Below are 1153433 nucleotides of genomic sequence, written 5' to 3'. Positions count from 1 at the left end.
AGGTGTTACTTCTGTAAACATGGCCTCTCTTGTGTGTGTGTGTGTGTGTGTGTGTGTGTGTGTGTGTGTGCCCATATCATGGCCTAGCACTCTAGCTTAGCTTTTTCACTCATTCATGGCTGACACTCTACCACATAAGCCACACTTCCAGTTCAGCTTTTTACCTGAAGATGAAATCTTATAGGCTTTTCTGCCTGGGCTGATATTGAACCATGATCTTCAGGCCTCAGCCTACTGAGTAGCTAGGATTATAGTAGGTATGAGCTACCAGTGCCTGGTCATACATGGCTTCTGAGACAAGATGACTCAGAAGGCAAAAAAAATAAGACCCTATACCATGACTATCCTGTGTGATATAGATATTTGGGGGCAGATGCTTGGCCCCACTTAAGTCTTGAGATAATTGCAGTCCTGGTTGATGTTTAAGTAAAACAATAATATATCTAGGAAACTTAAGGACATTCACCTCTCTCTCTCTCTCTCTCTCTCTCTCTCTCTCTCTCTCTCTCTCTCTCTCTCTCTCTCTCTCTCTCTCTCTCTCTGTCTTATCTCTCAGTTAGGGTCTTGCTGTAGGTTATCCTCCTACCTCAATCTTCCTGCTTCAGCCTCCTATGTGCTGGGATTACAGACATGTACTACTACACTTGATCATTTTCCAGCTTTTTGAACAAGAATAGCCTGTTAGTCTGTCTCATCACTGTAGATTGGATATGTGGAAGGGCAGGTTATATGTCTCTTTAGTTTCACAGGTTATAGGTGCTATATTCAAACAGCTGTACTTAATGAACTATATTCAAGGAGTCTCCGATGCCCTGGGACTTGATCTAAATGCTGATTTTATGGATTTCAAGTCAATTCTATATTGAGATGATACTTTCAGTGATAGTGAGTATATTTTACATGGGGACCAAAGAGTGCGCTCTGGTAGCTAGTTTCTAAGATACTAGCTTATTTCCAAGGTAACAACTAGTCTCCAAGATAGACCACCCTTATTGCCTCCTGGTATTGCCCCTTTAGTACCTAGGTCCTCCTGGCTAAATTATAGTTGGCCTGTGTGACCAATAGCCTGTGAGATTAGGGTACAGAAAGACTGTGACTTACATCTGGGTCTCTATTTCCTTCATACTCTCTCACAGTCTTCCTAGCTAATCTATCTATCTACATATCTACCTATCTATCTATCTATCTATCTATCTATCTATCATCTAACTGTCATCTATGATTACTCCCTATTGGAAAAGGAAGCTCAAGTCTTTGGCCCACAGCCAATCAAGAACCGAGTTCTGCCAATGACCACATAAGAGAGCTCGGCAGTGAGTTCTTTAGCTAATCCCCAGCCTTGAGATGACTACAGTCTCAGCCAATATCTTGACTTCAACATCATGAGAGACCCTGAGGCCGAAGCACTTTGCTAATTCACGCTCAGGTTACTAAAGCTTAGGAAATGTGAGATAGTGAAATGTTTGGGTTAAGCTATGAAGTTTCCAGGTAATTTGTTTTGTAGCAGCAGCAGCATCAACAACAACAAAAACTAAACACATCAAATTCCCAGAAGCCAGGACAGTCCAGCAGAAGCAGGGACCACAAGAGGACTTCTCATCTGCAAGTGGAGCTGCAAAGAAGGTGTAGCCAATGCTGGGGATCTGCCTGAAGCAGAGGAAAAGAAAGATTGTCACCTTATGACCCCTCAGCTGCCACCCTTGTTTCCATTCACCAAACAAAACCATGAGGAAAATTGGGGTGGGAACTGAAAAATGGGGGAGAGGATGAATCTGAGTATATATAATTAACACAACCAACAAGGTGTGTGTGTGTGTGTGTGTGTGTATGCGTGCATCTGTGTGTATCAGAGAGTGTGTGTATGTGTATAATGGTATTAGGGCTTGAACTCGGGGCCTAGACACTGCCTCTTTGATTTTTCACCTAAGACTAGTGTTCTACCACTTAAACAACAGCTTAGAATTATTTAGTTCACATCTCATTTGTATAAGAATAAGTCAGGGCTGGGGATATGGCCTAGTGGCAAGAGTGCTTGCCTCATATACATGAGGCTCTGGGTTCGATTCCCCAGCACCACATATACAGAAAATGGCCGGAAGTGGCTCTGTGGCTCAAGTGGCAGAGTGCTAGCCTTGAGCGGGAAGAAGCCAGGGACAGTGCTCAGGCCCTGAGTCCAAGGCCCAGGACTGGCAAAAAAAAAAAAAAAAAAGAATAAGTCAGCTTTTTTACTTAGATCTATTTCTGATTCAGTGTTGTCCCCTCATCACTATCATCTATCTATATATGCCAGGAGTAGTAAATATAAAAGCCCGTGGTAATCATAACATACAATTCTGGCACCTTCATTTATATTACTATTAACTACTTTATTATCCTTTAGTAAAATCAAGATATTTTAGAATCATCTTGTGTGTGTGTGTGTGTGTGTGTGTGTGTGTGTGTGTGTGCGCGCGCGCTGATATTAGGGGTTGAACTCAAGGCTTGCGCACTGTTCCTGAGCCTTTTTCTTCTCAAGGCTGATGCTCTACCTCTTGAGCCACATTTTTTTGTTTTGTTTGTCTTTGTTGCCTGCCCTGGGGCATAGACCCAGGGCCTGAGCACTGTCCCTGGCTTCTTTTTGTTCAAGGCTAGCACTCTGCCACTTGAGCCACAACACCACTTGCGCTTTTTCTATATATGTGGTGCTGAGGAATCGAACCCAGGGCTTTATATATACGAGGAGAGCACTTTACCACTAGGCCATATTCCCAGCCCCTTGAGCCACATTTTGACTTCTGGCTTTTCGGTAGTTAATTGGAGATAAGAGTCTCATGGACTTTCCTCCCTAGGCTGGCTTCAGACCATGATCCTCAGATCTCAGCTTCCTTGGGAGCTAGGGTTACAGGGGTGAGCCACAGACACTGGCCAGGTCTTTTGAATTGCTTTGAACCTTTTCTTGGAGAAAGGGAACAATAAAATTACAAATCAACTTATATATCTGGACAGAAATAAGTATCCTGTTAGACCAAATCCTTCCTGGAATTTTTTCTTTTTTAAGCCAGAGGAGTAGGTTCAAACAACTTGTCTTCTCTGTTAGTTCTGACCACTCAGAAAAATCATCTGCTTAGTAAGAAAAGAAGACTCAGCAATTAGCAGAAATGATTTCCTAGCTGATGCCATGATGGAATAAATGCGAAACAGAAAGGATGTTTTCAGACAAACTCCTCCTAATTAGTTCAGGCCCCTTCACTTCCTGTTTGAATTACCACAGTGCCCCCAATGAGTCTCCTGGCATCTTGTTTCTAAAAACAAATCTCAGCTCCTCACTCTCATGTTTAGTCTTTCAATGGTTACTCATTCTCTTCTGGATAAAATCCAAACTCCACAATTCAGTCCTAGGAGTACTTCGCCAGCCAAATCTTTTCCCACCAATACCAAACTGTTCCATTTCCCCCTCCTTTCTCCCATGCCTCTCCTTCCCTCCCAACAACAACCTTCTCCTGGCTCAACCCAACTCATCCTTCAAGATCTAATTTCAACTGTCCTCAGGAAGTATCACTAAAGCCCTGATGATATATTAGGCTCCTTTAGCATACTTCACAGGCTTTTGTGGCCTCAGGCAAGCTTCTCCCTAAACCCCAGTATCTCAATCTAGAAAACTAGGATATTATAGTACTTACCTCAGAAGCTTGTGGCAAAGATACTTAACACTCACCCAAATGTTCATAATGTGTAATATATAGGTGTTAAATTGTAAAGCTTATTTAGTTCAATCTTTTTATTTTTATTATGGAGAAGATATCCAGAGGTTTCTTTTTCCTTTGCTTTTCCTCTTCCTTCCTTCTTTCCTTTCTTTCTTCCCTCCCTCCCTTGCTCCCTTCCTCCCTCCCTCCCTTCCTTCTTTCTTTTCTATTTTGTATGCTAGCTCTAGGGCTTGAACTTAGAGCCTTGTGCTCTATGCTCGACTTTTGGGGCTAATGACTCTTTGCCACTTGAATTACACCTTTACTTCCTGCTTCTTACTAGTTAATTGGAGAAAAGAGTCTCACAGATTTTTCTGCCTGGGCTGGCTTTGAACTGAGATCTTCAGATGTTAGTCTCTAGGGTATCAAAGATTACAGGTGTAAGTCACCACACCTAGCCCAGAGGTTTCAAACAATTGGCTGGAGTAGAATAAAGCTAGGTGAATGTCTGATAAGCTTAGGAAGATTTACAAATAAAATTTATTTTCTTCTTTTTTTGGGGGGGGCAGTATTGGGATTTGAACTCAAGAGTTTCACAGTCAATTAGCTGGTACTCTCCCATTTAAGCCACACCTTCAGCCTTGCTTTTTACTGGTTCTTTTGAGGATGGAATCTAGTGAACTTTTCTTCCCAGGCTGGTCTTGAACCATGATCCTTCACATCTTGCCTTTTGAGTAGCTAATTCTATAAGCATGAGTCACGGGTACCTGACTACAAACCCAATTTCAAAGTAAGGAAATCAGGAGGAATTAGAGTTGGTTAGAGGGCCATTTGGTAGAGTGCCAGCCAAAGAGTGAAAGTGTCAGTACCAAATTTGAGTTCCTGAGTCCCCACCTTGGACATATATATATGTATGTGTGTGTGTATATGTGTAAAGAAATTAGGAAGGAAATTAACTGGCTACAAACCTAATGAAATAAAATCGTTGATACAAATTTTGAAGCTGAGAGTGGATGCTGAACAATGAAGAAAAATTGCAAGTCAGGGCAACTTTTGAGACAATTCAAGCTTTTGATACATAGAATCGAAATGTGTCCTTAATTGCCTTGTGTTGACTTACTTTGTTTAAATCTGTCCCTTTCTATATTCAGTGAAGTAGTTCTCCACATTCATGCAATTAAGTGATTTTGTCACTTCTTAGACTCTATTTCTATTGAATTGAGTACATTAAACCATTAAAATGACCTTAAGGAAATCAATATTGTCCTTAGGCTGAAGACCACTCACTCTCTAGCTTAATTGGTTCCTCAGTGTTCCTCTTTCACCCTAGATATGTACTACCTAAGCTGTAGCCATTAGTCACATGGGGCTATTAAGCCCTTGAAAGATAGATAATCTAAATTGCAAGGTGCTTTACCTAAACAAACAAACAAAAAAAACAAACCACATTGATTTTGAAGATTTGGTTAAAATAAAAGGAATGTGTTTTAAACCATATGAATATACTTTTATACATATATTGTACTAAATTATATATCCCTGTATCTATGTATGTGTGTATACATACATGCATATATATATGTGTGTGTATATATATATTAGTTTCACTCCTTTTTGTAGTGTTTGAGTTTTAACTCAGGGCTTCATTCCTCCTTAGTAGATGTTCTACCACTTAAGCCATGCTTCTAGCCTTATTTGCACTCTCTTGGTCATCTAGGACCATGATCTTTCTTACACTTTGCACCTTAGCTGGGATAACATAGGTGTGCCCGTGCTCCACTTTGTTCTGTTGTGGTAGGGCTTTGTGAACTTTTTGCCCAGGGTGGCTTTGAATTGCCACCCTCCTGATCTCACTCTTCCAAGGAATTAGAATTACAGACACAGAACCACTATGACCAGCTCTTAATTTCACCTTTTTTTATTTTAAGAAAAAAAAGAGGGCTGGGGATATGGCCTAGTGGCAAGAGTGCTTGCCTTGTATACATGAAGCCCTGGGTTCAACACACCAGCACCACATATACAGGAAATGACCAGAAGTGGCACTGTAGCTCAAGTGGCAGAGTGCTAGCCTTGAGCAAAAATAAGCCAGGGACAGTGCTCAGACCCTGACTGAGCCCTCCAAGCCCCAAGACTGGCAAAAAAAAAAAAAAAAAAGTTGTTTCAACTGGGCGCTGGTGGCTCTTGCTTGTAATCCTAGATATACAGGAGGCTGTGATAAAAGGATCACAGTTCAAAGCCAGGCTGAGCAGGAAAATCCAAGAGACTCTCCAAATAACCACCAGAAAGCCAGAAGTGGAGCTATGGTTTCAGTGGTAGAATGCTAGCTTTGAGGGGAAAAAAAATAAAGCATAAGGATAGTGCCTAGGCCTTGAGTTCAAGCCCCAGTATACACACACACACACACAGACACACACGCGTACACACACACTTCAAAATGCTTACTTCAGAATTTCAAATGACAGTGTCCAGTGTCCATTTTGCTCTCATTACATTTCTTTAAGTTGTGAAATTTTAAGCCTTGCAAATGTTCAGATCAGGTGTGGAACATTAATTCTAAACACAGACATTGTCATCTTCTGGACTTCTCTGTCTGCGCATGATGTGACTATGCCTACACAGGAGATTAGGCAGCAATTTATAAGCCAGTGCCTCCACCATCCTACTCAGAATGGGGTCCCGAAAAGTTCAAAGGAATTAAAGAACACTACTAAGAGTGGACCGCTTAGTAAATTCATATCTCAAAGAAATAGAAGATAATCAGTAATAAATGACCCATGGCTACTACTGATATTCATCTTAAAATTCCTCCCTGGATTACTGCCAGTAACTATTTTACTGGGACTCTCTCCTTCTAGCATTGCAACAGCTCTAATATTTATTGTCATTAGTACATATACATTTTATCAATGGGTAAATAAAAGTTAGGGTCCTAATGGGAGTAGCTTTCACCCCAATTGGTCCAGCTTTTCAGATGTCATATCTCACAAGATGGTAAGCTCCCTGAACATTTTGTTTTGGCCAAACATCACCTGAAACATACCAGATGCTCAATAAATGTGGGGAACTGTATATATAGTGTGATCTTACTCATATAGGAAAAAATACATAAAGGACGAATCTAGATTTTTACATTTTGATGTATACCAAGATGGTGGTTAATAGTTATGAAGTTATGGGCTTTTTTTTGTACATTCAAAAATGTCTATATCTGGGGCTGGGGATATGGCCTAGTGGCAAGAGCGCTTGCCTTGTGTACTTGAAGCCCTGGGTTCGATTCCCCAGCACCACATATACAGAAAACGGCCAGAAGTGGCGCTGTGACTCAAGTGGCAGAGTGCTAGCCTCGAGCAAAGAGAAGCCAGGGACAGTGCTCAGGCCCTGAGTCCAAGGCCCAGGACTAGCAAAAAAAAAAAAAAAAAAAAAAAAAAGTCTATATCTTCCAAGATTTTCTGTTTCCTCCCTTCCTTCCCTTCTGGTTGATTCTTAGGGTATCACTACATAGCCCAGACTGACTTGAGATCCTCCTGCCTCAGCCTCCCTAGTGTTAGGATTACAGTATGTACCACTATATGTCACTTTCCAAACTTTTGGCAGTATATGTACTTTTTTACTTATATTACCTCTTTTTTTGGGAGAGGAGAGCGTTTGTTTTTTTTAATCACATACACTATCTCTTTACCTGTATTGCTTCCTCCAGCAGAGTGGTTCTTCTTTCTTTAGGAGATTGACATCCAAATAAAAGTTCAGTCAATTGTCACTTTCCACCAGGTTTTGGACAGAATTTGCCTGTCACTGGTATCTAAGGAAAGTGCTCAGTTGGGTGGTAATGGCGGTGGGTGGCAAACCTACGATGAATACACTCTGCAAAAGGAGTCAGATGGCTATTTCAGGCTGAGGAAAGCAGAACAAAGATCTAAGGGTTTTCTCCAGGAAAAAAAAAAAAGAATCATAGGGGCTTTTACCTCATTGGGTCTGGGGATTGCTGTCTCCTGGTGCTGGCACTCAGTTATAAAGGATGCCGACCTTAGTTGATTTGAGCTCCTGGATTGAATTAGTCCTGGTTGTATAATTGACTTTGATATGTGGCCTTTGGATCTGAATTGAGTTTAATAAGATTTAACTGCTTCAAAGGGCTTTATACGAATTCATTTTATCCTTCAAATCTGATTTCAAATGCTACCTACTTTATGACGCCTTCTCAACTTTGATGCTCTTCCTCTAGTGCTCCTATTGCGGCATCTTGATACATATCTTATTCAAGCACGCACTCCCTTGTATTTTATCTTTTTGCTAGGAAGCGTTTCCTTTATTGTCTCTCCAGATATGTTCAGAAACTGGCATATATCTTATTCATATTTGTATCCTGATTTTAGTGTAGACCAGAAACAGACTCACTGGAGCCTGCAGATGTGCAATAATGAGTTTCTTCTTCTCTCCCTCATTCCTTTGTATTTTCTTTTCCTTTTCTTTCCTTCCAGCAAGATCTCCCTACTAGCACAGGCTGGTTTCTTCACATTGACCTGTAGGTCCTCCTGCTTCAGACTCCTGAGTATTGGCAAGCATGTGCCATCATTCAATAATGTTTTTTGAAATTATATTAATAGTTAACATTAACCAAGTCCTGGGCGAAGCATTATACCTACATTGTTTCATTCACCACACACTTGAGGAGAAAAAGTAATTTCATTATTCCCAATTTACAATAACTGACAGGTGAATTAATTTGATCTGAGGTCAAAGTTGATCTAAGGTCAACTAGAAAGTGGCAGAACTTTTTTCTACAGGCCTTTAGCTTCAAGACTTTGGCTCTTAAATCAGTATAGATGAGCAAATAGCTGGAGGAGGAATGCTTTTCATTCTGTGGTAAAAAGAAGCTGTATAGAAGAGTCCACCATTTATTTTAAGGTAATTATGATTTTTATGTCATAACTCTTAACTGGCATTTCTAAGTTCTAAATAGTCATTTTTTTTTCTTTCCCTCCCTCCTTCCCTTTTTTGGTAACCCACTTTAAAACTCTCTAGGAAAATGTTTTGAACTCTTACAGTGAAGTGTAACCCAACTGAGAGGAAACCTTAGGAAAACAAAATAACATTTTACTTGGTTCTTACCTCATTCATTTGTAAACCAACAAACATCAAGCACCTCCTGTGTACTTGGCACCTTTGTTGGCTGTTAGACCGAGGTAAACAAAAGAAAATACAGATCCTTGAGATTCTCACGGAGATTAGGGGAGTTTATATCCAGAAGTCCCATTTGCTCATTACCAACACCTCTGTGAGGTTAAACGAGGACCACAATAATAGATAACTCTCTACAGTGTTTATCTGGGTCAGGTACTGGGCTAGTAGTGCTTCAAGGCTTGTTTTCCCCCATTTTACTGGCGAGAAAACTGAGACCCACAAGACTGGTTCCAGCTTTGAATCCCAGCAGCGTGGCTCTAGTTCCCAGGCTGCTAACCACAAAACTAATGGTCCCATTTATGTTTCCATATTTACACACACACAGACAGACAGACACACATATATGTCACAACTTTGAAACTGCTGAGTCCAGTCTCCACCCAGCTCTGATTCTCGTCTAGGGGTTTGCGTTGCATCCCAGCGACCTCATGGAATATATGAGAATGCCTTGGAATTTTTGCCAACTTTCTCTTCCAAAGAATTCAAACGGATTTCCAAGTAGTTCTCACAGATTTTTGAAGCGAAGCCTTCTGTACTGTGCCCATTCCCGGCCAGGAGAGGGACAGGGCCAAAGCCCGGGTCACTTTTCACTGGCCGGGGCACCAGCAGATGGCGCTGTCTCAGTAGCCACCAGCTTGGCTGCCGGGTCCCCGGGGCTCACCGCCTCGGCCGAAAGCTTCCCAGCCCTCCTTCCCTCCCTCCTCTCCCCCCTCCCCACGGAGCCCGGGCCCACGTGACCCCCAGGCGGCCAATGGGCGAGCAGAGAGGGCGAGCTGGTCCCTGTGGCCGCCATTAAAGCGAAGGGAAAACCCGTGAATTCGGATTAAAGGGGGAAAAACACCGCCCGCTGGGCCCACAAAATGGGGGAGACTACGGCGTCCAGGCGGTGAGGCCGCCAGAGAGCAGACGTTCGGCAGGCTTGGCCCAGGAACGACACGGAGACACGGCCGGAGGATGGACTGAGTCCGCAGACGCCGCCACCGCCGCCGCCGCTGAGGAGACTCCGGGCTTAAGGACATCGCCGCCACCGCCGGCTGGGCCGGGGGCCTGGGCTGCGCTCCCAGCTCTCGCCCTTCCCGCCCCTCTGCGGTCGCCGCCTCGCCCGGGAGAAGCCTCCGGAGCTCGGGTTCCGTCCACTCGGACTCGATTTTTGACTGTTTGTTGCGTGATCTGTTATTTTTTTGTTGTGGAAGGGGGGTGCACATCCCTTCGGTCCCCTCGAGAGGGACGAGCGTCCGTCCGCCCGTCGGTCCGCGGGCTCCGCAGTCCCGCTTGCCCGGCGAGCGCGGGGAGCGCGGGGGGGGGGGGCGCGGGCCTCCCGCCTCCGGCCCTCGGCCCCGGGCGGCTGGGAGCCGGCAGGCCGGCTGGGCGGCGGGGGCTGCCCGCGGCGGCGGCGGCGGCGGCGGGGGGGTGCGTGGGGAGGGCGGGCGGCCCGGCGGCCTCCTCTTCCAGCGCCCCCCCAACCACCACCCCCCCGCCCTCCCCGGTGTCTGTGTTTCTCTCGCTGGTCGGAGGCGGCGGTAATGGCGGATGGTGGGTTGTGGCGCCGGCGGCGGCTGCTGTGAGGGACGATGAGTTCCTCCTTCGTGCAGAACGGGGCCAGCCTGGAAGATTGTCACTGTAACCTCTTCTGCCTGGTGAGTGCCGGGGCGGCGGGCGGGGGCGAGGGAGCGGCCGCGGGGGGCGCCCGGGGGCCGTGGGGGAGGGGGCCGGGTCGGATCCAGATGCCCGTTCCGGCCTAGGCCCGGCCTCGTCGGCCTGGGCGAGGAGGCAGCGCCCGCTCCCCCGCCGCCCGCCGCGCTGCTGGAGGACACTGGCCTTCCCCCCCCCCCCGCCCCCACTTGGCTTGTTTTTGGACTTTTTTTCCCTTCTTCTTTCCATCCTAGTCTGGTCCTCAACTTGGGCTCCTTATCGGGCCGGACACTTAACATTTCCATCGGTGTGGTTTATTTTTTTCTCCTTGTCTTTTCTTTTTCTTTTCTTTCTTCTCTCTCAATCTCTCTCTCTTTTTGCTGAACTCTCGCTTTTCTCCGTATTAAACCCGGAGCCCTTCTCCACACTTTGCATTATTGCCACCACGCCACTGGCTTTCTGCCTTACCTTGAACCAAGACCTCTACCTTCAACAACCTCCTCCCGCCCAAAAATTTATACATTTCAAACCCAATTTGTTTTACTTTTTTTTTTTTTTTTGTATGAGTCAAACTAATCCTGGGTTAGTTTCCTGCGTAGCTCTGTGGCAAACTTAAGATCTTCGAATAAGACAACGGTAGATGCCATGTCATTTATTTTCTTAAACTTTTGAAAACACTTTGCCATTTTGTCCATTTCTAGCCATCTTATTTTTATTAGAACATTATGTTTTTTGTGACTGTGGAGGGAGTTAGTGGAGGCGGTGCTGTGGTTTTGCACTAAATGTTCTATATTTGTCTGTTTTGCTTTCTTTTTTTAGACTATTTTGAGCAGGCTGCTCCTTGTTTTATTGAAATGAAAGGTCTGGGGAAGCTGGATGTAGGAGGGACGATTGTGTAGGTTGGCCCAGGTCCGGTAACATCCAACTGTTCCGACTTTTGTGGAAAGTACCAACTGTTGCAAATATCGCGTCCTCCATAGGACAATAGCTTAGCTTCATCAATGACTCAAAGTTTTGTGTTACTTTCTTTTTCATTTATACCCTGTACTATGAGAAATATTGAGTATATGAGATGTAAGTGAATTAAGTGGGCGGAGCACAAGTAGTTGGCAAGTGTAAACTGCCAGTCATGTTTCAGCAGTTTCATTTTTGGCACCGTATGCTTTCCATCTTTAAATCAGAGTTTTATTGAATTCCCATTGTTGAATTTCTTTCATGATGCCAAAGGGAGATCGTAGGTTGGTTTTCTCTACAATATCCATTAATCAGCATCTCTTAACATGTAGTAAGACACAGAAATTTTAACATTTCTGTCTTCTCCACATCGATCTTTGGGATCAGGTTCTTTGATGACAGGCTACCACAAATCTGACAGTTGTGAGCAGCTACTTGACTTTTCCTGATGAAGTGTGTGGGATTTTGTTTAAGGGATTTTTGTTTCAGGAGTTGTTCAGATGTCTTTTCATTAGAGCAGAACTGGAATGATGGGTCTTTAAGAATTTTCATTTTGGTTCACCAGGGAACAAAGTAACTGAACACTTAGAATTTAGGACAGAGAGGAAGTATTAAATTGCATGTGTATATTTCACATCATTATTTCTATTCAGTTCAAATTACATTTGTTGGTATGCTATTCAGTGACATGTCGGGGTTAATTTTTGGCTGTTATTGTTAAATTCGTGGAATTTTCAGAGTTGTTTATAATAGTTTTTTTTTCCAGTCTACAGTGACTTAAGCATGCATTGGAAGATGATACTGTCTTAATGAAATAAGGGAATTTATAAGAAATACTGTTGACTTTGAATGTGCAATAATAAAAACCATGCTTTCTTTCCTTTAGGCTGACTTGACCGGAATTAAATGGAAACGATATGTATGGCAAGGCCCAACCTCTGCTCCTATTCTGTTTCCGGTGACTGAAGAAGACCCCATTTTAAGCAGTTTTAGTCGCTGCCTTAAGGCAGATGTACTAGGGGTTTGGCGGCGAGATCAAAGACCTGGAAGAAGAGAATTGTGGATATTTTGGTGGGGTGAAGACCCCAATTTTGCTGACCTTATTCACCATGACTTATCAGGTGAAAGCAATTTAACATTTCTAACTGTTCATTTGTATTCCAGAGTAAGGTAGGTATGTGTGTGTGTGTGTGTGTGTGTGTGTGTGTGTGTGTGCATATGCCCACATGCTCAATGAAGTTAGACAAACATACAGCCTGCATGTTTATTTCACCATCATTTTATTTTACTTAAGTTACCCTTGTATATGTTATGGGAGACTTTATAAGCCTGGAATAACTTTCTTACTCCCATCACTTGACTTTCTTTCCTGATTTTTTACAAACATTTGGGCCCAAGGAAAGCATGTTACGTTATCCTAAGAAAATGGAATGTGAGAGCATTATGTTTCTAACGTAGTTATATAATATTTTTAAAGCTAAGTGTAACCTTTAATTCTTCCACTGCTGTCTTTTTGTATGAATATACAGACATGGGAGCGTATAGAATTTAACTTTCTCAGTACATTTTTTCAAAGAAGTTATTGTTTCTTATTTTTTGAGTGAGCATATGTTTGTAATATAAGCAGGTTTCATTGTGATATTTTCATAGTTGCACGTAGTTCATTTTGAACAAATTGTTAGTTTTTGTGGTTGTTACTTTATTAACACCTGAAGGTATATGTTGATTTATATTTTTTTTATATTTGGAAGACTCTTAGATTCTGCCTAGTCAAAGATAATTTTAACATGAAGCAAGTGCTGTCTTAATTAACTTCTATAGGAAAAAAGGTCATTAGTCCAAAAGGTTACACAGAAATAATTTTGCCGTGAACAAGTGAATATGATTACATTCTTCTCCGCTCCGTTTCTTTACTTCTAGGACCAAATGTTACTTTAGAACTATAACCCTCTATATAATTACTGAAGCTGTATTTACTTTAGATTGTTAAGACTCACTGTTATATGAACCTTTGATTATAGGAATGTAAATGGTTAGTTGTGTGCTACAAGGAATCAAGTACTTCAGGTTAGTTTGATTTTGATTCTTCACAGTTAGCTTTAGGGTTCTGAGATAAATTTTTAAAAAGCATTCTTAGATGAAATTGAGTTCTCTTGAGGTTTCTGTTGCTGTATGACCTATAGGATCTGTTTTATTTTTAGATGAAATGTAATCCAAGTGTCTGTGTCTTGAACTGGTACACATTGAGACCAACATTTGTGTAGAAATATATGTGTTTCACATTTAATAAATGTTTTTACCATTGAATGAACATAATCTTTAGTGTTATTTTTATGACAAGTTGTAGTTCTTTTATGATAAAGCTTTCCAGCCTTCCTAAGAAGATGACTATTGGGAAGTTGAGTCTTTAGTTCTAACTATGTAATGTAGTGCTAAATATGTACAGTGATGTTTCATATATTTGTATTGTACATAGATATGATGTGTGTATGAGTGTGAAGATATAAAATTCCTTAGTAGTTTTAGCAAGATAAGGCTTACTTTTAGGGTCAAAAGCTAAGGCTACCAGCTTCTTTTTCCATTCATTGGCTTCAATATGCATGAGTTACTTTAGTCTTTAATTGATTATAAAAATCACCTTACCTAAAATGTTTGGAATCTTTGTCATTTGTAGTGCTGAGAATTGAACCCAGTGCCATATATATGTTGGATAAGCACTCTTACCACTGAGCTGTACCTATCTACTGTTGGTTTTAATGTTGATAGACTACAAATTATTGGTAAATTGTGATTTTTTATGAAACAATTGTTAAGACTAGTGCTTTTAAGGATGTCGCTCAATTGTAGAGATTTTATTTGCCTGGCATCATGAAGCCTGGGTTTTGTATCTAACTACACTAAACAAACAAGTATAATGCTGACTTGATAGTTGGCAGAACATCTGAAGGAACCTTTTTTTTAAAAATGGAATGAAATAAGTTTTGTAGAATTGAAGATAGTTTTATATATGTAGTATTTAGACTTAATGTAGTAGGACTAATATTCTTAAAGGTGAGTTGTTTTCATGTATATTGTTAAAACACTACAGTATGTAGGTATGTGTTTTCTTCTAGGTTTCAGTGTTATCAATGTGTTATATTTTTTTCTACCAAAACTGAGTTACAGTTTACAACTTTTTCTCTACTTTAGTTGTGAGCATAGTTTTCAAAAAATGGCAGCACTTATACTTTAATGTAGATGATGTTCCTTGAATTTGATGAAATTAATTTTATGGAATTAATTTAGGTTTGTTTAATATCAGATTTTACTGAATGTTATTGAATAATAAACTTTAAAATTTTTCATCAAAGTGGAACTGATTGAAATAGTAAACAGATAAAATGAAGAGTAACATTTGACCATATTTACTGTTCCAAAGCTAGTCTTAAACTGTTTTAGTTTACATAGTGGTATTTATATAGTTTTTGTAGCTTTTTTTAAGTCTGTCATTTACTTTAGAATGTTGTTACTTAAATCAGATGTATCTCAAAGAATAATAAGGTCTTTTCAGATGGAGTATATTTGTCTTGCTCTTTTCTTTGCTCCAGGGACACCGTCTGCCTCCCTTTTGGGGTAATTAGTCCTCCTCTGTCTCTCTAGCTAACCCCTTTTTCATTTCTTTCCATCTGTGGCACTCTATTCCCTTCTTTTAAGCTCCCCTGAGAAGAGAGCAGCTGGACAGTAGGGGTGGCATCAGCTGCAGGAGGCAATCCTGAGTTCCAAGTAGAGGTGTAGCATTCAGGAAAGGGGAACTGGAAGAACCCAGGTGGTAACTAAAACGCTGGTTAATTTAGCTGGAGCCTGATCTTCACAGTCAGTGTTCTTCTGTTTGGCTTAGCACCTACCCCATCTTGTTACTGAAATGCTTGTGATTTTGGTGATAGTATTGCGCTCCTTTTTTCAGTAGGGAGAGAATGTAAAGGCATTCTTTTTTGGAAAAATTAGAATTTTGTTTTTCTGTCAAAATATTCTATAACAAGTAAAAATTGCTTTTGCTTAATTGCATCTTTGTCTCCTACACAATGTATTTTTAAATAACATTTTTATTTTAGGATGGTTTTAAATTTATAAATTTTAAGGTTGGTGTGGATAACTATGCATAAATATCACTCAATTTTCTTTCCCTTTCTCCCCCCCGTTGATACTGAGGCTTGAACTAAGGGCCAGTGCGCTTGCTCTTAGCGTTTTCATTTAGGACTGGCACTCTACCACTTGAACAAACACTTAAGCCATACCTCCATTTCCATAGAGTATTAAGTGATTACTTCATTTGCTAAATTTTATTCTTTGTAATATTCTTTTTGAACAAAAAAGTTCTAGTTCAGGGGCTTTTTCCACTCAGGCTGGTGCTCTGCTACTTTAGCTACATGTCCACTTCCTAAACTTTAAGTTTAGGAAATGAATGATGCTTCCAACTTAAGGCAATTGGTAATACTTGTTAAATGAACAGATTATGAATGGGAAATGACTGTTCAAGACAAACACTGATCTAAACATCTTCATTTTTTCAGGAAATACATAGTATTTCCCACCATGCTAATTTTTGAGCCTTCAGTTTCAACGTGTGTGTGTGTGTGTGTGTGTGTATATATATATATGTGTGTGTGTGTGTATATATATATATATATATATATATATATTTTTTTTTTTTTTTGCCAGTCCTGGGCCTTGGACTCAGGGCCTGAGCACTATCCCTGGCTTCTTTTTGCTCAAGGCTAGCACTCTGCCACTTGAGTCACAGCACCACTTCTGGCCATTTTCTGTATATGTGGTGCTGGGGAATCGAACCCAGGCCTTCAAGTATACAAGGCAAGCGCTCTTGCCACTAGGCCATATCCCCAGCCCCATGTGTATATATTTTAATGGCTTAACTAAATTATAGAAGAAAAGTTTCCTCTTTTAAAACCACCTGGTTACCATGGAGATATTTAAAGATGTCAGATTTGAGGAAAATGTTGAATGCTAGGTCTATCAACTTTTCTGGTTTTGATCTGGATTGTTTTTTTCATTGATAAGAAAACTTTTCTGGTGACTTACTTTTTCCGTTAGTATCTTGAATCTGTATTGTTGGGGGAAAACGTTCAAATTTAGTATTTGAACATTTGGTTACAGTCTGCAAATACTTTGTAAAAATTTCTAAGTAAGCTGATGATTAAGAATTTTTATGCTAATGCCAACAGAAAACTTAGAAAAATAGGATTGAAACTCTTTATTTTCTCTGAAGATATACATAGGGGAGATAAACCTTTAGTTAAGTTCCATACACAGATTTTTTTTTCCTCCACTAAACTGTGGTTAAAAGAGCTAGATAAAACTTGTCATGTGTTCCCTACTTCTTCCCCTCCATGTTATAATGCTGGTGTTGAGATACAAAGACCTCTTTTAATTAGCATAAGAGCTGTGTATATCTATGTATGTCTTAGGTTGTGTTGTACTCACACTTCATATCTAAGTACAACATCTAGAAAGTATTTTTTATTGTTATTACAACATCAAAATATTAGTAGATGGGTTCTGTTTCTAAATGAAATTGCCCTCCAAAGAGAACAGAACTAAAAACCTTAACACTTAATTTAGCATTATTAGATCCCCCCTCTGTTCCTCTTTTCCTCCCTTCCTTCCTTTCTTTTTTTGTGTCAATCCTCAGGCTTGAACTCAGGGCCTAGACATTGTCCCTGAGCTTTTGTGCTCAAGGTTAGCACTTTACTACTTGAGCCACAGCTCCACTTCCAGCTTCTTTTGTTGTTGTTTTATTGGAGATAAGAGTCTTATGGACTTTTTTGCCCCAACTGGCTTTGCATGGTGATCCTTATATCTCAGCCTCTGCTGGGTGCACGCGTGTGTGTGTGTGTGTGTGTGTGTGTGTGTGCTTGAACTTAGCTTGGGTGCCATCTCTTAGCTTTTTCTGCTCAAGTCTGGCACTCTACCCTTGAGGGACATCACTGGCTTTTTGGTGGTTATTTGGAGACAAGAATCCCCGCAACTTTACTGCCTGGGCTGGCTTCAAGCCATAATCCTTACATCTCAGCTTCTTGAGTGGCTATCATTATAGGTATCAGGTACCAGCACCTGGCAAGGACTGTGCATTTAGCAATGAAAAATGTATTCATTACCTAGTCACCTGCATATAGATGAAGATGTACTTGAATGGCATTAGAAAACCTCAACAGGTAGGCTGTACTTTGCTTTAGATAAAAAAAACTCTTGCTTTAGTGTTCATGGGAGTTGTGAGCATTCAGGGCATGAGACCTGTAAGCCCTCAGTTCACATGGGTTTCTATAGATAAAATTTAGAGCAGTGAGGGAGAAATCCTTGAAAATTAATTGTGGATTACTTCTTTTTTTTTTTTTTTTTTTTTTGCTAGTTCTGGGGCTTGAACTCAGGGCCTGGACACTGTCCCTGAGCTTCTTTTGCTCAAGGGCTAGCACTACCACTTGAGCCATAGCACCACTTCCAGCTTTTTTTATGTGGTATTGAGGAATCCAACCCAGGGCTTCATGCCTGCTAGGCAAGCACTCTACTTCTAAGCCACATTCCCAGCCCTGCTTACTTCTTTTTTTCTTTTCCATTTCTTTATTGTCAGAGCAGAAAGGTTATAGTTTCATACACAGGGCAGTGTGTACATTTCTTATACAACTTGTTACCTCCTCCCTCATTTTCCCCCCCACCTTCCCCGCTCCCTGTTTCCCTCCCTCCCTTGAGTGGTACAGTTGGTTTACACCATATGTATTGCTGTTGCCTTGGTTTTTGTCTTTTTTATCCTTTGTCTCTTGATTTTGATATTCCCTTTCTCTTACCTAGTTCTAATACGTGTATATACAATATCCAGGGTACCAAAATGTGGATTTTTTTTTTTGCCCGTCCTGAGCCTTGGACTCAGGGCCTGAGCACTGTCCCTGGCTTCTTTTTGCTCAAGGCTAGCACTCTGCCACTTGAGCCACAATGCCACTTCCGGCCATTTTCTATATATGTGGTGCTGAGGAATCGAACCCAGGGCTTCATGTATACAAGGCAAGCACTCTTGCCACTAGGCTATATCCCTAGCCCCTGGATTACTTTTTTAAACCATATTTTATAGTCTTATATCATTAAACTATGGGCTTAAGATTTTTAAGTAAAATAAAATTTTGAGAATTTTATGTGACAATAAGTTTCAACTTTTTGCTATTCTAAAGATTTAATTTTAAAGCAGTTCACAATGTTGCATTAAAAAAAATTAGCCTATATTAGTTGTATAAGGGAGATTTCAGTGTGACATTTCCAGGAGTATATGCAATATATCCTGACGAACCTCATCCTCTGTCACTCTCTCCTATTCTTCCCCTTTTAAAACAATTTCAAAAAGTTTCATTGTTCTATTTTCATACCCACAAATAAGCTCTTTGGACAATATTCATCCTTATTGAATGGTCTTTAATTAACCATAACTTTGTATGTAAACCCTTAAACTCTGTTTCGGGAAAGAAGGCAAATTCATTCTTAAGTTTTAAGTGAAGTCAGATGCTGATGGCTCATGCCTGTAATTCTAACTACTTACTTAGAAGGCTGAGATATTAGGGTTGAAGTGAGACTTTTATCTCCAATTAACCAAGTAAAAGCTAGAAGTGAAGCTGTGGCTCTTATGGTAGAGCACCTGCCTTGAATGAAAAAGATGAAAAATAGTACCCTAGGCCCAGTTATGGCCCTAGTATCAGCAGACACAAAACACTCCCTCATACTATATAGATACTATATGTGTATGTGTATACATATATACATACACATAAACGTTTGTGCATTATTTTATTTGTACATATATATGTATTAGACTTTTAGATAAGGTCCTTGTGCCAGTTCCCTATTCTCCCACAATAATATTTTCTTCCATAAAATTAAACCTGCAAGTATTTAGGCTTTAAGTGGAAGGAGATAAGTATGTTCAATGTAATTGAATGTGAAGAAGCTTTTCTACTTAATTATATTGAAAATCATTTGATTCCAGCTTTCATATTAAAGTTTATCTCATTAAAAAAAACTTACCTTTTTTGAAAAACTATATTACATGCTTTGAAAGACTTGATAGTCATCTAGGAAACACTTAAAAGTGCAAAATAAAGTCAACATTAACCTTTGTAGTGGGACAGAGTTTATATTACAGTTAAAGTCCACTGTTAGGCTTTTTAGTTAATGTTTATCTGTTCCTTTGGAGTATGAGTTCTGAATATAAACTGTGTGTCATTCTTAAGCCATGTTGCCTCTTATTCAGAAGCATATAGGGTATCATTTTTCTATGGCTATGGTATAAACTTTTTTTTTAAAGGAGATGAGCTATGTCACTTATTTTTAATTTAATGAAGCTGAGTGCCGGTGGCTTACACTTGTTACCCTAGCTACTCAGGAGGCTGTGATAATAGTATAAGGGTTCAAAGCGAACCTGGGCAGTAAAGTTCTGTGAGACTTTTTTTCTGATTATCTACCAAAGTCTGGAAGCACTGGTGTGGCTCAAATGGTAGAGCAAAACAGCTCAGGAGTAGGGCCCAGGCCCTGAGTTCAAGCCCTAGGACCAGCACACACAAACACAAAAATAATGATTGGCCTTATTTAGAAAGTTTTTATAAAGATAAAAGTGCTATTGGATGATTTTTAATTGTGCTTGAACTAATTTAAAACATGATAAAATTTAAGAACATGATAAAAGTGTCATTTGTAGCTGGATTTGTTGGCTGCTTTCATACAGATATGAAATAAAGTGAAAATACTTTTCTGAATTACATGTAGACTTAGTTCAAAATGAGTTTTTAAAACTAAGTCAACTAAGAGCAATGATTAGATTTATTGGCAAAATTGACACTATGTCTTTGGTGAATATAGTAAGAACTTCTTCAAACAGAAAGGCCATATGGAATTTTAGTCTTTAAGTTTCTCCCCCAAGTAGAAGATCTTAAAATAATCAGGGGAATCTCGGTTGAAATCAGACTAGAGTGGCTGATAATGAGTTGCTTGTTAGGCTCTGTGCCAACAGCTTCCTTTTTATTCATTACTTAGTTTTATTGTTGAGTCATGAATAATGCTGATGGCCATGAAATGTTTTGATTTAAATTATTAACTGGCTAGGTTTGTTTGCTTTTAACAGATTGGAGGAATAAGGACAAAGTAACAGTTTAGAAACTGGCATTTTAAGTATAATGATTTAATATTCTCCAGGTTATATAAGCCAGTATCCTTTTTTATTGATAACAAACCAAGTCATTATCTTTGTGATATGGTTTATGTGCTTTATTTATTGGCAGGAGTGGGTTTTGAACTCAGGGCCTTGTAGTTGCTGGGCAGGTGTTCTTCCACTTGATCCTCATTCCTTTGTGGCTATAGTTTATATTGTGAGAAAATAATTTATAGGAAATTTATAAATTTATAATAACCCATATAGAACTTGCCTTTTGCTTCTTGTGGAGTAGCATTGAAACTTGATACTTAGATGTCTAGTGATGGAATGAAGTGATTGTAGCTTATCATCATGAAGTAAAGAGGAGGTTTATGAAAATAGAGCCTAAATTGTAACATCTTTTTAGTAGGCTCTGATTAGATATAGTACCACTTCTTTATTTTTTGCTTCCTTTATTTCTCTGTTAGAAGAGGAAGATGGAGTATGGGAGAATGGACTTTCCTATGAATGCCGCACTCTGCTTTTCAAAGCAGTTCACAATCTGTTGGAAAGGTGTTTAATGAACCGGAACTTTGTACGGATTGGCAAGTGGTTTGTAAAGCCTTATGAAAAAGACGAAAAACCTATAAATAAAAGGTAAGGTATCTTGGTATTTCTTTACATTGTTAATTCTTGTGGCTTTTACAGAGAATTTGGAACAACAAGCTAATGCCTTACAGACACATTCAAGAGGTTAACTTTAGCAAATACTTTATTCTTTTTCTTTGACCACTTTACTCTCCCTTTTACACATTTTGTTTTGTTTTGTTTTTTGCCAGTCCTGGGGCTTGACCTCAGGGCCTGAGCACTGTCCCTGGCTTCTTTTTTCTCAAGGCTAGCAACTCTACCACTTGAGTCACAGCACCACTTCTGGCTTTTTCTATATATGTGATGCTGAGGAATCAAACACAGGGCTTCATGTATACGAGGTGAGCACTTTACCACTCGGCTATATTCCCAGCCCTCCCTTTTACACATTTTAGGAATTTTTTTGTATGGGTTGGAATATGACTCAAGTGGTAGGGTGCTTGCCAATAAAATCAAAGCTCTGAGTTCAAACCCCAATACCATGTTTTTAAAAAAGTGTTTTTTTTTTTTAGGAATAGGTTGTGTTTTTAGACAGTGGACTAAATTTTTTTCGGGGATGATAGAGAACATGTAAGAGAACAACTTTACTCAAAGTATCCATTCTTAGTACTAGTGAAAATATGTACATACATGTATCTGTCAGAAGTAATATTAACACCTATTAATGGTAGTGATCTGTGGTTATGTTTCAGGTTATGTTAACCCTTCTCATTCCCCAATCTTCCAGTTTGCTTCAATTAAAATAATTTAGAATGGTGTTCTATATAAACTATATTTGCTTTTGGAATGTTTATAGTTTTCTTTGAATTAGACATTAATAACACTGTAAATTTTTAGTACAGAAGTTGCAGGTGGAGGCATGGAAGGTTATAGTGGATAGTCCTTTTTCTTATGCAATTAAAAGTTCAGGTTACTATTTTTCTCTGGTTTAAAGAACCTGGAGCTATGGCTCAATAGTAACCTGAACCAAACTATCTGAGAAGATTCAGGCTTTGAAATGAACCATTGGCAAGTACAGCTTGTGGGAGAAGAGAATATAAAAGGGAATAGTTTTTTTCTGAATGATGGTGAGAGGATAGAGTAAACATTTGGTTGAAGTTGTAATCCTTGTTGAGATACCATCTTTCATGACATAGAAGGACATCTTTTTTTATGTTTAACAAGGTTTCTTTTTTCGAGCCTTTTTTTTTTTTTTGCTAGTCTTGGGACTTGAACTCAGGGCCTGAGCACTGTCCCTGGTTCCTTTTTGCTCAAGGCTAGCACTCTACCACTTGAGCCACAGTGCCACTTCTGGCTTTTTCTGTATATATGGTGCTGAGGAATCAAACCCAGGACTTCATGTATACGAAGCAAGCAGAGCCTTTTAAAAAATTTTTTCAATAGACTGGATGGACTAGTAAGCCTGGAGAAATAAAAGTTTTTTTTTTCTCTGAAAACTAAAAACGTTTTCTTATTAGCAAAGGAATTGTAGAAGTTAGCAATATATCCTGCTGCAAATGATAGGATAACCTAACTACTGATTTAAAATGGAATTGATTTTTTTCCATAGCAACGAGTCTAGATGTAGGAAATTTAGCACTGCTGTATCTTTTTAATAATCTTTAAGGACTCTAGGTAAAACTCCAGCGAACTTTGAGTTTTCTGCTCTGCCAACCTTGGTTTTTTGCTTTCATTATCATAATTTCAGTGGATATTGAACCATTATACCTCACATAAGATTCCATGCAGTAAATGGAAGAGAGAAGATGAAGAAGGCACCTCCAGAGAGGAGATTCTCTTCTGGAAACTTTACTTGCTATGTTTTGGCTATACTAAAAGAAGTCATTGTTCTAAACAAAACAAGACTTTTAAGAAGGAAAGGGAAAAAAGTACTAGTATGAAAGTATAAGAAGGGAAGGGATGTGGATATTGGGTAAACAATAATGTCTGCCATAGTCAGTGCTTTCTTATGCATAGTTTCAGTTACCTGTGGGTTTAGTTACCAATGTTGAATGTGCTTTTTGAAAATGTAAGCAGAAAATTCCAGAAATCAACAACTCATAAGTTTTGAATTGTGTGGGTTTTGTTTTTTGTTTTGTTGTGTTTTGGTTTTTTTTTTTTTTGCACCGGGTTGTGAACGTAGGGCCTTGTGCTTACTAGACAGGCACTCTATATCACTGAGCCATGATGGCTTAGCTTATCGTGTGCCATTGTGAGTAATATGGTGAAATCTTTTCTTTTTGGTGACCGTACTCGGGCTTGAACTCTAGGCCTCATTCTCTTCATGTTCTTGCTTGACTTTTTCATGCAAGGCTGATGCTCTGTTACTTGAGCCACACTTCTACTTCCACTTTTTGTTGGTTAATTGAAGATGAGTCTCAGACTTTGCTGCCTGAGCTGGCTCTGTACCTCTTAGATCTTAGCCTCTTGAGTAACTAGGATTATAGATGTGAGCCATAAACACCTGGCTTAGTTTGATGAAATCTTGAGTGGTCTTACTCTGTCCTGCTCAGGACCTTTGCTCAGTATATCCATGCTATACCTGTTGCCTGCATGATATTTCTTTAGTGGTCCTCAGTTGTTATGTGCTATTCAAGTAATCCTTATATTATTAAACAATGACCCCAATGTATGCTGGTGATCTTGGCAATTCAGATATGCCAGCAAGAAGCCATATATTGCTTTTTTTAAGTGAAATTGTAAGATATATCGAGAGACCAGTTTTGTTTTTTTTTAGTTTTAAATTTATTTCTTGTTATTATAAAGATGCTATATAGAGGGGATATAAGTCAGGTAAAGAGTACATTTCTGTTAGGAAAATGTCATCCCTTCCCTTGTGCTTTCCTAGCTTTTCCCTCCCATCCCCATCCACAAGTTATATAGTTCAAGTGTCCAGAGAGTGCCATTGTTGCATTTGTTTACTCTTTGTCCCTCCTTTTCTGTGCCTCCCTTTACACTCTCAAAGACATAAATGAACAAATAGAGCAAAAAGGAAACAAGAAGTGGAGCTATGGCTCAAGATAGTAGAGCACTAGCATTGAGCAAAAAATGCTCAAGGACCGTACCTGAGCCCTAGGTTCAGCCTTACCACTGCCATTAAAAAAAAAAAAAAGTTACATTGGCTGGGAATGTGGCTTAGTGGTAGAGTGCTTGCCTAGCATGTATGAAGCCCTGGGTTTTATTCCTCACTACCACATTCACAGAAAAAGCTGGATGTGGTACTGTGGCTCAAGAGGTAGAGTGCTAGCCTTGAGCAAAAAGAAGCTCAGGACAGTGCCCAGGCCCTGAGTTTAAGCCCCAGGACTAGCAAAAAGCAAAACAAAACAACAAAAAAGAAAACAAAAACAGCCAAAAGGAAAAAACCTCTTGTTTTTATTTCCTGGAGTTCATTTTGATAAATATTATTTTGTATGAGCAAATGCACATAGGTAGGTATTGTGCCTTTCTGTTGCTCTCCTTAGTATCCTCCTTTGGTCTCATTGTATGTGAATGCCTAGAGAGCTATACAATTTATTATGTACCAGTATTTTAAATCTAGCTTCTGCATATGAGAGAAAACATACACTGTTGTCTCTCTGAGCTTGGCTTATCTTACTTAACGTAATTTGTTCTAGGTCTATCCATTTCCCTGCACATGATATATTTTTTCTAGAAAGACCAATTTTAAATAAATTACTATAGTGTGTTAATATAATTGTTCTATTACAGCTGCTTCTCCACTTACAGTAGGGTTATTTCCTGATATACATGTAGTCAAAATTACTGTAAGTCAAAAATACATTTATAATAAGTTAGATGTGTATAGCTCAGTGGTAGAGTGCCTCCTAAGCAAGTATTAGGCATTGGGTTCAATTCCTGGGACTGGGGGGAAAAAGCACACTTAACAGATATCTACGCATATCATGGCGTCTCTTAAAAGTGCTTAGAACATCATAGCAGAATTGAATAGTTTTGCCAGAGACAGATGGTTTGCAAGGTCAAAACTATTTAATGTGAAATATGTGTCTGGATCTTTGATTTACTGCATCCTGATCTGTGTACCTTTTAAGAATTTATTCCTGAATTGTATATCATTAGTAAAATCTGTCCTTCCTACCTTTAAGGATTTTATATGATTTATTATTTTGTTGTTGTTCATTAATAGACATGTTTTGCGGTAATCATCTGAGAGTTCCCTTTGTCTTCCTATCCATGTTGGACCCCTTATTTCCTAGTTTTCATTCTTTATTATCTTTTGCTTTTTGTTTTGGTGCTTCTCATCTGCATAGTTGCATGAGAAGAGAGGTGTGGGAACTAATACTTCTGTATCCTTAATGTCTGTATGGTCCTTTTATCGTTTTTCATAGTTGATAGTTTTATAGTTGATAGTTTTAGTACCTATAGAGGTCTAGCAATCACTTTCTCTTAGATGAGGGCAGTAAAATGCTGCCTGAAAGTTCTGTGTATATGAGAAGCTTATGAAGTTGCAGGCTTTTCTAGGGTGAATTGTTAAGGGAACTTGGCAGTTTTTACTTGCTACTCTGTATTTCTTGCCTCCTCAATAGTCTTGTTAGTTTTCCCAGAAGAATATTTTATTATCTTAAGATAATTTAGGCTCACAAAAAGAGACTATTGGGGACAAGGGCTTCCAGGGGCCACGTAGATAATATTTAGATTTCCCCCTATTAAATACATCATATCAGTTATGTCTTAATAACTGTGTCTGAGTTGTGAGTTCCTATGTTTGAAGGGGTTCAGAGTGAACCTCAAAGAAGGTGAAGAGAGTCTACCTGTAAGATTTTAAAGTGCATGCAGGAGCCAGCTTACTTTTTGAGCTTTGATTCCTTTTGTTTTCACGTATATATGCATGCTTGCCTTCAGAGATACACCAGTGATTTCAGCTCTTGAGCCTTTCTAGAATTCCTTAGTTTTGTTTCATCTTAGTTTCAGCTAAAATTTTTGCCTTTGCTTGATAAGTTTCTCAAATTTCATTCGTTGTCTGTTGTCTGTTGTAACTTCTGTCCTACTCTTCATGTCCCTCTCCTACCCTTTCCTATGTATATGGAGGTTTTGAATCTGTAGAGGTAAATGAGTATGTTCATTCAGTCATGCAAGGTAATGAAAACCACAAATACATTTTATTTTTCATTATGAAAAACTTAGCTCCTGATTATTTTTAGTTGGAAAAATTAGTAAATCACAAATTCTACTTTTCGACTTTTTATTGAGCACTAGTGTTTTATGCTAACTGACACATTTAGGAGAAGGCTAACTCAGGATTTTTAAAAAATTATTTACTTATTTTCTAATTATTTGAGACAGTCTTTCTGGGTAGCCCAAGCTGGCCTCAAATTAAGATTTGTCTCAGCCTTCTGAGTGATGAAATTGCAGGAGCATGCTATTGCATGCCTGGCTCACATGTCTAATTATCCATTTGTTACTACAGATACTGTATGCTATTTTGAAGAATAGTTGAGGTACAGAATTGAGTATTTGGAGATTTTCTTTCCCTTCTTCCCCCTCTTTTCTTTCTTCCTTGTTGGTAATGGGCCTTTAACTCAGGGCCTCAAGCATTGTTTGCTCAAAGCCTATTGCTGTACTACTTGAGCTACACCTCCACTTGTGGCTTTTTGCTGGTTAATTGGAGATAAGAATCTCATGAACTTTTCTGCCCTGGTTGGCTTTGAATGCTTTAAGGAATGTATTCAGGTTATATCTTTACAATTTAGAAAGAAAGATAGTAGTAGCCAAGCATTCACTGGTGGTTCATGCCTGTAATTCTAGCTGCTTGGAAGGCTAAGACCTGACAATTGTGGTTTGTAGCCAGCCAGGGCAGGAAAGTCCATGAGACTCTTACATCCAATAACCACTCAGGAAAAGCCAGAAGTGGTGTTGTGGCTCAAGTAGAATAGCACTTAGCCTTAAGCAAAAAGTTCAGGGACAGTTCCCAGATCCTGAGTTCAAGCCTCAGTACATGTGAACATACACACACACACACACACACACACACACACAAACACACAACCACACAACCAAACTAAACTAAACAACAACAACAACAAACCACTGGGCCCCAAATGCCCATGCCTAGCTAACCAGGAGGCTGAGATTCTCTAGTTAACCAGCATATAGTTCCATGAGTGAAAAAGCTGTGTGAGAGTGTTCAAGGCCCTGGGTTCAAGCTCTGGTAAAGGCCTCTGCTTTTAAAGATTGTGTTTGTTTTGGTAGTACTGGGGTTTGAACTCAGCATGTTTACTAGTCAGGTTCCTTCACATTTGAGCCATAATTCCAACCCTTTTGCTTTAGCTATTTTTCAGATGGAATCACACATTTTTTCATTCAGGCCAGGCTGAATGGAACTCCTTATGTCTCCTGCTAGAATTAAAGAGATGTTTTACCATGCCTAACTTTTAATTAATTAATTAATGCCAGCCCTGGGGCTTGAACTCAGGGCCTGGGCACTGTCCCTGAGTGTTTTTGCTCAAGGCTAGCACTTTACCACTTGAGCCACAGTGCCACTTCCTGCTTTTTCTGTTTATGTGATACTGAGGAATCGAACCCAAGGCTTCATACATGGTAGGCAAGCACGCTACCACTAAGCCACACTCTCAGCCATAACTTTTTTATTGAGATAGCATCTTGCTAACTTTTTGTTTAGGTTGGCCTCAAATTGCTATCCCCTGATCTTTACTTGTCAAGTAGTTGGGATTCCAAGTATAAGGTACTATGTCCAACTTGAAGATGTTTTTAATCTGTACTGCCCAGTATGGTAGCCTCTAGCTATTTATGGCTGTTTCAGTTTAGTTAATTGAATTTCAGTGAAATAATATTTAGTTTCTCTGTCTGAAAAGCCACAGTTTCAAGTGCTTATTAGATGATATGACTATTATATTGGGGAGTGTAGATATAGAACATTTACATCATTGCAGGAAGTTATTTTGAATGGTGTTGCTTATACCAGAGCTTAAAGTTACAATTTAAACAATACTTTTGGTCTTTCCCTAATGAAGATGGTCAGGTTCTTTTTGATGGGGTTGGGGTTCAGTGTTTCATTTATTTTTTTATTATTATAAAGGTGATGTATGAAGGGGTTACAGTTACATAAGTCAAATAAAGAGTAATTACTTTTTTGGATAGTGTCACCTCATTTTTGCTGAGTAGATAGATGTTGTTTTTGTGGGGTTTTTTTGCCAGTCCTGGGGCTTGGACTCAGCGTGAGCACTGTGCACTGTCCCTGGCTTCTTTTTGCTCAAGGCTAGCATTCTACCTCTTGAGTCATAGCGCCACTTCTGGCTTTTTCTGTTTATGTGGTCCTGAGGAATCGAACCTAGGGCTTCATGCATACCAGGCAATCACTCTACCACTAAGCCACATTCCTAGCCCGATGGGTTTTTTTTTTTGACCAGTAAAATTGTTTCCCTTTGCCACTGGCTTTTACATTATCTCTTGGTCTCAAAAATTTAAATAAAAATCTTAATGTTGGAGACCTGGTTCAATAGTGGAACACTTGCCTAGCAAGTTTAATTCCAATTTAGCAAGTTTAAATTCCAATTTTGTGAAAAAATAAAATATACAAAAAAACTCTGCCAGTGGTTTATACCTGTAATCCTAGCTACTCAGGAGTCTGAATACAAAAGCTTTGTGGTTCAAGGCCAGGCAGAAAGTTTGCAAGACTATTTAAAAAATAATCAAGGAACTAGAGCTGTAGCTTAAGTGGTAGAGTACAAGCTGTGAGCAAAAAAGCCAAGGAGAAGTGCTTGGCCCTGAGTTTAGGCCCTAGTACCAGCACCCAAAAAATCAAATTTAGCCAGATGGAGGTGTGGCTCAAGTGTTGACCTAGCAAGTGTGAGAACTTGAGTTCAAACCTCAGTACCACATGAAAAAATAAAAACAAAGGAAAAATTACCTTGAATGCCACAGAAATACAAATGAAATGCTTGTTTCCTAAGGTTGTTGGAATATGGATATCACCTGAAGAACTACAAAATATCACTGATACAGGCTAAAACCTGAACCTGTGATCTAGGCTTTGGAATTTTGAAAAACTCATTAACTGTAAGACAAATTTGGAAAATATAGAATTCATAGAATAAAAATAATCTTGGAATTAAGATGACTAAGAATTTTATTGTGATAAAATGTAGCAAATATAAAATTGACTATTTTCATCTGGATCCTAGTTCTCATCCCTGTAATCCAAGGTACTTAAAAGGCTGAGATTGGGGCAGGATTTTGTTTCCAGGCCAGTGTAGGAAAGAAAAATCTCAGACTACACAGTTGTCGAAGCAGGTACCTGGGCAGGAAGCTATATCCTATTTCAAAATTAACTAGCCACCAGCTGGGCACCAATGGCTGGCCCACCCCTGTAGTCCAAATTGCTTCAGGGTTGAACCTGAGTACATACTTGGGAACCCCTTTCAACCAGTAGCTCAATATTTTGGTTTGGGTGGCTTGAGCACATCATCTCAGCTAGGACAGGAAGCCTAAGAAGGCAGACTGAGGGGGCTGGGATTATGGCCTAGTGGTAAAGTGCTTACCTCGTATACATGAAGCCCTGGGTTCAATTCCCCAGTACCACATATATAGAAAAAAGCTGGAAGTGGCGCTGTGGCTCAAGAGGTAAAGTGTTAGCCTTGAGCAAAAGGAAGCCAGGGACAGTGCTCAGGCCCTGAGTCCACGCCCCAGGACTGGCAACAAAAACAAAACAAACAGAAAAGACAAAGCTCTGAGTTCAAACTGCAGTACCGCCAAAGCACTGTTTTGTTTTTTTCTAATCGTTTTAATTAGTTTTCATTTTATAACATTGCCAGCAAGTATATTCACCTTGTTATGCATCCATAACTACGATACATCTTCAGAACAATAACGTTTATTTCTGCCCTCATCCTCTGGTAAACTTTTTTTTTTGGTGTGTGGGGGGGAGGTCAGTGATGGGGCTTGAATTCAGGGCCTGGGTGCTGTCCCTGACCTCTTTAGCTCAAGACAAGCACTCTACCACTTGAGCCACTGTGCCACTTCTGGTTTCCAGGTAGTTAATTGGAGATAAGAGTCTCATGGACTTTCCTGCTCAGGCTGGCTTTGAACCACACTCCTCAGTTCTCAGCCTCCTTGGTAGCTAGGATTACAAGCAAATAATTTATTTTAGTATTACAGGTTTAAAGAGGAAAAATTAGAAAAATAGAGAATCATTTCTTATTCCTTATGTAAGAAATGGGAGTCAAAGTCTCCTACTTAAAAAAAAAATTCCTCTCTTCAAATTTGACTATTCCAAGTATGTCTCATGTAAGTGGAATTATACAATAATTTGGCCTTTTCTGTCTGATTTATTTCACTTGGCTTATCTTAAAGGTTCATTCATGTTGTAGTGGTGACAGGATTTCTTTTAAATTCTATGACTAAATAGTATTCTATCATGTGTATATACCACATGTTGTGTATCATTCATTTGGTAGTAGTCATTTGGGTTGTTTCCACCCTTTTGGCTATTGCACATATAACGGAGTTTTAATTTTTGCCCATCCTGACCAATACTTGCTTACTAGTCTTATTTATTTATTGTCAGTCCTGGGGCTTGGGGCTGGGCACTGTCCTGGAGCTTCTATGCTCAAGGCTAGCACTTTTTTTTTTTTTTTTTTTTTTTTTTGGCCAGTCCTGGGCCTTGGACTCAGGGCCTGAGCACTGTCCCTGGCTTCTTCCCGCTCAAGGCTAGCACTCTGCCACTTGAGCCACAGCGCCCCTTCTGGCCGTTTTCTGTATATGTGGTGCTGGGGAATCGAACCTAGGGCCTCGTGTATCCGGGGCAGGCACTCTTGCCACTAGGCTATACCCCCAGCCCCCAAGGCTAGCACTTTTACCACTTTGAGCCATAGTGCCACCCCCAATTTTCTGGTTGTTAATTGGCGATCAGACTCTCTCATGGTATTATCTGTCTCAAACCATGATCCTCAGGTCTCAGCCCCCTGACTAGCTAGTATTGCAGCTATGAGCCACTGGCACCTCCCTTGTTTTAAATTTCTTTTTTGTGTCATCCTAGGGCTTGACTCAGTGAATGTGCCTTGTTTGTCCCTGAGCCTTTGTGCTCAATACTAATGCTCTACCTTTTGAGTTGCAGCTCCACTTCCAGCTTTATTTTGTAGCTAATTGGAGATAAGAATTTCACACACTTTCCTGCTAGGGCTGGCTTTGAACTAGAATCCTCAGTTCTCATCCTCCTGAATAGCTAGGATTATAGGCGTGAGCCACAGGTGCCTGGCTGTTTTATTTATTTAACATAAGCCATCTTTGTGGCTGTGAAGTAGTATTTTACTTGTTTTTCATTTGCATTTTTTCCCATTGATTAGTGATATTGAGCATAATTTTTTTTTCTTGACTACTTGTATATTACTCGGAAAATTTGAAGAGTGCCCTTGACAGGTGGGGAGGGCAGGCCTTGCAGCTTTCCAGTAGTGCTGCCTAGAGGAAGGGGCAGTGCACTTCAGGGGTGTGCTCCTTGGGGATTGGCAGTTGGGGGATTAGGCCCACATTGGAAGTGGGGGATACCCTGCCCATCTGAAGAACCAGAATTCTTCCTTGGTGGTATAGGATCACTCTAGTTCCCCCCTTTTGGGTTCCTCTTACAGCCTCCCTTCTTTGGTTCCCCTCACTCCCTTCTCCCTTCTGTGTCTTCATTGGTGGAATAGTTGTGATTCCCTTTTGCTAATCCTTCAACAACTCCCTTTCCCCTCTCTGTAATTTTTTTTTTTTTTTGCCAGTCCTGGGGCTTGAACTCCCTGAGCCTTTCTGTGCTTAAGGATGGGGCTCTACCACTGAGTCACAGCGTCACCTCCGGCCTTTTCTGTGTATATGCTACTGTGGAATTGAACCTAGGGCTTCATGCATGCTAGGCATAATTCTACCACTAAGCCACCTTCCCAGCCCCTCACCCTTAATTTTAAAGAATAATCAGTAAAGTCTTTGCAAATGGGAAAAATTGTTTAAAAATTATTCTTAGGGGCTGGGGATATGGCCTAGTGGCAAGAGTGCTTGCCTCGTATACATGAGGCCCTGGGTTCGATTCCCCAGCACCACATATACAGAAAATGGCCAGAAGTGGCGCTGTGGCTCAAGTGGCAGAGTGCTAGCCTTGAGCAAGAAGAAGCCAGGGACAGTGCTCAGGCCCTGAGTCCAAGCCCCAGGACTGGCCAAAAAAAAAAAAAAAAAAAAAAAGAAATTATTCTTATATACTTATATGCTCTAAATCTTTGCTTTAATTATAGCTTTGTGTCAGACAAAAGACCATTCAGAAGAACAAGGTTCAGGACGGGATGTGGCTTGGTGGTAGAGTACCTGCCTAGCATGCATGAAGCTCTGGGTTTGATTCCTCAGTACCACATAAACAGAAAAAGCCAGAAGTGGCTCTGTGGCTCAAGTGATAGAGTGCTATAGCCTTGAGCAAAAGAAGCTCAAGGACAGTGCTCAGGCCCTGAGTTTAAGCCCCAGAACTGCCTCCCCTCCTCCCCCAAAGGCACACCGTTCATTGCATTATATAGTATTGACTTAGATTTGTCAATGTAAAATCTCAGTGTATAAATGTTTAAAGTAATGTAAAGGAATCCCTAATGTTAATGTTTCACTCTTACAAGAATCATACAGTGTTCTGAGACAGGTTCTTACTGTGTAATCTAGCCTGGCCTGGAATTTAGGATTCTCTTGCTTCAGCCTCCCATGTACTAGGATTATAGGTTTGCACCAGAACATCTGTTTATGTTTGGTGTTCTTAACAAAGGTATTAGAGTCATCCTTTTTCCCCCCTTTATTTTCTGTGCTAGGGACTCAAACTCAATTATACTTTACTACTCTAAAACCCAGAGTTAGACTTTTTATTTTTAATTTTTGTTTTTTTGAGACAGTCTAAGCTTATACTTTACTTCCGAGTGTTTGCATGTACAGGTATCTGCCACCATGCCTAACTTTAGAGTCCCATTCCTAATTGGGGCTTTTTCCTGAGGCATTATTATAATGGCCATATTACTGAAAAATAGTTTTATTTTCAACTTCTGCAAGATCTAGGCTGACTGTATTCTCTCTTAAATTTTTGCAAGTCAGCAATTGTTTTCTGAGTTAATCCCTTTCTTTTAGTACTTTATTAATCATATCTAGTAATAACTAATTGGCATTTTGACCCAGTCTTTTCCAAGAATGTAAATTTATCAGTACGATACTTTCGGCTTTCCAGATTATTTCAAGCAACAGCTTTACAAAATATTTCTCCTTTATATGTGTGCCACCATTTTTCTGGCTTCTCACAGTGGTTTCCTCATTACTTTTCTATTGTTCTGTGTTTTTCCTCATCTACACTTTGGTCCCAAAGCTGTATTGACTAGGTTTTTGTTAAGGTGGCACCTCAGTTTTAGCACCAATTTCTATATCAGTTATGCAACGAAACCATACCAAAATTAGTGGTTTAAAAATAACACTTGCAAGCTGGAGCTGTAGCTCAGTGGTAGAGTGCTTGCCTGGCACCCACAAATCCCTGGGTTTTGATCCCCAGCACCACAAAGGGGAAAAAAATCTATTCTCACTAATGTATATGCAGGTCACATTGGGCTTGGGTCTTAGCCAATCTAGGCCATGCTTTAAGCTTCAAATTGGATAGAGAGCTCTCTTCCATATGTTTCTTATCCTCTAGATCAGGGGACTGGCTAGGGCATGTTTTTATACTGAGGTAGAAAACACTAGAGGAGAGGCTGAATTGCATAAGCATATTTTAAGCATTTCCTTGGCAAAAGCAAGTCAAATAAGATCAAAGTCAAGATTTAGAGAAAGGTATTTGCCTTCTGAGTGAAATGACTTTTTTTTTTTCCAGTTCTGGGGCTTGAACTCAGGGCTTGAGCACTGTCCTGGCTTCTTTTTGCTCAAGGCCAGCACTCTACCTCTTGAGCCCCAGCACCACTTATGGCATTTTCTATATATGTGGTGATGAGGAATAGAACCCAGAGCATCATGTATATGAGGCGAGCACTCTACCACTAGGCCATATTCCCAGCCCCCCTGAGCTTTTTTTTTTTTTCTTTTTTGCCAGTCCTGGGGCTTGGACTCAGGGCCTGAGCACTGCCCCAGGCTTCTTTTTGCTCAAGGCTAACACTCTACCTCTTGAGCCACAGTGCCACTTCTGGCATTTTCTATATATGTGGTGCTAAGGAATCGAACCCAGGACTTCATGTATAAGAGGCAAGTACTCTTGCCACTAGGCGATATCCCCAGCCCTGATTGATAGGATTTTATAGAACCTTTTATATTATTTTTTTTGTTTCTTGCTATTTTTTTTTTTTACAGAACTTTTTAACAGTGTAGTTTGAGAAGGCTGATCAAAACTTAACACAAAGCTACAGTTATCAAAGCACTACGTACAGTACTGGCGTAAAACAGACCAATGGAATGAAGTAGAGAGCCTTGAAATAAACTGCTGTATATAGGGTCAGGTGTTCTTTGGCACAAGCTCCAAGATACTCATTAGTCTCCTTGACAAATGGTATTGGGAAAACTGGATATTCATTCACGTGTAAAAGAATGAAGCTGAGGACTGGGAATGTGGCTTAGTAGTAGAGCCTAACATGCATGAAGCTCTGGATTCGATTCCTTAGTACCACATATACAGAAAAAGCCAGAAGTGGTGCTGTGGCTCAAGTGGTAGAGTGCTAGCCTTGAACAAAAGAAGTTCAGGGACGGTGCCCAGACCCTGAGTTCAAGCCCCAGGACTGGTACATTATAAAAAAAAAAAAATGAAGTTGACCCCTTACTACATATGAATAAAAACTGATTGAAAATATGTTAAGATTTTTTTTGCCAGTCCTGGGCCTTGGACTCAGGGCCTGAGCACTGTCCCTGGCTTCTTCCCGCTCAAGGCTAGCACTCTGCCACTTGAGCCACAGCGCCGCTTCTGGCCGTTTTCTGTATATGTGGTGCTGGGGAATTGAACCTAGGGCCTCGTGTATCCGAGGCAGGCACTCTTGCCGCTAGGCTATATCCCCAGCCCAAGATTTTTGAAGCATTATATGTACAGCTATAAATCTAGAACTGAATAGGAAAAAAACAATGACATTGTACTTTTTCTTGGATATGAGAACAAAATCACAGGCAGCAAAACCAAAATTAGACAAGTGGCACATCAAAATTTAAAACTTTCATTCATCAAAAGATATAATCAAAACGGGTGAAAATGCAGTTCACACAATGAGATAGTCTACTAATAAAAGTAAACCAAAAAGACAGATACTGTACAATTCCACTTAAGATATCTAAAGTAGTTAAATTCATAGAAATAGAAAGTAAGTGTTGAGAATGTGCAGAAAAGATAAGTTGTTTAAAGTATATAGAATTCAGCATGCTTAGATGAAATATTATAGTTCAGAACAATGTGAATATGCTTAGCAGTATACTTATAAATGGTTATGATGGTAGATTTTGTCTTTATGTAGTACTGAACTATACGCCAGCCCAGATTTTCACTTTTTAATTATCTTTTTTTGTGGTTGGTACAGGAGTTTGAATTCAGGGCTTTGTACTACCTAGGCAGGAGTTCTACCATTTGAGTCACATCCCCAGCCCATTTTGCTTTTGTTATTACTCAAGTAAGGTCTTTTACTTGCCCAGATGGTCTAGACCATGATCTTCCTATTTATGTCTTTTGTAGCTAGGATGACAGGTGTTTGTTCCTACACTCATCTTTTTATTGGTTGAGGTAGAAGTCACAGGAAATTTCGCCCAGATTGGCCTTGAATTGCCATCTTCCTGATCTCAACCTCCTGAATAGCTAGGATTACAGATATGAGCACCACACCTGACTGATTTTTCCTTAAAGGAGAGGAGATGAAAAATAGGGAATAACTCAGTTTTATACAAAGTGTTAAAAGTTTCCGTTTCTCTTAAGGAATTGATAATTGGGCAGGGAGTTAAAAAGAACTTCGTAAGAGAAGTTGGCAGTGTGTGACCAAAGGGAATTCTTTGTGGATTAAATAAATATCTCTGTTTAGAGAGTTTGGCAAGGATCAAATTCTAAAGGCCTGGGGCTGGGGATATGGCCTAGTGGCAAGAGAGCTTGCCTTGTATACATGGGGCCCTGGGTTTGATTCCCCAGCACCACATATACAGAACACGGCCAGAAGTGGCGCTGTGGCTCAAGTGGCAGAGTGCTAGCCTTGAGCGGGAAGAAGCCAGGGACAGTGCTCAGGCCCTGAGTTCAAGGCCCAGGACTGGCCAAAAAAAAAAAAAAATTCTAAAGGCCTAGTAACTGGGTTTAGTCTGGAAGGCTTTGAGGAGCTACATGATTTTTGAGCTTTCCAGCTATGTGATCACAATTTTTAGAAAAATCACTGGCAGCAATTCAAAGCATGGAGATAACTCAGGAAATTCTAACAATTATTCATATCTTAAAGGACATAGAAGTTGGGCCTACTTCTAGTACATACTGTTAGTGGTAGCAGTCAGGTGAATGAGGTAGAAAGACCCAAAGTTACGGGCTGCATGCTAAGATGGTGAATAGAAACAAAAAACATAGAAATGACCTTTTTTTTTTTCTGGTACCAGTGTTGGAACTCAAGGCTTCATGCTCTCTAAATTTACTAGCTGAGCTGGCACTGTACCACTTGAACTGCTCCTTCATCTTGGCTTTTTTTGTGTGTTATTTTGGAGATGGAGTCTCATAAGACTTTTGTTACTTTGAGATCCTCAGATTTTAGCCTCCCAAGAAGCTAGAATTATAGACATGAGCTACCAGCATCTCACAACATGTAAGTATTTAAGAACTAGAATCAGTAGGTATTCATGATGATTCAGATGGAAGTTGAAGATGAATGTAAAAAGAAAATTAGGAAGATTTCCATTTGTAGCTTGGAAATCTCTATAGCTAGTAGACTTGAAGGAAGTATTGGATATATTAGAAAGGAAGTATTAGAAGACTAGTAAGAGATGAGCTAGAAGTAGTAATTGAAGAGATAGCACTATAGAAATTTTTTTAAAGTTAAATTAAAAAAATTGTGCTGGTACTGAGGTGTTGAAGGGCTTCTTGTTCTCACTTGAATTTTTTTCACTCAAGGCTGATGGCTCTACCACTTGAACTACACTTCCACTTCTGACTTTTTGGTGGTTAATTTGTAGTTAGGTGGAGATAAGAATCTCACAGACTTTTCTGCCAGGACTGGTTTTGAACTGTGATCTTTAGACCTCAGCATCTAGAAAAGCTGGGATTTCAAGGGGTTTCAGGCTTGAGCCACTTAGCTCCAAACAAGTTTTACTTCTCCCTAAGGACTGAAGTTTTTTTGTTTTTGTTTTTTAAATCGGTTTGTAGATGCACTTAATTTTTGTTATAGTACCTACTTTGTACCTGGAATTTCATAGTTGTATGCCTAGCATAGTACTGTGTGCTTAGTCCAAAATATTTGTTGAATAAATAACTTTATTTTTTACTTAATGCTTTAGTATATATTATAGTACATATAGGTATGAATATATGAGATTAATGCAGAATTTTTTAAATGTGCCTTTTTGTTTTTGTGTATTTAGAATTTGGTTTGTGGGGCTGGGGATATGGCCTAGTGGCAAGAGAGCTTGCCTAGTATACATGAGGCCCTGGGTTCGATTCCCCAGCACCACATATATACAAAATAGCCAGAAGTGGCGCTGTGGTTCAAGTGGCAGAGTGCTAGCCTTGAGCAAAAAGAAGCCAGGGACAGTGCTCAGGCCCTGAGTCCAAGCCCCAGGACTGGCCAAAAAAAAAAAAAGAATTTGGTTTGTATTCAGCATGTTGTTTTTTTTACAATGCAAAGATCTTACCATTACTAGAAAATATCAGATAGCAGTACAACTGGATAAAAATAGTAAAAATTTGTTTATTACTTTTTTCCCCCAGTGGCACTATGATTTGAATTCATTAAGTACTAGAGCTTGAATTGCATTAAATTAAGTGATTAATTGAATATGACCCAGTCTCACAAATCATTATTTTTGAAAAATAATAATGGGGAAAGTATATTTCTTATGGAGAAGGAAAATGGACAAAATAAAAATTAGAGATCATTAATCCTATTGCCATTTTAGGCTTAAATTTAAAAAGAAATTTTGGCCATGCTGGGGATTGAACCCAGGGCTTTTTTGTTGTTGTTGTTGTTGTTGCACACATGCTGTGTAAGCATTCTACCATTGAACTAAATCCTAAGTCTTCAATCTAAATATTTTGTATAAGGAAAACTTTTTTTCTTTAAAAAATTGAGACCATGGGGCTGGGAATATGGCCTAGTGGCAAGAGTGCTTGCCACGTATACATGAGGCCCTGGGTTCAATTCCCCAGCATCACATATACAGAAAACGGCCAGAAGTGGCGCTGTGGCTCAAGTGGCAGAGTGCTAGCCTTGAGCAAAAAGAAGCCAGGGACAGTGCTCAGGCCTCTGAGTCCAAGCCCCAGGAGTGGCTAAAAAAATAAAAAAATAAATAAAAAAAATTGAGACCATACTATTGTTATCCCCCTCCCCCTTAAAAAGGCTATTTTTTTGTGGTTAAAAATTGTATATGTGTATGTACTAACTAGTTTAACTTGTTCATTTGTTCGCAATTCTATTATAAACAGTGTGGTGAAAGCATTTCTTTTGGCCAAATCTTTACATATACCCACAATTTTGTTTTTCTTCAGATGAATTTCTGGGCTAAAGGAAGCATGCATTTTGGTGTATAAACTTCTTAATAAAGGGGCTGGGAATGTGGCTCAGTGGTAGAGGGCTTAGCTAGCATGCATGAAGCCCTGGGTTTGATTCCTCAGTACTACATAAACAGAAAAAGCCAGAAGTGGCACCATGGCTCAAGAGGTAGAGTGATAGATAGCCTTGAACAAAAGAAGGCAGGGACAGTGCTCAGGCCCTGAGTGCAAGAACCAGGACTGGCCAAAAAAAACCAAAAAACCAAACAAACCCCAAAAACCCTTCTTAATAAAGAAAAGCAAGGTAATGTTTTGCTATTAATCATCACTAAAATGTAACTTTTTCTTCTTTATTTAGTGAACACTTGTCCTGCTCTTTCACCTTTTTCTTGCATGGAGACAGCAATGTTTGTACCAGTGTGGAAATTAACCAACATCAACCTGTATACCTTCTCAGTGAAGAGCATATCACTCTTGCTCAACAGTCTAATAGCCCATTTCAAGGTAGATGATTTTATTATCTATGTATTTGATCTTTTGTTTCAAGAACTTAGCAAGTTGATAATTTTATATTACACATTAGATTATTATGTCAAAAATAAGTTTGTAGGGGCTGGCAATATGGCCTACTTAGCAAGAGTGCTTCACTCGTATACATTAAGCCCTGGGTTCGATTCCTCAGCACCTCATATATAGAAAATGGCCAGAAGTGGCGCTGTGGCTCAAGTGGAAGAGTGCTAGCCTTGAGCAAAGAGAAGCCAGGGACAGTGCTCAGGCCCAGAGTTCAAGGCCCAGGACTGGCATAAAATAAAAATAAGTTTGTAGAAGTTAATTAATTTAAAGATACTTAAACAAGAGTGCTTATATTTTAATGATTTCTGTACTCTGCTAAATAGTTTATTGCTGATAATTTGTGTTTTAATATTTTCAGAGTATTCTTGTGTATTAGACCATATAAACCATGAGTAAGATTGTAACACAGGAGACCAAATATCATTTATACTGCGAAATTAGTTGAACTATAGAGAATATGCTTTAGAAGATTTCTGGCCTTTTGTTTGTTTTTTTTACTGTGTATGAAAATGTTTAATAAAATGGCAATTTTAATCATGTAAACTTGACTGCACATTTTCTGGCTTGTTTTTAAGGATTAAGTATGTTTGTCTTTTAATTTTAAACCTTTTATTTTTCATATTTTATGTGTCAGTATATCATAGATATTTAGATTTATACAGTTTTTCTTTTAAATTAAATTTTTTTTTTTTTTTTGGCATTACTAGCATTTAAACTCAGCTTGGAGCTTACTTGAGCCATATCATCAGTGTGTCTACATAGTTTTCCTTCAAGTTGCTTTTCCTTAGTTTGAGTCAAGAGAAATTAAAGGTTACATAGGGTAAACATTCCCAGTCCAAATTGAATCCAGTTTGTTTCTGACTCTGGAATAGGCACACTTTAAATTTTTTTTCTTTAATCTTAGTGTTGTACTTTGTCTTTACAATAATGAGTTATTATAAATTGACTTTCTCTAAAATGATCTCCAATAGATATCCTTTCTTTTATTACACTTGTATAATTATGTAAAACTTTATTCAATATTTTCTTCTTTGTTGTAACACTCTTTAGTTACTTACTTGATATCTGCTTTGGATTTCTAGTTATCTTAAGCCCATTTGGACTAAATGGCACTCTCACAGGACAGGCATTCAAGATGTCTGATTCAGCCACAAAAAAATTGATTGGTGAATGGAAACAGTTCTATCCTATCTCTTGTTGCTCAAAGGAAATGTCTGAAGAGAAACAGGAAGATATGGATTGGGAAGATGATTCTTTAGCTGCAGTAGAAGTTCTTGTCGGTATGAATTCTTGTTATTAATTCTAAGGGGGAAAATAGGCAACTGTATGTATTAGATTTTCCTGAATAGTAAAAAACTGATACTCCATCGGCTTTCAACACTGAACATTTATTTCTTGGTAATGTTACATAAATGCAGATTGGCATCTGTGATTTGGCTCCATGTGATTTGGCTCATTCTACAATCTAGGTTAAAGGAGTTCCTAGTATCTAGGACACACTCTTCTTTTGAAAACAGAGTAATAATATAGGGACCAAGTCTAACCATGTAGTGTATTTAAAGCTTCTGCTGGGATGAGGGAGGGTATATGTTACATCTGTTCACATTGCATTAGACAAAACTACATGGCCGAGGTAAAGTCATTGGGATAGGAAAACGTTTTGTCTAAAGGGAAGCATGCTAAGGGTAAGATAAAAATAATTGTGAGTCGGTTAATATTTAGAGGCTGCAATTTTGACAGCCTCCAGAATTTGAAGATTTAGTTAGGCCCCTTACATAACAAAATTTTCCTAAAGAGCATTTTGGTTTTGGTGTACTCTGCTTAGGCCAGCTCTTTTCAGATTAGATTTAGTCTGCATGTGCTCACATTCCAGGATCTAAGTTAACAGGGTGACTCATATCTAGGACATGCTAATCTCATAGCAGAAGGCAGAAGTAAAAGAGGCTGACTCTACCAGTACATGTAAATCTCCTGTTAGGATGTGACATATATTTACTGTGTCTTTATCTACTTATATTCCAAAATAAGTTACATAACCAAGCTTGACAGTTGGGTGAAGAATACACACACACACACTCCCCACTTTATGAAATTTTTGAAATGTATGGAATCTATAATTAAGTAGATGATTGGGGCTCGAGTCTATAATACTATATTTAAGGCATCTGATGAAAACATTGCATATGAAGATTGCCTCATTTAGTGTGTGTGTGTGTGTGTGTGTGTGTGTGTGTGTGTGTGTGTGTGTGTTGAGACAGGAGGTTTCTGTGTAGTCCAGGCTAGCCTTGACCTCACTATATATCCCAAGCCAGCTCTGAACTCATGAACCTCTGCTAAGCCAGCTGAATCCTAAAATTACAACTATGTGCTGCTATGCCTGGTCAAAGAAAGGATTATCATCCGGGTTCTGGTAGCTTATTGCCTGTTATCCTAGCTACTTAGGAGGCTGAGATAGGAGGATTGCAGTTAGAAGCCAGCCCAGGCAGGAAAGCCAGTGGGACTCTTATCTCTAATTAACCACTCAAAAAAAAGCCAGAAGTAGAGCTGTGGTTCAAGTGGTAGAGCATCAACTTTGATCACAAAAGTTCAAGGACAGCCCTAGACCCTGAATGAAAAGCCCCAGGATTGGCAAAAACAAAACAAAGCAAAAAACAAAAAACACCCAAACTCAACAAACCCAAAACTATCAGTGTTCAGTTTTAATAACATCAATACTAAAACAGTTGTGACCAAAACAGAGCAAACATATTTATTAGACATCCCCTCCCCCCACTCCTTGGATCTTGAACTCTGGGCAAGAGCCCTGTCTCTAAGCTCTTTTGTTCAAGGCTAACACTCTACTACTTTGAGCCACTGCTCCACTTCTGGTTTTCTAGTGGATAATTGGGAGATAAGAGTTTCATGGACTTGCTTATTTCTTACTGGGACTGGCTTTGAACTATGATCCTCAGGTCTCAACCTCCTGTGTCACTAGGAGTAAGGTGTAAGCCACCATTGCCCAGCCTTTACTAAAAGATTTTAAAAATAGAGACATGCGGAGAAGAAAAACATAAAATAGTCCATAATGCTAGTGCATAGATTGCTCTTGTTAAATTTGTAAATTAAAGTTTTAAAAATGCAAAAATAGTTAAGAAAAAACAACCCTAAACATTTATAATTGGTGAATCTGGAACTGACAAGAGAAAGCTGCTTACAAGTCTCACATTAAAGTAACCACTATTAACAGATTGTTGTGGTTTTGTTTTTTCTTTTGAGGGAGGGAAACAAATGTTATGCCAAAGGGATATATTACGTCTTTTCCATTATGAGTTTGTTTTTATGTTTTATGACGTATGTGTGTGTATTGAGACAGTTTCGCTTGGTTAGCCTAGGCTGGCTTCAAACTGGCAATCCTCCTACTTCACCTTTCCAAGTGTTGTGATTATGGGCATTCACCACCACACCTGATAATACTTTATTTACTTATTTTTATGCAGTAAGTTTATTTGAAAGTGAAATGAAGCTATAAACAAAAGTAGAAAAAAGATTGAGTTCCTATTCCCCAAGTGGGGATCTTCCTGTTACACCATGAGGGTAACAAGAAGATTTTTTTTTTCTTTTTCTATTTTTTTCTTCTTTTTCACTTGGCACAATTATTTTATTATTTAGACTGACATTTGCTTCTTGGTTTTAGATAACTGTTTATACAGATGTGAAAATGGGAGATAAAATTGCTTAGAAAAACTTAAAAATTATCTTGAAGAAATAAAATGTTTTTAGATCATCTTTTTAAATCTTTAAATGAAACTAATTTCATTATAGTCATAATAATTTTACAGTGTGTTTTATTTTTTTTCCTTTCAGCTGGTGTTCGAATGATCTACCCAGCATGCTTTGTTCTAGTCCCTCAGTCAGACATTCCTACTCCTAGCTCTGTGGGATCCTCTCATTGTTCAGCTTCTTGCTTGGGTGTCCACCAAGTGCCTGCTTCCACACGAGATCCTGCTATGTCTTCAGTTACTCTTACACCACCTACATCGCCTGAGGAAGTCCAAACAGGTATTAGACTAACCTGTTCATAACTTCTGGTGACAGTTCGAGTACAATCTGAGTGCTAAGTAAACACTTAAAAAATAATTTATTTTGAAATAATTTAAAGGTTAATGAAAAGTTGCAAGTATAATGCAAAAAACTCCCTTGTCTAAATTTCTTAACATTTGTTACATCACCTTCTATGTGTTCATTCACTATTATTGGTCTTTTTCTGAACCATTTGAGAAGCTATAGCCATGAATCTTTCTTCAGTCAGTTACCCAAAGCTAAGCCCACTCTGGTACACATATGTAGACACAATGTGTGTGTGTGTGTGTGTGTGTGTGTGTGTGTGTGTGCGTGTGTGTGCGTGCGCCTGTGTGTATGTATGCTAGGAATTCAGCATCGCATGTTTTCTGTAGTAGGCAGGCACCCCTTGGCTTCTAAAATTCGTTTTTGTTTCTACATATCATGATATCAATATTGAAACATTAGCATCCAATTTACATCCCTGTTAAGATTTTTTGCTTTCTATATTTAAAATAATAGCATTGGGTCTTTTGGGTTTTGTTGTTGTTGTTGTTGTTGTTTTCCTCAAAGTATACATAGGCTTACCGGGAAGTAGTACTGGCTAGTACTAGTACACATTGCTTGTAATAGTACACATAGTAGAAATAACCTACATAATGTTAATTTAAACCTGCTTTTATTCTCCTGCAGCTTATTCTCTTTTGTTTGTTTTCAGTTGATCCTCAGTCTGCCCAGAAATGGGTCAAATTTTCTTCAGTATCTGATGGCTTCAGTACTGATAGTACTAGCCACCATGGTGGGAAAATACCCAGAAAATTAGCAAATCATGTGGTCGATAGAGTTTGGCAAGAATGCAATATGAACAGAGCACAGAACAAGTATGTATTTATATTTTGAAGATTAAAAATTGCATGCTTATAACTAATAGTCATTTATATGTCTTTAATTCAAAGTAATTTTAATTTCAAATTAAATTTAATGTAATTTCAAATTGAGAATATTTTACAAATTCTAAACTTTATAATTTTAAACTTTAGGAGGAAGTATTCTGCTTCATCAGGTGGCCTATGCGAAGAGGAGATAGCTAATAAGGTAGCATCTTGGGATTTTGTTGAAGTCACACAAAGAACAAGCTGCAGTTGTTTGAGGTAGGTTTTTGTTATTTGTTTTTTGGTTGGTTGATACTTGCATATTTTTGTCTGTTATGGTTATAACACTAAATATTTAAGATTAATTTTATTTGGAATAATTTACATGCACTTAATGAAGGTTTTCTTTTTAATGAAAGAAATAATGAGAAAAAATTCAGTAATTTGAAGTAGATTATAGAAATACCTGTAAACAAGGGCTGGGAATATGGCTTAGTGGTAGAGTGCTAGCCACGCATGCATGAAGCCTTGGGTTCAATTCCTCAGTACCACATAAAGAGAAAAAGCCAGAACTGTTGCTGTGGCTCAAGTGGTAGAGTGTTAGCCTTGAGCAAAAGAAACTCAGGGACAGCGCCCAGGCCCTGAGTTCAAGCCCCAGGATTGGCAAAAAACAAACAAACCTGTAAACATATTTCTTACAGTCTTTCATATATGCCAAGAATATAAAAGCCTTTTTAGCCGTCAAAAAAAAAAAAAGGGAAATAATGGTGTACATAGTGTCAGTGATGTGCAAGGCATGTATAATTGTTCTTTTTTGTTTGTCTGAGAAATAATCTTGCTAAATAAATAGCTCAGGCTGGTATCAAACTCGAAATCCTGTCTCAACTTTTTGAGTGCTTGCACTGAAAGTAGGCACCACCATGCCCAGCTCTCATGTGTTTTTTGAGAAAACCATTCTTCAGCTGAACTCGACTCAAGAAAATTCTCTTGAGTAATTTCTTTTTTTGGTCTTTTTTAGTACTAGGTTCAAACCTAAGATATTGTACTTGCTAGGCTATCTATCTATCTATCTTATCTACCTATCCTCTTTATTCTTTCCATGTAGCTAGGAGGACAGCCATGTGTCCCATCATACCAAGTTTTGCCTAGGCTGGCCTTGAATTATGATTCTCCCAGTCTTAGCCTCCAAAGTAGCTAGGGCTGTAGGAATGGGCCACTGTGCTCAGCTCCCCAAGTTTTTTTGTTTTTCCCTCAGAGATTTAAAAAAAAAAATTAATCCTAGCAGTGGGTTTTATGCAGCAAATTCTTACAATATTCTTTGGGTAGTTCTAGGTAAATTTCTGAAATAAGATTGCAAAATATGAACTTTCTAATGTAACCTACTGTTAAAAAATAGGTCAGCAGAATGGATGCATTAGAATTGTTTAGGCAATTGTATTTTTATATATTAGGGGTAAACTCAGGGTTATCACTGTCACTGGGATTGCTGTTCACAGCCAGCTGATGGTCTACACTTACGTCATGGCCCTGTCTGTTTTTTTGCTGGTTATTTGGACAAGGTGTGTTGAGGACTTTGACTAGCTTCAAACTTTGAGCTTCCTGGTCTCAGCTTTCTGAGTGGCTAGGATTACAAACATGAATCACTTGTGCCCAGCTTTTGTGGACTTCTGATGAGATTTGCTTTTCAGAGGCTTTATGACTCTTACTGCCAAGTTTATTACTTTACTATGTAGATTAAAAGGTAGATCAGATACCTTTACAATCATATAAACAATAGTGGCATTGACGTCTCTAAACCAGGACTTAGGACTGAATAGATGTCCACCTTCTCTTTGCTACAGAATTGAGTGAAAGGAATAGAGTAGTGAAGGTACAGCCAAGGTCTTTTTTTCTTTGTTTTCCTCCCTTTTTTGTGTGTGTATATCTCTGTGTGTCTGTGTCTCTGTGTGTGCACGCAACACACACGTGTCTGCATGTGCATGTGTATGCATGCCAGTGCCAGTTCTAGGGCTTGAACTCAGGGCCTAAGCACTGTCCTTGAACTTTGTTGTTGGTGGTGGTCATGGGGCTTGAACTCAGGTCCTGGACACTTTCCCTGAGCTTTTTCACTCAAGGCTAGCACTCTATCACTTTGAGCCACAGTGCCACTTCTGGTTTTCTCATGGTTAATTGGAGATAAGAGTCACAGACTTTCCTGTCTGGGCTGACTTTGAACCACTATCATCAGATCTCAGCCTCCTGAGTAGCTAGGGTTAGAGTTGGGAGCCACCAGTGCCCAGATCCCTGAACTTTTTTTCTCAACGATGGCCCTCTTACCACTTTAGCTATAGCTCCCTTTTTGGGTTCTAGATGGTTAATTAGATGTATGAGTCTTGTAAACTTTCCTGCCCTGGCTGGATTTGAACTATGCTCTTCAGATCTCAGTCTTAGAGTAGATAGGTTTACAGGCTTGAGCCATGGGTGCACAGCTGTTTTTTTTTTTTCATTTTCTTCCTCTCCTCTCCTTCTCCCTCTCCTTCTCTCGTTTTTTCTTTTTTTTGGTCAGCTGTGGGCCTTGAACTCAGGACCTGTCAATGAGCCTCTTTATGCTCAAGGCTAGCACTCTCCCACTTGAGCCATGGCATCACTTCCACTTTTTGAGTGGTTAATTGGAGATAAGAGTCGTGGGGACTTTTCTGTCCAGGCTTCTCTTCAAAACATGATCTTCAGATCTCAGCCTCCTGAGTAGCTAGGATTACAGACATCAGCCCACAGGTGCCTGGCTAGCAAGCTCCTTCTTAACAGTACAAAATAGTTAACTGTGGCTAGGCACTGATGATGGCTCATGCTATAATCCTCACTAATCTCAAGGCTGAGGTCTGATGATCACAGTTCAACCTAGGCGGGAAAGTCCATGAAACTCTTCAATTAACTACCCAAAAGCTCAAAGTGGTAGAGGGCTAGTCTTAGGCAGAAGAGGTATAAGAGACAGTGCCTAGTTCCTGATTTCAAGCCACAGTACTTGCATAAAATGATGATGATAAATAATTAGCAGCAACTATACTTGAACATAATTTATTTAATAGCAGGGTTTGGTAACTTATATTCAGTTGGCTAACTGTATTCCAGTTCTTGTTTTGTATATCCTATGAACTAAAAATGGTTTTTACCTTTCTGTGTGTATATGTGTGGTGCTGGTCCTGGGCCTTAAATGCAGGGCTTGGGTACTGTCCCTGAGCTAGTTTGCTCAAGGCTAGTGCTCTGCCACTTGGGCCACACCTTCACTTCTGGCTTTTTGGTAGTTAAGTATAGGTATACATCTCATGGGCTTTTCTTCCCAGCTGGCTTCCAACAAGGATCCTCTGATCTCAGCCTTTTGAGTAGCATGAGCCACTAGTGCCCAGCTGATTTTTTACATTTCTCAAAAGTTGACCTAGCTAGCCTGTTGGTGGCTTACACCTATAATCCTAGGTACTCAGGAGGCTGAGATCTGAGAATTGTGAATTCGGTGGGGCAAAAAGTCCATGAGACTTTTATTTTCAGTTGGCCAACAAAAAAACCCAAAGTGAAGCTGTTGCTCAGGGAAGCTGGACACCAGTGGTTCTCACCTGTAATCCTAGATGCTCAGGAGGTTGAGATCAGAGGATCGAAGTTCAAAGCCAGTCCAGGCAGGAAAGTCTGTGAGACTCTTATCTCCAATTAACCACCAGAAATATGGAAGTGGATATGTGGCTCAAACTGGTAGAATTCTAGCCTTGAGCAGGAAAGCTCAAGGATAACTTCCAGACCATGAGTTCAAGCCCTAGGACCAGCAAAAAAGAAAACAAAATGAAACAAAAAACAACAGCAGGGGCTGGAAATCTGGCTTAGTTGTAGAGTGCTTGCCTTACATGGGTGAAGCCCTGGGTTCAATTCCTCAGTACTACATACAGAGAAAAGACCGCAAGTGGCGCTATGGCTCAAGTGGTAGAGCCCTAGACTTGAGCAAAAGAAGCTCAGGGACAGTGCCCAGGCCCTGAGTTCAAGCTCCAGGACTGGCAAAAAACAAGCAAACAAAGAAACAACAGCAATAAAACTTGACCAGTGACAAAAAAAAATATTTTGTGATACATGAAAATTATGTGAAATTCAAAATTTTTAGTACCTGTAAGTGTATAGTAAATTCAGACATATCATTTACATACAGTTGAATACAAGCTATGTCCCTTTGAGAAATGTTGGGTCCTTAGAAGATTCCATTGTGGGAGTAACATAAAGTATATTTAATATAAACCAAGATGGCGGTAGTGTCATTAAGCAATATCATATTATGGGTCTGTTGTATATATGTTTTACCGTTGACTGAAACATTGTTATACTGCATATGACTGTAGTTGGGACATAGACTTCGTGGCCACCAAGGCCTGCAATATTTGCTCTCTTGTCCATGACTTAAATAGTTTGCTAATTCCTCTTCTTAAGACCACTAGAATGCTTAAATAAAATTAGACTTTTCTTTCCCTATAATGGCAGGTATTGACCTGTTCTTCTTTTTAGATTCCTAACCTAGACTTTTACTTTATTCTCTTTGAAAAGATGTGTGGATTTTTTTTTTTTTTTTTTTTTTTTGGGCCAGTCCTGGGGCTTGGACTCAGGGCCTGAGCTTTGTCCCTGGCTTCCTTTTTGCTCAAGGCTAGCACTCTGCCACTTGAGCCACAGCGCCTCTTCTGGCCATTTTCTAGATATGTGGTGCTGGAGAATCGAACCCAGGGCTTCATGTATACGAGGCAAGCTCTCTTGCCCCTAGGCCATATTCCCAGCCCAGATGTGTGGATTTTAAGTAGTTTGCCTATAATGACTTTAGGACAAGGTACTCAGTGTGTTGGTAGGGTAAGTTAAAGTTCTGTTTATGTGTGCTAGCACATGTGCCTTTGTGCCTGTGTACACATGCATACATTCTGGTGCTTAGGCTTGAACTTGGCACCTGGGCTTTGTCTGTGAGCTTTTTTCACTCAAGGCTTGTGCTGTACCGCTTGAGCCGCAGCTGTACTTCTGGCATTTTGATGATTAATTGGTGGTAAGACTCATAAACTTTTTTGCCCAGGATGGTTTTGTACCACAATCCTTAGATCTCAGCCTCCTGAGTAGCTAGGGTTACAGCGGTGAGCCACTGGCTCCCAGCTTAAATTCTTGTGGGGTTTTTTTTTGTTGTTGTTGTTGTTTTTGGGGTTTTTTTGTCTTTTTTTTTTTGCTAGTCCTGAGGCTTCAACTCAGGGCCTGAGCACTGTCCCTGGCTTCTTTTTTGCTCAAGGCTAGCACTCTGCCAACTTGAGCCATAGTGCCACTTCTGGCCTTTTCTATATATGTGGTGCTGAGGAATCAAACCTAGGGCTTCATAAGCACTCTTGCCACTAGGCCATATTCCCAGCCCAAATTTTTGGTTTTTAAGCTGAACATTTTTGTTTCCAGAAATTCTTAGGCCAATAGATATTTAGTTACTAAAATTTCATATAACATATTCATGTGACTTTCTGTGGTCATTTTGCCCCTCTCATGAATATAGAGCTTCTAATCATTTAACTCCTTTTCAAAAAACATACTACTGCATTTTGTACTTCATCCCATCTGGTTCCTTATTTAACTCTGAAATGAGGATGAGGTAAACATTGAGCCACAACATATGTATATATATCCTCTTCTGCTATGTAACACAGGAGGTAGCATACACACTATGTCATTTGGCCTGTAATTAACTCACAAGTCTATCTCTACCTTTTTCTTACTCTGTTCTATACTACAGGGACTTAAAATTCTCAGGCTCTCTTACTTTCTAGATTTGTGTAATGGGAAGCACTAAGAAGATATACCAACAAAATCCCCCCATATAAGTATTAAGAGTGAAAAAAATTTAAGTCCAAAAAAGAAAAGGTTGAAGTGAGACAAGTGGCATTTCCACACTGCTTTTTAAAGCCAACTTGAACAGTAGCTCCTTTCTTTTACATTAATAGCTACTTTCTCTGTGGCCTTAGTTTCTTCTTAGCAGTTCCCTGTTACGGTTGTAAGCACATTCCAAACCTCTGGAACATGGTCAGACAAATTTATTGTATTATCCTTTTTGTCTCAGATTTCACAGGATCTCCCTACTTTTAGTACTTTACTTGTTGCTTCATTTTTTTTTGTTTTGTGTATCTTTATCGCAAGGCTTTCCTCTAGGAGAGAGACAAGACTGGACCCTGAGGATCATAGGGCTTTACACATGTTAGATAAATCTTCTATCATTGAGCTGTAGCCCTAACCCCTTTTACAGAAGATTTTAACACACATTTTAAGTATAATTTCATTCCTATGGTACTTTTGTGTGCCAGTTTAAAAAGTACAGTGTTTTGTTTTCTTTTCTTTGTAATACTAGAGATGGAACTGGAGCTTTGCTTGTTAGGCAAATGTTCCACTGAGCTTTACTCCTGACCTCATTGTTTTCTTCTCTAACTTTGATTCCATTGTTACAACTAATTAAATGAGCATTAATTATTTGGCTTCATGATACCATGTTCTGATTTGTTTTAGAAAGTATATTTAGAAAGTATACTTACGAGTACTTAGAAAGTATGCGTAATTGGGTTTTTGAAGTCTTTTAAGTCTCTTCTGTAGTCTCCTGTCCTCTTTTCATGACATTGACTGTTATGTTCCTTAATATTATTCTTTCAGTGTCACTTAACTTTTTCTTTTATCCTTTGTTTATGTAAGTTGCAGGTAGATTCTGGAGTTGTACTACCAAATTCTAGCTGTGTTAGAAACCACTAGTGGTTATTTTAAGTAGCTGGGTTTATAAAAATTCAGTTTTACATTCATACTAGCTGTATCTCAAGTGTTCAGGAACCCAGCAGAACATTTTCATCATTGTAGAAAGCTCTTTTGCACATTGCTGATCTAGAGATGTGATGAGATTCTAGTTTAGTATTTTGGGCAAGGATATGTTACAGGCATTTTATTTTGTGTAATGCATTAGAAGAGACACAATGTTTGCTCTCATATCTAATTATTATTATTTTTTTTTTTGCCAGTCCTGGGCCTTGGACTCAGGGCCTGAGCACTGTCCCTGGCTTCCTTTTGCTCAAGGCTAGCACTCTGCCACTTGAGCCACAGCACCACTTCTGGCCATTTTCTGTATATGTGGTGCTGGGGAATTGAACCCAGGGCCTCATGTATACGAGGCAAGCTCTCTTGCCACTAGGCCATATCCCCAGCCCTCTAATTATGTTAAGACTGACCCTTGGGTGGTATAGCTTTTGACTATGTTGACTATGAGTAAAAACTGCTTTTCATTTTCCTTTTAAATCATATTTTAAAATTTCCTGCTTTCTATTGACTAAAGAAAACCTTCAGTCAGATGTTAAGAGTCAGGCAGGCATTGGTGGTTCATGTGTGCAATCCTAGCTACTCAAGAAGATGAGATCAGTGGGGAGGGGGGAATGAGGGACGAGGTAACAAACAGTACAAGAAATGTATCCAATGCCTAACGTATGAAACTGTAACCTCTCTGTACATCAGTTTGATAATAAAATTAAAAAAAAAAAGAAGCTGAGATCTCAGGATTAGAGTTCATAGCCAGCCCAGGCAGGAAAATCCATGAGGAATCTTACTTGCAATTAACCACCAAAAGGCCACAATGGGGCTTTGGCTCAAAGTGGTAGATCACTAGACTTGAGCAGAAAAGCCATTCAGTTTTTTATCATTAGGATGATTGTTCATAGATGCTCTTGCCAGATTAAGCAAGTCTTTTCTTGCTTGTTGAGCATTTTTATTCAAATCTTGCATAGTTTTCTGTTTATTGAGATACTGTGTTTTTCTTATATTTGTTTCTGTAATAAATAATAAGATTTTTTTTTTTTTTTGGGTCTGTCATGGGACTTGACTTTAGGGATTGGATGCAATTCTTTTGCTCAAGGATAGTGCTCTACCACTTTGAGCCACAATACCACTTCTGGTTTTCTGGTGGTAAATTGGAGATAAGAGTCTCATGGAGTTTACTGCCCAGCCTGGCATTGAACTTCAATCCTCAGATCTCAGCCTCTTGAGTAGCGAGGATTATGGATGTGAGTCACCAGTCCCTGGCATAAATTATCTCTTATGAATTTTTCTGCATACGCTTATGCCTTTCCCCCTAAATCCTGTTTTTAGAATTACACATGAAAAATAAATGATCTGAAATGTCCAAATGTTAGCCTTGGATACCTTGTTTAATACTAATATCAGCCTTTCTTCTTACTTTACAGGCACAAAAATCTCAAACCAAGAAATGCTGGACAACAAGGACAGGCGCCATCTTGTCAGCAACAAGTACTTCCTAAGCACAAGACCAATGAGAAGCAAGAAAAGAGTGAAAAGCCACAGAAACGCCCCTTGACCCCTTTTCACCATCGTGTATCTATTAGTGATGATGTTGGCATGGACACTGATTCAGCCAGCCAAAGACTTGTAATCTCTGCACCAGACAGTCAAGTGAGATTTTCAAACATCCGAACTAATGATGTAGCAAAGACTCCTCAGATGCATGCCACTGAAATGGCAAATTCACCTCAACCACCCCCACTTAGTCCTCACCCATGTGATGTAGTTGATGAAGGCGTGACTAAAACACCTTCAACTCCTCAGAGTCAACATTTTTATCAAATGCCAACACCGGATCCCTTGGTTCCTACTAAACCAATGGAAGATAGGATAGACAGTTTGTCCCAGTCTTTCCCACCTCAGTTCCAGGAAGCTGTAGAACCTACGGTATATGTTGGTACAGCAGTAAACTTGGAAGAAGATGAAGCTAATATAGCCTGGAAGTATTACAAAGTCCCAAAGAAAAAAGATGTAGAGTTTTTACCACCTCAACTTCCAAGTGATAAATTCAAGGATGATCCAGTTGGACCTTTTGGACAGGAAAGTGTAACATCAGTTACAGAGTATGTATTTTTTTTAATAGTCACTACTATAAGTTAAGTGGAAGTGGTATAAGTTCTTATCCTACGACTCCAGGATTGGTTACAGGGTAGGATTTACAAGAATAAATTCTTTGAGTGTTAAATTTGCATAATTTCTTTACTGTGTTTTATCCTCAAGGAACCTCTTTAATATGCAATATTTAGCCACAAAAGGGGAGAGAATAATATACTTATCTGTCCATCAACCAACCTAAGGATTTTGTGTAGAGTTAGAACTCTTGTCTTCTATTTTCCTTCCACTGTCCTGAATTTGGCTCTTATCTGTACATATTCTTATATATGCAGCTCTAGTTAATTTAATTCCTTCCTGGTAGTTCCTTATTGTGACTGTACATACCGTAATTTGTCTACTCTTTTTCTTTTTAACCTGTCCTAGGGCTTGAACTCAGGGCCTGGGCACTGTCCCTGAGCTGCTTTTTGCTCAAGGCTAGCGCTGTACCTCTTAAGCCACAGCTCCATTCTGGCTTTTCTGCTTATGTGGTACTGAGGAATCAAATCCAGGGCTTCATGCAAGCTAGGCAAGGACTCTACCATTAAGCCACATTCCCAGCCCCTGGTCTACTCTTTTTAAGGTGGACATGTTGGTTATTTCTTTTGTTCACAGTAACAAAGATTGTAGCAATTAATTTTTTTGTACATACTTTCTTTTATATAATCCATATAATAATATATAATCTATGTATATTTATATAATCTATTTTTCTAGGTAATAGATTTAAAATTAGAATAGCTGGGCAATGAAGCATGCCCATTTCACCACTTGGTTCTCCAAAAAGTTGTTCAGTTTATTTCTTCATAATCCAACAGAATTAAAATGGCTGTTGCTCTTCATTTTTATCAATATGTAGTATTATGAAGCCTTTTCATTTGGCTGTATGCAAAATGGCGTATTATTGTCTTATGAGTGTCAACACTGGGATTTGAACTCAAGGCCTTTTACTTTTTTACTTTGCTTTATTTTCGGATAGGGTCTCATTCTTTTTCCTGCTGATGGCATAGAACTGCCTCCAAAGTAGCTAAGAATACAGGTGTGTGACACCATTCCTGACTTTTAAAAAAATATTATGTAGAACTTACTACTTTACAGTGTGAGTCAGTTGTTTTGTATGCCAGTTTTCCAGCTTTCTGTCATTTTATTTCTATAGGCACCTCTATTAATACTACTTTTTTTAACCAATGACTTTGGTTTTGTCCTCTCCTTTGTTGAGCTAACACCTATAACTTCCTTCCTCAGAGACATTATGAGAAAATAAGTTTCTAAGCAATTGGGTTTTGTCCTCATACTTGGATCAATAATTTTACTGTATTGAATCCTTAGTTGTGTATAATTTTCCCTTGCAACTTTTAGGCATCACTTTATTGTTTTTGAGTAGCTTCTGATAAAATATATATTACCAATCTTATTCTTACTCACTTTTTAAAGAAGTGATCTTGGCCATGAATGGTAGTGAACACCTGTAATCTCAGCACTCAGAAGACAGAAGTGGGAAGATTGTGAAATTTTAAAATTGTTACTATAAAGGTGATAAACAGAGGGGTTACATCCTCTGTTGTTTTTAGAAAGTCCTGCCAGGCACTGGTGGCTCATGCCTGTAATGCTAGCTACTCACGAGGAGCCTGTGATCTAAGGATCATGGTTCGAAGCTAGTCAGAGCAGGAAAGCCCATGAGACTCTTATCTCCAATAAAGCACTCAGAAAAAGACATAAGTATTGTGGCACCAGTGGCAGAGTGCTAACCTTGAGCACAAAGAGGCTCAGGGACAGCACCCAAGCCTAGAGTTCAAGCCCCAGAACTCGCAAAAATAAATAAATCCTAAATTCTGATCTTCTTTAAAAGATAATATCCTCTTGTTTTATGTCCTGTGATTTTTTCCCCCCCTGTAGAATTAGTTTGGGGGGGGGCTTTCTGTTTACTGTGCTATTAATAAGTATTCCATACATCTCAGAGTGAGGGGATACATTGGAAATTTTGTATATAAAAGTTGACCTTGTTGATTGGCTCAGTCAATATTTTACATTATGAAGTAGTGTCAGGTACTATTTTATAATAATTGATTTCTTGAGGGAAGCAGAAAGTAGAGTCAACTTCAAAATTCCAAAATAATGAAGATTCTGGATCTCCTGTTTTCTTGTATTAAAAAGGAATACTTTCTGCACACACCTCTATTCCCATGTACAGCTCCTGTTCTCCTTTTTTTGTGTGTGTGTGTTTGTTTGCTTTGGCATGTAAGCTAGTGTTTTCTAGATAATTTGTGTGTGTGCCAGTCCTGGGGCTTGAGCCTTAGGGCCTAGGCACTATCTGAGTTGTTTTAGGCTAGTGCTTTATCTGTGGAGCCACAGCCCCAATTACAGCTTTGGGTGGGTAATTGGAAATAAGAGCTTCTCCTGTCCAGGGTGGCTTTGCATTGCAGTCCTCAGATCTCAGCCTCCTTCAGTAGCAAGGGTTTATAGGTATGAACCTCCAGCACTGGCCAATTTGACTCTTCTGTTTTTCATATAGTTTGCCTTTAAGTCCCACTTGCATAGTTTAATCTATGAACTTTGCTGTATTTCATGAGCTTGTATGAGATTTAGCAAAATGTTTAGTCCATTTATAGCTTCTCTGTAATTTTCTCTCCCGTTAAGAGATTTGTTCTCTTAAAAAAATGTTTTTAGTATTTTAGCAAATGCTTGTTGTGCTTCATCTAGCACTTTGAATTTAAAAGGATTCTTATAGTATGATTTATTTTTAATTGCAATCTGGATTTAAAGTGAAGAAACGTTAAAATACTGGTCTTGGAAGGCTACCTTTTCAGTCAGTAGATCTCTTAAAAGCAAATGTCTTAACAATAGATCATATCTAGTCTGAGTATAATATAAAAGTCTATGCTGGGTGTTGGTGGCTTAGGCTACCATTCTACTAATCAAGATGCTAACATATGATTATTGAGGTTTGAAGCCAGCCTGAGCAGACAAATCTGAAAGACTCTTATCTATAATTAACCAGCAAAGAGCTGCAAGTGGAAATGTGGCTCAAGTGGTACGGTGCCAGCCTTAACGAAAGTCAAACGAGGGTGTTAAGATTTTGAACCCCAATACTGCCACAAATAGAAAAGAAAAACAAGTCTATACCAGCATCACCCTTTTGCCTAAAAATGCTGGTCTTGTTTCTATGCTGGTCTTATTTCTATTCTTCTGCTACACACATACACTCTCTCACTTATTTTTTTTTAACATACCAAGGATTGAACTCCAAGCCTCATACTTACTAGACTGATGCTCTGCCAATTGAGGAAAGCCTCCAGCCCTACTACACACACACACACACACACACACACACACACACACACACACACACACACACACACACACCTTACACAGTTATCAGAGTGGTCAGTATAAGTTAAATATTGTTACATATTTGCTTAGATTCCTCTAATAGCTTCCCTTTAAAAATAAAGTCCAAATCCATAATCTTGATATGTAAGACTACAGTCTTCTGCTTAGCTAGTTTGTCACTTTGTCTGCTACCATATTTGCTTCCTGGTTTAGTCATGCATGCCTGCTTATTATTCCTTAAGTTTGTGCATCATAGCATTTTAGAATTGTGTTATAGAGAGCAGGGAACTGTTATCTCTTAGTGTACTACTCAAGAGTTACCAGGAAGAATCTTCCTGATTATTCTGTCTAAACTATGATCTCTCCTCTCCCCCAAATCACTACTTAGCTTTTTAATAACTGTTCCTAGTAACAGGTCATTATCTGAAATTATGTATTTGTTGATGGGCCTTCTCCCTTTTAGAATGTACGCTCTGTGAAAGCAAGAACTCTCTTGTTTACTGCTGTATTCCTCTAACATAAACACACACACACACACACACACACACACACACACACACACACACACACACACACACACACACACACACACACACACACACACACACACACACACACACACACACACACACACACACACACACACACACACCCCTACAATAATCCTAGGCACGTAACAGAAATTCACAAATGTTAGATGAATGAAATTGGCAATATGACCCTAGAAATGACTTTGCTGCTTTAAAATTTTTTCCTTGGGGTTATATATTCTTACTTAGCATATGTACTAAATGTGTTCAAGTGAGTATTTTTGGATTCCAAAACTTCAGGAGTGAGTTTGTTAAAGTACATTATGTTCATAAGATGTAAGAATTCTAACTGTAACTTTTAAATTATTGGCTCCTTAATCTTATACAGTTTAGCCTAGAAATGTCTTCTAAAATTATTTGACCTTTTCCCACTGAATAAGAATGAGAAAGAGGAGACTTAATATAGAAAAACAGCATGAAGAGTAGAGTGATGCTAAGTCATAATTGTTTAAGGAAACAACATACTTGAACTTCTGCCAATTCCTGGCCACTATTTTTTTTCCCCCTCATAGAAAAGGATAAAAATCCTAGCTACTTTGGAGGTAGAATTTGGGATGATTTGCTGTCTAAGGCCCCATGTTAGCAATAAAAAACTGAGTGCCATGGTTCAAGCTTGTCATCCCAACTATAAGGGAAGCAAAAGTAGGAGAATCATTGTTCAGGCTGGCTCTGGCATAGATGTGAGACCTCAAAAAACTACAAAAGCAAAAAGGGCTGGGAGCATGGCTCTAGTGGTAGAATGCCTGCAATGCAAGCACAAGTCTTTGAGTTTAAACCTTAATACCACCCTTCAAAAAAAAGTGGGTTTTTGTTTTTGTATTTTATATAATTTGGTGTTCCATGTTAACATTGGTTTGGTTATGTTAGTTTTAAAAAATGGTGATGCTTCAGGAGCTGGGGATATGGCCTAGTGGCAAGAGTGCTTGCCTCATATGCATGGGGCCCTAGGTTCGATTCCCCAGTACCACATGTACAGAGAACGGCCAGAGGTGGTGCTGTGGCTCGTGTGGCAGAGTGCTAGCCTTGAGCAAGAAGAAGCCGGGGACAGTGCTCAGGCCCCGAGTCCAAGCCCCAGAACTGGCAAAAAAAAAAGGTGTTACTTCAGTATCCACTTTTCGGGGGAGCCAGTCCTAAGGCTTAGACTCAGGGCCTGAGCACTATCCTGGCTTTTTTTTCAAGGCTAACACTGTACCACTTGAGCCATAGCACTTTCTAGCCTTTTCAGTTTATGTGGTGTTGAGGAATTGAACCCAGGGTTTCATGCATGCAAGGCAAGCACTGTACCGCTATGCCATATTCCAGCCCCAGAATTCACTTTTAGATAAAAGCTTTGCTTTTGTAGCATAATAGAAGATTAATAGGTACATAAAATTAAACCAAAGGTGAAATGCTTGGCACAATGTTCTGTGTTATACTGCAAATGATAAATCTTTTTTTCTCCCCATGGTGAAAAAAATTTTGCTAGAAGAGCCTGGTAATTCAGCATTGCTGTTGTTTGAGATGCAGTATCATAGGATTAAACCCCAAAACTTAGAATATGGCACAGCCAGTTGGAGAGAGACAATGTCCTTTGTCATTGGGATAAGTTCTATTAATTTCTGTCATGTTCTTTTGGTGGCACTTAAATCATCTCCTATAGGAATTCTTTTTTTTGGCCCCAGGATGAGGATTTGAACTTGCTCCACTTGCTTACTAGGCTGATTCTTTATTATTTGGCACCACATCTCCAACTCAGCTTTTTTTTTTTCCATTTTGACAATCTTTTATTTTTGTTGTGCATATCAGTACTTTACAGAAAAAAGAATCGTTTATGTTAAGATGTAATCATGTCTTCTGATGCCTTTTACTATAGACCTACTATGTTACAGAAAAAGAATAAACAGTAAGTTGTGTTGTAATTAACATTTTTAAATTCTTAAACATTTTTGCATACAGCTTTGTATATACATATATATTAAGATCATTTAGTGGCTATATGACACTGTATGATAGCAAGAGCAACACACCAAAATGTACCCATTTCTCCAATAGGGTTTTTTAAAAGTATAAGAATGATACTGCTAGAAACATCTTGTGCACAAGTAGGATTTTTCTTTTAAATTTTCCTACTCACTAACTCAGCTTTTTGATGGACTTTCCTGCCTAGGCTGGAAAGATCTCTTGAGTAGCTGAGATTGCAGTGGTGATCTGCTTGTAGTGGTGATCTCTTTGTGTCCAACTTGAGAGAGACACTAAACAGTTCTTAGGATGTAAAATGAATCTTAAAAATGTAGCTCAGGAAGTATGTTTGCCTGGCATGTACAAGACCCTGAGTTTAACCACCATTCTCCAAAGGAAGATGGAATACAACCAAATGTCTTTCAGAAGAATTGTGAAAGGGGAAATACTGATCATGATGCCTTGTATTTAAAAACTGATTAGTTGAATGAATGGTGATCTCTTTGTATAATTATTTAAAGAAAATATTTTATCTTTAAAGGGGAAAAGCCTTCCTAGTAATAGAAAGCTTAGTTTGGGGTGCTGAAGGAGTCAAATGGTAGAGAACTTGCCCAGAATTCTCAAGTCCCTGGTCCAGTCTTTAGTGCTGTGGCAAGGACAGGGGATGGGAAACCTAGTTTTTTATTTTAATATCAGTAAATTTGTGAGTTCATATTCTACACTTGTATATTTCATTTTTTATGCTTTGAGTTGCAAAAGTATTTATGTAGAGGTTAATTATGTGTTATAGGCTGTTAGAGGCAAAGCTTCTGCATTCTTTTTCCTTTCTTAGGATTAACCTTTTTGAAATTCGTCTTCTTTAAAGATATATTTTCTCCATCAGCTTGAATAAAACTATTAGTTTTCAAGTTGCTGTAATTGAGGTAGAAAATAAGTGGTTCTGTCACTAGATGAAATTTTAGTGTAATGAAAAATGACATTAAATTTCCTAAGGGGCTGGGGATATGGCCTAGTGGCAAGAGTGCTTGCCTCCCATACATGAAGCCCTAGGTTCGATTCCCCAGCACCACGTATACAGAAAATGGCCAGAAGTGGCGCTGTGGCTCAAGTGGCAGAGTGCTAGCCTTGAGCAAGAAGAAGCCAGGGACAGTGCTCAGGCCCTGAGTCCAAGCCCCAGGACTGGCCTGCCTAAATAAATAAATAAATAAATTTCCTAAAAACAGGATGAACAAAATATGTGAGTCATAGATTAGGGAATAATTTTTTGGATTTGTGGAGCTCAAGCAACTGTAGTTTGGGATGGATAGGTCATAGTAGTTTGGTGTGTCCTGATGAGAATGAGGCCTAAGGCAATAGAATAGAATTACAAATTGTTGCCAGTAAATTTATATATTATCCTTGAAATGGTGGAAATACAAGTTTTTTTTTTAGAAGGAAACAAATTTGGACTTGTCTTTGAATAGCTCAGACTACAAATAATATGAGGCTCTCTCTCACTAGGAAATTAGAAACAGCAAGGATGTAAGGATGCGTGGATATGTACATGATGTTAGTGACACCTAGGCTAAAAAACTTTGAAGCCTGTTGAAAAGTAAACTAAAGAAGTAGCAAGAGTTAGCCACCAAGCATAATAATTTTTTGAGATGAAAAGTTAAGGAAGAACACATTTCAAGTCTTCTCTACAACTTTTTAAAAGAAAAAACAAGACCCTAAACCTTAGGATAAATCTTTAGAGTTTTTTTAAAAAGTAATTTAAAAAAGTAGTATTGGGGCTGGGAATATGGCCTAGTGGTAGAGTGCTTGCCTAGCATACATGAAGCCCTGGGTTCAATTCCTCAGCACCACATAAACAGAAAAAGCTGGAAGTGGCACTGTGGCTCAAGTGGTAAAATGCTAGCCTTGAGCAAAAAGAAGCCAGGGACAGTGCTCAGGCCCTGAGTTCAAAACCCAGGACTGGCAAAAAAAAAAAAGTATTTTGAAATAACTGTTAAAAAAAATCCTAGAAGTAAGTCTTGTTAAGTAATTAAGATCTAGCTAAATAATGGCATATACGCTTACACTATTTATAAGATAATATACAAAGATCTGTAGATTATGGAGTTTAAGAACAAGGAATATGGTATATGTTTTTCATACATAGTTGTTTTTGCATATTTTTGGTCACTAATTAGATAATACAGTCCATATTAATCTTGAAGGATAATATTTAGATAACCTTTTTATCTTTATCTTTCTATACTATATGACATTAGCTATATGCATAAAATACATGTTTAGTTGATTTTATTTCATAGTAAATTATGGTAGATGAAGAGGTTTAGAGCTTTAAGTAGAAATCATTTTCCATTTGTTATAAGTAAATGTTTTCTGTTAACCACTGATGAAAAGTGAGTAGCACTGTACACCCACAAGAAGTGGATAAATGAAAGAAATCATTACTTTTTTCTCCCCAATATGCAGTTTTAGATAGTGATGGTTATCTAGTATAGCTAGTTCAGAATAATAAAATTCATTCCTGCTGGGCACTAGTGGCTCATGCCTTTAATCTTAGCTACTTGGGTACTCTTGAGATCTGGAGGGTTGTGGTTCAAAGCCATCCTGGTCAGGAAAGTCTCTGAGACTCTTTTTTTTGGCCAGTCCTGGCGCTTGGACTCAGGGCCTGAGCACTGTCCCTGGCTTCTTCTTGCTCAAGGCTAGCACTCTGCCACTTGAGCCACAGTGCCACTTCTGGCCGTTTTCTGTATATGTGGTGCTGGGGAATCGAGCCCAGGGCCTCATGTATACAAGGCAAAGCACTCTTGCCACTCCGCCATATCCCCAGCTCCAAGCGATATACACATTTTTTTTTTTTTGGCCAGTCCTGGGGCTTGGACTCAGGGCCTGAGGACTGTCCCTGGCTTCCTTTTGCTCAGGGCTATCACTCTGCCACTTGAGCCACAGCGCCATTTGTGGCCGTTTTCCATATATGTGGTACTGGGGAATTGAACCTAGGGCTTCACGTATACGAGGCAGGCTCTCTTGCCACTAGGCCATATTCCCAGCTCTGAGACTCTTAACTAATTAACTATCAAGAAAACTAGGAGTGATGCTGTGTCTCAAAGTGATAGAGTACTGTCTTTGAGCAGAAGAGCTTAGAGACAGTGCCCAGGTCCTTAAATTGACTGGCCATGACTGACACCCCCCCCCCCCCCCCAAAAAAAAAAAGTGTCAAGACTTTTGGCCAGATTGGCTTTCAAGCCATGATCTCAGATTACAAACATAAGACACTAGTTTTTTGGGCTTTTTTTTTTTTCCTGGCTCTGGTATCTTAATTAGTTGAATTCCTTTGTAATATTAAATAACCCAGATTTTTATTTTATGTATGTAGTAATGTATTCTCTAAAAGGCAGTTTGAATGCCTTTGTTTCATAGAAAGAAGCCTATGATAAAATTAACTTGTTTTGATTTGACTGTATTTTAAACCTTTTAAATAATACTCCTAGATTGCTTTTTTATTTTACTGCAATAAGCCAATATTTTGATAGCTAGTTAACTCAGCTCAAGGATTATTTCTAAGTATGAGAGAGGCTACTAGATAAAGTACCACTTAGAGAAAAGCAATTTTGATAATTGAATTTATTTATTCTTAACATTTCCTTCTGTAGCTTATCTCCATCTATAATTGTCAATTCTAAAACATATTATCAGAGCTTGTCTGGAAGAATTTTTGAAAATAAAGACAAAAGAATGTTCATGTTTTATACAAGTACATTTCAAGATACTGTGGTTATTGTCATAGAAAAAGACCTTTATGTTAACTGTTAATATAAAGTTAATATAAAGGTAGTTTAAATTTACTTTGGGCTTTGCAATGCTTTGTGGCTGTACCTCCTTCATTTTGTCTGTATTTAGCTTTAAAATTATCTCTGTAGTTAAGAATTGGTGACATATGAAAGTTTCTTTTAAGAAAGGAAAAGTAATGTGTTTCTTTTCGTAAGAGTATATATGTACTATATAATTAGACACAAAATGATAATTGAGTTTTTAATCTGGCTCACTTCAAAAATCACTATTTTTCTACTTTACCAGCTTTTAATATAGAAGAATGTGTAATGTAAATGACTTACCATTAAATTTATTGTGATTTGATATTATTGACTATATTTAAATCTTTGCATATTCTAATGTCTGTGAGAATGATTCAATAAAATAACAAAGTGTCTTAGGTGATGCATTTGGTTTACTCCTTTTTGTTTTAATAGTGCCCTGTGCAGTAGGATTGGTCCTTCTAAGAATGTACTGCACACTAGTTCAGCAACTGCCTGTGGCAGTGTGGCAGCTTTTATGCTTCTGCCAAAGGATAACTTAATGTGAAAAATAGAGTCATTTTTGCTTGCAGAATTGTAATGTCTTTCAGGCTGGGCTGAGAGGATTTCTTTATATTTTTCCCCCTATGAACTGTTAAAAATGAATTAAAGTCTTTCTATCTGAACTTTGCCACTATGCCTTTCATAGACCACTTGTTCTACATAATTCCACTCAAAGTCAGGAATACTATCCTATCCTAGGAATTTATATTACTTCCTAAAATTAGATTAAAGCAGATAAAAATAGATACAAATACTATTTTGAGAAGATTTGCCTTAGAGTACCAGTTTGCAGCATGCAATTATTTAGGATATAATGTGATTTGGTATAGAGCTACTCTTGAGAATAAATATTCACCTGTTCATATAATAGAACTATTATAATGATCAGTTATAATGTATCCTCATCCCTAGGAGAATGTGTCTGTAGAGTTGGGATTTTAAATTTGAGGATAAGTCTGGGGCATATTTGGAATAATGATAAATATATTTGAGTATTTGATAGCATGTTTAGAAAGCACCAGCGCTTTGTTTTTATGTTCTATTTCACCCTGTTTATAAGCGACAATACTGCCAGAGTTAGACATTAGTGAATAGATTAGGGAGATATGATAAGATAACCCTGTTATTCAAAAAGAATTTTCAGTCTGGCTAATAATTTTGTACCGGTTTGAGACTTGAACTCAGGGCCTAGGCACAGGTGGTAAGGGTTTTTTTTTTGTGCTCAAGGCTTTCACTCTCCCACTTGAGCCACAGTTCTATTTCCACCTTTTTGGTGGTTAATTGGGGATAAGAGTATCACAGACAGCCTGGGCTGGCTTCAAACCACAATCTTCAGATCTCAGCCTCTTGAGTAACTAGGACTATAGACGTGAGGTACCTGGCTGGCTAATAGTTTATTATTTCCAATTCTTACATAAGTTTTGTCTAAATAATCAAGCAAATAAACAATGGCATCAATACTTTACTCCTTTCTCAGTTTTTCTCCCACTCTTGTTAGTTTATTATTTTCTGTTTATTTTAGCCAGTGCCAGGGTTTCAGGTCAGGTCCTTCCACTTATCTTGCTTTCTAAACTGATACCTACCACTGAAGTCTGGAATTTTGCTGTTATTTCTGACTTTTCTACTCCAATGGAAAACCTCTGGATTTAACTGCAATCTTCTGCTGGATCTCATGGGTGTGAACCACCCATGCCCAATTTTTCCTTCTTGTTTTTTAAGATAGTCTTGCTGAGCCTCCCGTGTTGAAATTACAAGTGTGTACCACCACTCTGGCTTAGTGCTAATGTATAAAAAAGATTTACTTCAAAGTCTAAGATCATCTATTTCTATTCCCTCCCCGCCACTGTGTGTGTATGTGTGTGTAGATTAAATAAAGATTAAACCCAAGGCTTCATGCATTCTAGGCAACCACTAGATCGCTGAACAATATTCTCATCCCCAAAGTATTTTGGTCTTGTGTCATTTTTACATTTTACTGATTAGTCAATATGTGTTAATTACTTATCATGTGCTAGGGATTCTTTGAGCATTTACTATAGTTCAGTGGATGAAGACAATATTCCAGACCTTTTGGATTTTTAATTTTAATGAAAGACAATAAATTATATAATATGTTAAAAGATAAGTGATACAAGGGGGAAATTGAGCAGGATAAAGGACGATTGGTGCTTAGGGAGGGAACATATTAAAATTTTAAGTAAGGCCATCATAATGAGAAGATGATGTTGAAACAAAGACTTAAAGGAATAAAAGGGTGGCCTAATTTCAGATAGTTGGTAGAAAAATATCTCAAGCAATAGGAACAGTCAGGATTATGTCTTCCTTATTGAGGAATATGGAGAAAGTGTTTGAAAACAGTATGGATGAGAGGGCTAGCATAGACGAAGAGGAACTAGATCATGGAAAGTAGAAGTATTAGACAGACTTTTTATTTAGAATGAAATAACTGTTGCAAGATTTTGAAGATATTTGACTGGAAGCCTAACTGCTTGGGAACCTCAGCTTTGTAAACCTGAGAGAACAGGAATTTGAGTTTTAGAGTATCTTATACAAACCAGAAACTTAGTATTTTGTATTCATATTCTAGTCTTCAAGAATATAAAGTATGAGCATCCTGGTCTTCAGAGACATAAAAGTCCTGATACTTTCCAGGGTTTTATGTACTATGGTACACACCAACTTGCTTCTTATGGCCTCCTCTTTTAGCCATAGTTTTTGGTCATTCAATTTCTGCTAGTTTATCTTTAATTTCTTGGATGTTTCTTCTTGTCCTCCCTTGTCATTTTATTAGTTGTATTAGTAGAGAGAAACATTTTTTCAATCATCATGTTGAACTAGAAAGGATAATGTGAAAATTGATCTTCCAATGTGATTAGAAAAAAAAAAGAAGCACTTGCACTGATAAAGAATTTTGTGTCATGTCTTACTAGTATTAATAATAATATTTTTATGAAACACATTAGATCTTTAAATTTAAATTTGAAATATATAAATGAAGGATAAAATATCTACTAAATATCTATAAATCTATAAATATCTATAAAGCCCACATTTTGAGAGTTACTATCCTGGGAGAGTTTAGATTTAATAACACCTTTCAGGGACTGGACTAGGACAAGTTAATGGCTTGAGAACTTGAGGAAAGAGTAAGTTACTGAAATAACAGCATATGAATAGATCTGGATTTTAGTTTTGATTCTCTATTGCTGATACTTATGAACTTTCTATACTTAGCTTCATTTGTAAAATGTGAGATTACAAGTTATATAGTCTGAATAATTTATAATTTCATGATATATAAGTTGGAAATTGTTTATACTTTTCCTGGATAATGAATATTAACTTTCTAATTTTATTTTTTTGTACAGGTTAATGGTGCAGTGTAAGAAACCTTTAAAAGTTTCTGATGAACTAGTGCAGCAATATCAAATTAAAAATCAGTATCTTTCAGCAATAGTACCTGATGCAGAACAAGAACCTAAAATTGATCCATATGCATTCGTTGAAGGAGATGAGGAATTCCTTTTTCCTGATAAAAAAGATAGACAAAATAGTGACAGAGAAGCTGGAAAGAAACACAAGGTAAGAGAAAGTACAGTATATCAAAGATGACTCAAGATTTTCTAGCAATACATATAATATCAAAGTACCACATATATTTTTTTTAGAATAGAAATTTTGAACTGAGGATCTTGAGCTTGCTAGGCATATACTTTATGGCTTGAGCCTTACCTTCAACTTTAGAAGTTTAAATCATTTGAATGTGTGTGTTTTAATAAGTAGGCACTTGGTATAGTTTATGATTGGTATATAACAAAAATGTTTTTATTTAACATTTCTCAGTAATGCTTTGTACAAAAAAAACTTGCAAAGTTTTTAGCTCTAGTTCACAACAAGTACATATTTTTGTCATTTTGTAAATATGAAACCACAGTACTAGGGAAGACTGAAGCTATAATTAAAGGGACACTGACTGTAATTTTATAGATGTTGATTCGAGTACCAGCTCTAGATTCCTGGGGAAGATTGTTTAGGGGGAAGACTTACTTGTTTGTTATTATAAAAAAATATCTGCTAGATGCTGATGGCTCATGAGACCTGTAATCTTAACCACTTAGGAGGCTGACATCTAGAGGATCCAACTTTGAGGCCAGCTTAAACTGAAGAGTTTGTTAGACACCATCTTCAAGATATCTAGCTAAAAGCAAGGCTGGAGACATGGCTCACATGGTTGAGTGCCTGCCTAACAAGTTCAAGGCCCTGGGTTCAAAAAAATAAGAAAACTCAAAACATACCAACTATACAAATTAGTGATTATGTATATTGAACATTTAGTAGGAAAATGCTTGACATGTAACTACTCAAGAAATGGTAGATTTTGTTCTAATAATTTATACATTTTAGTCTAATATGTAATACTGTTTGCAGGCAGAAGATGGGACACCTAGTGTTACAGTGTTATCACATGAAGAAGATGCTATGTCATTATTTAGTCCCTCTATTAAGCAAGGTAAAACTTTTTATTTCCTAATGAAAATTCCTATATTCTACGATTTTTGAATAAGCTGATCTGGTATTGCTGAACTTTGAATATTTTATGCATAGTTCATGTTTCATTTGTTGAATTTATTGTTTGTCTTTCATTGCTAGAAACAAGCTGAAGTGATGGCAATTCCGTTTTCAATTGTTGGGAATTTTTTTTCCTATTTTACAAAATGAAAATAGAATCTCACTTTTGAAATGAGTAGGCTAGAAAAGATCATCACCATCATAGTCAAATGTAAAACCTCAGTGTTTTAGGCTTTTTTTTATTTTTGGTTGCTTTTTTTCTTTGAGACAGGGTCACACAATATTACCCAACCAAGTCTTAAACTGCAGAGCTCAAGTGATTACTACAACTCACTATTCAGAGTGCTAGGATTACAGATGCCTCCCACCATACTCTGCCCTTTAGAACATCTTTTCTCCCTCCTTTTTTTTCTTGGCAGTTCTGGGGTTTGACTTCAGGCCTTGTGCTTACTAAACAGGTGCTCTACCATTTTATCTCTGACCCCATACCCTTTTGCTTTTGTTCTTTTTTTTTTTTTTTTTTTTTTTTTTTGCCAGTCCTGGGGCTTGGACTCAGGGCCTGAGCACTGTCCCTGGCTTCTTTTTGCTCAAGGCTAGCACTCTGCCACTTGAGCCACAGCACCGCTTCTGGCCATTTTCTGTATATGTGGTGCTGGGGAATCGAACCCAGGGCCTCATGTATATGAGGCAGGCACTCTTGCCGCTAGGCCATATCCCCAGCCCCTTTGTTCTTTTTTAAATAGAGTATCAGCCTTATTTAAATGCCCAGCCCAACATGGACTGTGATTTTCCTATTTATATATCCTCCATTGCTGGCACATCCCACTGTGCCTAGCTTTTATATTGGTTGAAATGATTTCACATACTTTGTGCATGGGCTGGTCTTGAACCAGTCTTCCTGATCTCCACTTTCTGAGTAGCTAAGATTATAGACATAAATCACCATGACTGGTATAACTCAGATTTTAAGTTAAACTGCCCACAGTTGGTTTGTTGTTGTTGTTGTTTTTTGTTTTTGTTTTGCCTTTTTATTACCACACATCAGGAGATATTTCTAAGGTCATTAATTCAATAGACATTTAATATTTGTTTATATTTGTAATTTACCATTTGTGATATATATATACAATTGAATGTGTAAATCAAGCTACTTAACATGTATTACCTCACAAAGGTACAGTTTTTGTAATGAGAACAGTTAAGATATACTTTCTTAGCAGTTGGCAAGTTCAAAGTATTAACTTTAACTCATATTAACTCATGATAATGTACAACAATTTTTGAACTTTGACAAGGGTAAAGGAAATTGTTTTTTCTAGTGTTTAAGTTTGGCCTTGAACTTGCTGCATTTACATGTTTAGCTCGTGTTCTACCACTTGAGCCCACACCTCTAGCCCAGCTTTTTGCTGGTTAATTAAGAGATGGAATATATCTCCAAGTTTTCTGCCAGGCTGGCCTCAAACTCTCTATCCTCAGGATTTTAGCCAGGCTAGGATTACATGCATGAATCACTGATGATGGCTTTGGTTTGTCTTTTTTGAGACAAAGTTTTAATATTTTGACTACATAATAAGTGTTAATTTCTGAGTAACCAAAAATAAGAATAAGAAAATAAGTGTATATGGGAAAAATAAACAGTCTTTCATTAAGTCAATTTAGTTATTGATGGTTGTAAGTTACTTCTTAAGTTAATATTTGGATTCTTTGCCAAAGCCATCTGTAGTTCTTATCAAAATTCCAGTGATGTCTTTCATATAAATAGGAAAAAATTTTAAATTCCAGTTGAACCACCAAAGTATCTGACAAGCCAAAGCAGTGTTGACCAAAAAGAACAAAGTTGGAAAGTTGGCACTGTGGTGTAAACTTATAATCCTGGTATTCTGGAGGCTGAGGCAGGAAGATAGTTTGAGGCCAGCCTAAGCAACATAGCAAAGAAGAAAGTCAGTGTTACTACATCACTTGGTTTGAAAATATACTACAAATCATTAATAATTTAAACAGCATTGTACTGCATAGAAAGAGTCACATATGGAACAAAGTAGTTCCAAAGTAAATATCCGTTTTCTTTTAAGAATTAACATGTAGGGCTGGGAATATGGCCGAGTGGCAAGAGTGCTTGCCTCGTATACATGAAGCCCTGGGTTTGATTCCTCAGCACCACATATATAGAAAATGGCCAGAAGTGGCGCTGTGGCTCAAGTGGCCGAGTTGCTAGCCTTGAGCAAAAAAAAACCAAGAACAGTGCTGAGGCCCTGAGTTCAAGCCCCAGGACTGGCAAAAAAAAAAAAAAAAAAATTAACATGTAATAACTGTACAGATCTTCTATGGGTTAAAGTATATTTCCACATATGTATGTCATATGTACCAACCAAATCAGGTAATTACTTTTGTATTTGGGGCCTTTAAGCTCCCCTTTTCTAGTTCCTAATGAGATATATAATAATAACTTATTATGAGCTAAATCTCTCCACTGTACTGTGAACATTACTTTTTCTAAATCTGTTTTGGTTTCCTTGGTCCTTTTTTTATACCCTTTCCCATAACTGAATCCATTGTCCAGTAATCAATATACAAATAGTAATACTAGGAGAAAAAAAAAGAACACAATTAAGATATACCCTCTTAAAAAATTCTTGTATGTAGTATTATATTGCTACATGTAGGCATTATGTTTTATAGCAGGTATTTATTCATGTTTTGTAACTTTAAATCAGTTGAACAACTCCCCATTTATAACATCTTTGCTAAGATATAATTTATGTAGGCTAAAACTCATACATTAAAAAATTATAAATACAGAGTATGTGGTGGACATGGTATCACATATCTGTAATCCCACTACTCTGGAGGCAGAGGCAGGAGAATAACCACAAGTTCCAAGAAGAAGGAAGGAAATTGAGAAAGAGGAGGAGGAATGAAAAGGAGCAGAGAAAGAAGTATGTGTTAATTCTGTTACAGCATTTGTATTTTTGTTTGGGTTGTTTTGTTTTTTTGCCAGTCCTGGGGCTTGAACTCAGGGCCTGGGTACTGTTGCTGGGCTTTTTTTGCTCAAGGCTAGCATTCTTCCACTTGAGCCACAGCTCTGCTTCTAGCTTTTTCTGTTTATGTACTACTAAGGAATCAAACCTAGGGCTTCATGCCTGTTAGTCAAGCACTATACCACTAAGCCACATTCCTAGCCCCAGCATTTGTATTTTTATTAGTCATGAAGAATACGTAGCCATATTATAAATTATATAGCCCTTGGAGCCTCTTGGGGAAGTACTGTCATTTTACTTACAACCTGATTTCCAAGACAAAAAAATGTTTTGATTTTATAATAAAAAAAATTACAGACAGGTGCTGGTGGCTCATGCCTGTAATCTGTAATCCTAGCTACTCAAGAGGCTGAGATCTGAGGATTGTGGTTCAAACCGAGCCCAGGCAGGAATGTCCCATTGAGACTCTTATCTCCAGTTAACCACCAAAAAAGCAGAAGTGATGCTGTGGCTTAGAGTTGTAGAGTGCTAGCCTTGAGCAAATAGGTCTCAGGGACAGCACCCAGGTCAAGCCCCACAACGGGCAAAAATGAAATAAAATAAGAAATTACAATTTCTTGTTGTATAGCTTTTCCTCAAACTTTAGGTTACATATCTAGTTAAATAAATAAAAAAAGTATGTACTTAGTAGTTGAATGCTGTGATTACACAAGTGTGTGCTACGACATCTAGCAGTAGTTGAATTTTTAATTATATTTTTCTGATTGACATATGCAGATGCCCCACGCCCTAATAGTCATGCTCGTCCTCCATCAACCAGTTTGATTTATGACTCAGACCTGGCTGTCTCCTATACTGACCTAGATAATCTCTTCAATTCTGATGAAGATGAACTGACAGTGAGTATCCTAATAAAGATTAAGTTTATTTTCTTTGATTCTATGCGAATTTATTTATTTATTTATTTATTTATTTTGGCCAGTCCTGGGGCTTGGACTCAGGGCCTGAGCACTGTCCCTGGCTTCTTTTTTTGCTTAAGGCTAGCACTCTGCCACTTGAGCCACAGCGCCACTTCTGGCCATTTTTTGTATATGTGGTGCTGGGGAATCGAACCCAGGGCCTCATGTATATGAGGCAGGCACTCTTGCCACTAGGCCATATCCCAGCCTTATGCGAATTATTTTTTGGAAATTTTTTTTTACTTCGTTCAAGCTCTTAACAATAAAAATATTTTGTAATAAAATAGCATTAATTGGTTTCTTTCAATTTATGTGTGAGTCATCTTGACATAGTCTTCTGTATTTTTTTGGGGGTGTGTGTGTGTTATTGGGGATTGACTCAGGATCTTACACTTTCTTTAGGTAAATGCACTACCAATTGAGTTACACTCCTAGCCCATCCTGTGAATTTTTTTTTTTTTTTTTTGGCCAGTCCTGGGCCTTGGACTCAGGGCCTGAGCACTGTCCCTGGCTTCTTTTTGCTCAAGGCTAGCACTCTGCCACTTGAGCTACAGCGCCACTTCTGGCCGTTTTCTGTATATGTGGTGCTGGGGAATTGAACCCAGAGCTTCATGTATACAAGGCAGGCACTCTTGCCACTAGGCCATATCCCCAGCCCCCCCATCCTGTGAATTTTGAGGGAGGTGGTTTCTTTCCTCCCTTTCTATGTATGTTTGAAGGATACAAAATTAAGTTCAATTTGAGCTCTGCCACATATTCTTTTGCAGTTCTTAGGAACCAGAATAATTTACCATTTTTTCATCTGCTAGTTTGAGAAGTGACTCTAAAATTGATTCAGCTAGAGAATATATTAAGTAATTAACATTAAGATTATATACCTTGGCTAGGAATATGGCTTCATGGTAGAGTGCTTGCCTTGCATGCATGAAGCTCTGGGTTCGATTCCTCAGCACCACATAAACAGAAAAATCCAGAAGTGGCACTGTGGCTCAAGAGGTATTGTGCTAGCCTTGAGCAAAAAGAAGCCAGGGACAGTGCTCGTGCTCAGGCCCTGAGTCTAAGCCCCAGGCCTGGCAATGTATATCTATCTATATATATCTATATGGATAGATACAGATGTGTGTGTGTGTGTGTGTGTGTGTGTGTGTGTGTGTATTTGTATGCCTTTTCAATTTATTAAGAAATACCAGTTCTGTAAGCCAAGTGTTGGTGGCTCACACCTAGAATCCTAGCTACTCAGGAAGCTGAGATCAGAGGATCGTGCCTTTCAGTCAGCCCAGGCAGGAAAGACTGTAAGACCCTTATCTTCAAATTAATAACCAGAAAACTAGAAGTACTCCTTTGGCTCGAAGTTGTAGATCAGTGGCCTTGAGCAAAAATGCTCAGTGTTGGTGCCCAGACCTGGAGTTCAAGGCCTAGAACTGACAAAAATAGAAAAAGAAATATCAGTTCTGCTGGGCACTGGTATCTCATACATACAATCCTTACTACTCAGGAGGCTGAGGATCTAAGGATGGTGGTTTGAAGCCAGCCCAGGCAGAAAAGTCCATGAGACTCTCTATCTCCAATAAACTACCAGAAGGCTGAAAGTGGAGCTATGTCAAATGGTAGAGACCTAGCCTTGAGCCAAAAAAAATAAAGTTCAGGGACAGTGCCCAGGGCTGGAGTTCAAGCCCTAGGACCAGTACAAACAAAACAATACAAAACATCAGATCTTCTGAATTTGTATGGCATGATATTAATCACAGATATACACCGTAATAATGAAAGAGGAAGGCAAAGGTAATATTTGCTTGTTTACACCTAAAGTTTAGAATGAAATTTGCAAGAATGTCAAGGCTCTAGCAAGTTAATTATGTACTTTATTATCATAAAACTGCATTCCTTTTTCATTTGCATAAAAGTAGCTTGGAGAGTTATAGCACATTTGGTCTTTGTTGTACTATGCAATATATACTATTAATCCTGTCAGGTCTGTATATATCTAGGTATTTTTGTATACATGTATATAAAAATAAGATGGTAGATATAGCCATATGTAAAAAATTTTATTCTCTATTCCATAATGTAGTGTATGTTTCACTAAATGAACATTACTTTGAGTGCTTTTGTATGTTTAGATGCTTTCTTTGCTACTATTTGTATATTAGCTTAGGCTCCTCTCTGGTAACAAGATTAGTCAGAGAGCTTGGTGTGCATTTGTATCTCAGAGGGCCTAGCAGAAAACACTACAAATGTCAGCTGTGAAAGCATCAATGATAGATTAAAGATGTTAAACTTAATATTAAAATGTATTTTTAGCCAGCGCTGGTAGCTTATACCTGTAATCCTAGCTACTCAGGAGGCTGCGATCTGAGTATCAAGTTTTAAAGCCAGCCTGGTAGGAAAGTTCATGAGACTTACCAATTAACCACCAAAGAGCCAGAAGTGGAGCTGTGGGTCAAGTCTTAGAGCATGCTAACCTTGAGCAATGCTTAGGCCCTGAGGTCAAATGTGAGGAACAGCACCAAACACACACACACACACACACACACTCACACACACTCTCTCTCTCTCTCTCTCTCTCTCTCTCTCTCTCTCTCTCTCTCTTCCATTTAGTGACTTTTATGAGATCTTTCAGAAGTTTGTGCTTAGTTTTTTACCTTTGCCAGAGGTAAGGAAAGTATTAAAACATGGTAAAAGTACAAACAGGAATTCAGATGGGTAATTGATTATATAGGGGACTTTAATTTCTTCTATTTAAAGAAATAAATGCTTTATGAGTATCTTATTAAGTTTCATTTTAAATCTACAAATCCTTTTTTAATAGGTTTTAAATTATTGATTATTCTTGCTTTTTTGTGTTTTGTTAGTTATTTTCTTTGGAGAACCATTTTCTATGTTAATTGGGTGGTTTATCAAATAACTATTTGGTGATTGCCTAAAATAAATTTTCTATCTTTAAATGATATCCAGTATGTATTTGTCACAGATTCAAAATACTATTTTTGATGAATGTATTTTACTTTTAACTTGCTTTTGAATGAGTACTACTTTGAGATCACATTGGATTTCAGGTAAATATGTGCTTTTTTTAAATAGCCTGGATCTAAAAAATCGGCGAATGGATCTGATGATAAAGCCAACTGCAAAGAATCAAAGACAGGAAATCTGGATCCCTTATCATGCATAAGTAAGCTTCCCAACCTGTGTTTTACATAAATTTGCAAACTTTTAATTCTCAACAAAGCTTCTTACTCCTTTTGTTTTAAACACAGATTCACCTCTTTGTAGTCTTATATTAAAATGTGTGTTTTATTAAATATAGGCACTGCAGATCTTCATAAGATGTATCCTACACCACCATCATTGGAACAACATATTTTGGGATTTTCCCCAATGAATATGAATAATAAAGAATATGGTAGTATGGATACAACACCTGGAGGAACTGTTCTAGAAGGAAGTAGTTCTAGTATAGGAGCACAGTTCAAAATTGAGGTTGATGAGGGATTTTGTAGCCCAAAACCTTCTGAAATTAAAGTAAGTGTTTTATTTTTCTAAAAAAAATAACATTTCCTATATTTCCTTATAGAATTAGTATGTTTCTATATTGAGAAATCCAAAATAGTTGATTCTAGCTTTGTAGCTAACCAATTTAAGGACTGAATTGTGACACTAAGAATGTATTTAAGAATAGAATAGAATTGTTTAAATTTTTTCTGTTCAAAGAATAGAAAAAAAGACAGAGTCAGTTTGTTTTTTGTTTTTCTTGTGTTATTTTGTCTCTAGAAGATGAGGTATTAAAAGTCTGCTGTCTTTGTATTACAGGATTTTTCTTATGTTTATAAACCTGAAAATTGTCAAGTACTAGTGGGATGTTCCATGTTTGCACCTCTAAAAACTCTGCCAAGCCAATGTCTGCCCCCTATCAAATTGCCTGAAGAGTGTATTTACCGCCAGAGTTGGACTGTTGGAAAATTAGAATTGCTTCCTTCCGGGCCTTCAATGCCATTCATCAAAGAGGGGTATGACATGTTCTTTTATTAATATGAACATTTATATAGGTTTAACTTTTCTTATAGAAAACCTTGTATGCTGGGAAAAGTTCATTTAAAAAAATTCTTTCCGCTGGGAATATGGCCTAGTGGCAAGAGTGCTTACTCGTATACATGAAGCCCTAGGTTCAATTCCCCAGCACCACATATATAGAAAACGGCCAGAAGTGGCGCTATGGCTCAAGTGGCAGAGTGCTAGCCTTAAGCAAAAAGAAGCCAGGGACAGTGCTCAGGCCCTGAGTTCAAGCCCAGGACTGGCAAAAAAAAAAAAAAAATCTTTCCTACTTGATTATAATGGTACTATGTATAAACTATTAGAAAACTGAAGACCATTATGTTCCTATTAAATTATTATCACTTTTTACACATGAATATCTCAAATGGGATTTTTTTTTTTACAATCAGTGATACTTTAGATGTTAGTGAAATATGTATATATCTCATATAGGAAGTTTATAGATAGTAATTTTGGTTGTGTAGGTATGGACATGGGTCTGTAGGCTTTATTGATAAGTTCAGTTTGATGATCTTAGTCTACAGCAATGACCAGAGTAGGTGTACTAAACAGAAATAAATCTTAAGTATACTTGTTGTTTTTGTATTGTCTATATTACAATTTTCAATGTTGCTGAAAAACATTTGGGGCATTTTTATAGCAGTATGTTTTTATGTATGTATCTGATTTTCTCTTTTGTTCTATTGACAGTAGTGATGGGAATAATATGGATCAAGAATATGGCCCTGCTTATACACCTCAAACCCATACATCTTTTGGGATGCCCCCTAGCAGTGCACCACCTAGTAACAGTGGAGCAGGAATTCTTCCTTCTCCATCCACTCCTAGGTTTCCAACTCCAAGGACTCCAAGGACACCTCGGACTCCTCGTGGAACTGGTGGGCCTGCAAGTGCTCAAGGTTCAGTCAAATATGAAAATTCAGACTTGTACTCACCAGCCTCCACCCCATCTACATGCAGACCCCTTAATTCTGTTGAACCCGCAACTGTCCCTTCTGTCCCTGAAGCACATAGTCTTTATGTAAACCTCATCCTCTCAGAGTCAGTTATGAATTTGTTTAAAGACTGTAACTTTGATAGTTGCTGTATCTGTGTCTGCAACATGAATATCAAGGGTGCCGATGTTGGAGTTTACATTCCAGATCCAACACAGGAAGCACAGTATAGGTGTACCTGTGGCTTCAGTGCAGTCATGAACAGGAAATTTGGAAACAATTCAGGACTATTTCTTGAAGATGAACTAGACATCATAGGACGCAACACCGACTGTGGTAAAGAAGCAGAAAAACGTTTTGAAGCTCTCAGGGCTAACTCTGCTGAACATGGAGGTCTAAAAGAATCTGAAAAATTGCCTGATGAGTTAATATTATTACTGCAGGATCAGTGCACTAATTTATTTTCACCCTTCGGAGTAACAGACCAAGATCCTTTTCCCAAAATTGGTGTAATTAGCAATTGGGTTCGTGTAGAAGAGCGTGACTGTTGTAATGACTGCTATCTTGCATTAGAACATGGGCGTCAGTTCATGGATAACATGTCAGGAGGAAAAGTTGATGAAGCACTTGTAAAAAGTTCATGCCTACATCCCTGGTCCAAACGAACTGGTAAGTATGTTAATTGTTTTATTGTTATTGTTTGGTTGTTTTCCCCTAGTTGTATAACTTGCTTTTCTCTCTTAGGGAAAAATATCTATTTACTGAGTTAAAAAGCCTTTTATGTGTTTCATTTGTTTGTTTGTTTGCTGGCCCTGGGGCTTGAACTCAGGGCTTGGGTGCTATCCCTGTGCCTCTTTGTACTCAAAGCTACCACTCTACCACTTGAGCCACAGAGCCACTTCCAACTTTTTCTGAGTAGTTGATTGGAGATGAGTCTCACGGACTTTTGGATGTTTCTGCCCTGGCTGGTTTCAAACTATGATCTGAGTAGCTAGGAATACAGGCATAAGCTACCAGTGCCCCACTCTTTGTATGCTCTTGATACTATTCTAGACTCATTAATGGACAAAGCAGACTTACTCCTTGCCCCTTTGAGCTAATAATTTAGATTTTAAACAAAATCATAATTAATTGTGTCACATATATTAGTGACAAATACTTGGAAGGAAGACAAAAAGCAGGGCAAAAAATAGAAAATTACAAATATTATTTTAGATGGATGATCAGAGAATATATTACTAATTAGGAATACTTAAACAGATTTGTACATAAAGTGAGAGAATGTTCCTTGTGTGGATTAACAGGAAAGAGTGTTATAGGCTATGCAGCATGCAAAGACCTTGAGGGAATACTGTGCTTGATGTATTTGAGGAACATAAGGAGGCTAATGGTTCCAGAATGCATTTGATGTTGGGAAAACTGGTTTGAGATGAAGCCTAAGAGGTGTCCAAACACCAAAATAATGTAGGAGGTTTTGGGGGGTGGGAGGGGAATAATTGGAATATGAACTTGGGACCTTTAATAAGTTCTGAAACAGACAAAACTAAATTATTCTTTATGTACACATAAAATTCAGGATTGGCTAATTCTTGATATTTTGCACATGTTCAGAATTGCTCAGGAATAGAATAGGAAAAAGCATTTATTTTATCAAATCTATTTTTGATAATCGAATTCTTGAACAGAAAATATAGTTACTCATTTTGTGGCTTAATTTCTTTTCTTTTATAATACTAGGATTTGCATTTGTGCTTTTTATCTCTTTTTTTTTTTTTTTTTTTTTTTTTTTTGGCCAGTACTGGGCCTTGGACTCAGGGCCTGAGCTTCTTCCTGCTCAAGGCTAGCACTCTGCCACTTGAGCCACAGCGCCGCTACTGGCCGTTTTCTGTATATGTGGTGCTGGGGAATCGAACCTAGGGCCTCGTGTATCCGAGGCAGGCAGTCTTGCCACTAGGCTATATCCCCAGCCCGCATTTGTGCTTTTTAGGCAGGCACTTTACTGCCAAGCCATGTCTTCAGGCCTTTTCCATACTGGATGGTTTTGATATATTTAGTGTGTGTGTGTGTGTGTGTGTGTGTGTGTGTGTGTGTGTGTGTGTGTGTGTGTGTGTGTGTGTGTGTGTGCTGGCATTTGTGCTTAAACTCTCAGCCTTATTTACACTGTCAGTTGGCTGGGGCAGTACACTTTAGCCGTACCTCCACTTCTGGCTCTTTGCTGGTTAATTGTAGGTAAGAGTCTCTTGGATGTGCCTGCCCAGACTAGCTTCAGACTGAGATTCTCTGGAGCTAGGATTGTTTTTTTTGTTTTGGAGCTAGGATTATAGGCATGAGCCATGTGCAATTGGTTTGGGTCTTGCTTTTTGTCTAGATCTGCCCTTGGTGCAGTCCTACTATTTTCCTGCCGTACATAGGATAACAGCTGTACATCACCATACCCCTTTGATCATCTGGCCTCCAAACCTAATCCTCCTGATTCAACTTCATGAGATAAAAAGGGGCCAGTAATTACTTTTTGATACATGACAATGTCAAGATACATCCAGGGCTGGGGATATGGCCTAGTGGCAAGAGCGCTTGCCTCATATACATGAGGCCCTGGGTTCGATTCCCCAGCACCACATATACAGAAAATGGCCAGAAGTGGCGCTGCGGCTCAAGTGGCAGAGTGCTAGCCTTGAGCAAAAAGAAGCCAGGGACAGTGCTCAGACCCTGAGTCCAAAGCTCAGGACTGGCAAAAAAAAAAATAGTGACAACAGGTTCTAAACTAAAATAGAAGAAAAAAGAAAATAGAAATAACTGCAAGCCATACAATTTAAAAAAAAAAACCCAAACCTCTTGTTTGGGGCTGGGAATATGGCCTAGTGGCAAGAGTGCTTGCTTCATATACATGAGGCCCTGGGTTCGATTCCCCAGCACCACATATATAGAAAATGGCCAGAAGTGGCGCTGTGGCTCAAGTGGCAGAGTGCTAGCCTTGAGCAAAAAGAAGCCAGGGACAGTGCTCAGGCCCTGAGTCCAAGGCCCAGGACTGGCAAAAAAAAAAGATACATCCAACGCATACTAGAAGACTGAATTTAAAAAAGGAAAAGAGCCAAGAGCTGTTGGTTATTTAATAACTGTCTCTGGTGGCACCCAGTTACTTTTAGAATATTGTCATTACCTCCAAAATAAATCCCATATCCATTAGTAGTCATGCACTGTTTCCCTCCACTCCTTTCTCTCAGCTGTAGGTTACCATTAGTCTTTTAGATTCTGTCCTAATAGATTTTCCTTATTTAGAAGTTTCTTAACCATAGAATTATATGTGACCTTTTATGACAGACCTTTTCCACTTGATGTTTAAAAGATTCATATATTACTTAATTTCTTTATTGCTGAACAGTATTCCATTTTATGAATATTAGTATTTTGCCTCTCTTTCTTTTTTTTTTCTTTTTTCTTTTCTCTTTTTGGTTGTCTAGAAGCAACTTAGGGCTTCACACTTGCCTGGCAGGTGCTGTACCACTTGAGCTGTGTCCCCAGCCTAGTTAGAGTATATTTTTAAATCAGTTAATCAAATTAATGGACATTGGATTATTTGTATATCTTGACTAATATAACACTATTAATATTTGGCTATATGTTTTCATATGGACATGCATTTTAATTGCTCTTAGGTAGATTAATTGGGTCATAAAACTGTTTAATATTTTCAGGGATTTTTCCAAAGGTCTTTCGCTCTTAATTTCAGCTAGTAATGTTTAAGTGTCCTATGTGTTCTGAACCAGTATCAACTCATATCACCAAACACTCCCTCCCCCCCTTTTTTTATTTTGTGCCAGTCATGGGGCTTGAACTTGGGCCCTGAACATTGTCTTTGAGCTTTTTTTGTGTGTGTGTGGAAAAAAATGTATATTTATAATTAGCCAGCTGGACTCAGTTTAGATAATTCCAATTTTGTTGGCAACATCTAAGGCATCATAATCAGGACCTAGTCGAACATATGCTTTCTTCCTTCCATCAGGTCTGATCAGGGTATTGACCTTAGCTACATCAATGTCATAGAGCTTCTTCACAGCCTGTTTGATCTGATGCTTGTTGGCCTTGACATCTACAATGAACACAAGTGTGTTGTTGTCTTCTGTCTTTTTCATGGCTGACTCAGTGGTCAGGTGGAACTTTATGATAGCATAGTGATCAAGCATGTTTGTCTTTGGGGCACTCTTTCTAGGGTATTTGGGCTTTATCCGGAGCTGCAGCGTCTTGGGCCGCCGGAAGGGTGGTGAAGTGCACATCTTTTTCTTTTTGTTACTGTGGACACCTTTCAGCCCTGCCTTCTTGGCCTTCAAAGCCTTTTCCTTGGCTTCAGCTTTAGGAGGGACCGAAGCTCCCTTCTTCGCTTTCAGCGCCATCTTGGTGAAAAGTGTCTTTGAGCTTTTTTGCTCAAGACTTGTGCTCTACTACTTGAGCTCTATTTTGGGTTTTTGGTAGTTATTTATAGATAGGAGTCTCGTGGATTTTCCTGCCTGGGCTGGATTTGAACAATGAATCTCAGATCCCAGCCTCCTGAGTAGCTACTGGACTACAAGTATGAAACACGAGTGCACAACTAATGAATCTTTTTTATTACAGTAATCATAGTATGAAGTGGTATCTTATTCTGGAAGTCTTGTATTTCCTTAGTGAAAAATGTTATGCACCTTTTCATATATTTAATGCCTGTTTTTATATCTGTTTTGGAGAAATATCTTTTTAGGTTCTTTGCCTGTTTCTGTTTTATTTTGTTTTGTTTGAGGGGTAGGAATAGGGTAGGATCTCATATAGGATTGGTTTATCTCAGCTTCCCAAGTGCTGGGATTACAGGTATATGCCACCACACTTGGCTTTGCTTGTTTTTAAAGTTAGGATGTCTTGTTTCAAGTTATTTTGTCTTTTTATTATTTAGTTACCCCTGTTCTTTATATGTTTTGGGTCACTGTCTCTTACAACACATGATTAGAAAGTATTTTATTTATTTATTTTTATTCTTTTTTTGCTGGTTCTGGAGCTTAAACTTGGGATCTCGTGCTCTGGCTTGGCTTTTTGCTCAAGACTGGCACTCTATCACTTGAGCCATGCCTCCAGTTCTATCCTTTTACTTTTCTTTTATTATTTAAATTTTGTTGACAAGGTGTTGTGCAAAAGGGGTCCAGTTACATAATAAGGCAGTGAGTACATTTCTTGTGATATCTTACATCCTCGTTTTTCTTTCCCTTCCCTAGATCAGGTAGGCATACATATAATACCCAGTGTACCAAAATCATGTACAGTAACCATGTGGTATACGCAAAAGGAAATTCACCCAGAACTTTAAATGTAACGTCAACAATAGAGTCCTCCTGTGTCCTTCTCTTGGAGTTGTTTTTGCTTATCCTCGTCTTATATGATCATAAATGTACATAGCTGTTGAGCTATTGTGATCCACTGATAGGTCTATTTTAGACCTTTTTATGTTTAGTAGTTGTTTGGTTTTAGATACATAATGTAAGGTCGCTGACCCAAACCTGTGGAAATACCATTTGAAAAGAAGTTTGTTGTTTCACAGACCTGGTCTCTAGTGTCCCCACCCGCCCCCCCTAACAGTCATATATTAAGGAGGCCATTCCCCTTTGTTCTCTGTGTTCTAGGCTTGTCTCACTTAACATTATTTGTTCAAGTTCTGACCATTTCCCTGCAAATACCAATATTCTATCATTTCTAATCGCTATGTAGTATTCCATTGTGTATAGGTACCACATTTTTTGGATCCATTCATCTGTAGAGGGGCATCTGGGCTGTTTCCATATTTTGGCTATTTTGAATTGTGCAGTGATAAACATGGATGTGCAGATATCTTTCTGATATCCTGAGACCTGTTGTTCAGGATGGATGCCTAGGAGTGGTATGGCTGGGTCATAGGGTAGGTCTATGCTGAGCTTTTTGAGGAACCTCCATACTGTTCTCCAAAGTGGTTGTACTAATTTGCACTCCCTCCAACAGTGGAGAAGGGTTCCTCTTTCCCCGCATTCCCTCCAGCATTTGCTGTTGGCTGAGTTCAGAGTATAGACCATTCTAACTGGAGTGAGGTGGTATCTCAGGGTTGTTTTTATTTGCATTTCTTTTACTGCCATGGATGTCGAACATTTCCTCATATGTTTCTTTGCCATTTTTATCTCTTCTCCTGTGAAGTCTCTCTTTAGCTCCTTTGCCTATTTAATAATTGGTTTACTGGGTTTGGAGGAGGTTAGTTTTTTGAGTTCTCTGTAGGTGACGGATATTAGGCCTTTGTCTGTTGCTGTGCTGGTGAAGATCCTTTCCCATATGGTTGGCTGTCTTTCTAGTTTGGTGGCCATGTCTTTAGCTGTGCAGAAACTTTTTATTTTGTAGTAGTCCCATTTGTCGAGTCTCTCCCCTATCTGTTGTGCCCTTGGGACTATATTCAGGGAAGTTCCGGGCTTGGAATATGGCCTAGTGGTAAGAGTGCTTGTCTCCTATACATGATGCACTAGGTTCAATTCCCCAGCACCACATACATACAAAACGGGCAGAAGTGGCACTGTGGCTCAAGTGGCAGAGTGCTAGCCTTGAGCAAAAAGAAGCCAGGGACAGTGCTCAGGCCCTGAGTCCCAAGCTCCCGTACTGACAAAACAAAAACAAAAACCCACCAAAAAAACCCCTCAGGAAGTTCCTTCCTGTGCCTATAAGTTCTAGCCTAAGTTCTTTCCTACTCTGTCCTTCAGTAGTTTCAAGGTTCAGGTCTGATGTTGAGGTCCTTGATCCATTTTGAGTTGATCTTGGTGCATGGTGATAGGCTAGGGTCTACTTTGAGTTTTCTACATATGGCTGCCCAGTTTTCCCAGCACCAGTAGTTGAAGAGACTATGGTTTTTTTCAATTGTATGTCTTTAGCTCCTTTGTCGACTATCAGCTGACTGTAAGAATGCGGCTTTATTTCTGGGTCTTCTATTCTATTCCATTGGTCTTCAGGTCTGTTTTTATACCAATACCAGACTGTTTTTGTTATGATGGCTCTATAATAGAGTTTGAAGTCTGGTATTTTGATTCTTCCTGTGCTGCTTCTTTTGCCAAGAATTGCTTTGGCTATTTCCATATGAATTTATGGGTTGTTTTCTCTATTTCAGTGAAGAATGTAGCTGGGATCTTGATGGGGATTGATTTTACTTTTCTTGTTTACATTCTTTGAAGCTTAATTTTTAATTTGATGAAGTCTTTTTTCCTCAGCACATAGTGTATGTAATTATATTTTTTCATGTTAGTCTTCCTTCTATGATATTACTAGGTCCCTGAAGACATAAGTAAGAATTGGTTTACATAATGTTCTCAGTAACTAGCACAGTTCTTGACCCATAGTGGATCCTCACTTAAATTTATTTTTAAAGAATGAAATAATTAAACTGGGAATAATGGCTCATGCCTGTAATTCTAGATACTAAGAAGACTTAAGATCTTGAGGCTTGCAGTTTGAGGCCAGCCTGGATAGAAAAGTTCTCTAGATCCCATCTCCAAAATAACCAGCAAAAAAGCAAGATTGGAGTCATGGTAAAAGTGATAAGTCACCAAGTACCAGTTGGCTCATGTCTTCATTGTAGCTACTCAGAAAGTTGAAATCTGATTATTATGGTTCAAGGCCAACTCACCCAGGAAAGTACATGAGACTCTTATCTCCAGTTAACAGTGAAAAAGCTGTGACTCAAGTAGTAGAGTACTAGCCTTGAGCAAAAAATCTCTGGGACAGTACCCAGGCCCTGAGTTCAAGCCCCAGGACCAGCAGTACAGAAAAGAAAAAGTGGTAAAGTGGCCAGCTTAGTAAGCCCAAGACCCTGAATTCAAACTTCAATTACACACACACACACACACACACACACACACACACACACACAAACGAGAACATGAGAATCACAGTTAATTAGAATCAAAATACAAATTCTGAGCTTCACTAGGTAAGAATTTTTTGGAGTGAGGACAATGTATATATTCTTTAAAAGTTCCATAATGAACAGCTGTAGCCAGTGATAACCTTTTGATACTGTCTACATGTGAATATATAAATATTTATATGTGAATATATAAACATTTCTAAATGTATAAAATATTTTCAGTTTTATAATCTCTCTCTCTCTTTTTTTTTTTTTTTTGCCAGTCCTGGGGCTTGAACTCTGGGCCTTGGCACTCTCCCTGAGTACCTTTTGCTCAAGGCTATAGCACTCTACCACTTGAGCCATAGCACTACTTCTGGCTTTTTCTGTGTATGTGATAGTGAGAGCTTCATGCATGATAGGCAAGCACTCACCACCAAGCCACACTCCCAGCCCTATAATCTTTTTTTTATATACTAGTATACTAGTTATTAAGGTATGTCAGATAGCTCTATCACTTCTAATGACTAAATAGTGTATGTTACTTAAGCAAAATTGTAAGCCACTGTATTTGGATTAAATTACTTGTTTCTGTATACTAATTTGGTAATAAAACTAGCAGGAAATTAAAACCAGCATTGATAAATTTTAGGTGGTGGTTATAATATTAAGATTTTTAATGTCATAACATGCACAGATTGATATAATGATACATCTGAATCATCTGAAAGTCATATGAATTATATGCATGTCATTTAGTGATGTTTCTTTCAGTCATTTGATGTTTCCAAAATCACCTTATATACTTACTTTGAGAATTGATCAAAAATGTATTTGATGATTAAGATTATCAGTTACTTTTCAAGTTTTATATTTCACAGTTGTCTCTTTTTGTGTGTGGTTATGGAGATTGAATCCAATGCTTTGCTTATGCCAAGGAAGTACTCTGCCACTGATTAATACTTATTTCTGAAATATATTTCAGAATTATTAGAGTCTTATCAAATTGTTTATCATGGCTACTCTTAGATAACCCTTTTCCCAGATAATCAATAATAAAGCGACGTGATTTTTAAACTGTATAAACAGTTTCTGGTAAAATATCTGTAGGTAGTGGTTCATACCTGTAATCTTAACTACTCAAGATGCCAAGACCTGGAAGATTGAACTTTGAAGCAGCCAGGGAGGAAAAGTCTGTGAGTTTCCCATCTCCGTTAACAGCAAATACCACACTGGAGGCATGATTTAAATAGTAGAGTGCTAGCTTTGAAAAAAGCCAAGCAAAATTTGAAGGCCTTAAATTCAATCCCTGATAGTGACACAAATTTAAAAAAAAAAATGAATGTAGAGAGCCAGTGGTTCATTCCTTTAATCCTAGCTACTCTGGAGGCTAACATCTGAAGATTGTAGTTTGAAGCCAGTTTGGGCAGGAAAGTGTGCAAGACTCTTTTATCCAATCAACTACTCAGAAAAAGCTGGAAGTGACACTGTGGCTCAAGTGGTAGAGCATTAGCCTTGAACACAAAGAGGTTCTGGGACAGCTCCCAGGCCCTGAGTTCAAGCCCCAGGACTGGTTAAAATAAGCAAAAACAAAAACAAGAAAACCCTAACAATAGACCAAATAAATGCAACAATAAGATTTTGTTAATTTATAAACTGATTGGTAAATATCTTAAGGAAATACATTTTTTAATATGTCTCTACGCATGCTAATCATATGTTGCACCATTGGGTTTTTTGTCAGTCATGGGGCTTAAACTCAGGGCCTGGATTCTGTCTCTGAGCTTTTCTGCTCAAGGCTTAGTGCTCTAGTACTTGAGCCACAGTGCTACTTCCAGCCTTTTCTGAGTAATAAGAAATAAAGAGTCTCATAGACTTTCTTGCCCAGACTGGCTTCGACCCATGATCATCAGATCTCTGTTTGATTGCAGGCATGAGCCACCATCACCCAGCTCAAAACTAAACTTTTTTGTTGTTGCTGGTTTTGGGGTTTGAACTCATGGCTTGGATGCTGTCCCTGAACTCTTGCTCAAGGCTAGTGCTCTACCACTTTGAGCCACAACACCACTTTAGGTTTTCTGGTGGATAATTGAAGATAAGTGTCTGCCAATGCTTAGCAAAAGTAAACTTTTATAGATGTATTTCATAGCTTAAAAATCTGTGTTAAAGCTGGGGGCTGGGGGCTCACTCCTGTAATCCTAGCTACTCAAGAGGTTGAGATCTGAGGATCACGGTTCAAAGCCAGCTCAGGCAGGAAAAGTCCAATAAACCACCAGAAAACCGGAAGTGGCGCTGTGGCTCAAGTGGTAGAGCCCTAGCCTTGAGCTGAAGAGCTCAGGTACAGTGCCTAGGCCCAGAGTTCAAGCCCCATGACAGATTAAAAAAAAAAAAAATCTGAAAGGGGGAGAGGGAAGGGGGGAATGAGGGAGGAGGTAACAAACAGTATAAGAAATGTATCCAATGCCTAATGTATGAAACTGTAACCTCTCTGTACATCACTTTGACAATAAAAAAAGAAAGAAAAAAAATCTGTGTTAACCATATACTCTATTAACTCATCTTTTTTTTTTTTTTTTTTGGTCTTTTTAATGCTTGTAGATGTGAGTATGCAGTGCTCACAGGATATACTTCGAATGCTCCTCTCACTTCAGCCAGTTCTTCAGGATGCTATTCAGAAGAAAAGAACAGTAAGACCTTGGGGGGTCCAAGGTCCGCTTACCTGGCAACAGTTTCACAAAATGGCTGGCCGAGGCTCTTACGGTAAATGATTTATGGGTCATTTTATATGAGACATCAGATCCATGCCCAACTAGAATAAGCACATCAGCCTTCCTTAAATATTTAAGTCCACTGTTGTCCATTTCTTCTGATTCTGGCCTTTCTTTCAACATTTCCAACAATCACTTTTCTTAGGTTCTGTGATCTCACTTCACTAGGAGCATTTTCACTTAGATCTGTTTCCAGTAAAGATTTTTATTTGAAGTAAAGGTTATAATTCTGACACCTCTCTAAAATCCTCAAACTACTTTGTCCTGTTTCATAAAATTGAATGGGAAAGGTGGAGAACTAGGGAGTTATGGAGGTAATTGTAGTGTTAAAATACCCATGGTCTCCTTGTCCCTCTGGGTGGAACTCAGAGACTTATACATGCTATGAAAGTAGTCTATCATAGCCCAGCCCTAGAATAATAGCTGTTAAAATAGAAATTGTAGTTTCTGTGCAGAGTTTCAGAATGTAGTGTGTATATTTGCCTATGTTTTACTTTTATGAATGACTGAATAATTCAAATGTCATATAAACTGATACCCCGTGAATAATGCAGTTCAATAGAATTTCTTAATACAAATGTATATTTTTTTAAAAACCAGAATATTTATTTCTGTACCTTACTGATTTTGGTGATTAACTATTTCTTCAACTTTTGACATATTTTGGTTTTTAAATTTTGTTTAAATGCATTTTTTTTAACTAGGAACTGATGAATCTCCGGAACCACTGCCTATCCCCACATTTTTGTTGGGTTACGATTATGATTTTCTGGTGCTTTCTCCATTTGCTCTCCCTCATTGGGAGAGACTTATGCTGGAACCTTATGGGTCTCAAAGAGATATAGCCTATGTTGTACTATGTCCAGAGAATGAAGCTTTGTTAAATGGAGCCAAAAGCTTTTTTAGAGATCTTACCGCAATATATGAGGTAGGTGTTTTTAAAAGAATTGGCATTTTAAAGTGACCTTTATGTATGTATAAACTACATTGGAAGTTCAGATGATTGGAACATCTGATAATGGTTTAGAGAATACATTTTTTATTCTCTTGCTAGCCAAGTAAGTACATTCTGCCAACCTTGAGTTGGTTTCTTTGTTAGATGTATATGCCATGGGTTCTAGTGGAAAACAATATATGGGGGGAGGGGTTAGATAGTGAAGGTAGTATGTGTGTGTGTCTCATTAAATAACCTTTTGTATGCTGGACCATGCCTATAATCCTACCGTGTGGTAGCTGAAGCAGAAAGAGACTAGCCTGAGACTAGCCTTAGCCACACCGTGAGTTTCAGGCCAAAGTCAGCTATATAGTGAGACCTTCTCTTAAAAATTAAAATTCTATCTCCAATTAACCACCAAACAGTTGGAAGTAGAGCTGTCGTTCAAGTAGTAGAGGACCAGCTTTGAGTAAAAAAGCTCAAAGATTGTGCCCAGGCCCAGACTTCAAGCCCCAGGATCAGCATTAAAAACAAACAGGGTATAATCCGAGCTATGTATGAGGCTGGTATCTGATGCTCATGGCTCAAAGCCAGCCCAGGCAGACAAATCTGAGACTCTTATTTCCAATCAACCAGAAAAAAGCAGATGTGTAGGCCTGGCTCAAGTGGTAGAGATGGATCTCACATTTATTGCATAGGCAGTGTTAGACTCTGATCTTCTTATTTATTTATACTCCCTGCATATCTAAGGAAGGTATTGGTTGGAATGAGCATCTTGCTAGCTTTTTACCAGGTTGACCTCAAATTTCAGTTTTCCTAATCGCATTACAAACATTAGCTACTTCATTCAGCCTATTAAAGGCTTTGAGTTAGGCATAGTGGTGACCTCAAACTTCAGTCTTCCTGATCCCATTACAGACACTAGCCACTGCATCCAGCCTATTAAAGGCTTTGAGTCAGGCATGATGGTTCAAACCTATAATCCTAGCGACTTGAAAGACTGGGACTTGTGGTTCAAGGCAAGCTCAAGCAAAAAAAAGTTCAAGATTCTATTTCAACTAATGGCTGGGTATAGTGGTGCTCAATTATTATCCCTGTTGTAAGGAAAAAAAAATAATGGCGAAATGTTATGCAACTGTCATCCCAGCGAATTTTTAAAGGAAAAAGGTTTATGGTTCTATTCTTTTCCCTTGATATTGAACTTATTTTTAATAGCTTATATAACTTAATTTATATGTATCTTGATGATGTAATAAATTTGCTAATTCTACTTTCTCTGTATATGTTTATAGTCTTGTCGATTAGGTCTGCATAGACCTATTTCTCGACTGCTGACAGATGGAATCATGAGAGTGGGATCTACTGCCTCAAAGAAACTATCAGAAAAGTTGGTAGCAGAATGGTTTTCTCAGGCAGCGGATGGTGACAATGAAGCTTTTTCTAAACTCAAGCTTTATGCACAAGTCTGCCTATTTGATCTAGGTATTATATTTTCATTTACAATATAAGGTTTGTTTTAGCAAAGTGTTTTGTAAATTAATCTTACTGGAATATAGCCTTTGCCATTTATTTACACGTTATCTCTTCCTGCTTTTGTGCAATAAAGTCAGAGATAAGTAGTTGTGACATAGACTGGTGTATGTAAAACTTTTCTTTAAGAAATGTATTTTGACTACTGGTGTAAGGATTCCATTAGGTTGAAATTGTGAGTACTGAACTAGTTTCTGTTGCTTTTTTATAGGATCTGATGTCTTGTTTGTGTTAAAATTTGTGATTTATTGTGTGTGGCATAAAATAATTTGTAGTTAACCTCTACAATACCACATAATAGTTCTTTGCTATAGTTGGAAAAAAGAAAAGTTATTTAAGATACCAAGTTTTTTGTTAATATTTGTAAGTTAAATGTATCTGATGTATCTGAAAGGTACTTTTAAAAATACTGATCATTGGGGTTGGGGATAGCTTAGTAGGTAGAGCATGTGATTAGAACTTCCTTTAGACTCAACCCAGAGAGATTCAGTACCAAACTGTTGAATTAAATTAGACATGTCTATAATTTGAGCCTCATAACATTCTTTCATTTTATATTTTAATTAGCTATCAGTGTAGACAATATTTTTTCAACTTGTCATTTAGGAACACTTCCAGTGGTTTGGTGAAAATTTGCTTTATACTGTTTTTTACATTTAATTGTGCCTAGGTAGTAGAATTTTACTCCACTTACATAATCTTTCTGTAATTTATATAAAAGTGCTCAGTTTATTTTTACAGTTCCACTTAAATTTGTTGATTTAGTTTCTAGGAAAAAAATAGAAAGTTTGTGCTACACTGTTATCCTCCTTTAGAGGATAACTACCAAGAAAATATTAACTAGATTATTTTTTATTTATACAATGGTATTTTTTAAAAAAGGACTGAAATAAAGAATTGAGTATCCTGTTTTTATTCTTTAGGTCCTTATCTTGCTTCCCAGCCACTGGATAGCTCTCTGCTTTCCCAGCCAAACTTAGCTGCCCCTACGAATCAGTCTTTGATTCCTCCACCTCAGATGGCAAATACTGGAAATGCTAATACTCCATCTGCCACCATAGCATCTGCAGCAAGTACCACTATGACAATGACTTCGGGTGTTGCCATATCAACTTCACTTACCACAGCTAATTCGACTTTGACTACCACTTCATCTTCATCCTCTGCCAGCTTGAATAGTGGAGTATCATCAAATAAATTACCTTCATTTCCGCCTTTTGGCACTATGAACAGTAGTGGTACAGGACCCATGTCTACACAAGCAAGTACAGTTCAGAGTGGCCCACTAGGAGGTCAACCATCATCAGCTTTACAGACAACTGGAATTGCAGGAGAGTCATCATCACTTCCCACTCAACCACATCCTGATGTGTCTGAAAGGTACCTTTAAAAATACTGATTCTTGAGCTTGGGAGTATGGATTAGTGGTAGAGTGCTTGCCTAGCATGCATGCAGCCCTGGATTCAATTCCTCAGTACCACATAAACAGGGAAAAAAAAAAAAAAAAAAAGAAGAAGAAGCTGGAAGTGGCGCTGTGGCTCAAGTTGCAAAGTGCTAGCCTTGGCAAAAGAAGGTCAGGGACATGCCCAAGTCCGGAATTCAAGCCCACGCATACACACAAAGCAAACTGATCCTTGAGAACTGAAAATAGCTCTCAAGTAGAGAGCTTAAGGCCTCAAATTCAGTCCACTGTACTGCAAAAAAATTTGTTTTAGATTTTTTGGGCTGTAGGATAGCCCAGTGGTGGAATGGAGTGTGTATTTAGCATGCATAAGGCCCTAGGTTCAATTTCCGCCCCCCCCCCCCCACAAAAAAAAAAGTGAATAAAAATGAATTGCTGGGCTGGGAATATGGCCTAGTGGCAAGAGTGCTTGCCTTGTATACACGAAGCCATGGGTTCTATTCCCCAACACCACATATACAGAAAATGGCCAGAAGTGGCGCTGTGGCTCAGGTGGCAGAGTGCTAGCCTTGAGCAAAAAGAAGCCAGGGACAGTGCTCAGGCCCTGAGTCCAAGTCCCAGGACTGGCGGGGGGTGGGGGGGGGGGGGAAGAATTGCTGTTTGTGGAAATATAAAAACTATTATTCTCTCTTTTTTTTCCCCCTAATAAGATAGTCATTTTAAGTGAACAAGATGTACTTTTTTTTTTTTTTTTTTTTTTTTTTTTTTTTTTTTTTTTGCCAGTCCTAGGGCTTGGGACTTAGGAGTGAGCACTGTCCCTGGCTGCTTCTTGCTCAAGGCTAGCACTCTACCACTTGAGCCACAGCGTCACTTCTGGCCATTTTCTATATATGTGGTGCTGGGGAATCAAACCCAGGGCTTCATGTATAACGAGGCAAGCACTCTTGCCACTAGGCCATATTCCCAGCCCAACAAGATGTACTTTTAAAATTTCATCCTTAGGGGGCTGGGGATCTGGCTCAGTGGAAGAACACCTGCGTGGCGAGTGCAAGGCCCCGAGTTCAGTCCCCAGATTTGGGGAAAAAAAATACAAAATTTCATCCTTAGACTTAGTTTTTATAATGTTGAATGTTTTGGGCTTAAAATTATAGTGAGGATTTTTAATAAAGTCTTTATTGTAAAATCTCAGAGTAGGAATTAAGATCTTTAAAAATTTTTTTTTTGTTTTAATACCTGTATTGTGTTTGAGTCTGTTTTGTGTGTGACATAACAGTTAAGTTGTTTTGTCTATTCAGGTTACTCTAACAATTGGAGAAATCTCTATAGAGCCAGTTGGTTCAAAGCCTTTAGATTTTAAAGAGATTTGAATTTTAGTTCGTTGTTTTTTTGTTTTTTTTTTTTGCCAGTCGTGGAGCTTGAACTCAGGGCCTGAGCACTGTCCCTGGCTTCTTTTGCTCAAGGCTAGCTCTCTACCACTTGAGCCACAGCACCACTTCTGGCCTTTTCTATATATGTGGTGCTGAGGAATTGAACCCAGAGCTTCATGTATACGAGGCAAGCGCTCTATCACTGACCCACAATCCCAACCCCTGAATTTTAGTTCTGTCATTTACTGCCCTTATGATTTGGAGGAAATTGTTACTTTCTGAGCAAGTAGCCATAATCTGCAAAATTGTAGATAATATGATTCAATATAAAGTGTTCCAGACAGTGCTCTCCAGGATATTTCCAGTGATGATGACTGTTCTCATTCCTTTAATCATGTAGATATTGAGAGAGTTTCCTTTTGATATAAAGGTTACACTAATCTGATACATCATATATGTCAGCTACTCAAGATGCAGTTGTACCCAAAGATACATTGGAAACATGAGTAAAATATTGTTATTCATATTGGTCTTTTGATCTTAACTACCTAAATAGCTTTGATGTTTAAAAATTAAAATCATCCATCAAAGAGTAACTCATTTACCATTGAAGTTAGGAAGTTTGATGGGGCTTGAGGGTTTGAACTCATTGCTTTGGACGTGGTCCCTGAGGGCTTTTTTGGATTTTGGTTTTTGCTCAGGGCTAGCAATCTACTGCTTGAGCCACAGCTCCACTTCTGTTCTTTTTGGTAGTTATTTGGAAAGCAGCATCTCATGCACTTTCCCACCTTTCTGGCTTCAAACCTAAGATCCTCAGATCTCACCTCCTGAGTAGCTAGTATTACAGGCATAAGCCACTGACAAGTGGCCCCTAAGTGTTAATAAGGAATAAAATTGTGTTGTTATTTTTGATTTCTGATAATCTATGATTTTGAGAAATCTGTTTCTTTCCACTTGTTTTCTTCCCTTTTTTTTTTTTTGTCCTAGAGTGGAACTTGAACTTGGTACTTGGCTGGCACTCTAACACCTGAGTCATGCCTCCGACCCCTGCTTATTTTCTTTTAAAGCAAGATTTGTTTTTGTGTTTGTTTGTCAGTCATGGGGCTTGAACTTGGGGCCTAGACACAGTCCCTGAGCTCTTTTGATCAAGCTAGTGCTCTACCACTTGAGCCACAGCTTCATTTCTAGCTTTTTTTGTGTGGATAATTGGAGGTAAGAGTTTCACAGACTGTCTTGCCCTGGCTGGCTTTGGACCACGATCCTCAGATGTCAGCCTCCTGAGTAACTAGGATTACAGGCATGAACACCAGCACCTCTAAGCAACACTTCTTTTTTTTTTTTTTTTTTTTTGCCAGTCCTGGGCCTTGGACTCAGGGCCTGAGCACTGTCCCTGGCTTCTTCCCACTCAAGGCTAGCATTCTGCCACCTGAGCCACAGAGCCCCTTCTGGCCGTTTTCCATATATGTGGTGCTGGGGAATCGAACCGAGAGCTTCATGTGTAGGAGGCAAGCACTCTTGGCCACTAGGCCATATTCCCAGCCCCTAAGCAACACTTCTTAAAGAAAGGATTTACGAAATGGTACATACAAAGATTATGGTTCTTTCTAAAGTGATAGTATTAATCCTCAATATTAAGAGAGGATCTCCAATCTTTCCTACCAGAAAAAGGGAAGTGATATTAAGAACCAGCTTTTATGCTTTCCAGCCAATGTAACATAACTCTTGTCTTACCTTATTTCTACCTTATACTTTAGCACAATGGATCGTGATAAAGTGGGAATCCCTACTGATGGTGATTCACATGCAATTACCTATCCTCCTGCAATTGTTGTTTATATAATCGATCCTTTTACATATGAAAATAAAGATGAGAGCACTAACTCTTCTAATGTATGGACTTTGGGGCTACTCCGATGCTTTCTGGAAATGGTCCAGACTCTTCCTCCTCATATCAAGAGTACTGTTTCTGCACAGGTAAGAATTTGATGTTTAGAAGTTGGAGCTACTATTTTTATGTGTTCAAATTGATTTTTCTAAAAGCCAACTTCTATTGATTTTACTTTAAGTGACAGTACAATAAAAATCTTGAGAGTTAATAAAAGATAATTTCAACTCATGTTATAATTTATGAGTCTAGAAAAATACAGCCTAGACCTGTATAACCTGGAGTTCTAATTCTGACAGACAGGTTGCAAGTAAAAGTAAAAGAAATTTAACCCTAGTAAGTTGAAGAACCTGATTTCTTCATTTTTTACTATTGTTATATAGAATTTTTAAATTTTTTTTTAGATAACTTAATTCAGAGGATATTGGTAAAAATTGACTTTAAAAATGAATTATGCACTAGATAAGAAAACTATATGAGAGTTCTTTAATCATTTAAGTTCGGTTTTGTTGAAATTTTGTGGTAGAGTTGCTAGCATTAACCCCATAGTTCCTTTATTTTCTATTGGAATTTAAACATTTGTAATATTTACCTGTACCTTTTAGATTGTTCCTTGTCAGTACCTGTTACAACCTGTGAAGCATGAAGATAGACAGATCTATACCCAGCATTTAAAATCTCTAGCTTTTTCGGTCTTTACCCAGTGTCGGAGACCACTTCCGACATCAACCAATGTGAAAACATTGACTGGCTTTGGTCCAGGTTTAGCCATGGAAACTGCTCTTAAAAGTCCTGATGTAAGTACATTTTCCATGACCAAGTTTGTGAATGAGTATACATTTAATGATTTTATGCAAAATTAAGTATAATTTTCTTTGTTTTATTGTGTAGTACTATAGTACCTTTTTATTTTACAGAGACCAGAGTGTATTCGGCTTTATACGCCCCCTTTTATTCTGGCTCCAGTAAAGGACAAACAGACCGAGCTAGGAGAAACATTTGGAGAAGCTGGACAAAAATACAATGTTCTTTTCGTAGGTTATTGTTTATCACATGATCAAAGGTGGATTCTTGCATCCTGCACAGATCTATATGGAGAACTTTTAGAAACCTGCATCATTAACATCGATGTTCCAAATAGGTATTGTTATTTCTAAAGTGAATGTCTATATGATCTCAATTTAAAATTTGTGTGTGCACAATCATGTGTATTGTGTCTCATATTTAATGAGTAGAAAAATGTTTGGAAGCTTATATATGTTAAGATTTGGGGTTAAAAGTATTGTGAATTTTCACTTAATCTTTGTAAAGCATGGTTATATAATTAAGATAAAGCATTAAGGGGCTGGGGATATGGCCTAGTGGCAAGAGTGCTTGCCTCCCATACATGAAGCCCTAGGTTCGATTCCCCAGCACCACGTATACAGAAAATGGCCAGAAGTGGCTCTGTGGCTCAAGTGGCAGAGTGCTGGCCTTGAGCAAAAAGAAGCCAGCGACAGTGCTCAGGCCCTGAGTCCAAGGCCCAGGACCAGCCAAAAAAAAAAAAAAAAAGATAAAGCATTAAGTAATGGTTTTAGATGAAAAATTTTGAAACATAGAACTAAAAAGATCTGATATTAAAAAATAATCTAAGGTGGGTGCTGGTAGTTCATGTCTATAATTCTACCTACTCAGGAGGCTGAGACCTGAGGGTTTGTAGTTCAAAGCCAGCCAGGGGAGGAAAGTCCATGGGACTATTTCTAGTTACCTATCAAAAAAAGCCAAAAGTGGAGTGTTAACCTTGAGCACAAAAGCCCAGGGATAGCACCCAGGCCCTGAGTTTACTCTCCAGAACATGCATAAAAATAAAAAATAACAAGAGGATGAGAGGTGTAATGAGAGACCTCGGTTCAAATCCCAACCCTTCTGCATACTGGTCGTGTGATTTGGGAAAGTTAAGCCAACTGAACTACAGCTTATTTATCTGTAGTATCTGCAAGATAGGTTAAATGAAGTATTAAATCTGAATTGATTGGGCAGGATACTTGAACTACAGTAAGTATTAATTAAATAATTAATATTGTTTAGCCACAGAGTGTTTTATGTTACATACTTGCCTGACAAAGGACATGAATGCAGAAAACATACAAAATTAATGTTTGGTTGAAAAACCAAGTGTTTTGTTGTTCATTCTTCAACTTAGAGATTCATTTACTACAGCTCATTGGTCAAATAGGGCCACTTTTGTTTTCTCAGTTATTGTCTATGTTCACTTTCATGATGCAGGATTGGAATTGTGATAGAATCTTTATAGTCTGCAAAGCTTAATGTATATTGTGTGAGTGTGTTTGTATGAATAGCTAGGATTAATCTCAGCCTTCATAGTAGCTAGAATGATTATTTGCTTCAAAACAAGTTTTCATAAATTTGAAATCTCTTAAAATGTCACCATGTAGGGCTGGGGATATGGCCTAGTAGCAAGAGCGCTTGCCTTCTGTACTTGAAGCCCTGGGTTCGATTCCCCAGCACCACATATACAGAAAATGGCCAGAAGTGGCGCTGTGACTCAAGTGGCAGAGTGCTAGCCTTGAGCAAAAGGAAGCCAGGGACAGTGCTCAGGCCCTGAGTCCAAGGCCCAGGACTGGCAAAAAAAAAATGTCACCATGTAAATTTTTGACTGTTTCTTTGTTTCATTTAATAGGGCTCGTCGGAAAAAAGGTTCTGCTAGAAGATTTGGTCTACAGAAACTTTGGGAGTGGTGTTTAGGACTTGTGCAAATGAGTTCATTACCATGGAGAGTTGTAATTGGTCGTCTGGGAAGGATAGGTCATGGAGAATTGAAAGGTAAAATTGTCATTTCATTTAATTTAATGCTTTGTTTTCCCACCATACTGAGGATGAAAACCAGGCCTTATACTAGGCCTTATATTAGGCAAATGCTGTACCTCTGAGCCACACTCCAGGCCTTATTTTTTAAATTCTTGCTATTTTTTTGTATCTTGAGTGAAATGTTAGAGGTTCTCAGTGAGTCTTAATTCTTTTTTTTTTTTTTTTTTTTTTTTTTTTTTTTTTTTTTTTTTTTGGCCAGTCCTGGGCCTTGGACTCAGGGCCTGAGCACTGTCCCTGGCTTCTTTCCGCTCAAGGCTAGCACTCTGCCACTTGAGCCACAGCGCCGCTTCTGGCCGTTTTCTGTATATGTGGTGCTGGGGAATCGAACCTAGGGCCTCGTGTATCCGAGGCAGGCACTCTTGCCACTAGGCTATATCCCCAGCCCCAGTGAGTCTTAATTCTTAAAAAAGAACTATGTAAGTGTAGTTAGTACCCACAATTCTTGTCTGTTGTTTTTATCCAACCTACTCACCCCAGCGCCATGCAACCTATTCTCTGGTATAAATATAGTTAATATTTTTTCTTCTTGTCTTCCATTCTTACCCTCTTTCTGTTTGTTACTCAAATCTTCCTGTGGTCAGAAAAATGCTACTCAACATGGTGCTCACTAAAGTTGGGGGTAAAGAATGGTGAATAGCATCAGCAGTAAGATTTTTGACTTGATGAAATGGTGAATAGTATCAGCAGTTAGATTTTTGACTTGATGATGACACTTGTTGGAAGAGTACACTGATTTTAAAACCATTGATTATTTTTCTTACATTTTATTCTTAGTTCTCTAGCAGAGTAACTGTGCTGTTACTTTGAATACTATTAATCTTTCCTACTGTTGATACCCACAGATTGGAGCTGTTTGCTGAGTCGTCGAAACTTGCAGTCTTTAAGTAAAAGGCTCAAAGACATGTGTAGAATGTGTGGTATATCTGCTGCAGACTCTCCCAGCATTCTCAGTGCTTGCTTGGTAGCAATGGAACCCCAAGGTTCTTTTGTTATTATGCCAGGTTAGCTATCATTAGTTTATATCAAATTTAATTTGTTATACAGCTTTTAAGTATTATAGAAAATGTACTCTTCATTTAAAAAATGTCTTTTGGTGTCTTGTTTTAGATTCTGTGTCAACTGGTTCTGTTTTTGGGAGAAGCACTACTCTAAATATGCAGACATCTCAGCTAAATACCCCACAAGATACATCTTGTACTCATATTCTTGTGTTTCCTACTTCTGCTTCTGTACAAGTAGCTTCAGCTACATATACCACTGAAAATTTGGATTTAGCTTTCAATCCCAACAATGGTAGGTAAAATTATTCCTAAAGGTTTTTTGTTTTGGTTCTGAGAACAGATCTTGCTATTTTCCAGGTAGTCATTGTGACATTGAACTCTTCCTGGGTTTAATCAGTCCTCTGGCCTCAACTGTCCAAACTACTACACCTAGCATAGCTCCTCATATGTTGCCACATCCTATTCTAGAAACGTGTTAGTGTTACTTTGTATTATTAAAACAGGAGTTTGCAATTATATATATATATATATATATAAATTACATTTATATATATATATATATAATTTTTTTTTTTTTTTTTGCCAGTCCTGGGCCTTGGACTCAGGGCCTGAGCACTGTCCCTGGCTTCTTTTTGGTCAAGGATAATCTCCCCATTTTAAGATCCTTGTTTGTTCACATACATAAAGTCCTTTGTGGTAACATTTATAAATTTCTGAGATTAGAGCTTAGAGCATGGAATTTTATTTATTTATTTATTTTTGCCAGTCCTGGGGTTTAAACTCAGGGCCTACGCACTGTCCCTGAGTTTCTTTTGCTTGGCCTTTTCTGTTTATGTGGTACTGAGGAATCAAACCCAGGGCTTCATGCATGTAACCCACATTCCCAGCCCCAAACCATGGGCCATTATTCAGATTAATAATGTGCTTGTTTATGTGGGTTTTTGTTTTTGTTTCGTTGTGTCCATCCTAAGCCTTGAACTCAGGGCCTGGGTGCTGTCCCTGTGCTTCTTTTGCTCAAAGCTAGTGCTCTACTACTTGGGGCCACAGCTCCACATCTATTTTTTGGTAGTTCATTGGAGATAAGAGTCAACCTTGGCTGACTTTGAGCTGCAGTCCTCAGGTCTCAGACTTCTAAGTAGCTAGGGTTATAGGCATGAGCTACCAATGCCTGGCTTCTGTGTTTTTTAATATCACTGTTAGTCTAATACTTGATACTTGCTATGCCGTAATTTGGTTATATTAACCCATTTTGGTTAAAATTCCTTTTTACTGTTTACATGAATAATTATGCACTATAGAAAACTGAGTAATTTCTTTCTCTTGTGTAGATGGAGCAGATGGAATGGGTATCTTTGATTTATTAGACACAGGAGATGATCTTGATCCTGATATTATTAATATCCTTCCTGCATCTCCAACTACATCTCCTGTACACTCTCCAGGATCTCATTACCCCCATGGAGGTGATGCTGGCAAGGTAATACTTTTAGAAAAGTTCAGTTTATCTCAATGTCATTCATTTCAGCAAGGGATTCACATATGAAACAGAACACTAGCTAATTTTCCCTAGTTAACTTTCCCTTAAAAATTAGCAAGAGATGGGGCTGGGGATATGGCCTAGTGGCAAGAGTGCTTGCCTTGTATACACGAGGCCCTGGGTTCGATTCCCCAGCACCACATATACAGAAAATGGCCAGAAGTGGCGCTGTGGCTCAAGTGGCAGAGTGCTACCCTTGAGCAAGAAGAAGCCAGGGACAGTGCTCAGGCCCTGAGTCCAAGCCCCAGGACTGGCAAAAAATAAATAAATAAAGTTTAAAATAAAAAAAAAATTAGCAAGAGATGATGTTAACTGTTCATTCACTTCTGCCCCATAGACAGCAACTTAGTTTTATTCGTTTGTTTTTGAAGACAGAGTCTCATTTGTATCCAAGATGAACTTGAAACTCTCATTCCTCTTAAATCTCTGCTTTCCCTAAATCAGATTTTCTAGATGACTTGTCATTAGCCATTTTGTTGTAGCTTCAAGTATAAGATCACAGTATCTTTGAGAATCAATATGTAGATATAAGAGCTGCCATTCCCAATCATTGTTTGAACAAGGAACATAATAGAAATAGTAATTTTCTCAAAATAACCCATAAAATACTAATTACCCACACATATTCAAGTTTATTTTTAGCCATTAGTAAAGCAAAGTGATATTGTGATATTTTTGAAATTAAAAGTAATTTGGGCTCCATTGAATAACATGTCTTTATTTCAGTGACATTAATTATAGTGGTTGATTATTACAGTATGCCTGTGTTTAAACTCTGTCTCTTGTAAAGTAGGAAAGAATCTTTGCCAATTTTACCTTTCATCCTCTCCCCCTCTCTCTTCCTTTCTTTCCCCACCTTCTTTCTTTTTTTTTTTTTTTTTTTTTTGTGCTGGTTACGAGGGCTTGAATGGCCTTACATTCTTGCTTGGCCTTTTCCCCTCAAGGCTGGTGTTCTACCACTTGAGTCACACCTCCACTTCCAGGTTTTTGTTGATTAATTGGAGATAAGTATCTCACAGATTTGTCTTCCCAGGCTGGCATTAATCCAATTAATTAATTATATACTTAATAAGTGTAAATCAGTCACTGAGTTTTTTCTCTGTCTGTGTGTGTATGTGCTCACACACACATTTGTGTGTGTGCTCATGTGTGCCAATCTTGAAGGTTGAACATAGAGCCTGGTACTATCCAAGGGCTTTTGTGTTCAGTGCTAGTCATAACTGTACATTCAGTATGTTTTGGTAGTTAATTAGAGATAAGAGTTGCCAGGACTTTTCTTACTGTTGCTGGCTTCAAACCATAATCCTTAGGGCTGGGGATATGGCCTAGTGGCAAGAGAGCTTGCCTTGTATACATGAGGCCCTGGGTTCAATTCCCCAGCACCACATATACAGAAAACGGCCAGAAGTGGCGCTGTGGCTCAAGTGGCAGGTGCTAGCCTTGAGCAAAAGGAAGCCAGGGACAGTGCTCAGGCCCTGAGTTCAAGGCCCAGGACTGGCAAAAAAACAAACAAACAAACCATAATCCTTAAATCTCAGCCTCCAGGGTAGCTAGGATTACAGGCATGTGCCACTGGGCCCTGCTCTTCCGTATTTTTTTTTTTTAGTTGATGTTATAAATAATAAGACTGATTGCTGTAAGCCATTTAGTATTTATATCTAGTGCCCAGGTATATTGAATAAACTAATATACTTTCACTTTTGTGTTTTTAAGGGTCAAGGTACAGATCGGCTACTTTCAACAGAATCTCATGATGAAGTAACTAATATTCTTCAGCAACCATTGGCCCTTGGATACTTTGTATCAACTGCCAAAGCGGGTCCATTACCTGACTGGTTCTGGTCAGCATGTCCTCAAGCACAATATCAGTGTCCCCTTTTTCTTAAGGTATTACCTTTTCTATGCCAATTTGTAATTCTGATTGAAACTTGAGTCCTAAGAAATAAAGAAGTGGCTTTTTAAAGTCTTACAGCTTGTCTGCATTCAGACTTCTTAAATGCATGTGACTGAGAACTCATTATGAAACGATTCTAATTTTTTAAATCATATTAAGTTTAGAATTCTTAAGTCAAATTTCTGCAACTATTAGTTTTTTCACTTACCATGTGGAACTTTAGAGTGAGAGAAATGTAATTCCTTTCTAACCCTTTTCTTCTTCTAGGTGAGTGTATTTTTAAAAAGCTCACCTGACTGAGTGGACTAAAACCTGGAACTTGCCAGGTGCTGGTGGCTCATGCCTGTAATCCTAGCTACTCAAGAGGCCGAGATATGCAAGGATCACAATTCAAAGCCAGCCTGGGCAAGAAAGTCTTTGAGACTCTTACCTCCACTAAGCTATCAAAAAAGCCAGAAGTGGACTTGTGGCTCAAGTGGTAGAGTGCTAGCCTGGAGCATAAAAGCTTAGGGACAGCACCTAGACCCTGAGTTCAAGCCTCAATACTAGCACAAAAACAAACAAACAACAACAACAAAACCCTGGAACTTTTAGTGATTTTTATGTTAGTATTTCACTTACATCATCTTATACTCCCATTATGCTTAAGACTAGAAGATTCAACAGCCTTTGTTATACTAAATGTTTTGTTTCATTTTTTTACCTACTCACCTAATCTGGCTTTGTATAAATTACTGTGTTAAAACTATTCAATGTTTTTTTTGTTTTGGTTTGTTTTTGCCAGTCCTGGGGCTTGGACTGAGGGCCGGAGCACTGTCCTTGGCTTCTTTTTGCTGTTACTTGAGCCACAGTGCTACTTCTGGCCTTTTCTACATATGTGGTGCTGAGGAATTGAACCCAGGGTTTCATATATATGAGGCAAGCACTCTTGCCACTAGGCCACATTCCCAGCCCCTATTCAGTGGTTTTTAAAAATGAAATTCTTATTTTATCAAAATCAGTCATTAGTAATGTAACTTAAATAACATTCAGATCTGACTTAACATACTGTAAACCTACCAGGAATGGGTTGTTTCCATTTATAAGTCACGTTCATTTAGTTGTTTACTTAGTTTTACTCAGCATAAAAGTGAGATATGCTTAGGTTTCTTGGATTGTATTTTGACAGTTAATGAACTATAATTTTTTTTAATATTTTTTAATCATGTTAACTAGTCAATCCTGATAACTTTGGCCTACATTCCATTGAGTCAGTGACATTTGAGATTAAGTAATGGACTTCTGTAGCATAGTCTACAAGTGTGATCTGTTTGGGGTTTGTTTTTTTTTGTTGTTGGTGGTGAAATTGGGAATCATAGCCATGCTAGGCAAGCACCCTACCACAGAACTTTAACTCTTAAATTAACTGTTATTGAGATAATATATTTAAAGAATGTATATTTCATATATAATAATAACATATTTAAGGTAATAGTTTATCCTGTCCCTTTCTTCCTCTGAGTAATGTGCAATAGTTTTTACAAATTTAATTTCCAGAACATCTTTCTAAAAGGTTTGCTACAATATAGTAGCCCTTGGAATGTCCAGGAAACAGTAGGTTCTTTGGTCCTTTGGGAAGTGCTGTACATGCCATCTGCCCCCTGTCATATCACAATGCATGTAAACACTAAAGCTTCTGAAAAGTGACATTGTTTACTTAACATTTCCCAAATTTATATTGTACACAAGTAAAGGATTGTGTAACACCTATTTGTAGTTCATGACCTTAGTGTTTCAGGGCACATTTTTTTTTAAAGGAAACACTACTTTGAGAAAAGTCCAAGGGACTATCCAGATTCTTTTCTACTCAATATTTATTTGCAGAGAGGATAGTGTAAAGTGAGCATTCACCCTCAGATACAGTGTAACAAGATTAGGACTTCTGGTTCTGAAATACCAGGTAAGGCATAACTTACCATAATTTTGCTCACCCTTTTTTTGTTTTTCATGCATCCCATTTTAGTTCTATACTATAGGCCATAAAACTACCTTCTATGTTTCTCTTTGCTCGAAAAATGCTGGGTTGTTTCATAGATGGTTAAAAATCATTTTATCAGAGGAATTAGAGCCTGGTATTACTTAACATTCATTTATTTTGTAGTGATTTGCCATGTGAGCGTTTTGTTTTTAATTCATAAATCAAGAGTTTATACACAGTTCAAACATAGATATTTTGGTTACATTTCCAAATATAACACACACACACACAGTTGTAAGCAGAGAATAAGTAATTATAAAAGTACCTCGTATAGTACATAGAAGAGTACCTTTTACAGTTTATAGAAAGAGAACTACAGCTTCTTTGGTGAGCCACCACTAAAGAAAATTCACTGCATTTTCACACCAATATTAACACCAATATTAACATTAAATATGAAGAAGCATAGCACCTTCCTTACTTCCACTATTCACTGCCATACCTAAATTGGTGTGCTAGTTGTTACTAAGCTGTTATGAATCCTATTGGTCAAAGAAAGCATCTATGTTCTATATTAATGGAGATTCTAAGAATTCAACCAAGCAGGATGCTGGTGGTTCACACCTATAATCCTAGTTATTCAAGAGGCTGAGATCTGAGGATTTCGGTTGGAAGCCCCCGCAGGCAGTAAAGTTCTTGAGGCTTTTATTTCTAATTAACCAATAAAAAGCCAGAAATGGATTTTTGACTCAAGTGGTAGAGTGCCAGTCTTGAACAAAAAGCCAAGCAAGAGTGCAAGGCCCTTAGTTCAAGCCCAACACCAACACAAAAGACAAAAATAATTTAAAGGTAGCTTTAAGGTTTACAACTTTGTGAGTGAAATATTTGCATATACTTATTCCTTTTACATTTTCTGTGCTTAGACCTAGGTATGTCTGGTTAGTAACTTAAAGACAGACTGTACTTTGATTTATGTCAGTTCAGCACTTTTTTAAACACTTCACATGTCTAATAAACCTACAGAAAAAGTGGAAGAATCAATATAAGTTTTGCTCTTAAATTCTTCAGTAAGAATTACTGTAGGAGATCAAGCATTTGTATAGGAGCTCCTATTCATAACATAGTGCTAAAGTATGTTTCATCAAGGAAGGTGCATTGGGAAAATAAAGCAGAACTAACCCATTTTTGTCCATTTGACTAACTGGCTGCCTGTTACCTTTTTAGGCCTCTTTGCACCTCCACGTGCCTTCAGTGCAATCTGACGAGCTGCTTCACAGTAAACACTCCCACCCACTTGACTCAAATCAGACTTCAGATGTCCTCAGGTACAACTCTTTTATCACTCAAGGTTTGCCATTGCAATTTTTTTTTAAGGGACAAAGGATTCATTACTTCAAAGGATTCTGCTCTCGGTTCCTGAGACCCATGCACTGGACACAACATGACCACAGTGGGAAAATGGAGCAGACAATTACCACAACTCCTAGCAGCCAGGAAGGAGGCTGAGGGAGACACAGAAAAGGATAGAGAGAAGGGAGGGAGGAGAGCGGAGGGAGAGGGAAGAGGAGAGGAGGGAGGAAGAGGGAGAGCAGAAAAGATTCCTGGGAGAGCCTTCAAGGACATACCCAAAATGACCTGTTTCCTCCACCCAGAAGTCTACAAGTGTTCCACAACAGCCCAGTTCACTGGGGACAAAGTTTTAAAAGCAGGAGTCTACTGGATATATTCCATTATCAAAACACAAAAACCTAAATATATTCTATTAAGCAAATTAAAAACCCACTAGATATGCAGGCACTTGTGAAAAGTTTTTGAAAATGCATGGTATCTTGACATTTGGTCATTTATTTCTAATTTTAAAAATATACCTGCATCTTACAGCAAACTATAATGCTATTTAATATACTTTCTAAGCACCTTCTGTTACTTGTAAAGATATGCTCATCAGTAACCTGAGTATAGGTAATTTGAGAAGGTATATTAAAAAGCACACTATTCCACATTATTGAAAATATTTCACCAGTGACTACTTACATAAAATCGGTAAACTCTTTCATTAAGGAGCTTCGCATTTTGTTTCTTTTCTTCTGTTGATTCCTTGGGCTTGAGCTCAGGGTCTGTGTGTTGGGACTGAGCTTCTTTGCTCAAGGCTAGAACTCTACCCCTTGAGTCATCGTTTCCACAGCTGACTGTGGGGCAGTCAGTAAAAGTCTCATAGACTTCCTGCCTGGGCTGGCTTCAAAAATAATCTTCTGTTCTCAGCTTCCTGACAAGCTGGGATTACATATCAGAGACACTCGGGCCATTGCCATTGCAATTTTAAGAGAATATAATGTTGATTATTAGGAAGTTCTCCCACTTTTGGCAAGTTTACAGTTCTATATCCTTGGGTATCTGGATAAATTATGTTGTTTAGAATTAACAATTTTCTAAAGTAAAAAATTACTTATGTATTTGTTTTTATTGTGCCTGTCCTTGAACTTGCAGAGAGAGAGAGAGAGAGTGTGTCCGTGTGTCCTGAGGCTTGCACTCAGGGCCTGGATGCTGCCCCTGAACTCTGTGGGGGGGGGGGGTGCTAGTCCTGGGACTTGAACTCAAGGCCTGTGCCCTGTCCCTGAGTTTTTGTGCTCCAAGGTGGCATTCCACCACTTAAAACACAGTTCCATTTCTGGCTGGGCTGACCTGGAACTGCGATTCTCAGATTTCAGCCTCCTGGGCTGGGGATAATGGCCTAGTGGCAAGAGTGCTTGCCTCCCATACATGAAGCCTTGGGTTCAATTCCCGAGCACCACATATACAGAAAACGGCCAGAAGTGGCGCTGTGGTTCAAGCAGCAGAGTGCTAGCCTTGAGCAAAAAGAAGCCAGGGACAGTGCTCAGGCCCTGAGTCCAAGGCCCAGGACTGGCAAAAAAAAAAAAAAGTATGAATAAGATCATAGGTTCAGTTCCTAGCACTTAATAAAAAAAAATATATTCTTGGCTGAGGATGCAGCTCACTTGCCTATCATGCCATCATATGCAAGGATCCTGGGTTGGATCCCAAACCCTCAAAAGTCTCAAAGGCAGATTACTCAGCTGCGTGGCTGGTGGCTCGGGTCTATAATTCTAGCTACTCAGGAGGCTGGGTTTTGAGGATTGTGGTTCAAAGTCAGCCTGAGCAAGAAAATCTGTAAGACCCTTATCTCCAAAAAGCCAGAAGTAGAGCTGTGGCTCAACTGGTAGAGTGCTAGCCTTGAGTAAAAGACTTAGGAAGCTGGGCAATGGTGGCTGACATCTGTAATCCTAGCTACTCAGGAGGCTAGAATCTTTTTTTTTTTTTTTTTTTTTTTTTTTTTTGCCAGTCCTGGGCCTTGGACTCAGGGCCTGAGCACTGTCCCTGGCTTGAGCCACAGCGCCACTTCTGGCCATATTTTTATGTATGTGGTGCTGGGGACTCGAACCCAGGGCTTCATGTATATGAGGCAAGCTCTCTTGGCGCTACACCATATTCCCAGCCCTCTTATTCATACTTGTAGGTGCAAATACACTACCATTGAGCCACTCCTCAGTCTGAGAATAATCTATGAAATTACTTATTTTTCTTCCCAAGGCCCCTATTCCATATCAGAGTGACTTTTTTAGTCAGATGTAGTAGTGCGTGCCTGTAATCCCAGCACTCAAGAGGCTGAGTTAGGCAGGAAAGTTTTTGAGTCTGAGGCTAACCTGGATTACATAGTAGACCCTGTCCTAGGGGTGGGGAGTAAAGTGACTAAATATTAGATACTATACTTTAAAACTATTTCTGAAAAGCTGCTTGACTTACAGAGTTTATTTGTTCTTCAGGTTTGTTTTGGAACAGTATAATGCACTCTCCTGGCTAACCTGTGACCCTGCAATCCAGGACAGACGCTCATGTCTCCCAATTCATTTTGTGGTGCTGAATCAGTTATATAACTTTATCATGAATATGCTGTGATCTTCATTTGATGGAACTTTGCAAGAAAAGAATAAGGAAAAAAGGATATTTTGCTGCAGGTTGAAGTTGCAATTTTCTTCTCAGTGAAAGTCATTTGTGATGGGGTCTAATTCTTATTACTTCAACAAATATTGTTTTGACTTGGGGGAGGGGCTATAACCCTATTTTTCATTGACTATACTGAACTCTTTAGGAAGATGACTGATCATACAAAACGTATTATAACATTTTTGTAGCAAAAATTAACCTTTTTTTTCCAGTCACAGTATTTGTGAAAAGTAATGAGCCATAGTACCCAGTCATGTTAAATGAATATTAAAAGCATGGAAAGGAAACATGAAGAACAATGAATTTCAACATATGGCTTTAGAACATCAAGATGTTCTTGTATTTGGATTATAGTATCTAGTATTCAAAAATGCCTGCATCTCTTATTTATTGTAAGTTTTTAAATGTATAAATTGTCTTATATTTCTTAACCTCTTTTATAAAAATTTTCCTAGAAGGTTTATACTGCCTTCTTGCTTTAAAGCAATTGGTCTAAAATATATGTAATCGTCTTAATTAAAAAGTTGCAGTAGGGTTGCTTTTAGAGTATTATTTTTTTGTAAGGGGGTGGGTGGGACAGTAAATTTGTATTGTCTCGATGTACAGTTTAATGGGGATAGAGGGGGAATAATGTCCATACCATTGTGTGTGGAGGATTTACAGCTAAGCTGTAGTTGCAGAGTACATGTACAGTAATGAAGTTCACTGTGTTTATAAATTGAAAAGGTACCGGGTCTTACAGCATTTTATATATCACACCTTTACAGAATAACATGATGGCAATATACAAGTGATATTGTTAGGCGGTTTCACTTAGAATAAAATGAGAATTCTTCAGTTATATTTTGTACTATGGTTTAGGGCTATGACTAATATTTCAGGCCATTTCCAGTGAAAGAAACTTAGTTTTACAAGAAAAAAATTTGCTACTGAATGCTTAAACTAATTTTGGTGTTTATTGTTACATGCTTAATTGTTTTTGTTTTTGTTTTTTTAGTTTTATCAGTGGCACATTTAGGCATGGGAATATTATTAATTATGCCATTTATCTGCAGGATCTGCTATAAGATTGAAATTTAGCCCAGCTCTAGGCATTTTACAAATTATTTTAAGAGCAGTCACTCTTGATTGTTTGACTTTTTTTTTTAAATTAAAGATTGGGAATGTGTGTGAGAGTATGCATATGTATGAGTGTGTGTGTGTGCAATCAAACTGTGGTGTAAATAGATTCTCAGTGAATTCTGGTATTCAGACTCTTATTCCACTAGTGAAAGAACCATTTTCTAAACTGTTTCCCTTTGCCTTTTTTATTTATTTAATTTTCTTGGTTTGGAGATGGCAGTCCCAAACATCAGAGTCTGTACTTTCCTATAACACAGCTCACATTAAGGTAGGGCATATGCCAAGGAGGTTCTCACCTCCCTAAAGAAGGGACTTGAATTTTAGGGACTTTAATTCACCCCTTCCTTCAATACAACTTTCCCCCTTCTTGTTTGCACATGCCAAGATAACTGCTTTTATGCAGGCTTTTCCCCCTTGAAAAATCCTTTCTACAGTGCTGCTCAGAAGAGAGCCCAAGTTAGCCTCCTACCTGTATTGCTGACTTGAATTCACAGTCGCCAAGTCTACCTGTCTTTCTTGGAAGCAGTCTAGGAAAATTCCTATTTATATGTTCATTAGTTACTCACAAGAACAAAATCAGTTGTATTTACAAAACACTAATTTGGTTTTTTTAAACTGAAACTTGTTTTGTAAATATGATATGCTTAGCATAAATAACACTTTCTTATGAACAGTATAACTTCTTTAAATTGTGTATATGAAAACCTTAGCAAGTCTTGTTTTTTTCTGTAAAGAACTTAAATCCAATTGGTGAACAAGTTTTCATTTATTCCTTCTATATTACAACGCAACTCCCACTAGTTATATTTTGATACTGAATTTAAAGATCTCATCTCTGCATTTAAAAAAAATTATGCTAACACCACAGATTATGTTCTGTTCTGTACTTTTTTGGGGAAAATGAAAAAACCTTCTCTGAGATTGAGAGAAAAGATAGTTATTTGGGATTTCTATTTAAAAGTATCCTTTTTAAAATATACTTAGCTCAGTAGTGGCTTTAAAATGTTTATAATCTCAGTTGTTTAAAATCAGTAACCTATTGTTACACCTCAGATTCAAAATAGATTTAAAAAAATTATTCCCTGATAGTTTTTTTTTTTTAATATGGAGCCATAGGAGGGACCCCAGCATATAATTCCTTTTTATCTGGGAATCAGGGAATAGTTACCAATTATACAGAATTTACTCATAAAAATTTTTCTTCCCTTCATGTATCATTTCACACTTCAATAGAAAGTTATTAAATAGCCATTAGAGGTCACTTGGCTCATTTCAGAAAAAATGAACTTAAGTCTTTTGTGCAGGATGATGGGTCTGACTTACTTATGTACTGTCACAGACAAGTATGGGTAATTCTGTTTTACTTAAGTAGGTAAGCAAAATATTATTTGTTATATCAGTGAATTACCAACACCTTGACTTCTTTGTTAACAGTGCTGATGTCGTTTTTTGTGTAGTTATCCATTATGAAGCAGAGTGGAAATTCAGTATTTTGGCATCTTAAAAGATTAGTTATATGTCTGCTTCCAGCCAGTGAGAAACATCTAGCCATACCTTTCTTATGCAAGCCATTCAGTTATCAGGACTGTGAATTAACACTGTATGAATAAATTTCTGTACACCTTATTGTTTGGCCAGAAGGCCACCAAGTGTACTTATATGTAATCCTTAAATTTTAAAATAGCTGTAATTTTTAAATATTTCTAAACTTTTCTTAAACCACTAAAATTAAGCTCTTACTACTTAGTCAACTATCCTCAGCTGTATTCGTACTCAATTGTCAGTATGGCACAGATTACTGTATTAAAATATTCTCTTCTCTCTTCGTCTTCATATTTGCCTTCTGAGGTAATTTTTTAACTTAATGTGTTACTACAAAGATTTGCAGATCTTTAATCAAGCACTATGTTAATACTGTAATATCAAAATACTATGTCACATTATTTATAATGTTCAAATTGAATAGATTAAAAGGAAGTTTTTAAATGCTATTGCATCATATAATTTGCTACTCATCCACTATGGCATTGCGTATTAGTCTATTAGTACATTTAATGTTGCTTGAGTGATATTTTGGTCTGGGTTTCCTTTTAATATTTTAGTTTACCTAAATTAAGGGAAAATGTTTTTAATGTACATTTTATTTTGTCCCACCCAACCCCCCCCCCAAAAGAATCAGCTGGAAATCTTTCCTTTTTGGTTTTTCCTGGTGTTTTAATGGGCCCAGAACTGTGGTTTAAATTTTTACATAGGTTTTTTGTTGTTGTTGTTTTTTGGTGGAGTATAAATTGAAAAACTGGATTTGGGACCTAAAATACTCCTCAGGTTGTATACTCATGAAGTTTTAAAATAGCTTTGGTTTTTCAAAGTAAACTGGATTTGTGGACCTTACAGTTACTGAATTCAAACTACAAATTGTTGCGTCATTACTGGACATGTCAGCATCAACCCTCTCAAAGTAGCTTGATCACTTTATGAAGGGGCCTTTTAAAGTTGTTGTTTAGCAGTAACATTTAAAATGGTCCAATTGCTTTTCTTTTTAACGTGACAAAAAAGAATAAGGAACAAACACTATTGCTGCCGAATGCCATAACACTGAGTTGTACAAATTGTGATTGAGGAAATGAAAAGGTTTATACTTTTTAAAAAAAAAAAACAAAACTTCAAATGGAATAAATTATTCATGAAGCCTTCATTGTGATGTCTCATTCTGTTAAAGCTATTTACATTTAAAATTTTTGCAAATGTTAGCATTCTTGTTCTGTGAAAAAAGGTGGCCTGGAAACAGGTAAGTGGACTTTTAATTTTTATCTGTGTACTTTTAAAAAAGACTTTAATCTCAATGGGACATTGGTGGTTTACGCCTGTAATCCTAGCTACTCAGGAGGCTGAGATCTGAGGACTAAAGTTCAGAGCCAGTCTGGGCAGGAAAGTCTATGAGATTCTTATCTCCTATTAACCACCAGGAAACTAGAAGTGGAGCTGTGGCTCAAAGTAGTAGAATGCTAGCCTTGAACAATAGTGTCCAGGAACAGCACTCTGAGATCAAGCCCCATGACCCACCCCACCCCCGCAAAAAAAGATTTTAATCTCTTCATGCATGATATATATGATAACCTGTACATATACTAATTCTTTTTAGGTTGATTGACTGGGTGTTAGTTTTTCTGTCTGAATGAGTATCTCCAAATATTTCCAGTGAGCTCTGTTCTCTTTTTTTATTTTTTATGCCTGCTCTGGGGTTTGAACTCCGAGCATTACTCTCTCACTCAGCCTTTTCATTCACAGATGGCAGCCACTTGAGCCACATTCCTACTTCCAGCCTTCTGCTGGCTAATAGATAAGGGCCCTTTGGATTTGTCTTCCAAGGCCAGCTTTGAACCTCAATCCTCAGTCCTGAACATCTAAGATTATAGACATAAATCACTGACATACATCTTTTGGCCTCTTAAGTGTTAGAAGCATAAGACAAAAAACTTAGATATGAATAACACATCAAAAATAGTGGTCCTTGTGTGGGAGGAGCTCTGTCCAAGTCCTATAAGCATTTTCTTAGAATGTTTCTGTGAGACTAAATTTTTGCAGTCACATTGAAACAGCTTCTTACAATAAATGTTCAGACAGTGTTTAATTTTTGTTGTTGTTGTTGTTTGGGAGGTTGGTCATAGGGATACTTACACTCGGGGCCTAAATGTTGTTCCTGAGCTCTTCAGCTCAATCCTAGTGCTCTCCCACTTGAGCCACATCACTACTTCCTGTTTTCTGGTGGTTAATTGGAGATACTACTCTCATGGACTTTCCTGCCTGAGCTGGCTTTGAGCTATGATCCTCAGATCTCAGCCTCCTCAATATCTAGGATTATAGGCATGACCCACTGGTGCCTCACTAGTTTAGTTAATTGATTATTTATTTATTGCCAGTTTGGGGGCTTGAACTCGGCCTGAGCACTGTCCCTGGCTTCTTTTTGTTCAAGGCTAGCACTCTGCCACTTGAGCCACAGCACCACTTCTGGCAGTTTTCTGTATATGTGGTGCTGAGGAATCTAACCTAGGGCTCCATGTATACAAGGTATTCCCAGCCACTTGTTTAATAATTTTTAACAGTATCTATCTGTCCTGTCATCTTTCTATCTATCTATCATTTTATTATCAGTCCTGAGACTGTAACTCAGGGCCTGGGCAGCTGTTCCTAAGTGCCTAGTTCTTTTTTTTTTTTTTTGGCCAGTCCTGGGCCTTGGACTCAGGGCCTGAGCACTGTCCCTGGCTTCCTTTTGCTCAAGGCTAGCACCCTGCCACTTGAGCCACAGCGGCCACTTCTGGCCGTTTTCTATATATGTGGTGCTGGGGAATCGAACCCAGGGCTTCATGTATACGAGGCAAGCACTCTTGCCACTAGGCCATATCCCGAGCCCAAGTGCCTAGTTCTTAATGATTCTTTAAAAGGAGATGTAGAGGGTGGGACTATGGCCTAGTGGTAGAGTGCTTTCCTCATACACATGAAGTGCCCTGGGTTCAATTCCTCAGCACCACGTATATAGACAAAGGCAGAAGTGGTGCTGTGGCTCAAGTAGTAGAGTGCTAGCCCTGAGCAAAATGAAGCCAGGGATTGTGCTCAGGACTTGAGTTCAAGCCCCAAAACTGGCACAAAAAAATGGATATGAATTAGCTGGACACTGGTAGCATGTAATACTAGCTGCTTAGGAGGCTGAGATCTGAGGATTGTAGTTCAAAGCCAGTCTAGGCAGGAAAGTCTTATCTCCAATTAACCACCAGAAAACCAGAAGTGCACTGTTACTCAAAGTGGTAGAGTACTAATATTGGGCAATAAAGCTCAGGAACAGTGCCCAGATGCTGAGTTCAAACCCCATGGCCAAAAAAGGAAAAAAAAAAAAAAAAAAAGACTTGTATTGCCAGGTGCTGGTGGCTCATACCTATAATCCCAGCTATTCATGTAGCTGAGAACTGTGACTTGAAGTCACTGTGGGCAGAAAGTCTGTGAAACACTTACCTCAAATTAACCACCAAAAAGCCAGAAGTGGAGCTGTGGTAGAGTAGCACTAGCCTTGGTCCAAAAAACCCAGGGACAGTGCTCAAGACTTAAGTTCAAGCCCCACGGCTGACAAACCCCCAATAAAAAGGAAGTATATGGTATTACTGAAGTGTATGGTATTATTTTTTGTCTCAAACTATATTATGTCTTGTTTGTTTTTCCTTTTTGTAGTAAGTTGTTTTGTGTGACTAAAATGAACCTTAGTACCTCAGACTCTATTGCCCCAGCCACTCTCAAACCTCAATCCTCAGATCTTAGCCTCCAAGCATCTAGAATTATATAGGCTTGAGCCAATGGTTTCCAGCCACAGGTATTCTTTATCTTGCATAATCCAGAATTGTGAAAGCCCAAGTTAATTGTTTGTTTCTCTGAGAGTCTTCTCTTCCAAAATTCCTCTTCAAGCTCTCCATGTGGATTCATGTATGTTCCAATCCCAGGGCTTTTTGCTCAAGGCTAGTACTCTATTCCTTGAGCCACAGCTCCACTTCGGGATTCCCCCCCCCCCTTTCTCTCTCTGACCCCCCCGCCATAAAATTCTCACTGGGTGCAGCGAGCCTGGTGCTATGATCCTAGCTACTCAGGAGGCTGAGATCTGAGGATCACGATTCAAAGCTAGCCCTGGCAGAAAAGTCCATGAGACTAGTCTCCAATTCACCACCAGAAAACTGGAAATGGTGCTGTGGCTCAAGTGGTAGAGCGCTAGCCTTGAGCTGAAGTGGTCAGGACAGCACCCAGACCCAGAATTTAAGCCCCATGACCGACAGAAAAATATTTTTTTTGTTAAACTTGTGAAGTAAGTTGAAATAATACTAGGGTTCTAGCCTAGTACTTTTCTGTTTTTTGTTTGTTTTCCAGGACCAGGATTTGAACTCAATGCCTTACTCAACTCGCCTTGCTCACACTTACTCAAATTCCCCTGCTGGAACTATACCACTTGAATCATGCCTCCAACCTAGCTTTTCTCTGGATATTTGATAGTCTTGACTTTTTCTTGAGTAGCTAGAATTGCAGATATGAGTCACTGGGTGCCTGACCGAATATCTAGAACAACATTGTAACACTTCAGCCTTTTCTATTTAGTTATTTTATAATCACAATATTCCTGAGAGAGAATTGATAAAAATTAAGAATGTGCCCACTGGGCACTGGTGGTTCATGCCTGTAATCCTAGGTACTGTACCTAAGAGTCTGAATTTTTTTTTTTTTCCCCTATCATGGGGCTTGAACTCAAGGTCTGGGTGCTGCCCCTGGGCTCTTTGCTCAGGGCTAGCACTCTACCACTTTGAGGCACAACACTTCAGTTTTGGAGTGGTTAATTGGAAAGTCTTAATGGGAAAATTTCCACCCAGGCTGGCTTTGAACCACAATCTTCGGATCTCAGTCTCCTGCCTAGCTAGGATTGGAAGTGTGAACCACTGGCACATGGCTAAGTGTCTGAAATTTGAAGATCAAAGTTTGAAGCCAGGCCAGACAGAATAATTAAGATTCTTATCTCCAGTTAACCAGTAAAAACCCAAAAATGGAGTTATGGCTCAAGTAATAGCCTGGAGAAAAAGCTAAAGAAGAGTAGGCACCGGTGGTTCAAGCCTGTAATCCTAACTACTTAAGAGGCTGTGATCTGGGGATTGTGGTTCAAAGCCAGGTTGAGCAGGAAAAGTCCAAGAGACTCTGATATCTCTAAAGCAGAAGTTACAAGCTGTGGCTCAAAGTGACAGAGTGCTAGCTTTGAGCTGAAGAGCCCAGGGACGGTGCCCTGGCCGAGTTTAAGCCTCAACACTGACAAAAAAAAAAAAAAAAAAAAAAGCACGAGACCCCGAGTTAAAACTTCAGCACCAACACATGCACATACAAAATGAAATACTTTAGGATATGGTTGTCATTGTAGCTATTTGAGAAATCTGCAGGCAGAGAATCTACAGGATAAAGGTAGAAATACTGTTTGAACTAAAATGATTTAGGACAAATAACCATTGAAATAATATTGTTCAAGGAAACATGGATATTTAGTGGAAATAATTATCTTCTAAACGTGAATGAAAATGTCCAGACTGCGTAACAAGTTTGCTGTTAGCAACTAGATTTTATTATCTAAGTTTGACAATTCAGGTTTCTATCTGACAGTATTCCCAGCCCCCACCCAACGTACCAAGAACATGTAACTAAGATTACAGAAGTCTTGAAAGCACTGGCTTATTTGACTTTCATGTAAGTTTAAACAACAGAGTAAATAATTCTACTCTTGACTTATGATGAAAGTTTTCCCTTTTAAAAAGGGTTTTCTTGTGTATTTCTGTTTCATCTATTCTGGTCTCAATTTTTTTTTCTTTGTGTATATGTGCCAAATACTGGGACTTGAACTCACAACCTCACATTCTTACTTGGTTTGCACTCTTACCACTTGAGCCACACCTCCACTTCTGGCTTTTTGCTGATTAATTGGAGCCTCATTCCTCAGATTTCAGTATCCTGAGGGTTGAGCCACTGGCACCTAACTTTTTTTGTTTGTTTGTTTGTTTGTTCCAGTCCTGGGGCTTGAATTCTGGGCCTTGTCACTGTCCTTGGCTTCTTTTGCTCAAGACTAGGGGCTGGGAATATGGCCTAGTGGCAAGAGTGCTTGCCTCTTATACATGAAGCCCCGGGTTTGATTCCTCAGCACCACATATATAGAAAATGGCCAGAAGTGGCGCTGTGGCTCAAGAGGTAGAGTGCTAGCCTTGCGCAAAAGGAAGCCAGGGTCAGTGCTCAGGCCCTGAGTCTAAGGCCCAGGACTGGCAAAAAAAAAAAGAAAAGACTAGTACTCTACCACTTGAGCAACAGCGCCACTTCCAGCTTTTTCTGTATATGTGTTGCTGAGGAATCAAATCCAGGTCTTCATGCATGCTAGACAAGCACTCTACCACTAGGCCACATTTCCAGCCCCTGTTTTCTCTTTTTCAATATCTTCCTGTGTCTTTTTAAGGAGTGCTTTCCTGAAAATTAAAGTCCTCTTCCTCGTCGTCCTCGTCCTCCTCCTCTCCCTTCTTCTCCTCCTCCTCTTTCTTCTTTCTTCTTCCTTTTTTCAAAATGACCCAGCAAAACTGTTAATGATATTTTGTCTTGGGTGCCAGTGACTCATGCCTATAACTCCGAGGGTGTGGCTCAAATGCTAGTATGCTTACAATGATCTAAAAACCTTAGGGAGAGAGTGAGGCCTTGATATAAAGCTCCAGTACTGCACCAAAACAGAAAATGGAAAAAAATATAAAGGAATGGGTTTTTGTGACCATAAAAGGCGGTTGTTGGGGCTGGGGATATGGCCTAGTGGCAAGAGTGCTTGCCTTGTATACATCAGGCCCTGGGTTCAATTCCCCAGCACCACATATACAGAAAATGGCCAGAAGTGGGGCTGTGGCTCAAGTGGCAGAGAGCTAGCCTTGAGCAAAAAGAAGCCAGGGACAGTGCTCAGGTCCTGAGTTCAAGCCCCAGGACTGGCCAAAAAAAAAAAAAAAGGCGGTTGTTGAAGTTGTGGTAGAGTTCCTAGCATGCATGAAGCCCTGGGTTCGATTCCTCACTACCACATAAACAGAAAAAGCCGGAAGTGGTGCTGTGGCTCAAATGGTAGAGTGCTAGCCTTGATCACAGAGAAGCTCAGGGACAGAGCCCAGGCACTCAGTTCAAGCCCCAGGACTGACAAAAAAAATAGTGGTTTTTTTAAAGAGCCCCCCCCCTTTTTTTTTTTTTTTTTGGCCAGTCCTGGGGCTTGGACTCAGGGCCTGAGCACTGCCCCTGGCTTCTTCTTGCTCAAGGCTAACACTCTGCCACTTGAGCCACAGCGCCACTTCTGGCCATTTTCTGTATACGTGGTGCTGGGGAATCGAACCCAGGGCCTCATGTATATGAAGCAGGCACTCTTGCCACTAGGCCATATCCCCAGCCCCAACCCCCCCTTTTTTTAGTAATTAAATTTCGTTGACAAGGTGTTGTGCAAAAGGGGTACAGTTACATAATAGGGCAGTGAGTACATTTCCTGTGATATCTTACACCTACATTTTTCTTTCCCTTCCCTAGATCAGGTAGGCATATATACAATACCCAGTGTACCAAAATCATATACAGTAGCCATGTGGTGTACGCCAAAGGAAATTCACCTAGAACTTTAAATATAACATCAACAATAGAGTTTGCTTATCCTTGTTCTATATGATCATATATACATAGCTGTTGAGCTATTGTGATCCACTGAGAGGTCTATTCTAGACCTTTTTATGTTTAGTAGTTGTTTGGTTTTAGATACATAATGTAAGGTCGCTGACCCAAACCTGTGGAAATACCATTTGAAAAGAAGTTTGTTGTTTCACAGACCTGGTCTCTACTGTCCCCACCCGCCCCACCCTAACAGTCATATATTAAGGAGGCCATTCCCCTTTGTTCTCTGTGTTCTAGGCTTGTCTCGCTCAACATTATTTGTTCAAGTTCTGACCATTTCCCTGAAAATACCAATATTTTATCATTTCTAATCACTATGTAGTATTCCATTGTGTATAGATACCACATTTTTTGGATCCATTCATCTGTAGAGGGGCATCTGGGTTGTTTCCATATTTTGGCTATTGTGCATTGTGCAGTGATAAACATGGATGTGCAGATGTCTTTCTGATATCCTGAGACCTGTTGTTCAGGATGGATGCCTAGGAGTGGTATGGCTGGGTCATAGGGTAGGTCTATGCTGAGCTTTTTTTTTTTTTTTTTTGCCAGTCCTGGGCTTTGGACTCAGAGCCTGAGCACTGTCCCTGGCTTTTTGCTCAAGGCTACCACTCTGCCACCTGAGCCACAGCGCCCCTTCTGGCCGTTTTCCATATATGTGGTGCTGGGGAATCGAACCTAGAGCTTCAGGTGTAGGAGGCAAGCACTCTTGCCACTAGGCCATATTCCCAGCCCTATGCTGAGCTTTTTGAGGAACCTCCATACTGTTCTCCAAAGTGGTTGTACTAATTTGCACTCCCTCCAACAGTGAAGAAGGGTTCCTCTTTCTCCGCATTCCCTCCAGCATTTGCTGTTGGCTGAGTTCAGAATATAGGCCATTCTAACTGGAGTGAGGTGGTATCTCAGGGTTGTTTTTATTTGCATTTCCTTTACTGCCAGGGATGTCGAACATTTCTCATGTTAGCCATTTTTTCTCTTCTCCTGTGATGTCTCTCTTTAGCTCCTTTGCCTATTTAATAATTTGTTTACTGGGTTTGGAGGAGGTTAGTTTTTTGAGTTCTCTGTAGGTGACGGATATTAGGCCTTTGTCTGTTGCTGTGCTGGTGAAGATCCTTTCCCATATGGTTGGCTGTCTTTCTAGTTTGGTGGCCATGTCTTTAGCTGTGCAGAAACTTTTTATTTTGTAGTAGTCCCATTTGTCGAGTCTCTCCCCTATCTGTTGTGCCCTTGGGACTATATTCAGGAATTCCTTCCTGTGCCTATAAGTTCTAGCATCTTTCCTACTCTGTCCTTCAGTAGTTTCAAGCTTCAGGTCTGATGTTGAGGTCCTTGATCCATTTTGAGTTGATCTTGGTGCATGGTGATAGGCTAGGGTCTACTTTGAGTTTTCTACATATGGCTGCCCAGTTTTCCAGCACCAGTAGTTGAAGAGACTATGTTTTTTCCATTGTATGTCTTTAGCTCCTTTGTCGACTATCAGCTGACTGTAAGAATGCAGCTTTATTTCTGGGTCTTCTATTCTATTCCATTGGTCTTCAGGTCTGTTTTTATACCAATACCAGACTGTTTTTGTTATGATGGCTGTATAATAGAGCTTGAAGTCTGGTATTGTGATTCCTTCTGTGCTGCTTCTTTTGCCTAGAATTGCTTTGGCTATTCTAGGTCTTTTGCTGTTCCATATGAATTTACGGGTTGCTTTCTCTATTTCATTGAAGAATGTAGCTGGGACCTTGATAGGGATTGCATTGAATTTGTATAACAATTTGGGCAATATGGCCATTTTCACTATATTGATTCTGCCTACCCATGAACATGGGAGGTCTTTCCATCTCCTTATGTCCTCTTTGATTTCCCTTTTTAGATTTTTATAGTTCTCATTAAATATAAAGACCCCCTTTCTTAAACACCGGGAAACTGAAGGTGGCACTGTGGCTCAAAGTGGTAGAGGGGTAGCCTTGAGGGAAAGAACTCAGGGACAGCATCCAAGCCCTGAGTTCAAGCCCTACGATACAGAAAAAAAACCAAAGCCCTATGATAGAGAAAAAACCAAAATCTCCGTTCTTTCTCAAATGAACACAGCAGTGGCTGGGAATATGGCCTAGTGGCAAGAGTGCTTGTCTTGTATACATGAAGCCTTGGGTTCATTTCCCCAGTACCACATATATACAAAAAGGCCAGAAGTGGGGCTGTGGCTCAAGTGGCAGAGTGCTAGCCTTGAGCAAAAAGAAGCCAGGAACATTTCTCAGGCCCTGAGTCCAAGCCCCAGGACTCACAAAAAAAATCAAATGAACACAGCAATAGCGCTCTCTCTCTCTCTCTCTCTCTCTCTCTCTCTCTCTCTCTCTCTCTCTCTCTCTCTCTCTCTCTCTCACTCTGTGTGTTAGCATTGGGGCTTGAATTCAAAGCCTCTTGCTTTCAGCTTTTGCTCTTAAGGCTAGCCCTCTCCCATTTGAGCCTTGCCTCTGGCTTTTCTGCTAGATTATTTGAAATAAGTTGCAGATTTGCCTCCTTGGGCTTGCTTTTGAAGCTGGATTCTCAGATCTGAGCCTATTGAGTATCTAGGTTTATAGGTGTGAGTCACATGTGCCTGGCAACCTTATCTTCTTAACCAACTTTGTGACTCTCAAAAAGAGTTCCAAAACACTTTGAATAAAGAACGAAAAAAAAAAACAGGCAGCAAATAGGACTTAATGTTCCTAACAAAAGGTACAAAAAGAAAATACCATTTTTACCTCCTTCCTGTCCCAACCTACCCCCCCCTTTTTTTTTAAAGAAGCAGCCTGGAGGATTTTCAAGTTGTATAACAACCTTATGAGGGAAATCTAACCTGAGATAGTTAACGGATTTCAACAGTGGCTAGTTACTACTTTTTCCAGACCTACACAACTTACATCCTAGATGGTGAGAGATCCTACAGAGAGGATTTTACACATGCTTTGGAAAACAGGAGGGTACTGAGTAAAAATGGGCATCTTCCTAATATTTTAGTTTTGAAAAGGCAGGTACTAGAAACAACTGGCAGCAAGATGATTAGAAGCTGTCATTGTTTTATTTTTGTTCAATAAAATTTGAACAAATTAGTAGGGCTGGGAATATAGCTTGGCGGTAGAGAGCTTGCCTTGCATGCATAAAGCCCTGGGTTTGGTTCCTCAGCACCACATAAACAGAAAAAGCCAGAAGTGGCTCAAGAGGTAGAGTGCTAGCCTTGAGCAAAAGGAAGCCAGGGACAGTGCTCAGGCCCCGAGTTCAAGCCCCATGACTGGCACAAAAATTTTTTTTGACTAGTATACACCTTGTGAGCTACAAATCTCCTTAAGTCCCCAATTTGCTTTGACACATACTTGTGCATTAAAAATAATTAGATGGGTCCTGGGAATATGTCTTAGCGGTTTACGAAGCCCTGGGTTTGATCCCTCAGCACCATATAAACAGAAAAACGCTGGAAGTGGTATTTTTACAACATCATTTGTTGAAGAGGTTATTTTTTCCAACATATTTTTAGCTCCCTTATTTTAAAAAAATCAGTGAAGTACATTTCATATAGGAGTTTATTTCTGGGTCTCCCTGTTTGTTCCATTAGTTTTCATGCCAATACCAAACATTGCTTCTTTTACTCAGGATTGCTTTGGTTATTAAAGATCTTTTGTGGGGCTGGGCATGTGGCTTAGTGGTAGAGTCCTTGCCTAGCATGCATGAAGCCCTGGGTTTGGTTCCTCAGCACCACATAAACTGAAAAAGTCAGAAGTGGCACTGTGGCTCAAGTGGTAGAATGCTAGCCTTGAGCAAAAAGAAGCCAGGGACAGTGCTCAGGCCTTGAGTCCCAGGACTGGCAAAAAAAAAAAAATATTTTGTGGTTCCAAGTGAATTTTTGGATTGTTTTCTCTATCTCTGTGAAGAATGACATTGAGATTTTGAAGGGAATTGCATTAAATTTACAGATTGCCTTTGGTAGTATGGACCGTTTTATGATATTCTACCAATCCATGAACATGATTTGATGTGTGTGTGTGTGTGTGTGTGTGTGTGTGTGTGTGTGTGTGTGTGTGTGTTTCTACCTCCTGGTCCCCTCCAGGGTACTTATTTATCTTCATGAGTAATGAAAGACTATCTCACTGGGAATCTGAGGCAGTAAGATTGTGAGTTCAAGGCCAGCCTGGGTTATATAGTGAAGCCCTGTCTAAAAACAAAACAAAACCCTTAGGTCTTTGGGTGTGGGAAGTTGAGCGTGGGAGGAGTAGGCTTGGGATGAGATTGTTGTTTTTTTTTTTAATTCTCTTATGCACAAATCTTGGGACTCGAACTTTCGGTGCTGGGAAGGCAAAGGCAGAGAATTAAAGGATGGAAATCTGAGTATATTAGTATGCTTAGGTCAGAAAATAATGGACACCGTTAAATATTTCTTTTACATTCATTTCATTATTTGAATGTCACGATAATTCTGCAGTGATGAATCTAAATTCTGGGGTTAGGAATGTGGCTTAGTGGTAGAATGGTAGCCTAGCATGCAAGAAGCCCTGGGTTCGATTCCTCAGCACCACATATACAGAAAAAGCCGAAGTGACGCTGTGGCTCAAGTGGTGGAGTGCTAGCCTTGAGCAAAGAGAAGCTCAGGGACAGTGTCCAGAATTCAAGCCACAGGACCGGAAAAAAAAAAAAAAAGACTTAACAACACTATGGAGCCGACAGTGGAGGAAGGGGCGGGGCCACGCATGCGCGCCACGGCGCAGGCGCGGACGCCCGGTTTCCTCCCACAGCCGCTGTTTCTTTCCAGTACGGTGGCCGACCGGAGCCCGGTGCAGGGGATGAATGAAGGTGCTGGCTGCAGTTTGATAAAGTGTCCTCTGCTTTTCCTTCTCTTCAGACTGACTTCTGCCTGTGTGCGGCGTTCCCATCCTGTACCCGTCGCTATCGAACGACCCGGTTGTTCCCAGCACCCTGAGTTCACGGTGCTTGAATCCACTCGGGGTACAGCTGGAGTTTGGGGATCCGGGTAATCGCCTAGGCCCAACTTCGGACCGCGCTCTCGATTTCGGCCGCGTCCCGCCTGTAGGACGCGGGATCCGGGTGGGGCCCTGAGAGTCTCGAGGGTGGATCTTCAGGTACGAAGGCTCCGCGACCCCCTCCTCAGCGCGTCCTCGCCCTGGGAGGTCGGCAGCCGGCCACACTTTTCTCTGACCGCGGGAATGGTGGGTTCGTGTGAGGACCGGGCCCGCCCCCCCTCCCCCACCGAGGTCGGGCGCCTCTGCCCTGTCGGCCCTCTCATTACAGACCGGCGAGTCTCCCGCTGGAAAGGACAGCCGCGTTTCTGCCCCCGACTCTTCCAGTCTCGCTGTGCCCGGGGTGGGTCTTCAGGGGATGGCCTCGATGACCTGCTTTGGGCGCCTCGCTCCCTTTCTGTTGATGTGTTTGGTTGTTCTTGAAGACAGGTGCCCAAGTGAGACTCGACTTGCCCCCTGAGCCCTTGTTGCGCTTATACATCTGCTTTTATTCAGTGACTTGGGGGACACAGGATAGATTGGTGGCCTTCAGAGCCTTACATCTGACATTACTTTGGCTAGCCAGGTGATTTATCACTCTTTTCATCTGCTCATGGAGGGTGGGAAAAGAGAAAGCCAGCAGTGCTTTCCACGCATCAGGCAGGCACGTGAAACCAGAGTTCGAGAGTTTTGATTACGGTTATAGTCTCTCTCTCTCTCTCTCTCTCTTTCTCTTTCTCTTTCTCTCTCTCTCTCCCCCTCCCTCCCTTCCTCCCTCTCTCCTTCTCTCTCCCTCACTCCCTCCCAACCCCCCCTTCTCTCTGCCTCTCTCTTATCTCTCCTTCCTCCTCCTCCTCCTCTTTTGTTCTGACTTTGGGGCTTGAACTCAGTGCTTGTGCTTTGCTTAAGGCTGGATGGAGCTCTAGCACCTGAACCATAGCTCCACTTCAGGCTTTTTTGGTGGTTAATTGGAGATAAGAGCCTCACAGACTTTTGTGCCCTTGGCTGGCTTTGGCCCTTGATTGTCAGATCTCAGCCTCCTGAGTGACTAGGATTTCAGGTGTGAGCCAGTGGCACCTGGCTCATGCACTTTTAAGTCTTTTGGACCTCACTGGAAAGTCTTGGACTTGGATTTAGCATACAGGGGTTCATCTAAACCCTAAAAACTGACACTAGTAATTCCATCCTTAACTAAATTCTCTCATATTTCTTCTTTGTGTAACAAGAGTAGCAGAAGATTCCTAAGCAGGAAGAGAAGTTAATATACATTGTTTTCTTTCTCATTTCCCAGATAGCAGTAGAAATATAAGGAGGCAGAGAAGCCTAATTTTCAGTTGGTACAGGAACATGCCCAATATAGGGCTCTACTGAGGAAGCAACACACTTTTCGGTTTGTGTTTGTGTGTGTGTGTGTGTATTTATTTGTGTGTGTGCCAGTCCTGAGGCTTGAACTCAGAGCCTGCGCACTGTCTCTGAGTTTTTTTGTTTTTTTGTTTTCCTCAAGGCTAGCATTCATATACTTGCACCACAGCTCCACTTTGGCTTTTTGGTGGTTAATTGTAAATAATCTCATAGACTTTCCTGCCTGGCTGGCTTCGAACTGCATTCCTCAGATCTCACTATAGCTAGATCTGAATAGCTAAAATTACAGGCACTGGACTCAGATTTTTGAAAATAAATATGCTGGTATGTATGGAAACATTATACTTCTTTCATTGTTTTGTTTGTTTCATTTCCATTCGTTAGGTCCCACGGTGATGATGATGGAGTGTACAAGCCTTCAGTTTGTCAGCCCTTTTGCTTTTGAGGCAATGCAGAAGGTGGATGTTGTACGCCTGGCTTCCCTAAGTGACCCGGAATTAAGACTTCTCTTGCCCTGCTTGGTGCGGATGGCACTTTGTGCTCCTGCTGACCAGAGCCAAAGCTGGGCTCAGGATAAAAAACTTATCCTTCGCCTTTTGTCTGGAGTGGAAGCCGTCAACTCCATCGTTGCATTATTGTCTGTAGACTTTCATGCTTTAGAACAAGATGCCAGCAAAGAACAGCAGCTTAGGTACCTTATGTTCTATAGTATGTTGCTTGGGTCTTGAATTTTCAGAGAAAGGGAAATCAGATGTTCTTCAGAGCTTTCAGAGCTCCTCTAGAAAAAAGAGGAATGAGAATCTCAACTTTGGAGAGCATTTTATCTAGGTCTTTTCTATTTATAAAATGATGTATAAGTGAGGCAATGGTGGCTCACCATTAATCCTAGCTACTCAGGAGATTGAGATCTAAGGATCTTCAGTTTGGAGCCAGCTCAGGCAGGAGACGCTCATCTCCAATTAATCACAGAAGAAAATGAAGTGGCTCTGTGGCTCAAGTGGTAGAGCACTAGCTTTGAGCAAAAAAGGAACCCAGGGACAGCTCCCAGGCCCAGAGTTCAGGCCCCTGAACTGGCAAATCAACAACAACAAAAACCCACCATGTGGAAAAGTTTGACCATGTACTACTGTTATTAGGTCAGTATTCTCAGTGGGAAATGAGTAGGATAACATCCCCCAGATTAGAAAGCTTTATTGAAATCACTTGGGAGTTTTAGTTTTAAGATTACATTGGGGGGCTGGGAATATGGCCTAGTGGTAGAGTGCCTACCTCATATACATGAAGCCCTTCGTTCAATTCCTCAGCACCATATATATAGAAAAAGCCAGAAATAGTGCTGTGGCTCAAGTGGTAGAGTGCTAGTATTGAGAAAAAAGAGGTCAGGTACAGTGCTCAGGCCCCGAGTTCAAGCCCCAGGACTAGCAAAAAAACAAAACAAAACAAAAAAAGATTATATTGATTTACAAAGAATCTGTGCTGATGTTATATCCTTTCCTTTCCTGTTGTTATTCCAGAAGTAAGCTACTGTTTTTAACATAATTTTACATTAGAGTCTTTAGTTTGTGAATTCCTGAGATTATCAAATGAAGTATTATTTCAGAAGCAATAGAGAATATTTAAAATGTGGAATTATTTTGTAGATTATAACAGCTATTTTTTTTTTTTAAGTTTTGATCTGTCATGGGGGTTGAACTCAGGGCCTGGGCACTATCCCTGAGCTTTTCTGGTGAAGGCCAGTTAGTGCTCTATCTTTAACCCACAGCACCACTTCTGGTTTTCTGGTGGCTAGTTAGAGATAAGTGTCCCATGGTAGGGGCTGGGAATATGGCCTAGTGGCAAGAGCGCCTGCCTTATATACATGAAGCCCTGGGTTTGATTCCCCAGCACCACATATATAGAAAAACGGTCAGAAGTGACGCTGTGGCTCAAGTGGCAGAGTGCTAGCCTTGAGCAAAAAGAAACCAGGGACAGTGCTCAGGCCCTGAGTCCAAGGCCCAGGACTGGCAAAAAAAAAAAAAAAAAAAAGAGTTCCATTGTCTTTCTGGCTTGGGCTGGCTTTGAACTGCGATCCTCAGATCTCAACCTCCTGAGTAGCTAGGATTACAGGTGTGAGCCACTAGCGCCTGGCTCACGTAACAGCTAACTTTTATTCAGCTATTTCCACAGAGTTCTAATTGGTATTTTCTGTATTTCTATTTCATTAGGCATAAACTTGGAGGAGGTGGTGGAGAGAGCATCCTGGTATCGCAGCTTCAGCATGGCTTGACATTAGAATTTGAACACAGTGATTCACCTCGCCGATTGCGACTTGTGCTTAGTGAACTATTGGCAATTATGAACAAGGTGCATATATTTTTTAAACCAGACATGAAAGTATTCGTGATTGGCTGTCCACACATGGAAATGTAGACAAGCATAGAGGGAAGAAGGCAGGCATGCAGCATTTTCTTCTATCAGTATTTCTATTTTATTTGTGTATCAAAGGCTGAAAGGAGGTTATAAACAAGCCTAGGAGGCTCTCCTTTAATGACTATTTTTTTTCTCATTTATATCTATTCTGAGTTTTCTGTTATAAGGATTTTCTTTTTTTACCTGTTTGGAATAGATACAATGGCTTCTTAACATTTAGAAAGGAATTTGTGTCCAAATTTGTATAAATTGTCAACTTGGTAATATTGTCATAGGATAGAATTTCTCCCATAAGCATAGTGAATATAACTGAGAAAATGTGTGTAATTCACTGAGACACAGGATGAGCATTAAACATACCTCACAGATGACAGTGGATAATAAGTATCAAAACTAGATTGAATGTAGGGTGTTTATTGGCTAGCCTGGTGTCATGGACCTTGTGGGCAATTATGGTTCATTGAAACTCTAAAGTTTCAGAATGTCAAGGATCTGTCATACAAAGAACTAAATTATTCTTCATCTTAACATGGTTTATAGGAGATTAGGCAGAGTTACTGGTTTAGTTTGGTTTCATCAGTTGTGGACAAAAAAGACTAAATTCTATTTCCAAAGAAAATACAAGTAGGGGGGTTTAGCTCGTGTGTGTGTGTGTGTGTGTGTGTGTGTGTGTGTGTGTGTGTTTGTCCGTGTGTCCGTGTGTCCTGAGTGAGGCTTGAAATCAGATCTGGGTGCTGTTTTTGATCATTTCTGTATTCTACCATTTGAGCCATAGCTCTACTTCTAGCTGCAGTGAGTAATAGAGATAAGTGTCTCAGAAACTTGCCTGCCCCTGCTGACTTCAAACTATGATCCTCAAATTTCAGCCTTTTGAGTAGCTAGGATTAAAAGTATAAGTTACTGGCGCACTGCCTGGTTTTAGCTAGTTTTAGGTAGTATTTTGAGGATATTTTACAAATCTTATAATTTACTGTTACAAATAATTTATTTCCATTCATTTCCACTCTACTGATCCTCTTAGATTTCAAACACATGTGTTTTGTTTTTGTTACTAGTCCTGGGGCTTGAAATCAGGGCCTGTGCACTGTCCCTAGATTCTTTTTTTTTTAATTAATTAAATTTTGTTGACAAGGTGTTGTACAAAAGGGGTACAGTTACATAATAAGGCAGTGAGTACATTTCTTGTGATATCTTACATCCTCGTTTTTCTTTCCCTTCCCTAGATCAGGTAGGCATATATACAATACCCAGTGTACCAAAATCATATACAGTAACCATGTGGTATACGCAAAAGGAAATTCACCTAGAACTTTAAATGTAACGTCAACAATAGAGTCCTCCTGTGTCCTTCTCTTGGAGTTGTTTTTGCTTATCCTCGTCTTATATGATCATAAATGTACATAGCTGTTGAGCTATTGTGATCCACTGAGAGGTCTATTCTAGACCTTTTTATGTTTAGTAGTTGTTTGGTTTTAGATACATAATGTAAGGTCGCTGACCCAAACCTGTGGAAATACCATTTGAAAAGAAGTTTGTTGTTTCACAGACCTGGTCTCTACTGTCCCCCCCCGCCCCCCCCCCAACAGTCATATATTAAGGAAGCCATTCCCCTTTGTTCTCTGTGTTCTAGGCTTGTCTCACTCAACATTATTTGTTCAAGTTCTGACCATTTCCCTGCAAATACCAATATTCTATCATTTCTAATCGCTATGTAGTATTCCATTGTGTATAGGTACCACATTTTTTGGATCCATTCATCTGTAGAGGGGCATCTGGGTTGTTTCCATATTTTGGCTATTGTGCATTGTGCAGTGATAAACATGGATGTGCAGATGTCTTTCTGATATCCTGAGACCTGTTGTTCAGGATGGATGCCTAGGAGTGGTATGGCTGGGTCATAGGGTAGGTCTATGCTGAGCTTTTTGAGGAACCTCCATACTGTTCTCCAAAGTGGTTGTACTAATTTGCACTCCCTCCAACAGTGGAGAAGGGTTCCTCTTTCCCCGCATTCCCTCCAGCATTTGCTGTTGGCTGAGTTCAGAGTATAGACCATTCTAACCAGAGTGAGGTGGTATCTCAGGGTTGTTTTTATTTGCATTTCCTTTACTGCCAGGGATGTTGAACATTTCCTCATATGTTTCTTTACCTGGCTTCTTTTTGCTCAAGGCTAGCACTCTACCTCTTGTGCCATAGCACCACTTCCTGCTTTTTTTTCTATATATGTGGTGCTGAGGAATTGAACCCAGGGCTTCAGGTATATGAGGTGAGCACTTTACCACTAGGCCATATTCCCAGCCCCTCAAACACATTTTTTATTGGATATGTTTCTTAGTGCATCACCTGATGGCTATGATAAAATAACTGATCTTTTTCCTCTGATATGTTTAGTTGTTTAGTGTTCTTTGCCCTATGGTGACAAATATGGTGACAAAATTAGGGTAGGAAGTTAAAAAAAAAAAAAGCTAGGGGGTACTGGGGCTATGGCCTAGTGGCAAGATTGCTTGCCTCGTATACATGAAGCCCTGGGTTCAATTCCCCAGCACCACAGATACAGAAAATGGCCAGAAGTGGCGCTGTGGCTCAAGTGCCAGAGTGCTAGCCTTGAGCAAAAAGAAGCCAGGGACTGTGCTCAGGCCCTGAGTCCAAGGCCCCGGACTGGCCAAACAATACAAGTTAGTGGGTAGTTTTTTCCCCCTATACAGGTTATTGAATCTAGGATGCCTTGCTTGCTTTTTAGGAAAGTCCTTAGCCACTTGTACTATGTCGCTAAGTTTTAATTCCTTATTTTTTCCATAGGTCATTCAGAACTGAATGAATTTATCTTTGTTATACTTCTTTGTTTAAATGGACTTAAAAATAAGTCTTTCTAGATTATTTCTTGGTCTTGCCTTAGCATTTCATAAGCGTTGTACTACTGTCTTCTATGAGGCAAGCACTCTTGCCACTAGGCCGTATTCCCAGCCCCCTACTATCTTCTAGTAGTAATTGTTACATTGATTGAATTGATCAAGTATTGCAAATTCTGTTGCAGTGTTATTGATTAGAAGCTGTGATCTATGAGCTCAGCAATCACTTGCAGAAACAGTAAGGGATTTATTTAACTGAGTACCTGATATTAACAGCTTATTTTTTTTTAATGTATTTGTTAAGGTATCTGAGTGCAGTGGAGAATTTTTTTTCAAATCTTCTGAGCTTTTTGAGAGTCCCGTGTATTTGGAGGAAGCTGCAGACGTACTTTGTATTTTACAAGCAGGTACTGTGCTGAGTGGTCATTGCATTGTAGATAGTTTTGGTTAAGTGACATTGCATAAGTTCTTATCCTGGAACATTAATGCTTAAGTATCTTCTACTAAAATTAGGCCTTAACAATTTCACTTAAAATGAATTATAGTAGAACAATAATTAGGGGATTTACATTTTTTGTAAAGATGACATAGTAATAGGATACATTTAGTTAAATTGATTTTAATGTTCACTAATGCTTTTGTAAAATGTTTATAATGTGCTAGGAAAAAGCAAGAAGGACGTGAAGATACAATATAACCCCAGTTTTTTTTTTTTTTTTTTTTTTTTTTTTTTTTTTTTTTTTGGCCAGTCCTGGGGCTTGGACTCAGGGTCTGAGGAATGTCCCTTGCTTCTTTTTGCTCAAGGCTAGCACTCTGCCACTTGAGGCACAGAGACACTTCTGGCCATTTTCTGTATATGTGGTGCTGGGGAATTGAACCCAGGGCCTCATGTATACGAGGCAAGTGCTCTTGCCACTAGGCCATATCCCCAGCCCTATAACCCCAGTTTTAATGAAAATTAGAACAGAGCCATGCTCTGGTGACTCATGTCTGTCATCCTAGCTACTCAGGAGGCTGAGATCTGAGGATCACATTTTGCAGTTCCAAGCCAGCCCGGGCAGAAAAGTCCTGGTGAGACTCTTTATCTCCAATAAACCACTCAAAAAAGCTGGAAATGATGTTGTGGCTCAAGTGGTAGAACACTAGCCTTGAGCACAAAGTGGCTTAAGAACGGTGCCCATGCCCTGAGTTCAAATCCTAGGGCCAGAGAAAACAAAACAACAACAACAAAACAAAACAAAAAAAAAGAAAATTATAACAAAAACAATACCGTGGAGGGAATACAATTTGTTTTCCACCCCCCACCCGTATTGGTTGCAGGGCTTTTAACTCAGGGCCTGGGCACTGTCCCTGAGCCTCTGTGCTCAAGGCTAGTGCTCTACCACTTGAGCACAGTGCCACTTGGATAGTTTAAATTTTCTTCTAGGTACCTTTTTGTACTTTGCAGATAGTTATTTATTTATTTGTTTGTTTTGTTACCTGTGGGGCTTGAACTCCGGGCCTAGGCACTGTCCCTGTGCTCTTCAGCTCAAGGCTAGCACTCTACCACTTGAGCCACAGCACCACTCCAGTTTTCTGGTGGTTAATTGGAGATAAGAGTCTCATGGACTTTCCTGTCCAGGCTGGCTTTGAACCTTGATCCTCAGATCTCAGCCTCCTGAGTAGCTAGGATTATAGGTGTGAGCCACTGGTGCCTGGCTCAGATTTTTTTAAAAAAATAACAAGCATATATGATAGAAATAATAGCATGAAGATATAAAAATGAAAAGATTTTTTTGAATGTATATTTAGACCAACAGTGTGCAATCCAACTTTCTACAGTGTCTCCTGTGCTGTCCAGTTAGGTTCTACTCACCGCATGGGCAGTGGATTAGCTGAAGTGTGGAGAGTGTAACTGAGGGACTGAATTTTTCTAAATTTTATTTAAGTCTCAATATTCATATGTGGCTAATGGCAATCCTACTGAGTAGCTCAGCTCTAAACGATGGGAACAAAGGTGCTTTAATTGCATATGGTGATATCTTGATATTTAATTTATAACAGCGAATCTTCATGCTAATAGTGATTTGTTTTTCTCATAGAACTCCCTTCTCTGCTTCCTATTGTTGATGTAGCTGAAGCCTTACTACATGTTAAAAATGGTGCCTGGTTCTTATGTCTCTTGGTGGCCAATGTTCCTGATAGTTTTAATGAAGGTAACTATAATTCTTAAGTGGAATTTTGAAGAGATTTGATCGAGTATGTACAGAACCTCTTTTTTTCCTTTTTCTGGAGCAGGTCTCATTAAGTAGCCCAGCCTGTCCCACAACTCTAGATCTTCTTCCTCTCTTCCTACTGTACCATCACAGATTTGTACCCACTGCCTCCAGATCAAATACATATTTGATCTTTCTGGAGTGTTTGGGTGTTATTGTCCCCAGAGGTTGCTATTCATGTTTTGAATCTTTTTATTCCCTTTGTGTCATTTTGCCCTTGTCAAAAGTTCCCTAAAGTTTTTCTTCTGTGATAGCTAATCTACATAATTGATTGTCAGGGATGGAAAAAATGATTTATAACATCCTAGTAACAAAATGTAAAGTAATAGAAGTGCTTCCATATTTAGTTTGTAGGGGCCTGATCAAAAATGGAGAACGACAAGATGAAGAAAGTCTTGGAGGAAGGCGCAGGACAGATGCCTTACGCTTCTTATGTAAAATGAACCCTTCTCAGGCCCTCAAGGTCCGAGGCATGGTGGTAAGAAACCCTGTTTTTCTTATGACACAAAACCTTTCTGAGCACCATGTGCTTTGGTCAAGATGGTTTCAGAATCTCGTAGAGGTTGAGAATTTTAGTTACATAATAAATGTGTTACCTTTTCTGAGATAGCTGCCTATAAACTTTATGTTTGGTAAACTTTAGATATGTTAGATCTTGAAACATCCTGGCTCCTTTCCGTATGATTCTGAGTTTAATGTGTTTACTTGGTTGTTTTAGGTGGAAGAATGTCACTTGCCAGGTCTTGGAGTAGCTTTGACATTGGATCATACTAAAAATGAAGCTTGTGAAGATGGAGTGAGTGACTTGGTTTGTTTTGTTAGTGGTTTGCTTCTTGGAACAAATGCAAAAGTCCGGACTTGGTTTGGAACTTTTATCCGAAATGGACAGCAGGTGAGGGGTGTGTGTGTGTGTGTGTGTGTGTTTGTAGGCTAAGGATGAGGAGTTTTTATTTGTTGTTGTTGTTTAGGATAGTCTTGCTTTGTAGCCTGGGAATTCACAATCCTGTCTCAGCACTCTAAATCCTGGGATTACAGGGATGTATCACTGTAGCTGTAAACATAACTTTTTTTTTTTTTTGTTTTACTGGATTTGAACTCAGGGCCTTTTGCTTGCTAGGCAAGCACTCTACTCCTTGAACCTGCCCTTCTCTTTCAAACATAATCTATTTTTTTTATGGGAAAATATATTTTCCAAAGCAAGAAAATAACTTTGTGGGAGCAATGGTATTGTTTTACATTTTTTCAAATCTCTTCATATCTGCTTCATAGAAGCCTTTGGAAGAATGTATTAAACACTTATGAGAGAATGGGAGGAAAAAAGGCAGTGTCTTAGAATTACTGAGGAAAGAGTTGTTCTGGCTTCCCTGAGATAGTCTTGGGAATCTCCAGGGTCCTGGGTCAGATTCAGGAGAACTGGTCAGTAGGGAAGCAAGAGATGTTGTATTTTATAATCTTCATACATTCATATGTTGTGGTAAATATATATATAACAACATTCACCATATAATCTTTTTTTTCAAGTTTTAGCTTTTTTTTTTTCCCGTTGGTTATAGGGTTTGAACTTAAGGCCTGGGTGTTGTCCCTGAGCTCTTTTGCTCAAGGCTAGCACTCTAGCACTTTGATCCACAGCACCACTTCTGGTTTTCTGTTGGCTCATTGGAGGTAAGAATCTCACAGACTAGGGGCTGGGGATATGGCCTAGTGGCAAGAGTGCCTGCCTCATATACATGAGGCCCTGGGTTCGATTCCCCAGCACCACATATACAGAAAATGGCCAGAAGTGGCGCTGTGGCTCAAGTGGCAGAGTGCTAGCCTTGAGCAAAAAGAAGCCAGGGACAGTGCTCAGGCCCTAAGTCCAAGCCCCAGGACTGGCCAAAAAAAAAAAGAATCTCACAGACTTTCTTGCCCAGGCTGGCTTTGAACTGTGATCCTTAGGTCTCAGCTTCCTTAGTATCTAGGGTTATAGGTGTGAGCCACCAGTGCCTGGCTTAGCATTTTTTTCCTATAATCAGATAAAATAAGGAGAAATGGAAAAAAAATGAGGCGAGATAGAGAACAGGAAATAGTTTCTGTCCACCATGCAGGAAATTGCAGCTTGACTCTGGTGCTAATCTTTTTTGAAGTGTTTAAATCTATGGTGTTAAGAATATTTAGTGTTGAATAAATCCATTTCTAGAGCGTTTATTTCTTTTTGACAGTACTAGGGTTTGAACTCGGCCTCATTAGCTTATCAGGCAGCCTACCACTTGAGCCATGTGTCTAATTCCTCTTCAAAAAAATTTTTTTTTGTTGTTTATGTGTTTTGTTTTTGTTGCCAGTCCTGGGGCGTGGACTCAGGGCCTGAACACTATCCCTGGCTTCTTTTTGCTCAAGGCTAGCATTCTACCTCTTGAGCCACAGCACTACTTCGGCTTTTTTCTATATATGTGTTGCTGAGGAATGGAATCCAGGGCTTCATGTATATGATGCGAGCACTTTACCACTAGGCCATATTCCCAGCCCAGTTTTTTTTTTTTTTTTGCCAGTTCTGGGGCTTGAACTCAGGTCTTGGGCACTGTCCCTGAGCCTCTGTCTGCTCAAGGCTAGCACTCTTGAGCCAACTCTTGAGTGCACTTGAGCCACAGCGCCACTTCTGGCCTTTTCTGAGTAGTTTAATGGAGATAAGAGTCGCACTTTTCTGCACCAGCTAGCTTTGAACTGTGATTCTCAGGTCTCAGCCTCCTGAGTAGCTAAGATTATAGGTATGAGCTACTGGCTCCTGGCTAAGAATTAAAAAAAAAATCATCCCCAAACATATATTTTGAACTCATTAAATTTTCTATATCCTCTCTATTCCTACAACCTCTATTCTACTTTCTGCTCTATGAATTTACTCATTTTCCATAGCTTACCTGAGAAGAATCACAGAGTAATATATTGTGACTTTGTGTCTGGCTCTTTTTTTTGCAGTGGAAGAAGGCTTTGTGTTTGGGCCTTTCTGTTGCTAAGCTGCTAGGCTTCTTAAGCTGGCACTCTTCCACTTGGGCAAAGGTTATTTGGAGAAGGAATCTAGTGAGCTTTTTTTTTCCCCTGGGTTAGCCTTGAACTTTTATCCTCCAGGTCTCAGTCTCTTGTGTAGATAGGATTATACACATGAACCACAGTACCTCGCTTGTGTCTGGCTTCTCTTCTTTTTCTTCCCTTTTTTCTTTCTTTCTTTCTTTCTTTCTTTCTTTCTTTCTTTCTTTCTTTCTTTCTTTCTTTCTTTCTTTCTTTCTCTCTCTCTCTCTCTCTCTCTCTCTCTCTCTCTCTTTCTTTCTTTCTTTCTTTCTTTTTTTTTTTTTGTCAGTCCTGGGGCTTGGACTCAGGACCTGAGCACTGTCCCTGGCTTCTTTTTGATCAAGGCTAGCACTCTTCCACTTGAGTCACAGCACCACTTCTGGCCTTTACTATATATGTGGTGCTGAGAAATCAAACCCAGGGCTTCATGTATACAAGGCAAGCACTCTTGCCACTAGGCCATATTCCCAGCCCCCTGACTTATTTTCTTTATCATCTGTATTTTCATCTGTGTTGTAGTATATATCAGAATTTTCTTAGGTTTGGTCGAATACACCTTTAATTTTAGCAGAAGTTTGAGGCCAGTATGAACTATATAGTGAGTTCAAAGCCATCTTAGGATACATGACGTGATCCTGTCTCAACCTCATTCCCTTTCAAGACATTTTAAATATTATTCCATTTTGTTTATATACCACATTTTGTTTTTCCATTTACCTGATGGTTGATATATATTGTACATATTTTTTATCTATTTTGTGCTTCTGGGAATTAAGCATAGGACTTCTTATATGTTAGGCAAGTGCTCTACCACTTAGGGCTACATTCCTAGCCATTTTCACTTCAGTTTAGACAGGTTCTAAGTTACCCATGTAGGCCTTGAAATTTCAATTTTCCTGCCTAAACTTCCCAAGCAACTGGAAGTCATTTCTGATCTGTATGTTATATTTTGCAACAGATTTTAATTTGCAACCTATTTTTATTTTCCACACAAAAAAATTGCCATAACCTTGAATAGAATTCTCTCTCTCTGGTGCCAGTCCTGAGGCTCTTTGAACTCAGGGTCTGAGCACTGTCCCTGTTTTCTGTTCAAATCTAGCCCTCTACTGCTTGAGCCACAGTTCCACTTTGGGCTTTTTGATGGCTAATTAGAGAAGAGTCTCATGGCCTTTTCTGCCTGGGCTGGCTCTTTGAACTGTGATCCTTAGATCTCAGCCTCCTGAGCATCTAGGAGTACATGCCTGAGCCACCAGCATCTTGCTTCCTGGGCTTTTTGTTCAAGGTTAGCATGCTACAGCTTGAGCCATAGCTTGCTTCTGGCTTTCTTTGGTGTTTGGACATGAGTCTTACAGGGCTTTCCTGCCCTGGCAGGCTTCAAACTGCCATCTTGAGATCTTGACCTCCTAAATAGTTAGGATTACAAATGTGAACTACTGGCACCTGGCTTGATTTTTAACTTTTTGAGTTCACTCAGATGGCCTGTGTCCTGCTTGAACTTCCAGTCTTTTGAAAATATTTATTTTTTGCTGTACTAGAGATTGAACCTAAGGCTGGATTGCTAGGTAAGCACTCTGCCATTTGAGATATGGCCCCAGTGGCTCAAGTCTAGCTACTTAGGAAGCTGAGATCTGAGTATTGCAGTTCAAAGCCAGCTTTGACAGGAAAGTCCATGAGACTCTTTAATGAATCATCAAAAAGTGTAAGTGAAGCTGTGGCTCAAGTGGTAGAGTGTGTACCTTTAGCAAAAAAGATCAGGACAGCACCTAGGACCTGAGTTCAAATTCTGGTGTGCACATACACAAATAAGTTCTTTTAGTTCCCTGTTAGTTTAGTAAATTCTCTACGTTCTCTTCCTTTTGTGATTCCTATTTCTTGCAGAGAAAAAGAGAGACCAGCAGTTCTGTCCTTTGGCAAATGAGAAGGCAGCTTCTCTTGGAGCTGATGGGCATTCTTCCCACTGTCCGGAGCACCCGCATTGTGGAAGAAGCCGATGTGGAGATGGAGCCCACTGTGTCCGTGTATTCAGGCCTGAAAGAAGAGCACGTGGTGAAAGCCAGCGCACTCTTACGTCTCTACTGTGCTTTGATGGGGATCGCTGGACTCAAGTACACAATAATTGATACTTTACCTAGCACACCTCTATTTATTTTGGTCTGATTGCAAACAGAATTATGTAGTACAGGAGGGGGTCGGAGATTTATCAGTTTATAATCACAGCATAAGGGAAGTTGCTTTTAGCACAGCATCACAACTGTTTTCTGAATGATCTGCATTGATAATTTTCTCAGCAAATCTCTCCTACATCTCCCTTTAGAACTGAGATCATAAATTGCTTAAAATTGAAATGATATGCCGGGTGCCGGTGGCTCATGCCTAGAATCCTAGCTACTCAGGAAACCTATATAATTTTTTATGTCCCAGTAATTTAGATCTAGCTTCCACATATGAGAGAAAATATAATGCTGAGCTTGGCTTACCTAACTTAACATGATTTGTTCTAGGTCTCTCCTTTTTCCTGTAGATGACATAGTATTAACCCATTAAAGTTTTTTCAAAAGAAAGAAAAGCCAGGCACTAATGGCTCAAATCTGTAATCTTAGCTACTCAGGAGGCTGAGATCTGAAGATTGTGTTTTGAAGCTTGCCCAGGTAGGAAAGTCAATGAGACTTATCTCAACCACCAGAAAACCAGATGGGGACTTGTGGCTCAAAGTGGTAGAGCCCTAGCCTTTGAGCAGAACAGCTCAGGATCAGCACCTCAGCCCAGAGTTCAAGCCCCATGATCGACAAAAAAATAAAAATAAATAAAATAACTTTACCCAGCATTTTGATATTTCAGTTGGATTGCCCTACAAATATTACTAATTTTTCCCCCCATACTGAGGTGGGAACCAAGGGCCTCAGTGCTGTCCTAAGCATTTTTGTGCTCAAGGCTTGTGCTTTCCCACTTGAGCCACAGCTCTGCTTTCAGCTTTTTTGAGGTGAATCAGAGAAGACTGTCTTATGGACTTTTCTGTCTGAGCTGGACTTTGAATGGTAATCCTTAGACTTCAACCTTTTGAGTAGGTAGCATTACAGGTGTGAGACACCAGCCCCTGGCTGTCCTTAAAAATCTACCTCCTGGGCTGGGAATGTGGCTTAGTGGTAGAGTACTTGCCTAGCATCATTGAAGCCCTGGGTTTGATTCCTCAGCACCACAAAATCAGCAAAAGCTAGAAGTAGCAGCGATGTGGCTCAAGTGGTAGAGTGCTAGCCTTGAACAAAAAAGAAGCCAGGACAGCCTTCAGACCCCAGAGTTCAAGTCCCAGGACTGGCCAAAAAAAAAAAAAAAGAATCTATCTCCTGAGTAGCTGAGATTATAGTTATGAGCCTGCACACCTAAGGTTATAATTTCTTGGTTTTGTTTTTGACAGTTTAAGATGGTAAAAATTTTATATTGATATATCATAAAGTTATAAAATGTTAAAATGTTGGGAAATTCACCTTTTCTTCCTTCTCCAACTACCAAATGGTAAAATGAAATTATATATTCCTTTTTAGACCAACTGAAGAAGAAGCTGAACAATTACTGCAGCTGATGACAAGCCGTCCTCCTGCCACCCCTGCTGGCGTTCGCTTTGTTTCACTTTCCTTTTGTATGCTGCTGGCTTTTTCTATGCTTGTCAGGTATCATCGTCTATTGCTGTTTTTCTCAGGGGGTGCTTCTCACTAAAATGCACGTATAGTGGCTGAGATTATTATAACTTACTGGGAGGGCACTTGCCTAGCATGTGCAAGCAGGATGGAGTTTTGTCCCCAACACTGACAAGATAAATAAAATGCATATATAGTCGTGTTTTAAGGGCTTACTACAAAATTGTGTGAACATTTGTAGTGTGTGTGTGTGTGCACGTGTGTGTGCACCCGCGCGCCCGCCAATACTGGGATTTGAACTTGGGACCTAGGTGCTGCCTTTCACCTTTTTCATTCAAAGCTGGCACTTTACCACTTGAGCCACAGCTCTACTCTGGCTTTTTGGATAAGAGTCTCGAGACTCACACTTTCTGGCTTGATTGGTTTGGCAATGTGATCCTCATATCTCAGCCTCCTGACTAGCTAGGAAGATATGAGCTACCAACATCCAGCAGTTTCTGACTTTTTGTTTTATTTAATTAATTAACTTTTTTGCCAGTCCTGGGACATAGACTCAGGGCCTGAGCACTGTACCTGGCTTTCTTTTTGCTTAAAGCTAGTACTCTGCCACTTGAGCGACAGCACCACTTTCAGCTTTTTCTGTTTGTGTTGTGCTGAGGAATCGAACCCAGGGCACACACATCTTAATTTCAAAGGGCTTTTGCTTTTTTTTTTTTTTTGAGGTGCTGGTCCTGGGGCTTGAGCTCAGTGCCTGGGTGCTGTCCCTAAGCTTTTTTACTCAAGGCACTCTACCACTTTCAGACACAGCACCCCTTCTGTTTTTCTGGTGATTAATTGCAGATAAGAATCTCATGGACTTTCCTACTGGGGGAGGCTTTGAGTAAGATTACAAGTGTGAACCAGCACCTAGCTCAGATATAACTTCAGAATGCTTTTTATCTATTTGCTAGTTTTTCTGATTTAAAACCAGTAACCTTCTATTATGTTCTATTTAGCACACCTGAACAGGAGCAACTAATGGTGGTATGGCTCAGTTGGATGATAAAAGAAGAAGCTTACTTTGAGAGGTAAGAATTCTTCTTTTGTTCAGTGGTGAAAGCTTTTCTTGTTGTCTCTAGTAATTCCTGTTTTCTGTTTCAACAGTACGTCAGGTGTGTCTGCATCTTTTGGGGAGATGTTGTTACTGGTGGCTATGTACTTCCATAGCAACCAGCTTAGTGCTATCATTGACCTGGTCTGTTCCACTTTGGGGATGAAGGTAATACTCTATCTTCTTTCTAAAAGAAGGTGTTTCTAAGATAGACATTTCATTGTAGGGTAAAATAAGTAATTGCTTTCATTTAAGCAATGATAGTTGTTTGATCATTTGAAGATTTTTCAGAAACCCTTAGAAAAAGTGTAATTTGAAAACATTTGTAATAGATCTGCAATGAAAATTCACTAGAAAATAGAGCAAGGGAAAATGTAATTTCATCATCCAGAGATAATCTAGCATGCCACCATTAACAGTGCAGTGTGTTCTTTCTTTAAAATCAATGCATATGTTATCATTTAAAAAACCCTTACTACCCTCCCCCCTTCTCCTCTGAGTTAAATTTCTAATAATTACTATTTCCTGAATACTTTTTTTTTTTTGCCAGTCCTGGGGCTTGGACTCAGGACCTGAGCACTGTCCCTGGCTTCTTTTTGCTCAAGGCTAGCACTCTGCCACTTGAGCCACAGCGCCGCTTCCTATGTATGTGGTGCTGGGGAATCGAACCCAGGGCTTCATGTATGCGAGGCAAGCACTCTTGCCACTAGGCCATATCCCCAGCCCCTGAATACTTTTTTTTTAATGCAAATACTTTTTTATGGTTGGTTGTGGGTCTCGAACTTAGAGCCTAGGCACTGCCATTGAGCTCTTTGGCTCAAGGCTAGCACTCTAACACTTTGAGCCACACCTCCACTTCCAGTTTTCTGGAGATAAGAGTCTCATGGGCTTCCTAACTAGGCTTGCTTTCAACTGTGATCCTCAGATCTCAGCCTCTTTTTTTTTTTTTTTTTTTTGGCCAGTCCTGGGCCTTGGACTCAGGGCCTGAGCACCCTCCCTGGCTTCTTCCCACTCAAGGCTAGCAGCATTCTGCCACCTGAGCCACAGTGCCCCTTCTGGCCGTTTTCCATATATGTGGTGCTGGGGAATCGAACCGAGAGCTTCATGTGTAGGAGGCAAGCACTCTTGCCACTAGGCCATATTCCCAGCCCCAGCATTTTTTTTTTTTGCCAGTCCTGGGCCTTGAACTCCGGGCCTGAGCACTGTCCCTGAGCTTCTTTTGCTCAAGGCTAGCACTCTGCCACTTGAGCCACAACGCCACTTCTGGCTTTTTTCTATGTATGTGGTGCTGAGGAATCGAACCCAGGGCTTCATGTATACGAGGCAAGCACTCTTGCCACTAGGCCATATTCCCAGCCCAGATCTCAGCCTCTTAAGTTGGGAATATTATTAGGTGTGAGCCATTGGCTCCTGACTCAAATACTTTTTGTTTGTTTGTTTTGTGTTTTTCCAAGTCCTGGGGCTTGAACTCAAGTCCTGAGCACTGTCTCTGCCTTCTTTTTGCTCAAGGCTAGCACTCTACCACTTGAGTCACAGCACCACTTCTGGCTTTTTCTATATATGTGGTGCTGAGGAATCGAACCCAGGGCTTCATGTATATGAGGCGAGCACTTTACCACTAGGCCATATTCCCAGCCCCTCGAATACTTTTAAGACTAGCATTTTCTTTTTTTATTTTGAGATTAGTCTTACAATGTTGTCCAGGTTGTTTCTGACTGAATTTTTTGGTCAAGCAGTCTTCCAGCCCCAACTTTCTGAGAAGCTAAGGCAATAGATATAACCCACTACCCTATGTTTTTGCTGCTTGTCTTTTGGTTCTGTTTCTGAAGAAAAGTACCCTTTAATGCTGGGTTTGTGAAGTCACTTTTGATATAGAGTGCTTGAACATCTAAACATCAATACTGTGTATCATAACCATTTTAAATAATAAATTCACCAGAATAAATTGTGTTTTATGTGTTTCTCCATAATCTTGGAATTCCTTTGGTTATATTATTATCATAAATTAATTATTAATTGTACAAAGGGGCTTTGTGACATATACAACCTGCATATAATGTACTCTGACCAATCTTTTGTTTATTTTAGATTGTAATTAAGCCAAGCTCCTTGAGCAGGATGAAGACTATCTTTACACAGGAGATTTTTACTGAGCAGGTACTTCTTTTTGTTCTTAGGTATTTTAACTTTTCTTTGTAATATACTTTAGGAGAAAACTTGTGTATCTTACCTTAAAAGGATATGGTCTCTCTCCTTTCCTTTTCAGTTTGTAATGATGCCCTTTTTTCACCAGTCCTGGGGCTTGGACTCAGGGCCTGAGCACTGTCCCTGGCTTCCTTTTTGCTCAAGGCTAGCATTCTACCAATTGAGCCATAGCACCACTTCTGGCTTTTTCTGTATATGTGGTGCTGAGGAATTGAACCCAGGGCTTCATGTATACGAGGCAAGCATTTTACCACTAGGCCATATTCCCAACCCAATGATGACTTATTTTATCTTTGACATTTTTGTAAAGAATAGTACATTTAAAACACATTTCAAATGTCATTGAATGTCATGTGGAAATCATTATTATTTTTATGAAGTTTATTGTTTCTTTTATGTTTTGTATCTTACTGTTATGCTTAGAGATGTTTTTCCTTTTTTGGGTTTATATAAATATGTCCAGCCCTTTTTGTTTTACATAATTTTTCAGATAGGCTCTCGTATTTTTGCCCATGCTAGCTTTAGATCACAATCATCTTACTTATGGCTTGCTGCATTGGTAGGATAATAGACACATACCACAATTCCTGGCTTGTTGATTGAGATGGAGTTCTTGTTAACTTTTGACTGGCTGGCATCCAACCATGATATTCTTTGTCTTTGCTTCCTGAGTAACTCAGATTATAGGCATGAGCTGCTGGGCTGGCTGATGTATTTAAAGTATTTTGAATAAAGTGTGTTTTATATTATATAATTAGGTTTAGACTTAGGACCTTGAGCTAGTTAGGCAGGCACTATACCACTTGAGCCCCTGAGAGACTTTGATTAGAAATTTAAGGTGCAGTCTTAGGTATCAGTAGTGTGCTCGTGGGACAATCATTTGGATTTTTCAGGCAAAAGGTCAAGTAGAGACCTGTTTAAGTCGTGTGTGTGTGTATTGGGGGCCTGAGTGCTGGGTGCTGCCCCGAGCCCTTTTGCTCAAGGCTAGCACTCTATCACTTGAGCCACAGCTCTACTTTTGGCCTTTTGTGGTTAATTGGTGATAAGAATCTCATGGACTTTGCTGACCAGGCTGGCTTTGAACCACAATCCTCAGACCTCCGCCTCCTGAGTAGCCAGGATTAAAGGCATGAGACACTAGCACCTGGCTGATGGAGGGTCTTTCTGTATACCTCAGTTTGGCCTAAACCTTGTGACCCTCCTGTCTCTGCCCCCAGACTGCTGGGATTGGAGGCATGTTCCATTATACTTGGCTACTACGTCATCACTTAAAAATACTTAAGACATTTAGCAGTTGATATTTACTATGCATTCCTAAGAACCTCACTTAAGTGTTGGTAGTTTACCTTCTAAACTCCTCTTTCAAAATAATTTATTTGCTCCCATGTGTTAATACTTATTAACACTGTTTTCTCTTTCAGGTCGTCACAGCGCATGCAGTCCGGGTCCCTGTCACCAGCAACCTGAGTGCTAACATTACTGGGTTTTTGCCTATTCATTGTATTTACCAGCTTCTCAGGAGTCGGTCCTTTACCAAGCACAAAGTGTCCATAAAAGTACGACCTTACATTTACAGTTCATATTATAACTTGGGTTAATTCTTTCTTTCTAGCTAGTTCTATAATAGTTTGTATGCTTTTACTGTGGGTTTTGTGTATGAAATGTGTGGTATTAGGCTATGGTACTGGTCATTTATATAATTATAATTGTAAAAGATCTTGACATATACATACACACACAAAATGTAATGTCACTCATTCATTTAAATTCTCAGCAACAGCACATGGTTATTCATTAACATTTGCATTTCCTTTATATTTTCATTAATTAAAATAGCTAAGAACTAAGAGTACAAACACACATCCAGCATTTCTAGTGTACCCAGGGTCAAGTGGTCTTCTTTTAGTGCTTATCAAAGGTACTTTGTTAATTTGAATATTTCTCAGAAGAAAGATCCCTCTGACTTCTTTTCCAATGTGAGACCTTACTTAATAATACATATGCTACTCTACATCTGTGGAAAGTAGGTTCTTCAAATGTTTTTCTTATTACTTAAAAACATATATATACACACATATATGTACATATTCTTGATCAAGATATTAAGGCAGTTCATATTTTAATATCAAAGACAATTGTTGAAGGTAGATAACATTTGGAGCTTGTAAATGTTAATAGTGTTAATAAGTGTTTTTGTGATTCTGATATATAAAACCAAATATGCATCTCTGTATCTATAATTTTGTCCATTTTTTTCTTACTGCCATAATTGATTCAGTGCCTGTACCATTCTTTTTAGGATTGGATTTATAGACAGCTGTGTGAAACCTCTACTCCGCTGCATCCTCAGTTACTTCCTCTGATTGATGTATATATAAATTCTATCCTTACTCCTGCATCTAAATCGAACCCTGAAGCCACAAACCAGCCAGTCACCGAACAGGAAATACTCAATATTTTCCAGGAAGTCATTGGGGTAAAGTACTAATTCTTTTGCATCTGTTAGCTCATTTTTCTATTTTTTTCCTTTAATTTATTTTATTTCTTTTATTTTATTCTTCTTGTTTATTTAACCTCAGAAGACTTCTAGGTAATCTTGAATTTAAAATTTCAGCTAGGTGCCAGTAGCTTGTTCTTGCAGTCATAGATACATGGGAGGCTGAGGTCAAGATTGTGGTTTGAGGCCAACCAGGATGTAAAAGTTCAAGAGATCCCTTCTCAACTAATAGCTTGGACCAGTGGGACATGCCTGTCCTCCTAGCTATGTTGGGGGCTGAGATGGGAAGGATCAGCATTCCAGGCCAGCCTGGGCATGAAAAGTCTGTAAGACTTACTGGAAGAAGCTGAGAGTGGTGGCATGTGTCTATTATGCCAGTAGGGGTGGGAACTGAAAAATAAGATTGCATTTAAAGCATGCTCTAGGCATAAAGTGACACCCTATCTCAAAAATAACCAGCACTTGCCAAGTGTCTGTGGCTCATGCCTGTAATCCTCACTACTTAAAAAGATGAGATCTGAGGATTGTGGCTCAATACCAGTTCAGGCAGGAAAGAAAGTCTGTGAGACTCTAATCTCCAATTAAGCACCCAAAAACCCAGAAGTGGAGCTGTGGCTCACATGATAGAGTGCCATTGTAGAGCAAATAAAGCAAATAAAGCTCAGTGTCCAGCCCCTGAATTAAAGCCCCAGGACTGGCATACACGCACAACAAACAATAAACAGCTCAGAAGTAGGGCTGGAGTAAAGTTCAGTGGTAGAGTGCTTGCCTAGTAAGCATAGGCCCCAAGTTTAAACCTAGCACTGCCAAAACAAGCAAAAAACAATATTTTCTTAGCATTTTTTGAGGAGATAAGTGTCTATATATCTTTGTATGTATGTATGAACAAATGACAGGGTCTTGTCATGTTGCCATGCTAGTCTTTTTTTCTTTTTTTGGCCATTCCTGGGCTTTGAACTCAGGACCTGAGCACTGTCCCTGGCTTCTTTTTGCTCAAGGCTAGCTCTCTGTCACTTGAGCCACAGCGCCACTTCTGGCCATTTTCTGTATATGTGGTGCTGAGGAATTGAACCCAGCGCTTCGTGTTCCCAGCCATATTCCCAGCCCGCCATGCTATTCTTAAATTTAAGATCCTCCTGCCCCAGCTTCGCAGGTGCAGGGTTGACAGGTTATGTCCTGCCGTACCTCCGGTTCAAAGAGCTCTTTCAGAGCTTTGTTTTCCAGTGCAGTGGCGCCTCAGTCATTGTGTATTTCTCATAGAATAATCTGACATTTTAAAAAGTTCAATGTAGCCTGCTTAGTTTACCAGGAATGGAAACTATACTTGGATTCATTTAATGGGAAGTTTCATGAAAATGTTTTTCTTCCTTGTGTTTGAGTGGAAAATGAATTGCGCCATTCACAATCATAGTTGAACAGGCACTATCAGATTTTTTGGCAGTGCCAGGGATTGAAGTCAGGACTTTATGCTTGATATGTAATATATGTTTTTAGGCATTGTTTCCTTCATGATAATTTTACATAATGCTTGATATTCCTGGAAATCCTTCAGAAGCAGCCTACTGGAAATGTAATTGAATAGTAACTGATGTCTTTTTATGTGTGTGTGTGCGGCGGGGGAGGTGTCTTGAACTCTAGGCCTGGAGAGTGTCCCTTAGCTTTTTCACTCAAGGTTGGCACTCTACCACTTGAACCACACTCTATTCTTGCTTTTTGGTGGTAAACAGGAGATAAGAGTCTCACTCCTTGAACAGTGATTCTGAGATTTTAGCCTTCCAAGTAGCTAAGATTACACTAGCACCTAGCTTTTTTCCCCCCTATCTTAAAGACTAGATAAATATATTGTATTTCTTCTGTTATCCCATCACAAATTTCAGTTAGATTTTAAGTGGTCCCTGAGTGTAATGAAATGTTGCAACTTTCCTCCTATTTCATTGAGTTTGGGAAAAGCAACTCCAGATAAGAAGTCTATTTCAGTGCTTTTGCTGTTAAAACAAAAAAAATGCATTCATTTAATTAAAACATATCCTCATTAGTATTAAGTAGTTGTTCAAGGGGTTTCAATTCTAGAAGTCAGGTTATGAATATAATGCATCTTGATCAGTGTCACCCCTTCCTTCATTTCCCCCATCTTTCCCCATCTCATCTCTACCCTCAAGTTATGTAGTTCTAGTTTTACCTAGAGTACATTGAATACAACAACTGCATTTAGCCCACCTTTCCTCCCTTTATTCCCGTACCCCTTCACCTCATTGTTGCCCCCCAACCCGAACATGTTTCAGCTTTCTGATACTCGTTTTGTTGCATGGTTCATTAGTTGTTCAACAGTCACTCATGTAACTAAAGTCTACAATATTAAGTGTGTAAACATTGCCTCCAGGGTGACAGCATCCGCCTTAACCAGCGCTTCAGTATCACAGCGCAGCTCTTGGTGCTCTACTACATACTGTCTTATGAGGAAGCGCTCCTAGCAAACACAAAGACTTTGGGTAAGCTGTGCATTGGCAAATAGTTCTACTAGTTTATTTTATTTGCTTGTATTTGCTACTTTCCAGGGCACTGGAGCTTGTATAATAAAATAGGGCTGAATATTCTTTTTTTTTTTGGCAGTCATAGGGCTTGAACTCAGGGCCTGGGTGCTATCCTTGAGCTCCTTTAGTTCCAGGCTAGCACTCTATCACTTTGATTTCTTTTTTTTTTTGGCCAGTCCTGGGCCTTGGACTCAGGGCCTGAGCACTGTCCCTGGCTTATTTTTGCTCAAGGATAGCACTCTGCCACTTGAGCCACAGCGCCACTTCTGGCCATTTTCTGCATATGTGGTGCTGGGGAATTGAACCCAGGGCCTCATGTATACAAGACAAGCACTCTTGCCACTAGGCCATATCCCCAGCCCCACTCTATCACTTTGAACCATAGCTCCACTATGGTTTTCTGGAGGTTAATAGGACATAAGAGTTTCATGGACTTTCCTGCCTGGGCTGGCTTTGAACTGCAGTCCTCAATTCTCAGCCTCCAGGATTACAGGTGAACCACCAGTGCCCAGCCTAGGTCAGACATTCTAGTGAGTTCTTGCATCATTTTATATCTTTGCAGAAAAGACATTGGTGCATAAGTATATGCGTGTGTTGGTATTTACCTGCTCCCATACTCAGTCCTCCTGCTAGAGAGCAAAATAGCCAAGCAAGAGTATGAGTTGAAGGACTTAACTCTCCCTTCTTGGCCTAATCTTATATATCTATACAAACTATACCTCATATTAATGGTTGTGACCACAAGATAGACTGATACCCTATTTTCTGCCTGTACCTGTAATCACCTCCCCTGTACTTAACTAAATAACCTCTGTCTCCTTGCTCAGACCTCATAAAAGCCTAACTCCAACCCGATCTCCTTGTACAACCTCCATTCCCGCTGGAAGGTTGCTTGTCCCTCCCTGTGCTTTAATAAACAGTCCAAGCCTGTTCCTTTCTCCTCCATTTTCCTAACATGAGTCCCTGAGTTCAAGCCCCAGTATAACAACAAACAAACTATTGCTATAGGATGAAGAATGCATTAAAGAGATGAGACATGGAGTCAAGGAATTTGGGGCATAGTATATATTTAAACAAAGGATGAGTAGCCCTTCTGTTAAGATACCAGAAAAAAACATAAAATGGACTTGTTAAGAAAAAAAAATGGGCCAGGAGTGTGACCTACTGGTAGAGGGTTTTTCTAGCATGCACGAAGCCCCAGGTTTGATTCCTTGGTACCACATACACAAAAAAAGCTAGAAGTGGCACTGTGGTTCAAGTGTTTGAGCCTTGAGCAAAAAAAAAAAAAAAAAAAAAGAAAAGCTTAAGGACAGTGTCCAGGTCCTGAGTTCAAGCCCCATGACTGACCACCCCCCCAAAAAGAAAAGAAGAAAAAAAAAGTATACGATAGAGACATTGCTGATTGAAAGTAGGAATCTAGAGATGGAAGTCAAATTCATATTGCCTAACTTACTTTAACAAGCAGTCACCACTATCTTAAATAATGTGAATTGATAAGGCTGCTCTTTGCAATTTTACTGGGACTCTCAAGATGTAAGTCAGGTGTTCATGACTGCATGTGATCCTCCTAAATAGATTTGAGATTTTTTTTTTTTTTTATGGCCAGTTCTGGGGCTTAAATTCAGGGTCTGGGCACTGCCTCTGAGCTTCCTTTGCTCAAGGCTAGCACTCTACCACTTGAGCCACAGTGCCACTTCTGGCTTTTCCTGTTTATGTGGTGCCGAGGAATTGAACCCAGGGCTTCATGCGTGCAAGGTAAGCACTCTACCACTAAGCCACATTCCTAGCCCAGATTTGAGAAGTGTTGACTCACTTGCAATTCTTTGGTAGAGTGTATTTGTCCACGTTGCTGTTTTTGTATGTTCTTACTTTCCTGTATATTCGCTATTTTGATAGTGTCTTTATCATTATGCAGTACATCCACAGGTTAAGTAAATTAAAAGTTTCATATTGTTTTTGTTTTTATGTGGGTGGAAGGTTTGGTCTCTAACACGTCCTTTTATGTTGTTTATCTTTGACTGACAGCTGCCATGCAAAGGAAACCCAAATCATATTCTTCTTCTTTAATGGATCAGATTCCTATCAAATTCCTTATTCGACAGGCTCAAGGGCTACAGCAAGAACTGGGAGGTACTTGTTTTATTTTCTTTTTAGTGCTAAAGCTTATTGGTAAGAGATATGTTACTGTTTATGTTATAAGGTGTAATGGATGCTCCATGCTAAAGAGTCAAAGAATTCAAAGGTGAAATTCCACTGTTTCCCTCATTCAATCCATCATTTCACTCCCTGCAAACCTCCTCTTCTCCTAAGTAGCTGGTTTCCACTTAGTGTATTTGCAGACATTTTTCTCTACAGCGTAAACCAAATCAAATTGCAGACATTTGTGTTTAGGGGTGAGTACAGTTGAAGCATGTTCTCCTGGATAAGTCCTGGAAATGACTCGTGTCAAAATGCAGGTGCTACTGGGTGCAGATCCTTTTTACATTGCTAAAAAGTCATATTCTACCCGATAAGTTGGGGATTATCTGTATTTTTTTTAATCTATAGTAATTTTATATGATTGAACCTAATAGATACAGCCATGAATAAATGCTTGGTTTAAAAAAAATTTTTTTTAAGTGCTTGTTTTTTGGTGTGTATGTGTGCTAGTCCTGGGGTTTAAACTCAGATTCTGGCCACTGTCTCTGAGCTTAATTTTTCAATACTAGCACCCTAACACTTGAGCTGCAGCTCCACTTCCAGTTATTTGGTGGTTAGCTAGAAATAAGAGTCTCATAGACTTTTCTGCCCAGTCTGGCTTTGAACTACAGTACTCGGATCTCAGCATCCTGAAGATCTAGGATTAAAGGTGAGAACCACTGGTGCCTGGGCAAATAAAGGTTTAAATGTTTAAAAAACTAGGGCTGGGAATATGGCCTAGTGGCAAGAGTGCTTGCCTCACATACATGAAGCCCTGGGTTCGATTCCCCAGCACCACATATATAGAAAACAGCCAGAAGTGGCACTGTGGCTCAAGTGGCAGAGTGCTAGCCTTGAGCAAAAAGAAGCCAGGGACAGTGCTCAGGCCCTGAGTCCAAGGCCCAGGACTGGCAAAAAAATAAAAATAAGTAAAAAAAACTGTACACACGCGTGCGCGCGCATGCGCGCACACACACACACACACACACACACACACACACACACACACACACTTTTTTTTTCTTCTTCCCAGTCCTGGGGCTTGAACTTGAGGCTTGGGTGCTGTCCCTGATTCTCCTTAGGCTAATGCTCTACCACAGCACCACTTCTGGCTTTTCCCAAGTCATTTATTGGAGATAAGAGTCTCATGGACTTTCCTGCCTGAGCTGGCTTTGAACCATGATACTCAGACCTCAGCCTCCTGAGTAGTAGGATTACAGGCGTGAGCCACCAGCACTGGCTTAAGAATGATATTATACCTTGCCTCTTTTCTTATTTTTTCTTATAGTCTTTAAGATGAATTTTTTTTTTTTTTGGCCAGTCCTGGGCCTTGGACTCAGGGCCTGAGCACTGTCCCTGGCTTCTTCCCGCTCAAGGCTAGCACTCTGCCACTTGAGCCACAGCGCCGCTTCTGGCCGTTTTCTGTATATGTGGTGCTGGGGAATCGAACCTAGGGCCTCGTGTATCTGAGGCAGGCACTCTTGCCACTAGGCTATATCCCCAGCCCTTAAGATGACTTTTTATGACACTACATGTAGAGCTGCCTTATTTTCCTGTAATATGCCATGGTGTTAATATGGATATAACGTAATTCAGCTATAATTATTGGCAAGTAGATATATAGTAGTATTTCTAGAAATTATTTTTCTTAATGGAACATCTTTTTTTTGTGTGAGTATGGTTGTTTTTTTTTTCCTGTTTCTTTAAAGTGATTTTTTTAGTTGTGATGTGTTTCAAGGAGAAACACAAGCGTTCACTGATCTTCAACCAACCAATGGCTGCATTTATTTATTTATATAATTGCACAGTCTATTTCCAAGTAATTGATATTGTGTTTAACATTTTTGGGGGGGGGGCAGTCCTGGGGCTTGAACTCAGGGTCTGAGCACTGTCCCTGCCTTCTTTTTGCTCAAGGCTAGCGCTCTGCCACTTGAGCCACAGCACCACTTCTGGCCTTTTCTATATATGTGGTGCTGAGGAATTGAACCTAGAGCTTTATGTATATGAGGCAAGCACTCTTGCCACTAGGCCATATTCCCAACCCCTTGTGTTTAATATTATCTGACTAATTAAAAAAAACTGTTTAAAACATAAATTAGTCTATTATAGTCTTTTTATGATACTTAGGGGGTAGTTTTAATTGAGTATACATGCCTTTGTGCATTGATTGTTACAATGAATTTTCAAGCACAGAAACATCAGTTTTACATAGCTTTTATGAGAAATGAAGCAGATATTATCCCTCCTGGGATTAAGTAGTGATATGATTTGATTGAAGGTACATAAATAAAGGAATAGTTAGATTTTAGGTACTTCGATTCTTATTAGTGCTGTTATTATACTCTTTTTCTTTCCTTGTGCCAGTTCTGGGGCTTGAACTGAGGGCCTAGGCACCATCCCTCAGCTTCTGCTCAAGGTTAGCACTCTACCACTTGAGCCACAGTGCAACTTCCAGCTTTTTCTGAGTAATTTATTGAGATAAGACTCAGACTTTTCTGCCCAGGCTGGCTTCAAACTTCAGTCCTCAGATTTCAGCCTCCTGATTACAGCTAGGATTACAGGCGTGAGCCACCAACACCTGGCATTTTTATACTCTTTTTGGAGAATGATGATGATAGTGCAATTGCAGCAATACTTATTAGATACTTATGTGCCAAGCACTTAATTTGTAGTACTTCATATAATTAGATAAGCATTTCATGGTATCATCACTTATTTTTTTCTTATTAAAACACATTAGCCATAAATGTTCAAACTGTATTATAGTCAAAATGTTGGAAACAAGGATTTGATTTAGAAAAAGAAAGGTTTAACTTTTAGATGCTACTTTAGAGACTCAAAATGAACACCTTTAACTGTACCCATCTGTAGCAAAGATTCTTCACAGGGATGGAGGAAAGGGTATGTTCATTACAGAGGTCTCTAAGAATTTCTGAGCAGATCTGTTTCAAATCATGTCATCTTCCCCATAATGGGCATTCTTTCCCCCTCTTTTTCTTTCCTTTCCCCTCAGCTCTTGAGCCTTGCTGTGTCAAACAACTTTTCCTGATGAGAGACCTAGGTTGGAAGGAAGTAGAAGAAATCTTGAGAACTTTTTAATATATGCAATAGTACCCCAACTCACTTCATTCAGATTTCTTGGGAATTCTTACTTCAGCAAATTCTCTGGTTCAGACTACTTTATAGACATTCTTGAACTGTGATATACATCCACAGAAATGTAAATCCCTAGGTTCCATTCTCCAGTTTGTGCTGTAGTCATTCACATAGCATCTTTTACTCTACATGTATCAGGCTTCCCCATCTTCTGATGCTAGATAATCTCCCTTTGAGAAACACTGCACAACTGTCATGTCTTGTGTTTTACTAAGAAGTGAAGTAGAGGAACTTTTGGTTTTTGAGAATGGAGATTCTGACTGACCTTGCTGTTTGTTTTTAAGGGTTACATTCGGCTCTACTACGTCTCCTTGCAACTAATTACCCGCATTTATGTATTGTGGATGATTGGATTTGTGAAGAAGAAATCACAGGGACTGATGCTCTATTAAGACGAATGCTCCTGACTAATAATGCCAAAATTCATTCTCCCAAACAGCTCCAAGAAGGTACAGTGAGTTGGTATTCCCTTGCCTTTTTAATAATATAAGGAAGTGGTAGACTAATCAGAATCTTGTAATGCAGAACTTCCTGGGGATGTAACTTTTCTGATGAGCACGTTTTCAATAATTCTCCATGAGTTAAGGAGGTTTTCATTTTGTTTTTTTTTTCTTTGGTTTTGTGCTGGTCCTGGGGCTTGAATTCAAGGCCTAGGTACTGTCCCTGAGCATTTTTTCCTCAAGAGTAGGACTCTACCACTTGAGCCATAGTCTTCCTGATTTTGGTGGTTAATTGGAGATAAGAATCTCAGGAACTTTCCAGCCTGGGCTGCCTTCATACCATGATCCTTAGATCTCAGCCTCCTGAGTACGTAGGATGACAGGTGGGAGCCACTGGCATCTAGCAGAGTTAAGGAGATTTAAGCACTTCTTTTTGATGTGCTTTTATCTTTTTGTTCTTGTTGTTGCTGGGAATCAGACTGACGTACTTCTACCTTTTGCTCACTAAAGTGATGTGGTTTGAGAATTATCTTAAACTGTTTAGAAAAATGGGATTGAGTAATATTTGTTTTTAATGGATAATATCTAAAAAGGGCACTGTGAAACTGAAATAAACCACTCATATAAACTTTCTACTGGAATGTTTAAAGGTGAAAAGAGCAAGGTGCTGGTGGCTCATGCCTATATTCTTAAGGTATTGTAGAGGCCTCACAATTTTTGGCCATCCCAGGCTGAAAAGTTCATGATACTTGTTCTTGGCCTATAGTTGGGCAGAGTGGCATGCAGGTACCTGTCATCCTCAGTTCCATGGAAGGTTGAGATTGGGAAGATTTGTGTTCCAGAACAGCCTGGTCTGGAAAACATGAGAGACTTTGTCTACAAAGGGAAGCTGAAGATTCATCTGTGGTCCCAGCAACCTAAAAGTAGGCAGATTGCTGCTCAGGTGCATGTATGAGCAGGAAGCAAAACCCTATCCTAAAAATAACCAGAGAAACACAGGACTCAAGGTGTGGCTTAGAGGTAATGGGTCAATCTATTCTCAGAAGTTCCTGAGTTCAAACCCAAGTTCCAGCAAAAGTTAAAAGAAACATGGAGCTTAGTGCTAGTGGCTTATGTCTGTGATCCTAGCTACTCCGAAGGCTGATATGAGATTGAGGTTTAGAGCCAGTCCAAGGAGAAAAGTCTGTGAGACTCTTATCTCCAAATAACCACCAAAAACCTAGAAGTGGAGCTGTGGCTCAAGTGGTAGATTGGCAGCGTTGAGTTGAAGCTAAGGGACAGTACCCATGCCCTGGGTTCAAGCCCTGGTACTGGCAAATTAGTTTTTTGAAAAATTTTAAATTTCTTTGCAGTTTATAAACCTTGTTAAACACACACATATACACACCCTTGTAAAACTGCTGCAAGATGATTATTGCAGAATTTTTATCCTTTCTTTTCTTTTTTTTTTGGCCAGTGCTGGGGCTTGACTCAGGGCCTGAGCACTGTCCCTGGCTTCCTTTTTGCTCAAGGCTAGCACTCTACCACTTGAGCCACAGCGCCACTTCTGGCCGTTTTCTATATATGTGGTGCTGGGGAATCGAGCCCAGGGCTTCATGTATACGAGGCAAGCTCTCTTGCCCCTTGGCCATATTCCCAGCCCCTATGCTTTTTTTCTTGACAGTAGCTAGCATTGAACTCTTGGCATCTCCTTTGATAGGCAGATGCTCTACCTCTTCAGCCATGCTTTCAACCCTCATATTTTGTTTTATTTCTTTTGTCGGTCATGGAGCTTGAACTCTGGCCCTAGGCACTGTCCCTGAGCTCTTCAGCTCAAGGCTAACTCTCTACCATTTGAGCCACAGCACCACTTCTGGTTTTCTGGTGATTAATTGGAGGTAAGAGGTTCATGGACTTTCCTGCCTAGGCTGGCTTTGAACCAAGATCCTCAGATCTCAGCCTCCTGAGTAGCTAGGATTACAGGTGTGTGCCAGCAGCGTCTGGCTGTATTTTATTCTTTGAAAGTTAAGGTTTTACTACATTTTCTGGGATGGCCTCAAATTCAAGATTCTCTTGCCTACAATGCTAGACTAGAAGGATTTTTATGTGTGTGTCTTGCCTGCTTTTTTTTTTTTTTTTCGCCAGTCCTGGGCCTTGTACTCAGGGCCTGAGCACCGTCCCTGGCTTCTTGCCGCTCAAGGCTAACACTCTGCCACCTGAGCCACTGCGCCCCTTCTGGCCATTTTCCATATATGTGGTGCTGGGGAATCGAACCGAGAGCTTCATGTATACGAGATGAACACTTTACCACTAGGCCATATTCCCAGTCCCGCCCTCTCCCCCCCCACTGCAATTTAAATTATCCACATCTCAGTCGACTGATATGGTTAGTGAGCTCTGTTGGAAAGAATAGTTCTAGGCAAGCACTCTACCACTAGGCCACACTCCCAGCCTGAGAGAATAGTTCTAGTAACAGCAGTATGCTGGATGCTCACAGCCTACAATGTGGACTACTTGAAGGAAAGAATCTAGGAGTTGAACCTTTCAGATTCATAACTACCAGTAGCAATACTTTGGCCTGTTCTTCTATTTCAGTCCTGCTTTTAAAGTCAATCTGAGGGGCTGGGAATATGGTCTAGTGGTAGAGTACTTGCCTTGCATACATGAAGCCCTGGGTTCGATTCCTCAGCATCACATATATAGAAAAAACCAGAAGTGGCTCTGTGGCTCAAGTAGTAGAGTGCTAGCCTTGAGCAAAAAGAAGCCAGAGACAGAGCTCAGACCCTGAGTTCAAGCCCCAGGACTGCCCCCCCCCCCAAAAAAAAAAAATCAATCTGAATTATGTAAGAAAGTAAGGTGAATAGTTAGGTCACTAATGTGATTTTATAATGAGTCTTTTTTGTTCCTTATGAAGTAACAACTGTACTTCCATAAATTTTTCTAAAGTTTTTCATTTTAGGTTTAGTCAAAGCTATAAGGAATGCTTTGTTTTTAGTAACAGCATTTTCTTGATTTGTTTGGCATGTAGTCTAAGAGAGCAAGCAGTATTATTCTTTTTTTGGTAAACTATACAGAATGTAGATTATGACTGCTAATGTTTTTGTTTTTGTTGTCAGCATTTTCAGCTGTCCCAGTAAGTCATACCCAAGTCATGCAGATTATAGAACACCTGACCCTGCTCTCTGCCAGTGAACTTATACCATATGCAGGAGTATTAACATCCAATATGAACCAGCTGTTGAACTCAGGGGTTCCACGGAGGATTCTTCAAACAGTCAACAAATTATGGATGGTTCTTAATACTGTGATGCCTAGAAGGTAAATTTAGTGTATTGTTGCATGTAGAGAAGTGTGTAACAGTAAATCTATATATCATGCTAAAAAATCTTCACAAAGATGGGAACATGGCTCAAGTGGCCTACACATAGAAGGCCCTGAATTAAAAAAAACATTCTGACAAGACTGTGTATATGTGTGTGCATAAATATACATACACATATCTATATCTGTATCTGTATATCTATATGTCAATATTTGTTTAGTATTTGACAATGTAATTCCTCTCTGAAGATTTGTAATAAAAGAATTGTTAATGGACAGAGGTAGATAATTGCAGTTCAAGGCCAGCCTTGGAAAAAGTAAGTGGGATCATAGCTCAGAAATAAGCTAAATGTTGGGCACTGCTGGTTCACTCTGTAACTCATGCCTATAATTCTAACTACTCTGGAGGCTGATATCTAAACATCACTCCATGAAGCCAGCACAGGCAAGAAAGTCTGTGAGACTCTTATCTCCATAAACTATTCAAAATAAGTCAGAAGTGGAGTTATGGCTCAAGTGGTAGAGTGCTAGTCTTGAGCAAAAGAAGCACAGGGACAATGGCCAGGCCCTGAGTTCAATCCCCAGAGCTGGTACACATACACACACACACACACACACACACACACACACACACACACAAAATATCATTCCTCGTTCTTAACCCCTCTTTTCTAATTTTTTTTTTGTCTTTTCTTTTTTGGTGCTGGGGATTAAACCCAGGACATTGCACTTGCTAGGCAAGAGCTTTGCCACTGAGCTACATCCCAGCCCTCTTTTCTAATTTTTTCAGTTTCTTTATGCTTGCTTTTAATTTTTTTTTTTTTTTAGTGTTTCTAACTGGAAACACTTTTTATTATTTAGGACAAGTGGCTCTAATGAATCGGAATTTACCAGGTTTGTATTCTTTGGCATTCTACTAAAGATTTTGCACATGTATCTTAACACCTTCCCCAAGAGTTTTAAGGTCCAGTGAGTGCAGAAAATGTTGTATACCACATAAAATTTAGAGAGATACAATAAACCTTAGCATAGTAAGGGCTCTGGGAAATTCTCTAGTTAAGAGAAATCACCCCAGCACTTTTGTATACAGAATTCAGTTTCCTCCACTGACCTGACCTCAGAACTTTATGCATGAACTGTATTGGCCTCTCAGAGAGCTAGTCTTTCTCTAACCACAAACCAATCAGACCACTCACATAAGAGAGGGCCCAGTGTTTACTCTTTATTGTATACAATCCTAATCTGTATTTCAACAGCAAACTGTATAGAGGAGAGGAAATGACATCTAGGCCTCTTCAAAAGAGGTAGATGTGAAATGCCCTCCATCCAGCTTTTTGCTTTACAATAGGAGAGGGCCAAATGTCTCTTCTTTACATCCTATAATTCTGCTTCTTTTGTCTTCATGAAAGCCTACAGGCTCTTTCCAGTTCACAAATACAGCAAAACATGGCCTCTATACAATGGATTTTAAATGGGCCAGAAAGAACTCACCATTAGGAAATGACATTGGTGATGCCTGTCATCAATGATGGGCAGCTTAATGTATTTGCATCTTAGCATCACTAGGAACATGACATCATGTCTGTTTTCTCACCCATATAACAGAGTGTATGTAGTACCTGTCTGAAGTGATTTTGAGGATTGCTAAGGTCCATGTGTGGCAGTTAGAAGGATGTCATGTGCCAAGTCAGTACTTACACACAAGCACTTATCTGTTAGTGTTTTCCCCCTAGAGTGAGAGGCATGTAGGTATCATATTGATTTTTTTAAAATTTAATTTATTTATTAATTGAACACAAATTTTTTTGACAAGGTGTTGTGCAAAAAGGGTACAGTTACATAGTAGGGCAGTGTGTACATTTCTTGTGATATCTTACACCCTGTTTTTCTTTCCCTTCTCTAGGTCAGGTAGACATATATACAATATACAATGTATCAAGAACATACACAGTAGCCAGGTGGGCAGGCCCAAGAATATTCGCCTAGGGCTTTAAATGTAATGTCGATATTAGACAATTTGTCGACAGTAGTCTTATATGAACGTACATACATAGCTTTTGAGCTATTGTATCCCACTGAGAGGTCAGTTTTTGACCTTTATATGTTGAGTAGTTGTTTGGTTTTAGTTACATACTGTTGGGTCGCTCCCCCAATCCTGTGGGAAATACTATTTGACAAGCAGTTTTTGGTTTCACAGACCTGGTCCCTACTGTCTCTCCATCTCCCTTTCTTAACAGTCATATATCAGGGAGATCATGCCCCTTTGCTTTTTGTGTTCTAGGCTTGTCTCGCTCAACATTATTTGTTCAAGTTCTGACCATTTCCCTGCGAATAACAATATTTCACCATTCCTTATTGCTATGTAGTATTCCATTGTGTATAGGTACCATATTTTTTGGATCCATTCATCTGTGGAGGGGTATCTGGGTTGTTTCCATATTTTGGCTATTGTGAATTGTGCCGCGATAAACATGGAAGTACAAATGTCTTTTTGATATCTTGAAACTTGCTGTTTAGGATAGATGCCTAGGAGTGGTATGGCTGGGTCATAGGGTAGGTCTATATTGAGCTTTTTGACCTCCATACTGTTCTCCAAAGTGGTTATACTAATTTGCACTCCCACCAACAATGGAGAAGGGTTCCTCTTTCCCCGTACCCCCTCCAGCATTTGTTGTTGGCCTGAGTTCAGAGTATAGGCCATTCTAACTGGGGTGAGGTGGTATCTCAGGGTTGGTTTTATTTGCATTTCCTTTACTGCCAGGGATGTTGACCATTTCCTCATATGTTTCTTTGCCATTTTTATCTCTTCTCTTGTGAAGTCTCTCTTTAGCTCCTTTGCCCATTTCCTAATTGGTTTATTGGGCTTAGTTTTTTGAGTTCTCTGTAGATGACAGATATTAGGCCTTTGTCTGTTGTTGTGCTGGTAAAGATCCTTTCCCATATGGTTGGCTGTCTTTCTGTTTTGGTGGCTATGTCCTTAGCTGTGCAGAAGCTTTTTAATTTGTAGTAGTCCCATTTGTCGAGTCTCTCCCCTATTTGTTGTGCCCCTGGGACTATATTCAGGAAGTTCCTTCCTGTGCCTTTAAGTTGTAGCATCTTTCCTACTCTGTCCTTCAGTAGTTTCAAGGATTCAGGTCTGATATTGAGGTCCTTGATCCATTTTGAGTTGATTTTGGTGCATGGTGATAGGCTTGGCTCTACTTTGAGTTTTCTGCATATGGCTGCCCAGTTCTCCCAGCACCAGTAGTTGAAGAGGCTATGATTGTGTTTGGGTCTATCTTGTTCTGTAATTCTGTGAGAATTTGCTTGACATATGTAGGGCCTCTTTTGTTCGGTGTGTATACATTTATCTCCGTGATGTCTTGATTTTGGATTTTTCCTTGTATTAAAATGTAGTGTCCTTCTTTGTCTTTTTGAGTTGATTTTACTGAAAAGTCCAGCTTGTCTGAGATCAGGATGGCTACACCGGCCGTTTTGGTAGGTGCGTTTGCTTGGAAGATCTTGCTCCATCCTTTCATTCGGAGCCTGTTTTTCTCCCTTGCTGTAAGGTGGGTCTCTTGTAGACAACAGATGCCAACTTTTTGTTTGCGGATCCATTCTGCCAGTCTGCTCCTCTTTTTCGGAGAGTTTATACCATTTATATTCAGAAATCAAGGATAAGAGTGTTTTTTCTCCTTCCATTTTCTTGTTGGGCTGTTTTTTCCTCTTTTTTTTTTTTTTCTCTTGTCTTTAGTGAGCATCTCTTTTTTTTGGGCTCTGGCTATTGTAGTTTCCATGTGTTTCTGTCTGTGTGTCTTGTACGATCTCTGTTGGGTGGGATTCCCCTCTTAGAATTCGCTGTAGGGCTGGCTTTTTATTCACATACTCCTTTAGATCCTCTTTGCTATGGAAAGATCTGGTTTTCCCTTCGAATGTGAACTCCAATTTCGCTGGATATTTAATCCTGGGTTGCTTATTGTTTGCCTGTAGTACTTGGATGGTGTTCTTCCACTCACTTCGCGCTTGGTAGGTTTGTGTGGAGAGGTCTGCTGTTATTTGGATCCTCTTCCCCTTGTAGAAAATTTCTTTCTTCGCTTTGGCTGCATTTAGAATTTGCTCTTTATTCTTGAGATCTGAAGTCTTGAATATTATGTGCCTTGGGGTGGCTTTTCTGGGGTCTGGCCTGCCAGGTGTCCTATAGGCTTCGGTTACCTGGATGGGGTCCCTTGTGAGATTGGGGAAGTTTTCTGCAATAACTTTATTGAAAATATGATGAAGCCCTCTGCTCTGGTATTCAGCTCCTTCTTCTATTCCAATTATGCCCAGATTATATCTCTTGTCTTTGTCCATTAGTTCCTGGATTAGTCTGCCCTGAAGCTTCACCATTTCTTGGAGTGTGGTAATTTTCTGGTTGTTGTCGGCTGCTTCATCGTCCAAGCGAGAGATTCTAGATTCCATATGGTCAATTCTTTGTGCTGTGGATTCAATTGCGGAGTTTATGGATGACAGAGAGCTATTTATGGTTGTCAGATCAGCTCTGATCGTGGAAATTTCTTCCTTTAAAGAGTTGTATTTTAAACCTATTTTTTCATGCATTTCACTTCTCAGGATGTTAAGGTCTTCTTTAACGGAGGTTTGCATTGTATCCGTTTTTGCTTCCATTTCTTTCTTGGCTTCCTGGATGTCCTTCAAGACTTCCACTCTAAACTCCTGGAATTGTTTTCTGATTTCGTTTCTGACGCATTCCATCATTTCTGTTAACATGGCCTCATTTGCTTTTTTATTCTCCATCTCCTCTTCAGTCGTGCTGCTTTTTTGGAGCTGGCGAGTTGGCTTGCCCTTTGAGGAACTGTGTTATATTTCTTTGTGATTTTCACATCTGGAGATCTGTGGGTGGCTTCCCTGGTTTGGTTTTGTGCTGGTTCGTCAGTGGGAGCCTTGTGTCCTGGTGTCCTGGCTCTGGGTTTGGGTTTGGCTGTTGCACCTTGCTTCCCAATAGGTAAGCGTGACCTTCTCGGTTGTTGCTGAGGTGGTCACTCTCCCTGCACTTGGGGGCTGGTAGGTTCTGTGTCTTTCTCTGTGGGATCGTGTCCTGCCGCTGTGCTGTGCTGACCCTAGCGTGCCCCTGTTGGGGGTTTGCTGGTCGCTGATTCAGCATGGCGTGGAGGCTTATTGGTTCTTTTTTCCACTCTGTATCTTGGTCAGAGGAGCTCACCTCTCAGGCAGTTGGCCTTCCTGTGTGGACCGCTCCTGGACCGGTGTTGTTGAGGGGCGGCCCACCCACTTGTGCGAAATGCGCCAAACTGAGTGGGCACGGGCCAATGGAGAGCTCTGCCCTCCTGTATAGGCGCGCCTACCAGAGCAGGCACTGCAGCTGTGGCCCCGCCCACCTGAGCGGGGTACGCCTACCAGAGCGGGCACTGTTGCCAGGGGCCCCGCCCACCTATGCGCTGTGTGCCTACTACAATGGGTGCTGCCACTGTGGCCTTGTCCACCTGAGCGGGGTATGCCTACCAGAGCGAGCCCCGGGTTGTTGGGTTGTGCTTACGCCCTACCATGAGTCCGCTGTGGGGGGCGGTATGTGTGGGGCCCAGTGGGATCAACTGTCCAGGCACGGGTTAGCGCCTTAAGACTGTGCTTCTGCTGCGAGGGGGGGCACGTGATCAGGCCCAGATGTCCCTGCTGTGCTGGTATTGCCCACCAGTGCCTGTGATTTTAGTTGTAAAAGTCTGCAAGGTCCAGGCACCTCAGGTGGGGCTTGCACTGCCGGCTGTCCCCCGGCCCCTGTTGGGAAGGAGGCAGGGCCGATTCGGCCAGTTTAGGCTCCTGGGCAGCCTTGGGGCTGCTCCGCCCTTCCCCTGTTAAACTCCTGTGACTTCCCAGCGCCTGATGGGAGCTTCCCGCCTGATTTGGGGGTTCTTTGTTCCCTCAGGGTGGGCAGGGGGAGGGAGGGAGATCTAGCTTCTTTGTAGGGTTTGGGCCTCTGATAGCTGGTCTCCCGTTGGGGGAGGAGGTAATGGGGGACTCACTGGTCCTGGATTGTGTGTGTCCCGCCCAGCTGTTGGTCCTTCGGGGGTGGAGTTCTGTGGTGAAGGTCCCCGGCTCTCCCCTTCTGCACCGCCGCTGGGTTCCCCAGCCGCTTAAGTCCGTTCCTGGTGTGGACCCGAACTTCCCGTCGCCGCCGTGTGTCTTGGTCCGCACTCTCCCTAGTGTCTGTGGAGTCCCGCTGTCTGGACTCTGCACTCCCAGTAGTCGGTCTGCTGATCGCCAGGTCCCCTTTCCCAGCCTGGCCCTGTTTGGGCCAGGGTCGGCTGGTGGGGGGAGGGAGCCCTGTAGATTCTCCAGCTCCTTGTAGGTTTTCGGCTCTTCTTTTTTGCTCCCTTTTGTTTTGCTGCGTTTCTCCACTGCTGGCTGCTGGTTTTGCTGGGTTCTTGATTGGGGTGTCGGTTGCTGGAGTTCCCAGCTCGCTATTCAGTTGGAGCGAGTCAGGGTGCCTCCCTACTGTGGCGGCGCCATCTTCCTTATCATCTGCTTTTAAATTTTTTCCTGAAAATAACTTAGATATCAATTATAACATAGCTGTTTGGAACATGTGATTCTTTTCTTATCAGGCTGTGGGTGATGACAGTGAATGCACTTCAGCCTTCGGTAAAGTTTGTACGACAACAGAAATATACTCAAAATGACCTCATGATAGACCCGCTCATTGTGCTCAGGTGTGACCCCAGGGTTCACAGGTATGTGTCATTTAAATTTTCTGTTTTAAAACGTAACGTATCTATCCTTCCTGAGAGAAATGCTCCCTTAAAGTGCAAACAACCAAAATGGTAAACAAGAGCCAGAAACTTAGCAAGAGTGATTGACAGCAAAGATAAACTCTATCTTTTCCTATCTTTAAGTCAGACCTCCTATCTTACATATGCTGGTGGTATCATTTTCTACAAAAAAAAAAAAAAAAAGATCTTTAAAGTTTATATTGCAATTTATATTGTCTGATTAAAGGAAACAATACTACTATGTAATCTATGAAATGTAGAAAGTATGCCATATCTATTTACCTTTTATTTCGGGAATGAATGTTTCAGTGGGAAAAGTCACTATAGTATACTGTTGTGCATTTTTAAAGTATTTTAGCAGCATGTTTAGAGCATGTTCTGACTAAGTTATACATTTTCACTCTCTTCTTTGTTTAGGTGCCCCCCATTGATGGATATTACGCTACATATGTTGAATGGGTATCTTCTTGCATCAAAAGCCTACCTGAGCGCTCATCTAAAGGAAACAGCAGAGCAAGATAGGCCTTCCCAGAATAATGCGATAGGTTTAGTTGGACAAAATGACGCCCCAGAAGTTACCAGAGAAGAACTGAAAAACGCATTACTGGCTGCACAGGTAAATTTTGTTAAAGAAAAATGTAGTCAAAAGGGCAAGGGCTTTCCTAGAAGTGGAATCAATTAAGTGGATGAGACATTATGCTTCCTGTATATACATAACAAATATATTATGCATTCCTTTTATTACAGAATCTATTATATTAATGTTACCTTTGCGTTTGTGTAGCAGATGGATTCTGCATGCAAGGAATAATCCAGGAATAAAGTAAATTTAGTAGCTGTTTACTCATTTATTGGAATGCACAACACACTTATTTCTGTAAACTGAGTCAGAAGTCTACATCAGCTTATGATAGTGTAGCAGTTCTCTTCTTCAGAATTAAAGGAGCAGAAATGCGCTGGTGGCTCCTATTATCCTAGCTAGTAGATTTCAAAAAATATATTTCAAATTAAGAAAACTTTGCTACCTTGCTACTTTGAAGTTCTCAAACTGCTTAATAGTTTGTCATCTATTATTTTGAATTATTAAAAAATGGCTACTTAAAACCAGTAAACTCTGGGACTGGGATTGTGGCTTAGCGGTAGAGTGCTTGCCTAGCATGCATGAAGCCCTGGGCTCAATTCCTCAGTACCACATAAACAGAAAAAGCTGGAAGTGGTGCTGTGGCTCAAGTGGTAGAGTGCTAGCCTTGAGCAAAAGAAGCCCAGGGACAGTGCTCAGGCCCTGAGTTCAAGCCTCAGGACTCACAGAAAAACAACTAAGAAAACCCCCAGTAAACTTATACATGGTTATAAAACTTTTCTAACCATAAAGCTGAATTGCTCAAATTGTCATAGTATCTATTATCTCCTAACATTTCATTATGTACATTTTCTTTTCTATTTGTTTTCTGTCTCCAACATTTGTTTTTTCTTTCTAGCATCTGGTCTTAAGAAAGAAATAACCGAGGCTATTTGTCTTCTTCACGGCTGCCTCCCTGGTGTAGTATTGGGGTTACAGGCATCTAAATGAGTGAATATACAAATATAATCTCAGAATTGCCCTTAACACCGTATATATATATTCTTTTTTTTTTTTTTTTTAATTTTTTTTTTGCCAGTCCTGGGCCTTGGACTCAGGGCCTGAGCACTGTCCCTGGCTTCTTCTCGCTCAAGGCTAGCACTCTGCCGCTTGAGCCACAGCACCGCTTCTGGTGGTTTTCTGTATATGTGGTGCTGGGGAATCGAACCTAGGGCCTCGTGTATCCGAGGCAGGCACTCTTGCCACTAGGCCATATCCCCAGCCCTATATTCTTTTTTTAATATAAATCTTTTTTTTTTTTTTTAGAACGAGTCTGGGTCTTGAACTCTGGGCCTGGGCACTGTCCTTGAGCCTCTTTATGCTCAAGACTAGCACTTAAGCCACAGTGCTAGTTCCAGGTTTTTTTTCTGGGTAGTTTATTGGAGATAAGAGTCTCATGGACTCTTTTGTGCCTAGGCTGGCTTTGAACCTCAGATCTCATCCTTCTAAGGAGCAGCTATGATCTCTCTGATTTTGTTCAAGGCCAGCACTACTACTTGAGCCACAGAGCCACTTGTGGGTTTTTTTTTTTTTTTTGCCAGTCCTGGGCCTTGGACTCAGGGCCTGAGCACTGTCCCTGGCTTCTTCCTGCTCAAGGCTAGCACTCTGCCACCTGATCCACAGCGCCCCTTCTGGCCGTTTTCCATATATGTGGTGCTAGGGAATCAACCAAGAGCTTCATGTGTAGGAGGCAAGCACTCTTGCCACTAGGCCATATTCCCAGCCCCCACTTGTGGCTTTTTGTTGGTTAATTAGAAATAAAAGTCTCATGAACTTTCCTGCCTGTCTGTCTTCCAACTGCAACCCTCAGATTTCAGCCTTTTGAGTAGGTAGGATTACAGGTGTGAGCCTCTGAAGCCCAGCAAAGAATTGCTCTTGAAATTCAGTTGGTAAATACTAAACTTGTTGTGAACTTGTCAGGTGAGCAGTTGTGATCCTAATTATAGTCTTTATCTCATTTTATGTGAATATTGGTGTATTTTCCTGTAGAAGTATAAGAATGTCTGATTATAAGATGCTGTTGTAATCTCTGTTGGAGGAATTAAATAATATTAAAGAAAATTCTATCATAAGTATTTCCCTAAGAATTAGGAAAAATAATTATGGATTATAATAGTTTAAATCTGTATGCAAGGTGCCAGGCTAAATTCTTTATTCCTATCATGTTGAAGAGGTGTGGATGTTTAACTTTATTGTTATTCAAGGATTTCATAATCCTGAAAAAGTTAGAACCACCACAGTATAAATGTCTCACTTCCGCCCTAAAAATGACTACTTTATTAATTATTTTGACTTAAATTTTTTTTTTCTGGTCCTGAGGCTTAAACTCTGGGTTGGGTGCTGTTCCTCAGCTCCTTTTCCTTTTGCTCAAGGCTAACTCTCAACCACTTGAGCCACAGTGCCACTTCTGGCTTTTTCTGTGATTTAATTGGAAATAAGGGTCTTATGAACTTTCCTGCCCGGGCTGGCCTCAAACATCAGTCCTTAGATCTCAGCTTCCTGAGTAGTGCTAGGATAACAGGTGTGAGTCACTGACTCTCAGCTCTATTTTGACATTCTTTTAATGTGGAAAAAAAATCATATTGGTTTTTCAGATCAAGTTCTCAGAAAGTTCTTATACTCATTGTGTTTTGTTTGTAGGATAGTGCAGCTGTCCAGATTCTCTTAGAGATTTGTTTGCCTACAGAAGAGGAGAAAGCAAAAGGTGTCAGTCCAGATAGCTTGCCCAGGAATGTTCAGGGTGTTATTACCACCGGCATGCCAAATAAAGAATTGGAGGAAGGCGAAGACAACTTGCTGTGCAACCTTCGAGAAGTTCAGTGCCTTATCTGTTGTCTGCTGCACCAGATGTACATCGCAGACCCCAACATTGCCAAGCTGGTGCACTTCCAGGTGTGTTTTCAGAGAGTGATGATTTGTGGTTGAACTTTACTTTTCTTGGGAGTTGTATATGCTAAATTAATATAGACCATTTAAAAATGAAAGATAACACCAGTGATCATAGTCCTTTGACATATGGGGAAGGATCCAAAGTTTTATATTTTTTTCCAGTGTATTTTGGGGTTCAAACAATTTTTTCTTTTTTTTAAGCATGTTAGAAAAGTGAAACACCAGGATACATGTATTTATACTGTAATTTGTAACTTTATGAGCTGTTCTTACAGAAAGAAAGTATAACATTTGTTTGTGTTTTTATCTGTATTGGGCTCTGAGTGGCTTTATTTTCAACCCTGTCCCCTCCTTTCTTGCTGAGCTAGGGTTACCCGTGTGAGCTTTTGCCTCTGACGGTCGCAGGGATTCCATCTATGCACATTTGTCTGGATTTCATCCCTGAGCTCATTGCACAGCCAGAACTTGAGAAACAGGTAATGAGCATTCTGGAGCTTTAAGAGAATTTTGATCGCTCCTTAGTTTTGGTAGTTCTAGAAAACGTTGTATAATTTTTACAATTTCATATATTCTTGTGGAATCTGTATTATTTTGATTCTGTATTGCAGATATTTGCTATCCAGTTGCTTTCTCACTTGTGTATCCAGTATGCATTACCGAAGTCACTTAGTGTGGCTCGCTTAGCTGTCAATGTCATGGGAACGTTGCTAACAGGTGTGTAGCCAATCAGTGTCAATAGCAATAACTTGTAACATAAATTAGTACGTAACATTTTGAGTTCAGTGATTTAGTTTTTTATGTTACTGTGAAACAGTCTGACATTATAGATATTACTAGCAGCTTAACTTAGGCCATCATTTGGATTATTCTTGTTTTGAAAATTTTTGTATTTAAACCAAACCATACACACACATACACATATGATATATAAATAATAGAATATTCATTCAATCCTCTACAGTTAAGGTTTAGTTATAACTTTCACAGTAGTTCCATAATACTGTTCTGTTTTTTCTTCTATTGCATATACTTTATGTTGTAATAATTTGTGTAATAATTTGTTATGTGGCCTGGAACAAGTTTGTTTTTAACCAATTTAAGATTTAAGAGTTTTCTTACGAAAAGTAGGTGTCATTATAGTACCTTCTTAATTCATAAAATTTATTAATAACTTCTTAATTCATAAAATGATGAGACTTAAATGAAATAATGTAATTGTCAGCAAGAAACAAATTCTGATTTACTATACATGCTCAGATTACAAATGCTCAGTTTTTGTTTTTAGTTTTTTAAAATGTTTCACATTATTTCACGTTTATTTATTTATTTATTTATTTATTTATTTATTTGTGCCTGTCTTGGGCCTTGAACTCGGGGCTTGGATACTGTCCCTGAGCTTCTTTTGCTCAAGGCTAGCACTCTACCATCTGAGCTACAATGCCACTTCTGGCTTTTTCTGTGTATGTGGTGCTGAGGAATCGAACCCAGGGCTTCATGCATGCTAGGCAAGCCACTCTACCACTAAGCCACATTTCCCAGCCTCACAATTATTTTTGAACATAATAAAAATGCTCAGTCTCTGGGTGATTGACTATGAGACTGTGAGCTACCTAAAGGCAGGCATGGGCTGGATCTTAGAAAACTTAATGTCTACAACAGAATACGGTACTAGTTTGTTGTATAGGGTGCTTTATTCAATTTATATCTCCAATGTAAAATGTCTGTTTCATTTCTTTTCAACAGTTTTAACACAGGCTAAGCGGTATGCTTTTTTCATGCCAACTCTTCCGAGTTTGGTCTCTTTTTGTAGAGCGTTTCCTCCGCTGTATGAGGATATTATGTCTTTGCTGATTCAAATAGGGCAAGTTTGTGCCTCTGATGTTGCCACTCAGACAAGAGACATTGACCCAATTATTACACGTAAGTGGTCACTCATTTTCAGGAAATATCTTACTAGCTCAAAGACCAAATTCCTTTCCATATTTCTTGCTTTCTTATTATTATTTTAGGTCTTCAACAAATAAAGGAGAAATCAAGTGGATGGTCTCAAATCTGTAAAGAGTCATCTTATAAAAATGGATCTAGGGATGCCGGAAGCATGGATCCCGACGTACAGCTCTGTCACTGTATTGAAAGCACAGTCATTGAAATCATAAACATGAGTGTTAGTGGAATTTGAAAAAATATTTAAAGTAACAACAGCAAAATGAAGCTGTTTGCTACATATACCCAGCACAAATCTGCATCTTAGAACAACTCTAAACTGAATGGGAACAGTGATGGAACAGTTTTGGAACTGGTGAAATGGTTCAGTTCCTTATGAATACAGTTTAAAGCTATCTATATGCTTGCTTGTATTTGAGTGACATGTCTTTGGATCTACTCTGCTGGTATGTTTATATTGTAGCTCCCAGGTTTCCTCCCCAGCTGCCCTACCCAATTTGGAGCACATTTAAGGACCTCATTACTAAAAAGGAATTTAGCCTTTTACTTTGCTATTGAAATGAAGAAAGACTGCCATGCCTTTAATTTAATTCCTTATAAAAATGATTGTGTGGACAGTTGCAGTGTTTGACTGTGAACTTTTGGTAGATTTCCACAAAGATAGAACGATAGGAGAGAGATAAAATGTTCAAAGAAAGGGAGACATCCTAAAAAATTCACGTTAAATACCCAAATAAAATGTCAAACACTTGTAGTGCAAGTAATAGTGATGCAAGTTGGAACTCTAGTTCTCAAGAAATATTATTGAGAAGACTTAAAAAAACAAATAGCTTTTGTAACTGATTTCCATGGAATTACAGATGAGGATTTAAATATTTCACATATAAGCTTCAATTTTTACTAAAATCTGAAGCCATAGGTTTAAAGAGATACTTGAATACTTTGGAATTTAAGATACTGGTTTAAAGGTATCTTCAAAAACATCTTTGTGCAAAGAACATGAAAGGAAGGCTCGTTTATTTTGTTCTTTAAGATTTATTTTTATAATGGTTTATTAACTTATCTCATTCTCAGAGGGTGGAATATGTAAAGTTTAGAGCAATAAAACCTACTGGATTAAATAGCTCAGTTTATATCAGGATTATAATTCACATTTTACTTTAGGGAGATGTTTGAATAAGAAAATATGTACAGTGTCTGAACCTCAGGAAAAACTAAAATGTAGGAAATGCTGTATTTTGAAGGATTTTGTAATCCTGCGTTCAGGTAACCTATCAATCATCTTTTTTTTTTTTTGTGCCAGTCCTGGGGCTTGAACTCAGTCTTGGGAGCTGTCCCTGAGCTTTTGTGCTCAAGGCTAGTGCTCAACTGCTTGAGCCACAGCCACTTCTGGCTTTTTTGGTGGCTAATTGGAGATCAGCGTCTCATGGGCAGTCCCATCTGGACTGGCTTTGAGTCATGCTCCTCAAATCTCAACTCCTGAGAAACTAGGGTTACAGGCGTGAGCCTCTGGCACCCAGTCCATCATCATTAAAAAAAAAAAAAAAATTAAGTGTCCAATGTAAAAGGTACTTCTCTTTGCTTTCTGAGATATATCTCAGTCACATTCCTTCTCACCCGTCCCCTCCCACCACATCTCTTCATCTGTAAAGGCAAGCTAATAAGTAAGTTTTTAAAGAAACTTTCCTTCAGCCCTTCACTAGCAAATAGTTGTATCTCATTTTCCTTCTTTGTAAACTGGGGTTCGACTGGCCCTACCTCACAAGGGTGTTCTATAAAAACTAGTTTGTATCTGTTTCCAATCATGAAGTGCATATTTTCATGTGTGACATAATATTTATAACTTTTTTATTACATGCATAATGTTCAATTAAGTAATTTTGATGTGAAGACTAAAAGAATATGCTTAAACAGCATAAGAATTTTCATATTTTTAAACAAGGCAGTTTTATAGTCTCTTAAGATCAAATACAACTTGCACCTGTTTTGTTTTTCAACTGAGGCCTTGGAATATTTTCTTTGCATAGTTGTCCTTTAGGAGTTCAGAAAAGGTTGAAGTATGTTTTCTAATGGTACACATTTCTTTGATCACTTTTCAAAGACTGGTCAGAACCTGCTGTGTTAAAATAATAACATGCTGTTTTTCATCAGATTTGTTGATGATGTAAATAAAATGTAAATATATTAGTAACTGTTAATATTCTTGTATTTTAAGTTAAGGTTATAAAGTTTGTCATAATGTGTTTTTTTATTCAAGTGAAAACAGATGTGTGCACCTATTTTGAATATTGATTTATAAACATTCATATTGTTTCTCAAATGGACTTGTAATTTTTTTGTGTTTCATTCCACTGCTGTATCTTGAAAGGAACCATACAATAGACTGCAATTCAGGACTATCCAGTTCCAGAGTTTGGATGTACCTCTTTCTCTTATGCCACACACATTAAATGACACTAAGAATTTAAAAGTCTGAACTGGGCTGGGAATGTGGCTTAGTGGTAGAGTGCTTGTGTTGCATGCATGAAGCCCTGGGTTTGATTCCTCAGCACCACATACACAGAAAAAGTTGGAAGTAGTGCTGTGGCTCAAGTGGTAGAGTGCCAGCTTGAGCAGAAGAACTCAGGGACAGTGCCCAGGCCCTGAGTTCAAGCCCCAGGACTCACAAAAACAAACTAATAAATAAAAGGTATGAGCTGCTGAAGTTCTGGCTCCAGTAGGGCTTTGCTAGTTTGATGCCAGGAGGACAAAAAACAAAAAACCAACGACCCCAAACATTGAGAAAACCCCAATCTCAGCAAAAGAAAGGTGGCATGGTGGTACATGGTTGTAGAATTTAGGTGAGGAGAGTAAAATGTTTTAAAAAGCTGGTAAGGAGCCGGGCGCCAGTGAATCATGCCTGTAATCCTAGAGTGCTAGCTTTGAGCTGAAGAGCTCAGGGGCAGTGCCTAGGCCCAGGGCTCAAGCCCCCAAATCAACAACAACAAAAAGTTTGTAGGTGCTGGGCCACTGGTGGCTCATGCCTATAATCCTAGCTACTCAGGAAGCTGAGATCTGAGGATAGTGGTTCAAAGCTAGCCCAGGCAGGAAAGTCTATGAGACTTCTCCAGTTAACTTCAGAAGGCCAGAAGTGAAGCTGTGGTTCAAGTAGTAGAGCCTTGAGCAAAAAAAAAGCTCAGAGCTAAGACTGGCACCAAAAATAAATAAAATAAAAAGTAGTAATGTCAGGCTGTAGCTCACTTGTAGAGCATTTTACCTAGCAGGCAATGCAAAGCCTTTGGACCTGATGCACACAGTACTACCAAAGGAAAAGTGAAAGCAAACTAGCAATACCTGCAAGTATTATTTTTAAGGATTTGTTTTTATAAACTATCCTATGTTTGTGAAAGTAAATCACTCCATCTTTGCTTACCAAATACTGAGTTCACATATTATAGAATTCCTAAAAGCACAATTTGGAGTCTGCTTCCCCTCCACTTAATGTCTTTTTGGGGGGTGGGGGTGGGGGAGGGTGGTGGTGGTTCTGGGGCTTGAACTCCGAGCCTGGGCACTGTCCCTGAGCTTCTTTTTCTCAAGGCTAGCACTCTACTACTTGAGCCACAGCACCACTTCTGGCTTTTTCTGTTTATGTGGTACTGAGGAATGGAACCCAGGGCTTCATGCTAGGCAAGCACTCTTACATTCCCAGCCTGGTTTATTTTTCTTGTAAGTAGCAATTCCCAAATTCTTGGGACAAAGATTTCTAGGAAAATGATATGATTGATTTTTATGACTGCAAGTGTTTCCCTCCAGGAAGATCTAGCAAACAACTCAAATAGTTTTCATCTGCCAGCTCTTCCTAAGAATCCTCTCTTCCCAAAGTAATAACCTGGCAGCCTGTCGCATGTTTTGCTTTCCAGCGAAAATTAAATTTAATTAAAATTAAATTAAAAACAAACTCGTAAACTTGGCAAGATCACGACAAACGGGTCATACATAGGAGGGGTGGAAGGCACATATGCCTAGTGTGGGTGGAAGTGTTCCAAGTCGTGAGCTTACCAGGCGGATTCGGTTATCTGGGAAAGCCTTGAGTATTATAAAGCATCTTGCCAGTTGCTTTCAACCCTTCTAGCCAGCGTAGCTCAGTTTTGTTTTTTTTTATTCCAATATCTTGACTACTAGAAATTTGGGGAGCTTAGAATGGCATTGACGAATGTTCAGAGAGACCCCTGGCACAGCTTACAGAAGTTTCCTCTCCTGTTGTCCACGTACTTTAAAAGTCTGCGTGTCTCCGGGAGCTGGCTGCCTGAGTTATCGCCAGTTTCAAGGGACACCGAGAAGACGCTTTTCCTTTAACCAAACAGCAGAGCTTTGCCCCACGCGTGCCCAGTGAGTGAGTGAGTGAGTGAGTGCTTTCCTGGGCAGCCAACCGCTTTGGCTCTCCGCTTCGATTTCGAGGCTCTTGGGTGTCCGCGCACCAACTGCGGGCTAGGATTGGCTGCTTGCTTTCCGGCCCTCACAGTTGATTGGTTGCTTGAACTCGCTCGGCGATTGGGCGCTGGGAGCCGAGGGGTGGGAGGCGGGAATTCGTTTGGGACTGCCTTGTAGTCGGAAGAGCGCGGCGGCGACACTGGACGGGAGTCGTCGGGCGCCGGAGCCCTCTGCGGTGGTGGCGGCCGCGGGGGCCCCGCGAGGAGAAGCGGGGCGCTTACGACCTGTGTAGTTTCTCCGCTGGGGATCTGCACTCTGTGCTCTCAGAATCCAGCATTTCTTTTTTATTGGTTCACCCTCCCAGGCTGGGTGCCCGGCCCGCGCTGCTTCAGTTTCCGCTGGGCACAGGCAAGTGGGAAATCCCTGGCGTGCCGGCGAGTGCGCCGGGCCCTGCTGCAGGCCGTGGGCCTGGACCCCGCACCCGGGCCTGGGGGCGCGGCTGGCTGTGGGGGCCGCGAGGGGGACGGGGTTAGTTTGTGTGGCGGGGCCGGGGTGGGGGTGGGGGAGCCGGTCCAGGCCTGAAAGTTACCTTGGCGGATGGGAGAAGATGGGTTGGGGGGGCTGAGAAAGGTGGATGTTGCTCCTTTAGGTGAGACCCCAGTCACGGGACAGTTGCACTCAGGATGGGGTGAGTGTGAGAACGTCTGGAGTGTGTGTGTGTGTGTGTGTATGTGTGTATTACTAGGCCCTACAATCAGGACCTGTGCACTGTCCCTGAGCTTTTTCCATTCAAAGCTCTTAACACTTGAGCCACAGTTCACTTCTTGCATTTTGCTGGTTAATTGGAGATGTGTCTCTTGGACTTTCCTGTCTTCAGCTGACTTTAGACTTTGGTCATCAGATTTCAGCCTCGAGACTAGCTAGCTAGAAGGTCTCAAATCGTGTTAATTCCTTAGAAAGACAAAGTCAAAACCCAACAAAAGGGGCCGGGAATATGGCCTTGTGGTAGAGTATACATGAAGCCCTGGGTTTGATTCCTCAGCACCACATATACAGAAAAAGCTGGACGTGGCGCTGTGTCTCAAGTGGTAGAGTGCTAGCCTTGAGTTCAAGCTCCAGTATTGGCAAAAAAAACAACAACAACCCCAAACCAAAAAAAAACAGCAACAAGAACAAAAAAAAAACCCAACAAAAGAAGCACCTGTGGAGGGACAAAAGGTGAACAAATACAGCTGTGGTACTCACTAGACACTATGTTGAAAATGAGCTAGACAATTTGTGGGTGGGGTTGGAAGGGAAAGAGTGGGAGTGAAGGAAGGGATGACATTGTCCAAAAAGAAATGTACTCATTACCTGACTTATGTAACTGCAACTCCTTTATATATCACCTTTATCATAAAAATTAAAAAAAAAAACAACCACCAGGAAATGGTACCTGCAAGGGAGTGGCAAGGGGAGAGGTAGATGAATAAAGGGGCAGGGGAGAAGGGAGAGAGAAAGCTATTATAAATATTACAAAATTAAAAGGAGGGTGGAAATGTTGAAAGAGGTGACACTGATCAAGATAAATTGTATTCATAGACTGCTTTAAGTGGAAATTTCTTTGTACAGCTATTGAAAGAGAGTAGCTAAAGCCCCTGGCTAGTGACTCTCCCCTATAATCTTGGTTATTGAGGAGGCTGAGATCTGAGGATCTGGGTTCAAAGCCAGCCCAGGAAGGAAAGTCCACGAGACTCTTTGTAGTACAAATCATGGGTAGAATCATTTTAAAAATTGTTGATATTATTAAGATGTACAGAGGGGCTACAAGTTCATAAGTCAGCTAATGAATACCTTCCTTATTTTGGACAGTGTCAGGCCTTTTGCTTCCCCCCCCCCCCGCCCCCCCGGGTAGAATTATTTTTAGTACTGGAAGATACCTTTCAATAGTGTTTGGTCTTTTTGCAACACACATGCTATGAATGAGGTTATTATTGGCTTCCTAATCTATTGACTCACTATTAACCATTTCCATTCCTACATTGAATTGGTCCTGTTTTTCACTATTGCCAGAATTCCTGAGTTAATGAAAAGATATTTGTCATTTTCCCTTCTTGATTTCCTAAGGAATAATTATGAGATGAGAGATCTGGACTTTTCAGAAAAAATGCAACCGTGCAAAGAAACTTGTGCATGCATCTTCCAGAGGTCACAGTCTGAAGCCTGACCATGGATGGTTAAGAAAAGTGACCTAGAAGAAGTGAAGACTACAACAAGTCACTTTGGTGTCCCATCTGGGGTTAGGCACATTCTGTCTTGGACAATTTTTATTTAAACTATGTTAGCTACATTGTATTATCTTAATTGCCTAGATGAAAAAACAAGGTCTGATGGGTTAATTGATTCACAGAGTGGAATTTGATTTTAGAAGTACCTTCAGCGCTCATCTTCTTTCCATTATTCTGACTTTTAAATAATTACTGAGAACCTATCACGTGCCAAGATATTTTCCCCCTAGAACAGTTAAATTTCTTTTGGAGAGAGTGGTATGGTACTAGGATTTGAACTAGGAGCCTAGCACTCCCCGTTAAACTTTTATGCTCACAGTTGCATTCTACTACTTGAGCCACAGCTATACCCTTGCTTTAAAAAATTTTTTTTCTTTTTGCTAGTTAATTGGAGATGGAATCTAACAAGACTTCTGAGTGAGCTATCTTGAAACACTTAGCCTCCTGGGTAACTAGGATTATAGGCATCAACCACTGGCACCCAGGTCAGTTTATATATTAGGGATTATTACAGATAATATTTTTAGACTAGAGAAATGAAGAGACAAAGATAATCTGTAGAAGAACCTTTTAAAACCTAAGGTAGAACCTGTGCTTCCTGACTCCTGGGCTGTAGCTTGGAGCACTGAGCATGGGCAAGAGGAGTGCGCAGAAAAGACTGGAAAATGTGCTGCTGTGGAACTTGAGAAAGTTGTCTTAGGAACCTGTAGATGGATTGCCCCATCTGAATTGTTATAAGAACTCATGCTTAATTGTTTGGTGGGTTTGCTCATTATTTTGCATAATCTTTACTATGGTCCTGTGGGGTATTGTTTTTATTCTTGTTACATGTATGAGGACACTTTAAAGTCATGAAAAATAAGTAGCATGCTCAAAGTGCACAGCTAAATCAGGGTGGAACAGAGATTTAAGTCCAGATTTCTTAGACTCCAAGAAATGCAATGCATTCACCTACTCTGATGTCCTTATTAGGCTAGGGTTTTTTTTTGTTTTTCTTTTTGGTTGGTTGTGGGGCTTGAACCCTGGGCCTGGGTGCTGTCTCTGAGCTCTTCAGCTCAAGGCTAGAGCTCTACCACTTGAGCCACAGCACCACTTCTAATTTTCTACTTTCCTGCCCAGGCTGGCTTTGAGCCTCGATCCTCAGGTCTCAGCCTCCTGAATATCTAGAATTACAGGTGTGAGCCACCAGCACCCAGTCTTTTAAAAATCTTTTTTATCAAAAGTTGTGGGGCTTGAATTGGGGCCTGGTGCTATCCCTGACCTTTTTGCTCAGCACTAGTGTGCTACCACTTTGAGCCACAGTGCCAATTCCAGTTTTCTAGTGTTAATTGCAGATGAATCTCACGGACTTTCCTCTGTGGGCTGGCTTTGAACTGCGATCCTCAGATCTCAGCCTCCTGAGTAGCTAGGATTACAGGTGTGAGCCACTAGCGCCCAGCTAGACAAGGACATTTTAATTTATTTTTGCGTATATGTGTTGTTACTGGGTCTTGAAGTCAGAACTTAGGACCAAGTTGCTGCCCTTGAACTTTTTTTTTTTTTTTGCTTACTGCTAGCATTCTACCACTTGAGCCACAGATCTACTTCTGGCATTTTGCCACTTAAATGGAAATAAGGGTCTCATGGACTTGCTCTCAATAGGGATCCTTAGATCTCAGCCCCACTGAGTAGTTAGGATTAGAGGTATGAGTCACCTGCACCTGGCTTTAGAATGGGAAATTCTTTTGCTTCTTTTTCCTATTTATTATTAGTATTATATTTCATTTATGTGATACTGAGGAACTGAACCCAGCACCTTATGCATGCTAGGCAAGCACTTTACCAATAAGCCACATTCCTAGCCTATTTGTTTTGTTTTGTTTATATATTTATTCCAATTCTTTTTCTTTCCCTCCCTCCCTTCCTCCCTCCCTCCCTCCCTCCCTTCCTTCCTTACTTCCTTTTTTTTTTTTTTTTGGTGCTGATCCTCAGATCAGTCTCCTGAGGAGCTAGGATTATAGGCATGAGCCACTGTTTCTCAAATAATTCCAATTTTTATTTCCAGATTTCCATCTTATTATTGGGTGTCTTGCTTTCTTTGGATTACATTGTTTCAACAATGATTTTCATTTCTTTTGCAGCTTAGAGCCTGAAGTAAAGAAAGCAGAATGTCTTCAATGAATTCTGAATACACAATTGGTGGAGTGAAGATTATCTTTCCTTGTAAAGCTTACCCATCTCAGCTCGCTTTGATGAATTCTGTAAGTATTTTTCAGCAGTTAACTCTTTACTAGGAAAAAGATACTTTTGGTTCCTAACATGTACTATGTACAGTATTCATATTCCCACATTGCAAATGGATTGAGAATATTTGCTGGATTCATTTGGAAGACTATCAAGCTTTTAGGAAAGAAAGTAACTGGTCACAACTAATCTCTCTGTGTCTTTCTCTCCAAATATGGTTAAAATGAAAGGAGTAACATTTTGAAAACTTAGCTCATTTGGAACTTTAATGAATCTTTCTGTACCTATGGTACCTGTAAGGATTAGTTCTAAGACCCACCTTGGATGCCAAAATCTGTAAATTATACAAGTTTCTTGTTTCTTGTATAAAATGGCACAATGTTTGCACGTACACACACATATATGTTCTTCCTGTATATTTTATATTATCTCTTGATTACTTATAATAACTAATGCAATATAAATATTTTCTGTACTATTTACAACTATGTAATAATTCTTTAGTGAGTAATAAGAAAAAAATCTGTACCTATTTAGTACAGATACAAGTCTTCTTTTTCTGCGTATTTTCAATTTGCATTTAGTTACAACCACAGATATAGAACCTATGGATATGAAGAGGAGATTATATTTTAAACATATGGAAATTAATATACATATTGAGAAAAGCAACTTTATCATCATTACATCTTACTATTTTAGATGGGTGCTGGTGATTCACACCTGTAATCCCAGCTAATCAAGAGCCTGAGATCTGAGGATCACAGTTCATAGCCAGCCTGGGCAAGACATTTCATAAGACTCTTACCTCCAGTTAACCAGCGAAACACCGCAAGTGGAACTGTGGCTTAAGTAATAGAGCACCAGTCTTGAGTGAAAAAGCTCAGAGACAGCACCTAGACCCTGAATTCAAGCCCCAGGACTGGCACACAAAAAACCCCTCAAAACTAAAAAATGTATTGTTTGTCAGATTAGTAGTATCCTGAATTTACTCTTCTTTCTTTCCCAACTGTTTCTATACTTTCACTATATATGCTTATATCTATAAGCATGTATAGAGTTTAAACTTTGTCCAAGGATATGGCATTAGCCTTTTTTCCTTCAGAAATTGATTGATTTATCTGTCCTTTTTTCTGTTGGTGGGCATTTAGATTATTTACATTCTCTTGGATTTAGTGAGTAGTTCTGCTGTTACCTTTCTTACATATTTCTTCCTGGAGATGGGCTTCTTCCCTTTAGTACAAATTGTTTATTTTTTTACACAGTGATGGTAATAATTTGTACTCCTATTAATAGTATCACTCATTAACTTTTCATCATAGTTAGTCATAGGTGTTAGAATTTTCCAGTTTTACAGAAATGATGGGTTGTTTGCATAATTAACGTACAAGTTGTTTTTTTTCATTTCTCCTCTAGTGGTTGATAGGCTTTTAAATCTTGCATGATCTTAGGGAGAAATGTGGAAAAATAGTCTCGATGTAAGTAAATTCTAGTTTGTTGGATATGCTCTCACTGTGGCTTCTGAGTGTAGTCCCCACATTTCCTTGCTGATTCAGTTGTATCTCTGATGGAGAGAGAACTAATAAAGTGAAATACTTATTAACACTTTTTTAAAAAACTGATTTCTATGTTCCTAGATTGTCAGAGGACTAAACAGTAGGCAGCACTGTTTGTTGGAGAGCCCCACAGGCAGTGGGAAAAGCTTAGCCTTGCTTTGTTCTGCACTAGCATGGCAACAGTCTCTTACTGGTAAGTAGTTGCTTCACATCTTCTGGCTGCTTAACGGGATCTGAAAAAAGTTCATAGAATGAAGGGCAGGAAAATTCTCAGGAGATCACACAACACTTTAAACACCGCTGACAATTTAAACTTACCCGACTTAAAGTTTGTCTTATCAGTGGAGTCAACTGAGCTATGTAGTATGTGCACGGGAATTTAAAATTGTATTTGAAATTTCCTCCTTTTTTTGCAAGACTGGGGTTTGAACTCAGGGCATTGCAAGGGCTCTGTCACTTTATCCATACTTCCAGCCCCTTTTCCTCTAAGGTTATAATTTAGATGTGGTCTCTAAGAGTTTTTACATTGGGATATCCTGGACCAAGTTCCTTCAATTTCCTGACCACAGGTGTATACCACTACTCTCAGCTTATTTATCGAGGTGAAGTCTTGGTAATATTTTGCCCAGACTGGCCTGAAACTATAGTCCTTCCAGTCCATGCTTTGAGTAGCTGAGATTATAGACAAGAGCCACTTTGTCCAGCTAATTTTTAATTTATTATTTTTTACTTCACTTGCTCAAACCTGTATGTACTAAACCTGTGAGTAAGGTGGGCTTAGTTTATCTGAACATGTTTCCATATGACATAGAAGTATAAGATATAGATTTTAACCCTTGGGTGTTTACATTATTTGGGATATTAACTTTCACATTCTTCATCTAGGTCATTCGTCATTATATCATCTTTATCATTATATGTTTGTTTCGGTTGTTCCTGCTTGATTTTTTTTTTTTTTTTGGCCAGTCCTGGGCCTTGGACTCAGGGCCTGAGCACTGTCCCTGGCTTCTTTTTGCTCAGGCTAGCACTCTGCCACTTGCGTCACAGCGCCACTTCTGGCCATTTTCTGTATATGTGGTGCTGGGGAATCGAACCCAGGGCTTCATGTATACGAGGCAAGCGCTCTTGCCACTAGGCTATATCCCCAGTCCCTCCTGCTTGATTTTTAAGTACATCTCAGTGTAAATAGAGTAGTTGGGCTTTTATTACATTATTGGTCTTTGGTTGGTATTACATTGTTGTCGATGATATAAATGGATAATGACTTCTATTGGTGTTTCTGGCATGAGTATTTCTCTCCTGTCCTAATTTGATGCTGGGGTGACTGGCCTGTCCAGGTTTGCCAGGAAAATCTCCCAATCCTGAGTGAAGGGAGGTGCTGGCTCACTCCACACAGAGGACCATTGGTGTTTGTTGCGTTAGCTGTGTTACAGACAGAGGTTGTTTCATTTCCAGGGAAGGCAGTGGAAGGAGGCGTGAGTAAAAAAGCTGAAGCACCATCATCATGCTGCTGTTCCTGCCACGTCAAGAGTTCTCCACGCAGAGACATGAGCCCAGGAACTTCACCTCATTTCAACAGTTCGGGCACATTGGCTTCTGAAAGAAATGACACTTCATCAGCCTGTCAAGGTGAGTTCTATTTTGCGTGTGTCTGTTGGTGTCGATATTTGGAGTCTTCATTATTGCTGTTCTATGGCCTAATTTAGATAAATTTTATTAGTACAATTGATTATGTATGCTTACCCAATTTCTTTGAAATTCTGTAATGAAATTTAGTTTTGCTGGTGGTAATAGGATTTGAACTCAGGGCCTCAGGCTTACTAGGCAGGAACTCTACCACTTAAGCCATACCTCTAGTGCCCTTTTGCTTTAGTATTGCTTGAATTGGCTCTTCTGTTTTGCTCTGGCTGGCAGTTTTCCTATTTATATCTACTGTTTAGCTGAGATGATAAGGATGTACCACCATATCCTGCCTACTGGTGAACTGGGGTCTTGCTAACTTTGTGCTGGGACTGGCCTCAAACCACTATCCTCCTGATCTCTACTTTCCAGGAAGCTGGGATTATAAGTGTGAGCCGCTATATGCTTCTATTTATTTATCTTTGTATTCAGGATTTAATTCTGGCTTTAGATGTGCTAGGCATGTGCTCTACCACTGAGCTGTCCCTTTAGCGGGAATTAGTTAATTTACCTACTTACTTTTTGTCGGTTGAAGGGCTTGGACTTAGGGTTTGGGTGCTATCCCTGAGCTCTTTTGCTCAAGGCTAAGTGCTCTATCACAGCTCCACTTGTGGTTCTGTAGTGGTTAATTGGAGATAAGAATCTCACTGACAGCAGGGAATGTGTCTTAGTTCTTACCCCAGCATGCATGAAGCCCTGGTACCACATAAACATAATATTAATAAAATAAAAAGAAAAATAACCACTAAAATTATTTTTTTTTAAAAAATCACTGATGTCCTGCCTGAGCTGGCTTTGAGCCATGATCCTCAGATCTTAGCCTTCTGAGTAGAGAAGATTACAGGTGTAAGTGACCAGTACATTGCTAGAATTACTTTGAAAGAATTCAGACTTGTTAAAAAAAAATCTTCAAATAGTTTTCTTTCCCTTCCTTCCTTCCTTCCTTCCTTCCTTCCTTCCTTCCTTCCTTCCTTCCTTTCCAGTCTTGGGGCTTGGACTCAGGGCCTGAGCACTGTCCCTGGCTTCTTTTTTCTCAAGGCTAGCACTCTATCACTTGAGCCACAATGCCACTTTTAGCTTTTTCTGTGTATGTGGTGCGGAGGAATGGAACCCATGGCTTCATGCGTGCTAGGCAAGTACTCTACACTAGGCCACATTCCCAGCCCTTCAATAATGTTTTTTGATGAAGGTAAAGCAAAGTAAATATTTTTTAAGAAATTGATATATGTATCTAGTATTGTTAATTATATGTTAAGAATTTTATCAAAGATAGTGTTTATAAAAGTTAGTGTTTGGGCTGGGAATATGGCCTAGTGGCAAGAGTGCTTGCCTCATATCCATGAAGCCCTGGGTTCAATTCCCCAGCACCACATATATAGAAAACGGCCAGAAGTGGCACTGTGGCTCAAGGGGCAGAGTGCTGGCCTTGAGCAAAAAGAAGCCAGGGACAGTGCTCAGGCCCTGAGTCCAAGCCCAGGACTGGCCAAAAAACAAACAAACAAACAACAAAAGATAGTGTTTGTATCCTATTGGCATTATTCATTCATTTTTGATAAACTTTCCTGACTTCTGAGGCCAGTAGCTTAACAACATTTAACATCATGCTTAATGATGAATGACTGAATTATTTCTAGCTACTATCAAAAATAAGCTCTGGTTGCATGTGGGTGGTTCACACCTGCAAGCCTAGCTACTGAAGAGGTCAAGATTTGAGGATTTCAGTTCAAAGCCAGCCTGAGCAGGAAAGTCTGTGAGATTCTTTTCTCTAATTCACCACAAAAAGCTGTAAGTGGAGGTATAGGTGGTAGGGCACCGGCCTTGAGTGAAAAAAGCTAAAGAGCAGTGCCCATGCCCTGAGTTCAAGGTGCAGTACCAAACAAAAATCAGATTACGTGAGCTTAATTATATAATCAATATTTTTAGCCAAAAAGGCATGAAGCTTCCCGGATAGGAACATTGAAATTGTTACAGAAATATATTTCTTGATTCTTTACAGACTTACAGTTTTTATTTATTTGCTTCTTTGTGATACTGAGGTTTGAACTCAGGACCCTATGCTTTCTAGTTCAGTGCTCCTCCAGCTAAAGTTATTTCTCTTAAATTATGTCATTGAGAGCAGTCCTAAAAATAATCCTATTTTTTAAAAAGAGAAATTTCATGTTTTATATCTAAAATATATCTTTCAAAATGTTCATTGTATCTTTGGTTTAGAAATGATTTTAAACATGTTTAACATTTCATATTTAAACTATCCTGGGATTTTTAGAAATGCTCTACATCTTTGGCATTTTTTTTTTCAAAAATTACCTGTCTGCTTTATACTAATTTTTGGTTACTTATTATATAAGACTCTCCTGGAAAAAACACCCTGTCTGCAAAGTTATCTGCCAAGAAACAGGCATCTGGATACAGAGGTGAAAACGATGACTTTCAAGTAGAGAGGAAAAGAATTCGACCCTTAGAAACTGCACAGCAGGTAAACAATTTATGGCAGTGACAGGATCCATTTAGTTGTAGCTGAGTGTAATGAAATAACACAAACAACTCCTTTGTGCACTTGTGGAGATTTGTAAAGTTTTGTTCTAGCTATACATGGTAATTTATTGTAACCTCATTTGTGTGTGTGTGTGTGTGTGTGTGCACGCACACACCAGTCCTGGGGCTTGAACTCAGGTCCTGGGTGCCATTCCTCAGCTTTTTCACTTGAGACTGGTGCTCTACCACTTGAGCTACAGCTCCACTTCTCGCTTTTGGCTGGTTTGTAGATAAATCTCATGGACTTTCCTAATAGTCTAGCTTAGAACTACAATTTTAAGATCTCAGCCTAAGTAGCTAGGATTACAGTTATGAGCCACCAGCGCATTGTTGGGGTCAGCTGCACCTTTAAGGGGCCACAGCAGACCTCAGCCTGTCCCTCCCTTTCCTGTCTTTAACAGGAAGAGAAGGAAGTCTGACATCACTTGAGGGACAGCCCCTTGGGACCAATCAGGGGCCCCTCTCTTGTGCCCGCCTTTGGAGTATATCTGGGAGGCTCTTCATTTGAATAAACAGAAGCCCTAGAGGTTTTCTCCAGGGACCCACGCGTCCATGTCGTTCTTGGAGGCTTTGGGGCACCCTGTGACCACACGCCACCGAGGCTACCCGTGGCCATCGCTCCCGTGTGAGCGATAATGGACCACCCATGAAGGGGTGGACAAGCCCCTTCCCCCCCCAAGCGAGGGGAAGTCGAGAGAGATGAGGCTACCTGTGGCCATTGCTCCCACGTGAGAGCGATAAAGGGCCACCCAGGAAGGGGCGGACAAGCCCCTTACCCCCCCAAGGGAGGGGAAGTCCAGAGAGCCCACAGCGTATGGCTTTGTTCTAATATTCATTAAAACTGGAGTTATGGGACTGGGAATGTGGCTTAGTGGTAGAGTGCTTGCCTAGCATTCATGAAGCCCTGAGTTTGATTCCTCAGTACCACAGAAACAGAACAACCTGGAAGTGGTGCGGTGGCTCAAGTGATAGAGTGCTAGCCTTGAACAAAGGAAGCTTTTTTTTTTTTAGTTCTTATACTTTTATTCAACGTGGTCTTATTCAACTTTTTTTTAAAATTACATTTTATAACAAGGTGATGTACACAGGGGGTCCAGTTACATAATAAGGTAGTGAGTACATTTCTTGTCTTATTTGTTACACCCTCATTTTTCTTTCCCTTCCCTAGTTCAGATAAGCACATATACAATATCCAGTGTACCAAAATCATATACAGTGACCACAGGGGGTACGCCAAAGGCAAAGGAAGCTTTTAAAAATGATTTTATTATTGCCATTTAGAAATAGTTTTTTAGAGGAAGTGGAGCTGTAGTTCAAATGGTAGAACACCACCAGACTTGAGTAAAAAACTCAAGTGAGAGCTCTAAGTTCTAATTCAAACCCCAGTACTAAAAATAAGTACACAAAAATAAGTCTTTTAGAGCCAGGTGCTAGTGCTCACACCTGTAATCCTTAGCTACTCAGGAGGCTGAGATCTCAGATTGCAGTTTGAAGCCAATTAACCAGCAAAAAGCTGGAAGTTGAGGTGTGGTTGAAGTGGTAGAGTGCCAGCCTTGAGCGAAAAAGCTAAGTGAGAGTATGAGGCCCTGAGTTCAAGCCCCAGTACCTATACATGCACATACACACTATACACTCACACACAAAGTCTATTCAAGTGGGAGGTATGTAAAAAATAACACATCCTTTTGATCTTTGAGAACAACAACTAGCTTGTCTGACTTGGAGTTTGCGTTAAATTTCATCTTCCTTTCTTACAGATGAGGAAACGTCAGTGTTTTGAAAAGGAAGTACCACAGTTGGATGCAGAAGTTGCTTCAGGAAACACTGTAAAACTGAACTCTCCATTACAAAAGATAAACTCCTTTTCTCCACAGAATGTATGTATTTATGCCTTTAGGGAAAAATGGGAAATTGGAATTTTCTAAATCTATTTTTGAAAAAAGAGAATTGTGTCATTTAAAGGTTAATGAATAACCACACTGAAGTTCTCAGTAGTGTTTTGTGTGTTGAGTGAGCTGTGAGCCGGTGAGCCCTTTCCCTCTGCGCCTTGGCTCTTCATTTAGAAAACGAAGGCAGTGCCCTGTAGAGTGATCAGAAAGGGTTCCGTTATTCTTTCCTTTCTGTTCTATATTCTAACAGTTTCAGGGTTCAATACCCTCACAAAATTCTTTAATATCTTTATGGGAATAGTTCTTAATGAGTAGTACAGCAGGTTCCAGAGTACAGAAGTTTTTGTTGGGTGATATGTAAGGTGAAGGTATTTTTTATTTTATTTTTTGCTGGTCCTGGGGCTTGAACTCAGGGTCTAGAAGATGTCCTTGAGCTTTTATGCTCAAAGTTAGCACTCTACCACTTGAGCCACAGCTCCACTTCTGGCTTTTAGGTAGTTAACTGGAGATAAGAGTCTCATGGACTTTCCTGATGGGGCTGGTATCGAACCATGATTCTCAGATCTCAGCCCCTTGAGTGGTTAGGATTATAGGTGTGAGCCCTGAGCACTGGCCCCTTTAGAATCCCTTAAGGATGTTTTTGGATGAAACATGTTTAGAGTCTAGACCACCTGACAATCAATGTAGTGCTGTCCTCTTTGCTGAATAATTGAATTTTAAGCTTGGTGCTTCAGTTGTTTAGATAGTATGTTGAATGATGTTGGTCATTAATATTTTGTTCTTCTCACTAGTATGTTCTTCTCACATCTATAGCTGTATTTGGGTTTATCACTTATTTTTAAACCAGAAATCATGTTTCCTTTGTATGTGTATGCGTATGTGTACATAAATGTACATGTATAGAGGGGATTTTAAATTTTTATTTTATTGTTGATTGGTTGTACAAAGAGGTTATGGTTTCATAAATCAGGTTATTGCATTTTTTAAAATTTCTGAATAAGTAGGCAAGCTACTTCCATAAATTCTTTGGTAAGCTATGTTTCTGGTTTTTTTTTGTAACAAAAAAGAATATATCGTTTGAAGCAGCACTAGAAATTTAAAATGAGGGGCTGGGAATATGGCCTAGTTGTAAAGCGCTTGCCTCGTATACATGAAGCCCGGGGTTCGATTCCTTAGCACCATATAAACAGAAAAAGCCGGAAGTGGCACTGTAGCTCAAGTGGTAGAGTGCTAGCCTTGAGCAAAAAGAAGGCAGAGACAGTGCTCAGGACTTGAGTTCACACCCCAGGACTGGCAAAAAAAAGAAAAAAAAGAAAAAGAAATTTAAAATGATAATGTCCTAGTGAATGTACATATTTGTCCCTTTTGTATTATAATAAATTATTAATAAACTTAGTGAATATTTCATAGATAGCATTAAATGATGCATCTATATTTTCAGAACTCACTTTAATCATTACCATGGATATAGAAGAGTAATGGGGATATGAATAGAATTATTTTATTTTATCATCAAATCTTTTAGACAAAGTAGTTCAAAAATTCAGTTCATATTTTCGAACTTTTCTTAAGTTGAAAGATCATATATCATTCATTAATCTTTTTAAATCTAGACCACTTAAAGAGTTTTTTCCCTTTGGTGGCACTAAGGATTACATATGCTAAGCAAGCATGGATGTATATCCCCAAGCCCTCAGAAAAACAGTTATTTGGATTAATAAATTAATGCTTAGTTTTCTTATTTCTACTAAGATATAAATGTTACAGTCTTCGCACTTTTCAAAAATTTAGTTCTGTTATTTTAAGCAAAATTTTCTCCATAAATCAGTTTAATGATTTCCTTGAATTCGACACTGTAGGTTTTTCTTTTGCTTCCCCTCCCCGCCCCCCCATTGGTTGTGGGGCTTGAACTCAGGGCTTGGGCACTGTCCCTCAGCTCTTTTTGCTCAAGGCTAGCACTTGAGTGGAGCTGGTTTTCTGATGGCTAATATAGATAAGAGTCTCATTGACTTTTCTGCTCTGGCTGGCTTTGGCTGTGATCCTCACATCTCAGCCTCTTCAGTAGCTAGGATTACAGGCGCCCAGCTTTTTTTTTCTTTAGTCTTTATTAGAAGAATTTAATTTCCATTCTGTGAATTAAACAATTAGATATTTTTCTTCATCTTCCTATCATTTCTAGCTTTGTCCATTCTTCATGTCAGAAAATAGTGTTAGTGCTGTGGAAGTGTCTAAAATATTTGAAGCCTTGGAAAAATAAAGTAGAAAACAAAAGTGGTATCTCTCTTATATGAGTAACTTTTCAGTACTCACATGAGAGCTAGTGAGGACTCATTTCCATATGGCCAAAGTAATGTTAAGACATTTTGTTTTTTTGAGATTAGGATGTTACTATTGTGACAATATTTTGTTTTACCATTCATAATCATTTTCTCTAGCATTTGTGTGTGCATGCATGAATGTGTGTATGTTCTTTTAATTAATCCTCATAATCGGTAAAGTATTCTTAGAGGATTTTAATTTACTCATCAAAAATCCTAGAGTTATATACATTAACAAAATAATTGTTGCTTATTTTAATTATTTTTGCTTGGTGTGTAGGAGAGGCTTGGGTCCAGCAGAGTGCGCTGTTGACTTTCTGATAAAGTATTGATCTTGGGGAGATCTTGGATCCACTACCCCAATTCTTTCTTCTCATACCCTGTATGTCCTTCCACTTTTTCTTCTTTTATCCCTCTCTCCCTCTCTTTTTCTCTTTGTCTATTTTAGAATGTCCTCTAGGATCTCAGTAAAACACTGACCAGTATTCTGTACAAAGTATTTGATGTTATTTTCTCATGTTTCCAATTCACTTTTGAATTTAAAGTAACTAGTTAGATTTGAAGTGACAGAGAGGGTTATTCTGAGCAAAATATACTATATGCATGTGTGAAATATGATAGGGAGACCCCTTGCTGTAATTAATATGCACTTTAACACACAGAGTGACAAGAAAGTAATATAGGCTCAGGTGGAGTGGGACAAGCTAATAAGGAGGGTAAATGAGGATCACTGTTTATTTGTACGTATGAAATTAGAACAAACTTGTTGAGACTGATTAAATTAGAGGGAATGGGATGAGGGTGAATGACAGAGTGGATAAGGTTGATCAGGATACATTGTTTTACACCCGTAGAAATGTCACACTGAACCTCCCTTTACACAACAAGTATGTCTTAGTAATGTTAATTTGCCTAGGAAATATAGGCCCATGTGAGTTAATGCATATTGTCAGGTTGTTTCAACTATTCTTTGGTTTTGACAGTTTTCACAAGAAAACGAAAGAGTTTGACTCAGTCTTTACTACACCTTTATGGTGTGTATGTGGTCCTAGAGCTTGAATTCAAGGCCTTGTGCCTTTTAGACAGGTGCTCTACCACTTGAACCAGGGCTGTAGCCATTCTGCTGCTTGGTTATTGATTTTTTTTGCCAGTCCTGGGGCTTGAACTGAGAGCCTGAGCCCTGTCTGTGGCCACAGTACCACTTCTGGCCGTTTCTATATATGTGGTGCTGAGGAATTGAACCCAGGGCTTCATGTATATGAGGCAAGCACTTTTACCACTAGGCCATATTCCCAGCCCGGTTATTGGTTTTTTTTTTTTAAGAGTCAAGTGTTTATTTGTTATGTATGTGTTTGCTCAGCATTGCCTGTACAGCGATCTTCCCATTAATGCTTCTTGCTATAGCTAGGATAGCAGGAATATGCCCCCACACCAGCTTATTGCTTTGTTCTGAGATGAGGTCTTGAAAACTTTTTGATTAGACTGGTCTCAGACCTTGAGCCTCTCAATCTCTACCTAACAGAGTGTCCATATAACAAGGACCATATAACAAGGGCCCCATTTTGCCTTTTTTTACAATCTTATGAGGAATTAAAGATATTATTTCCTTAATTATTCAAGAGAACAATTGTGCAGTATATAATTTGTTCACATTACAAAGCTGATGAGAGTATGGATTAAAGCAGCAGTGCATGTTGTATGATAGGTCCTCTCAACTGCCTTGAATTCTGCCTCTGAGTAAACTCTTCCCTATGGTCTTTGCATGAAAGATGGTGAGTTTTCTACTGTCACAGGTCAGATTGTGTATAGTACCATTTAATTTCCTAACACTGTCATTTACTTGTTTGTTTGTTTATTTGGGGCTGGTCCTGGCTTGAACTCAGAATTTGGATGCTGACTTTAAGCTTTTTTGCTTGTGCTTTAGCACTTGAGCCACAGTTCCACTTCTGACTTTTTGGTAGTAAAGTGGATATAGAGAATGGCACAGACATTCCTGCCTGCCTGGCTTTGAACCACTGTCTGTAGCTCTCGGTCTCCAGAGTAGCTAGGATTACAGGAACTAGCCATTGGCGCATGGCTTTTCTGCCCTTTATTTTTACAGTGCTTACCAAAGTTTGTTTCTCTATAGGTTGAACTGTTTTGTTTGGTTTGCCTCATTGCCAGGATGTCCACATGGACAAATCTAATGTCACTCTCTGTTTTAAGTTTTACAGCCATCACCCAGTACAGGATCTGCACTGTGTAGACACTTGAATATTTGTTAACTACATGAGTGAAAAGTGGCCAAAGTCAAGGAAATTCAGGATTCATCACCCCTTGTAGCTCATAAGTTTTATTTAGACCTATCTACTTGAGGGAATATGACAGTATTAAACAATACACACACACACACACACACACACACACACTTCTGAAGTACATTTTACTTTTTAATGTATTAGCATATAAAAATGAAAGAGTACACAGTAATTTCAGGGATTAACTAATAATTTTGGAGATTAAACAAAAGATTGGAAACAACTTTTACTTTGCAGCCATCATAGGACCAAGTTGTTAAACAATATAGCTAGTTGAAATACAGCTTATTCAGGGAGGCAACATTCATTTTGTTTTAATTGACTAATTTTGTTAAGTAATTGTGTATAGAGGTTGCAATTCCATATGTCAGGTTGTGAGTAGAATGTATCTGGACAAAGTCACCCTTTCCATCATTCTTCCCCATTTTTTCTTCTTCTGTCCTGATCCTCAAGTTGCATAGTTCTATTTTTACATTATGTACAATGAATATGATGACTGCATTTGTTCACTCTTTCATTCATGAAAGAGTAACATTCTTAACACTTATGCCAATTACTTAAATATACTTGTCTATATTTCTTCTTCTTATTATTTTTTTTTGGCCAGTCCTGGGCCTTGGACTCAGAGCCGGAGCACTGTCTTCTTTTTGCTCAAGGCTAGCACTCTGCCACTTGAGCCACAGCGCCACTTCTGGCCATTTTCTATATAGGTGGTGCTGGGATATCAAACCCAGGGCTTCATGTATAGGAGGCAAGCGCTCTTGCCACTAGGCCATATTCCCAGCCCCTTGTCTATATTTCTTAAAGAGCTATTGTGGTATGATAACTTTTGGGAGTCTGTACTTTGTTAAATAATTTATATGTTCTTTCATTTGATGTTCACATCAGCACTGTGGAGAAAATAGGGTAGATATTAGTCTCATGGGTAAGAAAATAGAAGGCAAGTGGTATTAGATGATTTCATCATGGTTATGCTGTAGGCAAACAGTGAAACCATGATTTGAACCTAGTTCTAAAATTGAATATGAGTTCACTCATTGTAAGTGGGGACAAATGAAAGAAAAAGAATTGGGCAAGTTTTGATTTTGTTGTTAGCTGGTGATTTAAAAAAATTAATATGTAAGAGCAATAGATTTTATTATTCAGTACATTAAAATATCTTTAGCAGCTATGTGTGGTGATGCATACCTGTAGTCCTTGCACTTGGGCTGAAGCATGAGGATTGCAAATTCAAAGCCAGTCTGGGATGCATAGCAAGTTTGAGGCTACTGCATGGTGAAATCCTGTGTGAAAAACATCAAGGAACCTGGAGTCTAGCTCACATGGTAGAGTGCTTGTCTAGCAAATGTGAATCTCTGGGTTCAACTACTAGTTTTTAAAAAAAATGTATCTAGTCACTGGTGGCTCATATCTGTGAGCCTAGCTACTTTGGAGGCTGAGATCTGAGAATTGCCATTCCAAGCCAGCCCTGTAGAAAAGCCCCTGTGACATTCATTTCCAATTAACCACCAGAAAACTGGAAATGGCACTGTGGCTCAAGTAGTAGAGTGCTAGCCTTGGGCAAAATTGCTCAGGGACAGTACCCAGGCTGAGTTCAAGTCCTATGACTGGAAAAAAAAAAAGGCAGTATATCTATGGACTAGGGAGAGATTAAGTTGCCTTAAACACTTTATGTACTTATTTTACTAAGGAGTGGAAGGAAACTTTAAATTTAATTTATTATTGTTTGTTGGCGTTTTGAGACAGGTTTTGTTATCTAGCCCAAGCTGACATAGAGCTCTCAATCCTCCTGCCTCAGTCTCTTGAGTGGAATTACAGGTGTGTGCCATAACATCTGGCTTAAACTCAATTTTTAAAGGAATTACAAATAATAGCTAGTCTTTGTAAAACCTTTAACAATAGAAGCCAGGACAGAGTTAAAATTATAATGTTCTCCCTTATAAAACTTCCATCCACCCTTCTGCCATCCAGAAGTAAACAGTACAGACTCGAGATTCTTTCTACATCCTTATCTACAAATTTACAACAGATTTTCATAAGTCTTGTAGTTTATTTTCATATGTAACTGTTTTATTTATGGGATTTATTTTTCATAATGTCCTACATATGAGATCAGACTCTTGCTTTGTGTTTGTCTAAAAAGATAGTTATCCAAGAAACACTGAATGAATAATTTTTCCTGTTTTGAAGTTTTGCTATTATATTCTGAGTTGGTATATTACTTGGATTGGTTCCTAGACTTTTGTTTTCTAGAGAAAAATTTAGAGAATTTTTAGTTTTTCAAAATGTATATTAATATGCCAAAAGCCAAAGAAACCTACATGGCTTAAAACAAAAGGAAACAAACCAAAAAGCCCTCACAAACTTTGTGTGGGTGGAGTAGGGACAAGGGGGTCCGGGATTTAAACTCAGGGCCTAGGTGTCCTGTCTCTAAGCTTTTTTTGTTCAAGGATAGGGCTCTTTCACTTGAACCATAGCTCTACTTCACTTCCAGCTTTTTGCTGGTTAATTGGAGATAAGCATCTCAGGGATTTCCCTGCCTGGCCTGGTTTCAAGCCTTGATCCTTAAATCCCAGCCCCCTGAGTAGCTAGGATTTCAGGTGTGAGCCACCAGGACTTGACCCTCTCCTACTTATGCTATTAACTAGTTCTCACTTCTTCTAAGTTGAATGGTAGTTATATCCTCCTCCTCCTCCTCCTCCTCCCCCTCCTCCTCCTCCTCCTTCTTCTCCTCCTCCTCCTCTCCCCCCCCCCCTCCTCCCTGTCTTTAAACTCTTTAGCTCAAGGCTAGTGCTCTATCACTGAGCCACAGTGCCACTTCTGGTTTGTTGTTGTTGTTGTTGTTTTTAACTCTGGGCCTGGGCACTGTCCCAGAGCTTCTTTTGCTCAACAGTAGCACTCTACCACTTGAGCCACAGTGCCACTTCTAGCTTTTTCCTGTTTATGTGGTGCTGAGGAATCGAACCCAGGGCTTCACGCATGCTAGGCAGGCACTCTACTGCTAAGCCACATTCCCAGACCCCAAAATAGTTTTTTGATGTTGAACTCAATTAAGTATTTGTAATTACATTATTTTCTTTCTGAATGTCAAAACATTATTTTTCTTAGGAAAATTGGTAATATAGTACCTAGTATATAATCACTAAAATATACACTTAAATTATTAAAATTAACATTAACTTTTTTTTTTTTTTTTGCCAGTCCTGGGGCTTGAACTCAGGGCCTGAACACTGCCCCTGGCTTCTTTTTGCTCAAGGCTAGCACTCTTCTACTTGAGCCACAGCGCCACTTCTGGCCTTTTCTATATATGTGGTGCTGAGGAATCGAACCCAAGGCTTCATGTATAGGAGGCAAGCACTCTTGCCACTAGACCATATTCCCAGCCCCAACATTAACTTTTAATTCAGTTTTTCCCTCAGTATCAACTCATATCTTGCTTGCTCCCTGTTCATAAATACATGCTTATGTATGCATTGCACTGAACCAAGCCAGCCATTTAGAGTACAATTTGAGGGGATTTTGCAGTTTAGACTGACCTCAGCCCATGTTCTCCTCTGCAGTGCCAAACTATATGTCAGTGCTTTTCAGATAGAGTCTCATGCTTTTCTTCCTAGGCTGGATCGTGGTCTTTTTGCCTTTGCCTCATGTGTGACTGTCATTACAGGCATGTGCCTCTGTAGCTTAATACATATCCTTTTTTAATAACATAGTCTTTTCTATTCTAGTAGTTGTCAAACTATGACCCATAGGCCTTGTTGTCTGTTTTTTTTTGTTGTTTTTTTTTTGCCAGTTCTGGGCTTGAACTCAGGGTCTGAGCACTGTCCCTGGCTTCTTTTGTTCAAGGCCAGCACTCTACCACTTGAGCCACAGCGCCACTTCTGGCCTTTTCTGTATATGTGGTGCTGAGGAATCAAACCCAAGGCTTCATGCATGCTAGGCAGGCACTGTACCACTGAGCCACATTTTCAGCCCCTGTTGTCTGGTTTTATAAAGTGATTTTTTCTTCTGGGAAGAGAGTTGACATTAATTTAGATATTGTCTATGGTACTTCTTTCTTCAGTAGACTTGAGAGCCAGTGTACTTCAAACTGAGGCAAGAGAATTTCAGGTTCAAGGTTGTCCTTGATTACATAGTGAGACTGTGTCTTAAATAAAACAAAACAAAATATATAAAATATCTCAGTAGAGTTAAGCAGGTATAAGAGAATCCAGCAAACCTATTCTTTGCCCCTTAGAGAAAAAGTTTGCAAACTTTGCTCTACTTTAATGTTAGTATGTGAGACCCGAGGGTAGAGGGATGCTATCTTATATCCAAAAGGGCAGAATGGTAGAGTGATTAATTGCTTGAATGAATTTCCTTCATTAGTAACTTTTTTCAGTATTTTTTTTTTTGTATGTGTGTGCCAGACCTGGGGCTTGAACTCAGGGCTTGGGCACTGTCCCTGAGCTTCTGTGCTCAAGGCTAGCACTCTACCAGTTTCCACATTTTTTAGTGGTTAATTGGAGATAAGAGTCTCACAGACTTTCCTGCCCAGCCTGGCTTCTAACCACAATCCTCAGATCTCAGCTTCCTGAGTAGCTAGGATTACTGGTGTGAGCCACTGGCACCAGGCACAAGGGTGATTTTTAAAAAATTGTTATTTCACTTGTACTTATATTCTTCTATAAAGAACCGTTTTTCTTTCCTTTTCTCCCATTTTTCTCTTTCATTATTTTCTTTTTTCTTTTTTGAGATGGAACATTGCTATAAAGCTCAGGTGTGGGCCATCAAGCCCAATGTCTACCTAATCTTCATCTCCCCCCCACTTAAAAAAAATTATCCAGATTATTTCTGGATATATTTTTTTAAGGGACTGGGGTATGAGTCAGAGGTAGTGAGTCTGCAAAGCAAGGTTGAAGCCCTGAGTTCAAATCCCAATACTGCCAAAAGAAACCATAAAAAGACCTCCACCAAGGTAATTGTCATGAACTCACTGCTGCGTACAGTGCTAGTAGAATGTTTACATCACGGCAGGTTGCTCATCTTTATGGCGAAGGTTTGTTAAACTGGGAATTCCTACTGTAGAAGATTCTTCTAATCTAAATTAAATTATCCACTTTGAATCTTTCTTAATTCTACTAACACACCAATATTTCAGAAACTAGGGCAGCTGTGTTGAGGAATTCCCATTTACACCAGGCAAGAAAGTACAGGTAAGAAAGTAAACAGTAAGTGAAGAGTAGGGTAACAAACACTTATGGTATCAAAAAACAACCGTGAAAAGGATCTGTCTTAATGTGCGAGCCCATTGCAGTTTAACATATTGCTTACAACCTTCACAATAGAATTTGAGTGACTTCAGTTACACATTCCAGGAGACTGGCAGTCTGTTACAATCAGAGTCTGAACTTTAGAGCAGACTAATTTACAGCAATGGGATGAAGAAAGTTGTGGATTTGTATTACACACTCTCACCTGACACTGTATCTGATCCCATACCTGCTGATTGACATCTTGAATGAGTTCTTTGAAGCAAGTTCCAACTTAATTAAAACGTTTGCTTGGTTAGCAGTGATCTGTGAAAGCCTGTGATAAATATTGAATCAGGTTCATCAGCTAGTTGCTGCAAGTGGATAAACAGCTGCTTTGTGCAGTTTAATCTTGAAGCTGGCAGTGGAGTGCTACTGTTTGAATATTTTAAAAAAAGAATAATTGAAAAGGTATAGGTATGTCACGTTTGCTATCTTACTGAAGTGTGTGCTTATGTGAGATTTTGCACAACAGGCATTAGGTGTGCCTGATAGATGGCTTGGACAACAGCAAATGGTTGATAAAGTTAACAATAAGCATTTTTAATGCCTCAAAGATTGTAGTATATGCTATTTTCTTGGGCCCTTTAGCACTAGATATCATGTGCATGACTTTTTGAAATTAAAAAGTAAAGGGCAATGATTTGTTTTTGAATCTTTTGTCTAATTATAGATGAAAGTTATCCTAGCAAAGCTTTGTTTTCAGAGTTAAGGTTATGAATTTCAGCTTCTTCACAAATTTGATGTGGATTTTGGAGCAATTTTAGATTACTTTATTCATCTATAAAATAGATGAGTTCGTTCACACATTAGTGAACTGTCTAAAGTATTTTAGTCTTATGTTAACATTAGGTAATTAGCCAACATTAAAGTCGAGATGACTTTAGAAGCACAGATAGACTTTTGTGAAATTACCTTTCCACTGTCACCTTGTTTATTTCATCTGTGGAAGAGGGCCTGCTTAGCAAGCACAAGGCTCTAAGTTCAAACTCCTGTTCTATCCTTCTCCCCAAATGTATGTATCTACTCAAGTTGTTTGTAAAGAAAGTCCATTTGATTTCCATTATAGAAGCAGACAAAAACTGGAATAAAGTTCTTACTCAGATCAATCCCAATCTACTTTGAGCATTTGATGACAGTAATAGCTTTACCTGTAGAAATGGACACAAAATTATCTAATAGTTTCTGGGTTGTCCTAAAGTCTGTAATCATTCATGGCCTAAATACAAGAAGTTGTCAGGTTGGGAACTTTAAGTGAAGATGGTTAAATTTAAGGTTTTTCTGCTTTGTTATCAATCTTTTGCAGCATTTCTAGCATTTTCCAGAAATACTATTCATCACAATCTTGACCTCTTTATATACTGCAGTATAATTCCTAATTCCCTACTTGCAGCTATCATGTTTTATTCCCAGTATTAATTGATTTGGGATTTTTTTTTTTGCCAGTCCTGGGGCTTGAACTCAGGGCCTGAGCACTGTCCTTGAGCTCTTTTTGCTTGAGGCTAGCACTTTACCACTTGAGCCCCTGCACCATTTCCAGACTTTTCTGTGTATGTGGTACTGAGGAATCGAACCCAGGGCTTTGTGCATGCTAAGCAAACACTCTACCACTAGGCCAAACTCCCAGCCCTTGATTTGGAATTTATGGGGATGTTTTAATGTTGAACTCAACCTGTTCAACATAGTTATTTTGTGTTTATATTAGTGTATGTGTTTCTGTGGATTGATAAAACTTTCACAACATATCCATTCTTCTATTGATAGAGACAGCATGCTTTTTTTCTTGCTATTTAAACAAGGGACAATTAATATTTCTCTTGTGTCTGTCTTAATGTACAAGAGTTTTACCAGTATATATACATGCCTATCATGTTGGTCAACAGCCATATGTATCTTTATTTTAAGTAGGTATACAAAGGGGTTTCAATTCAACAAGTCGGATTATGAGCACAATGCATCTTGATCAATGTCACTCTTACATTATGTATCTTTGATTTAGATAGATCACCAGTTTGTTTCCTAGCCAGTTTATGCTTGGATCAGCAGTATATGACAATTGTTTTAATATCCTTCTCAGCATAGAGTCTGGTGGATGTGAAAAAAGAAATTGTAGTTTCATTTAGCATTTTCCTAATTGTTGATGAGGCTGACCATTAGGTTGTACATATTTTCAGATGTTTGTTGGCATTTCAATTTTTGTCTTCTGTGATTTGCCTGTTCTTAGATACCTATTAGATTTGTCTTTTATTTTTATTTATCTTTTTGTCCTGATACTAGGGCTTGAACTCAGGGCCTAGCATTCTCACTTTTCTTCCCCTCTCAGTTCTTTACCATTTGAGTCATAATTCCACTTCCTGCTTCTTGCTGATTAAGTGGAAATTAAAGAGTCTTGGATTTTTTTTTTTTTTGCCAGGCTGGCTTCAAACCTTAATCCTTGTATCTCAGTATCCTGAGTGGCTAAAGATTGTCTTTTGGAGCTGGATTTATTGGAATTCTTATTCTCTTTCTCTTTAACAGAGTTTTCTCTGTCAACCCAAGATAGCTCGGAACTCTTGGTCTTCTTTCCTACCTCCTGTACCACCATCCCTGGCATTAGAATTTTTTTATGGTGTAGATACTGATCCTCAGTAGGTTTCATACATTGCAAATATCTTTTCTTAAGAAGTCTGTGCTTTATTTTTTTCTAAGGAGAATTTTTTATTTTGGATCTAGGACTTCACATAGGGCTGGGCAAATACCCTACCACTGAGCTACCTTTTAAAATTTTTTTCTTTTCTAAAATTTTCTTGTTCTTGGTAATTTCCCAGGCTGGTCTCCAACCGTGCTTCTCTTGCCTTAGCCTCCTGAGTATCTGGGATTACAGACATCTGAGGGGACCTAGAAAGGTGTCTTTTTAAATAGAGGTTTTACATATTATATTTCAGTCATTTGTGCTTTTGCTTTATTTTCTTAAGAGCTGCTTCATGATACATACCTAATAACCCTAGCAGTCTGAATGCTACTGTATTTATTTTCTGGCCCTTTATGAACAATGCTTGCTGGGTCTTGCTTTAAAGAGTCTCGTAATTCAAAGTTCTTTTTGTTGTTGTTTTTTCCTTCTGGAACATAACATGGATTTTGTTAAAAATTAGTTGATTTAAATATTAACTAATAAGTTAAAATAGTTTTTATTGGTTAAAGTTTGTAGCTTACCCTTAGGATATTTTGTAATGACATTCAGAAATTGATGCATTTGGAGCAAACTTAATTCCCTAATTCATTAGCAAAATTAGTGTTAATAAACTCCCCAAGCTACACTTTACAGGAAAATGAAAAAGAGAAGCACTTCATTAGTGAGATGGGGTAACCCTTGTCATTGTCTTTGTGGGTAGATCAATCAAGGATTCTGTTTCTTGAATGAATGGATGAGTGAAATGAGATAGTACGTGTAAAATGCTTAGCACAGGAATAGCCTTAATAAATGTAGTTATTAATAATGAACATGTCAGATATGCACTTGTCACTCATAACTCAAGTAGCTCAAATATTAGCATAGGATTTTTCTTTTTAGTGTCAAAAAGTAACATGTTATCCTGTTTTTCAAGTACTTTAAAATGTTTAAAGCATTTTGAATAGGACATCAGTACTTAACCATGTTAGATTAAAAAGCATGTGATATGTGGATATAGTAGTTGATTGAAAGACAAAGTTTCCAAGTTAAGACCAATGTAAGTTATACTTAATGTATGGAATATCATGCTCAATGAGTGAGTTAAAGTTATAAGCAGTGTAAGAGTTTCTTTGCTTAAGATATTTGTGGTATAGTTGGAAAGACCATATCTACACATCTGAAAAGTTACTGAAAAAACAAATTATAGTTTCATTGACCTAATATTTTCTTCAAATCAGTTTCTTTTCCTTCCTATCTCCATATTTACTTTGCGGATTGAACATATCCTTTTATCCTGCTTTTAGGATTTAATTGCTCTTATGATTCCATTTACTACTTTTAGAAGCCTCCCTCATGCTCAGATTAACATAATAATTCCTTCTCTGGCAATGAAATTTATTTTTGTATTGTTATCATTTTGCATTCCTAAAAATAATTAATTACCATGCTCATTTTATTTTTTAAGGATTTGGACATACTGTTTGGGGGAGGGGGAGAGTATGGAAACAGTTCTGACACTTGGTTAGTTGACATGATAATATCTTTCTAGCTGGCAGGAACCTGACAGCTTTTCAGGATGAAATCTTCCAACCCTTTATCCTTTCAAAAAGAATTTAGATATATTTCTACAAGAAAGGAAATCAAAATTTAGGGGGGAAAAAGAAAAATTTCTAAAGAAATCTTTGGCTGTTGACTGCTTAAGTTTTGTAACTTTGAATTGTGTTATTAAACAATTGATTTCAACATCTTGAAACATTACAGCTGTCAGATCTACATGTATCCCCTGTGTTTCTTTTTCAGTGATATACTTTGTCACTTAGATTGCTGGATTTCTTTCCTTTTGTTGAAGTATAATACTCTAGTCAGTTTGTAGCTGTGGAGAAGCCATGTCTTAGAGAATTTTATTCTGCCACCATTGTAACCATTTGCAGACCACAGAGGTCACAGCAATTTGGCAGCTCTGTGTATGCTACCTGTTGGCCTTCAATTATGTTGCATAAGAGTGACTATTTCGTTTATTTTCTAGTTTCCTAGTAAAGATTATGTAAATATTAAGAGCAAAAGGAAAACATCCTTTTGAACGATAAACCGGATTCTTTGTTAGCAGAAGTACTTAATGAGAGGTCTAAAATTATTTAATTTCACTTTCCTAATTGTTTCAAGATTCCTAAGTGAAAAGGGTTTCAGAGAAAGATATTAAAGTATTAGTCTATTAATTGAATTGGGGGAATATACCCACCTCCTGTCATGGCTGTTATCAGGATCTTCTCTCTTGTTTTCTTAGAGCACCCTAAGTTACTGATTTGGGTCCAAATAATTCTATTTTATTCTTTGATGTCTTTCATAGCTGTAGTCCTACAGACATCTTTAAATATGATGTTATCAAGTCCTTTAAATGAGATTTTTTCTCTTCCTTTCTTTCTTTTTTTTTTTTTTTGCCAGTCCTGGGCTTGAACTCAGGGTCTGGGCACTGTCTCTGAGCTTTGGCTCAAGGCTAGCAATCTACCACTTGAGCACAGCACCATTCAGGCCTTATCTGTGTGTGGTACTGAGGAATCAAACCCAGGGCTTCATGCATGCTAGGCAAAGCACTCTACCACTAAGCCACATTCCCAGCCCTAATGAGAACTTAAGTAGAAGATTACTTCTGAAGAAATAATGCTTTAATGATGCAAAGAAAAATAACTTTAATTTCTTATAATGACCCCATTGAAAGCCTTCTTTTTGAGGAGTCTACTTCGAATTCATAAATGGAATTATACATCACATTGAATATGCACATTTAATATGAAATTATCCATGGTTGATTATTTTCTGCATTGTGGTATAATGGACAAATTTGAAGTATCTAATGAAGTTCTCACATGATGAAAGCCTGCTGAAACTAGTTCTCAATCTTTTGCTATTGTTAATATGGCATACTAGATGCCATAACTTTTTATTTTATTTATTTATTTTTTTTTTTTTTGGCCAGTCCTGGGCCTTGGACTCAGGGCCTGAGCACTGTCCCTGGCTTCTTCCGCTCAAGGCTAGCACTCCGCCACTTGAGCCACAGCGCCGCTTCTGGCCGTTTTCTGTATATGTGGTGCTGGGGAATCGAACCTAGGGCCTCGTGTATCCGAGGCAGGCACTCTTGCCACTAGGCTATATCCCCAGCCCCGATGCCATAACTTTTTAAGATAAGTATTCACATGTTATTAAAGTCAAATTGGCCTATTTAAATTTTTTGAAAACCTTGAATATAAAGCAACAAACAACTGTACATAACATCCCTTTTTATTTGAAAGTAATTACGTAAAATATGTTTATGTATGTATGAAGGTCTGTAAGTTATACATTATGATTCATGATGGAGTTAGATTGATTTTGCACATTGCTATGTTTGATTCTTCTAGTCACAACAAAAGTGGGTTTAAAAGTAATAGGTGGTAAATTTTAAGTGAAAATCAATGTCGAAAACTTGTTACTTCACAAAGGTTTTCCAAGCCTTGAACTACTTTAATGGATTACTTTTATGCTTGGATATGTGATGTATCCAGCTAGCACAAAAGGATGTGATGGGCCCTATATTCAAGTGAATTTAACAGTATCACAGGAAGAGAAATAGTGAAACTGAATAAAGACATTGAAAGGTATGAAAAAAACAAACTGGTTCTACTACCTAGAGTTACTTCAATTTTCTTAGTATGTTAATTATTTAATACGGTAATTTCAAAGAACAAAAAAGAATTTGGTCAAAATATCATGATATAATTTGCACTCCATTTTCTCTGTGACCATAAGTTGTTAGATATTGCAACATATGTAACATAAACCACATGTCAGCTGTTTCCTACCTCCTTGTTGACAAGAGCCCCATTCATAACTCTTCTTTTTATCCTTTCAGTGAATAAGTAATTATTCAATATAGGAGGCAGGATATTTGGAACTGGCTATTTAATGTGGCAGCACTCTGTAATGAAATCTGCTGTTAATGGCAACCTGAGAGGAGAATGTAACAATTCCAGCATGGCTGTAACTTTATCTGCTTTGACTGACTTGTTTATTTGGCACATCAGTGAGCCTTTTATCCCAGTGAGTGACAGCTCCAGAAGGGTCACATTTACATCCATTCTATCATGTATTGTAATATTTAATGGCAGACAAGGTTGAGTGAGACCGGGAGTAATTTGAACTTGCTTTTTCACCGAGTTGAGGCTAAAAGACAGCATGATCTCCAGTATTGTGGTGTAACATGCTATGACTTAGCATTTGTTTATGGCGCTAATCTTACTGATTTAAAAAAAAAAGGCCACAAAACTTTAGTAAGAAGAATATTTGTTCTAATAAAGTAAGACTATTTTCAGTACACATTATTTTAGGTTAGTGTGCTCTCTACCTTTTTGTACTCTACAGTGACTATTTCAGGGTATTTCTCTTAAGTGAAGCCTCATTCTGTCTCATGTAATAGGATAACTGAGGCTTTGAAGGGAGTAGTTATTGAGAACCTGTGCATTCTAATAATAAATAGCATCAAACTTAACAAAAATTTTAAGAATTTGGAGGCAGGAGATAAACATCAGGTACCTGTTAGACTATGTTCCTAATGTTTATGTGATATGTTCAAGGGGACATTTGTGTAACTATTTCAGTTGTGAAATTGAATTATGAGTGAAAAGCTATCTTGTATAATTTTACTGATGGGTTTGTATTTCACAACAAGTAATCTGGTTTCAGATAGACTTGTTTCACATAAGCAACCTACTTCTATTAAATATTAATATTTTGCATTTATTTTCATACCTTTGCTGGAGAATATTTTTATCTCATGTTTTAGTTGTAATTGAAATTCTCGTTGGTATTCCTGTTCGTCTGTGAACTATATTTAGAATGCTTTTTAAAAAGGTGGATGTATTAGAGAATATTTGAAGAGCTACGCTATCTGTGAGCAAAACTGTAATATCACAAGTTCACATGAAACCTGAGAACAATTAAAATGATCTTCCACTGTGTCATTCACTTTTATAATTTATGAAAGAGAAAGGCTAAGGTGTATTTAAAATAATTGAAATTAGAAAGAGGGTACATTAGAAAGAATATAAATATGAGAACATTTCATAGCCTTTGAAAGAAAGAGAACTGATTTGTAGTGGAATTTGTAGTTTTCAGTTGCAATTATTGACCACAGTGATTCCTTGCTTACAGGTTCTGATTCCATGAGAAGTTTGATAACATTTTCTATGGTAGTCCAGACATTAGTTTTTTTTTTCCTGTCTTGCAGCATCCTGGTCCCTGTTCTAGGTGCTGCTGTTCTACCAAACAAGGGAACAATCAAGATTCTTCAGATACCATGAAGAAGGACCATGGGGAGAAATCCAAGAGACCCAAAATATATTTTGGGACCCGCACACACAAACAGATTGCTCAGATTACAAGAGAGCTCCGGAGGACAGCTTACTCAGGGGTCCCAATGACCATTCTTTCCAGCAGAGATCACACTTGTATTCATCCTGAAGTAGTTGGTAACTTCAATAGAAATGAAAAGTGCATGGAATTTCTGGATGGGAAAAATGTGAGTAAAGTGATTTTGTTTTAGAGAAAAGAAAACAAGGCTGAAGAGATTCACGTTACTTCATACATGTTTTTGATGTACATTTCTAGTGATCATCAAATAATTTATGACAATTAGATTGTTAGTATTGGTAATTTTTAAAAAATGATTTTATCATAAAATTTTTAATCAGGTTTAAAATTGTAGGTTTTTATTTTAAGCTTTCAGGTATTTAATGCCTTGAAATTAGTTTTCATTATAGTCAGATGTTATTTTATTATTTTACCAAAAATTGTCAAATATTATGATGTCAGATGAAAAGATAGATATTTTGATGGCATACTCAAATTAGATCTAATTAACAAATGTGTTTAAAACTTAAAAAGAAGACTGCTTATTTAGACTTTCTTTAAGAAAATTTTGGAAATGTTTTGGGGAATTATGATAATTATCTTTTGATAATTCTAAGTGTTACAAAGTTCCTTTAAAATTGCATTAGCATATACATATCATAGTGGAACCCCCCCACTAGATAATTAATATGTAGTAATAAAAATGTGGAAAGTTACATTAGACTAGTAACTTTACAAAGGTGGATGATTTTGAAAATTTCCAGAGAAATTAGAATAGTATGAAGATAAATACAGAAGTCCTAGTAAACCAAAGACGTAATTTTTTCAATGATTTTAAAATACTGTTTAGGACAGTATTATTTTGGGAGTCTGTATTCTGCTGTAACTTTATCTGCTCTAAAACTGAAGTTCCAAGTATGAAATTAAACTGAGAATTCATTGGTCGACCAGTATACGATCCATGATATTTTACCAGTGTTATTTTGAAAGATTAAAAAAATGTATTTCCCTTGGTGTTTTATCCAAGTTGATTCTATAGAGAAGAATATGACTCACAGCCCCAGTTTCATTGCACTGACAGATTACCTCCTTCCATATAATGGGATAAATTATTTTTATTATGCTTCTCTTTCTCGGTGCTTTTTTATTAGATGAAAATCTACTCAAGCTTTATTTGGGAGTATTCTTTTTTGAAAGATATTTAAACACAATACAGTATAAGAGAGAATATAAAGTCTAAGTAGTAAGGGGCTCCAGTGGAAAAATGAGACTTGTTCAGAGCCAGGAAGAGAATTCAAAATTACTGATTCAAAAATCACTGTTGCAATTCTGTTCATATATTTATTTCCATGTAAATTCTTTCTAACTAATCAAACAATTATGAAATCTACTTTGTATTTATTTTAAAAGTTCCCATCAGGGAGAGATGAAAATATTGAAAAGCCAAGTATGAAAAATAAGAAGGAAAAAAAAAATCTCTCCATGGCAAAACTACAAATTTCATGTTTTAGTAGATTTTTCTTTTTTATTAGTGGCTATCTCATCTGCATTTCTTAAATATTTAATTTTTTTACTCTATTGTTTGTGTAAGATGATTTGCTGGTACTGTCATGTTCGTGTGTGTGTGTGTGTGTGTGTGTGTGTGTGTGTACACTCATGTGTGCATATGCATGCTCCTGCATTTTGAGCTCAGGGCCTGGACACGGTCCCTGGGTTTTTTTGCTCATAGTGCTTTACCACTAGAGCCATAGCACTCCTTCCAGCTTTGTTTGGTGATTAATTAGAGATAAGAGTCTCAAGAACTTTCTTGCCCAGGCTGTCTTCAAACCATAATCCTTAGATCTTGGCCTTCTGTGTAGCTAGGGTTACAGATATGAGTCATGGGCATCCAGTTTCTTGTCATACTTTTTACTCATTAAAAAAATACATACATTGATAAAAAGCAATTAAGATGCTTAAGATTGTATATTGAAGCCCAGTAGTTTGATTTTATATAGTCAATCTTCTAGAATCCTGCAGTGTTGTTTATGTTTTTAATTGATTTTTACTCTATAAGTATGTCATGTGGAAATAAAGTAATTGAATAAACTTCAATTTCCAGAATTTTATATGCATCTAAAATGAATTAGTATTTTATTTTTGAATATTAGTGATACACCTGCTTGTGGCCTTTGAATGCTTACCTTCTGGGCACACATGAACATTGTTTTTCTTGTTCCCAAACCCTCAGAGTAATTTGGTATTGTAATGAGGGCCAATTACAAAGTCACCATAGGTGTCTTATGTTTGCTGTGGCTGAATCACCAAAGCTGAAATGACAAATAGATAACTGGCAGTTTGAGTGAAAAGAGTTTAAAGTGTGATAACGCTTCAATTGACAGACTCCCCTCAGGGTTGTGTTACACTGCTAAAGTGGATGAGCTTTTCTGGTTTTGCTATCAGCCTGCACAGGGCTGTCATTCTAAGTGCCCTTAAAGTGTAAACTTGCTGATTTTTTGGCGTGATCTGAAGGCACATGTGTTTCTGTTCACTGTTTCTTTTATTAAAGTGCCCTCACACTACAAAACTGTGCACTTGTCTGTAAAAAGTTAATTTTTGTTTCAGTTAAGAAAAAATTTTAACAAGAGCCAGAAATGACGATTCAAAAAAAAGTTTAGATATAAAGTATCTGCTTTTTATTAAAATGAGACTTGCTAGTTTTCAGTCATAAATTCTAAAAATTCTTCAGTGATTATTTTGTACAAAAATAAGCTTTCAGAACTGTATGGAAGATTCTTGGAATGAAGACATGATGAACATTGTATTAATAAGGTGAGACTATATCAAACTGAGTATGAAAGGTAATTGGCATATCTCCATTGTCTGGATAATAGAATTGCAGGGTTTTATAGCTGGAAGTAACCTTAGCGATGGTATAGCCAGTGAATCAGAAGGAATTCTTTAAAAGCTTCTGGGTCAGCTACTTTTTTGGTGCTTAGTCACATGAGAGGAATGGGCCCTGAGTATGCCCAAGTTAGAATGATACTTGGCAAGAGAAGAGGTACCAGAATCCAAGGTTTCTAACTCATATTCCGTGATTTTTTTTCATTTTTATTTTTTCTTGTTATTATAAAGGTGATGTACAGAAGGGTTACAATTATGTAAGTCAGTTAATGAGTACATTTCTTTTTGGACAATGTTACCCCTTCCTTCTCTTTCTCCATAGTAATTTTGACTAAAACAAAAAATGAAACTAAAGATGGGGAAGTTGACACAGTATAAAAGATTTTTTAAAAGTAGATGTTAGACAAAGTACATGAAATTACAGTAGAAAATGAACTTAATGAGATAAACTTTCACATAAATATTCACATGGAACCCTTTCTCCTGTGTGCATGTGTGTGCATGCATGCGTGTGTGTGTGTGTGTGTGTGTGCGTGCGTGTGTGTGTGCATGCACATGCACCAACCAGTTCTGGGACTTAAATTCTGAGCCTGAGCCTTGAACTCAGCCTGGACACTATCCCTGTGCTTTTGTTTTCAAGGCCTGTGTTGTATCACTTAAGCAACAGCTCACTTCTAGCTTTTTGATGGTTAAGGGGAGATAAGAGTCTCAAATTTTTCTCTCTGGGCTGGCTTTGAACCATGATCATCAGATTTTGGTCTCCTGATTGGGTAGGATTACAGGCGTGAGACACTGGCACCCAGCTCTTCCTAATTTTTAATACTCTAGAAAAGCAGCAGATAGGGCTGGGGATATAGCCTAGTGGCAAGAGTGCCTGCCTCGGATACACGAGGCCCTAGGTTCGATTCCCCAACACCACATATACAGAAAACGGCCAGAAGCGGCGCTGTGGCTCAAGTGGCAGAGTGCTAGCCTTGAGCGGGAAGAAGCCAGGGGCAGTGCTCAGGCCCTGAGTCCAAGGCCCAGGACTGGCAAAAAAAAAAAAAAAAAAAAAAAAGAAAAGCAGCAGATAGCTTCTGTAAACATAGCTGAATATAAAGCATTAGGAGAACTGGTCTTCAGCTGTTCTTTTTTCACTTTGTGGAAATTTTTTGTAGGTTATGAACCTTTTGTTGTTCTCTACTGCAATTCTAGGTATATTAATGTATATAGTGATATATACATGTATGTCTAAAAAACATGCGTAGAAAAATACAGACCTGCATAAGCCAGAATGAACTTCAGGAAATAGAAACAAGATGTTTCCTTCATTGTTGTTTTTGTTTTCTTTTTGTTTTTGGGAGGCTGGGGAGGCACAGAAATGGAGGGACAAAGGTGGACAGATGCAGCAGTACTCACTGGACACTGTTGAAAATGAACTAGACAACTTGTGGGTGGGGATGGGAGAGCAAAACTGGGAGAGAGCAAGGAAAAGGGGGCCATTGTCCAAGAAGAAAGGTACTCTACCTGACTTATGTAACTGTAACCCCTCTGAACATTGTATTTATACTAACAAAAAATTTTAATGCAAAAATGATAAAATAGGAAAGATACAGTTTTACTTCACATTGCAATTTAATTTCTTTTATTAGTACTTGAAATGAATGAAATAAAAATGGCCCACTAGGGCCTGGGAATATGGCTTAGCAGTAGAATGCTCGCCGAGCATATATGAAGGCCTGGGTTCCATTCCTTAGCACCACATAAACAGTAAAAGCTGGAAGTGGTACTGTGGCTCAAGAGGTAGAGTGCTAGCCTTGAGTTCAAGGCCCAGGACTGGCAAAAAAAAAATGTAGCCAGGTGTGGTAGTGCATCAAGAGTTCAAGGTCAGCTTGAGTTATATGGGAAGATTGAGGTTAACCTGAGCTACATAGTGAGATATTGTCTCAAAAATAAAAGGCGGGGCCCTGGTGGCTCAGGCCTGTAATCCTAGCTTCTCAGAAGGCTGGTATCTGAGGATCACAATTGGAAGTCAACCAGCCTGTGCAAAGTCTAGGCAGGATAAAGTCCTGTGAGACTCTTACTTCCAATCAACTACCAGAAAATTGGAAGTAGAACTGTGGTTCAAGTGGTACAGCACTAGCCTTGAGCAAAAGAAGCTCAGGGACAGTGCATAGGCCCTGAGTTCAAGCCCCAGGCCTGGCAAAAAACATCAATAAAAACCAATGCTGTGTACATATATTACGGGTAACAATTAAAATTGAGGTTTTTTGGCAGATTGCCATTGTACTTCTTTTAGAAGGTTATACTAGTGTTTAAGACCATTTCACCTGGGCTAGAATCAACCATTCCTCCAAATTGCAGGAGTTATAGCATGTACTGCCACAGCCAACTAATTTTATTCATTTAAAAATTGCGTTTTCTTTTAAAATGTTATTGTAAAGGTGATGTACAGAGGGGTTACAGTTACATAAGTAAGGTAATGAGCACATTTCTTGTTGAACAGTGTTACCCTCTCCTTCGTTTTCTCCCCCTTCCCCTCCCCGACTCCCCTCTCCCCCAAGTTGTAAAGTTCATTTCCAACATAGTGTCTTGTGAGTATCATTGTTGCATTGGTTCATACTTTGTCCTTTGTCTCACCATTTTGTTATTCCTCTTCCCTTCCCCAAATCAGATAAGTGTATATAGCTATGTATATATGACCATATAATATAATGCTAATTGAAATGAGTTTTTGTTGTTGTTGTTTTGTTTTTTGCCAGGCCTGGGGCTTGAACTCAGGGCCGGAGCACTGTCCCTGGCTTCCTTTTGCTCAGGGCTAGCACTCTACCACTTGAGCCACAGCTCCCCTTCTGGCTTTTTCTATATATGTGGTGCTGAGGAATTGAACCCAGGGGTTCATGTATACAAGGCAAGCATTCTACCACTAGGCCATATTCCCAGCCCCTGGAAATGAGTTGTTTTTATTTAATGTACTGTATGAAGTTATTTTCTTTCATTTTTTCCCCTTTGGTTCACCCCCTGTTGTCATTGTTTTTGATTTTGGTACCCTGTGTTTTGTATATATGTTTATCATACCTTTAATTCTAGTTATTCAGGAAGCTGAGGTCTGAGAATTATGGTTCCAAACCAGCCCAATAAGGAAAATTTGTGAGACTTTTTTCTCTAGTAATCCAAGGAAGAAAAAGAAATGTGTATGTGTATGTGTGTATGTGTATGTATGTATGTGTGTATGTATGTATGATGTTGCTAATAAGTTGACAATAAGTAATGTTAATGGTGTATCTTTTCTGGAGATTAATTTGGAGGTAGGTTTTCAAGAAACTTAAAAGATATTTCACGTCTCTGATCCCATAATACCATTTCTAAAAATGTATACTAAGAAATATTCAAATGTGATTTAGTAATGGGCAGAAATTGATGACAGTCTAATGCACAGTAATAAGAAGACTGATCATCAACTGTGGTATATTAAGTCAATGTACATATATATGAACAATAATGGAAAAATGCCTAGTGAGGTGAGATTTTTCTGATGTCTTAATAGGCAGAGAAATATAATTGAATCCAGTTATTTAAAATGTTCAATTATTGTTTATATTACATATATATATATATTTTTTTTGGCCAGTCCTGGGGCTTGACCTCAGGGCCTGCGCGCTGTCCCTGAACTTCTTTTGCTCAAGGCTAGCACTCTACCACTTGAGCCACTGTGCTACTTTGGGCTTTTTTTGTTCATGTGATACTGAGAAATTGAACCCAGGGCTTCCTTCATGCATGCTAGGCAAGCACTCTACCACTAAGCCACCTTCCCAAGCCCCTGTGGTTATATTATTAATAATCCTCACGCCTGAGGAAATTTTGTTTTGTTATTTTAATATTGGATCACATTGTACATATGTGCAGGAGAAATACAATATAAAATCACCAAAATGTTAATAATATGTCCTTTATGCGACAATCATAATTTAAGATGTTTGGTACTCTATGAATGTTTTCATCGTGATCTTTTATTTTTCCAAGATGTTTCAATTGTCTTCCCCTTTTCCTCCCTTCCTTCTTTTTTTCCTTCTTTCTTAGATATATTAAAAAAAATTTTTTTTTTTGGCTGGTCTTGGAGCCTGAACTCTGGACCTGGGTGCTGCTGTCTATGAGCTTTTATGCTCAAGACTCAAGCTCAAGCAGTGGCTCTACCACTTAAGCCACAGCTCCATTTCTGGCATTTTGGTGATTTATGGGAGATAAGAGATTCTTGTGGACTTTTCTGAGTGGGCTGGCTTTGAACTGTGATCCTCAGATCTCAGCCTCCTAAGTAGCTAGGATTATAGGCATGAGCCACCAATGCTAGGCTTATTGAAATGTCTTTATTTGGCTCAAAATTAAAAAGATAGAAGGGATTAACAGAAAAACTTCCTTAGTTATATGCCCATGTCACTCAATTTTTCATTTTTAAAAGCAACCTGTGATATCATTGCTCTGTTTATCCTCCCAGAAATATTTTGTCTAGTGTCACTGTAATCAGAACAACAACAAATACAATGTATAGTCTTTTTCTAAAAGTCAGTTTGTAATATTGTACTCAGTTGATGAGGAACTTGCTTTGGTTGTGAGTCAACTACTATCTATCATGTCTTATTTCTATTTCATTTATTTATTTATTTATTTATTTATTTTTGTTTGTTTGCCAGTCCTGGGCCTTGGACTCAGAGCCTGAGCACTGTCCCTGGCTTCCTTTTGCTCAAGGCTAGAACTCTGCCACTTGAGCCACAGCGCCACTTCTGGCCGTTTTCTGTATACGTGGTGCTGGGGAATCGGTGCTGGGGAATCGAACCTAGGGCTTCATGTATGGGAGGCAAGCTCTCTTGCCACTAGACCATATCCCCAGCCCTCTATTTTATTTTTATGCTAGTACTTGGATTTGAACTCAGAGCCTCATGCTCTCAGTTTATCACTCTAGCCTGGTGCTGTACCACTTGAGCCACGCCTCTACTTGGACTCTGCTGGTTAATTGGAGATAAAAAGCTCTGGATTTTAGTAGCTAGGATTACAGGCATGAGCCAGTGGCACCTTGCAGTTTCTTTGAAATAGTTATGATTATAGCTGAATATTGTGGCATGTGCCTGTTGTCCCAACTACTTTGGAGGTTGAGACGGGAACATCTCATGAGCTACAGAGTTCAGAGCCAGTCTGGATACAACATAATGGGACCCTGTTGCTTAGGGGGAAAAGAAAAAAAAAGTTGTGACCTCAAATATGCTGTAATGTCTGTTGCACAAAATATACCCATAGCTTTAGTAATGTTCCTATGTTTCTGAGATAAGCTTATTTTATTCCTTCTATTTCAGTACTGGTTCACATTTCAGCTATTTACGTTTATTTTTAGGGGAAATCCTGCTATTTGTATCATGGTGTTCATAAAGTTAGTGATCAAAGCACTTTGCAGAATCTTCATGGGATGTACAAAGCTTGGGATATAGAAGAACTAGTCAAACTGGGGAAAAAAATAAAGGCATGTCCGTATTACACAGCTCGAGAGCTAAAAGATGATGCTGACATAATATTTTGTCCCTACAACTATCTTCTGGATGCACAAATAAGGGAAACTGTGAGTATATGTGTAAACATTCAAGGAACTTTTCTTCCTGCTTATTTGGTTATAAAGCATGAATGTTAAAACTTTTAGATGTTTTAATGCCTTTAGTTTTTGTTTTCTGTATGAATTACTGTAAATAAGTCTATGTAAACAGTACTGAAAACATATAAAGATGTATTAAAAACTGAATTTGAGACAGCCATCTTCATTTGCAAACTAATACATTTTAAGGGCCTAGTAACTACAGTGGGATTATAGCAAATTTCTTCACTTGACAATAAAGAAATTTTAGGCTAGTTAGTTCTTTGTTGTGGTGGCTGTTCTATGCAATGTAGGATATTTAGTAAGATCCCTGGTTTTTTTGTTTAGTAGGTCCCCAGAGGAGCTTTGTCCGTGTCATCAAAAATACCTCCAGACACTGCAAAATGTCCCATTTACCGCCATTGTGCTTTGTCCTCATGAATACTTCTAAAGGATTATCTAAAACCTTATCTGAAAAAAAACCCAACATGTTTTAAAGAACATATGTTTGGAGAACATACACACTATGAAAATTATGTTTTGAGTATTTTTTTTTTTTTTTTTTGGCCAGTCCTGGGCCTTGGACTCAGGGCCTGAGCACTGTCCCTGGCTTCTTCCCGCTCAAGGCTAGCACTCTGCCACTTGAGCCACAGCGCCGCTTCTGGCCGTTTTCTGTATATGTGGTGCTGGGGAATCGAACCTAGGGCCTCGTGTATCCGAGGCAGGCACTCTTGCCACTAGGCTATATCCCCAGCCCTGACTATTTTAAGAAATGAACTTCAGCCTGAGCCAGTGGCTCACACCTGTAATCCTAGCTCTGCAGGAGACTGAGATCTGAGGATGGAGGTTCAAAGCCAGCCCGATCAGGCAAGTCTGTGAAATGCTAATCTCCAATTAATGACCAAAAAGCTGAGAGTGGAGCTTGGTTTATGTGGTAGAATATTAGCTTTGAGCATAAAAGCTCAGGGACAGTGCCCAGGTCCTGAGTTCAAGCCCCCAAACTTGCACAAAAAATATAAAATAACATAAAACCTTCAAATTCTGTTTTCTTCTTACAGATACCAAGTTGTTACAGAACAAGCTAAAAAGTAAATAATTAAATATAGCTTGGCTTTTTGTTTTTTGGTTGATCTTGGTGCTTGAATTCAAGGTGTGGGCATTGTTTCTGAGTTTTTTTGCTGAAGGCTAGCACTCTACTACTTGAGTCACACAGCTCTACTTCTGGCTTTTTGGCTAATTAGAGATGAGAGTGTTATGGACATTCCTGCCTGGACTAGCTTTGAACAGTGATCCTCTGTGCTCAGCCTCCTGAGTAGCTAATGTGTTCAAATAACTCTGGCTGGCCCAGCTTCAGTGATATATCCATTCCTGATCCTGAGCCAGTCACTCTGACCACAGAGGGATAGAGTGTCTTGATGAGCCTGGGTTATGAGCCTTACCCCTGTTGTAATCACGGCAGTGTCTCTTGGCTTAGCTCAGTAGTCCTTCCAGCATCACATGGGGGTAGGGGAAGAGCACTGCTCAAGACGAAGGGTTACAGAACAGACTAAAATGAAACAGCCACATCCTGTACTATATTATGTTAGTATTTTGGGACTCACTTGAATCTCATGTTGTGATTTTACTTTATTTTATTTTCTGCTGTTTTAAAATAACATTGGAAATTTTATCGTGAGATTCTCTCTCTCTATTCTTTGTTTTGTTTTTTTTTGCCAGTCCTGGGGATTGAACTCGGGGCCTGAGCACTGTCCCTGGCTTCTTTTTGCTCAAAGCTAGCATTCTACCACCTGAGCCACAGCGCCACTTCTGGCTTTTTCTATACTGAGGAATTGAACCCAGGGCTTCATGTATACGAGGCGAGCACTTTACCACTAGGCCATATTCCCAGCTCCCCCCCCTCATTCTTTTGTATAACCAGCAGTACCTTGATCTTGATCCATGTTCTCTCCTCTCTCTCTCTCTCTCACACACACACACATTTTTTTTCTTCCAGTCCTGGAGCTTGAACTCAGTGTTTAAACATTGTTTCTGTTTTTTTTTTTTTTACTCAAGGTTAGTGCTTTACTATTTCAGCCACAGCTCCACTTCCAGCTTCCACTTTCAGTGGTTAATTGGAGATAAGAGTCTCATAGCATCTCCTCCCCCGGCTAGCTTTCAAACTGCAGTCCTCAGATCTTGGTCTCCTGAGTGGTTAGGATTTACAGGTGTGAATCAGCAGTACCCATCTACATATATTTTTTCCAATGATAGATTTGCTAAGTGTTTTAAGATTTAAAAAGTATCAAATTATAATATAGAACTGGTATTTGGTTGTGCTTTAGAAGTTTTATTTAAGGTTTAGAATCAGTTGCTCATGTAATTGCACAAGCAACATTGGCCTCAAGTATGAGTTTTTGAATGAAATCTCTTGCTGCTATTCGATCCATTTTTGCCAAATGTTTTACAGGAAAATTCTTTTACCTTATAGATGGATATAAATCTGAAAGAGCAAGTTGTCATTTTAGATGAAGCTCATAACATTGAAGACTGTGCTAGGGAGTCAGCAAGTTACAGTGTCACAGAAGTTCAGCTTCGGTTTGCTCGAGATGAACTAGATGGCTTGGTCAACAATAATATAAGGAAGAAAAACCATGAACCCCTACGAGCTGTATGTTACAGCCTCATTAAGTAAGAATAATTATCTGTGGATACATTTCTGTTGTCTTTGTATTAAAACATGCTTTACCATGCCCAGGGAAATAAATATTTAAACTTTCAATCTAAAACAAAACTTTCTTTTATCTTTTGTCCCTATCCCATCCAAGGAAAATGTACCTATCAGTTCCTCAAATCAAGGATATAAATATTATTGTCCTTGATGACTGCCTCACTACCTCCAGCTCATCAGAAGTCTTACAGATGTCTCCAGTACAGCATATCACATCATTCTGTGTTGGATATACATTTTTTTCCCCTCGTCTTCCTATACCTGGAAATTGTCTGTATTCAATTGTTAGAATAACTGTCACTTCAGAGAGCATATCATAGAAATTCAAATGAAAGTAGCAACTAGGTTAAATTAACCTCACTTATTTTCATCTTTTTGTTTATTTGTTTCTGTGTTCATCTCTTACTTTCTTTCACTGAAATACTTGGCTTTATGCCTTCTAGCATCTGAAGTCCTTCACTCAGGGTGTTATTGCTGAGCTTCTTTTGTTTAAGGCTAGTGTTCTACTACTTGAACCACAGCCCTGCTTCCAGCATTTTGGGACGTTAATTGGAGATAAATCTCACAGACTTTCTTACCCAGGATGTTTTCGAACTGCAGTCCTTGGACCTCAACCTCCTGAGTAGTTAGGATTATAGACATAAGCCACCGATTGATTCCTGGCTAACACTTTTTAGTTATATAAGTATTTTATATGAAATGTGCATTTTTAAAGATGTCTTAATTCATTTTATATCCCAAAAACTTTAAGAAGTAATACATCAGTATTTAACAACAGTTCTCATAATAGACTTAAAGATAATACTGGTTGACACATTTATTTTATTCTAGTTGGTTAGAAGAAAACTCTAAACATCTTGTAGAAAGAGACTATGAATCATCTTGTAAAATATGGAGTGGAAATGAAATGCTCTTAAATTTACACAAGATGGGTATCACTTCTACTATTTTTCCTATTTTGCAGGTAAGATTCCTTTTTACTACTTGTGAAATTTAGTCTATTACAAGTGACTTAGAGCCAGGCACCAGTGGCTCATGCTTGTAATCCTAGCTACTCAGGAGGATGAGATCTCAGGATCACAGTTCAAAGCCAGCCTGGGCAAGAAAGCCTGTGGGACTCTTATCTCCAATTACCCCCCAGAAAACTGGAAGTGGCACTGTGGCTCAAGTGATAGAGTAAAACCCTTGAGCTGAAGAGCTCAGAGGTAGTGCCCAGGCCCAGAGTTCAAGCTCCACAACCAACAACAACAAAAAAGAAAAGTGACTTAGTAGTGAGTAAACTTATAATAAATCCAGCAAGTAATCCAGAATTTTTTAAAAGTTAACAATTTAGAACGTAGGTGTGGTAGCTCACATTTGTAATCCTAACTACCCAGGATGCTGAGATCTGAGGATCATGGTTATAACGAAGCCAGCCTGGGCAGGAAAGTCTGTGAGACTCATCTCCACTTAACCACCCAAAAGCTTAAAGGAGAGCTATAGCTCAAGTGGTAGAGTACTAGTCTTGAGCATAAAAACTCAGGGACAACAGAATCCAGTCTTAGAGTTTTAAAACACAGGACCAGCACACCAAAAAAAAAAAAAAAATCAGAATTGGATAATCCATATAAACTTAGAATCAGCTTATTGGTATCCACAAACTAATTTACCAAGATTTTGTTTGAGATTGCAGTGAATCTATAGATCAGTTTGGAAAGAACAGCTTAATATTACATCTTCCTGTCCATAGTTATGGACTGTCTCCATTCATTTAGATGTTCTTTAATTTCTTGTGAAATTTTATTTTTCTCATGGATTTAAAGAAATATTTTTTTTCCTCCAGCATTTCTGAGGTATGATTGACAAATAGAACTTGTAGATATTTTAAATGTATGAATGATAACAGTATGAATGGTATAAGTGATGCTGTGTAGCAGTTTTTCAGTTTCAGGCTTATGTATCATAACATCTAGTTTCATCCACAGTTCACAAGTGGCAGGACTCTTTTTTATTATTAAATAGTGCAATATTGTCTAAATTTTCTTTTTTTTTTTTTTTTGGCCAGTCCTGGGCCTTGGACTCAGGGCCTGAGCACTGTCCCTGGCTTCTTCCCGCTCAAGGCTAGCACTCTGCCACTTGAGGCACAGCGCCGCTTCAGGCCATTTTCTGTATATGTGGTGCTGGGGAATCGAACCTAGGGCCTCGTGTATCCGAGGCAGGCACTCTTGCCACTAGGCTATATCCCCAGCCCTATTGTCTAAATTTTCTTTATTAATTACTTAGTTGGTTCTCATTTTCCCCCATGAAGGAAGGTGCAGGCTAGGGCAGTCTTTTGGTACTGAGCTCTAACTTCTTTGGGGCAGGGTAATGTGGATAACATTAAATTATTATTCTTACCTTTTTCAGTGCATTTATTCTGAGATTTTTGCATGTATTGTTTCCTTCATTTTATGTTTTGCTTGTAAGCTGGTAGTGTGGCCCAATAGTAGAGCATTTGTTGGCATTCCTGAGGACCTAGATTCAACCCTTAGCATTTCCAAAAATAAAATAATAAATTTTGTTTATCATATAGTCATTGTATTCTCATTTTTAGAGTTATTTTTTGCGAATAATTCAGGCCTTTAGGTTAACAGACCAGCATTTTTTAAGTTCCTTAGAGAAACCATTTATTACCTTTTTGTTTAGTTCATTTCTTCTGAAGGGAACTAAAAGTATCCTAATTACATAAACAAATAATGAACTTCCTAAATGTATAACTATTAAAGTATTTTTGTCTATTAGGATAATTTAGCTAATATAGAAATCTAAAATAGATTGCTGTGCTGGGTAGAAGGCTCAACTACCAGACGTGAGGCCCTGCACTTGATCTTTAGCCACATATACACACAAATAATAACAAAATAAAACCAAAATATATTGTTACCACAGTGTAATAATAATGTATATGTAAAATTTTAGTGCATGTCTTATTTGCATTTCATTACATACTTCAGGGATATTTTCGTGCCTTCCTCATCCTTCCTTTTATGCTTCATATGGAAATTTCTTTTAGGGACATTTTTCTGCTATTCTTCAAAAGGAAGAAAAAATAGCATTTCAAGGTAAAGAGGAGACAAAAGAAGTACCCATTATTAGTGCTTCAACTCAAATAATGCTCAAAGGACTTTTTATGGTGCTTGACTATCTTTTCAGGGAAAATAGCAGGTGAGCAACATCATTTTCCCTCTTGAAAATTATAGCCTAATTGTTAGTAGCATGTGTTTAGTTCATACTAATTTTAATGATGGGCATGGTAACATACTCCTGAAATCTCAGGTGCTCTGGAGGGCAAGCAGAAGAATCATGAATTGCAGGCTATGAATTGCAGATAATGAGATTCTGTCTCAAAAAGTTCTGTGATGATAGGTCAATTGGTAGACTTTGCCTAGCATGCTAGAAGCCATGGGTTCAATCTGTAGAACTGCAGGTTTGATGTTGATTATGATTATTAATTATTTTGTAATGGGGATTGAACTAGGAAGCCTCAAGCTTATTAGACAAATGCTCACCACTTGAGCCATGGCTCTAGCACAACTCTTGACCACCCCTCCCCCAACTAATTTCAAGTGAGTAGGAGAATTGAGAGCAAGTACAGAGTAGTGTCATTAAAGAAAACTGAGTCCCAGATTTTAAAGGGACTCAAAATGTTTTATAATTAGTTGCTAGCACTTTTTTTTTTTTTTTTTTCTTTCTCAAATTTTTATTATCAAACTGACGTACAGAGTGGTTACAGTATCATACGTTGGGCATTGGATACATTTCTTGTACTGTTTGTTGCCTTGTCCCTCATGCCTCCCTCCCTCCCCCCCTTTCCCTCCCCCCCCAGGTGTTCAGTTCACTTACGCCAAAGAGTTTTGCAAGTATTGCTTTTGTAGTTATTTCTCTTTTTTTACCCTGTGTCTCTCGAATATGGTATTCCCTTTGAATTTCCTACTTCCAATACCAGTAAACACGGTTTCCAATATACTCAGATAAGATTACAGAGATTCTGTAGGTACAAACATAGGAAGGTGATACAAAACATCATCAATAATAGAAACTACACATACACATAGGACGTTGAAAGTAGTTACAACTGTGATATATCACTTGTTTCCATAACATGGAGTTCATTTCACTTAGCATCATCTTATGTGTTTCTAAGGGTATAGCTATTGGGCCTTGTGATGCTCTGCTATGGCTTGCCTAAACCTGTACTAATTATTCCCAATAAGGGAGGCCATAGAGTCCACGTTTCTTTGGGTCTGGCTCACTTCACTTAGTATAACTTTTTCCAAGTCCTTCCATTTCCTTACAAATGGTACATCACTGGCCATAAAGGAAATGCAAATCAAAACAACATTGAGATTCCATCTCACCCCAGCAAGAATGTCATATATCAAGAAAACTAATAATAACAATTGTTGGAGGGGATGTGGCCAAAAGGGAACCCTACTTCATTGTTGGTGGGAATGTAAACTGGTTCAGCCACTCTGGCAAGCAGTATGGAGATTCCTCAGAAGGCTCAATATAGAACTCCCCTATGACCCAGCAGCCCCACTGTTGGGTATCTATCCAAAAGCCCACAAACAAAATCACAGTAATGCCACCAGCACAACAATGTTCATCGCAGCACAATTTGTCATAGCGAGAAGCTGGAACCAACCCAGATGCCCCTCCATAGATGAATGGATCAGGAAAATGTGGTACATTTACACAATGGAATTTTATGCCTCTATCAGAAAGTTGCTAGCACTTTTTAAACTTTCATTACAAAATACCTAATTTTTTCATGTAATTAAAAAATTGAACTTGATTTTTAGTTTCTTAAACCATAATATTATTTCCTCTTTGTCATTAATTATGTAGCAGCAAAGATAAAACAGCTCAGTATGGGGAGCTAAAGAGCCTGGATTTCAATTCTGGTTCTGTAAGTTTTTATGTAATGTTGGAGAATGGGATTGGGAAATGGCTGAGAGGTAGATGGTGAGATAGTAAGAACTAGTTGATTTTGTGAGTTGATGGCTTAATTTACATCAGAATTTAGAGGTGAGAATGTTATCGTTATTATTGTCTTAGAGTGTGGAAAAAAAGGCTCTCAAGTGAGTTTTAATATAAGCAGTTTTTATATTGTGTATAGCTGGGTCATAATGTTTTGCCATTTAATTAGCATTATCTTTGCATTTAGATTTGCAGATGATTATAAAATTGCTATTCAACAGACTTATTCCTGGGTAAATCAGATTGATATTCCAGATAAAAATGGATTATTGGTTGTACCAAAAAACAAGAAGCGTTCAAGACAGAAAATTGCAGTTAATGTGCTAAACTTTTGGTGCTTAAATCCTGCTGTGGTAAGCTCATCATGTTATAAATGAAATTTTTGTCTTTTGGGTCAATACCAACAATTAAGTGAATGCATTTGACTCTTAAAGATGATTTTATTTACCAAATTTTTCTTTTTAGGCCTTTTCAGATATTAATGGCAAAGTTCGGACGATTGTTTTGACATCTGGAACATTATCACCAATGAAATCTTTTTCATCTGAGCTTGGTATTACATTTACTATCCAACTAGAGGCTAATCATGTCATTAATAACTCACAGGTTAGTTTTGGGGCATTTTTGAAGTTCTCAGTCTTCTAACTTCAATATAATTTCTTTTCTTTTTTTGTCAGTCGTTGGGGCTTGAACTTGGGATCTGGGTACTGTTCCTGAGCTTTTTCTACTCAAATTAGAAGGTACCTGAAATGCCAAAAAAATCCTAATAGGAATTCACATTTTAGATTTAGAAGAAAATCTGCTAACTGCTTAATAATGTCCACAATAGGAAGTATTAATTATCAGTATTCCATTAACCCAGTCACTTTGGATACAAAGACGATATCACAAATTCTTCATTTGATTATGTTTTAGTATTTCTATAAATCTAAAAACAAAGGAAAAACTTAACTACTATAGTTCCTGTTGTATGATAATTTATGTGTTACTCCTTTCCATTAGACTATAGTCTATTTTTCTTTTTACATCTTTTTCCTTTGTACATAGGTTAATACTTGAAATGGACTACAAGTACTTTATTAGTTTTACAACTTAATATTTTATTTTAAAAATAATATAAACGTTATTTTAATTTTTCTGGAAATATTTGAATTCTTATTTTTCATTACACTATCTTTTTTTGGTGCTGGTCCCGAGGCTTGAATCTGGGCCTAGGATACTGTCCCTGAGCTCCTTTTTCTTAAGGTAGCACTCTACTACTTTAGCCATAGTGCCACTTGCATTTTTTTCTGTGATTTAATTGGAAATAAGAGTCTCATGGATTTTCTGCCTATGCTAGCTAGCTTCAAAGCATGAGCCATTGGTGCCCAGCCTTTTTTAAAAGTTAAGTAATTTATAGTGGTTAGCCACAAGTTTACTGTCACTCATATGTCTAATGCAGTTCTAGGTCTTTATAAAGCTTTATACATACAAGACTGGGGACATTTTTTGGTTCTTACAATTGCTTTTGGGCAAGTATTGCTATTTAGTAGTTGGGGTCCCAGACACTATGCTCCTTTATAACTAAGAATTTGCTTTCCAAGGGCCAGGGGGCCAAAGGGACCTGTGAAGAAACATTACTATAAACAACAGTGAAGTAAGGATGCAGGTTCTACAGTTTCCAGTACCATCCTTAATGGCACTAATAAATATAGAGGAACTTTTTCCTCCCTCCCTCCTATCTATTTATCTGTCTGTCTGTCTATCTAATCATTATCTGTGTTTCTAACCATTTAGTCACATTCTCAGCCCTACAAGTTCATTATCCTACATAACAACAGCGCTGTGAAAACACCCAAGCAATTTCATGTGGATACTCAATAGCTGATGTTCATATTCTCCAATTGTTCCCCAGATGACTTCTATCTCTTCTCTTTTTAATGATTTAATCCAGGATCCAATCAAGTATCCCACATGGTCATTTTAATATCTCTTTAGTCTTCAAAATAAATTCTCTTGCCTTTTTTTTTTCTTGATTTGCATGTCTGACATTTGTGAAGAATTTAAGTCAACTATTTTGGGGGGCATGTTTTATAATCTTTTAAAAAGTAAATTATTATCAATGATATACAGAGGGGTTACAGTTTCATATGTAAGGCAATGAGTACATTTCTTATCCAACTTGTTACCTCCTCCCTCCTTTTTCTCCCACCTTCCCCTTCCATTTCCCTCCCCCCATGTTTTATAATCTTGATGTGTGATTATTTCTTTCATGATATTAAAATTACACAGTTGGGCAAGGCTACTATACATATCATATTACTACTTTGCATTGCATTATAGCAAGAGAAGCATACCAGCTTGTTTTATTGCTAAGCATTCTTGTCTTTAAAATGGCATTCATCATATACTATTCTACAGTTGAAATAAAGCTTTTCCTTTTTCTAATCAAACTAACCAGACTAAGGCTAGATCTATGAAAGTAGAAGAATTGCAAATAACTGTGTAATTTGGTGTCCCTATTTTCCTGTGTCTTAAAAATCTTGAACATCAATGAACATGTATGTCCCATTATTGTTGAGACTAGTTGTGGCAAATCATACTAGCCTTCACTGCCAATATTTTGGAATTATCTGATTTTGCAGTTTTATCAACCTGATCCATTTCATGTGTCCACATAATCATCCCATAAGTTCTGTTCCATGCTTAATTTTGAGAAGTCACTGAGGAAACAGAGAGGAGAACACTTTACTTTCAAAGAACTTTCATTCTAAGTAAATTCAATGACTTACTTAAACTTTTCTATAAATTAAACTTGTATATATTATAGCCTTTTTCCCCCACCCTGGTCCATCAGTGCTTCTTTTCTATTGAATTTTTTGTATATTTTTATTTGTATATATTCTATAGATGTTTTATTGTTTACCATGGGGTTTGTGGACTACTCTACAGTTATAATTTGATTGGAATTGATACCAACCTAATTGTATACAATTAAAGGTGAAGAGAAAATAGCAACAATCTAAAATAAATTTCTGCTAGGTTTATTGCTTGACCTTTTGTTATATATAATTGGAAATACTCCCCCCCATGAAATACTAATTTTCATACCTTTTTTAGGCACAACTAATACTAACATATTACTATTCTAGGTTTGGGTTGGTACCATTGGTTCAGGCCCTAAGGGTCGGAATCTCTGTGCTACCTTCCAGCATACTGAAACATTTGAGTTCCAGGATGAAGTGGGAGCGCTTTTGTTATCCGTGTGCCAGACTGTGAGCCAAGGAATTTTGTGCTTTTTGCCATCTTACAAGGTAAAGGATATTTATTGTTTCTTTTACCCTTAAAAAATCATGTAGGAGTACTAAGGTAAGCCTCCTATAGTTTTCTAAACATTATGGTATTTTATTTATGTGTTGATTAAAATATTGCATGATTGTTCTGTTACTGTTTTATTTGAAAGTGTAGCATGATGGATGATATGGAGATAAGACCCTTTTAGCTTTGTTCTAAGAAATGTTAGTTATATAAAAGCACTGTTTATGTATGTGTGATGTTTATACTTAGAAGCAAATTGGTATTTTCATAATGGAAGGAAAGAATTTTCTATAAAATTCTTTAAAAATTATACTTTTGAAGGTTTCAATAAAGTAAATTTAAGCCAAACATTCTTTGTTGTCCATTACTTTGCTTCATGCATCTGACCAGAAGAAATTTATTTATTTTTTTATTTTAGAGTCACTCTGGTTTTTGGTAACTTTTTTTTTTTGCTAGTCCTGGGGCTTGGACTCAAGGCCTGAGCACTGACCCTGGCTTCTTTTTACTCAAGGCTAGCACTCTAGCACTTGAGCCACAGTGCCACTTCCAGCTTTTTCTGTTTATGTGGTGCTGAGGAATCAAACCCAGGGCTTCATGCATGCTAGGCAAACACTCTACCACGAAGCCACTTTCTCAGCCTTATTTTTGGTAACTTCTGAAGGTTTAATTAAGCGGGCTGGGAATATGGCCTAGTGGTAAAAGTGCTTGCCTCCTATACATGAAGCCCTGGGTTCGATTCCTCAGCACCACATATATAGAAAAAGCCGGCAGTGGCACTGTGGCTCAAGTGGCAGAGTGCTAGCCTTGAGCAAAAAGAAACCAGGGACAGTGCTCAGGCCCTGAGTCCAAGCCCCAGGACTGGCAAAAAAACCCCCCAAAAACAACCCACACAAGCAAACCAAACTAAAGGTTTAATTAAAATTACATAGTATAGTCATCTTTTTTTTTTTAGAGTAACTCTTGTAATAGGGAGGTCAGATCTGGCCAGTGCCATCATTAACTGTGGAGGGACTTCAGGTTGACTCCAGCTCAGATAAGAGCAGAAGCCACCTCCATCTCCACTAAGCTCTCCCTCACCCTATCCAGGGAAGCTCCCCTTTATTATGATAAGTTATGTAAATTGACCACCTGAGGCCTGGGAGCTTCAAGGGAACCTGTGCCCTCCTGTGAGTAGGCTCATCCACCTGCATCACGTGAGCCCCGCCAAATTCATTTCCCAATTCTAACTAGAATGATAGGTTGGTTCCAACAGATACTATGAGACAGACTGTAACTCTATTGGCCACCTGCGTGCGGCCTAGCATGCTCTGTAAGTGTTGTATCCTCATTGGTCACCTGCGTGTGGCAAGTTTGACTGTGATGTTTGCCTTATAACCAGGCTGGAAGGCCACGCGTACACGCGGTTCCAGCTCCCGAGTCTGGGCTGCACAGGTGTGAGCCGTTCCAGTTCCCGAGTCTGGGCTGCACACATGCGGATGGCTCCAGCTCCCGAGTCTGGGCCCTGATCCTGCACACGTGGTTGGCAGTTTAGACTCCCGAGTCTGGGCTGCGACCAAGGCCTGTTGGTTCACTTTTTGTTCACTTTTTACTTCCCCAGTAAATCCGTCTTTTTGTCATCTTGTAGCTGGAGACTGTGTGGTGGACTCTTGGGGGAACCAGGAATCCCCTCCCTTGGGGGGGGGGGACCCGTTTCATTGTAACGACCCCCCACTCTACTTCACTCTTACTTTGATAACTTTTTGAGGTTAAATTAAAATTACCTATTTTGGGCCCGAGGATCAAAAGATCAAAACCAAATATACTTTCTGAGGATAATATATTATCAAAATCTAAGTTAAATTTCAAAGTAAAAAAAGAATTAAAAATTATTTTTCAAGATTATTTTGACCATTGAATTTATTGAGATTCTGTTTGCAATTTTGGGTGAGTTTTATTTTTCTAACAATAGTGGGTCTTCTGCCTAGGAGTATAGTTTAGTTGTAGAGGGCTTTCATGGTGTGCTCTGTGTATTCAGTCTTCAATACTGGAAGAAAGTATGTGTGTCTTCTAGTCCATGGCCTTTTATTTATATTTTATTTTCCTTTTAATTATATTTTTTCTAATTTCTTTTAGTAGTATTTAATAGTTTTCATTGTATAGCCTCCTTGGTTAATTTTTTTTTTTGCCAGTCCTGGAGCTTGGACTCAGGGCCTGAGCACTGTCCCTGGCTTCTTTTTGCTCAGGGATCGCACTCTGCCACTTGAGCCACAGTGCCACTTCTGGCCGTTTTCCATATATGTGGTGCTGGGGAATCGAACCCAGGGCTTCATCTATATGAGGCAAGCACTCTTACCACTGGGCCATATCCCCAGCCCCTCCTTCGTTACATTTACTCCTAAGTATTTTATTATTTTTGGTGCTCATAGAATTGATTTCCTAATTTCCTATTCAGATCTTGTTGTCTGTCAAGAGATTATTTTACTTCTGCTTGTATACATGTGTATCTGTGTATCTTGAATCTTGGAGTAAATCAGTCTTGTTATAGTTTTCATTCCTAACATTCTTCTACTTTTACGGATTCTAGAATGTTTAATAATGTAGGCACAAGAGGCAGTTCAGGTATGGTATATTATTAGCCAGAGATAATTAAGATGGGAAATGCATATATTCTTGTGTGTGTATATGTGTGTGTGTGTGTGTGTGTGTGTGTAATTTCGTGGTGGTATTGAAGTTTGAACTCAGGGCTTCTTGCCGTAGTGTTTGGCTCTTGCTACCATTTGAGTCTCACCTCAAGAGCAGCTTCTTGCTAGTTCATTGGAGATAGTCTTGGACTTTTCTGCCTGGTTTGGTTTTTCACTTTGATCCTCCAGATCTCAGTCTTCTGAATAGCTAGGAATAACAGGAGTGAGCCGTCAGTGCTCCCCCAGGAAAGGAAAAGTATTTTTAATTTTAAACAGAAAATACAAAATCTTGAAATTGTATTTCAGATGGTGAGTATATTTCGTTTTGAACAGTGTTACCTCCTCCCTCATTTTCTCCCACTTTCTCCCTCCCAATCCCTTCCCCCTCCAGGTTGTAAAGTTCATTTCCAACATTGTGCTAGTGAGTATCGCTGCCGAATTAATTGATTCACCCTTTGTCCCACAATTTCTGTGTTTCCCCTTCCTCTCCCCAATAAAAATTCAAAAACAGTGACAACAGGGAATAAACTAAAGGAAAAAGAATAAAGAAAGAAGAAATAACTGCAAACAGTACAATTAAAAAACAACAACTAACCTCTGTTTCCTCTAGGGCTCCTTGGCTCAGTGTGGGGTTTGAACTCAGGGCCTTGTGCTTGGTATGCAAAGACTCTGCCACTTGAGCTATATCTTGAAGCCCTTTGCTTTAGTCTTCAGGTAGGCCCTTAGGCTCCTTGCCCAGGCTGGCCTTGGCTTGTGATTATCCCATCTATATGTAGCTGGGATTTTGGAACACGTCTGCCTTGTTCTGAGATAGGAAGTGAGTGACTTTTTTTGGCCAGGGCTAAGTATGATCCTCCTGTCCCAATTTTCTTCATATCTGGGATTACAGGTATAAACTACCACACCTGGCTAAAATTATGTTTTTAATTACTGGATAATAATAATATGTATATTTATGACAACTCTAAGTTTCAAATATTAACATACTAATATTAAACACCATTCCATAACTGTGACCTAAGTGGCACAATTATTTTATGTGTATGTAATTTTTTTAAGCGGTGGAATGTTTTCCAAATTTGCATGTCATCCTTGCTCAGGGACCATGCTAATCTCTCTGTTTCATTCCAGTTTTAGTGCATGTGCTATTAAAGTAAGTACCATGATCACCATGATTATTAAATATTATTGTCATAAAGCAGTTGTAAAATACACCCATTTTAAGCTCAATGAGTTTTGACAAATATACCCACAAAACTCATACCATAATCTAAAAGTTTGGATCCTGCTGCAGACTGTTTTGAGTTCTAAAACAGATCTAATTATGATAAAATTGTAAAGAACTGCCAAAGAAAGGACAATAACTGATGATGAGTCATACTAAAAATTATAGGCATTAGCATGTTGCTTTCTATTGGCCATTTTGTTTCTAAGGAAACATGACTTGAACAAATCATCTGAAGTGCAGACCACCAGGCCTGCTACATCTTATGCAGACAGGTTGGTGACATGAACACAGGCGGTCTTTTATCTTAGTCATATTTCAAAGCATCTTATATATATATCTGAGCAATCTATACAGGATACTAATTTTATTTTTGGTTCATTGTGGGGTTTGAATTTAGGGAGTGGGCATTGTCCCAGAGCTTTTTTGCTCAAGGCTAACATTCTACCACTTTGTTTCTTTCTTTTTCTTTTTTCTTTTTTTTTTGGCCAGTCCTGGGCAGTGAACTCAGGGCCTCAGCACTGTCCCTGGCTTCTTTTTTGCTCAAGGCTAGCACTCTGCCACTTGAGCCACAGCGCCACTTCTGGCCATTTTCTGTATATGTGGTGCTTAGGAATCAAACCCAGGGCCTCATGTATACGAGGCAAGCACTCTTGCCACTAGGCCATATTCACATTCTACCACTTTGAACCACAGCTCCACTTCTGGTTTTCTGGTGGTTAATTGGAGATAAGAGTCTCACATGGCCTTTTCTACCCCAAATGGCTTCAAACTACAATCCTCAGATCTCAGCCTCCTAAGTAGCTAGAATTACACTGGCACTTAGCTGATACTCATTATATATATATATATATATTTTTTTTTTTTTTTTGCTAAGATTGGTACATTTACCATAAATATACTTTTCAGTATATCTGCTTGTTTTCTAGCAATTAAAAAATTCTAAAAGTGATATATCAGAGTTCATGGTAAAAATATTGTGGTAGGGGTTTCTAGATAGACAAAATAGAGACAGTGGGTTGGTGCAGAGGCAATGAGGGAGGAAGAAAGAGGGAGGAGAAGAGTAGGAGAAGTCAATGGCCAACAATACCTCGTAAAGTTCATGGGAGTAGTTTGAAGGCCTTCAGCTGGGGACCTGATCATAGAGGTTTTGGTCTAAATCCGAAGGTAGGAGAATAGGAACACTGAAGGTTCAAAGCTGACAGTAAAATAGCTAATTATACCTCTCTTGACTATTTATTCTGTTCTGGTCGTTAGAGGTTGGATGATTTCTACCTACATTTATAAAGGGCTTCTGCATTACTTACACTTCATTAATCTAAATGTTAGTCTCCTGGAAAATACTCCTACAAAAGCACTCCAAAGTAATGCTTAAATAATGGGCACCTCATGACCAAGGCAAGTTGACACATAAAATTCACATCACAGATGTATTTCCTAAATTAATGAAAAACTAAACTAAGAGAGCATTGGTTTCACTATAATAAACAATTGCATATAGAAATTTGACTTTGATATACAACTTTCATGCCATATCATATACTATAAGGTTTATAAAGGCCCATGACAGATGAGTTACTGTTTTTTTTGTGTGTTTTGTTTTGTTGTGGTTGTGGTTGTGTGTGTGTGTGTGTGTGTGTGTGTGTGTGTGTGCGTGTGCAGAAAGCTGTTGCCATGCTTGTAATTTACACTCCCTGAAACAATTCAGTGCATCAGAAACTTTGAAATTCTGGTATTCATCTTGAAAGCAATTACTTTTTTGTAAAAAAAAAAAAAAAAAAATAAAGAAAAAAAAGGTTTAAAACGAGTAGTTTTCTATTCCTCAGCACACGTATATATATAGGAAAAGCAAGAAGTGGTGCACAGACCTCTCTAGACACGCACAGCTCCTGCCTTTCTAGGCAGTTCCTGTGGAGGAAGACAGTTTAGAGGCAGAATGCTATGCCAAGACTCTAGAAGCTTTGGGAAAGACTTGAGACACAGAAGAAATTCCAAGTGGGCCACAAACAAAGGAGATAAGATATTCTGAACTTCCTGACAATTCTGAGCTTCTGCTATCTCCTCTGTAAAATGTACATTCTCACAGAATATGGTAGATAGTCAATAAACGCTGGTTTACTGGGTTAAAAACAACAACAACAACAAAAAAAAAAGAGTAATTTTCTAAAGAATCAATATTCTATTCCAAAGGACAGAAATTTACTTTATTCACAAGTTTAAGGTACTTCCTACAGCCCATTTTTTAATTTTTATTTTCTTTCTTATCACTATATAATTGCATAACATTTTTATGACTCCAAAAAGAAATCCTTTACCCATGAGCAGTCATTCTCTTATTTCATCTCCTTCCAACCACTAATTTATTTTTTGCTTCCGTAGAATTGGCTCTGCTATACCTGCTATGTATGTGACCTTTTCTGTTTAGTTTCTTCATTTAGCATGTTTAAAGGTTCATCTGTGTGGTAGGATGATGCTATAGTTTATTCCTTTTTTGTTTAGTTTTGTTTTTTTTGCTGGTCCTGGAGCTTGAACTCAGGGCCTGAGCACTGTCCCTGGCTTCTTTTTGCTCAAGGCTAGATAGCATTCTACCACTTGAGCCACAGCACCACCCTGGCCTTTTCTATATATGTGGTGCTGAGGAATTGAACCCAGGGCTTCATGTATACGAGGTGAGTACTTTACCACTAGGCCATATTCCCAGCCCCAGTTTATTCCTTTTTATGACTAAATAGTATTCTTTTCCTTTTCCTTTCAGTATATTTGTATCTTTGAATGTACTGTGTCTTTCATAGACACCATATCTTGGGATCTTTGAGTGTGTGTGTGTGTGTGTGTGTGTGTGTGTGTGTGTGTGAGCGCGTGCGCGCGCACCAGTCCTGGGGGCTCAAACCCAGGGCCTGTGAGCTGTCCCTGAGCTTCTTTTGCTCAAGGCTAATGCTCTACTTGAGCCACAGCTCCGCTTCTGGCTTTTTTTTTTTTTTTTGGTAGTTTATTGGAGAGAAGAGTTTTATAGACTTTCCTACTTGAACTGGCTTCAAACTGTGATCCATAGTAGCTAGAATTACTGGTGTGAACCACCAGCTCCCTGCTGGAATCATTGTTTAAAGCCAAACTTACTAGTCTGTACTTTATCCGACACCTAATTTCCCCTTTTGTTCTTCTACTACCTTTTCTGTGCTATAGAAATATTTTCTAATATGACAATTAAATTTTCTGACATGTCATTTTTACTCTCTTGACTTAAAAATATACATACTTTAAGTTGTTTTCTCCGTGGCTGTAAAACTCAAGTTACTACCTTAAATTTTAATGGAATAAACCAAGTGTTTGAGTGCACACCTAAAATTGTAGCACTTGGGAGGCTGAGACAGGAAAATCCTGAGTTCTAGACCATCCTGGGCTTTAACAGTACAGTTTAGATGAATACTACTTTAATTTTTATTAGTATGCAACAAATTTCTGTGTAGCTGTATTCTGTTCCACTTGTATTAAATAATTATTACAAAATTCTGTCTATACATTTTATCCCTGTCAACACATTTATAATTATTGCTTTATGCAATTGACCTTTAAATGAGAAAAGAAAAAAAGAATCACAAACAGTGCATTTTATGTTGCCTTTTTATGTTCACTGAAGTATTTAACTTTACCAGTGCTCCTTAGTCCTTAATCTGGACTTGGATTGTCTTATCTCTCTCTCTCTCTCTCTCTCTCTCTCTCTCTCTCTCTCTCTCTCTCTCTCTCTCTCTCTCTCTCTCTCTCTCTCTCCCTCTCTCTCTCTCTCTCTGTGTATGTATATGTGTTGCTGGGGAGTAGACCCAGGGCCTCAAAGTTGCTAGGTAGATGCTCTGTCATGAGCTCCAACCTCAGCTATCACATCAGGGCCTGTGCCTTACATCTCTCTTGGTTGTAACCTACTGCTTTTATCCTGGAGCCCTTTTGAGGGTGTGTGGTAAGGTGTGTGAGGAGGCAAAATGTCTTCAAGACTATTTCAGTTTAGTTGTGGTATAAAACAAATGTACAAATTCCCATAGTACTTGACAAAACCTGAAGTCATTAGAGAAAGAAGATTGGTATCATAAATAAGAACAGGAAGAGATCATATTTGATCAGTTGAAGTAGAAGTGATATTTTAGTGGGAATTAAAAGAAAGTGAAGTAGATTTCCAGTTATAGATAGGAGAGTTAGTTTTTGTTTTTTGTCACTTAAGAGAAAAAAAATTAAGAGAGGAAAATTTTATTTTGGCTCATGTTTCAGAGGCTTCAGATCATGGTTGGTGGTCTCCATTGCTTTTAGGCCCGGGGCAAGGCAGAAATGTCCTGGAGAAAGGGAGTGGTGGAAGAAAGCTGTTCATCTCATGGCTGCCAGGAACCTGTGATGACAAAGAATGTCTGTGCTAGTGGGCTTCCTCCTTTTTTCCCTTTTACTCCATTCAGGCCCCAGCCTGTTCAGTTTGATGCTACTCACACTCATGGTGGTCCTTGGCCCCCTTATTGACTCTAAAAACGGCCTTGCTGACATATGTGGAGGTGTGGTTTACCAATTTACTAGGCTTCTCTCAACCTATCAAGTTGGTGCCTATGATTAGCTGTGGCAAGGTGTTAAGAGTGGTGTGTTTTAAGCTGGACACTGATGTCTTATGCATGTAATCCTAGCTACTCAGGAGGCTAAAATCTGAGGATCACAGTTCGAGGCTAGCCCCAGCAGGAAAGCCTGTGAGAGACTAATCCCCCAATTCACTGCCAGAAAAGCTGGAAGTAGAGATGTGTCCTAAGTGGTAGAGAACTAGCCTTGAGCAAAGAAGCTCAGGGACAGCATCCAGGCTCTGAGTTCAAGCTCCAGGACTCTATCTGTCTTTGTGTGTGTGTGTGTGTGTGTGTGTGTGTGTGTGTGTGTGTGTGTGTGTGTGTATTTGTCTGTCTGTCTGTCTCTGTCTGTCTGTCTGTCTCTCTCTCTCTCTCTCTCTCACACACACACACACACACACATACATTATAGCATTTTAGACCAAGGAGACAACATTAGTGAAGTCACATGTAGCTTAGCTTGTGTGAACATACAATGAAAGACTTCTCAGGAACTGGCCTATTTTCATTAAAAAAAAAGAAGAAGCATAGAAAGGAGTATAAAGCTTTTCAAACCACACATTTCAATGGTATTGTTTTTCCTTTTATAAACCATGTTATTTACGTAAGGTTTAAGGTGAGACAGTTTTTTTTCTTCATAGCCTTCTATTAATTGCCATAGTTTTGTGAAGAATGCCATTCCCCTACTAAGTTAAATCTGATTTGACTCTATTGTTAACTGGTGGCACCGCAGCTTCAGGGCTCTCTTAGGGATTTTTTTTTAATTGATGGGGGAGTTTCTGAGCCCTTTTTATGGATAGCAATTTTCCATTAAAATTTTCTGAAAAGAGACTCTCTGGTGCCAAAGTAGCCACTTGAATATTTGTATTTGTCAGCTACAGTCTGATTTTCCTGTACATCTTCATGAATAAGAGGCATGAACCATTTTCCCTGAGGGAATGTTTTGACATTCACCACTGAATGTCATGTAATGAATAAAATGTGAGCGTTTTTATTCAGTGTCTAGTTATAGTTTTCTAAGTAATGTTTAACGTTAAATTTGTATGTTGAAAACTTTGCAGTGCTATGTGTTGATGTGCTTCTGGTCTTTTAAGCTATATTGCATATGATCTAAAGGAGAAATGAAATTGCTACATTTAAGGGGTCTTTTTCCCCCTTATTTAGATGAAATTTGTATCGGTAATGGATTTGGCTTCAGTGATCAAGGATTGCTTTCTCGGCAATGTTCAGGTTTAGGTATATGTAGTTCTTGAGTCTCAAGAAGCAATCAGTAGTCAGCTTTTCAGAAGAGCTCTAAGATGCCCTAGCCAAGTCTGTAACATTAAGATTAGAAATCTCTTGGAGGATAACCTGAACTATCTGTATAAATCTTGGTAGTTCTGTAGTCTCTTCTCACTGCAATCAAACATTGTTTCAGAGCTCAATCTCAAAATACTTAGCTACCAAGTGCCATTTGAAAAATCACATTAGTGAATCCTAGATGTTATTTCAGAAATATACTAAGCATTGCATTAATTTTTTAAAAGTCTTTGAATTATTTCAAAAAAGAAACCATAAAATTGATTACAATTATTAATTAATTTCTCAATTTCTAGTTTTATTTTACATTAAGAATAACTTAAGCCAGGCACTTGTGGCTCACATCTGTAATCCTAGCTTACTCTGGAGGCTAAGATCTTAAGATCACAGTTTGAAGCCAGCTGAGGCAGTAAAGTCTGTAAGACACTTCCCTATAGTTAAACACCAAAGCCAGAAGTGGAGCTGTGACTCAAGTGGTAGACCACTAGCCTTGAGCAACAGAGTTTAGGAACAGTTCCAGGCACTGAGTTCAAGCCTCAGGAGTAGCACCAAAAATGACACAACTTAAAATTGCAATTTTTTTTGTTATACTTCAAAATATAAATGTAAGAGCTGCTCTCAAGGAGTGTGCTGAAAAGATGCTTTAATGAGTGAATATTCTGAATAGTAGCTGAAAAGTATCAATTTATATAACTTTTTATGTCCTATTTTATATGTTTACGTGCATGCCTACAATAACTTACTTTTATCCATTAATAACATGCACACGTTTGAGCCAAAAATTGGAGCTCCCAAAAATTGTGTAAGAATGTATTAGCCAAGTGCTGGTGGTGGCTCACACCTGTAATCCTAGTTACTCAGGAGGCTGAGATCTGAGGATTGTGGTTTGAAGCCAGCCTGGGCAGGAAAGTCCATGAGACTCTTTATCTCCAGTTGATCACAGAAGAAGCCAGAAGTGGCACTGTAGCTTAAGTGGTAAGAGCGCTAGCTTTGAGCGAAAAGGAGCTCAGGGACAGTGCCCAGGCCTAGCTAATTAAATAATTAAAATATATTAATTATAAGTTTTAAAGTGAAATTTTGGGAGAATAGCCGCAGGGAAGTTAGGAATAAACTGGTTATAACCAATAAGTTAGTTTGAAGTAGTAAATGTAAAAGTTGAATTGGTTCTGTCCTATTCTTTGTGCTTCTCTCTCTTGTTGTGTGTGTCAGGCAGTGCCGTTGTCAGTATTAAGGCTTGAATTTAGGGCCTCATACTCTCGCTTGTTTTCTTTTTTCTTGCTTAAGGCTAGTACTCTACTAGTGCCACACCTCCACTTCTGGCTTTTTGGTGTTTAATTGGAGATAAGTATATCTTGGATTAGTCTGCCCCAGCTGACATCAAACCCCAGGTCTCAGATTCTCAGCCTCCTGAGTAGCTAGGATTATACCACCAGCACCTGGCTTCTAAGCTATATTTTTCATACATGAAATGACAGAGAAATCACTTATTAGGAAGTATTAAACAAATTGGTTATGCATAACTTAAGATTAATTAACTATACATTTTTCAGATTAAAGTAGTTTTTGAAGTTGATATTGGCTAGAAAAGCTTGAGGGCTCCAGGCATCCTAACTTGGTTCTCGTCTTTGATATTTGTAACTAATCTTCATAGTAGCAATCAATTGTTTTTTCTTGTTGGCTGGGGTTACAGGCACACACTGTCATGCCCTACAGATAACGACCCACACTTTAATTGAGAAAAACATATGCAAATATGCCTGACCATATCAGTTTACATGCTTAGCCATTATGGATTTGTGTGTGTGTGTGTGTGTGTGTGTGTGTGTGTGTGTGTGCGCGCGTGTGCGTGTGCGCGCGTGCCTTTTTGGGACATAGGACATGTGGAGCCAGAGTAGGTCTGAATGGTATGATTTCATGAGTCTTGAGTATTTCATAAAACTCAAGTATAGTTAGTATTATGAATATTTGAGACCCCATGTATATATGGTATGTTTTGAATATTTAATGTCCTTCAAACTCTTCACCTATGTTCGTTCATATGCAAGCACTCTACTTACCTGTTTAGCATGCTTTACAAGTTTCTAACATCTTTCTCTGATTTTAACGAAAGAGTTTTACTTATCCATTTGGGTTCTTCTGCTTTACCTTAAAATTGAGTCTTCTCAAGTATCATGGAAACTGCGAATTGTTGATAGTAAATTATCATCTCTTGGCTTTTTTTTTTTTTTTTTAGACAGGTCTCAATATGTAGTCCAGGTTGCCTGGCACTTGCTATGTGGCTCAATCTGGCCTTGAACTCATGCCTCCATCTCCCAAGTGCTAGATTACAAGCATATACCATCCTGTCTGTCATAATTTAGCCTCTTTGAATAGAAGATAGAGCCGGATGGCAAGATGCTTCAATAAAAATTCATATTTTTAATTTTTTTTTGTCAGCTATGAGGCTTGAACTTGGGCTGTCATTGAGTTTGTTTGCTCAAGGCTGGTGCTACCACTTTGAGCCACAGTGCCACTTAGGGTTTCGTGGTGGTTAATTGGAGGTAAGAGTCTATGGATCTTCTTGCTAGGCTGGCTTTGAATTGGAGTCATCAGATCTTAGCCTCCTAAGTAGGTAGGATTACAGGCGTGAGCCACTGGTGCCCAACTTAATCATTAAAAAAAAAAAATCTTAAGGGGCTGGGGATATGGCCTAGTGGTAAAGTGCTTGCCTCGTATACATGAAACCCTGGGTTCATTTCTTAGCACCACATATATAGAAAAAGCCAGAAGTGGCACTGTGGCTCAAGTGGTAGAGTGCTAGACTTGAGCAAAAAGAAGCCAGGACCATGCTCAGGCCCTGAGTTCAAGCCCCAAGACTGGCAAAAAACAAAACAAAACAAAATCTTAAATGTTTGAATACAACAAAAACTCAAAGCTATACCCATTTTAGTATAAATATTACAGTAAGATAGTACTGTTAAAAGATTAAAGCTACTGATTTTATTAATATTCAAGATAGATTGCATTTCATTCCATAGATGTACATCTATAGTACCTATGATGCACATGTTAAAATGAATAATAGAAAGTAAACATTTCTTTAATATTAATGCTTCATGGAATGAATAATAAAGAGTCATCCTTAGATGGAAAAATATGACAAGTTTTACCTATGAAGAACATAATGTGAATAAGATTACAGAAGATGGTGCTATATAAAGGCAGGACTATTAAAAGCATTAAGACTTGAGTACTGGCTATTAAATGGAGTAAATGGTAATATTATAAAGTTAAACACATGCCAAAAAACATTTTCCAGAGGACAGGGATTGTAACAATACCATTAATGAGGGCAAAAGAGGTCTTAATGCAATTTGCACATTCTAAAGTTTCAAAAAGAGGCTTTGAGTTAGTGCGTTATGAATGCACTGAACATCTGGAAGTGGGTAAAAGCTATGGACGTTGAGCAAATGCAGGATTTCCCTATGAGTTTGTGTCCTAGCTCACTGCCTCCCTAGTGAGATACTGGTTTTTAAGAAGTTTAAAAAAGTAAAATGACAATGTCCAGATGGGACAGAGACATTCCAGAGTGTCTTTTCCATTTGTGAGATCTGATTTAAAAAAAAAAAATTTCCCCTGCAGTAATTTCCAAGTGATATGGACACCAATTGGTAAGTTAAATCATTTCTATCACTGTATGTCAGTTTGTCTCTGACTTTGAATAATATTTACTCTTTATAAGCTATCAGAGAACAACCATTTATAACAGATGTCTCACGGCTTTCACAATATATAAGCCTTAAAGCCTGAGAGACAGCTTTTTGTCAGGGGGCTTGCCTTGAGTTATTTGAGTTTTAGGTACTGCATTAGATACTTAATAGAATTTAACTACCAGCTGAGTTATTTATGTTATTTAGTTGTTTCTGTTACTTGTCTGGCAAGAGAGAAGTAACTAAACTGCACAAATGTGTCAGTTGAGTGCAGTGGGAACGTTATCTAAAATAGAAAATTTGCTTTAGCCCGTTTTCATTGAGATGATCATTGTGCTTTTCCTTGTAGACCTGCTCTCCCAATTTGCATGTAGCTCCTGTACACTTCTTCATGCAGGGCTTTTAAAGTACTTTTTACAAAATCTTCACCGAAGAGACTAAAGTAAACAAATTGCACTCTGTATAAATATTGCCTTCTAGTCACCGAATGTCCCCTCTTTCAAATTATTTCTTGTATTTCTTCCCCTGGACTAAAATGCGGATGAACTCTCTTGTCAGCGCTTTCCAGCTTTCACTTGTTTTTCCTCTCTTAACTTGTAGCACCTCAGATGTACCATGCTGTGTGTTTTAAAGCTTCTTAACATTCTTTAAAAAGTAAGTGGGTGGGGGAGAGAAGAAAAGTGAAAAGAAAGGAGGGAGGGTAGGAAAGGTAAAATTTGGTGGGTTCACCAACAGAAATGTTTAGTCTCTGAGCTCATGTGTTTTAGCCATATCACTCTAGGCTTCATCTTTATTGCCATGTTATTAATCACTTGAGTATTTTTTTTATTAAGAATGCTGTACCTCATTATACAGTTTTCCTCCCTTTATTATCCTTTTTGACCTTTCATTGATTTGGGCCTTCCTTTTTTATTCATTTATTAAATTTATTTAGTGTTTCTCAACCATTTTCTATGTGTGAGGTACTGTTGTGGTACTAGACAATCATTAGTGAGCAAAATAGGTAAAAAAATCTTGCTCTCTTATATTTTAGGACTGAGAGACAGAAAATAAACCAGACATATGTTAGATGATAATGGAATGAATGATTTTGAGCCACCCAATTTCTTCTTTTCTACTTTCTTCTCTATCCCCCATAGATCAACAGCTTTCATTGAGATTTGTTATGCTGATTTCATATATAATTATATCTCAAAATTACTCACATTCCATCTTTTTCCCTTTCCCTCCCCCTTCTCATCCTATGCACTCCCTTATTTAGACTTACATTCTGTGTTTATCTGTACATATTGTGTACAATTGTGTATGTGTATATCTATGTCTCAATGAAGTTTCCTTGCTGAATTCATTTCTTTATATTCTCCTCAGCACCACATGTATAGAAAATGGCCAGAACTGGCACTGTGGCTTAAGTGGCAGAGTGCTAGCCTTGAGCAAAAAGAAGCCAGGGACAGTGCTCAGGCCCTGAGTTCAAGCCCCAGGACTGGCAAAAAAACAAAACCAAACAAAAAAATATGTGTAAGTGTAATATGTACATTTTAAATAATGAAGTGGATATGAGTATCAACCACTTGTGTAAATAGAATATTATTCCAGCAGTAGATCTCATTAGAACCCCTTTCCAGACACATCTCTTAAAACTAAAGAAATTACTTTTGTTTTAAAACAGTTATATAGTTTTTTTTCAATAACTTTTTTTTTAACGTAAGTTAGGCCATATGTGTGTTTGCATCTGTATTTGCTCTTTTTCCTCAACATCTGTGAGTCTATGATTCATTCTTGTTGATACATCTAAAATGAATTTACTCACTTACTGTGCATTACTAGTTTGTGTGTATGCATGTGCGTTCATGTGTGCAGTTTTTTTTCATGTTATATGGGTAATGTGCCCGCATCCTAACAAGGTTTGAAGGAGTCACATGTCACGCAAGTGCGTGGGAGCCCAATCATCATGCTTTATGAACTGGAAAATGGATCACAAATAGTTTTTAAAATTTTCATACCTTCTCCTTATGTCCATTTTCTACTTTATCCATTTGATTAGTGAGGCTTTCAAATTAGATTTTTAAAAACTTACTTGGCTTTTCATTTCCAGAATTTTAATTTAATTTATTTGCTAACATCAGGATTTGAACTCAGGGCCTTCAGCTTGCTCAACTGTCACTCTACGAGGTAAGCCATGTTTCCAGCTTGGCTTTTTGCTGGTTATTTTGGAGATGGCATCTTCCAGACTTTCCTGCCCAGACTGACTTCAGACTATGATTTTCTGGATCACAGCCTCCTAGGTAGTAGGATTACAGGCACAAGCCACTTGTGACAGCCATTTCCAAAATTGGAATTTGATCTCCCCATTTTTATGTCTTTATTGTAGAGATAGTATTAATAGCAGCGGCAGCATTGTTACTGGGGTTAATAATGGTGAAAGTAGTAGCTGCTAACACTTATTCCTCTGTGTGACTGTGTGCCAGGTATCATTCATACGTCTTCAGCTCTGTTAATGAACTTCACAATAACAGCTCTATGAGATATTGCTTACCCCATTGTATAGATGAAAAAAGTCATAGAAAAGTTAATATGTTTGCCTTAGTCACATTATAGTTCAATCAGCATTTAAAAAAGGAAAGGAAAGTTTACTCAACAACATAAAACTTTTTCTTTTTCCTTTTAGTTACTAGAAAAATTAAAAGAACGCTGGCTTTCAACTGGTTTATGGCAAAATCTGGAACTGATGAAAACAGTCATTGTGGAACCTCAAGGAGGAGAAAAAACTGATTTTGATGAATTACTTCAGGTGTACTATGATGCGATCAAGTACAAAGGAGAGAAAGGTATTTACAAATTATTTCATGGTCAATAAATAATATATTTATTATAAGGCAAGATGTCAGTACTATTGGAATTTCATTTTTATCATCTTATAAGTGAATTTTACCTAAAAGATAAATTTATATTTTATATCAGGCCCCAAGGATTTACACTTCTGATTCTAGCTGCTCCAGAAGCTAAGATCCAAGATCTGAGGTTTAAAGCCAGCCAAGGCAAACAAAATTCTTGAGATTTTTATCTCCATTTAACCAGCAAAAAGTTCAAACTGGATGCGGGACTCAAAAGAGCTCAAGGCCCTGAATGCAAGTCCTAGTGTATACATACACACAACTGGGTTTATAATCATAGGTTATTAAATATATATATATATAAGTTAATTGTCCTATAATATTTTCACTTAGCCTTTCCTGTTCATCTGTGAAAAATACACATTCAGGAGTTTAGCTTATACTACCTGATCAATTTTATGCATGAAGGCAGTTAGGAGAGCTATCAATATTTTCCTTACTAGCCAAACAAGACATATTTTGACCTGAATAATGTACGTTGTGCCTATATTCTATTAAATAAGATAAACTTGTGTTTTCAAAATGTAACTGAGAATTGAGGAGCTGAGTGTTTTTGTACACACTTAAAATCCCAGCACGTGGGATGGTCAGGCAGAAAGAAGGCCAACCTGGGCTATATAATGAGATCTTTCTTCAAATACCTAGCCAAGCCACACAATAACACCTCCACCCCAGACAAGCGCCTTACATAGCTGAGGACTTACATAGCTGAAGCTTGAACTCTGGGCCTGGGTACTGTCCCTGAGCTCCTTTCAAGGCTAGCACTCTACTACTTGAGACACAGCTTCTGGCTTTTTTTGTGATTAATTGGAGACAAGAATCTCACAGACTTTCCTGCTCAGGCTGACTTTGAACCACAATCTTCAGATTTCAGTCTCTTGAGTAGCTAGTATTACAGGTGTGAGCCACTGGAACCTGGCTTGAAAATTTCATTTTTTTAGTTCATGTCATGTCAGTTCTTTTGTTGTTGTTGGTCATGGAGCTGGGTGCTGTCCCTGTGCTCTTCAACTCAAGGCTAGTGCTCTACCACTTGAGGCACAGCACACCTTCTGGTTTTCTGGTGGTTAATTGGAGATAAGGGCCTCACAGACTGTCTTGCTGGGGCTAGCCTTGAACCATGATCCTCAGATCTTAGCCTCTTGTGTAGCTAGGATTAGAGGCATGTGCCTGGCTTCAATTATTTTATTTTATTTTATTTTTTGCCACTCCTGTGGCTTGAATTCAGGGCCTGAGCACTGTCCCTGGCTTCCTTTTGCTCAAGGCTAGCACTCTGCCACTTGAGCCACAGCACCACTTCTGGCTTTTTCTATATATGTGGTGCTGAGGAATTGAATTCAGGGCTTCATGTATACGAGGCGAGCACTCTTGCCACTAGGCCATATTCCCAGCCAGCTTCAATTCTTAAATTGTTTGATTCTGTGGTATGATTTTACTGTACAAAGTATCTGGGAGACACACAGTTTGTAAGCTGGTTTATGACTATGCTATTATATCTAATTTTGTTTTTATTTATTTAAAGATAATCTTTTAAAATAGTCTCTTATTGTGTCTTATTTGAAACTTCCTAATGAACTTCAGAAATCACAAGAATGAGCAATTTCTCAGAATTTTGAGTGTGGCTTGTAAGATTTTCTTCTTTTCCTGTTGCTTTAGATGGAGCCCTTCTCATAGCAGTTTGTCGTGGTAAAGTGAGTGAGGGTCTGGATTTCTCAGATGACAATGCCCGTGCGGTGGTAACCATAGGAATTCCTTTTCCAAATGTGAAAGATCTACAGGTAGGCCATCAAAGCCTTGCAATTAATTCTTAATGGAAGGAAGTCCTTGATTTTGTGTGAAGTTAATTTTCTATTTTTCTTGTATCCTCAGATATTTTCTTTAAAATCTCTGGAGACTAAATGAGAAAGGTTTCATAGGAAAGATTTGTTTTAATTTAATTGTCTTTTGCTCAACAAGTCATTTTCAAGGATGATCGTAGTTCAGAAGCATCAGTATCATCTGGGAATTTATAGAAATATAGATTTTCAGTATTTCATCTAGACTTCCTGAATCAGAAATGCTGGCTATGAAGCCCCACAATTTGTGTTTTATCAAGCTTTTAGTGATACGGTGGGGGTTTTTGGCCAGTCTTGGGACTTGAACTCAGGGCCTGAGCACTGTCCCTGGCTTCCTTTTGCTCAAAGCTAGCATTCTACCACTTGAGCCACAGTGCCACTTCCAGCTTTTTTTTTAATGTGGTGCTGAGGAATCGAACCCAGGGCTTCATGCAAGCACTCTACCATTAAGCCACATTCCCAGCCCCATGATACTGTGTTTTTTTAATGTGGCTCCCTTCTCTCCAGCGCTCTATGCTGCCGATTTCACAAGTGTATCTGCCCTAGATCTCTTCCACTTCAGCTCAATATGACCATGGCACTCTGTACTGCCAGGCTGTGTGCTCTGGTCAGGAAATTATACCAAGAGAGAGAGCTGAGACTACTAGAATGAGTTCACCTAATGAACTCCATCGGTCTCTAGAGAAATAGCCTTGGGCTGCTTTGTGTTTCCCAAAAGTACTTGCTCTGTTTTTCTTAGTTTTCCTATTGCTTCCAATGGAAGAGATGTTTCTAAACCAGTTACTTAATATTGGCTCCAAAATAGTTCTGTCACATTATCACAGCTTGTTTCCTAGACATATTATATTGGGAAAAGTTACTTGAAACCTAAAGTGACATATATTATTAGTCAGGAGTCTCCAGAGAAACAGAAACAATTGAAATCTGTTATTTCAAGATTGACTCAATTATAGACGTAAAGAAATGCTGCTCAGTGGCCATCTACAAGTTCATTGTGTGGTTCAGCTCAAGAAAATGGAAGCCAGGGTCGGAGGCATACCTTAGTTGATAGAGTACTAGCCAACGAGCAAAAGCAGCAAGGACCAAGTTTGGTCTCAGACCTAAAAGAAAAGAAACTGGAAACCTCAGAATTACTCAGAAGTGGTGCTTTTCCTGTTCTCTAGCATCTACTTCCTGGGAGCAGTGAAGTTGACACCCAGAATTAACCATCACAGTGGATGTTCCCTTCCATCAGAGTATTGGAAGGTACCACCAATTTGAGACCAACACTTGAGCTGACCTACTGCGTGTGACCCGTGCCCTTCCTGCAGGGGTACAGGCAATAGTATCGAACCAAATTTAGCAAGTTCAGTAGGATGTTGTCTTCTTTAGTTGTAATACTTTAATAGGAAATGTAAATTATACATTTACTTTTATTTTCCTAGGCCATAGAAGTCCTTAGGTAACACTATCTCTCTACTTAGTCCCTATGATCCTATAATAACATCTAGACTTCAGAATTTCTGAAAGTCCCCAGGAGGTATGTTATTTAATGATTCACAATCTGGTCCTTCCAGTCCCTGCTGGTTTTGATGGTTGTCACTACCTTTCCTTCCTCAAATCTAAAATGGCTCATGCTACCTGATGAAGCAGTTGGCATCTTGATTGTGTTTGCCAACAAGGGCCTGAGTGTGACATTGCACAGAAGTTGAGTGCTGCCCTTGTTGGCAAACACAATCAAGATGCCAACTGCTTCCTGGGCCTATTGCTTTTTGGTATCTTGTTATTGTCCCTGGCCCCAGGTTATTACACTTACTTATGCAATGATAAAGTGCAGACAGCTCTTTCCTCTATTTTGCTACTTTTTGTACTTGAGTTATGGGGATTTAGATAAATAGAACTATGACAAATAGGATCAGATCTGGCCACCAAATGTCTTCCTCATGACAGATTGACATGTTCTCTAGAGGGACTTTATTCCAAAGAAAGTATGATTGTTGGGTAAATGTCTCTACAGGTTTGGTCACCAACCTGTGGCACTGTTGGAAGGTGGTGGGACATTGAGGAGATGGGAGGAAGTGGGGTCCCTAGTGGCATGCCCTTGAAGAGGCCACCGACCCCAGCTCCTTCTCTGTGCTGCCTGGCTGCCACATGCTCCTGCTCGTGTTCTGCCTTGCCACAAGCCTGAGGTTTATGGGGCCAAGCAACAGAACTAAAATCTTAGAAACCATGAGCCCAAATAAATGTTTCCACTTTGGAACCTGTTATCCCAGGTACCAAGTCACAGTGATAGAAAGATGACTGCTGGGGTGGTTGTAGGTGACCCTAACAAATGAGCTTGATAGAATAACAATGCCCAGAACCATGGCTTTGAGGGGGAAGGAAGGAAGGAAGGAAGGAAGGAAGGAAGGAACGAAGGATCATATAAAACATACAATATTTTCTCTTCACAAACATTTAAAAAATTTTAAGAATGTTTTTGGGAAAAATGAAGAATAACATAATAAATATTTATGTCTCACAATATTTTCTTGAAGTTGTTTTTTAAACTATCTTACATTAGTTTATACAGAGGTTAAAGCTGTTTTGTTATGTTTTGTGCCAGTCCTGGGCATTGAATTTGAGGCCACAGTTCTGAGCTATTTTGCTCAAGGCTACCACCCCATCACTTGAGCCACAGCTTCATTTCTAGCTTCTTGTTGGTTAATTGGAAATAAGAATCTCAAAAACTTTTGAACCATGATCCTCATATCTCAGCCTACTGAGAAACTGGGATTACACGTGTGAGCTTCCAGCACCCAGCCTAGTGCTTTTTTAAAAACTAAATATTATGTGAAAAGTCCTTTACCAATATCCTTTCTTACTCCCTCAAACTCATGTTACAAAGCCTGTTCATTACATTATGTTTCAGTGTTTTAAAGTATGGTTTATAATCTGTTAAAGGGCATACCTTGAAGAAAAGAACAATTTCTTAAGTATCTTTCTGTCTCTACAATTAAAATTTTGCCTTTGAGTATAGAGTTTAATAAATGATGTTTTAATCGGTGATTAAATAGAAGTTTAATATAAGATTTTTACTTGTTTTGTTTTTTGCCAGTCCTGGGGCTTGAACTCAGGGCCTGGGCACTGTCCCTGAGCTTCTTTGGCTCAAGGCTAGCACTCTACCACTTGAGAGCCACAGTGCCACTTCTGGCTCTTTCTGTTTATGTGGTACTGAGGAATTGAACCTAGGCCTTCATGCATGCTTGGCAAACACTCTACCACTGAGCCACATTCCCAGTCTAAGATTGTTTTTTCTTTTTTTTTCTTCTTTTGGCCAGTCCTGGGCCTTGGACTCAGGGCCTGAGCACCTTCCCTGGCTTCTTCCCGCTCAAAGCCAGCACTCTGCCACCTGAGCCACAGCGCCCCTTCTGGCCGTTTTCCATATATGTGGTGCTGGGGAATCAAACCGAGAGCTTCACGTGTAGGAGGCAAGCACTCTTGCCACTAGGCCATATTCCCAGCCCTAAGATTGTTTTTTCTTTGGTGCCAGTACTAAGACTTTAATTCAGTACCTGGGAACTTTCCCTAGCTTTTTTACCCAAAGCTAGTTCTCTACCACTTGAGCCACAGTTCTACTTCCAGCTTTTTGCCAGTTAATTGGAGATAAGAGTCTCACGGACTTTTCTTCTCTTGATGGCTTTGAACAATCCTCAGATCTCAGCCTCCTGAATAGCTATGATTACAGGTATAAGCTGGAGACTTAACACATTGTAATAACAATAATCATTAAATGATATTAAACAAAGTGGTAGTAAGCATTAATATAACTTGTGTGTGTTATTGTCATAAGTAATCAAAAGAATTTCTGAAGGGAATAATCAATCTCCAGTAGTCTAGTAGTGCGTGCATGTATGTGTGTGTGTATGTGCTGGTACTGAGCCTACACTCAACGTTTTTCACTGGAGGCTGGTGCTCTACCACTTGAGCTACATCTATCGATTTATCTGCTCAGGCTAGCTTCAAACCATGATCCTCAGATCTCAACCTTCTGAGTATCTAGGATTATAAGTATGAGCCATCAATGTCTGGCTCCCAATAGCATCTTAATGCTTTACCAAGTACATAATAGAACATAATAAGTAGAGGAACTATCTTATATTGATTATACAAACGGCCACTCTTCGTATAGTTTTTTTAAATTACTATTTGACAAATCATCATGGGCTGGGAATATGGCCTAGTGGCAAGAGTGCTTGCCTTGTATACATGAAGCCCTAGGTTTGATTCCTCAACACCACATATATAGAAAAGGCCAGAAGTGGTGCTCTAGGTCAAGTTGGCAGAGTGCTAGCCTTGAGCAAAAAGAAGCCAGGGACAGTGCTGAGGCCCTGAGTTCAAGCCCTAGGCCTGGCAAAAAAAAAAAAAACAAAACACCCCAAAACAAATCATCAGATAATGGCTTAAAACAACATACATTTATTGTCTCTATAGGTTATGAATGTAGACATGGCTTAGGTGGGTTCTCTGCCCAGAGTTTCATAAATGGTGTTCTCCCCTGGAGCTTCCATGCTCATTGAGGTTACTGGCAGAATCAGTGCCTTGTGTTTGTATGACTGTGGTTCTTTAAAACCCAGCCAGAGGCTATTCTTAGCTCTGAGAAGATACTTAAGGTTCCTTACTGTCTTATCATTTTTGTAGGCTCCCTCACAGCCTGGAAATTTAATTCTTCAAGGCTTCCTAGCACCAATCAGCTAAATAGGATGTTACATAACCTATCATTGGTACAGTAATTTCCGATCACTTTGCTATACAAGATAACCTAATCAAAGAGTGACTTGCCATATAAATAGGATAGAAGCAATTCACAGATTCTACCCTAACTCAAGGGAGAGAATATAAATATGTGGCTCAGGAGATGTCATCTTAGGGTGTATCTGTCCTTTTCCTATTCTGTATAAAAGGAGATGATGGACTAAATGATTTTCATAAATCTCTCTTTTAAGACCGTTCAAAGGGCTGGGCTTTATAATGTTCTTTTACATTAATATTCAATCTATTCCATAGCAACAAATGGAAATTATTTACAAATGAAAACTCTGAAGTATTCTTTCTTATATACTCTGTAAAATAGAGCATATATTTCATTTAAATGCATATTTTAAAAAGCTCAGATCAGTGTTTGAAAAGTGATTTGAGTGGGACAAAGGAGACTATATTAATTTAATGATAATATTTCTTTTCCTTAAACTTGAAAAAGATTATGGAAGTAAAAACAAATTAAGTAGAGTTTAAAATACTAACTTAAGACATTCCAGTCTCCATTGTGGAGTTTGGCTTTGAGAGAGGCAGGAAAATGTATGTTAAAGCCAAAAATATGACTTCTTTTGGCTGTGACCAGGATTTCCTCTTCCCACCTTGGGGACTACAAAGTAGAGGTAGGAAAATTTCATTTTGGAGCCAAGTGTGACTTGTTTAGTTCAAGTCATAATTTATTGCACACACCTCAGGGACCTGAAAATAAAGAAAGCCACTATGAAATGCTGATAATGGGCTACTCTGAAGGGCAAAGCATTAAGCTGGCTTTCCCAGTGAGGATTTTTCTCTTTTACCTTTCCCAGATGCTTCTGATCATTCTCTAGGCAAGTACTTAATCGTGTAGTAGTTCTAAAAGGAAACTTTCTATGCACCAGACCAAAGTGTCTGAGGGGCATGAGAGTGAACCCAGATTTTCCTCTGAACAGATGTCAGTAAGATAGTGCAACTCAAAAGAAAAATGATTTTAGTTTAATGCAATTAAGTTGCAGTATGATAAGACTGCCTTTTTAATGGGTATAGAGAACAATTCTGTAACCAGATTCAGCTACAAAAGCTTACATTACAATTTGGTCATCTACATCTCACATTGGTGACATAGACATAGCAAGACATGGTGTAATATGTAGATTTTAAAATTGTATTTTTGTTTGTATTCTTTAACATACTATAATCTTTGTGATAGTGCCTCTTCTGAGGGAAAAATCATCAATATGTGGTTAAAAATTTGTCTGTTTTAAAAATGTTGAGGTGGAGCTGGACTGGACACTATGCCTTTCACCTGTCATCCTAGTCCCTTGGGAGATGGAGATCAGGAAGAAGGTGGCTCGAGGTCAGCCCAGGTGAAAAGTGAGAGACATCATCTTAGCCAGTAAAAGCTGCTGTGGTGGCACTCCTGTTGTCCCGTTACAGTGGAAACATAAATAAGAGGCTCACAGGCTAGGCTGGCCTGAATATAAATGTGAGACTCTACTCAAAAGAATAATGAAAGCAAAGAGGATTGTGGACATGGCTCAAGTGGTAGAGTGTCTGCCTGCTGAGCCCAAGGTCCTAAGTTCAAACACCCCAGTGCCCACCCCCCAAAAGTTGAAGTAATAAGTACTTGAATAAAATGTAAAGGTAATATTCATTATTGGAATGATAGGTAATGTCATAGTAATCCCAGCACTTGGGAAGTAGAGGCAAGAGGATTAGGGGTTCAAGGCCATTTTAGGGTACATAGTAAGTCCAAGGCCAGCTTGTGCCACACAGCAAGAAAGACCCTGTCTCAAAAACATGCATTTACATAATTTAAAATAATTTATTAAGATAATAACATTTCAATTGGACACCATAGCTCATATCTGTAAGTAGAGATTGGGAGGACTGTGGTTCAAGGCCAGCCTGTGCAACAAATGAACAATACTTCCATTTGAGCAAAGTACGGCAGGAGTGGTGGTCCATATCTGTGGTCCCAGCGATGCAGGAGGTGTAATTCAAAGATCATGTGCCAGACCAGCTAGCAAAATGAAGTAAAGCCGGGCACTGGTGGCTCATACCTGTAATCCTAGCTACTCAGGAGGCTAAGATCTGAGGATCACGATTCAAAGCCAGCTTGGGCAGGAAAGGCTGCAAGACTCTTATCTCCAATTAACCACCAGGAAACTGGAAGTGGTTCTGTGGCTAAAGTGGTAGAGCACTAGCCTTGAGCTGAAGAGCTCAGGGGCAGTGGCCAGGCCCAGAGTTTAAGCCCCATGAATGACACCCCCCCCCAAGAGAAGTAAAAAGGCTGGAGGTGTGGCTCATGTGGTAGACTGCTTTCCTAGTAAGTATAATGTCCTGCATTTTTTGTTTTTGCCATCCCTAGGGTTTGGACTCAGGGCCTGAGCACTGTCACTGGCTTCTTTTTGCTTATGGCTAGCACTGTGCCACCTGAGCCACAGTGCCACTTCCAGCCAAAATTTGTATGTAATGCTGAGGAATCAAACCCAGGGCTTCATGCATGCTAGGCACACACTCTACCGCTAAGCCACATTCCCAGGCCCCCAAAAAGAATTTTTATAATTTAAAATATACTCTTAGCCTGGCGCCAGTGGCTCATCCCTATAATCCTAGCTACTCAGGAGGCTGAGATCTGAGGATCACAGTATAAAGCCAGCCCCAGCAGGAAAATCTGGGGAGACTTTTATCACCAATTAAACACCAGTTAAGTGGCACTGTGGTTCAAAGTGGTAGAGCTCTAGCCTTGAGCGAAAAAGCTCAGGGACAGCACTCAGGCCCTGAGTTCAAGCCACATGATCCCCCCCTCCCCGTGTGTGTGTGTGTGTGTGTGTGTGTGTGTGTGTGTGTGTGTGTGTGTGTTGTATATATAGTCTTGTATTGCTTTTCAGAGGTTGGGAAAGGGGGAAGGAGTGCTAGGGGATTGAAACCAAGGCCTCATGCTTGCAAGGCTGGTGGCTCTACCACTTGAGCCACACCTTTAAGCCTGTCTTTTGTACTAGTTATTTTCCATTCATTGTGATCTTTGTGTAAAACATAGGAGGAGACCGGATGACAACATAAATGAAGTAGGATGCACATTACACCATGTTAAATTGGTTCTTTCAAGTCTGAAAATAATATCAGACTATGGCAATTTCAGAATCCTTAATTCTTCAGAAAGAGAATGACACTTTTTTGTTATTTTCCTAGTTTTGATGACTTAATATTCATGTTTGTGAATGGAGGCAGGTGTTTAAAGGACTATACTATATCAAGATGAACTTGATTTCAGAAAAAAAATTTTGAGAAGATTCTTCTATTATTGATTTATTTGGGAGTTACTGAGGTTTGGACTCAGAACATCATTGCTTGCTAGGCTGACATTCTACCATTTGAGCCATGCCTCCAGCCTGGCTTTTGCTGCTTATTTTGGAGATGGCGGGGGGTAGGGGGTAGTCTAGATGACTTTTCTACTTTGGCTGGTTTCAAACTTTGATCCTCTAGATCTCTGCCTCTTGAGTAGCTAGGATTATAGGCATGACCACTGACACCTGACTCATCTATTCTTATTTTCTCATTCATATATTTTCTATCATAACTATATTAACAAGCTTGAGTATACCATTTATTAATTAACAGACTTAGTACTAAGAGTCTACTCTGTAGTAAGTACAGTAGGCAAATACAAACAAGATTCTCTGTTTACACAGTGATGTCTATATAATTTAGTAAAAGACAAGACTACTTACACAGAATGTTTTGGTGGAATAGAGATTGAGTGGTGAGTTGCTCAGGAAACATGAAGTTGACTAACACCTTTTCCAGTCAGGCATCGGTTTACTTCAACTTGCCTTACAGGGATGGAGGAGCTAGAAAGGTGAGATTTGAATCTTGTCTGCATTGAGATTCAAGCATACAAATGTTTGGTAAAGTGGAAAGGACCCATTAGTGGCCCGATTACAGCATGCTGTTGAGATCATAAGACTGTATAGAATAGTGAATCAGCCTTATTTTTGGCATTTTTGGATTTTGTATTATTATTTTTTTTGTAAGCACCTAACCAGAAGTACACTAGTTATAACAGACTCCAGGGACACTGATACACTGCACAGACTACCACCCCCGGTCTCCTGGAACTTACAATCCAGCCAGGAGTACTGACATTGAAGTAATAAAACAATTGCAGTTGGGAAAACTGTAAAAAAAAAGTCACAGGAACCATGAGAATGTTATAACAGGTCTTTAGGGGTCAAGAAAGGCTTCCTGAGGAAGTGATATTTAAGCTGACACAGGAAAGAAGGCAAAGCATCAGGAGGTGAACCAAAAGGATAATAGTATTCTCAACAGAGGGAGCAGCATATGCTAAGGCCCTGATGTATGAAAGAGGATAGCAGTTCCCAGGAATTCAAAGAAGCTGATGGAGAGTGAATTGGAGAGAATAGCAAGTAAATGCAGGTAGGGAAAAGTACTTAGGAGCCAAATCACCTAAGACTGTGCCATTTTCAGGATTTGAGACTTTATTCTGAACTAGGTGAAACTAGATCCAGGAACGGAGCCTGGGGTTGGAGTGGAGCAGGGCTCTGGTTATAGTGTGTGGTGACCCACCTGGATCTAGCCCCAGTAATAACATGTGGTTACTCAGGGGACATGGCGCTGTATATAAACTTAAAGGGCTGTAATACTAAACTCCCTGACATTTAGAAGTCTAGCAATTTATTGTTAAAATTGTTTAAAAAAAAACACTTAGGCAAAATTAGAGATAGGGAAGAAAAACTTACAGGTCTAGAATGAGTTTGACTTCAATTATGTATACCATATTTTCCTCCTCAATTGTTTTTTTTTTTTTTTCTTTTCCCCCAGCTTATTTTTTGTTTGTTTGGTTTTTTTGCCAGTCCTGGGACTTGAACTCAGGGCCTGACAATGGTCCCCAGCTTCTTTTTGCTCAAGGCTAGCACTCTACCACAACAGCGCCACATCCAGCTTTTTCTATATATGTGGTACTGAGGAATTGAACTCAGGGCTTCATGTATACGAGGTGAGCACTTTACCACCAGGCCATATTCCCAGCTTATTTTTTTATTTTTTTGGCCAGTCCTGGGGCTTGGACTCAGGGCCTGAGCACTGTCCCTGGCTTCTTCTTGCTCAAGGCTAGCACTCTGCCACTTGAGCCACAGCGCCCCTTCTGGTCATTTTCTGTATATGTGGTGCTGGGGAATCGAACCCAGGGCCTCATGTATATGAGGCAGGCACTCTTGCCACTAGGCCATATCCCCAGCCCCCCAGCTTATTTTTTAAAGATAATTTTTCCAAAAGTATTATTAAAATCAGTTTCTAAGTATATTTTGAAATTCCCACATTAAAATCTTGTTTAAATCTTAAATAAACTGCTTAGGTTTGTACTGCCTTGGGCAGTGAAAAAATGAGCCAGTATCTCTTCTGAAGAACAAGTGATCCAAACAAATAATAACCCTACAAAATAAATCAATGAACTGCTGAAGTTTTGTTTTGTTTTTCCCAAGAACTCTACCCCTGCCCCTGCATCCTGGTGATTGGCCTTGCACATGTCAGGCCAGGGTTGTACCATTGAACTACATTACTATCATTAGTTCCTCTCTCCCTCCCTCCCTCTCTCCCTCCCTCCCTCCCTCCCCCCCTCCCTCCCTCCTTTCCTTCCTTTCTTCCTCCCTCTGTCTTTAGTTCTCCTCTCCCTCTTTCCCTTCCCCCTCCCCCTCCCCTCCCCCTCTTTCCCTATCCCTTCCATTCCCCCTCTCCCTCACCCTCACCCTCTCCCTCTCCCTCTCCTCTCTTGTGTGTGTACCATTACTGTGGCTTGGACTCAGAACCTTGCTCTCTCATTCCTGACTTTTTTCACTTAAGGCTGGTGCTCTACTACTTGAGCCAGACCTCCACTTCCATGACTCTTACTGGAAGAAAAGATGATTTTCCTGGGTGCAATACTACATGTCTATAATCCCAGCATTCAAGGATCACAAGTTGAAGGCCAACCTGGACTCCATAGTGAGAAAAAAAATTTTTAGTGTTATTATAAGGGTGATGTACAGAGGGATTACAGTTACACTAGTCAGGTAAAGAGTACATTTCTTTTTGGACAATGTCACCCCTTCCCTCGCTCTCCCAGTTTTTTCCTCCTGACCCTACCTGTTGTTGTATAGTTGTCTACTTTATTTTCAACATAGTGTACAGTGAGTACCACTGCTGCATTTGTTCACCCTTTGTCCCTCCATTTTCACACCACCCCATTACCCTCCCAAAGACAGAAACAAGACAAAAAGAAAATAAATAAAAACAACAATGAAGAAAACAACCTCATTTCCATTTCCTGGAGTTCATTTCAATAAATATTATTTTATCTGATCAGTTGCACATAGACATTGTGCCTTTGTGTTCCCTCTCCTAAGAATATCCTTTGGTCTCATTGTTTGTGTGTAGAGTCCCATATAATTTATCATGTCCCAGTGTATTTTAGATCTAGCTTCCACGTAGGAGAGAAAACATGAGCTGTTTGGTTCTGAACTTGGCTTACCTCGCTTAACATGATTTGTTCTAGGGCTGGGGATATGGCCTAGTGGCAAGAGTGCTTGCCTTGTATACATGAGGCCCTGGGTTCAATTCCCCAGCACCACATATACAGAAAATGGCCAGAAGTGGTGCTGTGGCTCAAGTGGCAGAGTGCTAGCCTTGAGCAAGAAGAAGCCAGGGACAGTGCTCAGGCCCTGAGTCCAAGCCCCAGGACTGGCCAAAAAAACCCAAAAAAACATGATTTGTTCTAGATCCATCAGTTTCCCTGCAAGTGACACTATTTTATTCTTTCTAATGACTGTGTAAAATTCCATTGTATATAGGTACCACATGTTTTGGATCTACTCATCTATTGTAGGGCATCTAGGCTGTTTCCATAGCTTGGCTTTTGTGAATAGTGCAGCATAAACTTAATCTTTATTAAACAATTTTACTCTCTAGGGATTGTTGCCAGTTCTGGGTTTTGAACTCAGGGCCTGGGAGCTGTCCCTGAACTCTGCCCTCACCCTACCCTCCCCAGGCTAGCACTCTACTACTGTAGCCACAGTTCTCCTTCCAGCTTGCTTGCTTGATCATTCATTCATTCATTCTTTTTGGTAGTTAATTGGAGATAAGAATCTCATGGACTTTCCTGCCTAGGCTGGCTTTGATCTTCAGATCTCAGCCTCCTGAGTAGTTAAGATTACATGTGTGAGCCACAGCGATCAGCTTGCTTGTCCTTTTTTCCTTTCAATATAATTGTATCCCAGTTTTCCAGTTTTTATTAAATCTATTGTTAACATTCACATTATCCTGACTGTGACAATATAGCTTACTGTGTTTGAAGGATTTCTTCCTGTTCTAAACTTTAGTGTTAATAAAGCCCTTTTCTCACTTTCTTTTCCCTTCCCTTCCCTTTCCCTTCCTTTCCCCTTCCCCTTCCCCTACCTTCCTCTCCCTTCCCTTTCCTTTCTTCCTTCCTTTTTTTTTTTTGGTGCCAGTACTGGGGCTTGAACGCAGGGCCTCATGCTCTCACTGGACTCTTTAGCTCAAGGCTAACACTCTACCATTTGAGACATATCTCTCCTGTCTTTTTGCTGGTTAATTGGAGATAAAAGTCTCATGAGCTTTTCTGCCTGAGCTGTCTTTAAACTGAGGTCCTCAGATCTCAGCCTCCTAAATAGCTGGGATTTACAGGTATGTGCTATTAGCTCCTAGCCTTTTCTTTTTAGGAGGGTGCTCATCTGACAGAATCTACTTCTTTCAAGTAGCTGTGTATAACGTCTTCTAGTTAAGTTTTTCTGTATAATCTGTCAGATAGCCTGTCACCTTTCCTGTAGACTCATCTGTTCTGGAGCTTCTGATTGTGACTTCAAGCAAAATTAATAACTCTTTTAGCCCAGCTTCTTGTCTATATCTTGAGATATCTTTTCTTTGCTATCATCTTAAGAATTTGATTTGCCTGACTTCTATGTTTAATTATCTCTATCCTGGGTCTTTGATCATCCGGTTTCTTATTTGCTCTTTATTATTGTTTGATTGCTGGAGATTGAGCCCAGAGCCTTGAGCATGTTCTGTACCATTGAGCTTTGCCCACAACCCCCTGTTTTTCTTATAAGAGTCAGAGTCTTTGTTGTGTTGCTGAAGCTGGCCTCGTGATCAGGATCCTCCTGCCTCAGCCACTTGCTTAGTTAGGACTGACATGGCGCACCATGCCTGACCTATTTTTTTCATCTTTATAGTACATAGTTTCTAACAATTTCCTGAACTAGGTCCTTAAGTTTCTATTTCCTGAGTCTTCATGGACTTGTGTCAGGCCAAATCATCTTATTTCCTAGCAGTGACTCTGTGGGTACATCAGTTTGAATTTTCTCCTGTCTACATAATTATTTATCATTTGTCCATCCATATTTTATATACTGGGGCTTGGGATTAGATTAGAAATTGAAGCACTTGTGTTTCTCTTATGATTTGGGGCAGTTTTTGAGAGGGTGAGAACAAATGTCTTAAAAACAGAAGTCTTCATTGTTTCACAAAATAATGCATTAATTTGCAGAGTGCTATGATGTTATGTTTTTGATTTTCATGTTCACTGTTATGTAGCTCTAAATCACATATTCCTGAAAATAATATTTTAAGTGTAAAACTTAACTTAAAAACAAGCCTTATGCTTGAAAGCTAATTTGGGTTTCATAATAGAAATCTAGACAGCAAGATTGTTGTACTTAGTTGGATGCTGGTGGCTCACACCTATAATTCTAGCTATTCAGGAGGCTGAGCAATGCTCAGCATTGCAATTCGAAGCCAGCTGGGGCAGGAAACTTCCAAGAGACTCTTAGCTCCAGTTAACCACAGAAAGCTGGAACTTGAGCTGTGGTTCAAATGGTAGAGTGCTAACTTTGAGCAAAAGAGTTCAGGAACAGTGCCCAGACCCTGAGTTTAAGCCCCAGTACCAGCATACACACACAAAAAAGTGTTATACTTTATTAATATTTGGACTATGAAGGTGATAAATTGAGTTTTAACATTTTAGATGTATTTTTTGTGTTTCCTACTAAATCTTATTTCTTATATACACTTCTCTCTTGCTTATGTTTCATATTCACATAAAATATATAATTTATATGTATAAATAGTATAAATATTGTTTATATAAATTTGCTATATAATATAAGTAATATTTTATATTAAACATTTTAAATATATCTTGTGCAATCTGAATCTAGGTCTACTGCAACTGGATCTTGATTTCTACTTTCTTGGGTTTTTGTTTTTTTTGGTCAGTGGTGGGGCTTGAACTCTGGCCTGGGCGCTGCCTTTGAGCTCTTCAGCTCAAGGCTAGCGCTCTACTTTGAGCCACTTCCGGTTTTCTCGTGGTTAATTAGAGAGAAGAGTCTCACTGATTTTCCTGCCCTGGCTGGCTTTGAATCGTGATCCTCAGATTTCAGCCTCCTAAGTATCTAGGATTACCGGTGTGAACCACCACCACCAGTGCCTGGCTTGATTTCTACTTTCTATGCCTGCCATTGCCAATTGCCTTTAAAAACCTCTTCCTGGACTACCTTATTATCACATTGCCCTCTTCTGTAAAAGCTTTTGTCTTCCTCCAGGTTTTGTCTTCTTGATTCATTCTGTTAAGAGTCTAAGAGCCTGTGGTTCCATTTTACAACCTTATACAGCTTTCTTATGAAAGTTTTCTTTTTCTTTCTCTGTTTTAATTCCCTCTTTTCTCTCTTCTATCTCGCTCTCCTCCCCTCTCCTCTCTCTCTCTCTCTCTCTCTCTCTCTCTTTCTCTCTTTCTGTCTCAGCATTGTAGGACATATATTATAAGAATATACAATATGGGGCTGGGGATATGGCCTAGTGGCAAGAGTGCCTGCCTCATATACATGAGGCCCTGGGTTTAGCACCACATATACAGAAAATGGCCAGAAGTGGCACTGTGGCTCAAGTGGCAGAGTGCTAGCCTTGAGCAAAAAAAGAAGCCAGGGACAGTGCTCAGGCCCTGAGTCCAAGCCCCAGAACTGGCAAAAAAAAAAAGAATATACAATATTTGATGAAACAGTATTTAGACTAACAGAACTAATCATGAACTAATTCTCATACATTGCCCTACTAGCATATTTTATAGGAATCTACTTTCAAAAACAGATAATATGTGGGTTAGAAAGTGTCCAGTAAGGATTATAAAAGATTAAAAAATTGTGAATATAACCATAATTCCTCAGAACATTTGTAATCAATCATACAAGTTATTTAGTAAAAGATTTGTCTCCAAGTTGTTTGAACAATGTTCTCAATATATTCTGCCAATGTACATATTTTCATTGATAGTTGATGAAAATGTAGCCACTCTGTAAACAAATTTAATTTATATGACTCCTAAACCAATGTATCTGTGTTTAAAGCACCAGGTATTAATCTGAGGTTGGTAGCCAAAGGCAGTGGCTATATAACCTGTGTAGTTGTGTTTGGGGTTGGTTTTTTTGTCAGTCCTGGGGCTTGAACTGTAGGCCTAGGCTCTATCTCTGAGCTCTTCAGCTCAAGGCTAGCACTCTACCACTTGAGCCACAGCGCCACTTCTGGTTTTCTGGTGGTTAATTAAGAGATAAGAGTCCCATGGACTTTCCTGCCCAGGCTGGCTTTGAACCATGATCCTCAGATCTCAGCCTCCTGAGCAGCTAGGATTACAGACATGAGCCACTTGCGCCAGGCATGTGTTTTGTTTTTTTTAAATATACTTTCCAACAGTGTATGACAATAGGATAGAGCCCATCAAAACCTACATTGATTTACAGAAATAAGAGATAAGTAATTAGCTTAGCCCAGTTACCTCTAGTGCATGAGGTTCCTATTGCCTTATGTTCATTGTCTTTCATTCCACCAACTGTGTAAGGTATGGCTGGCAGAGGTTTTCCTCTCTTGACAGAAGAAATTCCAGAAGCTATAGGGCAGTGCTATGATTTACCCAAGTCAAAACCTTGGCTTCAAGCCATATGCTTCTGTAGGTATATTTCCTTTCCTCAGTGTAGTGCTAGCAAATAGTTGTATTTTTTAGAGATATTAATTTAAGCATTTGCAGGCTTATCTGACCAGTATCTGAACATGGAAAGCCATTACTTTTCTTTTTTAAGTACTGGGGTTTGAATTCAGTGTCTCTCACTTGCTCAGCTGGTATTCTATCACTGAGCCATGTCCCCACCCCAACCATTACTCTACTAGGAGAAGGGGGTAGATGATTGAAGAGAAGAAAGGGGGAAATGCAGTAAAATACTTAATACTTACCTTATAACATTAAGAAAATTGTGGAGGGGTTGGGTGGGCAGTCTGAGAATGTTCAAAGGGGTGACATTGACCAAAATGCATTATATTCATAACTGCTTTGTTGAATGGCAACTCCTTTGTACAACTACTTAAAGATAATAAAAATGGAAACAAATCAATAAAAATAACTAGACTAAACTTAGCTTATGTACAGAATTGGCATATTAAGGTTTTTTTTCCAAATTTTTCTTATCAAACTGATATACAGAGAGGTTACAGTTTCATACGTTAGGCATTGGATACATTTCTTGTACTGTTTGTTACCTCGTCCCTCATTCCCCCCTCCCCCTCCTGCTTTCCCTTTCCCCCATGAGTTGTTCAGTTCATTTACACCAAACAGTTTTGCAAATATTAAGGTTTTTTGAATGTCTTAAAGTAGTACATATTTTTCTTTTAGCTGGAAAGTATTTCTTTTTTCCCTGCTCTTACCTTAAGAAGTTATTTTTATAATAATAAAAAATGAACACTTAATGCTTAGTCCTAAGATGTTTTTCCATCATTATTTTCAAAGCATATACTCAAAAATGTTTAAATGTTACTGAGTACCCAATAAACTGTTCTGGATAGTATTAACCAGTGATGTCAAATATGCAAAGAACAGAAGATACCTGCTTGGTGAGGAATAGATTTTGTGTTCTCTGTCATCTTCACTCCTTCCTTTTCCATTCTCTTCTTCTTCCTTTCCTCCTTCTCCCCCTTCTCTCCTCTTTGGCCTTATACATGGTAGACAATACTGTACAACACACACACACACACACACACACACACACACACACGGCTTTGTTTCTTAAATTTGAATTATCAGATATTCTTCCCCCAACATTTAACTCTGTATGACACCAAGCTTAATAGATTTTTATAAAAGAGTGTCTTAGCCTCTCTGTACCTCATGTACATCACCATTGTGATAACAATTTAAAAAGAAAATGCCTTAGCATATGTAAAACCTATATGAAATACTTCATACTGCTGTCACTATGGGTTCTTATTTCTTGGGAGATTATTTCAGTCAAGTCCTAATGTGGTAGAGAAAATAACAATTGAGAACTATTTCTAGTGACTTAAAAACATTTTTTTTTAAATGCTGCCTGGCTTCTTGACTCTTGGCAGAAACAATTTTCCCTTATTTTTTTGTACTATGTTTGGTTAACTCAGTGTTTCAGAAATCTTGAAAACATGCCAGATGAAATAAGACCAGTTATATTCCTTTTATCTAGCTAAATTATTTTGTGTTACAAGACCTTACGCTGAGTTTAGAACTCTAGCCGTTGGAATTTATACTGTGATGTGACGATAAGAGTGTTTACGCTACGAAGATACGGAGCAGTAAATGTCTCTAATGCATGGTCTCTTGCTTCCAGATTTGGTTTGCTATAAATGTTTACTTTTAGACTCTGTACCTTGGCTACAGTTAAAACTACTCTTCTTGAGTGTTTGCTAGACAAATGTATTTGTTTTTCTGAAGCACAGTTTTCTTAATATTTTAATTCGTGATTTTAGCTGATTATTCATTCTTTGTTTTATTTAGAGATTTAAACTTTGTCTTCAAGATTATGCCTAACAACAGAAACTTTATTTTACTTAAATTGGTTGCTTTTCTGGAAGGTGTTTAATACTGAAGTTAATACATATTTATTTATATGAGTTAGGATAGAAGCCTTCATCTATTGTGTGAGGTGGTGGTAAAGCAAAAGAGATGCATTTATAGTTTCAATTTGTTTTAGTCACACTGTTTCTTCAGAAGCTACTTATAGAACTCATAAAAGACTACTTCACTGCTATTTAGTTAAGAGTTATTTAAAGTCAACACTATTGGAGTTAAGAGTTGAAAATATGGGGCTGGGGATATGGCCTAGTGGCAAGAGTGCCTGCCTCGGATCCACGAGGCCCTAGGTTCGATTCCCCAGCACCACATATACAGAAAACGGCCAGAAGCGGCGCTGTGGCTCAAGCAGCAGAGTGCTAGCCTTGAGCGGGAAGAAGCCAGGGACAGTGCTCAGGCCCTGAGTCCAAGGCCCAGGACTGGCAAAAAAAAAAAAAAAAAAGAGTTGAAAATATAATCTAATGCTTAAAATTGTGTCTTAAATTTGTTAATAATCCTTTCAATTGTTTTCCATTACCACCATTCGTAATAAAACTGAGGCATGGAAAGAAAATGATCTGAAATATTAGATTGGAATGGTAAAAAAATAGAATATAAAAATCATATAACTTCTGCTTGAATTCGATGTGTCTATTGGACCTTTTTTTTTTTTTTTTTTTGGCCAGTCCTGGTGCTTGGACTCAGGGCCTGAGCACTGTCCCTGGCTTCTTCTTGCTCAAGGCTAGCACTCTGCCACCTGAGCCACAGTGCCACTTCTGGCCATTTTCTGTATATGTGGTGCTGGGGAATCAAACCTAGGGCCTCATGTATACGAGGCAAGCACTCTAGCCACTAGGCCATATCCCCAGCCCTCTATTGGACATTTTTACACAAGAAGTACCACTTTATTATTGACTACTAATGTCTTTGCTATTAAGGACCTACTTACATCAGCTTAAATTTTTATTAAGATACATTTTTATTTATCTAGAAACTGCCACAATAAGGATGCTTGTTTTTATGAGTTAACTTTGAAGTCTACTTTTGAAGTCTGCTTACCAACAGAAATTTTTATGAATCCATAAACCATCTGAACCAATAAGTTGCAAACTCCATCAGCTACAAAAGTTAGTTATTTAATAAGTGACCTAGTTGGGGACAGTGATGAAATAATGACATTTTTAGATGTTGACAAATAATTTTCAATATTTTAAGCCGCAGTCAGGTGCAACCTTGGATGAGATAGTTTGCCTTTTTCCTTCAGATTTCCATTCATCTTCACAATTACATGCACACTAACTTATTAGGGATAGGAAGCAAGCAGTTTAGACTACTTCCAGATAGTACAATTAAGTATATCTTTTTATTTTGGTAAAGACTTGTAAAATGTGTATGAAAAGTAATATTAGATGACCAAATGTTAACTTTCCAAAGCACATATGAGCTCAGTTTATTTATAGTGTTTACTTTCTGTCAAAACTTAGCAAAAACATTCACAGTTAACTTCCATAATGTAAGATGTCTGTCTCATTAGGCATTAAAGAAGCATTGGTCAACAGGTAGAATGTTGTTAGAGCATACAGCTATTGTGAATGCGGGCATGACCTCCCAAATAGATCAAAGACTAATCTCTTTGACAGTTACAAGATGGCAGAGCTTGCCCTGGGCATTTTGCTGCTTCACATAGAAACGATTTATTTGGAAAGCATGCCTAAGGAATAAGAATGTGTTTATAAGGATGAGCAGGTAAAAGGTTGTCTTTTGACATTTCAACTAATCCCTTCCAGCCTTTGATTTACTTAACATTTAGGCTGTTTGCTGGCAGGAGAAACTGGCTTTTTCACATATGCTGCTTGTCATTTTCAATTGGGCATTGATCTTCATGCCTGACAGTCACCAAGCATACAGTGAAATAGATTCTGATGTCATTAAAATGAGGTGTTCTGGCTTCCTACCTTTTCAAAACCCTTCATGTCACTTTTTTCCTAATTAAATGGGATTGGCCGAAGATACTTTTTTATTTGTTAACTTTAAAAATCTTTTTATATAATAAAAGTAATTAAAAGTTAACTTACATGGTTCAAGTTTTTTTTAAAACATTTTTTCCTCTAAAGTCACTCCCCTAGATAAAATAATGACAATATTTTAAAGGCCTTTGGTACTTTAAAAAAAATACAAAAAACAAGCTTGCAAATTTGCAGGAAATGAAGTTTCTGTTGTGTAGTCATACAGAAAAGTTCATTTATCTTAATACAAAAAATAAAGTCCAAGGAGTCATAACTTTGCTTAGTTGATCCTGTAGTTGATATACCATCTGTGTATTTCATTTATAAATAATGCTTCCTAGAATAACTTTTGTCATAGGAGCAGCCATCATTGTCAAGTATTAGCTTATCCTGGGCATAGACAATTTTGGAAACTCCTGAACTGTTAGGTCTAACAAAGTATAAGAGTAAAATTTCTTTCAGAAAATTACTGTTAGTGAGAAGAAACTGCTTTTTATTACATTTTGACAAATGTGTATTTTTTTTCTGAGTTGGGTAGGGTTTTTCAAGTATTTATTCTTTTAATCTCTAAACATTATGTCTTCTATTGCTTTTCAGAAATTGTTTTTGCATATCACTGAGTACCCTGTGATGTCTTTGTATTTATTATACTTTATTTATTTGCCAGACCTGGTGCTTGAACTTTGGGCCTGGCCACTATCCTTGAGCTTCTTTTGCTCAAGGCTAGCACTCTATCACTTGAGCCACAGCGCCACTTCTGGCTTTTTCTGTTTATGTGGTACTGAGAAAATGAACCCAAGGCTTTATGCATGCTAGGCATGCACTCTACCACTAAGCCACATTCCCAGTCATACTATACTTTAAAAAGAAAGTTTACTTTCTTTATATTCTTATATGCTTACATTTCTTTATATTGTAAAGGTGTGTAATACACACCACACACACACACACACACACACACACACACACACAACTGGTCTTGGGGCTTGAACTTGGGATCTGGACACTATCTCTGTGCTTTTGTATTCAAGGCTAACACTCTACTACTTGAGCCATAGCTCCACTTCCAGGTTTGGGCATTTGGTTGAGAGAAAAGTCTCACAGACCTTCCTGCCTGGTCTCTGAAGCTTTAAACTGATGCTCAGATCTCTGCCACCTGAGTAACTAGCATTATAGCACGATCCACTGGCACCTAGTAAAAGTAGCTCACTTTTAATTCATAGAGTTTTGAAAATCTAACAGCAGAGATTTTGAGTTCAGGTGTTACATATTATGTCAAATGTTTTAGTACTGAATCTTAAATAGATTAACACTGAATATGTTAATATGCTCTGATTCCGTTGTGCCAGTATCTTTTGATGTGTAGAAATTACTTTGCTCTTGCTGATATGTTGTATTACTTCTGTTATCTCTCAAAGTTTACTAGTTCTTCTGCCTACATCAATCTTCTGTTAAACTCATTTAATGAATTTTTATTTCAGTTTACTGTAATTTTCAGTTGTATTCCTATTTTTGATTTTTTTATAGTTTTCACTTCTCTGTAGTGATTCTCTAAAGTTTATTCATTAGAATATGTGTTTTATTTTATTTAAATCTGTTTATTAGCACTTATTTTGAGGTCTTTACTTTTCTCACAGCTCCCTCCCTGTTGATTTCTATTGACTGCCTGCATTTTTTCCCCATTTCCTATTACAGGTTACATTTTCTTAGTATTTTTGTTGTATACTAATCATTATTAGCAGACATGACAGAGATTCTGGACTCTTTTGAAGAATCTTGAGTTTTGCTTTTTATAGGCAGTTCAATTAGTACAGTTCCATTAAAACTTAAGTGGTCCTGATTTGATGATTTGTTAGGAGAGATCTGAGAAAAGCCCCAAGTACTCAAGTTCTGTCTCCATGTTGGTCTTGTTCTGATTTGGTTTAATTCTTTGTTGGAATTAGATTAGACTAGGCATTGTGCTCCTCATTCCTAACATGACATTGGGACTTTCTGATGACTCAGATTGCTGTCTAGGATTAAATTCCAACCTTTCCTTGACCACTTTTAGCTCTCTTATACTCTCAGATTGAATTAGGAAAGACCTTAGAAGGTCATCCCAAACACGTGCTTGCAAAGCTTCAATCAGGCTCTTGCTGAAGACTTGCACATGGACTGCGGGGCTGTTTTCCATATGGCGTCCTTCCCTTTTCTCTGCCCCATTGATTCCAGGAACTTCCAATATCCTAAACTTGGATATGCTCCCTGAGGGATGGGAAGGTGGCTTAGTGGTAGAGTGCTTGCCTAGCATGCATGAAGCCCTGGGTTCAATTCCTCAGTAATACATAAATGGGAAAAGCCGGAAGTGGTGCTGTGGCTTAAGAGGTAGAGTGCTAGCCTTGAGTCAGAAGAAGCTCAGGGACAGTGTCCAGGCTCAGAGTTCAAGCCCAGGACTAGCAAAAAATAAAAAAAATAAAAAATAAACCAACCAAACAACGAAGAATATGCTCCCTAAGCAGGGCCACAGTACTCTAATACAGCTCACTTCACTGTAGTTGGGAAATTGTACCCAGAGGAGACAGGAATACTTACCTCAGGTTTCCCTTCTTGAGTTGGCATCTACTCCTTGCTCGTTGATGCTGAAGATAGTTATATCATATTCTTCGTCCAATTGTGTGGTTGTGTAAGGAGAAAACTTAGAACTAGTTACTTCCACACATCTGGTATGGAAGATGTTATCCTTTCATTAAATATTTCCCATTCTTACATATGGCAAATCTTTTTATAGCATTTAATTTTTGTATTCCTGGATTCTAACTAGTAGGACATTGTTTTGTCTTTATAAGCTATATAAGTTTATAAGCTATATAAGCTATAAGGTAAATTTTTGCTATGAACAACACTTTCACGTACTTTTCCATTTCGTTAGAATTTGTATCTTAAAAAGTATATGTAGAAACTATACAAATATTAATACCTTATCTATTAAATGTTACAGAAGTATTCTTGAAATTTATCTTTGGTTATGGATTTTTTACTCTTATTAATTTTGAGCTTCTAGAGAAATCTATCCAAACATAGTCTGTTTGTTTTATTGAGTTTAAGTTACCACATATATTTCACAGTTCACATTTTAACCTTCACAATGATGAAAATCATCAGTCTACTCTACATAGCTTACAAACTTTATGACCTTTAACAATAAAACCATGTCTTCCATTTCAGTTGATAGGTACATTTCTTTCCTTTTGTTTAGTAACATCTTTTCCCTCTTTCTCTCTCATTCCCTCCTTCCCATCCCCACCCATGAGTTGCTTAGTTCACTTTCATCAATGTCTGATGTAGCTGATGGGCCTCTCTGCTGTATTATTTTTTTTCACCCACTTTCCACTCATTCTGTGCCTCCTCTCAGCTTCCCTTGGGTGTGCTCATGTATATCCCCTATATGAGGTAGGGAATATAGAGTCATCTAAAAATAATAGGACATTTTCATATGAGGATGTTTGTTTCCTTAACTTTGAGGTTCTAAGAAGTGTTTGGGTCTTGCTATTTGGTGCTTTTCTCCCACTGCTGTCCTCTTTTGTTGTCACTGTATTTTGGCATCTTGAGTCCTGTTTACTTTGTTATATCTCATTGCATTTAAATCTAACACCCACATATCAGGGAGACCATAGGCTGTTTGTCTCTGTTCTTGGCTTATCTCGCTCAACATGATTTGTTCTAATGTCATCCATTTTTCAGCGGATGCCATTATTTTATCCTTTCTAATAGCAGTGGAAAATTCCATTGTATATAGGTACCTCATTTTTTGGATGCATTCATCTGTAGTGGGGCCATATCTTGGCTATTGTGAACAGTGCAGCAATGTACATGGAAGTGCAAGTGCCCTTGTCATATCCTGGTTCGTGTTGCTCAGGATGGATGCCTAGGAGTGGTATGGCTGGGTCGTAGGGTATGTCTGTGTTTAGTCTTTTGATGAACCTCCAGCAGTGCAGTAGGGTTCCTCTTTCTTACCAGCATTTGTTGTTTTCTGAATTCAGAATATAGGCTATTCTGACTTGGGTAAAGTGGTATCTCAGTGTTGTTTTTATTTGCATTTCCTTTATAGCCAGGGATGATGAGCATTTCCTCATGTGTTTCTTTGTCATTTTTGCTTCTTCTGAGAAGTGTCTATTTAGTTCCCTTGCCCATTTAGTGATTGGTTTATTAGATTTGGAAGGGTTTCATTTCTTGAGCTCTCTGTATACGATGGATATTAGGCCTTTGTCTGTTACATTACTGGTAAATATCTTTTCTCGGTTGGCTGTCTTTCTAGTTCAGTAGCAATGTCTTTAGCTGTGCAGAAACTTTTTATTTTAATATAGTCTCATTTGTTGAGTCTCTCTCAATCTGCTGTGTCCCTAGGCCTCTTTAGGAAGTTCCTGCCTGTGCTTATAAGTTCTAGTGTCTCTCCTACTCTTTTTTGTAGTAGTTTCAGAATTTCAGGTCTGACATTGAGGTCTTTAATCCATTTTGTTTGTTTGTTTGTTTGTTTGTTTTTGGCCAGTCCTAGGCCGTGAACTCAGGGCCTGAGCACTGTCCCTGGCTTCTTTTTTGCTCAAGGCTAGCACTCTGCCACTTGAGCCACAGCGCCACTTCTGGCCATTTTCTGTATATGTGGTGCTGGGGAATCGAATCCAGGGCCTCATGTATACGAGGCAAGCACTCTTGCCACTAGGCCATACTCCCACCCCTTTAATCCATTTTGAGTTGATCTTAGTCCTTGATGACAAGCTGTTATCTACTTTTAGTTTTCTGCTTGTTGCTGCCCAATTTTCCCAACACCAGTAGTTGAAGAGGCTATGTTTTTCCACTCTATGTCTTTGGCCCCTTTGTCGAATACCAGCTGACTGTAAATATGTGGTTTTATTTCTGGGTCTTCTAATCTATTCCATTGGTCTTTGGGTCTATTTTTAGTCAATACCAAGCTGCTTTTGTTATTATGGCTCTGTAGTAGGGCTTGAAATCTGGTATTGTGGTACTGCCTGCATTGCTTCTTTTCCCTAGAACTGCTTTGGCTATTCTAGGTCTTTTGTTGTTCTTTTTTTTTTTTTTTTTTTTTTTTTTTTTTTTTGCCAGTCCTGGGCCTTGGACTCAAGGCCTGAGCACTGTCCCTGGCTTCTTCCCGCTCAAGGCTAGCACTCTGCCACTTGAGCCACAGCGCCGCTTGTGGCCATTTTCTGTATATGTGGTGCTGGGGAATCGAACCTAGGGCCTCGTGTATCCAAGGCAGGCACTCTTGCCACTAGGCCATATCCCCAGCCCCTCTTTTGTTGTTCTATATGAGTTTTTTTTTATTCTTTTCTGTAATTCAGTAAAGAATGTCATTGGGATTTTGATGGGAATTGTGTTGAATTTGTATGTCATTTTTGGCAGTATGACCATATTCTTTTTGAGGTTAATGCAAATGGGGTTATTTTCATGATTTCCCTTTCTGCTTGCTCATTATCACTGTACAGAAAGGCTACTGATTTTTGTGGATTGATTTTTGTATCCTGCTACTTTGCCGAAGTGGTTTTCTTAGTTCTAGGAGTTGGAGAGTGGAGATTTTGAGGTCGTTCGTATATAAGATCATGTCATCTGCGAATAGGGATAACTAACTTCTTCTTTCCCTATGTGGATTCCTTTAATATCATTTTATTGCCTTATTTCTTTGGCTAAGAATTCCAGAACTACGTTAAAGAGGAGTGGAGAGAGTGGGCATTCTTGCCTTGTCCCTGATCTTAGGGGAAATGGCATTAGTTTTTCCCCATATGACTTTTATTGTTTTAAAGAATGTTCCTTCTATCCCTATTTTCTCCAGAGCTTTTTTTAAAATATATTTTTATTATCAAACTGAATTACAGAGAGGTTACAGTTTCATACATTAGGCATTGGATACATTTCTTGTATCTCCAGAGCTTTTAACATGAATGGATGTTGTATTCTGACGAAGGCTTTTTCTGCGTTGACTAAGATAACCCTGTGGTTCTTGACTTTGGCTCTGTTGATGTGGTGAATTACATTTATTGATTTATCTATGCTCAACCATCCTCACATCTATGGAATGAAGCCTACTTGGTCATAATATATGATTTTAAAAAATTTGTTTCTGGATTCTGTTGGCGAATAGTTCATTGAGGAGCTTTGCATCTGTGTTCATTAGAGAAATTGGTCTGTAGTTTTCTTTCTTTGTTGGATCCTTGCCTGGTTTGGGGATGAGTATGATCTTGGCTTCATAAAATGAGTTGCAGATTGCTCCCTCTGATTCTGTTTCATGGAAAAGCTTGAAAAATATGGGTATTAATTCCTCTTTCACAGTCTTGTAGAATTCTGTGGTGAATCCATCTGGGCCTAGGCTTTTCCTTATAGGAAGATTACTGGTTGATTACATCCTCTATCTCATTGGCTTATTTAGTTGATTTTTATCTTCTTGGTTCAGTTTGGGCAATTTGTATTTCTCTAGAAATGTGTCCATTTCTGCTAGGTTTTCCTTCTTTAGTGAGTATAGGTTCTGAAAATAGTTCTTTATGATCGTTTGCATGTCCTAGATGTTTGTTGTAATTTGTCCTGTGGCACCTCTAATCTTATTGATTTGAGATTCCTCTCTTTTTTGGTTAATCTTTCATGAGGTCTATCAATTTTGCTAATTTTCTCAAAAAACTAAAAACCCAGTTTTTGTTTCATTACTTTTATGTACAGTTTTTAAGTTTTGTATCATAAGTTTCTGCCCTAAATCTTTGTTATCGTTCTCTGTCTTGTAGCTTTAGGTTTATTTTTTTTTCTTGTTCTTCTGGCAGTTTTAATTGCATCATGAGATTGTTGACTTGAGCTGCTTCTGTTTTCTTCATGTGTGAGTTCAGGGTTATGAACTTGCCCCTCAACACTGCTTTTGCTGTCTCCCAGAGGTTCCTTTGTGATATATTTTCATTTTCACTGACTTGTAGAATCTCTCTAATTTCTTTTTTAATTTGTTTTGTGACCCAGGTGTTATTCAGTAGTGTGCTGTTCAGACTGCTTGTATTTGAGTAATTTCTGCTGTGTGCTTTGTTGTTAAGAGCTAGTTTGATTCCACTGTGGTCAGATAGGATACAAGGGATAATGTCAATCCTCTGGTATTTGTTTAAGTTCTTTGTATGAACTATCATATGGTCTATTTTGGAATGTTCCATGGGCTGCTGAGAAGAATGTGTATTGAGTCATTGTTGGGTGGAATACTCTGTATATGTCTGTTAGTTCCATTTGGGATATGGTATCATTTAATTCCAGGATCCAGGCATTTTTTTGTATGGTTTTGTCTTGTAAATCTTTCCTGAGATAGTCTTATCCATTGGAGGGGCAGAACATTTTTGTGTCTTCAATATCTTGAATATTTTTTATAAATAATATATAAGATGCCCTGATTTTAAGTGGCTGCTTTTTCAAAATTATATTGTATTTAATAGTTTATCCTTTTCTTAGTGTCATAAATTTATATTTATTATATGCCAAACATATTATATTTCTAACATATTATATGCCAAACAGCCCAAGTAATGGTCTGTTTCCAGACTATTCTGTATTCCAGTTCTCATCAATATTGCATTGTTTGTCTACTACATAGCTGAAAAATAACTACTATACAATACAGTTTTTAAAAATACAACTTTGGAGTTAATTTATCAAGATCAGTAAAACATAGCAATTCAAATTTCTTGTTGGGGATGTTGTAAAGTGATGAGTCTTAGTATTTCAGTATCTCAAGATCTGGTTGAGAATATGGTGAAATCCATAATCTCAGAAGTGTGTACCTGGGCTTACATCAAACACAACACTTCCACAAGAAGTGTTCAGCATGAATGAAAGACTCCTACAGGTGTAATCATTAGACTTTTCATGATTACATTAACTTTAGCCTGAACACATTTTAGAAGGAATTATTCAAACATTTAATGATAATTCTGACAACCAGAATGTTTTCAATTTATAGCTGAGAAAGATTTGAATGCTATCCAGTTGTAAATGAGTCCATGCAATTTACTTGAACATGCCAGAGCTCCTTCTTCCTGCCTTCCTCCAGGAGAGAACATGTACAAAGACATAATAGACACAACAGTGATACACTGCAAAATGCAGGTGTGTTATATATTCTTTCTTTGTATGCAGGCAAGTTTTTTTTCATTAGCCATCTTTGCAAAAAATAAAATTCAGTATCAGGAGACTAACAGCAACCAGATACACACTCTTAGTTAACAGAACTAGAAAAATGAGTGTTATGATGTACCGGTGTCTTTATATATTCAGCAGTTAGCACCATAAGATTCAGATTCCTAAGAGGAAGAAAGTAAGATGAATTGTTAGTATTACCACATTATTGCCTACAGGCAGTTACTAGGACACAGTGCACAGTGTGGGGAGGAAAAAAACCCAGGGTTTAGCAGTGTCACTGACATGAGAAACCAGGCTCCGTGGAGGCCGTGGCAGTGAGAATTGCAAGCAAAGTATAAGAGAGGATGGAGCTATGCAGAGAAAGCCCTGGCTATCTGCGGAGGGCTCCCCTTGAATCTCTACTAGAATATTGATTGACACATGCACATACAGAGGAACTACCTCCGGCTGGGAAGAGGAGTACAGGGAACAACCCCTTGAATTCATAAAGAGCTGGAAATAGTTTGTGTTCTCAGCAGCCCATATTGGGGCAAAACTCTCAACTTATACTACATGGATGGTTGGATATAAGAATTTCACCCTGTTTTGAGACCAGTTCTGAGAACACTTAGAAGCAAGGCTCAAAGAATGAGCTGGTTTCAAATAGCTTAACTATACCTCAGAAGAAAACATGCTACTATCTACAAATTACTAAGCAAAACCCAGTAACCATTCATATGATATGCACTGCTTGTAATATCCAGCCAGAAAGTAGCAGACCTAAAAAAAAAAAATAGAGAAGAAAAAAGTAACAAATTTGCAAAGAAGAAGAAAATACAACCTGTACTATAGATGAAAATCAATCAGAAAAAATAAAACCAGAAATGAGGTGTTAGAACTAGCAAATAAGGACATTGAAGTGTCATATTTCATATTCTAGTGTGTTTAAAGAACATAGAAAAATGTGACTATGATCACAAACAGAAACCAGATAGTTAAAGATTATGATCCTATGACATTTCTAGGTAGATTAGAGATTGTAGAAGGAATTACCAGTGAACTTGAATGCATAGAAATTTAAATTGTACAAAGTGAAGTATAAAGTAAAAAAAACCAACAAAACCTAGAACAAATGAATGGAACACCAGTAACATGTGGGTAATAGAAAATGGCCAAATGAAGGTGTAATTGGAGGCCATGGAGAAGGAATGTGGGGAGTCAGAATGAACTTTAAAAAAAAAAGTAACTGAAAAATTCCCACATTTGATGAAAGATGTAAAGTCACAGGTTTTAGATGTTTACTAAAACTCAAGCAGAAGACATGATGGGACAGGGCTGGGAATGTGGCTTTAGTGGTGGATGCTTGCCTAACATGAATGAAGTCCTGGGTTCAATTCCTCAGTACCACATATGCAGAAAAAGCCAAAAGTGATGCTGTGATTAGAGTGCGAGCATTGAGCCAAAGAAGCTCAGAGACAGTGCCCAGCCCCTGAGTTCCAGCTTAAGGCCTGGAAAAAAATAAAAAAGAATAATGGGACAGCCAGGTACCAGGGGCTCACACCTGTAATCCTAGCTAATCAGGAGGCTGAGATGTGAGGATCGCAGTTCACAGCCAGCCTGGACAGGAAGGTCCATAAGACTCTTATCTATAATAAACTGCTCAGAAAAAGCCAGAAACGGTGCTGTGGCTCAAGTGGCAGAGTTGAGCAAAAGAAGCACAAGGACAGTGCCCAGGCCCTGATTTAAAAAAAAAAAAAAATCCAGGACAGCTATCTAGTTATATGATAGTGGAAATAAATTGAAGCAATGGGGGACTTTTTTTTTTTTTTTTTTTTGGCCAGTCCTGGGGCTTGGACTCAGGGCCTGAGCACTGTCCCTGGCTTTTTGCTCAAGGCTAGCACTCTGCCACTTAAGCCACAGCGCCACTTCTGGCCGTTTTCTGTATATGTGGTGCTAGGGAATTGAACCCAGGGCCTCATGTATATGAGGCAAGCACTCTTGCCACTAGGCCATATCCCCAGCCCCGGGGGACATTTTTTGATTAACCCAAAAAGTAAAGAGCAGATAGGGCAAATTAAAAAATTACAGCTTGGTGGCTGGGAATGTGGTTTAGTGGTAGAGTGCTTACCTACCATGCGCAAAGACCTGTCCATTCCTCAGCACCACATAAACAGAAAAGGCCAGAAGCGGCGCTGTGGCTCAAGTGGCAGAGTGCTAGCCTTGAGCAAAAAGAAGCCAGGGACAGTTCTCAGGCCCCGAGCCCAAGCCCCAGGACTAGCAAAAGAAAAAAAAAAAAAAGCCTGATCTTAAACCCAGTTATAACAATAACTGCATTAAACGTAAATGAACTAAAATCCCAATTAAAATAAATTATCAGACTGGATAAACATAAAAGAATGAACAACTGAATACACACACATGTACCTGCACATGCACATATGGATATATTCCAAAAGCAGCAGACAGAGATATTCATTATATTTGCTACTTGATAACATTTACATGAAACTTCAGAGCATTTGTTGTTACCAGATCCACAGGTAAAGGAAGGAAATCAACTGAAAAGATAAGAAGGAACATCTTGATAGTGATAAATAAAAAGTTCTGTATTATGATTGTATAAGTGGTTACAACACTGCATTTGTTACAACTCATCTACTTATTTTGTGTGAATTTTATAATGTATTGACTATCTTCCAAACAGCTTATTTTGCACAGCTGATATATACATTAGAGAATTTAAGGAATGTAAAGTTGAATGAAACAGTTTTTTAAAAATGAAGAAAAAGTTCTGAAAAATAAAATACCCATTTACTCTAAAAACTAGTATTCAAGATATGAGAAGTTGGGGCTGGGGATATAGCCTACTGGCAAGAGTGCCTGCCTCGGATACATGAGGCCCTAGGTTCGATTCCCCAGCACCACATATACAGAAAACGGCCAGAAGCGGCGCTGTGGCTCAAGTGGCAGAGTGCTAGCCTTGAGCGGGAAGAAGCCAGGGACAGTGCTCAGGCCCTGAGTCCAAGGCCCAGGACTGGCCAAAAAAAAAAAAAAAAAAAGATATGAGAAGTTAATACAATTTTATCTGTTTGTTTATTTATTGTTTTTACTGGTCCATGGGGCTTGAACTCTGCACCTAGGCACTGTCCCTGAACTTTCTTTGCTGAAGGCTAGTTCTCTACTACTTGAGTCACAGTGCCACTTCCAGCTTTTTCAGTGATTAATTGAAGACAAGAGTCTCACAGACTTTGTTACCCCGGCTAGCTTTGAACCCTGATACTCAGATCTCAGCCTTCTGAGTAGCTAGGATTACAGGTATGAGCCACCAGTACCTGGCCTTAATATGATTTTTTAAACGAGCTTCATTTATCTACTATATTTTACATGTTTTTTTATTATTAGGTTGAACTCAAGCGACAGTACAATGACCACTACTCGCAATTGAGAGGTCTGTTGCCTGGTCGTCAGTGGTATGAAATACAAGCATATAGGGCCTTAAACCAGGCCCTAGGTAGGTAAGTAGAATAAAGTTTATGTTACTGTAATTTTAACCTATAGACAAGGCTATATGTAGACGTTATACTGCTACTTATTCTTAATAGATGTGACTAAAATTCTTTAAGTACGAACTTCTAGAAAGGTTTTTTTTTGGGGGGGGGGCGGGGGGCATGTTAGATGTTAAGAAGTAGAAGTTGAAAAGTGCCAACAGACTAAATTAGACCCAAAACAAAACTCAAAATGTGCTTAAGTTAAAAACAATGTTGTGACTGGCTAAACAATGAATGGCATGGACTTGCCAGTGTTTACATTTTTGTGATGCCACAGACATTATTAGGAAATAGAAAAGAGGAGAGTTTAACTCCAATGTCCTACATGAGAGGCAGGAAACATTTCTTTCTTCAATGCCAGAATGCATAAAGAATTCTTAGAGACCGAATGTGGCCATGCCCATCTGTAATCCCAGCCAAATGGGAGGCATAGATAGGAGTTTGAGATAGGCCTAGATGATCCAAATCGTAAATGAATGAAAATGGGGTGGGAAGTGAGTCATGTAATGGAACATATGACTGCCTAGAAATCATGAGGCCTTGAATTCAAACTCAGATGCTGAAAAACAAAAGGAAACAAAACAAACAAACAAAACCCAAACTCTTACTTAGAACTTAACACTAAAAAGATCCAAATATGGGGGCTGGGAATATGGCCTAGTGGCAAGAGTGCTTGCCTCCCATACATGAAGCCCTGGGTTCAATTTTCCAAGCACCACATATACAGAAAACGGCCAGAAGTGGCGTTGTGGCTCAAGTGGCAGAGTGCTAGCCTTGAGCAAAAAAGAAGCCAGGGACAGTGCTCAGGCCCTGAGTCCAAGACCCAGGACTGGCCAAAAAAAAAAAAAAAATTAATTAAAAAAAAGATCCAAATATGTAAATTTAAAATAAACCAATACTTTGAATAGATGCTTCTTTATAACAGTAATACTCGACACAGCTAGCCACAAAGGAAATACAAATAAAGCCACATGAAATACCATTAATTAGGGTAGGTATAATTTTTTTTAAATATACAATAATAAGTGTTGGTGATGAGGTGGAGGTTTTGGAACCCTCATGCATAACTGATGAAAATGTAAAATTGTGCAGCTGCTTTGCAAAACAATGTGAGAGTTCTTCAAATAGTTAAACATATAGTTCCCATATGGCCTAGCAATCCTACTCACAAGTGTATATGTGCAAGAATCAAAAACATGTGTTTATGCAAATACTTACACAAGTGTTCATGGCTGTGTTATTCATGATGCTCAAAACAGCAACGATGCAGGTGTCCACCAGGTTATGAGTGGAGAAACAATGGGCCATATGCCCATAGAATTGATGAAAAGTTCTAGAAAAGACAGTGCCATGTTCTGTACAAACTTGTAAATATATTAAAAACGATTGAGATGTATCATTAAATTTTATATAGTTTAATGTAAAATATGTATTTCAAAATGCTCATATGTTTCATCCAACCACCCATAAAAAGTAATGCTCTGTGACCATGTGCAGTTCTACTAGGTTATACAATGTGACAAATATAATCTATGTGAGAGTTCAAAGAAGAAAATCCATGTGATTCATTGTCTTGTAAAATGTTTTTGATGAAAATTAAACACTCATTCATGTATTTTTTTTTCTAACTCACAAAACTATGGGAACAAGTACATAAAACCCAGTCTTTAAAAATTAAAGGCTAGGACTGTGGCTTAGTGGTAGAGTGCTTGCCTAGCATGCATGAAGCCCTGGGTTAAAATCCTCAGTACCACATAAACAGAAAAAGCTAGAGTGGCACTGTGGCTCAAGTGCTAGAGTGCTAGCCTTGAGTATAAGAAGCCCACGGACAGTGCCCAGGCCCTAAATTCAAGCCACAAGACTGGCCAAAAATAAATAAATAAATATCTGGCCTTTATTTTCAATGTCACATTTTTTTTCCCCTCCATTTGTCATAGGTGTATTCGACACAAAAATGATTGGGGAGCGCTTCTTCTAGTGGATGATCGCTTCAATAATAATCCAAGTCGCTACACATCCGGTACGATTCTCAGCTGAGTTTAAACTGAAAATGAGTAATTATTATTCATTGTAGTAAAAAACAAAAAACATGTCATTTGCCTTCTTAACTTTTTAAATGTACTTGAGTTTGACTGTAGGACCCTATTGCATCTGTTCCACTGTGACGAGCTTGCTTCTCTTAGCATAATATATAAACCTAGTCCTTAAGGCTTATCCATGGGGAAGTATCTGAAGGACTTCCTTCTCTGGCTAAACTATTCCCTTGCAGGTACATTTCATATTTTCTTTGTCATTAGATGGAGAAAGATTGTTTCTACCTGTTGGATACTATAGGGAACATAAAAGTGCACTTATCTCTTCAAAATATTTATTTCAGGTTTTTTGAGTGTACACCAAAAGTAAGATTGTTCCTGAGTGCTGATGGCTCACACCTGTAATCCTAGCTACTCAGGAAGCTGAGATCTGACTTATCATAGCTTGAAGCCAGCTGGGGCAAAAGGGTCCATGAGACGCTTATCTCTAATTAACCACTAGAAAACCGACTGAGGTCAACCTGAGCTACATAGTGAGATATTGTCTCAAAAACAAAAGGCTGGGCAGTGGTGGCTCACGCCTATAATCCTAGCTACTCAGGAGGCTGGGATCTGAGGATCACAGTATGAAGCCATCTAGCCTGGGCAAAGTCCAGTCAGGATAAAGTCCTGTGAGACTCTTATCTCCAATCAACCACCAGAAAACTGGTAGTGGAGCTGTGGCTCAAAGGGGTAGAGCATTAGCCTTGAGTGAAAAAGCTCAAGGACAGTGCCCAGGCCCTGAGTTCAAGCCTCCCCACCCCCAATAACCAAAAAAAAAAAAAAAGTGACATTGCTGAATCATACTGTAGTTCCAGGAAAGTAGATATTTACCAAGTTTGATATTATGAACATTGCCCCCCCCGCATATTTTCTCTTAGAAGTCTTACAGTGTCAGATTTAGGTTTAAGTCTTTAGTTACTTTTTGTGTATGTTGTAAAATAAAGGTCCAATTTGATTCTGTTACCTCTGCCTATCCTGTTTGCCCAGCACCTTTGCATTTGCTTGTTGAGGCAGAGTTTTTCTGTGTCACCCAAACTGTCCTTGAACTCACGATCCTTCTCTCTCTACCTTTAAAAAAAATTTTTTTTAATTATTTATTTCTTCGCCAGTCCTTGGCCTTGAACTCAGGGCCTGAGCATTGTGTCTCTGGCTTCTTTTTGCTCAAGGGTAGCACTCTGCCACTTGAGCCATAGTGCCACTTCTGGCCATTTTCTATATATGTGGTGCTGGGGAATCGAACCCAGGGTTTCATGTGTACGAGGCAAGCACTCTTGCCACTAGGCCATATTCCCAGTCCTCTCTCTACCTCTGAATGCTAGGAATCACCCTTCCCGGCAATGGGTGACACTCTCCTCTCTCTGTTGTATCTTCTTGACAGCTTTGTTGAAGATTAGCTGTGACTACACATGTACACAGTCATTCCTAGGCCCTCAGTTCTGTTCTCTTGGTCAATATCATTGCTATGGTATTACCAGACCTTGATTACTGTAGCTTCATACTTATGCTTTAAATATGAAAGTATGGATATGGTGCCCACAGTGTTGATCTCTCTAGTTGTCACTCAAGATTGTTTTGTCTACTCATACTCTTTTGTGGTTTCATATAAATTTTAAGTTAAAAATTCCATATAAAATAGCATTGGGGTTTTTATTAGGGAGTGGTAGTAGAGCCCATTCAGATTTTCCATTTCTTTATGATTTAACTTTAATAGATTTTATGTTTCTAAGAATTTATTCATGTCTTCAGGGTTATTCAGTTTATCAACATATAATATTCTTTTGTTTATTTGACCCTTTCACCTCTTAGTTTTGTTGATTTACTCAGTTGTTATCTGTTCACTGTTTTGTTTATTTTCATTCTAGTCTTTATTGCCCTTCCTGCTAACTTTGGTGTAATTTTTTTTCTTATTTATAAATTCTTGCTAGGTGCCAGTGGCTCACACCTGTAATCCTAGCTACTCAAGAGGCTGAGATCTGAGAATTGCAGTTTGAAGCCAGCCTGGGCAGAAAAATCTGTGAGACTCTTTATCTAATAGGTCATAGAAGAAAAAAAAGCTGGAAATGATTCTGTGACTGAAGTGGTAGAGTGCTAGCCTTGAGCAAAAGGAGCTCAGGGATAACACCCAGGCCCAGAGTCCAAGCCCCAGGACTGGCAAAAATAAATAGATGAAATAAATGTAATTTCTTGAGGTGTATCATTGTTTGAGATCTTCCTTAGGGCCTGAGCACTGTCCCTGAACTTTTTTTTTTTTTTTTTTTTGGCTCAAGGCTAGTGCTCTGCCACTTGAACCACAGAGCCACTTCCTGGTTTTTCTGGTGGTTAATTGGAGATCTGAGTTTCACGGACTTTCCTGCCTTGGCTGGCTTTGAACTGCAACCCTCCGATTCTCAGCCTTCTGCATAGCTAGGATTGCAGGTGTAAACCACCATCACCCAGCTAGGTTTTTTTTTTAATGTCAGATATTTATCACTACCATGAAAAGTGAACACAGTATGAATGTTTTGTCCCTCCAAAATTCAGTGTTGAAATTCTCAACCACAGTGATTGCATTAGGAGGTAAGGCGCCCTCCTGAGTAGGATTATTGTCTTTGTAACAGCAGCAGGAAAGAGTTGCCCTGTTCTGTGAGATTAAGTGAAAAGAAGTAAGTAAGCCTTTGCCATACACCAGATCTGCCAGTGGACAGATCTTGGACTTAACCTTGGACTCTCCAGGATCCAATACAATAGGCGGCTGTTTAAGCCTCCAGTCTGTGGTATTTTGTTACAGTAGCCTGAAGAGAATAACACAGAAGGATAATCCATTTTTTATTTAAGGTTATTGAAAAGGAAGGAAGGATTTACTTTTGCTACTAATAAATTGTTTTTATGTCATTTGTTCCTCTTTTTCTTTCTTGGTGTTTCATTGATTTTTTTTTAATTTTGATTCTTTTATTGGTCTTCTATAGGTACTGTATTTTGGCTACTATAAGACTTATGCAAAAACATTTTATAGTTACAAAAAGTTGTTTTAAGGCAGGGAATATAGCCTAGTGGCAGAGTGCTTGCCTCATAAACATGAAGCCCTGGGTTCAATTCCTCAGCACCACATATATAAAAAAAGCCAGAAGTGGCTCTGTAGCTCAAGTGGTAGAGTGCTAGCCTTGAGCAAAAAGAAGCCTGGGACAGTGGTCAGGCCCTGAGTTCAAGCCCCAGGACTGGCAAAAACCAAACCCAAACAAAATATATGTTAAGTCATAACTTCATGTGCAAAACATGTAAACTTCCTTTGCCACATTTTTTGCTATTGAAGTAAAAAAAAAATTACCCCTTTTTATTGTGTATCTGTTAACACATAATGTATTTTTGTAGTTATAATCACTTTTTAGGTTTTTTTTTTGTCTTAAATTGTTTACCAAAATTGAAAGTGATTTGTGGGGCTAGGAGGTGCATTCAGTGGGTGATTTGGTGAGCATGTATGAGGTCCTAGGTTTGATACCTAGCACTGCAAAAAGAAAAAAAGTGATGTATGCACCATTGTTGTGCTGTCAAACATTCTGTATTTGTCTATGCATTTACCTTTATCAGCAAGCTACATGTTCATATGCATTGGGGCTACTGCTTGGTAAATGCTTTAGCAAATCTAGTGATGATGAGCTTTCTTACCTTTTGTCTATCTGGGAAGGTCTTTATCTCTCCATTCCTTTGATGAATGGTTGTTTGTCTCAGATCCAGTATTCTTGGTAGCAGTTCTGGGTATTTTTTCTTTTAGCAGATAGTCTACCACTTGAGCCACACTTCTCGCCCTGTTTTTGCTCTAGCTTTATTTTTTTCTAATAAGCTTGCTTTTTACCTGCACTCACCTGGACTAGGATCCCCCTAGTAATGCTTCCTCCTGTAGCAGGATGTGCTGCCTTTTTGATTGAGATATAGTCTTGGGAACTTTTTTTTTTTTTGCTTGGGTTAAAAAACTGATCTTCCTAACTTTTAATTACCAACCAAGATTAAACCATATACAGTTCTTCCATTTTATATGAGACATAGTTTAATAATATAGTAATATTTTATTTACTATTGTGAGCTGTAAACAACTCTTTTAGATGAATTTTCTACCTGGGCATTGTTGAATCATACCTATAGTCTTAGTTACTCAGGAGGCTGAGACCTGAAGGATTGATGTCCAGGGACCAATCCAGGCAGAAAAGTGCAGGACTCCATCTCCAATTAACCAGCAAAATGGTGGACTAGAGGCATATATAGTTCAAGTGGTAAAGTGAGAGCGTGAGGCCCTGAGTTCAAAGCTCTGGTACTAGCACCAAAGGAGGGGAGTGAAAAGAATTTTCCAAGAAATAGTTTTTCCACTTAAACAAATGTACCTCTTTTAGCTTCTTAGAATTCTCTTTTTTTTGTTGTTTGTGTTGAAGTTTATTGTTTTGTTAATTTGCTTGTTTCTTTATCCATACTTTTATTCTCTTAGAGCTAATGTTTATCAAGCCTAGTATTTTCTGAAAGGAAATCAAGTATTATGGTTTGTAGCAGTATCAAGTAGATGGTATTTTTCCCACTCAGTTCAACAAATACTATATGCATATGATTTTTATAATGACATGGTCCTTTCAGAATCAATACCAGGAAATGACTTGTCAAAGAGCTATGGGATTCATTATTTTTATTATTAGTTAAGATTGAAAATTGAGACTAAGCATGGCCATGGGGGCTTGTATTTGTAATCCTGACTACTTGGGAGGTTGACCTCAGGAGGACCATAGGTTTTTCTTTTGTTTTGGGGGGATTTTTTTGGCCTGTCCTGGGCCCTGGACTCAGGGCCTGAGCACTGTCCCTGGCTTCTTTTTGCTCAAGGCTAGCACTCTGCCACTTGAGCCACAGCGCCACTTCTGGCCATTTTCTATATATGGGGTGCTAGGGAATCGAACCCAGGGCTTCATGTATATGAGGCAAGCACTCTTGCCACTAGGCCATATTTCCAGCCCCCTCAGGAGGACCATAGTTTTGATAAAATGACGTCCTAAGCAAAAAACTGTGTGGGATACCATCCCAACCAATAAAAAGCGGGGTGTGATTGTTCACAACTGTGATCCATGCTACATGTGAAGTACAAATAGGAAGATGGTGACCTAGGCCAACCTGAGGGGAACAGTGAGACTGTATTTGAAAATTAATAAAAGCAAAAAGGACTGATCCTTGACTCAAGTGGCAGAATACCTGTGTGGCAAGGTCAAATTACTGAGTTCATATACCCCAGTGCCTCTTAAAAATGAAAATAAAGGAGCTGGGAATGTGGCTTAGCAGTAGAGTGCTTCCCTAGCATGCATGAAGCCCTGGGTTCAATTCCTCAGCACCAGATAAACAGAAAAAGCCAGACGTGGTGTTGTGGCTCAAGTGGTAGAGTGCTAGCCTTGAGCAAAAAGAAGCCAGGGACAGTGCTCAGGCCCTGAGTTCAAGCCCCAGGACTCACAAAAATTAATTGCCAGACATCACTGGCTTATGGTTGTAATCTTAGCTACTCAAGAGGTGGATATTGATAGTAATTACAGTTCAAAGCTAGAGAGGCACAAAGTTCTTGCTGGGAGAGGTGTCCTGCAACTTTCATCCCAAATGCAGTGGGAAGCATAAATTGGAGGACCAAAGTCGAGGACTGCTGGACACAAAGGGAGGCCCATCTCAAATATAGTCCATGCAAAATGGATGTGTGGCTCAAGCAATAGATCACCTGCCTAGCAAGCTCAAACTCCCGTCCCCTTAGATGAAACTCCAATAGCAACAAAAAGAAAAGAAAAAAAGGAAAGAAAGAGATGAAAAGTTTTTAAAATTATAGTGAAGACATGGTAAATTTTAATTTTGTTTCAAGTTAGCTGTAGATGAGTATAGATTTAACCTTTTCAGTTTCATCATCTAATTACTACTGTATTTAGTTTGATAATAAAATTTAACTGCCAGGATCAAAGCAAAAATACTACCTTCTTAGTTTTTTTTTTTTTTTTTAATCTTTCTATGTAAAGCAAGCAGTAGGTTCAATTAAGCAGTTGGTCAGAGTAACAGGGCCAAATGCCTGTGTTTAGTCAGCAGGTGGAGCTCAGACTCTTTCAAGTTTTCAAAAGCAAACTGACAACCTATGACTTTGTTTATAAGAAGGTCAAAGTTAGAAGATAACTATAGATTACATTTTTTTCAATTTTAGAAAATTAAGGAAAATGCTTGGTGCGTTCTGTTTTTAATCTTAAAATATGACAGCTTTACTTCATAGTTCAGACTTTTTGGGGAGGTTTAGAATATAATATTTTCCATTATTACTGGATTTTTGAATTTTCTTTTTCTGACATTTGTAAAATATGTTCTTACCTTGGTAATGCTAGCAGAGAACTCACAAAAAGTGTGTGTGTGTGTGTGTGTGTGTGTGCGCGCGCGCGTGCGCTAGTTTTGGGGCTTGAACTCAGGGCCTGGGCACTGTCCCTAAGCTTTTTTACTTGAGGCTGGCACTTGACTACTTGATTGTGAATGGTTAATTGGAGATAGGTGTCATGGACTTTCCTGCCCAGACTGGCCACAAATCTCAATCATCAGCTCTCAGCCTCCTGAGTAGGTAGGATAAATAGGTGTGAGCCCCTGGCATCCAGTACAGATTCATCCTGATGACTAGCTTTTGTTTAGATTTGGTTTGTATTGATAGAAAAATTTCAAAAGGAGTATTGAGATGAAAGGTTAATGCACTTTGCTTGAAGCCCTGTTTTATTCTTTTTTTTTTTTTTTTTTTTTTGGCCAGTCCTGGGCCTTGGACTCATGGCCGAGCACTGTCCCTGGCTTCTTTTTGCTCAAGGCTAGCACTCTGCCACTTGAGCCACAGCGCCGCTTCTGGCCGTTTTCTGTATATGTGGTGCTGGGGAATCGAACCTAGGGCCTCGTGTATCCGAGGCAGGCACTCTTGCCACTAGGCTATATCCCCAGCCCTGTTTTATTCTTTAACATATAATTCCATAGTGACATTTAAAACTAATTTTCAGAAAGATATTGGTATTTCTAGTAGCATGAGCCATGGAATATTTATTTTGTAAACATGTAAAAATTTTAATTAAATTGAAAAATGCTTTATACCTTTTCTCTCCTTTTCCTTCCTTCGTTCTCCCCCCTTCCTCCCTCCCTCCTTCTTTCTTCCTTCCCTCCTTTCTTCCTACAAAGCTGAGTATCAAACATAGGGTTTTGTTGATTATAGGCAAGTATTCTACAAACTGAGCTCTATCCCCAGCCCACATTCTTTTTTTTCTTCAGTTTTTGTGTAATAGGTTAAATCATATTCCTTGCTTTGATTATATATTTTAAATTGCATAATACAAAATTCAGATAGAGCTTGGTTTTCTCACAAGAGCATTATTTCTTTCACCTCACATATAGTTTACTATGTATTTGGAATTGGTGAGCAAACTCTTAAAAAAAAAAAAAAAAAACCTTTGAATTTCTGAATTTATGGAAAAGTATCCAGAGTTCGAATGATGAAAGGATTGTTTTATTTACAACTTCTCATTTGGCTGCATGGAAATATCAGGCAGTGCTTAGGGGAAATACAGTGAAATTAAATTTGCCTACTGTCTGTCATCAAGTAATGATACAGTAGTGTGCTAACTGCAGTGGCTCCACTTTACAATGGTGTGACAGCATACATGTTCAGCAGAAATGACTTCATAGTTCTTGGCTGGCGTTCAGTGACATCACACAATGCTGGCGTCAGCAGTGATCTACAGCTCTGGGTGAGCCACGTGATCACACAGTAAACAGCAACAGAGCCACAGCGGCTGTTCTACATGTGCCACCATAGTTGCATTTACTACATTTTCAGCTTCCATTATTTTCAACCTAATGATGGGTTTATCAGGACATGATCCTAGCATAAGTTACATGTATATTGTATCTCTGAAATAGTACTTAGGGAAAGAAAACATTCTGTAATCCAAAAGTCATTAGAAAAGGCAAGGAAGTAACCAACATTTCCCCTGGATTTACTTTTCCTTTAGGACTTTCTAAATGGGTAAGACAAGAGATTCAGCACCATTCAACCTTTGAGAGTGCGCTCGAGTCCTTAGCTGAATTTGCTGAAAAGCACCAAAAAGTCACTAAGGCACCCAAAAAGAACAGCAAGAACATACACAACAAGAAGGCTGCTCTTCAAAGGGCCTGTTTGGAAGACAATGCCCATATGTATTCAGTGGAAACAGCAAACCATCCATCACAAGAAACTCCTAGGGAAGATGAAGCAAAAGTATGTATTCAGGAACTCCAGGGTCCAGAAGTGATCCCTGAAAATCTATCTTCACTAAGCAACATCACCAGAAAGGAGAAAAGTATGTAAAGCTGCTTCCACTTATATCTAACAGAGAAATCTCTCATTATAAATAATGAAGTGACATTTATTTTGGTATAGATTAATTTCTTGAAATAGGTTGGTATATAATATAATTAACATAATATGGTACACTGTAATGGGGACTGTAATCTGTCAGAATAGCAGAGTCCATTTTCTGACTTTCTACTAATGAGCTTTGTAACTAGCTTTGTGCTTGTGAGCAAGACACTTCAACTTTTTGGAGTCAAAGCAGGAAAAGGCTGAATCTAGGTTGCATTCTAAAGATCAACTAAGGTGAGGAACATCACAGAATTGTAAAACATTTGACAAATGGTAGATGCCTTTTTAAAGGCTGTATAAAAATTAGTCTAATTTAAAAATACTTATGGATTTGTTTGTTTTGTGGAGAAGTAAAATTTAATGGAACTCCATCACATCCATTCTTTCATATTAGGGGAAAGAATAGCAAAGTGAGTAATTGTCTGTATTGCATGAAAACATCATAATTGAGTAACTGCAATAGAGACGATGTGGCCTGTGAAGCCAAAAACATTTTCTATCTGACTTGGAATGGAAGAAAGTAGCCATACTCTGGTAATAGGATATAATTTTAATTGTTTAATTCATTTATCATTGTAGCTTATTAAACTTTATTATATGCCTCTAAAGAAATACATACTAACTTTAAGGCTATCAGTCATTGTAATAGCCTTAATCAGTATTCTGGAGATTACTGAGTTCTAGCACTATGCTTAAATACTAGCCAGATTTATAACTTTGAGCAAATAACATAGCCTTGTGATCCTCATTTTCCCTATTTATTAAATTAGAGACTCAATCTAGGGCAGTTTTTCTCCATAACTGGATAGTGGTTTTCAAGGCAAGATTTTACAACCTGTTCCCCTTTTCATTCAGCCCCCTTTCTCTTCCCTTTAACTCTTTCTTTCTCATACAGTTGATTGAGGTCCCTGGTATGGAATTTAAGTTTACTAAGTAGCATTACAATTTAAGATAGGAAACACTGGAAATGGGGGTTTTCTTTCAGAGTTAACATTATTTTCTGAAAAATCTAAGGTGAAAGTCCAACACTATGAGTTGTCAGCTCTAAACTATACACACACACATACACACACACACACACACAGTTATCTATGTATTATTTATATATTAACATTATGTATGTTATCTAAGCATTTCTAACAAAAATTCTAACCGAACAATTATTATGTCAGCTAGGAGCAGAAAACTAAGGTTTTGAAATTTTTCTATTCTTAGGTGATCCAGTACTATTGGAAGAGTCTATCCAAACAATGCAAGCAGAAGAAATGGTGATTTCCCGATCCTCAAGCCCAACTTTCAATAAACAAACCAATAAAGATAGCTGGTCTACCTTTTATTCTTTGAGAAAATGTTTTACTGATAAAATAAAGACTGCAACACCCGACCTCAGGTCCTCAGAGAATTGGTCTAATTCTACCAACAAAACAGAAAAAATGGAAGGTAAAACTGTTTTGCCACTCACTGATGAATGTGAATCCTCAGAATTAACAGGAAACACATCATTGGGGCTATGTCCTCAATCAGAAACCACTATTTCATCAATAAAGAGAGACGTCACTGAAAGAAATAATTCAAAACAACTGCTATGTGATGAGAAGGCCCTGGATTCAGATACTGCTTTGACTCTAGTAAGCAAGCAAGATAAACATCCCAGTTCAGCTGAAGCTTTGGAACACGAGGCCGAAGATGAGTCGATATACTTCACACCTGAACTTTATGATCCTGTAGATGGAGAGGAAGAAGAAAATGAGCTCACAGAAACTGATAGGCTCAGTAATAATTCAGATTGCATTTTAGTTGAAGACCTTTTTGAAACTGTAACTGTAAAAGGAGTGTATTCGATCAGGGAAAGGAAAGCTGAGGTTGAACAGACACAAAGGTGAATTCAAGCATGCATATTGAAGAAATTGATGACATTTGTGACAATGTAAAAATTTGTGTAAATGACTTGGAGCAGTGAGAAAACACGTAGAATAGGGAGTAGTGATAACTTTAAGCAATGTGTTTGCTGATCTTGGGTAATAATACTGCCAAGCCGTAAAAATATATTGCTATACTTTTGTTATCTCAACTGTAAATAATCACTTATCCATTGAATGACTAAAATTTTGTGTAGTCCTTCTTTGCTTTAGTTAGTTTTAAGTGTATTTTATGTTCAGGGAAGAAGACTTCTGTTTATTTACAATGCTGAGGATCAAACCGTGGGCTAGACAGGTGTGCTACCACTGAGCTACATCCTGGCCCTGGGTCTGTTTTATGTGCGGAAAATGATTTATACAAAGTATTTTCTCTAATAAGTCTTAGCTAGAAATGGTTTAAGATTAACCAGTTCAGAAGATATTTAGTTCCCTGGGGCACTTCTAATTTCATATAACTTCATATTTTGTAGTTCACCGAATCCATTTGTTTTTATACTAATATGTAATGATTAATGACAGTTGAATCTAATCAGACTTCACTATACTTTTATTATAGGTTTTATCTCATATTGGTTTGAGGTTTGTTTTTTTAAGAGATCAAGTTTGTCTAAAAAGTTTACCATCTTAATAAACTGCCTTATAAGTAAGAAAATTTAAGGAAAGAAATAATATGCATATAATTGAGCTCTTTTATTTGATAAAACTAAATCAAATGTATCATAAAACTATGTAAAGTTATAAAATGCCAGATGAAATATTCCAAATGTTCCATTCTAATTAATCAGCTTCACTATCCTGTGGGAAAGAGTGACCAGCAATCCCCAGCACTACTGACAAAAAGTGATGTGTGCCTGCATCAAGTTTTAATTAGGCAACTATTAAGACAGAAAAAATTCACATGTAAACTTAATAAGCAAACCTACAAACACAGCTCAGTTATGCTCCCTTAGAGCATAGGAAACCTGTGAATTGTGAGTGTTTGTTTTGGTGAATGAACCTGTACATCTGATCAAAAAATTATTAAAGATGTTGGTTTCTGATATTAAAAAGTATGTCCACTGATTTTTATCTAAGAAACTCCTATTATACAGTGGCTCTATTTAGACATCCTGTGAATAATTTGAAGTGAGTGGTTGTATGTCTATACCATGTGGATGTGCTAAGGATCAAACCCAGGGCTTCACATGCTAAGCCAGCTTTCCACTGGCGAACTGCCTCTCCACTTGGAACTGAAATTTTATGGGGTGCTCATGTAGTATGAATGGTCTATTATTATCAGGTTAAAAATACCAGGAGTCAGATATTTTTGCATTCATTTGAATAAGTGAATTAAATATATATGTATGTATTTATATATATATACATATATATGCTTTTATTTTTGTTAGCATTTAGATATTAAAATAGCTTATTTGCTTCTCTAGTATTAAGATGGGTGTTACCATCTTAAACAATGTAAAGGAATTTAATTGAACAGTTTGCCAGTTAAAAGAGTTTATCTGTAGGTTGGGATATATTTGATTCCACCTAGTCCAATAGTGGTATTATTATGATATCCATTTTAGTTGCAGATACCTAGATAAGATTATTCTTTCCAAAAATGTAACACTCTGAGACTAAAATTATTTTATTTTTTATTTTTTGGCCAGTCCTGGGGCTTGGCCTCAGGGCCTGAGCACTGTCCCTGGCTTCTTTTTTTTGCTCAAGGCTAGCACTCTGCCACTTGAGCCACAGCGCCACTTCTGGCCATTTTCTGTTTATGTGGTGCTGGGGAATTGAACCCAGGGCCTCATGTATACGAGGCAAGCACTGTTGCCACTAGGCCATATCCCCAGCTGAGACTAAAATTATTTTATTACTGAAGAATGTACCACACGTTTTTAGTAATTCTAAAGCATTTCACATTTTTTCCCTACAAAGATATCACTGTTGAGGTAGGCCTGTGGTCTTTGCAGACTGCAAGATTGAAGAATATGATGATGCAAGAATTAAACAACTAATCTTTGTAGCTATAGACAATTTTACTACTAATAACATGCTTTTTTAAAAAAATAAATGTATATAATTAAATAAGTTAAAACATATATAATCATTTATGATAATACCTGGCACATGGCAGGTCACCAGTTATAAGATCAGTCATATATTTAGAGTGCATTCTGGCTTTAGATGAAGACTTTCTTAATTGTAGATATACAAATAAACTGACACTAAAGAACTGTTATTAACAGCAAAAGAAAAATTACTTAGCTGGATTTTTTTTAACTTTTTAAGATATTTAAGTTAAGAATTATCAGATAATTTGCCTTATATATTTAGACCAAATAAGATAAATTATTTACTATTGAATTTATTCAAGACTTGAAAGTATATATATCATAGAGGCCATGCACTGTGAAAATTACTGTTGGGTAAAGGGCTTTACTTAGGAACAAAAGCTACTATGTGAAAAATAGAATTTTCATTTCTTGATATTTGAACTTTAGATGAATTATTGAAAACTTTCTAGAATTGTGTAAGGTATTAATAAATGTTCCTACTATGCATTTTTTACAATATGGTTTTAAATCTGGCACTTTTTCTACATAGTAATAAACCCTTGATTTTATTCTATTCAAAACATTAATTTAAAAAAAAGTATTCTCATATTTCTGAAATTGGGCTTTATCCTGTTATTTTCCTATAATAAAACATACTCAAGATACTTAATTCTTTAGAATTTCTTAGAAAATTTCATGAAATCAAAGTGCCTGTCATAAAAATTGAAAGACTGGCTATTGTATTCATCTGCAAGTGATGGTGTTCTTTTTATATTTGATAACCACACAATTATTTTCATGCTCTTTAAATCTCGAATTTCTCAGTGAGCACAAAAATTTACTTAGGCCTTATGAGTTCTTGATACTTTCTTGTCTATTTCCTTAGATAAATGTGACCATTCTTTTGTAAAAATGAATTCACAATGAAAGTTTTCAGAATAAAAAATAAGACCATACTAGATAGTGAATATCTAAAGAAGCTAAAACCTTAGCATGAAATACCCATGTGGCTATAAAACATAAAGAATATCACTTCAGGAAATGGAAATTTAGGAAAATGACCAAGGCTTATGATCCCTTACCCTTAAACTATTTCCATGTCTTTAAAAAAAAAAAAAAAAAGAATTCTGTTTCGTAAGGTTTCATTTGATGGAACCATTAGCTGCCTGGCTTCCTGTACCCCACAATGGAGCCTTGTTACAATATGCATGGGACCCAAGCCAGTGGACCCCCTTATTGGTGAGACCACCTTATAATGAGGTGCTTTTAGTAACTAAACCCTCTTGGATGAGGTCCAGAATAACCCATCTTGTACCAAATTCCACTCTATAATAAACAAGATTCAGTGTATTGGAAAGAAAACAAAAGCTGTATAAAACTTACTGTTCTCAGAAATTAATCTTTGAAAATCAACTGATAATTACAGATGAAAAGGAATAAACAGCTTACAATTAGGGAGCTATTTTAGTGCCTTTTAGGAATAATTTTCTGGCTTGATCTTCCGTTTCAAGGCTTTTATATCATTTTGATTATCTTCTACTTTGCCCCAAATTTTCATTTTACATTAAAATATTTTACATCCATATTTTACAGAACTGGAGGCTGGAAATATAGGCTAGTGGTAGAGGACATGTTTAGCATGCATGAAGCTCTAGGTTCAATCCCCAACACCAAAAAAAAAAAAAAAGATAAAAGATCGTATTTATAGATGTTGACATTTGCATGATTGATTTATTTCCTTCCTATTATAAAGTACTAAATTGTAGAACTGACATTTATATTAAACTGATCAAATGGTATCATTTTTTAAATGTATGATTTGTATGTAGTTGAAAAGTTTCAAAGGTATTAAATGCTGATTTTGTTATTTTGGGGGATAGTATATTCTCTTTTTTTCTCAGTCGTATTATGGCATGCATATTTAAATATTTAACTCATTTCAAACTATCTTTTTTTTTTTTTTTGGCCAGTCCTGGGCCTTGGACTCAGGGCCCGAGCACCGTCCCTGGCTTCTTCCCGCTCAAGGCTAGCACTCTGCCACTTGAGCCACAGCGCCGCTTCTGGCCGTTTTCTGTATATGTGGTGCTGGGGAATCGAACCTAGGGCCTCGTGTATCCGAGGCAGGCACTCTTGCCACTAGGCTATATCCCCAGCCCAACCAAACTATCTTTTTAAAATCTGCTTTAGAAAGACCTAAGAAATGACCTGCTTTGCCAATGAGGACTAAAAGACCTATTAAAGCTGACTTTGCCATCCTTAATATTGCTATTGGACAGGCATAACTTTGAACTTACTTATAGCATGTACTTCCCAGAATATAAATTACAATAAAATAGATCAGTGTATTAACATTCCCATATTTCATACCTTAAAATTGACTAGCAATATACATGGGGTTTTTTAATCATTAGACTTGGAAACATGTTACAACTACACCTGCAACTTATTTTGGATAAACTATTTGACCTCTCTGAACTTGGGAAAGTGATCAATAGTAATTTCTTAAGGAATAGATCAACATGAAAAACAAATACAGAATAGTATATAGAATATCTTTTGCATTGGGTCAGGAGAAAGACAAGAGAATATGGATGCAGGAGGGTGAGTTTTGAGTTTTTTGCTCCTACTTACAGATTGGCCCTGGTTCTGAGTTTTTTTTTTTTTTTTTTTTTTGGCCAGTCCTGGGGCTTGGACTCAGGGCCTGAGCACTGTCCCTGGCTTCTTCTTGCTCAAGGCTAGCACTCTGCCACTTGAGCCACAGCGCCACTTCTGGCCATTTTCTGTATATGTGGTGCTGGGGAATCGAACCCAGGGCCTCATGTATATGAGGCAGGCACTCTTGCCACTAGGCCATATCCCCAGCCCTGGTTCTGAGTTTTGAGCCTCAGCTTTAAACAGGGTGGAGCACAAAATGTGAGCAATAAATAGATTATTATGAGGATTATGTAAATTATGTCCAGTATGTGAAAGTCCTATATATATTTAAGAGATGATACAAAATATTAATTGTTCAGAAACAAGCCAGAATGTAGTGTAAATGATACCTTAGTATCCTGAAATTGTACCTTTCAAGAACTAATAAATCTGTTAGACTTTGGTCCATGTGCTGAAAAGCACTTTGAGTATCCTTATAAAAGAAAGTCTGTATAATTCTTTCACTAGCAAGGCTTAATATGACAATTTATTTTGTATGACAATTTATTTTCTACTTTAACAACTTGTGTTTTTATATCTTAAAATGTGTGCACAATCTGTTTGAGATATCCATAAACCATATTCTTCTAATACAATTGGATTCTGAAATATGAATTAGATTTCTATTAACTGTTTGATTAGTCTGGGATTCATTAGCCTTACTGAAGGTCAGCATCCTGTAAAAGCCTTTCAATCCTATTACTAGTCTGAGACAAAGTTAATTTTTCCTGCCTGTGTCCCAAGGTAATGTTTACTAGGTAATAATGTAATTAATGGTTTACAAGTCTGTCTGTCCTAAGAATAGCAACAGCTTTCTGTTAGCTGTCATGCACCTGCTTGTTCACCTGACATACTTTGGTGTCTGCTTTGAATTCAGAGCTCTGCTGCACTGCATTACCAATGAGAAAGAACACAGCCACAGTATAGTGTGATGAGAACTGTAATAGAAGTTAACACCTTGTTCCTCTGGAAATTTACAGACTAGATTAAGCATGCCCCATATGCCATCTTGAGACCCCAGCCCCAGGGTAGAACTATTTTAAAGTTGTCTATTTTAGCTTTTGTGTTCAGTGCCATACTTACAAGTCTATACAAAGTCAGATCTTGTTTGTCATTGTTTCCCTTTATTATTGTTATTATAAAGGTGCTGTGCAGGAGGGGTTATAGTGACATGAGTCAGGTAATGAGTACATTTATTTTTGGACAATGTTACCCCTTCCCTTGCTCTCTCCCAGGGTTTCCCTCCTGTCCTCACACACAAGTTGGATAATTCATTTTCAACAGTGTCCAGTTCATTTTCAACAGTGTCCATTGCTGCATTTTGTTTGTCATTTTTGCATCTGGTACTTGCCTTACAATAATAATTTATAACACTACTCAATTTCACAAACTGAAACTGAGCTGTTATCTTGAAACTGGCTTTTGAATCGTGTTAATACTGTTTTAAAATAGCCTAGTATATTAGAAGTCAGCTACTTTTCTTATAACTTTTCATAAGAAGGTAACTAAGTCCCATATGCATTGTAATGTTCCACCTGTTTATTTTTAATCTAGTTTAGTTCAGATTAGTTTGCCTTTCTCAGGGAATTCTTAGGGGAAGGTCCAATCATAGGTAATTTAAAAAGTGAATGAATTAAAACACCAAATAGTCATGACATTCTTTTTTTTTTTTTTTTTTTTTTTTTTTTTGCCAGTCCTGGGGCTTGGACTCAGGGCCTGAGCACTGTCCCTGGCTTCTTTTTGCTCAAGGCTAGCACTCTACCTCTTGAGCCACAGCGCCACTTCTGGCTGTTTTCTATATATGTGGTACTGGGGAATGGAACCCAGGGCTTCAAGTACATGAGGCAAGCACTCTTGCCACTAGGCCATGTTCCCAGCCCTTCTATGTAACAATTCTTGATAGAGGTGTTCTGATTGACCAGCACACAGTTACAGGCACAGTGGTGCACGCATGCACCTGGTACTTATAGGGGTCATAGGGCCAGCTACTAGGGAGATGGGGCCAGGAAGATTATTTGAGCCCAGTTTAAGATGAGGTTGAGACCATGTCTCAAAAAAAACCCACCAGGCACTGTTGGCTGTCTGTAATCCTAGCTACTCAGGAGGCTGAGACCTTTTCAGCATAGGCAGAAAAGTCTGTGAAAGTCTCATCTCCAATTAGCCAACAAAAAGCCAGAGCTGTGGCTCAATGTACAAGAGTGCCAGCCTTGGAAAAAGCCTCATGGGAGCATGAAATCTTGGGTTCAACCCACAGTATCAGAACAAAGGGGGGAAAACTCCTACTAAATTGCTATAACTAGCAGTATTTTAATTTTTTTATTTTTTGGCCAGTCCTAGGCCGTGAACTCGGGGCCTGAGCACTGTCCCTAGCTTCTTTTTTGCTCAAGGCTAGCACTCTGCCACTTGAGCCACAGCGACACTTCTGGCCATTTTCTGTATATGTGGTGCTGAGGAATCGAACCCAGGGCCTCATGTATACGAGGCAAGCACTCTTGCCACTAGGCCATATCCCCAGCCCACACTAGCAGTATTTTTAAAAGGACATTATAACTATTTCTTGGTAAGTCTTTCCTAAATTTTAACTAATTTTACTTTTAGAAATATATATTTTTAAATTTCCAAGAATACTAGGCTGGTAAAATCCCCCCCCCCAAATCTTTCTGAATATTAAACTAAACTGCACAAAATGTCTTTGCCATTGCTCAAGTGAGTGAGAATATACGTGAGAAGAAAATACGGTGTGAGTGCTGCTGTTTACAAACTGCAGTCACAGCTTATCAGACCCGTACAGGAAGAAGTTAAGCTTAGTGACTACACATCTTAGCACTTTCTGAAGCCCTCAAGTGCAAATAATGTACCTTTTTCACTTTCATGTAAGGTCTGAACTGCAAAGCAGTACTTACATTATCTGCCTGTCAGTCTATTTATTTATTGATGCTGCTCCTGAATCTTGACTCAAGGCCTGACTCCTGGATCTTGAACTCAAGGCCTGGCTGCTGTCCCTGAGATTCGTTTTCTCAATGCTAGTGCTCTACCACTGGAACCACAGCTCTGCTTCTGGCTTCCCAGTGGTTAATTGGTGATACGAATCTCACAGACTTTCCTGCCTGGGCTGGCTTCAAACTTTGATCCTCAGATCTCAGCCTTCTGCGTAGCTACCATTACAGACATGAGCCACCAGCACTTGGCTGTTAAATTGCTTTTTAAAATAAATTTAAGGGGCTGAGGATATGGCCTAGTGGCAAGAGAGCTTGCCTCGTATACATGAGGCCCTGGGTTTGATTCCCCAGCACCACATATATAGAAAATGGCCAGAAGTGGCGCTGTGGCTCAAGTGGCAGAGTGCTAGCCTTGAGCAAAAGGAAGCCAGGGACAGTGCTCAGGGACAGTGCTCAGGCCCTGAGTCCAAGGTCCAGGACTGGCCAAAAAATAAAAAATAAAAAATAAAAATAAATAAATTTAACTCCCTTAATTGCAAAGGTAAAAGTAGCTTCTCAAATCCAAATTGTATAAAACAAAGAAATGTACAAATACGAATGTCACATTGGAATAAGTGAGGCATTGATCCATCTGTTTCTGATATTGACTTTAACGAAAACATTCCAATGGCATACAAATCCAAAGTCATGCTTTGGCAAGCTCAACCTGGGTATGAGATGGGCAGTAACTCTTAGAGGCAGCTTTACAGGATAAAAGGAACTGCCTCTCACCAGCTGTTCTAACAAACAAGGGTATGGGTGCTTATATACAAACAAATGACCCATCAGCCCAAGTCTCCCAGTATAAATTTCTCAGGTTGCAATTTTCCAACTTCTTTCAAGATAAGTTCATCCTATTCGTTTTTATCTTGCCACTACCTGTTTCTAATATTGGATAGAAGGGACAAAGTGCATACATTATGATTTATCCTAGACCCTGGGCTCACCCTAAAGTTTAATGCTAAATTCCACTTATTTCTAGAAGCAGTATGCCCGAGAGAAAGCATATCACTTATATTCCAAATGGTAACTTCATATAGCCTATCTTCTGTTATTTGCCGATTTTCAAAAACAGGAAATTCATCTAAACTGTTTTCTTCCTGTTTAAGTCTGATCTGAGGGTAACAAGTTCTATAATAATATTGTCCATTCATTCAACACGTCAGTATAAAAGATACTTCAACCTGAAATGGGGTTTTCCCAGTTCCTACCCTCTCAAAGGTAGACCATTCATGACAACCCTGAATGTTTACTTTGGTTACAAATGTCTGCAGAAACATATGGTCAGATCATGTGCTTCCCATAATGTTCCCTTTAGTATTTTGCAGCTTTGACCAATTTCAATATTTTTTCTGGAATTGGACATTCTTTCTTGTGGTAATGTACTCATTTATCAAAAAATGAGTATGTGGTTCTAAAGAATGTTTGGTTTATTGCAGTATGGAAGATTGTAAGATGTTTTTCTGAGAACTGCAACTTTACCTAGTTTTATAGCCCTATTATGACACAAATTCACCCTGTTCTCAATGGCGTACCCTGGAGCTTAAAACGAAAGGCTGTGAGGTGCTGCATCTTTTCAATTCTAAATGTTCACTGTCCCTTCTTTTTTTAATTCAATGGACCATGAGTTTTAAGCACAGAAGGAATTGGATCCTAAATAAAATCAAGGTAGTGGGCATGTGTAAGAAGTTTCCCTGGGTTTTGCTGTCTTTCCTTAATAATGAGTATCTGTGCTGGGTAGCAGCCTTAGTTTCTATGGGATGGTTTCCTCCACCATGAAGCATTCCAAGTTATTAAAGCACCCGACATCTTGCTTCCTCCATGAAAGTTTGTAGTTACACAAGTGTCAATACAATGAAAAAAGTGGTCCTTGCCAACCTAGATTCAGATGGATGGGTGGATTTTTCAGTGAAGATGAGGAGAAATGGCTTGTCTAGAGTGCAGAAGGACAGCAGTGACCGTTGCTCTCGTTAGGAATGTACTGTGAGAATCAGAGGTCTACAGACACAGTGCTGTGTGGAAGCGTCCTCAGAATTACTTTGCTATTTCTAAGTGTTGACAAATACTTGTACTTAAAAAGTTTCACTTAAGCCAGGCAGTTGTGACTCACATCTGGAATCCTGGCTACTCAGGAATCTGAAATCTGAGGATCATGTTCAAAGCCAGCAGGGGCACAAAAGTCCCCAAGACTTATTTCCAAGTAATTAGCAAAAAACCAGAAGTGGAAGTACCCACTTTGAGTGAAAAAGCCAAGCAAAAGTACCAGGCCCTGAGTTCAAACCTAATACCAACACACAGAAAGTTTCTTTTATAGTATCTTTCCTGGGCCTGGGAATATGGCTTAGTGGAAGAGTGCCTGTCTAGCACACATGAAGCCCTGGGTTTGATTCCTCAGCACCACATAAAGAGAAAAAGCCAGAAGTGATGCTGTGTCTCAAATGGTAGTCTGCAGCCTTGAGCAAAAGAAGCTCAGGGACTGCCCAGACCCTGATTTCAAGCCCAGGACTGGCAAAATAATAGTAATAATAATAATAAATCTTTCCCTATACTGAGGAGAGTAGCTTAAGCAGTAGAGCATTTACTTGCCATGCTCTAGGTTTTTGGTTCAAGTACCAGCATCACATACATAGCCTTTTCTTAGAATTATGTTTTCAGAATCTGTGTTGTATTATAGCTTCTACCATACATCTTTTTATTATTGTTGCTGGTCCTAGAGCATGAACTCAGGACCTAGGTACCATCTCTGAACTTCTTTTTGCTCAAGGCTAGCGCTCTACTAATTGAGCCACTGTGCCACTTCTGGATTATTCTGTATTGTTTATTGGAAAGAAGAGTCTCCTGGATTTTCCTGCCCAGTCTGGCTTTGAACCACCATCCTCAGATCACAGCCTTCTGAGTAGCTAGTATTATAGGCATGAGCCACCGGTGCCTGGCTGTATTTTATATTTTTATATGCTAATACAAGTTGTTTTAAAACTAGTGTTAAATTTTTGAAAGGCTATCTTATATTTCATTAGTATTGGTGTAGAATATGGAGATTTTAGTATTCTCAGTTATATATATATACATATATATGTGTATATATATATATAAACAAAGAATTATGGGTTTTTTTCTCTAAAAAATTTTTGGGTTTTTTTTTGTCATGGTGCTTGAACTCAGGGCCTGAGCACTGTCCCTAAACTTTTTTTGCTCAAGGCTAGCATTCTACCATGTGAGCCACAGTGCTACTTCTCCTGCCCAGGCTGACTGCCAATCCTTAGATCTCAGCCCCTTGAGTAGCTAGAATTTCTGGTGTGAGCCACTGGCACCTTCAAATAGAGATTCTTAAGGTTAATTTTTTCCCATTTAAATAAATGTTTTCCAGAAACATTTTATTCTTAACCTTCAATCCACTTTCTGTTAGACCTTCACAAGTGAAATTGAGATGTTAAATCTAGTAGCTCAAGGTTATGAAAGGTTTTTAGAATTGTGTTTGTAGGCATGGAGACAGGTTTATCTTCAAATGCCATCTGGAATATGAAAGAATGTTCTTTAGCCAGCTACTTAGAATGTAGAAATTGTATCGACCTGCCTGTATTCCCATGTCCTTTAATTGAGGGTAAAATAACTGGCCGACACAGCTCAAGGGTAAGTTTATATGTATTTCTTCTTGAAATTTAGTATGGGGATGTTTATACATAACTATTTTTATATAATGATGAAGATATGTGAAGTATTGCTATGCTGAAAATAATATAATTATCAAGGCCCATTTCTCTTATTGATTAAAGAGAACACATATAGAGTATGGCATACTATTAAAGATGAGCTCCTAGATAGAATATTGTAGTAAATTTGTCATTGAGCCAATCAAAGCCAAAACTAAAAAGGCAATTCATAAGGCCACAGAAAAATATAGATGCATTAGGCCTCTACATTACAGTGGAGATACAGTTTAAAAACTTGTATTGGTAAAGTAATCTATTATCTCTGTGTATGTTTTTAATCTGCTCATTTAAGCCTAATCAGGATTGAATATAAATTGGAGATAAAGACAGAACCCACAGATTAGCCTTCAAATCTAGGGATCAGATTTCCACTAAGTGTAAACTCTGATTGCCCATCCCACACCAAGTAGAACCAAAGTTAGAATCATGATACAGACAATGTGGTTATGAATATAGGTCCCACAGGAGATTAGCACTTTCAGAAAACATTTGCTCTAGAAAAGAACCATCATCACTTTTTAAAATGTCAAATCCAGGTAACCAAATATAGTTAAGATTGTTTTAAAAATATCTTACTATAATATGGCATGGCAGAATAGTGCCTAACATTTACAACAATAATTAAACTGATGATCTATCAGTGTTGTTTATATCACTTTAAAATTAGTTCTTTAGTTTTAAGAATATGGAAGATTACTGATTATCCAATAGTAATTGCTGTAATTAGAGGTTAGGAAATGTTTCCTGTTTTGATGCTTAAGTTGTCAGATGATAGCTCAGCATATGAACAATTTAAACTGTAAGATTCCTATTTTAGCATCATGAAACAGTATCACAGTCCCTTAGCAATGAGAAAGGCTGCACTGCTGGGACTTTTATAAGGTGAGTTCCAATACACGTTTAGAGGAAATGCCTTTTATACGCATACAGTTAATTGAGTGCTCACAGGAAGAGCATAGTTAAGTACTATTCCTTTGTGGGTTGGTGAATTATTCCTTACAATTAATACTTCTCTATGGGAAAAAAATAGAGCTTGTCTTTTTTCCAAGAAGGGGAAACTGGTAGTATGGGAACATTGAAAAATTCTGGCAGGGTTCTCTATTTTATTCTTTAAAATTTACTCTTCCCAATTGGAAATGAAATAAGGATGGTGTAATAAGGTTTTATTTTATTGTCTGGCCTGATAAGAAATTTGGCAAGAGGGTAAGTATAATTTTTTTTTTTGGTGAAGCTCAGTGGAAATGAACTTTTAAATATGGTTTTCTCTTTTATAGTTCATGCCCATAGCATACCTATTCATTTGTACATGTGAGTCAGGAAATTAGATCAATACTTATATAATCATCACTTGTATCCCTCAGAAATGTTTTTTATTCCCTTGTTCAGTCTTAACTAATATTCACATGTCAAAATCAAGGGTTTTTTTTTTTACTTATTTAATTCTTCTTAAATATAAAGAAATTTGGGGATCTTAAGTCTGAAATGAATACCTGCAAGTGCTCTGTGTACAAATGAAAGCTTATTTCTGCCTTACTGAGAATGGTTTTTTAGAGCTATTATTAGTGATCTTAAGGATGAAAATGAGGTGTGTTCTAGAGACCTTATGGTCTTCACCCCAATGTAATAAATGTTTTTGAGTCACCAGCATCCCTACAACACAGTCAATATGTTGTCCAAACCTGCAGCTCCCTAGGAAATCTCTAGGCTCAGGGTGTTGTGCTATTTGATTTCCCATAGTGAAGGGGGCAGGAAAGGTTAGCTCAATTCCCGGGGTACTACTGAAACTAAACATCATTCCCCAACATCACAGCTACTATTGATTTCAGTTAGGTCTTACAAGTGCCTGGCTAGAAATTTAACTGGAAGTGCTGGAGATGTAGAAAGCCATAGAGAACTTTGAGAAGTTCTAATAGAGTCACGGGAGGTCTAAAGGCTGTGTGCACCCACAGAGCAGTATGTAGCTTATGAAAGCCCTGGGGTGAGGGGGTAGGACCCCAGTCCTGCACCTTTAACTGACTTGGAGGTCATGTATGAGAAGGAAGTGAAAGGCTTGAAGTGGATCTTCTCACACAGATTCCCTTGACAAACAACAGACAAGCAAGAAATGTCATGAAATCATGGAATTGTTTGATTAATCATTGACTTTCAACTATGGTGACCACTAGCAACCCATGATCTAAATTAAATGAACTTTGAAGACCAAGGGAACTATGGTGGGTATTACAAAACAACTGGTCTAAGAAGGTTGCTCAATAGGAAAACAACAACTTAGGGAAGATAGACCAAATACCAGAGTTATTATAATATACTGTCAAACCCCAGGAAAATTTCACATGCAGATAGATTTGCAAATTAACAGCAAAATACAGAGGATAAAAAGCAGCCAAAGGAAATACTCTTGCCTACCTCTTTCTTCCTCCAGGAAAAGAAAACGAAAAGCCAGACATGGTGGTTCACCTCCCCCACTACAGAGGCAGAGGCAAAAGGATGGAAAGCCAACCACATACGTACAAGTGTTAGAGTGGCCTAGGCTGCTAGCTAGACCCTGTCAAATAAAACAAGGGCAGGAGATGTTGCTCATGGATAGACTGCTCGCCCACCATGTGCATTCCATCCTCAGTATCATCCAAAAAGAAATGTCCTTGAGCTGGCCCAGAAAAAACACGTCATAGACACATCATAGTAGTGGCTGCCAAGGAGTTTAGGTGGGAGGGAGCAAACCTAGCAATAGAAGGCTAGCACTGGAGATCCTGTGAACATGAAAACGTTCTCATTCCGAAAGTCATTCTCAACAGCCTGCTTGGGACCCATAGTACAGTTTATCACACATGACAATGAAGAATTCACTATGCGAATCAAAAACTCAGGTATTGACAGAATTTTTCTTTCTTTGTGGTACTGGGGAGTGAACCCAGGATCTTGACCCTCTATCACTTGTGTGGCACCTCTGATCCCACAAGTATCTGAGACTACAAGTGTGTGCTACCACATCCAAATTGTAAAATGGACCTTCAAAACAAAATGTGATCTGTTTTTTGGTTTTTTTTTTGTTGTTGTTGTTTTTTATAAATTTTGTTTTTGTTGCCAGTCCTGGGGCGTGGACTCAGGGCCTGAGCACTGTCCCTGGCTTCTTTTTGCTCAAAGCTAGCACTCTACCACTTGAGCCACAGCACCACTTCTAGCTTTTATCTATATATGTGGTGCTGAGGAATCAAACCCAGGGCTTCATGTATACGAGGCGAGCACTTTACCACTAGGCCATATTCCCAGCTCCAAAATGTGATCTGATGATGTGCTTTCTAGGAAAGACAGTTTACATTCAAAGGCACAATTCAATGAAAATAATAAAAGGATAGAAAAGGACATACCATGTATTCAATAACCAAAAGATTCTTTGAGGGACGGGGAATGTGGCTTCATGATTCCTCTGTACCATATAAACAGAAAAGGCTGGAAGTGGCACTGTGGCTCAAGTGTTAGAGTGTTAGTTTTGAGAAAAAAAAAAAAAGAAAGCTCAGGAACAGTGCCCAGTCCCTGAGTTCAAGCCCCAGGACTTCCAAAAAAACAAAAGACAGATTCTTTGAGGCAAGCACTCTTGCCACTAGGCCATATCCCTAGCCCAAGACAGATTCTTTGAAAACTTCAAAAAATTGTTGAGTAGTTATCTTGTTAAAAAAAAAAACAAACAAAGAAGAGCTAAGGACATTGCTTAGTGGTCATGCACTTGCCTCCTATGTGCAAGACCCTTAGTTCAATCCACAGCATAGGGGGGAAAATGGTAGTCAAATTAGTACCTTTAAAAAATTTTTTTGGGGTACAGGGGATTGAACCCAGGACATTGCACTTGCTAGTGCTTTGCCACTGAGCTACATCCTAGCACCTTTTTGAAAAACTGTATTTTTTAGTGCTGGGGATTGAACCTATAACATTGCACTTACTAGGTGCTTTGCCTACTGAGCTACATCCCAGCACTGTACCTTATTATAGAAGGACAGAAGGGATAACTTGCAAGTTCCTTATGTGTTGGACCACTTCTTACCTTCAATGTTTTTGTGTGTGTATGTGGGTCCCAGGGCTTGAACTCAGGGCCTGGTGCTGTCCCTGAACTTGTTTGTGCTCTAGGCTAGCACTCTACCACTTTAGCCACAGAGCCACTTCCAGCTTTTCCTGAGTAGTTAATTGGAGATAAAAGAGTCTCATATAGTTTCTTGCCCAGCTGACTTTGAATCCAGATCCTCAGATCTCAGCCTCCTGAGTAGCTAGGATTACAGGTGTGAGCCACCAGTGACTGGCTGTTGTTTTGGTTTTGAGAGAAGATCTTACTATGGTTTCTTGGCTGGCCTCAAACTTACAATCCTCTTAGTCTCAAATGGTGGGATTACTGTACAGTTTACAGGAAGTTTATACTGGCTCTCAATTTCTGGACTGGCAGGCTTTTTTCCCCCTTTGCACTTGGAAGATGACACCCCCGGCCCATGCTGTTTTCATAAGGTCTGCAGGCATTCGTGCCCCCCTGCATGGTGTGTCTTTCTGCACTTACTGCTGATAAGACTTTACTTCTTATCTAGTTTTCATCAGTTTGGCAATGATATTTCTAGGTCTGATTTTCTTTGTAGTCAGCCTTTGTGGTATTGGCTGGACTTCTTGGATGTGAGAATAGATATCTTAAATCAAGTCTAGAGCTGTATTTCCTTACATTGTTTTTCTGCTTACCTGTAGTTGTTTCCCCACCTCCCACCCCTTAGCTTTGACTTTGACAGTCCATGTACATAGTGATTTCGGTGTATGACCACTTGATAATGCCCCACAGCTCACTGAGCTTCTTTTCATTTTTCCTCAGTGTTTTTTTCTTTCTTTCTTTGTGCTTTAGTTTGGGTAATTTCCGACACTATGCCTGCAGATGTCACGATTGCAGCTTCTAAGGTGTGCTATCAAGCTTGCCCAGTGCATTTCGCTGCAATATTTCTCAGCACTAACAGTTCACATGTTTCCCCAGTGTTCAAACACCTCCTGAAGCACCCCATCTCTTTACCATGGTAGCCATCCTTTCCTGTAAATGCATGACTGTATTAATAATCAGTATTTAATGTCTATGCCTGATAATTCTACTTGTTGATTGTCTCAAGAACTCTTGTTTTTTTTTTCACTTTGAATCTCCTTTTTGTTAGTTTAACCTATCTAGTCTTTACTGAATACTGAAATTTTGGATGAATGTTATAGAAGCTCTAGATTCTGTTTTCTTCTGAAGAGTTTGAATTTTATTCTAGAAGGCAGTTAAATGGCTGGAGGGTGACTCATCTTGTGGAGGCTGGATTGTTAACCTTGTAGAGGTGAGTATTTTGATTTTGTTCTTTGTCCTATGACTGAGGTTTTTACAAAAAAGTTCCTCTAACTCCTGGTACTTGAACTCCTAACTCTTATTTCCCTAGTGTCAAGCTGAAGCTGAAATCTGATCTAAAACATCTTAGGTGGCTAAGTGAAGCCGTCTCTGCACATTGCTTCCAACGTGTCACTAATAAGAAGACCTAAGCAATGGGACAGCTAAAGTCTGTAACACAATTTTAGCATGCTTTCAGTGTTAGGAACTCAAACCAAATTAATTTAAAATGACTCTATATTACATATGTGCAACCCATTAAAACATGTTTAGTCTGCTTTTTTCCTGATCAGACAAGTTAGCAATTGAAAAGGTAGCCTTTGCATCATGGGGATGTTGTGGGTTTTTGGGGGGGTCTCCTTGAACACATTTGATAAACTTTTCTTTAATGCGCCTTTCTGGAATACCAGTCTGACCTCAATCTGAACAAAGCCTTCCTTGATAGTGTTTGCATGAGGCTAGGTTAGTCATTTTCTCTGGCTGTATGTTTATTATTGAATGTTAATCAGATTCATCATTAAAGATTTCATATGGCACACAAATGCATAATTGGCTATGTCTGAGTGGCCACCTTTTGTCCTGAGCAGATTGCTAAAACTGCTTTAAGCATCATTAGACCAAAATGATGACCTTATTAATTTGTCCTGTAACATGCTTTCCAACTGATTAGGCCTCATTATTATGCAAACAGATTATGAAGGACTGTCTCAGAAAAGTCTCATGAATTTCTCTCAGTTAATAACAGGTTTCTAGGTTAAATTATATATGAAATTCTTGCTAGTTATGTTATTAAACTATTCCCTTTTGTGTATGTGATCGAGCACCATTAAGAAGTCATGAGTTAAAAGTAGTACAAAAGTGAAAAATTTACAAACCAAGCATTGCTCTTCTATCTTTATTATCTATTCTTATTGATGAACTAGAACACCAGAAGAAAAGAGTAAACAAACAACTGAAGCTTGCATGTTTTCTTCTAAAAAGATCAAAGAGATAGAAATAAACAAAAATAATCATGGAGGTAGAACTCAAGTGATAATTTTATCAGATTCACATTTTTGCTGAACATAAGTTTCTTCATATCACATTTACTGAGCTTTTCAGATATGACTCTTGGGATTTTATTTGTTATGTATCTTCTAAGGTTTGAATCCCCCACCCCTGGAAAAAAAAATATGTAATGATATCTTTCTTGTTCTATTTCTGTTACTGTGATTAGGCAAGCTTGGTGGAAATGAAAGGCATGAAATTGGCTGTGCTTTGGGATCTGACAATTGCAGCGTAATTGGTTTAAGCGGGGTGGGCCTCGCACTCATCTCCAGAATGGCCGGTAATCTGTCTGCTCCCAGAGCTGAGGCTTGGCCACGAAGGAAGTTATTGCAGCTTTACAAATGAAATCTCCACCCAGCTAAGGGTTCAGGTGGACTTAGCTTTAGAATCTGGTTTAGAAGTTTTGAGTAGGCAGATTTAGATGTTTATCCTTCTTATTTGGTGACCAGTGAGTGTTAGAGGAGGGTATTTATGATTTTATGATTTATCAATCAAATCCTCTCAAATGTAGACATTAATCATTATATGAGACATACATTACACCGATAGGTCATGAAATGATGTCTACAGTACCTATTTAAAAGTGAAAATATTCATTATTTAAGGGTATCATTGTTTTTAAAGTATTTGAATCCAACTTGCCTACAGCATCAAACAGAAGTGGCTTATGGAATAGATGGGTGGTAGTCTAAATGGCTTTAGCCACTGAAGTGCCAAAAGAATTTGTTATGAATTGACAAACAGTACAATATTAAGTTTGATGAGACACTATCTACTTAGAAAAGATAAGCAAGTCAGTGTAGCCTAAATAAAACACTGCTTCTGTGAGGCTGATGAACTGGCCCATTTTGTCTCAGTGCTAGACATCTTTTGACTCTCATATACCCCTTTCCACTTTGACTATTTTGCCTTTCATATTTGAATTCATCTTCTTTGTTAGACTTCTCTTACCCTTGTGGCCACATGTATCCCTCACTTTTAGGACAATGCTTCTATTAATTCAATACATTTAACCACTTAATCAAAAATAGTCTTTTATTCTCTTTAATCAGTCTGTCTGCAACTCGCCAAGAGGCACAGTTTTAGAGATAGCAACTCTCTAGGCTGGGTACTGGTGGCTCATACCTGTAATCCTAGCTACTCAGGAGGCTGAGATCTTAGAATTTGCAGTTCACAAGCCAGCTGAGGAAGCAAAGTGGAAGTAGGGCTGTGGCTCAAAGTGGTAGAGCACTAGCCTTAAGCAGCAGAACTCAGGGACAGTTCCCTGGCCCTGAGTTCAACTCCCACATCCAACAGAAAGAGAGAGAGAGAGAGAGAGAGAGAGAGAGAGAGAGAGAGAGAGAGAGAGAGAGAGAGAGAGAGAGAGAGAGAGAGAGAAAAGAAAAGAAAGAAAGAAAGATAGCAACAGTGGGATGGATGGATGGGTGGGTAGATGGATGGATATATTTATCAAAGAGCATGTCATATACTTGGCAGCATCTTTTTCATCAATATCTCTGTTTTACTTCTTCTTCTTCTTCTTCTTCTTCTTCTTCTTCTTCTTCTTCTTCTTCTTCTTCTTCTTCTTTTCTCTCTTTTTTTTTTTTTGCCAGTCCTGGGGCTTGGACTCAGGGCCTGAGCACTGTCCCTGGCTTCTTTTTGCTCAAGGCTAGCTCTCTACCACTTGAGCCACAGCGCCACTTCTGGCTTTTTCTATGTATGTGGTGCTGAGAAATAGAATCCAGGGCTTCATGTATATGAGGCAAGCACTTGCCACTTAGGCCATATTCCCAGCCCTTGTTTTACTTCTTAAAGAAGGGGTTTCTCCGGAGGGAGAAATCCCAAACTCATTCTACGAAGCTAATATCATACTCATTCCCAAACCAGGCAAAGATCCAACAAAAAAAGAGAACTACAGACCAATATCACTAGTGAACACAGATGCAAAGCTCCTCAATAAAATATTAGCTAATAGGATCCAGAAACTGATCAAGAATATCATACACCATGACCAAGTAGGCTTCATCCCTCAGTCACAAGGATGGTTCAACATCCGTAAATCAATCAACGTAATTCACCACATGAACAGAACTAAAATCAAGAATCACATTGTTATCTCAGTCGATGCCCAAAAAGCCTTTGACAAAATACAACATCCATACCTATTAAAAGCTTTGGAGAGAACAGGAATAGATGGAACATTCCTCAAAACAATAAAAGCCATATACAACAGACCAACTGCTAATATCATATTAAATGGAGAGAAACTTAAATCATTCCCCCTAAACTCAGGAACAAGACAAGGATGCCCACTCTCCCCACTTCTGTTCAACATAGTGCTGGAATCCCTAGCCATAGCAATAAGGCAAGAGGAGGACATCAAAGGGATCCACATCAGCAAGGAAGAAATCAAGTTATCCCTATTCGCAGACGACATGATCTTATATCTGAAGGACCCAAAAAACTCAGTACCCAAACTCCTACACCTAATAAACCAATTTGGCAAAGTAGCAGGATACAAAATCAACCCACAAAAGTCAGCAGCTTTTCTGTACACCAGCAATAGACAAACAGAAAAGGAAATTATGGAAACAATTCCATTTACAGTAGCCAAAAAAAGAATAAAGTACCTAGGGATCAACTTAACCAAGGACGTGAGGGACCTATTCAATGAAAACTACAAAAATCTAATAAAGGAAATCAAAGAAGACACAAGGAGATGGAAAGACCTCCCATGCTCATGGGTAGGCAGAATCAATATAGTGAAAATGGCCATATTGCCCAAATTGTTATACAAATTCAATGCAATACCTATCAAAATCCCAGCCACATTCTTCACTGAAATAGAGAAACCAATCCATAAATTCATATGGAACAGCAAAAAACCTAGAATAGCCAAAGCAATTCTAGGCAAAAAAAGCAGTGCAGGAGGTATCACAATTCCAGACTTCAAGCTCTACTACAAGGCCATCATAACAAAAACAGCATGGTATTGGTATAAAAACAGATCGGAAGACCAATGGATTAGAATTGAAGACCCAGAAATAAAACCGCACTCTTACAGCCAACTGATATTCGACAAAGGAGCTAAAGACATACAATGGAATAAACATAGCCTCTTCAACTACTGGTGCTGGGAGAACTGGGCAACCATATGCAGAAAATTCAAAGTAGACCCAAGCCTATCACCATGCACCAAGATCAACTCAAAATGGATCAAGGACCTCAACATCAGACCTGAATCCTTGAAACTACTGAAGGACAGAGTAGGAAAGACACTAGAACTTATAGGCACAGGAAGGAACTTCCTGAATAGAGTCCCAGGGGCACAACAAATAGGGGAAAGACTCGACAAATGGGACTACTACAAATTAAAAAGTTTCTGCACAGCTAAGGACATAGCCACCAAAATAGAAAGGCAGCCAACGATATGGGAAAGGATATTTACCAGCACAGCAACAGACAAAGGCCTGATATCTGTCATCTACAGAGAACTCAAAAAACTAAGCCCCTCCAAGCCCAATAAACCTATTAGGAAATGGGCAAAAGAGCTAAAGAGAGACTTCACAAGAGAAGATATAAAAATGGCAAAGAAACATATGAGGAAATGCTCAACATCCCTGCTAGTAAAGGAAATGCAAATAAAACCAACCCTGAGATACCACCTCACCCCAGTTAGAATGGCCTATACTCTGAACTCAGGAAACAACAAATGCTGGAGGGGCTGTGGGGAAAGAGGAACCCTTCTCCATTGTTGGTGGGAGTGCAAATTAGTACAACCACTTTGGAGAACAGTATGGAGGTTTCTCAAAAAGCTCAATATAGACCTACCCTATGACCCAGCCATACCACTCCTAGGCATCTATCCTAAACAGCAAAATCCAAGATATCAAAAAGGCATTTATACTTCCATGTTTATCGCGGCACAATTCACAATAGCCAAAATATGGAAACAACCCAGATGCCCCTCCACAGACGAATGGATCCAAAAAATATGTACTTATACACAATGGAATACTACATAGCGATTAGGAATGGTGAAATACTGTTATTCGCAGGGAAATGCTCAGAACTTGAAGAAATAATGTTGAGTGAGACAAGCCTAGAACACAGAAAACAAAGGGGCATGATCTCCCTGATATATGACTGTTAACAAAGGGAGACGGAGAGACAGTAGAGACTAAGTCTGTGAATACTGTATATGTTCTTGATACATTGTATATTGCATATATGTCAACCTGACCTAGACAAGGGATAGAAAAACAGGTCGTAAGATATCACAAGAAATGTACACACTGCCCTACTATGTAACTGCACCCTCTTTGCACAACACCTTGTAAAAAATTTATGTCCAATCAATAAAAAAAAAGACAAAGATAAAAAAAAAAAGAATGGGTTTCTCTGTGATACTTAGGCTGACTTCAAACCCCTTGCCCAAATAACCATCCTTCTCAGCTTCCTGAAAAGCTGGCCACAGGCCCATGCCATTGCATCTACATTTTGCTTTGTAAGATATTTTCTCTTATGTGTATATGCCAAAACAGGTGTTAGTGGAAATGTATATGTACAATGTACACGGAGTGTTCAAATAATTTTAGTTGATCATAAGGAGTACAATTTAGTGGCTAATACTTATCAGACAATAAGTAGATGTTACCAGACCCTGATTTTTCCCCTGGTATTAGAGTTTGAACACTGGGTTGGCACCCTACCACTTGAGCCACACCTCCTGCTTGTCTCCAAGCTAGAACAGTTTAGCTGTCTCCAGCTCCCTGTGTTCTTGTAATCTCAGTTTTTATTCTCCAATGTGATAAAAAATATTTTTCTAAACAAAGATCATATGCGTCAGGGCCAGGCATGGTCATACATGCCTAGAAGCCCAGCTGTTCCTGAGGAGGCAGGAAGGTCAGAATTCAGGTAGCCTAATACCTATCTAAAAAACCAAAAGCAAAAGGACTGGGGGTATGGTTCAAATGATAGAGCATATGCCTTAATTTTGTCATCTGTAAACTAGAGCTGGCCAGATTTGCTGTGTCTCAATAAGTACTAAATTACACATAGTGTGAGAAGTGTCATATCAAGTGGAAGCTTTATGCCCAGATCAGAGATTTTATTGGTAGGATCATGGTTATAAACATTAGGTTCTGGCCAAAAGACATATGCTCACTCTGTGCATATTTAATTTGTTCCTCACAACAGGAAATTATCATGAGCAAAACAATGACATATGAAGAAATTGAGGTGGTGAAATGTTCAGTAGTATTCCCAGTGTCCCATCACCATTAAGTCAATGCCCTTTAAACTTTAAATCAGCTATGATTTTATAGATGGTCAATTTATTTGGAATTTCTAGATTAGATAATATTACATTGTGTAAACTGAATGTGTATGCATCTTCTTTGATCATGCCCATGGACTGAAAAGTTTTTTGGGTTTTTTTGGCTTGGGGCTTGAACTCAGGTCCCTGGCTTCTTTTTGCTCAAGGCTAGCACTCTACCACTTGAACCACAATGCCACTTCTGGCTTTTTCTATATATGTGGTGCTGAGGAATCAAACCCAGGGCTTCATGCATGCGAGGCAAGCACTCTACCACTAGGCTATATTCCCAGCTCTGAAAAGTTTTACATATGAATGTACATCCATATTTTTTAGCTAACTATATTTTTTAGCCACTATTTGGCTTCAATCATTATAAATTCATTTACAAATATTTTTCCTGTGAACTGAATGAAAGTAAAGCAGATGTATTTTGCTGCATAATACCATCTGAAATTATGGTATGATGCAATGCTAAAGGAAGGAAGAATGTTTTGTTTTAAAATTTTATCCTATATGAATCAAAGGGTCACATGCAGCTCACAACAAGAGTGCTTCAAGAGTCTTTCACAGGTTGAGTGTGTAGCTCAGAGCAGTGCACTTATCCAACACAAGGAAGGCCCCGGGTTCAATGCCCAGATGTGGTGGTGGTACAAGCCTATAATCCCAGCACACCAAAGGCTGAGCTAGGAGGATCATGGGTTTTATGCCAGACTAGGTAAGATCCAATCTCATAGTAAGATCCTGTCTCCAAAAAAAAAAAAGCCTAGACAAAAACAAGGACTGAATTTTTGCATATTCTAATAATTCTTAAAATGGGACTATATTTTCTGTTTATTGTGTTATGTTCTCTCAGGAATAACAAAATGTCAGTAACTTCTTTGTTATTGGCACGTTATCTGACTTTGTATGAATGAATTCAAAACATGAATGAAAGGATTATGTCCAAATCATACAACTTTTATAAGTGATATGTAATTTGGAAATTTGATTTCTCTGTGATCATAGTGGCTTTAGTTTTAGTGTTATTTGGCTGCCCCAAACTTTGTTTTCATTGAGTCCAAAGCTTGGGAGAGGACTCCCAATGCTGGGAGACACAGAGGACTCTTTCAAATGCTGGACAAGCTCAGGGCTTGTGGTGCCTTTTGAAGCCATAGTCATCCCTTAAAATCAGTAGAAAATTTTTTGGTGCCAGTGTCTCGTACCTGTAATCCTACTCAGGAGGCTGAGATCTGAGGATCAGGGTTCAAAGCCAACCTGGGAAGGAAAGTCTGTGAGACTCATCTTCAATTCACCACCAAGAAGCTGGAAGTAGAACTGTGGCTCAAGTGGTAGATAGACTTGATCACAAAAGCTGAGGGACAGTCCGCAAGCCCCAGGATATTCTCTCTCTCTCTCTCTCTCTCTCTCTCTCTCTCTCTCTCACACACACACACACACACACACACACACACGGAAATTACTTCAAGAATGATGGTTTGGGTCACTCTATCAAGTAAAACATATTATATGCTTGCTGAGATCCAGGGAATTCTACGAGCATAGAGGAAGAAGGTCGAAGACCATATGCCCAGGCACAGGGCTGTATTTTCTCTCTTATGTTAAAGATATGTTTGTTTGTGTGTGTATATCTATGTGTGTGTGTATGTGTGTGTGTGTATTAAGCAACTATATGTGGGCTTTCTCCTTCGTATTATTTGCATTGATATATAGAGTTTTATTGCTATTTAAGTAGTGTTAATTTTACATGATAATACTAAGTTATGGGCTATCAGAAAGTAAATGTCACTCTAAGACTTTATATTCTCTTCCAGAAAAGGAATTGGTACATTTCTGGTGGTACATGAGATATCATGCCAAGTGCAACAATGGTGTTATTTTCCTTGTTCAGAGTGTAAGTATAGATGCATATGGGCACTAAGATGACAAGAAATGGACTGTGAAGGTTGATTTCAAATGTCAGGCTGGCCAGATAATGGGTCATTAGATTGTTGACTAGGCATTATTTATTCTCAGTGTTTCAGTATCTCTTCTGCTGAAGGAGAAAGCTGGGTGGAGATATGTTAAGTATCAGTGGATGGAACACCCTGTCTCTGTGGGTCTGTGAGTGAATTTAGCTCATAAGTCAGAGGACTGAGTAGGGAAGACCCATCTGCCAACTGGCTGATGCCAAGATTGGACAAAAAGGAGAAAAGACAAGTTCTCCCTTCTGAACCTTGGACCTCAGAACTCCATGTTCTTTGGCCCTTGAATTCTGGGGCCTACACCAGTGACCCTTCCAAGCTTTGGGGACTCAGAAGACTCAAGACTGATTGTTGTACTGCATGCTATCTTGGTTCTGAGATCCTCAGACTTGAATTGAACCACTCTACAATGTTTTCTAGCTATCAGAAAACATATTATGGGACTTCTCAGCCTTTATGATCAAGTGAGCCAAATGTCTACTAAATCCCTTTTTATTTTTCTCTGTGTATCTATATTCTATTGGTTCTCTCTCCCTGTAAAACCCGATAAACACACACACACACACACACACACACACACACACACACACACACACACACACTGTGTGATTCTATTTCTATAACATGTTTGACATGACACAATTATAGAAATAATAGCAAGGAGGAAAGTGGGCATGGCTATAAAGAGGTAAAGTGAGGGAGATGGTTACAGTAATAGAATAGCTCTGTATCTTTATTTGTGGGGCGCACCAACTGGCCCCACCTGTCCGTGCCCCAGAGGTATGTGGAGTTGTGTGGCTGTTGTGCTGGCGGGAGTGAGGCCCAAAGAGCCCCGCCTGCCTCAGTCCCTGGGGGTGTGCTTGTTTGCACCGCCTCCCTGAAGAGGGATCCCGGTTAGCCCCGCCTGCCTTCCGGGTCCGGAACTGGAAAGGCAGCTCTAGCTGGCCGTGCCTCCCAGCCTTAAGACCATGTGCAGCAAGATGGCTGCCGGCAGTAACCTGGGGACGGTCCTGCTAGTACTTACGCCTCCCAGCCTTAAGACCACAGGGTGCAGCAAGATGGCTGCCGGCAGTAAACTGGGAGCGGTCCTGCTAGTACTTAGACCGCCCCTTAGGGAGGTCCCATGGCCTTCTGCCCTTGACTGACTGCTCGGACCGCCAATCATAGCCCCTGGCTAGGTATGTTACACCCTCCTCTTCCTGCCATTGCCCATACTTAAGATCCAGTCCGCACCACAAAACTGAGCAGTCTTGAACTTCTCCCGAGTCGACTTACTGTTTAACTGCGGCAGAAAGGTTGGGCTGCCTGCAAGCGACTCGCGGCTCGTTACCTATTCTGGGTTCACCCTTGGCGGGGTGCACTTCCTTGCCTCTCCTGTTGGTTGGGAGAGCACCCGGGGTGCAGGGACCCCGGCATTTATTGTGTGGTAATTATATGAATTTATGGAAAAATTTCAGAGAACTATAACACACTTTATACCAATGCCAACGTTCTGGTTTTGATATCTGCTAGTCAGCTCTTGGGTCACCATAAGAAATACTTGAGATAATCATTATTTCTTTTGATAAGGAAAAGTTTACTCGGCTCACAGCTTTGGAGATTCCAGTCCCTGAGTTGACTCCATCGCATTGGGACCTGTGGTGATGTGGCACATTATGTCAGAAGTGCATGGAAGAGCAAAACTGTTCACTTCATGGCCAGGAAGCAAAAGGAATAGGGAAGAAAGGGCAGGAGTTCCACAGTCTTTTCAAAGGTATGCCTCCAATGACCGAGAGACCTCCCACTGTACTGTCTTTTAAAGATGCCACCATCTCCAATTACCAAGCTAGGGACCAAGTCCTTAACACATGGTCCTTTGGAGGGAATTCTAGATCCAAACTATAGCAATATTGTATTCTAATTATATAAATGTAACTAATAAGCAAAGCAGACACATAGGACTATTGTCTGCTAACTTTGCAATTTCTTTAAATCTGCTATTAATTTTTTAAGTTTAAAGAGTTTTTTTTTTTTTTTTTAAATTTGGTACCAACATTCAGAAAATACACCATCTACCCTTTTTTTTTTTTTTTTTTTTTTGGCCATCCCTGGGCCTTCCCTGGCTTCTTTTTGCTCAGGGCTAGCACTCTGCCACTTGAGCCATAGTGCCACTTCTGGCCATTTTCTGTATATGTGGTGCTGGGGAATCGAACCTGGGGCTTCATGTATACAAGGCAAGCACTCTTGCCACTAGGCCATATTCCCAGCCCAACCATCTGCTTATTAGAACAAACACACTAGAAATGGGCTGGGAATGTGGCTTAGTGGTAAAGTGCTTGCCTAGTATGCATGAAGCCCTGGGTTCCAATCCTCAGTACCACATAAACAGAAAAAATGTAGTGGCACTGTGGCTCAAGTGGTAGAGTGCTAGCTGTGAGCAAAAGAAGCTCAGGGACAGTGCCCAGGCCCTGAGTTCAAGCCCAGGACTGGCAAAAAAAACCAAACATGTTGGAAAAGATTATCTATGTAAAACCTTCCTCTAAAAACATGCTTAAATATGGGGAAATATAATATTTCTTCATCAGATTGGAAACAAAATAACAGGTGTTATTATCACTTCAACATTGTACGGAATGTCCTTATCAGTGCAACGAGGGAAGAAAAATAAAAATAATAGCATGCAAGAAAGTAATACATAGCTTTTATATTCACACACAATATGACCACCTATATCAAAAATCAAAATTTATGAAAAGAAGTCTATTAGAACTAATCAGTGTGTTTAACAAGGTTTCAGGGTACGAGATCAAAGTACAAAAATAAGTTTTCTATAGTATTTATTTCTATAGTATTTATTTTAGTATTGGTCTGCTGGTAATGAATTATTTTTGATGTTCACTTGTCTAAAATAGTTTTTTTTTTTTTTTTTTTTGGCCAGTCCTGGGCCTTGGACTCAGGGCCTGAGCACTGTCCCTGGCTTCTTCCCGCTCAAGGCTAGCACTCTGCCACTTGAGCCACAGTGCCGCTTCTGGCCGTTTTCTGTATATGTGGTGCTGGGGAATCGAACCTAGGGCCTCGCGTATCCGAGGCAGGCACTCTTGCCACTAGGCTATATCTCCAGCCCCTAAAATAGTTTTTTAAAATTTATTCTGAAGTCTTTTTTCAATAACTATAGAAGTGTAGGTTGAAGTTATTTAATGACTGGAAATCTATTGTCTGCTGATTCCCATTGTTTTAATTGCAATGTCATATGTCCTTTTCTGGCTGCTTTGTAGTTTCTCTTTGTCATAGGTTTTCAGTATTTAACCATGATGTTCCTAGTGAATTTTACATTTTAGTTGTTATTCCTGGGGCATGTAGCACTTCTTGAATATGTGAACTTGCTATCTTCTGTGAGTGTCCAGAAATTTTCAAGTGTTATCTCTTCAAATACTGCTCCTGTCATATCCACATTTTCTTTTCCTTCTGGGACTCCAAAATGAATCTTAAAACTTTGTGTACAACTTCCTCCATGTTCATTGGAACAAACTAACTCCAAGGACCCTTGTCTATCTTAATATTTTAGACTGTTGTAGCATAAATGTATTGCATGCCATAAAATAATCCCTACTTAAGGATGAACATCAAATGTCTGATTAACTTTCAAAGAATAAGCATATATTTTTCTTTGACTTTTACCTTCTTGTGAATTAAATGGATGCTTTTGCTTTAAAGAAAAAAAGAAGCATCATTTTCAAATACTGTTCTTGCATCTAAACTGTATTTTATAAGCATTAACTTCTATTCACCCACACTTATGGAAAAGGTCTGTGTCCTTCATTTATTACTAACAGGCAGGGATCTATGGTTGTGTATGCATATTTCTGTTTTAGCTTTTGTTTGAGCAGCTTCCAAAACATCATCCTATAGGTTTTTTTTGGAATCTGTGCCAAGTTCAGCTCAGATTAAGTTTCTTTGTTAGGATTGCTTTTTAAAGCATCTGGATCAGAAATCATATACTTCTGCTGCATAGCAAAGAAACATTTGGAAACCATCAGAGACATCATAATAAAGGATGAATAGTATTGTATGTTTTTCTCTCAGGCTAAAGACTATAGCACAAAATAATCTTATTAAGAATTTAGCAAATGCAAGGTCAATATTCCTAAAACATTAAGTAACTGGTCACTTACTTTGAAAGTAACAATATTCTACATATCATTGTTCCTAAAGCCATCCTGAAATATTTCCAAATGAAAATTTTTTTCCTTTTTACCCATTTTCAATTTTGTACGTGCATGTGTGCATGTGTGCACGTGCACATGTGCACACACACACACACACACCAGGTTAAGACTAAAATTTTTTACTTTATCATTTTATTTTTGTTTGTACCAATTCGAAGCAGAAACCTAAATGATTCCTCTTTGCATTTCAACAAATAGTGCCCATTTGAGTAAAGAGGTCTTAAGTTTGGTTTAGATTGCTTTGGACAGCAACAATCCATCTCCTCTCCTAAAGAGGAAGAATCATTTCTTTTAATCTCTGGGGAAAGCCTTTGGTTTCTAGCACAGTATACTATACCGCATTTGTAAGTGAGCTAGAATTTCAGTGTGAGACTTTTGTACTTTCAAGACTTTTGTACCTGTAAAATGAACCTGCATCTATGTTTTTTTTTTTTTAGACTTTCCAATAGTCTCCAAAATGATGGATGGAGAAATCATTTGATTATCCTGTATATAACTGTGAAAAGTTATATTTCGGTTGTGGTCTGGAAATCCAAATGATTTAGTGAAAAAGCTTCAGACTATGGAACCAAAAGAAACTAGTTCTTTTTCTGGTTCGAGGTGACCTTTGTCAGTCTTTCTTCAGTGTTACTCTTAAATTTAGAGATGACTTTTTCCCTCAGGTTTGTTTCCAAAAGATGATGTGAGCTTATGAAGTCCTTGTGGGCTGGGCACTGCTGGCTCACGCCTGTAATCCTAGCTACTCAGGAGGCTGATATCTGAGGATCACGGTTCAAAGCCTGAGCAGGAAAGTCCATGAGACTCTTATTTCCAATTGAACACCAGAAAACTGAAGTGGTGCTGTGGATCAAGTGGTAGAGCATTAGCTTTGAGCTGAAGAGCTCAGGACAGAGCCCAAGCCCAGAGTCCAAGCCCCATGGCTAACAACAAAAACAAAAAAGAAATCCTCACGGTACTTGAACCTAAATAAAATTTCTTATGACCATATATAAGATAATCAAATAATTTTCCCCATGAAACGATTCATTGAGCATTTGAGATGTAGATTAAAACATCTACAAATAAGTGTGTGTGTGTGTACACACCCACCAGCCTGTGTATCAGATCCTATTGGTGGAGTTATTTTCCCCCAATCCCTAATATATATTTCTTTGGTCCTCATCTCAATAACAGAAAACATTAGACGAAAGATGGACATATTCTTCAGAGACTAAGGAAATGCACGTTTGCTTCTTTATTGCTTATCTTATCCCCTCCTCCTTAAAGACATCACTAAGATGTGATGTCGGAGATCTATCTATGGCAATGAAGTTTTTATTGATCAATTTAAATATGCACGGCTTTGTTCAGCTAGATGCTGCTTGGTAGGAGTTACTGCCGTATGTAATACATTATCTTATTACACTCATTTTATGGAAACCTATCCTGATGGGACAGTGCAGGGAGAGCTTACTCCAGCTTTCTGGAAAAGCAATTAATCCTTCTGCTCATGTAGCAGCCATGTCTTGGATCGTGCTGGTGTGCTGGCACCCTTTCTGCTTTTATTAAAACAAAAATGCAGCTGCTGACCAGAAGCGCAGCTCCGCCAGTGGGGCTTTCATCATGTCGCCCTGAGATTCATATCCAGGGTTGACATCATTTCAGTTACGGCCTTTTCATTTATTAAAGGTTGCAATTTCAAGTTTGTTTATTGAAGGTTTAAAGCTATAGGTTAAATCACCAAATTGAAAATCCACTTACTTTCTCATAGTAGGATAAGAGGATAAAGTGGACAGGTAAATGTATTTTTCGGATTTTACCACCAGATGAATTATTTTAATTGTGAAATGCATTCTATCAAAAAAATAGATGCATGTTTATTTTGCCCTGAATTTAAAGCGTTTCTTCTTTATAAGTAATTATCACATCCCTCAGTTTCTACTAAGTGCATTTAGTGTATGTTTTAGAACTGTTGACTATTAAATGTTTGTAAAAATAGTGGCCAGGACTTTTATCTGGCCCTTGGGGCAACTTTACTGTGTACCTCATCTGTTTTGCATCAGTCTCTAAAATTGATAATTCTTCAAGACACGTGGCATTCAACTGGTGTCTACAAAGATTTTTAATTCTTGACATAGTCTTATTTTTAATGAGTGTACAATCTTTTAATACACTGACTATATTCATGATTGGAAGATCAGAAAGTAGCACAATGTATCTTATCTGTTTTAATACAAGTTCTATTTTTAATAGCATTAAATACTAATTGATATTAAAATACTAAAAATAGCATTTAAGTACTATTGTATAGTTAAAAAAAGTTGTTTTTTTTTTTAATAAGGACATCATAGTTTAAATTCTCTAGTGTTTGGGGCATTTGGTTTTTGCTTTATTAAATCATAGTCTATTGGTCTTCAGTTTTCCCCCATAGTACTGAGGATTGAATCCAGGGCCTTGCATATGCTAGACCAGTGCACTATCACTTGAGCTATACCCCCACCTCTTTTGTTTGTATTTTGTTTTTTGAGGCCGAGTCTTACTAACTTTGCTTGATCTGGCCTCAAATTCTTTTTTTTTTTTTTTTTTTTTTGGCCAGTCCTGGGGCTTGGACTCAGGGCCTGAGCACTGTCCCTGGCTTCTTTTTGCTCAAGGCTAGCACTCTGCCACTTGAGCCACAGCGCCACTTCTGGCCATTTTCTGTATATGTGGTGCTGGGGAATCGAACCCAGGGCCTCATGTATATGAAGCAGGCACTCTTGCCACTAGGCCATATCCCCAGCCCAGGCCTCAAATTCTTGATCCTTCTGCCTCCTGAGATCATAGGAGTTCGTCAGTACACCGGCCTGACTTCACTTTTGATCTCCGTGAAAACTATTCTAATAAAGTTCACAGAATATGTATACAATGCCTCTACTTTTCATGTCCAGTGTATTCTACATATGTATTAATAGATAATAATTGGACTTTTTGTTGTTTATTGCTAAAATGAGAATAACATTTAGAAAAAATAACTGGTGTAAGGGCTGTGATATAACTGATATCTCTAAAGACCACTGAAATGGTTTAATTACGTATTGCAAGGGGCAGAATGGAAGTAAATCTATGCTTACAATTCTTAAGGTGAAAAGTGTTTGTTGGCATGTTTCAACACCCAATTGTGTAATGTCACTGGGTGTTCTCAGATTGAATTCAGTCCTTATGCTGTTGCTGTATCTGCAGGTTCTTTTCCTACTCGATAAACTTTGAGAGTAGTTGGGCATTAGTGGTTCACATCTGTAATCCTAGCGAACTCAGGGGGTTGAGATCTGAGGATTATGATTTGAAGTCAGCCTGAATAGAAAAGTCTGTGAGACTCATATCTTCAATTAGTCAGCAAAAAAATGGAAGTAGAGCTATGGCTTACAACTGGTCAGCCTTGAGCAAAAAGGCTACGGGACAGCATCTAGACCCTGAGTTCAAGTTCCAGTACCAGCACTGCTGTGGAATACATTCCATTATCAGAGCTCCCACAATTAGGGCATAGTTGCATCTGGCCATATGTAGGATTGGGATGTTTTAGGGTCTTTTAAGCATTATAACAAGAGCAAAATGAGTCCAAGGTTATCTGAAGTGTCAACATGGTGTCTGAATCAGACTGAGCCAGCTGAGACCCCTCCCTCTAGGGGTGGTGGGAAATGTGTGCTGGCTTGGTGGTTTGCAGGTGGAATCACTCCAGCCCCAGTCCTGTCTACAATAAGCACCCTCTGTGAGTAAACAGAGTGGCAAACCAGCAGGTGATTTTAGTCATTTGAGGGACTCATACCTGGTGATGGATACGCCACTTCCCTTCTTTCTGTTGTTCACTCCGGTAGTTTTTAGGTGGCTAGGGGGATATGAAGGTGGTTGGAACCCAGATCCTGTGCACAGGTAACAGAAAGCAGTGGGGAGGGCTGCTGAGCCACAGCAGGGAAGGGACTAAAGGAGGCTGCTTCAGGCCTAGGGAAGGGTGGCTGGTAGGTCACATGTTTACCCTCTGTTTACCCTCTTCCTTTCCCCATCTTTGGGCTTCATTTACCAGTTGCGCTCAGGCCTGTTGAATGTGCTTTTTCAATACTTGCTTGCATTTTTACTTTCATGGCTTCAATAGCACTGGGTCCTTTTGGTGTTTTAGGAGAAAAAATTTTTTTTTCTGTGTCTTGACCTTTTGATTTGGACATTGATGGTTTGGAGTCTTTTTTCATTTGGTTTGATTTTTGCAGACTTGGCTGGAGCATTTCAAATTAGATTTTTTTTTGCTGAAGCTTTGTCTTCACTTTTCTCCTCATAAAACCCATTATCATCTTTGATAGCATCACCAAGTTTTACTTTTCTTCTATGGAATCTTGCACTTCCAGGGGCAAGTTGCTATCCAGATATACTTGAGTTTTACTTCCTCCTCTTCATGTTCTCAGTCTGTACCTTCCTCATCTACACCTGCTAAGCACTGCCTTCTAAGTGCAGACTCTGAGCCACGTCTGCTGAAGAGCCCAGGTGATGCTATTTCCTAGCTTTGAGGATGGCAAGTCCTCATCCTTCGAAGGAATCCTCCTGACTGAACTGTTCTTTGTGGTCACTGGAGTTCACTTTCATCATCGTTTGCTTTAAGGTGATCATCTTTGTCAGCCTTTAGCTCACAAACAAAGACATAACTCTGGGACTCAGGGGTTTTGTGCCCGTGTCCACTGAAACTCCATGGGTGTGGCAGGCCCACAGGAGTGAGCGAGGCAGATAGAGACAACTGAACTGTGCTCCAGAGAAGAGAGGGGCAAGATGGAGTCCCACTGAGGACGCCTCATTCTCAAGAGCTGTTGAGAAGTTCTGGTCTGCCTTCTAGAACTATTTCCAGTCAGGTTTGGGAGTTACCATGTTTCCTGTGGGAAAGATCAAAACCTTTCTGTAGCTGTGATTGTCATAAGTCTATAGCTGAATGTGTTCATTTTAGGCACATTGTTAGCCAAGGCACGGCAGATTCACTAGAATGTCTCTTAGATGATTAATATAAAATCTACTGGAGTAAAATAAAATGAGGAGCCAGGTGCTGGTGGCTCATGCCTGTAATCCTGTCTCAGGAGGCTGAGATCTGAGGAGCTCAGTTCAAAGCCAGCCTGGGCGGGAAAGTCAATGAGCCTCTTATCTCCAGTTAACCACCAGAAAACTGGAAGTGGTGCTGTGGCTCAAGTGGTAGAGTGTTAGCTTTGAGCTGAAGAGCTCAGGGACAGTGTCCAGGCCCTGAATTCAAGCTCCACAACCAACAATAAAAATATAAAAATTGGGGCTGGGGCTGGGAATGTGGCTTAGTGGTAGAGTGCTTGCCTAGCATGCATGAAGCCCTGGGTTTGATTCCTCAGCACCACATACACAGAAAAAATCTGGAAGTGGTGCTGTGGTTCAAGTGGTAGAGTGCTAGCCTTGAGCAAAAAGAAGCCAGGGACAGTGCTCAGGCCCTGAGTCCAAGCTCCAGGACCAGCAAAAAAAATGGGGGCTGGGAATGTGGTTTAGTGGTAGAGTGCTTGCCTAGCATGCATGAAGCCCTGGGTTCAATTCCTCAGTACCACATAAACAGAAAAAGGCAGAAGTGATACTGTGGCTAAAGTGGTAGAGGGCTAGCTTTGAGCACAGAGAGGCTCAGAGACAGAGCCCAGACCCTGAGTTCAAGCCCCAGGACTGACAATAAATAAATAATAAAAATTAAAATTTAGGTATGGCTTTTACCATTAATGCCATAAGCATAGTCCTAACAAAAGGTTGGTTTGTCTATTTATTTGCACTGGGCATTGAGCCCAACTTGGCAAGGACTCTGCCACGAGAGCCATGCCCACAGCATGGTTTTTTGTTTTGAAGCAAGGTCTCTAATGTTGTCCAAATTGGCTTCAAACCTGATCTTTCTGCCTCCACCTCCAGAGTAGATGGGATAATGGGCATGTATTGTCACGCTTGGCCTAAGAGAATTTTCATTATCTTTAGTTGTACAAAGGAGTTGCCATTTAACAAACAGTTTATAATACAATATGTCCTGGTCAATATCACCCCTTTCAATACTCTCATACACACCTCCCCTACCCACCCATTTCTTCACTTTTTTTTCTTATTGCTTAAGAATTTTCAAGAACAGTTCAGGATAGAAGTCCTCACTGGTGACAAGTCAGGACAACAATAGAAGAAAGCAATAGTGTGACTTTCCATGTTCTAGAGAAAGGGCACAAACCCAACACTGTCATTTGCCTGTGTTCCAGGCTTGAAATTTCTTTTGAACAGTATGTTGAGGGCTGATATGGGTTCACAGCTATCAGAGGTTTCTTCTGAGTGATTGGTCCTCCAGTGGGGGGCCTGCTGCCCTTTTCACTAGTGAATGATGCAGCCCAGGTGTAGCTCCTGAGGCTTAGGATGTTTTCTCTCACTCTCTGGTCAGCTGTGGGGCTTGAACTCTGGGCCTGGGCACTGTCCCTGAGCCTCTTTGTACTCAAGGCTAGCGTTCTACCACTTGAGCCATAGCACCACTTCCAGTTTTTGAGTGGTTAGTTGGAGATAAGAGTCTATGGGGTCTTTTTTTGCCCAAGTTGGCTTTGAACCACAATCCTCAGATCTCAGCCTCCTGCGTAGCTAGGATTACAGGTGTGAGCCACGGGTACCCAGTTTAGAAGCTTGTGGATGACTTCAGTAGCAGACTCCGTCCTGGTAATGGAAGTACTTTAAGTTTATCGGAGTCCAGGGCAAGACAGTAAAACCAGTCTCCTAGGTGGGTCCCTGGGGCTGTGCAGATCTAATGTTGGGTCTAGGGGGAAGGTGGTCTATTCTGGAAGTTACTGGTTTGACTAAAAGGACAATTCTGCATAGTCCATTGCACTGGGAGTTGGGTCGGTAGGTCTTCCCTGAGGAAGGAAAGTGAATTTCTTTTTGGTTTTAGTTGGAGTAGGATTTGAACTCAGGGCCTCAGCTAGCTAGGCAGGCACTCTGCTGCTGAGTCCTGGCCCCTAGTCCAAGGTGGGAGGATAGTTAAATCCTTAGGGGAAACCAGCCAACTGCAACTGGGACTTCCAGTGACGCGCCTGTGTCATTGTGTGAAGAATGACCCGCAGATATCAGGGAAGCACTACATTTAAAGTCAACTGTTTCACTTCAAAGGACACAAGTGAACAGTGAGGACAGGGAAGCTGTTCCATCAAGTGTAGGAGGCTTGTGAACCCAGCAGCTTCTGTCCCTGTGGTGGCAGGGCATGGTAGCCCGGGTGGAGTGTGGGGGGGCCAGGAGTCACTTCGTAACTGTAACCCAGTTATCATGCGTCACCCAGCTGAAATCTCCGGCATCTACTACCCGCTGTTGGGCTGGTACAAAGCTTTAACGTGTGTGTGTGTGTATGTATGTATATGTATTTTCCTGCCCAGGCTGGCTTCAAACTGCAATTCTCAGCCTCCTGAATAACTAGGATTACAAGTGTGAGCCGCCAGCTCTCAGCTACTTCCAACTATTTAAAAATTTAAGCTCGTACTTTTTTTTTTTCCACTCCTGGGCCTTGGACTCAGGGCCTGAGCACTGTCCCTGGCTTCCTTTTGCTCAAGGCTAGCACAGTGCCACTTGTGGCTTTTTCTGTGTATACTGTAGTGCTGAGGAATCGAACGCCAGGGCTTCATGTATACGAGGCGAGCACTCTACCAGTAGGCCATATTCTCAGCCCAAGCTTGTACTTTTTAATGAAGCCCTTCATCTCTGTGGTGGCCAGTGTCCGTTCTGAGCAGGAGCATTCTACCACAAGCCATTCCACGTGTGTCTATGTGTGCCAGGCACCAGGCACAAAGGTCATCTCTCACACACTCCACCACACAGCTGACCTTCACCATCGTTATAATTACCAACACCTGTTGGCATTTTGGGAAAACATAATATATTTAGAGAGATGATTCGAGGGAATTCACAGGCTGTGGTCATAAGTAACTGAATGGCAGTTCATACTGGATACGTCTCTTATGAGAGTTGTACTTGTTTTTTCTATCTACATTTCAAATAGTCTTAGGGGCTGGGTGTCGTGTAGTTTAGAGGTAGTTTGCTTGCCTTTCAAGGACCTAGGCTCAATCTTCAAAACTGCAGATAGTAATAATAATATGAATAAAAGCTAAATAGGTTTAATTGGTGGCTCATGGCTGTAATCCTAGCTACTCAGGAGGCTGAGACCTGAGGATTATGGTTCAAAGCCAGCCTGGGCAGAAAAGTCTGTGAGAATCTTATCTCCAACTAACTACCAAAAAGTTAGACATGGAGCTGTGTTTCAAATGGTAGAGCAAATCACTCAAGAAAAGTTCCCAGGCCCTAAATTCAAGCCCAAGGACAAAAGAAAAGCCCAGTACAAAAGAAAAAAAAAAAGAATCTAGGTTTAAAGACCTGTCAAAACTGGTGGCTTATTTTGGATCATAAAGGACATTATGATTTCCCAACTTATATTTTACAAAACTTTAAATGAAAGGACATCAAATATCATTCAGCATATTTGAAATATACAGTTTCTTCCCACCAAAACTATTTGTATTATGAACTAACTGGAGTTTGTTAATATGTACATATTATATAGTATGTATTATGTAATACATCATGTAGTAAATATTATATAGTATGTACTAGATATTATATAGTATATATTACACATTATATGTATATTATATATTATAAAATAACATAATGCATTATATAGTCACATATACTATATAATTTTACATATATGATCAATGTTGTATGTTACATATAATATGGGTAATATACATATATAATAATACATATGTATACTATCTATATTATATATGCATGTCATATAATATATGCTGCTATATGTAATATAGATAATATATGTAACATATGATGTATATATGTATATATACTATATGTTATATAGTATACATATACTATATAATATAGTACATATGCTATATTATATAGTATATATACTATATAATGTATATATACTATATAATATAGCATATGTACTATATAATGCTATATAGTATATATACTATATATAATAATATATTACTATATAATATTAGATAGTATATTATATGTATATAATATAGTATATAGTATATTATATTATACATATTATTATTGTATATTATTGTATAATTATTATAATATTATATAATACAATATACTATATTATATATTATATACATATTATATACTATGTAATATTATATAGTATATATTATATAATATGTATATTAAATAAAATATATAATATATGTATAAAGATCAGTTTATTCTGGTACACATTGCTAGTGCCAAGTCTATTGTTTGGAGTGCTAATGTCCCCTAAAAGTCTGTCAAAGGCTTGGTTCTCAATCAGGGCGAACTAGGTCCCAGGGGAAGGTCCTCAGGTCCCTGGGGATGAGCTCTGAGGGCGATCATGGGATCCTATTCCCTTCCTTTTCGTCTTTGCCTCCTGTCTAGGAGATGGTTTGCTTCATTCTAGACGCCAGGATATGTGTATCACCACAAGCCCAAAAAAGAGCCAACCATTTATGGACTGGAACCTCCAAAACTGTGAGCCAAAATTAATTTTTCCTCTTTATAACTTAGTCAACTCTGGTATTTTGCTATCATGACAGAAAGCTGACTAACACAGCCAGAAGCTCAGATCTGAATACTGACTCTTCTTTGAGCCTGTGTCCAAAGTGTTTATCAGTTATGTGGTTCAAATCACAGCAGTAAAATTTCCTCTAAAATATTTTGTACAAGTAATAGTATAGTAAAACAATGGTTGAAATATATATCACATTGCCAGGTTTTTAATTATCTTTTGTTAATTACTACAATTGGCATAATAGACTACCTTATTAATAGTGAGTGATACAATCCATGCCTTTCAGCTAGAGAAACCATGCCATTGTTAATTGCTGTGAAAGTAGGAACTGAATTTGGAATTTGAAAGTTCTAAGTCTCCATTTTTTTTTTTTACTAGATGTAACTTCCTGCCCCAAATCAGAGATCTCAAAATTCCACAGTCTAGAAATAGCTGAGCATTGGGCAGGAATAAGATTGCTAACATTATCATGAGAAGAAATCAAGAAATGATGTAAAGAAATAAAAAATGATGTTGCAATTTTCCTTCCCATTTTGCCTCGTCTTTATACACTACAGAAAGAAAAAAAGCATTAACAGAAAGGATCTATAAAATCTCTTAAATTATCAATCAGAATAAAATTGCAAGAAATAATACTATTAAAATTGTTTCAGAACTGGGCCCTGGTGGCTCATGCTTATAATCCTAGGTACTCAGGAGGCTGACACCCAGGGATTGTGGTTCAAAGTCAGCCCAGGGGTTGGGAATATGGCTTAGCGGTAAAGTGCCTGCCTCATATACATGAACCCCTGGGTTCAATTCCTCAGCACCACATATATAGAAAAAGCCAGAAGTGGCACTGTGGCTTAAGGGGTAGAGTGCTAGCCTTGAGCAAGAGAAGCCAGGGACAGTGCTCAGGCCCTGAGTTCAAGTCCCAGGACCAGAAAACAAAACAAAACAGACTTTCCCAGGCAGGAAAGTCTGTGAGACTCTTATCTTCACTTAACCAACAAAAAGCCAGAAATTCTGTGGCTCAAGTGATAGAGCACTAGTCTAAAGCAACAAATCTCAGGGATGGCACCCAGATCCTGAAATCAAACCCAGGACCAACACATACACACACATATACACACACACACGCACACACATGCACACACATACACAGCAAAAAACAACAAAAACAAAAACAGGTCATTTGTGGTCACTGGGGTATAAAATGTGGCTTTCGATGCCAAAGTGTAATGAAATTAAATTTATGTTGCTCTCTTGTTGCTTTCTTTTCTATGAACTAATCATGAATTTACTTTGTCACTTGAGTTTACTTAGCAGCTGATGTTGATGAAAAGATACTGGTGGTAATATATAGCAAAGATGGTAATAATAAACCCAGTACAATATGCTGAAAATTTTTATGAGCCAATTCATAATGTACATGAGAACTTGTCAAAAAAATTCAATACTTTAGCGAAGGATAAATCTGATGAAGAGGGCAAGGTTCTGAGATCAAAGTGTTTGGATTAGTCTACCATTAGTTAAAAAAATTAACTATTATAAAAATTACATGCAGACTATTTGCCTATTTCTCCCTCTCTGTTTTGCCCTATTAGATTAGTAAACAAGCATACAATTCTTTCCCCAATTCCATTGTTTTTAGATGTTCAATAAAAATTAGGTCCGATGATATTAATTTGCTGTTAACTAATGTTGTCCGACATTGCTAAATGACAGTCCATCTGTCAAATGAACGTCATGACATCGTACTTGTTATTTTAATATGTTAGGAGGATGAAATGTGTTTTTTAGATATGTTTTACATTTGCACTAAGTAATGGAAAGTACAATATATTATGTGTCTGTGCCCTGAGGAAAGTTTTTTTTTTTTAACAAAAATAATTGAAAGTAATAAATCTTCCCCACCTCTTTTCCCTGGGACTTGCCCATTTCCCAGTTTACCTTCGGTATTCTTGCATCTTCTAAGTGTGGCCATCCTTGAGGATAGGAAGGAGGGTGAGCGTGGTTGTGGGCGCTGGGAAGGCATCAGACCTGACCCAAGTTTGCTTAGCCTTGGGATGTTGACCTGATGAACGTGGCCTGATTTTTCACTTGCTTGGTAACTTGCTTTCCTTCCATAGGACTGAAATGTGCTCTCAAAAGTGGTTGTGATTGAACCTAAGACAAGTTTTTCAAATAATTAGGAACATCTACAAGCTAATAAATCTGTCCCATGGTTTTAATTTGATTGTGTACTTGGTAGGTGTTTTACTTCAGAGTGTGGGGAGGGCTTGTGATTTATAATGTGTTGGGGGGGGGGTTAAATTGTCATAGGCAGCCGTGATACAATTTGGTGCTGAGAAATGATGCAATTTATGCTTTAAATATAACTTCGTATCTTTAATTGGGCCTCGAACTTGCCACCATTTCTTGATGTGGATTGTGAAGTATTGAAGATGATTCACTTTGAGACACCTAAGGTTTCTCAAAAAGTGCTTTAAGGTTTTTCTATATCTAAGTCCATTATTTTACCGTATCTTTTAAAAACAATTCCAGGGCTCCGAAACTTTTATCCAGAATGTTTTCAGTCTGTGTTTAAATGTGACCATATATTGGGAAAAGCAAATTTTTAACCTATTTAAATGGAATACTTTTCAACAAGAAGTAATGATGTGAATGTAAACTAATCCAATATATATGAATGTAGCCCAGGCTTGCAATATTGGTTTATCCATTAATTTTCTTAGCCCAGGTGTTTGTTTAGTGGGAAGTCATCTCATGAAGTGATGAAAGATGTATTTTACTCGGCGTCCAACATCTTGTACATTTTATGCTCAAAACTATTGGTTAGGAACCATTGCCTATAAAGTTTTTTTTTAAAAAATCACCATTCAGGGGCTGGGGATATAGCCTAGTGGCAAGAGTGCCTGCCTCGGATACATGAGGCCCTAGGTTCGATTCCCCAGCACCACATATACAGAAAACGGCCAGAAGCGGCACTGTGGCTCAAGTGGCAGAGTGCTAGCCTTGAGCGGGAAGAAGCCAGGGACAGTGCTCAGGCCCTGAGTCCAAGGCCCAGGACTGGCCAAAAAAAAAAAATCACCATTCAAGAAAACTGTTCGTGATCTTACAATAGAAAAACACTTTCTAGAAGCTTTCAATGAAAAAGTAGAACATTTTAAACCCTAGGTATGAATGAATTTTATTGATAATTTTAGTGAATATTTTAGACTGTATTTTTAGATATGTTTTACATTTGCACTAAGTAATGGAAAGTACAATATATTAATGTAAACCATTTAATGAATTTTTCACACTTAAATAACATTAGATTCCATAAAACCCAGAGATGAGATGGAAAAGCTCCTTTTTGTATCCTTTCTGGATACAGCTGAAAAAGAAAAAATAATAGAAATGGTTATATTGGTGATCCTGTCTTCTTCCTTACCTTAAGGGGGACAATGTTTGATTTTCATCATTGACTAGGACGTTAGCTAGGTTGTTCAAATGTAGCTTTTGTAATGTTTGGGTGCTCTGTTTCTAGTTAATTGGGTATTTTGCATAAAAAGATGTTTCATTTTGACAAATGTTTTGTCAAATATTAGATGAGATTATTAATTTTTCACTTCTAAAAAATAAAAATAAACAATTGCCTTAAATAAGAGTCATGCAATATGTGGAGTCCTGGTGACTCACACCTGCAATCCTACTTACTCAGGAGGCTGAAATCTGAGGATCGCAGTTTGAAGCCAGCCCAGGTAGAAAAGTCCCCATGAGACTCTTATCCCCAATTAACCACTCAAAATACTGGAAGTGGCTCTGTGGCTCAAAGTGGTAGAGCTCTAGCCTTGAGCACAGGAGTTCAGGCATAGCGCCCAGACCCTGAGTTCAAGCCCCACAACAAACTAACGAAAGAAAATCATGCAATACAAGAATTTCAAAAGTTGAAATTCCACCCATAATCTCATCTTCTAGAGGAAAAAAAAAAAAGCATTCTGTCTACCCCATCTTCCAGGATTTTATTTTACAAAATACTTTTCAAATTCATACATAGAACTTTATATTCACTTAATCTATGATAGCATAACATAAATTTCAAGTTTTATTCATTTATCTTTACTTTGTGTATGTATCACTGAAGACCAGTATATAATTTCTCAAATTTGCATATTTACACCTGGATAAACCATCAACTCAATCAAGATAACAAACAAATCCAACAGCTCCCAATGTGGTCTCGACCTTCCTTGTCTCTCTCCTCCATTTTTTCCCAGTTCCCTCATCTCTGTCTCTAAATAACCACTGATTAACTTTATGTAGCTGTAAATTAATGTAACTTTCTAGAATTCTATATAAATGGAATAATACAAATTATACAGTGTGGGTTCCTTTTATTTGATCACTTTTATTCTGCATAATCACTGGAGATGGAAGCCAGGCTATGTGTAACAACATTTCATAGCATCTTTCTGGCACATCCTATTCCATTTATGAACAAGCCAGAATTTGTTGATTCACAGGATAAGTAAGCACAAGTTATTTTCTGTTTGGGGCTATTACAAATAAATGGTTTACACCCCCACACAAGTTTTTGTATGGACATCCGCTTTCCTTTCTCTTGAATGACAGCATGGCATGGGGTCTGCATCACTTGGTAAATCTATGACAAACATTTTGAAAATCTTTACAAAGTAGTTGCACCATTTTACATACTTACTGGGAGAGTACAAAAGTTTAACTTCCTCCCCATTTTTTTGTCCACACTTGATATGGTCCATCTGTAATGATTAGCCATCCTAGTGAATGTGGAGTAGCATTTTATGGTGATTTTAAATGTGCATTTCCCTAATGACTTTGACTGTTACAAAATGTACCAGCCATATGTCTGCACAATGGTGGCGGGGATAATTCCAGGATTAGACTTTTATTGAGACTCACCTACTTACACACCGAGACTGTGTAAAGTTTACTGTATGCAAATGATGTCTCTGTTACACTGATTGACATCATCCCACAGATGACTACATGCATGGGCGAGGGGAAGGAATAAAAGGACAAATGACACTGTTCACTTGAGCTGACTAAATCCACCAGCTCAGTGTCTGGTAGGCATGGTGAGGAGACACCCAGACATGTTTTGTTGCTTTTGTGTCAATCCTGGGGCTAAAACCCAGGGCTTGGTCACTGACCCTGAGCTTTTTTACTCCAGGCTATCTCTAACACTGGAGACACAGATGCATTTCAGCTTTTCAGTGGTTAACTGAAGGATAAGAATCTTAAGGACTTTTCTGCCTGGGCTGGCTTCATATTGTAATCCTCATATCTCAGCCTCCTGTGTAGCTAGAATTACAGATGTGAGCCACTGGCACTTGGCTAGTCATGGGTCTTAAACTCAGGGCCTGGGCTGTCCCTGAGCAATTTTTGCTCAAGGCTAATGCTCTACCACTTGAGCCACAATGCCACTTCCAGTTTTTTGGTGGAGATAAGTGTCTCACAGGGATTTTTCTGCCTGAGCTAGCTTTGAACCATGATATCAGATCTCAGCTTCCTGAGTAGCTATGATTATATAGTGGATTTTTATCAGTGCTTTTTAAGATCTTTATTGATGTTTATTGAGAATGTTAATATAAAGTTTTCTTTTACTGTAGTATGTTTGATGGCTAAGTGCTAAGATGAGACTCTGAGAGAATGAGTTTGCAAACAGGTTTTATACTTTTCTAGAAGCATATAGACAGAATTGATTTTATTTTCCTCAAATATTAGAATTTACAGTGGAGTGTCCATTGTGGGATTGTTTAAAATGGTTTTAATTTCATGGACACAGGACCATTCTGGTTATCTATTATTTCTCTTCCTCCTCCTCCTTCGCCTCTGTTGGTAGTACTGTGCTTGAACTTAAAAAACCTTGCACCACTTAAGCATTTTTTGTTGTAAGGTTATTTTTCAGATAGGATACTTTTACCCAGGTCAGCTGGAACCTCAGTCCTCTTACTTATGTCTCCTGCAAAGCTGGGGTCACAGGCGTGTGCCATCATGCATAGCTGGTAGATTGAGATGGAAACTTTTTGCCTGTGCTGGTCTCAAACTGTGATTCTCCCAATCTTCACATCTGAAGTAGCTGGGATTCCAGGTGTGAACAACTGAGCCCAGCCATCCTTTAAAAAAAAAATAAACTTTAGTAAATTGCATTTTCAAGGTTTTGTTTTATTGTTGTTTCATTTTAAGCTTTCAAATGTATGGGCATAAAATTTCCCCAAGTTTCATATTTTTATTTCCCTTTCAATGTCCATAGGATATATCATAATATACCTTCTTTGATTCTTGTTACTGGTATTTGTGTTGTCTTGATCAAGTTGTCTATGCTTTTATCAACAATACAGGCTCCACAAAGTACCAACTTTTGGCTGTATTGATTTTTCTCTATTACTCTTATTAATTTCTATTCTGTTCCTTATTATTTCCTGTTTGCGTCTTACTTTTAAGTTTAACCCACTCTTCCTTTTCTAGTTTCTTAAGGTTTAAATCAATTGTTTAAGAACTTTCTTCTTTCCTAATACTATTAGAACAAAATTTTCTCCCTATTTAAAATACTTTGTCATTTCCTCATGTTCTCTTCTGTTGACCCATGGGTTACTTAGAAGTATATTATTTAGTTTCCAAATATCTGGGGATTTAAAAAGTAGCTTTCTGTTACAACTTTCTAACTAAATTTTGTTGCATTCAAAAATACACAGTATGTGTGCTAAATTGTTTGGAATTCCTTGTGACTAGTTATATAAGCCAGAATGTGTTGTCTGTGGGACACTTAAGAGTTACGTGAATCTAGCAGACCATCCACCTCGAGAGTTGATTGATGATGTTATTCCAGCCACAGGTACCTTTATTGATGGTCAGTTTGTGACACGGATTACTGAGAGAGGCTTTGAAGTGTCCTGAGCTTGTCTACTTCTTTCTGCTGTGTCAGATTGTTTTCATGTATTTTTTTAGGTCTGTTGCTGGATATGTAAGCACTTAGCATTGCTATAGCTCCACGGGGAATTTAAATGACTTGAGCCTTAAAGAACAAGCAGCCAAATAAGCAGAACAAGCATGCAAATTCATTGCATGTAGGTTTGAGCATCCAGATGAAGACTTCACCTCCCTGTGAACTGATGTGGGGCAGATCCACTGATCTCGCATCTTCTACGTTATAGTTAGAAGAGCAGTGGTTTGAAAATATGTTTTTACTATAATCTCTTTGGTTTTTTTGTTTGTTTGTGGGGCTTGAACTCAGGGCCTGGGAACTGTCCCTGAGCCTGTTTGTGCTCAAGGCTAGCACTGTACCACTTGAACCACAGCACCACTTCTGGTTTTTGAGTGGTCCATTGGAGCTTAGCGTCTCACAGGGACTTTTCTGCCCTGGCTGGCTTCAAGCCACGATGCTCACATCTCAACCTCCTGATAGCCAGGATTAGAGGCATGAGCCATGGGTACATGGCTTTACCATAATCTTAAGGCAAGAAACACATTGTACAGAAGATGTATATGGGAGCTCCAGTTGTGCAATCGGTTAGCACGCGGTACTTACAAGACAGAAGATGTATATGTATTAGGTAATGCATATATTTAGTTATATATCTTACATATTATATGTATATATTTTAAAAGTTTCTCACACATAAAATTTACCCTTATGGAAGCTGCGAGTTTATAATCTTAGCTACTCAGGAGGCTGAGATCTGAAGATCTCCTGGACTAGCAAATGAACTGGGCCACTCAGGAAATGTAAATGGGAGGGTCATGGGGGTTCAGGTCTAGCAAACAAATGAGACTCTACTTAAAGCAAATAATGGAGTCAGGAAGTGCCGAGGGTGTGAGTCAAGGGTACAATCCCTGTCTGGCAAACACTAACCACAGGATTGCCAAAAATAAGCCCACAGATGGTTGGACTCCAAGAGTTTAGAGAGTCCAAATGATGGGAACATGAAAGGACTCCTCACTCAAGGGCTTGAACTCCTTGGGACTTTTTAGCTTAAAAGAAATTGTCAAGGGTCCATATTTACAAATGGAAAAGAAGTGATTTTTTTTTTTTTTTTTTTTTTTTTTGCCAATCCTGGGGTTTGGACTCAGGGCCTGAGCACTGTCCCTGGCTTCTTTTTGCTCAAGGCTAGCACTCTACCACTTGAGCCACAGAGCCACTTCTGGCTTTTTCTGTGTATGTGATGCTGAGGAATCGAACCCAGGGCTTCATGCATGCTAGGCAAGCACTCTACCACTAAGCCACATTCCCAGCCCCAGAAGAAGTAAATTTGAGGACAATTAGGGCATACTAATAATGGGTGAGAGTCAAGTACTTTAAAAATGTAGTAATAGGACTCAAACACAGGCCTTCTTACCTATGAGGAAAGCGCTCTGCCACTGAGCTACCCCTCCCCCACCCTGGGGGCTTCTTTAACTCTCTTACACTCTGCAAAAAATGTTTTTGTCAGTTCCTCTTGTTATCAAAACTATTCACTTCAGAGCTGAGTGCTGGTGGCTCACGCCTGTAATCCTAGCTACTCAGAAGGCAGAGATCACAGTTCAGAGCAGCCTGGGCAGATAAATCGGTCAGAGTCTCATCTCTAATCAACAAGCAAAAAGCTAGATGTGGAGCTGTGGGTCAGGTGGGAGAGTACTAGCCTTGAGAAAAAGAAAAGTCAAGGGAGAGCACCCACCTAGACCCTGAGACCAAGCTCTACTACCCACAAAACGAAATCAGCTTTCCAGTGACCTCTCATTCCACACGGTTTCTGTTCTCTGCTTCACCAAACTTTCCTCCTACGCCACATCCTCCTCCTCCCCTTGCTTCTTTCCTTCTTTCTCTAATCCAAGTGGGCAGCGCTGTGGAATGTGAGGGCCGAGCCATCCAGTGCTTAGGGAGTTCCGTGGCCAGGGCTGACGTGCAGGCTTAGCACCCACCATAGGCACCTGCAGGCCCACACACCTGCTGTTCTGCTTTGTGAGCATGAAGGGGGTGGTACCGAGTCTCTGCTCCAGCACCCCGCCATGACAGGTTCCAGAGAACAAGTGTCGTGGGGAAGATGCTGTCATCTCTAGGCCACTGGACTGGGTCTCTAAGAAGTGATGATTTCATCTTTGGTCCTCGTGGACACAATCACTTTAGTAGCTGGACACAGCTTCATGAAGAAGATGAATCTGGGCAAATGGGAACTACTCATGTAAACTGACATCTTTTAACCTCCTGAGGACAGAACTAATGTGCAAATACTTGCCCTTCCTACTTAAGATAGCATAGTGGTTTCCTTGTTGTTGTGTTTTGAGGCAAGGCCTCACTGTATTCATCAGCCCTCTTGCCTTTGCAAGTCCCAAGTGCTGTGACTACAGACATGTGCTACTGTGCCCAGCAACTTGCTTGATATTTTTTTGCCAGTTCTGGGACTTGAACTCAGGGCCTGAGCACTGTCCCTGGCTTCTTTTTTGCTCAGGCTAGCACTCTACCTCTTGAGCCACAGTGCCAACATTTTCTGTTTATGTGTTGCTGAGGAATCGAAACCAGGGCTTTGTGCATCCTAGGTAAGCACTCTACTGCTAAGCCACATTCTCATCCCTAATACAACTTTAATTTGTCTAACTCATCAACTAATTTTTCTGTGTATGTGGTGCTGAGGAATCGAACCCAGGGCTTCATGTATGCGAGTCAAGCACTCTTGCCACTAGGCCATATTCCCAGCCCCGGTAACTTTACTTTTGCTGGGCAATGGTGGGTGATGTCTATAATCCAAGCTACTCAGGAGGCTGAGATCTGAGGATCAAGGTTCAATGTCAGCCCACGCAGGAAAACCAGAGACTCTTCAATTCACCACCAAAAAGCTGGCTGTGAAGCTGGAGCTCCAAGGGGGAAATCACCAGCCGTGAGTGACAAAGCCAAGGGAGTGCGTGATAGCCTGAGTTCAAGCCCCGGTACTGGTGCAAAACACACATTCATTCTCATCTGGCAAAAGGAAGAATTGAACGAGTGATACACCCTGCTCACACCCTCCAGAAGAGAACCCACACGAGATGCACTGGGGAAGGCAGCCATGACTGAAGAAAGGCACTCCGAAGCAAGGTCCCTTATTGTTCATGTTCTGTGTGATTAAGTCTTTTGAGGGACTTTCGCCAGAGACACAAACAAGCCCCCAACCCAGGAAAAAGTCCACGGCTCATGGAGAGCCAAGATGCGACGTCCCTAGTTCATGACCGCATTGCCAGAGCATCGCCTCATTTATACGTGGAGAGAAGGCAGGACACTGAGACAATATGTCTAATGTTCCTAAGGAAATGTGTATTGAACAGTAGATTAAATCTAATTCAACTAATGTATTTGATCAAATGCGGTTAGAATAACCTTGCCGAGGTAGGACGTTGGGCTCAGTTAATTGTGGTTAATTTTAGATGTCTGTATCCTGCCTGTGACTAAGCAAGCTGTCATTTGAAAACCAGGGCCAGCCCTTGCATTTCCAGTGCTGGGGATCCATAAGGTATATAATTTAAAGCTGGCCACTTACGGAGATCTCTCTGGGACCACTTATATGAAATGACTAATAGGGTTAAATTCTAAAACAAAAAAAAAAATTAAACCCAAAGAAGTTTCCCAGAAGTTATGTCTAAGCCTTCATGAGGTACACTTTCCAGTTTGAATTCTTGTGTTGGAGCCAACAGGCTGGTGAAGCCAGCATCACAGACTGAAATATACTCAATACTTAAATGCTTACTATTGGAATCTTTTCATATTTTTTGGCTGAGTATAAAGCAATATCTTTCAAGCCAAGTGAGATTAATGAAAGAGAAAAAAGCTTTTGTGGGAGAAAAATAAAACCCAATCAATCGCAATGTTTTGATATCTAACCTCAAATTTTTTATTGCCTGAAAAGATATTTATGATGACTTCTTCCTTTGTGTGTGTGTGTGTGTGTGTGTGTGTGTGTGTGTGTGTGTGTGTGTGTGTGTGTGTGTACTAGGGAGGCACTGAATCACACTGCCAGCTCCAAAGGCTTTCATTAGTTTTTTTTTTGCCAGTCCTGGGGCTTGGACTCAGGGCCTGAGCACTGTCCCTGGCTTCTTTTTGCTCAAGGCTAGCACTCTACTACTTGAGCCACAGCGCCACTTCTGGCCGTTTTCTATATATGTGGTGCTGGGGAATTGAACCCAGGGCCTCATGTATAGGAGGCAAGCACTCTTGCCACTAGGCCATATCCTCAGCCCCTTTCATTAGTTTTGAATGGATTCTCCCTTTCTTTTTGATCTGGACCACAATACTCCTGGGTTTGTGTCTTAGCATAGCTGAGGTGATAGGCTTGGTCCACTGTGCCCAGCTTTTTATTGGTTGAGCTATAATTTTGCAAGCATCTTGCTCAGGCCGGCCTCCAAGTGTGATCTTCCCTGATCTCAGCCTCCTAACTACTTAGGATTACAGGCCTGAGCTACCACACCCAGCTGTCTCTAAGCATTCAGACAAAATAATTTTACAAAGACAGATAATATGAATGCACATGTTTAAAGTAGCTGAAAAGCCAATTCTGAATACAAAATACAAATTGGAACTGACGGAGGCCCAGGAGGGCATCCTTCTCTTGCTCCTCCTGAGAAAGTGAGGCTTGCATATTGACCTTGGAAGGGTGATGCATTTGGGGGGAAAAGGGGGAGGGGGAGGGGTAAAATCTTGAATTTCAAAGCAGTCATGCTGGGAATGGGGGGAATTTCACATCAGAGCCACTTTCCAGATCCAGCAGGTTCTCAGGTCAGAACTGGTGCCCTTTCCTTAATCAGAGCTCCAGGAGATAAGGCAGAAGACCATTAAGGGATGAGAGGGAGAGAGGGGAAAGGGAAGAGAGGGAGAAAGAGGTGGGCAGGGGGAGGGAAGAGCCGGGAGAGAGAAATGCCAGGGGATAGGCTACCACATCCTTTCTTTACCTTCTCACTGGCTGCATGAAAAGGAAATGTTTGATACCACTGGGAAACAAAATTCTCAAGACCTTTGTAAAATCAGACCTTCTAAGTTGAGTAGTAGTTTTAGAACAATGACAGTTTCAGTGAAGGAAAACTGAATAGCAGAGCAGGAACAATGATGTGGAGGGAATTGCCAGAGAGCCCAGGAACGGTGGGAGATGCCGCGATTTGAAGAGCTGAAGGACTTGAATGCCGAGGGGATTCTGGGAGTTCATTCTTTCCCTGGCATTCATGTTGAATACTACTTGGGTCTTTTTTTTTTCCCCAAAAAATTCCTGGCACTATTTCGGGATTGGCAATTGGGACTAATTACATTCTCTTGTTCACTGCAATTAGAAGACTTGGTTTCTCTGTAAAACATAAAATTTATGTTTATCCAAAATTACTATAGTACTACTAGCAGCCAATTTGCTGTCATTATGCTTAAATCAAAATATATCTCTGAGTCATGTCACTTTAGTTCGAGTACAAATTCCATGACTAAAATTTAATTTCTCAGGGATGATGATGCCAATTAGCTCCTAGCTCCTAGAAATCAAGAAATAAAAAATTCACTGGGTCTGGCTTCAGCTCACTAGAAATCACTTAAGGATGTGAACCCATTTTGCTCCCCTTTACACTTTCACATTTGCCTGGCTCAGGTTCTACAGAATTAGCAGGAAGAAGAGAAAACAAGGAGTCAGACAGCATTGTGCACCAACTAACCATGCTTGAACTCAGGGCCCGGGCACTGTCCCTGAGCTTTCTGCTCAAGGCTAGCACTCTACCTCTTGAGCCACAGGGCCACTTGTAACTTTTTGGTGGTTAATTGGAGGTAAGAGCCTCACAGACTTTCCTGCCTAGGCTGGCTTGGAATCTTGATCCTCAGGTCTTAGCCTCCTGACTAGCTAGGATTTTAGGCACGAGCCACACTGTCTGTCTGTGGGTGGGTAATGTATGTAACCTTATCCAGCCTCAGCTGATTTGTGTTTTATTTTGTTTTGGTGCTGGGGATTGAACCCAGCTCCTGGTGCTTTGCCAGCCTGTGAGTCTGATTTCAAGTTCTTAGAATGGGGACTGAGGTTCCTCACCTGAATTCTTCACAGACTGATTGTGAGAACTGAAAACAAATCATGTGATTGGAAGGTCTTCACAGGACTCCATGCAGAACAGAGTACAGGTGCGAAGGCTTACCTCTACATACAAAGGTACACATAACTAGTGAGTGGTAGTCATTTTTATTCATTATTCATCTCTGGCAAAAGGAAGAATTGAATCAGTGATACACCCTGTTCACACCAGGCAGAACATGAACAGTAAGGGACCTTGCTTCTCAGTGCCTCTCTTCAGTCATGGCCGCCTTCTCCAGTGCATTTCATCTGTTTATTCATCTCTACAAGTTAGAAACATCTAAAAGAACAAGACAAGCCACAAACTTTGCAGCTTGTCTCTTACTATCACCCCCCTCTGACATTCAACAGCCACACGGACCTTCTCCATGTCTGGCAAGTAAACCCCATCCCTCCACATTGCCAGTTCTCGTTCATGTCCTTTGTTTGCTCTGCCTACCAGGTATATTTTCTGATAAGACCCAAATGGAAGGTCATAGAATGTGGTTAAAAGTTGTTGTGATCCAGGCACCAGTGGTTCCAGCCTATGAATGTTAGCAGCTTGGGAGGCTGAGATCTGGAGGATTGCTGCATGAGGACAGCTGAGCAGCAAAGTCCCAGGGATTCCCTCTCCATGGAGGGCAGCTGGAGACAGTGGTGTGCGCCTGTGATCCTAGCAGCAAGAGGAAGTCTGGGTGGTAAATAAGACCCTATCTCAAAGAGTAGCTAACAAAACACAGGGCTAGAGGCGTGGCTCAAGTTGTAGAGGCACCAGCCTAGCAAGCATGAGGTCCTGAGGTTTAACTCTGGTGATGATGATGATAAACAATAATAAGTGATGGGAGTATATCAGAGGTAGATCCAAATGACTGCTCTGTGGCTAATGCGACATTTAGGAAAGTCAGTTGATTTCTCTGTACCTTGGTTTCTGCATCTGAAAACGGAAAAGTAGAATAGTTCAATAGAGTTGTGGGAGTGACGCAAAATGGTAAGGTGAAAGCCAATGAAAGTCTGATCCATGGTAGGCAGTCAATGGCTGGCCATTCATTTGTGTTTCCTTCTCTGTGAATCTCTTCCTGGTGTCTTCAGCCAGAATTGTCCTTGTCCTCACATTCCGTAGCACAGCGGGGCCTGTCAGACAGGACATTTGAAATGGACAGATCTGGTCCTTGACTGATCAATTCATTATCATCATCATCATCATCATCATCACTGATGGTACTGCTGATATGCCCATAGTAAGGCTTGAACTCAAGGCCATGCACTCTCTCTTGGCTTTTTTGCCTAAGGCTGGTTCTCTACCACTTGAACCCCACCTCTGCTTACAGGTGTTTTAGCTGGGTAATTGGAAGTTAGCTTCCTGGAGCTTTGTCTGCAGATTGTCTTTGAACCACGATCCTCAAAGCTCAGCCTCCGGAGTAGCTAGGACGCAGAGATGCGGAGCTGGGTCAGGCGGCAGCCCCAGGCTCATGATGGAATGTTTGTCTGAACACCCACAGAGACAGCAGCTTCCGCTCCTCCACTAGTGAGGTCTTAGGCTTTTGCAGCTGTTTTAGCAGCTGGAGCTCTTGCCCTCTCAGCCCATGACTGCTGACTCCAGTGACCTTCAACCTCCCTCTGAGGGAAATTCTCCATCTCCTCCTACCATGCTCTAAGACCTTCCTACAACGAACACCCTCCCCTGGGCCTAGACAGCGTGTGTCCCTGATGAAGTTCTGATGAAATACACCAGCATCCTAGATTGAGAAATAGAATATTTTCAGCACCGCAGAAGTGGCCTGCGGCTGTCTTTCCCACCCTCCTCCTCCTCCCCCTCTTCTTCCTCCCCCTCCTCCTCCTCCTTCTCCTCCTCCTCTCCCTCCTCTCTGCAGAGGGAACCATGGGCCCGCTGCCATAGCAACCACTCTCTTGCTCTCCCTGATGATTTTATTCCATCTATGTACATAAAATAAGTCATCCTAAAATAAGTCATTTCCTTTGTATCTGTTTTTGAACTTGGCATAGATGAGATTACTTATCTCAAACCACTCAACATTAAGTGTTGGAGATGCTGGGATTTTTGTTGCTATTGTTTTGAACTGATAAAAAGTAATATATTAATTTGTGAGGCCTGTGAGAGTTAATTGGCTTTTAGTTCTATGGAAGTGTAATACACAAAAACTGTATACATTTAATGTAAATGTTTGATAAGTTTGCATGTAGGAATATACCAGTAGTATTGCTGTGAAGTGTGTAAGATGCATTCCTGTTGGCTGTGTGTAGCTCTACCTTCTGTCTTTTCACAATATTCCACAATTGGATTCTAGTCTTTGAAAGTAGTTTGTTTATGCCTCCCTCGCATTTGAATCCCAGGGACTCTGTTACCTTTGCATTCTCCTCCCATTCACCTGGCCAGCCCAGTGCTGACCTATCCCAGGTGGGACCTCATCATTGAATGATCACCCTACCACCAGAATTTTCTTCTTCCTCTGCCAACAGCTACTTCCAATCTTGTCTGCTCTACATGAGAAAGATGCCTTCTCTATGATCCAAGATGAATTGTTGTTCATTCCTGACTGCTTATGGAATTTTTTTTTGCGAGGGGGGGTTAATTGTAGGGCTTGAACTCAGGGCCTGGGCACCGTCCCTGACTATCTTTGTGCTTAAGGCTAGCACTCTACCACTTGAGCCACAGCACCACTTCCTGTTTTGGAGTGGTTTAGTGGAGATCAGAGTCTCATGGACTATCCTGCCGGGTCTGGCTTTGAGATCTCAGACCTCAGCCTCCTGAGTAACTAGGATTACAGACGTGAGCCACCAGCACCCAGCTGCTTTTGGAATTTTGAATGTTCATCTTTCCTCTTTCCCTCCTATCGTTCTACTTCTGGAAGCCAAGCTTGCTCAAGTCTCTTCTCTACTAAGAAGAATGAATTTACTACCCTCCAGCTACACTTGTGTCTCCACTTGGCTCACTCTCCTCTTTCTTGCTCAGTTATGCTTCTTTTATAGTCACCTATTTTTGTCAACTCTTACCTATTCTCAACCCACAGTGATATAACTTCCTTCCAGAACACCTCCTCAAGTAAAACCTCTTGTAATCCACTTCTATTTAACCAACTGATTCTCTCTCTTCTGTAAAGCACACTAACTCAGATGGGCATGATATATGCCTATAATCCCAGCCCTCAAGAAGCTGAGGCAGGATTTCAAGTTCAAAGCCAATTTGGGCTATAGAGTGAGACTGCGTCTTTAATGAAATGCACCAGCTGCAGCCTACAACACACTGAACACATACAACTAGTATGTTCCTGCCTAGTGCATTCGTGGACGTTTGCTGTCATTAGACATCATTCCAAAGTGGTTTTTCAATACTTTTTTTTCCAACTTGTTTTGGTGAAGGTATACTTGTAATCACACAATTAAATTCATTACTATGCAAATCATCATAACATTACCTGAAATACCAATAGGAAAATGAAATGGCTGTTTTTATGAAAATTAAATGCTTTGGAAGAATTTTAAAAAGAAAAGTGGCTTTAAATGTTTCTATTGAATTTGGACTGAGTAAGAAAAGATTGGGGGGATTTTGCCTACCTAGGATTATGTACTCAGATGCTTCACAACCAGTTGTTATTATTTTAACAGTCTTGGGGCTTGAACTTGAGGCCGTATGCTCTTGTTTAGCCTTTGTGCTCAAGGCTGGAGCTCGACCATTTGAGCCACACCTCCATTTCCAGCTTTTTGCTGGTTAGCTGGAAATGAGTCGCTTGGAGTTGTCAGCCCAGGTTGATTTTTATCTATGATTCCAAGATCTCAGCCTCCTGAGTAGCTAGGATTACAGACATGAGGCCCTGCTGCCCATCAACCTCAAAGTTCTGTTTTTTTTTTTTTTTTTTTTTTTTGGCCAGTCCTGGGCCTAGGACTCAGGGCCTGAGCACTGTCCCTGGCTTCTTCCCGCTCAAGGCTTAGCACTCTGCCACTTGAGCCACAGCGCCGCTTCTGGCCGTTTTCTGTATAGGTGGTGCTGGGGAATCGAACCTAGGGCCTCGTGTATCCGAGGCAGGCACTCTTGCCACTAGGCTATATCCCCAGCCCAAAGTTCTGGATCTACTAAAAAAAAATACAGAAACAGGGAACTACTAACAGTGCATTGAATGGCGTGCTTCATGCACAAAAACCAGTTGTTTTAGGTTAAAATATGTTAACAAAATATTTTTTTAAAACGATTCTTCAATTGGATCTTTTCTTTTTTGCCAGTGCTGGGGCTTGAGACTCAGGTCCTGAGCACTGTCCCTAAGCTTCTTTTGCTCAAGGCTAGCACTCTACCACTTGAGCCACAGCGCCACTTCGGCTTTTTCTGTCTATGTGGTGCTGAGGAATCGAGCATAGGGCTCCATGCATGCTAAGCAAGCACTCTACCACGAAACCACATTCCCAGGCCCAAGAAAGATACTTCAGAAGAAACTTTGTATGTGCTGATATTGGGGCTTGAACTCAGGGCCTGACACTTTTGCTTGGCTTTTCCCTCACTTCTGGCTCTTTGGATTGTCTTTTAAATGAGCTAACTATTGAGTCACAAGTCCCACTTGGCTCCTGTTCTCTCATCCGGTAGGCAGCTCTTGTCACTGCTGAAATGCATTCTTCCTGTGGTCTCCATGCCACTACCCTGTCTTGACACCTCTCCCGGTGCGCTTACCCTTCCTTTTCCTTTGTGGTCTTTTCTTCTGCTCAGCTCTTAAAATATCAGTGTATCTCAGAGGGCTTTCCCAAGCTTTGTGTTCTCACTCCTCATACCCACTTAATGGTACCCCATCACAGTTAGCTTTTTCTGTTGAGATGGGGTGAAGGTGGGGGTTCTTATGAATTCTTTTGCCTGGACCTATGTGGAACCAAGATCCTCCTGATTTCTGCTTTCTGTTTATAGGCATGAGCCACTAGTACTGGATACTGTTTTATGACAAAGTCTTCCTACATAGCCAAGATCACCTTGAACTCACAATCCTCCTGCCTCAGTAGGGAGCAGAGCTGACTCCGTTTTGATTAAGGAAACATGGTAGGAAATGTTGGGGGGGAGTAGATTAGGTCAACCTGACCCCAAAATTCTGCTTCTGTAAATGGCTTGCTTAACTTGTTATTTGCTCTAACCCCTGTGTCAACCTCCTACATCTGTGCCACACTTGCTTTGTTGCGTGCTCTACCTCTTGCATCAACCTCCTACACCTGTGAACTTTTGCGTGCTCTACCCCCTGGGTCAAGTCCCGACATCTGTGCTACGCTTTTACCTTTAAAAACCCCAATTTGAGGACTGCTCGGGGGCACGGTGGCAGCTCCTGTGTCTGCACTGTGTCCCTGGCCAGTCAGCCCGCTTTTCAGGGGCATAGTTTCAGCTTCCGAGTCTGTGCTACGACCCTGGCTGGGCAGTTTGCTTTTTTTGCTTCCCCCTAAAACCCATCTTTTTGCTTGAGACTGTCTCCGAGTGGTGGACTCTTGAGGGGACATGGAACCTCCCCCCCACCCCACCCCCGGATCCTCTAACAGGACTACAGGTGTGTTGCACCTTGCCTGCCTGCTTGCTTGCTTCCTTCTTTCTTTCTTTCTTTTTTTTTTTTTTATTAGTCATGGGGCTTGAACTCAGGGCCTGGGAGTTGTCTCTGAGCTTTTTCACTCTATCAAGGCTACTCCTCTACCACCTTGAGCCACAGTGCCACTTCTGGTTTTCTGATGGTTGAGGATAAGACCTTCACCATCTTTCCTGCTCAGGCTGGCTTCAAACCATGATCCTCACACCACAGCCTCCTGAGTAGCTAGGATTACAGGCTGAAGCCACCAGTGCCTGGCCTTGCCCGCCTTCTCTACTCATGAGCCACAGCGCCACTTCCAGCCTTTTCTATGTGGTACTAAGGAATGGAACCCAGGGCTTCATGGATGCTAGGCAAGCACTCTACCACTAAGCCACATTCCCAGTTCTCCCTTAGATTTCTCCCCGTCCCGCACTCTCCCCCCCCCCCCCCCCGTCCTGGGACTTGAACTCATGGCCTGGGCTCTGTCCCTGAGCCTCTCTGGGCTCAAGGCTAGAGCTCTACCACTTGAACCACAGCCCCACTTCTGTCTCTCTTTCTGTGTTCTGAGGAATCGAACCCAGGGCTTCATGCATGCTAGGCAAGCACTCTACCAACAAGCCACATTCTCAGTCCCTCCCTTAGCTTTTTAAAGCTCCAGGCTGGTACTCTACCTTTGAGCCACAGATCTACTTCTGGCTTTTTGAGGGTTAATTGGTGGTAAGAGTCTCACATATTTGTCTTCCCACTGGCTTAGAACTGTGATTCCCTAGATCCCAGCCTCCTGAGTAGCTAGAGTTATAGGTGTGAGCAACAGGGACCTGGCTGCTTATCTGTTCTTTAAATAGTTCAGTACATGCATTTGAGCCACCTGGGGCTTGAACTCGGGGCCTGGGCATTGTCCCTGAGCCACTCTGTGTTCAAGGCTAGTAGTGCTCTGCCACTTGAGCCACAGAACCACTTCCAGCTTTTGTTGTTGTTGTTAATGTGATACTGAGGAATTGAACCCAGGGCTTCATGCATGCTAGGCAAGCACTCTACCACTAAGCCACATTCCCAGCCCTGAACTATTTAAATATTTTCACCTGTTGTGTGTAGTCTGCTCTCTGCCAGTCTTCAGTTACTCTCCCAAACACTCTTGGCATCCATTATACTTCCTTCTGTTTCTGCAACACGATGCTCCTTGCCCTCTACCTGTAAGAGTTGCAGTCCTCTTTCAAATCTCAGCTTTACAATAGTTTCCTCTGATCACTAAGCTAGCATAGGTCTCCTGAAGTAAAATGTGCTCTCACTACAGCACACTGTTTCTTGCTCTCCCACGTGCCAGCTCTCTCACACACTCACACATCCTTACTGGGGTTTGAACTCAGAGCTTTGTACTTGCTAGGCAGGTGCTTAACCACTGAGCCACACCTCCAGCTCCAGCTGTCTGTACTACCATTACTTAATATTTGGCCTTCTCTCTGGATGAAGTCTTGTGGAATGTCTGTCCTATTTGCTGAGGGATTCTCAGACTTTCAAGTAGTAGGTCACTGAACAAATGGATGAATGAACAAATTGCAAATCATTACTTCTCAGTAACTGCTATGGAATGGACAGGCTTACAGCCAAATATACCTCAGTTTACCCTCCAGAAGACAGATGCCTTCAGCAAGCCCATTGCCACGAAGGATGTTATTCTAGCACCTGAAATTCTGGAATTTTCTGTGGGATTGTCTTCGAAACATGTGATTTTTTTTTTCCTCCCTGAAACACCCAAGATAGTGGCAAATAGTCACATTTTGGGATTGGACTTTGTTTTATTTAAGTAGAAATGCCATTCAAAGGCAAACTGGGTGACCAAGCTAGGCCATACTATGAAAGGTGAAAATTTATGTGTTACTATAAATTAATGAGTCTGGATTTTTTTTTTTGGTATGGCTCATAAACTGGGTCATAGGGCAATTCTAATAGAAGAGTTCCAAAAATGTTTCTCTGTGATGGCAGAATTGTTAGCCTGTTTGTATAGCTGCCCGAGGGAATTTCTTTGCAGGGGGCACTGCTCAGTTAGATGAACACAAGTCACACCATTTGCTGAAAAACTTCTTGTGTCCTTTAGACACCATTTTCAAGGGACACTTGAACTTTTTCTCAAAGCTTCCAGATAAAGCCTAGCAATTAGAAGTAAAGGCTATTTAGCACCATCCTTAGAGTGAGCACATGGTAAAAAATGTGTACCATACTTTTCAAATTAATCCTCACCATCATTTGACCACTACCTATCACTCACCACAAAGCCGAGTTACTTTAGCCCCACTTGCTTCAAATACCTCCCCAAACAAAAATGTTATGAAATATAGACTAATTCTTTGCCCGTGGAGGTCTCTAGGATAGCAGCCACTGTGAGATTGAGTTGGCTCCGTTTATTGAAGTGAGCAAGTCCCCCGTTCAGGGCACAGATGTGCCTTTGCACTGCTCAGACATCACAAAATCATGTGTTATTGCTCAGGGACATGATGGTCAAACACAGAACTAGAGAAATAAATCTGTCTTCCCTATTAAGAGCAACAAGAATAGATCTCATTTAGATCGTTTGCTATGTGCCAGATATTACGCTCCACTGAAGCACTTAATATGCAAGTGTTGTTTTTCTATTTTGAAACCAAAGCTAAGAGAGGCTCCTTGATGTGTAGGTCCATGGACCTACAGCAAGTGGAGCAGAGCCAGACTGACAGCGCAAAGTGTGCAATTGCCCAGTGTTGTGTTCTTTGTACTTCGTGAACTAGAAGCAAAGTGTCAGCACATGTAAAGATGGCACACTGAAGTGCCCAACTGTTTCACTGTAGTTTTTTTTTTTCTTTTGTGCCAGTATTGGGATTTGAACTCAGGGTCTGAGTGCTGTCTCAGACTTTTCACTCATGGCTGGCACTCTATCACTTAAGCCATGGCTCTACTTCTGGTGTTCTAGTGGTTAATTGGAGTTAAGAGCCTCAACAGACATTCCTGCCTGGTCTGGCTTTAACCTTGATCCTCAGATCTCAGCCTATTAAATAGCTAGAATTATAGGTATGAGTCACCAGTGCCTGGATTCATAATTATTGTTATCTTAAAGTTGTATCCTTCAAATTTTTAATCATAAATCACCATAGCAAATACATTTTAATCTCTAAATTCAAAGTAGATACCTTCTTATAAAAAAAGACTCATAGCCATCACATAAAAATGTAATATATCCTTAATAATTTATTTCTCTTTCCCTCCTAACTCTCTCCCTCTCTCCCCCCCCACCTCTTTTTTTTGCAGCAGTGGGAATTGAACTCAAGGACCTATTTGCTAAGTGATGCCTCTAGCATGTCTATTTCGTTTCTTAAAATTCTGTTTACAGCTGGATGCTAGTAGCTCATACCTGTAACCCTAGGTACTCAAGAGGCTGAGATCTGTGGATTGTGGTTCAAAGCCAGTCTGGGCAGGAAAGTCCATGAGTCTCTTATCACCAATAAACTACTCAGAAAAAGCTGGAAGTGGCGCTGTGGCTCAAGTAGTAGAGCACTGACTAGCCTTGAGCATAAAGAAGCTCAGGGACAACACCTAGGTCCTCAGTTCAAGCCGTAGGACAAACACACACACACACACACACACACACACACACACACACACACACACACACACACGTTCTGGTAAGGTCCTAATAAATGGGTCAAAATTCATAGTTGGAAATTCCTGCTTTAGCCAAGCTCTAGTGGCTCACACTTATAATCTTAGCTTCTCTGAAGACTGAGATCTGAGGATTGAGGTTCAAAGCCAACCTGGGAAGAAAGTCTGTGAGACTCTTATGTCCATTTAACCAGCAAAAAGCCAGAAGTGGAGGTGTAGCTTAAATGGTAGAGTGCCAACCTTGAATGAAAGAGCCAAGTGAGAGTGAAAGACCCTGAGTTCAATTCCCAGTACAAATACACACACGCACGCACACATGCTCATGCACACGGATGCACACACGTACACCAACTTCTGTTTTAAATCATATACAGACTTTAAAAGCATACATTAATAATGACATTGGCTGGACCAAGACAACTTTACTAAGACAGAGATTTAATGTGATATTTTTTTTCTTCACTAACATATTCATTATCTTTGAAAGAAACTTAGTGTGTTTAAATTCATTTTTTATTATAAAACTCAACTGGGAATGTAGAATCTTTTGTTTACTATCTATGATTCATAGGAGAAACATGTTTTCTGAATTTTATATATACATTTTAAAACAAAGGAAAAGATCCAAATGGTATTCTAATTCCATTTTTTTTAAAAAGGAAGTTATACGTGCTCAACATTGCAAAGTTTCTGTCTCGGTTGCTTGTTCCTATTTTACTGTGTGATAGCACAAAAGCAAAGATGTATTTGCTTTTTTAAATAAAAAAATCAGCTAGCATGAATCTTAAATAGCAGATTTCTGCTTTCTCAAATAAATCATTTGTATCAAAGTCATGTGTTCTTTTTCATATGGCATTCTACAACTGGGCTGCAGCTGGCTGCTTTACAAATGAGAATTTGGATGCTATTAACAGCCTCAGTGAAAGATTCTACCCCAGGATCTGGGCTTCTTCATTGCTCTACATACTGAACATGGCTTTAGCACAATTACTTAAAGCTCCCTCAATTAGAAATTGCAAGATAGCTGTCATCAACCTTTTGTATTGTGTGCCTGCCAAATATCTGGCAGAATTCATATGTGCAACAGATTAAATACATAGATTGTTTTCTCATCTTGAAGCAAATGCATTGCTTTTATAGCTGATGGAAAAATCAGAAGTGTTTCCATAATCTGGGTTTTAAGAAGACATATACAACAGAGCAAATCTCAAAGTTGAATGCATGTTTTAAAAATAACCCCATTTCGGAAGTGGATAAAATAGCTTTATTTTCATCAGAGTGAAACTTGTAGTGTCACTTTCAAGATACGATATAGAAAAATCATGAGGAGAATTCATAGATTTTGAGCAAGTAATGGAACCATAACAAACTTTACCATCTGGAAAGCCCATTTAAAATTCACTCTACTTTTGAACCATATTGTGTCATATATTAGAAAAGTACACGGGGAGGCAGAAAAGGCCTGGGATTTGGTCTGAGCTCAGCAGTCACAGGATGGTGTAACTTTAGGCGATTTGATTGACCTTTCTAGACCTCGATTTCCTAATTTTAAAAATGAAGGCATTGAGCCACATGGTTTCTAAATCGTAAAATATCTTGAGGAGTAGTTTTGAGATAACTTACGCAGTATACAAATTTCAAGAAACAAGACTTCTCCACTCTTCATTCTGTGCTAATTAGTAGGTAGGAATTAGTTCATGAGTGTTGTGTGGGTAGAAAGAAAGCAGTATCTTTGAATGCCAGAAAGTTTAATAAAGTTTTAAAAACAAAACAAAAATCTCTGACCTCTCTCAGAAATGAGGTTCCTAAAGGGTCCATTCTGGTTATTTAGGCAAAGCTTGTGAACAGCATTCTAAAAGAATAAATCACCCAGAAAAACACATTAACAAAGACCGAAGAGAATAATAAGATAAAGCAGTGTGCTCACCCACCCATATCAGTGAAAAGGGCAATGTGCTTTTATACAATTGAATTGAACAAACAATTTTATACTCACTTATGAATGCTGGCGCATCCAGGGGGCAGGGCTGGTCGCCATCTGGAGCTCAGTAGTTTCTTCTTCTTGTAATCGCAGGGGTGACGTCATTGGCAAGTGGCAGAACACAGAAAAGCATTTATCTTTCATTCCACAAGGTGGGCTGTTTTATGTACACAGAAACCTGGGGTGGTGCTTTTACTCAGAGTCTAATGATGATGTACTTTTCCAATGGCTTTTCTTACTTTTGTCTTGTTTGTACATCGCTTAGAACCTTGCCTCTGGGTCTAAACAAATTGCCCGATGCCAATGCAGATACTCGTCCTTGTTTCCAAATTGATCCCATATGCCAAGCTTTTCTGTATGGCTTTCCATAAACACACTGCTGGGCACAGGCTTGCCCCGGATCTCAGCGAGAACTTCAAATGTGTTTCCTCTCAGCAAGAAGATCAGCTTCCTTTGTGGTTCCTCCTTCACCATGGTTATGGTTTGTTTTTTGTTTTTTTTTTAAAGTCAAATGCACATTAGAGAAAGAATAGGATCTTTTTACCTGTAAGTAGCATTTGCATGAAATATAAGAATGAATGGGGTTTATAAAATAAAATGTTAGAAGTTATTTAAAGTAAAAGTTCAACAATTGGCATAAAGCTCACCAATGTTAACTGAAGAATCTATTCATACCTTCTAACTACTTAAATACTCTCTTTTCCTCTCTTCCATAATAACTTGTTCAACTGACCCCTCCCCACCTCCCCAACAGGTTCCCAAGTGACGTCCAAGATTATTTCAAGGAACTAAAGATGTTTGATTCTGATTGTTGACACTTTCCTTTACATTTTTGTTTTGGACAGGTCTGTAAACTTAATGTCAGTGGTAAAGTATATAGTCATAATGTCAGTGGTAAAGTGTATACTAAATTTTTCACTCTCCCATCTGTATTGAGTGACCTGCATTGTCCAGGCTTTGTGTCTAGCACTGAGGATAGAAAAATGGAATGAACGCTCCCTTTCCAACAATAGTAATGATAGCATTAAACCTCATATTCAGCAAAGTAAATGAGACTTATTTTGTCCCAGACCCAGATTCAAGCTCTTGACCTGACACTTTCATTCATTGGCTGATACTCTACCATGTGAGCCATGTCTCCAAATGCTAAAACATCTCATTTAAAAAAAAATCAGTTTATTTCAAATTATTTTCTCTGTTGCAGTTCTATTACTGATTTCAAGTTACTATCTTATTACTTTCTACTCTCTGTCTTAAATGTAGTTTAAACTAAGTCTGGTGCTCTGCTACTTGAGCTACACCTCCAATTTGTGTTCTTTTTCTTTCTTTCTTTTTTGGAGGGGGGCCTGGGGCTTGAACTCGGAGCCTGGGAGCTGTCCCTGCGTTCTTTTGCTCAAGACCTGCACTCTTACCACTTGAGCCACAGCATCACTTCTGGTTTTCTGGTGATTAATTGGAGATAAGAGTCTCACCAACTTTTCTGTCCAGACTGGCTTTGAACTGCCATCCTCAGATCTCTGTCTCCTGCGTAGCTAGGATTACAGGCGTGAGCCACCAGTGCCCAGCCACTTTTGCTGGTTAATTAGAAATAGGAGTCTCACAGACTTTTCTGCCTGGACTGGCTTTGAAAATTGATCCTCAGATCTCAACTTCCTGAGTAGTTAGGATTATAGGTGTGAGCCACTGGCATCCATCTTTCCATTCTAACTTTTTTTTTTTTTTTTTGCCAGTCCTGGGCTTGGACTCAGGGCCTGAGCACTGTCCCTGGCTTGTTTTTGCTCAAGGCTAGCACTCTGCCACTTGAGCCACAGCGCCACTTCTGGCCATTTTCCATATATGTGGTGCTGGGGAATTGAACTAGGGCTTCATGTATACGGGGCAAGTACTCTTTTCCACTAGGCCATATCCCCAGCCCCCATTCTAACTTTTGCTTTAAAATAATTTTATAATCCTGGAGTACTAGGGAAAGGGAGGGGAATGGTCTTTGCCAATGGGCCTTTGGGGAACTTGAATGTTATTTATGAAGGATTCTAATAGGAGCTTAGAGATCCGGAGATGGTGCAACACCACAAAAACAAATACAATTATTGATAGGAAAATAATGGAAGGTTTAACTGTACATACAAGAGAAATAGCACTTTCTACTCTAGAAGGGCTGCTTGTCTTACTAGAGTGGTTTTGTTGAAGGCAAAAATCAAGCAGTGATCAAATGCTTTCATAAACTAGAAATGAGCTCCAGTGTTTACCTTTAGCAGTCTTCTTACTCAAAGCATAAAAACAGCATGTTAAAATGTAAAAAAAAATTGTCTACTGATAGAAAAATGGCCCTGCTAAATGGAATGATAATTCTTATCCAAACAAAAAGTATCTCTTTTTCTTTTATTCAAATTGAGTCATCAAAACTTTTAGTATTATGCTTAAGCCAATAAAAGGAAAAATAAAATACCCAGAAGGAAAACAAGTCTGTACTTACACAAATTGAAGTTAGAAAAGGTTGACTGTCTTAGAAGTTGCTATCCACTGCAATGCTCTAAAGAGCTTTGACTTTCTGAAGTGCTACAAAAATATTAACAAAATGATTTTTACAACACTCTATATAACTTGTTACTGTTGTTGCTCAGATGTCTGGCATCAAGGGAGAAATTTTCAATCATTTCAAGGAAGGTACACTGGGCTGGAAGGCCTATAGCAAGAATGTTCCAATCTGAGCTGGGCATTGGTGGCTCACACCTGTAATCCTGGCTACTCAGGAGGCTGAGATCTGATCCTGGTTCAAAACTGGCCCCAGGAGATAAATCTGAGAGATTTATCTTCAATTAATTAGTTAAAAAAAAAAGACAGAAGTGGAGATGTCTCAAATGATAGAGTACTAACCTTGAACAAAAAAGCTAAGCAAGAATGTGCAGCCCAGAGTTCAAACCCCAGTATGGCCAGGTGTATACACACACACACACACACACACACACACACACACACACACACACACACAGAGGAAAGTTCTAATATAGGGATGAGATAAGCATTTCTGCAGCAATCTGGGAATGATTCAAGACTGGGGCACAATAGAACATGGATGGTATAGATCACAGATAAATCCAGAATCCAGGAAGCATTAGTGGACTTGGATTTCATTGTTTCCACTACCTGAGCTTACATACAACCCGCTATCTGTGTACACAAAGGCAGTTATCTGAACAACTCAGATGGGCGCAGCCCTGCCATGAGACAAGAAAATCCAGCCATTCCTCAAGAGCAGATCATCATAATGAAATAAATGACCAGAACTTTGGGAGAGAAGAGAGAGCAAGAGCTTCAGAGCAAACATCCACTTTTCCACAGGTATTTCCCCCTTCCTCAATTTTTTTAAAGAAACTAATTAGCTCACTCAGAAGATTTCCAAAGCATTCTTTTGACATATGGTAAGCATATAAGCATACTGGATTTATCTGGGGGGACGTAGTAACTGATTGATCCGAATTGTACCTCAGAATTGATTCAGTCATGTCAAAAGTCACCACTTCTTTTTATCATTGGGGTTCACAAAATTGCATCTATGCCGAATGCAATTACTCCCAGGCATGCATTTTCCCCTCCATCAAGGATCTGACATGATACCAAAAAGGAAACAAATATGCTTGTGGGTTTCAGTGGCATTCTACCAGAGTAAATTGTTTCAATGAAACAATAAGAATATATCCTGACACCAGTCAGCCTCTCTTGGGCCTCTCTATTGTGAGCCCTTCTATTGTGGGCCCTTCTGTCACTACAACAGACTTAACTAGCTGTCTTGTACTGATGAGGATGCGAATGGTGCAGGGCGAGCATGGGAGTAAACCTATAAAAAGTCAAAAGGACAGGAGAAGGGGCTGGGGATATGGCCTAGTGACAAGAGTGCTTGCCTCATATACATGAGGCCCTGGGTTCAATTCCCCAGCACCACATATATAGAAAATGGCCAGAAGTGGTGCTGTGGCTCAAGTGACAGAGTGCTAGCCTTGAGCAAAAAGAAGCCAGGGACAGTGCTGAGGCCCTGAGTCCAAGCCCCAGGACTGGCCAAAAAAAAAAAAGAAAAGAAAAAAAAGGACAGGAGAAGCCAGGTGCCAGCGGCTTATTGTGTAATCCTAGCTACTCAGGAGGCAGAGATCTGAGGATCAAGGTTCAAAGCCAACCTGGGCAGAAAAGTCCGTGAGACTTTTATCTCCAATTAACCAGCCAAAAGCCAGAAATGAGCTGTGGCTTAAATATTAGAGGACCAGCCTTAAGTGAAAAAGATAAAGCAGAGTATGAGTCCCTGAGTTCAAGCTCTAGCACCAGCACCAACAAATTTTTTGACACTGTTTAATAAACAAAGTTTCAATACCAGAAATAATGATATTCTTACACTTCACAGGAGCAATGCAAGCCAGGTGCCGGTGGCTCACACCTGTAACCCTAGCTACTCAGGAAGCTGAGATCTAAAGATCACAGTTCAAAGCCAGAAGAGGAGCAGTTGCTTAAGTGCTATGGCATTAGACTTGAACAAAAAACAAAACAAAAAAACCCTCAGAGACAGCAGGGTGCCAGTGGCTCATGCTTGTAATCACACACACACACACACACACACACACACACACACACACACGCAAAAAAAAATCACAGCACATTTCAATTAAATGTAGAGAGAGTGTACACTGTCATGAAGTTGAATTCTGCCAAGGATGAAGTGTTCCTTCCTGTGTGCAGAGCGGCCCCTCCCCTGTGCTGGTGTCACCACGCCGCTGGGCAGCAGGAGACACTGTTGCACTGTTTTTCTTCCTGATGTGGGAAGCCCAGGGAAGAGCAGAGAGAGATCATGTGCTTGTGAATATGAGGGAAAAGAGCCCATTTTTCACTGCAAGGATTGAATGTGATATTGATGGCAAGTGACGTGATCACTGAAAACAGATGCCATGTGGAGTCTCATTGATTGATGTGCAAATCTCTGACAGTAGAAGCACAGGCCCGTCAGCTTGCCTTCGTGGTTGTCTTCTTCAGATCAGGTCCGAAAGGATCCTCTGCATTTCAAATGTGGCAGCATGAATCACGCTGACAGGAGGCTGATGCATTCTTCTCTCCGGGTTGCTTGTTCCAAATATAAGCAACAGGGGGGAAATTCTCTGAAGGTGAGACTTGGGAATGTTGAAGTCCTCTTAACAAATCCTCCTCTTCAGTGAAGAACATGTTGACCTCCTAGTTCACCCGGACCTGTTTTCTTGTTCCAAACACTGTTTTCTTATTTTAGAGGGTTGCTGTTACCTTGGAAATATTTCAGATCTTCATTTGGGAGGTGGTGGGTTGAGGGATTAAGAGCCCTTCCTGCGGCTGTGCCACTTCAGGGGCTGCCACAGTACAAAGAGAAGGCATGGCTTTGCATGCGTTGTGAAAGGACAGAGTAAAATAGGAGGATCCACCAGAAGTAGCCTGAGGAGCTGCTCTCTCCACCTTAAGTCCAGACACCTATGTGGTTTCCTTTCTAACTGGTGCCATCTGGTCAAGCAAATCAAAGGAAGGAAGGATGTATAAGCTCTGGAATGAATAGTGCTTTTTTGACCATCAAAGAGCTACAGTTTGCGTTAGATACTAATTGGACGTGATTCTATAAAGAAATACGAGAAATGACAGCACTTAGAGAAGGTGATGGAGCTGGGAAGATCTGAATCCAGAACCTTTCTCGACTTCATTCCATATTTGGCATTTTTTAAATTGGCTCTTTTTTTCTGTTTGCTTTAATAAGATTTATTATACTTTTTTTCCTACTATATGAGCAAAGATCTGTTTTCCACTACTAAAAACATGGAAAATTAGCAAACAATTTCCTTGTTATTTATTTATTATTATTATTCTGCCAGTCCTGGGGCTTGGACTCAGGGTCTGAGCACTGTCCCTGGCTTCTTTTTGCACAAGGCTAGCACTCTACCACTTGAGCCACAGCACCACTTCTGGCCATTTTCTACATATGTGGTGCTGGGGAATTGAACCCAGGGCTTCATGTATGGGAGGTAAGCACTCTTGCCACTAGGCCATATTCCCAGCTCCTTGTTATTATAATAAGAAAAAAAAACACTCCTATTTTACTACCCAAAGATAATCACTATATTTCTCTATGCACTTAAAAATTTTTTTTGTCTGTCATGGGGCTTGAACTCTGGGTGTAGGCCTGTCCCTAAGCTCTTCAGTTCTTCAGCTAGCGCTCTACGCTACAGCACCACTACTGGTTTTCTGAGTGGCTTATTGGAGATAAGAGTCTCACTGACTTTTCTGCCCAGGCTGGCTTTGAACTGTGATCCTCAGATTTCAGCCTCCCGAGTAGGATTACAGGCATGAGCCACTGGTGCCCAGGTGCACATTTTATTTTTTAATTTATATCTTAATTGTTTAAAGGTATACAAAAAATGCATACGTACATATACAAACATATAATTTTGTGCTCTGCTCCTAAAACATCATACTATATCACATGGAATGTTCTGCATTGAATTCTTTTAAATTTTCTTTGACTAGCTACAAGGATGGTCATCAAACAGATACACTATGCCATTCACCATTCCCTTCATAATCATGACAGGAAATATGGCAGTGAACATTGCTCCGTAAAAGCGTGTCTCTGGATTTAGTTCCTATTGATGTAATTGGCTCCCAGACATAAGACTTCTTCTCTTAAAGGCTTTTGATGAGAGTGTCAACGTGCTTCCTGGAATGGCTGCTTCCGTTCACAGGCTGAGTGCAGTCCAGTGCCCTTCCTGGCTCATTCTTGTGGATGATTTCCTGAGGCCCAGAGTCTGGGAGGCGACGTGGCTGCTGTTTGTCCCTCCTTGATCCTTCCTATATTTTCATTGTAAGATTAATTTACAAATACCTCACAAAGCTATTGTGTGAAGGGGGAAATAATAAAAAGCAAATAAATCTATTTTAAATATTTCTTATCACCTGCTAGATGTGGGTTATGCTCTTTACAAACTTTTCTTTGAATTGAGAATATCTAACAGACTTTTCTCCTTGGAATGATAAAATAGTCTAGGAGAGAGGACTGGCGAGGGAGTCAGGAGACTTACTCTTTACCTGGTGCTTTCACTAACTTGCTGTGTGACCCTGGGCAAACAGTTTAACCTCTGTGGAGCTCTGGTTTCTTCATCAGGAAAGACAATGGGTTTAATGAGATTATCTCTGACTTTAAGATTCTTTGATGCTATTAGGATCTTCCCTCCCCACCCCCCAGACAAAAAATGGCTCTTCTAACTACTACTTTGAAATCTAAGTGGCAGGTGCCTGCAATATTTATTTCCAAAAGCCATCAGCAAGTTCAAATCTATCTTGTGGTCCTGGGGTAACTTTTATATTTCTATCCAGATTACTTTAAAGAAATATCATGTTGAGAGTGTAACCTGCTCCTTTTAGCAAGTAAATAAAAACAGATGAAAGGTGTAACATGGAATCCTTTAAAATAGGAATACAGGGAAGAATGCATCAAATCACACCCTAAGCCTTATAGTATAATGATCTCAGTAGGAATTTCACAGAAACCTTTTGCTAAGTCTGCTTGAGAGAACAGCCCTTTTCCCCACTCCTCTTCACAAAGGATAGCACATAGCCTTACCAGAAATCACCTGCCCCAAACACTCACCTGTAACTGTCAAACAATCACCTGATTGTCAATCACCTGTAACTGTAGATCACCTGGCTGTGAGTCAGCAAAAGGACTCCAGGCTCTGAGGTCACCTCCTCATCCTCTGAGGTCACTTCCTCTCCCACCCTGGTCATGCCTCCTCCAGACACTGAGAGTTCCCCCAGGCTCTGAGGTCACTTCCGCATCCGCTTTGGCCATGCCTGCTCACCCTCCTCTATATAATCTCTTTCCAGCGTCCGTTCTCTCTCCATCTTGTGCAGGCCAGTGGCCTGGTTCTCCTAGTAAGCTCTCTTCTGCCTGAATTGATCTCCTTTCAGCAACCCCTATATCTGTTGCTGAGGCCCAAGAGGGGTTTGTGTTAGGAGACGCTGGATCCCCCCCTCTCTTTCTGAGGGTCGAGCTGCCTCCTGCTGCCCCTCCTCGAACCCAAACTGCTGAAGGAACCCCAAGCTGGACCGCTCACCTTTACCATTGCTGGCCACAGATTTACCACATGATCTCCTGTCTAGTCAGGTGAGTGACTCCTGTCTCTGGGCCCTCTCTTCGTCCCTCTCTCGTTGGTCGTGGCACCATGCCAGAGGGAATCCCTACGCCTTTGGGGCAGTCTCTTCTCCTTTTGGAGATGCCTACATCGAGAATTTGACTCTCAGCCAGAGAGACCTCATGTGGACTGGGATGCCTTCCACCTTTTACCTCCTCTCTACGTCCTTGTGGACCCCCTCTATGTCTTCATGGGCCCCAATTTTGCTAGGGGATTGAGTTTTTCTAAAGACTCTTTTTTTTTTTTTTTTTTTTGGCAGTCCTGGGGCTTGGTCTCAGGGCCTGAGCACTGTCCCTGGCTTCTTCTTGCTCAAGGCTAGCACTCTGCCACTTGAGCCACAGCACCACTTCTGGCCATTTTCTGCATATGTGGTGCTGGGGAATTGAACCCAGGGCCTCATGTATACGAGGCAAGCACTCTTGCCACTAGGCCACATCCCCAGCCCCTCTAAAGACTCTTTATCCATCTGGTTTACATCCTAAGTGGACTAGGTCCTGCTGACCACTCCCCCCGCAGTTAAGCACAAGGGAAATCAGAATCTGAGTCTTACAATTATGGCCCAGAGAATACTATAAGCAGATGACATCATAATTATCTATGCTACAAGAACATTTTATTTACTTTGCTTTTGTGTATACTCATTGTTTGTTTGTTTGTTTGCTGGTCCTGAGGTGTGAACTCTGGGCCTGGGAGCTGTCCCTGAATCTCTTTGGGTTCAAGGCTAGCACTCTACCACTTGAGCCACAGTGCCACTCCTGGCTTTTTCTGAGTAGTTTACAGACTTTCCTACTCCGGCCATCTTTGAACTGTGATCCTCAGATCTCAGCCTCCTGAGTAGCTAGGATTACAGGCATGAACCACCAGCACCCAGCCTGCATATACTCTAAACTATGGGGCTAGCGAGGGGGGAAAAACATATATTATTTCCTAGAAGGATTTTCATACTGACTGGTTAGATATGTCTTTAAAAATAGTCTTATTGAGATACAATTCACTTGCCATAAACGTCACCCTTTTTTTCCTCTCTCTCCTTCTCTCTCTTTCTGTGTGGTTTAGGGCCTGTTAACTTATTCAGAGTTGTAGAACCATCACCATATATTTTTTTGTTTTGTTTTGTTTTGCCAGTCCTGGGGCTTGAACTTGGCCTGAGCACTGTCCCTGGCTTCTTTTTGCTCAAGGCTAGCACTCTGCCACTTAAACAACAGCACCACTTCTGGCTTTTTCTAGATATGTGATGCTGAGGAATAGAATCCAGGGCTTCATGTATACAAGGCAAGAACTCTACCACTAGGCCATATTCCCAGCCCCCATACATGTATTGTTAAAACATAAAATGAGGAAGTGGTGCCGTGGCTAGAGTGCTAGCCTTGAGCCTGAGAGCTCAGGGACAGCGCCCAGGCCCAGAGTTCAAGCCCCACAACTGACCCAAAAAAAAAGTCAAGGGGCTGGGGATATGGCCTAGTGGCAAGAGAGCTTGAGGCCCTGGGTTCGATTCCCCAGCACCACATATACAGAAAACGGCCAGAAGTGGCGCTGTGGCTCAAGTGGCAGAGTGCTAGCCTTGAGCAAAAGGAAGCCAGGGACAGTGCTCAGGCCCTGAGTCCAAGGCCCAGGACTGGCCAAAAAAAAGTCAAAACATAAAATGAAAATGTCTAAACAGTATGCCAAGTTCTGTTTATTGGATTTATCATTCTAAATAAAATTTGTTTTTTATTTAAGACTTTGAGTGTGTGAATTTAAACTATTCAGAATTAATAAAATAATTGAATGGGGCTGGGAATGTGACTTAGTGGTACAGTGCTTGCCTACCATACATGAAACCCTGGGCTCGATTCCTCAGCATCACATAAACAGAAAAAGCCAGAAGTGGCACTGTGGCTCAAGTGGTAGAGTGCTCCTTGAGCAAAAAGAAGCTAGGGACAGTGCTCAGACCCTGAGCTCAAGCTCCAGGACTGGCAAAAAAAAAATCAAATGTGTGTACAGGTACAGTTTTAGTTTAATTTGAAATTGACCATCTTACAGCGTCTTATCTGCCAGTCATTTATATAATGAAAAAAATTAATAATGCCAACTTTGTGAATTTTTGAAGTGATTATAAAAAATGAATTTTGTTATTTTTGTTTTCAGTGAGCATTGAGATATGAGTAGCAAACTCTTAGAGGATAGATAATTCATAGTGAGACCCAGAACAAATGGGGGGGTAGTTTGTGACAGTAGCAGAAGTCAGACAGCTGAGAGAAGGAAAAATGAGAACCATGAGAAAGTAAAAATGGTAGGCTTGATTTTAATTTTTGTAAAATTGGTTGGTTATTTTTTAAAGACTTTGATTTATAATGTGATTTAAAAAGTACTGAGTACTGAGGCGTGAACAGAGAGCCAGGACTCTGTCCATGAGTTTTTTCACTCAAGACTGACATTCTACTACTTGAGCCACAGCTCCACTTCTGGTTTTTGTTTTGTTTGTTTGTTTGTTTTGGTGGATAGAGATAAGAGTCTTATGGACTTTCCTGCCTAGGCTGGCTTTGAACCATGATCCTTAGGTCTCAGCCTTCTGAGTAGCTTTACAAGTATGAGCCATCATCACCCAGCTTATAATGTGACTTACATATTAATCTGTAAAGTTCCATGATGTCATGGTTAGCAGTCTGGACTCTGCTTTATGTACTGGTTGGGTACTAGTTGCTGAGGTAGCATTGTCTTCTAGAAACATGACTGAGGCCTCCGGCTATTCTCTCTCTCCTCTGGCTTCTGTTAAGATGGGAGGGAAGAGCCAAGGTAGAAAAGACCCACCTGTGGATGACGAGGACCACTTCCCTCGCCATTCAATGCATAAACATCAAGGTGGTGTTTGTAGCAACACCACTGTGCTATAGTTAATTGCCCTTAAAATGAAACCAAAATGGGTTCCATTGATAGTCATAAGAAGTCCCAGCCTCAGGGATATAGCCTAGTGGCAAGAGTGCCTGCCTCGGATACACGAGGCCCTAGGTTCGATTCCTCAGCACCACATATACAGAAAACGGCCAGAAGCGGCGCTGTGGCTCAAGTGGCAGAGTGTTAGCCTTGAGCGGGAAGAAGCCAGGGACAGTGCTCAGGCCCGGAGTCCAAGGCCCAGGACTGGCCAAAAAAAAAAAAAAAAAAAAAAGAAGTCCCAGCCTCCAAGACTCCTTTTGGAACTAATGACCACCTCCTTTGAAGCTCAGTGAAGCAATTTGAAATTTTAAAACTCTGTGTTCATGGATGAGCCTGCACTTTTTTTTTTAAATTAATGTGTCATTATTTTATCAAGGCTGTAGATGGCAGTATCACACCTAGGTATCCTTTCTAAACCGCCCATGGCCAACTGGTGAGAAAGATGCTAAAGGCTTCTTTGGGGCCTGGCATACTCTGTCCATTGACTAGAAAGACAACCATACTCTTTTATGTTTGGGTGCTGATACTGGAGCTTGAACTCAGGGCTTTGTGTTCTTTGCTTAGCACTCTACCACTTTAGCCATGCCTTCCCTTCTGCCTTTTTGCTGGTTAATTGGAGCTATGAGTCTCTCAGATTTGTCTGCCTGGGCTGGCTTCAAACTGTGATCCTCAGATCTCAGCCTCCTGAGTAGCTAGGATTCCAGCCATGAGCTACTTACTGGCTGCCCTGCCCCCATACTCTTGTTTGCTGAGTGAAAGCTCTGTCGGACTTTCCGGCCACCATCTTTAGAGTCATGGTGACAGCCTGCCTTGGGTCCCCAGCTGAGGTTTGGGGGACACACCAGACATGTGTGCTGACTGAAGGCTTTGGAAAACACCAACAGCAGGACTTGGAGAACGGATTTGTCAGCATTTCACATTAATGGGTCTTTTATTTGTTTGTTTTTCTTCCTGATTTATAGACAGCACCCCATTATAGAGGCAATATATCTTCATTTAAATAACTCTCAGGTTATTTATGACTGGCAGTGACTTTGAGGCCCGGAGTGTTTTACTTTGTTTTATTTTGGTTAACAGGTTCATTCTGGTGCTAGCGATAACAGTGTAGCCTAAAATAAAAAGCCATTTAACAAAGTTCTCTGGGTGAATGAAAGCATCTGTGCTAATTGCATGACAGATCTAAGGTTTTCGTGAACAGTCCTCTTTCATTTCCAGCTATTTTCTAACTTAAATTTATAACAAAAAGAAATAATGACCAACACATGAGGAAAACTCACGACAGAGAACATGTGAGGCTCTTTTATGACTGTCTTCATTTTCCCCATGCTAAGGTCTCATTATTCTTAGTTAGCCCATGAAGAAGCCAAGGGAATTCACTGATCTGCCCAAAGTCTCAGAGTTCACTGTGGTAGAGCCAGGCTGAAATGCAGTCTTCCTGTCCCACCCAGGACAGTACTGGAACTTGAACTTGAGCCTCTTGCTGTTGCATAGCTTTTTTGCTCAGGGTTGGTGCTCTACTATTTTCACCGTTGTGCTGGTTAATTGGAGATAAGAGTCTCACAGGCATTCCTGCCTCGGCTGCCTTTGAGTCTAAGTCCTCAGCCACCAGCCCCTGGCTGAAATGCAGATTTTCAAATTGTAAGATGAATTCCTTCATGGCCACTTGATCCCAGCTGCTTCTGTGAGGAAAGGGGCAACTGGTGAGGCATGGGGAGAGATAAAAGGCCATGATATGTACACTATCTGCAAACGCTTGGCATGTGTGGTGGTTACTTTTTTTTTTTTTTTTTGCCAGTCCTGGGCCTTGGACTCAGGGCCTGAGCACTGTCCCTGGCTTCTTCCCGCTCAAGGCTAGCACCCTGCCACTTGAGCCACAGCGCCACTTCTGGCCATTTTCTATATATGTGGTGCTGGGGAATCGAACCCAGGGCTTCATGTATACGAGGTGAGCACTCTTGCCACTAGGCTATATTCCCAGTCCCTGTGGTGGTTACTTTGTTTAAAAAAAAAATGTAAGCCATCAGTCACTGGTGGCTCACACCTGTAATCCTAGCTACTTAGGAGGCTGAGATCTGAGGGTTGCGATTTAAAGCCAGCCAAAGTAGGAAAGTCTGTGAGTCTTTGATCTCCAATTAATCACAGAAAAACCCAGAAGTAGCTTGAGTGGTAGAGTGCTAGCCTTGAACAAAAAGGCTCAGGGACAGTGCTCAGGCCTTGAGTTTAAGTCCTAGCACCAAATAAAAAGTCATCAGTACTACAAAAATATAGTCTCACTGTCTTCTAGGCATTTTCTGTTATAATTAGAATTGCAGAGTTTACGGTGTAACATGTAACAAGTTTACCTGTTAATGTGCAAAACATTTAGAGGAAACCAAATCATGATCACAAGATAACAGTCAGTACTCAGAAATCTTTGTTTAATTATATTCCAAATTCTGGAGAACGTTCAACTGCATATATATATGTATATATATATATAATCAAATTATTCTATCAAAATTAACACTATTGAGAAATACAAGTGCATTCCAGCTATTTAACAGGGGAATAAAACTGTATAGATAACCTATAATGTTAAAAGTATAGGCTGCATCATGGTCATATCATATTTGGCATCTATACATAGCTTTCCCAGCTGGAAATATTCATATTTTCAGACCAATTCTTACCCTTTGACTGTATTTGAGATACTAATTTTATCAGCTTCCATGTTTCATGGCTTTTTACTTTCTTTAGGTCCTCGGACCCTAACCTGCCCAACCACAGTCTTTTTACTTTTTATTTACTTATTTATTTATTGGCCAGTCCTGGGCCTTGAACTCAGGGCCTGAGCACTGTCTGTGGCTTCTTTTTGCTTAAGGCTAGCACTCTACCACTTGAGCCACAGCACCACTTCTGGCTTTTTCTATATATGTGGTGCTGAGGAATTGAACCTAGGGTTTCACGTGTACAAGGCAAGCACTCTACCACTAAGCCATATTCCCAGCCCTCTCTTTCCTTTTTATAACCTCTGTATGTAACAAAAGCAACCTCTCCTTTGACTCAGGATAGGCATTTGCTCTGTCCTGGCATGTGATACTTGTCCCGGGTCCTCTTCGGCCTTGTGCTATTCTCCCTCTGTGCTCACATTGTCAGCCATCAGTGCTCAGAGGTAAGCTAGAGGTTTGGCAGGAGTTAATATCCCCTGGCACACTGGGACCAATACATAGGTTGGCAATTCATGTATGAGTCTTTCTGGCCCAGTGCTCTTCCTGAGCTCACTCAGTAACTGTATCTTCCTGGGTGGCACAATATTTTTGGTTATTGATCTCCACGGGGTTCGTATTTCTCTCTATGAATCACTACATCAACATAGGTGTGGTTGACTAGGTAAACATGGGAGATGAACGAGCTGAATCTGAACCTGTAGAAACATTCTATTTCCGTGTTTACAGTAAGTGACTTGCATGTTTCTAGTATTTCTTTCTCACTTCTTTTTCATGGTGGGTATTGAATCTAAAGTGCTTTCTCTCTCCCTCTCTCTGTGATATATCAGACACACATATGTGAATATATACGAATGTATGTGTGTGTATATATATATGTGTGTATATATATATGTGCATATTGCCTAAGAGTTAGGTGGGAAATGCTTCCCATAAAAAGCTCAAGGCCTCTAAAAGAAAGCTTGGCTTTTGAGTAACAAAAATACACTTAAAAGAAACAAAGTTAATGCCTCTGGCCTGTATTCCTAGCTACTTGAAAGCTGAGATCTGAGGATTGAAGTTCAAAGCCAGACCATGCAGACAAACTGTGGAGACTCTTACCTCCTACCAACCAGCAAAAGCCAGATGTGGAGTCATGGCTAAAGTGGTAAAGTGCCAGTCTTAAAAAAACAAAAAACTAAGAGTACAAGGTCCTGAGTTCAAGCCCTACTACTGGCACAATTTAAAAAAGAAGAAGAGGGACGGGGAATATGGCCTAGTGGTAGAGTACTTGCCTCATATGCATGAATCCCTGAGTTCAATTCCCCAACACCACGTATATAGAAAAAGCCAGAAGTGGTGCTGTGGCTCAAGTGGTAGAAAAGTCAGGGACAGTGCTCAGGCCCTAAGTTCAAGCCTCAGGACTGGCAAAAAAACAAAAAAGGAAGAAGAAGAGAAGGAGGAGGTGGAAAAAGAAGAGGAAGAAGAAGAAAAAGAAAAGGAAGTTACCTAATAGATCTCAAGAATAATTAACGGGCTGGGGATATAGCCTAGTGGCAAGAGTGCCTGCCTCGGATACACGAGGCCCTAGGTTCGATTCCCCAGCACCACATATACAGAAAACGGCCAGAAGCGGCGCTGTGGCTCAAGTGGCGGAGTGCTAGCCTTGAGCGGGAAGAAGCCAGGGACAGTGCTCAGGCCCGGAGTCCAAGGCCCAGGACTGGCCAAAAAAAAAAAAAAAGAATAATTAACCACCAAAATAGCTTAGTGTATAGTACTTTGCCAAGTGTGTCTCCTCTTTGAACTTTTCATTGAAATCTAACCTTGTTCACAGCTAGATCTAATTCACATTAGATCCACACAAAGGGGTGGAGAAGTCAATTTTGTTACCTGTCTGAAAATGGCTTTTAGCTTTTTATTTAAAAAAAAAGTTACTGTTATTATAAAGGTGATGTACAGAGGGTTACAGCTATGTAAGCCAGGTCATGGGTACATTTCTTTTTGGACAATGTCACCCCTTTCCTCACTCCCTCTCAGTTTTTCCCTCCCAACCCCACTCACAAGTTGTCTAGTTCATTTTCAACACAGTGTCTAGTGAGTCCCATGGCTGTATTTGTTCACCCTTTGTCCCTCCGTTTCGCCTTTAGCTTTAAAGTTCTTTTAAGTACCCAACCTCCTCGGCTCTGTAGAAAAACAGGTGTTTGTTAAGGAACTTCTGGGCTTGTTTTCTTTTCATTGTTGGTTCACAGAAACAATAGTTCCTAGCCAGAATTGTTTCTAAGGAGCAGAAGCTTAAGGTATTTGAAAGTTTTTGTTTTGAATGAGCTCAAACAATGCCTGCATGTGTAGGATGTGGTCCATTCATTCTATGCTGTCTGTACTCCTGGCAGGGAGCACTGTAAATGGATCATTGTTCCCATGTCAGGTACAGGATGAATGATTCTGCTAGATAATACCTTGCACTTTAAAGTGTCTTCAGTGTTTACTTATCATCTGGTTTTAATGTGGTAGAGATATAAAATAGTCACCAGGCCCGTCTTTTGGGTTACACCCATTAACACAAAAGTTGTAATGTTTTCTCAGATGCCTGCCTTTAATTACCAGTTACTCTGAACTTTTCACAAGTTACATCAGTAGTGAGTCACTTACATGAAAACCCAACCTCCTATTCCGTAGAACAAAGGAATGGGGAGAAAGAGGTTTCAGCCCTAGGATAAATGTAAGAATTTTCAAAAGGTAACAAAGAAATCACTTTTAATCAACTTCCCACCCAATGTAAGCAAAAATAATGAAGACAGAAGTCGGTGCCATGTAAACATCAATAAAAGCAAATATTTCAGCAGGTGTGTATATGTCTTTGTACACTGGACACAGGAGTCCTTTGATCATGTTTCCAAAAAGGTTTTCTTTTTTCAGATGTGTTTCAATAATTCTTTTTAAACATGTATCTTTATTCTCTGGAAATTGCATTTTCTGGGATTTTTAAAATTAATTTACTTTGGTGCCAGTACTAAGACTGGAACTCAGGGCCTGGGCTCTGTCCCTTAGCTTTTTCTACTCAAGTCCAGTATTCTACCACTTGATCCACCAGTGCCTGGCTCAAATTATTTTTATAAAGGGAAATTAAATGTTAAACACTAGTCCACAATGGAACACTCTATTTTCTCACTGAATTCTTCCAAACTTCAGGGCATTTGGGGTTCATGTCTCCCTATTTCCACTAAGCTGTGAATCCCAATTTAGAGTTTCTTTTCTTTTTTTCTTTTGCTGCTCCTGGGGCTTGATCTCAGAGCCTGGCAACTGTCCCTGTGCTTATTTTGCTCAGGGCTGGAGCTCTACCACTTGAGCTACAACTTCACTTGTAGGTAATGTTACCTTGAAGCTAATTTCAGAATACCAATTAAAACTGGAAATGTGTGGATAAAGAAAAACTCTTGCCAGCTTTCAAACTGTATCATCTCTTACAAAATATCTTCTCTATTCCCCACCTCTGTTGTTCTCAAAAAGAAATCTACCTTCCATTCTGTGTTTTCATAAAAACACAACTACCTGTGTGTGTGTGCGCGCGCACATACCAATACTGGGGCTTGAACTCAGTACCTGGGCATTGTCCCTGAGCTTATTTTGCTCAAGGTTAGAGCTCTACCACTTGGGCTTCTGGCTTTTTAGTGGTTCCTTGGCGATAAGAGTCTCGTGGACTTTTCTGCTGGACTGGCTTCAAACTGTCCTTATGAGTAGCTAGGATTACAGACATGAGCCATGGGTGTTCCGCCCTTGTCAAATTGCATCCTGAGTAGCATAATACATAGTGGATATTTGTCAGTCTCTCAAATTCATTGTAAGCTGCTGGGGCAGGCAATAACTTATTCTTTATGCTCAAGAAATGAACAGGGAGCCTTGCACGTGGTTGGCACGTGAATATGTTTTGAACCCAAAGGTCTTCAGACTAGGAAGATTCATCCTTCTGTCTGTGCCTTGTCCCCACTGTGGAGACCCTTTATGCCTGCCGGTCTGTTTCTCCGGTTCCCTCGTTGTTAGCTGGGATGTGTAACTTTTAGGCCATTTGCTTAGGAAGTATGTGCTGGTGATGGTAGCAGTGCTGGAACTCTCAGCAAGTAAACTCAGCATTGTAACATGCCGCAAAATACTGCTGGCCCCGCTGCGTTCTTCGTGGAACATTTGACAGCTCGAAACCTCTTCATCAGATCTTCCCACAATGCACCAAGTGGGTCTGTCATCCCTGGAGAATGCTTTGCTTCATTTAACCAAGTTGATTTACAAACATGAAGATCTCTAGCAGGGCATTGGTGGCTCGCACCTGACATCGTAGCTACTCAGGAGGCTGAGATCTGAGGATCACAGTTACAAGCCAGACCAGGCAGGAAAGTCTGTGAGACTCTTGTCTCCAATGAACCACCAGAAAACCAGAAGGGAAGCTATTGCTCAACTGGTAGAGTGCTAGCCTCGAGCTGAAGAGCTCAGGGATAGCGCCCAGGCCATGTGCAAGGCTAACTTTGAGTGACAAAACTCAGGGATGGCACCCAGGCCCTGAATTTAAGCCCCAGTCTCCTCTCAGTCCTCATTGCCAAGAATTCAGGGAAGCTTAAACTGGAATACTTTCTTGAGAGACCTGGTAGCTCCATTGTTATAAAGCAGGGAAAATGAAAAGGCAACTAGCTACAATTGGGAGCCAGCATGGATCTAAGGATTCTAGCCATGGTCTCTCTACTACATTGGACTGCTTAATGTTCTGGGCACAGAAAAAGGGCTGGCCTAGGATCGAGACACAGGCTGAGTGCTGAGAAGGGATACCACAGTCTTTGGGAAAATTTGCTTCCCAAACTTGATCATCCTAACTGGATTAATTGGAGAATTCTGATTATCAAAATGGAGGCTGCCCGGCATCAGTGGCTCATGCCTGTAATACTAGCTACCCAGGAGGCTGAGAGCTGAGGAGTGAGGTTTGGTGCCAGCCAGGGCAGACAAACCCTTGAGACTGTTATCTCTAATTAACTAGCAAAAAGCTGGAGGTGGAGGCATGACTCAGTGGTGGAGTGCCAGCCTTGAGAAAGAAAGCTGATGGTGTGCCTACACACACATGCACACACACACGCACACTAACTTGAAGAAGTCTTCCACAGGCCCTGATAAAATTGATCTCATACTTCCAATGTATCAAATTATTTAGAAACGTAATTTTTTTTTCTCTTAGAGAAAATGATCCTTACACCACAATTTCTGAGCACTTTGTGCTATTTTATGTTGACTTGTAAGCGCTCTCATTCCTGTTCTGGTACATTACAGGGAAATAATGGATAGCGCCTCTGCTGGGACCAGCTGAATTTAAACAGCCCGTGTGACTCCTTTGTAATTTATTAACAAGATCCCAGCTTGTAGCTTGGAGTTTTCTAACATTTGGTTCTATGGGGTGGAGAGTCCTTTGCATTGATTTAGGATACTTAGATTCAGACTGAAACTTTCCAGACTTGAGGGCGTTCACATTTTCATAGCTTAATTGTAAATCAGTTTTCATTTAGAAGATTTAAAGACAGCCCCCAGAGCTCAATCTTTTTTTGGGGGGGGGGGGTGGGGGGGACTTCCTCTGTGAAAAATGGCTTTTGATGAGTTTGGGCATCTTTCCCCCCCCCTCCCCCCTAATGGGTCAGACCACTTTGATAACGTTCAGATCTTCACACAAGGAAAACACCCTTTTTCCTGCAAGAGTTAAATGTAAGATGAAACATCATTCCTGGGCACTTGAAAGCGGTTTGTGAGCGTGTGGCCCTAGCAGGCCCAACCCGGCCGGCTGCAATGGGCAGCAAATGAAAACCAGAGCGGCCGGCTTGTTGCGTCCGTGTTTGTTTTGCTTCGTTCCGCTCGGTGATTTTTGGCAAAGCCAAGCTGCAACGGCGCTGCTCTCTAAAGTTCTATAAATGTAAGCTTTTAATTGAGTCAAAGGCTCTTGCAGCTTTTGTCACGGGCTCGGTTTGTGCCCGGAACGCTTTCTTCCTTCTCCTGGAATGCGTGGAACAGGGCGGCGCTCAGCCCCGGTGGTTCGGCGCCCCGTCCACTCCCCGTGCTTCTGCAGGCGCGGGTGCGCGCATGCGCCAGCAGCTCGGGACCGGCTGGCTGTCCTTGTCCATTGTGAGAGGAAAAATGGGATTCTGTCTACAGTTAACTCTCGTGAACACTTAGCTCGTTGAAAATGACTTAGAGAAAAGTTTTAAGGTTTGGGTTTTTTTTTTTTTTTTAGATTAGCCCTGTTTATAAATGGTAAATTATTCTCAGAAGACAGTTTGCTACTTTTTCACTAATATTTCCCCAAACGTCGAAGTGATTTACACATGTCTTTTTTTTTTTTTTTAAATCGGTGAGGTTTTGTTGGTGGTGGTGTTGATTGTGTGTGTGTGTGTGTGTGTGTGTGTGCGCACGCGCACACCATATAGAGGCTTGAATTCAGGGAGATATTTTGAAAAAAAATTTCTCTGCGAGGCACTGGTGGCTCTGGCCTTTGTCACTCAAGGCTGCTAACTCTACCACTTGAGCCACAGCTCCACTTGCAGCTTTTGGGTAGTTAATTGGAGATAACTGTTCACAGACTCGCCTGCCCAGGTTGGCTTCAAACCATGATCCTCAGAGCTCAGCCTCCTGAGTAGCAAGGTTTTCAGATGTGAGCCACGGGCGTCTGGCGGATACAACAATGTTGAAATAACAGCCTCATACACTAGGGCTTTCAAAGGCTAGAGGTTCCTTATAAGAAATATGTCTAAAGATTGTAAGATTAAAGAAGGAAATCTGGATTCAAATTAAATGTATTGTCTTATTTTGTGTAAAAAAATAGCAGTTGCTCAAGGCTAGTGCTCTACCACTTTGAGCCACAGCTCCACTTCTGGTTTTCTGGTGGTTAATTGGAGGTAATAGTCTCTCAGACTTTTCTCTCTGGGCTGGCTTTGAACCTATGATCCTTAGATCTCAACCTCCTAAGTATCTAGCTAGGATCACAGGTGTGAGCCACTAGTGCCTAGCTGCTCATACTTTTTATTTTAGTTAAAGTAAGTCTCTCATTTGTTTCCTTTAGAAGTATATTGTTTATTCATTAGTATTCAGAGTTGGATCTGATCTACTTTCTCCCTTCTTCTTAAGCTTAAGCCTTCTTCTTACCTTAAGTTTTTCTCTTATGAAAAAGAACCATAAGAATATCTCCAGAAAAGTCTAGTCACTTTTTCTTGTGCAATAGGTGTGTGAGCGGGTGAGCTCTGGTGTTATTATTGTCAGTGTTTAATGTCCTGACATGCAGTGACACTTCATGTTTTGGCATCTGTGTAATTAAGCCCTTGGGATGACAATCAGGGTTGTCTGCTCATCCTCTTTCCTTACCTTTCTTACCTGTGTTAGTGACTGAGTCCTTCTACCAGGGAGCTGCGTTACCAGTCTCCAACTCAGATCAGCATAGATATGAGGTCTCCTAAGAGTTAACAGTCTAGATTTGGGATGGCATTTGTGGGGGAGAGGAAGACTTGAACTCAGAGCCTGGGCACTGTCCCTGAACTGTTTTGCTCAAGGTTAGCATGCTACCACTTGAGCCACAGGGCCACTTCCCTCTTTGTGCTGGTTAATTGGACATAAGGGTCTCATGGACTTTCCTGCCCAGCCTGGCTTTGATCCATGATCCTCAGATCTCAGCCTCCTGAGTAGCTAGGATTACAGGCATGAACCACTAGTTCAGGATGGGTTTTCAAAGCCCCAGTTTACAAGTCAGTTCCTTAGTCAGGTAAGCATCCTTCCTTGCAGTCACTGCCCCCAGTCAGGAGTGTTGCCTGGACTACAGTTGATGTGTCTCTCAATTGTTTCTTACCTGATATGCTGGAGGGATTTGATGTGATAAGTAGCTGGCTGTCTTTAAGGTGCTGCTTCCTGCCTCCCCTCCTCCCTCCCTGCCTGCAGCCCTGTCCTGCCAGTGTGCTCATGGTCATGTGACTAGGTTTATGTGATACTGGTGCTTGGAAGAGTATAATGTTTTTGTTGTCATTTTTTATTGGTCCTGGGACATGAACTCAGAACACTATTCCCCAGCCTCTTTGTGCTCAAGGCCAGCGCTCTACCACTTGAGCCACCTCACCACTTCAGCCTTTTCTGAGTAGTTTATTGGAGATAAGAGTCTTCACAGACTTTTCTGCCCAAGCTGGCTTTGAACCATCATCCCTAGATCTTTGCCTCTTGAGTACCTAGGTTTATAGGCATGAGTCAAGAGTGCCCAGCAAGTGTGTTCTTTTCCTGCCTTTGAAGAACAAAGCTGACTTATTGTTAAGAGGCATCCTTTCTTTCCTTCCTTTTATTTTCTTTCTTTCAACTTTGTGCCAGTAAGGCACACAAGTAAGGCTTGAACTCTGGCTTTGGTTGGTGCTCTACCACTTAAGACCTCCACTTAATAACCTCCAGTTATGGCTGTTGGTTATGGAGGTGAAAGTCTCACAAACTTTCCTGCCCTGGTTGGCTTTGAGCCATGATCCTCAGAACGCAGCCTCCTGAGTAGCTGGGATTACAGGTTTGAACCACCAGCACACCCAGCTCCTGATCTGATTTCTGTTCCTTCACCCTCGATTCCTTCAATCAGATGCTGCTCTCGCTTCTTGGTTCACAGGGAATAAGAACCCTCACTTTATCTTTCTTGGAGGGTACTAGGATTTGAACTCAGGGCTTCACATTTGCCAAGCAAATGTTCTATCACTTGAGCTATTTCCTAGCCATTTTTTTTGCTTTGATTGTTTTTCAGATAGGGCTTTCCATCTTTATTCATGGGTGGACTGGACCTTGATCCTCTGTCTTTATCTCCCATTTAACTGGGATTAAAAGAACACTCCATCATGACTGGCCTTGTTTTTATTTGTCACTCCAAGTATTATAATAACACAATCTCTTGGCAATAAGAAACTACGTCTATGTATTAGCTTGAATTTGTGATAAAGGAAATGAGCCTCCACGTATATTTTAAGTATCTTTTCTTAACAACAATACAATATCAAAATTGACCGCTCCTTTATTTTTATTATATTTTATTGCCCTTAAGTAGTTGAACAAAAGAGCTGCTGTTCAACAAACCAGTTTAAGAATACAATGTATCTTGATGGATGTCACCCCTTTTATCATTCTGTGATCTAAGTTTTGAGTCCTCAAAGGTGAGGCGTGGGAGCTGTTGGACTTTGTCCATATGTGCATTGCATGCTGTGTCTGGCTAGTGTTGGAGAGGTGGGGCCTTCATCATACACCAGCATCTGTTTCTCCAAAGCATCTTTTATCAGCCCCCTGTAGCAATTCTCACAGTTCACATAGGTATGATCATTTAGTTGACTTAACTCATTTGTAATTCTAGAGAATTCCTCATACAAAACAGGTTATGTCATTGGTATTTGGTACCCAGCCAAGACCTTAGCACCTCTGGTCGGCACCTACTCTAAATCAGTGTCTTTTCTTTGTTAAAAACACAGCCTGATAAAGACAAGCATTTGGTTTGACTCACTTTTGGCATGAATATATGTTATTGACAAGGGACCCCACGCAAGCCTATTTCTAAGCAAGATATTTCTCACTTTGATTATTTAATGCATTCTTTATAAAGGGAAGGGAAAGCAAAGGAAGAGAACCCTAGCTGCTCTGAGCATTCATTTTGTGCTATCTGGATGTTATATGCTTTCACAAACCTCAAAACCATGAAGAGAGACATTATGTCCCCTTTGTGAACAGAAGAAAACAATGAGGTTAAGTATCAAACTAATAAAGAGTAGGGCCCAGATTGAAGCCCTAGAGTGTCTGACAGTTATTGGCCAAGCTACACTTGGAGAGGGCCTTGGGTCAGTGTAATTGCTATTAATGAGGGTCAAGGAAACTAGGCTTCAGTCTCCCTTATGAGGCATTTCTTACTATAGATAGTATCAGCTATTATATAAAAGCACCAAGTAAGATTTCCCCAACCCTAGATCTCAGGGCATTTAAGAAAAGTTTCTCCCACAGACCTTACCTTGGGTAACTATAAGTTGGTGCTGCTGGCTCATACCAATCCTAGCTACTCAGGAATCTGCAATCTGAGGATCATGGTTTCAAGCTAGTCCAGGAAAGGAAAGTCCATGAGATTCTTATCTCTAATTAACCACCAAAAAATTGGAAGTGAAGTTATGGCTCAACTGGTGAGCACCAGCCTATAGCGAAAAAGCTAAGGGAGGACAGTGTCCAGTCCCTGAGTTCAAGCCCCAGGACTGGCACAAAGAAGAAGAAAGAAAAGAAAAGAAAGAGAATATATATACTGCTTAAATGTCTTCCGAGCTAACTGTAAAACTCAAGGAGAAAGTGTGTCTTTCACCTTAGGATATGGCCGATCAAACCTTCTTTGCATACAGACTTTATGAGGGAGTAAACTGATTTTAGAGAGTAAAATGATTTGTCAACATTTGAGAATCTGGGTAGACGAAAAATACCAATTCATACCATTCAGACTTAAGCAAGGAGACAGCCATACCCAACATCTGTTCTAAGCATGGCCCAGAGGTGCAAGGAGTCCAAGTCATGCCTTATAAGCCCTTCTGTCTACGATCCAGGAACTCGGCCATCTGTGCCCCTGAAAATCACTCCCCAGCTTTGGGGCAGGTCAAGATTGCTGTGCCTGCTTCACGTTTTTCAGAATATTTAATCTTCACAGTGGAGCTATTCATATTCTCACCACAAGGCGTCCTCAGTACCACAGTGCTTAGGGAAGATGTGGACCAATTCTCCCACTGGCTAGTCTATTTACATTTATGGCTCATTTGAAGAACTTGTCATTTAGGGGTAGAAATTGTCTATTTCATATCATTAGTAAATGGAAAATTAGTTCTCATTGTCTGAACTTGGCTAAAGAATCTCACAATCTCTCCCTTGTAACAGCTGAAATAATGTGTCAAAAATGAGTTGATTTAACCGTGGAATATGTAGGGAGGAGGAAAAAAAACCTCACATTCTCTTAAAGTTTTAGAATAAAAAGACCATGAGAAAACGTTTAGAGAAGATTTTTTAAAGTTTTTAATAATGGAGAAAAACAATGATTCCTGGGAGGGAGCGTGAACAGTTTTGGTTTTCTAAAAACTTGTCAATTTAGTCAGTCTATTGTGTTTACAACTATGGAACTACAATATACTTGTGGTTTTTGTTTTGTTTTGATTGTTTTTTGTCCCAAGAATTTGTATTTGAATTCTCTTCCTGAAAGTACAAATTTACTAAGAAAATTCCACCCCAGCCCATCCCTCTCTCACCAGAACTCGAGGGTGTCCTTAGATCCTCCCAAGTCTTTCCTGTCCATATAAGTCATCACTGAACTATATCAGCTCTGCCTCCTGTGGGTTGTGTGGGCTGTGCTCCACCTCAAGTCTCTGCTGTCCTAATTTGGGTCCTTGACTTATCTGTTTTAACTATCTTCTAACCAGTCCTCCAATTGCACTCGCTCTCTTCTTTCTCATAACTATTCACAGGGTATTTATAAAACCACCTTTCTAAAATACTTCCGGTGGTTTGCCATTACTACTGCAGGAAGCACACATTTCTGAGCATAGCCTGCATGTTCCTTTTCCCCCTTGTCCCTAACCACCCTTCAGTTTATTGCTCCCCCCTCCCTTCCCACAGCCCTCAGTTCTGTGTTCCAGCCACACGCTGCACTCAACAACGATCAAGTGTTCCCTAAATGCATCAAACACTTTCAGCCTTTCTGTCTCTGGAAACTGGTGTTTTGAATGTTGTGGTTCTTTCTTCTCTTTTTTGTTTTATCTACACAGTGCCTAACTGCTCCTTTAAGATGCAGAGCAGGCCAGGCACAGGTGGCTCCCATTTATAATCCCAGCTTCTCAGGAGGCTGAGATCTGAGGATCTGGGTTTGAATCAAGTCCACGAGATTCTTAGCTCCAATTAACCACCACAATGTTGGAAGTGGTAGAGCACCAGCCTCATGTGAAAAAAAAACACAAAAAACTAAGGGACAGTGCCCAGGCACTGAGTACAAGCTCCAGTACACACACACACACACACACACACACACACACACACACACACACACACACACGCCAGGTGTGTCATCTGCTTGACAAAACTCTTTAGCCTCAGGCAAGGCTAGCACAGCCTTTGCGTGTCAGTATTGTGTAGATCCTCCCTCCCGCTGTCATTTATTCCGTGTTGTAAGATGTCAAAAAAATGTGACAGGAGAAAAAAAATTAATGAGATTATGTAGCTTGAAGAATTGAAGGAGAACGCAAAGAAAGGGAGGAAATAATTGATAAAATAATAAATGAAAATTTCCCAGATCCAAAGCAAGGCAGAAGCCTTCAGAGAGCAAAGGCTCGCCTCATGAGAATACCAAGGATAAAGAAAGAAAAAGCAAATACTTTACAAAAGCACACATACTACATTGGTATTACATGTCTCATTAGTAAGACTAAATAACAAATTTATACTGAGATGAAATAGTCTCTCAATATTATGAGGAAACATTAAAGCTAAAATCTTATTGCAGGCAAATTAACATTTAAGACAAATGTGTTATTTGTAAACTAAGATATGTTCAAACATAGTAAGAATTGGAAACTTGTTACCCACAAACCTTGTCTCTGTCTCCTCCCCCCAAAAAAAGAAATTCAGAGAAATATGAGATTAAAAAAAAAGTGACCCCAGGCACCAACGGCTCACACCTGTAATCCTAGCTGTTCAGGAGTCTGAGATTTGAGGACTGAGGCTCAAAGCCAGCTCAGGAGACAAATCCAAGAAACTTTTCCCTCCAATTAACCAGGAAAAAAAGCCAGAAGTGGAGGTGTAACTCTGGTAAAGTACCAGCCTTGAGTGAAAATGCTTAGCTAAAGCAAGAGGCCCTGAGTTCAAGCCCCAGGACCAGCATTAGAAAGAAAAAAAAAAACAAAAGAAACAAAACCTTAAGTAAATCTAATGACTCATGCATATGAGAATTAGCTAACAATAACCTGGAACTAAAATACCCAATGATTTTACTATGGCAGGGGAAAAAGGAAAGATGAGTAGAAGGAAGTAGAAGAATACTTGCTGAAAGTTGTAAGGATATAGTCGTGAATGACAGAGAACTAAATCAAAAGATAGTGAAGACAAAAGAGCAATAGAAAACATAAAAGTGAAAGCTTGGTTAACTATAATATACTAGTACTTACAAAGATCATGTAGGTTAAATTCTCCAATTAAAGGATAGAAAAATCCAATTGATTTTTAAAACTTTTTTCAATATGCTGTTTATATGACATTTAAACTATAAAAGGATAAAGAAAAGGTTTCCCCACCCCCTTGGTTTTTTGTTTTTTAGGTTTTAATTCAAGACCTCAAATGTCTGAGCAAGTGCTATGCCACTTGAGTCATACCTTCAGCTTGACTTTCTACTGGTTATTTATTTTTTTTCTTTTGGCCAGTCCTGGGCCTTGGACTCAGGGCCTGAGCACTGTCCCTGGCTTCTTTTTGCTCAAGGCTAGCACTCTGCCACTTGAGCCACAGCGCCACTTCTGGCCGTTTTCTCTATATGTGGTGCTGGGGAATCGAACCCAGGGCCTCATGTATATGAGGCAAGCTCTCTTGCCACTAGGCCATATCCCCAGCCCCTCTACTGGTTATTTTTGGATGTAGACTCTCACAAGACTTTTCTGCCTAGGTTTAGCTCTAAATCACAGCCTCTTGAATAGATAGGATTACAGGTGTGAGCCATTGGCGCTCAGCAAGAAAAGTTTAAAATAAATGCTAATACATGGTCCATGTAAATGCTAAGAAACAAAATCAAGGCAGTATTAATTTCAGACAAAATACTGGTTGTAGTCTTAAAATGTGGAAACCAACAAAAAAAAAGACTATAAAAGCATTTTTTCCTTTTGGTGAAAGCATAATACATCAAGAAGAAGAAATAAGATTCTGGAATTTTTATGGATTAAAAAATTTTGAAATGTACAGCATTGAGTAAAAATTTCCAGAAATATATATATCGACAAATCCACAATTAGGGTGAGAGATTTTGACAATCCTTTCTTGATATTAGATCATCAAACACACACACACACACACACACACACACACACACACACAGGAAGATATAGAGGATTTAAATGGGCAACTAGGCAAGTCTGATCAAATAAAATACATACAAAATATTATATCTAACAAAGTTGGAATATGTTTGTATTAAATAGTCATAGATCGGGCTGGGGATATGGCCTAGTGGCAAGAGAGCTTGCCTCATATACATGAGGCCCTGGGTTCGATTCCCCAGCACCACATATACAGAAAACGGCCAGAAGGGGCGCTGTGGCTCAAGTGGCAGAGTGCTAGCCTTGAGCAAAAAGGAAGCCAGGGACAGTGCTCAGGCCCTGAGTCCAAGGCCCAGGACTGGCCAAATAAATAAATAAATAAATAAATAGTCATAGATCTTCAAAATTCAACCATTTATTCAATTTCAAGGATTTTTTTGGTCAGTCCTGGGGCTTGAACTCAGGGCCTGGACACTGTTCCTGAGCTTCTTTTGCTCAAGGCTAGTGCTCTACCACTTGAGCTACAACACCACTTCTGGCCTTTTCTGTTTATGTGGTACTGAGGAATCAAACCCAGGACTTCATGCATGCTAGGCAAACACTAAGCCACATTCCCAGCCCTCAAGGATCATTTTAATATCAGAAAAACATTTTATAACATGAAATATGATCATAAACACACAAAACCCACAAGGGAAGAGATTTAAAGTTGTACCCACCTACTAATTAGACTTGAAAATCTAATTGAAATAAAAGACCTTCTAGAAACATATACTTAAAACCTACAAGATAAAACAATTTAATATAGGAAAGTAATTAAAAATTTTAAGAATAGGAAGAAGGGATCAATTCTGAACTCTACAAAACTTTGAAGAGTAGCTATTTCTATTGCTAGATAAAAATGCTCCAGAAGATAGCCAGGGTATTAAAGCTTTCAAACTCAGCAACAAAGCTAGACAAGGGCAGCCTAACTCAGATGTAAATGCCACTATGGAAGGATCCAGACACTTAAGCTATTCACAAATCAAATTCAGAGAGAAATGTACTATCAAATAACGTGTGTGTGTGTGTGTGTATATATATACATGTATGTATACATCTATGAATATATATATACACACATCAGGAAAGGCAAAGATGATTCAAACTTCTACAAATGATCAGACTGTTATAAAAGTCTGATTAGGAAAAAACCCAACATCCCTAAGAAACAGGAGAATTTTGCAAAGCAGCTGCCATTGCTTGGTTTTCCTATAGTTGGTGGGGTGGAAATTGACGTTCCTGTTGAGTGGTGATGAGGGATGGGGCCCTGCAGAGGCATTAGGTCATGAGGTCTCTCCCCCTGGGTGGATTGATGACAGTATTTTGGGCGCTGGTTCCTGATGAAAAGATGTCCTCCTCCCCATCACCTGTCACCGAGGAGAAAGGCCTTCACCAGTTGTAGCTCCTTGGTCTTGGACTTTGCAAGAAACAAGTACATTTCTGCTCATTCAAAGTTACCTGATCTGCGGTGTTGTGTGGTGCCACACAGTATGGGCTAAATCAGTAGCACACTGAAGCTCACTGTAGGAAAAAAAAAATAAGGAATGTTTGTCTGGCTCAGTAATGACATGAAATATGTTCATTCCTAAGGATAAAACTAACAAGAAATGTGTATGACCTATAGGAAGTAAACTGTTGAACTTCAATGAAAGTTATAAAGGAAAAACCAATAGAGATACATAGTTTTAGATTGCAAGACCCAACGTTGTCCATTCTCAGATTGTTCATAAATTTCATGTTGGTAAAGAGCATTGAGGGAGAAATTGCCTTACCAAATATGGAAAACTCACCAAACAGTAGGACAATAAAAACATCATTCAAGCTGGTCACTGATGGGCTCACACCTGTAATCCTAGCTACTCAGGAGACTGAGATATGAGGGTACTGGTTTAAAGCCCAGCCCAGGCAAGAAAGTGCACAAGACTCTTATTTCCAGTTAACCAGCAGAAATCCCGAAGTGAAGTTATGACTCAGTGCAAAGTCAAGGGACAGTGCCTAGCCCCTGAGTTCAAGCCCAGAACTAGCACACACACAAAATGCAATACCATTAGTGCCACCCAACAGAATATTTAAGTATGTATATATCTAACAAAATATGTTCCAGGTCTACACAATTAAGAAATCAAATAACTTAGTACATGGAGAAATATCCCGTGTTCATGGATAGGAAGATCAATATTATCGTGTCACTTCTTCTCAACATGATCTATGATCTATGGTCATTGCAATATCAATTAAAATTCCAGCAAGTTACTTTGTGAGTACCTATCTACAAGCTGATCCTAAAATGTATATGGAAAGGCAAAACCCCAGAAGAGCCAACATAATATTGAAGGAGAGTGAAGTTGGAGGACTGAAAAGACATAATATAAAGCTATCATAACAAAAATGATATGGTGTTGGCAAAGAAGAGATAAATCTGTCAGTGGAACTGGATGCAGAGTCAAGAAATAGACCCACAATAAATGTCACTGGCTGACTTTTTTTTTTTCCTTTTGCCACTTCTGGGGCCTGGGTGTTGTCCTTGAGCTTCTTTTGCTCAGTGCTAGCACTCTACAACTTGAGCCACAGCACCACTTCCAGCCTTTGCTGTTTATGTGGTACTGAAGAATGGAACCCAGGGCTTCATGTATGCTAGGCAAGCACTCTACCACTAAACCACATTCCCAGGCCTGGACTGATTTTTGATAAGGAAAAAGCAAAACAACAGGGAAGAGCCTTCAGTAAATGGTGCTAGAACAACTAGGTATTCACGTACAGAGAAAATCTAGAACAGACTCTACACTACTCATAAGAAATTAGCTCAAGCCAGGAACTAGTGGCTCAAGCCTGTAATCCTAGCTACTCAGAAGACAGATCTAAGGATTATGGTTCAAAGCCATCCTGAATAAGAAAGTTCTTAAAATTACAAGTAGAGCTATGGTTCAAGTGGTAGAGCACCAGCCTTGAGCAAAAATGCTAAGAGATAGATAGTGCCAGGCCTTGAGTTCAAGCTCCAGTACTGACACAAAGTAACAAAAAAAGTATATGTGGAACTGGGGAGAGAGCTCAGGGGTGGAGGGTTTGCCTAGCATGGGAATGACCCTGGGTTCAATCTCTAAAAACAAACAAATGAATAAACAAATATGAAGTAATAAATAATATATATTCTATATTCTTCCACATGTTCAATAAATGCTAGGGATACAATCTGAAGTAAAAGTATAATGCATTTAACCAGCTTTCTACTTGGGACTTTTAGATTTTCCCCAATATTAAACTTAATATGAAATATTGGTGTAAATAAAATCTCCTAGATACTTCTTGAGGCAAGTTTCTCAAATTGCTAGGATTGTCATTGTTGAGCCAGAGATAAAGTGCATTTTCCAGGCCTTTCAAATTTGTTCCCAAAAGTTCTTCACAAAACAACTACTAAATATCCACTTCCAGGTTCCCAGAATCCTGACCAACAATGGAGATGATGATTTAAAAACAAAAACAAAAGAACAACCCATTGAATTTAAGTAAAATCTGGCATTTCACTTTTATTTATATTTATATACTTTGATTATGAATGAAACTTAAAATGGAGTCATTAACTCTTTGATGGTATGTTGCAAACACACATATACTTTTGCCCTCCAATCATAAACTGAGATTATATTTGATTAGCTTTGGGGAGCTTAAGAATATTAGTTGCTTAAACACACTAAGCATGTATCATATATTTTGAGTATATACGAGAGACATCATTCTACATGCAAAAAAAGTATTGTTTTGGGCTTGTGACATATATTTCCCTGTAGAAAATTAATTTATTTTCAATGAGTTCATGGTGTTGGGGGAAAGAAATGAAAACTGTTTTCTGGAAAAGTCTATTCTTTGAGAGAGTGCTGCGTTTCTGAGTGATTAAAATCTGCTTTTGAGTTTTGCATGGATTAAGTTTTAAATTAACATAGAAGGATAACAATATGAATCAATTTGATCAAAGAAAAAGTGTCACTAATTATTTAAACAAGACACTTACAACAGGGATTTAAAGGCAAAGCAGCCATTTCCCTTGCATGTGGATCAAATCAGAAGTATCCCATAATTGACTCTTTACAAGACCCTGCTTTAGTATAATGGACTAGATATTAAAGCTTTAAGTATTTAAAGCTAGTTTCCGTCTTTCTCTAAATGGAGACCTGCCACTAAGAGCTCTTTTACAAGTCTGACACATTAGCTGCATCGTGGGGGAATACACTGGCTCTGCTTCTATCCTCCGGAATTTCAAGTGCTTTCAATAGTTCAGTGGTGTGAAAATGGGTAACATTGAACCTGTAAGGAGCAGTGAGTGTCTTCAGAAATAAATTCCAGATGAGAAAATGGATGGGAACGGATATAGATACTGTAATGGTTCTTTTTCAATAAATTAATTTGGGGAGCAAAAAGAGCTCATACTTTTATTCTTTTTTTTTAAGCCAACTTATCTGTGCATGATTTTGGGAGAAAAAAAATGTACTTTTCCTCCTATTATTTAACATGGTTTGGGAACAAAGAGGGTTTTGTAAACTCTTGCTGTCAGATCAAACACAGGAGTAGAATGAGAGGAGTCACGCATGGGTGTTTTATAACTTTCTTACAGCAGTGAGTCAAAAGGGTCAGGCCTAGACCACAGCGCTCTCCCTTACAGTGCTGCTCCTGGTTCTCTAGCATTCTCGCTGCAGAATGGAATGTCTGACTATCTAACATAAGAATAATTGTTCAGGGAAACCTAAGGATGTGTATTGAAGCACCTGGATGGTTTTGTTCACATCTTTAGAAGTTCACATACGGAATAAGGATTTTAAGGTTTGACTCCATGTGAATTCAAATCCCCGATCTGCCACTCAGAACACAGGTGACCTGGATCTAGTCACCACATCTCTCAGAGACTCAGTTTCCTCATTTGTAAAACAAGGATAAGAGCCTTATCTTTAGGAATATTAAGAAGAACTTGTGATTCGATGTCAGAAAAGCCACAGTGGCTAATTTGCAAGCCCTTGAAAAATCAGAGCTATTATTTTTCATCATAAATGCTTGGTGAATTCAGTTTCTTCTCATTTTTTTTCCCTTTTCAATAGTCATATTAGCCTAAGTGGTAACAAAAGGTTGCCCTATACTCTTTTCTCTTTTTGTGTGTGTGTGCTTGTTTTGTTTTTTTGCCAGTCCTGGCGCTTGAACTCAAATGGCTTGAGCACTGTCCCTGGCTTCTTTTTGCTCAAGGCTAGCACTCTGCCACTTGAGCCACAGTGCCACTTCTGGCTTTTTCTATGTATGTGGTGCTGAGGAATCGAACCCAGGGCTTCATATACAAGAGGCAAGCACTCTACTACTAGGCCATATTCCCAGCCCCTCTTTTTTTTTTTTTTTTTAATGCTTGACTTTAGGGCCCAGACACTGTCCCTTAGCTTTTTCACGCAAGCCTGGTGCTCTACCACTTGAGCCACAGCTCCATTAATTGGAGATAAGCACCTCACAGACTTTCCTGCCTATGCTGGCTTCAAACCACAGTCCTGGGATCTCAGCCTTCTGAGTAGCTAGGGTTATAGGCGTGACCCACAGGTGCTTGGCTCTCATTGCACTTTCTCTTACATAGAACACAGATTGTTGAGAAATAGGTATCTGCTTCTATCACTGATTATTACAAGTGGAATTGGGTCTTTGAAATCCCACCCAGGCTCCAACCGTAGCACCTGACACCCCCAAGACCCGGCCTGTCCCATTGGAGGGAGAGTCACAGGGCATCTCTGGAGGGTCAGGAGAGGGATCTGGCCCTCACTCTAAACTTCTCTACATTTTCATTACCAACTCCCTTTTTATGGCTTAGGTCTCGGCTTTAGTAAACTCCAGATTGAAACGATGCCTCAAATATACATCTGAGACCAGCATATAGCCTTAAATAGCCATCAAGTTGCCTACAGATGCTTTTTTTTTTTTTTGAAATGGAGCATAGAAGGGTTGTTTTTTTTTTGTTGTTTTTTTTTAAAGAAATGTCAGGCATCAAATAGGCTCACAAATCATTTTTACGTGGCTTCCTGGACCTTTGTCTTTAGCAAATCCCTTAACAGGGGATTGGCTCATTTGGGTATTTCTTCAAAGAAAGGGGCTTGCCAGTAGCTCTTCATGAGGCCTGCTGCCTTCCCAGGATTTGAGAAAAAGAGTTTTAAAAGAGTAGATATGTTTATTTGGGGGAAGTCATTGTTTGGTACCTGTGGCCATTAGCTCGATAATGTGGCAATCTCTAGAGCGAGTGCCTGTCTGTGATGTCCCAGAAAGCCAGCTCTGCAGGTCTCTGTCTCGGCGCTGGCCTGCAGGCCAGCCCATTAGCTCTCCAAATAAACGGCTATGCCTCCCCGCTAACCTGGACCCAGCCAGGCTTCGTTTACCAACAGGAACTCTATCATACAACCATCCACCGTGGAAGCCTTGAAAAGCAAAGCTTTTGAAATGTTCTGAAATGATTTTTTTGTCCCTCTGTGTTATGCTTTTGAAATTAAAACTCTACATGTGTGTAATTTAGATGGCGTGTGCCTCTTAACTAAGTTAAAACATAAGCAAATCTACTTAGCCCCCAAACCAAATTTATTCTCCTTTTATTAGGCAGGTGGTGTACATATTAGATGATTTCCCTCTCGGGTTTTACATTTATTTCATGTGTTTTTCTCCAAAGAACAGGAGTTATTCTGTCAAATGTAGGGAGGTGAAACCTGGGTTAAGGGAATACTGCAAATTCTACCCTTTCAGCAGAAGTAATTTATAGTTTCATAATATGCCAGGGTTTCTCTTTGTCTTTTACATGACAATTTATGACCCAGGTATTTTCGTGTTTCCCTTGCTCCTTGTGACAACCCTGAACAAATAAATGGTGCATACACGCATGCCACTTAACTAAGATCGGCCCTGCTTTCACTCGCTGGTCCTCACGTGACATAAGCTGAATTCTGTATTGCATTCATCTTAATCTACTGGCACAGAATGTGAACTTTAACTGGAGAGAATGAGTTTTTGTGTTATTTTGTCTGAAAAATGTGCCTGACAATAATCCAACTGTTTAAAAAAATCCAATATTCTAAATGTAGAAAAAATATTATCGGCTGCCCAGAAGGGAGAATATATATATACCTAAAGGGATGACTTTTATTATAAGATTTTTTTCCTTGAGCTAAAAAATTGTTTATTATGGCATACCCTAAATTGTGTAAAAAAGAATGGAATCAACATCTTTCTGTCCCCTGTCCAACTTCAGAAGTTAAACAAAATTCAAAGCCCTTTTTTCTGCCCCTCCAGTACTCTAACCTGGTGTTAGTCATTTCCAAATATTTCTATCCATTAGACAATATGGATGTAGTCCTAAGCAATGCAGAGATTGAATACCTACTTGTGAAACCCTCATCTAAGTGATGTTATGCTCTATGATGTCTTATGAAATTTGTTTTTTTTTCCCCCCTTGCGACATTTTGCATCTGAGATTTGTCCACATTGATGTGTGTGGAGCTGACTCAGTAATTTTCCCCATGGTGTGATACTACATTGCATAGTTTGACCACAATCTACACATGAATTCCAGGCTGGGAATATGGCCTAGTGGTAAAGTGCTCGCCTCATAAACATGAATTCCCTCTTGACTGATGATTCATTCTTTCTTTCTTTCTTTCTTTCTTTCTTTCTTTCTTTCTTTCTTTCTTTCTTTCTTTCTTTCTTTCTTTCGCTACTAGGAAAGTTGCTCCTCTGAAAATTCCTGTGCCTCTGAGTTTGCGTACATGTTCAGGAGTGTCTTTGGGCAATCTCAAAAGTAGAGTGAGTAGGCCATGTCATACCTGTGTATCTGCTTCTGTTTATTATCCATTTATTCTTCAAAGAGGGGTGAGCCAATGATGCTGTTGTCTTCAGATTCTGTATCATCATCTGACCAACACTCAGCTTCACAAGGCCGATAAACGTGCAATGTCTTATCTCCCCGTTGGCTGAGTGAGGATTTCTTTCTTCTCAACACCCAGGTTTCATCTTCTATGAAGAACAAATTTCTATTGTTTGTGCCTGCTGCATACACATCTCTGAAGATTCTGGGTATGTCCTGAGCACTGTCTTTTGTTGGTTCTACATATTTCAGATGAGATGAGCGCATCCAGGCTACTCGTGGCATAGACTGGTTTTGTAGATTTTAAGTAGCAATAGGTGGGTGTCTTTTTGCCTTGGCTAGGGTGTGTTGTTGGATCAATAGGATTCTTAATGTTTGGAGTCATGTTATCTTTTCTTCATAGTTTTTGTGTCTTAATTACTGTTGCTTTAAAACGAAATCTTCATTTTTGGTGGGACAAATTTTCCCACTTTGTGGGAATTGGATTTTGAAAATTACTCCTCATACTTATTCCTGGCTTTCCTAGTAATATGACTTGACTTGGATCATTAGCTTCTAGCCATCTGATGATTTCCACACATGGCTGAAGTATCTTTCCAGAGTTCCTTCTAGAACAATCTTCTTCCCTGCCCCATCTCTGTTACAGCTTCTCCAATTTCCAGAAATATGTAAAAACAATTGCTTATCTCTACATAAGTTATTTAATAAATGAGTTAAGAATAAACTTAAATATAAACTTAGGGGCTGGGAATATGGCCTAATGGTAGAGTGCTCACCTCGTATACATGAAGCCCTGGGTTTGATTCCTCAGCACCACATATATAGAAAAAGCCAGAAGTGGGGCTGTGACTCAAGTGGTAGAGTGCTAGCCTTGAGCAAAAAGAAGCCAGGTACAGTGCTCAGGCCCTGAGTTCAAGCCTCAGGACTGAAAAAAACAAAACAAGAATTATACACTTAGTTGTTTTCATTGTAGTACTAAGACTCACACTCAATAAATATCAGGCAAGGGCTCTGCAACTGAGCTACACTGCCACTCCATAAACTTAAAATTCAATGCTAAGAGGAATAAAAGAGATAATTGATTTAAACCCATATATACATGAGATTAAAAAAAAATGAGGGGGCTGGGGATATGGCCTAGTGGCAAGAGTGCTTGCCTCGTATACATGAGGCCCTGGGTTCAATTCCCCAGCACCACATATACAGAAAATGGCCAGAAGTGGCGCTGTGGCTCAAGTGGCAGAGTGCTAGCCTTGAGCAAAAAGAAGCCAGGAACAGTGCTCAGGCCCTGAGTCCAAGCCCCAGGACTGGCCAAAAAAAAAAAAAAAATGAGAGAACTTTTAACTAAATCAAATTTCCCAGAGCAATAGAAAATAAACTAGCCCACACCCAAGTCAAAAGTACATGTGCTTTTGAATCAAGCACTTCTCATTAAATAGCCTGTTCAAACTGTCTGAACTCTAATTTCCTCATCTTTAAGACTGTCTCATAAGGTTTTTGTAAGTATTAAATATTATGTTTAATCTATTTTCTTAGCATAGCCTCATCATAAATATTGAGTATCTTATAAGATACTGAAGTAGCCGGGTACTGGTGGCTCATACCTGTAGTCCTAGTTACTCAAGAGGCTGATATCTGAGAATTGCAGTTCAAAACAAGCCTGGAAAAGAAAGTCAATGGGAGTCTTATCTCCAATTAACGCCCCCCCTTCCCACCAGCTGTGGCTCAAGTGGTAGAGTACTAGCCTTGAGTACAATAACTCAGAAGGATAGCACCTAGGCCCTAATTCAAGCCCCAGTACTGCCCTGCTCCCCATCCCCCCCAAAAAAAAAACACTCTGAAGTACAATAATCCCTAAATATTGTTTCCCACCTCCCCTTAGCCCTGGTCCCAATGGGAAGAACTGTGTTATGGGAATTTGAGGATTTCTAGGTTTGAGGAACTTCCCAAAGGAGGTAATACCTGTGTTGAAACTTGAAGGCTGCAGAGCAGTTGTGGGTAGGGAGTATCAAGGAACATTCTAGGCCCGAGAACATGGTGTGTTTGTGAGTTTACCGAGTCCAGGTAACTCGCGGGAGGCCAGTGAAGGAGAAGGCGTCCCTGCAGGCTCTGCTGGGTGGAAATGAGGCAGGGGAAGGAGCTGCTCTTCCCCAAGAGTTGGCCATCTGAATTTGTTGGGCAGCATTTTGGTTGATTGTGAGCAGAGGTGGCATAAAGTAATAGATCTTAAGGGGTCATCCACTGGGGGCTCCCACATGCTTCAGGGAACTTCCAAGCTGGTTTTCTTAATAATATTAAGACATTATTCACTTTTTTCCCCCTATTTTGACATTTGCACTGAGGGTTGAACATGGGAGGACAGCCTGGTTAAAGTCATTGTGTTCCTCACCGCCATGACTCACGTGCAAAGCAAACACAAAATGAGACAGAAGCACAACCGCATTTGTTCTTCAACAATTGGTATTTTATTAAATCTCAACTCATATTGCAGGACTTTTTTATGTATAGTACTGAGATTGAAACTCGGGGCCTTCTGGGCCCCAGTAGAGCACTCTATGACTGGCCACACCCCAGTAGGATTCTTTAGTCCTGTGTCACCAAACGGGGAGTGCACATATGAAGCGCCTGCTGCATACCAAAATACAATGCCACCTCAAGGAACATTGCCGTGCAGTTGCTTGGGTGCAGCAAGCTGGCCCTGGCTAACTTTCTTCCCCAAAGTTAAGTTTCCCTTAAAATGATTGGCAGGAAAGATAGATTTTCTCAGATTGGGGAATTTCCTCAATGATGAAAGCAATTCATGCTAATTACTTCTAAAACGAATGGAGTATTTGTGGCCAAAGATTAAAGTCCAGTTCTAGCCTTAGTACCTGCACAAAAACATAATAAAGCAAAAGCATGTTAGCAGATAATAGGCTGATTAACGTTTTCAAATGAATTAATAAATGTAGCTTTGCTGTTTTTTTTCTCTCTTCAAAGTCAGTTTCTAGTACAGTAGCAAATACTGACAGAATTCTCTCTCTCTCTCTCTCTCTCTTTTTTTTTTTTTTTTGCCAGTCCTGCCCTGGGTTCGATTCCCCAGCACCACATATATAGAAAACAGCCAGAGGTGGTGCTGTGGCTCAAGTGGTAGAGTGCTAGCCTTGAGCAAAAAGAAGCCAGGGACAGTGCTCAGGCCCTGAGTTCAAAGCCCAGGACTGGCAAAAAAAACAAAAACATGATGAAACTCTGAGCTGTAAAAAAAGAGTAATAAAATGAAGAATAATGACCAGATGCTGATCATTCCTGTAATCCTAAGTACTCAAGAGGTTGAGATCTGAGGACCTTGGTTCAAAGCCAATCCAGGCAAGAAAGTCTGTGAGACTCATATCTCCCAATTAAGCATCAAAAAAGCTGGGAGTAAAACTGTGGCTCAAGTAATAGAGTGCTAGCCTTGAGCACAAAAGTGCAGGGACAACACCCAGGCCCTGAGTTCAAGCCCAAGGACAGGCAGTGAGAGAGAGAGAGAGAGAGAGAGAGAGAGAGAGAGAGAGAGAGAGAGAGAGAGAGAGAGAGAGAGAGAGAGAGAGAGAGAGAGAGAGAATATAATGGCCCCAAAGTTAGTGATGGGATGAGTCATTCTGGAGGATGGTTTGTGTTGGGTCAGAACAATGATGCAGGAAAGAAAACTCTGAATAAGACTCACTGGAGTCAGAACTGACTTACTTCTTCTAATTCTGCATGAAGCAACAGTTACTTGAAGTCCAGAAACTAGAAGTCACTTCCTTTCAGGGTTGCCAGATTTATCAAATAAAAATGGAGGACACCCATTAAATTTGAATTTCAGATAAAAACAAATTATTACTTATATAAGTAGGTCTCCAGTATTTCATGAGATTCAAACTAAACTGGGAGTCCTGTATTTTATCTGGCATCCCTACTTCCTTTTCCAGGTCTTAATTTTCTCCTAAGTAAAATAGAGGTGGAGGGAAATTCCTATATGTTTATCCTTATGCTAAGGCCCTGGTCCATGATGATATGACGAGAAAAATCAGGAAAATACAGTGTGTCTCTGTGTATGCATGTTGACAGAAAGTTAAAAATGGTCCTTTTAGATGGATTACCATTTATTTTGAGCTTTTTTGTTCTATTTCTTTGAAATTATAATGTCCTTCTGTCATGAGAGAAGAATGTTTTCCTAATGTTCTTTTTCCCCCTTCCTTTTAGTGCTAGTATTGGAGCTTGAACTTGGGGCCTCACATTCTTGCTTAGCTTTTTCACTCAAGGCTAGTGATCTACTACTTATGCCACAGCTCTATATCTGCTTTTTGATAGTTAGTTGAAGATAAGAGTCTCACAAGTTTTCCTGCCCAGGCTGGCTTTGAATTCTGATCCTCAGATCTCAGCCTCCTGAGTAGCTGGGATTACAGGTGTGAGCCACCAGAGCTGAGCTCTAATGTGTGTGTGTGTGTGTGTGTGTGTAGGTGTAGGTATGTATGTGTGTGTAAGTGTGCATGTGTGTTGGTCCTCCCTGGGGCTTGAACTCAGGGCCTTGGTACTGTCCTTGAGATTTCTTTGTTCAAGACTAGTGTTCTACCACTTGAGCCGCAGCTCTATTTCTGGCTTTTTCTTCTGGTGGTTAATTGGAGATGAGAGTCTCATGGGCTTTCCTTCCCAGGCTGCTTCAAACTGTGAGTTTTTAGATCTCAGCATCCTGAGTAGCTAGGAATACAGAGCCACCAGTGCCTGACCTGTTTTGAAATTTTGCTTATGTATAAAATCTAGAAGACTGGAAACCACCACACTAGATGGTATCTCAGTGTCCTCCCAGCTTTCCAATTCTGTGGTCCTTGCCTTGAAAACTTAGGAGACACAAGAGGCCTGGGACTCTTTCACCTTCTGGGCAACTGTAACATAATTTCTTTCTGGTTCAATCTGGTGCAGAGAGAACAGCTCTTGCCTATCCTCTCTCCTGCATTGCTCGTTACTGGGAAAGTAAATGAAGTCATGTCTGGAAAGAACTTGAGCTCTTCAGAGAAGGATCTAGAAGGGGAGGGATTTATTTACTTATTTATTTATTTATTTATTAGTAATAGCTGGGTTTTTAGGACAAACTGAAAAGCTGAGAGAATGGTGAACGTCTTGTTTTTTATTTGCACGTCTTCAGTTTGATCTTTAACAACATACTTGCTGTGTTCCAGGAATTTTGTGATCTTACTTCAGTGTTGACATTTTACATCCTTCTCAGGACTCTAAGTACTCTTTAAGGAATGTGTGGTTAATGTAGTAGAGAGAAAAAATCCAAAATCACACAGAGACTGCGAGCCAAAAAAATCCAGCTTTTTTATTGGCTTTCAAATTGGCCTTAGACAAACATGACTCGTTTCTTTCTTTTTCTTTCTTTCTTTTTTTTTTCTGGAAACACCTGTCTGCTTGCAACATGCAGCAAGGGCAACACCAGGATCTTTCGAGGTTCTTTGAAAAGCTAACTCAGACATCATTTCTATTCTTCTAAAGATCATAATTGTTTTGTGGCTCTCTCCACACCACTTCTTAGACTAGCCTTTCAAGCAAAAAAAAAAAACCCACAAAAAACAAAACCCAAACAAACCATGCACAACAGTGCATCCTTGGGCAGAGAATTCTTGGTTGGAAGCCATACAGATTACCTGATTTGATTATTCCACATACCCTGTATTCTCAACAAAAATAGAATTCTTTTTCAAGGGAATCAAATTTCCAAAGGGTTTAACCTAGAAAAACAGAAAGGAAAAAAAATGCAGCTAATAAAAGTTTGGAGGCTGATCCAAAGAAAGCATTGGGGCTGCCTCTTGTTTGGAGTTCTGATCCAGCAGTGAGGCTTGGAATAACTGCCAGTTTCTCTAGTAAATTCGCTGTTCTTCGGGATGGGGCATCTGGTAGACTTCTAGTAGAATTTTTACCAGGAAGAAATTAGCCATGACTGCGTTCCTGCACTGCCCACACTTGGACTCAGGGAGACGGTGGATTTGTTGCACAGCCTTCATTTTTGGAAAGACAAAGTGAATAAGTGAAGGGTAACTTTCATGCCCTCTTTGTCACCCCATTCGAGAGTGCACCCCTATTTTTGTGGTATATTTGAGAGCCCAGTTCCTTTAGAGAAATGTTGAAATGTTTAGAGCCATGCCTGCCACTCCCCTCACTCTGAAGTCCCGTGCCAAGGATGTTCAGGTATTTTCCTCAAGAGCGAGAACCTACCAGCACTACCCATTCTTCTAGAATCAATAGCTGGTGGCCTCAGCAAACATCAGATATTCATAAGACCTCAGAATCAGGGCTCAGCTAAAGTGCTTCTGTATTTTTGTGGTGCTGGAGGTCAAAACCAGAGCTTCTTGCCTGCTAGCCAAGTACTGTTCAAATTAAGCTCCATCTCCAACCCTGTGCTAAGTTCTACTGGGTGGTAGATCTTATACCTACATTTGTTTCCATATCATATGCTCTGATGTGTATTAGGAGGGGTATTGCCAATATTAGGGCTTGAACCCCAGGGATTTGTGCTCTTGCTTAGTTTTTTTTCTTTTATTGTTTTTGTTTTTTACTGATAGCTGGAGCTCTACCAGCTTTGAGCCACACCTCTTCTTCCAGCCTTTTGCTGGTTAATTGTAAATAAAAGTCTCACGGACTTTTTCTGTTTTGGCCTGACTTTGAACCATGATCCTCAGATCTCAGCCTCCTGAGTAGCTAGGATTACAGACATGAGCCACCAGCATCTAAATCTCCTTTCCTTCTGGGTTTCAATCCATCTCATTTTCCTCTAGCTCAAACACACCAAAGACAGGGAAGTTAATCAAAATGGGTTCCCAGTAGAGTGCAGTTAAAATGGGAGGCATATGGGGGTGGATCTAGGGCCCAGTGGGTACCAAGGCTTCCTGGAACACCACATGTCATTGGCTCCTCCTCCACATTTTAGAAGAACTGGTGGCTTAGACCTAGATTCGAGGTTTTACCTTGTGAGGAATTATAAAAACAATTATGAAACATCATGGGAGAAAGTAGCACGAAACAGAGTAAATAGAATTCTTGATTTTTTTGTGTTTCAATACAGATTCTGGGGCTTGAACACGTACTGCCCCTGAGCTTTTTCACTCAAGGCTGGCATTCTACCACTTGAGCCCCAACTCCACTATGGCTTTCGTAAAGAATCGGGTATTAGAGTCTTACAGACTTTTCTGCCCAGGCTGTCTTTGAACTGCAATCCTCAGATCTCAGCCTCCTGAGTAGCTAGGGTTACAGGCATGAAACACTGGCACTGCCATAAATAACACCCTTAAAAGTGTCATTGAGGCTCACATTGCTGCTACTGTGAGATGTCTCATGTCTAGTATATTGTGTCACTGGTGGCTTTGGAGAGCAAATCGAAGCAGAGAAGTTTTTATACTGGATGAACTTAGCCTATTAGCTTATCTAACTGATTTATAATTCAGATCCATCATGGGGTCCATAACATCACAGTTTCCAAAATAACCAGCAAAAAGCAGGACTAGAGACATGGTTCACATGACAGTGTTAAGCAAGTAAGCAACCAGAATAAATGTGAGGTCTGTCCTGAGTTCAAGTAGCAAAAAAAAAAAAAATCCTCTTAATTGATCCTCTTTATAGTCTGAACTTTTGTCTTCTCTGTGATGTATCTTTGTTGTTGGTTTTCTTTCTCTGTGGTATTTCTCTTCTAATGAATAAAAAGAAACTGGTCCTCTATATATACACAGGGCATCATATTTCCTTCTTAGAGAAGGAAAGTAGACCTTCCTAGACTGGTAAGTAAAAAGCTAGATTTAGAACCCAGTTGGGTGGTAATTTTTCTATCATGTTAAGATTCTTAGCAGGGAACTGGTAGCTCATACCTGTAATTCTAGCTACTTGGGAGGCTGAGACCTAAGGATTTCAGTTGAAAGCCAGTCTAGGCAGGACAGATCATAAGTCTTTTATCTCCAACTAACCACCAAAAAGCCAGAAGTGGAGGTATGGCTCAACAAAGGCAACCATGAGCAAAAAACCAAGGGACAGGGCCTAAGCCCTGAGTTCAAGCCCCCAGTATAGGAACACAAACACACACATACACACACACACACACACACACACACACACACCTAATGAATAAGTTTAGCAAGGTTTCAGGATATACAAACACAAAAACAAATTGTATCTCTATACACTTGCAGTGTAAAATTGCAAAAGAAACAATTTGAAAACATATTTTTAATGATGTAATTTAAGGAACCTAGCACAGTGACTCCCAGCTACTTGTGAGACAGAGAGCCGGAGGACCGTGGTTTGAGGCCAGCCTAGGCAAAAAGTTAACAAGACTCCTGACTTCAACTAACGAGTCAAGTGTGGTGGTGTATGTACTTGTCATATTAGGAGGCAGTTGATAGGAGGATCATGAATAAACAAGTGAGACCATATTTGAAACAAAAAAGACTGGAGATGTGGCTCAAGTGGCTGATCACCTGCCTAGTGAACAGGAGATCCTGAGTTTCAAATCTAATACTGTCAAAAAATAATTTGAAATAGCAATTTGGAAGGACTAGGTATAGGAGGTTAGCTCACTTGCAGAGTATCTGTCTCACATTCAAGCTCATGACTCTCAAAAACAAAATAACGAGACTCCACGGGGAGCGGCGGGATGGCTCCGTGGTGGCGTCCGCGTTCCTTGGGAGGAGCTGGGTGAGTGGGGCTGACTCTCAGAACGCCCCAAGTACCCGTTTTGTAGTTCTGCCGCAGTCCGTACATTCAGGAGCTCTACGTGCCGCCAGTGTACAGAAAATCCAAAGAACACTGCAGGAAGAACACATTTCCTGAAAGATAAAGCCACTCAAGAGCACAGGCCTATTGACATCTTTGACTTCCCTGAGAATTCTGTGATCTCCAGAAATGACAAAGATGAAGAAGCCTATGAAAACTTCGGACAGTAGCTTGAATGGTTCTGGATGACACTGTGTCTCTCCTGCAGACCCTCCCTTGCATAGCACTGCCATCTACACTGATGATGAGTTTGGACACTGTGCATCTTGGTGCCTTTGACTCCTCAAAGTCCACAAGAAAACTGGAGCCCATTAGTGATGACTCTGAGAGCACATAAGACATAAGGAGAAAAGTGAAGTCAGTAGAAAAAATAAGGCCCAATTACCATGATACTACTCCACCTGTGCAGTCTTCAGAACCTTCAGAGAATTCAGCTGAAGCAGTCATTCCTAAGAGAACCGAGCCCCTCAGCACCCAGGCCAAGGCAGTCACTCCTGAGAGTACCAAACCCCTCAGCACCCAGGCCTCAGTCAACAAAAAGACTCGGGCAAAGACACAAAGGCAACTGGTCAGAAGACTGGGCTCAAGGTAGCCAACTTCTCAGCTCAGGTCCACTTAAGGATGGAATCAAGGTCTACCCAGGACTGAAATCTCATCTGAGACTCAACATTCTCATCAAAGAGTTTTCAAGTTGCAGAAAACTCCGAGAAAAAGGACCGTGGTTCCAGGCAAAAGGAAGAAACCAAGAAACGAAGGCACAGACTCTGATGTTTTTGAGAGTATGCATATTTGGTGTCTAGAAGGAAGGAAATGCAGTGACATCATGGAGTTGGATATTATTTTGTCTGCATTTGAGAAAATCTTCCTGCAATATCAACAAAGAATTGAATCTACAGTTTATAAAGAAGCTGTCACCAAATTTTACCTTAATATTAAAGAAGAACTCATCAGAATGCTCAAAGAAGTCCAGATGTTGAAAACCCTGAAAAGGAAGAATGCTAAGGTGATCACCGACATTGAAAGGAAAAGACAACATTTGATTGAAGTCCAGGATGAATTGCTTCGGTTACAGCCACAGCTGAAACAACTACAAACAAAACATGATGAACTTAAGGAGTGAAAGTCATCTCTTGGCAAAGTGATGTGCTTTATATCTAATTTAAAACAGCTTTATCAAGACTATTCAGATGTCCAGGAAAAAGAACCAAACATACAAGAAACACCTTCCAGCTCTGTTAGTCAAAGCGAAAACCATTTTGGCAGCAGAAAACCATCTGAAAAATATCAACCAGCAGTTAGAGATGCTCCTGGACCAGAATGGGACAGCCAGTGACTGAGCAAGGGCTCATGGTACTGCCTACTACCTTCTGAAACTCAGCTGCTTTATAAATAATGTATAGTCTAATCACTAGAATTCATGCTTTATTCTCATGCAAGCTAAGTAACAACAGTTCAAATATCTACACATTGTAGAAGCTGTAGTCATCTTTTCTGATTAGTGTCTTAAATAATAAACTTTAATATTGTTAATATTGGAAAAAAACGACACCACAAAATAACGAAGGGGCTGGAGGCCAAGCTCAGGGAGTTCAGCATTTGCTAGCAAGCACAGACCCTAAGTTCCTTCCCCAATATCACACACACACACACAAAGTATTAAGTAAAACAATTAGAAATAGACACCCAGGGATATAGTTCAGGGGTAAAGTACTTGTCTGACATGCACAACACCCCCCTCCCTACACACAAGGAAGTTGGGACAGCTGAACAGCCACATGGAAAAGAATGAAGTAAACTTTTATTCCACTCCACATTCACAAATACAAAGACCTAAAAACTGGAACACGCTTACAAGAAAACATAGGGATAAACCTTCCTGAACTTGGACCTGACAACCTGTTCTTCAATTCAATGCCAGAAGTATATGCTACCAAAGAAAAGGGAGATCAATTGGACTTCATCACTATGAACAGTGTTGTGCTTCCAGGAACTGCCCCGGAAGTTAAAAGGCAACTACGGGCCTGGATCCTATGTAATCACATTTCTTTGAAGGGCTTCATAGCTAGAATATATAATGAGTTCTGCTAATTCAATAACAAAAAGGTAAACAACCCAGTTGTATTTGTTGGGCAAAGGATCTCAATAGAGATTGCTACAAAGAAGATTAACAAGCAGCCAAGAAACCCAGGAGCAGATGAGTGACATCAGGAAGCCCTTGGGGAAATGAAATTGAGACCAGGGAAGCCACACCCTGCCAGGAGTAGTCAGTCAGAAAAGCCATGCGGGGTGAGATTTGGGTTGTTGATGTTGGGGAGAAACAGGAGCCCCTGCACACTGCTGGTGGAAATGGCGTGGCCACTTTGGCAAACTATTGGGCAGTTCCTCAAGTGCTTGCCATAGCTAACACATGGCCCAGAATTCCTCTGTCTCTGCCCAACACAAATGGAAACATATGTCCAGAGGAAAATGCGTACTTGGCTGCAGGTGGAGTTCAGTGGTGAAGTACTTCTCCAGCAACTATAGGGCCCCAGCATGCACACACACACACACACACACACACACACACACACACACACGTTTTTAACTTAAGTTTTGAAATCATGCTCAGATGTTTGTATCAATATTATTCATAATAGCTAAAAAGTAGGAATGACTCAAAAGTCTCTTCACTGATAAATGGACATGCAAATGTAGTACATGCATACAATGGAATATTATTTGATCACACACAAAAAAGATGAAGTAGCTGAGTGCCAGTGGTTCACGCCTGTAATCCTTGCTACTCAGGAGGCTGAGATCTGAAGACCACGGTTCAAAACCAGCCCATGCAGAAAAGTCCGTGAGACTCTTCAATAAACTACTTAGAAAGGGCCCAAAGTAGTGCTGTCACTTAAGTGGTAGAGGACTAGCCTTGAACACAGGCTCAGGGACAGAACCAAGCTCAGAGTTCAAACTCCAGGAGGGGGGGCAGGGATGGAAATACTGATATATTGTACAGCATGATGACCTAGAAACCAGGCTCAGGGACAAAAGACAGTCCCAAGGGGGGTGCTGGTGGTTTCATCCTGGCTACTGGAGAGGCTGAGATCTGAGGATAACACTTCAAAGCCAGCCCAGGTAAACAAATCTGCGATGCTCTTATCTTCAATTAACTGCCAAAAACAAAAACAACAATAAAAGAAATAGAGGTATGGCTCAACTGCTATAGGGCCAGCTGTGAGCCCCTGAGTTTAAATTCCAATACTAGCAAGAAAAAAAGTGACAATCACAAGACTACATATTGTATGATTGCATCTCTGTGAAATATCCAAAATAGATAAACTTATAGAAATAAGCAGGCAGACTAGTGGTTAGGATGTGTGATGAATGGGGGGTGGGGGTGATAGCCACAGGCTATAGGGTTTCTTTCAAGATAATGAAATGTTCTAAAATGATCGCGATGGTGGTTGCACAATTCTGCAAAGATACTAAGAGTCATTTACAGTGCTGAACTATATGGCATGTGACTTGTATCTCAGTAAAGCTGTTATAAAATGCACTGTGATGGATATTAGTGCAAGTCAGACAGGAAGCACCAAAACGGAGAGGAGAGGAAGAAACGGAAGGGAAAAGAGGGAGAGAGGGAAGAATGGAAGGAGAAAGGGAGGGAAAGGAGGAAGGGAGAAAACAAAAGAGGGAGGAGGAAAGGAAGGAAAGAGTTTAGGAGAAAAAAAACAGGAAGCTTCACATCTGAAAGCTCACCCATCACATTCACTTCCTTTGAAGCCTTGGTTTCTTCGTTTTCCTTACATATTTTGGGTTTAAGCTGTCTAGGGTGGTACAAATCTTGTTATTCCACACTCCAGAGGCTGAACAGGAGGATTCTGAGTTTGAGGCCAGTCTGGGCTATGTAGCAAGACTCTGGCTCAAGAAAATAGGGAAGGGAGGATTAGTTAATGAAGAGAGAAGAAAAAGAACTCTTTCTCTGTAGTGGTAGTGGTATGTGTGTTTTCATGCTAAGCTTTGTAAGGAAAATAAAGATGAATACAATGTTGGGTTTTTCTCCTGAGGGGCTCACAGAGTTCTGGGAGAAATTTGACAAGTAAGTGAAGACACATTTGGGAGAGGGGAATATGCTTACTCTGAAATTTCCCAGCAAATTTTTCATGTTTTACAAGGTTAAAAGATTGAAAACTTCTGACTAGGTGCAAATGGCTCTATGCCTATAATCCTGGTTATTCAGGAGGTAAAGTTTGGGAAAATTGTAGTTTGATTCCAGCCCAAGCCAAAATAAATAAATAAATAAAATAAGTTCACAAGAATCAGGGCGCTACCTGTAATCCTAGCTACTCAGGAGGCTGAGATTTGAGGATCATGGTTCAAAGCCAGCCAAGGCAAGAAAGACTGTGAGAGTCTTATCTCCAATTAACCACCAGAAAACCAGAAGTGGCTATGTAGCTCAAGTGGTAGAGCGCTAGCCTCGAGCTGAAGAGCTCAGGGACAGCATCCAGGCTCAGAGTTCAAGCCCTGCGACCAACCAAAAGCAAATTTCACAAGAGCCCATCTCAACAGAAAAAGATGGCTTCAGGGGTGCCCACCTGTCATTCCAGCTATTATAGGAAGCATAAGAGGATCCTGATCCATCTAGAGTGGGAATAAATATTAATATTTTGAGAACTTATCTCAGAGATAACCAGAGCAAAGCTGGACACCAGCAACCCAGGGTCCTCAGGAGGCTGAGAGCAGAGGATTGTGTTTTGAAGCCAGCCTGGTCAGAAAAGCCCTCAAGATTCAGTCTCCAATTAGCCAGCAAAAGGCTAGCCAGGAGGCAACAAGTGATAAAACAAAAAAGTATGAGCAAAAAAACAAGAAGAAAACCAGCTGTGTGCCAGAGTTTAAAGCCCCGAGTTCAAGCCCTGGTACCTGCATTAATTAACAAGAGCAAAAAAAGGATTGGGTACATGGCTCAACAGTAGAGTGCTGGCTTGTGTGAACCTCTAAGTTGACACCCCAGAACTGCAATAAATACATCGTTTTTGAAAATGGAAACATTTGCATCTACTTGGTTAGATTCATGGCAGTGTAGCAGCTGGCTCATCACTGCCCTGGTCAGGTCAGTCTAAAGCTTTTAAAATTGAGTTGCCAACACATGGGAAATATCTTCTCCCACCTTGTGGGTTCTCCTTCCTTTCCTTCATGGCGTTGATTGTGTTGATTTTCCCACATCTCCTTGGAAGGCGCAGAGCAGAGCCCTTCCTGTCCTGATGCTATCTACTCTCCAGCTGCCAGGCAGACATCTTCCCCTCAGAGCCTCCCATTACCACTTGTTAACACGTAGGTTTTCTGCTGCCCTTTTTTTTGGTTTTGTTTTGTTTTGTTTTTAATAGAACCAGTAATGTTCTGGATGAGTCTGCGGTTAACTCTGGCCTGACCCTGAATCTCAGTAGTTTTATTAGCTGTGTGTTTGGTTCAGGGATCTTCTCCCTTAGTTATTGTCATTATTAAGACTATTTGTGTCTCCAGCGAAGCTCTCCTAAATCCTAGCCTGTTATCTTGGCCGCAGTGTGTCTAGAAGTGGGAGCATTCTTGTCTGAAGTACGTCCTGGCTGTCTGTGGTAGGAGCCACTGCTGACCTGTTTCCTAGGAACTCAGATTGATATGATGGAGATTAATGAGGTCGGCTTGCAGTCATGAACCTACTGGATAAACGTGTCCACCCGTTCTGAAAAGGCCGAGTAACCACTTACCTTTAAGGAGATTTCAGAACTGATTTACAGCTATTTTCCTCCTCCTCCACTGTCATTAGGAATATCTTGTGAAAGAGTTTCTCTCTTCCTTCCTTTTTTTTTTTTTTTTTTGCTTTGGAAACCCACAAATTATGATTTATAAAAGTACATACACTTTTATGAATAATAACCCATACATTTATGTGTCTAAGTGAATTCTACTAATGTGTCATGGTTCAATAAAGTCATTGACATAGAGGGAGAGGGCCCTTACCCAAACTGGAAAATTGTACCACTCTCAGGATTCCTCATGGGAAAATCCTTCCTAAACTGGATTTTCTTCTAATTGCCCACTGAGATGACTGCAGGAGGTCATCTCCAAGAAAAAGACAAGACAATTACAAACTTACAGGAATGGAAATTAAGTGGGGAAAGGTGTCAGGATTTTGTTTAACAGCTTCTCTATTGTTTTATACTTTTAGTTATTTCTAGTTTTTTGTTGTTGTTTTAGTGCCAATCGTAGAGCTTGAATTCAGGCTGTCCTTGAGCTTTTTTTGCCCGAGGCTGGTACCCATTTCCGACTTTTTTGGTAGTTAATTGGAGATAAGAGTCTCACAGACTTTCCTGCTCGGGCTGGCTTTGAATCATGATCCTCAGATTTGAGCCTCCTTGAGAAGCTAGGATTACAGATGTGAGCCACCAGCACCCAGCTTTCCCTAGATTCTCAAATAATGATGAATAAACTTTCTTTTAATGTGCCTGTGTCATATCTGTCGTTGTGGGAATCCCATGGCGTGAAAAGAATGGGCTCTTAAGCAGCAGACCTGTCTCTCAATGCCAGCCCCCTGCTCATCACTCTGTGATCTTCTATCAACTTCTTCATGTTTCTGACCTCCAGGTTCTCATCTATAAAAATGGGAATGGTGGAATCACACTTCATTCTGTTGATATCTGTTAGAGTGTGGTCATTTTTAATATACTCTTCACAAAATTCTTCTTGCAAATAAAGTCCTATGTAGCATTTCCTTGTGAATAAATGAAAGTGGGACTATCTGATATTTCCATATCATGTCATTTAGTCCAAAGCAGGGCAGTTAATAGGTGATACTTGAGCAATCCCAGTTTTAGACTCACTGAATGTGGAGCTTTTCTTCACTTTTGTGCTTTTAGTCTTTAGACTGCTTTTTTTCTGAATAATTATTTATTGTCAAAGTGATATACAGAGGGGTTACAGCTTCATACTTAAGGCAGTGGGTACATTTCTTGTACAACTTGTTACCTCCTCCCTCATTTAGACTGCTTTTGATGTGGTTTTCTGACTTGCTATCAAGCTGTCACCTGTCTCTCTTCACTGGAATCAATGTGTTTAACACAAAAGGCTTTCTCCCATCTTTGAATGTATTCTTTCTAAATAATTTCTGGACCTAAAAAACAGACAGCCATGACAAGAATTAGAGGTAAAACAAGAGCAACCAAGTTCCACCTGCGTTCTACTCACCATGTAAGAAAAACTCCAGTAGTGCTGGAATTACATTTCTTCCAGTTTACAATGTGGTACGGAAGTGGTATGTATTAGAAATGATACATCAGGATGGGTGCCAGTGCTCACACCTATAATCTTGCTGCTCAGGCAGCTGAGATTCTGAGGATCATGGTATGAAGCCAGTCTAGCCTGCACAGAAAAGTCCTTGAGATTCTTGTCTCCAGTTAACCAGCAAAAAGCCAGATGTGGAGCTGTGGCTCAAGTGATATAGTGCCAGCCTTGAGTGGAAAAGCTAAGGGACAGCATCCAGGCCTTATTTTCAAGCTCTAGTACCAGCACAAGGAAGGAAGGAAGGAAGGAAGGAAGGAAGGAAGGAAGGAAGGAAGGGAAGGAAGGAAGGAAGGAAGGAAGGAAGGAAGGAAGGAAGGAAGGAAGGAAGGAAGGAAGGAAGGAAGGAAGGAAGGAAGGAAGGAAGGAAGGAAGGAAGGAAGGAAGGAAGGAAGGAAGGAGAGGAAGGAGAGGAAGGAGAGGGAGGAAGGAAGAGAAAGAGAAGAGAGAAAGAAAACAGAGAAAAGAGAAAAAAGAAAAGGAAAGGAGGGAAGAAGAAAGAGGAAGAGAGAAAAGAGAAAGAAATAGGGAAGTGAAAAGAGAAAAAAAAGGAGGGAAGGGAAGAAAGAAAGAAGGAAAGAGAGGAAACGAGAAAGGGAGAGAATGAAGGAGAGGGACCCAGCAGGGCCCGCTGCCTCTCTTCATGACCTCCTAATGTTGTCAGGAGGATCCCATATTCCATAGTGGACTGCATGGCCCGAGGCTTTTTGAATACAAGTACTGAATGAAGTATGTATATGAATTAATGCCATTGGCTTTGTCACCTGTAGGCTCCTGTCAGAGTTCTGAGGACCTTGGAGGTTGGTTAGGGGAAGCTCTGATATCTGATAGATTGGGTGCATTAAATGCATTTTCGATTGTGTTCAATTAATAAACAAAAAAAATAAAAATAAATGCATTTTCGACTTGTGGAATTTTCAACTTAGAATAACTAAGCTTTTTTGAGAGCAGTCCCATTGTAAGTCAAGAGCATTTATACATCAGCTTAATAGATACAGTTTCCTTGACCAACCACTTCTCTGAGCCATTTATCTTGTCTGCCAACTTCTGACATCAAAATCTCAACTATCGTGAGCTGGAATTCATTTGGTTCAAGTATCATCAATAAAACAGTTTATCTGTTTGAACTCAGGACTTCATAAAGACTTTTAAAAGGATCTGACTAATCTTTTAATGGATGGGCTAGATGTTAATGACTAAATGAATATGATAGAATAAACTATACTTTATCAAAGAGTTCATTGAACCAGATCTGTAAACAGAGGTATAATAGAGACTGATATCTCCTGCCAGTCATTTTTTCCTGCAGTCCTGATGGGTGGAGCGGCTCCTTCCTCTCTGTGTGGCAGGACACTGGCTCCTGACCTTCTGTGTTCTTTCTATTCTACTTTCTCCAATTGCTTTCACCAATGGCAGAAAGCTGCCAGCTTCTTCATCTTCACGTTTAATTCCAGTCCTTCTGGAGTACATTTCCACCTGCCACTCAACCTACACCGCTCACAGCTGTAATGTGGGAAGCTGGCTCCACGGGCGCCCCTCCTCCCCCTCCCTTTCCTCTCCCTTCTCCTCCTTCCTTTCCCCTTCTTGAGAAATGAATGGTTTCAGCTGGGCCTGGTAGAGCATGCCTGTAATCCTGGCTATTCATGAAGCAGGGGGATTGAGAGTTCAAGACTAGCCTGGGATGACCATGCAAGATGACCCAAGTCATCTTTCCACAAGTCGAAAATGCATTTAATGCACCCAAGCTATCAGATATCAGAGCTTCCCCTAACCAACCTCCAAGGTCCTCAGAACTCTGACAGGAGCCTACAGGTGACAAAGCCAATGGCATTAATTCATATACATACTTCATTCAGTACTTGTATTCAAAAAGCCTGTTCTCAAAACCAAAAACAACCACAACAAAAGACATGAAAGGGAAGGAAAGGCCAGGCTCACACCTCTAAGCCTAGCTACTCAGGAGGTGAGATCTGAGGATCACCATTCAAAGCCAGCCCAGGCAAAAAAAGTCCCCGTGAGACTGTTATCTCTTAAGTAACCACTCAAAAATTGGAAGAGGTGCTGTGGCTCAAAGGGGTAGAGTGCTATCCTTGAGCAGAAAGAGCCCAGGGACAGAGCCTAGGCCCTGAGTTCAAGTCCCATAACCAAAAACAAAACACCCTTCCCCCAACAAAACCAAAAAAACAAAGAAAGTGAAGGAAGGAAAAGGGAAAGGAAAATTTCTAAGTAGGAAGGGTAAAAGATGTTTTTCTTCTGTGGCAAGGGAGAAATGGTAGTTCTGTGTCATGAGCCACTTCCTTTGGGGCTGGTGAAGACTAGAGTTTTATGATTTAACTGTTTTTTATATATTAGCACATTCTACTGGATTATGAACAAAAAGGTTTCCTTTTCTTGTTTGTTTTACTGTATTATTTTTCCAATTAAAATTCTGGCCATGGACTGGAAGGTTTTATAAGATTATCTGAAGAAAAGGAAATTACTGAAGCTAACATTGGAGACAGTATAAAAGAAAGACAAATTAAGTTGGAAATTTTCATTCAATTTAAAAAACTAATATGCTGAGCTTAAGATATAGCTAAATGGTAAGGCACTTGATTGGTACGGACAAGGCCCTGGGTTTTAATCCCCAGCACCACAATCAAACACACACACACACATACACACACACACACACACACACACACACACACCTTCCCCCCCCCCCCCCCCCCCGCCTTGCTTGGACCAACACCAAGGTACTTTCAAGTGTTGTCGGTGATCAAGGTCTGGAATACTTTCTTTAGATATCTTTAGATACAGAGCCTTTTTTTTTTTGAGGGGGGGTCGGTTATGGGGTTTGAATTCAGGCCCTGGGTGCTGTCCTTGAGCTTTTTTGCTCAAGGCTAGCTCTCTACTACTTTGAGCCACAGCGCCACTTCCAGTTTTCTGATCTTTAATTGAGGGAAGAGTTTCACGGACCTTCCTACCTGGATTGGCTTTGAACTGCGATCCTCAGATCTCAGTCTCCTGAGAAGCCAGGATTGCAGGTGTGAGCCACTGCCCTGAGTTTAAATTTTTGTTTGGTTTTGGTTTTGGTGCTGGTACTGAGGCTTCAACTCAGAACCCCATACTCTTCACTTGGCTCTTTTCCTCAAGGCTTGTGTTTTACCACTAGAGCCATACGGCTCCTTCTGGCTTTTTGGTAGTTAAGTGGAGATAAGAGTCCCACAGTCTTTTTTGCTTAGGTTGGCTTCAAACTTGGATTCCCAGATCTCAGCCTCCTGAATAACTAGGACTATAGAAGATAGCCAGTAGCACCTAACCAAAATGTTATTTTGGCCATCACTTTCCGTTCCTCTCTCCCTTTTTCCTCCTGCTTAAGTCTCCCAGAAGCAGTCCCCTCAGTTCTGCCTCTTGCCCCCCACCCCTTACTCACTTGGATAGATCAACTCATTTAATCCTTAGAATGATCCAATGGAGGAGACACTGAAGATTTGAATCCAAGCAGTCAGACTCAAAGTCTCCATGCTTGAAGCTCTACCAATTCAAAGGGACTCCCCAGCATCCAGTAGATACCGCCTCACCACTTCGCTGCGGTGAAGGAAAAAGTGCTTAATGGAGGCTTTCCTTCCAGAAGGATGCAAATTCAGCACTGGCCAAGAGCCATCAGCAAACAGCAAGTCCAGGAGGTGCTGTGGGTGCTTCTGGAATGGCTGAGGGAGGGGCACCTAGGAGGTGATGGCTGGTCCAGAAGAAAGACAGCTCGCATGGTGCCTGGCCTGCCACTTGGAAGGGTTTGAGGCCCGAGGATCTGGGCCACAGAGAGCTTTGAAGCCAGCGAGGCCCCTGCAGGCTGAGCTCTGCAGCCAGCCCAGGCCTGACACTGAATGTCTCCAGATGGGCCTGGATCAGAGCTGCCTTTTCTTTTTCTTCTTCTTCTCCTCCTCCTCCTCTCCCTCTCCCTTATTCTCCCTCTCTCTCTCCCTCTCCCTCTCTCTCTCCCCCTCTCTCTCTCCCTCTCCCCCCCTCTCTCTCCATCCTTCCCTCTCTCCCTCCCTCCTCTTCCCTCTCTCCCTCCCTCCCTCCCTCTCTCCTTCCCTCCCTCCTGGTTCTAGGGCTTAAACTCAGGGCCTGGGCACTGTTCATGATCTTTTTTTTCACTCCAGGCTGGCCCTCTACCACTTGAGTCACAGCTCCCTTCTGGCTTTTTGGTGGTTACTTGGAGATACGAGACTCAGATTCTCCTGCCCAGGCTGACTTTGAATCACAATCCTTAGATCTCAGCTTCCTGAGTCGTTAGAATTAGAGGTGTGAGTTGCTTTTTCTAGCCAGGCCAGAGCCAGGCCTGAAGAGATCTGAGGAGAAACAGAGCTCCCCCCTTCCAGTTCCCCCCCCCCTCAAGTAAAGAACACAGGATAGGAAGCTTCTAGCATAAAAGGACCACAGAACCACCCCCTGCCCAATCCTACCAAGTGCAAAGATTGTGTCAGCGTTTCCACTTTAAACCCCTAATTTCATAGGTTACACAGCTCAAGTCATAAAAACTCACTCTGAGCTGAAGCTCAGCCTCCAGTCTCTTAACTGATTTTAAGCTATGGGTTTAAAAGGACATTCATTGCTAGCTTCGGATATTTAGGAGATTCTAGAAACACTTTTGAAGCTTTGTCTTAAAAAGATAAGTTTCTAAACTGTTGGTCTGTAATCCAGAAAGTCTTGCCTCACAAAATGTCTTTTAAGAGTTTTGTGCCACAATGACATACATCTGTAATCTCAGCCACTTGGAAACTGAGGTGGGATCATTGATTAAGCCCAGGAATTTAAACCTGGGATACAAAACAAGACTCTATCTCAGAAATAAGACAAAGAAACAAATTTAGCTGGGCCACTGGTGGCTCACGCCTGTAATCCTATATATTCAGGAAGCTGAGATGTAAGGATTATAGTTCAAAGCCACCCTACACAGAAAAGTCCCTGAGATTCTTATCTCCTATTAACTAGCAAAAAGCCAGAAGTAGAGCTGTGGCTCAAATGATAGAGCGCTAGCCTTGAGTAAAATGTTCGGGGACAGCACCCAGGCCCTGAGTTTAAGCTTGACAACCAACCAAAGAAATAAATAAACAAACAAACAAATTTAACCTGAATTTGTACAGTAAAGAAGATTAACAATGTAAGTTATTTGCAGTTAACAACATAAGATTGTTATATGTTTGTATGATGTACACTTTTATATACTATGATTTTTCTCTGATGAATAAAACAATACAAAACTAAAAAAAAAAACATGAGTTTTGTGCCAGTACTAAGGCTTGAACTCTGGGCCCAGGGAATATCCCCTAGATTTTTCACTTGAGGCTGGTGCTCTATCCCTGGAGCCACAGTTCCACTTCCCAATTTCTCCTGGTTAAAGATAAGAGTCTCTTGGACTTTTTTGCCCAGACTGTCTTTGAACCAGGATCCTCAGCCTCCCGAGTAGCTAGGATTACAGGCATGAGCAACTAGCACCCGGCAAAAATGTGATTTGAAAAAGTAACACTATCCCACCAGAAATATAGATCTCTCCACACGTCACTGGGGCAGTCACATGACTTTCTCTGCACTGGCCATCTGAGACCCCAGCCCAGGGCAGCCTTGCAAGAGAGCTGCAGTCTACAACTGATTCTGTCCTTATAGGTTGTATGACCTTGTCTGATATGGGTTTGAACTTCTATTTCTTTTGTTTATAAAATAAGATAATTATACTTTGTTCACTGGTTTGTTGTAAACAGAAAAGATCTTACATGCTAATATGGCCTTACTTGGGACAGGTAACTCAGAGACCTGGCTAGTGAGGCTTTCACCTCCTTCATGGAAGACTTCTCCTTCTTTGGTATTTCTCTTGTAACTCCCCAGCCAGTAAGGCTAGTAGAGACATTCAAAATATTCCTTAGCTTCATTGTCAGGGGCCAGTGGCTCACGCCTGTAATCCTAGCTACTCAGGAGGCTGTGATCTGAGGATCTCAGTCCAAAGCCAGCCAGGGCAGGAAAGTCTGTGACACTTCAGTTAACTAGTAAAAAGCAAAAGGCGAAGCTGTAACTCAAGTGGTAGAGTGCCAGCCTTGAACAAAGCTAAAGGACAGTGTCCAGGCCCTGGGTTCAGGTCCTAGTACCAACACACACACACACACACACAGTTCTTTGTCTTTTTGTTATGAGTTTGTGGAAGTTCTTTATATGTGCTATGTCTTGGTCAACTCATGGGTTGCACTAATGTTACTGATTTATTTATTTTTCATATGCAGATGTTTTAGTATAATTTGTTATTACTACCTTCATTCTTTTCTTGTATAATTGTTTCTCACAGAAGGAAAAATAAGCTGGGTTTTAGTTTACTCTCAGTGAGCAGTTCCCATGGTCCATTTTGAATATCATTGGTTGTATGGAATCTGGAGTTGATTCCGTTTATTTTACATGTATATATTGAGGAGTCTGTCTCTAGAGGCCTCCAAAAAAAAAGTACAAGTTTTTCTTGATAACTTTCACCTGTTCTAGAGAATTCTGCTTAGTGTAAAAACAGCCATCAGAAACTCAAACAGACTTTTGTTCTTGAGAATGGATAAAAAAAAATTGTATAAAAGGAATCCTTGCCTTTCTTCAGGGCTGTTAATGTTGTGGAAACAAGGACAAACCTGGGTTCTAAACCAGGTTCCAGTCCTGTTTCATGGAAGTTCTCAACCCTCAGTCTCCTTGTGGTGTTCAGGGGAAATAATTGTGTGTGCCTCAGTCCCTTGAGATGAATACAGATGAAGTGCCACAGCTCCAATATCCTTCACCTCAGGGAGCGGGTGCTTGGAGAGCCCTCAGCCGGCTGTGACCTTTGCCACAAAGCTCCCCGCACCTCTCCCCCTAGATTCCCAATGGCACATTTGGCCTCTGTGAAGAACATTGTTGAGAAATAATGGCTTGCTCAGGCACAGGGCTCTTTTAAGTACTCATGTGTATAACTGTATCTTTGTCATAATGAAGCCTTCTTTATAACAGTGCTGACACTGGAACCCAGAACCTTGTTCATACTAAGCATATACACCACCCCTGAGCTACAACCTCAGCCCAAGTTCATATTAATTTTTTTTGGGGGGGGTGCGCACAGGTGCCTATGTGCCAGTAGTGGGGCTTGAACTCAAGGCCTGGGTGCCATCCCTTAGCTTTTTTGCTGAACACTAGTAATCTACCACTTTAGTCACACCCACACTTTTGGCTTTTTAATGGTTAATAGGAACTAAGTATCTCATGGACTTTTCTACCCAGGCTGGCTTTGAACCACAATCCTTATATCTCAGCCACCTAAGTAGCTAGGATTCCAAAACTGAGCCACCAGTGCCAGCTCCATATACTTTTAAAAACGTTATTATAGTGGTGCTATACAGAGGGGTTACAGTTACATAAGTCAGGTAAAGAGTACATTTTGGACAATGTCATCCATGTGCTTTTCACAAGTACAAAACCTTATGATCACTTAGAAGAAAACATTCTGATTTTCATTTTCAATCACTGTTTCACTCACAAATGCCACCTAGACACTCTCTCCTTCCTCCTGTAAACACATCCATAAACTAGTACAGATGCCAGGAAACAGATACTTTTTTCTTTTCTATTAGCATAGAGTTGTGGTATGATGGGGCTTCAGTGGAATATTAAACTCTACCAATCAGAAGCCTCTTCTGTGACCTGTTCAATCTACCCATCCTTCCAAGGAAAAATCTCAGTCTCAACATCTTGAGAGCACCAAACTAATTTCTGTCCAGTTTGGACTTTGTATAATGAAAACACAGTGTGTACTCAAATGCTTAAGTTAGGCTTCTTTCACTTAACATTATGTTTGTAAGACTTCACTATGCTTTTGCATTTCCTTGTAATCCATTCACCTCATTGTTGCACTATAATTCACTGTGAGAATATATACCATTATTTCTTATCCTTTCTATGAAAAATTGCATTTGGATCATTCCTACTTGAGGAATTAGTACTAATTAATAATATTTGGATGCTCTGTTAGATTTGTGTACAAGCTGTTTTGCTAGCATATCTATGCCTTTCTTTCTTTTTTTTTTTTTTTTTTTTTTTGGCCAGTCCTGGGCCTTGGACTCAGGGCCTGAGCACTGTCCCTGGTTTCTTCCCGCTCAAGGCTAGCACTCCGCCACTTGAGCCACAGCGCCGCTTCTGGCTGTTTTCTGTATATGTGGTGCTGGGGAATCGAACCTAGGGCCTCGTGTATCCGAGGCAGGCACTCTTGCCACTAGGCTATATCCCCAGCCCATATCTATGCCTTTCTTGAGGAGCATAAAACTCACAGGGGCCATTGCCTGGCCATGGGGCAAGTTCCTATGTTTCTACAAAAGACAGATGGAAAGCCAGGCACTGGTGGCTCACACCTGCAATCTTAGCTACTCAAGAGCCCGAGATCGGGGGATTCAGTCTGAAGCCAGCCTTAGCAAGAGGGGGTGTGAAACTCCAATTAACCACCTAAGATCCAGAAGTAGAGTTGTGTCTCCAGTTAGAGTGCTAGTCTTGAGCAAAAAAGCGCAGAGACAGTGCACAGGCCCTGAGTTCAAGCCTCAGGACTGGCACAAAGAAAAAGACAGTTATAGACTTTGCCAGCTTAAAAGACATGCCATTTAACTTCCCAGCCGCTGTGTAAAGAAGTTCTACCAATTCTCAACCATTCCCTTTCTCGTGGGGCTCTATGTATTGCACTAGCAGTAATTTGCATATTCCTAATGAGTATTGAAGCTGATCATCTTTTGATATATTTCTGTTGCGAACAGCCCATATAAGTATCTTGCCCATTGTTCTGTTTTTCTCATTTGAATTGCTTTATTCATTCTAAATTCAAGTCAATATCTTCTACAATATCTTCTATTGTACACTTGGGTTTATTGTCCTAATGGTTTATTTGGATATATATATATATATATATATGTTTAATAGATATTAACCTGTCATTTTCTTTTCTATTGTGCTTTTTTGATTCAGGGTAGAGTCCAAGGTCATAGAATTATTCTTCTGTGTTCTCTCTCTCTCTCTTTCTTTCTCTCTCTGTATTGTACCAGTACTGGTACTTGAACTAAAGGCAAGGATGCTTTTTCCCCCAAGCTGGTGCTCCACTGTTTTAGTCACGGCTCCACTTCTGGGCTTTCTGGTGGTTAATTGGAGATAAGAGTTATGGACCTTCCTGCCTGGGCTGGCTATGAACCCCAGTTCTCAGGCCTCAGCCCCCTGAGTGGCTAGGATTAGAGGCATGAGTCACAGGTACCCAGCTGCTTCCCTGTGTTCGTTTAAATATTTTACTCTCTTATTCTTCATATTTAGATTGTGGTTAAGCGGAGTTTTATTCTTCCTGTCGCGTGAGTCAGGCATCAAGCTTGCTTTGGTTCGTGTGGATAGCACCAGTCCAGCATCACCCTTTTTTCCACCACAGCACCATCTTTATCATAACTAGGATTTCACATGTGTGTGAGTTTTTTTCTAGACTTTGTTTTATTCAATGGTTAATGTACTTACTTTGCCCTCATAGCACACTGCCCTAATTGCTAGAGTTCGGTGATAGATCTACTTTCCTCATAGTATTCAAGTCTTCCAGTTTTACTTTTCTTCAAGATTGTCAGAAGTTCGATATATTTTTTAATGAAATACATAAGGATGGAGAAATAGAGGAGGTGATACCAAGACTTATGAAACCAAAGGAAAAATATTCCTACCCTGCACGATCCAAAGAAATTTTGTCCTTCTCTGAGTTTGAGGTAAATTTTATACTTTATAAATAGTCTAATATAATTTCCAAGCTGAAAAAAAATCAACATAAGATTTATCTTCCAAAGCAAACAAAACTGTTTGAAAAGCTCTAACAGGAAGTAAAGCCTGGCTTAGGATGATTCTAAAGAGTTATAAAATAATGGAAGAAAAAAATCTATTGTGAAATATTAGTAGAGCCAATATGTGGCAGACTTAGTCATCTATCTATTAAAAACCTCAGATAATTAATTAATTTGTTTGGCACTACTAGAGATTGAGCCCAAGGCTTCACACATATTAGTCAATCATTTTACCACTTAAGCCCTACCTTCAGTCCTACAGATTATTTTTATTTATTTTATATGTGTGCATGTGTGCTAGTTCAGGAGCTTGAACTCAGGCCCACACACTCTTACTTGGCTATTTTTTTTTTGCTCAAAGCTGGCACTCTACCACTTGAGCCACAGCTCAACTCCCAGCTTTGTGCTGGTTATTAATTGGAGATAAGAATCTCACAGACTTTCTTGCCCAGGCTGGCTTTGAACCACAGTCCTCAAATCTCAGCCTCCTGTGTAGCTACATTTACAGGTGTGAGCCACCAGTGCCTGGCTTGAGATTATTTTAAAGTACAAAATAATTTGATACATAAAATATCAGGGAGGCTGGGAATAGGCCTAGAGGCGAAAGTGCTTGCCTCGCATACATGAAGCCCTGGGTTCGATTCCCCGGCACCTCATATACAGAAAGTGGCCAGAAGTGGCGCTGTAGCTCAAGTGGCAGAGTGCTAGCCTTGAGCAAAAAGAAACCAAGGACAGTGCTCAGGCCGAGTCCAAAGCCCAGGACTTTCACAAAAAAAAAAACCCAAACCATATATATATATATCATATGTATATAATATGTATATTATATACATATATTATATATATATTATATCGGGGGGAAAATCATCTTTTAAAAAGACAGCTGGCTTGACAAGGACATCAATAGAATTTCAAAGCGTGAAACAATATTCTTTGACATGAAATTAGCCATGGATTCATAGATGTGAGAAGTCTTTTTTTTTTTTTTTTTTTGGCCAGTCCTGGGCCTTGGACTCAGGGCCTGAGCACCATCCCTGGCTTCTTCCCGCTCAAGGCTAGCACTCTGCCACCTGAGCCACAGCGCCCCTTCTGGCCGTTTTCCATATATGTGGTGCTGGGGAATCCAACGGAGAGCTTCATGTGTAGGAGGCAAGCACTCTTGCCACTAGGCCATATTCCCAGCCCAGATGTGAGAAGTCTTATCTAATAAGTCTTAAATATAAACATGACAGTGCACCTAGCAGTCTTCCATCTTTGTGATGTGCAATAACCACAACTCTCTCTCCCCCCAGATATCTGTCTGTCTTAAATGCTAAAGGTAACGTGTGTGTGTGCTGATCCTGGGGTTTGAACTCTGGACTTGGGTGCTATCCTTGAGCTCCTTTTTCTCAAGGCTAGCATTCTACAACTTGAGCCACAGCTCCACTTCTGGCTTTTTGTGGTTAATTGGAGATAAGAATCTCATGGATTTTTCCTGCCTAGGCTGGCTTTTGAACCGTGATCCTCCCAGCCTCCTGAGTAGCTAGGGTTATCAGCATGAGCCACCAGCACCCTACTAAATGTGACATTTTTATTGAGACATCACCAGGTGTGTAATGCTCAAAGACAAGCCAGCAAAATAGAAGCACGGGCATGCTTCCTAGTGGCTAAGCAGTCTGCATTGGAGGGCTTCTTCTTCTTCTTCTTCTTCTTCTTCTTCTTCTTCTTCTTCTTCTTCTTCTTCTTCTTCTTCTTCTTCTTCTTCTTCTTCTTCTTCTTCTTCTTCTTCTTCTTTTTTTATTGTCGGCTAAACAGAGTGAGCCCCATCTGGCCTGGCTCAGGATTAGGTTGCATTGCAGGCAGCTGCCATAATTCTCCACATTTAATTTTCAACACTTTCTTCCCAATCTGGACAGTGAAGCCAGCACAGGGTTTGAGAGCGGGCTTTGGATCCACTTTCCAGTTCTATCACTTATTGCAGCATCTGACTGGGAGTTGGCACTGGGTGCAGAGAGCTCTCGCCTCTTCCCACCTCCACACCCTTTATAGATCTTCCGGTCTGTGCCTCTGCCCATCTGTGTCCTGAGGACTCTCATAAAATAGCAAAGGAGCTACCAGTGCCAGCCAGGGCACTGTATGTTGAGCACACTCCTGATCTCTATAGCAACCCTGAGATTTATATGTATGTACATATTACACACATATATAGTTCCCCATTTTGTGTGTGTGCTGGGGATTAAACTCAGGGTTTGGACTCTGTCCCTGAGCCATTTCCCCCACCCCAAGGCTAGCAGTCTACCACTTGAGTCACAGCTTCACTTCTAGCTTTTTAGTGATTAATTGGAGATAAGAATCTCATGGACTTTCCTGCCTGGGTTAGCTTTGAACCACAATCCTTAGCTCTCATCCTCCTGAGTATTTAGGATTATAGATGTGAGCCAATGATACCTGGCCAGCTCTCTTAATATTTTTTTAACTCAAGGTTGGTGGTCTACTACTGGAGACAGAGCTGCACTTCTGGCTTTTGCTGGTTAATTGGAGAAAATAAGAATCTCGGGAATTTTTCTGCCCAGGTTGGCTTTTAACCTTGATCTTTAGATCTCAGCCTCCTAAGTAGCGAGGATTACAAACCTGAGACCTAAGTACCAGGCTATTGTTCTTCATGTTTTAAATGAACAAACTGAGACTGTTTCTAGGAGGTTGGTTGGTTTGTTCTTTGCCCAAGATCACACATTCTATTGTGTCTGAAATGACACTTGAACCTGTGTGGTCCCCTGACCCTTGGCTTAGTATACAGTCTAAATTTTCAGCTTCCTTCTGAAATGACAGTTCATTTTTCATAACAATGTAAGCACTGGCAAGTAAACAAAGGAGCTCAGCTGATTTCCTTCTCCAGGGCCCTGGGGCCCACGTGACCACCCTGGTTCTGCTTCCTCCCAGAGGTGAGTCCAGGCCTGCTCTTCTGTAAACCCCAAAGCCAGGACAGCCTTTATTAGTGCCGCCTTGCCTTCAAAGCCAGGCAGCCATGTGAGAGGCTGGAAGAAACCCGTAAAAGATGGGCTTCGGGGGAGCCATCCCAGGTAGAGCTATATTTTTCTGCACCAGCACATTTGTGGAGCACACGCAGTTTGCTCCGAAGGGCAGTTCTTGAATACAAGAGAAGCTCAGTTCTTTGAGTAAACAAGAAGAGCCTGGATCTGAATGTAATTCCAACGGCATCAAGGTCATTTTAGAGCTCGTGGAGTTCTATTTGTCTTAGGAAATCTCGAAAACTTTTATAGGGAATTCGGAAAATATTTTCGGCCAGCAGGAAAGATAAAATCCCTGCACACAAAGTACAGGCATGGGCCCAGAGACGAAACAGACAGACTGCTGTAAAACCCCTGTTTAATAAGGCATTAAAATGCCATCGACCTGGACACATTAAAAAAAAAAAGAGCTATGAAAACAAATACCATTCAAATAATTAGGATCTTATGCCTGGGGCCAGCCTTGATGCCAAGCTGGGACTTCCCTGCAGGAGAGAGCTGAGACTGATGAGGAGAGGAGAGGAGAGGAGAGGAGAGGAGAGGAGAGGAGAGGAGAGGAGAGGAGAGGAGAGGAGGAGAAGGGAAGAGGAGGGAAAAGGGAAGGAAGTGGGAGAGAAGAAGGGAGGGAAATGGGAGGGAAGAAGGGAAGGGAAGGAGGGGGGAGGGAAAGAGAAGGGAAAGGAAAGTAGAATGGGCCAAGACAAAGGCAGATCACTTGGGCTGTGCCCCAGCGGCCCTCCTGCCCGCTTCTCCATGCTGAGGCCATACATTGGGAATCTTTCTTCAACATCTTTGGAGTCTAGGAGCTCAAGTGGGGGGTTCCAGGCCTAGAGCGCCCCAACCTCCAGGGTGGGCGCTTGTCCCTTTCTGCTCCATCAAGGACAAGGAAGTATTTGAAAACCAACTCCAGCAAGTACATAAGGGCCAAACTGGAGTGCTGGCTGGAAAGTGAACATTTGTTTGTGCACATAGCTATAAGGGGGGAAAAAGATGTCTTTTCACTAGCCGTGGAAGCTGCTGCAGAGTGATTTCCTGCTGCCGTAGCTTCTGAATGGTTGGAGGCCAGGTGTGCGGGGTACCCCCTGCCCCTCCTCTCCTCCTCCCCTCCCCCCACACATAGGGTACTTTCCAAGGGCTCAATCCTAGGAGTTTAAAAAATAATTTATCCTCTTATTATTTCAGGAATGATCATTACATCGGTAATGTGCAGTAATGTCCATGTTCAATTGGCCTAAAGGAAAATTGAATTTTATTATCGATTATTTTATTTAGTTTTGTGCCAGTACAGGATGCTGTCCCTTGCTTAGCTTTTTTAGCTCTACCACTTAAGCCACAGCTCCATTTTCAGTTTTCTGGTGGCGAATTGGAGGTAATAGTCTCACAAGCTTTCTTACCCTGGCTGGCTTTGAACCACAATCCTCAGATCTCAGTCTTCAGAAGTAGTTAGGATTACAGACATGAGCCACCAGTGCTCGGCTTTAACATTGAACTTTAAATTGGACTATATCTCAGGTGCATCTTGAAGGGTCTTGTATTTTTGCCTTCTCATTTTTCTCTCACTATCCTCAGACCAGTGATTCCTTAAGGAATCCTGTCGAGAAATCTGTGACTCTCTGAATATGTTTCTCATATTTTACTTCTTCTTATACGTACTCTCTCTTTCTTCTTCTCTCTCAATTATAATCCAGCCAGATTTGAACATGAGAGCCTGGAGAAAGGGGGACAGAAAGGGGGGAAAAAAAAAGTGACGGAAACATCATTAAAATCTCTGCATTTTTCTGGGGTTCATTTGAATTGGACCAGTTGGTTTCATTTTGCAATACAAAAGAAAATTTCAGGCCTTAGGGCCTAAAGACTTTCATTAAATTCAGCTTTGGTGAGTTCTAATAATACAGTGGTTTATTAACAGCGTGAAAAATGTCATTGCGGGGCCTTCCCTCTCAGCGCTCAGCCTCCCCGCATGACTCACACTTCCTCCACGGCCGCCTGGGCTGTAAAGTTGTGGGCAGTATATTTCAGGTCCGGTGAACAGGCTCCTTGAGTCTTTCTCACCGTTTGGCTGGGCTGGAGGCCCAATTAGCAATCTCACCATACACAGAGCAGTAGCTGGCCTGGCAGAAGTAAGAGAGGAGCCCGGTGCTCAGGGCTGTTGTAAATGATTAGACCAGAAAAGAGTAGCACAAAACTTAGAACCCAGTCTTGGGCAGCAGTCTGCTGGAGGAAATGAAAGGGATCAACAGCCGGAGAGCACTGAGGCCGATTGTTCCCAACCACAGCCACAGGCTTTGCTGTGTGCACCGGAAATTGACCTCCTGAGAGCTGAGGATGCAGGCAGCCTGAGGATAATGATAAGGCAGGTAATGATGCTAAATCATCCACTTCTCAGAGCTGATGAGAACGCCGCCTGCCTTGACAGCCACTTCCCCCTGCTTAGTGTCTGAAAAGGGAGTGTTGTGTTGTGTTGTTTTGTTTTGTTTTCCAGGAAAATGCAGAAATGATCAAAGGGCTGGTACTAATTAATTGGACCCAGAAGCTTCATAGTTAGAAATCTTTTCAATTCTTCCTAAGTGTTTTTATTCAGAATCATCTCCTTTGGTCCAAAGTTTGGCAATACAGAGATTACTCATCCCTTTTTATAACTAAGGAAATTGAGACCAAAGAAGACAGAGAGACTTGCCCATGGCCTCCATAGCAGCAAAGCTGGGATTTTCCTTCAACAATAGATTTCTTTCCCAGTTCCCTGACTTTGGCAGGGTAGCAACGCCCCCAAGCAGTCCATACTGGGAATGGTGCTCGCTTCTTCCCGTAATCTTCCTTTCCTTCCCTTCCCTTCCCTTCCTCTCTCTTCCTTCCTTCCTTTCTTTCTTTCTTTCTTTCTTTCTTTCTTTCTCTCTCTCTTTCTTTCTTTCTTTCTCTCTCTCTCTTTCTTTCTTTCTCTCTCTCTTTCTTCTTCTTCTTCTTCTTCTTTTCTTCTTCTTCTTCTTCTTCTTCTTCTTCTTCTTCTTCTTCTTCTTCTTCTTCCTCTCTTTCTCTCTCTGTGTGTGTGTGTGTGTGTGTGTGTGTGAGAGAGAGAGAGAGAGAGAGAGAGAGAGAGCCTGAGCCCTAAGGCTTGAACTCAGGTATTGTCCCTGACCTCTTTCGCTCCACTCCCAGCCTCTAGTGGTTAATCAAAGATAAGAGTTGCATGAACTTTCCTGCAGGTACTGACTTCATATGGCACTCCTCAGATGTCAGCCTCCTGAGTTGCTAGGATTATAGGCATGAGCCATTAGCACCAGCCACTCAATGTTCTTTTTTTTTTTTTTTTTTTTTTTGCCAGTCCTGGGGCTTGGACTCAGGGCCTGAGCACTGTCCCTGGCTTCTTTTTGCTCAAAGCTAGCCCTCTACCACTTAAGCCACAGCGCCACTTCTGGCAGTTTTCTGTATATGTGGTGCTGGGGAATCGAACCCAGGGCCTCATGTATACGAGGCAGGCACTCTTGCCACTAGGCCATATCCCCAGCCTCAATGTTCTTAATATTGTTCCACATCCAGGATCTCTTCTGGCTGTACTCCAAACCCTGGAAGGGTGAGGTGCTCAGAAGGTTGGAAAGACTATGCAGGATCCTATCCAGCGTTGCCCTCCTGCTGGCTGCTGCTGGCACTGTGCACCTAACTGCACATAGATCCAGGCTTTGGCATCTGATGAGGAGACTTAACTGTGAGACTGGAGAAACCATAAAGTCCTAAAAAGTAATAATAGAATTTTCCAGAAAAAAAAGTCTCACATTTTTAAAGCATTGAAAATGAAACCTATGTCTGGTGGCTCATGCCTGTAATCCTAGCTACTCAAGTGACTGAGATCTGAGAATTGTGGTTCAAAGCCAGTTCAGACAGGAAAGTCCATGAGAATTGTATCTCCAGTTAATCACAACGAAGCTGAAAGTGGAGGTGTAGCTCAAATAGTAGAGTACTCGCCTTGAGAGGAAAAAACTTAGAGACAGTGCCCATGTCCTGAGTTCAAGCCCCAGTACTGTAGAAAAAAAAAAAAAAGAAGAAAGGAAAGAAGGAAGGGAGGAAGGGAGGGAGGGAGGGAGGGAGGGAGGGAAGAAAAGAAAGGAAAAGGAAAATTCACAATTGCAGATATACATAGAATCAAAGTCCTATAAGTGCTTCAAAGGATGTGAGAAGCCGTGTGTGTGTGTGTGTGTGTGTGTGTGTGTGTGTGTGTGTGTGTGAAGGAAAATGAGACTCAGAAAGGGCACAAGTCACACAGCCAACACGTGGTGGTCCTGAGACCCAGCCACATCGCCTCACATCCTTCCCCAAGTGCCGCACTGCCCGCCATGGATACAACAAGAAGCCACAAGTTCTATTTTGTGGTGCCAGTACTGGGGCTTGAACTCAGAGCCTTGAGCTCTTCATTTGCTTTCTCCACTCAAGACTGGTGCTCTACCACTTGAGCCACACCTCCAGTTTCAAATTCATTTTCTTGGGTCACAGAATTCCCTTCAGCCCAGTGTGACAGGCCCATGTGTAACAGCCCAGCCTGCCATGCGGGGTCTGGAGTGCATCGAGGTCCAGCCAGTGCCCCAAGGACACACTGTGGCTTTCTGGTGCCCACCCCACCCCACCCCCGCAGGTCTGTGGACCAGGCCACCAGCACGTGGGGCAGAGAAAGAAGGAAGACTGCTATGCTGCATTTCATGCTATTAAAAGCAGCTTGCATAGTTTCCATCATCTCTAACAGAGCTATGCCATTTACAGTCCCAGTCCCAGCTTCAGGCACACAGCTAGGAATTGTGGGAGTCAAAGAAAAATGATTCCCAATCAAGTCCTTTCCAGATCCTTCCAAGGAAGCATTTCATGACCAGGAGAGGAAAGACCGTCCTTGTGGCCTCCTCCAAATAAATACTATTGCTTTCCCAGTCGTGTAGGAAGTTCTTGAGTGATTTTCTGAGCCTACTAGCTGGGACCAAGCCGGCATCACACGGAAGCAGTGACAGTGAGGGGGCAACAGGTAACCCAAGCTCAAGGCCCAGGTGTGGTGGTGACAGTGAAATTGTCACCCAGAGGGTGATACTGCCATTGTGGACCCTTTAAGTCATAAAATGATTTTCAGCAGCATGCTGATTTTCTTGTTAATAAGCCTAGAAATCTTTTAAAAATACCCTTCTATGGGATCTGGTGGTAGGTGACAGAATGCAGAGTGTAGTAAAGGTAACATCTTGAACAATGTTGGCTTAGAGAGACCTAGAATTGAAGCCATTCCTACCCAGTAGCCATTCACCTAGGACAAGTTTCTCCAACTTCCTCAGTTTCCCCCTCTGTGAGAGAAGGTGATTATGATCCCACTGAGTTGATGGAACTAGAGAACATACATTGCAGTACTAAGCCCAGTTCCTGATGACTGATTACTCACCGAGTGGAAATTTTTACTTTTCTGTCTTAAAACTAAAACTGTTCAGATCCTTTTCTGAAATTGGAAGCAGCACTCCTTCAATTAAGAGAGCAGGGGATTGGCATCTATTGAGCACCTATTAGTTAATGTCAGAATATCAAAGGCAGAGCCTGCAGCAGGCCCTTTCACATATGTGAAATCTTTACAATCAGCCTGGCATGGTGACATATGCCTTCAATCCCAGCCCTCAGGAGGCTCAAGCAGAAATTCAAGGCCAGCCTAAGCTATCATATATCTGTGTATCAAAAAAAAAAAAGGAAGAAATCATCTAAATTCATTTAGGATAGATTTCTAGAAAAAAAAGGGAGGGGTATTTATTAGGCATTATCATCTCTAATGTATTGACACACATAGAAATACATTGTTTTTAAAGGCACAAACCAGAGGTTAACAGGGCCATATGTTCAACTCAGGATTTCTGCCTCAAGGTGAAATTTGCCTTACTACCCAGAGCTGCTTTACTCTGGGATAGTAAAGAAGCAATAGTGTAACAGAGCTTAAATTCCTAAGTCAGAAAGCAGGCTTAACGAATACCGAGCCAGGCACCGGTGGCTTGCATCTATAATCCTAGCTACTCAGGAGGCTGAGACCTGAGGATCATGGTTGAAAGCCAGCTGGGAAAGGAAAGCCCATGAGACTCTTTCTCCGCTAAACTAAAAAGCCAGAAGTAGCCCTGTAGCTCAAGTGGTATACCACTTGCCTTGAATCACAGAAGCTCAGAGACAGTGCCCAAGTCCTGAGTTCAAGCCCTGAGGCTGGCACAAAAAAAGAAAAAGAAAGAACACCTAGCCCACATCTAGGGGCTTGACTCAAGTGGTAGAGCACCTGCCTAGCAGGAACTGAGCTCAAACCCCAATAACACCCCCCCACACACACACACAAAATACTAGAGAGTCTCCCATAGCCTCACCATCCGAGCCTCCGAAGACCAGAGGCGATTGCCTCCTTATTCTTGATCAGATTCAGATTCCCCAGCCCCGAACTCAGTCTAGCCTGGAAAATGGAGACACCCACTCTACGGGTTCCCCTCAAACCAAAAGGTCTGGGCTCCCCCTGTCCAGAGCCCTTCTCCAGCTGGATGCATTTCTGCAAGAAAGTATTTGTCCAGTCGGACACAGGAGCAGAACTTTCCACCTGCCACAGGAGAGGTAGCTCAGGGGCAGAGCGCTCACCTCATGAGGGGAATGTCCTGAGTTCCATCCACAGTGCCAAAAGAGAAGAATTTAAAAAATACAGTTTAAAAGAACCAAGCAGCCCTGCACACCACAAAGTGCTCTCTGGATTTGCCTGGGAATCTCCCAGTTCTTCAGCCCCAAAGCCACAGGTTTGGAGGCGAGCCTGCTGAGAAACCAAACAGCCCAATCATCTGCTGCACCCCTACCCATTCAAGTACCCGCTAGAGAGGGAGGGGAGGCGGGGCCGTGCAGGGTGGCAAAGAGCATGCTCAGTCATCTCCTGAGTCTGTCCCCTCTGCCAGGCCCGGTGTTAGGTCCTTCAGCTGAGGAGCCATCATCTCCCAGAGGAGGCTTCTCATCTTTGCACACATTTGAGTTTTCTCTTCCAAAGAAAGAGACATGGCTAATGGCATCTCAGCATAGAATGAGGGTGATTCCCTGGGGCAGGGGTGTGTAACAGAGGAGACAATTTGGAATCTCTGAAGGAGAGATGTGGGTAGAAAATACTGGAAACATCCCTGATCTAGTGCTCTCAGGCCCCATTGCCCCCTTGGGAAGCAACAGAATAAAAGGACAGCTGTTGGCCAGAGTGGTACTGAGTGTGGGCCTTTGGAGACAGGAAGGTGTTTGAGATAGCCTGTGACCCTGAAGGTGAGCTACAGAAATAGCTCATTTCCTTCCCCATGCCCATGGTGGGTTCCAGGCAGAAAGCAGGGACATCTTTGAAGGTAACATTCCTATTTAAGCAGCCTCATGATGAGACAGCTCCCTGCTTCCACTTGTCTGAGCCCAAAGCTCTGACTGTGGACAGAGGGCAGCCTAGACTCAAGGACCTGCCAGGCTCCGTGGAAAGGGATGGGCACAGAGGGGAGCTCAGGAGGTAGAATCTAGATTTGGAGGTGAACTGGTAGGGAGTGAGGGAGTCAGCACCAAGCCCTGGCCTCTTGACTTAAGCAAGCATGGGTGGGTGCAGTCTATAAAACCTAGTAGACAGCATGGATGGACGCTCTGGTTCAGGTCCAGATCTGCAAAGAGAGGGAGGTCCTGACGTCTCCTAAGCAGAAACGTGCAGGTGGCAGTGGTAGGAGTGAGAAGTGAGATAAGACTTGGGGTTCGTGGGCACATGCGCTATAGGATTAGATGGTGAGAGAGTACCCAGGAGAGTTCCCAGTGATAAGCAAAGTGGGAGCCCCAGATCATAAGCAGTGTTAAAGTCTGGGCAGGAGAGCCAACCAGTCAGGAGGAAAACAAGGTTACAGCCAGTCTATGCACTTGAACCCACTTCATGCCAGCAGCAGCCGCGCCTTCCTGCTGTTGCTGCTGTTAGCACCCCAGGCAGTGTGTCTCAGATTTCCTTCTTTCTCATCAGGGACTTTTTCTTTTATGTGTGTGCTGATACTGGGGCTTGAACTCAGGACCTCCCACTCTCACTTAGCTTTTTTTGCTCAAGGCTGGTGCTCTGTCACTTGAGCCACAGCTCCACTTCAAGCTCTTTGCTGGTTAACTGGAAATTAAATCCTTGCCCAAGTTGGCTTCGAGTGAAGATCCTCTGATTTCAGCCTCCTGAGTAACTAGGATTGCAGGTATGAGCCATTAACAGGGATTTTTATAATCATAACTATTTTCTTTGTTCTTTTTTTTTTTTTTTTGCCAGTCCTGGGCCTTGGACTCAGGACCTGAGTACTGTCCCTGAGCTTCTTTTGCTCAAGGCTAGCACTCTACCATTTGAGCCACAGCACCACTTCTGGCTTTTTCTGTGTATGTGGTACTGCGGAATGGAACCCAGGGCTTCACTCATGCTAGGCAAGCACTCTACCACTGAGCCACATTCCCAGCCCTTTCTGTGTTCTTTAATTGCATCCTTTAATTATAGAAGAGATGCATACTCATTGTCAGAGAGAATCTTTGTCACTGCATAATGAAATAGGAGAAGAAATCACAAAGAAACAGTTCTTTCTGAATCATGGGTCCCTAACATGCTACATGCCTGCCCATGCGCACATTTCTCCCACCACATACATGTGTGCCCATGTACATATAACAGGCACATATACCATACACACACAGAGGCTTGATTTTTGTTTTACACACAAATTGGAGACCATATCATTAGTTACAAGATTTTTTTCACTTAATATATCATAGATACATGTATTTTATTCTCTTGTTAATTGCTATTTAATTATATTTTGTCTACACCACTCTTTCTTTTCAGTTCAAATGTTCTTAGATCATATACTATGTTATGACCCTCGTTTTTACTTAATTTTAAATCAATTACTATGTCATTAAAGGCTCTTTGTCATAATTACATTAATGACATCAAATCCAGAATATATCATAATTTGCCCACTTACTTTCTACCATTTCAGAGCTTAAAAATAATAATACCACAATAAACTCCACAGAACATTAAACTAAACCTAGATTTCTGGTTATTTTCTTTCGGATATGAATACTTTTAGACACTTTGTCCAAGCTACTAAATTGTTTTGTTTTTTTTTTCTCCAGAAAAGCTAATGATCTGCTCCCATCAACCACTAGAAAAGGTTCCCACTTCTTTTCCTCAGTATTTACTGATCTGCTAGACAAACGTGGCCTGTTAACACTTTGTACTTTATTAGTGAGGCTCATTTTGTCTAGGTTAATCATGCAACTGCAATTCCTCCTCTGGTTTTCTAGTCAGCCCTGGTCCCTGTTCTCCAGCCTTAGCCCTGAGCCCCGCCCGGTGTTTATACCCTACCTTTGGCTCCAAAAATGGCCTCTTTAGCCCAATGGGCACCAGTAGTTTACACCCATAATCCTAGCTATTCAGGAGGCTGAGTTCAAAGCAGGAAAGTCTGTAAAACTCTTATCTCCAATGTACCAGCACACAGACAGAAATAGAGATATGGCTCAAGTGGTAGAGTGCTAGTCTTGAGTAGAAAAGCTTGAACCTAGGCCCTGAGTTCAAACTCCAGTGTACCAGCACAAAAACCAAACAGAATGACTCCTCCCTCCTGCTTCTGCATTCCTTGCCTCAGCTCACAGGCCTCTCCTGTCCCTCCACCATCCCACTGGCTGGTTTTTCAGTTTCTTGTCTGTAGGCATCTAGTGCTCTGTAACCCTGAGGCCTCCAGACCCAAGCACACACACAACAACTCTGAGCCCACAATTTCCCAGCCGGCTGCCAGGGGCTGTCATTGGCCCTGGCTCTGTGCTGACAGGCCACAGACACAGCAAGGGTCCTGGCTGCTCTGACCTGGGCCCAGCAAAGCGCAGGGGAGCCCCTTTTGGGGCGTTACCTGCTGGGACTTTGCACAATCTTCTCATCTTTGCCTTTCCCATTTTTTCTCCTCCATTATTCTGACTTAGGCTTTCATTTTCACAAATGATACAATTTAGTAGTTTGGGGTTTCTGCAGGGAAATTTCTGTGATCCTCTGAGCTCTGGGGCCTGTGTTGCCCTTGTTGGAATGGAGGGACCCTGGAGGTTGTGCAGACCTGCTAGGCTGTGGTCACGGGCAGGGGCTGTTAGAGCTGCATGCTGGAAGCCTAGTCCTCCTTCCTGAGACTTCCCAGAAATCCCACTGGAGATTTTTTTCTGCCCCTGCCCTGTCTACTTTCCCTCATAATGATAAATGGCTTAAAAGAAAACTATCTAATCTCTAAACTGAGAGCTCCCCCCACCCCCTTAGTCTTTCTTCAAGGAGAGAAGGACGGACACAGTCACATAAAACAGAGTCGTTCATCGCCCGCTTCTCAGGAGACAGTTCTTTCCCTTTTCATCCCGGGGCCTGTTTCTGATCTGCGATGGGCTCACATTGAAAGTTCCAGCCCGGGCTTCTCTAATCAGCTGCGACAGATGCTGCCGTTGCTTGGGCTGCCCACGGACATTGAATTGATTACCCGGCCCCTCTGCCATTTTGTTCTGCGCACAATTGCTTAATAGCTGTCACCTTGGCTTTCAGTCGCAGCCAGCTTGGGGCTGACTGGTTCCCATTACCCAGGATGGCCAGTGCAAGTTCATCACCTTTACAGGATATCACTGATTGATTCCGTATGCCTTGGAGACCTGCAATATATTTGCATAGGGGTTGGAGTGGGGGGAGCGGTGTGTGTGGAATAGAAACCTCCGGACTGTAGGGCTTGCCATGTTTGAATCATTACTGGCACTTCTTGTCAGGAGTCTGGCCTCTGCTGACATGACTGCTAATGAATTTGTAAATTAAAAAAAAAAAAAAAAAGCAAAACAACCCAGCCTGTTCTAACCTTGGCTGTCGCCACCTGCCGCCTGAGTGAGAATGGTGAGCAGAAACTGGGCTTTTTTTTCCCCCCCTCTTGGCCTGAGCTTGTGCAGGTCTTTGAAATGACAACCTCTCTCCCTCCTCACCCCTCACCCCCACCTCAGGCCCCATGAGCCAGCCGGGAGAGCCCCAGCTTGGAGGGAGACATCTTTCAAGTGAAATCCTTTGCACTGGGAACTACTTCAATTAGACAGCAGGGAGAATGTTAACATGCCCTCCGGCCTTTTAAGTGGGTTTTAATTTTATGTTGTAAGATAAGACACTGCAAGGCCAGCCTGCTACTCCTCCAGCAGGCTCCATTAGTTGGGGGGAGCCAAGGCCTCTTGACCCTTTGAGGCCCAAGCCCCAGGCTGGAAGTTGGTTTGGTTTTTTAACAATTTGTCAGTCTGACCTAGCTTCTCTTCTCCTTCTCTGTTTCTCTGGTGTGACTGCAGGCTCTTCTGCTGCTAAGGGATGTTGGATGGCTGAGCTGTGCTAAGAAGCCCCGGCCCGGGCCTGGCCCTGGACTGAAACAGAACCCCACCTGCCCACAGCCTCGAGGCTGGATGGCAATCGAGGTTTTCCCAGGCAGGGCTCAGCAGAAGCAGACACTTGTCATGTGGCAGGCTTTTGGGCTGATGATGTATGACCTGCTGGCGCTACTGAATGGTGCCCTTTGTTCCAGGAGATCCCATGTGCCCCCTTTTTATTGAGTTGTTGATTCAGAGGGGCAGGAAAGTTCCACAAATCCCACTGTGGGCTCCATTCTCACCATACCCAGGTGGGGCAGGCCAAGGACCTCATACTTCCCACAGAGTTTGGTAGGAAGCTGTGGGCTGCTTCAAAGCAAAATACCCCTTAAGGAGCAGCTTTCTTAACTTCAACTCAGCCAACTTGGGACAGGGGATGGGGGGAGATCCTGGGTGCTTACCTCTAGCCCAGTGCCTGGGTTCTAGAAGGTATAGAGTAACTATCTGTACAAAGGAAAGAGCCTCCTGTCCTGAGCCAAGCTCACTTGTTTTTCTCTGTGACTAAAAAGCCCAAGGAGGAAATGAGGAAGCTTGGGGCTGGGAATATGGCTTAGTGGTAGAGTGCTTGCCTAGCATGCATGAAGCCCTGGGTTCCATTCCTTAGTACCACATACACAGAAAAAGCCAGAAGTGGTGCTGTGGCTCAAATGGTAGAGTGCTAGCTTTGAGTAAAAAAGAAGCTCGGGACAGTGTCCAGGCTCTGAGTTCAAGCCCCAGGACTGACAAAACACACACACACACACACACACACACACACACGAAGTTTGCCAGCCTTAAGAGGTTAAGCTCAGCTTCCCCTGTGGTAGGAGAAAGCCCAGCTAGCACCCCTGAGGGCTATGAGGACCCAAGAAATGGGCGACAAGGTTGACCTCTTAGACAGCAGGAAACTTCAGTCCAAGGAAGATAGGACTCAAAGGGCACCCGTACCCTTGCCTCTCACCTGCGTTTCCAGGCCAATGCTTAGTGCAGATGGTGGGTAGCAGTGGAGGTGAAAGGCAAAAGGAAAGGCGTGTCAAGGGAGGTACCTGCTTTTCCCCTAATATAGTGTGTGTGTGTGGGGGGGGGGTGAACCCAGACTGGGTTTCATTTTTTTTTTCTCTCTCTTTCTACATCTTATAGTCGGTCCACCTTCCAGGATCTGGCAACGGAGTGGGCAGAAGGGCTTTGCCAAGCCTTGCCTCACCCATGGCTCCCGTGAATGGGGCTGATGAGCTCATATCCGGCCACTCCAAGAAGCTCACTTGCCCTTCGGCTAATTTTCTGAAGCATCTGTATGAATCCCACCAAGAATTCTCCACTTCTGAGACCACTTCCCCCAAATTGCTGAGGCTGACAGCTAAAAGGTAACAGATCTTTGTATTGCCCACCCCCCCAACTTCTGCCCTTCTGGGGTTATTGTGGATCCTGGAATGTTGCCCCACGGCCTGGGGAATCACATGGGATGAAAGGTACTTCTGACTCTACTTCACTTGGAGCTCAGAGGCACTGATGGCCCCACAGGGGGGGAAAGGAGGCAAAGGGGGAGGCAGACACCACGGCTAGGCCAAGAACCCACAAGCCAGTAAAAGAAGAACATCCACACGCTTCACAGTTGTAAGATGACTTTATGTTCTGATATGTAAAGTAAAATGTCCGTGCTATATAACAAGACACTTCACGTTCCACATCACCTGTTAGCTAATGTGTTTTCTAATAGAGCTTTATTTGTAGTGTGTGTTTATATAATATTATATATATGTTTTATCTAAACCATTCTTAGTTTTTAACATCAAACAAGTAATAAAAATTTAAATAGATGTCTTTCCAAATACTCCCTCCAGCGTTCATTTTTATTAAGTTTATTCATTTAAAAAAAAAAGCAAAGCTGAATTTGACATGTGGCTCGCATTTGTGAGATATATATATTTATATATTTATATATTTATTTATATAATATATAAATAGCTAGTCGGCATGCAAAGGAGTCTAGTGATTTCCCAAATCTGATTTAGTTTCACACCAACCACTCCGATAGTCTGATGACATTCAGTGCTACCCAATAGGGCTGAGGCGTAAACTCACCCCACTGGAGACTTGTCTGTGCTCACTGGCTGACCTTTCTGGAAGAAATAAAAATTTTCTCAATTATCTTTATTTCCCATCACCTTCCTTTCTCTCCAGAGGTTTGCATTTTCTGGGAGCAGAATCGGCCCAGAGATGCCTGCCATCGGCTCCCGTCTTTGGGGGATACTGCCTGGTGAGGTGCATTTAATCTCAGTCCAACAGACTGACTTTTATACATCAGAGAGAGAGAGAGAGAGAGTGATATGTTGGGGACCCAGGGGAAGGGCTTTTTATGACAAAACCCGAATGATGTCGTGGTACCTGACCCTTTCTGACAGCTTTGCCTCTGACCTCCAGGCCTCTAATGGAGGCCAGCTCGCCTCCTACAGAATCTCCAGCTGCCAAAGGAGAGGGCCTTGCTCCCCACAAGACCTGCAACTCCTCTTACAAGGAGAACGCTAAGGAATGCTTATGATGTGCACAGCGATCCTAAGCCCCAATTTAAGAGAATCTTCCCTCACCTGGGCCCTGAGGAATTCACATGCACCCTGACTCCTCTCCCATCCCCCAGGAAGTCAAGAAGCATCACGTAACAATGGTCCCAGATCATACAGCCAAAATCACTTCTTAAATAATTGGGGTTTTTGTTTGTTTGTTCCTTGTCATGGCCTTGGTGGTGTCAGAAAACGCTCTCCAAATACATGCATGCGTGCAGAAGCTCATAGGCGTACACACACCCTCTGAAATACCTTCCTGTGTTTCTTGGTAGTGCTGGCCACTACAGGGATTAATACTGGATTGACAAAGTCCTGGGACTGTCCAGGAGACTGGCCAGTCATCCGTCAGTCCAGTTCTCCACGGTCCCCATTCCCGAATGGTACTGTAAGGTAGATTCCCGGGTCAACGAGAAGCTTTGGGAGTAGAGGAACTCATTGGGGGTGTTCAGGTGTGGGGACGGGGGCTTCCTCTCACACACTGTGGGGAGGCCCCGCTCCCTTGGGAAGGAGGCAGTGGGCCCCCGCTCGCGGGCCTGAGATTGTGAGAGCTGATTGTAGACACTGAAGTGAGTATTTCCCGGTGGCTGGGAGCTCTGGGCAGAGATGGTGGGCAGCCGAGGCATCATGGTGGTGGCGGTGAAGTGTGCGGGGAAGGGCTGGTAAGGCACAGTCTCCATGGCCTGCACACTGTAGCTGGTGTACGGTGACACCGAAGTCCACATGTTACAGCTCAGTGGGGGTGGGGGCAAGTCATCTACCCCAGACACCCCTGCAATCTCAGGCCCCGATCCCGAGTACATACAGGCTTCTCGAGGGGTCACCTCACTGCAATAGGAGGGGCTTAGCATCTGTTGATCGTAGGGAGGGGGAGAACGGAAGTAGTGATCGTCCCCCACTGAAGAGGAAGCTTCCAGATAGGGCCGCTTGCAGGGTAAGTCCAGGTGGCGGGCACTGTCTGCTGGGAGACAAAGAAATATTCAGACAGCTGTGGAAGGCCTCACTTCTACCACCTGCCCAGGGCACCTCCATGCCCGAAGGATGCCAGGACAGCCGAGCCTTGTTGTGCAGCCCCTGCTTTTGCCTAGGGTTGCTATGGCACGTCCAGATCCATTTTAACTAGCTACAGCTTTCCTAAGGTGGCAATGGCCAAAAAGCAGTCAGATTATCATGGACCGTACTCACAAGCCACAGCCAGAGCACTGGGCCCAGAGAGATGCCCGAGGCCAGGAGGCACACAGCTTTCATCCCGGGCCAGCCTGACTCTCGGGATGCTGAGAGGCCCTGAGGTGAGGGGCCCTGGCTGCCCAGGCTGGGTCAGCCCTGGCTCAGGAGAGAGGTGGCAATTGCCAGGCCCAGCCAGGCCCAGGGACCACATCTGTCTGAAGTGTTTCTGCCTCAATCCTCAGCTCGTAAGGAGGACTTCAGTAAGCCAAATCTACTCAAAGGTAAGTGGCGTGTGTGTGTGTGTGTGTGTGTGTGTGTGTGTCCCCGCACACATACCAGTACTGGGGCTTCAACTCAAAGCTTGCTCTCTGCCACTTGAGCCAAAGTTCCACTTCTGGTTTTCTGGTGGTTAATTGGAGGTAAAAGTCGCATGGACTTTCCTGCCCAAGCTAGCTTTGAACCACTATCCACAGATCTCAACTTCCTGAGTAACTAGGATTATAGGTGTGAGCAGCCTGGCTTCCTGTTGTGTTTAGGAAAGGACTTGAACCCTGCTGTGCACCGCCATGCTGACATTCCAGCGTCCACCTTGCGGAGTGGTTACAATACTCTGTGGAAGGCTGACATTTGATGCTACAAACTGTGTCTCTGTAGCTTCCAACATCCTCAAGAGGGAGGCCTTAACCACGTGGAGTGACATGTCCTCCCCTGGGGCCCACGGATGAGCGGAGCCTGAGGGCCGGGGAGCGACCCACTCAAGGAATTTCCGAACACTTCTCCGTGGCTGATGTTGGCCTCCTTCCTTGTGTTTTCTCCAGGGGTTTGCTTGCCGGGCTGTGGGCCCACAAAGGACAGGGCCTACTTTGACACCCTCGCTGTCCTCACCCCCGGGGGCCCCTCAGCAGGCAGCTTCCCTGCCCAAGAACACCCCCACCCCCGCCAGTCCTCCCTTTCCCCTGCATTAACCACGTGGATTTGGCAGGTGGCCCAATCGCTCCAGTCAAGAGGGAACAAGGGCCAGCTAGTAAATAGTTCAGGCTTTGTGGGCCGTCCGTGCACGTCATGGTGACTCTACTCCCGCCCTGTGGCGGGGTGCTGGATGATATGTAAATATGTGAGGCTGGATGTACGCTCTAAACCTTAACTGATACTAAAATTTGGATTTTATATAGTGTTTAAATATCAGGAAATAATCTTTTGACTCTTTTCAACTATTTAAAAGTGAAAATAAAATAAAATGATACTGGGAGCAGGCTGGATTTGGCCTGAGGGCCACCATTGGCTTGTTCCTGAGTTCTCAATGGGACTTGTACTTGGGGATACTTAGAACACTTCCAGCCTAGTCCTCAGGAACAGGGCTGAGAGAATATTCTGGATGACAAAAGTCTCCAAACTCCTTCCTAAGAGAATTCCAATGGCTTGGTAAGTCTTGTGGGAAGGGAGAGGGGGTAAAACACGAATCACCATGACTCTTCCTACGGGGAAGTGGGGGCCTGGCTCTCCTTGGCAGGAAGAGCGCTTGATGGTGCTGCACCCATTTTCCTACCCTCCCCCATTTTGCCTCCAGTAGCCGGGTTCCTGTGCAGATCCTGCTGAACTGGAGAGTCATCCCAGGACTGTAAGTCCTCCCTGCACCAAGGCTGCTCTGTAAGTGACAGCCCACATAAAAGCCAGAACCAGAATGGAAAAAGGCGGCCCTGAGCCTGCCTGTGTGCCCCCACGTGTAGTGGGGAGGCACCCCCACACCGCCCCCCCAGTACCTCGTCTCTTCAGGCAGTGGTAGAAGAGGCTGGAGTCCCTCTGTGAGGGGAAGGTGTTGAGGGGTAGGTCCTGAGGCTCGGCGGTGGCGAATTGCATGTGGGCCCCATTTTCATACTGGTAATGCTGCAGCGCCTGGTGGGCACCGTGCAGCGGGCTGACATCGGGCTTGGCCGCAAGCTGGCTGGACACCAGCCTCTGCCTCATGATGCTCTTGGAAATCACGGGGTACTCTTTGCTGGAGGGGAGGGGAGGGAAGGGAGAGAGGCCAGGAGAGCGTGAAGATGCGTTGAGGGGCCTTCCACCGCCCACCTCCCCCACGGCCAGGGCACCCCCACCTCTGCAGCCGGGCCACGCGGAGGTCACTGTCGTCGCTGCCTCGGAATCCCTTAGCAAAAGGATTGTTCTCAATTTTCAGCTGGGTGATCTGTCAGGAAAGGACACGCCAGAGAGAAGCTGGGAGAAGAGAGGATGGACTCCCAGGCCTTCCTCCTCCCGCCCAGCCACGGTGAGAACTCAGGTCTGAGGAAGCTGGGCCCCAGCTCTCCGCCAGCTGAGAGGCATGGTGGGTCCCTCTCAGCTTTGCCATTCACCTCTGGCTCCGTCCTGGCTCTGCTCTATCCCGTCCCTCCAGGTTTGCCCTCCTGCACCTCCTGTCAGCTGCCCCACTTCTCCCAGTCACAGCCTCCTGCGGGAGTCGCCCTGTCCCATGCAACTGCAACCTTAGATGGTGAGTGACTGTTCTCAACTGCCCCCCTGCAGCCCCGGGCCTTGTCTAATGGCCCCTTGGCCAGTCCTAAGGCAGGAAGGACCCTGGAAGGGTGCTTCTTTCCCTGTTTCCTGCCTTCTGTCTGCAGGCCCACAAATCCTACCTTTGGGTGCACCAGGGGGATTAAAGAAGCAAAGGGCCTAACAGTCCAACCCCAAGGCAGACGCCTGCTCCCCATTGTAACAGTTGCTGGCCATAGGCTCTGGCCAGTGGGAACCAGCCTTTCCTCTTTCTATACTGACTACTTTGTGCTTGGGCCTTACTTGTGTCTCTGTTCCCACTCGCTCTGCACTGCAGGTTTCTGAGGCCCCCACCGGCCACCTCAGACTCGCATCTCACAGGGGCAAGAGCCCGCTGCTGGGAGGGTGCTTGTACCTTGTGATTCTGGTAGGAGGTCACAGAGATGAAGGAAGTCTCTGGGAACACGTGCGTGCAGAAAGCTGTGTTTTTAGAGCCAAAAGCATTGTTCTCATCAGCCTTAACGATGTGCAGCCTTGGCTGGTACTTGTGCATGGAGTTGAGAATGATCTGGAAGACAACAGTCCCACTCTGAGCCCATGTGACCACACAGCTGCCCCTTGACCTTGGCCAGATGACCCAGAACTGCCTGTCCTCTTAAACTCCCAGGGCCTGAACCCCAGAGAGATGGCTGACGCTTCTAGGACCCAGATTCTTGGGTCCCCAACTCTGCCCAGACCTACTTGGCCTCTCTGCCCCAGCACAAAGGCCTGGCCCAGACTGCCTGATGTGATAGGCTGCTTTTCCTCAGGAAAAAGCCCTGCACAGTTTACAAAGCTCCCATGAGTTCAGCACTCTGTAGTCAGGGTAGTGGGGGTTCTGATGGCCTGGGGAAAATCACTCAACTTCTCTGAGCCTCATTTATATATTTATACAACAGGATCACCCTTGGGTGTCCCACTCTATATGCTCCCCCACTCCACCCGTGCCCCTTACCTGAGTCCTGCCCTTCCTAGAAATGCTGCCAGAGCCCAGCCCCCTCCCTCCTGATGATCAGCACCCAAGGCAGCTCCAGAGCCCTGAGGCTGGCAGGACGGGGTTGAGGGAGAAGCTGGGGAGGTGTCCAGCACTGATGTGGTCAAGCATCTCCCAGCATTCACAGCAGAGGCTGGAGATAGGCTCAGAGCCACCCAGAGCCTCCCACCCACACTTCCATGTGCCAAGGTAGAAGACAGCCATAGGTCTCAAACAACAATGTCAGGGAAGGCCTGAGGGCCCAACCCTCAGGGACCATGAGCTAGGGTACACAAGTCCTCCCAGCAGAACAAAGCTTAGTAAGAGCCCAGAAGACCCAGCACAGGGCTGGGGTGGTAACACAGTAGTCCCGCCCCAAACCTGCTTCACGTAGCCATGCCCCACGGTAGCTGTACATCATGTGCCATTAAGATGTATTTTTTATGGTTGACATTTGCCAGATGCCCTCCCCACTGCAGGCAGGACCAGGAATTTGGGGCGTTTTTATCAGCATGGCTACATCTGTTAACCCTTTCGTTTCTGGCCCAGCAGCCTTCAGGTCCTGTTCCTCTCTGAGCCCCTTTCCTTGAGTTGGCCCTGCTGACTCCCACCCTTCTGGGTTCCCAGGGGCCTGCAGGAGCAGAGTGAAAATGTTAACTCTTGGATGACCAGAACGGTAAGAGAAAAGTAAAAGCCAGGTTCTTCTGTAGGTAGCCTGGCTGAAGTGTGGGACTGACCCTGAGGGCAGAGACAGGTGGGAGAACCAGCCAGCTGAGGAAGGGGTGGGCCATGGGCTCTGACCGTCCCTAAGCCCCTCAGTTTGCAGGCCACTGTAGCCAGCAGAAGCCAGCCTTGCTATTTTCTGCACTAGCCATCCCCCATCCTTGCCCCAAATTATAAACCGCTGGATCCTTTTGGGATAAGTATAGAGTTTCCAAAACTAAGTCCTATAGCTAGGGACCCAGAGTAAAACAGGGACATGGTACTAACCAGAGAGACTTGACACTCCTTTCCCTGGAATGTCCCCTTAAACAGAGGGGCTGGGTCTTGTGAGACTCCTCCTGGTCCCTGAAAGTTACTCTGTCACCTGCTCCATTTCACTAAGCCACTGAAGCCCAGAAAGGACTTAAGTTCCCAGAAGTCTGAGTTCCCAGAACTGAGCTCCTGGGAGTCAGCCTTAGTGTCTCCTTGAATGCCCCGATTCCAGCCTTCTGCTCTGTGAATTTTTCACCTCCCGACTTCTCTCGCTTTCTAGATCCATCTTCTCTTCCCAGAAGATCTAACCCTTCAGGAAAGCCTTTCCAGGCCTTGTGCTGCTCTGAACTCCCAGCTCTGAAACTTCTTCCCCATGTACTATGTGCTTAGCTGGACCTTCAGCGAAATAACAAACCTCTCCGGCATGAGAGAGGGGTGTACCCTAGCACTGCAGAAAACCAAATAAACTCTCCCCAAAGAAAGGACTGTTCCCCAAATGCAGGACCAGCCTCTGGTCGCCAATGGCTCCACTAGGATTTAGCAGCAGAGGGAGAAAGGACATTGTGTTGACAGGTTTCCACACAGAGGCTAGAGGCACCAGGAGCCCAGCACCAGACCCTTAGGACAGATGAGAGCAGCCACCCTGCTCCTATGACAGCTGGCCCAGTTATACCCTGTCACAGTGCAGTCACAGCCCTAGGCATCTCCATCAACACACTTTCTCCTCAATGTCACCACCTCCAGATCCAGTCAGTGGCCAAGTCCCAGTGATTCTGTCTGCAAAGCAGAAGGCACACCTTGGTCCTGTCTCTAGCTGGGCTGCTATACCAGCCTCCTCCCCATCTCCACCTACTTCCTCTTCGAGACCACAGGCTGCGCCTCCTGCCAGGAAACCCCACTGTTTAGAATCTTATGGAGGCACCCAGGAAAATGGCACACTGCCTGGAAACAAGCGCCCTCCATATCCACCCGTCCTGTTCCCATAACCACATCCCTCCTTGAGGCACACATGGCTCACTCAGGGCCTCTTATTCAGAGGGGCCTGCATGGCTCCCTTTTTTCCTTGAAATAAAGGCCTAACACCTTAGCCCATGAGACACTGACCCTGGTCACTAGGGGTGGAGAAACTGCTAAAGCCATCTAGGGAAGGAGCCAGACACCAGAAGCAGACACCAGAAACTGCTGGGCCAGCAGTGTCTGGTAGGCGCCACTAGGGGGAACAATGTCAGATACAAAGCACTCCAGAAGCCTCTGTGTCTCTACTGATCACCAAGTCCAGGGCAAGCTCCTCCCTTCCAGCCAATGAGGTTCTCATCTGTAAAATGGGAGCTTTTGACCATGTGGGTCCAAACACCCCTTCCACCTTGGACTGTCTGGAACTTGCACGGGATCTAGAAAAAAAGCCCTTACCCACTGAACCCAGGCAAGATATAAACCTGAACCTCCGTCTCGTGAGTCTGAGAGAATGTGGCACCAACTGGGTAACTCACATACCTGGCTTTGCTTGAAGTTCCTCAGGTGCCACGTCCAACTACTTTGCCAGAGTATCTAATTTATATTGGTTGCACAGGAGATTGCGCCAAATGGGCCAGCCACGTCAACAACCCTGCTACATGACGGGTCCCGTCATCATTGTTCTACAGAAATGGGATTCATTATGTTCTGGCCACAGTTCAGAAGCCTGTTCTATTTTAACAACTGCAACAGCGCCAAACATCCCTCTCCTCCAGAGCGCGCCACAGCGTGCTCGGCCAGCGAGGACCACGGTGCTCTGTGCAGACGCTCGGAACATGGGGTGTGGAGAGGTGGAATGTGGAGATCGCTCTAGTGTAGTCCAACCCCTATGTCTCACAGATGAGAAATAGGAAGCCTGGAGTGGGAACGTGACTTGCCCAAGGACACACAGCTGGTTGGAGGCAGTCCTAACAGATTCCAGATGGTCTCTGAAAGAGCACACACTGCTTTCCACAAGCTTCATCACTAAGGATAAGGTGTAAAGTGCCTCGAGGGCCTCCAGGCCCTAGGCCTGCCATAGAACACAACATATCCGGATGCTAGCTTCATGCCAGGATGGCTACATTGTCCATTTGCCATATATTAAGACCAGAATTTATTCTGAGTGGTATTGGAGTTTGAACTTGGGTCCTTGAGCTTACTAGGCAGGCACTCTTCCTGCTAAGTCCCCTGTGCAATCTGAGTCTGTATATGCCATGATCGCCTGTTCCTCATTCAGAAGGGATCTCATGAAAGTTTCTGCCTGGGCTGGCCTCAAATTGTGATCCTTCCAATCTCAGCCTCCCCAAGTAGCTAGGATCACAAGCAGGTGCCACCAGCACTCAGTCATAACTTTATTTTCTAAGACTACTCCCCTGTCATCCTTCTGACACTTAGGCTAGGTGTGTTATATATTATCACAATCCTTACAAAGTAGCCATCCGTTTCATCTTCATGAGCACCAGGGAGAAGAAGGCATTTGCCAAACATCAGACAGTGGATTTGAGGCAAAGCTAGAATGGGTACTAATCAGGCATTGGTGGCTCACACCTGTTATCCTAGATATTCAGGAGGCTGAGATCTGAGGATCATGGTTCAAAGCCAGCTCAGGCAGGAAAGTCCAAGAGACTCTTATCTCCAATTAATGCCAAAAGGCCAGAAGTGGAGCATTGGCTCAAGTTGTATAGTACAAGCTTAGAGACAAAGAGAGCCTAGGTCCTGAGTTCAAGCCGCAGGATCAGCACAAAAATAAAAAATTGCAGAATGGGTAGCAGTGAGGTGGGGGGTGGAGGGAAGAGGGGTGGGATGCTGTATCTTCCAAAGCACCAGCAAGGGCTCAGCACACTATCAAGGTTCAGCAAACGTGGGTGAAAAAAAGAGGAAGATGCAAAGCCATGGGTCTCCACTGGCAAAGTAATAGCACAAACTTGGGGTGGGGGTGGGACATCAGGCTCTGGCAGAGGAAATGCCTCCTCTGCAGAGCTCTCCTTCCCTGGGCTCACTACTCACATGCTGTCACCAGCACCCCCTGGATTGCTAGCATGGTGCTGAGCGCAGACACGAGGGAACTACAGTCTAATCGAGAATCACACAGTCACCCCAAAATAAAACAAAAGTGGGGAGGAGGTTATCAGCGGAAGACAGTGGGAACCACTCGCGTGAACACCTGGAATGGCTCACTGATGGAGGGAAAGGTGGCTTACTCAAAGCAAATTGATCATTGAAAGGAATTCTAATTTTAAAAAAAGCAAAAATGTTTCTTTTTTCAGCATTACAAGCTGTTTCATATCGTTTATATGAAAAAAATACATATGATTAGCAGAGAGAAAAGTAGAGTCGGGGGGACAAGCGCTGCCAAACACTGAGCCACCAGGAAGTCTCAATGTTAAACAGTGTGGCCTCTGAAGAGACAAATTCACCCAGGCATTAGGCATGCAGGACAAACCCAAGGGATGTCCTAACCCAGAAAGGGAAGAGGACCCTTCAGTTGCTTGTGTTGGGACAGCTGCTAGTTCTCTAAAGGAGAGACAGACAGAGTATACAGGCACCTCATATCAAATGCTAGGATAGTTTCCTTAAGGATCAATATTTAAATGTAAAAATTAACTTGCAAACTACTAGAAGCCAAGCATGGTAGTGCCCGCTTGTAATCCTAGCACTCAGAAGACTGAGGCAGGGGGATCATCATCATAATGTCAAGAGCAGCCTTGGTTACATTTATATACACACAGGTGACACACACATATATGCACACACATACATCAAATACATATTTAAAATATATTTTGAGACAATTTTCTCCCAGTATATGCATGCATATATATATATACACGTACACACATACATTAGAAGAAAATTCTTGTGTATGTATGTGTGCATAAAACACAACAAAGCTGTATGCAGCTATAGCAAAGGAAGGCAGAAACCCTGAGAATGGGATGATCTCAAAGATATACCAAAAGTACAGTATGGTTCCTTTTGTAATAAAAAAGGAGTTGAGACTTTGTGTATTCTGTTGATATGTGCATTAAAATGCTGAAATTGTGTGTGTGTGTGTGTGTGTGTGCGGTGGGTGCTGCAAGAAGCTGGATGGATGGGGAGTGAGATGTTGGAAGCCTGACATGGAAGACATTTGATTCAGGGGCTGTTAGTGAAGCCCTGTGGAAGCAGTGTGTTCAGGAGATGGAAGCATTGTAGTTGCCAGGGTTAAGCCAGCCTCACTCCCTAGCCAGCCCTGGCTCCCCGGCCTTGGAGGGAGGCCTGGCTCACAAAGGGTGATGACCACCTCCCCTGTAGCGTGCAGGCACGCATCTCCTCCCTGCCTCCAGATGAACAGAAAAGCACGAGGTACGAGGGACGTACCAGCTGCCTCTATGCCCTGCCCACAACAAGGCCCTACCCTAGCCCCATCGCAGCCTCCCTGGGCTTCTTGAAGCCCATGTGTGGTTAGAACATTAGAAGCAGAGGAGGGGAAGGGAGAGAGCAGCTTCGCTTCCCACCACAGGGTCATCTCGCACAGGACCTTGCAGGGAGGCGGGAGGGGGTGGTAAGGACAAAGCTTTTGTAGACAACAGAGGTGGAGCTGAAGGCATGCTACTGGAGGAGGACATGCCATTCTGCCATGCCATCCTGCCCTTGCCCCCATGATCATTTCTACCACTCCTTCCTGCCCCACCTCCAGCTATAAGCTTACTTCCAACACCCAGGGCTCACACCCTCAACCTGTCCTCCATGGTTCTCACTAGAAATCTCCCCACAGGTTTCTGCTGCAAACGCCCACATCTTCCCAGTCAGGGCTCAGCCTTGTCCTTTGGGAATGTGGCTGTATGGTCTGAGAGGTCCCCATTCCAGAGCTCCACCTGCTCCCTACCACTAACAAGCCCTTACCTGGACCCTGGAGCCCTCGTCCGTCCTGGGTCAGCAAGAGAGAAAAACAGCAGGCTGAGGAGAGAGCACTGCTTACTGAGCATGCACAACATGCCGGGCTTGATTCTGAGCTCAAGGGAGGAAAGGGACACCCTTTCCATCACCTTTGTCTGCATGGCCAGAGCTGCTCCTGCTTCAAATAGCCATAAACAAGACAGCTACAGCCCGGAGTCTAGAAACACAGGTGACAAGGCTGAGAGAAGGACTGGGAAGCAGGGGGATCCAAGCGCCTGCTTCCTTCCTCCCAGCTCTGAGACCATCCCTCAGGCCCCCAAGATCTGCCACACAGGGGTGTGCTATCCATAGACCCACGCATGCTGGGGAGGGTGATGGGACATACCCCACTTCCTGGCACAGTTACCCCCAGGCACACAGGATGCCCCCCAACCTCACAAGCCCACTGAACAGCCCCACTGGCTCAGACGTAAGGCTGTAAGCAGAGCTGTCAACGAGCCCCTTGGAGAACTAGATTCAGCCATCAAAGATACAAGGCAAATTGGGAAAAAACCACTACCCAGTTGTGAAGGCCAGCTCATGCGCTTGCTCTCTCTCTCTCTCCCTCTCCCTCTCCCTCTCCCTCTCCCTCTCCCTCTCCGTCTCTCCTCTCCCTCTCCCTCTCCTCTCCTCTCTTCTCTCTCTTCTCTCTCCTAAAGAATGTCTACCTTTTCAACCCTGGACTCCCTCCCCTTTCATTTTCTGTATCAGCTGGAGAAGTGAAGGAATGCTCAGAAGCACCCCTGCAGCTGGTGTACCCAAATCCAGTCCAAAGCCTCTGGATGCTTAGGTACTTCTGACACCCAGAGGCAGCTCCTGACAAGTTCTAGACTCGCTCTATGGTCTGCCTCCTGGAGTCTGAGCAGAGATTGCTGTATCCAAGTTCCTTTATCCCATCATGGGGTCCTCTCTAAGCTTTCATGACTGATACCATACAAGCCTCAAACTGGAACAAAGACTTGGCCATAGTGTTGGCTAGAAGGCCCCGGGTGGCCTCTGTCCGCTCAGCTGAGAGGAGGCTGGGGCTTGGCTTTGGCTTGTCATCTGCCTGCTCTGTAGAAAACCCAGTATAGAGACGCGAAGCTGGTAAGTCAAGAGTTAATTAGGTAAAGTAAGCATTTCCCTAGCTGCTCATTTATACATCATCGATGGTGGAGAACTGAATGGATCCTAAGAAACAAACTAGGAACCACAAGCCGGCTAGCCAGAGATGAGGCGCTGCTGGCATTTTCTGTGAACGATTATTGACAGGATCCTCATTTGTACACAGCTCCCTAGAAGCTGAAGGCCCTAGAGGGACACACCTGTCCCACCACATCCCACCATCCACACCCTGAGTGTGATGAGTGGAGCATCACAAATGCAGCCAGCAGCCTCTACTGCCCTGCACCCTACAGTGCCCTGCCATGGGCTCCCAGAGAGGCAGGGCCTAAGCCCTGGCACATGATACCAGCTGCCAGGCTTCTGTTCACGCCACACTTGAGCTAAATATTTCCACATAAAATACTCCTTGTTGTGGTCCTGCCAGGACCAGATGGGGAAAGAATGAGCATCCACCAGGCTGGATAGGCGGCGGAGGCAGCAATGACATCCCTGGGGCCTCAGAATCCCTTTCCATGAGAGTCAGATCCCAGGCAAGTCTGACAGGGGCAGACCCAGAAGCCAGACCAAGGTCGTCTCCTCCAGAGACCAGGAAGATAGAACACACCACAAAGGGGTGTCAGAGTCTGCCATCGGGTTTCGTGTGATGCACCAGCAAGATCAGAGTTTGGAAAACTGAAGCTGAGAGATTTGGCCCATCATCATCATCATCATCATCATATCTACAAGATGCTTTCTTGTGTATCATTCCAGTTAAACCTCACTACCATGAACAACATATTTAAGGTTTCCATTGTCTCCACAGGAAACCAAGGCTCAAAAGGGCTGAGACACTTGCCCCACTGTCACCAGACAGAGAGTGAGAGGTGAGGTATACAACTGTCTATGGGATCAGAGGCCTGTGCTCCCTCCATGAACATCCCCCCGCACACACACACACAAGTGCCAAGGCCCAGGGTCACACTTTGAGATTCTCCCCCTCTTTTCCCCCCCACCAGTCCCCAGGACTTGCCTCCCAAGGCCGGGCAGTCCCCATTCTTACATGGCCAAAGGGATCCAGGTGGTTGTTTGTCAGCTTCAGCTTCTGGAAGGAGACCAACTGCCGCATCCAGTGGGCCCCCGTGGCAGGAGAATCCGGGTGGACGTAAAGCCTTCCTGGCATGGCAGGCTCTGCCTTTCCTGCCACCATCCTGCCAATAGAGCAGATGGAGACAGGAGTTGAGTGCACTGGGGTCCCTGTCCCCTCTGAGAGCCAGCCCCAAGACGAAGACTCTGCTGTCCCCATACACAGCAGTGTGGGTCAGGAAAGGAGCGAGGGCAGGGCAGGGAGCTGGGGAGCAGGCAGCAATTCCGAACCTCTTCACTGCAGGAGCAAGTGGCAGATGGCACTAAGTGAGAGCAGCTATGGGAAGGACTGAGGCTCATCACAAATAGAGTGCATGGCACTTCTGTGTCTATTTATAGTCTATTTATAAGTCTAACTTTATTTTTTCTTAGCAGTAATGGGGAACAAACCCAGAGCCTCATACATGCTAAGTACTTACCATTAAGCTATACTCCAGAGCCTATTCATTTATACACACATATATAAATACACACACACACACACACACACACACACACACACACACACACACACACAATAGGATTGGTCCTGAGGCTTGAACTCTGGGCCTGGACACTGTCCCTGAGCTTTTGTGCTCAAGGCTAGTGCTCTACCACTTGAGCTATAGTGCCTCTTCCAGTTGGAGATTAGAGTCTTACAGACTTTCCTGCCCAATTCTGTCCCCATGGAGCCCAGGACTCTAGCCAATAGCTTTCAAGCAGACATGGCTTTGAGCTCCAGGAGCAGAGGATCCTACAGAGTTGGTCTCCTGAGAAGCAGCCCATCCCTCACTTACTGGTTTGGTCACTCAACTTGCCAGTCCCCCCAGGCCCTTGCCAAAAGGTCCTACCACTCAACCTCAGGCAGCAGCCTCACTCCATCTAAATGTGGCCATACAACCTGAGAGGGACACACTGCAGGCAGACAGAGGACATGAGTGGAAAACCAGAAGGCGACCACCACAGGTCAGACAACAACCCGAACCATTAAACAACCCTGAGAAAGCAGCCCACGCCCTCCATCCTAGTGAGGCACCAACAGAGCCTAAATCTGCCAGGTGTTCCTGTTTACCACCATTCAACACACAGCCATCAAGGCCTGATTGTCTATGACTTGGGGAGCGTGAGGCCTGTGAAACCCAATAAACACTAAGCGCCAAATCTTGTTTCCAGCCCCAGCCCACCTGCTTCAGGGACATAGACTACGGTCAATCCCCAGTGCCTGTGGTCTAAGGCGAGGGCAGCAGAGCTTAGGCTGCAGAGCTGGCAGTCACTTAGGCTGATGAGGAGCCGCCCCCTGCCCTCCATGGAACACCAGGTGTTGGGAGGAAGTGGGAAGAATTGGAGGAAGGCTCTTACCATTTGTTGTCACAAAACTTGTAGCGATGGTCATCCGCAGGGACGATGTCAATAAGCAGGATATACTTGGTCTTGGGGTTCATCCCTGTGACTTTAACCTTGTAGCTTGGGAACATCCTCCTGAGGGAGCCCAGGGATGGGGTGTGGGCAGAGCACCAGCAGAAACAGGACACAGTTAGTGAAGAGGTAGACCACTACCCTTTTAGAGGTAGCTGTGGTTTGTACAGCCTATTTCTCCCTCTGCCCTTGCTGCTCATTCTGAGCCCCTGCAGCCCATCAGTCTGCTCCAGGAAGGCAGATTACACCTTGTCCCAAATTCCTGTCTCCTCAGATTGGCTGTGAGCCACTGAAACATAAAGACCCTGGTCAGGATTGTAAGAGAGTTTTCAACTCTTGCCTCAATTCCTCTCCTGTCCTTTGCAGCCCATTCACAGCTGACATTCTGTCATCATTGGCTGTCGGAGCATATGACCCAGAGCACCTGTCAGCTGCTCCAGAACCCACAAGATACCGCATTGGAGTCACATCAGGTGGAAACGTTTAGACCTTTCACAACTCACAGGGAACCAGAAGAATGCCGCTGAAAACCTTGCCTTGTTTGGATTCTTCAAGCAAGCTTTGTATAGGTGAATGCCTCCCTTGGGCTGAGCACCCTAACTGGAAATCCAGCAAGTCAGTCCAGGAACCCCAGGGAGAACAGCATGAAGGACTTTGAAACCACCTGGCTGTGGTCCACAGTCTCACCCCACCTCTGACCAGCTAGAGGCCTTGGGCAACTTGCCTGGATCTCTGCCTTGGTTTCCTTAGTAAAGATAATATCACCAGCAATGTCTTAGAGATTGCTATATGGGTTAAATAAGATGTATGACCGTTGCCAACAGCCCCTGCTGAGTTCTACTCTCACAGTCAGTGCTATGGCATACTTTGATGCAAATTATTCACACACACACGTTTTGGAAGCCCACCCTGAAGCTATCCAAGACCCCCAAGGCTTGAAAACCTTCTAGAGAAAGGCATCCCCCTCAGCACATAGGGAACCCATGCAGTCATGTGTTTAAGTGTGCATAGCTCTCTCCCCTGCTCTCCAAGTGCCAACACTTGACTAGAGGGGGAGAGACAGAATTACAGATGTCCTCAGACTCCAACCACCCCTGATTCAAACCTGAGTGAATCTACCAGGCAAACCACAACTGCCCTGTGGGCTGGTATATTGACCAGCCAGTCCACTCCAAGAAAACCATCTGCCTCTCACTAAGCCAAGACAGATAACTACACACCTCACACAGATCACAGTTCCTGGTTTTGTGGATAGGGAATACCAGCGTACCTGGATATAGGAAGGGCTTCGAGAAAGAATCAAGGCCTCCAGAAGTTGGCAGACCCTACAGCAAACCCTCTTGGACCCTGAGCCAGAAGGTGAGCTCACCGCAGAGGGGAAGTAGGGTGGTGTAGGCCTGGGCTCCCAGGCGCATGTGCATGTGCGTGCGCACGCACGGGGTGCCAGTGCGCATGTGCGCATGTGTGCACGCCTGCAGGGCGGGGGAGTTCTAACTGCAAGTCTAGGGACTTATAAACTGTGTGGAAGAATTTGTCTCAGATGTCAATTGAAAGCATTTTCAAATATCTCCCCACCCCCTCTCTATGGATGGGGCTCAGGAACCCAGTCCTGCCTCCTCCAGCTCACCAGCCCCTGCCCTGCTGAAGGCACAGCTGGAGCCTGCACCACCCTCTCTCCTGGCCCTGCTGTACTCCTGGGGGGCCTAAAGCTGAAGGGGGGGAGCAACAGCTGCCTTGCCTCCCCCCTCCCTGGGGGAAGGCCAAGAATCCTGTCCCCTCCATGCCACCATTTTGTAACTACTACAGAAACACAAAATGGGGAGGCCCTGGCTGAGCTTGAGCTGGCCTAGCACCAGGGGCCTGCACTTCGCCTGTTTGTCCTATAGTCACTCACTTCAGGTACAGCAGTGGAGGGCAGGCTGGTGTCCACAAAAGGGGGGGGGGCAGGAGGAAATGCTGGTTGCCTCTTCACCCATCTGCATAAGTGAGGTGCTGAGGAACCTTGTCCTTCCCCTCCGCTTCCTTTCACTGTAGAAGCTCTGAGCCTGTGTGTGCCCTGCTCACAATGGGTGTCATGTCATTTGGCAGGGCCCTGTTGAAACCCCAGGATGGACCAGATCCCTGATAAGAACAGGTGATGTACAAGAAAACGTGCTCTGCCCACCACGTCTGATATCGGGTCTGGATGGGGAATTCAGGAGCCCTCCATTAAAGGTTGAACTGGCTGGGGGCTGGGGCAGCCCACTGTCATCATGGAGACAAATGGCCCAATGGGTCTGCAGCAGTCCAGCTGGGAGGACTGCTCCGGGCAGGAAAGGACACACTGCGGGGGTCCTGGGCAGATCCTGCTCCAGCCTAGGCGGCTGCAGGAGGCTGGAAAGGCTGACCCTGGGTGAAGGAAGTGGACATGGAGGTAAGACAGGCTTCTCCCTACCCCCTGGGAACCCAGAGCGCCCCAAGTGTTATTCATCGGGTCCGACGGGAGTCAGGCGGCCACAGCAGCCAGGGAAGCTATGGAAGCTGCGACTTCCTCGGGTTCTGCTGGCAAACCACAGGTCCTCGCTAATGCCACCGAGGACCCGATGGCGCGAGAGGGTCATCCTTTCTTTAATTGAAGACAGAAAACGTACCTGAAGCCCCACCACCCCGTGGGGGGAAGGAACGCCTCCGCGCGCTGGGGAGGGAGGAGGAGCAAGAAGGGAGGCCCGGCCGGCCGCGCCGTCTCCGCGGGCTGAACGGAGCCCCGGCTCCCAGCGGGCTCGGCGGGCGCCCCCCCCCCGCACTCCTCAGCCCCCGCGCCCTCGCCCTCCCCCAGCGCCCCCACACCCTTGGCGCCGTCCCCACGCGCCTGCTGGCCGCGCCACGCGCTCCCTGCGCGCCGTCCCGGCTCCCCGCGCCGTCTCGGGCGGTGCCGCCGGCGGAGGGCGCGCGGAAGCCGCTCCGCCCGCCCTCCCGGGGACTAACGCGGGGCCGCCCAGCCGCCCGCCGGGCACCAGATGAAAGCCCCGCGGCGCCCCGGATGCGGGAAGCCGGGCTGCGGGCCGGGAGCCCCGCATCTCCTGCGTACTCAGAAGTGGGTTTCGACGGAACTGCGAAGCCCAGGCCCTCCGCATGGCCGTCCGCGGCCGAGGCTGGTCCCCGGTGCCCGAGGAGACCCGGCGCCCCAAGTGCCCCGTCCAAGGCGCCGACTTTTCCACCACCACCACCACCACCCCGGTCCTGGAGGGGAGAGGACAAGAAGCGAACCCAGGGGTCTGCTTAGAATTTTTTCTGCCTGGAGAGGCCCCAAATCCCAAGCCCACCGTAGCCCCTGTGGGGCGAGGGGCGAGGGGGCTCCAGAAGCTACGACACGCACATTCCCTTCCACGCAGGTGGTATACAAAGCTCTCTCCTGATGTCTCACCAAGCCTAATGGGTGGGAAATCTGGGGCCTTTGGGGGCGCAGTCGTGAGTGGAGGACGCACCGGAGGGAAAGCAAGGGGGCTGATAATGTTCTCTTCCTTTATAAGTGGACCCGTGGTTGCACCCTGTGTTCATTGTGCAAGCGTCTACGGAGTTGTAAAATTAGATTTGTGTGCTCTTCTGCAGAAATATTCAACGTCAATAAAACCTACATGGAAAAGTATACATGCTAACACACACCTACACGGGCAGGCTTTGGAGTCTGAAGAGAAACAAAAACGAGCCACCAGGGGAAAGGCTGGGGTCCGCCGGAAACCCCACCCATCTTCCCAGCGCTAACGTCTTTGAGCCCAATAAGGTTAGGTTAGCGTAGGGCTGCGGGTGCCGCCTGTCCTAAGGCCAAACCCTTTGTAGCCAAATGATTTCTGAGAGCAGTAACCCTCAATCGATTCCCACACGCGCGCGCGCGCGCGCACACACACACACACACACACACACACGAGGACGGGGCGGGGGAGGGGGGCTTCTAATCCACCCAGAGCATTTTAAGAAATATTTTCCCTAAGGGGAGGGGCAGGATGAGGGTGTGTGGAATGGATGTTGTTTGGGAAGGTCAATTGCTTCCCTCCTGTTTTTTTTTTTTTTAAGGCACTTCCTTCTGATAGACTTTTGCTTTCAGAAAATACTTTGAGAAGAGATCAAAGCACTGTCTCCCCAAGCCACTTTCCCAGTGTCTTCAACCCTTACTTCTCTTATCATCCACGCCACTAGGCTCTGACGCTCTGTATACAGAGCGAGGGCAATTGGCTTTGAAGCCCCGGATTAAGCTGGGCCAAATCCTTGCCTCAGAATAACAAACAATACAGGTTCAGCAGGAGTTCTCATCGGTAGTTCATTTTTCAAACGCAAATTCACTGTCACTAACACAAGCAACATTGAACTCAACAGGCTCTGAAGGCTGATAGCGGAGATTTATCTGGTGGCAAAACCATGACCTAGGACTAGGGCAGCCAGACAGTTAGGAAATTTTCATTTGGGGGAGGTTTATATTTAAATTTTTGTGGAGTTCACTTTTATCTATGTTTGGGAGAAAATGCAGTTTCTCACACAGATCAAGCTTGGCAGGGATGTGAGGAGAGAGCTCTGCTCTCTTCAGCATGAGGGCTGCGGGTGCAGGGGGTGAGAGGAGGAGGCTGGCTGAGGAGGATTCCACCCTCATTTTATACCTAACATGGGGGCTCCAGTGCATTCAGAAATCGATTAACCAGATGGGATCAGTCATTCAAAGACTATCTAATAACAGAGACTCCTCTCCCTTTTGGCCTCCAGATTTTCAATGACCCAATGGGCTAATGCGGAGGGTGATGACCAAAGAACTCAAATTGGCCTGAGAAAGCTTTGGCTCCTCTTCCCCAGAGTCCCCTCTTCCCTTAACCAGACAGCGGTGTTCAGGTTCCTAGCTAGACAGCATCTCAAGGGCAGACAACAAACCCATTCTAAAGAGAGCTTGGGGGGGAGGAGGAGGGAGCAATCAAAGGGATTTCTCCAAGTTAGGGTCTTGTTCTGGGAGTAAGGTGCATTGTCTACTTGGGTATGTAGACCTGGTGATCACCTAATACCCATTATCTGGGGTTTGGTTTATGTTCTTCCAGTCTCCTAGCTCTTATAGTCTAGGAATCAATGATCCAAATTCAGAAGAAAGGTCCAGGCCATTAGCTGAGAAAGGAGATCATACAGGAAGGGTTCTGGTAGAGACACAGAGTTTAGGGGAACTGGGAGGGGCACTGGACTGTGTTGAAGAGCCACAAGCTTGTACAAAGCAAAGGGCAAAGGGGGCTGCATCCAGTAGCTGCCCTGGCTTAGTGAGCAGGGCAAGGAAAGTGGTCTCTAAAGTGGGAGGGGTAGCTTAGTGATGGCAGCAGGGAGGAGGACCTGGCTTTGATCCCAGGCCAGAAGAAAGGGAAGAGGGATGGAAGAAGGGAAGAAGGAAGACAGGAGAGAGAAAGAAGGCAGTGGATAGCTTTGCTGTGGAAGCAGTGAGAGGAATAGTATCTGTAAGAACTATGAAGCAAGCCAGGCACCTCATGCCTGTAATCCTAGCTACTCAAAAGGCTGAGATCTGAAGGTCTGATTCAAAGCCAGCCAGCTCCAGGGAGTCTGTGAGACTGTTATCTCCAATAAACAACCAAAAAGCTGGTAGAGAGCTCTGACTGTGGTGCTAGAATGCAAGTCTTGAGCAGAAAAACAACAACTGAGGAACAATGCCCAGGTCCAGAGTTCAAGATCCAATGATGTTGTCTGTCACAAATAAACCAGTCTATAGGGATAAGGCTAGTGGCTTTCTGAAGGACTGGACCTAGATGTCCTTCTTCCAAAGAAATGAAAGGCTGTTCACCACAGCCATTTAAAAAGCTATTATCATCATCCATTAAGAGCAGGTACAACATCAGCCTAAAATGGATTGCCTAGTGTATGGGGTATTGAGAGCAAAGAAGAAAGAGGACCCACACAGGTGCAGGAAACCCGCTGAGAACCACAAATGCCTTTCGTTTCAAATCGCAGAAGGCAGGTATGCCCAGAGAACATGCTGGCCATTTATTTTCAAGAGACAAGGTTATTTCTGCTTGCCTACAAATGGAATTTCTGGATTGCTCTTTCTTTCCTTCCCTCTATCCCAGAAGGCACAAGAAATAATTTCCCCATCTTCACACCTATAGACCACCTGCCCTTTTACCCCTGGTTTGAATCTCAAAGTAGCTGAAATGGAAAGGGCCTCAGGTAAATCTGGAATGAGCATTTTGCTGATAGCACCGCGCTACAGGGAGTTAGTGACTGGGTCAAGTGGACCCAGCTCAGAAGAGCCACCACTTGTGTCACCTGTCCCCCTCCATCCCCAATGATGGTTGCATATGACACTCTCCCACAAGCCTCGGAACCCCTGAAAGCAGAAACTCTTGCCCTGAAGCCAGTCTTCCTCCTTCCCCATAGAGGTCCTGGATGGCCATGTCACCTCCCTAAGTCATGAAGGTGGCCAAGTACAGACCTCCCCCTTCAACAAAATAAAGGAAGCTTTGCAAGGCAGGCCAGCGAGCAGACTGGAAGGACCACGGCGCCCCATACACGACACACAGCAGACCACCAGCTTTGGTTTCTTTTGAAGCACATGGTGCTAAGTGCTTTATGGACAACTGTACAAAGCAGAGCCTTTTCTTTTACAGATGGAGTGGGAAGGGGGCAGAGACCCTGAAGTCCCTAGTCTGAGGATTGCACAGATGGAAATAGCCTGGTTGGAACTGGAACAGTCCTCTCTCTGGCTTTTGATGGCTCACCACCTGATTTCTCCCAAAACCTTAGTTATGGACTTGAGGCCAGACAAAGGGACATTTTCTCACTTAACCTACCCCCAAGGACCGAAATCAAGTGTGTGTATGTACATGGAGGGGTTGTACATGTGCACATGTGTTAGGGTGGGTCCTGAACATGAACTTTGCTGCATCCACAGCAATCTCCCAGGTGAGAACTGTCCTGGAGCTGTTCAGGCCCCACCCCCAGACATCCAGTTTAGGGTGCCTCTGTCATCCACCCGGCTGGCCCCAAGTTGCCTCTTCCTCCTCTCACCCTCTCCTCCCTGTTCTCTCCCACAGACACCAGTGCATTTTAAAGATGTTTCCACTTTATAAATCATCCCTCTCTGGCAGCAGCTGGGGAGAGCTGCTCCCCCTCTTTCCACCCCAGACAACACACACACACACACACACACACACACACACACACACACACACACATTCAGCGCCTTCAATACACACAGCATGCCTTCCTTCCCATTGGCAGGGGAGGATTCTGCTCTGAAGAGGGGGAGATCTCAGTTTCTTGCTGTTGCCCAAATTGAAAAAGCAGTCATACCGACAATCATCTGAGGGGCAACTGTGGGTCTCCAATCCCACCAATCCGGAAAACCCACCCCTGGTCCTCAAAGAGAGGAGGGCAAAGCAGCTCTGTAAGGGACCAAAAGTGTTGGTGCTATGCCATGAGGCGTGGCCATCCTGGTTTGCATGTCATTTGCATAGTGTTGCCCCTCCCCTCCAGCCTCCAGACTGCTTTCCCTTCAGCCTCAGCGGCTGGGGGATGTGCTGGTGAGATGTGGAGAGGCTGAGCCTGACTCTTCCTAGGCTCCCAGGCCACGAACCCACAGGACTGCTCGGGGTCCCTTGGAGATGACCCTCTCAGGTCCCACCTGGTCATCTCCCCCACTCCCAACCACACACCCACACCTACACACGTAAATCTCCCAGCGCTGACCTGCCCGCCTTGGTGATGATCATCTCGGTGCCCGCCTCGTGGAACTTCTTCCAGAGCTCCTTCTCGTGCAGGCCCACCTTGATGTTCTCGATTGTCTGGGGACGGGAGGGGGGAGGGGGGAAGACATGTCTGCCCAGCCCGGGGCTCCCAGGAAAGGAGAACACAGACCAGAAGAAGAAAAGGGTGCCGTTCCAGAAGCCCACGTTTGGAGATCTCGTTTCACAACATTATCTTGACCCATTGGTGAACATTAAAAATGTCCTCAGCGGCTCAAGACTCCCTGCTCTGGGTGTGCACCCATAGGTGAGCCCGCAGAGGATACATAGTGAGGGGGAGGGGGACAAACTCTTGCACGGACAGGAACACTTCACGTGGCTGGCAGTAGGCACAAGCTTGTGGACAGACCCACGACCACAGCGGAGAGATGTGCGCACGCGCGAGAGGGAGCGCACCCACAGACGGGGCGCAGGCGGGACTTGGGGATCGTGCAGTTATCACGTCGGAGCCCCTCGATGTTGACCCCGCAGCCCCACAGTAACTCCACCAGCGTGTCCCCTCTAGCCTTCGCCCTGCCCAGGGGTCTCCCTTCTCCCCCCTGCCCTAGTGGACCCAAGAAGCTGAGAACATGAAACACGCCCAGGGATCACAAACCCGCTGACAATCTCAGACTCAGCCAGACCTCCATACCCGGGAGTCCTGCCGCGATCGGGCCCGAATGACCCACGACACAGGCGGACCAACCCGCGCGCCCACAGTCTACCCGACGGCTGGCCCAGCCCTACCTGCTCGGCGGCGGTGGCGGCGGTGGCGGCGGCATCGGCGCTGGGGCCCGGGGGGCTGCCCAGCGCGGCTCCGCCGAGGCCGGGTGCGGCCAGCGCGGGCTCGGGGGCGTTGGCGTTGGTGGCGGCACTGGCCTCGCCGAGCGCTGGGCCTGGGGCCCGAAAGGCCTCCTCGCTCTCCGACAGGCCCTTATCCTGAAGCATCTCCTGCGGACACAGCAAGCGCCCCGTCACTCCTCAGACCCTCACTCGCCAGAGGCCCTGTGGCCCGGCCTCGTGGAGCTGGGGGCTTCGAGGTGGGCGTCGGGGGGCCTCCCTGCTGCACGTGGACCCCGCCCCTCCGGAGCTGGGGGGAGGGCGCGTGTGGGGCGCGCGGGGGTCCTCACCTCCTCCCTCCAGGCTTTGGGCTTGGGAGGGTCTGCGCGCCATGCAAGGTCTGCCTGTCCCTGGGCGTGGGGCTGTGTGGTGAGTAGGTCTGGGGAGAAGATCCGCCTTCTCGGCATAGCCCCAGCTGCACCCCCAGTCCCTCCCTCCTGCTGGGCTCCCCGGCCAGGGTCTTCTGGGTCCCGGCCTCACTTTTTCTTTTTTCTTTTTTGACTGGGGCAGCCAGGACACTCCCTGGACGGGTTGGGAGGGGAGACCTCGGCCTGGGGGCCGGCTCTGCGGCTCCACACCTGCGGAGGGCCTGAGCTGGGGGGCCCTTGGGACCTGGGCTGTCTCCCTCGCCCTCACCCACTCACTCCTCCTGCAACAGTCTGGTGGAGACTTGCTGAGCCAGAGGCCTTTGCTCCTACTCCTGCCCTGGGGCCCAAACAACTTCTCGGGAGACCCAGCCCCACCCTCCCAATCTTGCTCGCCCAAGCTGCCCTCTCTTAGGGTCCCCTCCGATTCAGGCCACTCAGCCTGTCCTCGTTCACTCAAGCTGGCTCACCAACTCACATTTTTCCTTCCAAAGGGTTCTGCTTTGGGCCAACGGACCCAGACCCTTCTTGGCCGAAAACCAGGCTAGTGGGGCGTCTCCAGTTCACAAACACAGCCTCCTCCTCCCTCGGGCCGGGTCACGGCCTATTTACCAGCCTTCCCCTATGTCCACCACCTGTCTGCATCTGGTCCTGGGACTCCAGAGGAGAGGCCAGCTTGCCCAGTGCCCGGACCAGGCCCATCCGACACCCAGCAGAGGTGCGACCATTTCTATTCTCTCTGTGTGTCTCTGTCTCTGTTCCAGTGGTTTTTCTAGGCCTAAGTTTTTATGCAGGAATCTCTCTTTTCCCTCCCTGTCTTTCAGTTCTGTCCCAGGTCTCCCAGGCGCAGGCCCCTGGCTCACCGTCGTCACCAGCCTCCCCATCCCAGGCTTAGACTTAGGGCTCCCTGGGCCTTGAAAAGTAAACAAGCCCAAGTGCAACCGAGGAGATAAAAAGAGGGCCGGAGCAGCCGGGGCTGGGAAAAGCCTATAAAGATAAAGCTGACAGCCCCGTGGATCCTAGGCCACAGCCGGTGGGAAACAAGGCTCTCGGAACCTGGCCAGGGCACCCAACACCCGCTTTGGTTCACGTGCGTGTTCCTAGTTGAGCTTCAAAACCCCAAGAGTCTCCAAAGAGGGTAGCTGGGCGCCCCAGCCTAGGTACTGGTTCTTACAGTCCTTGGGGCCCAGCCAGAAGGACGGCTCCAGGAAGGGGGGGGGGGGGGCGCTGCCTGGAAGTCTTCCTGGGGCGTCGGCACACCGGTGACTTGGTTGGGCTCGCCACCACCCCCCATCCCTGCACGCTCAATCCCGCCGGGCGCCCAACGCGTGTGCTGCCCAGGGCCGCGCGGGACGCCCCGCCATCTGCCACGCACTGGCCAGGGCTGTGCTGCGCTCCTTTCCCTCCTGAGGCTTCGAAGCCTCCTTTTCCCCATCGCGGAGCTGAATTCTGACCTCAGGTCGACTGCCCTCTCCGAGACACCCCTCAATTTTTGTTGTTGTTGTTCCTGTGGAGCTGGCCCCCAGCGGTGACCCCGCCGGCCGCTGGCCACCGGCACGGCGGGTCCCGGTGCGGACCCCGCACCCCCACTGGGTCCTCCGCCCACGTCGACCCTCCACGGGCGCAGACCGCGACCCTCTGGGCTCGGGTTCGTCGGGTTTGGCAGCCTCGGTTTCCAAGGAAGGCAGCACTTTTCCTTTCACATCCAGGTTATTTTTTTTTTTCTGCACTGGAGAAATCTTTAACATTTTGTACTGTTTTAATATCTTACATTAAATACAGACTAGTATTTTGATCAGTTCAGTAACGTGGTTTTGTTTTTTTTTACTCTTCCACGTAAATCATTAGTACTTTTATCTCTAACATTGCATACATAGTTAAAGCGCTAGTTTGGTCATTAGTCGATCATTATTAAATATGTTGTTGCTTTTCTGTCATGGCATCAGAATTCCAGGGCTCTCCAGCGCATTTGTAATAGTGCTGTCAATATTAGGTACAATGGTTCCAAAAAGTCCTATTGATGTGTTATTATTTGAGTTTATCCTGTGTCCCTAAAATGTTTCTATTTCTAGCTCTTCACTCCAGGTCTAGACTTTGTGACACGATTTCAGCAGATTTTTATATAACATAACTTGGAACGTTGTTCTCAATATTAATGTTCGTTTACTCCACATCATTACATTTCTTGTGCTCTTGCCATAATTTGTTTTGCCGAGAATGTTTGCCATACTCCAGGTGTTACTGTCGGTCACATCATTACAATATCTTACTTTGACATATTTTTGTAATGGTAAAGATCATAATTTGCTAGTTATTTTCCTCACATCATTATTTCTCCTTACTTTGCCATAATATGTAATATTGCTTCAGCCCTTCATACTCTTGATTATCTTTCATCACACCCGTACAATTCTGCTTATGACTCAACCATTATTTATAATGTTATTGTGACTATTAATACCTTGGCTATAAATTATCATATTACTTCTGTAATCCTCCTTACCATGTCTTTCTATTACTATTACTCTTAAGAGTTTGGTTAATATTTAATAGTTGACTACAGGACACTAGATGGTTGTATTTTGTCAGTGCTACCAATAATATTTTCCTTAAAAGTGTTTTTCATCATTTACCTTTTGCCTCGTTTCCTACATTTGTCCTTGAGTTTAGGAATTTGTTACATCATTACTATTTGTTATGAACGATTGTCTATTGATTTTAATATAGTTATCCTCTCTATATTTAGAGTAACTTTATCGTTAATCCTTTCAAAGCTGTGGTTATTTTCATTTGATTACGGAAGACGACTTTTACTATAAAATTAGGGTTTTTAATCATTTCTGCCGCTCAGCCCTGTTTCTTTGATAACTGCTCACAATGATAATTTTGACCACCTATCATTTCTTGTATATAACGCTTTTAAATTGAATTCTGACGAGTCTGTTGTATCAAAACTTCGATTTTCGGTATTCGCTGCCAGTACCCGAGTCCTCCTTGGCCTTTCTTCTGTTGGAAACACCAATTTCACGACCACGGCTCCCCCAGTCCGGCTGGACCTCTTTCCTGTGGTTGCTATGGCGCTGGCTTGTGGTGCACACGCTCTGGGGTCCCCGCACCCAGTTAGTTCCGTTACTTGGAAAGCGGGGCTGGCGCCCCGGTTGCTGGCTTTTGGGCCGGGCCACCAGGCTACCCCGGCGCACGCCTGGAGGTTCTCAGCCGGCGGCGTTTCTCGCCCCGCTCCGGCTTCCTCTCCTCCTAACCTCGCAGCCTAACCCGGGCTCCGGCGGACCCCAGCCCCAAACACCCCACACATCACCCTCGCCCTGGAACCCACACTCACCCTAACTGCGCGGCCGCATGCGGAGGCGCCTGCAGCCCCGGATCCACGGCAGCCTGGGGTGCGCGGAGCGGCAGGGGCGCCCACTGCAGCCGCCGGGTCAGGGTCCCACTGCCCGCCGCGCCCTCGGGGCTGGACACATCCCGGCTGCCGAGCGGGCCCTTGATCTCCGAGGCTGCACTTGGGGCCTCAGCTCCCTCCCCCTCCCCCTCCCTCCCTCCAGGGCCGCCAACCCCCCCCCCCCCCGCTCTGACGTCGCCGCTGTCAATCAGCCGGCACCCGCCGCCCCCCGGGGAGGGAGGTTCTAGGGTCCTGGGACTCCCTAGTCCTCAGGTCCCCAAACTCGGAGCGGGCTGCTAGCTCCTCCACCGCGCGGCCTGGTGCTCTCGCTGCGGCCCTCGGGGGTCCCTCCGGCCGTGTAGGAGCCAGGAACCCCGCATGGTTTAGATTAGAGAGGCGGGAAGGGAAGAGCAGACCCGCAGCCCGCCCGGGCAGGCCAGGCCAGGCCGATGTCTGGCTCCCACCCGAGGCGTGAAGAAGAGGACGCGTGGCCGGCGTGGCGGGGCCCGCGGCATCCGCGGTTGGGCCTGACCTCCGTCGGGTCACCCGCGCCCCGCAGGGCGGGCAGCGGAGCCCATCTCCCCGGGGTTCAGGGGGCACGCGCGCCTTTCAGCCGCCCCCCCCCCCCCGCGCGTCCTTTCCCAACCGTGCCCACCCCGTCCCCACACCTGCAGGCCCCTCGCTGTGGGCGCTGCCCGGCTGCTTTCCGGCCCTTCCTCGCCTCCACGCTGGGGCAGCGGGCGCCGTGGAGGTGACCCGCGAGGGCTGCCCTGCTGGAGCGGCGGGCACTGGGCAGAGGCGAGGCCGGCCTTAGTGAGAGCTCGGGCCCAGGTGAGAGATCCAAGGCCCGCCTAAAAGTGCCAGGTTTGGCGGAGACCTTTTGGGGGAAATTGTAGTGGAAGGCCAGCAGCTCCCCACGATCCTGAAGAATACAGTTCCTGCTCCAGTCTAGGAAGCAGAGATGGAGGAGCTGCCTTCTACAAAGGAGCTCCCATTCGGCATCGGAAAATGAGGTCTGCTGAGCCGCCCTGGCCTCCCTACCCCGCCTGCCACCTTCTCTAGGTTCTTGCTTTCTCTGCATCCGCCTTTCTCTGCCCATAGTCCCCTGAGATATACAGGCAGGCAGACCCTGGGAAGCGCACCCATCCATTCTCAAATGCTGTAGAATCCTCTGCCGGCCCAAGTTTAGACCCTCAGTTCTCAGCATGGGCTGCAACCCCCCACCCCTCCATCCGCTGGTGCCCCCAACTATCCCAGTCAGATTCTGATCTCAGGATCAGATTGAAGGAAAATTCCTGAGTCTGAGTCTTTCCTGACACGGGGAAAATGGAAAGCCAGTAGCTGTACCCCTTCACCTCCCGCATTCATGAAGAAGCAAACACCAACTCAAACAAGCCATCTGCTGCAGCCAGAAGCCAGAGATCCGGCGGCACCATGGGTGTGCTGCTTAAAAACCCCTGCCACCCCCACCTGTACCAGATAGCTCAACCCCAAATTACCTTCAGGAATCCTCTTGTGGGGCCCCAAATCAGAGAACAAGTAAGATCTAAGAGGGATGCAGAAGCTTAATCTTGCCCAGATCCTGCCTTCTCCTGGAATGGACAAAGGGAAGGCTCTGGTGCTTCAGAAGATGCCTGGGGGACTCATGTTGCCTGTGTTGAGGAGAACTGGATGACATGCCTCAACTTTGCTACCAAGCCCCCTCCCATGCCCTCTCCTGCAGCCTGTAGGGAAATCCTTGCAAATAAATAATGGCCAGGCTAACCAACCAACTACTGTGTGAGATGGTGACAGGGAGGTCAGAGAATAGGCAGGTACTACAAAGACTGAGTTAGGCAGACTCTGGAAAGAATTTGTTGACAGTCATTGGAAGAAGTTCATCATGAGATCTTGGAGTGTAGCACTTTAAATTAAAAAAAAACACACACTGGACTGGAGCCTTCCTATACATGCAAGTCTTCCCGGAGACTCAGGGGGAAACAGTCTAAATCATTGTCAAGTGGCCCATGATGATGTGGAGAAGTGAGATGTGGAAGACACAGGCACGGTCTTGGCATTGAAAATGAAGCAGCAAACCCGAAAGCAAGTAGGAGAGAAAGAGAGGGGACATACACATGTTCCCCATTACAAGAATGGAATACCTCATTTCATTTGTTCTGAAACACCCATCTCATATCTTGACACATCTGAAACTGGGATGCACCATATAATCAATGGTGTGTTAAAGTTTGATTAGCAAGGTTTTTTTTTTCTTCTTCATGATAAAGCCATAAGTAGATTATAACTTCAGTGATGCATAAAGTCATAAATAGCTTGTAACTGCTCAAATCTAATACTTGCTGATGAATGGTATGTAGAGATGAGGAGAAGACTTTTCTTTCTTCCTCTAAAAGTGATTTGATGAGGTCAAAGTATAAAAATCCTCTCTAGTTAAAACCCCCCAACTAGCTAAACAAATAATACTCTAACCAAGTATGCACCATACTAGTTTGAGTTGGCTTAGGGGAAAGTCTTCAGGTTTGGTTTTAGTCTGATCTTATCTGAAACTGGGCTCTGATCACACCATTTAACCTCAGTGTGATCGAAGGCAAGTCCACGAACATGTACATCAACTGGGGATAATCACACCGACCTACTGGTTTATTGTAAGGGTTGGCTGAGTTAATGCATATAAATGCCTGGCACATGCCAAGGTGGCCAGTGAAGGTATTTATTCTGCTCCTCCCCCCAAAAGGCTGGAGGTGCTTTGTAACCAAAATAAGCTAATAAAATACAAATAGGAAGACAAATTAGGTCCAAGGCAAAGGAGAAAGCAGATACGCTATGGCTGAGTGCTGACAACGGTGCTATAATTGAAAGCAAATCTGGCTTGCCGGCAGCAGGACAAAACAGTTTCTCCATTTCAACAATGTGAAAGCAGTAATTCTTTGGTGAAGGATAGAGGAACAAACTTTCCTTGGCTCTAAATTTGAAATCAATTTCTCATGCAAATTTTCATTCTTTTATTTGTCCAGGGATTTAGTAAAAAAAAAAAAAAACACAGTTTTACAGAGTGGTGTTTGCAGTTTCTCTTATTTGATGCTGTACTAATGCCGGTGTGTCTGTATTGTATGGATTTATTCATCCAAAGAAATACTAAATATTTTCTAAGTGCCAGAAACATAAATAAGAGGAAAGACCAACTAGCCATTTGTTCTTTTAGTTAGCCAACTGATTGGCTAACTAGAAGATTCGCTAATAAATGGATGACAGGTCCAGCTAGCAAAGCTGCCCAGTCAGCAGAGTAAGGTGTCCCACCTTGAGCCACGGATGGATTTTTCTTGTGTTATACCATAGTATAATGAGAAGCAATTACAATAAAAAAAAAAAACAACCCTACATTTTGGAAGCATTTATAAGCACCAGTGTCAAGCCCCAGCCCAGACCAACTGAGTCAGAATCTCTGAGAGCAGGGCCAAGGTTGAGAGCCACTGCTCCATGCCAGCCATGGAAATGCTGGTCGGTTCGCCTGGTCTCCTGGCAGCCAGAAATCATCACGTGATCCAGTGTTGGCCAGTAATACCTAAGCAGAAGACTAGGGGGGAGGCAGGTTGTGGAAAGTGTTTGGCTCCTTTCTTGACAGAGGGAAAGACACAGTCTTTCTTTCCCCCATGGAAGTGAGCCTGGGAATTCTCACCCTTTAGAGACCTAAGATAGGAAAGATGAAAGCCAAAGATGCTAAGGAATTGGTAGCTAAAAGAGAGGGAAAGAGCCTGGGCTCCCAGTGGCATCACTGAGCAGGTAAGCCAGTTCCAGCTATTGCTTGTAGTGTGGGACACAACAACCCTATTTCTTAGTCTGGATCTGTGTCTTACAGTCAAATAAACTTCTGAGACATCTGTACAGGCCCCAGTGCAGAGCTCACCGGTCTATTAGGTATTCCTAGGGAAAGACGCATTGCTGCCGGTCTTATGTGTGGGTCTATGCCTCCTCATCCACATCCATGAAAACAATACCCTGTGCTTTCTCCCCAGTTATTTTCATCTGTGTGTTGTGGTGTAAGGCCTAGGATCTTTCATCAAGTGTCTGAAAGGGAGAAGATGGGCCAGAATACAGAGAATGTGCCTGTCCCCTGAGGCTTTATTTCTCCCAGTAGCCCCAAATCTTAGCTCCAGATTCCCCAATCCACATCCCTGTGGGATTAGCGAGCTCAGGCACCTGGGGTGGGGGCAGCCTACTCTCGGAGGCTGGTGGCTGGAGGGGGGTGGGGGCTGGGAAGTGGGTGGCAGCAGCTGCTGCTGCAGGTGCTTCCCCTTACACCCAGATGAGGGCTGCTCACCTGACCTCTTCCCCTTCCCTCCCCCTCCAGCCTCCCCAGCCTCTTTCCACCAGAGGCAAATAGGAAAGTTCCAGTTAGAAGGAAAGGAGGACTGGGCTGTCGTGATCTCTGACCTGGATGAGGCAGGCATGGCTAAGGGCCCTTCAGATCCAAGGATAGACAGTGAGTCTCCATCAGCACCAATAAGGGCCCTTCTGTCACGCTGAGACACTCCCATGTATGGAACAGATTCTCCAATCTGAGGTGTAAGTAACATGGGTAGCAATGTAGACTTTTTGTTCCAGAACTTTCATCTGCAAACAAATGAGCTGCCCCCACCCCACCAGTAACACTAGCACTCCCAAGCTGTCACTTCTTTCTGATTTCCCTAAAAAGCCTTATCTGAAATAGACATTGATTTTACTCTCTGAGAAAGGTGTACCTGCTAAGGGTTGTGTTAGATGAAAACAAATTTCGTGTGTGTGTGTGTGATGGGGCTTGAACTCTGGGCCTGGGCGCTCTCCCTGAGCTCTTCAAGTCTAGGCTAACACTCTACTAATTGAGCCACAGTATCACTTCTGGTTTTCTGGTGGTTAAATGGACATAAGAGTCTCAAGGACTTTCCTGCCCAAGCTGGCTTTGAACTGCGATCCTCAGATCTTGGCCTCCTGACTAGCTTGGATTACAGGTGTGAGCCACCAGTGCCAAAAGAAAACAAATTTCAAAGTCAGAGAAATTATTTAATTATCTTCTCCTTTTGCTTTTACCTATTTTTCCAAAGCCAATCTGAAATCAACTCTTGTCTCCTTTCTGAATGAAGTTATTGAAACAAATTAAAATTTAAGAGAGAGTGGGCTGGGAATATGGCTTAGTGGTAGAGTGCTTGACTCATACATGAAGTCCTGGGTTTGATTCCTCAACATCACATACACAGAAAAAGCTGGAAATGGTGCTGTGCCCTGAGTTCAAGCCCCAAGACTGGGCAACAAAAAGAAAGAGGGGGGGGAAATGAGTGATTATTAGAAATCCCTTGGAATTGGAAGCTTAAAATCTGAATTTAAAGCTGGCATCAAGTAGATGCCAAAGCAGGTAGCTTAACTGTGTGTAGGAATTTGAGACCAGCATGAGCAATAGGTGAAACTCAAGTCTCACAAAAACAACACACACACACACACACACACACACACACACACACACACCCCAAACCTCAGGATCAGGGTCAGTTTCTTACCCACCAAATAAAGTTAACTCTAACAACCACCTCATAGAATAGCAGAAGGAACCAAGTGATACAGACAAAAGAGTTCTGAGCCAGGCACTGGTGGCTCATATATATAATCCTAGCTAGTTAGGAAGCTGAGGTCTGAGGATTGTAGTTCAAAGCCAGCCTGGGCAGGGAAGTCCATGAGACTCTCTCTGATCTCCAATTAATCACAGAAAAAACTAGAAGTGGTGCTGTGACTCAAGTGGTAAGAGTGCTAGCCTTGAGCAAAAGGAGCTCTAGGACAGGGCCCAGGCCCAGAATTCCAGCCCCAGGACCAGCAAAAAAAAAAAAAAAAAAAAGGAAAAAGAGAGAGCACTCTGAGAGATCACAAAATAACTACAAGTTATTGTGTACCTACAAAGTATATGGCATAATTCTAAGAACCTTATGTGCATCACCTCAGTTCAACCTCACTACCCTATCAGGCTGGGTATCATCAATTCAATTTTACAGATAAAGCATATGAGGTCAGATAACTTGCTCAAGGTCAGACTACTGGGAAGTGAATTCAGGATTTGAAACAGATTTGTCTGGATCCTCAGCGCCCATGCTTTAGAGTATACTCACTATGGTTACTGTTGAGGTTTGAATATAGAAGTATAATCCCCAAAAGTGTCATGCACTGAAGGCCCGGTCTCTAGCTGGTGGGTTCAATCACTGAGGTGATCAGATCATGAGGGGTTCTGATCTAATCTAATCAGATTATCCCTTGATGGAGTCATAATTTGATGGAATGATTAGGAGGTGGTTGAAATCTTAGAGGTGGGACCTGGTTGGAGGACATAAGTCCTACCGAGCTGCATCAGGCCTCAGGTCCTCCATTGCTTCTCTTTTCTGCTTCCTGGCTTCCTTGAGATGAGCAACTTTGTTCTATTACATGCTCTTCACCATGATGGTCTGCCCCATGACAGGCCCGGAAACAATGGCACCAGAGACCTCCAAAACCATGAGCCAAATAAATCCCCCTTTTCTCTCAAGTTGTTTTATCTCAGATATTCTATCATAGCAATGAAAAAAACATCACCACTTAACCTAAGTGGTTTTAGTTATTAAACAAAGATAACAGTACCTCCCTCCCAGTGTTGTATGAATAAACAGTACCTAGCACATATCTGTAGTTCTAATTACTCAAGAGACTGAGGCAGAAAGATCACTTGAGCCCAGGAGTGCAAGGCCAGTCTGGGCAGCATCGGAAGACCTCAAGCATCAGGAGACTCTCTCTCTCTCTCTCTCTCTCTCTCTCTCTCTCTCTCTCTCTCTCTCTCTCTCTCTCTCTCTCTCGGCAGCTGTAGGGCTTGAACTTGGGGCCTAGGCACTGTGTCCCTGAGCTCTTTTGCTCAAGGCTAGCACTCTACCACTTTGAGCCACAGTGCCACTTCTGGGTTGCTGGTGGTCAATTGGAGATAAGAGTCTCACAAATATTCCTGCCTGGACTGGCTTTGAACCATGATCCTCAGAACTCAGCCTCCTGAGTAGCTAGGATTACAGGCATGAGCCACCAACGTTGGACATTATCTCTTTAAAAAAAAAAAAAAAAAGAAAGAAAGAAAAGCCAGGAGCCAGTGGCTCACATCTATAATCCTCACTGCTCAGAAGGATGAGATCTGAGAATTGTGATTCTAAGCTAACCCAGGCAGGGAAGTCTATGAGAGTCTTTTCCTCTTCCCCTTCCTCTTCCCCCCCCCCCCGCCCCCGCCTCCTTCTTTGTTCCCAGTCCTGGGGCTTGAACTCTGAGCCTACACACTGTCCTTGAGCTTCTTCGGCTTGAGGCTAGTGCCTTTGAGCCACAACTCCACTTCTGGATTTTTTTAGTACTTTATTGGAGATAAGAATCTCCTGGGCTTTCCTGCCTGGGCTGGCTTTGAACCTCAATCCTCTTAGCTTCCTGAATAGATAGGATTACAGGTATGAGCCACTAGTATCCAGCTTCCATGAGACTCTAATCTCCAATTAATCACCAAAAAGCCAGAAGTGGAACTGTGGCTCAAGTGGTAGAATAACAGTCTTGAGCACAAAATCTAGGAGACAGCACCCAGGTCTTGAGTTCAAATCCCAATATAGGTACACACACATGCATGCAGAGAGAGAGAGAGAGAGAGAGAGAAAGGAAAGATAGAGGAAGGGAGGGAGGGGAAGAGGGAGGGAGGGAGGGGAGGAGGGAGGGAGGGAGGGAAGGAGGGAGGAAGGAAGGTAACATAGTGCCTAGCACATGGTAACATTCAAATATTAGGATCACTATTCTAAACAGGACTTGCCCAAGATCTCACAATAAGAAGAGAGGTCATTGGCCTTACCACATTCTACAACTCAAGATGTTAACCTACTAGGTGTTATTGTGTGGCTTTTGTTGTGGTTTTATTTGCAGTGCTAGGGATCAAACCTAGGACCTTGTGTATGTTAAATTTTCTTTTTAAAAAATCACCAGAGATCTAATCATTTTGTTCATCAGACTCCCAAAAGAGAGTCACTTTCAGCTTTGGAACTTCATGGTTCCGAGAATACTATTCTCTGACTCTCGCTGGCCCCCACTGAGCTAGCACCCTATGAGCATGCACTGCTCTTTGGCTAGGACATGTTTCTGACAGAAGGAGTACACTGTACACACACAGTCTACTTCAAGCTTTCCATGGGCAAGTATGGCCCCTTTCTGGCTGGAAACACAGCTGTGGCCAAAAAAGGCAAACTCTTCACTCTACCAAACACAAACAAAGATGGGGAAAATGTGCTTTCATGTGAAGTAAAAATCTGTTGTAACAGGGCACTAGGGAGTAAACTTCTACTTGATTCTGCTGTACATCCCATATACTTGGGCAAAAACCCACGCCCAGAGGTAACCCAGACCTGGAAGTGGAGGGACACAGTAAGGTTTGTACAGTGGGCTCAGACCACCAGCCTGTTTCTCCATCCTCAAGTGTTGTCTATTATCACGAAGGTGCCCTACAAACATGAGGCCTGGGCAAACGAGCCTGAATGTTTGCCAAATGCAACTTCCTCAAGACACATCCTTGGATGTTTTTCCATCCCCATCCACACCCCAGAGCCCTCTTGCTATTTCATGCCAAGCTCAAGCCTCTTTGCTACTCAATCCCAGGAAACCTGTGGCCTGGAATTTTCTGGGTGCCCCCTCTTACTGTAGCCCTCTGCTTCAGACATCTGTGCCTCTCCCCAGCAGTCTTGGGCCCCACTCACCTAAGCTGCTTCCTCTGCTTCATTCAAGTATTTTTGTAATCCTCACTTCTAAGAGGATGCTTCAAAGGAGGTTTGATGTGACAGAACCTGGAAAAAGGCCTCTTGTTCACTGCTTAGTGACCATAGCTTATTTCATGATGAGAAGATAATGCATTGGAGGCATAGGGGAGATAGTCCTACTTCCAAGAGACATAAGTTTCCACTAGCCATCTAATGTTTGGGAAAGTCTTGCTGACATCTAGCTTCAACCCCTCTTGTTGCAGTTCACCCTTCCTCTAAGGACTCAGAGGCATGCTGGAGCTCTGTTAACTGTTGGATGTCCACACGAAGAGTTTCCATTCCCTCATTCCACCCCCCCAAAGCTGGGTGGATGGAGCTGTCCAAGGAGCGTTGGGCCCTGGGGCTAGGCCGACTCTGGCAGGGCGTGCCCAGGGTGCACACCGGAGTCGGCGCGTTCCTGGGAACCAGGCCCCGGGTAGTGGCTCCTCCAGGAAGTCAACAGGCCCTAGAAATGTCCCAACGCCACCTGGGGCATTTTCTGATATTTCTTCTTTGAACACCTTCCTGTATTTATTGGGCCTCATTTAGCCTCAGCCATGTCCGCCTGGGACCATTTATTTGGTGACTGTCACTCAGCCGGCTCTGGCCTGAACCTCGTAACCCTCGTTGGGGGCTCCTCGGTCTTCTTCCTGGTCCAGTAAAGATGCATTCTCAGTCATACCGAGGAAGACACCCCCAGGTTAGTAAGAGGCCTGCCCAGAGGTCGGTCTAGGGGTTCCTCGCTCTCACTCTTGCCCTTTCCAGCCGGTAAGGGGGCAGATTTTTGAGGCTACCTCCATTGCTAAAGTCTGGTAAAGGTGAATGAGCGCCGCCACCACCACCTCAGCCTCCACCGCAAGGGGCTCTCTGAGAGGCTACTGGAGCTGTCCTTCAGTTCCTAGAGTTGTCACTCCACCAATCAGAGCTCCGACTGGCCCAGAGCCCCGCCTGTAGCCGCCATCTTGGATTCTGAGGGACTGGGGGCCCAATCACAGAGGGGAAACGGGGAAGAGGGAGGAGCCGAGGCCCAGACTTGTGACCACGTGGTCGCCGGGCCCCTGCTTTCCCGCCACCTGCGGCTGGTAGCCTGGCCCCTGTCGAGCTGCAGCTGCAGCCCCCAGACACCAGCCCAGCCCGTCGCCAGGGGATTAGTGGCCGTCTGTTGGTTGGGACAGCCTCAGTGGGGGTTGTCCTGGTCCAGACAAGGGCCTCCATTTCGTCCTTCTCCAGGATTTCCTGGCCCTTCCTGCCCCCATCCCCCCCTCCCCATCCCTCTAGACCAGCAGTGGGCAGGGGGATTTGTTTCAGGGGTCCTGACTGCTTAGGGGTGCTGATCTCTCCCAGGGCTAAAGTGTGGGGGTGATCAGAGTCCCCCACCCTATCAAGCCTGAGCCACATGTGCTGGGAAGTTCATTTCCCCTTGTTTTGCAGCCCAGGCTCTGGGATTGACCCCGGGAGTGACCCCAGTGTCAGGAGCCATTAATGATCTCCATACGGGCAATAAACAGGCAGACCGGCTGGCTTGGTGGAGAGGGACCCTGGAATGGGGCCGCCTTATTAGCCCCACATTCACTCATGGGTAGAGGCTTAATTAGCAAGGGCTCCCTTATTTGGCTCCCCCTCCCCCAAGAATCCTTCATGGGAACATGGTTAAAGACACTGGAACCTTCTAGCTGGTTCCTCTGTTCTCATGGACTTCCTCAAGAGATGGCCTGTTCAGAAGTCAGCTCAACAGGACTAACAGGACTTCTGACTGATTCTGATAAAGTCCATCTTGGAGTTTTGTTTTTTTAAGCCCTCAGAAACCAGGTTCATAAGCATTCAGTCAGCTCACTAGTAGTCTACCAGACCAGACCCAGGGACCAGCTCTTCCTCACTGTGAACTTATAGTCTTCCTAACCACTTCAGTTCTAGCCAGTTGATTCCTTCAAAAGCAAAGGGAGATTGCTGGTTACTACCTTTTTACCTTCAAATAGGCAGTGGCCTAGGTTAGTGCAAACCACAACCTGATTTATCACAGCTCACTCTAAATCCATTTCCATCTGGAAACTTACTTGTTCCTAAGTGTGTAGCTTAGCTTCTCTGGGCTTCAGTTTCCTTATCTGTACCCATTCATTTAAGGATCACCAAACACTATATCCTCTATAAAGTGTAAGCACGAGTGGAGTGAGGCCTTACTTAGAGGTGGTGGGGAGGGGGCAGGTGTTTCTAACCAGTGGAGGAGACATCTGTAAACAAATGACAATGGTGAAACACACAACAGAGTACAAAAGCTGAATAAGAGTATAAAAAAGATGATAAGAGTACAAAAGTTGGATTCTTTCATCCTGCCTATTGAGAAGGTTCCATGAGAGATGACATCTAAGTCCTTCTTGGCAAGATGTCACCATGGGATCCTTGAGATAGAGAGCTGAGAAAGGCATTCTAAGAGAAAGAATGTGTGTCCAGGCATAGAGAGAGGACTGCTCGTGAAGCTGGAGGGGTAGAAAATAAAGGCATGTAGAAAGGCAAGGTATGGGAAGGCCTTGTAATCCATGAGATGCATAAAGGGTTTTTAGCCAGAGATAGAGGTTTGTACTGATCAGATTTGTACTTAATGGTGAGTGGTGGGCCCCCTGGTGTGTGCACATAGGGACAAACAGTAAGAAGTTATGAGAGCAGGCAAGTGATGGGAAAGATATATAGAAGACATGGAGTATGACAATGCAGAAGTGAAGGATGTCTCTGCACGGGCATATGATGCGACTTGTGGTTTTAGAGTCCTTTGTAAGTTTGGAATCCTGGTTCTGTTTTAGGAAACAGAATTGGCAAGGCGCTGGTGGCTCACAGCTGTAATCTCAGGAGCTAGCCAGGAGGCTGAAATACAAAGATCAATCTGGTTCAAAGCCAGCCCAGACAGAAATGTTTGAGAGACTTTTTTTTTTTTTTTTGCCAGTTCTGGGGCTTGAACTCAGGGCCTGAGCACTGTGCCTGGCTTTTTTTTTTTTTTTTTGCTCAAGGCTAGCGCTCTGCCAACTTGAGCCACAGAACCATTTCTGGCCTTTTCTATATATGTGGTGCTGAGGAATCGAACCTAGGGCTTCATGTATATGAGACAAGCATTCTTGCCACTAGACTCTATTCCCATCCCTGAGAGACTCATCTCCAAAAAGCAGGCAATTGAGGTATGGCTCAAGTGGTAAGGTGCCAGCCTTGAGTGGAGAAAAGCTGAGTAAGAGCATTAGGCCTGAACTCAATCTCTGATACTGACATGCACGCGCGTGTGCACACATATACACATTAATTGGGTACTGAATTTTAATCCCACAAGAAATAATCAACCTTTTAAAGGGTTAGAGGTGTGGCTCAGTTGTAGAATGCTAGACAGTGAGCAAAAGCATTAGGCACCAAACTCTAGTCCCTGTCTTGAACAAAAAAAAAAGAGGGGGGCAGGAAGAATTGGATACAGCCAAGACCAAGATGCTAATGTTGAATACAGTGGCAGAAAGAATGAAGGGAGGGGCTGGGAATATGGCCTAGTGGCAAGAGTGCTTGCCTTGTACACATGAAGCCCTAGGTTCGATTCCTCGGCACCACATATATAGAAAATGCCAGAAGTGGCGCTGAGGCTCAAGTTGGGAGAGTGCTAACCTTGAGCAAAAAAGAAGCCAGGGACAGTGCTCAGGCCCTGAGTTCATGCCCCAGGACTGACAAAAAAAAAAAAAAAGAAGAAGAAGAAGAAGAGAAGAAGAAGAATGAAGGTATAAAAGTGGCACCATTCTCTCTAGGTTTCCCCTTCCTTATGTATATAGTTCAGGTCAGGAAGTTCAACACATACTACACAGTAGATACTCTTCTGTTGTATTCTTTGATCTTTATGTCCTGAAACTTGCATGCACTGCTCAGCTCCCCTTAGCTGCTCTGGGCTTCACTATTTCTGAGTCTGGATCTTCATGTTTTCCTTCAAGTCAGTGAGTTGTCCCATCCTTTCAATCTCTCTGCTAAGGCCAGTCAAGGACAAATCTATAGAGTCAACAAGAGGCCCCTACCTAGGTGTGATGACATTAAGTGAGAGGAGCGGCAGTGGTTGTGGGCAGAGATAAACTTAGTTTCAGTCATGATGAGACTAAAATTAGACATACAGGGGCTAGTGATCCCAATTTGAGACACATAAGTACATGGTAAGGCTTCTTACTGGTAGTTGATGAGGCCACTAGGGGAGAATTCGTAGAAAGAGAAAAAGGACACCAAGAATAGACCTTGGAGGATGTGGGAAAGAAGAAAGGAAGCAACCAAGTGACTCAAAAAGAGTCAGTTGAAAGATTGGCTGGGAGAGTACAGTACTAGCTGAAAAAGATAACTGTGTGTGTTTGTGTGTGTGTGTATGTGTGTGCGTGCGCACACGTGCACGCCAGTAGTCCATTAATAGAAATAACCCGAATGGCAATGATTTATGGATTGCTTAAATAAATTGTGGCCACTGACCAAACTGCTTGTATGGTATGGTGCAAATTTTATTTAAAAATTAATTTGACCTCTGTAGACACCACAACGAGGTGTGATGAGGAGACATGGTTAGATACATCTGGAGTTTCCAGAACCTTTCACAAGGAATTTAAAATGCTAATACTTTTGATAGACATAAGTGGCTCACACCTGTTTTCCTAACTACTCATGAGGCTGAGATCTGAGGATCATGGTTCAAAGCCAGTGTGGGCAAAAAAGTCCATGAGGCTCTTATCTCCAATTAAACCACCAAAAAGCCAGACATGGAGCTGTGGCTCAAGTGGTATAGCACCAGATTTGAGAAACAAAAAACAAAAAAAGCTCAGAGACAACAGCCCAGCCCTGAGTTCAAGCCTTAGAACTAGCTCATATGCATGCACATGTGCACACGGACACACAAAGTTAATACTTTTTTTTTGGGGGGGGGGTTCTTTTTGTTTTGGGTTTTTTGGTTGGTGGTGGTGGTGGTTGTGGAGCTTGAGTTCATGGCCTGGGTGCTGTCCCTGAGCTTTTTCTGCTGAAGGCGTGCTCTCCCACAGCGCCACTTCCAGGTTTCTAGTAGTCACTTGGAGGTAAGAATTTCAAGGACTTTCCTGCACAGGCTGGCTTTGAACCACAGTCCTCAGATCTCAGTCTCCTAAGTAGCTAGGATTACAGGTGTGAGCCACCAGTGCTCAACAAAGTTAATATTTTTAACTTTTTTTTTGGCCAGTCCTGGGCCTTGGACTCAGGGCCTGAGCACTGTCCCTGGCTTCTTGCTCAAGGCTAACACTCTACCACTTGAGCCACAGCGCCACTTCTGGCCATTTTCTGTATATGTGGTGTTGGGGACTCGAACCCAGGGCCTCATGTATATGAGGCAGGCACTCTTGCCACTAGGCCATATCCCCAGCCCAAAGTTAATATTTTTAAAACAGCATCTGGAGGCACGATTCTCTATCACAAGTCCAGGCTGTTCAGCAACCTGTTTGGCACATAGCCGGGCATCTGCACCAGCCCCTGTCCTCCTCCTGTCACCGGCCCATGTTCACCCGCACCTCCTGCCCGCTCTGTCTGGAAGCCACAGAGGAAGCAGCGTCCTCAGTGTCGGGCTGCAGCAGCTGCCTGGCCTCCTCTGTGTTCAGGTCGCACTTGGTTGTGTGCAGGCCAGGCCCTGTGTTAACACACTGCGAGGGTGGGCTGTCAGTGCTGCTGGATCTTTGTGCTTTTTGCCCTCCATACAATCATCATCTGACCCTGTGAGGTGGGTAAGGACCCTGTGCCCATTGTATAGAAGTAGAAACTGAGGGCCCAAGATGAAATGACCAAGCTGGCAGCAGAGCCAGCCTCTGCCTCTACATTCTCCTCCCAGGCCGAATGTGTTTTCTGCCCTGGTCTCTTTGGTAGGACATACACCGTCAGGACTTTGCCTGTCTCAGGCCGGGCTGGGCTGGCCACCTCTCTAGCTGCAGTTTTTTTGTTTGTTTGTTTCCAGTCCTGGGCCTTGGACTCAGGGCCTGAGCACTGTCCCTGGCTTCTTTTTTGCTCAAGGCTAGCACTCTGCCACTTGAGCCACAGCGCCACTTCTGGCCATTTTCTGTATATGTGGTGCTGAGGAATCGAACCCAGGGCCTCATGTATACGAGGCAGGCACTCTTGCCACTAGGCCATATCCCCAGCCCTCTAGCTGCAGTTTTCTCCTTGCAGGGGCCAACAAAGAAAGCAGCAGAAAGCTAAGGGGACTTGGGCTCCCCCAGGGTAACATCAAAGCCAGAAGCAAAACAAGTATGAAGAAAAGACAATACCAAGACTCATGCCCTAGGCCCTGGGCTCAGCAGCAGTCAGCCAAAGGCAAGTGTCTCACTGAATGGGGGAGATACCTCCGTGGGGTTGGGGGCCCCCAACCACGTCCTGCAGTGCTATGCCTGGCCTCTGCCCAGAAGCAGCTTCTGTCCCAGCTTGTGAAAATCAAACAGCTCTCCAAACATCACCACTGTCCCTTAGGAGCCCCAATCCCCCTAGATTTTCAGAGTAGCCTCTGCCTAAAGTCTATTATTTCCCAGAAATACAATTTATTCAATATCGACTCCAATTTGACTGAATACAGTAGTTCCATGGTATCTGGGGGTGGTGGCTGGGCACCCGTGCCTCACACCTGCAATCCTAGCTAGTCGGCAGGCTGCAATCTGAGGATTTCGGCCTGAAGACAGGCCAGGCAGGAATGTTCGTGACACTCTTATTCCCAATGAACTACTAAAAAGCCAGGAATGGAACTGTGGCTCAAGTGGTAGAGCACCAGCCTTGAGCACAAAAGCTCAGAGGCAGCACCCAAGCCTAGCCTTTAGTTCACACACACACACACACACACACACACACACACACTCACACACACACACACAAAAGGAAAGAAATGGAAGTAGACTGGGCTTCTCTGCTGAAAGCCAAGGCAGAGGCTTAGCATGGAGAAGTGGGCCGGGAGTTGGTGGGTCCTTATTGGCCAGAGGCAGTGGGCAGAGAGCTGACCTTCATGCTCCCTTCTAGTTCGAAGTCCTTGACTTGGCTTGGGACAGCAATTCTCATCCAGGCCTCTCCAGTGGCGACCCAGTCAAACCCTTTTTGACTTTGTAGTCATGGAGTCATGCTAGATGCTTTTCAGTTTTGTTTTGTTTTTTTCTTTTTTGCTCTATGAGGGTTTGAACTCAGGTTTGCTAGGCAGGTGCTACAACTTGAGCCACTCCTCCAGCCCCCCTTTGCATTATTTTCCAAATAGAGTGTCATTTTATGCCCAGGCCAGCTTGGGAGCAATCCTCTTACTTCCCCAAGTTGCTAGGGGATAACAGGTATGCTCCATTGCTCCAATCTTCATTGAGATGCAAATATTCGGCCTGGGGTTGGCCTCAAACCATGACTCCCTATCTCTGCCTCCCAAGTTATCTAGGGCTACAAGGTTGGGCCACTGTGCCTGGCCTTTTTCATACTTGGTCAGCAAGCATCTTGGGTAAGTTTAGAAAGGCTGAGATGGCAAATTCATATTCTTTTCCTCTGGTATAGCTTTGTCCCCACAGCTCCCTCTCTTAATGAGAATTTGCCAAGATCTGCTGCAATCCTGGTCACCAGCCACCTAGCATTATCAATACCCCAACCGGTGCCCTCCCTGCACTGGTGCTCAGCACAAATGTGTTAGCAAATAAGTTGCATTCAGGGCTGGGGATATGGCCTAGTGGCAAGAGTGCTTGCCTCGCACACATGAAGCCCTGGGTTCAATTCCCCAGCACCACATATACAGAAAATGGCCAGAAGTGGTGCTGTGGCTCAAGTGGTAGAGTGCTAGCCTTGAGCAAAAAGAAGCCAGGGACAGTGCTCAGGCCCTGAGTCCAAGCCTCAGGACTGGCAAAAATAAATAAATAAAATAAATAAGTTGCATTCAAAATACATACCTATGCCAGCTACTGGTGCCTCACACCTGTAATCCTAGCTATTCAGGAGGCTGAGATCTGAGGATCTAGGTTCAAAGCCATCCCAGGCAGGAAAGTTGGTGAGACGCTTATCTCCAGTCAACTCCCAAAAAGCCAGAAGTGGAGCTCTGGTCCAACTGGTAGAGTGCTAGCCTTGAGTGAAAACGCTAAGGAACAGCACCCAGTCCCTGAGTTCAAACCCCAGTACTGGTGCTCGTGCTGCGCAGGCTTACACACACAGACACACGTACACAAATAAAATAAGAAACAAAATTCAAGCTTTTTTTTTTTAAAGCACTTTAACAGTAAAATTGGGAGAAAGCAACAGAGATTTCCAGTATGCCTCTCCTCTGTATCACCACCGCCAGTCACACCCAGCACTGTTTATGCCGAGTACACTTGTTACATCTCCATCCTGTTTTCATTACAACAGAGGATTGAGTATTTAGGGTCCAAGGTTTTACACGGTTTCATTCTTCTGAATCAACCATGTATATAGTGAACTGCCTCCATTTAAAGTATCAACAGGGCAAGTTTGGGCAAAATAAACCAAGATCATGGCAGAACCATGGCCACAATCAAGATTCAGAACAGTTCCATCACCTCCAAGAAAACTCCCTCTTGTCTCTTTGCCCCAGTCTCTGATCTTCTACTCATTAATTCAAATGTTCTAGAATGATGTAAGTATTTATACATTATATATTATTTTATGTCTTGCTCTTTTCATTCCACACAATGATTTTGTTGTTTTAAGATAGGCTCTTTCTTTGTTTTTTGTTGTTTGTTGTTTGTTGTTGTTGTTTTGCCAGTCCTGGTCCTTGGACTCAGGGCCTGAGTACTGTCCCTGGCTTCTTTTTGCTCAAGGCTAGCACTCTACCACTTGAGCCACAGTGCCACTTCTGGCCATTTTCTACATATGTGGTGCTGGGGAATCGAACCCAGGGCTTCGTGTATACAAGGCAAGCTCTCTTGCCACTAGGCCATATTCCCAGCCCCTAGGCTCTTTCTTTGTAATCTAAGCTGACATCGAACTCTTGATTTTCCTGTCCTAGTCTGGGATTACAGGTGTGTACCACCACACCTGGTCAGCTACTGATTCTGAGATTCATTCATTCATTCATGCTATTGGGCATAGTGATCTGTCTTATTGCTGGGCAATAAAGATTTCTGTTACATGATTATACCTTGCCACAATTTGTTTATTCATTCACCTGTTGCTAGGCAATAGGTTTTGGCAGTTATGAATAAAATCTAGAAACATTTGTTTACAAGTCATTGTGTGGAAAAATATTTTTTAAAACAGACCTTGTGTGGGCAAATGTTTTTATTTCTCACAGAATTTTCTAGCGCTAGGATAGAGGAAGCCAGCACTGAGGACATCAAAGGGGGGGAAAATCCCTCATTCATTAAGTCAGTAACTATTTATTAGGACTACAACGTGTGAGGCTTGCTGTGCAGGCAGAGAAAGCTGGAACAAAGAGGGCTCTGACTACCCCGCAGCATGGTCAGCGCCTTGCACAGGAGCTGCCGGCTGGGGAGGCTGGGCTGGGAGGGCACCGGGCATCGCCATCTTGAACGTGTGCCGGCAAGGTTTACCGGCTCAGAGGGAAAGATTTTTAAATCACATTATCATTCCCCCACCTTAACACCAAGATCAATTTCACTGGGAGCAGGGCTCTCCACGCTTAGGGAAAGCAAGCAAACCTCAGGACTGCCCTGCTTGGACCAAGTGCGCCTGCGCTGCCTCTGGACAAACAGAAAGAGAGGTGGGTTCATTTCCCGGGGCCACCATAACAAATTGTCAAAACTTGGTGACTTAAACTGAGCACTGGTGGCTCCCGCCTGTAACCCTAGCTACTCAAGAGGCTGACATCTGGAGGCTCGCAGTCCTAAGCCAGCCTGGGAAGAGCAGCCCATGAGACTCTAATCTCCAATTACCCACTAAAAAGCTGAACGTGGAGCTGTGGCTCAAGTGGTATTGAGTGAAAAAAGCTAAGGGACAGCGCTCAGGCGCTGAGTTCAAGTCTTGGTGACTTAGAACAGCATCAATTTATTCTCCCAACTGTGCAGATTGGGAATTAAGGTGCTGCTAGAGCTCTATTCCTCTCAAGACTCTAGGGGGAAATCTTCCCTTCTTTCCCCATCCTGTTCCCAGTGGCTCCAGGTCTTTGGCTTGTGGCAACATAGTTCATCTCTGCCTCAGTCTCCCCAGAGTTGTATCCTCTTTCAGGGACAACAGCTATTTGGCTTGGTGCCCACTTTGAATCCATGGCTTTGTTCTCTTGAGGTCTTTAATTATATCTGCAGTCTCTATCTCCAAATACTCACTTCTACCAGCACAGCAGTGGGGACTCCCACAGGTCTTTTTGAGGAGACACAATTCAACCCACTGCAAAGGGCGAATTGTTACCATGAGTATAAAAAAGAAATTCTGGCCCATAGTTTTTGTTTGTTTTGGTACCAGTCCTGGGGCTTGAACTCATGTCCTGGGCATTGTCCCTAAGCTTCTTTTACACAAAGTTAGCATTCTACCACTGGAGTCATAGCTCTACTTCCAGCTTTCTGGTAGACTGTTGGAGATAAGAATCTCATGGCTGGGCTGGGGATATGGCCTAGTGGCAAGAGTGCTTGCCTCGTATACATGAGGCCCTGGGTTCAATTCCCCAGCACCACATATACAGAAAACAGCCAGAAGTGCTGTGGCTCAAGTGGTAGAGCAAAAAAAAAAAAAAAAAAAAAAAAAAGAAGCCAGGGACAGTGCTCAGGCCCTGAGTCCAAGCCCCAGGACTGGCAAAAAAAAAGAATCTCATGGCCTTTCCTGTCCAAGCTGGCTTCAAACCACAATCCTCAGATCGCAGCCTCCTGATTAGCTAGGATTACAGCTGTGAGCCACTGGCATCTAGCCAGAGGTTTGGTTTTGTTTTTCCATAAAACAAAAAAGCCAGTACGGGGGCTAGGAGTGTCACCAGTAGTTGGGGGCCCCTAGTGTGGGAGAGTTTGATTCCCAGTTTTTTTTTAAAAAGCACTAATATTATTTTTCATATTTTTTGTTTTTGGCAGTCCTGGGGTTTGAACTTAGAGTCTTTTCGTTGTTAGGCTGGGATCCTATCCCTTGAGCAGCACCTCCACCCTCAGCATTTTGCTGAGTTATTTTGGAGATGGACTCTCACAGACTTTTCTGTCCAGGCTGGCTTTGAACTGTGATCCTCCAGTTCTCAATCTCCTGAGTACTCGGATCGCAGGCTTGAGCCAACTGGATTGTTTCTTACTCCAGGGCCCAACCAGGATCGTGGGAAGCGGGCCAATCCCACCCTCCAAATGCCAGCTAACCATCAGTGCAAATCTGGCACGATGTCTCCATGGAGGCCCAAGGTTCTGCCTGGTTTGACCTCAGTCATGTGGAGGTGACAACCACATACAGTAGAAGTGGAACCCAAGATGCTCCTAAATAGGCAACAGCTGCTGCAAAGGCTGCTGGGAGCAGTATGGCTGCCAACAGGAATCTACTTCTTCAAGTGATGCTTTAACTCAACATTGTCAGAGAAGGCAGGGAATGTTCTAGAAAAACCTGACAGACCTGGGTTCAGATCCCAAGTTTGCCTCTAGCTCTCTTGTCCCCATGAGTTACCTTCTCTCTCCAAGCCACACTGCACTCATCGGTGTGAGGCAGAAGTCACAGCAGATTGCTGTAGGCAGCCTGACTGCCCCTTCCTGTCCAGACAGCCTTACCCGCCACAGCTCCGCCCCATGCTCCTGCTGCAAGGGGGGACACAGGACCCCGCCTGGCCAGTTCTACCCACCAAGTGGATAGGTGACCCTCACAGGAACCCTTCGGCACCCCCACAGGGTTTGCTCTATGCTTGGAGAACAGGCCTCACTCTTCCCCTGGGACTGGGGCCTCCAAAGATCATCTGGGAACATAGGTATGGGGGTATCAACACCTGTGGCCCCAGCACTCAGGAGGAGGAGACAGATGGATCAAGCACAGGAGTCCAGCCTGGGCCACATAGCAAGACCTCATCTCAAAACAAAGCAACCAAACGCGCCAGCCTAGGCTGCCTTAGGTCCCCCTCCCTCCCCGTGCGAAGAGAACACACCGGAGAGCCCAGGCAAGAGGTGGAGTTATGAGACAGCCTCAGCTGCTTTGATTCCCCAAATCTAGCCACAGCTAAAGTCCACTTTTGCTCTGTGTGTGTGTGTGTGAGAGAGAGAGAGAGAGAGAGACAGACAGACAGACAGACAGACAGAGACAGAGACAGAGAGAGAGTCAGTCCTGATTGAACGCAGGGCCTGGGCATGGTTCCTGAGCTTTTTTTGCTCAAGGCTACTGCGGCTGTGACTTCAGATTATGGTCCTCAGATCGCAGCCTTCTGAGCAGCTATGATTACGGGCATGAAGCACCTGCTTGTTATCAATTATGTGGAAGAATAAACTCCATTTGGGGGCTTGAGCTAATTTGCATTGGGCTTGTGTGTGCTGGAGCCTGTGCATTGAAACACACCATTCTGGGACATGCCACATTTGGCCTGCTTTTGTGGTGGAACCATTGCCCTGGCAGTGGAGGACAGGAGGGTCAGGTGGGCAGGTGTAGGAGGAGGGATGTGGACATGATCCCTGAGGGCCATCAGGGCGGGCGCTTCCCTGGGATTGTTCCAAGGGCAGCCACAGAGCTGTTTTCCATTTTTCTTGGGCCACTCAGCTGGATTTCAGCGGCCCACAGCTGCCATAGCTGAGCTGTTGTCATGTGAACGGTGCCAACCCAGAGGGAAAAGAAAAGAAGGAGAAACAGGGTGCCAATGATGCACACCTATCTTCTGAGCTACTCAGGAGGCTGAGCTCTAAAGATTGAGGTTTCAAGCCATCCAGGGCAGAAAAGTCCGGGAGATTCTTTTGTTGTTGTTTGTTGATGATCTTGGGATTTGAACTCATGGCCTGGGCACTGTCCCTATCCTCTTTTGCTCAAGGCTAGCACTCTACCACTTTGAACCATGGCACCACTTCTGATTTTCTGGTAGTTACTTGGAGATAAGAGTCTCATGAACTTTCCAGCTAGCTTTGCACCGTGATCCTCAGATCTCAACCTCCTGAGCAGCTAGGATGACAGGCGTGAGCCACACTTGTCACTAGTAAACTACCAAAAAGCTACGAGTGGAACTGTGGCTCAAGTGGTAGAGTGCTAGCCTTGAGGGGAAACAATAAAAAGCTCAGAGACAGCACATAGGCCTTGAGTCCAAGGCCCTGGGTGGCACACACACACACACACACACACACACACACACACGTGGAAAAGATAAATGAAGAAGGCAGAGTGTGCAAGAGCCCTGACGGGTGTCTAGCCGCCAGCCTCCTGGAGGCCTGCTTTCTCTCTCCCCCTTCCCAGCCACTGCTGATCTCCTCTCGGCCTGTGTCCAGAGGCCAGCGGAGGGGACAGCATGCAAGACGCACTGGGTTGGCGGGACAGCTAGGAGAGTCTGTCCCTCATTCCTGATAAGACAAAGGCCAGCATTCTTCCTGTCATTTCTGGGGGTTAGAGACAGACTGAGTCCTAGCGGGGGACAGACAACGCTGATCCACAACCGGGCACCCGTGGCTCCCGCCTGTAATCCTAGCAACTCAGGAGGCTGACATCTGAGGATCCTGGTTTGAGAGGCCAGCCCAGGCAGGCAAAAACCAAATGCCCCATTAACTAGCAAAATGGAGGAAGCAGAGGTATGGCACAAATGGTAGAGAGTTCGTCTGAAGTGGAAAAAGCCAGAGAGAATATGAGGCTCTGAGTTCAAGCCCCAGTACCAGCACACACACACACACACACACACACACACACACACACACACACACACACACACCATTCTGTGCAATTCCATTTCTATGAACTATCCAGAACAGGCAAAGCCACAGAGACAGATTCCTGGTTGTCCAGGAGCAGCAACTAACAGCAGGTCAAGGTTGCTTTGTGGAGGTGAAGAAAATGTTCTGGAACTAGACAGTGGTGATGGGTTATAAACTGAGGAGGCATTAGAAAGCATGGAAGTAACAAGAAATGTACTCACTGCCTTAAGTATGAAACTGTAACCCCTCTGTACATCACTTTGACAATAAGTAATTATTCAAAAACAAAAAGCAGGGAAGTAGCTCCTCGCGTGCATACCTGGAGTTCAAGCTGTTGGGGAGGCGGAGGCAGAAGGATCCCCTGAGCCCAGGAGTTTGAGGCCAGCCTGGACAACATGCCTCTCACCTCCCCCTCAACTCACTGTTGTGTGAACTGTGTGGCATGTGAATAAAACGTTTGGAGAAAGAAAGAACCAGCAAGGGGACCAGAGCCTCTGAGGAGGAAGAATGTGAGCCAGGTGCCCCCTCCTGCCCAGTCCCAGGGCTTAGGGCTCCCAGCTATTCGTACCCCTCTGGTTTTACTCCTGCTGTCCCTTCCTGGCAGGGCTGCTAACCCTAAACAGACCTCAGTGTTTCCTAGAGCTGGGAGGGAGGGAGGGAGGGAGGGAGGGAGGAAGGGAGGGGAAGATGGAAACGCCCTGGGGTGAGCCAGCCCGGGCACTCTGCCCTCTGCAGACCTGAGACTGTTTTACACTCAAGGAAATGAGGCTCACATGGTCAAAGCCAGGGATCTAAATCAGTGCAGCTGGGATTTGAACCCAGGCCTCTTCTGCTGCAGCGCCGGGACCACTGTCATTCACTTTCCCTCGGCGTTACAGCAGAAGCACCGTCGCTGGCAGGACCCTAGGATCCCTGGGTCACCCGCTCCCCACCCCCAGGCGGCAAACACAGGCCTGAACCCGCCTGCGGCCCGTCCAGGGAACCGGGACTGCAGGACTGGACGACCCCAGACCCCCACCTAGTGGAAGAAGGGCGGCACTGCCCGCACCGCGCGTGCGGTCGGCAGAGGCGGGCTCCCTGCGCATGCTCACAGACGTCCCTCGGCCACGGATTCCCCGGCAGCCGCTCCGGGAGTCGGGGTTCGGGCTGGGCGGGACACACAAATGCTTCCGACACCCCCCAAGCCGAGGCCAGGTTCCCGGGACTCGGGCCTGACAGCCCCTCACCCCAGGAGGCAGCGCCCCCTCGTGGCCGTGCCGGGCCTCGCAGCCTCCTTGAGGAGAGCCCAGCGGGAAGGGCGCTGCCGGCCCCGAGGCCAGAAGAGCTGGGTAGCAGGGGCGGAGCCACGGCCCACCTGAGGCCTGGAATCCACCCCAAGACATGGGCAGCCTGTGAAGGGCTGGAAGCAGAGCAGCCGCCTGTGCCCGCTGGTGGATGGCCAAGTCCTGGCAGAGCCCCACGCATTCTTGGGCTCTAAGTTTTTTTGTGTTGGTATCTTTCTTCTTCTTCTTCTTCATACTGGGATTTGAATGCTGGGCCCTCTATCACTTTACCCATTCCCTCCCAACTCTCTGTCTCTGTCTGTCTGTCTGTCTCTCTCTCTCTCTCTGTCTGTCTCTGTCTCTCTCGTTATTTTTTCAGATAGGCTCGGGAGCTTCTTGCCCAGACCAACATCAGTTGGAATTCTCTTACCTACACCTCCTATTTGGCTGGCATTACAAGCATATGCCACCATGCCAGGTTTCTTTGTTGAGATGGATCTCAATAATCTTTCCTATCTCATTTTTTTTTTCAAATCTCATTCCTCCCAATTTCTACCCCTCAAGTAACTGGAATTCCAAGTGTGAATCGGTTTCTCAGGAGAGGGAGGAGGCACCACTAGCTAGGACTCAGATCAGTCCCTCTGGAACTCTCTGTAACCCATTTCAAATGAACTTGGAGCCAACATTTCTGACCTGGGGATTGCTGAAGGAAATCCTGGAGGAACGCAGTGTCCTTCATTCAGATTCTGGAGGGTACAATTCATTCATTCATCAATCCATTCATTCAGTAAATGCTTTCTATGCCCCTCCCATGTGCTAAGCAATTTGAGAGATCTCAGGGCCCAGCAATGAGCAAAACACACCCATTAATGAAGAACAATGATTTTGTAGTAGAAGACATTAAGTAGCTGTATCCTTTCCCAGACAAAGACAAGGCTGTGCACCAGGTAGAGTAAAGATGCAGTCCTAGTAAAGAGGGGGCCAGGAGCTCAGAGCCTGCAGACCTGGGTTGCTAGTCATCAGCTTGCGTGCTGTTGCTCTCTCTCTCTCTCTCTCTCTCTCTCTCTCTCTCTCTCCAGTTCTGGGGCTTGAACTCAGGGCCTGGATGTTGTCCCTGAGCTTCTTTTTGCTCAAGGCTAGCACTCTACTCCTTTAGCCACAGTGCCACTTCCACCTTTTCTGAGTACTTTATTGGAGGTAAGAGTCTCATGGACTTTACTGCCTGAGCTGGTTTTGAACCCGGATTTTCAGATCTCAGCCTCCTGAGTAGCTAGAATTACAGGTGTGAGCCACCAACACCTGGCTGCTGGCTTAGTTTCTCCATGGCAACCACCTACAATAGACATCATCCTGAGTTGCATGAAGACCATGTTTCCATCTGCTGGTGTGCTGTGTCTGTGTGTTTAAAGCCCGTGCATATGTTTTGCTGTTCTTATTTATTTTCTTTGAGACAGGGTCTCAACGATGTTACCCAGGTTGAACTGGAATGTTCCATCCTCATGCCTCAGTTTCCTCAGGAGCAGAGATTACACCCCACATCGGTCTCTGAGTGTGTTTCTCTATAGATGGGCACATAGAGCATATGTCTGCACTTTCAAATGTGGCAGAGGAAGTGTGAGGATCCGTGTGCGTACACACATGCCTGTAGGTCTCCAGGTGCCTGCCTGCACGCATGCGTGTCTGTGGGGATCTCTTCACGAGTCACCTACTGGGTGACTTGCCCCAAACTTGAGAGTTTTCTAAGGCACAGGAGAGCAGGACTGAGGCCAAAAATACGGGCAAAAGAGGAGAGTTGTGGTGGGGGCAAAGCCCCTCTGAGAAAAGGCCCAGCATCCGCCAGAGAGGGCATGGGTGGGCAGCGCTCCAGCCACAGGCTGCCTCTCACCCCCTGTCACCTCACCAGCAGCTGTCACCAAAAGCCTGGCCCCCAAGGCTTGTCCTGCATCTCACTTCCCTGCTCTGAACCCCATGTCTGTGTCTGGGATGGAAACCCATAGTCTCTGTCCTGCCAGCGAGGACTCGCTGAGAGGTCATGTGAAAAAGCACTTGAAGTGCCACAAGCTTTTCACCCAGGTAAGAAATCAGCCCCTGGCTTGGCATCAGTGACTCGTGCTTGTAATCCTAGCTACTCAGGAAGCTGAATCTGAGGATCGCCACAGTTCAAAGCCAGCCTAGGCAGGAAAGTCCATGATGAGGCTTTCTCCAATTGACTACAAAATAAAGGAGGGGGGCCGGGAATGTAGCTTACTGGCAGAGTGCATGAAGCCCTGGGTTCAATTCCTCAGTACCACATATGCAGAAAAAGCCAGAAGTGGCGCTGTGACTCAAATGGTAGAGTGCTAGGCTTGAACAAAAGAAGCTCAGGGACAGTGCCCAGGCCCTAAGTTCGAACCCCAGGACTGGCAAAAAAAAAAAAAAATTCCAGGAGCTAAGCTGTGGCTCAAGTGGTAGAGCATCAGCTTTGAGTAAAAAAGCTTAAGGACAATGCTCAAGCCCTGAGTTCAAGCCCTCAGACTGGCACAAAAAAGAAAGAAAGAAAAAACAGAAGGGAGGAAGGAAGGGAAAGAGGAAGGGAGGGAGGGAGAGAAAGAGGGAGGAAGGGAGGGCCAGAGAGAGAGAGAGAGAGAAAGAAAGAAAGAAAGAAAGAAAGAAAGAAAGAAAGAAAGAAAGAAGGAAGGAAGGAAGAAAAGAAAGAGAGATTAGCCCACCGAGTAGTGGAGATCTTGGGGACACCCACGCTTGAGGATCTGGATGTCTTCCATTGCTCTCCCCTTCTGTCTTGGGGCAGGGCCACACCAGGAATCAGCTCCCCAAGGCCCACCAGTACTTTCCTGGGGGCCTACAGCTTGCCGTGGGTGGCAGGCAGATTGGTCTAGGCTACCACATTCCCCAGGGAGGAGCGGCAGCTGGAGCCAGCCGGTTCCTCTGGGGTTTCCAGGACCTGGAATGCGATTTCCTAATTGGGAATTTATCCCGGCCACCAGCCCGGCTGCCACCCAAAGAAATCTTAGCAACAGCTAAGACCTCTGCCCCCCTCCCCGCCCCTGGTCTGGGAACGGCCCTGTCTACCCACCCACGTCAGGCTCAGGGTCCTCAAGGGGGATGGGGCCCCTGGAAACTGCGCTATGTGTGGCCAACAGGTCATTTATAGATTGATTTGATATTACTTATTTTGCAGGTGAAGATTCTGAAGCCTAGAGAAGAAATTCACGTTAAACTGTGTTTCCCAGCCAGAGGCCAAGGTTGACCTTGTACTTACTCACCTGTCAAGCAGTTGTACTCACTTCCCACCTAGCTGCGTGTAGATAATGATTCAATCGCCAACTCCCGTGTGTGTGTGTGTGTGTGTGTGTGTGTGTGTGTGTGTGTGACCAGCTGCTGGGCTGGGAATGTGGCTTAGCAGTAGAATGCTTGCCTAGCATGCATAAAGCCCTGGGTTTGATTCCTCAGTAGAAAAGGCCAGAAGTGGCACCGTGGCTCAAGTGGGAAAGTGCTAGCCTTGAGCAAAAAACAAAAAAAAAACAAAAAACAAAAAAAAAAAAACGCTCAAGGACAGTGCCCAGGCCCTGAGTTCAAGGCCCTCACTGCACCCCAAAGAAAGACCACCTCCTTCTGTCAGGCAACAAGTCAGTGACTGCTTGCAAAGAGAAGCCAGGTACTGGCAGTCACTGGGCTGCTTTCTAGCTGGGTGTCCTGCGAAGTGCTAGGGCTACCTCTTCAGGCAGGCATTGAGGGGTCCCTGGAACCATACTTCCAAGCCCTGGCACTCCCTCCAAACCTAGCCTGGAGTCCACCCATGCAGGCGGCCCCCAATAAAGGGAGAGATTCTCAGGGCCTCTGCTCTGTCCACCAGCTGGAAGGGCCCGCAGGTGAGCAGCTCCCCAGGGCCTCTCTCTCCAGCCCGGCTCCACCCTGGGAAGCTGGCTGGGGAAGGCAGCCTCAACCTCCCACCCGACCTCCACGCTGGTGCCATCGAGCTGGCCAAGGAGATACGGTCTCCCTCTCGTCCCCTCTTGAGAGGCCGGGAAGGCGGAAGGCAGGACGCAGGCGGCTTCTCGGCCCCAGAGGGACCGTGAGGGCACCGGCCCACCTGCGGTCCTTGTTTGCAGCCAGGCCTGGCATGTCCTGGGGGCGGGGGGGGGGGGGGGCTGCACCGCAGGGCGGCCCCAAGGAGAAGATCCCACGCCGAGTCTGCGCGTCCGCAGCCGTGGTCGGGAGCCAGGACGAGTGTGAATTTGGGGGCGTGGATCTGCGCCAGGTGGGGCTGCGTCTCCGCGTGGGAGTGGAGATCGCTTCCCCGCAGCTGCGCCCGTCCCGTCCGCCCCCAGCTGCAGACCCCGGCCGGCCGGCCGGCTGGACCCCGGGCCGGCCCCTGGCCTGGAGCGCCATCTTGTGGGAAGAGGGGGCGTTGCCATGGGCCGAGGACTGCGGACGCCTGGGTGGCACCCCCGGGGCGGCGGGAGCTGCGCCCCACTCCCACCGGCCGGGAAAACAAACAAACAAACAAAGGCGCCAAGTGCCTCGGGAGTGGGGGCTGAGGCCGCCATGCATCTGCTGAGAGCCTCCAAGCAGTCCCAGGGCGCTCCTGCACGGGCACCAACGCCTTCATTGGGGAGCCACCAGCCCGCGGCCCCGAGGGGTTCCCCTGAGTGTTCACGCGCTCCCGGCCCCCCAGGGCACACGAGGGTGGGGTGGGGTGGGGGCTCTGTAGCCCGGAACCGCATGACGGGAGAGGATGGGGCAAGCGACCCGGGCCTCTAGCCCGGGTGTTCGGGTGTTGGAGCGCGGACGTCCCGGGGGCGGGGGGGGGGGGGGGGGCGAAGCAGGACGCGCCCCTCGGGCCCCGGGCAGATCCCTGCTCGTGGGGGTGGGGCAGGAGGTGCACCCCGCTTCCACGCGCTTCCGGAGGCGGGGCCGAGCCCCGGGATCTTCTTTGCCACATCAGAAGGGAAGCGAAGGATGAGTGAAGGGCTCGCAAGACTGGTTCCCCCCCCCCGCCCCCCCCCCCCCCCCCCGCAACCGAGGTCCCCTCGATCTTGCGATCCCGCCGCTGGCCGCCAGGGGTCCCGCGCGCCCCTCCCCACGCGCGCCACCCCACAGTCCCTCCTTCACCCCCCGCTGCCATCGGGGTCCCCAAGGCTAGGTCACCCCCGGTCCTGGGCGACCCCTCAATCCGCACCTCTCCCGCCCGCAGCCTGGCGGGCCCTGAAGGGTTAAGGAGGCGCCGGGCCCGGGCGCGGCGGGCACGCGGGGCGCCGGGGCTAATTGGCGACCCCGGGGGCAATGGGGCTGCGCGGCCGCGAAGGCGGGCGGCTTAATTGGGCCTGGGAGCCGCCTTTGTCTGGGCCCCGGCGCAGCCGCCGGCCGCGGGTTCGCACTCGGGCTCCCAGCTGGGGCCGGAGGGGCGCGGGGGTGGGCGACTGCGGGAGGGGGACGGGTGTGGCCGAAGGCGGGGGCCCCGTGGGGGGGTGGGGCTCCCCACACTGCACCCCAGCCCCAGGTGGCGGCACACCCGGTCGCTGGGGCCACCGCCGGCCCGGGGCCTCGAGCGGGTGCTGCCCCCTGGTGACCGCAGCCCGGGCCGCGAACCCACGGCCAGCGCGCGGAGCCAGCGCGTCCTCCTTCGCGCTGGGAACGTTCGAGGCGTTTCAGCCCCGAGCGAACTTCAATAAACATTGTCCCCAGCGAAAAGGGGGCGTCGGGGTCCCGCCCGGCCCCCGCACCACGCCCTCCTCCCAGAACCTGGACTGCTGGGATGCCCGCGCTGGCTGAGCCCCCCTCACGCCCACACCCCCCCCAGCTCCTCCCCTCCCCGTCCCCGCGGGTGTGGGGGTCCACGCAGGTGTCTGGGGCGCTCGGGGCCCCCGAAACTGTGCATCCCACCTCCACCATCCCGGAGTGGGCAACTCGAGGAACCCCCCAAGCTTGAAATGGAGAGGCGTGGGGGGGGTGCCCAGGGACTCCCCACCCCAGGGGCGGTCGGCGGCGCTGCGCCCCCAGGCTTTCCCCACCCCCTCGCGGGGACCCCGGCCGGCGGCCTGAAGGGGGCGCGGGACGAGCGCCGCCGCGGGGACCGGAGTGGGTGTCGGGGAACGGCGTCCACTGCTGGACCCCCGAGAGACCCAGCCACCTGCGGGAGGAAAGGGGGCGTCCCCCCCCCACATTCCTGACACCCCCAGATGCGGCTTAGATGAGTTCGTTACAAGGAGAAGTGCTTGTCGGTGGGCTCACACCGCAGCGAACCCCAGCTGCTAGGGAGGCTGAGATCCGGAGGATCCAGATTCGAGGCCAGCCCAGGGCTGGGGGGCGGGGGGGGGGTGAAGTCCAACGGCCTCTGTCTCCATCTAACCAGCACAAAGCCGGACTGGACGCATGGCGCTCGCGATGAAAGCGCCAACCCAGCGGGCAGCCCCAAACCCCCGGCCACAGAAACCCATCAAAGCCGACTCCAGCTGGGCTTTCTCCCTCGGGGAGTCCGGGGTGTGAAGGAGGGCCCGGCGAACCCCTTCCCGGAAGGGAGACACCCCTGTCCCAGCCGTCCCCACCCCCGCCATCAAGCCGCGGGAAGGGAGTCCCGGGGCGCGGGCCTCCGCTCCGCTCCGCGCGTCGCCGGCTCCCGCGCGGCCTGGCACGCGGCGCCCCGCCGTGGAGCGGGAGGCACTGGCGGCGAGCGGCCAGCAGAGGGCGCCCGGCGCCGGGCGGGGCCCGCAGCGCGCGGCGGGGATGTGGAGGCTGCGCACGCGGCCCGGCCTTGGTTCCGTCGCGAGCCCCTCCGGAGACGCGGCCCACAGAGCGCACAGCCGCCCGCGCTTCGCATCGGAGCGGTTTATTGTTTTCTCGCGGGGGGCGGTGGTGGTGGCTTTGTCTTTATTGTTGTTGTTTCCTCCTCGCCCTGGAGCGAGGAAGGGAAGGGAAAACCTGAGGTGCGGCCGGCGGGCCCCCCCCCCCCCCGCGCTGTACAGAGGCTCCTCTCTCCCCAGGTACACAGCAGGGCACGCCTTCGAATAAATTAATACAGAGTTGCGTATCTGGGACCCTCAGAGCTTCTGTACACAAATTACCATTTATTTCATAAATATCTTTCCCCCCCCTGGGGACTCAAGGCAGAAAGAAGTGCCAACTCTCTCCGCCGACCCCGGGAGCAGGTGGGGTGCCTGTCTCTTGAGGGGGAGAGGGGGGAGGGAGAGGGGGAGGGCTAAAAAGGCAGGGTCCCCCAACACACACACGCACCCCAGCTCGTCTACACTCCCTGCAGCCTCCACCGGCCCCAGCACCCCCAACCCCGGGCCGCCGCAGGAGCCGTGCAAAGCTCCCTCCCGCTTTCCCCAAGGGCCCCCCCGCTAGGCCGGGCCCCGGGGTGGGGTGGGAGGAGAGGACACCACCCCCCCCCCCAGCCCGCGGTGCTGGGGGACCAGAGGCCCTCGGCCCACGTGACTTTGACTTTGGAGCGGGCTTCCGGGCTGTTCCTTGGTGAGGCCCAGGGACGCGGCCTAGACCCCGGCTAGGCGGCGCCCTCCCGGCCGCGGCAGCCCGCGTTGGCTCCTTTATTTAAATAAATACCCATTCTGTGCTGTTTTGCGTCCCGAGCAGCGGGGGGGCCGGCACCCCGGAGGCCTGCGCGGCCGGGGCGCCCCGCTCACTTGGGCGAGTCCCGGCCGGGGGAGAGGGCTCGCTGGCTCTCCAGCCCACTCACCAGCCTCTGGATGCTCTGCAGTTCACTGGCCGCCTCCTTGGCCGAGCCGCCGGGCGACAGCGCCCCGCGGGAGGAGCCCCCCACTTTCCGGAGCGCCAGCTCGGGCAGGGGACTGGGCTCTCGGCTGCCGCCCCCCGCGGCCTTGGCGCCCTCGGCCGGCAGCCCCGCGGCGAGGAGGCCGGCGCCGGGCGGGATGCTCACGGGGATCTGGTAGGGGCTGAAGCGCAGGCGGGGCCGCGCGCTGCCCAGGAAGGGGCTCCGGGACAGGGAGCCCGCGGCGGCGGCGGCCGCGGCGGCGCTGGTGGCGGGCAGGGCCGAGGCGGCGGCGGCGGCCGCGGCCGCCATGTAGGTGTACGGGTAGGGGAAGAGGCCTCCGAAGGTGGGCATTGGGATTCCCTGGAAGAGAAGCGGGGGAGACACGGGGGTTAGGCATCCCGAGGGCGGCCGGGCCCCTACGATGGGGCCTCCGCGCCCTCGTGTGTTAGGCCCGGGAAATCCCGACGCCATACAGGTGGACACGGGCCGGGGCGCCCGGGGCCAACCCCAGTGCATCAGCGCACCCCTCTCAGGGGAGGGTGCACGCTCTGTGCTCATCGCCGCGGTAGGGGTGAGGGAAAGGACACCCAGGTGGCTGAACTGGCAGAGCGAAGGCCTAGAGGGAAGGAAGCGAGGCAGGCACGGGGCCAGGCGGCAGGCCGGCAGCCGCGGCGGTCCGGGGGTTCGGCCCACGTGCCGCAGCCCTCCCACCCCCCCCACCCCCCACCCCCCACCCCCGGGTGAGCCGCTCCGCAGGGCTGGGAGCGCAGGCTGGGGGCGGGGCTTGCGCAGGTCTCCGGCCCGCTCACCTGCCAGGGACCTCCTGCCTTGGCCCAGAGCTGGACGCAAATGCCAACCCGTTCCTAATCTGGCCTGAATGTTCCACAGAGAACTGGCAGCCCCTCGGTGGCAGCGGGGAAGGAATGCAAGCGCTGCCTGCAGATCGCAGAGCAAGGCAGCCCTGGGCAAAACCTGAACTCAGCAGGCCAGGACGGGAGATCAGCTGACCTTTGAGATAATGGCTCACTCCCCAGGCTGTGGGGGTGGGGTGGGGAGGAGGGAGGAGGGCAGGGGGGGTGACCCGACTAGGTACCTGGAGAGCCTGGAAGCAGGCTCCAGCAAGGAGTGACAGAGGTAGCTTAGTCAGGAGGGGGGGGGGAAATACCCTTTCAGAGCGGGTCAAGACACAGAACATTCAGATCTGCCCTCTCAGGTCAGGAGAGAAGAAGGCTTTGAATTTCTCAGGATTTTGCTCTACCTCCCAGCTAAGACCTGCTGCCCTGCAGGGGAACAGCTATACCACCGCCTGCTAAGTGCGGAGTGCACCCATTCTGGCTTTGCACCTGTTGAGCAGGATGTGCCCAGAAGTCCCTATGACCTCTATAATGCCCAAGGCCAGCATCAGAGCTTAGGGGAGAGTCACCAGTGCAGGTTAACTCTCCATGCCCTGGACTCTGATCTCTAGAAACTAGTCTCCAGCCCAGAGAACCATGTGATATCAGTGCCTTAAGCCCTGCACATACTGTGATGCTGAGCTCTGTAAAACCTGAGTGAGGGCGGAGATTGGGAGGGGAGAACGGATGAGAAGGAAAGAAGGGGTGATGTTGATCAAGAAGAGTTGTACTCATCACCTGACTTGTGGAATTGTAACCCCATTTGTATAACTATTTAGTAATAAAAACGCATTTCAGATCGACCCCCTCCCACCACACACACCCAAGACTTTAAACGTATTAGCACCTGAACTAAAGGAACTCTCTCAGACCTGAACTCCTATTTTCCTTCTCTTGAGATAAGATCTCAGGGGTTCAATTTGCCAGAAACCTCAGAGGGAAGAAAATGAATGAAGGGATTCCAAATCTTTCCACAGGGACTATTCCACCGAAGTAACCAAAGAGGCTGCCCTTCCAGTTGGATCTCCTTATTGTACCGCTGGCCACATTTTCATAAACTCTCTCCTGGGAGCTCAGAGTTTCAATGGGGATCTGGGGAATTCAGCCCCCTTTCCTGAGATTGACTAAGAGAACTGAGGGGATTTAAAGTGTGTGTGTGTGTGTGTGTGTGAGAGAGAGAGAGAGAGAGAGAGAGAGAGAGAGAGAGAGAGAGACAGACAGACAGACAGACAGACAGACAAACAGAGACAGAGACAGAGAGACAGAGACAGAAAGAGACACAGAGAGACAGAGACAGAAAGAGACAGAGAGAACCAGTCCTTTGCCAAGGCAGAAAACTTCCTGGAGGTCCTAAGAGGGCAAGAGATGTCTGGGAGATGGGTCATTTTGGAGGTCCATTGTCCTGAAAAGAATGCAAATATTCTTCCTCTTTTGCCCAGTCACCCTAGCCTTTCAGGACTGATGGTGAGGCGAGTGTCTGCCATCCCAAGAAAAATGTTCTGAGCCAGAAAGGTGACCGACACAAAAGAACCCACCAATGGGAATCTGTGACAGTCCAGAGTTGTTTTGACTGCTGCCCTCGCTCCTGGCTGTGGTTACAGGGAAGGAAACAGGCCTAAGAAATGGAGTCAGGGACTTGACCAAGGCCACACGGGGGAAGCAACGCTCTGGCCAGATCACGGGCATGACCTGAGGCTCCCTGAAACTAGGGCCTTCCTCTCTAGAAGAAGTGCTGGCCTCCTGGAGGGCCTGGCACCCCACACACCCTCGCCCCCCGCCCCCCCCCCAGCTCGGCTCGCTTCCCTCCTGGAGGAGGCAACGCCCAGGCCTTACCTGAGATGCCAGCATGTGCTGGGAGAGGTGGAACGGGAAGGGCGCGGCGGAGCTCGCAGCACTGGCCCCGGGCCCCAGCCCGCCTGCGTCCAGCCCTGCGGCCGTCCCCGGCCCCGCGCCGCCGCCACTGCCGCCGCCGCCCGCCACCGAGGCCAGCAGGTGACCCATGCCCATGGCGGAGAAGGCGCCGGGGCCCATGGCGAACTGTCCTGGGTGCAGGAAGAGCGGCTGGCCGGCTCCCAGAGGCCCAAAGAACTGCTGGCCGTGCAGGTGGCTGGAGAAGGCCAGGCCGGGCAGGTGGCCCGCGCCCAGCGGGGACGCGCTGTCCGTCTGAACCACCAGCGGCGCCAGGCCCGGCTCCTTGGCCTCGCCCGCCTCCTTGCGCCCCTCGTCCTTGCGCCTGCTTTCGGCGCGCAGCCCAAACGGGCCGTCCCCGCTGCTCTCCGCCGCTTCTTTGCCCCGGTCGGGACTGCGCCGCTCCCGGGAGCGTTCGGGTTCGGCCAATCGAGGGGGGCTGGCGCTGTCCCCCGCCGGGCTGCGGCCTAGGGCCGCGCTGGCGCGCTCGTCGCTCAGCCGCTCGGCCTCGGGGGTCGCTGTCGGCGGCGCAGGGCTTGTCCTCGGCTGCGGGCAGAGGGGCGCGCGGTCACCGGGGCTCGGGCCCTCTCTCGGGGCCCCGGGGCCCCCGCCGGCAGCGAGGGGCCGCTGAGGCCGGCCGTCTAACCCACGAGCTCGCGCTACCGTGGAGGACACTGAGCCCGCAGAGGCAGCCTTCCTCCCCCGGGCCCCGGTCGCTCAGCCTTCAAGGGGCCACGCTCGCCGCCCAGCCGCGGGCCCTCCTCGGGGGGGGGGGGGAACCCAGGCTGCCGGCCCCCGGGCACCCCGAAGGGCACACCCCGACGCCTCGCCCCAGGCCTCTCAAATAAGCGGATCGCCAGCAAAAGGCCAGCTGGGCGTCCCAAGCCCCCCCTCCCCTCCTGCTCCCCGATCCTGGACCAACCCCACAACTCACGTCGAGCCCGGTGCAGGCGCAGGGGGCTGGGCGCGGCGCCCGGGGAGGGCGGCGGTTCCCGAGCAGGTGGGGGGTCGCACGACGAGGCGTCCGAGTCGGCGCCGTCGCGCTCCGGCTTGCAGTGCTCCTCGTACAGGCGCAGGGTGGGCAGCGTGAGCTGCTTCCTGGGGCGGGCACGGGGGGCGTCAGCGCCTCGCCCCCGCCCGCTCCCCGGCCACGCGCCACCCGCCCTCCGCCAGCAGCCCTCACCTTTTCTCCCGACGGCCATTGCCCGTGTCCCGGAACCCCTTGGCAAACGGGTTGTTGTCGATCTTCAGCTGTGTAATCTGTGGGGACCAAGGGGGCGGCGCGAGGTCAGGGTCTGGCTCTTGGGGCACCCCAGGTCAGCCGCTGCGGGGAGGGGGGTGTGGACTAGAAACCGGAGGCTGTGTGCGCACCAGCCTGACTTAGGGGCGCCCCAAGATGAGACCAGCAGGTGGGCACTGCAGGGAATCGACAAGATCTCTGCTCCTCCAAAAAACTTTTAAGAAAGAATCCGTCAGCGTACACACACAGGCCCGAGCCTGCCCGGGCGAGCAGGCCGAGCCGCGCAGTCCCGCGGGTTCCGCCGCTCCGCACCGGGGCAGCCCCGGCAGCGAGCACGCAAGCCCGCAGGCCGGGGCAAGGACCACGCCTCACAACCCAAGGGCTGCACGCACACAAGTACACACAGAATAAACAAGTGCTCACACAATCAAACGCTTCCACACGCTTGCACCTCAACCTAAGGCATTCCAAATGTTGTGCACAGCCAGATGTGTATTCTGGTTCACAAAGACACAGCGACTGGTACAGACACCGAGCGCCTCTCCTTGGTGGGACACAAGTGCATATGCTACAGGCCTGCTCTGTGTGTGTGTGTGTGTGTGTGTGTGTGTGTGTGTGTGTGTATGTGTGTATGTGTGTGTAGAGAAAGGGAGTCGAGGGCAGGTAGGAAAACCCCTTTTACTCGATGGTGAATTTTCTCAGTGTCTCCCAGGAGGTCTGGGGCCTGGAGTGACCCAGGCCAGTAGCTGGTGGGTGGCGATGGGAGTGCTGCTTTCAGCCGCTGTGTCACCTGTCCTGGTCTCTGGCTTCCCCAGGGAGGAGAAGTTGGGCCCAGAGTTCCTAGCTTGGGAAGATTGCCTCAGGCGCCCTCTTTCCATTTAAATTTTCATCTCTGAGCCAAGAAATAAACGAATAAAATGTAAAAATGTCAGCACGGGCTGGAGTCTCTACTAATTGCTAAGTAAACATCTCCGCCCCAAAGAGTGCCAGCTGTTAGCGCACCCCAGGGGAGCATGTGTGTACGTGTGGGGCATTGGAAAGGGAGCCTGGGGTGGGGGAGTTCTGTGGGTGCTGGGAAACTTGGTGATCTGGGGAAGGCGGTGAGCTTGGGGAGAGAGGTGCGTTAGGGTTGATGGATGGGGATGGGAGTCCTGGGGAGGCTAGAAAGCATGGGTGCCCCCCCACCCCGTGCACCTTGTCATTCTGGTAGGCAGTGACGGCGATGAAGTCGGTCTCAGGGAACACATAGGTGCGGAAGGTGCTGTACGGCAGCTTCAAGATGTCGTTGGCCCGCACGATGTGGAAGCGTGGCTGGTACTTGTGCATGGAGTTCAGGATCGTCTGTGAGAAGGGCACCGGTCAGCTGGCGGACCTCAGCCCGCGTCCTCAGCTTTTATTCACTCCCCAGGGACCTGACCTCGCTCTCTTTCTATCTGTTTTGTCCCTGCTTTTTACTTTCTCTCTCTCTCTCTCTCTCTCTCTCACACACACACCCTTATATTTTCTCCTCTTTTTTTCTCATAAATTTCTTCCTGTTAGCTTCTCCTTCTCTCTCCATCAACACTCCCCCAAATACACACATGTATTAGAAACAAAACCACAGCAGAAAAAAACAACTTCACTTTTAAATTTCCTTCCTTTAGCTTTACTAAGGCCCAGAATTGCCACATAGAGAGAATTTTGAGCTGGGGGTGAGAGCTCAGTGATGACCCTACTCCAGAATGGGCAGCCCCCCTTTTGTGCCTCATAGAATCCCCTCTCCCCAGTGTGTGCTGAGAACATTGGCTCAGGAAGAAATGGAGAGTCGCTATACCCTCTCCAGACTGGGCATATCTGCCTGGAAGAGGAAGGAGAGTTCTCCAAGATGTTTGGGGTAGGGGCTAGTTGAACATTCAATTCTTCTTGTCTTGAGGAAGGGGGTGAGGGTAGGTCATGAGTAGGTCTTCCAAGCTCAGCACTTATAGGCCAAAAAAAACCAGGATGACCTGGGGTGCTTTACTCAGTCTGGGTGGCACCTACCTCTGGCTCAACTGGGGCGGAGGTTTCCTCAAAGGCCTAACTAAACTGAGATTGTGGACAGCCAGGAGCTCAACCACCCCACCTATCCTTCCCCAGGTGTGCAGGCAGGATCTAGCCTTCTGCAAGCTTGGAGAGCAGAACTGTGGCACCCTGGCCTAGCTCCCCTCAGCCACAGGGCAGGGACACTCTGGGGGTTCTGCCAGTGCTCCCCTGACCGGGTCCCAGGGCTCAGCTGCTGAGGGAGTGCCGCTGGCTTTTTCAATCCCATCCTGCTCTGCCCGCACTCACGAAGCCATGCTTGTCGGAGATGTTGTTGGTCAGCTTCAGCTTATGGAAAGCCACGGGCTTGGCCATCCACTGCTCCCCGGTGGCGGGGCTGTCCGGGTGGATGTACATGCGTTTGGGCATCTCTGGGTCAGCCTTGCCTGCCACCATCCAGCGCGAGTTGTGGAACTTGTAGCGGCAATCATCAGCAGCCACAATGTCCATCAGCAAAATGTACTTGGCCTTCTTGTCCAGGCCGCTGACTCTCACCTTGAAAGGGGGGAACATCCGCCTTGGAAGGGAGGGAAGAGGGAAGATGCCATTGGGAGCCAGCTCTTCCATATCAGAGGGTCCCCTTTCCCTTTCCTTCTCCCCTACTGCACACCACTGGCTATAGGTTCCCTAATTGCATTCTTTCCACCAGGCTCTCTGGCTCCCCTCACGCTGCCCAATCTGTGGTTGTTACTTCCATTTCTGCCAATATGAACCTCTCTTAAGAGGCCTTTAACCTAAATGTGCACACTCTACTTTTCCTCCCTGATCTAAGATGAAAGCTGATGCACAGGGAAGAAATTTAGGCCCTCTAGAAATACACACACTCCTTCTGAATCTTCCTGTATTTCAGGGAAAATGTATGTATGTATGTGTGTATGTGTTTCAGGGGAAAAATACATACTTGTCACAAAAGCTCCCAGAAGTAAATTAGGAGGTTGTTTGTTTGGGGAAATGGGTTACACTCTCCACCAGGATCCTGGTTAACCCTCCCTTCGGGGGAACAGGGTGAGCCGAGCCGGAGGCCTGGATTCCAGTGGCTAAATCGAGGGTGAAGTGTTGAGGACTGGGGCTTTGCTTTCTCTCTTTCTTTAAGGCCTGGGAAACCGGTGTGTCGCCGAGCTCTGCGCCCCCACACCCGGACAAGACTCCCAGCCCCCCTGGGGTCCAGTACTGGAACCCTGCGGCAGGCCTGGTGATAGCAAGATGCGAGCCCCACTGTGGATTTCAAGGCCAGAGCAGAAAATCTGGGAAACGCTTCATCTCCCCGGAACCCGGAGGCCGACCCCGGGCCCCGAGAGGCGAGATCGCAGGGCGAAGGCGACCGCCAGGGCCGAGCTGCAGGGCCTCCTCGGCTTCGAGACTCAGAACGGTTGCGACTATTCTTGGGACTATTCTTTAGAACCGCATTTTCGTTTTATTTCATTTTGTGGGTTTGTTTAAAAAAATTTTTTTTTTTCCTGCTCCGGTGCCAAACAAGAAAAGTCAACTTAAAGCGAAGCGGTGGCTCCGTGCGGGCCGGAGTGGGGAGCCGAGAGCGCGGCTCGGCGTCGGCGGTGCCGTCCTGTCCCCCAGCCCGCCCGCCCGCCGGCCCGCCGGCCGCCCTACCTCCCCGACTTGGTGATGACCATCTCCGTGCCCAGCTTGTGGAACTGGTCCCACAGCTCCTTGGCCTCCAGCGTCACCTTGGGGTCGTCCTCCACCTCGTCCTCGGGCTCCAGGCTCTTGAGCGAGCGCAGATGCGCGGCGGGCGGGTGCGGGCCGAGGGCCGAGACGTGCAGCCCCCGCCTCGGCCGCCGCTGCTGCCGCCGCGGCCGCGGCCGCCGCCCCCGCCAGGCCCGGGTCAGGCAGAGGCTTGGCCAGCGCGCCGGGCGGCAGCGCGAGCGCCGGGAAGAAGGAGGGTTGCGCTGCCGCCAGGAAGGCGGACATGGGGAAGTCGGCGGGCCGTGGCGCGTGGAACGGGTGGTAAGCCATGGCGCTGGCTGCCAGCGCCGGCTCTCTCATCGGGACATCCGGCCCAGGCACTCGGGGGCCAGGGCCGGGGGCGCGCGGCTCGGACCCCCGGCCCGGGCGGCGGCGCGCGCGGAGGACGGACGGCCGGCGCGGCCGGCGCGGCAGCGGCTCCTCCCGGCTCCCAGTCCCGCGCGCACCTCGGGGGGCGCGGGGGGCTTTGGGCGCGGGGGCGGAGGGGGCTCTGTACGAGGCTGGGCTGGGCTGGCCGGCTCCGGCGCCGGGGACCACGCGCGACTGGTTAGATCTTGTCGTGATCTCTGGAAAACTGTGACTATCTCACATGTCCTGCCCTGCTCGGATCCCCTGCGCTAACGAGCCAGGCCCCCCTTGATTGCTGATTTTACGCTTTTTGGACCAATTGTGGGTCTCCGGGGGCGGGGTTTTGACAGCTCAGGCCAAGCTCCGGCCGGGAGGGGGGGCCGGGGAGAAGGTGTCGGAAGCCTCAGCAGTAAGAAAACATGTCAACAGAATAAAATATTAACCAATGACGGGCCGGCGGGCCCCGAGACCCCTCCCCCTGGCCTGGCCCCCACCCCGCCGCCCGCGCCGGCGGCAGCTTGCGTGAAGACTGGGAAGCGTGGAGGGACGACCTGACCCGCCGAGAGGGCCTGAGGCGGGGGGCGCCCGGGTCCCAAGGCCTTTGGGAAGGACCCCCTGGCCGCATGCTGGCCCCAAGTGCAAAGCATTGACACGTTCCCGAGCGGAGAGGGGGCGCCCTCCTTTTCCTGGCCCGGAGGCCCGGCCGCTCTGGCCTGCGCCCCAGCCTGGCCTGCGACCCGGCTCCAGGTCGCCGCCCCGGGTCTCTGCGTTCCGGAGGGAGGCTGCGGGCGCTGGAAAGCCAGGCTGGTGGGCGGGCTAGTCGGGAGGCTCGGGAGGCTGAGGTCCCGGAGCAGAACCCAGGTAGCGGGAGCCGGTGAGTGGAGCCACGGCAGAGCCCTGCTGGGACCGGACCGGGCGGGAGCGGGACGCGGCCTTGCGATGGGGAAACGTGGGATCCCCCAGCCTGTGCCTCCTCTCAGGAAGACTCAGGCGGAACCTGCAGTTCCTAGCAGGCCTTGGACGTAGCCCAGAGCCCGTGGGTCTGTGTCCACCACCCAGCCCCGAACCCTCCGGCGGTCGGGAGAGCAGGTCCTCGGGGCCAGGGAAGAGAGCGCACCCTCCGCCGGGCACTGGGGGCCCCCCGCGCCGGCGCATCCCGGACTAAGGATTTTCCACCCGCGACCCAACGAATTTTCGCTGCATCCGGTACTTCCTAAACACCGGCATCCTCTTTGCTCCCTGACACTTCTAGGGTTTGTTGCCTTCAAATGCAGGAATGCTGAGTAATGAGTGTGGGATTCGGGGTGTCTGGGAGAGCACCTGCGGTTGACGCCCCCCACCTCCGCAGTCAGTCTTCGTTTTCTGTCTTCCGGCAGCCCCAGCCAGTCCCTCCACCAGGCGTTTTGTGAGTGTGTGCGTGTGTGTGTTTCGCCCAGTGTGTGGTGCCTTGTACATCGAAGGCCATCACTCCAGGTGTGCCGGGGAAAGCAAAGCGACCACACACCTGCCTGGAACTAGGCTTGGGCGCCGACCCTTAGCCGTTCCTGGAGGTCGCGCTCCGAAGGGGAATACGGAGTTGGCTCCAGCCACGACGGATGCTTCCACCTGCACCACCAATACAAGTGAGTTCCGTCCGCCCGGCCCCGGGGACGCGTGCTGAGCGCACACACCCCACCTCCAGCAGGGACCCAGGCAGCTCGCCCGCCCGCCCGCCGCGCACCCCCGGTGGCGGGGCGCCTCTCACCGAGGCGTTATTAGATTGGCGTGTAAAGGCCGGTGGCCCCCGACAGTGCGGAGGTCGAGACCAGCAGGAGCAATTTGGCCCCGGCGACCTTTTCCTACTTTTTTTTTTTTTCTTTTTTTCCGAGCCAGCACCTTGGCTCTCGTAATTATTCCTAGCGGTTGCACTGGTGGGCGCCAACCCCAAGGGCTTTTGATCTTGGTTAGTTCCCTCTCCCTCGGTGCCGTCTCCGTCTCTGCCCGGAGTCGATCTTGAGTTCCGCGCTGCGCACTCAGTCCACACAGTGGAATCAGTAGCAGCTTTGCATCAACTCCACCTTCGGCTCTTGGGGGTGGGGGGCGTGTGTGGTCACACCTGCGCAGCCGGTGAGGCGATGTGCTGAACAAATAGCCAGGAGAGTTTTCCTTAGCCAGTTAATCCAAGTACGGAAGCGGGAAACCCAGAGAATACATTGCAAAATCGTGTGTTTGCGCGCATGTGTGGACAGGTAGTTTGGTAGTTGTAAGAATGGGAGTACATTTAAGTGTGCCTTTTGGACGTCTTCCTGGGTCGAGGACGTAGCTGGGTTAGCGGTCCGGGCCTGGGTTATTTGCCCAGGGAATCCCGCAGCGTGTGGCAGAGGCTGTATTTTTGGAGACCTCAATTCCACCTACAGAGCCAAGGGCCATCTGCCCCGCCCCACCATCTTGTAATCACCCCGGGGTCTGCCGCAAACGCTCTCCAGGTTCTGTATTGATTTCCTCCCCTCCGCTGCCACCCCCTCTTCCCTCCTTCATCCCCGCCAAACTCCAGCTAGGAATATTCTCGGATCATCGAAAACTGGCGCTGGGGCGGCCCAGGCTGCCTCTCGAGCGGCGCCTGGCAGCTCCCAGCTCTCGCTCCTCCCATCCCCCCGCTTGGATTCCCCCCCCCCTTTCCTAGGAACTGGCGCCCCCGGGGGACTCCCCAGGGCTGAGTGTGCGTGTCTCTTTAAGAGGCCCCGGGGGGGCGCCCCGCGGGCCGCCCCGGGCTGCCGGGGGAGGGCACGGGCGGGGGCGGCTGGCGCCAGGCGGCCGAGGCTCCACAACAAAGCTCCGGCCCCTGTCACTTCGCATCGGGGCGGCCCCGCAGACGGGCGGGGGACGCGCGCTCGGCCGCCCCTCCCTCTCCGCGGCGGGGCTGGGCGGGGGCGCCGGGCGTGCGCGGGCGCCGGGCCCCGGGCGCTCGGTCAGTACTTTCTGCGTTTCCCGCAACAATGAAATGGGGTGCGGCAGCCTAGGCCCGGTGGGACTGCAGCCCGGAGCCTGGCTGCGCCGCCCGTCTGTCTTGTACCCGGTAGCCTTTTGCAGAGTTCAGACACTGCTGGAACCTCCTCCCGGTGGATCATCAGAATTGTTGGGGGGTGGGGGGGATCCCCGCGGGTGTCGTGGTCGGTGTGACCGAGCAGGCGGGGGTTCGCCTGAGCCTGCGTGGAGTGGATGGCGGGAGCGCTCGGGGACGTGCGGTGGTGTGGCCGCGGGGACCGAGGCTGCATCACGAGCGAGCGCTGGTGGCGGCCCACGGTGCCCGGGCGAAGCAGGGTGTCTCGCGGGGCCCCGGGCATGGGGCTGGCTGAGGGGGGCCTCGGGGCGCGTCCAGTCCACCTGGACACCGTGCGCGCGCGCGTGTGCCCGTGTGTGCGTGGACACTGAGGACCGAGTTGCCCCCCACCCCCGGCTTCTCCGCTGGACCCTCGCCTCCCAGAGCCTTGGCGCCAGGCGGCCCGGTTTAGCGGTCCGGCTGGGCTCCCCCGCGGTCGCGGGGCTGGCCGGGCTGGGGGCCGCGGCCTCGGTGACCCCAGCCCACAGCGGCCCGGCCTGTCCCGTCCACTTAAACAAATTGCGGCTGACAGGCGCGCAGTCTCTCTGGAGCCACCACCCGCCCCAATTACCCCGCTCAGGGGCAAGCCAACTGGCTGGGCTGGGGCGGGGGCTGCGGCCGACCCCCTCCCGGTCGCCATGCCTGGTATCTGCGGTCGGCTGCCGGGGCAGCCGCGGGACCACGTCCTCCCGTTAGGCCTGGAGAAGCGCCGGGGCAGCGCGGCCTGTGTGGCCCGCGTCCTCCTGGCCGGTGTGAAGGCGGGGGTCCCAGCCTGGCCGTCTGTGGCCCTCGAGGGGCGTCTTGGTATCTGAGATCACCAGGCTGGGGAATGGAGACCCGGGCCCCAGGTGGGCTTTTGGGCGAGTTCCCCCAGAGTTTGGGGGTGGGGGTGGGGTGGGGTGGATCTCATAACCACGAGGGCTGCAAACTACTTAGGGCTCTGGGGGCTGCAGCTCCGAGGGTCGTGGCTGAATGCAGGGGGTTGACAAAAGTGAAGTGTGTTCTTCAATCAGCTTCTACATGGACATGAGCCCTGGGAGAACCTGACATGGGGGGGGGGGGCGTGTCTGTGATAACAGAGCATGACCCAAGATTGGACTGAGAGGCTGGTGGGAGGCAGAAGGCATGGAGGATGCCTAGGAGAGGCCCATCCGCAGAGGGAAGGGGCTGGCCTGCACCCCCAAGGTCAACATTTTCTGGAGAAACTGCCAGGCATCCAGCCAGCCACAATTTGGGCTCCGGCCGTGCCTATTTGGCATCTCCCAAGTGCCAAGTAGCTACCTAGCCCACCAGATTTTTGCCTTAAGATCTCTAACTCCCTCTTTGCCCTCTTAAGTCCAGTTGCTAGTGCTTCCCTCTCCCTACACCCTCTTCTTTTTTTTTTTTTTTGCCAGTCCTGGGGCTTGGACTCAGGGCCTGAGCACTGTCCCTGGCTTCCTTTTGCTCAAGGCTAGCACTCTGCCACTTGAGCCACAGCACCACTTCTGGCCGTTTTCTGTATATGTGGTGCTGGGGAATCGAACCTCGTGTATCCGAGGCAGGCACTCTTGCCACTAGGCTATATCCCCAGCCCCCCTACACCCTCTTCTTTATAGACAAGGACCCTGAAGCTCCTGCACCCCCCTTCCCCGGCAGTACTTGGTGGCACAGCTGGAATGGGACCTTGAAAGGCAGTCTAGATGCCAATGGTGATGCCATTGCTGTCCTTAGAGAGAAATGGCACAGATACTCCATGCCTTCCCTTTTCAGTGGGTTCTTGATTTGAATACAAGTTATCTGGGATTCTCTTTTCCCTCCCTCCCTCCCTCCCCTCTCCCTCCCTCCCTCCCCCTTCCCTCCCCCCCCTCTCTCTGTCTCTCAGGGTCAGTGGGATGGGTCCTGGATTGTGTGGGACAGAGAGGCCAATTCAGATCCAGGCCCTTGTAAGTGAACTGGCTGCAGCGCAGGAAGCGGCAAGGTGCAGACAGGGGTCAGCTGACTAGCTATGTGATTCCATGACCTTGGGCAAAGCCCTGCCCTTCTGTGGGGCTCAGGCTTGTCATCTGCAAAAGGAGGATGGAAGAGTGTTAGGCACCATGTAGTCTGCAGAACTTAAAAAAAAAATAGATATTAAGACAGTGTTCTCAGCCTCAGCCATGTGTTGGCTTGGCCTGGCCCCCACATGCCTCTGGAGGGGCCGGCCCTGGCGTCCTTGCATGTGTGCTTGCATTTACCTCCCACTCCTGACAGTCCTGTCCCAATTGAGCTGCCATGGCGGCTCCCATGAACCTCTCTCCAAATCCTAAGGGTTATTTTTTCTTTCATGAGACTGAGAGGCAGTGCACAGTATTTTACCCATTGAACAGGTAGTACTGTGAGCACTGGGGGCATCACATGTCTTACTCAAGGTCACCTGGCTTGGTCACAAATAGATTCATATTCTGATGACCTTCTAGGTGATGCTATCAGGAGCTGTGCGGGGAACGCTGGTGCAGGAGGAGGCTGTCCAGGATGTTATCTGCAGGGGACAGGAGGCTGGCTGTTCTAGAGAGGGTGGACAAGAAGCTCCTCTGCCCTAGGGCCCAGCTCTCACCTCCAGCTGATTACAGACTGTGGCAGGGGCCCTAACCTCTCAATTAGCCAGAGGCCAGGCCCAGAGCCTTTCTGATAACCTGAGCGGCAGCGGCAGCCGCCCTGGGGCCAGCTTATCTGGGCTCTCTGAGCCTCACCCTTCCCCCACTTGCTCAGAGTTGCCCTGTGAGCAGATGAATAACCAGATTGTCCTGCAAGCTCAGCCGGCAAGTCCAGCCCTCCACCCACCACTTTCCCTGACTGGAGGAGGCCACAGCTGCTTTGCCCCCACTAGAAGGGAAGGGCCTGGCCAGGGAGAAAGCCTGACTCCAGGCCACAGGCCAATTCTCTGTATGGTGGAGAGTGCACCTGAGAGCCAAATGTTTGCCCTATCGTATGTTGTGTCCTAGGATGGGTACAGAGGGGCTCATGGGGTCTCTGGAGCCCTCCCCAGATGACCAGGTTCTGGGCAGTAGGCACAGGCTGCAGGGTGGTACCTTGGAATGCTGCTCTGGCTGAGAGTGGAGGATGCAACAGGCACACCAATGTCTAATGAAGCTAAAGTGGGGGAAAACGGTTGCTTCAGAAGTCAGCCTTCTCCCCCAGTGTCTAGGACCTAACATATTCCCAGCATGCCTCACTCTGCCAGAGGTTTTCTCATTCTACAGGAGCTCAGGCAGGAGGGACTATCTCCTGAAACTGCAGAGCCTAATGTGATTCAGACCTCCTCTCCCCACACGCCCACCCCATCTGGTGGAGGGGACTGGAGATTAAGCCTCTTCCTGAGCACCAAGGATGGATGGGAGTCCAGCATCAGCCTCAGTTCCAGCTGGATACTCAATGTTTCTGTGACTGTTCCATTAAACTTTACTTCAAAACACACCTGGCTCAATGGGTTTCCTTCAATTCTTCAAAGCCTTTCTGGGTTTGCAGAGAAGTGTGGATAGAAAGGAACGTGGGGGCTAGAACTAGCATTAATGTCCTTCCTGTTCAACATTCCTTCTGGCCCAGCTCCTATCTCTTTGTCACTGGGAGGAGGGAAAGAGCAAAATCAGGAACTTGTCACCTGAGGTTCTAGCCAGCCTCACACACTGCCTGAAAAGGGGGCAAATTCCGAGGTGTTTGGCCAGGGGTGTGGCCAAACTCTTCTTTTACTCACCACCCATGCCAGGGTAATCTGGCCTTGATGGCCATCAGGTCAGTCCAGGGCTGGAGACATGGCTCCAATAGTCGAGTACCAGCTGAGCAAGCAAGCTGAGTGCAAGGCCCTGAGTTCAAACCCTGGTACCACCACCAAAACCAACAACAAAAAACAGGGTCCAAGCCTGAAGTCACTCTGGTGACAGCCAGTGTAAACTTGAAGAATTGTGCCAGGTTGCTTGTGGCTCGTGCCTGTATTACTAGCTACTCAGGAGACTGAGATCTGAGGTTCACAGTTCAAAGCCAGCCTGGGCACAAAAGTCCATGAAACTCTTATCAATTAACCACCAGAAAACCAGAAGCAGTGCTGTGGCTCGTGGTAGAGTACTAGCCTTGGGCAAAAAGGGCTCAGGGACAGCGCCCTGGCACCAAGTTCAAACCTGTGGCTAACCAAACAAACAAACAAACTTGGAGAACTGATTTAAACCAGACCCCACCTAAATTCTAGAATAGATTTTTCTTCCTTTTTTTCTACCTATCACGAGCTCCCCACTTAGTTGTACATGGGTGTGTGTGTGTTGGAAGCTGAGGCACAAATCAGGCCCATAGGACTCTGCTCAGCATTTGGACAGGACCCTGACCCCCGCGACTCAGGGACAGACACCAATTGCAGCGTGATTTATTGAACAAGACGTGCACTTTTTGACAGGACCTCAGTATCCAAGGTTTCCTTCACTAGACAGCACAGGACCAGGGGTACAAGGGCTTAAAGATAAGAAAAAGTTTTTCCATGAGCCAGCAGGGAAGCAAGAGGGAAGGGGAGGGCTCTCCTTCCATATTCCTTCCCTAGGACACTGGGCCTCAGTTTTCCCCACACTGGGGAGGCTGTGCAAGGGAATCTGGGGTGGGGGGCAGTATGGCTCATAGCCACAGTGGGGGTGAGCCTGTCCACTAAGGGCTGCCTTCCCCCCACCCAGGCTCCAAGATCTGGTCACTGTTCCAGGCTCCCTGGGGGTATGGTTAGGAAATACAAAAGCGGATCCAATACAGGACATCATGTGCAAATGGAGAAGGGGACTGAGCTCCTGCAGTCTTTCTTGGCCACAGCCCCCATGGACAGGAGCGGCAGAGGTCAGGGAGCGCCAAGGTGCTTTGAAGGGTCTCTTCTCATCCAGGATGGGTGGCTGTTGTCACTAAGCTTAGGAAAGGTGGTGGATGACAGAGGAGCAGAGGCTGAAGGGGGAGGCAGAGGGGGCTCCTCCCCCTCCCTCTAGTGGGTGAGTAGGCCAGCCAGTCAGAAGCAGGTTGCTGGTACCTACGGGAAGCCGCTGGGGAAGAGGCTGAGGGGCTGGCTCTCATTGGTGGGGAGTGGAGACCGGTAGCCATCAAAGTTTCTTGGGATGCTGCCGCTGGTGGAGCCTGAACTGTTACTCAGAGTCTCGATGCTTCCCTCTCGCTGAAGTTCTGCAAGACAGAGGACAGGGCCAGGCCTGGTCAGAGGGGCATGGGAATGGAGGCATGACCTGGGCCGCACTGCTCATCCTGAAGTGCACTTCTAGGTCTGCTTACATCCGGTTGCAGGGGCTTCTCACCTGCTCCCAGAGGAGGGTGCAGGGGACGGGGACTCAGGTCACAGGAAGGCTCAGCCAGGGGAGGAAGAGGCCCCCTAGGACAGCACACTTTCCATCACATGGGAGTCCCTAGAGACCAGGGTTATGGCCACTGCTGATGTGTCTGTTCATGAGACTTACCCTTGCATGCATGTACGCATGTGCACACACGCGTGTGTGCACACAACCCCCCCTCCAGTGTGGGCTGTCCTGGATCTGCTAGTGAGGCGGGGGTGGGGGGGAGAGCCAGGACAGGAGGACAGCAGCCTGTCTGCCTGCTCTGACTTCACCTTTCCTCTCCTGCCCCACCAGTCCTTGGATTTCTGTCCCCAGCTCAGCTGCTGCCTTGTTGACTCGTTCTCAAGCTCATCCCTGGTACATTCTGGAAACATACTGTTTCCTTGCAATAGGGAATGCTTTTTATCATTATTATTATTATTATTATTATTATTATTATTATTAGGGGCTGAGGTGGGGAATATTTGGAGAGAGGGTTCTTATTTGCCTGAGTCTTTTTTCTCCCTTCTCTTAGCCCCAAATCTCCTGGAACCCACAGAATGAACACATTGAGAGTTGACCCATAAGGCTGCAAGCCCCACCAGGCATGCTGGCCCCTGCCCATCCATGCTGCCATCTTGGATGTGATCTGTCTCCATTAGTCATGGTACCTTAACTGCCCTATTATCTCTCCACCCCACATTGAAACTGGGGCAAGGGGTTTGGAACAGGATCCCTGGCTTGTAGAATATAAGGATGAAGGAGCACTTCTCAGCTTTCTGAAGGTGTCTAGTTCCTGTCCCTGTCAGCCCTTCCCTGTGGACTCTGAGAACACACATGCTTATGAAGTCTCTGGGGTTTTCCCTAGCCTTGTCCACGGCAAGCCTGCTTGCCTTTTGCCTTTCCAACTCAGGAGTGCAGAAGCCTAAAGCAGTTACCTGAAAGCCAAGTGTGCACACCATTCCATGCCAGCCCCTGCCACCACACACACAGAGCTCAGGTGACTCCCGCCAGGCTGGTCAGGAACTGACAAGTGACCCCCATACCGTGCAGGCCACCTCCGAGGCACTCAGTCCACTTGACAGTGGGGAAAAGGAAGGCACCTAGGCTGGATGCGCACACTTGGATGACAGAGCCCCCAGCACCTCGCACACAGTGAAGGAGGGGGGCTGTGTACATCAGCAGGGAGCCTGGTTGTGTTGCCTGTTCCCCAAGAGACACTGAGGGGAGCCTGGATTCTGGAAAAGTCCAAAGATATCTGGGTATGGATAGAAAACAAGTCTGGAAGGTGCTGGGTAGGATCTCTTCCTCTTGTTCATTATTCAGTTATCATCCTAATTTTGGGGCAGGGGGTGTACAGGTCACTGTGCCAGGAGAGGGGGAGTACAGGAAAGCAAAGACTGGGCTCTGGGCACTATGCAGAAGTGGAAGACTCCAAGAGAGCACACTCCCTCCCCTTCTTTCCCCATAAGCAAGCCAAAGGGTTTGGGGCGGGGAGGGGGAGGGAAGACCTCTGAGGCCCCCACTTGGTTTCAGAAGCTTTTGCCCTCCAGCACAGCCAACCTGGCACTAGGGGGCGCTGGCAGCAGGGCCAGGAGGGCAGGAGAGGACCAGGCAGTAGCAAGAAAAGCAGGGCCCTCCTCAGGATCTGGATGGACTCCAGGTCCCAGGAAGAAAGCCCCAGATGAAGGAGCAGGAAAGGCCACCAGAATGGAGACAACCCCAACCATCTTGATGCAAAACGCGACACATCACACACTGCCAGGGAAGCCAAGGAAACCAGAGCCTGGGTCCAAGCAGGGCCTCCCACAGTCCCTTGGTGCAGGCCCCAGCAACGCCCCAGCAGCCTCAGCAACCCCATCACACAAGTCTGACTGGACACACCCCATCCATCAGGCGACCGTGCAGGACAGTTACAAAATGGATTTGCGGCTCTTGGGGCCAGGCATCACCTGGACTGCTTGTTCATATTTTCTGTTCTTCATCCTTTCTTTTTTCTTTTCTTTTTGTGTGGTAATACTGGCATTTCAACTCAGAATCTCATGCTTTCTAGGCAGGTGCTCTACTGCTGAGCCATGCCCCCAGCCTTTTTTTGGCCCTGGTTGTTTTTTTTTTTTTTTTTGGCCAGTCCTGGGCCTTGGACTCAGGGCCTGAGCACTGTCCCTGGCTTCTTCCCGCTCAAGGCTAGCACTCTGCCACTTGAGCCACAGCGCTGCCCGTTTTCTGTATATGTGGTGCTGGGGAATCGAACCTAGGGCCTCGTGTATCCGAGGCAGGCACTCTTGCCACTAGGCTATATCCCCAGCCCCCTGGTTGTTTTTGAGATAGGGTCTTGCTTCCTTCCCATTGTAGCTAGAATGACAGACATGTGACCGGCATGCACAGCTTCTGTGAAGATGGAATCTCATGAACTTTTCTGTCTGGGCTAGCCTGGAACCATCTCATCTTTTCACATATCTTGGAATGACAGGCCCAGTCCAACTCCTGCTATGGGTTGAGAAGAAAGGGGTATCTCCCAAACTCTTCTGTCGGGGTTGGACTTGAACTGTCATTCTCCTAATTTCAGCTCCCCAAGTAGCTCAGATTATAGGCATGAGCCACTGTGCCTGGATTGTTCACAGTTTTCTCTTCACTCTGTGGCCTGATGGAGTGGGGATTCTTCTTGCCCTCATATCCCAGGGTACTCAAGGCTCTGCCAACTTTGTCTCCTGAATGTCTCTTGCTCTGACTACCTTGCCCTGCCACCTGGGCCCCTCACTTCCAGATCCTTCCACCTGAAGTACAAATCTCATCTTGTTTTCCTTCCTCTTCTCTCTCTGCCACTCCTTAGCTCACTCGGGATAAAAATCTTAACTCCCCAGCACTACCCAAAAAAAAGCCTTCTTTCCAGGTCTGGCTCCCTCATGTTCTCCCTGCTGCTCCCCAACAAGGAACCTGTGCAGACAGCTTTAAGGTCTAGGCTCATGGATCTGGGCTCAGGCAATTTCCTATGCCTGAAAACCTGCCAGATTTCCCGGGCTCCAGAACACAATCCATCTTCCCAAGCTTTGCAAAGCTCCATGTTGACTTCTAGCCAGGCTCAAATGCTCCCAAGTATGCCTCCCCAGGAAGAGAGGTCCCAGCGGAGAGGGTGTGCCTTATCTGTATTCCCAGTGGTATTCCCTGGCTGGAAAAACAGTGTTCAAAAACCAAGTCCAGGGCTGGGATATGGCCTAGTGGCAAGAGTGCTTGCCTTGTATACTTGAAGCCCTGGGTTCGATTCCCCAGCACCACATATACAGAAAATGGCCAGAAGTGGCGCTGTGGCTCAAGTGGTAGAGTGCTAGCCTTGAGCAAAAAGAAGTCAGGGACAGTGCTCAGGCCCTGAGTCCAAGGCCCAGGACTGGCAAAAACAAAAACAAAAACAAAAACAAAAAACAACCAAACAAGTCCAGAATGAATGAATGAATGAATGATGTGGTAAGAGGAAGCATAGACTAACAGTAAAAGAACCAGGAGTCTTGCTGGCTCTGGGACAGCTTCTTGGGTACTTCTCTTTTTGTTTTTCTTTATTTTGGCAGTCCGGGACCTTATGCTTACTAAGCAGGGCTTTGTCATTTGAGCTGTGCCCCTAACCCTTCTGGGTACTTTATTTTTATTAATTAGTTAATAATTTTGTGCCAGTCTTAGGGTTTGAACTCAGGGCCCTGGGTGCTGCCCCTGATCTTCTTTTGCTCATGGTTAGCACTCTACCAATGGAGCCACAGCTCCACTTCCAGCTCTTTGTTTTTTTCCCAGTCCTGGGGCTTGAACTCAGGGCCTGAGCACTGTCCCTGGCTTCTTTTTGCTCAAGGCTAGCACTCTACCACTTGAGCCACAGCGCTATTTCCGGCTTTTTCTATATATGTGGTGCTGAAGAATTGAACCCAGGGCTTCATGTTTACAAGACGAGTACTTTACCACTAGGCCATATTCCTAGCTCCCACTTCCAGCTCTTCTTTCTTTCTTTCTTTCTTTCTTTCTTTCTTTCTTTCTTTCTTTCTTTCTTTCTTTCTTTCTTTCTTTTTGTAATTTATCAGAGATAAGCATCTCATGGACTTTCTTGCCCTGACTGGTTTCAAATATGAGTAGCTAGGATTACAGGTGTGAGCATCAGTGCCTTGCTTCTTGGGGACTTTTCTACATGCCTGCTCTCTATGCTATACCCCCTCTCCCATCATGGAAAAAAGGACGAGTGGGTGGGAACTGATTATAGAGGAGGGGTACACACAGGAATCCCCACTGCAAGTCATCCCAGCTGCCCAGCCCTAGGAGCAAGCAGCAAATGGAAATGTGTGGCCTTACCTTCCTCCATCCCGAATGCATGCTTTGTTACTGTTGGGTTGTTCACGGACGCTGGGCTGTTGGCATTGTTTTTTTTTTCCTTTTTTTTTCCCTTTTGGAAAGAAAAGCATTGAGGAATCTTTTTGGAAAAGATATGGACAATGATCGAGAGGTACACTGATCTCTGCAAGCAGTGGAGAGGGTGGAAGGAGGTGCGGGGTGTCACACCAGGAGGAGGGGAAGCTTGCTGTGGAATCCTGAAGTCACAGACACAAACATGCACGTGGAGGTGGCTGCAGATTGACCCGTCTCGGGAACCCCGGAGATGGGAGTGTCGTGACCCCTTGGGCATCGGGGCAGGGGAGAGGAATCACACAGGAAGCACGAGGACAGCTTTGGGAGGGGAGTGACAGGGACCTATGGCCCATGCAGTGCCAGATGAGTCCCGTGCAGGGGGTTTGCTGGGGGAGGAAGGGAGAGGAGACAGGCTGCACAGTGTTCAGGGAAAGTCGGATGTGGTAGTTTAGTACCCCCACTCTGGTGGTGGCCCTCCTCCCCATGACCAGCCCCCATCCCCCTGCCCCCAGCTCTGCAGCTCTACTGTAGAGACACAGTTATATACAAAGCCCACCAGAAACAAGCCAGTGCCCAGGACAATGCCAGGGACTGTGACCAGAGAGGCATCCCCAACCACTTAGTTCCTCCACCCGCTAGAGGCCTGGGAATTTCTAGATCCTCAAGTAGGGCAGAGGATGAAGACTGGCCCCTAGAAAGGTGGCTAGTGGTCCCACATTCTCTAGGGACACCCAGCCCCATGAGAGGTATGCCTTGTATCTCCAACTGGCCCCAAGTTTCTCACCTCTGGAGGGAGAACCAGAGCTAGTTAAGGCCTTACGTCCACCCCTGGGTATATCCCTCCATTCCCTGCTGAAAACAGGCTTGACACCCACAGCCCATTTTCTGTGGCAGTCTGGAGTAGAAGGCCATGTGGGATAGGGGTGATTCAAGGGGCTGTAACTAATCTTCTGAAATAAGATAAGGGAGGGGCAAACTCCACCCCTACCCCACATGGGTGCCTAACAAAGTCCAAAGGTATCAGAGGGGCTGAGAGAGGTGCATAGAGAGACGGGATTTGGATTGCCTGGGAGACACAGGGCATGGCTGCCACACAAAATGTACCCTGCCCCTCTGTGGGTACCCCAGTCCTTTGGTCAAGGGGTGAGCAGAAAGCTCCTCGGAGCTGTGGGGAGGAAAGATGAGCAGCATGGTGCTGAGAACAAACTGGACTAGATGAGGCTTTTTTCCCCCCAAGTCCAACACCAAGAACTCTGGTTCCCCCATTCCTTGCGCAGGAGATAAACTGCCCAGAGTACCAGGCCTGGGTGTACACTGGAGATCAGCCAGGAAAGCCCAAGTGGGTGGGGACCCCAGCAGAGGGCCAGAAGTAAACCTTCCTCTGGGGTGAACATTGTCTGGGTCTGGATAGTTCAGGAATGAAGGGTAGCTTTGATTCTGGGAGGTGATTTATACAGTACACACATCTTCATGACCTAGAGGGAGGCTTGTTTCTGGGTGGACCCAAGATGGGGTGGGGCAGGGGGCACTGCTGTGCATGTCTGAGGACAGGGTGTCTCAGCCCTCATGGGTAGCCCTGGCACTTCCGCCCACTACAAAAAGGAGGCAGCCCCCCGGCTTCCTCTCAGGCTCCAGCTAGCCTTGCTCTGCATGAGCATCAAGGGGCTGCTCATTAAAGGGATTAGCAGAGCACTTTTATTGGGCCCTGGCTGCAGCCACAACTCCAGTTCTAAGTTAACCACCCAAGCTGCCTGGTGGGAGTGGGATTAGACCTGGTGGGTGGGGTCTGCCTCTGCACCAGGCCCCACCTACTTCTGGCAGGGAGCAAGGGTAGCTCCAACAACCCTGCCCAGCCTCAGTCTGAGAAGGCAGGTGGGCTGGCCAGCGTGGCTGGGTGGGTGGAAGGAGTACAGGGAAGGGGTCACAAGCACAGTTGGATTACTCAAACCTATGTGCTTCAGGTTCCTGAACACAAGGATAACAATGTCCATTTCATAGCCTGGTTGTAAGAATGAAATTAAATAATGCATGGAGAGCACATCACAAAGTGCTTAAAGCTTCCAGTCAGCAAATGTGAGTTACTATTATTGTGGCAATTGAATTAGTCATTGTGATTATCCCCAGGACTTCAGCGTCCCTCCAGTCTCCTCCAGCAGGTGCCTCCGCCCCCCCAGGTCCCCCCCCACCCAGCTCCGTCTCCACTGGAGCCTGGGAGATTCTTTCTAATCAAGAAATGGCCCAGGGAAGAAAATGGCAGGTATGTGTTTACAGCTTTTCATTTTCCTCTTATTTCCAAGAGGTGCTGCCTCTTTGCAAACGCCTTCCAAGACAGAAAATAAAATTTCAGCCCTGTTGACAAGCACCAATACCCTCCTCCCACCACTACATCCGCCTCCCAGATCTCCCACATTAACAAGGGCCGTGGAGGACTCCTCGCCTGGGGTGGGCTTGGTGGCAGCCCAGGCTGGTGGATGGAATCAGCACAAAGCAACCAGACAAACTGCCCTGCCTTGCCCCATGCTTGGCTCAGGGGAGCTTTGTGACACATATTCACAGACTTCAGCTCCCTTCTGCTTGAGGGTGGGGAGGTAGGTGTGTGTGTGTGTGTGTGTGTGTGTGTGTGTGTGTGTGTGTGTGTGTGTAGTGAGGAGACCACAGGACTGCTACAAATGGTGTCTATCTCAAGTAAGTCATTTCATCAGCAAGAGGCCTGCAAACAGCCTGGGAGACAGCTCTGAAAAATGGTGCTTGGCACTGAGAGGCTAGGGGACAGGGAGGCTTGACTACATCTCATGGTGCTCAGCAGAACTGGCAGCTTCCCGCAGCCAGAACCTAGAGAGCTGACCCAAATGCCAACGAGGAGGTGGCCCTGGCAGATGTAACTTGTCTTACACCAGCCCAGGGCCGAGAAGGTGAGGTGGAGCTGGGGCTGGAGCTGGCTGAGGTTGTGCTAAAACTTTAATAGTACTGTCAGAGACAACTCTCAAGGCAAGAGCCAGCCTCAGCTCCTGGCACTTTTTTATTTTATTTGATTTTTTCTGGTCTTGTGCCTTGAACCTTGGGCCTGGGCACTGTCCCTGAGCTCCTTTTACAGCACCACTTCTAGCTTTTTCTGTGATTAACTGGAGATAAGAGTCTCAAAGACTTTCCTGCCTGGGCTGGCTCCAATCTGAGATCCTCAGATCTCAACCTCCTGGGTAGCTAGGATTACAAGTGTGAGCCTCCAGCACTGGCCACCCAGGTCACTTTTTAGGAGGTGAAAAGTATAGCTGTTAAGGGAGGCAGCCTACAGTAAGGACTTGCTTTCCCATCCCTTGGCCTACCAGCCTCCATGGCTGCCTGCTCCCCTCCTCCTTCCCTCTGTGCACCCTTCTAGGCTTCCTGGTATTTCTCTTCCTATTCCCATCCAGGAATCCTGGTTTAGACTGCTGGAGCAGGGAGGAGATTCAGAGCAAGTCAGCTCCAGCCTGGCTCTTCTCTCTGAGGTTAGCAGGTATGAGTGAGTCCATATCCCTGCCTAGCTGGTGCCACAGACTTGTGTGTCACCACACAGGGGTCCCTAGTGTTCCCGCCACCAGCCTAAGTGGCTACATACAGCTCAGGCTGCCTCGAGAGCAGGAGTCTAGTTCAACTCGCAGGCTGCCATGATATGCGTGTTTTCCGCCCTGCCCAGCTTTTCTTCCTGACTCCTTCAGGCCCTGACACCAGAATATCATGGCAATGGGCTGAGGCCCAGGCTCTGTGGCCTGTCCTGCCCCTACCTGCGCTCTCTGCCACCAAGGATGGCGGTCAATCGTAGGTGCTCTTGATTCAGAATGCCTGCTTCCTGCACTCACAGGGGCCCTGAATAGGCTCCCCGGAGCCTCAGTGGGGCCTGGCTGTCAACGGCCCCTACAATGGGAAAGTGTGGTTAGAGGCTCCCCGTGTCCAGGCTTCCACTCAGGGACCTGGGCAAAGGGTACCCTGCATTCCTCTGGTCCTTACCCTCTCTCTGGCGGACGGAAAGGAAAGGCTCTCAGGCCTGGGGTACCTGTTCTCATCAGAAGGCCAGTGTGGCCTTGAGATAGGGGCCTGAGGGAAGCTAGCTTTCCAAACCTCCAGTGCTTCCAGTAGGGGTAGGACCATAATGAGCATGATGGAATATTGGAGAGGGAGAAGAAAGAAGGAAGGAAAGGGGGAGAGGGGAGGAGGGACGAACTTGAGGGTCCCGCCCCACTTCACCAGGTCTGATTCTATGTCTCCACCCTGTGATTCTCCTCCACAGCCTTTGAAATGCTGAGGAGCAGTGAAGGGTGGGTAGGGTCTGAGCTTGCGGGGTGCTGGTTGGAGGCTGAAACCTTGTCCCAGGTGCCTGCCTACAGCCATGCTGTTGAACCAACTCCAAGCAGGGTAAGACTTGAACCAGAAGGGCTGCTACAACCCCAAGAAACCCACACCATCCAGGCAGAAGGCAGAGGATCACCCACTCATACCACATCAGCTGGGACCCCAAGCAAGCCCTGCATCCGCCATATTCATGTAACTCCTGTCACAGCACACTAAACACAGGGACAGGAAGGGCTGAGCCAACTTGGTATTTGAGGACCGAATCAAGCTGGGCTTCATGTTGGCCTGCTGCAGAGCCCTGGCCAGACTCCTTGTGGCTATGTAGGTGGAGGAAGGCTGCACCAACCCCAGGCAGAGAAGGACTTAATCGGAGCCACTACACTGATCAGGGTCCCGTGCTGTACAGACATGCTGAGTGACTTGGGGCAAGTACTTGCTTCTCAGTTGCTTCAGCATCTGTCAATGAGGAGGGGTGGGTGTGCTTACATGTTGCATGTGTAAGGTTCTAATGAGAAAGGGGTTCATAGGGGTCCTAAGAAGCAGAACAGTATAAGAAACATGAGTTAGGAGACACTGGCCTCATTATCAGGCTGACCCCAGGCAAGCTGAAGTTCCCTTGTCTAGCTCTGGCCATTGGCACAGTGCTGGGGGCAGAGACTCAACAGATGTGCAAGGTGGACCCAGAGTCCAACCGGGGGCTGTGGCACGACTTCTGTGAGTGTGTGGGTACTAATGAGGGGCTGGCATGGGCATGCAGGCCTGCTCCGCATGGCACGAGACAGGACTTGAAGCTCTCGCTGGGAACCAGGTGCCCGGCAGCTGGCCTTGACCTACTTGTCTTCTGATGTTTAGCCACAAAGCTTAGAAACCCCCACCCCAGCCTGAAGGCCAGGGGACTTCCCGAGCTAGCCTGCAGCCTGATGAGATAGCACAGGGCCTGCAGACCACAGGAGAGACGCCGCACTTTGAACACTCCTGACCAGCGGGGGCCAGAGCCACATCTGGTTCTCATTCAAATGTCCAAGTGTAATTAAATTCTCAACGACGCAGCCAAAGGGTTTGGTAAGATGTGGCTTTCCCCTTTTCCATCAAGTTTAAGAAATCACAGTCCTTCATTCCACCGGCAGACTCGCTCACTCGTCCCCGTCACGGGTCTCCTAGTCTGCAAAGGCAAAGGCCTCTGCTCTTATCTGTTTCATTTTTTTCTTTTCCTTTTTGTTTCCTATTCCCTCTCTCCCCCTCCCTCCCTCTCTTCCTTCCTTCTGGGACAGAGCCTTATCATGTCTTGAACTCCCGCCGTGGGCGTGGGTGCTGTGGAGAGGCGAGTGCCACCACTGCTCTGGTTCTCCCCAGCCTGGAGAAGACAGTCACATAGTCACTTCAGTGCCACTTGTCTGCATTCAGTGCTGAGGGGCCGGGTATCCTGTAATACCTACCAAGAAATCCCTTCTTCCCAGCTCCTCACAAGAAGATGCACTTGAGAGTTAACTTTCTGGCCTGGCCCTGACAGATGACTACAAGTATAGTTCTCCACTCTTCTGACCTCTGCCCTCCAGCCACAAGCCTGCTGCATGGAGGCGCCCCTGCCACTTCTCTCCCCACCCCACGCAGGTAGGGGTTTCATTGCACCGCAAAGGCAAGAAGGACATCTGAGCCCAAAAAATCATGGATTGCATCTCAGGATTGCTGGTCAGAAGAGTGGGGCCAGTGGGGTGCGAGGCTGAGTCCTTTGTGGGAAGGAGCATGTCCCACTCAGGAGGAAGGACATGCATGATCTCAGGCTTTAGGCTTCTCCTCCATGGCCTCCTGTTCAGGACTTCTCCACTCCAGGTGGAATATTCATGAGGCAGCTGCCTGTCCAGCTTCCCTGCCCAGCCCTGCACCTTCAGCTTATAGTTTCTTTTCACATAGGGGTTTATGACTTTCATGCTAATGGGTTCCATTCTGCTTCATCCATGCCTGTATTTCTCACAGGCTTTTGTGAGATTTTTCTTATTAAGTGGTGGGAGGGACTCTTCCCTGTGATTAGTGACTGATTGTGGGTATGGATGCTACCCAGAGACAGGTGGGAGTTGGGGAGAGGCTTGACCAGGATGGGAGTAGGGCATCCTGCAATCCCTTTACACTTTAGGTGAGGTTCTGTGCAAGAATCACGCTTGCTGCCTGTAAGCAAGTTGCACAATGCACAGATACACATGGCATCTAGGTGGCAAAGAATACTGGCCTGGGAGACAGGTACCTATCCACACAAGCTGGTGTGAACCAACCATTCCAATATCTCTGACTTGGCTCTAAGAGTAGCATTTTGTAAACTTGAATTTAGCAAAGGACCTAATTTCTTGGTGGTATTTAGTGTGGGGCCTACATATCTGGTGGTCGTTGTAGTGAATAAGATCTTAAGGAGATGAACCCAATTCTCAGTCCACTGTCCTATGTGAAACCTGGTGAAAGGAATAGTGTTATAGGACAAGGTCTCTGTGGCCCCTCGTAGGATCTCAACTTATGTTCTGCTTGGCGTTCTTGTTTGATAACAGGAGAAAACTGCAGTCTCCTGAACTGCAGTGAGCCTGCCTGTCCATCTGTCTGTCTGTCTGTCTGTCTGCAGGAAACAGGCTGGGCTGATGGCAGCTCAGCCTTTGTGTTCACAGACTGGCTGCTGGTGCCGGGGCCCTATTCATTATTCAATTCAGCCAGCTCAGACGAGCCTTTCCATTTGTTCCTCCAGGAGGAATAACAAATCTAGAAATGCAATTCCACTTTGGTGTATTAAGATATTGATTTGCCTGTCGAGCAGAAGTGCATTTGTTCTGCCAGCCCTCCCATGGGGAGGAAGGGGTTAACCAAATGTTTATCACAAGGCTGGCTTCAGAGTTGAAAGTAATGTGATCAGTAATGAATTTTGTGTTACATTAGGTTGTATAAATGGACAGACAAGCGCAGACAACAAGTGGCCAGGAGTCGGGGCTAATCTAATGATGTAAAAATAGAGACAGCACCAATTATACTAGAGGCCAGCTCCAGGCTCCTGCAGGGACTGCAAATGAATAGGTACAAATCAAATTACTCACTAATAGACGCACTACAAGAGGGGCAGTCAATGGTAAATGCATTAGAGCCTAGTGACCTCTCTCCTCTGCACAGCAGAATCCGAAAATTTGACTTCCATCTTCAGAGTGGGGGGCTGGGAGTGATGGTCTCAAAGAAACTCTTGTTGGGTGCAAGATGGTAAAGTTCCCCCATCCCAAAACCAGTCCCTTGCAGAAGAGACCTCCTGTCCAAGCTGACCTCTTGCCCTCACTCCAGGCCTCCTGAGGCCTGAGTACCAGGGGTAGGAGGCACCCACTTGAGGGACAAAGAGAGGAGTAAGATGAAGCCTTCTGTGTAAGGCAAAGACAGGAGGTTACATACCAAAACACTTCACAGCCATGTGTCTCTCAGGGGTGATGTTTGTTACTGCTACGTCAAGGGCTGTGTCTGCATTGGAAATAAAATATTTCTTTAAGGAGGATCACACAATGGACCTTTAAGAGCACAGTGAGAACTAAGATCAGACTGAGTAGATATCCAGATCTGGTTTGACCACTGAGAGCTTTCCAGGGGATGTTCCTAGATTTCTCAGCAGCCCACGCTGGAGCCCTGGGCCTCTGCCCTCACCCTCTCCTCTCCAGCCTGCCCGCTGCTGTATGTGGATGGGGCAGGGAAGGATCTCTTGGGTCAGCCCTCAAGTTTTCTTCCATCTCTTTAGGTTCCATGGCCTGAAGTTCTGAGCCACTTGGCCATGAGGCTGGGCTGCCCAGGGAAGGAGGACATGCTCGGATACGTCCACTGTGTGCTCATATGAATAAAACATGACACCAGAGAAGCTCCAAGCCTTCCGAGGAGCAGCCCCTGTTCAGTGGAGGCAGGGTCCCGGGAGGCTTGGTCCACACTCCCCCAATCCACCCTAAGGCCAGACCACACAGTCACACACATCAAAGTGGAGATGGCACTCTGGCACCGGACCGCTGAGGCCTGGAGACCATGGGACTGTGCCAGCACGGGGGGACACAGAATGGAAAAAGTCATCCTGAACAAATGGAGCAAGTGGATGGTGTGCTCCCCAAAGTCACTGAAGCGTACAGAGGGGTGAGACTGCAAGCTACTGAGCTACTGGGAACGTGTCACGTCAGGGGAACTGACGTTTCACGTCAGGGGAACTGGTGAGGGTGGCCATTCTGCCAGCAGATTTAAATGTGCCTAAGCAGTGGGTCTGCAGGGGCTTGGGAGCAGAGGTTAAGGAGGAAGAAGATTGGGTGGGCAAGAAACCTCCCCCAAACAGAGGCTGAGCAGCTGTTTCTGGTGTGGTCACTCCAACATGTGTCCCCTGCTCAGTGCAGGCATACTGGCATGGTTTGGCCTTCTTGTTCTCTTTTTAATCTTAAGAGCCAAAGTTCTGGGTTCTAAATGGTCAGGGGGTCATTTCCAATATTCCCTCTCTGTGTGCGCGCGCGTGCACATGTGCATGTGATGTGTCTTTCCTTCCTCCCAGTCAGCATTCCCAGAAGCTCCCACCACCTTCTGAGAAGGTGGAGGCAGGAGAACAATGTGGGCAACAACCCCCCCCCCCCCATGACTTAGCTCTACCTGGCTCAGATCTCTCACACCTCCCACAGGGCCCCACAACAAAAGGTGACTTCTCTGGCAGAGGAGGCACTGAGAAAAATCCTCCCTTTAGTTAACCATTTACCTAAGCTAAGGCTTTCAGAAGTGAAGCCCTACTCTGGGGGCTCCAGCCCTCCTCCACCCTCTGTCCAGCCACCATGTCTTCCTCCATCACTTTTTTTGTGTGTGTGTGTCAGTACTGGGGCATTGCCTCTCAGTGCTATCCCTTAGCTTTTTCACTCAAGGCTGGCACTCTACCACCAGAGCCACAGTTCCATTTCTGGCTTTTCCGTGGGTAATTGGAGATAAGAGTCTCATGCACTTTCTTGCCTGGGTTGGTTTTGAACCATGATCCGCAGATCTCAGCCCCCTGGGCAGATATGAGCCACCATTACCCAGCCTCTACCATCACTCTTCAATGTTGGGGCAATACCTGGAAATAGGGCTTTGAAGGTCTAGGGTGTGTGTGTGTCATACTGACACTTCCTGTTTGTTGGCATCAATCAGTGCTTGCTTCGGTTACAGTTGCAAATAGACTTCAGGCAACTTGGAAAAGTGCAGAGGAATTTTACAGCCCTGAACTCCCACTGTGGCTCTGCCCTTGGCTGGAGCTTCCAGCAGGAGAAGAGAGGGTATGGGGAGGGAGAAAATGACCTACCTGGAATCAGATCGCAGACCTATCCCAGCACTAACAAGCGTTCCTTCTAAGCATAATCACTATTCCTATTGTAGTGGCTGGCTTTCATTTACCTCCTAGAGGCCACAACAAACCAACAAATCATTCAACAAACATTTACTGAAGCTTAACTTGGCTTTGACCCCAGTGTTGGATCTTGAGCAAGGAGAATGCTGATGGCTAGAGGTAACAAAGATGAATGGGACTGGTCCAAGGAATCAGAATGGGGTCATGGCACTATGTGTTGGGGAGTGTTGGGGAGGGATGAGGTAAATGAAGGGACTACAGAGCTGGTCCTTCCCCCAGTGGTATGGAGTCGGCCATGGGTAGTTATTGGGAAAGGCAGCAAGCTTTATTTGCTGAGGGGCAAGAATCCTGTGAGTAGGTGGTACAGACATTTAGAAGAGACTCTTGCAGCTGTGGATTGGGGATATCTTAGAGGATGAAAAGTGAGCTCAATACAAGAGGAGATGACTGGACAGAGGGCAGGGAAGTGGTCGCTTCAAGGAAGATCACTGAGTCAACCCAGACAGGGAGCAATACTAGTGCTGGAGAAGGGGGTGTCATGTGTTTGTGTGAGGTGAATAGTCAGGATGGGAAAGGGATTGGGCTAAAGAGGAAGGTGACGAAGACCTGTAGAAGACTTGGAATATCCCAGCAAGGAGGCTGGGTGGGCATGTGGAGGTACTGGACAATTCTGGAGTCAAGAGTTTAAAAGGGAGGCCAGGTGCCAGTGGCTCACACCTGTAATCCTTGCTACCCAAGAGGCTGAGATCTGAGGATTGTGGTTTGAAGCCAGCAGGGTCAGGGAAAGTCTGTGAGATTCTTATCTCCAATTAACTACTCAAAAAGCAGGAAGTGGAGCTGTGGCTCAAGTGGTAGAGCATTAGCCTTGAGCAAAAATCTCAGGGACAACACCTATGCCCAGAGTTTAAGCCCCAGGACCAACACACACATATACATACATACACATAAGAAGTCTAAAAATGGGACTTCCCTTCCTCTGCTGGGAATTTCACCTCTTTTTTTGGGTTTGAATGTAGGACTTATTTACTAGGCAAGTATTCTACCACTTAAGATAGACCATCATCCTACTCCTTTTCTTTTGACTAAAGGGCAGGTCACCTTCTTTTTAGTTGTTGTTTTTGCCAGTCCTGGGCCTTGGACTCAGGGCCTGAGCACTGTCCTTGGCTTCTTTTTGCTCAAGGCTAACACTCTGCCACTTGAGCCACAGCGCCACTTCTGGCCATTTTCCATATATGTGGTGCTGGGGAATTGAACCCAGGGCTCCATGTATATGAGGCAAGCACTTTTGCCACTAGGCCATATTCCCAGCCCCTGCAGGTCACCTTCTGACCAGGTAGCATTGGCAAGATGTCTAGAACTGGACATTCTTCTGAGGTTTTATCTAATCTCCTATGTTTTTATAGTTTTGATCTCACGTCAAGTCTTTGGTTTCCCCTTCAAAGCTAGGGAGAGGACTATCTAACTACCTGGCAGTCATGTGATGATTCGAGAGCATCATGTGGTGCATAGTCTCAAGCACAGCAGCCCCTTGGGTGGCCACTGCTGCCATTTCAAGAATGAATGCAGGAGCAGCAGGCCAGAGGCCAGCACTTCGCAGGGAGAAGGTAAACATTGGCCCTGGTTACTGTTCTTTCCCACTGTCTAAGAGAGAGGGAAATGGAACCCTGGGAGGGAAAGGCCCAGGGTCACAAGTTGCCTTCATATCTTGATGACAACTTCCAAATCACACCAGAAAGGAAATACAAACATTCTTCCCAGTGGCAGTGGCTGGTGAGAGAATGCTCTGATTTGGCCTTTCCTCCTAATGGAAAATAGCTAGGAATAGGCAATCTGACAACTGACCTGAGACACAAATAGCAACACCCACAATGCCAGGCTGTGCTGCAGCCTTTCTATCCCACAGTCTGGTGGCAGCTGTCCCTCCCCCACTGGGAAGGACCTTCAACCTGCTGCTGGGTCTGGCCTCCCTGCCTTTAGGGGCTTATGCTCTCCTCCCAACCTCAGCAATTAGGCATTGATTGCTGAAAAGTTCATAGTTTTGTCTTTGCATCTCTTATGACTTGAATAGGAAATGCTCCCTCCCTACCCCCCACTCGAACTTGTACTGAGAACTCATGTACAGAACAGATGTATTGAAAGCTTTGTTTCAGATGACAGTGCTATTTTGGAAGGTAGTAGAAATTTTTGGGGGTGGGGCTTAGCTGGAGGAAATGGATCACTGGGGGTGTCTCTCTGAAGGGCATATGTTGTTCTGGCTTCCCTTTCCTCTTCTTCCAATATCCCTCCTCCTCTCTTCTCTTTTCCTTTCCCCTGCCCTCTCCTTCTTTCCCTTCCCTGTACTCTATCTCTGCTTCCTGTCTCCCATGAGGTAAAAAAGCTCCTGCCACCAGATGTTCTGTCCCAGCATCCATGGGGCCAATCAGCCGTGGACTAAACCCTCTGTAAGTAAATCCTTCCTCTCTTTTTTTTTTTTTGGCCAGTCCTGGGCCTTGGACTCAGGGCCTGAGCACTGTCCCTGGCTTCTTCCCGCTCAAGGCTAGCACTCTGCCACTTGAGCCATAGCGCCGCTTCTGGCCGTTTTCTGTATATGTGGTGCTGGGGAATCGAACCTAGGGCCTCGTGTATCCGAGGCAGGCACGCTTGCCACTAGGCTATATCCCCAGCCCCCTTCCTCTCTTAAGTTATTCTCTCGGTATTTTGGTTAGAGCCATGAGAAAGCTAGCTGATATTTCATCTTAGAAAAGACACTGAAAGTGGGGCTGGGAATGTGACTTAGTGGTAGAGTGCTTGCCTAGCATGCATGAAGCCCTGGGTTCGATTTCTCCATACCACATACACAGAAAAAGCTGGAAGTGGCACTGTGGCTCAAGTGGTAGAGTGCTAGCCTTGAGCAAAAGAAGCTCAGGGACAGTGCTCAGGCCCTGAGTTCAAGCCCTAGGACAGGCAAAAAAAAAAAAAAAAAAAAAAGAAGCAGCAGCAGAAAGTGAATGCTGTAGATGGCGGCATCTAGGGTCCATTTAGTTAGAACAGAGGAAAGGCCTCAGCTGCCTGGCTATACTTCTCAGAATGATGACGGTGTTGGCCAAGGAACTTGGTACCAGGGAGAAAGGGGCCATTTAAGAGCAGGAGTCCATCAAGGACATTAACCGTAAAATCCTAGAGTCCTTGGTAAGAGTCAGGCCAAGCTATGGCTTGGGAAAGTGAGCACAGTTGGTCAGATGGATCAGCCTCTCCCATCTTGAGAAGGATGGCTTAAGAAGAGGAAGTAAGACTGGGAAAAATAAAGATACTCGTGAATCGCAAAGAGGAGAGCTATTTTTACTCTCTAGAGGCCAAAAGATGGTAACCTTTTCCAGGAAATCTGGGGTAAACACCATTTCAACTCAGAGGGGAGAGATGATTCCACAGAAAGATCAGAGCAGCTTGGTGGCAGTGTGGCAAGAAGAGGGACCCACAAGGTTATGACCTACACTACAAGCCCTGTGAAAGCGGCATCTTCAACCCACAAGAACCCTGGTTAGCTTGGGATAGCAACAGGATGGCTGTCCCAGGATCAGTGAGGGGCCAGCTCTTTCGTTAGAAAATCTCATTCCTGGGAAAGAGGCTTGAGGAGCCTATACAACTCAGACTGCTGCTCCTACAGCTAAGGCCTTGCAAAACAACAACAAAACAACAACCCCCCCCCCCCAAAATGCCAGGGCATAGAGACCTCTGTAAGTTGCAGCTTTTTCATCTGAGGGATGGGGAAATTTTTATTTATTTATTTATTTATTATTATTATTATTATTATTATTATTATTATTATTATTATGTCATGGGGCTTGAACTCAGGGCCTGGGTGCTGTTCCTGAGCTCCTTTTGCTCAAGGCTAGGGCTCTACCACTTTGAGCCACTTCCAGTTTTCTAGTGGTTAATTGGAGGTAAGAATCTTATAGACTTTCCTGCTCGAGCTGGCTTTGAACTGCAATCCTCATATCTCAGCCCCCTGAGTGGCCAGGATTACAAGCAGGAGCCACCTGTCTCTCTGAAGGGCATCTGTTGTTGTTCTCCCTCTCATCTCCTCTCCTGCCTGGTATAGGGAAAATTCTAACACTGCCATATCTTCTGAAATGTCTGCCAAGTTCAATGTGATCAACTAGGTTCTACAGAGCACACAGGTGATTCAACTGTCTGTTTTCTGTTTGAATAGGGGGCTCACCAGCAAGTAGGAATGTGTGAAAGATCTGAGAATGAGTTCACTGCGCTCATCGTTGTAATTATTATCACCTGATGAGGTGGTACCCTGCAATGGGAAGGGGTTAATAGAAATGCAAGAAAATGTTCTCAGCCCTCAGCAGTGGTAAAGGAAGGAGTTCCAAAATCTATTGGCATGCTAGTCTTAGAAGTAGAACAGGAGGTCCAGTACACGGAGTTATCTGGAGCATGGTACACATGTCATCAAGGCATCCCAAGAGTTCCCATTAGTTGTTGAGATTTTACTCTCTGAAGCCATGAAATAAAGGGTGTTAATAGCACATGTGCATGCACACACACACACACACACACACACACTTACATACACATTTTTTGTCATCTTTTGTAAAGCATAACCAATCAATGGCTTGGTTATTTTAATTAACTTACTGAAACTTCTTGTAACCATTTAAAAACTGTGATTTTCAGGTTTAGAAGAAAAAAAAAACACACACCATAGACTTTCAATAAATAAAAGTTACTTGAAGCTAATCTTTTTTGTTGAATAAATAATATATACTAACAGGGAAATTCAGAGGATTTAGCAGAACAAACACTGGTTTTCAAACTACAGATCATAATTCTTCAAATATTATGGAATCAAATTACTGTGTTATGACATGAACATACTAAAAACATGAAATAAACTAGAAAGTACTGACATGAATTGTTTCCAATATTGTATTGTGAAGGTATGAGTATCTGTTAAACTGGGCTAGGAAGCAAAATGTATTTATGATAGAAAGTAAGAGGCAAAGATTGAACCAGCCACAGTGTAATCCCTAAGAACAGCATCTCTGGCTTAGGAGAGAGACTGTTATGGAGATAGAGCCTCTTGGGCTGGAGGCAAGGTTCACTGGTAGAGTGTCTACTGAGCAAGTGTGAGGGCCCTGAGTTCAACTCTCACTACTTAAAAAAATCACGTTCCCTACCTTTAATATCTTAAGAGATTTAAAGAAAGTAACAGTGAACTCAAGACTATAAGAAGCAACAGTCATTGGAAAGCAACAATCATCTGGGGCTTGAACTCAGGGCATAGGAACTGTTCTTTTGCTAGAGACTAGTGTTACACTACCTTGAGCAGGTAATTGAAGATAAGAGTGTCATGGACATTCCTGCCTAAACTAGCATTGAAGCGTGATCCTGAGATCTCAGCTTCCTGAGTAGCTAGGATTACAGATGTGAGCCACCAGCACTGGCTGTCAATCGCTCTTGCCTTGGAGAGCTGACTTCATGAGCTCTTAGGAATCAAGGGCAGCAAAAAGACGCTTCCTGTAGCAGAGGCATACTCCCAGCACTTTAGCCAGGAGATCGGCATAAGGCCTGGGCTTTTGATATAGAGGAGAAGGCAAAAAGAAAGACCAGGTTCAACTAGTGACTGAAAGAACAAAAGTTTCTAGAGAAAGTGTACTTATCCAGGTGTTTCTTTAGAAACCTTTTATTCTGGTATTAAGTTATATCTTTACCTAGACACAAAACAATTGGAATAAGTCAAGGTTTTATTTGTTTAAGAAATGCTATTTTTCTTGAAAAGGCAATATTGAAAGGAATGTCTGCTAAGCAGGAATTAGTTGAGTTATTCTGAGGGGGATGACAGGGAGGGTGGGGGGCTTTGGGAAACAGACTTCTAGGCAAAAGAAAAAGTATGTGCAGAGAGAGGCCTATGTGCAGACTGTGTGGCTGCATGCTCAGGGCCCGGGCTTTCTGCTTGGCTGGCATTGGCTGGCACAGAGCAGTGAGGGAGGACCCTGGAGAGAGGGTCATGACTGGTCATGAATGGGGTTGTTCACACAGGATGGGAGAAAACCCATGGGAAAGAAAACTGTTAGAGGAGCACAATTTAATGTTTGGAAATACGGATGTGTCAGTAGGTAACTGGATAGGTGTTTCTGGAGATAAGAAGAGATGCTACCCTGGAAGTTATTTGGAAGTCATCAGGTGATGGTGACAGTTAAACTATGAAAACAGAGGTGACCCTGTATGAGGGAGAAGAGAAAGGCCTTGAGAAATACACTTAAGGACAACAGAGTAAGAAAACCCAGGGAAGAGACTGAGAAAGAGCCAGAGGCAGAGGAAAAGCCAGGAGAATGGGAGGTACGCCCTTCAGAATGAGGGGAGGGGGCTGGGAATATGGCGTAGTGGCAAGAGTGCTTGCCTCATATACATGAAACCCTGGGTTTGATTCACCAGCACCACATATATAGAAAATGGCCAGAAGTGTCACTGTGGCTCAAGTGGCAGAGTGCTAGCCTTGAGCAAAAAGAAGCCAGGGACAGTGCTCAGGCCCTGAGTCCAAGGCCCAGGACTGGCAAAAAAAAAAAAAGAATGAGGGGAGGAACTGATGGGGCCTGGGTGGAGGGGACCCAGATGTCCAAGGGGTAACTGTGGCAGGTTAGCTGTGGTGAGGGAGGCCAGGGCAGGGGCTGCCCCTCTTCTATGACAGTTGGTACAGGGACACTGAGGATCTGGGTGGCAGGAAGTAGACATGCTTCTCAAAGGCTAAGCACCCTTTCTCTTTGAGGAATGCGAGACCAGACAGTTTGGTAAGAGATATGAGGAGAATGGGAAGGTTGAGGCAGTATTTATGTAGAAGGAAAGGGCCTAACTTCAAGGTGCGGGACGAAGCACCCATACCATAATAAATAGCAAATAGGGGAAGAAAAAGGCACCAAGAATAAAATACATTGCCGGGATCCAGTGGCTCATGCTTGTAATCCTAGCTATTCAGTAGGCTGAGATCTGAGGATCATGGTTCTAGGCCAGCTCAGGCAGAAAAGTGTGTGGGATTCTTATCTCCAACAAACTACTCAGAAAAAGCCAGAGGTGGTGCTGTGGCTCAAGTGGTAGAATGGTAGCCTAGAGCAAAAAGAAGCTCAGGGACAGAGTGGAGGCCCAGAGATCAAGCTCCAGGGCTGGCAATAAACAAACAAACAAACAATAAAATGCATACTGTTGGTGGACCAGAGATCTAGGGACCTGGGAGTTCTCTGAGAGTATGAAAACAGGTCAGAAGCCCCAGCAGCAGGGAGGGCTGTGCAAACTCTGTCACCCAGGTAGAATACAGACCTTGGTTAGGAAATAGTTGGCACCCAAATAGAGAGAAAAGGCTCTCAGTACACAGTGGTACCCAGTACAGAGCAGATGACCTTGTCAGTAAACAGCTGCTCTGTTCTAGGCTGCTCTGTTCTAGGCACTGGCTACTGCTGCAAAGATGGCTGCAAACTAACAATGGGAAAACGTGCCAGGAAAGAACCAGCACAGCTGAAGGCCATCACATATTTGTAGAGGTGTCAATCAGAACAATTGGTGATTTTTTTCTTCAGCAACCCAGCTCTAAGCAGAGTGAGGGGTGAGCGGTGGCAGGACTATTAGCAAAAAAGCAATTCAGCCAGTTATGTTAGAGCTGGACTTTCAAATCACAGATTTAAACTAATTAGACCAATTAGTGCTCATCACAGAAGACTGAACTAATAAATACCTTGCTGACAGGTGAATCATGTCTTAAAATAGATCTTCTTAATCTTTAACATGCATGGGGTGTCTCATTAGAATGGAGATACTGGGGGTAGAATTCAGAGGTAGAATGTTTGCCTAGCATGGGTTCCATCACCTGCATTAGAAGAAAAAGTATTCAAATGCAGATGTGGAGAGACGCTGGTGAGCTCCAAGACTGTACTTTCCCCCCTTTGTTTTGTGCTGGAGATGGAACAACAAATCCAACCAACTCTACATTTCTTTCTTTCTTTTTGTCAGTTGTGGGGCTTGAATTTGGGGCCTGGGCACTGTCCGTGAGCTCTTGTGCTCAAGGCTAGAGCTCTACCACTTGAGCCACAGCACTGTATCCGACTTTTTCTGAGTAGTTTATCAGAGATAAGAGTTTCACAGACTTTCCTGCCTGCCTGGCTTTGAACATCAATCCTCAGACCTCAGCCTCTTGAGAAGCTAGGATTACAGGCATGAGCCACCAGTGCCTGGCTGCAACTTTGCATTTCTAATCAGCTCCTGGATGGTGCTACTAGCCTGCCAACAATTTTTTAAAAACTAATTCATTTCCAGTTAGCAAACAAAAATTTATATATTTATTGTATATAACATGTTTTAGAACATTTATTGTGGATTGGCTAAATTGTGTTAATATATGCAATATTTTACACACCTTATTTTTGTGGAGAGAACATTTAAATGTGTTTGCTTAGCCATTTTCAAGTACATTGTTATTCATTACAGTCACCAAGTTGTACAAAAGATCTGAAACTGGCTGGGAATATGGCCTAGTGGCAGGAGAGCTTGCCTCATATACATGAAGCCCTGGGTTCAATTCCCCAGTACCACATATATAGAAAACGGCCAGAAGTGGCGCTGTGGCTCAAGTGGCAGAGTGCTAGTCTTGAGCAAAAAGAAGCCAGGGACAGTGCTCAGGCCCTGAGTCTAAGGCCCAGGACTGGCAAAAAAAAAAAAAAAAAAAAAAAAAAAAAAGACCTGAAACTTTCTCTTTCTAATCAAAGTTTCCTATCTTTTGACCAGCAGCTTCTCATCTCCCTCTCTTTGTATAATGGGTTTTGCCCAGAAGAGCTTGTTTGTCCAGCGAGGGGCAGGAGGCAGCCAACTGTCAGTTTTCAGGAATTTGGGGAGCTGTCTGTTGTGTTGATAGCTTGAAATGAGCCATGACAGGAGTTTTTACACTACCGAAATCCACAAGCCAGGGCTTTCTTGCTTCCCTCCGGAGAGCTGGTTGCAGCACTGTCTACCACTATTTAATAGTGAGCCAGGCGGTACAAAGTGTCCTGGGAGTGAGTCCCGACTGGGCCTCTGGGCTTCAGCCATACTTTGGTAGGGAAACCCCAGCCCTGGCTGCTGTCACATGACACATCTGCCAGGAAGACTTTAGGGAACTGATTTATCTCTGGAACATCAGCATATCCACCAGAGACAAATATTTGGTGCCACTCCATCTGTTTGTCTCATGAGCCACCAAGAGAAGTAGGGCTGTGGGAAGAAAGAGAGGGGCAGAGGTGCTATAGGCAGAGTGGCTTGCTGGAAGTTTTCCCCTGTAGTGGTGTATTGCCTCGGATATCTCTGAACAGGGATGTCCTTGGCAATGCTGTGCTGTGCTGTGCTACTGGGCTAATACTTTATCTCTAGTTGAAAAATATGAAAAATGAATCACAAGCTGGGTGCTGGTGGCTTACATCTAGGATCCTAGCTAAACAGGGGGCTGAGGTCTGAGGCTCTTGGTTCAAAGCCAGCTGAGGCAAAAAAGTCTGTGAGACTGTTCCATCAATTAACCATCAAAAAGCTAGAAGTGAAGCTGTGGCTCAAGTGGTAGAGTATCAGCCTTGAGTGAACAAGCTAAGGGACAGCAGGAAGGCCCTGAGTTCAAGCCCTAGTACAGGCACAAAAAAAGAATCACACAATGGAGAAAAAAGTAGATTAACTTCCACCTGCTTTATTTACTGGCTTCTCAAATGGAAGTCGACATCTAAATAAAGTATACATCTAATATGGTCAAATAAAGACAACCAAATCCCTTTTGGTGACAGTTTGAGGAAGAAAATGAAAACCCTCTGTTGAAAAAGGGAGTCTCCCATTTTCTGACCTGTGGGTCATGCAGTTTTAATTTCCTCTTTCATTCTGTTTTTTTTGGGGGGGTTCTCTTTTTAATTTCACAAACGTGCTTAAAGACCTCAAAGCCTCTCCAAGTCCCTCAGATGTCTGGCAGATGACTCGCTGCCAGCTTTGCTCAGGTTATTGTCTATGCCACGCTGAAGCGCGGCACATGCGATGGAACGCACCTGCATCTCTGCCTGCTGGAGGAAGCTGCGCCATTTGACAAGGTGACTGCAGATGAGGTAGAGCAGGAGGAGGGGCTCCTGGGGGAGCCCAGCAAGGGGCAGAGCTGCTCATCTCTATATGCAAGTGAGAAAGCAGTGGTCTGAGGTGTGAAGATGGGGTTGACAATGGGTGTGACAAGGATGATGTGTCTGTTGCTTTTATGACCCCTGATTGTGTGTGTGTGTGTGTGTGTGTGTGTGTGTGTGTGTAGTGTGATATGGGTTGCTGCAGCTTGCTGAGCCCTATATCTCTGTTCTTTCCAGAGAAGATAAAGAGGGAAAGGGGGTTCTCAGAGATGGCCCTCTCCTTGGGCCCAGCAGGAGCTTCTCTATTTCTTGCCGAGCTCCTCTCCCACTCCCTTGCATCCACCTACCCCATTCTGTTTACTTGCTGATGATTACATGGGAACCGGGGGCTGGCCACTAAGCTGGTACTGTGGATATGAGATGTCTCTTCCTCCTAGGGAGAGGCAGAGGGACTGACCTGGGGATGGAGAGGAAGAGCGGGAAAGCCCAGTTGTGGACCTCAACATCTAAAGACCTAGAGGACCTACAGGATGGTGAGATAGAGTGACAAACTCCGGCATGCCAGGCTAAGCCAAAACTGCTCTGACTTCATCTTGCTGATTAGACTCCATGCCCAGGGCTCTCATTTCTCCTTCCTGGGATTGTCTTCCCAGGTAGCATGTGGAGCCGAGTGGAATGGTTAATCAAGAAGTCACAGCCTGGTACAGATTCACACAAGCAAGAGAGGGAAGGCCTCTAGCCGGAATCTGCTCCACTCAGTCAAAATTCCCCATTAATCTCAGCAAGCCAGGAAAAGGATATCAGGCAGGTATAGAGGCAGGACTAGAGCACTAACAGTAGACTTCAAGAGAGTAAAGAAGTATTTTGGACAAAAGAGAGGCAGAGGCAACCTGTATTATATTGCATGGAAATGGAAGGACTCTGTGTGTGTGTGTGCACGTGCCTGTGCATGTGTGTATATATACCAGCCTAGGGTTGAGATCACTCCTCATCTATGATGCCTTCCAACTGCCCTCAGGGTACAAGAAGCCACTAGGATCAGCTGCTCTTTTCTCTTAGTAGCAAGAAGACAGCATAAGAGGAAGCATAAGGAAGAACCGCCTGGGGGCTGAGCCAGCCCTGCCTGCTTCATGCTTGCTCTTTCCCAGACTGACTGGTCATTGCCACCTGTCAGTCTACAAAGCCTTGACCAGGACTCTGAAGGCATGCTGCCTTAGGCCTCAGTGCCCAAGTGCGGCTATCCATCTGGAAGCAACTTCCACAGCACCATTGTGTTTCTCGTGTTTCCATGAAGGCGGGGTGGCGGGGGGCTCCACTGGAAACTCCCTTCACGCAGGGTTTCCTAATACCAGAGGCTACTACAAAGGACAGCCCTGGAGCGCTAACTGTAGAAACAGATGGCCAAAATGAACACACGCCTTCTCCCTGCCAAAGCAGCTCACCATCCATGGGTGCCAATCACAACCAAGTTAGGCAGGAAGTCTGAGGACACCTTTACCTGTTCCAGATCCCACGACATCCCGGCTGGGGGACTCTGCCATGGCATCTGCGAGCCGCTCCCGGAGGCCCTCCTCTGTGTGCTCCAGGGAGGACATGTGCCGCAGCCCGAAGCCCTCTGGCCAGCTCCCGCATACCTCCAGCAGCGTCACGCTCCGGTCGAAGGTACCTGTGGCACATGGGGACATGCAACTTTTAGAGGCAGGCCTTTCTGCCCCATCTACCCACCACCAACCCCGCAGTGTTTGGGGCCTCTGTAGACCTTACGCTGGATGGAAGAGTGGCAGACATTGCGGAGCAGGGACACACAGCACAGGAAAACAGGATGTGTCAATGCATCCTTGAAGACCTCTGAGCATGACCTCCATGTCACAGAGACCAAGTTTTAAACCTGAGTCTCAAGAGTGCCTGGTGCTGGTGGCTTACAGCCTATCTGCTCAGGAATTTGAGATGTGAGGATGATGGTTCAAAGCTAGCCCGGGCAGAAAAGTTAATAAATCTCTCTCTCTCTCTCTCTCTCTTTCTTTCTCTCTCTCTCTTTCTCGGCCCTGGGGCTTGAACTCAACCACTGAATACTCCCTGAGCTTTTTTGCTCAAGGCTAGTGCTCTACCATTTGATCCACAGCTCCACTTATGGCTTTTTGAGGAGTTTATTGGAGATAAAGAGTCTCACAGACTTTTTTGCTTAGGATGGTTTCAAACTGTGATCTTCAGATCTCAGTCTCCTAAGTTGCTAGAATTATAGGCATGAACCTGGTGCCTGGCACTCAATTTCTAACCAGCAAAAGAGCCAGGCTGAAGACATGAATCAAGTTGTAGAATACCAGCTGTGAGTGAAAAAGGCACGCAAGAGTGGGAAGCCTTGAGTTCAAGCCCTGGTACTGGCCTAAAACAAGCAAAACAGAACAGAGTCTTAGGAGTGACATAGCTTCTCTAGTCTTCAGGGACCATTTCAAGAATGGAACAGAGCTGGGTACTGGTGGCTCTCATCTGTAATCCTAGCTACTCAGGAGGCTGAGGTCTGAGGATTATGGTTTGAAGCCAGCCAGGGCTGTGCGACTCTTATATCCAAGTAACCATGAAAAAACTGGAAGCGAAGGGCTGGGATTGTGGCTTAGTGGTAAAGTGCTTCCCTAGCATGCATGAAGCCCTGGGTTCGATTCCTCAGTCCCACATAAACAGAAAAAAAAAAAGCCAAAAGTGGTGCTGTGGCTCAAGTAGTAGAGTGCTATACTAGCCTTAAGTAAAAAAGCTCAGGGATAGCTCTTAGGCCCTGAGTTCAAGCCTCACAACTGACGGAAAAAAAAAAAGCAAAGAATGGGACAAGGGAAGGGGACAAGTTCAACCCTAAGGTCTCTGCTCTTCCCTATTGGATACAATGAGGCTCTACCTAAAGTTTAATTTAAAGAAGCGGTTACATAGTATTTAAAAAAACTCACAAAGCTTTTCTAAACCATGGTATCATAGTTTTTACACAATCTCTTTTACAGTCGAAGTTGGGACAGATTATGGGCTAGGAATAAACAGCATGGTATCATAGTTTTTACACAATCTCTTTTACAGTCGAAGTTGGGACAGATTATGGGCTAGGAATAAACAGCAGATTTGGTATAAGGGAACTTGTTCTATCCCATAGTATGTGGTATGTGGTTCCTTGAACCTTCTAGAAACATGACCATGACTGGGGTATCATTTCAGGAACTCTAGCAATACATCTGGATGATAGCATCTCCAGTAAGGATACTTCCTTAATCCAAAGCTGCTCCCCAATTCCAAAGAGTACATGATGTCCTGCTAAGTGCCAAGATTAGATTTTACACAAGATTTTTGCAAGATCACTTCAAAGTCCACATTTAAATTATTCGACTTTATTCTACGGCAAGTCTACTGTGAAAGCTTATTTGATCCCCCCTCTCTTGGAAGGAGATTATAGTCATGCTCTGTTGCTTTAAGCACATATCATTTCCCCAGCGATTAGGTAACCCAATCCACACTACATTTATTGGGCTTGGTTCCTGCCAGCACCAGGAAGATGAGGAAAAAATGCAAATGCCAATGTTTCCCAAAGTTAAAAGTACACGCAACACACACTCTTTATCAGGCCTTGTTTCTCCTCTTTGATCAGCCGTCAGAAACTATCTTCTCCCAGCGGGCAGGACTGGGCAGTGTCAGCACACACTCTCCGCCAATGACAGGTGGTAATAGAGAGGGTGCGAGCTCCAGCCCCCGGCAGGCGGCCCTGCCTCTGATAATGGCCCAAGCACAGAGGTGATAACCGCTGGTAAACACTCTGAGAGCCAGTGCCTCCATACATCAGCAAAGTGGGCCAGATAATCCTGAACTCTCCTGACCAGACAAAGGCCCTTGGCCAGCCTGCTGGGATTTATATGTGTGGCAAGGGTCACTGTTGGCTCCTGAATTTCATCAGGCAACTTTGGCTTTGATTTATTTTTGACCTAATTGTGGAATCGGTTCCTGGTCCTGGGAGGAAGGCCGGCATGTCCCCGTGTGCCTCCTTCCCCCTGCCTCAAGAAGAGGCCACCTTCAGAGTGGTGTTTGGGACTAACTTGTCAGGCGGGCCTCTAGAATGGGGAGCTGTCCTGCCTCCCTTTCTTTCCTATCAGGCAGGGTCATGATATAGGTCTGGGGCGCTAGGTGTTAGGAAGTAGGGGTGGGGTGCTGAGTGTCAGAGACCCTTGCACTAAGCCAGAGACAACACGGCTACATGAGCAATGACTCCCACTCAGCTCCCCAAAGACTTCCAGATTGAGGACAGGAACTAAGCTTTGGTTCTGTGCCTATTCACTAAGTGATGTTAGGCAAGTCCCTCGATCTCTTTTTTCCTGCCTGGGGAGTGAGTGAACACTCTTTCTCACATCCCACAAGCAGAGTGCCTGTCTCCAGAAAGGCGCTCAGCCAGTGTTTCCATGTTTCTGCATGCGGTGCCTGGAGGTCAGGCCCTGGGAAGCTGGTGGGAGAGCTAGAACAAGAGGAGGATCAGTGGCCAAATCAGGAAGAAAGCAAAAACATTGGGAAAATGTTGTGGTAAGCAAGGCTCAGCCCATGACAGATGGTAAAAGGTCAGGGGAGTCCCACTCTGTTTCAGTTTTGGAGACACGGTCTCACTGTGTAGCTCAGGCTGGCCTGAAACTCTCCATCCTTCTACCTTTGCCTCCCAGGGAGTGGGAGTGTAGGGGTGCGCTGCCACATCCTGCTAGTATGGAATATTTTTAGAGACAAAGCGATGGTATATAGTAGAAAAGAACTGTCAATCAGAATAATAGTGGAGAATGGAAATAGACCTATTATATACAGATTAACTCATATTAGCTGTGTAACTCTAGGCCTGAGTCTCTGATTCCTGAAAACTTCAAATCAATGCAACTGGGACTGCACTGGAAAAAAGTGTTCTGTCCATAACAGGAATGCACAAGAATGTATTAACAATATGGTAGGCTGGGTGTGGTTCAGTGAGAGAGTTCTTATCTATCAAATGTGAGTCCTGGGTTTGATCCCCAGTACCACAAAACAACAAGTCTGTATGCTTTTTCCCACTTGAGGCAGCAATGTAAATTTGACAATTAAGGTACCGCTTCAATTTGTAGAGGAGAAACTAGAAACAGAATAATTGAGTGACATGTTCAAAGTGTCTAAGTGACAGATCTGGAACATGGCTTCTGGTTCTTAGCTTGGAGCTCTTTTGTCAGTTCCTGCACTATCTCCTTGGCAGTACCCACTGTAGTGCACTGTTCCATATATTGTTTCTATCCTTATGGCCTTTTGAACGCCTATCACCTTCAACTAATGTCTTTAAAGCACTTTCCTACTCTCACACTGCCAAGTCCCTTGCTGTATCATGTCATCTCATTTTAGAAGTTGTGCACCTCGGCAAAGGATCACATGATCATCTTGACTGTCCTGGAAAGTTGCTGTGGTCCTTCTCACTGGGTTAAAAGGAGTCCTAGCTTCCTGCCTCCCCTGCCCACTGCCTGTCATGGAGTCAGAGCAGGGCTGCAGGTGGATTGGCAGGCACCGGGTAAAGAGCCCGAGCCTTTGGAAGACAAGGTTATGTCTGGCACTTAGGAAACAGTACATTTTGTCAGCATTGAAGCCAAAGAGACTGCCAAAGAGACTCCCTCAGACAGGGGCCCTGTGCGCCCCACAACAGGGAAGGTGTCAGGAGGCAAAAGGTATACATCCAATACAGGAAATTGGCAAAGCACAGGACACAGATTTTCTGGAAGCAATATTCTGCTGCTTACAAACTCCTCTCACACTTAGTATTTCAGTTTAAACTTACATAGTCATCAAGTACTGATCAGTATCCACTACGATTCAAGTCAAGTTAGCAAGCATTGTACTAAGCCATGGAGAAACAATGTGAGCAAAATGGAGAGAGAGAGAGAGAGAGAGAGAGAGAGAGAGAGAGAGAGAGAGAGAGAGAGAGAGAGAGAGAGAGAAAGGAGGAAATGCACTGGGTGGGAATGAGGGTGAGGACAGAGATAGGAAGTAGCTCATGGTCTTTTACAGAACCCTGGGAAGGAGAGATTACCATCATTTCTCAGAATTTCTCCTCCCCAATTTGAGAGAAGAAAGGCATAGTGATCTTCCCACAATGCCTCCTGGGAATCCTTCCCTAAAGGCCTACCTCCCACCCTGCTATTCTCTGAATTCCAGTTTCCAAGACTGAGTTCAAGTCTGACCTGCTCAACGAAATTCTAAGCAACTACCCAAGGTTCATGACAAATGGTCTGTCACAAACTGTGATTTATTCATAATAATGTGTGCTTATAAGACTCAGGGGTGTGGCTCAGCTCTTGTCTAGCATATGTGAGGTGCTGGCTTCATTCCCTAATATTATAAAAAGATTTTTAACTACTCAAAAACTGGAAGTGGGGGCTGGGGATATAGCCTAGTGGCAAGAGTGCCTGCCTCGGATACACGAGGCCCTAGGTTCGATTCCCCAGCACCACATATACAGAAAACGGCCAGAAGCGGCGCTGTGGCTCAAGTGGCGGAGTGCTAGCCTTGAGCGGGAAGAAGCCAGGGACAGCGCTCAGGCCCTGAGTCCAAGGCCCAGGACTGGCAAAAAAAAAAAAAAAAAAAAAACCAAACTGGAAGTGGGGCTGGGAATATGGCCTAGTGGCAAGAGTGCTTGCCTTGTATGCATGAAGCCCTGAATTCGATTCCCCAGCACCACATATATAGAAAATGGCCAGAAGTGGCATTGTGGCTCAAGTGGCAGAGTGCTAGCCTTGAGCAAAAAGAAGCCAGGGACAGTGCTCAGGCCCTGAATCCAAGCTCCAGGACTAGCCAAAAAACAAAAACAAAAAACCAACAACAACAACAAAAAACCTGGAAGTGGCACTGTGGCTCAAAGTGGTAGAGCGTTAGCCTTGGACAAAAAGAGCTCAGGGACAGTGCCCAGGTCCTGAGTCCAAGCACTATAACACATCATTGCACTAAGCAATGCTTTTCGAGCAGCTCTTCTAGGTGAAGGATCTTTGTAATAATGATGTCTATGACAACTAAGATCCTAGGCATAGCCTCAGCAAGTACTGGGAGCCTCTCTACCTGGATCACCAAACTATCGGCCCAATAGCACTGAGGACTGGCGCTGTGACGAGTACCACTTCCTCCATGCTCCAGAGTGCTAGGAACAAAAAGAGCTCAGGGACAGTGCCCAGGTCCTAACTTCAAGCCCTACAATGCATCGAAATTAAAAAACAACAACAACAAACAACAGTGTTTGCATATACAAAATTATGCAAGGAATTTCAGGGTTTTAGGGCTTCTGAGGCCCCTCTGTAAATACAAGCTAATCTTTGAATCCATAGATCATTCCTAGGGTCATATTTTCTAGTTGCCGAGTGTGTGTGTGTGTGTGTGTGTGTGTGTGTGTGTGCATGGGCGTGCATGTGCACGCGCACCATTGCTGGGGTTTTAACTCAGGGCTTTGTGTTCTTTGCTCAAGGCTCTACCACTGGACTCATAGCTCTGCTTCCCTCTGGCTCCTTACATTGCCCACACCATCTGCTTTTCCAACTAGCTTAAAAAGTCTCAAGCACATAAATCCCTCCATAACGGAAATCAGCACAGGACTCTGTCCATTATGCAGGTTTATCAGTCAATGAAGATTTGTGCATGATTGATCCTATCACCTGAGAAATATGACAGTCACTGTGGAGACAACAGTGTGTGGATAGAGAGCTAGTGCCGGAACATCTAGGGCTAGGATCAGCAGAAAATGGAATTAAAATCAAATAAGAGAAAGGAAGGAGATGTTAAACAAGAAGAAAACAATGTCATAATCTGACTTTGCTGCTTTTTGTGCACTTGTTTTAGATATGGAAATTCTGGGAACTGGGCAGAACAAAGCAGTCTGCTTGGGATGGCACAGAGTTGGTATAGAGTGACTTGTGAGTCTTGCCATCTAGCTAGCAGATACTCTCCCCAGAGAGGAAATGGGTCAGATTTCACAAACCATCACAGGCATGCTGCGACAGCTGGAAGACTGGCAGCTCCTAAGGAGGTGTGTGTGGGATGCACGTGCTCTACCTTTGTGTGCTATTGTCAAAGTGGCCCTGAAGAGCAGGAGTGGAGGTAGAGCAGGCAAGCAGCATGCTCCCCTCGGCTGATAGTGTCTAATCACACACCCTGGCTATTCAGGAAGCTGCAGTACAGCTTCCACGTGGTGTCAATTAGATTCAGCCCGGGTTTGGACTTGGTGTGAGCCTGTTGATCAGATTTCTAGCCACCAGGGAGGCCAGATACTAAAAGCAAACTCTGTACTAAGCAATGCTTTTCGAGCAGCTCTTCTAGGTGAAGGATCTTTGTAATAATGATGTCTATGACAACTAAGTCATGATCCTAGGCATAGCCTCGGCAAGTACTGGGAGCCTCTCTACCTGGATCACCAGACTATTGCCCCAGTAGCACTGAGGACTGGCGCCTGGAGGAGTACCATTTCCTCCATGCTCTAGGCTGCTTCATGTGGCACAGGTTGAGAATATTAGCAACTGACAACAGTCAAGTTTATGTGGGCTGTATACAGCAAAATTGGGGAGGAGGGGAAATTTGATTCTGTCTGAGCTGGGCCATTACCTTCTCCTTCTCTTGGAAACCAGTGCTCCTAGTCCTCGGGTCTCCAGGCTCAGCCTGGTTCTTGGCCTGCGCTACCTATGTGTGAAGTGGCATGTAATAGACTTTGGACTTGGACCAGGACTTACTCAACCAGAGATTCTGGTCAACAGGTCTTTAGAATCTACCTGAACCATATCACTGCTGTTCCTGGTTTTCCAGCTTGCAGATATAGGGTGAGAGTGAGACTTCTCTGCTTCCATTATCACGTGAACCAATTCCCACAATAAGTCTCTGTCTGTCTGCCTACTGCCTGCTTGCCTAACTTATCTAGTCTCCTACGGACTCTGTTTCTTCAGGTGTTCCTAGAAGCATATTTCATTATGTCAGAACCAACAGATCGTCTCATTAGCCGGGCACCAGTGACTCACATCTGTAATCTTAGCTACTCAGGAGGCTAATATCTGAGGATTGTGGTTTGAAGCCAGCCTAGGCAAAGAAAGTCCATGAGAATCTTATTTCTAATTAACCATCACAAAGCTGGAAGTGGAGCTGTGGCTCAAGTGGTAGAACACTAGACTTGAGTACAAAAGCTCAAGGACAGTGCCCAGGCTCTGAGTTCAAGCTCTAGTACCAGCATAAAAACAAAACAAATAAACAGATTATAGGAGGGGAGGTAGGGGGAGAGGATATGAGGATCTCATCTTTCCCTCTCAATTCTTCAAGGAAGAATTACAACCCTATAATCTTATGGTCCATCATCTTACATATTGGTCCTCCAAATAACTGCATAATGATGTAACACATGAGATGTACTCCCTAGATTATAAGATGGAAATTCCTATCACCTAGTGATGCCACAGCCACCATAATATCACAGTGTAGCATGTCATGTGCATGTCTGGTAATGTGGGTGTAAGCATATCTATTGTGCTGCCAATCAGACAAAAGCACAGCACACACAAATTAGGTACAGCATGGGTCAACAACATCTAGGCAATAACTGGGATTCTCCTCATAATTTTTTCGCATCCTTAATCCCCTCAGAGTCTTGCCATGTGGAATATAAACAAATGATTCCCTTTATGGGGTTCACATTGGCACTAATGGTCTCAATGTAATTGACAATAATACACTAACAGAGTAATGCTGAAATGATGTTCAAGGTATCCTAGAGTAAAAGCTACCAAATTTCATTTTCTACAAGCCAGATAATATAATCAAGCAGTAACATTATAAAAGTCTTGTTCTTACCTAATTAAAGGCATATGATAAGCAGGAGACCTGGGTTCAAATGCCAATTCCTGTTACTTTCTCACTGTATGATCTAGGGGCAGTCACTTCCCTTCTTCAGATGTTCCTTTCCTTACTACAGTGGTTGAGTGGTGACCCCTTAACAGGTATGTCCTGTTTCAGACTCCAGATGTGTCTTTAATGGGAACAGAGTATTGGCAAAGGTAACTAAGGATTGTAAGATGAGATAACTCTGGATTTAGGGCATGACTGCTGTCCTTCAAAGAGAAAGGGGAGGGAGATCATAGACACGAAGAAAGGTGGCCATGTGGAGATGGAAATCAATGTTTGAGTTATGCCTCCACAAACTCAAGGATCCTGGTAGCGAAGGACGTTAGAAGTGGAAAGAGAATTCTCCCTAGAGGCTTCGGAGGGAATGTGATCATACCGGCATCTTGATTTTGAATTTCTGGCCACTAGAAATATAAGAGAATACATTTCTGTTTCAAGCCACCAACTTTATGGTAATCTATTAGAAAGCCCTCGGAGAATCATACACCCATAAAACAGGAAAATGAATACTTGCCTTGTAGAGTTGATGATATAAGTGTATTAGACAAAATCGATGGGAGGTTATTGTTTTGGACTGCTTCTGCACTACTAAGACCAAACCAAATAAAAAACGGAGCCACTCATGCTAAAGGCCATGGAATCAAACTAAAAAAATTTTTTTCTGTGTATGTATGCCAGGACTGGGGCTTGAACTCAGGGCCTGGGCACTGTCCCTGAGCTCTTTTTTGCTCAAGGCTAGCACTTTACCACTTTGAGCTTCAGCTCCACTTCTGGCTTTTTTCCCCAGTTAATTGGAGATAGGAATCTGAGGACTTTCCTGCCTGGGCTTGTGAGTAGCTAGGATTACAGGCGAGTGCCTAGCTTTGAACTGAAATTTTAGAGAAGCAGATAGATCCCTAAACAAAACTGTGTTTTCTTCTAAAAACAGAAGATTCTAGTCAATCCAAGTCAGTGTAACAAGGGAGCCATAGGAAGTATGACGTGGAGAGCCTGGCCTTGCTGAGCTGCCTCCCTGTTCATTGCTACACCTGGCTTTGACTGAGCTGGGGACAAATAAGCAAACGGCCGAGGTTTGACTCTTCTCCTGGTAGCCAAGCCTGGCTGCACGCAATGTTGACTCATCCCTGTGTATATATGACATATTTCTTTTTTAAAGAGTATCAGGAATGTGCACCAACTTGCGTGTGAAAAATGGCAGAAACAATTCCACCTCTGTACAAATTCCATATCTCAGATCAGAAAGGATTAGAACAACAACTCTGGGTCTGAGGGTGTGGTGCAAGTGGTAGAGTACCTGCTTAGCAAGTGGGAGGCCCTGAGTTCAATTCAAGCCCAGTACCACTAAAATAATAATTTAAAAAGCTATTTTACTTGGCTCTTTTGTTCCCTTGGTGTCTAATTCCCCTCCCCCATCCTCTGGATAAACAGGACACAGCTTCCAAGGAGACACCAGTTCAAGATGGTCAAGGAATGTCTAAGCCCTTCACACATCACCAAGGCACTGAGCAGGGCCCCTGCTGTCTGTTGTGAGCCTAAGAGATCCATCATCACCGTAGGTCCCAGTACAGCGGATTTCAACTGGCTGTACACTTGCACAGAACAAGAGCGCTTTGCAAGCTGGGCAGACACTGGCATTCCCTGACCCGATCCCTGGAGCAGCTGCTATTCTTTCTTTCTTTCTTTCTTTCTTTCTTTCTTTCTTTCTTTCTTTCTTTCTTTCTTTCTTTCTTTCTTTCTTTCTTTCTTTCTTTCTTTCTTTCTTTCTCTCTTTCTTTCTCTCTCTCTTTCTCCCTCCTCCTCCTCCTCCTCCTCCTCCTCCTCCTCCTCCTCCTCCTCCTCCTCCTCCTCCTCCTCCTCCTCCTCCTCCCCCTCCCCCTCCCCCTCCCCCCCCCTCCTCCTCCTCCTCCTCCTCCTCCTCCTCCTCCTCCTCCTCCTCCTCCTCCTCCTCCTCCTCCTCCTCCTCCTCCATTTATTTATTTATTTTGGTAGTCCTTGGGCTTGAATGCAGGGCTTGAGCTCTGTGTCTGAACTTTGAACTTGAAATTTTATTTTATTTTGCTCAAGGCTAGCAATCAACCACTTAAGCCACAGTTCTACTTTTGACTTTTTGGTGGTTAGCTGGAGACATTGAGTCTCTTGGACACTCCTGCCCAGGATGGTGGCTTCAAACTGTGATCCTCAGATCTTAGCCTCTTGAGTTGCTAGGATTACAGGTGTGAGCCACAGATGCCCAGCAAGGTGTTTATTTCTCTGCTTAAGACCAGCCAATCACCATTTCTACTCCTCCAAGTAGGAAGCAAAGAATCAAAAATCTTTCTGCAACAGATATTTCCTTCAGGGCACACACAGTTGAAGAGAAAGTCAGCACGTAGGGGTCTGATAGCAAGGCTGAGATACACTGCAGGCCACACTGTAGCCTCAGCAGCCTAACTACTCTTTGAAAGGAAAGCCTTGGAGGAATGATATCCCTCACAGCAGCAAGCACAACAAAGGCTGGTGTTTCTAGGACATCTGATTTCAAGTAATCAGGTCTGGGGTCCAATCAGTCATCAGGAAAGGAAGATAATCAACATTTGCTGAGTGTCTTTTGTGCTCCAGGGACATGATCCACTTGTTCAACACTGCATCTCAACTTTTTTTTTTTGTAGGGCCTCACTATATAGCTAAGGATGCCCTTGAACTCATGATCCTCCTGCCTCTACCTCCCAAGTGCTAGGATTAACAAGGGAACTACCATGCTCTGGCTCCATTATTTAAAATGACCTCAATAATGCTTGGAGGGTGATCAAGAAGAAAAAGAAATTTTCCACTCAAGATGACAATATCAAGGGTATATAGTCAGGATCCACATTCCAAGTTCTTCTGCCTCCACAGGAAATGTGTGCTAAAATTTGATTTTTAAGTATGGCTGAAGTATGGTAAAAGGTTTTCTGCCCAGCCTTCCCATTGTATATATTGGTGTTGTAAAGGGGAGCTGCTGGAGGTCTAGGCGAGGTACTCTACCATTAAGCTACACATCCTCAGTCTTTAGCTCCAGAATTTTAAGGTGGTTCTTGCAGTAGGCAGGGGGTGGAGGTACAGCCCAATCCTAGCTCCATGATGTCTGTGCTCCACAGAGAAACCACATGGCAGTTTTTCACTGAGGAGAACGTTGAAGTCTGAGACCTGGGGCTAAGCAGAAGTCTTTTTTATTAATTAAAGAAGAATTCAGAGGTTATAGTAGATTTCTGATGTGAAACCCAATACACACACAGACACTAGTAGCTTGTCCTTTTGGATTATTTTTAACCCTTGCCTCTCTAAGGACCTGTGTTCCCAGTGTGAGATCTTTCTGTTTCCCCAGCTGGGCCAAGTGTCAGCTCAGGTTGCTGTCTGACTTGGTGATTTGAAAGGCCCCAAGGAAGGAAAGGGAGGGTCTTGAATGTTCTAGATTTGGCTGGTTTGAGGCCCAGTTATTTTTGGTTATGTTGAGTACTTGCTTAATTATTTCACTTATTTCTTCTTCTTCTTCCTCATCTCTTCCACTTTTTAAAATAATAAGATTTTTGCTACATTGTCTAGAACTTGAACTTCTGAGCTTAAGCCATCTTCCTGCCTCAGCTTCCCCTGAGGAACTGGGACTGCAGACTGGCATTATTTTTATTTGTAGTACGCTTGGCCTTCTACTTCCCTCTGCCATCTAAACCCATCAGCTGTCCTGTTAAGTGGCAAACCTGAGCCAGATTTCCAGCAGCAGGAATGGGCTCAGGATGAAGATCTGGGCCTGCCCTGCCATGCTGACACGGGTGTCTGGCATACAGCAGCTTCTTCATTTTTGAGCCTTCACACTCAGTTGTGGGGCACTGCCTGGTCAGTTCCCAGAGCTAAGCGGCTGGGCAGGTAGAGGACTCTGCCCAGTGGGGGGACAGTGTGAGCACAAAGGCAGGAGAGGAGGCTGCCGGGGCTGTGAGAAGAGGCTGCAGGGAGCAGAGGCTGATTGGAACACACACCTTGTAGGTTTGCATGTCATGAGCTCATTTTGACTATGGGATCACAGCAACGAACTCGGCAGGCAGTGCACGCTACTAGCTCCTGGGCAAGGAGACTGAGGCTTGGCCTCTGTTACCATGGTTTCTCAGCTCATACGGTGGCTATGTTGCCATCTGTGATGGTGTCAGTGAACACAGGAAGCTACTGTGCAAACGACATCAGGGCCCTAGGAGGTGGGGGTGCAAGGGGGCTCACTGTGTGGGTGATGACTGGCTGAACACTTGGCAGGTACTTGTGCAAAGACACCTTGACTTTCAGCCTCCTGTCCTGGGCTTGCGGCCCGGGGAACAGTGTGGGGTTCAATCTGGTATCATTTGCATTTATCACAGAAAGGTGTGTTTGGGGCTCATTCCACACCTCACACTGCAGGGGCCTGGGAACTGTCATTCCCTGCCCCAACATGTCCCATGTATTTTGGCTGGTCACACTGACTCAGCGACCCAGGCATGGTAACAGACGCCAGGGAGGATGTAGAGAAAAGTTGAGAAGCCGAGGCACACACAAGGTGAGCAACCAGGCGTGGAAAGGTGAACAATGACAATAATCCCTCACGCAGCTCGCTCACTTGCACAGCCCTTTGCTCCTGGGTTCTCACAACACCCTAGGAAGTGACAGGAGGTGACTCCCTCTAGACCCAACCTCATATCTTAGGGAGGTGCAGGGCAGTGAAGCCAGTTCTCGTGGAAGAGCTGGGGTCGGAGCACCTGACCTGTGCTCGCCTTTGCTAGTCAAAGCACGGTCCACCCCAGGCAGCAGTTGGCAACACCCGGGAGGCTTGGGAGAAACCACCTGCGGGCCCCACCCACACCAAATGCAGCTGCACCACATCTAGGAAGGTCCTGGGGTATCTGGAGCACCCTACAGCTTACATCCTAGAGTCCTGTGATGGCCCCTGGGGCATTTGTCAGCTGGTGGTCTAGCTCCTCTTTTAAAAACAAGGAAACTGAGGTCCAGGGAGGAGACAAGACATGCTCATGACAGAACCTGGAGCAAACAGAACCTTGGCCTTACAAATCAGCAACTTTCTTCCCTTCTTCCTTTCTCCTCAGCCCAGCTCAAGCACGGAGTCCTTCACTGCTGGTCCCTGGGCCTCTCTGCTCAGTTCCTGCCTCACCTTGTGTTAACACATGTTCTGGGGATGAGAGTAACATTGCAGTTAAGCAAACTAGGGAAATTCAGACCTCCTGCACACAGATGAGGAACTCTGTGGGCCCATGGACAGCCAGGGGCCTTCTCTGCATGGCTGGGACAGGCAGGCCCAGGCCTCAGTGGGTTGTCTCTGCCATTTCCCTTTCAGGTCATAGCAGCAGGCAAGGGAAACCTTGCTAGCTTGTACAAGGCTGTGCTTAGGCCTTGTAAAAAGCCTACTTCATTAATATGTGTGAAAAAATGTCCAAATCACGGTGTTAATCTGGTTATGATTTCCCCTCAACCTACGGGCCTCGCTGTGTGCCAAGTTTGGCGCCCGTACATCAGGATTTCTAGGCCACGACTGGAACTGAGGGCCAGGTTCCCCCTCCCTTCCTCCCACTTCTCCTCCACTGAGGCCAATCAGGATGTTATTCATTTCCCCAGCTAAGAAGCAAGTTCAAAAAGGCCAGAGGAGCCTCCTCTTACCCCTTCCTTGTTACAGAAATGCCAATCCCTCCCATGAGGAGGAAGCCACAGATTTTGTTTCTGCTACACTCAGGCAAAGAGCAGATTTATAGCCAGCACAGAATGACTGGGTTGGAGTATACACAGAAACTTGTCTTTTATCTTGAGACCTAAGATCTATAATGGATTAAAGGGAAGACAAAATTCATCCATAAGGAGAGGGGGGAAAAGTAAAATCAAAACAATTTCCAGTCCCTCAAACTCAAGGCACCAAGAAAGGGCCTGGAGACTCCATGTTCTTACCTCACACAGTCGTGACTTGCCATGTAAACTTTGAATAAAGGTTAACAGCTGAATGAAGAAACTTCTTATTGTTTGAGTTTGAGATAGGCTTTTAGGGTTGAAAAGCTACTAATATAGCTCTTTTCCCATATCCCTCAGACTGCTTTTAAAACAAACAAACAAATAAACACAGGGGCTGGGAATGTGGCTTAGTGGTAGAGCATGCATGAAGCCCTGGGTTCGACTCCTCAGTACCACATAAACAGAAAGAGCCAATAGTGGTTCTGTGGCTCAAGTGGTAGAGTGCTAGACTTGACCAAAAGAAGCTCAGGGACAGTGCTTGGGCCCAGAGTACAAGCCCCAGGACTGGAAAACACAACAAAACAAAAAACAGCAGTGTCTGTTGTAGAAATACCTACAAACAGCTCAATGAATTTGTCTTCCTAGGCAAGTCTTTAATCCCATGGAAGCCCCTCTTTAATGAAGAGACCTGGACATGTGCTCTGTAACTCTATGACGCAGGAGTTGGCTTTGAAGATGAGTGATGAACCCTTCTTTCCTCCTCCTCCTCCCCCACCTTGGGAGCCAACCTCCAGCCCACCAGCAACAGCTGGATCCCTTGAATCCAGCTGTAACCTCATCTCTTCACACACTGGGAGATGAACAGATCCTTGAGAGTTGAGGTGGTTCCAAGGCCACTGAGCTCATGGCCAGTGGACAGAGCTGAGAATGACAGACTGAGAATGGGAAACCAAATGGTCAAGCTCTAACTCCCAGAATATTTTAGCCATGTGACTTGTATGAATCATTTAACCTCCTGAAACCACTGAATTTTTGTTGTATAAAAGGAATAGCCAGGCATGGTTCATGCCTGCAACCCTAGCTACTCAGGAGGCTAGTGATCCAGAGCATTATGATTCAAAGCTAGCCTGGGCAGAAAAGTCTGCAAGACTTTTCCTCCAATTAACCAGCGAAGAGCTAAGCTAGAGGCTTGGCTAAAGTGGTAGAGCACCATCTGAACAAGAAAGCCAAGCCAATAAAAGACCTGAAGGCAAAAAGGGGGGAATATTAATTACTTGTAAATATAAATTATAAGATTAAATTTTAACATATGCAGAATCTTCAAAACAATCATGTATAATCTGAATATAGCACCGGTTTTTACTCACAAAAGTTAGATGGCCTCAGGTGGTTCCTGTGAAAGACACTCAATTGAAATTATTCTGATGTTCCAAAGAAAGCTAGGAAACAGCAAAGAAACCACCCCAAATTAGGTGACTAATAAATATTTATTGCATGAATGGATGAAAATACAGTTCTTTGCTGTCGCTTTCTCTAAAGCAGCTATCATAGGCCTAAAAAGGGCCTCATAACTGCATCTCTCAGCCACCCTCCTATTGCAAGGCAGCATGATCCTCAAGTATCTCATTCTAAAAAACTCCCAAACTTTGGCAAATGGCAGGCTCTCTTTTTTAAAAGCTGAATAATATTCCATTAATATGTAATATTATATAATATTCCATAATATATAAAATATGATATATAGGCACACAAATATACATGCACATACCAGTTTCTATAGCCATTTACCCATAAGCACATTTTTTGCCTCCATACCTGGGTACTATGAGCAATGCTGCAATACAGATGGGAGGGCAAATATGGGAGGTGCTAATTTCATATTCTTTGGGCATAATATATACAATACAATTTTTTTTAAATACAAAAACCTCAACAAAGGAGAAGTCCCTAGGCTCCTTAGAGGCACAGTCCTGAGTTTTCTACTCAGTAGGTCCTTTCTCTTCACAATATCAAGTGTAATTTATGTTTCCATTTATCTTGGAAAGACCTTGTCCCAAAGCCAATTGTCTAGGAGGGATTATTTATCTTCAATATTCATTATTAAATGACAATGTTTGAATTTCACAAATTTGTAATTTCACACCAGGGGCACAGGCCCTCTGAACCACTTTTATGCCTAATAAATACCTTTCACAGAGACAAAGGTCTTATTTGCAAAATTACTCCTTAGAGTCACTGTATTAGGCATACTTCATGAATTTCACTGCTGGAGATGTTAAGTGGTGTTAGGCCTTAAACATATAAACAAGCCGAGCCGGTTTTTTCCATGGCAATAACCCAAAAATGTCCTTTGTCTACATATGGTACCTCTTCCACACTTCTTAGTCAGCTTTTAAACACATGGTCTTTTTATTCTTTTAAATGCTGGATTACATTCAGGGCCATTATTGTACAGAATGGGGTGGGCAACTAGGCTGTCTACAGCAGAGGGTGGCGAGGGGCTTGAGTCTAAATGCTTTCAGAGAAAAGAGCTGGGCCAACTATCTGCTAACCATCAGATTCCTGACCATTCAGTTGCCCAGAAACTCCTCTAGGCCAGTGGGTTGGCATTTCCACCTCCCCTCCTCCCCAGTGCCCAAAAGACTCAAGACAGTTCAGCCAGTTAACAAGGACTCAAACCACAGGGCTCTTCAAATCCTCTGGTCAGGAGGGGTCTGCGTGCAGGGTGGAGAGTAGGAGTATAGTTGGCAAAAACCCCTAGGTAATTAAGAAATGATTCTGGCTGGAGTATATTCCCAGACCTCTCAAATGAGAAGGCAGAAGGATGCTTACTTGAACATATTAGGCCTTCCTAAATAGCCCAAGGTCATGGTTCTGAGTCAGGGTCAGGTTCTTATCTGAGGAATTTAAGAACCATTGCTCAGCCTGTTGCTGGTGGCTCTCGCCTATAATCCTAGCTACTCAGAAGGCTGAGAGCTGAGGATCATAGTTCAAAGCCAGCCCAGACAGGAAAATCCACGAGACTCTTATCTCCAATTAACCACCAGAAAACAGGAAATGGTACTGTGGCTCAAGTGGTAGAGCTCTAGCCTTGAGCTGAAGAGCTCAGGGACAGGGCCCAGGCCCAGAGTTCTAGCCCCATGACCAAGAAAAATAAAAAAGAACCATTGCACTAGAACAGCAGATCTTCAAATCTAGTCTTAAAAATCTCTGCCTAAAGGCAGGGAGGAATGGTGAACAAATGTAATCAGAGAAGGACGGGAAGACATTGTCCAAAAAACAAATGTATTCCTCACTTCACTTATGAAATGGAAACCCCTCTGTACACTACTTTAAGAATAACAATAAAATCATATTTTAAAAATACCAAAGAAAAATGAACAACATCAACAACAAAACCTTTGCTGTGTCTCATGAGTGTAAACCTAGACTACTCCGGAGGCTGAAATCTGAGGATCGTGATTCACAGACAGCCCAAGAAGACAAATCCATGAGATGACTCTCCAGTTAGCCAGCAAAAAAGCCATCAATGGCAGAGCCCCAGTAGAACCTTAAGTGAAAAAGCTAAGAGAGAGTATGAGGCCCTGAGTTCAAGCTCTAGTTCGGGGGGGTGGTGGTGGAGGGAATCTCTGCTTAAAGGTTGGAAAGCATGTCCCCTTGTAGTTATGGCAGCTAGGGTAGAAAAACACGGTCCCTGTGGGTAATACAACATGGCAAGGAAATGCTTCTTCACTGGGAAATTGCTGCCTACTCCAGCCTTCCTTCCTTGCTTCCTTTGGTTTTCTTCTACCCCTCTGACTGCCGTCAGGTCTCTCCCAAGCTTCACTTTACTTGGCCTGCGATTCAAAGCTTAGTGCTTCTCTGGGATCCAACCTAATTTCTTTCTCTGCACACATTTCCGGAGTAAGTTCATCCACTCCAACAGTTAAGAACTTCATGTGCAAGACTGACTTCCACATTCATATTGTTAACTCAGGACTCGCTTGGGCTTCAAGTACATTTGTGTTAGACTAAATGCCTTCATGTGGATGTCCCATAGGCACTACCAGCATAACCCAAAAGAAATTCATTGTCTCCTCAAAAAACTAAACATAGACCTTCCCTACAACTCAGCCACACCACTCCTAGGCATCTACCCTGGGATATGATACCGACTCCTGTACATCCATGTCAATCACTGCACTATTCACAATAGCCAAGATATGGAACAACCCAGATGCCCCACAATAGATGAATGGACCCAAAAAATGTGGTACCTATATACAATGGACTTTTACACAGCCATTAGAAAGAATAAAATAATGTCATTTGCAGGGAAATGGATGGAACTAGAACAAATCATGTTAAGTGAAGTAAGCCAAGATCAGAGATAAATGGTGAATGTTCTCCCTGATGTGTGGAAGTTGTATCTAAAATGCAATGGGACATGAAAAAATACACAATATTCTAGATACTCATATACAGAGAGACCAAAAGAGGATAGTCTTAGGAGAAAATCATAAAGGTACAATACCCAACAACCTCTTCTCATATGTAATATATAATAATATATAACATATATTATATACATATATAATACATATTGAAACAAACTCCAAAGATGTGGAAACAAAAGACTTTTTCTTTCTTTTTTGTTAGTCCTGGGGCTTGAACTCTGGGCCTGGGTGCTACCTCTGAGCTTCTTTTGCTCAAAGAGCAAGCTCTACCACTTGAGCCACAGTACCACTTCTGGCTTTTTTGAGTAGCTTTATTGGAGATAAGAGTCTCAGAAGGGCTAGGAATATGGCCTAGTGGTAGAGTGCTTGCCTTGCATACATGAAGCCCTGGGTTCGATTACTCGGTATCACATATATAGAAAAAGCCAGACGTGGTGCTGTAGCTCCAGTGGTAGAGTGCTAGCCTTGAGCAAAAAGAAGCCAGGGACAGTGCTCAGGCCCTGAGTTCAAGCCCCAGGACTGGCAAAAAAAAAAAGTCACAGTTTCCTGCCTGGGATGGCTCTGAACTGCAATGCTCAAATATCAGCTCCCCTGAGTAGCTAGGATCACAGGTATGAACAACAAGCACCCAGTTTAAATTGTTTTTTTTTTTAAATTTTTTGATGACTTTGTATTCTTTGCCTTATATATGGTATATTCACATGCACATCTGTGGGAAGGTGGGGAGAGGGCACAGAATCAGAGGAAAAGGGTGGACGAGTGCAGCAATGGAGCGTACTGGACATTGTGGCTTTCCTGCTGCCTAATGGGTGTCCCAGGCATTCATTCTTCTCAGTAGGAGCACAGGGACCTTTTCTACAGTGCAAATCTCATTGTTTAACTTCTCTGTGTGCATGACTGAGACCAAGCATCTCCACTGTCCATCACAAATCTGGGCCCCACCAGCCCTCCAGACTCCATGAGTGTCCCTTTGCCTGTGCATCAGGAACAGATTTCGTGGCTAAGTCCTATTCATCCTTGAAGTTTACCACTGTCAACAGCCTCCCAAAGAAGGAGAAAAAGAAGACACTGAGGCTGTTTAATATGGAGAGGAGGGGGAGGTCTGGATACTAGCATTCAAATATTTCAAGAGAAGTTTTATGGCAAAGGGAATAATAATAATAATAATAATTATTATTATTATTTTCATCCTCAAGGATGTAACAGGACATGGAGGGAGAAGACAATGACCTGGTATATTTTTGGCCAGTGTGAGAAGTGGTACCACGCACTAACAATGCTCAAGACTCACCCCAAGTGGGAGCTCCTCTGTGAAACTTCCTAGAAGCCTCCTGAGTGGAGAATGGTCCTTCTGTGCCATCTACATCTGCTGCCCTTGACATGGGAGAACTGTACATGCAGAACTGTAGGGCAGTTGCTTGCATTCATGTGTCTTCAACCTAGCACTGTGGGAGTGTTCTACCTTATTTTTTGTGTTTGAAGAATCTAAGCACTATAAGAAATGGTGGAAGGCTCATGCCTTGGGCAAATCATTTGGCTTTATTGGCTCACTTTACACATCTGTAAAATGGGAATACCAAAAGACTAAAGCTTAACTGCATATGCTCAGCACAGTGCCTGGCAAATGGCAACTGCTTCATTGTGCTATTTCCCCACAAACCTGGGCAATGCCTCTCCGTTTCAAAAAGAAGTTGAGATATCAAGAGATCTTGTGTTCGGCCATAGAGCTGGGCCCAGGACTTTAGACATCTCATAAAGTATTCCTTTCAGGCTCCCTGATTTTTCAATCATGCTAAAATGACCTGACAATAAAATAAAGTATTTCCTTTCTCCACGGGAATACAAATGCTCTTTGCTAATGACATCACCGCTCAGAGCTCACAAGCCCTGCAGAGAACAGCACCTCATCCTCATCACTGGACTCTGCTCCTTGTAAGGCCAGCCCTTGGCTTCAGTGAGGATGACAGCACCTATATCACTGGCACCTTAAGTGCTGCAACAGTGTGGCACTCAGGCACATGACCTAACAATACCCTTGGCCTAGAAATGCACCACCATCCACATATGGAAGACTCTTGCCTTCACTCTGGCCAGCCGCTTACCAGGTCTTGACATAGTACAACTGGAACATTTAATATTTTAAGCTTAGCTTAGAAATCCTACATTTCTGGGCATGGAATGTGGCTTCGTGGTAGAATGCTTGCCTAGCATGAAGCCCTGGGTTTGATTCCTCAGTACCACATAAATGGAAAAGGCCAGAAATGGTACTGTGTCTCAAGTGGTAGAGTGCTAGCCTTGAGCAAAAGAAGCTCAGGAACAGTGCCCAGGCTCTGAGTTCAAGACCCAGGACTGGCAAAAAAAAGAAAAAAGAAAGAAATCCTACATTTCATTTCACCACAAAGCTTTCATTTCTCTCTCTCCTCTCTCTCTCCATATATATATGTATGTGTATATATATATGTGTGTGTGTGTGTGTGTGTGTGTGTATGTGTGTGTGTGCGTACGTGTGTGTATAATTTGAACCCAGGGACTACTCGTAGGTGCTCTACTACTCGAGTTCTACTTAAGCCTTTTGTATATAACTGAAATGACAGATGATAGGCATATACTGTCAGGTCAGGCTTCTGATTCTGATGGAGATGCAGTTTTGTTAACATTTTGCCCAGGCTTGGTTTGAATCATGATCCTCCTGATCTCTGCCTCCCAAGTTGCTGAGATTGGGGCTGGGAATGTGGCTTAGCAATAGAGTGCCTGCCTAGCACGCATAAAGCCCTGGGTTTGATTCTTCAGCACCACGCAAACTGAAAAAACTAAAGCCAGAAGTGGTGCTGTGGCACAAGTGGTAGAGTGCTAGCTTTGAGCATAAAGTAAGTCAGGGACAGTGATCAGGCCTGAGTTCAAGTCCCAAGACTGGAAAAAAAATGCTGAAGCCAAATTGCTGGGATTACAGGCAGGGGCTACTCTGCCTGGCCCTGCCCACCCTTAATCTTACTAATAATGCTCTTTGACCTCACCGAATCTGTCAGTCCTTGGGGTCCTTTCCTCATTATCACCATCAACTGGTTCCCTCCTGGTGAGGTGCTTTCCCTGCCCACCCAGGACTCCCCACCCCCCACTCAGCCCTTCCAGCTGTCCACTGCTTCCCTGGTCTGTCTGCCACTCTTGCCGAGCCAGGCCCATCCAGAATGCTCCAGCCAATATCAAATTCCTCAGTGCCTGTTCCTGGGGTGCTGAGCTGTGCTAGAGAAAACTGCACATTTGTGTCAGCTGGCACCATGACAAATTTATCAGCCAGCCTTTCCTTGCTTCTCTCTCAACCTTTATCTTTCCATTTGCTCCTGCTTTGCTCCCTCTTGTATTCCTCCCTCTTCTCAAGCTCCCCAAATCTGTCACTACTCTCCTCTCATTCTTGGCAGTTGACCTGCCAACAAACTGCCTTTGGGATTTTCTTTCTAGTCCTTTCTTTTAAAGATTCAGAAGTCCACGCATCTTAAAAGCGACCCAGTGTTGGAGTGACAAGCACAGAACACAGCCTCTGAACTATCACCTGGCAGCCAGTCAGGCAGAGGGAAGTAGAGCTATGTCTGCTGAGACAACATCAGTGTGTGTGTGTGTGACTGGGATCAAGAGGATGGCTCTGCCTGTCTTTCATTTTCCACTGCACACAATCTACAGAGTTTCTGACTTTGCCCTTGTCACTTCTATTCTTCATCAGAGAGCTGGTGCTGTGTGAGGCTCAATGGTGTCAACCTGTGGGCCTCGGCCCCAGGTAAAGCTTCAGAACGTACATTACTCTGTACCTCCTTTAAGTGAGAAGGGACAGAACAGCTATGGTTCCTGTGAGGTGTGTGTGTGTGTGTGTGTGTATGTGTGCATATGCACATGTGTGTGCACCCATGTGCAAGCATACCCACATATATCAGAAGTACCCAATGATTAGAAAACACTGGTTCATGATGGTGGATGAGGGGCTGGAGTGCAGCTCAACTCTGCCAGGGCGGCCAAGTCCCCGTGATGACTTGGAACCTGCTCACTCCTCCGGCTCATTTCTCTGCTTCCCTTTGGGAAGCCTTGCTGAGCCTCCTTTAGTTCCTCCAAGACACTAGGCTTCCTTTCACCTGTTGGCCTTTACAGCTTTGCCTGACTTCCTTTGATTATGCCTTGAGCAGATTTTTTTTTTCCTGAGATGCCTTCTCTGACCCTCCTTAGGTTAAATCAGGTGTCCTATAAGCCCCCTGTGGACAGAGATACACTTTGTTCTATGTGGCATCCTTAAAACTTAGGACCCAGCTTCTTTACAACTGTCCATTCATCTCAGAGAATTTAAGATGTCAGATGCCAACAAAACACTAATATCAGTACACAGGAGGAACAGAATGCAGGGGACCCAGAGTCAACCACTGCTGCTCTCACAGGGTGGCAGCTGCAGTCCTCAGCATGGGGGCTTGCATGAAGAGGCCCAGATCTCTGACAAAGGAGAAGCAACTAGTAAGAAATAGCTTTTTTTTTTTTTTTTTTTTTTTTTTTTGTAATTCCTGGGCCTTGGACTCAGGGCCTGGGCACTGTCCCTGGCTTCCTTTTTGCTCAAGGCTAGCACTCTGCCACTTGAGCTACAGCGCCACTTCTGGCCGTTTTCTATATATGTGGTGCTGAGGAATTGAACCTTGGGCTTCATGTATTCGAGGTTTTTGTTACTAGGCCATATTCCCAGCCCCAGAAATAGCTCTTTAGCTGGGTGACAGTGGTTCATACCTGGAATCCTAGATACTCAGCAGGCTGAGATATGAGGATCAGGGTTCAAAGCCAGCCTTGGCAGGAAAGTCCCTGGGACTCTTATCTCCAATTAACCACCAAAAAGCTAGAAGTAGATATGTGGCTCATGTGGTAGAACATCAGCTACAGAGCCCTGGATGTCTCCTTCAGAGGAGGAGAAGGCTGAAGTGGAGAGGTCTGAGAGACAGGGTGCCCCACAGAGGCTGAGTTGAGCATGAAACACTGACACAGATTTGCTTTTCTCTTTCTAGGCAAAATGCCCAACTGGCTCTGTTTTTAGAGGTATTAAGCTGCTTTTGCCTTAGACAGAGGATAATCACAAGTTCCTGGGGGATAATACTGAGAAAGGAATTTGTCAGGAGAGACAGCTGATCATGCGCAGATCTGGGAGCAGAATGGCACTGGGATGTTAGTTATCTTGCCAGCCAGTTGTTGGATATAAGCCTTTACTACTTACACTTCCACACTCTGGACTTCTTGTATGTCACATTATTTTGTTTCATTTTGAAGTAGGTTGGATTGAACCCAGGATCTTATGTATGTAAAGCTATATCTCAAGCCCCTTCAGTGAGTACTTCTCAAATGGAGCTAGGCATAAACTTTTCAAAAATATAGAGCACAAGATTGGTTCCTGAGCCCCTATATCTAGCAAGAGATCACTATATCCAACAGGGTGCTCAATGGAAAGCGATTCTGCTAGTCCAGATGGCATTTTTAGAAACATCCATTCTCTTTCAGTATGGCACCAACCTTGGTCAGAGAACTCAGGAGAGTATGGTGGAGATGGTTGACTTGATGGATTTGGTGCTGACTCTCCATGCATGGACTCTCCTTGGTTTGGCCTTCTTTGCTGCTTTACCTAGGATGAGGTGGCCAAAAAAACTATTTCCTAAAGTATAGAGCAATATTCTTACTTACAAAAAAAAAATCTCTTGGCCAGGTTCTGGTGGCTTATGACTGTAATTCTAGCTACTCAGGCTGAGATCTGAGGATGGAGGTTCGAAGACAGCCTGGCAGGAAAGTCTGTGAGATGTTAATATCCAGCAAACCATCAGAAAACTCAAAGTGGCCCTGTGGTTCAAAATGGTTGAGTGCTAGCCTTGAGTGAAAAAGCTCAGGGACAAGATTCAGGCCCCGAGTTTAAGCCCCACAACAGACAGAAAAAAAGAAAAACCTTAAAAAAAAATTCACACAGAGGGAAGCAATGGCTAGCATGGGAGAGGCTTTAAATTCAATTCCTAGTACAAAAGAAAGAAAGAAGGGGGAGGGGAGGAGGAGGGAGCTGGCAGAAAAGGAGGGTGGGGGAGGGGAGATACAATACAGAGGTAGATAGGGACACCCAGAGTCCTTCACCTGTGGCATCTTTCTGTAGTGTGGTGTTCATCTGTGCAGTAGGTACTGCAGACATGAACAAGAGAGGCCTCTTCATGCTTGGGCTCTCTCTGCAGATAGAAATAGCTGGCCCACGGAGGGAGGTGGGGTGAGTACATTAGTGGAGAGAATCCTAAATTGCCATAATGCTGTATCTGCTATGCCCTGAGACCAAGAAGGAAACAAAATCCCAAGAATCTTAAAATCCGAGCCCTAGATCACCAACCTAAGTTCATGATGACTTCAGGCATGGTCAACCAACTGCCTGTTGATGTCTAGTAATCCCATTTCTGGCAAGTGTAGCTACAAGTCTGTAGACTAAACATGCGTTCACATACCTAAGTTTTTCAAAAGCAAAATGCCATATTATTTCTATTTACGAACTATATCCAGGGGCTGGGAATATGGCTTAGTGGTAGAGTGCTTGATTCATACATGAAGTCCTGGGTTTGATTCCTCAACACCACATACACAGAAAAAGCTGAAAGTGGTATTGTGGCTCAAGTGGTAGAGTGCTAGCCTTGAGAAAAAAGAAGCCAGGGATAGTGTTCAGGCCCTGAGTTCAAGCCCCAGGACTGGCAAAAAACAAAACAAAACAAACAAAAAAAAGAACTATATCCAATTATCCCTGAAAGGGAAAGGCTATTCAGGTCTTACTACTTGGCTGTTCTGTTTAAGATATCTTGGTGACAACAGGAATGACCACTGATACCTAGGTAGTTCTGAGACTAGGTTAAATGACTGTCACTTCTCTGAACCTTTCCTCCTCAAACTCATGCTATCAAGTAAGTGTGATGAGCTGTGGCTTTGGATCAAGGATAATTTTTAAGCCAGCTGCTGGTGGCGCATGCCTATAATCCTAGCTACTCAGGAGGCTGGGAGATCTGAGGATCACAGTTTGAAGCCAGCTAGGTCAGGAAAATCTGTGAGACTCCTATCTCCCATTAGCCACTAAAAAGCTACAAGTGGGAGCCCTGGCTCAAATGACAGAGAGTGCCGTGAGCACAAAAGTTTAGGGACAGTGCTCAGGTCCTGAGATCAAAGCCTGGGGACCAGCACATATACACACAAAAAGATTTTAAACTACAACTTTGAATTGGCGTGTTCTTCTGAGTACTATGGAAGGAATGCTGGCCTCATTAGGAAGGCAGGAAGATGCTGTGAGAAAATATTGGACTTGGAGTGAAAAGACCTGAATCCATCGCCAACTAGCTGGGTATCATTGCATCTCAAGTTCATCTGCAAGCCTCAGGATCCTGCTATCAACAGCGCCAACACTGGCACCTGCCTGCTCTACATGAAAGGCAGGAAGTATCAAATAAAACAGCAAGTACATGTTTTCTCAAGCTGTGTGAACTGTAGAGTGATGCACTTTGAAAAAACATCAACTGCCCAGCAGTTCCTCTCTTGGGGAAGATGATTTCATTCCCCTATTCATCAAGCCCAGCAGTGGCACTGATGTCCTCTTGCTCCTTATACAAGCAGACTTTTCTACTTTATTTCATAAAACCCCAACTTTGACTCTCATGTTGTAAGATTATCCCACTCTCTACCCCTTCTGGTCACAATCCAGTTTTTGTGCCTGTCTCCAAGTCCCTGGCTCAATCACACTCCATATCCCTTAAAAATTTGGGCTCCAGGTTCCACTCAGTCACAGTATCATAATATTCCTGTCCAAAGCCACACAGATGATCTTCCAATAGCCTGGCCTCTCAGTTCCAGAACCTTTTCATATGCAGGGCCCTTCCCTTTTTACTTTCCCTCTACACTCATATCAGCTGTTCCTTAGATGTAGGTGACAATAACCGCAAAAGAAACACTTCAGTCTCAGTCATTAGCAGTTCACAAGGGCCTCCACCTATTGCCTTTCTGGTTCTCTGCCTCTAGGTTCACTGTAGTCTATACTCCATCGATACTGCCTTTCTCGGTACTCTCTTGAATTGCTATGCTCCATCCCTTGCCTATACTGTTGGCTTCTGCATCCCTCTTTTCCTATGTTATCTCTGCCTGGTGAAACTATAGTCTTGTTAAATCCAACTCACTACTTCCTCCCTGGCCCCCATGCAGCAACTCAAGCTTACCTTCAACTGATGACCCCTTGCTTCAACTGACCCTGAATGTTGACCTCTAACTACATTTCCTTAGTCCATTCACTTGTCTACTCTCCAAGGTGATTCCTTAATGTTTTCTCTTCTACTCAAACTCATAGTTCCTCTCCATCATTCTCACTTCCAGCCTGGAGCATAGATTATGACATCATGAAGAAGAGGACGCAACCAGAAAGAGATAGTCAGGCTCTGGAGGCTCCCGCCTATAATCCTAACTACTCTGGAGGCTGAGATCTGAGGTTGCCGTTCAAAGCCTGGCAAGGTAGGAAAGTAAGTCCATGAGACTATCTCCAATTAACTACCTGAAAACTGGAAGTGGAGTTGTGGCTCAAGTAGTAGAGCACTAGCCTTGAGCAAAAGGGCTCATGGACAGAGCGCCCAGGCCCTGAGTTCAAGCACCCATGACTGAAAAAAAAAAAAAAAGGATCTGAGACCATACAGGCTCCTTCCCTCCCCCCAAGTCATTTCTTCCATCTACGTAGTGCCCTCACTCCATGCCATCACCAGCAACGTGTTAGTATTTTTCCCATGGAGGAAAATGGTCTGAGTGTGTGACTCAAGTAGGTGATTTCCTGCTTAGCAAATCTGATTGATGGTCAAATCTCAGTACCACCTGAATGAATGAATGAATGAATAATTATCCAAGCTCTTCCTGCTTTAGGGAGCATCTTCTATTAAGGAATCAGGTTCCTGAGGGAGGGAGGAAAGATGGAAGGGAGGAAAGAAGTAGGAGGAGGAGGAAAAAAAAGAAAAGAAAAAGCCTTTCTTGATTTGTTTGTTTGTTTGAGGCCAAGTCTCACTGTGTAGCTTAGGATGGCCTCAAACTTGTGATCCTCCTGCCTCAATCTTCTGAGAGCTAGGATTATAGGCTTTTGTTGTCATGCTTGGCAGATCCTATTTCTTCCTCCTCTAGATTCATCCTCATTTCTTCTCTTTCTCTAATCAAAACTCCTTGAGAGAGAGGTCTGGACTCACTGTCTACAACTGCTTTCCCCCTTTTCTCTCTGAGCCCACTCCAATCTGAGATGGAAGTGCCTTTATCTCTGTCCTGAAAGTGCTCTTCCAAAGTTGATGACAATCCATTATTAAATTCTACTTCCACATTTCCTTAGTCACCATATGGCCTGACTGGTCAATAGGTCAGTGTCCATTTGAGAGCTGACTCCTCTTTTTACTTGGCTTCCTGAACACCACACAAACGTGCTTTCTCACCTATCTTTCTCCTTTCTCATTACTACTTCTCGGTCTTTTACCCCCTTTTTTGGTGTGCTGGTCCTGGAGCTTGAATTCAGGGCCCGATAGCTGTCCCTGAGCATTTTTTGCTCAAGGATGGCACTCTACCACTTGTGCCACAGATTAATTTCTGGCTTTTGGTAGTTAGTTAATTGGAGGTAAGAGTCTCATGTATTTTCCTGCCCCAGCTTGCTTTGAACTGTGATCCTCAGATCTATCTCAGCCTCCTGAGTAGCTAGAATTACAGGCTTGATTACAGGCTCTGAGGCCACCTCAGAATATAGTTAGTTGAGTCACTAACAGGCCAACTCTGCTTTTGGATTAGACAAGGTTGGATTAGACATTCAGAGGGTTAGAGCTATGGAATTTTTTATTTTTCTTTTTGCTGGTCCTGGGCCCTGAACTCTGAGCCTGGGCACTGTTCTGTCACTTGAGCCACAGCTCCACTTCCAGCTCTTTTTGTAGTTTATTGGAGATAGGAATATCACAGACTTTTCTGCCTGGTTTAAACCATGATCCTTAGATCTCAGCTTCCTGAGTAACTAGGATTACAGGCTTGAGCCACCAGTATCTGGCTAAGTATTGAATCTTTAAATGCTATAATTTCCAAGTTCAAATCTTCATCTGCTGAAGAAATGATTGGAATGCCAAGGGAAGTCCTCCTCAGATATGCCCTGGGGGTAGAGGAGATGTGGACACCTGGGGTCAGTAATAAAACAGACAAGGGGCCAGGGACAACTGTCAGTGCAGAGCCTGTGCAGAGCTGTGGAAGATGATTTGCCTTTTGTAGCTTCCATACAGAAAACTTCCCAGGAGGCCTCAAGTCTAAGAATTCCAAAGAACAGAGGAAGATGGGAGAATCAGATGGCATTTTTGCAACTCATTTTGATTTTGAAACAGAGATGTTATGCCTTCCTGAGACATGAGGTATGAAGAAGGATGTGACCACCATGAAGAACTAAAGACCTCATTTTATTTGTGGTTTTTGATTTGTAGTTACCTTTTCTATTTATTTATTATTATTTAATTTTTTTGTAAGGGCATCAGACTGGCTTCTCATTCTGAAAATTTGTCTTGTAACACTGAAAAAACAACCCAAAAACAAAGAGCTTCTCAGCCTCCCAGGGGAATGTATTCTTCCTGAGAAATGGAAAAGGTATTAGGGTGAGGAGAGCAGAGGCGTGCTCCCACAGATCCCAGGTTGACCAGGCCCAAGGTGAGGGGTGAGGGGCTAGGGGCTGCCTCCTCCCTGGCCCCTGGGAAGAATTGGTTGAGCCTGACTCACAACAGCTCCCAAAGCCCCTACTCAGCAAACAACGTCAGAAAAACATCTGCTACCCCTAACCCTCCAACTTCCCCCAAAGAAATGATTAAAAAGTTAAAGAAACACTTCCATATGGAAGAATCCAATCCCAACAGGTCACCACAAAGATACTTCAAACATAATAAAACAGGAAGAGCTAAAAAAAGCCGAGAGGTTCACAGAACCCACACGATCTTTTACATAAGGAGAAAAAAAAATCACAAAAAGCCACCCTGGGTAACTTCACACAGTTCATAACACCCTCTGGCACTGGAGTATGTCCTTAATCTGTCCAATTTGCTTATTATAGTAAAGACTTAGAAACATTTGAGAGTGGTAGCCCAAAAGACGGGATAATCTCTATTTCTAAAGTAAACTTACAAAGTGAGTTAACTTCTCCAACTGAAATATTTCAAGGTTGAAAATGCCCCCAGCACAGAGTCTGGCTACAAGAAAGGCAGGCTGTAAAATCACAACTACTGGAGTAGATTTGTGGTTATTTATCCTACAACCATTCCTAGACACCTGTGGTAAGCAGGTCCACAACCAGTCACTGGAATGCAACATTATTGGGTACCAACCTATTTGTGGGGTTCTTACAACATAGATCAGAGCTAACAGGCAAGGAGGTACTGAATGCTGGCCCAGGGGTAAGGGTAGAGGAATACACACAAAGAACACAGGCTTGGGAGTCAAAGACACACTGGCTACTGCTTAAGTCTTAGTTCTGCTACTATACCTTACAGAACCTGTTTCCTTAACTTATAAAATGGGGACAGAATAATCTTCCTTGCTGGGCAGCAATAAGAAGTCACAGAAGGGGCTGGGAATGTGGCTTAGTGGTAGAGCCCTTGCCTAGCATGCATAAAGCCCTGGGTTCCAGTTCTCAGTACCACATAAAGAGAAAAAGCCAGAAGTAGTGCTGTGGTAGAGTGCTAGCCTTGAGCAAAAAGAAGTGTAAGGACAGAGCCCCGGTCCTGAGTTCAAGTCTCAGGACTGGCAAAAAAAAATCATAGAAGTATTCATAAGCATGCCAACTGTCACCTTCTTTTTTGCTAAAGGTCTTTTCAGCTCTGTGAAATGCTGCAAAATTTCACCTAAGAACCCTGTGGACATATGAAGGCCAGAGGAGAGGAAAGTGGTCAAAAGGATGACCTTTAAGGAAAAAGAGCAGAAAGAAAAAGGAAAAGAAAATACCAACAATAACAATAACCAATCTTGAGGTGAATTAAAAATATCCATTCTCTTTGGAGAGTAACATAAACAGAGCCAGTTCACGCCGAGTTTGGCAAATCAAAGGCCAGGGAAGCCTGTCAGGAGCTGGCAGATAGATGACTGGGAGCACTTTGTTGCTCCAGGGGGAAGACCTGGGGCCATGGGCTGTGGGCAAAGCTGAGCTTCCCATCCAGGAGGCTGTGAGCTGCCTTCTCTGGCAGTCTCCCTAGGGCCTTAAATTGCTTCCTGAGGCGAGGACCCTAGCTAATGGTTTATTTACAACAGGAAGAAGCAATTACCTCAGAGAACACTGAGTCATATGCCCCACCATTAGCCAGGACACCAGTACTCTCCACCAATAACCCCAAGATATATGAACCAGCACAGGCTCTTTAAAGACACTGCCAGCTTTGCTTTCCTATTCTGCTAAGGTGAGGGATTTAAAATAAAACATAAGAAAGCGAACATCAGCTTTGAGTCCCAATAATTATAAAGTGATCTTTCCTTTTGCTCTGATACTGTGTGTGCACACACATACCAGTACTAGGACTTAAACTCAGAGCCTTGCACTCACTTGTCTTTTCCCCTCATAGCTGGTTCTTTACCACTTGAACCATACCTCCACTTGCATCTTTTTTTTTTGCTAGTTAAGTAGAAAAAAAAAGTCTTTTGGATTTGTCAGCTTGGGCTGACTGTAAACCACAATCCTCAGATCTCAGCTTCCTGAGCAGTTAGGATTACGGGTGTGAACCAACAGCGCCCAGCTTGTAATGCCATTCTTGTGTAACACTGGGCAAGTCTATTATCCTCTCTGGACAAAATGACATATTGATGGCCTCAAATCCAGCTTCCCTCAGAGAATGTTGTCAGTGACATTAAAATAAACAAACAGCAGACACAGAAAACCTTTATGGGTGAATGAAATTGAGCGCCAATTCCAAGTACAACATACTGCACCTTCCCAACCAGAAAGTCAGACACCTGTTGGATGAAAGCCACCAAGGATGACTGATGCCAGGGTAGCTGGGCTGGGGGTAGACACAGGAGAGTAAGGTTTCTAGAAAGACCCATAGAGAAGAACAGAAAATCCCAAGGTTCTCTATGGCAGGAGAATGATGACAAAGATAATGCGACAGAAGCCTAAGAGAATGCAGGCTGTCTATTCTGATACTTAATATCGAGGAACTAACAGCAGAAGAAGTGCAAAAAGCTTAATAGTATTTGTAGTTCAAATTAAAGTGTTCAAAGCCCCGTTATAGAGCAGGGTAATGTATGCAATGACATCTGGGACTGTAATCAGCAAAGCGCTTTCAAGAGCTGCCAAAGCAAACAGCCAAATAACAAATCCACTTTACAGATCATCAATCCGGTCCTGGACTTGCCAAGGTAAATAGTAAAAGCTGAAGTTTGCTTTGCAAACCAGGGAACTGGGAGTTCAATAAGGCCTTGATCCAGAGTAGCACCACTGGGGCAGGGCCTCTGGAGCTTCAGGCGTGAAAGGAAGGCCAGCTCTAAATTAGAATGGAAGCACTGAGAGGGACTGGCTGGACTGGTCTCCAGTGGAGCCTGGTGGCCCTGGGGGGAAGGTCTGAAGACAGCCATCAGTCCAGTAGGCAGCAAGGACTACCAGGCTGCCAGGCCCTCAGGTACACAGCCCCGGAGCCAGACTCTGAGCTTTGCTTGCTTGGCCAGATTGGAGCTTGTGGATTTCTGAGAAGAAAATACAATCCAAAGTTACTTTTTCTCCTTTGTTTCCAGTCTTTGTGCAAGGTAATTAATTCTCCAGGCCGGAAAGGCAGTTTTTTGTTTTTTTTCCAGAGGTCAGTCAGCATCCAGAGAAGGTACAAGCTGGAGGCTGGACACACTCCAGCCAAACCAGACACACAGGGGCCACTGCCCTGCCATTCTGAGTCTGGGGCAGCCCAGCAATGAGTGTGAGGTCATGGCTGAGAGCCTTGCCATAGGAAGGAAGGAGCCAGAGCTTTTGGTCTGCCTCAGCAGCCAAAACACCAGAGTTTGGAGTGAGAAAAGAGGAGGTCGCTTTGAGAAATGAGGTGCCTTAGCGAATCACACATATAAACCCTCCTGCGGAGGAGGATTCTGCTTGTGAGGACAAGGGAATATCTCCTCTGCACCCCTGGAAGAAACTGAAGTGTTGAGCTTGTAGAGCCCACTAATGGAGGCAGAAGTGAGGCCTTCCCACAGGGCGTCAACTGGGTTAGAGAAAGGAATGTGCTGAAAACGACCATGGCTCAAAGTGGGGCCACAATGTACCTAAGAAGGAAGGAACTGGGGGAAGGGGAGAGAAGGAAGGAACTCTGCCTGCTGTAGGTGCCCTAGGATAACATTAGCACAGAGCCATCAGGGTAATGCTGCTGGCGGCTGAGGTCCTGCGCTGGCTCCAGCGCTCAGGTTCTCCCACTTCTGTTCAGGAAGCCCAGCACAGAGGAGGCCCAATCTCAGGGCATTGGGCCAAGACCCAGGAATAGACTAGGGATTTACTGGGCACCAATAAATACTAGCTGCTGTTATATAAAGCTCGGACTTAATTTTCCAAAATGAAACCAAATTAATTTCTTTTTGTGGCTCAATTACTAAATGTGTTATTATCTTTATAAGTTAACTCAGTAATAGAGGTCTTTACCATCCCATTTTATAGATAAACTGAGGCTCAAAGGAGTTATGGCACTTGCCCATGGTTGTCTAGGGTTGTCTAGCTCACCCCTGTCTTCTACAAGCTTCTCTGTGAATGTGAAGGAATGAAATATTGATCTGTACATCCTTTTTTTTCTCAACAGCTCTCTAGGGAGCTAGCGTTGACAAGAGCTAGGAAACTCTTTGTTGATGTTCCTACTGTAGCATGATCCTCTGCTTACACGTCTGTCTCCCTTGCTAGACTGCGAACATCTGGAGGACCAAGGTTACGTCTGATGACCTTTCTGCATCTCCAGAGCTTCTACTGGGAACTCATCAAATTCGATGTTGGATACATATGACTTGATGAATGTATGTTGCAGGCTGACACATCTCTCAACCAGTGAAACAAAGAACCAGAAAGAGCCAAGAACTTGATGAAGCTACATAGCTAGTCTAGTGGCAAAAAAGGGGGGTGGGAAATTCTTAGGGTCAGGGAGCAGCCAGGGCTGGCATGTATAGGATGGGCAAGGACTGGGGGGTGCCAGAGTGGGTCTGAGAGAAAGGCATCTGTTGTATTGATGAGTAAGGGCCTGACTACCTCACTATGTCCCTATGTTATCCTGGGCTTGGCTTGAGGTCATAGATGCTTCAGCTGGATGGGCACCGGTGCCCTCTTAAGATTATGCGTGGTAGCTAGGTGTCAGTGGCTTACGCCTATAATCATAGCAACTCAGGAGGCTGAGATTCACAAGATTCACAAGCCAACTTGGGAAGACAAGCACCTGAGACTCTTCTCCAAATAATTAGCAAAAAAGCAGAAAGTAAAGGTGTGGTTCATTTGGTAAAGCACCAGCCACGAGTAAACTAGCAAAGAGACAGCATGAGACCTGGCGTTCAGCCCCAGTTCTGACACCCACACCCACATACACTAAAGCTTCCAGGTGGTGATTAGTTCCTGGGCACAAATGCCTCTGAAGCTAGAGGTGTTTTAAGATCCACAGCCCTGGCAGTGGTGACTGACAGTCTGAGGAGTAGCTTTCCTCCAGCAGTGACTGCTATTGTTCCTCTCACAGGTGTTGTGAGGACCCAGAGCCCAGCTACTGGAGATAGGGAGGGCCTCCATGAGACTGCAGGAGAAGGCCATGGACCCATGGGCCTGTACCAGGATCAGTTTGGGGAGGGATGGAATCTAGGAGGAGTCAGAAAACCAGGACATATTCCAGCTCTGTCCCTTACTTGCAATACAATTTCTCTCATCCTTTGCCACCTCCCCCTTAAGAAGAGGATCATTTCACTTCACATGGTAGTGTGAAGCTGAACAGAGGTAAGGCATTTGAAAGAACGTTGTCAAATTATAAGTCTCTTCAGATGAGATTTGGATTTCACGCTTTCCATACAGCCATAAAACCTGCCAATGAACTATTTACCCCTTATAAAGCCGGGGAGCAGGGATCTCATGAGAAAGGAAGCCGATCTCTAGATGGTGAGGCAGGGGAGGGGGATATTAGAAGTTCATGGCCTGAGGCCCCCTCAGCTAGAGCTGAATATACCAGAGGCCCACTGCCCTAGAAAGACAAGATGGGGTCACCTCAGTGTATATGTTCAAAGAATGCTTTTCTCTGCCCACAAAGCTCCAGAGGGAACCCATCTGGGCGCTTCTCCACACAGCCTTTGCAGAAATAGAGGCCTGGAGAGGCAGCTTTCTCCTTCAGAGCGCGGCCAGTGGCTCAGCTCCAGAACCGGGAGGGCTGGGCGGCAACTCCGCACTTGTCTGAGGAGCCTCGCCCTGCTCATGGGAGGTCAGGACCCACATGCCAAACCAGACACACATATGGAAGAGATTAGCCCAAACATGCAAAAGAGACCAGCACAGGATGATACATGGAAAAGGCTGCTTTGGTACAAACCAAAAAATAAAAAAAAAGTACACCACCCAAAGTATAGCATCAAGGGCTCAATTATAGGCAGTTAGACTCCCTCAGCCCTGGTGATGGGGTGAAGAATTGGAAGGCTAGGCACATTGGGCCTGCCATAAGGCTGTGTATCCACAATGACAAACCCTCACTGGACTAAAATGACACCAACACATGTTGCTTATGGACTGTCTTTGCAAGAATTCTGTCTCTTGCCATCACCTCTAGGAGTGAGAAGAAGGGTATTATTATTCAATCACGGCTTACTCCATGGGCAGCAGCCAGCATTCTCTAGAATAAAAGGATGGAGCCTCAGGGCTGCCTTCCAACCATTTCCCTCCTTCCAAGGAAAATTCCAGAAGCTCCAGTGCTCATACCATGTCTGAAGCTGGTTCAGAGAACAGATATTCTGGAGGAAGCAAGGCAACAAGGCCGGCCACACAGCTTATGAAAGGATAAATTATCTGAAGATCACAGATTTTGTAAACTGCTCAGCCAAAAAACCTATCTCTACTCCTAGCCAACTGCTCCCCGCCACCAACCCCCCAGTAATCTCCACCCCCTTGGCCTTTTTTCTAGGATTGCTACCATTTCAGGTTTACTCCTGCCTTTCCAAGAAAAATGGAAGCTTTTTCTGGAAGACAGGACATGGCCTCTACAACATCTACCACCTGCAGTAGGGGTCCAATAGGGGTTGTATTTTGGTTAAGAACCAACAAGTATAAAACACCTACTGTGTCAGGCTCTCTTGACAGCACTCTGAGATCACTCTTAACGTAGAGAGGTGTCGGGGTGGGTTGGGTGGAAGAAACGGGGAAGGGAAAGAGTCAGGCTTCACCTGATCTACGAGGGAGATGGAAGAAATGTGTCTCCATCATCATAAGAAGTCAAAGCTGGCAGAGACTCTATTTCACTATCTGTTGATTTGGAAAAAGAGGAACCCAAGGTGCAGGGAAAGAGTAGTTTGTTCCAGGTTAGGGTTGAGAAGAGTAGTAAATGATGCTAGGATTGGAACTTCGGGTCTCCTCCCTCCCGGACAGAGCCGCCTGCATCCTCTGTGCCCTTCGGGGGGTCCCCTGTGTGCTCCATGGCCTCAGTTGCTGGAGTCCTGATGAGTGTGTGAGGAGAGGACAGGCCTCTGGACTGTGTCATCAACTTAGTCAGCTAGCCACAGATGACTGCTGGCTTCCTTCGTGAAAAGTGCTCCAGGAAGGCCGGCCTGTGCCCAGCACATGAAGGCCTGCGCTTGCTGGCTCTGGGCAAGGAAGGAGTGAAGACTGTAGAAAAGAAACTATTCACAGAGCCCTCCTTCTATCTGGTGAAGAAGTGGACCTTCTTCATTAGACTTCATTCTGTACTACAATCATTTGTTTCCTTGGCATTTTTCTCTGTCACAGAGTCTCACTATGTGGCTCAGGCTGGCCTTGAACTCTTAATCCTCTTGCTTCAGTTCCCTAAGTGCTTCTTACTCACTTTCCTAATTTCCTACTTGCCTATGTTTGATGAAAGGAAATTCTTCGCAAGTGCCCAGGAAGCAAACATGCAGACCTGGAAAATCAGAGCTAGCTTGCTGGTAGACTTGGCCTGTGTGCTGGCTATCTTAGTCAAGCAGGTAAACATGGAGGAGGAAGAGGAGTCTTTCTCCTTCTCTCCTCTTCAGTGTCACTGCAGTGTTCCCAGTCAGAAAATGTTCTGCTCCTTTGATTTTGTTCTGTATAAAAGTGTTACTTGTTGGGCTGGAATGTAGCTCAGTGGCAAAGCGCTTGCCTAGCAAGTGCAATGTCCTGGGTTCGATCCCCAGTACCAAAAAAGAAAAGACAAAAAAAAGAGTGTTACTTGTGAGCCAGGTGCCGGTGGCTCATGCCTGTAATCCTAGCTACTCAGGAGGCTGAGATCTGAGGATCATGGTTCAAAGCTATCCCAGGCAGAAAAGTCCATGAGACTCTTACTTCCAATAAACCACTCAGAAAACTGGAAGTGGTGCTGTGGCTCAAGTGGTAGAGTTCTAGCCTTGAGCAAAAGAGCTCAGAGACAGTACCCAGGCCCAGAGTTCAAGCCCCATGACCAATCAAAAAAAAAAAAGTGTTACTTCTGGCCAGGCACAGCGGATTATGCCTGCAACCCCAGCTACTTGGAAGGCAGAGCGATAGCAGTGCCAGGCTAGCCCAGGCAGAGTATTAATGCGACCCTCAACTCAACCAACATGCCAGGAATCGTGACAATGTATGCCAGCTATGTGGGTGTCATAGGAAGGAGGATTGTGGTTCAAGGCTAGCCCTGGCAAAAATTCAAAACCCTCTGAAAAATAACAAAAACAAAGAGGGGTAGGGACACGGTTCAAGTGGTAGTATGTCTGCCTAGCAAGCACAAAGCCTGGAATATTTGCATTCACTTTAACCAGTTGAATATTCTTAATGCAAAAATCTGAAATCCAGCTCTAGTTTCTAGGCTTCTGATTTTTTAGATTAAGGATGTTCAATCTGTGAAACAGTGATTTCACCAACTTTAATACTTTCACATACATTTATCTAGGACAAATTCTTATAAGATAAGTTGCCAGGTCAAGTCTGAAATGCTTGGTGCGGTGGTGCACACATGTAATTGCAGCACTCTGGAGGCTGAGGTGGGGAGACTATGAGTTAAAGACCAGTCTGAGCTACAGAGTTTGATGCCAGCCTGGGCTACACAGTGAGACTCTATGTCAAATGAAACAAGATACCTTTTATAAAAACAGACCAACAAAAAGAATTAACTATTACTATGTATGGCTACTACTAAATTACATTCCAAAAACTGCACCAACTTACAACTCACCTACAAGAACCCCTTCTCCCACACCCCCCCAAAATAAAAGACACTACAAACTTTAAGTGAAGTCGAAACTTTTGCTATCTTGCTGTCAACTGAATGTCACCTTTTTAAGGACTCACTGGTCAGGTCTGCCTTTTTTCCCCCCCCTAGTCTTGGGGCTTGAACTCAGGGCTTGAGTTCTGTCCCTGAGCTTCTCTGTGCTCAAGGCTAGTTAGTTCTCTACCACTTGAGCCATAGCACTACTTCTAGCTTTTTCGGCGAAATAACAGTCTCATAGACTTTCCTGCCTGAGCTGCCTTTGAACCATTCATTATCTTCAGATCTCAGCCTCCTGAGTAGATAGGGTTACAGGTATGAACCACAGACCTAGCCTGCCTTATTTTCTACCTGCTCCAGTTCCTCCTCACACATACTTGATTGTCATCTAACTTGCAAAACAAACTCATCACACTTCTATAAAACCCTAGACACTTACAATTACTACATTAATTGTAAATAATGTAAATGTCTCCTTGACTCTAGTTCTGTTGCCTTTACAGATTTTGAGCTGTCTAAAGGGAAAGATTGTGTGTGTGTGTGTGTGTGTGTGTGTGTGTGTGTGTATGTGTGTACATATGTATGTATGTATCTATCTTTGGGTTAGAGTCTTAATATACTAATACTCCAGGCTCTATTTAAACTCTTGATCTTATTCCTCAGCCTCTTGACTTCTGGGAATAATCACTTTTTTTTTTTTTTTGCCAGTCCTGGGCCTTGGACTCAGGGCCTGAGCACTGTCCCTGGCTTCTTTTTGCTCAAGGCTAGCACTCTGCCACTTGAGCCACAGCGCCACTTCTGGCCGTTTTCTGTATATGTGGTGCTGGGGAATTGAACCCAGGGCTTCATGTATAGGGGGCAAGCACTCTTGCCACTAGGCCATGTCCCCAGCCCTCTTTTTTTTTTTTTTTTTTGGCCAGTCCTGGGCCTTGGACTCAGGGCCTGAGCACTGTCCCTGGCTTCTTTTTGCTCAAGGCTAGCACTCTGCCACTTGAGCCACAGCGCCCCTTCTGGGCGTTTTCTATATATGTGGTGCTAGGGAATTGAACCCAGGGCTTCTTGTATACAAGGCAAGCACTCTTGCCACTAGGCCATATCCTCAGCCGGGAATAATCATTCTTTTTATCATCTCCCATTCCTATCCTCTCCTAGAAGAAACTTTATATCCATTGGTGGGTTCACCATTTTGGCATCTCCACTGGAAACTCAAGGTGTCCAAGCCTCCTTCTCCATATGACTGGCAACTATCAGTGAAGAAAGAGAAGTACATTAAGTAGGCCAGAAAACTTTCTCTACTTCCTCTTCCACTACTCCTCTTCCCTTCTACCACAGAGACCTACTGAATTTACCTCTTGATGGCACTCATATTTACCTACTTCTGTTCGCTGCTGATGCCAGTCCAATCCCTTCTATCAACTATTGGACTTCTAAAATAGTTTTCTGTCTCCATACTGTTGCCAGAGTGATCTTTTCAAAACTCACATGATTATATCATCCTCTGCTCAAAACATGTTTTCCATTGCTGTTAGTTTAAGACTAAGATTCAAATGAGCAGCAAGACTACATGGCCTCAGCCTCTGTTGTTTTATATTCACACTCCTGGTCCCCTTGGCTCACTTAATTTACCTATTAGAGCTTAGCCCACACGTGACCTCCTTAAGGGAAATCCCCAAATAACCTCTCCAGATGCTGTCAGACCACACAGAATTTTCCCCTCACAATACTTCACACAATTTGTAATGATGTTTATTTGTAAAGTTATTTAATAATGTCTTCTCCTCTCCCTTGACCCTACTTTCCACAAGTTCCACAGTGTCTGAGCCCAGTGCAATGGCGGTACACAGAGTGGCACTTGATAGATGTTGAACTTATGAATGGTGGGTATTCACAAAGGCATGATATGACTTTTCCCTTCTTTTCCTGCCAAGTCTTCCTTGCTGGAGTTTCTAGACAGATTTAATGTGGACCCAGATACTATGAGCTTTTTGGTGTGAGAGGCATTCGGCATGGCTGGGGTGCTGATGACAGCTCCTAGGGTTCACCCTATCCTGTTTATCCTTCACAGAAGAAATGGAGACACTCTTTTCAGAAACACCTCCTTAAGAGAGCCCCTGCCTTGTGGAGCTGGCCCATCTCACTCTTGCAAGTCATCATGAGGCCTGTTAACTTCTGGAATCCAGCCAATCATTCTTCATAAAGCAACCTCTGTCACTTTAAGATTTGAGTCCCTTGCTTGCGCCATATATCAATGCTCCCTGCAGCAATGGCTATGCTGCCTGCTGTTCAAATTTGTCCAATTAGACACAGCCCCATGGGGGTGGAATTCAGTGTGAAATATGCCTGCCACTGATCAAGAATGAATTGGTGTGGAAAGCCCTGAGGGAGGTCTATTGGGAAAGGCTGGTCACCCTCTGGCCAGTGCCCACCAGGTCCTGGAGGCACAGGGTCACCATGCAATGCTGATGACGCCTGATAACTGCCCAGGACAGGCACCAAAAGGCTGCCTTAACAGTGTGTGGGACAAGGTGAGGTGTGAGAGTCAGTGCCCACGAATATGGAAAAGTCAAGTGCTGAGTGTATGCTTAGCCAGTGACTTACAGTGGTCTCTAGCAGCCACACAAATAACTCGGGGAGCATAAATGGGATACAAGCTATGGCGTGAGCTGTGGTTTAAGAGACAGCCAAACATTCAGAAGTTTCAGCCAGTCAGTCACTCAGCTGGCACAGTAGATGAAAGATGCTTTGAAAGCACAGGGAAACACAACAGAAGTCCAATAGTTGGGGGGGGGGGGTGATTTCTGTTTCTATTTTTGATAGTATGGCATTTTTTTGGTTTGTTTTTGTCAGAACTGGAGCTTGAACTCAGGGCCTCATGCTCACCTTTTTTACTCATGGTTGGCACTTGAGCCATGCCTCCAGTTCCAGTTTTTTGCTAGTTAAATAGAGCTTAGAGTCTCAAGATGAGTCTGCCTCACCTGGCTTTAAATCATGATTCTTAGATCCCAGCCTCCCGAGTAGCTAGAATTATAAGCGTGAGCCACTAGTGTCTCGCTGCAATAGCTCTCTTATTGAGTGTGGTTTGTTTTTCCTCAAGCAGCCCAAGTTTTTTATTTTTCCTCAAGAAGCTCAATTACATTATATTGTGGAATACACAGAACCAAGAAATCATGTGATCTGTAACCCTCATTTTACAAATGAAGCAAATGAGATGGGAGGTGGGGGTGGGGGATTGATCTAACCCAAACTAAACAGCCTGTTTACTGGCAGAGTTGGGACTCCAAGTCTGGTTCTTGCCTTAATGTTCAGGGTTGCTTTCCTTCCTTTTGAGGAGCTTTTTTCTTCCCCTCCCCCATCTCAGTATTGGGGTTTGAATTCAGGGCCTCCTACTTGCTAGGCAGGGCTTCTACTGTCAACTTCTTTTTTTTCTTGCCAGTCCTGGGGCTTGAACTCAGGGCCTAGGCACTGTCCCTGAGCTTCTTTTGCTCAAGGCTACCACTCTACGATGTGAGCCACAGCTCCACTTCTGTTTTTTTCTGTTTATGTGGCACTGAGTAATGGAACCCAGGGCTTTACATGCTAGGCAAGCACTGTACCCCTAAGCCACATTCTCAGGCCCCTTCCCTTTAAAAAAATTAACATATAGCCAACTCAGAGCAGGATAGATGATAGACAAGATAAACTAAAGTCAGAACATTCCAGAACTGGGAGATAAGTCGCTTTTCTAGTTTTCTCTCTGTAATCAATGCACATTTCATCTGTGACTTCAGTTTTGCCAATGTGTACAAACACAGACGCTGCATTCCTTTCATCTCTATTCACTCATTGATTATTAGCTAATTAGCCTGCATCCTACTGGGGCACAAAGAAAAAGACAAGCAGTGTCTCAGCTCCTGGAGGAGCTCTCAGCCTGCTGGGAGGGCGCTCAGAATGCTGTATGCTAAGCTTTCATGGTAAGGCTTAAGAGAGAGCACCCCAGGAACTGAACAGGGAGACAACGCCAGATGAGGGGAGGATTCTACCCGGAAGCTTGGTGAAGGCCCCTGACACCTCACAGATAGGGACAAGTATCTCCCCAATAGCCTTAGAAAATGAGACCTCCCTCTCCCCCAGGAAGAATGGATGAGTAAGAAGAGAGAACATGTCTGGGAAAAAAGAAGAAAGGAAAAACCAAGAAACCCATGTGGGACCAAGGTACTCTGGTTTTCTGTGTCTGCTGGACAGCTTATGAACACTACAGTCAGGCCATGGCTTCCTGGGGACCAGTGATGAATAGTCTCTTGGTCCTTAGACAAAGTGGGGTCTACTGGGGAAACAGACACCCACCTTTTGACGAGATGCCATATGGAGAAAAGAGCTGGGTGAGTTAAGTCACTAATTCCAGACCCCAATTTATCTCCCTCACTGTATCTCCAACATTATTATTTTTGGGAGTACATAAGACACTTCTCAAGGCAGTTTTACATTGTCAAGTAACTTGCTCTTCCAAACCAATCCTTCCAGGAAGGAAAGGTTAGACTCACTACTGCCTCTCTTTTTTTTTTTTTCCTTTTTGCTGGTCCTGGGGCTTGTACTCAGGGCCTGGGCCCTGTTCCTGTGCTCAAGGCTAGTGCTTTACCACCTGAGCCACAGCACCACTTCCAGCTTTTATGGGTAGTTTGTTAGAAATAAGAGTCTCATGGACTTTCCTGCTGGGCTGAACAGTGACCCTCAGATCTCAGCCTCCTAAGTAGCTAGGATTACAGGAGCCGGGCTACTACTGGCTCATTTTATAGGGCAGAAAGCTAAACCCTAGGGCAGCTCAGGGCCACTCTAGCTTGCTAGGGAGCATCACAGCCAAGACTGGAATCTCGGACTAAGACCTTTCACATCTGTTCCTCACTGTACCACTTATTTCCATGGTATAGCTAAGTGCTTCATGTAAATTCATATTCAACTAGTGAGTTTTAAGAGGAAAAGAATAATCAGAATGGGTTATAAATGAGTCCTTCTCCCCCGGGGGGAGGGGGGCGAAGCTTGGGCTCTGGACAAAAGTCTTCTCATCTTTGGGAGGAGAAAGATGGCGCCGAGACAATAGGGAGGCACCCCGACTCGCACCAACTGAATAGCGAGCTGGGAACTCCAACACCCAACACTCCACCAAGAACCCAGCAAAACCAGCATCCAGAAGCAGTGGAGAAACGCAGGAAAACAAAAAGGAGCAAAAAAGAAGAACCGAAAACCTACACGGAGCCGGAGATTAATCGGGGCACCCTCCCCCCACCAGCCGGCCCTGGCCCAAACAGGGTCAGGCTGGGAAAGGGAAACCCGGCGATCGGCAGACAGGTTGCCAGGAGCGCAGAATCCATATAGCGGGAGACCCCACGGACACAAAGCAGGGTGCGGACCAAGACACACCCAGCAGCGACGAGAAGTTCGGGTCCACACCGGATTCGGACAAGGGAACCCAGCGCGGCAGAAAGAGGGAACGGGGGAGCCACCACGACACTTCGCCAACCCCTGAAGGGCCAACGGCGGTGCGGGACACGCACACAAAGCAGCAAAAGTGAGTCCCCCATAATCCCTTCCCCCAACGGGAGACCCAAGCCCGACAAAGACGATATATCTCCCTCCCTCCCCCTCCCCACTCCCGTGGGAACAAAGATTCCCCAAATCAGGCGGGAAGCTCCCAGCAGGCGCTGGGAAGCCAGTCTAGCAGGGGAAGGGCGGAACAGCCCCAAGCCCCCAAAGGTTCCTGAACTGGCAGAACCGGCCCCGTCCCCTTCCCAACAGGGGCCAGGGACGGCCGGCAGGGCAAGCCCCACCCGAGGCGCCTAGACCTTGCGGACTCTTACAACTAAAATCACAGGCGCTGGTGGGCAATACCAGCCCAGCAGGGTCACCTGAGCCTGATCTCGTTCCCCCTCCTCGAAGCGGAGGCGAGGTCTGAGGGTGCCAAGCCACACCCGGACAGTCGATCCCACTGGGCCCCACACATACTGCTTCCCCCCCCCAACGGACTCGCGGGAGGGCGCAAGCACAACCCAACAACCCAGGGCTCGCTCTGGGAGGCAGACCCCACTTAAGTGCCTGTTGTAGGGGACTCACAGTGCACAGGAGGGCGGGGCCCCGGCGAAAGCGCCCGCTCTGATAGGCGTGCCCTGCACTGGTGGGCGGGGCCACAGCGACAGCACCTGCTGACGCAGACACGCCTACACAGAAGGGAGGGAAGAACTACACAGACTTCCAGATGCGCAAATCACAAAGAAACATAACTCAGTTCATCAAAGGACAAGCCAACTCGCCAGCTCCAAAAAGCAGCACGACTGGAGAGGAGATGGAGAATAAAAAAGCAAATGAGGACATGTTAACAGGAATGATCGAAACCGTCAGAAATGAAATCAGAAAACAATTCCAGGAGTTTAGAGCGGAAATCTGGAAGGACACCCAGGAAGCCAAGAAAGAAATGGAAGCAAAACTGGATACAATGCAAGCCTCGTTTAAAGAAATGGAAGCAAAAATGGATATAATGCAAGCCGCCTTTAAAGAAAATCTCCACACCCTGAGAATTGAAATGCATGAAAAAATAGATTTAAAATACAACTCTTTAAAGGAAGAAATTTCCACGATCAGAGCTGATATGACAACCATGAATAGCTCTCTGACATCCATAAACTCCGCAATTGAAACCATAACACAAAGAGTGGACCATATGGAATCCAGAATCTCTCGCCTGGACGATGAAGCAGCTGACAACAACCAGAAAATGACCACACTCCAAGAAAAGGTGAAGCTTCAGGGAAGATTACTCCAGGAACTAATGGACAAAGACAAGAGATATAATCTGCGTATAATTGGAATAGAAGAAGGAGCCGAATATCAGAGCAGAGGGCTTAATCATGTTCTCAATAAAGTTATTGCAGAAAACTTCCCCAATCTCACAGGGGACCCCATCCAGGTAACCGAAGCCTATAGGACACCTGGCAGGCCAGACCCCAGGAAAACCACCCCAAGGCACATAATATTCAAGACTACAGACCTCAAGATTAAAGAGCAAATTCTGAATTCAGCCAAAGCGAAGAAGGAAACTTTTTTCAATGGGAAGAGGATTCGAATAACATCCGACTTATCCACACAAACTTACCAAGCTCGAAGTGAGTGGAAGAACACCATCCAAGTACTTCAGAATAACAATTTACAACCTCGGATCAAATATCCAGCGAAACTGGAGTTCACATTCGAAGGGAGAACCAGATCTTTCCACACCAAAGAGGAGCTAAAGGAGTATGTGAATAAAAAACCAGCCCTACAGCGAATATTAAGAGGGGAAGCCCACCCAACAGAGATCGTAAAAGACACACAGACAGACTCAGAAAGAAACTTCAATAGCCAAAGTCCAGCAGAAACACAAGCTCACTAAAGACAAGAAGAAAAAAAAAAAACAACAGGAAAAAACAGCCCAACAAGAAAATGGAAGGAGAAAAAACACCCTTATCCTTGATCTCTTTAAATATAAATGGCTTAAACTCCCCGATCAAGAGGAGCAGACTGGCAGAATGGATCCGCAAGCAAAAAGTTGACATCTGTTGTCTACAAGAGACCCACCTTACAGCAAGGGACAAAAACAGGCTTCGAATGAAAGGATGGAGCAAGATCTACCAAGCAAATGCACCCACCAAAACGGCAGATGTAGCCATCCTGATCTCAGACAAGCTGGATTTCTCTTTAAAGTCCACTCAAAAAGACAAAGAAGGACACTACATATTGATACAAGGAAAAATCCAGAATCAAGACATCACGGTGATAAATGTATACTCACCGAACAAAAGAGGCCCGACATATGTCAAGCAAATTCTCACAGAATTACAGAGCAAGATAGATGCAAACACAATCATAGTGGGTGACTTTAATACTCCTCTCTCTCCAAGAGACAGATCCAACACCCAGAGGATTAGTAAGGGAGCTGAGGACCTAAATAACACCATTGCCCAAATGGATCTAACAGACCTATATAGAACCTTCCACCCTACAGAGACCCAATACACCTTCTTTTCAGCAGCCCATGGATCATATTCCAAAATAGACCACGTCATAGCCCACACAAAGAACCTCAGCAAATACAAAAGAATTGACATCATCCCATGTATTATATCTGATCACAGTGGATTAAAGGTAACCCTCAACAACAAAGGATACCACAGAGCCTATACACACTCTTGGAGGCTAAACCCCACGCTGCTATCCAACACTTGGGCCACAGATCAAATTAAAGATGAAATCAACGAATTCATAAGCCACAATGACAAAGAAAACACATCACAAAGAAACCTATGGGACACAGCTAAGGCAGTACTGAGGGGCAAGATCATTGCACTCAGTACCCACATTAAAAGAATGGAAGCAGAGCAGGTGAATACCCTCACGATGAAACTAAAACAACTGGAGAAACAAGAAATGACAGAATCTAAAACGACTAGGAGGGGAGAGATTACAAAGATTAAAGAAGAGATAAATCTGATTGAAAATAGAAAGACCATTCAACAAATAAATAAGACTAAAAGCTGGTTCTTTGAGAAAATAAACAAAATTGACAGACCCCTTGCAAGACTCACAAAAAAAAGAAGAGAAGAGACTCATATACGTAAAATCAGGGACTCCACAGGAAAAATTACAACAAATACACACGATATTCAAACAATCATAAGGAGCTATTTCCAAAACCTCTACTCAACAAAAAACAATAATTTTACAGAAATGGATCAATTCTTAGAGAAGTACAAACTGCCCAAACTGAACCAAGAAGAAATAAATCAACTAAATAAACCAATAACTTACGGTGAGATACAGGAGGTAATCAAGAACCTCCCTACTAAGAAAAGCCCAGGCCCAGATGGATTCACCAATGAATTCTACAAAACCTTTAGTGAGGAGCTAATTCCAATACTCCTCAAACTCTTCCGCGAAATAGAAACGGAGGGAAAAATCCCGAACTCATTCTACGAAGCTAATATCATACTCATCCCCAAACCAGGCAAAGATCCAACAAAAAAAGAGAACTACAGACCAATATCACTAATGAACACAGATGCAAAGCTCCTCAATAAAATATTAGCTAACAGGATCCAGAAAGTGATCAAGAATATCATACATCATGACCAAGTAGGCTTCATCCCTCAGTCACAAGGATGGTTCAACATCCGTAAATCAATCAATGTAATTCACCACATAAACAGAACTAAAATCAAGAATCACATTGTTATCTCAGTCGATGCCCAAAAAGCCTTTGACAAAATACAACATCCATACCTATTAAAAGCTTTGGAGAGAACAGGAATAGATGAAACATTCCTCAAAACAATAAAAGCCATATACAACAGACCAACTGCTAATATCATATTAAATGGAGAGAAACTTAAATCATTCCCCCTAAACACAGGAACAAGACAAGGATGCCCACTCTCCCCACTTCTGTTCAACATAGTACTGGAATCCCTAGCCATAGCAATAAGGCAAGAGGAGGACATCAAAGGGATCCACATCGGCAAGGAAGAAATCAAGTTATCCCTATTCGCAGACGACATGATCTTATATCTCAAGGACCCAAAAAAACTCAGTACCCAAACTCCTACATCTAATAAACCAATTTGGCAAAGTAGCAGGATACAAAATCAATCCACAAAAGTCAGCAGCTTTTCTGTACACCAGCAATAGACAAACAGAAAAGGAAATTATGGAAACGATTCCATTTACAGTAGCCAAAAAAAGAATAAAGTACCTAGGGATCAACTTAACCAAGGACGTGACGGACCTATTCAATGAAAACTACAAAAATCTAATAAGGGAAATCAAAGAAGACACAAGGAGATGGAAAGACCTCCCATGCTCATGGGTAGGCAGAATCAATATAGTGAAAATGGCCATACTGCCCAAATTGTTATACAAATTCAATGCAATACCTATCAAAATCCCAGCCACATTCTTCACTGAAATAGAGAAACCAATCCATAAGTTCATATGGAACAGCAAAAAACCTAGAATAGCCAAAGCAATTCTAGGCAAAAAACATAGTGCAGGAGGTATCACCATACCAGACTTCAAGCTCTACTACAAGGCCATCATAACAAAAACAGCATGGTATTGGTATAAAAACAGATCGGAAGACCAGTGGATTAGAATTGAAGACCCAGAAATAAAACCGCACTCTTACAGCCAACTGATATTCGACAAAGGAGCTAAAGACATACAATGGAATAAACATAGCCTCTTCAACTACTGGTGCTGGGAGAACTGGGCAGCCATATGCAGAAAACTCAAAGTAGACCCAAGCCTATCACCATGCACCAAGATCAACTCAAAATGGATCAAGGACCTCAACATCAGACCTGAATCCTTGAAACTACTGAAGGACAGAGTAGGAAAGACACTAGAACTTATAGGCACAGGAAGGAACTTCCTGAATAGAGTCCCAGGCGCACAACAAATAGGGGAAAGACTCAACAAATGGGACTACTACAAATTAAAAAGTTTCTGCACAGCTAAGGTCATAGCCACCAAAATAGAAAGACAGCCAACGATATGGGAAAGGATATTTACCAGCACAGCAACAGACAAAGGCCTGATATCTGTCATCTACAGAGAACTCAAAAAACTAAGCCCCTCCAAGCCCAATAAACCTATTAGGAAATGGGCAAAAGAGCTAAAGAGAGACTTCACAAGAGAAGATATAAAAATGGCAAAGAAACACATGAGGAAATGCTCAACATCCCTGCTAGTAAAGGAAATGCAAATAAAAACAACCCTGAGATACCACCTCACCCCAGTTAGAATGGCCTATACTCTGAACTCAGGAAACAACAAATGCTGGAGGGGCTGTGGGGAAAGAGGAACCCTTCTCCATTGTTGGTGGGAGTGCAAATTAGTACAGCCACTTTGGAGAACAGTATGGAGGTTTCTCAAAAAGCTCAATATAGACCTACCCTATGACCCAGCCATACCACTCCTAGGCATCTATCCTAAACAGCAAAACCCAAGATATCAAAAGAACATTTGTACTTCCATGTTTATCGCAGCACAATTCACAATAGCCAAAATTTGGAAACAACCCAGATGCCCCTCCACAGATGAATGGATCCAAAAAATATGGTACTTATACACAATGGAATACTACATAGCGATTAGGAATGGTGAAATATTGTTATTTGCAGGGAAATGGTCAGAACTCGAACAAATAATGTTGAGTGAGACAAGCCTAGAACACAGAAAACAAAGGGGCATGATCTCCCTGATATATGACTGTTAACAAAGGGAGATGGAGAGACAGTAGAGACCAAGTCTGTGAACACTGTATATGTGCTTGATACATTGTATACTGCATATGGGTCTACCTGACCTAGACAAGGGATGGGAAAACAGGTTGTAAGATATCACAAGAAATGTACACAATGCCCTACTATGTAACTGCACCCTCTTTGCACAGCACCTTGTAAAAAAAAAAAAATTTATGTTCAATTGATAATTAAAAAAAAAAATAAAATAAAAAAATAAAAAAAAATAAAAAAAAAAAAAGAAATGTAAAAGTAAAAAAAAAAAAAAAAATTCAATAAATCCTTTCTGGAATGCAAAAAAAAAAAAAAAAAAAAAAAAAAAAGTCTTCTCATCTTTAAAAGACTCCCCTTTGTAAAGTGAACAATCTGGCCCATGGTCATTAGCTGTCTAAAAAGACTGCTGGGTTACAGCGAATTTCCCCATGTGATGCTAAGTCCATGTGACTGTTATCCTTTCTCATTCTTTCAGTTGTTTTTTTTTTTTTTAAAGCTAACTGCTTAGCAGTTCAATCAAATTAATTGTAGTGTTTCCAAAGGCATCAAAATAGCCACAACACTTTCTTGAAAAAAAAAAAGGCAGGAGTCTTGTTTTTTAGGAAAAGATATAAAGTCCTCACCCAAGGGCCCCCAAACAGACATTCATTCCATGACAAATCCTTCCTTTCTCCAAGACTCTTTTTTTTTTCTTTTCGAGGCTTAAAAATATCAACACCAATGCTTACTTCAGGCCAAATTTATTTTCAGCTTTGAGTAACTGGGTGTTCTTTATGGTCAAGGACAAAAAAACCAAGAGGCTGGAAAAAGCTCATTAAAAAACCCAACTCACACAACTGAGTTGTTTGAAATGAAGTGGAGGGTGGAAAGGGGTGGAAAAAGTAGGAGGAAGGGGGAGGCAGCATTCTTGGCCAGCCTCAGGCCTGAAGAAATGTCCCAGCCAAATAGTGGCCAAGGGACAATCTCACTCCTAAGAAGATGGTGGAAGGTTTGGCATCTCAGGGCGGATGTGAACCCATGGGCAACACTGCTCCTCACCAAGACTCAGCAGAGAAAAGAACTTTTGCTGTTCTTAAAAAACCTTTCAGTTGAGCAGTTTATCTGAAACAGTCTCAAGCTGGGGGTGTAACTCAGTGGTAAAGTAAGTTTGCCTAGAATGCTTGAAGCCCCAGCTGGGCTTGATTCCCAGAACTATTACGTACGCACACTAAAACAGTCTCCTAGAACATCCTCCTCATAATGGGACCCTTACACTGGAGCAACAAACCAAGTGCCTACACCCATAACTCATTGTAGCCTCAAAATACTAAGCTGAGGGAGTAAGTGGTGAAAGGTGCTGGTACCCCTGAAGCTGAAAGTCAGAAAGGTCAAATAACTTGCTCAAGGTCATGCAGACAAAGGACTAAAATCTTGCTTTTCTCTTGTCTCCCAGCCAAAGCATGGCCGTCATGCCATTACTGGATCAGTCTGATTCTGAGTCTAAAGCAGCCACAGAACCACGTGGCAGTCCATCTCCTAACATTTGCTCTGGTGTGAAGAGTTCCTGATGCTAAGGACCAAAGGTCAATCTCAGTGACAGTCGATAGCACAAGGCTGCCTAAAGGCAAAGGAATAAGGGCATAAGGAATCTAGTGGCCTGCAGGGCAATACAGACAACTTTTGACCACCCAAGGCCAGTGACCCCTTCTGAGGTCATGGGTCACTCACCATCCCTGATTTTGTTCATGTGTTTCCTCCTGGCCCAAGACCACAGCCAAGCTCTGTGAAAACAAGTCAGGAGCTTCCCTGAAAGCCAGGGATGGATGCTTAAAGGAGAGAGGGGGTAGGGTAGGAGGGTATGTGCATTTCAGTCAGACCTAACAGGGACATCTCCCTTTTTACTCTTGCTCTGTCCTTCCTTAGGTTAATAATATGTTACCATTTTTTTTTTTTTTTTGGCCAGTCCTGGGCCTTGGACTCAGGGCCTGAGCACTGTCCCTGGCTTCTTCCCGCTCAAGGATAGCACTCTGCCACTTGAGCCACAGCGCCGCTTCTGGCCGTTTTCTGCATATGTGATGCTGGGGAATCGAACCTAGGGCCTCGTGTATCCGAGGCAGGCACTCTTGCCACTAGGCTATATCCCCAGCCCATATGTTACCATTTTGTTTCACATCACATCTAGCTAGAAGATTGAGTGCTAGAGAGAAACTGAGTACCTTCCCTAAATATGTGAAGGTGAACCTAAGTCTCTAATTATACTTGTAAAACATATTAAAAGAAGACAGGAGACCAAAAGAGACTACATGAAGGATGCAGAAGACACTGTTCTACTCTGTTTTATTAATTGTATGATATTTAAAAAATTTAAATTCTCTGGACCTCTTTTTAAAAAAATCTATAAAATGAACTAATAGTCATAATCCCTGCCTTAATCACAGCATGCTTTGAGGATCATCTGAGATAATGTGTTTGAAAGCCCTTTGTAAATATTAAAGCATTACACACACTATGCATTATTATAATGATGAAGAGATGATTATACATGTTTCAGACTGAAGAAACCCTCTTTACCAACTAAGAAAATATAAGAAACATTTGAAGAAAATATTAGAAAAGTCTCATGGTACCCTTTGGGCATTGTCATTAAATAATTTGTAGCTTAAGAAAGGCAGAAAAGAAATGAGCTGGAAGAAAAATGAAGTTAAGTATATTCTCTCACCAGTACTGTGTGTTGAGTCCAGGAGAGGAACCCCAGGTTTTTGGTTCACTGTGAAGCTGTCTTGGAATATACTACCTGGTGCAGAAGGAAAACCAGTTTTTGGAAGAAAGAAGATCAAATTCTAATTCCCAAGTTCTAATTCCACTGGAACATTTGCTAATACATGCACAGAAAAGTGGACAGCTTTGAGAGAGAGAGAGAGAGAGAGAGAGAATGTCAGTCAGTCCTGGTCTTCAGGCATGAACTCAGGGCCTGGGCACTATCCCTACGCTTTTGTGCTGAAGGCTGGCACTCTACCATTTGAGCCCCAGCACCACTTCCACTTACAGCTTTTTGGTGGTTAATTGGAGATAAGAGTCTCATGGACTTTCCTGCCCAGGCTGGCTTAGAACTGCAACTCTCAGATCTCAGCCTTCTGAACAGCTAGGATTATATGTGTGAGCAATCAGTACCTAGTAAAATTGGAAGTTTTTAATGCAGAAAAAGGAATTTGAAACTCCACCTTCAAAGATACATACCACTTTTCCTTTCAATGTCATTATAGCTAATTAGTCTGACCAAAGTGAGTACTGCACTGGAGAGAAGACATTGACCTTAGTCAATGTCAAAATGACGAGCCATCAAAAAATTGTGGTTTATTCAAAAAAAAAAAAATCTCTTCGACCTAGATGGCTCGGTAAACTTTTGAATTTAATCCTGTGATATACTGTAGCAATAAAGGCTTCTACAGCATATCAAGCAAATTTATAAGGATATGATCAATACATTTTTGACATATTATTTAATTATAATCTTCAGTGACAGAGGCAATATGAAAGCCTAGCATCAACATTCTGACAGTAGAATAAATAAATAGATATAATTATTCATCATACTAATCCTAGAAGAATTATACATTATAAAGCCAGACTCTAGATGGTGAATTCTAAGGTTTCCTTAATATGACAGAGGTTGAGGTCAAGGGTGTCTTATTGGCAATTATATGCCCTTTCATTAGAACGAAAAGGTCTCTGAGGATTTTAAGTTCAAATGTTCAGAATGACTTTAGATTCTCTGCATATTTCTAGTGCAGATCCTCCAGACTTGGGCTAGCTACTGGGATGAGCTCCTGGAGAAGCCCTACAGGAAGAGGCGTGGAGCCCAGGCAGACGATGAAGCAGGAGCTGAGAACTGCGTGCTCTGAATCTTGAGATGACCAACTTAGATCTGGAAAGGCTTTACAGATCTTTTTCTCTGTACCCAGCATTTTACAGAGCAGGAAACTGAGGATCAGACAAGAGAAAAGACACGTGCAAGGTCACATGATTTCCTAGCAGAATTGGGTCAAGACCCAAGTTTTATGATGCACAGTACAAAGCTCCTTCTATATCACTAAGGGAGCAAAAGCAATTGCTGAGGTGGTCAGCCAGAACCCAGCCAATGTAACTGTGGCTATTATCATACCAAGAGGAAGGAATGCACTCTCCAGCAAGGGCCAAGAGAAATTATAGTTAACATTTAACATTATGGGACCAACTTCAAAGACACTCCAGCTGGACTCTTAATAATGGGAGATGAAACTGCTAGCACCAGCAGAAAGCTGCAGGTGGATGGCTCCGGCTGGAAATAGGACACGTCCTCAGAGGAGGGGCACTCTTCAAATGCAGGCTGCCCCCTCACCGCAGGGCGGGAGAAGTGTGGGGATAAGCTGCAGTCTGCTTGTGGCTCAACATGCTATTAAGCGGTACATCCCTTGGTACTGCTAGAAGACATTTGCCAATGGCCAAATTTGCCATTTGGGGGATGGTGTGGCTGCAATGGCAATGCAAAGGAGATGGTGCTGTCTGGGTGGGCTTCAGGAAGGACTGAGGATGCCAGGAAGATGTGGAGCAGAGCCGGGCAAGGAAATGTACAAATGAATCAAATACCTGGGAGAAGGAGCAAAATATAATGGATGTGATATATGACTGCTCTTCCACACATACAGGCCTTGATTCTAGGTCCTGCCACAGATGCTTAAGACCCTTGCATATCTTCTCCCAATTACTTCAAAGAGTCTCTAGATGCCATCTAACACCATGACAATGGAAAGGCCCTATGAACAGATGCTTAACTCTAGATGTTCTATACAGATGCATGTTTCTCCCTGAATACCTGCAGTTGGCTGAATCCACAAGTGGGAACTGATTGGACTAGAGGTCTAACTGTATACATGAATCAAGCTGAGGGAGAAAAAAGGATGCTGTTTTTTAGAAACCTAGAATTTTTTTTTTTTTTTTTTGGCCAGTCCTGGGCCTTGGACTCAGGGCCTGAGCACTGTCCCTGGCTTCTTCCCGCTCAAGGCTAGCACTCTGCCACTTGAGCCACAGCGCCGCTTCTGGCCGTTTTCTGTATATGTGGTGCTGGGGAATCGAACCTAGGGCCTCGTATATCCGAGGCAGGCACTCTTGCCACTAGGCCATATCCCCAGCCCAGAAACCTAGAATTTTTAAGATGACTAAGCAGTGAAGACAAATTTTGTACATGCTACACCCATGTCAGAACTGTGCGGCGGGGGCAGGGAGGGTGTCTCCCAAATAATAATGGTACTTCTCGAGTCTGATGTGGAAAAAAATAGATCCTCTAAGAGCAGTTTCACTAGAGTTAGCTTCTTGCACAAATCGATTGAACGCATGAGGAATTCCTTAGGGGGAAAATAGGCTAAACATAATTTAAGTTGAAACTGTTAATTTAATAAACCTAAATGGCAGAACCGTTGTACATTATCCAGAGGAACCTAACACACAGCCTTACATGTCAGGCTAAGCAGATGTATGCCTAAGGGGCCATGCCATTCAGGGGGCATGGATCTCCTGTCAGGAAATACACCTTTTTCTACATATTTTCCCTTCTTCTCCCTATTGAATATTAATGACACACAGCCCAATAGATACCATACGATTAGAACTTCTGCTTCTTACACCTTTCTTCTCAATCACCCTCTATTTACAGAGCGTTGATTCATTGTAAGGCATTCTTTTTCTTTTCTTTTCTTCTTGGTGCCAGTAATGGGGCTTGAAAGCTGAGCCTCATATTCTCCCCTAGCTTTTTTTGCTCAAGGCTAGTGTTCTACTGCTTGAGCCACACCTCCACTCCTGGCCTTTTGCTACTTCATTGGAGATCGAAGTTCCTTGGATTTGTCAGCCTAGCATGGCTTTGAAGTGTCAGACCTCAGCCTCCCAAGTAGCTAGGATTACAGGAATAAGCCACTGGTCTCAGCTGCAGGACACTGTTCTAGGCCCTGAAGAATGGCAAATGAATAGGCAAAGTCCTGACAGATGCAGAGAGGTGGACAGTGAAAGTAGGCGGGATACTAGCCACGGAATCCTGTGCACCTGCCACAGGGCAAAGAAGAGCTTCTGCTACTTGAGATGGCTGTTGAGGTAGAGGTAGGCAGCATGTGGCAGATGGAAGGGAACATATGAGGCAAGAGACATGCCTGGAGACATCATCTCAGGGACTAGTGTGAGCAAAGGCACAGGGCCCAAAAGAAGGCTAGGTAAGGTGTGGGGAGCTGAGGGCTGAGCCTGGAGAATTGTCAAGTCAGGCAGAAGGCCATGCACGGTCACAGGAGCCCCCTGGCCTATCATCCTGTTCTGTCATTAGCCAGCAACACTAAGCTGCCTCTTCCCAAGGCTGCTTGTTCTCTGGGAAGCTCACAGCTTGGAGGTGAGAGCCAAGGCCCCACAGCCGAGGGTCAGAGGCACCCTAGGGAGGGTGTGCTGTGCTGAGCTGGGCAGGAGTGCAGAACGGCTGGCCACTGGAATGTTTGGGAGAGGATTAAAGGCATTTCCCTAGCAAATGGTTCCTCAGATGGGGGAAGAAGAGTCCCAACACCAGACAGATGCAGTTATTACTAATAGCATTCAAATTTGGAATTCCCTCCGAGGTGCAAATCAGCATTTCTTGCAAAGGAAACACAGACAAGTATGATCTAGGAAGAATACCCTCTACTCCGTGAGTACAATTTATTGGCTCACAATATCAGGTTAGCAAACTGAAATAATTAAACATCAGGCCAGCTGTTTCAAGCAATTAGGTAACATTTTTCATTTAGGAGACCACACAACAGAGAGGAGAGAAGAAGGAGATAAGACCTATGTTTTGATTTACTAAGTCTCTGTTGCAGATAAAGCCCAGCCTTTTGGAACCCTTCCGGCAATTACTATTTCAGGCTTGGCAAGAACTAGAGTCCGAAAGTAACTATTGGCCTGTCTTGGCAAGACTCAAAGTTCCTGTGAGTTGTAAGGCCATCCTCGGCAGTGGTGGAGGGGAGTCAGTGGTCAGAGGAAGCCAGGGACCAGAGAGCCATTAGAAGAGCTGCTGCAGGCTTGGAGCTCCAGAGGCCAAATTCCATCCTCCCCCACGTTCTTAGAGAGGAGTGTGGTCAGATGGTGGAGGCCCAGCCTGCTCACTGGGATTCTGTGGTTCCCTTCCTGGCATCTGCCCTTGTCAGTTCTGTGGGCATTCTCCACTCCCTCCCTGCCTTAGTATCTTTTCCTGTAAAAGAGGAAGAATCAAGAGCTTGGGGGAGCAGAGGAAAGAGGGGTGACTGGCAGGGTGCCAATGGCGCTGGCTTTAGTTTTGAATGCAAGAAGGACTGAGGATCCAGAGGAGGTAAACCTCAGACGATGTGAACTTTAATCCTTCTGCCACTAACACACAAGGCCACACTTTGCTCAAGTCATTTCCCCTGAGTGGGCCTCTGTTTTCCATAGCATTAAACTGAGGTGCTGCGCTAGCCCACATGATCTCTAAGGAACCTTTTAGTTTTGATGCTCTCCTATCCTGAGATGTCAAACATGATGACCCCGTGGGCTGAAGACAAGCAGGGTTTTCTTTGACTGGAAAAGAGAAAAGGCCGACACACAGCTAGCTGACTTCCCCCACACAATTCAGGAGCCAGCACTAAGTATGGGGCCAGGAGAGCAGGGCGAGTGAGGAGACAGCAGGCCGCGTGTGGTCGCGGGCTCTCCTGTCTTGATACTTCTCTTGCCTGAGCTCTTCCACTTAATTGGGAGCTTGCCTTTCCAGTTGTGTATTTTTATCCTGTGCCCTGGAACCCAAACCTTGAGGTTTGTAGCCAGAGGCTGCATCGCTTCTTGTTTTGTCGTTAACTGCCTCAGCCGTGGGGTGCTCTATCCCATCAGGAAGTCCTCACCCAGATGCTGGACCTGCTCAGCAAGCAGGACTCAAGGGAGGATGCCGAGCTGCCTTGGAATCCAAGGTCTGTCCTCCAACGGTGGAAATAAATCCCCCACATTGTCTGGCCCACACAAATCCCAGTTCAGCCAGGCCTCTCCTATGGGATTATTCTGGTAACAAAATGCTTGAGATCAGCAATTCTTTTCTACTCTTACCCACTCTTACAGAGGAGCCAACGGGGCTATTCCTTAGGCTCCACTTTCCATGTCTGAAATGTGGTTGAAAACTAATATTCCAGATGTTTCCTCAGATTTTAAGTGGAACCACAGATTCGGCTTCCTATAGGAAGACAGTATGGCACAATGAAGGGAGGACAAGTCTTTGGAGTCAGACAGGCGTTTAAATTGTGGCTCCACCCTTGATTAGCCATACAGCCTCAAGGAAGCACTGATTTCTCAAGAAAGTACAGTTTCTTCTTCTGTCAAAGTAACAGCATTCACATTTTCTACCTGACAGTGACCTCCATGAATCCAAAGGCTGTTTTGCTCATCACTGTGTGATCTAAGCCTAACACAGTTGGTTTCTCGATTAGTGCCACTGAGTCAGTGATTACAAACCTCACAGGATGTGGGTGAGGTGGACAAGACTAAAGATGGGAGGGTCTAACCTTGAATTTGGCATTTGGCAAAGTGCTTCTTCACTGGCTTATAGTGCGGAGACATTCTTCCTCTATCCGAGTGAGGTGGAGCCTCTAAGAAGAATACAAATCTTGGTTTTGCCCATTTAAGTTATGAAGAGGCCACCCAGTGGGAGAGCAGACAGATATTTAGAGAGCCCTTTGATTTGGGGGTATTTTCCAACACTATCAGTGTTGACCCTGAAGTCATTACAGAAGCTCGCTGTTGGGCAGTGGAATAAGAAGCCAATCAAGATGCAAAGTCACTGACGTCACTGTTGATGGTAGGAGGTCCTTTAATAAGACCAGTGGCTTCCTGGCCTTAGGGTCTTCTAAAGAGCATCTAAAACTAGACTCCGGCAGCTTCTTGAGCTTCTCAAGGGCCCCTGGTACACTAGACTATTGTTCCAGGACAGAAGCAACTCAGATCAAAACGATGAGTGGGATTTTCCTTGCATCGGCCACAATACATATGTTTGTTCAAGAAAAAAATGTTGGAGCAAGAAGGCATGAGTGTCTGCTGCTAAAGAAAAGCCTGTTTATGCCAGCCACAGTGGCAAGATTGTTCAGGAAGTTCATCCTGAAAAGCCCAATGACCCCAACAGCATGGGCCAAGGTCAGTAGCAATGTGCGGTGTGCCAGCCACGCCAACAGCAGATGTGCGCCTGCCCTGTAGAACTGGTGTCCATGGGTCTTGCCAACATCACTCTTCTCCTTTATTCCTTCCACTTCCTTGGACACACCTGAGTGATGGTCACCTCTGCAGACACCAGTTCACTACAGCCTGCAGCTCTGGGACTTCTGGATTGAGAGTTGGGAACTGTTGTTATCAAGGCAAGGAGCCAAGAGTACAGTGTGACCTGGCAAGGGCCAGCACCTTTTAGCAATGATCCAGGGACCGTGCTTTAGGAGCAAGAGATCCAAAGACTGTCGCCCCCTGTTTTCTTTGTAACAGCACACCCAGAAACCACAAGAATTGGCAGAATAGCCTGATATGGCAGGGATGTGAAGTGACCTATTTACCTTAGAACTCACTTAAAAATATGTCTGCCAGAAAGACGCAGATTGCCAATTTCCCTTCTTGGTGTTTATTTTAGAGAGACTGAAGAGCAACAGTTTGCCCCATGAGTTCAAGAATCTTTTAAATAAGTGTACACTAATATCTCTGAATAGAGAATAATATGTCCTAAATGACTTAAAAAGCAAGTATCAAACATTTTCACAAACCTTTCAGTTTGCTGGGCTTCAGTGGCTCACACTTATGAGGTTGAGATCAAAGGATCACAGTTCAAAGCCAGCCCAGGCGGAAAATCTATGAGACACTCATCTGGATAGCCAGAAGTGGAGCTGTTGCTCAAGTTGCAAATTGCCAATCTTGAGAGAAGAAAACTAAGGGACAGTACCCAGGCCCTGAGTTCAAGCCCTCATACTGGCTAAACAAACAAACTGGACTGTGAAGGATGTACTCTGTCAACCACAGTAAGAGCCAAATTTGGAGAGGTGTCATCATACAGAATCTGTCATCCCTGCTGGTGTGAGTTGTTAACTGCTTCAAAATAAAGTAGATTTAAAAATCAATGTCTTAAGGTACTTGTTGATATGGAAAGCAAGTTAGAGGCCTCTTTGTATCATATGATCTCAAATAAAGGAGAAAGAAGATGCATATCACATTATTACACACTCACAAAATATATGTAAAAATATATCTGATAGTTAGACAGCATTTACTGTCAGTTACTGTCTCATGTAGTAAATAGGCAACACTTTTAAAGTATTTTGCACACATCAACTCATTGAAGTCTCAGCAACAACCTTAGGTATATAAGTATACTACTTTATGGAGTAAGAAACTGAGGCACAGAGAGGTTAAGTAACTTTCTAAGGTGACAGAGCTATGAAGAGGCAGACTTGGTAATCTCCAAAATACACAAAAAACTCAAACAACCAAAACCAAAACCAAATAATACAACTTAAAAAAAATGGGCAAATGATTGGCCTAGATGTTTCTCAAAAGAAAACATATAAAAGGCCAACAAATATAAGAAGAGGGGCTGGGGATATGGCCTAGTGGCAACAGTGCTTGCCTCGTATACATGAGGCCCTGGGTTCGATTCCCCAGCACCACATATACAGAAAATGGCCAGAAGTGGTGCTGTGGTTCAAGTGGCAGAGTGCTAGCCTTGAAGCCTTGAGCAAGAAGAAGCCAGGGACAGTGCTCAGGCCCTGAGTACAAGCCCCAGGACTGGCCAAAAAAAAAAAAAAAAAAAACAAGAAGAAAAAAAAAGCTCCACATCTTTAATCAGGAGGGGGAAATGCAAGTCAAACCACAACGACAATATCTCACCCTAGTTTGAGTGCCAATTATCAAAAAACCAATGCTGATAGGGATTTTGGGGGGATAAAAGGAACTCACAGTATTGTGGGGATGTAAATTAGTACAATTATCATGGAGAGTAGTAGGAAGATTCCTCAAAAGACTAAAAATAGAATTGCCATGTGGCCTTGTGATCTCACCACTGGGTATATACACTCAAAAGATATAAAACCACTATATTCAGAGGACAGCTGCACTCTCATGCTTCATGAAGCACTATTCATAATAGCCAAGATATGGAATCCACCAAGGTGTCCATTGATGGATAAATGGGTAAAGAAAATGTGATATATGCACACACAATGGAATATTATTCAGCTATAACAATAATAAAATTCTGTCAACTGTAGTAACATGGATGGAACTGGAGGTCATCATGTTAGTGAAATAAGCAGTTACAGAAAGACAAGTACCATGTGCTGTCTCTCACTTGTAGAAGGCAAAAAAGTTGATTGTATAAAAGGTACTGGAACCTACAAAGAAGAGGAGTGAAAGCAGATAGGAAGTGAGGTGCTAATGGAGACCAAAATATAGTTAGATAGGAGGAACTAGTTTTGGAATTCTATAACAATATAGCCCAACTACAGTTTACAACTTAAGATTTGTGCTTCAAAAATAGTAGAAAAGAGCCCAAAGGCCTCTAACACTTAGTAAAACGACAAATGTTTGGGGGCATTGAAAATGCTAACTGTAAGCTATGCGCTGGTGACTTATACCTAGCTACTCAGAAGGCTGAAGATCACAGTTCAAAGCCAGCCTAGGCAAGAAAGTCCATGAGACTCTTATCTCTAATACACTATTTAGAATAAGCCAGAAGTGGCACTGTGGCGCAAGTGGTAGAGTGCTAGCCTTGGACACAAAGAGGCTCAGGGATAGTGCCAATACCCTGAGTTTAAGTCCCAGGACTGGCAAAAATAAATGAAATAAAATGCTAATTGACCTAATTTGATCACAATGATCTGTATGTAAGAATTTAATTACCACATTTTATTCCATAGATCGTGCAAATATTACATGTCAATTAAGAAAAGGCAGAGCTGTGATCTGAAGTGAAAATGAATTGCTGTAAGGTCCAGTTCTTATCTACTGAGTTAGGCTGCATGCAACTCATGGCCTAGAAGAACCTTGTAGGCCACTTGGAACATAGCCTGGGGTTCCCTGTTCAACATCTCTCCCACCACCAGACACACAGGCCAACAGCCTCCTAGTCCTTTCTGTGTCACAGCTGACCACAGCCAGGCTTCCTCTGGAACTAGACTGTGAGCTCCTGATGGGCTGGGCACAGAGGCTGATTCTTCTGCAAGTTGCTCACATCTCTCATTTTTGATTCATAGCTTGGCTAAATACCTGAGCTCAAGGGGAAATATTAATTCCTGAGAGATGATTCACATGCAGTAGCTTGAGAGTTCTTCATGGTTTTGCTCCAGATTACTCAAAGGATCTTTCAAAATGGGGTTAGTGGGCCAAAGGGCTGGAAGCTCACTCCATAACAGCATAGCAGGGAGGGAGGGTTGGAAAGATGGAAGCTGAGAGGTTCGCACCCTCCCATTCTTGATCCATCCACCTGGCAATTCCCACTGATTCATTCAGCTCTATATTCTTACATGTATTATTAACCATCTGAAAAGCAATGACTAACTCCTGCCACATGAATGGGGTATGGCTTCTTTATTAAACATTTAGCCTAAATGTGGTCATTTTTAAAAGAGAAAACTGCATTAAATGTAAGTTTTCCTTTAATTGCACAAATGTCTCTTCAGTCACGGTTGCCTTGTTGGCTAGCAGACCTCAAGGCTTCCTTAAACACATTCTTCTCACAAAAGTGTCCATCTTGCCCTGACCTTCCTCCTCAACCCACAAACCTGTAACCAGACCAACTGCTTTTCCATAGTGGTGACTTTACAGTCTCTAAGCACCTGAGGTCACCTCCTTAGCTCTGATCTCACTCATTGGCTTGGGAGGGAGGCAGCACTTACACATTTAGAGGGGCAAACAAAGGAATGGAAATGTCCTTTCATGCTATGATACGGAAGGAAAGAAGGTAGGAGAGGCAGGGAAGGGGAAGGGCCACATAGCCAAGCCGCATCCCTTCTCAGAGTGGGTCCCTGATACCTCCTGAACAAAAGGGCAGTTGTGTACTCGTCAGCCCCCACTTCCTCTTCCTCCAAAACATTGCCACTACCCCTCATTATCCTAGAGTGAATGGGGAAGAAAAAGGGAATTGGAGATCTTTTCCATCTTGAAACGTCTGAGAGATGTTTTTTTCAAATCAGAAGAGAATTAGCTAGCTCCTTATAAACATCCTCACACAGGGAAAGGTTGTTTAAATGCTAGGCTGAAAAAAAGCTTTACTCGTGGTGCTGGGGTGGGGAGAAGAATCCTGGAATCCAAAGGAAATGTGATCCCGGCTGAGAAGGCTCTGAGGATGGAACAGGCAGGTCCTAGGAGTCAGTGGTGGAGGCCACATGGCGGGACCAAGGAGACCCACATAAGACTTCCCCAACCTACTTCGGTACATAAACTTTATAAGTATAATGTTGGCAGATTTTAGTGCATTAAAAAAAAAGTAGCTGAAAAAAACTCAAGCCATAAATAATGCCAAGTAATAAAGGAGGTGAATGTTTCTGTTATTAGATTCTTTCATTGTATAAATCTGTTTAATAAGCTGGCTCGGAATCACTGATAGAAAACAGACTTAGTATGGTGTTACAGACCAATCCGTTCTAAAAGGCTAGCATGGGAACTCATGCCAAGTTATACTTTTCTGTTCTTAACCAATGCAACTTAAAATGTAATTGTTGTTTCCTTGTTCAGAGATGGAAAATGTCTTAGGAGGCTGTGTGAAGGGAGAAAGCACGCCTGGTGTCACAGAGCTGGCTCCTGCCCCCCCCCTCCCCCACCCTCCTGCAGTTGCATCCTTCCAAGGCGCTTTACTGTATTTATAGATCCTGCTGCCTTTTGTCTTACTCACCAAGAAGGGCTGGGGGCTGTGTATGCCTCTTGCTTTTTTAGAGTGCTATTTCTCAACATTTCTTGTGTATGTGTTTAGAAAAGTCCCTCCAAATATCCTCCTTTGACCCAAGGCCCATAGCAACCACTTGGGTTAGACAAATGCACTGAGCCCTGGAAGAGGTGGGGAGGTGGGGGCAGGATGGGATGAGGGGGGATGGAATGGAGGTCCCTGGGGTCACATTCATCTTCCAACACTATGGTTTCTAACAGCTTGTTGATGTTTTGCTGGGGTCGGTTACTATCATCATAATGGGCTGTAAAATGAAATGCTATAAACTAGCCGAAGGCTTCAGTAGAAATATTTGCCAAATGGCATAAACAACAACACCAGGAGTCCCCACATCCTCAGCCACACTTGCAGGGTTTGGCCATTTGTACCCACACTGTTGTTTACAAGAGACACAAGAACTCCATTGCCTGGCCATTCCAGTCTCTAACCCAAATCCCGTTTTAAAGAGGCCCACACAGCTATCCTCCCACCATTGCTAAATAGATGAAACAAAAGGTAATTGGATGAAACAGCTTATTTATCTGCTCCATTTAGTTAGTACTTGGAAAAATCCAAGTTTCAACAGTATAAAGATGTATTATTTAGAGTTACTCCTAACATGATTTTGTTTCCTATCAGTTAATTTGTTTTGCATTTTACACAGATCATAAAAAAGTATCCAACAGAAGGTATTTCAAAAGCATTTGTCCCAAGTTTGGATTAAATACTTTTAATTTGGTTATTTCCTGAACTGGTCATCAAGTCCTTATTCAGAATCACTTGGGAAAAAGTAATTCAATGTAGAGCACTTGGCTATGGGATTCGCTAGAGGCCCCTCCCCAGCTTCTCAGAATTACATAGTTTCTTTTATTTCTGAATACAGTACTAATTTATTTTGGCACAATCCCATTGAGGAAGACCAGGATTATTTCTATTTTACACAAGTAGACAGATAACAAACACAAGAAGGCGAAGTTCAAAAGGGTCTGCTTACATCTTAGCTAGAGGCTAAAGAAAGGCAATTCAGCTTTTATTAGGCTCACAGCTGTGTGTGGCAAAGGCAGTAGGAGAAGGAAGGGCAGGGTTATCCTCTTCTGGGAGACTGTTCTCAAGAAACTCAAGAGAAACCTTAGTGCACCCAAGTAAATGTTGGGTGAAAGCGGAAACACATTTAGGTATAATTTTTGGTTCCCCCAAAGGAATATGAAGATAGTTGGAAACTTTTCCCTTTGGGGAGCCATCTCAGAGAAAACCTCACAGTTAAAGACATTTTCTGGCGGGACAGATGGAAACAGTCAGCAAGTGGTAGCTCAAGGCATCCCAGTGCTAGACTCCTGGCTTTGTCCCTATTTTTCTAATTTAGTAGAGTGTAAGGACAGATGTGGAAGAAAGTTGCAAGAATGACTCAGGTCAGCCTAATAGGCCTTTGAGAGAACTGCTAAAATTGGGCTCCCAGGGCCACAGTGGCCAAGAGAACTAGAGTTGCCCTTAGTAAGAGCTGGTGCCAGAAAAATCAGAGTTAGAAATAATCATTTTACTTAAGCCTGGGGAAAATCCCAAAGTTCTATTAAGGGATTAATAATAATGATAAAGATAAAAAGTACCTATGAGCTCATTTTCAAATACATATTTTTCAAGAAAAGAAGTTCTCAAATTACATTTTAAGATTCATATTTGGGACTAGTATGTTCTTTGGTTTTTCTTTTTTTTTCTTTTTTTCTTTTTTGCCAGTCCTGGAACTCAGGGCCTGGGCACTGTCTCTGAGTTTCTTTGCTCAAGGCTAGCACTCTACTACTTAAGCCACAGCACCACTTCTGGCCTTTTCTGTTTATGTGGTACTGAGGAATTGAACCCAGGGCTTCATTGAGCTGGGCAAGCACTCTACCATGAAGCCACATTCCCAGCCAGAACTAGTATGTTCTATGTCTTAAGGTAAATTAGGGCTTCATTTAAGAACAAAACATGCTATTCTCTTAACAACTATATATTTCATCCTGTAGTCTAGTTACAACCAAATCACCACTGTATTGCTAGAGTATTTCCAACTGTAAGCTAATTCCATAGTGTAGACTCAGGCCAAATTCAGTGGAATGAGATAGACACCCATGGGCCCCAAGGAACACACTTGGTTTCATTGTGCAATGGCTCCCTGCAGGCGAATCCAGACTGGGAAAAAAACAAATTCAGCCATCAATATAGATCACTGTCTACACACTAGAACTCTCCTAAGCACATGCCATACGTAACTCATCAAACCCTTCCTGTGATTCAGTGTGTTAGGGACTGTGCACATTTAACAGATGAGGAGTAGAATTCAAGACCTCACTGTGAAGTGGTGAAACAAATATCTTTGAACCCAGGCTTGTGAATCCCTGAAAGTTAGCATCATGAGACAGATAAATGAAAGCCAAAGTGCAGGTAGGAAGGCGAGATCCTTGTGGCAAGGAAGCAAAGCACTAGGTAATGGTAATATGGATGCAAAGGAGAAAGAACAAATTTGAGAACTAGTAAGGAGAAAAAGCAGCAGGATCTGGTGACTGGTTGAAGTAGAGCATTAAGGAAAAGGAGGCTGTGGTGAGGATGGCTCTTATGTTTCTAGCTTTGTTGACAAGGGCAGACAGTTGTGTATCAGCCCAGATTGGGATTCAGACAAAAGACCAATGACACTGAAGATAGTGAGGGCTGATGCCTACCCTTTATCCTTCATTGAAGACCTACTAAGTGCCAGTTGCAGAAATTGGCTTGGTATCCCAGAAGACCTTTTGGCCTTTATTTCTGGGACCTTGGAGTCCAGGAGGCCAGAGATGTCAGCAGAAAACAGCAGTGCAAGATGATCAATGACCACTTAAGAGGGAACTAGAGGGAGGAGAAACGTGGATGTCTCAAGCTGTGAAGTCAGAAAAAGGCCACAGAGTGTACACGGACTTGCACCTGTACCTTCTTCCTGCAGGATGACTATGCCTTGTGGTACCCACTCCTCTATAAAGAAGTCAGGGGGAGTAATGAGAAATGACAGCAGGAGGAGAAAGCACCAAAGTCCAATTAACAACAGGTGGTAAGGCTGTCAGTTCAAATCACCATCCTGAGGCTGAGCAGAGATGGGGCCAAATGTAGACCAGCACTCAAACTCCATTAGACCCACAGAACTAATTGCTTAGAGAGGCCCATGTATTCCATCTCACCCACTGGATGGTTCTCTGGCAGTTCAGAAGTTCCAAGCTGATGGCCTGTCCCCAAACATAGGCTCTTGTTTACATTCTTTCCCCTCTCTTGTAGACGAGGGACTATTTACTCTTATTTAAGCAGCTCAGAAAGTACCCACAGACCAGGCCGACATCAGCAAAGTGCAACTCTGGCTCTCCACCCATCCTCCTTATTTTATCTCAATCAAAGGACAATACTATCTGAAAAATCAATACCCCCCCCCCCACCTACCCACTCTGCCACATCAGCAGAGCTGCTCTGTGCTAGAGAGGACGTCAATCCATCTCTCAAAGGTCCCACTGTCCAGCAAGCCTTTGCCTTCATCTACCATCCAGAAAGGCCAGCTGGTTGAAGGTTAGGTTGTTTTAAATATCCTAGAACCACAGATGGTCACATGGCATTGAGGAGGCCTTATAGAGGGTCTTTAAACTCAGAATGGACTCTAAACAACTGGAACCCCTTGTGTGTAATGACCCAGAACCCTCCCATCACACTGCCATTCTCTACAAACTTTAAATGATAGGATTCTCTTATTAAAAAGCAAAATCAAACTGAAAACACACCCAGAGGTCCATAGCTGATCCTGTAAATAAATGATCAGATGAAGTAAGTTTATTTTGCCCATAAAAGTTGGTGGGGGGGGGAATATATGAATTCTAGAATCCTGTCACTCAGCCATGTAATCTAAAGTCTTTACATCTTAATTTTTTTGGCAATCTAAAATAGAAGTTAATAATGATATGGGCCTTGCATATTAAGTAAGACAGTGTAGGGCTCTAGGTACAGACTGTGTGCTGTAGTTTGTATGATGAATGTTCCCCCAAAGTGGGGCTTCAATATCGCAAGTGGCACTATTGGGAGGTACTAGAACCTTCAGGAAGAGAAGCCTTGTTGGAGGAGGTTCCTAGGTCATTATGGGAAAGGCCTTAAAGGGGATTTTTAAGACTTTTGACCCTTTAAAAAAATCTTTGCTGCCTGCCTCCTGAGGTAAGCAGTTTTGCTCCTCCAACTATCCATTCCTGCCACATTTTGTGGCCTAACCACAGGCTCAAAGCAATGGCACTAACTCAACATGGACTAGAACCTCAAAAACTGTGACCTAGAATAGATTTTTTTCTTTTTCTTTCTTTTTTTTTTTTTTTGCCAGTCCTGGGCCTTGGATTCAGGGCCTGAGCACTGTCCCTGGCTTCTTCCCGCTCAAGGCTACTCTGCCACTTGAGCCACAGCGCCGCTTCTGGCCGTTTTCTGTATATGTGGTGCTGGGGAATCGAACCTAGGGCCTCGTGTATCCGAGGCAGGCACTCTTGCCACTAGGCTATATCCCCAGCCCAGATTTTTTTCTTTATAAATTATTTACCTCAGTCATTTCCCTACAGTGATGGGAAAAGCTCACGAACACATGGTCTAAAACTAGTGTAAGGACACCCTGCCAGTTAACTTTTAGTTTCCAATTCATAATGAGGAGGACATTCTATTACTCAAGAGTCTAAAAGAACAGAAAAATTTGCATTTCATTATGGAATGGTGTGGTTAGCATGTTGAAGATTCTACTAAATGGTACCAATTTTCACATTAAGTGGACATGAGTTATTGCTGAAGACTAGAAGCTGTCTCAGGGGAGTAAGACATTTTAGCCACATAAATGGCAAAGGCAGGTCCTGTGGTATGTCTGGATGTGACATTAAGAGACAAGATGAGAAAAGTCAAGTTGTATGCCAGAAAGAACAGGAGAAGCCTGAGAATGGGGGAGGAGAAAATTCTGACTCTTTTCTCCTGACAGGACAAGAATGATGGGCAGCAGTAATAAGCGCACTGTCTGTGCAGAGAATCTCAAGTTCTTCTGGGCACTAGCAGATAGAACTAGATGATTTCTGGCCAGACCCTGGGTCTTCACATCATGAAAGTAAGAGTCCAAAGTAGCTCAGATTCACCTACGTATAGAGATAATCTGACTTTTCATTATTACCTAAAGATTCCTTAATAAATTTGTGAGGTGGGTGGAAAGAACACAGATTTTTCACACTGGAAGATTTTCCTTTAAACCCAGCCATTTCATGAATAGGATTCAGGTGGTCTGTGGGTTTGGATGGAAAACAAGTTTCAGCTCTATTTTCACTTGTAACTGAAACTTAGCACTCCCATCAGTGATGAAAGCAGGCTACATCAGTAGTTAGCAGTTGTAACTGTCAGAAACAGAAATTAGTATGTTTAATACACACTACTACTGTTGCAATTTAAACCAGGGATTGGAAAATTTTTCCTGTAAGGAGCCAGAAGGCAAATTGACCAAGTCAATATTCTATCTCTGTTCTTATAAGATGAAAGCTGGCATAGACAATATGTATATGAATAAGCGTGGCTGTGTTTCAATAAAACTTTATTTATAAAAGCAATTGACGGGCTTTAGTTTGCTGATCCCTTGTGTATACACATTATGACTTTTCAAGTACAGTAGCAATGCATTCTGGTTATTTAATGCATTCAACATAAGCAATTAGATTACTATATCACAAATGGTTAATTGTGATATTGTGATTATTAAAATATGTAATAATTTTATTTCAATATATTTTATGTTATTCATTACAAATATTTTGAGAAGGGTCCATGGGTTTTATTGAGATTGCTAGTAGTCCAAGCACAGAGATTAAGATGCTCTGTCCTAGCTTGTTTACAAATGACTCCTGGTCAAAGCCCTATACAAATATCCTTAGGGTTTGAGAACAGTAAACCCAATGAGGGCCATCACTGTCAAGTTCCACCTAGAAGACTAGTTGCTTTATCCTTCAAGAGTTATTTCTAAAAATGTAATGAAGCTGGGCACGAGTGGCTCATGCCTGTAATACTAGCTAGCTACTCAGGAGGCTGAGATCTGAGGATTGGGGTTTGAAGCCAGCCCTGGCAGGAAAGTCTATGAGACTCGTATCTCCAATTAACCACCAGAAAACTGGAAGTGGCATGGTGGCTCAAGTGGTAGAGTGCTGGTCTTGAGCTGAAGAGCTCAGGGACAGTGCCTAGGCCCAGAGTTCAAGCCTTATGACCACCACCACCAACAACAAAATGTAATGGCCAAATATACTGTGCGGAGAAAGCACCTCTGCTTCCAACTCTACTAAACGGCTCTGGGTTACATTTACAATTTTAATAAACTGATTTGTCAAAACTGTCAGAATCAAGGGAGGTCATCTGGATACCAGATGAACAAAAATATCTGTAATTATAAGTTGTCCATTTTTCCCTTTCATCTTCTATACATGTATCTGTGAGCAGCCACATATTTTCATGCACATATATACACATAAATTTTCAATCTTTTTTTTTTAAACCTGCCATAATAGAATTCAGGAAAGTAGAAAATACAGTTCTCTAGGGACAGAAATGGGGCTGAAGGCTAAGCTGCACTCTCCATCTCAGGACCAGCATCCTTTTCCTGAACTATGTTGTCAGAGCCAAAACATTTCAGTTTTGTTACCACTTGGATTGTTCCTAATCCTTTGCTGATTACTAGCTGTGCGACCACCGGCCAGTAACTCAACTTCTCTGGATCTCTGATATCTGTATGAAACAAACATTTTGACACATGTGAATTGCCCCATATGCATGGCAATTAATGAGATTTTTTTTGTGAAGAATCCAAACCCTCTAAAGAATTATCATGTGTTGTAATGAATGAATTCAAATACCCTATCTCAAGTCTACTCAGAATTCTATCTTTCGCAATGTAAGTGTATATTATGATATGCTCTTACTTTCATCTGAAGGTAGCCTCCATCTGAGGGCAATGAACTCTGTTGCCATAGCAGCAGAAATTGATGGTACCAGCTCACAGGCTACTCTTTTTTGTTGTTGTTGTTGTTGTTGTTTTTTGGCCAGTCCTGGGCCTTGGACCCAGGACCTGAGCACTGTCCCTGGCTTCCTTTTGCTCAAGGCTAGCACTCTGCCACTTGAGCCACAGCGCCACTTCTGGCTGTTTTCTGTATATGTGGTGCTGGGGAATCGAACCCAGGGCCTCATGTATACGAGGCAAGCTCTCTTGCCACTAGGCCATATCCCCAGCCCTTGTTGTTGTTTTTTGTTTTCCGGTCCTGCAGATTGAACTCAGGGCCTGGGCACTGTCCCTGAGCCTCTTTGTGTTCAAGGCTAGGTACTTGAGCCACAGTGCCACTTCTGGCTTTTTCTAAGTTGTTTATTTGAGTTAAAGTCTCATGGACTTTCCTGCCCGGGCTAGTTTGGACCTGTGATCCTCAGATCTCAGCCTCCTGAGTACCTGAGATTACAGTTGTGAGCCACCAGTGCCCAGCTATGGGTCACTCTTGGGATTCAGTGGTCAAGCCAGAACCTAGGTGTTCTTATTCCTACTTCTACTACACAGAGGATCCCATATGCCACAGACACTCATGCAATCCCCAAACATTTTTTCATATGGTAACAACTCCTCTCCATTCTTAATACCATCTCTCCTTACCTGAGGCATTCATCACTGTCCACACAGATTGATACAATTTGTACTTGATGGTTTTCCTGGATCCAGTCTTACCTTATTCATTCCACTTCCACATTGTAGCTAAAGCAGTAGTTTTTCTGAAACACATATCTGATATTACCCTATTTCAACTTTCATGTAGGCTCACACAGTCAGCCTTTCTAACCTGATGCTTATCTTCCTCGTGAAAGCCTTTTGTTTTTCCTTCCTTCTCTCTCATGAATTAAAAGAGGTAAGTCTGCGGTGAAGCATGGTCCCCAGATGGGACAAATGCTCCCTTCAGCCATAGTCTTGAACAGTGATGACATGAAGGACTTTGGTCATCTGAATGGAGGCAGCTCTTTGTTTTTTTGATTACGAAGGTGACTGAATTCATAACTTGCCTGCCATAATGAAAGTACAGAAGGAGCAGAGAATATTGACTTAGGAGCAAGTAAGCATAAGTTTCCAGAAGAACTGTCTTATATTTGGAAGCAACTGATATCATCCCAAATACCAGCTGCATCAAAAGCAGGCTAAATCCTATAGAACTGAGTTTGGATGTCTCCTGCTTTCTTGTGTTTCAACTGTGTTTTAAGCGTCTTTGGTAGGTATGGGGACAGGAGAGGTAGACAGAAGAGTACCCAGTGGGACCAGCCATTATTGCCACCCAGACTAGACCTAAGTACCATCTGTTTTACTCAAGGCCTTTCAAGGCCAGTTTGCCCACCAACACCTGAAGCAGTTCATTAAAACAGCACTAGACAAAAGCTCTATTTCTTATCCCTGCTCAGGCTTCCTGAACCCAAACGACCAGTGTGGAATTTTTTAATAACAAAAGGAATTCCAAATACCATGCTGTAGCTAGCATAACTCTGCTTGCTCCTTGCATGGCTTAATCAAATGTTTAAAGATACTGGGATAGGTGAGTCTTCTAAGGTGGATGCAAAGTTCCCTGTCCTTCAAGGGGCAAAGCACCTGTGGGGGCATCACAGGACTCCTACACACCTGTGGGCCTAGAACAACTACATAAGCCATTACATTTCAGGTCTCTTTTCAAATATAATGAGCAACTCCATTAAGTTTATAGTAGTTAGTGCAGGCTGGCCTCCAATGCATGATCTTTCTGTATCTGTCTCCAGAGTAGTGGGATGTCAGGATTTCAGGCACAAACCATTATGCCCGGACTCAGTTGCTGTCTTTTTCTTTCTTTCTTTTTTGATTCTAAGGCTTGAACTCTGAGCTTAGGCTCTGTCCCTGGGCTTCTTTTGCTCAAGGCTAGTGCTCTACCACTTGAGCCACATCACCACTTCTGGATATTTCTGAGTAGTTTATTGGAGTCTCATAAACTTTCCTGCTCAGACTGGCAATGAACAGCGATCCTCAGGTCTCCCAGCCTCCTGAGTAACTAGGATTATACGCATGAGCCACCGGCACCTGGATCATTTGTTGTCTTTTAAAATAAGAATTTAATTTTGGTAATGGGGGATACAAGAAAGAAATGCTGCAATGAATTCCTTAACTACTCTGACCAAAGAGACAAAACTACTTACTTTGCAGCAAAATGAGGTGCTATTTCCAGGCAATCTTGTGAATCCTGCCACTCATGATGGAATTGAAGCACTTGGCCACACATAATTCCTCATTGGGTGGCACCACAGTCTTCACTGTTTTGTACTTGATTGTCAGTCCCTGATCATGGGACAGCTACACCAATGCTGTGATTTAATATCTGACACATGCCTGGTTCCATATAGCAGTCACTTCAAGTGATAGAATAAGACTTTTTTCCTCCATTTTTATCTGAGCTATATAAAACACTCCCATGAGTAAGGGTGAGAATGATTTTTAAATTGGAGTAAGGAGAGGAGAGAAGAAAGAAAAAGAAGGAAGGAAGGGAGGAAGGGAGGGAGGGAGAGAGGAAGGGAGGGAGGGAGGGAGGGAGGGAGGGAGGGAGGGAGGGAGGGAAGGAAAAAGGAAATTATCAGAATATCTTGAGTTTGAAGAGGCAGGAGAATTTTTTCAAGGTATACATGAGATTTCCACACTAAAGGATTTTTTGTTGTTTTTGTGGTATTGAGGATTAAACTAAGGAACTTATGCTTGCTAGGCAGATACTCTACCATTTGAGCCACATCCCCAAGCCCAAACTAAGGATTTCTAATATTCCTTCTACATGTGAAACCATGTCTAGCACTGTTCCATCCCCAGTTTTCCCCAGTTAGTTCCCCAGTGAGGCTGGAGCCACATCTCTTTTAAGATTACGTCAGTAATCCTTTTTACTGACATGCTGCTGGTCTCTGAGGCTGCTCACAGAATCTGAGTTCACAGAAACTCTCCTGGTTGCCAATTTTCAGCAGCAATTGGCATTTATACTTGGGAAAAAAAAGTTCCTATCAAATTTTTATACACACATCAAATAATTGTCAAGACAAACCTCTCCTAAATGACTTCTCTTCTGGCTTATATGAATACTGGTTGTTGCTCAAGTTCATATGATTTAATTGGGGATATTTAAAGTTGAAGGGTTCAACTTTGTGAATATTCGCTATATATTGATGAAAACCAGACACCCCAGGTAGATCTTTAAAATTGAAATTCACGTACTTTTGCTTGAAGACATCGTATAGGCAATCGTCTGTGAACTATGCTTACAGCTGGTTAACTGCTAGCACTGGGGGTAAGATTAGGGGCCCCTCTGTATTCTCCCATTCTGGTCTCCCTGCCCAACCCCCAACCATACATGATCCCTCATTTCTCTTCAACTCAAACTAGCAGACTGTCTTCTCAGTTCTCTGCAAACCTATGTGGAAAAAAAAAAAAAAAAGAAAGAAAGGAAAACACAAGGGTTGTCCCCAAGAAGGTTCAGGGGCAAGCAAGGAGGGGTGGGGGAAGGGCTAGAACTTATCTAACGAAAACATTGGGGTGATCCTACAATCCTATCCAGGCAAGGGTGGGTGGGTGGATGGCAAGTTCTGCATTTCTCCTAAATGATCTCAGCAGCTGCAGCGCGTTACATGTGGCAACTCTTCTAGGATCTCAAAGGGTTTCAAAGTCATGCTGGCAGCTGCCTCCTGTCGCCCCACTCTGTAATGATTGAACCTCTTGTTCCTTTTATAGAGTTGTTCTCTCCTAATAAAACACTAAATGCTACTCTGAGCAACTGTTCCAGGATCACTAGATGTAACTAACCCTCCCTCCCTCTTCCTCCTCACCCTACATGCCTGATATTTGCTATCACAATGGGCCCCTGTGTATGCTTGTCACCGACACAGTCTTCCAGACATGCACACAGGCTTGAAAGTGCACAAACGCGTGTACACACACACACACACACACACACACACACAATCACCAAGTGCCTTTTAACCAAACCTGAACTCTGTGTCCATTTCCAGCTATTTTAAGAGCTGCTACTTTAAAACTGGGCAGCCATCCTAAACACATGAAAGCATACACGAAGCACAAACTGCCATAAACGAAGAACCGCAATTCATGGTGTCAGGAATCTGCAGAGGTGATACCTTCAAGCTGTTTGTCAGAAGAAAAGGCTGAGACTTGTCAGCTTTTGGAGGGGAAGCTCTGCAAAACAAGCTATTTCCCCCCTCCCCTGGCAAATATGAACCACATTTGTAAGGTGTGAACTCTTTCCAAAACTTCAAAATGCAGATGGAAACAGTACCATACCAACGCAAGAATCAGCTCACAAAGGGTTCCTTCCTCATCTAAAATCTCAGTCTTTTCCTGAGTCAGAATCTGGGAGCTACAGAAAGTTTCATACTCTTCCCGGTTGGTACATCAACTATAACAAGATTTAAAAGTGTGACCCTTACTTTGAAGGTTTCATGCCTACTTTAGACTTAATTTACATTCTTATATTTCCATTTAAGACTGTGAGGCTGGGTGATTTGCTTTCTTATTGCTACAGTAAGCAACTTGCCTGGTGGGCCAATAGATGTGATTCAAATATTGGCCAAACAAACAAACAAAATCCTAAAAAAAAAAAAAAAGTGGACTTGGCATGTAGGTACTGGGCCCAAAGAGGCAAACTGAAAAAGTCCCTTGAGCACATTTGCTCCTCTGATTTTGAAGGTCTTTTTTGCTGGTCTTTTAATGAGGCATTCTACTCTCTTGAAATAATTCTGCTTAAGTAATTGCCATCAGACTATTAAGGAAAAACACAAAGAAGCTTTAGGCACTAATGAGTAGTAGAAAATTAGAGGGGACCAAATTCTCTGTGCAAGTTTTCTTTATCTTGAGATCTCTTTGAAAATATAACTTAAAATGCTATAGCTAGTCATCTAATTTTTTAGCTTACAATGTTTTTGAAACTAAGTGCTAAGTGCATTAATTAAACTGATTTATTTTTCATTTAACTATATGTAAGCAGAGAGAATTTTATAATGAACTCCATATATTCATCATTAGCTTTAATAATTATCAGGTATGGCCACTCTTCATCTATAATATACTAACTTTAGCTTAAGTTTTGTGACAGAGTTTTGCCCAGTGCTTCCCAATTAGTTTATAATTACTAACCAATTTCTTTATTTTGAAAAACCTCCCACTCAGAAGGTGGAAGTTTTGAGCCAAAATATGACATCTGACATGGGTGCAGCTGCCTAAAATATGTCTTCATTAAAGTCAGATGAAGGAGATAAGCTTTGTCTTGCCCTTGAATGGAACAAAGTTTGCATTTTTTCTTTTAAGTATAAAAGTAGAACTCTTCCGTCACCACATTCCCTCCTGGCTCCCTTTCTCTTTCTTCCTCTCTCCCTCCCTCCTTCCTTCTTTCTTACACACACATACACACACACACACACACACACACACACACATGCACCCACACATGTAGAGAACGTTTTCCACACTTGTTCTTTTGGTCATTCACTCCTACACTAGTTTTGCAGCTTCTCGGTTGACACTTTGAAGGAAACTGAAGGCAGGGACACAGGGCAAAATAAACTCTCAAACAAATATATTCTAAAGAACAGATCTTTACATCTTTTTCTTTTTTTATGGCTTAAGATGGTGCAAAAATGTTACTTACTCCCAAAACAGTTATTAGTCTCTGTAATGTAACATAGCAGATACTTTCTAAATCCTTTTAGCCTTCTCCCCCTTACTGGAAAGATCATCATTTTTTTTTTATTTCAAAGTGGATTTAATAAAGAAAAGGAGTGCTGTTAAAGTAATACGTGAGGCTTTGACATTAAGCAGTGCAACCCTGTGGAGTCGGCAAGAACAGGGTCTCTAATCTCCAGTGATTTATAGAGGCTCTTCCTTCATCTCTGTACTTGGGGAGGGCCAAAAAGTTTAGAGACAGCCTGGCGTCCCTCTTACTCCACACCACTAACTCCTGCTGGCCAGTCTGCCTGCTAAAAACTTTAACCCTGTAGCTGCCACTTGACAGCACACTCACGAAAGCCAGTTTATTTGCTTTCAGAGGACAGAGTGGTTTCATATTGCAGTAATGCTCATGGAAGTAAACGTCTATGTCTGATGCTGAGGAATTGTAAGCACACAGCACAAAGGGAGCTGGAAATCCATTTGGGCTCGTTTGAAGATGTCTGGAGATGGTGAGAAGCAAAGCCCCTTTGCATGAGTGAGAATCAACAGGGTCAGCACCCCCACCCCACTCCCACCACTCGCTCAGTCATGGTGGCACACTTGGTCTTTTATAACACTCAGTACTTGGAAATAAAAATCAAGGTCAAAGTCAAAGTTCTGCTATAAGACTTGGGAGGGGCTGGGAATATGGCCTAGTGGTAAAGTGCTCACTTCGTATACATGAAACTCTGGGTTTGATTCCTCAGCACCATATATATAGAAGAAGCCAGAAGTGGAGCTGTGGCTCAAGTGGTAGAATGCTAGCCTTGAGCAAAAAGAAGCCAGGGACAGTGCTTAGGCCCTGAGTTCAAGCCCCAGGACTGGCAAAAAAAAAAAAAAAAAAAAAAGACTTGGGAGGACCAGAGACCTAAGAGGTCTGAAGCAATCATTCTGTCAAGTGGAAGGTTGGAAAAGAAGGTATACTTGCACTCAGCTCTGCTCAAGAGGAAACGGTCCTTCTAGAATGGAGGGGCTGAAGGACTGATGCGGTAAAGCTGATAGGTAATTTTAAATGTTTCATTTATTGATGGATTAATACCATGCACATTTTTCTCAGTCTTCACCACCACCTTTCAAAACCAAGATCTTTCTTGGTGCAGGTTCTCTTTAATACCAAGGTCCCTGCAGAATGCCATTCACCATTTGGGCCTCACCAGGATTTAATGTTCCCCAATATGGTGCTTTTCTCCAAGGTTGAGTATAATGCTTGCTGTGAGGAGTAGTACTTGGGGGTCATAATTTAAACCTATCAGAGAAACTTCTGGGTCTTCTGGATGGCCACACTATGTGGTTGCCACATACCTGGCTCCTCATCTTTTTGAAACAGGGTCTTGCTATGTAGCCCAATGTGGCCTGGAACCCATGGTCCTCCTGCCCCAGCCTCCCAAGTACTGGTATTACAGACATGCACCACCATGCCTGGAAAGAACTAATTCATGACTACTAATTACAGATATGCGTGGCTCCTTGTCTGTTGGTTAGCTTAGGGAACACTCCTCCTAAGCCATGAAGAATGAACAACTTTCCTGAGTGAAGGTCATAGGTGGAACTGCATCTCTGAAAAGACCAGAGCACCACATTTGCAAACAAAACTCAGGATCTGAAGTAGGAGCTGCATGCTGATCTGAGACTAGACTGATCTGTCGCAGAAACGGCCCCAGGACAAAGCCCTTGTACTTGATAACCTTGGGCCCTGGCTGCCCAGTCTACTCCTGACAAGGAAAGATACAGAGCCCTATTTTAAGAGGCTTTCTGGAATCAAGTACACAGGTCAAGAAGGCTAGCAAAGATCAATACTGCATACTTTAGGGCTGGCAGGTGGCAAGTCAAGGTCAAAAAATTTACAGCTGACAGTAGCAACAGCAGACAGTCAAATGCCTTACTTTTTGCAGTGCACAGATCATATCTCATTTGATGATGGAGCTAAAAGAGGGAACTGAGGTACAGGCAGGAAGTGGCTTGCTCAAGAGCCCGCAGCTAGCTCATGAGAAAGTACCAGAGCTCAAGGATTTCAGCTTTTAGTCCATTTCTCCCTGATGGTGAGTGACAGGAGTTATGAAGTAGAGCTGTATTGGTATAAGACCTGAGTTCAAGTCTAGGTTCTTCCACATCTGTAGGATCTTTGGTAAGTTTCTCAATGTTTCTAAGTACCATCTTACTCCACTTCAAAGAGAACAATGATAGTATCTAATGCTTCTATGGTGACACAGAAGAATAAACAGATGCACTAAGATCCGTACCTGATACCTGGAGATTACTGAGGAAATACTAATCTTTTCCTAGTCTTTATAATTTTTTTTTCAGAGATTCACATTCTGGTCCCACTCAAGGACTAGCAAGCACACTGTTGAGGAAGAGCGTGTGGCCCTGGAACTGAGCTGACTGCAAGCTGCTCTGAGGCAGGGTAGCATGGCAGACATTCTTCCTCACTACCATCTGTTTCCCTTCCTGCCTCGGCACGGACCACACCCAGGTGTCACAGATATCTGTGCCCCGTGAACGGGAGCTCTGCAAGGCTCTCTCTGTGTGGCTCTATCTCATGGGGAACAAACTATGCATGGCTCGAGTCTGGCCTCTAAATGGCTCCTGAATGAAGAAACGAGAGAATGTAGTTGGGCCTAGAAAGCATCCTTTGTCTTTCTCCTCATCCTGGCTAGAGATCTCCAATGTAACTTGTCTAAATATACTGCCTGTTCAGTCTGTTCAGTCAAGGGTGGAGTTTAGAGATGGAGCCTATTTACAGTTCAACAGGGGAAGGTGATAAGCTCCTGGAGCCCCTCTGGCTGCTCTGGGAGCTACTTTCACACGAGTGTGAAGGTGAATGGTTGATGCACCCCTCCCAGCAGCATTCCCACACATCCTGGCACACTGTTAGTAGTGTCTGGTGGTATGAAAATCCCTATTACCTCATGTTATTTTTTTGGCCCAACATCAAGCAGTAGCATGCTAATGTGAGAAAATCTGGAGAAACCATATCTAGGTCTAATTATCAACTGGCCTTTAGGGTCATAAACACCATTTTGCTTTCCAATGCCACTGCCCAATTTCCAGGTTCTACCACTCAGAGAGGCCTCTCCAGGTGCCAGGCTTCCCCAGCAATACACAAGCGGCAGCTGCTACTGCTTCTGGATGCAGTGACTTTCAAATGCAAGTATGGAGAAGGTGGAGAAGAGAAATTATGTCCTAATCCCTCCAGCACCGGCACACCAAGGACCAATTGCAAAGATCTACCCTTCTACCCTTAGATAAGAACAAAGCCATCCAGGAGGATGGATGGTGTGTGTGCAGAGTTATGCTGCTTTGTAGCTGTCTGTTGACTCACACCATACACTGGGAACTCTTCTGGAGCAAACTTCCCACTACTCGTTTCTATGAAATGTTTCTGGATCCTCACTAACAAAGGTGTCATGATATTCTAGCAGCCAAAGCTGGCTTAGGTCTGAAGTTTCCTAAGGCAGACTCTAATGTTACATGAATTTATTTTTAAAGACAAGATTCCCAAGTCTATAGAAAGATCAAAGAACAGTTGGTAGAGTAAAATGTATCAGATGAAAGTGGACTCACCCAAGAGGGACCAGATCTGGGAAGGAGGATGTCAGAAGTGGGGAATCTTTGCAGCAGGCAGCTTTACCTTAGGGATCCCAGCTCCCAGCTCCTAGCCTGGATAAACAAGCCTTATCGGCCACCCACAGTACTTCAGTTAGTAAAAGGGCTTAGGAATGTAAATCTCACTGGAGTGAAGTGTGATCCTAATTTGCACTTAATCAAAGCCAATTAGAGGTACATTATTTACACAAAGCCCATGCATCTCAATTATGCCTAGCACAACCCAAGACAGTTTTGCGTTCAGCCCTTAATTCTGCTTAATGAGAGAAGTAAACATTTTCACTGAGTCAATCCCCTAAGTCTAGTCTAGAGCCTATGGGGAAACCAAACCAAGCAGGCAGAGTTTTTCACTCCAGAGCCAAGAAAAGTGTAACTGACACCTGTTGAAAATGTGCAGAAAACAAAGATAAGTATTTAGACTTGAGGCTACCTTGGCTGGCAAAGTAGCATTCCCCCCCCCCCTCACTCTGTGTGTGTGTGTGTGTGTGTGTGTGTGTGTGTGTGTGTATCCCTCACATACACATATCAGCACCTACTCTGCAATGAAGAAAATATTAACATTTGGTTACTTTTCTGCATTATAGGCAAAGAAGACCTCCATTCAGTTCTTGAGCTGTGATGCGCTTTTCCCTTCCCTGGTTGGAGCATTCCTGGGTCTCCTAGCAAGGAGACACCAAGGGTAGCTAGTATAAATCACTAGGGGGCAGAAGAGGCTCCAAGGTCAGCACTAGTTTGTAGGCTACAGAATGGCAGGTCAGTTTGTGTAGAGACTGAGGACAGGAATGGAAGATAGAAAAGCTTTAGGAAGCCAACAGACCAGGCAGCCAGGAAGGGGCCTGGCTGACAGCTTGAGAACTTGACCAACCAATCTACTCACCAAATAAATGCTGGGTGTCAGCTTGTGACATGCAAGCTACAGCTGCCCCTCCTAAAGAGCTTTCTATGGAAGTCACTGCGGGATGCCCAGCCACATTTGGGCCAATCTCATACTGATGGGCACATGCCCCGTAGAGACCCGAGCAGCTCTCCTGGGGCTTCTTCCTCTCCATCTCTGAAACAATGAGCCTGGCCCTAACCAAGCTGGTTGATATGTCACTGGCCTCAGCGTAAACTCCAGTGAAAAGAAGCAAAGCAAATAGCAAGGATCCCAGCAACAGCAGCAGGGGTCAACAAATCTTTAGATTCTAACCCCAGTGATGCAATTTAAGCTGTCCATGGAGTTAGTTCCTATTCTCACTGTTTTAAAAATCAATTTGTTTCCCACAGTGTCTTGATACAAACATCTTCCAAATTCATTTAATCATCTCTTTGTAACCTCTGTCTCCTCCCAAGTAGGGACACAGGGAAGAATGAAAATAATATAAAGGGCCTGGCACAGGATGGATGCTTAGTCAGTGTCTGATGGATCAATTGTAGGAAACCAAGACTAATTGGAATCAATGGTACTTTTCCAGCACCCCCGAAATCCTGGCTGTTTAATTGCCTCTAATACATAAGGGGTAAAAAAAAGTGGAATGAAAAAAACCCATCATGACTCTTCTAGCATTACAACAGCACAGTATTACTTAGAAACAAAAAGGCCTGGATTGCATTATTTGTAGGTTTTAAAGGGAAAATCAGACTTCCAATTTTAGCAAAAAAAAAAAAAAAAAAAAAAAAAGAAAAAACAAAGCCCACCTATTTAATTACACATTTAAGAGATGTGTGTATTTCACTGTGAAAAATTTGTCTCAACCAAAATGTACTAGATACATATTTTAGATAGACAAAAGGATGATATAATTTGACCAACTCATTAAATTCTGATAGAAATGAAAGCAATCATGTCTGACTCTTCCAAAGTGAGATACAAAGACTTTTCTGTAAGTTTGGCCTATAATATCTTATGTTGATGTCCTTTCTTCTTGCTTCAGCCCAGCTCTTCTACTTTATTGACAAAGACCAATCCAAGCATAACTTCCTTGGGAGTTCAACATGTCCTTGGAGCTGCTGTAGGTCAAGTTAGGGAATTTTCCCTGGCTGACACAGGAAGTCACATCTGCCTAAGAGTAAACCAACTTCTCAAATGACTTTGCCTTTGAACTCTTTCAGTACAATAACAATGAACTGAGCTCTTAGTTCCAGAATGGAGGTCTCCTAACATCCCACCCATTTTTTTTCCCCAGTCATCCAGGTCTTAGAATGTACTCATTTGGATACTTGGAGAATGTCTTACTAAATGTCCAGTTCTCTATTTAGCTCCTAACCAAGACTCAAGAAAGTCTTTGCACCAGTTAACTATTCCCAAAGAGGCAATGAAGGAAATTTCACATTTACAAGGTTTCCTTTTCTCTAGAGAAACTTTGCTTCAAACCTGATACCAATTACAGAGAAAAATAATAAAAGCATGTATGAATGTGTTCACTGAAAAAAAATCACTAAAATAACTACTTGAGGGGCTGGGGATATAGCCTAGTGGCAAGAGTGCCTGCCTCGGATACACGAGGCCCTAGGTTCGATTCCCCAGCACCACATATACAGAAAATGGCCAGAAGCGGCGCTGTGGCTCAAGTGGCAGAGTGCTAGCCTTGAGCGGGAAGAAGCCAGGGACAGTGCTCAGGCCCTGAGTCCAAGGCCCAGGACTGGCCAAAAAAAAAAAAAAAAAAAAAAAAAAAAATAACTACTTGAAAAACTCGCTACTCAAGAGGCTCAGATCACAGTTCAAAGCCAGCTCGAGCCAAAAAACCCCCAAGAGATTCTTATCTGAACTTAACCAGCAAAAACCTAGAAGTAAAGAGCAGTAGAGCCTCAGTCTACAGTGAAAAAGCTAATGGAGAACACAAGGACTTGAGTTCGGGCCCCAATACTGGCACAAACCAACCTTTCTCTCTCTTCTAAAATGATTTGGTTATATGTATGGGTCCTACTTTCACTGAAATTTTGGGGGTTCATGTGCCAGGGTGGTGACTTCATACCATCATGGCACTAGTGGCAAGTCCATCTATGAGGAGAAATTTGATGAGGAGAACTTCACCCTGAAGCACACAGGGCCTGGAATCTTATCCATGGCAAACTACACAAAACACTAACAAATCTGAGTTTCTCATCTGCATTGCCAAGCTGGATGGAAAGCATGTGGCCTTTGGGAAGGTGAGCGAGATCATGAACATTATGGAAGCCATGGAGAGCATTGGGTTCAGGAATGGAAAACCAGCAAGATCACCATTGCATACTATGGATAGCTCTAATACATTTGACTTGATTTATCATCACCACCAGATTATTCCTTCTGCTGCTCAGGAGAGTATCCCTCTACTCCATCTGTCCCAGATATCCTGTGATCTCTATGTTATTACTGCAGTTCGGGTTCCATGTTTTCCTTACTCACAAGTCTAGGCGGATGGCAGAATTAAGTTTAGGATTATGAAGAAAAATGAAATAACAAAACAACACTCTCTCCTATAGAAATTCATTTGACTGTATTACAGAGGCACAGACATCGAAGGGGCAGGTTTCCAGTAGCTATTTGTGCTTGTTTCACAACACAAAACAACTTAAATTGAAATTGTTAAGGAAAAAATTATTGCACACTTATTAGGGGTACAAAATTCTTGTAAAAAGGAAGTGAAAAAGAAGGAAGTAAAGGGTGGGCACAGAAACACTTCTTAAACCATAGAGAAATGAAGAAAACTATTTGAAGTATGATATGAATCCAAAAAATCATTTAAAACACTGATAGATTTATACACATATGCTTTTTAAGTATTTTAAATACTGACTAGGAAAATACTGTATATCACAAATATGTTAGAAGATAATGACAAATTTGAGAGAATATTTATATATGTATACACATGCATACATATAGACTGATCAAATGGACATAATTTTCCTAGTAATAGAAAACTCCTCCAAATCAATGAGTAAGACAAATGACCAACTGAAATGGGCAAAGAAACATAAACAGAGAATGTAATGAAGATGGTACTCAAATATGTGAAAAGATGTGGAATAAGTCAAAACCACAATGAAATAACAGTCTGGATCCATCATTGACAATGACCAAAATATTTCATAACACTGCATTGGCAAGGTGTACAGCAATAAACACTGTGATATGCTCTTCATGGGAGAATAGGCTTAGTGTACCTACCAGGATGGGAACTTTGACATCACCTAAAAAATTTGCAAAAAAAAATTTCTGAGATCACTTATCTTTTGACCTGGAAATTCTACTTCTAAGAGCTAATTGTACAATTGTTTAATTGTGTGACATTTGGTTTTTATAAACATCACACTAATGTCCAGAGATGTAAAAAGTTAACTGTAGTATAGTGTTTATAATGATTAGGTGGCTCACATCTGTAAACCTAAGTTATTTAGGAGGCTGAGATCTGAGGACGGTGGCTTTAAGCCAGCCCAGGTAGGAAAGTCTGTGAGTCTCTTATTATAAATTAACCACCAAAGCGCCAAAAGTGGAGTTGTGGATCAAGTGGTAGAATATTAGCCTTGGGGGCTGGGGATATAGCCTAGTGGCAAGAGTGCCTGCCTCGGATACACGAGGCCCTAGGTTCGATTCCCCAGCACCACATATACAGAAAACGGCCAGAAGCGGCGCTGTGGCTCAAGTGGCAGAGTGCTGCTAGCCTTGAGCGGGAAGAAGCCAGGGACAGTGCTCAGACCCTGAGTCCAAGGCCCAGGACTGGCCAAAAAAAAAAAAAAAAGTAGTCAAAAAAAAAAAGAATATTAGCCTTGAGTGAAAAAGCTAAGGGGCAGTGTCTAGGCCCTGAGTTCAAGCCCTAGTACATGCACAAAAATAAAAACAAAACAAAACAACTCTGATCATATACAATGATACTTATAAAAATGAACTCCAGAAATGTAAATGAGGCATCTTTCTTCATTGGCTGCTTTTGTTTTTTTTCTTTTTGTCTTGTTTTTTCATTTATCTGTCTATGGGATGGTAAAGAGGGCACAGAAATGGAGGGACAAAGGGTGAACAAATGCAGTAGTGGAACTTACTAGACACTATGTAGAAAATGAAGTATATAACTTGTGGGTAGGGACAAGAGGGAAAAAACTGGGAGAGAGCAAGGGAGGGGATGACACTGTCCAAAAAGAAATATATGCATTGCCTGACTTATGTAAGTGTAACCCCACTGCATATAACCTATATAATAACAATGAAAAATTTAAAAATCTATATCTAACAACAGGGGTTGTTAAGTAAATCTGGAATGCCTCAGAGTCTAAACATGAGATCAAATTCTTTTGAACACTAAGAAAAAAAAGGAGAAATCTACAAGATATATTGGTGAAGAAACAGGGGGCACATAGGGTCTCTTTTTGTGGGAAAAGAATTCACAGGAGACTAGCAACCATGCTTACTTCCAGGGAGGTCCTGGGAGATAGGGAGAGGTGTTTGCTCAATGTACACCACTTTGAACCCAATTCTCTCTCTCTCTCTCTCTGTCTGAGCTCTTTCACTCAACACTAGCACTCTACCACGTAGAGCCACAGCGCCACTTCTGATTTTCTGGTGATTAATTGGCAATAAGAGTCTTGTGTACTTTCCTGCCCAGGGTTGGCTTCAAATTGCAATACTTAGATCTCAGCCTCCTGAGTAGCTAGGATTACAGGTGTGAGTCACTAGCACCCAGCTCAATTTTCCTTTTTATAACTACATGGTATGGAATACCTATTTAAAAAGCCATGGAACTATGGGAATAAAGCTTATAAGCAGAGGAATTGCTAGATTTCTCTAGCAATTCTCTAGCCTTCAACCTGGGGAGCCAAATATTCCCAGATAGCTCCATCTTTGCTCTCTAAATGAACTACCATATGTGAGAAGTAACCCAACCCTCAGCACACTCAACTATGAACCAATCTGTCATAAGATTACCCTTGGAGGGGCCACCTCTTGCTGAGCACATGAGCACACACAACAGTACCCATCTTCTCATGCCTCATTTCAACTAACAAGAAACCTTTATGCCCATCAATTCAAATCTATATATAACCATACTCCAATGGTATACTAGCATTCCTTTTGTCATTCCATGTATCTGGTGGCTCAGAAAAGTTTTTGGAAAACTTAGGAAATCTTTAGGTGTAGAGTAGATCCTGACTCCCAATTTTCCATATTCTTTGTATTGGGATAACTACCTCACATTCTTTTCCAAAGACAAATCTGTTAAGTCCTCTGCAAGATGGAACCAGGGGCACCCAACAGCCCCTTAGAGTTAAAGCAGGTATATCAGCTTTTGAGATGCACTATTGCTTAACCCATGTCTCTATGACATGGCAAACTGCAAATGGCTAGAACAGGCTCATGTTCCTGTTTCTCCACACAATGTGTAATTTCTTCACCCAGAAACATAGGATGGGAGTGGGGTATAGCTTAGTGGCAGAGCACATGCATGAGGTCCTGGATTGGATTCCGAGCCCCCCATTAAAGAATATTAACAGCTGGGTGCTGGTGGCTCACACCTGTAATCCTAGCTACTCAAGAGCTAAGATCTGAGATCCCAGTTTGAAGTCAACCCAGGCAGGAAAGTTTATGACTCTTATCTCCAATTAACCAGAAAAAAAAAGCCACAAGTGGAGCTGTGGTTCAAAGTGGTAAAAGGGGTAGACTGCTAGCTTTGAGTATGCATGCATGTGTGCACGCGCGCACACACACACACACACACACACACACACACACACACACACGGGGGGGAGGGGAGGCTTAGGAACAACACCCAAGCCTGAAGTTCAAACCCCAGTACTACCACAAAAAATATTGAGAAACGTGAGCTGGAAAAAATAAAAAAAAGGAGAAACAAAAGTAAAATGGGTGGAAAATACTCCCTGTTACCACAGGGGGAAAAGAAGACAGAACACTGACCAAGAAGCATGTAGAAAACACACCCAGGACCAGCCCCCCTACCCTAACTTGCCATAGCATTTCTGTCTAGGCATCAGGGTCTCCAGGTGCAAAGCAGGGGGCATGGCCTGAAGAGTTCTGAGTCCCTTAGAACTTGTTCTTTGTTGAGCTCTGCTGATAGTGGGCAGAGAATTAATGGAGAGATGAGCATATAACTAAAGGAAGTTCTCAGCTCTGGAGCCAAGCTAAATGCAGAGTTAATGGAGAGAGAGACAGAGGGAGAAAGTGAGCCAAAGGAGGCTTAGCAAAGCCTGCTTGCCCTGCCATGGTCCTCCAGAAAGCCGGGAGCAGCCAAGCCCAACTTGGCTTGTGGTTACCTGCCTGGCTCGTTTAAATTTTTTTTATCTTTATTTATTTTTTTATTTAAGCAGAGGGACCAGTGCCACCTCATCATGGAGGCCCACTATTTTAAATATGGTTTGTGGTTCATACCAGGATGGAGTGAACAATTCTGTGTCCTCTAAAAGATTAAGACTGAATGTAACCTATGTTTAGCCAATGGTAGCGATGGGGGCTAATGAACACTGAGCCACATAGAAATTAGACCCATCGTTTTTCCAAAAATAGCCTCTGCTAAGGCACCAGGGAAAGGTTTGCAAAATACAAAGTGGCTCGTGAATCTCTTAGCCATTAAAGGCTAGGCTGAAGCAAGCCACTCAAGAAAAACGCAAATGGTAGGGAATGGGATGGAACTCCTTGCCTGCCCAGAAAAGGGAATTACTTGAAAAGCAAAGAAATAAGCAAAGTTTCTATTCTGTTATGGGAGTCAATCCTCAATTGCCTTACAGAACCATAGACACAGATTCATTGAGATATAATTTACCTGGAACACACTTTGCCCATTTAAAGGGTACAACCCAATGGCTAGAACTGTGCAACCATCCCTACATCTGTTTAAGAAAGTTTTGGTTACTCTAAAAGGCAATTCTGTACCTTACTTCCTCATCTCCCTATACTCTTAGCTCTATGCAAATACCAGTCTACTTTCACTCTATTTGGCTTGCCAATCCTGGACATTTTGTATAAATTGAACCACACACAGGGGGTTCTCAGGGATTGGCTTCTCCCAGTCACAAGTATTTGCTAGATTCATCTATGCTGTAGCTTGTATACAAACTTTCTTTTCTTTACAGGGTAATATTCCATTGTATGAACATACAACATTTTGTTTATCCAATACTGTTGATAGATAGTTGGGTTATTTCCATCTTTTGGCTACTACAAATAATGTTATAATGAAGCCTGGTATATAATTGTTTGCTTTCAGTCTCTACTTTCAATTCCTTTGGGTATATACATTCATTCTCTATTAAGAGTAAAGCTTGTATGGACATTTTTTGTTGTTGTTGTTTTGTTTTTTGGCCATTCCTGGGGCTTGGACTTGGGGCCTGAGCATTGTCCCTGGCTTCTTTTTGCTCGAGGCTAGCACACAGCACCACTTCTGGCCTTTTTGTACATATGTGGTGCTGAGGAATCAAACCCAGGGCTTCACGTATATGAGGCAAGCACTTTTGCCACTAGGCCATATTCCCAGCCCCATGGACATGTTTTTATTTCTCTGTGTGTATATATCTAGGCACTGTTGTATCATACATAACTATTAATAACCATTTCATGAGCTGCCAGACAGTTTGCCAAGGGGGTTGTACTCATTACATTCCTTCCAGCATAGTATGAGGGTTAAAACCTCTTCACATCCTTGTCAACACTTGTTATTCTCTCTTTCCATCATGGTCACCTAGTGGGTGATGAGCGGTATCTCAAGGTGGTTTTGAGTTGAATATCCTTAATGGCAATGACATTCAATATCTTCCCAAGTGATAACTGGACATTTGAATATGTTTTTTTGAAAATTGTCTACCCATTTTTAAATTAAATTATTTAGCTAGGCCCGAGAGGTTCACATCTGTAATCCTGCCTATTCAGGAGGCTGAGATATGAGCATTGCAGATTAAAGTCAGCCCCAGCATTAAAATCCAGAAAGACCCTTATCTTCAATTAACTAGCAAAAATCCAGAAATGGAACTGTGGCTCATGCCAAGTAAGAGCAAGAGGTCCTGAGTTCAAGTCTCAGTCCTGGCACAAAAATGTTGAGTCATTTGTATTATTGAGTTGTAGCTCTTCAAATGTATGATTTGCAAAAAAAAAATTATAATTTTTTTTGTCAGTTCCAGGCTTGAACTCAGGGGCCTGGGCATTGTTCCTGAGTTCTTTCACTCAAGGCTAGCACTCCACCACTTTGAGCCACAGCTCCACTTATGGTTTTCTAGTGGTTACTTCAGAGATAAGACTCTCATGGACTTTCCTTACCCTGTCTAGGCTGGCTTTGAACAGTGATCCTCAGATCTCAGCCTCCTAAGTAGCTAGGATTACAGGTGTGAGCCACCAGAGCATGACTAGTTTTTCAGTTTTGGTAATATCCAGTATAGATAAAGTCTAACTTCTGACTTAATGTCAGGATTAATGTAAAGCATAGCTTCTGCATAAATGGACATTTTCAAACTAACAAAAGCTGAGAGTTTCTAGCAAGCCTATTGGAATTTTAAGAAAATGTGAAAGAAAAATCTTCAGGTTGAAGGAAAATTATAAAAACACAAAATGAGATCTATAAAAAGGAATAAAGATGACAGATACTCTAAGAGGGTGCAGCCCATCACAACAAGGAAATAAGCCATGGAAGACTATATGGAATTCAGGAAAGCATAGTAGATTTAAATAAGAGTGAGCCAAAGGGAGTTTCTACCATAATAATAAAGAGAGATCTTAAATGATACTCTGTCTCAGGTATAAAGAGCCACAAATAGAGACTTAGAGCAGATATCAAGACATAAAACAAAACTGATAAGAAATTTATTGTGTTTGAGGTAGTGGGTAGTTTTGGGTAGCCTGTAACTTACCCCACATGAGGAGTTCCCATTGAGAATTTTAAAAAGTCAGATACAAATTTAATATGAAGGTAATTTTTACTTAGAGTGAGGAAAGATAATTAAAATTAGTTTTAAAAACCATCAAAACAGTAACTATCTTAAATGCTGAAAAATAACCTAATATTTCTGTTAATTACTCAACAAAATGCCATAATTCCCTATTCCTATGCTTTGGGCTGCATATTCATTTATTATTTGTATATAACAATACTACAGCAATTGTCTACAAAAGAGAAAAGAATCTTAGGAAAATCTCTTCAACCAATAAAGCTGGGAAAACTGGACAGCTATATGCAAAAGAAAAGTTGCTTTTTACTATGTATGAATATCAGCTCAAAACACTACGTTTTTATATTACTATAGAACTTTAAGAAGAAAATACAGAAGAGAAGCTTCATGTGACTGGATTCAGATATGATATCAAAGCATAGTGAACAAAAACAAAAATAAACGGGGCATTGGTGGCTCATACCTATAATCCTAGATACTCAGGACGCTGAGATCCGAAGATGATCACAGTTTAAAGCTATCCCAGGTAGGAAAGTCTATGAGACTCTTATCTCTAATTAACCACCAAAAAGCTCAAGTGGTAGAGCACTAGCTTTGAGCAAAACAGCTCACAGACAGCTTCCAGGCCCTGACTTCATGCCCCAGGACCAGAATACACACACACACTCACACACACACACACACACACACACACACACACACACACACACACAGAGAGAGAGAGAGAGAGAGAGAGAGAGAGAGAGAGAGAGAGAGGACTTCATGAAAACAGGGAAGCAAAGGAAAAGAGTGATGAAAAGGCAATGTAAGGAATGGGAGAAATATTTGCAAGTCTTATACCTGATGCTATCCAGAATATGTAAAGAACTCTTACCATTCAACAAGAATGCCCAAATAATTCTATTAAAAATGAGAGAAAAATTTGAATAGATATTTATCCAAAGAGTAGTAACAAGTGGCCAACAAACTTATATAAAGGTGTTCAACACCACTAATTACTGAGAAATACGAATCAAGACCAAATAGTCTCAACTCAGACTCACTCGGGTATCAACGAAGAAACAAACATTAAAGAAAAAGTGCTGGTAAGGAAGTGAAGAAACTAAAACCCATGTGCATTAATGTTGAGGATGTAAAATGATCCAGCTGTTATGGAAAACAGTATGGAGGTTCCTCAAAAAATTAAAAATAGTAACATCATATGGTCCAGTAATTCTATGACCAAATTTTTCTTTTTCTTCCCTTTACTGTCAAAGTGAAGTACAGAGGGGTTACAGTTTCATATGTAAGGCAGTGAGTACACTTCTTGTTCAACTTGTTACCTTTATCCTCATTTCCCCCCACATACTCCCTTCCCCCCCCCACCATGAGTTATACAGTTGGTTTACACCAAATGGTTTTGTAGGTATTGCTTTTGGAATCATTTATCTTTTTATCCTTTGTCTCTTGATTTTGGTATTCCCTTTCCCTTCCCTAGTTCTAATACTTGTATATACAGTATTCAGGGTTCTAAGATGAGACACAGTGATAGCAGGGGTAAAACCACAGGAAGGGAATATGAGAGAAAAAAAGGGTACAGTTTCACATGGCATGTTGAAAATAATTACAACAATGATTTAACAGTTATTTCCATAACGTGGAGTTCATTTCACTTAGCATCATCTTATGTGTTCATAAGGGCATAGCTATTGGGCTATTGTGATCTTCTGCTATGACTAGCCTAAACATGTACTAATTATTCCCTATGAGGGAAACCGTAGAGGTATGGATTTTCAGTCGGCATATATAAATCTCTATAGGGGAGAATAAAACAAGCGAGCAGTCTTTTACTCTATGGTCACGTTTCAGGTCAAATGGTCTTTTCCTACATAGTCCTTTCTGGCTCTGCTCTGGAAAATTCCACATTTCACCTCCTTGCCACTCCCCCTTGGGCTCTGCTTCAGGAGGTAAGCTAGGAATCCTCTCATGTTCCAGGATCACACTTTCTGGCCCACAGCATTCATGAGTTGACTTATTCACTCCTTCACCCACCAATTTGTAGCTAAACATTGGGAATTCAAAGATAAGGAAGACATGGTCTGGGACAATCACTTGTTTATTTTCCAAACAAGGCCCTGGTATCAATGACCAACCACTTTCCAATCATAGTGGAAAGGGGGGGGGGGGGAACAAGTGAAGGACCTTGCTTCTGGAATTCCAGCTCTAGAAAGAAAACATGGAGCGTCTCCTTTTGAAGGCATCTCTGGCTGGAGACATTTGGTCTTTGGCAAAGGAGAAGTGTGCGTGTGTGAGGACACTGTTTATTCTGGCCTTTCTGCAATTTACAAATTGAAACAAATAACAGTAGAGACATTTGCAACTATGGAAAAAGGGTGTTTACAGATGGGGAGAAAATAGACTAAATAGGCTAAGATTACAGAAAATTTCTAACACGGCATGGGATGGACTGTCCAGCAGCAGAGGTGCAAAGGGTGATGAATCAGCCTTACTGTAGCAATTAGGCCTTCAAAAACATTTCCTAAATATGTCAGCTTTGGAAGAGAGCATCTATGTGTAAGATCATCTTGGTAAGACCTGAGGACACTGGGCAGGAAGAATTTTCCAAGGCCTCTTGTTTCATCTCTCCAGTCTTAGATATAGCTTCTCAGATACCACTTCTGAGCTGAATGTTAAATCATTCAAGCCCAAGGTGCTTCTCACACTTCCCTTTGGAAACTATTTCTCCTTTCCCAAACCCTTTCTCAAATGAAATTGCTCAGCCCAGCCTTCGTTTGCATGAGCAAAGACAATCTGGTTTTAATATCCACACACCAGTCATTTTCTTTGTCCACTAACGTGTGTGTGTGTGTGTGTGTGTGTGTGTGTGTGTGCCTTTTTAAAGCCTATCTCCTTCATTTAGATGGCTTCTCTTTTTAGTACTAAATATCATATCTAATCTCCAAGTACTGAAGTAAAATGAGGTCAAATGCTAAAACACAACCCGCTTTACTAACTCAGTGCTTTCAGAAGTATTCATGTGAAAAGCATCAAATTGCTTGTTAATGATCAAAGAAGTGTGCCTACAATAGATATTATTTTAATAAAAAACGAGGACACGATTCCCTCACCTAGAAAGGGACCCAGGCTACACAGGCCTTCAGTTTTCATAGTTTTACAAAACCTATAATCAAATAGCAACTCTTGTACCAGCTGAGGAATGGACATATTTTGTATCCATGAAAAGGAACACTGAATTTTCATGAGGACCTTGTCTTTTAAAGGGGAGGGAGTATGAGCACTATTAATAAAATAAGTATAAATTCTTAAGTGTTTATTATCAAAATGGTAGAGTCACACATTTTCAAGCTAAAGCTAAAGCATGGTTACTGGAGCTCTCTTATACAGAAGCCAAGAAAACATTGTGCACCCAAACACTGGAGAGTATGCTACCTGGTAGAAGAAAAGGAAGATGGTTTTATAGAGTGAGATCCTGAAGTTCTTTATCAAGCCAGCTTGTTTCTCTAAATTCAGGCATGAATCAGCAATCCTTACTTAATCAGCAGGAATGGAAGACGAGATAAGATTATGGACACCAAGTTCACAGAAGCAGATATTTGCGCTGTAAAAGGGAAATTCTGAAAAAGAATGTTAAATGTCAGACATCCTATACTGGAGATCCTCTCTGTCTGCTCCTTCAAAGCTACCTTCTACCCTTTTCCACCCTGCTCTGGAAGGCTGGGAGACTCATCTTCTAGGCCTTTCTTCCTAGATTCAGCTAGTGGGAGTCTGTGGGGGGAATTAAGGGCAAAGGGAGAAAAAGGCCAAGGTACTTTTCCTTAGGCTTCCTCAACACCGTGGCCAGCTCAGAAGAGCTGATCCTCTTGAGAGGCTGCTGGGAGCCTCACCAGCAGTTGAAGTCACAACACGGTCATTCCTACTCTACCCACCTAGTCCAGGCCCGGGGATGCTAAGGGCTTCTTGTATTTGCTCATTTAGGGTAAGTAAGCTTTGTTTACTTCTACTGTAAGTTTTGGTTTTCCTAAGGTTTCTCCATACCTTTACCTGGTCCTTACGGAAAACACTTCAGTGTGTGTCACTAGTTTCCTGCCAGAACTCTACTCAAGTAAAAACCTTATTACAGTACTTGTCAAGCATGCTACAGGCCCTGGGTTCAGTCCCCAGCACCAGAAGAAAACAAACAAAACAAAAATCAGCACCACTAAAAACCTTACTATGGTTTTCATTAGAATCTTATTTAATTTCTAGATTTAAGAATATATTTAAATTTAACAATTTAAAAATATTGTCTTTTATTCTCGAACACCTTATTCCCATTTATTTAGGTATTCTTTCATTTCTTCAACTCTGTCTTATAGACTTCCTATAAAGGTTTTTTGCATGTTCTATAAAGATTATTCTTTGTTTTGTTGATGATTATTACAAATGAAATATTTTCCTTTTTTTACTTTAGAATTTCTTTTTTCATAATGGGTTATTGTTGCTACATAGAATCGGTATCTAGAAATCTGGTTGAATTATTTTACCAATTTTAACAACTTTTTTATCGTCTTTAATTTTTTTTTCAGTACAGGGAATTGAACCCAGGTCCTTCCTGTGTTAGGCTAGTCCTCTGAGTATACTCCCAGCTCTAATTCTCTTGGCTATCTAATTAGCAAATCAGATCAGCCATAGAAGGGTCCAGAATCCCAGCACTCAGGGATCAGAGGCGGGAAGGTCAAGTTCAAAGGTAGTTTGAGCAAGACTGTCTCATCCCAGTTTCTCCCAAAGAAAAAAGGTCGCCTGTGTGTCTTTCTTTCTAATTCTTATCTCTTGTTCTTACGTCACTGCAATGGCTGGTACTTCTAGCATGGTGCTCAGTGGATGTGGTACTGCTGGGCCACCTTGACTCATTTCTTTTTTTTTTCTTTAGCTTCTTTTGTATAACATAAACTGTAGTAAATAATGGATTTCATTATGTCTTGTCTCATTTCTCTTAGCTTCATCTTTATCTAAAAAACACACACAATAAGCAAAACACTCTAAATCCAAGGCCTCTATTCCTAGTTTCCTTTTGTTTTAAATAATTTATTTTCAAATTAATGTGTTCAAGAATCACACTAGCCACACATTCGTCATGTTACTATTATGTGCCTCAAAAAAAATGATACAATAGAAATAAGACATCTTGACAATCTCAACCTACAGAGAAACAGCTCTTTGTGTTGTGAACCCTGGCTTGGTATAGCAGATTTTACACAATGAGGTCCAGCAAATTCCTACATACAATGGTCAAAAAAAAAAAGTCAATTCATACACTGGAAATCATGAAGATGGTCACATCAAAAAGCCTATGATTTACCATTTTAGCTTTGAAACTGGGAGGAAAATATGCAGAAGAGAAACAGCTTTTTTTTTCTTTTTAATGAATGTAATAACAGAAGAGTAATGAGGTTGGAAAACAGATGTGGACAAAAGGAAGCTCATGCTACAGTGTGGCCCACACAATCTGGAGAGGAATGATAAAAAAAAAAAGCGCACATACAACACACAACTTTACAAGCTGTTTTGAGTCTTGAATTAAAAGAGTAATCAAGCAAGGCTGACTTATAAAGGGTCAGGGGGTAGCATCCTGCAGCAGAGACTAAACAGAACTCTTTTTCCTTAACTGTCCCCTGCCCAGCTAGGTCTGGGAAGAAACATTTTCTTGGATAGCAGCCTCTCTGAACATATTTTTGATTCAGTGTTTAATAACTGCCATCTAACCTCCTTTCCTTGCCCGCTCGCTCCCCAGGGAGGTACTTCCCTAATGGGTTGGTCCTTTTCAGTCTGGTTTTAAGTCTCTGGCTCTTTACATTCTTATGGGGGCACCTCGGTCTATTTCTATGACTTGCAGGCAAAATGTGTCAAATTAGATAAATGTGTTCGGGACTGGTTTGGGAGCAAACTCACTCTTTAAATGACTTCTTCCCACAGCCCTTTTACCATGTCTGCCTCCTATAGTCAATCCAACGTGTGGAAAAAAATTCCAACTGAAATCCTCACCCAGAGTTGTTTCTGAACTGTAACAGCACATGCACAAGCAACACTGAGATGTAAATGTACAATATTGGTAAACAGAAGATAAAACCTGATCCTGTTCCTAAGATTACCCACACTAAGACAGCTTTCTTCTGCTCCGATGGGCATGGGTGTGAGTAGAATAGTCAGACATTCATCAGTTTACCAAACTGTGTTAGTCTGTACAAAGTGTTTCCCGAAGTGGGGCTGTGAGAAAGAAGCCTGCTGCAGTTTAACTCGGCCTCTGAAGGCTTTCAAACCCATCTACTGAAGGCCAGCCAGCATCTAATTTTACCCGTGAGTTCCAGGAGAGAGAAAAGCTGGTGGGAAGATTACAGAGTTCCTTGAAGCTCTGACCTACAACAGGAAGAGGGTTGTCAGCCTTCATGTCTCTCACCCTAAATCCCAAGGAAAACAACAGTGGCAGGGAGTTTTATAACACGTTCCCATTGTAAAATTGCATATTTCAGAAACATGATGCTGGCTCCCTCATTTTCCATAGACCTCATGTCAGTGTAAACAGATGATCTTAAACTGAATATTTTTATTTAAGCTTTTCCATTTCAATTTGTCTAATGTACTTGTTTTTTTTTTTTCCTGGGTTCCCTTGTAAAACTGTGGCAACCTACTATTTTTCAGATTGGCTAATACTTCTACACATTTGGCTCAGATCACTGAATTAATGTCCTGGGAATCTCTTGTCACATTAGTGTGAAATACCACAGCGATTTCAGAGCTCCCAGAGTATTCTGAGTAGAGAAAACAGGGTTTAGAAAACTTAAATCTTTATTTGGGGTAAGTTACTTAATTTCTCCCACACTTATTTGTGAAATGGGTATAGTAAGAGTTGGGCAGGGCTGCTGGGAGGATTAATGACAATCTATGATAGGCAACCTATCCAGTGTTTAATTCACATAGCAGTTCAATATAGTGGCCATTGTTAATAACAAGTCAAGTTCAAAGCATAATCCTTTAGTTCTATTCAGTAAGATGCCATGAAGTGACATTCCGAGGGTAAAAGATGACCTCAGGTGCCCCTGAAAACCTCTGAGGATCAGCCAACAGGAGGGTATAAATGATAGCCAGTGTGTGTGTTCAGGGAGATCTCCCAATGTGATTGTTCTAAGCCAGAAATGGACAAGTGCCCATTCTAAGGTGCCCTCCATGCAGAACATTAGCCTCTTCTTGGAAGTAAGCTGATGGAAAAGAATCAAAACCAAGAGAAGCAGCTCCCATGGCTGGAAAACTTAAATGGCTTCATTAACATTCTTTCGGCTGACCAGCTTGCTTTGCTGCCAGTAACCTAAGGAAAGGACCATGACTTAGACCACCTCAGCCTCTCCAGTCTTCAACAGATCATCTGATGATGTCCTCAAGGCCAGTGGACAGGAACTGGCAACTACCCTGCTCTGAAACTCAGAGGTAGATTTTAATAAGAAAGAACAAAGCACAAACCACAGCGTAACATTGACCATAACTCTGGGTCGTTATCTGGCTAAATTTCAGTCTTCTCAAATTTTGTGCGCCTTGAGAAGAGAGATCAACACAGATTAGTTCTCTGAGCTCTGCTTCTTCTCCCCAGGCTCTTTCAAAATTAAAACAAAAAAAGTTAATGAAAGTAAGGCACATACTATCTCTGATAACCTAAGCATCTACAATGTTTCTGGTACTACTGCTAAACTATCCCTAGAAGCCTTCTCTGTGTACAAGAATATTTTTGAAGGGGCTCAGATTCTGAAAAGCTTCTTTAGTATCCAATAGAGAATCACAAGTTTAGTTCTGGCATTCAGACAAGATGTTTAGGAGACAAAGACAGTGTATACTTTACTTAGACCATCAGGTTTAAGAAGGAAATTCATCTTTTAATCAGAAATGAAACAAGAATCCCCAAGAGCTCAAAGCTCACTGCAACATCTGTCAGTTTAGAATGGATTAATAAAATTAAGAGGGACAGTAAAATCTTATCTTGAGGGAATTACAAATACAAATCCATATGCTACCATAGGATAGAATAGTAGTGTTTTGTGGTTCTTTTATAAAGTGACACCTGGCTTCCTAAATAAATTACAACGCTATGTACTAGTCCTTGATCCATCACATGAGGCCACTGAAATTTGTTACTAGCAATTCCCCTCTTAAGAAATTCATGGCATGAGGGCTGGGTATATGGCCTAGTGGTAAAGTGCTTGCCTCATATGCATGAAACCCTAGGTTTGATTCCTTAGCACCACATATATAGAAAAAGCCGGAAGTGGTGCTGTGGCTCAAGAGGTAGCGTGCTAGCCTTGAGCAAAAAGGAGCCAGGGACAGTGCTCAGGCCCTGAGTTCAAGCCCCAGGACTAGCAAAAACCAAACCAAAACAAAAAGAAATTCATGGCTTGAGCAGGGATAATCATTCTGTATTGTATTATGATCAAGAGAGGTGGTGGAGGGCAATTGCTGGAAGGAAGGCTTTAGGAAAAGTGTGCATAAACACAAGGGTGGGAAGAAAAAAGTTTCTCCTCTTATTCTCATCTAAGTGGAAAAAAAAGACAAAAATACTGTGACATGGCCAAAACTTGTGCTATTTTTGACTTTTTAAAAAAAGACTACTGGGCCACTGAGGTATTCCAGTCAAAAGAAAATGAGTCAGACTTATTATTTGCAATGTAATCTAGAAAGAACCTCCCCCGCCATGCCTTTTCAGTAAAATGGAGATGACAATGTCACTCTCATTTTTTTTCTTTTTCACTAGAACTTGAACTCAGGGCCTTGTAATTTTCAGGCAGGTGCCATGCCCCTGCCACTTTCCAATTATTTTTCTCACTTTTGCTTACTGTGACCTTTCTACCCCCTGCTTCCCACACAATTGGACTTATAAGCACATATTGCCATACCCAAGCTTGTTCTTTGAAGTAACTTTTTGCTTGGTTGGCCTCAAACCACAATCTTCCTATCTCTGGCTCCCAAATAGTTGGGATTATAAGCATCATAGACACCATACCTGGCCCCTTCCATAGGTTTAGATTTACATTTTTCTTTTACTTTTTTTTTTTTTTTCTCCTGAGGACCGGTAGTAGTTGGGTTTGCACTCAAAGCCTTGTGTTCTCTAGGCAGGTGGTTTACCACTTGAGCCATGTTGCTAGCCCTTCTCAGGTTTAGATTTAAAAGGAAATGGTGTGGATGGAAATGCTCTGTAAGCATAAAACACAGTGTAAAATGTTTTTCTTAAATCCCCACATCTTGATTTCAGTAGAGAAAATAACTCAGAGAACCAAGTTCTCCCCTAGGAACATCATGGCCCTGCCTGCAGGTAGAACTGAGGCCCACCCTTAACTTGTAGATTGGTCAAATAACATCTGTAGGAGCTGAATTTGAGTCCTGAGTTAATTTTGGGTTCTTGTACCATGTACTACAAACAGACCCCAAACCTTTCAATGCATTTTGGAATGGTAATTTTTGTCTGGCTTCCATCTCCAGTTCACCTCACTGGGCCAACACTCTCTGTCCCTGTAATTCAATGGCTTCAAAAGCAGGAAGTAGGCATCAACTTCAATACAGTATTCCATGGCTGAGGACTCCTGAGCAAAACCAAGCAAGCAGAAATGAGGCTAGCTCCTGCCCTGAAGATGCGAAGCTTCAGGGCCTGTGTAATCCGGTCCAAGTCAGGATGACTTTAAAGGTAAACACAGTACTCTTTTTTTGTTGTTATTAAAAACAAAGCTTCAGCTCCATAAAGATCTTGGACCATTTATCCTATGACTACCAGTGCAGATTAACAGAGGTAGGCAACGTATACTATGAAAAGCAAAAATAAAATTTTTTAAAAAGGGCTGAGAATGTGGCTTAGTGGTAGAGTGCTTGCCTAGCATGCATGAAGCCCTGGGTTCAATTCCTCAGTACCACATAAACAGAAAAAGCCAGAAGTGACACTGTGGCTCAAGGGGTAGAGTGCTAGCCTTGAGCAAAAGTGCTCAGGGACAATTCCCAGGCCCTGAGTTCAAGCCCTAGGACTGGCAAAAATAAATACATTAAAAACAATTTATTTTAAAAATTAAAAAAAAATATAACAACAAAGTCAGAGTGTAAAAAGGAAACGGGAGTTTCAAAAAACCTAAGTTTGACCAGATTCAATTTTCAAGAAAAAAGAGAGGCATGGCCTCTTTCATCCCTCAAGTCTAGGAGCAAACTTGCGTAGAGTAGCATGCCAAGAAAACCATCAAGAGCCCAAGGCGCCTTAGACTCAAACCCCATCCACTTAATCCAATAATAAGGTATCACTCAGTGTGCATCTAAACAAATTGCTAGGATGTCACCACAAACAGCTCAGGGAAAAGAACGCTGTGGTAAGGTTATCCGCAAGGACAGCTACACCAGAAATCGCTTCAGTTTCCAAGCCCTCCACACAGAATTGCCAGATGAAAAGAGACTAAGAAGTCTTCCAAAGAACAAATCCCCTGGTGGAAAGACTTACAGTCCTAAGGATGTCTGGAGGTCTGCCCAATTGGTAGTCAACACCAGTTCCTTGTGATGCTTTTGAGCACTATCACAGGAAGAAATACAGGAGATCAGAATGTGGAAACACAAGATGATACATTCTGTGGATTTTGTAGAAGGTATATGTGAAAAGAAGCCTTGACATATTCTTCTATCCTAAGTGTCCCCCATCCCTAATCTGTCTCATATTCTTGGTTATTACTGAGACAGTCTTGTTACACAGCCAAAGTTGGCCTCCTGTCTTAGCCTCTTAAGTATAGGGATTATTAGGCCTTGAGCCACCACATTTAGTCTGTTTCTTTTCTTACCTGGCTAGTAACTCCTGAGGTGAGTAGTTATCTCTTGAAGTAACCCACTGTTCTATTCTCTAGCAAGTCATCAGTGAGAATAGCAATTTTTTTTAACAAGCAACAGAGAAGGAAACACTGTAATATTTTCATCTGACTGAGGTAGAAGAATCTGTTCCAATCTCTGGTCGCTCCAAAAAGAGCAACATATGAAACTTCAATAAGTCATTGTGCTCTCTCTAGGACAATTACAGTCCTTTGAAAATCTGCCTGGGTGCCTTCAGAACAAATAGAGATTAATGAAACTAAAGGCCCACAGAGGAAGGTACTAGGAAAAAAAAAGAGAGATGACACAAGAGGGCCATATCAATGTAACCAGAAAATTCCAAAACTGAATAGTTTAAAAAAGCTAAACAGACTGACGTTCAGATGAATTTATAATAGACTCAATAACAGTTTTGCTGTAGCTTTGCTGTTAGTAAGGATAAAAGATCTTCCCAGCAACTGAATACTACTTACGAGCTATTTAAAAGCAGTATACATTTTCTGGTCTTAAATTTGATCAAACATCTTAGAAAAACAGGAAAACTGGACTTGACAGTGGGGCAAAGAAGTGGCCAGCGGCCAAAGGATGATTGAGGCACCAACTGAGACAGTGCTTGGACTTTCTAAACCACCAAGGCTCAGAGCAATGTGCCTGGCGGAGCTATCTGTACAGCCTGGAAGTAAATCCACGGCAGCGGCAAGTATTAGGGGAGGCAGCACCAGCACACTGGGCAAGGCAGCAGCTGCCCAGCGGGGTTCAATCCCTTCAAGGTTTCAAATAAAAAACATCCACTTAACTTTTATGGGGGATTTTTCTCAAATAATATCCAAGGAAAGAGGCTGGCTCTCTTGTATTGTCTTTTTAGGGTTGTCTCTCTGATGATGGAGGAACAAGGTCACTATTGGGGTTTTGACAGGGTCCCAATGGGCCAGAAGGAGAAGAAAGCCTCCAGGAGTTAGGTCTTACTTCTCCAGTGTTTCTTTGATATGCAAATTAGACAAGCTCTATTCAACTACTGAGTTAGGCCCGCACTGTCTTCTGGGCCTCAGTTTTTCTCACAAAGAAATTGAGGAGACTGAACCTATCTAAAAGCTGGGTATAAAATGAAGTTAATAGCAAAACAAAACAAAAACAAAGGGCAAGCAGAAAACCACTTCAGCTGGAATGTGATGACAGGACTCTGGTGACTCACCATCCTCCAGACCTGTTTCTTTGCTGGGTCTGACAGTCTACTAGTGATAGACTCACCCCAAATTCCTGAGGGTGACTCCTTTCATGTAGCAACTGCAGACAGAGCAGGAATAATAATAAAAACACAAATGATAGGCTAGGCGCCAGTGGCTCACACTTGTAATCCTAGCTACTCAAGAGACTGAGACTTGGAGGACAGAAGTTTGAAGCAAGCCTGGGCCACTCCAGCTCCAGCTAACTAGCAGAAAAAAAAACCTGGACTGGAGGTATGACTCAAGTGGTAGAGTGGTAGAGCAACAGCCATGAACAAGGAAGTCAAGACCTTGAGTTGAAGTTTCAATAGCCAATACAAAGAACACACACACACAGGCACACGCACACAGTAGTATAATCAGAGAACATTATTGAGTTCTTGTTGTGGAGCAGCATTGTAATTGTTAGACACTTAATCAGTCCTTATAACAACTCTGGAAGGTAGATTCTGATAGTATCTCTGTTTTGCAGATGAAGAAACTAAGTCTGAAACACAGCAGTCAGACATTAGTACAAATGGTTCAGCAACAAATCATTGGCATCTACTAGAGCCAAACTCTAAGCTTTGACAAAGAGCCCTAAACAGTGGAGCACCCTTAAGGAAAGGAGAGAAGTCTTTACACAGAAGACTGAGCCCAGTGAGGTAGAAGGCAGTAGGTGTGGTAGGCAGGACTGACTACAGGAATGGAGACACAGTGAGTTCCTTGTGTAAGACAAGGGAAGAGAGAGGATGAGAGCAAACCTTCAAAGCAACTTTCACCTCCAACATGCTACTTGAGGGACCATGTTCCATAAGGATTCACCAACTGTTTAATTCCCAGGCTTTTTTTTTTTAAAGTTCTTCATTTCTATTTAAAAAAAAAATTGCATGTTCCCGTGGCCCTGGAATGCCTGCCTCCGGCCCCTCTGGAGCCCTGGGTTATGTGAAAGCAGCCGTGCCAAGCTGGGCCATGGGCGGGGTTGAGTCTTCCTGGCTGGCTTGTGACATGTTCCTGACGTACTGTGTGGTCAAGGAGCTGGAACTGGGGGGGCTGAATAAGGGCCAAGCCTTGCACTTCAGCTTCCTGACCTGGCAGCCATTCAGAGAGACCCTGCTAAGTGCTATTTCCTAAATACACTCTCTTTTCATAACAATCTTACCACATTGCTTTCCTTTACAAGCGCTCTTAAAAAAGGGAACTGGACTCCTTCTGGTTAATCTACACAGACTACATTTGGAAACCATCAGAAACTGAACTCTAAACAAAACGTTATTAATGTGTTGTAATCTGCCCTCTATGTTGCAGATGAAAAGAAAATGTTTTATAGTTTCAGAGCATACGTTTTAATTGCCTTTTAAGAGTGCATATACTTTTAGTACTTCATGTTATAAAACTGTAGTATCTGTTTCTTGATAACTGTTGAGTGATCTCAGCTATTTTTATTACTTTTTTTTCCCTCCTTATCCTTTTCTCCCTTTCTCTCCTAAACTGCCACCCATGTAAAGTTCTGTTAGATCAAGCTATTGATATGAAGTTCACATATTTGGGGGTCTTCATTATAAATAGCTTCTTTACAACCTCCACCTCACTATAAAACACGTGTGCCTGAAAATGAGTTCTATAAACAAAGATGGAGTGGGTGGCTTTGTCTAATAATGCAGTATAGCTGGGAACCTAGAAGTCTAGCCTTTTCCCAGTTGCTATTGCTTTTTTTATGGGGGCCAGATGACCTGCAGAGATCTGATGCTCTCGCTACTTTTCTCAACTGTACAGCCCTGTCCCAAGAGACTAACATATCAGTCATCAACCCAGAGGTTTCCAGGGCAGAGGCTTGGATGCGCAGGGATCCAGTCTTCTCCCAGCAAGGAATCCCAAATTCATTAGAATCAGGCCTAGAGTTAACAGACTCTCCATTAGCTTCTCACCAGGCCAACACATTGTTGGAAAGCCCAGTGACTTGACAGGCCCAGTTGCTGAGGGCTCCATTGTTTCAACTTCTACTTGGGCCAACAGTGCCCAGCTCCCATAGTAATGATCTAAGACTGGCTCACAGGAAATGAAATGGCCTTTCTGGGCAGTGTTTCCTGGGGCCAGGCCAGAAGAATGGGGGTGTTTGGTCATCTGAATGCCTTGCTAGGAGGTAGGAGTGGGAATGCATGTTGGTTTCCACAGTGGCTCATGATAGTAGGAGCTCCCACTGTTTTGAAGCACCCCAGAAGTAAAAAAAAAAAAAAAAAAAAAATTCTGAGCTCATCCAATACAGGAACATGTTCAAAACCAGATTCAAAGTCTTCTTGGACCAGCGGGACCTCCTAGGACTTCTAGTTTTATTACTTATTCTAGTTATTACTTATTCTAGTTTTATCACTTCTGGGTAAGGAAGCATGAGAGGTCAGAGTCCCAGCCTGGTTACTAGGTCTCTACTGCTCTTCACCACAGCTACAACACATAGATCAGTTTGTGTCAGACAGGAATGCCTTTCAGCTGTCGGAAAAAATGAGAAACTGTCCCTTTAATTTCACTTTCTTTATAGAGATAATCATCTTGCTTATCTCAAACAAGACCTCAAGTGTTTGCAGTGATGTCTCCAGCACTTCCCTAATGCCTTCATGACTCACCCGCTATTATGGCTTGATCTGAACCAGAGAGGTTCTCCTTTACAACCTCAGTCTCTAAAGCAGTGTTTTAGGAAAAAATGAGCCCTTCTTTCTGCCCCCTTTCCACCTCATACATGCATTGAGACTTCTTCCAATGGCTCATCAGGCCCTATTTTCACCAGACAGCAGAATCTACTCTATGTGCAGAAGATACTTATAGATCTTGTGTTTGAAATTACTGCAAATTATATTTTTAGTTTGATTTTCTTCACTACCCTCCTTTTGCTAATCTTTTCCTTCCTATATAGGCTGAGGAGGGGTAAGTGAACTGGAAGCATCATGCATCATATGATCATTAGGGAAAAGTTCTCATTGGGCACAAGGTATAAACTTTGCCTAAACTTGCCCCTATTGGCACTAAGGAATTGACCCTCCCTAGACAAAAGCAAGACAATGTCTCTGAGGTAGGTAACATTTTTCTACCTAGGAAATCATCCCAGAGAAAGCTTTTAGAAGTTTCAAATGTAGTTGGAACACTGCTTTTTTTTTTTTTTTTTTTTTTTTTTTTTTTTTTTTTTTTTTTTTTTTTTTTTTTTTTTGCTGGTGCTGTGCCTTAAACTCTGTACCTGGGCGCTGTCCCTAAGCTCTGTCTGATTAAGGCTAGTGCTCAACCACTTGAGTGAGCATGACACATATGGCTCTTTCTGTGATTCATTGGACATAAGAGTCTCAACAGACTTTCCTGTCCAGATTGGCTTCGAACCAAGATCCTCAGATCTCAGCCTCCTGAGTAGCTAGGATTACAGGCATGAGCTACCAAGCACCTAGCTTAGAACAGTACATTTTTGTTTTCTTTTCTTTTTTTTCAAATTTTTATTATCAAACTGATGTACAGAGAGGTTACAGTTTCATACATTAGGCATTGGATACATTTCTTGAACTGTTTGTTACCTCGTCCCTACATTTTTGTTTTCTATTAGCCTGTCATCTAGATACAATCTTTTACTCTTTTGGTCCATAACAGATTATAAGTAAAACATTGGGGGAGGGAGAAGTTACCAAAACATCATTGAAAATGACTCTTGCTATCATCACTTTACAAACTTGTAACGAATTTTCAAGAATTCTCTTGTATCTGGGCTCCAGTGGCTCCTGCTTATAATCTTAGCTATTCAGAAGGCTGAGATCTGGAGGACTGTGGTTTGAAGTCAGTGCAGGTAGAAAATCTACTAGACTCCATTTCCAATTAAAACAGCAAAAAGGAAGGCTGGAGGCATGCATGGCTCAGGTGGTAGAGCTCCTGCTGACCAATCATGAGGCTCTGAATTCCAATCTTGGTAATAGATTCCTGAAATCACATTATAAGAACAAAAAGTTTTACCTAAGACTAGTTAGTAAAGGGAAAAACCCTTCTATCCCATAACTTTCAGATTAACTAGTGCTTTTAAAACAAACTCAGTCACAAAATTCTATGTTAAGACACTGAAGTATATTTCTGATGCTAAGAGCTCTCTGCTTAAAATTTCAGTAATACTTCTTTTTGTTGTTGGGTGTGTATCATGACCTTTTGTGCTAGCAAATAAGCCTTTGGAGGATTAAAATTAACTTTTCTCATCCTAGTTTAAGGAGTGCTCTGCTCTGGGAACATTTAAAAAAAAAAAAAAAAAAAAGGCTGGGCCAAATACCAGTCTAGCAGTGTTCATATTGCTTTCAAGGCTTTTTTTTTTTTTTTTTTTTCCAAGTCCTGGGCCTGAACTCAGGGCCTGGGCACTGTCCCTGAGCTTCTTTTTGCTCAAGGCTAGCACTCTACCTCTTGAGCCACAATGCCACTTCTGGCCTTTTCTGTTTGTGTGGTGCTGAGGAACTGAACCCAGGGCTTCATGCATGATAGGCAAGCACTCTACCCTTAAGTCACATTATCAGCCCCAAGGCCCTATTTTTTAAAAAACAAATTTTTGCAGGAATAGTGTAGGAAGTAGGAAAATATAATGTATAATATACATATTATATAGATCCATCTAAACGAGGTCCTATCTAGAATCAAAGAAGAATGAAGTTTCACACTGCTAGTATTTGCAAGTATATTTCTTCCTCAAAGTGAACATACTGCTTCAACTTTCTTGATCTAGAGCAGTCACCTACCTTATCCTGTGTGCCTAATATGGACTGCATAGAATATTCAATGAGGTCTTGGTATCATATGTGCTAGGAGTCAGGCTATCAGGATTGGTCATCTGCCTGTCACAGAGCTGGCAAGATCATTTCCCACAGTGACAAACTTCTGAAACTACTATTCCAGACTGAGGTCATTGCTGCTTCTTCCTGCTGAGGCAGCAGAAACCAGACAAATTCTCACCACACAGCCTTTGCCCTCTGATCTTGCATCTTACTCTTCCTCCCAAGGCCTGGGGCTCTGTGGGAATTAATGCCAGGCTGGGACTTAGGCCCTCAACTGTTAATATCTTTATAAGTTGGTTTCTTTTAAAGGTCCTGGGAAATAGGCTGCAACCATTACAGGAACAGGCCTTTAGACAGACACACACACACACACACACACACACACACACACACGTATGTATGTATGTATGTATGTATGTATATATATTCATATATATATTCATCTACAACTCATATATCTGTTCCTTCATCCAAGAATAAGGAACACAGAGCAAATTGTGTGAAATCATTCAATTTAACTCAGAAGCAAAATAAGGCCTTTAAGTATTTTAGTCTTTAAAAGGATTCAAAAAACAGTCCTATCAAAGACGCTAGAACTTATATTCACAGGAAGGAACTTCCTGAATATAGTCCCAGGGGCACAACAAATAGGGGAGAGACTCGACAAATGGGACTACTACAAATTAAAAAGTTTCTGCACAGATAAGGACATAGCCACCAAAACAGAAAGATAGCCAACAAAATGGGAAAGGATCTTTACCAGCACAGCAACAGACAAAGGCCTGATATCTGTCATCTACAGAGAACTCAAAAAACTAAGCCCCTCCAAGCCCAATAAACCAATTTGGAAATGGGCAAAGGAGCTAAAGAGAGACTTCACAAGAGAAGAAATAAAAATGGCAAAGAAACATATGAGGAAATGTACAACATCCCTGGTAGTAAAAGAAATGCAAATAAAAACAACCCCGAGATACCACCTCACTCCAGTAAGAATGGCCTATACTCTGAACTCAGGCAACAACAAATGCTGGAGAGGGTGCGGGGAAAGAGGAACCCTTCTCCATTGTTGGTGGGAGTGCAAATTAGTACAACCACTTTGGAGAACAGTATGGAGGTTTCTCAAAAAGCTCAATATAGACCTACCCTGTGACCCAACCATACCAGTATCTCCTAGGCATCTATCCTAAACAGCAAGTCCCAAGATATCAAAAAGACATTTGTACTTCCATGTTTATCGCTGCACAATTCACAATAGACAAATTATGAAAACAACCCAGATGCCCCTCCACAGATGAATGGATCCAAAAAATATGGTACCTATACACAATGGAATACTACATAGCGATTAGGAATGGTGAAATATTGTTATTCGCAGGGAAATGGTCAGAACTTGAACAAATAATGTTGAGCGAGACAAGCCTAGAACACAGAAAACAAAAGGGCATGATCTCCCTGATATAAGACTGTTAAGAAAGGGAGATGGATAGACAGTAGAGACCAGGTCTGTGAAACCAAAAACTGCTTGTCAAATGGTATTTCCCACAGGATTGGGGCAGCGACCCAACAGTATGTAACTAAAACCAAACAACTACTCAACATATAAAGGTCAAAAATCGACCTCTCAGTGGAATACAATAGCTCAAAAGCTATGTATGTACGTTCATATAAGTCTACTGTCGACATATTGTCTAATATCGACATTACATTTAAAGCCCTAGGCGAATTTTCTTGGGCTTGGCCACGTGGCTACTGTATATGTTCTTGATAAATTGTATATTGTATATATGTCTACCTGACCTAGAGAAGGGATAGAAAAACAGGGTGTAAGATATCACAAGAAATGTACACACTGCCCTACTATGTAACTGTACCCTTTTTGTACAACACCTTATCAAAAAATTGTGTTCAATTAATAAATAAATTAAATTAAAAAAAACACAGTCCTATCTATGAAGAGATGGGATCAGAAAGACTTTCTTTGAGGCCTTGATGGGGAAAAGATTTGAGAGGTGCCCAGAAAGGAAGAAAGAACTCCAAAGGAAGCTAATTCAAAAGAGATTTCCAAATCAACATCCAAACCAAAGAGATGTGGAAAAATTCAGAAAAGCATCCTAACAAAACATCCCAACAAAGCACCCTAACTCCTTTTACTAAACCCACAACTGGGAGGCGCAAAGTTCCAACGTGACAGCCTTTTAAAGCAAGTTTGCAACCACAAGTGTGGTTGTTCTTCCAACATTATTTTCTTGGGGAAAATCACATGGGTGGGGAGGAAGCAAACCCAAGACGACTACAGTTTACCAGCTGCGGGGCTTACAAAGTAAGTGTAGGGAACCCACAGGTGGGCAGGACAAGCGAAATGCAATTCTATTGCACAAAGTAGCAAAGGTCTCTAGCCATTCCTCAGGTAGGATAGGCCAGCTCTACATTTGCAAAACTGTTCAATAAAATTTTACTGCCAAGGCAAAAGAAGAAACATCTGCTCTGCTCAAGAGCAGCTGTGGTCAGCAGTAAAGCAGTTGGCACTTGGTCAATGCTGCTCTAGCTGGTAGGTGGTATTGTGGTCACTAGTAATTACTTTGCAGAATTTCATGGAGTCAAGGATAACTAAATAGACAAAGAACATTTTATTTTACTTTCTATCTTTAGGCCAGAAGTACAAAAAAATCATAAAATGCTGTACAAAAATCAGAAGCTCAATGCACTCTGTATTTTTCATGGCACAACAAGAAATTCTTAAATATCAGTTTTTCAAGTAATCTGTACTTGGTACGTTACCTCTCTGCTCATCATTTATGATTGGACAGTTCCTGTAGAATGCACTATTTTTAATTGTTTTCATTCAGAGAGCCGTTACAGACTATTAGAAAGAAAGCATGAAAATCACATTTAGCAAACCGATAAATGGTTCATTAAAAAAAACTTCATCTTTGAATTTATATGACATATTCAAAGTTAAATAATCCTATACTGAGTGGAAACTGGAGTGTAAAAAATCCTGCTTACTGTATTGAGTTGTGATATTTCATGGAATGATATATATCAAAAAGTAGCAGCAGTTCGATTAATGTATATTGTGCTTAAAAAATTGAAGTAACCTTTTCAGCCATTGGAACATGACAAAGTCTAAGACATTTCAATCAAGTTAATTTTGGTTTCAAAGCAATGCATTTCTTCCCATCAGAAACTACATGAATGAAAACAAATTAAACAAAATGGCTCTCAGAATGATAGTATAACATCAGGCTCAGGAAAAATCTCACGATTGCTTGTCAATTAGGTTCTTTCACACACACACACACACACACACACACACACACACAATCTTAGAGTAGACATTTTAAATCATGTCAAGGTAGAATGGTTGTCATTGTATTAAAATAAAAGCATAACTTTCCATTTTTAAAAAGGAAAGGCAGATAGAGCCTAAGTAATCCCAGCACTTAGGAACTGAGGTAGGAGGATCATAAGTTTGAAGGCAGCCTGGCTGGCTTATATATAGAGACATCTTGTGGAGTCATGCCAGCTTTGAACTCTACAACTTGAGCCATAGCTTTACATCTGCTATTTTGGTGGTTAATTGGAAATAACAGTTGCATAGCTTTCCTGCTTTCAAGGATGGCACTTGAGCTACATGTCAACTTCTAGCTTTTCTGTTGTCTAATTGGAGAAAAGAGTCTCACTGATTCTCCTGAGCAGGCTGGCTTGGAACCATGACCCTCAGATCTCAGCCTCCTGAGTAGCTAGGATTATAGGCGTGAACCACCAGGACACCTGGCTAAGACAGTCTTACTATATAGTAAGTCACCTAGGCTAGTCTTAAACATCTAGACTTAAGTGTGACTCTCCTGAGTAGCTGGGACTGTAGGCCTGTACCACTGCATTTTGGCTTAGCAATCCTCTTAACAATCAAGAGAGCTATCTGGCAGCCAACAACAATTTGGGTATACAGGTGTTGAGAGGCCAGAGCAGTCCATGTCCAGAATGTACTGGACTCTGTTCTTCCTTGCCTATCATGGAACCAAGGGGCTCCTAGAACATTCTAGGGGTAGTTTTGAAAGTCAAAAGAGAAACCCAGGGGAATAATCAAAACCTGTTTTCAACCTATTCCTGACTTGGACCACCTGTAGAATGCCACCTTAGGCCAATCAGTTCTGGACTCATGTAGCTATAGGGCTCTCCCAAGATAGGAAAGAATCTTATCAGTGAGGTGGGCCATATCTTGGTGTTAGAAAGCCCTGGACCCAGGTTTCACTAACTGTAGATCCTTGGGTCATGGGAACTCTCAGGTCTTCTCACATGTCAGGAGGAGGAGGCTTCTTAGGTTTAACCTTACAGAGAATCCACAAAGACTGTTCTCTAGACCCCAGAGAGCAGCAAACCCAAGATGCCAGCCATATCAGCTCCCCAGCCCTTATGACTTTACCCCAGGCATGTAAGCAGGTAACTGTGTCCTACTATTTCCACTTTCAGTAGGACATTCCCTTCCCTGAAACAGAAATCTGATGTTTAGGTGCTCCCTTAGGAACTGGTTTTTTATGAGAGCCCAGCATCTCACCATTGTTAGGCTGACGTCTACCATCTGAAACCACTGAACGCTGGGCAGGAAGGTACTCTATAATTTTGACTTATACACAGAAATGTTTCTACCAGACAGAAAAATTGATTGACACCAGATTGCTTAGGGGACAACCTTTTCACTTTTTTTAAGTAAGAAATTTTATAGGGATCAATAATATTTTATTAAATATTTCCTCAAATTATGGTCTACTGCATCACATGTAGAGAGACAAGTAGTGAAGTCACAAACTATAAAATTACATTTATGCCTAAAAATCAACTATATGCCATTAAAAAGAATGTAGAGGCTGGGAAAGTGGCTTAGTGGTAGAGTGCTTGCCTAGTATGCATGAAGCCCTGGGTTCAATTCTTCAATACCACATAAACAGAAAAAGCCAGAAATGGTGCTGTGGCTCAAGGGGTAGAGTGCTAGCTTTGACCAAAGGAAGCTCAGAGACAGTGCCCAGGCCCTGAGTTCAAGCCCCAGGACTGGCAAAAAATGAAAAGAGAGAGAGAGAGAAACAGAGAGAAACAGAGAGAGAGTCTGTAGAAGAAATGAAGAATATGTTTGGAATGAAGGAAGAACGGGAGAATAAGATGGTTTTAACAGTAAAGTAAAACAATTCTCTGAATTTTACCAATTGTTATACTTTTGTGACATACATTTTTATTAGTCAGTCATTCTGTTTTCAAGCTCATTCCTTTCCTCACCTTATTTCCTTAGTTGGAAAAGATTTTCCTAATTATTATTTTTAACCTATTGAAAACTTTGCTTTGTCTTTTTATTAAACAGTACTGTGTTTGAACACAGGCCCAATTTCTTTGTCTTCTCAAGACACTACCTTGTAAAAGATTGGCAGAATGAATTAGATGGGAGAGTATGTTAATGAGCTTGTAAAACAGTGGTTAACTAGGGGTAATGAAATTATGAGTAATTTTAATTTCCTTTCCTTTTTGCCCCTACATTTTTCCTAGTTTTCCTGTAATAAATAAATGTTGAGTTTCAAAAAAAAGAGATTTAAAAATGCTTTAAATTGTCATATTATTTTTTTTAAAGACTTAAAGTAATGAGCATGTTAAAACTCACCCCTTGGCTACATTAAAATAGTTTCAGGTTATTATTTTCCCTGAAGTCTCTGGCAGATGGATGTCACAGGCATGGTATATGGCATAGTGCTAGAGAAAATGCAGGCAATTGAAAACCTGAAGGTCCTTTACTCTAATTTTACCCTAGCACTCACTTCTTCTTTTCCCCCTTCTTCTTTATTGTCAATGTGAAGTACAGAGGGGTTACAGTTTCATATGTAAGGCAAGTACATTTCTTATCCAACTTGTTACCCCCTCCCTCATTTTTCCTCCATCTTCCCCCTTAGTACTCACTTCTAAGTCTTCCTAAATTGTCTTTACATCTTCCTGAGATAAAATTGTGGGAAAGTCCCAGTTATTATGACATACTGCATTGAAACTAGAATTCACACATCTCTAAATCTAGACCTCTCCATTCCTGGTTGCTTTTATTGTGTAGAATTTCTTATCTAATAAGTAGTTTATGCTGGGCATGGTGGTACACATCCATAATCCTAGCTAAGAGGGAGATAGAGGTATAGAAGGATTTCAATCAGAGGCTTCCCGAGACAAAAGAGAGGCAACCTGAAAAATAAACTAAAGCAAAAAAAAAAAAAAAAAAAAACAACGCTGTAGGCATGGCTTAAGTGGTAGAGCTCCTACCTAGCAAATGGTGGGGATCTGAATTCAAACCCTAGTACCACCAAGAAAAAAGAATTTATCAATGAATATTTATTTGTAATGATACAAACAAATAATGACAGGAGCTATGAAATCAAAGTGAAGCTTATAATAAGAATAAAGTTGGAGAGGGAAAGGGGGAGGGGGAAATGTACCTACTGCCTTACGTATGAAACTGCAAGCCCTCTGTACATCACTTTGACAATAAATAAGCAATTATTCAGAAAAAAGAATAAAGTTGGATCTTTATTTTGTACCATACACAAAAATCAACTCCAAGTATAAGACATAAACCTGAACCATAAAATTCCTAGAAGAAAATACAAGGAAAAAGCTTCCTGAAATTCCCCTTGGCAAGTATTTCTTGGCTATGACACCAAAAGCACAGACAGCAGAAACACAAAAAGACAAGTTAAAAATCTTTGGAATAACTGATATGGCTTGATTTTTTTTTTTTAAATGGTCTCACTATGAAGCCCAGGCTGGGCTCACATTCTTCATCCTCCTGCCTCTTCCTCCAGAGTGCTAGAATTCCAGGCAGGTACCACCATGCAAGCCCTCAGTGAGGTCCTTCTAACTAGAGAAAGGTGCAGGAATTGCAGTGAGGAAGCTCTTGTTATGTTTCTTTTAAGCATCCAATATGATAACCAAATATGGACCTGGTGTGGGATAGACTTTCAAGTTTCTGAAACAACACAAAGCATATTTTAAGGTGCAATGATTTGGCTAAAGCAACCAGGGCTCATGTAAAAGGTCTCCTGTAGGTCAGGTCCTGACTCCTACTGTCTGCCTCATGGTCTTGGTATCTTTCTCTTAGATAATAAGCGCCATTTCTGTTCCTAGATTTACTTATCACTGGAAAATGATTCCTCCTTCATAAATAAACAAAAAATTGAATCTTACTTCCTTATTATAAGAGGTTTTAGATTTCTTGGGAAAAAATGAAGCATTTATAATAAACTTTTTTTCTTTGCATTGCATGCTATATTAGTGAGGGGGGAAAAGTAGAATTTTCAAACTGGTTTTATGTCTGAACTATTGTTTTATTCGGCTTATTTGCTTTTACTTGTCCTCCTTCGCTAACACACACAGTTGGCTAAGCTGTTGTTGTGAGTGTGTTTTCAATTGTGGCATGAAACAAATAAAGAGCTGCAGGGCCAAAGGGAGACGAAGCTGCCAGGTGGCCAAGCAGGCTCCCTCACTGGCTCTGCCACTTGCTTAGCTACATGCCAACCTAGCAATCAGTAGTAATAATGAATCACTGACTTTTAGAATCACATTCAATAGTCAAGCCTCCAATATTAAATCTACCAGCTCACTGTGCTGTGGGTCCTAGGGAAAGCAAAGCTTCATTTGAGTGGAACCGTTGGCTGAATTCTTCTGAAGGGCAAGGGGTGGGGAATGAGAACCGAGGGGGAGGGAAACAGATTTCTCATGCAAGAATCCTTTCATGCCCAAAGCAAAGTTCCCAAGTGAAGAGTGGCATATTGAAATCTAATCAAATTCCTTAACTACTTTTGCCTTTAACTTCACAAAAATCATTTTAAGAAAAATAACCTTTGGTACCACTGAAGAATGCTTTTCTTGGGGAAAAGGTTTTAGTTAAGACATACTTCATTGTGTTTGAAATCAATTTAAAAGAAATGGGCCTTTAGTTACGGTGCTCAATAACTTAGGTAAATAAATTACTTGTAGTGAATAAGATAAAATCTGTTTTGATGTTCTCAAAGTATTTACACTAGCCATTTTTTGTTTATTTGTTCTTTTGTTTATTTAAAACAGGGTTTCCCCATGTTGCACAAGCTGGCTGGCCCTAAACTACTGGGCTCAAATGGTCCTCCTATCTAAGCCTCTGGAGTAGCTGGAGCTGCAGGTATGTACCACCATACTCAACCAAACCCAGGGAGTTTTCTTTCATTCTTTCATTTTTTTTTTTTTTTTTTTTTTTTTGCCTTTGGCCAGTCCTGGGGCCTGAAAAAAAGAAAGATGCAGGAATGCCCATCATGTAGCAAGCACTCAGTAAGTGGCAGCCCCTGTTGTATTCCTTGTTTTGTACACAGATCTCAAAGCCTCAGAAGATGCTCTTATCTACCCCAGAATCCCTGCTACAAAGAGACTGAATCTACACCAGGAAAATGTCACTACCTAAAGTCCCCTCAAACAAAACATATTTTACACACACATTTAAAACTTAAGTACAAGGTTTTCAGGGCTGTGAGCTTCCAATACAACTGTTATGACTTCACATGCCTGAGTGTTCTTTTAAAAAAATATATTCACATTTAAAAGGTCAAGTTGTAAAGCCATTTGATTAAAAACGTAATAAAAGAGTAAACATTAACTCACAATTTCTCCTTTGGTCTTTACTAGTCTAAGAAGTATCACTCCGAGAATAAGTTGCACCTTAAGACATTTTAGGATTATCTTGATTAAAATCTTTGAGTTCTTAATTTTAAGTAGGGAAAAGCTAATCTCTGAAAGCCAAGTTTAATACTTTTAGCATGATCAAGATCTTAACAGTTACATTATCCTCTGCTACTCCCAAAAGACACACAGGAACAGGATTTCCCAGAGTAAACCGAGTCCTCTTTTTATATTACTCTTAGAGCCACTGATAAAATGCAAATGACTAATACCAGAAAGGGAGAATTGCTCATCATTAGACCAGCAAATTTCCAAAAGCATTCAGAGACATAGAAAGTCCAGAATTTTAAGTTTCCTCAAAGGTTTAGCTATCTGCTCCAAGCTTTGCAAATGTAATATAACAAAAACAAAATCCCCAAGCCGGAACCTGGAAGTCTTCAGAGCTCCAGTTAGGCTTTCCAGTGGGTAGAACACTATCCTGGATGAGACTGTTACTGCAACATATCTGCTCTCCAAATTCAAGATGCAGAAAATTGCCTTAGCCTAAGTAAAATAAAGATGTTGGTGCCAATTAACTCCCACTGTCGATCCCACCAAAACCTTCTATTTTATGTGATTGTGTTTTTGAGATTCAAAAATCAAGAGGACTCAATTCAGCTTCAAAGAACTACAGATCAGCCTATGTGCTGTACAGACAAGAAGCTGGCAGCGCAAGGCTAGATTGCTTCTATTACTAAAAATATCCATGAATAAATTTGAAAACCTTAAGTTTCTAAGCATGTGGACTTCTAATTTGCTTGTCTGGACTATCTGTGATATTCATTTTGATTTTTGCTATTTCTATCCACGAAGCATCACAGGCGCTTGGCCCCGGGGCCCTGGGAGGAAATCTGGCTTCCAGCTCTGGGACACACGTTTTCAGTGCTTATGTCTGCCTGACCCTGCCAATCACCCCTCCCAGAAGCCACAAGCCGAGCTTACAATAACAGAGTATATCAAAGAGGACAGGAAAGAAAACAAGACAGTGGCAAGGTCAACAGAGGATAAGAATACGGTAAGATATCCTGTGGAAATCACGAGAGTCATCTGTGAGTGCCATCAAATGGGCTTCTCACAAGAGGCAATGCCAAAAAGGTGTAAGACCTGTCAAAGTTAGCTTTGTCCTACTGTAAAAACCACTGTTTGAAGTAACTAGGAGAACAGATCGTCTTTTTATAATGGTATTAGTTAAAAAGAAGTGCCTTTGTCCCCTGGAGCTTACTGCAACCCAGATGTTTAGACCAATTCAGGGTAGTGATCATCATTACAGTGCTTTCTGCAGCATAACCATCCAACTCAGGAACAGTGATGAGCCACCAGAGTGGAGCTTCTGCCTCCATTGATGACTACCTAATCCACTCTGCATTCAAGCACCAAGTCAGCAAATTTCAAAGGAACAGAGAATAGTATTTAAAAGTCCGGGACTACACTCGGTCTGAGGTTGAAATACCACTTATCAGATATGTAGACTTGGTAAAGTTACTTTGTTTCTCAGAGTCTCTATTTTGTTATAAAATGATTGTGAGAATTTAATGTTCTGATACATGGTAAAATTTTAATATATGGCAATTTATGAAGACCGTTGTGTAAAAAAAGGAAGGTAACTTTTAATGACTTCTTGCTTTGAAAAATACCACTCTCTTATGCCTGGCACTATCAGTCCTCGACATACAGTCTCAACCTACCTTTATATCTCCACCATTATCCAACTTTCCTGTCTCAGTTCCTTTGCTGATGCTGGGACCTTGCACAGAATCACCTTTAGAGCCACCTGTAAATATTAATCCCTACCTTTCATTCCAATTAGCTTGAATACCTTCTCCAAATGTCTTCATGTTCTCTACCACCTCACTGTAAGCTTTTCACAATTGGTTATCCTATATGATCTATTGTAAACATTTCTAGAATACAGAAGATCTCATATAGGTCTTTCTCCATAGCAGCACTTACTAAATGTAGTTTAAAAAGACTGAACACACAGGTGTAATGTCTATGTGCATCTGATTGTATTTATCAAAATGAACTCCAGGAAATGGAAACAAGATGTTTTTTTTCTTGTTGCTATTTTGTTTTCTTTTTGTTTTGTTTGTTCTTTAGCTGTCTTTAGGAGAGTAAGTGTGACACAGAAACAGAGGGACAAAAGGTGAACAAATACAGCAGTGGTCACTAGGCACTGGAAAATGAACTAGACAACTTGTGGATGGGAAGGGAAAACTGCAGGAGAGTGAGGGAAGGGGTGACATTGTCCAAAAAGGTATGCACTCTTTACCTGACTTTTGTAACTCTGACTCTTCTGGATATCACCTTTATAATATCAATATTTTTTAAAAGGAAAAATGCATAACAATGAGTCTCTCTCCAATGTAAGATCTAAGAAAAAGAGTAACCTGCCTTTGCCCTCCCACTTCCCTGCTTTATTCCCATTGGCAGGACAGGATGCACAAGCTGCCAGCCATCTGAGCTAAGATAGTTGGCACTTTTCTCTTTGCACCCAAGGAGTTAAATGGAGTTGTGGGGAGATAAAAAAAAAAACATCCTCTGGTTTTATTGTTTAGTGAGGCTGCCTGACAAATGAAGATCCAGCTGCAATTGGAACATTCCAAGTTCATAAGGCGCCAAGTTTTACTAACTATAATTTAACTGGTCCAACTGCTGCAGTCCAAATTCTTGTTTGGATAATCAGTCTTTGTTTGAATATGTTCACAAACAGTACAGGCTAGCATTAGCCTCTGGGTATGTCATGTGAGCTGATTACCCTGTGGCTCCCAGTAGCAGAAACTCATACACAGAGGAGGATTATTTTCCTGGTATTACTGTTATGCTAACATATAATCAGTCCTTCTCCCCCGTCTGCATAGCATATCTGTCCACAGCTCCCCCAACCTTATTTTGGTCCCCCCCACCTTCTTTTTTTTTTTTTTTTTAACAATTCAAAACTCAAGTTCAAACAAAGTTTAAAGGGGAAAAGGTCAAGAAAGTTTCATGGCTGTGACTGTTTAAAAAGAGGTAGGACTAGTTGGGGTCTCTCACTCAGCCTCCACGAAAGGCTCAAGACTCTCATATTTCACTGTACTTCTGCAGTGCAGTTGCCTTGACACAGTCTGTTTGGAATGAAATTAAGCCCTTGTTAATAAATTTTAACATAATAGAATAATAACTCCACCTGCCAAATAGTCATAGGCATACACAAGCAACTCAAGTGGTTCATTCATTTGTCAAAAGAAAAAAACAACCCTACAAATTCTTAAAACTGTACATTTTAAATAAGAGACTCCCTTGGGATCTGCCCAAATACTGTGCAAATCTGTCTGCAAGTCACTGGCTATAACTAGACAGGAAGGATTCCGGAACCTCTGCACTTATCCGCCTTTACTTGGCCATCCAAAGAGCTCAAAGGAGTTAACATATTTAAAAATGCTTAAGACTGAGCGTGGCCATGAGTAAAGGTTAAAGAGTATTTGCTATTGTTACGTATAGAGGGAAGACGGGGGCAGGACTCCTGGGCCACAGGTGTGGTCCTTATAATCAGTGAAAGGACAGAAATGATGAGGCCCAGGTACACAGTTGGGAAAGCTGCAGGGAGAGCACTGGCTTGGTCTGGAATGATAGGTGTTAATCTGCTCTGGGCAGCTTCTGCACAGCTACTGGGCGTCAGCAGAGAAGGAAACCTTGAGAGGGAGAGATGTTGGCTTTGCAAGTAACATCAGCAAAGGAAGACGTTCTGAATTTTTTTTTCCTGAAAGGCTCAGAAATTAATCTTATATAATGGTTCCATATTGAATCTGCAAGGTCTTGGCTGAGAGGACATGTGGAAATCAGAGCTCTGTGGACCTAGTGCCACTAGAGAAATAGACATGGGGAACCAAGAAAAGACCCTCTAAGTTAAAAAAAATCTCAAACTTCTTCATAGTTGTGCAGTAAGCTAGGATTTCAGAGAACAAGAAAGGAAGAAAGAACACAAGTAACTCCCTGGCAAATGTTCAAGAAGTTCAGGTTTATCATTTACCAACATTCTCATTCCACCCATTTTGAAACAAGAAAGGGGGGGAGGTGATGTTTCTCTTGTGAATTGCCATAACTTCCAAGAGTCATATGCCTAAATCTACAATAGTTCTGTGTATGTGAGTGTGTGTGCAGGTATGTGTATGCGTGTGTGTGTGTGTGTGTGTGTGTATGTGTGTGTGTAGGGTGTATATACATGCCCGTGCCAGTACTCGGGCTTGAACTCAGGACCTGGGTGCTGTCCTTTAGCTTTATCATTCAGACTGGTGCTCTGACACTTGAGCCACAGCTCTACTTCTGGTTTTATTTTTTTTTTCCAACCTCAACTTATTTATTTTATTTACTTTTTCTAAATTTTTTTTTCATTATAAAGATGATATATAGAGGGAGTACAGTTGCCTAAGTCAGGTAATGAGTATGTTTCTTTTTGAACAGTGTTACCTCTTCCCTCATTTTCTCCCAGTTTTTACCCCTCCTGACTCCCTTCCACCATAAGTTGTATAGTTCGTGTTCAACCTAGTGTCTAATGAGTGTCATTGCTGCATTTGTTCATCAATCATTGCTATGCTCCCCTTTAACATCTCCCAAACAGATAAATGTACACACAAAACAAAGGTACAGAAATAAAAAAAAATAGCAACAAAGGAGAAACAACAACAACAACCCAAAACAAACAAGAAGCAAAATAACAAAAAACCTCTTGCTTCTATTTCTTGGAGTTCATTTTGATAAGCATCATTTTATATGATCATATGCACATAGCTATTGAGCGTCTGTGGTCCTCTCCTAAGAATATCTTCCTTTGCTCTCACAGTGTGAATGTTTACATTCATGTTTAATTTATTACGTCCAAGTGTAATTTTTTTTGTCTTTTACCATCCACGGTATTTATTTGTTCACGTCTGGCTTTTCAGTGGTTAACTGGACATTAATATAAACTTTCCTGCCTGGGCTGGCTTTGAACTGCGATCAGGAGCCTCCTGAGTTAGTAACTAGGATTTTATGAGCTGCTACTGGCTCCTACTTTGTGTGTGTGTGTGTGTGTGTGTGTGTGTGTGTGTGTGTGTGTGTGTGTGTGTGTGTGTTCAATTTAAGATTTTTTTTTCTTTCTGATGGGGTAATGGATTTTTTTAAACCCCAAATCTGCTATTTATAACATTAATCCACACTAATTAGAATTATGGAATGCCACAGCTGGAAGAGCTCTTAAATGATGTGCAAATAAACTAGACAAGAAGCAAAGCCAAGAAGGATTCTCCCCACATCCTCTATTATCCAAAACATCACCACTTGTATCTGTTTTAGATATTGGGGTCCTGCATAAAATTTTATTAGAAAATGGATCTACAACTTGGAGGGGAGGGATTAAAATGTAGGCTTGAAAACTATCCTTACATTTAAAAATGAACGGGAGAGAGAAAGGCTGAGTTGCAGAAGGGTTAAGAGTCATTCTCCAGCTTTCTAGTGGGTACATGCTTCATCTCCACACCAAGTGGGCTTACTGCACATTTTAGGAAAGCCTTCCAGCTAGTGTGTTTGTTTTCATCACGGTAAATACAAACATTCCTTAGTAACATTTAACTGGGACCGTAAGTCACAGCAATAACCATTTTTAGAACTAGATGAAGAACTAGATGAAGATAAGCCTGGTCTATGGTCATCTTTAGCTGTATGTAAAATCACTTCTGCAAAAGCCATTAGCCACATAGTGCTCTGGGAAGCTCAGTTTAAAAAAAACAAAAACCCAAAAACAAAAACTAGGAAACCTGTAAAAGCCTGGGGTCAAAACTCTTCCTTGGGGACTCAAAGGTGTAAGGCTTCCGAAATGAAACTTAGGTATTTAGAATCTTCCTAATCAGCTCTAATCTTCACCACCTTCTTTTCATCATGCCTCTAAGAGTGTTGCTAGATAGTAGTGAGGGGGGGAGAGAAGTATTTTTAGATAGAGCCTCCTTAAGTGGAAACAAAGTTTATCACACTCCTACTCAAATTAGTCACACAGGTTAGTACCAAGGGACAGCAGTCTGGCTACAGATCATTGCAAAGGAATGACTTCTTAGAGGCCTAAAACAAACACTTAGGCACAGGGTTCCATCTGGAAATACAGTCAAATAGAAGCAAATTCCATGAAATTCCCAACTGAGGCAGGCAACATAATTTTGTATCTTACAATACTAGCAGAATGGAGCTACAGTGATCTGCAAAATAGATACAGGGCTCTCAAACGTGAAGAGATGAGTTATCTTAACAATGATAATGATTATTTCTAGTGCACAGCCATAAGGGCCCAAGATGTGAATAAAAAGCAGCAATGGAGAAGAGAGCTCCACCGAGATAAAGACAGGATTTGTAAAGAATTTTCCATTTTGATACTTTTTCTTTGGAAGACAGAAAACACTGGATCTGACCTTTAGAATAAAACTTTGAAATTTGGAGGTTGTTTTGTTTATTAGTGTACAAGGGACAGGGGAAAAGGTTACATTAAAAAAAAAAAAACTGAACTGCCCTGAGTGAAAGATTCCTATCTTAGACTCTACTTGTATATACCCAAAAGGAAAACAATCCAGATAATGGTTTTGAGGAAAACAACCCCCTGCAGTTCCTTCTGTCAAAGTTTATCCAATGATGAAACATTACTGTGGGTACTCACAGTTACATATAACATGCTCTTATTCAAAATTAATTGCCCCTAGGCTCTATAGGAATGGCACACTGCATGAATATCACACAGGCACTAATTTTGTGTAACATTTTTAGGCTTCCTTCTCATTTCTCTTGAAGATAGGATTCCTCCATGCTCAGAGTGGTTTTATACTATTCATTTGGAACTCAGGAAAGGAATGGGGGCTGGGAATGTGGCTTAGTGGTAGAGTACTTGCCTAGCATGCATGAAGCCTTGGGTTGGATTTCTCAGCACCACATAAACAAAAAAAGCCAGAAGTGGCGCTGTGGCTCAAGAGGTAGAATGCTAGTCTTGAGCATAAAGAAAAAGCCAGGGACAATGCTCAGGCCCTGAGTCCAAGCCCCAGGACTGGCAAAAAAAAAAAAGGAATGGGTTAGGAACAGCTTTACCATGTACATCACCCTGTCCTGAAACTTACCAAACCTGTTTCTTTTCTGTGAAACAGAGATAAAAGAAAGAAAAACAAAATAATGACCTCTACCAATGTTTCTTTATTGCTGTGTTTTCTGAGGTGATGATCGGCCAGGAGAGCAGTTTTGTTCAAAAGATTTAAAAAAGAAGTAGAGCTATGGCCTAGCTGTGGCCAGTGGTAGAGCAGTTGCCTTGAGAGGAAAAAGATAAACAAGAGGGTGAAGCTCTGAACTCAAGCTTTAGTACTCATGCGCGTGCCCAACTGTTAAAAGAGTTTAAGAGCCGGATGATTGGTTTTCCAAATAAGAGTCATACTAGTTAAGGAAGCATGGAAGTCTATTGTCTATACCTGCCTGATATAAACCACTCTTCAGGGCTGGAAATCTGAAAGAACTGTTTCTCAGTGGAAAGGGACTCTATGGCTTAACCTGTGGCTAAGCTTTTGGCATTTTTTTTTTTTTTTTTTTTTTTTGTCCTGGAGCTTTACTCCCTCAAACTAGGGAAAGTACTATAACTCATTCTCCTCAGGCTCACATATTTGCAAACTCCCTTTCTATGTAGACATTATTGTCAACTTGAAATAACCAAGGAAAGACCAGTAGAAAGTCATCATAGAAAAACAAACAGTACAAAATGTTGATGCCCACATACAAGTTTCTGACTTGTTATCTTCAAAGTTTGAAGAACTTTCAAAAGTTCAGGGCAGTGTGCTCCGACCTAAGGACTAATACAACACACACGACTTGTGCCTGACTTCTTGGCTTCTGATCCTTCTCTCAGCCATGGGCTCCAGGGCACAGAAGGTCTCTCCAGTATCTAGCACTGTTTTACCTTCTGGATGCTTGTCTTACCTCATTCAAGGGCAAACATGAGCTCTTCCCAAAGCCAAACCTTTTTCAGTTTCTAATCTCTCCATTCCTTGGGGTTTCTGGTCCTTAATTATTAAAGTGTCTGGTCTTAGAGACAGATTTATGTTTTAATGGTATTATTGATAAACATTTTACCCACAGATGTCAAATGAATTATTTTATTCTGAGTCCAAGGATGGATTTCGGAGGGGTCCAAATCTGTGCACCACCATCTGTACATTTTTATTCTGGAGAAGACTCAAATTTCTCAAAATAGTGTGTGACTGTTTTCAAGAACAGTCTGAGAGGATTCTCAGTCAAAATCAATCCATCCTCACTACTAGTACAAGATCACTGTACTATGGGGTAAGCATAATCTTTCTGGAAGGAGCATGAGCACACAAATAAAACACCTCTTATACCTTTAAACAGGATCTCTTTCTCTGGTCCCAATAATCCTTTCTTCCAGGGTCTCATCAGGAAGACATACCTCATGTTTTATTTGCTATAATCAAGCTACCTAGAATTCTGATCCTCAGGACTAGAACTGTCTCTAAGCCTCAGTTTCTGTCACATGTAAATCTGATAGAGTAACATTTATCTCATAGGGTTACTGTGAGAATTAGAAATGAATAAAAAAGGTTTCTCTCCTTCTCTAAAGAGAGGAAGTTATTAGCCCTGATGGCAAAAATGAAACAAGAATGACAGGAAAAATACATGAATATTAACTAGAGATACTCTGCATCTGAGCAAAGAATATGATATAGTTTTATAAAACCCCCATACTCAACCTTTAAGATTTATAGTACTGAATATCCATAATGAGTTATTCAAAGCATTCTAACAAATAACAACTGAATGTCTGTTATGGGATAGGGCCTGTCCTAGATCAAAGTGTATGTAATACATTTTGTTTTAAGAAGTAATCCAGGCTGGGTATGGTGGAAGGCCTGCCTCAGCCCCCCCCCCCCAAAAAAAAAAAACACAACACAACAAAAACAACTTGTGATTTCCCTTAAATGTATACTGTTTGTTTCTCTTCATTAAATTCCTTGCTTTGCCACACAAATAAAAAGAGTAACTAAAACATGAGATTCACATATGCACTATGAAGATTGGGTTAAGCATTTAAAAATGACATTTTAGGGTTGGGAGTATGGCCTAGTGGTAGAGTGTTTTGCTTTGTATACATGAAGCCCTGGGTTTGATTCCTCAGCACCACATATATAGAAAAAGCCAGAGGTGGTGCTGTGGCTCAAGTGGTAGAGTGCTAGCCTTGAGCAAAAAGAAGCCAGGGACAGTGCTCGGGCCCTGAGTTCAAGGCCCAGGACTGGCCAAACAAAACAAAAAAAGAAAAAGGGCCACTGGTGATTGGGTTTCAAGATAGAAATTTAGGAACATCTGGTAAGGTAAAAAAGAAAGTATTTGTGGCAATTTTTCTTCTATATTATTTAGTCTAAACAAAAGTTTAACTTAAAGGATATGGATTCTTTCCATAATACAATGTGTAAAGATAGCTGATCTGGCCAGGCATCAGTGGCTCATCTGTAATCCTAGCTGTTCAATAGGCTGAGTCCTGAGGGTAATGGTGGAAAGTGAGGCTGGCTAGGGAAGTCAGAGAAACTCTTATCTCCAATTAAACCACTTATAAGCTCAAAGTAGAGCTGTGGTTCAAGTGGTAGAGCACAAAAGCTAAGGTACAGTGTCTAGCACTGAGTTCAAGCACCAGAACTAGCACCAAGAAGTAAGCAAGCAAACAAACAAAACAAAACCCCAAAACAATGGATCCTTTGAACAATCACCAACAAGCTCTGCTCTCCTGACCTTGGTTATACCCAACAGAATAAAGATCCTCTTCATTAAAACACTAGGTCAAGCTAAGCTTTTAGACAGAAGAAAAAAACATCTAAGTGTTTTTGAATTAAAGGGATAAGATGCTCTGAGCTTACTACTGCTTCTTGATCCAAAGAGATTTAAGGATCTGTTTTCAATTAGGTGATTTAAGCTGGTAAAACTACATCCCGAAAGACACACTTACAGAAGAACTTAAAACTAAGATAATTAAGGAACTGCAGAAGCTGATGAATTGTTCCTTTCCCTTCATCTTGTCTCTCATTTGCTATTCATTTGAAATAAGATAAGCCCTTATGAGCTTATGATTTTACACCAATGACAGCAAAATTAAGCAAGCTAAAATAGAATATTATGCATCTTTGGGTGGCAGTGTACAAGTTCATGACCTCTGACTTAGTTGCCACTGGCTAAAACCAACACAAGTGTAAAAGGTAAACTTCAGAAGCAATCAGAATTAGATCAGTGCTGGGAATTCAGGTCACTTAGTAATTTGAAGAAAAAAGTATTATACTTAGCATATATCTATTCTTCCATAGTTGACAGAAACAAGTACCAAGGCAGACATTGTCAGGAAAGGAAAAAGAGGAGATGAATCTTATTATTTAGAAGGAATTCCAGAATAAAACATGTATATTCACAAGAATGGGCTTGCTATTGGCAATTGCTTTCTTTGTATATAATTTTGACAAAGCCCTTATAGCTGAGACCAAAATTTGTTGGGATTCCCTTCTGGTATTTCAGAAACATCTGTAAGTACTAACTACAGATATGAGTGTGGACTGACTTTGGAGTTCCATGTTTCTATGAGTTCATAAAAACAATAACAGGGGGGCTGGGAATATGGCCTAGTGGTAGAGTGCTTGCCTCGTATACGTGAAGCTCTGGGTTCAATTCCTCAGCACCACATAGATAGAAAAAAGCCGGAAGTGGTGCTGTGGCTCAAGAGGTAGAGTGCTAGCCTTGAGCAAAAAGAAGCCAGGGACAGTGCTCAGGCTGAGTCCACACCCCAGGACTGGCAATAAAAACAAACAAACAAGAACATTAACAGGAGAACAGAGAGTAAGCCCCAAATGTTTTTTCTTGTTCTGCCCAGTATGGCAGCTAATACTGAGCATCTGAAGAGCATTGTGCTATAAGTACAAAATATACAGTAGAGGGTGGAAATATGCAAACTAGTAACTTATACTTTTTATATTGATTAAATCTCAACATGGTAACATTTTAGACATACTGTGTTAAATGAAATACATTGTGTATGTGTGCATGTGCCAGTGCACATGCAAGTGCTGGGGCTGAATTCGGGGCCTGCATGCTGTTCCTGAGCTTTTTCATTAAGGCTAGCACTCTACTACTTGAGCTACAGCTACTACTTCTAAATTTTTCACAATTAATTGGAGAAAAGGGTCTCATGGACTTTCTTCCTGGGCTGTCTCTGAACCTGGATCCTCAGATCTCAGCCTCCCGAGTAGCGAAAATTACAGGTGTGAGCCATCAGTGCCCAGCTGAAATATATCCTTAGCACTAAAGTAGGTATAAAGATGATTTGAGATGAGCCCAAGGTCACTGAGAGAAGAAACCATGTAAGTGAGATTCAAATCCCCACTCACTCCACTCAGACTGCAGAGTATGGGAAATGCTGTAAAGTCTTCAAAGCTCAATACGCCCTACTTTAACTTGCTTTTCAAACCTCATCTCCTTCACTTGTCCTTGTCACCTGCTTTTCCTGCCTACTCCAGTTTTTAGGTTAAGCTGCCCATTCCAGTTATTTCAGCTGACTCAAACTTAAAATCTCCAGAGGAAAAGTCTGAATGTTCCTACACAGTCTTCTATAGTAACCATGTTTAGAGTCATTTTTTTCCTTGCACATTGGACCAACGGTGAATATCATAGGGAAATTCATGAGAATGGTGAGAGACAGAACTCTGGGTTGACAGATAGCAAGCCCTCTAGGACCTGCCTAGATGTGTCTTTTTACTTACTTTTAAAATATTCTGAGTATTTACTTTCAAAAAAAAAAAGCTCTATATCCTGTTATATATTGAAAGTGAAATTAGTACTAGCAGGAAATGAGCTTTACAATTGCCAATTATAGTTGTAAAAAGGAAAAGGAGGCTGTAAATTTTCAAATTTGGAGAATTAGTTGGAGAACAATGAAACTGAGCAAGAAGGGAAAAGTAGGTATTACAAACCAAAAACAATGAGCGGATCAGATCCTATTTGGGCAACAATGTATAATCCTCCTCTCTTTTTTTTTTTTTGGGTGAGTCGTGGAGCTTGAACTCTGGGGCCTGGGCACTGTCCCCAAGCTCTTCAGCTCAAGGCTAGGGCTGCAACACTTTGAGCCTCAGCACCACTTCTGTTTTTTTGGCAGGTTAACTGGAGATAAGAGTCTCATGGACTTTCCTGCCTGGGCTGACTTTGAACCACAATCAATCCTCCTCTTTTGGAAAGGGAACAAATATGAAAGCCAACAACAACAACAAAAATACACAAAGCTCATTGAGGCAAAGTGAAAGATTCTAACCATAACTCTGAAAAAAAAAATCAGGGCTGTGAATATGGCCTAGTGGCAAGAGTGCTTGCCTCGCATACATGAAGCCCTGGGTTCAATTCCCCAGTACTACATATATAGAAAACGGCCAGAAGTGGCGCTGTGGCTCAAGTGGCAAAGTGCTAGCCTTGAGCAAAAAGAAGCCAGGGACAGTGCTCAGGCCGAGTCCAAAGCCCAGGACTGGCAAAATAAAATAAAATAAAATAAAAATAAAAAAAACAAAGGTCCACAAGACAAAGAAATTAATCTGCAGTCAGAGTGGCCTTACCCAAGATCATTGAACAAAAACAACAAAAAAATTCCTACTCACCACATGATATGAATCACCCGATCAGCAAGCAGAATAAATTAACCATGTTAACTTACTGTTAAGCTACAAAGACATGGAGCAGGAGTCAAACTTCACAGAAAGAAGTATCAGGGACGTGAGTAGAACATCTGTACCTAAGGCAAAATACAGCTGAGCAACTATGAAAAGAGGAAGGCTGGATTCCACACCAGAAGATAGTCCTGGACACCAGCTATTCCAACTCTCATTTTATAGAGAAAATTGAGACCTACAGTTGTCTATCTAACTTCCTGCAGTTTTCTTTATACAAAGCCTTTCAGAAGACCTCAACTATGAGGGTACTTGGGGGAAACAGTCCCCAGCAACAGTAGCTGGAAGAATGGTATCTAGCTGAATGAGAAGGGTAAGGCAGATGAGCTTGAGCCTTCCCACCAATCACTTTCAGCAGTCATCCCAGAGGTGTACAGGCTCCATTTTTCTTCCAACCTTGATAATCAGATTTATCTCTTAATAGCTAAAGTCAGGCCTCCTTTGGTGACAAGAAGTTAAGAATCTTAAATCTCCGAAGGACAGAAGATAACCCAGCACTATCAGTTGGGCTTGGGAAGAGAAGGCTGTGAAATGGCCTTAAGTGTTTGATAGGAGATTTCCCACCCAACCCCCTCTGGCAGCTTGAAAACAATGTGGAGAGTGATAATGATTTTTTTTAAAGTCTAAGGTAGAAGTTAAAGTGAAGGAAATCTTTGACATTAGAAGAGAGTATTCTTAGATCTTTAAAAACTTCTGTTTTCGGTACCTGAGAAGGCACAGCAGTGTAAGGAAACAATGACAGTTGCTCAGACCTGTAAGGGTGCTTCCAAACACAGGAATTCTACTACTGAATTACACTTTCTAGATGGAAAACACCCATCTTTTCTTTAGGAGGCCACTCTTGATCAGATTAGGATTTTTCTTCCCTCCCTTCTCCCAGGGCTGGGACATTAAATCCAGAGCCTCACCGATGCTAAGCAAGCCACTCCTGTACTAAGCTTTAGTATTTTTGCTGCCATCCCTTCCTTCCATTCTTACCACCAGTCCCCATTTGGATACCCTGTTGTCTCTGGGTACAGAACTTGTCTTGAGGATGGAGAGGCAACATAGTATCAGACTTACATCTCACTTTACTATTCATTGTTTTAGTAAAGAAAATTCCAGATGGAGTAGATATCCATCTTCTTAATCCTAAGATTTGAAGTTTTCAACTGCTAAGAAGTCAGCTTACTTTATTGAAATTAAAGAACAGGTAATGGAATCAATGCACACAAATCAGCATTAATTCAGTATGCTCTTGAAATGTAGTCCTTATAATCAGGAAGAACATACACATGTTTGGAAAGATAGTTTTCTTCTTCACCTTCCTTTTTGTTTTTTTCTTTTTGGCTCCTTCCAACCATTAATAGAACTCTAAACTTGTATGTGTTAGAAAATAGGGGCTTTGGCTATAACCTTCTGTAAATATATTTCTATGAGTCCATCGAAGAAGGAAATGTTAGTTTTAATGACATACAGGATTTGTCTCTGAAAGGTTCTGAGAATGGCAAACTTATTTCTAGTTAGACCCTCTTTCTTGCCCTACACCCCTCCCCCCTATAACCCGCCTTGTTTTTCCTGCCCCCCAACAGGATGGGAAGAAAACGTCCTCACAAGACCTTTCTTTTTTTATATTACACAATTTCATCTCTGGAATTCAAGTCCTAGTCCTGCTCAGCCCAAATAAGAAGTGCTTGTCACCAGGAAGGCGGCCATCTAAACAAGTAGCAGCTGGATGAGAAAGGAGGGCACGTCAGCCCAGAGAAGCAGAGAGGGTTTCTCACGGCAGCTATTTGCAACCCTCCAAGGAGCTACAGAGGCTACCCATTAAAACCCTGTTAAAACACTTCTGATGTTGTCAGCAGCAGAAAGCTGAAATAGCACAGCGATCGCTGAGATGCTATCTGCCTCCAGCAATCCAGTGGCACTGTCAATACTATGAGCAAGAAGGTACAAGATAAGCAACAACCTAATTCCTACATCAAAATTTCATAAACTCCCTGAGCTGGCAGCTTTAGTAATATGGGCACACAGAGACCAAATCAATGAGCCACCTTGGGAGAGACAAAGGCCTTTCCTCCTTATGAGGAGATTTGACCCTAAAGTCCTGAACCTGCACAGGAAGTGATGCCCCAAATGCCGTAGGAAACATGCCCACAAAAGAATTACTGGAATGTTCCTCTCCAGGGCATGGCTAGGTACCACTTAAGGCAGAGTATTTCTGAATAGGGTTCTTTCCCAGAAAGAGCATGTCCAGGAGACAATGTGTTTGAGTATCTTCTACTCATTGGCCCTACAGACGGTCAAATGTTACTGAAAAGTCTATAGAACCTACTTGATGTTGCACTTTATTGCTGTTTAGATTTGCTATAAAATTTTTAGTTACAGGGCTCATAAAGCTCTTTCTCAAGAACCCTCCTTTGACAGTAAACAAAGAAGGAAGGAAGACCAGGCACTAGAGACTCAGCCCTGTAACCTTAGGTCCTCAGGAGGCTGATATTTGAGGAAAAAATTCCAAGCCATCCTGGGTACACCAACCTGTGAGGCTCATATCCGAAAGAACCTGGAAGTGGAAGTGTGGCTCAAGTGGTAGAGAACCAGCTTTGAGTCAAAAAGCCAACCAAGAATGTGACATACTGAGCTCCAGTATAGTACTGGCACCAAAAAAAGGAAAGAATGAAGATGTGTTTTGTGTTATAGTGTTTTGTTTTTGTTGTTGTTCAAGTGACACTCCACTTATATTGAAAACATAAAGACATGCAAGTTAATTCTAGTACTTTAGAAGCAGAGATACTGGTGTTATTCCATTTACAATAAGAGTTCTTTTTTTTTGTTGTTGTTCCCTATGTCTAAGTCAAGGTGATAAGCAAGGTGGTATCTTCTAAAGTGGTATACTTGTGAAGATAAAATGAGTATTAATGAGTGAAATCTGAACTTAGGCAAATTGGGACCTATGGAACCCCCAGCTGAGTCCCTGTCCTCATAGAAAAAGGAGATCTGAAGTAAGTGGCTATTTCGTCATCAAACTAAACAAGAAGATGAAGATGTTTGGCTCACCAGATAGATGTCTTGTTTGATTAACAATAAATAGCAAGCGATTTGAGCCACACTGTTCATCTCTCTAATGAGAGGAAATAATTATAATGCAGTTGTAATTACTCATTGTGCTTTATATAGGATCATAGACAGTATCCTGTTTCCATGGAATTATAATTGACACCAAGAATAAACAGGTCAAAATGTTTTTCTCTCAAGGCTGGGGATGTAACTCAGTGGTACAGCAGTGGCTAGCACATGTGAGGCCCTAGGCTTGATCCCTAGCACTGTGAAACCTCTTTATTCCCCCCGGCTCAAGAATAGACTTTAGAGCACACATTCGAGTGTGGGCATTTTCCACTTGGATAGAAAAATTTCAGGCAATCCCAACAATCTAGGTAGAATACCCCCAGACCTTGTATTTTAACTAGGGCATGACCTAATCTTCTAGAGTCTCCTAATCACTAATAATGGGTGCATAGCAATGAAGCAAGAAGGAAAGAATTTGAGTAAGTCAGTACAACTAGTTCCATGAGAGGAGACTAATGAAGTGCTAAATTTTAATTTCTCAGGATTCAACACTTAGAACTTCTTTCTTTAGTTATTCCAGGTCACTTTGTTCTAGAGGAATCAACATTGCAATACCATGTCACATTATAAACACAACAATGGTAAATGAAGAGCTACTTGGAGGCCAGATAGTCCAAAGAATACTGGTGGTAACCATTCCACCTAAATTCTCATACACCATTTACTGCAGGACTCATCCAAAGGTGTGAAAGGTTCTCAGAGCAGCTATAAAGTCTGCCACCCAGACACTTTTAGAGAAGATGATGCTTTTATACTTGGCACCAGGATTTAAACAAAAAAAAAATCACTTTGAGAAAGGGGGAAATACAAGCTAAGCAATATGAGAAAAATACTCATGCAAATGCCTAAGACAGAGCAATCTGCTAATGATATCAGATCTATAAAACCTAGCAAGATAAAAAAAAGGCAGAATTTTGGAGTGTGCCTGGGTCCTGGGAATATGCCCTCCATTTATTTGCCCATTCCTTTAATAGCTCAAAGTAACCATGAGGGGCGGGGGTGGGAGAGATTTCTGCTCTAAGATCTTGTTTGTCTTTTCCAAAAAATATTTCCTATAATTTAAATTACTGGGGCAAGCCAAACTAAGCCACAATGATTTGGGGGCCACAATATTCCTACTACATGGTTCCAAACCATTGTAAGGACTCAAAGTAATCTGGGGCGGGGGGAAGTATCCATTCTTTTCAGGAATCTACAGTTTCTCTATCATAAAGGTGGAGACCACTGCTACAGAAAAACTAGTACTAACTAGGTCATACATAATGACATGCCTGTAACCTCAGCTTCTCAGGAGGTGGAAATCAGGACTACAGTTCTAGGCTAGCTTGGGCAAAAAGTAAAATCTTAACAACAAAAAAAGCTAAACCTGGTGGTATTTGCCTGGAATTGCAGCTACAAGGGAGACGTAAGTAGGAGGACAGTGGTCTAGCCAGCCCAGGCAAAAGTCATGAAATCCTATATGAAAAATTAACTGAAGTGGGATTTGAGGCATGGTGGAGCCAGTGAGCAAAAGTGTTAGATCAATAGTTCAAATTCTAGTCATGCACAGAAAAATTTAAACTAAAAAGCGGCTGGGGCCATGGTTCAAATGGAACAGCACTTGTCTAGCAAGGCTAAGTTAAAACTTTAGTACCACCACGAAACAAACAAACAAACAGAAAACAATTGGTGATAACTTTAAACTACAAATGGTAGACAAATCGATTTACAGACTGATGACTTAAAATATATATATATATATACCTATAAGAAAATATTCTGCTTTTTTTTGGGGGGGGGAAGGGTGCTAGCACTGGGGCTTTAACTCAAGGCCTGGGCACTGTCCCTGCATTTTTTTGTTTAAGGCTAGCACTCTACCACTAGAGCCACAGCTCTACTTCTGGCTTTCTGCTAGTTAATTGGAGATAAGAATCTCCAGGTTTTCCTGTTCATGCTGGCTTTGAACCTCAATCCTCAGATCTTGACCTCCTGAGTAGCTAGGATTACAAGGCATGAGCCATCAGTGCTTGACAAAAAAAAAAAATTCTGATTCATATACATTAACTATAGATGAACACTTAAATTTTGTATCATGATAGAAATAGTATAATTTGAAGATTATCTCACATTATATGAAATCAACAAATGGGAGCTCCTTATATGGAAGTGTCTTATATATGAAGCTTCTCTTGTTATATGGAAGCTTCTTCTACTAGTTATATATAAAGTCATATCAACACTACCCCTAAACATGCTATATCTTAGGCCTTGTTCAACTTCTGGAGATCTCATGGTATGCTAAAGAATTTCTGGATCAGATTGACTAGAATAGACTGTAAACATGTTTGGAAATATAATAATGAAATATCCCTATATAAAACTAATGTAGGGGCTGGGGATATAGCCTAGTGGCAAGAGTGCCTGCCTCGGATACACGAGGCCCTAGGTTCGATTCCCCAGCACCACATATGCAGAAAACGGCCAGAAGCGGTGCTGTGGCTCAAGTGGCAGAGTGCTAGCCTTGAGCGGGAAGAAGCCAGGAACAGTGCTCAGGCCCTGAGTCCAAGGCCCAGGACTGGCCAAAAAAAAAAAAAAAAAACTAATGTAAGCTAATAATATTTCAAGTGTTTATTTTCAAAATGCAGTTCTGTCTTATGTCCCATATTAAGAAGTGAAATTAATATTTCACAAAATGAATCCACTACTGCCAATTGCAATTGTAAAAAGGGAAGCCTAGGGCTATCAGAGAAGTTATCTGAAACAAGTATGCAATCAATAAAATGTTCACTAAAAAATTTCGAAATATGAGAGATCTATGAGACAGGGAACCAGTCTACAGAGGTGTTTGGGAGTCAGGTGTTGGAGACGTCCGTTTAGATGTTTGTTGCCTGCATTTCCCAAGTGATTTATCAAAAGAATCTACTACAGATCTAGAGAGAAGTTAGCAATCATCTAGTTTGAACGTTTCATAAAACATGAAAACTTAAGCACACAGGAAGTGTGAGGCACAGGGATGGCTGTAGTTTTAGGTATTTAAAAGGCTGAGGCAAGAGTGAGGCTACAGCCCAGGAATTCAAAAACAACAATTATTCAACTACGCAACATAGCAAAATTCTTGCTATAAATACACACACACACACACACACACACACACACACACACATCAGGTACACCCAAAAAATACCTTGTAAAAACAAAACAACAACATAGAAGAGTCAAAAGAACAAAGCTATTTAATGACAAAGAGAAGTAAAAACCTCAGATTTCCAGATTTCTCATCCACCCAGAGTAAGATACAATGAGCCAAATTACTATAGTTTGTCCTATAATGCTAATGACTCCAGAATTAACTTCTCAAACCTTTGGGTTTCAAAAAAGATCTATCTGTTCCTATCTCAAAAGAGGTAAAGTATTAGACATAGGTGAAATGTGCTCTTGTCCTCCAATCTCAGGAAGGTGGGTTGCTCATCTGTAAAGAATTAGATCAATCCAAGGAGTAGATTGGGAAAAACTATAATAGCAAGTATGTGAAGTTAATCCTGGTTAGCTACATTTTCTGCTTATCTGCTCCAGTTACCAAAAGATCCTGATTAATTCTATAAGTTGTAGCTGTCTAGTGGGTATAGGAGGCATTACTGAGGATAGCCTATGTCTTAAGTACATGCAAGTGGAAAATTTTCTGAGATGAAACTAATAAGCTCATTTATCCTACATATTACATTCATACTATATTCCTAGACAAAACATTTTTTTTTCTTTTTGCAGTACTGAGGATTCAACACAGAGGTTCCTGACAAGGCCTCAAACCTGGATTCTCTTAACCTGTGCCTCTGAAGTGGCTGGGATTACAGGTGTGAGCCACCAGTGCCTGGCTCAGACATACTTTCGAATAGCTGTCTCTGAAGATTTTCACAAAAGGTCACTAATTTGTGGATCTTTTAATTCCAAAGAACAATTCTATCAACATATTTCTAAAGTTGGAATGTGCTTTGGACCTTGCCAAACAAGCAGTCCTGAGAGACTATGTAGGTTGTTAGCTTACTAAGAAATCAAGCAATCATCCACAGCGCCCATCCTCTTGCCTCTCCCTCTCAGAGGTCTTGCTATATAGATAATCCCTTACTACTCTTCCCTTTGCACTACATTACATAGCCCTTTCTCTACAACCCTAGGACAAAGTATATTCATTTTATTTCTACTATATTATATGATATTACATATTTATCCAAGTATATACATAAAAACCTCTACCCCAAATCTTCTAATATAGATGTGCTTTCTGAAGACATACTTTATTTTCCCTCCCCCCTCTCTCCTTCTTCCCTCCCTCCTTCCTTTTTTCTGTTCTTTTCTTTTTAGTGTGTGTGTGTGTGTGTGTGTGTGTGTGTGTGCGCGCGCACATGCGCGCGCTAGTACTAGAGATTGAATTCAGATTCTTATGCTCTCATTAGGCTCTTTTTGCTCTACTACTTGAACCAAACCTTCACTTTCAGCTTTACATTGGCTAACTGGAGATAAAAATCTCATGGACTTTCCTGCCCCAGCTGGCTTCGATCCTCAAATCTCAGCCTCCTAAGTAGCTAGGATTATAGGTATGAACCACCAGCTCCCAGTCTTTACTTTGTACAAAGAATTTAGGGCTTACTAATGTATCTTATTTTAAAACTACTTGAGCTTCAAAAGAGGTCTTTCCAATAGAACAGATCTTTTCACAGATAAGCATTTGTATAATCTCAAGGAGTAAGCTGAGGATGTAAATCTGTCACATCTATATAGAATATTCCTACTGAGTTTCTAAGTGATAGAAAACAACAGTGTAGCAGTTCTTTCTAACATTAGCTGCTTTGTTCCTCCACACAGCCTTAGAGAAAAGATTATTTGCAAGTCTTTACATCCTTACAAGAAGTATTCAGACTCTTCAATGAAATGAGTTTCCCACATTGTGGAAACACCCACACAGCAAACTGCAGTAGTGAATGAAATGGATTATAGTCAGATCTTTGACCATGTTAACTTTATACTAAAGTCCTGCTCTGGGTGGGCAGCTTTTTCTCCAAATTTATGCCTGAATATTTTTCCCCCCAGTAAACATATTCTGAACCTTCAGATGAGCTGTCGAGTAGTGACCTGAGTCATAGCTTATGTGTGGGAACAGATTGGGTACAAGAACAATGATGACTAAAATGTTGCAGGTATCTTTATTCTTTTCTTTCTTTCTTTCTTTTTGCACGGAGCAATGGCCCAGATGCAGAGATCTGCAGTCTAATCCTTCCCCATCCCTACCTGACCAATGCACTTCTGTAACACCCATTTCGGGAGAGCCTGCCTGTCCTTCACAGCTGCTCCTGCTGCCCAAAGCGGTCTTTCCAGCCAACAGCTCAAACATGGAGAAACACTCACTTCAAATCAGCTTTAGAGAGCTACTCACGCAAGGGAGGCCAACTCAGAAGGACTCACACTGGGGTCTAGGAAACCTACAGCGAAAGGCATGATGAGAGGGCCAAGGGAGCAGTGAGAAGGGAAGCACAGCCCCTCTGTGGCAACTGGATCATTCTCTGAATGAGGGGAACACTAGTCACTGTCTGCAAGGGGCCAAAGTGACACTTGCTGCTTTGGGTTAAGCTTCTTGAAAGCATCCTCTCCTCTGTTGGTGGGGACCAAGGAGTACACATTCCTGTATTTCCCTGGGATAATTTCTACCTACCAGCAAAGAAAATACCGTGCATTTCCAAAAATGTGGATCCTCTTTCCCCAAAGCACTGCAGAAGGTTAATAGTAGTAGAAAAGGTTCTGCTCATGCTCTCTCATTCAATGTGTTATTACTCAAGGTTTAGGAAGCACCTTAGAGCTACTCTATTAAGTCTGCCAGGAGGTCCACTAGTATTGTCACCACAAATTGCTCTGGTCACAGAGCATTTCAGTTATGGATCCTAGACAGATTCAGTGAGCCTGAGGTTTTTGCTGATACAATCATACTTAGTCACTAGGCATAAAAACCAGGAAAGAAATTCAGAACTTACTTTTTTTTTTGCCAGTCCTGGAGCTTGGACTCAGGGCCTGAGCACTGTCCCTGGCTTCTTTTTGCTCAAGGCTAGCACTCTGCCACTTGAGCCACAGCGCCACTTCTGGCCGTTTCCTATATATGTGTTGCTGGGGAATCGAACCCAGGGCTTCACATATACGAGGCCACTTGGCCATATTCCCAGCCCCAGAACTTACTTTTATTGGGGGGGGGGGGATTCAGAGCCTGAGCACTGTCCCTGGCTTTTTTTTTTTTTTTTTTTTGGTCAGGGTTGGCACTTTACGACTTGAGCCACAGTGTCACTTCCGGCTTTTTTTTTTTTGTTTATATGGTGCTGAGGAATAGAACTCAGGGCTTTGTACATGCTAGGCAAGCACCCTACCCCTAAGCCACATTCCCAGCCAACTCTCCCCACCCCCCCCTTTTTTTTTTTTAAACTTGAGACAAGGTCCAGCTATATAGCTGAGGCTGGCCTTGACCTGTGATAATGGGATTTCAATTCCTAAGTAGTTGGGTGGGACTGCAGGTATGTGCCACCACACTAAGCTAGAATCTTTGCTATTTGGGGGGGGGGGGGGGGTTGTGTATGTATGTGTTGGTCCTGGGGCTTAAACTCAGAGCCTGGGTGCAGTCCCTGAGCTTTTTGGCTCAAGGCTAGTGCTTTAGCCACACCTCCATTAATGGCTTTTTGGAGGTTATTTGGAGATAAGAGTCTCACTGAGGCCCCTGGTGGCTCATGTCTGTAATCCTAACTACATAGGAGGTTGAGATCTGAGCATCATGGTTCAAAGCCAGCCCGACCAAGAAAGTTCCTGAGACTCTTATCTCTAATTAACTACCAGGAAACCAGAAGTGGCACTGTGGCTCAAAGTGGTAGAGTGCTGGCCTTGAGCAAAAGAGCTCAGAGACAGTAACCATGCCTTGAATTCAAGCCCCATGACCAACAACAACAAAAAGAGTCTCAGAGACACCAAGTGTGGGTGGCTCATGCCTGTCATCCTAGCTACTCAGAAGGCTGAGATCTGGGCACTGCCATTCAAAGCCAGTCTGAGGGAAGTCTGTATGATCCTTATCTTCAACTAAAGCCTGAAGTAAAGTAGTTCAAATGGTGGAGTGCTAGCCTTGACCAGCACAAATAAATAAATAAATATAAAAGAGTCTCTCACAGACTTTCCTGCCCAGGCTGGCTTCCAATTGCAATACTCAGATCTCAGCCTCCTGAGTAGCTAAGACTACAGACCTGAGCCACTAGCCTAGAAGTGGTTTTACTTAATGCTTGCTTTATCTTTCAAAAACTGACTTCAACATTTACCCCTTTAGGAATTCTGGATATAGTTTAGTGAACTACATGGGTAAATTTCTTAAATTGCTCCAAAGGGAGCAATTTAACAAACCACTGTATCAGAGAATCTACAGAAGTCATTATAAAATAAGACCAAACCTCTTGTGTTCCTTTACCTTCCAGAAGGCAAACTAGTCATCTACCTATATGATAGGGTAACACCAACCATAGTGGTGATGTAAGCATCCAGCATGATAGTAGGCACCAAACTTCTGGTGAAATAGGGGTGAACTGTAACCTTCTTTAGAGCTTTTTTTTTTTGGTAGAATCAGACACATTCCCTCTAAAACGGATGGAATCAATCCCAGCCCTGGTGAAAGCACTCTCTAGACATGTCCTGCATCAGCCTAAGGCTGGACCACAGTCAACTGGGTTTCTGCTCAGCCTTTATAAGAAGGAATGGCAGGAGCTCTCCTACAAAATGGTTCAGGGACACCACCTAAAAGGGTGGGTGATGTTCATAAATGGACAGGAAACAGAAGAGATGAATATTGGGCGGATGACAGATCCCTTCACTGGCCTTCAAGATACAAGCTGTTCTATTAAACATAGGGCCATTATGCTGGCTGGCCATCCACTTTAAACCCCAGAGTGATTAAAATGCTGGCAGGAAATGAAAGCTCTCTATTGAAGGTCCTTCCCTGAGGTCCTAATTTCAAACCAAATTTTACAGCACCGCACAGGAACAAAGGAAGCCCAGTCTTCCAAGTCTTCTTTTTGTCACTTTGGACAAAGACGCCCCCTCATACTCCTCAAACAACAATGGCCTCTGTAGAGCCATAGCCATGCCAAGAATGGGCACAAGCCATACAGAAACACATTTTAAAAATACATTTTACACTGCCCTTGACATTTCAGATAAATAGAAACCACTGCACTGAAATTCCAAATATTCCATCCTGCCCCTCCACTCCTTGCCTTTATAATGAGAATTTTCCTACTTTTCCCAATTGGCTTGATCTTTGACATTTGAACGGGGGACACAGTAGAGTAGCCAAATAAATTAATTATTCAAATAATCACATTTTATTCAATGATCACTGTGACTGAGACAATCAACATGGTTTTTACCAGTAGAAGACAAAGCTGTCCACAAATCTGTTAAAACTGGAACAATGTTAGGGCCATTCACTCCCCCACCACAGCATATGAAACAATAAACCCAACAGGGAAACATGGTATCAGCATGAGGTTTGCTTTTTCATTGCTAACTGTGGTGTCGGGGTGGCCTTTTCCTCTTCTTCTTCCTCAGCAACAACAGCTTTTATTTTTTTTACTGAACCACTTCAGATGTACTCTTCCGCACACTGGATGTTTACTTGGACTTGGCAGGCTAAGAACAGCTGGTTGTTTCCTAACGAATGCAACATGAGACCATATGTTTCAACATTTAAGCAATTTTTGGACCAGAGGTATTACTCAGAGTGTCCCTTGTTAAAATTGTACATTAAATACTCAATACTCTTATATCTGCATGGAAGAGAGGCATAGGTTTCTTTGCTACATTTTTTTTTTTTTAGAACTTTTCCCTTACCAGCAAAACTACTCCTGCACCTCTTCTATCATAGATGTGTGCCACAAGTTATAGACAACACTGGTAAGCTAGCAGCAGCTCCTCTTTGGAGACAGCAGTATTTTAAACAGGAAGTTAAGACAACTTTTTCCTTATAAGATGTATCTGAGGTTCTCAAAGAGGTCTTCTCCATGGACCATCAAGAACATAGATTCCTCCTTGCTCCATAAGAAGCAGGGGACTCAGAGATCTATAAAAGGGAGTCTCTGGTTTTAGCATTTAGGATGACCATGCATTTCTGTTTCCCTCTCTATATTTCAGAACAACTGCAAATGAAGCTGAAATAATGAGATTTAAGTTAAAGTAAAAGTGGGATTAAGAAATGTCTAGAATAGATGGGCATGGTAGAGCCTCTTTGTAATCCCAGCACTTGGGTGGTAGAAGAACATCTTGAGTTTCAGGTCACCTGTGACTATCAGCCTTTATCTCAAAGTAAAAGTACCCAGAATTAAGAAAAACTCTTTGATCCTTTTTGGGACCTTACTACTACATTTCTTTTATTTGATGCTCTAGTATTAATAATTAATAATGTCAGAAAATGAAACCATGCATTCAAAGTCAGGCTGAGTCAGTGTGTTTCAAAGCACTGCAGAACATCAAGGGGAAAGCTCCTTGGTCCTGGAAGAAAAGCCTAGTTGTGAAACAAATGAAGTGCAGTGCAGGGCAATCATACCTAAGCTGGCAATTCAAACCCTGAAACACCAAACACAGGGAAACAGAACCGAAGTCGCCAAGTCTCTAGAGAGTACATGAAACTCCTAAAGTTAGATTACAAATTAAGTTAAAGCCAGTATTTCCCTAGATCACTTTCTAGAAGATTAAACAAGAGTCATTTATTAAGATGTAATAAGTAAGAATCAGGTGAATGCAGTTTATTTCTACCTCAGACGGATTGAGGGCTATTTCTTTGGATTTGTTTTTGAATTCTTAATGTCCCTGACTTCTGAATATATTCTGAATATGTGTCTGGGTAAACTTTTCAGAGGATTTAAAAATAAGATTGGTGGTGCTAGTAGCTTATAGCTGTAGTACTAGCTACTCAGGAGGCTGAGATATGAGGATCTGAGGATCATGGTTGAAAGCCAGCCTAGGTGTGAAAGTCTGTAAGACTCTTATCTCTATTGGAAGTGAGAAGTAGAGATGTGGTTCAAATGGTAGAATGCCAGCCCTAAGCAAAAAATACCCAGAGAATGTGCCCAGGCTCTGAGGTCAAGCACTAAGACAGGTGCATGCACACACACACACACACCCCTACACCCACACATCTACAAAAAAAGCTCTATTTATTATCATTACCATACGCATTACAGGTAACTTAAAATACTGATCAATATTACTTCTTAAGCCTTTCTATTTTCTCTTAGGTCCTTGTAAATAAGCAAGACTAACAGGACTATTTTCCCCTGTGACTCATTACAAGCATCTTAACTATTTATTTTACAAAGCTGATACTCCTAGCTATGTAATTAAAATTATTTCTTTCTACCACTTCTCATCAAGCAAAAGGTATCTATATTCTTTCAGCCTTAGTTTAAGTTACTCAAATCTAAGAAAACTAAAAAGGGCTGCCCCTAGCCAGCCTAATGTCCTGGGGCCATGTGTGAGAGGAAATGTCCCCCTCCTCAGCTCTCAGCCACAGATTGCTCAGGGTGCTTTTAAGATGTTACCAAGAAGAAAGTAGTGTACAAGAAAAGACACACAAGGATGCTCACTGCAGCTTTGCTTGTACAGGCAATAAACTGTCAACACCCACAGGTAAGTGTCCTGTCACTTGATGGAGCACTGTGCAGCGAGCTGGGTGATGAGGAACATGGGCTCAGGAGCCACAGCAGCTTGGTAAACTTGGACATTTGTAATTCTCATTTAGCTTAGTTTCCTCTTCTGCTCAAGTAACAATATCCTAAGTATAATGAGAATTGAGTGAACTAATACCAATGTGTGTATTTACTGTTAAAAGCTAACCATACTTTTTGGGGGTAGGGTGGAGTGGAGTTGGTCATGGGGCTGGAACCCAGGGCATGGGCCATGCCCTTGAGCTCCTTTGTTTCAGACTGGCACTCTATCCCTTTGAGACATAGCCCCATTTCCAGTTTTTTTGCTGCTTAGTTGGAGATAAAGAGTCTCATAGACTTTCTTGCCCAGGTGATCTGATCCTCAGATCTCAGTTTCTTGAGTAGCTAGGATTACAGGCGTGAGCCACCAACCCTGGACTTAACCATACAATAGTGGACTGAAGGCAAGGGCAAGGTGGATGTGATCCTAAGTACTTCTGGGAAAACCATGCTCCCAGGCATGCTGTGGGGGAAAAGGAACACAGGCCAGGGAACAGTTGGTACAGTAGAATGAGAACAGAGAAGGAAAAGGGGATTTTTGTACTTTATGCAAATTGATAATAAACCTTACAACCTAAAAAAGTTAAAGGAACATCTCTGTAGTGTATCAAACATGCTTGAGGTCAGTCTGAGCAGCACAGTTTATGAGATTCTTATCTTCAATTAACCTCCAAAAAGCCAGAAGTGGTAGAGCACTATCCATGAGCACAAAAGCTCAGGGACAGGGATAAGACCTTGAGATCAAGCCTCAGTACCAGTGTGCATATATATGCATGTATATGCATACACTTGCATCACACATACACACACACACACACACACACACACACACACACACACACACACACACCTACCTTTACAGAACCAAACAAAAACCCAGAACATTCTCATGGAAAAAAATTCCTCACAATTTTCTAATATAAAAATATAGTCTTAGTTCACTTAGACAATATACAAAGTAAGATAAAAGAATGGTCTGACTTATAGTAAAACATAGTCACTTCCTTAACCAATGAAGATTCTGGGCAGCTGTGATTCGGAACAGGGGGAATGCCATAGACATGATGAACAGAAAGGGATCCGGATGCTTTGTTTTCCTGTGGTTGGTTTGTCTAGTCACACTCCACACACTAGTCATATCAATCGCGCATGGACATCACTGCCAGAGAAAATGTATCAATTTTAGGCTGAAAATCATTTTAAGGTCCTATTTCTTTTTCTTTTTTTTTTCCTTTTTTTTTTTTTTGCCAGTCCTGGGGCTTGGACTCAGGGCCTGAGCACTGTCCCTGGCTTCTTTTTGCTCAAGGCTAGCACTCTGCCACTTGAGCCACAGCGCCACTTCTGTCCATTTTCTATATATGTGGTGCTGGGGAATTGAACCCAGGGCCTCATGTATACAGGGCAAGCACTCTTGCCACTAGGCCATATCCCCAGCCCCTTAAGGTCCTATTTCATAGGCAACAATTTGTGTTTAGTTGGAGTTTGGCTAAGATGATGAATTATCCTACCCACCTTGAACTGTAGAGGATTCAGTCATTCGGTTATTCAACAAATGTTTAGAAAGTACTCCAAACTAACTAAGGAGTTATAAAAAGGGTTCTGGAGGGGCACTGGTGGCTTATACTTTCAATCCTGGCTATTCAGGAGGTTGAGGGCTGAGGATCACAGTTTGAAGCCAGACTGGGCAGGAAAGCACGGATTCATCTCCACTAAACTACATAAGAAGCTGGAAGTGGCTCTGTGGCTCAAGTGCTAGGGCACTAGCACTAGAAGCTCAGGGACAGCACCCAGGGCCTGAGTTCAGGCCCCAGGACTGGCAAAACAACAACAACAACAACAAAAAACCAAGCCCAATAACAACAAGGCACCTGCATAAACACTGGTTAAAACTTCTCTTCCCGAACATACAGGTAAAATGCCCACAGATGTAAAAGAGTAATTGGGGTTATGCTAATTACTAATCTCAGAGGATTCTAGGTGGAGGGAAAAAACTTCAAATTCTACTGATCTAATACACAGAGACATCTACAAGAGCTTTGGGGAAATAAAATACCTTCCCAACTTGGTAGAAGGGCTGTCTCTTTGGTTGTGTTTGCCTCATCCTCCGCTCCTGAACTTTCACAAACATTATTCATATTTAGTACTTGGGTAAGATTAGGTATGTTCCACAGCTCCTACAAGATCCAGGACACTTTAAATAATTTTAATCCTAAGCAGAGGGCTAAGGATGCTGGGCAGGGCCTAAAGAACATAAAAAAAAGATATTCTCTGATGAGGAGCCCTTTCTCCTGCCTTTCACTCAGGACCAGTGGCAGGGTTATGAGGCACTACCACATGTGTTAGTAATCACAAAGACCAATTTGTTGCTAGGATGTCAAGGTCAATGACATTATGGCTGAAGAGACTGTCTTGAGTGCTGGAAGTCTGTAACAGTTCCTGAATGTCACACAGGATCACCTATGGCGTTTGTTTGCCATTTCCTCCACACTTCCCCTCTCAGCAGCTCCCTTCCTTGCAGAATTATTGAGATGCAGGCCTCATTCAGGGACCTTCTGTTGGTCAACAAATATGTATTAACGTTGACAATGTGGGAGGCCCACCAGGAAGTCCAGCTGGATTTGTTGAAATAAAACAAATTTTTCCTTCCTAAAACACATTTTATCAGCAAACTGGCCTCTGCTGTGTCCAATATAGGATAGTATTAAAGACAGAAGAGGGAAGAAATGATTCTTGTTTTCTTTTTCCTTTCCATGCAACTCTGTTACAAGTAAAAGAGAGGAAGCATAAACTATTATTATTACTACTACTACTGTTATTATCATTTTAAACAACCCTAACTGCTTTGCTTTTAACTGTCCAAGGAAGATAACTAGAATTGGGTTAATCCACAGCAGAATTAATAGTATTTATTATTTAATTTCTTCTTTGTTGGCCACGTTAGCCTCTGATTACAGATGAAATCAGCATTCCCAATGTTCTATTTATCACTCTCATTTTTTTTTTCCCCAGTCCTGGGCCTTGGACTCAGGGTCTGAGCACTGTCCCTGGCTTCTTTTTGCTCAAGGTTAGCACTCTACCTCTTGAGCCACAGTGCTACTCTGGCCTTTTCTATTTATGTGGTGCTGAGGAATTGAACCCAGGGCTTCATGCATGCTAGGCAAGCACTTTACCACTAGGCCACATTCCCAGCTCACTCTCATTTTTTTTTTCTGAATAATTACTTATTTATTGTCAAAGTGATATACAGAGGGGTTACAGTTTCATACGTAAGGCAGTGGGTACATTTCTTATACAATTTGTTACCTCCTCCCTCATTCCCCCCATTCTCATTTTTGTATCCAGATTTTTCTAAGTGTTTAAAATGTTCCAAGGTATTGTTGTTTTCTCAGCCAATGGAAGGACTACTCAATATAATTGGAATTATATTGAATTAAAGATTTTTAAAAATCCACTATATTTTCAAGTGCAACCATAGTCTAGAAATATTTAATACAAAGCTATAAATTCTGTTTTAAAGAAAGTTACAGTGATGGAGCAACAACAAATTTTGTTATTTTTAACATGGGTATTTTCGTTTAAAAAGATTCCACTCCATGTTTCCCAAATTCAATTTTTCACAGACTGCTCTGTCTCATGAATGTGGGAAAAAAAGACAAATCCAAACATGGAATATTATTTTGAAAAAACAGTGGACTAAACGTAAAGGTCCTGTAAAAATGTGATATCTAGATGTTTCTGAACTCGTTCACATGACCTTCATTCTATTTATAGAGATGCAGCAATTCCCATTTGAATATAGAGCGATACCTTGTAGGAGAATTTGGTTTAGCACAAATAAACTGAAGGAAAGTGTTGACTTAAAAATAAAACAGTGGAAGAGGAGGGAGGGTTTTTCTCCCTCTGTGAAAATTTCCGGCAAAGCTGTAAACAAAGGCAGGTTTGGCTCAGAGACTGAGTGTCTCTGGTGAGCAGAGGATGGAGAGTATATCAAACCTCCCAGAGTGAGGAAATGTTTGTAAAACAGTTAGTAAATCACAGGCGGCCAGAGTCATCACGCTGTACAGCCCGAGGGATAGGCTGCCAAAACCCCAGCTGTGAAAGAAGGGGGCTAGTCGTGGCTTCACAGCTTGAACCCCATTTTGAATGATCTCTCCTTTCCAATCTCTGCCAGCTCTGTGTCCTTTCCAATCTCTGTGTCAGCTCTGAGCCACAAGACAACACATTGGCCATCCTTCCCCAGTGCCAAGGTGAGGACCCCAGGACACTGACACGACTCTCTGCAGAATGATGCTGACTATGCCCTTGGTCCTAGGGGCAAAGTTCCAGCTGGGAACCAAGAATCACACTCAACCTGACCCCCTCCCCCCCAAAAGGGAGAGGGGCTATAAAGATAAGAAGAGAAAAAATATGTAGCTGGAAGTATCCATGAATTTTAAGTTAGCATTGAAAATGTTATTTGGTCTCTCTTTTCCTTGCCTTTCTATGACACTTTAGTTAATGATTCACTTCTGATCTGACAGACATGGCAATGTGTAATCTGTGAAGTTCTTCAGACTTGCCTGTCCCCCAGAAATCAAGAAAGAAAAAACAAAATAAAATAAAGACAGTACTGAAAAACTGCTTAAGAAGAGATGAGGAAAGATGCTTGCCACTAGGCCATATCCCCAGCCAAGATGGATGCATTTTGAAAGATTCCTTTCAATTATTCCAGACAATGTTCTTGCTGATGGGAGTAACATTTAGTTCTCTTAATCTTTCTTATGCTTTAAAAGTTATTTTTGGGGGGTTTATTTTTTATAAAAGTTATTTTTATACTGGGGTTTGAACTCAGGGCTTTGTGTTCTCACACGGCTGTTCCCCTCAAGGCTGGCCCTCAACCACTTGAGCCACACCTCCAGTTCCTAAAAATGATTTTTTGAAAACAACATTCTTTCTCTGTAACAAACTCAGTCTGCTCACATAGGGAATGTTAATCTAGGGCATAAATGAAGGGTGATTACCATGCCAAAAAATGAGAAGTATGGTGATGGGTGAAAATGTGTACTTTAAAAGATTAAATAAAAACAAGGTAACAGAGATAACAGCACATATCCCCTGACTACCACAAGGGAAAGAACAAAGGAAGGGAGGAAGAAGGGAAAGAAGAAAACAAGGGATCACTTTTCAATTGTGAGAAAAATCATTGTTCTTTATGTTTTAGGAGAGACTTTCTCCTCACCCCCTTAAAAGCTGGCATAGTACTAGGTAGTTCATGTTTATAATCCCAGCTATTCCAGAGGTGGGTGGAAGCAGAAGGAGTATGAGTTCAAGACCAGTCTGGGAAAAGTTAGTGAGATCCTAATTCCACAACAAAAGACTAAAAAGGTCTGAGGACATGGGTCAAGTGGTAGAGTACTTGGCTAGAAAGCACAAGGTGAAGATTTGTCCCCACTACATATACATACCTATATATACACATACGCATACATGTATATATTCATATAAATTGAAGATGAGGTAATAACCAAATTTCTTTAATGTTAATGTTAGCCCTTACTTAAAATGCAGGGAGGTAACTTTAATTGAAATACTGATACTATAAACATAAAATGTACTTAGAGAGACTTCAGTACCTTGGTTACCCACATTGAAACAGGATAGACACATACATATGGTGATACTCACTGTGGAAACGCTCTTAGCTGAGTAGATGAGTTGTTTTTATTATTGGTGGATTGTTTTTTTCCCCCCTTTGACCCCTTAAGACCATACAGGGCAACAGGGTGTATGCTTTGGGTCGGTTTGATGGTTAGCATTAGATCAGATACTCTTAGTTTGTCTGTTATACTCTGAGGACAATGGCAGGCAAATTGTGATGCCTTATAACTTGGTTTATCTTTGCAAAAGTTTAATCTACCCAGAGTACAGACAAGATTCAGGGCCCAATGCATCATGGCTTAATCAATAGGATAAATTAGTTCAGATAGCACTGATGAAAGAGAAACAAGGAAATTAAGAAGGAAAGTCAACTAGTCAATTAAAAGATTAAACAGAATCCAGGTGCTGGTGGCTCATACCTATAATCCTAGCTACTCATGAGGCTGAGAGCTGAGGATTGTGGTTTGAAGCCAGCCCAGGCAGAAAGGGCCATAAGACTATTATCTCCAATTAACCACCAAAAAACCAGAGGTGGAGAAGGGGCTCAAATTGGTAGAGTGCTAGCTTTGAGTAAAACAGCTCAGGGACAGCACAGTTGTTCAAGTCCCACAACTGACAAAAAAAAAAAAAACAACTTTAAAAAAAGGTGGTGACAGTGGCTCATGCCTATAGTCCTAGTTACTCAGGTGGCTGAGATCTAGAGTAGTGAGGTTCAAAGCCAGCATGGGCAGGAGAGTCCAAGAGAATCTATCTCCAATAAGCCAGCAAAAAGCAGAGATGGAGGTATGGATCAAGTGGTAGAGTGCTAGCCAAGCAAGTAAGCCAATCAAACACAATGCCCTGAGTTTAAATACTTGTACTACTACTAAAAAAATACAATTAATATTTTTAAAATAGAGGGTGGGGAGAGAAAAATTTCCATAGTATTCTAATAAAGGTTTTGAGTAATGTTTCAATGCAGTTAAGAAAAGCATGTATGGGGTCAGATCAAATCCTGACCGCAATCATATTAGTTGCAAAGCATTACAGCAATCCTTAGTGTCTTCATCTGCAAAACGAGGATAAAAACCACTACCTATTAAAACTGTGAACTGAATGAAATGATACCCCTGAGAGTACGAGGGGTGGCATTTAGCAAATAGAAAGTCTCAAAAAGGTTAGCTTCAAGGAAGTGGAGCTGTGGATCAAGTAGTAGAGAGCCAGCCTTGAGCAAAAAATCCAAGCAAGAACACGAGGCCCTGAGTTCAAGCCCCTGTATCCAAACCATAAAGAGAAAGTGTTAGTTTCCATTTCCCTCCCTTTCCTCTTTTTGGCAAGAACAGAAACACATTCACAGATTTTTCACTTGAACATGGAATATATTTCATGAAGGGAACAACACTCCCCTCTCTCACCATTAACCACAACCCACACAAACTCGAGGGCTTCAAGTCTCTCACCTCCTCCAGCACCACATTTGTTACAGTCCAAGTCAAAAGGACTCTTTTAAGCCTCAAAGAGGAGGGTGTACTCCCTCAAACACAGGCACATGATTCAAACTTTGGACATTCTGCTGTTTAAACATGTTGCTCACAGCTCATGTTCCCAGCTTCAGGAATTCCCTCTTGGATCCTCCTTACAGTGGCAATGGATGGTTTCCACATCACATTCTTTATCTCCTTCTTCAGCTGGTGAAACAGATAAAATGCAAACCAAGTCAGCACCCTTTGGTGTCCTGGTGAGTCAGAGAGTGGATGATCCATGTGGGATGAAGGATGAGCATCACTTACAGGCTCCCCTCATTCTGACAGCTTGTAGTGGATGCCAGGCAGTCTGCACTGGAGAAGAAATCCTGAGAGACTGCAAAGGATGGGGACCCAAGGGACCAGTATTCCCCATGGGTTTGGCCAAGGATTTACTGAATGGCCTTGTGTAAAAGGGTGATCCAGAGAATCATTTGTCAAACAGAAGATAATGATCTTCCTCTCACTAAGATGCTATGGCTATAAAGCAATAAATGGGATGATACTTGTCAAAAGCAAGCAAGAATCACAGGCTAAGCATCTCCATTTGCTTAATCCACTTCTCCTTCACTTAGGTCACCTTGACTCACTCCAATGTCACTCGAATGTCTCAGGCAAGCTACATTGAGACCTAAATAATTTTTTTCAATTTTTATTATCAAGTCAGAAGTATGAAGTAGCTTTTAATTTGTGTGCTTGTTTTGTAAAGAGAGGGTTAAAAAAAATGAAGGGTCTCAACTTCAACTGGCTCAGACAGGAAGCTGAAGTTAATTTTGTTCAATTTTTGCCAAGCATGGTTCTATTTAAAATCATCTTTCTGCATTATTCTGGAAGAGAAGTTAAACTTATCACATTCAAAATTGGTGTTTCCAATTTCCTTATATAACAAGGCTTGAATGTGGAGGAGGAAGTAGACAAAAAATGAAGGAACCAAGAAAGATCAAAAGGCAAGAGACCTATAACCTGTAAGGTTAAGAGGTTATGACCCTAGGGCCTACATGTAAGGTAGATGGCTAGAAAGATGTTTTCAGGTAGTGTTAGGCAAGCTAACTTTACTGGGCTTTTTGAAAAGAGATAGAGATAGGATCTAATCCTGAGGAGGCCATTACTGGCATGAATACACTTACAGAGATCATAGGGATCCTATCAAAATTAAGCTGTCACTGTTGTTTGAGAAGGAGACTACGGGATTAGTAATTCACTGCCCTTTGAGTTCACTGTTTAAAATTAACTTTTGTCTACATTGAAAGTATTTCTTTTGACTTGTTCATTATAGCTATTCCAGTCCTAAACTTTTGGCAAAGTGAAGTCAGGCTATAAATTAGGAGGATAAAAAATTTCCTGTGATTAAATAATTACAATGAATAGAACCCACCTAAAGAATGGTGTCAATCACTTCCTAAATTTGGTTATGATAGGTAGTATTGGCCTTTAAAATAAGGGAAGGAAGTTACGGCCGGTATAATGTCAAGTTGTCACTCATGTAAAACCACATGCTAAGTTCCTACTTCTGTTTTCCCAATGTCTGACATGGTAGCAGCCAGAGGAGTGGCAGTGGGGACAGCAAAGATTAATGAGGCTGGTATCATATATATTCAATACATTCTACATTCTATATACCTGATAGAAATGCAAACCTTTTGTGGTTGTAAATGGTACACAGGAAGCTAAGCAGAGGGGGAGGAAATGCAGGGGAAAATGTCTTCCTAGTATAAACCAGCAGGACCACAAATGTATTTTGGATTGAGAAAGATTAAGAAACATAAAAATAAGATGTAAGAACTGCTTTATCTAAGCTCAGCAAGGTTGAATTCTACTGGATACTTTTTTTTTACGATGGCTCCCAAGATATGGAAAATGTCTGATTTAGTTAAATACTTCTAGTAATCAGAGTATGAAAAGACATACTACAAGTTTTAGAGATTGTAAATATTAAAAGCATTAGTTTTCAGGGAACTATCAGTGATTTCTAGGCATCATTATCTTAAAAGCTTTAGAAACATGTACCTTTCAAACTTCCAATTATGTTAAACTAATCTACATCAATCTAAGGAAACATTTGGACTCTGCATCAGGAAATTAAGCAGCTAGTTCTTAAAATTCTGAACACACTTCAAAGCCTCTCTCTTATTTTTACACTTGAAGTTTTTAGATAAATGCCAAGAAAGTGTTTTGAGACAAACAATGACCACTAGTCAGATACTCTTACTCTCCTTACTGATCTATGGTATAAACTGAGGTAATGGAAAGTGCCTATAATCCTAGCTACTCAGAGGCTGACATCTGAGGACTGTGATTCAAAGGCAGCCTGGCCAGGAAAGTCTGTGAGATTGAACCAGCAAAAAGCCAGAGGTAGAGCTGTAAATCAAATGGTAGGGTACCAGTCTTGAGCAAAAAGCTATGGGAGAGTGCCAAGGCCCTGAGCTCAACCTCCAGTACCAGCATGAAAATAAATGTGCCCACAGCCTGGCTTATACCTATAATTTTAGCTACTCAGGAGGCTGAGTGGCTCAGTGAGGAATGTAGTTCAAAGCCAGCCTGGACAGAAAAGTCAGAGAGACTCTCTCTCCAATTAACAAGCAAAAAAAGCTAAACTGGAGGTGTGGCTCAAATGGTAGTGTACTATCCATGAGTGAGAGCATGAGGCCCTGAGAACAAACACAAATAGTATCTACACTGTGAAGAAATTTTTGACAGTCATTATAGCAGTTAAAGAAGATGTTACACAAGTAAATGAAAATCAGCATTTCCTGCATCGCACACTAGCAAACATCCTCTATTTCCACTAACTCAGGGGATACAAATATCAAGTAAGACCTAGTGTTCTTGCTTCCTTCTTCCCTCAAGAAAGAATAAAATCCATAACTACACAAAAGAGATAGATTCTCAGAGGCAACACCTTCATCTTATGATTTTTTTCATGGTAATATCTCTGACCTATGAAAACATAATTCAGATGCCATCAGAATTTCTACCAAAATGTTGACCTGGAGCAACTCTTGCTATGATATAAGTATAAGGACCACAGAAGGAAGTAAGGTTGGAAGCAATACATTTACATAAATCTGAGTGCACCAGGGATCAGCAGGTCCAAGAAGAGCTTGGAGTGGGGTTGTTCTGTCTCAGCATAGTGTCTCCTGTACTCTGTTGGAAGATGAATATCTGACTTAGGAGTCCACATCATCTTTCAGCTGCACATTCTACCTTTCTGACCTTGTTACTCTAGAGTAAGAGAAGAGTAAGTACTCTGAGATGATCACTCCTATTTCTTCTTGTCTTGACATTCTGTGAGGAAAGCCAAATTGTTTGTTTCAGGCAGATCATTTCAAGAGGAAAAAAACACATTATCTAACTTCTCTGTCAGACCAGCAGTCTCTATAACGATTTCTCAGTTTTGGCATGAAACCCTATTTTGTGTCTCTTTATGGATTTGAGTATCATGAGCTCATCCTACACCTATAAGTGTATTCATTATGTAAGCTTTCCTTTAAGCAAATACATGGTTGGAGAGGAGCAAAGTGCTGTTTGCCATTCAATTTGGCTGCAGCAAGTACTCTGTTCTGGGGAGGAGGCGTCTCATTTCTAGATAATGAGAACAAATTTTCCAGCATCACTATGGTGACTTACATTTCATTATGTCACTCTGGAAGAGTCTGAAAGTCACCAGCTCTCCACCTTTGCCTCTTGCAACATCAACAGGTTACACAAATAATACTTTGCCTTGTGGTATGCAACCTTACAATGAACCCAGGAAAATGGTATTCGTTATTCTCTTGGATATATTAGATGTGCAATAACGATGTATTATAAAGTAAATCAAATTGCAAAAATGAACCCTATCCCTTGGATAAAATTTTGGGAGGGAGCCAACACCACAATTATTATCTTCTCTAGCATTTAATGTTCTACGTAAGTGTTTGGAAGATGTAAACAGGACATAAATCTGAGATTGGTTCTTCAATCTGTCTACAAATAACCATGACATTATATATAAACTACACTTTGGAGCATATATGCTTTCTGTTTAAGCAGTTAAGAAGTATATTAGACAGTATGATAAACAGAAAGAAAAAAAAAACCCGGAGCGTGAATACCGATAAATGCAAGCCTTCCGTCTCGGAAAGTCTTCACTTATTTGATTAAGTTAGGTGAAAAACAGAGCAGTCATGCTTGTAGCCTTTCTTCCTTTTCCCTTTCCTCTCCTCTTTTCATTTCTAATGCGAATCGGAAGTCTATGTGGAGCAGTCTGGCTAGCCCCAGTCTAACCTCCCCATCTGGAAGGGGACTAACCAGCCTTGGGGCTACTTCCAACCCTTCCCAGCTGTTGGGTTGGGGTTTTTTGTTTTTGTGGGCTTGAGAAAGCATATTTATATAAATGATTGCCATATCCTTTGCCAGCTGTTGACCCTGCTCTTGTCCCAGTTGGGGCATGGTTTTCATTTTTAGCGGCTACAGACTGGAACTGACCCTGATAGAGTTAGCACGCTATGCAAACAGCTTTCTGCGCGATTCCTGTGACAGTGCAGACAATGGACGCACAGTACAATCCATGGGACCGGTGTTTCCCTTTGGGCAAATGTCACCGAATCCAAAGCTGGAAGTATCAGTTGAAAAAATAAATTCTGAGATTTTCTGTGTTATGGAATAGATTCTCTTCAGTAGTTCAGACAACATGGATTGTAGCTAGGATCAGAGCAAGAATTTGTCAGCAGGAACAAATGAGACTTATATGGGAAGGAACCTGAAAAGTGCTCAGGATGGGTGTGCAGAGGCAGCTGTTGCTTTTCCAGTTAGAAGAGAGGTTAAAAAAAGGTTCTGTTTTCAGTTTTAAGACTATGTGTCTATGCTTCTAATGTCAGTGTCCTTGAATAGAAAAATTAGATCTTTTTATCTTAAAAGGGACAAAAAGATAAAAAAAATCAGTCTGAGCTTTTGATCATTCCTTTAGCCAACAATCGTTCATATGGATAGACAGTTAGGTCATTCCTTATGGTTATTATCAACCACAGTAAATCCATGTTTAACCTGAGGATAGCTGGAGTCACAGTGAATTAGAAAATTTAGAAATGGCTTTTAGAGAGAGTACAGTTGCAAGGGAGGGAAGATTCAAAGAGATGGAAAAGAAGAATGTAATAAACATTCCATTAGAATGATTTAACCTGGACAAGCTTTGTCTTATCTGCAGTTAAATGGACATAAAAGAGTAAAGAGGAAATTTTCACAACTTTCCTTTATTGCATCAAGTACTTTTGGTCACAAGTATAAGTGGCATATGTGAAGAATGAAGAAATGTAATTGAAAATAAATGGATCATTAATGCTTAAAGTGAAATACTTACCTGCACCCAAAGACTTACAATATTTGATAATCTGCAAGATCATTTAGTTACTGAAAGTCAACTGTAAAATGGAAGCAGTGGGATGGTATGTCAAAAGAAGGCTCTTTCCTTCTATTGCCAAGCCTGCAGACTGACTAGCTCTGGCAGATGGCGACTACCATATACAAGAGTAATTAAAAGGTGAGCCCTGTTTTAGAGGTCAGAACAGAAACAGCTGACAAACAGGGGAGCTGGAAGGTGGAAAGAGAAGGTATTTCCTGACATAGGCATTTTCAATCTTTGAAAAACAGTCCAAAAGGAAATTCAGCCTCTGAGTTTAAGAGTTAAATGCTTAGTATATCTTTAAAACCTCTTGGAACTTTGAGGTCTGGAATTGCTTTAAAGGCAGCTCAGAATATCAGTTAGTTTTCACTTGGAATGAGAATCTCATCTGCTACAGGAACTAACTGATGGAATCTGCAAGGCCTCTATGAATTCAGATTAACTAATGAAAAAAACTGGTGAAATCACAAGGCCCTATTTTCATCCTCTAATTCAATGTGTCTGCTTCCAGAAGATCCTAACTTTAAAACTCCCTATCACTGACACAAGCTAAGGACATAATTCGCAGATTTAAAAAATCATATACAGGACATTTAAATATTCTAAGTTATATCCTTTTAAATTTTATTATTATCTTTCTGGAAAGATTATTATTTCATTTTATATATGATCTTTCTTGCCTTTTACTGTACCCATAGTTTTCTCTAATAATATTGCTTATGCTTGCAAGCCATAGTTGATATACTTTCCTTAACTTTTTGTTATATCATATTTAATAAATGTTCCCAGGTTACTCAGTGTGTAAAAATCTGTCCTGAGTATACTTAATTTGCAAATGAGCATCCCCACATCTTCCATGTCAGTATTGTCTGGGGTTTAGTAAACTATAGTGTGAAAAGAGCTGTGGCTCATTTGAAGTTAAATATCAACATAATTCTGTATCTTTCATACCACTCCTTTACTTTACATTGTTATTTTTGTGGAGAAATACATCTTTAAAAGATTTTCAGGTAGGCGCCAGTGGCTTGCATCTTAGCTACTCAGGAGGCTGAGATCTGAGGATTGCAGTTCAAAGCCAGCCTGGGCAAAAAAGGCCATGAGAATTTTATCTCCAATTATCCACCAGAAAACCAGAAGTGGTGCTGTGGCTCAAGTGGTAGAACACTAGATTTGAGCTGAAGAGCTCAGGGACAGCACCCAGGCCCAGAGTTCAAGCTGCACGACTGATCGGAGGGAAAAAATGATTTTCAGCCTAGGACAGGGGACTCAGGAGGCGAAGGTGGGAAGACCACTTGAGCCCAGGAGTTGGAAAGAGCCTTGGCAACAACATAGTGACATATTACCTAAAATAATTTTTTTTTTAAGTTTTCAACAAGAATACAAAAAGCGAGCTGGGAATATGGCCTAGTGGTAGAGTGCTTGCCTTACATACATGAAGCCCTGGGTTCAATTCCTCAGCACCACATATATAGAAAAAGCCAGAAGTGGTGCTGTGGCTCAAGTGGTAGAGTGCTAGCCTTGAGCAAAAAGAAGCCAGGGACAGTGCTCAGGCCCTGAGTCCAAGCCCCAGGACTGGCAAAAAAAAAGAATACAAAAAGCAGTAAATTATTCCCCTCATGTGAAAGTACTAAACAAACTTGGCTGGGTATAGAATTTTAAGTTAAGAATTATTTTGGCTTATGTACTTCAGTGTATTGTTCCATTGCCAACATCTATAGCCTGATGGCCCACACTTACAATACCAACACTGAGGAGGCTGAATTGGTGGGAGGATCATGTGAGATCACATGTTCAAGACCAATCTAGGAAACACAGCCAGGCCCAATCATACACACAAAGGCATATCACCAACCTTTTTTGTTTTGGTGCCAGTTCTAAGGCTTGAACACAGGGCCTGGGCACTGCTCTTTAGCTTGTTTATTTAAGATTAGCACTCTACCAGCTGAGCCCCAGCTCCAAATGTAGCTTTGTACTGGTTAACTGGAGATTAAAAGTCTCAGGACTTTTCTTCTTGGGCTGGCTTTGAACCACAGTCCCCAGATCTCAGCTTCCTGAGTAGTTAGGATTACAGCTGTGAGCCACCGGGGACCAGCTAACTCTCACATTTTAATGTATCCGTTTATTTCTTAGCAAAGTATAGTATAATCTAAAGTCATTAAAAATTTTAATGCGGGGGCTGGGATATAGCCTAGTGGCAAGAATGCCTGCCTCGGATACACGAGGCCCTAGGTTCGATTCCCCAGCACCACATATACAGAAAACGGCCAGAAGCGGCGCTGTGGCTCAAGTGGCAGAGTGCTAGCCTTGAGCGGGAAGAAGCCAGGGACAGTGCTCAGGCCCTGAGTCCAAGGCCCAGGACTGGCCAAAAAAAAAAAAAAAAAAAAAAATTTAATGCCCTCATTATTTTATTGCTAATATATTGAATGTTTTTGTCTTGTTTCATTTTGGCCCATTTTCATTCTGTAACTTCTTGTTTTATTAAAATTATCCCATACTCCTTTGAGGATTTTAAATATAAACTCTTTCTCCAGATCATGTTATTTTTCTCTCATCTGCATGATTCCATCTTTTACCTGCTTACTTTGTCATCTGCTTTTCTTGGTATTAAAGTATTACTTTATATTACAAATAGTGACATTTCATTTGCAGGCTCCTCTTAACACAGAGTTACAATGAACTTTTTGCCTTCTTCACAAGCAGACCACTCCCTGTCTTATAGTCAATGGTGACCTAAATAGTAGCCCTAGAATACCAGCCCAGAATCTGGTATTTTTTGGCAATAGGAGGATGTAATACAAGAAAAGGAACACCTTACTCTAAGCTTTTCAGGCTGCCTTTCTCTTTTTTCTTCTTTAAGCACCCAGTTTCATAGAGAACGGAGATCTTGGCAGCAGTCAGCTAAACTTCTGAAGACATTACTTGGCTCCAAATGGGAGATTCTTAGTCCTACAAATCCTGCAAAGCCTAACTCCCAACCACTTGAGCTAGCTTTCAAATGTTAAGTCCCATAATCTCTATCTCACAACTCTCTGTATTTTGGTTCCAGTTTGAATCTGTAGAGATATTTAGGCTATGCAGTTACTTTATATTCATATTCTAAAATGTCTTTTCTTTTGTTATCCTTTTATACTTATCATGACATACTTTAATCAATTACATTTCGATTTTCTGCTATCTCACAGATACATACATATAGATGTCAGGCTAAGCATTTCTTATATTCAAATGAGCTTTTCTGTGTGTGTGTGTGCCAACACTGCAGCCTGAATTCTGGGTACGGAGCTTGGCTTTTTTGTCCATGGCTGGTGCTCTACCACATGAGCCACACCTCCAGGTAAGCACTGTTGTCGGTTTACTGTCTTGAGGACTTTTCTGCCTGAACTGGCATCAAACTGTGGTATCCTCAGATCTAATCCTCTTGAGGAGCTAGGATTATAGCCACAAGCTACCAGCACCTGGCTCAAATGAGTTCTTATAATATTAATTACAAATAATTTATTGTAATATCAATTAAGTAATGAATGAAAACAATAATAACAGTCTCTCAAATAATCAAAAGACATGGAAAATATTTAACATAAAAATACTTTTACTTAGCAATGAAGGTGGGAGGATTGCCATTCTAGATCGATCTTAAAAAATAAGCCAGAAATAATGGTACACGGTATAGTCATAGCTACCCAGGTGGCAGGAGGAGGATAACACTACTAGGCAAACCCAGGGAAAAGCATGTGATCCTGACAAACTACAGCTAAAAGGGCTGAAGGTATGGCTCAAGTGGTAAAATGCGCCAGGCCCTTAGTTCAAACCTCAGTACTAACAAAAAATAAAACCAAGTCAAAAAACAAACAAAACCAAATCAAATAAATGGAACCACTTTCATATACTGGATTAACAGAAGATGGCATTCATATCAGGAGAGGACAAGAAAATCATATACTGCATATGGGAGTATAACCAATTTTGGAAAGTAATTTTACAATAGATATTAAAAAACCACCATAAAATACATACCTACTGGTCTAATTCTACTTTCACAAATTTATCCTAAGGAAATAATAACAAAAATATCCCAATAATGTACAAGGAAAGGCCTTTGAAAGCAAAACACTAAGCCAGCATAGAAAAACAAAAGCAAAGGAACAAACAAAATAGTAATTACTAAGTAATTTACAGAATGATATATATTCACTTTAAAATATACACACACATACCTGAAAAGTGAAAGGTTATATGAAAATGTTATCCACAGAAGTATGTTAATAGTCACGATACAGCCTGGTACCAATGGCTCATACCTATAATCAAAGCTACTCAAGAGACTGAGATCTGAGAATCATGGTTCAAAGCTAGCCAAGGTAGAAAAGTCCATGAGATTCTTACCTCCAATTAATCACCAGAAAAAGACTGGAAGAAGAGCTGTGGCTCAAAGTGGTAGCGTGATAACCTTGAGCAAAAAAGCTCAGGTACAGCACCCAGGTCCTGAGTTCAAGCCCCTAGGCTGACACACATATACAAAGAAGTCACATACACATTTTTAAAGTTATGGTATTAAATTTTTTATTGCTATAGAGGCCAGCAGATATAAACTTGTAAGCAAAGCAGGAGGCAAGAGAAGAGAGATAACATAAGCTTGAGGCCAATCAACTTAATGCTTTAACAGGTTGCTGGTATAAAATATACTCCAACTACTTGTGGTTGTTTCTTCCTATTTTAAAAATTAGTGCTTCCTTTCTTTCTTCTTTTTTCCCCCTTTGGCAGTTGTGGAGCTTGAACTCAGGGTCTGTGTGCTGTCTCTGAGCTCTTCTGCTCCAGGCCTATACTCTACCACTTTGAGCCACAGCTCCACTTCTGGTTTGAACTGTGATTTTCAGATCTGAGCTCTCTTGAGTAGTTAGCATTACAGGGGTGAGCCACCAATGCCCAGCTTCCTTTCATCTTCTTAATGTCTCACTATCTTACTCTCTTCCTCATGCTCAGAATCATCCTCCACCAAGCACTTAATCTGTCTTCCATTTCTAATTCATCTCTCCTTTTCATATTCCCTCTTTCAGCCAATAAGCATGACCAGCTTATTTTTTAAAAAAACTATTTTGAAAACAACAAAGGTATATCTATCCTATGTCTCTATGTTTACATAGAAGTCATTTCTATTCACTCTGTTATTTGTATTAATGTTGTTTTCCTTTCTACTACTTTACCCCAATTGCTCATGTCATTCCTCTAATGACCTGCTAGTTACTGAATACTAATGGCTAAGACTATCCTGGCCATACATACATACATAGTGGGACTCCATCTTTTAAACTTAAAAAGATTTAGATTTAACAAATATTAACAAATATGCACTAACAAATTTTTTTTGGTCAGTCATGGGGCTTGAACTCTAGGCCTGTGCAATGTCCCTGAGCTCTTCAGCTCAAGGCTAGTGCTCTACCACATGAGCCACAGTGCCACTTCCAGTTTCCAGTTAATTAGAGATAAGAGTATCATGGACTTTCCTGCCCAGGATGACTTTGAACCACGATCCTCAGAACTCAGCCTCCTGAGTAACTAGGATTACAAGTGTGAGCCAGTGGTATCTGGCTATGCATTAACAATTTTTTATTTTTTTTTGGCCAATCCTGGAGCTTGAACTCAGGGTCCGAGCACTGTCCCTGGCTTCTTTTTGCTCAAGGCTAGCACTCTGTCACTTGAGCCATGGCGCCACTTCTGGTCATTTTCTATATATGTGGTGCTGAGGAATTGAACCCAGGGCTTCATGTATACGAGGCAAGTACTCCTCTTATTACTAGGCCATATTCCCAGCCCTGAATTAACAATTTGTAAATGAGAGAAAGTCTTGTTATGTTTCCCAGGCTGGCCTCAAGTTCCCAGGCTCCATCAAACCTCCTGTACCAGTCTCGTGAACAGCTAAACCATGGGTATATGTCACCATACCCAACAGAGTATTCAATATTCAAGGACGTTCCTGGTTGAAACTTACTCCCTCATGATTATGGTGGTACAGGACATTTTGGTTCCAGTTCTGGCTTCTTTGCTAGCTCCTTCTGAACAAACCAACTTTTCTAGGTCTGTAATTTTTTTGGCTTTCAGGGTGTTGTCCTGACTGACTACTGTTTCTTACTCTATACCCTTCTTTCACCTTCTACAGTTCAATTTTAAGTGCCAACACTTTTACTCAGGGCCAACACAATCTTCCCTTAGTGAACCTATAGGAACATCAAAATCAATGTTAGGAAAACGAAATCACTTTGCAAACTGTTTTATAGTTTTTCTTCTAATTAGCAAAGACATAATCCTAGGATTCATAGTAAATGCTCCTGTGTGATACCCATCCAGTCACCAGCTAACAATAATGATTTTTACTTGGAGACATTTGTCACCTTTTTACTCCTTTCCATTCTTCCTCTCCCATTAACCCTTACCCTAAGTTAGGTCAATACATTAAGTGGTCTCTCTGACTCCAGTCAACCTTCCTTCAATTCTGCTCTTTTTACAGCTACCAAACTGCACTTAAAAAGCAAGTCTATGTCATGACTCTGCTAAAAACCCTTTCTCTTTTGCTTACAGGAAGAAGTCTGAGTTCCTTAACTGACACACACCACTCTAGATTCCTCTCTTATGACTCTCTGCTATGGCTTTCTATCATCCCAGACATGACCTCCCTATGAGACTTGTGAATAGATCTTGCCTTTTCTTGCTCCTATGCCCCCACTTAAGCTTATCTGCTTACCTGGATTATTGCCAATCTTCTCTAGAAAAGCTTTCTGTAAATGTTTTCAACCTTCCAAAGCGTCCCCATAGCAATGAAGCTTAGCAAAAGGACTACAGCCTTTGAGATATTATTATGTACAATATAGTATGATTTGAAATTCAAGTAGTTTTTAAGCTATAGATTACAGGCTAAACACACTAAAATTTTTATGGGGACTGTGGGTATAGTTCAGTGCTAAAGGGGCTTGCCTCATATGCATAAGACCTTAGCTTTGCTTCTCAGAACCATATTCTTTATAGTTTACACTAAAAAGTACACTGGGAACTTTTCTTGCTTGCTGCACCTTCCACCCATACTGTACTCTTTATATGATTATTAACAAGCAAAGACATACTGCTAAGGTTAGAGACAAGAAACTACCAATAACAGTATTTAAAGCACAAAATCTCCTTTTAGGAATAAAATGAGACAAGACCTAGGTGGAAGAATGTTGGGCTGGGTGCAGGTGGCTCATGTCTGTAATTCTAGCTACTGAGGAGGCTGATATTTGAGGATAGTAGTTCCAAGTCAGCCCAGATTCTCAGCTCCCATTAACCACCAAAAAGCTGGAAGTGGAGGGTGTAGCTCACATGGTAACACTCTAGCTCCAAAAGAGAATGTCCAGGCCCTGAGTTCAACTCTCAGTACCAGTAATAAACAAATGAATAAATGAATGAATGAACAAAAATTCGCATAAAAGACCTAAAATTTACTTAAAACTTAATTTTTAGGCTAGTGCTTATTCTTTTACTTTAGAAATAAATACAAAGTAGACATTGTGTAGAAATTCTCTTGTGAGGATATTACCCAGCAATCACTAGTTGCAAAGTCCCTTTTTATTTATAGTTTCTAAGGATGACAGATGAAACTGTAGCTGCATAGGGGAGACTCTTTTGCTGCAAAGCAGAGACAGGTTTCAGAAATCAGGGAACTAACTACATCCTAGAAGTGAAACAATAACAGCAAAACATGCACTAGAACTGCAAGTGGTTTACTAACAAGAATAAGGAGACATGCAGGCTCAGGGAGGATAGGCCATCAACACCCCAAAATTCTGCTCTGGATGGCTATTTAGAAGTAAATTGATGTGCAAAATCCTCAAAAGTGCAAAAAGTATGGGAAATATTAACCATGTTGTACATTGGGAGGCAGATGTTACAGAAAGAAAATTTTGTAAACTTAAAAAACAAGTTAACATTGCTTCTAGGACTAGGGCAGGGCTAAGATCTGGAGGAAAAATTTACCTCAATATTGAATTAAATAAATGCAGATCATAGTAGAGAAGTCTCTTAAAATTAAGCAACATTTCACAGGCATTTTATATGAATAAGATAAAATCTGTTAAAAAAGAAAAACAATACTAATAACAGAACCCCACAATTCTTAGCTGCTAATCTTAGGTTAATAGCAGATGACCCCATCTACTCTTAACCTCAAAGTTCGACCTCTTGACCCACAGCCAGTGGCCCTGTTCAGAAACATGTTGCCACCAGAGTAAATAAAAAGAGAACATAATGTGCTGAAATTGTTACTACTAATGACAAGTGACATACACTTTATACAACCCAGGAACAAAATCATCAATAAATAACACTAAACATGTTTGCCAATATTATAACTTCCTGTGCTATATTTTAAACTTATACTTATTTATTAGAGGGACAAGAGGGAAAGATATTCTTTTGAGCTCCAGATTTTAAAGGAGGAAAAATTTAAAGTATAGACTATAAAGTAAAGGGGGGGGGAAACAAGAGTAGCTGTGTTGGTAATCAGTGCTACTCAATAATTCATATCCACGCTCCCTTTTATCAGCTTGGGCCATACAAATGACAAAAGAGTTGTACAGATGTAGCAGAAAAATAGCACAGAACAGATGTCAGGAGACTCAGAGTTCAGAGATAGGAAACTGAAAGGCCGATAGAGCATTTTGAGTGGGTTCTTAAGACCTCTTATTGAAGGTGCACTTTGATGTCCCTGATAATACTTAAAAATCTTAAGAGTTGGTTTGTGTTGGCAAGCTGATATAAGAATCAACATATAGAAATTTTGAATAAGTAAAGCTTGCTTCATTTTCTCCTTCACAATGTATATTGTACAAAATATTTCTGGGGGAAAATCAAATGAACAAAGAGAATAAATTGTAAGCCTATCAATGACCAAATTTAGAAGGCAGGATTAATCATATTCAAGTATGAAAAAAGGTACGAATTGCAAATGGAAAGCAAGCTCCATGTGAAGCAATACAAATCTGCATATGTATTTCATGAAAATAGAGGTAAAATATAGATACAAATAACTGATTTTAGTAATAAACCTCACACTATAAAAGTTATTTTATAGTATACTCATAAGTTCATCATACAGTACATAATATTTTCATGCACTGGAAAGAGAAAGGATGATATATATTTCCAAACAAGTAGCTATTAGGTGAAAAAGAACTATAATTCCTCTTCCATCTTATTCTTCCCCACTCCTCACAAGGAATACTATTTAGTAGATGATATAAGGAAACAAAATGTATCTATGCCAATGTGCACTGTATGCTCTCTTATTATTTTGTATTTCCAATTTAAAGACAAGATAAAAATTAGAGATTTTTAGCACAAAGTTAACATTTGTAGCCAAACAACAACATATAAACTAAAATTGTCACATTTTTCACAGAGATAATATTTAGTTACATTTAACTGTAAAAGATAATCATTTTTTCACTTGAAATATTACTTCTATAAAATACTTTCTATGCTAAAGTTGCTCAAGAGTAAAAGATGCTTTGACATGCTTTTAATTGATTCGTTTTACACTAAGAGGGAGGATAACAGTGATTTGTGAAAGAACTTTTTTTTCCTGTCTTGCACACATCTCTCATTTGTCCATCTTAATTCAATTAAAGGAAATAAGGACAGTTTGACCGATGAATGAACCATATTTTAACGGAGGACACTTCTATTTAAACTGGAGTGTATCAACCACTGTAATTGTCAGTTAGTTACTTCCGATCTCTAACTTTTGTTTTGAGAGGTCACAGCATGGTCATGGACAGAAGAGCATAGCAGAATATGGATAAGTAATTAAATCATTAGCCCATTAGCAATTCAAAGGCAGAAAAATTTTAATTATTACTGTCTTACATGTTAATAGCCCAATCCTGATAACAGCTTTTGCTGAGCTAAAGGCCCGTAAACTCAAATAAAAATAAAACTTTTCTTGTTTTCAAGATGAAAGAATAGGCAATCATTTTTATGTTAGGCCTTGTAGTTACTGTCCTTGTTGTGTTTATTACCTATACAATGGTCTTAATTTACCATTAGTTAAACTCATGCATTTTAAGCATTGAGGTTGATGAGTTGTTTTTTATTTTATTTTTTTTTATTTTTTGCCAGTCCTGGGCCTTGGACTCAGGGGCCTGAGCACTGTCCCTGGCTTCTTCCCGCTCAAGGCTAGCACTCTGCCACTTGAGCCACAGCGCCGCTTCTGGCCGTTTTCTGTATATGTGGTGCTGGGGAATCGAACCTAGGGCCTCGCGTATCCAAGGCAGGCACTCTTGCCGCTAGGCTATATCCCCAGCCCCTGAGTTGTTTTTTTAAACGAATACAGTACAAAATCACCAAGAATCAAAATGCAGGATACTCTTTTTTCCCCCCCTGGTATCAAGGCTTGAACTCAGGTACTGTATGCTCTCTTGGGTTTTTACTGCTCATGTCTGGCAACTCACCACATTTCTAGTCTAGGTTTTTGCTGGTGAATTGGAAAAAGAGTCTCATAGTTTTTTGTGCTTAGGCTGGCTTTGAACCTGAGTCCTCAGCTATCAGACTCCTGATAGGATTTCACAAGTCAGTAAGATCTTCCAAGCAAGATAAAATATTTCCATCATTCCCAAAAGTTCTCTATGCCCCTTTGAAATCATCCCTTTTCTCCCAACTTACGCCCCAAGAAGGCACTGAACTACATTACACCAGTACAGTTTTGCTTTGTCTAAAATTTCATATAAACTACATCATACATTTTATGTTCTTTTATGTCTGTCTTTTTTGTTAGTGTAATGCTTCTGAGATTCATTTAAGCTTCTGTGTATATCAGTAATTCCTTCTCTCTCTCTCTTTTTTTTGGGGGGGTGTCTCTTTTTTTGGAACTAAGGATGGAACCCAGGACATTGCACTTGCAAGGCAAGCACTTTGCCACTGAGTTACGTCCCAGCCCAATTTCTTCTCTTTTATTGAGAAGTAGGCATGTAATAGTTTGTTTATCCCTTTACCAACCGATAAACATTTGATTTATATTCAGGTTTTGGCTATCATGAATGAAACTACAAGTGCCACTCATCTAAATGTTTGTGTAACTTTTTATCATTGGGAAAAATGTATAAGAAAATACTAAACTACTTTTTTTTCTGCCAATCCTGGGGCTTGAACTCAGGGCCTGAGCACTATTCCTAGCTTCCTTTTGCTCAAGGATAGAGCACTCTACCACTTGAGCCACAGTGCCATGTCAGGCCTTTTCTTTTTATGTGGTGCTGAGGACTCGAACCCAATGCTTCATGCATGCTAAGTAGCACTCTACTGCTAAGCCACATTCCCAGCCCCAACATCAAACTACTTTTTAAAAATTAATATACCATGTTGCATTTCCAAACCCTAATTTTTAAGAATTCTGCAGTTTCTCTATTTCGATACTATGAGTTGGTATTGCCACTTTTTAATTTTAGCCAGTCTAGTGGCATGGAGTATCATTTTCTAAGTGACTAATAATAACAATATATCTAAATGTACCTGTTTGACATTTTAGAATCTTCTGTAGAGTCTGTTCAATTGTCCACTTTTTGAGTTGTTTTCTTATTAAGTTATAAGTTCTTTCTTATTTTGCACATATTTCCCATATTAGATACAGTCAATTATTATTACTTGAACTATTGTGTTTTATAAAATCACCATAAAAAGTGAGTTAGTAAATACCAAAATTTTCTATGGAAAAGGCTACAACATTGGGTTCCTCTAAGACTCTGGTCACAACACTCTGGAGGCAAGCACTCTTGCCACTAGGCCATATTCCCAGCCCCTGGTCACAATACTCTGGTAAACTAAAATGCTATTTATGTTTATTATACAAGTTCATTTGCCAAGACCAGTATTAGGCACAATATAGTCTCAACAAAATTTAAAACCTGCTCTTCCAAAGACCCTTTGCCTATGAAACACTGAGATGAAACTTGAAAAAGCCTTCCACATTTATAGAACCTGCCTGGTCCAAAAGTTTAGCATTTTTTTCACACCATATTTCCTATTGAAATGTTTGAGCCAGCCAGCATTAGTTGACAGCAGTATAGTATTTTCCAGACCCTGAGTTATATGACTATTTTCTTAACAATGCTGTTCACTATAGTTTTTTGCAATAAGTTGTCATATCATGAATCTATATACTTAATTGCTTTTCTACTTTTCCCTACAGCTTCAAGTCTTATGTATGTTACCTTAACATTTTCCCAAGCAGCCTCCTATACAGGTAGGCAAATTTGTGGATTCATTAACATAGAATTATTGGCCAACAGCACTTTAGTTTCTGACTAAGTAAAGCTCTTATTAGCACCTCACAGTCTTCTTGCATGGAGAAATAGTAGACAGCAGTCACCATAATCTAAACGTGGGGCTACTGAAACACTTCAGTAGACTTCATGCAGAAAAATACAGCAAGAAGACATTTATGAGTTCATGGTACAATATTTACCTTGAAGCATTATGAATTAAAGTAATGTAGTAATTTAAAATATACCAATAAAAATATTATACTTGTTTTTACTATAGAAATAAAAGTAAATTTTTTACTAATTTAAAACAACATGGAGTTGAAAAAACATTGATCTAAAAATTATACTTGAGATTAGGTTTAGGCTCTCCCAATGAAATTCTCTCTCTCTCTCTCTCTCTCTCTCTCTCTCTCTCTCTCTCTCTCTGCCAGTCCTGCGGCTTGAACTCAGGGCCTGAGCACTGTCCCTGGCTTCTTTTTGCTCAAGAGTAGCACTCTACCACTTGAGCCATCACACTCCTTCTGGCTTTCTCTCTCTCTCTCTCTCTCTCTCTCTCTCTCTCTCTCTCTGTGTGTGTGTGTGTGTGTGTGTGTGTGTGTGTGTGTGTGTGTGTGTGTGTGATATGTATAAGAGGCAAGTACTCTACCACTAGGCCACATTCCCAGCCTTCTCTCTCTCTCTCTCTCTCTTTTTTAAAGACAAGAACTTGCTATGTAGCCTAAGCTCACAATCCTCCAGCCTCTCCCCTCTGCAAGTTAGGATTTCGGCTATTATACCTGGCTGGAAAATAAATTTTCTGTTGGTTGACAACTTGGTAATATCAATGAAATAATGAATTTTAAAGTAATGTTTTCTAGACAGGTGCTGATAGCTCATGCCTGTAATCTAGCTACTCAGGAAGCTGAGTTCTAAGGATCATAATTTGAAGCTGGCTAGGGCAAAACACGTCTATGAGACTCTTATTTCCAATTAACAAGCAAAAAGCCAAATATTGAACTATAGTAAAGTGGGAGAGCACCAAACTTCAGTAGAAAAAGCTAAGGGGGTAGTGCTTAGGCCAAGTTCAATATCCACTACCAGCACAAAATAAAGTATTCTGTTAGGTGTGTTATTAGACACCTATAATCTCTGCATTCAGAAATCTAAGGCAGAAGAATTGAAAGTTTGAGGAGGCCATCTTGGACCATCCCGTGAAACCCTGTTCCAAAAAAAAAAGGTAAGCCAGGTGTGGTGGTTCACACCTTTAATCCTAGCAACTTGGGAGGCTGAGATCTAAGGACTGTGGTTCAAAGCCAGTCAGGTAAGGAAAGTCCATGACATTCATATCTCCAATTAATCACCAAAAAACCAGAAGTGGAGTTGTGGCTCAAAGTGATAGACTGCTAGCCTTGAGCAAAAAAACAGCTTTGGAGACACTGCTTAGCTCCTAAGTTCAAGCCCCACAACTGATCAAAAAAAAAAAAAAGAAAAAGTAGTAGTGGTATTAGTAATGGTTTATTTCTCAAAGCAAGAAACTAAAAAAAATTAAATGAAAGGAATGTATTTTTGAAAAACTTTAAAAGTTTATTGAAGAGATATTTACAGCCAAGTTCACTGGCTTGTGCCTATAATCCTTGTGAGGCTAAAACAACAACAAAAAATTGTCCATGAACCTCTACTTCAGCCAATAAAAAGGTAGATATAATTGCATGCACCTGGGATGTTAGCTACTTAAGAAGAATAAATAGGAGGACTGCAGTCAGGCTGGACTGGGCCTAAATGCAAAACCCTATTGAGAAAATAAGTAAAGTAAAAAGGGATGGGATTGTGGTTCAAGTGGTGAAGCAAGGTCTTGAGTTCAAACTCCAGTAATGTTAAAAAAAAAACAAACATTTCCTTGAACAACTTAACAGCCAGCATGAAAATACAGCACATATTACTTCATTGAAATAAGTGACAAAAATAGTAACTTCTTTTCCTTCTAAAAAGACACTAAAATAAACAGACAAGTTCCTAGTAAAAAGGCCACAATATGATAAAAGATAGAGACCAAATTTTTTATAGTCAGAAGTCTACATATTGTATGATTCCATTTGTATAATATATGTCTGGAAAATATCCAGAAGGGCAAATACATAGACAGAAATCAACTCTCAGTGATTACTCAGGGTTGGGGTGCTGGAACAGATGTTAAGGAACATATATGTGGGGTAACAGGAATGTTCCGCAACACTGCTACAGTATTGGTTGTACAACTCCAGAAATGTACTAGAAAAGCATTAAATTGCACATTTATAATGGATGACTTATATGAAATGTAAATTATTTTACCTATCATATTTAACTAAAGCTGTTAAAAATAAAAATAGCAAATCAGGAATAAGGCTAGGTATACAGGAACAAAATGTTCGTGGCAATGTATCTATAACTGTTGAAGGTGAATCGTGGAGTAAAGAACTTTATTATGCTACTTTTCTCCTTTTATATATTTTAATAATGTTTCAAATGGAAAGTCTGGAAATAGAAAAGTCAGTTATCACACAATTATCATGTCTACTCCTCCTTGAAATAAGCTCACTATGAATATTATCCAAAAAGCATTTACATTCCTCCCAGAACATTAGAAATGCTTTCAAAATTTAAAATGAGTGGCTGCTATCAAAAGATATTTACATTCTTATGAATGAAGTGAGACTTTAGACTTCTGATGTTAGAAACAGAATAATAAGAACTAAACCACAGCATAATAAGCAACTAAAACATTTTGACTTCTGCTAGCAAATCATATATTTCATAGTAGAAATGGAAAACTTTTATTTTGATTTTAGAGGTTGAAGCTTAATCATTCCATATATATCTCTGTAGATGACTGGTGTAACAGAAGCAGAATAACATCTTTACAACATCAAAATTCTTTCTAAAATTCAAGGTATGAATTTCTAGACAACAATATTATCCAAGAAAAAAAAAGTACACATTTCACACACACACAAAAAAACAGATGGAAATTATTACCTGGCTGTGATAGCACCGACAGATATTGAAGGAAAGAACAAACTATTGAAATGAAAAGGCATTTTTTACTCAGCCAGAATAATTTAGACTTCATTCTCTGATTTTTTTATATTCGGTCATGGGGCTAGGCACGGTCCCTGAACTCTTCAGCTCAAGGCTACTAATACTTTGAGCCACAGCGCCACTTCCTGTCTGCTGGTGGTGAATTGGAGATAAGGGTCTCATGGACTTTCTTGCCAAGGCTGACTCTGAACAGTGATCCTCAGATCTCAGCCTCCTGAGTAGCTAGGATTACAGGTGTGAACCACTAGCTCCAGGCTTCATTCTCTGATCATTTTAAGCAAAAGAATTAAAACTCATGGTCAGTCCTCAGATATATGACCATGTATAATTTGTGAACCTGTCATCAATGAGGTTTACCAAAAACTGTGAAAGAGGCTAAAAGAAAATGATAGTAAACTTCAGTACAGTCAAGTCTGGAGAGCTTTAGGGAAGAAGAAACAAATAACACTAAGAAAAAAAAAAAGGACACTGGGCCCTTCATGAAGGACCAATCTGAGTATATACTTCTAATATATGAAACAATGTCTTTATATTATTAGTATGTATAAATCAGACAGGTAAGATAAGGAAAACTGTTTAATACTTGTAATCCTAGCTGCTCAAGAAGCTGACATCTGAGGACTGGGGTTTAAAGCCAGTAGGGTAAGAAAATCCATAAGACTCATTTTCAATTAAGCGTGCGCACACACACACACACACACACACACACACACACACCAAAGGTGGAGGTGTGACTCAAGTAGTAGTGTACCAGTCGAGTAAAAAAGCTAAGGGACCTTACCCCAGCCCTGAGTTCAAGGCCCAGTACCAACACAGGAAGAAAGAAAGAAAAGAAAGAGAAGGAAGGAAGGAAGGAAGGAAGGAAGGAAGGGAGGGAGGGAGGGAGGGAGGGAGGGAGGGAGGGAGGGAGGGAGGGAAGAAAGGAGGAAAGGAGGGAAGGAAAGAAATATATTCATATAAATAGGAAACAGTTGAAGCTATTCATTTTGGGGAGACAAAGGATAAAAAGTCAAACGATTCCAAAAGCAATACTTACAAAACAATTTGGTGTAAACCAACGGTACAACTCATGGAGGGGAGGAGGGAAAGGGGAAGGAAGGCGGGGGGAAAATGAGGGAGGAGGTAACAGGTTGAACAAGAAATGTACTCACTGCCTTACATACAAAACTGTAACCCCTCTGTACTTCACTTTGACAATAAAGGAAAATAATAGTTATGGAGCTTGAACTCAGTGCCTTGGTCATGCTAGCAAGTGTTCTGCCATTGAGCTACATGCTCAAAAAAAAAAAAGGAAGAAATCAATTTATTGAACACCAATTATTTCTCTCCCTTCTACCCCTCCACTGGCTCCATTTTCCTTTTATTTCTTTCCCAACTATAACCTGAACTTTGCACGTAACCGAAGCAACTAGTATCTCAGTATCTCATATTGGCAGTAAGAAGACTGTCTATTTTTTTTTGGGGGGGGGGGCGCGGTGCCAATCCTGGTGCTTGAACTCAAGGCTTGGGTGCTGTCCCTGAACTTTTTCACTCAAGGCGACTTCTCTACCATTTGAGCCCAGCACCACTAGGACTGTCTGTTGAATTCATCCTGTAGTATCATTTGCCAAATCAGAAAGAATAAACAATTTGCAGATACGTTTTTCAAATCTAAAGAAATGACTTCAACTAGTACAACCACTTTAGAAGACAGTTTGGAGGTTCCTCAAAAAACTAAATAGAGAACTTCCCCATGACCTAGCCATACCACTCTTGGGCATCTACACAGATTATTACAAGTCACGATACAGTAAAGACACTTGCACATTCATGTTCACTGCTGCACTGTTCACAGTAGCCAAGTTATGGAAGCAGACCAGGTGCCTGCAGCAGATGACTGTCAATAAAATGCGGTATCTAGAGATAGTGAAAAATTACTCATTGATTTGAAAAGAATAAGACTATGTCATTTGCAGGGAAATGGACAGACCTTGAACAAATCATGCTAAGTGAAGTAAGCCAAGCTCAGGGAGACAAATAGCACATGATTTCTCTCATATGTGGGAAATAGATATAAGCTATAACTGGGGGCTGGGAATATGGCTTAGTGATAGAGTGCTTGCCTAGCATTCATGAAGCCCTGGGTTTGATTTCTCAGCACCACATAAAGAGAAAAAACAAGAAGTGGTACTGTGGCTCATGTGGTAGAGTGCTAGCCTTGAGCAAAAAAGGAAGTCAAAGATAGTGCTCAGGCCCTGAGTTCAAGCCCCAGGATTGACTACATACATGGGCATGATAATTTACAGAAGACTCTAGGCATTCACACACAAAACAAACTAAAGGAGAACACTGTTGGTGGAAGAACCCAAAAGTTTTAACTTATCTGAACATTGAAAATACTATTTTTCAAAACAATCTCTAGAAAATGGAAACATGGCTTTTAAAAAATGGTTATTGCTATTGTTGGTGGTTTGTTTTTGCTTTGGGCTTTTTTTCTTTGGGGAAGGCAAAGGAGTGTAACTGAAAGAAAAGGAGGAAGGGTGAACAAATCATGCTATTCAGTATACACTATGTGTAAAATGATCTATGTAACTTGTGGGCAGGGAAGGGAAGAGGAAAACAGGAAAGCAAAGGAAGGGTGACATTGTGAAGAAATGTGTTCTTCATTACCAGACCTCTGTATAACATCTTAATAAAACTATATTTAAAGAAAAAGAAGTGACTTTAGATCATCAAAAGGATATGGCTAGAAAATTCAAACACTTTGGCTGTGTATGTATGCAAAAGATAGTTTCTGGTTGTATTCATCCATACATGTGAGCTAAGGTTCAAAGATAATGTGACCCAAAACAATGAGTAACTTCTCAGTTCTCTGAATGGCTATCTGAATTATACCTCATGACCACTCAAGACTGTTCTTCTGCTTAGAATCCTACATATGACCACAACTACCAGTGGTCCTGGGGAGCTAATCTGGATTCAGACAAGGATGGAATCACCCATCTCTAGTCATAGGAATCATTCTGTGAATTCATGAACTAAAAAAAATTAGTCAAATTACATAATCTGCTAGAAACAAATGCAGTGCTAATGATGCAGGAACAGAAGATCCTATTCTCATGAAGTTAACCTTCTATCTTTGGACTACCCGGTCACCTGATTTCTCCATCATTCCAAGCACTGCACTGCTAAGATACATTTATACTGCACCTAAAACATGAAGCCTACTGCAGACAATGCCATACGCCATCTGTGAGATCTGCCTGCAGCTTTCAGTTTCACTCCAGATAAACAGTATGAGTCTAGTGTCATCTGAATACAGTAGCAAATATTAGCCATCACTTGCCATCAGATTCTGAGTTATCTCCCCATATTTGGAGGTCACCTTTTTTTCAGTTGACCTGACTATTCACTTTGAAATGCCCTGAAGGCAAGTGAGAACTCAGTTTCTCTCACATCCTCTGGTAAGTCAAATTTAAGCCACATTATTTCTACCTATTGGCTCCAGTTTAACATTTATTGGCTCAGTGTTTATTTATTGAAGCTTGTTGGCTGAATAGTTTAATCTCTGATCCATAGTCATAATCATTTGTTCTTGTGTTCCAAGAATTTAAAAAAATGAAAGACTACATCATCTTCTCAGACTCCTCATTAGAAAGAGAAAAGAGAATATTGGAAAGCTCTTGGGATTAATATAAAAATGTACAAGGGCTTCTCTGAGCTTTTAATCGGCCCTTCACAACAAGTCCCCTACACTAATGACTTAATGATGTTTGGCAAAACAGAGAGCACTCAATCTGGTCTGAATCTAGAATATCTCAGGACTGAGAATTAATTACATGGCAAATCTGTGTATGTGCCTCCAAAAGGGGAAAGGGAAAAATGAAAAGAAAATCCCAGATAGCTACAGTTTGTACAAGTGTATTTATGAAATATTAGAGAAAACAAAACAGTCTCCATAATCCATAACTGAATATTCTACAGAAAGTATCTCATGAGCTGTTCCACAGAATGATGCCACCCCAGTGACAGGTCACCTACCGTTTCCTAGGAAGGACAGACATCGCCTCCTGCTTTATGCAAGAACTAAGGTTATTCTCCTGTTAATGACCACAAATAGCAGACAGATCCAATCTTTCTGCTTTTCTCCCTTGGAGAATGATTTCCCTAAAGCCAATGATGGGCAAAACGCCACTAATACGGTCATAAAGCCCCGCAGTGCTTGAAGGGAGAAACAAGAGATAGAGGGTTAGGAGGTAATCAAGCTTACAGATTAAGCCTCACTAAAGCTACAAGATGAGCACAGCTCTTGGTGTTTATTAACTCTTCTGGCACTGAACACTCCTCCCTCAAACTTATGGCAGTAGCACAGAGGCCCTTTCATCAATGGAGCTCAAATGCTGGCCTACTTAAACTTTAAGCTCCCAACAACAGCAACTCTACTGGGCCTCATTTTTGGTGTCTGGCACAATTAGGTGACAGCTTTTGTTTTCCACCTGACATTAAATTTATCCACATATGTAGGCAATGAAATTGTTCTACCCATGCACTGACATGTGTGAGGGTGGAGTACTGCAGGCAATATATTTTAGCTTAAAAAAGAGAGAGAATATTAGCATTTTTCTGTGACAATAGGGGTGTGAAGTATGAATAAAATGAGTTTTGAGGGCAATGGATAACAAGATTTCCTTCTTACAGAGTCAATATCGTTCTACCAGGATCTTTTCTACTTATCTACATCGATGATGCTTTTAAAGAACTGATTTTTTTCTTTTAATAAAATATGCCAATGTTCCCCAAGCCCAGAAAAACAACTATATCATTTTAAGGAGTGTAAAACTGTGGGAAATTTATATTAATCTGAAGTTTATTACTATCATCATGTAGGAGATTAGCAACTTTATTATTTTTACTTTTTACTTTGGTAGTTAAATTTGGAGATACTAATTCTTGAGGGATAGATAGATATCAATCTCGATATCTATATATAGGGAGGGAGGAAATCTATATATTATCTATATACTATTATCTATATAATCTATATACTATCTATAGATAGAGATATATTCGGAGTTATATTCCTTTACCTCACAACAAACTTAAAAATTATGCAAATTACCTAGAAGAGCAAAAACAATTCTGTATTGCAAACTTGCAACAAATTTATATTGTAACATTGTTAAATGAATTAGATAACAATGAATTAGATAACAATGACAACAGCTCCCCAATCATAGCTTGAGACAGATAAATCTGTACTCTATTGATAGCAAGAACAGATAGCACTAATCACTAAACGCCAGCAGAGTCTGGTTTCTGTAGGGTAATGACCCATCTCTACATTCATAATAACAATCTCATTCATCATAATTCACATTAGGAAAAAGAAGAACTCTAGTCAAGCTAATGGAGGAAATGTGTGAAAAGTGATTGGATGGGTAAAACTCTGTATGCAGCTGGATGGTCCTAATTGATTATATTGTGCTGCAACTCAGCCTTCTGCCTTGTACATCAGATCTTTATCTAACTACATTTCAATTGATTTTCACTGATAGTCTTTCTTTTTTATGTCTAAGGCATAAAGTACTAAACCAATAAAGGGATAAAAGACTTGGCAATACAGATTTTGAAATATAATGTCCGAGCAAAATTTATATGTATAGTCCACCAAGCCAGAATCTATGAATTTGGGAAGGTTATTTTGAAAAAGAAAGGGTAGGATTTGAGTCTGTATTTGAACAGTGAAAAGAAAAATAAAACATAAGCATTCAGAGATATGCCTAATGTTCATTTTATGATAGAATGTAGAATTATAGAACAAATAATTGCCCATTTAGTCAATGTGATATATGTGGAATTTTTCTAGTAAGTATGGCATGTATGTATGTGTGTGTTTGCTTGATTATCCATTTATCTAGTTACCTATTTTTCTGGTATTAGGACTTGAATTTCCATCCTCATGTTCTTGCTTTTCTTTCTGCTTTTATGGCTCACAGTTGGAGCTCTACCACTTGAGCCACAGCTCTACTTCTGGCTTTTTTGCTGGTAAATTAGAGACAAGAGTGTCTGGCTGCCAAGGCTAGCTTCTAACTGCAATTCTCAGATCTCAGCTTCTTGAGTAGTTCATAGTAGATTATACATGAGAGCCAACAGTGTCTGACTTCTTTGTTTGTTTTTTGAGATGGGGTTTCATCATGTACCACAATCTGGTCTGGAAATCACTATATATATAGTGATTATATAGGCCCAAGCTGGCCTCAAACTTCCAGGCTTAGCCTGTTCAAGTGCAGACTGCTGAATTAACAGGTATGTAACACCTTCTATGTAGTGTACCTATATTAATGATTTTGTCCAAGATTAAAATTCTCAGCTCTCTCATTAGTGATTTTGGAAAAAAAGTTTTTTGGGAAAACTTTTGGAAAGAAGTCAGGTACAACAACTAGATACTACCAGTTCAAAAACATATCAGATTAGTTAGTACACTATACTTGAAAATCTCAAAATAGCAGTGCTAGACAGAGTTTAGAGTAAAAGTACAAGTCCTTGAGAATTGAACATTTGGCACATAAGCCGTACAATTAAATTAAGCCATACACTTTACAAGATTTTTTTTTTTTTCAGGCAGGAGAGAAAGTTTATTACTGAACTGCTGGCCTGTGGCCGAGAGGATCCATGGCCGGAGAGAAGGGAGAGGGAACGACCCCCACCCAGCCCTGCCTTATATCTTGGGCAGGGGCAAGGGGTGTGGCCAGGTGGATTAGGATGTGACCTCAGGGAAAGGGGAGGTAACTGCCTCCAGGTCTGCAGGTTACCCAGGTAACTGGGTGGAGACTTAATGAGGTGTGGGCATCTACATGGCCCTCAGGGAGAGGACCTAACAGTTATGAAAAAGGAGGAAGACTCTCTCGGGCTGCTTCCTGCTGGCAAGGGGCGTCGGCATTAGGGGTAAAAGGCAGAAATGTGGCCCTCCTGGAGAAGGCGAGCAGCAGGGTCCCTTGGTGGTAGATGCCAGTCCTTGAAAGAAGCCTGGAAGAAGTCTCATAGTGCTGATTCCATGAGACTCCCCATTGCCCACGTTGGTTCCTGATGCCTCAGAGAAGGCTGGAGCCAGGAACAGCGAAGAAGTCTGCAATGACCATCAGACATCACCAATCAACCGACCTGGGCACAGAACCAACCTGCAGGGCTGCAGTCTGGGCCCCCATTCCCACAAGCCTGGCTGGGCAAGGCAGCCAGGCAAGGTGCAAGCTCTTAAAAAACACCTGCTCTCACCTCACTGTTTGCTCCTACTTTACAAGATTTGACATATATATATATATATATATATATATATATATATAATGAAACCATCACCACAATAAAGATAATGAGTTAAAGGTTTCTCCAGGCCCTTTGTAATCCCTTATATATCTCCCAATCTCTTATCCAGAAAAGTGTTCATTCCTTCTTATTACCACAGACTAGTTAGCATTTTCTAGCATTTTTACATTCATGTGATCATACAGAAGGTATTCATTTGATATGACTATTTGAGATCCTCCTATATTATCAAAAACCCACTTCTTTTCATTGCTGTGTAGAATTCCATTTTATGGAGCTAACAATTTGTTTACATGCTAATGGATATTTTGTTGCTTATAGTTTTGTTAATACAAATGTAATATAATTAATTTTATAACTCTTTGTATGTACAAAATACTTTCATTTCTCATGGTTGTAAACTTAGGAGTGCAATAATAGATCATATGATAGGTACATGCTTAATGGTCGTTTTGTTTTGTTTTGCCAGTCCTGGGGCTTGGGACTCAGGGCCTGAGCACCAACCCTGGCTTCTTTTTGCTCAAGGCTAGCACTCTGCCACTTGAGACACAGCGCCACTTCCAGCCTTTTCTGTTTATGTGATGCTGAGGTATCAAATCCAGGGCTTCATGTATGCTAGGCAAGCACTCTACCGCTAAGCCCTATTCCCAGCTCCATGTTTAATGTTTTAAAGAACTGTACAGGTGCTCAGATGCTTTATGTTTGCACAAGGTCCTGTGTTCAGTCCCCATCTATTCATCCATCCATAGATCATCTATCCATCAGTGTATTCATGAATGAACAAGGAAATGAAAGACTGAAGATGTATTACATCATTTTAACCATTCAGAAAAATGAACAAATCACTAACAACAGGACAGATGGGCCTTGGATTTTCAAGGATTATTATTATCATCATCAGCAGTAGCAGCCAATCCTGAGCCTGGGCATTGTCCCTGAGCTTCTTTTGCTCAAGGTTTGAGTCTACCGCTTGAGTCACAGTGCCACTTTCAGCTTCTGTTTATGTGGTACTGAGGAATCAAACCCAGGGCTTCATGCATGCTAGGCAAGTACCTTACCACTAAGTCATATTCCCAGCCCTCGAGGATTATTTTGTATTTTTTTTAACTTTTGATGTTAGGAGATAAAAAGAACTAACTGAAAACCGAATCTAAGGACAAAATGATCTGAGTAAATAGCTTTTCTTGTATTTAATTTTTTTCCTTTAACTGTCAACTTTTTTTTGGTGGGATTCTTTTTTGAATTTACTTTAGTTTTACTTTAAAGGTGGTATACAGAGGGATTAGAATTACATGAGTCAGGTAATGAGTACATTTCCTCTTGTACAGTGTCTTCTCTTTCCTCACTCTCTTCCAGTCCCTCCTTCTTGTCTCTATTGTAAAGTTCACTTTCATCAGTGTCCAGTGAGCTCCAATGCTGTACTTTTCCCCCCCTCAAGTTCTGTACTCTCCTCCCTACCCTCTGGAAGATATACATGTGAATACACTATACAGAAAGAAAAGGGTCAACTTTTAATTTTTGTTTTTGCAGCATTTTTAAGTTGTTCAATTTTTTATTGTTATGAATACAGATACCTGTTTTCTCATTTCTGATTCTGAGCTTTTATATATATCCATATATTCAGGGAATGTAGGTCTTTTAGCAGATATGGTACTTGAAAAGATTTTCACAGATGTTTTTCCAGGAAATTATGGCAGTTTTTTGGTAGGAATGTAAATTTGTACACTCATGGAAAAAGGTGTTGAAGCAACTAAAAAAAACTATTATGTACTTTTGAAATGATTCTAAACATATTTGCTACCTGAGTGCCAAACTAGTTTGCTGTGATAGGTAACATGGAGTGAAATGCACTGCCCCATGAGTATTCCATCCCAATCTCTTGGACTATTAAGTGAGTTACTGACTGTAATTACTGGCTTAAAATACATATAAACCCAAGATTTTGACAAGATACATTGAAAGGTCAGATTGCAGAGGGGCTACTCCATAAGCCTCTCAGCTAGCCTCCAAACCATCCAGGGACCTTGTATTTGGGAGATCCATACTAGTCATCAAATTATCTTCTTGGAACTTACAGTAGAAAGGTATGCCTCAAATTTGTATTAGTCCTTACATCTGCATCCATTTGCTTCCACCTTGATACTAAACTAAATTGCTAAACGAAACTGGAACTCATTCTATGTGCCTAATCATGAAGCTCATCTATCAAGTGTATTTACTCTAAGATGTGTTCTCGTCATTCTACCCCTCTTTGAACACCATGAAGAAAAAGACTCTTTTTATGGCATACAGCTGCATAACGCATACAACCATACTTTGATCATCTCCATACTTTAAATGCACAAAACACAAGCAATACCATTATTGAGCAAATATTCAAAGGAAACAAAATTAGCATGTCAAAGACATATCTGTACTACCAAATTTACTGGAGGCACTATGCCCAACAGCTAAGTTACAGAATCAACCTGTGTCTATTAATGGAGGAACAGTAATGGTGAAGGTAGGTGTGTGTGTGTGTGTGTGTGTGTGTGTGTGTGTGTGTGTATGTGTGTGTGTGTATCTGAATACTATTGAGTCTTAAAAGAAAAAGAAGAAAATCCTTCCATTTCCACCAACATGAAAGAACATGGAGCACATCATCTAAAGTAAACTAAGTCAGACAGAGAAGGACAAATACTATATAGTCTTACCTACATATTGGATCGATCTACATCCATCAAGCTCACAGAAGCAGAATATACTAGTTGCTAAGAGTGGCTGAGGGCTTGAAGTAATGAAGAGATTTCTTAGAGAGTACTTCTAATGTCTACTGAGAAGAATATCATACAAATAGGTGATTCATTTACAAAATTTGAAACCAAATTATTATTATTCTGTGTAAAGGACTGAATATATACATTTTTCTTCATTGTAGATTAAAAACTGTTAAATTTAAAACAATCTGTCAACATTCAAATGATTAAAATTTATTGAAAAATGGGCTTATTAGCAAATTCAATCAAAGTAATTTATAGTACTATTTGAGCATAGGATCAAATGAAATATTACAATAGTTGAGAAGACATATGTCTTGATGGCATGCTGTTAATAATTATTTTTTAAATGCACTTAAATTTTAGATAATATGTTAGCTGAAAACACAGTGGGAATTGCTCTACATTGTACTTCGTGACAGATGGTGATTTGGGATGACAAGGTGAGAAACAGATCTTGCCTAATCTTAGCAAAGAGGAGTGCATTTTTCCACATTTACACCTTTGGAGTGAGATTGTTCCAGTTGTAGGCCATGGGAAAGGAGGTAAAATGGATGGACATCAGATTATGCTGCCCTACAATGGTCATCAGACTATGTTATACCCTTGGACATGACTGGGGGCAACATAAGTCATTTCATAACTGCTATATTGTAATGACAATATGAGGTTTGAGCAGTTATACTCACAATGACTCTAAGACTTCAGAAGTTAATGAACTGAGACTTGCCTTGATCACTGACTCTGATCCTCCAGCACAGGGCAGTACCTGCTCCCTCTCCCACATTTGCCAACCTTTGCTACAGAAGTAATCAATTTGCTGTCTTGATCTCTCAAGCATATCATACATTTTTTGATCTACCATGAAGCTTTAACCTTGTGGCCTAATTAAATTAGTGAGAAAAAAAACACTGTGGAATTCTAGAGTGAAGGAGAGATATAAGTACTTGAAAAAGTGAGAAAATTAAGACCTAATCTCCATATGTTCAAAGTCATTCCTAAAAAGGAATTAACTTTCATTTGATTGCATTTTTTTAAACAGAAAATTATATCAGCCCATCTTATGGCTTGGCAATTAAATGTTAAATACAAAATGTAAGAGAAGGGAGAAATGGGAGAGGAACTAGGAACGAGACAAGCTCACACAATATAGAGTTGGTGTCAAAGGGTCATTAAAAACTCCTTCCAAAGGGTGAGATCTATGGAGGAGAACTGTGGAAGGGCAGAAAAAGTTTTGAGTTAGAGAAATGAAAAACAGAAGGACAGAGAGAGACACAGGGGGTGAAGAATCAAGCCTGACCTAGCAAATGAAATATGTGAATGTTGACTTTTGTAAGGGGGCATAAAAACCATTTGTTTCCAAACAGTGATAAAAAGCCAATAAAATGATTTATACATAAAGAGGCAAGCAAGCAGTGCCATATTACACCAAAAAGGAGGGAGAGTAAGCCTATAGTCATACAAATATAAAAACATAAGCTTTTGAGCGAATGGAGAGGCCAGCATGAAAGGATCATGACCAAAGATTGACCTGGGTAAAACCCCAAAAACACTATCTCAAAACACACTAGGAACAAAAGGACTAATGGTATGGTTCAAGCAGGAGGACCTGAACTCAAATTTCAGTACTGGAAAAAAAGTTAAGTTTTACCAAACAAACACATGTGGGACAGACAGTAGATTAAAAAGCGTAAACCACAGAACTTCGTTTTGCATAGAATGCCTTTCCCATGTTGTCCTGTTCAAGTCTATTTCCTAAGAATCTCTAGTCCCTACAAAAGGGGTTTCTCCTTCATTTCTGGGCTTCCATGTAGATTTATCTGTCCTCTATGGTGTTTGCACACACACATACACACACACACACACACACACACACACACACACACACACACACACACACACACATTGGACTTGGGACTATAAACTAAGTCAAAATGAGGTGCCATCTTTTATAGTTCCAGCCCAGGGCATGGCAAGAAGTTCCACAAATACCCGTTAGATAATGTTAAAAGCTTTAAAAATACTATTAGTGAGATTTCATTGAACACTTAAAAATCTAAGTGCCTACAGGTCAGGAAGAAAGTGTTGTTCTTAGAAAGACACAATTTGAATTCTAGGCCCAACAATGTCTTGCTCTGTGACTTTAAGTATCTGTGTTCATTGTTCTGAGTTTTTTGCCTTCTCTCTAGGAAGTGGTGGTATCAGTAATTAACCAGGGACCCTACTTGCATTACAATTCCAAGAGTATAATTCTTTCTTCCTTGAATGCAAAGCATTTACTATTGAACCATTAATTAAGCAATAAATCATATAGTGTCTTGGGACACTTCATGATCTAAGTTATTCAAATGCCTTTATGCCTCATCTTTTCCACCAAAACTCCTTGAATTGAGAAAAGAACAAAGTTTTCTCATCTCTCACACTGCTAAGAGCACAATAAGCATTCAATAAATATTTATCTCTTCTACAAAATGAATATATTGTTTAAGAAAATGCCCACAGGGCAATAAGCTAGCATTAGTAGGTCTTGATGTGAACTTCCTTTTTACTGGTAGTTGGGAGGGAAGACTGACAAAGATATCAGTTACATAAGCTCCTTTATAGGGCAAAAATACAACAGAAGGGAATTCAAGGGCTAGTTGTTGATATTCTGCCAAAAGGAGCTTGAGGATAGGTATTTTGTTTTGTAAAGAATAAACTAGCCATAATAGGGAGAAATTTATCAAGAGGTTTAGTTTTCTTAGCTCATCTGGAGGCTGAAAATGCAATTAACTACTCCAGCTATGATCATGACCATCCTGAGAATGATAATGTCATGTGGTAGAAAAACAAAGTTAGGTTTTACAAAATCTAAGCCTGACTCTCAGCTCTGTCAGTCATTCTGCTGAAATTACATAGTACCTCTAAGCTTCTACTCAGCTACAAGGTACAAAATAGTACTTCTTGCCTACTCAAGTTTATTTAAATATTATTTGAGGTAATGTTACAAAAAGTCTTTAACATGTTAGAATAATTTAAAAAATAATGCATTTTATATTTAATTTTTTTTTTTTTTTTTGGCCAGTCCTGGGGCTTGGACTCAGGGCCTGAGCACTGTCCCTGGCTTCTTTTTGTTCAAGGCTAGGCTAGCACTCTGCCACTTGAGCCACAGCGCCACTTCTGGCCATTTTCTGTATATGTGGTGCTGGGGAATCGAACCCAGGGCCTCATGTATATGAGGCAGGCGCTCTTGCCACTAGGCCATATCCCCAGCCCATATATTTAATATTTTTAAATACCCCCCAGAATGCATGACAAGACTGAAATATATGTGGTCAGGTGCAATATGGCACGAAGTCATTTTCTGGAGAGAATACAGCTTCTTAGGTGGGTTTATTCTAATTCCTTTGGCCCCAAGACTCCCCTTTATGGAGGGAGGAGAAAAGATTCTGATTTAGGTATGATTGTTCTTAATAGAGGTTACTTTGAAACATACCACATAAATGTAGAAGCTACTGAATAGGAACAGGACCCATGAAGAAGTAGGAATCTCAGGGTAGGAGTGTGAGTGCACACACTCTCCAGGCAGGCCTGCCAACATCTCTCCATCCCTGACAGACACTACTATGGGGATACAACTAGATCATCACCTTTTCCACCTAATGCTCTGGCTAGGATGGTTGGTAAAGGACCATCAGAGTGGTCTAGCCAGGATGTCACATGTTGAAGTTAAAAGAACTTTCTTATTCGTGAAAGGGATATTTTATCTATCTGGTATGGATTCCAGCTCATAAAGAAAAAAGGAAATTATGAACCATATTCAATACAAAATTATATTGACCATAATTTAATAGTTTGTAAGTGATTTAGAACAGCTCAACATCATGCCATTGCTTAACAATCCTCCAACATGAATCATGGTCCCTCTACTAAAGCTTTTCTAAATTTTCAAATATTAATGTGTCCTCTCTGGTCATATTTTTATCATTGTTGTTGTTTTTTTCTTGCCTAGCCTAACAATATAGTCACTTCAGGTAAATTGTTTTTTGTGTTTTTTTTTGAGGAATTCGTTTTTTTTTTTTTTATAAGTTTTTATTATAAAAACTGATGTACAGATAGGTTACAGTTTCATACGTTGGCATTGGATACATTTCTTGTACTGTTTGTTACCTTGTCCCTCATACCCCCCTCCCCTCTCCCCCTTACCCTTTCCCCCGCTGAGGTGTTCAGTTCACTTACAACTTCAGGTAAATTGTTGATGTGAGTTTTTTGTCTGGTAATTTTTTTTTCTCCGAGACAGGGTCTGGCCATATTGTCCAGGCTGGCCATAAAATCACAAAACAGCCAAGCAGCCTCAAACTAGTGATCCACCTGCCTTGGCTTTCCAAGCACTAGGATTACAAGTGTGTAACACTAGCCCAACTCTCCCTTGTTTATCTTTTTTGACTCCTGGGTAAATGGAATACTACTACTCAATCTATATTTCAGAAAGGACTCTGAAACTTTTAATGTTAACTAAATATAGACTCTAGGGAGCATTGCAATGGAAAGGCATATGGTAATTATACTATCAAACAACATATCATAGTCATTCAAGTGTTGAGACTAGAAGTTACCCAATCTAACAGTTGAGAAGAACTGATCTACTAAGTTTTAGTGTAGAAGGAAATGCTTTATTGAATATTATTTTTCATGTATGTTGTAGCAATTCACTCATATAATGTAAATAACATCTACTCTGGTAAATCCATCCTGCATACTCTTGCGGTGCAAAAAAATTTGTTGGATGATTTCTTGATTTTTTCAAAAGTATCACTAAACTTACAGAAATATCTTGAAGGAGATGCTTGTATTATTTTTAAGAAATAAAATTCTGGGCTGGGGATATAGCCTAGTGGCAAGAGTGCCTGCCTCGGATACATGAGGCCCTAGGTTCGATTCCCCAGCACCACATATACAGAAAACGGCCAGAAGTGGCGCTGTGGCTCAAGTGGCAGAGTGCTAGCCTTGAGCGGGAAGAAGCCAGGGACAGTGCTCAGGCCCTGAGTCCAAGGCCCAGGACTGGCCAAAAAAAAAAAAAAAAGAAATAAAATTCTAACATCTTATTGGTTTGCTTGAACATCCCAAATAAACAAGACAGACACATTAAGAATGCAAATTATAGATTCTTCATCTCAGGTTCTAGGCCTGCCTATAAATATTGCTCCTCCCCAGGGAAGACACTATGACATAGAATTTGTTTCAGAAAGAAATATATCCCTGAACTAGTTTACTTATTATTGGTGTTTCCAACACAAAAAGCTGAACACTGCAAAACACTATCAGAGAAGTCGGCTAAAATAAATGCCGAGTCCAAAAAATTCAGTGAACCATAACAACAAGGTTTATTCCTGGGATCACCTTGCTCTCACTGGTGGGCAACAGAACTCTAGCATGGGAAAGCGTCATGAGAAATTCTGTCAGGACATCTCCAAATAAAATACAGCATGTGAACCTGTGCTTTCTCTCTCTCTCTCTCTCTCTCTCTCTCTCTCTCTCTCTCTCTCCATGTATACACACACACACATATGGATAGGAGGACAACATTCCTTCAATAGAGGCAAACACATCTGAAAAATTCATTTACTGGTAATAAAAAGAAATATGGCTAACAGAACATTTCTTTAATAGAATTTGTGACTGTTTCCTCTCCTAAGAAAGGATTCTCTCCCTTGCCACATCCTCCAGTGGGTCAAGAATGGTGATGGATTTCTCCTTCCCACAAGAAACATACTTCCATTAAGAGTTGTAGCTTAATTCCCATCTCAGTGTCTGTGTTTAACTTAATTTACAATATTTTTCCAATAGAAGATATTCAATTTTTATCTAAATGGCATAGGACCAGGATATGTACATTATATTTAGAGTAGCAATATGCTCCACATACAGATCAAACTTTGTAGTCTAACAACCAAATACACAGCCAGTTTCTTAGTGTAAATAAACTCTATCTTGTCTTGGCTATTGAACAAAAAATTAGGATTTATTAGAAGGAATAAATGTACTTATGGCACTAAACGTGTGCTTTTTTGCCCACCTTCCAAGAGAGTCATATAACTGAATTCTCTTCATCACAGCAGATCACTGATACTCATCTTTGTCTAGCAATCATGTTGTAAAGGCCAAAGACGGCAATACAGATAGTTTTCAAGCACATGCTACTAGTTAAATATCAGCTGAGGAGGATGAGTTCAACCAACCAGACAGCAACTCAGGCACCATGAAACTGGATTTGTGGAGGCTGGTGTGTGTGCTGGAGAGGAGGGGTGGGGGTAGCTGACGACCCTGCACCAGACACTACCCTTGCCCTTCACTGACGTCACTTTTCCAGATGGCCTCAACCATTACCAGATTGCCTAAACTGAGGCTGTCGCCTAACTTTTCATTCAGAAATGTATACACTAAGGCCTCATGAAAGAAGAAGAAAAAAAGACGCGGAGAGAATATACACATGATCCACGGAATATTGCACAGACACAAGGCACATTTTGTGATACTGTCTTCATCTTTTAGAGAATAGGTTGAAAAAAGAAATGCTCTGTTTTAATGAAAGAAGGACAACTGCTTCAACTTAAATGCAACAAGTAGACCTTGTAACATGATCAAAATCTACCCCAGGTCACTTCTAAACTCCACATGCAATTATAACTCCTCTTGAGCTGTATTTGCAAAATGTTTAACACTTTTCATATATTTCCTGTAAGTATACATTTCTAACAAAATGTGGACTGACTTGACAGTTGAACCAAAACGTTTCTTACTGCCAGTAGATTGTAATCCTTTCTGCTGAAATACAGCACACTAAAAATGAAATAAAGTATCCATTTTAATGTGGTTATAAGCTTCCTGCTAGGCAGCAATCTAATTGAGACTTTCTGATGTGAGTTTTCAAAAAGACTTGCTATCCTTCATCATCTGTAGAATATTTAGCTAGAGATTTCTGACTCTTCCCAAAGTTGACAGAAGGGAGAGAGGTGGAGAAGGAAGAGGAAAGCCACTTTATCAAAGTCAAAAGATATACAAGAAATTAATTATGTTAAATGAAGAAATATGGGCTTTTGGTTACTCTTGTGGGTCAGAAATACTTTAATCTGTCGCTGCCAGGCAGCTTTCCTCTCCCGGACACCTTCCACTCCATTTATATCAGCTGCAGAAGCACATCAAAGCTCCAGAAAGTGAGGAAAGAGACACCCGGACCAGAAATGCCCTTCAAGTTCACACTTTAACTAAAGAGATCCCACTGCTATCCACGACAACCAGTAATAAGACCATTTCATTTTTTGGACACACTAATGTTAGAACCATTGATAAGTCCTCAGCCTAAGGCAATTTTTTTAAAAAGCCCTATGAATGGAAAATAAAATGTTTGTGATATTTAGAAAACAAATGGTATACTCAATTGTTTCCAGTCAGAGCAGAATTCCATCACACACTTAAAACATTTTTATTAGCTTACATTAGAGACACAGGGGACCAAGGGATTTCACTGTTACATTTCCACGCATGTTTACAATGTATTCTAACCAATCTCACCCCCTCTATCACTCTCCCAGATGCAGCTGACTTTTAAGCCAAGTATGCTATATAGGAGCGTGGTGACAGGGTGGGACACAGGCTTCTCTGCCATGATGCCTGAGCAAGTTTCATTAACGTAATGATCAGCAACTCGGTACATTAACCACCATCAAGCAAGCCCAAGCTAAGAGTTTAAGTGGGACAGTAACTATATGACAAGGGACTTTTACAAAGTCACCTAGACTAAAAAATTATAGTCACAGTATTTTTATAAAGTTTTTCTGATCAAAGAAGAGATACTATGTTAAGAAGTTAGGTCACTATAATATGCAGGAATTCTGCAAAAAATGTGTGTGTGTGTGTGTGTGTGTGTGTGTGTGTGTGTGTGTGTGTTTAAAAGCAATGTTAATGAATTTCCTGGAAATCAATTTAAAAAGATTTTGAATCTACTTGTATATAAAGGTTTTTGACAAATGTATTTATAGATGACTCTACGTTAAAGTTACATTTTTATTTATATACGATAACTACCACATATTTCCTTTCATTTTCTGTTCAGAAAATCCTCATTGGGATTAGAACACTAAGTGATAGAAAGGAATCTAACACACAGGTAAACAGTATGCATTCTAGGATTGAGTTTCAAGAGTTCTTAGGGTACTTTTTGATAGAAAGTAGTTACAGCAAGGCACAAATAAATCACATCTGTCTGGAACAGTACATTACATCTCAGATAAAGAAGAACAACGAATAGAACATAAAGCAAAACACACATGGATCAAGGGAAAAGACAAAGGACCTCCCTCTCCAAGCCTCTGTGAAGGAAGGGGTGAAGTCAGGGCCCCTGCAGTACTGAGGAGGTCTGGCACCTAATGAACTAACTGTGCTGCAGTGTAGCCCTCCCCACCCACCTCCTCAAGGATGTTAACAGTACAGGATTTCTGTATATATTACAGAGCTGCCTGTAGTTTTTGTAATCCTAACAATTTAATAAAAATACATACATAATGGCCTGGGCTTACCAACTGGTTTTAAATCAGAATAAAAGGATTTAGAAACATGTTCTCCTGAATCACATCACAATTGACTCCTCACAGCATGTACTATTTATTAGGGAGGGGGAAAAAGAGGAAATGTTACTTTTTGTTGGTAATCAATTTTTGTTATGGGTAATATCTCCCTACAACAAGGAATTTAAAATAAACCCAAGAGAACCTTTCAAAGCTGATACTGATATCAAGCCATAGAAACATTTAATTCTGAAAATAAGCAGAGGTAAACATATTGATTTTCTGTTTCTCTGTGTAATTCTTGTTGAGTAATCAAAGGCTAAAAGAACTCCTAGTTGAGAGGGAAGCCTATAATTCTATTCTTAGCCTTGAAAGAGACAAAATTTATGAATATATATGAACTCATAAGCTGTGCTTAAAGTGGTAAGAATTATGGTTATTTTCATTTTATTTTTGATGTTAAATTGTATCAAGAAAATATGCAGGCTGATTTTCCTTTATATATACACACAAGACACAATTCTTACAATTAAATGTGAAGTTATTAAATACCTGAGCATTTTTGCTATTTTTTAACTTTTGTATTCCAGTTAGTACTTTTAGTATTATTTTATTCTATTTTTTAAAGTAGATTGTCATTCTAAACAAGTATAATCAGATGAGGATAGTTTTTTTTTTCTTGGTATCTAAGTAGGATTCCTTTATAGGAGAAACCTTATTGCTTGGTGGATGAGTCCTCTTCTGCCTTAAACAAATAGCAGTATCAGTTAACTGGCTCTTTGTGTGATTTGTATTTTAATGTTAAGACATAAGTGTTAAAATTTTTGAAAAGTCTGGATGAGGATAACCTGATATTTGATATAATATAATCTGTTTAATTTCAAAGATTCACTAGCCAAATTGCCACAATTTTAATAGCAACATGAATTCAGTAAAACACTTCTGAAAAAGGTACCAGCCATGTTAAGTCTAATTTGATTTTTAAAAATGAGTCAGAGATTTAATTAAAGCAGTCGATGTTGGGTTAAAGAAAAAAAAACCCACAAAAAGTCATGCACAAATTCTATCATTCTTTCTGAAACGTGATTGAACACTTGAGAAAAATGTGGCATAAGGATACAAGTATGAATATCACAAAGACCTTGGGTGGTAGGTCAGGCAAAGAGTAAGATACCATCTCATCTCAAGGAAAAAAAAAACACCAAATTGTTCCATGAATTTTTTAAAGAAAAAAATCAGAGTAGAAACAAAATATCCATGATTAAATAAACGCTTAGGTGATTAAAACTGAGTTGCATTTCACAATATTGATGCTAATGGCTCATCACAGTCTTACTTGCATGTTTAACAGGTCCCACTAAAAAAGATAAAAGAGCAATAGGCAGGAAAGACAGCAAATAGACAACTAAAGTCATACATGGTAAGGAATAGGAATAGAGAGATATCAAATCAGTCAGAAATGTACAACCAGTTTCCAACACAGGGTCAGGAAATAAGGTAGTTAAGAGAAAAGTTGCAATCTAAAGAGAAAACACTTTTAGGAAATGGCAAAATTAAAACAGAAGTAGATATGTAAAATAGATGAATGGAGACAAGGTCTTCCTGCACCAAGGGAGTTGTTTAGGAGAAACAGTGTCCGTTTGTGGCCAGCGATAATACTTTCCATTCAATAGAGTTTGCAGCTTGCTGATTCATATGATTGCAGGCTGGCGCCCTGCTGGCGAGCCTCTCCACTGAAATTAAATCCACTCTCTTCAGTTATAAATTATAATGCTCTATAAACAACACTCCCATTGGGAATGGGGGAGAGAGAGAAAGAGAGGAAGAGAAGAAGAGGGAAGAGTGAACAAAAGAGGGAGGGCAGGAGGGAAAGAAAGAGACAGAGGGAGAGCATTTCTGCATAGTCCACTCACTGTTTAATGTTCTGCTCTTCTGCAACAAACAAGGGGAGGAAGTCTCCTCAGACAGCACTCCTGCTGTAATTCATACACTGTTTGATGTAGAGCCCAGAAAGGAAAGTGGGGTAGTAATGCGAGTCTAAGAGGAAAAGCACTTAGAAATCAATGAGTATGCAAGAAGAAGACAGAGAATAGATTTCATACATGGATTTTCCAAATATATTACTGAATAAATCTTTTGAGTCTCCAGGGAAAACCAAAATGAAATAAAATTCTTGAATTCTATTTAGATAAATTAGATCTACACATTGTGCATCCTTTGATATCCAAATGAACCAGAGACATTCCCCCAAGATGCACTGGGAAAGCAAAGGGACAGGAAAGCCAAGTTAAAAATAATCAATTCCAAACGGTCTTAGATAGGGAGTCTAGAGCAGAGAAGGAATTCAATGATTTGACTCTGTAGCACCCAGAGATGAACATGCTTGTTTTGTTGTGAATTCCTACTTCAAAATTTAGTGCACAGTTTACAAGCATGAAGTCTTAGTCACAAAATGCTGGAGAATCTTATTTTAACAAAGTGGTTGCAAAAAGAAAGAAAAAACACTGCAAATATTCACTTTTGTCAACGAGCTAATTTTTTTGTGAGATAGTCTATCATTAAGTATTGTGTGTACATATATACATATATACACATATACACATTACATATGTACATATACATATATACACGTACATATCTATATATACACACATACCAGTTTCAGATCATAAACTTCCTGTTGTTTTTTTTTGTGCATGGACCTTTTTTTCAGCGAGTCTTTATGCTCCAACCCATAACATTTACTCTTATATGCCAATTAGTATTGCAAAGACTCACATGCATAGGTTCTACAGACATGATTGCATTAAAAACGAAAAACAAACAAAATATCAGCCTCTGAAATTTCCTACCAAATATTGAACACAGACTTATATATGAAAGAGGAGACAGGAAAGGGGGATAGAGAGGCCCAAACCATTCCAACACAGGTGTGAAAGTGACTTTTAGGAAAGGCAACAAACTACAAACCAGAAAGGGAATCCAGGGTGGGCAGGAAAGTCCAGGAAAATAATCACCCACAAATCCCACACTTGCATTTCTGTGCCTCATGTTGACACACCAAATATTGCTTTTAAGTTTTCCCACAAAGAAACAAGATGAAAGAAATGCCACAGTGTTCCTGAAGCCACGGGATAAGAAGGGAAAGGAAAGGTGACTGAGATTCTAGGTTAAGACTGGAAATAATTTTGCTAGGCTAAATTTCAAACCTTGAAAAGAAGACTTTAAATTTAATACATTGACCCCTACTTTAATCAGAGAATTAGGCTTAGTAACAACCTGGATTTTACTCCCCCCTTCCTAATGTGTCTGGCTGACTGTCTGTCTCTCTGCCTTGGGTTGTGGTGCATACCAAGTAAATTATTTGCTGATAGGTGAATCTCAGCAAATGCTTTTCTTCTTTTGAATGCCTGGTGAGCTTGTTGGGAAAAGTCATTTAAGTCACTTAAAACAATCCCATGAAAAGTAAAACTCAATTCTGAAATAAGAGTATAACTTAGAGCTTAAAAATAAATTAAATAAAGGAAACATTAAAAGATAAATGGAGCAGGATGCTCTGTGGCTGAGGTAATCTGAGTGGAGAGGGAAGAAGGAGGGTTACGTTAATAAATGATTAAAAGGCCTTAACAAGGGCCTATCAGGTTGACCAGGAAAGCATTCCTCTTCTCTGCTCCTCCTTGAGACCACCTTTTTTACATTTGTTCTCAATGCAGATCAATATGGTTTTCATTTGCTGATTTCCATAATGCCATATGTGATCTGCCAGCCTGACATAATGAAGCTAGAAAGAGCTGAAGTCATTTGAACATTCTCGCTTGCAAGACTGTCGCCAGTTCACCAAATGCTTGTTATCTGAGAGCCAATATCTTTTTCTTGCTTATTGACAAATACCAGAGAAGTTTGCTTCTAGACAGACCTAAAAATCTCAGCCTTGGTGGCAAGTTTAAGTTAAAACTCAAACTAAGTATTACTCTTTCTCTGAAGCTACATTCTCCACCCACCCTCATCACTCCAACCTGTAATTTAAGCTTGATCAAATAAGGAAAAAACAAGACTTGAGTGTGAATTATTCATTTGTGAACACCAATGTTCCCTTTTGTTGATAAAGCAATATATCAAAAAGACTAAAGTACAAATAACACTTATGGCACAAAGACTTGGGACACGTTTATTGTCCTCGATTCAGAGTTTTCTACAAACATATCACTTGACTTGGCCCACTACTATTTGCTTTTGATAACTTTCACCAAAATTTATATCAAGATGTATACTTATTGGGATGGAGACATAGCTCAGTGGTAGAATGCCTGCCTGCCTAGCAAGCAGGGGGCCAAGACTTCAAGCCCCAACATTGGAAAAAAATACGTGTGTGCACATGCACGCACACAAGAAATAGTCTTTCACTATGTGCTAAAGTTTCTTTAACACATGTTCTATCAGAGAGAAATATTGCATTGTATATAATTATATAATAATCATATTGTTGGTGAGCTCCTGGCAGTTCTTTTCACTGTAACGTGGGTTTATTGAGGTCAGCTTATGAGTCAGAATGCCTGAAATATCTTATTAAAATTTTTCTGTATTGATCCCAAGTACGCAGGACTCGAAGATCAGAGGATCAAAATTCAAAGCAAGACTGAGCAGGAAGACTGGGAGACTCTTAACTCCAATTAATCACCAAAACACTGGAAGTGGAGCTTAGGTACACAGAGACAGCATTCAGTTCCCAAGTTCAAGCCCCAGGACCAGCACCACAAAAAAATAAAAAAATCTCTGTACTGTATAGAGATAATTTTCCAGAATTTCAGGAAAATGTACAGAGGTGATCACATTTTAAAAATGCTTTCTTTTGTCCTTGGCAAGCTAAAACCCAAACTTAAACAAAACACTAGGTCCAGTAGATCAAAATGATGCTTCAATTGTGTTCTTTAAAAATGAAAGATGCAGGCTGGGAATATGGCCTAGTGGCAAGAGTGCTTGTCTCCTACACATATAGTTCTTGGTTCCATTCCCCAGCACCACATATATGGAAAACGGCCAGAAGGGGCGCTGTGGCTCAGGTGGCAGAGTGCTAGCCTTGAGCGGGAAGAAGCCAGGGTCGGTGCTCAGGCCCTGAGTCCAAGGCCCAGGACTGGCAAAAAAAAAAAAAAAAAAAAAAAACATGCAAGAATTGGAGGCATGGTTCAAGTGGTTCAAGCCCCAGTACCAACACAGAAATAAAATTAAAGATGTATTTAGTGCAAATACCTTTACTTTCAATAAGTTTTATTTACTTTATTTACCTTAGTTTAAATAAGTTTTAGTTCTCTTTACAGTAAATATGTTAAATACTAAGTATTCTGATGATTAAATAAAGTCACGTTTTAGTTCTCAAGACTCTAAAGCCTGTAGTGACAGTTTTGTTCTAGAACTATTAGAACCAAGTTACAGGGGGAAAAAAGAATACTCTAGAAAAGGAGAATGTGTCATGGCTAGGTAAGCACCCAGAGGTTTAAAACATTTATATCGTGAAATGCTGTATTTGCACAAACTCTCAACCCATAATTTCCTTCCCTCACTTTTTTTCCTTCGGTCATCTTTTCTTCTTCACATCTCCCAGGTAAGGGAAAGCAGGTTGAAAACAAAAGGAACAAAACAAAAAGAGAAGGAGGAAGTATGACATGTCTGAAGGGAAGGTCCTTCAAGAGCACAGGGTGGCACTGAAGAAATAAATACCTTGAAAAGAATAGATTGAGGTCTTATGAACAGACTAAAATCAGGAGACATTCAAAATCGCTAGTTTCAGAACATGGATTGCCCATTGTTGTTGTTGTTAGTGATGTTGACTGTTAGGTCTTTTGGAAAAAAGTACTACATTCTACCACCCCCAGCCAAAATATAAAAATTTACATAGTACCACATCACCAAAAAAATCTTATTATGACTTCTGATATAAAAACTGATAATGAAGTTAATAGTGAAGTTCAGAAAAACAAACAAAAAACTTAAAAACAAAAATATATCAATGCAAAGATTCTAAAGGTACTCATTAGGCTGAGGCAGGAGAATAAAGAACTCAAAGACAGCCTAAGCTACACAAGACCTAGTCTCAAAGGAAAAAAGTTATAGTGGAGAGTGCATTCCTAAAGTCTCTCTCTGGAACTCAGATTATTGGATTATGGCAAATCAGAGAAGGGTTAGTTTAAAAGTAACCATATCATCTATAAGCTAGTAAATAGGAAATGTTACATTATACTGGGATCTGTGATAATGGGGAGATTACGAGAAAAGCATTTTTCAAGCACATTGAGACCTGTCTTTTCTTCTGATATTTATAGTAAAAACAATGATTAAGATAGTAAGAAAAAGGCCTCAAACATAAACAAGATGCACTCTGTCCAGCAGGCACAGACTCCCAATGGTGGTGCCACATGTGTTTTCATGTAATCTGTGGAAAACTTGTCAGTCCAGATGAATGTGTCCTGTAATTAAACACTCAGGAGAATGAGAGAGAGAGAGAGAGAGAGAGAGAGAGAGAGAGAGAGAGAGAGAGAGAGAGAGAGAGAGAGAGGAAGGAAGGGAGGGAGGGAGGGTGGGAGGGAGGAAGGAAGAAAGGAAGGAAGGAAGGAAGGAAGGGTAAGAGAACAGAGAGAAAGGGTAATCTGGCAGTGGATGACCTTGCTGAAGACTTAGCTTCTAACATTCTGCTTTATAAACCTGATCTATAATCACCACACTGAAAGACAAGTCAGAATAACACACCCTACATCATCCTATTATGGTAACAACTGGTTAGCTGGAATCGTTGAAAAGACTCACAAAAGGTGATATTATAGTCAGAAGAGGCTTCCAAAGTGAGGTGATGTGGTGGCCTGGAAAAGGTTCTTTTAAGTAAATAAAACTACAAAGAAAGAAAGGCAGCTCCATATACAGTCATCAGATGGTAGAAAATGATGAAGGTTATTTTGTACTCTGTGAGGTCAGAAGGACAAGAAACATTATGAGTTCATATACTATAATAGAAAATGTTGGATTTTTTTGGGGGGGGGAGGGGAGGGGAGAGGGACGAGACTGGATCTCACTCTGCAGCCAAATCTGACCTCCCAATTCACAATCCTCATGGTCCAGCCTCCTCACTGCTGGAAAAACAAATGTGCCTCAACATGATTGGATAGTAATTTTTCCCCTGGAAGTGCTGGGGATAGAATGCAGAGTCTCACATACAGTACTCTACCAGTGAGCAATATCACTAGCCAGCTATTTAGAAAGTGGTTTTTTGAACTTTTTTTGTTTTTTTTTCTTTGGGGGGGGGATGGCTGTTCTGGCTTTGAAGTTCCCCTCCCAGTTTTTGGTGGTTAATTGGAGTCCCTGTGTAGGTTAGCACTGAACCTTGATTCTCAGATTTCCTAGGTAGGATTATCAGCCTGAGCCACCAGTACCTGGCTTAGAAAGTGTTTTATAAATGAAGTAAGAAATGCATTATCTTCTACATAGTCCAGATGGTAGTACAAATATTAAGAGTTCAACCATAAATAGTTCTCTCAAAGAAAAACAAAAACATCTTTGGGAATCTTCAAGTCTTTATCCCAGTTGTGGAAAGAGTGTCATTTACTACTTTGGAGAGTGCTGAGGAAAGAACTTTTGATACTAGGGAAGCCATGGGGATTGTTCTTTTCTTTCTTTTGGAAAAACAATCTTAAGGTTTGTATTCACAATTGGGGTGGGGGGTAGGGGGAATGAAGTATGGGTTGGGGGAAGGGAGGAATGTGGCTCAGTGGTAGAGCTCTTGCCCTGGGTTCAATCCTCAGCACAGTCTAACCAAATCAAAACCAATGAAGCTTGGAACTCGATTGTTGGCCCACCCTTTCTCTTCTTGGCCACTGCCCATGCTAATGTTTGTATCACTCCATGCCCAGCATCCTTTAAGATCTGTGGCTAAGCTCAATTTACTCAAGCTGCAGCAACTCTATATTCTGCACAATGGATCCGGGTACTTCCTGTGGTGACACTGTTTTGTTTTGTCTTTTTATTTTGTTTTCCCTTCAGCATACACAGACCCTTTTCCTTCTTTTATTGTGGCACTTTGTGGGACTGTGCTGGGTCCACTTACAGAAAAGGTAGGATCTTTGGAGAACACCTCTCAGGCTTGCAGGAGCACTGTAAGCATGGAAAGTACATGGCTCATCCCATCAGCACTGCTCCTACTGCTCTATCAAGAGGGCCCGCAGACAGCCACTCAAGACACAGATCCTGAATGATGGGCATCTTCAGATGCAATGAGAGGATTCACTCAATGCTTAACAATAGTAAAAGCAAAAAAAAAAAAAAAAAAAAGAAGGGAGGAAGTAGTAAGCATTAGCAGCAGTAATGGTTGTAGTAGCTGTCCTTGTGATTTTAACTAACTGGAAGTGTAAGTGAGATCCAGTTGTGTAAAGGTGGCTACAAGGAGATCTTTGCTCAATGGCCTTCTAAGCTCTCAAGATTTACTTCCCTCCCACTCAGCTCCCAGGGAACTCTGAACTACAAAAGGAGGTTTGAACAGAGAGGAAAATCAGGATCATGAGCAACAGAAAGATTTATAGTCCTGTTCAGCAAGTGAGAAATGAAACGATGAGGTAAGAACCTTATTACTAATGCTCAGGTCAGGATGGGTTAAGATAATAAGAGTCTTGTCACAGCCCCAGAGGCAGCCTGGCCTAAGTTCCTGAACTGTAAGCATAATCAGCAACCAAATGTAATTATTAGAAGATACACAAAAAGCAAATCGAAGCATAATCAATTAGTGGGAATTATTGAAGGGTTGCAAAACATGCCAGGTAAAGAGAACCACAGGACAGACTGAATTATTTCTTGATCTTTTGTAAGATCACACTGGTGGCAGAATGTCCATTTCTAGTACAGATAGGGTTCTGTCACACTTCTTGTAGGATGGACCCTGCTTTTCAGTCCACATGGGTGGTGGTTATTATTTTTAATCTATTTCTACTTCACTAAGTCATAAATAAGCTTACCTATTCAAATGACCACAATAAATGATGAGAAATAGCACACTGATCCATAAGAAACAAGGACCCAGAAGGCAACACTTAAAACATAAACTGCCAACAGTAACCTGATTCAGGTTTCATAAATCAGGGTACCAGTGGTCCTAAAGAGTGGGAATGAGGACTCCAGTAATTGCAGCCTTCTGTCTGGGAGCATACTGTAAAAACAGCCACAGTAAGCAATCTGCCTGACCAATCAATAGACTCCTATTAACCTCTTGGCCAATTACAGGATGATTGGCTAAGCAAACAAAGAATTATTGGTTGTTTAGTTGGGGCTTTATTCAGGCTCCTTGTCTCCCCGTTTTTCATTCTGCTCTACCTCTCCTTCCCACCCCCTTTCCTGTTAGGAAAAAAACATCTGCAAACACCTGATATTCATCTAAGTTGCTGCAGTTGTACAGTCTTGTTAAATTGTTACCACCTTTTCCACAAGCAGTTTTGGCAATTAACCTCATGGCCAGACACTTCAAAGAAAACAACTGTTGAGTTTAACCTCTCTGAGCTACTATAGATTCTTTTATGATTTTTCCTGAAATACTTTCATCCACAGAGGAAAAATGCAGACTGATAAAATTAATGTTTATTTGAATATTTGCTTAATTTATTAAGAAGACAAACACCTTAGACATTTGCCCTAACCAGGCATACCTCATTTCTCAAAATCGCCACAGATTGGGGTTTTATTTTAATTTACATTCCCAACACGTGTGTGCGCCTCTCCGCTCTTCCACAAATCCTACATTTGCTGGAATCCAAGGATTTGATACATTTGACCCTCTCTTGCCCTTGTTCACAAATCTGTCATATGTTTCTCAAAACTGTTTAAAAGTTCAGAATGAAAAATGCACGTAAAATTAATGCTAAGAACCAAAGTTGCCATTAAAAATCTATTTTCATTTTTACCCTCACAGATATACTTTTTTACACTAAAGCAAGGCTAATCCCCAACTCTCGTGAGAATAAACTACTAGCAATAAAGACCAAAATATATGATAGAGCAAGCAATACGATTCTTCTGGAGTAATCTTGTGGCCTAAGCATTGCAGTGCAATTTATGCTATGTAACCAGCTTTTTACAGCTGTGTATAATAATGATAATGGGCCCAATCTTACCAGCAAAGGCAGGTTTGTGGAGGTGTGTTAACTCCTTCAGGCCACAAAGTTCACTTAGAATTTTAATAAAAAGTGATTAAATATTTAGTAGATCCTGAAAACCACTGATTTCTCCTTTCTCACTTACTAGGTTAGGCCTTGTAAAATTGCCACTAATATGCTGGCCACTCTTTGTGAGAGAGAGGAGAGAGGGAAGCCCAGATACACCATATCTGGAGGGAGGCACACTAGGATTATATTCCGAAAATGGGAATATACAGTGTGAAGAGTGAGCAAGTACAAATAATTATACCTAACTTGAAGGGGGGGGGGGGACGATGGCATAGGGTATCTAATGCCAACATTTTGGATTATTGTAGCTAAACTTCACTGTTTCAAAAATCAGGGGAAAAATCTATAAAAATGAGAATTTCCTGTCTCTTGACTAAATGGAAGAAGGTCTGGCAAAGCCGAGCCCACATTTCTGTAGCGTTGACAAGGAGTGAAGGAGTAAATAACCTGCTAGACCCTGCTTCATCTGACTAAGGTGGCACTGAGGTGTGTGACCCTACCATGAAATAGTTTACGAAATTATTTAGAAGTATCTTACACATAATGGTTGGTATATAGTAAGTACTCAATAAAAAGTTCTGTAAGAACTACTATGATACCAAATAAAATCAGTTCACTCCTAATATGGGAGAGGCTGAATAGACACAGCAGCTAACATTTTATCAAGCAGAGATTAAGTAAGGCTTTCTAAACCTTCTGGCTATCTTTTCTTATCTAAAAATATCTGTAGCTTTTTTATGATGGCATATTTTCTTTTTCTATTTTGAATTTTTTAAATTATCTTTAAGTAGTTGTACAAAGAGATTTCAATTCATCTTGATCAATGCCATCCCTCCCATTATTCTCCCTCTTCTCTCCAATCCCCACTCATTCCCTCAAGCTACCTGGTTCCATTTGTCTTTATTTTTTCAGATGGTGCCACAGACAAAATCCAAGGTTTTGTGCATAGTAGGCAAGTGCTCTACCATTAAACCACATTCACAGCCCTTTATAAACACCTTGTATTGATATTTGGTAATTTCTAATCAATTTATAAAATCAACTGTGTTAAGTCTATAAAAATGCCTGTATTCAGGCAGTTAGAGAAACTGTCAGCTGAAACAAGGAAACAGGTGAGTTACACTAAAGATGAATACTTGGGAGAAAGAAATCCATTGGCTGTACATTGATGTAAGAAACAACTTTCATCAGGAATATAGTTAATGGGCATGGAAATAAAATGTTTTCATTTTCTTAATAAGTTTTCCTCTTAGTGCTACTGAATCACTCCTGTAATCCTAGCTACTCAGGAGGCTGAGAGATAGAATTGTGGTTCAAAGCCAGCCCGGGCAGAAAAGTCTGTGAGACTCTTACCTCTAATTAGCTACCTAAAAAACAGAACTGGAGCTGTGGCTCAAAGTGGTAGAGTGCTAGCCTTGAGCAGAAAAGCTCAGGGACAGCACCCAGTCCCCAGTCCCTGACTTCAAGCCCACAACTGAAACAAAACAAAATGAAACACACACATACACACACACACACACACACACACACCCCAAAATGAAACACACACACACACACACACCAAAAAAAAAACAGGTTTCCTAAGCATACATTCTGAATGTGTGGGATTCAAATGAGGGCTTGATTATAGATTATCACTAGGGCAATATCTAGAATTCACCGTACCTCAGGATTCATTTACCTTAATTTTGGTTCCATTTTGAAAGCCATGAAATGATGCATCAAGTTAATTAGGTTGTTGTAGATACCTGAGAGGTAGTGTATAGAAGCACTACTAAGAGTAATAACCAATACTAAGCACTTGAACCATGTTTCCAGCCTGTCTTGGTTTAGTTATTTATCAGGTAGAATCTTAAATTTTTGCCTATGGCTGTCCTCAGATGGTAACGCATCTACCTACACTTCCTTGGTAGCTGGGGTCATAGATGTACTCCACCTTGTCTGGCTTACTGGTTGAGAAGGTGGCCTTGTTAACAGCCCCCCAGCCTCTAACAGCTATCTTCCCAATTTATGCTTCAGGAGTAGCTGTGATCACAGGCTTGTGCCACCACACCTGGCTTAGGCAGTCATTTTACACAGTATGTATTTGAAAGCAGCTTTCAGAGGGCCCCAAGTGGCACACAAAGATGGGATGCTGTGCTGTGATTTGTGCCAGCCATCTGGGGTAGATCATGCAATGGGGGCCAAGGGAAGGTGAGTCCTCCTGGATTAGAGACGGGCTGTGGATAAAAGGGCAAAAATACATCTCTACCAGAAGATAAAAGGGAACCTCATGGGCTGGGGAATATAGCCTAGTGGCAAGAGTGCCTGCCTCGGATACACGAGGCCCTAGGTTCGATTCCCCAGCACCACATATACAGAAAACGGCCAGAAGCGGCGCTGTGGCTCAAGTGGCAGAGTGCTAGCCTTGAGCAGGAAGAAGCCAGGGACAGTGCTCAGGCCCTGAGTCCAAGGCCCAGGACTGGCCAAAAAAAAAGGGAACCTCATATTCCAGGGGACTCTAGGAGGCAGACAAAGAAGATCCTTCCATTTCTGTAAAGAAGCGGCCTAGGTTGAAATACATAAGAGGACAAAAAGTGAAATATGTCATGTAGACTAAGTTCACATTTCCTCTGTCCACTCTTGTTAGGCTTTCGTAATCAACAGAACTCTCCAGAGAGCGAAACGATTTCTAGTCATTGTAGTTCCAAGATTAAAGTATTCCATTACAATTTTTATTTTCTTGGTCAATTTCAGTAAAGGGGGAGGGCTATTTGTGCTGAACATTTAAGCCCAATTTTAAATAGTAACATTAAATGACACAAGGGCCTGGTGCTATGCTGCACAGTTCAGTGAACTCCTGCACAGATCAGCAAGATGGTTGGAAATGCCTCTCTCCGTCTGTTTTCCATCTCCACAGTCTGTGTACTCAGTAGAGTGTGAAGAGAGCTCCTCTTCTCCTCTCAACATTCTCCCCATGGTCCTCCCAGCCCCCGCGCGCTTGCTCTCTCTCTCTCCATAGCCCTGCAGCAGAGCACAGGAACTAGAGCAAATGCTTTTGTGAATTAAGAGATCTTGTGAGCGTAAATTTGGTCAGGCTGCTCCTTTCTGCAGGCCAGACCCCACTGCTGCCTCAGGATGTGAACTGTCAGTTTGCATAGCTGGTGATGAGTTGCAGAACCATCAGCAAAGGTGAAGACGGCAGAAACAAGAAAGATTCAAGACTGGTGGAAATCATTTCACAAGGAAAATTTCAGCCATCAGTGGGAGGAAGCTTTGAAAAATGCTGCCATTTCCGAGTCAGAATGAAGGAAAAATTAAATTACTGCCGGTGAGGCGAGCCAAAGTTGCATCTCCCTCCAGGGAGAGTTTTGATAATGGTAAACATTTGACAGCTGGCCTGGAGTTGTTATCTTGTTCTAACAGTTGTTATGGTCTAAATGAATATTTCTGATAAGGAAACAGAAAGAAAAATTTAAACACTTTTATATTTTGTGTTTTAAAACTTACAGTGGTGAGCCAAGCAGCTTTACAGCAATTTGTCACTGAGGGCCTACCCAAATGCTAGAATAATCCCAGTCTGGGAATTTTACCACTATCATCATTTCAGTTAATCTATATGGAGTAATTTTTTATGTAAATCAACTTACTAAGAAAATACCTTTAACCTTTGGCTCTTTCAACACCTGGTAGAAACAGTTCCAACAGTTGAAGTGAAGTCAAAAAAATAAAGTCATGTATGATGGGCAAGGCAACCTGAGGAAAAATACTGTGCAGTTAAATGACTATGTTTTAAAGTTACTGTGGGTCAACAATGATAAATTTTCAGACGTTCATATATTTAACTTTTTTAGTATAAGATATTAATCCAAACCGCCCAGAAAGGCAACAGAGATAAAGAAGACAACATTTAGTCTAAAAAGAATCCCTTGCTGGGAGTCTGAGAATTTTGTATGATGTAGATGATATAGAATGCCTGAAGGGGTATTTCATTATGAAAACACTTGTTTAATTCCTATATATAGGCTAAGAAAACAAGTTCGAGTGATTGGCTGAAATGTTCCAGGTCTTTACATAGGATCTGGACATATAGAAGGTCCAGAAGAGTTGGGAAAGAGTCCCTCGCCTTATATGGATTTGCTGACTCTTGTGTCTTCAGGGACAGGTTCTGAGAATCCTGTTTCATGCCAATCCATCTAAAAAGGACTATCAACACTACTAAATTTACTTCTTCTTACTGTTAAATAAAGAGCATATAACTAGTGACAAAAAAAGGAAAAAAATGAAAGAAAATAGCCAAAAGAAGAAGGAAGCCAGGAAACTATACGGTGGCATAAACAAAAACTTAGAACTAATATTTTCCAGCAAAAAAATTACAAAACTTGAGCATCATTTGTCCAAAATATAATTGGCATAAAGTTGTGGGAATTTATTGTTTAGTATATAGAAAACAAACAAAAAATACACTCATCGAGCAACTACTATTGAATGTTATGAAGCATTCAATCTCTATCATCAAGCAGTAGTGGACACATCACCCCCGCCCAACCGCAAATCTCAAACCAAATTGGTAGATAGCCCACCTTTCTATAACTTGCATTACAGAATGCACATTCAAGCATACTGCCCTGACCAAAGGAAAACTATACAAAATCATTCCCCAGATATTCCTTTAACAAAACAAAATCAGAAGATCTACCTTATCCTTTATTTGTGGGAAGTAAGAATTTCATTATTTTTTGCCCCTAGAGACTTGGCCCTGCCTTAATATGAAAGTATATAAATTGATATTAAAGTATGGTATTTTGAGAATGTTTCAAAGTAAGGTCAAACTGGTGTTAAAAACCCTACCAGTGAAGGCTAAAATAACAGTCTGGCTGAGCAGTCTTAAGTGCAGCTGACTCCAATTACTAAGTACATCCTAGTGATGATTTTTACTAAAAGGAACAATACAAGCAAGTATTTGAGTTAAAAAATAAAGTCAAAGAGAACTTACTCCTAAGCAAAATGGAATACATGCCAGTTCTAAAGCAATACTGGCAGCTGACAATCAACTTCACTTTTTACCACTGAAAAAGTTGAGTTTTTAAATAAGTAATCAGAAAAAGAAATGAGAGGAAATCTAAGAGAGCAAATGGCATAAAGAAAATGTCTCTTTTGACAAAGACATCCAGAAGAAATTAAAAGAAATTGGGGCTGACAGAGTAGCTCCCATGGTAGGTATCTGCTTAGCAGAGTTTAAACTCCAGTATAAACACACACACATACATACACATACACACACACACACACACACAACATGTACTAAATATATGGGGAAATTAAGTGTGGGAAAGGTGCTTATAAATATATAAACTAGCTTGCAAATGAATTTTTCAGGATGTTTTACTGTGGAGAATTTCGTACACAAAATAGAGAAATATTGTAAACTCTACAACCCCAAGAACCATCAAACCAGGCCAAACTTGCTCCATCACTCTATTTCCTTTTCCATATCCCAGATGCAATCTATTATATTTTGGTCAGACACATACAGTACACGACGAAATGTAGATCTTCCAAGCAAATTATTCCATGCTGACTGCCTCTTTCTGCCTTTAATTGTGTCCCCAAATCAACTTTCTGATGACTAATCTCTGCACTGTTATCACTAGCACTTATTGGTATTCCCCAGGAGCTCCAGAAATCTAGTAAAACAGAGGACATTAATCAGTTCCACAGGATTGTAATTCTAAATGAGGACTGATGACCTCCACATATACTTTCATTTTTAACATTCTCTGATTCCTCTATGCAAATTTCTTCTCAGAAATGTCCCCCGGTTGTAACACATCATTCAGTGCTGAGGAGAGCCACGCCCTACAGTGGTTAAGACATCAGCTTTGGTCATAGGGCACAGAGGTTAAATTTAGCCCTGGCAATGAATCTGTGTCATAGGTCAGTCATTTAGTCTTTCTGACTCCCTGTCTCCTTGTATCTAAAACTCAGCTAAACTCTACCTTATGGAATTGTCAACAAGATTAAATGAGATAATGTATAGAAAAAACCTAGCCAATATTCTAAGTTATAGTTATGCCTTGTTTTTTTTCCAAACAAGTTATACTCTTTGGTGTAATAAATATCAATAAAAACAAGCAGAGGAATATGTATGAGGAAATAAGAGGGGAAATGTTATGGCATTTTTCCTTCAAGTGTTGACTATCTCTGTGATTGTGTAGTGATACTTCCATAATAAACTCAATCTGAAATATGGATGATTCATGCATGTCCAAAGTATTTAAGCAATCCAATTCCCCCACCCCAAAGGTAAAGGACTTTGATTGCAGAATGCAATGTTTATATACTGGTCTAAATACTAAAGGTAAACCAGTCATGTTGATTTGTACAAGTGAACCAGGTAAAGACAAATGATAGTGCTGATAATGAAAAGGAGCTCTGGCAATGGATCCACCTCTCACTTCTTTATGCATGCACCATTTCAGTATGATACTTAAAAACAAAACCACTCAAAGGAACAAAAGGCACAGGGTTTTGCTTGCCTTTGTTAAGACACTTGCAGACTAAGACAAAACCATGCACAATTAAATCTCGACACCACCGTCTGGAATGTATTCAATGTTACATGGCCATTTCATAAGGATAAGAATGGACATAAAAGCTTTCTCTAAGAACTGTCTACGTATTTGGTAACTTGTCTCAAGCTAGAAGCTTTCTGCTAACTTTACAGTAAAAGCATTCTTTTTCTCCTTTTTCTTTTGCATCCCCAACTTATGGGAAGACTATTCAAGGATGGCCAAAGGTCAGAAAACAAACTATTTCTTCAGAAAAGAAGATCCTAAAAAGATTATCAATTTTATTTTAATGTGGCTTCACAGAATGTGCCTCGGTGGCTATGATTCCTTGGTAAATGTTTGACTATGCTAACCTCTTTCTCTTTTTTTTTTTGGCCAGTCCTGGGGCTTGGACTCAGGGCCTGAGCACTGTCCCTGGCATCTTTTTGCTCAAGGCTAGCACTCTGCCACTTGAGCCACAGCGCCACTTCTGGCCGTTTTCTGTATATGTGGTGCTGGGGAATCGAACCCAGGGCTTCATGTATACAAAGCAAGCACTCTTGCCACTAGGCCATATTCCCAGCCCCTATGCTAACCTCTTAATGGAGTTACTTTGCTTAGTCTTTCCCACATCTATGCAATCTGCTTCTAGAGTAATCTTCCCCACCTAAAAACTCTCTAGTGTTGTGCACTTCCAACTCTTCCTCCAGCACTTGTTTTTTTCAGTCTGGTTCTAACCTCCCTTGACAGTTGGATCCTCCACAACTTCCCCTCACATATCCTTTGCTATATATTCAAAGCAGATTCCTGTTCTTCCCCCAAATTAGTCCAGCATGTGTGTGCCTTGGTGCCTTTGTGTCTTGCCAATAGGATACCTTTTCCTCAATCTTTACCTGTCAACATTTCACCTATTCCTAAAATTCAAGCTCAAATGACATCCCCCCCTCCCAGTAGACTCTCTGATCATCTGTTATAACTAACCTTTCCCTCCTTTGTGCCCTGAGAGAACTCCATCTGCCTTGTTCTATGGTCACCAGGGTTTTATTGTTACCAACTGAATTCCAAGTTTCTAAGGGTGAGAAGACAGGCCTTCACATTTTGTTACCCTCAATACTAAGAGCACAAGTCTTTAAATCACCCTGAACAGGCTGCATACAGAGGGCTAGGAAACCATTAGTGAGAGCACTTGCACCTCTTCTCTTAGGTAGGAGCTTGTATGAAGGAATTCCTTAAAGAAATTTTCTAAATTAGCTCTACCAATATATGAACATTATGGTTTCTACTATAGAGAAAGCTTGCATTAAGCTCACACGAATACAAAGGCATTAGCTTTCCCCCGTTCCCTGCTCAAGTCTTGACCGAAAGAAAAACCAAAAACATATATAAAGGCAAACAACCAAATCACAAATTTGTAAACAGGTTTTGTATACCTTATTAAAAAAAAAAGAGAATCAGAAGTGAGAAGGGGAAAATATTTTTATTTTTTATTTCTCAAGATCTTTAAAACTGTAGATTAGATCATTTATAACTTTAAGGAAACAATATATAATCCTTGAGTGAGCACACACACACACACACACACCTTTAATTCAGAACTTAAACCACTAACAATTCAAGGCAAGTGCAATTAGAAATAACTTCTTTGCACAACTACTTAATATTTTTTGAAGGACTGAATCTTGGAGTCTTTATTAGAGCATTAGCAGTCTGCAGGTAGCCAGTTGTTACCAAGGCCTGAAGCTCACAAATATCCTTAACACTGTGAGGAAACAGGCCAGAGAGGAAAGATAGTACAAAAACAGTAACAATAAACCAATTCAGTTCCAATGGAGAGAGCTGAAGTGGGACACCATGATGACCAGAGATGAGCCAGGAGACAGGACAAGAACATGGAGACATGTGGCATGGTGTCAATAATAATTTTTTTAAGTTAATTTATTCTTGAAAACCCAGAAGTTGAAAATTTGCCTCTATTTCCATTATAATTGAGTTGCCTTTTTTTCTAGATATAATAGGTTTAATGGAATAAAAAAAAAGTTTACGTACAACTTGTCTAAGACCACAAATAATTTAAGATGGCATTTCATATAGAATATTTCTTTCTTTTTAAAGAATTTATCCCTAACTTAAATACCTAAAGATTTCTTGAAAACCTAAAACACTCAGATATAGCACATTATCAATGTTTTTCCTCAGTGCCTCAATACTGCCCTGTAAACAGGTCAATTATTCTGTAATAACAAATCAACAACAACAAAAAAAACAAAACTGCTTAACGTAAGAGTTTTAGAAACATTGAAGAACCTCTAGGAGTTTGCCACCACTAGAGTAATGATGTCCAAGAACCTAACCAGACACATAAGCAAGATACAAGGGTGATTTTTAAATGCATAAACAGTTCACACTTACTATATATGAAAGTGATTGAATCCAAAACTGGGGTCTTAGCCCTGGCAGTGTTTGCTAGGTTTGTGGTTTGGTCAAAGCTAAGATTTGTAAAGCTGTGCTGTCTAATATGACAGCCTTTACTCCACATGGCTATTTAAATTTAAATTAATTCAGTTCCTTCCTCACAATAACCACATTTCCAGTGCTCAGTACACACATACTGGACATCACAGATAGAGCTCCTTTCCATCATTACAGGAAGTTCTATTCTATAGTGCTATTCTGAAGATGACTGTCTTATCTAAAAGGTTGTATTTATCTAGGGCCACTGTTCTTTGACTCTGTATAAAAGATAGAACTGGTAATGCTGCCAGTGGATATAATTTTGGGTTTTGTAAGCTGAAGATTAAATGTTCACAATAATTCAAAATAGGCTGTATATTTCCTACCACCTCAGATTACAAAAAACTACCAAAAACAACAACATAGCTTTACTGCAATAGTATGTATGTTGAATGTCCCCCAAAGATACATTAGTTCAAGGCTGGGTCCCCAGGATAGTACTAAGGGTAAGAGGTAGAACCTTTAGGAGGTTAAGTCTTGTGGGAGGTCCTTAGGGAGGTGCCTTGCAAGGGGAAGTGCCTCTTCTTTTGCTATCTAATGTGAAATGAAAAGTTTAGCCCTGCTACATGCTCCTGCCACGTGTCCCACCGTGCCACAGACCCAAAGCAAAAAGGCAAATCAATTGTGAAGTGGAACCTCTCAAACTGTGAGCCAGAATAAACCTTTTAACTTTGTAAGTTATTTGGTTGAGTATTTTGTTCCAGTCATGGAAAACTAACTAAGACATTGTCTAGAAACTATGTGAGCTGTTTTATCAATAAACTCAGTATTTCACATTTTGGAGGGGTAGGAAGAAAGAGGACTAAGCTATAATACAGAAGAGTGAGGCACACGAGAGAGGCTCATAGATATTGTTTGCCATGCTACAAATGTTTTCTGTAAAGAGCAAGATAGTAAGAATCTTTTGCCCATATAGTCTCTGCTGCAATTATGCAACTTTGCTATCAGAGTTGGGACAGTCAACACATGAATGAATGACCATGACTATATTCCTTTAAGACTTTATTAATAAATACTAAAACTAGGATGTCATAGACATTTCAGGCTTTGGAAAATACCACTCTTTTGATTGTTTGTTTATTTTCCCCTACCACTTAATGTAAAAACTGTTATTAGCCCGTGGACTCTATATGAACAGGTGGTGGCAGTAGTCTGCCAGCCACGCTGTGATACATACACAGGGCCTCAAGGTGACAACTTAGCTAATGAAATTGAAGCAGAAATTTTCCTTTCAGATCTCTGGAAGTGCTGACCATCTTTCTAGCTATTTCCTGCTAATAAGCAAATGCACATGGGTTTACAAGTTTGTTATTTATTTCTTCATATAATATTTTCAATAAGATGGTATGTTAACTCAAAGAGATAAAAAGCATATTTCAGGCCACTGTGGTGAAATGACATTTACCTAATGCAGATACAAATTTCATATTAATTAGTGGGCACTTGACATTGATGCAATCTGATTAGTGTAGCAGCTTCAGCCTTAAACTCCCCAGAACTAACAGAATATGTCCTTGAATTAAGAGCATTAGGGTAAGTGACAGAAAGTGCCACTAAGAAAGAAACCATTTATATTCACCTGTTAAAACAAAGACAATACTAAACACTTCACAGAATCTTTAGAGACAAGAAACAGGACTCCGGACATGTCACAGTAGGCTCGGTGCTCTCACTGTACCATATGGTCCTGAATTGATCTCAAGTCAGATTCTGGAGACTTCAGGCTACTTGTATTTTTAATTTGCTAATATTTTTGACAGAGGCATCTGTACCAGGTGCTGGGGTTAATCCTAGTTTCTTGAGAGACATAGATTAGAAGGACTACATTCCAAGGCTAGCCCAGGTAAATAGTTGACCATAGGCTGGGAAGCACAGGCTGGGGGCTGAGGTCCAGACCCAGGCAACAAGCACAAGTCCCGAACTAAATAAATCTCCTAAAATGAAAAGGTCTGGAAGTATAGACCCAGTGGCAGATCACTTATGTACAAGTGGTATTCCCTGAATTCAAACTCTAATATTGCAAAGAAAATAGAGACAGAGATCATATAAGCTAGAATTTTTTGTTTGTTTTTTGCCAGTTCTGGGGCTTGAACTCAGGGCCTGAGCACTGTCCCTGGCTTCTTTTTTGCTCAAGGCTAGCACTGTACCACTTGAGCCACAGTGCCACTTCTGGCCTTTTCTATATATGTGGTACTGAGGAATCGAACCCAGGGCTTCATGTATATGAGGCAAGCACTCTGGCCATTAGGCCATATTCCCAGCCCATAAACTAGAATTTTGAAGAAAATATATTGCACTAAACAAAAAAAAATTTTGAGACTGGATCTACATTGCAAAGGCTGGCCTAGAATGTGTTATGTGATCCAAACTGGATTCAAACTTATGATTGTTGCTTCTCTGCCTTCTGGCCGAGTTTTTTAAACTATCTGTTATTAAAGAAACTAAGAAAGGTTAAGCACTAATCTGGGAAACAGTTCTTTCAAAAACTTGTATTATGATTCTAATTTTTTTTATTACTTTGGAGAGTCATATAGGACCTCGTTATTACTAATGCCATTGTAAATCTAAAAAAAAAGATTTAGGGATACTTGACATTCTTTTTATGAACAGACAGATATATTAATATTTCTTAGAGTAAATATGATGATGTAAAAATGAGAATTAAATATGCTTGTAAATTTAATTTGATAATTGTATAGTATATGCCTGATTAATGTGAGCTATCGTTAACTTGAAATATCATTATAATCATCACTATTTTCAATTATGTCTAAAAAGGTCTACCATGACAGAGTCCTCCCAATATTTAAATACTTCCCTATAATTCTGGGACAGAAGAATCTAAAGTGTCTAGTCTGGTAATTTTATTTTATAAATGGATTAACTGAACAATGTCACAGAGGAAGGTAGTACAGCTTGGTATAAATGATGAGAGTTCTGCTTGAGGAGGTGGAGGTGGACAGAGGTAGAGATGGAAAGAGGAATAACATCTACTGCTCTACAGCACATTTGGTTGACTACATTTGCCAATGACTATTTCCAAAGAGCTAGTTGGCCAGGTAGTGGTAGCTCCTATCTGTAATCCTATCTACGCAAGAGGCTAAGATCCAAAGATCAAAGTCTGAAACTACCCCTGTCAGCCAAGTTTGTAAGACTCTTATCTCCAATTAACCACCAGACAGATAGAAGTGTGGCTATGACTCAAGTGGTAAAGCCCCAGTTTTGAGTGAAAAAGCCAAGCAAGAGCACAAGGCTCTGAGTTCAAGACCCAATAGCAGTGTAAGCATTCATGGGTGTGCGCACACACACACAATAACACAATAGCTAGTTGCTAGGATTTTGAATGGCCAAATAGCCAATCTAATCATTGCAGAGAGAATATATGTGCTATTATATACATCATACTGTGTCTAACAAATCAATAATTTCTATGGATCAACTAAAACTATGTTTATTGTTGTTGTTATTTTTCCGGGGGCTTGAAGTCTGAGCCTGTCGCTTAGCTCTTTAGCTCAAGGCTAGTGCTCTACCACTTCTGGTTTTCTGGTGCTTAACTGGAGAGAAGGGTCTTTCTTGCCAGGGCTGGCTTTGAATTGCAATCCTCAGATCTCAGCCTCCTGAGTAGCTAGGCTTACAGACATAAGCCATTAACTACCATGTTTGTTTTTTTAAATGAGGGTTTTAGTGTCAGACATGCATGGTCAGAAATGGTAACTCTACCAAATTATCATATTCTCAAAACTTCAACTTAATTTATAAAATAGGGATTAAATAAGATAATATTCATAAAGCACTGAGGATAATATCTAACATTTTAAAAAATCAATGCATGCTATTATTGATCTACCCTTTATATCCACAAATTGTATTTTTTCAGTTTCTTTTTTGAAAGATATATGAATATACTGCTCCTAAATTAACAATTAACATGGCACTTTACTTAACTATATTGGTTGCCTTGAAAGAGACTATTTACAACATTTTCAAAATACATCAAACTCTTCCTCTTTTTCTGTAATTTCACAGTATGTTACAGTCCTCAAACCTACCCTGTGGATCTCAGGAATAACTATGTATAAATCATATGCTAAGTAGAAGAATGGAATAAGTGGAAAAGAATTAAAGATGATAATTTTTGGATAGTCTACTGGCAGGCCAATGGCTGTCACAGAAAGCACCCTTCCAATTTATCTGTTTAAAGGGGCCAAGGAAATAATCTATTTCCTTTTCCCTCTTTTCTATCTGGTTTTTCTTATGTGTTCCCAAATCCTCAAAGAAAGATTAGGATGTCCATGAAATCTCAGTATGCCTTGTGGATGCCAGGAAAAACAAAAAACAGTATGCTAGTATTTCAAATTGGGAAGTATTTAAGAGTGGAATTGACTCTGAAAAATTACTCTTTTTCCTTCTGTTAACAGAAAAGTAATGTTAACTGGCTTAAATTTGCACAGAATTCTACTGCCCTGTAGTATGTTCCTGAAGGAATCCCAGAACTTGGTCATTAGTCCAGCAATCTAACTTTTCACCTCTTGGCAGATGAACTGTAGCAGATTTTGGCTTTTCCTACAGAACTTGTACTTGACATCATTTAGCCTAGACTCAGAACCTAAGTGCCCTTTCTTTGTACTTGTGCAACTGTTTCAGTCTTTAAGAGAGATCCAACCTTAGCAGAAACAACATGAATGTGAAAGGCCTACTCAGCTCTTCTTCCAAAGTATGTTCTTTAATCTTTAATCTCAGATTTTTTTTTTCTTTGTGCTGGTACTGGGGCATGAACTCAAGGCCTGGGAACTGTTCCTTAGCTTTTTTTACTCTAAGCTAGCACTCTACCACAGGAACCACGTCACTTCTAAAATTTTGCTGGTTTTAACTGAAGATTAGAGTCTCAAGGACTTTCCTGCCTAGGCTGGATTTGAACCTTAGTTCTCAATCTACTTCCCTGAGTAGAATTAGAGGTGTGAATCTCCAGCACCCAGCTTAATCTCATTAATTAGCACTCTACCAACTAAGCCATGCCTCCACCCTGTAATCTCATGTTTTTCAGAATCAGGTAATATAAAATACTTCCTTGCATCTGAGAAATGTTAAACTTATTATCATCAGTTCTGCTTTTTGTCTTTTTCTAGCTTTTGTTTTGTTTTGCTAGAGACAGAGGTAAAACTTCCAGAAAGTTCATAGGCCTAACTTGAAAAGCTTCTTTCAGGACTGGGAATATGGCCTAGTGGTAAAGTGCTCGCCTCATATACATGAAGCCCTGGGTTCGATTCCTCAGCACCACATATATAGAAAAAGCCAAAAGTAGCTCAAGTGCTAGCCATGAGCAAAAAGAAGCCAGGGACAGTGCTCAGGCCCTGAGTTCAAGCCCCAGGACTGGCAACGAAAACAAAACAAAAAGCTTCTTTCACATGAATGGCTTAAAAGAAAGTAAGTTTGCTGATCTAACAATTAGATTAAAATTTTCCTTTAGCCTTGGATATAAGACAAAGTTTCCAAGTACAAAGAAACTTTATCTGCCAAAAGGGAGACTACTTTATTGGAAACTACTCTCTTCCTCTGGAGTTGAAATCTTTTAGTAAGTCCATGGTGGCACTTTTTGATCTTTACTTGGTTTCTTTGATAACTTCCTATGAATCCACATGTACATCTCGTTCACAGTGAATGGGGGATAGCCTCTATATTCTGTTTATCTTGTCCTTCTTTGTCTTCATGTTGTGTCTTTAGCATTTAGTAAAGCATGAAGGATATAAACCAACAGAACATGGAAGGGTATGCACAGTTATTTAATCTTACTCAACTACCTCATGGCTTTCAATGCATCTTTTCTCCCAAAGTATTCTGGATTTTGTATTTAGACCAATGTATTTCAGAGATTCATTGTGCAAACCTATCATAATTAATCTACAGCTTGAGCATTTATTCAAGTCCTACAGAACCTTCAGAAAGAAAATAGGATTTGGGTTATATTGGTGAATAGACGGGCCTACTGATGTTGAAACCACTGATTTGGGAGATGCCCAAAGACCTTATTCAAACACTGCTACTTCTCTGTAAGGTTCTCACTTCCATTTAAGCAGTTTGGGAATGGTGTTTTTAGTTATGGACAAACATTAGCCGTGAAACTTCAACCTAGCTGTGAATTGGTTTTTTCTAATGGTATTCTGTCTTGTAAAAATACGAAGGGAAGGTGATTATAGGTACCTAACATCCAATTTAGTAAAATTCTCTGAATAAAAAAACACCAGAAGTGTGATTTAATGATCTGAGAAATTAGGCAAAAGTGTCAAGTCTGAAGAATTTAAAAATGGTTATAGGTCAAAGCATTAAAAACTTCTTTGGAGATGGAGTAGCTATAAGGGGAGCATGGTGAGGTATCTGCCCGGGGTTAATTGCAACGCTGCATGAAAAGCAGTTAACAAGTGAGAATTAGAACACCCAGGAGGAAAAGAAAAATGTTTCCAGTGCCATGAGAAATAAACAACAAAGAAGAAATATTTCCTTTGGCTACCACTACCTCCTTTTCAAAAGCTCAGAGGAGCTGCAGGGAATGCCAAGGACTGGTTTTCTCTCAACTCCCTCTGAAACATTTGTCTTCATTACCACTCTTTTTAATCAGGGCTCCTTCATGAGTGTTTCTGCTCAGCCCCTTAGGGGCAGCTCTGGTCTGCGATAAATCAGAATCCACACCGCAAGTCACTAATCAGCACTCTCAGGGAAAGAAAAACAGAGAAGTGCACAGCACTACAGGCTAAAAAGGCCTGGGGGCACACAGGCCTCAAGGAAGGAAGGCCTTTATGCAGAAATAGGTTGGCAAAGGTGGAATGAGACTCCAATGTTAAGCATAAATTGGTCATACTTGATGTGTGAGTTTGCAATATATGTATTTTTTCTTCGTGGTGGTACTAGCATTTGAAATTAAACATATTAGATGAAGGTCAACATAGCTGGTTAGTATTGCAGTTTACACTAGAATCTAGGATTTTTCTATACATCTTCTATACCTATGTTCTGCATGGGTCAAATATTAAATAATATCTATTATAGAGAGATTGCAAAGAAGGATAGCTATACTCTACCTACAATTAATTGGTTTACTTAGGCTGAATCACTTGAAGTCAGAATTGCAATTTTTAAAAATTTTAAATTGTTATTACAAAGGTGATATACAAAGGAGTTACATAGGACTGAGTTGCTAAAATTCTCCTAAATCCAAGAAATTATTACACACTATTTTCCTGAGTATATTAATGTGTCAGGAAGCTAAAAGAATTTATGGCAGTAGGGAAAATTAGTTTTCCAAAGGAAGATAGATCTTGATTATGGCAAGGCCTTCCACAACTCATGAACACAGGCTGCCGTGTGAAATCTTCCCAGAGACAGAAAAACAGACTATAGTCAATTATGCAAAGGAGCAAGTCCGTGAGTTCAAAATTTGATGTCAACTTTTCTAATGAAAAATTAAAAACCCTCTTTCTATTGGCCCTTGGAAAAAAAATGTGCATGGCACAGAATCAAGAAAGAAAGCACAAGTAGCACTTAGCCTAACACATACAGCTCCGAGGCAGTAGCATCATCATACCCTGCTCAGCAGCCAAGAGCTACTGCTGTTCCAACTTCTTTGGCATTGGATTGCATTGTCTGTGAAAGCTGGTGGCTTGATCAAGTATCTTACCACAGTCTGACAATGTGGACCCTGTTGTCTGCACTGAGGAGCTGTGTCTAAGACAGAGTTACAGGAATCAAGAAACACTGTTGGGGGCTGGGAATTTGGCTTAGTGGTACAGTGATTGTCTAGTATGCATGAAGCCCAGGGTTCAATTCCTTATAAACAGAAAAGGCCAGAAGTGGTGCTGTGGCTCAAGTGCTAGCTTTGAGCAAAAGAATCTTCTCAGGAACAGTGCTCAGGTCCTGAGTTCAAGCCTCAGGACTGACAGAAAAAAGAAAAAAGAAACATTAGTGTTCTCTTCACTTCAATTTGCTTAATATAACTTTGGAATAGAAACTGGCATCTATCAAAAGACACGGTCACTTTCTGAATGTAGATAAAACAATTTTCCTTTGCTCTGCCTGTTTTTATAGAACCTATGTCTCTTAGAACTCTGGGATAAAACACTCTCAGAAGAACATAGGAGAGAAATATTTCTTGGGGTTGTCTTTAGAAGGTAAGATCAGAACTGCATAGAGCCCAACTAAAAAACAAGATCAAGTTTACTAGAGTAAGGTTACTTATGCAGTAAAATGGGATATAATCAAATGTTCTAAAGAATAGGAGCCTCGGGGCTGGGAATATGGCCTAGTGGCAAGGGTGCTTGCCTCCTATACATGAAGCCCTGGGTTTGATTCCCCAGCACCACATATATAGAAAATGGCCAGAAGTGGCGCTGTGGCTCAAGTGGCAGAGTGCTAGCCTCGAGCAAAAAGGTAAGTCAGGGACAGTGCTCAGGCCCTGAGTCCCAAGACCGAGGACTGGAAAAAAAAAAAAAAGAATAGGAGCCTCAAAGCAGAACGAGTATTTTAGTATTTTAGGAAGACTATCAGTAAGGACTTTGTAGTTCAGCATGGCAAGGTCTTGGGTCCTATCTTAGAAGTGAAAAAAAGAAAAGAAACAAAATTTCTATAGGCATTATACATGGTAAAGTGGCTTCTGTAAACCTTTGAGAGGCCCAACCAATGATACAAATTAAAGTTTCTAAAATATGGACAAAGACATTAAGACCCTGGACAAATCATGAATAAAAGGAGCAAAACAGCTGAATATCAGTGGCTCATGCCTATAGTCCTAGCTACACAGGAGACTGAGATCTGAGGATCACTGTTCAAAGTCAGCCTAGGCAGGAAAGTCCATGAGACTCATCTCCAATGAACCAGCAAAAAACCAAAAGCATAGGTGTGGCTCAAGTGGTAGAGCACCAACCTTGAGAAAAAAAGATCAGAAACAGTGCCCAGGTCCTGAATTCAAGCTCCAAAACCAGAGGTGGGGGGGGGGGGGGAGGGCAGAAACAGTGTTTTAAAACAGGCTCTAAAACCAAGGATCTGTATTTCTTTTAGAAGGATGTTCAAAGTCTCTTCTCCAACATTTCATACAAGAGTAACACAGACCCTCTTCTATGTTTCCAAAGTGCTTTAGGGATGTCTGAAGGCCCTAGAAGTTGAAAATCCAATCTGGCTGCTATAAAGCAGCCTGACTCAGACATATTCTCATTCCTGACAAATACCCACCCACCAGCAGGACTGGGAAACACATGGCAACCAGAAGAAATTGTCAAAACCGATCATTATAAAACGTCCATCTTCCTAAAGTACAACCTTTGCTCAGTGCAATGTCTGCCTTGGACATGCATTCTTTTGAGAGCTATAAAAAGTGGTTAGAATTGATACAGTCTCCACTAACAAACACATTAAAAATGTAAAGGTGAATGATGGTGGTGGAATGTTTTACAAAAGAACAAACAACAACAAAGGAATGCATCAATTAGGTTCCTCCACTTCAAAGAAATTCATAAGTTTTAGCACTGCTCTTCAAAAAGTTCTCTGACCTTCCTTTAATTTCCTTTCTCATATTCTATCCCCTGAGGTCCCTGGCCGGGTGCTACATGGCCTAGGCTACATAGAAAGTTCACAGCTATTTGCCTGATCTCATGATCCTCTATCAAAACAGCACTTTCAAAAGTGTTTCCTGTCTAGCTCTGCACTTGCGTGAGTGTTTCCTTGGCTGGATCAGCTGCCAAATTAAATCCCTTTGGTAGAAAACTGGAGCAAACTCAGTATAGGTCCCGGTCCCCCTTTCCACCTTAGGACTGACATCCGGAAGTGACTTAGGAAGTACTCTAATGGTTACCAAACTTTTGGGAACTGATTTAACTTTTCTGGGCTAACCATGTGTTTAGGAGAGACTGAATCACTAATCATCACTTGACCTTGTGACAGACCAAAAGTTGCTGATTTTTTTCCTTAAAGGAAAAAAAAAAATCTACCAGCTAACACAATGATGTAAATGCAAAATCATGTTCTGAGAGGTCTGCAAACATGCTGGTTTCCAGATGTTTGACAAGACAATGTAGAAACACAACAAAGGAGGGCTAATAGTTTCTGGCACAAACTCTGCTGGGTTACTTGCTTTCGCCCTGTCGCTACATCTCTTTTATAAATGCTGTGGATTTTATATAGAAAAAAAGCTGAAGATTTGTACATCACTCCTCAAATTGTCTTTGAAAAAAAAAACTCTGTTCAGCAGTGACTTGACTTTGTGACTGGTTGGGATAAATATCTATTGGTGCCTTCATGTTATCCTTCATTTAATTAAGTCTGTACCTCCACCAAATACAGAAGGAAGCTGAATGGGACTCCGTACGTTGCACTAAGTAGACCCTCTGCATATCAGCCATGGATAAAAATCTGATTTAAGTCAAAATGCAGTATCGCTCAGGCTGCTCTTGCTGCATAGGCTTTATGTACTCATCCTTGACTCACATGATCACTGATGGAAGGTTTCCAAAAGAAAACCAGATTTAGTTGTCAGATTTACAGTGTATCAAGGAATCTCTAAAGTGAATGAGTTCTTTAAAAGAAAAGCCAAACTTTGGGTAATTACATTCAAATTCCTTAATCATATTTTCTGAGTTCAATGGGAATTGTGGTATTTCTTTGTAGAATGTCTTCTCCAAAGAGACACAAATGCAGCACAGATTCTACTTTCAAAGCGATATTGAACAGAAAGACCTCCATTTGGCAGAATGCAATTTCCAAGTGCGCACTCCTTAAGTTACACTTTTCAAGCAGGTAGAAGCTTTGTCCCTGTGTAGACATGTGTATAATTCCTTCCAACTTTGTGGGACCCTTTCTCTCACAAGAAAAATACAAAAAAGAAATAAAGGAGGGAGAGAAGAAAGGAGAGAGGGAGGGAAAGAGCATCTCAGAAGCAACCAGGACCACCAAATGTTCAAAATGCTCCCAAATCCAAAATGTTTTGGGCATCATGTTGGCACATCAGATTTTCAGATTATGGATCCCCAAACTACTCTGTAGTTTGATATTTATTTTTTTCATTCCCAACTCTGAGGATGTAACTATATTTCCCAGTCTGCACACAAGTGTTCAACATCGCATGCTGCCCAAGATAATAATGTGGGATTAATGCAACTGAGGAAATGAATTACAAGTAGAAACAGAAAAATGTAGTCAGTGGCTACTATGTTGGACAGCACAGTTCTAGCCCAGGAGGTGTGAGTAGACAAGGCCACTGAGACAACATCTACTGATAGACATCAATTAACTTAGGTAGAGCTGAATAGAGATATCTGGGAGCAGAGATCCCGATAATCCACAATGGACAATATATAGCAATAATTTAGCCAAAGAAATTAGTAAATGTATAAGAAATAAAATGTAAACAAATATTGTTATGAAGACCATGTAGATCAAATATATATTACCTGCCAGGCACTGGTAGCTCATACCTATAATCCTAGCTACTCAGGAAGCTGAGATCTAAGGATCATGGTTCAAACCCAGTTGGGGCAGGAAAGTCTGTGAGATTCTATCTCCAATTAATCATCGGAAGTGGAGTTGTGGCTCAAGTGGTAGAGCACTAGCCTTGAGCTGAAGAACTCAAGAACCACACCCAGGCCCAGAGTTCAAGCCCCACAACCGACCAAATATATATATGCATGCACACATATATACACACACAAATACATATATGTATCCCTCACTAAAATGTCAAGAAGGTCTTTCTTATGCAGGTTGCAGAAGAGTAAGAGTGGGAGATAGAACAGTGCAAACAGACTGAACTGTTTTCAAAAGCACATTACATATAATGTAGTATCTAAGCACTTGTGATATGGGGGTAGGTTTGGTGGCTTAACTATCTGCTTAGAAAAATAACCATCCCGAAAAGTCTTAACACATTTCATATTTTTGTTACCATGTAAGTAACACAATTCCCTATCCAAAGTAGTAATGATGTTTATTTGTAACAGTTCCCACAAAAAGAAAAATCCCCTAGTCATGAAAGAGTTAAATGAGCCCAAAATTAGACACAGTTCATGTTAAAGGTTAGAAGGATAATCAGTCACTTGAAAAACACTACATAAACATTTTTCCGGATGCAATTTTCAGTCCAAGGATACATTTCCCAGTAGAAATCAGCAGCTAAAAAGGAAATCATTTCGTCTCCATAAGTGCCAAATTGTATCCTGATTTTTCCTGGTCTGGCTCAACTTTCAAAACCAGTGGTTCAACTTCTGCAATCTTTCACCCAATGACTATATAAACACATCTTTACAAGACAGACATAATCCTTGGGTGGGCCAATTTATATTGGATTATGAAAATACTTAAAACACAAAATCGTATAATGACTGTTGTCCTTTGGTTTTTCACTAAAAGGAAAGAAAAAGCCATTTAACCTAGGCAGTGGTACGTGTGACGATAACATATGAACATTGCTTTCTCCCCTACCAACATTTGAGAAAATAAATATTACTGACAATTCAGTAAAAAGAGTTCCTTCATATTTTTAAAGATGAGATTTAAGTTAAAAATTTGCACATATACTTCTGATGTAGCCGCATGCCACACAACAGACCCTGCAATTGGAGTGAATTAAACATCTCACAACAGGCAAAGAAAAATTCTCACCCTTGGAAGTATTTGGATCTTCTGTATTCGGTCAGAGGTTATAGAAACATTAGTTTTAAGGATAAAGTAATCTTAAATAAGAACCAAAAGATTCATGCAGAATTTATTACTCCTCCAATTCATATATATCTCACATTCTACAGAACTTCCCCTAACACAATTCAAGCAAAACCTCAACCCCATACCTAGAACAAATCGTAAATTTTAAATCTTCACGACAAAGTAAATTCTGTTTTTTCACTTCTTGAAATTCTAGAGCTTTTACAGTCAATGACAAAGGCATAACAGAAAGCCTATCTGCAGCCTTTAACATGTGGAAGGGAAGAATTTTAAGTTTTCCTCCAATGGATAAAGTTATGTGAAAGAAGACATCTTGGGAGTCTGTGGAGAGCACAGAATAAATCACAGCTGTAAGATTTGTGAGTTTGGTTGCACATTAAGAGATTTTCACATCTGTGCCTATACATTCCTGCCTTGGGAATAATCTACCTCCAAAATGATTCATGGAAAATGCTGATAAGTTCTCCATCCTTCAGTAAGCAAAACTCAGAGCTATATTTGCAGATAGTTCATTTTCATATGCTATTGATAATACATCAAAGATCCATAAAATAATATCAATATAAAACTACTTTTGCTAAAATTGATAAGTGACTAAAAGCAAAGGTCCTATCAATCAAGTTTTAAAGAAAATGTATAGCTTGATGAATATTTTTCTGATACCTAGATTAGTTTCATGTCTATTCCCAAGAAAACAAATTAATCTCATTGAAGTAATACGAAGTATGTAATGAAATTCACCCAGAAAACTAACACATTTCCTTTGTTTTATTTCTCTAATTCACAAAATTTTAACTTGAGTACGAGGCATATTAGAAATGCATTTTCCTGTTCAAGTGAATAACTCTGACCAAAGAAGCATGAAGTATTTAATTAAATATTTTCATTTAAATGTAATAGATTCAAGGCCAGCCTAGGCAACATAGTGAAATACTCTCCCAAGGGGGAAAAATAGTAATGGAAACATGAAACTTTTAAGTAGTTTGCCCAAATCAGAAAACCTTTAGTTCTTTTGACAAGAACAAACATCTATATACATTGACATTCAAAATGAAAATTAAAGGCTGATTATTTAAAACTACTTCTAGTTTAAATATTTTAGATTCCTTTCTGATTTAAAACACTCTGCTATGAAAGACACCATTATTTATAAGTGAAGAAAGAAGAGGGAATTTGTCTTACTTCTTCCCACTCCTCACTCTGCCATTGTCACCTGTATCTATTTCCAGGAAGCCAATATTCATTAGGGTTAATCTGCCTACTAAATGAATAAACAAAGGATTTCTCTGTCACTAAGAGGCCAGGTGAGCCGATAGCATCTTCTAACACAGAAAATCATCTGTACCATACTGTTCAGGAAATTACCTGCTGCAACCCCACACCTGGGATCATTTGGCAGGCAGATCCCTAATGTTGAGTAATAGATGGAAAATAGACTTAAACCACTTTTCAAAGGAGGAAAAAACTCCCATACTTTAGAACTGATGAATATTTTTGTGTAACTAACTAGTAACTCACCAAGGAAACCTACTGAAGATTCAGAAAAAATATACCAACAACGTTTCACACTCTTTAGCTCCTTAAAAAATAGTGACTACAACTACTAATGCAAAACTAGCAACATTTTTAAAAATATGTTACAGAAAACTGATACACAAATAGCAATATTTCTGTGGCTCTCCAAGATCTGAAAAATAATAATTCTAGAACAGCCTACAGTTAAAACTAAATAAGAAGGATGTGCTGTCATAATCATTACATTTATTGACAGATAAATTCAGACCAAATAAATAAACCACCAGATGCTGGTTGTTAAATCGTCAGTGGAAAGTATTCAAGATCAAATATTTGGGGTGTTTGTTTGTTCTGGTCCTGGGGTTTGATTTGAGGTCTTGGATGATGCCAGCTTTTGGACCCAAAGCTGGAACTTAACCACTTGAGCCACAGCTCCACTTGCAGCTTACTGCTGGTTAGTTGGAGATAAGCGTCTCGTAGACTTTCCTGTCCTTGCTGGCAGTGGACCATGATCCTCAGCTCTCAGTGTCCTGAGTAGTGAAAGTTACAGATGTGAGCCACCAGTGCCTCAGCTCAACTATTAGCTAATATACTAAATAGATAACAAGACTACCCCATGCTTCATCTTGTGCAGCAGAATCCTAGAAATCATTTTTTCTAGCTAAATAACTGAATAAGAAACTAATGGTGTTAAATAAGCAAACATAAATAAAAGAAACACACCTCTCCAAATGTAAAGAGAAGACAAGAAAAGAAATATATCCTACATTAGTTTTAATTCATATTTGACAGATTATGTAAGCACAGAGAAGAAGCACAGGCCAGGTGGACTGGCCTGATCATGTGTGACAAAATTTACTCAATATGAAAACAAATAATGATTGGGGTAATTATCTTCTGAAAACTCTGTTCGGTTCTACAGGAGGGCCTCCATATGACAGAACAAAAAATAAAATTAGATGTTAGTATATATGTCAATAAGAATCAAACAAAAAGGTATTTCTTTCTTTTTTTGGAGCTGGAACTGAGGCTTGAACTCAGAGCCTAAGCACTGTCCCTTAGTTTCTTTGCTATGGTTGGTGCTCTACCACCTGAGCCACAATTCTACTTCTCCCTTTTGTTGATTAATTGGAGATAAGAGTCTCACAGACTTTTTTGCCCAGGCTGGTTTCAAGCCCACTGTATAGCTAGAATTTTCAAACTTTAGTATTAGCCAGTAGCATAGCACAGACCACCTTTGCCGAAGACAGCCATGCCCAGAGATAGCCAAAGAAATACACTGTTGTAAGGGAGAACGTGCAGTAAGCTACTCTTCCTGTAGCACCTCTGCCCCTCGCTTCTCACAGCCCTACCCAACAGATTCATTGGGCAGATGATGAACTCTCTCAAGGGAACTGTAGGATAAAAAGACTTAGAAACAGGGTTAGTCAACATATAATGAGTGCTTACTGTGCATTAGCCCTAGATTGAATGGACTGGCTGCTCATGAGTGACAGAAAACAGATACAGTCTTCATATAGAGTATACATCATCATTATTATTTTGAAGGTAGATGTTTTTGTTTGACCCTGTTTTTTGTTTTGTTTTGTTTTGCCAGTCCTGATGCTTGAACTCTGGGCCTGGGCACTGTCCACGAGCTCTTCAGCTCAAGGCTAGTGCTCTACCACTTTAAGCCACAGTGCCACTTCCAATTTTTTGGTGGTTAATTGGAGATAAGAGTCTCATGGATTTTTCCTTCCTGGGCCTGGCTTCAAACTGTGATCCTCAGATCTCAGGCTCCTAATTAGATAGGATTACAGGCATGAGCCACCAGTGCCCAGTCACCCTGGTTGTCTTTATATGGAATATATATTGAATATACCAGGCCTGTTTAAGATACTACCAAACTGTTGAGATGTGAATGCAGCTGGAGGAGGAGTGCTATCAATTGTGAAGATGTGGAGAGAAGAGACACTGAATCACATGTACATTGCATGCAGCATATGAAGAGTAGAGAAATAAAAGGGATTTACCTAAAATACGGGATCATTCACAGCCTCTATCTGTTGGGCCAGGTTCTCTGAGATAATCCACTTAAACATAAATCAAAGTAAATAAAAACTGTATGTGAATTCCAATAGTCATCAGCTTACATTGTTGGATTGACAACAGATGCTACGTATATGAGTGTCACAGATTCTTAAATTTATTTTTGTTGAGTCTGTGTGTGTATGTGTGTGCGTGCATACACGCACACTCTTGTGTGTGTATATGGGAAAATTCAGCATGTCAGTTTAAGGAATTGCATATGATTTCCCTTTTAAGACCCTAAAAAAACATATGGGAGCATGATAATGTCTGTCCTGACCTGCCAAAATCCTGTGGAGATCATCTTCAATCCACATCACATTCCTGAGCACTAATGCTCACCGCTGGGGCTTTTGCATTAGCAGATGTGTGAAAATGCATGTACTCAGAGAAGTCCCTTGTGGCTTCACATCTGAAGATACTCCACTGCAACAGCTATTTCAGCCAAAAGCAAGATGACATTGCCAAGTGAAGAATACCTTCATCTAAGCTAGTGTCTGGACAGGAAAATTCAACCAACAGGTTTGTTACCTGGCACACAACCAACAGGAGCCCAAGTGAATATTAGGCTTCAGCAGTTTTCCTAATTCTCAGATCACATTAGAGACTCTGGTAACTTTTCTTCACTCTAACCTCCAAATTTTCCATCTTAAATGCCTTAATGGTAGATTCATATGCATGAGGTGAATGGTGATTAAAGTCAAAGAAGAATATATTCAGTGCTATCCTTTATTTTAGTTGCATCAAAGAATATACTAGCCAGATGTAGTAGCTCAGGCCTGTAATCCCAAATACTCTCGAAGAGCTGGAAGATCATGGTTTGAAGCCTAACCCAGTCAAAAAAAGTTGACAGCATAAAATTTTGTCCTTTTTTGACACATGGTAGCACTCTACATCCCAGTCTGTGTCGCGTTTGAGATGCTCCTGATCGACTCAGTCTGCCACGTCCTGTGATATGCACAGGTGCCACTACACTCAGCTTACTTCACACAAGGAGTCTGTGATGTAGTGTGTGTCCACACTTGTAGGCATACAACAAAGAAAACGTAATGACTGCATTTTTTGAGGACTTAAGAGGAAGAAAAGAAATAGGCCAGCAGCTACTATCAATAGTAAAGAAAAGTCACAAGGTTGATTTTTATATTTAAATTACTACGCCACATAAGGTTGTCACAAATTGTTACCAAATTGAAAATCTATAAAGTTACTTAATGTACGGTCATTTTGGAGGATGGTCCCAGGATTGGGGATTTGGAAATATTTGCAACTTTTCACATACTCAGTCTCTTTCAAAACATATTTGATATATACAATACATTTACATGTCTGGATTCATTTTTCTTTTTGTAGTTTTGGGGTTTTGTTTATTTTTGTTTTTGCCAATCCTGGGGCTTGATCAGGGCCTAGGCACTGTCCCTGGCTTCTTTTACTCAAGGCTAGCACTCTACCACTGGAGCCACAGCCCCACTTCTGGCTTTCTCTCTTTATGTAGTACCACGGAATTGAACCCAGGGCTTCATGCATGCTAGGCAAGTACTCTACCACTAAGCCACACTCCCAGCATTGTTTTGTTTTTTGAGACAAGTCCTTACTATAATGCTCCAGTTAGCCTCCAACCCTCTTTGTAGTTCATGCTGGCCCTGAACTCATGATAATCCTCCTTCCTCAACCTCCTGAGTACTGAGATTATGCACATGCACTACATTACCCTTTCTTTTCTTTGCAATACTGAGGGATGAACTTGGGGTCTCATGGTTGCAAAGCAGGTATCTTGATTTTTGGTTTTGCTTTAGTTATTTTTTCAAGTAGAATTTTGATTTTTGAACCTGGGAGAGTTCTGATCTCAGCCTCAGAGTGGGTACAATTATAGGGAATTTATCTGTAGTCTATATAATAATCTCTCAATACCTTAATAATAACAATTTTTAAAATTATTTTTATGTTTTCTGCTACTGTCATGATAGTATTATTCTAAAGATTAGACCATTTTATTTTCATATAGGCATACTGTGGATGTTTTATGTATATTTTTCACCCCCGCATGTTTTACATATTTGCCAAATATAATACTCGGTAAGTTCTTTAAATGTTAAATTCTTTCTATGCTTTTGATTTTTTTGTTCTATTTCTTCTGTTTTATCCTCAACTCCTGATATCATTTTCAATTTCATTCGTTCTACTGCTTATTCTATTTTTTATTTATTTATTTTTTTTATTTTTTGGCCAGTCCTGGGCCTTGGACTCAGGGCCTAAGCACTGTCCCTGGCTTCTTCCCGCTCAAGGCTAGCACTCTGCCACTTGAGCCACAGCGCCGCTTCTGGCCGTTTTCTGTATATGTGGTGCTGGGGAATCGAACCTAGGGCCTCGTGTATCCGAGGCAGGCACTCTTGCCACTAGGCTATATCCCCAGCCCCTCTACTGCTTATTCTTGATGTTGGTTTTCATGTCTTTTGTTGAAGTTTTCATGGTGTCTATCTGCTAGTTAATTTTGTCTTTTATTTCCTTGATTGCTATGTATAAAGTCTGTCATCTTGTTGATGTCATCTTACATATCCTGCATTTTCTTTATCATTTCCTCCCTGTATTCTGGTTGTTTATGGATGTGCCCTTTTATTTTATTGGCCAATTCTCTCATTATTTCTTGAATAATTCTTCAGCTCTTCCTCTGTTCTTCACTCTAGCTAGAGTTCTCCGCTGAGTTGCTAGTTTTTGAGAGTGGTTGTTCGTGAATTTTGTGATTTTTCACTGTGGTGTACACATCTGGGATCAGGATTTGCAGACACCATTAAGATTAGATTATTAGATTCAGTGGACATGGGCTGAAGTTTACTGGGTTTCTTATGGGAGCTATGTGCATAGTGTCACATGCAGTAAGGTGTGGTCAGGCTTTGGGGTACAGATGGGTACTATCCTGGGCTCTGATGGTGTCCTACAGGGGGGATGCACGGGATTTGGGGGCCCAGTTAGGTGCAGAACTGGCACTGCAGGGAGAAAGCAATGTTCTGCATGGCATATGGACCTGTTTGGGTGCAAACACCACCCCCCCGTTGTGGATGACCATCAGTGTTCCAAGCAGGGGTGCATAAGCAGGCTCTTGGGGTCAGCTAAGCGCAGGCCCTGGCACTGTGGATGGCAGTGTCCTAAGCAGGGGTGCATGGGCAAGCTTTTGGGCCTGGTTAGATGCAGCCCCCCCCAAAAAAAAGAAATATGCTCATTGCTTGACTTTTAGAATGGTAAGTCCCCTTACAACACCTTAATAACAACAACAAAATTATTTTAAAGCTAATTCTTTGAACTTTCTAAGTCAAAAAACTATGCTGCCTATAAATGAAGATTTTGTACTTGTATCTTTTATGTTTTATATATTATCACATTTTCTAGAACATCCAGAGTAAATGTGCTCTACAGGTTTTGGTTCAAGATGAGAATTATTTATTATATAAAGAATATAGTTCTGGTAGGAAATTCTATGAGACTGTTCTTTTCAATTAACCAGGGGGGAAAAAAGCTAGAAGTAGAGCTATGGCTCAACTGATAGAGCTCTGGCCTTGAAGATAAAAGTTTTTGGGACAGTACTCAGGCTCTGAATTCAAGCCCTAGGACACACACCAAAAAAAAACCCAAAGAAAAGAAAAGAACATACTTAAAAAACAAAAGAAAACAACAACAACAACAAAACCACCTTTTCTCATAACCTGGCTTCTGAAATTGAAACCCTTTTGTATAGCTATTTAATAAAAAGTTTTTTTAAAAAAAGATAATAAACTTTTCCACTCCTGGTTGTCTTTATATAACTTCCTTTTACTATTAAGTGAGATTATTGTTTTCTTATTGGACCAACTACTACTAAATGTTACAATGACAGATTTCATAGTATGGGACAAATCACATTTCATCACAGTAGAAGATTCTTTAATTATAATGTTCAATTTGGTATGTTAGCATTGTGCTTGCTTGGGATTTCTGAATGTGAATTCATATGAAAAATTGATGCGGGCTCTCCTTTTTGTATGCCATGTTTGTCAGCATTAAGCCATTCATTTTTAAAAGCCTTGCTTAGAGAGAACTTAAAAAACTCTGTCCTCAATAGGTGTTAAAAAGTTCCTTGATGCTAATGCTATTTATTATGAAATAGACAAAGGACACAGCCTGTGAGCAAAAAGGTGCAATAATGGCTTCTGCTTCACTGAGCTGTCGGACTCTGTTAGCAGGAAGCACCGTGTCTAGAGAATCTAAGCAAGCCTCATTTAAGAATATAGATGGAAAACCAAAGAAACTGAACAAAAAAAGGGGGGGTTGCTAACATATGGGGAGATAATTTCAAAACCAAAGTGAATTTTTTGCAATATTCATATGGAAGAAAAGAAGACAGATTAGAAAACTGTATACCGTTCAAACAGTAGTAGAAGAATCCTGAGAAGTTAGTCTCAATAAGTATGTCATTTTGTTGCTCTTGCAAAGCCAACTCTACCCTGTGGTAGAGGTATACATCTATAACCCTAATGCTCAGGAGGCTGAGGTAGAAGGCCAACTGTAGATTCAAGGCCAGCATGGCCACACAGTAAGATCACATCTCAAAATCAAATAAATAAGAGATGGAAAGTCTTTAATGTCAGCAACATGTGTGGTAAAAATTTTGGAAGACTGAAGTTTGAGGCCAGTCTGGGCAAGAAGTTAGAAAGATGCCATCTCACTGGGCCAGTCATCGTAAAGTACCCTTGTAACTCCAATATGTGAGAGTCACAGGTAGAAGGACTGTGGACTGAAGCTGGTCCTGGGCAAAAAGTATGAGAACCTATCCGAACATCACTAAAGCATAAAGGTCTAGAGGTGAGTCTCAAAGGGCAGGGTGTTTGCATAGCAAGAGCCTAGGACTCAAAATAAAAGGAATTTTAGAACTGAGAAAATAAGATAACCCAAACCAAAAGCTAAGTGAGCTGGGTAGAATGGTGGTATATACCAGTACTCAAAACTATTTGGGAGGCTGAAGTAGGAGCATCACTTGAGGTCAGCCTGGGTAACACAGGAGAGTGCATTAAAAAACAATAACAGAAAACTAAAGTGGGTATTTAAATAGCAGCTTAGAATAACTATGGCAAAATTAGTAAACTGAAACACAGAACAGCAGAAATTTCCCAATCTGAGAGTAAAAGGCAGAAAAATGATAATGTGTGGGCAGCCTGGGCTACACAATAAGATCCTGTCTCAAAAAAAAGGAATCCCACCTGAACATAGAGAGAAAACTGGCAGGAAAAAAAATCCAGAATCTAAGAGACAGATGTGATTGTAATGAAATACACCTAACACATATTTGTCAGGTTAGGTCGAGAAAGGAGATAAGAAACCCTGTAAGTTGAAATAGTAGCCATTGTTGGGGAGGAAACTGGGGAAGAGGGAAACTGGGAGAAAAATGAGGGAGGGAGTAACAAGAAATATTTTCACTACCTTACATATGTACTGTAACCCCTCTGTACATCACTTTGACAATAAAATTAAATTACAAAAAGAAATAGTAGTCAATCATAACTACTTGTGCAAATTGTACAGCAGATATGAAGCTATACATTAAAGAAGCTGAGTGGACACTAACCAGGAACCTCCCCCCACAAAGAAACACAGTATAAGGCACCATAGATTAAATGTTTCCCCCAGTCTAGGAGATGAGGAACATTTTACCACTGACTTAAACCCTCAGTCCAGAACTAAATTTCTGAAAATGAAAGACAAAGAAAACAATTTGAAGGCAGTAAGAGACAAATGACTCTTTACCAATAAGAACAAAAACTGCATGATACCAGCTTTCTCAAAAACTATAGAAGATAAAAAAGTGATAGAGTATATATTTTAATGTTTTTATTTTAATGGATATATCATACAGATATTTATGTGATACAGTGTGATGTTTCATTACAAAACACAATTATCTTTGAATGCTGAAAGAGCTGTTACCTGTGAATTTATAGCTTAATAAAATGCTCTTCAGGAATGAAGGTAAAATTAGGACATGCTCTAATGAAGAAAAACTAAGAAAATTCACTACTAGTGGATTTGTTTTAAAAGAAATAAAAGCAAAGTCTCCTAACAAAAGGAAATCAGTTGAAGAAGTAACTATGGGAACATTATAGTAAGTAAAATTATGGACAAATATCATAGGATTTCCTTCACCACTTCAGTTTTCTAAATTATGTGTTAGTAAAATAAGAAAACACTTTTATATGATTCCAAATGTATATAATATGTTATTCTTTTCACAGGAAGATTATTGAAGAGAGAAATGATGAAGGAACAAAAAAGAGGAAAGGTTTACTCAATAGGGAGAATGGTAAGCTATGAGAAGATATATACATATATAATGATATACACACAATATGTATGCTACGCATTATATATTAAATATAAGATATACAACATACTGAACATAGCTTAACCATAATAAAATATATATGATGAGATACAATAAACATTAAATAAAAATACCCGATATTAGTCAAAATGAAATTTTATGTTTCACAATTCATGAGAAGAAAAGAAAAAGAAAAAAACAAAAACTCAAAAGAACCACCAGATAATAAAGACAGATTTAAACCCTAATACTATATTCAGTACAAATGGTCTACATACTCAGTAGGAAGAACAAATTTTAGCAGAATGAATTTTAAAACATGATTCAAATATAGGTATATACTTTCTACAGGAACTTACTTAAAATATAATGATATAGAAAGGTTAAAACTTTGGAAAAATACACCTTTCAAACACACATAATAGAAAAGAATAGGTATGTAAATATCAGATAAACTCACATTAGAGGAAAGAAAAACTTCCATAGAGCAAGGAGACATTACATATGATAAAAGAGTATACTGAACATGTATGTGCTAAACAACAAAGCCAGAAAATCATGAAGCAAAATTGGACAAGTGAAAGAACAAGTGTGTACTCAATTATTGCCAAAGGTTGCAATAAGCTTCTCATGGAGTAGATGGGTGTCTCACACCCTGCTGGTGGGAATAGAAAATGATATGGCAATTATGTAAAAATGTTTGACAGTTTCTTGAAAATTTAAACATGTATTTACAATGTGACCTCAGGCAAATGAAAACTCATCCAAATGAAAACCTTGACAATTTCACTTGGAATTGCTATAAACTGGAAACATAAATATTCCATAATTTCAAATATGAACATTTAAAGTAACGGTGGCACATCCATATAATAAAAATTTATCCAGCAACAGAAAAGCAACTTGGGGAGGAGAGTGGCAGAGTAGACCTAGAGCTTCACCCGTGCTGAACAGGTGCTCAAGCACTGAGCTCTATCCCAGGGACACTATTAATATATCCAAAGAGAAACAATACTTCCAACAACTTGGATATACCCCAAGGACATTATGATCAACTTAAAAAGGTGATATCAAAAGGCCACATATGGCATGATTTCATTTATTTAACATTGGCAATATGGAAAAATTATAAAGATGGAGGGGAGACTAGTAGCTACCCCAGGGTTAGAGATGGAAGTGGGAAGGAAAGAGTATGTGTAGCTGTAAGGGAGCTAGGCACAAAGAAGGGATTTGTAGGAAAGCAATAGTTCCTACTTTGCTTATAGCTCTGACCAAGCATCCATAAACAGAATGAGAACCCCTTTTTTGGGGGGAGAGGGGAGCAGTCCCGGGCCTTGAACTCAGTGCCTGAGCACTGCCCTTGGCTTCATTTTCTCAAGACTAGCACTCTACCACTTGAGCCACAGCGCCACTTCTGGCTGTTTTCTATATATGTGGTGCTGAGGAATGGAACCCAGGGCTTCATGTATTCCAGGCAAGCACTCTTGCCAATAGGCCAGATTCCAAGCCCAATAGTTCCTACTTTGATTGTGTTAGGTGACTACATGAATCTACACAGGTGCTAACTGATGAAGAAAAGTGTACACTTCAGCCCAATGCCAGTTTCCTGACACTTTTGCGAAATGCAGCAGATTAAAGCAAGCATTTACGCTGCTGGTTGGCAGTCTTAGAAGCCTACTGCCTAACTTTCTACCTGCTTTATTTAGATGAGAGAGGTTAACAAAGAAGTACAAAGATTTCTCCAGCCATATTGAAATATAAATACCTACTTCTTAAGAAGCAGTGGGATTTGACTGAAAGAAGCTGAAGCTGGTATCAAAGAAAGTGAGACTCTGAATGCCCACTTTCCAGGTACTAAATATGAGACCTTGGAGGATGGGAGGTGGTGAAGGGAAGGGAAGTGCATCTCCTTCAGCCTCAGCTTCCCATACCTTGGAGTATCTCTGTGAGTGGGGAAATATTTCACTAAATGTAGTCTTTCCAACCCAGATATCACATCTTGTAGGAAAGTAGTTCCTTAAGGACTAGTGAGGTGCTTACATGCACATGTGTATGTGTATATAACAGGGTGTTTTTCTTTTTGTTCCTGATTTACTTAATTTAGAGTAATTGGTCTAAAGCTCCTCTATGTTATACCATGTATTTAAATATTCACCTAATTTTTGGACTGGTCCCTCCCTCCCTCCTTCCATCCCTCCCTTCCTCTCCTTCCTTCTCCTGTCCCTTCCCTTCCCTTTCCATTCCTTCCCTTCCTTCATCGTGGGGCTTGAACTCTGGGGCAGAGCAATGTCCCTTAGCTTTTTTTCACTCAAGGCTGGTACTCTATCGCTTGAGCCACAGCTACACTTCCAGTGTTTCTAGTTAATTGGAGATAAGAATCTCAGAGAGGGCTGGGAATATGGCCTAGTGGCAAGAGTGCTTGTCTTGTATACATGAAGACCTGGGTTTGATTCCCCAGCACCACATATATAGAAAACGGCCAGAAGTGGCGCTGTGGCTCAAGTAGCAGAGTGCTAGCCTTGAGCAAAAAGAAGCCAGGGACAGTGCAGTGCTCAGGTCCTGAGTCAGTGCCCAGGACTGACTGGCCAAAAAAAAGTGTCTCAGAGACTTTTCTGTCCTGGCTGGCTTTTAACCACAATCCTCGATTCTCAGCCTCCTGAGTAACTAGATTATTCCTCACAATATGGATAACTTACTCATCTACTGAAAAATATTGGAATATTTTCCATTTGGGCCATTATTTATATTACAATGAACAATGTCATAAAAGCCACTGTTCTCAGTTATGATGATTGTTAGTTGAATTGTTGGGTCATATGAAATTCTGTTTCGTTTTGGAGAAATTTCTAAACTGCACACCACCTGTACATTTTACATTTTATGTTACCAAACAGTTTATAAAGAGATAGTTAACTTTATCCCTACCAAATTGAAGTCTATTAAAACAAAAATAAGCCTCATGTTAGGAAAGCAAGAGGAAGGGCAGAAAATGGGCAATGACACACCAAGATAAATGCGGCACAAATTGGAGTAGTGGGACAGTATGTAAAGATAAAAAAACTTAAATATACACATTTGGTCCTAGAATTTTCCCTTTCAGAAATTTATCCTGAACAAATAGTTAAAGATGACCACAAAGATTTGTATGGCTAAAAAAATCCACAAACACAAACAACACTGGAAAAAAATAAATGATTCAGTCACAATTAAAATATGTTTTCAAAATTCTCTAATGGCATGAAGGGAATCTGGTGATATGTGAGAAAGTTTTTAAATATTATATTTTCAAGTTAAAAATCAAAGTTACATATCATAAGGTTACTTAAATTATGGAATAAAACATGAATAATTATATCTGTGGGGTTAAACTTTGCTTTCTGTGTTTTTTTGTGTACCCACCCCGTGGCTTGAACTCAGGGCCTGGGCACTGTCCCTGAGCTTTTGTGCTCAGGGCTAGAACCCTACCACTTGAGCCATAGCTCCACTTTCAGCTTTTTGGAGTTAACTGGAGATAAAAGTCTCACAGACTTTCCTGGGGCTTTCAACAGTGAGTCTCAAATCTCAGCCTCCTGAGTAGCTAGGATGACATTCTTGAACCACCAGTGTCAGACTAGACTGGTTATTAAGTTTCATTCATTATAGTTTTTTGCATTTTCCAAAGCTTCCAGATTTACTTTGAGACATTTTAGAAATGAAACACCAATACATAATAAATTAATTGAATAAAATCAGCCTTGCTCTTTCCTTTCCTGAAGTTCAATACTACAGCTCCACAGTTTTTCTACCTTCTTTCCCTATCCCAGGCCACCCTGCCATGCACTAAACTTGAGGTGTAAAAATTGGATTCTGAATTCTTTTCTCACTGTCAGCTACTCACAGCTTTCCATAAAACTGGTTTCTTAGCCACACTCCACTTAAGTTCTCCTGAAATCCTCACACACAAAACCTAAGCCTTTTCCAAGTTTTCTGTGATCATTTGGTTTAAAGAATCCAGTGCCTAAGGAAAGCAAAATCTGGGTTTTGGGGTAAACCACCTGGAAAAAAAGGAGCTGGCACAAGGTGACTTCTCCAAGAGCTATAGCCGCCGGCTGGTTTGTTTTCAATAAACCTAAGTACAGAATATTTAAGTAGCATCCAATTTACCTTTAATTCTCATAAAAAGAGAAAGATTGGAAAGAGCTGGAGGTGGAGATTTGGGATCCATTAAAAGCCACAGCTGAGCCCCACCACAGAGGTTACTTAAAGTATGTATTATAGACCATGAGATGAAAACTCACAACTTTCCTATTTCTCAGCTATCCTTTGCTTTCTAAAACGTAGTAGAAATCTTTATGGACCCATCTGAAGATTTGGATGGTAGGGACTATTTTAAGAATGCTCTGCTTTAGGGCTGGCCAAATTACCCTAGTAAGTAAAACAGAATAAAAGTTTGAAGTGGCTTTGGGGGGAGGCAGTATCTAGTTTAAACTCTAGGCTTCACACTTGCTAGGAGGCACTCAACAGTTAGAACAACGTCTCGATGATTTTTTGCTTGAATTATCTTGAGCTGCCCTGGAACACAATCCTCCTATTTATATTTCCAATTGTGGCTAGAATGACAGGAACACACCAATGAACCCTAGTCTTTTCTGTTGAGATGGAGGTTTCACAACATTTTTGCCTGGGCTGACCTTAAATCTGCCTCTCCTGATACCAGAATTTCTTTTTGGACAATCTACCTCTTCCTTCACTTTTCCTCATTTCCCCCTCCCATCCCTGCCCAACAGCTGCACAGGTATGCAGAGAGAACAAATGCAAGCAAAGTACTCGGTAGACACTATGTTGAAAATGAATGACAATGTCTTTTGTTTTGTTTTGTTTTTTGCCAGTCCTGGGGCTTGAACTCAGGGCCTGAGCACTGTCCCTGGCTTCTTTCTGCTCAACGCTAGCACTCTACCACTTGAGCCACAGCGCCACTTCCGGCTTTTTCTATGTATTTGGTGCTGAGGAATCGAACCCAGGGCTTCATGTATATGAGGCGAGCACTTTACCATTAGGCCATATTCCCAGCCCCCGATAATGTCTTTTGAAGGAGAATAGACAAAAGCAATGCCAAAAATCTCTTACAAATAATCCTTACTCAATTCAAGGTACTAACATGGATCCTAAGTAATGACTGCAAGTTGGCCCAACTAAGTGCAGTTCTCAATTTCCCCAAGGTAGTCTCAAATAGATGCTAGTGATGCTAAAGCATTCACCCTATGTTCTACAATGAAACAAATACTGTAAGACAATCCTATGGTATGTCCCAACTTTCTTATTTCCTAGTGATACTAGTTTGAACTCAGAGCCATGTGATTGCTAGGCAAACACTCTACTCCTTCAGTTATGCACTCAACCCTTTCACTCTATTTTTCAGACAGTCTCACATTTTTTGCCCTGGTTAGCTTAAGACAGTAATCCTTCTATGTACACCTATTGTATAGCTGGGATTACAGGTGTAATACCACTGCATGGCTTGATCTTGTGAGATAGTACCTCATTCTCCTTTCGCCTGGGCTAGTTTTGAATCAGAATTCTTCTAACCTTTGCCTCACAAGCAGCTGGGATTATAGTTGTGTGCCAACACATTTGGTTCCTTTCATTTCAATTGAAGAGGTTCCTTTATTCCATTATGAAAGAAGAATGTCTATAGATTTTTTTTTTTTTTTTGCCAGTCCTAGGGCTTGGACCCGGGCCTGGACACTGTCCATGGCTTCTTTTTGCTCAAGGCTAGCACTCTACTACTTGAACCACAGTGCCACTTCTGGCCTTTTCTGTTTAAGTGGTGCTAAGGAATCAAACCCAGGGCTTCATGCATGCTAGGTGAGCACTCTACCACTAAGCCACATTCCCAGCCCCCTTATTATGTTTCTTGACATAAAAGCAGAGATGTGTGGCTTCATTTCTCCTTAGTCAGTGTCTTGCTTCCATAAAGCCTAGAATAAAGCTCACAGCTGACCTGTGTGTGGGTGGGGAGGTGAAGTGGGAAAGAGACATCAGGCCCACCCAACTCTTCTGGAATTTCTACAGAAAAGACAGAAGTTTCCAAGTGAAATAGCCATTTGGGTAAATGAAACCATTTGTAACTTTACAGAAGTTTTTTCTTTCATTCCAATGTATCCTAAGAAAAATCCACACTGTGCTGTAAAAAGCTATAAAGCTTTGGTTTAGAGAAGGATCAACAAGAGCTAAAACCACTAATGCCAGACTTGAAGTAGCAAGCATAGAGACCAGTGATGCCTCAACACTTCCAGGGTCCCAGTGAAAAGTTTCATACAGTCTAAAAAATCATGTGCCAACAATTTGTCATAGCGAGAATCTGGAACCAACCCAGATGCCCCTCAGTAGACGAATGGATCAGGAAAATGTGATACATATACACAATGGAATTTTATGCCTCTATCAGAAAGAATGACATTGTCCCATTTGTAAGGAAATGGAAGGACTTGGAAAAAATTATACTAAGTGAAGTGAGCCAGACCCAAAGAAATATGGACTCTATGGTCTCCCTTATTGGGAATAATTAGTACAGGTTTAGGCAAGTTATAGCAGAGCATCACAAGGCCCAATAGCTATACCCTTATGAACACATAAGATGATGCTAAGTGAAATGAACTCCATGTTATGGAAACAATTTTTTTTATCACAGTTGTAACTACTTTCAACGTCCCATGTGTATCTGTAGCTTCTATTATTGATGATGTTCTTGTATCACCTTCCTGTGGTAGTACCTACACTATCTCTGTAATCTTATCTGAGTATATTGGAAACCATGTATACTGGTATTGGAAGTAGGAAATTGAAAGGGAATACCAAATTTGAGAGACACAGGGTAAAAAAAAAGACAAACAACTACAAAAGCAATACTTGCAAAACTGTTTGGTGTAAGTGAACTGAACACCTCCGGGGGGGAGGGAAAGGGGGAGGAGGGAGGGGGGTATGAGGGACAAGGTAACAAACAGTACAAGAAATGTATCCAATGCCTAACGTATGAAACTGTAACCTCTCTGTACATCAGTTTGATAATAAAAATTTGAAAAAAAATCATGTGCCAAGTTTTACAACCAAGTGAAAAAAAATCTGAGTACATCTACTTAATGGAAGACCTGGATGCAGGGGTTGCTGGGACCGAAAGAGGAAGACCATTCCTGGGATTTTGATTCTAGACAGAAATATCAGAATCTAGTTTGTTGTTACTGAAATATTATCATCTTATCAATTAACACATAGTTAATAATGCAGGCTTTGGAATGATATGGACTAGGATCCATCCAAAGATCTGCTTTCTCAACTCTAGGACGGAACAGTAGCATAACCTATTATATAATAATCATGAGGCAGAAGCAACACTTGTAACATAAGATATAAACAAAACTTGGGGACATAGAAGCAATTATTACTGTGGAAAGAAGTAAGGAGAAGATAACATTTAATGTGTCCTTTTATGTACTTGAACTGTGATAAGGAAATATATATGTATGTATATATATATATACATACATATATATAAACTATTTCTACTAATTCTTACAACATATGAAATGGGTGGTTTTACATTCTTGTTGTGGGAAAAAATATCCAGTGTTAGTTATAGACAATTTAAATGAAAGCTTGACAACTGACCTCAAAGGCCATATACTTATACTAGTCATTGCTCCATTCTAAAAAAAAGGGGGGGGTTATTAAAAATATAAAATAGCCAGGCACCAGTGGCTCATGCTGGTAATCCTAGCTATTCAGAAGCCTGAGATGTGAGGATAGTAGTTACAAGTCAATCCAGGAAGGAAAATCTGTGATACTCTCTATCTCCCATTAACCATCAAATATCTGAAAGTAGAACTGTAGCTCAAGTGGTAGAATGCTAGCTTGAGTGAAAAAGCTCAGGGGCAGCACGCAGGCCCCGAATTCAAATCCCAGGACCAATACCACTCCTTGCCACAAGAAAAATAACTATATAAAACATGTTCATGACACAGAAATTCAAACATCTTTACATTTACCTGCCAAAGTAGGAGTTGGTATACTGTATTAATTTCAGTGAATCTAAAAAAAAGGAATTATAGCAATACTTTTTTTTGTCGGATTTTGTGAGGAATGAAGGATACAATACATATATACATATATAAAATGCTGAGCCTAGTGTATTTAGGCTATCAAATGTTACCTTAAGTTATTAACTAGTCCAATATTCAAAACGTATAACAGCTCAGAAACTATATGCCTACATATGGTTTAAAAGTAGATATGGTGGACTGGGAATATGGCCTAGTGGCAAAAGTAGTTGCCTCATATGCATGAAGCCCTGGGTTCAATTCCCCAGCACCACATATATAGAAAATGGCCAGAAGTGGTGCTGTGGCTCAAGAGGTAGAGTGCTAGCCTTGAGCAAAAAAGAAGCCAGGGACAGTGCTCAGGCCCTGAGTCCAAGGCCCAGGACTGACCAAAAAAAAAATAATAATAGTAATTTTTTTAAAAAGTAAATATGGTGCTAAATATCCTATTTACTTATTTACTTCTAAACTTACAATCTTTTGAGAATAAACCAGTAAAGGTTTCTTTGGAAGCATACATGTAGTAAAATTATACAATCAATTTTCATAATAACCTCAAAATAATTTTGTTTGAACTAAGGACATGTGCTAATCTGCATAGCTATTTCTGTGAATATGAATGTACTGTATTTATATTAAGAAATTTATTTTTATTACTGGAAAATTACAGTAAATATTACATGATCAGAAAAGTAAGAGATGATAATCATATCACTACAGGCTTTTCTGACTTACCAATATATGGATCCTATCAACCAAATAGATATCATACTGCAAATGAAATCTAGAGGATAAAATTGGCCAGAAATAGGCATGTAGGCAGACACATTAATGGTCATGAAAAGGAAATACATTATCTCTCAGGTATACCTTCATATTTGAGCTCTGAAATTTTACTGAAAATTCAAGTATTGCTATAGATTCTGAAAATAAGGAACAGAGTTATTTGTGAATATACTATATAACAAAAAAATGGGAATTACTGTTAAAATATAAATTCACAAGTCTGGGGACAGAATTTGAAGAGCTCTTACAGTTTCCAAGTGGCTAAGAGCTCTAGATCTTTATAGTAATAAATATTGTAGTGTGTGCAGGTCCACTGGGAATCCTTACTCATATGTTATTCCATGGCTGGAGATCAAGGTGTCAGCTCCATTTAAAATCAGTGTGTTTTGGGCTTATTTTAAGCTTTACCAAGTATTCTGAAGAAAGTAATTAGTATTTCTAAGGGAAATATAACCACTTTCCCTCAGGTAAAATGAGTTGTGGATTTCAAATACAAATATTCGTTTAGTTTGCAATTCTCCGCAAGTAGATAGAAAAGAAATATGACTTGTGCAATCACATTTCTTTAGTGGAAAGCCTTTTGGAGCTGAAGAAACCATTACCTTATTAACAGTAGCTTTCTAAGCAAAAATAACCGTGTACTACTTAAAGGGTAAGAGTTTATCTGTGACCTGCATGAAAATCTAAATAAACCATAAATACAGGAGTTTCATCAAAACTTCATCACACTTAAAGATAATAAAAATATAATTCGGGGCTGGGGATATGGCCTAGTGGCAAGAGTGCCTGCCGGATACACGAGGCCCTAGGTTCGATTCCCCAGCACCACATATACAGAAAACGGCCAGAAGCGGCGCTGTGGCTCAAGTGGCAGAGTGCTAGCCTTGAGCGAGAAGAAGCCAGGGACAGTGTTCAGGCCCTGAGTCCAAGGCCCGGGACTGGCCAAAAAAAATATATATATATATAATTCAAAAAATTTCATCACAGGCTAGGAATATGGCTTAGTGGTAGAGTGCTTGCCTAGCATGCATGAAGCCATGTGTTCAATTCCTTACTACCACACAAACAGGAAAGGCTGGAAGTGGAGCCGTGGTTCAAGTGGTAGAGTGCTAGCCTTTAGTAAAAGAAGCTCAGGGGCAGTGCCTAGGGCTTGAGTTCAAGCCCCAGAACTCAATAAAGACAAACAAACAAAAATTTATCAAAGGTAGGAGGCATGGAGTAGTGGTAGACCATTTGCCTAGCAAGTGTGAGACCCTGAGTTCAAACTACACACACACACACACACACACACACACACACACACACACCATTAAAGATTACTTAGGCTATAATCCAAGGTACCTAGAAGATAGAGATCAAGAGGTTTTTGGTTGGTGGCCAGCATAAGCAAAGAGTTAAAATGATCCCCTTCCAACCAAACAAGCTAGGCATGGTGACATACACCTGCCATCTTATCTCTGCTGGAGGAATAGGTAGGTAGAAGACCAGACATGGGCAAAAACTCAAGACTATATCTGAAAAAAATCTAAATCAAAAAGGTATAGCTGAAGTGGTACAGCACTTGCCTACCAAGGCTCTGCATACTTTCAAGTTGGGGAAAAGATTTTCTAGGTTTAACTGCAACAATAGAGACACAGACTCAGTATCACCAACTTTTAATCACTTGATGACATAAACCTGAACACATTGGTACATGGGAATGGAACAAGTCACTAGCAATGCCATTTCCCTGTACATGCTGCTGCTCCTGGATCATGCCACAGAATCTACTTACCCAATTCATTTTTCTCAACCTACCACTTAGCAATAAAGAAAAACAAAAACCCACAAATGTGTTCTTATTTAAAGCCTTCACTTCAAAACTAGGCACTGGGGTCAATGAAAAATAATTCTGCCTTGATATTAAAAAATAATCACAATCACAAGCTGAAGAACATTCAAGTCACAAATTTTTTAAGTTCCAGGATCCTTCAAAAGTGACATTTAAATTTCAGAAACATATACATTTCCAAAATGCTAAAGATGTGATGTTTGGATCCTATAATATCATCTTGTTTTGTAATTATTCAGAACACTGCTTACATACTGTGAAGAATGGAAAGCAGGACAAAGCGTCTATTTTTCTCACTTTGATGCACAAGTTAGTTCTATTGTTCTGAATACAAGCACTTTCTGTACCAAAAAACTACCTTTCTAATGTCCAAATAATTATAGGCTTGGGTCAAGAACTGCGGACCATATTGATTACATCTCTATGGAAGAAGGACCCTCCAGCACTGTTGCACCCACCGTAACAGGGAGAGCTTTTAAGTATCTGTGACACAGAATTTTCAGTCCTATCAATGCCAGAAATGGGAAGCGAATGACCAGTCAGGCCTGTCAGTTGTTGCCTGAAGCCACAAGAACAAGATAGAAATTCATCACACTGGAACGTCATCGGCCAGCTGCACTCACACATTTTCACCACTTGAATAGATGATTCTTGTGAGCTCCCACGTGGCTCATTTCTGCACACAGTGTTTGGAAATGAATATTTGATCAGGCAGGGTAGACAGAGACTTGAACTTATCTGAGGTGTCACCAAAATGCACTTTAAGTAATTCTAAGTATCAGAGGCTAGGTGTCCTAGGTCTTATTCTTTGAATATTTCTGAAATGGACCTGTGATCCTAATTAAGTAAGATTCAATGAGATAAGACAAGTAAAACCACTTAGCACAGGTTTTGAGTTGAGTACCTTGCCATTTATATAACTGCTTAGACTTTTCATAGTGTGAAACGCCTCTGTGTGGTTATCAGTTGCTTGTCCTACCTGGGATAACTGAGCTCTTGGAACCTTGAGTTGATGTCTCTCATTAATGTTGAAGAATTCTCAACCTTTCATATACTTTTTTACCCATTCTTAGCCTTTTCCTCCATATCTGTAATACTAGGTCTAGGCAATTTGCTATTTATCCTGTTATTCTCAAAATCTATGGGGTTTTTTTTTCCCTCCCTCTTACCTCTACTTTGGTAAATCTTTTATTTTTTTTAACAGTGGCACTAGGATTTGAACTCAGGATTTCTGTTTAGCATGCAGGCACTCTATTACTTGAACAATCCCTCCAGGCCATTTTGCTTCTGATATTACTGCTTTTTGCCAGAGAAATGTGTACCTCTTATTTATACTTTTGAGTAGCTGGGATGATAAGTACTCATCACCATACATAAGATTATTTTAAGGTTTGATTTTTTTCCCCACTTGAAATCATAACCTGAATCTAAACTCCTGTATTGAAGTGATCTTCCTGCCTCAGCATCCAGTGTAGCTAAGGCTACAGGTATGAGCCAGTGTGAATATTTTAAAGCTGGCAAGTTTCCCAGACTTCTTCAATAGATTCTAAGAAATAACATCAGAAATATTTATATATATACATATATATATCACACACATACATATACATATGGAGAGAGAGAGAGAGAGAGGGACAGAGAGGGTGAGTTTAAAGAATCCTCAAAGAGCCTTGGTTTATATGAACTGTGTATCTGTCAATATTCAAAATAATTATGTGTTAAATATAATTTTTTAAATAAAAAGTTTTCCAAACCAGAAAGAAAAATTCTAACTCTAACAATAACTGTTTGGGGGATATGACTGAAATGCTAGAGGCCTGGCTAGCAAGTGTAAGGCCTTGAGTTCAAATGTTAGTATCACAAACTCCAAGAATCAAACTGGCCTCCTGCCACAGGCTCCCAAGTAGCTGGAAAGGCAGGAACCTATTGTACCTATGAAAGGCATAACTTTTGAAGTAATTTACCAATTAGGAATTGTTACAGGCATAGCTGAGACTAGAACCAAAGATTTGTGTTAATGGCCCTATTCTATACATCAAACTTCCAGAACAAGACATTTCTCTGGGAAAAAAAATATTTTCAATTTGATTACTTACTTTAGCTTTCCTGTGACAGTTCTAAACAATATCCAGGGAAATATCAGAAGCTCTGGTTCCAAGTAGTTTTGCAAATGAGGTCTCCGTCTGTTCACAATTGCCCATTGGATTTGCAATCCAAGGGAGAGGGGCTTTCTGTTTGTTTCTAAGTTTACAGGTGGCACCTATATGTATAAGCTTCTCAGGCTCTTGGACACTATTTAAAATAGTGTGGCACTAACAGTTTGACACTCATGTCATAAAGACAAATGGAATTCCCGGTTTAGACTTAAACAGTTCCTCATACAGCCCCCAACACTGTCACTGTTCCACCACTCTCCAGCAACTCACTGTACAAACAGCCTACCCTTATACTGAGTATATAGCAATAAATACATGAAAGCAAAAACTTGCATATTTTAATAAATACTTCCCCTTGTAAATATGTGGTACTCTGCTATATAAATCAGGGGTGGGGTGGCATCAATTCCTTTCCAAATTTACTAGCAAAAGCTTAAAGTCATGTCAAAGACTTGGAATAGGGAAGGCAACACATCATCAGTAGAAAACTTTCCAACAGTTTTCTTTCTTTCTTTCTTTATTGTCCTACATCTTAAATTGGGAGAATCTTCATTCTTAATTGTACTGAGCTAAATTTCCTGCACTATCAACTTGAATTTGATTTGCTAATAGCCTTTAAGTATAAGAAAGAACAATGAAAAGAATATTAAATGCAGAAGATGAGAGATGTGGATTTAACACTTTCCTTATGGCACATCAAAAGGTTCTCTCTCTCTCTCTCTCTCTCTCTCTGTAGGCTAATCTCTAAAACTTACTTTTGATTTAACAGGTGTTCAAAAGATTAGAGCTGGTTTAATGCATATACTTTGTCATTTCTAATTTTTAAAGAGCCAATATTAATATTTGAGTTTGAATATTTTTTCTCCTCTGAGAGATTGTTCACAGGTCAGCACAGAGCCTTCTTTTAATTTTACCCTTATCCTTAATCCTCTTACTGATCCACACAAGGCTTCAAATTTGCAAAATACAAGCCTGGAGTTTTCGTCACATATAATCACAAATAATATCTTGAACTACATTGACTGAAAGCTGTATCATTTATTCAAAGAAATACCTTAGTATTTCTAAAGAACTTTTATACGTGGAGATTATTTTAGTAAAATAATTTGAACACACCTGTTCCAAAAAAAGTTAAATAAAATTCTGCATAAGAAATCTTAACTTCGGGGGAAGGGGGGAATGAGGGAGGAGGTAACAAACAGTACAAGAAATATATCCAATGCCTAACGTATGAAACTGTAACCTCTCTGTACATCACTTTGACAATAAATAAGAAAAAAGAAGAAAAAGAAATCTTAACTTCCAGATAGAGAAAACAATGGCTAAGTGAGGAAGATGACTTAATGAAGTTTACCACAAAAGTTCAAGACCATGATTATAAGAGTCAGTTACTATCATTCAGCTCTAGTTTTCAGATCATTGAGCTACAAAGACCTCACCATAGCAAATTACATCCTATGACCAGCATCTCTGTATCTTTGATGGTTTAAGATATAATGGTAAAGGCTGTCTGTGAAATGTCAATTGCAGATATAGTAATAAATATCTAATCCTTAGGAATACTCTTCCCCATCTGCATCAGAAAAATCTCTATAAGATAAAAAGCAAGCCCCCAAGAATGTCCCTGAAGTGTATATCTGACTGTAAGATAAAATGAAAAGTACTCAAATAGTCTCCCAGTCACTTACATGGTCCTGCTTCTCTAAGACATATTGCTGTTGTTTGGTGGGGGGGGGGGGGGGGTGGGGTGTGGAGAAGTTTTGGACACTGTGGCTGAATCCAGAGCCTTATGCACACTAAGCACATGATGAAGCAATGAGAGTAATTTTCCTGCCTTTCTTTCTTTCTCGCTCTCTTTTTCTTTCTTTCCTTCCTTCTTTCTTTCTCTTGTTCTTTCTTTTCAGAGATGGAATTTGAGTCTAGGGTATTTCACTCACTAGTCTCTACACTAGGCAACATTCTCATTCCCCATTTGTTTTTCATCCATGAACTTAGGCACTCTGTACCTTTTTATTTTTTGCTTAAGGCTACTATTTCCTCAATAAACAAATTTTTGGAATATTAGGAAAACCTAGCGCTTAAAAATAATTTCCTAATTTAATTTTTAGTTTCTTAGCAAATTAAGGTTAAATTGTACAATAAAAGTATATTTCTCTAGGGGCTGGGAATATAGCCTACTGGTAAAGTGCTCATCTCGTATACATGAAGCCCTGGGTTTGATTCCTCAGCACCACATATATAGAAAAGGCCGGAAGTGGCTCTGTGGCTCAAGTGGTAGAGTGCTAGCCTTGAGCAAAAAGAAGCCAGGGACAGTGCTCAGGCTCTGAGTTCAAGCAAAAAACAAAAACTAAAAAAAAGTATATTTCTCTAATGTTAAGAAAAACGAACAAAAAAACACTTGCCACTTTGTCCCTATATATATTTTCTCAAAGCCTGCTCTAAAGGGTAAGGATTTCTTTTACTTACCTATCATAGCAGTCCTCCTACTGTATGCATATCCTTCCTCAAGAATATACATAGATTCTGCTTTTAGTACTTCTTATAACTTTTCTTTATTCATTTTGGTGATACTTAGTCTTGAACCTTGGGGCCCTGTTCTTGCTAGGCAGGATCCATATCACTTAAGCTATGCCCCTAGTCCTAGCTTTTCTTTATAACAGTTTTACATTATTATAGTTTGAAAGGCTGATACCACTTCGTGCAAGTTAGGCACATTTGTCCTTGTTGGTAAACAACAATCTCCATAGTCAAAGACAAACCAGGGAAAACAAACCAAAGAGATACACATCCTTACCTCCTTCCTTCGGTATTGGGGATTGAACAAAGATCTGTGTAAAGAATATGCAAGTTCTCTACCACTGAAGTATATCTCCAGCTCCTTTATAGGGTCTTTGATTTGATGACCCCAGCCCCAAGGCAAAGCTTCTACTCAGTTATGTAAAGGAACAGCCACAGCAGTCAAGAATATGGGAAGCAAAGCTCAAATAAAACATTGGCAGCTAACTATCTTTGTTTTTCTCTTTAGAAATCTTATACTTTTATTAAAATAAGAGCATATACTATATGGAACAAGCAATGAAAAGAAATTATTAGATATGTAAAAAAGAATTTTTAGTAAAGAAAGTTATGAAATTATTATAAGCCTTTGTCTAAAATTATGTTTTAGTTCACTGTGGGAAAAATTGAGGCACTGTCTCATGACCCATTTATTGCTTTTCTTAGGATAAAATCTTACACAGTGTTTATTTCTAGAATAATCTTTTTCTTATCTAAGAATGGAATACCTCACAAATATCTACGCTGAGGTTTTACATAGTACATTATTTCAGCATCACCAAAGATATACGAAAGATGGTTAAAATAAAACCTAAATATCAAGTACTTGTAGAGCAACTAAGAAACTACAAGATACATATTCATAGAATGACAGCAAGACATTAGTATAGATATTTGAAGTCACTGAATGTATCTATTTCTAAATAACTGAAGTTCTTAAGCAAAAATAAGTATTTTAGAGAATTTGTTTCTACATGAAGAGAAACAGAGATTACTACCTTCAGGAAAATTAATTGTAGGAAAAAGATATTAGCAGAAGTAAAAGAACCTCTTTATTTCTTTGAAGGAGACTCTCCTGCTTATTTCTTTTGGTTTCAAGAGAATAATGTTGCCATATTAAACATTGATATCTAAATATAAACTGCAAATCCAAGACTGAAGTAAAATATTTTCAATGAGAAAATTGCTAGAATTTTCAAGGAATATTATTACTACACATTAAATTCTATTCATATTACCCTAAAAAGTAATTACATTAAAAAAAAAAAAGAGTATGCGGGGCTGGGAATGTGGCTTAGAGGGAGACTACTTGCCTACCATGCATGAAACCCTGGGTTCGATTCTTCAGTACCACATAAAAAGAAAAAGCCAGAAGTGGCTCTATGGCCCAAGTGGTAGAGTGCTATTCTTGAGCAAAAAGAAGCTAGGGACAGTGCTCAGGCCCTGAATCACAAGACCCAGGACTGTCAGAGAGAGAGAGAGAGAGAGAGAGAGAGAGAGAGAGAGAGAGAGAGAATGCTATATCTAGGAGACACAGAAGAAGTGTGGTCACTAAAAATTATGGATCATTATAAAGCATACCATAGGAACTATCAAAAAGATAGTAAGGGCAGACACTGATGACTCACCCCTGCAATCCTACCTACTCAGGCACCTGAGTTCTGAGGATTTTGGTTCAAAGCCAGCCCAGACAGAAAAGTCTATTAGACCCTTATCTCCAATAAACTACTCAGAAAAAGCCAGAAGTGGTGCTTTGGCTCAAGTGGTAGAGTGCTAGCTTTGAGCACAAAGATGCTCAGAGAAAATGCCCAGGCCCTGAGTTCAAGTACTAGAACTGGTTAAAAAAATAGACAAATATTCCCATGAAATACTGAAGATAATATAAAGTAATGAAAGCCAAAGGAGATACCATACTGCAATAGCCAACTAGGCTCCATGGTAAGCATCTTCCTAAAATGTACTGAGTTCTAATGCATAGGTCATAATGAGAAAAGTACTTATTGGTTCCAGAGCAATTATAAAATTTATTATATTCTTTTTAATAGAAAAATCAAAATTAGAATTTCTTTCCATAAAGAACTTCATTTAGCCTCATTTTGTCAAACATCAGATAAAGTAGATGGAGATTACAAAACATTATTTACTCAAAAATGTGCTAGAAAACACACACTCCTTATTGAAAAGGGATCCAGACCACTGGAGAGGTATTCATAAAAGTCCAGTCATCTATAGGGCATCTTTAGCTCAAAGCTAGGGAAAGCAGTACACACAAGTCATCATCCTGGCTGCTTCAGAAACGAACCATGGCTTTCTGGAGGGAAAACCAGACCTAGAACAAACAATAATAGAGCTTAGCCAACAATAAATCTTGTCCCTATCCAAAAAAGGTTGGCAGTTTCTGGAAGAGGCAATAGAGAAATATCCTAAAATCTCCTCAGATGTATAACTGATGACAATGAAAGTAAACTAAGAGCAATGATTAAAGTTTTATTTAAAAATTCAACACGGACACTCTTTTCCTAGAGTTAAATAAAATCATATATATAACTATTCTTTGACATTTCTCCTTGGTCATGAAACAATTTCACATAGAGCTAAAATTATTAAATAATATCTAAGGAATAGTGCCTCAGACTATAGGCTATCACCACATGGTAACTGCTTAGGCAACATGAGTTTCAGGCAGCTAATCACTTGGTAGCTTAAGAAGGTTTTAAAAGTCAAGTAAGGTCTACTTTTGTAATCTTGAAAAATAGTTCAGGTTAAATAGTAGTCCCAAAATTGTAAATGTAATTCCAGACCAGCATGGCCTTTTTATAGCACAGTCAGCTTGAGGCTACCAAAGATGCCTAAATGACTTATATCAGTATCCTATTTAATATAGGCAAGCAAAAACAGAGATTACCCATTTCTGTGTTTGTTTCTGCCAAGTTAAGTCAGAGAAAACAAGAAAGTATCACCTAAATCAACAGTCTGTCGATATTTACAACTAAGGTGTAGCTTCGAATGTAAATAGCCCGATAAGACAAAGTATAATCTACTGAGCAAAAAGACAGAAAGCTAAGAAAACCCATTATCTTTAAATTTAAAAATACACAGAGAGACAAAAATCACAAATCAGTCTTGTGATGGTTTCCATTTTCTTTCACAGTTTAAGCCTCAATCAAATCAGCAGGCTCCAGGGATTTTGAAATAACACAGATTAAAATCCTCCCTGACTCAACTGTTCGACTAAAGCCGAGTATTTAATAATTCAACTTGTGTGAGACTTTTTTGGACAAAATCCTGCTGTGTTCTATCTTCAGATGTTCCCCAGCTGTACCATTAATGCCAGACATCACTGTTCCTGCTTCCTTTTTCACTCATCTTAGAGATAATGTTATTACAAATAGTACAATTATTTAGCAAGCAGAAAACTTTTATAACACTAATGTGGCAGCTGTCACCTACAAAGGCAAAAAGTCTCCCTCAAAGGATTAATGATACAGATTCATATATTCATTCCAAGGATAGAACATTAGTAACTGTAATAGACCAGAGTTAAGTTAATGAATTTCTAAATTTTACACTTTCAATAATAAAAGTATTCAAACTACATAATTTAGACTCTCTCTGCTTCTACAGATCAGGCACTTTGATATTCCACAGGTTGAGTAAATTGAATCCATATATTGTATTTACGTGCTCTGTCAAAGTTGCTGCTCTACATTTCAATGATCAAAGGCAAAACAGTCATCAACCCCGTAGCCTTCAATACTACGTTCATTATATTTAATCAAGTGCCAACTCTACCACATCATTCACCAACTTTAAGAATGTTCAAATGCATGGCATTGTTTAGAAACAAACAGAGGCACAGTGTTGTATTAAAACAGACAAAAACCAAAATGAAAAGACATAAAGGAAAACAAATACATACTATCCTCCATGCTGTGCAAGAAAAAAACGCAAAATGCATGAAATGGCCCAGTAAACATTTGGGGAGATTTCTACCTGAGGCAGCATCAATCACTGTGGAAACTCCCCTTCGATCAGAGATTGGACGGGATGACCCTGGCATGCTGACTGGGTCAGAGCGAACTGGCTGGATCCTGCAATGCAATTTAATTTAATTCACATATGTTACTGGTATGAAAACTGTAGCTTACTACAAGAGACCTTAAATCAATAATGTTAGAATAGCCCAATCCATTAAAGAACCATTCATTCTAAAACCAGACCAAAAGAAAAGGAGCTGCACAAAGGTAAAGCAGTCTATTCTCTCTATTCTAACTACCCCCTAACCTATTTTTGTATGTTGTTCAACAGATTTTAAAGAAATTGATTGAATAGCTGACATTAATTTAAAGTGACAAAATGAGTGGAATGGGAAAGGAAACAGTATTTTATAATGAAACATCTGATATTTGCAAGGGACACATGGAGAACCCCAAGACACTGAAAATTCCTGAATGAAATCAGAGTTAGTAGTAATCAGTTGGTGAAAGACCTTGTAAAGCATGACTTCAAATTTTAGGAAACTCCCATATAATCTCAATGAACTTTATATAGGATTAGAAGAATAAGATCACAAAGCCCTGAGGTGGTTTTGGGGGTTGACTAGGATCACCACTAATTAACCTCCACAAAATTAGCAATTATCATATAAAAATCAACTAAGACATCAGCAAAACTGCAACTTACTACAAGCAACATCACTGATTTAAGAATGATTAACATATACATAACTTTCTCTATTCAGTTGCAATGGAATAAATGCTACCAATAAAAGTTCTGAGATTTCAGGCAACTTAAAGGAGATCTTGTTAAAGCAACAGATACATACATTTCTGGCATTTGATATCGTATTTACTGTGTATTACCTACACATCAGCATTATTTTAGGAATAAGTAGAAACAAAACATGACACACAAGCTTTATATGCAGTTATATGACATAGCGCCCAAGCATTCATGAATTGATAGTACAGAAAATTAATATTCAAAATGAGAAGATGACATAATAAAAGCTCAGGATGAGAAGGTGGAAGAACACAGCAATGCAACCATGGTGGTCAGGAAAGATTACATTGCCGAGTAACATTGTAGCCATCTTTTCATAAGTAGATAAAATGATGTATATACAATGACAAAATTACCTACCACTTACAAATTATTAGAGAAGCTCTGGTGGAGATGGAAAAGGAAGTGGGTCTGAATACAGTAGAGTTAGCCTACTGTTTCCAGAATTGGCATCAATGGATTCAACCAACATAGACCAAATATTTTGAGGGGAAACCTGAATCTTTACTGAACATGGAATTTATTTTCTTGTCATTATTTCCTTAACAATGTTTTATAATAACTATTTACAAAGTGGTTACTTACTCCAGTTTCAGATGACAGTCAGTGCAGAACTGATCTGTTTCCCACACAGGAAAAGATATATGTACAGCAAAGGGGGCAACCACTACACTGAACACCCTCACACTACATAAACTCAGGGGTAGAATAACAACTAAGAATCAGTTGAGACAAAAAAGAGTTGAGAGCACATTTTTCCAATTTTAAGGGAAAAGTCCAGAGGTCAGAAAGAGAGCAGATATACAGGGGGAAGAGCAGCCCAAAGTGGTTACTACACTGCAGTCAGAATTTAAATAATTGAATTTCTCATTGGATACCAGTTAGGAAGTTATACTAAAGCAGACATTTAATAGAGATGCAATTAAATTCTGAATTTCACATTAAAACTGCTATCTTGGGGATTAAAATTTTTGTATTGGAGATAGTTGTGTTGTGAATCCCAGGCTGCCTTTGAACCCAAGATTTTTCCTGACTTAGCCTCCTGAGTATTGAAATTACATGCTTGCGCTACTAGGTCTGGCCCAGTTGAATGTTTTCTTTCTTTCTTCTCTTTTTTTTGGGGGTGGTGGTGGTGTTGGTGGTGCTGGAGCTAAAACACAGGGCGTTGGGCCTGCTGGGCAAATCTTTCTCCTGAGGTACATGCTCAGCCCTAGAATTCTACTTATTTTAGTTTTTGTTTTAATTTTTATTATCTTTAAGTAGCTGTATAAAGGGGATTCAAGTCAACATGTTGATTTATGAGTATGACACATCTTCTTTTGGTAGGTAGTCCCAGTCGTGAGGCTTGAACTCAGAGCCTCATGCTGTTGTTTGACTTTTTCATCACACTTCCACTTCCAGTACAATACATGTCAATCATTATCACTCCTTCTATCATTCTACCCTCAGCCCTGAATCCAGCAAGTGGGGGGGCATTATGTGAGTCCTTCATATCTATTGTACCTTCATAAAGATTTTTTTCCTGCCAGTACTGGGTCTTGAACTCAGGGCCTGGGTGATACTCCTGAGCTTCTTTTGCTTACAGATAGCACTCTGTCACTTGAACCACAGCTCGACTCTAGCTTTTTGGTAGATTATTGGAAATACAGGTCTTACAGACTTTTCTACCCAGGCTAGCTTCACATGCATATTACAAAGAATGTTCAGGTCAAATGAAAATATCAATTCTGTCTTTCAAATAACTCTCTAGTTTTTATTTCATACCTGAGACTGTTGAGATCAAGATCATCGGTATCAAAATCCAAAAGTGGCTGTGGAGTGTCACTGGGACCATGAGATTGCAACACAGATGAACTAGATGATATTACGGTGGTCTGTCCTGAGGGGTGGATGGTTTTGAACTGGAACTGTGGGCCCATCCACAGACGTCTGTGGGGTCCAGTGTGTGTTACAATTTCTACCTGGAAAAGAAAAGAACTCAAGTTAAAGGTATTCTCACCTCATTTGAGCACCATTCCCCTGCTCTGAATCCTTTAATACCCATCGTCAGTAGTACTGGAGGTTGATCTCAGGGCCTTGCACCTACTAGTCAGAAGCTCTATGGTTTGGGTCATACAACTGGAGCTCTAATTTTAGTTATTGTGGGGACAGTGTCTTGGGCTTAAGCCCAGATTTGCCCAAATGTCTGAAGTATACTTCCTGCATAGCTGGGATGACAGGCAGATACCATAACACCTTAAGGTATTGGTTGAGATGGAGTCTTGTTAACTATTTTCCAGGGCAGGTCTCAAACTATGTTAATTTCCTGATATCATCCTCCCAAGTAATTAGGGCTACAAGTATGAGCCACTGCATCCAGCCAAAGAAGCTTGTTCTAATGAGGAAAGAGGGTTAGAGCATACACCCTCAAAATGTGATCACAATCAGAACCTATAGATATTCAATGAAACCCTTTCCCAATTATAATGAATATTAAAAAGAAATTTTTGTATACATATAGAGTAACACACACAGCATAGACATCATATATACAACACAAACATTACAATAAATTACGTACATTAAAGTAGAAGATTTGATTGCCTACTCTTGCCACTACACAGGTTCCCTAGACTACATTTTCATTGGTTCTAGAAAGTACTTATCACACTGTGGGCATGTACTGAATACTATACCTATTAATCTATTAATTCCTTCCCTAGGGATCAGGCTCATAAAAATCCTAAAGTTCTTCGACTTTTTAAGAAAAAGAATAGGTCTTAAACATTATTACTAGCCAGGTGCCAGTGGCTCACATCTGTAATCCTAACCACTCAGGACGCTGAGATCTGAGGATCAAGCTTTGAAGCCAGCCCAGGCAGAAAAGTCCCTAAGAATCCTGTCTCCATTAAACTACCTTAAAAAAACTGGGGAAGTGGCATTGTGGCTCAAAGTGGTAAGAGCACTAGCCATAAGCTGAAGAGCTCAGGGACAGTGCTCAGGCAACACAGAGTTCAAGCCCCAAGACTGATCCCCTGTCCCGCAAAATACAGTTAATCTTACTAAAATCCAAACCAAGCTTTTGCCAGGTGCTGGTGGCTCATGCCTGTAATCCCAGCTACTCAGGAGGCTGAAATCTGAAGATCACAGTTCAAAGCCAGCCCGGACAGGAAAGTACACGCGACTCTTATCTCCAATTAGCCACCAGAAAACCACAAGTGGCGTTGTAGCTCAAGTGGTACAGTGCTAGTTGAGCAGAAGAGCTCAGGGACAGAGCCCAGGCAGAGTTTAAGCCCCACAACCAACCAAAATATGAAAAGAAAAGAAGAAAAAAAAGCTGGAAGGGGAGCTGTAGCTCAAGCATTAGAGTACCAAAACAAAAAGTTCAGGGACATTACCCAGACCCAAAGTTCAAGCCCAGGGATAAGCAAAACAAACACTATTATTTAATTTGATTGTTTTCTAAAATGCTAAAAACACTGACATAGGGTTGTATTTATAGAAAGACCATAATGCAAAAACTCTATAAATTTCATGTCTTGTGGAAAAGGAAGGAGATAGTATTCCTGTATTAAATACTGTGCAAATGTAGAAGACAATCTGGTGTAACTACAACTATTCAATATTTCAGAATATTACAAAAGACATGCAAATCTTCAGTCTTTTTCAACCTTTTTCTTAAAGTCTTTTTTTGAAATCTTTATTGAAAAGATGATGAGCAGGGAAGTCCCCATTATATATGTAAGGTAGTGAGTACATTGTTTTATTTTTAAAATTTTATTTTATTGTCAAGGTGACGTACATAGGGGTTACAGTTACATATGTAAGGTAGTGAGTACATTTGTCGTCAAACTTGTTACCTCCTCCTTCATTTTTCTCCAACCTTTCCTCCTCCCCAATCTCCCACACCCTGAGTTATATAGTTAGTTTACAACATATTGTCTTGTAAGTATTGCTGTTGCATTGGTTCACCGTTTATCTTTTGTCTCACCATTTGGTCTTGTTATTACAATTTCAGCATATGTTCACTTTATAAGACCTAGCTTTGCCTTTATTCTCTTATATTTAATCATATTTCCCTGATTGGGGTGATAATTTATAAATAAATATATAGATAGATAATAAACTGCATGTAGCTCTGTGAGTCCAGGAGGGCAAAGGCATCATGATCTTGGAATAATATTTGTATTCCCACTAATTTGCAATTTTAGCATATGTTCACTTTATAGACCTAGCTTTGCCTTTATTCTCTTATATTTAATCATATTTCTCTGATTGGGGTGATAATTCATAAATAAATAAATACATAGATAAGAAACTGCATGTAGCTCTGTGAGTCTAGGAGGGCAAAGGCATCATGTTCTTGGAACAATATTTGTATTCCCACTAATTATGAGGGGGAAAAAAACACTCGGATTGAGGACAGTGATTTCTGATTCAAGTCGTATTCAGCAATGTAAATTAGGCCACAGATAAAGCATTCTGTATATTTTAAGCTCAAAACCATCAGTGTCACAGAGCCGAGAGGTAAACAGATGCCTGTGCAATTTCACTGAGGCTATGGCCAGATGTTCCTATATTCACTCTCCTGTTGTGTGCAGGACAAGCATATTGTAAATATTTTCACACTGAGAGCACACATTACCCTTCTTTAATCAAAAAGCTGAGTGGAGGGCAGCAGTTTCTTAGTTTCTTTGCTACAGTTCTTGAACAACATCTTACTTTGGGGGGAAGAAAAAAAAATTTTTAATCTAGGTGTCATCAAGGCAGGATGAACCTCCACATGTCAGAGGCTCATTCAAGGAGTTTCCCATGAGCACTTTTGATGTGCTAAAACAAATAAATGTCACATAGAAACTGACTCTCTAATTTCCAGATCCACTGTAGTTTCTCAGACTATACTCCCTGAGAGGGTGATGAAACTACAAAGGATCTCACTTTTTCTGAGGCACCTGTTGGATGAAAAGATGCCAGATCAGTAATCTAAGACAGGTCATTAACTTCACCAAATGATGTCAGACTTGAGGGAGACATAACAGCATTTGTAATGAAGTCATTTGTAATCTCTCCATTGTGAAATCTGCCCAAGTATCTTTTATTTCAAAGCTGGGAAGATGAAGACAGCTTCACCTGGCAAGGCAAAGAACGGCCATTTAAAGCTGTCACAGGTCTGGAGTAGAAACATTAGAAACAGCACTGCCTGAGCTTAGCCAGAAAAGGAAATGTAGTCTTGAACCATCAGAACAGTGTCCAGAACAATAATGAACTTCCATCACGAGAGTATGAGCCCATCATCAGAAAATGTGAGCTCTACAAAACAAATGCCAAACACTATTGAATGGATTTGCTATTTAAGAGAGCATTCTCTCATTTTAGACTTGATGAAACAGTGTCTCAGTCTGCCCCAAAGTCAAGGCTTTATGAGTGTTGTTTGAAAAGCATGACATCCTCCATATTAAGGCAAATATTGTACATGTGTGCACATATGTATTTTGAATGAAGCATATGCACATTAATGTATCATACCTATATGAAATACGTGTATACCTGCAAAAATATTTCTGAGGAATTCTCAATATAGAAATACCCGTGAATACTGCTTGGTAATTCAACAAACAATGACCAATACTGCACATTTTCTTGTAAGAGAAAAAAATGAACATGATAGATTTATTTTCCTTTACTATAATAATAATATATCATAGTTCTACCTGGGATAGCCACTCTTCATCTTCCTGTCCACTATGGTCTGAAGCTAAACTGTCATAGGACCCATGTGGAGTAATGGGACCCGGGCTTCCAGGGGGAACCACTGTAAGACAAGAACACAGATTAAACCACTTTAAATGGATCTGAACACAATCAGCACAAATACTGTGACACTTTATAAGACAAAATGTGATCTTTACAACATAAATACAAAATAGATACGATTACTGAAGAAAGAAAGACTGAAATTCCTAAAAACAGGAAAGATCTCCAGTTAAGAGTACATTCTAATTTCCTACTTCCAATACCAGTATACAAGGTGTTTGGTGTAAGTGAACTGAACACCTCCGTGGGGGGGGGGGGGGGGGGAGAAAAAGGGGGAGGGGGAGGGGGTATGAGGGACAAGGTAACAAACTGTACAAGAAATGTATCCAGTGCCTAACGTATGAAACTGTAACCTTTCTGTACATCAGTTTGATAACAAAAATTTGAAAAAAAAAAAACAACATTATTTAATTTAAAAAAAAAAAGAGTACATTCTAAGCCACGCACTGGTGGCTCTCATCTGTAATCCAAGATACTCAGGAGGCTGAGATACAAGGATCAAGGTTCAAAGCCTAGAAGGCTATGACATTATTATCTCCAGTAAACTCCTCCAAAAAAAAAAAAAAAAACCCTCAGAAATGGCCAGGCCCTGAATTCAAGACCCAAAGACAAAACAAAAAATTAAAAAATAAGTAAATAAAAGAGTATATTTTAAAGATATATTCATTAAATTAAATTATAGGCCTGTAATTCAAATCCTCAAGAGGCAGAGGCAGGAGGATCAAAAGTTCAAGGCCAGCATGGGTTACAAAATGAGATATTCTTGCCAAAAACAACAAAAGCACAAATTTAATAATAACATCATAGCATTATAATAAATAAATAACTGCTTGTTAACACCAAAGAACATTGAGGTTCAGTAACAAATCTATTGACTGGGGTTACAATGAGTACTATAGTTTGAATTCAGATTGGGTTTTGATAGTATCTCTGAATTAATAAAATTTGTTTCACCCTATGAAAGTTGTTTTGAGAAGATTGTTTCAGAATTGGATTTGAAAACAAACTAGATGCTTAAACTGTATTGAGGTCATCAATTTTTAAAAAGCGTTAAATTACATAATTTTTAATTTTATGTATTTCTGCTATCTATATTATACTTATTCATGCTGTTGTTGTAGTTGTTTTCATTATTTTTTTCAGATAGTTTCACGCTTTTGCTGGGAAGACATCAGATCATAAGCCTCTACCTCTTCCTTGATTCTTAAGTACCATAATAACAGTCAAAGTACACTTTCTCACACAAAGAATCTTTGCTTGGTGAAAACAATAAATTGATTTAACACATATTTATTGAGTTCCTATAATAAGTCAAATACTATAACACTGAAAATTTTAGATTCTCTTTGGAAAGAACACTCAATCATCTATCTATCCATACATCCATCCATCTTTCATTTCCTACCATCCTCCTAAATCAGACTTTTTCCCCTCAAATTTTAGAATAGTTTTTAGGTTCATGGTAAAATAGCGATCCTCACAAGACAAAAGGCTGGAAATGAACTTTACAACTTAGGGGTTGAAGGAGGTGTTGAGGTAAGGGAAAGTGGCAGAAAAATGGGAGGGGGTAATAATGTTTGACAAGAAATGTACTCATTACCTTACTTATGTAACTGTAACCCCTCTGTACATCACCTTTACAAACAAAATTAAATTAAATTTTAAAAAAAGTACAATTCCCTAGTCCATATATATACCAGGTGGTTGTTTTTCCTGCTGTTTTGTCAGTTGGGGCTTGAACTCAGAGCCTGGGCACTGTCCCCTGAGCCTCTACAATTGTGCTCTACCACTTGAGCCACAGTGCCACTTCCTGTTTTTGAGTGGTTATTTGGAGGTAAGAATCTCAAGGGGACATTTGGGCCCAGGATGGCTTCCAACCTCAGCCTCTTGGGTGGCTAGGTTTACAGGCCTGAGCCACTGGCACCTAGCTTGTATCATTTTTTATACTGAGATAAAGCAAGGACTGAAGTAATGAGGGAACAAGCAAAAGAGAAGGATTTGGGTCAAAAGAGAGAAGTAGCAGGACTAGGAAGAGATGAGCATTAGAGAAATGTGGATAAGCAGGGGCTGGGGATATGGCCTAGTGGCAAAGAGTGCCTGCTTCATATACATGAGGCCCTGGGTTCGATTCCCCAGCACCACATATACAGAAAATGGCCAGAAGTGGTGCTGTGGCTCAAGTGGCAGAGTGCTAGCCTTGAGCAAAAAGAAGCCAGGGACAGTGCTCAGGCCCTGAGTCCAAGCCCCAGCCTGGCAAAAAAAAAAAAAAAAGAAATGTGGATAAACAGAACAGAATAAGAAAACAATATTATTATTTCAACACTTGTATATACATCTACACTCAAAGTTTCCAGAGGCTATGTGTCTAAAAATGAAGTCAGAGGACATGAACATTTTAAAATTTCTTAATACATATTCTCAGAAAGAACTATATACTTCCATGAACAGTAAAGGAAAATGCCAATCTAATCTCCTCTTGCCAGAATAAAGTATTTAGAATTAAATCTTTGTGAAACAGATACAAATGAAGCAGACCAAGTATAACCTAGGGCAAGATTTTAAGACACAAGCTCACAAAAAGATTATCTTACTTACTGCAATAAGAGAAATAGGACCTAATTCAGTCAATTACTGAGAAGACAGAAATACAGTATTGAAGTATAAGATTTGCAGGAGCAAAAAGATTTTACTGTTAGTTATTCAAAATCATAGTTCTGTAACAGAGAGACGTGTTGGTATTTGGCACAAAAAATAAAAGGTAAAAAATTCTTATAAAATTTTTGGGCTGGGAATATGGCCTAGTGGCAAGAGTGCTTGTCTCATATACATGAAGCCCTGGGTTCAATTCCCCAGCACCACATATACAGAAAATGGCCAGAAGTGGCACTGTGGCTCAAGTGGCAGAGTGCTAGTAGCCTTGAGCAAAAAGAAGCCAGGGACAGTACTCAGGCCCTGAGTCCAAGCCCCAGGACTAGCAAAAAAAAAAAAAAAAAAAAAAAATCTTATAAATTTTTGTGATATGCATGATAGTATAAAAAAGAGAACATAATAACTACCAATTATTACTTAAGCATTCATATAGAAATAATTCTCATTTATCAGATCATTTATTGCTTTTATATTAAACAGATTAAGTAATGTAAAACAAGTTTCTTGAACTCAGGGCCTGGGTGCTGTACCTGAGCCTATTTGTGCTCAAGGCTTGCACTCTACCACTTTTGTCACAGCACCACTTCTGGTTATTGAGTGGTTAATTAGAGATAAAAGTCTCAAGAAAAATTTTTAGCCTGGGTTAGCTTCAAACAGTGATCCTCAAATCTCAGCCTCCTGAATAGCTAGAATTACAGTAGAAAGCCACCAGCACTCACAGAAGTTACATTCTTAATATAGGTAATGACTCACCCCCACACCCCTGTCAAATCCGTACTCTAAATAACTAGGCAAAAGGCTGAATATGGACACATACCAAGAAGACAAAATATGCTTTAGAAACAGATGAAAAATTTAAAGAAGTAAATCATGCAGATATCTGAAGGCAAAATATTACAAAAGTAGAAGATACAAGGTACAAAAAGCATTGAGTACAATGATTTAGGGAAGGAAGTACAAATTAAATATTTTAGTAAGAACTGGCAGGCAGCTGTGACTGGGTAGAATGAGATCCAATTTGTGAATGGAAGGTGATAAGCAGAGAAGGAACAGGGTGAAGAGAGACTTTGGTGTACCATATAAAGGGAGGGGTAGAATAAAGCTAAGACAATACAATAAAACTCTAAAAAGCTTTAAATGGAAAGTCACCTTTCTGCAAGTAAATCCAACCAACTGTGAACAGTTGCAAATCTATGTTATGTCCTATGCTGCTGAGTCTAGACTAATCATGTGTTACAGAATAAAAACACAGTAAGTATTAAGTGAAAGACTGGAGTTTCACATTCAAGACTGATATGGCCTAGTGGCAAAAGTGCTTGCCTCATATACATGAAGCCTTGGGTTTGATTCCCCAGCACCACATATAGAGAAAATGGCCAGAAGTGGTGCAGCTAGCCTTGAGCAAAAAGAAGCCAGGGACAGTGCTCAGGCCCTGAGTCCAAGCCCCAGGACTGGGGGAAAAAAAAGACTGATGGAGCCAAAATAGTTGGGACACATTATTCATCTGCCATCAGAATTGAAGTAATATAATATAGACAGGGACAGAGGTGGAGAGTACATTATAGGTAGACAAGACTAGCCAAAGGTCAGTCACTGTTGAAAGGAACTGATAGGTGCCAGCAGGTTTATGGAACTATTGTTATCTACATTTGTGTATGTTTGGAATTTCCTACAGTGAAACGTGGGCAGGAAATAAGAGTAGGAAGAAGATCTTGTCTTTCCTCATCTGCTTTCCAAAGGAAGTAGTAAATATTCCCAATATACATCTAGGAAATACAATAAATCTGAATCCCAAACTTCTAAATAGAGATTAAGTAAAAGGCTTTTCTGCCTTTTGTTCACATGTTTTTCTAACTAAGAATGTTTCTAAAACCATTAGAAGATGGATAATATAAAAACATAAATTTGTGGGAAAAAGAATTTTCAACATGGATTAAAACCCTCCTTTCTCTCCTTTTTAAAATTTAATTCTAACATCCCTCCAAGGAACGTAGGAAGAACAGTCTCTACTTACTACCTCAGGAAAAGAATCACAAGGTCACCAGGGAGAAAAAAAAAAAAAACTACGTGGAACTTGTAAGAAAAAAACTTCAAAACAAACTGGTGAAAGCAGATTTTGCATGTTCTCTGCTACCCAATTATTACAAGTGGTACTCTGAGACTGGAGCAAAAGTGTCAGGAGTGAAATAATTGAGGGATCATCAACTGTAGAATGGTCCCTCATCCTTCAACAGAGTTCAGCAAAGTACCAAAAGATTCACATAGTAAAAGGAATGTACATGTGCATAGCCACATCTGTGGCAACCTAACAATAGTCACCATGGCTTGAGGTTGTGAATACATAGGTATCCTCTCTAGCACAGACATACTCTAAACTACTGTCAAGATATGAAGTAGAAGTTGAGACCTTTATCAACCAATAATCTCTTATCTGATTGCAATGCTAATAATGAAAAGAAAAATATGCACAAACACCTTATATCATACTTTCATATTCAGGAAGTGCTAAAGAATGCTGGAAGGGTATAAATAATTGAAATTAACATTTTACATTTCTTTTTTTTAACCAGTCCTAGGGCCTTGGACTCAGGCAGGGCCTGAGCACTGTCCCTGGCTTCTTTTTGCTCAAGGCTAGTACTCTACCACTTGAGCCACAGCGCCAGTTCCAGCCTTTTGTGTTTATGTGGTGCTGAGGAATTGAACCCAGGGCTTCATGCATGCAAAGCAAGCACTCTACCACTAAGCCATATTCCCTTCTCCCATTTTATATTTCTTATACAGTAGTTCATAAAAGAAAACATGCTCAAGATTGCTCTGTGTGTGTGTATGTGTGTTTTTGCACTAGCACTCATCTTAAGCTTTGAGCCTTTTGCTCTTGCTGGGATTTCTTGCCATAGCTGGAGCTCTACCACTTGAACCATGCCTGTAGGCCAATATGCTTTCTCAAGAGTCTACATGAAGAAAGATAAAGGAATATACCTTGCAAACCCAAGTTCAATGGATCCAGGTTCATACCATTTATATAAAAAAGTATTCAACTATTGTTAGGTATTTAATAAAAGCAGTACAAGGATAAGGAATTTTGAGATATAAACTTTGTCATTTCCTCCTCTATTTTTGTAGGACATTTATAATACATCCTATCCTATTAGGTACAAAGGATATTCTATCAATTCAGTTTAATACACAACTTCAAAAATACTGTCTCTACACATAGACATTTGATAAATAAGCAAGGACAGGATGACTAGATCATTATGAGGTAACTATGAGCCAGACTGTTTATACTGTTCTCAGGAAAGCAATGCATGTCTACAGTGAGTAAATAAGAGCTAAAAAAAAATCACTGTGTATTTTTATATCATTATAGTGATCTATGTATATGTATGGTTCTAAATATATTTCTATATTTCACATGAGTTTATGTGAGATGAAAATAAAACAAATTTACCTCAAGACTATTCTTTGCCAAAAAAAGTCCTGTTTAACTTATTAGAACATAATATTGTGAAAAAAATTCAATAATTCCCTAAGAATGACTCCCATGTAATAAAATTATCTATATTCCAAAAATTCAATTCATAATGTAACTTTAAAAATCTATATAAAAATTTGAACAAATTCTACTTTTATGTTTAAGATACATTCTATAACATAAGTACAAATATATACAGAATTATTTAAAAATTGCTCACAGGAAACAGGGTACTTAAGAGTTTTAGAGTTAAAAGTACAGTTTAACAAGCTGTTAAACTAGAAGAACAAAGCATTAACATATGCAAATAAGTATTTTCTTTTTTTCTTTTTTTTTGCCAGTCCTGGTGCTTGGACTCAGGGCCTGAGCACTGTCTAGCACTCTGCCACTTGAGCCACAGCGCCTCTTCTGACCTTTTCTTTTCTTTTTTTTTTTTTTTTTCTGACCTTTTCTATATATGTGGTGCTGAGGAATCAAACCCAGGGCTTCATGTATACAAGGCAAGTGCTCTTACCACTAGGCCATATTCCAACAAATAAGTATTAAACGGTCTCACAAATATATTACCACAAAACTAAATTCCTGGTAACTTTCTTCAAATGTTATTTAAGCTTCTTTAAATATTCTCCTTTTAAATAATCACTAAAGAAGAAGATTAGGAGATGTGAGTCTCAATCAGAGTTTGAAGAATGAGTATTACTACTGTTGGAAAAATTTAAGTATCTTGATATATCAGGGGTTCCCCGGACTCGCCACAAAAAAATGAGAATATAACCTGAATTTTATGGAATCAAATTCTTTCTAAAATAACCTCAAAAAAAAACAGCTAGAGCTAAACAAATCTATTTTTCAATAAGCAAGCAATTCAAAGTGATTTATAAATGAAGAATCAATAATTTGGAGAAAAATGAGCAGGGATATACTGACAGATAATTTCTTTACATCATCCTGTTTAATTTCAAGTAATTAATTTATTTATTGTCAAAGTGATGTATAGTTATTTTATATGTAAGGCAGTGAGTACATTTCTTATCAAACTTGTTACCTCCTACCTCATTTTTCTCCCACTTTGCCCCCAGCAGATAAATTTTATTTTTTATTTTATTTTATTTTTTTGCCAGTCCTGGGCCTTGGACTCAGGGCCTGAGCACTGTCCCTGGCTTCTCTTTGCTCAAGGCTAGCACTCTGCCACTTGAGCCATAGCACCAATTCTGGCCATTTTCTATATATGTGGTGCTGGGGAATCGAACCCAGGGCTTCATGTATACGAGTCAAGCACTCTTGCCACTAGGCCATATTCCCAGCCCCAGCAGATAAATTTTTTATTGCCAGTCCGGGCACTTGAACTCAGGGCCTGGGCACTGTCCTTGAACTCTTTTTGTTCAAGGCTAGCACTCTAACACTTGAGCCACAGTGTCACTTCCTGCTTTTTCTGTGTATGTGGTACTGAGGAATCAAACCAAACGCTTCGTGCATACTAGGCAAGCACTCTACCACTAGGCCAAACTCCTGGCCCCAGCAGGTATTTTTTATAGGGAATAATATATCCTTGCAATTTAGGACCAAGGAGTGAGTAGGTTTTCACCTGTGATCACTCCCATCCTTCCTACAGAAACAATAAAATCCCACCAGGCTAGTATTAGTGGGAACTTGAGAGGTAAATAATGTGCATTCTTCAGCCTTTTGGGTTATTTGGGGGAACAGCATCCTTTTTGTAGCAACAGAGAAAATTGTGAGCTGAATGACATCATGCAGCCTTGAATGAAACAGCTCAAGCTCAAAGTTCACCCAAAGGCCAGTGTGATTAAACTCACACCCAAGGACAAACTTCAATGTATTTTTGGACCTTATTAAAGGCAGCATTTATATAGCAGCCATGCAAGAGGAGAGGGCTCTTTCCCAAACTCTGTTTCTGATCAAAAAACACTCAGGAGTTGAAGAAACTGCTAGAGAAAGTACTTTTCGTAGCACAGAAATGAAAAGTAGTCATACAAAAAGAAAAGCTCTGAAAACAAAGCAGCTCCCAATGATCAAGCAATCCACAGAAGAATAAATACAACCACCAAGAAATATGTATAAATACAAACTTTATTTCTATAAAACCATATATCTGCAAGTCCACCTGTGCCCAGAGCATCACTGAACATATAATATACACTCAGTGACAGCTGTGCATGGAATCAAATGAATGAGCACTGGCACTAACTAGAAATGGAATGTTTCTTAGCATACTATATGTTTCTCTACTAACAAAAGAAAAATTTAGATTAGGGGTAAAGTAGTAGAGATGTTTTGATTTAATACTTAAATAAAACCAGAACACTGTCAAAGATGTGGAGATCTATATAAACTTAAGTGTTATCATTCCACAATTATCAAAGTGGCTAAAATTAGACTCTATGGCTAAAAACTGTAGACAGTTTCTCAGGGTAAAAACAACATAGCTACACTACCTTAAGAAAGGGACAGCATTGAAAATTGTTTAATTTACATGATGCTGCAATTTAAGTGTAAAGGAATTTGCTAAATTTCATACACAGCAGTTATGTGTTGCTGGATGTTCTATTTACTAGCAGCAATTTCTTCACAAGCATAAAAAACACATAACATGGGACACACTTTACCTATGTATATATTAAACAAATCAATCATTTTTCTAGCACCCTGACCCTCTGGTACCATAGATGTTCTCTAATTAATAATTAAAGTTTCTAACAGTCATTGAACATCTAGGGTTTCACTTTCCTTTCATTCTACATTCCCAGAAGACCAGATCAAGGCAATAAATAATTAGAAAATTGACATGTCCTGTTTGTCTTGAGATGACAGATTTCTGTGAATAGTATATAACTTTGGGGTGCATTTATTTTTTGTCTCTCTTGTCCAATCTCCTTTTCCAATTTCTCAAGTATCACAGTGTTCTCATTGAATACAGAACTAAAGGACCTTTAAATTTTTATTCTATTTTCCTTAAAGGTCATATAACATTTAGTATTTGGACAAGTTAAACCAAGAGGTAGCCTAGCAGATCACACAATTTATCTTAGCTATTCAGCATGATAAGCATCTCATAAAATGAAGGAAAAAATAAGAGTACAATGAATTGATGCTGTCAATAAATTCAGCAACTACACTGAAGAAAATTTTCATATAATCCTAAAATGCTTCTAAGAACTAAATATAACAATCTGTTTAAAACAACCACAGTTAAGAGCAAAGTGGAAGTCAGTCACCTTTAGCTCATGCCTGTAATCTTAGGCTAAGATCTGAGGATGAAGGTTGAAAGCCAATCCTAGGAGGAAAATCCTCAAAACTCTTACCTCCAACTAAATACCCACTCTGGAAATAGAGTTGTAGCTCAAGTGGTAGAGTGCCATCCTTGAGCTAAAAAGCTCAGAGACAGACCTCAGACCCTGAGTTCAAGCTACGGGACAGACAAAAAAGAAAAAAGAATAAAGTGCAGGTTATTTGCCCAGAAATATGTATACAGAGCCTTCTAACATATACTATTGCAAATCATTTACCAGAAAAATTCAATATGTACACATTAAATCAACAATAAAATATTCTCAAAAGTGATATCATAACTGTGTATGCTACTTTTATCTTGTAGATAATAGTTTTATCTTAGAAGTTATATAATCTCTCCAAATGTATAGGTATAAACAGCAAAAACATTCCTCTAGTGTTCACTTTCATAAGTCAGTGGAAGAGAAGACATTGGCGTTTTCAGTTAGGGGATGGAGATGGCTAGGAAACAGAGAGGACTTACTTTCCACTGAATAGTCTTTGGTACATATTGACTTGTATATACCATGTAGCTACATGAAAGATTATGATGAGTGTACATTTCTGGAATAAGAACTCTGTAATAAGTATTGTTAGAAGACTAAAAGTCAGAAATGAAAATAAACAAATGAAATATGTATCAAGGAATGATTGACACTGATGTACCAAGCAAAAGCTGACTTCGTTACATATTTGGTTATATGTGCCACTCCCATTTTATTAGGTCAGTGATAGTTACTTGCAGGAGACAGGGAGCTACTTACTTTATTATGCAACATTCTTCATTTATATTACTTACCATTATTTTCATATTCACATAAAGAGGTACAAAATATAAGACCAACTTCATCAACTGATCAAAACTTGACAATGTTTTTGTTAAGAGGAATGACTTCTGGCTGGAGGCTAGAAGCATCCAAGTGAAAATTCTATGTAGAATCCTTAGCTATATTCATTGAGTATTGGCAATTATATTCCAATAACCAATTAGTTAACTTGTATATTAGATGCATTTCTTTCAGAAACAATCAATTCCTTACCTAAAATTCAAAGAAAACTGAAACATATAGTACTCTGTATAAGAGACTAAGATGACTAAAGGATATGTGAAATTTACTGTAAATTGAGATGATAAGATTAAAGAATCATTGGTTTTTGGTGGTAAATAATGTTGTCTTCAGGGTACCTCAACACACACACAGACTCACATACATCCCTCACAAAACGAAGGGTAGGGGATTATGAAAATTTTAAAAATCATCTTGTGAAAAGAATTAAAGCAGCTTCTTCCATACTTCTCTTAGTAGTCTAGAAAAATCTACAAGAATTAAATGCTGATTTTTCTCCTAAGCAAACAAAGCATGGAGAGACAAAAGTTTTTAGGACTAGAAGACACTAACATTTCAACCTAAACATAAGAATAATTTTTTAAATCTTTCCAAACACTCATTAAGGATCATGATATATTCCTTATTTTGACTCCAAATAAATCAGAAAACTCAAGAGGAATCAAGAGGACTGGGTAGAAATGAGACAGAAAGCATAGCATAGCATACAACTACTGTAAGCCCCACACCCCCACCTTTCCAAAAGCAAGAGGGCATTTTCCAAGGCTTGATCTTCCTCCACTATTCCACAAAATGCAAAGTCCCTGAAAGGATCCCAAAAGCTACTGTATTTCTCTCTGTGTGTGTATATATATATGTATGTGTGTATATGTGTGTAGTTTAGCTTACTAATAGATGCATATTAAAATTTTTAATAAGAAAAAACACAGTAGGTGGCTTTCTTGTAATAATTTGTCCTTCTACATGTAAAAAGTATATAAGGGAATGGAGAAAACAAAACAAGTACTAGGCAGATTTACTAAACAATTTATTGTATTAAAAAAAACTCATAGTATTTCCCTCTTTCCTTCTTTCCTTTTTCTTCCATCTATCCATATATTCTTTTTTTTTTTTTTTGGCCAGTCCTGGGCCTTGGACTCAGGGCCTGAGCACTGTCCCTGGCGTCTTTTTGCTCAAGGCTAGCACTCTACCACTTGAGTCACATCGCCACTTCTGGCCATTTTCTGTATATGTGGTGCTGGGGAATCGAACCCAGGGCTTCAAGTATACGAGGCAAGCGCTCTTGCCACTAGGCCATATCCCCAGCCCCCTATCCATATATTCTTATCCTAGACAAGTGTTCTCTGATTAAACTACATCTCTGTCCTAAAGTATTTTTAAAATTGTCTTACAGATGCTTGAAAAATGCTGAACCACCATTTCTTAACCTGCAGACTGAATAAATCTGGGATGTGGGATATGTAAATAATTCAGAAGTATTCAGCAAGGCATAATTGAAGTCACTAATATTTTGCTAAAATAATATTTTCATATGTGCCCTCAACATAAAGACAAACTCTGCTTGACTTTATTGCTGTATGACATTTCATTTATATCCTCTACAACAGAGGCAATTCTTCCTTTTACTTTTCTTGCTTTTCCTTCCTTCCTGTCCCACTCTTCACTCTTCTTTTTCTTTCACTTTCACATTTTTATCTCTTCTCTACATTTATTATTATCTTTATCTCTTCTCTACATTTATTATTATTGTTATTCTTATTGTTTACTTCATGCCTTCCTAACATTTTTCTTTGGAAAAATAAACTACTAATTTGAGCATGTTAATTGCAAATTTTCAAGAATGTAGAATAGAATGTCTTTTTCATCCCCTTCATGAAATAATAATTGCATCAATAATCTAATAAAATCAAATGTTCTGGAATTTCAGAATTTTAACATTAAGACTCTTATTTAGCTTTTTATATATTAGCCTTTGAGTATACACTATATACTAAGAAAAAAACTCAGTCTTTACATATTACTAGGAGACCCTGCAAAGAAAAAATTTGCCTTTATTCATTAAAGTTTGCCTTAATAAATATGTTACAGTTGTTAAGTAAAATTCATTTCTACAGTTTTGAGAATCCATGGAGTAGCGTGACACAAATGTGTGGGTAGCCTATTAAAACTACAAGAGATGTGATCTGCTGCAAATGCATTCTTCTCATTCGTGTTGGTTCACAACAAAGCACCTTTGGCTGTGATGCCAGTCATCTGTCACAAAATACCTGGAATTATGAGAGGAAAGGACTTCAAAGTAGAACAAGAAAACAAATTCTGCCACAATGACTGAGAAGCAAAAGCAGTATTTAGGAAGTTTGGGTTTTTTTTTTTTTTTCTTTCGCCCAATCCAAGCTACTGGATGAAGCTTTTTGGAAGAAAAAAATCTCACCTAATCTAGCAATAAGGTAGGATTTATTAATTCCATTTTAAAAAAGAAAAGAAACCAGGGATGGTAGTTGTTCAAAGTCACCCAGTTAGAAAATAATAAAAACAGATTTCAAATTTAATGCTATAGACTCCAAAGACCATATTATTTTCCAAGAAGTAATCAATTTTTAAATTAATTCTCCTTCAGATTCTTTGAGAAAGCATTCTTTTAGAGGGAAATTTCTCATCCACTCCCAATGTTTGATCTTGCTTTTAAGCAGATATTTGGGTTTGTCTCTGACTGTAACTGAACTCTCAATTTTTTTAAATTAAATCTTAGAGACCATTTTTTTTACTTTAAGTTGTTGTAAAAAGGGGAGTTAATTAAACAAGTTAGATTATGAGATCATATTCTTAACCTCAAGTAAAACTGGCTCAATTCAAGATTTCTTTACTTGCCAAGAATAATCAGTTCTCTCATTTTAATACACATCTATGTATTCAGAACAGAGATATGATATAATGTGAGCAAACGACAGAAAAAATTTTCTTGATCAGAAGTCACAACACAAAGAAATAATGACCTACAGTTATTTCTTTCTATTTTAACCTGGCTGAGATCTGAATTTTCCATGAATTTCAGGACAAGTTATACGACTGTAAAGCAATCTATGATAAAGACTTGGATTACCCAAACCCTCAAAGCTGCAAATGATTTTTAATGGCTTAATTATAGAGAAGAGGAAACTTAGTTACAGAAAGCAATGACTAATTTAACCTAACAATGTTAAGAAAGGTGGGACCATTTATTTCTAGACTTCCTGTTTCTTAAGGAAAGTCATCATCACCTTTATAAAATTATATAAGGGCAGTCAAAAATGTGTAAGGGAATTTGTGAAATAATACAAATAGCTAAATACAAGATATATAAATCAAGATATAATTAAGAATTAACAAAAAATGAACTACAAAATTTCCTTTGTATTTTCTGGATTACTTAAAAAACAACAACTAAGCAGTCAAAAGAGCTTGGACTAAAGCTTTTATGTAGAAGCAAAATTTTAAATTATGTAAATGATAGTAGCTAGAGCAGTTGTCCTATTAATAGCAAAGAGGTGTAGCTACACACATAAGAAACACTACTATGAAGAAGAAAGTTTTGTTTTTGCAAATCCATATTTATATGATTGCATTTCTTATAGTTGGGAGTATTTATAATTAATGTATTCTCCCCTCTTAATGCAGGCATTTGTCAATTCAAATACAGAAGGCCAATCAATTTTGATATATTTAGTAAGCAATTTGTCAAAAGGTGCTATAATCCAGCCAATATATTAATTCTTGTCATGGTATTAAAAACTATTAGGTTTTCTGTAACTAATTTGGAGAGAAAAATCATGATTTGACTCATTTGTTACTCTTATAGTGATAACACCTTTGTGTCCCAAGATCTGACTGCAGAAAATAGCCCAACATGTGTAGAAAGTATTACTTTGTTGAAACAAAATACCCAGGGTCTTATACACAAAGTAGCTGCTAATTTATTGTAATACCCTAGTTTTGTTCAATTTTCTGTGTCATATGTATTTTTAATAAAACAAACATGCCAATATATGTGACAATGCCTAGGTGAATTTCCTTTGGCATATGCCACATGGCTACTGTATATGTTTTTGGTACACTGTGTATTGTATATATGTCTACCTGATCTAGGGAAGGGACAGAAAAACAGGGTGTAAGATATCACAGGAAATGTACACACTGCCCTATTATGTAACTGTACCCCTTTTGCACAACACCTTGTCATAAAAATTTAATAAATAAATTTAAAAAATATATGTGACAATGAATACATAATGGATTTCTAAGTGAAAAGTAAGGCCTTATTAACATAAAGCATGTATTAAAATACTATAAAATTTTTATGCATTACCAAAGAATTTTAAATGGTTAAGATAACATACAAGTTAAAACTTACACTCAACATTTATTCCAGTGATCTGCTTTAAAAAGTGGTTCTCAATATTTTATTTTTCCTATCTGAACACACTACAGGTAAGTGACTGACTCCAGCTATATATACACAGACACTATATGTACAATGGCCACACAATTAGACAGAACTCCAACTCTTGGAAGGTTGTCCTTTAGCTCATGTCATGCAAAGTTCTAGATATTAGATATTTCAGTCACTAATCATTATTTTTCCCCTTCTTTTTCTGTGTCTGTCTTACTGTCTGGAAGCTATATCTTAGACCAGTAGCTATGGACAGTTTTCTGTCAAGTGTCCAAATTTTTACTGTAGTAACAAAGGCAGAGCCAAATGTTTTCCCCAACTTTTCAGGGGAGATTTGGTCATAGCAGTTGGGGCAAACCAAAAGACAGGATTATAACATATCACAAATAAACTTGAGACGTCTCCTGAAAAAAATTAGCAAATACTTTCCTCTGTCCATTAACTATATCAAAGATTTCCCCTAGTTATCTATCCGGAAATGTGAGTTTGAGAAAAACTATTTCTAGGAAACAAAAAAATAGCAAAAAATTTAAATCACAACAAGCAGAAATAGAATGCTAAATTAATTTCCCAGATATTAAGCTCCCACTGGCCTATTTGTGAACCATGTAAGAACAAGGGAAAAACCATTTTCCAGATTGATCTGGCACAAGGCTGTGTATATATACAAGTCCTCCAGACTACCAGACGTCCCATTGTTTTATGTCTGCTAAGAAAGGTGCCCTGTGTGTCAGAGAAGCACACTGAATATTTTTCAATGACCCAAGGGGCAGAGGTCACTTATTATAAATGGATAATGAGACCTAATGCAGTGCTCCGAATATGGACAAAGAAAGCATCTATCCATAGCCCCTGGTGGATTGGTCATTCAGGCTTTTATTTCCTCTGTACACTAATGGAGTCAAACAATTGACAGAAATTCTATAGAGAAGGTTGAAACTGAGAGAAACAACTGTATTCTAACTCTGATAGACACATACAAATAGTGACCCTGAAATGGCGCCAGAATTCCTGTTACCCATTAACATAGCAGACAGCTGCAGCATTCCTCCAAAATCCCACTTAGTCATTTATTACCAATTAACCTTACCGATGTAAGGGATGGCACATCAAACTATGATCTCCTGCCAATACCAAAACATTGTATTACTGAAGGTAAGAAGAGTTAGACCCTTTTATTATAGCCCCTTATTTCAGGAGAAAAGGACAAATATATTACCTGTACACTGTATCCTCTATCCCCACTATCCAATTGCCAAAGTTGATAATGATAGCTATATATAAGAAACTTGAAGGAAAGTTGAACATAGAAGCACAGGCACTGAAGACCTGTAGACTTTTGACCAATAAAATATTTTTCTCTAGTCTATATCAATGTCCAGTTTCCTTGCTAGTAATTACATGAATGAAAAAATGCCAACTCTCCACTGTACCAAATAAACACCAGGCTAGAAAAAATTAAGAAGGCATTTAAAATTAAAAAGAGGTCCTTTGTAAAATTTTCCTTCTGTTTCATTTCAATGTCAGCAACAATAATAACAGTAAGGTGGTTTTCATGCACAAAACATCAAGACAGAAATATGGAAGTGTGGGCTGGGGATGTGGCTGAGTGGTAGAGTGCTTGCTTAGCATGCATGAAGCGCTGAGTTCAATTCCTCAGTACCACATAAACAGAAAAAGCCGAAAGTGGAGCTGTGGCTCAAGAGCTAGAGTGCTAGCCTTGAGCAAAAAAAAAAAAAAAAAAATGCCAGGGACAGTGCTCAGGCCCTGAATCCCCAAGCCCCAGGACTGGCAAAAAAAGAAAAGAAATATGAAAGTATATGTCCTACAAGTGTAAAGCATGATCTAACCCAAATTTTCAAGTACATACTTAATAAAATTTGTAGATGATTAAAGATACTTGCATTTACTTCACATTATTTTAAAGAAAAAAAATCTTTAATTTTCCCCCATGTATTTAACATATATGCTATAAACATTAGGCTAATATTTGGTCTGCCGGCCTCAAATGTTTAGTTTGAGAAAAACACAAATATATGATATGGCATATGCCAATAATAAGTTTACTAAAACAAGTAAGATCATCAAATATGCTTCAGTCTTAAGCAGTTTCCTAACTAGGTCAGATAATAAAACTAGATACAGCAGTATGCCACACCCCATGACCAACAATAGCCTAAAAATACTCTTTAAATAAGGCCTACATTACAAGTTTCCTTTACTAGGGAAAAACATTACTTTACTCTCTTCCCATCTCTACCCAGACTTGGGCAAATATTTATTACGGACAATACAAGGAAATAATATTGTTGAGTACCTCCATCATACTTGGTACATACAACAATAGCAATGCCATCCAGGACATTAGGTTAAATTTACTGTGATATTTAAGAATAAGCAGCTCAGAAGAAAATTGTTGCATATTCAATTGCTTTTTGATGGCATGAAAAATATCAATGAAGGAGTTTTTTTTATTTGTGTATCATTTTCCTTTGTGCAAGCAGAGGGAACTAGAAGGTAGTACTTATAATATGAATGAAGGACATTACCATTGGACTATACAACCAATGAAACAATCAATAATAGGATGGTAAAGTTTTCTAAATGAGTTCAACCTAAGATTTAATATTAAAATGAAAAGTACAGATGCCTCCTAGTCTCTTGATTGTTAAGGGGCAAGCAGCAGTACAAAAATGAGTCAGAAATCAAGATCCATGGATTCAAAGATTAATATCACTGGTGACTCCTAATTTTAACATTTCTATATATAAAACGAAGTTCAATAGTATGTTTAAGTACTACTTACTGTTTATAAAGACCAAGATGAAAACTGGTGATATCTAAAAGATAAAAGCAGCCAAACCAATAGGAAGCCCAGCTATTCAAAAGAACCTACAAAAGATTTAGTTCACTTTAACAGAGTAAAACTAAGGTGTTGGGCTGGGGATATAGCCTAGTGGCAAGAGCGCCTGCCTCGGATATACGAGGCCCTAGGTTCGATTCCCCAGCACCACATATACAGAAAACGGCCAGAAGAGGCTCTGTGGCTCAAGAGGCGGAGTGCTAGCCTTGAGCGGGAAGAAGCCAGGGACAGTGCTCAGGCCCTGAGTCCAAGGCCCAGGACTGGCCAAAAAAAAAAAAAACTAAGGTGTTGTCAGACTTAACACCAACACTTTAAATTCAGGGTCAGGCCACTTCCTTGATAACATTCTTGCTAGTCATTCCTGTGTAATTACTTCCTTCTATTTCTCATCTGCTGCCTTCTAACATGCCTTGCTGTGTAGGGTTCCATAATTTTCCAGATGGCCAAACAATTATATAATGAAAAAGGAAATGGAAGTTATTCTAAATGACCCAACGAGAAATTAGGCACAGGTGGCTTACACCTGTAATCTTAGCTACCCAGTAGGCTGAGATTTGAAGACCTTGGTTCAAAGCCATATCTGAGAACTTATCTCCAGTTAACTAGCAAAAAGCTGGAACTTAAGGTGGTAGAATGCCAGCCTGTGGCATTCAAGCCACAGTTCAAGCCCCCGTGCCAGCCCATATCCATACAAAAAAAGCTGAAAGATAATTTTCTAGAGATAAAATGTAGGCTGAAATGAAAAAGTGTACTGAATGAAATTAACAGCAAAAAAAGAATTAAGATACTTAATTCTTAATTAAAATACTTAAGACACAAAAGTAAAAACTATTTTTTTTTTTTTTTTTTTTTTTTTTTTTTTGCCAGTCCTGGGGCTTGGACTCAGGGCTTGACCACTGTCCCTGGCTTCTTTTTTGCTCAAGGCTAGCACTCTGCCACTTGAGCCACAGCGCCACTTCTGGCCATTTTCTGTATATGTGGTGCTGGGGAATCGAACCCAGGGCCTCATGTATATGAGGCAGGCACTCTTGCCACTAGGCCATATCCCCAGCCCGTAGAATCTATTTTTAAAAATCAAATGAAAACAAGACAGAAATGGAAAAATTGAGTGAGCTACAAAAATATCAAGTAGTCAACACAAATAAAATTTTTCAAACAGAAAGCCAGGAAAAATATGTGATTATATTATTGATGATCTATCAAATTTGAAAAAGACTATAAACTCAAGTATCCTACAAGTTCCAATCAGAAGAAAATCATACCATTAATTCATTCATTGTCATCTCAGACACTGATTTACATACACTTTTATTTACCAGTTTCCTTCTTTTCTTTCTGAGTCATTCTAATCATTTAATATAAGAAGGGATGTGACAGGGGCTGGGGATATGGCCTAGTGGCAAAAGTGCTCGCCTCGTATACATGAGGCCCTGGGTTCAATTCCCCAGCACCACATATACAGAAAACGGCCAGAAGTGGCGCTGTGGCTCAAGTGGTAGAGTGCTAGCCTTGAGCAAAAAGAAGCCAGGGACAGTGCTCAGGCCCTGAGTCCAAGCCCCAAGACTGGCCAAAAAAAAAAAAAAGAAGGGATGTGATAATATAGGGATATGGTTCAGTGGTATAGAATATCTGTCAGGCAAGCTCAAGAACTCAAGAAAAAAATTAACATGGAATTTGGAGTTTTTACTTATGTCATCTTAAAGGTAGATAGGAAGTCTTCAGTGTTTGAGGCAGATTTCCTACCTTTAAATAGCATCCCTTGTGCCTACATCTGTGCAACGCCAGAAATCAACTAGTAGTATATTTATTATAATTACAGAACTGAAAAAAAATGAGAATCCTCCAACTTCATCTTCTTGAGACAAATTGTATTTTCTATTTCTACTCACATCATTCTTTGCCTTTTATTACTGTAATTTCCTAAGTCTATACAAGTCAGCCTCATTTGATCCACAGACCCAAATGCAAAACAAAGAAAATGCTTCTATTAGACTTTTGGAGTTCTCTATGGAATTATACAAATGTTTTACCAAGGTCTTCAAGACAAGAAATGAGAGGCTGGGAATATGGCCTAGTGGCAAGAGTGCTTGCCTCTTATACATGAAGCCCTGGGTTCAATTCCTGAGCACCGCATAGAATAGAATATGGCCAGAAATGGCTCAAGTGGCAGAGTGCTGGTCTTGAGCAAAAAGAAGCCAGGGACAGTGCTCAGGCCCTGAGTTCAAGGCCCAGGTCTGGCAAAAAAAAAAAAAAAAGACCGGAAATGAAGGATGGTTTTTTTGTGTGGGTTTCTTGAGATGGAGTCTAACTATGTAGGCTGGCCTCTCAGATGCTGGGATTAGAGATTTTTGTCAAGTGCTCTACTTTTCCCTTCTACCCTCCCACCACAGCTCCAGGGAGTGAATCTAGTGTCTCATATACCAGGCAAGTGCTCTACCACTGATAGTTTTCATGTGATTTTTTTCAATATGGGTAAATACAGCAAACGAAATAAAAACACTAGAGCAAGTATGCTGCACTTGTTTTACGCACAATCTTATCAAATAGCCCCAGTGAGGGAACTTGCTCTGCATGCTAGAGTTACAAAGTTTTCTTAATGAAGTTCTGACTTGCAGAAGAGCAGGAGAGGCATTCTGTTTAAACTGGCGCCAGTGCTGCCTCTTACCAACTGGGTTTCAGATTCTTATTCCTTATATGTCTACATTTTGCATATTTAATAGCCTCACTCATATAATACATATGCATGCTCAGAACTCTCAATCAAATACCCTATCTTCATTAAGAAAGACTGACTTTAAAAATCCAGTCTAATTCTGTTTCTCTCCTTTCAATGTAAGGAAACAATTTAATACTCACTGCAGAATTGCCTTCCTCTTAGAGTTAATTTTACATATTAAGTTATGTATAACATTGTACAAGATAAGTGAAAATATATTAATTACAACTACTACATACAGAGATCATAGATAGTTCAAATCATTTTTCACACATTCAAAATAGGTATTTTGGCATTACAACTATATACCAAACATTACTAAAATCCCACAAAGCTCTGTGTGTGTATGTGTGTATACACTTCCAAAATAAACACAAAAGTTTATTGAGATAAATAAATGTACAAATAATATTGCATCATTACATGGATCAACATTATACCTTTAGAATGCAAGATTATAACTGACATTTACATCTGCCAAGTTACTGAGGTGTGATCTACAATGGAACTGAGCCCTTTCTTTCTTTTACCAATGTTACTCCATCTGAAATTTAAAGGACTTAAATTGATTATATTCCAAAGATAAAATAAACAACATAGACTCATCCAGTGACTATTTTCTTTCAAAATGTAATTTTTTTCATTCCAAATTTTCAACATCCACAGGTTTGTCCAGTCTTAATCATGACAGTCTCAATAATATCTTACTTCTGCATCACTAGCCTGCATTCTCTTCCTCTCTTCACTTGTTTCAAGGCTGCCAGTGGAAGAAGCTTTTTAAAATGCAATTCAGGTGGGTGAGGGTGTCTATGGATATAAGTCAGTGGTGCAATGCTTGCCTAGTTAGTATGTGCAAGAACCTGAGTTCAATCCCCAACATGGCTAAAACAACCAGCTCCTCTAAAGCTGTCCCTCCTACACTTGAAAACATTTGATAGTTTGCCATCACCAACAATGGTTCTGGGGACCTTTGTTTAATTGTAAAAATATGCATTCATGAAAACAAAAATCAAATTTTAACTATATGTGATCATCAGAATGAAACTATATTGATAACTTTTTATTCCCTCTATCACTCAAATATTTTGGACTTGATACTGTTTGTCTACTAAACAGACAACATTGGTATCAAAATAACAAAAACAGAATTAACTCTGATAGAGCCAATGGTGTTTAACTCGATAATTAGGGACTTATGCCCACATGAAACAGTATTGGGAAAATACGATACTGATCTTTCTTTTATATGATGTATGTATCATGTTTTACCTAATTCACATGATAAATACATGCCTTTAAAACTGACATCTATCTATTCTGCTTCTTGAACAAATCTGAAAAAAGTTTTAAATCATGATACCTTTGGCAAGTTATGTCACCAATCTCAATTTAAATATGTAACTCACCTCTCCACTTATCCATCTCATTTTATTTTACATATTTTTAAACAATTGTGTCTAGATTCAACAGTGAATGAACTGGGGACAGAAACAATGCACAGCATACTTTTAAGCCACAAGAGCCTCACACACCAGAGCACTGATTATGTGCTAGAAGAAGCAATGAGTTCAACTCCATCAGAAAACATGACTGCCAACTATTTACTGGAGTTGTGGTGTTTCATAACTATAGTGCAAAGCCCATAAAAATTTTCTGATTCCAGAATAATACATAACACATTACAAAAATGAAATAAAATAGTCCTAAAAGCATTTCACCTCATACCATAATTACTAGGCAAGATAATAAGTTCAGTATAACAAATCTCTACTGAATATATGCCAATGTTGATTTAATGAAGTTATTAAAAAAAACATGCAGTATTCAGAGCCATCAGGATTCAGTTCACTCTACAAAACTGAACCATAATTATAAAGAAGTTTTAATTATACAAACACAAACTGGATAATAAATGGTTTTTTCACGGCTCTCATATAAAAAGCAGTCTTTATATCTAGTTAGGTGAATTCTATTCAATCTCTACAAACTAATTAGGGTTTAGACATGAAAGTAAACAGAAAATGAACTCAGTGATAGAACATTTGCCTAATATGTACAAGGCTATACATTCAATCCCAAGCTCTGCACAAGAAAAAAAAACACCAAAGAAAACCTAATGGAGTGAAACTCATTACTAAGTTGTTGCAGTTTTCCTGGTGGAAAATATTAACTTGTTTTGCTTTGAGAAACAGCTTCCAAGCATTTCTAAATAACTTATTGTATATTCACATTATGAGATTTTTAAAATTAATTTTTGAGCCCATTAGATACTTGCACAGGGATCACAGAGAGCACAGAGAGCAGGGATTACAGAGAGCACCAGAGTCAAGAGACATAGTTCATGTGTGCTGAAGTTATTGGATTGTCTTTAGGAAATACCTGTTCACCTCAGTGTGATTGTTTAAGGGCCTGTGTTAATATGCATGTGAAAGTCAGCATTGAAACTTGGAGAGAAAGAGGGAAGAGGTGACACTGTCCAAAAAGAAATGTACTCTTTACCAGACTTATGTAACTGTAACCCCTCTGTACATTGCCTTTACAATAACAAAACAAAAAAATTTAAGTCAGTATTTAAGACAGAATCTGAAAATACCACATGGAAGAAGCAACAACAACAACAATCACAACTACTTACAGCCAGCAAGGAGGAACTGGTAATACTGTACTGCATCTGCAGCAAGGAGCAGGGGATGGTTTGCATTGAATGGTGGTTGTAATTCATTCCACTGAGGCGTCCTAAGGAAACAACAGAATATTAATATTTAAGCTAATAGATTTGATGTAAATCACAAGACTGTCATCACTTATGGACAATGATATAAACTCACACTATTTTTAATCATTAAAATGAATATATAATTATTTACAATGAATGTGCTAAAATCTGAAACACAAGGCCATACACGTATGAACAAAAAGGTAGCAGTATGCCAATAATAGGACCCAGTATTCACTTACCAGCAATATACTATGCAATAAGATAATTAAGATAGTCTGAAAATAAAATAGAGATAGAGAGGAAACAGAGAATTTGAATACCACAGCTACATAGGTCTAATTTTATGAAATTTTTTAATAGCTTTAGACATCTCTGTTCTTAGAATATGTGTATATTTTAACATGAAATGAAACAAGCATAAGTGGTTTAAAAAAAGCTGTATAAATGGATTACTTGTGGTAGATCTAATTAGAATCGGATTTCCAAAATAAACCACTATTTCAATGATGATACTGCAGTAATTTTAATTAGATCTGCCCAATTTTATAAACAAGTTTGATAAATCAGATATTGATCAGATCAATTCAGCATAGTAAAGGAGTAGTAAAGAATGCTGGAGCCTCCGAAAATCAATACAAGAATATTTTAAAATGTCAAAGGAGAGTGGTCATTTTCATATCCATTTTGATCTGTTTCCTTCCATACATGTCAGTAGATATTTTTATTTCCTCTCATGGATAATACACTACATTAAGGAGGTTTTATTTTGCATTAGGTTCTTACTCTTTTTGTGCTATCTTATAAAAATTCTTGTCATTATTCACTTTTTGAGGTAAATTCTGCTTCTTAGTAAACATTTGTATAGTGCTAAACCACTATCTCAGGTGATCACTTTAAAGGAAATCTTAAAATCTGTTATAATAGTTCCTATTTCCCTTAATGACTATCTCAGTACTAGTTATGGTTTCCAATAAGCATGAAACTGCAAACAGGAGAGGTACAAGTTTTAGAAAAGGTAATACAAAGAAGTAAGGAGCAGGAACTCAAATGGAGGAATCTCAAACGTCAAATCTTAAATATACCTAAGAGAACTAAATATATACGTTTGCACAAAAATCTATATTTGAGGGCTGGGAATATGACCTAGTGGTAAAAGTACTCGCCTTGTATACATGAAGCCCTGGGTTCAATTCCTCAGCATCACACATATAAAAAAAGCCAGAAGTGGAGCTGTGGCTCAAGTGGTAGAGTGCTAGCCTTGAGCAAAAAGAAGCCAGGGACAGTGCTCAGGCCCTGAGTTCATGCTCCAGGACTGGCAAAAAAAAAAAAAGTGGCATATCCATGAAAGAATAGAATAGAATATGTGTAAAAAAAGGAATGAGGTTCTCATACATTGCAACAACATGAATGGACCTTGACAATGTACTAAATGGGAGAAGACTGATACAAAACATAACATGTTACACGATTCCACTATTGCCAAAAAGAACTGAGAGTATATGACTTTCACTGAAGGGTTAGAAGAGAAATGGAAGTTTCAGTATTAGTTTATGTGGTAGTGAAAGCTACAGCAATGGGTACACAGCCTACCATCAATGTTTGAAAGTGTATTGTATGTAAATATTTTATATAAAACAAAAAAGTAATGAACTGTAGATTTGCTAGATGAGAAGCCAGACCAAATATATAAAAGTACATATCATAAAATTCCATTTACATGAAAGTCTAGTGACAAAAGGAAGAAAAAAAATTTAGATGAGAGCAAACATACATATAGTTGAATACATTTACAATATTAACTGTGATGATTTCACAGAATAGCACAGTTGTAATCTTTCATACCTCAAAAAAGAAGAAAGACAAAAAAGAAGGAACTACCTAACCAGCGTCCAGCTGGCTCGAGGTGACGTCATCATCTCCAGTGGGGTGTCATCACTTATCTTGGGAGCAGTGCTGAGGGGCCGGGGCTCCATCATGTGTTCCACTAAGGTGCCATAGCAACTAATAATGTAGAGAGATTCAACAACAACTTGTTTCGACTGGTCTGCAAAAGAAAAAACAGAAACTGAATTGTGAGTATGGAACAGCATGTCTGTTACACATTATTGACCTTGTCAATCTGCTCCTGAAGCCTACTAAGAAAAAGGGAAGCAAGATAAACTTTGCTTTGTAGTACATGCTCCTTGTTGAAGGTTGCCAATGAATGTGAAAAATCTTCATGATAGTGAATATTTTAAAATTTATTTCAAGAAATAATGTAACTGTGGTCATTATTACAACATGCTAAGTACTATTCTATGTTTGTCTACTACATAATTAAATCCACATTATGAAAAATGACAAATATCAGGGGAGACGGAAGTGTTCGCTGAAAAGCTATAATCTATACACTAGAATTCAGTTATTATACTGGATGTATCAAGTCATTTTTTCACAAAAGGTTACTTATGTGCCTAAATCAGCAATATTGGCCTCTGTACTTTTGCTCAAAAAAACTTAAATTTCTGGATCAAAACAAAACAACAACAAATTATGATGTGTCAATATATGTCAGTCAATTAAAACAAATACACCACTCTTGTGAAGGATGCTGATATTGGAGGAAAATATTCAAGACAATATATACAGCAATTCTCTGTACAGTTCTCTCAATTTCCCTGTGAACTGAAACTACTAGAAAAAATAAAGTCTTTCTCCACCAAATCCCTACTTCATTTCTCTCAATGGGATCATGGGCTCCAATAGCAAATGAAGGTCAGCCATACTTTGAGAAGTCAGGTTCTGAATATGGATCTAATCAAATGACTTTATAAGAAATACACATGTACTCATGCCAAAACAGGTTTAGTGCTCAATCTCAAGTTTTACAGTAAGCCAAGGAGCATTAAAAAAAAAATCACTCATGAATGCTGAATAGGTCATCTTATCTCTGTGTCAGAAGAATCAATTACAGATGATTTGAGAAAATGGCTAATGACCAGCCAATGGGTCACAAAGGAGTAGCAAGTGAAAAGGGTAATTAGGACAGAAGAGAGAAGCAGTTGAAATTGAGCTTCACAGGAGGTTTTAACTAGTAACAAAAAGTTTGGCTGATAGCATCACTAAACCAAAGGAGGTAACAAAAAATAAAGATGGGATAAGGAAATGGGAGGCTTGCATACTTTATAGTATCCTCTCCACTTTGGTAAGGAACCCACCTGTGCTAAGATCCTATTACTAAGGACAGGGTCACAGAGAGGCAATAACAAGGCACCAGTGCTATGTCTTAACTGCCTGGATTAGCATAAAGGAGAGCCATATTGACAAGAACAATACAGTCTGTGGGACTCACCAGAAGAAACAACACTGTTTGTGACCTGATTTAGCAACAAACAAAAATAAAGGAAAAATAATAACATTCAAAACTATATATCTGGTCTCTGAATGTAGGCATAATCATCTATCACCATACAGATAACTGTTTAAAGAAATCAGACAGTTAAAGATTCAGATAATTAAAGATTCTGGTGCTCAAAGCAGAAATTAAAAATCTAAAAACTATATCAACTCAAAAGCAGCAATGGTAAATATTAAGCCTAACCCTCATTTCTCAGTGACAGACTGAGTTGGTTTCCTTGCTTTTGCTTTTGTTTGAGTTGGGACTAGAACTCAGGGCCTATGTGCTGAGCCATGCCTTCACTTCTGGGTTTTGATTTTGTTTTTGTTTTGGTGTTTTTTTTGGTTTGCCCAGGAAAGTCTTTGGAGTCCTCAGATCTCAGCCTCCTGAGTAGCTAGGATTAAAGGCATGAGCCACTAGCAACTGGCCAAGCTGAGATTTTTGGTTATATATAAAAAAAATTCCACAAGCTTCATGTTCTAAAATCAGGGAATGGGTGAAGGGTTCAAATGGTAGAGAACCTATCTAGCAAATACAAGGACCAGAGTAAAAACTCAGTAATTCCTAAAGGAAAAAGATTAAAAGGCAGAACAGATGCAGGTTGTTGTTTTTTAGGCCAAGATTCAGCATTAGAAAAAGGATTTTAAAGCCCTACGAAAATAAGTCTTTTAACTAAGCTATTTCACCTTGTTGATCGCTAAAGAGGAAAATTTTCCATGGTCATGTCCATTTCCCATGATTCAATGGCAAAGGTGTAAATTAGCTTATAAAAATGTAAAAGTTATGGAATGGATACAGAATTGAAATAACTTGTAGACTGTCAACAAGAAAACAGGACAAAAATAACTCAACAAGAAAGTCATTTCACACTTATGGTAAATAATTGTTTTATTTCTTGACTAGTCTTTAGTACTTGAGAGACATGCTAAATGAATGGAAAAACTGAATTATCTTTCTTATAATAGCTACTAAAAGACTGTTTTCTTCACAATTATGGTAGCAAATTTCCTATAAATTTTCTCTAACAAGCAAAGTTATAGGTGGAAAGTTTGAGCTTCAGGAAAAAATACATACCTTTTTCTCTTTTCAGACCTGCATTACTTGCAAACCATGACCTGGATGTCCCAAAGAGAGCAGCCACACAAAATTCTCCGCCCATCGATTTGCTGGGTGAAATTTGTGGAGGTGGTTTAACTTTGCTTAAAAAAAAAAGTAAATTAAAAAATGACAAAGTGGTAGGTCTCTAGATCATAAGAGATTTTCCTTTAGGTCCCACCCTAAGGGTTCAAATGCTATAAAAAGGACATGCATTTCTCCTAAAGTAGTAACATGTGATGTGACACTATGATCTGAGCAAAATTTAAGCTATTTCAAGGATTCAGCGTCTGTCAAGAAAACAATCGATATAAACAAAATTTTAGCCAGGGGCAGTGGTTTATGTCTTGTAGTCCCAGCTACTTGGGAGGCTGAGGCAGGAGGACCATACGTGCCAAGTCGGTCTGGCCAACATATTAAGAACAAAATACAAATTATTTCCAAGTATGAGCAGGGAAAAGCCAAGATATTTCTTTTCAGGTAGATAATAGTCTATGGAGATTTTGGAACAACATAAAGCACAAACACTTCTCCATAATAAAAAGTATCAGCATTTCATTTTGGCATGGAAGATGTAGATTAACAATAACACAGGTAATGGAGACAGTGTGTATGAAAATGAGATGAAGAAGAATGCAAACTTGAAAACACTGAGCTACAATATTTTGTGGAAGATCTAGCGATCCATTACAGCTTTACTCACTGACCTTCCCTTAAAATCTATTGTTGCCTTTTCTTTATGGGTTTATAAGAATAACCTGTCTATTTTTGTTCAGTTAAATCCTGTCAGCTTTGCAAACAAATTTGTCCTATTTTTCCTATGTCTGGGGCACATTTAGTAACATTTAATATCCTCAAATTTTCATACCCTCACATTCTAACATTCATGTTTCATTTTCTTTCAAATCCTGTATTATTATTCTTTTTGACTTGTCAAATATTTCCCAAAGTTCACTGGCAACTACCTTAGAAAAATAATCTCCTCTAATTCATGGGCCAGAAAATATTCTCACTGTGTGTAGGTGAAGAATACAGCCTTTGGGGCTGGGGATATGGCCTAGTGGCAAGAGTGCTTGCCTCGTATACATGAGGCCCTAGGTTCGATTCCCCAACACCACATATACAGAAAATGGCCAGAAGTGGCGCTGTGGCTCAAGTGGCAGAGTGCTAGCCTTGAGCAAGAAGAAGCCAGGGACAGTGCTCAGGCCCTGATTCCAAGCCCCAGGACTGGTAAAAAAAAAAAAAAAGAATACAGCCTTTATGGGATAGGATGAAAAATGGAACGCTGATATTTCAGCACTTTAAGTCAGTCCCCAATGTAAAACGTATTTCTATCTTCTTTTGAACATTTTTCTTTATCCCATTATCTTGTCATATCCAGTACTGAGATTTGAAATGGAGGGTTTCATACCTGGTAGGCAGTGCTCTGCCTCTAGGGCTAACTCCTGAGCCATGCTTTGCTTTTTGTTATTTTTTGAAAAAGGTCCAAAGTTTTTGGTCAAGGCCAGCTTAGATTATAATTCTCCTCTCCATGCCTCCTGCATCATTGTCTTGACAAGTGCATATCACTGTTCTGGGCTTGTTTGTTCAGCAGGGACCTTGCTAACTTTTTTAGTCTCAGCTGGCTTCAAACTGTGATCCTCCAGATTTCTACTTTCCAAGTAGCTTGAATTACGGGAATATACCACAACTGAATCCTAAATTGGTGTCACTTTGGGCTAACATCCTACCACTGAGAGTACAAAATACTAATATGGAAAATACCAACAGTAATGCCTACCACGCACAATAAAAGGCTTTACTTATTACCAAAATCTGGTCCTTGGCTGGTAGTACCACCTAGGAAATCCTGAGACTTAAAGGGAAATACTCATCAGGCCCCAGACTTTATAAAACCCCAAATTCTAAGATTTGGGAAAAACAAATTGTAGATTCTTCAGTATGCTCAAGTTGAAGATCAATGCATTAAAAAAAGCAAGTAACACTCCCATATGTGTTTTCCTATATCACAGCTCTCTAGAAATGTTCTGTATCCTTAATTAAAAAAAAGTCAAACATTGCTTAGGTAATCTCTATTCCTCAATTCTTATAACACTTGAGATATGATTTCAGATATCTTACTTCCCTGGGCTTCTGCAATGACATCTTTCCTGCAAGAAGAGTAAAATGTCTGGACCCGGTAGTACTATGATTGTTCTCATTATTCTGCTTTGAATCAGGGCATGTATGAGAATGCTTGTTGCTATAGGGAAAAAAAATCTTTTTTTTTTTTTTTGCCAGTCCTGGGCCTTGGACTCAGGGCCTGAGCACTGTCCCTGGCTTCTTCCCGCTCAAGGCTAGCACTCTGCCACTTGAGCCACAGCGCCGCTTCTGGCCGTTTTCTGTATATGTGGTGCTGGGGAATCGAACCTAGGGCCTCGTGTATCCGAGGCAGGCACTCTTGCCACTAGGCTATATCCCCAGCCCGAAAAAATCATTTTTTAACCATTGTTCCCTGAACATTACACATCTCTCTCCAAGCCAATCATATCTATGTCTAAAATATCAACACTAATCAAACTACACTTCAATTGAGAAGGAAACAAAGGTTATGAAACTAGACCTACAGCTCCTTTCTTTACAGTTTCATCTGCCACAACCACAATACCCCAGAAAAGAAGCTTCCCTATTTAACCTGCACCTGGACAAACCCACCCACCCTGATTCCTGGGTCACGGAGGTCAGAAGAGTTCTTTCTACATATGATATTCTTTTTTTTTCTTTTCTTTTCTTTTTTTTTTTTTTGGCCAGTCTTGGGGCTTAAATTCAGGGCCTGAGCTTTTTGCTCAAAGCTAGCTCTACCACTTGAGCCACAGAGCAACTTCCGGCTTTTTCTGTTTATGTGGTGCTGAGGAATCTAACCCAGGGCTTCATGCATGTTAGGCAGCACTCTACTGCTAAGCCACATTCGCAACCCTGCATATGATATTCTATGTCTCCTCAGAATACATGGCAACTAGCTATCATTAAGCTGATAAATTCCAGTAATTGACATTTGTAAAATGTCATTGTCTACTACATTACAATGAACCAATAAGCATCACAAGGACAAATACAAATTTTCAGATTATTGAATGACTATATTGTAGTATTTTAAATTATGCAGTAACAATTGAAAATGCCATTTCTTAAGAGCAAATACAGAAAATAGGGTTCCTCAAATGTGTACCTTCAAACAGATTTGAAAGCTGTTGGTACTGGGCCAGATAGCTATTTTTCTAGCATAATCATAAAAAGTAAAACAAAAAATAAACTATAGAACATTATTTTAGTCCTTGGATACACAAAATCATATTCTATAAAGGCTTATTAGCTTAATGTAATAGGCCCTTGTCAAAAGCTAAAATTTCTTACAATTGTACAAGCTATACATAATTTATTTAGGATATTTAAGAACACATAATTTATTTAATATATTTAAGAGCACAAAAGTAAAAATTATCAACATGGTGCCATTGTTTGTAAATTCATCTGCTATGCACAGTAAGTATTTGAGGATGAAAGTATTATATATATGTATATACATATTGCATATATATGCATATGTGAAATACATGCATATATGAGAGTATACACATAATTATGTGTGTATATATGTACACATGTACACACATACACACAATTTAGCTCTTATATTTTACCATTCCTTTTTTATCCTTGGCTAGGGCCTTAATCAACATCATTACTAAAAATTCAAGTTTAATAAAGAACCAAGAGTTTTCATTCCTAAAAACAACTTGCTATGGACTAGTGCTATAAATTGAGGATATTGGGTAAATATATTCCATCCCCAATTACAGCACTCATATCAAGTTATTTCTATCAGTAGCCTACATCTAGAGTGATTTTGGGCATTAACAAAAATAGAAAAGTTAAAATATATGTGCATATGTAGAAAAATTTTGCAGAGGATAGGAGAAAAATGTAATTAAAATAACATCATTAATATATATTTTCTTTGTGACATGCCCAAAGTGGGAACTATAATTTATACATCTTTCTAAGTTTTATAAAGGCTGTCCAGGAATGCTTGAAGCATGCTAGAAGCACAATCCTTTTTCCTCTAAGGTGTGTCAATAATATACTACATTAACTTTTCCAAATGACCCAGAATATTTCTATCAAAAACATTTTGTTCACAAACAGTACAAGAAATGTATCCAATGCCTAAGGTATGAAACTGTAACCTCTCTGTACATCAGTTCGATAATAAAAATTTGAAAAAAAAAACAAACATTTTGTTGGGCTGGGAATGTGGCTTAGTGGTAGAGTGTTTGCCTAGCATGCATGAAACCCTGGGTTCGATTCCTCAGTACCACATAAACAGAAAAGGCCAGAAGTGGTGCTGTGGCTCAAGAGGTAGAGTACTAGCCTTGAGCAAAAAGAAGCCAGGGGCAGTGTTCAAGCCCTGAGTCCCAAGCCTCAGGACTGGCAAGAAAAAAAACAAAAACATTTTTAACAGAAATATATTATGCTGAAAATGATACATATATGAATGGAATACAAAAGGTTAGGCCTCGAAATCATGTAAATTTGCTGACTGCTGACCCAACTCTTATAGAAAAACATGTTAATATTAACAACCTTTTTTCTTGTTAGTCTCTCCACATCTGTCTCCTCTGGAAGAGTCTTTAAAAAAATCCCATTCCAGAATGTCTGCAAAGTTAAAAAGAATCCCTGTGGGTATTTAAAGAGTTTCTCTTTATTCATTTATGAAATTGATAAATCAGTGATATAAAAATAAAAGTTCAATGTACACTGGTGAGCAGGACTTTTAACTAGAGTATGTGAATTGCTGAAAACAGTCACAGAGAAGTACAACATGTCCTGGAGTCCTGACAGACTCTTCTACTTATATCTCCTAGTCCTTTACTACCTTTACTGTTTTATGAATAAAATAACATTTTTTAAAAGTTTGCTTCACTGGGTGCCAGTGATTCATTCCTGAAATCCTAGCTACTCAAAGGTCTGAGATCTAGGGATCACAGTTCTAAGGCAGCCCAGGCAAGAAAGTCTATGAGACACTTATCTCCAATTAATCACCAAAAAAGCAGGAACTGGAGCTGTGATTCAAGTAGTAGGCCTTGAGCAAGAAAGCTCAGGGACAGCACCTAAGTCCTGAGTTCAAGCTCCAGAACCAGTAACAAAAAGAGCAATACTTTTTTTTTTCCTCTTTTCAAGTGGAAAAAACAAAAGTGGAATGAATCCAACATTCATCCTATAAATAAAAATGATTATAAATCATAATACAAATGAAGACAATCAAGAGAAAAACAAACAAAAACAAAGCATTAATTAAACTGAGAAACAGTTTAACTCAGCTATTTCTTCTGAGAAAAGGTTTAACTATTGAACTACTGAACACGCATCTGTTTCACTGCCAACACAAATGCAGGGAAATTAACATCCATAGGATATCAAATACATTAGAGAGGCGAATGAAGTCCTCCATCTTTTTCCCATTGGATTTTACTGTGTTATATTATCCAGTCAGATTAACATATTGAGTTTCTACAGCCTGTTTTTATCCACATTCAACTGCAATCAAGAGAAAAGAAGAATCATCCATTATCCTGGTATCTGGCTAAAAAATATAGGTAAATTTACTAAGTACATAGGATGAGATATGTGGTGAAACAGGAATGGCATAGTGCGTAGCAAGGTGGTCCAGTGCCACAGTTAGGAGGGCACACATAAGGCAGCAGCACAGATCTTTCCTTTATGAAGATTTAAGTGAGGACTAAATATTTGAGCTTAAAGGTAAAACAAACACTAGGAATTTTAGGTTGTATAAGGGCTTTTTGTTGAAAAAATGTTTTTTAAATTCTCTTTGATTTTAAAAGGAATCTAAGAATTTTCTCTCAACATCCGTTTTATTCTTAAAAATTAAAAAATCCTTCCAAATAAAAGGATTTTATTTTAAATAACTAAAAATATTAATAAACTACAAAAAGTATTTATCATGAAGTATTCTTCAAGACCCAGTAGTTTTATGTCAATGACATCAGTAACAAAATCTAACCACTTTTATTTAAATTTAATCATTAAATATGTCCTTTACATATACATACTAGCTTTTAAAAATGAAATTAAAATGTTTTTAAAAGTTTTAAGAAAACAGGATTAGTTTACACAAACCATTTATATTTTATTTAAGTGTTCTAATTAAAACATTAAATATAACTTAATATATGTAAATTTAAATTGTTTTAAATTATCCTTAAATAATACAAAGGTAATTTATGAGTAAGGAACATATTATCATATGTACTGCCTTCTGTCCATTTGTTAAAAATATCAGAGATTTAAAAAAATGTCTTGGGTATTTGAAATATATTTAATATTTATTACTACTAAAATCAATTAAAATCATAATGGAACTATTTCTCTGAAATTCCTGTATATACATATATATGTATATATACATATGTATATATACATACACACATAAATTATATATTTTACACACACAGAGTTATCCAGAACTAAATGCCCTAAATAAAACTGGGTAAAAATGGTATGAAAATCTAAACTAACTAAAATGATTGGCAGGATGGTTGATGTTTATGTCCCAACAAGCCTATATCAAAGGGAAAAGAACTAAATGACTCGTCTGGAACTTAGGAATGTAAAGTCCTAAACCTCTTGAATGAAGAATAAAGAATAACTGGGAATTGTGATATATCAGGAGTAAAATCTTAACTAAGTACAAATGTTGCAAGTTGAATATAATAAAAACACTGCAAATTTACATTGTAAAAGAATCTGCAGAATTTCATTTTCATCCAAAATGTACATATTACAACTGGAAGTACTGAAACATATTTATCATCATGCTTAATTTTAGACTAGTGAATTAAAAATTCTCAAACTGAATTCTAAATATCACTAAAAAAATATAAAAATTATTTAAACAAAGGAACTCTTATAAACAACATTGAAGAAGTTGTCAAATTTATATTCATTTTGCTGCCTTAATTTGAAGTTTCATTAAGATCTTAATGGAAAAAACATGCAACCCTGGTAAAATAATGTATTTTAAAGGAGAACCTTTTAGTCTAGTGTAAGTGACTAAAAACGAGTTTCTTGTGAGCTAACGATGGGCATCAAACAAACCACAAAGCCGTCTTCTAAAAGACAGGCAATGATTTAAAAGTCTACTATATTTCATAGATCCCTTTCTTTAATCTGGCTCTTTTAATCTTGTTTCAACCTCAAATCATTTCTGGTTGACAAGTGCTTTTGCTTAAATGTGAGGAGCATATAAGCTGTTGGGGGAATGGACTTTCTTACTTAACATACAACATTTGTTACTGCATCTTCAGTTCTATGTGAAAACTTCAATCTTTATTAACATACTAAAACTCTTTTCTTTGTACTTAGAATGAGGAATTTATCCTAAGATGAAATTTACTTCGAAGTATAGCATGCAAAGGGATTTCCTCATGTTGATTTGTGACATTTAAAATTCACTGTTAATTAAGCTCATGAGTAAAAATCTTTGTATCATGTTTATTTACAAAAGAAGTCTGAAACATTGTCCAAAAGAAATGTACTCTTCACTTGAGTTATGTAACTATAAACCCCTCTGTATATCAAATTAATATTTTTTTAAATTTTATTTCAAATTTTTATTATCAAACTGATGTACAGAGAGGTTACAGTTTCATACATTAGGCATTGGATACATTTCTTGTACTGTTTGTTACCTTGTCCTTCATACCCCCCACCCTCCTCCCCCTTACCCTTTCCCCCCCTGAGGTGTTCAGTTAACTTACACCAAACAGTTTTGCAAGTATTGCTATTGTATTTGTTTGTCTTTTTTTACCCTGTGTCTCTCAATTTTGGTATTCCCTTTCAATTTCCTAGTTCCAATACCAGTATATCACATTAATATTAACAATAAATTTTTTTAATTAAAAATATCTGACTAAAAGAATAAAGACTGAAGGGCTAGGACATAGATAAGTGGTAGAGTGCTTATGAAGTATGCTCAAAGCCTTGGGTTCAAACTCAGCACTACAAACAAAGAATAAAAATGAACCTTAAGGGAATTTATACTGATGTGTACCTGGAATTTCTTAAGAACACTTTGAGGAATTCTGTCCCAAATATGATGCTGAATGCTGTAAGGATGTTCAATATGACAGTGATCCTGACATATGGATTATCAACTTGTAACATGAATACTGATTGTAGTCTGTGTCAAATTGTACCCAAGTTTAAGTAACTAGCTAGGCTTGATTTAGTACATGAAAGGAAAAAAACAGTTCCTAATACACTAGGAAACAATGAATAGCCCCCTGTAGTAATTGTGAAAATTGCACAGCCCTCTTATTCTTCTCAAAACATCCTTGTGGCTCCTACGCTCTTAAAAGCAAAGAAGCATCTTTTGAAACTGACGAGGTGAGGGAAAGAGCCAGCAATAGCAGCTCACATTTAATGAATGTTTAATGTGTTAGCCACTATTACTATATTCTGATATGTGTGTGACATCAGCATATGTTAGGCAATTTAATTATTTAGCAATGAATCAATAAGGAAGGTGTTACCACCAATTTCATTTACTGGATAAAGAAAGCAAGAAATATATTTTTAACTACTTTCCAATATCATAGTTAATTAATTGCAAGCAATGTAGTTTCTGATTCTAGATATTTTTATTTCTTCTTTTTCCTTCTCTTCCTCCTCTTTTTCCTCATCTTCTTCCCCCCCTTCTCTTAATTCACTTCTTTTCTTCTAATTTTAAAAATTTAGGGCCTCTGCTGGCATATGTAGCCCATGCTGGCTTTGAACCTGTAATCATCCTGCCTTTGCTTCTCAAGTGCTGCGACTGTAATTTCTAAAGATCAGTGTATTTACACCTAATTCTAATTTACAACTTAAATATACTATATTTCATTTCTATAATCATCATGCCTAAGACTAATAAAGCTATTGCCTCTGCAATGTTATAAACAAATTTACTAAGTAATTAATTTATGATGAATAGGCGCTAATAATTCAAAGTAGTAAGATTTATAGCAATTTAATAGAAAATGTTATTACATACCCTCTTTAATATGTAATCTATTAAAGACAGAACATAATAAGTTTCCATTAGAATCAAATAAAGTGTAATAAGGGTATACTGGGCATTTTTGGATACCTTAAAAGTATTGATATTCCAAAATAAACATCTACTGTAAAATCCAAACCTCTAAATTTGGGTATTAGACATATAAGAAAGATATCTTCTACCTTAAATATATATATATATATGTGCATCTAATTATTTTAATTCTAGAAATAAAGTAAAAGCAAGTAAAAGCAAGAAAACTACATCTTCAGGTTTTTATCAACATTCATGTTTTATCTGCAAATTAGCCAAAAATTTGGTGCATCTATTTGTGATCATGTCATGCAACTGAAAACAAAAGTATGAACAGAGTCACTTGTTGAGAGGACAGCAAATGAATTAGGCATGCGGGATTGAACTGGAACTCACCATGGAGCTTTTATGGAAAAACACCCCGCTCCAAAGAGATAAGGCCTTTGTGGAAAAGGGGGGAAAATGCACAAAAAATTAGAGGAAAACTCACTTAACATTGACAAATACATGTATAACATACTGTTATAGATGTTGGGTTAAAATAACTAAAAATCATTAATCATTTGTAATTTTGTTTTACATACTGTCTGATAGAACCTATAAATAAGATGTTGTAGAGGAAGAAGCTCCTTAATTTTCATAGTTAGGGATTTGAAATGGTTCTATTTCTCCCCCTTTTCTGGAGCACCCCTGTAGCATTTCTGAAAACAAAATCTGAAGCCAAGTACAAATTAAATAGAAAACTCTGATGGAAAAGGGCAACCAATGTATGGTTGTGTGAAACAAAATATTCAAAATTAGCCAAAGATGACTGGGTACAAAATTTGACATGACAATGTTTGCTGTTCACTGGTTGCAGTCTCACAGCCATGCAAAGAAAGCACATATTTTTCAAGCTGCTTATTTGAACTGCATATTGTTGGCAGTTCAAAGGAACAAACATTAAGTACAATAATTTTGTGCCTCTTTATAGTGATGACATAACCTGCTCTATCTAACCTGTAGTGGGCTTGCTGGAATACAGCAAGCTAAAGTTACAACTGCATCCTCAATATAACTGGGGGTGCAAAGTCAGACTTCAATAGAATACACATTTCGACTTCAAATTCCATTCCTGGTATTTAAGACATGCTACATACAAAGAAGACTCAGTGATTTAATTATATATGAAATAAAATTTTACTGTGGTGACATTTGGAAGACAATGAAGGGGAATATGCATCAGTAAAAATTGGGTATTCCTTTCTTCAAATTTGGAACTTATAACATTAAGGGAAAAGATCCCTGCTAATTAGAAGTCATTTCCCAGTAAGTTAAGTACCTTTGACATGGAATTCGGTTTAGTTGGCAAAATGTTTCTAGAACACTTGGTGTAAATCTGAGGCTTGAAGCACAGTTAGATACAAAGAAGGAACAGAGCCACACAAGAATTGGAGAGCAAGACAAAAGCAACAGTGACATACAGAAAAAAATAACTTTTTAACTTTTATTACCAAGACAAAGCAAGGCAAGCTCTCACAATTAATGTTAAAAACACATCCAGGAATATGATGTCATGCTTCACACTAGATTTGTGGATTAGTACCTTTTAAAATTTTTGCCCATTACCAAAAGAAAAAAGATTTTTAAGATCCAGGCTCATTGGTATTTCCTAATTGTTTGATTATAATAATCCTTTGTTGTTATGTTGTTGTTTTGCTTTTTTTCTCCTTTGTCACTGTTTTTTTTCTGTAGCTTTTGTCTTATATATAAGCTTATCTGTTTGGGTCAGAGTAAGGGGGAGCACAGAAATGGTAGGACAAATGGTGAACAAATGCAGCTGTGGTCCTCACTAGACACTATGTTAAAAATGAACTGCACAACTTGTGGGGTAAGTGAGTCGGGAGGGAAAAACTAGAAGAAAAGAAATAATCTTTAGTTGCTAAGATTTTCTGAAAATCAATGTTGGCCTTTTAAAAAAAATAATGTAAGTCTGTTTTCTCACACTGTGGGTCAGGCTGTAGTCTGAGCTTATTTCCAAAAACCTAAGAAATAATGTCAATACTGCTGATCAACCCAACTAGTAGCAAAATTGTGTTTCATCCTTGTTTAGATCATTAAAGGAAAAAAAAAAAGGTCATATATCTTTACCTGATTTCAAAACTCACAAAGTAAAGGTTAAACATTTTGTAATGCGTAAACATTTTGTAATTAGTGAGTTGGTCAAAAACACATTTAAATAAGAGGATACCTGGTGTCCAATCTGTCCAGAGCACAGTGATCCACAGAAATGATCAGAAAACGAAAGGATCAAACCATGTCTATATGCCCAGAAATATCTCCAAAATGAAGAAATGTTTTCTTACTTGTTGGCATGTACTATTCAATCGCTCTTGGTCCTACTTCATTTAAGATACTTAAATCAACTAGCCCAAATGATAGAAATGCCTACAATCTAAAACAACCAAGCTGCTATTTTAATGTATACAATAACACCTCTGAACAGCATCCCATTTGATTTTAAATGTCAGACTGTAGATAATTCATTATAAAATTTTAGAATTTTAGAATATAAAAATTTTAGAATATAAAAAGTATAGAATTTGACAGATTTAACGCAGTCATTCAATAACTTCAAAAGACTCCCCACTAACAGCAAAATCATTCACAAATTTTAAGCTTCTACATTTCCAAAGGCAATGTTCTCCACCTACAAAGCCACAAAATCTTCCAAGTTTCCTGATTTATAAAATGAAAACATGTCAGCAAATAATAAAATTAAAAACTTTCTCAGATTTTACCCAGTAGCTATCAGCAAGATTTCTACAGTCATTTTCTTGCACCACAATATCAATATGTACTGTGACTGTAGTAAACGACAGCTTTGTCATCTTTAATGAAAACAAAAGGTCACTATTCCCATAACCCAAGGTATTAGTTATGCTATTCTACTTCAATCAAAGGATCTACTGGCTAAAAGCTCAACAAAAAGGTGAGAAACTCCTTTAGAATGTATGCATCCAAACTCCATTCATCCATTTTTTGCTTAGTCCTATAAATTGGACTCCTGCCACATACATGTGAATGATCCACGCATTTCAAAGAATTATAGTGACTGACGTAATTACTGACTTTGTAAGGGTAGTGTCAGCTGTTCTTTTGAAATGAGTCTGCTTAATCTTCCCTCAGCAGCAAAAGAATGAAAATATGAAGTCACAAAGTACAAGTCTATGATCCAGCTGTCTTCATTATGACTCCCTCTCCCCCTTCAAAAGTCCACAGCTGTACATTTGCATAGAGTGGGAGGTAGGTGGGAAGAAGAGAAGAATATATGGGTGGGAATGGAGGTTGCATTAAAGATTGTTCATATTAACAAATAGATCTGAAGAATGTTTCCTCAGGCGTAACAACGCTGACATATAAAATTTGTTCACTCTACCACAATTATGTCACTTTGACTTGAATACCAATTTAAAACCTTAAGAAAAACTAGTCAAGACCAAAAACCCCAGCAATATTTATGAGAGAATTATTCATAGACAATTATGAAAAATATAGCAATTAATTCTCAGAGAAAAGCTACTGGGGACTCTTATAAGATAGCGAAGAATTATGTTATAATTATGTAATATATGCAATATGTTATGTATGCATAATACACAAATTAATTCTATGTAACTCTAAACTCTCATTTTGCTGAGGACATAAAACACCACAAAACCTTTGGTTTTGCAAGTCGAAAAAAAAAGTAAGGATTTCTTTAAATAAAGAAAATATGAGGGGGCTGGGAATATGGCCTAGTCGCAAGAGTACTTGCCTCACATATATGAAGCTCTTAGGTTCGATTCCTCAGCACCACATATACAGAAAAGGCCAGAAGTGGCGCTGTGGCTCAAGTGGCAGAGTGCTAGCCTTGAACAAAAAGAAGCCAGGGACAGTGATCAGGCCTGAGTTCAAGGCCCAGGACTGGCAAAAAAAGAAAAGAAAAGAAAATGTGAAACCAGAATTGATTTGAACATACTCAACACTTCAATAATGTTATCCTACTGCTAAAAGATTCTTAACAGTGATCTATTCAAACACTTTCTGAGTAGAAAAATATTTGTAGTTCAACAGATAAATTCTATAAACATACTCTATAAATTCTATTTTGCAATCATAAGCCATGAGCATGTAATCCATACAATGCAGATATCATAATGAACAAATGTAGCATCACCAACAGGGGGCTGGCAATATGGCCTAGTGGTAGAGTGCTTGACTCATACATGAAGCCCTGCGTTCAATTCCTTAGCACCACATAGATATAGAAAATGCCAGAAGTGGCACTGTGGCTTGAGCAAAAGAAGCCAGGGACAGTGCTCAGGCCCTGAGTTCAACCCCCAGGACTGGCAAAAACAAAAAAAAAGCATCACCAACAGGATTCTATCTCCAACATGCATGATATTTCTTAAAGCATATGGTACAAGAAGTATGTTACACAGGTGAAATTGATTGGAATACAGTATAAATATGCAGAAACATAACATTGAATTCCCCTACCATATAATAATAAATAATGAAATAAACATAGAAAAAAGACTGAGCCCATATATATTAAAAAATGTAATAAAGAGACAAAAAGGTACTCAGTATTATAGGTAAAATACTCAACTCAAGCTGTATTTTCTTAAAAGTAAAATCTAGGGCCTACATTGCCTCCTACATTGCATGTGCCTTCTCTTACATAACAACTGAAGTAAACTCTCATTTTCCCACCCACACAGGAGCAAATTATTCCTGTCATTTTCAAGTTTTATTTATAAATTTTTCATTAATCTCATTTTAATTGTTCGCTATTAAAGAGATCTATAGCAACCTTAGTTCTCAATCTACTGATTTGTTGGGCAAACTGAAGCTAAAACAGTTGTCTAATTTGAGACATATTCGATATGCCAATTTAAGTTACAAACTCAAGATGTAAAAGATTTTCATTAGAAAAACATAGATAATGCTCAGATTCTGCCATATGTGACAGAAAAGAGAATAGCATAGCATAAATAATGTTAAACTTCTGTAGAAAGTTTTATGCCTGTTGACTTTTAATATGGTGTATTGTAGATTTCATCAAAAACAAAAAAAAACTTCAGATTTACAGCAAAATGTAATAAACTATGGTATGGTTTAAGTATTCCACTTACTTAGCACAAAAATTGGAAACTAAAACTATAGTAAATATATTACACATGTAGGGCTAGGTTTACAATCAAATGGAACTACATTGTTGATTACCTTATTTCTGGTACCAAACTTTCAAAACTTAGTTATAAGAACTACTAGTTGCACAAGAAAGAGATGGACGATGGAGAATTACCATCTGCTACTATGTTTGATGAGTTTTTCTCAAAATATTCTCCATTTAATTCTCAAAACTTTGTATATAAGGTTTAAGAACAAGTCACACTAATTCAGACAATATACGAACTTTTTCAAGGATACTTTATGCCAAGGTCATTTACTCAGGAAGCAAGATCTAATGACAGACTGGTTTTACAAATATCAAGAGGGGACTTTTCAAATAACTGCTGTTAATTGCTTCTACTTTTAGAAAACAAAATATCTATGTTTTCTAAATGGGGGCTCATGTTTAGTGGTATTTACTACAGCTTAACAGTGAGAAACAAAATGAGACAATGGGATCAAGGAACTGGTGGGCACTTATACTTGGTTAGGATTATAACACCAATTGGTAAATAAATTGGTATATAAAAATGGTTACTTTTTAGAAGAGGAAAATTACCTAGGACATATTGGTAAAAAGTGGCAGACCAACCGGAGAAGCAAGGCCTTCATTCTCCTAATTAAGAGTTTTCCTACTACTACTTCTATTTTTATAAGGTGGGGGCAAAGGTTCCACTAGCTACCTCTAATTACTCATAAAGACATGAATAAATACAGTCTGCTGAAGGTAAGGCTCAGTTATGGAGTTGTGCATAGCAAGCTCAAGGCCCTGAGTTCAATCCCGAGCACCACAGAAGAAGAAAGAAGAAAGAGGAAGAGGGGGAAGGGAAGAGGGGAAGGGGGGGACAATGAATTTTTAAAAGGTAGGAAAAGGGGCTGGGGATATAGCCTAGTGGCAAGAGTGCCTGCCTCGGATACACGAGGCCCTAGGTTCGATTCCCCAGCACCACATATACAGAAAACGGCCAGAAGCGGCGCTGTGGCTCAAGTGGCAGAGTGCTAGCCTTGAGCGGGAAGAAGCCAGGGACAGTGCTCAGGCCCGGAGTCCAAGGCCCAGGACTGGCCAAAAAAAAAAAAAAAGGTAGGAAAAGAAGATAAGAAGAAGCTACTTCACTTTAAAGAAAGAAAATATTGCCCATAAAGAAATAAAACACCATTATGCTTACCTCTAAAAACATTCAACTAGGCAAGAGCAAGGAAGTAACTTCATTCTTGACTTTTATGTTTTTTATTCCCATGAAACTGTCTGACAGCTAATGTTCTCTGGGTGTGTTTATGTGTATACTTAGATTTCAAACAGATAAAATTAAAAACACTAATGAAAAACTTTCTCTTGTAATTTATTACATAGAAAGCATCTAAAAATGAACCTAATTTGATTCATTAATTGAACCAAGGTTGTATGCAATGCAAATTAATTTCCACATAAATAAATGCCCAAGACCTGGGACAAATCCTTAGTAACAAGGACAGATTTTTCCTTGTAGATGATAAGAACACAGTGAGGTGAGAAGCTTGGCTTTCCACTCCTTTGGCATTAGAGTAATTCTGTTTGATTGAGTGACTACTGAAGTCAAGTAATTCCTAGTGCCTCTGCCTTCCTTGGTGTATGCTGTCAGAGGAAGCAGCAGCTGTTGTCAACAGAGGCCTCTCCTTCAAGAGATGCTTCGAGGTACAGAATAAGAAGGTGCAAATACATCTGTCTTCTGCTGTTTGTAATTTTACTAGATTCATGTTATCTGGGAGGGAGACAGATGGTCTCTGACACTGCATAAGGTTTCAGAGACATACATTGGTAAAAACTAGAGGGCAGATGTTAAATACAGTAAACACACATTTTGTCCCCTGAAGAGTCAAGCTGAGGCTTCCATTTCAATTTGGATGTTGAAATATTAGACCATAGGCAATTTTCAGAAATCTCTCATAGAAATGTAAATTTTTGAGTTCCTTTTATGTCTGTATGCAAAATATCTAGGGCAGGGATAGATAAAAATGGACTTAAGTCAATTATTATTGAGTAACTTAAAGATAGGCATAAAATTTGTATGTTACAAATGGGTAAGCTCTGTGTCTCCTTGTGAAATACTCCTTGAAATTTTTATTTTAAAAGCATTGGGACAGAGTTTAATAAGATCAGAGTACAAGTAAAACAAATTTCCAAAATGAAGAGATCTGGGAAATAAAAACTCCATTTGCTTTTCACATTGGTACCTTAAAGAGAAAATCAAGTTTCTCAATACTGCAAACACAAAATGCAATCACAACAATTAGCTGTAATGTTGAGAACTGGTCACGGTTTTTAAATGTTACAGTAAAATATACATAGTCCTTAAAACCTAAAAAGATGAGATCTAAAGAGATGAACTATTATCTGGAACTTGCTTTGGTAATTCAGCATATAGCAAAATTGGAAACTCAGAAAACATTTTTTTTCTTACAAGTCAAATGTAAGACTTGACAAAGAAAAATTCATATGTTTTAATGAAAACTGTTAATATTATAAAAGGGAGCCACTCTATAGGTGAGAAAGAAAAATCGCAATAGGAATTTCTGAGTGTAATCAACAAAAACTTCAGAAAGTGGCTTAAAAGCCAGATGTGGTGGCATAGGCCCATAGTGCACTTAGGAGGCTGAGGCAGGAGGACTGCAACATTGAGGTCAGTCTGGGTTACTAGCAAGTTCTAAACCAAGATGGACTGGGAAACACTGACTCCAGAAAAGAAAAGGAAAAGCTAGATTCTGTGGCTCATCCCTGAAATCCGAGCTACTCAGCAGGCTGAGATCTGAAGATGTCAGTTCAAAGCCAGCCCAGACAGGAAAGTACATGAGACTCTCCAGTTATACACCAAAAAGCTGAGGTGCAGCTGTGGCTCAAGTAGTAGAGCAATAACCCTGTGCAAAAAAGCTCAGGGATAGCACCCAGGCCCTGAGTTCAAATGCTAGACCTGCAAAAAGGGAGGAAGAGAGGAAGGGAGGGACGGAGGAAGGGTTCCTTAAGTATATTGATTTTTATTATCCAGCACTGTAATAATCAAATTTAAATTAGAATCAGTGTTTATCAGTCACTTTGAAATGTGTTAACAGGAAGTAGTAAAAAGGACAGTAGCTGGAGAGGAAAGAAGAGGAATTAAGATAATTTTGTGTTGAACTCATACTCCATCACCAAGCATTCATTACAGAAAGCAACAATACAAAACAAAAAGGAAATCTGAATGAGCAAAATTTGTTTTAAGTTCCCTTCTTTGGGCAATTCTGGTGCAGTTATACAAGAGAACATCCCTGACTTTAGAACTGTGCTTTGAAGATGAAGTAATATAAGGATATGAAGTCTGCAAGTTACTCTAAAACAAGGGACAAAATGGTGCACTGGAGTGCCCGCCTGAAGACTAAGGCAAGGTGAATACTGACTGAGCAAATAGCTAAAGCTCAACACCATGGAAATGTGGATATACAGGAATTCTTATTACTAGTCTTGCAATGTTTTGTCAATCCAAAACTTTGTCAACTAAATGCTACTTTTAAGATAGTATGAATTATTCTCTCAAAAAACTAAAACTGGGGGCTGGGAATATGGCCTAGTGGTAGAGTGCTCGCCTCATACACATAAAGCCCTGGGTTCGATTCCTCAGCACCACATATATAGAAAAAGCCGGAAGTGGCACTGTGGCTCAAGTGGCAGAGTGCTAGCCTTGAGCAAAAAGAAGCCAGGGACAGTGCTCAGGCCCTGAGTTCAAGCCCCAGGACTGGCAACAAAAACAAAACAAAACAAAAAACTAAAACTGAAGACCTTTGAAAACAAATTTTGAAACTTAGGAGAAATAAAATAACTTGAAAACTGATGAGGTGAAAAAAAATCTGCTCAACAAGAATAAAACATTGTTGATTCCAAAGGAGATAATAAAACTAAAAATCCACTTTTATCCCTAATAAATATGTGTATATAATAAGGAAGAGTTATAAAGATCCAAAATGCTGGGGCTGGGGATATGGCCTAGTGGCAAGAGTGCTTGCCTCGTATACATGAGGCCCTGGGTTCAATTCCCCAGCACCACATATACAGAAAACGGCCAGAAGTGGTGCTGTGGCTCAAGTGGCAGAGTGCTAGCCTTGAGCAAAAAGAAGCCAGGGACAGTGCTCAGGCCCTGAGTCCAAGCCCCAGGACTGGCCAAAAAAAAAAAAAAAGATCCAAAATGCTGAGAAATTATGTGAAAGGTTTTTGGTTTTTTTTTTTTTTTAAGGCAATAAAGTATATAGGTAAGCTCTTCAGTGATGAATAGGTTCCACTCATTTAAGCGGAGAGAAGACCGTGGAGAGAGACAGGGGCAGGCAGATAGAGGGAAAAGGAGCAAGAGAACTGATCTCAGTTACAGAAAATTCCAAATACCAACAAAAGCAATCACAGTCCAGCCCTGAACATACTATTTTAACTAAATTCTAACATGACATTGTCTTATGCATAAATTCAGTCATACTCTCAAAATTATTGTGGAAACATACTACAGAATGCTAATTCTGTGTGTTATAAGACAGCAGAGGCTTATGTTGAAAACTACAAAAAAGAAACACATCGGAAACAAAACACAAGAAAATGCTTTTGTCTCCAGGAAACTTTGGAAACCAAATTCTTACATTTCCCTTGCTCTGAATGTAAAATTAAGTTATGGATAATTAAATTATAACCATTTTGAAGATGCTTAAACTCAGATTCAGGAAAATCTGGTAGAACTGTACAAATGCTGGAATAAATAAAAAATACAATTATGTACTTACTAATGACAGCAAGTAACAAAACTTGGCAAGTCTGTATGGGGATTAAGAACTTGTGATTCTACAACTAGGGACTAAATCTTTATAAAATGAAAAGATAAGCTAATTCTAATAATAATGAAAACTAGTCCTTTCATAATCCATAGCTAACATAATCAACACGATTAAACCAGAAGAAAAGAAAGTCGACATTCTATTTTAAACTATATTTCTACTGAACACAAAGACATAAAAAGATCTACAAGCTACTAGATTGGAATATAGCATGTCTATATATGCAAACTCATTTTACATACAGCCATGGACTATCTTATACAAATTCTAGGCTGAGGCTCAATTTCTATGTTATAATAATACCTAGATTTCAAAAGACTTGTTGAGAAGTCTAAGCATTTCTACCATAGAAGAGACTTCTATGAACACCTTAACATTATCACAAGATTAAAAAGTATCAACAAATAGTTCAATCTATCATTTCATTGGAAAGACATCACAGATTATGTGAAGCCCAAATAAGGCTTTTTCCTGACTATTTTAATAAAGAATTTTAATGTTAAATTTATTACATTTCAAATCACATTAAATATGGAAATTGGTCATTGAGGAAAACAAGTAATTTGGCTATAGGCATAGATGTATATCATAATAAAATACAGATTTTCAGAGTTACATGTAATTAGCTACACAGCAACACCTAATTATATCAGAAAATAATAACTTTATAATCCTAACAGGTAGTAATTTTCATTGGGATGTTCCTGGAGTTTTAACGCAGGGCCTCACACTTGCAAGACAGGCACTCCTCTTAAGCTTGTGTATATATAAATATATGTACATATATGTAATTTTCACATAGAGTTTCAGTTATTGTTATGTTTGTTTGTGGCCAAGGCAGAGCTGGACCTTGATTCTCCTACTTATGGCCTCCACATAGCTGGGATTACAGACCTGAATCACCATGCCTGGCTTATGAGTTGAGATGGGGGGTCACACTAACTTTTTGCTTGGGCTGGCCTCGAACTGTGATCCTTCTGATCTCCGCCTCAAGGTAGTTGGGTTTATAGGCATGAGCCAACATGCCTGGCCGACAAAATATTTTAAAAAGCTAAAATAAGCACAAAAAAGTCAAGTGAGTTATTAAGTTTTTAAGGATGTTAAGGAGCCATCTTGAAAAAGCCCACATCTTAGAAAACTGTTTTGAATACCATTGTGTCCATACTGATAACAGATTCAGTAATATAAGTATGTGGAAGTAAATACACACATTGAATTTCAACATGAGTTTTATAAAGTAGTTGAAACATGGTTGTCATTTAAAGTTCTCCCCTATTATTGGTGTACGTCAAAATTTGGAAGTCATATTAAATCCCAATCATGTTAGTAAGAGCCAAGAAAATCAAACTACTATCAGGCATCAAATGAGAGAGCAAATATAACACTGAGTCAATGGATCTGGTTTTTATTAGCCAATACTAGTTTTCACAACTTGTCACTACTTTGGTTTTTTCCTGTGGCTGGGTGTACATGGCTGTGTTTAAGTATGTTTGTGCACGTTCTATACTTTGTACTTAATCTGCTGCCATTAAGGCTCATATGGGCTAGAAATGAAGAACATAATCAAAACCATACAAAGAAAAAGTATGTTTCATTTTTATTCAACCCTCCAAAACAGCTGTGAAAAAAAGCACCAAGAGACCTTACCCTGTTCGCTTGGTGATGGTCCCCAATGTCATTGGCTGCTTGATTTGTGCAAGAGGCATCACTACTGTCAAGCTCGGGAGAGGAGAAAGTCGAGGGTTGCCAGGGTTGTTGTTGGTAAAATTATTGTAAGAGTCTTGGCTGTTCAGTTTCCCTACTAAGAGAAAGACAAAGACAAGGATCATCAATACAAACTTCCTTACCTCAGGTAAGTATTTCACTGTCTCTAGTCATCAGTTAAGGAAAGTACCAAAGGCAGAACTGATGCCAAGAAAAAAATGACATGGATTGAAAGCAACACAGTACTCTGATAACAAATGTGACTTGCTTACAGAGTTCAGTCTCAGCAAGCAGAGGATGAAATCCTTATGTTTCTAAAACCAGGCAAGATTTAGTCCTCATCTCAGATGGATCAGGACATCAACAAAAACGACTTTCATCTACACTAAAAAGAAGCCTAATTGGCCTTCTGATGGGTATTTTGTTGCATCTACAGATAAATGTAGGGAAGTACAGGCAACCCTCCCTACCCACTTCCAGGAACTCAGAAGTCAGGAAAGGAAAGTGCATGCCCAGTGGCTCATGTCTGTAATCTTAGCTACTCAGGAGGTAGAGATTCTAAGGATAGCAGTTCAAGGTCAGACCAGGCAAAATATTAGTGAGACTCTATGTCAACTAATAGAAAGCTGGGAAAGGAGATGTACATGGGCCACTGTAGTGATGAAGGAAGTATAAACAGGATTACAGTTAGGCTAGTCAAGCCATAAAAGAGACAAAAAAATAAGCAAAGAAAAAGGTCTAGAGTGTTTGGCCTAAGTGGTACACTATCTTCCTAGCAAAAGCAACAATCCCACTGGCTCTGGGCTCTAGAACCACACACCCACACCCAAAGAATTCCCCTAATTTCTAAGGAGATTCCAGAAAGTTCCAAAAGACAAAGTGTGGAATTTGCTATACACAGAACACAACTCTCACTACTCTGATTCCACATAAGTAATACATACACATATAGGTCTATCCTGCTGTATGGTCCTATATTTATTTTGGTAGACCCTTACGTTCTTTCCAGTATCACTAGGTTTATATCTTGCTTGTTTACTATGCATTAAAAGTTTTGATTATTCTGTCTGTACTGAACATTTTAGACTTTTTTCTCACCACTATTTTATAAACAATAATGTTTACCAACTTTTTACTTGTATTAGGCTAAGTAAGTAATCTAGAGGTCATTTACAGTATATAGAAATATATGCACACATCACATGTAAATGCTATACCAGTTTATATAAGGGACTTGAGTATGCCATGATGGCTGGTAGCTGGGATCCTGGGGATTCATTCCAGATCACAGGGTAACAACTGAAAACTCAAAAAATTCAAGTTAAGTCTTACAATCGAGTAATTTGGGATGCCTTTCCATTTACTTAGGTATTCTGTAATTTATAGCATGCTGTGTTGTACTACTCAAGTTGTAAGTATTATACTACTTTTTAAGCCTAGGCTAGTTAAAAAATCATGGGGTTATGAGATCTTTCTCCCTCTGTCTCCCAAGTATGCTGCATTATAGGCGCTTACCACCAACCAACTTGATGCTTCTTTGATTATCATTCTGTTTTATCCTTTTCATGTAAAATATGACAAAATCCCATTCACTTTTTAGGTTGCTTACTGATAGGCTGTCAACACACTTATTCTTTTTGTATATCGATCTTATATCTTACAACTTGCTGAATTTACTTCTTACCTCTATCTCATGGCACATTCCAGAGGACTCTACCAAAAAAAGACTTGGTCATCCTCAAAGAAGAAATATTTTTGTTTCTTCCTTCTCAGTGTGGCTGACTTCATCATCTACTTGTTAGAACTTAGTAGAATTTTGTATAGAGAGGGCAAATACAAAGGGTAATTTATTTTTAGTAAATTTTTTTGTGTATAAGGTGAGAGCTGAGATTCATTTATCATTTGGGAAATAGATACCCAATTATTCTGCCACCATTTAAAAAAAAAAAAGATCATTTCTAGCCTAATGGCCTTCCCACCTTTGTCAAAAATCAACTGACAATGTTCTGTGTGAGCTTCTTTTTGGAGTCTATCAATCTGTCTACCTTCTCACCAGCATCACATTTGTTTGGTGCCACAGACAAACTTACCAATTCATGCTTGCTAGGCAGACACTCTACAACTTGAGCATTTTCTTCCTATCTTTAGATTTCTAGTGAGTCTTACTAATTCATAGACTTAAAGAGACTTATAAAATTTACTTCCCATGTTACAAAATGAGACCAAGGTTTATAACACTTTTACATAGAAAGCCTTACTGGATTTATCGAACTAATATTACTTTCAAGTAACTGTTCATAACTTTTGATTTTAAAAATAAGCTATCCCATTGTTACACTGTTAACAATGAAATGTACTTTATTGTTGGCACATGTTGTACAGGTGTTCTACCATTGAGCTATGCCTCTAGCTCTTTTCCCCTGGTAATTATTGAGATGAGATCCCAGGATCTTCCAGGGTAAGTATTTGGACATTGATCCACTTATCTCAAGTACATGCAGCCCTGCCCAGCTTCTTCTGTTGAAATGTAATTTTGAGGATTTCTCTGACAGAACCCAATCTCAGTGTCTCACAGACCTACAATTGTAGGTGTGCACCACTGCTCCCAGCTATCGGTTAAAAATGAGTCATATATGCACAGGTTGGCCTGAAATATGATTCTAACATGGTTAGTGCTATAGACACTATGGCACTAAATACAGTATAGATAATTCTGTTTTAACAATCTGAGGTAAGTAAAATTCATATGGACAGCAAATAAAGTCTAATTTATAATGTATTTCTGAAATATATTCTGGAACTGGTGTCACAAACCTGTAATCCTAGCTATTCAGGAGGCTGAGAATCACAATATAAAGCCAGTACAGGAGAAAAGTCCATGAGATTCTCTAGTTAACCAGCAAAATGATGGAACAGAAATAAACTCAATTGATAAGAATGGCAACTGTGAACATGAAAGCCAAGGCAGGGCTGGGACATACCTCAGTGGCAAAGCACTCAGCAAGGGAAACATCCTGGGTTCAATCTCCAGTAACAACAACAAAAAAAAAATGGAAGGGAGGGGAGGGGAGGGGAGGAAAAGGGAAATGGAAAGGGAAAGGGAAGGGAAAAGGAAGAGGAAAAGGAAAAGGAAAGGGGAAAGGAAAGAAAAAAGGAGGGAAAAGAAAAGGGAAGGGAAGGGGACAGGAAAGGGAAGAAAAGGGAAGGGGGAAGGGAAAGGAAAGGGGGGAAAAAGGGAAGAGAAAGGGAAGGGGAGGGGAGGGGGGAGAAGAGGAGGGGAGGGGAGGGGGAGGGGAGGGGGAAGGGAAGGGAAAGGGAAAGGAAAGTGAAAGAGGAGGGGAAGGGAAGGGAAAGGAAAGGGAGGAAGGGAAAGGGAAAGGGAAAGGGAAAGGGAAGAGGAAGGGGAAGGGGAAGGGAAAAGGGAAAGGAAGGGAAAAAGGAAGGGAAGGGAAAGGGAAAGGAAGGGCAAAGGGAAGGGAAGGGAAAGGGAAAGGAAGGGCAAAGGGAAGGGAAAGGGGAGGGAAGGGGAGGGAAGGGGAGGGAAGGGGAGGGAAGGGGAGGGAAGGCAAAGGCAAAGGCAAAGGGAAAGGGAAAGGGAAAGGGAAAGGGAAAGGGAAAGGGAAAGGGAAAGGGAAAGGAAAGGAAAGGAAAGGAAAGGAAAGGAAAGGAAAGGAAAGGAAAGGAAAGGAAAGGAAAAGGGAAGGCAAAGGGAAGGCAAAGGGAAGGAAAGGAAAGGGAAGGGCAAAGGGAAGGAAAAGGGAAGGGAAGGGAAAGGGAAAGGGAAGGGGAACGGAAAGGGAAAAGGAAGGAAAGGGAGAAGGGAAGAGAGAAGGGAAGGGAAGTGGGAAGGGAAAGGAAAGAAGAGAAGGGAAACCAGAAAGCAGAGGCAGAGTATGAGGTCTTGAGTTCAAGCCCTCAAAACCGCATGCACATGGGCGAACATATGCATGTATACAAAATAGTATATCTCAGGCTAAATCTCAAAAATCATTCAATGTGAACATCAGAGGCAGTGAAAAAGTAATGAATAAGCCACATGCTGGTGACTCACATCTGTAATCCTAACTACTCAGGAGGCTGAGATCTGAAGATCATGGTTTAAAGTCAGCCAAAGCAAGAAGCTCCATGAGACTCTTATCTACAACTAGCCAGCAAAGAAACAGAAGTGGAGCTTTGGCTTAAGTGGTGGAGCACCAATCTTGAATGAAAAAGCTAAACAAGAGAGTAAGGCCCTAAGTTTAAGCCCCAGTACTGGTATATGCACAAGCATGCACATAGACACACATACAAAAATATACATTGACAGTGATGTCAGAACTAGGATAGTAGCTTACAAATGCTACTTTTTCCATGAACACAAATATGCTATTTTTATATCAGTCTACAGAACTGGCAAGTTAGACTTCAATAAATACTTGTTGAAAAAAAAGGAATAGACATTAAATTACTTCTTCCTCTACCACCAATTTCCAAATCAGAAAGTCTAACAAAAGAGATTCACACCTATTGTGCTGATGAAAATAGGCAACATTGTAATGTGCACAAGATGCTTTAGGCTGCTTAGTAAATTAGACTAAAATAATACAGATATATAAAAGGAAACATAGAAAACAATAATGGGGATTCTCATTACAATCATTTATGATGTAGGAGAATAAAAGCAAACCTTTCAATACATGTCAGTAAGTGATATTTTACACTTTTCAGGTAACATAATTTACACTTGACTCCTACGTTAAATATGACAGACGTTACTAAAATTAGAGAACTGTGCACACCGTACATATGTGTTAGCTAGTAAACAAGTATTTGCTAAGGGTCTTAGTCTAGGACAATATGCTGTGAGGAACTATATTTATTCCCTTTTCATACAAAGATTTTCATAACAGGGTAATGACTAAGTGCTAATTGTCTAGAACTAAAGATAAGAACATGTGGGAACAATTATTTAGAAATGGGCTCATGGAGCACATTGGATGTGACCCAACTAGATAAGAAAAATAGAGAAGGAATATTCAAGTCATGAAGGATATAATACAAAGGAAAAGGACTATGCAGAATGCCAGCTTGTAACCACAAGTAAAGAGCCTCTAACTACAGTACAGAATGTATAATACAAAGCTGAGGAAAAAGAAACCTATTTCATTTGAGCAGAATTTTTCTTTTTTTAACTTGTGTAGCTTAGATGGCCTAACTCTCAATCCTCCTGCCTCAGCCTCCAGAATGCTGCAATTACACAAAAGTATGTATGACCATACCCAGCCTACCAGGACTTTTCAGCTGTGACAGAAAACTCAAAATTAAGGTCAGCCCGTTAGCAAGGGAACAAAACAGACAATGAGGTCACCGAGGTTTATATGTAAGATCACTATGGCTGGGGATGTGGCTTAGTCATAGATGTTTGCCTAACATGCATGAGGTCCTGTGTTCAACCCCCAGCATAGAAACACACATACACACACACACACACACACACACACACACACACACACACACAAATAAAGTTATCTGCATACACAGTAGTTGAGGCCTTTCATTTCAGCCTGCTACTACATACTCAAACAACAATTGTTTTGTCATCTTATACTCTTATGGTCTGTGTTCATGAGTTAGTTTCTGTCTAAAACCCAGTACACATCAGAGAATGTTTGTGCAGATTTTATGTTCATGGTTATATTTACAAGGGCATTATCTATCTTATATATTATTGGATTTGGCAAGCAGTTTACAAAAATCACTTTAAAAAATTCAGTGTTATGGATCAACCTAGGAACTTACACATGCTAAATAAGGACTCTATCAGTGAGTTACATAGCCAAGCCAAACAACAGTCTTAATGAAAAAATATAAATGTGGTCTAAAAAAAATCACTATCGTTTTGATACATTCATGGCAAATTTTCTAACATAAAAAAGTAAAAATAATGTCTACAAAAATACTACGAATAAATTTAAAGAAGTGAAAAATCAGTAGTGAAAATCAAGAGTGAAAAACAGTACCACTGAAAAGAAGAAAGGAGGGGAGGACACAAGAGTGGGATAATAGAAAAAATTAGAGGACACAGAAAAATTGGAAGACATTATAAACTCATGAGTTGGAAGATTCAATATTATTAAAATATTTATACTGTATTAAAATACCAATGATATTATAAAAATTTAATAATATAAATGTTTATATGAACACACAGACACACAAAACCCACCAAGGAGCCACTTAAGTAGAAAGAATGAAGTAGAAGGTATTACATTGGGAAGGATGTGAAGGAAAGAAATCCTTGATCTGTTTGTGGAGGTGGACATTCAGCCATTATTGAAAACAGTGTACGAAAAAAACAAAAACCAAGCTATAAGTGTTGGTGCACACCTGTAATCTCAATGCTGACATTACTGATGCAGTAAGTTTGAGACCAGCCATGACTACATAGCAAGGTCCAGTCCCATGATTTCATAATAACAACAAATACAACTACTGTTTGGTCCAGCAATCTCATTTGTAGGTTTAGGTTTTAAAGGAAATAAGGTGAAATAAACATCTCCACTCCCGTGTTTACTATAGCTGTTTTGACAATGGCAAGAAATGACAATGATCTAGAATGTCTATCAACTGATGAATGTGGCAGTTCACCTCTGAAAAGGAATACTATTCAAATGTATAAAATAATAAAATCCTGTTATTTGGCACAACATGAATGAGAACAGATGATTATGTTAACTTAAATAAGACAAGGACAAACAAGCAGTATATGATCTTACTCCTATGTAGACTGTATAAACATTGCTATCATAGTTGAGAATATGAGGCTGGGAGAGATGGAGGAAAGTTTACTTAGCAAGCTACTAAGTTCTCATTAAAATAAGAATTAATTTTTTATAAATGAGCAAAGCAGAGTTGGGAAGGATGGATGAGAATGTTGAGAGGAGTGACACTGAACAAGATATATTATATTCATAAACTGCTTCCTTGAACAGCAACTCTTTTATATAACTCAAGATAATAAAAATATGTTAAAAATAAGGATAAGAATCTTTGGTGTGCTATGGCACAGCTGGATGATGATAAAAAAAAAACATGATATATATCTCAAACAGCTAGAAGAAAGTGTTTGAATATTTTCACCACAATGAAATCATAAATGAATAGGAAGCTATGTGAAACCTGCAGTATAAACATATGAAAATATTACATGAAACCTAATATGTATATTTTAATGTTTAGGTATCATTTAAGATACATTTAAATTTTTAAGTAGTTAATTAAATGATTAATGGACAATGTAGTAAGGAAACTACCCAGTAATAGCTACTAATTCTGGTAGTCTCTAATAAAGAATAATATAGGGAAAGATCAAGGTGATAGTTATGGAACAGAGATGTGAAACGTGGGACTGAGGGAAGACTTGAGCAATGAGAGAATGACTGTACAAAGCAAAGGTTTCAATCAACAGGGGTTGATTGAGACAGAGTTCTATTATGGGTCTGGGATGAGTGTCCTGGGACTATCAAAGATTTCATAATTAAGAGGGCATAACAAAATAACAAAAATGAAAATCGATAAAAATAGTCTACAATGGTAGGCACATATCAGAGTGCACAGCCACTGGCCAACATAGGGTAGTTGTGAACATTTTTTTTAAGTATTTTTTGAAACTGGGCATTGGTGGCTCATGCCTGCAATCCTTGCTACACAGGAGGCTGAGATCTGAGGATTGTGGTTCAAAGCTAACCAGGGCAGGCAAGTCCTGTGAGACTCTTATCTCCAGTAAATTAATAAGAAAAATTAATCAATCATGCAGTGGCTCAAGTGGTAGAATGCTAGCCTTGAGCACAAGGATGTTCAGGGACAGCACCCAGGCCCTGAGTTCAAGCCACACAACCAACAAAACAAAATGGCCTGAGATAATAAAGATATAAGAAAAAGGTTTCAGAAAAAAACATAAAGCATTTACCTTTATTATTGTTTTAAAGGGAACCTTGAAAAGATAGAATTCATAAATTTGAGCATACAGTAACAAACACATATCTTTTGACTTTCTAAAAGAAAATAAAGAACAAATAAAATGATTTATGAAGCCTGGCATGAGTGACTCATGACTATAATCCTAGCTATACAGGAGGCTGAGAGCTGAGGATCACAGTTTGAAGCCAGCCCAAGTAATAAAGTCCAAGAGACTCTTACTTCCATCAAAAGTTGGAAGCAGAGGTATGGCTCAAGTGGTAGAGCATCAGCACTACGTGAAAAAGTTAGTGGACAGCACCCAGGCTCAGAGGTCAAGCCCTAGGATGGGTACAGCTAAGAGAGAGGGAGGGGAGGAGAGAAAGAGAAAAGGAAGGAAGGAAGGAAGGAAGGAAGGAAGGAAGGAAGGAAGGAAGGAAGGAAGGAAGGAAGGAAGGAAGGAAGGAAGGAAGGAAGGAAGGAACAATTATATCGCGATTAAGTAAAATTGAGAGGCCTAGCATACACAAATCTCACTAGTAGACATATAATAATTAAAATCTTCCATGTAGAACTTATATAAACTAATGAGCAGAGAAAAGCATAGCTCTAAAATCCATAGGAAAAAAAATTGGAGCGCACTCAAAAGTACTTCAGAAGAAGCCAACTTGGTGAAACATACTGGTAATCCCAGTATTCTGGAGGTTGAGGCAGTAATGGCTACCTAGCAACTTCATGCTTTAAAAAAAAAAAAAAGATTCATACTTGGAATCCCACATACCAGCAAATGGAAACAGACTGCTCTCCAAGGCCAGCTAAGGAAAGTTAGCAAGACCCAATCTCAACAAAATGAACAGGGGATATTAGCCACACACAAGGAATCTAGGTAGTAGCGTCATGGGCCAATGCCTGCCCAGGCAAAAGTAAAAGAGAATATGTGTAAAATAACTAAGACAAGAAGTATTGGTAATGTAAGGTCCCGAGTCCAGACTCTAAGAGCACAGGAATGGGTAGAGTAAATAAATAGAAAGCCAAATGACTGGGGTCTATGTCTTTCACGGCTCAGCTTGGTCTTGTATTGATTACTTCCCCATGGTTAAACTCAAGCCAAAATTTTATATTGCAGGATGTTTCATTAAACAAGCCCCAAGGTTCAGCAGGTTCAGAACCTTTAATGTCCATCTCACGCTTGGATCCAGTCTTTCCCTATGTTCCATCTTCATTGTGCTTTCTCTCAGGAATATATGATAGTAATGATTAAAAAAAAAATATGTCACCTTCTCTAGCCCTCTTATCTTTACTATTATCAGTAGAATGGACACAGCAGAGGTTGTTAAATTGCGATTTTAGGAGACAATTTCATAAAGCCTTAAGATACATGTAATATTTCACACACCATTATACTTTCTAACTCCAGCTGGGACAAGGACCTGTAAGGGACAAATTCCATGAGAATGGATATTCTCACAGTATTTCTGGCACAACCAGACAGAGGAAGTCCCAAAACTCTCATGAGAAAGTAAGCTCTTCTAAGACTCTCATCCCAGTTTTTTGGGGGGCTGAGTCTATATAGATAAACTTGCATAAGCCTTCAAGCTTTGAATCTTCCAAATCCACTAGAGCTTTGATCCTTCAGTGGGCAACCATTCCTTATGATAGATGGGCTCCTCTTGGGGAGAAAAACAATCCCAAATTCAAATAAAATGATTTCTCGATTATATTATATTCTTGATAATAAAGTACAGGTTCTACTTGAAAAACTGAATATCATTTAAAAATCAGAATTTCACCCCTATATCACTAACGTGATGATAGTTTGATTTTATTTCATGTTCAATTTGTAGTGGCAGTTATCATTATTTGTCATGTTCCATGTGGAGCACTAAACCAGAGCACTGGTTTTCTGTGTTGACTGTGAACAAATTTGTATCCTGGAATAAATAATTAAGACAACATCTTTTCTCCTCTCCCTCCAATTCCCACTACCATTTGGAAAAGGAATACCTGCAGGTATGCTAGTATTGTGCCAATCTCCACACTAACATAGAACCCCACCATTCACAAAGGTAAGATTGACATGGTGTAATCTGTTCACTAAAAGTTTTGTTAACTTTAAATGCCACTTTTATTTATGCACTTTCCCAGATTATAGTTTCTCAGACCATTTATGCTATAGAAACAGAGGAAAATGAATTGAGGATAAGAGTGAACAGAGAAAATTAACAATGGGCTTTGTTGCTGCACTGGGGGAACAGCCTGTCAGGTCAGCTTTGCAGAAAAGCATATTCCCAAACCGGTCATCATTAACAGACTCACTTCCACAGGAAAAAAAAAAAAAAGAAAGAAAAGACTGAGTCTGAAAAGTCCGGACAAAAGAAATCCCTGCAGACAAAGTAAAAACAAATTAAAAGACCCATTATAAAACACAGATGCTACAAGGAAAATAAACTTTCCAAGATTTACTGGGCTTTGACAAACTTGGACATTTGTGGAAAAGACATCAGCAGCAGCTCCCAGGTAATGTGGCTGGAAAGCTAGACTCCTTTCTGTTTTATCTTTACCCTCTGTGCAGAAGCTGCCAGGTTGGTATTCTTAGCTTCTGAATGCAGTGATGTGAGAACATGTGAACGTGGCAAACTGCCAAGTGCAAGAAACTTCTAAAGCAAGTGAGACCCTGAAATGGCCCAACATTTCACATTATGCTAAATACTTAAGATACTGTCAGTATGTTTCGGGTACATATGTATGAATTTATATTTTCTTCCATGCAAACAAGAGGAAAAAGAAAAACAGAATTAAATTATATGTCTCTTCTCAAATCTGTAAAAGAAAAATTCACTATTCTATCATATTGTGAGCTAAGGAGAATAATATCAATACAAATAACATTAAGTAGTCAAAGGATAATAGTTTTATCTGAGAAGTTACCTTAAAAAAGCAACATATCAATGAGATAAGAAAAAAACATTCTTACATGTCTCTAGAGGCATAAGCTAAGGGTTGCTGTCAATGGCTTCAAGGAAAACTCTTACAGAATGTGTAAGGAAGTAATAAAGACAGTAATGGAATAACATGGACCAAACAGAGCACTGGAGGATGAAAGAACATTGTCCTATCACTGTCATTCAGGATTTCAGGAAAAATAGCTGTAGAAATGTTAAAGATTCATTTGCCCTCTGAGTGAGTACTGTTATGGGAGCTCTTCCCATCAGGGACACAGATTTGATTCCCTCAAAGAACTTCTCTTTTCAGAAGGTTTAGGATAGAGATAGACAGTCCTATCACTCAGTGTACTATGCCTTCAACTGTATCAAATTCTATTCTTATCACCTCTCCACACACTTACCAAAAAGATCCACTGCTATTTTATGATAAAAGATTCCTAGTCAGTGGCCTACAAATGGATTAATGAGGCCCAATGAAACCCAATATCAATGTGGATCCCTGGCACCCAGAGGAGAAAAATCTACAGACACAATCCCAGTCACAAATATTTCCATTATATCTATTCTCCTTCCAAACTTTCCCTAATCTAACACGTTGTGTAAATAATTCATTCCCTATAAACTACTGTTCCAAAATAAAAAAAAAAACTAACACATTCTATAAGGTCTGTGTGTGAACATTACACATTCCACCAAAGATCAAAACTTTCAGTCTGTCCTTAATATCCTCTATGGAATCACAGGGGTGAACATGCAAAAAACTTAACGAGTTTAAGCTAATTCTATAGGTGGAAAGCTCTGACTTCTTGACTCTGTAAAAAGAAGTACAATGGTAGCTTGTCCTGAAACAATCACTGGATATTTAGGCATTATAAAGTTAAAAACACTGCTGAGTTCTTGCACTCCATCTAATTTAACATGAAAGCTCCTCAATGTAACTCTCAATACTTATTTAATCAAAACCAAATAAAGTCTTTCAGACCACATACAAAGTACCCTGTGCAAGCAGGAATTTCCTGTATGTAGGTTGTTTTTGGTTGGGATGGGAGCCTCTATCTCCCACTTCCCCTTTCCTAGATGAGAACGACAAGCTTCCCAGCTGCAGTTCCAGGACTTTCACCCTCCTTTTTGACCTTTTCTCAGGCATGTTCCAGTATAATCTGTAATCTGCTGGAGTAGGAAAAGGAAACAGCAGCGCCCTGGTGAGAAACAGTGCCTTCTGACCCACATACCAAGCTGGGCGGAAGCAATGCTTGTTCACAGGAGCCAAGGAGAAGAGAACACACAATTAAAAGAGAATGAATTTTATACACATGTAAGCACACACCCGTATTTTAAAAGACTGGTAACTCAACAAACAGGAGACATAATTAAAGACAAAATGTGCAAGAGCAATTTTGATTTGATTTGTTCTTGCTTGCAATTATTTTGGCGGCAAAAACATGGCAATTTATAAGTATCACAAAAACACTTGTTGTTCTTTCCAAGTAACTTTTCATTTCATCACAGACATTACTCTTGAGTACTTCAGGAAAGAAGAGAAAGGTCAGAAGATGAATTGCCAACAAAACAGACTTTTTTAAAAAAATTGTCTTCACAAGATGGGGACTTGGGTTATTAATAACACTGTCATTACTTCATGCCACAAAATACAAAGTAGCCAGAGTAACAGCACAGAGACTTAATAGTGGCTATAAGAATTAAAACTAAATTTCAGGCAAATGATTGTGTACTAACTATTTTTAAATTACTGAACAAATTCTAAATAAATATGACTAATTTATAAAAAGAAATTACTTGTAAGGGTATCTTTTACTATGGGAAAGGAATTCATTCTTACCTGCTCACTTTTCCTGCCTAATACAACATAGAAGTATTTTTCTTTCCTGAATGCTAACACAAATTCAACCAGCTAAGAAATTTGATACATATAAGCAAAAGTCATGAAGAAAAAAAATCATTACTTCTAAAAGCATATGAAGAGCAAGCATCGTTTCTATTACACCAAGAGGGCAGTGAGGCTCAATATCCAAGCTGGAAAAAGGTAAGATTAGCAAAGAGATGAGTTGTGAGGGCTAGAATATTTATAAGAAGCAACAATACAAAATGGGGGAAAGATTACATAAAAAGAAAATGGGAGAAATGCTAATGAAATATAAAAGTATCATATAATTGAACCTTAATTGGCCTTATTTGTAAGCCTGAATTGAACTAAATCAGAATTAAACTATCCTACCTAAAAATGGGAAGTTCATCACTCATGTTTTATGCTTAGAGCACAGCAAGAATATGGGACAAAAAGAAATTAAGAGATGATGTTCTTAATATTTTTGAAACATCAGTAACATTTAACTCATTGTAGATACTTAGTTTTACATTCATTCAACAACAAAAAATGGGGGAAAAAACAAAAAATAAACAATTGGAGAGCAGGGGACCTACAGCTATGTACAAATAAATGCAATGAGAGGAAAGATCAGTGTTATGACTCAAACTACTCCCAAACCTTTACAGTGAAGCACTCAAATTCCTCACTCCTCTAAACTAAGCTCATGTACAGTACTGAAAGTTGGTACTCAGAATTGGGGGGAACTAGTCCCGGAGAGGGAGTGGGGAGGACAAAATGAAAACACCATAATCTAATATATCATGAAACAAACTGGGGACAAAAATAGCTCCCCTAGCATAGCACCTCACTTATTTCTCAACAATATTTTCTACTTCTATCTTTACCTCATAATTAACACTGTATCGTAACAGAAAATACAGAAGCATTATACACATACATACGCGCGCGCATGCGTTATCACGGAGGTTATATAACCATTATCTATTATTTAGATTGGAGAACTTATATAAAACATTGAAGTACAAATAATTTATTCAGAAATGAAAGTAATTTTACCATTGTAAGATAAAATGCTGAACTAATTGCAATATATGATTAAGCATATTTCCTTATGTATGGATAATACAATAGTTTAACATTGGTTCAACTTTATAAGTTACATTAACCACCATATACTTGTGGAACAATTAAAGGTTAAAATCAAAGTACTGACTGTACTGAATAACAAATAAAGCAATGAAATGTCAGCAACTCTCCTAATAATCAAGAAGATAAAAACCAAAATAGCAAGGACTCTTTTCTTCCCTCAACCTCCAGTTCATCAAGTCCACCCTCCCCCAACCCACTAACGGAAGCCTTCCTTCTTATTACCCATGACTGTTAAGAATATTTTCTGGCTCTATTTCAGCATCATGACTCAGGTCATGAGAAGTGTCAAAGATGCATTTCCTTCAGATGGGAAAGTGCAACAGATTTTAACAACCATACAAAGTATAGTGTGAAAGGACCAAATCAGCATGTTTGATTTAAAAAGGGTCTAAGATATTCCCTTTTATATTAACATACTTTACTTCTAGTTTCCAAATATTTAAGTTCTTTCCATCTAAATATGTTTACAACTTCTTCTCAGGAGGAAAACACTAATTTTGTTGCCCTAAATTATCAACAATTTATTTTAAAAAATAAAGAGCTGCTCACAAATGAAATAATTTAAAGTTGGTACATCCTATAAAATAATATGAACTTGTCATTTACTTCTGCTAAACCATACCCATGGGTTTACTTATATCCATAAGCACTCCATTTAGGGAAAGTTCTTGAGCATTAGCCATACTACCCCACAATTTGGAACGTGCAACTCCTGAGATATAGTGATTCTTCACTCCCTGTAATTCTCTACTCTAGGAGGAGAATTATTACATAATCAAGTTGATTATTATCATCTATCAGTACTATCATCTTGGATTTTTCTTCACCCATGATTTTATGAAATATGAACTTATTTCAACCCATATTAAGTCTAGACAAGAGTGAATTATTATTAAACAGAATTTACTACTCCTACCAGAGTTAGTTCTCTACTCTGAAAATGAATTCGCCTATCACTTCTGAAGCCCCCACTAGGAATAATGCCTACATTAATCCCTCTGTCCATGCTGAAGTACTTTCTCTCTGGTATCTCATTGTAGCTTCAATATTCTCACCTGCAAAAACACATCAACCAATGTGAATAACTCTTTCAGTGAACCTTAAATCCTTTTCCAGTCCTTGTCCAAATTCAAAATGCCATTCACCCTCTTAAGGCAAAAAAAAATCATAGTTTCTATTTCTCAATATACACTCAGGGGCAGAGCACTGACCGGTCTTTTTTATAAATCATTTTGTAGATTACAACTACCAACGACAAATTGCTAATTCCAACTGAGATTATTAAACCACTAAACTATTCCTGTCTGCTACACTTAAGCCCAATAATCCTAAATTTCTACATTTGGGTTTATCATTAGATCACTATTATATATGACACATACTGACACATACTCTTCAATCAAATATTTTTTTAAAATGTTTCAGATCTTCCTTTTGATAGGCATATATTCAGACCCTTCTCCAAAGTTATTGATAATTAATTTTTATGGGGGTTTTTCCCCCTTCAACAACTAAAAATTTTGTCTCCATGTTTCCACACAGAACTCCTATGGCAAAGAAACCAGACCAGAAATCTAAGTTAACTATTCACTCACTGAAAAGGAATGAAGAATATGCAAATATATTATCCAAATCCTGGTTTTTATTTAAAGGCACTAGGCTAAAATAATGTAACTTCTTCAACTCCTTGATACCAACTTCAAAGTTTCTTGCCAGACAGTCTTCTTTACCCCTAGCACATACACCCTGAACAAAAGATAAGAATTCCTTTATGAGCAGGCTGACCACTCTGAGAAAAAATACTTATGAGTAGTAACTGTATGGGGTACCCTAATAATATCACTAGTCCTGATATCTCATTAGGACCTGTAAGTTAATATGCCATTCCTCAATTCAAAGAGTTACAATTACTTCCTTAGTACTAATTTTGTTGACTAGTAGAATAAAATTACACATAGAAAGTGACTAATAAATAAATAATAATGGTCAAAGATTGAAGTCACTATTTTGGTCTAATCAGACTGACGAAACTAAACCATCAGTATTTTCTTTAGTGTACCCAGTTAAGCTATAATGCAGTCAAGGATAAGAACCTTGTTCTAACATGAAAGTAGAAGATCAGAACAAAATAAAACAGAAACTGGAAAAAATATGTTGAGGAAATGGAGATTATACAGGAGTAAAAACAGATGTAAACAATTTTAAAGTATCTCTTAGAGATAAAACAACACCTATTATAAGAAAAAGAAGTGATAATTAAGAAAGAAAAAGCTTATTAAAAACAAATTGCAGGAAATAAGAAATGTAGTAAGAAGTTAAACTAAGGCTCTGTCCTCATGAAGTAAAAGAAAAAGAAAGGTCTAAAATACAGGATATCTACTAATGAGATCTGCAGAAGCGGGTAAAAAGCAAACAGCAGAAAAGTTAGGAAGAGATGAAAGAGGAACAGAATAAAAAAAAACTCTTTTTCATCATAACTATGGGATAACTGGTTGTATAATCAATTTATCTCTTAAAGGTAAAATTAGTATTACAAAAGGAGACAACAAGAAAAGACCAGGTTAATGGAAAAGAAAAAAGATTAGCTACTAGATTAGCCAATAGTAGAATCTCATCACTTTGATACATTAAATTGCACAGATAAAAAGGCCTTTAAATCACAGGATATATTCAATCAAAGAGAGAAAATTTTAGAACACACTACAAATACTGAAATTAATTTTATCTTCTATTAAACTATTAGGATCTATGTATCAAGAGACAGTACTCAAAAAAGGATATCAATTGATAGCAATATGTTTTCAAAGTCCAATTCTCTACAAAGAGTATGGAATAAATCATAGGTCACCCAATAGAAAGACGAACTATATAAGAACTAACAAGACATCAGGACCCACAGAACCCCAAGTTCATGCCAGGGTTGCCTTGATTTAATTACTGAAAACTTGAGAAAATATTGCCCTCTAGAGGCATTTCTCATTAAGTATTTAAAAATAAAACTTTCAAAACTTAAGAGTTTATGACTTGGGCCATGTTAAAAATAAAAACTGTGTTAAGAAGAAAATATTTCATTAGTCATAAGAAATAAAAACAAAAATTCTGTTTGCCGAAAAGTCTAAAGACTTTAGCTGGCATTCATTTTAAAGGTTTTTTTTTTTAATTACAAAGACATAAAATATAAAAATATAATTTGATAAGACATTTAAAAACAATTGTTTTTACAGAACTACAACTCAAAAGTATAATTTAGAGGGACAGAGCTATATGGAGTGTTCTCAAGATTCTCCCAGGTTTTATTAATTTTCCTCAAAAATACTAATAACCAGGCTGGGAATATGGCCTAGTGGCAAGAGTGCTTGACTCGTATACATGAAGCCCTGGGTTCGATTCCCCAGCACCACATATATAGAAAACAGCCAGAAGTGGCGCTGTGGCTCAAGTGACAGAGTGCTAGCCTTGAGCAAAGAGAAGCCAGGGACGGTGCTCACAAGGCACAGGACTGGCCAAAAAAAAAAAAAAAAAAAAAAAAAAAATGCTCAGTGTGTAGTGAATGCCAAATTGCTCTAACAAAACCCATTACAAAACAACAGGTACTGTTCTTTAATAGAGTCTTCAGATGCATTTCCTAGTGAGACTACTCATTTCCACACACTGCCATAAAGAACTGATGTGCTATCTGTGATAAGCATGACAATATTTAAGTAAGTTAGGTGTATAGTAAATGTCAAAACTACCATAATATGATACCAACCACTTTAGAAAAATGATTTGAAAATGACAAGGAAAACACTCACTAAGAAAATGACACATTTAAAAACAAGACTGCATCTCTGCTAAAGAAATAAAGCACAGGGAATCGGCAAACTCCAGCTAGTAAAATCTCCCTAAAGAAGACATTTTACTCCATGTCCCATGTATTCACTATTTATATACTCTTGTCATATGAGGCATAAAATTTAAAACAGAGCTACAGTATACATGATTGACTTTTCTTGGCAAAAAATGAAAACAAATTTGTGGAAACTTCATTCTCCAAGTAAACAGTAATGTGGAAGCATCACATTATTATTGATTCTCTTAAGTAGGTGAAACTATATAAGGCTGAAATGTGTCATGGCTTTGTATTTACAATTGTGATATGGTCTGTATCAAGAAAACTCCCGATCAACAAAAGTAAATAATTACAATAAACCATCAAATGAAGTCTATAAACAGTCTCATAGTAGTAAAATAAAAAAAAGAATACTTCAATACTTCATACAGATACTGAAAAGAAAACTGGTACTGCCCGTTTGGGGGTTGTTGTTGTAGTTTTTAAAACAGGGAAAGTAAAAGTCTAAGAAAAAAGAGGCCTCCTCCAAAAGCCTCATCTCATGAACAACCTCCATTTGGAAAAAGGAGACTCTGGAATTTGGATGCCAAATGTAGAGACTTGAGCACAAGTCCGCTGAGGACAAATAAGTTAAGAAAAGAGGAACTTCCAAGAACTAGTTAACTCAACACAAAGCCCTTCTTCAAATTCATGTCCTATATGTCATGCCTGAAAGGGAAATTTTCTAAAATAAAGAACTGACAAAAGCAAAACAATAAGTACATTCATTTATAGGACTGTAAAATCTGATATTTAGCGTTGAAATGAGCAAAAATAGGTTGTGTTTATCACTTTCAGTTTTACACTGGTATCTCTTTTCAATTCAGAAACAGTATCACAAACTAAGGTCAACATTGAGCCCAATTTTACCCCAAAAGTCAGTACAGAATAAGCTCAGAACTCTAATGCATCCACTCATTAGCCGGTGAATTATTCATTTAATAGTTACTAAACCAAAAGCTTGAAAAACGAATCAGTCCTTACACTGACAAATTAAAAGCAACATTCATAAAGATACTAACAGTAACAGCTACTTTTTACTGAATATTTGATATGTGCAAAAGCATTATTCCTAGTGCTTTGTCACAGAAACTCTGTAATGCTGGTGATATTACTTCCTTTATTTTACAGATAGGAAAATGAGGCTGAGATTGGTGAAACAATTTGCCTAATATTACAGTTCCAAAGTCAAAGAGAATGGATTTTACTCCTAAGGAGTTGGACTCCAGATTCTAATGAGAGACCATCAAAAATCATGAATATGATATGAAGTGGCAAGCAACCAGTACAGATAAAGGATAAATAAAAACAAAGAACACAGAATTCAATAGTATTCTTAAGAGAAAAAAGTATATCATTAATTGGGATGGAAAGATGTGGTTAAGTGGACACCTGAAGAGTAAAACAGGAAAGTAGTTCATGTGTAGAAACCTGATGTTAATACTTGAGTGTGCTTCAGGAATTAACTTTACTCGGGGTCATAAACAACATTAAAAGCGACAGTTTGTTCCTGGAACAAAACCTTACAAATAATAAAGGAATTCCACCTCTCTATAGGATTCTGCCTTTCTCTCCAGGCTACCTATTTTTCAGAGCAACAGATTCTATCCCCATTTCACACTCCTCCTTAATGCATACAGATACCAATTTCTCTCTATTCATACTAAAATCATCAGATGAGGCCCTTACCACTCCACCAAACCCATTTTTACCAAAGCTTAAAATTTTTAATATTCTATCATTTCTCTAGTTTTTGTCTTCACAAAGCAATTACAATAACTTAACAACAATCACTACTTTCTCCGTGAAAAAAACCTTTCTCACAGGGCTTCTCACATTTGGTTTTCTTTTTTAGGTAACTGGCTATTTATTGAAGGACATCTGTTATTTTTGGTGCTTGTACAACTTGCAGTTCAAGTCTACTTTTTTATTTCAGTTATTGTTCATGCTTTCCAAACTATTTATCCCCATACAAATTAGCCCTTTCCAGTCAGCTCCAGAACCATATAACCAACACTCAGTCATAGGAGATCAATGACCTATCACACTCAGACCTGTTTTAGCCATGGCATTCTTCACTTCAATAAATGCAACCCACTACTCTAGTTATGCAGGCCAATAGTCTTTAATAACCAGATATGTCTGTTCTTACATATCTGACATGAAATACATTGTTCACACAAATTTGCACTTGAAACAGGCTGAAACACAATCACTCTAACTCTTAAAATCTTCCATAGATGGGCTGGGAATGTGGCCTAGTGGCAAGAGTGCTTGCCTCATATACATGAAGCCCTGGGTTCAATTCCCCAGCACCACATATATAGAAAATGGCCAGAAGTGGCGCTGTGGCTCAGGTGGCAGAGTAGCTGCTAACCTTGAGCAAAAAGAAGCCAGGGACAGTGTTCAATCCCTGAGTTCAAGCCCAGGACTGGGGAAAAAAAAGTCCTCCATAAACTTTCTGTCTAATTATGAGCCAGTCAAACCATCACCTATTTCACATCTGGCCATGAGGCTTTAGCCATGCTGGCCACCTTGTCATTCTTGGACCAGGACCTTCTTGTTTTAAGGTTTTACTCTGGCCATTACACTCTGTGTGACTTTCCACTTATTATCATCAGGTCAAGTCTCAAATATTACCATCTCAGTAAGGCATAGAGACAACAATAACTTGAAATTGTAATCATCTCTGGGCAGTTCCTATTCTCCTGGCATTCTTCAACTTTTTCTATAGTTGCAAGAGAACAAGGATGTTCCCACTTTGTTCAGCGCTGGGTCCCTAGAGTGCAGAACGATGCCCAGACAAGAGACAAACCAATTCATAGTTGCTGAATAAAGCAAAGAACCTGACATATGTTAACAACAAAAGCAATGTAACCAGGAATAACAAACGCTTCATTCCAGCAAATAATTATTTAAATATAATTATTTTCTTAAATAAATTCTAAAGATGTTAAAAAAAATCTTAGAATATGCATTTCAGCAACTAATATGCCAAGTGACAAGAAGCAGAAGCAAGGCTGGGGATATGGCCTAGTAGCAAGAGTGCTTGCCTCGTATACATGAGGCCCTGGGTTCAATTCCCCAGCACCACATATACAGAAAACGGCCAGAACTGGCGCTGTGGCTCAAGTGGCAGAGTGCTAGCCTTGAGCAAAAAGAAGCCAGGGACAGAGCTCAGGCCCTGAGTCCAAGCCCCAGGACTGGCCAAAAAAAAAAAAAAGAAAGAAACAGAAGCAATTTTTTTTTTCTTTTTGGAGGCCAGTGTAGCAGGAATAAAATCACTGCTACACAACAGACTATTTGGACCTTAGGGGGAGGTTGTATACTCTTACAAAAATACATTGGATAAAGTGATTTGAGTAGAGTAACCAATATATTTAAATGTAGTGTTCTGGTGAAATGAAATAGTAATGTTACTATGCAAACATGCATAATTTAAGAGCAGTGATGAAAATATAAGAAGATGTATAAAAAAAAACTTCAAGATTTTTTCAACTGTGTTTTCTATCAGTTTTCAGATGCGTGATAAAAGTTAATGCAATCGCAACCTAAGAACTCCTCCCTACACTAAGGTTTAGGCAACAAGACAGGAAGTGAAAGAAATATTTAGAAAGAATATATTTCAAATAAATAAACATTATTCGAAAAGGAGAGGGGAAAAGAGAGAGTGGGGAGAGGAGAAGGAGTAGAGGGAGAGGGAAAAGGAGAAGAAGAGGAGGAAAAGGGGAAAGGAGGTGGGGAAGGATGAGAGGGAAGAGGAAGGGGGGAGAGGGACAAAAGGGATGGGGAGAGAGAATAATCTCTTACCCTAAATTGGATTGGCTCCAAGAAGTAAAAAGGAAATAACCCCTATATCAACTGTTATTTAACAGTTTCCTTTACTTAGCTAAAAAGAGCACAGACAAACAACGGTAATACCGCCAAAACATGATTCATTTTCAAGATGAATCCCTCCCTGTTCAAACGTTTACATTGTTTTAACCAGCATGAGACTGTTTGCCCACATGAACTGTAAATACATCATTTTTAGAACTAACCAACACAATGTCTACTTTGTTTTGTCTTGGAAGATACAAAAAGAAAATAAAAAATGATCATCACTCCAATGTCTATGATTCAAAAAATGAGGAAGCAGGGGCTGGGAATATGGCCTAGTGGCAAGAGCGCTTGCCTCCTACACATGAAGCTCTCGGTTCGATTCCCCAGCACCACATATATGGAAAACAGCCAGAAGGGGCGCTGTGGCTCAGGTGGCAGAGTGCTAGCCTTGAGTGGGATGAAGCCAGGGATGGTGCTCAGGCCCTGAGTCCAAGGCCCAGGACTGGCAAAAAAAAAAAAAAAAAAAATGAGGAAGCAACATGGAGTGATGGTGAAATTCTAAGATAATCACATTTTACCACATGTATATTAAGAGGAAAATACTTCTAAAATTCCTTGCTTTCAAAAAGGGATCAAGTGTTATGGAGAAGTGTGGAATCTCTGAGATTTCCAGAAAAACAGGAGAGTTACAAAAACAATAGAGCTTGGTAGTATAGTATTACTCTTCAACTACTATCCTTTGATAAATAATAAAATCCTTGTCTGATGCTTTCCAATCTTCACCAAAAACACACTGACAGGAAGTCCTTTCAGTTATTTAATCTCTCCCTTCCCTTTGGTGTAGAAGGTATATGAGGGCAGGGATGGCCAGATTGTGTCCAAAGTCTGGCCAAGAAGAATGTATGCAATTTGATTGATAAAGTAGGAAAAAGAGAAACATGAGACTTTACTTTAACAACAAATGAATGTCGTTTTCCTTGTCTACCTAGCACACTGCACATGTGCACTAACTCTCTGTAGTCTTTGGTGACATTTATTCAACTTGAAAACAGAGAAAAGCCCTAAAATCATATATTATATACCTAATGTATCTATATATCATACATCAAAATATACACCAAAAGTAAGTAATGGCCAGGTGCCAGAGGCTCAGGCATGTAATCCTAGTTACTAAGGAGGCTGAGATCTGAGGATCATAGTTCCAAGCCAGCAGGCGCAAGAAAGTCTGAGAGACTCAGAAAACATTAGAAGCGACAATGTGGTACAAGTGGTAGAGGACTAACCTTGAGCCCAACCAGGCTCAGGGACAGCTGTGGTAGTAAGTAAAAAACAGCAAGATCATGGTCCAATTATGCACGAGGGCCAGAAGTAGGATACTATATAAAAAATAATCATTTAAGAAGGGCTTGAGGGCATAGCTCTAGGGTAGAGCATCTACCTAGCAAGAAGAAGGTCCTAAGATCAAATCCCAGCCTACCAAAAAAAAAAAAAAAGGTAAAAAATGGAGACAATGGAGACACATAAAGAATACACCACTCACTCATGACTAATAACTCAAATAAGAAATATTTCTTAATAAACTAGAGCCCCAGTCCATTAAAGACAAAATGTTTTGGAAGAAATATGTGGAAATGGGGTCCAGTTCTAAAGTTAGAAAAATAGTCTTAAACGTTATGTTGATTAAATACGATAGTAAAAAAGTATGAGAATCAAAAATAGCACAATAGCGCCAGGTGCAGATGGCTCACACCTGTAATCCTTCCTAGCTACTCAGAAGGATGAGATCTGAGGATTGCTATTTGAAGCCAGCTTAGGCAGGAAAGCCCCTGAGACTCTTATCTCCAATTAAACAACAAAAAGCAAGAAGAGAGGCTATGACTAAAGCTTGTAGAGCACTAGCTTTGAGTAAAAAAGCTCAGGGACAGTACCCACAACTGGAAAAAAAAATAGCATAGTATTTTTAAAAGTTTATATTGTCTCAAATTATTACATTTCTATATTGTCTCAAGATCTCAAGATTATTACAAGGTTTAATAAATGAGAGCATGTTAAATGAGCTTCAAATCTTAGTACATGAACATCAAAAGCACTATATTAAAATTAAGGACACTGGGAAGGGAGAAAACGAGGTTTACCATGTAGGGGTGAGCCAGACGGGCTGCTTGATAAACCTGGAACAGGGCTACAGCGACCTCCTTGCTTTGATGTCAGCTCTTGTTCAATCTCTTCTAGTCCAGCACTCTTCTGGAAACGGCTCATGCGATTCACTACTCGTGGTGACATGTGTGTACGAACACAAGGCTGGCCACCGTAAGGGTTGATGGGGAACACGTGAGAAGTCCCCCGAAGGGTACTGACCACAACCCAGCGACAATCATGGCTGAAGCAAATGTCCTGCACCTAGAAATGGGACAACGGAGGTCATTAATATCTGAAATCATTTACTAAGAGTATCACACAGTACCAAAAGGAAATGGAATTGCCTCATGAAATTTATTAAAGAATGAATAAGGCATTTAATTTCTTAAATTTTTTTATTTTATAGGTGAGAGCTTATCAATGAATTCAGAAATCTGTCACAATCTAGAGTAGAGAATTTTGTTAATTGCTTTACAAAGTAGTAAATCACAACCTAAATGGTATCATTCTATTGAGGTGTAACACAATATATGAGTCAGGCTTGTAATAAGCATGTAATAGTCAAAATGTAAGAGTTCCCTGTATAAGTCAAAAATTAAAGCAGTCATTCAAGTAGTCTGATGTACCATGGTTATATGCTAGGAATAAAAATATAAATAATAAATCTTTGAGGCCTTGGATTAATAGGAGATGTATTAAAATAGAATGTGAGAAAAAATGGCTGACTATACAAGTTTTGGGGGAGGGGTAGGACATCATGGAATCTGCCTTTCTGAGCAGGTAGATATCCATTCTCCTCCTTTCAAAGATGATAGGGAGAAAGCATAAGGACTAAATGGGACAAAGGGTATTGCCAGACATAGAAACTTTGTACAAAAAAAAACACAGAAAAAGAATGCAATTTAGATGTATTTGAATATTCCATTTTCGAGATAAATAAATGGTAGGCAGGACTGGGAAGATGGCTTAGCATAGAGTGCTTGCCTAGCATGCATGAAGTTCCTCAGTACCACATAAACAGATAAAGCTGGAAGTAGCTCTGTGGTTCAAGTGGTAGAGTGCTAGCCTTGAGCAAAAAAAGAAAACAGAAAAAAAAAGCTCAGGGACAATGTGCAGGCCCTGAGTTCAAGCCATAGGACTGGCAAAAAAAAAAAAAGTAGAATCTCTGGTTCTGCAAGTAAACTTTAAGTAAACTGGTATTGGTGTACAGACAGCAATAAAAAGATAAAAGTTAGATAGGAGTTTACTCCAATAGTCAGGGACATATATCCTAAAGAGAAGTGCAATGTAAAAGAAAGGTCTTAAAACACACACACATATACACACTGTATTTATATAGCTGTGGATGCCTGACTTTTATTAAGCAGACATTCAAAACTGTATGACATAGTCTCTTGCCTTTATACTGGCAATGCAGACACAGATAATATGCAAAGGAATGAGCCATGTTTGTAAAATAAATACCATTTACAAAAGTAAGTGCTAGTCACAGACTTGATCCAGGCAAACTATTCATGACACTGCTGTTTCAAAATCATTTGAAAGAGTTTGAATTCACTAGTTTCATCATGAGACCAATCTGATGAGGACAACTTGAACAACGACATCTAACATTCACTTTTTTCATAAATAGAAGGTCAAATAAAATTTGTTTTTACTCAAAGCTTTGTATTTTTCCTCTTGGGTGCCATGAATTCACACCAGAGCCTTACTCATATGAAGCATGCATTGTTCACTAAGGGACAGACCCAACCTCTGCTCTAAGCATTGTAGACATGGCCTCTAACAGTAAACCAGGCAACATATATTTTATTTGCTTTTTAGCTTCTATCAGTTTGACTGGAAAGTGGAGAATGAAAAGTTACATCTCCATACATTTATACTCAGTGAAGTATGTGGCAACATATACTTCAGGAAGTTTTCTACACTGACTAAATTAACTTTTCACCACACAGAAAACTCTGCTTTAACCAAAATACAGACATTACAAAAGTAAAAGCACAGTAGAATGAGAGGTCTTTGTGAAGAACAAGGTTTAATCTTAAAAATGCATCTATCTGTATATGAGTCTGAAGCATGTTAACTTTATTATATATAACAATATGAACTGAGTTAAACTCGTCAAGTAGAGAACTTTTCTAATGTATGAGAGCTTCAAATAAATATAAATTCAGCTGGATGCAGATGATTCACTGTAACTGTAGCTACTCCGGAGGCTAAGATCAGAGAATCAAAGTTCAAAACCAGCCCTAGCAGGCTGTATGCTAAATTACAATTTGGATGTGTTAAATTACAAGCTTTCAATAGGGCCTGAAATTAAGATTGGAATGGTGGTACACAGCTGTAATACCAGCCCAAGAGGCTGAGTCAGGAGGACAGTGACTTTGAGACTAGGCTGGGCTACACTGTGACACTCAGTGTGTGTATAAGGAAGCAGGGAACCAGGACTTCACTGCTACCTTACTGCTAGACAAACATCAATGCCTAGACAGACTCAAAGTTCAAACACAATTGTCTACCCATCTTCATTCTTGTGACATACCCAAATGATACTTTAGTATTAAAATTCAAGACCACCCTGAAAGCTGACAAATATAAACAGTTTTTCCATAAATGCTTAACTTCTGTAAGTTGTCTAAATTGCTTTTGGCTTCACTGACTTTTCTAAATGTAGTAAAGATCTTAGTGGAAGAGTGCATGTGAGAGTATAGAGAGAAATATACAAGACACAGAAAATCTCTAACAGAAAATGTGGTACATATACACAATGAAATTCTATGCCTCTATCAGAAAGAATGACATTGCCTCATTCATAAGGAAATAGAAGGACTTGGAAAAAAATCATACTAAGTGAAGTGAGCCAGACCCAAAGAAACATGGACTCTATAGTTTTCCTCATTGTGAATAATTAGTACATGTCTAGGATAGTCCTAGCAAAAGATCACAATAGCTCAATAGCTCCGCACATGTGAACATGTAAGATGATACTAAGCAAAGTGAACTCCAAGTATGGAAACAAGTGGTATATCATTGTTGTTGTTATTTTCAACATGCTATGTGAAACCATGCATTTTTTTTGTATTCCCTTCCGTGTTTTTACCACTGATATCACTATAACTGATTTTATATCCTGAATATTGTATATACCTGTATTGGAACTAGGGAAGGGAAAGGGAATACCAAAATTGAGAGATGAAGGATATAAAGACAAACCAATGCAACAGCAATACTTACAAAACTATATGATGTAAACCAACTGTACAACATATGGGGGGAGAGAGAAATTGGGAGGCAGGGGAAAAATGGGGGAGGAAGTAACAAGTTGGATAAGAAATGTACGTATGAAACTGTATGAAACTGTAACCCCTCTGTAGTTCACTTTGCCAATAAAGGGGAAAAAAGCTGCCACTGTATTAAAAAAAAAAAACTCTAACAGCAGAGGCCAGAGAAGAGAAACATAGTGTCATAATATCACTGTATTTCCTCCTGTCATAACCACAAACATAAAGGAAAACATCGCTTGTTATCAGAATTCTTTTTCCACAACACATACAACCAACATCACTTCCCACTCTGTCAATATTAAAAAAAAAAAAAAGAGGTTCCTTCTTTTACTTAAAAAATACTTGTGATATGAAGCAGCTTTCACAATCACTATCAAGACAGAAAGATAGGGGCTGGGGATATGGCCTAGTGGCAAGAGTACTTGCCTCGTATACATGAGGCCCTGGGTTCAAGTCCCCAGCACCACATATACAGAAAATGGCCAGAAGTGTCGCTGTGGCTCAAGTGGCAGAGTGCTAGCCTTGAGCAAAAAAGAAGCCAGGGACAGTGCGCAGGCCCTGAGTCCAAGCCCCAGGACTGGCCAAAAAAAAAAGACAGAAAGATAGAATTCTATCTAATGCTTACTTAGAAAGCTGCTATTAGGAAAATATTCTGCTCTGTGACCTTGAAGACACATCAACACATGTGAATGCGCAGAGAAGAGTTGGAAAAGATATTAGCTGTCAAGTGGATAAAAGAAAATAAAAGAAAATCTTTTAAACATAACTAAGCCACCAACCTTTAAAGTGCAAAAGGATGTCTGTTAGTATTAAAAAGCTAGCTAGGTTGTTTTTCATACTGAAACAATGTATTGAAAAATGCTAAAAGTATGGTGAGTACAAGCTTCTCATATACATTAAAATATTATATATTAAATATATTAAATTATACTATATTGTATTTAAGATACTTATATATTATAATACATCTAATATATGATATTCTGGTGAGTACAAGCTTCAGATACATGTTTTTTTTCCATGTTTGTTAAATCTTTTTTCTATTTTTTCCCTTTATTGTCAAAGTACAGAGGGTTTACAGTTTCATATGTAAGGCAATGAATACATTTCTTGTTCAACTTGTTTTCCCCCCTTGTACATGTTTATATTATGTATCATATTTAAGTTACATTTGCATATTATATTATATATTTACATATTATAACAGTAGATGTTACATGTATTAAACACACATACACACACAAAGACAATCTACTAAGAAAATGATGATAACTTCATATGACATTAGACTAGACTTTGGAAGGCCACTTGTGATCAACACTCTCTCATCTTAACTCAGGAGACCTGATGGGAGTTGGTAGCAATGATCAGATTTACAGTAAGCACAGATTAACACAATTTAAACAATTACAGGTACTTTCAAACTTCTCTCAAAAGAAGGAAAAAAAACTGAACATGCACAAAGCACTATTCTCAACATGGGAACTAAGCATTTGAGTTGCAAGAGATAAACTGCATGTGCTTCTAGGTGCTTCATTTCAAAATGCAATTGAACCAAAAGTGTGTGGGCTTAAAGAACATTTCTTTTTTTGTCCAGTCCTAAGGCTTGAGCTCAGGGCATGGGCACTGTCCCTGAGCTTCTTTTGCTCAAAGCTTGCATTCTACCACTTGAGCCACAGTGCTACTTCTAGCTTTTTCTGTTTATGTGGTACTGAGGAATTGAACCCATAGCTTCATGCATGCTAGGCAAGTGTTCTAACATTAAGCCACATTCCTAGCTCAACAAACTTTTTTTTGGGGGGGTGGGGAAGGGGGCAGTCCTGGGGCTTGGGACTCAGGGCCTAAGCACTGTCCCTGGCTTCTTTTTGCTCAATGCTAGCACTCTACCTCTTGAGCCACAGCACCAGGTCTGGTCTGCTGAGGAATCAAACCCAGAGAAGGGCTTCATGCATGCTGGGCAGGCACTCTACTGCTAAGCCACATTCCCAACCCTCTATTTTCTTTTTTAAGAACATTTTTTTTGGGGGGGTGGAAAGGAGGAGGTGTCAGTAAACAGGACCTAATTTATTTATTCTCACCCACATACTCATTCTCAGTTTAGAGACTTTATAAAGATATCAGAGGCTTTTTAACTAAAACTCAAATTAATCATTACTCATTCAATCTTTTAGTATTTCGTTGTATAATTTATTACTCTTTCAGTGTGCCCGGTATCTCACCACTTATTTCTTATTGTAGTGCTATAAAAACTGGATTATCAGAAACCAACCAGGCTCCAGAAAGCTAGTGTATTCTTTCCTTACTAGATACCATAGTAATATTGCAGTAATTTTGACGAGAGCAAATGTCTTATGGCAATGTGAGTGATATGTTTTATGTACTTCATTAAGAATTGAACATTAGGCAATGAAAATCTAACATAGCGTACATAGTCACATGAACATGACATTTTTAAGTGATTTCAGTTATGCCTGGTATTTTATCAAAACTTTAAGCAGCTGTATATTTAATTCACAAAGCAGGTTCAATTCAAAGTACATATAAAACAAAAGAGTTCAAGTATTAATATGAAGTGTTGCAACATTTCAGCATCCAAGATACAGAGATGAATCTCATACCGCTCCAAAATTATGCTAAAATTCATTCGTCAAACCTTAATTAACAACCTCAGTTTATATGCACAATAAAATTTTCAGTTACTTTAACATTCCAAAATCTTAACCTGAGGTTCTCAAACTTTGGATAGAAGCAACTTTGAGAGCTAGGGAAGTGGCTCTGGTAGAGTGTTTGCAGGCACCAGACCTTGTGATCAATCCCCAGCAGGGGTGGGGTAGGGGTAGTATTTGGAGGGTGGGATAAGCCACCAAATTATTTGTCAGAAAAGCAAGTCCTGAGGTCCCACTTTCAGGATTATGATTCAGTAGATATTAGGACAGGAACAAGAACAATCAGGAAATGTATATTTTAGATCACTTGATAATGACCTTATATTGACCTAAAGTCCAAAATACTGAGTTAGGAAATAAAGAATTTAAGGGAGCTTATACCAGAAATTGCCCCATTTCTTCTCACACTCTATCTCTGACGAACAGTTAGTAAATGGGTGTTTATAAAAATGATGGTAGGAGGGATTGCTGTGGTAGATCCTGGCTAGGGCTCTGCGGGCAGACTTTGCTTCAGGATGATTTACCTTCTTCTAACCTACTATTTAATCTGCTTTTTTTCTTTAGGTTTATTGTATTTTCATTTGTGAATTTCAAGCATTTTCAAAAAGGAATTGTTCAATATTTGTGTAAAATGATTACAGGACTTTCAGAAATCCACTACAACATTGTTGTCCACTTGTGGAAATAGACTTCTTGAATCATGATAAGAAGTATGCTGCTGCTCCTATAGCTATGATGTACCTAATAATCCAAATAACAAGTCCCTCCTCCACTCAGGAAAAAAGTAAAGCGAAAAAGTGGGAAAGGGAGGACTGGAGAGAGGAATAAAGGGAAAGAGGGAGGGATGGATGGAAAGTAATTGGACAAAGTATCAAAAAAAGCAAAAGCACTAAATTTTCAGAGTACCAAAACCATTAAAGATAATGGTCATATAGCAATAAGAAGCCACTAGATGATGTTATGTTGAATGCAGATATCAGGAAATATTTGCATAAAAATTGAAAAGTACACTGGAGTTTATAGCTCAAGCACTAAAGAAGAACACCTGCCTAACAAGGCCAATGCCTTGCTTCAGTACCTATATAAATAAATAAATAAAATTATGATAAATGTAAATGTTTTAAAGAATTAAAATGCAAGCTCTAGATATTTTCAGTCACACACTTGCTCAACTCTTATCTTTCACAGTCAATAATACACTCTTTTCATGAAAAATGCTGACAGAATGGTTCAATAGCTAGAATGCCTGCTCATCAAGCTCCAGGTTCTGAATTCAAATCCTAGAACTAGGAAATAAAAAAGGGGGGAAAAATTAACCATTAACGAATCAACAGTTATCTCAACAATTGTAATTAGATTAATAGTAGTAAAAGTTAGCTTGGAATCAATTTTTCATGTTAATTTATTTGCTTCATAAATAAAGTCTGCTATATGATTTGCAAACTTCTGTTTCAGAATTTTTAAAAATCACCTGAAATTATCAACCTGAAAACAGAGAAAGGCTCCAAAGCAGTACAAGGGGAAAATGGCAGTATGATGAAGACCTAGCAAGCCTGCTCCTCTTTTATGCTTTCTTCAAAGGATCAAGAAAAAAACATTCTGGCTGGGTACCAGTGATTCACACCTGGAATCCTGGCTACTCAGGAGGCTGAGATCTGATGGTCATCAATCTATGAGCCTCTTATCTCCAATTAACTGATTAAAAAGCCAGAAGTGGAGGGGCTGGGAAAATGGCCTAGTGGCAAGAGTGCTTGACTCATACACATGAAACCCAGGGTTCAATTCCCCAGCACCACATATACAGAAAACAGCCAGAAGTGACACTGTGGCTCAAGTGGCAGAGTGCTAGTCTTGAGCAAAAAGAAGCCAGGGACAGTGCTCAGGCCCTGAGTCCAAGACCCAAGACTGGCAAAAAAAAAAAAAAAAAGGCCAAAAGTGGAAGTTTTGCTTATGTGGTCAAAAAAAAAAAAAAAAAAAAGCTCAGGGACAACACCAGTCCCTGAGTTCAAGTCCTAGGACTAGCATTAAGAAAAAAAACTGAACAAAAATTCCAATGAAGATCAAATCATCTAAACTTTAGTGTCACATAAAGAATTTGGTGACGACTAAATGACTTATTATGTACAAAGCAAACATAATTAGCATGTAGCATATCACAAACACTTTAGCTGTGAGTTAGTGTTGTATTACTGAAAAAGAAATATTGGTATGTAAGATACAAAGTTCAAAGTATTCTTCAGAACTAACAACAGTATTATAAAGTTTTCCTTGCAAACAGTTTTTAAAGTGCATGAAGAAATCAGAATGCCTGGAGACGTTCATTCGCAATTTTTATTCTGAGTAAGCTTTTATTAAGGCTTAAAATAAGAATCTATTTTTGTAAGTAGTTCTTTTGTCTTAATGTGATATGTGTGAACAAATCAAGGAAGGACTACAAAAGAAGATAGTACTGAAGAGGCAATTAAATAAAAAAGGAGAGAACAGAAAAACAAGTAGGAATGTCTGAAGGAAAAATGATTTCAACATAATAGAGATAAAGCTTTGAATTTTAGCTATTCTATTTCTAAAGTTGGAGATATGAATACTCAAGGATGTTTTCGTATTTTAATAGTTGCCCATTATAGTAAATAGTAAGATTCTACATAGCAAGACTCAGATGCCAAAACAAAACAAAGAAAAAAAAGGTTAAGTCTCGATCAAGATTAAAAAATAAAGACAAGGGGCTGGGGATATGGCCTAGTGGCAAGAGTGCTTGCCTTGTATACATGAGGCCCTGGGTTCGATTCCCCAGCACCACATATACAGAAAACGGCCAGAAGTGGCGCTGTGGCTCAAGTGGCAGAGTGCTAGCCTTGAGCAAGAAGCCAGGGACAGTGCTCAGGTCCTGAGTCCAAGGCCCAGCACTAGGCAAAAAATAAAAAAAATTAAAAAAAATAAAGACAAGAATATGCAAACCATCAATACCAGGAAGAAATTACACAAAGGAAATTATTATATGACTTGATAGTCATTAAACTCATAAAGACTCTACATAGTGTTATGCCATGATTTGGAGGAACTTAGAAAAAATGGACCACTTCTTTAAAAGCCACAACTCAAGATGAAAAATAAATAAATAAAGGGCAACATGAGAGAACTGTTCAGTATTTAGCAGACTGTGGTAAATATACGATCTACACATATGATTTTAAACAAAACAGTGAATGTGAATCTCTGCTACTATTAATTGCTCAAAGCTAGTACTTCTAATAGAACTTGGCCTTGCTATAGCCTGTCTCACCTTGACAAGAGATGAGCAGAGAAGATAACCAGACATACCCAGAACTACAGGGTGAAATATGGCAATGATGGAGAAAATAGGTTTCCTTAGACAAAGAATAGCCGAACATACACTAGTTGCTGGAAAGTAGCACTACTATACCTGGGTGAGTGATTCGGTCATGGATCTAAGGTTACATTGGGGGGGTGGGGAGGAGAGGCCAAAACTTTCAGCTGCCTCTGACCATATCTACAAGTTTAACCTCTTCTCACCCAGTTAGGGGGTAATGTTATGGCACAGTGGTTACCACTGGAACAAAAAATAATCCTAACACTAAATACATTATAGAATGTGTTCATAGGGGAAATGTGCTGAAAATCTTGTAAAAATGTGGGACTCTTCCTTTCACTTCATTGTAGCTTATGTTGATATATACTACAAAACTAATGTCTTACATGCATGTATAAGTATAAATGCTTGTAAGGTTCCCAGGGCACCTCAGTCATATTTACTAGTGACAGTGAGACCAATTTGCAATGGACCACCTTCCAGGCTTCTAGTTCCTTTTCATTTTATGTAACATAAGCAACACTGAATCCCAGGAGAGAACTATTTAGATGAAAAATTAATGGCTGCTGAAGTACTTAGAGGTGTTATCTCAGTACAACATCGCCACCTGCCTGATACAACAACCAAGTACACTACTTACTTTTGTAGAAGGCAGCTAGTACCCTACTACTGTCTTAATCAACAACACATGGGGTCCTTTGAGAGCATAGATCCACTATGGGATAGGTCAACCTGAAGATGAACAAGTTGGGGAAGGTCCAAATGGGAACTGTGAATCAAACGAAAACAGGACAGCTCTACTAGCACACTGAGTTTTATCTCTGTGTTATCTCCCTCTCCATTGACTAGTTTAACAGGCTCTTGATTGGCAGAATTCATTTTAAATATCTAGGCCTGGATCACTGATGTCGCAGCTAAGAAAATAAGTTGGTATCCACTGAGCCACCTAGATGTATAACCCCACAACTCTCAAGGATGTCTCAAGTAAGGAGCATTCAGCACAGGAAAGTAATGGAAAGACACTGACCCTACATTAACCCAGAATTAGGCAAACTATGGCAGTGGATTAATATACCTATTTACCTATGTATTGATGAATTGACCATGGGTGATTTTGTTCAATAAAACAGATGATTCTAAGGGCAGGGATGTGAGCATCTAGGCAAGAAGAACAGAGCCAAGACTCTCGCCCCACCCACCGCCCCTCAAAAAAAAAAAATGGAGCTAAACCTCTAGCCACAAAGGAAACAATTCTTGACCCTTATTCACATCCATCTTGCTAGATTTTACATTTGCTCTGGACCAATAACTCTCTTTTCTCAAACTTCTCCCTTTAAAAAGTCTATGGGCTGGGGATATAGCCTAGTGGCAAGCGTGCCTGCCTCGGATACACGAGGCCCTAGGTTTGATTCCCCAGCACCACATATACAGAAAACGGCCAGAAGCGGCGCCGTGGCTCAAGTGGCAGAGTGCTAGCCTTGAGCGGGAAGAAGCCAGGGACAGTGCTCAGGCCCTGAGTCCAAGGCCCAGGACTGGCCAAAAAAAAAAAAACAAAAACAAAAACAAAAAAGTCTATACTATGAATTTTTTACTATTACATTTTAGTGGAAGAACATTTTGTTGTAGTTTCATAGGACAGATGAAAAGTAATTTTGTCACAAGTTGACTACAATATAACTGGCTTGAATAATTCTCAAGGGCTGGGAATATGGCCTAGTGGCAAGAGTGCTTGCCTCGTACACATGAAGCCCTGGGTTTGATTCCTCAGCACCACATATATAGAAAAGGCCGGAAGTGGCACTGTGGCTTAACTGGCAAAGTGAAAAGAAGCCAAGGGACAGTCAGTGTTCAGGCCCTGAGTCCAAGCCCCAGGACTGGCAAAAAAAAATAATAATAATTCTCAAGATGAGACTGGGACTTTGAGGTCATGGCAGCTATGTTCAAGAAAGACCTGAGTTGATGTTATCATAGGTTGATAGTTTTAAAATGTTAGTATTAACTAAAAATACTTTAGACATGCATGAATATGAATCCTAGGGGAAATGAAACAAAGTGATTGAAATGATAGCCTCCAAAAGAGACATCCATATCTTTCTAGGAAAAATATGTACTTAAGTAACAGATCCTGAAAGGAGATGCTTATTCTCAATGATCTAATGTTGATGCCAACAGCAATCATATATATCCTATTAAAAATACAAAAGGGAGCAAACACAAATGAGGAGGATGCAAAATGACTGCAGAGACAGAATGGATGAGGTAGCTGCAAGACAAGAAATGCTGACATCCACTAAAAGTTGGAAAAGGCTGAAAACAGGTTCTATTTGGAACCTCCCACAAAGGTGCAGTGAATTTCTACTATTTTATGCCTCAAAGTTCATAGCAATTTGCAATAGAAGCCACAAAAAAATATTAATCAGTTTTTTTTTGTTGTTTTTTTGGCCAGTCCTGGGCCTTGGACTCAGGGCCTGAGCACTGTCCCTGGCTTCTTCCCGCTCAAGGCTAGCACTCCACCACCTGAGCCACAGCGCCGCTTCTGGCCGTTTTCTGTATATATGGTGCTGGGGAATCGAACCTAGGGCCTCGTGTATCCGAGGCAGGCACTCTTGCCACTAGGCTATATCCCCAGCCCTATTAATCAGTTTTTAACATCATCACAAATAGCATGACATTTTGTTGTATATAATCCAAGATTAAGGACTAAAACTGTTGAGTCTTATAGTTAATATTAAATTTTCCACACATTATATGTATGTATGTATGGAAATGTCACAATGACTCCTCCTTGCACAGCTAAATATCATTAAAATTTGAAGAAATACCAAGCATGTTTACAGAAGGGATATACTATTTTACAATGCCCAAAACAATAAATAAGATATGAGAAATTCAGTCACTCTACTCATCGACTCTTAAGAGCTTTGAAAGGTTAAGTTCTAAAAGGTACAAGAGTTCTCAAAGCCCCAATATCTATGTACCATTGATCATTTAAATAATATTTGTCTAAATGAACTTAAGGAAACTGAAACAAGAGGGCTTTTTTCTTTGTTGTTTTTGTACTGTACTTTCTCGTTTGTTCATTTATTTATCTTTGGAAGGGTACAGGGGACACAGAAATGGAGAGCATAGGGTAAACAAATGCAGCAATACAACTAGTGGCAATGGATTGGAAGGGAAAATTGGGAGAGAATGAGGGAAGGGGTGACACTGTCCAAAAAGAAATGTACTCTTGAGTGAGGTGCTGGTAACTCATGCCTGTAATCCTAGCTACTCAGGAGGCTGAGATCTGAGGATCATAGTTTGAAGAGAGCCTGGGCAGGAAAGTCCATGAAACTCCTATCTCCAATTAGCCACCAGAAGTGGCACTGTGACTCAAAGTAGTACAGCACTAGCCTTGAGCACAAAAGCTGAGGGACAGTGCTATAGAAATAATATAGGCAGAACTTTTAGGAATGGCTTCTAATACCAAACTGCAGAAGAGCTGAGCAGTTCAAAGCCCGCTACGGGAGGAAAGTGAGTGAGACTCTTATCTCCAATTAACCACCAGAAAACTGGAAGTGGTGCTGTGGTTCAAAGTGGTTAATGCATTAGGCCTTGAGCAGACAAAGCTCAGGGACAGTGCCCAGACCTTGAGATCAAGTATCACAACTGACAAAAGGAAAGAAAAAAAAGGAAAGAAGGGGGAAAGAAAGAGAGAGGGGAAAAAAAGAAATGTACTTATTATCTAATATATAACTGTAACCCTTCGGTACATCACTTGTATAATAACAATTAAAATGCCACAATAAAAAGGCAAGTCTGGACATAAAACAATTATGTGTTTTGTTCCTCTTAATGGTTTCTTTCAATAACAAAATTGTGTTTCATTTTGATAAACTATAATCTATAAATTTGTTTTAATAAATTTCCTATTAGTGTTATATTTTCAAAAATCTGTGCCTAACCCAAAGCAAGTTATATTTCTTTATAAAATCTATGTCATTATGGTTTGTAATATCAACTTTGTGTAAACCTGTTGAGATGACTAACTTTCCCTTACTTGGTCTTGTCAAAAGTCAACTGTCTATATGCAGAACTCACTACTCATAAAGTGGATTTAACTGATAATCATGTAGATGCACCCTTCAACTTTGTTTGTATTTTTTTAAGTCCTATGTATTTTCAAATGAATTTTAAACACAGCTTGTTAATTTCTATGTTTAGTTCCTCCTGGGAATTTGACAGAGATTATACTGAATTCACAGATAAATTTAAACAGAAATGATATAACATTATTCACAAGGTGACAGTTCAACTCCTCATTTCTTTGGGTCTTTATTTAATAATTAGAATGCTTTTGCCTATGGTGCTACAGCGTTCTTATTTTTCAATATATTTAAGATTGTATGTGCTAATATAAAAAATTCCAACTGATACTTCTGTATTGATCTACTATTACACTCATTTCCACATTTCCTTTCTTAAAAAAAAAAAAAAAAAAAGCTTGTGTTCATCGCAGCACAATTTGTCATAGCGAGAATCTGGAACCAACCCAGATGCCCCTCAGTAGACGAATGGATCAGGAAAATGTGGTACATATGCACAATGGAATTTTATGCCTCTATCAGAAAGAATGACATTGTTCCATTTGTAAGGAAATGGAAGGACTTGGAAAAAGTTATACTAAGTGAAGTGAGCCAGACCCAAAGAAACATGGACTCTATGGTCTCCCTTATTGGGAAAAATTAGTACAGGTTTAGGCAAGTCATAGCAGAGCATCACAAGGCCCAATAGCTATACCCTTATGAACACATAAGATGATGCTAAGTGAAATGAACTCCATGTTTTGGAAACAACTGTTATATCACAGTTGTAACTACCTTCAACGTCCTATGTGTATCTGTAGCTTCTATTATTGATGATGTTCTTGTATCACATTCCTGTGGTTGTACCTACACTATCTTTGTCATCTTATCTGAGTATATTGGAAACCGTGTTTACTGGTATTGGAAGTAGGAAATTGAAAGGGAATACCAAATTTGAGAGACACAGGGTAAGAAAAGAGAAACAACTACAAAAGCAATACTTGCAAAACTGTTTGGTGTAAGTGAACTGAACACCTCCGGGGGGGGGGGGGGGAGGGAAAGGGGGGAGGGAGGGGGGTATGAGGGACAAGGTAACAAACAGTACAAGAAATGTATCCAATGCCTAACGTGTGAAACTGTAACCTCTCTGTACATCAGTTTTATAATAAAAACTTTAAAAAAAAAAGCTTGTCATCATATAACTTTTTTTTTTTTTTTTTTTTGCTGGTCCAAGGACTTCAAATCTGGGGCCTGGGCACAGTCCCTAAGCTCCTTTTGCTCAAGGCTAGCACTCTACAGTACAACTTCTGGCTTTTTTGGTGATTAATTGGAGATGATAGTTTCACAGACTTTCCTGCCTAGGCTGGATTCCAACAATGATCCTCAGAGCTCAACCTCCCTCAATAGCTAGGATTATAGGCCTGAGACACCAAGGCCTGGCTATCCTATGACATTTTGCATCTTGTTTTTGTCACTTGCCACTATATGATAACCATTTCATTCATTCATTCATTTACTTTCATTCATTCATTTATTTATTTACTTTTATCATTTATTTTTTGCCAGTTCCATGGATTGAACTCAGAGCTCCTGTTTTTGCTTGGCTTTTTCCACTCACTGTAGGAACTCTACCAGTGCAGTCACATTTCAAATTTTCATTTCTTTTTTATAGAGTCATATTTTCTACACAGATAATCATATCTATTTTGAATAGAGTATAACCTTTCTAAATAAAGATGGTTCCTTCCCCATTGTCAAATATTCCCTGTCAAAACTCTTGGATTCTCTCTAACTTCAGCTTTCATATGTCTTGTACTATGTTCTCACAATCTATGGCCTTGGGATCCCACACTTTTTGCAGTGCCTTATTAACTCAGGGATACTACCAAGATCTCCCTAAATTCCCCCTTCCTGTACTATGAAATAAAAACAAAATGAAGGCCTTAAGCCTGAAAAATAATAGGCCTCTTCTCATTTGTTTTCCATCTCTCAGGATAACCATCCTTGAACATATAATAACATGAGTGCCTAGAAAAGTCACTATGAAGTATTTAATTGTTTCGATTCCAGTCACTCGTATTCTATTTGGACAAAAGTAGAAGTCCTGATATTGACAGTTTAGGATTCACTGTGGCAGTTTAGTATTTGAAGGGAGGAGACAGAGGGCATGCACAGGGTTTTGAAGTTTTGAAAAATAAAGACAAGCCAAGCACTGGAGGCTCACTCCTGTAATCCTAGCTATTCAAGAGGATGAGATTGGAGGATCACAGTTACTCTGTAAGGAAAGTCCATGAGATTCTTATCTCTGACTAACCTCAAAAGCAAGATACAAAAAACAACAGTCCCAGCTATGGCTCCTTTATCAAAAAGAAGAAGAAAAAAAAAAGCTAAGAGTACCCAGTTCAAGCTGCAGTACTAGCACATACACAGATGCGCATGCACACACAGAGTTCAATTTGGATAACAGTATAAGCATGACTGGGCAGTATGAGACAGTCTCATATTAAAAATTATCTAAAATGATTTCTAAATAGTATCAACTAATGCTATGAAATAGACTACTTACTCCTTGACAAAGATACTAATCATACTATTTTATAGGACTATTTAAATATGATAAAAATGTACACTTATCTAACAAACAGATGTTTCTAAAGCAAATGTGCTAGATGCCAAAATTAGCATGCTATGTAAAAAAAGTGACTTGACTCTGCTTGAATAAGATATTATGGAAGTATACTAACAAAATCCTTGTGAAGTTTATACTTACTGTGGAAACAAGGGCTGTTTTGTAATGCATGTGTGCTTTGTGAGGAAAATTACTGTCAGATGCAGAGGATATCCCAAGTCAAATACCACAAAACAACTTAATTCAACATAATTAGATCCACATACTTTTTTTCCCTTGCTTGATTAAAGTACACTTCAAATTCTTGGAAGAATTCAAAATAATACGATTCTGAAGTACTCAAAGATGACTAGATAGATCATGTGCCATATGGAATTCATGACTGGCATTGAATTTTATCAGTTCAAAACACTTTCAGTAGAAACTTACAAAGATGAATTTTATGATCAAGTGAGGTACTCACATCTTAAAGTTTAATGCTTAGAAATTACAAGGTATACCTAGAGCAAAACCATTCCATTTTGTTTGCCTACCAGTTAAATAGGAATACCATTAGGAGTACCAAATATTTCTACCAAGAATATATAAGGCAATATTTTATATGATTTTGGTACACTGGATATTGTATATATGCTTACCTGAACTAGGGAAGGGAAAGAAATACAAGGGAGTGTGTAATAAATATGACAAGAAATGTACTCACTACCTTATTATATAACTGTATCCCCTCTGTATATCACCTTGTCAATAAAAATTTAATTTAAATAAAATAAAAGCTATTTGCTTAAGTTTAGGCTCCTAAGATAATTCAGAGTATCTAGCATGTGATATTCAGAACATTAAATGCATTTAAAACACCATGGTAACTAAAGCAATATTTAATAATATATATAGGTGTGTATACCTGTGTCATCTGATATCAAGAACATTTACAAAGTTGTTTATATACATGTTTAAAAACTAGCTCTCTGAGCAAAAAATTATCCACCCCTGTAAACTTATATTTACTATTTTTTTTATCATCAGTGAGGACAATTTCATACTATCAATGTGAAACCACTAAATGTAGTGATTGTGAGAGAACTTCATGATTAATTCTCACTAGTCATTGAAAATTGCCTCCAGTTTATCATATACCCAAATCTATTATGAGAATTATTTATGTATGTGTAAATGTGTGGCTATAGACACAAGTATGTGCATGTATGTAGAATCAATATTCCTAGTAAAGGATAAGGAGGTCAGATATCCATTGAATCATAAGGATTTTTTCTGGGCAAAAAAAATATGGGCTGGGAATATGGCCTAGTGGCAAGAGTGCTTGTCTCGTACACATGAAGCCCTGGGTTCAATTCCCCAGCACCACATATACAGAAAATGGCCAAAAGTGGTGCTGTGGCCCAAGTGGCAGAGTGCTAACCATGAGCAAAAAGAAGCCAAGGACAGTGCTCAGGCCCTGAGTCCAAGTCCTAGGACTGGCAAAAAAAAAAAAAAAATAGGGTAGGAGAAAAAAAATGAATGACTAACAACAAATTAGCTGAATTTTTAACAGTAAGGCTACAAGAACTTATTTTCTTATGTTTGTCAAATGAGTGTTATATGCTATCATACTCCATTACAAAGAATAATGTTTTCTCATAAACATAAAGTTTCAGCTGAGCACCAGTGGCTCATGCCTGTAATGGTAGCTACTCAGGAGGCTGAGATCTGAGAATTGTGGTTTGAAGGCAGGGCAGGCAAGAAAGTCTTTGAGACTATTTAATCTCCAATTAAATCATGAAAAACATGAAAGTAGAGCTGTGGCTCAAGTGGTAGAATTTCAGTCTTGAGCAAAAGGAACTCCAGGATAGCACCTAGGCCCAGAGTTCAAGCCTCAGGACTAGCAAAAAACAAAATCATAAAGTTTCAATTAGGTATAAATGACCCACTAGGTTAGTTATCACATCACATAAAGAAATAGATACTAGGAAAATACTACTTACTTTAGCTTCTGTTTCACCCCTGTGCAGAGTATACAGATGATGGACAGCACTTTGGGATGAGGACCAAGGGTGAGTCAAAATTTGGAAAACATGAAAGTCATGCCCAAGGGTGTCTGTTGTGACTAAAAGCATCCCTAGAAGATAAAAGGCAAGGTATAAAAATACAAATGAGTATGTGCATGGATGAAATATTGAAATCGATCATAATATTTTAAAACACTAAATAAAAAATATAAAAGTATTATAAAACAATTATAAAAAGTATTTTCAAGCTTATAAAAAGTATTTCCAAAATAAGAACATTAAGATAAAATATCTTCTTCCAGATAGGCACCAGTGGCTCACTCTTATGATCCTAGCTACCAAGAAGGCTGAGATCAAATTCAAAGCCAGCCCAGGCAGGAAAGCCCATGAGACTCTAATCTCCAATTAACTACTCAGGAAAAGCCATAAGTAGCACTATGGCTCAAGTGAGGCTCAGGGACAGAGACCAGACCCAAAGTTCAAGCCCCAGGAACCATGAAAAAATAAAAATAAAAAATGTAAAGTCTGATCAAAAACTAAAACCTGCTCCCTTTTTACATTTATAAAACCTGAATGCTAAACTCAATGACTCCCCACTTAATAATTCTCCAGTTTAAAAATCGTCTCTATTCTTCTGTCCCACATCTCTGTTCCCATCTAAACACCAAAGCCAAGGCAGGGGGACCGTATGAGCATATCAATTGGGCAACATAGGGACAAATGGCACCAAAACTTCAAGTATTAATTTGTTCCTACTCTAGAATGATATTAATTGAAGCTTCCAACAAAGTATTCCATAATATAGGATCTTCATTTAGATAAGATGTCATAGCTATGAGTGTCAACTAAAATGATAATATACTCACAATGTTTCCAAGATTCTGGGGATTGCTTGTTAATTGTTTGCAATTCACAACAGTCATCTTTCACAGCACTCTGTAATTTTACCTTGTATATGGGATTTCTGTTTTAGTTGTGATGTTTTTTTCATTTTATTTTCCAAGAATTGCATTAGGTTATATATCTGCAGCCTACTTGTTTTGCTTGCCAATCCTAGGGCTTGAACTCAGGGCCTGAGCACTGTCCCTGGCTTCCTTTGCACTCTACCAAAAGCACCACTTCTGGCTTTTGTTTGTTTATGTGGTGCTGAGAAATCGAACCCAGGGCTTCTTCATGCATGCTAGGCAAGCCCTCTACCACTAAACCACATTCCCAGCCCGTCTGCAGCCTATTGGAAATAAATGAAATAGGCTCTTCCCTGCAAGGAGTTTGAAAAACCCTGATCCAGACTTCCAAAGCCATAGAGGAGGCTAAAAGCCACTCACTCTGTATGCAAATTCAGGCTGTGATTAGTCTGGCTCCCAAGACAGTAGGGATGCTCCAGTGCATCCTTTTCTCTAGTAGTGATAGTCTAAGCATCAGGAGGAGGAGGACAGGGCCTGTGTACTGTGAGGCAGGGTGTCTTTAGGAGGCTTGGGACAGGGAGAGAGAAAGGGAGAGAAAGGGAGATCATGTCTCGGGAAGAGAGGGGTATGACAGGGACATCACTGTATTACCTTGCATTTTAAGATACCTACTAAATGGAAACATGCTTTGTACATCATTTTAAAAACTAAAGGGAGTATACTGTGTAAAAGTGAATATTATATTAATCAAGGCTTGTAAGATAATGTTATTTTTCAGAGAACACTGGACTTCCCTACAACTCAGTCGTCAGTGTACAAGCTGCATCTGTTTCCACATAATGTTTTTTTAAATTAATCTTAAAAATTTAAGTCATTCTTTAAAACAGAGAAATTATACATACAAGTGGGTAAACTTGATGTTTAGCTGTATGTATACATTGTAAAATGTTTAAATCAGATTTAACATGTTCATTTACTCAACTGTTTATCATTCCTTTATGGCTAAAAACTTTCAGGGCCAGAAGCTCACACCTGTAATCACAGCTACTTTAGCAGCTGAGATGCAGAGGACTGAGCTTGCAGTCCATGGGGAAGGAGGAGTACACAAGACCCCATCAAAACAGAAAGGTCTATATGTGATGGTCGGTGACTGTCATCTCAGCTAGGGCAAGCTGGCAGGAAATGTAATTGTACTCTATTATAAACTATGTCAGTATTGACAAAAAAACAAGGTCCTAGTTCACTGTTAAAATGCAAGGCCTTATTTCAAAAATAACAGAGTGGCACTCTATATGGGACTTAGTGCTAAAGTACCTGTCTAGCACATTCTAAACCCTCAGTTCAAAACTTGCTAGTCAAAAAGAAAAACAAAAGACAAAGAGAAAGAAAGACCAAGACAGACTGAGAGAGAAAGGGAAGAGGGTGGAAGAGATAAAGAGTGAGAGAAAGAGAAAGAGAGAGACCTTCTAGTTTCAGAAATGTCCAGGACATTAATGTCATCTAAAGATATGTTTGTTATTCTGTCATTTCCTACTCAAAAAAAAGGCATAAGATTGCTATTGTTTTAAAGTATGTCATATTTTCCAAAAAAAATTCATGAGCCTGTTTTTAGGAATTTTTTTTTTTTTTGCCAGTCTTGGTGCTTGAGACCAGGCCTGTGCACTCTCCCTGGCTTCTTTTTGCTCAAGGATAACACTCTAGCTCTTAAGCTACAGTGCCACTTCTGGCCTTTTCTATATATGTGGTACTGAGGAATTGAACCCAGGGCTTCATGTATGCAAGGCAAGAACGCACTAAGCCATATTTCCAGCCCTGTTTTTAAGGATTTTTTTTTTTTTTTTTTTTTTTTTTTTGGCCAGTCCTGGGCCTTGGACTCAGGGCCTGAGCACTGTCCCTGGCTTCTTCCCGCTCAAGGCTAGCACTCCACCACTTGAGCCACAGCGCCGCTTCTGGCCGTTTTTCTGTATATGTGGTGCTGGGGAATCGAACCTAGGGCCTCGTGTATCCGAGGCAGGCACTCTTGCCACTAGGCTATCTCCCCAGCCCCAGTTTTAAGGATTTTTTTAACTGCAGTTTAACTATCCCTTATCCAAAATGACTGGGACCAGGAGGGTTTCAGATATGGATTCTGAAGGGATAGCTGTATATATGAAATGAAGCACCCTTGGAAAGAACCCATGCCTACACAGGAAATTAGTTTATGTGTCATATACACTTTGTAAAGTTTCAAGAAATTTATAAAAGGTTCGTCATGTGCCTATACCGTGCCTACAAAACTCAAGAGGTGAGAATGTCATGTCTATGATTTTTAAAAATTACATTTTAAAGCATTTGAAACTTTGTTTTTCACATTTTTAGTAATGCAACTATTAATTTTTTAATTTAAGTTGTTAATGCTTAAGATTTTATATTTCTCCGGGCATTGGAGGCTCACATGTGTATTCGTAGCAGCTTAGGAGGCTGAGATCTGTGGATCATGGTCTGAAGCTGGCCCAGGTAGGAAAGTCTGAGAGACTCTTATCTCTACTAAACTACAAAAAAAAGCCAGAAGTCGAACTGTGGCTCAAGTGGTAGCATGCTAGCCTTGAACTAAAGAAGCTCAGGGACAGTGCTTAGGCCCTGAAATCAAACCCCAGGACTAGCCAAAAACAAGATTTTAAATTTCTTCTTTGGCACCTATTTTCTCTAATTGAAGGAATTAATCCCTTTTAATATGTATGGTTCATGGTGTAAACATTGTCTGCCAAAATACTGATAATTGGGTTTTTTCCTTGATCAATATGTCTAGATTTTTTCTTTTCCTGTTACTTATTTCATGATTTTAATTTTCTCTTTCTAATTGCATTAATTGTTGCTCCATCTTATTCTCTGCTTTATTGTTCTAGTTTTAAGTTCATTTGATCATCTTTCATATTTCTTAACAAGTTTCAGAGTAAGAATGGATCAATAAACATTTCCCTCTAAGACTTCCTTGAATTCCACAGACACCAATATGCTGTAATTTCAACTACACTCCATTGTAAATGTTTTCTAGAGACTTCCACTTTGACAAACTGGTTATTTAAAGTGTTTCTTTAGTTTCAAATATTTGAGTACTTTTCAGATATTATTGTTAGCATGCTATCACAATGACATGGGATTATTTGTTTGCTTTATGGCTCAGAATACTATGTACCTTGGTAATGTTACATGTATGTTTTTAAAACCTGCAGTGTTCTATTAGCACTAATTAATTTAAGCCAATCATTAGTTTCATCTAAATCTTCAATTCCTTACTGATTCACCTGTTTGTTTGTTCTCTTACCAATTTTATGGTTCCTGTCACTGATTTTATCACTGTTTTCTACAGGAAGGAGTTTGCTACTGTAACATTTTTCCATGAGTTAAAAACATATCTGTTAACTTTTAAATTTTTAATTTGTTGACAGAAAACATAAAAGCACATTAATTAAGACTGAAGAAACAAGGTAGTGACTGAAATCAAAAGATGAAGTTAATTTGACTTTGCTATTGCCTTGGCAAAAGTACAGCTCAAGCTGCTACATTAAAGTATCAGCTACCACTGACCTATGTTAAAGAGAACACATTTTAGATGATATATTTTTATAAATAATACTACATCATTTAATAAGCTCGTACTTTGCTTCCAATTATGCACCATGAGGCCAATGACACTTTATCATCTTTCCTAATTATTACTCAAATAATAAATCTGTAAGTTTAGATAACAAATTGGAAGAAATATTTTGTAATACTTCCCATTTTCTGAATTTTGATACAGTTCATTTATCACAATTCCACTCCTATCTTCTGGTAACACCTTGCCAAGAAAATAAGATAAACCTTGGTTTATAATAAATGCATATCCCCAATGCATTATAAACAAATTCACTCCATTTCTTTAAAAGTTATTTCAACATTTTGACAACAATGAGCATTCAAACAAAAGATTTGCTGAACAAGACCTTGATTGTAGCTTGGTGTCAGTAGTTCATAGTTCCTATCTATGAGACTACTACTCAAGAGGCTGAGATGTGAGACTACAGGTTTAAGACCAAAATTCATGGAGAAATCCATGAGGCACTATCTACAAAGCATAAAAATAAAAACTGGACAGGAGGCGTGGCACAAGTAGCAGAGCCATAAGCTCAGACTTGTGTGAAGTCTTGTGCTTAAACAATGGCCCTGTGGAAAAAAAGCATGATTTTTTTTAATTATTGTAGTTAAGGAGTTTTAAAAAGGGGATATATTTCCATAAGTCAGGTAATCAGTACAGATTATTAATAAATTTCAGTATGTTCTGTTTTCAAATTTTCAGAGAAAATTAAATTTTTAACCTTATTATTATTTATGAGTCTTATTTCATCCATTTTTTCCACTGCTTCATTCAAACCTGGCTTCTTCAATTCATGAATGTGTTTTTTCACAAAACTTTTAAAACAATATGAAATTTAGAGGAGCAGAGAGAAAAGGAAAAAATTGCTAGTATAGGTCTACATAATCATGTGCTTTCTTCTAATTTACAATTTCCTCTTGTTGCACAAATTCTGCTGAGGAAATACTAAGGACTTTCTTTTTCTAGAAAACAAGTTTAAAAGCACATATACATAAAAGGAAAAACTCTTACAGAGTAGACTGTGGCTTGAGAACTATTTATGCAGCATCAGAAGACTAAACCAGACTCTGGCTTGGCCATAAACTAAACCCACGCCCCAAATGAGGTGCCAAGCCACAAAAAGCATTTGCGTCATCTGGGAATACAAGGAAAAGAAGGACTTCTAATTATAGGGCCTGGAAGCGGAAGCCTAGAGTGATTAGCTGTTTAGGCACTGCTGTATGTTTATCTGGAAGCTTCCTCTCCCTCACTCACAGCTTCAAGTTTGATAGATGAGCGTTAGTGTTGGAAGGTGGGGACTGGAGCTGCTGATGGTACACAGCGTTCTCCAAAATCCAAGGAAGGCGGAGAATGAACATTAAGGCTTTTGTGGCCTCATAAGAACATAAGTCTTTTCAACTGGGCGTCAGCTGGTTAGACCAAAAAGTAAAATTAAAGAGTAGCAAAGCTGCAGTGGGCATACGCTATAAAATCATGGAAACATGAGGAGGTTAGCCTTTTTTCCCATATCCTATTTATAACACCTATCTAATTGTATGGTTTTTTATCACGTGCACATATGTGAACTGGAAGACAAATTACCAATTATTCAAACTCTTCCAAAAAGAAACAGAATCACTGATAGTGCTGGGTCAATCAGAAGACTACAGGAAATCAGACTATAACTAATAAAGGAATTTTATATTTTATTTCAAATTGAATGTGGATATTTAAAAACAATAGTCTCAGAGTTCACATAAGATTAAGGACTTTACTTCAGCACATTTCTCAAGGGGCTTAAATACACTTACAGTCAAATTCATCAATGCAGCATTGCACATGAGGAGGCCAAAATACAGTAAAATTTATCAAATATTATATATAAAAACCCAGCTAAGACAATGAATTAAATACAACAAAGTAAAACAAGGGACATATAGCCACAACCAACATTGAAAAAATGTAATAATGCCTTTATATGTTGCATTTGGAACACAGAACAATAATTAGTAACTATTTTCTAGCTCATATTATTTGATTCTACTTCACCTTCAATTTTGTAATTTTAGGCCTCAGAAAATAACTTTAGCTATATTATTCCAAAGATTTCAATAATAATTACTGTAATATTCATTTTAGTAAATAGATTTGTATATATAGTTTTTAATAAAGTAGCATTTGCTTACATGCTATTGTTTTTCTAAGTGTTTGAATACACACACACACACACACACACACACACACACACACACACTCTTGCCATGTCAGGACACTTTAAATTTTCTTAACCCTTATTAATGAATGCACTTATTTAAAGCGTTCATATTAAATTAAGTAGATATACCTACATATACACTAAACAAGATACAGCAACATCATAAAAAGTTCCCAAGCATTCCTTGAAATTCATCTTCTGCCTATTTATCAGCTTCCAACCACTGAGCAGCTTCCTGTCATAATGAATTAATCGTTCTTGTTTTTGATTTACTGTAAATGCCATCACACAGGATTTTTCTGAGCCTATTTACGAGAAGTAACAGTAGCTTATTCATTTATTTATATTACTAAAAAGAATATGCTACATTTCTGCATCCATTCTCAACAAGTTTGAGAACTGAAGCTCACAGTGTGAAAATCTTAGTACAGTAAGGATGAAAGAGCCATTATGTTTTTTTTGGTGTTTTGGTTTTTTTGGCCAATGCGGGGGCTTGAACTCAGGACCTGAGCACTGTCACTGACTTCTTTTTGCTCAAGGCTAGCACTCGGTCACTTGAGCCACAGCGCCACTTCTGACCTTTTCTATATATGTGGTGCTAAGGAATCGAACCCAGGGCTTCATGTATACGAGGCAAGCACTTTTGCCACTAGACCACATTCCCAGTCCCCATTATGTTTTGATACTTAATATGGGATATAACTGATACCAAGGAACAGTTACAGTTACACACACAACTAATGCAGAATTCGTGTTCCAGATAATAATTGCTAAATATTCATGGTAAAGTAGAATTTAAATGGAGATTAGCAGGAAATCTGGTAGACAGAAAAAACAATAAAGGAAAACATCACCAACAGCTGATCATAGGAAGCAGAAATAAACAAAGGGAAACAATGTCCAGAATTTTATTTCAAGCATATATTTTATGTAATAGAGGTAAAAAATATAATTTGAGAAATAAATTTATAAATTTCGTAATTTCTAAAAGAATAGAACTGGTGTATTACAGACACATAAAACAGATCTTTTAAAGTTTTGGGATATTGCTTATAGAAGTAGGGTTGTTGTTGGTGGTGGTGGTAATGGTACATGTCTGTCTAAATTCAAGTTAAATACTTTAAATTTTTCATGATTTTATATTATATAAGGCATACATCAATAAAACTTGAGATTGACCAAAAAAAAACTAATGGCAAAGCAGGAAATAAACTAGATGGTTTTATATAGAATAACTGCAGAAAGGAAGAAGACATGCCACAGTAGGACTCACTAGACACTATGTTGAAAATGAACTATACAACCTGTGTGTGGGAATGAGAGGGAAACTGTGAGAGAATGAGGGAAAGGTAACATTGTCCAAAAAGAAATATACTTATTAGCTGACTGTAGCCCCTCTGTTTATCACCCATATAACAACAATTATTTTAAAAAATAGAAGAAGAAAAAAAGACCAGTTATAATGTCACTTCAACAGCCAGCATATCTCATGAAAGAAAACAAGTGTTTGAAAACTCAGAATAGATAGGCAGAGCTGTATAAAAGATATAGAAAGATGACAAGGGGTCAAAAAGGAAAATAACTCATCTCAGATGCATCACCTGGCCAAAAGGATGGTGAAGCTTTAAACAATGCTGAACACAGAACACGCAGGAAAACACAACAGATATACATCACAGTCCTAGCGTCAGCAACCAGAAATTATATAGTTGATAATGCTTACACAAAAATATCTCCTAATTAATCTATTCCAAATGGCACATCAGCTAACACATATATTGTAATATGTGAGCAAATCTAGCAGATGAGTATTACAACATAAAATTGGAAATTATATTTGATAAGCTACATGAGAATGAAAATTATCACTTTCACTAGAAGTATATTGGAAAGCTTAAAAAACAGGGCTCAAGCAGTAGAACAGTCATAAGCAGCCTGGGGAGGTCCTGAGTTCAAATTATAGTACCAAAACACACACACAAATGAATAAAAAGAATGACTGGTATATAGATGGGCAGGCATTCTTTTTTGCTTGCTTTTTACAAACAAAGCAAGAAAACTTTAAAAGAAAATCCAGTACCGAAATACAAATATATATACATATATTAGTTTCTGATCATACTTGTAGAACTTTATAAACTATACTGATTCATTCTCCATTTGAATTAATATATATGGGTTTAGCTTTTTTAGCCCTATAGATATTAATCTTGTTGGACTTCAGTTATACAGAAGAATTCATCATACTCTTCATGTCATCCACACTACGGAGTGAAAAGAATAGCTTTCTCCTATGACTTTTTATCTTTATCTCTGCTCTTCCATTTCTGCATCAGCTCCCCTGCTGATTCCAACCTTGGTACCAACCTACAGGTATCAGACAGGTTCCAGCTTATATGGTAAATTTCCCTCAAAACATACGTACTTGGACTGTTTTGAGAATAATGCTCAAAATACTTAATGTATGGTAAAGAAAACAGACCAATCTAAATGAGCTTAGCAAAACAAGCCCCAAGGTAGGGGTGACGGAGTTATTACATAGCCAAGGCAAAGGGACAAGAATTTAAGTTCTTGTATGTTAATCTATAAAATTCAACTGATACCAAAAAAGATAAAACAAAACTTTGGTTTTCTGTATATGGGTACTTAACTACATACACCCTTCTTTGGCTTTTTCAAATTTTTATATATACATATATCCTAGGTACCAGGGGCTCATGCCTATAATCCTAGCCACTCAGGAGGCTGAGGTCTAAGATTATGGTTCAAAGCCAGCTCAGACTGGTAAATTCGGGCTATCTCCAATTAAGCACACACACACAAAAAAAAGCCAAATGTGGAGCTGTGGCTCAAATGGTAGAATGCTAGCCTTGTATAAAAGCAAAAGCTCAGGGTCAGTGCCCAGGCTCTGAGTTCAAGCCCTAGGATTGGACCTACATAGAGAAAAAATTTTTTAAATGCTTATACAAACTTAAGTATTTCATTATCTCTATTCTAGATAGCTATATTGTTACAGATACAGATACTGACTTCACATTTCTACACAATAATCCAATGTATGCCTTCATATCTTTCATTGATTCATTCTATACTAATTAGCACATTTGTTCCATTAAGTGGGAAGGGGGCAGGGGGAATGAGACAGACACAGGATTCCTGACTTACTGGTGGAAATCTAGAACCCAGAGTTGTATTAGGACTTATATAATAGCACCTACATAGTTTTGCACTTTGTATGCTCTCAAGAAAGAACATTTCAGAAATGCATTATATTTTATTACTTCATTCCATTAAAATGAAATATACTACTTTTGCTTTAAAAGAAATTAAAAGAGGCCCAGTGCCAGTGGCTAATACCTATAATCCTGGCTACTCGGGAAGCTGAGATCTGATGATCGTGGTTTGAAGCCAGTCTCAGCAGAGAAGTCCATTCTTTTTGTTGTTGTTGTTGTTTGTTTGTTTGTTTGTTACGAGTTCACATGGCATGATGAAAATAATTACAACAGTGGTATTCTTATTCCAGTTAACAACCACAAAATCGTAAGTGGCACTGTGTTGCTGTGGCTCAAGTGGCAGAGCACTAGCCTTCAGCAAAAGAGCTCAGGGACAGCATCCAGGCCCTGAGTTCCAGCCCCATAACCAACAATAACAAACAAAAAAAAAAGCACATTATTGTGAGTACCTAAAAGTATGTGAACCTAGACACTATACTTACTGTATCTAACCCTCAAGTTCTCACACAGTTACAGTGCCACAGTGAACAAGAGCAAAGAAAATTAATTTCTAATTAACTTATTCAGAGAGGAATCCATGAAATGAGTAAAAGACATACATGCAAAATAAACTACGGAGTAAATACAAACCTATAATATAGTCAATCCCTTTTAAGGAAAACAAAAGGCAATACATTTTTCAACTTTTTTTGTTTACTGGTGATTAGCAGTGACAGGCCACAAGCTGTCAAACAAAAGAATCTCAAATCACATTATTCTGTAAATTTGAAAGTCATTTTAGATGTTAGAAAGAAACCAAGGCAAAGTATTTTTCTGATGCCTTGCTATGATCAATGAGAACTACATTTATTTTTAATTCCATTTCAAATCTCTTTACCTATTAACCTCAAATTACTATCAACTTTTAATGTAAATCACTTAAGTAACCCAAAGAATGTCAAGTCTGTTAAAGATGCAGTCAAGCATCACAAGGTACATGTTTAATCTGCTTTACTAGAGACTCAACATTCATTTTCCTCTTATTAATGGATGGAAATTTCCCTGCCAGGAGAAGGTAATCTATTTAAAATGTAGGTATGTCGCACTTCACAGCTCTCAGCACTTAAGCAGGCATAAGTAACACCTCTGGGAAGCAGATCAATTATTTACTGAATTAAAGATATTAAGTCAGCCAAGCCCTGGTGGCTCACACCTGCAATCCTAGCCACTCAGGAGGCTTAGATGTGAGGATCATGGTTTGAAGCCAGCCCAGACAGTCCATGAGAATCTTCTCTCCAGTAACTACTAAAAAGGCAGAAATAGAGCTCAAATTGTAGAACATTAAATTTGAGGGAAAAATGTTCAGGGACAGTGTCTAGGCCCTAAGTTCAAGCCCCAGGATTGGTGAGAAAAATACAAAAAAGGAAGGAAGGATGGAAGACTGCATACATCAATATATGTATGTAAGTATATATGTGTGTACATATGTACAAATAATCAATCTGACTAAAGTATGTTATAGGAATGTGAAACACCACTATAAAACCATTCTAAAAAATAAACATATACTTTGAAAAACTAAAAGCAAATTAGAAAGTAGAAATATTCCTATCTAGAATGAAACCATTTATGGAAAAGGAGGATGGCAGGAAAATACAAACAAAATACTGATTTCTATATGTGAAAATTAAACAAGACAAGTTGATGAGACTGATTTAGGAGAGAGGAAGAGAGGGAGAGAGAGAGAAGGAAGGAAGGAAGGAAGGAAGGAAGGAAGGAAGGAAGGAAGGAAAGAAGGGAGGGAGGGAGGGAGGGAGGGAGGGAGGGAGGAAGGAAGGAAGGAAGGAAGGAAGGAAGGAAGGAAGGAAGGAAGGAAGGAAGGAAGGAAGGAAGGAAGGAAGGAAGATCATAGTGATAATTATGATGTAGCACTGTATATACATATTTAACCTGTTAATTTTTTAAGAGTGGCTTTAAAGTTTCAAATTTGATGAAAATTAAAGTACCATGACTATATAGTAATATATTACAATAGTAAATACATATTGCATGTTGTCAAAATAATGTATAGTGTTCCATGCCATGAGTGGACCAAACTGAAACTGTGGGCAGTGAATGATAATGATGTGTGTGCAGAGCATGTTCATCCACTGTTTAATGGCACTGGTAAGGAAAATTGTGCATTCCTGGGGGAATTGTGCAATGGGAACTCTGTACTTGCTGCTCAGTTTTGTTGTAAACCTAAAACTCCTCAAAAAAATTTTAATACAAAGGTTCTCAAGAAAATATTATTCATTTTGTAGCTAAATAATTGAAAACAACTGATACATACCACCCATAATGAATTTACCAAGACCTAGCAAGGGGACCAATCTGGCACTTGTAAACAAATCATAAATACTACCATTAAAATATTTGTTTTCATTCTGGACTCAGAGTCACAGCTAATAAATAAGTGTGGGAATGAGAAATTATAAAACAAACAGAATGCAGCTGCTGACCTAGAAATTTCACAACTCTATTTAATGAGACACTTGATTTCCTTTCTGAGTAAGTCTCACAGAATACAGAACTGCACACCACAAAGTGAAACAATCTACAATTTCTCCTTCATTAATGTAGTATTATTAAATCAGGTATATTTTACATCTTTTTTTTAACATTTCCCAGGATGTTAATATGGGTCTTCTTTGTCCTTGAATTTTGTTGTCCAGGACACTCTTTTTAACACTTCCCTCTAACACTATGCCTCTCCCCTTAAAAAATTATTTTTAGGATTGTTTTTAGTATACAGGTAAGATGACTTGAGGAAGGAGAGTTTGAAAATAGAAGTATGTTCTATTGGTTTCTAAATGAACAAGTTTATGAGCTACTAAAAACTATTCTAACACTACTTAACCCTAACACTGTTTAATCACCCTAATAAACCAGAAGAGAGGACTTAGAAAATGACATGAGATAAAGGTGTGGTGACTCAAGTCGTTCCGTGCCTGCACAGCAAGCTTGCAGCTCTAACAGCAAAGCCCAGCACCACTCCACAAAATGGGGGAGGAGAGGCAGACTTGTTGCTAAATAACGTGTGTGAATGCATGTGCCAATACAGTAAAGCAAATAAATTCTAAAATAACTCTAGGAAACGGGGATGAAAAATGGTCAGGAAAATGAGGACAGAGTAAGGAAACCTAAGAATAGAATTGACCTAACACTTCTATTTGGATTGTAGGGAAAACCATACCTTACTTACTAAAGTGCCATCTATGGTTGAGAACAGACTTAAAAGAATCCATTCTTTAAGTTTTGGTTGGTTTCTTACTAAACTGAGGAACCATGCAAAGAACCGGATATACACAGATAAATGACATCTAGTCCCTAACTGGAAGGAAACTAAAGACTCACAAAGGAAAGAAATACTTAAATAATTATCAGGAAACCAATTACATCACACTTTTATAAACTTAGTGCTCTCTGGACACAGAATTATTATGTATAAATATTGCTATTTTTGTCTGTATAAATACAAACATGAAAGATCAAACAAATCAAATGGTAAAATGAACAACAAAAATGAAGCCATTTTTATACAAACAGATAGTTTACAATGATAAACTATGATCCTCTCTACATTCCTACCAGGAATAATTGTAACTTGGAATACTAGAGGCATTCTAAGGAGGTTAAATGAAATATACACTAATGCAGAGGAAGTCTGACATGATGGATGGAATTTAATTGGGTCATACTGCTTACTCTAAATGGAGAATGTCAAGAGCCATACTTTCAGAGTGCTTCTTCAATTATCTTCATCCCAACAAAATTCAGAAATTGTAATATATACTTTTCTTTACCAATTAAATCAATCCCCATGATTGCCAATCACTACAAATATCTCCCCCCCAAAAAATCACTAGAATAAAAATGGAGATTATTATGAGTGCTCTCTTTTACTCTCATCATCAGTCCTGATTTACAAAGATGAAAGGAAAGTAAAATAGATCAGACTCTTTTTAATCAATTGTAAAATGGTCATTTCTGAAAAATAAGATAAAAATGCATACTCCTTAGTTACATAAATCAAAAGGATAAAATCTGAAAAGACTAAAAATTTATAAAGGCTGGATCAGCTCTGAAAGCAAAAGAAAAGTTTGATTCTTCATTTAAAAACAATGTAATTTATAAAATAACTCATTTTCTACTAGTGAAAGTCTTATACAAATTGGTTACTAAGAAAATTGATAACAAATGAAAAAGGAAATTTAGTATTTATCCTTTCTATAAGAATATAGTCCTAGAAGAAGATCACAATAGGTCAATAGCTATGTACATGTGATCATATAAGATGATGCTAAGGGAAATAAACTCCAATATATGGAAACAAGAGGTTTTTTATTGTTATTTTTTAATGTACTATGTGAAATTTTCTCTTTTTTCTTTTTATGGTTTATCTCCTATTATTGTATTTGATTTCAGTACTCTGGGTATTGTATATACCTTTATCTGAATTAAGAAAAGGGAAGGGAAAATCAAAATGATGAGACAAAGGATAAAGGGAGAACAAATGCAATAGCAATAATCGTAAGACAATATATTGAAAATTAACTGTGCAATCCGGGGGGGAGTTGGGGAAAGGAAAGTGGGAGAAAAATGAGGGAAGTGGTAACAAGTATGGCAAGAAATGTACTCACTGCCTTACCCCTCTGTACATCACCTTGACAATAAATTTTAAAAAACAATATATAGAAAATGAGTATTTCTGATTAAGAACTTTTTAAACAGAACATTGGTACTTAAAAATGCAAAGTTAAAGAAAGGTTGGACAAATGGGATTGCATCAAACTACAGAGCTTCTTCACGGCAAAAGACATAGCTTGCAAGATAAACAGAAAGCCCTTAGATTGGGAGAAGATCTTTACTGGCCATAAAACAGACAAAGGCATCACACCTAAAATACACGTAGAACTCAAAAAATTAAATTCTTCCAAAACAAATACTCAAAGAACCAAGTGCCCCCTCAACAAATGGACTAAAGACCTAAAAAGAGACTTCTCTGAAGAGGAAATGAGAATGGCCAAGAGACATATAAAGAAGTGCTCTATACCATTAACCATAAAAAAAAAAAAAAAAAAACGCAAATCAAAACAAAATTGAGATTCTACCTCACCCCAGTAAGAATGTCCATTATCGGGCTGGGGATATGGCCTAGTGGCAAGAGTGCCTGCCTCATGTACATGAGGCCCTGGGTTCGATTCCCCAGCACCACATATACAGAAAATGGCCAGAAGTGGCGCTGTGGCTCATGTGGCAGAGTGCTAGCCTTGAGCAAAAGGAAGCCAGGGACAGTGCTCAGGCCCTGAGTCCAAGCCCCAGGACTGGCCCAAAAAAAAAAAAAAAGAATGTCCATTATCAGGAAAACTAACAATAACAGATGCTGGCAGGGATGTGGTCCAAAGAGAATGGTAGTACACTACTGGTAGGAATGTACACCTGTTCAACCACTCTGGACAAAAGTAGGGAGGTTCCTCAAAAGGCTAAACATAGAGCTCCCCTATGACCCAGCAGCCCCACTTTTGGGTATCTACCCAAAAGATCACAAGAAAGCCCACACTAAAGCCGCCAGCACAACTATGTTCTTTGCAGCACAATTTGTCATCACTAAAATATGAAACCAACCCAGATGCCCCTCAGTAGATGAGTGGATCAACAAAATGTATTACATATACACAATGGAATTCTATGCCTATATCAGAAAGAATGACATTGTTCCATTCATAAGGAAATGGAAGGACATGGGAAAAAAATCAAACTAAGGGGCTGGGAATATAGCCTAGTGGTAAAGTGCTCACCTCGTATACATGAAACTCTGGGTTTGACTCCTTAGCACCACATATATAGAAAAAGCCAAAAGTAGTGCTGTGGCTCAATGGTAGAGGGCTAGCCTTGAGCAAAAAGAAGCCAGGGACGGTACTCAGGCTCTGAGTTCAAGCCCCAGGACTGGAGAAAAAAACAAAACAAAAATCAAACTCAGTGAAGTGAGCCAGACCCAAAGAAATATAGACTCTATGGTTTCCCTCATTGGGAATAATTAGTACATCTCTAGGATAGTCCTAGCAGAAGATCACAATAGCTCAATAGCTATGTCCGTATGGACATATAAAATTATGCTAAGCAAAATGAACTCCAAATTATGGAAACAAGCAGTATATCACTGTTGTTATTTTCAACATGTCATGTGAAATTATGCCCTTATTCTTTCGTATTTCTTTCCTGTGGTTTTCCCCTGATATCACTATAACTGATTTTAGTATCCTGGATACTGTACATACGTGTATTGGAACTAGAGAAGGGAAAGGGAATACCAAAATTGAGAGACAAAGGATAAAAAGACAAACCAATGTAACAGCAATACTTACAAAACTATTTGGTGTAAACTAACTGTACAACTCATGGGGGGAGAGGGAAAAGGGGAGGGGGAAGTGGGGGGAAAATGAGGGAGGAGATAACAAGTTGGATAAGAAATGTACTCACTGCCTCACTGTAAAGAGGGGTTACAGTAAGAAACTGTAACCCCTCTTTACATCACTTTGACAATAAAGAAATGAAAAAAACTGCAAAGTTGGTGCCTATAATCCTAGCCACTCAGGAGGCTGACACTGAGGAGTGCAATTCAAAGCCAGCCCCAGCTGGAAAGGCTGTGAGATTCTTCTCTCCAATTAACTACCAAAAAAGCTGTAGCTCCAGTGGGAGAAAGCTAGCCTTGAGCACAGAAGCTCAGAGACAATGCCCCAGCCCGGTTTCAAACCCTAAGACCAGTATAAAAGAAGAAAAAAAAAACTATAGGAACTATGACAAATTTTTTTTATTTTTTTTCTTATTTATTGTCAAAGTGATGTACAGAGAGATTACAGTTTCATACATTAGGCCTTGGGTACATTCCTTGTACTGTTACCTCCTCCCTCATTTCCCCCTCCCCACTTCCCCCTTTCCCTCTCCCTCCATGAGTTGTTCAGTTTGTTTACACCAAATGGTTTTCCAAATATTGCTTTTGTAGTCATTTGTCTTTTTATCCTTTGTCTCTCGATTTTGATATTCCCTTTCACTTTCCTAGTTCTTTTTTTCCCCTTATTTATTGTCAAAGTGGTGTACAGAGAGGTTACAGTTTCATACGTTAGGCATTGTATATATTTCTTGTACTGTTTGTTACCTCCTCCCCCCAGTTCTAATACCAGTATATACAGTTTCCAATGTACTCAGATAAGAGACAGTGATAGTGTGGGTACAACCACAGGAAGGGGATACAAGAGGATCATCAACAATAGAAGCTACAATTTCACATCGCATGTTGAAAGTAATTACAACAGTGATATAACAGTCGTTATAAGGGCATAGCTATTAGGCTCTTGTGATCCTCTGCTGTGACTAGCCTAAACCTGTGCTAATTATTCCCTATGAGGAAGACCATAGAGTCCATGTTTCTTTGAGTATGGCTCACTTCATTTAGTATAATTTTTTCCAAGTTCTTCCATTTCCTTACGAATGGGGCAATGTCATTCTTTCTGATAGAGGCATAAAATTCCATTGTATATATGTACCACATTTTCTTGATCCAATCGTCTACTGAGGGGCATCTGGGTTGGTTCCATATTTTAGCTATGACAAATTGTGCTGCAGTGAACATTGTTGTACTAGTGGCTTTAGTGTGTTCTTGTTTGTGGTCTTTTGGGTAGATGCCCAAAAGTGGGGCTGCTGGGTCATAAGGGAGCTCTATGTTTAGCCTTCTGAGGAATCTCCATGCCATTTGCCAGAGAGGAACTATGACAAATTTTTAAGCCATCATCCTACAATCTTCTGTAATATAAGTTTATATCTGTACATTTCAAAATTAAGTCCAAAGTAACATTCCATAGAACACTTGCCCGTCTCCAAATAAAACTCTAACATGCATACAATTGTTGATCACTATATTATCCATGTGATCAAAGATAATATCACAAACAAGGACATAACTTCATATGATTTGTCTCTAAGATAAAATAGTGAGCACACATATGTTAGTGCAGTTCAAAAAGAAAAAAACTAGTAGTTCTGCCTCCTGGTATTATGCTACACACCCATAATTCCAGAAATGGAAAAAGAATAAAGAGTGAGAAAAGATTTTTAAAGAAATACACAGGGGCGCTGGGAATATGGCCTAGTGGCAAAAGTGCTTGCCTTGTATACATGAAGCCCTGGGTTCGATTCCCCAGCACCACATATATAGAAAATGGCTAGAAGAGGTGCTGTGGTTCAAGTGGCAGAGTGCTAGCCTGGAGCAAAAAGAAGCCAGGGACAGTGCTCAGGCCTTGAGTCCAAGAGCCAGGACTGGCAAGAAACAAAGAAAGAAGAAAGGAAGGAAGGGAGGGAGGGAGGGAGGGAGGGAGGGAGGGAGGGAGGGAGGGGAGGGAAGGAGGGAGGGAGGGAGGGAGGGAGGGAGGGGAGGGAAGGAGGGAGGGAGGGAGGGGGGAGGGAGGGGGGAGGGAGGGAAGGAGGGAAGGAGGGAAGGAAGGAGGGAGGGAAGGAGGGAGGGAAGGAGGGAAGGAGGGAAGGAAGGAAGGAAGGAAGGAAGGCGAGAGAGCAAGAGAAAAGAAAGAAAGAAAGAAAGGAAAGACAGACAGACACAGGGTAAAGGGCAAACCTGAAATAAACCTTGGATTACTGCTATTGGTACAGGTGCTTTGACTGGGTCTTTGGTGGTTTATGGATTTCAGCTCAGGGAGTTCTCTCTTACTAGGCAGGCTCTAGACTTTGGCTTGATATAGTTACAGAACACTTTTTAAAAATTATTTTGGAAAATGTTAAATTATGAATTACATATTGAAAATATATAAAGTGTGACTTTTCTAATTGATAATATAAATTTAATTATGTAGAAAAAGTAGAAAAAGTTCACAGTGCCCAGGCCCTGAGTGCAAGTCCAGGAACTGGCAAAAAAAACAAACAAACAGCTGTTTTAAAAGGGTTAAAATTGATTTGTAAATTGATTCACTCATTAATCAATGTGCATCATTAACATTAGTTTTTTGGGAGGAGGGTTGTTTTTGTAAGCAGAGTCTCACTATGTAGCCCTATGTAGCCCTGGCTGGCCTTCAACCCAAGGTGCTACTGCCTCAGCCTGCCCAAATGCTGAGTTTCCAAGTGTGGCCCATTATATCAGGCTTAACATTTCATTCATGTGTGTGTGTATGTGTGTGTGTGTATGTGTGTGTGTGTGTGTGTGTGTATATATATATATATACATACACTGATAATAAAGAAGAGTCACATTCCATATTTTATTTTCTCAATTCCCAAAATACCTGATTGGAAAACACATGAGATAAATGGCAAAAGAACAACTTACCACTTGTATTAAAAGCCATACAGCACACTGGCTTCTCATGGGCAGGGAAGTGGGCCACAATGCCATTGCTGTCAGAGTCTTCGCTCACAAGCACCTTCAGTAAAGGAAAAAAGAAAGTTAGTATTTTCTCACCAATAGCATGAAAACGACACCAGCTACTGCTCAATTCTTCCCAACAGGTAACATGTCTTGACCATATTGGGAGATTATTTTAACTGTCAGTATAAAGTGATCATTTCTCATGGCAGCTTAACAAGATAAGACAGAGTCTGTCACTAGTAGTCATATAAATTCTAAAGATAACTTGTTGAATTGACTGAGATAATTATTTCTTCAGTTTGGGGCAAAGGAGAAAAAGTAAAAATAAACAATTATCAATTCTATACAAAATACAATAAGATACTGCTTTTCTTGAATGTTAGGAAATACAGTTCTTTGTTTCAGTCTGGAAATAAAGGAAAAAACAGCATATTTTTTACCCAATATTAAAAATAGGACATGAGAACATGGAAAAATATAACATAAGGAGTAAGAATGAAAAACTGCCCATCAAAGTTTTTAAAGTACAAACCAAAGAGCTGGATGCAGTGGTCCAGGTAGGTCCCTAACCCTGGCTATTGCTAAGAGATCAGAAGGATTATATTTCAGTACCAGACAAGGGGCAAAAGGTAAGCCAGACTCCATCACAATGAGCATAGCTAGGCACAGGATTCATCCTGTGATCCCAGTTATAAGAAAGAGATATAAGGACTGAAGTCAAATCTTAGATACATGCAAAAAGCAAGATGCTATCTGAAAACTAAAGTAAACCAAAAGGGCTGGTTTAAGTGATAGAGCAATGCCCTGCAGTACCACACACACACACACACACACACACACACACAGAGTTCACCTCATAGATTGTAGGGATTAAAGGAAATTTTGAAAATACTGTACTTTTCACTTGTATTTCACAAGTAAATCTTTCATATTTCAGGAGGCTGAGACAGGAGGATTCTAAGTTCAAGGCCGATCTAAGTTACACAGTGAGTCTCTGCTTATAAAAACACACATGTGGGGCTGGGGATATGGCCTAGTGGCAAGAGTGCTTGCCTCGTGTACATGAAAAGCCCTGGGTTCGATTCCCCAGCACCACATATATAGAAATCGGCCAGAAGAGGCACTGTGGCTCAAGTGGCCTTGAGCAAAAAGAAGCCAAGGGACTGTGCTCAGGCCCTGAGTCCAAGGCCCAGGACTGGCAAAAAAAATAAAATAAAAAAAAAATAAATACACATGTAGGGGCTGGGAATGTGGCTTAGTGGTAGAGTGCTTGCCTAGCATGCATGAGGCCCTGGCTTCGATTCCTCAGTACCATCATGCACAGAAAAAGCCAAAAGTGACACTGTGGCTCAAATGGAAGAGTGCTAGCATTGAGCAAAAGAACTCAGGGACAGTGCCCAAGCCCTGAGTTCAAGCCCCAAGACTGGCAAAACAAAACAAACAAACGTGTATATATACCCTTTTCTCAAAAAAGTTTTTTCTGTCCCTTTGTCACCTCTTTTATGATTTACATTGCGCATGATGGCATGCTAACAGGGCCTCTGAACCTCTGTTCTCTTTTTTTTTTTTTTGCCAGTCCTGTGGCTTGAACTCAGGGCCTGAACACTGTCCCTGGCTTCTTTTTGCTCAAGGCTAGCACTCTGCCACTTGAGCCACAGCACCACTTCTGGTCATTTTCTTTTTATGTGGTGCTGGAGAATCGAACACAGGGCTTCATGTATGCGAGGCAAGCACTCTTGCCACTAGGCCATATTCCCAGCCCTGAACCTCTGTTCTTATGCCAATATCTCCTCTCTGCTCTTCACATAGTTGCAAAATGAACTGCAACCATGGAAAAGCATCACTCTATCCCTATTCATTACCTACCAACTTTGTTACCTTTATTGAAAACACTGGTATACTTAGGTTCACTAATTCCTCACTCAGGTGAAACCCTCCCTAGCAGCATAGCTCTAATTGAAAACCCAGACAATATTAAGAATTATTTCACCATGAATACTGATGGAGTAATGACATCAGAAAATGTTATATACCATATAATTTCATTTCTATGACATTCTTAAAAATCACAAAATTATACAAATGGAAAGGATAATACTGAGTGAAGGAGAAAAAAATAGAACTGGAGAAGGAAAAGGCATAAATATGAAGAGGTATTATCTTACAGAACAAGTCTGTAGCTTTTTTAATTAGCACACATTAATTGCACAAAAGGGTTTCATTGTGATAACAGATATATACAGAGTATTTTGAACAAGTTCACAGCTCTATTTTATTTCCTTAGTAAGTCTGTGTCTTAGCTATGGTGGTAATGACAGGGATCTATACAAGAGATAAGATCTCCCAGAATAATACACACACATGAATCTAGGTTTTAAAAAATGATGTTTAAGTCTACTTCCAATTAGAGGGCCCTATTTTTGGATATTTTATTATAAGTATATAAGATGTCACCATTTGGGTGAAGAAGAAATGAGGTTAAAGGCATGTGGCTCTACTACCCAATGGTGATTTCCAAATTAAAGGATAATATAGACTATACCACAAGCTGTCAACATGAAAACTAAAACCACAGTGTACATGTTCTGGGTATAACTTGCATGTATTTTTGGAAAAATATTTATTTCTGTCACTTGTTCAATTTCTATATTAAATTTAGTTTTTAAAATTCAGACAGGTGCTAGTGGCTCACACCTGTAATCCTAGCTACTCAGGAGGCTGAGATCTGAGAATGTCGGTTTTAAGCCATCTCCTGCAGAAATGTCCCCATAAGACTCTTATCTCCAATTAATCACTCAAAAACTGGAAGTGAGGTTGTGGCTCAAAGCTGTAGAGCACTATTCTTGAGCAAAAGAACTCAAGGACAGCACCCAAGCCCTGAGTTCAAGTCCCACAGCCACTTCCCGGAAAAAAAAAAAAAATCACATTTCTAGCCAGGTACTGGTTGGTGGCTCACACTGATAACCCTAGCTACTCAAGAGATCTGAGATCAGAAGATTTGTAGCCATCCCAGGAAAGAAAGTCCATGAGACTCTTATCTTCAATTACCCACCAAAAAGCCTTAAGTTAGAGGTGTGGCTCACACCATAGAACACTGAGTATAACGCTGAGTGCCCAGGTCTGAGTTTAAGCTCAGTACTGGTACCAAACACAAAATATAAAAAAGTCCTATTTTTCTCATATATAAAAACCTTACACCTTATCAAATAGCATTGAGTACCTCAATTTGATGACAGGAATAGTCAGAGGCCATCAGATTAAAAAAGATACATTGGTTTATAGAAAAACTTGCAACTATTACATAAGTTTCTTTGTTTCTTCTATTTAGAAAACTAATAAAATCAAATATCCAGATATTTCTAGAAGGACTCTCCATTGTATCATCACATTTAGTTAAAACATGAAAACTTTCATCAAAGCATTAAGGGGAATTGGGCTCAACACTTACCTAAGCAGAGTGAGCCTGTGTATATTAACAATTTGACAACATTAAACAATAGAAAGCATTTAATTGGTACAATGCAGATAGCCATTCATCGTAAGAACAAAATACCTCAGGAATCGTTAAATTATTAAAAACAACATTTGTTCCCAGGTCCAGAAAAAAACTGTAGATTTTGGTATCATTCTGGGATATTTTCTTTGTATTACAGATTTTGCCACATTGCTAACTTCAATTGCATAAATGTGTAAAAGGCAAATCATAGCACTTAACTTAGTCAAGAAATGCTTTTAAATAAAACATGAAAGTAACAGATGAAAATGGACACAAAGTCAATCAAATCCATTCCTCTTTAATGCAGTTACCACACAATGATCCCATCACTATAAAATCAAAGTAATCAATATAGCAACACAAAGATGGTAAACCAGACGTAATACAGAAGCACAGTCCACAGTTAACATGAAAAAATATTCTTTCTAGTCTCAATGGATTTAAAGGGCAATGTAATGTTATCTAGGTACTGAGATACATATGGAAAATGAAAATATTCCAGCTATGATTACACACTAACGGCATAGGGCTAAACTTGATGATAAATTTATGATGACTACTGCAGTCTTTTTAATATAATCTACCCCTGCAGTCCAACTGAACAATTTACTGCAGGAATATCTTAGTGATCAAACAAAAACAAAAAGTAACAACAACAAAAAAACAAAATTCAGTAAAAAGAAAAAGATAGTATTTATACTGCTTAAATTTTATGGCTTTGAAAAATATAGTTCTTTTAGATATACACAGAAATTTATTGAAAAAAATCTATTTCAAATCATGGCATAGGTAAGAAATTATGGCTCCCAGAAAAACAAACTTCATTTACCTTTATTCACTTACTTTTTCAGGGAACATACTGGAATTTTGAATTCATGATGACCACTTGTTAGGCAAGAGTCTAACCTAGCTGTTTTTAACATACTTTTCAGATATAGTCTTTCTGCCTAGGCGAGTCTCAGACGATGATCTTTGCTTTTTTTTTTTTTTTTTTTTTTTTGGCCAGTCCTGGGGCTTGGACTCAGGGCCTGAGCACTGTCCCTGGCTTCTTTTTTTGCTCAAGGCTAGCACTCTGCCACTTGAGCCACAGCACCACTTCTGGCTTTTTCTATATATGTGGTGCTGAGGAATCGAACCCAGGGCTTCATGTATGCAAGCTAAGCACTCTACCACTAGGCCATATTCCCAGCCCCTGGGCTTTCTTTTTTATTTTTTTTTTATTTTATTTTATTTATTTATTTATTTATTTATTTATTTATTTATTTATTTATTTATTTATTTATTTATTTATTTATTTATTTATTTATTTATTTATTTATTTATTTATTTTGCCAGTCCTGGGCCTTGGACTCGGGGCCTGAGCACTGTCCCTGGCTTCTTTGTGCTCAAGGCTAACACTCTGCCACTTGAGTCACAGCGCCACTTCTGGACATTTTCTGTATATGTAGTGCTGGGGAATCGAACCCAGGGCTTCAAGTATACAAGGCAAGCGCTCTTGCCACTAGGCCATATCCCCAGCCCCGGGCTTTCTTTTTTAATGCTATGGTTTCCACTTGGAATCTTGAATTTGCTAAGCAGGCACTATACCACTTAAAAATATTTTAGCCCCAAAACTGAATTCCTTTATTTTTTTATTCATAAAAAGGAAGTGAAAATTGTGAAGAAAAAATTAAGGCACATTTGAAAACATAATCCTTAATGTTAGGTTTTCAGGTCCCTACATTTATTATAATAAGCATACAAGTTGCACCTCAATTTAATTAAAAATATACAGATCACATTTTCTACTTTCATTTGACCACAAATCTGTCAACAAATGTTAGATCTTCAATACATTTATGGTCCTAGACAATGTTGAGGAAAGCTGTTATTACCTAATAAATGTGGGTGGCCTTGTAGATGAATTAACATTCAGAAAGCAAAATGGAAAAATTTTATATTAACACTTAAAATATTAAAGGTTTATATGTTTAATTGCACTTTTAAAAGAGAACATCTGTATGTGTGTATCTGCATCAGGTAACACACACACACACACATACAAAGAGAGAAAGGCATTATAGTCCACTGAAAATTTGCTAGCACTTCATTAAACAAAAACAATTCAAGCCTATAATGTAGTTGGTTAACCACAAAGTTATGATGGAAGAGGAAGAAAATTGTATTGTTACTTACATTTTAAATAAAATACCTCAGCCATATTTAATAACCCAGAATTTCAAAGATTTTTTTTTGTTTTAATTGTGGCAAACTCGATTTCTGCTGTAAGTGCCACTTGATCTTACTACAGGAAACAACGTATGAGTAGCTGCCAAATGTAATATTTCATCAAGATGTTGGCCCATATATAGTGGAAGCAGCCTCTCTTAAAAGAACATGAAATAGTAAAGGCTAATACTTTAAAGACTCACATATTTTCTAAGCATTTTGCCTGAAAACATATATGAATTTTATGTTAAAAATGAATTTTATAAACCTTTTATGTTCCTATTCTAGAAATTGATTTTGGATTAAATCTTCTATAAAAATTATTATAAACAATGAAAACTATGATACAAAAGAAATGATGTTTGAGTACACCGAGAAGGGAAGAAAGGATACTTCTTGCCAGAACCATCTTACCAACAAGATGTAGAATCAAGGACAAAATATTTCCCATGTTTATAGTCTGAACCTACATTTAAAAAGTAACTATTTTGGTTAATGGAAACGATTGTTATATCACTGTTGTAACTACTGTCAACGTGCTATGTGTAACTGTAGCTTCTATTATTGATGATCCTCTTGTATCCCCTTCCTGTGGTTGTACCTACACTATCTCTGTATCTTATGAGTATATTGGAAACCATGTATACTAGTAAACAGTGGTATATAGGGTAAAAAAAAAAATACAAACAACTACAAAGGCAATACTAGCAAAACTGGTGTAAATGAACTGAACAATTCACTGGGGGAAAGGGAAAGGGGGAGGGGGGAGGGGGAATGAGGGACGAGGTAACAAAAAGTACAAGAAATGTATCCAATGCCTAAAGTATGAAACTGTAACCTCTCTGTACATCAGTTTGGTAATAAAAATTTGAAAAAAAATAACTATTGCTGGACACTGGTGGCTCACACCTATAATCCTGAGATTTGAGGGCTCAGATCTGAGGATCATAGTTCCAAGCCAGGCCAGGCAGAGAAGTCTCTGTGAGACATTTATCTCCCATTAAACACTCAAAAACTGGAAGTGCCACTGTGGCTCAAGTGGGAGAGTACTAGACTTGAGCACAGCCTTGAACACAAAGAGTCTCAGGAACAGCACCCAAACTCTGAGTTCAAGCCCCACCACAGACAAAAAATAACAAACACAAACTACTGCTGAGCACCAATAGCTCAAGCCTGTAATCCTAGTTACTCAAGATCTGAGGATTGTAGTTTGAAGCCAGCCCAGGCCAGAAGTGAAGCTGTGGCTCTAGTGGTAGTGCTAGTCTGGAGCCCAAACATTCAGGGGCAGCACCCAGGCCCTAAGTTCAAGCCCCAGGACTCGCACACACACTGGTGCACATGCGTACACACAAACAAACACACACACATAATCTGAAGAAACAAGATTTTTGAATCAAGCTATTTCTATTTTCTGATGTTATTTTAAAATTTCATGTACTATTTTTTATGTTTAAAAAGAAATGTGTTAGACACCTGTGGCATGCCATGAGCCTAGCTACTTAGAGGATGAGACCAAGATTTGACGCAATCAAGGTAGACAGATCTTTTAATCTCCAATTAAAACCAACCAGAAAAAGCTGATTGGAGGTATAGCTCATGTGATAGAAGTGCAAGGCCCTGAGTTCAAAACACCAGTATCAGAAGGAAAAACAAAAATAAAAACAGGTTTGTGGGGCTGGGGATATAGCCTAGTGGCAAGAGTGCCTGCCTCGGTATACCCGAGGCCCTAGGTTCGATTCCCCAGCACCACATATACAGAAAACGGCCAAAAGCGGCGCTGTGGCTCAAGTGGCAGAGTGCTAGCCTTGAGCGGGAAGAAGCCAGGGACAGTGCTCAGGCCCTGAGTCCAAGGCCCAGGACTGGCCAAAAAAAAAAAACAAAACAAAACAAACAAACAAAAAAAAACAGGTTTGTGGGGCACACCTGGAAGTCAACTAGCTGGCCCCGCCTGTTTCTCAGTCTTGGGGCCATGTGTAGCTAAGATGGCGGCACCTAACAACAACGCACAGATGCTACTAGTGTCTTTGGCTATAACCCAGAGGCGGTTCTGTGGGCTGTGACGCCCCAGCTCTTCCACCCTTGATGGACAGCTCATCCCTCCCCTTCCTGCCGCTCTTAGACCTGATTGGCTCCTGTGCCTTATATTAGTGGCACATACTTCCCCAATAAATGAGATCTTGCGCCGACTTGACTCCCAGGCCATCTGATTGTCCTCCGGTGAGGGAGGGCTGGGTGCGGGCGGCCTGCCAACCCTTTCCTTGCTTGGCTCATCCAGTCGGGGCATGCCTGCCCTGTCTCTCCCGCGGGTCGGGGGAGCGCGGGGGGGGGGGGGGGGTAGAGACCCCGACAATGGTGCCCAACGTGGGGCGCGTAGGTTTAAGCTTTAGACGACCTGAGGTAAGGGTATCCTCGAAAGGATGGGGCAATCTCACACTAAGCTTTAGATGACAGGAAAATGAACAAAGAAGACTGTTTAAGGAAGAAGAGAAGAGCAGGAGGAGGAGAGAGCAGAGGTGTGAAGCGGAGTGAAGTGGAACCAGATGGACTGGAGGAGCACAGTGGAAGCTGAACCCAGCTGCCTGGAGGAGTGGTGCAGAGCCCACCGGAGCCCGGCTGCGGTCTTGACTCCCAGGCCGTCTGATTGTCCTCTGGTGAGGGAGGGCTGGGTGCGGGCTGCCTGCCAACCCTTTCCTTGCTTGGCTCGTCCGGTCGGGGCATGCCTTCCCGTCTCTCCCACGGGTCGGGGAGCGGGGGGGGGGGTGGCTAAAGACCCCCCCAACACAGGCTTAGTCTACTAAGCAACTGCAAAGCCCTAAGTTCAAACTCCCATCACCAAAAGTTAAAATAAATAACAGGTTTAACTTATTACTTTTATCTTAAAAATAAGACCTAAAATAATTATAGTTTCTAAAATTTTATATTTATTCATCTACTTAAGTCCCATCTATTTTTGATCTTAGCATAATCTGCAAGTAGTACAATCTTCAAGTACCAAAGTTCTTACCTGGCCTTCTCTAACAGTTTCAGTGTCAATAACTGTAATGATGCCTGGGACCAAAGGACTCCGTCGTGAGTTACTGTGGATGGTAACATCATCTTCTGTCACACCTGAGGGCAGCGTGCCTGTCAGCTGAGTCACAACTTTCCCAACCATTGTCAGGCCACTTTTCAATGTCTATACAATGAAAGTTAGAATGAACAATTTTAAATAAGCACATGTAGTCTCAAATATTTCAGTAGGCATGGAAATATGCATGTCGTTAATTTATTTTTAAATTTCTTATTTTCTTTCAATACCATATAAAATTGTTCCAAATATTGGGTTTAACTTTCAAAAAGATCTTGCAATTTAGTAAGTAAGTACTTATTCAGGGGGATATAACTTAAAAAGCAGCAAATTCAGCATTATGTGAATATGCTCATAATTAGGTTATTGTGATTATAGTTAAAAAGCTCTGTATAATATAGGGTAAAATTATACTTTTATAAAAATATTTAATATATTCACCCACATTAAAATATATAATTTGAGTAGAATTTAGCATTTAGTATTGAGTAGTATTTAGTATTCTGGGGTTGTTTATAAAATAAAAATCTAATTTTATGTCTATTTTCTAGTATGATAAAGATATATTGGGAGATTACTTATGAGGCAAATAACTATCATTCTAAAATAAATCCATAGTATTCTGATATAAAGTACTTTACACAGTCTTCAGTCTTTCAAAATTACTACAGGAAATATGTAAGATTAGCTAAAAGGGTTCTCTTCAATCCAGTAAAAGAAAATGACTCCATGTAGTATGCTTCTGATAAAGTATTTCAATTAGAGATAAGAATGTTTCAGGATGACATTTAATTCCAGCCATTCAAAGCATCTTTTTAATTCATTAAATTTACCTGACAGTGATATGTGTGAATGAAAATGTTTTTAAAGCCATAGTGTTATTTTTCATCAAAAACAAGTGAGCTAAAAACCAAGAGAATGCTATGTAAATAACAAATCTTTGATGATCAGTCTTGGCCTAAATTACATAGTCATCTTCAATTTTCCATATTAAGTAACATATACACACTTTTTTAATTCTCATGTTGTGAAGAATTTTTGAATTAAAATATTTCAAATTAGTATTCAATAAGGTGAGCCTTCTAAAATAATTATGAGGAAAATATTCTCACCTGTATTCTGTATATGATATAATTAAATTACTAAATATAAACAACGTAGTTATTTCAAATTTAAAATATAAATGACACACAAGGCAGTATGTTTACCAATACATAAATGTGATCTTTTCAACAATTGCTTTAAAATTGTAAAAGGGACAATAAGCTCCCAATGAAATTTTCCGTTAAAATCTAATCATGTTAATCATGGTATTCAGTATACACTATGTCATTTGGGGTGGGAGGGAGAAACCGGCAGAACCAAAAGAATGGGTGACAAGGTCCAAAATACAGAAATGTACTCATTACCTACTTATGAAATGGTAAACCCTTTTGTACGATGACCTCTATAGATTTCCTCACTGATACAGAAAAGTGAAGCTTGAAAACTTAAGTAAAATGGCAGCTTAAACAGCTAACCAATGACAAACCAGAATTCAAAAGTAGGACTGTCGGGACTAGGAATGTGGCTTAGTGGTAGAATGTTTGCCTTGCATGCAGGAAGCCCTGGGTTCGATTCCTCAGCAACACAATAAACAGAAAAAAACAGAAGTGATGCTATGGTTCAAGTGGTAGAGTGCTGGCCTTAAGCAAAAAGAAGCCAGGGACAGTGCTCAGGCCCTGAGTCCAAGCCCAAGGACTGGCCAAAAAATAAAAAGTAGGATTGTCTCTACAACTTGGTTTTTAACCACTACCCAATCATATTTTGCCTCATAATATATTACTGGTAATATCTGTGATCTCACAGTTCATAAGTACAAAGCTACCTGCTGAATTCAAGCAAAAAGATATAACTCAAAGCAGGCTGAAACCAAGACAAAAACCACAAATCAATTGTAAATGTTTTGTTTAGTGCTAAGAACTCAAATTGCAGTGATTATAAAACACATTAGTGTTCCTCAATTAGCAGCCAAACATTTGTTTCAATAATTCACAAGAAATGACTTACACAAAGTCTGTAAGAGTGTTGTCATGTAAACCTCTGAAGGACCAGGAGAATCAGGCGCCAGTGTATTGATGTCAAGAGCTGGCCAGGAAGCCTGATTAACCTCTGAGATACCTCATCTGACATACTGACTTCACTCCATTAATGCTAATGGAATACTCCCACTTAGAAGTACAAGTAGATATGCCTTCATCAAAGGAATGCCTCTTAGTTTTAAACTCTTCACTTGTATATCCTCTACAATTGTACTGAGCCTATTTATTCATCAATTCTACCAATAAATAGGAATAAAATTAAAAGAACTGAAACACATAGGAGTGGAAAGTAATGTACTAAAGCAAACTGCAAGGTATCAGTAAGGTTCACATAAGAAAAAGAAGAGACAGAAAAACAGTGCTTTATTTCATAGTCAGAGGCTCATCTTGCATGATGATTTCATAACATTTCTTAGGAAAAAGTATGACTATTGACAGATAAACTTTACTGGTGAACAAGAATCTGAGCTTCAAACTCAATAGTCACCAAATCTGCAATTTATTACACAGAAAGCACAATTTGTCTTGGCTAATTTAACTATTAGCTATAAAAGAAGGGAAGGCAAGTATGTGGATAGTTTTCTCTACTACTACAGACTTTTGCTTTCTGAATAAATTTGTTTCCTATTGGAATTAAACACATCTATGTGTACTTTCCAGAAGTAATACACATCATAATTTAACATTTCTCAAATAACTGTTTTTGAAAATCTAAACTGCCTCACTGTAATTTGTCTTTCTATTTGATTTTGGTAGCAAGAACATGCCATCAAATGGAGATGAAAAGCACAGTGAGCATCCTTACCATCTAAAGCTATACTTAAAAGTTTATTACATCCCTGATGAATCTTTACAAAAGTATTTAAAGAACAAGAATACAGCTCCAGGAGAGCTGAGCATTAAGTTATAACAAGGGTGAGAAAATCTATTATGAGCTATAATTCAAATGAACTTGCTGTATGTTCTGTCACTAGTCATCGTTAACCTTTCTGGTACCGGATCAGTTGTCCTCCCTATTGATTAGCCCTAATGGCGTTGCTTTCTCAGAACTGTTATTATCAAATCACACGAAAAATAAAGGCATTTTGATTAGATCAATTGACCACACACAATAGAGTTAAAACACATTAAAATAACAGTTATGAGGGAATACAAAATATAGATCAAGATTTAACCAATGTACCAAATACTCTCATTTGAACAATTTCAATATTACATTTTTCCATCCACTTCATGCATTCTTTCTAAAAAGGATTATAAACAAAAGAAGTAAAAACTAATAAAAACATGGAGATTAAGTATTATTTGGAAATATAAAAAATGTAAAAAACAAGGTAACAAACAGTACAAGAAATGTATCCAATGCCTAACGTATGAAACTGTAACCTCTCTGTACATCAGTTTTATAATAAAAACTTTTAAAAAAAGTAAAAAAGATGTCAATTTTGAAGTTACACATGTATATTCAATTAATGTATTTATCTTCACAATTGAATAAGATGAAAAAAATAAAAAATAGTGCTGATATATAGGCCTATAATACTAGATACTCAAAGTTATCATATTTCAAAACTAGCCTGAAGACTGCCCCATTTCCACCCAGAAAAAAAAAAAGCCAGGCATGACAAACCCCATAATCCCAGCTATGATAAAGACCTAAGTATAGGTATCAAGGTCCCATACAGCCCCAGACAAAAAAATTATGAGATCCTATCCAAAGCATAACTAAAGGATAAAGAACTGGAGGTGTGGTTCAGGGGTAAAGCACCTGTCTACCAAAGCCAACAGGTTCAAATCCCAGTAACCTCTAAATAAATTAAGAACTAAAATTTTAATCCTTTAATGAAATAAACTAGGGAAACTCTACAAAGCCTCAGAGGAAGACATATAAGAGCAACTTTCTCTTGAGAAAATGTTTTAACAAATAAACATGAATTTATTTAAACATATGTAGTTTTTCTTAATGGTGAATATTACATAGTTTTTATAAACATACTTTCCATGTTATATTTCAAAAGAAAATTATATTCTTTGGGTTAGTACATAAAGGCATACATAATAGAAGAGTGAGCCTGACCTAGTGTACAAGAAAGGATACACAGATCATTCAGATCTAAGAAGGGAAAATCCCAAACTCAGAATTGCTTATAAAATTTTGAAGTACTCAGGCACAAATTTATTACAACCAGTTTTGTTGTATATACACAAGAGAGAGCAAGAGAGCAAGAAACAATGTCTATTTGCTGCAACACCTAACCAATTTAGTTTGACTTTATCCAACATGTTATTTATCTGTTTATGAATTTCTGCTGCTGGCATAGCACACTCATTCAGGAACTGATATTTATAATATATAATATTATATACATATATGTTATTGTTTTTATTAAGGTGCTGTTCGCCGGGGGGGGGGGAGGGGTTACTGTTTCTTAAGTCTCGGCTAATAGCCCTGTGTTGTGGAATGATTCCTCATTGAATGTGAAAATTTGTATTTCCTATGTATCACTTAATTTGTATGCTAATTAACATTTTATACAGCAGGACTACACTCACAAATAAGGACAAATCAATGCTTCATTTTTCATAATTTCTTTTTTTTTATTTTTTTACTGGTCATGGGGCTTGAACTCTGGGCCTGGGCACTGTCCCTGAGCTCCTTTTACTCAAGGCTAGCCTACCACTTGAGCCACAGAGCTACTTGGGGCTTTTTCTGTGATTAATTGGAGATAATGAGTCTCACAGACTTTCCAGCCTTGCCTAGCTGGGAACCACAATCCTCAGATCTCAACTTCCTGAGTAGCTAGGATTACAGGTGTGAGCCACAGGTACCTGGCATATTTTTCATAATTTCTGATCAAGTTTTATAACATAGTAATTTGACATCATAAAATCATTAGGTACCTCTGGCTCTTATTCTCTAGAGGATTATTTATAATATGCCAAAGTTTCATTTTAGACTGATTCACTTGTAATAAAATATAGCTATATTTCCTAGGCTGGTCTAGGAAGTCATAAGCTTAAGTGATCCACCCACCTCCATCATCAAATCAGTGTATCTGGGACTATAGTTGTGAACTACCACCATGCTTGGCTCATCACTTTTTTTCTTAAATTTTGAATAGAATGCTCTAGAAAGGTTGCCAGGGCTAAAGACATATTTGCAAGGTTTATTCTTAAACATTATGTCCCTTGAAACACAAAAAAATATAGTGACTGTGCATAATGAATTTTCACACTAAAAGGATTATAACGTAAGTATAATCAAAGAGAAAATATTCTAATAGAAATTAAAAGTTAATTTCATGTAATTAGCATATAAAAATAAAGACTTTTATTCCTCCAAAGGCCAATTTAGTAAAAAGTAATATTCGACCCCTTACTAAGAAAATTACCATTTGGAGAGGAAAAAAAAAAATCACTCAAACTTTCCAATCTTTTCTGTATTAAAAAAAAAAATCACACAATGGAAGTAAAATGAAGTGTTGCTCCATGTTTGATAGCAATCTGAACAAAATAATTTACCAGTAATTAGAAGGAAATTTCAAAATATTCATGTTCTCAGACCTGATTCCAATGTAAACAGATATTATGTCGACATTTTTTAAATGTTTATATTTAATGACATTTAAGTTAGGTGTAATTATAACTTACCAGATCAAGATATAACATATGACTGGATTGAAACTGTTCATAAAAAATTAGGCATGAATACAAATATACAGACATACAAAGCATCTTACATACTTAAAAATGTAATGTAATTACTCCAATGGTGACCAGGCCTGCTGAAAAATTGCTTGACTTAAGATGTCATTACAACATAATTTCTCAAAGCATAAATAAGGATTTTGAGTGAGTTCAGATTTACTGTTTTCAAATTATACTAAACCTAGCCTCATTCCAGTATGCCCACAGAACAGTTACAAAATAAAACAGGTCTCTTTTCTTTTACATATGCATGAGACATATATCAATGGCAAATGAAAGCCAAATAGGTTATCTTCCATTAAACAAGTGAACTTTATTCAAAATGATAGCAAGGAATGATCCTGGTACACATGTGTGAGATAAGTCTAAAGGGATTCTAAAACATGAGACATAGGTCTCCTTGTTACATGATTCAGACAACCAGAATAACATTGAAGATTCTGCCTAATTACTGTCTTAGACAATTCTTTGTTGAAATAACCATCATTATTTCTGCATACACAATGGAGAAATCTGGCATTCTTTATAAAGATTTCTGAATTATAAATATACACTGCTATAGGCGAAAAACTTATTATTTTCCTTTTAAGCAAAAAATAGTAATGTTTCTCTCATCAGACCAAGGGACACATTCTAAAGCACATCATGTAAGCATTTGTGATCAGTCTGGAAGTATTTTTGTATTTGTTTAACATAAAACAGTGTGACCTTTGATTCCCTCCCTGTGGTTTACTTTAAACTGTTGTTCTCTTCTGAATAGTTGTGCTTTCTATTACATGCTGTCATGTAGATTCACTCTGTCATCCCTATTATTAGAATTGTTTTGTTGTATACTTCACAATTCAAAAGGATAGTGGTTATAAGAATACCTTATAATCAGCATAAAGTTTACCAGGCATCATCAAAATTAACCCTCACACACACAAAAAAGAACTCACTTGACAAACGTGAAGAGTAGTCCCTTGATATGAAAGAATCTATGAATGTGCCAGGGGATTAACTTAAGTTTTCATGAAAAATTTCCACAGTCAAGAAGACTCAGTAATGTTCAAAGATGCTCAGGGATCCCAGCATAGGTAAAATTATGTGAAACTCAGAAAAAGAAACTCTTACCAGATCTTAACCCAATTAACATACTTTTAGATTTTAAATGATTAAGTAGAAATCTAACAATCATTACAGTAGAATAATTGTTAACCTTCAACTATTACATTAAAATCACTGAAATAGTAATTTGCAGGAAGGTAAAATATTCTACTTTAAATCCTTTGTTTATTCTGCATTTGTGAATGAAAATATAAGAAAACATGTAAACACCCGCAAAGCACTGAGGTACTCACTTTGGCAGCACTAATGACTGTGGCTGTATAAGATTGAATGTTGTCGCCACAGGCTCCACCACGAGACTGATGACACCGAATCAACTGAGGTTAAAAAGAAAACCAGAGTCATTTTCTATTAAACTGTTTAACTCTACATACTATTAGACAGCACTTATTTATAGTGCATAATAATGATGGTGGGTGGGAATGTTTGCATCAGTCTATTTCAGACAAAGCAACTAAAAGCCCAACTGAGACATTTTCACTCTTTTTTATAATCTACTGGTGCCACTCAGGCAGTTTCATGCTCAATGAATGGGCTTTAAGAATTCATAAACTCTAGAACAAGAGGATTTGAGATCTGGCAGCCTTTATACAAATAAATTTTTAAAATATAATTAACAGGGGCTGGGAATATGGCCTAGTGGCGAGAGTGCTCGCCTCGTATACATGAAAGCCCTGGGTTCGATTCCTCAGCACCACAAATACAGAAAACAGCCAGAAGTGGCACTGTGGCTCAAGAGGCAGAGTGCTAGCCTTGAGCAAAAAGAAGCCAGGGAGAGTGTTCAGGCCCTGAGTCCAAGTCCCAGCACTAGCAAAAAAAAAAAAAATGTACACACTGCCTTATGTATAAAACTGTAACCCTTCTGTACATCACTGTGACAATAAATATTTAAAAATATATATAATTAACATATAACTTCTTAATATGAAATATTTGATATGCTAGCAAATTGGATGATTTCTTCTCTTAATTCCTCTACAAAGATTATAAAAGGAAACAAAAGAATAGACAAAAGGTTTTGCAATATTTGCATTTTTCAATTGTGTCACTACAAAAATGGCACAAATTATGCATAAATCTACTATGACACATGCACTAGCTGTCCGCTTTAAAGAGCTTACTACTATTACCATGAGAAAGTAAAAGAAATGCTATTATTTGTGCCTGACATCAACAACTAAACATGCCAACTGTCAATATGAATAACTACTTTGATGTATATGATTCTCACATTTCAAGCAATAAATCAGGATTAAGTTCTTCACTGGCCTCCATTTGCCATGTTTAACAACAACAAAGAATTATTATCAATATTTGTATGTTTAAATTGCCTTAAAATGGTGAATAAGAAATAACACAATTGGGTAAGTTTGAGCAGACTACATCATACCCAAGTTGTAAGTATCATAAGTATATGCTAATAATTATTTTAAATCAAATGTCAATAATATAGTGTTAGAACAGACCACAATGTAACAAGAACTTTAAAACTTTAGCAACTGCTAAAAAATAATCTATACCTACAAGTGCTTCATACAACGTAAAACTGGGTCCTTTGGTAATTACATATAATGGTGATGACAGGTTATGTTTTTATGCTTTTTCCTGAGGTGCTAGGGATTATAGACAAGACCCTGTGCATGCTACCCCACCTCCACATTACCAGCTATAATATTTTCATTAATTCAACCAAATTTCAGTTACATTCTTTCTGAAGAAGTTCCTCAAAGCACATTGAAAAGTGTGCCTTGAAGCTGTATCTAGGTAATTGCTGCCATGCATACAAAATAGACTTCACTTCTAGGTGACTGCTTAGCATCTGTGGTTTCACGTGCAGTAAAATGTGGATTTGGAAAGTGATTATTTTTGCTAATAAAAAGAATCTGTCACTCCTTCATTCATCAACAAACATACACTCAAGAAATTCTGAAGATTATCCCTCTGCTGCCTCCTGCTGCACAAGCCAAGAAAGGAACACTCTGGAAAGGCTATCACCCATTCCCCCCTGCAGGCACAAAGAACAGTCAAGGACAAATAGGGAAAAGTAAGCAACACTCTTATCTTTTCAATTTGATGACAAATGAGTCAGAATTTGTACATGAAAATTTGATCTGACACACAGACTCACCCCAAAATTATAAGCGTATCTTAGCTCCACAAAATTAAAGGTGAGAAAACAATTCTCTCAAGTGCAAGACTTTATATATAAAATGGACTAATTTTCAGGGAATATTGCTAAGCAGAGAAAGCAATGTAATCTCTTATGAAATGGAAATATATAACTTATATGTACACACAAATAAAACATAAATACATAAAGAACTATAATCAACTATATATCAAATAAAACCTTGAAGGAAGGAAGATCACACCAAACTCAAAATAAAACTCATTCAAAGCCAGTTCCAGCAGTTCATGTCTGTAAAGCTAACTACTTCAGGCACTGAGATCAAGAGGATTCCTTCTGAGAACAACCCAGGCACCAAGTCTGTGAGACTGGAAGATGAAATGAAGAGGATTGAAGTTCCAAACTAATCCTACCAGAAAAGCATAAAACTCTTTCCCAATCAAAAAAGTAGGCACAGTAGCTAGTGTACATCTGCCATCCTAGCCACAGCAGGAAGCATAAAGTCCATCTGATGGTCTATGCAAGAACCTATTTCAAAATTAACCAACATGGGACTGGAGACATGGCTCACTTGCCCAGGCCATGCAAGAAGGGTAAGGAGGATGATCAAGGTCCAAGACCCCCCAAGCTGAGCAAAAAGAAGAAAAACACATCAGGGTACCAGTGGCTCACACCTATAATCTTTATTCAAGAAGCTGAGATCTGAGAATTGTGGTTCAAAATCAGCAGAGGCAGGAAAGTCAACGAGACTTATCTACAGTTACCTACTAAAGAAAAGCCAGAGTGGAGCTACCCTTGAACACAAAAACTCAAGGACTGCACCCAGGCCTTGCGTTTAAGCCTGAGGACTGGTATGAATAAACGATGGGGGTGGGGGAGGAGACAGAGAGACAGAGACAAAGGGAAAGGAAGAAAGAAAAGAGAAAGGAAAAGAAATGGGAAAGAGAAAGCAAGAAGGTGGACAGAGAGAGAAGGAGGAAGGAAAGAAGAGTTAGGAGAGGGAGAGAGAAGGAGGGAGAGAGGGAGAGAAAGAGGGAGGAAGAGAGAGAGACAGGCAGGCAGGGGATAAAAAACACATGATCTGAGGAATGGCAGATTAAAGATAAGTGGTAAACACACAGTAAAGTGTCTGAAAATTAAAGTATTTAGTATGTATGCAAGTCATTCTGAAATAGTTCAGAAGACAAAGCTTTGTGTGGAAGTGGTGCTGTGGCTCAAAGTGGTGGAGCACTAGCCTTGAGTGAAAAAGCCCAGGAACAGCACCCAGGTCCAAGTTCAAGCCCCATGACTGACCCCCCCCCAAAAAAAAAAGACAGAAAGAAAAGGCTTTGTGTTATTTCACCTTCTTCTTTCTTCTTTCTTCTCCTTCCTCCTTCCTCCTTCTTCCTCCTCCTCCTGTTCTGGGGGCTTGAACTCAGTGCCTGAGCACTGTCCCTGGCTTCCTTTTGCTCAAGGCTAGCACTCTACCACTTGAGCCACAGCGCCACTTCTGGCCTTTTCTATATATATGGTGCTGAGGAATCAAACCTAGGGCTTCATGTATAGGAGACAAGCACTCTTGCCACTAGGACATATTCCCAGCCCTATGTTATTTCTATCAAAATTATTCTTTCAAGTTTTCCAAGTTAAAATTATATTTAAAAAAGAAGACAAACAAGTAACAATGAAATAGAAATCTCCACTATACAACTAATGTAAGCTAATAAGTGACAGAGAAACTGAATAATAAATCTCATCAAGATATGTGGATTCCTCTTGTAATTTCACAAAAAGTATTTTCAGATGGAAATTTAGCTCAGTGGTAGTGCTTATCTAACATGTGCAAGCCGCCTAGGACCACCAAAAAAACAAAGCACTACTAAAGAAAAAAACTCACTCTAAAATTTAATTCAATATTGCAATTCTATACTACTCTCAAAAACCTAAAAGCATCAGGAACAGAAAATATATACTAGCTCATTAAGAAATTGTTGTAAATGCCAATTAATATAGCTCCTGTCTTCTTTGAAAAGAATAACTTGAAAAGGGCTATTTTTATTATAAATATGGTAAAATTAGGAGTAGAAACTAAATGAAACATAGAATATTCAGTTAAGTGCAAAATATCTTAATATTCACAGACAGACTTTTGGGTAAGGAATCAAAGAATTCACCTAAAAAATTATTTTAATTAGGAGTTGTTTGATTTTGCACATTCTACAGGCTACTGACTTACTAGTTCTGTGGCTTTGAAAATACTTCCTTTACTTACCACATACAGATTTGGTCCAAAAGTGATTACTCCCAAAATACAATAACTATGCAACCAACAAACATACTAATCTTTAAAGTCTACAATATTTTTATTTCATCTTACATTCATGTGCTAAATGCTAAAAGATATGAGAAACACTATTCAAATTTATGTTTAGCCCTGTATTATACATAAAACATCTAAGTGTATAAATATCATGTCTTCCTTTACTATGAAGATCTTGGTATATCAATTTGATAGGTAAAAAGCCGACCACATCTGAGCTCATATGATTTACTCATACAAAAGACAGTACAAGAAGAAGCAGTAAGCTGAACATGCAATATGAGTTACTGACAATAGAACATACATATATACTAAGGAGAAACCTAAAGACTTGCTTCATTCCACCCACCACAATCAGGCATCATGGCTTACCTTGTTTTCAGCATAAGCAAGCCAGCGGCTCCCAAGAGCAACAGGATTCATGTTTGGACCAGGACAAGGATAACAACCTAAAAATTTTAAACAAAAATATTCATAAATTTCTTAATAACTTATGTTGATGCATCATACCTTGAAGCCCCAAAAACAGGAAAATCAAATGCTTGTATTTTTCCAAGTCTCATAAAATTTCCTGAACTTCAGTTACCATTTCAATAGTTGAATAAGGTCCATTTTTCTTCCTTTTGGTACTAAATTTGCTCCATTAAAGAAACAAATTTGAGAAGAACTAGGAATCACTTATATCTCAACAAGAAAATGAAGTTAAGAGGAATGACTGAATTCCTAAGTCTGAAGGTCATAAATCAAAGAAGAATCAGAGAGAGGAGAAAGTAAGCCTATGATGAGTTCAGGAAGTGATGAGGAAAAGATAAATAACACCTAACAAACAGACATAAAAGAATGGATGCTGCAATGGTGAGGGAAGGAAAAGAGCACACGCTAAGGTACAAGCCTATGAACTGGCCGAAGCCTCCTCAACAGACAGCTTTGGGGATTACTAATGTATTTACAGTAACTACTTGCTTCATTCTTCTAGCTTCCAGTGCTAGCCGATAACAATAGTAGAGAATCAGGATCCTATGATATTTGGCTTTTGTTTACCCATTTTATATTAATGCTTTGATCAGAAGTACATTGATCAGGGATTTGTTTCTCTTGTCTCTACTAAATCATTACTGCCTAAGAGAATATCTGACTCATAGCAGACATTCAGTAAATAACTTTAAAGAAATTAAACAATGAACTGAAACTAATCAACGCACTAAGAAATTTTACTCAAATATCCAAAATGTTTGGTCTATTAAAGTACCTAATCTTTCATTTTATAGCCCTCTATCATTTAAAAAAAATGTTGCCTAGGGGTGTGTGTGTGTGTGTGTGTGACATTTTGAGGGATGATGGTACTAGAGCTTGAACTCAGGACACTCTACCCTGTTTTTCACTCATGGCAGGTACTCTACCACTTGAGCCATACCTCTACTTTCTGTGTTTTCCTGGTTATAACAGTCTATCAGATCTTCCTGCCAAGCTTGGGTCCAAACCTAAATTCTTCAGATCTCAGCTTCCTGAGTACCTAAGATTACATGTATGAGCCATCAGGATCCCACTCCTTAATGTGTACTACATATTCTCCTGAATTCAGAAAAACTTTAGTATTCTTTCACTAGCACCTGGTGTAATATACTATTACTCTATGTTGTCATTGCTGTAAAGCTCATATTTCTGTGCTACCACAATAAAGCAGTTTTAGCTCAATCATCTACATTGCTGCCATTTACCATGAGTCTTTATTTTGTAAAGAATATAAAAAAGAAAGTAACCCCAAGAGGAAGTCCATGTATTACATGAAATAAATCATTTTTTAATTTTCTTGCTCTTTGTTTAAAAAAAATTGCCTGTGGTTTAGAGGGTGGTACCTGTGATCCTAGCTACTCAAGAGGCTGAGTTCTGAGCATTATGGTTCAAACCCAGCATGGACAGGAAAGTCCATGAAACTCCAATCAATCAGCAGAACACTGGAATTGGAGCTATAGCTCCAAGTGGTAGAGCTCTAGTCTTGAGCAGAAAGCTCAGGGAAAATGCCTAGGCCCTGAGTTCAACCCACACAAACATAAAAAGAACAAAACAAAAACTGACCATTTAGCAACTATAATATTACTGTATTTGTATAATATGTATTATTATAGCAGTATGTACAGGACAAAGATACATAGAAACTGCACAACTACAACACTATAATACATTCTGCAATACATAGTATAGTGCTTGTGTATCAGATTAGATTATTACTAAATAAACATTTATTATTCAGACAAAATGAGCTTTTATATATGGAAAGAAATGTTCAGAATGGAGCAGGAATGTAAACATGGTTTCTATGAAAGATTATTCTTTTAAAAAGATTTGCTCAGACCTTGGTGCAGGTCAAATTTTTGCCCAATGGTCACAGATTCTAGGGATTTTTCAATTCCCTAAAAGCCCTTTTTTCTATATGAATCTTGTTGAAAGTTGCACCAAGGTCTGGGGGTTACTGGGACCATTTTTGCAGCTTTAATCCTTAGCCCGCCTTAACTATATATTTCTGTTTCAAATGCAGAGCTGAGTGACTATATACATATGGGAGGGGTTGTTGTTATTTTAAGAAGCAGGCCATTTTTCTGAACTTTAAAATGTGTGTCATTGTAACTTGCGCAAAGGAAGTCCATGCCTGTGTTTTTTTCTTGCTGTTTTTAAGTATGTGTGAATTTTTAAAGAGTTTCTCTTCTCACCATTTTACCAGGAAATTCCCAGAAAGCTTAATAATATTACAATGACTATATACCCCAGGGTGGGAAAAGGGAGGCCTTCTAAGACTAGAACCATGGAGGAAATACTGAACTATGAACCTCCTTATAGCCTTAAAGGAAGGAGTCACTCTTAATTGTTAAAGACAATTGAAAAGGCTATCCTGATGCCCAGTTTCCCTTTCCACTAGAATCTTCTGTCTCCTGCCAGTGAGGATTGCATGTGCAAAGGAAACTGGCTCTCTAACCTGGGGTTTTCCACACCAAGAGGAGAGGAAGGTGCATCAAAATGCCTTTAATGTTTTATAAGTCCACAAGGCCCAGAGTCCAGTGGATGGATGGCCAGGTGAGTTTGCAATGATATTGGCAGTGAAAACAAAAAACAAACAATAACAACAAAAAAGATTTGCTCAAGTGGTAAAATGCCTGCTTAGCTAGTGACAGGCCCTGAGTTTTCAAACCTCAGTACTGCCAGAAATAAATAGATAATTGGCAATGGATTAAAGAGTTAAAATATAAAAGCTAAAGTAATTAGATAAAAATACAGTATATCTTCATAACGTTAGAAGAGGCAATAATTTCTTACATATGACAATAAAGATACAAATGACAAAAGAAAAATTAAGTTGTACATTCTTCAAATTTTATCTTTCAGTGAACAGCATGATGAAAGTGAAAAAAAACCTCAAAGGGAGAAATATGTTTGCAAACCATAATTCTATTAAGTGACTGTTTTTTAGGATTTTTTTTAATTATTGGAAAGTAAATGCCTCAATTTTAAAAATCAATTAAGATGCTTACACAATGGTTCAAGCCTGTCCTCCTTAGCAACACCAGAAGCTGAGATTAAGAAGACTGTAGCGAACCCAAGCAGAAAAGTATGCAGACCCCATGTCAACAGTAAAAAGCTGGGAATGGTGGTACACAACAATCATCCCATCAATGTGGAAAGCTCAAATAAGGAAGAATATGATCCAAAAGGCCCAAACTTCATTTAAGCAGAAATAGAACTACAAATAGGGCTGTGGTCATGGTACTTGCTTGGCAAAAAGAAAGGCCTGAGTCAAATGAAAATGAAGCATACCATGAATTTCAGAGTATGGCCATGCTGAGGATCAATACCCTTATTGAATCTTTACTATGCACAAGGAGCTTGTCCCAGCCATGAAAACATCATGGCAGCCTCGCTAGCTTATGTAGAATCTTAAAACAAAGTGTTGAGTTTAACTTTTAATTTAAACTTGGTTTGGATCTCACATGAATTTACCAATCACCTTGTATGTTACAAACATACTACTTAACATTAAAAAGCTTTTAACCCAAAATTTTCAAACTCTGCATTTTAAAACTACTTTAAATCCATTTCCATTTGTTCCATGTGTTACTCATCATTAACATAAATGAAGAACACATATACCAATGCTAACAACTAAGTCTGCAAGAAAAAAAAATTTCCTCTTCAAAGTAGAAACACGACAATGCAAACAGGTTGCCTACTGGACACTCTTTAGTATCCCTTGAGACTTCCTATCTGCTTTCAATTTAAAAGGACATTTAAAATGACTGCTAATGACATCTATCAGTCTTTGTCTTTTGTTTTCCTAATCATACCTGGGTTTTGGATTTCCACATCAGACAGCTGCTCAAGGCCAACTTTTCTATACTTCCAAATACAAAGGTGTCTCCTTTCTCATCATGCTGGATTTGTTCTGTTAAGAATACTCTAGCAGTTCTCTTTACCTGTGCCATCCACCCTTTGGCACAAATTCCCCTGATGCTTGCTCAGATGGATACAGCTGTCTCTACTTATTTTACAATACTCTCATTGTATTCATATATAACTAAGTCACTCAACTAAGAATGCATTGTATAAGAGTTTTTCAGATTACTTTAGAAGTTAAATGCTTCCATGATCAAAACAACATCCTCATTAAACAGAGATCTTGTCATTCTACATGGATTTTGGTCCTACTTCTTTAACAAGTGGATATCAATCAATAGAGAAACTGTCAAATGAGCTACCACAAAACTCTCTCAGTATAACCTGTCCTACCTCCTCCCCAGTCCCCAGTAAAAAGCAAAAAACTGACTTACATTCATAGAATAGCATGCAAATAATCTAAACCAAGCTTCAATATGTATAAAGAAAATGGGAGGTAAGTGGAGGACAGGGAGGAAAGCAGGAAGAATTTAAAAAATAGAGAAAAATTTGCTTCTTTCAAGTTATGAAGTTATGAAGATGCTTTGTTCCTTGATTTAAATATTTTGACATAATATGTTTGTTCCAAATTTTCATATGTCACTCTAGGCAAGGTTGAAATTCCTTAATTCAAATACTTACTAAATATCACCAATCTGACCAACTTAAATCATATACGTAAACTTAATCCCTGGAATGTTCAAGTTAAGAATTTGTTAACTACAAGCAAAACACTTCATAATAGAAATGTGAATGAGATATATTAGCATTATTGGCAAGGTTATTCGCAAATGAAGGTTATGTAGAACTGTAGTGAAATGCTACTGTAAACAGAGTGGTTGCTGCCTAAACTCTATTTTTTATATAAAGCATTAGTGAAACAAATCATTACATAACATCAATTATTTGGTTATATGTAATGTATACTAACAAAGATTTTAAGGCATCATATCAATGGTACTTTGAGAAGGTCAGAGTAGAAGCCACTTCACTAGAGCTTAGTTATAAGCTGAATGCTACTTAAAAATTACATGACTGGGGCTGGGGATATAGCCTAGTGGCAAGAGTGCCTGCCTCAGATACACGAGGCCCTAGGTTCGATTCCCCAGCACCACATATACAGAAAACGGCCAGAAGCGGCGCTGTGGCTCAAGTGGCAGAGTGCTAGCCTTGAGCGGGAAGAAGCCAGGGACAGTGCTTAGGCCCTGAGTCCAAGGCCCACGACTGGCCAAAAAAAAAAAAATTACATGACTGGGGGCTGGGAATATGGCCTAGTGGCAAGAGTGCTTGCCTCTTATACATGAAGCCCTGGGTTCGATTCCCCAGCACCACATATATAGAAAATGGCCAGAAGTGGCACTGTGGCTCAAGTGGCAGAGTGCTAGTCTTGTGCAAAAAAAGAAGCCAGGGACAGTGCTGAGGTCCTGAGTCCAAGGCCCAGGACTGGCAAAAAAAAAAAAAAAATTACATGACTGTAGTATCAGAAATGCTGTTAACCCTTCCAGAGTTCTTTATATCATGAACAAGTCGCATAAGAAGATCTTAATACTTCAAGACTACTTGTTTCAGCTATTTAATAGACTGGGCAATGTTAGGGGAAGCACTTAGGAATACACAGAATACATGACTAAGAAAAGAACATAGAATGGAATACATTAGTAAAAAGAGTTGCCAAGTGAAATGCACACCTACAATATAAGCACCAAGGAGGCTGAGGCAGGAGTCTTGAAAATACAAAGCCAATCTGGGCAATCTTTCAAGACCTACTCTAAGAGGTTGAGAAACAAGGCGGGGGGGCAGGGGAGAGGAGGAGAAGAAATAATAAGAAACAAAAAATAATTTACTCATATGCAGAGTACATCATCAAGTATATCTACACCATCTTACCCAATGTGATATTATCAACCAAAGCATTGAAAGGTCTATTGTGCTAGGTGAGCACTCTACCACTAAGCCATCCTCAGACCACAGTTATTTTAAATTATTATAATGAAGCTAATTTTCCTTTTACATTTCTAAAATGGATATTAAACGAATTATGAGAAATACATGTTGTTGACTTACTCACTAAAAAAGAGAAAAATATTCAATAAGATAAATATCTTAACTTAAAATTATTGCTCCAATATTATATTTATTTTACTACTTTTTTTTTTTTTGGCCAGTCCTGGGCTTTGGACTCAGGGCCTGAGCACTGTCCCTGGCTTCTTTTTGCTCAAGGCTAGCACTCTGCCACTTGAGCCACAGCGCCACTTCTGGCCGTTTTCTGTATATGTGGTGCTGGGGAATTGAACCCAGGGCCTCATGTATAGGAGGCAAGCACTCTTGCCACTAGGCCATATCCCCAGCCCTATTTTACTACTTTTTTGTGTATGTGTCAGTCCTGGGGCTTGAACTCACTGCTTGGGAACTTGTGCTGTCCCTGAGCTTTTTTGTTTTTTTTTTTAAAGATGTAAGAAAATATATTTATTTTTTCCATGACAATACTATGTGTCCCTGAGCTTTTATGCTCAAGGCTAGCGCTCTACCACCTGAGTCACAGCTCCAAATCCGGTTGTTTGTTGTTGTTGTTTTGAGGGGTTGATTAGAGGTGAGAGTCAGAGTTTACTGCCCAGACTGGCTTTGAACCGCAAACATCAGATCTTAAGCTGTCTTCAAACCATAATTCTCAGATCTCAGACTCTTGAGTAGCTAAGGATTACAGATGTGAGGCACCAACACCTGACCTTTACTACTTACTATACAGAAACTGACAGCTAGTGACAATTATTTCCAATGTACACAGCCCAGCAGAAGGTAACTTTTAAAATAGGAATTATATTTCAAGAAAATACAATTTATCATTTAAATAATTACCTTAACAATTATTTTGGATTATTTTCCCTGATTTTATTCTACACTTCCAACTAGATAGAAAAGACACAACCAAGGACTATAGTATAAATTTAAAAGGCAGTCACAAAAGAGATACCTCACATTGAAGTAGCCTTCACACAGGTATCTCTGATTAGCAAAAACAGGAAAAAGCTATTGATGAATTTAACTGTTAAATTCTTTAGAAAACAAGTCATCTGAGACTAATATGTCTTACTCTATTCTCACTCGCTCTTCTGTACCCTGTCCTAAAAAGACAAATGAATAGAACCATATGTGGTTCCATTTCTCTAATTACTTTATTACAAATATAAATTATTGTGTATAATAAATAATATAACCTATTCATGTAAAACAGCTATACAACACAGGAAAAAAAAGATGGTAAGCATGAAAAGGTGAGCTCTAATGCATCTTGATGGTCTAGAAAATTGTATTTTAGTATTATATTAAACTTTTATATAATATATAGTACAAAACAATAATTATTTCTGAGAAAATGCTCTTTGGTGAAGGAACAATATGTACTACCCAATAATTTATGCATACAAAATATTCAGTGAACATTTGTGTATAGAGATGTTGATTTTAACATCTACAAGTATAACTGGGATTCCCAGTATTTTCAAAGCTGAAATCTATTTGACTATTTCTGCAGTACATACCAGAGACTCTGGGAAAATCAGCGAATGCTGTCACAGTCAGTTGTGATGGATGAAATGGAGAAGACAAAGGGGAAAAACTATTTAATGGAATTCAGAGAAGATAGATTTAAAAATTCTTCCCTCAGACACATGTAGGACTCAAAACTCCCACACTGACTCCTGCTGGAACTTCTAGCTTTCCATCCTGTACTGACAATCTCAGGCTTGATCAGTCAACTATTCCATGAGGCACTTTCCTTAAAGCTAACCATGCTTCCTATTTTCCTTTCCTCTTCCTATTTCCTGCCACTCCCTTCCTTTCTAAAATTTGCATACATAATTTGATAAGAGTATATATTTAGTAACAGTTCTGTGTATTGAGGCATACAATTTACAACCAGATCCCAGGCTTATTTCTGAACTTTTGAACAGCAATACAAGTTGTAAGAGTGAAGAAAAGATGGAGGAAGAAAAAGGCTGAAATGTTTCTCTTGAGTTTCAAATCTCTCAGATAGGAAAATCCTGGTAACTCCATTGGAAAAGCTGGGGCAATATAAAATAAATGTGATGAGAATATGCTGGCAAAGTTTCATACAATTACACCAATAAGTAAGGACAACCACCAAATTATAGAAAGATCATAACTAAAAATCTATTACTGACTATATCAAAGTAAGTAGTATAAACATAAATGCCAATGATAGAAAATAAAATTATCTGGTACATACTTGTGACAAAAAATTTTTTTGTGAAAGTACAGCTATCAAAGGCAGCAATTTTCTCTTGCAAGACTACGACGAGGATCCTAAAATGGGGGGGGGGGGGGGGGGAGATATAAAAATGGGGGAAGTGAATGTAAAATTGTATGAATTCAATCATAAATAAGTCATTTAGATTTAAAAATAAAACATTTCTCATAATAGAATTGCACCAAAATATGAAAATACAAGTGATAAAATATTTCCATAAACAAGACAGATAAGTAGAAGTCACTGAAAAAGACACTATTAGCATTAAAAAGTATCTATTAATACAATTTCATTTTAATTCAATTTAAACTGAATGAATCAACATTGAAAATGGATATCATCAATAAACAGTTGACTACTAAGCATTTTTCCAATGATATTTCAAAGTAATATAGATGGATTTACATAGGCTATCACTTAAATTATTGATGAATTTTCTAATACACACCAAAAAAATCCTAAAATAATTACTCCAGTGTAAATTTAATAACAATCTTAATAAACATCATTACTAATTCACAAAGAGCAAGATTTATAAGTAATCAGAAAATTACTTGGAAAATTATAGATACTGTAATAATTAATGATAGTTATAATTTAGTTAATATATTTTAAAGTGATATTCCTAAAATATCCAGAATATTACCTTGTAGCACAATGTTCTTGTATAATATTTACAGAAACTAATTTCAAAAATCTGACATACAATAATGTTTTGTTAATTAACATCCTAATTTTTTCCAAATTGTGGAAACATAAATCTAACCAAAGATATTAAAAACTGATAAAGAAAATAAATGAATTATTTAGAATGCAAGATTTTATTCTTTTGCTAGAACAGTTTAATTTGCAGTTGCAGAATAATTCTAATGAGTACTATTACATCATTAGAATTTTCTTCTCCTGAGTATGCTAAAAACATCTCTATGTTTTCACTGGATTGTTTTGAAATTGCTAAAAAATAATTTGCCATGTGTATGAAAGTACACATTTAAATATCTGATGGAGAAACAATCAACCAAAAAGAAAGATAATGACAAATTAGAAATACACACTAGAGGGGCTGGGAACATGGCCTAGTGGCAAGAATGCTTGTCTCCTATACATGAAGCCCTACGTTCGATTCCTCAGCACCACATATATAGAAAATGATCACAAGTGGCTCTGTGGCTCAAGTGGCAGAGTGCTAGCCTTGAGCAAAAGGAAGCCAGGGACAGTGCTCAGCCCCTGAGTTCAAGGCCCAGGATGAGAGAGAGAGAGAGAGAGAGAGAGAGAGCCAAGCACATGCTCCACCACTGAGCTACATCCTATAGACCCCATAATTTGTTTTTGAAAACATAGAAAGGAAGCCTTTAACCGCCATTTCCTATGTGGGGAGCAGAAAATGTTTTTCTCTTTTTCTATTTCTTCCTACTTTAATCCTGTTATGCTGAAAAAATTCCTTGATAAAAGTTAATAAGAAACTACCATACTAGATTTGGTCAACTTAAAATATGTCTGTACTGGCACATTAGAAAACACAAGTAGGGCTCGGAATATGGGCTAATGGCAAGAGTGCTTGCCTCGTATACACGAAGCCCTGGGTTCGATTCCCCAGCACCACATATATAGAAAACAGCCAGAAGTGTTGCTGTGGCTCAAGTAGCAGAGTGCTAGCATTGAGCAAAAAAGAAGCCAGGGACAGTGCTCAGGCCCTGAGTCCAAGCCCAGGACTGGTAAAATAAAAAAATAAATAAAATAAAATATAAAATAAAAAACACAAGTAGCTTAAAATCACAAAGAAGGAAAATATGTAACAACCATAAGAGTTCAGATGGATATATTATTAAAGATGGATATATATTAATAAAAGACAGCTGTGCACCAGTGTCTCATGTCTGTAATCCTGCCTACTCAGTAGGCTGAGATCTGAGGATTAAAGTTCCAAGCTAGCCCAGGCAGAAAAAACCAGAAGTGGGCTTGTGGCTCAAGTCTTACAGGACAGCCTTCAGCAAAAAAGGCTCATGGACTGTAACAACAACCACAACCAGGGAGGGAGGGAGGGAGGGAGGGAGGAAGGGAGGGAGGGAGGGATGATCGAAGAATCCTAAGTCATCAAATTGGTAGAACTCTAAGAGAAGAAATGGGCTTACCTCTTGTTGCAGTGGAGATCATAAATAGCTGTTTTGAACTGAATAGATTTGACCATCTCTCCAGTACGAAGTGAATACAGATCCACACAACAGTAAGGTGTGGTTGGGCTAAGAAAAAAAGAAATCACTTTTTTAAATAAAAATTCTACTTCTTAAAATTACTATGTTAAGGATATTGGTAAACTGAGTCAAACCTTACTAAAGAGGTCTCAAAAGCCAGGTGCCAGTGGCTCAAGCCTGTAAATTTAGCTACACAGGAGTCTGAGATCTGATTACTCCCATGTAACCCACCCAGTTCCTTTGCTAATAAAGGATTGATTTAGTAAGGAGTAAAATCTAACATTCTGCCTAAACTAAAAACTCTGTACCAGGAAAATACTTTCTCTTTCAACAGAAAGAGACCAATGAAAAAAAAGATGACATTTTAAAATAATTATTCACAAATTCTACATTCATAAAGCAATTAACACATTTCTTGCAATAACAAACTTTGTACATGTCCCATTTATCTCTCTTGTTCAGTTTTCTCTTTGGAAAAGCCTTGGCCATTTACATAGGGCAGAGCAAGACAAGACTGATTTTCCTTTTGGGCTGGCCAATGAGAAATGCAATATGTAACAAAGAAATACAGTCATGAAGCTTCTATTTGCTACATTACCCACCACAGGAATGGCTTACAAAACAGTGCCACAAATCTCAATGTGATTTCTACATAGCTTACACAGATTAACATTTCAAAGGTTCCTGTCTGACATCTAAACATGAGTCATGACTTCACATTTAAGATTAAGCACAAGATAGTCAACGGTGGACCATAGTTCAAAGCCAGCCCAGGCATAAAAGTCAGCGAGACACTTATCTTCAATTACCCACTACCAACCCGAAAGTGGAGCTGTGGCTGAAAAGTGGTAGAGCACTAGCCTTGAGCAAAACACAACTCAGGGGCAGTGTCAAAACCCTGAGTTCAAGCCCCACAACAACAACAAAAGATAAAGTACACAAAGTTCTCAGTACAAGTTCTGAGAGCCAAGACTAGAATGTAACTGAATCTAAAACACTCTACAGACTGAATGTAAATTTTATTATTCCTCTGAATTGTGCAGAGGCAGCTGTATCTTTCACCACATGCTCAAAATGCTTAATGAACAGTTTTTGTACTTTGCATTATGAACACAGAAATGAAGGCAAACTCTCCTTAATTATCCTTTCATCTAAGTAACTATTGTGAACACAAAGCACGTATGTTGAAATTTTCATTTGAACAATGTGATACGTACAGTACCTCTTACTCAAACCAATAAACAAAGTTTTAAAGAAGTCATCATTTTAATAACTTACAATTTCCCAAGGGACAAACTTTATTAATTCCCTTAAGTCAAAAGTTTCATTGCAAGAATTTTTTTTAATTTTACTTTTTGAAAATCCAAAGGAAAGTGTAATGAACTATGAACCATTAAAAAAAATAATCTAGATTAAAATAAAAAATATTGAAAATACCGCAAAATAGAAGGCAAGAATCAGAAATCATTGAACATTTTCATCAAAATAAATCTTTAGTAATGAAATATACTGGTGAAAGTAATTACACTTACCTAAATCTTAAATAATACTATACATCATAAATTCAGAGTTGATTTAAAACAGCATGTTAAATTCTAAAAATCTATCACCCCCTTCCCCAGAACATTTCTGATTCCTCTCGATAGCTAGGAGGTTAAGCTCTCAATATAATCTATATAACCAAATATTGAAGCATGGGCATTTGTTAAAGTAATGAGAAACATCATAGTTCAATAGTCAGAACCATTAAGTAACTAGCCCAAAAGAATCAGAAATACTTTTTTATTGGTGAAGGATGAGTACTAAGATTTAACTCAGGGGCTTATGCTTGCAAGTGCTCTACCACTTCAGCACATGTTCAGTCCAAGATATAATTTTGACTAACCTTAGATGTGACCTCAAATGGTTTAAAATAAATAAATCAGATATTACATTAAAACAGATTTTCCATGTGCATAATTAGGCATGAAGAAATTATAAGCACTAAGAGATACCACTATTAACATATCAAATTCATTGAACATAAGTGAAAATAAATAAGATTGAGGAAAATCATTGCTACTTTGCTAGTGAAACAAAACAGAACATTCATCAGGACAACAGTTTAAGAGTTTCTTATAAAACTACATGTGAGACCACTACACAAATCACCAGAGTGAGAAGGTACAATCAAAATGAAAATAAAATAGGCTGTGTCTATAATCTCAGATACTCAGGAGACAGAAGTAGGAGGATCAAAAACTTGAGGCCAGGTGAGATGAAGGAAGGAAGGAAGGGAGGGAGGGAGGGAGGGAAAGAGGGGGTGGGAGAGGGGAGAGAGGAAGAGGGGAAAAAAGTTGGTTTCTTAATTCAATTGGTCCAGTGCTTACATAGCATGTGCAAGGTCCTGGATTCAATCCCAAGCAACAATGCTGGGACCCCCAGCCTCCCCCCCTCCAAAAAAAAAGTATTTGAAATTAAACAACACCCTCTTAAACCAAAAGGCCAAAGAAAAATAACAAGGTACAGCAGGAAATATAGTAAAGCAAATGAAATCTATAACACATCAAGCCAGCAGTTATAGAAATGGTGAAAGCTGCAGTGCTACAGTGCAATTTACAACTACAAATGCCTATACTAAGAGTTCAAGTCACTAATGTAACTTTACAACTGAAGACCCAACTAAGCTCTATGGAGGTTAAAAAAAAAAATCTCCTAACTAGCTACCAATAAAGGAGACACAAATAATTAACATCAGATGTGAAAATTAGGACATTAGTATTGAGAGATGCCATGAGTGATTTATGTCAATAAATAACCTATTCAAAGTGAAATTAACAGTAAATAAATTAAACCTATTTCCTTAAATGAAATGGAAAACTTCTAGAAAAATAACTTGTTCATTAACAAGAAAACATAGACATGTAGCATTGAACTAGTATTCAAAAACCTCACCAAAATGAGTCTAGGATCAGTTACTTCATTAATAAAGATACCAAGCTAAAAAAAGAATTAATACTCATCTTCAACTCTTACCAAAAAATCAGAATAGGGAAAATTTCCTAATTAATTCAGTGAGAAAAGAAATACTCTGATATCAAAGTTAGAACATACCACAAGGGGGAAAAAAAAAGATGAAGACCAATGTCTTTAAAAGAGAAACAAACTAAATGCCAATAAACACATAGCTCAATCACATGAAAGGATGATTCAAAATAATACTAATAAATACATATACCACTCACATGATCACCTAAACTGATAGAAAAAGCACTTGTCAAATTTCAACATCCTGTAATAATAAAAACCTAAGAAAATCAAAATGGAAAGAAATTTCTGAATTTAATAAGGGGAACTCCTGACAAAGCTCTCATATACCATCATACTTCATGGAGAAAGTCTCGATCTCAGGAGACAGATATGTAAGTATGTATGTATTCATAAACTTTTTTGTTAAATGGCAACTCCTTTATACAACTAAAGATAACTAAAAATTGGGAGAAGGGAGAAAAAAAAAAGGGGGATGATGACCAAGACAAGAATGTCTATATCCACAGTTGCCCACTCAGCATTACAGTGAAGTATCTACCAACAGCAATCAAGCACTTAAAAATGAAAGGCATCCATACTGGAAAGAGAGTTCGGGTGACAAGATCATATAAGTTCAGCAAGGCTAAGGTACAAGATAAATATAAGAAACCTAGAAATGAATGATGCAATTAAAAAGGATCCACTCACTTACTAAAGCAATTCAACGGCTACTCTGGTGATATAGCTGAAAGAAACCTAGAAATGAATGATGCAATTAAAAAGGATCCACTCACTTACTAAAGCAATTCAACGGCTACTCTGGTGATATAACTGAATGGTAGAGCACTGGTCTAGCCTTGGGTTTGATTCCAAGTACTCTTTAAAAATGAAACTGCAAGAAGCCAAAACAATATGGGGTGGGGGTGGAGGAGAACACTTAGAAGCTCCATACACGCTGGGACTAGTGGCTCACGCTTTAATCCTAGCTACTCAAGAGGCTGAGATCTGAAGACTGTTCTTCAAAGCCAGGCAGGCAGGAAATTTCATGAGACTCTTATCTCCAATTACCTACCAGAAAATCGTAAGTGCTGCTGTGGCTCATAGTGGTAGAGCCCTAGCCTTGAGCTGAAGATCTCAGGGACAGTGCCTAGGCCCTGAGTGCAAGCGCCACCAACAAAAAAGGAAGAAGAAAAAAAGAAGATCCATACATATTCTATAACTCTCCAATTTTAGAACAAAGCTTCATTGATGAAAATATTGTCAACTGAATTAACATAAGACAAATGGATAAGCAAAACAGAATTTATAGGCCAGAAATAAACTTAAATATCTATGAGGAATTAACCTTTTAATAATGTGCCATAAGGGGGCTGGGAATATGGCCTAGTGGCAAGAGTGCTTGCCTCGTATCCATGAAGCCCTGGGTTCGATTCCCCAGCACCACATATATAGAAAATGGCCAGAAGTGATGCTGTGGCTCAAGTGGTAGAGTGCTAGTCTTGAGCAAAAAGAAGCCAGGGACAGTGCTCAGGCCCTGAGTCCAAGCCCCAGGACTGGCAAAAATAATAATAATAATGTGCCATAAGATGAAGGAAAGACAATCAAAAAAATTCCTGCAACAACTAAATATCAGCATGATGATGTATGTCTAATGTCAGTAATCCCAGCAATCAGGGGGAGGAAGGAAGGTCATGAGATAGAAGCCAGCCTATGATAGAGAGTGAGACTCAAAAATAAACAGAAACAAATCAAAGAGCATAAGAAACAATGCCACATCCAAAATGGTCCTTTTTTTTTTTTTTTGCCAGTCCTGGGGCTTGAACTGAGGGCCTGAGCACTGTCCCTGAGCTTCATTTGCTCACTCTACCACTTGAGCCACAGTGCCACTTCCAGCTTTTTCTGCTTATGAAGTACTGAGGAATGGAACCCAGGACTTCATGCATGCTAGGCAAGCGTTCTACCATTAGGCCACATTCCCAGCCCCTAGATTTCTTTCTTTCTCTTTTTTTGGTCCTAGGGCTTTAACTCTGGGCCTGGGCTCTATCCCTGAGCCACTCTATGCTCAAGGATAGTGCTCTACCACTTGGGCCATACCACCAACTTCAGGCTTTTTCTGTTTATGTGATACTGAGGAATCGAACCAAGGGCTTCATGCATGCTAGGCAAGCACTCTATCACTAAGCCACATTCCCAAACCCTTGTGTTTCCTTTTCTCTTCTTTCTTTTCTTTTCATACCAGGATTGTCTGGGATTTGAAGAAATAGATGCATATATCCATAAAACATTATACATTAGAGGTTGGTAGCTCAGTTGGTAGAGTGCCAGGAAAGAATAAAAGTTTCAGATACCAAGTCTGAGTCCCACTTCGCAGCAAATACACACACACACACACACACACACACACACACGAAAAATGAATATATATTATAGAATGTAAATGCAATAGTGCTGCTTTCAAAATGAATGGCTTACAGACATATTCTACTAAATTAAAAACTCAAAAAATGTGAAATGAAAGAAGCAGATACAAACGTCTCACATGGTAGGATTTTATTCCTATAAAATATCCATAGAGGACTGGGAATATGGCCTAGTGGTACAGTGCTTGCCTCGCATACAGGAGTTCAATTCCTCAGCACCACATATATAGAAAAGGCCAGAAGTGGCGCTGTGGCTCAAGTGGTAGAGTGCTAGCCTTGAGCAAAAAGAAACCAGGGACAGTGCTCAGGCCCTGAGTTCAAGCCCCAGGACTAGCAAACATATTAATAACAATAAGAAATAAAAAATAAACAGGTCAATAAATCAGGACGACTATTTGTTATGATAGTCACAGCTGTATAAAAGATAATAGGGTGACTGTGGCTCATGCTCCTAGCTACTCAAGAGGCCAAGATCTAAGGACTGTAGTTCAAAGCCAGCCCAGACAGGAAAATCTAGGAGACTTTCATCTTCAATTAATCACCAAAAAGGATGCAAGCAGAGCTGTGGCTCAAGTGGGGAACTGCCTTGAACATAAATATTCAGGAAAAGTGCCCAATCTCCATGACTAACACAAAAAAAATATTAATAAAGTAGGAAAAAGCAAAAGGGCACCCATTTGCCATGGGAATGCTGATGTGACATCATCTTAACTTCAATGACGATATAAACACTAGAAAAAGGTAAATATATATATATATATATGTATACACATACACACATATTTTTAAACATAAAAATACCAGGCTGTGGGTAATCTCTTAATGGCATAGTATTTCTGTAGAATACACACAGCCCTAGGTTCAATCACAAGCAAGAGAGAGTGGGATTAAGTGCTGGAGAAGAACTTATACTGGTATTATGTAAAACAACAGTACTCAGAAGAAGAAACACAAATGGTTAATGGTAACATGAGTAATTAATCCACATCCTTAGCTGTAAAGTAAATGCAAATTGAAATCGCCAAAACTCCATCTTACCCAGAAAGAATAGGCATCACCATGAAAATAAGCAATAAAAAGTGCTGGCAAGGATATGAGGGGGAAAGGACCCTTCCTACACTATTTCTGATCATGTAAACTAATAGTATAACCACTATGGAAATCAGTATGGAGGCAACTGATGTGATCTTGCCATAATTGGCTTATATTTGCAAGAGTATATATCAACATATAAGAAACCAGTTGGGCATTGGTGACTCATATCTGTAATCCTAGCTACTCAGGAGCCTGAGATCTGAGAATGGTGTTACCCAGCCAGGCCAGACAAGGAAGTTGTATCTCCAATTAACTATCAAAGAGCAAGAAGTAGAGCTGTGGCTCCAGGACAAGGACAAGGACAAGCATAAACACAAGCACAAGCGGAAAAAGTGGGATGGGGAGAGAGGGGACAGGAGGGATGGGGAGGGGAGGGGAGGGGAGGGGAGGGGAGGGGAGGGGAGGGGAGGGGAGGGGAGGGGAGGGGAGGGGAGGGGAGGGGAGGGGAGGGGAGGGGAGGGGAGGGGAGGGGAGGGGAGGGGAGGGGAGGGGAGGGGAGGGGAGGGGAGGGGAGGGAAGGGAAGGGAAGGGAAGGGAAGGGAAGGGAAGAAGGGGAAGGAAGGGAAGGAAGGGAAGGGAAAATGGGGAGGGAGGGAATTCAGAAGGAGGGAGGGAGGGAGGGAAAAGGAGGGGGAGGGGGAGGAAGAGAAGGGGGAGGGGGAGGGAGGGAAGGGAGCAATGGAGCAAGGGAGGAATAAAAAGCTCTCAAACTCAGCCTTTTTTCTAACAAGTTACAACTAACAAAGCTAATTTTTAAACATCATATAAAAAAAATAGGGGCTGAGAATATGTCCTAGTGGTAGAGTGCTTGCCTTATATACATGAAGACCTGGGTTCGATTCCTCAGCACCACATATACAAAAAAAGGCCAGACGTGGTGCTGTGCTCAAGTAGTATAGTGCTAGCCTTGAGCAAAAAGAAACCAGGGACAGTGCTCAGGCCCTGAGTTCAAGCCTCATGGCTGGCAAAAAATACAAAAATAAATTGGGTGCTGGTGTCTCATGCTGTAATTCTACTTACTCAGGAAACTGAGACCTGAAGATCCACAGTTAAAAGCCAGCCCAGGGCTGGGGATATGTCCTAGTGGCAAGAGTGCTTGCCTTGTATACATGAGGCCCTGGGTTCGATTCCCCAGCACCACATATACAGAAAATGGCCAGAAGTGTCACTGTGGCTCAAGTGGCAGCGTGCTAGCCTTGAGCAAAAAGAAGCCAGGGACAGTGCTCAGGCCCTGAGTTCAAGGCCCAGGACTGGCCAAAAAAAAAAAGCCAGCCCAAACAAGAAAAGTCTTTAAGACTCTTATCTACAATTTACCCTTCCCCTCCAAAAAAGCCAAAAATGGAGCTGTGCCCCAAGTGGTAGAGCATTAGCCTTGATCACAAAAACTCAGGGACAGCAGCCAGGTCCTAAGTTCAAGCCTCAGGAATAGCACAACAAGAAATTAATCAAGGGGCTGGGGATATAGCCTAGTGGGAAGAGTGCCTGCCTCGGATACACGAGGCCCTAGGTTCGATTCCCCAGCACCACATATACAGAAAACGGCCAGAAGCGGCGCTGTGGCTCAAGTGGCAGAGTGCTAGCCTTGAGCGGGAAGAAGCCAGGGACAGTGCTCAGGCCCTGAGTCCAAGGCCCACGACTGGCCAAAAAAAAAAAAAAAAAGAAATTAATCAAATTTTATTTAAAATAGAAAATAAATTTACTACTTAACAAAAAAAAAAAGAATGCAGTTAATGCCAAGTCAAATGAACCACTAAAAGGAAACAAAGTATGAATAGTAACAAAAAAGAGAATTTAAAAAGATTTTTAGTTATCTATATTCATGAATTACTGCATGCATGTGTAGATGTGTACATATATGTATACATAAATAATCTTCTTGAGATAGCAGAAATTGAACTCAGGGCTTCTCAATTGCTGTGTACCACTAAAACCACATGTCAAATCCTTTTGCTTTAATTTGTTTTCCAGATATGGTGGTGTTAAATTTGCTGGGCTGGCCTCCTCTCCTACCTCTGACTCTATAGGAGCTAGGATTACAAGTGTCATCTACCACACCCAGTATAATGGTGTTTTTCTATGGAAAAACTAATAATCCATTTTTAATGTCATAAACTATGTTCTTATTATCTATAAAATAAGGAATGAAATAGGTGCCTTTGACTTTTTTGTGACCACTAAGTATTACGGTGAATACTTTTACATTTTTTTATTATGATGCAGACAGTAGTTTCATACTAAATCTTTGAGGTTTATCTGAAAAAAGGCAGTTAGGTACAAAAAGATCTCTTATGCCTGATGGAAATTAAGAGCTGTAACTAATTTGATATTAAATTTAATTTCTAAACACAACATAATATTTAATTTTGTCTCTTGGTCGTATTTTTAATTATTTTAAGAACAGTGTTTTTTCCCCTACATTCAAATATTTTATTAGACCAATAGCCATTTTGTAATCTGAACAATGTTTTTAGAAAAAATTTTTAAATGGAATGCAATGAACATCACTTTAAAGCAATTTGAAATACAGCTCTATGGTTTCACAATCCTAAACATTAATATATTTTCTTTTACAAAGACTTTTATTGTTTTCACCCATGATATTTAACAGATTGAAACAAAATTAGGAAAAGCGGAACAAAGTGTTTGAGAAAGTGACATTTTCCAAAAATGTGCATGTTTAAGTGAAACACGAAATAACAAAGACATTTAAAATCTACCACAAATTGTAAGAAGCATGGAAACACTTATTTTTTAAATGAGAAAAGGCTGCTCAACCATCAACATGTGTTGCTAAGTCTAATCCTTTAAATATAAGAGGAAAATTTTTGATAGTATTATGTTATTTGTATTCTTATTCAATGCCTAAAGAACAAAAGCAAATTGGTCTAACTTTTTATTATGTAGTTAAAAAGAAAAGGCAAAGAAAATGGAAACAACTATATGAAAGTTTAAATTTGTGATTAGCCTAGTTAATAAGTTTTTATTCTGCATTTTTCTGCAGCAGAATTCTCAATAAACACTGGGTAACTACACTTTTAATAGTCCTACAATTTGAAAAACTGGGTGGAAAGGATACAGGCAAAAATGAGTAACTTTTCCTCACAAAAATAAGAAATGATGTTAGAGCATAGAAGAAAATAAGCTTATTTACTTGTAATCATTGTAATTATGAAATAGAAATAATATTCTCTGCTTTCAAATATCTTTTGAAATAATTATAGGCTGAGCATCTCTAATTCTACCATGTGAAATCCAAATTGCTCCTCAGATACTTGTCCTACACTGAGTTCATTCCACAAATGGAAATTTTCACACTTCACCACATATGACAGACTGTCATGAAAAAAGACAAATATTTTTAAATAATGTAGAAATGTACCTTCAAGTTATGTGAATGATATGTATATGAAATATAAATGAATCTCCTTTTTTAGATTTGAATCCCATTCTAGAGATGTTATATAGATGCAAATATGCAACAACGTAAAAAATTTCAAATCAAAAACATGCCCAATGCATGCATTTTTGGATAAGAGATACAAAACATGTTATTGTGATTTGCTTAAATACAGATAGAAAAATAAGAAAATCCATTACTCTCTTGAAATTCAACATTAAAAACATATGTGATTGAAATTCAAATTATGGAAGAGATACTATAGAGAATAGAAATATCCAGTTCAATATATATGATTCTATTTCACAGAATATAATTTTCCCCTACAAACATTAAAATAAATATAGAACTCATTAAGATCCTACTTTAAAATTTATTTACAGAAAAGTTTCAAAAAGGCCAGTTTATAAAATAAGTCAAAATTGCCCAGAATCCAGTCCTCAGTGCTCATTTTGTAATTCAAGTTTTGAGTTACCTGATTTTCTTTTTTAGAGATTAAAAAAAATCACTATGTAGTCTAGGCTGGCCTCAAATTCAAGATTTTCCTCCTTCACCTCCCCAGTTATTTGGATTACAGAAACATATGCAGTGTAAAAAGGTTTACTCAAACACAAACACAGCCATTCACTTCTTTATTTTCAGAGACTATATGGTCTAAGGTTATTTCCTATAACAGAAAAACATTTGTTGACTTGCATGGAATCTTTTCATTCTTAGACACTGTCCCTAAGCAACTTTGCCTTCACCACTCCAATAAACTTTCCTGCCCAGGCTGGCTTTGAACCATGATCCTCAGATCTCAGCCTCCAGAGTAGCTAGGATTACAGGTGCAAGTCACCAGTGCCTGGCCTCTTTTCACTCTTCATCAATAGTCATACAGAATTTAATCCAGTTGTAGGAAAATCGTAAGTTTAATTGTAATTCCACCTGATTAAAATTCCTGAGCTTAAGAATTCTATGATGCATCTTGGAATTGACCAAATTGAGTACCATTTTGCTAGAGGTTCACTGCATTCTTTCACTATACCAACCATAGCACTACCATCTTACAATTAAAACATATCTCCAAGGCATTATTTTAGTTTTCTTATTTTATATTCTTATTTATATTCTTATATTTACATTCTCACTTTTTTCAATTTCTTATTTTGATCTATTTTCAATTATGTCTCAAATTTCATGATTCTATGGTAATTCTGGGTAGGGATTTGGGTTTTTTTGTGTGTGTGTGGATGAGGGTCCTTCCTCTCCCCAGAGGTCACATGTATCCTTCTCTCTTAACATGTCTAATTTGAGTTCTTATGTTACTCCTTTGTAATCTTCTTCCGTAAGAAAATAAAACTGGAGAGAAAAAAAGAAAAGAAAACTGAAAAATATTCACTAGACACCGTATTGAAAATGAACTATACAACTTGTGGGTGGAGAGGGAAAAACTGGGAGAGAGCGAGGGAAGGAATAAAATTGTTCAAAAAGAAATGTACTCTATCTGAATTTTTTTTTTTTGCCAGTCCTGGGCCTTGAACTCAGGGCCTGAGCACTGTCCCTGGCTTCTTTTTGCTCAAGGCTAGCACTCTACCACTTGAGCCACAGCACCACTTCTGGCCATTTTCTATGTATGTGGTGCTGAGGAATCGAACCCAGGGCTTCATGTATACGAGGCAAGCACTCTTGCCACTAGGCCATATTCCCAGCCCCTCTATCTGATTTGTATAATTGTAACCCCTCTGTATATCACTTATGCAATAACAATAAAAAATACAAAAAATGAAAAGAAAAATATTTGCTTATAATTTTAAACTGTTCCATACCAATGTTATTCTACCAATTTTTGTACATTTGTCAGTTATTTGTCACTAACTTAGGTTTTCTACTTGTGTACTTCATTAAGTCATCAAATTTAGAAAACAATTTGCCTTTAACTGACTCTAAAATCTTAACCAGCCACTGGTGACTCACGCCTCTAATCCTAGTTACTCAGGAGGTTGAAATCTGAGGATCAGGGTTGGAATCAAGCCCAGGCAGGAAAGTCTATGAGTCTCTTTATCTCCAATTAATCACAGAAAAGGTCATAAGTGGTGCTGTAGCTCAAGTAGTAGAGTGCTAGCATCTAATAAAAGCTTAGAGGCAGTACCTGGAGTTCAAAGCTCAGGATGGGCAAGAAATAAACAAATAAAATAAAATCTATACTTCTTTTTCTCATTGTTTTTTTGTTGCCAATACTGATCTTGAACTTAGTTATGACTCTTGCATGGCTTTTTCACTTAAAGGTTGTTTTGTTTTGTCCTATTTTGTTTGTGTTACTTACTAGGGGGTCTCCCATTTGAGCCATGTCCTGAGATTTTAAAATATTCTTAATGATAGAATGCAAACTACTTTCTGTCATTTGTACATTTCCTAGATCTACAGACTCCTTCTCAAAAAAGAATTATAAACTTCCAGAAAGCAGGGATTCTATATTTTTTGCTGAACATAGTATCACTTGTCAAATAATGAAGATCTTGTGGTTGAAGACATGTTGCTTGGTAGAGCTCTAGTCAGTGAGTGAAAATATTCAAATTCTGGTTCAAATTCTGTTCCCTAACAATTAAAAAAAAGAAGGAAGGAAGGAAGGAAGGAAGGAAGGAAGGAAGGAAGGAAGGAAGGAAGGAAGGAAGGAGAGAGAGAAAAAGAAAGAGAGAGAGAGAGAAAGAAAGAAGACACTGGTCACTCATGCATATAATCCTAGCTACTCAAAAGCTGAGATCTGGGGAATGCAATTCAAAGCCAGTCCCAGTAGGAAAGTCTGTGAGACTTTTATCTAATTAATCACCAAACTGGAAGTGGAGCTGTGGCTTAAGTAGTAGAAAACTGGCCTTGAGCCAAAAAGCTCATAGACAGAGCCCAGGCTCTGAGTTCAAGCCCAAGGCTAGTAATGAATGAATGAAAAAGAAAGAAAAGAAAAAGGAGAAAGGGAGGGAGGGAGGGAGGAAAAATTAGGAATTGGAGACATAGTTCAAGTGGTAGAGCACCAAGAATGGACAAAAAAAGGTGAATGAGAGGTCAAGCACACACACATACACACATGAATGCACACACACACACACACACATGCATGCACACACCACATGCACAGTTATCATAAGTCTCCCTAAAAAATATTGTGTAATAACCTTAAAATTTACCACTACTTAACATGCATGCAGTATGACTACACATAAAAAAATCAACATGTCATTTATTTAAAATGTCAAATAAAGCCAATATTTATCATGGATTTGGAACATCAACAACGAAAATGAATCTTAAATTAACAGATTACACTCAAAATTTTATTTCTCAAGAATTACATAATAGCTTATTTAAAAAGATATGTGTAATTAATTAGTAGCAACTATCTCTTCAAAAAATGTTTTGTAGATCTATGATGCAGCAGGTGGACTACATTACTAAATATGCACTGCACATTTAAAGATAGTTAAAAGGTTACATTTTAAATGTCCTTACCACAAGAAATAATAAATATTTGAGAAGATGGACCTGTTAATTAGCTTGATTTGATTATTCCATGATATATACATGTACTGAAACATTAACACTGTACTTGAGAAATATATCCACTGATGTGCCAATTTAAAAGAAAAACATTTTTGCACTGTTCCTGGGGAGTAAATTCAGGGCTTGAGTACTAATTATCCCTGAGCTTTTTTTTTCCAAGGGTGTCACTCAACCACTTGAGTTACTCTTATCTTTTCTTGATACATACTTACCTCCAATTAACTACCAAAAAGTCAAAAATGGAGTTGTGGCTCAAGTGGTAGAGTGCTAGTCTTGAGCACAAAGAGGCCCAGAGACAGCACCTAGGCCATGAGTTCAATCCCAGGACCAGTTAAAAACAAAAAGTAAAGTTTTAACAGTATTATTATCATAAATGACTGCTTTTATGGTAGATATTATCTTCCCATATAAAAGCAGGTGGAATAGAGGAGAAAATCAAAGGAAGTAAAATAAAGCAAAATGCAGTGATGCACATACATTAAATCTACTGCAGAAAAATCCAATTTTCAAATAATACTTTAATAATAATAATTAGTCTATGCATTTAAGAAAAAAATTATTTACAAATAATTTTCAAATTATAATTTGAAAAGATAACCCTGGTTCATAAATAAAACTATTGTGTATGTTTGCAGACCATGGAAATATGTAAGAACAAAAAAAATTGTATTGGCAATTTGTAACCACAACTTAATCATAACATGATGTGAACTTCTGACAATCTTGAAAGAAATTTTATTTCATTAGAGAAATAACAGTTCTGTTTACTGCACAGCAACTAAGAGACAAATAGTGCTCCACCTCCAAAAATTAATACTATCCTTATAAGACATCAGACTCTAAAATAAATTTCTACACATGTGAAACTGTGATTTTTATCTGCACTTCACACTTTCAGTGTTTTTTAAGAATTACCTAAAACTCCTTCTCAAACATTAGGAATGGACTGTAAGTAGATGCACAGCTTAGCAAAACCACACAGACACCAGAGCAGACCATCAGAAATGTGGATTCTCCTGGGATGTATAAAACTAGTGGTCAGTGTACTTAAGACTATGTGTAATACAGAAATGCTCTTTCTAAGAACAGAGAATGAAAAAATTAGAAGATGAAAAGCCAATGGGTGACAAAGAACTTTTTATTTCAAGATAGTATACAAAAATCCAGAAATTTCTGAATAGGTAAAAGCAATGATTCCAAGTCTCAAAGAGCTTAAAAGGAAGACGTCTCTTAGGTTGGAATCTGGAAATTCCTATTTCTTTTTTTTTTTTTTTTTTTTTTTTTTTTTTTGGCCAGTCCTGGGCCTTGGACTCAGGGCCTGAGCACTGTTCCCTGGCTTCTTCCCGCTCAAGGCTAGCGCTCTGCCACTTGAGCCACAGCGCCGCTTCTGGCCGTTTTCTGTATATGTGGTGCTGGGGAATCGAACCTAGGGCCTCGTGTATCCGAGGCAGGCACTCTTGCCACTAGGCTATATCCCCAGCCCTGGAAATTCCTATTTCTACTTACATAATTAAACAATCTGATAGCTACCATTATGATACTAAAAAAAAGATATTAGAATTCATTTTGAAAAGTATACTGTGAGAAAAATCAGTAAAAATTTTCCTTCTTAATTATCAAAATAACATCTTTACATTGTGAACTTAACATTTTAAGGACAAACCTTAAAAGGGATGGGATCTCTACCTCAGGAAAGCTTCAGTTCACTGGATCTATGTCACATTGATTTATAACAGTTATTTCTTAGGAGGGAAAAAAGAACACACAGATGCAAACAATTACTCTATTTTTGTAGGCAACAAGTGAGGTGGGTGGTAACTGAGAAATTTTTTTTTAATCCTGTCACAATATTCTGCTTTTTCTTAAGAAACCCTCCTCACACAACAAACGTTTGCCACATCAGAGAATTTCCAGGGCCTGAAGCATCACTTTGATTCCAGACCGCTGCAGGCATTAGCAGGAGGTAATTAGGGTAAAAAGTTCAGCCACAGTTCTATGTCTAGAGTCCTGCCAGAAATAAATTTCCTCTCTATTCACTGGTTTCTACTGTACCCTCCCTACGAATCATATTGAAAACACATTTAACTTTGTGGAGTTTGTTCCTCTTCTAATTAAGTTTAAGGAGTTTACAGCATTTAATAATTTAAAATGGCCCAATCGCAGAAATCTTGTCTTTAATAGTGGAAAGGTGTGTTATCTTTTTCCTACATGGCTGCTCTGTTTGACAAGTGACTCAGAGTATGTACTACAGCAGTTTGCATGCTACTCTCTAGTCATTGTAAATGCTCAGTTAATTTCCACCTATAGGAAAGCATATAAAATTTACAATGTGTTCTTATAATTTGTTTAAAAGCAAAGAAGATAAACCAGATTAATAAAATTTAGAATAATAGGATTCAAAATAACACTTTTGGACTTTATTTTATCTGGAGAGAAAGTATGAACTGCTAAATTTTAATAGGATGTAAATATCTAAATACATCACACACTGAAGTGTTAAATTTTTAAAAAACTATACAAGGACTCACCCATTCCTTGCTATGTACCCCCACCTCCACAAGCATGTTCACCCACACCAGCACAGGACATAAAAATATCATACTACTTAAGCCTTTGTACACTGCGTTTAAAAAACAAGATGTTAATAAAATTATGTGACTACAAACAAAAAACACTTGTTAAAACAATTGGTTTTTAACAAGGGATAAGAATCAGCTGCAATAAAAAAGTAAGTAATCCATCAGCTTTTTTTTTTTTTTACAAAATCGAAATCTTGCCTCAAAGATATAATAGTAGGTATGACAAGTATCCTTTTGAGTTCAGAAATCTCATTTTTATTTCTTTTTTTTTTTTTTTTTTGGCCAGTCCTGGGCCTTGGACTCAGGGCCTGAGCACTGTCCCTGGCTTCTTCCCGCTCAAGGCTAGCACTCTGCCACTTGAGCCACAGCGCCGCTTCTGGCCGTTTTCTGTATATGTGGTGCTGGGGAATCGAACCTAGGGCCTCGTGTATCCGAGGCAGGCACTCTTGCCACTAGGCTATATCCCCAGCCCCAGAAATCTCATTTTTAAATACTATTAATATTAATTTGTCCTTGATCACAAAAAATACTTCAAATGGCTCCTAAGTTTCTAGGCAAAGTTGAGGTACAAAGTGTGATTTTGCTTTATTTTTTTCAAAAATTTGTAGCTATCCTATGCTTTATGCATAGAAATAAGAGGAAGGAGGAATGTGTTGCCCTATGCCATTCTGTCCAGAATACAAAACTTAGGAACTTTTTACAAAATTACTAAACAAAAATTCTTCTACCATTTCACACAGATGACCTTTCCTAAAAAGTAACTACTCAAGACTTTAGTATTTAACTGTTTTTCCCTAGTGGTCTGAATGACATCAAGGATTTCCGCTGGCGTACAGTGAGTATTCCAACTAGATTTGTGGGACAGTATCATGTTTTGCATTATTACCTTTCTCAATCAGAAAGAAACATTCTTTTATAATTCTTTAATAACTAGAATTCTCAGAGTTGAATATGGTGGTACATGCCTATAATCAAAGAACTCATGAGGCTGAGGCAGGAGGATTATAAATTCAAAGTCAATCTGAAGTAAATAATAAGAGCTCCTCAAATACATACACATACATAATTACAGATACACACATACATACATACATACATACATACATACATACATACATACATACATACTAAGGAAAATGGGAAATAAAGATATGTGTGATAAAAGACTACAAGTGGAGGAAAAGTATACCCATAATTTCAAATTCTGATTTTCAGGCAGTCTCAAAGAACCCAAAATACTTATCAACACAGAAAATAACACTATTCTAGTTATACTATAATTCCCTATCTTGATAATAAGCAAAAGTTCAGGCAATAATGAAAGCTACTTAGAAATATCTAAAAATGGGGCTGGGGATATGGCCTAGTGGCAAGAGTGCTTGTCTCGTATACATGAGGCCCTGGGTTCAATTCCCCAGCACCACATATATAGAAAATGGCCAGAAGTGGCGCTGTGGCTCAAGTGGCAGAGTGCTAGCCTTGAGCAAAAAGAAGCCAGGGACAGTGCTCAGGCCCTGAGTCCAAACCCCAGGACTGGCCAAAAAAAAAAAAGAAAAGAAATATCTAAAAATGCATATTTTTGACCCAGCAAATCCACTCCCAGTTATATTCACCAAACAGAAGTGAACCACCAAAAAAATGTACAGAAACATTCACATCAGAACCATTACCAACAACACCAAACAGCAAGCTACACAAATGTCCATGAAGGACAAATATCACTGTTCTGTCTAGAATTATAAAAATCACCACCATTATTTTAACATAAAATTTATCAGATACTATATATTTTACTTGTTTATTTATATTCTCTTCAAGGTAGACTGTTAGCTGTAGTAGTACATAGTGCAAGGTTTCTTTTTCCTTTTTCTTTTGCCAGTCCTAAGGGCTTGAACTCAGGGCCTGGGTATTGTCCATGAGCTTCTCTGGCTCAAGGCTAGCTAGCAATCTACTACCTGAGCCAACACCACTTGTGGATTCTTCTATTTATGTGGTGCTGGGGAATTGAACCCAGGGATTCACGCATGCTAGGCAAGCACTCTATCACTAAGATACCTTCCCAGCCCTGTCTTCAAAGTTTCTTAACTTTCATCCTATCAATTTTATGGGCTAGGTAACTCCTTGCTGTCAAGAAGTGATCTGCACATTACAAAGTACTTATCAGCATCACTGACTTGATATAGTAATTCTTCCCTAATTCATACTAATAACTAAAACTGTCTAGATATTGGCAAATGCCCACAAAGGGCACCCTTCTATTCTTTCCCTCACTTAATAAATAATGCCTTGGGTTATCATTATAGTAGCTGACACAAATTGAGTACACCTCAATATTTCTTGCAAGAATACAAAGGCACGGCTGGGAATATAGCCTAGTGGTAGAGTGCTTGCCTTGCATACATGAAGCCCTGGGTTAAATTCCTCAGCCCCACGTATATAGAAAAAGCCAGAAGGGGCACTGTGGCTAAAGTGGTAGAGCACTAGCCTTGAGCAAAAAGAAGCTAGGGACAAAGCTCAGGCCCTGAATTCAAGCCCCAGAACTGGCCAAAAAAAAAAGGCCTTTCAAGGAATAAGGAGGGGGGATGGAAGCATTCAAATCAGGCAGTTGAGATTTCTATCTAAATGGTAGGCTAGGTGATCATAGGAAACATTTTAAAGTCAAACACACAATTTACTAGCAGACAAGAATTTCTTAGATTTTATGGAAGCTGTGTTATAATTTACTCAGTAAATTACATCCACATAGTCTTTTATTATAATAGATTTAAATGTTAAAGCAATTTACCTTTCTCAAATCCCAATATTTTGATACAAGCAAATCCTAAAGTAATACAGCTACTGAGACTTGGGAAGCATTTATTTCCTCCAAGTACCAGGTGCTCAATAAAATATCTTGGCAGGCATAGCAAGCCATGTTTGTAGTTTCAACGACTCAGGAGGCTGAGCAGGAAGATTGCATAAATCTATGAGTTTGAGACTATCCTGAACATAAAGAGGCTCTGTCTCAACAACACACATACACAAACACACACACACATACACACACACACACACACACACACACACACACACACACACACACACACTCCTGCCAAAGTATGCCTCAAAAACAAGTCATTTGGAAACCGTCATGGTTCTCCATAATGAACTGCCTGTCTACCTCAATTGTGTCTTTAAGATAATCACAACACAACAGTGATCCTTTTCAGGGTTATTCATTGTGCACATGCCCTGTTCCACAAGTAGAATAAGCATGCCTGTATGGAATTCCACGAAGTCAGAACCTATGCAGATGTTCTTTCCCCTTTGGTTTTCCTTTAATTTGCAAATCTTGTAATCTAAGCCTGAAGTTGACTGAACCAACATTTAAACCAGTATAGCAATATCAGCCAAAAACTCAATCTGTTTTCTATTTATATGTCAAGACTGCATCCTTTTTGGTGGCTAAAAAAACTGTTGTTTTGAAATGATTACACAGTGAAACGGCAAACCCTTTAGTACTTTTATGAACTGGTTCTAGATGGAATGGTTTGCTTTTTAAAAGGTTGTTGTACAGCCGAAGAAAAACCTCTGATTCTTGCTTTTGCATTTTAACTCTGTAATGAAGTTACTTGAAGCTACAAGATAAAGAATCCCAACGTTTATTACAAGTTGATGATTTCAGTTTACTCAGAGACTTATTATATTCAAACACACTTCTCTTATTGAGGGAGGGGCAAGAAGGATACATTACAACAGGGCATGAGAAAACTATTGTGGGTGATGGATATGCTCGTTATCTTGATTGGAATGATGGCTTCATGGCTATATACAGATGTCAAAATTTATCAAACTGTACTCTTTAAGTATGCACAGTTAATCATGTTTCAATTATGCCTCAATAAAGATATGTGCACATCTGTGTCTGTGTGTAGAGATAGGAAGTATATGTATGTAAATTTGTACACACACACATATGAGCTTCTTTAGGGAATATAAACTACCATTTCCCAATTAAAGTAACAATACTTAGGTACAATACTGGATTATGATGTTAGATAGGAGATAATAACTAGATAAAGCTCTTGAAAATATACCTTTGTAACAGTGCTACCTGAAACATATTATAGTAAAATGGCTAGAAATGTTCCCATCTAAATAAATTTGTAGCCAATTCGTTCTTAATAAATTTAGACTAAATAATATAGAAGAAAAATTGCCACAAATACTTTCTTTTTTACCTTACCAGATGTTCCTAAATTTCTATCTTGAAACCCAATCACCAGTGGCCCTTTTTCTTTTTTTGTTTTGTTTGGCCAGTCCTGGGCCTTGAACTCAGGGCCTGAGCACTGTCCCTGGCTTCTTTTTGCTCAAGGCTAGCACTCTGCCACTTGAGCCACAGCGCCACTTATGGCCATTTTCTATATATGTGGTGCTGAGGAATCGAACCCAGGGCTTCATGTATACGAGGCAGGCACTCTTGCCACTAGGCCGTATTCCCAGCCACCCTTTTTCTTTTTTCATAGTACTGAGATTACAAACTCAGGAACCATGCTCCAGCCCCTTTTGCTGTTAGTTATTTATCATAAGTAGTCTCCTGTGTTCTTTGTTTTTGTTTTTGGCCTGGATAGGCCTCAGATCATGATCCTTTTAATTTCCATTTCACTTCCATTTCCCTAGTTAGTAAAGGCTGGAATTACAGATGAGCACCACCATATTTCACCTTCTTTAGAAGGGTAGACGTTAAAGAGAGGATGACTCTGGGCCTTTCTGGGAATAAGAGGCAATGACCATGCACAGACATGCTATCATCTTGACTTTGAAATTTGCAACCTGAAGGACTGTAAGAAATTGTCTAGTTTGTGGTATTTTGTGATACTAACAAGAACAAGCTAAGACATGACCATGCTCTGATATAAAAATCTTAAGGCTGAACATAAGATTGTGACATCTACTGACAGCAAGCAGAGGATAGCCTACCTAAGCTGTCAGCTTTCTCTCTTTATGATCAATATAAAAATATGAGCCAGGAATAGGGTTATAAACCTATATGCTAGCTACTTAAACGGTTGAAGCAGAAATCAAAGTTCAGGCTGAAACCTAAATGAAAGTTCAAGGCCAGTCTAGGAAACATAGTGATACCCCAGATCTATCTAATATATCTAATATAGCTATATGAAATGCACATGTATAATGAAATAATGTGCATAAGGTGGTCATCAGTATTCAACTAAATAAAACCATACATAATGCATTAATACAGAAAAAACAAGGACTAGGAATGTGGCTGAGTAGTGGAGTGCTTACCTAACATGCATGATGGCCCCTGGGTTCGATTCCTCAGTACCACATAAACAGAAAGGGCTGGAAGTGGCACTGTGGCAAAAGTGGTGGAGTGCTAGCTTTGAGCAAAAAAGAAGCTTAGGAACAGTGTCCTGACCCTGAGTTCAAGCTCCAGGACAGGCAAAACAACAACAAAAAACACACACACAAAAAAAAAAAAACTTAGTTCTAGTCACTAGTGGTTTATAATTGTTATCCTAGCTACTCAGGAGGCTGAGATCTGAGGATTGCAGTTTGAAGCCAGCCTATACAGGAAAGTCCAAGAGACTTATCTCCAATTAACTAGCAAAATGCTGGAAGTGGTGCTGTGGCACATGTGGGAAAGCACTAGCCTTGAGGAAAGGGAAAGGAAATGAAAAGGAAAAGGGGAAAGACAAAGGGGAAGGGGAGGATAGGGGAAGGGGAGGAAAAGGGGAGGGGGGAGGGGAGGGAGGAAGAGAGGGAGGAAGGAAGGGAGGAAGGAAGGGAGGGAGGAAAGAGAAAAAAACAAGCAGAGCTGGGGTCTAGTGGTTCACCTCTGTAATCCTTGCTACTCCAGAGGCTAAGATTTTAGGATTGCAGTTCGAAGCCAGCCTGGGCTGAAAATTCTCCTGACACTCAACTCAAATTAACCACTCAAAAACTGGAAGTGGAGTTGTGGCTCAAAGTGGTAGAGCATTAGCCATGACCAAAAGAGCTCAGGGACAGCACACAGGTCCTGAGTTCAAGCCCCACAACCACCAAAAATAATTAATTAAAAATAAGATAAAATAAGCAGAGTCCACATAATTACAACAAGCCTAAAGGTATTTACAAATGTTTGTGCATGTAAATATGGTTTAACATCAAGTATCTTCCAGCAACAGCACATAGCAAGAGAAGAAACTGTTATCACCCCTAAACCATAGTAAAACTAGAGGAGATAAAGACCATTCATTTTAAATGATATTTAGGGCATGGGAAGCACTCATTGTCAAAGTGGTTAATTTTCTGTAGTAGGAATCACATTAGTTACAATATTAACACCACTTTACTTTTCACATTTTATGGTAGTGCTGATACTCAGACCTGAGTTTATACATAAAGCTATATGGCAGTTCTGGACTGGCAGGGGACTGGTTTCCATGTATAAATGCTTGGCTCTATTTCTGTGTGATCTTCACCCCCACATGACAATGACAACAGTGACATACAGAGAAAGCTCCAATATAAAAATATTTACCAGACTTACATTTCCCAGTCCTTCAGAGTACCTTTAACCTTACATGTGAGATTGATCTTTTATGCACTAGTATATTTATGAGTATTAATATTTCACTTTTAATGCACTAATTAAATATTTGAATTAGAGGTCTAATTATAATATTGCATGAATTTTCCACAAAGCTATGTGTCAGTTATAGTGTGAAATTTGTCAGAACAAATGTATTCGATATTTTCTACACCCATTCCTTGCCTTGGGAGATAACCAAGAGAACAAAATCACTGGCTTTTTTGAACCTTCAGAATGCAGCCCTTGGCTTCTGGCTATGTTTATCCCTTGGAAGGCATGCAGAAAAATGAGAACACGTTTGGAAAACCCCTACTAACTGCAAGTATGCTGAATCTACCAGAGATAGTAACAACTTTTATGGAACTCCTAGTTCTGTTAACAGTTTTCACTCTTTACTTACAAATAACATTTCAGCTCTCACACGTTTTATTATATATAGGCTCTTCTCAAATTACTAAATTTGAGTACATTAGCGAATTCCAGCCAGGACATTAACAGCATAGATTCTCAGGAATGCATGGATCCAATTATAGTAAATAATGCATCCTTTAAAATATAAAGCCAATATCCCTTCTGATGGTCACCAACACATAATCAGTAGGCCATTCAAGCATACCACATAGATGTGTCCACAATTCAAAAATTATATTTTAAAGAAGCATATAAACATTCCCACAGTCACAATTTTACAAAACAATATAGATATTAGTTTCTGCTAGCCCACCAATCTTACCTCCTATTAAGATTTGTCTCTTGCATTTTTTAAATTATATTACATGTAAGAAAAGTATGTAATGTCCTGGATTTCTGCCATTTTCCTACATTAAAAGTAAAATTTTGCCATAAGTGATTAAGTAAGCTTGGATTAAAAAAATGCTACATATACACATTTAGTAGCACTTGCTGACTAAAATCAGTGTCAACATTACAAAATATGTAAAGATTATCTCTAAGCCACGTAAGGAAAAATAATAAGGAAGTCATAGTAATGTAATCTTATTTTTTTAAGATTTTCCTAGAGTATCCCTTATCCAAAATGCTTGGAGCTAGAAATATTTCAGATTCATATTGGATCACCTAATATGTTGCCCAACCTCATTAAAAACCTTTATACCAATTTGGCCTCCCTCAGTATGCAAGTATCTCCCCAAGATGCAGAAACCTATCCTTTAAGAAGTAAAATAATCAAAAAGCCAAGGAACAAGCTTTAAGAAGATGCAGAACACTCACAAAATGCCTGGAACATAAGAGGGAAGGTCAAGCACAAGACTTGATACTTGAATTGTATGCCAAGGAACTACTGGAAAAGCTCTTATCTGAGAGCCAAAAAAAAACTTGGTAGAATGGCATATGTCTTATTTTGGTTGGTGCCTGCAGAAATAGTACTGCTCTAGTCTGTGATTCCAGCAGACTTGACAAACACAACAGGATAAAAATCAGATAAAATTGAATATGCCAGGAAATCCATGTAAGGACTACAGTATATTTCATGCAGTATATTTCATGACAAAGAAAAGCCATATAACCTACTATCTAATTAGCAAAACACACTTATGCTTTAGATCAAAGTTTAAGGTTTTTTTCTATCCACTACAGGACACTGTTTATCCTCCATCTGGCTGGGATGGAGCTCGGTGGTGGAGCATGTGCAAGTGCAAAACCCTGGGTTCATCCCTACTACAACAACAACAACAACAACAACAAATAGCAGTCCTCACATAGTCTTTGTCCCATACAAGATGACACTCTAGATAGTTTGTAACAATAAGAGAAAAGAACTATACTCAATTTAATGACTAGCCTTTAATTTTGATATTAAATATTTGCTCCTTTTTAACTATTAAAATTGGCTTGCTTCCCTCCAGGAACATTTAAGCTAATTGTCTACTGGTCACTTATGATTTATTATGTACCCACTGGACAAAATAATATTTTTCTGATTCTTAAAATCCAAAAGCTAAGCTGGGTGCCAGTGACTCACACATGTATTCCCATGTAAGAGGCTGAGATTTGAGGATCAAAATTTAAAGCTAGCCTAGGGAAAAAAGTCCTCAAAACTGTATCTTGAATTAACCAGTAAGGGAAAAAAAAGATGGACTGGACTGGATATGTGGTTCAAGTGGTAGAGCACCAGTTGTGAGCAAAAAACCCAAGTGAAAGCTCAAGGCAATGAACTCAAGTACCAGTACCAACACTAAAATGCCAAAATAAATGTCAAGTTAATTACTTTTATCAATGCCTATGTTTTATATTTCAGGTTAAGTGTAATTTCTTAACCTCTAAGGACAAAATAGGAAGAACTGGAATTATTTTCAGACCAATTTATCCCTTCTTTCAAAGGCAATATTGGGATTATTAAAGTAAAAATTTATACATTACAATAAAATCTTCAGTCCTCAAAATAATTTGACTTTTTTTTGGTGGGGGGGACAGGAGCCCAAGGGCTTGAACTCTGGGCCTGGACACTTTCTGAACAATTGTGCTCAAGGCAAGCACTCTATCACTTTAGCCTCAGCTCTACTTCTGGCTCTTTTGGTGCTTAATTGGGGATAAGAATCTCATCAACTTTCCTGCCCAGGGCTGGCTTCAAACCGTGATCCTCAGATCTTTGTCTCCTAAGTAGCTGGGATTACAAGTATGAGCCACTGGCACCTGGCAATAATTTAACATTTTAATATACACTGATAACTGTACATATAAACAAAAGACAAAGTCTAAAGAATCTGGGACTCAATAAAGCATTTTGCATGGAGTTGGATGACCCTAAGATGAAAGAGGCACTGGTCCTAAAATGTCACAAGTCCATAAGATAGTATCACCAATGCTGATAGGTGAAGGCAACAAATAGTTCACAATAAATAGTTCACAAGTAGAATGAACACCTTCCAACCAGAAGAGGAAAGGTACTAGCTTCCATATACTTCCTCACTCTGGAAGACCTAAGGAAACCAGACTCAAAAGAAGAAAAAGGGGCCTGGGAATATGGCCTAGTGGCAAGAGTGCTTGTCTCATAAACATGAAGCCCTGGGTTCGATTCCTCAGCACCACATATATAGAAAATGGCCAGAGGTGGCGCTGTGGCTCAAGTGGCAGAGTGCTAGCCTTGAGCAAAAAAAGAAACCAGGTACCCATGGCCTGTAACCCCTCTGTACATCACTTTGACAACAAATAATTATTAAAAAAAAAAAAAAGAAGAAGCTAGGGACAGTGCTCAGGCCTTGAGTTTAAGGAGAACGAGAAGGAGAAGGAGAAGAAGAAAAGTTAGAGTAGGATGTGAGTAGTGTTAGACATGAATCCCACTGATTTCCACTGTTACTGTACATAGTTTAGCAGTTGTTCAAAACTTTGCAGATTCTATATGACTTTGTTGAGTCCCAGACCAGTATAAACATTCTACAAAAGAACTTAGCTCTAAGTCATAACCTCTCGCCATCCCTAAGTATATTTTCTCCCATTTTTGTTCAACTATGATACTATAACACACACTGGAAGTCCTTTTTATTGATTTATATCTACTGTAATATTTCTCATTCCTTAGGATCCATGGCTTTTCTCCATGAGATCTCTGCCATTAACCTATGCACACTTACCTATTCTTTCTCAGAATTCCTATTATACTTCATGATTTCAAGTTTACTTTTTACATAACATATTTTTGTTTTCAGTAACATTCTTATTTCTTGGGAGAAAGGAATCTGATTTTCATGCTTTTAAATCCTTAGCCCAAAGCTGGTATGGTATTCCATATATAGCAAATTTCATAACAAATACCTACTTCTACCTAGAAACATGCACCTGGGAGAAATGTATTTCAATCAAAACTTCACGATCTAAACATACCATATCATTAACACATTTTTCCCTTTTCCAAAGCCCCATGATCTGAATGAAATACATACAATGAATGAAAGCATTTAGCAGGGTATAAGGTACCAACCCAATGCTCATTCTGTTCATCTTCCTTACTTACAAAGCTATATTATTTGCAAATTGTTCCTTGCAGCTAAGACTTCAAGTAAAGGCGATAACTAACTGTAACCATTTGCGATCTCAAATCTTTGTCCTAATGGAAAAGGAGTTGAAGAATGGTACCCTCTGTCAATATGGATGCCATAAACAGGAACCTTGGCCTGATGATCCACCAACTGCAAACTACATGACTTGTGATGTTACTAGAAGGTAAACATAACAAGGAAAAGAGGGGGGAAAAAACACTAAAAACTTGATGAGTTATATTGAATTGAGAATCATTTTAATCTGGTTTTATATACAGAAAAGTAGAAAAAAAAATCTGACATCATGACAGGTAATAATGCCTCCTCTTAGTTCATGGCCCTCTCAATAGAACAAAAACAGCCAGCTTGGAATTAAGAAAATGGATGCTTGGGTTTGAATCCATAATTCCACTGTGTACTCAAGACAGCTTTTCTACTCAGTAAAGTACATATGAGAACAGTGTTTCTTCAAACTATTATAGTTAGGAATAAAAGATATCTATGTAATACTTTACACAAGCCTCAAGTACATACATGCTATAATACACATGAGCTACTTAATAAGAATTTTTGTTATATGATGAAATAACATTATCACCAACTGTAACTTCTAATCTTCACTTTTTAAAAAGATCATAAGAGTTACTATAGTAGAAACACATAAACTGAAAAATATTTCTCTCGATGAAAATAATCATTTTTGCCTTTTCTTTAAAATGTGTGTGCATGTTTGTGTGTGCATCCACACACATGCACGTATGCATGCCAGTCCTAGGAACTAAACTCAAGTCAGGGGTTTTGCATTCTTACTCGGATATTTTGTGTATAACCGGTGCCAACTTAGCCCACCTCCACTTTTGGCATTTTTTCTGGTTAGCTGGTCTTGAGGATTTGGGTCCCCTCGATACTCTGATCTCACTTCCTGAGTAGTTATGGGAACCTTGCACAATAATGATAATTTCAAGAAAACATTGCAGGCTCTCGATTCTGACCCGCTGCATCGGTGACGGTCTTGAGCCCAGGCTCGAGCTTGAGTGCTTACAGCAAAAAAAAAAAAAAAAAAAAAAAAAGAATACATTGCAATCTAGTGCTAGATTTTTTTTAATTGTCATTTTTGTCAGTTGTGGGACTTGAACTGAAGGCCTGAGTGCTGTCCCTGAGGCTCTTGGTGCTCAAGGCTAGCTCTCTACCACTTGAGCTATGGCTCGACGTCTGGCTTTTTGTGCTTAATTGGAGATAGAGTCTTATGGACTTTCCTACCCAGGGCTGGCTTCAAAGCATGATCCTCAGATCTCAACCTCTTAATAAATAGCTAGGATTACAGGCGTGAGCCACCAGCATCCAGCTTCCTAGATTTTGCCTTCTGCTATTACTCTGAATATGAAAAAGCAGTGGCAGAAACTGCAATTTGGGAAGTTGGTACAGAAAACCCTTAATACATTACAATTCCCTTTTGTTCTCTCTAAAGAAGTATAATATTATGTATACATAGATTTTAAGACAAGAATTTTCTCCTTCTAGAATAATGTTACAAATCTGTAACAGATGATTCAGTGAATTTCCTTACCCTGAAGATCCAGCACTCTTACAAACACCAAGAAGGGGTCTTTTTTCTGCAAAATTATCACACTTTTGAGCACCTGTCAGAGAACATAAAACAAAATATAAATTTTGAGACGTTTTCTTATATATCTCCCATTATTTTCTATTTTAAAATCACAATAGGGTTGGTGGTGCTAAGTGGTAAATCATTTGTTTAGCATAAGCCATGCCCTGGGTTCAAGCACCAGTGTTGTGTGTATGTGTGCATGTGTGTGTGTGTGTGTACACATGTGTATGCAAATACATATATGTGTGTATAGGGGAATAACTCATTCACTATAAAGTGATATAATTTTAACATTTAAATGAACAAGAAAGTAGAAAATTAAATACTACAACCATTAAACACACTAAACAAACATTAATTTTTTTCCATTTCCATGGGATCAACAACAAAACCAACATGCTCCCCTGCCAACTACCTATTTAAAATTAGGTAAACTAAATAAAGCTTAAGATACATAGGTAATAATAGCTCACATTTATGATCCTAGCTACTCAGGAGCTGAGATCTGAAGAATTATGGTTCAAAGTCACCTAGGCAGAAAAGTCCGTGCCACCCTGTCTCCAATAAGAGAGACTGTGACCTTCAACTAATCACTAAAAAAAAATTTTAATGAAAAAAAATTTAAAAAGCAGAGCTGTGGCTCAAGTGACAGAATGCCAGACTTGATTGGAAAAAGCTAAGGGATAGTGCCCAGGCCTTGAATTCAAGCCTCAGTACTGGCACAAAAGAAAAAGAAAAAGAAAAAGAAATGTTCAGGATCAAAAGGAAGGCAACTCAACAAAGTAAAAAGAATATGTTTGTTCAAACATATGTTAATATGTATTGCATGTTGCTACCCCAGCTATAAATCCGATTTCACAATTAACAATGACTTTTGATCCAAGCACAAGTTAAAAATTAACTTGCCTAGAGTTGATAATATTTGTTTTCCAAATTAATTATAACTGAACTTCACCTACCCAAGTCCACATCTTTCTTTACTCCTACATATTTCACCTTCACCTCTAACAATACCATTTGACTTCCACTTCCTGGTCTTTACAAGGTCTCTATGATTTGTACCTATATAGAACATATCAATCTGATATTCTGATGAATGAAACATCAAGTTTTAAAAATATAATTAATACTGGCAAGAATGGCTTGATTGTTTGGCTCTTCTCAAACCTGAACTGAATGAAAAACTCCATTACTTTCCACTGACCAGTCCTGCAGATTTTACTTGTAGGTCAGCCATAGGAACTTCCTAAAGGCTTAAACTGGATATTCAGAAAAGCAAGCCCCACCTAGACAACAATAAACTATCACAAAAATCCATGCAAGCCTGAAAGGCTGAGATTGTAATGAAGGAATGTTACAAAAACTCTACAAATTTATTTGAGGCTTGCTGCCTTACAATACAAAATATTGTGATTTCAGAGTTAGGAAAACAGTGTAACAAATTTAACTTCCTTTAAATAATTTTATTACAAATGGTCTACCTAAATATAATTCTTTAAGTATTATAAAAATTGTACACTCTCATAAACAGTGTAGCTATTAACTTGCTTTTTGATGGAGTATAAATAGTAGCACATACTCTTCATGATGCCTAATGGAGTCATCACCCTCCTATAATGTAATCCTCCAAATTGCAGCGGATTAACTTTTTATATATAAAATTGTGTGTTTATTTGCATGTACAATAGAGAGAATGACGTTATACACACCTGTTCTACAGCATTTAACAGAATGTACCATGATGATTGAAATGAAAAGCGGCTAGACAAATCCATCAAATATAAAAACTATTGCAATCCTGTTGCAAAGTCCTTTTGTTAAACTCCTTTTATTCTAAATCCTTTTAATTCTGTCCTATAACACTAAAACATTTATAAAAAGCTTAAAATCCTAATAAATCACACAATTAAAGTAATGAAAATGGGCTTGTCCACCAAGTCACCAACTCCTCTACCACTCAACAAAATTCAAAACAGTTTGCTTGTCGGAAAATGTTAAGTAATATCCCTCACCATACACACCATTGTAAAGTCATTTAAACCAAAGAGTTTAAGCTCATAAATCTGCCTCAATTTTAAGATGTCAAATAGAAACAGCTTCTACCTGGGTCCTAGAACAGATCCAGAAGCAAATACAAATCCATCTGATTATGAAATTTTCTCCTTCTCTTTTGAAGTTGAGGATAGAGTCTTGGATATGAACACTTTACACAAATGCATATTCTTTTTGGTTTTTTTTGTTTTTGTTTTCGTTTTTGTTTTTTTTGGCCAGTCCTGGGGCTTGGACTCAGGGCCTGAGCTTTGTCCCTGGCTTCTTTTTGCTCAAGGCTAGCACTCTGCCACTTGAGCCACAGCGCCACTTCTGGCCGTTTTCTGTATATGTGGTGCTGGGGAATTGAACCCAGGGCCTCATGTATACGAGGCAAGCACTCTTGCCATTAGGCCATATCCCCAGCCCACAAATGCATATTCTTATTATTAGTAAATTTTTACTAAAAACATTCTTTCCAGAAGAATTCTATTAAACAACTAAATATAAACTATTCAGTTTCATCCTTTTATTTATATTCTTCAAAACAGATTTGGTCACTTTCTCAACTTTTGCTTATAAAGTCCCTCAAAATGTAGTCAAAATTACGCTTCTAATTTTTTTTTTGGGGGGGGGGCCAGTCCTGGGGCTTGGACTCAGGGCCTGAGCACTGTCCCTGGCTTCTTTTTGCTCAAGGCTAGCACTCTGCCACTTGAGCCACAGCGCCACTTCTGGCCGTTTTCTGTATATGTGGTGCTGGGGAATTGAACCCAGGGCCTCATGTATACGAGGCAAGCACTCTTGCCACTAGGCCATATCTCCAGCCCCCGTGCTTCTAAATTTTACCCAGAAAGTTTGATTATAATATCAGCAAATGTTATATTTACAATTTTAAACTGTCAAGTTTTGTTTTTTTGTGTTTTTTTTTTTTTTGCTAGTCCTGGGGCTTGAACTCAGGGCCTGGGCACTGTCCTTGAATTCTTTTTGCTCAAGACTACTGCTCTACCACTTGAGCCACAGCACCACTTCCAGCTTTTTCTGTCTATGTGGTACCAAGAAATCAAACCCAGGGCTTCATGCATGTTAGGCAAGCACTCTACCACTAGGCCAAACTCCTGGTCTAAATTGTCACGTTTTTTCATGTAATAAAATTCTATTTTCTTGCTGGATTTTCTATAAATAATCTTAATTATGAATAGAATAGTCCTCTTATTTGTTCTTATCTAAACAGGAAAATGTGAGCAGATCTTTGAAACAGAAAAGACAAGGCTGTAGTAGACAAAGAGATAGATGAGAAGAAGAAAAGAGATACACAGGCTGCAGAGAATACCAACAAACCACAAAAAAGAGAAGGTCATAAATCTTACTACTCTGACCTAAAATTGATCACAAGACTGTGGGGAAAGTATGGGATAAACATCTCTTTTTTTTAAATTCAAAGAAAGACTTCAAGTAGGAGAAAGATAAAAGTATTTGACAGAAATTTGAAGATACAGGGGATTTTGCACATAATGGAGAAAGACTTTCAAGAGAACGGTCAAATTTACAGGAGTTAGAGTGAACTGTGGATTGGGCTGAGAGAAACTGTTGAAAAGTGAATGACATATGAAGAGAGCATGAGGATGAGAAAGGACTTGTGCATTTTGGGCTTCTCGTGGTGATTCAGTTAAACAAGGATATGGAACTTTAAAAAGTTAGTAGGCCTGTTCTCGATGGCAATGATTTTTGTTTTTGTTTTTTGGAGTTTGGGGTGTTTGATTTGGTTTGGTTTGGGTTTGTTTGTTTGTTTTTTGCCAGTCCTGGGGCTTGGCCTAAGCACTGTCCCTGGCTTCTTTTTGCTCAAGGCTAGCACTCTACCACTTGAACCACAGCACCACTCTGGCTTTTTCTATATATGTAGTGCTGAGGAATCAAACACAGGGCTTCATGTATGTGAGGCAAGCACCCAATCACTAGGCCATATTCCCAGCCCCCTGGAGTTTTTTGGTTTTGTTCTGTTTGTTTATTTTTTGATCTATCCTGGAGATGGAACTCAGAACATGGGAGCTGTCCCTGAGAGCTCTTTTGCTAGAGGCTTGAACTCAGGGCTGGGGCCCTGTCCCTGAGCAATTTTGTTCAGGGTAGCTCTCTACCACTGAGAGCTACAGTTCCACTTCCAGTTTTTGAGTGATTAACTGGAAATAAGAATGTGATGAACTTTCCTGAATGGGCTGGCTTTAAACCACAATCCTCAGATCTCAGCCTCCTGAGGAGCTAGAATTATAGGCAGGAGCCACCAATACTTGACTGGCATTTTTTTTTCCTAGCAGAGTGAGGGAGGGGACAGAGCTAGAGTTGATAAACACCATAAATTCTAGAACCACTTCCTTTCTCTGTCAGGGAATATAGAGTTCCCTTCTTCATATTTGCTGATTTTAGCTACTTTACGAATGAAAATTTCAAACTATGAAGTACTTTGGTCATAATAATAGTTCTATAAGGTAAATGGAAAATACTTTGTACATTTGAGAACATATAACAATAATGTGTAAACTTTAGATGAGTAAGATGAAATCATGTCAGATGACTAGCATGAAATATTATAGTGCATATCTTATCTGAGTACAGTGGAAACTGTATATACTGGTATTAGAACTAGGAAAGTGAAAGGGAATATCAAAATCAAGAGACAAAGGATAAAAAGACAAATGACTACAAAAGCAATACTTGCAAAACCATTTGGTGTAAACCAACTGAACAACTCATGGGGAGAGAGGGAAAGTGGGGGAGGGGGGAATGAGGGAAGAGGTAACAAACAGTACAAGAAATGTATCCAAGGCCTAACATATAAAACTGTAACCTCTCTGTACATCACTTTGACAATAAATAAGAAAAAAAATTATAGCAAAACATAAAAAAGAAATATTATAGTGCTTTCTCAAAACTGTAAGATCCCAGCTCTATATATGAAGTAATTGTTAGAAAAAACATGCACACGCACATGCACACACAAACTGTTGTCTTAATAATATTGAAATGGGATGGGACTACAGGTCAGTGAGAGAGAACTTTCAATGTGGCCTGAGGCTGGATCCTCAACATTGTACAATTAATTAAGCAAACAATAAATAAAGCAAAACAGGCCCCAGTGGCTCACACCTATAATCTTAGCCACTCAGGTGCCTGCGATCTGAGAATCATGGCTCAAAGATGGCCTAGGCAGAAAAGTACCTGTGAGGTGCTTACCTCCAATTAACCATACAAAAACTGGAAGTGGAACTGTGGCTCAAAGTGGTAGAGAGCTAACCTTCAGTAAAAGAGCTCAGGGACAGCATCTAGACCCTGGGTTCAAGCCCCACAACAGACCTAAATAAATAACATACACGTGAATAAGTACTATTGAATTTAAAATATTAGCACTTTGGAGGATGTAAGCTGGAGGCCTTGGATTCAAACACTACAAATACTTTGCACATTAAGTAAGCAAAATTACACAGGGCACAAAGAAACAGAGAAACAGTGAGTCCTCCTGAACTTTACTAAAAACTTCATTTCTAATTTACAACTCACTCTCTCTCTCTCTCTCTTTCTTCCCCTCCCTCCCTCTCTCTCTCTTCACTCTCTCTTTTGGCAGTACTTAGGTTTTAACTTAGGGCCTTGTGTTTGCTAAGCAGATCCTCTCTGCTTGAGCTATACTTCTCAGCTTCTGTAAGTTACATATCAATTTCAAATCCTATAAAGGTTTCTATCTTCTTCTTCTATACCTTCAACACTGAATACACAAAGCTACACCATTAATAATCTTAAGAGTAATTTCATTTCAATAGTAAGTACATGAAATTCATCTTCATATTGTAGTAAGATAGTAAGCACTTACAAACCCAATATCCACAGTAGTACATACTCCAAATAATTTCCACTTTTTTATATATGTGTTACATCCATACACATGAGCAGGCACACACATACACACACACAGAGTTTTTGTTTCCTCTTTTCAAATTGGGTTTTATAAGATAATATATCTTGTCACTACTAATATAAGGCTAGGTAAGGTTACTTGGACTAAAATTAGATTGGAAATTCCAATATATGCCCCAAATAAGCATATTTGTATAAACTGCAAAGTAAAGTAATAGAAGCAAAAGGAAAAAATTAAATGGAAATTAGATTAAACAGTGAGTGCCAAGATGCTAGTACTAATTATAAAAATGAAGGCCTGCAGCTCTCACTTTTGAGACTAAAAGCATGGGGCATGGGGAGATGCCATTCTCTGAAACACAAGAATCATAGAGGTCCCCTGATATTTAACAGAGGAGAGAAAGTTTAAGATTCCATTACCTATTCATTAGATCAAAAGAAATAAAGGAATCCCTTGGTATTCCTATCATTTTCTTTTGCTAACATCTAGCAGCAAGGAGAAAGTGCCACAATTAATGCAAAAATACTGCTACAAAACTTAACATCTTCCAAATGGTCCAAAGACATAAAACAGTACTATAAATAAAATCTAATTCCAATTGTATTTACATTATTTTAAAAACTTGGGTTTTATACTATATATCAGGTGCTTTCCTAAGCAAACAAAAGGAAAATTAATTATACAAAACTTGAAAGTAAACCAAATACTGAACTGAACTTCTATACCCAGTCATATGGGGTAACATAGAACAAATTTTTCTTTCTGCCAAAGAACTTGTCAAACAGATAAAGTTAATAAAAATGCAGTTGACAGACATCTGAACAACAGGCATCTAAGACAATGATCCTTAAGTCAAGGTAGAGTATTTTGTGAGTTCTATGAATGCCATAACTAGCAGTCCATTCACTGAAGTATTGTCAATAACTGTTTTGGGGTTTTGTTGTCTCATTCTGTTTTGTTTTTTTTTGTCAGTTTTTTTGTTTTGTTTTGTTTTGTTTTTTGCCAGTCATGGAGCCTGAGCTTTTGTGCTCACGGCTAACGCTCTACACTTAAGCCACAGCTCCAGTTCTGGAGCTCCAGTCCTGCCCAGAAAGGCTTGGAACCATAATCCTCCTATCTCAGCCTCTTGAGTAGCTAGGATTACAGGCATGAGCCACTGGTGCCTGGCCTGTAAATAACTATTTTTACCCAACAGTGGCAAATAGTTGTGACAGCAACTATATGGCTCAAAACCCTATCATATTTACCTATGTAGGCTTTTAAGAAAATATCTGACTACCAACTATTCAACATATATCTGACAAAGACTCAAAGAAAATGCTGAAAGAATCAAAGTACTGTCAGCAATTAAAGGGGTCAAAGGACAACAGTAAAAAATAAATACTTAAAGGAATACAAACAGCACAACACAATATAAAATACAAAATGACTAGCATTCTCAGAAAACTTTCAAGGCATACAAAGAAGGAAAATAGGACTAATAGTAAGAATAAAAATTTAGGGTGGGGTAGGAACAGATAGGGGAAGAATGAGAAAAGGGTTAAAATGATCAAGATGCAATAGCACCAGTTGGATGCTGGTAGTTCATGCCTATAGTCCCAGTTACTGTGGAAGTAGAGATTGAGAATCTTGTTCAAAGTCAGCCTGTGAAGAAAAGTTGCCAAAACTCTTATCTCCAATTAACCACAAAAAAAAACTGGAAGTGGATCTGTAGCTCAAGTGGTAGAGTCAGTCTTGAGCAAAAACACTAAGGAACAGTACCTAGGCCCTGAATTTTTGTACCAGTATTAGCAAAAAAAGCATCCTGAGTATCTAGGATTACAGTGTGAGCTACCAGCACCCAGCTTGTTGTTTTTTAATAAACCAGTGCAAGAGACATAAAACTCAGTAGGAATTTTAGAATGAGAGAACAAAGAGACCACAGAAGAAATCATGAACATCAATTGAACACATTTTCCAAAACTGTAGGATTTATCTTTCCACATGGAATGGGCACAGAACAAGGCATAAATCAAGACATTTCAAATAAGACAAGGGAAAAACATAAAGGGAGATCTTTGCAGATGACATAATCCCATATTTAAAGAACCCCATAGATTCCTTCCCCAAGTTACTTGGGCTGATCTAAAACTTTGGCAAAGTAGCAGGGTATAAAATTAACCCATAAAAATCAGTAGATTTTCTGTATGTCAACAATGAGAAGACTAAGACTGAAATCAAGAAAGCAACTCCACCTGTAATAGCCTCAAAAGAAAAGAAAATACCTAAAAATTAGCTTAATCAAAGATTTGAAGGAGCTCTACTACGAAAACTTCAAATTCTGAAAAAAGAAATTAAAGCAGATTTTAGTAAGTAGAAAAACCTTCCATACTCCTAGATTAGAGGGATTAACATGATAAAAATGGCAATTCTGCACCAAGCTATGTACAAATTGAATGCAATACCCATCAAAATCCCAACAACATTCCTCAATGATATAAGAGAAAGCAATCCAAAAGTTCATATTGAATGTAAAAGACCCTGAATGGCAAAAACAATCCTTAGCAGGAAGAACCGTGCTAGAGGGATATCAATACCAAACTTAATACTCTATTACAAAGCCACAGTAGTAAAAACAGCATGGTACTGACACTGTTCTTTCTAGGACTAGGACCAATGGAATAGAAGACCCAGAAATGGACCCACAGACCTATAGCCACCTAATATTTGACAAGGGAGCAAAACACACAGGATGGAAGGAAGACAGCTTCTTCAACAAATGGTGCTAGCAGAATTGGCTATACACATGCAGAAAACTGAAGCTAGATTCCTTTTCTTTTGGGGGGAGGGGCAGTCCTGGGGCTTGAACTCAGGGCCTAAGCACTGTCCCTGGCTTCCTTTGCTCTACCACTTGAGCCACAGAGCCACTTTCAGCTTTTTCTGTTTATGTGGTGCTGAGGAATTGAATCCAGGACTTCATGCATGCTAGGCAAGCACTCTACCACTAAGCCACATTCCCAGCTCTGGAGCTAGATTCTTATACCATACACAAGAGTCAATCCCAAATGGATTAAAGACCTCAATGAAAATATTACAGGAAGGGGTAGGGGAAACACTACAGCTCCCAAGCATGGGTCAAAACTTCCTAAGTGAAGATCCATAATCCCAACAAACCAAAGAAAGATTGGATAAGTGGAATTGCATGAAACTGAAGAGTTTCTACAAGGCAAAGGACATAGCTAACAAGATAAATAGAAACCTATAGAATGGGAGATATTTTTAAGAGCTATACGTCAGACCAAGGACCTCATATCTAAAATATATTGAGAGCTCAAAAACTTAAACTATCCAAAAACTAACCCTCAAAGAAACAAAACCCAATTGATAAATGGGCTAAAAACTTAGAGAGACTTCTCAGAAGTAAGAATGACCAATAGAAACATGAAGAAATGTTCAACATCTCTGGCTGTAAAAGAAATGCAAATCAAAACAGAAATGAGATTCCACCTCACCCCAGTTAGAATAGCTATTATCAAGGAAACTAACAATAACAGATGCTGGCAGGGATTTGGCCCAAAGGGAATGGTAGTACACTATTGGTATGTACACTTGTTCAACCACTCTGGACAACAGTATGGAGGTTCCTCAAAAGACTAAACATAGAACTTCCTTATGACCCAGCAATTCCACTCTTTGGTATTTATCCAACAGACCGCAAACAAGGCCACACTAAAGCTACCAGCACAACCATGTTCACTGCAGTATTGTTTACCATAGCTAAGACATGGAATGGATCAAGATAATGTGGTATATATACACAATGGAATCTTATACTTCCATCAGAAAAAAATAATATTGCACTATTTGTAAGGAAAGGGAAAGACATAGAAAAAAATATTAAGCAAAGAAAGCCAGACCCAAAGAAACATAGGCTTCTCGCATTTGTGGTAATTAGAATGTACCTATAAATCTACAAGTAAACACAACGGGAGGCAAAAGACAAAAAATTACACTTGGACATACAAGACTCTAGACATTCACAGTGAGACCAAAGGAGGACATTCTTAGGAGAGGATTACAAAGGGTCAATAGCTATGTGCATATGATCATATAAAATTATGTTTATTGAAATGAATACCAACAAATGGAAACAAGATGTTTTTGCTTTTTGTGTTGGTTTTGGTTTTTTGTTTTGTTTTTCTCTTTTGTCCCTGTTTTTTTATTTCGGTGCCTTTTGTCTTCTATGTAAGTTTATCTGTTTGGGGAAGGTTATCTGTTAAGGGGTGACACAGAAATGGTGGGACAAAGGGAAAACAAATGCAACATAGGTGAACAATGTTGAAAATGAGCTATACAACTTGTAGGGGTGGGAAATCAACAGGGAAAAACTGGGAAAAATTAGGGAAGAAGTGACATTGTTCAAAAAGAAATGTACTCATTACCTGACTTATGTAACTGAAACCTTTTTGTATATCACCTTTACAATAAACATAAAAATAAAAAAGACATTATTGCAAAGGTCCTAACTAAGTAACTAAGCCAATATTCTATGGGCAACCAGAAAGAATAACAACCTACATATGAAGAAAAAGATGTCAAAATGCTGCAGACTCTTCCACACAAAACTAAACCAAAGCTTTCAAAATTATAAAGCATCTTCGTTAGAAAACAATAGCTATTAGCCAGTCAAATTATTAAAGATTAAGGGAGAAATAATAACATCTTCAGAAAGACAATAACTCCCTTAGGTACATTTTTTTCAGGAAGCTACTAAAGGACTTGTACAAAAATGAAGAAGTACAGCACAATGGATAAAAGAGCCATAGAGTATTATTGCTATTTTCTATTGCAAATTTTTACAGCATCAGCTACAGCATGTATTACATTTAATAAAAACAAATATTAAAAGTTAACCAAATGCAATAAAAGCTTCCTATAATATTTGAAAACTCAGAACATTTAGCCATGTAAAATTATGCTTCAAATCCACAATATTCTTCAAAGATGAATATTATAGTGGAAGAAATATTTATTGCATAGGAAAGTAAATTAAAGTGACCTTTAAATGAAATCACATAACTTGATAATTTCATTGAATAGTTCCACTATAAATAAAAACTATTTCTTATAATGAAGGGCATGGGAAATATGGTACAGATTGACTGTAATATATGTAACAATGACACCCTCCACCTGTGTAACTGATATGTCAAAATAAAGCTGAACATAATTACATAAACAAAAGAACTTTATGAAGAAAATAAAGAGGGAATAACTTGCCTCTGTAAGTTAGAGACAAAAGAAACATACAATCTTTTAGTAGTAAAGTTCTTAATGTCAGTCAACCAAAACTAAGTTGGATGTGTGATTCAAAAAAACAAAAATCTTAAGCAAAGATATCTAGAATCTTCCTTATCAAAGTATTTCACCAAAATGCAAATGCAACACTGAGAGGGCAAAGAAGGGAGCATGACTGTGGAGGTGGGAAAGACGGGCTGAGAAAGACTGAAGAAGAGAGAGACAGGTACAGAACCTAAGTCTACACATGCCATAGAACACCACAAGGGAGAAAATCCCAGGACTGCAGAACATTGTTGATGCATTGCTGCTACCCTTTCCATTTCATTTTAAGCCGATTTAATTATTAAATTAATCCCTAAAATTACATTTGCACAAGCACATTGTCCTTAAGTTTTAGTAAACATCATTTTTACCAGTTTAGATTTTAGAGAATTAATTGTTATAACCAAGTCTTAGAAGGTTTTTCACTTCAGGATAATCTGTTACAAAATAATATAATTAAAACATTTTAATATCCTCTTTGTAAAAGGACCTTGCACTAGCCAAACATGACTGACATAATATGTTTTTGAGACATGTGAAACATTTGAGTGAACTTAGGTTATGTTAATAAAAAAAAATATAGCCTTTCAAAGCTCACTGTAAAAAAAGAGCCAGGACTTATTTAGACATTCAAATAGCAGATCTCACATAAATATACATTGGAACTTTTCTATTTAAGTATAAAAATATACATACTATTTAAACACAACATTGGGGAGTTTTCACATTAATCCAAGTTGTAAGGTTGAGCCCGGAAGGCTACTTCTGACATAGCTAGACAGAGACAGCCATCTGTAACCTAGATAATGGTGAAAACCAAGCTCTCCAAGGCAGTGAGTATAACTGAGAAGAAGGGCAAAGGCATGTGAACAGAGACTTGGGGAACACCCAGGGAAGAAAACTAAGCCAGAAGCATAACAAAGACGGCACAGTCAGCAAAGAAGTGATCTGGGAAGAACTATGCCATGAAAACTAAGAGAGAAGAGGACTTCAAGAAAGAGCTAGCAAAGGCAAAGGCTAAACTGAGATCAAAGAGGATGAAGATAAATCAAAACCACAGCAGAAAGTGAATAGCCATATTGAATTGGTTAAGATTACCTATTTCCATCTCAACTGACAAAACTAAAAGTTTATCTTGGGGGGAGGAGAGTAAAGAGAATGGACACTTGGAGAAAAACAGACTTTAGTTATCATTCTTGCTGTCTGTATTCCTAGATCAACAAAAGAGAAATGCATGATTTGTTTTGTTGCTTTTTTTTAAGGGATACACTCACCAAACTGTGGAGCAGGCAAGATTCTAGCTGTTCGAATTGGACCGTGGCGAACAGAGAATAGCTCCTGTGCTTCACCACTAATCTGTATAAGAAAATTTAAAAATAGGCCATTAAATATAGGTTTCAATATTAGAAAAAAACAAGACCTCCTGAATTTATCATAATTTGTCTACAACATTCATTCATAATACCCTCATATATGTAGCCACACACATATTCACACTCATTTTAGGCTAGTTATATTCTTTAAACTTACTGATATCATAAATTATCCTACCCATGTTAAGAAAAATTTTAGAGCCCATACTTGGTATATACTTGAAAAAAATATCCTGTTCTGGAAATCTGTAAGTTTTGCCTTACTAACCTATAGATATCTACACATTTCCTGCATGACAGCTTTCCATTTTAGAACATCTATGATGCCAATGCTCTACAATACACAAGTTTGACTTAAATACTGTAGCAATACTCACAAGTTACTAGAAATAGTTGTTTCAAGAACTATCTGTTAGGGCTGGGGATATGGCCTAGTGGCAAGAGTGCCTGCCTCATATACATGAGGCCCTGGGTTCGATTCCCCAGCACCACATATACAGAAAATGGCCAGAAGTGGCGCTGTGGCTCATGTGGCAGAGTGCTAGCCTTGAGCAAAAGGAAGCCAGGGACAGTGCTCAGGCCCTGAGTCCAAGCCCCAGGACTGGCCAAAAAAAAAAAAAAAAAGAACTGTTAGATTTGAGTAAATCATTTAACTCTAGAAATCTACAAAGAAGGAAAAGCAGCTAAAAAGACCTCTAAAGATAGTTTTAATTTCCATATTGTCAATAAATTGTACATAAACAATTTTAAATGCTACCATTTTATTATATACAAAGATCAAACACTGCATGAATTTCCACTAATTTTGAGTGCCATCAAATTTATTGCTCAAATACAAAAGAATACAGCAATTCTACTAATCCAGAGGGAAATGGAGTAGGCTAATATGTATCAAGTTTGAATTTTTATTTTGAACTGCTAGTTGATGTACTAAGCAGAATAGAATTAGTAAAGAATAGCTATGCAGCCAAGCACTGATGGCTCCCACCTGTAATCCTAGCTACTCAGGAGACTGAGATCTGAGGATTACAGTTGGAACCCAGTCTGGGCACAATCTGAGCACAGGGATAGCACCTAGACTCTGAGTTCATGCCACATAAACTATGCATACTTATTTTAAGTGACTGTGGGGTTCTCGATATATTTTCAAATTGTCTCTGAAAAAGAGAAGACTATAGTCCTAAAATTAAATTTATAACCTGGGGCTGGGAATATGGCCTAGTGGCAAGAGTGCTTGCCTCATATACATGAAGCCCTGGGTTCTATTCCTCAGCACCACATGTATAGAAAATGCCCAGAAGTGGTGCTGTGGCTCACAGGGCAGAGTGCTAGCCTTAAGCAAAAAGAAGCCAGGGACAGTGCTCAGACCCTGAGTCCAAAGCCCAGGACTGGCAAAAAAAAATAAAAAATAAAAAAGTTTATATCCTACACAATTAAGAAAATTGAGAGGAGGAGGAGAGTTAAGAGGGATGAGGAAGAATAATGAAAGGGTAACATCCAATTAACATGCATTTCATTCATAAAGTGATTTGTTGAATGGTAACTCCTTTGTACAACTACTTAGGGATTATATTTAAAAAGTAAACATTTAAAAAAGTCAAAGAAGCCAGGTGCTAGTGGCTCACGCCTGTAATCCTAGCTACTCAGGAAGCTGAGAACTGAGGCTCCCAATTCAAAGCCAACCCAGGAAGGAAAGGCCACAAGGCTCTTATCTCCAATTAGCCACCAGAAAAGAAGTAGAGCTGTAGCTCAAAGTGGTAGAACACTAGCCCTAAGCGAAGAAGCTTGGTAACAGTGCCCAGTGCCTGAATTCAACCCCTAATTTAAGTTATAAAACTAAAAATCTAAGAACTTAGATGCAATAAAGGTTAAAAAAAAAGTTCAATAGAAGAAACATAGTAATATTTTAACTGGCTTGCCCATCAAGTGGTATAAGACACCAAAAATATGCACATTACTAAAGGCTTATTACTCTTCCTCCAATATTAAACTATACATCTGCAGAGGTGCCTTAAAGACTAATTTTTTTTATTTTCAGGTTCTTTTCTATATGAATTTAAGAGCTGCAAACTACATTTTTCTTCCCTATAAATATTCATTCTGCTTGTGACAATTATGACAAGTGCTTTATTGGCTACAACAGCAAATCATCCTGTACACTTGTGATGAAGAACATGTGAGGAGTGCCAAGGCCAACTGTGTTACAATAGCACCACCTATCATCAATGAAACATAAAAGCTGTAAACTAAACACAGCCGCTAGGACCTAACCTGCTCTACAAAGTCCCCTGTGATCTTTCATTTTTGGAATGAAAATCATGGCCATTGTACATTACCACTCTTAAGTGTACATTTGTTCATTTTAAGCACAGTTTAAATTTTAGAAAAACCTTAAATGATTGTGTTGTTCAATTTTCCACCAAATGCATTAACCGTGCATTTTCTAAATCTAAAAAAATCTCTTTCATTTTTGAATACACATACACAAAAAGGCAAAACTAACATAATTTATTTAATCATTCTACACATGCATTAATTTGCTATTTCTATATATCTAATGTTTGAAATTTTAACAGACTAAAAAATAAAAATAGAAAAAAACAGAAATATACATTTTTAAATGGCATACATTTTTAAATGAATTATTTGCTAGACAGATATAAGCATAGTCTTTTCTAATATACCATTTCTATTAAGAAAATGAAATGTAAATTGTAAAATACTATCACAGAATTCACCATCAAATTTCACCTTATAGTAATGGAAAATATTTCTTAGAATCGTACCTAAAATGCATTCGAGTATTTGAACATAAATCTATGGCTCTGTACTGTTTTTCTCACATGACAGAAGGCTGCCATTTTGCTTTTGTTTATGTCAAATAAAGCCTCAATGTTAAAAAAGTGAAACTATTTAAGTGAGTCTCTGTACTCAAGTATACTAATATTGGACAAAAAATTGCCTTCACATATAACAAAAAGTTTATCACTGTATTTATACAAATACACAGAAGCTTGGCTTCACAAAAACACTCAGAAATCTCAACACACTAAACCAGGAAAACAGCTTTTGAAACAAACCTAAAAACTCTATTTTAACTTTCTATTCTAATCTCTTTTTTATATATGTATACAGCAACAAGAAAAAAATTGGAAGTAATTAAAAATGAGAACTCACTCACATTCATTGTGTATTCTTTACTGCTTCTAAGTTAATTTCCTAGAATCCTAACATATAGGCTAGAAAAGAAGTGAAGGGGAAGAGACACTATTTACTTTATTTATTTGTAAATAATTAAAATCATAATTACACAACATATTCAAACCAGAAGCATGGTCCTAAACTGTTCTACATGAGGAACAGATAACCTTTCCAGAAGAGCATTCTCCAAATTGGATATAAAAATTCTACATCAGAATATCATGTTCGAACACAATAGTATTATCCATGTATATACAGAGAGCTTTTGTACATTTTAGAAAAGATGTGGAGAGGGTAGATAGCCTTACAGGATCTGCTTCAGCTACCATTCTAAATTGCCTCTAATATTGTTAGCCTGTATGTTCACTGATAATTTGGCTTTCAAGTAGATGTCAAAACATTTTTTAAAGCTGTCAGAGTAGCTCACGAATGAAACCCTGAGTGCAGTCTCTGATACTGAAGTAAAGTAAAGTTTTTAAAAATTAAGTTTTCAGAGTAACTTTTAAAATCCCTTAACAGAACTCTTGAAGAACAGCAAGGAAACTCAGAGGAGGACTTTGTAGGTCCTGAAAAGAAATATAGGGAGCTCTAAGTATGTTATTAAACCATCAATAACTATAAACACTAGAGTAGAACTAAAAAGCAGTACTATACCAAGCAATATTCCAACTTCCTGGCAATTGTGGTCACTTGGGGAGAAGAGCAAACAGAGAGGAAACCTCTCCAAGAGCTCTGCATGGTCTCTGCCTTTGTTCTTGCTGGCATTTTAATTTCTGATGACAGACTTTTGTTGTTTGGGGCATAAACCGGACGTACCAGTTTGGAAGCACAATAAGGAGAACAAAGAATGATTTGTTCACACTGTGGAAAAAAATCTTCTCCAACCATAGAAAATAGCTTTCGCATGGTGAAAATATGCAAATTACATACCAAACCAAAAAGGAGGCGGGAATACAACTTTAGAAGCTCACAACTCAATCTATGGCAAAAGGAAATTACAACAGCGGAGACAATAATACACATACAGAAAAGTACTGGGAGAACTATGTAAGTGCTTTCAGAGAATTCCAAAAGCAAATGAAGGTCAGCAAGCCCTCAGAAACAAACTTGTTTCTAATGATGCCTGATTGACTACAAAAGGGAAAACTCAACCTGATACCAAGATTATTATTATTAAAGCTCAATAAAACCAAGAGCTATATACAACATTAAAATTGAAAGACTGTAGTATGCAAGATAGTTTTGGCAAATCTTATTGAAATATTTGTAACTGAACCTTTAAAAATGCACAAATTAGGCGAGAGCCTACGGCTCACACCAGTAACACTAGTAACACTAGTAACCAGTAACACTCAGGAGACTGAGAATTGAGATGGGGTTCCAAGCCAGGTCAGGCAGGAAAGTCTGTGAGACTCTTATCTAAATTTAACTACCAGGACTGGGAATATGACCTAGTGGCAAGAGTGCTTGCCTCATATACATGAAGCTCTGGGTTCGATTCCCCAGCACCACATATATAGAAAATGGCCAGAAGTGGTGCTGTGACTCAAGTGGCAGAGTGCTAGCCTTGAGCAAAAAGAAGCCAGGGACAGTGCTCAGGCCCTGAGTCCAAGGCCCAGGACTGGCAAAAAAAATAAATAAATTTAACTACCCAAAAGCCAGAAGTGGATTGTGGCTCAAGTGTTAGAGCGTTAGTGTTGAGCAGAAACACTCAGAAAGAGCACCTAAATCCTAAATTTAAGCCTCAGTACTAGCAAAACAAAAAAGTACAAATTGCCAGGCTTGTAATCTTAGCTACTTAGGAGGCAGAGATCTGAGGATTTCAGTTCAAAACCAACCCGGGCAGGAAAGTCCACATAAGACATAACTCTAACCAGCAAAAACCAAAAGTGGAGTTGTAGCTGCCTGGAACACAAAAGCTCAGAGAGCACGTGTGTTGTCAACCATTTTAATATTGAAAGACTAAGTTGTTTCCAGCTTGAGGCTCCTGAAACATCAAGAAGACTCAAATGTGGGGGTGCATGCCTCTAATCCCAGCACTTGAGAGGCTAAGATAGAGGATGACAAGTTGTTGTTGCTAATCCAGGGACTTGGACTCAGCGCCTAAGCACGGTCTGGTCAGGTCCTTGAGCTTCTTTTGTGTGGGACACCTGTTTCCCAGCCCTGGGGCCATGTGTGGCTAAGATGGCGCCTGGCAGTGAACCCTGAGGCAGTTCTGTGGGCTGTGAAAAATCAGGCCGCCTCTAGGGTTGATCCCCGGCCCTTCCTCCCCTTGGCGGGCAGCTCATGTCTCCCCTTACAGTCCCTAGATAGGTGCACACCTTGCCCCTTCCTGCCAATCTTAGAGCTGATTGGCTCCTGTGCCTTATATAGTTGCACATACTTCCTCAATAAAGGAGATCTTGCATGGACTTTGATTGTCCTCCGGTGAGGGAGGGCTGGGTGCAGGTAGTCTGCCAGCCCTTTCCTTTCTTGGCTTGTCTGGTTGGGGGTGCCTTCCCCATCTCTCCCGCAGGTCGGAGGAGTGGGGGGGGGGCGCTAAAAACCCCGACATTTTGCTCAAGGCTAGCACTCTACCACGTGAGCCACAGTGCCACTTCCCGCTTTTTCTATTAATGTGATACTGAGAAATCAAACCAAGGGCTTCATGCATGCAAGGCATGCAAGGCAAGCACTCTATCACCAAGTTTGAAGACAACTGGGACTACACAAGAAGATCCTGTCTCAAAAAAAACAAACAAAAAAAGATCATAAAAACTGAAAAAAGGACTATGTACCACCATACTACCATGAATTATGTGGAAGGCCATACGGTGTTATCTGATTCCACAGGAACCTTCATTTTTTTTCTTTCTCTATTGTACTTACAATAGTAGGCTAAATTTCCACAATATCAGTTGTGGGAAACTGAAAATAATGAAAACTGCTTTGTATGTGCATGTATGTGTGTGCATCTCACCCATGCACACACATACAATTTTTTTACATTTTTTTTCTTGGGAAAAAAACCCTAGGGTCTTGAACACAAGCAACTGCTCTACCACTGAAATTTATTCTTAAACTCTGAAATGCAAGAGAATTTTGCCGACTAAAAAAAATACAGTTAGCTGGGAAAGAGCAAGGGAAGGGGTAACATTGTCCAAAAATAAATGTCCTCTTTGTCTGACTTATATAACTGTAACCCCTCTGTACATCACCTTTATTTAATTTTTTAATACAGTTGAAAACCAGGTACCAATGGCTACTACTATTACCAGCTACTTGGAAGGATGAGATCTGAAGATCACTACTCAAAGCCAGCACAGGCAAGAAAGTTTGTGAGGCTCTCATCTCCAATTAACTACCAAAAAGCCAGAAGCAGGGCTGTGACTCAAGTGGTAGAGCACTAGCACTGAAAAGAAAAAAGCTCAGAGACAGTGCCCATGCTCTTGAGTTCAAGCACCAATACTGGTGCGCACGTGCACACACACACAGGTTCACATGAGTATGCACACACGTGCACATACAAATACAGATGAATTATACACTGCAGAAAGATGATTCTAAACCAGGCACTGTGGTACACACCTGAATTCCCAGCACTCAGGAGGCTGATACAAGAGGTCAAGACAAGTATACGCAACATAGTAGACTCCTATGTAAAAAAAAAAAAAAACAAAGCAAAACAAACAAAAAACAGGTGCAATTGTGTGTGCCTCTCTTCCCAGGATATCGGGATAGAGGGAATTGTGGTCCCAGGTAGAGAGGGCAAGAGGAAGCTAAAAGTCTAAGATTCCATCTTACAAAATTAAGCAAAAACAAACAACATACATTACAGTAGAAGTGAAATAAAACTAACAATAAGAAATCAAAACAGAAAAATCAATGAACCTAAAAGCAGCTTTTTCTAAAGACTGTTAAAAATTATTAAGACTCTATCCAGGTTAACAAAGAGAGAGGAGATACAAATTACAAATAACAGAAATAAAAGAGGGAAAGATGGCGCCGAAAGAATAGGGAGGCACCCCGACTCGCACCAACTGAATAGCGAGCTGGGAACTTCACCACCCAACACCCCATCAAGAACCCAGCAAAACCAGCATCCAGAAGCAGTGGAGAAACGCAGGAAAACAAAAAGGAGCAAAAAAGAAGAACCGAAAACCTACACGGAGCCGAAGATTCACCGGGGCACCCTCCCCCCACCAGCCGACCCTGGCCCAAACAGGGTCAGGCTGGGAAAGGGGAACCTGGCGATCGGCAGACAGGCTGCCAGGAGCGCAGAATTCATATAGCGGGAGACCCCACGGACACAAGGCAGGGTGCAGACCAAGAAACACACCGGCAGCGACGAGAAGTTCGGGTCCACACCGGATTCGGACAAGGGAACCCAGCGCGGCAGAAAGAGGGAATGGGGAAGCCACCACCACACTTCGCCAACCCCTGAAGGACCAACGGCTGCGCGGGACACACACACAAAGCAGCAAAAGTGAGTCTCCCATAATCCCTTCCCCCAACGGGAGACCCAAGCCAGAAAAGAAGCTAGATCTCCCTCCCTCCCCCTCCCCACTCCCGTGGGAACAAAGAACCCCCAAATCAGGCGGGAAGCTCCCATCAGGCGCTGGGAAGCCAGTTTAGCAGGGGAAGGGCGGAACAGCCCCAAGCCCCCAAAGGTTCCTGAACTGGCAGAACCGGCCCCGTCCCCTTCCCAACAGGGGCCGGGGGACGGCCGGCAGGGCAAGCCCCCCGAGGCGCCTGGACCTCGCGGACTCTTACAACTAAAATCACAGGCGCTGGTGGGCAATACCAGCCCAGCAGGGTCACCTGAGCCTGATCACGTCCCCCCTCCTCGCAGCGGAGGCGAGGTCTGAGGGTGCCAAGCCACACCCGGACAGTCGATCCCACTGGGCCCCACACATACTGCCTCCCCCAACGGGCTCGCAGGAGGGCGCAAGCATAACCCAACAACCCAGGGCTCGCTCTGGGAGGCATATCCCGCTAAAGTGCCTGTTGTAGGGGACTCACAGTGCACAAGAGGGCGGGGCCCCTGGCGAAAGCGCCCGCTCTGGTAGGCGTGCCCTGCACTGGTGGGCGGGGCCACAGCAGTGCTGTCGTAGACACGCCTACACAGAAGGGAGGGAAGACCTACACAGACCTCCAGATGCGCAAATCACAAAGAAACATAACTCAGTTCATCAAAGGACAAGCCAACTCGCCAGCTCCAAAAAGCAGCACGACTGAAGAGGAGATGGAGAATAAAAAAGCAAATGAGGCCATGTTAACAGGAATGATGGAAAGTGTCAGAAATGAAATCAGAAAACAATTCCAGGAGTTTAGAGCGGAAATCTGGAAGGACACCCAGGAAGCCAAGAAAGAAATGGAAGCAAAAATGGATACAATGCAAGCCTCGTTTAAAGAAATGGAAGCAAAAATGGATACAATGCAAGCCGCCTTTAAAGAAAATCTCCACATCCTGAGAATTGAAATGCATGAAAAAATAGATTTAAAATACAACTCTTTAAAGGAAGAAATTTCCACGATCAGAGCTGATATGACAACCATGAATAGCTCTCTGACATCCATAAACTCCGCAATTGAAACCATAACACAAAGAGTGGACCATATAGAATCCAGAATCTCTCGCCTGGGCGATGAAGCAGCTGACAACAACCAGAAAATGACCACACTCCAAGAAAAGGTGAAGCTTCAGGGAAGATTAATCCAGGAACTAATGGACAAAGACAAGAGATATAATCTGCGCATAACTGGAATAGAAGAAGGAGCCGAATATCAGAACAGAGGGCTTAATCATGTTCTCAATAAAGTTATTGCAGAAAACTTCCCCAATCTCACAGGGGACCCCATCCAGGTAACCGAAGCCTATAGGACACCTGGCAGGCCAGACCCCAGGAAAACCACCCCAAGGCACATAATATTCAAGACTACAGACCTCAAGATTAAAGAGCAAATTCTGAATTCAGCCAAAGCGAAGAAGGAAACTTTTTTCAATGGGAAGAGGATTCGAATAACATCCGACTTATCCACACAAACTTACCAAGCTCGAAGTGAGTGGAAGAACACCATCCAAGTACTTCAGAATAACAATTTACAACCTCGGATCAAATATCCAGCGAAATTGGAGTTCACATTCGAAGGGAGAACCAGATCTTTCCACACCAAAGAGAGGCTAAAGGAGTATGTGAATAAAAAACCAGCCCTACAGCGAATATTAAGAGGGGAAGCCCACCCAACAGAGATCGTAAAAGACACACAGACAGAATCAGAAAGAAACTTCAATAGCCAAAGTCCAGCAGAAAGACCAGCTCACTAAAGACAAGAAGAAAAAAAAAAAAAAAACAGGAAAAAACAGCCCAACAAGAAAATGGAAGGAGAAAAAACACCCTTATCCTTGATCTCTTTAAATATAAATGGCTTAAACTCCCCGATTAAGAGGAGCAGACTGGCAGAATGGATCCGCAAACAAAAAGTTGACATCTGCTGTCTACAAGAGACCCACCTTACAGCAAGGGACAAAAATAGGCTTCGAATGAAAGGATGGAGCAAGATCTACCAAGCAAATGCACCCACCAAAATGGCAGGTGTAGCCATTCTGATCTCAGACAAGCTGGACTTCTCTTTAAAGTCCACTCAAAAAGACAAAGAAGGACACTACATATTAATAGAAGGAAAAATCCAGAATCAAGACATCACGGTGATAAATGTATACTCACCGAACAAAAGAGGCCCGACATATGTCAAGCAAATTCTCACAGAATTACAGAGCAAGATAGACGCAAACACAATCATAGTGGGTGACTTTAATATTCCTCTCTCTCCAAGAGACAGATCCAACACCCAGAGGATTAGTAAGGGAGCTGAGGACCTAAATAACACCATATCCCAAATGGATCTAACAGACCTATATAGAACCTTTCACCCTACAGAGACCCAATACACCTTCTTTTCAGCAGCCCATGGATCATATTCCAAAATAGAACACGTCATAGCCCACACAAAGAACCTCAGCAAATACAAAAGTATTGACATCATCCCATGTATTATATCTGATCACAGTGGATTAAAGGTAACCCTCAACAACAAAGGATACCACAGAGCCTATACACACTCTTGGAGGCTAAACCCCACGCTGCTATCCAACACTTGGGCCACAGATCAAATTAAAGATGAAATCAACGAATTCATAAGCCACAATGACAAAGAAAACACATCACAAAGAAACCTATGGGACACAGCTAAGGCAGTACTGAGGGGCAAGATCATTGCACTCAGCACCCACATTAAAAGAATGGAAGCAGAGCAGGTGAATACCCTCACGATGAAACTAAAACAACTGGAGAAACAAGAAATGACAGAATCTAAAACGACTAGGAGGGGAGAGATCACAAAGATTAAAGAAGAGATAAATCTGACTGAAAATAGAAAGACCATTCAACAAATAAATAAGACTAAAAGCTGGTTCTTTGAGAAAATAAACAAAATTGACAGACCCCTTGCAAGACTCACAAAAAAAAAGAAGAGACTCATATTCGTAAAATCAGGGACTCCACAGGAAAAATTACAACAAGTACACACGATATTCAAACAATCATAAGGAGCTATTTCCAAAACCTCTACTCAGCAAAAAACAATAATTTTACAGAAATGGATCAATTATTAGAGAAGTACAAACTGCCCAAACTGAACCAAGAAGAAATAAATCAACTAAATAAACCAATAACTTACAGTGAGATACAGGAGGTAATCAAGAACCTCCCTACTAAGAAAAGCCCAGGCCCAGATGGATTCACCAACGAATTCTACAAAACCTTTAGTGAGGAGCTAATTCCAATACTCCTCAAACTCTTCCGCGAAATAGAAACGGAGGGAGAAATCCCAAACTCATTCTACGAAGCTAATATCATACTCATTCCCAAACCAGGCAAAGATCCAACAAAAAAAGAGAACTACAGACCAATATCACTAACGAACACAGATGCAAAGCTCCTCAATAAAATATTAGCTAACAGGATCCAGAAACTGATCAAGAATATCATACACCATGACCAAGTAGGCTTCATCCCTCAGTCACAAGGATGGTTCAACATCCGTAAATCAATCAACGTAATTCACCACATAAACAGAACTAAAATCAAGAATCACATTGTTATCTCAGTCGATGCCCAAAAAGCCTTTGACAAACTACAACATCCATACCTATTAAAAGCTTTGGAGAGAACAGGAATAGATGGAACATTCCTCAAAACAATAAAAGCCATATACAACAGACCAACTGCTAATATCATATTAAATGGAGAGCAACTTAAATCATTCCCCCTAAACTCAGGAACAAGACAAGGATGCCCACTCTCCCCACTTCTGTTCAACATAGTGCTGGAATCCCTAGCCATAGCAATAAGGCAAGAGGAGGACATCAAAGGGATCCACGTCGGCAAGGAAGAAATCAAGTTATCCCTATTCGCAGACGACATGATCTTATATCTGAAGGACCCAAAAAACTCAGTACCCAAACTCCTACACCTAATAAACCAATTTGGCAAAGTAGCAGGATACAAAATCAATCCACAAAAGTCAGCAGCTTTTCTGTACACCAGCAATAGACAAACAGAAAAAGAAATTATGGAAACAATTCCATTTACAGTAGCCAAAAAAAGAATAAAGTACCTAGGGATCAACTTAACCAAGGACGTGAGGGACCTATTCAATGAAAACTACAAAAATCTAATAAGGGAAATCAAAGAAGACACAAGGAGATGGAAAGACCTCCCATGCTCATGGGTAGGCAGAATCAATATAGTGAAAATGGCCATAATGCCCAAATTGTTATACAAATTCAATGCAATACCTATCAAAATCCCAGCCACATTCTTCACTGAAATAGAGAAACCAATCCATAAATTCATATGGAACAGCAAAAAACCTAGAATAGCCAAAGCAATTCTAGGAAAAAAAAATAGTGCAGGAGGTATCACCATACCAGACTTCAAGCTCTACTACAAGGCCATCATAACAAAAACAGCATGGTATTGGTATAAAAACAGATAGGAAGACCAGTGGATTAGAATTGAAGACCCAGAAATAAAACCGCACTCTTACAGCCAACTGATATTCGACAAAGGAGCTAAAGACATACAATGGAATAAACATAGCCTCTTCAACTACTGGTGCTGGGAGAACTGGGCAGCCATATGCAGAAAACTCAAAGTGGACCCAAGCCTATCACCATGCACCAAGATCAACTCAAAGTGGATCAAGGACCTCAATATCAGACCTGAATCCTTGAAACTACTGAAGGACAGAGTAGGAATGACACTAGAACTTATAGGCACAGGAAGGAACTTCCTGAATAGAGTCCCAGGGGCACAACAAATAGGGGAAAGACTCAACAAATGGGACTACTACAAATTAAAAAGTTTCTGTACAGCTAAGGACATAGCCACCAAAATAGAAAGACAGCCACGATATGGGAAAGGATATTTACCAGCACAGCAACAGACAAAGGCCTGATCAATCTGTCATCTACAGAGAACTCAAAAAACTAAGCCCCTCCAAGCCCAATAAACCTATTAGGAAATGGGCAAAAGAGCTAAAGAGAGACTTCACAAGAGAAGATATAAAAATGGCAAAGAAACACACGAGGAAATGCTCAACATCCCTGCTAGTAAAGGAAATGCAAATAAAAACAACCCTGAGATACCACCTCACCCCAGTTAGAATGGCCTATACTCTGAACTCAGGAAACAACAAATGCTGGAGGGGCTGTGGGGAAAGAGGAACCGTTCTCCATTGTTGGTGGGAGTGCAAATTAGTACAACCACTTTGGAGAACAGTATGGAGGTTTCTCAAAAAGCTCAATATAGACCTACCCTATGACCCAGCCATACCACTCCTAGGCATCTATCCTAAACAGCAAAACCCAAAATATCAAAAGGACATTTGTACTTCCATGTTTATCGTGGCACAATTCACAATAGCCAAAATTTGGAAACAACCCAGATGCCCCTCCACAGACGAATGGATCCAAAAATATGGTACTTATACACAATGGAATACTACATAGCAATTAGGAATGGTGAAATATTGTTATTCGCAGGGAAATGGTCAGAACTCGAACAAATAATGTTGAGTGAGACAAGCCTAGAACACAGAAAACAAAGGGGCATGATCTCCCTGATATATGACTGTTAACAAAGGGAGACGGAGAGACAGTAGAGACCAAGTCTGTGAACACTGTATATGTGCTTGATACATTGTATATTGCATATGGGTCTACCTGACCTAGACAAGGGATGGAAAAACAGGCTGTAAGATATCACAAGAAATGTACACACTGCCCTACTATGTAACTGCACCCTCTTTGCACAACACCTTGTAAAAAAATTTATGTTCAATTAATAATAAAAAAAATATATATATAAAAAGAAAAAAGAAAAGATCACTAAATAATGCACAGACATAAAAGAAATCATGAAGAAATATATACTTATTTGATAACCTACATTAAATTCTGTGAAAGACAGTCTGCTAAAACTCACACAAGGGGGCTGGGAATATGGCCTAGTGGCAAGAGTGCTTGCCTCGTATATATGAAGCCCTGGGTTCAATTCCCGAGCACCACATATATAGAAAATGGCCAGAAGTGGCACTGTGGCTCAAGTGGCAGAGTGCTAGCCTTGAGCAAAAAAGAAGCCAAGGACAGTGCTCAGGCCTGAGTCCAAGCCCAGGACTGGCAAAAAAAAAAAAAAAACTCACACAAGAAGAATGTGAGAACCATTTTCCTCTCCCACTTTTTTTTTTTTTCAAGAGAGTTTTACTATATAGCCTAGGCTAGTTTCCATCTCGCTATTCCCCCTCCTCTGTCTCCAGGTTTATAGGGGGCACTACCATGCCCAGACCTGGACAATAATCTAAATAGGTATATATCTATGAAATTAAATCAGTAATTTATACCAGAAAGCACCATGGCCAGATGTGTCTACTGGTCAACTTTACCAAACATTTAATAAAGAAATTTCAATTTTCTATAATATCTTTCAGTAGAAGCAAAGAGAATACTTCATACATGATTCTATGATGATTACATTGCCCTAATATGAAAATCTCAAGAAAATTATGGACTACGCTAGGTGCTGGTGGCTTACACCTGTAATCCTTGCTACTCAAGAGCCTAAGATCTGAGGATTGAGGTTCAAAGCCAGCCCAGGCAGAAGAGTCCCCATGAGACTCTTATCTGAAATTAACCACTCAAAAAGGAAAAAAAAAAAAAAAAGGAAGTAGCACTGTAGCTCATATGGGAGAGCACTAGCCTTGAGCACAAAGATGCTTGAGGACAGAACCCAGGCCCTAATTTCAAGCCCCACAACTGACAAGAAAGAAAAAGAAAATTACCAACTGCCATGAACACAGATGTAAATATCCTCAACAAGTATTAGCAAGTCAAACAATGCAGAAGAATTACAGCCAGGTGCTGGTGGCTCACACCTGTAATCCTAGCTACTCAGGAAGCTGAGATCTAAGTACTGCAGTTTGAAGCCAGACCAGGCAGGCAAATCCATGAGATTAATATCTCCAATTAACCACCCCCCAAAAAGCTGGAAGGGGATGTGTGGCTCAAATGACAGAGCACTAGCATTGAGCAAAAAAGCTCATGGGATAGTGCCATGCCCTCTGTTCAAACCCCTGAATTTAAGCACCAGGAATGGCATTTAAATAAATTTAAAAAAAAAAGAATTACAGACCATGACCAAAAAAGATTTATACCAGGTATGCCAATCTGGTTTAACATTCAAAAAATAAAAGACAAAAGACAATCACATCTACAAAATAAAAAGAAACATAACATGGTGATGATAATGTGTATAAAAACAGCATTTAACAAAACCCAGTACTTGGTTCATGAAGAAAAAATACCCTCTTGGTTAGATAACTGAAGTATACAAAAGACTTTCCTCAACTTCAAACATACATCTACAATATTTGTACAGTTCACATTTTCTTAAAGATAAATTTATAAGCTTCCTCAAAGCATTAGAATTAAGGCAAGGATGATGTTATTCTCACTACTTCCTTTTCTGTGTTTTGTTTGTTTTGATACAAGATTTCATTATATAGCTCAAGTTGGCCTCAAAATGACAATCCTTCTGTCTCTGCCTCCCAAATTCTGAGATTACATACTTGCACTCTGATATCTTTTTAACATTTTCCTAGCTAATACACAAAGAGAAAAAACAAAAAACCTGGGGCTGGGGATATAGCCTAGTGGCAAGAGTGCCTGCCTCGGATACACGAGGCCCTAGGTTCGATTCCCCAGCACCACATATACAGAAAACGGCCAGAAGCGGCGCTGTGGCTCATGTGGCGGAGTGCTAGCCTTGAGCGGGAAGAAGCCAGGGACAGTGCTCAGGCACTGAGCACTCAGCTCAGGCTGAGTCCAAGGCCCAGGACTGGCCAAAAAAAAAAAAAAAAAAACCTGGATGGTGCATAATCCAAAACCCCAAAAAGCTCTAAAATCTGTACATGAAACAAAATGAATTTTTTCTTTAAAGTTAGGTTCTATTCCCATTTGGCATGCACAAGTATCTGAAAATCCAAACACTTCTAGGCCCAAACATTATGGGTAAAAATATTCAACCTAGGGCTGGGAATATGGCCTAGTGGCAAGAGTGCTTGCCTTGGGTTCGATTCCTCAGCACCACATATGCAGAAAATGGCCAGAAGTGGCACTGTGGCTCAAGTGGCAGAGTGCTAGCCTTGAGCAAAAAGAAGCCAGGGACAGTGCTCAGGCCCTGAGTTCATGGCCTAGGACTGGCCAAAAAAAAAAAAAATATTCAACCTAGGGCTGGGGATATAGCCTAGTGGCAAGAGGGCTTGTCTCGTATACATGAAACCCTGGGTTCGATTCCCCAGCACCACATATACAGAAAATGGCCAGAAGTGGCGCTGTGACTCAAGTGGCAGAGTGCTAGCCTTGAACAAAAAAAAAAAAAAAAAAAAAGAAGCCAGGGACAGTGCTCAGTCCAAGGCCCAGGACTGGCCATTAAAAAATATATATATATATATATATATATATATATATATATATATATATATATATATATATATATTCAACCTAGGGGCTGAGAATATGGCCTAGTGGCAAGAGTGCTTGCCTCCTACACATGAAGCTCTCGGTTCTATTCCCCAGCACCACATATATGGAAAACGGCCAGAAGTGGTGCTGTGACTCAGGTGGCAGAGTGCTGGCCTTGAGCGGGAAGAAGCCAGGGACGGTGCTCAGGCCCTGAGTCCAAGGCCCAGGACTGGCCAAAATATATATATATATATATATATATTCAACCTATAAACTGTATATTGACTGGAAAGTCGGAAATAGAACTATGTTCACAAGTAACAAGATCATTTACATATGAAAAAACAAAGAACCAACAACCCCCCCAGAAAAGCTCCGGAAACTAGTAAGCAATAACAGAAAAGCAGCAGGATGAAATGTTAATATGCAAATACCCATTAATTTCCTAAGTAACAGAAATAAGTAAATTTTAAAGTTTAAAATAGACTATATTAGCAACTCCAAAATGAAACATTTAAGTATTAATCCAATAAATTATATGTAACAACTATATGAGTAAAAATACAAAACTAGCAAACAATTAATATAAAAAAAAAACTAAAGCTGGGTGGGTTGGCTCACAATTGTAATCCCAGGTATTCAAGAGGCAAAGATCAAGAGGATCACCTTTTGCAACCAGCCTTAGCTGATCCCCATCTCAACCAATAAGCCAGACATTGTGAACTGTGTCTGTGATCCCAAGTTTATAAGAGGCATAAATTTAAGGATCACAGTCAAAGCTGTGCCAGGCATAAACACAAGACCCTATTCAAAAAATAAATAAAACAAAAAAATGCTGGGGACCTGGATCAAGTACTAGAATACCTGCTTATCAAGAATAGAGCCCAGGGGCTGGGGATATAGCCTAGTGGCAAGAGTGCCTGCCTCAGATACACGAGGCCCTAGGTTCGATTCCCCAGCACCACATATACAGAAAACGGCCAGAAGCGGCGCTGTGGCTCAAGTGGCAGAGTGCTAGCCTTGAGCGGGAAGAAGCCAGGGACAGTGCTCAGGCCCTGAGTCCAAGGCCCAGGACTGGCCAAAAAAAAAAAAAGAAAAAAAAAGAATAGGGCCCTGTGGAGGGTTCTCAAAAAGCTCAATATAGACCTACCCTATGACCCAGCCATACCTCCTAGGCATCTTATCCTAAACAGCAAGTCCCAAGATATCAAAAAGACATTTGTACTTCCATGTTTATTGCGGCACAATTCACAATAGCCAAAATATGGAAACAACCCAGATGCCCTTCCACAGATGAATGGATCCAAAAAATATGGTACCTATACACAATGGAATACTACATAGCGATTAGGAATGGTGAAATATTGTTATTCGCAGGGAAAAGGTCAGAACTTGAACAAATAATGTTGAGTGAGACAAGCCTAGAACACAGAAAACAAAGGGGCATGATCTCCCTGATATATGACTGTTAAGAAAGGGAGAAGGAGAGACAGTAGAGAACAGGTCTGTGAAACCAAAAACTGCTTGCCAAATGGTATTTCCCACAGGATTGGGGCAGCGACCCAACAGTATGTAACTAAAACCAAACAATTACTCAACATATAAAGGTCAAAAATTGACCTCTCAGTGAAATACAATAGCTCAAAAGCTATGTATGTACATTCATATAAGACTACTGTCGACATATTGTCTAACATCGACATTACATTTAAAGCCCTAGGCGAATTTTCTTGGGCTTGGCCACATGGCTACTGTACATGTTCTTGATACATTGTATATTGTATATATGTCTACCTGACCTAGAGAAGGGAAAGAAAAACAGGGCGTAAGATATCACAAGAAATGTACACACTGCCCTACTATGTAACTGTACCCTTTTTGCACAACACATTGTCAAAAAAATTTGTGTTCAATTAATAAATAAATTAAATTAAAAAAAAAAGAATAGGGCCCTGCCATCACCAGTGGCTCACACCTGTAATCCTAGTTACTCAAGAGGCTGAGATCTGAGGATTGAGGTTCAAAGGCACCCGGGCAGGAAAGTCTATGAGACTCTGATCTCCAATTAACTACCAGAAAAACAGAAGTAGCGTTGTGGTTCACAGTGGTACAGCACTATCCTTGAACTGAAGAGCTCAAAACAGCACCCAGGCCCAGATTTCAAGCCCCACAACCGACAGAAAAAAAGTAAAAATGAAAAAGATATGGACCTGAGATGAAAGCCCCAGAACCTAAAGGAAAAAAGGCAAACCACAGATTCAAAGAATTTACAAAAGATATATTTATATTATAGTATAAGGTACTATTATACAAAATATACAAAGACTTTAAAATGAACAGTAATACTTCTTAGCATGTCTGGTAATAGAATAAAAATTGTTACACCTAAAAAAATTGTTAAACCTTAAAGAAGACTAAGAAAAGAGTAATAAGAGGGGTAAATTTAATCAAATTAACATACATGTATGGAAATAACACAATATCTGCTAATAAAAAATAAAATAAGTATTTTTAAAGAAGAAACAATCTGATTTTTTTTTTTGTCCCTGATCGGGAACAATCTGATTTTTTAATGAGTGCCTAGACATGGAAAACAATAGGAAAAAGTATTTCTGAGTTTTGTCTAAAGATATAATTTATGTCAATACCAGTTAAAAATTACCATTCAGGGTGCTAGGAATATTGCCTAGTGACAAGAGAGCTTGCCTCGTATACATGAGGCACTGGGTTCGATTCCCCAGCATCACATACACAGAAAACGGCTAGAAGTGGCACTGTGGCTCAACTGGCAGAGTGCTAGCCTTGAGCAAAAGGAAGCCAGGGACAGTGCTCAGGCCCTGAGTCCAAGGCCCAGGACTGGCCAAAAATAAATAAATAAATACCATTCAGAGGCTGGGAATGTGGCCTACTAGTAGAATGCTAGCATAGCATGCATGAAGCCCTGGGTTCAATTCCTCAGCACCACATATACAGAAAAAGCCCGAAATGGTGCTGTGGCTCAAGTGGTAGAGTGCTAGCCTTGAGCAAAAAGAAGCCAAGGACAGTGCTCAGGCCCTGAGTTCAAGCCTCAGGACTGGCAAAAAATAAAATAAAATAAAATACCATTCATAGTTGGACTCAGGTGGCTCACACCTGTACTCCTAGCTACTCACAAGTCTGAGTGAGATCTCAGGGTCACAGCTCAAAGCCAGCCAAGACAGGAAAGTCTATGAGACTTTTATCTCTAATTAACTACCCAAAAGGCTGTAGGTGGAACTATGGCTCAAGTGATAGAGAGCTAGCCTTTAGCAAAAAAAAAAGCTCAGGATCAGAGCCCTGGCCCTGAGTTCAAAAAGCTCATGGACAGTGCCCAGGAATTCAAGCAAGCCCCAAAAACAGCGCGCGCGCGCACACACACACACACACACACACACACACACACACACACACAATTTCATGTCAAAGTCCTGGAGAAATCTAATAGCAAAAGTAGTTAACATCTGAGATTCTGGACTTATTGTTTTAATTTTAGTGCAAATACTGGGGCTTGAACTTAGGGCCCTGCATTTTCCCTCGCCTTTTTCTGCTCCCAGCTGGTACTTGAGCCACTTGAGCCACACTTCTATTTCTAGCTTTTTTGTTGGTTTATTGGAAATACGAATCTTCAGAATTTGCCTTTTGGGGCTGACTTTGAACCTCAATTCTCAGATCTCAGTCTCCTGAGTAGCTAGGATTACAGGTGTAAGCCCCTGACCTTGGAATTTTTTACTCTTCTCAAGCCATGGCCCATGTAATGCAATGTATATCCAGTACACCACACATATCATCAGTAACAGATATTACACATCAATAATTATAACATTTTAATACAAAACAGACTATACAAATTAGTTACATCTGAGCTAAGTTTTGCAATAAGGAAAATAACATTAAGGCAACTATAAGACTATGTATTTGAAAATACAAAGCACATAATTGGCACTAAATTAAGAGTAGCTAAACCAAAGAGATGTTTACTTGCTGAATGATGTGCTGAATAAATGATTGTATTGATATTATTATTCATATTTTTAATCATATTTAGCAGAATATATTCTGCAGTTCTATCATGTCTGAGATCTAGCAACACAGATATAACAGAAGTTCCTTACAATGAAGACCATTTCATTCATTTTAAACTTGAAAACTAACAATAACAACAGAAACATGAACCACACACTCCCAGTGATAATTCATTTTTAACTTGAAAGTAAAGATGATAATATAAAATGAATAGGGTAAAGCACGGCAAATATCATTTTATACAAAGGAATTCAGCTAAGAAACAACAAAGAATCAAAGTATTGTGGTATACACTATAATACCAGCCCTTGCCAGGTGGAGAAGCATTATGAAGGAAGGAAGATAAAGAACAGAGAAAGGAAGATGAGCTAGAGAGGAAGAGGAGGAAGAGGAGGAGGAGGAGGGGTGAGGGGGAGGAGGGGAAGGACCGGAAGGAGGGAAGGAGGGGGAGGAGGGGAAGGAGGGGGAGGAGGGGGAGGTAGAATAGTATAGATATATGTAGCCCTTACTGCCACAAAGCAAGCTCTACTACAAGCTGAGGGTCTTAAATCACCCTGGCAGCTAATTTGGTGATAATCAAAGTCCATGGATTCCACCAAGTGTGGATTCCAACGGAAGATCAAACATACTGGGCAGCAAGGGAGAACAGGAAGGGGATCTGTACTGAACATATAGACTCTTTTCTTGTCATGATTCTGTAAACACTACATATAATAAATGCAGCATTTATCTTGTATTAACAACAGTAACCTAGACAAAATTTAGAATACATAGGATGTGAGAAGTGTGGTGGTGGATGCCTACAATTTCAGCATACCAGAGACTGAGGCAGAAAGACTGGTGGTCTGAAGCCAGCCTAGACTACACATTGAGTTCCAGATAAAAGTGGACTATACAGTGAGATTATCTCAAAATAAAGAGGGAAAAAATATCTAGGGTGATACGTGTGGTGTTTTTGCAAATAATACACACCTCAGTAAAAGGAACCAAGCATCTAGGGGTTTGAGTATATTTGTCGTGTCTTGGAACCAATCCTCCATGAATAGAGTGAGATTATTTTAACTTCATTTCACAGAAAAGTAATTTAAGACTACTATCCAGTCTCACAGGACATCAGAATCTCCTATACTTCTTAACTGAGTGTGGTAGGACACACCTATAATCAATTGAGCTCAAAAGCAGAAAATCAGCATGCAAAAAAAAGGCACCTCACCTCAAGGAAAGAGGAAAAGGAAGGAGAGAGAAGAAGAAGAAGAAGAAGAAGAAGAAGAAGAAGAAGAAGAAGAAGAAGAAGAAGAAGAAGAAGAAGAAGAAGAAGAAGAAGAAGAAGAAGAAGAAGAAGAAGAGGAGGAAGAAGAAGAAGGGAGGAAGGGAGGAGAGGAAGGAAAGGGAAGGAGGGAGGGAGGGAGGGAGGGAGGGAGGGAGGGAGGAAGGAAGGAAGGAAGGAAGGAAGGAAGGAAGGAAGGAAGGAAGGAAGGAAGGAAGGAAGGAAGGAAGGAAGGAAGGAAGGAAGGGGCAAGTTCTCAAATTCAGGTTTTTTTTCTAGTAAGTTACTGAGGTTTTATTTTATGTGTTACAATTCTGTCTCAACAATCTTTAAAAAGTTTTGGCACAGTTTAGAGGCGTGTATTCCTAATAGTAAAGAACAGTCCTTTGAAAGCTCCTAAAATTAGGGGGAACAAGGGAACAAGTTTTTTGTTTTATTTTTGCCTTCCTAACCACAAATGATTCAGTTAATGTCAGCATGTCAGTGTCTATGTAACCTACTCTGTATACCATCAAGGAAAAAAAATGCAAACCACAAAAACCACCTAAAATGCATATTTGAAAGGACTAACAACTTATAGAACAGATATTTGCTAACCACATAAAGGAGACTAAAGCTCAGTCTATATTTTTACATTGACATTAAATATAAAATACAAACTTGAAGCAAGAAGGAAGTGAGTTTCAAGAACAATATGAAAAACCACAGAACATAAATAATGAATGGAACTTGTAATCATATTTTCATACTTCCAAGTTTTAAACACACACTAAGTATTTTAAGGCAACTTTAACCTCTTCCCTTCAAACTGATTTTCTGAAGGAAGATCAAAGAAAAGCAGTTTGAACTCACACGTTCCTTTGGTTATCCAACACTGATTTAGACATTACACTTCAAAACCCCAGCCATTACTTCAGCACCCACCAATTCAAATATCATTCCAGTCCTTTGAAGCTGCTCTAATGGTATCTTCCATTTGCAACTAACACTTCTGTAGTCAAAAGATCTTAGTTGGGGTGGATGTTAATGTAAAACCACTCAGACTAGACTGACACACATGCCTGAAGGCAGACTGGAAGGTGTTTAGAAGTCAATGTAACACCATTAGAGAGAGTGTTGGCCTATCAGCTGTCATAAACACGTCACAATCACTCAGGCATACAAGCTGAATTGTCTTTAATTCAGTATTTTATTACATGTTGAATAGGATAATACCTTATCACATGTTGAATAGTATAAATCTAAAATATACACTGAGCAAAAAACAGACCCAAAGGACTATATATTGTGTGCTTACACTTGCTTCTCAAGGAGGTTATATTTCCTGTGTACACTCACATATAAGCATACACACCTAAATAACTTCTCTTTCACAGATTCTCATGTACATATACAATGGCAAAACATCAGATTTAGAATGTGTGCATTTTATAGTGTGCATGCTATAATTATTTTAAAGATATCTACTATAATCTGAATTATTCCATATAACAGCTATTTAGCATTAAAATCTACAAGCTATTATTCCATGAAAAGACATGGAACCTTAAATGCATATTACTCTGTGAAACCAAATCTGAAATGGCTATCTCCAAATATTTGACATTTTGGAAAGGCCAAAACAATGGACACAGTAAAAAAAAAAAAATGTAGTGGACCAGGCACTGATGGCTCACAACAATGATTCTATGATTCTAGCTGAGATAGAGATAATCCCAGTTTTAAACCAGCCCAGCCCAAGATTCCTCCTCAATCGATAACTGCATGAAGAAGCATGCCCTTGCTTTATGTGAAATATAAATAGGCATATAAAGGTCCAGGCACACACCTGAGCAGAAAGCAAGCTCTACCTCAAAAATAACAGGTGCAGGGGCTGGGAATATGGCCTAGTGGCAAGAGTGCTTGACTCATATACATGAAGCCCTGGGTTTGATTCCCCAGCACCACATATATAGAAAATGGCCAGAGGTGGCGCTGTGGCTCAAGTGGCAGAGTGCAAGCCTTGAGCAAAAAGAAGCCAGGGACAGTGCTCAGGCCCTGAGTTCAAGGCCCAAATAAATAAATAAATAAAATAACAGGTGCAGGGGGCACTGGTGGCTCACCCCTAATAATCTTAGCTACTCAGGAAGCTGAGATCTGAGGATCACAGTCCAAAGCCAGCCCAAGCAGTAAAGTTTGTAAAATCCTTATCCCCAATTAACCACCCAAAGCAGGAAGCAGATCTGTGGCTCAGGTGGTAGAGTGCCAGCTTTGGGAAATAAGCTCAAGGACAGCAGCCAGGCCCTGAGTTCAAGCACAAAGATGCATGCATGTACATATTATTATTTAAATTAAAAAAATGGTAAAAAAAAATGGTGCAAAAAAGGATTGGAGAAATGGCTCAATAACAGAACCCCTACAAAGCAAGTACTGTGGCCCAAGGGAGGCTTAAACAAGCAAAGCACAGAATTTTAGTACAGCTAACTCTGCATAAAAAAAATGAGGGTGATACATGTCATTAATGCTCTGTCAAAATTCAAAAATGTTTAACAACAAAAATGAACCCTAAAGTAAACTATGGACTTTCAGTGGGAACAACATGTAAAGATTCATTATCCCCATCTCTGGTGTGAGATGTTAATCACAGGAAGGTTATGAATGAGTACACATGTATATCCAGGATATACAAGAACTCTCTGTATTTTCTACTTGATTTTATTGTAAACCTAAAACTTCTCTAATTTTAAATATATATCTACTAAAGAACTTCACCTGGTTAAATGCGTCTTCTTTTTCCATCTACAAAATAAGACTAACGGGGCTGGGAATATGGCCTACTGGTAGAGTGCTTGCCTTGCATACAGCACCACATATATAGAAAAAGACGGAAGTGGCACTGTGGATCAAGTGGTAGAGTGCTAGCCTTGAGCAAAAAGAAGCCAGGGACAGTGCCCAGACCCTGAGTTCAAGCCTCAGGACTGGCAAAAAATAAAAAAGAAACAAAATAAGACTAACACTAACCCATAAAACTGACAGGAAAAGATGACATACAAGGCACCTAAAACAATGTGTTTTACTCTGAGTATTGAAATGAGCCCTTAGTCCAAGGCCCAGGACTGGCAAAAAAAAGAAAGAAAGAGAGAGAGAGAGAGGGGGGGGAGAGAGGAGAGAGAGAGAGAGAGAGAGAGAGAGAGAGAGAGAGAGAGAGAGAGAGAGAGAGAGGAAGGAAGGAAGGAAGGAAGGAAGGAAGGAAGGAAGGAAGGAAGGAAGGAAGGAAGGAAGGAAGGAAGGAAGGAAGGAAGGAAGGAAGGATAGCAATTGTTATTCATATTAATCATGTAAGTTTTATGAGGCATTACGAGGACTAAAATTTCCTAGGCATGCCATTTTCAAATCAGTGTTCTATGGTACTTTATTTATACCTCTATACTAACACTGATCACATAGGCTATGAACTTCAGCACTACTGGTGATTTGGACTGTACATTTCTTGTTGTGGGAAGCTGTTCTGTATATCCTTCGATGTTTAGCAACACCCCTGGCTAACAACTCCCAATAGTGGCAAAAGAAAAAAAATAGCCCAATGTCTCTTAGGTATAAAATTACTTCCACTATCAAAGGCTGAAGGTATTGAGTGATAAGTCTGCCAATCAGAATATGATCTCTTAAAGGCAAGTGCACTGAGGTCTTAGTTACATTTTTATCTCCTAACATTTGGTAGATAGACCAATGTTTAATATAGTTGAATGGAAAACTTTTTTTTTTTTTTTTCCCAGACCTGGGGTTTGGACTCAGGGCCTGAGCACTGTCCCTGGCTTGTTTTTGCTCAAGGCTAGCACTCTGCCACTTGAGCCACAGCGCCACTTCTGGCCGTTTTCTGTATGTGTGGTGCTGGGGAATCGAACCCAGGACTTCATGTATAGGAGGCAAGCACTCTTGCCATTAGCCATATTCCCAGCCCCTAAATGGAAAACTTACGGTGCTAGTAGCTAATAAAAAATAAACATCTAAGGAAGAAAGACTAGACTGTAAATAAAATGTTCCAGAGAGCAAACAGCAAAGGATTACTAAACTTTGTTTCTCAAACTGTTCTCATCTATGAAAGCAGATGGGTTTACTTCTCTGTAAAAAAAAAAAAAAAAAAAAAATTAGTATTTCCTAATACTAATTTCTCATCAGAAAAATAAGATATGGTTATGGACAAACAAGTTGGAGGAACAATGACAAAAGGCTATGCTTAAAACAGGTGCTGATGACTCATATCTGTAATCCTACTCAGGAGGCTAAGGTCTGGGAGATCGCCATTCAAAGCTAGCCAAGACAGAAAAGTCTGTGAAACTCCCCAATTAAACAACAAAATGCCATACTAGAAGTGTGGCTCAAGCTGTAAAACATCAGCCATCAACGTTGAAGAACACTGAGTTCCAAGCTGTGGTACAAAGGTACACATATATATACATACATACATACACACACATACACACATACACACACACACACACAGAACCACATACACAAAAAAGGTAATGTTTAGGCTGGGAATGTGACTTGGTGGTAGAGTGCTTGCTTAGCATGCATGATGACCTGGGTTCAATTCCTCAGTACCATATAAATAGAAAAGGCCAGAAGTGGCACTGTGGTTCAAGTAGTAAAGTGCTAGCCTTGAGCGCAGTGTCCAGACCCTGAGGTTCAAGTCCCAGGACAAGAAAGAAAAGAAGAAAGGAAGGAAGGAAGGAAGGGAGGGAGGGAGGGAGGGAGGGAGGGAGGGAAGGAGGGAGGGAGGGAAGAAGGAAAGAAGGAAGGAAGGAAGGAAGAAAGGAAGAAAGAAAGAAAGAAGGAGCTGGGATGTAGCTCAGTGACAAAGCGCTTGCCTAGCAAGTGCAACGTCCTGGGTTCGATCCCAGTACCAAAAAAGAAAAGACAAAAAATAAATAAATAAAAGGTGAACATCAACTCCTGTGCTGCTTTAAAAAAAAAAGAAAGAAAGAAAGGAAGGAAGGAAGGAAGGAAGGAGGGAAGGAAGGAAGGAAGGCAGAAAGACAGACAGACAGAAAGACAGACAGGCACCATAGGAAAAATATTTTTGCCTTTATCAATGAGCCTCTCATATCTATTTTTGTGTGTGTATGTGTATTGGTCCTAGGGTGAACATATGGCCTAGGCACTGTTCCTAAGCATTTCTGTTCAAAGCTAGCACTCACTTCCTCAGTTCTGTTTTTTAGTCACTTCATAACACCCAATGCTTCCACAGCAGATGAGTAAAGAACTACCCATTACTTCTCTTTCCAGTAAGAAGAGAATGGAACAAACAAAATAAGGTTCAATTCTCAACAAAGGCAATTATTGGACTGAGCACCAACACTTCTCTGCTTTCTAGTATATTCAAATCACTAACTCTATACCATTCCCAAAAGAAACCTATAAAACTGTTTCCTGGCTAACAATTTTAACATGGCAAGGTCGTCTGGCAACCAACTTCTAATAATAGGCTAATTGGTATTTACCTCAAATATGCCATACCATGTTCGTTCTAAAGCTTTTAGTGTAAAACGTATACTAAAAGCTTAAGGGAAATATTTCCTTTCAAAGAATTGTTTCCCCTTTCTTATATCAGTGTGTTAGCGACACCTAGTGTCACATCTTTGAAAACATGACAAATGTTAAGTTTTGAAGCTAAAATACACAACTACCATCTTCCAAAAATGCTGCAATGATTATATTTTCATTTAAAATTTAAGTACTTCAAATATGAAACCTAAGGACATATCTAAATAGCAAAATGTACAGGAAAGTATCCAACGACTTACAAAAGTAAACTCGGGTTTATTTCCCTTTGTTGTTGTTTTTGAGACAGGGTATCTAGTCATTCCTGCCTTGGACTCCCAAAGCATGCACCATCACCACCACAACTCAGGCCCTTTCTTGTGCTTTTATCCACTGGAAAAAAAACAAAACTGGATCTTTCTGCTTCATCTTCCCTTCCCAAGTAGATGGGACTCCATGTTTGTGCCACCACACCTGGCTCTTCACTGAAAATTTTAAGTGAGATCCCTTTCTTACTCAGAAGATAATATACTTCAGTCCTTTCTTCTGTTATGTAAGTTTTAACATATAAAACCAATGATCAAATGCTACTTAATCAAAAAATTACATCATCTCACATACCAAGAAAGAAACTTTTCTCTTTCTTCTAAATCTCTTTTTTTTTTTTTTTTTTGGTCAGTCCTGGGCCTTGGACTCAGGGCCTGAGCACAGTCCCTGGCTTCTTCCCGCTCAAGGCTAGCACTCTGCCACGTGAGCCACAGCGCCCCTTCTGGCCATTTTCCATATATGTGGTGCTGGGGAACAGAACCGAGAGCTTCATGTGTAGGAGGCAAGCACTCTTGCCACTAGGCCATATTCCCAGCCCTCTTAATCTCTTTTTGTAGTCCTTCTATGAAAAATTTAGTTTAGACAGTTAGCATCTAACAGACAATAGGGAAATTTTAAGTAGCCTCATAAGCTTTTCATTTCTCCTTATTTTCTAACCATAACACTGCCAGATCTATCTTTATTAATGGCAGCTTTTAGAATTTATGTTACCAGAAGATTTTCAGGCCTGGAAATATGGCCTAGTGGTAAAGTGCTCACCTCATATGCATGAAGCCCTGGGTTCGATTCCTCAGCACCACATACAAAGAAAAAGCCAGAAATGGCACTGTGGCTCAAGTGATAAGAGTGCTAGCCTTGAGCAAAAAGAAGCCAGGGACAGTACTCAGGCCCTGAGTTCAAGCCCAGGACTGGTAAAAAACAAAACAAAACATAATATTTTCAATGAGCTCATATTCATTCATACTCATATTCTTCTTGCATCTCCTTAGATAATTATATATCCTGTTCTCATAAGCATACAACTCCAAAAAGTTTTAATAACCATAAGGATGGCTCCCTATAACTGACTCAAAAAAAATAAAGAATAGAAAATGAGAAACCCAAGCCTTTGAATGTTTCCCCATATGTTTTTCTGTTTCTACCTAGGTTTCATATTTTCAAGAGTAACAAATTCGGGCTGGGAATAGAGCCTAGTGGTAGAGTGCTTGCCTCACATACATGAAGCCCTACGTTTGATTCCTTAGCACTATATAAGAAGAAAAAAAGCCAGAAATGGCATTGTGGCTCAAGTGGTAGAGTACTGGCCTTGAGCAAAAAGAAGCCAGGGACAGTGCTCAGGCCCCAAGTTCAAGCCCCAGGACGGGCAAAAAAAAAGTAACAAACTCAAGCAAAGGGTTGTAGCACAGTAATAATGTATTTGTTGGGCATGCACAAAGCCCTGGATCAAACCTTGGTACTGAGAATCGAAATACATGACTGCCCAAATGTTTGGAATACGCTCATTGGCACAAAGACTCCCTCTTCTGTTAAAATTGTTTTCAAACTATATTTAATGGGCCAATTAATTTAAAATTGTGTTATATGCCATCTTACACGATTCTGCGTACACTACAAGGACTGGTGATATGACCTGCAGTGGTACCTAGCCAAACACTTCTGAAAGCCTACATACATACAGCATTCTGTATTTACCTGTTGCAACTAATAACAGTTCACTCTCCATTTCAACACATTACCATTCAAATCTGCTCCTCACATACCTTTTTTTTTATTTTTAGAAGTAATATATCTGTCCTCTGTTCAAAATTCGTTTGCTTCTAAAGTTTAATTTTGGAAGGGGACGTAGTTTACTGGTAGAGGAAAACTGAAACATTTTAATGTGCAAAAAGTTGTACAGCCAGATGACAATAGCTCATGCCTGTAATCCTAGCTACTCAGGAGGCTGAGATCTGAGTGTCATGGTTCAATGCCAGCCTGGGTAGGAAAGTCTGTGAGATCTTCATCTCCAATTAACCACCACCAAAAAAAAAAAAAAAAAAAGTAGAGCTATGGCTTAAGTGCTATTGTGGTAGCCTTGAGTGCAAAAGCAGGCTGCAGGGGCTGGGAATATGGCTTAGTGGTAGAGTGCTTGCCTCACATACATGAAGCCCTGGGTTCAATTCCTCAGCACCACATATATAAAAAAAAGCCAGAAGTGGTGCTATGGCTCAACTGGTAGAGTGCTAGCCTTGAGCCAAAAGAAGCCAGGGACAATGCTCAGGCCCTGAGTTGAAGTCCCAGGACTGGCAAAAAAAAAAAAAAAAAGTAGACTGCACTTGGGCCCAGAGTTCAAGCTAACCACATTCCAACTCTGAATCAGCAATTCCACTTGTAGGTGTTTATGGGACAAAAATGGATGCAAGTTTACAAAAGCTGCATTTATAACAAAGCTGAAAATCAATTAGGGCAATGCACTGATACATTTACAAACTGGAAAACCAATAATAAAAAGAACGAATACAGTTGAATCTCATCAACATGCTGAAAGAACCAAGTTTCTCTCACAAAAGACAATATTCTGTAAAATGTTACAGGAATTTTACAATAGGTGAAGCTTGTTCTCCAATATGGGGCAGACAGGAGAACAGTGGTTGTTGTAGATGGCATAAAGGCAAAATTAACTGAGAATAAACAGAAATGTCTTGAGTGATAATCATGTTCTATGTCATAAGGATTTGTTTTCTGAACTTGTAAAAGTTCACAAAATTTATACTTAAGATTTATGACCAGGACGGGAGCCAGTGGCTGGCTTCCGAAATCCTACCTACTCAGAAGGCCGAGATCTGAGGAATGCAGATCAAAGCCACCTCTGGCAGGAAAGTCTGTAAGACTCTTATCTCCAATTAACCACCAGAAAACCAGAAGTGGCACGTTTTCTTCAAGTGGTAGAGTAGCCCTAGCCTTGAGCTGAAGAGCGCAGGCAAGCACCCAGGCTGAGTTCAAGCCCCACAACCGACAAAAAAAAAAAATTTATGGCCAGGCATAGTGGGTCAATCTGTAATCTAACATACTCGGGACATTGAAATTAAGAAGATCATGGTTCATACCAACCAAGGCCAAAAGAAAAAAATCATAAAACATCCCAATTAAAAAGCAAAATGGAGGGGCCGGGAAGGTGGCTTAGTGGTAGAGTGCTCGCCTAGCATGCATGAAGCCATGGGTTCCATTCCTCAGCACAACATAAACAGAAAAAGCCAGAAGTGGCACTGTGGCCCAAGTGGCAGAGTACAATCCTTGAACAAAAAAAAGAAGCCAGGGACAGTGCTCAGGCCCTGAGTCCAAGCCCCAGGACTGGCAAAAAAAAAATGAAGTATTGCACACATCAGTCACCCTAGTTACATCAGAAAGCATAAATAGAAAGATGGCAGTTCAGGCCAATCTCAGAACAAAGAAAACTATCACAAAAATAACTGAAGCATAAAGAGTTGGGGTTGTGACTTAAGTGGTAGTATGTCTGCCTAGCAGGCGAAAGCCCTAAGTTCAAATATCAGTACCAACCATTGCAATCGTGATACTTACAAAACAACTGGTGTAAACCAACCATACAACTCATGGCGGGGCGGGGGGGGGGGCACTAGGAAGGGGGGAGAAAGGGAGAAAAATGAGGGAGGAGGTAACAAATTGGATAAGAAATGTACATGCCTTAAATGTGAAACTGTAACCCCTCTGTACTTCACTTTGACAATAAAAGAAAAAAATGTAGCCATTTGTGTCATTGTACATATCTAATTCCAACAGGTGAAACAGGAGTGTTTCTGGAGTTTCTGGCCAGTCTAATGTGCACAGCAAGACCATGTGTCAAAAGCATAAGGGCCAGGGACATAGATGAGTTGTAAAGCACTTGCCTGTAAAGCACAAAAAAAGACACATAACTGTGCATCACACTGTATACCATTTAATCCCAGCTACATGGAAACTAAGACAGGAGGGCTGGGCGCTCCAATATATCCTATACTACTTAATAACACTTCATCTCAAAGAAGAGATTTATGCCAGGCCTGGGTGGTTCAACCCTATATCCTAGCTTCTCAGGAAGCTGAGATCTGAGGATTGTGGTTCAAAGCCAGCCAAGCAGGAAGTCCATGAGACTCTTATTTCCAATTAACAACAAAAAAAGTAGAACTGGGGCTCAAGTGATAGAGTGCTAGTCCTTAGCACCAAGCTCAGTGACAGCACCCAGGCCCTGAGTTCAAGCCCCAGTACCTGGATACCAAAAAAGGGCCGGGGGGGGGAGATACTGGGAGAGAGTGAAGGAAGGAATGACATTGTCCAAAAAGAAATATGCTCATTACCTGACTTATGTAACTAACCCCTCTGTACATCACCTCTATAATAACAATTTAAAATATTTTTAATTCAGGGCTGGGAATGTGGCTCAGTTGTAGAGTGCCTGCCTAGTATGCATGAAGCCCTAGGTTTGATTCCTCAGTACCACACACCTAGAAAGAGCCAGAAGAGGTGTTGTGGCTCAAGTGGTAGAGTACTAGCCTTGAGCAAAAGAAGCTCAGGGACAGTGCCCAGGCCTGCAGTTCAAAACCCAGAACTGGCAAATATATACATATGTATATATATATATATATATTTTTTTTAATTTGAAGAGACAGACAGGATGGGGATATGGCCTAGTGGCAAGAGTGCTTGCCTTGTATACATGAAGCCCTGGATTCAATTCCCCAGCACCACATATATAGAAAATGGCCATAAGTGGCGCTGTGGCTCAAGTGGCAGAGTGCTAGCCTTGAGCAAAAAGAAGCCAGGGACAGTGCTCAGGCCCTGAGTCCAAGGCCCAGGACTGGCAAAAAAAAAAAAAGAGAGAGAGAGACAGACAGAGCAGTTGTGTAAGGTACTAGAAATCTGCATCTATTATCCTAACTACTTAAGAGGCTGTAATGAGAAAAATCAAAGTTGAAGGAAACATCAGACAGAATAAGTTCACTAGACCCTTTCACTTTAGTGGCTTATCATGCCTGCCATCCAAGCTATGCTAGAAAGACTGAACAGTCAAAACACATACTTTGGCAGGAACTGAGAAACTAGCTCAAAAAATAACTACTGAAAAGAAAAAGGGGGGGGAGCACAAATTGTCATAGTGAGAATCTGGAACCAACCCAGATGCCCCTCAGTAGACGAATGGATCAGGAAAATGTGGTACATATACACAATGGAATTTTATGCCTCTATCAGAAAGAATGACATTGTCCCATTTGTAAGGAAATGGAAGGACTTGGAAAAAATTATGCTAAGTGAAGTGAGCCAGACCCAAAGAAACATGGACTCTATGGTCTCCCTTATTGGGAATAATTAGTACAGGTTTAGACAAGTCGTAGCAGAGCATCACAAGGCCCAATAGCTATACCCTTATGAACACATAATGATGATGCTAAGTGAAATGAACTCCATGTTATGGAAACAATTGTTATATCACAGTTGTAACTGCTTTCAACGTCCCATGTGTATCTGTAGCTTCTATTATTGATGATGTTCTTGTATCACCTTCCTGTGGTTGTACCTACACTATCTCTGTAATCTTATCTGAGTATATTGGAAACCGTGTATACTGGTATTGGAAGTAGGAAATTGAAAGGGAATACCAAAATTGAGAGACACAGGGTAAAAAAAGACAAACAACTACAAAAGCAATACTTGCAAAACTGTTTGGTGTAAGTGAACTGAACACCTCTGGGGGGAAAGGGAAAGGGGGAGGAGGGAAGGGGGTATGAGGGACAAGGTAACAAACAGTATAAGAAATGTATCCAATGCCTAATGTATGAAACTGTAACCTCTCTGTACATCAGTTTGATAATAAAAACTTGAAAAAAAATGGAGAAAAAAAAAGGGGGGGGAGGGCTGAAGGCAGGGTCCAAGCAATTGATAGTATTCCAAACACCTAGGTTCAATCCTGAACATAACAAAAAAGAAAATTGGGTACATTTCTTGTGTAAAGTTTACAGTAAACAAACATGAAATCTAGTTACTGATATGCATACAAAACTAATTAGATGAAAGCAAGTTGATATCAGCAACAACTTTGAAGTATTCTAAGACTGATAAATCAGATATAGTACCCATAGTAAATTTTAATCACACAACCTCAGTGGTATGTGTACAATTTCACAGTAAAACTGTTTCATTTTGCTCTTATTTTCAAATGTATTAGTCTTAACAATGGTGACAAGCTCTTAGTCCATCATCATCCCTTGGACACAATTTCCTCTCTTTTTAGGGGAGAGGGGAGAAATTAATAGGGGATTGAGACAAGGTCTTACTACTATGTAGCCCAGACTTGCCTGATCTCACAAACCCTCCTCCCTCAGCCTGTTAAGTGCCAGTATTACAGATGTGGTCCACCGTATCTAGCCCATAATCGATTATTTGTTATCTTGTCAACACAGCTACAGTTCAACTGTACGCTTGCTGATCTTTAACATGGAAACACATTTCCACACCAGGGTTTATACTTCCCTTGAATGCTCCTACTTCAAATAATCACATGGGGAAGTAAATGTGTAGCTCAAGTGGTAGAGGGCCAGCATTGAGCAAAAAAGCCAAGTAAGAGCACAGGCTCTGAGTTCAAATCCCAGTACTGGAACAAAAGAAATTTAAGGACAAATACCCATATGGATCACTCCTTGCACACCTGCTAAGTTGGGTCTCTTTCTTTCTTCTTTTGACAATATAAATGGTTTGAACTCCAAGTTTGTTCTTATTAACAAGGTGATCTACCACTTGAGCTGTGCCCCCAGCCTACAACTTGGTTCTTTTTTTTTGTTTGGTTTTGTTTTTTTGCCAGTCCTAGGGCTTGAACTCAGGGCCTGAGCACTGTCCCTGGCTTCTTTTTGCTAAAAGCTAGCACTCTGCCACTTGAGCCACAGCACCACTTCTGGCTTTTTCTATATACTTGGTGCTGAGGAATCGAACCCAGAGCTTCGTGTATATGAGACGAGCACTTTACCACTAGGCCATATTCCCAGCCCCCAACTTGGTTCTTAATATACACACATTTATATGGTTTTTAATATAGTCACAACTTTGATTTTTTAATTAAATTTTTAATGAAACTGGTCTCTATTTGCTTTGTTCCCCCAACCCAAACAAAAGGCACAAAAATATGAGGAATTAAGAAAAGGCCTGTTTGCCCAGAACACCAACGTAAAAAATACGCATTCATTCTTGGTGGTACCCACCCTCTTTTTTTTCATTTGGTTATTTTGCAATTAGGGTCTTACTTGAAGGCCAAGCCAGCCTAAACTGCAATCCTCCTACTAGTGCGTCCCCATATTGCTGGGGATGACAGGTGGGCACCACTGTGTTTAGCTACTGTGCTTCCCTCACAGCTGGGATAATCAGTGTACACCACCACATCCCACCATTGGCTGACCCTGAATCCCACAAACTTTTATGCTGGGGCTGGCCTCAAATCCTGTTCCTCCAATCTTAACCTCCCAAGTAACTAGGATTACAGACTTGAGCTTCATTCTTTCTTAAGTTCCATCAGATGTGTCAAAAAGGTCTGACAGCTTGAAAAAACTAGGAAAGCTGGGATTTTTCTGCAGTTATATTATATACCAAATAGTAGGGACTGGATAACAAACTACTGGTTAGCTCTGCTCCATTGATAATTCTAACTGACTATATACTTCAACATCATCTAAGCTTAATTCATATGGGTGCTTCACAAGTAACAATTTAAAATGATGTTCAACTGGAATGTTTATTCAAGCTCACAGACTCAAGTACGCTAGGCATGCTCTACAACAGAGCTCTATCTCTAGCCTCTATTTATTGTCTTTAATCTGAGACTCAGAGATGGGAAAGTTATATAAAATCAACAACTGGGCCAGGGCTGTAGCTTGGTGGCTTAGCACTTGCCTAGCATGCATAAAGTTCTGAGTTCATCCATACAACTACAAAATAATAATAATTTAATTTGAATCAACATGAAGTAGAAGCAAAAATTAACCTGTGATTTGGACAAGGTCTGACTTTCTACCCAACCAAATTTACTGAAATGCATTATGTTTTGCCATCTTCAAAGATTCATTAGAGCCATTTTTTTTCAAAGTTGACCAACAGAAGCTTCCCACTGTCTACAATATTAACTGCTGAACAAACATCTGGTGGCCAAATTCAGAAAGGTTTAGAGCAATAGCTTGACAGTTACAGTAGCCTATGAGGAGTCAAAGGTATGTCCTGACATTTTACAAATAAAAACTATCAAACTCACATAATACATCACAACATATCTGGCAAGAAATAGCCAGGCACTGATGGCTCACCTCTGTAATCCTTAATCTAAAGGCTGAGATCTGAGAATCTCTGTTCCGAGCCAGCCTGAGCAGGAAAGTCTGAAAGACTCTTATTTCCCATCAATCAACAACAACAAAAACCCAGATGTGAAGCTATGGTTCAAAGGGTAGAGCTGTGGTTCAAAGGGTAGAGCTCTCACCTTAAGCAAAAAAGCTCAGGGATTGTGCCCACACTGAGTTCTAGCAGACAGAAAGGGGGGAAGCCAGGTGCCAGTGGTTCAAGCCTAAATCCTAGCTACCCAACGGTCTGGTATCTGAGAGTCACATTTCAAAGCCAGCCCAGACAGGAAAGTCCCTGGAACTTTTATCTCCAATTAACTACCAGAAAACAGGAAGTGGGAGCAGAGGTTCCAATCTGTGAAGTGCTAGCCTTGAGCAAAAGAACAATGGAACAATGCCCAGGCTCAGAGTTCAAGTCCCAAGACTGATGGGGGAATGAAGTATAGCTCTCAATTGGGCTGTCTGAACTGAGGCCCATCTAGGTTTTAAATTTAAGTTCAGCCTCTCTCAATCTGCAATCTGCCACCTGTATGACAGAGCGATTTCAATCTCACAATATACAATAGACAGAAACTTATGTATTGACTATATTCAGAGTTCACACAATAGAACAGAATAAGCCAATTTTCCTACACTGCCTCAGAATTCTTGAAACAGAGCTCAGAGAAACACCACCACAAAAGTATACAACTAATCAAAAAACAAAAAACAAAAAAACCTCCACCAAGAAAGGATTATTTACGCTTCTCAAAACATAATCTGGCTAAAGGAAGACTACCTTTAAGTTATTCAGATACAAATATAAGTTAGCTTTGAAACTATTAAAAGCAATGCCTCTAATTAGAAGAAAAGCAAGTGGGCAGTTAAAGCAACCTGCGTCCTATCAAAGGAATGTGCACAATCCAGCCAACACCTCTAATCACACCCCCTCAACTGTCTGGCTAAAGCAAGAGTCTTCACTGTCTTCAATTGTATCAACAAGCAACATATAGAAAATATAGTCTCTGTTAATACACAAAAGTTATATTCCTAAAATCATTTCTTCTAATCACAATCAAGATATTCTTTTCCTAGGGATTCAATGAAATGTAAGATACAATTTACAATTCTATTGGCTCAAAGGCTCCAAAAGGCTCCAACTACAGAAGAACTACACAACAGAAGTCCTTATACTTAAAGCAGACATTCAGCATTTAGGCCATACCAAACATGGCATATAAATAAAACATGCCAAAATTTCACCAACTTTCTACACTTCACTGAGCTGTGAGCTGGGATGCTCTATGACTTTTTTTCTTTTAGTACATTTTATTTTTTCTCACCTGAAAAAGACACATTGCATGAGATAGCAGACAAACTGCAACCAGTATTAAGCAGTATAAAATGGTCATCAAAATACAAATGCAGCCAGGAACCCAAGGCTCACACCTATAATCCTAGCTATTTAGAAGGCTGAGGTCTAAGGATCACAGTTCAAAGCCAGTCTGGGCAAGAAAGTCCCTAAGAGTCTAATCTCCAATTAACTACCAGAAAAGCAAAAGTGGAGCTGTGGCTCAAAGTGGTTGAGCACTACTGGCCTTGAACAAGAGAGCTCAGGCTAGCACCCAGGCCCTGAGTTCAAGCCCCAAATGCATTTAGCCTTGACTCAGTAATTCCACTGATAGGAATTTATCCTACACATATACAGATATAAAAAAAAATAAATAAATAACCTTGGGCTGGGGATATAGCCTAGTGGCAAGAGTGCCTGCCTCGGATACACGAGGCCCTAGGTTCGATTCCCCAGCACCACATATACAGAAAACGGCCAGAAGTGGCGCTGTGGCTCAAGTGGCAGAGTGCTAGCCTTGAGCGGGAAGAAGCCAGGGACAGTGCTCAGGCCCTGAGTCCAAGGCCCAGGACTGGCCAAAAAAAAAATAAATAAATAACCTTTGGGCTTGAATGTGGCTTAGCAGTAGAGTGCTTGCCCTAGGTTCTATTACTAAGCATTACACAGAAAAAGCCAGAAGTAGCACTGTGGCTCAAGTGGTAGAGTGCTAGCCTTGAGCAAAAGTTAGCCAGGGACAGTGCTCAGACCCTGAGTTCATTATTACAGAGCTGACCAGAGAAAAATCAATAGAATTATCATTCAGCTATAAAACTCAATGATGAAGTGTCTGAACACTGACCTTATGATATACAAACAGCAAAGTTCAAACCAAGGGTGAGAAAAATAGATTAAATACCTGTTATTCTTATAACATATAACAGAAAGGAGCATTTACCACGTTGTGCCTCTAGAATTTTGAACTATATCTACGATTGAAAATATCAATATACTGTTGATAGTTAATTATTTTAAAGACACACCTGTAAGCTTGTTTACCCTTCTTTAAGATGGGAAAAACAATAACAATCCTTCCTTACTTTTCCTGCCAGAAGAAAAAGCAATGTAATGTATTGGAATTTGCCTAGCCAATAATATACTTCTCCATCATTTAGAGTTTCAGGTTTGCACTTACCCCTCATTCCTAGTACCATGTGTTATGCTGCACAAAACAGCAGTATCTTTGAAACTGAGAAAAATGGATGCGTTCTTAGCAAAAGTATAAAAGTAGCTCCACTTTTCACATGAGCTAACCTACTAGGAACTGCTGAACTAGGGGTTGAACCACCTTTATACTTACAGGAATGCTCCAGACCTGCATTCCATCACTGTAGCCAATCATAATCAGCAGTGGGGGTTCATTTCCAGTGCTATGTAGCTCTTGAAATTCCAGATTTCTTGAAGTATCTACATTAGAATTAAAGGCAAAAAAAAATTAAAACATAGTACCAACCAGGCACCAGTGGCTCACGCCTGTAATCCTAGTTACTCAAGAAGCTGAGATCTGAGGATTGCTGTTCAAAGCCAACTCCACCCCCAGGCCAAAAAAAAACAACATCTGTGATACTCTTATCTCCAATTAACCACCAGAAAACCAGAAGTAGCACTGTGGCTCAAGTGATAGAACACTACCTTGAGCTAAAGAGCTCAGGGTCAGTGCCCAGGCCCAGAGTTCCAGCCCCACAAACTGACAAAAAAAAAAAAAAGAGGAAGCTAAGGCAGGAGGATCAATTCGGTCAGCCTGAACAATAACAAGAATACATCTACGAAAAAAAAAAAGGCACTAGTGACTGACACCTTATAGTCCTAACTATTGAAGATGCTGAAATAGAGAATCAGCCCATGCAGGAAGTTCAGTCAACTCCATCTCCAATAACCACCAAAACTGGGTTTGGAAGTGTGACTCAAGTGGTAGACCACCAGCTTAGCAAGCAAGATACTCTAAATTCAAATCTCACCACTGCCAAAAAATAAAGTAGTTTTAATTAAATCAATATTACTCAGCCACCTTAAAAACGAAGGAAATTCTGATACATGCTACAAGGATGGCCCTTGAGAACATAATGCTATGTGAAACAAGCCAGTTCTGACTGAGAGTAATCAAAATGATACACAAAGTAGGATAATGGTTGCCAGGAGCTAGAGGGAGAAGATAATGTGAAACTATTGTTTAAAAACTATAGTTTATTTTGTAAGATGAGAAGTCACAAAAATTAATAATAGTGGTACACATGGAGCATTTTGTTTTATTTTTGTTTTTCAGTTTGGGGTTTTTTTGAGACAAGGTCTATCAATCAGTCTCCTGACAATCCTAAGGACTCAGCCTCCTAAACAGATGAGATTATAAACTTGTGTCCCCTAGCCCAGCCTTTTGTTTTTTGTTTTTTTCTTTTTGACAGTCCTTGCTCAGGGCCTGGGCACTGTCTCTGGCTTCTTTTTGCTCAAGGCTAGCACTCTACCACTTAATCCACAGCGCCACTTTTAGATTTTTCTATATATGTGGTGCTTGAGGAATTGAACCAGGGTTTCATGTATATGAAGCAAGCACTCTACCACTAGGCCATATTGCCAGCCCTAGTTCAGCCTTTTGATGTTTTCAATATCACAGAATTATACACTTAGCCAGACATAGATGCCAAACACCTGTAATCTTAGCTACTCAGAAGGCTGAGATTTGAGGACCTAGTACAGGCAGGAAAGTCTAAGAGATTCTTACCTCCAATTAACCAGCAAAAAAAAAAAAAAAAGACGAAAGTGGAGTTGTGGCTCAAGTGGTAGAGCACTAGCCTTGAGCAAAAATACAGGGACAGCGGCCAGGCTCTGAGTTCAAGCACCAGGACCAATACAAAGGAAAAAATAAAACCTTTAGTTATAAATCTTATGCAACTTGTCAAACTCTAATAACATCTTTCCTAAGAAAAATTAAAGTGTGGGCTGGGAATATGGCCTAGTGGCAAGAGAGCCTGCCTCGTATACATGAAGCCCTGGGTTCAATTCCCCAGTACCACATATATGGAAAACGGCCAGAAGTGGCACTGTGGCTCAAGTGGCAGAGTGCTAGCCTTGAGCAAAAAGAAGCCAGGGACAGTGCTCAGGCCCTGAGTCCAAGGCCCAGGACTGGCAAAAAAAAGAAAAATTTAAGAGAGAGAGAGAGAGAGAGAGAGTTCTGATCCTCTGTGTCTTAGCTTTTTTGCTCAAGGCTAGCATTCTACCATCTGATCCATAGTTCTACTTTCAGTTTTTAGTTGTTAATTACAGGTAAGAGTCTCATAGACTTTCCTGATAAGGCTGCCTTCAGATCACAATCCTCAGATTTCAACCTCCAGAGCAGCTAGCATTACAGGTGTGAGCCACAGGTATCTGGCCCTAAGAAAATTTTAACTTGTTTGAATTTAAAGTTTAAAGCTATACACTGGGGGCTGGTGATATGGCCTAGTGGCAAGAGTGCTTGCCTGGTATACATGAGGCCCTGGGTTCGATTCCCCAGCACCACATACACAGAAAACGGCCAGAAGTGGCACTGTGGCTCAAGTGGCAGAGTGCTAGCCTTGAGCAAAAAGAAGCCAGGGACAGTGCTCAGGCCCTGAGTTCAAGGCCCAGGACTGGCCAAAAATAAATAAATAAATAAAGCTATACACTGTTACACTGACTTTAAGAATTGTCATACAACACAATATTGATTTTGAAGAAATGTCTATAGTGTGGTTATACTGCCTTTTAAATAAAACTACTTTGAAAACTAAAAAAATACTATAAGAGAAAATAATCAGACTAACAATGTAAAGATTCTCTTCCAAAGATGACATCAACTTTCAAACAAATATTTAATTTACATCTTCCAAAAAAAGATAAAACCATACCATTCAAATCTGCATTTTCAAATCTGACCCAGACTATTTTCTCCTTTTCTTCTGTTACAGGTGTTCCACTGTAAGCCTGCATGGTAAACAGAAATGTTTGAATAAAAACCTTTTACAGCTCTAACATTACAATGTGCAAAAAAAAGGGTGATTCAAATAAGGCCAGTTCTACCCATCTCCACCATGTCTCCATCTTGGTAACTGTCACACTGGGAACATTACATTACTACTCCCCAACAATGTCTGTTCAGGACTCTAATAAGTCATTAAAAATAGTTTATATATATGCATACACACACACACACGTATATACTAAGAACTGCAGAGCAGGCACCAGTGACTCAAGCCTATAATCCTAGTTACATGGGAGGCTGAAATCTGAGGTTCATGGTTCAAAGCTAGTCTGTGAGATTCTAATCTCCAATACAATACACAGAAAAAGCCAGATGTGGCACTGTGGCTCAAGTGGTAGAGCGTTAGCCTTGAGCAAAAGAAGCTCAGGGAAAGTGCTCAGTCCCTGAGTACAAGCCCCAGGACTGGCAAAAAAAAAAAAAAAAAAAAAAAAAAAACCACATCCATCCATATGATTTCAACATTTTTGCTTTGGTTTGATTTTTTGAGATTGGGTCTCACTATGTACTCCAGGCTAGCCTCAAACTTGAGATCCTTTTGCTTCAGCCTCACCAATGCTGAAATTCCAGGAGCATTCCATCTTGGGGATTTTGTCTTTTTTTTTTTTCAAACTAAGGAGGGTGGCACCTGAAGATCAGAGGTTTAAAGCAAGTCTAAGCAGGGAAGTCTGGAAGACTCTACCTCCAATTAATCAGCAAAATACTAGAATGGGGTCAAGGCTCAAATGATGGCTCCCATCCAAGCAAGCTAGGCCTGCTCTAGGCCTTGAATACTGGCTAAACAAATAATTTTAAAAATAAACAAATGAAAAAGTGAAGGGCCCAATTATTAACTTGTTCAGTAAAGCATTTTTACTATGGGAATAATCCCTAGCACCAAAAATATAAATAAATGAGATGATTGTAGAACAGTTAATTCTTTCATAGAAAATATTTACTGGAACCAACTGATTATCTTCGATCATCTCATCCTCATCTTCTCATTCAGTCTTATTCTCTTTATAACCTGAAACTTTTACTAAAGAAATATATTTTGGAGTAATTTTAGGTTATTGAACATATACTCCTCACCAATTTCCCCTAGTTATCTGATCTAATCAAATCCTACATCGGTGTATTATTATCAATTAAACTCCAGTTTTCATCTCGAGTTCAGATATTCCTCTATATCCTTTCTCTGTTTCATGATCCAGTCTAGGGTACCACATTGGATTTACAACTTCCCTTCTTCCTGTGTCAGGTACCTGCTGTTCTTGCCTCTTCATTTTTTTTAACACTATGTGTTTTGAACTCTGGGCTCTGCTTTTTATTGCTGAGCCCCATTCTCTAGCCATTGTTTCATACTGGCCATTTTTGAGATAAGGTCTCACTTCCTGCCTGAGTGTGAGCTTGTACCATAATCTACATACTTTAGGCTTTTGTGGTAGCTGAGATGAGAAGCATGTGCGAACAAATCCAATTACTGATTGAGAAGGGGGCATGTATGTATGCCCAGGCTGGCATACTCCCCATCTCATCCCTTCAAGTAAGAAGGATAACAGGTGCAAGTACCAGTGCAACAATCAGTATGCCTAGAAGGGCAGAAACATGTTGAATTTTTTTCAGTGCAAGTAAAATGTTTATTAGTAAAGGAATATTTTCAAAAATTTTCTTATCATCTGCATCAATCAACACTCTCATAATTCCTTTGTAACATCTTCAAGATGTTCTCCTTTGATCTCTGGATGATATGTAGAAAAAAATACCTCCCAGTGTATTGGAACTCTTGAATGTCTTTTTGCTTTATCTCTGAGAGAAAAGTAATGTTTTTATAATAAGCTTTATTATATCTTACAACATGTTCAAGTTTTCTTCTGGCAGACAGTGTTCTTTTTTATTACCATTTTTGAGAAAGTTGAATGAAGCCTGATAGCTACTTCTTGCCTGCTCTCCTGCAGGACTACACAAAGGCATCATATGCCTCTCAGCCCCTCATGATTTCCTTTGTTCATGTTTAGTTTATTCTCAGTGAGGCAAGATTCACCCAAGGCCTACCCACCAGCTGTCTTTAAGGAAAACAATATTTCTACATCAGATTATTTTTCTTCATTCAATACTGATTATAAACACCCCTATCTATTTTGGGGGAAAGGGCCTGGTGCACTTTTACACATGTACTCTACACCACTGACTGATCTACACCCCTAAGCCTCTAGCCTTCTTAATTAAATCCAAAACTTGCATGGATGTAGCTAAGGATGTAGCTCAATTGTACAGATCTTGTGTAGCATGTATAATGCCCTAGGCTTGGTGCCCAGCACAAAAAAATGTTTAAAAACCTTTCATGTCATTACTGACAAGATTTATTTAATTCTCCCTTTATACCTACTGGTTTCCAATATACACTTATTCAAGCACAAATTTATTTTTTGTGCTGCTCTCCGGGTTTAAGCTCAGGGCCTGGATGCTACCCCTTTGCTTTTTGTCTTTTGTTGTTGTTGTTATTGTTGTTGTTGTTTTTGTTGCCAGTCCTGGGGCTTGGGCTCAGGGCCTGAGGCACTGTCCTTGGCTTACTTTTTTCTGCTCAAGACTAGCACTCTACCTCTTGAGCCACAATGCCACTTCCAGCTTTTTCTGTTTGTGTGGTGCTGAGGAATCGAACCCAGGGCTTCATGAATGCTAGGTAAACACTCTACCGCTAAGACATATTCCTAGCCCACCCCTTTGGTTTTTTGCTCAAGTCTGGCATTCTACCACTTGTGCCACAGTTCAACTTCCAGCTTTTTGCTAGTTAACTGCAGATGAGTCTCATGGACTTTCCTAAAGTACAGGCTCGCAATCCTCAGATCTCAGACTCTTGAGTAGCTAAGATTACAGTTATGAACCACCAGTGACTAGTACAAAGTTTTAGAGGTGTTCTTTGTTTGTTTGGTTGGCTTTGTTTGATTTTTGGTCAGTCCTGGTGCTTGAACTCAGGGCCTGGGCACTGTCCCTGAGCTGCTTTTGTTCAAGGCTAGCACTCTACCACTTGAGCCACAGCGCCACTTCTGGCTTTTTCTGTTTATGTGGTACTGAGGCAAGAACTCTACCACTAAGCCACATCCCCAGCCCACAAAACTTTTTTCAATTTTACAAAACATAAGTACAATCATTGTACTCCAGGACCAGCACTTTAAAAAAATTACTAACTGCAGCAAATCATTCTATAAGGACCATGAGATGTCATATGCTTAGCTGTTACTAACATTTGGACTGGCTACAATTTTTTTACACTGCAAATGTGAAAATTTTACACACATGGAAACAAGTTCTAGGTTTTAATATTTTTCTCTAGTGAGTTAAAATAGAATTTTATAAGTCAAATGAGACCAAAGGACACAGCTAAAGGTTCCTCTACCCATCAAAGCTATCAGTTGAACAAAACTAGAATTAATTCAGTGGTGATAACTACAGTACTATCTAGTTCAACAATGCATATCTCTTTAAGAGGGTATTTGCAGACCCAGAGAACAACTTCTAGGTATTATAAATTTGATAATTCCCAGAATAGAACAGTATTTGAATTATAACAGCAGAAAATACGATTTTCTTATTGCTGTCCACCAAGTAGCAAATTTAATGCAGGATTCTGAATCAAATATGGGAGGAAAAGGATAGAAAATACTGGGGGGGGGGGGGCTTTACTGCTGTTGGGTTGTTTCTTTTTGTGCTGGTCAGTCCTGGGACTTGAACTCAGGATCTGGGCACTGTCCCTGTGCTTTTTGCTCAAGGCTGGTACTCTACCAGCTCCCTCCATGACAATCTAATATTAGCCTTCTTTACTTAATGCTTCACACAGATTGCATCCTTTAAACCACAGTAAACATATAATAATTAGCCCCATTTCACAAATCATGACCCTTGTGTTTACAGAAGTGTTCCTTAACTTGCCAAGAACTGGTAACATGTAGAACTGAAACAGAAGGCCAGACTTAGCATCCATGTCTGTACTATTAAATCACTAAGCTTGGAGTTTTTGGAGATGGGGGGGGGGGTGGTTGGTGGTGGTAGTGGTGGTGGCTGTGGGGTTTGAACTCAGGACCTGAGCGTTGTCTCTAAGTTCCTTTGCTCAAGGCTAGCGCTCAACTACTTTGAGCCAGTTCTACTTCCAGTTTTTGTGTATCTTGCAGATAAGAGTCTCAACGGGACTTTCCTGAGGTTGGCTTTGAACCTCGATCCTCAGAACTCAGCCTCCTGAACAGCTAGGATTACAGACATGAACAACCAGCAACCTAGTAGGGTCTTGTTATAATAACAATATATATCTGAGACTAGCATTGAACTTTCGATCCTCCAGCCTCAGCTACCCAGAACACAGCTGGAGACCCTCAACTCAGTTTCAGGGACAGCTTGATAACAATGAGTGCTCAAGAAAACATCACTGCCTGAATTTTCATCTTTACAAGTAACGAGATGACTTGCATAGAAGATAACATAAATTTAACATCCATGCCTACCACTTTACTTCCATAGTTCTTACTGTGATTCAAATTTTCAAAGTATAGACAAGGGATATTAACTTTGGCTTCACAGCTCTGCAGGTTAGCAGCCCTGGGCATAGATTAAAACCCTATTACATCCTTATTATTACATTACATTCATGAGAACTAATCATTTATATTTCAACTATCCTTATTCCACCAGTCTCAACTTTCCACATTCTTTTTCCACTAGCAAACTCTAGAACTATCTGCAAAACTTCTGATCATAGGGATGGGGATATGGCCTAGTGGCAAGAGTGCTTGCCTCGTATACATGAAGCCCTGGGTTCGATTCCCCAGCACCACATATATAGAAAACAGCCAGAAGTGGCGCTGTGGCTCAAGTGGCAGAGTGCTAGCCTTGAGCAAAAAGAGGCCAGGGACAGTGGTCAGGCCCTGAGTCCAAGGCCCAGGACTGGCAAAAAACAAAAACAAAAACAAAAACAAAACTTCTGACCATAATGTTTATCCTTGAACCAACAAAAACTGCTCCCTATACAGGGTTCCTAGTCACACAAAAGATACCTTAAAAAACCTGATTGAGGGGGTTGGGAACATGGCCTAGTGGCAAGAGTGCTTGACTCGTATACATGAGGCCCTGGGTTCAATTCCCCAGCACCACATATATAGAAAACGGCCAGAAGTGGCACTATGGCTCAAGTGGTAGAGTGCTAGCCTTGAGCAAAAAGAAGCCAGGGACAGTGCTCAGGCCCTGAGTCCAAGGCCCAGGACTGGCCAAAAAAAAAAAAAAAGACACATTAAACTAAAAAACTGACGTGTTGAATGAGATCCCCTTTGTACAACTACTTAAAATAATTTAAAAATATAATTAAAAAAAACCTGATTGAGGGGCTGGGAATGTGGCTTACTGGTAGAGAACTTGCTTTGCATGCATGAAGCCCTAAGTTCGATTCCTCAGGACCACATAAACAGAAAAAGCAGAAGTGGCACTATGGCTCAAGTGGTAGAGTGCTAGCCTTGAGCAAAAAGAAACCAGGGACAGTGCCCAAGCCCTGAGTTCAAGCCCAAGGACTGCAAAAAAAAAAAAAAAAACCTAATTGAGGCCAGGCACAGGTGGCTCATGCCTGTAATCCTAACTACTCAGGAGACTGAGATCTGTGGGTTGAGGTCAAAGCCAGAAATGGAAAGTCCATGAGACTCTTATGCCCAATTAATCACAGAGTGGTACTGTGGCTCAAGTGGTAAAGCACTAGCCTCAAGCAAAAGGAGCCTCAGGGACAGTGCCCAGGATCAGAGCTCAAACCCCAGGACCAGCAAAAACTTTTTTTAAAAAATCAAGTTCTCTAGGAGGGCAAAAATAATTATAAAAATTTCTTTCTTGGGGATGGGAATATGGCCTACTGGCAAGAGCGCTTGCCTTGTATACATGAAGCCCTGGGTTGGATTCCTCAGCACCACATCCATAGAAAAGGCCAGAAAGGGCACTGTGGCTCAAGTGGCAGAGTACTAGCCTAGAGCAAAAAGAAGCCAGGGACAGTGCTCAGGCCCCGAGTCCAAGCCCCAGGACTGGCAAAAACAAACAAAACAAAATTTTTCTTGTTTTGTTGTTGTAGTTGTTCCTATTGATAATGTCGTTTGTTTTTGTTTTGTTTTGTTTTGTTTTTTTGTCTTTTTAGAAGTGCAAAAGGAGATGTAGAAAGGAGGAAAGATGAACAAATACTATCATGGTATTCAATACGTAAAACATTAACTATGCAACTTGTAGGCAGGACAGGAGGGAATCCCTGGGAAAAAGCAAAGGAAGAGGTGACACTGTCCAAAAAGAAGTGTACATATTGACTTATGGAACTGTAACCCCTCTGTACAACAAACACCTTAATAATAACAAAATTATATTAATAAAATTTTTGTAAGAATGACTTTTCTGGGGCCGGGAATATGGCCTGATGGTAGAGTGTTTGCCTCATATACATGAAGCCCTGGATTCGATTCCTCAGCACCACGTATATGGAAAAAGCCAGAACTGGTGCTGTGGCTCAAGTGGTAGAGTGCTAACCTTGAGCAAAAAAGAAGCCAGGGACAGTGCTCAGGCCTTGAGTTCTAGCTCCACGACTGGCAAAAAATAAATAAAAAAGAATAACTTTTCCTTGGAACACTAGCTTTTTGGCAGGGCTGAGGACTTAAGAATAAAGTAGATTTTAGTCCCCAATTACTCTCTAAGCCTGACATTTTGTGTAGATACATCATCTTCTGCTGTAGCAGTCCTGACATTTATCACATACAACTGGTTTCCTTCAAGATCAAGACCCAACCTTTCCCTTCATTTAACTAATGCCACTTCTGACATCCTCTGCATCTTTCACTCCTTTACTCTGTTTCCCTTTACCAGCTATTCAGTATAGACTCTATATGTTACGTACTGCTTTGTAGTTACTAATCATCTCTGGTTGTTCCAAGCAATTTGACTTCTTAGTCAAGTGCCTCAAGATATTTCTTTTCCCTTACATACACCACAGACCTTGCTGTCATGCCTACTTTCATTAAAACTTACTGAACAGAATAAAACAATACCAACAACTTGTTACTTTCCCTTATTTGATGAGTACATTCTGTTGGATACAACTAACATTTAGACTTTAGACTTTTCTAGTGTCCTTTCACAACAGAGTAATCACAGTGCAATTGTGGACTCCTTGGCAGTCGAGGAGATGAACATCATCACAAAAAAGAAAGCACAGAAGACTTCCCCTCAGTAGTTCCACTAGTACAGTGCTTCACCAACCCAAACCTACTGTTTCAGTTACCTGAGACCCTTACCAAAGACATAGATACTGGATACCAGGCTCTCTGGGAGAGAAACCTGAAATTATTATTACTTTTAGCTGATCTGACAAGTGATATGTATGTTAAAATTGGGCAGCAGTAGTTGATGCCAGTGAGACTCTTGTCATTTTTATTTTTATTTCTTATGCAATGTATAATCATGCCTTACGCACTTGGATATGTCTATTTGACAAAAAAACAAAACCGCTCAATGTAAAAAAAAGGAAGATTTGTGCCCAAATAATACTTATTATCTAGTTTAAGTACACCGAGGGATATACAGCCCTTTTCACTTCAGACAGGTGTGTGTGTGTGTGTGTGTGTGTGTGTGTGTGTGTGTTGCTAATAAACCCAAGACTTCACCCATGCTTGAAAAGTGTTCCATGTCTGAAGTGTAGATCCTTAATTTGAAAATGAAGCCATTTTGGAAATAGAATCCAACTAGAAAATCTCAAGTTCTAATGCCCACCTAACATTTCATCTTGATTTCTCTTAAGAAAGCAAGTCTTAAAGAATAATACTTAGGCCACTGTCATCACAAAACTGAGGCATGCCAGGCACCAATGGCTCATGCCTGTAATTCTAGTACTCAGCTGAGATCTGAGAATCATAGTTAGAAGTAAGAAACTCTTATCTCTAATTTACTACCAAAAAAACCTGAAAGTGAAGCTATGGCTCAAGTGGTAGAGTGCTAGCCTTGAGCAAAAAGGCTAAGAGACAGTGAAGTCAAGCCTAGTACTGGCATTAAAAAAAACAACTGAGGCACATCTGTTCAATTAATAAGTGTAGTTTCATCTTACCAAGACTAAGGATGCTAATACAGCAAGTGTTTCAGAAGTTACTCATTCTAATGTCAAGTTTGTAAAACAGAACATTTTCAAGCTTCTTTGCTCAAAACTACTATTTCTACAATTACACAGACACTTACCTGCGGTACAACATCTTGTAGAAAAGTCACAACACTTTCCATATAGGACTGCTCTCTGGAAAAGGAAGAAATGGAGAAGACTTGACATAAAAGCTTAAGACAGACCATGAAAAAGCTCTACTTATGAGCCTAATAAACTCATTTATAATAATAAAACAAGAAAAAGGTAAATTTTTACCACTTGATAATTCTTCTCCATCCTCTCATTTCTTTGTAAATGTTGTTAGTTGTAGATAGAGTTTAACATTTCAAAATATCTCTTTTTAAAAGGCATGCTATATGAGATGACAAGAAGACACGTATAAGACAGAACCTTCCTTTTGACTCACAGCAGAAGAATGGCCTGGTTACATCAAGACTAACTCTTGCTGATGACTCAGAGTTTAGTGACCTTCTGTTTACATTGGTTATGAACACAGTCCCCTACCTGTATAGAGCAATACTGTGTACATGTTGCTATAGATGCTGACATTAGAATAAGTTACTAAAAAGTCCTCATAGAGCTGGACACAGTGGTGTACACTTGTAATCATAGGACTCAGGAGGTACAAGACAGAGACAGAGAGACAAGGGAGGGAAGGAAGAAACTGCTGACATAATAAGACTTTTTAAATGAGTAAAAGAAAAGGGGGAAATAACTCTATCAAGCACACTAAATCAAGTTTTAGCTGTAAGCTTTCTTAGGGGAAGGGGGATATGCTAGGATCAAACCCAGGCTTCATACAATGCCATACCAGGTATTCTACAAATGGGCAAAGTACTCATCACTGCACTATATCCCCAGCAGTAAAGGTATTTTAAACAAGTATATGAATGTTAGTAAGTGGAGAAAAACAATTTCTTCCAACTACAAAAACAAGTTCATTTCAGAAAAGATGCAAAATGACACTTGAAGAAAATGCATTATCCTAAATCCTGTAAAAATCACTATGCCTGGGCTGGGGATATAGACCAGTGGTAGAATACTTGAGTAGCGTGCACAAGACCCTGTAGAAAAAAAAAAAAAAAGTAACTTCCAATACACCATGATCTTTGAATGGAGGCTCTACACTTCTTGCCTTCTGATACCTTCTTGAACTTGAACTCAGGGCCTCAAGCTCTTGCTTAGCTTTTTCCCTCATGGTTGGTATTCAATCACTTGAGCCACACTTTCACTGGTGTGGCTTTTTGATGGTTTATTGGAGATCAGAGTGCCTCAGACTTTTCTTCCTAAAACTAGCTATAACCTAGGTTTTCTCATATCAGTATCCAGAATAGCTAGGATTAAAGATATAAGCCACAATACCTGACTTACATCTAGTTTGTTATTATTATTACTATTATTATTATTATTACTTTGAGCAGGGTACATGTATTTTTTTATCTGAAAAAGCAACCTTTTTGCAACAAACTAAACTAAGGAAATAAAAAACTACAATTCTTCTTAAGAACATTTTAAAAGGTATTAAAAATCCAGATGTTGGGCTGCATGTTTATAATCCCACCATCCTGTAATCTCAACACCATGGAAGGCTGAGGTAGGAATATCAAGGGCTAGAGTCTAGCCTAGGCACAGACTCCCTCAAAAAAAAAAAAAGGCAGAGGGCTGGGAATATGGCCTAGTGGCAAGAGTGCTTGCCTCGCATACATGAAGCCCTGGGTTCGATTCCCCAGCACCACATATGTAGAAAAAGCTGTGGCGCTGTGGCTCAAGAGGCAGAGTGCTGGGCTGGGGATATAGCCTAGTGGCAAGAGTGCCTGCCTCGGATACACGAGGCCCTAGGTTCGATTCCCCAGCACCACATATACAGAAAACGGCCAGAAGCGGCGCTGTGGCTCAAGTGGCAGAGTGCTAGCCTTGAGCCAGAAGAAGCCAGGGACAGTGCTCAGGCCCTGAGTTCAAGGCCCAGGACTGGCCAAAAAAAAAAAAAAAAAAAAGAGGCAGAGTGCTAGCCTTGAGCAAAAAGAAGCCAGGGACAGTGCTCAGGCCCTGAGTCCAAGGCCCCGGACTGGCCCCCCCCCCCCAAAAAAAGGCATAGAAAGTTTCACCTCTTTAGCTTGGAGCTGGAGGTTCATGCCTGTAATCCTAGCTATGGCTGAGATATGAAAATCTAGGCTTAAAGTTAGCCCAGGGAAGAAAAATTTAAGAGACTCTTATTGCCAATAATCTAGCAAAAAGCCACAACAGTAGGGGTGTGGCTCAAGAGGTAAAACACTAACATTGAAGGAAAAGCTAGACAACAGCTTGAGGCCCTGAGTTCAAGTCTAGATACTGGCACAAAAAAGAACAAAACTACAGGCCGGGACTATGGCCTAGTGGTAGAGTGCTTGCCTCATATACATAAAGCCCTGGGTTTGATTCCTTAGCACCACATATACAGAAAAAGCCAGAAGTGGCACTGTAGCTCAAGTGGCAAAGTGCTAGTCTTGAGCAAAACAGAAGCCAGGGACAGTGCTCAGGCCCTGAATTCAAGCCCCAGGACTGGCAAAAAAAAAAAAAAAAAAACTACTTTTCCCATGTCTGCTCACTATAGTCTCTTTGCTTAAAATACACCCTGACTCAAAGAGCTCAGATTTTATTCTTACTTTCAAGATACACTCTAAATGTTTATCTTCTTAATGAAAACTTGTTTGACCCCACTACTAAAATACTTCCTCTAAAACCTCTGGCTAGGGGCTGGGGATATGGCCTAGTGGCAAGAGAGCTTGCCTCGTCTACATGAGGCCCTGGGTTCAATTCCCCAGCACCACATATACAGAAAACGGCCAGAAGTGGCGATGTGGCTCAAGTGGCAGAGTGCTAGCCTTGAGCAAAAGGAAGCCAGGGACAGTGCTCAGGCCCTGAGTCCAAGGCCCAGGACTGGCCAAAAAAAAAAACAAACCTCTGGCTATTTTGCTGGCATTTTTTCTTCTTTACTGATTACATTAATTTCATATATGCACTTATTTAAATGCCACATTGTATTATAAACTCCTAGAAAGTATAGATTTCCTTGTCAAAGAATGTCTAAAATATATAAATGACTCTTGTGATGTTTGTAAACATTCATACTGAGATTTACAGTATGAGGTATCTTTACATCACAGAGTAATCATATACACAGGTATGCATGTCACAAAACAACATTAACAAATACATTTTCTGCTTTACTTTGTGTATATGTATATATATACAAAATATATGGCAAAATACATTATATATATATATATATATATAAAATGTGTGTGTTTGTGGTGCTGAAGATGAAACTCAGGACACATATGCGAGGCAAGTGCTCTACTGAGCTATATACTGTCATCCTCTATTTTTTTCAAAACTGACCCTGATCAAATACAGTGATTTAATGATCCAATAATTTGTGAAAACTGGGGCTTTAAAAAAATACTGCTGGGCTGGGGATATAGCCTAGTGGCAAGAGTGCCTGCCTCATATACACGAGGCCCTAGGTTCGATTCCCCAGCACCACATATACAGAAAACGGCCAGAAGCGGCGCTGTGGCTCAAGTGGCAGAGTGCTAGCCTTGAGCGGGAAGAAGCCAGGGACAGTGCTCAGGCTCTGAGTCCAAGGCCCATGACTGGCCAAAAAAAAAAAATATATACTGCTATACAGGACTGGTCACAGCATTAGCCCTGCATTCTATAGATATATTAAATAGATCTATATAACTCTGAAGGTTCCTTTTGTTTGGCTCCAGCAATGAGTTGTATTTGTAAAACCAAAATTTATAATATTTTTATAAAAGTATGCAGCTGTGGGCTAGGAATGTGGCTTAGTGGTAGACTGCTAGCATGCATGAAGCCCTGGGTTCAATTCATCAATAGTACATAAACAGAAAAAGCAGGAAGTGGTGATGTAACTCAAGTGGTAGAGTGCTATTTGAGCAAATGCAGCTCAGGGACAATGTCCAGGCCCTGAGTTCAGGCCCCAGGACTGGTAAAAATAAATACATAAATAAAAATAAAAGTAAGCAACTACTCAAAAGAAAATAAAGAAGAAAAACAAATTTCAAAAAGAAAAGAGAGGGGCTAGGAATACGGCCTAGTGGTAAAGTGCTCTCCTCATATACATGAAGCCCTAGGTTCAATTCCCCCGCACCACATATATAGAAAAAGCCGGAAGTGGCGCTGTGGCTCAAGTAGTAGAGTGCTAGCCTTGAGCAAAAAGAAGCCAGGGCCAGTGCTCAGGCCCTGAGTTCAAGCCCTAGGACTGGCAAAAACCAAAACAAAAAGAAAAGAGAAGAAATGTTAGTTATTGTTATGAATAATGTCTGCTAATCTAAAATGTGCTTACGTGACAGCCTGAGGGCGAACCACAACTCCACCAGTACACCGACTGGGTCTTCTAGGGGAATCAGTAGCCATACCTTCATTCATTAAACCTATTCCCAAAACAAAAAGAGACAGCAAGTTTCATGATTATTCACTAGAGATTCCTTGTCAGAACTGTCTAAAAAGTAGGAAATATTCCCAGAAATTTCTGTTTAATCAGAAAGGCAAAAGGCCGAAAGAGATTTTTTTTATTTCAAAATAAAAGTTTTACATAGAACCAGACCTCAGAACCCTAAAAACAGATAAGACTTTCCAAAGACTGTTCATTCTGTTATAAACACAAAACTAGAAAGATAAAACAAAATAGTGAGATGGAAAGATCACTTAGAAAAACAGAAGTGCTTGGGGGCTTGTTGGGAACACAATCTCAGAACTCCCAAGGATAGACTGGCAGGCCAACATAGGCTTTGTAGCCAGATCCTGACTCAAAAAGAAAAGAATAAAAACGTGCTACTTTAGCAAAGCAAAATTCTGCCAATGTAAATTTCTATTGAGATAATGAAAATACATAAGGTATACAATTTCAAAATAGTATTGCTCCACCTTCCAAATTAACCTGTTGAGAACCTAGGAATAATAAGACTGCATGGCCACATTCAAATCAAACTTTTAACCACTGGCTATGGTAACACAAGTGTGGAAACAAATCTGGAATATACACTTAGCATGATGTAAGGAGCCTCTTACTCTTTCCTATAGAATCACTAACCCTGGTTCTTGAGTGTATAATGAGTCTCTGAATCACAGAGGCGGTTTTAAGAGCATGGAGTCTATTTGGTTCAGGTTAAAAGAGCACTAGTTGACAGCAGTATTAGAAATGTCTTACAGGGCTTAAGAAAGCCCAGAGCTTGGGACTAATTTTTACAGAACCTACCAAAGCATCACTCCCAAGTAAGGTGCATTCTACCCCCTTCTATGAAAACTCTTAAACTGTGGAGCCCCAGCTTCCACAACCAAAACATCCTCTGCCCCAATTATCCGAGCTATCTCTTTCCTCAGGGAGGAGAGGGGAGAGCCCTGCACCTCCAACCACCTCAAGCCTTCTCATTTCCATTCCACCCTTCTTTTCTCACTCGAATCAGCCTCCCAGTCACGGTCCCTTCAGAACCCTGTCACCTGAGGACGAGAGTCGCCAGCCCCTCAGGCCCCGCTCCCCTGGAAGTCTCTCACGGCGCTACCCATTTAACCTCCAGAGCACAGCCACCGCTGCCCCCGGCCGCCCTCTGGCCCCTTGCCCTTCTCCCCTCCCCCCCTCCAGTCTCGACACTGCTTCCCTGTCGAATTCCTGACAGCCAGACCCAGTCCCTCACGCCTTTGGTCCTTCTCCTCCCAACCTCCCCCAAACCAAAGACCCGCCAGCCCTCTCACCGGCCGCTCCGCCGGTAAACGCTGTTCTCCAGCTCCAGGGCTCACTGTTTGGAGTCTCCCCCCCTCCCCCCCTCGTGATTGACGGCTACTACTTCCTACCACGCCTCAGCGGAACTACCCCGCCAACCAATCCCAGGAGCAAACTCGCCACGGCCCGGCACCGCCCTGGGAGGTCATCTGCACCAACCAGCAAGTAGAAAAGAGTGGGACCCGCCTCCTAAATTTGTCCAATCGGAGGGTGCTGAGGGGAAACACAACAGTCTGTGGGTTCGGGTGAAGCCGCTGTGTCAGGTTCGGTTGCGAACACAAACAGGTGGAGAGGAATTATGAGTATGTCGACTGTAGTGACAGACACATTTTAGGGACTTCAAAAAAAGCAGCAGGAGCGGCAACATGCCTCAAACTCGGGCTGACCTCACCCAGGTGTCTCAGACTGGGAGCCCGGTGCTAGAGCTCCAGGTCTGTTTACATCGAATTCTCGCGACAGCCCATTCGAAGCTCAGAGCACGTGGACGTGGCCGCTGTCAATCACTTTTAACTGGCCATTCACCGATCTCGAACCCACTTTCTGCCCCGCCCGTTGCGATTTGTTTACCTTCCGGGAGTCGAGTCTAGTTTGCTAGCCCCGGTGATGTCTGAACAGCCAAGAAGGCGTTGATCTGATTAAGGGGGCGAGGCCGGTAATCCTGACTCTTTCCTTACCTCAGTTTCCATTTTCTTTGTACATATATTTTTCTTTTTCTGCATCCCAGGCTGGTGTAGAAAATTGTGTTCCTCTTCAGCTGGTTGGTAACCGGCTGCGCCACCAAACCGACCAACTCCCTTAAGGGAGATATCCCCTTTGTCCTTTTCTCTGGTAAGTGTAAGGTTCACGGGAAAGGAAACCTGCCACATGGTTCAGGCAGAAAAGAGTTTATTGGGGGACAGCAAACTGCCAGCCCACACAAGATGGAGGCTTGAGGAGACAGACGGGAAGGTAGAAGAAAGAGCAAGAGATAAAAGGAAAGAGAGCAGGGACTGTGTTAAACCTATATAGGAAAAGGTGGGAGATCTGGCCTAATGGATTGGATGTGACCTCAGAGAGGCAGGAGGTAACTGCCTCCAGTTGTGCCAGTTACCTAGGTAACTCAGGTACTGAGTGAAGACTTAAACAGGTGGGGGGCATCTGCTTGAACCCCTCCCCTCCCCTCCCCTCCCCTCAATGTCAAAGACAGTGAGTCTTTGATAAAACTACTGGACACCGCAGGTCTTATTTCATATTCAGTAGGTCATATATATAATTTGATTATATATGTATATTATCACATTTCTTGATATGACAGCTCCATGAAGATAAGCAGTGTTTATAATTGGCTGATAAAGCGGCAAAAAAGCCTTAGCACAATAGAGAGAAAAAATTAATAGAAAACTAAATGGAAGATACACAATCGGCCTGAGGTAAGAGATACATGTAAATTAGACATCAAGATAGTATGTACACATAACTGTAGCTGAAAACATTTGCTTTAGTTGCCGAATCTTTATGCCAGTTTTGGTTTTGGTGGGAATACTGGGATTGAACTGAGGGACTAGGGCATGAGGTCCTTTAGCTCAAGGCTAGGCACTGCTCTACCACTAGAGCCACAACTCTACTTCTAGGTTTTTGTTTTTGATGATTAATTGGACATGCATCTCAAGGGATTTCCTAGCTGGGCTGGCTTCTGTGATCCTTAGATCTCAACCTCTTGAGAAGGTAGGTTCACATGCATTAGCCACAAGTGGCCAACCAGTTTGAACTACTTTATTTTCTTTTCCATAAAAAATTTGATTCTCAGGACCCTTAATTTTTTATACATATTTTTGTTGTTTTTCTATCTTTTTATTTTTGGAGATTTTTTTTCCCTCTCAGGACCCTTAAAAGAGGGACAAAACAAAAACAGGTGGTTGGGTTTTTAAATAGAAGTAATCTGTGGACACTTAGCACATAAATCACTAATTATTGAAGCATGGGGTAACTTCAACTAATTTTTATTGACTTTAAACTAGTAGGAAACTCATTTTCACTGAAAAAAGAAAACATAGCTCAGGTTACGAGTTCTCCGCTTTTCTGATTGTTACCATGGACCATTATAATAAACTACCAGTGAGTCAACTAACCTCTATCATGACCCTGTAATTCCAGGATTTTGGTTGAGGATGTTGGAGGCCAGCATGGGATGGGAAACATGGTAAGACAGTCAGGAACATAAAATAAGTCTCCAGAGAACAATCTGAGTATTGGCACACAAACCAAATTTCAGGGTTCATGTGTACTTTGTTGTGTGTTTATATTTCGTAGTAAGTAGGATTATTTTGGGTTGTGTATCTTCAAGCAACACCTTGCCTCACTGTAGAATTCAATAGTACCAAGATAATCTACTATCACACACAGTTCTGATGAACGTTAATATTTTTATTTTCAGTGAAGAAAAAATAAGGTCTGGCATACATCCTAGTATCTTGGGTAACTAAGGTGGGAGAATTGTTAAGAGTCTAAAATGTTCAAGGCCAGCCTTGACAACATAAATAAAACAACTGTTTCTAGGAAAAAGCCAGAACTGGAGGCATGGCTCAAGTAGTAGAACACTAACCAAAGCAGTACCATGGGGGTTTTTCTTATGAAATAATAGTGTTCCATAACTTGTCAGCTTCTTTAAAAAAAAAAAATACACTTTCAGCCTGGGCCCTGGTAGGTCATGGCTGTAATCGTAGCTACTTAGTAGGCTGAGAGCTAAGAATAAGTGAATTCAACGCCAGCATGAGCAGCAAAGTCCATTAACTCTTATCTCCAATAAGCCACCAAAAAATCAGAAGTAGAGTTGTGGTAAGTGGTAGGTTAATTATCCTTGACCACAAAACAAAAGCTCAGGACAGCACCCAGGCCCTGAGTTCAAGTCCCAGGACCAGCACAAAAAATATATGTATTTCTGAAAAACAATAAAAGTCAATGAAACTAGAACCAAGGTACATTTTGGACATCGGGCACTGGTGGCTTCTGCCTGAATTCATAGCTATTCAGAAGGCTGAGCTCTGAAGATCATGGTTCAATGCCAGCCCAAGCTGGAAAGTCTGTGAGACTCTTGTCTCCAGTTAGTTACAAAACAAAAACAAAACAAAAAACTGGAGCAGTGGCTCAAGTGGTACACTGCTAGCCTTGGGGAAAAAAAAAAAAAAGCCCAGGGATAGTGCCCAGGCCAAGTTCAAGCCTCAGGACTAGCACGCACACACACACACACACACACACACACACAAAACACAGGCTAAGGGTAGAAAGCAATAGTAGAACACTTGCCTACCATGTGCAAGGCTCTGAATTCTATCCTCAGTGCACACGCATGCACACACAAACACAGACTCATAACCAAATTCTAAGACAAAAATCTTGAAAGCAGTAACAAAAATAATGTGATGAGCTATGTAAGAATAATTTAAGTGACTACAGATTTCAAAGTCATATAATGACAAGGAAGGACATTGCGTATTTTAGGAATACATTGGGAAAAAAGAAGACCAATGGTATACACCTTGATACATAGAATAGATTCAAGTTCCTTAAAATGTTTCATTTCTGATAGCAAACTGTAACTCTGCCTGACTGGTTTTGAACAAACAGAATATATATGTACAACAGGCCAACGACAACTTAAGACAATACAGTAGTAAGGTTTCTGCGACCCACTTTAAGTAATGGGACATTAATTTCAAGTAGACTATAGGAGAATGTGTATTATAATCCCTGTGACCAGCTATTTTTCTTTCTTTCTTTCTTTCTTTTTTGCTTCTGCTTCAGTTTAAAGTAAACACTACGCTAAGCCATACAGGGGTGCACACTTCTACTCTCAGCACTTGAGAGGCTGAGGCAGAAGTGAGTTCCAGGCTAACCTGTGTGACACATGGGAGTTCCAGGCTAACCTAGACCCTGCTTCAAAAGACAAAAACAAACAAAAAGAATAAAAAGTTTTAAACTTTTGTTAGTTACATAGTATATTTAGGAATACACTAAAATGTTTTCATTACAGCTACTTCCCAAGTATATTTCATGATGAAAATAACATTATTCATTAATACTGCTACAAAAACACAGCTAGTTAACACACATTTGAAATCTGCTTAGAAGCTGGCTGGGGACATAGCTCGGTGGTAGAGCACTTGCCTAGCACCTCATACATACACCAAAGAAAAAAGAATTCTGAAAAATAAAGATTATATAATCCATTATACTAATCAAATGGAAATTTAAGCTTCATGTTTAGCAATATTTTATTTACAACCACTAGGAGAAAAAGTGAAAAGTAGCGAAGTGGATTTTAATATACATTCAGACTTGCTCACTTGATACTTAGTACAGCTAGGATGGTATCATAGATCTGCAAGATGAAAAAACCTTTCATAAGGAATTCACTACAGAAGTGTCTGTTAGTTGCTTGTGTCTATCTTGGAAAGATATGAAACACAAACTCTTCAATATCCAAAAATCCTCAAAAGATAACCATGAGGTTGGGGATATAGCTCAGCAACACAGCACTTGCCCTACATGCATGAGGTCTTGGGTTCAATCTCTAGTACTACAAAATATAAAGTAAAATCAGGGCTGGGTATGTGGCTCAAGATGTAAGAGTGCTTGCCTAGCAAGCAGGACTAGGCCCTGAGTTCAAACCCTAGTACTGCAAAAAAAAAAAAAAGACTAAAACAGACATTCCAGGCTGGGGGTGTGTAGATTGGTACAGCATGTACTCTGCATACCTGAGGCCCTGGGTTCAATCCCTGGCATCAAGAAAAGCCAATGAGGGCTGGGAATATGACTTAAGTGGCAAGAGTGCTTGCCTCGTACACATGAAGCCCTGGGTTCAATTCCTCAGCACCACATATATACAAAAGGCCAGAAGTGGCTCTGTGGCTCAAGTGGTAGAGTGCTAGCCTTGAGCAAAAAGAAGCCAGAGACAGTGCTCAGGCCCCAAGTCCAAGCCCCAGGACTGGCGCAAAAAAAAAAAAAAAAAAAAAGCAAAGTCAATGAACTAGCCACAAGTATCATATCACTTTGATCACTGATCCTCAATCCTCCTGTAGAGTATTCCTCCATCATACAATAAGTATTTAAGTTTACTACACAATCAATACTGCATGTATAAATTAACTTTTTTTTTTGGTGTTGAACCCAAGGGTCACTGACATGATAAGCAGATATTATAACACTGAGCTATACTCCCAAGCCCATGGATTAACTTTCTACTGATAAAACTTTGTTCAAGGGCTGGGCATATGGCCTAGTGGTAGAGTGCTTCCCTTGCATACATGAAGCCCTGGGTTCGATTCCTCAGCACCACATAAACAGAAAAAGCCAGAAGTGGCACTGTGGCTCAAGTGATAGAGTGCTAGCCTTGAGCAAAAAGAAGCCAAGGACAGTGCTCAAGCCCTGAGTTCAAGCCCCAGGACTAGCAAAAAAAAAAATTCATTCAAATTAATAAATTTAACAGTTTTTCTCATTATATAGAACATAATTTATCACATCAAAATTATATACTCACAGTGTTTTAGTATTCCTTTTAGGTTTTTTCCTTATGACCAAAGTATAAACAATGTTTTTAACAAATACATATAATCTGACTTAATTATATTCTTGTTGGCTATTCAGTTTGTTTCTATGTATCTTACACAAAATAAAAACTTTGCATGCAAAAATGGGTATTACGTGTATTTTAAGTCATTACTCAAAAACATGATCACAGCACAATAGACTTAACATATACCAATCACCGAGTATCACCAGTATAAAGAACGCTTCACTCATTTATTATATGAACAAGCACATACTTATGATCAATAAAACCTGCATGATATAAAATAACTTAAAAATGTTGGAATTAGCAGCACCATGTTATTGAAATAGCAAGAAAAACATCACACTAGAAAGGGTACTTTACAAACTCGGGGTGCCAGGGGTCTGGGGTGACTGAGGAAGACACTGGTTCTAGGAAAACAAATCTCTTTCTATGCTAGAGTCAGTGATCTGTTAATGTTTTAGAAAATCCTACTGAAGAGCTGGGCACACTGGTGGCTCACATCTTAAGCCTAGCTACTCAGGAGGCTGAGAACTGAGGATCATGGTTTGAAGCCAGCCTAGGCAGAAAGTCAGTTGAGACTCTTATCTGCAATAAACTACTCAGAAAAAGTAGGAAGTGATGCTGTGGCTCCTGGTAAAGCACTAGCCTTGAGCACAAAGAGGCTCAGGGACAGCGCCTGGGCCTTGAGTTCAAGCCCCAGGACCAGAAAAACAAAAATACTACTGAAGTAAGAAATAGTCCATAATATTTTATTGGGACAAGGAGAGACTAAAATCCAGCTACTTTAGCATGACTCAACATTTCTCCTATGAAAAAAATTAATTCTGACGGGATATCAGTGGCTCATACCTATAATCCTACCTACTCAGGAGGCTGATATCTGAGGAATGCAGTTTGAAGACAGCCCAGGCAGAAAAGTCCATGAGACTCTCAAACTACTCAGAAAAATCTGTAAGTGGCGCTGTGGCTCAAGTGGTAGAGTGCTAGTTGTGAACACAAAGGGGCTCAGGGACAACACCCAGACCCTGAGTTCAAGCCCCACAACTAACAAAAAAAAAAAAAAAAAGAAAAAGAAAAAGAAGAAAGAAAAAAAAAGAAAAAGAAAAACCTTCAATTCTGAATTGAGAAATAAAAATAATTTTTAAAAGACACTAGTAGTCCCTAGGAAACATTTCGTGGAGCACAAGTCACTAGGAAAATACATCAGTTTTCCAGTTTACTTAATAATTCACCTTAAAAAGCTGTGTGGTTTTCATCACAAGATGAAAGGCTTATACAAATTTTAATAAGCATTTAAAAAAGTTTAAATGTATTTCTAAAATCTAATATATTCCTTTGACTTTTTTTTTTAACATTTAGCCCTGTTGACATAATTACTGTGTGTTGGAATAAGAGACTGAGTTTGTGTGAAGGATACAAATTTACACACATTTTACAGCAACTTATACCCTACCTCTACAAAATTCACATTTATAGTACAAGCAAAAAGTCAAACTGTATACTCTTTATTTTGTCCCCTTATAAAAAGTTCAAGTTCGGCACCAGATTTAAAAAGCCCTCATATCCTAAGTATGGAAAATCCCCATTTCCCAGTTACATTTCAGCAAACACAAACAGTTTTCCTAGGTTGATGTAGTAAGGGATTTCCAATTTTCTTCTGGCCTCTAAGTCTTCGTCGCATGGTAAGTTTAACAGAGTTCTTTCGCTGTGAGGTGGTGGGAAGGCTTGCAGGCTGAGCACCACTACTTCGACTTAAACCATTTCGTCGATGCTTCTTCATAAGGGGACCAGAGTTGGACTCTTCTAATGTCCTTTTGAAGTTTGCTGGAGGGGTTCTTTCAACTTCTTGGGCTTTCATTTGAGCAGGTGACATCTTTAAATTTTTTTGGTCCACGGTGGTATTTGTTGAATTGGTAGGCACCAGGCCAACTGACAGGGTGTTGTTCAAGGAATCATGTATCCTTAAAGTCAGGGCTTTAGTGCAATTTTCCTCAAGTGCCTCTGGATCTTTTGAGGGTAAGACTACAGCCTGGATATTCCCTCGAGCTATCTCAGCTGAGACCTCTAAAAAATTCTCTGAGAAGGCATTACTACGAACAAGGGCAGGTATGTGGTCCCTGGAGTTCATCTTTGTCCATGGATCCTCTTCTAGTGACTGAAAAACAAGAAGGTAAAAATAAGAAATAATTTATCCTAGAACTCAATAAACCCATGATATATGATGTAAGATTCTTTATGAAGGAATTGAGATGGCAAAAACATTGTATGTATTCATTAGTTCAGCTTGTATTTCTGAACTGTGGGCAAAGTGTTATGGGTTGACTTCAGTAAAAAGAGACAATAAAGTTTAAAAAAATCTAAACCAAGTGTGTTAAGTTTTATGTGGTCACAGTATTTCCTATTGCTTGCTAACCAAAATAAAATTCTTTCAGAAACATGAAACTTCATGAAAGCTCCTAAGTATAGCCATAAGCACATGTTTACTAACCCATTCCTTCAAACATGAAGATCATAAGTATCCTATTCTGTTGAAGTTTGAATTTTATGTGTATCAATAACATATAATACTGATGTAACAGCTATGATTATTTTACACAAAAGTTCTATATTTTTCCACTTGGACTGCCTAAAAATAATTAGGAGAAGCATCCCAATGTTCTTGTAATTAAGATCCTAATTTTCCCTAGCATGCATGAAACCCTGGATTTGAATCCTCAGGACCATTACAGGAACCAAAGTGGTACTGTGGCTCAAGTAGTAGAGTGCTAGCTTTGAGCAAAAGAAGGTCAGGGACAGTGCCCAGACCCTGAGTTTAAGCCCCAAGACTGGCCAAAAAAAAGTACAGAAAACAAAGACAGAAGACTTTCATATACTTTAAATATCTAAACTCTTCAAATATCACAAACTCAATTTTAGAGGTAGAATGACCTTCTGACATAAATTGAAACTAGTTACCTTAGTCATCTTTAGGATGGAGGAATTAACTAGGATAAAGGGACACATTTTTTTAGAGTTTAGGGTTATTTACCCTTTCTAAATTCTGATAGTATAGAAATATGAAATACAATATTAAAACAACTATACGTGATGGAAACTCAGGTAGATATTACTTTGCAAACATCCCACAAACACTAGACACTAAGTACCAACTGAGAAAAGTAGGATGTGTAATGGGGACTTTCTGAGAATTGAAGGGAAATGCTCAGTTAACTGAACAAGTGAAAGTCACCTAGGGAAGCTCAAGGATAGCACCCAGGCCCTGAGAACTGGCACCTAAAAAAGGGGGTATGCATGAGCTTTCCAAAATGCTTTTTTTGTGAATTTGGTTGAGTCATTTAAGGGAAATTTTACACACTTTAGTATTTGTACTGTAATTTTCTCTTTGAGAAACTATTCAATGGTTATTTGGGATATCTGTGTTTGGTATGAAGAAGATTCCTATTTGTGTAGACCTGGAAGGATATTCTAAGTATATGTGGATCTAGAATACTATACCCAAAATGGAGTATACATATGGATCAACTGTGAAGCTCCCCGCGCCCCCCAGTCCTGGGGCTTGAACTCAGAGCCTGGGCACTGGCTGCTTGGCACTCTACCACTTGCTTAAGCCACAGCACCACTTCCAGCTTTTTCTGTTCAGGTGGTACTGAGGAATCGAACCTAGGGCTTCATGTATGCTAGGCAAGCCACCCTACCACTAAGCCACATTCCCAGTCAACTGTGAAGCTTTCTAAAAAAGAATACCTGAGTTCAAGCCCCAGGGCTGGCAACAACAACAACAAAAAAAGTTACATGTAAGCCACCAACACCTGGCCTTTAAACCCTTTTGTAGGGTAGTAAATTATGACATATTGTCTGGTCTTCCTCGGATATAAAATCCCTCACGACTGAACAACTTTAAAAGTTGTCATTTAAAAGTATACTCATAATTCAGACTGTTTCTTTCAATGTATCTAGAAAAGATAAGCTCAGAGGATATACTAAGTATTACAAATAAACAGACATGAACATGCTTATTGAATGAAAAGGAAAGAAAAACTACAGGTACAATGGAAACTAGACATGAGAAAATGACACAAATCCTAGTTCCTAATTTTGTAGTGTCCCAAATACACTGCTTTTCTCTTCTGTTAAAATTATCTTTCTGGAGCCACTGACTCACTTATTATATGCTGCAGATTTATTGAATGCTTGCTTATTCCTGTCTGTTTTAACACTGAATGTTGGGGAAACAATCTTAATTCAAGGTACTATGCTGTGATAAGAAAAAAAAAGTATCTGCCCTAGAGTACTTACATATGACTTTCAATAACATCAACAATGGGAGCTTATGTGAGTTTAACCTTTTACACACGTCAACTAGAATGTTTCACTTGATCACAGAAAACTAAGTAATTTTTTTTTTTTAAATCACAGACCAAGAGTTCATGTTCCTCTAATAGAGAAACAGGATGTGCAACAAGTAAGTTCTGAAGCAGAAGGCTCCCTGGCTGTATGCCTCTATTGGGACACAAGAAAAAAAGGAACTAATCAAATCTTTCATTTAAACAACACTGTAACAGTGCTCCAGTATGGAAAACAGCTTAGACATTGGATGGAAGTATTTTATAAAAGAAAAACAAGGGAACAATTTCAGAGTTAACACAATTTATTATAATTTCTTTTTTTATTCTCTCTTTAAATTCACGGATTATTATTCTGACACTGTAAGTGCACTAGCTGAGCTTGTCCCACTTCCTCTTTGAACTTTTCCTGTTCCTTCTCATTTTATTGGCATTCTGTGGGAACACATTGCATCTGTTAGAACAGGTAACTGCTTAGACTTAAGGCTCATCTCAAAATAACTTGTATTTTTAACCCTTCTTGAATCTCAGAAAATATTCATTAATATTAAGAGATTGTTTCCTTAAAACACATACTTTAAATTTTTCACTGCTTCAGGGATATCTTTCAATCTATTTTATAAACTAATAGGAGTTAACTAATTAAAAATTATTCCTATAACACAACTGAAACAAGTTTAAATTTTCAGAAACTCTACTATCTTCCCTCATCCCTTCTTTCCATAGTTCCTTGCTTGTAAAACACAATTCTTGTTTACCCTAAAAAAAGGCTCAAGTCAGGTTCAGGTGACTAACACCTATAATCTCAGCAATGCAGGAGGTAAAAACAGAGAGGATCACAGCTTGAGGCTAGCCCATGCAAAAATTTATAAGACCTCTACTTCAACCAATACCTGGCACAGTGGAATGCCAGTCAACCAGGCTATTCAGGAAGCTGAGACTGTGAGGATCAGAGCTCCAGGTAAGCCTGGAGTTCATGAAATTCCATCTCAGCAGAAAAAGGTAAGCATGGTATATGTACTTGTCATACCAAATACAGGAGGGACCATTATAGGACTGCAGTGTAAGCAAGCCTGAACAACAACCAAGACCCTATCTCAAAAATAATCATAGCAAAAACAACACCAAAAGCTGGAAATGTAGCAAGCATGTGGAAGGCCCCAAATTCAATGCCCAGTATCACACAACACATACATATATAGACACACATTACCATTACATTTTATCTACATAGAATAACAAACAAATCAGAGATCCCACCTTCAACTCAAAGTAAACAAAAACAATTATTGGATACAGATTTGTTTGTATTATTGGTTACAGCAGAACAAAGAGTCCTAATTATTCCAAAATGATATAAACATTTCCTCATATGTATAGAAACATCTTTTTTAGATAAGGAGGTCTTGTTACTTTACCCAGGGATGGTGTCAAACTCCTGGGGATCAAATGAGCCTCCTGCCTCAGCCTGAGAAACAGTTTTTTCCTTTCTTGGCCAGTCCTGGGGCTTGAACTCAGGACCTGGGCACTGTTCTTGAGCTTTTTTGCTGAAGGGTAGAACTCCACCACTTGAGCTACAGCTCTATATCTGGCTTTTTTGGTCCTTAGTTGAGGATAAGAGTCTCATAGGAGACCTCAGCCTCCTGAGCAGCTAGGCTCCAACTAAGAGAATTTTTTTTTTTTTTTGCCAGTCCTGGGGGCTTGGACTCAGGGCCTGAGCACTGTCCCTGGCTTCTTTTTGCTCAAGGCTATCACTCTGCCACTTGAGCCACAGCGCCACTTCTGGCCATTTTCTGTATATGTGGTGCTGGGGAATTGAACCCAGGGCCTCATGTATACGAGGCAAGCACTCTTGCCAGTAGGCCATATTCCTAGCCAGTCTCTGGCTTCTTTTTGCTCAAGGCTAGCACTCTAGCTCTTAAGCCACAGCACCACTTCTGGCATTTTCTATATATGTGGTGCTGGGGAATCGAACACAGGGCTTCATGCATACTAAGCAAACACTCTACCACTAGGCTATATTCTCAACCCCGAGAAACAATTTTTGTTCTTGTTGTTGCTGGTTATGGGGCTTGAACTCAGGGCCTGGGTGCTATCCCTGAGCCTCTTTATGCTCAAGACTAGCACTTTGCCACTTAAGCCACAAGGCCACTTCCAATTTTTGAGTGGTTAACTGGAGATAAGAGTCCCTCAGGGGGCTGGGAATATGGCTAGCGGTAAAGTGCTCACCTCATATAGATGAAGCCCTGGGTTCGATTCCTCAGCACCACATTTATAGAAAAAAGCCAGAAGTGGAGCTATGGCTCAAGAGGTAGAGTACTAGCCTTGAGCAAAAAGAAGCCAGGGACAGTGCACAGGCCCTGAGTCCACGCCCCAGGACTGGCAACAAAAACAAAACAAATAAAAGTAAAAAATAAAAATAAAAATAAAATAAAAAAGAGTCTCTCAGGGACTTTTCTGCCCAGGCTGGCTTTGAACCACAATCCTCAGATCTCAGCCTCCTGAGTAGCTAGGATACGGGCACGAGCCACTGGCATCCAGCAAGAGAAACAAGTTTTAAAACAGATTTGTATATGATTTTTCTAATGTCAATTACCAGCTTCAGTAATCTGTATCTGAGATCAATATTTAAAATATTCATTCATGACACAATACTCTTTTCCCCTCACTCTGACGCTTTACCCCTAATTCCTTCCTCCTCCTCTATTCTACCTAAACATCACCTATTCAAGTACACCACAAAACAAGAAAGAAATGAGTATATTAATTTTCCACAAACAAGCAAAAATGTGGGCATCTATCCAAATCATTACAATCAAGTAAAGACACTTGTGTGTCCATGTTCACTACTATTCACAAATACTACTATTCACAAATAACCAAGCTATGGAAACAGCCCAGATGCCTTACAACAGATGAGTGGATCAATAAAGTAGCATATATACACAATAGAATTTTACTCATCCATTAGAAAGAATTAAGACTATGTCATTTCCAGGGAAATAGATGGATCTAGAACAACTCATGCTAAGTGAAGTAAACCAAACTCAGAGAGACAAACAGCACATATGTAGAAGTGAGATCTAAAGTACAACAGACATGTTAACCTATACAGGACTCTATGCATTCACAAGAGACAAAAACAAGAGACAAGGCAAAAACAAGAGACAAAAAAGCTTTCTTTTCTTTAAAAATTCAATAATGCAGATTGGAATCTTTTAAAGTCTCATTATCTTTTCAAAGTTTATGTTTGCCTTTTTAAAAAATAATTTTATTGTTATTATTAAGGTGTTGTACAGAGGGGTTACCATTATGTAAGTCAGGTAATGAGTACATTTCTTTTCTTTTTGGGACAATCTCATCCGTCATTTGCTTTCCCCCAGTTTCCCCCTCATCCCTGCCCACAAGTTATATAGGTCATTTTCCACACAGTGTATACTGAATAGCATGATTGCATTGTTCATCCTTCTCCCTTCCTTTGTTCCCTCCCCCCTAAAAGAAAAAAAAAGTACCCAAAGCAAAAACAAACACCACCACCACCTATCACCACTACCACCAAGGGTAACAACAAAAAAAAAAAAATCCATTATTTCCATTTCCTGGAATTGGTTTTGATAAATGTGTTCCTCCCCTAAAAGTCTTCTTTTATTTGTTTTCTGAGAGTCTCAGTACATATCTTAAGACTAGTCTTGAACCCATGATCGTTCTGACTCAACTACCTGAATGTTGAGATTACAGTAAAGCACTCCCACGCCTGGCGTGAAAAGAAAGAAGCATTTCTAAGAAAAAGCACAAAATAGTGATCTGTTCATTTTTAAACAAAAAGATTAGATTTCTTATTGTTTTCCATATATATGTGAAGAGAAAGCAAGTCTTGGGTAGGTCACAGTATCCAAATTAAGTTACTTAACTATTTCAAAACTGCCTAGTGATATATATAATTGTTTTATTTCTCATCTCAATGGTCAATCTACATTTTCAGTAGGCCAAGTTAGCCATGGCTTTTTCTTAAAGCAGTTACCAATTTTAGGTAGGAGAACAACAGATTGAATACACAAGCAAGATCTAAATAAATCAGAAAAATTTAAATATGGTAGCCATTTAAATTTACCTTTCAGCATAGTCTCAACTTACTCACTAATAATTTGCATAAGAAATAGAAACATCACTACAGAGGATGAGGCAGAGAAATTAGAGGTTCCAGGCTAGTCTAGGATATATAGTAAGACTCTGACTCAGAAAAGAAAAAAGGTCAGATATCAATGGCTCACACCTGTAATCCTAGCTACTCAGGAGGCTGAGATCTGAGGATCATTTCAAAGCTATCCCAGGCAGGAAAGTCTGTCAGGAAACTGGAGGCTCAAGAGGTAAAATGCTAGCCTTGAGCTGAAGAGCTAGCTCAGGGACGGTGTCCAGGCCCAGAGTTCAAACCCCATAACAAGAACAACAACAACAACAAAAAAGAAATTGGCATGATGCTTCTTTACCCATGTCAATACACTGCAAGGCCTGAAGTCTGATATTCGAGAGTCAGTCTGAATCTTGCTTCCATATAACCTTGTTAAACTACTTAATCTCTCAAGCCTTATTATTGATAAAATGGAATTATAAGGTCAATAATATTCCTGGAATATGAGACTCCAATAAACCATAGGATATAAAAGAGCTTCACAAACTTCTAAATGCTTTCTTTACAAATGCTCATAGTATCACAGAAAATAAGTAAATTCTAAACATTGTTTTTCTTTTTTTTTTTTTTTTGGCCAGTCCTGGGCCTTGGACTCAAGGCCTGAGCACTGTCCCTGGCTTCTTCCCGCTCAAGGCTAGCACTCTGCCACTTGAGCCAAAGCGCGGCTTCTGGCCGTTTTCTGTATATGTGGTGCTGGGGAATCGAACCTAGGGCCTCGTGTATCCGAGGCAGGCACTCTTGCCACTAGGCTATATCCCCAGCCCTAAACATTGTTTTCCAATAGGCACAATATCTTTTCTATTAGATGCTATGCACACAGCTTCTTTCAGATTTGATATAAGGATGGCACACTAAAAGGCTAAGAGTATGTTTGCCTAGCATTTGTGAAGACCAGGTCTGATCCACAGCACCACAAGTTGGAGGGGAGTGCTCTCTGATAGTAAATTACATAACAAAGATCCATCATTTTCTTTTTTTTTTTTTTTTGCCAGTCCTGGGCCTTGGACTCAGGGCCTGAGCACTGTCCCTGGCTTCTTCCCACTCAAGGCTAGCACTCTGCCACTTGAGCCACAGCACCGCTTCTGGCCGTTTTCTGTATATGTGGTGCTGGGGAATCGAACCTAGGGCCTCGTGTATCCGAGGCAGGCACTCTTGCCGCTAGGCTATATCCCCAGCCCTCATCATTTTCTTGAACTTAGTAATCCTGTTTTATCAAGAACGTGAAAATCAGCTGGGTACCCAGTGACTCATGATGTAATCAAGAGGCCCAAGGTTTGAAGCCAGCCTAGGAAGAAAACTCAGCCTCTTATGACCATGGGCGGGAAATGTGGCTTAGTGGTAGAGTGCTTGCCTAGCATGCATGAAGCCCTGGGTTCAATTCCTCAGTACCACATAAACAGAAAAAGCTGGAAGTGGCACTGTGACTCAAGTGACAGAGTGCCAGCCTTGAGCAAAAGAAGCTCAGTGATAGTGCCCAGGCCCTGAGTTCAAGCCCCAACTGGAAAAAAAAAAAAAGACAAGGCCCTGTATTCATGCCTCGGTACTGGCACCATAATACATGAAAACTGTTTTAGACAACATTAACCAAAGATATTCTATTAAACTACAAATTAAAATGTTTATAATACCTTGACTGGTGGTGTAGAACATGGAGAAGGAGTCATCACACAGGTTTCTTGACTATTATAAGAAGGGCTGTTAGTCAGGTTCAGATAGAGCTCATCTTCATTGGTGAAATTCTCCTGATTGTCCACTTCTGGAGAGATGCAGATTACTATGGCACTAGTATTATCTGCTCGAAGCATGCGCTGTCTCCAGCGGCCTAACGCACGATTTACAAGCATTTTGGCACAAGATTGTCCATGCTCACCCTGTATTTAAAAGAACAAGAAAAAGAACCTTAATTCATATTTGGTTGCCACTACATCTTTATCAAATTAAAAACTAGATGTTAAATGAGGTCTAAGTAATTAAGCAAAAGTCCTAAACACTCAAACATTATCCAAAATCCCAGTGAATATGTTAAAATAAGACTATTTCTGGGCTGGGAATATGGCCTAGTGGCAAGAGTGCTTGCCTCCTATACATGAAGCCCTGGGTTCGATTCCCCAACACCACATATATAGAAAATGGCCAGAAGTGGCGCTGTGGCTCAAATGGTAGAGTGCTTTCCTTGAGCAAAAAGAAGCCAGGGACAGTGCTCAGGCTCTGATGACTGGCCCCCCCCCAAAAAAACAAAACAAAACAAAAAGACTATTTCTACATTTCGTAAAACTAATCTTACCCTATGGTTAAAATTTCACCCATGTATGTTGGGCATGATATTACATGCTGTAATTCCAGCACTTGGGAAGCTGACAGAGAAAGATTGCAAGTTCAAAGTCAACTTGGGCCATGTATTAAGACCATGTTCCAAAACAAAGAAAAAAAATTCATTCATGAGCCTAGGGTGTGGCTCATGTGGTACAGCATCTGCTTAGCAAGCACCTGGCCCTAAAATCAAACCAAGTACCACCAAAAAATAACTTTATAACATTTTATGTATTTTATATTTCAAATCTTTTAAAATATTTTTATCTTTTAATGAAGAAACAGTTTTCATTCTAGTATTAACTATGAAAAGTAATATGTTACTTCAAAAGGGAATAAACAGGGTCTGGGAATATGGCCTAGTGGTAAAGTGCTCGCCTCGTATACATGAAGCCCTGGGTTCGATTCCTCAGCACCACATATATATAGAAAAAGCCAGAAGTGGCGCTGTAGCTCAAGTGGTAGAGTGCTAGCCTTGAGCAAAACGAAGCCAGGGACAGTGCTCAGGCCCTGAGTCTAAGCCCCAGGACTGGCAACAAAAACAAAATAAAAAGGAATAAACAAATTAACATAAACAGTTGACAAATTAGACATTTGGGCATGGTGGAAAACTTACTTCAAAGGGCCAATTTCCTCCTAAAACAGGAGATTCTGAGCCTGGCATGGTGGTATGCACCAGTAATTCCAGGTACTCAGGAGGCTGAGACAAGAAGATCACATGAGCCCACAAGCTTAAGAATAACTTGCAAAATAGAGAGAGATCTTATCTCTCAGAGAGTAGGGTTTAAAAGGAAGGAAGGTAAAGGAAAGGAGTGAAGAAAGAGGATAGGGAGGAATTGCAAAAAGACAAAGCACTAGCTTCTACAAATCAAGCCAAAGACCCAACATAAAAATTATTAAGCCAGGGACTAAGAATGTGGCTTAGGGATAGAGGGCTTGCCTAGCATGCATAAAGCCCTGTGTTCAATTCCTCAGCACCACATAAACAGAAAAAGCCAGAAGTGGGACTGTGGCTCAAGTGGTAGAGTTTAGCCTTGAGCAAAAGGAAGCCAGGGACAATGCTCAGGCCCTGAGTTCAAGCCCTAGGACTGGCCAAAAAAAAAAAAAAATTATCTAAGCTAGGCACCAGTGGCTCATGCTTGTAATCCTAGCTACTCAGGAGGCTCAGATATGAGGTTCTGGTTCAAAGTCAGCCATGAGAAGAAAGTCTGTAAGACTCTTATCTCCAATTAACCATCAGAAAACCGAGTGGCTGTGTGGCTCAAAGTGGTAGGGCACTAGCCTTGAGCTGAAGAGCTTAGAGACAGCACCCAGGCCCAGAGTTCAAGTTCCACGACCAACTTAAAAAAAAATCTAAGGCTAGCATAAAAAATGTATCAAGGGGGGGGCTGGGAATATAGCCTACTGGTAAAGTGCTCATCTCGTATACAAGCCTTGAGTAAAAAGAAGCCAGGGACAGTGCTCAGGCCCTGAGTTCAAGCCCCAGGATTGGCAACAAAAACAAAACCAAACAAACAAAAAATGTATCAAGGGGGGCTGGGAATATGGCCTAGTGGTAAAGTGCTCGCCTTGTATACACGTAGCCCTGGGTTCAATTCCTCAGCACCACATACAAAGAAAAAGTCAGAAGTGGCACTGTGGCTTAAGTGGTAGAGCGCTAGCCTTGAGCAAAAAAGAAGCCAGGGACAGTGCTCAGGCCCTGAGTTCAAGCCCCAGGACTGGGGGAAAAAAAAAAAAATATATATATATATATATATCAAGGGATATAGCTCAGTGGTAGAGTGGTATAAGATCATGAATTTGATCTCCAGCACTGCCAAAGGAAGGGAAGATGGATACAACCTAAACAAGGAAATATAAACAACTTTCCTTATAAATACTGTAGTGAGATTAGTCATCTGAATCCTAGCCAGAGTAACTCCATATTGTAGCAAGCCACCATTTGCTGTTCTGCATGCCAGACTACAGCAAAACAAAGCCAATGTTTGCAGAGACCAACAGAATCCCTGACAGCAAGGACTGAACTCACATAAGTGAAACTGGGTAACCTGTCCTACTGTCCAGTCTTCTTTTGTCTGTGCTTTCTCTCAACCTGTGTTCAGTTCTGTTTTGACTCTAGGTGGCAGACTAAATCCAGGTTTGCATTAATTCTGCTATAAACTTAATGCCATAAAAAGTAGTTTGGTGTGTTAATTATACAAAGGAACCAAAAGGATGACCACAGTGTTTCCCAGTGCTTATTTCATAATTTAGTCTGATTGACCTCCTCTATTGTTTTCTCAACAGCTTTCAGTGAGATTCCTTAAGCCACATACATACACAGAGACAAAAGACTGGTGAGTATCAGAGAAATGGTAATGGAGCTTTTGGGGCAATGATGATATAAAAGGTAAATATCCTTAGTTCACATTCAAGACATCTGGCCAAAGCATTATTTGAACAACAATATCAAATTATTGAGTCAGGGGCTGGAAATGTAGCTTAGTGGTAGAGTGCTTGCCTAGCATGCATGAAGTCCTGGGTTTGATTCCTCAGTACTACACAAATAGAAAAAGCTGGACGTGGCACTGTGGCTCAAGTGGTAAGAATTCTAGCCTTGAGCAAAAGAAGCTCAGGAATAGTGCCCAGGCCCTGAGTTCAAGCCCCAGAACTGGCCAAAAAAAATGTTGAGTCAGTTCTTACCATCAAGTATTTCTTTTCCTCTTGATCTTGGCACATTGAGATGGCATCCTGAGGTGGAATCATATTCCACAGGCCGTCACTCCCCAAGATAATGTACTTGTGCTTCTGGGGGTCAAGAGTATGGACACTTGTGTCTGGTTCAGGGGATACCACAAACTCTCCACTGAAGAAATCATAGCTCCACAAATCACCTGGGAGAAGAGAAGAAAAGATGCAAGAAGTATTTCCAAGCTACCAATATCACAACAATACATTAAAGGAGAAAATATGTTCGTTTTCATAGAAAAACATTTGACAATATTCAGAAATCCATTCATAATTTAAAATGTCTAGAAAATAAATAATAAAAGGGAACTCTCTTGACCTGATAAGAAAATACATCTGTACCACTGTCCTGTTCTGTTATATGTTTTGCTGAAACCTGGGACCGGTCCATCTGAAACTTCCCCAATAAATTCATCTTTTTACTTGGGAAAAAAAAGAAAATACATCAAAACCATATAGCAAACATCTTATTTGAGTTAAAGTATTAAAAAATATCCCTAGGGATGGATGTGGTAACAAATTCCCATAATTCCAGCTGCTTGGGAAACAGATATTGGGAAGATGGAGAAGATCTCCATCTTAATAACAGCTGGACAAGATAGTAAAAGCCTGTCTCTCCAGCTACATGGGAAGCATAAACGGAAGAATAATGGTCAAGGTCAACCCAGGCATAAATTTAAGATCCTAATCCAAAAACAACAAAAGCAAAAAGGGCTTGGGAGTGTGGCTCCAGTAATAAAATGTCTGCTTACAAGTGCAAATCCCTAAGTTCAAGCCCCAGTACCACAACCCAAAAAATATATTTATATAAAATTTTATAATATACAAAATATTAAAATTAATGTTATATTTTTACATATATAAACTCTAAAAAAGCAACAAAAAACTATAACTTGTATTGATCATTCTCTTCTATTTATGCCTGATAATACCTTCCTAGAACAATACTTAGATAGAAATAAAGACACCAAGGCACCGACCAAAAAAAAAGTAAGGTCTCAAACTTCCAAAAACAGTTTTTTGTGGGAGAAGGGTGTTTGGGTTTTTTTGTGGGGGAGGGGTGTTTGGCTTTTTGTTTTTGTTTTTTTGGTGGGTTTTTTTGTTTTGTTTTGGTGGGATTAAGAGCCTCCGTCCTGTCCTTGAGCTTTTTCATTCAGGGCTAGCACTCAAAAATAGGGCCTCTTACTTGTTAGGCAAGTGCTCTACCACTGAGCTATAGCTCTAGACCACGTTGTTTTCTTTTTGTAATGAATTATTTAGTAATCTGTGGAGTAAAAGCTCAGAAATGTAAATATGTCATTTTAGCATCCACTGATGATCCTGCATCATCCCTGTCATCTGTCTTTTTACAGTATTTTTAGTACCAATATGGACATATGGATTCTTTCTTTTTTTTTGTTTTTGGTGCCAGTCCTGGGGCTTGAACTCAGGGCCTGAGCACTACTACTTATGGAAGTAGAGCCACAACACCACTTCCAGCTTTTCTGTTTATGTGGTACTGAGGAATGGAACCCAGAGCTTCATGCGTGTTAGGCAAGGATGCTACCACTAAGCCACATTCCCAGGCCTGGATTCTTTTTTTATACAGTTTAACTTTCTCCTATTATAACTTGTTCGATATTCAAGATGTTTTAAATTTATTTGTAAAAGTCTCAAGGATCTGAACTTTTAACAAATTCACCAGATAATTTATATTCATACCTATTCAAGAAGTACGTGTGGCTTTATCAAATAACTAGTAAGGATTGGAACTGAGCACTGGTGTAGTGTTTGTTCACCAAAACAAGATCTAAGAATGTCATTTCTGTAGGTTCTGAAAGAAGGAAGGTCTCCCACATTAGCAGAGCTTGTTTCCAGCTGGATAATTTCCTGTTTGCTCAGCAGAGGGAGCTGAAGGGACACCAAAGGAGAGGAAGCCTTTCCCCTGGATCAAGTGCATTCTTCTCAGCCTGCTCCCAGGGCAGTCTACAGAATACTCAGCAAATTTCAGTGCCATCCTCATCCCTATACACTGGCTGGCCTCCCATGGAGCCTCTCTAGAACTCTGCCTCCTCTGATCCATTCTCAAAATTGCAATCAGGAATTAAAGGTGTGGCTCAAGTAACAAACCATTTTGTACTTTAACCTTTTCCTTTGGACAGAAAAGCCAAGTGAGAGGCCCTGGGTTAAAGCCTCACATAATAAGTGCACAGGCACACGCACACATACGTACACACACACACACACACACACACAAATTAAAACTGCAATCAAAATCACTGTGTGGGCGTGAACACACGTGCATGTGCTAGTACTGAGGCTTAAACTCAGAGCCGGGGTGCTGTCCCTTAGCTTTTTCACTCAAGGTGGATAGATACTCTTACCACTTGAGCCACAGCTCCATATCCAGCTTTTTGGTGATACACACACACACACACACACACACACACACACACACACAGAGACACGTTTACATATAAACTTGTTTGGAGCTGGGAGAATGGCTCAGTGTTATTGCACTTGTCAGGCATGTACAGGCTCAATTGGGTTCAATCTCCAGGAATGCAAAAAAGAAAAGAAAAAGAACTGTGCTCAATGGCTAAATGGTTTCCCTTTTAGTATGTGCATAGTGGTTAGACAAACAATCTACCACTGAGTCTCTAGCTGGACTATATCATTTAGGAATTGTTGTTGCTACTGTTTCCATTGAGACAGGGTCTCATTATACAACTCAGGCTATTCTATAAATAGAAATCCTCCTATCTCAGCCCATGGAGTGCTGTGTGGTGTATACCACCACATTTAACTCTCCCATCAAATTTCTCATTTCCCATTTGCTTATCATCTAATCACTCCCTCGCTCTCTCATACACACACACACACACACACACACACACACACACACAGAGTTATAAAATCTTAATAAAGAATACGACTACATGTACTTGATTAAAAATCAATTAAGACGATACATGGTAGAATGACTATCTTATCTATTGATAAGGAACAAACCCAAGGCCTCAAGCAGACAAGACAATGTACTCTATCACTGAATTAAACCTCTAGCTCAAGAATGATTTTGTGTGTGTGTGCTGTACTAGTCCTGGGGCTTGAACTGAAAGCCTGGATGCTGTCCTTGAGGTTTTTATGCTTAAGGTTAGCACTCCAGTACTTCAACTACAGCTCCACTTTTGGCTTTTCTTTTTTGGTGTTTAATTGGAGATAAAGTCTCACAGGCTTTTCTGCGCAAGCTAGCTTTCAAACTGCGATCCTCGGGGCTAGGAATGTGGCCTACTGGTAAAGTGCTCGCCTCGTATACATGAAGCCCTGGGTTCAATTCCTCAGCACCAAATATATAGAAAATAGCTGGAAGTGGCGCTGTGGCTCAAGAGGTAGAGTGCTAGCCTTGAGCAAAAAGAAGCCAGGGACAGTGCTAAGGCCCTGAGTCCACGCCCCAAGACTAGCAATAAAAACAAAACAAACTGCGATCCTCAGAGCTCAGCCTCCTGAGTAGCTAGAATTACAAGCTACCAGCCCCATAGAATGATTGTTTTCATGTAAACCATAATGATATTACTCTTTATTTTAAAATACTCCACATTGGGCTGGGGATATAGCCTAGTGGCAAGAGTGCCTGCCTCGGATACACGAGGCCCTAGGTTCGATTCCCCAGCACCACATATACATAAAACGGCCAGAAGCGGCGCTGTGGCTCAAGTGGCAGAGTGCTAGCCTTGAGCGGGAAGAAGCCAGGGACAGTGCTCAGGCCCTGAGTCCAAGGCCCAGGACTGGCCAAAAAAAAAAAAAAAAAAAAAAATACTCCACATTGAAGCCAGGAACTAGTGGCTCAAGCCTTGTAACTATTATGAGATGGCCCATGTCTGCCTCCAACCTGTTAATAATTCCTAGCACATGTCAATCTCTTTGCAACATCAGAATCCATGCCTTCAATATTCATACACAGGCTCTTCAAAGGCTAGCACTCTACCACTGGAGCCACAGTGCCATTTCTGGCTTTTTGCTTTTTCAGTTTATGTGGTACTGAGGAATTGAACCCAGGGCTTCATGCATGCTAGGCAAGCACTCTACCAGTAAGCCACATTTCCAGACCATCATTTTCTAAAAGTAGTATTTCTATTACACTATCTAAATTTTCCCTCATAAATTATTCCTTATCATAGAACTTTTGTGTTTCTTTCAGGATATTACCTAATCTGCAATTACTTCTTTTATAAATTTACTTAGTAACTATCTCCCCAACTACATGGCTTTATGATAACAACTTCCTCCCAACACATACACATATATTCTAACATAGACAGAGCAAAATATTTCTTTTGGTGGGGAGAAGGGTGGTTTGAACTCTGGGCCTGGGTACAGTCCACTATTCCACTCAAGGATGGCACTCTATCACTTGAGCCACAGCTCCAATTCCAGCTTTTTTATGGTTCATTGGAAAAGAGTCATAGCTGACTTTTCTCCTCAAGCTAGATTCAAACCAGGCTCAGATTCTTAGTCTCTTGAGTAGCTAAGATTGTAGGTGTGAGCCACCAGCACCAGGCTAATGCAAGGTATTTCAATAGCTATAATCTTATAGCATTACTTTCAAAACCAGATAGACCAGAAATAATTATTTTACTTTGTCATGGACAAATTTATTTTGATAGCTAGAGGGGGAAAAAAAACTTTGAAAACTCTTAGGAATATTAACAGCAAAAGTATAAAGGAATATTTAAAAATAGTTTTAAAAGTAACAATAATCATGGGCAAACATATATGTCCCTAAAATGGAAGTTAGCAAGATACTGAACATGACTAATGAACAAAAATTGTTACTGGAATGTGCACCGAATTTTCTCCTAATGAAGTTTCAAAGTATTTAATATGACATCGTTACCCTCATAGTATAAAGGTTAATTCTTGGTATCCCTCTTTTTATTTTACCACTAAATACTGCATTTTACCAAATGTTTAAATCCTACTTACCAAGAGCTCTTGCTACTGCCAGAAAAGGAATCTGGTCAATAACTGTGCTTCTTCTAACAGGTCCATTGTGAGTGAGCCGAGGTCTTTTCCAAACTACACGATTCACCCCAGACTTGTTCATTACACTAAAAAGAATTTTCATAAATAGTTTAAATGATTGAAATACAACAATTAGAATTTATATAAGTGGTATAAATGATTAAAATGTAACAAGATAATTTGATGTACTAAATAAGATTATGATAAAATAAAGCTTTATCTGTTTCAGATACAAAGAAGTGTAAGTTCCTTTAGAGGAAGAAAGACAAAGTAAGGTATTACACAAGAAGAAGGTGGAAATGATTGAAAGTTAAGTGGGAATAGTATGAAGAAAAATGAACAGATACCATGTTACAGGAAAAAGCTAGATGATTTAATGACCAAGATAATTAGAAACAACAAAAAAGAGCTTCTGTGGATGGAGAAAGAGTAAAGATATTTTAAAGAAAGAATCTTATAATTCTGAGGGTTTCTTCAGGGACAGAAGAAACACAAGAGAACAGTTTTGTTTTATTTAGAGAATTGACAGGAAGCTCCTTGAGATATCTACAAATGTAGCGATTTCTGTTATTCTGGTCACTGTGCTAACTATGGTGTGTGCATATGTTTCTCAGGTAAACAGGGCTAGTGGTTTACTAAGAAAGTGGGAAGGCAAGATGTGTGCCAAAAAAAGAGCGAGAGAGAGAGAGAGAAATTAATGCCACAAAGGAGCTCAACAGACTGAGAAGTATTCTCAAAGTAGACAATAATGAATCAGCTATGCAGAGTTGCAAAGTAAGAAAATCCTCCTAGAAATTTACCATAGGAACAACAAAAACCTGTAATTAGTAAAACATTCAAAATAGAATAGTTTCAAAATAGAATAGTTTCAGAATTTGTGCCTTGCACAACTGAAATGAGGTATTAAATGACTCATATTTCAATCTAATCAAAATCTGTTTTTTCTTAAATGCCAATAGAAATTTAAAATGTTCTTCTGAAAGCTAGAAAAAGTTAGGACATAAAGCACTTCTAAGAAATAATACCATTCCTATCAAGTATTACATTCACTTTATAGAACTTAAGAACCTGTTGATTCTGAAGAGTATCAAAGATAAAGATCATTAAAATAATCTTAATTAAATTCTACATGTAGATCCCATGTGCCCACATAAATTCTTGACTATAATCTTAGTAATCTACAGAGATAACTGGAGATAGTGATGGGAACCTGTAATCCCAACTACTCAAAAAACTGAAACAAGATTATGTGTTAGAAACCATCCTAGGCAACACAGAAAGATTATGTCTCTTAAAAAAAAAACAGGGTGCTACTGACTCATGCTTGTAATACTAGCTACTCAGTTTGAAGCCAGCCCAGGCACCAAAAAAGCTGGAAGTAGAGTCATAGCTCAAGTGGCATCCTTGAGCAAAAAAAGCCAAGTAAGAACTGGGGGCACAGAATGCAAGCCCCAGTACACTCACACATATTATCTCTCTCTTTCTCTCCCTCTCATGCTCTCTCTCTCTCTCTCTCTCCCTCTCACACACACACACACACACACACACACACACACACACATCTATAGATGATATGCAAACCAGCTGCAATCATTTATTCATTGGGCACTAGGGATTGAATCTAGGACCTCAAGCATGTTAGTTATGTACTCTACCACTGAAGTAAACTCCTCAGGCCAATACTTAAGACTTCTTGTCAGTTCAGGAATGGAGGATTATTTTTGTTTTGGTTTGGTTTGGTTTTGTGATACTGTGGTTTGAACTAAGGACCTCATGCATACTAAGCAAGAACTATATACTACATCCCTAGCCATTTTAGTTATTCAACTTTAGTTATTTTTCAGAATAAGATCACATTTTTGCCCTAGTTGGCCTTGGACTTCAATTCTAACGATGGCCTCTCTCATAGAACCATAGGCATAAAACACTACATCGGACTTATTGGTTAAGGAGAGATCTAACTTACATTTTTCTTAGCTAGCCTCAAACCATAATCCTCCTGATCTCTGCCTCCCAAGCAAGCTAAGATTGCAGAAATGAACCACCTTCTTGTCAGTTTTCTCATCATTAGTAAGTAATATGATAGCTTGGCATATTTTTATCACTTTCTTACCAGTTTATTGGTTTTGAGTGGCTTGGCTCTATCTCCCTTGACCTGTAGAACACTAAATATATCTGCACTGAAGGTCACGAGGCTTCAAGACAAAGAAAACTAAAGACAGGATAGGTAACTATGAGTGGCTGAAACACAATGTCACTATATGTCCTACACCTAAGGAGCACCTAGGGAGATGTGCAGCTTACCCCTACCTATCACTTTTCCATCTCGGTTCAGAGTTTGAAGGAATGAAGATGCTAGGAGAAAAACAGAATAAAAGTCATACAAAAGGCAAAGAAGGGGGGCTGGGAATGTGGCCTAGTGGCAAAAGTTCTTGCCTCGTATACATGAAGCGCTGGGTTCAGAAGTGGCGCTGTGGCTCAAGTAGCAGAGTGCTAGCCTTGAGCAAAAAGAAGCCAGAAGCCAGGGACAGTGCTCAGGTCCAAGCCCCAGGACTGGCAAATAATTTTTTTTTTTTTTTTTTTTTTTGCCAGTCCTGGGCCTTAGACTCAGGGCCTGAGCACCGTCCCTGGCTTCTTCCCACTCAAGGCTAGCACTCTGCCACCTGAGCCACAGCGCCACTTATGGCCGTTTTCCATATATATGGTGCTGGAGAATCGAACCCAGGGCCTCATGTATACCAGGCAAGCACTCTTGCCACTAGGCCATATTCCCAGCCCGGCAAATACTTTTTTTAAAAAATATTTTAAGGCAAAGAATGATATAGCCTTATGAATGAGAAAAGACCAATCTTCTTCCAAGCCAAGAAAAACATAAACTGAACAGGTGAAAAGCTTCAATATTCTGTCTAAAGTAAAAGACAAGTTTATCCTAAGAGGGCAGCCCAAGAACAGTTGCCTAGCCCATAACAATGTGCTAAGTTTGATCAAGACTACCACAAAATCAATACAAATAATCAAATAAATGCCAGGTGATTTGCAATGATAGAAATGCTTGTTTTGCACAGTCCACAGTAGCCACTAGACCGTTCAGTCAGTGAGTATTTAAACAGAAAGAAGTAGGATAATGAGGGACAGATTTTGTAAATTCAATTTTCATCTATTTAAATTTAAGCAGTCACATGTGGCTAGTAGCAGTTAGGATACTGGAGAGTGCAATAAAGGACTGAGGCTATTATATACTAACTAGAAAATGTAGCTGTAAACACTTGAACAGAAACTTATTCACTCACCATCTTCTTTTTTTTTTTTTTTTTTTTTTTGCAAGTCCTAAGGCTTGAACTCAGAGCCTGGGCACTGTCCCTGAGCTTCTTTTGCTCAAGGCTAGCACTCTACCACTTGAGCCACAGCACCACATCTGGCTTTTTCTGTTTATATGGTACTGAGGCATTGAACCCAGGGTTTCATGCATGCTAGGCAAGCACTCTACCACTAAGCCACATTTTCAGCCCTCACTTACCATCTTTTTTGAGAACTAGTTTAATTCTCAGTTCTGAAAGCCAACATTTAAGCCATAACAAGAGTTACAGTGTCAAAGGCATTTTATTATATATTATGCTTTCTTCAATGCTGATCCATGAAACACAAGAATTATGAGGTTTGCCAACAAACTGCCTTTAAACTACTTAAAGTCCTATTGTTCTTTCCTAACCCTTCACTCTAAAAGGTAAGACTTAATATTAAATAATTGTAGTAGCTGCTTCAAATACAACTATACTAGGAACTCTCTTGTTATTTAATATTCAAGGGCATTATGGTCTCTATATTTCTAAGGAGTAAAAAGACAGTGCTACTGGCTAAACATGGAAGTTTTAAATCCATTGCCAAAAAAAAAAAAAGCATGATTACAAAAGATGCTGCTTTCATTGCACTCCCTGCTGATGTCCTGTATGATTAAAAGGCATATAAAAAGCAACAGCCTGACATGCAGGGAGCTGACTGAGCAGCAACAGAAGGTTGGAAAAACAGAATGCTGGCCAATTGCCTAGGTTGGGGGCAGAGGGAAGGGAGAAAATAACATCATAAAATGGCTCAATTTTTACAAAAAGACACCTGCTCCCAAAAGGCAAAGAACATCAGTCCAACTGTCCAGATGGTATTTTAAGTGATAAGGCAAAAAACATAAACTCTTTACAAATGTTACTAAAGTCAAAGAAAATACTACATTAAAATTCATGCTGAACAGTAAGAACAATCAAGAAAAATATCTTTTCAAATAAAGATTAATGAGAAGCAATCAAGCCTACCAGCCTTAAAAGATGATAGGGCTGGATATAGCTTTGGATTTTGTATAGTCAAGAGATAAGAGACAGAAGTAACCAGGTACAAGGCCAGTATGGACAAAGTCAGCTCATCTAAAAACTGAAAAACAATGACTAAGAGGCACAGCTCAAGTGGTAGTGCTAGCAGAAGTCCCAGAGTTTAAGAACCACAACAAATATATTTCCAGGAACCATTTTCAAAGACCCCTTAAATGACAGCTCAGCTTTAAGCAAACAAGACCACATAGTCTATCATAGATATATGTCAGATGTCACAGGAATCAGTGTCATGTAACATGAGTTATACAAGTCAAACTTAAACATATGTAAGGAAGAAAAATCCTATACTTCCAAATAGAATTTTATAGTGCATTCAAAATCTTCCCTAGCTGTTCCAATCAAGAGACATTTTACAATAAGCAATATTGCCCTGTAACAAAGCTGACATTGCAGTGTGTTTATTTTAACCAGATAAACAGTATAAACTCAAGATCATCTTCCCAAGGAAGAATTTTCAGCCTGATTAGCATACTAATCAATAAGGAAAAGACATTCGAGAAGGTACTAATAAGCATCCAGAAAAAAAAAATTTCTGCTGGTGGCTCATTCCTGTAATCCTACCTACTTGCGAGACTGAGGATCACTGTTCAAATCCAACACAGGAAGTCCATGAGACTCTTATCTCCAATTAACAATCACCAGAAAACCAGAAGCGGTGCTATGGGTCAAAGTGGTAGAGTGCTGGCCTTGAGAAAAAGAGCTCAGGGACAGCGCCCCATCCCTAAGTTCCAGTCCCACAACCAACCTCCCCCACCAAAAAAGAAAAAATTTTGTATTCCTAACTACACTAATTAGAGTGTATGTGTGTGTGCTTTGTAATCCTAACTACATGACCGGGGGGGGGGGTGTGGGGGGGGGTGTGGGTGTGTGTGGGTGTGTGTGTGTGTGTGTGTGTGTGTGTGTGTGTGTGTGTGTGTGTGTCTGCGCTTAGCTTTTTCACTGAAGACTTGCACTCTAGCCTACCATTTGAGCCACAGTTCTACTTCCAGCTTTTTGGAGACTAACTGAACATTTAGTGTCACACAAAACTTTTTGCCCAGGCTGGCTTCAACTGCAAACCTCAGATCTCAGCCTCCTGAGAAGCTACTAGAATTAGTTAGAGGTGTGAACCAACAATGCCCAGCTTAGATTTTTTTTTTTTTAATGTTTAATGTGAGTAGAAAGGGGCAGGAACCCATGGCCACACCTTCAGCCCTTTTTGCTTTGGTTATTTTAGATAGGGTATTGTTTTTTGCCCAGGCCATCCTCACACCATGATCTTCCTATTTATGCGTCCCTCAAAGTTAGTTGAGATGACTTGCATGTGTCACCATGCCTTTTCTTTTTTTTTCTTTTTTTGCTGATCCTAGGGTTTGAACTCTGGGCCTAGGCACTGTCCCTGAGCTTCTTTTGCTCAAGGCTAGCACTCTACCAAGTAAGCTACAGTAACACTTTCATTTTTTTTCTGAGTGGTTTGTTGGAGATAATAAAAGTCTCACAGACTTTCCTGCCCAGTCTGCCTTCGAACTGCAATCCGCAGATCTCAGCCTCCTGAATAACTAGGATTACAAGCATGAGCCACTAGCACCCAGCAATGCCCCACCCAGGGGTGGGGGGGTCTCACAAACTTTGTGCCCAGCCTTCCCTAGGACTGAGATCCTCCATATCTCAGCCACTTAAGTGCTGGTCCTGGAGCTTGAACACAGGGCTTAGGTGCTGTCCCTTAGTTTTTATGTTCAAGATAAGCACTCTACCACTTGAGCCACAGTTCCCTTCGTTTTTTTGGTCATTGAAATAACAGTGGGCTGGCTGCCTGGACTGGCTTTGAACCACAATCCTCCGATCTCAGCCTCCTTACAGACCTGAGCCACCAGCATTCTCAAGACTTTGCAGAGAATGTACAAGGTTAACTTTTATACTAAGACAGTATACAAAACACTGTATTCAGATAATATTACAACTGTATACAAGAAAGGCTGCATAATTCAATATGACATGTATAATAAAATGTGTAAAGGTTAAAAGATCTAAAAACAAGCCAGGCACTGGTGGCTCACATCTGTAATCCTAGCTACTCAGGAGGTTGAGATCTGATCACTGCAGCTCAAAGCCAGCCTGGCAGGAAAGTCCATGAGACTCTTATCTCCAATTAGCCAACAGAAAACCAGAAGTGGCACTGTGGCCCAAGTGGTAGAGCCCTAGCTTAAGCTGAAGAGCTCAGGAACAGCACCTAGGCCCAGAGTTCAAGCCGAACAACTGGCAAAAAAAACTAAATAAATAAAAAATAAAACAGAGAAAAGAAAATAAACAACCAGGGCTTGGAGGCATGGTTGTTGGTAGAATGCTAGCTAATGAGCAAAAGCAACAAGTAACAAGTTCAAGTCACGGTCTTGGACGGAGAAAGTTAAAAGATCTACATAACTCAGGAGAACCAATATTTTCCAAATGACAATTGTATAAGTTACCTATTATGCATGAGATATGTAGTACAATGTTGGGCACCGCTTATAGCTTTTTTTTTTTGCCAGTCCTGGGGCTTGGACTCAGGGCCTGAGCACTGTCCCTGGCTTCTTTTTGCTCAAGGCTAGCACTCTGCCACTTGAGCCACAGCGCCACTTCTGGCCGTTTTCTATATATGTGGTGCTGGGGAATCGAACCCAGGGCTTCATGTATAGGAGGCAAGCACTCTAGCCACTAGGCCATATCCCCAGCTCCCCCACTTATAGCTTTAAGACGCGGTCCTAGGCCCGCCTCTTCTGGCCTGGGGCTGCCTGCCTTTTCCAGGGCCTGGAACCAGAAAGGCGGCTCTGACCAGCCCCGCCTCCCGCCTCAGACCGAGTGCAGGCCAAGAAGGCGATGGGCGGAACCCAGGGGGCGGTCCTGTGGGATGTGACGGAGGAGGTCCTATGAGGCCACTCTTGGATGGACAGCTCTTATCAGCCTATGGCTAGTGTCTAGATAGCCACTCCAAATCCCTCCCCTTCCTGCCGCCATTACTGCTATATAACCCCCCCCCCATATTAAAATCCTTGGATTTTCCACCTGATGGACCCCTGATGGGCCTGGTATCCTGAGTCCGTTACTTAAACATAAGGGGGGCTGGGTGGGCGTTATTCGCAACTAACACACTGTCCCCTCTCTTCACACTAGGGCATGCCCCAGCATTTCTCCCACGGGTCGGGAGAAATCACACGAGGACAGAGGGCCCTACAGTACAAGTTCCAGCTATATGATATTCCAAAAAGGACAGTACTGGGGCTGGGGATATGGCCTAGTGGCAAGAGTGCTTGCCTCCTATACATGAAGCCATGGGTTCAAATCCTCAGCACCACATATATAGAAAAGGCCTGAAGTGGTGCGTGGCTCAAGTGGCAAAAGGAAGCCAAGGACAGTACTCAGGCCCTGAGTTCAAGCTCCAGGACTGGCAAAAAAAGCAAAAACAGAAAGGACAGATCTATGGAAGACAGTAAAAAGATCATTGTGGTCAAGAATAAAGCAACAATGAAAGGGCAGAGTATAGATGATTTTTAGTTTGCTTTGTTTTCAGAAATAGGCTCACCATGTAGCACAGTGTACTGTGTGTACTTTAGACTACCAAATACTGGAATAAGAGATGTGCAGTATCAGAGCCAACTAACATGAAGACTTTTAGGGTAATCAAACTACTCTTCATGACACTATGCTGGTCAATGTGTGTGGTTATGAGTCAGCCTTTTTTTTTTTTTGGCCAGTCCTGGGGTTGGACTCAGTGCCTGAGCACTGTCCCTGCCTTCTTTTTGCTCAAGGCTAGCACTCTACCACTTGAGCCTCAGCACCACTTCCGGGTTTTTCTGTTTATGTGGTGCTGAGGAATCGAACCCAGGGCTTCAGGCATGCAAGGCAAGCACTCTACCACTAAGCCATATTCCCAGCAATGTGTGTGGTTATATATGTTACAACTCAAAAAATATATAACACCAAAGTGATGTTATATATTTATAACACATAAACCTAATTTAAACTATGGCTTTGGGTGATAATGATGCACCAATGTAGGTTAATCATAACTAATGTACAGGATGTTAATAATGGGGAAAGCAGGGCATGGAGGAGAAGGGTCAGGAAGTATATGTGCTGACTCTTTGATTTTGTTGCCAATCTAAAAATGTTCTAAAAAGTATACTCTTTTAAGAGATATGTATAGTGGCTGGGAATGTGGCTTAGCGGTAGAGTGCTTGCCTAGCATGCATGAAACCCTGGGTTAGATTCCTCAGCACCACATAAATGAAAGAGCCAGAAGTAGGGCTGTGGCTCAAGTGGTAGAGTGCTAGCCTTGAGCAAAAAGAAGTCAGGGACAGTGTTCAGGCCCAGAGTTCAAGCCCAAGGACTGGAAAAAAAAAAAAAGTATACATGGTTTTTAAAAAATCATTCAATCTATGCCTCTGTTTTTGTTTCAGGCACCATACTGTAAAATCTTTAATAAACTACTTCTTGAGTTTTAGAATAATATTAAAGAGGGGCTGGGAATGTGGCTTAGTGGTAGTACCCAGGCCTTGAGTTCAAGCCCCAAGACTGGTAAGCAAGCAAGCAATAAATAAATAAGTAAACAAATGTGAAATACTCCTGCCTTTTCCTACTATATATGTAAATCCAGATTTATTTCAGTTAAGATCAAATTAAAATATCATGACAGACTGAATAGAGAGATGTTTGAGACTCTATCATCTATTATGTGAGACAATAAAGATACTTGCAAAAACATAAAACAATACCATTTCTCTTGTTAAATGTTTATTTTGTCTGACTATAGATATGGCACAAACCCAAAAAGACCTAGTAAATGAGATTAAAAACATTCTAAATCCAGGTGCTGGTGGTTCTGTGTATATAGCTGTCTATACACTCAGGAGAATGAAATCTGATGTTCTAAGTCATCATGTGAAAACAAATCCTCAAGACTTGTTCCCAATTAAGCAGCAAAAGGCCATAAACAGAAAGTGGTGCTATGGCTAGCCTTGAGCTAAAGAGCTCAGGACAGCACCCAAGCCCAGAGTTCAATCCCCATGACCGACAAAAAAAAAAAAAAGCCATAAACAGAGGTGTGACTCAAGTGGCAGAGTGCCAGTTGTGATTGAAAAAAGCCCCTGAATTCTGTACTGGAGAGAGAGAGAGAGAGAGAGAGAGAGAGAGAGAGAGAGAGAGAGAGAGAGAGAGAGAGAGAGAGAGAGAAAGAGAGAGAGAGAGGCAGCATAACATTCAGTGGCTGAGCAAGAGATATCAGGAATTCCAGATAAGCATCAACTACAGAGAGAGAAGGAGAGTGAGAGAAGAGGAAGAAAGGAAACAGAGAGAAAGAGAGAAAAGAAAAACAGAGAAAAAGAATGAACACTAAACAGACGAAGAGAAAAAAGACAAAATAGAATGATTACCTCCCGCCAAGTCCTTCGATTCGTTCTCTTTCTTTGGGAAGTTCTGGCTTATGGTCTTGTGTTACTTCCACAGCTCTGACAAAATCATCTTTTGGGTCATCCTGAATTCCAAGGACTACCCCAGAGTCACCTACATGAGCTACATACATCTTCATGCCTCGTATGATGACCACACTGGCAGTTGTCCCTGATGTGCTGGGAAGACCTGTCATAGTTTTTGGCCATTCTGCTGTAAGAAGAAATAAAATATTTTACTCTTTAAGTAAACATAGTGTCAGAATACAAACAGCAACAAATTCTGAATTAATGTATTCAAATTTGAATTTACACAGGAAAAATTTTCAAGAAAAATATTTTGAAAACCATGCAAAGCCTTATGCTAATCCATTATTTAACACACTGATAAAATTTATAAATCATTTAACTATCATAAAACTGTCAAACGAATGCAAGAAATAAACCGCTGGCAGTCTTGTAATCTCCGCACTCTAGAGGCTAGAGCAGGTAGATCTTGAGTTTGAGCCCAGCACAGGTTACTTAGTGAGATCCTATCTCAAAAAACATGAATGAATGAATGAATGAATACAGCATAGACAAGGCTATCAGCTTTGCATAAATCAAGCATAGAGACAGCTGCTTAGCTCTTCTGCAGTCTGGTAGTTGAAGCCATTCCTAAAAGTTCTTTGTACGATATTTCTCCAGCCCTTTTGTGCCCTAACTACCTCTTGATGACGCTGTAAATAACTAGAGTAAATTCTATTTTCTATAGCTAAGAATGGTTTGTTTGTTTTTTTAAAAAAGAACAAAAACGAAAAATGTGAACAGAGTGATTTCCTAAGTAACAAAGGCTCTCAAGCACCTTCAGAAAACATTAAGTTACCTTCAGCATACAAATAATTCGGCCACTCACAAAAAGTATCTAAAACAAAATGGTAATAAGAGGGTAGGGAGAAATAAGTAAGTAGACACAGTTGTTAACATTATTTAAATCACACTTTTGGTCAATGGCACATATAACATGTACAAATATTTAGTAATGACCTGAAATTCATTTGACATATTATCCTTATTATGTTAATATGTCTCAAGATCTGGAAGAAATGGTTTTATTGTTCAAGTCCATAGAGTTCATAAGCTTTGTAGATTAGAATAATGATTTTCACCATTGTGAAGGTTAAAATGTGTACTGTGAAATAGTTACTTAATCTCAATAAAATAAAAAAGAGTATGTCTCACAAGTAGTTCTGAATTCAGCCTACTAATCTATTTATATCTTTTAGTAATTGGAGTATACGTGTTTCTCATTTGCTCTTTTTAAAAATTCTCATATATTTTTTCAATAAACTTTATAAACTTGCAGAATTAAAACGATTTTGGTTCACTAAATATCCTTTCTTAAGTATTCCCTAATTGCTTACTTTACATTTTTATCCCTTTTTAATGACTTAAAACTAGGAGCATAAAAGGACACATCAGTGTATAAGCTCTGACTTGCATGTCTTGAGTGATTTTATTCCTAGCATATAGTACTGAGGACTGAATCTAGGCCCTTCCACAGGCTAAACATCACTCTACCACTTTAGCCATGCTCCCAGCCCTTTTTTACTATGTTTTTGAGAGTCTCCAGACTGGGCTTAAACTCCCAATCCTCCAAATCCTCTGCCTCCAGAGTCAGTGGGATTACAGGTATGCGCCATCATACTAGCTTCAAATATTAGGTTTAAAAGACATACACGACCAAAATCTGTGAATGTGGGCTGGGGATATAGCCTAGTGGCAAGAGTGCCTGCCTCGGATACACGAGGCCCTAGGTTCGATTCCCCAGCACCACATATACAGAAAATGGCCAGAAGCGGCGCTGTGGCTCAAGTGGCAGAGTGCTAGCCTTGAGCGGGAAGAAGCCAGGGACAGTGCTCAGGCCCTGAGTCCAAGGCCCAGGACTGACAAAAAAAAAAAAAAAAAAATCTGTGAATGTGACCTTATTTGGAAAAGGGGTCTCTGCAAATGTAAATAGGTTAAGAATCTTAAAATGAGATCATCCTGGATTAGAGTGGACACTAATACCAAAGACAAGTGTCCTTAGAAAACAGAAAAGGGGAAGGCAGAGAAAGAAATAAAGATGCAGACTGCTACCCAGAGGGATATTTAAGAACCACTATCAGAAGCCAGAGGATTGCCTTTCTGATTTCAGACTTCTGATTTCATATTTGCCTCACTTCATTTCAGACTTCTGGACTGCAAAACCATGAACTAACAAACTCTTACTGTTTCAAAGTATTCAGGGTTTGGTAATTTGGTACAGCATTCCCAGGAAACGAACATGTCTGTTCCTCAATTTTTCATCCTTTGGTTTTAGTTATATTATGTTTCTCACTTGAATTTACTATTATAATGGCCATTGTGATTTTATTTTGCCTTCTACATCAGTGGTTATTGCAATGTCAAGAAAAGCTTTACAAAGGGTGCTAACGATCAAGATACATTATGCTTATAAACTGATTCATTAAATGGTAACCCCTTTGTACAACTAAAAGTATAAAAATATAACTTAATAAAGGAAAAAAGCTTTATAGCTAGCTGCGTTTGGTACATGCCTGTAAACCCAGCTACTCTACAGGTGGAGGCAGGAAAATCACAATTCAAAGTCAGCCTGGGCATAGGTAGTACCAGACACTGTACACAGAACAAAAGGGAGCAGAGATACAACTCACATGGTAGAATGCTTATATACCATGTATGAAGCCCTGGGTTCAATTCTCAGTACCAGTGGATAGGGGTGACAAGCACTTTATAATCAGAGAAAATAGCACACAATTAAAGCAGTGGCCTTGCATGGTCAAGGCCCTGGGTTTGATCCCCAGCAGGGCCGGGAAGGTGGCTTAGTGGTAGATTGCTTGTATAGCATTCATGAAGCCCTGGGTTCGATTCCTCGGTTCCACATACACAGAAAAAGCCAGAAGTGACTCTGTGGCTCAGGTGAGAGAGTGCTAGCTTTGAGCACAGAGAGACTCAAGGACAGAGTACAGGCCTTGATTTCAAGCCCCAGGACTGGCAAGTGAGTGAATGAATGAGTGAATGAATGAAAATAAACTGCAGACAATCCAAAGGTTCATTCACCATGGAAAAATAAATTGTAGTACTCAATAAAAAGGAACTATCGATATGGGCAACAAATAGAATATATTTCAAAATAACTATGCTGAATGACAAACACAATCTAAAACTACATGAGTACATTTATAGGGGCTGGGAATATGGCCTAGTAGAGTGTTTGCCTAGCATGCATAAAGCCCTGGGTTCGAGTCCCCAGCACCACATATATAGAAAAAGGCAGAAGTAGCACTGTGGCTTAAGAGCTAGAGTGTTAGCCTTGAGCAAAAAGAACCCAGGAACAGTGCTCAGGCCCTGAGTTCAAGCACCAGGACTGGCAAAAAAAAAAAAGTTCATTTATATAAAATTCTGAATAGCACAATAATCTATAGGACAGAAAGCTGGTCAGTAGTTGTCTAGGAATGGAGACAAAAGTCATCCCTGGGGCTGGGAATATGGCCTAGTGCCAAGAGTGCTTGCCTCGTATACATGAAGCCCTGGGTTCGATTCCCCAGCACCACATATATAGAAAATGGCCAGAAGTGGCACTATGGCTCAAGTGGCCAAGTGTCAGCCTTGAGCAAAAAGAAGCCGAGGACAGTGCTCAGGCCCTGAGGCAAGCTCCAGGGCTGGCCAAAAAAAAAGTCATCCCTCACTCAGGAAGACTGTTTTCTGGATCCTGACAGTTATCAAACTAAATTGTCTAGTCTTTTATATAAAATGGTATATTACCCTCCTACATATATCTTCAATCATCTATGGACTACTTATAATATCTACCACAATGTCAATCATAAGTAAGTAGTTGTTAACTTGCATTGTTTAGGGAATAATGACAAGAAAAAAATATCTCTGATATATCATCTCCTGAATATTTTGGTCCATATTTGGTTGGTTCAGAATATACAAAACCTGTGGAAATGAAGGGCAATATTATAAACAGGGCTAGGCATGACTGGCTCACACCTGTAATCCCAGCTACTCAAGAGGCTGAGATCTGAAGATCGTGCTTTCAAGCCAGCCCTGGGCAAGAAAATCCATAAGATTCTTATCTCCAATTATGCACAAAAAGCCAGAAATGGAGCTGTGAGTCAAGTGGTAAAGAGGTAGCCTTGAGGAAAATGAAACTCAGGAACAGCACCCAGGCCCTAAATTCAAGCCCCAGGACCAACACTAAAAGAGAAGGAGGGGGGCAGAGGGGCAGGTCTTCAAATTTAGTTTACTTTCCCTTCTCTGTCCTTAAATTCTTTCCACTGTAATTTTTCTGTTGGGTTTTTTGTTGTTGTTGTTGTATTGAGATATAGTCTCATTCCCCTGCCCTGGCATCATGGAATCCTGCTGGGATCACAGGTGTGTGTCTGTCTCCATGCCCAACCTTCCACTGAAAGTTGACAAAAATTTATCAACCAAAATTATAAACAACAGCTTAAACTAATTTTGCCTTCTTCCTAATTCCTTTGGCTATACTCTTCTATTGAAATGACTGCTCTAAGGGGCTGGGAATGTGGCTTAGTGGTAGAGTGCTTGCCTAGCATGCATGAAGCCCTAAGTTTGATTCCTCAGCACCACATATACAGAAAAAGCCAGAGGTGGCACTGTGGATCAAGTGGTAGAGTGCTAGCCTTGAGCAAAAAGAAGTCAGGGGCAGTGTTCAGGCCCAGAGTTCAAGCCCCAGGACCGGGAAAAACTAACAAACAACAACAACAAAACAAAGACTGCTCTACCTTCAGTCCATGTTAAATGTGTAACTAAACTTTCATATTACAACTACCTTTATAAACACTACAACTACTAAGCAAAAAAGCTAAGCAACAATGCCAGGCCAAGTTTCAATCTCCAGAACCAGCACAAAACAAAACAAAACAAAAGCCTATGACTTATTCCTTGTAACATCACTGCTGTTATTTATTGGTTCTCATGATATTATACACAGCTAAAAGTTGTACTTTTTTTCAACATTCTCTCTAAATTATCAAGAGAAAGGCCCAGGGCTAGGAATGTGGCTTAGTGGTAGAGTGCTTGCCAAGCATGCATGAAGGAAGCCCTGAGTTCAATCCCTCAGTACCACATAAACAGAAAGTGATGCTATGGCTCACGTGGTAGAGTGCTAGACTTGAGCAAAAAGGCTCAGAGACAGTGCCTGGGGAGCTGGGAATAGGGCCTAGTGGTAAAGTGCTCGCCTCATATGCATGAAGCCCTGGGTTCGATTCCTCAGCACCACATATATAGAAAAAGCCAGAAGTGGAGCTGTGGCTCAAGTGGCAGAGTGCTAGCCTTGAGCAAAAAGAAGCCAGGAGCCAGGGACAGGGCTCAGGCCCTGAGTTCAAGCCCCACGACCAGCAATAAAAAAAAAAAAAAAAAACAAGACAGTGCCTAGGCCCTGAGTTCAAGCCCCAGGACTGGAAAAGAGAAATAAAGGGCTAATAGCATTATTACAAGGGATGGAGATATAATTCAATTGGGAGAGCTCTTATCTAGTTTGCATGAGGTTCTGGATTCAATCCCCAACCCTCCAGAAAAGGAGGGTTTTCCCAAGTGAGTAAACTTGAAACAACTCATATAAAGCTTATAACATTATGTCTTAAATGTCAAGTATAACAAAGGAACATTAAACCACTGGGCACAGTTCAAAGATAACACAGCAGAAAAGTCCACTAGACTCCAAAAGAACCAACAAAAAGCAGAGCTAGAGGTGTGACTCAAATAGCACAAAGCCAGTAGAGCACAAGCAAGCTATATACAAGTGTGAGGCTCTGAGTTCAAGCCCTAGTATTGCTCATAAAAAAGAATAAATTGATATGTGTGAATATATAAAAATTAAGCATATACTTATAATCAAGAAGTAATGAAAACTTTTACATGAGTTTTTCAAAACAGATATATTCATTTATTCACTCATTCTATGTTGTATTCATCAAATCTTACTATCTCAGGATACAATATGTCTTTTATGTGTGCTGGTAACTGAGGCTTGAACTCAAGGGCCTAGGAGATGTCTCAGAGTTTTTTGTGTTTTTTTTTTGCTCAAGGCTGGCACTCTATCATTTGAGCCACAGCTCTACTTCTGGCTTCAGCTTCCTGAGTAGCTAGGATTACAGGTGAGAGCCACCAATGCCCAGCACTGTCATTTTTTTACACTTCAAATACTTTAAGGACAGTTTAATATTAACTAGATGAATTAGGAAAGATGTGAGAAAATACAGAGGCATTATTTCAAAACAAAAAGCAGGGTATGGTGGAAAATCCCTGTAATCCCAGCATTCAAAACACAGAGGCAGGTGGATTCTGAGCTCTGGGCCAGCCTGCACCTCACTGGTCATTTGGTATACATTTTCTTCAAGGCAATGACAAATTTCGAATTGTTGCTCAAAAAACACAATTTTGAGTCTAGGATAAGTGTCTCTGTACCTACTCAAGATGCTGAGATCTAAGGATGAAAGTTTAGAGCCATTCCAACAGACAAATTGACCAAAAAAAGACTGGAAGTATAGATATGGCTCAAACCTCCAGCAAAAAAGCTAAGCAAGAACTCCAGGCCCCTAGTTCACTTCCAGCCCCAGTACCAGTATAAAACAAATAAGCTTTTAAAACATACGATTTTGGAATAAGAATAAGAATAAGAAGATATTCAAGTAGAGCCAAGGATTTTTTAACTCTAAAAGAAACTTTAGTTTCCACAGGGATGAAAAAACACTTTTTGTATGATAAATATTGACATATATGTATATATGTGTGTGTATATATATGTATTGGGGGTGGAGGCCAAGCCTGGGGCTTTTAACTCAGGGCCTGGGCACTGTCCTTGAGCCTCTCTGTGCTCAAGGCTAGGGCTCCACCTCTTGAGCCACAGCACCACTTCCAGCTTTTTCTGTTTGTATAGTACTGAGAAATCGAACCTAGGGATTCATGTATGCAAGACAAGCACTCTACTACTAAGTCACAATTCTGTTTTTTTTTTGGGGGGGGGGAGCACAAATGTAAGAAAATGAAGCATTTAATGTGCCCTGGAAAAGGTAAGGAGACAAATCTGATTTTTTTTTTTTAATGACTACCATATAGCTGAATAGAGAGAATGAGTTTGAACAGGAAAGGACTTGACCTACAGATTTGCAAACTGCACAATTTACTTTAGAAAAATAAGCTGAAGCCAGGTGCTTGTGGCTCACGCTTGTAATCCTAGCTACTGAGGACACCTAGCTCTGAGGACAGAGGTTTGAAGTAATAACCCCCAGCAGGAAAGTCCATGAGACACTTATCTCCAACTAAACACCAAAAAGTCAAAATTGTAGCTCAAGTGGTAAGTGCTGGTCTTGAGCAAAAAAGCTCAGGACAGCACCCAGGCTCACCCATAGTTCAAGCCCCCATGACTGGGAGGTGGGGGGGGGGGGGAGTAGCTGTAAACAAAATAAAAATTTTTTTAATTTGCACTTATAATTCAAGACTTTCATATACATAGAGCATTCTTTTTTTCTGAGTTTTGAGGATGAAGTCTGACATTTAGCTGTGGTACAAAGTAAATAAAGTGTTACAAAGTAAATAAAGTGTTAACATGTGTCTGAGTAAAAAGATCTAGCCTAAATAAACCATGCATCATACAAATAAAAGCTTGATTTGAGAAGTACATTATGTGCGTGTAAAAAACACACACATCAAAATTTAACAGTATGTCTTCTCCTTTATTAAAAATGCTCAAGAAACTGGGATAGTATAACTTAGTGGTAGAGCTTGTGCTTCACATGTGAGAGGCCCTTAGTTCAATCCCAGCACCAGTTAAAATTTTTTAAAGCAATAAAGTTTAATTCTTAAAAGTTTTTTTTTTATCTTTTAAGTTCAAACATATGGCAAATTCACAGTGCCCAAACATACTGCAAATAAACAGGATTCTAAAAAGTTCTTTGTGTCTCATCTTCCTCTATCTTGTTGCTTTGCTGTCTACTTTTAGTTCCTTTACAGTCAGTGATATGACACAGTTCTAGAATATACTCTTGCTTTCAACTCTAGTCTGCCCACACAAAAACAAAATAAATCCATAATATGGGCCCCTGGGATTACACAGGAACCGCCTCGAAAAGGCCTAGTGGCTGAGCCTTGAATCAATCAAATACTTCTTGGCCAAAAGCCAAGCAAATGGAAAACAGACTTGGAAACCAGCTTTTTCACAATTCTAGGACAATATGTTTTTTAATATGTCCTGTATTTTACAAGTTGGTAACAGTTTTCTCTATATTTGTTCCTGTACTGAAAAAAAACTTTATTAAGGATTTTTTTAATAAAGGGGCTTTTTTTTTTTGCCGGTGGGGGGGGAGGCTTGAACTCAGGGCCTAGGCACTGTCCCTGAGCCTCTCTGTGCTCAAGGCTAGCAGTCTACCCCTTGAGCCACAGTGTCACTTTCAGCTCTGTTTATGTGGTACTGAGGAATCAAATCCAGGGCTTCATGCATGCTGGGCAAGCACTTTACCACTAAGCCACATTCCAGGCCCTAAAAGGGCTTTAAAAAAAAACAAAAACCGAAGAACATCACGTCTTTACACTAACAGGGATGTGTACCATTTACTCACAGCAATAGACAAGAAACTATAATCCTGTATCATATATGCTTTGTGTAAACATACTGATTGCCTTAGAAAAACATTCAGATTTAAGATCAAACTACAACTACATCGAATTTTTACAAATTCCTTCTGCTACTTCGACGGGCATTTACAATTTGTAAGCCCTTTTTACCAGCAAGTTTTGAGAACTACTTAAAAGCAAATGGCAACGCAACTGCCACCAAAACCACAAAACAAACCAAAACCTTGCAGAACTTAGCAGACACCCCTAAACACGTAGCCAATTTAAAAGGTAGCAACACATTCTAAGTCTTCATTTCTCATTAGCAGTACAAGCTGATGATCTGAAAACATTATCGACAAGACAGAATTCCTCCCAAGACTTTTACATTGCTAGATGATTACATGGCAACCTTCTAAATGAGCTCACGCTTTACTCCAAGGAGCCACCGGGGTCAATTTGGAAAAATGACACCACCAGTAGGAGGCAAGCGAGAGGGACTAAAAAAAAAAACGAACAAGAGCAAAATTATGACAGCTGCTAATTTTTGCCTTCTCCCGCTTCCTCTAGCCCGACTCTCGAAAGAGTCTCAGTTCAACTGATCTTTTGGTCAAAACCTGGCGCCGGGTTTCAAACATCTTTTCGCTGGTTGCCACCAACGTGAATCAGAGAAATGGGAAGAGGACCCATTTCCCCCTTGTGCTTGGAAGAGACAGTGAGCGAGGAGTGGTTGCTGAGATACAGAAACCCCATCTTTCGCAAGGCCACTTAGGGTGCCAGGACATGGACCCCGACCAGCGCTAGTCTTCACTGACATCACTTTTCCGACAGCGATCTCGGTCTCTCGGTGCCAGGGTTTTGTTGTTGTTGTTGTTGTTTTGTGGGGGACGACTCTGAACAAATTTTTTTCAGAAGCCTGAAAACAATAATAAAAATTTTAAAAAAGCGGCGCCAAACTAGCCAGGGAACTTACCCAGTTTCTTCCACATGGCGAGGTGACAAGCGAGGAAGCCCTTGCGGATGGCGGCGCAAACCTTGGCGGGCTCGGAGGAGGTGAAACCCTTCTGCTTCTTGATGAAACCCCATAAGTGCTCCCGGGCGAACTGTGCTGCCTCCCGCCCGCCGTGCCCGTCGCACACGGCGAAGAAGGCGACCGACGAGCGCTGGCGACAGCAGCGGCCGATGCCCGAAGAGGCCCCAGCGGCGTCCGGGGAAGGGTCACGGGAGCCTAGGGCTGCGGTCGCCGGGCCTCTCCCTGAGACTCCGGCTCCAGGAAGGGCGGGCGGAGCCGGCTGCGAAAGCGACGGCGGAACGAGCGCCCGCCGCGGCGACGGCTTCTCCTCAGCAGTCGGCTCGGGTTCCACCACGATCTGAGTAACGTCCTCCATGTACTTCCTCCCGCCCTGGTCGGAGAAGACGCTCACTCCCAGCGAGTACAGCCCCGCCATGGCCGGCTGGCCGGGATCCCGCCGGTCCCCCCCCTCCCGCCCCCTACTCAACCCGCCGAACCGGCGGCGGGAGATACCCCCGCTGCCCGCCGGCCAACTATTGTTTATCTTCGACGCCGAAAGGGAGGAGGGGGCGGTCCCGGATGGGGGGGGCGCGCGATGTCGGGACTTGTCCGCGAGAGCTGGGCCGGAGAGCCAAGGCGATCGGAGTGGGGCAGCTGCGCCTGCGCACCGCTCTGCCCCCGCCTTTCTGCACCCACCACACAAATCAGGCGTTCTCCCCCCGACGCTGACGTCATTCGGCTCCCCTGAACAGACCAATCAGGAGTCGAGTTGAGCGAGCCCGCCCTCCGCCCCCAGCCTTCACTCTCCAGTGCCCACGGCCGAACCTCCCGCCTCCCTTGGCGGGCCCTGGGTCACGATACAAACGCCTTTTTGGCCTCATCTTGCTGCTGGTTATTGAAAAGCTCCGGGGTTTTCTGCCGTTGCAGTCCACCTGCCGAGAACCTTGGTTGGTGGCCTAGTTGCTTAATCCCCGGAATGCTGGGGATAGTTTCCTGGTCCCTGCGGAAAGAGCTTTGCAAGCTCGGGCCTCGCACGAGTGTAGAAAATGGGGGAGTGAGCGGGTGGTAGGATCTGACCGTCCATCCCTTGCAGTGAAATGGCGGGAAGCTTCCCTTCAGTGGCCGTTAAGGAGCCGCCTTTGGGTGGGATGTGCCAGGCCGGGAATCGGGGGAGGCAATACAATCTAGGTAAGAAAACTTGGGAACTTTGCACCATCTACTGCTGTTCCGTTTCACCCAACGAGCAGTGACTGGAGGGGAGAGGAGAACGGAATTTAATAATTTAATTCTCCACCGAACTTTTCGGCTTTTGTTAAGCTACTTTTTTTCTGTCTTACCCAGGATCTAGCTTTTTATCTGGGGTACCATTCCAATTTACCAATGGCGAAAAGCAGCAAAACTGCCAGGAGCCCGGTGCTGCTCTACTTTGGTGGTTATTAACCTCGCTCTTAACCCAGTAGGTCACAATCCAAGCGCTGAAACGTTTGTACTAGTTTCCACGAACAGGTTTTCCATTTTCAGTCGGTTCATCAACAGCTCTTTCCTGAACACTCTTTAAAGTTTTCTAATGGAGTTACACCAAAATGAGAATGAAGAGAAAACACAAAAATTGGCACAAGTAAGAAAAACAATTTTTTATAAGGAAAATTATTTAGTCTCTTCTCCCCTGCAAGACACTTCTACAGTAATCCTTATGCTTATCACCACAGCCCTTCTTAAATAAATCTACCTTACCTTAATCCTTAAGTATTTTGGAATTTTTTTAAGTTTTTTTTTTTCTTGAAGTGATTCCTACATGGCTTGTCTTGGAAGAATTATTTATTACACTTATTCTAGAGACCATTTTTACCTACCAAAATGTATGCCCTTCACATTTTGAAGCAAAATAGAGAACAGTACCTTCGAAATTACTACATTTTTCTTTTGTTTTCTGAGAGCTGGGATCTCACTAAGTTGCCCAGGCTAGTTTCTAACACGGGCTCAAGTGAATGTCTCATTTCAGCGTCACAAGTAGCTGAGGCAACAAATATGTGCCACCACACCACCTTTGGTAAAATGTAAAAACTCCGCTTGCTTTTAAGTAGTAACAAGACAACTTTAGTTTCTGAATTAGTACTGACACAGATTCTCTTAGAATCCTCACTGCCTTATCTATGTGGAACTGTAAGAACTTAGGACTTCAGGACTGACACTTAAGGTGAATTATTAAGCCACCTGTTTGAAAAGGAGAACCTTGTATTTTTAAATGAATATTGGCTACATATCAAGAACACCTAATGATAGTAACCTATAGTTTGCTTTTGATATTTCTTAGATTGTTTTCCTAGGATATTCTCTCATCAGGAAAACCATAATTTCTCCTCCAATCAGAAAAATCTATTTAACTTTCTATCTCTTTAACTTGGCAGAAGTATCCTCCTAAATTGTACCTGATGCCCACATATTTATGCTCTACCATGAGCCAGTCAAACTGAAAATGTCAACAGTAGGTAGACAGACAGTTGGGCATTTTTAAACTGATTTTTCTTTGATTGCCTTATGAATAACTCAGGAATAAATATGTGGGGGGAAGGAGGTTTGTCTCTAGTAAGTCTTTTTCAATTCAGTTTTTATAAAAATTCTTTTTCCTCCACTTACATTTTATTATATTACATAACATTGAAGTATATAATTAAAACAAGAACTACTGGAACAAACAGGTTTGTGGACAAGCATTGACTCCACCTGTGGGAGCAATAGTATGTGGTTACAGAGTTGAAGTCTATTCTCAGAATCAACATTCACTGGTTTTCTGTACTTTTTGTAAAGAAAACAAATGGAGAGCCTTCGTTGATCAGGTATATCATTTATGTGGTAATAGGTCAAAAGAGCTTCTAATGAATTATATTTGGATGGACTCTAATGAAAAAGGAAATGAACTAAAAAAGATAATTCATGAGACTATATTCATAATAAGAATAATATAACTAACCAGGCACCAGTTGCTCATGCCTGTAATCCTAGACACTCAGGAGGCTGAGATCTGAGGATTGTGGTTCAAGCCTGGCCTTGTGAGACTCTTATTTACAATTAACCAGTGGGGGACTGGGGGGGATGGTTAAATAGGAAGTGATAGTATGGCTCAAGTGGTAGAGTGCCAGCCTTGAATGAAAAAGCTGAGACAAGCCAGGTGCTGGTGGCTCACTCCTGTAATCTAGGTACTCAAGAGGCTGAGATCTGAGGATTACCGTTTAAAGCCAGCCCAAGCAAGAAAAGTATGAGACTCTTATCTCCAATTAAGCTCCAAAAAAACCCAGAAGTAGAGCTGTGGCTCATGTGGTAGAATGCTGGCCTTGAGCAAAATAGCTCAGGGACAGAGTCCCAGCCTAGAGTTCAAACCCCTGGACCAGCACACACACATGCACACACACACACACACACAGTGCCCAGTCCTTGAGTTCAAGCCACAACACTGGCACATACACAAAAACAAGTCTTCCCTCAGACAAATAGAAACCTGTTCCTCTGTGTTGAGACCGTGAGGATAGCCCTATAAGTAGTATGATTGGTCTTGTTCTAGCTCTGAAAGAACCTACATTTTCTTCTATACTGGAGTGCTGCTTTTATCCTTATGATTAGTTCTATTAGTGTTTTTTTTTTTTTTTTTTTTTTTTTTTTTTTTGGCCAGTCCTGGGCCTTGGACTCAGGGCCTGAGCACTGTCCCTGGCTTCTTCCTGCTCAAGGCTAGCACTCTGCCACTTGAGCCACAGCGCCGCTTCTGGCCATTTTCTGTATATGTGGTGTTGGGGAATCGAACCTAGGGCCTCGTGTATCCGAGGCAGGCACTCTTGCCACTAGGCTATATCCCCAGCCCTTCTATTAGTTTTTTTATCCCTGTGATTAGATCCCTGTTCCTTTGTGTCCTAATTTTTGCTTATATACTGACTCAGCTTACTGTTTTTATATTGACTTTATACTGACTTTTTTATTGATTTCCTTGTAACAGGAAATAATTTTCATATGCTTACTGTCTTTCCACACTCAGAATTTCCTATTACCTTATGTCCTTTCCCTCACTCAAAGACAGTAGTGTTTAAGCCTGAGGAAACTGGAGTTAGAGGGGGAAAAATGATAAATAGTCAGATTTTTGTTGTTTCAAAAACCTTGTTCTGCCAGGTGCCAGTGACATGCCTGTAAATCCTCACTCTTCAGGAGGCTAAGATCTGAAGACCATGATTTGATCGTCCACAGTTCTGTGAAGGGATTTTTAAGATGTCCACATTGAAAAATGTCTGTAGGCCCACACAGGAGAAATGTCCCTTTATAGAGATTTGGTTCTTATTTTGAGGACTATACGCCTCACACTTCCTGAAGATTAACATCTACCCCTTGGAAGCCCCTGGCAGAAAAATCTGTGAGATTTACAGACTAAAAAAGAGTCTTTTCTCTAATTAGCCACCAAAAAGCTGGCAGTGATGCTATGGCTCAAAAGGCAGAATGCTAGCCTTGAGCAAAAAAGCTAAGAGACTTTGCAGACTCTAAGTTCAAGCACCAGTATAGGCAAAAAAACAAACAAAAAAAATCCTTGGTTTCATCTTTAGCCATTAGAAAAATGTAAATCAAAGCTACACCAAATTCCATCTATTATCAAAATAAAAATTCAAATGCTGGAGAGGATGTAAGAAAAAAGGAATCCTTATACAGTATTGATGGGAATATGTAAGTATAACCCCTAGAAAGAGCAGTATGAAGTTTGCTTTAAAAATCAAGAATAGGGCTGGAAATATGACCTAGTGGTACAGTGCTTGTATACATGAAGCCCTAGGTTCTACTCCTCAGCACCACATATACAGAAAAAGCCAGAAGTGGGGCTGTGGCTCACATAGAGTGCTAGCCTTGAGCAAAAAGAAGCAAGGGACAGTGCTCAGGCCCTGAGTCCAAGCACCAGGACTGGCAAAAAACAAACAACAACAACAAAAAAAAAAAAACAGAGAGAACAAGGAAAGGATGACATTGTCCAAAAAGAATTGTACTCTTTACCTGATTTATGTAACTGTAACATCGCCTTTATAATAATCATTTTTTTAAAAGAACAAAAATTAAGAATAAGACTAGCACTGGTATCTCACACCTGTAATCCTAACTACTAATGTGGATGAGATCTAAAGATGGTAATTTGAAGCTAACCCAGTCAGGAAAGTCCAAGTGAGACTCCATGAGATCTCCCAATTAACCATCCAAAAGCTGGAGGTGGAGCTATGACTCAAGTAGTAGAAAACTAGCCTTGAGCACAAAAGCTTAAGAGATAGTACCCAGGCCCTGAGTTCAAGCCAGTACTTGCACACTGAAAAAAGAGAGAGAGAGAGAGAAAGAGAAAGAAAGACAGAAAGATAAGAAAGAAAGAAAGAGAAAGAGGGAGGGAGGGAGGGAGGGAAGGAGGAAGGAAGGAAGGAAGGAAGGAAGGAAGGAAGGAAGGAAGGAAGGAAGGAAGGAAGGAAGGAAGGAAGTCTTCAGCCATCTTCTCTTACTGTTTGTTAGGAGTGAGTCACACTGGATGTTTTTTTCCATGCTAGGAATAGAATCTAGGGCCAAGTACATGCTTGGCTGGTGCTGTACCACTAAGCTATACCTCCAACCCACAGCAGATTACTTTTAGACCTGCAGTTCTCAATTATAGGTGATATTTTACCCTAAGGGACATTTTACAGTATCTGTAAACATTTTGGGTTGTCACAACTGAGAAAGAGGGAATGCTGCTGGCCTCTAGTGGGTAAAGGCCAGTGATGCTGCTTAACATTCTAGAATGTACTACAAAGCTCCCACAACAAAAAGTGGAATGTCAGGGCTAAGAACTGTCCTAAATAAGCAGACCCACTCCCTTACGATAGATATGAGTGATCAGAGAGGCTTACCAAAAAAAAAAAAAAAAGAGCTGAGTGCCAGTAGTTCATGCCTGTAATCTTAGCTACTCTGAAGGCAGAGATCTGAGGATCACTGAAGTTAGCCCAGGCAAGAGCGTCTGTTAAACTCATATCTCCAATTAACTACCAAAAAGCCAGAAGTGGGGGTGTAACTCCAGTGGTAGAGTGCTAGCCTTGAGCAAAAAAGCTCAGGGACAGTGCCTAGGCCCCTGTTCAAGCCCCAGGACAAGCACACACAAAAAAGGATGTTATATTCAAAAGTCATGGAATTTTAAAAAGCTCATATTGTCAATAGTCAATAATATTCAAGTAACATTATCACTGCAAGTAATTTGTGGATTTATCCACAGAGGGATTACTCCTTACATAGCTCATGAAGTACCAGGGGTATGGAAAAGGCAGGTTAGGCTGATGGGAATTGAAAATTGATGATGATTGAGGTGATGACAAAGACATTTTGATCATAGTACATGTGAGCCATTCAGGTTGCTTATCTGAATAAGTGGACAAAGAAGTAGCTAAAGGTGAATGGAATTTTTTTTTCAATATTTTTATTTGTTTGTTTCATGCTGGTTCTGGGACTTGAACTCAAGGACAGGGTACTGTCCTGAGCTTTTGTGCTCTACCACTTGAGCCACAGCTCCACTTCCAGCTTTTTCTTTTTTTTTTTTTGTGGTAGTTAAGTGGAAATAATAGTCTTACAGTCTTTCCTGCCCTGGCTGGCTTCAAATTGCAATCCTCAGATCTCAGCCCCCTAACCAGGTAGGATTATAGGAACGAGCCAACAGCACCCAGCCTCTTTTTATCTTATTTATTCTTACTCTTTTATTTTTGGCAGTTCTGAGATTTGAAATCAAGAAGTCACACCTGCTAGGGAAGCATGCTATATTTGACCCATACCCCTAAACCTCAGAATGTTGTAGGGTTTTTTTTTTTTTTTTGTGGTGGTGGTAGTGGTGCTTGAACTCAGGGCCTAAGCACTGTCTCTGAGTGCTTTTTGCTCAAGTCTAGTGCTCTATCACTTTGAGCCACAGCTCCACCATTGGGTTTTTTGAGTGATTAATCGGAGATAAGAGTATTACAGACTTTCCTGCCTGGGCTGGCTTTGAACCAGAATTCTCAGATCTCAGCCTCCTGAGTAGCTAGGATTATAGGTGTGTGCCACCAGTGCCTGGCTCAGGATGTTTATAATGTTGAAGAGATACAATTTTTTTTTTTTTTGGCCAGTCCTGGGGCTTGGACTCAGGGCCTTAGCACTGTCCCTGGCTTCTTTTTGCTCAAGGCTAGCACTCTGCCACTTGAGCCACAGCACCACTTCAGTCTTTTTCATTTTATGTGGTGCTGAGGAATTGAACCCAGGGCTTTGTGCATGCTAGGCAAGCACTGTACCACTAAGCCACATTCCCAGTCCCACCACATTTTTTAATTCTAATAGATAAAAGCCAAAAGAGAAAGAACTGTAAGAACAAGGAAAAAGAAGATCTCTAAAAAGAGCTTGCTAAGTACAATAATAATCCTCACACTTTCACATTCCCAGTAATCATCTAGGAATCTTGAAATCATACAGGGAATCCTCATGAGTCCATATTCTGACTCATTAGGTCTAGAGTAGGACTTGTGGGCTACATTTCTTTCTTTCTTTCTTTTTTTTTTTTTTTGCCAGTCCTGGCCTTGGACTCAGGGCCTGAGCACTGTCCCTGGCTTCTTTTTGCTCAAGGCTAGCACTCTGCCACTTGAGCCACAGCCCCCCTTGTGGCCATTTTCCGTATACGTGGTGCTGGGGAATCGAACCTAGGGCTTCATGTATGGGAAGCAAGCTCTCTTGCCACTAGGCCATATCCCCAGCCCCTACATTTCTCTTTTTGAGACAGCAATGTGCTATATTATTGCTCAGACTGGTCTCAAATTTCTTCTATCTCAATCTCCTTTCCTAGGCGCTCAAACTACAGGCATGAGCAGCCATGCCTGGCTCAAAGATCTACACTTTTTTTTTGTATGTTTATTTTGACACAGGGTCTTACTATGTAGCTAGGCCTGGCCTTGAACTCACTATGTAGTCCAGGCTGGACTCAAACTCACAATCCTTCTGCAGCCTCTAGGGTTGCTGCTGTATGCTTAGCAAGAGGTGGGATGCTGGAGCAGTTATTACCCATTGACCTGGGTCTTCTTTGAGAAGTAGGAGTGGAATCATCAGCTGAGAACGAGATGAGGTGGTAGAGGAACATAAACATTCGGAGAATGGTTCTTCTTTCTGGTTATTGTTTTTTGTTTTGTTTTGTTTTATTTTTGTGCTGGTCCTAGGACATGAACCTGGGCCTGGCTGCTATCCCTTAGCTTCTTTTTGCTCAAGGCTATTGGTCCACCACTTGATCCACAGGCTTTTTGATAGTTAATTGAAGGTAAGAGTCACAAGAACTCTCCTTTCCAGGCTGGCTTCAAACCTCAATCCTCGGGCTGGGGATATGGCCTAGTGGCAAGAGTGCTCACCTCCTATATATGAAGCCCTGGGTTTGATTCTCCAGCACCACATATACAGAAAACAGCCAGAAGTGGCGCTGCTCAAGTGACAGAGTGCTAGCCTTGAGCAAAAAGAAGCCAAGGACAGTGCTCAGGCCCTGAGTCCAAGCCCCAGGACTGGCAAAAAATAAATAAATAAATGTTTAAATCAAACCTCAATCCTCAGATCTGAGCTTCCTGATTAGCTAGGATTACAAGCATGAGCCACCAGCACCTAGCTTCTTTTTCATTTGATATTACTGGGCATTGGATTAGGGTCTTACACTCACAAGCAGGCATCCTGTCACTTGATTCCTGCTGTGCCTCTAGCCCCTTTTGTCTTGATTTTTTTTAATTTAATTTTATTGTCAAGGTGATATACAGAGCGGTTACAGTTGTATACCTAAAGTAGCGAGTTCATTTCTTGTCATACTTGTTACTTCCTCCCTTGTTTTTCTCCCACCTTCCCTTCCCCCTGCCTCGATTATTTTTTATGTAGAGTCTCTCACTTTATTCCCTCCTTGGCCTGGACTTCCTTCTTCCTACTTGTACTTCCCTGGGTCACTGGAGATGACAGGCACTGACTACTTCATTCAGCCTCAATTAACTCTTCATATAACAACACAGAGAAAGTCAACTTGTTTTGTTATTAAAGGAATTCATCCAGACAAGTTGACCAGGAAGTTATATATTGTAGTGGAAAATTATTAACATTTTCCTTTGAGTGACTACCTCTTATATCTGCATGGAAATTTCCAAGCCAGTGCTTTGTTGACGGTGTGCTTTGGTGTAGACATTTGGAAAATCAATTATCTTTCTTTCCTTCTTTCTTTTTTTGGGGGTAGAACCCAGCTTCACTGAACCCAAGCAAGCACTCTAACTCTGAGCCACACTGCCTAGTTGATTTTGATTGTTGGTTTTTGTTTTTGTTTGCCAGTCCTGGGGCTTAAGCTCAGGGCCTGAGCACTGTCCCTGGCTTCCTTTTGCTCAAGGCTAGCACTCTGCCACTTGAGCCAAAGCACCACTTCCAGCTTTTTCTGTTTATGTGGTGCTGAGGAATGGAACCCAAGGCTTTATGCATACTAAGCAAGCACTCTACTGCTCAGCCCATATTCCCAGCCCCACCACCTAGTTGATTTTGCAAGGTGGACTGGTGTAGAACTAATCCCATAGATGAACTCTGAAGCAGGAAACTCTGCGGTCTAATCTTACCTTACCACTTACCACTGTGAATCCCAGAGCAAGTATGTTAATGTCTCTCACGGTGTTAGGGGGTTCAGAGGAGGGGGTTCCCCATCCCTCCAACAGTCTACCACTCAGAGACAGTCTCAAGCAAAAAGATGGATTTATTGGGGTAGCAAAAAGTGAACTGACAGGGGCTGGGGATATGGCCTAATGGCAAGAGTGCCTGCCTCGTATACATGAAGCCCTGGGTTCGATTCCCCAGCACCACATATACAGAAAACGGCCAGAAATGGTGCTGTGGCTCAAGTGGCAGAGTGCTAGCCTTGAGCAAAAAGAAGCCAGGGACAGTGCTCAGGCCCTGAGTCCAAGCCCCAAGACTGGCCAAAAAAAAAAAAAAAAAAAAAAAGTGAACTGACAGGCTAGGGACGCAGCACAGACTTGGGAGCTGAACTGTGACAATGAAAAGCCAGCTGACTGGCCAGGGACACAGTGCAGACTCGGGAGCTGCCACCATGACCCCGAGCAGTCCTCAAATTGGGATTTGTAAACGTAAAAACGTAGCACAGATGTCGGGGCAGGGGTAGAGGAAGTAACAAACAAGTTAAGCAAGCCATTTACAGAAGCAGAGTTTTGGAATCAGATTAAGCTAATCTACTGCCCCCAACATTTCCTACCATGTTTCCCTAATCAAGATGGAGTCAGCTGTACTCCCTACAACAATGGTATCTAACTCACAGAATCATCGGGAGGATTAAATGTGATAGGATGTGCATGGTTAGCACAATGCCTATCACAGTGTTTCACCAAGAAGTCCATTTTTTCTCAGAGTCAAAATATCACAAGTCTTGTGAAAGAATTGGATTAAATCAACCCTACTGTCACATCTTCATCTATAATTTAGGATGACCATTTATGTGAAATTGCAAAAGGAGTAATATTGTTATTATCATGATTTTACAACCGTGACTTATAGAGCCATTCCTGTATGCATGGATTATTTAAAGCAATTTACTTGTATGAACTTAGTGCTTTCTTCCTATGCATGCCATTTGATAAACTTCCTTTCTTCACCCTTTACAGTTTCTCCTGTCTTTATTTGGCAGTTGGGCTCCCTTCCCTTTCTACTCTGAGCTGGGTTTCTTTCTAAGTTTGTTTTGTCTTGTCTAGTCTACAAGTTAAGAAAGTTTGTGTTGTTGTTGTTTTGGTTTTTTTTTTGTTTTTTTTTGCCAGTCCTGGGCCTTGGACTAAGGGCCTGAGCACTGTCCTTGGCTTCTTTTTGCTCAAGGCTAGCACTCTCACAGTGCCACTTCTGGCAGTTTTCTATATATGTGGTGCTGATGAATCAAACCCAGGGCTTCATGTATACAAGGCAAGCACTCTTGCCACTAGGCCATATTCCCAGCCCCAGAAAGGTTTTTATATATATTTCAACTAACTACATTTTGCATAGTTACATAAGAACCTATATAATATTCTTGATTGTGTCTCTTGGTCCCCTAAACCTCCCTTATCATTTCAGAAAAACATGTATATATATATATATATATATATATATATATATACACACACACACACACACACATGTATGTCTGTGTATGTGTGTATATATATTGTGTGTACATATATACACATATATATGTATGTACACATGTGCCTAAAATATTCTGCATTTATTTTCTATAGGTCTCTTGCTATTTATGTAAATATTATTGAAATTCTCCACTATTTGAGTTTTAATAATCAGTTCAATAATTTAGTATTCTACACATTTACACATAGATAAAAGGTAGCCAATGCCAGGAGTCAAACAAAGGTTTGTCTTGGTGGAGTTTTTCCCATTGCTTGTTCAAATTGAAGTTCTAGGTGTTGTTTTTTGTTTTGGTTTGGTTTTGGGGGGTTTTTTTTGTGCCAGTGCTGGGGCTTGAACTCAGGGCCTTGTGCTTTCTCCAGCTTTTTCTATCACAACTGTAGTTCTATCACTTGAGCCATACCTCAGGGTCAGGTTTTTGCTACTTATTGGATATAAGAGTTTTGCCAAGGGCAGGGAATATGGCTTAGTGATAGAGTGCTTGCCTAGCATGCGTGAACCCCTCAGTACCACATGAACAGAAAAGGCCAGACATGGCACAGTGGCTCAAGTGGTAGTGTGCTATCCTTGAACAAAAGAAGCATAGAGACAGTGCCCAAGCCCTGAGTTCAAACCCCAGGACTGGCAAAAAATTAAAAAACATTTTTTTAAAAGAATCTTGCCGGGGCTGGGGATATAGCCTAGTGGCAAGAGTGCCTGCCTCGGATACACGAGGCCCTAGGTTCGATTCCCCAGCACCACATATACAGAAAACGGCCAGAAGCGGCGCTGTGGCTCAAGTGGCAGAGTGCTAGCCTTGAGCGGGAAGAAGCCAGGGACGGTGCTCGGGCCCTGAGTCCAAGGCCCAGGACTGGCCAAAAAAAAAAAAAAAAAAAAAAGAATCTTGCCAATTTGCTTCAGAGTGGCTTTGAATCATCATGCTCTGATCTCAGCTTCCTGAATAGCTAGAATTAGAGCAGGTGATACCACAGGTGGTGTGTGTGTGTGTGTGTGTGTGTGTGTGTGTGTGTGAATCCTGGGGCCTGAACTCAGGGCTTGGGCGCTATTTCTGAGCTTCTTTGTGCTCAAGGCTAGTGCTCTACCATTTGGACCACCTCACCACTTTCAGCTTTTTCTGAGTAGTTTATTGGAGACAAGAGTCTCACAAACTGTCCTGCCTGCCCAAGCTGGCTTTGAACCACGATCCTCAGATCTCAGCCTCCTGAGTAGCTAGGATTACAGGCATGAACCACCATGCCCCGCTGATAATGTTTTCTTGTTGTTTGTTTGTTTTTGTCAGTCATGTGGCTTGAACTCAGGGCCTGGTCACTGTCTCTGAGCTCTTTTTTATAATTGATATTATTTAATCATTTTGATCAGTTGCATGGAGATAGAGTATATGTCTTTTTCTTCACTCACAATCATTGGAAGATCACAAAACTCATTGAAGACAGAAAATGTATTTCTTGTTAGAATGCTGCCTGGAACTCCAAATAGGATCAATTCACATCCCAACAATAAAATCATGAATGACATGTCAACAATGTAAACTGATTTTCAAAAAAAGGAACTCAGATTCTGGAGAAAAAGCATTAATGGTTGACTCTACTTTTGACAGTGATGGATCATGAACACATTATGGGGCTGGAGATATATCTCAATGGTAGAGTGCTTGTCTTACATGTACACTGCCCAGGGTTTAGTCCCTTAGCACTGCAAAAATGAAACAAAGATGGGCTGGGGATATAGCCTAGTGGCAAGAGTGCCTGCCTCGGATACACGAGGCCCTAGGTTCGATTCCCCAGCACCACATATACAGAAAACGGCCAGAAGCGGCGCTGTGGCTCAAGTGGCGGAGTGCTAGCCTTGAGCGGGAAGAAGCCAGGGACAGTGCTCAGGCCCTGAGTCCAAGGCCCAGGACTGGCCAAAAAAAAAAAAAAATGAAACAAAGAAAATCTTATACATCCTGAGTGAGACTATGCATTTAAGAAAGAATCAGAACCTGGCGATTGGCAGACATGCTGCCAGGAGCGCAGAGTCCAGACAGCGGGACCCCACAGACTCTAGGGAGAGTGTGGACCAAGACATACTGTGACGGCAGCGATGAGAAGTTCGGGTCCACACCGGGATTGGACAGACGGCGGCTGGGGAACCCAGCGCAGCAGAAGTGGGGAGCCGGGGACACCACCACGACACTTCGCCACCCCCTGAAGGACCAACAGCTGCGCGGGACACACACACAATCCAGGATCAGTGAGTCCCCCATTACCCCCCTCACCCAACGGGAGACCAGCTACCAGAGACCCAAACCCTACAAAGAAGCTAGATCTCCCTCCCTCCCCCTCCCCACCCCGAGGGAACAAAGAACCCCCAAATCAGGCGGGAAGCTCCCATCAGGTGCTGGGAAGTCAGTTTAGCAGGGGAAGGGCGGAGCAGCCCCAAGGCGGCACAGGATCCTGAACTGGCAGAATCGGCCCTGCCCCCTTCCCAACAGGGGCTGGTGGGACAGCCGGCAGTGCAAGCCCCACCCGAGGCGCCTGGATCTCGAGGACTCTTACAACTAAAATCACAGGCGCTGGTGGGCAATACCAGCACAGCAGGGACACCAGGACCTGATCACGCCCCCCCCCCTCCCAGCGGAGGCCCGGTCTGAGAGCGCTAACCCGCATCCGGACAGTTGATCCCACTGGGCCCCACACATACCACCCCCCACAACGGACTCGCGGGAGGGTGCAAACACAACCCAACAACCCGGGGCTCGCTCTGGGAGGCGTACCCCACACAGGTGGGCGGGGCCACAGCAGCAGCACCTACTCTGGTAGACGTGCCTACACAGGAGGGAGGGCAGAGCTATAAACCAAATCTGAGAAGCCATCCACAGATCTCCAGATGCACAAATCACAAAGAAACATAACACAGTTCATCAAACAGCAAGCCAACTCGCCAACTCCAAAAAGCAGCACGACTGAAGAGGAGATGGAGAATAAAAAAGCAAATGAGGCCATGTTAACAGGAATGATGGAAAGTGTCAGAAATGAAATCAGAAAACAATTCCAGGAGTTTAGAGCGGAAATCTGGAAGGACACCCAGGAAGCCAAGAAAGAAATGGAAGCAAAAATGGATACAATGCAAGCCTCCTTTAAAGAAATGGAAGAAAATATGGATAAAATGCAAGCCTTCTTTAAAGAAGACCTTAACATCCTGAGAATTGAAATGCATGAAAAAATAGATTTAAAATACAACTCTTTAAAGGAAGAAATTTCCACAATCTGACAACGATAAATAGTTCTCTGACATCCATAAACTCCGCAATTGAATCCACAGCACAAAGAATTGACCATATGGAATCCAGAATCTCTCGCCTGGATGATGAAGCAGCCGACAACAACCAGAAAATGACCACACTCCAAGAAACGGTGAAGCTTCAGGGCAGACTAATCCAGGAACTAATGGACAAAGACAAGAGATATAATCTGCGCATAATTGGAATAGAAGAAGGAGCCGAATACCAGAGCAGAGGGCTTAATCATGTTCTCAATAAAGTTATTGCGGGCTGGGGATATAGCCTAGTGGCAAGAGTGCCTGCCTCATATACACGAGGCCCTAGGTTCGATTCCCCAGCACCACATATACAGAAAACGGCCAGAAGCGGCGCTGTGGCTCAAGTGGCAGAGTGCTAGCCTTGAGCGGGAAGAAGCCAGGGACAGTGCTCAGGCTCTGAGTCCAAGGCCCATGACTGGCCAAAAAAATAAATAAATAAATAAAAAATAAAATAAAGTTATTGCAGAAAACTTCCCCAATCTAACAAGGGACCCCATCCAGGTAACCGAAGCCTATAGGACACCTGGCAGGCCAAACCCCAGAAAAGCCACCCCAAGGCACATAATATTCAAGACTTCAGATCTCAAGATTAAAGAGCAAATTCTGAATTCAGCCAAAGCGAAGAAAGAAATTTTCTACAATGGGAAGAGGATTCGAATAACAGCTGACCTATCCACACAAACTTACCAAGCACGGAGTGGAAGAACACCATCCAAGTACTTCAGGCTAACAATATGCAACCTCGGATCAAATATCCAGTGAAATTGGAGTTCACATTCGAAGGGAGAACCAGATCTTTCCACATCAAAGAGGAGCTAAAGGAGTATGTGAATAAAAAACCAGCCCTACAGCGAATTCTAAGAGGGGAGCCCCACCCAACAGAGATCGTACAAGATACACAGACAGAAACATAAAGAAACTACAATAGCCAAAGCCCAACAGAAAGAACAGCTCACTAAAGACAAGAAAAAAAAAAAGAGGAAAAAACAGCCCAACAAGAAAATGGAAGGAGAAAAAACACCCTTATCCTTGATCTCTTTAAATATAAATGGTTTAAACTCTCCGATAAAGAGGAGCAGACTGGCAGGATGGATCTGCAAATAAAAAGTTGACATCTGCTGCCTACAAGAGACCCACCTTACAGCAAGAGGCAAAAACAGGCTCTGAATGAAAGGATGGAGCAAGATCTACCAAGCAAACGCACCTACCAAAACGGCAGGTGTAACCATTCTGATCTCAGACAAGCTGGACTTTTCATTAAAATCAACTCAAAAAGACAAAGAAGACACTACATATTAATACAAGGAAAAATCCAGAATCAAGACATCACGGTGATAAATGTATACTCACCAAACAAAAGAGGCCCTACATATGTCAAGCAAATTCTCACGGAATTACAGAACAAGATAGACGCAAACACAATTATAGTGGGTGACTTTAATACCCCACTCTCTCCAAGAGACAGATCCAACACCTAGAGGATCAGCAAGGGAGCTGAGGACCTAAGTAACACCATATCCCAAATGGATCTGACAGACCTATACAGAATCTTCCACCCTACAGAGACCCAATACACCTTCTTCTCAGCACCCCATGGATCATACTCCAAAATAGACCACGTCATAGCCCACACAAAGAACCTCAGCAAATACAAAAGTATTGATGTCATCCCATGTATTATATCTGATCACAGTGGATTAAAGGTAACCCTCAACAACAAAGGATACCACAGAGGCTATACACACTCTTGGAGGCTAAACCCCACACTGCTATCCAACACTTGGGCCACAGACCAAATTAAAGATGAAATCAACGAATTCATAAGCCACAATGACAACGAAAACACATCACAAAGAAACCTATGGGACACAGCTAAGGCAGTACTGAGGGGCAAGATCGTTGCCCTCAGCACTCACATTAAAAGAATGGAAGCAGAGCAGGTGAATAACCTCACGATGAAACTAAAACAACTGGAGAAACAAGAAATGACAGAATCTAAAACGACTAGGAGAGAGATCACAAAGATTAAACAAGAGATAAATCTGATTGAAAATAGAAAGACCATTCAACAAATAAATAAGACTAAAAGCTGGTTCTTTGAGAAAACAAATAAAATTGACAGACCCCTTGCAAGACTCACAAAAAAAAGAAGAGAAGAGATTTATATATGTAAAATCAAGGACTCCACCAGAAAAATTACAACAAGTACACACGATATTCAAACAATCATAAGGAACTATTTCCAGAACCTCTATTCAGTAAAAAACAATAATTTTACAGAAATGGATCAATTCTTAGAGAAGTATAAACTGCCCAAACTGAACCAGAAGAAATAAATCAACTAAATAAACCAATAACTTACAGTGAGATATAGGAGGTAATCAAGAACCTCCCAACAAAGAAAAGCCCAGGCCCAGATGGATTCACCAAGGAATTCTACAAAACCTTTAGTGAGGAGCTAATACCAATACTCCTCAAACTCTTCCGCGAAATAGAAACAGAGGGAGAAATCCCAAACTCATTCTATGAAGCTAATATCATACTCATTCCCAAACCAGGCAAAGACCCAACAAAAAAAGAGAACTACAGACCAATATCACTAATGAGCACAGACGCAAAGCTCCTTAATAAAATATTAGCTAACAGGATCCAGAAACTGATCAAGAAAATCATACATCACGACCAAGTAGGCTTCATCCCACAGTCACAAGGATGGTTCAACATCCGTAAATCAATCAACGTAATTCACCACATAAACAGATCTAAAATTAAGAATTACATTGTTATCTCAGTCGATGCCCAAAAGGCCTTTGACAAAATACAACATCCATACCTATTAAAAGCCTTGGAGAGAACAGGAATAGATGGAACATTCCTCAAAACAATAAAAGCCATATACAACAGACCAACTGCTAATATCATATTAAATGGAGAGCAACTTAAATCATTCCCCCTAAACTCAGGAACAAGACAAGGATGCCCACTCTCCCCACTTCTGTTCAACATAGTGCTGGAATCCCTAGCCATAGCAATAAGGCAAGAGGAGGACATCAAAGGGATCCACATCGGCAAGGAAGAAATCAAGTTATCCCTATTCGCAGACGACATGATCTTATATCTGAAGGACCCAAAAAACTCAGTCCCCAAACTCCTACACCTAATAAACCAATTTGGCAAAGTAGCAGGATACAAAATAAATCCACAAAAGTCAGCAACTTTTCTGTACACCAGCAATATACAAACAGAAAAGGAAATTATGGAAACAATTCCATTTAGAGTAGCCAAAAAAAGAATAAAGTACCTAGGGATCAACTTAACCAAGGAAGTGATGGACATATTTAATGAAAACTATAAAAATCTAATAAGGGAAATCAAAGAAGACACAAGGAGATGGAAGGACCTCCCATGCTCATGGGTAGGCAGAATCAATATAGTGAAAATGGCCATATTGCCCAAATTGTTATACGAATTCAATGCAATCCCTATCAAAATCCCAGCCACATTCTTCACTGAAATAGAGAAACCAATCCATAAATTCATATGGAACAGCAAAAAACCTAGAATAGCCAAAGCAATTCTAGGCAAAAAAAGCAGTGCAGGAGGTATCACAATACCAGACTTCAAGCTCTACTACAGGGCCATCATAACAAAAACAGCATGGTATTGGTATAAAAACAGATCAGAAGACCAATGGTTTAGAATTGAAGATCCAGAAATAAAACCGCACTCTTACAGTCAGCTGATATTTGACAAAGGAGCTAAAGACATACAATGGAATAAACATAGCCTCTTCAACTACTGGTGCTGGGAGAACTGGGCAGCCATATGCAGAAAACTCAAAGTAGACCCAAGCCTATCACCATGCACCAAGATTTAGGACCTCAGTATCAGACCTGCATCCTTGAAACTACTGAAGGACAGAGTAGGAAAGACGCTAGAACTTATAGGCAGAGGAAGGAACTTCCTGAATATAGTCCCAGGGGCACAACAAATAGGGGAGAGACTCGACAAATGGGACTACTACAAATTAAAAAGTTTCTGCACAGCTAAGGACATAGCCACCAAAAATAGAAAGACAGCCAACGATATGGGAAAGGATATTTACCAGCACAGCAACAGACAAAGGCCTGATCAATCTGTCATCTACAGAGAACTCAAAAAACTAAGCCCCTCCAAGCCCAATAAACCAATTAGGAAATGGGCAAAGGAGCTAAAGAGAGACTTCACAAGAGAAGATATAAAAATGGCAAAGAAACACATGAGGAAATGTTCAACATCCCTGCTAGTAAAGGAAATGCAAATAAAAACAACCCTGAGATACCACCTCACCCCAGTTAGAATGGCCTATACTCTGAACTCAGGAAACAACAAATGCTGGAGGGGGTGCGGGGAAAGAGGAACCATTCTCCATTGTTGGTGGGAGTGCAAATTAGTACAACCACTTTGGAGAACAGTATGGAGGTTTCTCAAAAAGCTCAATGTAGACCTACCCTATGACCCACCCATACCACTCCTGGGCATCTATCCTAAACAGCAAACCCCAAGATATCAAAAAGACATTTGTACTTCCTTGTTTATCATGGCACAATTCACAATAGCCAAAATATGGAAACAACCCAGATGCCCCTCCACAGACGAATGGATCCAAAAAATATGGTACTTATACACAATGGAATACTACATAGCGATTAGGAATGGTGAAATACTGTTATTCGCAGGGAAATGGTCAGAACTCGAACAAATAATGTTGAGTGAGACAAGCCTAGAACACAGAAAACAAAGGGGCATAATCTCCCTGGTATATGACTGTTAACAAAGGGAGACAGAGAGACAGTAGAGACCAAGTCTGTGAATACTGTATATGTTCTTGATACATTGTATATTGTATATATGTCTACCTGACCTAGAGAAGGGATAGAAAAACAGGACGTAAGATATCACAAGAAATGTACACACTGCCCTACTATGTAACTGTACCCTTTTTGCACAACACCTTGTAAAAAAATTTGTGTTCAATTAATAAACAAAAAAAAAAAAGAAAAAGGAGGAGGGAGAGAGGGGGGAAGGGGAGGGGGAAGGGGAGGAGGCTAGGAAGAAGAAGAAGAGGAGGAGAAAGGAAGGAAGAGGGAGGAGGAGGAGGAAAGAAAAAGAGCCAGAAAGATCTACTGCAATTTGATTGGGCCAACAATGGAGAAGTAGAGAAAACCTAACATTATTCAAGACAGCATTTTTTTGTGGTTTTGTGGATTTTATTTTGTTGTTTTTTTTCTTTTTGTCAGTTGTGGGGCTTGAACTCAGGGCCTGGGTTCTGTCCCTTGGCTCTTTCACTCAAGGCTAGCCCTGTAGGACTTTGAGCCACAGCATTTTTTATGTTTGATAACATTATAAGCATTTGTTAGTTGCACAACAGGGCGGGGGGTACTCTATGAAACACTCCATTCATCTCTTGGAATGCCTGTTAAGGAAACAGTACATCTTAAGGATAACTAAAGTGTTTCACATCTGAAAAAGCACAAATCACACTGTGATATGTAATGACATACTCTGACCTTGAATTTGATGGAAGCAGGACTAACCTGAAACTGTTTTCATGTAGAGTTGTAAGAGACCTGACAAAAATATATTTAGGAATAAACTTGCTGGGATATTAAATTCCAGAATGGCAGAGTGTGGACCTAATTGAACTTGGTCTCACAAAAACAATAAAAAACCCCAGCAAAAACACTCAAATCTGTTTTAAAAGTTTGGAAATTAACCAAAGCCAAAGAACAAACTGGAACTTGTCTAAGAGGAATTTCTGAACTTAGGTAAGATGGACATCTGTAATAGCTTTACTTGGGAATAAGTTACTATGCTCAGAAATCTTCTCTCCCCAATTAAGCAGAAGGAAAAAGCTGTAAAAAAAAAACAAAAAATCAATATCACAGCCAGTGGAGAGAACATACCTCTTGTGGCACTCTATTAAAAGAAACACAGTCAATACATTGTTTAAATATATTTCTCTAGGACAAAATTATGAAAGCAAGCATCCAAAATGAAAGGTAAGGACAAGGCACAGAGAAGTGAGAAGCCAGGGAAGAGGGAAATCAAAGGATACTTTGTTAAGCATAGTAAATACTTTGGCTGGAAGTATAGCCTAGTAGTAGAGAGCTTGCCCTGGGTTCAATTCCCCAGCACCACATATACGGAAAAAGCTGGAAGTGGCACTGTGGCTCAAGTGGTAGAGTGCTAGCCTTGAGCAAAAAGAAGCCAGGGAAAGTGCTCAGGCCCTGAGTTCAAGCCCCAGTACTGGCAAAAAAAAAAAGGTAAATATCACTTGCTTCAGCAACACATATGTACTAAAATTGGAACAACACAGAGGAGATTAGCATCCCTGAACAAAGGTGACACAGAAATTTGTGCATTGTTTTATCTTAAGAATAAATAAAAAGCCAGGCACATACTTGTCATCCTAGCTACTCAGGAGTAGGCTGAGGTCTGAAGACAACATGGTTTGAAGCCATGGTGCTGTGGCACTGTGGCGCTGTGGCTCAAATGGTAGAGTACATCCTTGAGCAAAGAGAGGAAGCTAGGCACAGCACTCAATCCCCAGGTCTGGCAGAAAAAGAAAAAGAAAAAAAGAAGGAGAGGCTTGGAATATGGTCTAGTGGCAAGAGTGCTTGCCTCATATCCATGAAGTCCCAGGTTTGATTCCTCAGCACAACATATATAGAAAATGGCCAGAAGTGGCGCTGTGGCTCAAGTGGCAAAGTGTTAGCCTTGAGCAAAAAGAAGCCAAGGACAGTGCTCAGGCCCTGTGTTCAAGGCCCAGGACTGGCAAAAATAAAATAGGAAGGAAGGAAAGAAAGAAAGAGAGAGAGAGAAAGGGAGAAAACAGAATTCTGGTTTTCCAATATCTTGTCCGTTGAGTTTCAATATTAAATGTTAGCATTCCACATGAAGACTTTTTTTTTAATGTCTCTGCTTCCCTCAAATCCTTCCTAAGATTCAGGGGGAAGAATCCAGTACTGCCTTAGTCTCCTCAATGCTGGGATGACAGATGGTAGAGCACCATGCCAGGCCAGGTGCTGTTTTCATGAAGGAAAGTATAATAGGGAAGTCTGTTCATCAGGATTCTCTTGGTCTTTCGCCAGGAACCCTACCAAGTGTATGTTTGTATGTCCATGTGTAAAAAGAAGTGGCAATGGGAAAGCAACTCTTGTCATTCATCTTTTGCAAATGGAACTGGTTTGATTCAATCAATGGATCTTGTTGTGGCATGGCTATAACTGCCTGTACCTGGCCTTTCCATTGGCTGTAGTCATTATTGGTATTTGTGTTTTCTTAGGTATATCTTGGAATCTGATCTCTCCAGATACCAGCACGTGGGAACAAAGTGGTAGTTGTGATTCTTGAGTATACTACAGACAGCAGTAACAGATAAAGAAGAAAGAAAAAAATGTAGACCTAGACAAAGCAGAAAAGAAAAGAGATTTGATGAGTGACAAGGAGAGTGAATGGGGAACTTTGGTTATCTGAAAAGGAGTACCCCTCTTCATTCTAGAGGAAGACACTGGCTCAAAATTGTGCTGTGCTAAAGCTAAATTGACTTCTGACTTCCTACATCTTCCTCTTACTCTATTTCCTTCCTTCTTTCTTTCTTTCTTTCTTTCTTTCTTTCTTTCTTTCTTTCTTTCTTTCTTTCTTTCTTTCTTTCTTTTTTTGTCAGTCATAGGGCTTAAACTCTGGGTCTTGACACTGTCCCTGAGCTCTTCAGCTCAAGGCTGGCACTTTACCACTTGAGCCACAGCACCACTTACGATTTTCTGGTGGTTAATTGGAGGTAATAGTCTCACGGGCTTTCCTTCCTGGGCTGGCTTTGAACCGTGATTCTCAGCTCTCAGCCTCCTGAGTAGTTAGGATTACAGGCATGAGACACTGGCACCCAGCCTTCCCCTACTTCTTAGTTCCAATGGTTCTCTGAGCCCTCGACACATGCAGGAGTGCATAGTGTGTGTAGAAATGGCTAATGTCTATATTCCATAGACATATAGGACAAAGAAGGGCATACATTGTTCAAACCTTATCCCAAGACTCTTTAGCTTGTTTCCATACTTCTTAGGGAGCCCATTCTCTATCTACTTTTCTTGATAACTCTTGCAACTTTATGGCAGACTTCTACAATAATCAAAAGGAAAGCAGCCAAGTACAGGTAGCTCACAACAACTATAATCCTCACTACTCAGGAGGCTAGGATCTGAGGATCGTGGTTTGAAGACAGCTCAGGCAGAAAAGTCCTTGTGAGACTCTTATGTCCAATTAACCACTCAAAAACTGAAGTGGTGCTATGGCTCAAAGTTGTAGAGCGCTAGCACTGAGCTCAGGGACAGTGCCTAAAAACTGAGCAAAGGTCACTGAGCTCTTTATTTTTCACTCTGCATATTCATTTTTTTCACTCTGCCTATTCAGTTGTTAGATACAGAAATTATAGCCCATTCTTAGTGTCAGGATCATTTTTTACTCTCACAGGATCATACAATGATATACTTTCTCACTTTAATTTGTTCAAAGAGGTACGTCCCCTATTTTTCTTATACCCCTTCAGAATGTGATTCTAGATTTATTATTTTTTTTTGCCAGTCCTGGGCCTTGAACTCAGGGCCTGAGCACTGTCCCTGGCTTCTTTTTGCTCAAGGTGAGCACTCTGCCACTTGATCCACAGCACCACTTCTGGCCTTTTCTATATATGTGGTGCTGAGGAATCGAACCCAGGGCTTCATATATACAAGACAAGCACTCTTGCCACTAGGCCATAGTCCCAGCCCAGTTCTAGATTCTTATTTTCTAGATTTAAAATAACAAAGTCCATTAGGAACAAGAGGTAGCGTTTGTAGTGGATGTGGTTCAGAGAAAGTCCTTAAACCTTCCCCAAGACTGTTTTCATATTGTCTCCCAACACTAGAGGAGCAATACGAGGCACAGGAGTATTCACTTGGTTCTCACCAATGCGCTAGGTCTCGAGTTAGCATCTCATCTAAAAGACAGCTATATCCATGGGATTATGGAGTTCTTAATGAATTCTCACACCCAGATCTACCTTCTTCTATGATATGCAGAGTAGAATATTGAAAACTTTGTTCTGAGTATCACTCTGTATTCAGTTTCATTAAGTAATTTCCCCAAACATCAGTTTCCACTTTTCTCTTCTTTTCTTTTTTGGTACTGGGGATCAAACCCAGGACGTTGCACTTGCTAGGCTAGGGCTTCACCACTGAGCTACATCCCAACCCCAGTTTCCACTTTTCTAATGGGGGCCAATGACTGTTTCATGTGTTCTCCAAGTGTAGCGTGAAAGTGAGATGTGACCTAATTGCAATAATTTTCAGAGGGAAGAACAAACTTTCCTCTTACTCATCCCAGCATTCTCCCTTTCCCTGATGCTGGGGTTGTCTAGGTCATTCTGTGGAGAGTGGAGCTTGTACAACTTAAAAATTCAGTGGTACTAGGCACCAGTGGCTCATGCCTGTAAAGGATTACAGCTCCATACAGGAGCTGAGCCCTGAGGATCACGGTTCCAAGCCAGCCTGGACAGGAAAATCCATGAGACTCTTATCTCCAATTAATCACAGAAAGTAGCACTGCAGCTCAAGTGGTAGAATGCTAGCCTTGAGCAAAAAGAGCTCAGGGACAGTGCCCAGGCTGGGAGTTCAAGCCCCAGGATCAGCAAAAATAAAAAATAAAAATTCGATAGTATCTTTTACATAGTAGAAATGTATATTTGTTCTTTATTGCAGTGTAGCAAATTCTTCTAAAGCTTAATGTTTTCAAATAAGAATAAAAATCCTCTCAAGTTTCTGTGGTCAAGTATTCAGGAGTAATTTCTCTAGTTAACTCTAGTTTAAAGTCTTTTCATGTGGTTACCATCAATGTATTCATTAAGACTCCAATCATCTCATCTAAGGATTTCAATAGGGTTGGAGGATCTAATTCTTCTTCTTTTTTTTTTTTTTTGCCAGTCTTAGGGCTTGAACTCTGGGCCTGGGCGCTGTCCCTGAGAGTGTTTGTGCTTAAGGCTAGTGCTCTACAATTTGAGCCACAGATCCAATATCAGGATTTTTTTTTTTTTTTTTTTTTTTTTTTTTGTAGTTCAGTGGAGATAATGGTCTCATGGAATCGTGATCCTGAGTCAGATCTCAGCCCCGTGGGTGGCTAGGATTACAGGCATGAGCCACCAGTGCTCAGCTCCGGAGAATCTCCTTCTAAAGTATCTCAATCACTTAGCTGGTGAGACAGTGCTGATTCTTATTTAATTATTTTGTCAGTCATGGGGCTTTATTTTGGAACTTGGGTGCTGTCCCTGATCTCTTTTGCTCAAGACTAGCAGTGTACTACTTTGAGCCACAGCACCACTTCTTGTTTCCTGGTAGTTAATTAGGGATGGGAATCTCATGGACTTTTCTGCCTGGGCTAGCTTCGAACTATGATCCTCAGATCTCAGCCTTCTTAGTAGCTAGGATTATTGGCACGGGCCACCAGTGCCTGGCAGTGCTTATTTATTTATTTATTTGTCCTGCCCAGCAGACAGTGCTTGTATTTGAAGAGGCTTTAGCTCCTTCCTACCTGAGCCTCTTATGTAGTTGGGGGGTGGGGAGGAGTGCATATGCATGTGCCTGTCCTGACACTTGAACTCAGGGCCTGGGTGCTGTCCCTGAATTTTTTTTTTTGGTTGTAGGTCTTGAACGCAGGGCCTGGGTATAAGTATAAGTCTGAAATCTCAGTTTCTGAGGCTTCTTAGCTTCTTTGAAAAGGTTTCCAGAGTTTCTAATTGCTACTGTCTTTTTTTTTTTTAAGAGGAAGTAGGGTTTATTGATGGACATGAATAGAAAAAGAGAGCAACATATGAAACACTCTCACGGTAGGGCTGGGAATGTGGCTTAGTGGTAGAGTGCTTGCCTAGCATGCATGAAGCCCTGGGTTTGATTCCTCAGTATCACATAAACAGAAAAAGCCAGAAGTGGTGCTGTGGCTCAAGTAGGGTGCTAGCCTTGAGCAAAAGCTCAGGCACAGTGTCTAGATGCTGAGTTCAAGTCCCAGAACTGGAAAAAAAAAATCTCACAAGGACAAGACCTACCACTTATCCAGGAGATCATAATTGGGGAAGTATTTAACCCCATAGCCATCAAGGCTTCTTCAGCAATCGTGGCTTCAAATTAACCCACATTAAACTTGGTCAAGCCCCATTTGTTTGTGCTGTGGATCTTTAGGCCAGGGAACTTGAACTTGGACCTGAATAGAGCCTCAACCACATGCTACTTGTTTCTTAGCTAAGAGTAGATAAAATGACACCGACAATGTGATCGTTGGTCACTATACCCTGGGGTTTCTCGAGGGCATTCCTCATATCTGTCTATAGTTATGAATGTCCTCTGGAAAGGGTTGTCACCAAGGTCCCTCGGGGCAATCCATGAAGCAGCAGGATACATATGGTAGGTATCCTAGCAGGCAGGCTTTGCATACAAGGGCCTCACAAGTACAGGGACCAATCAGCCTAATTGCCACCGATAATTGCTACTCTTAGGGTTTGACAGAAACAGTCATTATTTATATATACATGTAAATTTGGGAAACAAGGTACCTGTTAAAATCTATAGTTTGATTATTTTAATTATTAAAAATTATTTTTAAAATAATCAGTTTAATCATTTTCCTGTTGAGGATGGAATATTCTAAGCTGATAGAGAATGGATGAACTAATTTACCAATTCCCATTGTGGCTTAGCGCCTACACTTGCTCCATATATTTTTCCATTGTACTAGATAACAACTTGGATACCATGAAAACATAGCTAGGAACATTTTTGTCTTAATTATCGTAGGATGTTTGTCTTGGAAGTAGGGAAGCTTAGAAAAGAGAAATGATGGGGTATTATCACAGGCCATTATGGCTGGTTTGCCTAATGCAGTAGCCCCTCAACCAACTGTCTGTTAATGGCTGGGTTCACTACAGTACTCCTGAGACTGTATGACTGGTTATTACAATGAAAATGATAGGTCATGTCCACCAGGGGGCATTTCCAACATAGAATGTATAAAATTATGTTGCAAAGTGTGCTCTTTGGGGGATGATTCAAAGTTACAAGATTGATATTTAGTTACAGACAGGGTGGGTCCTTGGTGAACCCTTGTTAAGAACACTTGTTAGTAGAGAAGAAAGGTATGGTGAAGCTGGGGTGTATTAGAAGTTTCTGTTGCTCGCCCTTGGTGAGAAAGAGAAGGTTTCATCTGAGTTTATGAGGGGTTGGCAGAGGGTAGACTAGGCATTCTCAGAATGTGAGTCTGTCAGGAAGAAAGGCAGAAATGGACATAGGAAGAAATCTTTACTCAATTCTAACAGTCTGGAAAGTAGTCTCAATGAAAAGATTTTTAAAAAAGATGTCTGAGACTGAGGTAAGATTTGGCAAAGTAGGAGTTAAGTACTTGGAATTCTTTCTGAAGTAGCTGGATCTTTCCCAGGGAAGGCCAAAGTTTGTGAGAAGTACCCAGCAAATAAGGAGCAGGGCTAGGACCAGAGGGGAGGACAGCGAGTTACCTAGTGTAGACAATGTAAAGAAGCAGCACTCACTCTCAGGGTCCTATGGCTAGTGTACAAAATATAACTTTTCTTCAAGGTAATCTTAATTGTTGACCTTCAGTCCACATCCTGCTTGAGGCAGAAAACAATATGACTCATTTATGATAAATTCAATAAAATATCTCCACTCCTTTATGTTTGATACTTTCTTCCTTTAAAGTTTATTTCTGGGGAGGGGGGAGACAAAGCTTGTCAGTAACAGAGCTAGTCGAATTCTGGCTTAATTTACTTCTTTAGCACTTTTTTCTTTATAATACATCAACAGCTTTTGAACTTAAGAACCAAAATACTCATTCGTGACATTTCTAGAGCAAAACTCATTCCTGACATTCCATCCTCATCTCCCCACCCTCCACCCATTTTCTCCAAATGAAAACATTACTGGCTATGGGAAATTTCAAACTCATTTTAGGTTGTAAGGTAACTTCTGGGAGAAAAACAAATGGATGATCTGAAGGGTGAAGAAATAACGCACTGACATTTGAGATTTGATATCCCATCCCAAATACAAAGAAAGAGACATGCTACAAGCAGCATGCTCAAAGTGTTTATGGAATTGGGTATACAAGCAAAACCATAGGCATTGAGAACCACTAACTGGAGACCACATAGCACCACATAAGACAGCACTACCCAAGGTCATACGTGAAACTAGGTTGGTTGCTAGGCTATTGGCAGAGGCTTGTTCATTCAGAATTCTGCCAAGGAGGAGCCAGTTGAGAGATTTTTCAGTCTTCAAGTTCATTGATTTCATATCTCACTACAGAAGGCCTCATAAGGCAAGAGTAGGAAGAATGTATTGTGAAAATAATTCCAAGTGCTTGTATTAGTACCCTAAGTTTGGTAGTAAATTACTGTAAACTAGACATCTTTAAAGATAAATTTATCTTCTCACAGTTTTAAAGGTTAGAAGTCAGCAGAGTCATGCTCTCTGAAGATTCTATGGGAATATTCTTAATTTTCTTCTTTTTGTGTGTGTGTGTGCCAGTCATAGGGCTTGAACTCGGGGCCTGGGCAGTGGCCCTGAGGTTTTATACTCAAAGCTAGAGCTCTAACACCCATTTCTAGATTTTTTGCTGGCTAATTGGAGATTAGAATCTCAGAGAGATTCAGGCAGGAGAGTGTGGGAGACTCATCTCCAATAAGCTGCTCAGAAGCCCAAAGTGGTGCTGTGGCTCAAGTGGTAGAGCACTAGTCCTGAGCACAGAGAGGCTCAGGGACAGAACCCAGGCCCTGAGTTCAAGCCCCAGGACAGGCAAAAAAAAAAATCTCAGGGATTTTTCCCACCCAGGCTGGCTTTGAACCACTCAGCCTCCTGAGTAGTTAACATTACTGGCATGCACCACCTGTGTCTGGCTTAATTTTCTATTTTTTCAGTGGGTAGAGATTGAGATACTCCAAATCCAGGTGTCTGCAGATCTAGTGTCTGCAAGGGCAGTCAATGCTCTTCTCTTTGTGTCCTCATTTGGCATAAAGTTGAGAGAAGAGAAAGATCCCCTGACTGTTCATAGTTTCTAGTATTTGCTGAAACTTCTCTAACATATCTTGCTTTGTAGACACAGCTTCAATCTTTGACCTTACATGGTCTTCTCCCTGTAAATCTGTGACTCTATGACCAAATTACTCCCTCCCACCCCCGCTTTCGGTTTTTTTTTAAACTGGTCCTGGAGCTTGAACTTGGGGCCTGGGTGTTGTCCCTGATCTTTTTTTGCCCAAAGCTAGTGCTTTACCACTTGAGTCACAGCTCTACTTCTTGCTCTTTTGGATGATTAAGTGGAGGTAAAAGTCTCATAGGTTTTCCTGTCTTAACCGTAATTCTCAAATCTCAGCCTCCAGAGTGGCTAGGATTATAGATGTGAGCCACCAGTCTTATAACAATCACTGAATTAGGGCCTACTTTAGTTCAGTATTACTTTAATTAATTAATTTATTTATTATGTTATTTAGTTTGTATTTTATTTATTGATTTGCCAGTCCTGGGGCTTGAACTCAGAGCCTGGGCTCTGGCCCTTAGCATTCTCTGCTCAAGCCTAATGATCTACCACTTGAGCCATGGCTCCACTTCTGGCCTTTTAGTCATTAACTGGAGATAAAGGTCTTCCAGCTACGATTGGAAGCCTAAAATAGGTGGATTACAGTCCAGTCTCATGCTAGGCCCAAAGCCATACAATCCAGACAGACAAATCCAAGAGACCCTTATCTCCAATCAGCCACTAAAAAGCTAGAAGTGGATCTGTGGCTCAAGTGGCAGAGTGCTAGCTTTGAGCAAAAAGAAGCCAGGGACAGTGCTCAGGCCCTGAGTCCAAGCCCCAGGCTGGCAAAAAAAAAAAAGTAGAAGGAGCTGGGGATGTAGCTCAATAGTAAAGTACTTTCTCAACACAAATATATATATATATATATATATATATATATATATATATATATATATAATATACATATGTGTGTATCTATATACATGTATATAGATACACACACACACAAACAAAACCACACACACACACAAAAGCGATCCAGAGTGCTATTGCCTGGGTGAGATAGAAGTTTATATGCAATGTACATTTCTTTTCTTAGACCATGTGAAGCTTAGTGTTATATTTATTTTTATTTGCCAGTCCTGGAGCTTGAACTCAGGGCCTGAGCACTATCCCTAGCTTCTTTTTGCTCAAGGCTAGCATTCTACCTCTTGAGCCACAGCACCACTTTTGGCCTTTTCTATATATGTGGTGCTGTGGAATTGAACCCAGGGCTTCATGTATAGGAGGCAAGCACTCTACCACTAGGCCATATTCCCAGCCCCAGTGTTATATTTATTATTGTGTACCATCGGGCTGGGAATATGGCCTAGTGGTAGAGTGCTTGCTTTGTATTGTGGACCATCTCCTAAATGAATTGTATTTATTTGCTTATTTGTTCATTCTTTTATTTTTGTGGTGACAGGGCTTTGTCTATGCCAAGCTAGCACCCTACCACAGAGCCATACCATCAGCTTCTTATACTTTTTTTTTTTTTTTTGTCATCATGGGGCTTAAACTCTGAGTCTGGGCACTGTTCCTGACCTCTTCAGCTCACAGCTAGTGCTCTACCATTTGAGCCACAGCACCACTTTCTAGTTTTATGGTTAATTGGAGGTAAGTGTCTCACGGACTTTCCTGCCTGGGCTGGCTTTGAACCATGATCCTCAGATCTCAGCCTTCTGAGGAGCTAGAGTTACAGGCCTGAGCCACTGACACCCAGCTTGTTTTTATTAGCATAATTAGTTGTACAAGAGGTTCCATTGTAGTTTCCACACAGGCATGCAATATATTCGGTGGACTATACTGCTTGTATTCTTCTCCTCTATCCCATTCCCTACTTCCCAAAACATTTTCAGTAGGTTCATTGTTCTACTTTCACAAATGCAAACAAGCTACTTCAACCATATCCATCCTTATTAGCCCCCTTGTCAGCCTTCCCCCCTCCCACTAACACATATCCCTCTCAACAACAAAATCTGCCCCACTTTCCTGTCATTCATTTCATTTTTCACCCCCTAGGTCCTGGGGCTCAAACTCTAAACCTGGGCCCTATCCTTGAGGTTTTGTGCTCAAGGCTAATACTCTATTACTTGAGCTATAGCTCCACTTCTGGCTTTTTTCTCCTTCCTTCCTTCCTTCCTTCCTTCCTTCCTTCCTTCCTTCCTTCCTTCCTTCCTTCCTTCCTTCTTTCCTTCCCTTCTCTTTTTTTTTGTGGTTAACTGGAGATAAGAGTCTCAGGGACTTACCATCCTAACTGGCTTCAGATTACAATATTTTTTTTGATTGTTTGTTTCATTTTTTTGTTTTTTGCCAGTCGTGGTGCTTGAACTCAGGGCCTGAGCACCATCCTTGGCTTCTTTTTTTGCTCAAGGCTAGCACTCAACCATTTGAACCACAGCACCACTCCGGCTTTTTCTATATATGTGGTGCTGAGGAACTGAACCCAGGGCTTCATGCATATGAGGCGAGCACGTTACCACTAGGCCATATTCCCAGCCCCTCAAATTACAATCTTGAGATCTCAGTCTTCTGAGTAGCTAGGTTTACAGGTGAGAGCCAGCTGTGCCCAGATTCTTTTTTTTTTTTTGGCCAGTCCTGGAGCTTGAACTCGGCCTGAGCACTGTCCCTGGCTTCTTTTTGCTCAAGGCTAGCACTGTGTCACTTGAGCCACAGCGCCACTTGTGGCCGTTTTCTATATATGTGGTGCTGGGGAATTGAACCCAGGGCTTCATGTATATGAGGCAACAAGCACTCTTACCACTAGGCCATAGTCCCAGCCCCTCTTTCTTTTTCTTTTTCTTTTTCTTTTTTTTAACCGGTTCTGGGCCTTGGACTCAGGGCCTGAGCACTGCCCCTGGCTTCTTTTTGCTCAAGGCTAGTACTCTGCCACTTGAGCCACAGCGCCACTTCTGGCCGTTTTCTATATATGTGGTGCTTGGGAATCGAACCCAGGGCTTCACGTATATGAGGCAAGCACTCTTGCCACTAGGCCATATTCCCAGCCCTCTTTTATATATATATAGTGCTGAATTTTAACTTTACAAGTGGCATGCTCTGAATATCTGGGATAGATAATAAAACCCATGGCAACTCTAAATCACGTCTGTCTCTACTGCAACTTCTGCTAACAAACAACAATTGGCACTTAGGCTGTGGATTTAAATTGCATTCCATTATAGTACACTATGGCTTGGGAAATGAAGCTCTTGTGGATAAGGAGATTTTGCTGGAACATTTTCTGGTGTCCCTTTAGAAGTCAGGAAAAGTACAGAATTGGGTTGGAACCTCCTGGGAAGAGCTGGAGAAACTAACATGGGTGTAGCAGATGATGGACAGAGTTACTGTTGTCCAAGAAAGAAAGAATGAGACTTTTGTAGCTACACTCCTATAAATGAAGAATTGAGGAAGAGGAAATTTGGGTTTTTTTTAATGCTTCTTATGGATAATAGATTTATTAGGGAAATAACAATTTCTCTTTAAAGTGTAAGGGAAGAGGGTTATGCTGTTAAATTTCAAACATGACTTTTAGAAACAACTGGCACAGGATTAATTAGGTGGTATGATCTAATAAACTGTTTGCAAAGTAAATAAGGCATGACTTTCCATTTTGTGCCTAATATGGCTACTGAATAAAAAGTAAATATTCTGCTTTGACCCACTGCAAAAGCTTCAGAAACTAGCATCAAGGAAGCATTCATAAAAAACCTTGAGGAGCTGGACTGCGTGTCTCCTTTGCCCCAGACCAGTGTCTGTAAGGCCTGCCACCAAGTATGGGAAGAACTTCTCCAATATTACCTTGATCTCCTCCCCTGGAAGAGCCAGAGGGTACACTGTGTTCCTGGGAAAAAAAGTGATACAAAATAGCCAATGTAACCCAGATTCTCAAAACCTTGCCAACTAAGCTTCAAGTCTAAAAAGATGCTAGAAAATAGCAAAAACATAAAATAGCACACATAAAAATTAAAACTACTTGTAAAAATCACCATAAATGGAGATACATTTTAAATAATTCACCAAAAAATATTTGGGACCATTTGGTAGTACTAAAATTTGAACTTGGCAGTGAACATGCTTGATTTACTCCCTCAGCTGGCTTTATCACTTGAGTCATGCCTCCCATCTAGCTTTGTGTTCCTTACTTTAGGAATGGAATCTCACAGACTTTTCTGCCTGAGCTGGCTTCGAATCTCGAACCACTAGATATCAAGTCTCCTAAGGAGCTAAGATTATGATGATTGGCAAGAATTAGTTTTTGTTTTGTTTTGTTTTGTTTTTGCCAGTCCTGGGGCTTGGATTCAAGGCCTTGGCTCTGTCCCTGAGTCTCTCTGTGCTCAAGGCTAGGGCTCTACCACTTGAGCCATAGTGCCATTTCCGGCTTTTTCTGAGTAGTTTATGGTGATAATAGTTTCACAGACCTTCCTGGGCAGCTGACTTTGAACTGTGATCCTCAGCTCTCAGCATCCTGAGTAGCTAGCACCCAGCAGGATTAGAATTCTTATGCTTAACACATACTGGAAGAAAATTATTTGGAGGAAGGAGAAAAATACAAAATAAGAAACTTACAGAAACAATAAAGCTAGTAATATGACAAGTTTTTTTTTTCTATTTCATCAATAATTTTAAAATGTTAATAAATCTAGCAGTGAGAAATTTTGTTTGGTCTGAGACCAGGACTTGAACTTAGTATGATGTTTTCTCTTGTTGGCTGGCAGTCTACCAACTGAGCCACGCATGTCTCCAACCCTAAGAATTTTATTTTATTTTTGCCAGTCCTGGGCCTTGGACTCAGCCACTGTCTCTGGGTTCTTTTTGCTCAAGGCTAGCACTCTGCCACTTGAGCCACAGTGCCACTTCTGGCCGTTTTCTATAGAGGTGGTGCTGAGGTATCCAACCCAGGGCTTCATATATACGAAGCAAGCACTCTTGCCACTAGGCCATATTCCCAGCCACCAACCCTAAGAATTTTTATCTACCAGTACTCCCCAATGAATTTCTATTTTATAGAAAGTAGAAGTATGGCTAGAGTGATAGAGCACCAGTTTTGAGTGGAAAACTGAGAGGGGTTTGATTTCTCAGTACCAGATAAACAGAAATGATGCCATGGCTCAAGCGGTAGAGTGCTAGTGTTGAGCAAAAGGGCTCAGGGACAGTACTCAGGCCCTGAGTTCAAGCCACATAACTGACAAAAAAAAAAGAAAAGAATAAAAACCCACAAAAACCTCCCCACAATGCATTTATCAGAATATATTCCCTCCAAATCTCCACTCATGCAAATGGAGTATGTGTATGTAAATAATCTAATTGATTGGAAAATGATTAAATAAGTTAGTAAATACCCATCCAATGCAAGACTCTAGAACCATTAAAAATAGCAAGATCAATATCTTTTTACTGTATCTGCATTCAGTTCAATGAATTACCACAAAGCAATTACACCCATTAACAGCCCAGACTCTTTCTTGCTCTTATCTAATGAAACCATCTCCTCAGGGAAACCACTTCCGGATCTCTATCATTGCAAATTAGTTTTGCCTGTCTGAACTTTACATGAATGCAATCATATAGCATTTTTTTTTTTGGTGCCTGGCTTCTTTGGTCATTACAGTTTGTGAGATATAGTCATGTTGACTACACCATAACTTATTTATCTGTTTTACAACTGTATTCTTTCTTCTTTGGTTCTATTATAAATAATGCTTCTATGATTTTTTTGGGGGGGTGCCAGTCCTGGGACTTGAACTCAGGGGCTAGGCACTGTCCCTGAGCTTCTTTGGCTCAAGGCTAGCACTATACCACTTGAGCCACACTGCCACTTCTGGCTTTCTCTGTTTATGTGGTACTAAGGAATCAAACCCAGGGCTTCATGCATTCCAGGCAAGCATTCTACCACTAAGCCAGATTCCTAGCCCTGATTTTTTTTTCTTTGTTGGTCATGGGGCTTTAAGCATGGCCTAGGTGTGGTCCTTGAGCTCTTTGTTTAAAACTAGGGCTCTACCACTTTGAGCCACAGGCTCCACTCCCCATTTCCTGGTGGTTAATTGCAGGTAAGAGCCTCACAGACTTTTCTGCCTAGGCTATATTGTGATCCTTAGATCTCAGCCTCCTGAGTAGGTAGAATTATAGGCATGTGCCACCAGCACCCAGCTGAAAACATATTTTTACATAAAGGTCTATATTTCTGCTGGATATACATGCAGGTGTGAAAGTATCGTGCTCCTATATATTTATTGTTTTAGTAGTGCTGCCAGTTTTCCTAGAATCAATACATGAAAGTTTTGGTTTCTTATGCAAAAAAATCTGGAAATAAGCTGGGCATTGGTAACTCATACTTGTAACCTCAACTACTGAAGAAACAGAGATTGGAAGGACTGAGATTCAAGACCAGCCCAGAAAAAAGTTCATGAGACCCCTTATCAACCAAGACTTGGGTATAATGACACATACTTGTCACTCTAGCTATGAAGAAACATACATTGGAGGATCAAAATTCAGGCTGGCCCAAAGAAAAAAAGCCAGATCCTATCCTAAAAATTACCAGAGCAAAAAAAGCTTTTACTTCCCATCTTTTAAATTTTACTTTCTCTCCATATCTCTGGCAGATTGCTTAAAATAAGCCAAAAACTACTATGAAAATTTTAGTTTCTATAATACTTTTAAATCCCCAAGAGCCTTTTTGCTCTCTAAACTTTAGAATTTGAGTGTTTCCTTTTAAAATTGCATCTTATTTGACTGGTGAACTAAGTGGTGCAAAGAATTTTGCTTGTTTTCTTCTGTGTTATACAGATTTCCTGGAGCTGCCATTTAATTTTTCTGTTTTATTCATTCTAACTTACAGTCATTAGTGTGAAGTGGTACTAGGCTGAGTGCTCATATTTAAAACTGAGCTGCCTCTAGGGTCTATCTGTAGGTGTAGGTTGTTGACTCTGGCCTTCACTATAGGATAATCTGCCTCAAGCTGTTTTGTTGAGAAAGCCTAAAGTCACTTTCCTTAGCTCTTATTGGTTATTTTGACTTCCTAGAGAAGCCTTTTCTAGCTGCAAGATACAGAGTTGGCTGGCAGCATTTCAGGAGCTGAGGGAAGAAGGTTGAGGATAGGAGAAACATCTTGACTTGGTGTAACTTTTTTTGTTTGTTTGTTTGTTTGTTTTGCCAGTCCTGGGCCTTGGACTCAGGGCCTGAGCACTGTCCCTGGCTTCTTTTTGCTCAAGGCTAGCACTCTACCACTTGAGCCACAGCGCCACTTCTGGCCATTTTTTATATAAGTGGTGCTTGGGAATCGAACCCAGGGCTTCATGTATATGAGGCAAGCACTCTTGCCACTAGGCCATATTCCCAGCCCCTGGTGTAACTTTTTTTTTTTTTTTTCTGTAGAACTCCTATCACGTAAACCAATTGTATAAGAGCAGGGACATTATGCTTTACATGGTGCCAAGAAGACATTTCCACTCTTTTGCCAGGATGAGGTGAAATTTTCATGCCAAGATGTGGTAAGGTGGGGCTGGGGATATGGCCTAGTGGCAAGAGTGCTTGCCTCTTATACATGAGGCCCTGGGTTCAATTCCCCAGTACCACATATATAGAAAATGGCCAGAAGTGGCGCTGTGGCTCAAGTGGCAGAGTGCTAGCCTTGAGCAAAAAGAAGCCAGGGACAGTGCTCAGGCCCTGAGCCCAAGCCCAGGACTGGCCAAAAAAAAAAAAAAAAAAAAGATGTGGAAAGGTGAGTACCAGATAGCCTAATACTTCCTAGTCACATTAAAAACAAAAACAAAAACGTGCTGGACCTGGGCTTGAACACAGGGCCTGCTCATTGTCTCTGAGCTTCTTTATGCTCAAGGCTAGTACTCTACAACTTGAGCCTCAGCTCTACTTCTGGCTTTTTTTGGTAGTTTATTGGAGATAAGATTCTCATAGACTTTCTTGCCTAGGCTGGCTTCAAATCATGATTCTCAGATCTCAGCTTCTTGAGTAGCTAGGATTACAGGCATGAGCCACCAGCACTTGGCTCTAATTACATTTTAAATTCATTATTCTGTTTATAGCTTCTCTTTTCCTCAAATTTCAGAAGTACCTAATACCATCCATTCCTGAATCTTCTATAAATTTAGTGGATATCAGGTTGGTTCTCTTACTGTTTCCTTGGCGTTCTCTCTCTCTCTCTCTCTGTCTTCGTGTGTGTGTGTGTGTGTGTGTGCGCGCATACGCGTGCGTGCGCACACCAATGCTGGGACTTGAACTCAGAGTGTGGCACTGAGCTTTCTTGCTTAAGGCTAGTGCTCGACCACTTGAACCACAGCCCCATATCTGGCTTTTTGGTGCTTACTTGGAAATAGAGTCTCGGGGACTTCCCTGCTGGCTGGCTTCAAACCATGATCCTCAGATCTCAGCCTCCTGAGTAGCTAGGATTATAGGTGTGAGCCACTGGTACCCGGGTTTCCTTGGCTTTCTTAAGTTTGTGCTTTCCTAGGACTATGAAGATAGTACACATCCATCATGACAGTACTCATGATCAAAATGTTGCTGCTGCTGTCTCCATGCTTGTTTTCTTTATTCCAATTGGCTTATTCCAAAACAAAAAATAAATATACCCTTAAATATACCCTTAATAAATATACTCTTATGGCATTTTGGCAAAGAGGGAAATTTTTGGCAGAAAAAAACATACCATTAGTTTTAACTAGCAGTCAGGAATAGTAAGTACTGTTTTGTAAAAAACAAAACAAAAACAACCCAACAAACAAACAAAAAACAGATGTTGAATTGGCCAAGTTAGTGAACAAATCACACCCATTCCACTTCCTATCTCTTCAACTTCCCCACAAAATGATAAAAGATTTGAGCAGCTTTTGTCTTGCTACAGGAAACTTTTAAAGAGAAACCTCTTTGCACTTTAGTTTTTAATTTCCACAAGATTGAATCTGGAAAGTCTGGAAGAGAGAGCCAATCATATAATTTCTTTGAGATGATCTCATCTTGGGATAAAAAGGGCAGCTTAAAAATTGAGGATTTTCCCTAAATTACTTCTATTTGAGAAAACTGGATAGTGCTCATATTGAGGTTACCTAAATAAGCAAGTAATCTAAATATTAATAAACCTGATATTTAGACACTGGGATATCTTTATAAACCCTATTCATTCAATTCCACAACTATTTGTTGAGCACCTACTATGTGCTGGGTGTTGGGACAACCGCCCCCTTTCCCAGTCTCCCTCCAGGCCCATTCTTTTTATGTATCCAAAGGTCCTATATGAGGGACTTGCCTCAACCCTCTAGGCCCATTCTTTCTATGTATCCAAAGATGGGATATGAAGGATTGACCCCCTACCCTGAGGCATCAGGCCCATTGAGACACCACGTGGAACCTATGCAAGCAGGACATCTCACCTACGCCCAGCTGTAAACAACCCTTTGTGGGCCAAATGGAAAAGCCCCAACTCAGACCCCATATAAGCCTGGTCCCAAGTTCACCCCCTCTCACAACCTCCAAACCCACGGAAGGCCTGTGCCCCTTGCTGTTCCTCAGTAAGCTAAAAAACAAAAACAAAAAGTAAAGCTTTGACTCAAGTGTTTGACTCAAGAGTGTTAGCTTTGAATTAAAAAGTTCAGGGACAATGCCCAGGCCCTGAGTTCAAGCCTCAGGATTTCATTGAGGGTGGCAGATACTACTGGGAGAAGGGAAGGCCTACCAGTGGAGTAAAAGGGGATGAATATGGTTGAAGCCATTTGTTTGCATATGTGAAAATCGAACAAACCCTGTTGAAATGCTTTGGGAAGGGGGGAGTAAAATAGGCTAGGTCAGCTACAGAGGGGATGTATGTACCTGTGGAAGTGTTACAGTATAACCTCTCCCCCTGTACGACTAATGGATGCTAATTTAAAAAAAAAGATCAGATGGCTGAGATCCAGCAAATGTTTGGGAAATACAACCAATAAGGAGGAAGCAAGAATTAACAACAGCCAAAAAAGGCTAGGAGGCACAGCGGTCAAATGACATCAGTGAGATCCCTTAACTCCCAAGTTTTCTTGGTCTGGCAGGGTCTTAGTTTGCCTTCCAGCTCCACACCCATTCAACACACAGAGGGAAAAGCCTGCCAGCAGAATGCAGTGGCCTTGGGGGTGGGAGGCACGACTCCAGGAAAACAGCTCAGCCCAGACTGACACAGTTTTTGTTTGTCTGATTTCCTTGTGTGTGTGTGTGTGTGTGTGTGTGTGTGTGTGTGTGTGTGTGTATGCATACGCATGCCATCCCTCCCTGAGCTTTTTTGCTCAGGGCTAGTGCTCTACCATTTGAGCCACAGCTCCACTTCTAGATTTTTTGGTGCTTAATTGGAGAAATGAGTCTCCTGGACTTTCCTGCCCTGGCTGGCTGGCTTTGAACTGTGATCCCCAGATTTCAGCCTTCTGAGTAGCTTAGGACTACAGGCATAAACCACTGACACACAGCCTATAGAGTTTCTTAAGAGATAAATTTCTCTGTCTTCTCTCAAAAGCACACTTTGGTATACTAGAACTGTCAGCTCCTGTGATGTGATGCCAGTGACCAGTTCTAAAAGGCTATCTAAAGTACTTGAACACAGAGAATTTTCACTCTGTTGTCAGAACAACATTTTATAGATGCTGCTTACTCTCAGTACTGAAGACAGTCATTCCACTACTCCTATGCCATACTGGGGATCTTAGATGTCTAAGGCTTCTTCTATCTGGGTACATCAGGCAGTTGTTAACTGTTTCCGACTCCTATTGTCTCTCTGGATACTTCCTATGAAAGTAGGTCCTATATTCTCAAACTTAATTTTAAAAATTCCAAATGGCACTGTGGCTCAAGCGGTAGGTAGCATGTTAACCTTGAGTAAAAGAAGCTCAGAGACAATGCCCCAGCGGCTGGGAATATGACCTAGTGGCAAGAGTGCTTTCCTAGTATACATGAAGCCCTAGGTTTGATACTCCAGCACCACATATATAGAAAAGGCCAGAAGTGGTGCTGTGGCTCAAGTTGGTAGAGTGCTAGCCTTGAGCACAAAGAAGCCAGGGACAGTGCTCAGGCCCTGAGTTCAAGCTCCAGGACTGGCCAAAAAAACCCAAATTCTTTCTTTAGGATCTTCATCTGGGGTGAAAGTGGTCTCTGGGGTGAAGGTGGTCGCAATGGTTAAAATACAGTAAGTACGGTACTTCTTCCATAATCACATGTCTATACTTTCTACTCCAGCCTTTTCCTCCTTCTTCTTGCCAAGGAAAGTGGCTGGTCTCAGAAAGGGAGAAGCTCTATTCATGGAGTTAGTCTCAAATCCTTTGTGCTCTCTATGCATATGAGCTCTTTCTTTTTCCTTTCAGAGCATAGACTTTTGAAATGTAAAAACAAAGAAAAGGCTCTTTGTTTCTCTTTTCTGTACCCTCTCACATGAAACAAATGGACACAGAACCCACTAGCTGCTGCCTGCATGGATGGGGGCAGGGCTGCAGAATGACATTAGTGCATGGTGTTAAAACTGGTATTTTACCATATAAACAATCTGAATAAATATCCTTAGACATATATTTAAACAAGTGAGAAAACATGTATAAATCAAATTGGGATTTGCACATTTAAGACCTTAAAATATTTGCCTAAATATTTTCCAGCATAACTTTAGTGTCTTTGACTCTGTCTTTAGAATGCTTTTCTTATTGGGCTAGATTATCTCTCCACTGTGAATTTTTGTGAAGTGTAAAAATATTGTCTCACCACTTTACACCCATTAGGATGGCTCTTATTATTTTTAAATGGAAAATAACAGGCATTGGCAAAACTACAGAGAAACTGGAACTCTTCTGCATTGCTTGTGGGAATGTAAAGTGATGCAGATGCTGTGGAAAATAGTTTGGCAGTCCCTCCAAAAGTTAAACATAGAATTGCCATATGGCCCTGCAATCCTACTCCTGGGTATATTCCCAAAAGAACTGAAAATAGGGAGGCAGATAATTGTACACTTGTATTCATAGCAGTGTTGTTCACATTTGCCAAAAGGTAAAAGAAATCCAAATGTCCATCCAAAGATGAACAGGTAAACAAAATGTGGTATGTACATACAATGGAGTATTACTAAGCCTAAAAAAGGAAGGTAAGTCTAATATGTGCTACAACGGGAACCCTGAAAATGAGCCAGATCCAAAAGGACAAATATTATATAATGCCACCCTATTAGACAAAAATCAGAGAAAGTAGAGCGGTAATTGCCATGGCTTGATGTAGGACAGAAGAATGGGCAATACATATTTAATATTAATTTAATATTTAATTATTTATTTGTTTAATTTATTTAATATTTAGTATGCCAAAAATTTTCTTTTGGTGGTACTAGGGTTTGAACTTAGAACATTGGGAGAACACATATAACAGAGCCAGCCCCAAGGAGGAAGGGTAACCCCATCCAGCCAGCCACATTACTTAAATCAATTCTGGTGATCTATGAGATGACAGATGTTGCAGTCAGATAGCCCTTAATATTCCCAATTTCAAGGATGTACTAAAATCCAACCTGTATACTAATTACACATATTGTATAAGCTGAAGTTAATAGTATACAGTTTGGATACTTTTTTTTACAGATAATATACAGGTTAAAGTTTAATATATACTAACTATAATTCCCAATAAAGTACTATGTTTGGGAGAAGATATAGTTCAAGCAAATGTTAGCCTTTGTTTTAGTTCAATTAGAAGAATGATATTATTGGGGAATAATGTTGTAGGTATGGGAGACTACAATCAGCTCTGTTCAGATACTGTATTTGGCCGGGTGCTAGTGGCTCACACCTGTAATGCTAGCTACTCCAGAGGCTGAGATCTGAGGATCATGGTTTAAAACCAGCCTGGGTACTCTGTGAGACTCTTATCTCTAGCAACCAGAAAACTGGAAGTGGAGTTGTGGCTCAAAGTAATAGAGGGCTAGCCTTGAGCTGAAAAACTCAGGGACAGCATCCAGGCTCTGAGTTCAAGCCCACAACTGACCAAGAAAAAAAAAGTACTGTATTTGAACACGCAGCACAGAGACAGGGTTTTACAGGAGCTACCGCATGCAAGTTACAAAAATCAGCCTATCACTCTAAACATTGACACACAGTGAGACCAAAGAAGGATATCCTTAGGACAGGAACAAAAAGGCACAATGTCTATGTGCACCTGATCATATAAGATAGTATTTATTGAATCTGGGTGCCAGAGGCTCATACCTGTAATCCTACCTACTCAGAAGCCTGAGAACTGATGACCAAGGTTCAAAGCCAGCCTAGGCAGGAATGTTGATGACACTCTTATCTCCAGTTAACCACTAGAAAACCAGAAGTGGTACTGTGGTTCAAAGTGGTCAAGCACTAGCCTTGAACAACAACAGCAAAAAGAACTCAGGGACAGTGCCCAGGCCCTGAGTTCAAGCTCCATAATGGACAAAAAAGCCCATCAACATATCCCAGCAGGCTTCCATGGGGGAAATCAGAACCTGGGTAAGGAATAGAAGAATTCTGTCTATGCACCACCTTCCAGAGCCACTGACTTCTCTGCTTTCTGTTTCCTCACCTGCACTTTAACCTACCTGCATATCTTGAAAAGATTCCATGCTGTCCTGCTTTGAGGCACTGCCCAGACCCATTATTTTAAATGTCTAACTCTTCCTATCAGTGTTTAGATCTTACAGTAATAAATTGGTATCTGACATAAATCTATTTACAGGATCTGAACCCAAGTTCTGATTCAGAATGTCCCAGGACATCTGCAATCTTTCAAGGGATTCACTGAGCCCTTGAAATATGGCTGCTGGATAAAACACAGGTTGTTTCAGATAAACAACAAATACAATTTTAGTGTGGGTATCTCCCATGTAAGAATTGCACAAATAATGGGAGCATGGGTCAAGTAGTAGAATACCTACCTGCCTAGGAAGCATGGGACCCTAGATTCAAGTTTAAGTACCACGTTCAGACAGTGGGTAAAACTACTACATGGAACATACATTTGAAAAACATTTGGGGGTAAGATTGATTAGACTATATTGTAAATGTGTGGATGTGTAACAATAAAATCCCTTCTGTATAATTCATGTAAGCTGATGAAAAATTAATAAATGAAGAAAAGTAAAAACCAGCTGGCTAGGGCAACTGTGGTAGTGCATACTCTGTAATGTCAGTGCTCAGAAGGCTGAGGGAAGAGAATCTTTAATTTCAAGGCCAGTCTGAAATACATAATGAGATGTTGTCTAAAAAAAAAAAAAAATCAAGCAGGGGCTGGGACTGTGGCTTAGTGGTAGAGTGCTTGTCTAGCATGCATGAAGCCCTGGGTTCGATTCCTTAGCACCACGTAAAAAGAAAAAGCCAGAAGTGGCACTGTGGCTCAAGAGGTGAAGTGCTACCCTTGAGCAAAAGAAGCACAGAGACAGTGCCCAGGCCCTGAGTCCAAGCCCAGGACTGGCAAACAAACAAACAAACTTAAAGTGCAATTAAGCATTTGTATACTTTTTTGTATAGGTTTGAACTCAAGGTCTCTACCTTGCTAGGGTTTCTTTCTCTGCTGGTAACTACCTAACACTTGAGCCATGCCATCAACCTGGCTTTTGCTTGTAATTCTGGAGAGTCTCAGATTTTTCTGCCCCATCTCGCTTTGAATCTTGATCCTCTGAAAATCTTAGCCTCCTGAGTAGTTAGGATTACAGGCATGAGCTTTGAGCTACCAACAACTAGCTTTTTTCCCCTCTCCAGTCCTAGGGCTTGAATTCAGGGCCTACACACTGCCTTGAGATATTTGGCTCAAGACTAGTGCTCTACCACTTGAGCCACAGTTCTGCTTCTAGCTTTTGGTGGTTGATTGGAGATGAGTCACAGATTTTCCTGCCTAGGTAGGCTTTGAACTGTGATCCTCAAATCTCAAACTTCTGGGTAGTTAGAATTATAGTCTTGAGCAACTAATACCTTGCACTCTATGTTTTTTTGACTTGCTAAATCTGGCATCTCTACTTTGAGACTAACCATAGTTTTCTTAGGCTCATGGATTGTAGATGAATAATTATAGACTGAAGACTATGTTTTTCTTTTTACTGAGTTATCAATCCATTAACACTGAAATACTAATCGAAGGAAACCTGTTTCAATTCCTTTAGAGCAGGGGTGGGAAAATTTTTTTCTGACAAGGGTTATTTGAATACTTATGACATCATTTAAAAACCATACAAAATTATCAGTACAGGTAAATAAGCTTGAGCCAGCTGCTAAACATACATGTCTGTCCTGTCCTGTCAAGTACAAAGTGATTTCAAGAGCCTTATGCTGCCTTCTAACAGGGGTGGGAATGAAAAGGTTCTCTACTTGTGTTTTAGAGTTGAATAACAGGACATTATTGTTGTTGCTTCAGGATTTATATTGTTATAAGGTGACTAAGAGATTGACAATGTCACTGACAATTACAGCAGCAACTTCCTTGTTAAAGCTGGAGAACAGAAAGATATTGCATCAAGTTCTTTAAAGCACAGATTTAGAAAATTAAATTGCACAAACAGCAGATGTTCAGGCTAAGGAAGGAAAAGAATTGAAACAAACACTCCTAGTTTTTCAACAATCCTTCCTTGAATACAAGACTGTTAATCCTTAGAGAAAACTGAAATCTTCATTTCTGTCTATCAAGACCTATCACAGTCACTATTTAGCCTTTTAAATTTAATCCCTACACTATTTGTGTTTCAGCCTATAATCAAGCTGAACTTCCTTCCAAACTGGAGCTGGAATTTTTTTATCCTTCTATATTTTTTGTAAATTTTATTTGGATAACGAAATATGGGGGGAGGGGGTAGCAGGGAAAGAGAGCCATGGAAGGGTTATTTAGAATAAAATAGATGCACGTGTGAAATACCATGGTGAAATCCCTTGTCATGATAAATACTAAAAAGTTCCAACTGTGCAAACGGTTACACAATGAACTGCAAATTTTCCTTCCACCGAGGCCCCTAGCTTCTGGACTGCGGGTTCTTCACCTGGTGTAGGGGATTGGAGTCGAAGGAAAGAAGGATTTGTAGAGTTGATTGAAAGAGTAGTTCAGTAATCGTGAATGCATAATTTTCAAAGTATGGGTAAACTATGCGCTCTGCGGGGAGAGGGCCCTCAATTTCCACCTGAAAGCGCCAAAAAGGTCCTGATGCAGGACAGGACTCGCTAAAAAAAAAAAAAAAAGATACCTACGTGCCCGAGTTTAAAACCCTGTAAGAGCTTCTTCCTGTACATTCTCCCTCTCACTCACCCCACTCCCGCGCCCTCCGCAGGCCAGGCTGCGGGTGGGAGGGATCCTGCACCCTCTAACCAAGTTTTCCACCCCCACCCCTCCCTTCCCGCATTCCTTCTCCCTAGTGCGTCGGCGTCGCTGACGTCATGACGCCGCACACGCAGCCCCGCCCCTGCAGTGCTTGGCGCTGGGACGGAGCCCGGGTTCTTCTCAAGCCCGGAATGTGAGGCTTGGCTCGGCCCCCGCTCGGCTCGGCCTTCGCTCGGCTCGGCTCTGCTCCGCTCGACTCGGCTGTCCGCCCAGTCCTGTCCCGCTCTTTTACACCAGGCCCTTGGTCCGCTTCCTCGGTTCCCTTCTTTCTCGCTCCGGGAGCAGCAGGGGCGGCCCTGCCCTTCGGTCGGGTGTCCGCGTGGCTGCCGCCGCCCCTCCGAATCCTCCGGGGCCGCAGAGGGGTTCGCTACGGAGGGAGGCGGGGGCCTTCGAGAGGCGGAGGCGGAGGAGGCGGAGGAGGAGGAGGGAAGGAAGATGGCGGCCGTGGAACTAGAGTGGATCCCAGAGACTCTCTACAACACCGCCATCTCCGCGGTCGTGGACAACTACATCCGCTCCCGCCGAGACATCCGCTCCTTGCCGGAGAACATCCAGTTCGATGTTTACTACAAGGTACGGGCCGTGGGCCTGCTCGCTGCTCCCCGGCCGCAGCCCCGCGGGCCGCACCCCCTTCCACGTCGGCGAACCCCCCGTGGTTAACCCCTCACCCCCGAAGCAAGATCAGCCCGCCTCGGACGCGTCTGCTGTCGTGGCCGGTGTCACCTACTTTCCACATCCCCGGGCTCCTGAGCTTTGAGGCCTGGGCATTTCTTCCTGATGAGTCTTGCCTCCTTTTGGCGTCCCCCTGCTACTCGGTTGCTCCCCCCACCTTTCCCCCTTGGGTAGGCCTTTTGCGGGGAAACTCCTCCAAAGCGCCCTTGTCCCACCCAGTCCTTCTCATCTGTATCTTTGGGCTGTGTTCCTCCTTCTCTTCTGAGTTATCAGCTGGACTTTTTGCTCTAGCCTCTCTCCCTCCCCTCCTCCCCTTTCCCATCTTGCTGATTCCACCCCCACCCCCACCCCCCTTTTCCCGGCTTCGTGTTCCTTCCTTTCGTTTCTTATTCTCTCCCCAAATCGTTGGGGAGTTAGAGATTTAAAAAAAAAATCTGTGATTTATTTGCATATTCTTGAAAGCTTTGATTTTTGTTGTTGTTTATACTTGGTGTTAAATTGGGGCATTTAAAAAATTAATGAGACTGCCAAGAGGTGGTATTTCCTTAAAAGAAATAAGCTAAAATTTAAAATTACATACACGTATTTGAAAGTTGCAATCTTGCCGCATTCCTGAATCGTCCCCCCCACCAAAAAAAAATCTGAACAGAAAGTCTCCATACCACTCTCCAAGGAGTTTCAAGGGTAAGTGTCCTTAGAGATGGAGAATTTTATGGACTCGGAGCCTCCCTTTTCCTCTCCTCCACATATGAATGTGAACACTGGATTTATTATTCAGTTCTCCTTGCCTTGAATCAGCGTGGATAACTCCTGCCTGCAGTAGCTACCCTTGCAAAATGTGACCTGAAGTAGAAGAGGATTTTTTTTTTTTAGGTCTTACACACTTCCTCTTGATTTGTAAGTTGGCTGGAACAGTGTAAACCGATATTTAACAGATGTGTATGTTCTTCTATATGTCCAGTGTTTTTATGGCAGTTGTTTTACTGGGAAGATTGCCTGCTTTCTCCAACCTCTGAATATTTTTTTCAGAATTTGCAACTGACTGGTGCATTCTAAATCCAGCTGCTTTGCACCAATTCTAACAATTGCAATTATTTTTCCCCTAAACATTCGGAGATTTATTTTGTCGAGTTAAAGGAAAATTTCCATTCTTTACAGATCTCTTTGATACATTGATTTGCTTTTGTATGTAGCTAAGGAAAATTTTTGCAGTAAGATACATTAATCCCCAAGGGCATATTAAATTTTCCTTTCTTGACTTGGAAAACTGCAACTTTGTATGTGCTATTTCTATACATTTCATTAAATCATGTGTGAACTTGTACACTTTCTGGAGGAAATCACTGGGAATTTAACAGTACCTTTACCACTTGAATTCCCTCAAAACACTGAGTATCTTTTAGTAACTTCCACATCTAATTGAATTTCTTCCTTCAAAGATTATTATTAGGGAGTCTGAACAGATGGTGCTTTTGTCACATTTTCTGTCTCATGTAATTCAGTTTTGACATTGCTTCTTTTTGGTGCTTTTTACTCCTTAGTAGCTTTGTATCTATTGTAAATATGGCACTGTGCTAAGATGAAGGAAGGTATTTGATCTGTGCCCTAGAACTTTTATGTTACTATGAATTCATCCCTGTTTACAGGTGAGGAAGTTAAGTAATTTATTTCAAGTTTCAAGCTTCATATTCCAAAATACCTTTTGCTAAGACAGATTTTGTAATTTGCAGTAGTAAATTATTATAGAAAAATATGAAACTTTTTTTTTTGTCCAGCCCTGTGGCTTGAACTCAGGGGCTGGGTGCTGTCCCTGAGCTGTTTTGGTCAAGGCTAAAACTACCACCTCACTAGGGGAATTGGGGGTAATTGGAGGTAAGAGTCTCAAAGACTTTACTACCTAGCTGACTTTGAATTATGATCTCAGGTCTCATCAACCTCTTGAATAGCTAGGATTTCAGGTGTGAGCCACTAGTGCCAGGCCTAGAACAGTTTATTAGTCCTGTAGAAAGAGGGTGAAAGTAATGAATTTTGACCTCTCTTTTTTGGGGTGGGAGGGGAGTGGTACTGGGATTTAGGACTCAGGGCCTTGCTTCTTGCTTAGTAGCTTCCTTGCTCTGCCGCTGCTCTACCACACTAGACTCACCTCAGGCCTGCTTTTTGGCTGGTTATTTATAGTGGATTTTTCTGCCCCACCGTCCTCGATCCTCCAGATGACAGCCTCTTGAGTAGGATTACAGGCATAAGCCATCAGGGCTTGACAGGACTTCTCTTTGCACAAATACAAGAAGGAAAAAGTTAAACACTGTTTCAGCTCTTAAAATAACTACTTTTAAAGCTCTTTAAATATACATATAAGCATAGGTACTCATCCCCTCCCCCACTTGTAAGAGATTTCTGAGATTTACCCTGTCTTATTTCTAATTTTCTCCACTGTAGACTCATCAAAAAGAAATTATCAGATTTCTCTGACAGTACTAATTTCCATTAGTAAGCATCATTATAGACACAATTGTAGTTATTTTTGGGATCAAAATGTCCCAGGCTTCTTGTTTGGTATAGGCTAGTATTACTATGTTAATTTTGGTCAATACCTTCAGATGAAGGCACACAGTCATAAAATTCATTAGGAGAAGGCTGGGGGATGAATGAGGCTAAGTAGGAGTGTTGATTGCTCCCTAAAGAGGGAAAGGAGAGATAAGTTGTTGACTACAGTTGTAAAATAAATATGAAGTCACCAGCTGCCATTTGCTCATGCTTGTAGTCCTAGCAACTCAGGATGCTGAGATCTGAAGATCATGGTTGAAGCCAGCCCAGGCAGGAAAGTCCGTGAGACTGTTACTTCCAATTAACCACCAGAAAACCAGAAGTGATGCTGTGACTCAAGTGGTAGAGTGCTAGCTTTGAGCAAAAGAGCTCAGGGACAGTGCCTAGGCCCTGAGTTCAAACCCTACAACCATGAATTAAATAAGAAATTACTTAATGGGGGGAACTGGTGGCTCATGCCTGTAATCCTACCTACTCAGGAGGCTGAGATCTGAGGATTGTGCCTCAAAGCCAGCCTAGGCAGAAAAGTCCCCATGAGACTTATTTCTAGTTACCCACTCAAAAACCCAAACTGGCACCATGGCTCAAGTGGTAGAGCGCCAGCCTTGAGTACAAAGAGGCCCAGGGACAGGCCCCAGGCTGCGAGTTCAAGCCCCACAACCAGTAACACACACATATATGACTTAATAAGGGAAGCCATTGGAATATATTTTTAGGCAAATGTCAGAAGAAATAAAGAGAGTGAGAGGTTAAATATACCAGTTAGGGCAGAAGTTAACTAAGGAGCAGAGACTGGGCAGAAACATTATTTAACAATTCTTTCCCTTTTTGTCTTCTTCACTGTACATAAAGTATTACTTATAAATTAGAGTTGGGAAAAGAATGCTTTCTTGGAGGCTTGTAAGGAATAGTTACCATAAATGAGGAGATGACGTGATCTGCTGGGGTAAGGGGCAAGGAGTAGGGATGGTATATTTTTTTGTTTATTTGTTTTGTTTTTGTTGCCATTCCTGGGGCATGGACTCAGGGCCTGAGCACTGTCCCTGTCTTCTTTTTGCTCAAGGCTAGCTCTCTGTCACTTGAGCCACAGCGCCACTTCTGGCCATTTTCTATATATGTGGTGCTGGGGAATTGAAATCAGGGCTTCATGTATACGAGGTGAGCTCTTTACCATTAGGCCATATTCCCAGCCCTAGGGATGGTATATTTTTGTAGGAAAGTTGTAAATGGCTACTGAGGTACATGAGAACGGTACCTGACTAAAACTATGTAAAAGAACTGACAGGCAGTAGATAAGTAGTTAAATAAAAGAATGTTTTGATTTTGAATGTTTTCCCCCAAGGGTGCTCAACCATTTTGATATAGAAATGAACAAATTCAATTGAAAGAACTAGGTGGCTTTTTTTTTGTTTGTTTTTCTGGGGGGTTTGGGGGCTTTTTTTTTTTTTTCCTTTGGTCACTTGTGGAGCTTGAGCTCTGGGCCTGGGCCCTGTCCCAGAGCTCTTCAGCTCAAGGCTAGCACTCTACCACTTGAGCCACAGTGCCACTTCTGGTTTTTCTGGTGGTTAATTGGAGTCTTATGGACTTTCCTGCCCAGGCTGGCTTTGAACCATGATCTTCATTCAGATCTCTGCCTTCTTAGTAGGTAGGATTACAGGTAGAGCCACTAGCTATAAAGTTTCCATAGTGTTAAATTTTGGCTAGGTAGTTTTAGCAGTATGTCCTATTGTGTTAGTAGTCTTTGTTTTTATTTATTTTATGAGCTTATATTACACAAAGAGGGAATTTCATTGTCAAATTTCTTCCACTCAGTCTTACTCTTCCATCACTGTCTTGGTTTTTATTATTTGAGACAAGGTCTTGCTGTGTTTTTCTAGCTGGCCCTAAATTCTGGACTCAGGTAATTCTCCAGTCTAGGCTCCCAAGTAGTTAAAATAATTAAAATTATAGGCATGTACTTCCTTGCCCAGCTAATTGTTCTTTTTGTTTTGTTTCTTTTTGGTGGTACTGAGGTTTGAGGAACTTAGGGACTTATGCTTACTATGCAATATTTGAGCTACCTCTTCAGCTTTGCTTTTTGTTTGTTTGTTTGTTTTTGCTTGTTTGTTTTTTGCCAGTTCTGGGGCTTGAACTCTGGGCCTGGCCACTGTCCCTGATCTTCTTTTTCTCAAAACAAGTGCTCTGCCACTTGAGCCACAGTGCCATTTCTGGCTTCTTTTTTAAAATTTTTTTATTTTTTTGAGAGTTTATTTGAGATAACAGTCTTCCCCGGGCTGGCTTCAAACCACGATCCTCAGTTTTCAGCCTCCTGAGTAGCTAGGATTATAGGCATGAGCCACCGACCAGTACCTGGCCCAGCTTTGCTTTTTAGTGGTCATTTTTGTAGATGGAGTCTACTGAACCAGGCTAGCCTAGAATTAAAATCCTGAAGATCTGATCCTTTTGAGTACCTAGGACTACAGGTGTGCAGTACCAATGCCTGATGGACTTAATTATTTAAAAAAAATACACACACACACACACACACACACACACAGGGGCTGGGAATATGGCCTAGTGGTAGAGTGCTTGCCTCGCATAAATGAAGCCCTGGGTTCGATTCCTCAGCACTACATATATAGAAAAAGCCAGAAGTGGTGTGGTGGCTCAAGTGGTAGAGTGCAAGCCTTGAGCAAAAAGAAGCCTGGGACAGTGCTTAGGCCCTGAGTTCAAGCCCAGGACCAGCAGAAAAAAAAAAGTTCATCTCTTAAACATAGTAGTCTAGAAAGAAAAGCCAAATAATATTTAACATTTTATCATAAAGTTATGGAACAGTGGAAAATATTTTAATTCCTCGAATAGCTGGCGTTTTGGGGAAACAGATCATAACAAATAATAACATAAAATGAATCTAAGTTAAATATTTAAATATGACTATTGAGATCCTAAAACTTGTAGAATAAATTATTAGTGAAGAGTCTATCATTCCCATTTCCAGCAGGAAATGTTTTTCTTTACTTTTTCTATTTCTCCCTACTTTAACACTGTTATACTAAAACAAATACTTGTGGAACTTTAAAAATGTTAATTAGGTCAATATTTCACAGTGAGATATGACTGAAATTTCTTCTGTAATTATTTTAAGGTAATTTATAATTTATAAATATAAACAAAAATGCATTAAAGGTGAAGACTTTTCTGCCAGAATTATGAAACCTTCTTGGAATTGGGAAGGCTTTTATAACCAAAAAAACCAAGAGGTGAAAATGGATTTACTTTGTAGTATTTAAAAAATAGGAAGAAAACATTTTATGAAGACAGTGCAAATGGCTTTGTAATACAGAAAGATCTAATATAAATCAGTATGAAAAAGGCAACTAGCTCAAGTCCAAAAGACCTGAATAGCCCTCAACTTCTGTAACAGGCAGTAAGAGAAAATAGGAATGACTGGCTAATAAACATCAAAGGATGCACAACCAAAATGTAGTATCAGACCAAAGCAAGCATGAAGAAGAAAAAAAAAGTCTGTAGAATTTATGTTGTTGAATACCTAAGAGTATTATGATAATACAGTATTGGCACATTAATAAGGCAAAGAGGTCAATGGAACATTGCAGCCCAGAAAAAGACTGAGAGCTGAGAGGTAAACTGTCAAGTGTTCATGATACAAAGCTAAAATAGAACAGTGTTGAGAAAGGCAAGTCAAATAAATGGTGTTGGTCAGTTAGATATCTAAGATATCTGTATGAGGGAAAAAATATCTTGGTCTTACCTCACACTCTGTACTAAAGTCAATTCCAGATGTATTGCTGATCTAAATGTGAAAAGCATGCAAAAAAAATGCTTGGGCTAGGAATGGGCTTAGTGGTAGAATGCTTGACTAGCATGCATGAAGCCCTGGGTTTGATTTCTCAGTACTACATAAATCGGGAAGTGGTGCTGTGGCTCAAGTGGTAGTGTTAGCCTTGAGCAAAAGAAGCTCAAGGACATTACCCATGCCCTGAGTTCAAGCTCCAGGACTGGCAAAAAAACGGGGAGAAAAAAAAAAAAGCCATGCTGAATAATTTTTTAAAATCACAGCCCCGGGGCATTTTATTATAAAAAGTTAAAATTTATCGTATGTTTTTTTTTTTTTTTTTTTTTTGCCAGTCCTGGGGTTTGAACTCAGGGCCTGGGTGCTATTTGTGGCTTCTTTTTGTTCAAGGCTAGCACTCTGCCACAGTACCACTTCTGGCCTTTTCTGTTTATATGGGGGTGAGGAATCGAACCCAGGGCTTCATGCATCCTAGGCAAGTGTTCTACCACGAAGCCACATTCCTAGCCCTTCATTTTGTTTTTGTTATTTTGTTTTCTGTTTTTGCCAGTCCTGGGGCTTGGACTCCAGACCTGAGCACTGCCCCTGGCTTCTTTTTGCTTAAGGCTAGTACTATACCACTTGCACCACAGCTTCACTTCTGGCTTTTTCTATATATGTGGTGCTGAGGAATTGAACCCAGGACTTCATGTATATGAGGTGAGCATTTTACCACTAGGCCATATTCCTAGCCCCCCTTTATTTCATTTTTCAACTTGACCTTCTAGTAAACCTTTGGCTTCATTGGCTTCATTGATTTGGCTACTATAAAAGGAGATCCTCTTTGGGTGATTTAAGATCATAATTCATCAATGAGTATTTATTTCCTTTATTAGAGACAGGACTTATACCTTGTCTTAATGCTGCTTACTGTTTTGTCCATCTCTGTAGTAGCCATTACTGGAGGCAGGTTTTGGTTGGTAGACCTTAAAATTTTCTTTCTAATACTTGAGTTTTTCTGACTATATTGTTTTCCTTAGCAGAAAAAAAAATATTACTACTATATTTTAAAGAAGCCTAGTGGCTGGGAATGTGGCTCAGTGGTAGAGTGTTTGCCTAGGATGCATAAAGCCCTGGGTTTGATTCTTTAGTACCACATTAACAGAAAAAGTTGGAAATGGCGCTGTGGCTCATGTTGGTAGAGTGCTAACCTTGAGCAAAGAGAAGCCTCAGGGACAGTGCCTAGACCCTGAGCTCAAACCTGATGACTGGCAAAAAAAAAGAAAAAGAAAGAAAAAGAAGCCTGGTGCCGGTGACTCATACCTATAGTCCTAGAACTCTGTCTAATCCTGGGTGGCCCAGGCATAAGTGAGAAGACACTATTTTGAAAACAGTGCAAAAAGAGGCTGACAAAAATGGCTGAACTGGTAGATCTCCTGCTTAGCAAGTGGGAGTCTGAATTTAATCCCAATATCTCAAAAAGAGAGAAAAAAGTAAAATAATTTGGGGGGGGTCGGTTGTGGGGCTTGAACTCTGGGTGTAGGCACTGTTCCTGAGCTCTTCAGCTCAAGGATAGCTCTCTACCACTTGAGCCACGGTGCCATTAATAGTTTTCTGGTGGTTAACTGGAGATAAGAATTTCACAGCCCAAGCTGGCTTTGATCTCAGCCTCCTCTGAGAGGCTTACAAGCTTGAGCCACTGGCACCTGACAGTAAAAGAAATTTCTAAAGAATATGGCTCACACCTGTAATCCTAGCTACACAGGAGGCTGAGATCTGAGGACCACGGGTTCAAAGCTAGCCTGGGTAGCAAAGTTTGTGAGAGACTTCTCTCCAATTAACTCCTAGAAAACTGGAAGTGGAGCTTTGGCTCAAAATGTTAGACCGGACAAAGCTCAGAGACACTGTCCATGGCCTGAGATGAAGCCCCAAGACCACAGGAAAAAAACGAAAGATGTATTGGGGTTGAGTGTGTAGGTTAGTTGTAGAGTGCATGTGTAGTCTGGCAGAGGGCCTTGGTATGATCTCCCTAGCACAGGAGGATGAGCTGTTTGAGATATAAAATTGTACAAAGAAAGGAGTAGCTTAGGAAGTGGTGCTGTAGCCCAAGTGGTAGAGTGCTACCCTTGAGCTGAAGAGCTCAGGGACAGTGCCCAGGCCCAGAGTTCAAGCCCCATGACCGACAAAAAAAAAAAAAAAAGAAAGAAGTAGCCTAAACACTGATATTTAAAAAAAAAAAAAATTACTGGCACAAATGAGAAATAAGCCCAAATGGTTTTTTAAAGAGAAATGTTGGTTAAGTCAGCTGATCAGTTAAATCACTAGGTAGCCAAATCAAGAAAAAAGTAGAAACTCACATTCTTCAAATCAGGAATGAGAAAGGGAGGAAAACAGCCATAGATATAATGGGAAGAAAAATAACATTTTAAATTATGAAATAACTGCTGCAGGAGTAAAATAGCTTGTATAAGTCCATGCTTAAAATTTTATTCATTGTAGTTATGTAGAAAATACAAATGGTCTAAGAGATGTTGAAATTACTTCATTACTATGAAGATAGCACAGTTAGGGTTTTTTGTGGTTTTTTTGGTTGTTGTTGTTTTTTGCTAGTTCTGGGGCTAGAACTCGGGGCCTGAGCACTGTCTTTGGTTTCTTTCTGCTCAAGGCTAGTACTCTGCCACTTGAGCCATAGCGCCACTTCTGGCTTTTTCTTTATATGTGGTGCTGAGGAATCGAACCCAGGGCTTCATGTATGCAAGTCAAGCACTCTTGCCACTAGGCCATATTCCCAGCCCCGATGATGAAGGTTTGAAGCCAGGCCAGGCACGAAAGTATCCAAGACCTCATCTGTAGTTAACCAGCAAAATGCTGAACTAGACACGTGACAAGAGCTCAAAGCTTAAGTTTAAGCCCTGGTACCAGCCCCTCAAAACAATAAAAAAAAAAAAAGCTTATTCTGGCAGTAGATTAAAGTGTGACAAGCAAGGGTGATAATTGGAGAAACCAGTTCTGCCAAACTTTTGTAGTCATTAATGTGAAAGGTGATGATGACACGTGAAAAACTTGAGACAATCCTATTCCATAGATAAGAACATTTTATTATTGGCAGTCATTTCAGATTTTTATGTGTATGCATATGTAACATAGGTATACAATATAAAAACAGAATGAGGGGCTGGGGATATGGCCTAGTGGCAAGAGTGCCTGCTTCATATACATGAAGCCCTGGGTTCGATTCCCCAGCACCACATATACAGAAAATGGCCAGAAGTGGCGCTGTGGCTCAAGTGGCAGAGTGCTAGCCTTGAGCAAAAAGAAGCCAGGGACAGTGCTCAGGCCCTGAGTCCGAGCCCCAGGACTGGCAAAAAAAAAAAAAAACAGAATGAAATTACATTACTATTTAGTTTTATTTAGTTCTTGCCAGTCCTGGGGCTCAAACTCAGGGCCTGAGCACTGTCCCTAGCTTCTTTTTGCTCAAGGCTAGCACTCTACCGTTTGAGCCACAGAGCCCACCTCTGAGAAATCAAACCCAGGGATTCATGCATGCTAGGCAAGCACTCTACCACTAAGCCACATTCGCAGCCCCTCACTACTACAACAACTTTTTGAGCATGTGTTTACTCTTCATGTGAACTTTTTTTTTTTTTTTTTTTTTTACTATTTAATGACTCACAAAGATTTCCAAACAAAACGAGATGCGTAAGTTTCCTTGTGTTTGTATAGTTTGTGTATATGTGCATGTTGGTGTGATGGCATTTTATAGAAGTCGTTTGTTGTTTTTTTTTCCTCAAACAAAATATAGTGGCCTGAAACTCACTATGTAGTTCAGGCTGAGTTTGAGGCCATCTTTGGCTACTTATTGAGACCTTGTCTCAAATTTAAAAAAAAAAAAAAAAAAGATAAGAAGATTGGAATTAAGTTCTTCCTTTGTTCTTTCCTAATTATGTGGGATTTTTTAATTGTTTGTTTATTTTTGGCTGGTCCTGTGACTTGAACTCAGCGCCCAGGCACTGGTCCCTGAGCCTCTCTGTGCTCAAGGCTAGTGCTCTACCACTTGAGCCACAGCACCACTGTTACATGGTACTGAGGAATCAAACCCAGGGCTTCATGCATGCTAGGCAAGCACTCTACCACTAAGCCACATTTCCCACCCCCAATTGTATGATTTTTAAGCAAATTATTTTGTAAAGTGGAAGTTAAAATTAAATTTAAGCATTTTATTAATGTTTCTTTTTTTTATTTCAGCTTTACCAACAGGGGCGCTTATGTCAACTGGGCAGTGAATTTTGTGAATTGGAAGTTTTTGCTAAAGTACTGAGAGCTTTGGATAAAAGGTAAATGTGTGTGTGTGTGTGTTGTGTGTTGCCCGAAACTATTTGACTCAGTCCTGCTGCTTCAGCCTCTTGAGTTGGTAGTAGTACAATTGGGCATCATGGTACTTGGTAATAGATTCTTTAAAGAAAAAATAAATACTTGTGGTAAAGTGGGCTGGCAATGATACAAATGGTAAAGCACCAAAAAAAAAAAAAGTGACAAAAATGTAGATATATATATAGATCATACTAAATTTTGTCCCCTGTGCCCCTTTTTTTGGTATTGGTTCTGATCAGGGCCGTGCTGTTCCTGAGTTTTTGTGCTCAACACTAGGGCTCTACTGTAGCTCCAGTTGAGCCGCAGCTCCACCTCTGGCTTTTTGGTAGTTAATTGGAGATAAGAGTCTCACAAAAGCCAGATGCCAGCAGCTCACCCCTATAATCCTAGCTACTCAGAAGGCTGAGATCTGAGGATTGTGGTTCAAAGGCAACCTTAAAAGGTCCCTGTGAGACTCTTATCTCCAGTTAACCCCTCCAAAACTGGAAGTGGAGCTGTGGCTCAAAGTGGTAGAGTGATAGACTTGAGCAAAAGAGCTCAGGGACAGCACCTAGGCCCTGAGTTCAAGTTCCATAACCAACAACAACAAGAAAAGAGTCTCATGGACTTTCCTACCCTGGCTGGCTTTGAACTGGCATCCTCAGATCTTAGCCCCCAGAGGAGCTAGGATTACAGGTATGAGCCACCAGTTACAACCTAAATTTACCCCTCTTAAGCATATAAGCCAGTGACATTAAATTTATTTACATCAACACTGCATTTCCACAGTGTTTTTACCATCTCAGACAAAAACCACTGTAGTCATTAAATAATAAATAACTCATTCCCCACCCTCATTCTCTGCAACTACTGTTTTGCCTTTTTGTATGGACATACTCTTAATTCTCTTAATTATGTGTCTAGGGTATATACACAGGGTGGGTGACCTCATGTTTACCTTTTTTGAGCAACTGTTGCATTTTTTCACAGCAGGTATATTTTACATTCCTGTCAACAGTGTGTAAGGGTTCAGCTTTTTTACATCTTGCCTATGCATTTTTTAATTTTTCTATTTATTTATTTATTTATTTTGCTACCTGTACTTAAAAAGTTCTGTTGGCTATGAAGTGATAATTCACTGTGATTGTAATTTAAATTTATAATTACTCACTAATGATATTAAACATCTTGTGTTTGTTGGTTGTTGAGAGATTACCTTTTTTTTTTTTTTTTTTTTGGTGCCTAGTATTAGGGCTTGAACTCAGGGTTTAGGTGCTGTCCCCTGAGCTTTTTTTCCTCAAGACTAGCACTCTATCATTTGGGCCACAGAACCAATTCCAGCTTTTTTGGTGGTTAATTGGAGATAAGAGTCTTATAAAAGGGCTGGGAGTATGTATGACCTAGTGGTAAAGTGCTCGCCTCATATACATGAAGCCCTGGGTTCGATTCCTCAGCACCACATATATAGAAAAAGCCAGAAGTGGCTCAAGTGGTAGAATGCTAGCCTTGAGCAAAAGGAAGCCAGGGACAGTGGTCAGGCCCTTGAGTTCAAGCCCCAGGACTGGCAAAAAAAAAAAAAAAAAAAAAACAACCCTCAAGAATCTCATAAAAGCCAGGTGCTGGGTGGTTTATGCATGTAATTCTAGCTACTCAAGAGGCTGAGATCTGAGGATCACAGTTCAAAGCCATTCTAGGCAGGAAAGTCTGTGAGACTCCTATCTCCAAGTAACCACTAGAAAACCGGAAGTGGTACTTTGGCTCAAAGTAGTAAAGTGCTAATCTTGAGCAAAAGACCTCTGGGACAATGCCCAGGCCCAGCAAGCCCCCATGACCGATCAGAAAACAGTTTCACAGACATTCCTGCCTGTGCTCACTTGGAACTATGATCCTTAGATCTCAGCCTCTTAGGATTATAGGCATAAACCACTGATGTCCAAAAATATATCTTTAGAAAATGATCCATTCATATACATTACCTAGTTGTAATTGGGTTGTATTTTTATTATTGAATTATTATTTTTTTGGTATTGGTTCTAGGACTTGAACTCAAGACCTCAAGTTCTTGCTAGGCGTTTTGAAAGTTCAAGGCTGTATCTCTTCTATTTGAGCCATACCTCCACTTCTGGCCTTTTGCTGGTTAGTTTGAGATAAATGTCTTACAGATTTATCTGCCTGAACTCGTTTTCAACTGGGATCCTCAGATCTCAGCCTCCTGAGTAGCCAGGATTACAGGTGCGAGCTATTGGTGTCTGGTTATCAATTGATTCTTTAATCTTTTTTTCTCTTATTAAAAAGGTATTTCTTCATCATACACAAAGCAAACAAAACCTTATAACACATATACTATGTGTAGCAACAAATAACTGGGAGGCTAGTACCCTTCCTCCTGTACATTAATTTAGCAATAAATACTGTATGGGACAATGACGAGTACCTGTGCCAGTGCCTGCCAAAATCTCTGACTGCTCTATATAAGTGTGAGCTCCCAAGGCCCATTCCACTTAGATCTTGAAGGACTTCCACTTTCCCCAGAACAATCTAGCATATCCCACTGCAAACACCCTCACCCTCCCCACCCCACCCACCGGTTAGGGGGCAGCTAGCGCACTAAAAGAACAAAAATAAGTTACCTCTGTAAAATAACCTTTCCTTCTCTTTCAGACATTTGCTTCATCATTGTTTTCAGGCTTTGATGGATCATGGTGTTAAAGTGGCTTCAGTCTTGGCCTACTCATTCAGTAGAAGGTGCTCTTACATAGCAGAATCAGATGCTGCAGTAAAGGAAAAAGCCATTCAGGTTGGCTTTGTTTTAGGTAAGAAATGGTAAAATAAGATTTTATTCTGTGATGGAGTCAAAGTTAACTTGCTAACAAAAAAAATTCCTCCAAGTTTCCCAACATCTACATAGAAAAGTTACAAAGAAACAACCAGAATAACTAGATGTGTTTTATTGAACCTTAACTCTGGGTCAAGCACCACACTAGGTATTTAAATAGTATCTTCTTAAATCCTCACAGCATTCCAGTGAACTGATAGTATTTTACATATGAGGAAATGAGACTCTGAAAACTTGAGTAACTGGATCAAGTCACATATCAAGTAGTGAGCTAGCTTAGAAACTTGCATCTGATTCTGAAGCACATATCTTTCTACCATCTCATGCTGCCACCAAATTCTTACATGTGCTTACTATATGCTGTGGCATGGAACTTAACCTTCTTTAGGCCATCTTTGTTTACCCATCTCTGGTATGAAGGTTGTTCTATATTTTTTCATGAAGATGTTGTAAGGATAGTGAAAACATAAATGTAAAAACATATTGGAGCCAAGCACTGGTGGCTCATACCTGTAATCCTAGCTACTCAGGAGGCTGAGATCTGAAAATCATGGTTCAAAGCCAGGCCAGGCAGGAAAGTCCATGAGATTCTTATCTCCAGTCAATCACCAGAAAACTGGAAGTGACACTGTGGCTCCAAGTGGTAGAACACTAACCTTTAGTAAAAAGAGCTCAGGAACAGTGCCCAGGTCCTGAGTTCAAGCCCTGCGGGTGACCCCCCCCCCCAAAAAATAAAAAATTTGGGAAGTTTTGTATGCGACACATACAGAAAAATGTGGTTAAATATTTGTATAACATTTTATATTGTTTTCACAATACATATAAATAAGTACACTTCAGGTAGTTGTCTTATAAAAGTTGTGCCTTCTTTACATTTTTATTTTATTTTGAAATGATTCTAGTCAGAGGAAATGGCTAAGGAATACCTAAAATTCTTTGAACTGTGCTTCCAGCTTCTACCCATGATGACATCTCATGTAATTGTAGGGCAATATCAAAACAAGGAAATCATCATTGGTATTTTAAACTAGACTACAGACCTTATGAGTTGTCATCAGTTTTTACATGCACTCATTTGTGTGGGTGTTTCTATGCCATTGATTCAGTGTAGACTCTTTAGTGCTATTACTACCAGGATACTGAAATGTTTTAGCACTACAAACCATCTTTGTTTTTCACTTTTTGAATTAATGTGTGCATGTATATGCACATGCACATGTTTTTTGTCAATAAATGCTCATGATTATTTCAGACTTAAAGGAACATTTAGAACATTTCTAAGCAAGAACTCTCTGGATTTCTTTTTTTCTTTTTCTTTTTTGCCTTCCTGAGACTTTAACTCATAGCCTGGGCACTGTCCCTGAGCTGCTTTTGCTTAAGGCTAGCACTCTACCAATTGAGTCACAGTGCCACTTCTGGTCTTTTCTATGTATCTGGTACTGAGGAATCGAACCCAGGGCTTCATGCATGCTAGGCAAGCATTACCACTAAGCCACATTCCCAGCCCAGACTCTGAATTTATCTTTATTACTCTCATGAAATATAAATTGCAATAAGGAGTTGTCCAAAGAATACCTCTGACAGTAATGTTTTGTGATCTTGATTAATATTAATGATGACATCTCTTTAACTCTAAATTGCCATTTAAAAATTTGTATTGGGGAAATTTACTATCCAGGGATATGAAAGACAGAAAAGCTAGTAGTGTTCATTAGATATTCTGTCATTTCCACATACATTATATCAGTTGGGCTCATAATGAATTAGGTATCTTTGAGATAGGACCAACTCCTTGCACACTCACATTATTAGTATTAATCCTAAAATTATCCAGAGAATGAAGAAACTTGATACTAGAAAGAAACAGCAGTAGAAATAATTCTTTTAAAGTAACAGCCATAAGGCCAGCTGGTGGCTCATACCTGTAATTCGAGCTACTCCGGGGGCTGAGATCTGAGGACCGCTGTTCAAAGCCAGCTGGGGCAGGAAAGTCCATGGATCTCTTATCTCCAATTAATCCCTCAAAAACCAGAAGTGGCACTGTGGGGCAAAGTAGTAGAGTGCTTGCCTTGAGGAAAAGAGCTCAGAAATAGCACCAGGGCCTGACTTCAAGCTCCACTATCCACACAAAAACAAAACAAAAAAAAAACCCACAAGGGGCTGGGGATATGGCCTAGTGGCAAAGAGTACTTACGTCGTATACATGAAGCCCTGGGTTCAATTCCCCAGCACCACATATACAGAAAACGGCCAGAAGTGGCGCTCTTGCTCAAGTGGCAGAGTGCTAGCCTTGAGCAAAAAGAAGCCAGGGACAGTGCTCAGGCCCTGAGTCCAAGCCCCAGGACTGGCAAAAAAACCCAAAAACCCACAAAACTTGCTGGATGTCTGTAGCTCAGGCCTATAATCATAGCTACTCAGGAGGCTGGGAACTGAGGATTGCAGTTTGAAGCCAGCCCAGGTAGAAAAGTCCGCAAGACATCTCCAGTTAGCCACTTAAACACCAGAAGTGGAACTGTGGCTCAAGTGGTAGAACATCAGCCTTAAGTAACAAAGCTCAAGGACAGTGCCCAGGCCCTGATTAAAGGCCTCATGCTAGAACACACACATTTTTAAAAGCGTTAGATATATGCAGTACAGCTTGCTTTATAAACACTACAAGATTTAGAATTATTATCATTGCCTTGTGTTTCCATAGATTCACCTGTTCTAGGCATTTTATATAAGTAAATTCAGAAGAGGTCTTTGTACTAGCTTGTTTCATTAAGCATAATGTCTTTACGGTCCATTGATGTTGTAGAGATAGAACTATTTAATATAACAAGCTTTTATCCAAGTGTTAGAATACTGGAAAGGGCAAAAGGGGACACTGCTTTAAATCAACAATATCAACTCCAAGAAATGTTAGAGCACTTGAAGAAGGGAAGAGATTAGAATTATTAAAATTTAGAAGTTTGAGTCAGGTGCTAGTGGCTCACACCTGCACTTTGAAACCAGCCCTAGGCAGAAAAGAGACTCCATCTTCAATTAGCTAGTAAAAATCTGATTGAAAGCATTGCTCAAGTGGTAGAGCACTAGCTGTGAGAAAGAAAACTGAATAAGGGGCTGGGGATATAGCCTAGTGGCAAGAGTGCCTGCCTCAGATACACGAGGCTCTAGGATCGATTCCCCAGCACCACATATACAGAAAACGGCCAGAAGCGGCGCTGTGGCTCAAGTGGCAGAGTGCTAGCCTTGAGCGGGAAGAAGCCAGGGACAGTGCTCAGGCCCTGAGTCCAAGGCCCAGGACTGGCCAAAAAAAAAAAAAGAAAACTGAATAAGAGCATGAGTTCTTGGGTTCAAGCTTTGGTACTAGCACACTTTTACCAAAAAGAAAAGATAATAATAGAGAAACTTGATAAGTTAACCAGTACCTCCAAGCTCTGAAAAGAGTCCATGAAAAGCTAGCAATTGGCTAGCTTTGCTGATGTTGCTCCCAGAGTTCTGTCAAACTGGTTTTACAAGTGTTAGAAAACTGCAACTGGAATTGACTTCTACTTACTAGAATGAACTGCCACTGCTCCAGTAAAGAAACATACCCTCTGGGTATTCCTGTCAACAACCAGAAGGAATATCCTTTGTTTCCCAGTCTATTCTGATTGGCAGAGGTTAACAACATAACTAGCAAAGGAGAAATATGGTTTGCAGAGTCATTGCATCTCTGTCATAAAACGAGAGTCTAAAAGGGTAGATTTGATTTGGAATGGTAAGTAGAAAGTTGCTTAGTGTAGGTATATCATTATTTAGTCTCCTAGTTAGAATCCTAGAACAGTCCCTGGACAGGAAGTGAGACCATCTAAAATATAACTAGTACAAAGAACTGGAGGTACCCTGGGCACCAGGGTATAATCCTAGCTGTTCAAGAGCCTTAGATCTGAGGATTGCAGTTCCAAGCCAGGGCAGGTAAGTCTGTGAGGCTCTTTATTTCCAATTAACTACCCCAAACTGGAAGTAGAAGGTGGCTTAAGTACCCAGGCCCTGAATTTAAGCCCAAACCTCTAGTGAGTAAGCATCACTCTCCCTTTGTATCCTGTGATGTGCTGTTACACTATGTTTTATTCACATTTCAGCCTCTTCTTTGCAATAAAACTTGAGAAGATTGAAGCTATATGTACTCTACAAAATGAAAATACTAGAGTAATTAGAATTTATTAGCTAGAAAATGTCAACTCTTAGGCCAACTAGAATACTTAGAGGGTTAAAACTCTTAAGGTCTTATTTATGACTTCATATTTGATCCTAATTCCCCTAGTTCAAACCTTTTTATAAACCACAAGTAATTTCTGTGTTTTTGGTGCTGAGCAATCTTGGGGCCTGGCACCTGCTACATACATGCTTTGCCGCTGAACTGTACCCCCTGGCATGGTATATTTTTATCTAATAAGCACAAGGCATTACTATTATGGGGTGATTTGGTTTTAATTTAGATTATTGTCACTATAAGGCATGTCATTTTGATTTTCAGATAGGCTAAATTATCTAAAGTTACTGTTTTTTCTTGTTCAGGTGGCTTTCTTTCAGATGCAGGTTGGTACAGTGATGCTGAAAAAGTATTTCTGTCTTGCCTTCAGTTGTGTACTCTTCATGATGAGATGCTTCACTGGTTTCGTGCAGTGGAATGTTGTGTGAGGTAAGTTGAATAAAGTCTATAGGTGGTTACTGTAATGAAGCTTAGTGGTTCGTTGGTTTAGCTCTATTGTGTTCATTTCAACGCCTAACATATCTCTGAGATGATGTATGTATGTAATAATTTCTAGCCTTCTATATCTCAGTTCCAACATGTTATTAATTTGCTGTAGTCAGCTTAGATCAAATGTATATCTTCTTTTGCTTTTTCACAAAGTTTACAAGCATTATGGAGAAAAATACATGTATTATTTTGCCTTTTTTTTTTCTTTTTCCAGTCCTGGAACTTGAACTCAGGGCCTGGGCACTCTACCACTTGAGCTACAGCACCACTTCTGGCTTTTTCTGTTTATGTGGTACTCAGGAATTAAACCCAGGGCTTCATGCACTCTACCACTAAGCCACATTCCCAACCCTTATTTTGCCTTAAAAAAAAAATTTTTGTGTGCTCACTTCAGCACATCTACTAAAAATAGAATCATACAGAGACGATTAACATGGCCCCTGCACAGGGATGACACACAAACTTGTGAAGCATTAGGTATTTAAATTTCTTTTTTGTTTTTTTGAGACAAGATTTCTTTAGCTATAAAGCCCAGGCTAGCATTGAGCTCACAGTCTTTATTCCTCTGACTTGTAATTGCTGGGGTTACAGGTATGTATCACCAGGATACTGGTACTTTATTGTTGGTATTGGATCTTGAACTCTGGGCCACACACTATCACTCACTCATCTTTCACTCACAGCAAATATGCTACCATTTAGGCCACACCTCCAGTGCTGGCTTTTTGGCCATAGAAGTCTTGAGGATTTGTCTGCCTGGGCTGCCTCAACCTTCTAAGTAGCTAAGATTAGAGGCATGAGCCACTGGTAGCTGGACAGTTACTGAATTCTTTTTGTTTTGTTTGTTTTGTTGCCAGTCCTGGGACTTGAACTCAGGGCCTGAGCACTGTCCCTGGCTTCTTTTTGCTCAAGGCTAGCACTCTATCACTTGAGCCACAGTGCCAGTTCTGGCCTTTTCTCTATATATGTGGTGCTGAGGAATCGAACCCAGGGCTTAATGTATATGAGATGAGCACTTTACCACTAGGCCATATTCCCAACCCCCTGAATTCTTACAACTTGATAGAAACTGTGCTAAGCAATGGTCTTTGGTATAGGCATGTAATTCTAGTACTCAAGAGGCTGGGGTAGGAGGATTCTGAGTTATTGGTTAACCTAGGCTACATATTGAGTTCAGGACCAGTCTGGGATATATGGCAAGACTCTGACTTAAAACAACAAAAATGCAGGCGTGATGGCTCATGCCTATAATTCTAACAACTAAGGAGGTAGAGGTCAGGAGGTTTATAGTTCAAATCTACCCCCAGGCAAAAAGTTTGACAGACCCCATCCATCTCAACCAATAAAGCTTAGATGATAACCTGTCATCCCAACTGCATGGAAAGGATAGACAGAATTGTAGTTCAGGCCAACTCAGGGTAAAAAGCAAGACTATACTGGAAGAATAATGAAACCAAAAAGGTTGGGAGTGGCTCAAATGGTGGAACACTGCTAACAAGCTTTGAGTGTGTAAGTTCAAACTCCAGTCCCACCCCCCCCACCCCCCAAAAAAAGGACAAAAGAAAAGTACTTTTTTTTTCTTGGACTTATTTTTATTTATTTTTTGGCCAGTCCTAGGCGGTGAACTCAGGGCCTGAGCACTGTCCCTGGCTTCTTTTTTGCTCAAGGCTAGCACTCTTGCCACTAGGCCATATTCCCAGCCCATTGGACTTATTTTTAAAAAGCCTTTGTTTACATTTCCATAATAGTGCTTAACATGGTTAGTATTTTTCTTATATTTTCCTTTAAGATTCATTCATTTAATTCATGTAATAGGTATACTTAAAGAAAGAAAAACAAACCTAGAAATAGCTGCTTTTTAATTTTCCTTATTTTTTCTGTACATTTGACATCTAATTTCAACTATTTGATTTTCTTTCTTTACCTTCATTTAGTTTGGCAGTTTTTCTGTGTTCTCTATTGCTCAAACTGGCCTTGAAATGGTGATTCTCCTGCCTCAAACTCCCAGATGTCTGGGTCTCTAGGCATGTGTCACCACACCAGCTGTTTTGACAGTTCTTAAGAATTTTCTGTAGGGGGGGTGGGCCCAGGAATGGGAGGAAGAATGGTGAGCAAATGGAGTCATTGTATGCAATATATACTATATTTAAATATGAACTATGTGCCAGGCACTGGTGACTCACTTCTGTAATCTTAGCTACTCAGGAGGCTGAAATTTGAGGATCATAGTTCAAAGGCAGCCCAGGCAGGAGAGTCCATGAAACTCTTATCTCCAATTAACCACCAGAAAACTGGAAGTGGTACTGTGGCTCAAGTGGTAGAGCATTAGCCTTGAGCTGAAGAGCTCAGGGACAGTGGCCTGCCCCAGAGTTCAAGCCCTGTGACCGAAAAAAATAAAATAAAATGAAATAAATAACAAAGCTAGGCACCAGTGGCTCACATCTGTAATACTTAGGAGGCTGAGATCTAAGGAACTGCAGTCAGAGCTAGCACAGGCAGAAAAGTATGTGAAACTCTTACATCCAGTTAACTGCCAAAAAGTCAAAAGTAAAGCTGTGGCTCAAGTGGTAGAGTGCTAGCCTTTAGCACAAAAGCTCAGGGACAGTGCCCAGGCGCTGAGTTCAAGCCCCAGGACCGGCTAAAAGTATATGTAGTGTTCTATATGAAACGAGAAGTAAAAATACATAAAAAAATTAAACATTCCATAAGTACAAGTTACTCAATTTGTAGTCCTTTATTTTGATAAGATGAAGTTCATGTATAGAGATGTAAATCTGAAACCTTCCTATGCTAGAATATAGATTCATTAAGCTAAATTTGAATAGTACATTTCTTCTCCTTTTAAAATATTTATTTATTTATTTATTATTGTCAGTTGTGGGGCTTGAACTCTAGGCCTGGGCACTCTCCTTGTGCTCTTTTGCTCAACACTGGAGCTCTACCACTTTGAGCCACATCACTGCTTCTGGTTTTCTGGCGGGCTGGCCTGAACCACAATTCTTAGATCACAGCCTCTTGAGGATTATAGGTATGAGCCACCAGTGCCCGGCTTCTCCTTTTCTTCCTCTCCAGCTACTCCTCTTAATATTTTTTAAAATTGTTATTATAGATGACCTACAGAGTCACTCTTTTTGTAATTGATTTCTATCTTTTAAAAAAGGTGTCTATGCCCTGTTTCATATAGAGTTTGCCTGTTTAGAGAAACATTCAAATTCTGAAGTTAATTTTTCAATGGGAAATTTTAATTAAAAATATTTTAGAGGGCTGGGGATATGGCCTAGTGGCAAGAGCGCTTGCCTCGTATACTTGAAGCCCTGGGCTCGATTCCCCAGCACCACATATACAGAAAATGGCCAGAAGTGGCGCTGTGACTCAAGTGGCAGAGTGCTAGCCTTGAACAAAAAGAAGCCAGGGACAGTGCTCAGGCCCTGAGTCCAAGGCCCAGGACTGGCCAAAAAAAAAAAAAAATATATATATATATATATATATATATATATATATATTTTAGAACCTTAAAAGGTAGTCATGGTGGACACACACCTGTAAATTCAGCTCTGGGGAAGCAGAGGCAGGAGAACCTTAAATTTGAGGCCAACCTAAGCTACCTGGAAGGACCCTGTCTTAGAAAGCACACAGAAATTATAGTGGCTTATAATTTCCCATATGTGTTTTAAAAGTAATATATGAAAAATTATAAGAATATCTGTATGTAGAAACTACAGAGCAATTTGGGTCTATAATTTGTAGTACTGATGAAAGTAATCTGTGGTCTCTTCTCATTTGCCAGGGGCTCAGAATATGGCCTAGTGGTAGAGTGTTGCCTTATTTACATGAAGCCCTGGGTTCGATTCCTCAGCACCGCACATAGAGAAAAGTCCAGAAGTGGCACTGTGGCTCAAGTGGTAGAGTGCTAGCCTTGAGCAAAAAGAAGCCAGGGACTGCTCAGGCCCTGAGTTCAAGCCCCAGGACTGTCAAAAAAAAGGAGACTATTTCATATGGATATGAAAGATTAGTTAATTTATATGTACATGAACCAAGTTATTTGGAACAGAAAAACAGTGACGTTTCCTTTTCATCTGTGTTTGACTTTTATTCATAGAATCAGAAGATTTATTTATTTGTTTGGAAGATTTGTTTTAACTACATACTTAAAATGCATTTTTTATATAACTTCAAGGTTCCCATATAACTTTTGGTTTAGCAAACCCATAGGCTTGTTTTCTCACAGGACCAGGGCTCTTTATCTCCTTCCAGGTTTGTCACGTTTAGCAAGTAGTTCACATCTGTTCAGATTTTTAGGTTGGCAAGTGCAATATGCAGAGAGAAAGAGGAAAGGCAGAAGGCACATACCAGCTGAGTCTGCTTTTTCTTTTCCTTTCTCCACTTTTTAAAATTAGCATTAATTAGTTGTTCAGGGATTTCATTGTTGTTTCCATATATGCATATAAGGCATCTTGATCAGACTCACTCTTCACCGTTAAAAAAAAGTAGCTTTCTCCTGAACCTAACCCTTTCCCTTTGTTCACCCTTACTTAAGAGCCCCTGCAGTTGCTAGGTACATGCTGTACCAGTTGAACCTTAATTCTTAGAGACATTAAATAAAAATTTCCAAAGTCGTGTTTTTTTTTGGTATATCTTTCTTTTTTCTTTTTTTTTGGCCAGTCCTGGGGCTTGGACTCAGGACCTGAGCACTGTCCCTGGCTTCTTTTTGCTCAAGGCTAGCACTCTGCCACTTGAGCCACAGCGCCACTTCTGGCCATTTTCTGTATATGTGGTGCTGGGGAATCGAACCCAGGGCCTCATGTATATGAGGCAAGCACTCTTGCCATTAGGCCATATCCCCAGCCCCATCTTTATTTTTTCTTTATTGTCAAAGTGTGATACAGATGGGTTACAGATTCATATGAAAGGCAGTGAGTACATTTCTTGTTCTACTTGTTACCTCCTCCCTCACTTTTCTCCCCCTCCCTCCTCCTTCCCCTCTCCCCCCAAGAGTTGTATAGTTGGTTTATACCAAGTGGTTTTGTATACAAGGCAAGCTCTCTCGCCACTAGGCCATATCCCCAGCCCCTACCAAGTGGTTTTGTAAGTGTTGCTTTTTGAATGGTTTGCCTTTTTGTTCTTTGTCTCTTGATTTTGGTATTCTCTCTCCCTTCTCTAGTTCTAATGCCCATATAAACAGTATCCAGGGTACTCAGATGTGATACAGTGGTAGGGAGGGTAGTCTAGTGGGTAAAGGAGAATGGAAAATTATTTGCTTAATGGTCACAGAGGTTCTGTTTGGGGTGATGAAAAAATTTTGGAAGTGGATAGTGATGATTGTTACATAACATGGTGGATATAATTACACTGAATTGGACACATAATAATGAGCATGAAAAAATAAGGATGATGTTAAGCCAGTCATGCTTTCTGGAAACCACATATATTATACTTCTTATTTAGCTCCAGTTTGGATCAGTCTTTTGGCAGTACATCTTGCACTTAGGTGCTACTTAGTAATGGTGGCACATTATCACATCTACCATACGAGATATGCCAGAAATAAAGGACTACTTATTTGTATTTTGTAGATTGCTTCATGTACGAAATGGAAACTGCAAATATCATTTGGGTGAAGAAACATTTAAATTAGCTCAGACATATATGGATAAGTTGTCAAAACATGGCCAGCAAGCAAACAAAGCTGCACTTTATGGAGAACTATGTGCACTACTATTTGCAAAAAGTCACTATGATGAGGTAAGTACTTTAAAATGTGCTTTGTTGTCAACAATAAGTGCCTGTGAATATGCAGCTTTTCAGGAAGTAATTTTGTGTCTTATGTGTGCTGAATTTTTCCTATTGATGGATTGTGGGGTTTTTTGTTTGGAATGACTATTCATATACTTTATCAGCTTAGATACAGAATTTAGCCCTTTCTGTAACTTTTGCATACCAAAATCAACCCCATTAAAAACAGACCTTTATACAGATTGCATACTCCATGAAAAGCGAGTGAGATAACCATCAGATTGTGTGTTGCCTGTCCTAAAAGTTCCTCAGGTGCTCCACCATCTTTTTGTTGTTGTTGTTTGTGGGGCTTGAACTCAGGGCCTGAGCACTGTCCCTGGCTTCTTTCTGTTCAAGGCTAGCACTCTGCCACTTGAGCCACAGCGCCACCTCTGGCCGTTTTCTATACATGTGGTGCTGAGGACTCGAACCCAAGGCTTCATGTATAAGAGGCAAGCACTCTTGCCACTAGGCCATATTCCCAGCCCAGTTTTAGTTTATTTTATAGGTAGGTTTTACTTTTTGCCCAGAGCAGCCTGGGACTGCTATCCTCATACCTATTTCTTCTGTGTAGCTGTGATTACAGGCATGTACCACCACTTCCAATTGATTTTATATTGAGATGAGAATCTTACTGTTTGCTTGAGCTGGATTTAGCCCTCTTTTCTCCTAATCTTCCTTAGTATCTCGGATTATAGTCATAAGGCACACCTACAATAATGTAGTAATAATATGATAGTAATATTATGTTATTAGTAATGTTTGCTTAAGTGCTTTTTGTTTTTGTTGTTGTTTGGTTGTGGGGCTTGAACTCTGGGCCTGGGTGGTGTTGCTGAGCTCTTCAGCTCTAGTCTGGTGCTCTACCACTTAAGCCACAGCACCACTTCTGGTTTTCTGGTGGTTAATTGGAGATAAGAGTGTCATGGACTTTGCTGCTCAGGCTGGCTTGAAACCATGGTCCTCAGATCTCAGCCTCCTGAGTAGCTAACATTACAGGCGTGAGCCACCAGCGCTGGCTTAACAGTTTTTACTTTTTACTTAACAGTTTTATTTCCTTTTTATTTTTCCACTATGGAATACTTCATGAGTTTGGATGTCATCCTTGGATAAGGGCCATGCTACTCTGGATGATTCTAATTTTTTACTTTGTGTGCTTCTAAAGCGAGCATTTTCTTTTCTTTCTTTGCTAGGTTGTTACCATCTAATTGATAGCTATTATTTTCTTTCAATATTTGGAATTAAGGATTTAGACTATGCTTATATATTTGTGGTCTTTGCAACTCTTAGCACATTCTTGCAGGTGTTTCTTGTATAATTTTCACTGTTTATTCATTTAATTACAAGTTAACTTTTCACTGATAGCTACAGGTAACCAAAAATCTTGTGAATATAATGCAGCTCTATTGTCAGCAAATTTTTCCCCTTTAAAAATTTTTTTAAATTGTCTTTGGGGCTGGGAATATGGCCTAGTGGCAAGAGTGCTTGCTTGCCTTGTATACATAAAGCCCTGGGTTCAATTCCCCAGTACCACCTATATAGAAAACGGCCAGAAGTGGCACTAGGCTCAAGTGGCAGAGTGCTAGCCTTGAGCAAAAAGAAGCCAGGGACAGTGCTCAGGCCTTGAGTCCAAACCCAGGACGGGCAAATAAATAAATAAATAAATACATAAATACATACATACATACATACATACATACATACATAAAATTGACTTTGGTCTGGGAATATGGCTTAGCAGAAGAGTGCTTGCTTGCATGCATGAAGCCCTGGGTTCCATTCCTCAGCACCACATAAACAAAGCCAGAAGTGGCGCTGTGGCTCAAGTGGTAGAGTGCTAGCCTTGAGCAAAAAGAAGCCAGGAACAGTGCTCAGGTCCTGAGTTCAAGCGCCAGGACTGGCAAAAAAAAAAAATTGTCTTGAAGTAGTTCAACATATCAGTTTATAAATACAATTTATTTAATATCTTAAAAATACAAATCATGTCTTTTGAGATAAATCTAACAGTAAATAATTTTTGTTTCCTTTTTGCATCAGTTACTTCTGAATAACCATATCCTCTTAAAGGAAACTTACAGAAGAGAACAAATGATTACTTTTTCACATATCTCTTGGAATGCCTTCATGAAATTGTATTGTTTCTTTGTAGTCATTATCCAAAATAACTTTTTTAATGGCCTTTTTTTTCTTCTAGCTAATCATTAAGAGAAAGACATTTCTGTTTTGTGTCTAGTACATACCTGGATATTCTAGGTCCTAGTGGCTAGTTGCCCACCATGTAACCTCAGTTTCCCTTAAGAATAGGGGAATATCGAGTCAGAAATAATAGCTGGCACAAAGTAAGTACTCAATTAAATGGCAATTGAGATATGGAATAAATAAATGTAGAAGGGGAAGGAAAATATGAGAAACTTAATTGGAGCTAAAACCTGAAACATGCACTAAGGTTTGATATGTTCTAAGGTAGAAGGAATGTTGAAAAAATGTCTGGGCAAGAGAACATATTTTTTTTTTTATTATGTGTCAGATTTGCAAGGATTAATTCACAAAAGCTATATGGTACTAAGAGAAGAGTAATATAACAAACTCATCTAGACATTTTAGCTCTGATTGTAGATGAATATTTTGTGAATGTTCTTATTAAGTTTAAGCTTGTAGGGAAATTTGTGATCATCTATTAAATACCATCAGTGTGATTTCTTATAGTTCTTTCTTTCATTTTAGGCATACAAGTGGTGTATTGAAGCAATGAAAGAAATTACAACAGGCTTACCAGTTAAAGTTGTGGTAGATGTTCTGAGACAAGCTTCTAAGGTGAATTTGATGTTAAAATTATTACTAATCCTAGAGATTTATCAGACTTGGAATTTGTTAAGCTAGTAATCAACATCTTAGTTTTGAATACCAGCTCAGCTTTATAAAGCCTGGTTTCTAAACAAAGCTTAATTTCCTTTTCCAAGAAAACATATAAAGTAATTCATTTTGATAATTGTTTCATCCAGTTGAGGTCCAGATCAAAGTTGTATTTTTGTGCTATTCTGATATTAGTTTTTGTTTGTTTTTTTTTTGGTCCAGTCCTGGGGCTTGAACTCAGGGCCTGAGCACTGTCCCTGGCTTCTTTTTGCACAAGGCTAGCACTCTGCCAACTTGAGTCACAGTGCCACTTCTGTCCTTTTCTCTATATATGTGGTGCTGAGGAATCGAACCTAGGGCTTCATGTGTATGAGGCAAGCACTCCTGCCACTAGGCCATATTCCCAGCCCCGAGTTTTTGTTTTTCTTAAGCCTGTATAGTAGCCTGAATCCTTTATGCCAAGATTGTATGGGCTTTGATCACTTTATTGCTGAAGAGTAGCTTAGTATTGACTATTATGGAATTGCAGTTTCACAGCAAAACAGCTTGATATATTTGACCTATTGGTCAATTTTCATTTGTCTTTTCTGTAATGTTCTCTTATTCTATGAATGAATACATTAACTCTTTGAAACCATTTAGTAACCCTTAAAAATCACTGCTTTGGCTAGGTGCTGGTGGCTCATGCCTATAATCCTAGCTACTCAGGAGGCTGAGGGCTAAGGATCGCAATTTGAAGCCAGCCCAGGCGGAAAGACTGTGAGACTGTCTTCAATAAGCTACTCAGAAAAGGCCAGAAGTAGTGCCCAAGTGGTAGAGCACTAGCTTTGAGGCAGAAGGAGCTCAGGGACAAAGCCTAAGCCCTGAGTTGAAGCTCCAGGACCAGCAAAAACAAACCATCCACATTTACTGCTTTGGTATAGCGAAGCCTTAAAGTACTGATATACTTAGCACATTACTCTTCATATTTACAAGTTTCTCAAATTTGAATATTTCACTTAGTTTTTTTTCTTATAGGAATTCAGTTAGGAAAAAACTATAAATTGTGGGTTTAGAAGACATCAGTGTTCCTGTGAAATACTGAATCAGTCATACTAGAACAAGTAAACAACATAAATATTCAAGTTATTAGTGCTAAAAAGGGGGACATTAGTATTTTTTAATTCAAAACATTTAATGTCGACAACATAATATATAAAATAATGTATTTATGTATGTAAATGATATGTAGAGTTTAAAAGTCTGGCTAGCTTCCTGGTTCAAAATAGGCTGGGAAGTAAAGTGCTTGTCTTGTATACATGGTCTCATATACATGAAGCCCGCCCTGGGTTCAATTCCTTAGCACCACGTATACAGAAAAAGCTGGAAGTGGCGCTGTGGCTCAAGTGGCAGAGTACTACTAGCCTTGAGCAAAAAGAAGCCAAGGACAGTGCTCAATCCCTGAGTTCAAGCCCCAGGACTGGGGAAAAAAAACCCAAACAAACAAAATACTTCAAAACATAACAAGAAAACTTAAAATTTCTATTTAAAAATTATTGCATGGGTGTCTCATGCTTGTAATCCTTGATACTCAGGAGACAGATCTGAGGACCACAGTTCAAAGCCAGCCTGTGCAGAAAAGTCCATGGGACTCTTATCTCCGAGTAACCACCAGAAAACCAGAAGTAGGACTGTGGCTCAAGTGCTAAAGTGCTAGTCTTGAGCTGAAGAGCTCAGGGACAGCACCCAGGCCCAGAGTTAAAGCCCCATAGCTGACCTCCCTTCCCCAAATAAAAGATTATTGGATAAATCAGGGGTCATACCACCTGGAGTATGCAGAATCTTCTGATCTCATAAGCCACACAAGGGTTAGGCTTGATTAGCACTTGGATGGAAGAGTTCCTGGAAATACCAGGTGTGCTGTAAGCTTCAAAAAATTTTTTAAGAAAATTACAAAAGGTTATTGTGAGCCACTACAGAATTAGATAAGTACTTTAGAAAATACTGTTAATCCCTTCCCCCATGAGTCTATTGTGGAAGGACAGAAATAGAGGTAACTTGTTATAACCAGTGTGAACTGGAAGTGGTGATCAACATTTTAAAGTCATCATTTTCCCAGATCTCTTTAGATATATCCAAATTTGTTTATTTATATATATGCAGATCTGTGTATAAGAGAATTTTTAGGTACTTCAAAGGAATCATATTGCAATAGAGCCCTTCTATTTACTCTTGTAGCAGTGATAAAAACTAAATTTACTTTATCTTAGCACTGAGTTATTTAACACGTTTTCACTTTGTTTTTAGGCTTGTGTAGTAAAACGTGAATTTAAGAAGGCAGAACAGTTAATTAAACATGCAGTGTATTTGGCACGGTAAGTGATTGGTATTAAAAATGCCATTTGAAATTGCTTCTATAGTTTATACTTCATGTTCTAATAGTTTTGCATCTTTTCCTAGGGATCATTTTGGATCCAAACACCCAAAATACTCTGATACACTGCTAGATTATGGGTTCTACTTACTCAATGTAGATAATATCTGTCAGTCTGTTGCAATTTATCAGGTATGTTAATGATTATTCTTTTTTTCCTTTCAACCTTGCTAACCTGTATTTATTTGTGGTTATAACCCATATTTATAAATGCTTTTTTTGAGCCATTTGCTCCCTCCCATAGGACTCATTATTTTACTGAATATTGAGTAGAAAGCTTAAAAGTCAATGTTTTAAAGGCCAATTCTTTTTCTTTTCTCTCAAAAATGTAAATATGTATATCACTTTTACAATAAAAAAAATGAAATAAAAAGGGCTGGGAACATGGCTTAGTGGCAGGAGTGCTTAACTCGTATATATGAAGCCCTGGGTTCGAATCCTCAGCACCACATATATAGAAAATGGCCAGAAGTGGCGCTGTGGCTCAAGTGGCAGAGTGCTATCCTTGAGCAAAGAGAAGCCAGGGACCGTGCTCAGGTCCCAAGTCCAAGGTCCAGAACTGGCAAAAAAAAAAAAGAAGTAAAGTTGGTAACTTAAATTGTGTATAATAGAAACCTCAAAAAAAAATGAAAAAAATTAATCTTAAAAAGAAACTTCACTGGGTACCAGTGGCTTATGCCTATAATCCTACTAGCTACTTGGGAGGCTGAGATCTGTGAGAATTGCAATTTGAAGCAGCCTGGGCAGGAAAGTCTATGACTGATCCACAGTTAACCACCAAAAAGTTGGAAGTAGAGCTGTGGTTCAAAAGATCAGAGACAAACAAGAAAAACAAAAGCTCAGAGACAGCACCAAGGTCCTGAATTCAAATCCTAGGATAGGCACAAAAAGAAAAGAGAGAAATAAATTTAATAAATATTTAAACTCTTTAGAACATTAAACCACCCAAAAATATCTCTCAGTACTGCCGTCCTACTTTAGCTGAGATCTGAGGATGACCGTTTGAAGCCAAACCAGGCAGTAAAATCCTTTTTTTGACTGGGGGAAGTAGGGGGTGGAGGTGGAGGGGAGTCCTGGGGCTTGAACTCTGGGCCTAGGCACTATCCCTGTTCTTCTTTTGCCTAAGGCTAGCATTCGAGCCACAGTGCCACTTCCAGCTTTTTCTGTTTATGTGGTACTGAAGAATTGAACCCAGGGCTTCATGCATGCTAGACAAGTGCTCTATCACTAAGCCATATTCCCAGCCCCCAGGCAGTGAAATCTGTGAGACTCTTTTCCACTAAACTACAAAAAAAGGCTGGAAATGGATTGGGAATATGGTTTAGCAGTAGAGTGTTTGCCTTGCATGCATGAAGCCCTGGGTTCAATTCCTCAGCACCACATAAACAGAAAAAGCCAGAAGTGGTGCTGTGGCTCAAGTGGTAGAGTGCTAACCTTGAGCAAAAAAAGCCAGGGGGACAATGCTCAGTCCCTGAGTTAAAGCCCCAGGACTGGCCAAAAAAAAAAAAACAACAAAGGCTGGAAATGGAGATATGGCCCAATTGGTAGATCACTATCCTTGAACAAAAGAAGCCCAGGTTCTGTGTTCAAGCCCCAGGACTAGCACCAAAAAAAAAAAAAAAAAAAAGAAACTAAAACTATGTTTTCTTGCATTTTAATTAACCTAAGGGACATTCCCTTTGAAATGCACTGAAATTAATTCTGGGGGCTTTTCTTCTTAATTTTCCTTACAGTGATTGAAGTGTCTTAGTAAAAAAGGCATTTGGGTCACATAGTCAAAACAGAAAAGTACTCTTAACCTAATTTATATGTAACTGTAACCGCTCTGCACATCATCTTTATAATAATAAAAAATTAAAAAAGCATTTGGGAAACGTGTGTTTTTGAACAAGTGCACTTTCATTTGACTATTTTGTGCTCTATAATAAAATTCCCACAGTATCTTTTGGGCTACGTTTGTTTCTTTCTTTAATGGATTTTACAGGTTACAGATTGTCATTCAGGAACAGAACTGGTAGATTGTGTGCCCATATTTAGAGTATTCTTTTGGGTGTAGATAATGCTTTGTTGTTTTTTTTTTGTGTGTCAGTAGTGGGGTTTGAACTCTGTGCTTATGTGCTGTCCCTGCGCTTTCTACTTGAGGCTAGCACTCTACCACTTGAGCCATAGTGCCACTTTCAGTTTTCTGATGGTTCATTAGAGATAAGAGTCTCATGGACTTTCCTGCTATGCTGACTTTGAACCTCAGATCTCAGATTCCTGAGTAGAGAGGATTCCAGGGATGAGCACCCAGCACCTAGCAATGCCTTGTTTTTGTAGTTGATTTGCCACATGTCAATACAGCTGCATTTCCATCATTAAGGACTGATAGAAATAAGATTAGGTTGCCTCCTCCTCCCTCCTCCTCCCTCCTCCTCTCTCCTCCTCCTCCTCCTCTTCCTCCTCTTCCTCCTCCTCCTCCTCCCCCCTCCTCCTCCTCCTCCTCCTCCTCCCCCCTCCTCCTCCTCCCTCCCCCTCCTCTCCCTCCTCCTCCCTCCTCCTCCCTCCTCCTCTTCCTCCTCCTTCCCCCCCCCCCCCCGCCCCGCTTCTTGCCAGTCCTGGGGCATGAACTCAGTTCCTGGGCACTGTCTGTAAGCTTTCTTTTTGCTCAAGGCTAGCACTCTGCCCACTGAACCGTAGCGCCACATCTGGCCTTTTCTGAATATGTGGTGCTGAAGAATCGAACCCAGGGCATCATATATGCAAGGCAAGCACTCTACCATGAGGCCATATTCCCAGCCCTGATGTGATGTGATTTTTAAGTCAGGGCCCAGGCTTTGTCCTTGAGCTTCTTTTGCTCAAGGCTAATGCTCTACCACTTGAGCTCTACTTGCTTTTTGTTGTTTCATTCACAGTTTAGTGGAGATAAGAGTCTCATGAACTTTCCTGCCTGGGCTGGCTTTGAACTGCAATCCTCAGATCTCAGCCTCCTGAGTAGCTAGGATTGCAGGATTACAGGTGTGAGCCACTGGCACCTGGCTCATTGTCCACTTAAAAAAATATTATAAAGGTGATATATAGAGGGGTTACAACTACATAAGTCAAATAAGGAGTACATTTCCTTTTGCACAATGTCACCCCTTTCCTTGCTCTCTCCCAGTTTTTCCCTCAGGTAACCCCCTACAAATCACATAGTTCATTTTTGACACAGTGTCTACTGAGTGCCACTATTACATTTGTTCACCCTTTGTCCCTCCTTACACTTCAAAGACATAAATGACCAAAGAAGATGAAAAGGAAACAAAAATGAAAAACAATACTTTTCCATTTCTTGGAGTTCATTTTTTTTTTCCAAGTCAAAGACAAGTATCTTTATTTTGATCATCGGGGTCAGTATGTCATTTCACAAAGCGGAACCTATAATCTCACCTCAAAGACAAAACTAGACAAAATTAGACCTTTTCAGTTAAAAAGTAAAGTGCCTTGGAGTTCATTTTGATAAATACTATTTTTGTATGATCAGTTGCATATAGGCATCGTACTTTGGTGTTCCTCTCCTAAGAGTATCCTCCTCTGGTATCACTGAGTGTGAATGCCTAGAGACCTGTATGATTGATCGTACCCTGGTGTATTTTAGATCTACACTTTCCTATATATAAGAGAAGACATGCACCATTTGTCTCTGAGCTTGGCTTATCTCACCATGATTTTGGTCCCCTTTTTGGGGGGAAGGAAAAGGGAAAAGATCTATGTAGGGGCTGGGGATATAGCCTAGTGGCAAGAGTGCCTGCCTCGGATATACGAGGCCCTAGGTTCGATTCCCCAGCACCACATATACAGATAAACGGCCAGAAGCGGCGCTGTGGCTCAAGTGGCAGAGTGCTAGCCTTGAGCGGGAAGAAGCCAGGGACAGTGCTCAGGCCCTGAGTCCAAGGCCCAGGACTGGCCAAAAAAAAAAAAAAAAAAAAAAAGATCTATGTAGTGTGGCTGGCCTCAAATTCAAGATTTGCCTGTCTCAACCTCCCAAGTTCTCAAATTACAGGCGCTCACTACCATGCCTGTCTAAGCTATTTCCTTTTCATTTCAGTCTCCTTCTTGACAAAAGCATGCCTTCTCAGTGGCTTTCATCTTTCACTACAGTTTAAATACAACAGGACTTTCTTGCTTGAAAACTTAAGGGACTAACTATATAAATTGCATGGGTATTTTAACTTAGAGATTTCCAATATTATTAAATACACTTTTGGCTCTTCTAGGCAGCCCTTGACATTCGACAGTCAGTGTTTGGTGGCAAAAATATCCATGTAGCAACAGCTCATGAAGACTTGGCTTATTCGTCTTATGTTCACCAATATAGTTCTGGGAAGTTTGACAATGCACTGTAAGTTCCACATTTCTTTTCAATGAAATATTAAATGTTCTTAGTATACTTCATGGGTTATAATTAATCTTCCTGGAGCTTTAGAACTCAGATATGTTTCTGAAATAATTTAAATCGTACCAGGTTATAAACCATTCACGTAGGCTTTATGTGGCTTAATATTGAGACTATTTCTTTCAGTAATTTCTCTTTTATACATTAGCCTCTAACTAAATGGCACATTCAATACCCTCAAAACTGCATACTCAGAATGCACAGGATGAGCTAGGTGCTGATGTAACCCTAGCATCTCAGAAGGCTGAGGAGCTGAGGTTGAGGATTATGGTTCAAAGCCAGTCCAGAGAGGCAAATCTTCAAGATTCTTATCTCCAACTAACCGGCAAGAGGCTGGAAATGGGGGTGTGGTTCAAGTGGCAGAGCACCAGCCGGGAGGAAAAAAGCTGAATGAGAACACAGAGGCCCCATAGTTCAAGCTTTAGTACCAGAAAAAAATGGAGAAAAAATATACTAAATAAAATACAGCTCTCAGCTCAGCTCTTATAAATGTTTGAGTGAGCTTGCAACAGTGAGGGTAAAATCCCCAGCAACCAAGAATGAATACTAGAATCTAAAAAAATAGACTAGAGTATAACTGATAGGCAGTCTCAGAGGTTTCTGTTTGTTTTGTTTTTTTGCCAGTCCTGGGTCTTGGGACTCAGGGCCTGAGCACTGTCGCTGGCTTCATTTTGCTCAAGGCTAACACTCTACCACTTGAGCCACAGAGCCACTTCTGGCATTTTCTGAGGAATCAAACCCAGGGATTCCTATGTACAAGGCGAGCACTTTACCACTAGGCCATATTCCCAGCCCTCTCAGAGGTTTCTGTAACCTTGATTACACAATAATCTTGGTACAATGAGGAATGTTTGTAAAACATTTAGCCATTAGAAGGTTATGAGTTAGAACTGAAACTGGCTCTTTTGAAGCCAGGATTAAAGATATACCCTCAGGAAAAAGACTTGTGAGATTTGTCCATTGGAAGAGAGAGGTCAGGAAATTTATCCATCTGAGCTTGAACCCAAAGTTAACCCCCCAAAATAGGGAGTCTTAGTAGGGAATTTGTCACCACAGATCTAGACCACTCGAGCATGGGGGATCATGCATGCAGAAGCCCACAAAACACTGTGAGCTGATCTCCTGGGACACGTACTGGGAACAATGAAAATAATTGTTAACCCAAAGAATACAGATATCTTATAGATCTAGTTCTCCCTAAAATGAATTCACCGTCAAAACTTTAGGAATTGACATAAGGAAATATCCTATAAGTGAAAATCATCAGACCTAAGAATAGAATTAGAACTCTTAAAAACTTTAGTTAATAGATTTTTGGTAGTAATATGATATATATTATTTTTCTTTTTTCTTTATTGTCAAGAGGGGTTACAGTTTCATATGTGATATATATTCTTTAATGACTAAAAATATAAAATAGGCTGGGCACTGGTGGATCACACATTGTAGTTCAAAGCCAATTTGCTTAGGAAAGTCCATGATCCTCTTAATCTCCACTTAACCAAAAAAACAGAAGTGGTGGTATGACTCAAGTGGAGTGCTGTCCTTGAGCAAAAAAGCTCAGGGTAAACACATAGACCCTGAGTTCAAGCCCCATGACCAGTACAAAAAACAAATGGACCCTAAAAAGAGAAAATAGTCATTTACATTGACTTGACTGAGTAGACAAGGTAAATAACAGATCAGTTTCACCTAAAGAGAGAATTAGTAAATTTGAGGATAAATTTGAGAAAATCTAGGATTACCTAGAAAGTAGGACCTTTAGAGTTGCTTGGAATGAAATGATAAATAAAATATACAAATAGCTTACCCTCTACTTGGTAAGATATACCATAAATGTATACATGTAAGGCAGAATACTGCTGTGGGAATAAAATTAGACTAAGAATTTAGAGTGTGATAGATTGTTTTTAGAGACTTGTATTATAGTCTCTTTTGGGAAGGCCTGCTTAGTGAGAGTGAGTTGCGAGAGTATTCAAGACAGGAACATTGCAGAGCGGGGGTGGGGGGGGAAGCAAGTGTAAGGTTAAGGACGTGCTTTGTATGTCAGGACAGTAGTGAGCCTGTGTGGCTGTAGGCCTAAGAGAAGTTGGGTCCGAGAATAGTAGACAAGGCATGGCAAGAGGTTGTGTTCGGCCTGGTTACCATTTTTTTCTGATCCAGATGTGAATCCATGATGGCTCACGCTTGTAATCCTAGCTACTCAGGAGGCTGAGATCTGAGGATTGTGGTGCAAAGCCAGACTGGGTAGAAAGACCTTGAGAGACTCTTACCCTCAATTACCCACTCAAAAACTACAAGTAGGCTGGGGATATAGCCTAGTGGCAAGAGTGCCTGCCTCGGATACACGAGGTCCTAGGTTCGATTCCCCAGCACCACATATACAGAAAACGGCCAGAAGCGGCGCTGTGGCTCAAGTGGCAGAGTGCTAGCCTTGAGCGGGAAGAAGCCAGGGACAGTGCTCAGGCCCTGAGTCCAAGGCCCAGGACTGGCCAAAAAAAAAAAAAAAAAAAACTACAAGTAGAGCTGTGACTCAAAGTGGTAGAGCCCTAGCCTTGAGCAAAACAGCTTAGGGACAAATTTCAGGCCCTGAGTTCAAGCCCCATGACCAACACACAAAAACAAAGTTTAGTCCACTTCAGATGGAAATTTAAAACAGCAATAAACTGACACTTGGGGCCAGGAAGCATAGCTCAGAGTACTTGCCTAGCACGTGAGAGACCCTAGACTGCAGAAAAAAACAATTAAAAAAAACTTGACTATTTACCAGTTTCAGTTGTACTTTATAAAAATCGGCATATTTTATAGATTGTGACTTTTTAATGTGTAAGTCATTTATAACTAAAAGGAAATGCCAGACTCTGTCTATCTATATTGCAGATTTCATGCAGAAAGAGCTATTGGTATCATTACCCACATCCTACCTGAAGATCATCTTCTTTTGGCTTCTTCAAAGAGGGTGAAAGGTACCCATTGTAATCTAATCTCAGAAACCTTTTAATTGATGATGATATATGGCATAAAATCAGGGTATTTGTAAATTGTTTTCTCAGATTGTATCTACAAATTACTTAAATAGCCAGTTCTTTCAGATGCATTTAATGGTTTCCAGTGGTTCACTTCTGTCATATAACATTTTTGGCAATTCACCCTAGTTCCTTTCTGTTTGTTTTTTTTCTTCCCTTTCATTTATGTATGCCTGAGTTTATTTTGAGAAAAACTTGAAGGAATAACCTAATAATGCCTCCACAGTTATGTGGATGGGATACTGAAAATAGGTTTCATAGGGTTAATTTCACAAGCTAAACTTCCTCTCTCTTCTTTTTTTTTTTTTTTTTTTTTTTTTTTGGTAGCCCTGGGAGTCAAGTCCAAAGCTTTATGTATGTTAAGCAAGCATTCTACCACTAACCTACACCCTCAGCCCTTCCTATGCTTTTTTGTTTTTTGGAGATAGGGTCTCAATAAGTTGCTGGGGTTGGTCTTGAGCTTTCTGTGTAAATTAAGCAAGTTTCAAACTTAAGATCCTCCTGTCTTCACCTCCCAAATACTAGAATTACAGGCCTCTGCCTAGCTCCAGTGCACAATTCTAGGCAGGTGCTCTACTGCTTGAATCATATTTCCAGCTCTTATTTACTCTGATATTTTTTGAGATGGAATCTGGCTTTAAGTGGTAGCTAGAATATCAAACTCATTCACACCTAGCTTTTTTTCTTTCCTGTTGAGATGGGTTATCACATACTTTTTACTGGGACTGGCTTCTTCTAATCACAGTCCTTCCAGTTTCTGCTTTCCAACTAGTTAGGATTATAAGCCTGAGCCACTAGTATACTAAACTTTTCCTTTTCTTATTTGCACTTGTCTTTTAGGATGTCATTGTTGTTAAACTGGAATTCAAACTCAGGGCCCCATACTTGTTAGGCACTCTACCACTTGAGTCACATCCCCGGCACTTAACTTTAACCAATGCTCTTTCACTTAATGTATTTATTTTGCTAACATGATGGGGTCATCTTTATTATACTTGCATACATATTGAATAAGTTTTACCATTAATTCTGGAAACAGGATTTTTTTTCTCCTTCCAGATTGGCAGTTAAGGTAAACAAATAATGTCATTAAGTTACCTGGAACTTCACCAATCCTGATCAACATTAGATGATTTTTACACTTTTTTTTCTTTAATAAGACAATTAAATGAATGAACAATTTTTTTAGTTTTATAACTTTATTTCTTTTACTATACCATGAACATTTTTCCATTTCAATACATGTTAGGTATTTAACCTTTTAATATATTTAATCTGTTTCCTATTGGACTTGTGTTTTGTTTTGTTTTGCAAGTCCCAGGGCTTGAACTCAGGGCCTGAGTACTGCCCCTGGCTTCTTTTTGCTCAAGGCTAGCACTCTACCACTTGAGCCACAGCTTTTTCTATATATGTGGTGCTGAGGAGTCAAACCCAGGGCTTCTCATATATGAGGCAAGCACTCTACCACTAAGTCTTATTCCCAGACCACTACAATTGTAATTCGTAAGTGGTACAGTGAGATAAATCTCTTAACTTCCTTCTTGCACAGACAATTTTCCAAGAAATTACTTAATAAAAGAATATGTATATTCTTAATACTTTGAATGGAATTTGAAAGTTTCAAATAAAACTTTGTAGTTAAAATGTCTTCTTCCTTGATTTGGTTGGTCAAGTCAGTAGAAGGAAGCCAGTTCTCTCAGTTGTGTGTGGTTACAGCTTATGTTTTACAGAGGGTAGTTTTGAAATCTTAGGTACTCCTTGACATAGTTTCATAACTTGAAAATTTTTGCCTCTTCCTGCTATTTACTTTAAAAACAAATCCTGACCAAAAAAGTAAAAGTATAGAAGTTAATTCTGCAAAATAATTTGGTGTACTCTATAGTTTTTCTTAAATTTAATATGCTGTAAAAAAGGACTTCTAAAAGTATACTGTTAAAATGAAGTTCTTTGTTCTTGACAAGTTCTAAACGATAATTACATATACTCAGTAAATGTCTCTTATTTAATTTTTATTAGATATTCTGATGGTTTGAAAAGTTTTTGAAGTTCATTATTGTATTGCTTTCTTTACTCAGCACTTATATTAGAGGAGATTGCAATTGACTGTCACAATAAGGAAACTGAACAGAGGCTGCTTCAAGAAGCTCATGATTTGCACCTGTCTTCACTCCAACTAGCTAAAAAAGCTTTTGGAGAATTTAATGTACAGACTGCAAAACACTATGGTAATCTGGGAAGACTTTATCAGTCAATGAGAAAATTTAAGGTAGAAGCATGTTTTATACTTTTACTAAATAACAAATCTTAAATCTAATAATAAATTTTCAATATCCTTAAATACACAGTATATTCATTATAGTTGTTTTATTACATAAAGGTAATATTAATAGTAATACTAGAATTCATTGTATAATTAATAGTAGATATTAATTGTAGCAGAATAAATACTGACTTAATTCAATTTTTAGAAGTCTGAGTTACAAATTATCTATTTTGAGGTCTAATAAAGAAAGGAGAGTTTATCCAGTATCTTTATTTATCCAGATAATCAATTGTATTATCTCTCAGCCTGAGTTTAGTTTGTTGGAATAAAGATGATCAAACCTCCAAAAAGTGTCAGGTACTATAATCCTGTAATCCCTGTAATCGTAGCTATTCAGGAGATTTAACTCTGGGGATCATGGTTTGATTCCAATCTGGGCAAAAAAGCCAGTGAGACTCTTATCTCCAATTACCCATCATAAACCCAGAAGTAGACATGTGGCTCAAATGGTAGAGTGCAACCCTTGAGCAGAAAAGGTAAGAGACAGCATCCAAGCCCTAAGTTCAAGCACCAGTACCTGTGCATGCATGCATATGCACACACATATAAAGAGTATGTTTATATAAATTAACTTCTATACCAAAGTGGATAGTTTTCATTTAAGAATGTTTTTTTTAATTTGTGTAACAGGTTTTTATTACTTGAATAAGATTCTCTGGTCACTTATAACATAGGGCACTAGTAGTACTATAGCCATCAGCTTATGTGCACAAAGCAAAATGTTTCCCATTAGTAACTTCTGGAATAATGAAATTGGCTCTTTGTTGTAGTTGTGTAGCTACTGAGGCTTGAACTTAGGGTCTGGAAATGTTCCCTTAGCTTTTTTACTCAGAGCGAGTACTTTACCACTTGAGCCACATTTCTATTTCTGTCTTTTTAGTGGTTAATTGGAGATAACAATCTCAAACTTTTCTGTTGCCTTTCTGGCTTTGACAGGAACCCTCAGATCTGGGGCTGGGAATATGGTCTAGTGGCAAGAGCGGTTGTCTTCTATACATGAAATCTCCTATACATGGGGTTCAATTCCCCAGCACCACATATACAAAAAACGGCCAGAAGTGGCGCTGTGGCTCAAGTGGCAGAGTGCTAGCCTTGAGCAAAAAGAAACCAGGGAAAGTGCTCAGGCCCTGAGTCCAAGCCCCAGGACTGGCAAAAGAAAAGAAACAAAACAAAAGAAACACAGATCTCAGCCTCATAAATAGCCAGGATTACAGGCATGAGCCACTGGCATCTGGTGAAATACACTCTTTTCAGTCTTATTACCTACTACATCTATAAGCTGTCTTTAACATTTAAAACAATACTGTTTATTGGATAAGAATTGTTGTTCTCAGAAAAAGAATTCTTAATTATCGATTTGGCATAATTATTTTTTAGGAAGCTGAAGAAATGCACATCAAAGCAATTCAGATTAAAGAGCAACTTCTTGGTCAAGAAGATTATGAAGTAGCCCTTTCAGTGGGACACCTGGCTTCTTTATATAATTATGACATGAATCAGTATGAGAATGCTGAGAAACTTTACTTGCGATCGATAGCAATTGGTATGTTACTTTTAAATTTTCTTTAGTCTGTTGACTAAAGATCAGCTGTCAACATGTCTTATATGTTTAATAAGGGAGATGCTATTACTAGCACACAGAGGTTCAGAGCTGCAAAGGTCTCTGGAAGCTACCAAAAAACCCCATCTGGAATACTTTGCTAAAGGTGCTTTTCTGATGTTGAAGTCAATCTGAGGAGATAATAACTCTAAAATGTCAGTTGTAAGTAAATGTTGTTATTTTTAACCATTAATGCAGTTACTACTACATTTTCTTCCTCTTCCTTCTTATGTCTTTAAGATAGATTAGTTTTACCTAGGGCTCTTTTGTTATTTGTTAGGATTATTAACTTGGCTTGGTTTGGGGTTTTTTGTATTTTTGTTTTGTCTTCTGCTTTTTTCCAGTCCTGGGACTTGAACTCTCTTTAAAAAGAAGTTCTAGGTCTGGGAGTGTGGCTTAATGGTAGAGTGCTTGCCTAGCATGCATGAAGCCCTGGGTTTGATTCCTCGATACCACATAAACAAAAAGTTGGAAGTGGCGCTGTAGCTGAAGTGGTAGAATTCTAGCCTTGAGCAAGAAGCTCAGGGACAGTGTCTAGACCCTGAGGACTGACAAAGCAAACAAACAAAAATTTCAACTGTAAAGAAAGGTATGCTCCTAATGTGTAGTTCACCCTGTTTTCTTCTGGCTGATTCCCACCTACCTGATACTGGAGCAACAATCTTATTGATATCTGGTTTCTGGTTTTTTGTTGTTAGATTTTGGTTTTTTGGGGGGGTTTTTTGCCAGTCCTTGACTTAAACTTAGAGCCTGGGTGCTGTCCCTGAGCTTCTTTTGCTCAAGGTTAGCACTCTGTCACTTGAGCCACAGCTCTACTTTCTGCCTTTTTGGTAGCTCATTGGAGATAAGAGTCTCACAGACTTTATTGCCCAGGCTGGCTTTGAACTGCAATCTTCAGGTATTAGCCTCCTTAGTAGCTAGAGTTACAGGCATGATAAACTGGTTCCCAGCTTCACTATAGGATATTTTAAGATAAAGACTGTCATCTGGTTTACTTTAAAAAAAAAATTATCCACTCTGAAATTCCCTCTCTCCCTCTTTCTCTTTTTCTTTTGTGCCAGTGCTAAGGCTTGAACTCAGTGCCTTGTACTCTCACTTGGCTTTTTCACTCAAGGCTGGACACTCTTGCCTGGTGGCTCGTGCCTGTAATCCTAGCTACTTAGGAGGCTCAGATATGAGGATTGTGGTTCAAAGCCAGCCCAGGCAGGAAAGTCTTATGAGACTCTCCAATAAAAGTCTGTGAGAGGTTGGGATTGTGGCTTAGTGGTAGAGTGCTTGCCTAGCATGCATGAAGGGGTTTGATTAATCAGTACCATATACACAGAAAAAGCTGAAACTAGTGCAGTGGCTGAAGTGGCAGAGTGCTAGCCTTGAGCAAAAGAAGCTCAGGAACAGTGCCCAGGCCCTGAGTTCAAGCCCCAGGACTGGAAAAAAACAAAAAACCTGGAACTTGATAGTTCTGGTGAAGCCACCTTCTCTATAGGCAGGAGAAAGTGTTGGAACTCAAGAGAGTAGGTTAAGGGCAACTAACATAAGAATTGAACATAATATTTCAGCAAGATAAAACAACTTTATTATTAAATTTTATTTTTTTATTTTTTTGCCAGTCCTGGGGCTTGGACTCAGGGCCTGAGCACTGTCCCTGGCTTCTTTTTGCTCAAGGCTAGCACTCTGCCACTTGAGCCACAGCGCTGCTTCTAGCCGTTTTCTGTATATATGGTGCTGGGGAATCGAACCAGGGCCTCATGTATATGAGGCAAGCACTCTTGCCACTAGGCCATATCCCCAGCCTATTATTAAATTTTAATTAAGGAATTAACCTTGCATTGAAAAAGTATTTGCTCCCCGTAAGTTTTTTTACTTACTTTCTTTTTTGTTACTTTCAGGGAAGAAACTTTTTGGTGAAGGCTATAGTGGACTAGAATATGATTACCGAGGCCTCATTAAACTTTACAACTCCATTGGAAATTATGAGAAAGTGTTTGAATATCACAATGTTCTGTCTAACTGGAACCGGTTGAGAGATCGGCAGTATTCAGTGACCGATGCTCTTGAGGACGTCAACACCAGCCCCCAGTCCACTGAAGAAGTGGTGCAGTCCTTCCTGATTTCTCAGAATGTTGAGGGACCAAGCTGCTGAGGAAGGACCTCAGTTAACCATTTATCTTTTCCCAGATTCTAGGGAATTCATACTGTGAAATCAAAACCGTGTTGTTTTGGGGGGCTGGAATTTGCATTGAAACACTGGTCCAGTCCATTGAAGACCCTATTTTGGGTAATCCCTATCTTGCAGAGTGTCCGTAGAGTAAGTATATATTCAGTTATATTCAGCATGTAACGCATGTATAAGTAGTCTGGCCCACGTTTTCAACCTAGTAGAACAAACAGGAAATTTTTTTTTCTTTTTAAAAAAGACTTCATTTTGCAGAAAGCCCAAAAGGAAAAAAAAAAAAGAATCCCTAAATAAAACTATTTAAGAGTTTAAAAGAGTTGCATTCTTATTATGTAAGGATGACTTTAACAACTTTTTAACATAATTCTTCCATGTGGAGGTATTCAATACTGTATTGTAAAGAAATTTTATGGAGGAACATCTTTATATGCAGTATAGAAAAGTAAACACAAGTACTAATAAAGGAAGGACATCTTGATTTAGGTTTGGCCACCCTATCAAAAAAAGTAGCTACAACCACTTCAGAGCTATATTGCAAAGGAAGGACTGTCAGATTCATCTGAACTGGACCAGTGTTGATCTGTAAGTAAAGGATAGCTAGTAGACCAGCAATTTTAATTCTTTTTGTTTTTGGTACAACAATGCAAGATACTCTAAAAGCATTTGCTAACCGGACCAGAAGGATCTAAAAAAGGACCAGCCTAATGGAGAAGGTGGTTATTTGGACCAGAGGCTTTTAGATTATTATTTGAGCCCCTGTGTATACTTTTATCAATAGAGTGATTTCACTTATATAATGGACAGTGATAATGCAAAACTTACATTCATATACTAGATGCCAAAATAGGGAAATTGGCAATTTCATTGGCATATCTTTAGTCCAGGTACACAGATGGCAATGCCATAAACAAGTCTATAAATATCTGCTGCAGGCCACCACCCTCGTTTTAATTATTATTCTAATAATCAGCGCTGTTAATAAGTATATTGACTTAAGAGTTATGAAACAGCTCATGTCCAGATGGGAATTTTAGGTTATTCTATGATTTGGGGGATTAAGGAAAATGAATGCATAAAAAGTAAGTTGTCTTAGAAAAGTCTTCATTTTAATGGTACATAATAGTACAATTGAGTCATTTTAATTGAAATCCAGAATCATATAGAAAGATCCCCTTATGATAAGTCTATTTCATTAATTTTGTTTATTGAGTTGTTTTTTTTAAGCCAGTTGGGTTGTTTAATGTTGAGGTAATGTTCAAATTTAAGAAGTTGTGACATGTAGCAAACCAAGAAATAAAAAGTTCTTTTGCTGTTACCTCAATTCTTATTATAGTGGCCCATCTGGTGCCTCTAGTTAAGAATCTGGGTTTCTCCCCTATTTTCAGGGGTTCATGACTTGGCTGTAAGAGATGTTGCTCCTAGCTAATGCTTGGGAGTAGTCTGTGGGTGAGTGGATGTGTGCTGAATTTTGTTTTCTTTTAACATGCATGTTGGGGGGGGGGCTGTAAAACTCATACAGAAAAAAAATTGGAGATATGTAAATTCATGTTAAAACACTCATTTGCACTTCCCAACTTTAACCTTGTTTGAAACTGCTCTTTGAAGTCTTAGGAGGCAGTTCGTTTAGGTCCTTAGGAGGGGATTTGTTGAGGGTGTACTTAGAAGAGACAAGCCCATACCCTGGGAAAATAACAGGCTTTAGAAATCTGGACTTGTTCCTCAAATTGGACTGCTTTCCTTTTAATTCTGGAAAGAAAAATAATTTGCATACTTGCAGTTTATGAAACTGATCTCTCTCCCAGTTAATCATAGTCAAGTGCCATGAGCCACCCTTTATTAATTACCAAATAGTCTTTGTAACCAAGGACTAACATTTTTAGTAACTCAGATCTATCCTCATGGGCCTATATATTTAATTCCTCCAAAGATACTTTCAGGTTAGGCTTTGTGTGCTTTATTGGTTATTAGAGCCCTGTGGTATGTTTGTGGTATAGGAATGTCATGGTAAATTGTTTTAATAAATACTTTGAAATTTATGTTTCCACATGAAATTTTTTTAATCTGATTTTTGTTTTGTTTGGTGCACATACAGCGTTTTATAGGATAAAATCAAGCAAGTTACTTAAGGCCTCTTCCTCCCTTATTCAGTTTAAACCCAACTCACACTCAGTCATAAAAGTAACTTATAAACCTATGATCACAGGGTGGTAATATCAAATGGCAGCCAGTTCCTTTTTTTTTCCCCCCAAGTATCACTATTGTCTGTTTTCTATTTATCACCACTGCTTTAGTAGAGCTTTCTGTAAGTCTGTAAAAGTTGATATAATGTCTACACTCTGACTTAAGGAAATACATTGCTGTTTTGTTAGTGATAAGATTTCATGTTATTTCTGATTCTAGTAAAAAGAAAAATCCCTAATAATTTTAAGTGTAGGATTTATTCCTTTAGTAAAGATATTTAGAGTACAAGATAAATGTCACCATAATTTGTGACATTGAAAAAAAAACTCAAAGAAAAAAGTGAGTAAAATTTACCTCACAATAACTAATAGTTTGCACAAACTTTTTACATGTGGTGGAGTCTGTACAAGGATGCCCACAAACTTAGAGGTTGTTTTCTGGAGGTTCAGTGAAGTTACATTAAATAGTGGCCATTAATTGCATCCTTCCCTGACTTGTAAAGTTTGGTGCTACTCAAGTTGGCATCAGGGAGCGCTTGTAGGTGCCACAGCTGGTCAGTCACTCTTGCATTCATTCAGTTCAATAGAGACAATGGATTTTTTTTAAGCCAAAAAGTAGCCTTTGCCCAAAGGATTAGGACCCTACTTTCAATCAAATCTCTATTCTTTGTTTGGTTAAAGATGAAATTCCCAGCCAAGTGCTGGTGGCTCACACCTGTAATCCTAGCTACTCAGGAGGCTGAGATCTGAAGATAGCTTTTGAAACCACCTGTTGCAGGAAAGTTTGTGTGATTCCTATTTTTCAGTTCACCACTAAAAAGCCAGAAGTAGAACTGTGGCTTAAGTGATAGAGCACCAGCCTTGAGCAAAAAAAAAGAAGCTAAAGGAGAGTGCCAAGGCTCTAAGTTCAAGCCCCAGTAGCAGCACCAAATTAAAAAAAACAACCAAAAAACTCATTCTCTGTAGTAACTTCTGCCCACATATTCTTGCATTATGAAATAAAGGATTTGACAGAGATCTTTGTTTCCAGCCCCTAGAATAAGTTCATAATATGAATACAAGAAAGCCTCTCATGAGAGTACATGCTTATAGTCCCAGCTACCTGAGTACTGAGATAACAGGATCACTTGATCCTACAAATTCAAGGTCGTCATAGGCAATATAGCAAGATCTTAAAACAACAACAACAACAAAAACCAGCAGCTACAGTCTTAGAAATATAATTAGCATTATTTGGCAGTTGTTTTACAATAGACACATTCCTGAAGCATGAAGCGTTTGGCCAAAACTTGGCAAATTGAAAGGATAACTTGCTTAAGTAGAATGTAACTGCCACTTTCTATGTTTTCCCCAGGATTCATAACTTTGTTGCTTCTAAACTTAAATGGCTGAATAGCAAAGTTACTACTGGAAAAAGATTTAATAAGTACTTCTTTTAGTTGTATTTTTGCTTTAAAAGCTAATGCCTGTTTCACCTCTCGGCTTTGGAAGACCTCATTACAGGGAAAAGAGTTCCCTAAAATAAGATATTTGGATTACTTTCCAGCGTTAACACTAGTAGTTTTTTGTCCATGAATCTCAGGAATGTTTTAGACAGAAAACTGGTTTTCCCCTGTTGATCTGAAGGAGTGTGCTTTAGGAGTACTAAATAATGCTATTCTAATTGCAACCCTAGGTATCTATAGCATGAGTGGCCTTAGTGAGTTTGTTG

The 1153433-nt window shown here is 40.7% G+C and overlaps 9 protein-coding genes, 1 long non-coding RNA gene, 5 other non-coding genes and 1 pseudogene across 20 annotated transcripts; 8 read left to right on the top strand and 8 right to left on the bottom strand.

The window, feature by feature from the left end:
• Positions 1–10345: 10345 nt before the first annotated feature.
• Positions 10346–111315, top strand: Med13 (mediator complex subunit 13). Of its 2 annotated transcripts, none has more exons than XM_048366385.1 (30): positions 10346–10480; positions 12316–12550; positions 21078–21246; positions 39219–39364; positions 40516–40713; positions 43277–43471; positions 44190–44352; positions 44512–44622; positions 52575–53252; positions 66355–66568; positions 67415–67496; positions 71311–71432; positions 74574–74664; positions 74800–75014; positions 75303–75499; positions 76239–77149; positions 86952–87113; positions 87826–88049; positions 89348–89537; positions 90509–90965; positions 94109–94328; positions 94845–95036; positions 95157–95380; positions 96920–97062; positions 97950–98108; positions 98215–98400; positions 99437–99585; positions 101359–101532; positions 104721–104821; positions 107318–111315. In XM_048366385.1, the coding sequence occupies exons 1-30, from the start codon at positions 10415–10417 to the stop codon at positions 107448–107450; spliced, it is 6507 nt and encodes a 2168-aa protein (XP_048222342.1). In that variant the 5' UTR covers positions 10346–10414; the 3' UTR covers positions 107451–111315. The 2 variants fall into 2 exon arrangements, with proteins under 2 accessions (XP_048222342.1, XP_048222341.1); XM_048366384.1 differs by having other exon boundaries at positions 76236–77149.
• Positions 80358–80871, bottom strand: LOC125366009 (60S ribosomal protein L23a-like). Its single transcript, XM_048366389.1, has one exon. The coding sequence runs from the start codon at positions 80869–80871 to the stop codon at positions 80401–80403; it is 471 nt and encodes a 156-aa protein (XP_048222346.1). The 3' UTR covers positions 80358–80400.
• An 11319-nt stretch (positions 111316–122634) lies between the features above and the next one.
• Positions 122635–169326, top strand: Ints2 (integrator complex subunit 2). 2 transcript variants are annotated; one of them, XM_048366387.1, is made up of 25 exons: positions 122635–122841; positions 124574–124880; positions 126394–126532; positions 129749–129851; positions 131526–131639; positions 132047–132177; positions 132418–132591; positions 136617–136843; positions 138278–138403; positions 139366–139437; positions 139514–139628; positions 141549–141617; positions 143087–143221; positions 143965–144141; positions 146543–146651; positions 148719–148823; positions 152312–152476; positions 155563–155764; positions 162358–162483; positions 162940–163138; positions 165782–166033; positions 166399–166506; positions 166639–166744; positions 167774–167950; positions 168040–169326. In XM_048366387.1, the coding sequence occupies exons 2-25, from the start codon at positions 124585–124587 to the stop codon at positions 168207–168209; spliced, it is 3597 nt and encodes a 1198-aa protein (XP_048222344.1). In that variant the 5' UTR covers positions 122635–122841; positions 124574–124584; the 3' UTR covers positions 168210–169326. The 2 variants fall into 2 exon arrangements, with proteins under 2 accessions (XP_048222344.1, XP_048222343.1); XM_048366386.1 differs by having other exon boundaries at positions 122635–122950.
• LOC125366010 lies at positions 137443–143083 on the bottom strand. Its single transcript, XR_007213768.1, has 3 exons — positions 143070–143083; positions 138221–138225; positions 137443–137598 (listed from the first exon to the last, which is right to left on the bottom strand). It is a non-coding gene; the product is annotated as an uncharacterized LOC125366010 (long non-coding RNA).
• Positions 169327–176776: 7450 nt separating the features above from the next.
• Positions 176777–285215, top strand: Brip1 (BRCA1 interacting helicase 1). The gene is given in 20 exon segments (XM_048366414.1): positions 176777–176891; positions 178512–178623; positions 179886–180059; positions 182459–182586; positions 184403–184522; positions 202348–202638; positions 210715–210936; positions 213413–213612; positions 214484–214616; positions 216684–216835; positions 218838–219003; positions 219116–219256; positions 221782–221943; positions 238075–238234; positions 239954–240075; positions 271324–271436; positions 273407–273489; positions 281545–281871; positions 283149–283796; positions 283799–285215. Coding segments are annotated over 20 exon segments (3642 nt in total). The 5' UTR covers positions 176777–176798; the 3' UTR covers positions 283894–285215.
• LOC125366669 lies at positions 225663–225768 on the bottom strand. Its single transcript, XR_007213954.1, has one exon. It is a non-coding gene; the product is annotated as a U6 spliceosomal RNA (small nuclear RNA).
• On the bottom strand, positions 237277–237382 carry LOC125366616. The gene has a single exon (XR_007213910.1). It is a non-coding gene; the product is annotated as a small nucleolar RNA U13 (small nucleolar RNA).
• A 40761-nt stretch (positions 285216–325976) lies between the features above and the next one.
• On the top strand, positions 325977–326087 carry LOC125366606. Its single transcript, XR_007213901.1, has one exon. It is a non-coding gene; the product is annotated as a small nucleolar RNA SNORA26 (small nucleolar RNA).
• Positions 326088–385018: 58931 nt separating this feature from the next.
• LOC125365869 lies at positions 385019–392722 on the top strand (annotated as a pseudogene).
• Positions 392723–425697: 32975 nt separating this feature from the next.
• Positions 425698–448325, bottom strand: Tbx4 (T-box transcription factor 4). 2 transcript variants are annotated; one of them, XM_048365846.1, is made up of 8 exons: positions 448122–448325; positions 447340–447434; positions 439582–439701; positions 438161–438308; positions 429532–429684; positions 428726–428814; positions 428390–428625; positions 425698–426420 (listed from the first exon to the last, which is right to left on the bottom strand). In XM_048365846.1, exons 1-8 carry the CDS (start codon positions 448320–448322, stop codon positions 425804–425806), a joined length of 1659 nt encoding a protein of 552 aa, XP_048221803.1. In that variant the 5' UTR covers positions 448323–448325; the 3' UTR covers positions 425698–425803. The 2 variants fall into 2 exon arrangements, with proteins under 2 accessions (XP_048221803.1, XP_048221804.1); XM_048365847.1 differs by having other exon boundaries at positions 425804–426423; positions 448122–448322.
• Positions 448326–483240: 34915 nt separating this feature from the next.
• Tbx2 (T-box transcription factor 2) lies at positions 483241–491888 on the bottom strand. The gene is given in 9 exon segments (XM_048366645.1): positions 483241–483864; positions 486231–486818; positions 486820–486851; positions 487240–487403; positions 487489–487565; positions 488740–488886; positions 489853–490120; positions 491209–491384; positions 491386–491888. Coding segments are annotated over 9 exon segments (2124 nt in total). The 5' UTR covers positions 491605–491888; the 3' UTR covers positions 483241–483411.
• A 7196-nt stretch (positions 491889–499084) lies between these two features.
• Positions 499085–1017640, bottom strand: Bcas3 (BCAS3 microtubule associated cell migration factor). 3 transcript variants are annotated; one of them, XM_048366643.1, is made up of 26 exons: positions 1017580–1017640; positions 1016174–1016261; positions 1011903–1011957; positions 1003561–1003636; positions 1001001–1001107; positions 962469–962550; positions 949902–949974; positions 921672–921779; positions 919519–919595; positions 911223–911299; positions 906657–906740; positions 899465–899635; positions 890718–890811; positions 871394–871527; positions 853437–853701; positions 829674–829827; positions 808856–808980; positions 806284–806449; positions 804322–804422; positions 781319–781419; positions 777393–777589; positions 774840–774937; positions 525665–525832; positions 512140–512205; positions 504352–504442; positions 499085–499885 (listed from the first exon to the last, which is right to left on the bottom strand). In XM_048366643.1, exons 2-26 carry the CDS (start codon positions 1016254–1016256, stop codon positions 499849–499851), a joined length of 2790 nt encoding a protein of 929 aa, XP_048222600.1. In that variant the 5' UTR covers positions 1016257–1016261; positions 1017580–1017640; the 3' UTR covers positions 499085–499848. The 3 variants fall into 3 exon arrangements, with proteins under 3 accessions (XP_048222600.1, XP_048222599.1, XP_048222601.1); XM_048366642.1 differs by lacking the exon at positions 504352–504442; XM_048366644.1 differs by lacking the exons at positions 504352–504442; positions 512140–512205.
• Positions 1017641–1024318: 6678 nt separating this feature from the next.
• Positions 1024319–1061806, bottom strand: Ppm1d (protein phosphatase, Mg2+/Mn2+ dependent 1D). The gene is made up of 6 exons (XM_048366038.1): positions 1061114–1061806; positions 1051498–1051726; positions 1041693–1041817; positions 1036683–1036873; positions 1033319–1033561; positions 1024319–1025313 (listed from the first exon to the last, which is right to left on the bottom strand). Exons 1-6 carry the CDS (start codon positions 1061586–1061588, stop codon positions 1024759–1024761), a joined length of 1818 nt encoding a protein of 605 aa, XP_048221995.1. The 5' UTR covers positions 1061589–1061806; the 3' UTR covers positions 1024319–1024758.
• Positions 1061807–1081935: 20129 nt separating this feature from the next.
• LOC125366577 lies at positions 1081936–1082039 on the top strand. Its single transcript, XR_007213874.1, has one exon. It is a non-coding gene; the product is annotated as a U6 spliceosomal RNA (small nuclear RNA).
• Positions 1082040–1106158: 24119 nt separating this feature from the next.
• Positions 1106159–1151948, top strand: Appbp2 (amyloid beta precursor protein binding protein 2). Its single transcript, XM_048365216.1, has 13 exons — positions 1106159–1106644; positions 1117305–1117393; positions 1120071–1120222; positions 1124788–1124911; positions 1130545–1130713; positions 1133465–1133554; positions 1135880–1135947; positions 1136033–1136138; positions 1140242–1140366; positions 1143301–1143386; positions 1145522–1145712; positions 1147147–1147312; positions 1149256–1151948. Exons 1-13 carry the CDS (start codon positions 1106507–1106509, stop codon positions 1149507–1149509), a joined length of 1758 nt encoding a protein of 585 aa, XP_048221173.1. The 5' UTR covers positions 1106159–1106506; the 3' UTR covers positions 1149510–1151948.
• On the top strand, positions 1125353–1125456 carry LOC125366660. Its single transcript, XR_007213946.1, has one exon. It is a non-coding gene; the product is annotated as a U6 spliceosomal RNA (small nuclear RNA).
• Positions 1151949–1153433: the final 1485 nt, after the last annotated feature.

Source organism: Perognathus longimembris, chromosome 17 (assembly GCF_023159225.1).
Source record: "Perognathus longimembris pacificus isolate PPM17 chromosome 17, ASM2315922v1, whole genome shotgun sequence".
Lineage (NCBI taxonomy): Eukaryota > Metazoa > Chordata > Mammalia > Rodentia > Heteromyidae > Perognathus > Perognathus longimembris.
Note: the sequence above shows the minus strand (reverse complement) of the source record. Positions and strands in the feature narration are given on the sequence as shown.

Excerpts from the sequence above, each read along its gene's own strand:
- Bcas3 (XM_048366642.1), bottom strand. The coding sequence starts at position 1,016,256 with ATGAATGAAGGTATGGCTACTGATTCCCCTAGAAGACCCAGTCGGTGT. Across the intron at positions 808,981-829,673 it reads ACCATCACCAAGCGAACAGG|CAAAGTTAAACCACCTCCAC; the intron begins GTAAGGTCTCTT and ends TTTTTTTTTAAG. Across the intron at positions 774,938-777,392 it reads CTTGATCTCAACAGTCTCAG|GATCCAGCCAGTTCGCTCTG; the intron begins GTATGAAATAAA and ends ATTGCATTGCAG.
- Appbp2 (XM_048365216.1), top strand. The coding sequence starts at position 1,106,507 with ATGGCGGCCGTGGAACTAGAGTGGATCCCAGAGACTCTCTACAACACC. Across the intron at positions 1,133,555-1,135,879 it reads TTCTGAGACAAGCTTCTAAG|GCTTGTGTAGTAAAACGTGA; the intron begins GTGAATTTGATG and ends CTTTGTTTTTAG. Across the intron at positions 1,135,948-1,136,032 it reads CATGCAGTGTATTTGGCACG|GGATCATTTTGGATCCAAAC; the intron begins GTAAGTGATTGG and ends ATCTTTTCCTAG.
- Ppm1d (XM_048366038.1), bottom strand. The coding sequence starts at position 1,061,588 with ATGGCGGGGCTGTACTCGCTGGGAGTGAGCGTCTTCTCCGACCAGGGC. Across the intron at positions 1,041,818-1,051,497 it reads ATCGAAGGACTTGGCGGGAG|TGTAATGAACAAGTCTGGGG; the intron begins GTAATCATTCTA and ends AATTCTTTTTAG. Across the intron at positions 1,025,314-1,033,318 it reads GTTCTACACCACCAGTCAAG|TCACTAGAAGAGGATCCATG; the intron begins GTATTATAAACA and ends CTTGTTTTTCAG.
- LOC125366009 (XM_048366389.1), bottom strand. The coding sequence starts at position 80,871 with ATGGCGCTGAAAGCGAAGAAGGGAGCTTCGGTCCCTCCTAAAGCTGAA.
- Med13 (XM_048366384.1), top strand. The coding sequence starts at position 10,415 with ATGAGTTCCTCCTTCGTGCAGAACGGGGCCAGCCTGGAAGATTGTCAC. Across the intron at positions 10,481-12,315 it reads ACTGTAACCTCTTCTGCCTG|GCTGACTTGACCGGAATTAA; the intron begins GTGAGTGCCGGG and ends TCTTTCCTTTAG. Across the intron at positions 40,714-43,276 it reads TGCAGTAGAAGTTCTTGTCG|CTGGTGTTCGAATGATCTAC; the intron begins GTATGAATTCTT and ends TTTTCCTTTCAG.
- Tbx4 (XM_048365847.1), bottom strand. The coding sequence starts at position 448,322 with ATGCTTCAGGATAAGGGCCTGTCGGAGAGCGAGGAGGCCTTTCGGGCC. Across the intron at positions 429,685-438,160 it reads ACCTGGATCCCTTTGGCCAT|ATCATTCTCAACTCCATGCA; the intron begins GTAAGAATGGGG and ends GTTGTCTTCCAG. Across the intron at positions 426,424-428,389 it reads CCACTGCCTGAAGAGACGAG|CAGACAGTGCCCGCCACCTG; the intron begins GTACTGGGGGGG and ends TTTGTCTCCCAG.
- Ints2 (XM_048366387.1), top strand. The coding sequence starts at position 124,585 with ATGATGATGGAGTGTACAAGCCTTCAGTTTGTCAGCCCTTTTGCTTTT. Across the intron at positions 139,438-139,513 it reads GAAGAAGCTTACTTTGAGAG|TACGTCAGGTGTGTCTGCAT; the intron begins GTAAGAATTCTT and ends CTGTTTCAACAG. Across the intron at positions 163,139-165,781 it reads ACGCATTACTGGCTGCACAG|GATAGTGCAGCTGTCCAGAT; the intron begins GTAAATTTTGTT and ends TTTTGTTTGTAG.